Source organism: Typha angustifolia, chromosome 6 (assembly GCF_048772165.1).
Source record: "Typha angustifolia cultivar Huaian chromosome 6, ASM4877216v1, whole genome shotgun sequence".
In the NCBI taxonomy this organism is placed as follows: domain Eukaryota; kingdom Viridiplantae; phylum Streptophyta; class Magnoliopsida; order Poales; family Typhaceae; genus Typha; species Typha angustifolia.
The window spans coordinates 8,231,257-9,296,531 of NC_133244.1; the positions used below are offsets into that span (position 1 = coordinate 8,231,257).

Here is a 1,065,275-nt window from a genome sequence, read left to right on the forward strand (position 1 = left end):
TCAAAGGGAGAACACTGAAATGTAACCCACCCCCACATAATGCTGCGTCTCGGGAGGCATTGCCTGCCGACTTCTGCCTGCCAAACTGGAACTGCCTATCAATTGGACTGCTCGTTTGGATCGAAGACTTAAATGGGTCCCGAAATTAATTAACGTCTATTTGAATTGGCTCCAACTTTTTCTCAGATCTCATTGATTGCACGGGTTTTGGTCATCAGACATCAGGCTCGTGAGCAATCACTCCTTTCAAGAGCTGCAGGCCAAATGGAAGCATTTTATTGTTTCTTTCCAGGATAGATGAATGCTTACAGTTTCCTTAATTGCTGGCATAATTAAGATGCATTGGGTGCGTTTTATATTATGAGATGGCATATGTAGAGTTAGCCACTGTAGCATGTCACCCTTTTTTATAGTATATATAAGTTCCTTTTCTTGAAGTGCATGGGAGTCTGTAGCCCAGAGAGATCATTACCTAACTGAGGGGAAAAACAAAATAAAGTGAAAGGCATGAGACAGACCCATCACCCAACTACATGTCAGGTTATTCTGTGAAACGTGAGTGAACAAACCCTCTTCCTCGTTGTTGCCAGGAGAGGCATCCGGATTTCCGCCATTAATTCGTCCTTTCCTGGAGAAAAATTTCTCTTCTTGTAAGCTACCTGCTATAGGAGCAGTGACAAGTCCCAACTTCTCCCAGTGGAGTGTTCTTCATTTGCTCCAGGGTTAGACAAAATGAATGGTTATACTACTATTTCGAACTGTTTGATTTGGGTCAAAACAGGAATCATTCTAATTGGAACAAATACTAACGATAGAAATGCATCAAGAATGGGTCGAATGGAACTTATTACACAAGCCACCGCTGTAAGCAGGAATCATAAGTTCAATTTTCTCATAGACATTAAAATAAATATTTTTAAAAAAATTTAATTGAAATGTTATATGGTTTTAATCCATTTCACGGAATGATCTGCCGAATTCTAAACATTAAAAAGGGCAGACTTTTTTTTTGTGTAGCCTCTGGACTAATGAAGTCCCCACCAGAGTATGGATTTTGTTTAATTTCTTTTTACATGTTTTCTCTTTGGGGGGAAAGGTGAGTATGGGTTTAATTAATAAATGCACTCCAGCATTTAACTTTTTGCCGCCTACTAACACCTTATCCAGAACGAAAACTTTTGACGCCTAGCTTTGATCCACCAAATCAATACTACTTTGTTTTATATATATATATATATATATAATTATATATATACTCCGACTGCTAAGCTCTCACGTAGAGAAAAAACAAAGAAGAAAAGAAACAAACAAGTGTAAATGGCACCCTCTAAATATACTATTTTCCTAATAATAATAAAACTTAAGAAAATATGAATAACACGAAAAATCCCGCCACTCTCTCACCACCAGAGCTCGCCGTAAGACTCGAACCTGGAGGGGTAGTATCGTCATTTTATATTAAGCTGTAACGATGTCGTGCGAGAAAACGTCCGCATCGAACTCCCCGAATTCCACCTCCCAAAAGAGCGGCCGCGGCCAGTAGAAGTCCGTTGAATCAAATGGCGCCTCGAAGGCGAAGCCGAAGGCGCCGTCCTCGTCGCTGTTGGGGAACCAACCAGATGACGCTGTATCCTCGTTGTAATGGAGCACCGAAGTCGGGGACGAGCTCTTAACCGGCGTCTCGGGGTGGGATCTCGTCGCCGGCTTTTCGGGAGGGAAGTTTGTCACCGCCTTCGACCCCTTGAGGCGGAGCGCGGCGGAGTCGTAGACTGTGGCAGCCTCCTCCGCTGTGTCGAATGTCCCTAGCCAGACCCGCTTCCTCTGGTTCGGGTCTCGTATCTCCGCCGACCACCGTCCCCACGGCCGCCGCCGCACCCCCCTGAACTGCTTCATGCCCGTCGCTTCCCTCGAGGACGACGCCGCTCTCGCCCTCCTCCTCGTCGCTGCCGCCGCGACCTCGATCTCTATCTCGTGCACGTGCCTTCTCACGCGCCGCCATCCCACGCCACACTCCTCGTCACTCGAGGACGAGTCCGTCGCATCAGCGTCGGTGAAGTAGACCCGTACGACCCGCCTCCTTCTTGCTTTCCCAGGGGCCGGGGCCGTCTTCCGGGTCGCAAAGACGTGCTCGGAGAACTTGATGGGCTTGCCGGCGATTTCCATTTTCCTGCTCAGATCCATCGGTAGGAGCCTGAGATTGAACAATCCGGAGCGGCGCAGGGTTTCATCAAAAGCAAAGGTAAGAGGAAGGTGCTCTCTAGAAGTAAGGAGAAGAGATCCGAGGACTAGTGTGTAGGTTTTAGTTAGGGTTTTAGAGGGCGGGAAACGAAGGGGATAGATAGAGGAGAGGAAGAAGAGGAAGGGTAGAGAGAGAGAGAGAGAGCAAGTAAAGAGAGAAAAACGAAGCTAAAGATTGGGGGCTAGAATGGTATTTGAAGCCCAAATTTTCGTACCTCGTTATTATCACCGACTTTTTTAACTTACCATTTTACCCCTAACCAGCTAGTAGGGCAGACGCGAGTCGGGGTCGTTACGTGCCTGATCCTATGGAATTCCTCTCTCACGAACGCTGAGGTACACGTGGGCGCTGCTCGAACCGCGCGATATGGAAATGGGCCACCGGGTTGGTGGTGAGGGACAGCTCACAGTAGGGAGGAGGGACCGAGGGACTAGATAGGAAAATTTTCGTACGCAGTGGTGCCAGAGTAATTGCTGAATTAATTTTAGGGCGTTTTCGTACATTAATTTGATGGGGGGGCGTACGTTAACGCCTGGTATTAGGAATATGCCATTGGCGGGGTCCACAGTAAATAACCCCGATTAGGAGGGGTAGGTACGCCGGGAAAGCCAAAGCCATCTCTGGGACCGGGAATGGAGCAGGTTTTTAGTTGTCCACCACCGTAGGGACGGATATTTACAAAGTGGAGAGGAGAGCGCGAATAACGTCCGCCGAATCGTGGGGACGATACAGTGTTCCGCCACGTGGACGACCACGTCCTCGTTTCTAGGTGCGACTCGGCTCGTCGAGTTTTCTTTTATTTATTTATTTTTAATTTACAAATTATATTTTACCCAGTCAAACCAAGATTTACTTCAAGTGATTTCAATTTCGTATGTATCCGATATCTATTTACTTCCTCCTTTTTGTACTATTATTATTATTCATTATATTTTACTAATTATGAGTTAAAAATTAATTTATTATTATTCATTATTTTTTACATAAAAATGTCAACAAATTTATTTTAAAAAATGCTGAACATATGAGTTTATTAGAGAAAAAATTGAAAAAAATATATATAAGTAAAATTTGAAGGAGCTATAATTTTTAATATCGTCATAATATTTTATTACTAAAATAAATAATCAAGTATAAAGTTACGACACTATAAACCTTTTTTTTTACTTACATCTTTCAAGTTTGATGTCTAATTAAGTTTCGATCAAAATTATTATATTTAAATTTTTTTATCTTTATATCAAAAAATATATGAAAAGATACACTTTTATTAGATACTATAATAATAGCGCTATTAATGAGAATAATTGTCCACAGGGAGGAATAAGTTACGGCTTTGTCTCCTAACCCCACATGAGTTGTCGATTAATGCAAAAGGAGATCTAAGAATTTAGTGGAATCCACTTTAATAAAACTGGCGCATCCACGTGCTCCTCTCCCTTAAAACTTGCTTAGTCCTCTCCCTCTCTCCCTCTCTCCCTTGCAATTGGAAGACGACATCAAGATCTCCTCATCAAGCTGTCGAGAGAAAAGTCAGAAGGAGAGAGAATGGAGTGTCACATGCACTGACCCTTTTGAATCTTTCCTTACGATACAAACAACACGACCTTGAGCTTGGTCAGCCTCAGTTGAGCTCGGCTCAATCATATCACTCAACCTACAGCAATTACGCAGGCAAATGCAGTAGTACTCACTCAAAATATCTTAATGTTTTGGTTCCTCTGTATTCTTTGTTTTTTACGAATACAATTAGAGTCGTCAAATATATGCGATCGATATATGGCATAATGGACGATGTCAGACTACTCATCATTCATTAGCTAGTTCTGGATGCATTGAATGGAAAGGGGAAAGTGAAATAAGAGGGCAGTAGATTGAAAGAACCACTCACTTAACATTAAGAAACCAAAGGAATGATTAAAATGAACAATTACATGGAGAAAATGAATGCTAGATTTACTACTACAATCACCAGTCAAGAAAAAGCATAAGTTGGTGAGCATCTGGCTGCTCTTCTGTGCAAACTACATCATGTATGCATACATCATTTTGCAGAATTCTACTTGCTGATTTCTAGACCTTTAATGACTTGTTATTGAGGCTGACTTGATGCTGCTGCTTGAATGTTCTCGTCCTTTGACTTGTCCTCTGAGGATGGCCTGGTCTCTGAATCAGGATTTCGGAACTCCTCGATCATCCTGATCACTTCTTCCATTTTAGGTCGTTGATCTGGAGATCTTGCAACACATGCCATTGCAATCTGAAGCATCTGGACCAATTCCTCCTCGATATTTGGGTACTTCATCAGCTCAACATCAAAAACTTCAGCAGTCCATTCTTCTCGAACCACAGATTGAACCCACCTTGGTAGATCAACAACATCATCGCGGCCAGGGGATTGAATAGGAGCTTTTCCAGTAAGCATCTCGAGAAGAAAGACACCAAAGCTGTAGACATCAGATTTCTGGGTTGGTTTTCGAGTCTCAATGACTTCAGGAGCACGGTAACCAACAACTACCCTTGAGGTAGTTGCAGGAGTGGTCATAAGCTGCGCCAGGCCGAACTCAGAGACAGAAGAATCAAGCTCGCTTGAGATAAGGATATTAGATGATTTGATGTTGCCATGGATAAACTTCCCACCACCTGCGGCATGAATATGCGCTACTCCACGTGCTGCACCAAGGGAGATGTTTATTCTTGAGTCCCAGTCCAATGGAGTTCTTGCAGAACCCCTGTTCCCTGCAAATTTCAATTTAAGGGAAAAAGAAGTGAGGAAGAGTCGATCAATATAGAAATTTGGCCTCAAATTGCTGATTTTATTTGCAAAAGCAGAGTAATAAATAGGCTAAGGTATATCTCAACTACAGACTAAGTTGAATGATAAAAGTAGTAAGATTCAGCAGTGAGATAGTAAAGAAGGTAGGGTTTCACATATATCCATATGTATGGAATGAAATGTTGCAAAACCGAATCAGCATCTGATCAAGCAGCCTTAGGTACATATTTAGTGTATATCTGCCCAACTGTATGCTGCAATCAATCTTGGCTTTTCCATGGACACGTGGATTCTCTCTTGGAATTAAGAAGTCAAGAGTTGCGATGAGTAATAGTTAATATGTAGGCTAGCATTAGTCAGACGGATCTTGTTATTATATAACCTGAGTCTTTCGACCAAATCTCTAGTCCACCTATTATGTTTACCAATATATATGTCTCCTATTGATTAGCCTTCTATCAAGTAATGCTACTTCACGTCTGGAATCAAGCAGATTTGTGCATTTAATAACTTACAAGAATTTCAGTTATCAGTATTGTATAACCTTCACAAGCTGCAGTTAATTGACCAACATCTTGGCTTCTCAAATTTTCAGATAAGAGCTAAACAAATAATTGGCACATCCTCTTGTGAAGCAGTTTTTCTAATACAAACAAAATGTCAAAGGATTATAAGATAGTAAAAAGCCTAGAGAAACATACCATGCAATAGTGCAGAAAAGCTACCAGAAGGGATGTAATCATAGACTAGAAGCTTCTCATCCTTGGAGTAATAATACGCACGCAGGGGCGTGACATTTGGATGCTGCCCAATTTTTCCTATTAATTCCATCTGCTGTTCAAAATCTCTCTTCCCCACGACTACCTCCTTTAATCTCTTCACAACTACTGTTGTAGCATCTTCAAGAACAGCTTTGTATGTAGTCCCATAACTACCTTTCCCAAGGACTTCAGCGGAGGCTCTCAACAAATCCTCCAGGTCAAAGTTATAAGAACAACCCTCAAAGAAAACCAATTTGTTCTTCTCAGCTTCTTGAACACTACTGCTATAATCCTCTTTAGGTTTTTCAGTCCTTCCACCAACAATAGACTTTCCTTTTGATGCTTCATTGCTTTCTCTATCTTTCCTCTTCCAGAAGCATATCAAGAGTATAGCTACCAATATAAACAAGAGGGCTGCTCCGCCAGCAGCGATTGCAATTATGACCCCTGTGCTTAGTTTTTTCCAGAAGCTTCTTTTGGATTTTGGTGGTGGTGATATTGGAGAAGGTGAAGGGGAGATCCCAGAGCATTGAACCAGAGGTAATCCACATAGAAAAGGATTTCCCAAGAATGACTCAACTGGGAACTTTTGGAGGGAAGGTGGAATGGGGCCAGTCAAGTTGTTGTAGCTCAAGTTCAAGTGCCTTAGCTTGGGTAATTGAAGATCAGGGATGGATCCAGAGAGAGAGTTATTCTGGAGAAATAATGCAGTAAGTAGAGTAAGATTTTTGACCGCCAATGGGATTCCCCCATTGAAGGAGTTGTAGGAGAGGTCAAGGAAGCTTAGATTGGCCGAGAGTGCAGTAGGTATAATTCCAGAGAGGTTATTATGTTGGAGGAAAAGAGAGTGCAAAGAAGGAAGTGATGGTACATCAGAAGGGAGATCTACAGTTAAACGGTTTGATCGAAGGCTCAAGACTTCGAGAGCATCAAGCTTCCCAAGTGTATTCGAGGGGATTGGTCCAAAGAGCCCAACACCTGGTAACCGGAGGGTGAGCACACGACTCTGATCTCGTGTACATGTGACCCCAACCCAAGAGGTACAGATTGGGGTTGCAGAGCTCCAGTTGAGTTTCCGGCCATGTGGAAGCAATGACGCAAATTCAAGGAGGGCCTGCTTATCAGAGTTTAGATCGGCAATTGTGTCATGTGGAAGGTGTAAGAGAAGAATAAAGGGAATTAAAACAACAAACAAGTGGTGATGCATGGCCAAGTTTACAGGAAAAACTAATGGGTCAGAAGTATGATATCAAGAGCTTAATTCACCAGTCCTTTCGCACCTGTCCAGTTAGAAAGAAGAATATGAAAACAATGTAAGAGGATGCTCCAAAAAAGTTAGTAACCAGAAAACAATAAAAACTTGTATGCTCCAACTTCCAAGAAACAAGAAGCGTAGATTCTCAGCAATGATTTGCATCATCCATTAGCTCATAATAAAAGGAAAACTGGAAAAAAGAGTTAGGTTGTCCGAGTTCGACAAAAATAAAAAATATTAATGGGCTCTACTATATTTCTAATATAATTGAAAAGAATCTATGGCTAGACAAACGAACAAAAAGAAAAGTCAAGAAATACTTTATATAAGTACCTAGAAACCTCTCTTCACTCTTACCAATATCAACATAATGGTCCTTAGTTCCTTACTGAACCATATGCTTATCTATCACCTAGAACAGATCCATATCCTTTGCTTGCCAAAGCATCAGGGCGGCATTAACTGCTTCTTGTGTGATATACTCTAGAGTCTAGAGGGGACCATTTCAATTGTTCTCTTGACGAAGAACACATGGCTCTCCTTGTTTCTTTCTTTCACACAGCTAAGTCAAGGAAATGTGATTTATCTTTTGCAATGGGGTAGTTGGGCCATTCCCAATCAAAAAGAAAATTACTTCTTGACTAAGATGATACTCATTCTGGGAGAGGTGAAGGATTAACTCAACAAAGACACAGAATTTGAGACACTCTCTCACGGGAACTGATCAGAGCACTCAGAAAAGGATAAAAGAGCAAAGGAAAAAGGCAAAGCTCCTGAAAAAACACCTAGCTCCAATAGAACTTTACAACTAGAAGGACACTAAAATATTCTACATTCACAGCTCAATCTATATCATTCTAATATGGAGCAGCAATGCAGCATCCAAAGCATTGTTTACCAAAAAAGTCATCACAAAGAAAAAGTAGAGGCAGGATTAAAGAAGAAAAATATTCAAGCTTTGGAGGAGGGCAAGGACTTCACAATACCAAATGGTTGTTGTAACATGGTACACAGCCTGGAGCATACCCCCACTTATTAAAGAAGACACCCAGAAACTACCGTAGGAAACACAGTGATAAAATTACTAAAACAACCACCTTCTATGAAATAGCAAGATGCTAAAGTTATATGATTCAACGAGAGAAGACTGTCGGCTGATTCTCGAAACATTCAACACTACAGCAGTAGAATATTGTAAGAAATTTAAGGAAAGTTTTAATTTTTCATTGGAAAAAATTAAGAGAGAGGAACTACATTATGGTAGAAGAAATGGTTATCTAGTTAGGCCATACCTAATCACATATTCCAGCCGAGAAATCGATGGAAGTTTGAAATGTGAGCAAATTTTTAGAGGAAAATGAACACTTTATTGCAAGATATGACCATAAACCAAAACCAAGAGAGAAAAAAAAAAAAGTACTCACTCACCTTTAAATTTCTTCAAGAGAATCCAACAGCAAAACCCAATTTAGCGACTAAACGAAGACCTCCAAATAAACAATCGGAAACTAAGATCTCCAAAGCCTCCATTTCTCGTTGAAAATCCACAGCTCAAGCTCCCAAAAAGAAAAAAGAAAACGCCGTAAAATTCACGGCATTTCTCTAAAGACACGACCTTTAATGCCTTAGATCCGCCATTGTCGCCGAACTAGGTGGAATTTGAGAAAAGACCATGAGATCTCGTAGAGAAATAGAAGGAGTTACTCCAAGAAACCGCCTTCTGAGCTCCCAAGAAGCCCCGAGCTGGAGCCAGAACCCATTCAACTCTTAAATCTCAAGGATCCACCTCGAAGCCAACGAACCCGTCTCCCGAGATCCGCCTCTTGACTCACGGAGTCCACAACCAAAGACCGGAGTCGCTCTCCTCAACGCCGGCGGGACTCGTAACTCACCGAGTCACCGCTGGAATTCCGACTCGGTCCTCTCACAGTGGCGGGGTGGGAGAAGAGGTTGCGAGGGGAGGCGTTCTTTAATAAAGACCTTCGGCCATGTCCAAGATAAACTACCAAAATGCCCTCCGGAACGAGGAAGGTGGAAGCTGTTTGTTGAGTCGATTTTTTCTGTGGGGCCCACGGGTCAGAAAAGTTACATTTCACACCTTACATTTGAACAATTTTATGACACACTCCCGCATTTGAGTTTAAAACCTTCCAGAATAACCTCACCTTTTTCTCAAAAAACACCTTCTCAGTCCCTCTCCATAAAACTTAACAAACACAAGGCGTGAATCGTAATATTTTCTAGAAAAAAAAAAAGAAAAGAAGAAGAACAAAAGAAACGTTTCTTCGGCTTTTCGACTGGGAGGCAGGACGAGCGTACCAGCTTAGGTGTGACGAAGTCACGAATATAATAAAAGTATTGGTACTATTTTGTTATTTATACGTAGTCCATTATCCGTAGGATATATAGCCTGGCCAGCCTTTTAAGAACAAAGGGCAATAACGTCCATTCATTCACCCATTGGAATTGTTTGATAGGGACCAACTTTGGCAACCCATCAATTCCATCTAGTTGTGAAGGACGTGGACCTCAAATTATGATTTTATTCGGTGCGTAATCTAAACTTACCAACAACCTCTACTGAATTATGTGATCTAAATTTAGACAACCTCCTACAGAATATTCTTCAAAAAAAAAATTTAAAATAAAATTTGAACCAAAAATATATATTTAATTTTTGAGTTTATCATCAAACCCGTTTTAACGCGGATTCAAACCGAGCCAACTCGTCATAAGTAGCATATTGGTTGCATTTGTTTTCAAGTCAAACTTTGTGACGATGTTGGAACATGGAATATAGGGAGACTTTGTTAGATTAGTTATTAGGGAATAATATCTCACTCACGGCACTAACGACGGAATTATTAGTAATATTAAAATAATTAAACCTCCTCTGTCTTTCTCTTTTCTCTTTGAAGCTTAATGGTGACGCTGCTTTAAGTTTGTCGCTTTGTTACTTGTCTGTCTCCCTCTTGAGTCTTGACCTGTAAAGTTTACAGTATTTTCCTACATAGAGTCCAATGATGTTTAATATATAAAAATTTATGTGGCAGTGAAGCTCATCAGCTTAGATATGTTATTTATATTCTCTTCTATCAAGACAAGCATTATATTATATATTAATGTAGGATGGAAGGTAGCAATGGATAATTAAACCCTAATAAATATTGGGTTTACTGCCAAGCAAGCCATGAGCACATGAAGCATGGTACTATTGGTATAAACTTGCCATAATTTGGAGCAAGTTGCTCTAGAAATAACATTGCTTGCTAGTTGCTACTTAAGAACTGGATACAACAACTGGATGACCTTAATCTAGAGTTCTTCCACTTTGCTGAACCAATGATTCAAATTTGATTATACCATCATAAGTTTTCACTATTTTTTCTAGATAAGACTTATAAGGAGCACCGGATTAACTTATGTATGACTGAGCCTTAGTAGATTTTTTTTTTTAAATTTATTTAAAAGAAAGCCCATATGTATAGATTTCATTTAATCCTTAAAACGACTGGATTACTTAGTTACAACATTAGACATATAAGTAAACAGGATATCAAAAGGCACAAATAAAATTAGGTTTGACTGGGCTTACCCTATTCACAACATAACATTGAACCCCAGAAACTACCCATATGTTTCAAAGAATAAATCTCCAGAGTTTGGTGGTCTTTTATTAACTCCCACTGTCCACAAGTTCACATCAGTAACCTTCCAAACAAAGAATAAAATAAAAATAAAATCCCCACCTATATACATTTATATTATAGATTCTTACAAAACCTTTTATACTTCACATATGAGTCTGGGGAAATGGCTTGAGAGATCCTACCATGAGTGCATTAATTAAACCAATTGCATCCATGTGGCCCAAGTAATTATTCCCTAATTAAGTCTGACAATTATTGTTACAGCATTTATTCTAGGAATGGACCCTTGGTTTGCAGTTCATCTTGTCAGCATTTTAATAAGTGGCCAGGTTGGCTAGCCTTGCCTTCTTCCTCATGGACATGGCATCTGCTGTGTTTAAACAATAGAGCTATCACCAACTACCAAGATGAGAGTTTATTTACTGCCTCTCTACTTTAATAATATATGTTAGTTGGTAATCTGCCAATCAAATGGATGCTATTTGAATCGAGCTTATTATTATTACTATTATTAAGGGAAAAAAAGGGTTTAATGTATTTTATCTTTTGTATTTATATATAATATCACTTTACCTTATATATAATTTTTATTATTAATTAATCTATTTTCATCCACTTAACTTAGCTCTATTCAGTTACCAACATGTTCATATTACATTTTTTAGATGAATTTGATAAGTTTTGGTAATTTATTATATTCACTATAACAGAATATTTTAATAATTAAGGGGGACAATTTAATTTGGAAAGAAAAAGTCTAACTATAAGTACGTGAGCTAATTTTGGTACATTTTTCCGTACACAAAATAATATAGAGATAGAATAATATTGTATACAATTATGAGAGATAAAGTATATGTAATCCAGAAAATAAAGTAAAAGGGATGAAGTGGAGTGCCTTTCTAGGCGCTCATGATCCATGATGATATCGGAATTCTCACAGAGAGGAAGAATACAAAGGCAACTGGCTGCACATCCTTGGCTATTAGTGATGATTTATTATTATTATTAGTATTATTATTATTATTATTATTATTAAAAGGAGCTATGGATTAATTAAGCCCTTCATGGGAGTTCTCATTTGCTTCAAAACTTAGGATACAGTCATCGCGGGGCGGAAGCAAAGAGTGCTCAGCTCCTGAGGTTACAAAAGGATAATGCCTTCCAAAATGGGCAGCTCAATTAGCTGCCCTATTACAAATTCGACTAGCATGCATAATATAATAGGAACAAAAGCTAAGTAGTAAATGTTTACATCGGATAACCCATGGAGGGTTTTCGGATTTGTTAATTGTATTAACAACTATACTCGAGTCTCCTTCGAAGATGATTTTCGTATATTTGTTGTCGGCAGCAGTAGTGATGGCATGCAATAGCACAAGTATTTCCGCCTCTAATTCTGAGCTTATTGATATCGGTTTGGTTGAGATAAGTAGTACTCCAGCTTGATCGTTTCTGGCAACAAGTTCAATTCCTCCAGCCTTGTCCAGCAGGTCCTAAGACCTATTAAAATTTATTTTGATAAAGCCTTCAATTGGGTTTTCCTGGTGATGGACGGTCTGTGTATTCTTCAAATTAGGAGGTTTGGCCCACCTCTCATAATAGTCCATAGTCATGTGGATTGCTATCCGCACTGTATGCTTTGGTTTGTTATGATTATTTAAAAAGCAAGTTTTATTTTGGGCCCTCCAAACCATCTATATAATGGTTGCCACAACAGCTAAGAATTTCTCATAATCTTCACCAAGATGCCTCCAGTCAATTAGCATCAAGAGTAAATGCAGCACCAAAATTTTGGGCAATGACCTCTCATACCTAGGGCTGTCAAAATAATCGAGCTAGCTCGAGCTCGGCTCGAGTTTGGCTCAATAATGCTCGATCAAGCTCGGCTCGAAAATAGACTGAGCCAAGCTTGATCATTAAAGCTAGGCTTGAAATTAAATTCGAGCTAAGCTTGATCCCGAGCCAGCCCAATAAAGCTATATATATATATATATATATAATATGAGTAATATCAAACTAATATGAACCATCAAATCAAAACTTTTTCACCCATTCAGAATTTCAGCCATTATTTTCTGACATAATTATCTTTATTGTTTGTAATTTATATTTTGATTGCATGTAGTTTTTTAACACAATTATCTTTGTTACTTGTAATTTATAATTTGGTTGCTTGTCGTTTTCTAACACATTTATCTTTATTGCTTGTAATTTATATTTTAATAATATTTATATCTTTATAGTTAAATTAGGTTTTATTTTAAATTTGATTCAATCCTAAATTAATTTAAGCTTGCTCAGGCTCGAAAATGATTTAAAATTGATAGAGCTTGAAATTACTAATTGGGCAGCTCGTTTAAGTTTGAAATTGGCTCGAGTTTGAAATTGGCTTGAACTGAAATTGTTTCAATTCAAGCTTGATCACAAAGACAGACTTGAAATTAATTTCAATCCAAGCTTGATATACCTCAAGAGCACACCAGCAAGTATAGAAAAGGTTAAATAAGATTAAAAAAAAATTGAGAGAGAGAGAGCAACTACCACTATTTGATAATAAGATTAAAAAAAGTTTTATTAATTTATCATTTAAATTTTTTTAATAATTCAAAAATATTTGTTGACTATAAGTTAGTTAGATACTTAGTTTGGACGATTAGAATATTCATGTTTGGAACTTGCAAGGATATCCTTCCAATGTTTGCTGGCTGATTCGGACCAGAAATCTTTCAATAAAAAAAGGCCACTAATAATAGGCTCTCTTTTTTTTTCAAGTCTGGTATTTTGAACATTCTAAAAAATTTCTAAATCAATTATAACTAATAAAAAATATAGGGCATAATCATAATTTTCTCTAGATATAGTTATATACTATCATCCTTAGTAAGAGAGATGATTCCAGATTTGCCTATCAAGAATTGTCATCTCATGTAAGTTATTACTAGTTTGCTATAGGATTAGAAAGTTTAGATGGGTCAAAAATAAACAAAGAGATGGGTATAAATATCTACTGATACTAGTAGCTTGGTATTTATTGTCTGACGCTGCCGGGCTGGCACTGGTAATGCTTACACTACACGGCAGGAATCAACGCATCAAACTTTTAAAGTTTTACCAGATGAACATCGCCGGACAAATAACTCCTGCGAAAACTTCCATCCAATTCACCATTTGTACTTGAAATTTAAATGAAAAATTGTAATGACTCTGACTGCAGGAATTTCATGCGTTTGGTGTAATTGGCACTCCATGGTTCACTGGCTGCTGCTGCATCATTTGGCCCATGTTTCAATACATGGCACTTGATTTCCAGAGCCCGGCCCTAACAATATAGCAAAGAATCACGAATCAACTGTGATCGATCCAAAAGTATAGACAGGCATGTCCATAAACCTCAATTCGATACCAATCTTTTATATCTCTTCACTTCAATTTTGAGTACAACAATCTGGGAGCTGAACAACTCCACAAAAAAGTTAAAACTAAAGTTGTAACCAACTTGTAACTCCAGTTCAACAGGAAAGCAACCCATGGGACACAGGGAACAACTTCTAAAATGCAATGAAGAAGACACGAAGATAAGAATAAAGAATCAAACATCATATCTTTACAGAGGAGTAATTATCATAGAGGACCGAAGGGCTCTGGAAGAGGCTCAAATCGGTTATCAAACAAAGAGCCCAGGTCGGACTTATCATCAACACTGTGCAACCAATTGGTGTTGTTCAAGTCCTCTCTCAGAAACATAGCATCATACCGGTAACTCCCGTAGGTGTCTATCTCGCTAAAAGTATCCTTTGTCACAAGGCTTTCCCTGATGGGAGAATCATTGAATAAGCTGTCGGTATTACGTGAGATAGCTCCATTGTAACGATCAGAAATTCTTCCAGCGTTATTGCCATTCTCTGGAAAAAATTCATTGTCGTTTGTTGCAGTGACTCCAGGGTCCGACATGCGAGCTGGTCGGCCTTTTGCAGCAGCAGACCGGATGCTGTGAGGGAAGAGGGATGCACCGCGGATGCCACCCATGTTTTGTCGAATGTCCTACAGTGCAAAGCTTAGGAAATTAAATCCCAAAGACATTATAGGAGAGGCCAAAATCATAATCCAACATATACTATCTCCACCAGATTTTTTGCAAATGAAAGCCCGCACAATATCTTGAAAGCTAGCAGTCATCGAGAAATTGTCTGTCAGTATGAATTAGGACAAAGTCGGTATCATCACAAATGTAACTAGAAATAACATACCATGTGCATGAGGGCCATGTCAAGTGAACTCTTCGAGATTGTCCTTCCAAATCCACCGCTCTCTGTGGTTGTAGCTGACTTGGCAGTTCTCCAACCTTCAGCTTCCGATACTGTAGGCTTTGGGGTTGCAACTGGTTTTGCTTGGTGTCCATTGCTGAGGGAAGTAGCCTTTGACATATTTGACATATTTTCAGGGAACTTGCTCCGAGCAACAATGGGCAAGGAGAGCCTCTTATTCGAGTTTGGAGCTACTGGTTCAGAATTATGGGTTGCCCGAGCTGTCAGTGCCATCCCTGGACGTGTTCTACCAGCTGAAATAGGCCGTTCAGGCAGCTTGGTCCTTAAGTTTGGTGGCGTATTGCTTGGAAAATCTGGGACATCAAGTGGCTGTACCGGAACTCGTAGCCGTGGACTTGGCGAGCTTGGACGTGATGAAGGTGCTGAATTTCGACCATTAGTAGTTGGAGTTCGGCCAATGGATGTCAAACTACTAGCTACTGGAATCCGCCCTACGGAAGGGGAACGGCCTATAACTGGAGCTGGTGCTGGCGTAATGGGCTGGCGAGTGGGAGTTGATGGCCGGGAGCTGCAACGGGTTACTACAGAATTCGAACTTGAAATTGAAGTGGAGATAATTCGAGGTCGAGAGGTTGGAGTTGATGGTCTAGAATTTTGTGTTGGTCCGGTCTTAACTCCTGTAGAGCTGGGTGGTGCTGGCCGATTTTTGACTGGAGTAGATGGACGTGTCGGCATCGGGCGAGAGGCAGGAGTTGAAGGTCTTGCAGTCAAAGGAGTTGCAGTCCGTCTGCTTGGTGTTGATGGCCTTGAGCTGACTGAGACTGAGCTAGTATTGAGGATTGATGTTCTGTTGTTACTAGAAATGAAGCTCGATGAAATGGACGGTCGGGAGACAGAACTACTTCGGGCTGGTCTTGAAGAATGTCCATTCTCTGGTTGAGAAATAGAGAGCTGCAATAGAAATATGAAAGTGGGGGTACTTAGCTAATGATTAACACTCTGATCTCCATATAGCTTGACCATAAATGAACAATATAAAACACTTGCTTATGTTTGTGTACCAGTTAAGTTTGAGAATAATTTTATGATCTCCACAATACAGCTATCATAGACATATAAGATAACTCATATTCATAAAGGTCATAAATCAAGTTTCAGGAACCTAGTGAATAAATACGACGCATACACAACAATGAACATATTACAAGATAACAAAATCATCAAAAAGTACACTAGAGCAATAATACTCATTGCAACATCCTTGATATAGTTAACGGTCCGAATAATACATACCCTTGAAGCTCTTGTAGTTGAGGATGATCTAGATGTAGTGCGCTTAGGTATGGCTGAAGACAGAGGATTCTCTGCAACATCCAAAGAAGGAACACGAGGAGTTGCAGGAGGCGTTAGAAGCCTGTAGACACAGAATCAAAATAATAAGGCATTAAATCTTTTCAATCAAGAACAATATGGACAGGAAGAATTCAGGTCATAATGCAAAATAAAGAAACTACATAAAGAAAAGATCAGCAATTTTCAAAACGCTTCAAAGTTCAAATAGGAAAAATTGACTAAAACCAAAAGATGGGTAGATCATATGAAAGGACGGTGAATAACCTTTGAAGCAACATATTGAGATCAGTGTCAGTAATTCAACACATTATTGAAAAGACCCATGTCATGTTGATTCGTTTGTACCTTCTCAAATTTAGTGAGGATAAATTCTAGCATGTCTACTACAGAGTGTTTCCTGCTTACTGATTAGGTTCCCTTGGTTATCAAATTGAGTATGCCTTTCTCAAACTCAATTTATCCCCGACGGAGACATACAAAATTCTGAACCACAAAGAAACAATTACTTCCCCAACAAAAGCACTATACAATGGGCTGTGCAATAGAGAGTTTCTTCCAATTAAGATTATAATGAATTAGAAAAAAACTAAGCCTTCAATTGGTATTTCAATAGGTAAATCATATAAGACCTTCACGATTTCATCAGTAACACCTGCCTTGACTGGGATTTCACAGTCGACTAAAACCAAATCAAAACAGGTAAAACTTTTTCAAACTAATTAATAGAGTCGCTAAACAGAATAAGAATTAATGTCAGATTTGGACCGGATCGGACATAATACTTTCTGAGCAAGATCTAAGATAACTATCAAGATAGATATCAATACCATCAAAATTTTCTCGTTGCCATCTTGTTTTTGTACTAAATCTATTAGTTTAGAATGTCAGATCAATCCTATTATTAAAAATCGCGTAAAGCATACTGAACAAAAAAGAGGAAAAAAAGATCATCTGCTTATAATCACAGTAATCACCAATCGTAATCGTGCTTCCCCAGATCAGCATTCAGCAAATCCTCCATCATTCTCCTCTAATTCTTCTAACGAGCTATCCAATTAAGCAATTTACACTCCCTGAACCACACTAGCCTCTGCGGAAACATCAGAGAACGTATTAGCTATGTCCGATTGGATCTTCCTCTAACGATCAGATGCGGAGAAATCCAAGGAAACAAAAAAGGATTTACCAGTGGGTGGAGAACTCCGGAGAGCAGAACTCGATCATCCTGCTCCTCCCGCGATCCATCGAGAGGCTTCCGATCCGATTCGCGCCGAATCGAGATCGGAGACGTTCCCTCCCTCCACCGCGCGATCGGATCCAAGATATCTCTCTCTCTCTCTCCTCTCTCTCTCTCTCTCTCCCCTGAAAGAAGAGAGTTAGAGATGGAGATGGACACGTGTACTTCTTATAGGAATAAGTGAATAACTGCGGAAGTCGGCGGATGTACCATGTACGGTAAAAGTAAACTAAAATTTGCTTCGATCAAACTAGCTTAGTTTAAAATTTTATTTACTAAAGTAGATTGTTATTCAAATTTATTAATAAAAATAGTTTTTTTACTGTAGTCAACGCATAACTATTTTATATTTTTACTTAACCGCTTATCAGGTCAACATTTTTATCTTATACTAAAATGCTAAATATTTAAGCTTTTTATTTGTGATAATATGTTTAAATTAGTATCTCAGCTGCTTAAATTAAAATTTTCTATTGATAAATAAAATTTATAATAACTAGTTCAGTTAGGAGCCCGCCATTTTGCAACCGTGTAATTTTAGCTACAATTAAACTATCAATGAACTTTTATTTATATCATTCTTCCCGTATAGTAAAGACTAATATAAAGCACTAATTTTTTCATCTAAACGATATATATATATATATATATATAAAAGTTTAATTTTAGACATAACTACTACCCTCCGGGAGAAAGATTTGCGACCTTTTCCCGTTAAATAATATCGGAAATCTTTCATTTGTCCATGTTCGATCTCATGAAAAGGACAGACCCACCACCATTTGTAGAGATTGGAATAAATTAAGTCCTTGACTGGCCCAAAAAAAATTCTACTGTTGTTTAACAGCAGAAAAGGCTATTTCATCCTAAAGAAACCAAAAGGCAACACTCATCTAATCTAATTGAGGATTTGATTGGGTTGAAACAAGTTATTATATATGTATTACTAATTGCTCTGTAAGTTTTATTTTCTTTTCTTTTTAGCTGCCCTTTGTTTTCTTCAACTCAACCACTTCCAGATTCCATCTTAATCATGTGATGTGATCCATTCAAGCGTCTATCTTTGGGGAACACCAAGTCCTCCAATATTGTATCAGTTCGTTGGAATTTTTATATGCAATTTACCATGTTAAACTACATAGCAGCTATGCACTAAATAAGCCAACTTGGAGACTATAATATGCCTTCCATCCTCGCATCTACGAATTCAGTAACTTCAGTTGAAAGGATGATGCTAATATAAAGGTAGATGGACATGTGGAGCGCAAAGAAAAGCTATACAATGACAACTCTTTTAAACAGACTAATTTAGACAACTTGACATTAGTGAACTTGGTGTTAAGATATATCAATCAATTCATAGACTTTTCACAAGGAAGTTCCTTGAACTAAAATATTGCATCTACCAAAAAAGGAAAAAGAATCCATCAATTTCGAGGCTTCCTTGCATAATTTGTGCAAAGTCCTCAGCAACCGGTGGTTGGGAACTAGTCATCAGCATAATGTTCGCTACGGACTTCCTCTCAAAATATAAATATTCACATAAAATATGTAAACACAATGTATTTGTAGATTCTACATATATACAAACAGGAACAATATATATCTACGAAATTTCTTACCAAATTACAGTAAAAGAAGTGATATATCCCCTTTCAATAACATAGAATTCTCTTAGCTTCTGCAGCGAAACTCTTATCTTAACATCGGCTATAATTGAATAGACATTCAAAATAAATAAACTAGTATTAAAACAGTGTGCTCAAAATACGTGTTAATGCAGCATCTTTATAAACCAGGCCAACTGAAGCATCACTTAAACCTGAATAAAACCACGGACAGGCATTTTTTCGATTATAGAGTACCATCATAACTGGTCGACCATGGACCATATAGTGGAAAAAGGGCAAACATCGTGATCCTCCAGTTCAATGAGTCATGACCGAGAGAAGTATTATGGAAGGACAAGATTAAAAAAAATAAAAAGAGAAGCTAAAGTTGTTACATGAGGAAGCATCAAATCTTAGTTTGGTACAGGGTTTAGTCTAATCAAATCAGTATGAAATATAGCTAACTCACATAAGGCATCAGTGACCTGATTGGAACGTAAGGTTGCTCATCTGGATCAGGCTGGAAATGACAATTAAAAAGCTAATACAACTCCCAGCCCTATGTTGTGGGAAATAGAGACGTCTTCACAATCTTAACTTAATGCAATTTTCAGTATGAACTAAAAAGTTAACAAATAGTATCTGAGACAGTTTTAGGCCCTCATTTGTAGAAATCGAAATCCGTCTCTGGCTTCTTCACATTGGTCCGATAACCTTTCTCAAAGTCCTTTGGAAGAATGACATATCGATTCTTGCGGACAGCATGCATCCCAGCTTCCTGACAGATCGCAGTAATCTGCACAAAGGTCATCAAATTATCAATATCATTGATTGCAATTGCAGGTTCAAGCACAATGATCCAATCTCTTTCCCTCCATATGTATGAGAGCATGTCATTGGCTTTTCATAATTTGCTGCTGCCACAACAGTTGTGAACCTCTATCTCTTTCGAGGCTGCCTAATAATAGACTACAGAGAGCTGTCCATTTTTACCTTTCCTTTAAAAGATCTATGTTGATTATTAACATGTGATCAAATCTGTTTTATCCTTCCTAGGAAATGAGAGGTTTGTATAGGTAGTGACTTCCATCATAGTTATAACCAAGCTTTTGCAATCTAGTTTCAAACATACAAGTTTAAATATATTTTTCCTGATGGGATTTTTTTCTCTATATCATTGCATCTTTCCAAGTGCACAAGACGCTTGCTTTACAAGGGGTCTGAGAGATGTATATGCCTTAGCCTCATTTCTGAGAAGATTGTTCCTGAGACTTGAATCCATGACCTCTAAGACACAAAAATAAGCCTTTGCCATCACGTCAATTGAGGAGAGGATTAGCAAATTTTGAAACAGAGGAGTTTTATGTAGGATAAATGAAACCAATTCATCAAATCAAGAACAGCCAAAAAGAGCATCCCAGTGCACTGGATTCCTGTCTCCGCGAGGTCTGGGTGGGGGAGATGTTCATCCTTAATTTCATTTCTTAGGTTTCCAAGAATGGTGAGAATGAATTTCCACATGAACAGAAAGGAAATGCAAGTGCAACTCACCTCAGCAGCACTGATCTTGTCTGGTCTAGAAACATAATCTTCCAAGTCAACCTCATCACTGAGATTCATTTTAGCAGTGCAGACCTGAAGCCAACCCAGAAAGGATAAGAGATAGTCAATTTTCTAGAAATCATGAAAAACAACTTAATAAGGAAAGTCATCTATTTGTTTTTCACCAATTTTAATATATGACCCTAAGTAGTATTGCAATCCGTGTGCTTATATCTAAAAGAATCTTTATAAACTTCAGAAAGTGAGAAACGCAGAAAATGACGGAAGATACTTGCACTGTTGCACATGAATTCATGGAAAGTAGTAATCTGAGAAATTCTGGAATGGAGTTGTGTCTTTCCTGTTTACTGACATAGTTAATATACCTAAGCTTCACTAACCAATATATGTAGAAAATGGACTAGAGGGAGATAAGAAAGGAAACATAGCCAGACCAAAATAAGAAAAAAGAAACCAAGATTGAAAGAAGTCATATGAATGCCTGTATAGATACCAGATGAGCATATCTCACAAGGAACAGGATATAGTACTATATACCGATTGCATAACTTACTTGGAAAACTAGCCGTTTCTGCCTCCTGTCTGGCAAAGGAAATTCAATTTTTCGATCAAGTCTCCCAGGACGTAGAAGAGCAGGATCTAGAGTATCCGCTCGATTTGTTGCCATTATGACCTTCACATTCACAGTTTGATCGAACCCATCCATCTGCAGTAGTGATCAATCAGCATCTTATTAAAGGACGAGCATGCAACCGAGCAAGATGTGAGCACATAAACTCCATGCTGAATTAAGGCTCACAAAGTAAACATTTATTCCCCAAACTCAACCAATTGAAAAAAAAAAAAAAAGTATGCATGCACATAACACAATGATAAAAAGGAAGGGTAAATATTTTGAGGATTCATTCAACATACTTTTTCCTAATTTTAACGACCCCAGGAAATGCACAAAAATCAGAGACGCACATCCCAAACAAGAGAAAAAGTGAATTCATTAACAGTATATTCCCGAGCATCCATAGCTAGTAGACGGTGGATACACAGAGGAACAAACCAATCGATGGTGTGAATCAGAACCCGATATTATACAATAAAACAAATTAAATATGAACAAACCAAATAAAGGGTTGCAAGAAAGCAAGCATAAACGTAAGAATGTGAGAAGAACATAGAGGAAGCACGATCCATTTACTTAATCAAATAAATGGTCTATCTAAGCTTTATTTAGTTCTCCTACAGCTTTCTTCTCTTTAATTCATGTCACCCTTCAATCACATAATCATGTAAAAAGGAAAAGGTATAAAAAAACATTGCAGAAACAATGTATCATTTTTAGGGAGCATTCATTTTGCAACAGTTAATAATCCTACCTGATTTAACAGTTCCATGAGTATACGCTGAACTTCTCTGTCAGCTCCTGTTTGAGCATCAAAACGTGCAGTAGCAATGGCATCAACCTCGTCAATGAATATAATTGCAGGGGCATTCTCTTTAGCAAGACGGAAGACATCTCGAACCATCCTTGGACCCTAAAAATAAAGAGGTTAATGTATGAGGGGAAAAAAATCCAGTAGAACCTCAAGGAAAATGTATATCAGTGTCAGAAATACATAAGAAAATATCTAGGCCTTCTCTCATTCTATAAAAAAAAATGGTTGGATTTAATCATAGACGAATCAGCCATACTAGGAGCCTTCGTAAGCTCTGATTCTAGCAGAAGCAGAACCAGTCCCTTTTTCCCCTTTTTGTTTCTTCCCTTCTGTCCTGGTGATTAGCACGGCGTGGTATCTACCTTGTGGTTCAAGGAGTACCTAGCTTGTTCCCATCTCCTATCCACATTTGAACTCATCTTCTTGGGTTTGTTCTCAAAAAAGAAGAAGAAGAAGAAGAAGAAGAAGAAGAAGATTGTTTCCACTTAACCGAGTTGCTACTAACATTACAGAACAAGGCTTACTTCAGACAAATACATGATAAATAAGCTCCGCCTCCTATCTTGGCCCTTGCCCACAGAAAATAAAAATCATAAATGAGATTCAGATTGGAGCAGCTAGGAAATACTAGCATAACTTTACTTACACACGAAACCCTCTAAGATGACAAGCACAAGTTCACAAGTAGCTGTCTCAAGCATCCAAGACAGTATGGAAAGTTGGGCTAGAATTAGGACAATGATGGCACCTTTAGAACCAATGAACCATAAGTAAAATTTTCTATAGCCTCAACTCCCACAACCATGACTTTGGACGACAAAATGAGTTCATTTCAATTCCTCATATGTATGCAACTGTCTTCCATATATATATATATATTTCCTTTTTGTTTTCTTTATTAATGATCACCTAACTTGTTATTTGCAAACATTGGAGATAAAATGGTGTAGCAAACCGCCTAACTTATACAACCATGCAAGAGAAGAAAGTTCTAATGTTCATTGAGGAACCTTTAGAAGAAATTGCTATACTTATTTTAATTGTAGTAGATTGTTGGAACAATTTTATTCATGATTATTTTCATTAAACCAAAGAAACAAACAGAAATAGGAAATCCAAAATGAAAAAGCACATCAAAAGTGTGAGAACTTAATTAGTAACTACCTCTCCCAAATACTTCTGAACAAATTCTGATCCAACAACTCTTATAAAAGCTGCAGTTGTGTGATTCGCTACTGCCTTAGCAAGCATGGTTTTGCCTGTGCCTGGTGGGCCATACAGAAGAACACCTCTTGGGGGATCAATACCTATCTGCTTGTATAGCTCATGATGAGTCAGAGGCAATTCAACTGCTTCACGGATTTCCTGCTTTTGAATATCACAGCCTCCGATATCCTGGGTAGGAAATCAAAGTAGTAAGATGACAAGCCAATCCATTATTCAAGTAGAATTTTGGAAATGCTAAGAAAATGACAAGGTGATCAAACAATATACTCGGTGAAGTATCTGCAGAAAACAAACAGGAAAGACACTCGAACAGACAGGCAATAATTCAGATTATAAAAACTTAGACGTACCAAACCAAGAAAAAATGACTTCACTTGTGCTCATAAGAGTAGCTCCTTCACCCCCAATTTACAAACCGCCCCCCCCCCCCCCCCCCCCCCCCCCCCCCCACAACACCTATGACAACGTCCCTTGTTATGGTTTCAATTTACATTTTGATCAACAGAAACAGAATAAATAACTCTCAATGACGTAGACTTTTCTAATCATTTCTACAGCATTTCTTGACACTACCACTTTGCCCTGCGTTTCAACATTTTGAATTACTAAAACAGTACTTGCAATAAGAAGGTCCTACATATTGTCTAATTTCTCTCCACAAGCATAGCTATGGGTCGGAGATCGTGCGTCAAGATGAACAGCCTAAGAACTGTACAACAAATACTACTGAAGCTCTATTCGGAAAACACATGAAGAGAATAACTACATCTTGATAAACCACTCTAACCAAGCAAATTAGTAATGCAATAATCCTATATAATGAATATCATCCCTAATCAATAGTAAGTAATATTTCTGTCTTTGTCACTTAAAGAGAAACCAAAACAGTTCACAACTTAGGCTAGTTAACTGCGAAAAATAATTAAGAGCAAGATATCACCAAATCATCCAGATGTTACTTCAGATGCAGGAAAGAAAATCAAAGATCTCCACTGCAAACTATAACTCCAACGCTTGAAAAACAGTTTTCAGTATGTATTGCATCAATTCCTCGTCACGAGAGCACACGAAAAGGTAATGGAACTAAATAGATCAAGAGATTGGACGTCTTGCAATTGTGTTCTCTCCTAATCCCAAAACTACGAATCCACTGTTAGCAAATGTGCGAGCAATTAAGACCAAGCCACCCCCAAACCCTAGCATATCGAAAGAAGACGACCTAAATCAAACTGTGAAGAGTAAGAAAAAAAAAGTCACTCCTGCAATTAACAATCAAATGCCATTCCGTCAAGAAATGATACAAAACCACCCAAACCCTAAATAAATCAACAAATTTAAAGTAAAATCCAAAAATTCAAGAAGCGCGGGTCACGAAACGAAGTCTAGGGTTTCCTGCGTGTCCCAACCGCAAGTTATAGGTGACCCCACGACCAGCTTAACGAGGGAGATACTGTGGTTGCCCAAATTCGATAGAAACCAAAATTTGCACAAAGAGATGATCCCAAATCGTGTAAGGTCCATACTTTCAACAATCTAAACAAGAAAGCAAACTCTAGAGTTCCAAAACCCTTAAAAACTCACGTTATAAGTGACATCGGGCTTCTCCGACTGGCTAAGGAGCGAGATGCTCGAATCCGCCTCGGGCGGCAGCACATCTACTAGGGCGTTCGAGTGGCGATGGAGCGCCACGGAGGCCGACGGCTTCAGCAGCTCCCTGTTGATGGTGCTCAGAATCCTCACATAGTAATTGGATCCGGTGGTGGATCCGACGATTCCATTGTTCTGGTCGACCATTTCCATGAACTGGCCAATGACGAGGGGCACGGACTGGATCCGCTTGACCTCCTCTTGTGCACGGAGGAGCTCGCGCTTGAGGTTCTTTTGCTCGTCCTTAACGTACTCCTCTTGGATGTCGACGAACTCGATCTGGCGCTGGAGAGACTTGAGGCGGCCGTAGAGATCGTCCTCGTCGTCGCCGGCGGAGGAGGAGGAGGCGGCGGCGGAGGCGGGGAAGCTTGGGGGAAGGGTGGGAGGGATTGGTGCGGGTTTCGGGTCGAGGGGGATCGCAGAAGCCGCCATCGTTACCGCTCGGTGCGAGGCGAGAATGGAATGGAAGACGAAGTGTCGAATGAGAATGGGTGTTTGGTTTTATTGATTTCTTATGGCGCAAGAGAGGGTTGGTTTGGGTTGGATATTATCCACATCCAACACCAAGATCCGATCTGTATCGGATCTGGATTTAAACGTCGCCTATTCGTCTTCAGGCGGACCCGCATCCGTAGTCAACTAGTATCATCTAAAATACAAAAATAATCTTTGGTTTTTAGCATATATACCCTTCTAAAATCTCATATTTTTATGTATTCCTTTCGAAAGTTGATATTTATATATATATATATTGAAACATTTTATTATGTGATACTCTTGAAATCCTTATTTTGTTGCACGTCTCCTTAATTGTATTAAACCGCTAAATTTTTATTAAAACAACAGAAATATTCTTATTCCTTTTTCCAAATATTCATTTCAGTTATTAGTATTCATATCTTTTTGTTTGCTAATATTAAGCTATTAAGTTACAGGTGTCAAAAGTAACTTCAATGGATTTCGAAGGGTACACATTATACATAATTATCAAAAAAAACCATATAAATTCCATAATTTATTTAAATCTAGACGTAAATAATTAAGTCTTTTTAAAATACTTAAATACCAATAACCAATTAAGAACAAACGCAGATTTTTTTCCTTTGTTGTGTGTGTTCGCGCTGGGGGGAAGGGTTCATATTCAAGTTCAGTTTTCACTGTAGCTTTTAGCTACTCCTTATGCTGGCCAAATTCAGCTATATTAATTTAGAGAGCTGAACTAAAGTACACAAGGAAATGTGGAAAGAAAAGGCAGTCACTATATGAATGATTCAAGAATTATAGAGAAGTAGAAACCCAATATTTGAAAGATCTCAGTTAAAGCAACACTGGCTTGGCACAAAATACTAGCTTACTGCTCCATAGTAGTGAATCTTTAATCACTAGATCTACTTCATGCTGCTGAACAGCTATAGGGGCTGTTTTCTTAATGTTTTTGTGTGAATTTAATTAACAATAATACATGGCAAAGAAATCTGGAAGCAGATAGGTGCACCTTTCTTTGTTAACTAAACCAATTATAGCAGTAGACAAGTGACCTCCAGGATGAAACTTCCTAGCTGTGTTTACTCCAGGACTGAGTTATTGTTAGACCTGTCAATTCTCATTTTATGCAATGGATGTTCTCTTCTTCCTCCCATTCTTCTTCCCTTCTGATACTTGCAAATTCCTCGCACTTTTATGATGCTTCCTAGCACTAGGACCAAAAGTTGCAATTCGACCGATACCTCTAGATATGGATGCAAAGAAATCTCTGCCATGTTCCCCTGACCTACCATTCCTCATTCCCTGCTTCATGAAGGTATGCTCCTTCTCCAACTCACTGACCCTTACGCGCATCCTAGATATCTCGAGCTTGAGTTCTCGGTTCTCCCTTCTTAAGGATGCATAGTTGTCTCTGGGGGAGACTGCAGTACTTGGAATACCACTGCTGCCAATAAGCCTCTGTGAAAATGAACCATCAGCAGAACTCTCTGAAAGAGCTGACTTTAGGTGGAGTTGCTCAAAATAGAGGACGCGGATGACCATCTGGACAGGAAGGCGGTCGTTTTGGGCTGCATGGTTGGAAGCTTCTTGGGAGAGTTTTTGGCAGTCTATGAGCTTGCAGAGCTTCATACACTCGTTATCAGTCAGAGATGGATGAGCCTGATGAGGACCGCCAAATTTGGTCAAGAAGAGATTAGTTGACAGTTTATATGGAAATGAATCCATGAAAATAGCAGTTAATAATTAGTATTGTAAGTAGTATTTTTTTTTTCCTTAGCTTTTCTATTTGAGAATATTCAAGGAAGTAAAAAGAATCAATTTTCCACCACTAGAAGAACAGGTAATCTATTCCAATGTACAGTTTGCTTAAAAGCATTAAAAACATCTCGCCAGAACCTGTTACAATTTTTGTAAATCTGGTATCATATTATTTTAAATTACAAGCAAAATAGATGATGTATGCCTTTCAAAATGCAAGAAAATGATATAAGTGGCTCTACCAAAATTGTAGAGGAGAAAAGAGAGGATGCACGGGCAGATGCACAATTCTATGCAATAGATAGGATTAGAGTCCTCAATTACCTTTAGATATATGTCAATTGCCCGATAAATCCCATCGTCAGATGTACGGGCATAATCTGGAAAGAGCTCAATAATTGCCATAAATTTTTGCAGCTTCAAATATGGATCTGGTGCAATTTCTGCAAGATATCCATCCATAAGTCTTCCTACTTTCAAGACTGAGCTGTGACTTGGAGATTTAAGACCTTCAGATTCATATCCACATTGTGAGGACTCTTCAGAGTCTTCATCTTCAATTCTTTGTAAGAAGTTGACCATTATGCGATGGACGGTATCAATGTCGAACATTGAATCATTCATCTGAAATGAGGGGATCAGAAGGTCATCAAGTGATGCCATTTCCAGTTGGAGACCAATCCTTCTCTCTAGCTCAATCCTACAATCAAGGCCCCCATCAACCTCTATTGCCATCCGTAGCATTCCAAACAGAAAACATAGAGGAACCGATGTGATCTTCTCCGTTGCTAAGAGATCCACAAGAGCTTCCACAATTACTCTCTGCTTGACCCCTATAACAACACCAGAATCCCAATTTTGACGACCTTCGATACCCTTTAAAGATGTTTGAGCATAGTGCATTAATGATGTGACAATGCTGTCTGATCTAACTCCTGTTCTCCTCATAGCAGATATAACTCGCTGATAAAGCTCAATTTTTAGTACCGATAAATCTTCCACCCACCAATCTTGGCAATTCATTCTCAGCATCCCAGATTGATCATCACATTCTAAACGAGCCAAACCAGAAACCAATTGCTCCTTGCTGGCATTGATTGCTATAGCATCAACACACCGATCTATGACGCCGACTTCCTCCACCATAGGATGCAAGCCCTCACATGTGCATAAAACTTCTATACACTTCTCCAAGTTTTGCATCACAATCTCATTCAGGTAGGCCTCTGCCCGAGCAATAAGGTTATCCTCCTGGTATTCTTCAGTCATTTCTAGATATTCAGCGATGCATCGCAGATGGGCCACGTTAGCAGTGGTTATTTCAAAGTTAATACCATAACAGAACTTTGCAGCAAGTTCAAACGCAAGGGCTCCTCCAGGTACATTGAGTAGCTCCATCTTAGAAACATTTGGATCCCCAGAATCCACCATCGTTTTACGAATTCTCCCACTTTGTGAAACAAAAGGGAACTATAGAAGCACATATAAAAGTCAAGTCATGAATTCGTTCAATATATCTCTGTGAAACATATATGATCCTGAATGCGAGTTTGGCAAAACAAAACTAGTTGGCATTGTATGAGATCAGAAAAAGGGACTGGCCAAACTTGAATGAAGCAAAATGGACCATAAATATTTTTAATAAGAAAGATGAACTAAAAAAATAAAATCAATAACATAGAGAAACTGGTTAGCAAGGTTGTGAATACCTTGTGCAATAAAAATGACTGCCCATCCACATATATGGTCAAATCCCCAGCCACATCTGAGAATACCCTGCATATAAATAGAGCATAATAGTTTAAAAGAATGCAGTAAACTATTATCGACATCATTGCTTACACTATCATCAGATCAAACTTACCAAAGTTAAGCTTTAATAGAGCATCAAAACACACACACACACACGAATCACATTTCTATTATATAAAATCCCATTTACCAAATTTTTATGCATTTCAAGTAAAACAAAAAGGATATCAAGTTGCCCAAATACCTCTTCTGCTCGTGAAGCTAATGAAATCAAAACAGAAATGGGAGGAAAGAAAGAGAGAGTGAGAGAGAGAGAAAAAAGAGAAAAAAAAAAAGACCACCTTTTGCTAATCGGATTGCAGAAGCGAGGAGAAACCATGGAAGTCTTTGAACTAGGGTAGGAGAAAGAGTTCTCGCTCGCCACCATCGGAGAGAGAAGAGAACGCGAGAGAGAGAGTAACGGAGTCGAGCTATAGTAGAGCGGAGGGAAACGGAAAAGAGGAAAGCGAGTTATAATTTATGCCTAGAGTTTGATAGTTATCTACGGTTTTGCCACCAAGACGTTAGAACTACTGGGAGAGTGGGAGACATTGGGGGACAAAGGCTTTGTACTGGACTGGTATTATGTCAGGTTTGGTCTATGGACTATTAGGAGTGGGAGAGAAGGTTGTTGGGAAAGGATTCCCTGCAGTCCAGAGTGTAGGAAATTTCGCCTCTCAGAGGATGTCAACTTGTCCTGGGATGGAGTAATTTCTGCAGCTGGGGATGCAGAGGATCCTATATCAGAAGATTAATGTTGGTCGTCAATCATTTGAATGGTCCATTCATGTTGGGGTTCATGTGATTGAAATTATAATCTCACATACATGGCCATACAGAAGTACATTGAATTTGTTCTCCACATGCTCCATTGGTGGTTGGTTAATGGTAGATATCAACTAAATTATTCAAAAATATCTTCTTCTTTTTTTGGTTATCGTTTATATTCGACCATATGAAAATTAATAGTTCGACTTCTATATTTTTCCTAAAATACTGTATAAATGAGTTAAGATAACTACAAATATAAGTAACTCTTAATACCCTTAAATAAGCTTTTTTTAAGATTAAGATAATAATAAATTGGGGACGAGATTTTAAAATCAAATAAGAGTATTTTAGCTTCTTTTTTCTTTTCAGAAGTAACGAAATATTTGTTATTCTATTAACTACTGTTTAAGTAAAATTAAGCTTAGGTATTTTTGAGACAAATAAAAGTAAAATGCACTGAGTTGAATGACAAATATTAACAGGATAGGATATAAAAGATTGTTTTTGATAAATCCAGCTGAAAACAGCTTGGACATAATAGGATGCTGGAATTGCCTCAAGAGTTATATAAAGAGTAACCACAAAACCAGTGGCACAACATTCCCTTTGCATCATGGCAATATAATTCCACCTACCTCAGTGTCATTCAATTGATATAACTTAACCTCAACTTGAAGATCAGCAGGCGATGTCTTTATGTTTTACAAGGATCAGGCCAGCAAAACAAATCAAAATGGCCTGATATGATGAGAAAGTCATCATGTATAAATAAGCAGGCTACTACCGCCGACGTTTTCTATCTCTTTGAGCTTTCCTAAAAGATCCAGGAGGCGTTTGAGAAACAGGTGAGTTCGTCCCATCAGATCCTTCTGCTTTTGCTGATTCAGCTGTTTGCTTCGTATCCATGTCAGCAATTTGGTCATCATTATCTTCAACCTCACTATTGATTGCTTTTAAAATGTAAATCTGCAATGGTACAAGAAGATCAATTAACGTCAGCTCTGATTCATTAGCAAATGATACTTGAGAAAATTTACTCCTTTTCAGGAGTTATTTTTTACTTTTAACTTTTAATTTACAACACTGATGGTCTAGATGTCTCAAAACCTGAAGTTGTCATGTTGGTATAAATAGGTGAGAACAAAGTGCAAAATTTAGAAAAACAAAAGGCAAAGATCAGTAGATTCATTATGTCAGAACCTTAAATCTGTCCGGCTTAATCAACTCAAATACCAAGCTATCCCCATCTTCCAGGTTGTGCTCCATTGCAAAGCCTCTCCATCCACCACTTAGACCTGTTCGGTTCCCTATGTAGATGGCATCAAATTCTAAACCATTTTCATCTTCCAAAACCATTTTCATCTCCTTTGAAGGTAGATGCTGCTTGCAGAACTTCGATGGGAGACCCTTGTGACATGGCAGCATAATTACCCACAAACATAAGTTCTTAGTTTTGTTATTTGAATAGATCAAAATTTCATTCTCCATACAGGATCAACAACTTACAAGCCAAAAGCAGCTGGATACATGTGAGCGAACCATGGTTTTGACAAATGATGGGTTGTTGAGATCCAACCTACTTTGAAGTTCCTCTGCTTTCTTTACGGCACAAACTTGCTCTTCATAAGAAGCAATTCTTCCAGTATATTCTCTGCCACTTTGATCGCTCCTACAGTATCTGGTACAAAGGTATCCATTGGTTAAGTCGGTAAGTAACATAACAACTGGATGAAGTATTAATCAGTTACAGTAATTGAAGAGCATTACCTTTTACGGTATGAACGAAGATCTATATCATCAACCTGATAAAAATGCTAAAGTGATTTAGTAATCTATCTTCCTCATGACAGACACAAGTTGATAATCAATTTCTGAATCTAAAATGAGTACCTATAGTTGCAGATGACACAGTATGAGATTAAAGCTTGTTAAACATAGCACAGTATCTAATATAAGTACTGTTGCAGAAACTTACCTCATCACGGTATGAAGGAGCAGGATTTCTTGCTCTTGAAGAGCGTCTTACTTCAGTAATTTCAAACTTTTTTCTTGACCTGGGGCTTGTGTGAGTTTTCTGTAGAACAAAATGTATTTTGTCTTAAAAGATTAAGTTCAGACTTCAGAGCTTTGTTTCCAAGTGAGACTATGAAAGTAGTTTGTGGGAGAAAAGAGAGAAAAAAAAAGAGGGAAGAATATGGAATCAACTTATGCAATTCCTTCCAATTTTATCCATTTGGACAGAGCTTCTCACATTCATTCAATCCATGTTATGCTCACCAGTAGCTTGTACTCACACTTCGCAACTTCCAACAAGCTTTTCGAAATCTTCGAAATTCCTAAATCCTTGTCAAGCGAAAAACGATACCATTCAGATAAATGGAATAGAAATTAGCATCTAAAACTATTTAGCAATCAAATTTCTTTTGTTTAACAATATTGTACTGCTCAGATCGGACTAAAGCAAGCCACTGATGCATGTGAAATACCTTTGGAAAAAATATAAGCTCAACAAAGTACCTGAATCCAGAAGCCTCCATGAAAAATAAAAACAAATCGAACACAAAAGTGGTACCCATCTCATGTCAAATATTTTAAACAGAGAACTGACAAAATTGTTCTCTAATAGATACTTCTGTGGTAATATCCTATAGTACTATCCATAGTGAAACAGATAACCCTTTCCCAATAATATCCAAATATTTGCAACCATGTGATCATATTTTCCCTTCTGCTTGATTTCATCACAACATTTATACTCCTCAAATTGACCTTTTGCCTTGTATTTAAACAAATATTCAAACTTATTCTTACTTTCTCGCATACTCTATTATGCAGCTCCGTTGAAGAAAATAAAACCCTAAATAATAATTGCTCAACGATGTAGTACAATTAGCTGCCAAGAAAGAGGAAATACAAAATTTTGAAATCGTACAATCCACATCCTTGAATTCCATTCTACTACCAGTAGGAAATAAGTCTATTACAAGATCCATTATTTCATACAATATGAGAATATAAATGAATTCAAGTGTTCGTTTCGGTTGGAAAAACTTACCTCGAGGTGCTTCAGGTTTTCAAGAACCCTCTTTTGCCGAGCCTCCTCGTAGGAGCATTGCTCGGTAGTCATGCTCACCTTCTTCAGTTCTTCTTCCTCCCGCTCGCTCGCTCTCTCTCTCTCTCTCTCTCTCTCTCTCTCTCTCTCTCTCTCTATGCAATGACCTTTTTGGGCAACGACGCCATCAAAAGAAGAAGTTTGAAATTTCCACTTTAAAAAAAAAAAAAAAGAGGAGCGATTTTAATCAAAAAGAGGAGCGATTTTTAAACCGATGGGGTTCGGTGTGTCTCTCTCGTACAAATCGAGAGTTTATGTCACATCAAGATTGATCAACAACCGTCCATTTGCTCTGATATATGCCGTATAATTTAATCGGAGTTATGACAAATTCCTACCCATTTGGTCATTGAGATGCTAATGAGATATTTCACAACTTTATCTCAGTTAAAAATGAGATAAAGATATCCAAATTATTCCGATAACCCCTTTTATTCCACGGTGGCTAATTATTAAGGATAACATTATAATTTTTAATTTTTTTACTTGTGTACAAATATTTTTTTAATGTTTTTTTTTTCAGCCACGGTGAGAGAGGAGGAATAAAAAGTTGTGATGGATTTAAATCATGTCAAGAATAAAATTAAAATTAATTTAAATTTATATTAAAATAAATGTTTTATTCTTATTTTATTTATTTGGGATTAAATTTAATTATAAAAAATAAAAGTTAAAAGAGTGTTTGATTAATTTCGGGGAACCTGAACTCAGGACAAACAAAAGCTTAAACTTTTGAACTTTTATCTCTCATTTTTTGAGAAAATATCTTTATGTATGAATTTGGAGTTAGGTTATCAATGTAAATATTGATAAAATTACTTTTGAATATGTTCATATTTTAGTTAACCTTTATTTCACGTTATATTCTTTTCTTTTCTTTTAAATAGAAGGCTTTGATAATGATAATAAGAGTTGGATTAAGTAACTTATATATTGTTAATTGAGCATTAAAAGAGCAAATGAGAGATAAAATTTATATAATAGCGTATAAAAAAAAGTTGCATATAATGCATGAAAGCTACTGTCAATTAAGATAAAATATGGCCAAGCAAATACTGGTGATAACTCATAATTTTCAGATTAATTAAGCAAAAGTTATAATCTCTAACATATATAAGGTTGGTTAAATATAACAAAAGGAGGCACTCACTCGGTGCTCCATTTCTATCAAAAGATCTCCTATGGCTCAGCATGGACAGCATAAAACGAATAGAACGAATGTTATGGAATTGCAAATTACAGTAACACGACTGGATAAATTAACCATTAAGATTGGCATAGCAACGGCAGCGCGAGGATGTATATATCCTCTGTCAGAACTACAGTAGTTGCAGAGCACCAGGTAGTCATGGTGTGCCACTTCAAAGAAGCCCAGAAAAATTTGATCTTAAGGCGCAGATTGGCGAAAGAGATTGCTCCAAACAGTCGAGGAGAAGGAAGGATCACTCTACCGTCCCGTCTTTGCTCGTTTCATACTGCTACTGCCAAATGGAGAAACACTGCCGCTTGGATGGGGGCTGTCCTCTCGTAGACTCGAGTTTAACATCGCTAGCTCTCGAAGCTGTTGCCTCTTGTAGTGATCTTGTGATTCATCCTGCAGAATAGATTTAAGACATATGGGTCATCTGAAGAACCAAAAAGAAACTTGGACAAGTAGGTCTGATAATCATCTATTGTTTGCTTAAATTATGCAGCATTAAGTTGGTGAGTCGGATATCTAATGAGAAACTTCGTTCACACAAGGAAAAAAAAAACTCTAGAGTGATTATAACGTGTTTTCGACTTGCAAACTGAGAGTGGAGAAAGGAGATATGCTTCAAGTCTTTACCACTGGTTTAAGCAACTCTTCAATGATTTCCTGTGCCTGTCTCAACCTTGCATCAATAACATTGGCAGGTAACTCGGCCTCAATTAAGATATGCAGTGGATCATTCAAGTGTTCGTAGCCCGGTCTTCCCCTTAGTTTCTCCTCCTTCAAGGAGAGAAAATTTTCAGCCACACGCTAAAAAAAAAGAGAGGAAACAAATTGCAAACACTATATAAGATCATGTAATGCACAAAAACATCTCATTGGTCTGGCAATACACATACCTGATCAAGATGCTAAATAAATTTAAAGTAGGGGCAGATATCACAATTCTAGATGTCTTCTACAAGTACAAAGTTTAACTGGTCATTAACATAATAAGAACGAGAAAGTGGTCGCCAAAAACATACACTTCCTAAGATCTTAAAATCATCAAGCTACAGACACCAACTCGAGGAACTCTAGCATTAGAATTAGATGAATTAAGTGCAATGTGCTTTTTAAGTACGATAAAAATTGATGGATCTTTTTTCTGACTTGATGAAGAGTTGGAAACACCATTTGCATAAACTATAGAATGTGTATAATTATTAAGATCATAACTTATGCCCATTTCAGTATATTTTCCATAAGTATTTGAAGCACCTATAGATATATTGTATCAACAAGTCATTTAGGTTTAGGTGATAAATTGAAAATTTTTGCAATTATACTTTCAAAATTTAGGTGGACTAACTGAGAATTTGGTAGATCTATACCTCAAAATAATGAATATCATTCATCCATTTTATAAAGAAAAAGCTGGAAGAAAAAGTATAGCATATACAATGATGAAAGATTCTGGGATCTGCAAGGAGGTTTCAATTTCTATAAGTAAATTCAGAATCTACAAGTAATGAAACAAACTCTAGTTTAGCAACAAAAGCATGAAGAGGAAACAAGGATTTCTCATGTGTTCTTCTAATTAAGTTGCCTCCTTTTGATTAAGTAGAAGGATTGAGCTAAAGAAAACACAAGATATAACTATATAACATGAACAGCAATATGACTATGAGATGTCTGATTCCATGAATGGAGTACTAATAAACTTCACAAAACACGGACTATTTCAGTTACCTTGCCAGGATCTTTTATTGAACCCTTTCCTCTAATGTAAACACGACAGCCTGTAGAAGCTTCGACCCTTTTCAGAGAATTTCCCCTGGGTCCGAGAAGGCGCCCAACGAAATTGAACTAAATGCAATGTAGAAACAAAATAACAGATTAAAACCTGATTTCATTAGTCAATGTGAATATTAAAACATACATTTGGGTAAGCATCCACTGGAATTTCCAAACGCAAAATCTTCTTGACAATGTAAGAACTTGGGCTTGGGGGTGCTCCTTGCCAATCCATAGTCATTCCTTGAAGAGAACCTAATCTCTGCTAAGCGACAAAGAAAAATAAACATTCTCCATTTACTGGAAGTCTGGAAAACAAATCAAATGTGAGAAGAAAAACATATATTTAATACAGATGAAGAATGTGAAAAGAAAATGAAAAGGAAGCAACAAACTGATAATATGATAAAGATTCAAATAAGAAAATATCACAATAGCTCTACAATGCTGAGAAGCATCTCATCAGTAGATACATACAGATAATTTGGACCTTCAGAGTCCATCAAGAACCAAGTGCCATAGTTATATAGAACTAATCTCATTCATGTGGCAGGTATAAAGCCAATAAAGTTGATTAAGCAATAAAAACCACCAGGCATGATTATAAAAATACTTCAGAGAACCTTGTTTGTAATATAAAGAAGGAAACATTAATAATTTGCCGATCTGGCAGCTGTTTCTGAGCCAACTATTACATCAGTTCACAATTACATAACTCAACTTCTTATCTCCCATCTCTGAAGGCTACACGCCGGAAGAATAGTGATATGAAGTAGAGAGTGATAGCAACGATACCTCCTGCTGAAGCCCACTCCAAGCACCAAAACCACTGCCGCCAAAATTAGACATGAGATTTGGTGAAGACATGGGACTTGGACTTCCATGATGCAGCTTATCATAGTCCCCAAATCCATGATTTGGAACCATGCCTGAGACCCGCATAATCTCTGATAACACATAATTTTAGTGAATACTGTATGTCAAAATACAAGTTAGAAGTACAATAGAATACATAGTTCAACAATCTCACTGGAGTAAATAGCATGCTAGCTGTAACAGAATTAAGAATATCATGCTTTTGAGCGGTTAACCCTGCAGAATAAGCATCGGGTATATTGTATAAAGCAATAGTTTGTCCATTGGTTAACTAGATTGACATTATCTGGATAATGGAAAAGTATTCTAATTGCATATTTACAGAGAAAAAAAAAGGAAAAGGCAATGACTTTAATCGATATCTTCCAAAATGACAATTCAACTAGAAAAAACAGTATGCAGCAGCTTTTTCCACCAACTTTGACTTGTGGCACCTTAACGATCTAACATACTCAGAACTTGTCATCCCATCTGAGTTTCCTACCTGTTGCATGAACTTACTGCATGAATCAAATCAATCTCTGTTAGCTCATTTCCTAATTAGGAACTTGAACCAACTTCCATGACTAACTAGAGGACGAAAGTCATAAAAATTTGATCAGTCATTTGATAGATATTTGTATACTTGGGATTTGCAATGTCAAGACCCATCCTGATGGAAGAAGTACCTGATGCTTAGTTCAGATACCTATTACAATAATATTGTAGGACATAATACTAATCTAGAGCAAGTTCATTCTGCCAAAACCAAAACCTATGCTTTCACTCGTTGAACTGAACGTGAAAGCCATGATGGATTTCTTCACATCACCAGCAAGATAATGATTGCATGCAAATTTCTGATGCTGAAGATGTTATCTCCTTGATATTAAAATCATAAAATACATAATCAGAGAAACATAGAATTAGAAAAGCAGGTGCAAATGAAGCAAAGGACAAATTTTGACTACAATGCTAAATAATGATTACTGGTTTTCAAAATCCCTTCATGCTAGGCTACCAGTTACAACTACAGCAGAGGTGAAAATCATGATCTTCCCGACATAAACTGTGTGCTAAAGCCACATACTTGAGTGTATCCACTGGAAGGCATTCCTTATGAAGCTTTTTACCTGAACTATTTTAGGATAAACATTTGCATTTCTCATCTCAATTAGTACTGTCAGGACTCTCCTACATGCAAAGATAAACAATCTAGCACCAACTGACAAGTTAATTATATAAAGATGAACTAGATTTTAAAGCAACAGTCAGATACTAGACTAATGAAAACTTAAGTGGAAAAACGTTCCATGAGGATTTTATCCCAATGAAAGGATATGGTAAAATCAAACATCGCCCGAAAGATACAAGGTCGAGCAAAAAAACAAGATTAGCAATCGCCACAAATAACAACAAAAGAAAGAGGAATGATCTATAAAGGCGGAACTGGCGATGCTAGAAGAAGGTGGAACAGCTGTCTGTGATCAATCAAGAACCCAAATTCCTAAACCTAATTCAAGAAGGGATCCTCTCCAAATCGGAATTAGCAGTTAGGGATACAAATGATGGCACATATCATCACGCACAGCTGCGAATTGAAAAGACCAACAACCCAGATTAGCAATTCGAATCAGAACGTCACAGGAATCCAACAAAGCTCTTACCTTGATTCAACAACCGGCTACATATCGGAAGAACCTGCATGAAAGGCCCGAGCTTTTGGTGCTCCGCCAACAGCTCCGCTAAGTACTGACCACAACTGAGAAAAAGACGAAAGACCCAAGATTCAAGAACATCAGAAGTCATCAAAAGCGCAGAAATTTTAATAGGAAATCTATGGTTAGATGCATCTCTCAAACATATCCTTCTATACCTGCCTATCTCTGGTGTGCCTCTTATCTGTGGTGATAGGGCTCTTGCAGGGGAGAAGCTGTTACTATACAACCCTGACATGATGGTATAGATAGAGAGAGAGAGAGGGGGAGAGAGAGAAAGAGAGAGGGTGGGGGGGGGGCAGAGAGAGAGAGAGAGAGGTAAGAGGAAGAAAAGGTGATTGATAGAGAGCAAAAGGGGAAGAAGAGGAAGTGAGATGGTAGAGAGAGGAGAGGAGAGAGTCTTGAGTTCCCTTTCTCAATGCGGGCAGCCCTGCTGCAATCCCCCTAAAATTTGTCAATAGAAGGGAAATAGTAAAATGGGTGGTAAAGAAGATGAGTGGCTCTGTCGTTTTTTTTTTCCCCCAGTGAGAGGTTTAAAACCAGTGCGTGGGTTTAAGAGAGGGATCTCTGTGTCTTTACTTGGGCCTTTCACTGTTTCACTCCATGAGAGAGAGAGAGAGAGAGAGAGAGAGATTTATACCATCAACCAATGTAAAAAGTTTCTAGAAAGAGAAAAATATTTCTGCCCATAGATAGTTCTGCAATAAAATAAAAGGAGATAGAAAGAAGTGGGAAATTGAATAATCCCTCGCTGCCTTGTGTGTACTCAAAAAGACATCTTCTAAGAACTTTACTCAGACCCACCTTGCTGGCATGTAAAAAGATGAGGGGATTGTTCCTACCAAAATTCCACATAGATTGAGAGAAAAAGGAAAAGGATATCCTGATATCTCTTCAGGTTTCTTTCTCAAAATTTTCAATCTAAATTTAGACAGAAATTAATAACAGTGGACTAAAATTTGACTTCACGATAGTTCTATCGATCATACATTTAATAACTCTAATTCTATCCGTTCAAATTTCATAACTTCTTATATTTTCTTTGAGCACGCTAAAGGTTATTAGGCCGTCACGCATTGAATGGGTGGTGTTAGATAATAAATCAATAATAATAGTAGTGATTTTAAAAAAATAACCCATCTATTTGTCATGAATGGTGGGTCCAATCTTTTAAACAACTTGTATTTATTCGGTCTACAATTTTATTTTATTTTCTTTCAAGTCTCTACATCAATCATTCATTCATTCTTTTACGTAGGGACTTGTTCTTAAGAAACTATATATCTCCTAATGTATCAAAAATGTTAATAACGAATAAGATTTCTATGTGCTCTTGAGTAAAATTGAGACCTATTATAGAGTTTATTCTTCAAGAGCATTAAATGGATTCACATGAAGAAAAAAAAAATATATGTCCACCCACCTCAGGATAGGTGAAACAGCAAAAGGATCACCTTTCTTTCTTTTTTCCTTCTTTCCTGTGAACTTAATGAGATCTCCATTAAAAGCCTCCATATCTATGAGATATAAATCTTCTTTGACCAAAGTATTTTCAATTGGGAAGATGTGATTTTTAACCAATGTATTTTGAAAGAGGAGGATTTAAGACTAAAGCATTAAAACTTTAGGTGCGAAATTATATGAAAAGAAGAACTATGAAGGACATGGATGTTACTGTAGAGAGAGAAGTGAGTAGTAATCCATGAAGAAAAGTTTCTACTTTTATTGAAGCTCTAAAGGAGAAGAAACAAATCACATTGATGACTCTATTTTGTGGGTAGCATTTATTTATACCCAACGACGTCCAGAATTTTGAAAAATTATCTCATTTTTCTTTTCAGGAAGATGTTAACGTAACCAACTATGTGAAGAACCGTGGGCCACCTTTGAATCCTAACATTTACTTAGAAGAAACAAATTAGATCGTAACGTACGTAATCATATAGTAACGTACATGAAGAAAAATACAAAGTTGAGTGAGATATGACATGGTGTTTCTATGACTATATAAAATTTTCGAAATATTTCTTTTGTTGGTCATGTATTATTATTTTTATTTAAAATATTATATGATTAATTTTAAGTTATGTACGTATTTTATTTGGAGAAAATTAATAATAAAAAAAAGGTAAGATGATCATCTAATATTTCTTATTAAAATTGTCGAGGGTGAGAAATATTAGATAGCCGAGATGTCAAAACTATGGTAAAAATAGGTAAAATAGTTTAAGCCCAAGGTGTTTGGATGTAATCCATCCTAATTATCTAAACTTATCGATTATCATAAGTGTCATTATATTCTCTAAAATATCATAATTATTATTTTTTAAATTTTTGGTATATAAAATCAGGCAAAATTAAATAGTTTTCATGTGAAACAATTTACACTGAAAATAAGATAATCTTTCATGAAAGCCGTCTAATTAAGATACTCAACAAGTTTCAAATTAATTATACTATTAACTCACTGAAGCTTTAGAGAAGGATGATCTTAATATTTTATATTCTAACATTTTACTGAGACATTTTGACTACCCCAAAAAATAAATTTAATTTAAAATGTAGGAAAATTTATATTTTCAGTCAAAGAGATGAGTATGCGCTAAAAGTTAAGTATTAGAGAACAGTGAATAATTCTTATGTATTATATTCCAAAACACTTGTACAATGTGATTAACGCCAAATAATTACCATGCAATCCCTCTTAATTTGAGAGAGAGAGAGAGAGAGAGAATAAGAAAGAGCATAGGATTCCTCAAGGGTGGGGTGTAATATATATAAAAGCATACGGCAGCGCACGTTAGGGGTGGGCAGTGACAGAACTATGGAGGGCCTCGCCACGAAACCCCCTTCTTCCTCCTCCTCCTTCCTCTCTCTCTCTCTCTCTCTCTGCTTTCATTTACTTTATTAACTCACCAACACATGCGCATCATCTGCTCCCATTAACGACAATGACCAAAATCGATCGCCATGATGATTCCATATATATATCCATCGTCATACGTTTACAAACTAATCCAGTTTCACGTCTATGTATGTATTTTACCATGTTTGTATGTATGCATACATGCATCATGTGTAGCAGTACCCGCACGAAGCTTTGTGTTCCATAAACTAATGCAAATTAACCACAAATCTAGGAGCTCTTGTCACCATCCAAGTCCGACCAAGCTTTTCAAAGGATTGGTCGCCATTCCCAATGCCTCTCCTCCCTTGGTTTCTGGTCATTCGTGGAAGTGGGATCATGTGCTTCGTTTTCACACTACCATCTATTGCTGACAAGATGAAAGAAGAAAAAACAAAACTTTCTGAAGCTCGTTTAGTAATAGAGGTTGATACAGGTGATGGTGATGATGATGGAGTTTAATTTAGTATTTAGTAACTAAAAAGGAGTTGGCAGTGACCAATCTTGGGTTGGTATAAGTAAAAGGATTTTTTTTCGAAATAATTCCCCCAAACATTCAGATAGAAAGCTTCTTAAGAGGAAGAGACAAAGAAAATTAATTGATTAAAAAAAGTTGAAAGTAGTAAAAAAAAAAATCATATAGCTGACTCCAAATAGTCACAATTTTGATTGGTTATTATTATATATTATTGGGTAAAAAGAAAGGGAAGAATATTACCCTAAAACTGGGAGAACTATTTTTAGGGAAATTATTTTCTGAAAATATAAAGAATAAGGCCCATAGAAACAATATTTAGGCCCAGTTGATTAGATCATGTACCGTAGCCCAACTAGCTGTCAATCGATCAGTGCCGTCCGTTAATCAACGGGCCTGATTTAGTGCAGGAGAAACGAGCGGCCGAAAAGAGTAGTAGGCTAGCAGCATCCGACATTAAATGACGGAACTACCCTCGCGATCTCTCTCGAGTCTCGATCGAACAATAAGGGGAGCTCCGCGAAGAGAAACGACTCGATCGAATCGAGGGAAAAAGAAAAATCTCCTCCTCATGGCGAAACTTTTCTGGTTGGAAGCCATGCTTCCGCTGGCGATCATTGGCGGGATGCTGTGTGTGATGGGCAACGCGCAGTATTTCATCCACAAAGCCGCTCACGGCAGGGTCGGATCTCGGTTTTTTTTCTTCTTTTTTTCTCCTTTTTGTGATTTTTTTTTTGAAATTTGTTTGATTAGTCGATGAAACTTTTGCAGCCGAAGCACATCGGAAACGATGTGTGGGATGTGGCGATGGAGAGGAGGGACAAGAAGCTCATGGAGGAGTACTCTACTTCTGGGAATTAGGTCGGTTCCTGTCACTTTGTTTTATTTTGAGTCGAATTGGTTCTAGGGTTAGGGTTTAGTTTTGATAGCTATTGATGATGATGATGAACATTAAATATGAGGAATCTAGTTTTCTTCTACTTTTGGCTTAAATTGTGCTCTGATTTTGTTCTTCTTTTGAGTAAAAATTTGGCATTTTGATCTAATTTTCAATCAGTAAGCTCGTGATAGGGAACAAAATGTACTTTCTCGGCTACAATTTTTGTTTTAGGGTAAAGAATGGTAAAGGTAATATGATAAGACCAAGTTGGAAGAGAATTTTAATGCAATAACTGTGAGAGATGCATAATTGTAGTCCTACAGCCCCAGGAAGCATTGTTCGATGATCATCCTGGTGTAAAAATCAACATATTGTTAAACTTTGCATATAAAGTATATACACGATATGAGAATCAATATCATGTACACAGTCCAATACAGCGGGCTATCTTGGTGTGACAAATTCACATCCTTATACAGTCTGATATCAATGCATATCCCTGTAATGAAGGTTAAAACATAAACTATAAGATAAAACCACAATCGATAAGGAATAAAATAATAAACGCAAGAGCTTATCTCTCTCTTCCTTTTCTTCTCTCTCCTTATGAGAACCCCAACTAAACAGCTCCTGTGAACTTCTTTGTGTTTGCTACTTCGTCTCTCTTCTAATTAAGTTAGGAGAAGTATGACTTTATTTGAATCCAAGTGGCTTTCCTTCCATGAGTAGGCCCTTCTTACTCATAACAAGGACACCATGCCCCAATGCTTAGTGATCTTTTTTGCAACCAACATCTGGCAGTGGGTTGCTTCCACTTCCTAGTAACAAATATTTAGTTATTCTTCTTTCTTCTTCCTCTTTCATCATTTTCTTTCCGGCCCCCTCTCTCTCTCTCTCAGTGATTTTTAGGGTTATATATTGATAATGAAGTAAATTTAAGCAATGCTTAAAACAAAATGGTGTAAATTGATTGAGAAATACTTAAAATGGAATTCACAATGCCAAATTGACGAAAAGTTGCATTTTTGTTAATCATTCAAGAGCTTGAAGGCTAAATATAGGCTAGACAAAGGATTAACCCTCCCTAAATATAAAGATACTTATGTTCCATTAAACTATTGTCAATATATTAAGCTGCCTAATTTAAGCTTCAAGCCGTGTGCGTTGTAGAACTATTGCTTCGAACTAACGTCATCAAAACATCGTTCCAAACTATCGCGCTGTCTAGTTACTCCTCCAATTCCCTGCATCGGTGAATTATCAATAGAGCCGAGTTATTATGCCAAACTATTAAATCACCAAACAATTCTCTCTGCAACAATTATTTAGAGTTGGAGTCGACTTTGCGACCTCTTCTGTCATAGGAAAAGTAGCTACAAACTTTACTAAAGTTGATTGATTTATTTTTTGATTAGTTTCATATGATTTTCAGAACCAGCTAGTAATGTAGGGTTTTGGTTAGTTTCATCAGCTTTGTTTAGTTCAGCCATGCGTCACTTGATTCCCAAACCTAGGTTATACATATGACCATTATCTGATTTGTTCCATATTCTGAATTGTCAGACATAAGTCTCGTTCAATTATGACAGTTTCTCTTTGCCTTAGCAAAGGGCACAAAGGTGAAATGATTATTTATTTTATTTTAAAATTTTAGCAATAGTTCAGAAATGGACTCCATTTTATTACGAAACAATAAAATCAAACCCCCTTGTCCTATCCAAGGATAGAGGAGGTAGCATTACATCAGATACAACACTCAAATCAGAACAGAATAAAACTACCACTGTCAAAAATTCCAAAATACCAACCCCAAACCGTAGGTCCATAACCAAAGCACTATCAGAGTTATAACAACACAATTATACAGACTACAACTTAGAATACAAGCCCTAGCAAAATAGAAACAGAGTCAACTGGGTTAGAGAACACAAAAGTTGGAGACAAATGGAGCTAGAATCCATCATCCTTCCTGGTTGTTGCCTCCTTATACATCAGTGTAGCTGAGCCTCCGCATTCTTAGTCCTTGTCCAGTACAGAAACATAAGAGTTATTTTTATGAATTAGCTGCCCAAACTTCCTCGGTTATGCTTGGTCAAAAAGAACTGGTTATTTATATAAGTAGTGATCCTGAATACTATTACTGTTGTGTGTTGCTTTGAGCTATTAGCTAATTTCAGTTAATTATTTTGAACCCTACAAGAAGCCTAATTTTTGTCCTTGATTTCAGGATCCAAATGCACAGGGAATGGTTATATTTGATGAAAATAAAGCTCTTTTGCGAATCCAGAGACTATGTGCTTTACCGTTCCTTGTATAATGTTTACTCTGTGCTTTTAGGAACCCCTGTAAGGGTAGTTTGAATTGTTGATTGATTTTCTTGAACTAAAGCAATTTGGTTTAGCAATGGAGGAATTGTTTGTCCTTTCCAAGCCAATCTGGGGGATTTTTTTTAATTATTTCAACAAATTATCTGGCTTTTAATGACATTTCCCCCATACCGCAGTGGCTGAGATCCAAAACCAGTAGGATCCACTGCCATAACTGTTTACTTCCTGTGGGTGATCAGCTCATTTACAGGAAAAAGAAGCTGCGGTTGTTATAATTTAGCAGGAGTATAATTAAAATACAAGGAATCCAACACGCATGACAGTATATTATCTCGCCGTCCGTTGGATTTATCTCTACAAACTGTTATCGGTTGGGGTTGGTATGCTTCAAATGTCCAATAAAATTATCTTGTAAATAAGGACTGCATATACTTGGCCAGTGGTATGCCCTAGTGATCCTTGAAAGCCATTGTTTTGCTCATCTTGATTGCAGGCTGGCAGCTCCATATCAAACTGAACCAGGATCTCACTTTATATGGGTCAGGACTCAGGATAAATTATTATTCTGGACCACTCTAGCTTTTGAATGTGGAAGCATTTTAGCTTAAATTGCTTCCATCTTTCTGTTAATAAATCTTTCATAGTAAACCAATAAGCGAGGTGGTAATTGGCAAAAAGAAAACTAACCATGATCACACAGCACGCAATCCCAAGTCTGGGCCTTCTAACGTATCTTCCATTAAAAAGTACAAAACTACATAATTATCTCATCAAAACATGATATTGCCCTAACCAAAAAGAAAACAAAAATATGATATCAATCTTCCAAAAATATCACTCTAAACAACAAACATGTCATAACCCAGATTCACAACTCATTAAACAAGAAGATCCAACACAATCTAACAACGTCCTAAGCAAGTGAGGTTGGAGAGTTCTTGGAGATGGGTGATAAGCTCACCTCTTCCTCCTCTTCCTCTCCATCTCCTTGTCTCTTCTCCAACACATCATGACGTGGAGAGTTCGAACTTGTAGGGCTACCAGCAGCAACGCTTGTTCTCGGAGACGGGTACGATGGCTGATAAGAGTTAGCAGTAGGAGAGCGAGGACTCGATAGGACCGGAGAAGATAGCATTTCCTCAACCTCTTCCTCGATGTCGTCGTCGTCGTCGCCTGCCAACGAGACAACGTCCTGCATGTTGAGCTGATGGTATTCGACGATCTCCCGGAGGAATCGGTTCTCTCGCGCGTATATGGAGTTCTCATGAGCTAGTCTTGCCTTCTCGGCTAACAGTGTCTCCAACTGTAGCCGTATCTACTCTCATACACAGTGAGAAAATAAAAAAGATAAACATATATATATATATATATATATATTTGCTTATCATTTGCATATTTAGAATAAAAAATATGGATATTTTCGAATACACCCCTATATTTTTTATGAATCTGTAAGTAACACAGTGTGAATTTTATGCAACCCAACTCCTCTATTTCGCACATAATTTTTACGTGACACCTTAGTTAGCCAATCTAAAACAAAACAGTATCAAAATATATTTTTTTCCCTAAAAATATAATTTTAAAAGAACTCTTCTTAAGGGTATTTTAGAAAATCCGGATGTGTAGGATAATGTTCGAAAGCGTTTCAAAGATGTTTTAGTAATTTCCTTTGTAGAGTTATGGTCTAATGAGTATATACAAATTATATAGATAAAAAGGAGTGGCGAGATTACAAAAATATGAAAAATACTGGGAATTATTTGAAAATTTCTCTAAACATAGAAAGATAGAATTGAAGATGTTACTGATCGCATAAAATTGGAGATCAAATGACAGAGGGAAAAGAAGAAGAAGAAGAAGAAGCATAGCTACCAGATCATCGTCTGCATTGTGATCTCCTTTCTGACGGCTCTCCCTCAAGATCTTGTTCTCGTCTTCCAGCTGCGAGCATCGCTCTTTCGTGAAAGCCATGTCGGCTTTGACCGTCTTCAATTCTCGCATCAGAAGCTTAGCTTTGGCAGCCATTGCATTTGCAACCTACAAGAAGAATAACCCACAAAGATGAAATCTTTAAATCGAGGAAAGATGCCAAGGATTCTTTTCCTCTAAGCAACAAAGCTTTTTTTATTATATTTTATTTTATTTTGTTGAGAAAAAACTGAATTCTACATTGCGAGAAACTTTTAGTTGGGTCTCTTGGTCTGTTGGATTCTGAAACTGTAAGTTTGAATTGCTGGGCTTCCTTCCAATCTGCAGCTTTCGCGTTTCTTGGAAGATATCAGCTGTTCGATTCTCGACGATCGTTCGACCTTCCTGCGAGAAGACGATAAAATCCCAAAAGAGTTTGCGACTTGAACACGAAAATTACAAGAATTTTTTTTCTCATACATGTTGATCTAACCTCCAAGGCATTTCGGATTCTTCCCCCAATGTAGTTGATCGCTTCTGATCCTTTCTGGAACGCAGGGCTTTCCTGCTTCCGATTGATTTCAGATGAGTAAATTAAAAAAAAAAAACAGAGAGAGAAACTCTACCACTGCTTCAAGTTTTGCAATCTATCTCACCTGAGGAGCTGGAGATGAATCCAGCAGCTGAGAGTCATCTCTATTATAATCTTCAAATTTTCGGGAATCACCATTGTCTTCGAGTAATTCTTTGGCCTTTTTCGCCAAAATCCCCCAAAATCCATGCTTGGGCTCGTTCAAGCTTTTCATTGACGTGTACTCGCAGGTAATCGGATCCTTCATCATAGAATTCTCCTAAATATTCTTGACCAAGATGAACAAAATGGAAAAAGAAGAAGAGCGAGAGCGAGAGACCTGCCGATAGGCGTAGGAGGAGGAGGAGGCGCGCATCGCCTTCGCGGCGAGCGACGACGGGGAGTTGTCATCAGGGTCGTCTCTGAAGGATCGAGAATCTTCGACGAAGGTGGCGGATCTCGTGATGGTGTTCTTCCTCCGGTAAGCCATTGTTGTGAGTGGTGGAACGAACTCTTCTTCTTCTCCTTCTTTTCCCACGAGCGATTTTTTGGGCGACGAGACCGCGGGAGATGTCAACCTTGGTTTTGATCGGATTGCAAAAACTTACCTCGTTTTCTCACATTTCTAAATCAAACCTCGTCCGACTACGAAGGTGAGCCTTTTTCTTTTGTGCAAATTACCTGAAGAGTGAGGGCTTGATCCGTAAATATCTAAAACAAGAGAGATGTTGTCAAGTAAACATGAAATTTAGGAGAGTAAACCGCGTATGCCAGGAAAGAGTGATGAGAGAAAAAAAATTAAAAAATTAAATAAAGAGTAATAGATTAAAGGTAATTTGATGTCTTTTTTTCTATAATTTTTTATTAACACTCAACTAACTAGATCTAATTATTTTCAAATAGAAGGATATAAAACCAAAAATTTTGTACAATTTTTGTAACTCTACTCTTTAACTCTGGTTTATTAACACTAATCTAATTATTTTCAAATAGAAGGATATAAATTATTAGAATACCAAAAGTAATTTCTAAAATATCTAAATTACCTTCCATTGACTAGATATATAAGTAGAGATATTTGAATTGGTGAGGTGGCTAAGGTGGGATATGATTTAAAAATAGTTTGATTAGGTGTCAGTCATGTCAAAAAGTAGAGTTACAAAAATTATAAAGCAGAGTTAATAATAGTTAGTAAGAGTAACAATATTATGCTATCTATAAATTATAAATCCTCAAAAAAATATTAAAAAAATGAAAAAATATATAGTGTGTTATTTAAAAAGTTCTCCAATAAATAAAATTGGTTCACTCCTCTATTCGTCTAATTACACTTGTTTCAAATTGAGAAAAAGAAGAATTTAGTGGCCAATATTTATTTGATCAAGTTGGTCGAGCTACTTTGGAAGTATTCACCATTTGAATAGGAGTCGTGGCTCAATTTTTAATTATATTTTCTTATGACTGGTTCAAGATTTTACTGATAAAATAATAAGTCAGGTCGTTTAAATAGTACATTGTTCAAGAATATGAAACTAATTAAATAACCAAATGCCCTATGGTTGTATTACAAGCGAAATAACAATAATAGCAAATATCAAAAATAAGTATTAAAGTATAATAAGACAAAGAGGAGATAGGGCAATGCTCCTAAAATAACCAAAAGCGCTGTGGTTGTATTTACCAACCTCAATTTGAGTAACATATGAACATAGGGGTGGTTAGGGCCTTAGGGGGTCACGGATTTATTGATTATATCAATAATCTATAAGTGAAAATTTAAAAATTTAGCAATTTCATGGCAAATCCTAGTAATTTAGGTGAATATAGAAGCTCTTTGAGGCAAAACATGAAAGTGTTTGCAAAACATGAAGCGAGGCGGTGAGATTCACTGGCGAGATAATTCAATTTAGGACAATGATAGTTTGTGTAGATAGGTTAAGATTTTGGTAAGCGAGATCCACAATAGCCAATGTAGGCGACGACAGTGCTGAAGGTTGAGAAGGGGGCCAAGATAAGATCCATCCATGGCATTTGACGTAGACGACAGAGACTTGAACAATCAAAGAAAGGACAGTGACAAATAGATAGTGGCGACACAGTAGATGCAACGCAAAATCATAGCCGGAGAGAAAAGAGACCATATAGAGTGAATGAGTGAGGGAGCGAAAAAACTGTATTAGCAAAGGGGAGAAAAATATTGCTAGGGGTGGTAAAAGAGATGTTTGATCATGAAACAAAACCTCAATCCTTAAAAATGCATAGAATTGAATGTTAAGAATGTAAAAATGATAACAAGTATTTATACGCAACCAAAAAGTACAGAGATAACCTTGCCTTCCACTTGGCCATCATTAGCGAAAAGTATACAGTAAAAAGCTTACTCACAAATCTTCAACAAATCTAGTTATGACAAAAACATATACGTAATATAGTCAACCGAAGTCAATGGAAAAAGAAAATTAAAAGAAAATGAGAAGAAATAAAAGAAGAATAATCTTGGTTACCGAACAAATCTGTAGCTATACTTGTACAAAGGAGCTGTTCATAAGTTAATTAAAAAAGAAAAGGTTAAAAAACACTACAGTACCACTACATTCTGTAGTTCTGTCTTAGGAGGGAATTTAATTCCAAATCCACTCCAGGTTCTCCCCCACCAACTTTTTAGTACTGTTCACCTTCCCACCCTTATCCCCAAAAGAGAAAGAGAAAAGAGGCAGTCAGTCAAATGTGTCAGCGGTAAGTGCACCACCCCCACTGCCCCCATTCCCCTCTGTGCCCGTGTTCAATGCCCCCTCTCCCTTTTGAGGGCTTTCAGATGAGGCTTTTATCGTCAAATCTCTGCCTAGATCTGCTACAAAAGACCTTTCACTTGAATATTTCATATGCTCCTCTTGGGTCGCTTTCCTTGTCTACAACCCATCACTTAGCAGCTCTATCATCTTCCAAGTAGCAATATAACCCACTACTTCTCAATCCATGCTATTGGGTTTGTGTTGTTTTAATTTTCCTTAGGTTATCTTCTATAGACAGTATATATATATATATATGCAACATGAAGTCTTTGGAAAATTTTGGGCACTCTTTGCCTTGGATAGAAACAATATGAATCTCGCCAATATCATGTATTCATGTCATATCTCTCTATTCTTGCAAATTTTAAGGTATGCATCTCTACATGGTAGGATTTGTTTCTCCTTCTTAACTTGTGTGCAGCTTTGTTTTCGTGATATAGAGGATTAGGGTTTGTTTCCATGCTGGGTTATCAAGTGCCAAATGACCCATATGCCTCATTTGGGAAGGTAGTAGTAAAGTTCAGGTTTTGGTCCTTCCATCTCTCTCTCGACCCAGTTTATTCTATGACATGAACGTAGCTTACTTTGCCTTCTAGTTTCCTTGGTTCCATTTTCCTGTACTTTAGGAAGGTTAATTCCCAGTAGACTTTTGTTCTCATGTTTGGGAACATAAATATGGACTATCTTGTGATCCGGACCTAGAAAAAGGGAAAGCTGGCCTATGATCTAAGATTAAGAACATGATCTATTAGTTGATATATTTATGCAGGAAATATTAGCATCTAGAAAGAGTTTTGTCTGAGAAATACATAGTTTTGGTTTTCTAAAAGAGGTGACCCATTTTTGTTGGCTTTTTTGAGAAACTACTACTTGATTCTTTTGTGTTGCATAATTTGCTAGTCTGGAGTTTATGATCTCATCGCTAAATTATATGCCACAAAAATACATGATTGAAATTGAAATTTATGCTGAATGAATTCGTTTCTCTTCTCTTTATTCTGCTGAAAGTTTTTATCTCCATGCTTTGGTAGAGTTCTTGTAATAGTTCTTCTAGATTTTTTTTCACCATTATTTGAAAGCTGTATTGATCGTGCATTATTTCTTTGTACTAGAGATGAAGACGGTCCTTGTTATCCTTTTCTTGTCTTTATTGAATGATTTGACGCGAGAGGGATCTTTTACCCTCTTGTGCTCCAATTAGATAGGATTAATATGGAGTTGGAAACTCTATAATTGCTTCCTATGCTGTCCTTTTTGTAGTACTGTGTGATAGTTTTTATCTTAATGTTACTTCCTATATTGCTCCCTATGCTGCCCTTCGAAGTCTAATTATTATCACTCAATTAAATATAAGAAGGGAAGTTGCACCTGAAGCTTTGTTTATATGGAAATTACTAGATTTTAGCCTGGAATTATTTAGACAGTAGATCATAATTTTTTCCTGCTAAGTAAAAACCTATCCCTACTTTGCCTTTCTCTTATCTTGAACTAGAAATATGTCTTGGAAGCTGCTAACATAATGAGTAAGATTTGAGAGATGGGTTTAAGAGAGCTTCCTTCAGTCCACTCACGGATGTTTTATGGGGTTTGAATTAGCTGCCGACTCATTCATTCAAACACTCGGTAGAAATAAGATCAATAGTAGTCTTCTCCTACTCCGGCTTGAGTTGCCGTGTGAATGAGTGAATGATGCGGGAGGTTATTCTCTCCCTCTCATTCTATGCTTGGACTGAAGGGAGCTCCCTCCTCTTTTTTTTAAGACTTTCTTTCTTTTATTTCTTCCTTTTATTTATCTTTCTATCCTTTACTATGTAGTTATTTATCTCATCTTGGTTATCCTTATGAGAGCATAGGTGTTTATACTTACTTTAGCCAGTGCTTACGTTTATAAATTTATACAAAATAATGGGAAAACTATCCAATATAATATTACACTGAGAGAGCACCAGTTTTAATTCTTCTGTACATGTCTTTAGCTCAAAATACACATGAGGTAAGTTTCGACATACTAAATCTCCCCTCACCCGTTCTGGGAGTAACTTTTAATATGTTCTATTATCTATATGAAAACATAAGAACTGTGCATGAACAGTCACCCTATATATTCTTCTGCTAATTCTTCTGCTAATAGGGCCTATGTTTTTTTTTTACTTCTTCAGATCTTGTAGCATTAAAAGGAATACTGAAAGTTTCCTCACTGTGTAAGATCTCTATGCAAGTTGCTACTTACATGGTTCAGCATAAATCTGGAAATATGTGTATGAGATGAGAGAGTACTCTAGCAGTCACCACTCACCAGAGCACCACAAGCCTCTTTTCTTTAGATCATGCAGGTCTTGAGGACAATTATAAGGTCTAAGTTTACACTTTCTGATAGCCTGATGTAAGGAAAAGCCTTGGAAAGGACAGTGTTTCCTGTTCATCAACAGTGAAAGTACAGAACCTTTCAAAATTAATCATTTTTTTTTAATATTTTGCTCAGCCCTTCCTTTGTCCTCTCTTCCAATCCGATCTGCAAGTAGTTGAAATCAAATAGACTCCACCACCACTATGGTGGCCTCCCCCCATATGTCTCTCTACCTTAATTAACTTAGGAAGGTGTGCTCATAAGGGTTATTTTATTTGATTCTTTTTCTTTCCCCCCCCTCTCAGGGATAGATCAGCATACATATTTATGCATCATGAGGTGGAAGTACAGTTCACCTCATTTTCTTAACGATGCACCTTCGCCAAGTTGTCTATTTTAGTAGTATATTCTTGGAATGGGCTCCTATTCAAAGAAGCTTTGCTTAGATTAATGGATTCTGCTTGAGATCTAGGGTGGTTCAGGTTAGGTCTGAGACTTTCTAAAAATAGGCAGGTTGCCTATGTAAAAAGCCCACTCGGAGGTAGGGTGACAAGTTGTTTGGTTTCCATTTATGGAAATTGTCTTTAGGGTTATCTTAACTCATGCGTACTTACTACTTAGTGGTCCTCAAATGCTTTTACAGTAAGCTAATGGAATGTTATTAGACTATTCTCATTGCAGTACTTACAAGAGGTTTTTACTGCCCATTTGACACATGCAAGAGCTTAACTTATTCCATTTCTTTCACTCTTTTTTCTTCTTCTTCTTTGATCTTCTACCTCAAAAGAGACTTTTGCTGCCTTTTTTCTTCTTCTTTTTGTGTGGACTGGAATACTTATTTGAAGTGTGGAAATGGAATTAGATTATGTCATGTATATAATGGTAATCATATGCAGCTGAAGAAATTTATGGTGCACAATTATTCTTTTCTCATGCCCTCTTACCATTTATTTGTAGTGGAGAGATGGAATATGGTGATGTTGTCATGAAGTAGAGGTTGCTGGAAGAATATTAGTGTATAAAAAATATTATTGGATTTGTCATGGATTAACCTTTGCTGATTGTATACACTGCCTATTCTTCTATTATTTCATGTTGCTCTTTTTCCTTCTCACCTCTTGATCTTTCTATTCAATTTATTCCAAGATTACGAAAAAAAAGTACAATGGAGAAAAATAACTTTACTACACAATTGACAAGAAATTTAGGGAAACATTGAAATTGAGATAAAGGAAATTTTAATCTAATTTTTGTTGGGTGTTTGGTTGAGAATGGAAAGGAAAAAAGTGTTAGAAAATAGTATAGGATAAGATGATATTTAGTTATAATAGTTAAGATAAGGAATAAAAACGATCAATTGATGTTATTGATTTTTTCCCCTAAATTAATATAATGTTTGCCTTTTTTTTTATATCGGAAATGATAGGAAAGTTTAAATTTATATAGAAATTATGATTTTATCTTACAACTATTATATTATCATATAATGATTATTTTTAAAATTTCTGGTGGAAAAACATATCTAATATATTATATTATGGTCATGTTATAATTTAATAATTTTATTAGTCGTATTATAATTCGGTAATACATTTTAAATATTACTGGAGAGGGCAAAGCCATAGAATAGTCTTTCGGCTAAAAGGTAGATAAAAGTTGGGATAAAATATATCATGATAGGGGCCACTTTTAATATTGTTTTTATCTGCTTATCTTACATTTGGCATAAATTTTGGGAATAATGCAGGGTTTTTCTCAGATAACCCTTTTTATTCGGTCTACGTGCCAAACGAGCAATCTAAGGGAGGATATAAATAGCTTTCATGTTATTTGGAAAGAATATTTTTGTATCTATATAATTCGGATATTATTAAGTTTTCACTTTTCCTTAATAAAAAAATATGTCACATTATTTTGATCATTTTGGCCCTCCCAACTTATCTAGTGAGTAATTCTCTTGTCCCTCTTTTATCTTGGATAACATTATTAAGTTTTCTCGCTCATTTTTCGCGACGGTGATAACTTACATGATTCTCGAAGTGAGCTTTGCTGGTTGAGAGCGATGGATCTACTTATAATTTAGGTCAAACTTACTTATGCCGAACAAGGACGGAAAACAGTGTGTAAGCTACTAACAAGTTTGGTGATTTGTACAGACTTTAATGACCCACTTTTCATACTTAGGAGAGTTTACTTCAAAAATTATTGGGGATGGTGAATTGTATTCAACAACTATGTTGGACGAAGTACATAAAAAGTCTTTGGTTTCTTAATAGAGGTGGTTGGACTGTGCATTGTGTCAGGTCATTTGTTCATAATAGATTCATGTTTCTCTTCCAGGCTAAGATAAGTGGATTTGAGTCTGTTGGCCACCATACCACTACTGCCTTTTAGATTTCTAAATTCTAAGCCTTACATAGATGATTGGCATATCATTTGGAGGTCGTTGTCAGACTTCACTTAAAATATTTTTCCAAATGCCAGAGTGTCCACTGTGCACGAACAAGACAGAGGATATTGATCATCTTCTCATTCACTACCCCAACTGAAGACATCTTGGAATATCTTGTAAAGATATCACTCTATCTCATTCAGGTTTGATGACAATTGCTATCACCGTACGTAATTGGGCTCCTTCTCATGCTGGCTCTACAAAGCTCAATTTGGATGGGAATTCTTTGCTCAGGATTCTTGCAGTTGCAGTTGTTTGTCCCTCCCTCCTGCAAGCTCCTCTTCACAGGCATTTCTAGTGGACATGTTGAGGGTCTCTCTCTGTGACTCAGCTGAGGCCCACAATGGCTTTCCATAAAACATTGCTTTGGTGAGATTATACAACTATATAAGTTTACGTATCGTATCAAAAAACAAATCAAAAAGGAAACTAAGTCTGAAATGTGCGAGATTAAGGCCCAACCAGACCTAAAGTTCATTGGGTTTTCGGGCTTCGCATGGTGTGGTGGTTCAAAACGTAATCAATTTATAGTTTACACCCTTCCTTTTGTGCTTATTACTATTACTCCCCATTATTTTGCCTTTTTCTTTATTGCCTTGGTTTTTTTTTTTAAACCCAACGTTCCAAATTGAAATGTCGCCCTATTAACATGACTGTCAACCTCGCAACCCTCGTCTTCCACCTCCAGCTCTGCGGCCGCCTTGGCCACCTCTCCAAAGCTCGCGAACTCCACGGTTACCTCATCACCTCCGGCCTCCACGTCTCCCCATTCGCCCTCACCACCCTCATCTCCCTTTACTCTCGGCTCTCCCTCCCTTCTCTTTCCCTCGCCGCGTTCCGGTCCTTCCCCCACCAACCCCCGAACCTCTTCGCCTTCAACGCCGCCATCGCCGCGCTCGCATCCAACTCCCTCCCCTTTTCTGCTCTCCAGCTCTTCCTCCGCCTCCGTCGGGAAGCCCATGAGGCCCCCGACGAGTTCACGTTTCCGTGGACCATCAAGGCCTGCGCCGAGATTGGTTCTGTCCAGAGTCTCGGAATGATCCATGGAGGAACTGTCAAGGTTGGTCTTGACGAGGAGGTGTTTACTGCGAGCGCGTTGGTCCATTCGTATCTGAAAATGGGGTTTGTGGAGGAGGCAAGAAAGGTGTTTGATGAATTGCCAGTCAGGGATGTGGTGCTGTGGAATGCGATGGTTAATGGGTTCGCACAGATGGGTTTGTTTGGTTTGGCATTGGAGTATTTCTACATGATGGTTGGAGAAGGGGTGGTGCCTAGTAAGTTTACTGCAACGGGGATCTTATCGGTGTTTACGGCGATGGCAGATTTGAGAAATGGGAGAAAGATGCATGCTTTTGTTACAAAGGCTGGGCATGACGGCGAGGCGGCTGTTGGAAATGCGCTAATTGATTTGTATGGAAAGTGTCATAAGGTAGGTGATGCGACGAAAGTGTTCGAGACAATGGTTGATGGAGAAAGGGATATCTTTTCTTGGAATTCGATGCTCTCTGCTCTCCAGTATTCGGCTGACCACGTCGGCGCTTTGCGGCTCTTTGGCCGGATGCGGCGGCTCGGTTTGTTGCCAGATGCTGTGACCATGGCAGCTGTCCTCCCTGCCTGTGCACACATGGCGGCTCTGCGGCTCGGCCGCAGGTTCCATTCCTACATGGTCACGAGCGGCATGGCCAGCGTAATGGACGTTTTTGCAAGCAATGCGCTGGCCGACATGTACGCCAAGAGCGGCGCATTAAAGGATGCGCGCCTGGTGTTCGACAAAATGCCCCAGAGGGACGTCGCATCGTGGAACATCATGATCGATGGGTACGCCTCACACGGGCGCGGCAGAGAAGCTGTAGAATTATTCAACCGGATGACGATGGCCGAGCATTTGGTGCCGGACGAGGTGACGTTGTTAGGAACATTGGCGGCTTGCAGCCACGCCGGTCTCGTGGACGAGGGACGAGGTTTGCTAATGAGGATGAGAGAGGATTTCGGGGTGACGCCCGGGCCGGATCACTACGCATGTGCGGCGGACATGTTGGGGCGCGCGGGGAGGCTGGACGAGGCGAAAGAGGTGGCGGAGGCCGCAGGAGATGCCGGAGCTGGGGCGTGGAGGGTATACCTGGCGTCGTGCCGGACGCACGGTGAGGCAGGGAGAGCAAAGGAGGCGGCGAAGAAGATAGGGGATCTAGAACAAGAGGAAGTGGGGAGCGGGGGTTGGGTGCTGCTCGCCAATGCGTGCGGGTCGGGGGGAAGCTACGGGGAGGTGGAGGAGGTGAGAGGGGAGATGAGGAGGAGAGGGGTCAGGAAGGCGGCGCCCGGGTGTAGTTGGGTGGAGGTTGGAGCAGAGGAGGGAGGAGGAGTGCATGCATTTGTGAGTGGCGATAGGGAGCATCCCGCAATGGAGGGAATCTATGAGATGTTGCATAGGCTAGTAGGGAGGATGAGGGAGTGTGGATACGTGCCTGATATGGGCATGGAGAGGACATTGCATGGTGATTGAGGGAATTGCAGCAGATCTTATACAAATTGGCTGAAGATTTATCATTCGGCAGCCAATGCTAGACTGCCAAGTGCTAATTTAGCACAGCAATTTCTAACCAAAATAAATTTATTGGTTACAGCAAGGTTTTATTTGCAAGATTTATTGCTTATCTTGTACTGTTGAAGTTTCTAAGAAAATAGAAAAGGATATGAACATATATGATCAAGTGTAACTTTTAGCAGATTAGCATTGATTGCTGTCTCAGATAATTACTACTAGTCTACTAGAAGGTCTTGACTCTCGAGTCCACTTATTCATCCACTGTGTGGGCTAGAACTTTGATTTCATTTTCAATTTTTTAAACTGTTAATATATTTTTTTCAGTTAAAACGCTAGAAAGGAGGGTCAGTGGATACAATGAGGCTGCCGCCACCACCACCACCACCACTAAGACTCGCCGGAAAGCTCGACCCTGACAAGAAGTCATCGCCAAATATCACAGCTCCGGCTGCCAGGGCTCCCGCTCCGAGACCCATCCCGAAGCCCGGTCCGCCGGCCTGGCCTACAGTCCTATTCGGTGGTACATTGATGTAGTGCTCCGGAAGTCGGTTCGGTGGTGCAGGGAATAACGTCGGCAGGAAACCAGCATTGGAAGGCGGCGGCGGCGGCGGCGGAGTTGTACGTCTGGGGTATCCTGTGCTAGATGTAGACGGATTTTGATGGTTTACCGGGGCCGGCGTGGGCTTGCCGTAAGGATGACCGGTCTGGTTGTAGCCTCCAAATTGGCCCAATGGAGGTGGTTGAGGTCTGGTAGGATAAGTATATATTGGCCCATCTTCTAAAGCTAGTGTGATGCCATCCTTCTGATCTGATGAGTATGTGAAACCTTCTTGTGGACCTGCAAATTATAATTTTCAGATGAAAACAAGCTACAAGCTACTGATTCAAAGTTTTTAGTCATTCTAAGTTTCAAAATAAAACCTGAATGGGAACCAAATCCCTCTCTCTCCTTAGAGATGCGAATGGAGATATCAACCAGTCCTTGCGACTTCCCCGAATTCCTCTTCCTCAGCTGAAAACTTCCAGTCTCCTCAACTCCTGATGGTTCCACATCTCGCGCAGACCTTGCCAGAAACTCCTTCAACTGAACAGTTGCAGCTCCTTGCAGATGTTCCCCTAAGAAAATCGGCTCTCTCCTATAAACTTCCACAGTTAGTGACAAGTTTTGCAAGCTGGTGTCTCTCTCGTCAATGGAAACTGAGAACTTGGTGTTCCAAGTTGGGTTTGGGCTCTTGGATGTGTCTATCTTTGTGCAGTACTTGTTGTTTGAATCAATCCACCCAACAGCAAACCACTGGGGCCTCAAGAGAGAAGATCTGTGGCCAAGGCCTCGGGCAGATATGATGCACACCTCTATGCAAATATTTGCCATTCTTCCCAAACAATTCGTGAAACGATTATGGTAAATTTTTGGTCGGATGAGGACAAGAAAAGGAGAACAGTATGTGTGCACTTTGGCATCCCAGAAAGATCGCTTTACCTCTTAACACAGAGATTCTTTCTCCAAGAAGGAAAGTTGAAGGCATCTCTATCTCTCTGCTTACTCCTCTAGCTAGAAGAATCTAATGCCAATCTATAACGCACTAAACGAAGTAGCCCACCCTCCTTTCACTTTACTTGGGCCTTGTCTTTTGTTTCAGCCCAAAATCGAGTGGACTTGCACAAAAGAGTAATCCGATGGTAAGCAATATTCGTTATTCAAGTATTGCAACCAAAGTTACCAAACATAAATGTAAATAAAAATCACCTTAAAACACTCAGCCATAACCAATCTGCGGAGTTGTGGAGAGTATTTCAGAGACATAAATATTAAACATTCTCATCTGGTCTCTAATAGGGATTATAAATTATATTAGATTAAGTTTATCTAACTATTCTTTGAGTTTTTCACTTAATTTTTAATGAATCTTTTAATTACAAAAAAAGAATCAGAGTATTTCAGGAATGAGCGTGGATTGCAGTCCAGACTCCGTTTGTTTATTTGAAACCGTGCACAATTATTATTTTTTATCTAGCTTTTCATTTAATTAGTAATACGCTCGCATCAAAACGCTCTCTTAAAACTCTATGCACAACGATATCTGACACCTCTTCTCAAACCTTCGCTTTTCATCATTTAAGCGTCGCATCACTTGGCTGGAGAAGGAGTTTTAACAAAAGCTTCGACATTGTGTACGAACAGAATCGTTTCGTGCTCGCCCAAATGGCTATTTATTTTTAGTCTGGTAAAAGAATTAATCGATGCCGATCCGAAGACCTCTTCGTCCTCCTCTCTCGCGAATTCGTGATTTCGAAATCCCGAACCCCTTTTAAGATTCTATCAGATCGAGTTGCCTCGCGAGGGAAGGATTCGAGAACCAGAAATAAGAAACCCACCCTAGATCTTGACAGCCATCCGTCCAGCTTTAGATCCTTATCCGATCGATATTCGCTCAATCTCGGGTCCTGATTCAGGTATTGAGCTTCTCAAGAGATCTAATGGAGGCTATTCTGCGGTGAGGTAAGAAGTTATGCTATCTGAATGGATTAGATAGGATATATTGTTTTAGATCTTGATAAGATGATGTGTACTTTGATCTGGCTATTGCAAGGTTGTAAATTCTTAATCGTGAAAACAGGAATTTCTATTCTTTTTCTTCTCATTTTTTGTACTTTTGTAGATTTTTATGTGATAGGATGGTTGATTGATTTATATGTTAAAGTTGATAATAGGGGTATGAATACATAGGTTGAGCAGCTCCGAGCGTTTCATGCCGGCATCAGGAACGTTGGATGAGCTGCTAAATGAGCAGAAAAAAAATGGCACATTCTTACTCTTCCCCATTTTTTCATTTTAGAGGGACATCATTGTTGTCGATTGATTGCGTTTCTGCCAATTGATTGTTTGGTGTCATCTAAGAGTACTTGAGAGGATCCTGGTACTAAAGCAGTCAGTTATTGAAGCTTGTCTTTACACAAAGAGGCATGCTATGCCTAGTCCCAATAAGTGGTGGTGATCCATAGAGAATCCCCTCTATTTGATCCTATGCAAATGTCAGAGGCTACCTTGGGTTCAACCTCATCTGGACCTCCCTTATTGCTGGGTTTAGTACTTCCACCAACGCCTGGTAGTTCCTTATGAATGCTCGACAAAATGCCCTATCCAAGGATTACCACCGCAAAGGCCATAACCAGCTCACCCTGCAGAGCAATTCTTGCTGTCAAAAGTCAAGCAATCTTTAGCGGCACTAAGAATGAAAGAAATCCAGATGGGTTGAGTGCCATGATATCCCGGTGCGCCCGTGATGGCTACCATTCTGAAGGTCTACAATTATTTAGGAAATTTCAGAGATGGACTTTTGACCCAGATGAATTCGTTCTTTCAAATGTACTATCCATCTCCGCCAACCTACTTGCATTGGATGAAGGAAAGCAAATCCATGCTTTTATAGTTAAAAAGAATCTACCTTTTGATGTTGCGGCGAGCAATGCACTCATTAATTTTTATGTTAAGTGTGGAAATATGGGCGATGCAGAAAGGGTATTCTTTAACATGAGTGAAAGGGATGTATACTCATGGACAGTGATGGTTTCTGGTTATGCAGGAAATGGTTGTTTAGAGAATGCCATGGATTGGTTCAACAAGATGCCATGTAGAAACTTGGTTTCTTGGAATGCAATAATCAATGGATATCAGAGAGACGGGTGTGATGAAATGGCATTGGAGTTATTCCACAAAATGAGGGTGCAAGGTGAAGTTCCTAATAAGATGACATTTCTTGCAGTTTTGAAGGCATGCACGTGCCTCCAACAACTGGAGAATGGTCAGGAACTTCATGGTTTCTTAGTTAAATCGGGGTGGTTAAAGAGCATATTCGTCCAATGCACTTTGATGGATCTTTATGGCAAATCTGGAGATCTTCTGGATGTTGAGAAAGCTTTTGGTGAGATCACAGAACACAATGTTGTTTCATGTTCAATCCTAATGGCTGCCTATGCTCAAAACGGGAAAATTTTGGAGGCTGAACAGATATTTAACGGAATGCAGGAAAGGAATGTAATGTCTTGGAATGTTATGATTTCTGGCTGTGTCCAGAAAAGAATGAAAGATAAAGCACTTGGTCTGTTTGTCCATATGATCAAGGAGGGCACAAGTCCGAACTGCTTCACTTTCACAAGTCTCCTCACTGGGTGTTCAGAAAAACAGTATACAAGAAATGGCAAGATAGTTCATGCATATGTGATGAAACAAGGCTTACAGTCTGATACTTCCATAGGAAATTCTTTGATAACCATGTATGGTGAGCAAGGAAACATTAAAGATGCTTGTTTAGTATTTGACATGATGCCTTTGCATGACGTAATTTCATGGACAGCACTGGTGGCTGCTTATGTTTCTAATGATGATATCAATGAAGCTAGTCATACATTTGATAGGATGCCAGAAAAGAACCTAATATCTTGGAACACAATGATGTTTGGCTATCTTCAGAATGATAAAAGTTTAGAAAATGGCTTCATGTTTGGAATGAATAATCTATCAGCACTGACATTCTTCTATGAGATGGAACAATCAGAGATTAAACCTGACTGCTTCTCATATAACTGTGCTCTGAGTGCTTGTGCTAGTGTTGGAGCACTAGAGCAGGCCAGCGTAATTCACTGCAGAACTGTCAAAAGAGGGTTTGAGTCTGATTTAGGAGTAGGGAATGCATTGATTTCAGTATACGGAAAATGTGGAGGTCTCAATGAAGCAGAGAGGGTCTTCAAGAGCATTAACAGCCCTGACATGATAACTTGGAATGCACTATTGACAGGATATTCACATAATGGGCAAGGAAACCAAGTCTTAAGTTTCTACAAGAAGATGCGAGAGTCTGGATTGGGGCCAAACCACGTCACATTCATAAGCTTACTATCAGCTTGCAGTCATATGGGAGAGGTCAAGAGAGGTCAGGAATTCTTTGAGGAGATGAAGGATTTTGGTATAGTTCCTACCAAGGAGCATTATGCTTGCATGGTGGATCTTCTTGGCCGAGCTGGTCATCTGCATGAAGCTGAAGCTATTATTAGATGCATGCCAATGGAACCTGATATAGTTGTCTGGGGAGCACTGCTTGGTGCCTGCAAAATTCATGGAAATCATGTTATTGGTAGAATAGCTGCTGAACACATCTTTCATCTGGAACCATATAACTCCTCTGCTCATGTTGCATTGGCTAAGACATACGCTGCAGCTGGAATATGGGAAGATGTAGCTCAAGTGAGGGCAATAGTAAGGGCGAAGAAGCTTATGAAAGATCCTGGATGGAGTTGCATTGAGATAAGGTGTCAAAAGCATCGGTTTCTCTCAGCTGATAGAGAACACCTCTTAATGAACTCAATCTATGCAACACTCTGGAACATCTATGCCAACATGTTTGAAGGCGGAGAAAGACACAGTCATTCTTTTTGAGCTCTTCTTCCATACCCTTGTGGCCTTGTTTCCATTTGGGTTTTTATTATGAAATACAAATCTAGCCATTGATGGACCTAAGGGAGGTCTATACTAGGTTGAATCTGAGGTAGTGGTGTCTCTGCACTTGTGGAGGATTTGAACGAGGGGATTCTCCATGGATTGCCACCACTTACTGGGACTAAGCATGGCATGCTTGTTTGTGTAGAGACGATCTTCAAAGTGTCTGCTTTGGTACCAGGATCCTCTCCACTTTTAGAGGGATATCAATTATCATTGTTTGCTTCGCATCCAAGCAGGGTGTAGTAACCAGTGAGTTCATTGTGGTAGCTGTTTTATGTCAATTTGTTAGCTTGTGCTATGGGGGCATACGTTATGGAGTTCATTATGGACATTCAATTTTGATGGCCTATCTTCCCTGCATTTTGACTCCATTGAATTATCAGTGTTTTTCTGTTCCGAATGAAATCTTGCCGTCTGGTGTCTGGTTTGCTTGAGGCAATGAATTCATTATGATTATATGTGCCATTGTGGGCATAAACAATCTTTTTGTGCATATCATCTGAATGATATATTCATTATATTCCATAATATTTTTCCTTCAAAAATGACATGACACTTTCTCCTTTTCTTTGATAGGCTTTTCTTCAAGAATATCCATCTGATCAATATTTTCAGATCCAGCATCTTATAGAGGGTACTTTTCTATTCTTCACTCTTCTTAGTCTAGTTATTATTTATTATATGAATATTTGGATGTAATTAATGTATTCCCTGACACAGCACAGATGGATGCTGAATCTAGCCAAGAAGAAGTTCAATGCTTAATGTGCAGAAGATCTTTCTCTCTAGATATAGAGGTAAATGATGGTTTTGAAGCAATATTCATATGCAGAGAATGTAAGATGGTGGTTCTCAATGATAATAATGAGAGAAGTGTGGGCATAAGAGATATTCGTCGGAGAAGGCAACAAGGGAGAAGGTCCAGGTTCAGGAGGTATGAGTCAACTGAGGATTCATTCTCTCAGCGGATCTCCTATCTGATCAACTTGGCAAGCCAGAGTCATGAAGCCGATGGTGATTCCTCCTTTGTTCCGAGGCATCGAATGACTTATAATGGTACTCCAAGCAGGTCCCGGAGATGGAGGGCATCTTCTGATAATGAGAGTGATGGTGCTGATCAGATGGACTCTGTGTTTGGTGAGAGTGACTCCAACGTCAGTTTTGGTGGCTATGGAGGAGACTCGGATGCTTCTTTGGACAGAAATAGTTTACTTGATAGAGACATGTTGATTCAACTTGACAATGAGAGTTATATCTACACAGATACAGATATAGATCCAATGCATGCGGGCCTTGATCAGTGGAACTCAGATGACCAAAATGAAGAAGAGGAGGAATGGGAAGAGGCTGATTTTGATGAAACTACTGGACTTATGGAGCCACACCAGCAATTCCAGACTTCTAATGCTAGTCCAAGCGCTACTGGTGAGAGAGAGCCTCAAGATGGTGCATGGCTTCATTGGAGGATGCGGGGTAGCCAAGGTGTTTATTATGCTGATATATTTGCCGACTTAGAGGAATCTGAAATAAGACCAGCTTTTCTTGGCAATCCAGATGACTACGTTGATGCAAGGCGGTTTGAGGAGCTGCTTGAGCAACTTGCTGAAAATGATGGCTCAAGAAGAGGGGCACCACCAGCAGCAGCATCTTTTGTGGCACGCTTACCTTCTGTTGTTATTTCCCGAAAGCATTATGAGAAAAATGGTAGTTTGATTTGTCCTGTCTGCAAGGATTCTTTATCCATCAATACAGAAGCAAAGCAGCTTCCTTGTTTGCACCTATACCACCCATCATGTATCCTGCCATGGTTGAGTACAAGAAATTCATGTCCAGTTTGCCGGTATGAGCTTCCTACGGATGACCCTGAATATGAGACGGCAAAGAGACACATGATGAACAGAGGTGAAACACACACGACTCAGCAGCAGTACATGACTGAGGAAATCTCATATGATGTAACTAATGTGGCAGAGGCTGAGGAAGCCCTTACTGTGAGTAACGTTGAAATTGAGGAGGGCAGACTTGAGGAAGTTAACCAGGTCGCCAGGAGATCTAATGGATGGGGTGGCAGAAATGGATGGTGGCTTCTTGCTACTGCTCCAATCGTTAGCCTTGTTGGTATTATGCTAGTGTTGTGGTTCAGAAACCCTCCTTGTGATAGGAGAAGGCACTGCAGCATCCAGGAACAAAATGGTCAGCAGCCTCGTGTATCTCAGACCACCAGAGCTCCAGAAGCTAGAAAGAGAAGATGGTGGTCTATATTTTGAGTATTTGCTTATCGACCTTTACATTTTCAAATTGCTCGTTTGTGCTTACCCACCAAGGAAATGACTAGGTTAGAATTAAATACCACATTGCTTGCAATGTTGAGTTATATCGTAGCCCAGTCGGTCTGCATTTATATTCTGAATGGAACAGTAATTACCTGAAATCGGGAAAGGCTAGTTGGCATGTGTTGTATTATTTTCCTTTTTTCTTGATTCCTTCCTCTTTATTTTTGTTGTTATAAAGGCGTGCTACGATGAACGTGACTCTAGCATTTGATGTTAGATGAATGAAGAATGGATTGGTCTTTCTGACTTCAAACAGCACTAGCACATAGTTATGTATTCTGACTTATCTGAGTGGATTGCTTGATTCGCATGAGTGGTCTGAGTTATTGTAGACTATTTGCTCTCTTTTTTTTTCATAATTATTAGCAGATGCGTTTTCTTGATACATATATAATATATATGATGTTAGTACTTGCCAGAAGAACGCTTCGACTTGCTTACATCTGTTCTCTATTTTCTTGGCAGCGACTTAAGAATGAACTCGTCGACGTCTTATGTGGCACGTAACAAACACTGCCGATTTCTCGTAAATCCGTGTCTTCGCTTAAGACGATGCCGACTTCTTTAGGGCTTCTTAGTCCGCATACTTACTCCTCTCCTCTGGGCCTCTCCGTTCTCCGCTCTCCGCTCTCCTCTTCTCCTTTTACGAAGTGAGAGGTAGAGAGATGCGCTGCTCCCAAATTTGCTATGGCTCCTCGATGCTCATATCTCGATCAATTTCTTACTGTAGTGTGAGGATTCGAACCCAAAATTCTATCTTGATCGCTGAATCCGGGAAAATGAGTCCTTCTGGGCGTCACTATCTTGATGTTTCTTCCACCTTCCCCTCTCGGGTAGTTCTCTCTCTCTCTCTCTCTCGTGCATTTTGATGCCAAAGCTAGATATCTGGGCTAAGTATTGCATTGCTGTTTTGTTGATAATGTAGTTAAAGTTCGATTGCTTAGACTCTTCTTGTTCTCTGAACCCTAGTAATGTTGTAAATTAGAAGCACCCATAATTTATTATCCCATCTTGCTTTTATCCTATCTTTGATATCCTATTCGATGGCGTCGTTTTGGTTGAAAATTCCAGAGGAGCTGACGTAAATAAATCTATCCAGATCACCAAAATACAACATTTTCTCTAACTTTTGCCCAATTTTGCTTTACTGTTACTCTGTTATGTAGCCTAATTTTTTTTTCCTTCTAAATATTTAGATATCATTACTTTCTCTATAAGTTATGTTCTATATTTTGGTAAATGGAATAGTACACTTACTTAAATATATCCACATATATAATATCCTGCTCTTTGCTCGTATCTGCAGAGGTATATCTTGTGCCTCCCTCTTGTGCAGACTCCCTTTCTACTCCTCAATGCAATAGAACGTAAATTTTTCTCCATGCACTGCAGCCGGCGATCCATAGTGATGTCGGGTTCTGTTGATGAAGGAGAGGTTATTAAGGCCCTAGATCTTTTACTATCTACAGAGAAAGAGAAGAAAGTTTCAGATAAGGAGATTTGTGGTGCTTATATTGAAAAACTCTGTGGATCAGGAAACCTGTCAGATGCCGTTCACTTGTTGAGGTACATTCATGACAGGCAGATCCATCTCAGTTTGAATATCTATAATGTCCTTTTGAAATCAGCAGGTGAAGCGAATAATTTCAGTCTTTTTTGCAAGATCTTCAAATATTTGCTGCTTTCTAGATTTCCTCCTGATTTAACTTCTTATATTAATGTTGCAAAGGCTTTCCAGAAGGTGGATGACTCGGAACTGATACTCAAGTTTATCAGGGTAATATTGGAAATAACTAATGATAGAGATCCCACAGTCATGAACAGGATCATTCTCCTTATCGCTAAGTCTGGACAAATTGATAAAAGCATGATGATATTTGAGGAACTGAAGAATAGTCATACCAAAGTGGACGTGGTCACATTTAACACAATTTTAGGAATATTGGGAAAGGCAGGTCGGGTGAATCAAATGCTGTCTGAATTTGAGGTAATGAAAGAACGCGGTCATGCACCTGATATTGTTACATACAACACGGTGATTAATAGTCTTCGGAGGCTGGGGAAGTTAGATCTTTGCAAAGCTTTTGCAACAGAAATGTTTGAAAGAGGAATTAATCTGGATTTGAGAACCTATACCGCACTAATTGATGGTTTTGGACGGGCAGGCCATATTGAAGATGCGCTCAATATGTTCGGTGAGATGAAAAAGTCTCAACAACCCTCCATATATGTTTATCGCGCTGTAATCAGTGATCTAAAAAAGGCTGGGAAATTTGAGTTAGCATTGAAGTTCTCTGAAGAGATGAACTCAAATACTTCAAAACTTCTTGGTCCTGAAGACTTCAAGACAAAATCAAAGGTAGAAAGAGCATGAAGCAAGCTTGGTGTGGAACTTGTAAAAATCATCAATTTCTAGTTGGTCATATTCTAGCTTGTCGTAACATTTGATCTGCTACATACTTTTTAGCTTCAGAGAGCAACAAGAAAAGAGCACAGTTCAGATAGTATTTCTCTGTTCTCAGAGGATATTGATGAAGATTTCTTTTTTTCGAGACACAAGATAACAGAACGAAGATGGTTCTGATGATAGTCTTCCTTGACCTGCTACCAATAAAATATTCTGGACATCTGATGAGAAATCTAGCTAATTGAGAAGTGAGAACACCTAGTTATAATGTACAGTGAGGTGAATATTTATGCACAGACAGTACTGAACTGGCTGGGAGCTGTTGTTCGATCTTACATATTAGTTGTAAAATCTGCTGTATTAGTTGTACATCTGCTTCTAGGCATGGATTAGCACTGTTTTAGTGGAGCAGCCTCAGATATAATTACCCTCAGAAAAAAATTCATGAGGCAACAGTGTAATCCGTCTTCTTGCCTACTGCATTTCTAGCTTTCCCTTCAGAAGATTGCAGCACACTATCCTAATATGGTGTGGGTGTGAAAGTTGGGTCTTGCACATCTGTTTGATATAATTGGAACTCCCAATCTAGATAGATAATGTACTTGGTGATAATTATAATATGTCGTTGCACGAGCTTGTATCCTTTATTCATATTCATTCAGTTCGGATATAAAATATTCGTGCAAAAAAGTATATGTGCATATAATTGTTTAACTCGTACCCATATTTGTATTAAGCAAGCTAACAAGTTCAAGTATCAGTTTGTTCTAAAATCATCATCCTTGTACGCTCTCAGGAAAGAGACACCTGAAGAGGCATTGCATCCGCTGTAACTATTGACTTGTAATTTGAGTCAATACTAGAGGGTAATTTAATCGCAATCCAATATGCCTAGATTAAATCCATATGAGCAAAGAGGAGATAATGAAGTCGGTTTTGATCGCACAACCTTTCCTCTCTTTCCCCTTGAACATTAACTAATTATTAGCAGATTGATAACGATAAGTTGTAGGCTTTTCGATCCAGTCATAAAAAAAAATCATCTGACACATATAAGCTAGCAATGCAACCGAAAATATAATAACAAATTCTGGCCTGCATAATTATCCTAATTATACCGGTATTCAGACACTGAGATTTAAACCTGTCGTACAACAGGAGCCCTTCTAATCCATTTGTAAATCTTGCCCTCATAATTATCAATATCCTTGTGCCAAATGCTCAATTCGGTTTTCAAGATGACAAATTAACATCAGAAATGGAGCTTTGAATTTATTTTTGGAACCCCTGCAATATGAATCAAATATTAGCACGTATAGAATCAGCTTATAACGAAGAATTACATAATTTGCTGAACAGAATTTTCAAAAAGGTGCACGCAGAACTTCTGAAAAAGTGTTCAGTGACCAAAAGAGAGGTGGTCCAAGTACGAGATAAGTCTCCAGCATATGATGATATGCAATTAAATTAGGTCCGATATTTGTGAACGTCATATATATATATATATATATATATATATATATATGCAAATCAAATTATCTGTCATATGCCCATCAGCCATGCCGTCTAAAAAAATCAAAATTTCAGTCCTCATGAAACAATGAGGATTAGATATGTACTGCTAAACAGATGCTGGGACAAGCAAATAATATGTCGCCCTCATTTGTTCGGCTTCTATACTAACTCTTGGGACAGAAAAGTTGGGCAGAGGAGTCTCTACTGAGCATATCATGATATGAGCTCCATCTGTGTCTCAGCTCACTGCACAGACCATCAATCATGTTTAATATCCCATGGTTCAAAAATCAAGAATTGACCATAGAAGCCTACTTGGTCGCAAGACTAATTGATGAGCAGTAGCACTTCAGGTATTCAGATTGAGGTCACTATTTAGACCGTATAAGGAGAACTCTCAAAGCATGAACCTTCTTATACAAATAATACCTGTAAAGAACATAGATAAATATAATTTGTCATTGGAGGACTAATGAAGTTTCATTGGGAAATTCAATGTCTAATGAATAAGCTAATTAGCCAAAGATAAAACAAAGCATTTAAATGCAGGATCTTAGCAAGTAAGTAATTACCAACATAGTGATGATGACTTTCAAAAGAGCAAGGCCAAGTAAAGAACGATCCATCCAGCCATGGAGAAAACTGCAAAAATGTGTACCCAAAATAATATAGCAGCTGATTCCTTTCCACAGCCTCTTAAATTGGCAACCGCACCTGCAAGGCGTAGATGATGTCTTATATTTCAACTCTATCGACAACTTATTGCAGGATTTAAAAAATTAGCTTGCAAGCTTATCCCTCCCATTACACCAGTGACTTGATAGCCTTTGCTGATCCAGGTAGTGCTAGAACAGGTAAAATATTTTGGTGCTCTGTTCTCTTTTCAAATTGTAAAAACTACAAAGTTTCTCTTGAAAATGTATATTTTATTTTATAACAAGGGGAATGACTTGTTTATTATACCAGAAAGAACAGAAGTAGGCATTGTATGCTGGAGCAGCAGGACAAACTTAAACATTTTGTCACCCTTAGGAAGAAATCCAAGTTTATCAGCTAAAGTGACAATGCCGAGTCCTGCAGGAGGAACCAAGACCAACCGCCCAACTATTATAGCAGCAGTTGTTCGGAATCCAAGCCTTGCACTTCCTGCACCAGGACCTGAAAAATTAAAGCAAATCCAACCATTACTATTGATGCAGTAAATACCAACCAAACCAGAAATGTATCGAACTTCCATTAGCTGACATATTATATCAAGCTATAAATGCTCTCCATTCCAGTAGTCCTACAGGACATATTGCTGTTTAATGAACAGATTTTGACACCATAAGTATCTAGACAAGAAGTTTTCAAGCAGTGATCAAAGAGAAGTAGCTCTCTAGAATACTTTTCATACTGATGATAGTATTATGATCGATTATTATGTTGTCAAGATTCTAAGAACTTGACAAAGTACATTAATGAAACGGAAGAGTGTCAAGACTGATTGATGGACATTTAAAGTTTAGTACACAAAAGCATTTAATTTAGGGCAAACCGTTTGCAAGAGCGCACCTTTATATGCAATATAATGGGCTAAAATATAAAATTTTGATGATTCTATTTTACGATTTACCATTTATTATTTAACTCAAATTTACAGTTGAATGTTCCAATCACAGTTAGTTTGGTCAAAAACATTTAACTGTTGTTGGTCTGTAAAAAGAAACAACTCAACAAGAGAATAACCGCTTGACAATATCTTCGAGCAGATAAACCTGCCCAAACTGGTATGTTGCTCAACATTCTGTATCATCAAACATGGATAGTCTTGTAGCCATCCAACAATATTTTCCTTTTAATTAAATGGGTAGCAGACTAAAAATATTCTTTTCTCTAAGTGAAACAAATCTATGGTAACAATAATGATGCCACTTATACTTACCGCCTACTTTAGAACTATACGTCATTTCTAGAATTCTTTCATGATACCAAGTTCTTCGTGTCATTTCTTCCAATGAATGCACATAATAGACAGGTAAACAATTCCCTATACCACTAGTAATACAATTTGGATCCACTCTTAACATGTATAAATATTTGCATGCTCAGAAGTATACCATTGATTTATTAATGAGACCCAGGCTCTTTGCTCAGATATTTTAGTGAAGCCAAACATATTAAAGTTTTCAACTGAACTATGAGAAATGCACGTAAAATAGTAATAATAATTTTTATAATTTTGGAATTAAAAACTTACCATCAACAAGATTACCACCCAACGCAAGCAAAATGCATGGAATCATGGCTTCCCTGGTAATATGACAATAGCATTAGAAAATAAAAAACCTGTGATTTTAAATTCAGTTGTTCATCAAATACCAATCAAGACCTGCATATCTATTATGTGACATTTCTATAGCTCCATAATATTGCAAACCATAATTGAAACGGGTCAATTACAACGATGCAAATTAAAGTTCAGAAATGACAGAGAAAAGAGTATTAGACAGTGCTTAAGAAAATGCAACATTTGTGTATGTGCTACTACATTAGATTTATCAAGTTCAAAACAGAAGAAATTTGATGAATGCAAGAAAATAGAAAGGATAAGTCAACTTGAGTATATAAAAAGTTAATGGCCTTACTAGTGGCTATTTAGTACCTGTGCTACAATAGCCACGTACATGTAAATTAGACAGGATTATAGATGCATAATTATGGATTTGTTTCAAGTGCTGTGTATTATTTTTGTATAGGTGCATCCATTAACTTGAGTATATAAAAAGTTAATGGCCTTACTAGTGGCTATTTAGTACCTGTGCTACAATAGCCACGTACATGTAAATTAGACAGGATTATAGATGCATAATTATGGATTTGTTTCAAGTGCTGTGTATTATTTTTGTATAGGTGCATCCATGCATTTCATTCAACATATTTCAAAGTTTGCAATTGACTTTAATGATATACATTTGGATATATGTACAAAGTCATCCAATTGCACTTGCTATGGACATCTGTCAAATCTGCAACTACACATACCCGAGAATAAGGCAGCTGTCTGTGAAAAAGAAGAATGGAGCGTCATCAGTAAGTATCATGTTCTTCAAGAATGGTACAATTCCGATAACAATTGCCAAAATCTGTTGCAAGCAAATTGATAAGCAATAATCAAAATAACAACAACAAAGATTAATCACAGGAAATCATAATAGCAAGTCCATAACACCGACTCCTGAAAATTCATGTGTAACAGTTACGAATCAAATAAAAAATTTCATGTTAAGAACATCCATACGAACAGATAGGTGGTTATCTTTCTAAAGACTGACAGTGCAAGGAAAGTTTAAAATATCTATCTTAAAAACAACACCCTGTTGTCTTCCCTCATTATTTCTTTCAACTTGTTTGACATAAGCAAAAAAAAAGTACTAGACAGGATTTCTTCTAGAGGTTTTTCACAGGCAAACTATTAAGGGAATAAAACAACCAAATCATTTCTGGGATATAGTATTTACTGAAGCAATTATTGGAGGTTGCAAAATCTGTTTAATTTTCAACTTCCGAAGGAGATGTTGTAGCCAGTCGATCATCTGCATCAAGAAAGAAACTTAATATTAGATCCCTCCTTTACTACCTCTCACCTAGTTTCAAGATGTTCAGAATTTGCTTCAAAGGACATATGAACTATCACAAGCATACATTGCAAAAGGCTGAATAGAAAATCACAGATATGCATCAAAATTGAAACTAGGCTTGTACAACTCCTTCATTTCTACATGTTATCTTGTGTTAATAAGTGGGACCAGGTGCTTTCAATATATCTTACTTTAACTCTCCGTGAAGATAGTGGACCAACTGTTTGGACCTCTTCCAGAGTTAGCAAGGGCACTTTCTCAGGCACATCATTATCAATGGGAGCCTTGGATGGAAGTTTCCCTTGCTCAGGCATTGCGTTGTCAAGAGGAGTCCTAGTTGGAAGTTTATCATCTTCACTGCTATCAAATGTTTCTCCTGGTGGTGGGGCAAGCATCTGAAACACATACGTGTATAAAATAATTGCACCAACCTGCCATAACACAACTTTGTTATTAAAACACTGGAACATACAATTAAATAATTACATTATACATTATGCTTCCAAAATTTCCGATTATCATAATTATTTTAAGGGTTTCAACATATTTTCACTCATTCTTATGCCTTGAGTTGCTAGCCAATTTCATATATAGTTGGAAAAGAAAAGAAAAGAAAACATGTAATGTCTACAAAGTAAGAGTACCAGGAGACCAGGACACATACCCATTGACCAAATGATATATATGCATTTCCATCTTGACTACATTTATCAGAGTCGCCAAATGGATTGGATTCGTCACGACATAATGCTGCAATAAGGACAAGAGGTATATTTCCAATGTTCCCTGCATTCAGTATTGAAAAAAAATCACATCTTTAAGAAGTGCCTAGTTTAGCAAATATTCCAAATAACCCTTGTGCATCACAATAGAATTACCAATTTTCTATGTTTATGTGAAGAAGCAGATTACAGGTGAATTATTGTCACACTTAAGGAAAAAGAGTCTGGAGGTTCATTCTATTGGGAGGTCACGAATTAAGAGGGCACACTCTCTCTATCAAATGCAAATGTCATCGTCAGCGCAGGCACCGACAAGACAATGAGGCGAATGGGATCTGCTTTCTTCTCAATGCGAGTGGCTGCACTGTTCTTATAGAGAGAGACGCTTTCATGGCAAGCAATCACTAGGTCCAAGTATAACAAAAAATGGAGCACCCAAACAAGCCGATACTAATGCTTTCTAGTTAAATAATTTTACTGAAGAACTAGCTGCTCATGGAGGCTCACAGTCAATTAACTGTACAGCTCTATGCATCTGACCATTACAAACATGAAATGACGAAATTTCAATGTCCTGATATCATTGGCTACTTGAATAGTTGAATGGAAGAGAGAATGGAAGTTTAGTTGTCCTGCTCTGTACTTAATGGAGTCTTCCCTCCCAATAATCTGAGTTCAATATTTGTAAGGAAGGTTTTTCTTTTCTTTTTCCTAAGATGCAACAAGCAACCACCTTGCTTTCGCAAGCAGCTCCGTCAACTATGCATCTAGGTGTTACAGGGAAAGCAACCCTTCAAGCTTCTGCATAGTAGGCAACTGATTGGCAGCTTGTTGTCAGTGTTGCAAAAACATCATTATGCAAAACATCAGGGACGTGGATCATTTTCTCAAGAAAAAGGTAGATGGAGGACCACTTTCAGATTTTATCAAGACAATCGTAAGATTTTATGGATATCAAAAATAAGGAGATTCATCTAAATATTAGAGGATCTATCAAATCATATAGATTGAACACCATGGATCTACCTATATATTGATTGTCTTCTATTATGTCAGGGCTTATTTTGATATTTATGTGCATGTATATGTGCACTTATCTATACTAGGAAGTTTTCGGAGATGCATCTAAAAGAGGCACAAAGCCAAAGTAATGTACAAATCAAATTTGCACGACACACTCCTAGAGAGAATGAAGGACAGACATAATCTTTTCACAGTCAAATGTTTATAGCCAAAGCATTTTCCGACTGAACGCAATCAAATAATGTACTTGAATGTAATCACTTATCTTTTTACACAAATAGCACCCTCTCGTTCACTCTTTCATTCAAATTGCGCCTTTTTGTTCAAGCTATTGTTGAAAATCAGGGCCTCCTATACTGACTGACAAGAGGAACACATACATATACATCCCAGATGATTTGATCTAAAGCATCTACACATTAACAGAATCAGCCAAGCCTTGCAAAGTTAGAAAAATAGGTCCCATGTCCCAAAGGTTATCACAAATCAGAGGTCCAAGGAAAGCAAAATATATATATTGATAAACCCCCATGCTATACTTGTTGCTTCCAAGATTTGGATGTAGAATATAGTAGAACCTATACCGTCCCACTAATTAGAACCTTCAGTAAGCCTTGCAATATATTCGAACAACTGTTTATATAAAATAAAAATTCATAAAAAAGAAACTAGCATGCTCTAATACTCTATTCAAATACTGAGCAATATGGTCTCAATTTTATAACTTGTGCCTTTTGACACACTAATACTCTATTCAAATACTGAGCAATTATCAACTTACATATTTGAAAGAATAGCATCTCATTGTGAGAAATATTCAATACAATAGTGAAATGCAAAGGTACTCCTAGTTTTTAAACTTCAATATTAAGCACTTAAGTGACCCAAATTATTAGCTTTTTTAGCACAATAAGACAGAAAAGAAGCAAGCTACTACTTTCATAGAGAGAGAATAAATGCTTAGCCTTTTCAAAAGAAAATGGCTTACCAATTCCTATATGGATAATGGTGAACTTGAAATATGGGTAAGGGGGTCGAACAATAGTTGCAACTATAAAGCCAATCAAGGAGCCAGATAATGTTGCCATAATAATATTGACTGGAATGTACCACCTAGAAAAATAGAACACTTTAGTTATATCAGAAAAAAATTCATAACTTATGGGCAGCTGCTAGACTTGCAGAGTATCATTGCTAAGAGGAAAGATATAAGTGGACCAAAAAGACAAGATATAATCAGACTACAAAGAGTACAAAAGAGGAAATGATAACTTATAAAGGGCATATTGTCATTATATGTACACTACAATATAGTTACTGAAAACAACACTCATAGCAAGAAAAATTAAGCAAGAAGAATATGAACTGTCACTTGAATAATCGTATGTCAAACAATATTTGCATGTTTCTGTAAACCTCATTCTTATAACCTCATTTGAATTAGCATCTGTGACTCTCTGAGGCATGACCAGGCCAAATTTTAGTGACTTGAAACTTAAAAGAGTATCAATATCTAACCTGGAGAATTAGTCTTAGAGATACAAAGCAATCTGTGAGTCATGACCAGGCAAAATTATAGAAAATTTTAGTGACTTGAAACTTGAAAGAGCATCAATAACTAACCTGAAGAATTAGTCTTAGAGATACAAAGCCAAATCATGCTAGTGTTTTTACTACTTTAGAGCTATGAAACACAAATACTCGTTTATCCCTCGATGATGGTACCTGATATAGCCCCATACATATCGGACACGGCTAAAGGACTATCCAAATTAAAAGGATTAATTTTCATTTTCCGTTACATTTCTTGATCATCCAATCTCTCATTCTTTTTTGTTAACAGATGATATAAAACATATATATTTAATATGCATATACAATCTTCCAATCCTTCATAATATTTTAAGCTTTGTTTATTTAATAATAAATTAAACATATAATTTGAAATTCATTTAAAGACCCAAATTAGTTGTAAATGAATAGTTGAATTAGATTTCAATGTTTCACTAACATTTTGAGTTTCATACTTTCATATCAGTTCTGATATAAAGTTTTAAGTATATACATACTAAATTTATAGCTTTCTTTCCTTTTATGTTATCATTTCTAGGATCATATCATTTTTACCATATATTATATCGGTAGACAATAGATTAAAAATATACTATTTATTTATTTAATTATTACCATATTTATGTTGTATCCATATCTTGTTTTTAATAATTTGCCGTTATGTATCTATATCGTTGTATCTCCGTATCCTGTAACCTGTATTCATATCCGTGCTTCATAGCTTTAGACTCAATTAACATGGGATATCATTATTGATAAGATGATCATAGTACCAAGCATTGCCAATTCAATGCTAACTCAAATAGAATGAGGAATTGATTGTAGAAGTCATCCTATGTGATGGACACCCATATTCAGAAATATTAATTCGATAATCTTTGAGGTTACTAGTTATGACAATATATGGAAAGATGTGTAGATGATGGTGATGAAATCATATGTCATGTCATGCATATAAATCAGCATGAAAAGGGGAGTATATTTAAGGTAAAAGCATTAAATACTATCTCAACATATGCAAAGCACATCTGCATATTTGTTGAGAATATGTATGCATTATACAATACTGATCTATTAAATTAGTGATCTTTACTCTAAAAACTTCTGTAACCAAATTATGGAAGTAGTAATTATACTTGATTTTAATAGACCAAATTTCCTCAAAAATTTGACAAAGGCAAAATAAAAAATTCTAATTGCTTAATAGTTACTTAAATAGAGAAATATGGAAGAAAAAAAAAAGAAGAGCCAAGAAGCATTCTTACCACTCTAGCAATTTCTGAAAACTAATTGCTCTTCCAAGTTGCGAAAATATCAGACAAGGGAGGAGGAGAGAAAAGACTAGCTGTGAGACGTAAATAGTAGGGGATTAGCAGCAATTATAGTAACAGAGGATGTGTAAACTGTAAAAAACCAGAACCAAGCAATAAAAATACCCCATCATTTTCAAATTTCCAATTTCTCAAGGCAACAGTGTACTAAGCATGAATTATGAAATCAGATCTTAGATCATAATTTTTCCGATTCAAAACCGCCAAAAATATTTTATTTCCTTTGCATAAACAAACTACATGAGCTCAGGTTTTCTATTTAATACCAAGTCCTTGTGAACAAAATACAGGCAACATATTGACTTGTGAGCCAACAAGCTGCCAATTTAGTATGTTTTTTTGAGGGAAAGTTTAGTATGTGAATACATTCTGTTGACAAGTGATTAATTGTTCAAATGGTATCCTGTTTTCAGAAGGAACATCAAGAATTGTACAAACTATGTTGGCTGTCATTTGGTAATAAAAAGTTCTTTACTGCCAGTAAGTTGAAAGGTGATGTAATTTAAATGTCGCTTTCTCACACACACACAAAATGATGTGGGCATCATCTTCAATTTGACCAAAATAAAGTTGCTTAAGTCTAATTTTTGTCTAATTGGTCAAATTAGACTCAACTTATCTTCACATTTAATTTGTTAAGTTGATTTTTAATTCAAATGATCAATTGAATTAGTCAATTGATAGATATGGTAAACCTATATGTGAGGGATGTCCGTATTGAGTTATTACCTAAATTACGTTAGTCAATTTAGGTAAGACCTTATCAATTAGGATCCTATGAGAAAATGAATTCCTATTAGAATCTCAATTGATAATTATGATAAGCTTATACGTGGGGGATGTCCACATTGATTTATTACCTAAATTGACTAACCAATTTAGATAAAATGATCAATTAGAGTCCTATTAGGAAATAAGTTTCTATTAGAATGAGTTAGAATCAAAGTTGTTAACCTATTTAAGGGTTATTGCATGAGAAATAAGATTCGATTTGGAACAAGATTTATTTGAAATCTCTTATTTTCTCTCCTGTGGTCTTCTTCTTCTTCTTCTTCTTTTTCTTCTTCTCTCTCTCTCTTTCTTTCCCTCCCTTTCTTCTACACTGTCTTAAAATTCTTCTCTAATCTCTTCTATTTCCTCTGTAAACCTCTCTTCTTCTTCAATCTCTACTTTTTCGTTGGTTATTACTGCTGTCCAGAAGATTCCAGTAGTGAAAGAGAATCTTTGAGTGCCCGGACGTTAAGAGAAGTTTGTTTCAAAGTAAAAGCACTACTATTTCATTTATTGGTAAACCTAAACTCTAAAGTCTTTTCTTACACCATATTTTAAGCCTTTCTATTATCACCGTACCTATTTGAGAGTTGAGGAAGCTACTGCCTTATCTGAGTGGTTTTCTCTCCTTCCAACTAATAGTGATCTTTTTAATCAATTAACTTTTTATCAGTTATTGCTTACTATATTTTACTTTAGTTACTTGTTTGGGTCGATTGTTCTCCAAAACAATGCATTAATACTAGATTTGCATAACAAAATGTGCACACATATCCAACAAACAGAATTAGATAAACTTTATGATCTGCCAAGACAACAGCAAGTAGTTAGCTCTCATAAGATATTTAATGAATGGATGCATCCAGTACCACAAGCTAACTCGTTATACCATTTAGAAGAAAGAACTTTGATTTGCCTTTGTTTTCCTTTTTAACAATCTTAAAAGACAATAACTTACCCCATTCAGAAGCTTCCGGCCATTAGCAGGAAGGATATTAACATACTTGGAGGCCATGAGAAACCCCATAAAGCACATAGTGAAGACTTTCGCGATTGGTAGAATAGCATATTTCAGTGTGGCGAAGACAGATTCCCCTCCCTGAGCCTCTAGAATTACCGATAACAGAGACCTCTCCATTATCCTTTCTTCTGGATACCAGACCGAGATCTATCTCCGTCTCTAGTACAAACTGATGCATAAAGACTCAACAATTATAACTGTTAAATAGCAAGAAACCTATTGCAATAATCGTCATATTTCTACCAGAAAGCAGAAGAAGATAGAATCCTCTCTTGAGCCCGGAAATTTAGCGAGAAATAAAATAGACGTACAAGAAAATTATCAAATTAAGTTGTCATACATCCAAACAAAAACAAGGAAAAAAATAAGTGAACGTAGGAATTCCCAACGAATTCTGAGACTGCCAAATGAAATTCTAATAACATGTAGCAGAAAAAAAAAAGTCAAATCCATCGCATCCACCGTACTCAAAGAGACACTGGAATACTCGAACGGAAATCTAAACCTCCATCCTCCACTTGAAACCATCAATACCACCATGCAATCGAACAAGCTATATCCAAGCGAAAAACCCAACCCTAGACATCAAAAACCTTCGAAAAAAAATCTTCAACGTCAGAGCCTTAACTCACCAAAACAACTAGATCTCTTCACGGAATCCCTCTCCGAGCTCGAAATCCACGAAGAGAAGCTCAAAACTGATCGCACTCCTTGCTCTCTCTCACTATTCCCAATCTCGATTCTAACCCTGGAACAAATCCGGGGAATAAGGAATGAGATTCGCGATCTCTCTCGCTTCCCTGTGAATCCTCTCAATTTCTCAACTGCCAAGCTCGTACTCGAATCGCCGAGATGTGTCTAGATATAAGACGCCGGTGTCCAGTATACAATAGCCCCTGTCTCTTTCGATAATTACTATAGCACCACTCCGTACGCTCGTTTGGCTACCAATGCTCGGTACGTGGCACGAGTGTGGGACCACCGGTCACGCCTCGCTTTTCCGTGGCAAGTTGACGTCTTTGCCCTTTCTATCTTTCCATGGCGAGGAGAAAAATAACCCCAACCACCGTACGTCAAATATAGGGGTAGATTTGTCTGGCTGCGTGCAAATGTTTCGATTAGGTTGATATCGTACGTCTCTCTTTTAAACATTCCACTCCTTCGGGGTTAAACTAGAGTTGGTTTGGCAGCACTCAGGTTATTAGATATTATATTTATTTTTCAGATAAATTTCTTCGCAAGAAAGTGTATATATGTTTGTCTTACACATTAAATAAAGAGTAATACTATGTTTACAAATACTTCACAAATATTTTTGATATGGTATTGTCTATTAATTATTTTTCTCTGTTTGGTAATCATCATTATTAATTGAGATGATAATATCACATCATGTTATTTATCACTACAGTTAAATAAATAATAAATTAAGCGCTTATTATTTTTTTCTTTTCTCTCACACATATTAAGGAGGAGCTAATAAGAGTATTTATGATATATGATCGAAATTTTTTAAATATAGTTGATTAATACATTGGTACGAATCCAAACTATACGAGACAGTTTGCACTAAATTCACGCTTCTATATATATACACATATAAATATTGGGCGCAGATAATGATACTTATTTATGATGTAGGAGATCACAAGTTTAAATTCTCATCTAAATAATTAGTTATAAGTATTAGTGGCTTAGCTTGAGGGCTCTATAAATTTAGCGATAATAATTTGAAGTTGAAATTGCATAGTTATATCTGTTAGCTAAAAAATTTAACGAGACTTAAGTGTCTTTCAAACAGTAGAGAAATTAGTTATTTGTTCGGCACATATTTAACATTTTAGCTATTGAATGATAAAAAAAATTACACCTTGAGATTGAAGGAATGTTTGTAAGATAATTAATATATGATAATATTTTCATATTTTGAGGTACTCATATGGTTATACATTGTTTACCTGTATCTCTCAATAAATATATATAGTGCAAGAATTTGAGATATTATTTGCAGAATATTCTATGATTCCAAACATATTTTTGTTTGACCAGCATAAACATTTTTTATTTTGCATAAACATATATTTTTTTTTTCATGAAAAATATTATATAAAATTAAGTTCCACCTATTATTCTAATATAAATATATGTGAGATCTGAATGTTAAATATTGAATGAGAGGTTTTATTTATGAGGTATTGAATAATAAAGTTGATGTGGGTTAGATATTAAATGCTGTGAGTTGCTTTATTGGACCATTTAAACAAACTCAAATAGAGGATCAAATTTTAAAGAAAAATGATAATAATAAGTGGGTCCCTAATTTGTTCATCTCTACATGTTTAGAAGACAATTTGATGTTTTATTCTCTTTAATTAAATAGTTTTAACTTAATATTAGATTATTTATACTGTTTAGAAAAAAAATGGTGCCGCTCTTGGTTTAGTTTTGAAAAAAAAAGAGAGATTTAAATACAATTACTGCAACTAGCTGCTGAATAATTAATATATCATGATAGAGGAAATACTAGATCATATAGTTATTTCCCCTCATACTAATACTATGAAGAACTAGAGATTAATGGAAGAATTAAGGAGTATTCCCAAATATTCTTAATTGCTCTGTTTCATTAAACTAACAGAGAAAAGGAGATGAGCCTAAGAGAAATATATAAAATATTAGCTTAATGATAGGTTGTATCCAATTACAAATGGAATGAGGTCTTGATATATACCTATTTGAAGTTGTATATAATTAAGCTGCACCATTGAAAAAAAAAGGGATTGGAACATGAATCTAATTTTTTTATAAAAGAAATTCAAATAGATTGTGCTTATATGCATCTATTTTGATTCATTATAGCTCATTGTTTTATTCATCTGTGGTTCTTTCTTAATAAGATTGGCTCGTATGTCTAATTTATATATCGAATTAAACTAACCTTTATAGCTAGCGTTAGCTTAGAAGATTCTCTATTAATAAAAAAAATTGAAATGTATATATCTACGGGTTATATAATAAACTTCTCTTTTTTCTTTTTCTCTTCACTGTTCTACAATGCTCGATATCGATAATAAAATAATATAGAATGAGAATATATTATTATTATTATATATAATTTAAAATTTAAAAATAGTATGATTAGGCTCTTATGCAAACTTTGAATGCATCTAATGTAAAAAAATGGACATATTCAATCTTATTGTTACCAAATCTCTACTGCTTTTAGCTAGTATAGTGGGTGCCCATTTATAGTTAATTTTAGGTGCCAAAGGAATCTAAACAGAGAAAGACAAATGAGTCGGATAAGATTATAAGAAGATAAAAGTTGAACAGAGATATGAGGTGTCCATTTATTGGTGAAGAAGACAAGGGGGGCTGCTAAGCTTCAAATTTTCTTTTAAAATGTTCAAATCCTATCAAGTTTTGCTGTGGGTCAAATCCACCAAATACTATGTAGGTGATGGCAATTGATGGATTGAGGAGTGGACAGGTTAATATGTGAATCCAACCAGGAAAAAGAAATATCTGTCTACTTAGTGATGGATTCACTATTGAATGATCCATAGACCATAATTGAGATGTTTGATTTGACTTTGACTATAAATATACAACCAATCAAAGTATATCCTATATGTAAGGTTACAAGTAACTTTCCAACATAGAGCACAAGTGGATATCCAACCATGGTAGTAAGAGTGATTGATGTGGTGTGAATTGCAAACAAAAAGGAATCAAAATTAGTAGTAGTGTGGGCGTGTACGACACTAAGATGAGAGTTCGAGGAAAGCCCATACGGTCACTTAGTTTGGTCTTATTGATTGATGGTTTTTTTAGGTTTTATTTGCTATGAATTGATTCTGGGACTTATAAATTAGTTCAGTAATTAAATATTTTTTTATATCTAATTAAATTTTTTTGTTTTAAAATTAAGATTAATTAATCGAGTTCGGAACTTAGTCTCAAATCCTATCGAATATATGTTGACACAAAATAATTGAAATTAAATTTAATCATAAGTCAGGATGGCCGAGTGGTCTAAGGCGCCAGACTCAAGTTCTGGTCCTCGTGAGAGGGCGTGGGTTCAAATCCCACTTCTGACAATAATTTCCTTTTGTTTTGTTCTTTTTTCTAGGGAAAGTTCCCAGACAATTGACAATTGACGATTTCTCTTTCACTTTGGACTTTGATTCACAGAAGTACAGAGAAGAAAACTTTGAATGCTCAAATTATTTTGGCAAATATAATTTTGATACATGCACAATTAAAAAATAAACTCTTATTCTGATGAATAATAATAATCCATCAAAAGCCCATGGGCTTGATAAAATGAAAAAGAAAAAGGTCTTACTTGGAAAAGAGAGAAGCCGAATTCAAATTTGGCCCGTTGCTCCCCAAAAATTCAAATAAAATCGAACCCCTCTTCATCGGACGCCAGATCCGAATTCAAACCCAAACTAATCCATTTTCGGACCCGCCTTCGTCTCCTGTTATTATTATTATTATTATTATTATTATTATTATCCCAATACCAAAAATTTTCCTTACAAAAAACAAACCTCCCCCTGTTCTTGCTCTAATTTTATAATCTCTCTCGAACCCCCAACCCCATTTCTCTCTCTGATCCACTTCAAAACCCTCTCCTATTGGCATCTGAGCTTGGGTTTCGCCGGTTCTCGGAGGGGACTCGAGCTCCAGATCTCGAGTCCGATGGGTCGGATCGCTCCCTTCTGGCTCGCGGTGTGATCCGTGCTCCGTCTTGGCGGTGGTAGCGTTGGATTGGCCTCCGGAATGGAGGGGAGGCGGGTCGCGGCGAGCCCTAAGCCGTGCAGTGGGAAGAGAGTCGTGGCGAGGAAGAGGCCGCGCATGGATGGGTTCGTGAACAGCATCAGGAAGCTCCAGAGGAGGGAGATCAGCTCTAGGAGGGATCGGGCGTTTGGGATGAGCAGTGCCCAGGAGCGATTTCGCAACATCCAGTTGCAGGTCAGTGTCGTTTGGTTTGCTTTTAGCAAATTGGCGTTTCCGTTCCTTGTTATCATGATGTATGGTGGCAAGTTTCTTTTCTTTTTTTGATTGGGAAATTGAGCTCTTGGAAATCAAGTATGACGTAGTGAGAGGTGAAATGATCTATCTGTTTGCCCCTAGTTTTGCGATTGTAAGTTTGCACATTTTTTAGGGTTTATGGTGTTATAGGCTGTGATTGCTAGATTGGTCCTTCTAAGAAAGCTATTTATGTGTAGTTACGTAATATAGCAATTTGATGTAGCCTATAGGTCGACATGAAGCCATACTGTCCTCGTGTCACTACAAGGTTTGAGAGGTAAGATGTATATAATATCGCTTCTTACTGGAAAATCTTTACTTCTTACTCAAAAATTCATGCCCGCAGGGCACGAACAGCTGACAAACTTACGCTTGACAATGATGTGAATCCTTCTCTTAGTGAAGTTCAACATAACTTGACGTGTTGCGCAAATTTTAGATTTGAGAAGTATCCAACCTAGTAACCATAAGGAACCTTAGCTATATCTTATTGATGCATGTGCTAATTTGGTAGATAAAAGATGTAATGAACTTTTATCCATATCAGTTTCTGTAGCTTTCTCTAGTTTGTTATATCCATGCTCAATTGATATAAGGCATCAAGTTATGCTTTATTCTGTATTTCACAATTTATCTGAAGGTTAAGACTTGCACTATGACTCGCTCATCATTTGCCATATGTTTCTTGAAGGTGTTGAGTGCCCTTATAAACGACTTTCAACTTCCACATGATCATCTCCGTTCTTCTTGAACTTACGTTGCGAGTTTGATATTATTCTTAGTAGCCACAATTTTGTTTAGCACATCTCTAGATGCTTAATTGTGCAGTTGTTGATGTCTGTCTTTAACTTTAGGAGGAATTTGATACTCATGATCCAAAGGAAAGTTGTTTGCTACTCCCTTATTTGAGGAAAAGGTCAAAAATTATTGAGATACTGGCTGCTCGGGACATTGTTTTTGCTTTAGCACAATCAGGGGTTTGTGCTGCATTTAGCAGAGGTTTGCACTGCTTCTCCTTGTGGCGTTTAGTGTTTTTGAAAGTTACTTGTTTGATATTTCTGTTTAAAGTTACTTCTTTGACAGAATTTTTTTGTCTTTATTCACAGTGACAAACCAGAGAATTTGCTTTCTCAACGGAAGTCCTGATGAAGTTATTCGAAGCTTGTTTTATAACAAGAATAACGAGTCACTTATTACTGTATCAGTCTATGGTTCTGAACATTTTAGCTCCTTAAGATGCAGGACAACTCGGATAGAGTGCGTAAAATAACTTGTCTCTATATTGTATAATTTAATGGATGATGTTTCCTGAATTAATTGAAACTACTTTCAGGTATATCCGGAGGGGAAAGCCAGACTCTGGTTTTCCTCTTTTTGAGTCAGAGTCGTTAAAGTGGCCTGGTTTTGTAGAGTTTGATGATGTAAATGGGAAGGTTCTTACTTATTCTGCCCAGGATAGGTATGTGTACTTAATAAGGACAAGGAGGTCAATTTATTTTATACTTTACTGATACTTTCTTACTTGATAAACAGCATCTACAAGGTATTTGACTTGAAAAACTATACACTGTTGTATTCAATATCTGATAAGCACGTCCAAGAAATTAAAATCAGGTAAACCTCTTTCCTTTTCTCATTCTCTTAGTCGTGACTTACTGAATGGATTATTAGAGCTAATTGTTTTATAAAGGATTACATGCTTATGACTTAAATCATTCCCCGCTATCCTGTGCTTATTTATGGGAACCTCGCTAAGATTTTTATTTCTATTCTTTCCTAATTTTCATCATATTTTATCTCAAGAGTTTTGTCTACTTAGGAGTGAACAAGACTGAATGCATTTGGAAGGGTTGGTTTAGGGTCTATAATGCACTAGGAAGGATGCTTTTTTAGTTATAGGGGCTAAAGGGTTTTCTGGTGCCAAGTTCCTTTTTTTTTTGTCCTTAGAATGCATCTTGTTCAGAGGCACTAGATTTGAGCTTTCAAAATGTTCTCCCTGTTTTTTTTTTTAAAAAAATGAAAATGGCTAGCTAGTTGTGATTTGGATGTATGTAGTGCTTCTCTTAGAATGTAAGATGTTAACCTAGAGTTGCAACTACTAATCTAGTAGTTATGCTTTGTTTAGTGTCCGCTAAACAGGGGTAGAGCAAGATCCCAATATTTTGCATCATTACAGTGAGATGGTCAATCAAAAAATAAATCGATTCTTTGTACGATTGGGTTGGTATGAAATAGAATTTTAGTTCATTAACCTGATGTTTATTAAATTACAATATTGGTACCTAGTAAAAGGTTAAAAAGCACCATATTTTAAGCCAGTTCATGCAGTGTTGATGTCAGTTTATTTTATCTCTATCTTGGCTTGCAACAGTCCTGGTATAATGCTACTGATATACACAAGAGCCAGCAGTTATGTTCCCCTGAAAATTCTCTCTATAGAGGATGGCACACTTCTCAAATCATTCAACCATCTTCTTCATCGGAATAAGAAGGTCGACTTCATTGAACAATTCAACGAGAAGCTTCTTGTCAAACAAGAGGGCGAGAATCTCCAAATCCTTGATGTATGACTTTTATCTTATTTCTCAAATAAGACTGTAACAAGACCTACTGCTTGTGGAAATCTTTTATTTTTTAACTCTACCATTACTGTAGGTCAGAAATTTCCAATTAACAGAAGTAAGCAGGAATGAATTTATGACTCCATCGGCATTTATCTTTCTATATGAGCTGCAATTATTCTTGACATTCCGGAATCGATCAGTGGCAGTTTGGAACTTTCGAGGTGAACTAGTCACATCATTCGAGGATCACCTGTTGTGGCATCCTGATTGTAATACTAACAACATCTACATAACAAGTGATCAGGATCTTATAGTTTCCTACTGCAAAGCTGATGGTGATGATTCATCTGTTGAAGGCAACGGTAATATTTATACTCTAGTAACTAATTATTTGATATATTCGTTGTCTAGTTAGTGTCTTGTGAGTTTTATTACTTTATTTTCCTTATTCTTGACTTGTTCACTATCTCACTGTGCTTATCACCACCCTATATACTTGAGTGCTATTTCTGAAGAGAGATGATTGTATTTGGTTGAGTATGCTGAATGCTATCCATTACATATTTATAACGTGCTTTACTTTGTCATTTCTCATTTTTGAATCATATGCAAGTTAATTTAATTGTCCATCAATTGCAGCTGGATCTATTAACATCAGCAACATTTTAACTGGGAAATGCCTAGCAAAAATCCAAGCAAGCAACTTCAGCAAATGTGAACTTTCTTATAGATTCCGAAACACAGTTGCAGAGGCTTTGGAAGATATAACCGCCCTTTATTACGACGAAGATCGTGATGAGATCTACACTGGCAACAGGCAAGGTCTTGTTCACGTCTGGTCCAATTAGCAATGACCTCCCTGGATATGAGATACCTAATGGTTGGTTTTTGTTGACCTGGTTACAAGCTTTCAACACCACAAGATGATGTATTTGGCATAGCTCTTGTGGCATCATCTTATCATTTGTTGTAGTTCTAACATCATATTTAAACATATCATTTTTATTGTTACCCACTAGGATGCGTTTTTTTTTTTTTTTTGAATTTCATCTCAGAATGAAGGAAATATGAGTGTGGCTGTAGCAACGGAGTGAGAAATTTCTTGTATTAAATGTGTAGGTCTCTAATTTATTTGTTCCCTGAAGCATGGAAAAAAATTTGTAATTGGTTGCTGTATTTAATTGCCTATTCTTTTCCATTTTTGTGCTTGATCAAACAGTGGTTGTAATCTTTGAAAATGCAATTATTGGACAGCGGATGCCAAAAGTTGGCAGTGTATTGGAGGTGTGATATTGAAAATGCTTTGCAGGTTATCAGGTTTGAACTCAATATGAATCAAACGAGATTAAATATGCAAACAAATTGAGAGTCTACATGCCTGATTAACTAAACTGTTCAATAGTTGCAGCTCGCAAATCTATCAGAATTCTGCATTGTCGATCTCGTCATGCGAGTTCCTCCTCTCATGGGATCATTTACAAATGGTATGTGTAGATGACAAATACTATTAACAGATACAACGAAAGCAATTACAAAATATGAAGTTTATTATAAGCTGTCTCACGCACTACATAGTGTGGACATACAATAATAACAGGGCAAATGAAAAGAACAGAAAAGGTAAAAGCTCATGCATCTGTTAAGGAGAATCTAATTAGTGGTAACTAATCTAGTTACCATATAGATGACAAACAAATGAGCAATGAAGGTTGCTCTTCCTTTCAAATCCAACTTGAGAAAAAACGAAGTTCTTTCGGTCGATATCGAAGAACTAGAATTGGGACCTGTCAAGGCTATCAAAATATGGATGCTCCATTGCTGCTTTAGCTGATATTCTGTTAGCGGGGTCGAATTGAAGCATTTTCTGCAAATTTTTGAACAATAAGCCAGATTTAAAAGGACACACTTCAGAATATGTTTATGAGGTGCTATGAAACAATATACTTGTTAAATATACTTCAAGATGAAGAGGATAAATTAAATTTAGCTAGAGTGAAGAAAATATAAATGTGTGTTTTAGTTTAGCTTTGCAAACCGATGAATTATTATCTTTCCAGGTACTTTCAGACAACCAAGACCCAGAAAACCAAATAGCTAAGTATGAAAACTAAGGGTGTCTTACACTGGCTTCATAAATGAATAAGCGATAACTGTGTACCCTATATTGGTTGAAAAATAAGAATACAACTTACCGACAGAAGGTCGATGCCCTCAGGCTCCAACGTTGGAACTGCACGTGCCAAACTTTGGGGCTTCCACTGTGGATATTCATGCCAGTCCCTCAGAGAGGTAACTCCAGGCCATTGCTCCTCAGTTGGAGTGCCTAACAACCTTCCAGAGAAAATAGCATATTTTATAAAGATAAAATGATAAATAAAAGGATAAAGAAACATATCGTGCCTATAAAACGAGGATACTTTATTATTGCACGGTTCATTATAGAAGTACAACCTTTTCTTTTTGTTGCAATATTGACTGATCTTCAAATTTTGTCATACTACTTATTCTATCATAATCTTCCTGGTTCTTAAGTAAATGATGTAATCATGCATATAATTGTAAATGATAGTTTTATCTCAAAAGTACCTGAAAATGTTAAGCAACTGCTGCAATTCTGAGTCACCAGGAAAAAGGGCTTGTCTTCTCACCATTTCAGCTGCATTTAATAGAAACAATAAGAGGGTATTTGAGCATGAGCAGAAGCCATGCATCATATGATTAAAAATTAAGCAATCTAAAAAAAATAAATTACTGCTCAAACCATCAAAAAAGTATATAACTTTGCAGTATAATGTCTTTTCTGCGTGCAAACCGAAATGCAAAGGGAAACAGAGGAACCATCATACCGAAAATGCAACCAACTGACCACATATCCACTCCAGTTGAATAGTGGGTTGTCCCTAACAAAACTTCAGGAGCTCTATACCAGAGTGTAACAATCTACAACAGAGAGAAACAATTCCCGGTTAGCAAAATGAACAGAATTTGCAAACAGAGCAGAAAAAAATATAGTTCATTTATAAAAGTGGGATTTGTAAATAAGTTGACAATTTAAGACCTCATGAGTGTAGCTCTTGAGAGGGATGGTGAAGGCTCTTCCAAGCCCTAAATCTGCAATCTTTAAGATACCCTTTTCTTTGTCAACCAAGAGATTTTGGGGCTTCAAATCCCTATAATCACAATTCAAAGCATATAGCATATAATTTATGCCCATCAACAGATATATTTCACAGAAAAAACAACAAAAAATGTAAAAAAGAAGAAGAGAAAAAACAAAGACCAACCTGTGAAGCACACCATGGCTGTGACAGTGGGCAACTCCTTTACACAGCTGATACAAGAAACTCTACAATAAGAAGAGAAAGAATAATTATAAATTATCACTTCTTGGCAACATACATATATATTACCATATCAAAATCAACACAGGAAAACCATGTCACCAAAAAGTTAAAGCCTTGAAAGGACCAAAGAGAGATTACCTGAATAACCTGAGGAGAAAGTGGCCTAGGATTCGGCCCTCTCCTATGTGAATCAACAAACTTCTTCAGATCGGTGTCGACATACTCGAAAACCAGATAAAGAACGGGCTTTCCGTTCTTCTCCACATGCTCCACGCTCAGTAACCTAATTAGAACCAAAAATCCAATCAAAGACCACAAAGAAAAGAAGAAACAACCACTCAATTGCATCTAATGACTTCAAGAATATAAGAAATCGAGAAAAAATATCGGGGGTTTTTTTCGGGAGATCCCACGAACCTGACGACGTAGATGCTCTGCGAGAGCAATTGGAGGAGCGAGATCTCGCGGAGAGCGGTGGGCGGGATTCCCTCCTCATCCATCTCGAGCCGCGTCTTCTTGAGCGCGACGAGCTGCCCCGTTGCCTTGTCCTGGGCCTTGTACACCTTCCCATACGTGCCCTCCCCGACCTTCTCCAGCTTCTCGTACTTCTCCATCGCCGAGGCGTAAACCTAACCCTAGATCGATCGGAAGAAAGGAACCCTAGCTCTTGGATCTTGGAGTGGGAGGAGAAGTGAGTTTTGAAATGGAGCGCAGAGGAGGGAAAAGGGAGGAAGGAGAGGGGTTAAAACGGGCCGGGTAAATATTAAACGGGTCGTTAAAAAGAAATCTAAAGGAGGCCCAAATCAATGCTTTGGCCCAGAGATGGAGCGCCGACGGCAACGGTCAAAATTCCGTTTGAAATTTGAAATGGATTTTTGTCATGCATGCGTCACCTCTTCTATTACGTCTAAAAGTTGATCCAACTCCCCTAAGAAACTGAATAGCATATAGTTTTTATACCTGTATCTACCTCTCAAAACGAAGAATCACACAGGATAAATATTATTGTGGCAAAACTGAAGAGTTGGAGCGGTAATATTTCCGTAGTATAAGATGTAATTTTAATAAATAGTATTTATATTTTAGAATAATATTATTATGATGCTCAGGAGTTGTATTTTAAAATAAGAAAAAAAAATATTTCTTGAATAGAGCTTATTATATAGATATTTATCATTGGAATAGATTTGCTTATTTCTTTTACTTCTTCCTAGTGTAAAATTCCTTTATCACCTATATTTCTTTTCCAAGATTCTCGCATGAAATCTTTTTTGTTTCAATAGTTTCCTCTCTAAATCTTGAATAGAGCTTATTATACAGATATTTATTAAGAGGATGCCTTCATGTAGCATGAGTCTCTATCTACATTCAGCTCAACTCCAAAAGAGGTGGCTTTCGCATAGGCGGAAATTAATCTCTATCTCTATCTCGATATCTTTTGACAAGATCACAAGCAACTGCTGCCCCTTCCTTCAAGAATAATTGCAGGATATGGATAACATGAATCATCCATGTACATGAAATCTTGAGCTATGGATGCTACCAAGAGATGAGTTCGATTTGTTATCAAGAGTACTTGGTAGTCATACTGACAGCGTTAGTGAACATGGAGCCGTCTACACCTGAAAGAATTAAAGCAAGGAGAGAAGATTATTTGGTGGAGGTTTTTGGCACATTTATTAACTGCTAACTTGAAAGCCATGAGTTGACTCGTTAGAAATATTCTGTAGTTCCTTGGGATCGAGCAGCTATCATTTTCGTCATTTATTTCGACAATACTCCAGCAGATAGAATATTGTTAAAACTGGGATAGTTTGTTTATGAGACTTGAACAAAAAAGAAGAAGGAAAAAGTCGAAACAAAGACTCTTCTACCATGCAGATCTATTAATTATTTCATAGAAAATTATAGTAGAAAGAAGAAGAGAGAGAGTCATATAATCAATTCTCTTTTATTAGGATAATGAATTCCAATTCCATTGATGCATAGTTCTATTGAAAAAAAAGAAGAGAAAACCATGCAGCATTAAGAGGACTCATCTCCATCTTTACTGAATCTCTTTGGGTTACTTTCGTTCAGATATCTTCTCGTAGGAGTACTTTCGCCATTTTAGGCTCAGAAAAAAACGTAGCCTTTTTTTTTTACTCAAACATCTGATCGAGGACGACGATGATCGCCATGGCGAGGCACGTGTCGAGATCCGGCTGGACCACGAGCCTGAACACGTCAGCCCCAAGGGCCACGCCGCCATCGGACTCCTTCCGGCTCAGCTCCGCCACTTGGCGCCGCTGCCCGTCGTAGACTGCGCAGCTCCGCCGGGAGTACGACCCCTCGATGGTGTAGGCGGCGCCGCAGCCGCAGCCGCCGCCTGAGCTGGGGGTCACGTGGGCGAGGGTCTTGGAGCGGCCCAGGGTCACGTGCTTCTTGACGGAGAAGATCGGGTTCACGGACTCCTCGCCGTTATAGATCGTGGAGTGGTCGACGAGACTCAGCTTCTGTGCACCGACCGAAAGAGAATATTAGCGAATCACTCCCCTAGCTTGCAACATTTTCGAAATTAGTCCTCCTTTCTTTCATTCTTCTCAAATCTTATTAGTCAAAACACAAACATATATATATATATACATATACCTTTCGTCTAATGGTGCAAATTGGTATCCCCTTGGCGTCCATGAGCACCACCTCTCCTCTATCCTCTCCATAATTATCAACTCGGAAGACCAAATTGCCCTTTGCATCAAAAACTGTGAAACCATTGCAATTGAAGAGAAGAGACTTCCTCCACACCGTCAACGTCGTCGCCTCCTGCCGCCGTTCGCCTTCACCTCCGCCGCAGTCGATACCCGGAGCGCCGCCGACGTTAGGGTATACCTTCGCCATCCTCCGATCTTGTCTTTTCCCAATTCTGGCAGAAATGGAGATAAGAGGGGGAGAAGACCTTCTCCTTAGAAGTTGGAAGTAGCTTGAGGTTGGTTCCGGGACGTGGAAGAAGGAAGACCTGAGCCACCCATGTATATATACGTAGACATGGACGGAAATACCCCTGGGAAAAGATTGTCCTTGGATGTGAAGTTGGTAGGGGGAGATTAAACAATTTTCCAATTTTTTGAGGTGTTATCTGAAACATGTATGGGGTTTATCATGGCCACGTGGTGATGGTGGTGACGATGATAAGTCTCCAGTCTTTGGCCGGTCCGGTGGGGTCAGCATTATCAAATAAATATTAAATAAATAAAATAGTCAAACCTTATAGTTTCCATCTTTATTATATTAATATTTTTTATTAAGAAAAAAATTCCTTAATTCTAACTTGATATATATATACATTTATCTTCTTTAATCCCAACGTTAGGGGTGCGAAACGGACTAAAGGAATTGATCAACACCTTGCATTAAATTAAGTCCATATATATGGTTATCTGGCTTAATTTTTATTTCTTATTTCCATGTATCCAGTCCAAATAGGTCTAAATCAATAGTCAAAATTATAAATCTCCAACTAACGTTCTAGATTTTTTCTCTCCTTTTGTCTGGATTCGAACTCGAATTAAGACTTTTTTTTTTGTTTGTTTTTTCCATGGTCCCACTTTTAATCATCCACTGCTGCTGTGTGCATGAACAGAGTGTTACAAGAAATTCTATTTGTGAAAAGTTAATCTTGTTTTAGACCAGATTTATTAGTAGATGTGTTAGGGAAAAGTGTAGCATTCCATCATTAGATTGTAGGTATCGTGGGCATACTTCCATCATTTGGTCGAGTAGATGCATGTTAAGCCTTTAATTATGGGATATTAGTGCCCTAATTAAATACATTAGTGGCTCTGATGCCATGCCTGTGTGGAATTATTAACTTAAGCAGTGCCATTATATTCCTTAATTAATAGCTAAATTGAGCTCGATAGAGACTGCTCAAGAGTCAACTTATACAATCTTTCGAGATCGGTAGGTATATCTTTCTTTGATATATATATATATATATATATATTCAATATATTTATATATATAATTTTTAATATATTGAATTAATTTTTTAGTTAAATATGATTAAAAAAAAAGCATAACAGATTCAATTTAAACATAACAGAGTAAAAATGACACAATAAAATTACAGAAAATAAAATAGATTTAGATCTAATCACATGGAATAAAATATGAAAAAATTAGAGAAAATAATTGATACAATGAAGTTTTCTTAGGCAAAAGGAATCAAGTGTAGTCATATATGATGACAAATATATATATACCAGCTGAAACATTTGAGGTCCCACATTTCTCACCATCAGCTGTCATCTTATGACGGGGAATTCCGGCTAAGGAATATTGAGAAAAGATGAGAGAGAGAGAGAGAGAGAGAGAGAGAGAGAGAGAGGAAACACATGAAAGATAATGACACCCACAAGGAAATTAAACCTATTTTCTATGTAATTTATTAACAATATTGTATAGCAACTCGGGAGCAGATCTGAAACCCCACTAAGGGAAGAAGCACAAGTGCTTGGGTTCATGTATATAGTTATATAGAATTCCAAACTCATAATCTAGTTCATCTTCCTAAGTCCAGGTTACAAAGTTATCTTTGTAAGGTAACTACTCATAGTTAATTATTCAATGAAAAAAGGAAATGAATTAGGGAAAATAAAGTCTTGCTACTTGGAAGATAATTCCAAGCTTTCATAGGTTGGCAGAGAAGTTGAGATAACGACCACTTAGATCTTGCTTGCCATTCTTCCTTCTTGTAGGCCCTCTGGATTAGAAATATTGCACTGGAGTTGCCAACAATACCTTTGTACCTTAAAGACAACACAATGTAGAGACAATTGCATTAAACAAAAATAAAGATAATGACACCCTAAAGAGATCTTCTTTACTCGAGGAGTTGTGCTCCAAAAATGCCTAGTGGATCAGAAGGAGTCTATTATATCTATTTTCCCTACATCCTCCTGCATTAATTCTTTGAAGGTCTCCATCCACATGATAATCAGACAATAATTTAGCTAGGAAAGTAAATTACAACATAATCTCAATCAGAGTAGTTCTAATAAAAGGCCAAATATGAGACATAAATAAACACAAATATTTAATGCAATTAGTGCCTTTCATCACCCATAAAATCTGCCAACATGCCCTAAACAAGGTAATCAACCTTGCCCCCACTGGGTCACTAAGGGCATGGATTGCTTTGGCCATTTGGATTAGAAGAATAAGCGTACAAATAGCAAGTCCACTGTAACATTATGTGTAGTCGCCCTCTTCTTTATGGGCGACCATAACATAATACCAACAATTAAGATCTATACAAGTTGCAGTGGTGTATCCAAAGAAAATAAGTTTTAATCCATGGGGCATGGGGGACCATTCACAGTACACCAGAGTGCGGTGGCTAAACTAAGATGGTTTCGCACCTTCTTACAAAGTACATGGGCTGGCTTGTGAACAAATGCAAGTGTGGTTTCAAAGAAGAGTACGATAAAGATGTTTCCATTTCCAAGGTTTATCTTCTAGTGTGAGTAGAAGCTTAGGAGCATTCAAATAAATTGAGAGATTCAAACAGCATATTGTTGAATTTGATCTATATCTACCATCAAAAAGCGGCCTACCAACTTTGTAGCTCAACATGAAGAAGGTGGCAGATGTGAACAGAGAAAAAAGGGATAGCTGGGGACCTAGAGAGAGTAGTTTTGGATCACTTGTGAAATGTAATACTTGGGTAAAACAAAATAGAGAACAATACATTGAAGCTGACCCCTATGGCCTTATCATGCATCTGCCAAGCCATTGGAAAAGTTTAGTAGCTCTCACAGTAGTAGGATTATATATGTTATGGACTCCACAAAGATTCCCAATGACCCCCCTGGTCTCATTTTCTTGTTGTTTTCCTCTTTCTTGGTTACCTAGTTAACATCTACCTAACAATGCACTGAAGTTGCAGCTTTATGATGAATAGGATATGGGCCAGCTTCAACAACTAAGGTTCTAGAGATATAGAAGCCACTGTGTCATTAATCAAGTCGGCTAAGCCACTGAAGACGATTAAGCTCAGCTCGGCTGACAAAAAAAGGTTGGGTGGAAACTTCAGCAGTTGACTCAGATTACAGATAAATACGATTAATCTAACTTTCAATTTTAACAAAAAAGAGTAACTCTAAAAAAATCGATAAAAGAAGTGTCAAGCTCTTAAATTTGAAAAGCATTCCAGCTGAAATAACTAAAAGGACATGAAGACAGAAAAGAAGTATGAAGAAAATATTTTCTGCCCAACAACATCCATTAAAAGAATAACTACATTAAAAAGAATTATTATAAAAGCTTCAGACTTGTGAGAGAAATTGGCCAGATTTCTTGGGATACTAGAAAAAAGAAAAGCTAGGTGAAAAGTTAAAAATTGGCCCATTTAACTTTTCCATGAATTTGTGCATATGCTCCACCCACAGAAGTCAATGGAGGTGGGAAGCTTACCCTTAATAATTGACAGGGAGTCTACGCAATAGCCACTAACAGAAGTCTGCTACATAGTGCTTGCTGATTCAACCAGCAGCCATAACAGCTCAACAGTCAACACCATGCCTTCATAAAACTCGCATGCATGGTACCAGCAAACAGAGAAGTAGCAATCACTTGAAGATGAGCCAAGAGAAGAAACACGTACAAAAGATGGTAAATTTGCATATCTCTGCAATCCATGAATGTCTGCGATTAGTGGAAACTGTGTCACAAGATAGATAAGTGCATCACCCACTTCTGACAACCTATCAACACTAAGGTGTCAACAGCAATTACATGATCAAAGTGCGCTCTGCACATTGGAAATAAGGACCAGAACACTAACATGTTGTAGCTTGTGAGACAAAACTAACGAGAAACATCATGTTTGAAAATCATTCTTTTCCAACATATCAATGAAGGCATGGGCGCCAGAATGTTCCAAGAAGGCTCACAGAAGCTGTTGATCAAAACGAAAATGTCAGTTTTCGGATCAGTCTCCACTTTTAATAGAGTCAATGCATCATATAGTTAAAAAAAGGAAGATCATGGCTTCAGGAAAATTATCGTAATCTAACTATTTGTCCAAAGATAGCTTACAGTCAACCTCAATCTAGTGTGCACGATCATCTCACGTATCTCAATTCTATGACATGCCCTACTGACTGATTAGAAGAGTGGAAAATCTGTGGGCTGCACATCATTACCGCTGTAAAGAAGGCTTATTTGTTATTTTGGTTTGTCTTCAGAGAATAGGTTTTCCTTTTTAGTCTGTTGCACACTTACAAGCAGGGGGTGTAAAGCGAGTTTTGGCACAGGCTTGGCTAAAATTCATTTTGAGCCTTATTTTTTTGTTCAAGCTATGCTCCGCTCAATTCGAGCTAAGATCAAGCCATAAGTGAGCCTAATTTTAATCATTATATAAGCTGAGCTCATTAAGCCTTAAATGAGACTACTTTTAAGCCATAAATGAGCCGAGCCTATTTTCAAGCCTTAAACAAGCTAGCTTCAGCTTTGGCTCAATATAATAGTTATACATAGTATATTATATATATTATTTTTAAGCTTATCAAGCTGAACTTGAGCAAGTTGGTTTCAAATTAAGCTTGGTTCAAAATTAATTCAAAACCTTATTTGATATTTAGGTTTGGCTTGGCTCAATTCGAGCCAAGCCAAGTTCGAGTTGCTCATTTATTTTGACGGCTCTACTTACTAGTCACTCCGGTAGAAATATACTAGGTTGAGGTTTCAATGGAGGCATGAATTATATAGATATTGTTCCATTTGCCAGACAAACTTAACCATGCAGCGAAACAACTAAATGTTCATAAGAAGATCAACATCCTTTAGCTTGCATACCCCTAAATACATTGTACACATTGTCAGTGGATAAATAGGTTGATGTAAAAGCTAAGATGCTGAGGATGATAGATTAGGAGATGAGTTAGAAAGACAAAAAGAAGTAGGAAGAGAAGACAACATGAGAGGAGGAAAGAGGAAATAAATAAGGAAATCTATTCAGACTTCCATTCTATTTAACTAGTCAAGCAGATTAGTTTGACTGACAAAATATGTACCTAACCACTTGTCTGAACTATCACAAAGTATGAACATAAGTTGAGCGCAACTAGATCTCTATTGAGAAATGAAAAAGAAAAAATCTCACTTGCGGACTAATAATTTAAGAAGCATTATTTCAAGCTAAACTACAGCAACAGGAGTTGGTGCTTAAGTACCTTTTCCTTTTCCTTTCTTCCCTTCGAATTAGACCAGCAATTGTTGGATTGGTATATTCCTATTAAGCATGTGCCTAGTGCTGCAGTGACCATAGAGGTACATCATGTAGTTGAAGCATATCTAATTCCCTGGATTTAATATTTCTCACAACCATAGATTAGCAAGAACAAAAAATAAATCATTAACAATATCTAGAAGGTTAGGTCTTGTAATTCTTCTGCTCGTGATTTTGACATTTGATCTCTCCATCTGATAATCAAGTAATTGAAAACACACAGAATTGCTTATATCACACAAGGCTTGACTTTATGCTGCATGCTGTAAGATTATAAGGACATGACTTTGCATAATAAGTTATTGATAAACATCATCATAATTCCAAAATTCCTAGTCTCAGGTTTTTGATAGTGAAAGTAATATTGCAGAACATCAAAATCAGCATTTTCCCACCTAATTATGCAGGCTCTGAATCAGTAACTTCATGAATATTGGATCCCTAATGGCAAAGATGCAAGAAGCATGTAATAGCAAGATTTGCCCTGCATAATATATGAGATGGAGAACTCCATCATGAAACACCAAGATCACATCAAATACCACGAGCAGCCTACGGTCCTCTATCAGCTTCATTTTGTTCTTGGCATATGATAAATAGATGAGGAAAGGAGATCGATACAGTATAACTTGCCATCATAAAGGATGCAAGTTTAGTAACTATTGAATACTTGGTTAGCTCCAGTAATGGATATCTTCCCACTCAAATAAATGCTAACAGAAGCAATGATGAAAAACCTATGATTACACTTCTGATGAAAGAATACATGATGACAGAAGATCACATCAAGAACTCAAGATTGATTAGATTGTTATCAAGAGTTCTACAATGTGGGTTACCTAAACAAGTTCAACATAAGCCATTGGTGCATTATCTCTCCGCCTTGGAAGAGTTCTGATGATTCTTGTGTAAACCCCATTTCTTTCTCCATATCTGTCTTGGACTTCTGCAAACAAGTCATGGACTATCTGCTTATCATAAATGAATCCCAGTGCTTGTCTCCTCTTATGCAAATATCCATCCTTTGCAAGTGTAATCATTTTGTCTACATACTTCCTCATCCACTTGCCCTTGCTCGGGTAGTTTTTATCCTACCATGTTTCAACAGCTGTGTTGTAAGGCCACGTAAAAGTGCACACTGCTGATCGGGAGGTCTATTCAGTTTTGGAACACGTTATCTATGTCTCATTGCATAGAACTTGCTTCCATTATTAATGTTGCCAAACTCATTTTCAAAGCTTGAACTCACTGAAAAATTAAGAACAAGTTTTGACATCTACTCTCATAATCTCCCACTAAATGATAAATCAACTGATAAGTAATGAAAATTGAAAAGGTCCTATTCATGAATAGGAGGACAGTTAGAAAGGATGTGGTCTTCTATTCATCTAACTCTTAGATTTCTTCCTTTGGTGGCAATATTACATCGTCATATAAGTTGCCATTAGATCTTCCTGAATGTTGTTTACATCTAAAAACATGCATAGAAAGATCTGTTACTTGCAATAACGCAGGATAAACGAGAAGATACAAATTTCCGATTTGATTCACACGAAAATGATCAAATATCACATAGGAATCATTATATATAAGCACAGAAAAGGTCTCCAACTTATTAAAAATTTAAAACATTCCACACTGCCAATAAATTGGTCCATCACGCTTGACTAATTTCTCATTCAGCTAGAAACTTTTTACAACATATAAACATAAATAACCATTCCTATCCAATCCAATTCGAGACACTCTTCAGCTCAGCCGAACCCTAGAAAAAAATATCAAAATTACATAAAATGCCGCCGGAAATGGCGAGAACGAGCGCAAGAGATACCGGGATCAATTGAGAGAAGAGGAATCACGGGAGAGTGGCCGGAGAAAGACCGCAATCGGTTGGATCCTTTGGACTCGATCGAAGCCGCGCCGACGAAGGAAGCGAACGACGGCTCGGGATAGAGAAACCGTCGTCGAAGGAGACGAAGCTACTAGTGCCGCCACTGGAGATAAAATGGGTAAGTGCAAAGTGGCCAGTTAGTCTCATCCGTAAGGGGATTATTTTCATTTCACACCCAACTTATCTGTTTATTATAATTTACATCCTACCTTCCTTTAACTATTTGGAAAATTTGTAAATAATTCCCTCTCTTTTCATTATTCTCGATTAACTTTTGTAATTCAATTCCTGCGTTTCTTTTTCTCTAACTAGTTTAATTCCATGAAAAAGAGGAGTCCGATTATACATTTCTCAGAAGTAGAGTACTAATTATGAAATAATCAAAATATAAGGTGTTATTTGAAATTTTCCTAACTATTTTAATTCGATCCCTGTATTTCTTCAATAAAATGTTAGAAATCGAGGATCAAATTAAAAATAACTGATGCTAATAAGCGTTTCCGAGTTGTTCTTTGACAAGTCCAGCCCGGCCCATCCCAGCCCGGCCCAGCCCAGCCCGGCCTAGCCTGGCCCAGACCGGCCCTGCCCATCTAATGACACAGTTTGTTTCGCCCTCTCAACGAGCGAGAGAATAATCGAAAGGAGAAGACCCGCACGAGGGAGCGAATGAAGTGCACGCTCACGTCGAGAGGGCTCTTCGTCATCGGCCGAGTCCTCGCTCCAAATCCCACCTCATTCCTCCTCGCGCGGAAATCGATCTCTCCCCGGCGCCGACGCTTCTGCACGAGATCGGAGATGGACGCCGAGTCTTACACCTTCGGACCGTACAAGATCGATCGCAGCGAGGTCTTCTACTCCACGCCGCTCTCCTATGCCATGGTCAACATCCGACCTGTTCTTCCTGGTATTTTTCTTTTCTGTGACAAAGTTTAGTTCTTGACTGGATCAGTCAGTATGTGTATCTAATTGGATGGTGAAGTAATTAGGGGGATTGTGATCCCTAATTAGTTTGTCATGCTAGGGTTTCTTTTGTCTGAATTGCAATGAGGATAGAGGTTTCTCAAGCTTCAAGAAGCTAATGTGATTTATTTCTATTCAAATCAGTTTCGGATCCTTCCCTGTAAATCTTATCAGTTATTCTTTTGGACTAAAGAGTGATTACAAAAAGTTTTTTTTAAAAAAAGATTTATAAGTAGTGTTCATTTCATACTTAGTGCTTGTGATGGTTTTGTTTCCTTAATTTTTTGCTAATGCACTTTGTTAATCTTTTGCAGGTCATATCCTTTTCCTGAGGGACATGGAATCGTCCCCAGCTTCCACACCTTGCATTCGTCTTTCTTGAGTTCAGTGTGTTTAAGGATATTTGTAGGAAGATCATTGAGGCTGTGCATTAAAAAAAAAATCTGATTTTGATGCATTTTGTTTTCTATGACTTTATTATCCTCTTCATGATTGTCAAAATGCAGATAGCAGAGTTGCAATTGTGTGCATGGCTTCCTGCCTTGCTAGCATATCATTTCTTTTTTCATCGAAAATATTAGATCCGGCAAGAGCATTGTTTAGGGTTTAGGGTTTAGCTTTGATTTGGTGAGGCCTAGGACGATATATAGCAAGTTAATTATCCTCATAAGTGATAAGCATAACTCACAGAAGCACACATACATTTTCTCATATACAAGTATTGTGTGGTTGGGAATGCTGGGATGCCTTTACTTAAGAGTTGATTTTTTTTTAAGCTGTTCAGTGAACACATTGTTGATACTGTTATGCAACATTTGTTATACCTTGACATGATCTACATGTTCTTGTGTGCTCACGGCGTGAAGTGAAGCGCTATGTTGATCTCAGCGCTGATGAGATTAGTGATTTATGGCTGACTGCGAAGGAAGTTGGTGGCCGACTTGAGAAATACCATAATGCTTCTTCACTTACATTAAATATTCAAGTAAGCTAGAGAAGTTACTGAGCTCTTCTTTTTTTTTTAAAGTTACTACATACTGGTATTCATTTTGAAGTGAATTATGCTTTTCTCTACAATTTTTTTATGATATCAGGATGGACCTCAGGCTGGACAGACAGTTCCACATGTTCACATTCATATCATCCCTAGGAAAGAGGGAGATTTTGAAAAAAACGATGAGATTTATGATGCAGTGAGTTATGTTTTTTTATTGGTGAAATGCCAGTCTAAACACTAATGTGTTTCTGCCTGGTCTCATATTGTTATTTTTGTGACAGCTGGATGGTAAGGAGAAAGAACTGAAGGAGAAGCTTGACCTTGACATAGAAAGGACAGATAGAACTATAGAAGAAAGGGCTCATGAGGCTGATGAGTATCGTGCTCTTTTCTCATAGGAATTGCATCCGTCATGTAAGATGCGATATATCTTCTTTCCTCTTTCTTCAAAAGAATTTTAAAATGGCTTCTTATTTAGCATTGTATGCTAATCTCAGGTCTCGTCTTGACTCTTGCAGACATTCGGGTTATCAGCCTCCCTATGCATCATAGTAAATTACAAGCTTATTAACCTGGATTGCCAGGTCAAGAGAATTTCAAGATATCTTTGTAAAGGGAGATACGAGGACACTGATCACAAGACTGCTCTATATTTGTCTTAATGTTTGAGTTCAATTGCAGTGTCAAAACAATTAGCAGCTGTTATATGTCAAGTTTGTCTGATGATTATTTCTAATTTAAGTTGTACTTGTGAACTGAATTGCATCACTTGATAATGTCCACTTTCTCCATTTACTTGGGAAGTATGTTATACATGCCGAGTCACCTAAGATTATACATTGTTGCTTTCTCCTTGCAATATATTTGTTTGTAAAAGCTAATCAAGAAATGCACTTGAGTTAGCATTGTTGTGACCATGGATGAAAATACAATCATCTGCAACATTTCCCCTGATGCTATTTCAATGTTTTACAACAGGCAGTATCTTCTTATGCCGTGTGCCTATGTTCAAGATTGACATAGCTATACTAGTCAGATGAATTTTTATTTCGACTCTAATCTTTAGCCTCTTAACTCTTGTTATGATAATGTCATTCTACCTAGTTTATGATCAAGAACTTGCAAAGAGGATATGAAAGCAGTAGGAGAGAATTGTTTCTCTATTTTCTGCTATATACAATTTTCTCTGTATATAGTGGGGTTAGTAGTTTCGAAACATAAAGGACTTGAAAGGCATAAATCAATTCTACGTCTTTGGGTTCTGTGTATCATCCCTCATAATGGAAATATATGGCCTAATTCTTGTGAAATATAAGTAAAATAAGAGGAATAATCAATTCATAAATTTCAAAAATGGATGTGTATTATGCAAAAGGACCCCTAGAAAAAGAAGCCATAAGTTCATTTTCTCCTTTCCATTTGTTCTCTGAACCAAAGTTTTATTTATGAAACATCTTCCAATCTATACACATTACAATTTTCTCACATAATTAATTACCTTCCCTTGTCACCTAAAGCTCACCACTAAATAGGATTACTACTCTTTCTCTCGTTAAGAACACATGAGAGGAGTAAAAGACCTTCTACAAATCCTATCCATGATAACAACAAAAGCCATTACGAGCTTGCAGTCGACCCCCGGCTCAACCACCAGGCTGAAGACGTCTTCCCCGAGCATGACGGCGGCGCCGCCGCCACCGCCGGCCTTCTTTGGGCAAATCTTTGCGACCTCCTCGCCTTTGCTGCCTCGGATTTTACAGCATCTTCTTCTGAAACAACCTTCCATTTGGAAGCTGGGCTTCGTGGATTTGCTATCTGCAGTACTACTCCCCATGAATACCTCTGCTTCATCACTGCTTTGGAGAATAGAGCATCGCCTCATGGAGAAGACTCGCAATTTAGACCTCTTATTCGAGCTATCTTCGCATTCATATACATTCCATCGTGCATGCATGCTAAGAAACTGCAAGGATCGACGTGAAGTTTCGTGAGTGCCAAAAAATTTCTGGATCTTATAATTTACAGACTGCATTTAGCTCTTATTATCGCTAACACATTATCACGTAGTTATTTAATTATAAGTTATTGATAGATTAGACCCATTAATTGAAAGACATAACCAGATCGATTTGAGAAACCCAAAGAGTTGACCTTTTAAAAAAAAAAAAAAAAACCCTACCTGAGGCCTTAGGGATAGGAGTGCCCTTCCATCGCCATCCATGAGCACGATCTCTCCTTCAAAACTCTTGAGCCTCCTCGAATAGTTATCCACCCGAAAGGATAACATCCCCTCGCTGTCGTAAACCGAGAACCCATCCGTCCCCTGGAAAGCCATGCTCGACTTCTTCCACACCGTCCACGACGACGGCCGCCGATCTCTCGCCACACCGATCTCCGCCGCCACATGATCAACCTTGCCCTGCGTTGGATGAACTCTACTCATCTTTGCTACAAAAAGATTGAGCTAGCTAAGAGAAAGAGAGAGAACAAAAACTTATATGAGGTTATGGAGGAAATAAAACTAAGGTGGGTTACATATATACTAAGGTTTTCGTACGTTCTCTTTTAGGATCAACATGGATTTGTGAATGGAAGTTACGTAGGATTTGAACTTTATGATCCCATCTCCAAGCCGAAGCATATAATATTAATAGTAGAGATACAAAAATAATAGGATAAATTAAAGGTTACATAAATATATATTTATATATGTCATTAGATGAACGTTGTAGTACTCGAATGAGAAAAAAAAAGGATGGCATGTTTCCCATGATCTAATATATGATGCATGGCTAAGATTAGTCATCATGGACTCGTGTGCATGGTGCTTCAAAAGAATAAGACTCGTTCGAAGTAAGCATTGGAAGCAGAGAGAATAAAGATTCGCAATTTTATTCTCTCTTTCCACGTAGCTTCCCATGTGTTGGATTAATGCTCTCCACATCATGCATAGCTTTTCCATGTTTTTGGTGGCTTGCATGTGTTTGGATACGTGGGAAGTGAGAAAATTGTCTGCAGCCCTGGATGCAGGAATTTCCTGCAACAGAACACTTGGCAACCCTACCGCTGCCAAATCAACGAGAGGAAAACAAAACCCTCTAAAATTTACAACCCTAAATGAAACTCTATTATTTTTAAGCTGGTATGTTCAAAGTTAGTAGATGCATGCAACTGATACATTGACGTATATAAGCTTGCACTGAATCCCAATTTGACCGTGAGCCGGCCCTCGACAAAATTTGTTATTATATTTTGTTAGTGTGATGGATTACTTTGTCAATAGATGTCAGCAGTTATCCAGTTTTTTTGTTCCATTTAATTTTCCAGTCAGAAACCTGGGGCTTATGAAACAGATAAAAATAGAAGTAATGGCTTAAAGTTTTATGCATTCTTCCTTTAGGGGCTGAATAAAATACTTGTCGGTCGATTACTAGCGCTATGGGAGTCAGATAAGGTGCTCTGAGAACCCGGATAAAAGCTCGGATAAGTTCCCTCACATGCAATCTTTATAATATAACACACATACTCTTTCCAAATTTTATGAGGATTTCATTTTTTTTTTTGCCTTCTCGTCCAATGATGGAAATTTTGAATTTGAATTTGAATTCTGTAACTGTTGTTTGGTAGCTCTTTTTATAATAAGTGCTAAAGCTATTGGACAAAGTGAGTAAGTATATATATTCATGGGGTCTTGTTTGACTTATCTATTTTGTTGCCATTGGAAGAATTCACAATGCACATTAATCTATCATGAAGTGGATGGAGATTTAGAGTAAGAACAGGGAGTAAGACAAATGCAAGAGATCTCTTTGACATTCCCAAAGACATTACAATGTAGCATTCATCATCTAATTTGATACCTAGCCAGCCATCTGAAATTGACTCCCTTTTGACAAAATAAAGTAAAATAAAAGGTAATAAAATAAATAAAGGAGCAATACTACAGTGGCTCCACTGTAGGGCATGAGATTTTCTATTAAACCTATAGCCTTGAATAGGGGTGACAAAACTTGACCCGACCCGATAACCCGACACGATAACCCGACTGTTAATCAGGTTTGGGTTTAGATTAATCGGGTTCGGGTCATAAACGGGTCAACCCACCTAACCCGATTATTAATTGGGTCGTGTTCGGGTTTATGCCTTTGACCCGCTTGACCCGTTTAACCCGTTTAAGTAAACGGGTCGGGCGGGTCAGGTGGGTCGGGTGACCCGTTTAACCCGTTTAGTTTTAATATTGTATGAATTATTAGGATTGTATTTGTGTAATACACCATTTATATATAATAAATCAGTAAATATTAAATTTTATATATGATTTGTATTAAACGGGTTAGACGGGTCGTGTTAGCGTGTCGTGTTAACTTGACCCGTTTATTAAACGGGTTAGGCGGGTCGTGTCGTGTTACCCGTTTATCAATCGGGTCGTGTTCGTGTTTACTAAATGCAACCCGTTTATTAATCGGGTCATGTTCGTGTCAAGGTAATGTTGACCCGACCCGAATCTGACCCGACCCGAACCCGCTTAACCCAACCCGATTGCCACCCCTAGCCTTGAATGATATACTCTTCCTAAGATAAATGACTAAAAAGGTCCCAAATTGTTTCTTAACACAATTAGTTAACTAATTCATAGATTTGTTAGCTTCTCGATAAACATGTATACTAATATATCAAAATATATTTTGAAAAAAAAATTAAAGAGGAGGAGAGATATATTAAAAGTGGAGAAAGATCTGGATGATGTGACGCTAGTGTGGGCTATTGGTGGATGAGTTCAGTAGGAACAATGCATCTGCCGACTTAGATGTCCAGAAGAAAGGTGGCAAAATGTTTGAGATTAAAGACAAGATTAGGTTAAAGACAATCACTTTTAAGACGTTGGTCAATTCCTCTAATCCGAGTGTTCGTAAATGGTGAGATCTCCATATAACGTAAACGCGATGCATGACGTACGTGATGAAGTAGAAGGAAGAAGTCTGCTGATCAATTAAAGTTAAAAGACTCAAAAGCACTTTTAATTAAGATAATAATTTGTAGGGTTGATTACGTACGTATAGTGTATAGATCCTTAAAGTATTGCTCATTTTTATATTATCTCTTTTTCTTTACACTTTATTTATTTATTTTTTAACTATCTAATATCTCTGTCTTTCTTAATAATATTAATGATAAATATTAAATTACCATCAATATATATATTTTTTCTCATTATTTCTTTAAAAATAAAAGTAAAATATTAATTACGTCATATTTTTAATTAAAAATAAATAAAATTGACGAATAAGAGGAGGATTATTGTCGAGGTTTTTCATAGTTGAGGTTGCCACCAAAAAATATATGCACATACAATAGTTCGGGTTTCTAGGTATAACTATCCAAATTTCTATAAAGAGGGGGCTTAATTTGTAAAAGGTTTATCTATAATATAATTAAATGTAGGGTGCTACTTATAATTTTCTGTAAGATTAAAGGAGCATTTGTTCTCGTGCTTAGTATTTCATATCAATTAGTTTATTATTGAGTTATAAATTACGTCAGCTTACAAAGAAAACCTTGGCCTTCAATCGTGTTTGCTAAATTGAGATTAACTTTTGGTGCCACGGGCGTCCAGAAGAGTCCATCAATCGCCAGTGAAATTAGCTTTAGATGATGATTAAAAATATAGAAAAATTTATATATAACACTCTGCTTTATAATATAATTATAATTTATATCCTATATTTTTATTATTTATAAATCGAGCTTTACGGTATAATAAATATGTGCTCTGAGTTAGTTTTTTTTTTTCTAAAAAGATTAAAATACTTTTATTTCTAAACTAACTAAAATATATACTAAGAGTATTTTCATAATTTTTTTAGTATAATTAATTTAAATCAGAAATTTAATTAAATTTAACTAACGGATCTAAAAATAGAATATTTTCTACATATATTTATTAAATTATAGGACTCGATTTATAACTAATAAAAAATTATAGGATGTAAATTATAATTTTATTAAAAGAGAGTGTTATATACTAAAACAATCATCTTCAAGGTTAATGGCAAATGCTTATATCCATGCAAGAGAATTGCAATCCCACATAAGAGTTTAAAGAAGTTTCGTACACAATCCATCCATCCAAAGAATACTTGAAAACTATGACCATCAAGCTTTAAGTTTGATCAAAACTAAACACAAAATTTTGAAAGCAATTGCAGTACCACTGCCATGGTTTAAAGGAGGAGAGAGCAGAAGAACCTGGTACTCCAGAGTAGAATCTTAGTTCAACTTGCTTTCATTACTTAGCAATAAACCCAGCCCATTTGGCAAGGGTTGCCGCAGTTACAGATACATAAAGATGGGAGGCAAGAAAATAAAACGAGTCAGAAATCAAATACCACACAGATCAAAATTTACATCGAAAGCTGGGTGAAGGAACAAAAACCCACAGGAGCTGAAAGACATGTACATGGAAGAAGCACGATAATAGGGTTGTCAATATACAAATGAACCTATTCCCAGATAGTAGAGTAGAAGATTCACCTCACTCTGCATGCTGGAACAGCTGTGGAACATCTCGGACCTGGAGTTGGTGTAGAGTTGATGGTGCCACCTGTGAGTCTGTGGCGGATCCGATTACCGGGAAGTACATTGCTAGGTAGGGACTGGATTGTGGTCTCCCTTGCATTGCTTCCCTGCAATGGCCCAAGGGTCTCCACAATGTCAGTCATAAGGGGCCTCGCTTTCGGGTTATGGCTCAAGCAGTAGTAGGCCAGGCTGCAAGCCTTTTGAGCAGCTCTAACTGAGTACTGATCTGCCAACCTGGGGTCGATGACAGACAGAAGCTTTTTCTTGTCATTGAGCTTCGGGCGAGCCCAATCAACCAAGCTCTGCTCCTTGCTGGGGCGCGTTTTGTCCACGGAGCGCCGACCTGTCAGGAGTTCGAGGAGGACGACTCCAAAGCTATAGACATCACTTCTTGCTGTCAAGTGACCTGTTCATGAATGCGGTATGCGGTTCAAATAACAATAATACATGGACGAAAATGAAATGATAACGCATGGCAATTTAGAACACATGGAAGGAAAAGAAAAGGAAGAAGTGAAGTAAGAAGTATTAATTAGAAAGACCACACAACATACCAGGATGGCTATCCAAAAGACAACACCAATACATTTTGACCACATTTTCTTACCTCCTTCAGTTTACCCAAGAAGAAACTTTTAGGAATTCGAAGGATTTGTCATTTTGTCATTTAGAACACATGCTCACAATAGGTAAGCATATCCTAGTGGTAGAGAACCAAAAGTAAGACCATAATACTAATCAAAGCAACTTTACAGTGTTAAGAGTCAGTACCAGTCATTACATATTCTGGGGCAGCATAACCAAAGGTGCCCATCACCCGTGTTGATACATGGGTCTCATCACCTTGTGGCCCGGCTTTTGCAAGGCCAAAGTCAGACAGTTTAGCAGCATAATCCTATGTTTGGGTGGAAGAGAATCAGCACACCGTATCGAATATTTTGCAGATTCAACAATAAGCATGTGAAGAATGGAGAAGAATGAACTAAACATAAACACAAGATTGTTACTTAACAGAGTCCAACAAAATATTTGAGGTCTTAAAATCTCGGTAGATAACTGGCCTTTCTGCATTGTGAAGAAAAGCTAACCCTTTGGCAGCACCCAATGCTATCGACATTCTAGTTGTCCAAGATAACGGTGCGGCCGTCTCTGAGAACATTAATGAAGAAAGTGATGTTTGGCAGATCTTTTCCCTATAACATGATAAAAGAACTGAAGGCAGAATAAAGTATTCCAGCATGTTATTGTCGTAATACTCTCTTCAACTAAATGCCAATTGTTGCAAACTTGCAATACTGTTTATAAACCATAAAGTATAAAAATTATCATGCATAACATAATACTGAAGGACTAAAAATAGAGAATAATAGCAAAAGCATGAAAGGCCACATCATCCATAAAGTTTGAACAACTTATAAGATGACGGAAACAAAATAATGAGTTCTAACTGTATATCTGATAGGACAGAGAAAGCCGATAGAGAGAAGAAGAGAAGTCGATTTTGTATGATTTCTGGTACATTCCTGAGTTAGTAGATGACTTTTAGATATTTATTAAATAGAGACAGCAATATACAACAATCTCCTATCTCAAATAATTTCTTATGAATCTCCTCTTCAGAGCTTCGTTGTTACACATCTTAGTTAAAGATGCAGACCCATTTATTTCATCTAGTATGCAATAAAATACCTTTATTTTTCTTAGAGGATACTTTCTATCCTTATTTTCCAATAATCTTCAGCAACAAACCTAGTTTAGAAATGACTTGAAACAAAATCAAGAAAATAATTACAAGTGAAGTTCAACAGATAAGAGAAAAGGCAAAATATTGCAGAACGCTTACTTACTCAGAAGTCAGAACTACATCAGGTAGAATGACAAAGCAGAAAACCAGTCCAAAAGGAGTACATATCTTCTCATATAGCAGATAAAATATCAAAATAATCTGTATAGGCTGCTAATAAGTGGAGATAGATTCAGAATATGTCTAACTACTGTAGACAACAGTAAGGAGGAAACATCTCTCAGCAGAACTTTTGTCTTGAAACAAGGTGTTGAAATACCTCTGGCATACATTTGCTTCCATCACATATGAATCAGAAGGTATTGAAACAGAACGGAAAGGTAATGCATAGCACTTGGCGTAAAAAGCTATCAAGAAATGCATCCCAAAGACATGGATGGAGTCTTACTTCGAAATAAGTGATTCTCAAGACTGCCTCGGAACATGAACTCATAAACAAGCAGGCGATGATCATCCTCACAGCAGTACCCGATCAACTTTACTAGATTAGGATGTCTTAGCTGCCCTAAAAAGTTAACCTCCGTCTGGTAAAACAAGAAAGATGAACTCAAGAAGCATCTCAAGGAGCCAAACCTCGATTAAGTACTTTTGGCAGCAAGAACTTTGTAAAACTAATTAGACAAGCTTCCGGATAAGAAGCATTTCCCATTTTGACCCAAGAAAATATTTAGAGGAAAATATACTGCTTTACAGATCTGCCATTTATGGTGCATGTGGCAGTAAGCCAAGCTAGCTAATTGATGGTGCTGTGCTGAGGATCTAATCTGACTGTGAACAAGAAATAGCCATGAAATAACACTTACGAGCCATTCTCTGTGTCCCTGATGACCATCCTTGTTAAGGACCTTGACAGCAACAGGAAGTGATTTGAGGCCAACTCTCACATTCTCATCTATGTATCCCTTGTAGACAGTACCAAACCCACCTTCACCTAGAACATAATCTGCACGGAAGCTCTTTGTGATGGTCTCCAGCTCGAATAATGTGAATGCAATGACATTAGTGTATATTACAGTATTTCTTGAATCTTCAAAATTTCTAGGGGTCGACGGATCACTAATGTCCAAGAAGGAGCGTGTATGTTTCTTCTCTGGGAGTTGGAACATTTGCAGATGCTGAACTGCAAGTAAGGAAATAACAAAGACGAACTAATCAGCAACTGGACACTTTCATAGTAGCAAAACTTTGGGAAACCTACTATAGTCACACTATATTAATATATTACAAATGCCAAAATGGGCGTAAAATTTAGCAGCGGACAATTTTGCCTACTGCAAGCTATGGCGAATTATATAAAACTTGTTAATAATCCCCAATTAGCTAAACATATTGTGTTCAATATGCTCAAAATTAAGCATGTGTTTAAGAAAAAAAAACATAATAATTGGAATTCAACCACACTCAAAATGACCAGCGACTGATAAAATTCACCAGTCAAATAGTTGCACAATATTTACAAAATAAAACATTCTTCACATTGCCTTCATGAAATCCAAACTCCGGTAGTAAAGTGCCATCAATAGAGAAGAAAAATGCAAACCTAGCCCAAAAAGGAAAAGAGATACAGGAGATTCAGAATTGACCCCTTTCTAAATATTTTGAGAAACATAATGACCCTCGTATGGTAACCACAAACAAAGATCAAATACCAGTAAAGAAAACCAGATTGCAACATCAAGAAAATCAAACAGAATGGTGCCTAAAAATCGAATCTTGAACAAAACCCACTTGAGAGAATTAAGTTCTACAACAAAACCAACAGCCAAGTAGGTAAAGCAACATGGCCAACAAGTATACACCCCAAAAAAGAAGAGACTTAGGGGAGAAGATGAGCGCATGCCGCAGCAATGCTCCACGACGTACCTTGGGCTTGAGCAGCGACGACGGCATTCTCTTCTCTGGTTCCACAGTTGCCCATCCTTCACACCCTCTTCTCATAACTCCCCACCTCGTCCCCTAGCTTGATACGCCTCACAAGGCCCCACCTTGGAAGCAAACAAGAAGACCCAAGTATAAATTAGAGACAGCGAGATAGAGGAGAGGATAATCGGAGAGAGAGAGAGAGAGAGAGAGAGAGAGAGAGAGAGAGAAGAGATTTTACTAGGTTGGTATACCAACTTCTTCCTATCTTTTACTTTTCTTTCTGCAGTCTCCTTTCTCACCGCGACCACCAAAACAAGGCCACCACCTCCACCTCTCACGCTGCGCTCGCTTTAATTAAGAAGGAATTCCTCTGTGCGCGAGAGTTATGTGTGTGTGTATGAGAGAGAGAGAGAGAGAGAGAGAGAGAGAGAGAGAGAGAGAGAGAGAGAGTTGGGATAAAAAAATTAAATAAAGCATGTGAACTCATTTACCATGCTACTACTCTCCTCATTAATATCTGGATATAAAATTTTATATAGTTTTGGACATTGGTACGAATGAATTAGGGCTCGGCATTGAGCCAACTGAGCTGAACCACTTGTCGGCCGGAAATTGGATTTTAAAAGGTTGGATTCAGCTTTGAGATTTTCTCTTTTCTTTTTGGGTCCGGTTTTTTTTTAAATTAAAACATAAAATTACAAATTGCCCCTTGTGATCTTTCATAAAATTAAATTACTCCAAAACTTTTATCTGTATCATGTATCAGTATCACACGTAACTACTATAAAACCGTTAACTTTTCTATTCAAACTTAATAAAAAAAATACTAAATTATCATAATTCCTCCTCCTATGATATTAATAGTCTAAATTTTCTTTTAACAAGATAGATATTAAGGTTAAATTATTAATTGAATTAATACGTTATATAAAATATAAATTTGATAAATAATATTTATATTCTAGAATAAATTATTATACTATTTAACTGTTATTTTAAAATAAGAAATTATATTATAGTATAAGCAAATATATAAATATATATATGGATTTTAGAGAAACAGTAAAATGTAATAAAGTTTACTCTCATCAATGTCCGCCCCTTGGTTTTTTTTTGAGGTTGGATGGAAGTTTTGTACTAAAAATCCCTTTCTTTGTCCTTTTGATGCCAGGAAAAGAATCCCTTTTTATCGTCCTCAGTGAAATCATCCTGTCTGTGGAATTGTGTGGAATTGTTCAGAAGCAGAAGAAGAGGTGTGGATTAAATTAAAAGAGAGAGGGGGAAGCACTAAAACTCTAAAAGGAAGGAAGGACGATATCCGCAGTGTCATTTATTATACCATTACCACCCAATAACAGCTTCAGCATTTAAAGTTACGGCTCCATAATTACGTCTATTAGTATGAGTCGTAATCACATTTCTATCTTTGTATATTATTAATATATCAATAATGCGTTCAGTTTAAATCTCGTACAGGTCCGAACCAATCAACAACCCTCATGATGTTCACTGTTACACCCACCCTTCGCTACGCTCAGAGGTGACAAAAGTAATGGAAAGAATCGTCTCCCAAATCTATATTATCTCTACTTCCTATTCCATCACATGCATCTGTCATCACACTGTTATTATTATTATTATTTTATCACCTATTATTATTATTATTCACATCCTAAATTTTTTTAGAGGGATTAAGATATCTTGCGTGATATGTTTTCAAAGGGTATTTTAGACTTTTTGTATCTATAGTTAAGTTAATATTCGATTCAGAAAACTAACAACATTAGGGGTGTATTTGAGAATTAAATTCATAATACAGTGATTGATTGATAAATATCAAGGGAGAGTGTTTTTATCAATTTCTCTAAAATAGAAATTATATCATTATCTCCTCGTCCACTTACTGTTACTTAAAAAGGAAAACAAATAGATACTCATGTTAAATGTCAGCGCATCTTTATGTACACGTATTTGATGATACAATCAAAAGGAATTGGGGCGGGGGGGGGGATCAAATTTGGTAGACCATAGGGTGTCTCCCAAGGAGGGGATAGTGTGCATGTGCATGTAAGAGGACTATCTGCATGGCATTGGTCCTCATCGGCCCGGACAGCTACTGAGCTGAGCTATAAAAGAAGATAGAAGATAGAGGAGAGGAGAGGGGAGGGCGCGGAGAGGGGGTGGGGGGACAACATCTTCGCCCAAAATCTTTGCTCGTGGATGCACGTGGTGGAGAAAAGATGGACGATGCTTTCAACAACCACCCGTAGGGGTTCTCAGAGGAGGACACAGGTGAAAGGAAGATCTCTCCAATAAATATCCAATTAATAGCATTGACGTTATCAACATTAATGTTTGGGCAAGCTCACACCTAATTACCCCTCTTTACATTATTCTTCTGATATTAAGACGATGACAGTGATTCTACAACATCTTCCACACACTAGATCAAGCTCGAGTGACGGTATTTGAACAGCTACTAATTAGCTATGTTACCTAACATTTGTCGGGTTACTTAAGTTCATAATCTTTATGGTAAAGTAAGTTGAGAGGACCCAATTATTCTTGAGATACAATGGTGGACCATAAAAGGATAAACTATGAATCTTGGTATTAACCTTATAGGGCTCTTTGGTCTTGATCAATATTATGCACACGCTGACCCAACCTACGCCCCAACAGAGATAACTCGAAAAAACAAAAGAAAAGGGAGAAACTGACTCTACTTTATTGAACAGAATAATTGATCCTAACATGCCAAAATTCTCTATTTAAAAGGAATTAGGCTATCCTATGCTACTACTTAAAAAACAAAAGAGAGTAGCATAGGCATATATTTAAGTAAAGTCCAACAACTTTGGGTTAAATGACACCTAAATTATTAATATTGTGGAGCTTCACCCATTATGTTGATTACCAAGTTCCAATAGTAAAGAAAAGAAATGATTCATGCATTGAGAAACTGCTGAAAGGACACATTAACATATTAGTAAAATGGAAACAAAGAGAAGAAGGTAATGGGAAAACATACAACCCCAGTGGCAGATATAATTCTAGCAAATGATGGGTCACACTCACACACATAGCAAGGCATCATCGGATGTGACCATTTACCATCCCTACAAGTCTCAAATTCCACATCATTGGATTCTAACATCTCACCAACCTTCCTATGTAGCTCCAATTTCAATCCGAGGATCAGTAGATAGTTGACTTCCTTTTTGCCAGATGCATGAACGCATAGCATACCTCGACGCTGTATCAGGTGGCTCAACTGTCCCCCAGCCCCCCTAATATGAGAAAGAACGAAAGTTAAGAGTTGGTTTAAAAAAACTAAGAAAGCCTCCAGCATGTTTCCATTGCTTCACCTGCACTGCACTTCGACTCCACAGCTTACCGGTAACCGCCACATAACTGTCACTTTGGAGTTGCAATTTGTGATGCACATCAGTGGATTTGAGATAATGAAAAAAAAGAAATAAGGACGAGAAAATAATTATTATGTCAGAAATAAATCATGCCTGCCATGTTATTCTTCTGTTCAAATTCCATCTGAGGAAACAAAGTGCAAAATTGAGAACAAAATTGATACAAAACACCCAACAACCAAAAAATAATACAATAAAAAGGTATTCTCCAGATTTAAAGTTGCAAACAATTCAGATAATAACAGCAGGATACGGCTGCAATTGTACCAGGAAAATATGTAAGGAGGAGAAAATGAACTCCAGACGTTCCGAGACCAAGTACCATCTGTGCTATCTTTAACTTGCTACCTGAAGTCTGAAGAGGGAATCATGGATACTCCCGATCAGATCCACACTGTAAGATGTTTGAAAAATGAAACAAAAAGTTGCTCTTGTTAATGTCAGAATTGTCGGGTTTCCACCATGAAACTTTGCTACAGAAGCCCTGATAGTAGGTCAGTCAGTCTGCAGAAACATAGCTTTTATTCTCGTAGTACTTCCTCTCACTCGCTTCCTTCTTCTCATTCCGTTTCTGTGGGAAACAGCATTTTTAAATCAATCAATTGCCTATAAACTTCGAAGTAAGACAACAAAAGTCAGCATAAGGCCTGCAATAAACTTAAGTAATTACCACATCTTACAGTCCAAGTAGCTATCTAGGAACTACGGAGGTGCAAAATTTGATTCTCAACAATCTTACTGCAATTATTTTCATTATTAATCATCTATTGTTGAATAGTGAGATGACATGTGAGGAGATAATGCCCCATATAATGAAAAGATGAATCTTTTTTTTTTTTCAAAACAGTCAGACTCAGGGGATACTCATCTTCTACATGGCTGACTATTTAAAGCTCAAGTATCATTTTAGCTTATGGTGATAGAATATTGATGATGACCTTAGTGACAGAAACACTGATGGATGTTGCACTGGTAATGATGATAATGATCTAGACTCCAGAGTAAACAACATTACTGAGCATCCAAAAATTACAATATCATGCCCAAGTTAAAGAATGAAAGTATGAGGAATTTTGTTAGCTTGGCAACATCAATTGAAATTACAGGGAAAATACCTGATATGCCTCATGGTTTTCCACAATCCTCCTAATTATTGTGCTAGTTGTGACATCTAAAGGGCTCTTTAGTTGCTGATAGATACCCATAGCCATTGGAACAGCAAAGGGGTTCAAATCCTCCTGAAAATTTATCAGCACAAAAATCATTCCAGTTGCAAAACTGATTAGGTAAATGTTGTTATCGAGATTATAGCAAAATACCTTCAGAAAATCCATATTTTCTGCAACTGTTCCATGAACAACCAATGAGATATTAAAAGTTGTAATCTGTAACCCACATATAAAAACCACGTAAACCTTAATTGTGAAAGGAAAATCGATCTTATTCAATAGAAGAGCAACAAGGGTCAAATTAATTTTAGTGAATCACCAAAATAAAAATTAAGAATGTAAAATCAACACAAAGGACTGACCATATCCTTTGAAACTTCTCGTGGAGCACCAATAATTACTTCATCTACGTATCGACACGCCAACACACTCAAGCTTCTCTCATGAAGACTCATGATTGGGCGATGGGCTCCTCGAGTAGCACTACAGGTTGTATAATTACTTCATGAATTAGGAAGAGAAAAAAAAAATTATATATATTATAATTACCTAGAAAAAATCAATTGTAGCATTCTAAGGATACTCAAGCAAAAATGTCCGAGTTCCAAAATGTTGCAGAAGAGCACATTGTCAATATGAAGATGAAAGCAACAAATGATACCTTACTGTCTGATCAGTATGAATCCCCACAAGTAAAAAATCTCCAAGTTCTCGAGCTATCCGCAATATCTGTACAAATTGAAAAATTAATAACAATATCCCACAAGCATTTATGAGAGGAAATCTAACTATAAATTACCCAACAGAAACCCCACCAATAGTTTATGACCTATTACATCAGGGAACTTCACGATCTACTATGGTAAACTCCTGGCTTATGATCATAACAAGATGGTCCAAAGTTAAGAGCAATGTATTATGATTTGTTATTTTCATACTTGCAACAACCCTCGAGTCTGGCTGGGTTGAGTGGAGAGTGGTCAGCAGAAAGAAACAACTTAAGGCGAGATTGCACTGATATGAATTATGGATGTGGATGATGTGACATTAACAAAGACACCCTACAAACTTTGACAGATTTCATACAAGTTTATCTTCAACTCAGTATATCCTTAGGACCTTAACCACACATGGATGTGACCTGTAGAACATTGCACTGAAACATATATCCAATTGTACACCAAGTGGCGTTGGAAAAAATATTGTTGTATAATAGCTGACACTCTAAAATTAGAAAATGACGCCTCTTGAACTCATTTACTTACTACGGCTATCAGTCCATTACGACACATTATTTTTTGTTCAATTACCATGGGGAAATTTCCCCCTTCATTTTCCTTTTAACTTTGTTCAATGGAAATCAGTGCTAAGAGAGAGAAAGGGAAAGAGAAAACAACCTCCACATGGCCAGCATGGAACAGATCAAATGCACCATCTATGTAAACTATATAAGCATCCGGACTGGCAGCCTAAGCAAACAAAAAGAGAAAAATGAGAAGCACAACATTCCTTACCAATAAGAGATCATTATATATATATATATATATATTCACAATTTATTTTTCTTTAAGCCAAACAAATATATCAAGAAACTAAATATTCGGGATATATACCAATGATCATACCTTCCCATTTGAGAACTGCACTATTCGCCGAGATGTTGGCAAAAAATGAGATATACGAGTTCCAGTTGCAGAGACACCATCATCAACCTTTTGGTCGTGCCCATGGCTGAATTGTCTTTGTAAAGTAGAATGATTATGACTATCACCAATAGATCTCTCCCTTACACAAAGAAGCATGCGACCTATTCAAATGTTAAGACCCACCTTAAAGTAGCAAACTTTATTTTACAAACATACAAGTATCTTCTAACACCAAAATCAAGGGCCACATGCAATCGATTAACTGACTCAGTTGAAAAACGTTCTTCATATTTATTCACCAACACTATACCTCACTCTGGGCTTACAATATTTTTATGGGCTCGAGAACTTAAATAGGTGGAGGTTTTTCTATTTAATTAACAAGGTCGGCCTAGCAAGATTGGAACTCAAACCGCCTAGTCTAATACTATGATATCATCAATAACAATTTGACAAAGTGCACTTGATTATCTAAGGGGCTTCTCTTGGTTATGTGTTTACCTCCATCTAGACACCTGAATAAATATACAGATTACAATTTGAAATTTATTTGCCATCATGAGAATAGATGATGAGTAACCAAAGATTAAAAAGTGACACAAGAACTGATGCTTACATACAATGAATTACACATATTACATTGAAATTATGTCTAAATTTATTGACAGAAATTTGACCATGATAACAAAAGAACAATCTTATCTGCTACTTAAAACTCGCGAAAAGAAAAATACTAGTCATGAAAAGGAATGCAGAGAACAAAAATGGGATGAGATGTTAATTAGAAAGAGACAGATTGTTATTTGAAGGCCTCTTGGGAATAACTCGGAAAGTTCAACAAAACCAACCAAAGATACTACTAGAAGAAAATAGAGGCTATCAAGAATATATCTCAAAGGAACTGCAACAATTAACTTGCCTAAGAAAACAGAATTTCTTGTTCATGCCAATTCTGCAGATAAGCACCAAATTTTAAGACATATTGGAAACAGTATAAGCACAGATTGTTATACTAGAAGGATAAAAGTTATACGGAATCAGTACCAACAATGTCAGTGCTTGACACTCCTTCGGTTCTTTTAATCTGCTTATAACGACCAGCCTTCTTGGCAAGGGCATATGCATCAGTGCCGTCAGGGAGTAGACAAGGATCATCCCCGTGAATAATATAATCAATATCATACTCTGTGAAAAGTTTCTTCATAAACTCTTCAGTTATAGCATAAGGAGCATCTGGAATGACCTCGTCCACCCACTTGACAGCAGCTACCATGATCATCCTGCAACACAGTGTGCGGATAATTTAAAGTACACGTGGACAACATTTTTAATTTCCCTTATGCATATCGCATAATATTCAGAAAGCTTTTTCAAGTCGTGCACCAATTGTAGATAACATAGAGCAAGTTGAAGCAGATCTGTCACTTTTAATTGTTAATTAAGAGATGACATTTTTTTATCATATTTTCTGAATAACACGACATCTAGAGGGTACCAGATCATCAACTTCTTGCTTGCATTTACCTCCACATTGGGCCCATTTATGAAAAAGAATGAATGCACAAAAGTGCTTAGATGAGTAACACCAAAACATGCTAGGATATTTAGAGTCCTACTTGGATTTGTAGGAGACAACGTAGAAGACTTGCAAAATATAACAGAATTATATCATAGTATCTCAATGACATGCAAAATCAAATGTTGTAAGTGCAGAGAGACACCGGCACACAGTAGGTTCTCAAACTCCAATTGAAACAAGTAACAAAGGAGAGTAACTTCCAAGGGCAAACTATAAGTACCAACTTATAGTGAAAGCCACACTCGCTGCCCACAAATTCCATCTCACTATGTAGGTCGCCAGTTTACAGAGTCATAGAATAGATTGATCAAGATTCAAGATCAACTAGCATATAATGATGACACGGACAACTAATCAATCAATAAGCTGATCAAGAACGTATGAGATACTTACAGTACAGAATGAGAAAGAGGAAGAGGATCCAAAAGAGAGTTAAGTGGATAATTCAATGTAACAGTTAAACAAAAAGGAAAACTTAATCGGATGAGTCTAAAATTTAACCCTACTAATTTAAAGCACGCAGCCCTGTTATACAAACAACTGCCAAAAATAACAAATTACATCTACAAATTTAAATAAATTATGACATATAAAATGGCAAAACGAAAATGACAGATATCCTGATTTTGCCAGAATTACAATAACAGGATAAAAAGAAAGTGTAAAAAGAATCAAATGATTGATTAAATTTGTACACCCCATAGCAAAATAACATTCCCAATGGGGAATAAATTCAAGGGCACGATTCTGGCGAGAAGACCAAAACTCGTCCGACAGCAACCATCCAAAAGACAAGAATTCCCAAATGAAAGATCTAATGTAAAAGAATCAACCTCTCATGGAGCGGGGTCACGGGGGGGCCCTTGTTGGCCGTGATCTCGTCGTCGCTGACGACCCCGACGACAAGCTCGTCGCCGAGCGCCCGCGCCTGCCGCAGCGCATTGCAGTGCCCATAATGCATCATATCGAAGCACCCGTCCATGTACACCCTCACCGGCCGCCGCTTCTTCCTCCCCCGCCGCCATATCGCCGGCGGCGGTGTAATCGCAAACCCTAGATGAAAGACGATGACAGACGCGACGAGGACGAGGCCCCCGACGAAGAAAGCGAAGAAGAGATTTGAAGATCTCGTGAGCTCTTCGATTAGGGCGTTCCTGGATCCCATGAGAGCCGGAGGAGAGGAGAAGGGGAAGGGGAAGGAGGGATTCAGATTTAGGGTTTGGGAGGAGAGGATGTTTCTTTAGCTCCCGCCATTCGAGGATTCGAGGAGTGAATAAAGAAAGAAACGAAGGACTGACGACGGTGAAGGAATTTTTTTTTTCTGCAGACGGAGAGGGAAGTGAATGAAAGAGAGAAACGAAGAAGACATCATGTGAGTGAAACAACATCGGCCGTCCGATTAGAGGATCATAGGTGGAGAAATCCAGGGACGGTAGGTGATTGAACTAATAAATTTCTTTCACTCGACACCCTGCGTTATGTACTAATTTCATTTTACACCTTGTCTTTCACCAATTTCACCAATGTATATGATCAAACTTTAGCATAAGTTTACATGATGAATGCCTCTTAACAAGCAATTCGATTGTCATGTTGAGAAGAAGTCAAGATTAAACTCAGGCAACACCAAGATGGAAGCAATAAATAAGTTATAAGATTAAACTCAGCACAGTAAGCTGATAGCTACATACTGAATGTCACTCTCATCATCCATACATGCAGAGATGTCAAAATACAAGTAGTTTTTGTAACAATCAGTTGGAAGAGGAAAAACACTGCAAGATAAGTCATCTCTGATATATTCCTGTCTTGCAAATATCTAAAGATACTAAGCTGCTACATTGCCATCTCTGCTTGAAGTTCGATCAGTTCATCCATGTAGGTGGCTAGTTCTGTCCTTTCGGGAAGACTAGTACTGGGTGATGGTGTTGCAGGCACTGTAGAAGGTGATTGGAACAACTGTTCTTCCAGTTCCTCCCCTTCGAGCTCTTCAAGCTCCACTTCCAATTCATCCTGTTCCTCACGTATCGAATGGAAAATGAGAAGACAGCTAGATGCATGTATGTTCAATTTTACTGCTGAGAATTTGATTCGTAGAAAATATCGGTGTGCCATTAAACTAGGGATTATGCAGGCAAGAGTTATCAATTCCCATTGTTGGAAATACAGGTTTCAGTTCTAAAGCTTTCCTAGCGCTATATGAAGCTTAACCGATAGAAAGCTTCAAAAAAAGAGCAGTAGTCTATATGGTTCTTTCTTAGTCCCCCTAAATCACTATTCTGCTATGCAACATACCTGCACTTCTTTAGAGCTGTAAATGATAAAAACTATTTGATAATTCCTCTTAACCTTATTCATGGTATTGTTGGTTCTAACAGAAGACCTACAAAAGAAACTGAGGGAAGATTAACTAAACCTTGTCAAACTCAGACACAGCACCCAAAGTTGCAAGCGCCTCCTGGATCTGCCTCATGTTTTCTGACTGTTCATTTGCTTCTTCAATGGTCTTCTCTATATCATCAATCTTCCTGCATTATCCAGGAGCTCATGCAATTTATGTCATCAAAATTCTGGTTATGCTTCCTCTTTGTCATTTAGAAAATACATCTTACAAACAAAAGATGTCTATGTTTCCAGATAAATGGCTACATATGTCAGGAATGGAAACAAGTTGATAATGAGTCGCAACTACTTGATTAATAGAAGTATTGATTTGCCATATTTAACGCAAATTTCTTTTCCTTTGTTCAATTCTAGGAATAAAAAATGGGATGAAGCTTACAGAGATTGATGAATAGACTTTACAGCAGAGGCTCCAGATTTTAGTGCATCTATAGTGTCTGCAGTTGCTTTTGCGCTTTCGAGCATAATCAGCTAAATTGCAGAGCATTACACAGCTTAGCATAACTAAACTGTATGAACTGCTAGAATATAGTAATTATTTCACCTGATCATGCACTCGCAATTGGAAATTTCCCAGTTGTTCTATCTGGGATTCATATAACCTTTTTTTCTTCAAACACTGAACTGCAGCTGCACAAAAGAAGATAATAGTCGATATGACAAGCAAAATACTACTTGGGTCTTCTGAGGATTTCAAACTACTAGCAGCGAAAAAGTTGTTACCTTTCTTGTTTTTGGCTTTTGTGTAATCTTTAGCCTTCGCAAGTTCCATAGATATCTTTTTTTGAAGAAGATGGTCTTTCTTCTCCAACATTTGTAGTGTCTGAGAGGAGTAAAATCATAGAATAACTGAAGTAAAGAGCTTGTTTGACAGCTTTTGGCGAAAGCAAACTTTGAAACATCGAGGGGTTCAGGGGTGTCTTATTGCATACAATTAGAAACCATCCACATCAATATGATGTAAGATTAACCATCTTTCTTTCGTAATATGATGTAAGATTAATTATCTCTTTCTTCTTCTCCTCCATGTCATTTTCTACATAATATCCTTCAATAGCCCAGTTCGATAGTAAATCCGGTACTTTAGCTCTTAAGCTTACAAATGATCAAATAACCCATTTCGATAGTAAATCCATTACTTTACATTCTAAGCTTAGATGATCAAATGAACCATAGAGAAAGAATAATTACCTCGTGGAGTTGATCCAAGGTGGAGAGGGCAGAAGGGGGCTTCTTCTTCTTGGGCTTCGAGAGCAATCTCTTCAACATCTCCTTCTTCGACGGTAGGACAAGAGAAGAATAGCCAATTGGTGCTAAAGATGTGCTGCGATCGAGAAGAGACTAAAGAGCTGATTCAAAGCTTTTCTCTTTTTCAGTCTTTTTTTTTTCTTTTTTTCTTTTCTTTTTTCTTTTTTTGATGGGGGGGTGGAAGCTAGATAGTGAGCTCAGTGGTTAAGTGATAGGCTCATATTCGACTCGTGATATATAAGTATCAACCTTGATGCTAATAGGACTCAATCACTGAGTTAGTGGTGATTTTGGTTACCTTCTACCCGTTACTAGAATAATCATGATTAGAAAGTTCGTACAATTTGGCTTGCAGAAGATCACGGTACTAATGGACTTGATAAAATAAATTCTCAAAGACGCTCAAAGTCAATCCTACAAAGTTCGTAGTTATATTTCATCTCACCTCCCATTCCGGACACCGTCGAACGACGGCAGCGGCCCCTTATGCGTTCCGGCGATCATCGTCAACCTCTGGTTGGCGTTCGCCAGGTACTGCTGCACCGCTTTCTCCTCCCGGATCTCCACTGCCGGCGTCGGCAACACCTCCGTTGAACCCGATCCCACCCCGACGAACTGCTGCACGACTAGCACCGACACCATCGCCGCGAAGTCCGACGACGCCAACAAGTCCCCTATCGTCCCCAACTCCGGGCACTCCTCCCACTCCGACAACCCCGCAGTCAGAGCCGCCCCGGCGCCGCTCTGCTGCCTCCCCACTATAAACAGCTCGTGAACGCTCGCCATCTCCCGGAGCGCGGCCACCGTTTCCCCGCTGTCGACCGCCGCCTTCTCAACGTAGGCAATCGCGTCATTGCCGACGTTCCGCACCCGGAACTCGTTCAGGCACGCGTCGTCGAGCTGCCGCTCCTGGGTCTCGTCGGTGACGATCGTGATCGCCCTGGAGTCCCCGGATCCGGAGCCGGAGTGGGCCTGGCCGGCAGGGAGGAATCGGATGACGGTGAAAGATATCCCAGGGTGATCAACCATCCGGGACGCCAACGCCAGGGCCTCGCGGTCGTCGGGGCCGCCGAAGAAGAGCAACGCGACGCGGTGCATCGCGGCGAGGCGAGAAACCGAGGCGCTGAGGCCGCGGTCAACTAGGACGGCGACGGAGCACGGAGCGGTGGAAAGTATGTTCTCGTTGAAGTTCCTAATCCCCGGATTGATCGGCTCCATGCCGCCGTCTACGGTCTGTTGCTTGTGGAAGGGCAAGACGATGAGGGCGACGTGCTTCTCCTCCACTAAGGCGCAGACGTCCTCGTGCATGGAGGTGTAGGGCGAGATGGTGCTGAGGAATTGGATAGAGACGCCGCCGGCGTGCTGCTCATAGTTCTCGAAGGCGGCGAAGATGTGATCGCTCTCTGCCTGGGCGCCTGTGGCAGTGGGATTGGTGGGGCCTCGGTGCTTAAGCTTCTTGGCGATGGCGGCGTTCTGGAGGACGAGAAGGTTGGAGGCGCGGCCGGTGAGCTCGACGAGGTGGAGGGCATAGACGAAGATGGGGGTGCGCTTGGTGGGGTTGGCGAAGTCGAGGAGGGCGACGATGGAGGGGACGTTGCGGGTGGTGTGGACGCAGGCGAGGAGGCGGAGCTCAGCGTCGGGCTTCGTGCTCTGGAGGTTGCGGCGCTTGTAGCCGACCAGACGGCGGGGAGGGCGGTGGATGCAGACCACAACCGGCGTCACCAGGAGAGTCACCACCAGGGAGGTCAACACCATCACCGCGAAGGCCTGGGCGTTCATGATCTGAGGGACCGACACTCCTAATAAATTAATCAATTAAATAGGGAAACTGTTTCACATAAAACTCAAAATATTTTCTATAAATACGAGCCCAAATTGTACTTCTCAATAAGAAAAACACGAGCAGAACTTTGATCGAGCAGGAAGCTGGAGCTGGCTTGATTATTTTGAAAGCCCTGCTAGCTCTCGAATATAAATCATAATAATATGGGAAAATAGGTGAAAATTTTCCTAATTTTCAAATAATACCTCTTTTCTCCCACGTATATCTATCTATATACTAAATTATTTGAAAAAAAAACTTCGTTTTCTAAGAAAGGAGTAACTCAAGAATAGTGATAAGAAAGTACCTTCCTGTCTCTTCCAATGTTGAAGACGATCATCTCGATGAGTCCCCTAGTGTTCATTAAGAAGCCGAGCGCCAACCCATCCCGGCATGGTATGCTGTAGAACAGCGCCACGACGATCGTCCCGAGGATCTTCGCCACGCTGGAGAGTAGGAACACCATGGCGAGCAACACCGCCATGATGGGGTCTTTGATCTCGAAAACGTTCGTCCTCAGCCCACTTATGGCGAAGAACAGCGGCAGCATCATTCCCGTCACGAAGTCCTCCATCTTCTCGATCAGCGCCACTCCCAGCTTCCCGTTCGGTATCACCAACCCGTACACGAACGCCCCGAAGACCGCGTGGATCCCGATAGTGTCGGTGGCGATCCCAGCGACCATCACCCCGGTGAGCACGACGCAGACGTGGAAGTCGCTGACCCCCTCCCCCTCCGGTATCCGCCGCATCAGCCACCACATAGCCGGCCGCACCGCGAGGAAGCACAGGAGCACGAAAACGGTGGCGCAGAGCAGCACCCAGATGGAGGTGAGTGGCGACCCCCCGTGGCCCTCGGAGATGGCGATGGACACGGCGAGCATCGTCCACGCGAACATGTCGTTCACGACGGCGGACGACATCGCGACGCGGCCGATCTCGGAGTTGAGCATCTTGATCTCTGCGAGGATGCGGGCAAGGACAGGGAAGGCAGTGACGGAGAACGCCACCCCCACAAAGAGGATGAAGGAGATGTAGTTTTTTTGCTTGGCGATGTCCTCGCGCATCGCGAACGACAACAAGATCCCAATGCCGAACGGGATCGCCATCCCGCCCGCCGCGATCGCCACCGCCTTCCGCCCCGTCTGCCGGATTAGTGTTACGTCCATCTCGACGCCGACCAAGAAAAGAAAGTAGATGAGGCCGAGGTGCGCCACCGTCTCCAGCGTCAGTAGGCTCCTCTGTGGAAATAAAGATTCACCCCATTTCTTCGTCCGTCCCAAGACGGACGGCCCCAGTATTATCCCCGCCTATAAAAATAAATATATAAAATTATAAAAACTAGCTCCGATATCGTATTAAATCAAAGCAACTGACTCTTGAATCCCAAAGTCGATCACCAGGATCTCGGCAATGACTCGAGGCTGGCGGAGCGGCTTGATGAGCACAACGAGGACGCGGGTGGTGAAGACGATGATGGCGGTCTGGAGGATGAAGAGAGGGAGGGAGAACTGCAAGGGATTGACGCCTTGCCATATCCCATTGGTGGTGATCATCGCAGGAGAGTAGCATATGATGGGGGTGTACATGGTGGTTATGAGCGGCACTTGCAACGTGGTGTTCTTGGCCACCGGGGCCATCTCCGCCGATGCCAAACCTCGCTCGATCTCTGCAATGCTTTGAGACTAGCTTGAGAGATAATAAAAAAGAAGGAATCTAAGAGGAGCAGCAGGGAGGTTACAATCGGAACCAAGAATTGGCGCTGAGTAATGCCATGCATGGTTTCGACCGATTGATGGTTGCAATTCCAATTCTTGCTTGATTCTCGGGAGTTCGGAAATATGGTCGTTTTCGTGTTTGTTTGGTCATATGTTCTTTTCTACAAAAAAAGACATAATTGCACTGTATCTCACTGGAGTTTAACCCAATTATAGGAAAACTTACTGTATTTTTAATTTAAACGGTTTAACCTTCCTATCATATTTGATGGTACCGATCATCGACCAAGTTTTTATCCCTTAAGACTATATTTATATAATTAAAGTACCAGTCCCGCTAAAAGGAATATCCTATTCACTTATGAGTTAATACGTAGAGATAATATTATCGTTTTACCTTCCGGTTAACAATAAAAAAATAACAGCTACAATTTAATCCGGACTACAAGGGATTAACCATTTAAGTGAAAATGATATGGGAGTTTTGTTCAATTGGATTTATCTTCTATTTTTAGCATACTCTTTAAAATATCTTATTCATGTGTAATTGTATGCATAGTCTAAATATTTTTATACATTCTCTCTCTGGGCTAAAGATATTTTTGTCTTTCTATTATTAAATTAGTAGGGATTTTATATAATTGTCAATGTAACTTTTAAAATATTATAATTCAACAAGCAGTCTTTCAAAAATAACATTGTATTAGTTAAATTAACTAATCAATACTTGACCCAATATCATAGTATGAGAAAAAAAAAAAACTTTTTTTATGCAAGACAAAATTGATAAATATGCAAAGTAACATTAATAATAACTTTAACAATAATTTGTTAATAATATTCCGTGCAAAATCTAATTATAATGGCAATTCCAAGAGAGTTAAAATATTTTACTATGAATTTATAATATTTGAAAGAATGTAAAGCATCAATTATGTAGGAAACCCAAATGATCAATTACATTTGACCGCAAAATTCATTAGAACACCAATAGTCAAACAACTTCACTGCGACCATTTAACAAACAGTTGGGCGGCAGCCCAAATTTAAACACCGAGCCCACGGTCTCCTCCGTGCTTTCTCGAAATCAAGAGACTCCCATCTCAGCTGGCTCTCTTGACCTCCAGTAGAGATATATATATATATATATACCTTCTCTCTCTCTCTCTTCTGCCATTACCAGTTGATTGAGAACATATATCATTGGTCGTGTAGCTTCTCTTGCAAGCATGTGGAAAGAGATGGCTAACTTTGATGGATGTGTGTATATAACCACAAAGTTCAAATGCATCCTACTTGTCGATTAGCAATCCACAAATGTAATACTGCCGATTGCCTTTGTCAACAAAACATACTTTGTTTCTAGAAGTTAAAAAGATTCAATATATTGACATGAGAAAGACTAGTCAAGTAAAGGTAACCCTTAGATCCCCGTTTCTAGTAGTTATGTGTAGCTTTCAGAAGACGATGCAAGAAAAGTGTTTGATTTGTGCACCCCTAAAGCCCCGTTTCTAATTTCTTACTATGAAAATTGTATGTCTTATCTATGGTAGAAAATATGGTGTTTTGATGTGATATAAAGTTTAATATTAAATATAAATAAAAAGTAAAAATTTAAATCAAATGCCACTAAATTTATATAGATTTTAGATTAAAGTGTTTTTATTTATTTTAGATATATACGTGACAGTGTACTTGAGTCAAAAAATGAGATAAGTGAGAAGATTGATAGATACATAGATAAATGGGTTAAATTTTATTCTTCTGTATTTTAAAAAAATTTAAGTTAGTCTATATATTTATGACTAGAATAAAATAGTCAATTTTATGTCAAAGTAAATGAAACGCGTCCAAATAATTAAAATGTCCCAATCGTGTTAATTAGGCAAAATATTTGGGTTTTGTCTCTGACTTTTTTAACTCATATTTTATCTTATTACTACTAAACTCAGGTTTAATAAAATTACTTTATAATTAGCAATATCTAGAAAGTAAGAAAAAAAAATGTAGGTATTCTTTGAGGAAAAAATACTTATATAAGAAGGAATAACATTTTTATTCATTAAAATTAAAAATAGAGGTAATTTAGCTCGCCGTTCAATTTTGAAATATTTTGGATGCCCTTTGTTTATTTGGATGAAAAAACTAATCATCTCACTTTAATTGTAAATATATTAATTGGTTTACGACATTATACATTACACGAGGATAAAATTATTTTAAATATAAATATAGAGAGATAAATTATATTTAACTCTAGATAAATTTAGCGAATACTTTTAGTTTGCGATAAGAAAGAATTTCAAAGTAAATGCAAACTGAATAATTGAAATGACTACTTTGCCTCGTTTATTTTAAAAATAAAATTAATTCTAAAATAAATATTTTTATTTGTTATTCTCAAAATGATGTATTTATTATATGTAAGAATAATTATTTTTATGTTCAATTATATTATAGAATCAGAGAACAGTAATTATTTTTAATATGATATAACATAAAAAGAATTAAAAAGAATATTATTTTTATAAAATTATCATAAATACATTTTGATTCGATATACATTAGGTTGAAATAGTAAATATTAAGTTAATGTGTGATATAAAATATAATTTTAAATAATAGTATTTATACTATAAAATTGAGTTATTATGATGTTTAAAAAGATAATTATTTTTGAAGTGAAGGTGGTAGAGTGGATTTCAAATATTGAAGTCTACTGTCTATTCTTTAATTCTCTTTTCATCCAAATTGGACTTAGCAATAACCATAAATGCTCAGTCAAAATTGGTGACTAAAAAATGACTCTTTCTTGGTGTTTTTTTTTTTTTCCGCCAACCCGGAAAAACCCTTCGACACGCCACGCTGACGATCCTAGATTACACAAGAAGGAAAATTTTCATTCCACACCCTGTTTTATATATTTATTATAGTTTACACCTTAGTTAAGGGTCAGTTAAAAGACCATATTTTTAATACACTATAAGCTTCAATAAATGCATAAATAATCTCATGGAGATGATGCATTTTACTAAGGTCTTTCAAGTTTTAGTGATAATAAAATTAAGTTATTGTGCATACCTCCTATGTGAATTAATGCGTATTTTGTTATAAAAATTGTGTATTTAATATACAAAAGAAATCCACTTTAATTTTCATGAGCATATTTTCACTATTACCAAAATTTAATTTATTATTATTATTATTATTATTTTGCAAATGGCCGACGAAGAGGAGACTCCATCCTCGGTGGTCTCGAGATTTGCGCGTATCAATCTGACGGTCTTCCTTTCTTCCATCGATTTGTAGCTCGAGAGTCTACGCACTACTTGGGATTCCACGGTCCCTTCCACTCTCGCTCGCGGCTGTCTATAAAGGAGGAGATAATGGAGCGAGACGAGTCCGAGCATTTCTTCTCTATTTTCTTCTTCTCCTGTTCGTAGTCGCTATCTCTTCTTTCGAGGTTTGCGATTCCGATCTTTCCTACTCGATTCCCGAATCTTTCTTATTCTTATTTATTTCTTTACTCTTTTTTCGAGCTCGTGGACTTACTTAAGGAGAAGCCGTCTCTCTTTTTAATTTCCTCGTTCGATTTGCTTCTGAATTAAGTCGAATTATCTGATGAAATTGTGTTTTTGATGAATTGGGGTAACGGATTCCGTTCGTCTTTTCTTATGGTTTGTTGTTTTGGCGATTTCGTGTGGAAAATTCTGATACAAGGAGAGTTAAGCGGAAGTTTTGGATTTGTTATTGATGTTTTTTCCGGCTGTTCCAGGTTGTTCGCTTGCAATGGACGGGAATTTTGGCACGAAGGAGCAAATCCTATGGCCGATTTCGGTGTTCTCTGGAATCATTATGTGCAAAATCGTAAGCTGCTATTCCATTCTTGCATCTCTATTGTGATCTGTTTCCTTTTTGGGTTCCTTTTAGGCTGTACATTTTGATATACAGGTAGTTAGGATGAGGGTTCAAGGGAGTAGAAGATATTTGGCCATTTGGTTCAATAGTACAGTGGCTCACATGTGGCTTCTTGTGGTGCTCTTGTGCATCGTCTTCTTGGCTCACCACACTCTTTATGATCATTGGTAGCTTTCGGATGATAGCTAGCTCTGTCTGCAATAAACGAGTCACGTATTGCCTGCTTTAGTTCCTTTTAGGAACTTCCACTTGGAAAGGCTGTGCTAACCAAGTAGTTTTATTCGTATATTTTGATACAAAGTAGTTGCAAATGCTGCAAATTTTGATGGTGGATAAGTTAAGTTCTTGCAGCAATCAGTTGGATGCTTGTAATTCGATACCATTAATTCAACCAAAAGCTATTTTTCGAGATGAAATTACCAAATTTCCACTACGGAAAGTAGAGTTATCTGAAAGCTCAACTGATCTGGCATACTTTAGAAAGAAAAAAAAAATCTGCCAATAATTTGTCCTGCTGTTAGGTGATAGTTGAAAGTAATATACTATTTTCTGTAACCTAATTGAGCTTATTTGGCTTTAAAAGGTTTACGAGATCACACATCAAATAAGCTTGCTGTACTTCAAGGGGTATGATGGGCTGAGCAAAATGCAAAAGATCGAGTGGAGTAACCGGTGAGACCTACAATAAGAAAATCTTATTATTCTTCTTCATTTTCTTTTTTAGCTAAAGTTTTCTCACCTAAATTTTCATGCAGGGGTTTCTCTACATTTCATGCATTGGTTGCTTCTGCAGTTTCTTTTTACCTTCTAGTGCTATCAGACCTCTTCAATGAAGATGCTCATGGTGGCCTAATAGTAGATAGAAATTCTTGGCTATCTGACTCCATATTCGGGGTAGGTTCTTCTAAACCAACTTTTTTATCTGGTATTTATTCCCGGCAGATGTATTTCGAAAGTTAATTTCCTTTTGGTTTCATAGATGCGTCTCTTGAGTTTTGACTATATCCTTTTAAATGTAATTACCGAAAGAGAAAAATAAACCCAAAATAATAATATGCAGCATCCCTACTTTTCTAGTTTGCATTTAGGTAAATTCGACTATGTTCATGGCTATCTGCCGAGTGCCAAAAAGAAAAGGAAGAATAATTTCTCAGCTATGTTTGCACAATGATTTTCTTACTCTGCATGTTTTCTTACCATCAGTGTCCTGGCATTTAGATCTGTCCAGTCACTGATTAACCTATTCTATAATCCAAATTTCTTTTCAGATCTCGCTTGGTTATTTCTTGGCGGACTTGGGAATGATCCTATGGTTTTTTCCTTCTTTAGGTGGAAAGGAATATGTAAGTACTATATTCACTTAGTAAGGCTTGAGTTAACTTCACTTTTTTATTTGCCATTTAGGCTAATATGCATTATTTGAATAAACTTAGATCTTGCACCATGGACTGTCGATGTATGCAATCCTTCTCGCTTTGCTTAGTGGAAAAGCACATATCTACATACTCATGGTTCTCTTTACTGAGGCCACCACTCCATTTGTAAATCTCAGATGGTATGTTTTGTTATCAATTCTCTCTAATTAGTTAAGACTGCAATATTTATCAAACCTTGATATATTTTGTAGGTATTTGGAACTTGCTGGTCAGAAAAATTCTAATCTCTACATATACAACGGAGTGGCCTTGTTCTTTGGATGGCTGGTACAGTCCCCTCCATAGAGAGAATTCTTTCTGCTAGAAAAGTAAAATTATCAGATTGTCAAGTTTGGAGTTTGGACATGTCCAAACCTCAAGCTAGTTCCAAGTTTAAGCTAGGGTAGAACTGAAGCCTGACTCCTGTTGACGACATACCTGTGGAATCGAATCACCAGGATTATAGGTGATTTAGATTGAGAGTTTCAAACAACAGGAGTCTCCATATTATCCACTTCCAGATTTGTAGAGAAACATATATGTTTGACAACCTGTTCTATGTTTTATAACATGTTGATTATTTGCTTTCAGGTTGCACGGATCCTTCTACTCACCTATTTCTTTACTCACATGTATCTTCATTTTGATCAGGTATGCATCAGGTTTCCAGATAATTTTCTGTTAAGGAAATTCAATGTCAGAGTTGGTTGTGAACAAAGATATTAAACTTGAACAGCTGCTGAATACTATCTTATTCTCTTTTAGTATACAAAATAAAAGTACTTCATGCATGGTGCAAAATTGCATATCAGACACGAGAAATAGGACTACGTAAGTTCTTTTCAAACATCTAAATGATCCATACACTTATGAGAAGACATCACAACATGGTATGTAAAGTTACTTCTAGTCCAAATCCATATCTTATAAGATCAAGGCTGAGTTTCCACTTTCCACATGGTTTCACGATTTATGTTGATATATCTTGGTTTGCACCCATATGCTGCATTTCTACTCTAGGAGCATGTTTAGATGCCCAAACAACGAACTTTCCTCAAAGGTTATAAACTGGGAAGTTTAGCTGCTTTTTTACCTTTATGTTGCATTTTATGGAAGATTAGGTCATGCCATCATATCAGGATTTGAGAAGCTAATCCTGTTTCAGAATATATATAATTTCATCGCAGTCAATAGTCATGCAAATTTTCCTGGTATTTAATAGACTAGTAGTTTTCATTCTATTTATGTTATAAATCAGAGGTCACTCACAATAATTTCCTTGTCTAATGTTCCTATATTTTGTATTAAAATCAGAAGTTGATACCCTTCACCAATCATGCAATCTTCAATTTATTATTTCCCTTCTCAAACATTTTTTGATAAATGGCTGTCAAGTTATCAATTAAGCTTCTCCATATAGATAAATTGAGTTTCTCTTCTTGCATCTTTTGTTCTCAGGTGAAGACCATCTTTCCTCTCGGGTTCTACAGTTTGCTCACCGTCCCTTCGACGTTGGCATTGATGAACTTGTACTGGTTCTGGAAGATTTTCAAAGGAATGGTGAAGACCCTTTCAAAGAAGAGACGCACAGAATGACAAAGAGCATTAATTCCTTTCTTTCCCCACTCACTTGGCATCAGTTCTGCTGTATATGCTTTTATGTCACCATATCTTTTCCCCCCTATTTGGGAGACGGCAAGAATGCATGCCGACATTTCATAGATTGGTAGTTGAGATATTAATTTCCCTTAATCTTTGTTCCTTGTTACATGTAAATTTCATCTTAGAGAGGAGATTATGAGACTGTTTCAGCTAAAGCATTTTGGGAGACTCTTTTCATGACTTGGAACTCACGGTGTTAGGGTTGACGGTAAAAGCTCAATTGCGAGTATTACCACTTTCATTGTGTGCACTGGAATCGGCATCGTATATCGTGGAAGAACGAATTCTTGTTCTCTTGACCGCTGCTGCTGCTGCTGCTGCTGCTGACGAGAAGATAATCCACGTGCACTGCAACCAGTCGGCAAAATCGAGCTATAATCTAAAGCTTGCTACTGGGTGCAGTAGTCTAATTAATTAAGCTACATACTTTATCGTTTCATTTTTTTATTCTTTTAATTGATCGAAAAATGTGAGCTGTTTTTTATTTAATAATTATAAGCTGAGAACTTTATAATAATTGAACAAATGAAAGGGCATAAACCCCGTCAACAAGAAGGGTTTGAGAGATCTATAAAATAATAATAATAATAATAATAATAAGAGTTTCTAGTGATAAACATATAAATATATATATATATATATATATATACTTTTAATTGTGAACTTGTTCTATAAGACTGTTAATTAATTACTGATCTAACTCATCATCCGGCCCAAGATTTAGGCTTAAATTCAGAGAATAAAATGGTTAATTAAAGTGTGTCCAATTCCAGTGGGGGGTAAATTCAAAGAACATAAATCTTCTTTTTTGTTCTAATAATTTTTTTTTTCAAAAAGATAATCATATTTTGAGACATAAATGTCAGACGAACAGATTCGTTTAGCTCCAGTAAACAGTATTGTCTACTGTTGTTGGTGATGTCCAACTAGCTTCGAAGTTTAAAAAGATAAAAAAGTTAGTCAAAAGTATATAATATATTAATACATATAAAACAATCCACGTAAGGAAAGCTCACCTCTCTCGCAGTGTCTTTTCCGCTTCTACTTTTTGCAAGCTAACACGTTGCCCTTTCTTTTAAAGTCTTTCTTTTTTAAAAAAATTTAATTCTTTTAAAAGTTCTTTTAAAGAAAACTTTTATCATTATTTGAATATTTTTAAATTTTAGTTTTATTATCTCAAATATACCGAGTTAATATAACAAAATAGAGCATATTGTATATTGTTACGTTTGAAATGTCCCACATCTCATTTGGTCTTAATTTTTTTTTTAATCTTTACCTTAACCATAAAATATTACTTTAAGGGTTTCAATATTATTTTGTATCTATAGTTGATTGTTTGAGAAAAGACTAACATTCCGAATAGTTTAAGTAGGGGTGTAATCGAGCTGAGCTCTAATTGTGAATATAATTATAAAATCATGTTTGAATTGAAAATAATTTTAAGTCTTAATTGATTTGTGCTTGATTCAGTCTTAAATCAAAGTTTAAATTATGAACCTTAAGATCTTGATATAAAGATCAAGTTCGTCTCGAAAATAATTTTAAGCATATTCCTATTCTTCAAATCTGAGTTTGAATCAGCTTCAGATAAGGTTTCTTCTAATTGATTATTCCCAACACATCTTCTTAATTTATCCAACATGGATAGCCTATTGAGATATCTTCTCCGATGCAAACCTATCTGTGAGAGACTACCCGTGAAGAGTAGATAGAAGACCAGAAATGGAGATAACTTCGGACTTATTCATTTGCACTTATTCCCTTTTGACTTCCTAATTCGTTGTTGATCGACACTAAGAACTTTGCGTGAGAGAGACATAAGATTACGCTTACACGATGGAACGGCATCGGATCGCCACAACCAAATATAAGATAATATATCTAATCAATCAATTGGGTTGTCCTTGTCACCTTAAATATATATGCTATATTACAAAAATAAATATATTATCTTTCTGTTAATTACCCGTTAATTTTTATTAAGAAACAAATATTATGATTTAAAAGGTCTAGATGCAATTAACTCTTAAAATTTTGCATAATTATAATCTTATAATTACGGGGCATTCACATCATAGACACGTCAAAAAGCTTTTTTTTTATCCTGCGAATAATTTTAGGGATATTGTCGTTGAAAACGTTTCAAAAGATTAATCACATATATAAATAGCTAAAATACGGTCCTAAATTAACTTTAGAGTGTATAATATTTATTAATAATTTATATCTCATATAAAATAAGACATATTTGGTTGTAAGATAGGACTTGGTTAAATTAGATCCACTCACGATATTAAGTTTATTAGAATGAGCCTATTTATTTAGTTTGATTTTTGGTTGAGAAAATAAAGCTTTTTGTCGGGTTCATATGCCGAGGATCGCGTTTGAACGGGACATGCGAACGCCTGCACACGATTACAAAAACAGAGAACGTGATTTCACGAGCTCATTCGAACATGACTGTTTGAACGCATGCACGTGTTTGTAATGACAGATAACAGTATTTTTGCGTTTGAACGCGATCAGATGCGTTCGAATGCATCACGGTAATAATTATTGGTTTGATAGGGTTTTAATTTAGTTGTTTGAGTCACAAAGATGAGTCTTTATAAATATGTGGAGGAAACCTTAGTTAGAGTTTATCTAATAATTGGAACAGTATTATTGTCATTATCTCTCCCCTCTTGCTCTAGCTATTAGCTCTCTCCTACTTCCTTTCTTCCACCGCCTAAGTCCTTGGTCAGCTTTCTCTAACTCCTAATCTCCCTCTTCTGTAGTAACTTCTCTCCCTTCATACTACTAGAGCTCTCTTAGCACCTATCTAGCCATTGAAGGACTAATAAGCTAATGTCCATTTGACCTTCGATCATTGTTCGACCGATATCTCAAAATCTAGCCATTCAAACCCTGCGATCTTAGATTCGTTGGAAATCTCTCTTCAAAGGCGACAACATATTCAAAATTTAACAAAATCCAACAACTAGATCCTCTCCAATTCTCTTTGAAAGTCATGTCCTCAAACTTGTCTAAAACCGTTGCTAGCTCGCAACATTATACTTATATTATATATAATTTGAATAATTTTAAATATATACAAGAAAAAATATATTTTTTAGATTTAAGTTATATTTTAATTAACATAATGATATTTTGAAAGAGCAAAATGATTTTGTTCACAATTATGATTATTTTTTTATAAAAATTCAGCGACAATCATGTAAAAGTCCCATAATTATATAACTGAAATATATTTTAAGAGGTTGAAGGGAATAAAGAAAAGAGCAATGCCAAGGGAAAAAGAAAGAAAGAAAAAGAAAAGCTAAGATATGGGCGGCCACGTAAAGAGACAATGGCCTCCTCTTCCTTTAGCTGCACGCCTGCCCGTCTTTCCTTATTAGAGAACGTTACGAGATTTCGAGATTTAAGCCCGTGATTAGCTTAATCACTTATGGGTAATTGTTCTTAAAGTAGGAAATTTTATATACTCATAATAACTGGTATTATAGACTGGTAGGAAGGAGGATTCAACCACTACCACTAGCCAGTGGTGGTGATACTTTCACCCCAATCTTCTCAATCCCGTCCACGTCAATCAATCGGAGTAATATAATTATTTCGATGAAATATATTGTATTAATCGACTCCGGATTTATCCGAAATAACTGTGGATGTTATTTACCCTAATTCTTCTCTCCCCTCCCCCCCCCCCTCGCCTCTAAAAAATTCTGGAGCCATTTGTCTTCCTTCTTACCTTCACCTGTCGGTAAACCATAACCTCACCCAAGTCCTTGGCCGGTTGGCCCTCTTCCTCCTGAAACGCCGTTACGATATCCCCGCCCGTCCCGTCCTCGCCGTTGACTACCGTTACCCCCCTAACTCTCACCACCCCTTCAAATCCCAACGTTTCCCCACCGCGTACCACTTTCTTTCTTTCCCTCCTCTACGCGGTCCGATCACCTCTCTCTCTCTCTCTCTCTCTCTCTCTCTCTCTCTCTCTCACAACGCTGAGGAATGTGGCGTTCCGCCTCATCACGGTTCCTCATCCGGGCGCTTCTAGGCCGGCAGGTGAGACCCGCCGGGCCTCGCTTGGTGGAGCACCACGGCCGGCCGTGGACCCACCTCTCCTCTCTCTTCTCCTCGCTTCCCGCCCCTTCCCACTCCCCCTTGCCGGAGGAGGAGGAGGCGGTGACCTTGACGGAGGCGAAGCGGCTGATGCGGCTCGTGAGCGTGGAGGCGCTGAAGCGGAAGCTGGGGAAGGAGAGTGGGGATGTTATTGGGTACGCGGAGCTCCTGGAGGCGTGCGAAGGGATGGGAGTGGCGAGGACGAAGGAGGAGGCGGCGACGTTCGCACGTGCCTTGGACGAGGCTGGGGTCGTGCTCCTCTTTCGCGACAAGGTCTATCTCCATCCGCATAAGGTGATTCGAGCTCCACCCTGCTCCGTGATTTCTCCGTATTTTGTGGTTTATGGCAAGAGGGAGGAAATCTTTTGCTAGCTAATCATAAAAAATAATAAAAAAATTCTGAGTGGGTTTCTCTTCCTTTGGTTTGATTTTATACGGGCGAGGGTCAAATTCCCATCTTTTCTTTGATAAATTAGTAAAGGGATCGGCGATGGGTTTTCCTACCTTTTGTCTGATTTTAGATGGGCCATGGTAAAAAATTCGTTCCTTTTCTTTCTTTCAGTTGCGATTCTATCCGTGGTTGTTTGGTTTCTTATTTACATCGTTCATGGGTTTTCTCCACTACCAAGATGTTAGAAGAGTTCTTGTCTTTATTGCCATTAGAGGAGATTGAACATTGGATCCTGATTTTTTTGTATCGGTTCTTGTTTGCTGAATGAGGTCAAGAGATGCAAAAGGAATTAGAAGATTTTGGCGATTAAGACTGATTGTGTTTGTGGGACTACACAAATATTCCAGTTGTTCATGAGCTTTTCCTTGGATCCTCTAGATTTGATATTGGTCAAGTGTTCTATTGTGCCTGCTGTCTTGTGAGGAGGTTTAAGGACAACTATGATTTTGTTTTTAGAAAGAAAAAGAACAGGACAACTATGATTTCTCCACTTAATGGCAGAAAAGAGTACTCTTTTCCTCTGGACGAGGTAAGTAATCAAAGAGAGTTTGTAGTCCTTATAGATGCTCGACATGTTCCTCTTGACCCTTGTCCTTTTCTGTTTCTATGACATCAAATAGAACAGAAAGTTGTTCAATGTGTTGCCTTTCTGATATAAAGAGATGTGATCTTAGTATGTGAAATTTGTTTCCAGTTGTTTAATTTATGCTATTTTATTCTTGATTGTTTCTCCTTATTTTCTGTTCTTATTGTTCTTAAATTCTGCTTCTGCTTCTGCGGCATACTAGTTTAGTACATGTAGATTATTCTCCCATGGAAAACCTTATAGATAGGATTTATGAATACTATAGTGCTTTACTCACCCTTTGATTTTCATGGAAATTTTCGAATATGATGATCAAGCAAGTTAGCTTAGAGATCTCCTGCATGAGAATATAAACAATGAATATCAAATGCATTGTTTATTTCTAGGAGTTTTAAGTTAACTGTGGATCTAATAGAATTAAAATTTAGAAGGCTGAACTTATCATTCTTAAATGAATCTTTTATTCAGGTTGTTGATCTTGTAAGAAGAGCTGTGCCCCTCGACCTGATACCTGAGAATGATTCGAGGAGAGAAGAACTGATGCAGCTACAGAAAAAGAAGGAAGAACTCGATAAGCTAGCACACAAGCAGGTCCGAAAGATTCTCTGGTCTGGACTAGGGTTTTTCATTGCGCAGGTTGGTCTCTTCTTCCGGCTTACCTTCTGGGAGTTCTCGTGGGATGTGATGGAGCCGGTAGCATTCTTCACTACTACAACCGGCCTCCTCGTTGGATATGCTTACTTCCTCATTACATCGAGGGATCCAACATATCAAGATTTCATGGAGCGGCTTTTCTCGTCCCGACAGAAGAAGCTGTTTCAGAAGCACAAGTTCAACATGGAGAGGTATATAGAACTGCAGAAGAATTGCAAATGTCCATGGGATACGGTAGCTGGAACAGGGCATCTCAGTGAAGCTGATGCCCATCATCTGCATCATTTTTCTCTTGACAAGTGATAATTAATCTTCACTCTGTGTTCTCATTTTCCATGAGAGTATAGATGTTAGACTTCAACATCTCCCTTTTTTGTTTCTTTTCCTGCCTTCTGTCCACTACAATGTGAATGCAGGAGCCAGTCTGACATTATGTAACAAACAGTAAACAGCTTCATACAGAAAAGAAAATGATGTTTATGTTGAGAACTTAAAATACTCCAATTTTTTCACTGCTGTGTTTTGCATGGGATATGGATCAATTCAACCTCAAATATAAGTGTGGATAAGCACTCCCATTCATTAAGTATTGCTGTATTCTTATCCAGCCATATCAATTACTAGTTGTCCTGATCTAGTTAGTTGGATCCATTTTCTTAGAATTAATGGAGTTAGAATAAAGGGTTGCATTCCGGTCAATTCTGGCTTAATCGAACGGGAGGAGAGGATACTTCCATTCACCCATTCAATGCCGGTTACCTGGAGGCCGAATGGTTCTTACTCTTTGGGTTTAGGACTACGTCAATTTCATGTGTAGTAGAAAACAAACGAAGGAATGAGACGGCATGGGAGGTGGAAAAGTAGTTGAGTTACTTCGCCTACTTTTAAAATTGTGGGAATATTACAATTCGCATTCATAATTAGGGATAAGCATACGTAAAATTATTAAACTATTTATTTTTTAGCATATTGAACTCCTTAACAATATAAAACCTTCGAAATATTAATTATCAGTAATATTCTCAAAATTATCTCACCCTTATTTAGAAAATAGAGAGAAATTAGGGATAAGATGATCGTTTAACGTGTTTTTGTTAATATTAAAGGTACTAAATAATTAAGGACTAAGTATTACAAAAAATAAATAAATAAAAAGGCCCGTTTAAAAATAAAGGTCCATATAAAAATGATCAATAGTTCAAAAGTGTAGGTGTGATTAAGTAGCCCTTCATAATTCATCTAATTGTTCATGTGCCACCGTCATCTAATAGTACTTGACGCCATACTTCCAAGGCAAGCTAAGCAGGGCAGATAATGAACGAAGGAAGAAAATAACTTCTTTTCTATAGAAATAAGAAAAGAAAAGAAAAGAAACCATCTCGTTTGAAGGATAGATCGTAGATGGACCGGTCATCGTCGGTTGTCAGTTTCACCTTTCAAGAATTGGTTGTGTTTTCATACAGATGTCATGATCTGTAAAGCTATGATAAAAGTAAACAAATTGGACTATAAAACGTATAGATTAAAAATTTATGGCACATGTAATTGTCACTCCTCTTCATACACACAAACATGATTCCTATATCATTGATAGCAGCTATGCCGACATCTCTTATAATGACACAGTTCCATTTCATATGCAGTACTTGATATCAAAGAATCACTAATGAAGAGATCCAAAAGATACCCTTATTGTGAAAGAAAACCAATCAACAAGGGTAAAAAGAATTGCAGGGGGGGAAAGAATAGATCTACATTGGAGGACGAAGGGAGCTATCGAATTTGAGGTGCAACAGAAGACGAGTCCAACTATATCATAATTGAATGATGCCGTCAATTAATATCTAAACTTACCTGCAACACCATTTTCAAGGATTAGCACCAGTCTGCGTGGTATACATCTCTCTGCTAACTTGATTAAAGGTATATCCGATGTCCCATAAGTTCCTTTATGAGCCCCCGTGCAGAAGAAGTCGATCTACCATGCTCTTTAAAGCTTAAAGCTCAATTGGTTCAACATCTTGACCATCGTAGTATATGCAGTAGTTGTTTTCTCTTTTTAAAAGGCATCTACGTCAAATCAAATATGCAAATTCTTGGTGAACTGCTAACTAGATCTCGTTCATTCCATCCTTGTGTTTCCTAGTCTCAGGAGCCCTACACTCCCATACAATTGCTGTTACGGATGGACATTGCAGTCATCCATAAATTGCTCGTCTTGGGTGAGGAACTTCTTCCAGTAATTCTTGAATTTTGGTATACCAAATTCAAGCCAAGGTTTCATGTTGCCATTGTAGTGCAGCACTGCAGCATTCTCTATAGAATTACGAGGAACTCCATAATCATGACCAAGACCTGACTGAACCCAGCTAATATCTAAAGGGTAGATCAGATCTTGAAATGCAAGCAAGCTTATTGGAAGTGCTGCAGCTCTCCACGATGGCACAGTGCCGTTTTGTAGCTGTTAATAGAAAATGCATGACAGAACATTAGGATCTACAAGCAATCAATAAATCATGTTATATCCATGGTTGTGCTTCATGAATGATTAAATCTTAAGTTTCCGAATCCTAGTCTGAAGAACTTGGACAGTGAGAGTTCTTCCAGTCTTGCTTCCTGTCTACTTAAAAAAGGGAAAAGAAAGGGAAAACTGATCTGGGTTCAAATAAACAGCATGTTCTCTCAATGGGTTGATTTACATACAGAAAGGGACAGACCATATGAGGCCAATGGCCTGAAAAGAAATGGGTATCTGGAGTCAAAGACCACTTGAAAAAATATTTGCATGAACCGGAAAACTGGCATTACAAAAACAATGGCATTAAGGAAGGATAATAGCCATTAAACATGTTATGGGAATGCAATCCTCCTATTTTACAACAAAGCAACTACTCAGCTAGTCTTGGAGAAAAGCTCAGTAAGTTCAATCTCACTTCCTGGTGACGAAGTATTGATGGAACTAGTTAAATTCATAAGGATACAAAAGTTGATCTCTAAAACAGTTCTGAAATCCAATCGTAGATATATCCAAATCCTATAGTATCTTAAATGCAGCATCTACTGAGACAGGAAAACAAGACTACAAATGATTAAAACTACTAACCTTTTGGAGTAACCCAAAGTAAAATCCAGTAATATTATGTTTCCTCCACTTCTCCAGATCAACAATGTTCAAACCAGAAATCCAGGCACAAGAATTAGAATTATATCTGTATCCACCCATATGAGCATGGAATTGACCTAATCTAACTCCACAAAGCTGAAGAGCACCATTCACTTTTCCTTCCAAATCAAGGTTCCATAAGAATGACAAGTCTCTCTGGATTACCACATCATCATCCAAGACCACCACCTTCTTCAGATTTGCAAATATATCAGGAATGAGAAAGTGTGAATGACCAAACACTGATAAGTATTCAGTTCTGAACTGCATATGCAATGATTGAGTAATGTGACGAATTGAAACACGGAACTCCTCAGATGGTGATAATTGTTGGACATCCAAATTGTGCAAATGTTTCAACTGAAGATTGTCAAAATTAAGGACATGAACTGTGGCTTCCTTGTAAGAATTTCTGACAAACCAGTGTTTAAATGTATAGAAATTCTGTCCATCAGTAACCAGATGGAAGACCATATTCCCGGATTCCTGAAACACTATGAAGAAATGAGGTAAGTGATAGCACACAGATGATAAGTATTGGAATGTGCAATTATTCCGAAATTGTACATACCTTAGAATTCATCACAGTGGAATTAATAGTGACAGATGTTGCAAGTATGTTCTTACTAAAGATAACATAGTGCTGCAACTTAGTGTTTTCAACCTTGGGATCATGTGATGACTCGACATCCCCTGATAAGGATTTAAAATATTCTACCGTCAATCTCATTGACAAGCAGTGGAAACTTTTGGGCAGGGTCTGAGCACCGAGATGATATAGAAATGCGCTCTGCTTCATATGAAAATGAGCTTCATCTTCAGTCAGATCAAGTATTTGTCTTAGTTTCTTGTCAATGTTATGGCAGTCTACAGCACATGATTTAGCTTTTGCAATCGTCTTATCCATCTGCTCTATCTTCTTTCCAACACTACATAGATAGGCAACATCTTTAGAACCGATTATCATAATAATGAATAAATCAAATGAATTCTATGAAACCAAACACGTAAATCCAATGACGAAAAGGTTTGCAACATAATCGGCAATTTGGATGTTTCATTGTTTAGAAGATGCAAGCTTCAAGATATCCATTAGAAAGTCATACATCATTTCAAAGTGTTCTGATTGAATGCGACATTACAATGTGGAAGTGCCAAATTGAATTCCTTTGATTTTTCTTTTTTTGACAAACAGGCTGCAGTCCCTGTTTTCATTAAATTCCTTTGATGAAATGCATATTTTCTGCCTTGCAACTTCCAATCAAATTCAAAGGTATGAATTTCTTTGGTATTTTCTAATTTGCAATGCACAATCAAATTTCATTACTATGCAATTCACCTTATGGAAGTGTCAGGCTCACTAATAAGACGAATACAACTAGGAAAACAAAGGTAAAAACAAAAAACTGAAGAGTCTAATACGTCCTGCTTATATCCAAAATGATGTTTGTGCAGCGATAACCTACCCAAGTAGAACACACATGTTCAGCCATCCAGATAACCCAGTTTAAATCTAGCCAATTCTATCAAATTGGTACTGTTGAAATGCACGCTAGACCTGGATCCTGAACTTTAGATGCTCCAAGCTAAAAGCAGCGGAAAAGCATTTAAGTTTTCAAGAAGTTGAGATAAAATCAACATTGTGGGCTAGGTCTATGACATGGACCTTGTCCTTCTTATGGCATTTTGAGAAATTTAAGACACCAATAAGAGTAGCTTGTCCTTCTTATAATTGCATTGGTTTATCTTAAACCTTATCGAGATATTAGTACATGCCATAAGCCATTAAGAAAATTGAAGACTCCAATAACGTCAGATATTTCTTACAATTTTGGAAGATCTGCATCTGAAATTGTATCACTGAGCATGCGTTCATATTCTTGAATATTCTGCTTCACATCAAGCGTTAGTTTCTGATGCCCGTGTAGTTTTGCAATGCTTGGGTAGTAAGCTCTGGCAACAAACAGCTGATCCTTGAGTCTCCTAACTGTAGAATCTTTCATTGCTTCTTTGTGTTCTATGGACCAAAGACAATAGCTTCCAAATTCAAGCTGACAAGAGTTCCGAATTTCAAGGCCAGCTGAATTTTGAGCATTGTTGTTCCTTTGTTCGACGTCATCGTTCTGAAAAAATCACAAAAATAACTGATCTTGGAAATCCCATTGTAACATACTGAACAATAATAAAAGGATAGAAATAGAATGATCAAGTAATAATATTAAAGTTAGATTATGTACACCAAGATCTGCAATTCAATTAAAGGGAGAAAGAAAAGGAAATAAACTAAGCTAAATCATCTCACAGACTTGAGATATTAACATTTAGGCTATAAAAAGGCATTTACAGTTTTACACATATAATAGTCGTACTCTGATGTGTGGAAATGATGCATCTGCTGAAGCAACAGCATGCTGTGCAGGAGGACCTGCATATTGTACAAAACAAGGTTACATATGGTAATAAGATGGAAGAGTAGAATTTTCCAATTTGAGATGGATAAACTGAGAAATAAAGTGTAAAAATTTAAAGCATGGACTTCATAACCATAGAATTTGAGATATTATCCTAAATGTTGGTAGCATCCTTTGGTGGTGCTTTAAGTTGGAAATTATTACCACTGGGTCCACTGGTCTGTTTGTGTACATCGCCATCAGATTGACTTGTGCTATTTTTCTTCTGTTCCTACCATAGAAAAAAAAAAACATCCAGTATTCTTTAGAACACCAAATAAGCCAAATCATCCAAGATCTGAATGATGCAGTTCCAATTGCAGCAAAACTAACTATTGACCCATTTGAAAAAAAACCATCAGCAAGTAAGTGAATGCACAACCTTTTTGCCACTTGCTAGATCTACTAAAAAAAGTGAAAATACACGAGAATATTTCCCAGTGAATTAGCAAAAGTAGCAATTGAGGTTTTTTTTTATTATTATTTGTAGACTTCAACAAATCTCTAAATAACATTATTCAATAAAATCTAGCAAGAAAATTGATGAAGTAAAATAGTTTTCTTTTGAGGTAACTTTTAGATGCACTGTTAGTAAAGTGCAAACCTGTGCAAAAGTCGGTGCTAATTTCTTTACAAGATGATCGATCCTCAAATTATCACCCTGAGAAGCACCAAATCACATAAGACACATCATGTCACTATCAAACATCAAACTCCTCCAATCAATTCCAACGACCTTATTCACCAAAGCATAGAAGTTAAAATTAAAGACCTCTGAAGGATCGTGCTCTCCACCGACATCAAGACGTTCATAAGCCCCATAATTAGATTCCTACAAAACCATTAAAACAACACTAATAAGAATCAAAATTACCCAACCAAATCATTCTCCAATATCATAAACAGCAACTCCATTCTCACCGACGTCGAGCGGTCATCGGTTAAGTACCCTGCACGCCAAAACCCAAAACAAATCAGCGATTCCTCACTCAAAACACTAATTACCACCACAGATCTCTCCAGATCCCGCCAAAATCCAAGCACCAGCATCCAATGCGGTTCAACAACCGAGATCCCGAGATCTAAAAGGGAGAAAAAAAAAAAAATATATATATATATATATATATATATCTAGGGTTTAAAGAAGGCGACGAACCGGAAGGGAAGCGGTTGTGGAGGCCGAGGAGTACGGCGAGGGGGACGAGAAGCGAGCAGAACACGAGGGCGAACACCGCGACAGCAAAGCACCTCCACCTCCTCTTCCCCGGCGGCGCCGCCGCCACAGTGGCGGCGTAACCTTTCATCTCTCCTCCTCCTCCTTCTCCTCCTCCTCTTACTCCTCCTCTTATCTCTCTCCCACTTCCCTTCTTTCCGCGCCTTTTTCTTTTCTACTCTCCCTTTTGGTAACAAATCTTATCGACGTCCCCCCCCAAATCCCAATGCTTTCCTCTCTCTCTCTCTCTCTCTCTCCTCTCTCCTCTCTCCTCTCTTTTTTGCTTGCTTCTGTGACTGGCCACTGGTTCTGGTTCTTTCTTCTTCTTTTTGAACGGATTGGTGGTTTTATTCTGATAGAAGTTTTCCTTTTTTTTGAAAATCTTTATGTGGGTTGTTAGTCTGATCAACAGTGGGGGGTTGCACTGCAAAGTGCAAAACCGGAACGGGTTAAATGGGTCCAGCGGGGTATTTGATTCCTTTCGCTTTCCCCTCCACCCCACTTTATTTATTTATTAATTTATTTATTTTTAAATTTTCCTTTTTACGCCTCAGAGTCGAGATCCAGATCGCAGAGGTGCATGGGCGTGGGGCCCGGAGCAGTGTATTTGTCGGATCTCTGCATGGTTGGGTCAAACTTCTTTGATTGATTTTTCACCCTCTGTTTCCCCCTTTCTCCTTGCTCTTGTCGGCAGACCACGTAGGACTTTCATCATTTTTTTTCCCCCTTATATTATTTAACATATAAAAATTGGGAAATATATCTTTTCTTATTTAAACTGTATACAGATTGTTCTCTCAGCAAAACTATTTTAATAATAATATATTTTTAAATTAAAAAAAATTAAAAAAAGTGATAATTATAGGGTTGGAATTATAAAACTTGTTTCATGTGGGTGCTGCCTGCATAGCTTGGGAGTAAAGAAAGAAGCTGGTGATTGGTGGCGTGAATGATGGAATCTTGGTCCCATTAGGAAACTATACATATACAATTATCGAAACCATGTGTGGCATTAGAATATTGTTGTACGAATGCACGATACTATTAATACAGGACTATGATGTGCATCATGTGTTCATGTGAGAGGCAGGTAATAATATACTTTAAGTTTGTGATGACAAGCTTGAAGAGCACTGGATTACATAATTCATAGGCATGGAAGAGTGCTTAAATTTACTAATTGTAACATGCCCATGTAATTAATATATATCTATAACATATCACAAGATAAACTTTGTTATAACTATATATTGACTTCCTGTGGACCTGTTTGACTCATCAATCAACCTAATACTTCTATTCAATCTATGTTCTTGAGCTCCTGCTTTAATGGTATTTAAGATGATGGATTAATTTTATGTGGGCCTTGTCCTATTTTCCATTGGGCTTTATCTGTGGGTCATTTAGTTCTATCTATCTACGAATATGTGTGTATGAGAAGATACATGTATTTGAAAAAATCTATTGAGTAGCCAGGATGATGATAATTTACTATCACAAGGTACACTTAAAAAAATATATATCTTTAATAACGACCGAGTAATGATTGTAATTAACTTGGTATATACCAAAGAGGGTTAATTAAGAAGTTTTTGTCTAAGTTTAAAATATATAGGATAAGCTGTAATTTAGCCAAACAAATAAAATCGTTGTAAACCACGTAAGAAGCTCGCATTAATATCTAACAGCGAAACTCTTATAGCAAACATTCAATCATTAAGATCTTCTCTTCTTCTCTCTCCTCACCTGCTCTTATGGTCCATTACCATTCACTTCGCTGGCCGGCCGACCGCGTGCGCAATAAATCTTACACGTAAGGCGGCGGCAACGGGAGGCCGACTACCTTCCCGCAGCGTAACGCGTTGGCAGGAATATCGTACTCATCCCTCAACGACCTCGCCGGCGACAAAACGCTGACGTAGAGTTCCTGTCCGAGGTAGTGCCTCTCCTTGTTCTCCGACCGCAGGTTCCACATCCCGGCGTTGTCGAACGTCAGCATGATCGCCGTCCACGACTTGGGGTACACCTGGATGGTGTGCCTGCTCACGGCGTCGAGGAGGTTGTACGTCGTTCTGCTCTTCCGGGTCCACTTCCCTGGTCCCATCCTATTGATATATACATCCCAAAATATAAAATTACTATAAATCTATTAATTTAGATAACTAGACAAGTATATGTGTGTGTGTGTATATATACCCGACTGGGAAGAAGGAGTAGCCATCCAAATGGTAAGACTGGATGCTCTTCTCGTGGTTCTCAAACACGATCTCGATAAAGGTACGGAACTCCGCAGTGATGACATTAGGAGCCAACTTCACAGGAGCGGCGGCAGCGGGGGGCTTGTCGCCGATGAGGTTGTACTTGAACACTTTGTCGGAGATGTTGAAGTACTCGGCGAGCTTCAGCGGCGTCCGGGGGTCGACGTACGACACGCCGTTGAGGGCGTAGCGGAGCTTGCCGGCGACGACGGCGCGTGAGCTGACGAGCTTGATAGTGCGGGTTATGTTGATGCTGCCGTAGTGGTACGAGCCCTGGGGGTTCGGCCGGGCCGCGCTGGCGGTGAGGTTCCACCGGAAGGTCCGCCATTGGTTGAACGACCAGGCCCACCCGACGGGGCCCTCGGGGATGACCGGCGACGGGGGAGCCTTCGACCCGGCGTACCGGATGACGCCGGTGGCGGTGGTGACCTTCTTCAAGAACCGGGTCGAAGCCACCATGTAATAGTCCTTCGGCGTCTGGTCGGCGGTGACGAGGACGGAATAGCACTGGCCGACGTGGACGTCCAGCGCGTCGTACACGTTCTGCACGGTGTGGGACCCGTCCATCTCGACCAGCTTCATTGTGTGCCCTTGGATCCGAAAGTTGAGGGACGTCCTGAGACCAACGTTGCAGATGCGGTAGCGGTACGTCTTCCCAGCCTCGACGACGAAGAGGGGCTCGTCATCACCGCCTGTAGCGTGGTGCTTTCCCGACCGGCCGTTGATGAGGACGCCGGCGGGGCGGCCAATGCTGCGGCCAGAGTCGAGGAGGCGGGCGAGGACACGGTGGTCCTTGGTGTACCAGTCGCCGATGAGGACGGTGTAGTCGTCGGCGGGGGGGTCGAAGGGGACAGGGATGAGAAGGCGGCTGTTGACGCGGAGGCCGCCGAAACCACCCGCCGCCTTGTGGATGGCTAAGGAGGGGAAATAGAAGTAGCTGCCGATCTGGTCCTTCACCTGGAAGTGGTAGGTGAAGTTCTTTCCCGGCGGGATCGGGCAGTTAGTGCCCGGCGTCCCGTCCTGCCATGAGTTCTTCCTTTGCTGGATTCCATTCCTATATGGCCATTTCAGAATAACACCGTACAAAATGAGAAGTTATTATCAAATATCATAATTATTAGAAAAAAATAGAGGGATTTTTTTTAACACTCATTCTTATTTGAGAGCAATGTATCTAAAAATTAATAAAAATATTTTATCTTTTTACTATTAAATAGATTAAAATTTTAAATGTTGGATGACACTAGTACATTAAGGGTGTAAATGAGTCTGAGTACGAGTGTCCCAACTTTGGCTTTGCTCGAAATTAATTTTGATCTAAGGTTTCTATTTGAGCTCGACGTAGCTAAATTCGAGCCGAGCATGAACGATAGTAACGAGCTTATTTTTAAGTCTTAAATAAGTCAAGCTCATTCCTAAGCCTCAAACGAGCAGATTAGACTTCATATAGGTCAAATAGTAATATATATATATATATATATATATATATATATATATATATTGAGCATTTTGACTTCGACTCAAGCTTGCTCAAAATTATTTTGAGCCAAAATTAACACCTCAGGTTTAGCTCAATTCAACTCAAGCAGAGGTTGAGTTGAACCGCGCAACCAAGCAATCCTAAATTGCTCATTTGTTTTGACAGCCCTAGTATATATTATTAAAAACCCTAAAAATTACTTAAAATGTGTTGCAATATGATATATACATACTACATGTTAAGCATTCTAAACTTAGAATATAAGGGTAATTTGGTAATTATAGATAAATTGTTTTAACACAAACCATGTAAAGAGGAAGGGTTGGTCGAGATGGTTGTAGACATTGATGACGATGTTATTGTTCGTGGTGGAGTTGATATTTGGCCCAGGGAATTGTCCGTTGATGAGGATACCATGCTGAGGGATGCCCAAGGGAGCGATTGTGCCGTAGGTTACGTTCCATGTGAAGTAAATGTATGGGTCCTCAGCCTGAACAATCGAGAGTCCCAGAAGAAGAGATAATACCGCGAGCACGACTAATATTGATATACATGACATCTTTTTTCCTTTCATTCCTTTTTTTATTCTTTTTCTCTTTCTTTTTCTTTTTCCTCCTCCGGTTGGCTCTTCTTTCTCCTCTCTTCGCTCACAAGAAGCAACAAACAATCGCTAGATGGTCTTTTAAAAGGGAGAAGATATTTAGCGAGAAGCCATTGGAAGGCCCTCGGCTAGCTTTTGAGGAAGTTTAGTTGCTAGCAAAGATACAGAGATAGGAGGCCAACCGAGGAGCTTCGATTTAGGGAAGGGCGGCAAGTGGCTTCTTTTATACAAGAATAAAATGTCTCAATAAGCAACAAGAATTAGTTCGAAAATTTCGTTCTATCACTCATTCATCCGTTTTGTTTCTTTTGGACAAGAAACCGTATTTGGTACTTAGATACTATTTGTGGGTGTGTGAGTTTTGAGCATTTTGACCCATTCCTAACGATTTTCTTGAATTAATTTGGATATCAGATGATCGAGGCTCTTTATAAAATATTTTAAGTTTTTTTTTGGGGGGAAAATTAAACCACTTTGGAGAGCACAGACTGCTAGTCGGTAGGTTTTCATTTCGGAAAAAAAATTATTTTTTGAATCTAAAATTGTTCAAGAGATAAATACACTTAAATCTCTTAAATTCTTGCCCCTTTTTATACATATACTCTATCTCTTTTTTAATGGTATCATACTAATCTCCTCAGCTATGTAACATGCCATCAAAAAACCTATTGGGAGGTTTTATATAGTTGATATAAGCATTATGCCATGAAAAATAAATTAAAAGATCTAAATATAATTAAGCAATAATTTAGTAGTTTAATCTACAATAGAATTGCAATCTCGAATAGAATAATTCGCCAATTCACTTTTATAATCATATTTCCCAAATAGGCTACTTTAGCTTTGCCTAGTGCACGTATTTATGTAAGCAGGGCATAACTTGTTAGGAATAATTATTCTTAGACTATTAAGTTATTATATATATTTTTCATATATTTTTCTTCACTTTTTTTTTGGTGAACGTCTCATCTTATAATAATATTTTTGTAAACTATTTTTTTAATTTAAATATAAAGATAAAAATGTCACATAGTTACTAATGTTTGAGATATTTTTCAATTCCCAAAAAGTTAAAAAAAATATGTAAAAAATAGTGATAATTTAGGGATTTAAATATAATTAAACCCTAAGTTTTATCCATAATTCTTTATTATATATATAGACGGGGATAATTAATCAGACCAGAGTAAACAAATGAATAGTAATCCACGTGCTTAGTGGACGTGTTTCCCAATTCACACGTACCCCACTTCATCGAATCCCATTATTTTGGAGTAATAGGTCATAGGTGGGGTTGGGTGTGCGATTGCGACGCAAATAGGAGATAAAGAAGCGTCGTCTCGGCATGGTAGTTGGAATCAAAAGGAATCGTAGAAAAATGCTATAAATCTATCTCAGTCGCCAACCAACCGAGACTGCACTCTGCCACTCTCACTTCCTTCTTCCAACTCCATCTCCTCGAGAGGGAGAGATAAGAGAGATGAAGGTTATAGAGAAGATTCGGGCGGCGGTGGAAGGTGATGGGAGAACGGTGTTCTCCTTCGAGTACTTCCCGCCGAAGACTGAGGAAGGGGTGGAGAATCTATTCGAGCGCATGGATCGAATGGTGGCCCACAACCCGACCTTCTGCGACATCACCTGGGGCGCCGGTGGATCCACCGCCGACCTCACGCTCGACATCGCGAATAGGATGCAGAACATGGTAAGGATCAGATCCGAATCTGAAGTTGGTTGCTTGCGAGCTGTTTGATTTCGGGTTGCTCTGGTTGGTGTTTGCATGGATTCTCCCTGAAATGGCGGAAAGATGGGTGCCTTCTCGGAATTTTGTGTTGGCCTTTTGGGTTTTGGATTAAAGTTTAATGTTTTTATCTTATTTGGTGGTGTGATAGGTGAAGGGTATCAGATCTTTCTTCTTCTTCTTTTTAAATGGATTCTTGGGTCTGCATATTGGCAGGTTTTGCCGTTTTGTTGGTTTTTTTTTAATTGTTTTTCCCGTCGGATTTCTTGATTGCGACATGGTTCTCTGGCGATAGCTGCAATAAGACTGTTTGGAGAGCATAGATTGAAGTTAAGAGAGCAGATATATTACTTGCAAGAGAGTGCCAATCTCTACTATCGGATTGTGATCAGTAGCGGTACCTTTGGATATCAAGTCACAACTATATTCGTTAAAAGTTGAAGATTAGGAGAGCTCGCACTCTGTTTGGCAAGAATAAAGGGAACGTGAGATGCATTTATGTTATTGCTTATTTCCTAATGTTTGTGTATCGAATTCTGTGTGCAGATATGTGTGGAAACGATGATGCACTTAACCTGCACCAACATGCCGGTGGAGAAGATCGACGATGCTTTGAATACCATCAAGGCTAATGGGATTCAAAATGTTCTGGCACTTAGAGGAGATCCTCCTCATGGTCAGGATAAGTTTGTTCAAGTAGCTGGTGGATTTTCTTGTGCTCTTGATCTGGTAATTCCTTTACAACAATGTCCGAATGTTTGGCACTTTTTAGGTCTGATATGACAACTCATATCTTTAGGTCTCATTTGGCATTTTATGTTTAGTCTTTATCAGTTTAAGTAAACAAGGATCAGAGAAGTTGACGCAATAAGCATGTTTGGACAAATTTTCTTATGCTTTTCTTTACTACTTATTTATGGTTTATTATAGAAGTTTTGGTATGAAAATTGTCTACTAAAAACTCGGTACTAATGAAACTCACGCTGAATTCCTGAGCATGATCACTGGTCATTTATTTACAGGTACAGCATATTCGAGATGAATATGGTGATTATTTTGGCATAACGGTTGCTGGTTATCCAGGTTCACACCATTCTTATTACCAGTTGCTTGTTGATTTTAGTTGTCAAATGTTGCAAATAGTAATGGGTTTCTATTGCTTATCAGAGGCACATCCTGACATGATACAAGGTGAAAGGGGTGCAACACTGGAAGCTTACAGCAATGATCTTGCTTATTTGAAGAGAAAGGTGCACTATGATACTAATTTCTTTATGATAGAGTGATAATTATGAATATTGATGATGCATATTGTGCACTATGTTATCCTCTTACGATAGTCATTGCTTATAAGTTTATGATGTGCTCGTATCCTATTATTTCATTTCATTGATCTGCTTTCTTTTATTTATCTGTGGAACAGGTGGATGCAGGTGCAGACCTCATTATCACACAACTATTCTATGATACTGATAACTTTTTGAAGTTTGTCAACGACTGTCGTCAAATTGGGATAACTTGTCCAATTGTCCCTGGCATAATGCCAATTAATAACTACAAAGGTTTCTTGCGTATGACTGGCTTCTGCAAAACTAGGGTAAGTTTCATTTCTTGTGTTACTTCTTTCTATAACATTGATCAGACACATATAATTGGTAAGGCTTTTAACTTTTTTATTGATGAAAGTTATCTTGGTGCCATTCGTGATCATGGATATATATATTTTATTGGCGACTCTTTTTTCTATTGCCAAACTTGAGCAAATTTATTGCTCTTTCACATAGTGATGACTGATGATGATGCTCTTAATGATACATGACTTGCTTCTAGGTGCAACAACTTTCCTCAAGAATTTGTAATAATGTGTTCTATTTACCTTGCAGATTCCAGCTGAGATCACTGCTGCTCTGGGGCCTATTAAAGATAATGAAGAGGCTGTCAAGGCATATGGAATTCACCTTGGAACTGAAATGTGCAAGAAAATCTTGGCTAGTGGGATAAAAACATTGCATCTCTATACACTAAATATGGAAAAGTCTGCATTAGCTATATTAATGGTAATTCTTTTCTTGCACCATGACGTCATTATTGTCTCTTATTCTGTTAGTAACAAATGTTTCTTTTAGAATCTTGGTTTAATCGAGGAGTCCAAGATTTCAAGGTCCTTACCATGGAGGCGTCCAACAAATGTTTTTCGTGCTAAAGAAGATGTCCGGCCAATCTTTTGGTATGCTTTTGTTTTCACATCTTCACAAATTTTGCTAGTGAATTTAACAATTAAAAGTTGTTGATGTTGTTCCTCTCTCATTCTTTACGGACAATAAACCAGGGCTAACCGTCCAAAGAGCTATATTTCAAGGACTCTTAATTGGGACCAATATCCGCATGGGCGGTGGGGTGATTCTCGGAACCCGTCATATGGTGTACTTACTGACTACCAGGTAATTTATCTTCATGTTCATAAACAATACCTTTAACTATTACAGATTTGGTATCTGGGACATATATCTTTCTTCATCTTTTAACTTTCTTACATTTGATTGATGCTACTATTTAGAATATGAACAAATCCAAAATCTCGAGTCTTAAAATTCTTCATCCGTTGCTCTTGCTTTTCAATATATGTTCCTCATTTTTAGGCAGTGATGCTCATTAACTGGCAAGGTAGCAGAATAATAATTTCTATAAAATATCGATGTAACAAGGATTAATTTTCTTCATAGTGTGTTATATTTTCCTTTCTGATTGGCATATTTGTAAGTATTCTTTACCTATTTGGCAGTTCATGCGACCACGCTCACGTGGCAAGAAACTTCAAGAGGAATGGGTGATCCCATTAAAATCTGTAGATGATATCAATGAGGTACTTATCAATTGTCCATCTGTCTGAAGCGGTAGATATTAGATATTTGTTCTTCTGAAACAGTCTAGGTTGTTTTGATCGTAACACTGTGAGTTTAATCTTTCCTGAAATACATATGCAGAGATTTGTAAACTACTGCCTCGGAAATTTGAGTAGTAGTCCTTGGTCTGAATTAGATGGTCTTCAGCCAGAGACAAAGATAATTGATGAACATCTTGCACAGATTAATTTGAGGGGTTTCCTTACCATCAATAGCCAACCTTCTATAAATGGAGAGAAATCTGATTCTCCAACTGTTGGTGAGTATTTATGTATCTTGAGGGAGTTAGAATTGTTTTTGAATACATGAGCAGAACTGTTATTGGGATTGTTCTTGCTAAGTTGCTTTCTAGTAGTAAATAAAGCAATGTGTATAAATATCTTTCTCAATACTTCCTTCTTTTCTCTTTTTCTGGTTGGTTACTTTATGTTTCTATAATCCGTTTCTCTTTTATTTACCCTTTATATTTTGTCAGCCTCTAGCCTATTTTAATTTATTATTATTTATTTTTTGCAGGATGGGGTGGACCAGGGGGATATGTTTATCAGAAGGCCTATGTTGAATTCTTTTGCTCAAAAGATAATCTAAATTTACTAGTCGAGAAGTGCAAAGAATTTCCCTCTCTCACTTACACTGCTGTTAACAGAGATGGAGAGTGTGTGTCAAATGTTAACTCAAATGCAGTCAATGCAGTGACGTGGGGTGTTTTCCCTGCCAAGGAGATCATCCAACCAACTGTTGTTGATCCTGCGAGCTTCATGGTTTGGAAGGATGAAGCATTTGAGATATGGACAAGGGGATGGGGATACTTGTTCCCTGAGGGTGACCTATCTAGGAAACTACTGGAGCAGGTAATTTGGAAGACAAGAACATGCTTCCACTAATGGAGTCTATATATTTCTATCAGATACTAGTTTGCAGATTTCTGTTTCTACCAGAACATCTACATCTTATTAACTGTAGTTCTTGTTACTTTCATAATTCATGATGCCGATCTTCATTATTAAAAGATAAGAATATGCTACTTAAGAAGTCATGGCTGACATAAAATTTTGTGATTTTTCGAGTTCATTATTGATCTATTATTATTCTGAAATTAAGCAGGGCCTAAACAAAATCTGCTTAATCATTTCCCATTTCAGGTCCAGAAAAGTTACTTCTTGGTTAGCCTTGTTGACAATGACTACATTCATGGGGATCTATTTGCTGCTTTCAAGGAGATATGAACCAATTCCATCTCTTCTGGCTAATTTGTTCTGCATACCATTTGTCTTACCCCACTAGGAAATCAAAAGGCTCTCTCAGCATGTGTACTCCGTTGTTCTCTTGGAGGATGTATGTTTATTTTTTGGAGACACATGTGGCGCGAGTTTGGGAAATAGAGTTTCTCATTGTTTTCCTTTTTATAAACAGTTTCTCATTTTTAAATAAGATGAATAAGTGAGTTTATTTCTTTCATGCCATGCCAGGTTTTTTTTTCCCCACCTTTTCATTCATTTTGCTGTCCATATTGTTGTCTTTTAGGATTGGACATCAGCCATCCTGTTTTAGCTGATGTACCAATCTTTTACTTTACCATCTGTTCAGAGAAATTGGTTTTGTTTGTGGTTGTGGCATTAGTCTTGATTCTCTTTTTTAATCCATTGGGTTCGAGTAAATTTGGACGGAATGGATGCCAGGGTTTTACCTGGAGAAGAAGAGAGAAAATAAGGTTGAGAAATATATATTTTTCTCGTTTAAATGGAAGTTTTAGGAAAGAACGAGGGAAAGGGATAGAAAAAATGAACTCAAAAAGATCACTCTTCTCCAAAGATGAAAAGAAAAAAAAAAACTATAACAAAAAATTATTTTCTTCTTTGCTCTCCTCCCATCATCCAAACATAATGTGACGGATCAATAAAAGGATCTAAAGGGTATCAAGGATCGGTCAAATAAAGAAGGAATAACGATGGGACCGTGAAACACCTTAGGACGAATTAAATGTCTTCTTAAAGTCTGGCTGTTCCGAAACGAATATTTATGCAAGAGCCCATGTATGGTTACAGCATGCTCTTGAGACATCAAATTATACATGAGATAAATCAAGTGCCCAAAAAATTATGATCATATCCATCATTATAAATTACAAGCATTAGTAACAAAAAGTATCAATTTGTCATCTTCATGAAAAAGGAATAACCAACTTTCCTGTCACAGCTACTATGAGACTGGCCAAGCTAATAACAGCTTACAAATACACCAACTTACCAACATCAGGACAAAAGTAAAACAACAAGAGACATTTATGGAGGTTGCCGATCTGTGTAATTAGTTTGTCTGATTTAAAATCCCATTCATGATTGGGACAATAAGTTGCTCTAAAGAAGAAGCGACGACTTATGTAATTGATGTCAATAGCGCCTCACTTTCGATTCGCTTCTTGTAAGTATAATTCCAGAAAGCTTGTCAACCTCATACAAAATTCCAGCTGAAAACAGAAAACTGCAAAAGGTATTGAGAAAAGAAAAATTAGCCAAATCATATATTGGCAGCTCAATAAATATGACTTTAAAGGGCCACACAGTATCATAATAAGGGGTTGCCAACTGTATGTTACACTGTATATTCATATGTAACCTGTCTCTAAAACCATCTATAACCATAAAATTATGATTACAATGGTAGCTTGATTTTTGGACTGATGAGAAACTGCAAAGAGAATATGCTTAGTTCTTCAAAACAAACTACCTGTGCTTATCTAATTTTATACTTTAAACAATGGTGGCTTTCATTCAGATAATTCAAAGTAAGATTTCCAAACTCTTATAAAGTCACAAGCTCTATGTAATCAAAGCATGAGATAGAAAGTTAGTACAAGGTGAAGATAAGTTCAACAGTACCATGTTGTGATACAGACACGATGGACTGTACTAGCAGCAATTAGAGCAATAATTTCTGCAAGAACAACTGCAGAATACAGAAAGACATCAGTGATACAACACAGTAAAAGGGAAGCTGCCAACAGGAATGAACAAGATAACCTTGCACTTACCAGCACCCCATCCAGTTTTCGTGCCACTTGATTCTTGGTAACTCCCGATGAACTGCAAATTTTGCTTAATGTCAATATCAGTGGAAAATTTGTCTGAATAAAGTTAGATTGTTTAAGAAAATTGAATCCTCATGAAGCCCAAAAGAATATAGCTGCGATCAAATGATTAACAAAAGAAAGTGAGTAAAACTGGAAGCTCATCTATTTGCACTGCTATGATTTATTGAACTTATCATTTCCTTTTCTTCAAATTCTCAGTGAAGAAACCGTAAGAAAAAAGTCTGCATCTACAATTAATGTAAAAAATCTAAATCTCTTATTCCAAAAAGAATTACCAGTAGCCAGTACTGCAGGACTTGTAATAAAAAGAATATTGTTGTATACGTATAGACGATGACATCAACCAGAAAGAATAATATGAAACACTGAAATAGATAGAGGTATACAAAGTACTGAAAGGAAAGCATTCATCATAATTACATACAGAAAAAGAACGATCATCGGAGAATAGTTGTGAACTCAACTGTTAGCATCGCGAGGAACAAAAGAGAGCTGACAAAACCACCAAAAATTGTGTACAACTCTGACGATGCCAATTTTCCTCTATACATTTCAAGAAGTGAGAGAATAATGGCAAACAGAAGCAACGAGTACAGCATAGATCTTCCAGGAGTGGCCATGAATTCAGACCTACAGAAAACAGTAAACAGCATAGGAGAAGTCACTCAAAGTAGCAAAAATTGAAGTCCATTATTCCAATCTCTTATCTCCCCTTCTTTTGAATTAAAAAATGGCCAAACCTAGTCATCTTACTTATGTAGTGCAGTGGAAAATTTCTTATTCTTGAAGAAAACATCAATAATCACAAAAAACCTGCAGCAATCTAAGCCCAGTAGATCGCAAGAATGGATCAGCTATACGCCGATCCACGGTAAATAATCCACGATCCAGAACAAAGAAGAGAAAGCTAAACCCTAATCCCCGGACAATAACCGAGATTAATTCCCTACGTTGCAAGGAATCTTAAGAAAAAGAATTACTTCCAATCAAATTCCAACTCGATCAAGGAGGAGATTAGCAATGCGAAGCATACCTGCTGCTATCCGCACTAGTCGATTACTCGCTGTCCCTCTCAGAAGGAGATCGGAAGGGCACGAGAACCGAGGACGAGACCCACACACTACGATCTTTCAGTGGGCTTAGGAAATTTAACGGGCTTAAGATTGTGAGACTCATACTATTTCACGTGAAGTCGGTAGACAGCTAAAAGCTGCGCCGGCTTCTATATCGTTCCCAAAAAAACTGATTAGTCCACTTGCAAAAGTAACCCTCCAAAAAACTTTATTTATTTATATATTTTTATGAATTTATATATGCACCCCTACGACTTTGATAGTTAGGTCCTTAAAAGCTTGTATTTGAGTTTACACCCTCCTATTTTTGCAATTTAATCACATTTTATTTTTTAATTTGTAATAATAAATTTTAGTATACCCATCTATATGTAAATTAAGCATACTTCATTATAACAAAATATGCATAAATCATACAAAATACACACACTCAATTTTATATGCTAAATTCAAAAATTAAATATAATTAAATTACAAAAGTTCGCCCGGTGGCCGGTAGTTTCTATTTATATCTGGATGTATTGCATACTTGCATATAAGATTGAATTCTTTTACTCCGAGCTGAACAAATAGGACAACTAATAAAGTATTGTTGCATCCGAGATATTACATGTTTCAGAATGTAGGGGATTATGCAATCACCAAGTTTATCATTTTGCTGTCATTTTAGACTGCTTGTATCTACATAACTATACAATTAGTTGCTTCGCATGCAAATGTTTGTGTATGAGAGCCAACGGCAAGCAAACTGTTGTCCATCTCCATACTCAGCTTGTACCGGTACCGGTATACCCCTGCCTACAAATGCAGAAATATATGTATTATGAAATCCATCAAAATGCACATAATAATGGAGTCAAGAGAAAAGTGAGGCATATATAAGTAGAAGATTAATTTGGTATTATTCTCAACCTTTCATAAGCAAATGGTGAAAAGAAATGTATACAGCAGAAAATTAAGTATACTGCAATAGGAAGCATGTACCATTGATTGGTATTTGGTGGTCCTTCCGCTTTATAAAGCTGGAAGACACTTGATAGGAAGATAAACTTGTCTTTGAAGCGGCATAAAGATATTCTGGCTAGTGATCAAATCATAGAACATACTTCTGAATTTCATATCCATGAGACTGCAGGTCAATTGAGCCATGGCGTGAGTTTAATCATAGCACTGATAGTTTATGTATGACATTTAGTTTATGATAAGTTGATAATTACATGGAGAAATGTGAGCAACAGAATGACTCCAGAGTTCCATAATGCATGCATTGCCATTGGAGCTAGAAGATTTCTTGTCTGAGCATATATCAGCCCCAGTACCGTTCCTTGATCAGCAAGCAGTAAGTTAGATTTAAGTGTGATAAGTATGAAAGTTTAGAAACTGTGTACTTTAATAGATTGAAATGTTCGAATAAGTAAAGATTCAGAACCCAGTCATGCCAGTAAAGTATGGTTCTAGAAAAATGTCAGATAATCACCAAAAATGAAGATCTCTAGAGATTTTCCTGGAGATTGATGTGCAAGTGTAAATATTGTAGAACTTAAAGCCAATGATACAGGTAAAGGAAACCTGCCAAATTAGGAAAAGAATGCAAGAATTAGTTGTTGCTTCTGAGAAGCAAGTACCTCTCATAGTTACATGCAACAAACTGGGAAGAGAAACTACCATTTAGTTAAGGATGTCATAAAAAAACCTCGATATATTGTCTCTTCACATATTGGAGCTAAGATTCCCGACATAGAAAGAAGACAGAAGGTACTGAACACCAAACACAGCTGACAAAATGTTAATCATCCTATGCCAAATCATTTTCAATTTTCCTATAGGATATCATCTTTTAAAGTATCCAGAAAGAACTATTTTATTTTAGGGCGAATCAAGACCTGACATTTGATGAGTCAATCAAAGGCATCAAGCGCACCAAAGATTCTGCCTGAAAAAATATATCTACAGTTTCAGGCTAGTGTCTACTCAGAAGGAAAAACAAAAACAGTTTAGACAACATATAACATTTAGCAACAATGGCAGAAAAAGAAGTACCTGATCTGGCATCTGATCAATATTTGGAACAGAGACAAAAGTTTTCAAAAGGAAAACAGCAAAAGAAGCAACTATAACACCTCCGCTTGCCCACAGGAACCAGCCATTCTGAAGATTAAATGGTCGATCACATTCTGTTCACATGTCAACATGCAAAGCAATCCTTAAATTATCTATAAATCTTTACCACAATAAACTTCAAAAAGAAACAAAAAAATCCAAAACTTTCCAGATCACAATTAAAGGCTGCAAATAGCTCAGCACTAAACAGATTCACAAATACCCAGCTACGCAACCAATGCAGCAGGGAAGTAAACATACTCAAAGAGAAGATATCATCTGGAAATGGTTGATGTCGACTGACAAACATGTATAAAATGGAAATCTTAGCCACTGATTTTAATCTGCAAGCAAACGGTCTATCGTTCAGAAAAAAGTCATGGCAAATAATTGTTTGACTAATACATTATATATGATAAAAGAAACTTACAGTTGATCCACAAACATTCTTATTGCTATATCATCAGAACTACCTAACTGAGAGAAGACACTATCAGAGTCAGGTCGAGTTGCTCCTTCCAGTCCTTCTGAGCCCACAATTTTTGTAAAGACAATGCTGAGGAAAAATCATCACTATTTCAACGGAAATGTGCATCCCTTCTAAAAATAAATAACAATTATATACAATGCACCAATCTACCAATGCGCGCAACTATATTCTTAAGTATGTGAAATTAAATGGCCACCATTAAATTTACAATCTTTCCATATAATAGCATTTGAGTTATGATCAAAGATGTCATCCAAGACCTACAAATAAAATCCAAATTGCCCTATAATCAAACCGTCATGGGATTATCGAGATTCTAATTTCACCATCACATTTTAGGATCTAGGACAGATTACTGTAACTTAATATAGCATAATAAATCTAGAACAATAGCATACATGTAGCCATACCTCATCACATACGGCATCATGACGCATGCCGTCACCTTCCAGTCCCATGGGACATCCCATGGTCTTAAGATCGACAGCTCTTTCCGCTCCGCAATCCGCTTACCTCAGAGCACAAGACTAGTCATTCATCACGTATTGCACCCAAAATCAAAAGAATAGAGTAAGAAAATAGAGAAAAATACCTCATCACAGCAAGCATCCGGGGGCCCTTCAGCGAGATTAGAACAAAAGATCTTATAAATCTGTCTCCGGTAACGAAGAGTAGCGGGATTCTTGCGATCCAAGGAAGAGACGATCGCGCTACGAATTGGGCAAAGGAGGAGAAGAGATGGGGCGAAGGCTGTGCGGTGTTCTGATGCTCCCAGTGAATTTGGTGATGGGAGGAGAGACATCTTTCCGGAACGTACGATAATGGAGGGAAGTGTTTCGCGGATTAATATCTCTTATCCAACTGACGAATAATTACGGGTAATGGATGCGGATCCGGGGCACGGATCCGATTGAGCTCAACCTCAGTCCTAGGGTGTAAAGAAGCCGAGTTTGACCGACCCAAGCTCAGCGACGAAGTTTGAATTGAAATAATTCCAATCGAGCCAATTTTGAGTTTCTTTTGAATTCGAACCAAGCTCGAGTTTAAACATATCCCTCGATTAATAATTTTAAGCCTTATTAATTTAAGCCTAGGCTTGATTTAAGCTTAAAATAAAATCTAGTTCAATTATAATAATATAAATATTATTAAAATATAAATTATAAGTAAGAAAAAAATTTGTTCTAGAAATTACAAGTAATCTAAATCTAAATGATGAGTAATAAAAATATTGTCAGAAAACTACAAACAATATATATATATATATATATATATTCAAGTCTTATCAAGTCGGCTTGAGATCAAATTTGGTTTGAATTTAATTTTGAACCTAGCTTTAAATTAAGTTCGAGTCAACCTATTTTTGAGCCAAATTTAATTAAGTATTATCGAGCGGCGACTATAATTCTAGGGACTTTTTTCAAAACAATCCCTACATTATATCCAATTAACTTCTTCTGTTAACAACTTAATACTATAATATTATCATATTTAAGTAATTATACTTATAAATTATGATAGTTAAGGGCTATATGTCAAAAGAAAAATTCATTCATAAAATTTACCTAAAAAATGATGATATTTCAGAGGTCTAACTATAATTAATCTTAAAATTAATATAAAATCTTTGAAGAAAAAAATTATAAAGTAAACTTCCAACAAAAATAAACTTATAAGGTAACGATTTTTTTTAACGAATTCCTCAAAATTCTAGTATCAAGTTTTATTTTCTTAAAATAGCTATGAAATTAACACTAATATTTGAGTACATGGGACAGTTAGAATGGAATGTCATCATCTACCTTTTTGTTGTAACGTCTTTAGCTCTACCAAGAGCTATGATGGCGATTAATTTGGTGATAACACTCTTATTAAGTCTTAACAACTTATAAAGCTCTACTTTTCTCAAAATAAAGTCGTTGGGCAATATATATCATTCCATACCTCTATGTTTCCAAGTGTTGGTCTAATAATAAATATAAATATAAATATTTGTATACAATAACTTCCTAACTTAACCACCAAAAATAAGATCACTAGGGAAATCTATGGAATATAACTCTGACTAATATTACATTTTCCCTTTTTTTTTTAATTTTTTGATTGAAAAATAGCTGGGAGCCCAGCTATTATATCTCATTTTTTTGTACTCTCAAGTTGGCCTATTATATCTAATAATTTTAGTCATTTTCATCAAGAATATATTAGTCACATATTTTTCTTTTCAAATTTAAGTTTTGGTCAAAATATTTTATAATGGGGATATATTTTTTATAATAAATTAGCTTAAATTCTAGCAAAAATAAAGGGTTATTTGTGCGCATGATGCAAAATGTAATCTGGATATTAAGGGAAATTTTAAATAACACCTTGTATTTTAGTCATTTTATATATTCATATTTCAAACTCATCAGACTTGAGAAGAATGTCATGTTATAATACTTTAACAAAGGTATTTTAGAAGTTAAATGAAGAGAGAAAAAAAAGGAAGAGAATAGTAGTCGGTAAATTCGTTAGAGTTAACCATTGGAAAGGCCCATAAGGATCAAAAAGAAATATAGGGAAAAAGAGGTATATTAGTCACAAAATTATAATTAATTATACCTTTTTATGGAAGATTTCACTTTCCTATCATATCGTCGTCTACCCACAGCACTGTTGGATAACTCCGAGCCCACCACCCCGCTCCACCCAACTCAAAGCGTGGCAGTCGGCGTAAAGCGAAAGCTTCCCCAAACTCCCACTTGCAAATATTCTTCTAAAAAGTCTTAAAACTGAACCCGAGTTTCTTTTCTTTTTACCCGTTTAGTATAGTTCAAAACTTAAATACCACCGACTTCCTTCAAGTCACTTTATCAAAAATTATTTAAATTTTAATATATGTTATTGATCTGATCAGTGATTAAATACGTGTAAAAATAAACATGATAAATTTAAAACAATAGAAATTCGCTGAAATTTATAACTTGAAAGTCAACAGACTTATATAGAAATTTAAAAGTCTTAAAAAGTGACTAAATCTTAAGTTGGAAAACTTTTTATATAAGTCGCTAAAGTAAATAGTAACTTTATGAAAGTCGTTTAATTGGACGGTGACTTTCTAAGTTTAATTATTTATGTGAAAAATTCTTTCACCAATGCAATTTTTCTTTATAATTTTAGAAATTTCTATATATATTTGCTTAAACGAACAATAATTTTCAAAGGAAAGTTATCCGGTTCAGTAGTTTTTTTTTTAAAATTTTAAATTTATCTAATTCTGTATTTAAGTTTTAAAGTCTACTTTTTAGTTAAAACTCACCGAAGGCCTCCCTCTCGCACGTGCGAGCGGTCCCTCTCAACCCGCCTCCTTACACGTGCCCGGACTCAATCAAATCAAAATTCTTCTCCGCTCTCCTGTTGGCTTCTTTCCCATTCCCCTCCCTTTTCTCTCTCTCCACTCCTCTCGCCGGCGGTGGTAGGAAGTGATCAAGAAAAGGTAAAGAATTGTATTACCACGCGATCCGATCCGATCCCCGAGGAGCATTTCTTTCTATATCGGGTAAAGAAAAGGGTGGAGGGGGTGCGGAGATGGCGACGGAGGACGAGAAGCTCCTAAAGGAGGCGAAGAAGCTTCCATGGGAGGAGCGGCTCTTCCACAAGAACTGGAAGGTCCGGAACGACGCCAACATAGATCTCGCCGCCGTGTGCGACTCGATAACCAATCCCAAGGAGCCCCGCCTCAGGGATTTCGGTAGGAATTTGGTCTGGTCGTGGTGGATTTTGCCTGTTTTGGATATGAAGCCTGAATCAGGTTCGTTCTTATTGGGCTCTTGGATCAGGTCCGCTGTTCAAGAAGACGGTGGCGGATTCGAATGCGCCGGTGCAGGAGAAGGCACTCGATGCCCTGATTGCGTTCCTGCGTGCGGCGGATTCGGATGCCGGAAGGTTTGAATTCGTTGTGTTGTAGTTGTTGAAGTAATTGATGTTTAATAGTGAGTTTTTTCTTTCCTTGGAACGTAGATACGCTAAGGAGGTGTGCGATGCGATCGTGGCAAAGTGCCTCACCGGGCGGCCAAAGACTGTTGAGAAAGCTCAGACTGCGTTTCTATTGTGGGTGGAGCTAGAAGCAACAGAAGTTTTCTTGGTAAGACTCGAAGAGCGTTATTTTAAGGAGTCGAACATTTGATTAGCATCACGTGGCATGCATTTATTTTGGATTAATAAGTGTTGCCATTTGAGGTAATTCGCGCCTTGTACGAGCCATTCTAAAGTAGTTTCTTTGAGTTGAGGATTCTCAGAACTTTGTGGTCCGGGCAGTCTTGCGACACATCTAGATTATATACTACGCATATTTTATTATTAATTTTCTTTTAAAACGAGAGAGTCAGTATACACTGAATGTGGTTTTAGAATCTTGGTTAGATCAGTTGTGTATTTTCCAGGGATAGAGATGGGAACATGTATAGCCTATGTGCTCTAAATTTTGATCTAGCAAAAATTAACTTACAAGTGGTTAAAATTGTAAAGCATTCGGTTCCCATGAAAACATGAGAAATGAAAAGATTAAAGTTGAAATGCTACTAAGATATCCCAGAACCATATGATTAAAAATATTACATCCTTGCATGTTATTATATTTTTAATTGTCTGATATTTGATAAAAAAAGTAGTTATCATGGATTTTTGCTGTAGCGGAGACCCAGTTGCGTTTTCTCTGCACTTATGTGATCCTGTACGTGGATGTTCATTGCTCTGAGGTTGTCGTTTTGAAGCCTTTGTCAAGTAGCGAAAACTTGTTTGGCTGTTTCTTGGATTTTTAGGATAATCTCCTCTTTTTTATTTTGCCTGCTTGATCGTTGAACCACATTGCATCACAACATGCAGCTAATTTTATTTATTTATTTATTTTTTCTGTCAATTGACGTGATACTACACATTTAGTGTCTCATTAAATAAGTGGTTGCTACCTAGACTGGCAAAGCAATCCTGGATAACTTTGTTGCAAAATTATTACACTTTTGCTTTGATAACAGGAAGCCATGGAGAAGGCTATAAAAAACAAAGTTGCAAAAGCAGTTGTACCAGCTATTGATGTAATGTTTCAAGCTCTTAGGTCTGTCTCTAGCCTTATTTTTATTTGGTCTCAGCTTTAGTTTGTTTTTCCAACTATAAACCAAATCTGAAGTCTTTTATTTCCATCTATTCAGTGAATTTGGAGCTAAGGTTGTCCCCCCCAAGAAAATTCTTAAGATGCTCCCTGAACTATTTGATCACCAAGACCAAAATGTCCGTGCATCTTCTAAAGGATTGACCCTTGAGCTTTGTCGGTGGATTGGCAAAGAACCAGTAAAATCAATTTTATTTGAGAAAATGCGAGATACCATGGTGAGTCTAGTCACCTTTTTCTTTTTCAAATATATTCTATAATCTATATTTTGCAGCTGAAAGTGGTATTTCTTTTTCATTTGAAGAAAAAAGAGTTGGAAGCAGAGGTAGCCAATGTTACAGGGATTGCTAAGCCAACCCGCAAGATAAGGTAAATGATTCTACCTTTTCTTCTGAGCTTGGTGTCTCCCAATTTTAAATTTCTGCTGAGCAATTTACCTAATCACATTGTAAAGGTCAGCTAGCAGCAAATGACCAGTTCTTAATGGTCGTAGTGTTTATATGATACTCAAAGCTCATATCAGTATATTGCAACAAACTGTTTAATTTGGACGTGAAAACACGATGTCAAGCAATTGGTTGATGTATAATGATGCAATTATCATTTTGACAATTTGCCAGATCTGAGCAAGACAAGGAGTTGGAGCAAGAAGTCGTTCCTGAAGCCATGGGTGCTGTCCCTCATAAAGAATTCGTTGATAATGGTACGACAATGTTCTATTGGATTTTTTGTTAATATTTGGTTCTTAATTTCTAATTCAGGTCTAATGCTTTCCTCTCTGTTTGCCTCTTTTCTCTTTTGGATACATGATTGGGAGGTGGCTGATTCACTTAACTTTCAGCTCCACAGGTGATAGATGAATATGAACTTCTCGATCCTGTTGATATATTGGCTCCTTTAGAGAAGTCTGGATTTTGGGAGGGTGTGGTAAGTCATCTGTAACTTAGACATAAGAATTTCTCAGATAAACTTCCATCTGTAATCTCATAGTTGATTTTTTTACCTATATTCTTTATTTGATATCAGAAAGCTACCAAATGGTCTGAAAGAAGGGATGCTGTGGCAGAGCTAACTAAGCTTGCTTCAACAAAAAAGATTGCTGTCGGTGATTTTACCGAAGTCTGTCGGACCCTTAAGAAGGTTATCGTTGATCACCTCTAATTCTCTCTAGAGAATAACTTCCTAACTCATGGATGACCAATTACGGCACAGATTGTAATTGGTTGTCGAATCAATCGTACATATTATATGGTGAAATCTTGATGTAGAAAATTTTGTTTTATTTTATTGTATTATGCAAGTAGTTCAGCAATTCTTTTGCTGATTGTATACTTCTTCTCTGCCTAATTTTCTGTATTTTGCTCATAACTATTTATATATTTCTTTTTTTTCCTTCTGTTTTTTATCTGGGAAAAGAATCCTGCATTACTTATTGTTCTTGTCTGTGTTCTTTTAAATATGTTGACTGAGCTCTTTTTAATTTTTTATAATTAATGATCATGTTCCTGTTTTGCATTTTTATGATCACAGCTTGTTACAGATGTTAATCTAGCTGTTTCTGTAGAGGCTATCCAAGCAATAGGAAATATAGCTAGAGGACTACGGAATCATTTTTCTGGAAATTCACGGTTTCTATTGCCTGTACTACTTGTAAGTACATCTGAGCCCCATATCATGCTTTTCTTTAATATCTTTTGTCACTATATTTGTTGGTCATTTTCTATTTTATACATTATACCTTTACAATTCATTCAAAATTGGATATTTAAAGGAGTTTTTAGAGTGTATTGTTAGGTCCATGAAAAAATTCTTAAAAATTTCAATTTATGTTCTTACATGTCCTAAATCTACCTCAGTGCTTCACATCATTCCAGATAAGCCTCTTCACTATTTTATTGTGAATAGGAAAAATTGAAGGAAAAAAAACCAGTTTTGACAGAAGCGCTAACTCAGACACTTCAGACAATGCAAAAGTCCGGTTGTTTGACACTTGCTGATGTAATTGAAGGTCATTCTTATTCTTGGTACTTGAATTAGTATAATGTATGAGCAAATTAATGCCATCCTTGATGATTTTGTGGGTGTTCAGGGCATGTTAAATACTCTATTGCTTATTACTGCAGATGTTAGAGTGGCTGTAAAAAATAAGGTTCCTCTTGTACGATCATTAACATTAAACTGGGTGACATTTTGTATTGAGACAAGTAATAAAGCATCTATTCTTAAGTTGCACAAGGATTATGTCCCTATATGTATGGAGGTCAGTAAACATTCATATTTTGTTACTCAACTAATTTATTTTAGGACCATTTTTTTCTTATATATGATAACATCAGTTCTCTTTTCTATGCACTTCTACAATGTTAACAGTGCTTGAATGATGGCACCCCTGAAGTGCGAGATGCCTCTTTTTCTGCTTTGGCAGCTATAGCTAAGGTAGTTTCTTATAAAGGCCTTTCTTTTGATCATCTTCTATTATCACGAGATTGTTGTTCTATGAACAAGCTGGACTTTGTTACCTCGTCTTTTCTTTTCTCCTCTAGATAGTTGGTATGAGACCTTTGGGAAGATCTTTAGAGAAGCTTGACGAGGTGAGAAAGAAGAAACTCTCAGATATGATTGGATCTGCTGGTGATGCTGCTGTCTCCACTTCAGTATCAGGTTTTGGAAGTGATTGCCCTTCTATCATTTTTCCTACTAAGACTATATTTTTTAAATAAAATATTTAAGAAACTGTTGTTCTTATATCAAAATATTTGTTTTCAGCTTCCATCTCATCTTCAAGCGCTAGAATCTTTAGTCATGAGGTAAACATTAGCTATTTATATCTTTATCTTTATATGCTACATTGGTTTGAGTGACTGACATGTTCTGACTGCATATTTCTATCTCAATGATATTATTTTTCAATAAGAGACGACACAAATTTGCATGATGGATGGATTTGCCTATGCAAGGAGCAAATATTAATGAACGACTAAAACTAGCCGTACTATAATCTGAACAATATGTGGAAGATCTCTCAATTGTCTCAATTTTACACATATAATCATGGTTCGCTGGATTAGGCAAACCCGATCCTAATCTAGACCAATCCGAACTCTCTCTTTTTCTCTCTTTCTTCTCACTTTCTCTTTTTCTCTCTTTCGCTCTTTCTTTCTCTTTTTCTCTCCTTACCATATAACCATTGTTTCTCTTACGGAGAGATATAGCTCCGGCGAACCCTGGCGAAGCAAATCTAACTCCGGTGAACTCCATTTTTTAATTTATTTCTTTATTTCTCTCTCAGTTTTTTTTATTTTTTCCACTCTGGCCCTTTTTCTTCTCTTTTCTTCTTCTTCTTCTTCTTCTTCTTCTTCTTCTTCTTCTTCTTTACTGCACCATAATTTTTTTTCTTCCACTCACTCACTTTCTAATCTCCTTTTCTTTTCAGTTTTACTGCACCATAATTTTTTTCTTCTACTCACTCACTTTCTAATCTCTTCTTCTTTTCAGTTTTCATTGCACCATGGTTTTTCTTTCTTTATTTTCTTATTTTTAATAATTTTTCTACATTTTTAAATAATATTTAGAATTTTACATAATTAAAAAGTCCGTCCGATACAAGTGACCGATACGGCCAATACAACTGATTCAGTCGATATGTATCCCTTTTTTGGAAGGCCGATCCCTAATTTTTGTTTTTTTGGAAGGCAGTTAACCTAAGTTGAAATCATTTTCAGCTGAAACAAATGAATGAACTCTTCTGAATTGACATTTTCTAGGAAATTTGTTTATTTTTATCTGAGTTCTTTCGATGTTTGAATTGGAAATATATAAAAAATAGTACTCACTTTCAATATGTTTCTTTGTACCATCTGTTTTTGTTTATGTGTAGTTATCATGCAAGTAAGGATGATCAATACACAGGTATTAGAGGTTCTTATATTAATATATTCATTCTGAGACTATAATAGTTCTGTTTTATGCCTCCCATAAAGATATGGAGTGATATCTAGTAGATTTGTTACGTGGAAGTGGAAAGACATATGTTTCAACTTTCAACCTCTTATTCTTCAAGTTATTTCACTATAATATTAATTGTAAACTTTATGTCCACTTTTTTCCTGCCACCAATTGTTTGGATGCTGCAAAAGTTTTTCTTTTATATGTATATTTATTTCTGTGAAACTAATGATGCTTCTTAATATTTCTTAAGGCTGTCGGTAGCTCTTTTATGAGAAGATCAGCAGCAAGCATGCTTAGCAGAAAGAAGCCTGTCCAGGCAATGGTTGGTTTGAGTGTTATATACTGCATATATAGCAAGTTGGAACATGGACTTGGTTGTATTCTGCCATTGAATTGACATGATTAAGTTCCTATGCACTATGCAGCCAACTACTAAAAAAGGTGGAAGAGTTAAACTTGGCTCTGTAAAAAAGGGTGATGGAGGTGGACAATCAAGGACAGTTGAGGTTGAAGATGTTGAGGTGATGTGTTAGCAAATAAATATTTGTCCTTTTAAGATTATTGGAAGAAATTCTAGTATGCATAGAAGTGCAAATAACATGGAGAGCTATTTTATTGATAACATGGAGAGCTATGCATACAATAATTTGTATTTAAATTTCATGCTTCTTCTTTAATGTTTGTAGTTTACCTATTTAGCATATCAGAATGAATATCTCATTATAATTGTTTGAAATGCTGAAATTTTTGCAGCCAGGAGATATGAGTCTGGAAGAAATTGAAGAACGATTAAGTTCTACTTTAAAGCCTGATGCAATTTCACAATTAAAGAGTGGTGTTTGGAAAGAGCGTCTTGAAGGTTATTCTATGTTCCTGTAAACTTTTTTCTTTTTCATCTTTCCTTTTGATGGATAGGTTTATTGCCTTGATCCAAATCAACTTTCTTCAAATATTTTTGCTTTCCTTGTCAGATTTCTACACTTTCTTCTCGTCACATGTTGTATTAGAGAATGAATTCAGCTTAATGTTGATTTCCCAACAAAAAAGAATGATGTTCCTAATATACTGTTCAGTATAGTTTTCTTTTTTCATTCATGACAAAGAATGGGTTGTCACTTTCTTTTCTAATGAATGAGTTTTTATTATGTACTCCATCTCTATTATAGTCTTGTTAGTTTCAGACTCCAATATTTTAATTGCTAATTAAGCTTTGCTGGATAGCTTGGTCATTTAAAATTTTAAATCATCACTGTTAGTGTGCTAACTGGTGTACTTCTTTTGATAGCTATTGGCATGCTGAAGCAGGAGGTTGAAAATCTCACTGACCTGGACAAGTCTGCTGAGCTCTTAATTCGTTTATTATGTGTTCTCCCTGGATGGGGTGAGAAGAATGTGCAGGTATTGTTGCATTATTGATTTTAGAATTAAACAACAAATACCTTTTTTCTTGGCATGCTCTGTATAGTTCTTTGTACAATGAAACAGGTCCAACAACAAGTCATTGAGGTCATCACGTACATAGCCTCAACTGTGAAACGGTTACTGAAACGATGTGTTGTACTGTGTCTTCTTGGTATGGACTCGGTGGTATTATTTCTCTTGAAACTCTTGATGTCACCACATGCAAACATATATATGTATATATGTACACTGTCTTATCTTAGGAGGTCTGCTTTTGAAGTGGTAGACTTCCCTTTTTTCTTTTTATTATTAATAAAGAGATGATTTTATTTACATACATAACATTAGATTTGCAAAACTGTCTATACTATGGCTCAGACCATGCTGACAACTAGTTGGGAGTTGGGACGATATGTGTTGCAGTTTGTGACCTGCCAATGTGGCACTCTGTTACTTGTATTGGAATAGTTTCAATGTCACATTTTGGAATTGACTTAGTAATTTTCTTATTATGTTGCATTTCTGAAAATCATAACTAGAAACAATTTGCAGCTTTAATTAATGCTTGGAATACTTCCTAGATCATCTAGTATTTCAAGCAAAACAAAGGAAAAATAACTATCAGAAGACAAGTACCTCCTTAGGTTTGTAGTGATTAATTTTGCTAGACGTTAGATTTTTTTATGAGACTTATTGCATCTTAGAACAACAACTCTTTTCCTCCAAAACTTTTTATAGCTTGGATGACGTAATAGTAACCACAACTACGGTAAGAAGGACATTAGCTATTGTCTGTTAACTTCACATAGGAAAAAGTAGGAGAAAGAAGAGTCGAGCCAGTCAGGAACTAATATTGCTCGTGCCTGGCTCTATTCAGGAGCAACACTCTGAAACTTTTGATGTAGGAGAGTACCAGTGTTGGTACTGGCTGGTATTGGTACATGCGGCACGGATTGCTTAACATGGTTGGCTCCCCTTTGAGTTTTAATGATCTGATTCAGGTTTTTGCTAGATTGTTGCTTTCTGCAATAAGCAATGTTGCTATTGCTCTCTTGAACCTTCTCTTGTATATTTCTCTTTGACAGGTATTAGTGAAAGGGTTGCTGATATTAAAACACGGTCACATGCAATGAAGTGCCTTACTGCCTTCTCTGAGGCAGTTGGTCCAGGATTTGTTTTTGATCGAGTACGTTTATTTATTTATATTGTTTTGTTTGTTGATGTGTTACAATTTCCTTTGTTGTTATTCTGTTGAGAGACTAGGTGCATCTAAATAGGCACACACACACACACACACACACACCTTTGTTGTTAGTTTGGGAACTTGCTTTATGTTGCGGAAGATATGCTTCAGCAGATTAAGCTTATACACTTTGTTTTTAGTTTCTTCTTGATATTTAGCCTGTTAAGGTTCATGAATTGTTATTTATTCTAGAAATTTGTAGTACGTGAATGTGAATCCTCTTAAAACTTATATAATTATTTTAGATGCATCATTGGATCTTTACAGTCTTGATGTATCATCAAATTGTTCATCCCTCTATGTGCTCTCTCTTTATGAATATCTGTTTGCGTGCACATGTGTGTGCTCGTGTGTGTGTGTGTTCATGATTATGTTATGCATGCCTATCTGTGTATCAATGTTACTCCTCATGATCTTTGGTGTCTGACTGCACTAATGAGTTATGCCTGTTTCACTGTAGCTTTACAAAATAATGAAAGAGCACAAGAATCCAAAGGTTCTCAGTGAGGGTATTTTGTGGATGGTCTCTGCTATAGAAGATTTTGGGGTCTCCCATATAAAGCTTAAGGTGCTCCATTCTTAGCCTTTCTCCTATTTTCCCACTGTCCTTTATTTGCTGAGCGAAAGTTCCAAACTCTTTCTTTGGCTGCTTATTAAGCCAAAAAGATTCGGTCGCTTCTTTTGCAGGATTTGATTGATTTTTGCAAGGACATCGGTTTGCAATCCAGTGCAGCTGCAACAAGAAACTCAACTGTCAAACTTATCGGAGTGCTGCATAAGTTTGTTGGTCCAGGTAGCTTTCTTGCTTCTATTTGGCTGTGGCCGGGCATGATTCCTAGATTTTCTAAAATAAATCTCCTTGCAGACATTAAAGCTTTTCTAAGTGATGTTAAACCTGCCCTTCTTAATGCTCTGGATGCAGAGTATGAAAAGAACCCATTTGAGGTACATTATTTTGTTCTGGCATATGGATTCATATTATGACCTTATGATTCACAGTTTTACAATTAATCAACAGGGTGCTATTGCAGCCCCAAAGAAGACAGTCAGAACTTCTGATTCTGTATCCTCTATGTCTTCGGCTGGGTTCGATGGTCTTCCACGGGAAGATATAAGTGCAAAGATAACACCTACTTTACTGAAAAATATAGGCAGTCCTGACTGGAAGGTATAAGTTAAAATCTGCTTGTCATCTCTGCAAGGATCAACTTTAGGTTTCTACTTTTCAATATTAGGCAACTTTGGTTTATCTACCCATAATAGGTTCGTTTGGAGTCCATAGATTTGGTTAACAAGATTCTTGACGAGGCCCATAAACGCATCCAACCTCTTGGAACTGGTTAGTTGTTGTGCACTTGTATGGTTTGTAATTTTTAAAGCTAATCTAGTTGATATTAAGTCCCTCAATCTCATTCACACCTTTTTCTTTTTGGTTCTCTTTATCAAAAATCAGTGGAGTTATTTGCTGCTTTAAGAGGTCGTCTATATGACAGCAATAAAAACATAGTGATGGCAACCTTGTCAACTATTGCCAACCTTGCATCTGCCATGGGTCCTTCAGTTGAGAAGTCAAGCAAGGTTACAAACAAGTCAAGACTTTACTAACTGTTTCCGTCTTTCTCACCTTGTTTATTTTGGAGGCTTGATGGCATAAATTACTGACTTAGTACTTCATGAAGGGCTTTTTGACAGATGTACTGAAGTGTCTTGGCGACAATAAGAAGCATATGAGAGAATGCACATTGAATACTCTAGATTCATGGGTTGTCGCTGCTCAGCTTGATAAAATGGTATTACCAATATAAGAAGCTGTTTCTATATGAAGTTTGAACCTTTTCATTTTTTTTTTCTCTTTAATTTTTTTTATTGAATTTCCAGGTTCCCTACATTACTATAGCTTTGGCTGATCCAAAGCTTGGTGCAGAAGGGAGGAAAGATCTATTTGATTGGTTATCCAGGCATCTTTCAATGATAAATGACTTATCTGAAGCTTTGAACCTATTGAAGCCAGCTGCTTCTGCCTTGATGGTATTAGTTAATGGCTGATGGATTACAATTTTCCTAGAGATCCATATTTCTTACATAGTATGATAGTATTTTTCAATATTCTGCTTTTATTTAGGACAAATCAGCAGAGGTTCGCAAAGGTGCTGAAACTTTCATTGGCGAAATTCTGAGGGTCTGTGGCCAAGAAGCAGTATGTTACTGAACTTTAACTTTAACTTTAACTGCAGCCCTGTCCTGTGCACTCTCACAATCACACAGGGGCACATAAAATTCTTTTTTCATTACACTGTTATCATGCTTTACTCATTCACTAATCATATGATTCTTAGGTGACCAAGAACTTGAGAGATATGCCAACACCTGCTTTATCGCTCATAGTCGAGCGGTTAAAACTGCCTGGGGTACCTGAAGGTGTCTTATTGCCATCTTATTTTTCTTATTTCTTGTTTCATATTTCCCTCTGTATATTCTCATGCTCTGTTTTCTGATGTGTCAGAAGCTTCAGATTCTGCAAAAGTGATAACTACTGTCTTGGCATCTAAAGCTGGTATAAAGAATGGAAAACAAGGTTTAATTAGTTTGGGAGATCGAGGATCTACAAATAAAAGCAAGGCTATGTCTTCAGTATGTATATTCTGCATAATTGTGTAGATTCTTTAACAAAGCTGTACTTGGTTTTTAACTATTAGTTACTATGTGGTCAGAGAGGTGTTCCAACAAGGGCTTCAAAACTTGATCTTGTTTTTTCTGTCCAAGACATTTCTGTTCAGTCAGAGTCTTTTTTTAACATCAAGGACTCAAATAAGGTAGGGTTTCTTCAAGGGAAATAATTAACATCCTAGCTATAAATTGTTTCTTATGTCATATTTTAAAATTCAGGAGGAGAGAGAGAGATTTGTCGTACGTAGATTGAAGTTTGAGGAGCCTCGTCCTGAGCATATCCAAGACCTGGAGGTTTGTTAACAACAGTTAATATATATGAAAAATATCTGTTATTTGAGTTTGTCAGTGTTAATATGTATGAAATTTATTAGCAGCTAATACAAAATTTGATAAATTTTGACTTTCTTTACTATAACAGTTTGTTTTTGCATCACTAGCGTGTTTCTACTTTTTTTCATTCTCCATACTTTTGCCTTTTGTTCTTGTCTCTGCAAAATTGTATGTTGACATGGCACAAAATAATAATATTCTTTATTCAAGGACTTGGGAACACTGAGACATCAAGATTTACCTGTGGATTCTAATGTCTCCATAAAGTGTTTCTCCATGGTTCTCTCCTAATTAGTGCTCTACCTAGTTGCACATGTTTTGCCCATATGTATATTTATGTCCTCTCCTAATTGACAAGTACTTCTTTTCCAATCTGTCTCCAATAATATGGTATTAGTAAAGTACCATTTGCCTTGTAGTCTGACATGTCTTTCAAGGGCCTCAAATTTCATTAGTGTTTAATCAATCTTGTGGCTCCTCAGGTCTTAGCATGTTGGTTACTATCACATGCTTACCTTGGTAGAACCATTAAGATAGAAACTGACCTATCTTTTGAATTTCGGAAAATCCTCTGCAGAATGGTCATACTTGCAGTTTGTGGCAGTACTCTTATAGATTTGGTATGCGATCACTGTCCATTGTCGTAATTGTAGAGAAATGTCGAAAACACGAAAATAAGATTGTTTCGCACCAGGAAGTCATTCTATTTTTGTTGCTGTATTGGCTAATGGAAATTAGGTAAAATGTTATGCTTTGTGTAGCTTTTAGATTCTAGCTTTGCTGCATATAATTTTTACATGTTTGTAACAATAATTCCTTATGTTCATGCCTTGCCCTTGACTGCTCAGCTAGGTCAGACCTGTTGAATAAAATTAATAGCCTATGACATCCAGTGATTTGGTCAGTTCAAGTAAGACTGTGTCCTCCATCACATATGTTTCATGTATTCAAGAATATGCTCCTAGTGATAACCAATTTGTTGGTTGGCTCTTATTGTAACAAAAGATTTGGATGGATATAGTAACAAAGAAATTGATTAATTGTTCATGTACCTTCTTGCATTTGAAAGTAGTTTCTTATATTTTTGTGCTTGCAAACTGCAAAGTAATTGTCTTTCTTATTTGGAGTTCCAATTTTAAGTTCCTAAAATTTTATTTCATATAAAATTTTTCACTGCAGTATGATTTTATGAGGCATTTCAGAGAAGATGTGAGTAGGCGGCTTCTTAGCACAGACTTCAAGAAGCAAGTAGATGGGCTTGAGATGTTACAGAAGGTGATTTCACTATTTTCATTCTTGATGTTATGCATGGATATGTGTATAGCTACTAATGCTCCAGTACCCGATAACATAAATGCAGTTTCTTTTCTTATTTAGGCTCTTCCTTCGAGCGGAAAAGAAGTTATTGAACTTCTTGATATACTCTTTAGGTGGTTTGTTTTGCGGCTTTGTGAATCCAACACAACTTGCTTATTGAAGGTAAGTATTAAGAGTGCTTATTAATATCCCTTCTTGCTCATTTCCTCTTTTGATAAATTGATAACTGAATTCTCTCTCTCTCCCTTTATCTTTACATGATGGGCAGGTGCTTGAGTTTCTTCCGGAACTTTTTGATGTTCTGAAAGATCAGAGCTACATTTTAAATGAGGCAGAAGCTGCAGTGTTTCTCCCATGCCTCATAGAGAAGGTATTTGTGTACTTAGTGCTCAGTAACCAACATCCGATGCAATCCAAAAATTGTAAATTCCAGTTCTCTTTCTTGACAATTAAAACGCACAGCACCTTGTTCTTTTACTTCTCAGTTGTTATTATTTGTTGTTTCAATCCGTACATTAGGATGTATGTGAGGATCATAACTTGGTTGATATACTTGTGCTATTGCATTGCAGTCTGGTCATAACATTGAAAAATTGAGGGAAAAAATGCGAGAACTGATGAAGCAAATTGTCAATATCTATTCTGCATCAAAGCTTCTTCCTTACATTTTGGAAGGCTTGCGCTCAAAAAATAATCGTACTAGAATAGAGTGTGTTGATGTTGTTGGCTATCTGATTGACCAGTATGGGCCTGAGGTGCGCTAAATAGTTCTCTGTATCCTTTGAAACCTACTGCCTTTTTTTTCAAGTTTATTCTTATCTTTCTTTCCTGCAGATTAGTGGACAGTTGAAATCTTTGCAACTTGTTGCTGCGTTGACGTCAGAGCGAGATGGTGAAATTAGGAAAGCTGCTCTTACTACTCTTGCAACTGCATATAAGAATCTTGGTATGTCTTATTTTATGTATTACACTGTCAATGGTTGCTAGAATGATGTATGTTGTATCACTGTGCTTTTGTTCTTATGGTGATTGATTAATCAGATTTACTCTCAGATCTATCTGCAATTACTGAAGTTGAGGTCTACAGAAGTCACTTATTAATTTTCTTTTTCAAAACAGGAGAGGACATATGGAAGTATATTGGGAAACTTTCAGATGCGCAGAGAAGTATGCTAGATGATAGATTTAAGTGGAAGGTTAGTGAACGAAATCCTGCGAGGCAGTTCTGCTTATATTTATCATAGAGTGCAGATGCACTTTGTTGTAAGGGGAATAGGGTTAACGTGGCAGAGAAAGTAAGATTGTCGCAGATATTTGGTTTGAAGATGCATGCATGTTCCAATTCAGTGGTATTTTCTTACTATGTCCAACTTTTCTCTGCTGGTTCTTTCAGGCTCGAGAAATGGAGAAGAGGGGAGAAGGAAGACCAGGTCATGCCCGAGCAGCTTTAGGACGATCAGTTAGAGAGAATGGGTGATGTTCTTTCCCATATCATCTCTTTCGTCTTTTTGTAGTGTGCATCTGCTGCTTTTGTGTAAATGCTAGCTGTGTATTACCAATGAGATGCATCTTTCTTGTTCTAATATACTCCTGCATATATTACTTCTATCTTAGTTTTATTACTTCTTAGAGGACTGCCCTCATTAGTGCCTTTGGTGTTTCCTGTGAAAGTATGTACGGATCTGAAGTTCTGAACAGTTCTCTTTCAGTTTATCGATTATAACTTATAAAGACCATCTTGTTCTCCTACCATTTTCTTTAATGAAGTATTTTATTATCAGTTTTATTTATGGATTACAGTTCAGACGTAGCAGAACAAAGTGGGGTTGTTATTTCACGTTCAGTGGCCATTCCAGTAGTGAAACGGTAACATATAATAGTCTGATATTATTTTGCCTATATTTATCATTCAGTTTCCACTCTTTCATGGTTTCACCAATTTGTTCTTAACATTTGACTTATTTAGCAGTAGGGAGAACGTAGGGTATGCTGACACTTATATGGAAAGACGTATGTTACCCCGGCATCTGGCCAACACAAGTGGTCCGGTCGACTGGCATGGGGCACTTGATACGATTGCATTAGGTTCACCTGAGCAGGTGTGTATTTGCTAATAGATTTTTCTTGACCTTTCTTTCTGTGTTAAGAATTTATATCTTTTATCTTGTTATCCACATCAAATTTGTTAGGCAAATTCATTGCCATGTTTCTTCCATGTAAGGTTTCTATACTTCTATGTTGAATCACTGGGATGTATGTCAAACTTGCATCAACAATGGCTGAAAGCTATTTTACATAAAGTGATAAAGCACAGATGGATTGTTCTGACACAAAGGAAGACTGACAAGAATAAGGAGAGCATTCCTAGGAAGTTTCATGAAATGAAATTACTAACCTTCTCCTTTATCAATCCACTATTTATTCTGATGCTGTATTGATTTTGGAGTATAATAAGTCAGAGGTTTCGATCATCAGACTCCAAGTTCATTTCTGCAATGTAACTGCTGCAGTTATCTAATTTTTTTTCCCAATTTACCAGTTTTGTGTTGCTTGTTTGAAGCAACTTGTTTTCTGAATAATTATCTTGTTACTCTTTCTTATATTAGACATCTACAAATTGTGCGTTTGAGATCTTGTAGGAGATTGTCATACATATAGCATTCTAGCATATAAGTCTATCTTTTCGAGGTCCTATGGGTGGTAAGTCAATATAATCTGATGTCCTTTGAATGATATATCATTGCTCAAAAGTCGAAACAAATCCCTGCGACTTCTATTTTGTTTTGTGGAAAATTGCTTCATTCTTATCTCCTGTTGGAATGTTGTTATGTGGCTAGTTGCTGAAAGCTGCAACAATTCTGGCTTAGAAATATTTTGATTTGTTGCAGTCCGTTGAAGCCATGAAGGTTATCTGTCATGAGCTTACACAGGCTCTAGGGGATCCTCAAAGCAGTGTAGTCGAAGATATCATTAAGGAGGCTGATAAATTAGTTTCATGCCTATCAAATATGGTAACTAGTACTGCCTACTCAAGCAAGTATTTTCTCAGCTTTCTGTTCATTCTAACAAGTTTGGCAGGTTCCTAAAACATTCAACTTTTGCCTTTCGGGGGCTTCTTCAAGATCCTGCAAGTATGTGCTAAACACACTTATGCAGGTGAATGCCTATTTCTCTAGATATTGTAGTTTTTTTTTGTTGTTGTTGTTGACTTGTTATTCTTTGTAACTACATTTGTATTATAGAAATAACTTGTAACTTGATGCGTAAATATCTTGTAACTGGCCATGCTCCAGACTTTCCAGATAAAAAGACTTGCTCATGCTGTGAAGGATGGTACCCTAGACAACCTGATTACTGAACTACTGCTTTGGCTTTTAGATGAGAGAATTCCCTTGATGGATGATGGCAGCCAACTATTGAAAGCTCTCAATGTTTTGATGCTTAAGATTCTGGTTAGTGTTATTTCTCTCTCAGTCCATCCCTTTGTGTGGTTGTGCTATGTTTTAACTTCTGTTTACTTGAGCAGGACAATGCAGAAAGAACATCTTCTTTTGTTGTGCTAATTAATTTATTGAGGCCATTGGACCCTGCAAGGTGGCCATCTCCTGCATCAATTGATTCCTTTCCTGCCAGGAATCAGAAATTTTCAGATCTAGTCGTCAAATGTTTAATTAAGCTTACCAAGGTTCGTAATCTTTTCTAATAAGGAATCTCCAGGACTTTGTGTTCTCTCTAAGATGTTTGCATTTATTCAGGTACTGCAAAGTACAATTTATGAAGTTGATCTTGGTCGTATTCTTCAAAGCATCCATGTATATTTGCAAGAATTAGGGATGGAAGAAATACGAAGAAGGTGCTTGTTCGGTTGGTCGTTACATAACTTAAATTCTGTTCTTGTTCTTGTTTTCTGCTTGTTTTTGAATCCCATGCTAAGTTTAACTGTCTAGGGCTGGAGCTGATGACAAGCCGTTGCGAATGGTCAAAACAGTCCTGCATGAACTTGTCAAGCTTCGGGGAACAGCAATTAAGGGTCATCTCTCAATGGTTCCGATAGATACAGAACCTCAACCTATCATTCTTGCATACATCGATCTTAATCTTCAGGTAAACTTGGTAAAACTTAATACATTGCTTGGATCAGTTTGATTTTCATTTTATGTTTGTCCTGGAAGTGATATGATTGACTGGGATTTCTTCAGACACTTGCAGCTGCTAGGATGTTGACTCCATCTGGTCCCATGGGACAAACATATCGGGGCGATGCTGCTTCAAACAGTCCAAGTCCTGGCACACATTCAGTAGATGCTCAACTGAAGGTGCTGACTTACCTTTTTCAATTTACCTTCTGTAATTTTTATCTGGTGATGCAGAAACATGTGATTTTATTTTTTAAAGTTATTCTGTATAAGGCCTTTTTTGACTTTGCTCTTGGTCCTTCCTTTTGGGTCACATGAACAGCAAGAGCTTGCCGCAGTGTTTAAGAAAATTGGTGACAAACAGACATGCACCATTGGGCTATATGAGCTCTACCGCATTACCCAGCTATACCCAAAGGTAATTCTCTTAACCACAAGGCAGTATGTATTGTCTAAAGAAATATGAGATATGACATGACACTGAACATGAAAGGTCGTTAGGAATAATCTGAAAATTAGGGCACCACATTATAAATTATGTGCAATTTATAGAAGGTCGTTAGGAATATTCTATTGTATGCAATCAAACAAAAGAATACCTACAAATATAATTGCTTGATTTTGTTAAAGAACTTATATTGCTCACCTGTGTGATTATATATAACCAAATAAGCACTTATTGAATTGTTATCATTAAGGAAAATTTGATACTAAGTCTAAATAATCTACTTTACAAGTTTGTAAGAGAACTTAATAACTATGGCCACATTGCAGATTCTAAATTAAAAGTGAACTGTCGTGACATTTGGAAGTCTCCTCATCATCGAGAACAGAGGGCAAAATTTCCAATTTTATTTGCCTATACTCAAACCATTTCTTATCATTGCATTGACTATATTATGCCATATTATTGCATTGCCTGTACTCAAACCATTTTTTATCCTTGTTCAAGTAATTTAGGTTGCTCATGCGTTCTATACATAACCATCCTATGTGCGATGTGATTAATTTATCTGAATGCTGGAGTTGATTAGATGTTTTTATTAGGCAAACGCTGTGTTCCAGGATGGTGTTGTCAGTTTATTCCTCAATGTCATTCTGACAAGTGTTTCTCTACCACTTTCTGATAGAATTTCCAGTACTTCCTTTAATATATTTACAAAAGATATTTAAATTTTTTATATGATGCCTATCTTTTCTACAATCATGTGTAGGTCGATATATTCACTCAGCTCCAAAATGCAAGTGAAGCTTTTAGAACATATATCAGAGATGGGCTAGCACAGGTAGGCAGGAGTTTTGCCTCAGGAAAATGATTTTTATGCTAATAAGTGGTTTTGCTATTGGTGCAGATGGAAATGAATGCAGGAGCTGGAAGGACACCTTCAACCCTTCCAATGTCAACCCCGCCTCCCTTAGCTACTCTTCAATCTCCTAAATTTGCACATGTTTCTCCTGTACCCACAAAATCCTTTAATTATAAGCCTGAAAAGGCAAATGCCAATGAGGTTTATGCTAACGAACCAGCAGCTCCCTTCAGAGGCCAAGTAGGCTCATCAGATTTCAGGTCGCAGCTGACTGATGATCGAAATGATAGATATCCATCCTCAGGTCTCTCTCTCTCTCTCCTCCGTTGTGTATTTTTTTTTCTTTTATAGAAAAGTGTGTGCAGGCATGTATTAGGATGCATAAATCCCAATATAGTTATCTGATATCAGGCTGATCAGCTCCAATGATAACAGGGACATTGCATGCCATCAGGGAGAGGATGAAAAGCATCCAAGCTGCGACAACCACAGTCAACATGGACGCTAGACCCCAATCTTTGGCATATTCCAATGGCGGTGTGCCTCATGGAAAGGACCGCATGGATAGCGCACCTCAAACAAATGCTAATACCCTTCCAATGGATGAGAAGGCTTTATCGGGATTGCAAGCCCGCATGAGGAGGCTTAAAAGTGGATGTTCTGAACCACTCTGAGTGAAGCAGCATAGTACATATATATATATATATATTTTTTTTCCCAGCGTTGAAATTCTTGTAAATGAAGGGGTGTATATTATGTCTTTTCCCCAGCGTCGTAATTCTTGTAAATGAAGAGGTGTAATTATGCAGGTTTTTGTATTCTTGGATGTCAGGGCTTGTTAGATAAAGGTGTGTGTAACTCCAATTTCAGAGGAACTCGTTTTCCAGATTCCATTCAGCTTATTGGATAATCTGGTATATGGATTGCAGATACGTGAATCATGTACGTGTGATACTATGATTTGAAATGTAATAGAAGCCCCACTTTACTCGGATCTATTTTCACATATATTTCTTTATTTATTTTTTATGATATATTGACTTTCTTGAAATACTTTTGAAATGCTAGCTATACATCCATTTTTTTCGTTAAAAATAATAAGTGGGTGTCAAAAATAATAAGAGGGTGTCATGGTGTCCTGGTCTCACATTTTTTTGCCTTATCTTAGATAAATTTTCCACTATCACGTTTAGGATGGCGAGAATTTTCTTTGATTTAGAGAGGGCCAATGAATAATTAAAAAAAAGATGAGGATGTGCATTCGAAATTAAGAAATTGAGCAATAATTTATGAGGTCTTAGTGCAAGTATTCTAATTATTATTACCAAGAAAAGAGAGGAAAGCAATAATCTGTTAAGAGGCAAATATTTAGCAATTGAATATTCCAACAAATACATGGTTAGTCTTGGGAGTTTTTAACCAAACTAACCTTCTTTTATATTTTATTTAACCAAATAGAGGCACCTTAAATTTAGTACCAAAATAGATTTATAATATTATAGCTCTACGTAAAATACTAAGAAGTTCACCGTTTTATTTTTAAATAAACATACTGAAAATTCTATTTTATAAAATGCTCAACTGTGCTGAAGAGTTTGAGCATTTCATTAGAAAAAAGTGACAAAAATTAAAGTAAAATTTGAATAAGCTACAGATTTTTTTTTTAAAAATTTTAATTCTGAGCATTAGCTACAAAAAATGACTGCTATTCAACTTATAAAATTTTTGCCCAATCAAACTCACCTCCATCTTCTTCCTCGATGGAGCTCTCATGGACGGAGAGGAAAAAAAACAGGACAAATGCTGATCATATTTAGTGCTACAGTAAAATAAATATTAAATTTAGAGTATAAGCCATCTCTGTAAATAAAATTAAAAATAGGTCTAATTTGGTCAAAACAAAAGAAAAATTCCTTGTTTGGCTGAATAAGCCAATAGGGGAAGTAGTGTAACTAACCCCAAATCCACGCCCTTACCTAGCAAGTCAGGGTGATAGTATATAATGGTTCTACATTTTCAAAATTCTAGGGTTCTCTTGGGACTTGGTTCTTCAACTTGGAAATAATTCGATATATCAGGAAAATAACCACCAGTTGATAAAAGAATTAATAGGCAAGCGCGAATTTTTGTATAACCCTTCAAAAATGATAGTTCAGATAAATAATCTTCACATATGAGCGCAAAAGGCAGGCTCAACTTACTTCATGAGAACCTGAGTTACTCGACGCCAATCTTATTCTCAATCGTCAACAATTCGTGAATGAACGGAACGAAGCAATTCGTGATCGAACAGAACGAAGCGGCAAAACCGTTGTGCTCAAGGAGCTAAATCTTTGGAGAATAATTCAAACTCGTGATGCCATTAATGAAGTCTCAGTGTCTCTCAGGAAGAACACCGTATCTCTGTGAGGTCTCTTTATTACTGTACTGAAAATAGGCTGTCGATGCAAGCTGATAAGCTGACAGCTAAGCCTTCTCTAGTCAGCTACTAAAGTAAATTGCTGTTTTAAAGAGCTTGATGTGTAGGTCACAGCAGCAGTCTTCGAATATCACTGAAATTTGATGCCAACTCGGAAAAAAACTTACCTATGAATGACCAAAAGAAAAGAAAAGGAATGAAAAATTTAGTGAAATTGTACTGCAGTCACAGAGCTATGATGATTTAGATATTACCTCCCAGCTGCCCATTAAAAACACGGTGGTCAGCAGATAAGTTTAAATTCATTTTGGTAATGACAGCAGCCTTTTCAGTTCCTGAAGAAGATGCAACAAATGAGGATAACCACAAACTTATCAAATATGATGCCACAGAAAGTGAGAAGTATACCATCACTGCCCATCACAGGTGCCACAACTTTGTTACCGCGACTAACAGCAAGAATTCCAGCCTGGAAAGAGAAAGGCATGCATTGGAGTTATGATCTGGCTGGTTTTAATGCATCAGGCATGGTGAAAGGACTATATCAGCAATCAAAATTGTCAACTTATGTGGAAGCTGAGAGCTTCTAAAACAACAAAATTTTAGACCCACGATTATCTAAATCTACTCAGTACTCAGACATAGACCAATCGATGGAACCATTATAAGGTATGAACTATCAAAGCAGATGTAAAAGATTGTTAAATTTGAGGTCCAATGATGCACTAGATCATAAAGAAGATTCTCTGTGGAGCTGCACTGGAAAGTTACCTGACTTGCCTAGTGTATTGCTCCCATCTGACCATGGGCCATGGCTGATAGGCCTTTTAAAAAAGATAAAAAGGAAAGGAAAATCTAGGCAAAGACCAAGCTCCTTTAGCATATCAAATAGATTGTTGTTGGCCTGTTGCTTGTTAGAAATTCATATCCCGCATGCATTTGTTGGTCCATGCAAGCAGCATGTGGTAGAACCTAATTTGTTAAAACTTTGGGCTAAAGTCATATTTGTTAAAGCAACCTAGTCAAATTTATTGAAACATGGAGAGGCCTCAGTTCCTTCAATCTGATGCTTATTACATGGGATCAATATGGATGGATATATCTGAAATGAATCTTAAGTTGACTAATGATTTATTGCTTGGAGTTTGATATGATAAAAGATAACAGAGAACAGATGCACATGAGAGAGAGACCTGCGGAGGGTTAATAATTGCACAGAACTGGTCCACAGGAAACATTCCGAGATTTGAGATGCTGCATAAGAAATAAAAGGAAATAAGGAGCAAAAGTACATAAGAACGGATAAGCTATTAATATCTCGGAATAATACACACCTGAAAGTGCCCCCTTGATACTGGTTAGGTGCAAGCTTCCCAACTCGTGCCTTCTCGGCCAACTCTTTGACCTGAAGAGTTAAAGTAGCCAATTAACATTTTCTTTTGCTTCTCTGAGTAAGTAATTTAAATTTCTGGGAAAAAGAGAGTTAGCATGGATTACATTACAAACCAAGTACTTAACCAGACATATCATAAATATGCAATGTACAAACCTATAAAGAAAAGTGAATTACATCCATGCATATGAGGATTTGGGATAGTTGTCATTAATTAGGTATAAAAAGTATAATGCTCCAAGGCACTTAGCTTGAATTCCATGCCAGCATGATGGCATTGGAAGGGTTTACAAAGATAAAGGAGCTTTGTATTCTAAAGCAAAGGAAACAATAATGCACATAAGAAAGTTCTTCACAAAAAAAAAAAGGAATATGGCAATTAGTCAACAGGCGACAAACATGGAGGCACTCTGGGTAAAACTCAGTTCTATGCTTGAAACTGCAAATCTCTGTGTTTTATGTGCATTAAATTACGGTTGTAGGTGCTCCTGATTTCAACTATCCTCCCTCCATTCTGATGGGGCCCATGGGAACACACAAAGTAAATGAAGCATGACTTAGAATGCATGCAAATCAGCAGTAAGTTGGTAATTCAGCATCTTCTGTTTTATATAGGCACTAATTTAATGATTACCTCCAAGGATATTGCTGACAATGTTTTTTGATCTGCATTCCTTATGATTGGAGTCATCAAGCCCTGTAACTCAAAGATAACCAATCAAATTCGCTACATTTAAACAAACTAATAGAATTTCAGTATGGAACAGTAGATCACCTTCTCAGTAGCAACAGCAATTGATATATCAACAGAATCACACAGACAGGGTTCCTCTTTCTCATTGTTCCAGTAAGCTGCCCAAGGTATGCAGAAATAAGTACTCTACGAGAGAAGACCAGGTTGCAGATGAAAGAGTGCAGTCAAGAAGTAAAAAGTAACGAGAATATGAAACACATGCAAACATCACATTGATCAACCAGCCGTTCACGCAACAAGAAATAATCATTCTAAGAGTGACCATACTTCTTCCTATCAACCAAATGGCTTTCATCAAACTACATCTTATGCCCTTTTCCAGTGTTACTCGAATGATGAAGAACCAATGTTCTATAATGAAATTTTAAAGTGCACCGAGAACATCATCTTAGGTGAATAGGCACAGGCTTATCTTATAACTCGAGCATATTATACTATGGACAAGTCTTTTAAGAGCCTTACCATTTGCCTCAGGGACATTTCTCAGGGCAAGTGCAACAGCTTTTATGACAATGTCATTTACTGAAACTTTCAAATTATGCTGCTCTGCAGGTCAGAGATCATAAGAAGAGAGCAAAAAATTGCCTGTTCAGTTGACAGTTGACATGTGAAGGACACAAGAAAAAGGCAGGCTTCTTGCACTTCTGACCAAGAGAAAACAACAAAGTTTGATACCTTTAAGTTCATTCCTGAAAGCAAGTAGAGGATCCAGTATGACATCTGTTTACACAAGAAAGTCCTTCATTCAGCAAGCAGATCATTATCATGACAAATTGGTCAAGGATGAGAGCAAACCTTTGGATAAATATAAATGTGGAATGCTTTGTTTTGATTCCAACAACCGTTTTGCTATGACCTACATAGCCGCACTCAGCAAAATAAGGATCCTATTTATTTTGAGATAAAAAAAAATCATAGTAACAGCATAGAACCACCTAACATAAATAAAGAGGTGGAGATAAAAATGAAAAAGAAAGAAGAAATATGGTAGTAAACTGGAAAATATAGACAACCTAAACAGAAGTTTCATAGTAGAAATTTTAATATTTTATCAAGAAAAAAAAAATCTGGATCTAAGAAGAACTAGCAAACCTGAAGGAATAGAGTAGATGCTCCCACATCCATAAATAGAGTATAAAATTGGATATTAAAAGGATGGCACATGAAGTGTATGACGATGGATTCCACAAGTTAGATAGTCTGTGAACCATTTTGTTTATTGATGAGACTGGTAAAGTATCCTTATGTCCTTGTTTTGCCAAGGAAGTCAAGAAATTGAACTTAAAGATATTTACAATTTTGCAGGAAAGAAAAAAGTAGTTCAATGTGATTCACAAAATCAACAACAGCAACGTCAAGCCATTAATAACCAAGTCTTTAGCCCCAACTATTTTTAAATGGTTACTACAGACACCTTCATCCATTAATCTGTATTTAGAACAAAAATTAAAGGTATCCATTAGTCTGTATTTAGTGCAAAAATTAAAGGTCTTATCAACATTAACTTCTCACATGGCAACAAAATTTGCATCGAGGAAAAGTAGCTTGTTACTTTTCTCTCGTGCCATGTTTAATCGAATACAGTTATGAAAAACAGTGTGAAGGGAGAAACTGAACAAAAAAGAGTTCAGGTAGTAAAATGAAGAAGGCGAAATAGCATAACGCCATACACCATAAAATATGCAATAAGGCCCACCTAATGGTTTATAATGATGCCTGATAAAGAAATCTTGAGCCAACTATATAAGCATGCCCAGATGATGGTTATTGATGTGCAGCAGAAGGCTAAAGAAATAAAGAAAGATATGAGAGGCACTAAAGTTAATAAATTTGGCCATGTATAGTCATGATAGCAAGAGCCAATTGGCAAAGCTGTCAGAATTTCTGTTGACATGTCAATAAAGAAGATCGAACAAAAGTGTAAGTAGGAAAATTGGAAAAAGGAACTAGCAGATATCTAGCAATATGATTAAAGATGGACCTACTATGACAATAGCAATTACAATTGCTTAGGTAAAATATGAATAATTTCACCATAAAAGGACAAAGATAAAAAAAATGTGAACAGAAACCAGAACCATAAAATTCGATGTTCCATTATGTACTAAGAAAAAGGAGTATGAATTTAAGGAAATCCTACCTTGCGTATCTGACTATTTGGCAGATCTTCATGAGTATCTATTTTGTGTTGAGGAGTGACAGACTTAGAGGGAACGTCAGGATTTTGTTGGCGTACAGGCGAAGATGTCTTGTCTTGAGATGACTTTGACGGTTTTACTCCTGACTTTATTGTTGCTAGTACATCTCCTTTCAAAAGTGTGCCTCGGGGGCCTGATGCTTTAAGTGAAGATTCTTCTAATCCGTATTCCTTGATAAGCAACTTTGCTGATGGGCTGATCCGGCTGAAATTTGAACCCTGGGTAGCCACTTCAAATTTCACATTTTCTGTTAATTTCTGAGTTGCTTTTTCTTGCTTGGGTTCAACTCCTTTGGGTATATCAGATGGTATGTTTTTAATGTCGTCCAAATCTTCAACCTTCAATTAGAGCAGTAGAAATCTAAAAAGATTACTGGTTGCACGAAGTATGATGCTGAGGGAACAAATAATTCATATAGGCATAAAAGTATATTAATGCAGAACATAAAACTTCCATAAAGTATTAAACTGTATACCGTTATTGCAATAGGTTGTCCCACAGCCACATCCTTCGAACCTTCAGGTGCTAATATCTTAGCCAAAAACCTACACTTAACATAATTTCAGACAGAGGATATATAATGAGTAAGCGTGACTTTGCCGTTCCATTAGCAGGGAAAATAGGTATAGGATAAGGAAAAAAGGTGTGACATAGTGTCACAATAAGAATTTTGGGTATACAGATACTTCATATATCATAACTGCACAAGCATGTCATACAACCAGTACATTTTCAAGTTAATTACATAGCCATTTAGATGGAAAATATTCAACATAGACACTTCTATTATGAACAGGATAGGAATGCATAGCGACAGGGCTATTCTCTTTACATAAGTCAACCAACAGACATAAAAGATAATGTTCTTCTACTTCAAAAATACAATAAAGTCTAATTTTAAGGTCATAGTATCATTCTTGGTTAAGAATGCAGTTTAATCACAAGAAGATCTTAATAATATTACCCTTCTTCAAGACTTTCAAATTCAAGAACAGCTTTGTCTGTCTCTATTTCACAAAGCACATCACCAACATCTATCTGTGAGAATAAATAAATATCAGATAAATCATTCGAAGTCGCAGAAAACTAAACAAAGGGAAAAAGCAAATTTTCTAGGTTACCAAATATATAGTTCAAATTACAAATTTTCTCATGGTAATAATCCTATTTATCAACAAAAGTAATGTCTAGTGTCTACCTTATCTCCTTCTTTCTTTCGCCACTTGGCAATGTTGCCTTGATTCTGAGGACACCAAAGTGAAGATTACTGTTAGCTATTAAAACACAAAAGATCTGAAAATTCATCAGAGGTAGTCCTAAAATATAAAAAGCAACATCAAAGCTCTATTCACCATTGTGGGGGAGAGTGCTGGCATGTCGAGCACTATATGTAAAGTATTTCCTGCATTAGCAGATAATAATCAATACAAAGATGACTTGAAATATAATTGAAAATTTAACATTAAATTTGTTCGACAAATTCCACTATCAAAACAAAGATCTAAGTGTCGGGATCATGGCCCATGCGGCCCTGCAAACATAGTGCTAGTGTCTTATAGGCAAATAGCTGGGTTTGTATTGCTGATATGCCACTAGTGTTTTGAGCAGAATTATATAAAAACCCAAGAGCCCCAAAAGGAAGAAGAGCCTTCTATTGTAGGTTCATAAAACAAAGATCCCTTATGTAGGTGACTCCTAAAAAGCTAGGATTGACGAAAATGATGCTACGAGAACAAGGAAAAGATGCAAATAGACAGGAAGATTATACTTGGGGGCAAGGGAGAGGCTCATGGTGGGAGAGGCACAACCCAGAGAAGAGAAGAGAAGAAAAAGAAGAGAAACTTCTGATGGGGTTATGGGTACTTAACCATAGACAACAAAACACCCATGCTCTATATATGGGCTATTAAGTGGCACGTCACAAGATGCCACGCCGTGCATTGGCATGGTACCTACACAACATACCCCATGCCTACCAGCTGCTAACACACCCCATGCCTCTGTGGCACCTAAATCCTAACACTATGACCCCTATCCCAATAAAAATGAGACTTATATTAGGTAAAAAGAAATAATCAAACCATCAAAATCTATGTGCAAAAGATAATAAGGCTATAATGAAGCACATTACCAGTTGATGATATATGCCGAGCTTGAAGAAGTAACTGCATTAAAATACTGCATCAGTATTAAGGTAGTGAACAGGAAATGATACCAATCAGTTGGCTTACATTGTAAGATGAAAGATATTGTGCGTCAACCGATGATAGCGCAGGCCTGCAGAAAATGCATATTTACTAGAAATTTAGTTACTAGAAGATAGCATGTTTTATACTAAAAACTTGCAGTATGAATGTGATATTTCAGAGGTAAGATACATGCACATACCTCAAAGAAATGCATTTACCAACATCAGCCAAAGAACTTCGTGCACGGCCCAAACTAAATGTGAATAAAAAGAAACAAATAAGAGCTGATTAAGCTCACTGCTAATAACATAAAGCTATTTAAAAATAAGTTAATAAGTAATAACATAAACAAATGGACAAAGAGGCAGTAATATTATGACTGCCACTGTGCCACACATACTTGAATTATAAATGAGAGAAACTTTACCAAGAAAAAGAAAGAAATGCCTAAACTTTCAGAAAAGATGATCATAAACCTACAACTTTAAAGGATTTTCACATAGCACCTCAACTGCACATCTACTATGAAAATCTGCCCAAACAGTTGTTATTTGCCATACACTAACTTCTGCTTTGAGAAGAATCCCTGAAAGATCATTCCTGTTGATTTCCAATTAAGACCGAAATTTTCTTAAGTAGGTCTGATACGGATAAGCCAAGGCAGCCAGATTATGAATAGGTAGCCTGGGCTTGCCAAGTTTGAGACAGAATTAAAATGTAAAATTTAATTCTTAAATCATGCCTAGTTTATGCTACATTGAGAACTGAAGAGTTTTAATGAGCTAATTTAGGAAATATAAAATAAAAATAAACGCTTCGTAGTTCATATTTAGGTAATTGCCCTAACATGTTTTCTCCTCACAACTCGGCACCACTCGTCAACCCATCCTAATTCATGAACATTTCTTTTCCTCATCGAGATGATGGATGAAACTTAACAAAAGTGGTCGGACTTGAAGCTCCTAATCTTTCTAACGTTAGTAAGAAGCACTCATCTAAAAACGAATTACAAATTTACGAATAGCATGAAAACATAGCACAATTGACAAAAAAGAAAATCGAGTGATGAGCAGCAGTTTCTTACCCGATGAGAAGCGCACGAAGGTTCGCCATTCCCCGCTTCTTCGGCAAAGCTCCCCTTCTAATCTACAGATATCGTGATAAGTAAGTTCCCTGAAAAATATCAAACAAGTCATCAGCAAAAGCAAACGAATGCGATCTAACCGTGAAAGCCTCAACTACAACTTCTTCTACTTAGATAAAAACATCAAGAGTAGCCAATAAATCACGCAAAGATTCACCAATCCAGTAAATCTGATCCAAAAAATTTCCTCAAATCTGCAAAAGATCGAAGGGGATAGAGAAGGACGGTAGAGAGATTGAGCCCTACCAGGCTACCGGTTGTTCGTAGACGTGGTTGAATTGCCGATCTAGGCACAGAACGGTCGCATAGAGTGGGAAGACGGTGGACAGAGAGGAAGGACTGATCAATAAATATGGAAAGAAAGCGGGGAAATGCTCGCAAAATTATTCTATACTCGGGTCCGATTAATTAGTTGGTCAACGAACCGGTTCCTCTGAACCGATGTTATACATATTGGTCAAGAGATATTTTTATTCCGCACCCTGTCTTAAGTGTTTATTGCAATAAACACCTTATCCTTTTGCATTATTTTTTAATACTATCTCTGCTTTTCTCCTTTAGCTTCGGCATATTAGTTCATATATTTGACTATAAATTTGGAACATGATTGTATTTGGGATGTTAGCCGTAGATTTCCATTCAATCCAAAATTATTACTCCTGCTAGTATAACACACTGAGAAGAAATAATGGAGACCCACCTGATAAACTATTGAGGATGGTCCAATCCACGTTGAGTGCACCATGCCAATGCCATTGTATATTATACTTTCAAACTCTCTATGAAATATAGAGAGTTTATTATAATAACATTATATAAAAAGAAAGTTCTATCCGAATAGGAGAAATATATTATGAATGTGTCACCAAACTATCTATCTAATCATTAGTTTTCTGGGTAAGTTGGCACCAATTGGTGTCATCGATTTTATTATAATGTGTTGGTTATTATATATGATCGTCTGATTCCATGGTTTGTGATCTAAGCGTAATGATTACCATTTTTAATATTTGGGTCAAATTATGTGGTTTGGTAAAATAATGTGATCATAACCCAACCACTTTAACTTGCGATCTTTACATCAATTTATAACCAATTTCATTTTAAACAACTCTATGCAGTTCGAACCTTTCATTATCACTATATTTTTTACGCAATTAAGCCCAATAATTCTAAGAGTAATCTAACGCACACTTTTTGGTCATTTTAAAAGATATGGGGTGTAATTTGAAAATATCGAATGAGAATTTCGTTTGAGTAAGTCGGCAACTGCTGGCCAATCCGCGCAGCAAGAAGACCCGAAACCGGCGCCTCCTCAAAGTTTACAACACCGTTAGTTGGTCATTCCAATGCCGCCTTTTAGGCCAATCGAAGGCGGCGGTGATTTGTAGAAGTAAGCCGAATTCAATCAAGCTGCGATTCCTCCCAATCGACGAGAGGTCGAACTCCAATCCTTGGATCGTTCTCCCGTTTCGTCTATCGTCTATAAAAACTTTCACACCCAAGCTTTAAACCCTCCTCCTCTGCAGTCTCTTCATTCTTCGATCGATCTAAGCTTCCATTTCGCTCCCGCTCACCGATCTCTTCGAACGCGCTCGCGATCTCTTTCACTGCTAGATGTACGTACTCTAGCTCCCTTCCCGTCTGTTTAGATCTCTTCTTGGTTAGATCTCTCTAGGGTTTGATTTCTTTGCTGGCAAAATCGTCCGTTTAACTTATCCTTTCTGCTGTTGTCGTGTAAATTTAATATGAAGGAGAAATTAGGATTGAATGCGTGGCGTGATTGGATTCGTGAGGATTGTTATTGGAAAGTTTTTGGCCCGATTTCGCCTATTTTTTTTTTCATTTTTTTTTTTTTTTGGATGAGAGTTCGACGTCGAATCCAACTCTCAAACCTAACCTCTTCCTCCTCTATTTGTGTGGTATACATTGAAAGATGGGTGTAATGAGTTTAGTGGACCCATTTTTCTCAGGAAACGTCCAAACTGCTGCTTCCATTTAATTATTAGTGAAATGTATAAGTAATATTCTTTCTTTCCATCTTGCATTAGATGGGTGGTAGCAAGATTTTACGTGGGAGTTCCTTTTGTGCGTGTCAACAAATTAAAACTTTGGACTTTTAGAGCATATCACCATTTTTCTTCCTAGAAGCACAAGAAATGAGAGAGATATTAAAATGTTATTTAATTTCTGGCAAAATAGCTGGTATTTCAGTATGACAGATACTAGGTTAACATTTCCTTAAATTATGACGGTTCCATTCAGACGCACTTTGTAGTAAAAGAGGCAATGCTCTACATTATTTTAATAGAAGAATGAACAAAATCCTGGATCTGCTGTTGGTTGCATCTTTGCATGAATTTGTTCTTGCGATCTGTGTTGCTTCATCATTTGATTCCTGTGGACCTTTTGCAGTTTCCATATGAGGAATGCCTAGCTTATTGTTTTTATCTTCTGCTAGGCACTTCCTGCTTTACTATGTTATCTGCTGGACATGATCCTTTTTTTCCCCTTCTGTTCCTAGTTGTTCTCTGGTTCTGTTGTGTCATGCTGAGTGCACTGACTTTTGGCCATCATTATTTCTCTCTTAAGGGAAAATGCAATAATTTTGTTTTTGTTGTTAATTTTGATGGTAAGTTAAACTGTTGGAATAACTTCATGTTATTTTTACATATCTTTAAGCTATAAGTCTATAAGGGGCCAATATATTTTTATTATAAGATATAGACCAAATAGTCTTTTCATAGCTGCATATTTCCAGTGTTTCTCCTCTGTATTGAACACACTTCTAAGGAGGAACGGAGGATCATCTATTACTGCAGAAAATGAATTCTACAACTATATTGTTTAAGTATAAGATACTTATCCTTTTAAACTGAGGGTTATTGACTGCACTTCATGCTAGTGAAAGTTGCAAGGGGAGCTTCTTCAATCAAATGAATTTTGAGCAGCCCCTGGCACCCTTTTTGGCACCTAAATCTTCAAATATTTCCTACGTAGGAGCAAATTTTAAGATGGATTTACAACCTAGGTCGCTTTATTCTCTTGTATAGATATTGTCATATGACATTATCATGTCCTGGAAATGAAGAAAAGGGAGACACAAGACTTGAGCTTAATAATATGGGATCAAACTGGCTACATTTCTTTCTTAACTAAATAAACCATGTTTTACAGTCAGCAGAGTTATGATAATATGATTGCATCACTGCATAATATGATAATATCTGCCTAATCTTCTCCTTGGCTTGTTTCCAGATCTCAAGAAAGCAGAAAAGCCATGTCTGATTGGATGATGATATTCTCCATCTGCTGTTGATTCTGTTGATAGTTCTTTGACATCATCATAATGTCAGGGCTCCTCAATGTACTTGCTCTTCTTTGTTATTTATACATAGCAATCTTATTCAGATATTAGTTCTGGTAGTTGCCTATTGTTTTTTCTTCCTTTACTTGATTGATGGCTTCTTTGATCATGTGAAATTGTATGATTCATTGGTGATTGATTGATATATGTAGGTAATCTATCTGTTTGTTATTTCTCATAATGCTAGATGCTCTTGACACTAGTCTAGCCCAACTATGAGAAAATTATGACCCTTCGGGACATCCATCCTGATACTATTCTTTTTGGGCTGCCTCTCTGAATACAAGGACTTGCTGATCATTACCAGTAGGCAGCATGAAAAAGTTGATTTACTTCATTGTGTGTCTTTATACTTTTAAGTATATTAAGATGCTGGGATAACATTTCCCATTTCTTTCGAAGTCACTCTATTTATGTTTTCTGTGAATATAAATATGTGAGCATGTGTACATGTATATAGACAGTCACCTTAGTTGGAACAAACATGGTCTAGGCAACTTCATTTATTCTCTTTCCCTTGTTATTTGTGATTATGTTCCTTTAACAACTATAGTAAATATCTGGTGTCAACCTCTCTGTCTCTCTCTCTCTCTAGTGAATTGGTACTTTACAGGATTGTGTAGTCCTTATATTTGCTAATATGTAAAATCTCTCCTTCAGTCAAACCATAATAGTTCCAGTTCCAATCTTCCTGATTCAACTGGAAGGGCTTTTGCAACATCTTTTTCTGCTCAATCTACAACAGTTCCTGGTTTTCATCACTCAGGTGAGTAGAATAAACAACCTTCCTTTATTTTACTGGTGTACCCCCCTTTTTGCAACCATGCTTACTTCTATTTAAAGGTGCCATACAAGGGCTGCACAACATCCACGGGAGCTTCAGTCTTCCAAATATGCCCGGTTCATTAGCTCCAAGGAATAGTGCAATGAGTGGTATCCCATCAACTGGTGTTCAGCAACCCGGAGGAAGCATTTCAAGTGGTCGATTTGCTTCAAACAATCTTCCAGTTGCTATGTCTCAGGTTTATGATATATACTTGTGCAGTGGTGCAGCTCTAATACTTTATTAACAAATAGTGTAAATTGTAGATAGATAATATATGCTTGTATACCAAGTAAACTTCAATTCTCATATGTTTCATGCATTGCTGGCTTATGCAGATCTCACACGGACATTCTGGAGTCACTAGTAGAGGAGGTATGAATGTTGTCGGGAATCCTGCATTTAGTGGCAGCATGAATGTGATTGGTGGTTCAATACCAGGTATATCCTCTAACTCAGCAACTGGTGGTAACCGTAATTCTGTTCCTGGGATGGCAGCATCTCCAATGTTGGGAAATCTGGGTCCACGAATTACAAGCTCAGTGGGGAATATCATTGGTGGTGGTAATATGGGAAGAAACATAAGCTCTGGAGGATTATCTGTTCCTGGTATTGCATCGCGTATGAATTTGGCTGCCAATACTGGAAGCGGGGGCCTTAATGTGCAAGGATCCAACAGGTTGATGAGTGGTATGCTTCAACAAGGTAACTGCCAATGCAAGTCAATATGATTTTGTCAGGATATAAATGTATTCGGTTATTGCTTCGGAAAATTAAATATTGAATTTTAGATATACTATTATGAAATATTTGTATAGCTAAATTTATTTTGGAGTACTACTATACTTCTCACTGTTTATCCCCAACCCTGTCCATTGCTATGATGCATATTCACATGTTGGGGTCATGCTGTCATGGTTCCCCCTGTGGCACTGCATTTATCTACCTTCTTTCTTATCTCCTCCCAATTTTTTGCAATGTAGTTGAACTATGTCAATATCTATTTGATTTCTGCATCACCAGGAAGGGAATTTATTTAGGCAATCTGATACTGCTTGCTGTCTTACATTCTGTGCAATGATGAAATAGATTTTTGCTTTCTCTTGTATTCTGTAGTTTTTCTATAGAGATCATGTCCTCCAATAGTCCAATTTGCTCAGTTTTTTGAAAGAATAATTTTTCCGATCTATTAGTTGCCAGTAATATATTCATATTATTTTGAGGAGAACTCTGCAATCTGATATATGGATCTTATGTAGTTATTTATTGTACTGAGTCAATGATTCCGTATTCTCTTACTCACTTGGTAAAGGATAAACATGAATAAAAATTAGTCATCCTAATAGAAATGAACATACAACTTTCCCACATGAACTATGCATCCTGAAGATTACATTGTGTGAGATGTTTCTTAAACAACTAATCAGCAAGTCTAAATTTATGAATGTGAAACTGTTTATTCTTACTGGAAATCATGTTTTGAATGTGTTTTTAGCATAAAACTATCACTGAGAAATTCAGCCTGTTGTAGTGCTTGAATTGCCTTCAAGTTCTAACTGCATTTTGTGGGAATTCTTACCTCACCGTAACTACTTCCCAATATTTGTGCACTGTTAAAAGGGGTCCCTATGCAAGTCTATAGAAGGTTGGCAATTCCTGAATATGAATGGCCAAGTACTGCCTTATAATTCTCAAAACAACTCTTTTTATATATAGCTGAATACTTCAATGAAATGAACACAATAATGTATTCTTATGCTGCTAAAATAAAGTAGATGCTTGCAATGCTTGTAACTTACAAGGTAAAGTTTTCTTTTTGGGTATTAAAAGCATCTCAGATGATTGGTATGGTTGGAAATTCTTATCCAACATCTGGAGGAGCATTATCCCAGAACCAAATACAAGCAGGAAACAATTCATTAGGTTCTATGGGAATGCTACATGATGTGAACAATGATAATTTTCCATTTGATATAAATGATTTTCCTCAATTGACTGGGCGGCCTAGTTCTGCTGGAGGGCCTCAAGGGCAGTTGGGTAATGAATATTCCTTTACAGTATCCTTAGTTTGTTTTTTATGGAATGATGTGTCATCTGCTTCTCTCATTTTCAGGTTCTCTACGTAAGCAGGGTGTTAACACCATTGTCCAACAAAACCAGGAATTCAGCATCCAAAATGAAGATTTTCCTGCTTTGCCTGGTTATAAAGGTGGATAGTTGAACCATCATATTAAAATTCTTTTATTTTAACCAGGATGCTTATTGATATATTTATTTATTAATTTTCTTCCGTTGGATTTGGTCAATTCTGTTCATGACTTTCTGATATTGTCATCGCTGAAGTTTCTTTTCATTATCATCATTATCACCATTATCATTGTTATTGTTTTTTTCAGTTTACATTTTCTTTATCTGCTATATTTCTGGACTGTTTGTCTTTTTGTGGGACCCCTGCTTGAAAGGCTCTCTGATTTCTGTAACTTGCATGAAGCGCACACATGCATATATAAGGTGGCAGAAATTTCGTAGAGTGTAGTTGGTGTTGCTTTTTCTTTTTCTTTTCTTTTATCAGGCAAAGATGGGCTAACAAAGAGCATGGGGACCTGACATATTATCACCCTCTGTCTAGTTGTGAGACCATTTTTTCTTTGAATTTTCTTTCAGGTAGCAATTCAGATTTTTCTATGGATTTGCATCATAAAGAACAACTTCATGACAATATGCCTGTGATGCAACAACAACACTACCCTGTGAGTTTAACTTTACAGTTAGTTTAGTTCAGGAAAGAGGTTATTCATTTTAGTTAGATGTAATTTAGGTTTCTTCATGATTTTACAGATGGCAAGATCTGTTGGTTTTGGCTTAGGTGGTAATTACCCAACTAACCGTCAACAACAGCATAGTTCAAATTCAGTAAGTAATACTGGGGTCTCCTTTACACCACCGAACAATCAAGATTTACTCCATTTGCATGGCTCTGATATGTTTCCTTCTTCGCATGGAACATATCACTCTCAGGTATATTGCCCAATCTAACATACTAATGCTACAGACAGGAGCAAATAAAAGCATAGTGATTGTAACTTCATATCTGATACTGTGTAAAAAATTCCATGTTTTTTCCCTTTTCTAGGTTCAGAATACTGGGCATCAAAATTTTGGGCTTAGACCACTTAACTCTCCTAACACAGCTTCTAGTTTGGGAGCTTATGAGCAACTTATTCAGCAATACCAACAGCCACAAAATCAATCTCCATTTCGGCTGCAACAGATGTCTGCAGTTTCTCAACCATATAGAGATCAAAGTTTGAAGTCCATTCAGGGAACACAGAATCCTCCTGATCCATTTGGTTTGCTGGGTTTGTTGAATGTAGTGAGGATGAATGACCCAGACCTGACATCTCTTGCTCTGGGAATAGATTTGACGACATTGGGATTGAATTTGAACTCACCAGATAACCTTTATAAGACCTTTGGTTCTCCATGGTCAAACGAACCAGCCAAAGGAGAGCCTGATTACTCCATTCCAGCTTGTTACTTTTCTGAACAACCACCTTCACTACAAGTATACTTCTAATTTATTAATATTATTTTGTTACTATCTGAATGTTGTATCATACTAATTCTGCAGTTCTTGATGCAGCCAATTCATTTTTCAAGGTTACAACTGGAGACACTATTTTACATTTTCTACAGGTGCTATTATCTTTTTTTCTTCTATTTTTTGCACCAGTAGTTAATGCATTAGATGCAGCAATTTGCCTAACTCTGCCTTTTTGTGCAGCATGCCAAAGGATGAAGCACAACTATATGCCAGTAATGAACTGTAAGAATGTGGATGTGTCTGTCCCCTTTTACACACCTCCTACATGTGCACATACCTCACAAGAATCTTTCCAGATTTTTTTGGTGTAGTAGAAGCATAAGAAAGATAGCTGTTTGTTTTCTAGGAAGCGCGTATAATTTCTCTCAGAATATCTGAATTTTTAAGCTCTATCTGACATTGTCCAACTTAACTTGGTTTAAGTATATCTCACCTGTAAGTTTGATTATAATGCTTTGGTTATTGGATCCTAAACCTTCTACCCTTTACCCTCATGCAATATTCACAGTCCTTATTAAAATAACTATCACCAGTTCTGCCCTTCAACCTCATTCAATTCAGTTGCACTTCTACTGAATGATAGTTTTGGGTTCTTTTTACTAGGCATTGAATTGCTCTTCATCCTCTTGCCATCCGCCCCTTAGTTTTCTTATGTGTTAAACAATATAGCAAGGAATCACATCTTCTTGTGACTTAACCTAACGTACCATATGTGGACTTCCTTCATACTGAAATATAGTGAACATGCTCCTACTCTTCACGTGCTGGCTTCAATGACCCAAGTTTGTCAGCTTAGGTGATTGACAAATTTCTGTTTTATTTTGCTTACTGTTTCATTCTGGTACTTCATTTCCACTACCTTTCTTTTCTTTCTTATTTTACTGCAGTTCATCATGTGTGTGTGCGCATGTATTGTGTATATATAAAATATCTCCATGTTGCTTTATATATTTCTTGTTCCCATGCTTCTCAGATATATTCGGGGTTGGATTTACCACAGAGATTTGCAATTATGGCTCGCAAGAGTTCCGAATATTGAGCCCCTTGTTAAGACTCAAATTTATGAAAGGGGATCCTATCTTTGTTTTGATCCAACCATATGGGACACCTTTCGTAAGGTTTGTTTATGAAATCAAACTCTCCTAGTATAATATCTTATTGCCATATTTTCCTAATAATATATTTGAGCGGATGTTTGGTTGCAGGATAATTTTGTTCTTCATTATGACGCGATGGAGAAGAGACCTACTCTTCCTTTAACTGCACTAAGTATTAGATGAAACCTCTGTGTAAGTGTGCTTTATAGTTGGTGATCCTGACCTCATGGAGCATTTTGTGTATATTGTTATGTGCAATGGTAACTCTCAAGACTATACCTTTGCTGGCATTGTTTTTGTGTTTTACAGAATAGCCTCTCTGACTTGAGTTGTAGATTTGCCTGAATTGGAATTGGAAGCCTTACAGCTGGAAATAACAAGATTGTTCACTTAAGGTTTGCTGCTTTTATTTATCTTCTATGAATTTTTGGTAGAGTTCACATAAAAATATACACTAGGTTCTTCCAATTGGGGAGCTTAATTCTGGTTAGTCAACAAGACAACTTTTGCATTGTTATAGTTGCTTTCTGTAAAGAAAGTAGAGCACTCAGCCATACTTGCAGAAATTTAGTTTCTGATATCTATCTTGGAAATTTTCTTAAATCCTTTCCAGTGGGGCTTCTATTATCTTCTTATTAATATGTCTGTATTTTATAAAAATGACCACCTTACAACTTTGGCACTTGTGATAGATAAAGAATGTTTGAGGTCCACTGAGGTCAGCCTAGTTGTCCCGGTATCTTGTAACCGTGTTGTAGTAGGTATTTTCAAATTCATTATAGATGTCATCAGGTTCTAATCGTTTACCATGCACTCAGTAACCCGCAAATTTTACATTTGATTTAATTTCTCTTTGAACCGCCTTGATTTTTTAAGGCATCTGCCTATTCACTTGAATTTGCCGCATACCTTAGTTGCGCATCGTATTGAGTCTGTTAATACTTGATGGCAATGAATATAGAACTGTGAGCTTGCATGTACTTATCTAGTTCTGATTTGCGCAGCAGGGACACTGGCTTGGGAATCTCCCATAAACTATGTTCTAGCAGAAGCAGACTCAAAGCTGTTTGGGCTGATAATTACAGTAAATACAAGGATCCGAGTATCTTACCTTTCATTGGATGCAATGCGTAAAGCTTTTGTTGTTGACATTCTTCCACAACTACCTGATTTTTTTTTTTTCAGGATTGTATATCATGCTGTTAATCCTTTTCTTTTTCCATGATTAAATAGCAAATTTATTTATCCGCTGTGAATGAAAGAGAACACTTCTGTACGTGCGGCGCCGCTCCCACTTTGCAAGCTTACATGCACACTCAGGAAGAGAACAATTTACTCCTTTTGTTTGATATACAAGAGATGAAAAAAAAAAGGAGGGGAAAGTGTTGTTTCTTCTTTCTCTACTATTCTATTCTTTTGGATAGAGAGGATAATTGTTGGTTATTATTATTATTATTATTATTATTATTATTATTATTCTCTCCCTTTCTCTGTTATATCCTAAAATATTTTGTCAAACAAAACTATGTTCTCTCCTATTTTCTCCATCTAATTAAGCCCTTTCAAATCCAAAGGGGGAAATTTATCTTTGCAGGGAGAGGTCAATGGGATTAGCGAAGTGGTGTTGTATAACAGTATAAGTAGCCGGGTCAGGTCGGGCCCGTGCTTGGCATATTGGGCCCAGCCCGAACCTAAGCCCGGCCTGATAATTGTGTACGTCAATGCTCCATCCCTACCGAGGCAGCAGGATAGAGATGGCTATATCTATCTGGCTCCCATCAAATGATAGAGCTGTTCTTTAGAAGAAGAGAAAAGGATAATGATCTAAGGTGGTGTAATCCTGCCAACAAAATCTTTTCTTCTTTTCTCTTTTTAAAAAATTAAACTTTCTTTTTCTTTTTCTTTTTTTCATTAGCGTATATCAATTAAAATTAGTCTCAGAAACAAAAGAAAACAACAAAGATAGCAGCATTCTGTTCTTCACAAATCCATGAAACTAACCATTCATGCAGTGAAACCCTAAAGATGATAAATTTCTAAGATGTGCCCTGGGTTGTGGTCCATTTTTTTATGAAACGACCCTAAAAAATATTGGAAGCCACTAGAAGGCAATTATTCTACACGTGCTGCTTTTAAAGTTAATGACTTGTTGGTCCCCTATCGTGCAAGCATGGTGTGCATGCAAGAATCCAAGAGCAATTTGTCATAAACTTCCATAATTCTCATAAATCATAACGCAATTGGTACCCTTCCTGTCATTTTTGAAGAAACCCAAAAAAAAAATAATCTATCAGTGGTTTTTGTTTAGATAGTACTGCTAAGAAGAGTACTGAGATTTTATCTAGGTCATTTGCCCAAACATGAACACAAAAACACTTGATCTTTCTCTAAATTGGACTATTCTTTTTTAATACTGAAGGTGGTCGGCTACTTGCTTCTCTATTCAAAATTTGTTTTACGAGAAGGCGAATTAAATCATCAAATCATCAATTTAATTCTGTATGACGACGGTCGAAATCATCGGTTGTAGTTCTTTGTAACCCTAACTTATAACGGATATTTGGTTCCAAAAACTCTATTTTTTTTTTAACAAAAAAAGTTATCTCCTTTTCATTTAATTGAAGATATAGATTATTATTTGATCAGTACCGATCACTCCTTCACTTTTACATATAAATCAGTTCTCTTTATTTGAGGCCCTTTTATAAATCAAATAATGCAATGGCACCCTTTCCTGTCACTTTTGGAGAGAAAAAAGAACATATTAGTGAACTTTTAAAGATAGTACTGTAAAGGAACACAAAAACTTAGTTGAATCTAACATTTAAAACAAATGATGTAATGCTAACCTCTTAGTTTTTATTTTTGTTTTATTTAACCACACCTTTTTAAGATATATAGTCCATTAAATCTAGGGATAGAATTTCATTTCAAGAATTGTTCCGGTGTGTTTGGAATCATTGCTCAAAATTTGGAAGATAGATATCATTGGCAGGAAGTGGTAAGTATGCATAATCTTGCAGCCAAATCTACCAGAAAGGCAGTCCAATTGTCTCTTGTCTTTTGGCTATTCATTAGCTAGCAAAGCTAAATCTGAAAATGACCTCTCACCTAGCAGCTTTATTCCCCCTCATTTGTGAGAAAGATTGTTTCTAAAATTTAGAAGGAGGAGGATTTAAGACATCAGATAGATAATAAAGGAGCTTGAATCGAAATTAATTTTGAATATAGTCCGAATCAATTTTGAGCTTGAGATTTAACGAGTTAAATTAAATCTCAAACCTGAATTTCTTCGAGGCCAACTCGAGCTTGATTAAGCTTGAATTAAATTAAACTTAATTCAAACTTAAATTAAGCTTGAAATATGGTCGGATTCATCCGTCAATGTATATGAATTGATTTAGTAACATTATAATCCTATAGATCTTGATCTAAAGGTTTATATTAGCCATATGTATTATATATATTATATAATATTAAATGTTCTATTATTATTTTATGGTTCTTGTATTTATATCTTTAAAAATCTTATATTTATTTATATATCTCTCTAAATTTGATGTTTATATATATACACTACAAAACAAGGTTTCAAACCGAATATCATTTAAAGCTTTTAATTTTTAGATAGATAATTCTTGAAGTTAACTATCCGTTAAAATTTAAATAATTTAGAGATTAAAAAGACAAAACTATCCTTATTCTAATTTCTAAAGATTTTCTTCATAAAAAATAGTTAAAATCTTTTTTTATTTAAATTATTAGACTTAATTTAAAAAGTAACCAAATAAGTAATTATATATATATATAATTTAGAGAGGTATACAAGTAAATAAGAAATATTTTTGAATGCCGTATTATTTTTAAGTTTTATCGAGCTTAATCGAGCGGGCTCATGATCAAAGTCAACTTGATATTAGTTTCAAACTTATTCTGTAGATTAAGATTAAATTGGCTTATTTTTTATCCAAGCTTAATTAAAAAAAAAGAATTTAACTTAAAAGCAAATATATATTCTTATATTTTAAACAATAAATTTGGCAAATAATATTATATATAAGAAGAACATGTGAAGTGCTCCATTCCCCACTCTAAACATCCCTCCTTGCCCAAATGGAGAAGCCATTCTTCCTAAGTTGCATGGTTCTCCTTCTTCTCCTCTCTTGCTCTTCCACCGGTGAAGCCGCCCTCGGCCGGAAGGGCGAGCCGGGAGTCCGAGGCGAGACGAAGGAGAGTTACGTCGTTATCTTCGACGCCGGGAGCACGGGGAGCCGAGTTCATGTCCACCGGTTCGACCAGAACCTCGCCCTTGCCAATATCGGCGACGACGTTGAGCTCTTCGCTCAGGTACTTGCAACTTAGCTTATGATTAATCGTCAGCTTGTGATTGGCTACGGAAGTATAAAATTTGAGGAAAATTTTATAAATCACACCCTCCAATTTTGTCTTTATTATCTTATACTACCTGAATTTTTTATTTTTTATTTTTGCTTCTCTAGAAATAATAGCGTGGTGTTTAAAAGAATAAAATAAAAGAGGAGGGCATTTTTAACCTTGAGAATATATATATATATATACACCACAACTTCTCATCCTTTTACGTAAAATGCATTTTAACCTTAAACACCCTAATTTGATGGAGAGAATATGAGAGAAAAAAAATAGAGAAAGTAAGAAGAGAAATCTTATTTTTTAATTTAAAAAGTAAAAAAAAAATTAAGAGAAAATAACAGACACTTATTTTTCTCTTTCTTTCTCTCGGTTATATCAAAATAAAATAAAATAAAATAAAATAAATTTATTTTTTCTTCTTTTTATTTTCCTTCGACTCTCTCTATCTAACATTTTTTTTTTAAAAAGAAAAAGAAAAATTGTTAAATGTGTACAAAAGACTCCGCCAAACTTGAATAAAGTAAAATATAGTATGAACTTGCAAGTAAAATTTGTATAAATATTTCATAAACATTTGCAGACAAAGCCCGGTTTGAGTGCATATGCTGATAACCCCCCAGGAAGCTGCAAACTCGCTGATTCCTCTCCTCACGAGAGCTGAAAGCGTAGTTCCTGAGAATTTGCAACCAAGAACTCCTGTTAAACTTGGGGTAAGGATGATAATACTATTCTATATCTCTTGCAAATCTTGCAAGTATATACATCTCTAATGTTTTATAATTAATAATTAAGATGGGGATAACATGCAGGCAACTTCTGGGCTTAGATTCCTAGGACTGGAGAAATCTGAGCAAATCCTACAAGCGGTAATTTTGAAGTAATTAGACTATTGTCACCAAAATATAATAATTTACAAGTAGTCTATTTTCTTTTTCTTTTTTGGCCATTGTAATCTATAGGTAAGGGATCTCTTTCATAACAAGAGCTCACTGCAGTCGAATGCAAAGTGGGTCACAGTTCTTGAGGGATCTCAAGAAGGCTCTTACTTATGGGTATGAATTAATTCTAACAGATTGCTCTATATTGTAACTAGTAATAAGATGGTTGGTACTTGTTAATTTCTTGAGTAACCTTTTCATGTTTGCAGATTGCTATGAACTACTTGTTAGGATATCTGGGAAAAGAATACCCAGAAACCGTAGGAACGATTGATTTAGGAGGTGGGTCTGTTCAAATGGCTTATGCTATCTCTGAAGTGGCTGCAGCAAATGCTCCCAATACCTCCAATGGAGGTTCTTATCTCACCAAACATCATCTTCTGGGACACAATTATAACCTTTATGCTTATAGGTTTGATTCTTCTTGACATGAACTATATATTCCATAAACTACATGCACCTATAGATTCTTATCTTGTTCATCCTCTTGCAGTTACCTGAACTATGGTCTATTGGCTGGCCGAGCTGAAGTTTTAAAGGCAGGGAATCCCTCTTTTAGCTACTGCACCTTGGCTGGCTACAATGGTATATATGGTTTTGCGAAGTACTGAGAATTAATGAGATGTTCTCTTATGCTAATGCTAATGGTTTGGAACTTTAATTGGTGTTTTTTTTAAAAAAAATTCTTCTCTCAATGGAAGGGGAATACAAGTACAATGGGAATGTGTACAACTCCTCGGCTGCACCTTCTGGGTCTAGCTACCTCAAGTGCAGGAAGAATGTAGTCAAAGCCCTCAAGATCGATGCAGATTGTGAAAGCAAGGACTGCAGTTTTAATGGCGTTTGGAGTGGTGGAGGTGGAGCTGGGCAGAAGAAACTCTATGTGGCTTCTTTCTTCTATGACAGGGCCTCTGAGGTAAATTAAACTTCTCCTCATCTAACTCACAAGGTGTTATATATAAAAAAAAAAAAGAAATTCCTATTACTTTTAACAATTTTCTCCTTCCACGAGGCAGGTTGGCATTATCAACCGAGAAGAGCCGAGCGGGAACGTCACTCCGTCGAACTTTGCAAAAGCAGCCCGGACTGTTTGCAAAATGAGCCTGGAGGAAGCCGGCGCCGCCTACCCTAAAGTCGGCAACGTGGACTTGCCATACCTCTGCATGGACTTAGTTTATGAGTACACATTACTCGTAGATGGGTTTGGTAAGCCAAACTACTCATTTCTGATGCTATATATATATATATATATCTCCTAACGTCTTATTAACTAATTAATTAGCCTTTAATGAATACCTCTTAAATTCATAGGTTTGAAGCCATATAAGAAGATAACCCTGGTGACCAGAGTGAAGTACGGCGATGCCTACGTTGGAGCTGCATGGCCACTGGGCAGTGCAATCGAAGCAGTGTCGTCTCTACCTACTATTACTCCTGCTATTCGAGAACTTTATCGGATTTGGTCTCACAAGTTGTGATCAAATAATTTCTTGCATCAAGGCTATTAAAAATCTTATGGACTTCTTATGTGTTTGGTGATCGATAATAAAGCCTCGTGAGTTGATTCATTAATGCCTTCAGGTCTCATAGTTTGGGTCTGGTTCGGTGGTCGGGCATATAACATTATAATTATAATTAGAACATATAGTTTAATATATGTTATATTAATATATCGGGTCAAGTCAGGTTAAATTATTAGAGTTGTAATTAAGCTCAAGTCGGGTCGGACCACGTGGAAAGAGTTTTTTTCTTTCTTTGATTAAGTCGGGTTCACCAAACTAAGTATTGTGCAAAATAGTCTCGACTACACCTATATCAATAAATAATTTTAGGTCGCATGCGTTCCCCTTCGGTTCACTTCACTTCTTAGTTCTTCTAACGCTCTCGTACTACCAGTGCCAAATACTACCTACGAGTTCTACACCAATGTGGCGTAGAAGCTTTAGATATATCTCTCGTTCTCCAATCGCCTCTCTCTATCCCCAATCCAATCCTTCTTCTTTATCCTGCGCTACCCAATTCGCCGAATCGATCGCTATTCTCGAAAACCCTCGCTTTTTGGGTATCTCCAAGTCCGATTCTACCAGTCTTTTCTCCTCTTACTTCCCCAGAAGACCTTCCTTTTCTACTTCTGCAAGTGCCCCTGTGGCGCAAACGAAGACCCAAGACTCCAATCTTTGCAACGATGATAGTGATGAGGATTACCCTGGGCCCACGAAGGAATTGGGTCAGAAATTGCTCCAAGAGGTTGAGATTGTTGCGTCCTGCCTCCGGGATTTCTCAGTTGATGCCACCGAGGCGAAGCGCCGACTTGAACAATGTGATGTGCCGGCGTCGCCGGAATTGGTGGCCGAGGTCTTATCTCGGTTCCGGAACGATTGGGGAGCTGCCTTTACCTTCTTCCTCTGGGCAGGTAAGCAGCCAGGATACGCGCACTCGGTTAGGGAGTATCATTCCATGATTGCAATCCTTGGAAAGATGAGGCGGTTTGATACCGCCTGGAACCTGATTGAGGAAATGCGTGGCAGAACTCCTAGTAGACCTGGTCCATCCCTCGTCACACCCCATACTATATTGATCCTTATTAGGAGGTATTGTGCTGTTCATGATGTTGCAAGGGCAATTAATGCCTTCTATACTCACAAAAGGTTTGGATTCAACCCAGGGATCGAGGAATTCCATGGCCTTTTGAGCGCTCTTTGTCGGTATAAGAATGTCGAGGATGCTGAGCACTTGCTAATGTGTAATGAGACTACTTTCCCTTTTGGGACGAAGAGCTTCAATATTGTGCTTAATGGGTGGAGCAATGTAGTAGTTAATCTTCGCGAGGCCAAGAGGTTTTGGAGGAGTATGGGGAATAGAGGTATAATAAAAGATGTTATGTCTTATGGGAGTATGATCTCTTGCTACTCTAAAGCTGGCAATCTCAATGATGTTCTTAAGATCTTCAATCAGATGAAGGAAGTTGGCATTGCACCTGATAGGAAGGTTTATAATGCGGTGGTGTATGCTCTTGCGAAGGGTAAGTGTGTAGATGAAGCTAAAGCTCTTGTCAAGACGATGGAGGAGAATGGCATTGCTCCGGATGCAGTTACATTCAATTCCTTGATTAGGCCACTCTGTAAGGCACGCCGAATTGATGATGCAAGGGGAATGTTTGAAGAAATGTTACAGAGGAGCCTCTCCCCTTCTATAAGGACTTACCATGCATTCCTCAATGCATCGAGGAGTGCGGAAGAGGCGTTTGAGCTGTTGGATCGAATGAAAGCAACAGGATGTGTCCCAGAGATAGAGACATACATTATGCTAATCAAGAAATTTTGTTGCTGGAGGCAGGATGAAAGTGTCTGCAGGTTGTGGAACAAGATGCCTGAGAGTGGATTGAGTCCTGATCGAAGTGCATATATTGTCTTGATACATGGTCTGTTTTTAAATGGGAAGCTGGAAGAGGCTCACAAATACTATGAAGAGATGAAGGCAAAAGGTTTTTTGCCTGAGCCTAAGACTGAGGAGATGATCCAAGCATGGCTTTCTGGTAAAGAAGCTGCTCGGGTGGTGAAGTTGAAAGGTAGCCAAGTTGCTCCAGACTCGGCAGGCAATAAACTCAAGGTTGCCTCTAGTAGTGATTTCCGAAAGCACCTTGATATAAGGAGAATAGCAAGGTAGAGGGGGTTCTGTAGTCTTGCTAGCTGAAAGTTATCTGTTCTTGTTGGGTTCTACAGCTTTCCTTATAACGAGTGTATATTTTTGCTCGGTACCAAGAAAGAAGCACTTCTCTACTTCTTCAAAAAGAATCTGTTAACCTGGGATCCTTACTGTTAAATATCATTGAAATTCCTATGCTTGGTCCTTACAAGTCATCAACACTGTCAGTTTATAGCTTAGCCAGAGTTCTTTGTTTAAGTAATGGCATTTTGATGGAACTACAAATAGAAGGTCGTATCTTTATCCTAGTTGAAAATACTTTGCTTTTCTGCAGCCTTTTGAAAGATTAGCTTGTGCAAATGTATACGGATACTAAAAGAGATATTTCTGTTAGTACAGTGTGATGCTTTACTCATTTCATGAACTGTTTCAGATGTTGAGAATGAAGTGGCAGGTCCAAGACCAACTACACTGTGAAGGTCAGGAGACTTGCTTCATCCATCAGTTCTTGAAGTATATGAAGATTCTCTCATGGAAATCAGGTGTTAGCATTAGTTTCTCATTGCAAAAAAGATTATGCTCTTATTAAGCCCAAAAGTCAAAATGTAGTGGTAGAATTTCCTCACATTTAAATGAAGTGCCCTCATCTTTCATTAAAGTTGGTAATATCTAACTATGATTCAACAAATCTGACAAGACTACAAGCAGTTTATTTTTGTTTGCACATGTGCATACTTATCTGTCTGTCTATCTGTCTGTCTTTAATTCGACGCATTACTTTCTAGCATTTGATAATATGTAGAGGCTACTCATTATATTTGTTGCATACTTGCATTAATAAACATTGTTAAGATTATTATACTCCCTGCTCTGGATGGTTCCAGGATTAAGATTATTATACCAAGTTTTAACACAATATATCTTGGAGAGACCCCTTGTTTCCAATTTGGATCTTTTGTACTGCTTTTTTTAGGACTTAAAAGTTATACACGGATATCTCCTTGTTCATCTTTCCTTGTTCAATGATATTCTTCGGTATCTGTTCTCTTTAACTGAATCAAAGAAGTTCACTACTGAATGATGCCTGAAGTTTCCATTACTGACTACCATCTAAATCATAACATCATATGATATGTACACCAGGCTTTCTCCTATTTTACCTGAAGTATTCTAATCAAACTAAAGAATTCTACAGGCTTCAACTGGACCTTCTCCAGCTGAGGATTTACTCTGGTGCCTGGGTGCCTTGTTTCTTCCCTACTCTACATACAGTAGGGTGGCATGTTGGTCTGGTTCAGCTTCAGCTCCAGAGAATCAAGGTCTGAGAAGTAGTAGTCCTGGTTCGGCACGTTGATTGACGGTGCTGATCCGAAGCTCACATCGGAGGCTTGCAAGTCGTCCAAATTCAGATCGCAGAACCACTCAGCGTCGTCCTTCTTCGTCTGCTCTACCATTTCATATCTAGTTGTTCGGTTGGCTCTGAGTACTTGCATTCCTTCAGGTGCTTGTTGAGATGGGTAATCTCCAAAGCAACCAACGTCATTGGAGTTGGGGAGCGGATCGTCTATGTCGGACTCCGGCGACGTTCTGAAGCTGTCGCAGCCGGTGTCTTCGAATAAATCCATAGTTTGTCCAAATGATGCTTCCTCTTCTTTCTGGTGCATCTTCTTCTCCCAGGCATTCTTCTTGTTGTATAGCCGGCAGAGGACCCAGTCATCTAACTGCAGAGAAGACACATTATATTCATTAGCTCCGGAGACAGATAGCGAGAAAGATAGAAAAGAGAGAATTATGATGAATCTAACGTACTCTTAGTGTTCCTTTCTTGTTTGCAGAACGATTGGTACCAGCAAGCCTGTACTCATGCATGATCCAGTCAGTCTTGACACCTCTCGGCGACTTGCCGGAGTAAAACACCAATGCCTTCTTTATCCCGACCGGTTTGGCGCTCCCCTTGGGCGACACAGGTTTGTCGGCACCGGTCGCCTTCCAGTATCCCTTCCCGGCGGCCCTGTTAGGCCTCGAGCCGTTGGGGTACTTCCGGTCGCGGGGCGTAAAGAAGTACCACTCTCTGTGCCCGAACAATGCCTTCTCTGTTTATGGAAACAAAAGACAAATCAATCAATATTCAGAAACATACAACAATACACAAGTATTAGATCGTGTGCTAGCGGTGACATGTTAAATACCTGGAAGCTCCCAGGGGTCGTACTTGTAGAGATCAATCTCCGCAATGATAGGCACCGGGAGGCACTGGAATGCCGCCTTCCGGCAAAGGTAATGGACGACAAGTTCCTCGTCGGTGGGGTGGAAGCGGAACCCGGGCGGCAGGTTGAGCTCGGCCTCGGCGTCTCTTCTCGCCATGCTTGCCATTCCAACTTCTTTGGGTAGTAAGTAGCTGTAGAACTCAGACCTTCTCCTTTCCTATCCTTGTCTCTTGTCTTAATTTCCTACTATAAATATTTCAAAGGTTTCGTCCTTTAGGCCGTCGTGGGCCCAGTGTGCCGCGCCGCGTAGTTTCCTCGTGGGAAATGAGTCAAATAAGGAGTCGGCCGACTTGGACTTTTAGCATCCGGACGCCCGCAGAGCATCGTTCTATGCGTGCACTGCTTCTATCCGGCTTTTTAACTCTTTTTTTTATAAGCGGTGGATTCGTGGCTCGCACAGGTACTTCTCTGCGGACGCTCGGTAGATCGGGAGGGTTAGGTAGCGATTAAATAGAGGGGATGAGTCACTACTAGAGAATTATCGAGCGTTCTAATCGTGGTACTAGGAACATATGATCCATTGAACCTGGATTGCTTGATCGATGCAAGGGATGATGTCAGCAACAGAAGGATGGGGGTAGATTTGGAATTTCTCGCCCAGTGATGTACAGTACTTGTGTGCATGCACTGTTCTTGGGTCCATGAACCCACTCACGGGCCGACCGTCCGGCGACCAAGTGGCTTAGTCCGGTTGGTCATGTTCATTATGGTAAGGTATAAAAGACTATAAATAGTCCTACAGGTGATTTGAGTTTTGAGCTTAATTTACTAGTCTTGGTGTCACATAAATTCGAGAGACGACAACTTGAGAAGGGGGTTGATCTACGGGCAATCGATCACTTTTTTAAATTATAAAAATAATAATAACAATAATAAATTGATAGAAGTCAGCATTCCTATTATAAAGGAAAGAATAAGGACTTAAATTTAAATTTTTTATATTTATATGTCTTTTAATTTATCAACAGATATAATTTAATTCTTTAAGCTAATTTATTAGTATCGAATCATTGCTCTAATCTATGGCGGCTGGTGCGGGGAATTCTCGCACAATCTTTTTTGTCCTTTTCCTCCTTTCCATCACGTGCACTTCGATCTAGATCTTGGGACGATGCCGCCGGTCTCAATCTATAGCTGCACAATTGACTTGGTGGTGCCACGTGGTCCGACATGGTGACGCGTCGCCCAACTCCAAGTCGTCCTGTCGTGCCACTAACTCGTTAGGTGGCGCTTGGTATTTTTCTCGTGCAATGCAATGGATTTGTGCATGCAAAGGGGTTTTGGTCTAAATTGAAAGGTTTGATGTTGGATTTGGGTCCTAGTCAGGTAAAATGCCATGGTTCACAAAACCTTTCTGTCTATTATCTAAGAAACCCCTCCATTTTTCCATTACAACCCCTTCGCTTCTCCAGAATTCTTTCCACATCCATCTCTCCAGTCACCACCTTCTCCCTCTTGCTCTCGAACACCAGTCCAAGAGAGACGCGTTGCTCCAAATCCACTCCAAGCTCATTACCTCTTCTCTCCACCACTGCCGCATCGATGAAACTAGCATTAGGCTATGGAACACCCTCATTAGATGCTACTCCCTTGGCCCCTTCCCCGAAGAAGCCATCCATCTCTATTGCCAAGTGCGAGAATTTTGTGACACCTTTGCGGTGTCCTTTCTCCTCAAGGCTTGTGCCAACTTAATGCAACCCAAGGCTGGTATCCAGTTCCATGGCGTTGTGATCAAGAAGGGCTTTGAGTTTGGCGTCTATGTACATACTGCTGTTGTTAGCATGTATGTAGTTTGTGGGGCGTTATTGGAAGCAAAGAAGGCGTTCGAGGAAATGCCTGAGAGGAATTCGGTTAGTTGGAACGCGATGATCACTGGTTTCGCGAGTTGGGGTGAGGTTGGTTTTGCGAGATTGTTGTTCGAAGAAATGCCCCGTCGCAATGTGATCTCTTGGACGGGGTTGATCGATGGTTATACGCGTGCGCGTAGACCGGACGAAGCGATGGCTCTTTTCCGCCGGATGATGGCGGACGGCGTCGACCCGACTGAGATCACAGTGTTAGCGATTGTTCCTGCCATCTCGAATCTAGGGAAGCTTCTCATCGGGGAGTCATTACATGCTTACTGTGCGAAGAAGGGCTTCTGCTCGTTGGACGTCCGCGTTGAGAACTCGCTCATCGACATGTATGCGAAGTGTGGCTCCATTGCAAACTCTTCCAAGCTCTTCGAGGGCATGTCAAGAAGAAGAAATGTAGTGTCATGGACTTCAATAACTTCTGCATTTGCGATGCACGGGATGGCGAAGGAGGCGGTTCAATTGTTCGACGAAATGACGAGAGCAAATATAAGGCCCAACAGGGTCACCTTCTTGAGTGTCTTGAATGCTTGCAGCCATGGAGGTCTGGTCGACGAAGGGTTGAGATTCTTCATGAGCATGGTGTACGAGTACGGCGTGGAGCCGGAGATGAAGCACTACGGTTGCATCATTGACATGTTAGGGAGGGCAGGAAGGCTAAGGGAGGCAGAGGAGATGACTGAAGAAATGCCCATGAAGGTTAACGCCATTGTATGGAGGACACTCTTAGGCTGTTGCAGCAAGCATGGTGAAGTGGAGATGGGAGAGAGGGTGATGAAGAAGATAATGGAACTGGAAAGAGGATATGGAGGGGATTACGTGGTCATGTCCAACATGCTCAGTGATGTTAAAAGGTTCAATGATGCTGAGAAAGTGAGGAGAAAGATTGATGAAATGGATGTTGTTAAGGTGCCTGGAATTACTTTGATTAATGGGAAACAATAGGTGAAAGAATATATGAGAGTATTTTTTGGAAAATTAAGCTTGATTGTGGCCATGTTTATTTTTTTATATCTATTTTTGTAACGGATGTTTCCTTTTTCCCTTAGTGAAAGCACGTAGACATAAATTTTATTCGAACTCAACAGAAGAAGTGGAATAAAGCGACAGCTCTTTGACGTGAGTGCTTATAATCAATCCCACAGATATAGATAACAGCACTATGATCTCCAAAGACTGGATATCCATACAAGAAAAGTCCAAGAGAAAAGGATGAGAGAAGTTGCGTCAAACCCTAGAAAAGTTGTGTCAAACCCTAAAGGAAAGTGGAGAACATATTCATGAAACTATAACTGTAGGTTGTGAAATCTAATGAAATTTACATATAAATCCTTGGAAAGTTTCAAAATTTTTACTTCTAACTTTGGTTGTCTATAAAAAGAAAATGGCATACGTGAACACTGGTGCTTGCTTGTCTCATGGAAGGAATCAGAAAGTTCCACGCTCGTCTCACCGTAATGGGCTTGCATCGGAACCCATATCTGATGTCCAAAGTTCTCAGCTTTTACGCGCTCTCCCCGCCAAATTTGATCGATGCCCGTTTGGTGTTCGATCAAATACCTGGGCCAACTACTTTTCTTTGGAACGCAATGATAAGAGGTCTCGCGCAGAGTGACTCCCCCATGGATGCCATCGCTTTTCACTACGCAATGCGAGAACATGGTAGTAAGCAAGACAACATGACCTTCCCTTTCGTACTAAAGGCATGTGCGAGAATTAGTGCCATCGGAGATGGAAAAAGGATACATTCTGACATTCTGAAACTTGGGTTCCTCTCGGATGTCTTTGTTTCTAATGCATTGATTCATCTTTATGCTGTCTGTGGCGATTTAGGTTGTGCTAGGCTGCTGTTTGACGAAATGCCTCTTAGGGATGTAGTGTCCTGGAACTCACTGATCTGTGGGTACAGCCAGTGTAGTCTTTTAAGGGAGGCATTGAGTCTTTTTGAAGCGATGCAGGAAGAAGGAATTAAGGCTGATAAGGTCACCATGGTGAAGATCGTTTCAGCTTGCACTCATTTGAGAGAGTGGGACTTAGCAGATGCCATGGTGAGGTATATAGAAGAGAATGGTGTGGAAGTGGATATTTACTTGGGCAACACTCTGATAGATTACTATGGTAGACGCGGCTTCGTGAAATCAGCTGAAATGGTATTTAATCAGATGATGGGAAGGAACATTGTGACACTGAATGCTATGATCACTACATATGCTAAAGCAAGGAATTTGGTTTCAGCGAGGAGGATTTTTGATGAAATGCCTGAGAGGGATTTGATCTCATGGAGTTCCATAATATCAGGGTATTCTCAAGGGAATTGCTTTTCTGAAGCATTGACGCTCTTCCGGCAGATGCAGAAGGCAAAGGTAAAACCAGATGAGATTGTGGTAGTCAGTGTGCTCTCTGCTTGTGCCCATTTAGGCGCACTTGATCTGGGTAAGTGGATTCATAACTACATCAGGAGGAACAATATCAAAGCAGATGTCTATGTGGGAAATTCTCTGATTGATATGTATGCAAAATGTGGATGCATCACAGAGGCATTCAGAGTTTTTGGAGAGATGAAGGAGAGGGACATATTGTCGTGGAATTCAATCATTCTAGGGCTAGCAAATAATGGATTCGTCGAAAAAGCACTAGAAATATTCTCTGATATGTTGAGGGGAAATTTTCGGCCCAATGATGTTACATTCCTTGGTGTTCTAATTGCTTGTGCTCACAGAGGGTTACTTGATGAAGGCCTTAATTATTTCAACAGCATGAGAGAAGTATATAACGTGGAACCGAAGATGAAGCATTACGGATGTGTGGTCGATCTCTTATGCCGTTCTGGTGAACTGGATAAGGCTTACAAATTCATTACAGAGATGCGCATAACTCCTGATCCTATTATTTGGAGAACAGTTCTAGGAGCTTGCAAGGTCCATGGCAATGTGGGACTTTCAGAGATAGCCAACAAAAAGCTCAATGAATTGGATCCGAGTAACAGTGGGAATTATGTACTGCTATTCAATACATATGCAGGTGCTGATAGATGGAGTGATGCGATAAAAGTCAGAGAGTCGATGGGAGAAAACGATGTGAGGAAGTCACCTGGTTGTAGCTTGATCGAGGTTAGTAACTTCGTCGACGAATCCATGGCTAACTAAAGTTTGCCACATAGATAACAAATCAAGCTGCATTTGTGTGATGAATCCGGAATACTGACATCTTGATATCTCCGTGAGGTCCAGATATACCTCATAAGATGCAATTGAAGCATGTGAATTGTCCAAGGACAAGAAACAAACATATCTAGAGTTGCTGCTGGTTCAGAGATTTATAGAAGAAGAAACAAAGGTTGCCAACTGAACTTACTGGCTCTTTGGATGACTGGCACAGAGTATCCAGAGAAGAACTAGGATGGAATGATACTGAATTTGAGGTAATAACAGTTTATATCAATAGCGCAGATGAAATAATCTACCACTTCGGTTTGATTGCTCCTTTTTCTTGAACTGATCGCTCTTTGGAGAAGCAGCTCTGCATCCTGTAGAAAGTTTATGCTCTTGGATTCGTCCAGAATTTTCTTTTTCTTTTTTTTTTCTTTTTTTTTTTGACCTCTAATTATCGAACACTGAAACCTGTGTATTGCAGGTAATACAATTTTAGTCTACTCTTAATTTGATATTTTCTTTACTTTTTTTTTATTGGGCATCAGGGAATGAGCCAAATTTAAGTATGAATGTGTTTGGAATGTGGGTGGTGAGGAGAAACTTCAAAGCTATCCTAAAAACCAACTGTTGAACCATTTGTGTTCAATAATTGCACAGATCTCATCCCTGAGGGTGTATGTTGTAAGAAATGATTCTAAACTATAAGCATTTGTGCTAATGTATCCGAGCAGATGTTCACAGAATAGCAACCAAAAACTTATAAATGGAGCTGAAGAAAGCAACTGGTACGAACCAAATATGCTATTAGTAGAACATAAAAAGATAGGCAAATCCTTCAAAGAGTGCATAGTGATTCAATCTCCGGTTGGAAAAACAATTAACAATAAGACCATTTACTCAAGAAGCAATGTAACTAGAGTTCATTGGCAAGGGAAGGGAGCTTAACGCTTCCCGCCGCCACCACCAAGCTTTGGGCCTTTGGCAGCTTTCTGCATGCTACCCTTAGTCTGTGTCTTCTGGGTTTTTGCCATTATCTCAGCCTTCTTGGCCTTCTTCTCATCCTTCGTCTTCTTTATGCGCTCCTTAATCTCACTGCAGAGGGTAAACACAAGTTACTTCAAGAAAACGAGAATGATATCCATAAATCATGGAGAAAAAATTCTAGGCCTTTTAGTACTTAAAAGATAAATAATCCTGGTAGAGATACGGCATTACTATCTTAATGCTAATAGATAAATAGCCCTAGTAGAGATATCATACAACATTTCTAACTAAGTGCCTGATCAACTCCAATAAAATTTCAGACAGAATAACAGGAAACAATCTGACCAAGTGTGGCTGAGTTAAGATTACTGCAGAAGTAAATGTTTTTATGTATAAACAATGGAAAGTTGAATGAAAGATGTGATCAAAAGGAAAAATTCAGGTGAGAACCGTACCGAAGAGCTGCTTCTCGAGCGGCATCCCGAACTTCAGCCTTCTCAGTTCTCTTCTTCTGGATAACTTCCAAAGTAGCACCAACAATGGACCTTGAGTATGGCTTCTTGGTGGTGCGGCGCCTCTTTCTCACAGTTTCAGCATGAATGTCCTGAGGTTACATATCCAAAACAATGTGAATATTACTAAGACAACTAAAACATGACATCAGATGAAGTACAGATAAGCTACTTCGGAGAGGCTCATTGTACTAAAACTAAATATCACGTGGACTGGCACAATTCTGTACACAAAACAATGTTCTATGACATGAAATGGACTCAACATAATGGCTTCATCACACCTTCAGCAATAATATTACAAATATAAATAATACATCAACATTTACCTTCTTGTGTTGTTTCCTGTACATTGCTGTCCAGGTAAGCTTTGCAGGCTTCAGACGGTTGTGGAAATAGCGCTTGCATTTCGAGTTTGCAAAAAGGAAGACCTAGTGCAAGCACATGCATTTACGTCAAAGTAAAGCAAAGGGGCTTCCATTCTAACTTCACTAAGCCAAATACTTTCTCCTTTGTTATCTGAATAAGTTTACCTGGGAATCAGCTCGAACAAATCTAATACCCTTCCCTGGGTATATCTTGGCACCACTAAATCGACAAAGCTCTGTTCTGCAGTCCCAAAATATTCACTTAGTAACATCAAAGAGACCAGAGCAAAATTATTTACAAAAATAAACATTTGAATCACATCAAACATGATAAAGAACAAAATCAAACATCTTTCTGAATAATGTAAATAAGATGAATAAGTATGTAAAAGCACTCAGTATGGAACAAAATGATGAGACGTACTTCAAAACCATCTTCTTCGCCTTCAGAAGTCTTCACAATGTCCTCCTAGAAACATTAACAGGAAATCAGAGTAAAAGAACCAAACATTAGAGACCTCACAGATAACAAATATAAGTAGTATTCGAAACTAGCAAGAATTAGCACGCTCTATCGGTCATTACAAAGTATTAAAAAAAAAAGGTTTGCACAAATTGTTGGGTCATTACAGGCAGCATCAACGTGATAAATCAAAGCTGCAAAGCGGGTCCCCATATGGCTATCGCACAATTAAGATATGGCTACCCATCAATCATAACTGATAAGGAGCCTCAGTACTTGTGCAAGATACTCTCACCCCAAAAATCCTATCTTTATCAGCAAAAGTTATAAGGATACTCTAAACAACAAGCAATAGAAACCGAAGTAGGCAAATCAACAACTCCAATCGGAGATCGATCCGATATCGAAGCAGGAAAACTAGGATTTAATATATTGAGAAGATGTATGAGAACAAAATTCATCTAGTTCATCTTGTTCAGAAGATTACACTTGGCCTCAAAGTAGCAAAGGAAGGATGTCAACATGAAAAATTATCCGAATAAAGAGAAAATCTAAGCGCTATTATCTAGGGAAACGAAAGAAATTAGCATCGGGAACTCACGATTTGAGATGTAATCGAGCAAAAACGACTCGAGAAGGCAAAAAAGAGGTTACCTACACGAACCCTAGCCGTCAAAACGAAACGGCGGAGAGGACTGCGAAGAATGGCGCAAAGGTTTCTCGCACTTTCTAGGGTTTTTGATAGAGCCACAAGTGGGTCAGCTCGGATCCGGGTCGAAGATTTGACCAAGACCCGACCTTGGTTGATATCGGATCGGGTTTACTCATCTCAAGAGTCAAGACCCGATCATCTGGTGGGTCGGGTTTGGCCATAAAAGAATGTCCGCGAGTACCGTATTTAAAAGAAGGTTTTTTTTTTTTTTTTTTTTTTTTTGCTGTATAGATATAGGCTAAAAAAATCTCTTATTACGAATATAGCCCTCTAAAGATATTTATCCCTTATTAAGAAAAATATATGATAATTAGAAAGGCTATTGATATCTTTTTTATATCTAAATTTTCAACCAAAAAAGAACTCAAAGTTTAAGAAGATCGTGACAACGTCCAATGAATTATATATGCTTGTGCCGAGAAGTGCTAAAGAAGATAGTTTTACCACAACCTGAACATATTATCACACATACAAGTTATATTCGTACCATCAAAATTTGTGAAATACATCTGATAAAAATGGATATTGTATGTTTCGCATGATATATAATGATCCCCAAGGTTAAAAACTACATCAAAGCCACACTAGTCCAAGGATCTTCCACTCGATGATACAACAATGAAGACAACTCGACTTATTACATGATTCTTGGGAACAGAATTGACTGATTTAATCCCAACCGGCATTGACAAGCTGGACTTGATATCAAATTATCGCTATTTTTTCAGCTGGCCTCTCTCTTGCGTTCTTGTTACATCAACTTATTCACTCTCTTTTCAGCTGGCATCTTTCTCCGGCTCAGAACTCACAATTGGCAGATTCCTTCTGTACTGAGGCGATGTCAACCTCCGCTCAAGTGGCGTCTTCCTCTTGCTCACCACAAATCTGTTTACTCCCTTCCTCATTGGCATGATCTCTGGGAAGTCCTCATCGGGAATGTTGGCCAGTTCAGAGATGTCCTTTATCTGAGCAGCTCTGCGGAACCACCTTTCTGCCTTCGCTTCCTCAGACATATCCAAAGGATCAGGTTCCTTTACAGCAGATCCTTCCAAGCTCTTCCCAGAAAAGCCTTTGTTCCAGCTCTCCCCAGAATTTGACGAACTTTGTTGAGGGTTGACAGACACATTGCCGCTTCTTTGCGTGCTTTTGTTAGAATATCCACTGTTCCAACTATCTTTGTTATAACTATACCCAGATATATTGTGGTTGTGAGCTAAATTATCAGTCATTCCACTGTCTGCAGAACCCAACTTGCTCTCATTCAGGGTTTTCAGAGGTAGGCTTGTTCCCCAACTCTCATTATTAGACTGACTGCTAGACTGCCTTCCAGACTCCTGTGAGGTATTAACATTAGATTCTGGGTTCAGTACCTTTTCAGATGGTTGAGAACCTCCTGGTGTACATTCCATAGTAGGGGAACCTTCTGCTTGTTTGTCCTTTTTAGCAAAGTAATCTGGGGGAAAGGGGACAAAGGGGACAAAATTGGAATTGTTTGCTTGCTCCAGAGCAATTCGCCTTTTGTACTGAGGTGATGTTAGAGAACGGTCCTTCTTTTTGCTAATAACAAACCGATTTTCCCCTTTCCTTATGGGCATGATCTCTGGGAAATCTTCACCGGATATTTTACTTGAAAGATCTGTGACATTGTCAAGCTCTGCAACTTTCTTAGACCATCTGTCAGCAGCATCTGGGGACTCCTGAATGTTCCTGCTCTCGGTTGGGCTTCCTGAGCTTTGCGTTACAGAAAGGTCAGCTTTCATGAATGTTGGATCATCCTTATCTGGAGTTTGCACGTCAGCATTTGTATTCGCGGATTTAGCAAACATATCCGCAGGTAATGGTACAAATGGGACATAACCTGAATCTCTCCTTTGGTTTGCTAAGTTCTGCCTATATTCTGAAGAATAAAATTTGTTCCCTGCCCCAGCATCTGTTTCTCCATTAGAAGGTTGATTATTTGTTTCTGATGTAGCAGTTGAACGACCAAGTATCCTGTCTAAAGTCTGACTGATTGATGACGCAGAAGATCTATCAGATCCCATGCCACTCAAACCTCCAGGCTGAGATCCACTCCCTTCAGGAGGTCCAACAATTCCTGGCTTACTATTATGAGCATTGGCCAGCCTCCTCTCCAAGGGTGTTTTTCTTGTACTGACAACAAATCTGTTCACCCCTTTCCTCATGGGCATTATCTCTGGAAAATCTTCATCAGCTGCCAGACTGCTCAAATCTGCAGAATCATTTAGCTGGGATACCTTGTTAAACCACCTCTCTGCCTTCTCATCACTTGCAGCTAGCTTTCTCTCAATTTCAGATTTATCAGTGTTGCTTCCATGAAGGATTTGATCAAAATTAGAACTTGTGTTGAAATCTAAACCAGCAGCTGCAGGAGCAGAGCTCATTGGGATTTGTCCTGGACGCTTGCAATCACACCTTAAACATGACATGTTCCTCCCATAATTAAAGAAATCACATCTGAACAGGAAAATCAAAGTTAGGTCAAGGATAATCTAAAGAGATTTAAATATTCCAGATTATAGCATGACAGGCTTACTGAGGGCATTCCCACTCTCCACCAGTCAACATTCTCTTTGGCCGCACCTCGCTGCATTCAAGGCATTTCATGTTCCTTGCAAAGTTCATGAAACTACATCTGCATGTGAAATAATGCTTAAACAGTTCAATTTTCTAATACAAATGAATACAATAACAGTTGTGCAAATAAACCCACTGTTCAAGAAACCAGCATGAGCAAATTGTAAGTAATTTGTAAGTGCGCCAGTCATTTGTTTATAGCTATAGTTCCCTTGGCAATCAAGAAATAGATACTATGTGAAACATGATAGCACAATATTTGGAACAATAAAAAAAAATTAAAAAAAAAGAGAAGCCAAAACTTACTTTGGGCAAATCCAGTCGCCTCTTTTCATTTCAATATTTTTTCCAGGAGGCCTAAAAATCTGCTCACTTTGTCGTAAAGGCAAATCTCTTGGAGTTGACTCAGTAAAACTTGATGCTTGAACAGTCGCACCCGCATTTACCAACTCAGCCAAAAGGTTTCGGACAGATGCATCAGTAAGTTCCTTAGCTTTAGAATAGTTAGGATCTAGAGTATCATGATGACTGCACAAGTAACTTAACAAGTATCGTATGACATCAACAGTTTCTGCCCTCTCTGATCCCATTACCTGGCAATTAAAAAGACAAAACTTATTGACGGAGTTGGCAAGCATATTTCTACTCAGAATAACATTGAATATAAGAAAAAATAGACCATAGATAAAGTAGGAGCCAAATCTAACATCATTTCACTATGAGGTTGTGGCAGGTTCCATATTAAGTAAAAAAATCCAGCAAATATAATTATTAAACCTGCTAGCCTACAAAGAAAATTTAAGTACACAATTAGAACAGACCCAGTAAATCAGATATTTCCACACTGGTAAGACGTCCCATCCCCATGCAAGAAACTTAACTAGAAAAAGAGCTCCTAATAACGTATACATACAGCCTTTCAGCAACTTAAGAAGGTAATCAAAATGGTGCATTTGCGAAGTTCACTGTATAGCCAAGTTGTTGTAATTAAAATGATAATTCTGTAAATTAAGTAGAAACTAAGTTATGTTAGGCCTTACTGGCATGTACTTGTGGGAGTTAAGTGATAATTAACAGACGGACAAAAAGCAAAAAAGGATCATAAATTTGGAGCTCAGCAGATAGTTAACAAATTTATTAACAGCTTAATAGCTTACATTGTTATCACCACCATTCAAGAACGACCTCATCCGCCTTGTTGAATCATCCCCATTCTTAAACAAGAACGGCGATCCATTCTCCACGATAACCTCAAGATCCTTCTTCGGCAGCAACCTAGAATTGAAATCCAACAATTATTTCAGAACAAGATATTGCACAAAAAAAAAAAAAAAAGAGGGGGGGCGGGGGACACCGCATCACCTCAGCAACTCCGGCCGAGCCCTGGCGAAAGAAAGGCAGGCCTCCGCGGCCTTGAAGAACTCATCTTGCAGACCCTCCCTATCCAAGAACTCATCTCGCAGGAGACCCACCGTGCCCGGCCGATCCGCGTACCCTCCGGCGGCGATATGATCGAGAAGCCTCGACCACTCTGGCCAGGGGAGAGCGGCGGAAGGACTCGGGATGGGCGGGGAAGGGGACGGGTCGACGAAGGCCTCCCTGGCGGCGGCGTGGGTGTGGACATGGGCGGAGAGATCCGGTAAGGGGCGGGATGCGGTGGAGAGCATACGTCGGCGGCGTGCGACGGCGGCGGCCGCGGGGGAGAGGGAGGCGAGGCGGAGGGCGGAGGAGCGGCGGTAGAGGTGGGGGAAGGGGGTGGAGAGGAGCATGAGGAGCTTGGAGGCGCCGCCCATGGCGCGGAGAGGAACGGAGGAAGAGGTGGGGCGGCGCCGGAACCCTAATGGGAGACTAGATAGGGGGATGATGGAGAAGTGGATTGAAGAGAGATTGAGGTTTTAGAAGAGAGAGAGGAAGGGGTTAAGGTATGGAGATGATGCCATCCGAACTAGGGAAAAATATCGAGAGATATTTGAACGGTTAGATAAACTCCTCAGTTTTTAGATGGTTCTCGATACATTGTGTTCATTTTCCCTAAAATGCCCTTCTTCTCCTTGCAGAACAATTTGCATCAAACACCTTACATTAAGTAAATTTGCGGTGGAGTACTTGCATCTTAACTATTTCTTACAAGTCCCTGTCTTTTTTTCACATTGTTATTAAATTATTATGTTAAATATATTTTATCACACAGAAAGATAAAAAGTATTAACATAGAGAACATAATCTACTTTATATATATATTATCTCTTTCACATCAGAAACTTTTTCACAAGAACATCCAGTACATTCCTCTTAATAAAATTTAATGCATAAAGGAACATTAATCCTAACAAAGAGATCAAAATAAAATCTATGTGCATTAACTGTAACATATACTAAAGTCCTAAGCTCTCCCAGGAGGACTCTTTGGATCATGGCGGTTATTAGCACCAGAGCCAGGGTAGTCATCACTCTCCAACTCCATCCTTGCTATCGATTCTCCTGCTCCTCCCTTCATCACCTACACAAACACCAACCGTGAGTTTGATGTTAATTTACCTGAAGCTATGGAATAAATTAATTTACTTTTGTAGTCTCCACTAAAGAAAGGTTGACTAATAGTGATAATCTAGTCTGCAAATGGGGTTAAGTGTGATGTATCTGGATTGGAAAAATATTAAGAAAAAGACTGTTGTTAGTTATTTGGCATATGAAGACAGAAGCCCGTGACCTGGGATGCCGACTCCTGTCCTCTCTTGGAAATGGCAGCAGGACAGAGAAATGAATTTGTTCCAGAGAGTGGAGATCATAACCTTAGATTATCTGAAGAATTCATTGGATAACACTGAGAAGAGAGTGAGAAGAAAAAGGAAGAGAGAACCTGGTCAGACACCTCTGGAACTGGCGAGCTTTGGCTCCTTACAGCAAGATCTCCTGCAAAATGACACACCCATACAAGAAGATCAATTACTTTTCCTTCTTCTCGAAGAATATTATTTATATAGATAGATCCCCTTGGGAATCCATGAAGAAGATAGAATGAGGCATTACGAGAGAGAGGTGCAGCTGCCAGAGAAAGAAGAAGAAGAAGAAGGCATGCCAAGAAGAGGATCAGCAGCGCCAAGAAATGAATAAGAGAAGAAGGCTTCTTCTCCTTCTTCTTCTCCACCATTTTCTTTTTTCTTGGTTTTGGATTAAGAAAGAACTCCTCTCTTCTCCTTATCCAGAGAGAATACCAAGTGGCTAAACTGAGCGGTGATGCCAATCTACGGGCTTGGTGTATGATGAGATTTAATGAGTCCAAAGAATGAATGAGGCCTACCCATATCCAAAAAGTCAACAGGTTCCTCCATTTTATTTTGGAGGGTTGTGCCATGATGTGTATATATATTTTTTCTTCATGTCTTTGTTGGTAGGATGGAATATAATTACTAGCATAGAAGACTTTATACCGTCTTAAATGTTATGATGTATATTGTTGATGTAATTCCTATCTAACTTTAAAAAGCTTGTAAGTCAACTAATTATCCAATATCACATCACATCATATTCTATCCTATGTTTTAGAAAAAGCTATATTTTATCCCTAATATGAATACTTCTAATTTTATTTGTATCGTTTACTCTTTATAGTATTATCTGAAATTTAATTAATTTTATTATAGATACGTTGAAAATTTTATCTAATTTTTTACAATTTTATTTTAATAAATATAAAATTATACAAGACTATCCAAATATGGGTCACCCAAAACCCAAAGATGAAATTATATATATATATATATATGCCCGTGGTATTATGAATTTGGCCCACAGGTCGTTATTCGCCGCCGTCCAAAGGCAACGTCCAAAGCCAGCACAGTCTTTGAAGGACGACAAGTGGACAAGCCATTTCATTGCCGACTTCTGTGTTTCTTTTTTTCCGTAGACGACCTTTAGTTTTACAATATTTACGTATCAGTACCTGAAAAGATATTTCACGAGTGATTGTGACAGTGTGTTGGAATTGCATCGGAGTCGTTTCTCCTCTGGATTTGATGTCGGATTCGCATTTTGATTGATGTACGAGAAATTTGTTTAAATAATCAACAGCTGCTCGAAGTTACTGAATTCTTTGGTTAATATGTTATGATCTGTTGTAAATTTCTACACATTTAGCAATGTTGTTTGCAATTGAGAGAGCTTTGTACGCCAATAAGGTGGTTGTTGTTGTTGCACTTACTACACTAACAACAGCTACTTGATGTAATGCTTGAAAGAAAGATTAATCCGTTAAAATCATTCTGATGTTTGCTACACAAAATTCTCAGTTCCAGCTGAAACCATTCAAGTCGAATTGTTCGCAACTTGTACCAGAATCATCTTTCTCATGGGTGTTTAGGTCCAGTTCTTCGCCTAGACATCGAAGTCCAAAATCGTTCCTATGCTTTCCCCTGCAGCTGGGTTGTTCAAGATAAACCTTCTCCATGGCTGCTTCTTCTCCTGATTCCAAGGCTGGAGCTTTCTCATGTTCCGTTAGAATGTTGTTATCCTTCTCATATGTGAGATTTGTTCTTTGATATGCCATTCCCTTTGTTGAATTGATTGTCTTGAGGCCATTCAGATCTCCACACCATGAGAGTTGAATTGTCTCCTCGCCCCGGTGATGTTTGCAAAATCGTGAAAGACCATAGTTATGTTTCAATCCTTCAGTGGTATGTGCCTCCTGTTCCTTTATGAATTCTTCGCATGAAGTTAAGCAGCTATCTAGAGAACAGTCAGTGAGTTGAGTCTTTTGTGCTTCTATGGTGTGTGTGAAGGAATTTTCTTGTAAACCTGGAAATTGATTGCTTGAGCAATCTTTCGATACTTCAGAGACCAGCTCAGAGAGTTCCATTTTGGCAGCCTCCAGACCTGCAGAACCTAAGCTCTGCTTCCCAAGAGCCTCTTGTGCCTTGTCCAGAACTGCATGCAGATACCTTCCTTGGGCTTCTATTCGGAGTTGTAAGTGTCGCTGTATCTATTTCATGACAATCAAGTTTCAGTTAAAAATAAATAAATAAATCTTAGCTTTCTTCGAACAGTAATTAAATGATGCGGTAACTAGGATTGATATTTTTCAGTCTGCTTTAGTTCAGATTGGTTTGAGTAGGCTCCAAAATTTCTTAATCTTTCTGTTTCTTGATAATTAGATAACCATCTAATGAACTTGGATTTTGTCTTGTTTTTTTTTTCACTTTCTCACTTCACTTGCATGTCTGCACACATGTATGCATGCTTGTGCAATCAGAATTACTGCACTATGACAGATTTCATTCTGATGTGCTGCTCATAATGACTACCGCTTAAATACTATTCGGGTTTATTTAAAATTATTGCACGGTTTATGATCTGAAAAAAGAAAAGAACTTATGGCAGTTTTCTCTTCAGCTTATGTTAGTGAAATGGTATCAGCATCATACCTCAAGTTGCTCGTTTAGTTTTCTTTGCACTCCAATTTGAATCTGAAGGGCTTCGCTTATCTGTATTGTTCTGAGAATCAGGAAAAATAATTAGTGCCAACTATTTTAGGAGATCAACAATTTTAAAGCTGCTTGGGCGAGTTCTTACTTGTCTGACTGAGGCATGACATTTTGGGTGCTAATTACTGATCCACTCTCTTCTGGTGTCCTATCAGCTGCTGCCTTACATCCTATAACTGTAATATAGGTAAGTTATGCTTATACACTATGCATGTCCACATAGATGAAAATGAATATTATGGCTGCATTTTTACCATTCTTTGAAGCCCCAATATTTGCTTGAACCTGGAGGTTCTTACTAAGCCTGTACTTCTGAAAGTTCAAACCAGCAAACTTAATTTTAAAATCTAGCCATCAAATGTTCTTACAGAGGACTTAGAAAATTATAATTACCTGAAGATGACTCTTTAGATGATACAAGGTGAGTCCTGGAATTCCCATGAGCCTCATGACTGTCTTGGGAGTAGCTTCTGAGAGATAGACATTTTAATTCAGCTAAATTGGCAGGTAATCTACTTAAAAACACAGTTTTAGATTCAATTCTTATCTTTAAAAAAAAAAAAAATTTGTTGTACTCACGTTCTGCTCCACCTAGTTGATTGACTGCTTCTACAAAACGTTGATGAAGCTCAATTGTCCATTTCAATCTAGGCTTTGCATCAGTTGAGAGAACCAATCCTGAGTCCTCCGAAGCATTTCCTCCCTGGAGAAACAGATGTGTCTCTTGTGGAAAGGCCATCCTAGAAGCAAAGAGGTCATTCTGGCTTTGAGGTTGATGATACATTTCCTGCCAAGGAATAGACATCTGGTTGAAGGAAACAGCGTAAGTATCAGATACCAACATTGATAAAAATCTCTCATATCTTACCTCTTTTTGTTACTCCTGCTGTTTGCTATTATCTAGTTATCAAATGGAGGTTCTCGAAGCGCCCTTGCTTTCTTGAATAAGCTGGAGCTTCTTGGACCCTTCTTACGCTGGTAATGAAAGCCGTTGAGGCTATTCTTATAAGGAGAAAACGGAATATGGAATCTGTAAAACAAAACTTCCAAGCAATTCCATCTTTATCGCATTCTGATGTGGGATCTTACCCTTTTGTTATGCATGGACCTGCACATTGTGTTCAGATTTCTGATCAACACTTCTATAAATTCCACAATAGCAACTTTTTCACATACTAGCTCTCACTTATGAGTTGTAAAATAGGTAAGGAATATATCCATCATGATGCATGCCTATACATCTACTTCTGCAGGAAGAGAGGAACTCACTTCCTCTGAGGGTCTTTCTGTCTTGATGCAATGTATGGCATGTAGAATAAGCATGACATTTCTGACTGAGATTCATATCTTATGAGAAACAATGGATACCCAGGGCTTCATTAATGAATTGATACTGAGGCTGCAATTGGACTTGGTGCATCTGGATTCTATGCAAAACACAGTCATATCAGATAGTTATGACTAGAGATATATCTAACTATAGGTCACATCCAAGTTTAAAATTTTCCATTAAATCTTTAGAAAGTTCCCACTAAGGGATATGTCACCACCTGGATGCACTTAAAAAGAATAAACTGTCACAACTTGATGGAATTCCTTCCTTTTACGAAAAGAACAAGTAGGAATATGTTTCTCTTCTCTTTCTTTGTTCCACCTGCTGATCTTGAGAAATAGTTGTAGCTAGTTCTTTTGAAGTTTATAAAGATTAAACGGGCAATGATGAACTTGATGTGTTCTTTTATTCCATCAGTGACTTATTAGGGGAAAAAAGTATCTGAAATCCTAATTCCATTTGATGTCTTCTATATATATATATATATGTGCATGTACTGATTGATTTGCTCTTATCTTTTGATATCTCTGCTGCTTTTTCTTTCTTTTTTCTAATTGTACTGTTCATTTTGTTCTGCTATCTAGCCTGAGTTGTGGAACTAAAGTTAAGCATTGGTTTCTTTGGTCTGAAACGAACAGGCAGTTCATCTGGTTGGTATTGAAGTATTCATCACTGAGATCTTTTACATGCCGAATTTGGAATCCACAGCATCAAGGTGGGACCGAACCTTATCAAAGAAGCATCTTTGATTAAGAAAGAACTTATAATTTCTGTCAAGTGCCTTATTTCATACAAGGAGTAATATAGGCTCAATTGAGTACACTATGAGATCATTTGAGGTCCTTTGACCACAGCTATCAACTGATGAGCATATATTCTTCAAACTCAAGCTATCTCTGGAGCATATATTCCTCCCTCAGTGTCACAAGTTGAGAAAAAGTTTTTCTGTTTGTTTTCATACCTCTTGGATTCCCTCTTCTTCTTCTTTTCATTTCTTTGCCCTGAGCCTTCTGCATCCAGTTCAAATTATTCCTTGCTCAAAATTGTCTGCAGAAAGATACCACTATCTTTCCTTGTCTTCCTCTCAATATATGCTCAAGCACTATTAACTATTTGTGGCAGCAATCTAGATTAAATAATGACCCTTGTTCAGAGATGCTCAGAATTGGCAGTACAATGGTACTTTGCACTTCGAAATGTGCATCCAATGCCAAGCTTGCACTGAAATGCATGTTTGTTTCCATGCTTACGATATCTTCCTGCAGGATTGATTACAAAGTAATTTCCATGCTTAGGGCTCATTTGGCATCACATTCTATTGACTTTGACTTCTTTGTTCAAGTTTCTACTGCCAAGCTGATTGTTACTGCACTTTGGTTTGTCTTGACAGCCATGTAACTTCTTTCAGTAATTCATGATTTCTGTAATCTTGGATCCAACTTCAGTAATATTAAATGGGTATTCTTTTTTGATTCCCTTCATTTTAATCTTCTTTATTTTTTTTATTTTTTTTTTTGGTGCAGAAAATTAGTCAATATTAAGTTAAATCACAATTATACTTCATCCTTGAGTAAACTCTGGCATCCCTCAAAGAGAAACATTTTGATGACTCTGGCATTCCATTTCTTCTAGATATGTTTTTGAAATTTATTTTGCCTCTTGCAAATAAGAAAATACTTTCACTTTATTGTCTTTATTTTATTTCTGTCTGAAATGTCCTCCATCTCTTATCTTTTTCTGAAAAAGCCACCAAAAGGGCATTTCTTTTGTCCCAAAAACTGAGAATATGGAACATTGCTCATGTATGAAATTAGGAAGAGAAGGTGAGCTTCTTTGCAACAGAATATTTCAAATGATAATAATAATAATAATAATAATAATATTATTATTATTATTATTTTTAATCTAATTTGATTTCTATGAGCTGACTATTTAGCACAAACAAATCTTCTAGCACCCACAAAATTGTCGATTTAATTTTTTTTTATCTTCCTTCCATAATTGAAGAATAAAAGTTGATTAATCATACCTTTCACTCCTTGCTGTCTTCCATCAGAATCCTCTTTGAGAAATTGCCAGACTAGTTCTTTCCCTATTTCCTGACAATCCAAGCTGCAACATTATTCAAGACTAGTTCTTGAAATTTTGCACAAAAGAATGACAGACCAAAATCAACACTTGGTTATCATAATTGGTATACAAGAACAAAAAAAAGATGCTCTTGAACACTAATTAATGGCACCACATTCTACCTCATTTAAACCATTGTTAATGGCACCACATTCTACCTCATTAGCATAATGTATGACAAAAGGGTGAAGAGAAAGCAATGAGAAAAACTGGTCAACATCCAATTGTTGGCAGTAAATGAAAAGAACATGCACAGAATAATACCCTGAGCCATAGAGGAAGGCAATCACTTAGAAACATCTCCAATTTCCATCTGCAAAGAAGTTACTTCCAGATATATATCTTGCAACAGAAAACTAACTCCCTCACTGTATGATACTAAAAATGGTCATGAATTAGAACATTTTGATAAACTAGAATGTAGAATTCACTCATCAATGCTACCTTGTAGTAACTGATGAAGTTGCGCAAAAGAACAACACGAAACCATCTTCTCAGTTTCACAAGAGTTCTTTAAGCATGACTCCTCCAGGAGACCAGGAAGTTGCAGACCATATCTGAAGAAGAATTTTCAGTTCCAAAAGCGTTGCAGCCCTCAACCACCATGCTTCAGAGTAAGTAACTCTCAATTTCCCGTTGATCAAGTTGTTGATTCTGCCATTCCTTTTAGTTTTCTAGAATGGACTGGTAGGGCAAAGCACCACCAACTTATCATTATTTACATAGAAACAAACATGGCAAGAAGCCAGGAGGTTCTACAAAGTACTGAAAAACGCACTTGAGGTAATGAAAGTATATATACAGAAGCATAGCATAAAACATAAAGAAGATGGCCATAATCTAAGATGCTTCAAGTCTCATCTGCAAAGATCTGCTTCCAGATATGATGCGTATACTTGACATCAACAAGCGCACCAAATCAGGAGATCTGGAGATTGGATAAGAGAATTTACTTGCATTTCTTACTAGTCTCAGGAGAAGATAACCATTTAAAGAACACCCTCAATGGTCATTATTTGGATTGCTCCCAGAAGTGGACGATGATGATGGATTAGAGGAAGAATTTTCACCATTCTGAGTCCCTGATGCTGAGAACAGCCCATTGAATGGCCATGGTACAAGGACCCAAGATCTACTGTTTCCTCTGCCGGCACCTGCATCACCACCATCTTCATTACTAATCTCCACCCTACTACCATTACTAGACATATTTGAATCCTTTGACTCATCAGCAGGCAGCTGAAATCGACATACCGGACAAGAACTATGGAGCTCCAGCCAGGGCAAGATACAAGGAGTATGGAACTTGTGTTTGCATGGCATCTCTTTCACCTCCGACCCCACTTCAAAATCATCGAGACAGACTGGACAACTCACAACCTTCTCAACTTTCACAGTGAGCAGTGCATCCACTGCCTCTTTCTTAGCTGGTGGCGTACCATATCGACTCGGATCATTCTCAGACAAATGTTGCAAAAGTTGATCCAAACCAGAACCAAGAAAGTAATCTCCTAGTGAAGCACCGATACTTGAATTGTTTGAGTCGCTTTGGTTCTCGTCAGAGTCGAACAATCCTTGGATAATTATGGCTTGATTGGAAGAATTTATCAGGATAGCACTTTGTCTTTGCCTATGCCTTTGTCTTTGTCGTTCTCTTTCTCTCTCTCTTTCCCTGTCTCTCTCCCTTCTCTCACTCTCAAGGTTATCCGGGTCTAATCTGACATCGTCACGGATTCTTTGCATCAATTGAAGTATCGAAGACCTCCTCCTCCACCTCCTCCTCCTAATAAATTCCTCGAGCTCATCATCTGAATCATCATCTTCATCTTCCCTTTGAAATCTTGAACGCCTCGAAGAACCACCCATCATTCCAAACAAGGCAGAGAGACCTTGTCCAGATCTTAGATCAGCATCAGTTTCAAATTCTCCACCATCTGTTTCTTCCACAAATCCATTGTCGCAAAAGGGGCACTTGATCTCCGGCTCCATGACTGGATTAACAATTTGTGCACAAACATGGCACCAATATCTAGTGGCAAAAGCTTCACCCATCTTACTGACCTACAAATAAAGAAGCACCCAACTTGTTGTACACGAAATCTTTAGCAGATCTAAGCAAATCTCAACCCCTCAAGCAAGAATCTTTGAAGCAGGGAAGCCATCATACTTTATCCTCCAGTCATACTTGATAATCTACAAAGAATTTTTTTTTAAACAATTACAAGATCTAAAATTTGCAGTCAATAAACATAGAAAAGCTCTAATTTTTATCTCATCCACACATAAATAATACGAACGAAATTCTTTTCTTTCATTGAAAAAGAAAATGTTCAAAGGAAATGAAAACCCCCAAATGAAAAAATTTAGAAAAAAAAAAGTTATTTTCTTCACCAACTGAGATCTCAAGAGGCACCAAGATAATAAGAAAAAAATCTACCAGTAAACAACTGGAAATTGGGCATCAAGCCAACAACAAGTTCATCCACATACAAATCCTCAATAAATACCACAAGCCATAGATCTCATGAAGAACCATAGAAAAAGCACAAGGCAGATGAGTTCAAAATTGGACATGTATAATATAAAATAAAATAAAAACCCATCTTTTCCATGATACAGTTGGGAAAGTAGAACAAAATTAATGCAAAACAATATAAAATAAATTAAGGAGAAGAAGTAAACCATCAGAGCTCCCCAAAATTCCCCAAGGAGGTGGAAGAAGGCATTCATTACCTTTTGCTATGACTCTTGATAAGTTCTAGGCTGGTGAGGAAAGAGAGAAAGGAATAAGACGTTGCAGAGAAGGTGCAACTGGATAGGCCACTACCTGCCTTCCTCTCTTCCTCTATTATTACTTTTCTTTGTTTACTAATTTTTATTAGAGATAATTATATTTTTATCCCCATTATTTAACTGTATCACTAAGCTCCCCTCACTTAACTAAATAATTAGATAGATAAATATGATTTTGTCTATCTATCAGAATTTTTGGGGAAGCATTAATGGAATAGGCTTAGTGATATATTTAAATAGTATTTATATATTATATTTTTCTTAAGGACATGATTGAGGGTGTCAAGATGTATTTAATCCATTTTATTAAAAAAAAATATTAAGAAATTAATTAATTTAATAACAATTTATATTTTATTTTATTTATTATTTATTATTTTTTAAAAGAAAAACATTTAATAAATAACTAATAAAATAATATTCTGAACATTTTTTATAGCGAATAGAATCATTGTATCACAAATAAAACTTGTTATCATTATGTCTTATTTACATACTATCGCATCAATATTTTTCTTTTACTACCATAAAAACTCTACTCCATCATTTTAACCTAACCATTTTTGAAAAATTAAAATTAAAATATCCTTTATTTTACTTCAAAAATCTGATCTCTCTTTAATTACTATCTTAATTTTGAACACCTTATGTGTTACAAAAGGGTAGTAAGATTATTTTATATCTATATAGTAATTGCTTGATAAGAAAACTAATGCCAAAGTATTTCTAAAATAGAGTTAAATAATAAATATTCATTATGTTAATAATAATAAAGATAAACCATAAGGTTATATATATATATATATATATATATATATTGATCAATTTCTCAAAACATTGCCAAATTTCCAATGTCCTTTCTTTCTTATAATAATATTATTTATTTTGCTAGTCATTATCATTTTAGTGGTGGGATATCCCTATCAGTTGTTAAACTAGGAACTCACCAAACCCTCCTCTCTCTATCTCTCTTAAGGATGATTTTTAAAATAATAAATACCTGTTTACAATTATATAATAAAATGTTTTAAAAAAATTTATTATAGTTGATGAATCTAATCTGGTTGCTAAGACTTCTATGCTGACATTAAAATTGACAAAGGAAGCTACCATATTAATTAAATATTATGTTTATATAATCACAGTAGTTAATGACTTTATTTATCTCTTAACTTCAACTTAATTTAATGTGTCGACAAAAGCAAGTAATTAAAGGGATATTATCAAGGAAAAATAAGAGTAGAATATTACTTGCAATGACCTTGACAAGCTAAGAATAAAATATCAAGAAGGTGGGCTTTGTTTTATTCATGGTGCTCTACGATGCTCGCTAATTAAAAAATTACACTTCGTCTTGTACCTTAAAAAATAATTTAATTAGTCGTGATAACGATAACGACGATGATAGTATACCAAATAGAAGAATCACGGCACATGAAAAGACAAATAAAATAGAATAAAATAAACATTTTGTGACGATGGAATAAGGCTTTTTTTTTAATATATATATATATATATATATATTTTTTTTAATATATATATATATATATGTCTTATAGTACAATCTATCTTATCTAGCAAACAACAAAGAATTACTAATTGTTGATGAATCCCGAATTCATTTGAGATTTGATGATGATATAAATTAATAAAGATTCTCATCTAAGTTTCCATTAAAAATAAAAAAATAAAAATAAAAATAAGTTTCCTAAAGACAAGTGGTGTACTAACAACAAAGATGAGGTCCTACCTCAGTGGTGGGAGCTGTTAAGTTTTTAAAGCCGGTTGTGATTGAATTGAATAGTGGAAAGCATCTCATCAGTAGGTCCTCTCTTTAAGCACAGTATGAGCATAGGAGGTGTGGAAGTGGATCATGTAATTCACTCTGCCCAGTGCAACTGTATTAGTTTATCAGTTGGAATAAGTAAAAAGAATGCAACTTTATTAGTTTTTCAGTTGGAATAAGTAAAAGAATGCAATCTAAAAATAGAAATTGATGTTGGGCTAAAAAGTTAGTCTTTGGGGATTATTCTTTCTATTAAAAAGGTCGAGTCTTGAACTGTCGGAATCTAACTCAGAGGGTTTTTACTCGTATAAATTTGCCAGCAGCACTCTTCATTTAATTTTGAGCTTAATGCTATACTCTATCTGTAGTATGTCAAAATTTATATTAAATATACAGTTCGTGTTAAAGAGCCATCACTTTATTCTTGTTACGAGCTTTCCTTAAAGAAAAATAGAAAAAAGGAAGAAGAAAACATACACGTGAAAACCGAGTAAGACTACTAAGATTGTACATTTGGAAAAGTAACAAGATCACCAGTGGTCAGATATCATGTACTTAAAAGAGTTCATCTACTTTAAAGTGAATATGTTACATCAGCAATTCTAACAAGTAAAGCTTGAAGCACTCGAATTCGTCACACCTGAGCTGAGCACTCATGTGATGTGTGGTGTTCTCCTCTAGATAAATGACATATGGTCAGGCATAATAATATCCCTCCCCATGTACAACTTGCAGATTTCTTTTTCTTGAAGCATGATACTAATATTTAAACAGTACCAATACAAAATCCATACTGATCAATATACAAGCTCAATCTGATCTGGAATTTCAATCATGTACAAAAGAATAACTTTTCAGCACCAATTAAAGAACTTGAATGACCCTGAAGAGAGAACTTAGGTCTACCTTGGAAACAAACACGTAAAATATGCCGGTCAGAGGTTTTTATGGATCATAACCAACAATCTCACATGTATTGGTTGAATGTCTGCACAACGAAGACTCTGATGGCTTCATGGACCTCAAGATTAAAGATCAACCACTGTACTGGACAGTAATGCTGCTTTCTTCTGTATGTGCTTTTCAGCAACCAAGCAGTAGTGCTGCTTTCTTCTGTTGATATTTAGAAATCATTCTGATCCCACAATGGAAGGTTAACTATACACAGCTTACGTTCCCTTGAAAAGAAAAACGGTCCAAGACGAGCTCAAAGATATAAGATGGGCAGACACGAACAAGCGGGAAGCATAGATGACAGATCCACCATGCTGGATTAACAGATCAGGGGCGTCCTGAGTGCAGTGCTGACCTGAAATAGCATATCGTTTTTTAATTTGAAAATAGAAGGCAACTAATCTTATTATTAACTGAGTAGTCATTAAAGAGGGAAATATTGCTACATGATTAGCATATCACTTACATCACTGGCTTGAAAAGATTTACTAATGCATGATTTAAGTTGTGGAGACTCAATTGCGGATATAGAACCACCATCATGAACAATAATTTGCTTGTCTCCCTGCATATAGATATAAAGTCATAGCTTTAGTTCACAAATTAAGATAGATACAAAGGTACAATTTGCACATAATGCATGAATCTTCAAATTCAGTGGAAGAAGAGAGCTATTTTCTTTTTCCCAAGATCAAATTTACTGATATATGATATTTCATCTCAGAAAAACAAATTTTGAACAGGATTTTGGACATTAATTACAGAAGACAACTTGTACCACACTTTAGTGTCTCTTTAGTCTAGACACCATTGACTTTTTAATGCACGAAAGATATATTAGATAAAGCCTACTGTAACAAATACATGAAGTGCTATAAGTTTTGGTTACTAAACCTCTATAACAAACAATTAATCAGTTACATTTTCTATCATTCTTCAGATAAAAAAGGCAAAGCAAAAAGGGTAGCTTGCCATTTTCATAGTAATTTTTCTGCCAACTTTCTGTAGCAATAAAATGCAGCACATTAGGACAAGATTTAGATCCAATGTATTCATATGCCTATCAAAATAAAACCATGAAGAGTAAGGAATACCTCAAGGATGCTTCCATTATCAGAATCTTTGAAGAGAGAGGAGTAATAAGTAGAATCGTAAGTGGAATCTCCCAAAACAACATCAATATTGGAGTTCTGGCTAACAATTCCATGAGCTGAGGGACTCAAGAAACTATTTCTTGCATAACAATCTGCTTCCTGATAGGGCATACTGTCAGATGAAGGCCCCAATCTGTAAATCTGAATCCATAAGAATGAGGACAAAAACCTCACTGAAAACCCAACAATTTGCATCCACAAAGCAACTCTGACTGAGAATACAAAGAACAGGCCGTACTTCTCATCAGCGGTAATGTTCCTGCATAAGCAGCATTGCAGAAGCTAATCATTTGTTGGTTGTTGCTTTTAAACTGAGAGATGTATAAATTGAAGCCCAATCATCTACACTGGTGATTGCCAGAAAATGGCAGCCTTTGAGGTATGTAACAAATTCTCTAGCTAAAAAGTTTATCACCATGTTTCACTGATATGGGAAAAGGATTCAAAATCTCATACGGACCTTCTTATTTATAAGGGAATCACAGTGTATAAGGGCAGTTAACAAGAGGGAAGCATATGGAGAGAATTGAAAAGGCAAGCCATTCTCTCTTTTTATACTTTCTTAGTTTGAAGTATGGAGGAACTAAGCCTATGATGGTGCAGATTGATCTAAATGAACTAATGATGAGTCTCTTAGTTTCTTTGGTGGCAATCATTTACTTATGGCTCATTTTTACTAAAAACTTGCTCTCTATTTCTTCAAAAATAGCTTTCCAGACGATAAATCATGTACTTTCTTAGCAGATTCAAATCCAGATCTCTCATTTCAAGATGCCCTAAACTTTTCTTCCGTTTACTTTTTCATGCCACTTTCTTTCCTCATAGAAATAATGAAATAGAAATTAATGATTTATAGCAGGCTTCTGAAAAACAACAAATTTACAACCTTCAAACTGTAATTACATAAGCATACCATATCGTGTGCGAGAAAAGTATGAACCAAGCAACATCGAGAAGAATGGCGAAGAAAAGAAGCACCGCGTAAGTCCGCCCAAGGCTTTGGCTGCTGCTCTCGATCGCGACGAGCGCGAAGAGCGCCACCACGAGATTGATCAGCAAAACGCCATTGTACAATGCCCCAATTGATCCGACCAATGCGCAACCGATCTAATCACAAACCAGTTTACACACAATTCGAACCCTAGTTGAAATCTATCTGCAACTAAGCCCTAATTCTTGACAAGAAAACGAATCGAAAGAAAGTAATTCCAAAACAAAAAAAACAAAAAAACAAATCTCGCTCGTACTCACTTGGATGTAGATGAGGACGATCGCAAACGCCTGGAGACGATCGTAATTAAGAAGAAAAGATCGAATCCGCGATCCGAGCGACCAAGAGCACCAGGGCATTATCTTAAAAGAAATCTAATCTAACACAGGCTTCCAATTCCCAAGAAAAGAATCCAACCAAAGCTTTGCACATGTGAAAGCTTTTCGGCATTCATGGCGTTCTTCTCGCGTGAGCTATGTCAGAGGCGTTTCTCTTGGGAAATTTACATTTCACGTCCTCCACTTTTTTCGCTGCTTTTACTATTTATACCTTATCTATAATCAGAGGGCCCGAAATGGAAATATTAAATATTTTAAGGTGTGAAATGAAATATTTTCTCGCCAGCGTTTGAACTGCTGGATACAATTCGCGAGCCAATCGAAGAAAGCCACGTAAGCATAATGAATGGAATGGGGACGATACGTGGGCCGACATAGGTCTTTCTAGAGGCCCGTATATGTTGATGGGCTGTACATTGGTCTACCTATCAGAAGCCCAATGACAAATATGGCGTTTTCCTAAACTCCTATATAACTCGTCGCTCTAGGGTTTTTACCTCTACGAACTACTTGATCTTATCCGAGCGGAAGGCGGCTGCCGCTGCCGCTCCTCTCCTCCCCGCCGCTCCCGAGACAGTCGCCCTCTCGGCGACGCTTCGCCGCGGGATCTCGGTGGCGTCTCGCCGCGGCGGGAGAAGAGACGGCGGCTTCTGGTGGCTCGCTGCCCGCGATGACGACTGCCCGCGGTCGGAGCACCCAAAGAAAGGCGTGCGATGACGCCCGCGCGGGCTACCCCCCAAAACTACCCAACCTATTCGACTTTCGTTCCTTCTGTTCTCCTTTCTTTTTTTTCGATCTGGGCGTTATTTTACTAACTGTTTATCTCGAATTTTCTCGGATTTCTTTTCTAGTTTGTTTCATCTTGGTAGGGATAGTATTATTGTGACGAAATTCTCGTGAATTAGAAGTGCAGGTGAGGACGATCGATGGGAGGAGCAGCAGGCGAAGAAATCCATCTTGGAGTCTCAGAGCAAAAATTCGCTGGATTAGTTTGATTATTTGCGGATAGGAAAGGTTTCAGTTTCGAAGTGATGTATAGATCTGAATGTTGCAGTATCATACGTAATCCATTTGCTTTTGTATAATAAAATCCAGCGACAATACTTTTCTCCAGTTTTAGTTTTCGGTGGTGTTTTGAGCGCAAGGCAACAACACGCTTAGATATTTTATAACTACATATTTATTTATTTATATTTAAGTCAAATTTTATATAAGATAAGTTACTGATAAATTTTATCACAGAATTTACAGTACTATTAATATATTTATTTGTAATTAGTAATTAAATATATTTCATATAAATTTACTCAAGTAATTTTTATATTTTATAATTAAATAATAAAGTATAAGTAAAATTATAGATCTAACTAATTTTGGTGTGTATGAAATCATCCTCTAAAGACCTGATGCGAGACATGGTAAATGGTTGATTTATATAACTTTCTGTTAAATTTTCAATTTTGACCGTTTAATCTTTTTATGTTAACTTTTTTGAATGTTTTATAATACGGATAAATTAAAAGTGACAAATATTGACATAAAAGAAGGAAAACGAATTATCTTTTAACTTTTGATGGAAAATAAATAGATAGATTGGATGTTTTATATTAATAATCCGTCAATAATGGAGAGAGACACCCTATAATCTAAATTGTAGCTTAATCAGGCCTGTTCTTCCTAAGTTAAGAGAAACTTTATTTCGAATCACGAAATAAGCTAGAAGTACAGGCTATAGCTACTCAGATCGAGAAGGACTTCAAGACAATTATAAAATAAGTCGAGGGACCATTCGAAAAAGGTGCCTACTGGCCTAAGGGACCGACTCACATCTAACCGCACGTACTATGGCCACCACACGAATCACGAGGACAGACGTTCAAAGATCTGGCCATATCCGCCTGGGTTTATCTTAGCTTCATTTAATTACCGTTTTGTCCTCTCCTTTGACCCGTTCCCGTCAAAGCAGGACACATTAATTCCTTCTCCTACCATCCATCCTGTCCATCCGAAATCCGCCACGTACCCAAAAACCGAATCCCCTCCAAAGCGCGCCAAAACAAGGTGCATCCTCTCTCGTGCAGTGTGCGGCCGCTCAGAACCCACATGCCATGCCTGACGCCCTGTCCTTATTCTCACTTTACTCCCTCTACTATATATATTCTCACATTCTTCCTCCTCCATTTAACTCCTTCCTCTCCTTCCTCTACTCCATCCTCAATGGCCAAGTTACTTGCATTGTTCCTTTTGCTCCTCACCTTGGCCTCCACGGTCTCATCTGAGGTAAGTTTCCCACATCCATGCACAAAAAAGTTCTACCAACTACCAATGCTATAGTATTAACAACTTGTTTATTCCCAACTTGGATAGGTTACACATGAGGGAGTACTGCAGGAGAGGTTAATAAAAAAGACCCAAAAGGTTTACTTATCCCGGCCTCAATCTATTTGCTCTTGTAAACGTCAATCTAACTAAATTATTTTTGTGTTTGTAGTCTCGTTATGGCCCAGGCAGCCTAAGAAGCTCTCGTGAGTTACTACTAGTTGTTCCTCCTCCTCCTCCTCCTCCTCTTCTTCTAAAAGCTTTACTCTTCTAACATCAATGGTTGTGGTGTCCTTTTGTAGAGTGCCCTGGTGAGTGCACAAGGAGATGCGCAGAGACGCAGTACCATAAGCCATGCATGTTCTTCTGCCAGAAGTGCTGCAGGAAGTGCTTGTGTGTGCCTCCTGGATACTACGGCAACAAGCAAGTTTGCTCCTGCTACAACAACTGGAAGACCAAGAGAGGTGGGCCTAAGTGCCCTTAAAAAGTTTCCCAACCCTTTCTCGGCTAATTAATTAATACACACTAAATGCTATAGTTTTAGAGTTTGTTCGGCCCTGGAGATCTTCCATAGATAAGATAGATCCAATAGCCATCTTGGGCTTTCCTATGCTTTTGTATCTGCTGCATTGGGCTGGACCATGAATGAGCTAGCTCTCTAATGCCTTATCATCCTGGTTACTATATCTACGGATTTTTACAATTTAATTCCATAAATCTCCTATATTATATATTTGCGGACTGAAAAGAGTAACCACATCATGTCTCACTCAGTTCCACTTAACCGTATGGAAATCCATTGATTAGATCGTGACCCCCTCCCATTTCCCAATGGCATGTTTCTTTCAGCCGGTGACATGGCACTATCACTCAGGTGGCCCATATTTGACTCACATTATTATTGTAGATTATTATTATTATTATTATTATTATTATTATTGCGGGAAGGGACCCCCGATTAAATCGGTTCCACACATTCGAGGTAAAAGCGGGGTGTTAAATGCACAAGTTCACGCATATATTAACTATTTAAGAGAATTTAAAGGGGAAAATTTATGAACTTTTGATGGACAGACAAGCCGACATATAACGGTCAAATAATTGTTGGTGGTCGAGTGGTAAAAAAAGCAAATAGCAATTAAGTGACGGGCTTGGCACGTTACATTTGAGAACAGTCTACGTCGCGCTGTCTGTCTTCCTTTGTTCGTGGCATTAATTATATATGTCCAGAAGCATCCTCCAAAATATTTAATGAGATATAAACCCAAACTTACTTATTATTTTATTAATCATTCTAGGGGCACCTATAGATAGCCCTATATAAGTGGTACAGGTACTGTTTAAGATTAAAAATAAATAATAAAAAAATTGTAAATTGGTTTAAACTGTAATTAAAACTTTTTACATATTAACCCCTGTCACATCTATAATCACATAAATATTGGTTTTAAATATAAAGTGCCTCTTTGCACCACCCAAAAATAACGGGGGAGATTGATGAAACCCTGGAAAGCAAAAGTAGGACAACCTAAACGTGCACATAATTTAACACACAAAGGTTGACCCACTGAGCCAAACCCACTCTCTCTCTCTCTCTCTCTCTCTCTCTCTCTCCGATTCCATATAAATCTAATCCATACTCCTTGCATCTCTTCTTCTTCTTATTTGTTTTCTCACCCTCTCTCTTCTTCACCTCCATCTCATTCCAATCTTGATCGACATATATAGAGCAGCAAAAGCTAGTAGGGGGTAGAAGATCTGTGCGTCATGGGTCCAAAAGAAGAACCGAGCAAGGCTTCTTCCAATGGCTCGAGGAGGAGCAAGGAGAAGGCGGCGAGGTACAGAGAGTGCCGGAAGAACCACGCGGCGAGCATCGGCGGGTACGCCCTAGACGGCTGCCGGGAGTTCATGGCGTCCGGGGAGGAGGGGACCAGCGCCGCCCTCCGCTGCGCCGCCTGCAGCTGCCACCGGAGCTTCCACAAGAGGGTGGCCGTGGCCGTGGCCGACGCCGAGGCCGAGGGCGACGCGACGTGCGACTGCTCCTCGAATTCGACGTCTTGGGGATGAATGGATTGTTTGTAAAGCAATCCGTTCGTCTCGCTAGCTCTTTGTTCATGGCTTTGCTTCTTTGGGTTAGTGGTAGATGTGGTTGTAGTTCCAGTTGCCTGTGTTGTTCTTAGACTACTCACTGATGATCGTCATTTCATGTGCTTCGTGTTTAGAAAAAAATATATATATTATATTGTATCTTTCATTGAATTATTCGCATTGGATAATTTGCCAAGTTAATTACATTTTAACTTCCTGTGATTTAGCTCAATTTGATCATCTATACCACTATCTTTGGATAAAATTGTTACTGAGTATTAAGTTGAGATTTGGAGAAAAGAAAGACTGATGGTTAATTATAATTAGCACAGTCTTGTAATTAATTATTCTACTAAGGTGTGGAACTCCTGATGATGGATTAATATTTACTGATCATAGTACTCCAATTAATGGGCTTCAACTATATGACAAGGACACTATTTATTCTTTTTTTTTATACTTCTCTCTCTTGGATATGGGTGAAGTGGACCAAAAGACAATATACTTGCTGGATTTACCATACAATGAAGGAAATGTGATGTATATGATGATAATTCTCAAGTAAACATGTAATATCTCTCACCCCTTTCAGTGATGTTAATGAGAAGCATCAAATAATTATTTTCCCTTAATTAATCTCCTTCTTTTCTCTAAAATAAGGATCTAGATATACTTAATTATTCCTTTTTATTCTTGGATAAAGTTTGCATGTCATTGTTACTAGGTTCATCTTATAAACAGTTGATCATAAGTGTCCAAGTGGAGAGGTAGTTGAATCTAGCTCACTTGCCATGAAATACAGCATCAAATGCACGAGAAGATATCCCCATCATGCAAGATATACACAAAGCTACATGAGGAAAAAGTTTGAGCTAAAATAAAAGCCAAAGTTAATGGCAATTTCAAAAGAGGCAAAGAAAGGAGGAGAAAAAGATAGAAAATCCCACACTTTAGTGAGCCAAAAAGCTAAGAGAAGTAGGTGCAAGAAAGGGACTTGAAACAGACTAGTTAGCTACAAAACAGTTGAGCTACCATGGTGGCTTTTGAATTGGAAATAGGCCCTTGTGTCTAATGGTCCCCAATTGCAGGAGGACCGATCGATACTTCAATCCATTGAGTATCTGTCTTGTTAATAAGACGATATATCTCAGTGCTGAAGAGCAGACGATATATTAGGATACAAACAATTCGAGTTAGGTCATAAATTTAGGCCCACGATCTATACCGTCTCGTGCATTGAGATATTTTTTTACGGTCTAAGATGCAAAAACTTTTTAAAAAAAGACTAACTTTTTTTTTTCCCAAATTTTCAAATCTATACCGGAAAACTTTTGGCATTAATGAAGGTCAGGAATTTTTGGACTATGGCAAACGAAATAAATATTAGGCCCAAGAAATAACATATTAATACTCGTTTAATTTTCAATTTATTCTCAATTAACACATGAATGAGTAATTGGGGTAGGACTTTAAAGGTTTAGGAACCATGAGCTATGGCATTTAATGGTATAATGATGCGCACGAGAAGCTTATGTTGTCATGCCACGCTGTGCCCATGGCCATGAACATGCCACTTGGACACGGCTGGGGTGCCATTAATTACTGTGACCTACTTCACTCATTACTCGTAAACCTAAAATGGAAAAAGTTGTCAGGATAGTTTTCGGAATCAAGAGGAAAAATATTTACTCAAATGGGCGTCGATTAGATGGGTTAGGCGGGCTACTTCTGGGCCCAAATCTTGTTGGATATAAACTTGAGCCCAGAAAGTTAATTGGGCTTCTAATTGTTAATTTGATCAAGCCCATCTAAAAAAATTCCCCGTGCATCGGGATTCGTGATGCTTGATGGATTATTTTTCCAGATAAATATTTTTCTTCTTATACCTTCCTTCTGCCGTGAGATGTCCACGGGTGTAAACGAGCCGAGCTTGATCGACCCCGGCTCTAATCAAGCTTGGATTGAAATTAATTTTGAGCCTGTCTTTGTGATCAAGTTTGAATTGAAATAATTTCAATCCGAGCCGATTTCAAACTTAAACAAGTTGCTCAATTAGCAATTTCAAGCCTTATCAATTTCAAACCATTTTCGAGTCTAAGTAAGCTTAAATTAATTTAGGCTTGAATCAAGCTTGAAATAAAATCTAATTCAACTATAAAGATATAATTATTACCAAAATATAAATTATAAGTAATAAAGATAAATAAGTTATAACATTACAAGCAATCAAAATATAAATTACAAGTAATAAAGATAATTGTGTCAAAAAACTACAAGCAACCAAAATATAAATTACAAACCATAAAGATAATTGTGTCAGAAAATAATGACTGAAATTCTGAATGGGTGAAAGGGTTTTGATACGATGGTTCATATTAGTTTGATATTACTCATATATATATATATATATATATATATATATATATATATATATATATATTCGAGCCAACTCGATCGAGCCGGCTCGGGATTAAGCTTGGCTCAAATTTAATTTTGAGCCTAGCTTTAATGATCAAACTCGATTCAGCCTATTTTTAAGCCGAGCTTGATCGAACATTATCGAGCCGAGCTCGATTATTTTGACAGCCCTAGCAATGTGGTGGTTAGAAAACTAAAAAAAATAACCTAAAATGTCTTTCAATTTGATCTTAAAAAAATACCCTAAGGTTATTAAACATTTGTAATAGTTTATGAAATATTAAAAGCAAAATGCAGTGCCAAACTACAATAAGACAAAATATAGGGTGTTTTTTAATAACTTTTTAAAAATAAAGCTGAAATATGTACGTTATCTATTTTTTTTTTCTGAAATACTTCTCACTGTGTGGTGGAAGTAAACTTTACCACGTGTCTCTGACTGTATCAAACTCCTACAATCCTAAATGCAAACGATCTTCTGCTAATAGATTCTTTTTTTTTGCTTTTTTTACTTTTCAGTACTTTGGGCTCGGCGCTTGAAGCGGACGGCTTAGCCATCAGCGTTGTTGGTGAACCGAGAAAGGAAGCATTTTTCTTCCAATAAGTCCTCGGCTTCCCTTCTCCATCTCCCTCCACCTAACTCTTAAATCGCCGAGCCGAATTGAGAGAGAGAGAGAGGAGCTTGGGAGAGATCCATGGAGTTCCTGCAATCCCATAGCGTCGAGATCTTTGGGGTAGCAGTCGCCGTGGCGGCCATCGGCGCCGGCGCCGCCTACTTCTACCTCAGCAAGAAACCGAAGGGTAGGCCTGCGCGAGCTTAATCGGGTGATCGGTTTTGCTTTATGTCTTTTTTCATGGATGAAAAAGTTGGGACCTTTTCTTATATTTAATCTCTTGATTGTTTTTATTTTCCCGGGTCACTGCGATTTGCTCTGATCTGGTGAGACTATTTGTTTGCTATAAATTACGAGAAGAGTGGGGTAATAATATAGTGGTTGGACAGAGCTGCCAAGAAGATATTAGAATTTCCTAGAGCTAAGGATTTTGTTAAAAGTAGATTTTTTTTAATCTATTTTTACGAATTGAAGTTTCATGAAGCACTTGTGAACAATCGTTTACCTGGCTCAATAACTGCAAAGCTAAATGATGCGTCTTATTGGATGCATGTACAATTATTAACAGTGCAGAAGTGTGTACATGCATGTATGTTTCTTGCTGATTGTCTTCCTTGAGGAATCACATAAGCTCTTTATGCTGTATGTGGGCATGATCTTGGCTTTCAGGATTTTTTATGTGCTAGTTAGTTATCTGTATCGTGTGATTGTCCTCAAAAACATCATTATATTTGTTATACAATCCATTCTCTCAGGTTGCTTGGATCCTGAGAACTTCAAGGAGTTCAAACTTGTTGAGAAGAAACAAATAAGTCATAATGTGGCTAAGTTTCGGTTTTCTCTTCCAACACCTACTTCTGTGTTGGGTCTTCCGATTGGGCAACATATTAGTTGCAGGTTGGATTTTCTCTACTCCATGTGCTCCCTTCTTTGTAGGACATCAAACCTTTTTTTTTCTTCTATCATTCTAAAGGATGATGAAGTTTACCTGTTTATATTACAGAGGAACGGATAGTGTTGGCGAAGAAGTAATCAAACCTTATACACCGACCACATTGGACTCGGATATTGGACATTTTGAACTTGTGATAAAGGTAACATATTTGGTGGAGCATACGTCTTAATCACATTTTATCTGATGACATTAACCTTTCATCTAAGAATGGTGCACAGTACTTCTCTTGTGATGCATCGTGATGGTGACTTTCAGTCTAATCATCTAAAGTTTCAACAAAAGTAGTTGTAATAATGCAATTATAATAATATGTATATTGCATCAAAATGTCACTTTGATGTTTATGAGTATTTAGATTCTTAGACTGTCTTCATTTCTAACTAGTGGAAGTACATTCTTTTTCAATTATTTATTTGCTTCATTGTGTAGATGTATCCTCAAGGAAGAATGTCACATCATTTCCGTGAGATGAAAGTTGGTGACTACTTATCTGTGAAGGGCCCTAAGGTGTGCATGTCTTCCTTCCCTGAGTAGCTTTTTTCTTTTATAGTGGAGATCCTATGCTATGAACACATTTTATGGCATGGTTAAATTATTTTTATTTGGATAATACAACTTGCATGTCAAAAAAAAAAGGTTAGTAATTTATAAATGAAGAACTTTATCAAATTGAGTGGATTCTGCTACTTTCTTTCATGGACTTTCTAGCTAGTGAACGGATGTTCTTCTTAGGCTTGTATTATGAATTTACAGATAGGATGTGCAAGAATAAAGAAACACAGCAACTATATACCTGAATTTGCTTTTTAAAACTTGCGTCTACCTGAATTTGTGAGGTGAGATGGTATGCTTGTATTTTTTCTAACAGGGACTGGAGATCTAAGATTTTTCTATATAGAAACATGCACTGAACAGGCTGATGATTAAATAAGAATCAGATGTTAAGCTGACTATTATACTGACATCATCAGATACCAAATACCATATACAATTGTACAGAAAATCTTGATGGTCATCAACTGGTCTGGAGAGCTTACCTCACCTGTATTTTGCATGGAGCAGTCTATTGAAGTTCTCTTTGATTCTGTTTACGAGGATTAGTTGACTTAAAAAGTATTTTATGCTTCTAGGGGCGTTTCAGGTATCAACCTGGACAAGTCAGAGCATTTGGAATGTTGGCTGGAGGATCGGGCATCACTCCAATGTTTCAGGTAATTACAAGCCATATCCATATGCAGGTTGTTATCAGAATTACCCTGATTGTATTGCTCATATCCCTTTTCTCATCTGCTAGGTTACAAGGGCAATTCTTGAAAACCCAGCAGACAACACTAAGGTTTACCTAATTTATGCAAATGTTACATACGAAGACATCCTTCTGAAGGTAACATCACCTAGAACTTAACTCTTCTTTCTCTTTATCTTTAGCTAATAATACAATTGGTGCAATATATTGATTCAACACTGATTGATCATTGAAGAACTAGTCTTGTAGAGTACCCTCTTACAATAAGAACAAAAGCACAAGTTTGCATTTTTTTGGGATCAGAACAGCAATCCAGTAATATACCAGTAATCCTATATATATATGTGATGGATTTCAACTATATGTCAATGAGTGGGGTGGGCCTATACTCAGCTTTGGGGTTGGGGGATTTTTTGGTTGTCTGTCAGACACGGTATCAGGTGTCTTCTGCCTTCTGTATGCATCAGAAACTCTTTGGTTTCTATGTTCTTTCTTCTTTCACCTTCAGTATGCTTCAGAGAAACAGTTTGGTTTCTATGTTCTTTCATCTAGTAAGGACATTGTTACAGTTGCACTTCAGAACATTTGGACACGATACTTATTCCTTTTGTTTGCTAAGTAAATGAGTGCTTTCATCTACAAAGGTTGTCGAAGAAGGTCCGCTACCAAGTTACTGACTAGTTAATCAAGAGCAGTTAGAACTTAGAACTGCGTTAATCTTCACATAACCTTATTCCTTGTTTTTAGCCGTGTATCCTTTATATTGAAACACTACATAACTTATTCTTTTCTTTATTGGTTTCTCAATTTTATCATCAATTTATGCAGGAAGAGTTGGATAGTATGGCTCAAGACTATCCCAACCGTTTCAAAGCATATTATGTCTTGAATCAGGTTTGGTTTCTCTCTAGCCTGATATCTTAGAAATTCATGAGTGACATTACCAATTTACCATATTACCTCTTGCATTAACCAACTAATATAAGCTTTAGATCCTAAATACTTAATTCCATATCATAGTTCTGATCATCATCGATCTTCTCTTATTATCCTCTTCTCATCTCAGCCTCCTGATATTTGGAACGGCGGAGTTGGTTTTGTGTCCAAGGAAATGATTAAAGCTCAATGCCCACCACCTGCATCTGACATCCAGGTAAATCTAAAAATCATCAACTTGAATCTTCATAAGATCAGATGCTTTGATCATCGCACAGTCATATTTTTAGTTTTGTCTGTTAAGTAAGTACCGGGAATTTGCGAAGACTAAAACCGAGATTTAATTTGACAATGACAGATCTTGAGATGTGGACCACCTCCCATGAATAAGGCCATGGCTGCGCACCTAGATGATCTCGGATACACAAAAGAGATGCAGTTCCAGTTCTAAATTTACCTTGTGCCTCTAAACTGCAGAAGAGCGCAAGAACAATAATTTCAATTGCTATTTTGCTGATGGTCTTGTAAAACTTACTTGGTCCCTCCTAGCTGCTTATTAATTCATCAGCAATTATTTGTGGGAGAAAAACCAATCTGATCCTTGTTCATACTTATTCCCATATTGAAATGGAATGGATAGGGGGATCTTAAATCCTTCAATAACAATTTTCTCATATGGAAATAACTTTGTTCTTTGTTCCAAATAGAGGACCAATTTGGAGAAATGACCTTCAAACAGGTCCCATTGCTTCTCAGGTTTATTTTGATTCATATGAAAGAAATATGAAAAGCTCTTTAAGAAATGGGAATAAGTATATTTGCCATGCCAATGTGATCTTAAGTTCTTCTTATGTATACAAAAGTGAGGTTTAACATGCTTCTATTTTCATTATTGTTGCCTCTTATTCAAACAAGCACACTGGATGAACTTCTCGTGCAAACTTATATGTAACACCCTAATTATATGTTTATTGCGGTTTACCCCTTGTAACGCACGCAGATTTTCAGAAGCACCCTAAGCTGCGAAAGCAAGGGTCGAATTGAAAATGATGACAAGACGGGGAATAGAAAGAAAAAGTACTGAAAAGTAATTTTCATTTAACACCCTACATTTCCACGTATTTGTGGTTTACGGTGGAATTTAATACGTGCAAGGCGGGGGTGTTAAATGGAAGAGTCGATCGTGGTGCTCTATAACGCTATCCGTATCTCATCTCTCGAAGCTCTCTTTTTAAAGCCCCTCTAAAACCTCAACGATGGTGCTCCTCTCCTCCTCGCTTCTTGCACCGATCGCCTTCCCCGTCGCTTCCCCTTCCCCATCCGCGAGCTTCTCTCCCTTTGCGACCGCTGCCTCCCTCCGGTTGCCTACCAATGCCGTCTCCGTGCGAAGGCCAATCTCCGTTTGCGCCAAATCTGCCTCTCTCCGTATCGAGGAAGAGATCGAGGCCGTCAATATTGCGGAGGACGTCACCCAGGTCCGGCTTCGTCTTTCGTTTTTATGTTCGCTCGATTTGGGTTTGAGTTGTTGATTATTTTTTATATTATCCTTGTGTTTGTTCGATAAAATTTGGGTCTTTGCTTAAAGATTCTCAATTTGGGTTGGACAGAGTGGATAATAGTCTCAAGATTGGATCTCGAGGAGGAAAAATTTATGCTTCCTCGTGTCAGCTCTTTATGTTTTACTTGTGATAGTATATGGACTTGAAAACAATGGATCCCTATGTAGCAGATTAATGCACTCATCAGTTGGGAAAATGAATATTCTTATTTTCTGACAAACGATTTATTTCTTTTCTGAATTAGTTAATTGGTAGAACACCAATGATATATCTTAACAAAGTTGTCGAAGGATGCGTAGCTAATATTGCTGCAAAGCTTGAGTCTCTGGAACCCTGCCGAAGTGTCAAAGATAGGTGAAATTTCTGTCGTCACATTGATTATAGCTTGATATATTTTGTGATTTCACCTATAATTCTTTATTTATTTATTTTTTAAACTCAGGATTGGATATAGCATGATAAATGATGCTGAAGAAAGGGGTTTGATTTCTCCAAAGAAGGTGTGATTGTATACTTGAGCAGGCAGAAGTTATTATGTGTTTTTGAGCATCCTATATGATGCAAGATTCTATATTTCATGCAGAGCATTTTAGTAGAACCAACTAGTGGAAATACAGGGGTTGGTATCGCTTTTGTAGCTGCAGCTAGAGGATACAAGCTAATAGTAACCATGCCTGCATCGATCGACATAGAGAGGCGTATTCTTCTTCGCGCATTCGGAGCAGAAATTGTATTAACAGATCCTGCCAAAGGATTAAAAGGAGCACTTACTAAAGCTGAAGAAATTGTTAGCAGGACACCAAATGCATATATGTTTCAGCAATTTGACAATGCAGCTAACACTCAGGTTATTGATTCTAGATCAGTAGTCTTTGCATCCCTAGTTAATGACATACTGTAAATATAAATCTGCAATGCTTTTATGTATTTTATTCTGCAGATTTTATTAAGATATCATTTGGATAATATACAGATCCACTTTGAAACCACAGGCCCAGAAATATGGGAGGACACAATGGGTGTTGTTGACATATTTATTGCAAGCATTGGGACAGGTGGAACTATCACAGGTGCTGGGCGTTATTTGAGAAAAATGAACAGAGATATCAAGGTCTGTAACTTTCAGTTAGTTAAATTAGCAGGACACTCAGGTCACGGGAAGATTTATATTTTACATATTTCTCGACTAAACTAGTATCAGAACTGAGTAAATCCTAATAAATTTTTTCTCTAGTTCCACAATTTTGATCTGGACGGGACTTTAGACACTGAGAAATGGCATAAATGAATTCTAGAACTAAGATGATTTGTGTTTTAATGTTACAGATTTTGTTTATTGTGCTTTGATCTGTTTCTCATTCTTATAGTTGTTGGTCCGGATGCACTTGGGGAATTGGACCTTTTGATCTGGTTTAATCACGCAATGAAGGACCTTTTAGGGGCTACTCTAGATCTATGATACTAATATAAGCTCCTTATAGTCCATAAAGAGAAGATAATCTCTGGAGATCTTTTAATGCTTTTAAACAAAAATAACTCTTAAGAATCATACAAAGTGTTATGATACAAATACTTGCACAGCACAAGTACAATCTCTAATTTCAAGTGAAAGTTGCTATAAGGAACATGTGGTGGAACTTAACATATGCTAGTTTATTGTCATATTATTTGACTTTTTCGTAATGTGAGGGCCATGATGTCAATATTTTTATTATGGTCGTACATATCTTATGTTTTCTCCCTGCTATAATGGTCGATATCCTGATGTCTTTTCTGTTCTTATTTGCTCTTTTATAGGTAATTGGAGTAGAACCTGCCGAAACTAGTGTAATCTCTGGAGATAAACCAGGTACTTGGCATATGTCATCACATTTTAACTAGTAAGACTTTTTTATCTTCTTGAATTTTCATCTTGGAAACTTTTAGTATGTTGTGTTATGTGATCAGGTTATGTGCCAAGCATCTTGGATGTTAAGTTGCTTGATGAAGTCGTCAAGGTTAGATGGTGAACTTAAAATATATCTTACTCTTTTATCTTGAATCTTGACATATTTTGATGAAAATTTCCTTTCATACTCATTACTGCACTTATGCATGTCATTTGAACTTCTTGAACTTTCTGATCCCTGATGATGAATATGCATTGTTTTTTCTTTTCATATATTGAAAACTCGAAGGTAATATCAAGATTATGCTTCATTGTGTTGCCCAGCAGATCAAGTTATCGAGGGTCCACATGAGATGATATTGTATATATGGACATCAATTATTATTTGTCTAGCTAGATAGCAAATTGGGGAACCATATAATCTATTTTGGGATTGTGCTACTGTTTGGTAAATCATGCTGAGATGACTAGCCTATGAGTTCTGATTGTTGTATAAGAACCTAGCCTTTAAGGCATAAAAATGCACTGCTGTTACTGGATAAGGCAAAATATGTAGGTCTCTGATGCGGACATCACTGATAGGACGCGATGGCGTGTGTACCAGTGCAGGAGGTGCCGACAGTTAATGATCCCTTTTATTGGGATCTGGTTCTGATTTTTATTTATTTAGGGTGTCTTTTATTTATTTTCTATGTAGGGTGTTTTTTGCTTAATTCCATTGTAGGTCTATATATAGACCCGTTATATTTTCTTTAGAACTTAATGAAAGTTTATGTGATTTGTTCTCTAGAGGATTTTGGTGTGAAACCCCATTCCTTCCTTTCTTTTTTTCCTATTTCATCTTTCTCCACCACGTTTTGCATCAGTCTCTCTAGGAGGTAATTAGCATTATCCTTAAGAAGAAATATTAAACGCATGGAACTCAGAAAAGTTTAAGTTCACTCTGGATTGAAAATAATTGTTGGAACCCAATTACAAAGAACGAACTTTATAACTTCAAATTTGTCCGTATCTGGCTCCAACTGTGATAACTATTGTCAGCTCGTCCCATTCCATATCTTATTTAATATGTGAACTGTTTAAACTTTAAAGGGATGAAGCTAGTAAATAAAAAGGAAGGTGTGATACAAAACAGCAGGTAGATTTGCAATAGAATTTTTATTTTCTACTAAACAGCAGATAGGTTGCTAATCTAACTGCAGCAATAAAAGGCCATGTTCATGCCTGCTTCCACTTTCTTAAATTTAGATATATCTTTTATTATGTAATTTAAAATGAAAAATGATCTATTAATTATCTGAACATCAAGTTCTGATTTGGTTTTGCCTTTCTAACTCTTAGATCAGCACTGCTGAAGCAGTTGAAGTTGCAAGGACCTTGGCACTAAAGGAGGGCTTGCTGGTAAATATGGCTGCTCTGTGCAATGGATGGCTTCATAATTTCTCTTTAAAATATTTCTCTAATTATGTATGCTTGCAGCAACCATTTCACATAATCGATTGCTATGCGTCAGTTGTAATTTATATATCACAATACCATCCAATTCCTTTTCCAGGTAGGTATATCTTCAGGTGCTGCAGCAGCTGCTGCTATCCATGTGGCTAAAAGGCCTGAAAATGCTGGAAAACTAATTGCGGTGAGGAACATATCTTCTTTCATATTTTGCATAATCCTAATGAGCTTAACAAAATGATAATGCAAAGTCGCAAACCATTGGTACTATGACAACTTACTGATTTGTGGATAGTTACACCTTAACCCAATATTAACATATATTCAAATCAAGTAGCAATACACTAAATAGTTTCTTATGCTTAGGAGTAAGTGTTAGTGAAGTTTGAGGTGGAAAAACATTTCTTTTGTGTCTGGTATGGACTTAGAAGATACATGTAAGTAAGATAGTTTCTTAATTACTTGAGGGTTCTATGCAAGGATCACAGATACCATATTACATGCTGGTCGGCACAGAATGATGCCACAGGGATATCCTTAGTTTACGAAGTGTACTTTCAGTTGGAACTTGGATACTGTTAGACCTTACAATTATCATGTTTAGCTTTTAGTAGATACTAGATAGAGTTGAGAACTTGAGATGATGACTGATCTTGTAAATGACAATTGAGCTTCTAAATGATATTGATCTTGATGTCATTTTGATGCAATGTTATGTGTCTATGCATATGCAGGTTGTTTTCCCAAGCTTTGGAGAGAGATACATATCCACTGTTCTTTTCCATTCCATTCATGAAGAAGTTCAGAAAATGAGGAAGAGGTAGTGTTTTGCTTCCAGGAATGAGTGGGACACTCTTAATCATGACAGCTTCATGAGCACTTTAGAATTTCAGAGGTCAGTTCAGAGGCCAAGTTTTCTTATAAGTTCCAGCAGGAGCCCAAGTCATTAGATATATTCCAGCAGCTATCGCCAACTTCACTCATCTTCAGATCTTGGGACCCTTGCTTCTGCTGGGACTACTGCCAAACGAGGTAGTCTTGAGTATACGATCTGAAATACGTGATTCTTTGAATTGGGGGTTTCCCCTTAATTATTTATTCTTACTTTGGGAATGTGTGGTATAATTGTCCCTTCATTTGTGAAGGAAATCATAGATATACTACAGAAACTTGAGCATCATATGCTCTGTATTTGAACTTGATGGTGGCACGTATGTGAAGGAAAGCACATTTATGGTGAACAACTCTTATAACCCTATTTGATTACTTGTGTCATGGTCTGGCCCTATAAATTACTTATGCAAAGGGAAGCACATTTATGGTGAACAACTATTATAACCCTATTTGATTACTTGTGTCATGGTCTGGTCCTATAAATTACTTATGCGAAGGGAAGCACATTTATGGCGAACAACTATTATAACCCTATTTGATTACTTGTGTCATGGTCTAGTCCTATAAATTAAGCTTTTCCCATAACATCTTTCTGAATCTGCTGTCATCTTCTCAAAGGAAATTTTCTTATATACTTTTTTTGCACTTAAGAAGCCTTGGAATTTGAGCAAGTTCGAAGCATTAAATGTTGAAAATGCTGTATGCTATGCTCCAATTGCTTTAATTTGAGGCTGGGTAGATCAGTGCATGAAAATAAATGAGCAAAGTTGGGATTTGTTAAAGATTCTGTAGTTAGAAGTGTGAAATTAGTCAGAACCAACAAGGCTGGCTTGATCATGTAGCATCTGTGTTTGGAATAGTGATAATGATTTCCGTTCTTTGTACACAATCAGAATATCAACATATAACATCCCTACATGCAGAATATTTTTGTAGTTCTTATACAGATTTGTTTATTTTTATCTCGTATTCTTAACTAGTAGATGAATGATGGCACATGACATGTTGGGGTTCCATTTCATTATATAGTCAAATTGAGCTTTATCTTCAAGCATTAGTATTCTTCTCTTAGGGGGACAAAATGTCCATTTGCAAATTAGGCGTCCTGGAACATGTTATTCTTTGTCTCATCAAGACATGAAATACTGTAATAACACCGACCTATGTGGCTCACTGAAGAGGAGCGAGCCTTGATAAGACTTTGCGTCATTTATCAATGCTTATCTGGAATAATCAACTAAATTCCTAGATACTTGGTAAACTGAAATCTAATTGTATTTATATCTTTATTTTGGTTTCACATTTGCATTATAGATGTATATACAGATTGTCTGCGTCCTTGATTAAAATTCTAGTCAATTAAGACTTAAAGAAATGTTTGATTCCTAGTGACTCATGTGATGACTGCATGGCTTTCTCTCAACTATGTCATAAGTTTAAGAACAAATAGAGCAGTTAATATAAATGCATTGTAATGCTACAAATCATTTTCATATCATTTGATAAAGCTACAGATGTCCATGAAATGTGGCACTACTATTAGGACTCGAATCTGATGATGTGAAGCAGATCTTTTATCTCTTCTCGTAGTAATCTGGATCCATAAGTTAGTGGTATGGTAGTGAGAACAAGAGTCAACTATAATCTGATGATGTGAAGTGAATCTAATGGCTCTTCTTTCTATTAATCAAGATTAACTGTCATCATAAGGAGAACTGAAGTCAACTAGTACTATAATCCTTTGCCAGAAAGAAATAAGGAAATTTTGTTTGCATTAACTAAGATATGGCTTGTAACTTGTGACCAATTCATTGATCACCAAAACTTGTCAGATAATCTAATTTCTTGTAATACAGTATGGGCTGCACTTAATTACTATATTTGTCATCATAAGGAGAACTGAAGTCAACTAGTACTATATCCTTTGCCATAAAGAAAGAAGGAAATTCTGTTTGCATTAACTAAGATATGGCTTGTAACTTGTTATCTATTTATTGATCACCAAAACTTATCAGGTAACCTGATTTCCTATTATACAGTTTGGGCTGCATTTAAATACTGTATTTACTTTAGTCTGATGACAACAATAGTAGTTAGCCCATGCAGTTGGTTGGAGAACAATAATGCATAATTTGACTGATTTACAGATCCACACAGATCCAGTTTATACTTCTGTTATTTGATTTGGTTTCTCAAATGCTCAATAAATTTCCTAGCAATTGTGGTTGCATCAGTTGTTTTGGTTTTGCATTTCATAGGAATTAAACGTATAAAAGAATCTTTTGCATCCTTTATTTGATATATAATTACTGATATCAGCTGGTTAAGACATACTAGAAATGCTTGGTTTGCTAGGATTGATTCTTGTAGTGATTGTGTGGCTATGGTTTTAACTGTCATCATAATATATTATTTAAGAACCAATTTAATATTAGGGGATGATAATGCTACAAGTCCTTTTCATCTCTCTCGATTGAAGTACAATAACCATGGATGCAGCAGTAGTTGTAGGATTCAAATCTGATGATGTGAAGCAAAAATTTTCTCTTCTTTTTGTATCAATCAGGAGCAAATGGTATGATAGGGAGGAGAGCCAGGGTCAATTATTTGGCCTGAAAGCAAAAGATGGAGGTTTCCTTTGCTTAATATGACCGGTGATTTGTGATCATCCACGAATTATTATCAAGTAATCCATAACTTGTGAGCTGGTACTAGCTTTCATCTAATTACTGTACTTGCTCTTAGTTTGATGACAGTGATTGCAGTTTTTTTTTTTTTCTGTTTTCTACTTAGTTAAGGAATGGAAATTATTGATATACTGAATGTTCCATTCTTGAATTGGATGTTATCATTAATTCTCCATGTTATTTTCCTTTGATTTCGACTTTGATAGAATGCGGATTTAAGATTTAATTTGTTCTCTCACTCATTATCACTATCATTTAGTAACTTCAAGAACTATGTGTCATTCTAGCCAAGTATTCTGAAGGGTGAATACAATGTCATGTCCTTGTTCTTGCAAGAATATAACTAAGACAAGAACAAAAAAGGAAACATTTCATCTAATCAGTGCCCCTCCTTACCCTATGTTTATAGATTATGGAAGGAATCTTTTTCCATTTAGTGGGGGCTCAGTGACTATAAATGACTCCTGCTAATTGTCCAAATTCATGAACAGAAACACTTGTGATTGCTATTCTTGGACAAGTCTATTTATCATTAATTTGCAATAAGATGACCTATTTGAGTGGTATCTTTGGTCCCCTTGCTTTTTAATCCTAAGTTGGGAGCCAAGAAGATGCACTAAATGCAGTGGCTAGGGGTAGTTATATTCCACTGGTTATTAGATGTTATGTCCAAGGGGAATATTTTACCTCTTGTAGTTGGGCCAAATTTCAAAGTTCCTCTCCAAATTTTATTTGCCAGTAAATCTTATGTATGTGCAACCATTAGTTTCTAATAGTGACAGTTAATATTTTTATAAAAACTATCAATATTTTGGGATAGGGATAGGGATAGGGATCATTCCAAGTAGTAAATATTCTCTGAGATAAAATGAGTTATACCTCGGATAGAGCCCCTTATCCCAGCTTGTCCAATTGAGCCCTATATCTTTTTGAAATACTTCTAGTATTCAAAATGTATAAGTGAATAAGATTGAGATACAACAAAAATTAAAGTTTTACTACTATAAATTTTGGCCACTCACAGGGATATAAATTATTATATCTTCCTCTGAAATTATTACTAGGTAAAGTCTATCGATTCTAATATATTAAACGTCTACAAATTAAGTGAAGGAGAAGAGCAACTCCATGCTACTATGTATTATGTATTTAAGAAATATGAGCTCTTTCTCATTAATAAAGTACAAGTACCAACAAGGTATGCCATTTGGAGTTATCCTTTACTCCTTTTGAGTTTCTTCTAGTTGGCTGATGCAACTTCCCATCCTAGTTTTGAGATAGAACCATTAATTGTGAGCATGACATATGGTCCAAGCTAAATATGAATGCATTTAATTACCATCTTCATAACCTAATATCAACCATAATCTTCAAGGATCTGCGTATACGTGGCTTAACCCTAGACCGGTAAATCTCGATTCATATCAACTATCTCTGGATAAGTTTGTAAGCACGATGTTGGCGTGAAAAAGTATCGAGATATTTCTTTCGAATTATCCGACCGACATATGATTACGCGATAGTGATTATTTTTCTTCTTCTATTTTCTCTCTATATGTGTGAGAATGAGTTGTACTAAGAACAACTGTTCATCATACTTTGAGGGATGCGTCTGTTAATGATAGGATGCAATTTGTTCATTGCTGGTGAATCACAATCCATGCAAATGGAATCATAAGATTCCCTTCCATGGAGAAAGATCCCCTCAAGAAACTCACAATAAGGGCAAGCTTTTCCATTAACAAACACAGAGCTATCAAGTACTACTCTCCTAACCGACACTACCAGCTAATGAACGCGAGTCCATAGACTTATAAACATTATTTCATGCAAGCTCTAATGAGGTTGGATAATAAGACTTAGATACAGATGGATCTGTTTGACTTTCTTTGGTGCTTTAATTTGTCGGAATTTGTACAAAAATTTGGTTATGGTATTTAATTGCTTAGGATAATAATTAAGTCAAGGTTTAGCATGACGGTGATAATGGTGACATGTATATATTTTCTTATTATCTATACATGACGATGTATTAATTAGTTTTAATCACTAAACTCATAATTGAAAAAAGTTTTGTGAACAAAAGAACTATAGAATGTATAGATGCATGCACTTATTCATAAAGTTACGTGGACTTCTTTTTTAATATGTTAACATGTGCATGCATGCATGCATACATACACATTTAGTTTTTATATAATATGATTACTAATATTCTTACATCTAGCCTTAGTTGTATTTTCCGGAGGTCAATGGTCATGCCACTTTTAGAAGCATATATGTACTCTGGTGCATAGACTTGCTAACTTAAAAAGCTCATCTACCTAAGAAAGGATATATATATATATATATATATATATACTTTAAATTCTAAGATTAGATATGAATTAGATAAAATATCGACGTATTTTAATATATAGACTACACTTAAATTTAAACGGACATACAAAGTCATTCACTCTAAATTTTAAAATTATTAAACCAACGTGCTGATGAGCCGTTGAATTTAGCCGAGTAGCCATGCTTAGCTAAGCCCACCAAATAATTAAATAATTTACCCATAATAGTTTATTCTAAATTTATGACATTCTTAGTTGTAAGTAGTTATTCTCCTAACTTTTTAAAGATAAATGGTATAATAATAATAATAATAATAATAATAATAATAATAATAATAATAATAATAATGATAATAAATTCCACATGCTATTCTGTAAACATAATTACGTACAAGATCGTGTAAAGCCCTGACCGCAGGGCTTTTACTGCAGCCGGACACGCGGCAGCCTTTCGTTGGCATTTATTGCTTTGTCCCACAAACGATTAAACTCCCCTCAACTTAATACTCCAAAAGTGGCATCAACTTTCAGAGAGCTCGCGAGGGTTGATAAGTCGCCACGCCATTCTCTCCACAAATATATCCTCATCTATAGTTCATAAAAGCGCTCGTACAGCGGTATCATTGCTCTTTCTTTTCTATTTTACCCTCCACAAATCTTTTAATGCACTTCAAAATACACTGTAGAAGTACTGTTTGAACTTTTCGATCCTTGACAAAGAAAAGGAAAGATCATAAAATGTATATATATATATATATATATAGAGAGAGAGAGAGAGAGAGAGAGAGAGAGAGAGAGAGAGAGAGGGAGAAGCATGCACTTAAAAAGATCGAAGCATGAACAATAGTACATACAATTTCTTTTTCTTTTTTGTTTTAAAGAAGTTTTTAGAACATTGCTTCTGAACAGCAATCAGAAGGTAGCTCCATGACTAGATCGCCATGGCCAGTGGCATCATCAAGAAGCCACTTCTCCAGGAAAGAGAATGGCGGCTGGTTGCTGTCCAAGCTCTTGTTTGAGTCACTGTGGTGATCGGCTACGGCTGGCCGGTGAGATCCGTAGTACGAAGAGCGGCAGCCGGCCAAGTTGTCCAAGGAAAGCAGCGGCTCGAGGCCATGCTGCTCGCTCTTGATGGCCGAGTTATCGTGGTTGTTGATGTAGGGTGACGAGGAGGTGAAGACATTGATGAAGCTGCCGTGCTGCATGTGTTTGTTGTTATTGTTGTTGTTGTTGTTGTTGTTGTTGTCGTCTGTCTTCTGGGAAGGCCGCATCCAGCCTTGCAGGAGCTTGGAGATGTTCTCGGTGCTGGAGGCGTAGGAGGAGGAGCTTGAGCTGTTAGTGCTATACCTCTGCGCAAGCGAGTGAGGAGGGATACTACTGGAGATGACCCCAGAGTACTTGTAGCTTTTGGATAGGAGATGATGCAAATTCATGGTCGAATTCGATGATGGAGTCGCGTACTTGTGGATTTTTTTCTTCAGGTGGGTGTTCCAGTAGTTCTTGATATCGTTGTCTGTTCGCTGAGGAAGGTAAGATGCAATAGCTGCCCATCTGTGCAGTATTTACAACACAAGAGGTTGTAGTAGTCGTAGTAGTTGTAGTAGTTAGTAGATGCATGCCATGGATTGAGATTAATCCTTACCTGTTACCAAGAACTGCTTGGAGATGGATGATGATCCCTTCTTCGTGCGGCGTAAAGTTTCCGCGTTTAATTCCTGGCCTGAGGTAATTAGTCCATCTCAGTCTGCAGCTCTTACTACATCTCATGAGCCCTATTTAAATCAAATGACTCAGGTTGATTAATAATTTCAGACATGTATATATATATATATATATAGATTTGCATAGGAATTTAATAAAGAAGAAGAAGAAGAAGAAGAAGAAGATCTCACCAGTGTTAGTAGGCACGGATCTCCAATTCCCAGGACCATGATCTTGGATATAGGAGAGCAAGATGGTGTCTTCTTCTGGAGTCCAGGGTCCCTTCTTGATGCCAACCTTATCACAGCAAGGGGGTCTTCCCATTTCTTTTTGCTATCTGATCACAAGAAGCATGAGCTTTACAAGTGATTAATTCCTGAGCATGTGAGGGTCTATATATAGTATAGTCTAGGAAGACTTGAATGAGATCTGTGAGCAAAATTTTCACCTGTCATCTACCTCTCTAGCTCTCATCTTTTAGCTCTTACAAAGTCAAGCTGGTCCATCCACTCCAATCTCTTTCAGCGCTTAAGGATCACATGAGTATAAATCTACACTTAAAGGAGCTAGGAACCATTTGACCAGTTGAGTTTGGGTCGCTATTCTGTGTCATAAATTGTCAGCTAATGGCATAAATCCATGAGGTTCACTTTGAAATCATACTGCTCATCTACCTGGGTCTCCTTCCTCTTTTAAGGAAAATTGAATTTAAGGGAAAAAAGAAGAAGAAGAAGAAGAAGAAGAAGAAGTAGATAATAATCTTTATCTCTTGCGAGTTCTTGTGTGCGCGTGTGATTTCGCTAATGCGTATTTAATTACCTGACCTTCTCCTCATGGGCATTGAGCATGTAGGTAAGGTACAAATAAGGAATATAAACCTTTGATATGAATACTTTTATAATTTCATTGCTCACCAAGTAGAAGTGCACAACTATTATACTTAATGTTCTTCCATCTAATCATAACTAAAACATGATGAGGTACCAACTTTGCTGTTCATATAATATAAATATCAATGGTCATATCTCTGATGAGACAAAATATCTTTAAAAAAAAGAAGATTAGCTTCTTTATAATAAAAGTTTGCTTGAATTGTTCGAATTAATTTTGATAACTACAGTACCTATCAAGTATTTGGTGTATGTGTTAGAAAAAAAAGAGAGAATTAATGCAGTTGTAATATGAATTACTGGTATGAAAGTATTTCACATAGATACAATTGCTGTTACTATCATTTTACCCAGTTGGTGGTTCTGAACCTTACCTGTCTTGTATCCAAGTTGCATGAAGGGCAATAAAGATGTAAATGGACAGGGATTATGCGTTTAATAAGTGTAGACAATTCTGCACTTAGTCTCTCCTTATCCTCAAGATAGAACGATTTAAACCTCCTAAACATCTACTATTCAATGAATATAAGGCTTTTCCCAGCCAGCTAACTTTGGAAACATGAATGTGATTTTGGGACCATCTCATAATTCTTCATTTCGACGATCTGTTTGCAGCCTTGCCTGAGATCTCTTTTGGTGTCCACGAATTTTTCATTCTTCCTTTCTTTTTGTGCATGAATAGTAGTCCACGGTGACGCCCATCTAACGGCGTAACTGTGGCGGCGCAGCTAGGGTTGAATGTGGTCATGGCATTGCCATCAATTAGGTCTGGCCACAAGCACATGTCAACATGAAGGGCAGGACCATGAGAAGAAAGCCAAGGTAGCATAGTTATTATGCATATGGGAAGCTTTTAATTACTTACCTTCTAGTAGTAGTAGTAGTAGTAGTAGTAGTAGTAGTAGTAGTAGTAGTAGTAGTAGTAGTAGTGCGTGAACTTAAGACTGCTGTTGTAAACTTAGCAAAGTGCAGAGTACTCCAGTGAGAAATCAATGCGGCATTCTCTTGCCCAGTAGTGCTTGCTATCTGGAAGTTTGTGAAATTTAAGTACAGTGGTTGGTATGTGCATGAATTATAGGTTTACTATCAAGATATAGCTATTTCCTGGTAATTTTCCAGGTAACCTGCCGTACCTCATAAAGATAGATGAAATTTAAAATTTGGACAGTTCTAAGATGTGCACATTGATTAATAAATTCGAGTCATCAACTGGATCGGGAGTTGGGACAAGTTGAGACCAGTGAGATTTTGCTGTCAGATTACCAGAAAGGGAAAGAAGGTAACTGGAGCAGCACAGTCCTCAGATACAAGTAGAGCAAACTTAATTCAAGGAACGAACGGATTGAAAAGCCCAAGATTGAAATTTTATAACAAGTAAAAACCATAGTAACATCAGTAAGAAATTTACAGAGACACCATACAAATGGAATGGAATAAATGAAGAAATTTTACATGCTTTGAGGAAGTATTTCGCATAATTCTTCTTTATGGCTTTTTTCAAACCAAATTCATACATCTATCTCCCCAACTGGTGAATCTTATACCCTGATAGGTTACTCACTTTCATAGTCTTCTTCATCCCCGAATGAGAAGACCGAAGCATCTGCAGCAATTGCCTTGAATTCGCTCATGCTGGAAGATTCAACCTCAGGAGGCACCGACACTGAGGTATTTTTGCTCTTCCCCTCGCTTCTCATTTTGGAAGCATCAATGTCCACTGGAAGACCTTGTTGGCTTTTCAGAGAAACGACTTCTGGTTGTGGACTATCGGTCTCGGATATTTTAGAAGTAATAGCAGATCCTCTGGCATTACTAGCCACCTTGTTGTGCCTGATTTTAGGAGACCCACCATCTTCTGCTTCGCTATCTGAGAAGACATCATCCTTATCTTGGCTTTCCGAGACTGGATTAGGGCTTGGAGGTGCTTCGCTATTTTCTTTTTTGGCAGCGCTAGTGGTGGAAACCACATCAGTTTTCTTGTTGAGATTAGCGAGTGTTGGTTTTAGAGGTTGAGAACCATCATAATCTACTATAACAACCTCAACCTGAAGACCTGGAGAGGGTAATTTTCTCTGCAAGATAAAGTTGACACCATAAGAATGTTAAGAACAAGTAAACAGTAAAATTACCACCAGAAACAACAATCACATAGGAAAAGGCTGAAAAATAGTAATTGAACTTGATAATTCAGCTACAAGTTTGACGCCAAGAGTGACTGAAAATTAGGGGTAAAACTGGTTAGATGCCATCTATTCTAACAGTCTCACATGTCAAAGTTTAAAATTTGAACTGACAAAGATAACCTTTTTCCTCTATTGGGGTTTCATCTAAAAGCCAATCAGAAGAGTGCTATCAAAAAGTTCCTGAGTTATATATTAGAATTATAAGCAATTACTGAGGTTAGTTACAACACAGATGTGCTTTGCCAAAATCAGATGCTCAGGGGACTTCTTGGGGACATAAGTTCATGATCTACTTATATCTACCAACACCTGATTCAACTCCACCTTACCCTAACAATAGTACATCTTGTATTATGATATGCAAATAGACATGCAAGAACAATCTAGCATAGCTACCCAAGAAAAGATCCAATATACCAATCTCCCTTGAAAGTGTTGTCTTACCTTGTCAAAATCATCGAGGTCAGCCATGTTCAAGATCATCCTGTTCTCCATCATTGTTGTATTTAACCAACTGAAGACCAGAAGGAAATGGGAAACAATCCTCAGCAACAAAGTGATAAAAAGGAAGATTTAGGGTAAGTAGAAAATGTTAAACATGGCAATATATATCTTATTGTTTTTTTTAAAATAATTGCCACTGAAATATTTTTAAACATAATAATTGCCACTACATTTTTTAAGATATCATAATTACCACTACATTTTTTAAGATATTAGAATTACCACTGCATTTTTTAAGATATAATAATTACCAATGAAATCTTTTAACTCTTTCATTTGACAGAAATTTCCTAAAAAATAGCTATTAAGATGAACAAATACATGGGCCGTCGTTGGTACAGAGAGAGAGATTTTTGTGCTAAGCAGTCTCAAGTATGCAATTATGGAAATTTCAAGGGATCATGCTTCTGCTTTTTTGTCAAGTAAGATGCAGAACTCAGAAACTGAAAAATTTACCAGTAAAAATCTCCTTGCCGATCATGAAAGTGAATTTTAAAATCACCAGCTACTTCAGATAGCCCAGGCTCGCCTGGTAATGCAAAGACGATGATCCCCTTTTTTGGAGTACTGAACCAGAAATCTTCAGGCTACAGAAAATAACAATCAATTTCAAACCACCAACTCATTACAATGAAAAGAACAGAAATATAAACACAAATTGACAAACTACTGCTGATTGGCCAATATACAAGACACTAAATAAATACAAGGTGTCAAACTAAAGTAAAGGAATCAATAGAGAAGGTCATACCATCAGGTCTTTTGTCTTTGGATGCTTCTTTGTCGAAAAGAGAACTCCTGTTCCATAAAAAAGAATGCATTTCATAATAATTTAAACAAAAAAGTGCAGAAAATGAGAATAGTTAGATTATACTCAATGGTCTGATGCCTTTTCGATAACATAGAGATACGTGCAAGTGGAGTGTGGAACAGCCTACCATTACTCAAACAATTACAATAAGCATGGTTCAAGCAAATGAATAAGCCTCATCAGTGGAAGATGGTAAGAAAGTATGGGACTTAATTTACCATAAATCAAATGACAGCAAGGTGATTAAAGGATATAAAAAGACACACAAGATAAGACTAAACAAGGGGAAGTCATGATTCATTGCGTAAATGTCAAGTTGATGTTAAATCATAAGAGCTAGGTCAAATATTCTCTTTAGAATTACTTTTGATAATTTTGCACCAAAACTAAATCAACTACAAAGATAATGTGAAACATTATCGAAGAATAGAGATAAATCATGTGAAAAAGCTATAATTTTGCCTCCATACAAGACTGCTATGAGAAAAAGCATCGACAGAAAAATAAAGTTCATATATTGCCTTTTCTGAAACCTATATGATAGAAATCTTTATACATATCGAGTGCTTTAAGTGCATTGGACACTCATGCATTATAGGAGACAAGGGAGTTGCTAGACCATTATGATTGGAGACAGTAATTGATGGTCTGATCCAATAAGGACATTTATGAAGGCGTAATCCCCTAAGCATGCACCTGCAAGAAGAGGAAAACATTTATTAGGCCTTGAGATGACAGAATTTAGCAAAACTATGATGCACTTGACAAAGAACCAAAACAGCACAATACCTGCGCCCTGGTTGATTTTCGCCATTGAAGTTTGTCAAGATGCGCTCAAAATATTTCACATATCTCTGAAAAGTTAAGAAATTAACACTAAGAAAAACTATAGGCAAAACACTGTGAATAAAAAGACATGCTAACAAGGAATAGACTGACAATCTGACTAGGGAGAACAAGTCCTTTTCCATCTACACATCTTTTCTGATTATAGTATTCAATAGACTCCTCAGCAGTTGGCAAAAACTACATATAGTAAGAGAAGGTCAGGTTTCAAGAAAAATCAAATGACAGAATAAATAACACTTAAAGCAAATCATACCGCATACTACCACCTTTGGTACTTCAAATGACAAGCAAATTACCTTCAGATATAATAGGAGACTAGAGATCATCAACCCAGTCCTTGCAATACCAGCTTTGCAATGAACAACGACAACATTTTCAATATCCTCCTTCAACCAAGAGTATGCACTTTGACAAAATAATTTTATTAGTTGGACTGGAGGGCAATTATGGTCATCAAATGGGAAACACGCCACCTGAAATTTTCAATACAACTAAAGCACTTGAGAACAAACTAGATAGAATTGACATATTAAATATGAAGCAAGCCAGTACCTCATCTAAAACTTAAAAGTATTCAATATTTGGATCTTCATAATGGGGAAGTACACGAGTAATTACTCTAGCAATATCATTCTCAATATAATCAGCATATAGTGAAGCTTCTCAGGGAATACAAAGGGTTCATACACAAGAGCTATGTAAACTGGAGTTATGAAAGAATAGATAAATCAGGTCACAATGAAATGAAGCTGGAGCTAAAGGTCTATAGTGTAGGAAACTAGAAATGGCATGTTTCAAGTGCTTGCACATGTGGGATACAAGCTAGATAAATTCATTTCGATAAAGAGCTTCTCTTCAAATCTTTGTAGTTAATATGACTAGCTGGAGGTTACAGTTATTAAGCCAAGATGATCGTCCGGGATCATTTATTTAGGATTATCAAAATTAAGAAAGGTTAACAAAGATTCAACAACTTGAGTTCAAATCAAGAGTATGACAATACAATGTCGGAACATAAAGTACTGAATACACACCTTTCCCTCAAAGAGTGATGCATCATAGAGCCTTTCTGAACAAAGATTGTATACCTTGTACTTTCCCTATAGAAAAGAGATGTCCAGTTTAGAATACTATGCCCAAAAAATAACCTAGTTAGCAGGACACTATGTAAGGCTAAGTTGAATGAATACTGAATACCAAACTTTTCACAAAGTAGCACTAGAATAAGTACAAGACAATCTTTACCAGAAAATGCAAAATATACTAAACAACATGACAATATCATAAACATTACCCTACTATCCTCTTGGAAGACGATGAGAACAAGCATAAAGATATTTTTGTTCTCTTTTACATTAATTCTCTAGATGTGATTTTCGCACTTTCCATGCATCAAATGGTTCTAGCTCAAAGATATGTTTTTTACAGAATAACAAGGAATATGTGAGAATAGCATCTATACTTCAGTAGCTGAAAACTACTCAAAGTAATAGCAAATAAGAGCTATAGCATCACCTTATGGTGCGTCTCAAAGAACTTGATCACTTCTTCCATATGATTCCTATAGAAACCCTACATAAGTCGCATAATATTACAACAGCGGATAACAGCATGAATATAATCGTAGCATCACTACTACGAAACAAAATTATTTAAAATTACCTCAACATAACCAAAAAGTCCTGAACTCAAATTGCCAGCAGGGAAACCCATTGCAATAATATTCTCTGTTATATATGTCATATCTAAGTCAAAACCATCTTCCTGGCATAAATAGAAGAACAGTAATTGAAAACATAAGAAGATGCAAACATTAGAGGCACTACTAGTTATGCTTCAACCAAAAGATTGACTAAGAAAAAATCAATAGTTAATACTAGAGCTTTCAAGCAATTTTTTTCAAATATGCTCATGTAGTGATGCAGCTTTTCCAGAAAAAATTGAAAAGACAAAAGCAACAGCATTGCCACCCACCATATTAAGCAACAAGAATTGAGAGAGAGAGAGAGAGAGAGAGAGAGAGATTTGTCAGTGACAAATTCTGAGTGTCACAAGGCATTAACATACTTTATTTTCTAGTAGCATTACCTGGTATCTTCTTTTATTCTGAGAGACTATGTGGCGAGCCTTGACTTGCACAGCCTTCACTGCACTTATAGATGAATCCATTATACCTTTTGTCAGAGAACTCAGAACACCAGGCTGTATAGTTGAAGTAGTGCCCTCAGTATTCTCATCCTTTTGTGGAGATTTTGGGGATAAACGCAATCCAAGACCACTACCGAAACGTGCAAAAGTTGACTTCCCTGCATTTTCGGACTGTTGATCTTCTTGGCTCGATAGTTGTGGGATTTTGAGACCCTTTGCCCATGAAGATAAACCAGATGCAGAAAATATTGACGGTGTGGCCCTCGTGGATGCATGTTGTGCAGTAGGATGAGAATTGTGATTGCCAGGATCTGTAGTTGGTGGTGAAGCTGATGATTCAAGCTGTTGTGTTTCCATCACAATGGACGAGAAATTCCACTGGATCAGCAAGAAATTTCTTTCTATTGTCAGAGATTTAACAGTGTGGAATTTAAGAGGCATAAGAACTCAAATGAGGATTCCACCATATCATAAGTTAAAGCGCTGATGGAATTTAACAATATCAATATTTGTCTGTAGCAAAAGAAAGAAAAAAAAACAACCTACTATAACAGCTGCAGTTAATATCCATGTTCCAAGGCTATCAATTCATGATAAAAGAGAAGAAAAAAATATATATATGAAAGAACATCGCAAGAAGACCTAGACCACCATCTATTAATCCTAGTGTCCTTCCCAACCAAACATGATCAAATTCCAATGCAACGACTTAGAGATCCTTAGAAGTCCGAAAATTATCGGTTATTTGAAGTAATCGTAGTGAGCTTCCCTACTCATATATGATCGAGTTCCAACTCGACGACTTATAGATCCTTCTAATGGAACATTCTTCTCGCATCACTTTCCTTCTCTTTGGATCAAATGTGCCATCTTTCTACTATCAATGTGCTCCAATCTGACAAACATTGAGACTTCCTACCTTCTGATTCAAAAGTAAACTAACCTAACCTACCTCTGCATGACGAAATCACGGTATTCATGGTATAAGCAATCCACGCATTGGTAATCGAGAAGCGAAAAGCTCAAAACCCTCAAGACATATGAGATCGAAGAGAGAGAGCTGACCTTGAGTTCGATTTTGGGAGCAGATCTGGAAAACAGGGAAGAGCGAATTCGGATATGCGACCGGAAAAGGTAGGTATTTATAGGAGATCGTCGGATGGAAATCGCGGGTTCGAACAGAGAGCGTTGATCTCGAGATACGAATGATGTCGTTTTGACGAGGACACGTGGCTAAAAGGACCAGTGTCTCTCTTCCACTTCCCTTCGTCTCATATGTGTACCTTCAAAATTTATATCTTTGGGATGAATTAGTTATTTTTCGTGATATATTAATACCCTTAATTATAAATATTTTTTGAAATATCTCTTATATTAGTAATTCATTAGAAAAAAATAATATATATAATAATCCTTAGACAAAAAAAAAAGTGAACAAAATTAAAGGATAAAATAATTATTTAATATTTTTTGTTGACACCGTGGAGATTTTCTATACTTAAGAAGTTCGATGTGTACCAAAAATAAGTGAGATAGTTCATGTGTGTATAATTATCCTAAATTTTAAAGTAGATAGGTTTGAAAGGGTATCTATGGAAAAAAAAACTTTAATATATATATATATATTCTTCGCCCAAATCCTCTCTTGTCGATCCCATCCTTCACGTTTCTCTCTTCCTCAAATTAAGCCCTAAAATCGATTAAATATACGCCAAAAATTGTCCAAATCCATGTCGGTTCTTCCCGACGAGCTCTGGAATCGGATACTCGAGATCGTTATCTCCACCTCCCGGTTAGGTTACCGCGACCTCTGCTGCCTCGCCATCGTCTCCCGCCGCCTCAATCGCCTATCCGAAGACTCCTCCTTGTGGGCCACCCTGCTCGCCCTCGATTTCCCCTCCTCCGACCCTCCTCAATCCCCTTCCAAATCGCTCTACAAAACCAAGTACGAATCGAAGCATATGGGTATCATATATTTTTTTTTAATCTTTATTAAGTTTTATTTTGGATTTGTTGTGATGCGGGTTTCGATGGTGGAGTTAGGTTTGAGAGGGATAAGGCGAGGCGAGTTGCGGCTATGAGGCGGCTGGTGCTCAGCGCGGAGAGCAGGGTGGATTTGTCTCGGAAGAGGTTGGCGGATTTGGAGGATAAGATGGTGAGGGAGAATGCGAGGTTGAAGGCGGCAGTGGAGGAGATGACAAATCTGGAAAGGGTTAAGTGGGGTTCTGCTCTAATTCATATAGTTCCAGCTTCTTTCTTGTTATTGGTAGTTGAATTATTTCATGCATTCTTTTGCACAATTTGATCTAGTTAAATAGTAATTTTAGGTGCTCTAGCTGTGTGCGTTGTAGTTTTGTAGGTTAGTGAAATCTATGATAACTGGGAGAAAAAAAATTATATGATCCTTGTAAATAGATTATCTCTATGTTTCTCTTGCAGCTCAGAACCACAGGAATGCTCATAGATTTTACTTGAGGGGAGTGGCTTACTTGTAGTAATCTGTAGAAGTTTGGAATATGAGATTTTGTACTTGGAATTAGAAATATAACCAAATACCTCTTTGGATATAGTGTGTTATTGTAAGTATTTTGGAGATGAAAGTCAGCATCAAGTTTAAGTAAGATAATTTGGTTATAAGTAGAATTTTTTTTAAGGTACTAGTTTTCAGAAACTTCTTATGGAAGCGGAACAGTTTTGAAGATCTCTAACACGGTTCTTGAAAGGCACAGAGATTAATTTGCTGAACAGTTCTTCAATTTTCTTTCTTGACTGTCGTACCTATATAACTGTTGGTTACATGAGTTTAAGCTGTCACTCATTGACTGTGTTAATCTTAAGGAAAAAAAAAAGAATGCTCAGAACTACGTTGACAATATTTAGTTATGATGTCTCCAGGAGGGCATCTGTGGCATTAAAGGTATGGCAACCAGAAGTTGTCCGTGGCCGTCAAAAGCAGATAGTTGAGCAATGCACTGTGCCTGTTGACTCTCGTCTTAGTTCTTTATTAATGGAGATTAGAGTTTGTAAGCAACAAATTGTGGGATTTGTCAAGACCTACGTATGAGTCTGGCTCACATATTGCTGTCTATTCAAAAGGATTGGTCAGGGATAGACTTACTATCTTCATGCTTTTATTAACATTTACAGAACAATGAGAAGCAGAAGTTGAGCGAGTACAAGGAAGCTGTGACATCATTGAAGTATCATCCACTCCAGATCAGTCAATTAGGTTTGACCTTAAAAGAGCCGAAAGTGAAAGGAAAGAAGTTGAAGCTTTGTGAGAGTAAGTGTTTGTTCAATCTTAGATATTTAATTTTTGGTAGCAAAATTTGGTCTTTATATAAAGTCATATGTGTTCTTCTATGCATGTTTCCTTGGGTATAAACCTTTTTGTATTTTTGATATTAAAGAAAATAGGAAGCTTTCTCAAAATCATAAGAATTACCATGAAAACTCATGCCCATAACCTTTTACATATGTACATGTAGTAAATATCCTTGATTGTCTTGCACAACCTTCCTTCCATACAGGTTAATTAGCACTGACTGTCATGCATGAGCAGATAAAAGGAAGCAGAATGACTGTACTTGTACAGAGAGTTTGGAGGGCTCTCCGGTGAGTGAGCACTTCCACATTTTTGGCAGCCCATGTTACCCAGGGATTGTATCCCTTTCACAGTCGGCACCTGATTGGTGCATATGACTTGCACCCTATGCATTTCATCTTTAACCTGCTTTCTGTTCATGCAAACCTCAAGATACCTTCAGTGTACATCCTAAATGACGAATGACGATTGCAATCCTTCTATATACCTTGAGATTTGTTATATGCAGCTTTTGCCACTATAGATCATGTTGCAGACTTGCACAAAGCAGCGAAGCAATTTTTTTTTCCCCTTAATATAAATTATAAATAACTATGTACAAGTTAGGAAACAATATGCCGATACATGTAGAAACCTGTAATAAACTTGCAAAAATTCTAAGTTTACACCTGTTCCAAACGACTTAGTATCATGTTTGTTGCAAATCATCTAAACCGAGTTATTTGGCTCCATTTCTTGCAGGTGCTGAAAGTTCCAGATAACTTCCTACAGGGACTCATATTGTGGTTGATGCTTTGGAAGGGAACCCCATGGGTTATGGTGCATCTTGTTGCTTGCGTTGTTCGCTTATGCCTTGCCATTGATGGAATCATGAAAATGCTTGAGCTACCATATTTCTGCTTGAACAATGCTTAAACTGTCCCGGCATCTCTCTTCTATTCATATACGCATTGTCTTACTGAATGTAAATGCTCAGAACTCACAGAAAGTATACATTTCCATGTTGAACTATCAGAGTTCTGGTTTCACTTTTAGTGTACAGATGAGTATCTTGGCATATATGTCTAGTGATGTCTACAATCTGAATGCAAGCAAATGATAATTTTCAAGTGTTGTACATGTACACAGTGACAGTATTCATCTATGCAGTCCTTTGCTTATTCTAGTTACAAGAATCCTGACATCATACGATCTTGCTAGCCTTGTGAATACTAGGGTAATCGAGTCAGTCAGGAAAACACTAACTTGGAAGTAAACATATTGTGAACATTTTGTTTGAAAGGATCAGGTCATTCTTTGTATGAAGTTCTATGTAACCTCTTCATTTCATGATTGTCGAGTCGATTTCACGCAAGTTTTGTTTAACATTCGATTCTGTCTCGGATAAATTGTGGGCAGTCAAAAATCGAATTGATGAATGTCATCAGATGTGATCATGTTAATCATAATTGTATATTATGAATTCAGGTGTGATCAGATCCAATTCCTGCCCCCTCGTGTTAAGTTAATCTTTTTTAAGAAACGGGTCCAACTCAACTTCCAATCTATGGGCAAGTTTTATTCGGATTACTAATCCATGGGCGACTTTGATTCCAATCACCTAATTCTTTTCCTTTTTATTTATATATTCCTGGATGGAATAAAGCTTATAAAAGCTACCAAACTACATTATACCCTTAAAATATTACTACTCCACTAATTAATTCATTATCCTTGTTACACATTTTTGGAGTTTTTGACCACCGCCCAATTGTTTTTTTTAACGTCTTATATGAATCGTAATAAATTTTATCACGATGGATTTAGTTTAGTAAAACTAGGACTTTTCCCAGCACTGACTTATGTACCATGTAGTTGTATAAATTGAAAGGTAAATTATTATAAAAAGAGTTTAAAACTTAGTAATTTACTTAGCAACTTCACAATGTTTACGTTAATATGATTCAACTATTTTATCGTAGTAAATTTCACCTAGATTCGTAGATAAATTTCGAATTGAATTCGATGTCGTGAAAAGAAATTAGGAGGAGACTTTTAAAATAAGCTTAAAAAGGAAAAGAAGATCTGAGAGTTTTGGGTAAACGTAGTTTGGTACAACTGGCAATTTGGATATCGACGACACCGTGTCGCTAAAATGCGCCAATTTGGAGGCTATAAATACGATATGTTATCCCGTGACGACTCTACCCTCCGTCTATACTTCTCTGATCCGAATTTTATCCCCTTATCTCCGCCCCCGTTTCCCAAATCCTTTGATGGGCTAATCCTTCGCACGCGTTCTACGAGAGCGATTCCGATCTGAATCCAAGACTTGTTTTCTGTTTTCCTCCTCCGATTCCGTCTTCGTTCTTGTCCTGCTCGGATTTGTCGTAGCTTGAGTTGGATTAGGATTTTGTTCTCCCGATTCGAAGAGCATCGACCATGCCTTCGGTGCTCGTCGAATTCCTCCGCCGCCGCGTGGCCGCAGCCCCCGACGTTGCCGCGATCGTCTTCTCATTCCAAGGCGGTTCTTGTTCTCATCGTCTGAAACATTGGAATCCCCATTGTAATCTTAGCTAACATTTGGCTCCTCGGGGTTGGCGGTACCCTAGTCTTCGTCGGGATCCCTCTTTCTTTTCAATCTCTTTCTCTCCTTCTTCTTGTTCCTTTTCTTCTGCGTCGTCACTTCTCTGGATTTAGAACCATTCGCAGCACCGTTGGATCTCTTCTCGTTCTTGGATCTCGGGGATTAGAATTCTCGGGAGCTTTGGTGGTATTGTCAGAGGTAAAAGAATCATCACCTGGTAACTGCCTTCTTTTTTCTTAATTCTTTTTTATAACGTCTTATATAGAGTGATAGTACTGCATGTACTGGTAAAGGTCTCGGCTGTTTTAGAAAATATTGTTATTTGCAAGCAATTTTAAGCAGTATATGGTTCATTTTAGGTCAGCGGTAACCTGATAGAAGTAAAAGAACATTGTAAAGATAAACATTTATTATGCAAACAACGTTCTTCTAGATGTTTTATTTAGACCTTTGTGTTGTACCTTGCTCTGATTGATAGTTAGATATGGTGACTTTCTTGTCTTCTGTTAGATGTGGTGATAGTTCTGCGCCTATAGTTTGATGTTGTAGGTGTTAGGGCCAAATTTGTGTTGACATGAATGCTCTCCATGGTTGCAGAAGTAAGTTGCAATTAGGATTTCTGACAATAAAAGACTCATTCCCTTTACTTTCCAATTGGTCACAGAAGCTGACTCAATTGGGGTTGGTCTTAATCAACTGGAGAATGGGAATACCCTGATTTTGTTTGATTGGTCTGAGTGCTGGAAAGAGGAATATTCCTTGCCATATTTGAGATGCACCTACCTACCAATGGGGCAGTGCTTTCTTGATACTCAAAGATAAAGTCTTTCCTGTTCTTTTGAATTGACCTCATTTCCAGTTCCAGTTTAATGCTGTTTCCTCTGCCATAGTTCTGTTCAATTTAGTTAGTGACTCAGTGGGGAAATCATTAACAAATTGAATATTATGGATAACACTTGTGTGTTCTTATTGCACTTCTTTCGCCACCAATAACTGAGTTGTTTCCTCCCCTAAATATGGTGGTGACTGTCTGCTTGTCATATTACTATTTGGTAATAAAGATATCTATGGGTAGCTGTCTCATTTTCATTCTACAACCACTAAGAATATTTTTGATCAAAATTTTCTTCTCATTGAAATTGCTCTGCAGAATTCCTCACAATAGAATTTGGATGGGCAGCTCTGAACCTTTTGCTAGTGCAATTTCTGAAGATGTTGGCTGTAACTTGTGTTTTCACAGTAACATCTGTGGGGAATCAGGTGCAGAACATGGCCAATTTACTTCTTGCATTGGTTTAAAATGATCGTCAAAGAAATTACCTTTGAAGGAACTTGACATTATCTTTTTTTTGTCTTTTTTGAGACAGATGGTTTTTCTGTCCAAGAAATTGGAGTAACTCTTAGCCAAGTGCTGCATGTTCATGACGAGAATGAGCTCGTTCACGATGACCTTGCTTCAAGTTCAGATGATACCTGTGATGAAATGGAAATGCCGTCTCTTCCTCTTAATTCAAACTTGTCTGAAGGCTTGAATAATTCCGAAGCAGTTGCATATCATGAAGTGGGAGAATCGCATCTGCAAAACCTGAATGTAAGTGAGAGTTTATTCGCCAAGTGTAACTATGGGCAACAAAAGTCCTAATTATTTAAGTCCTGGTTTTTGTTCTCCATCTGCGAGCTATATATTATTGTGGAGATATTTAGCATTTTCTTTTCTGTCAGTTTATATAGTTATATCAAAATTTCCATGCTTCATAGGGAAAGTGATTGTAGTTTTGGAATCCTGCTTATCTTTCTATAAAAATATAGTTAATGGGAAAATTTGTGAATCACTTGTTAGTGGATAAGGGAAGTGATTGCAGAATATGATATCTGCTGTTGCTAACCTAGCTTTGGAAAGGGTGTCGGGTATTTGGATTACTTGAATCATGAGTAGATTCTACCTCACTCAGGGGAAAACACCAAAATTAGAAAGTTTTTTCTGTTAAACTTCACTCTGATTTATTTCCAAATGTTTATTTTGCAGGTTGGTCAAAAGATTATCTCTGCAATAAAAGGAAGCCGTGCACAGCAAGGAATACTATTAAACTCAAAGTTGAGTGTGAAATGGGCACAAGATGTCTATGATCCACCTGTTACCTCTGAATCGCACACTGTGAAGGGTCACCGTCAACGTCATAAGTTTATTAAGGACTACTACAAGCACAAACACACCAAGTCTAAGAACTCTCGCAACAGCAGTGACAGGAAGCATATTCACCGGAGCAACAGCAACGATAGAAAGCATGTTCACCGAAGCAGCAGCCACAGCAGCAGCAGCAGTCGTGCAATTGATCAACAAATGCTGAGGTTCTCTTTCTTGTAGAACCCTACTTGTTACATCTTCTTTATTGCTGATACGATTATTCTACCTTTTGTATCATTCTCGTACCTAAACTGCTTTTAGTCCCCTTCTCTTTTCAGGTTGCAAGATGAAAGATCGTTAGTGAGTAATTTTTTTTTGTCGAAAGTGGAGGATGTCCTGGACCATCCAGTTGGAGTCCAGGAGTTTAAGTGTCGAGGTAGCTTCTGTGTAGAGTCATCACTTGCTCCAGTGCGTCTTCCGCTTGGAGAGGCTTCCTGAGTGAAAACTGTAGAATTGAGCGACATCTTTTCTCTTACTCCGAATAGCTTCAGAACTTACCTGGTGCCTGGACACTTGTTTTGCTTCTTTATTTGTTAAATCTCTTCCTCTTCAGAACATTATCTGGTGCCTGAATACTTGTTTTGCTTCTTTATTTGTTAAATCTTCCTACTTGTAATCGTTTTAAACCTGAATTTTAAGCTCTTGGTTTTGATCTAATAAGAAAATAAAGATGAAAATCTATTCATATACAGTGCCGTCTGTTATATTTTCGATTGAAGTTAGGACACTGTTGAGGGTTTGGCGATCTGCAGGCTTTGGATTGGTCACAGGATGTTTGTCAATCTGAATGGGTTCTCATTGGAATATAAGTTTGAAATTTGAATCCTATTATATGAGCGATGCTCTCACCTTTGATGTCGAGATCTATCCTCGATTTTGCATTAATGGGATGTCAGGTAAGATTTGCCAGTGTGACATAAATATCTGACTTGGACAAATCTAAGCTGTTAATTTTCTTTTCGTTGCACACCTGGGTTTATTCTGTTTACACCCTATATTTTTATTATTTTTAATTCAACCTTGTTTCTGTTTATTAAATCATAGAAAACACTCTTTTCACACTAAAAACGTAACATAAGATGCAAAATGAAAGAAAGAAAAAGAAAATTCCATTTTCCAAAGCATAAGAAACCCTCATTTTAGTAATGCTGGGACCGCTTCCAAAGAGAGCCATAAAGGCAAACAAGATAGGAGAAGCATCTTACATGTTAAACATGGTGAGCACTGCGCACTTGGCACCAAAATTGATAGTTATCAACCTAAAAGACTAAAATACATCATTAAACCAAAATGCCAACAGGGGCATGAATTCATCAGTGGTTGATGCCTTCAATTTTCTCCAGCTTATGGCAGAATCTCTGCAGGTTTCCTGGACTTGATTGGCAAAATGGCAAAACATAACTTGCTTTTCTATGTTAGGCTAGTGTTCGACGGAGTATCACTTTCCTGCTGTATCTTCAGCTTTATACAATGCAACGAAGAGCTATGACGAGCATCCTGTCAGCCTGAGCCATCTGATACAAAGGGAAGCAGCTCATATCAATCTTCACACTCCACAAAGAATTTTATTCCCATTGCAAGTTATGTAACATAATAATGGTCACATTTTAGTAGCAGCACAAATTGAAAAGGGCTTTTAAAGATAGATGCTACCAATGCAGTTTTAGTGTTCTTACCTTCAAATGATCCGTCAAACTACTGCTCTGCAAATATTCAGCCCTTGCATCCGATTCAAAATCAAAGCTTAAATTATAATTCCTGCTTTTTTTAGCATTGGTCTAGACTGAAAGAAGTGCCCTTGTCTCAACTTGTCCATCTTGCATTATAAGCAGGTTAAGCCATAGCTCTCTGAAAGAGGAGTTAACCCTCTATGTGTGGTTGGTCTTACATACATTGTGTTTGACGAGGCATGCTTCACTTATCCATAGGGAAACCAATCACCAGAAATCCTTGCAAGAACAAGTTCCCTTGGCAAATCGATGGAAGCGAACGCGGTCTCTCACAACGATTTCTCTATCGTATGCCTCACTTATTATCTTCGTCACCTCATGGCAATCCCCACAAAATCTCAAGTTCTTCACAACCCGAATCACATGAGGTGCCTTGGTTTTTAACAACCCATAAGCAATGGCTAACCTCTCACTGTGCTCACACAGAGCACCTTCTTTTTCCTCTTCACCTACATCATGCAGAACGGCTGAAGTCCTTGGCTTGTGGCCGGCAAGTCGGACCCGCTCAGCTACATCCCTTAGTACCTCCCTTATATTCTTGATTTCAGGATGTAAGTCATCACTCACCACAAATTTGTGCAGGAAACCATCTATCTCTATAGAGCTGCACCCAGGAACCACCTTACAACCATGATCCTTCATCTTTTTCCTCATATAGCTCACTTTATCCCACTGAGAGCTTGATGCATACAGGTTGGAGAGAAGAACATAATTCTCTGCATTGAGTGGCTCTAACTCAAGAAGTCTCTCAGCTACTGCTTCTGCTTTATCAAGATGCCAACTGTTTTTGCATGCCACCAGAAGTGTCCTCCAAATTATAGAATTTGGCAAGATGGGCATGGAAGCTACAAATGAGTAAGCTTCATCCAGAAGACCCGATCGACAAAGTAGGTCAACCATGCAACCATAGTGCTCCATCAATGGTTCAAGCCCTAACTCCTGCATAGTGGACCAAAATTGTCGTCCATCATCCACTAGTCCACCATGAGCACAGGCAGATAAAACGCCAATGAAGGTCACATGATTAGGCTTCACCTGAAAGCAACCAACAATCATAATAGAATCAAATAAGAATTGACAAAACTCAGATTCATAAAACCAAAGAATTATTTTATTAATCAAACAAGATTAATATGCAAAACATATGCATGCATATTTTGGCCATAGAATCTAGTTGAAAGTGCAGCTTTTATCAATATTTCCTCTGTCAATACTTTATTTTGCATAACAGTTATTTGGAGAATGTTGTACTGCATAATATTTTATGTATATAGGGGCAAACCTTCAACTCCAACATTCTTGAGAAAAGCTGCAATGCCTCCTTCACAAGACCGTGTATTGCCATACCAACAATCATGGAGCTCCAAGCTTTTGTATCCCGTGTTTTCATCTCATCAAACACCTTCATTGCCCTCTCAACAGACCCGCACTTGGCATACATATCGATCAAAGCAGTACTGAGCTCGAGATCAACTGTAATCCTCTTCCGATCTATAAATGCATGGACCCACCTTCCCAAGTCCAAAGCTCCTGCTTTTGCACAAGCCGAAATGACGCTAACCATCGTGACCTCATCTGGCATTACCCCAGCTTCCTGCATTGCCCGAAACAAATCCAATGCCTCATTAACCAACCCAATCCTTGCGTATCCACTAATCATTGCACTCCACGCAATCAAATTCTTGTCAGAAATCTCATCAAAAACTAATCTTGCAGGTGCAATCTTCTCGCACTTGGCATAAAAATGCAACAAACCAGTCTGCACAAACGGGCTCGCATCAAGCCCGTATCTCAATGCATGGCAATGAATCTGGCAGCCTTCAAAGAAGGCAGAAACCACTGAGCAGGCTTTTAGGACGAAAGCAATGGTGTAACTATTCGGGTCCGCGAAGCCCCCCCGGACCATTTGCTTGTACAGAAATATGGGTTCTCTGCACGGGTTCTGGACTTGGGAACAGCCCCTAATCATGGAATTCCAAGAGAAGACATTTGGGTGGGGCATTTCAGCGAATACGCGGCGGGCGTAGTCGATGTCGCCCGAGGGCGCGAGGGCAGAGAAAGCCAGGACCTTGGAGAGAGCGAAGAAGGAAGTGGGAAGTGGGTATTTGAGGAAATGGGCGTGGATCTGGCGGAGAGTTCTCATATCTGGGCATCTTTGGATTACAGAGGCTACGCGTTCTTCCAAGAGATGGCGAGGGGAAGAGAAGGAAAGGTTTATATAGGTTTCAGGGGATGATGGCATAGCAATGGCGTAAAAGAAGCCTTAAGTTTGTTTCGGGTTATTGGATCCAAGAGGTATTTGACGCATGGACTTGCACGGCGTCAGTCAAGTTACCAATTTACCCTCTTCCTGTAACGAAGAGAACCTCCATTCCATGGGGGCATCACGGTAAATTGATTGTATACCGCATTCGACGGCTGAGATCAGAGGCTGATGTGATTAAGAGTAGAGAGGAAGGTTTTTTTGTATTATTATTATTTTTATCTGAACAAAGCTGATAATAATTCTCCATTTATTTTCCTATTCACTAAAGGATTTTTAAATATATATATATAAGTGTAATTTTCAAACTTAATGAATAAAAATTACTTTACTTCTCTACTATTTTTTATATCACTAAAAATTATTCTGAACTTTTTGATATATCTATCCAACAAAAATAAAAATTATTTAAGTTATTTTATCATTAGTATTAACAAATTATTTTTTGAGAAAAATCTTTGAATAAATCGATAAAAAATAGAACGGGAAAGATGATGGGTAAACCATTAAGATTTTTAAGAGGCGATTAGGGTAGAGAATTCATTGATGCTTGTCTTAGCGGCTGTGAAGGAGATAATTCAATATTTTCAAATCTCTTATAGGTGGGTACTAATATTAACCGTCTTTATAGGTACCGAAAACACAATGTTACATTCAACTCTTACTATAGAAACCATAGCTATTCGAGAAAGTTTTAAGGCGATAAAGAATTTTTATCAACTTACTAACATTTGGGTCGAGACTGACTCCATGATCCTTAAAGATATACCGTGTGAAATACACCAGCTACCGTGGGCGTTGGAATCTATAGTGTCGAATACTTTTTTCTTTTAAAAGCTTATCAAAATATAAAAGTTATCCATATGTTTAGAGAAGCTAACAGATATACTGATTGGCTTGCTAATGCAGAGACGACTTTTGGATTTGGTGTTACTTAGGTTAGAGTAGTCCCCTGCTTTTTGTAACTGAGACGACTAATCTATAAAAATCTCTTCTTTTTTTTAATCTCATAAAAGAAATGAAAAAAAATACACCTAATTTATAAGAAACAAAAAAAAAACTAGTAAAGGGTAAAAGGGTAAATCCGGAAATTAATTGCCTCGGGTGCAAACACTCATAAAAAGCCCCATAACGGAAGCTCTGCCGTACGATATCTTCTGCTTGATTTCTCTTTACCGAGACGCCTCGTGTGCTGGTATCTACTTATTGTTCCGCAGGACCACCGTACCTCACCTCCAACTCCTTGACATAGTTCCCATTCTATTATTTATTTTTAACTCCTATTACTTATTTGTTTCCATACATTAATGAATAATGACCGCCAGAAAGAGCCATATTGTCTTATTAATATAATTTTAAGGATATTTAATAAGACAATATCACTTATTATTTCTATAAAAGTTTAACATTTTTTTTAAAAAAAATCTAATTATTAATAGAGAGTAGTTAAATGAGATAAGGTGTAATAATAAAAGAGAGTAAACTAATTTTATGTCAAGATACATGGAGATAATAAAATGAATTTAAGTAGGGCTCAGAAGGGTTAATCTAATTATTTATATATATATATATATATATAGATAATATTAATTTTTGCAAAATAGAAGTCCTTAGATTGCTAAACTGAGAGTTTGACGACTTTAAAGAGGAAAAGATATTACTTATAAAGAAAGTGGTGATCACATCATGGTATAAAATAAATGAATACATAAACCGAAGGTCATCTGGCGTTCCGCAGGAAGACGGTTGGTACGGTGATCCCACGCTACTTGTTTATGTATGCTTTCCCTTCTCCAAGACTGGCCGGGTTTGGCTGCGTCATTTCGTCGAACAAAAAGCCTTCCTCCACGTGAAGCGCACTTCCTTCCCCCTCCCCGCGTCAATCCCAAAGGAGAAGACGGCGTTGCTCTCATGGCCGGTGCGTCGTAGCCCTCTCTCTCTCTTTATACCTTCGAGAGGAGAAGATTCAGGTTCAGGTCAAGTAGCTCGCTTTGCTTCCATGGAAGAAGCATCATTGGTTCTTCGGCAGATTTTGTGCTTTTGGATGCAGCATTGACTCGCCTTGTTTGTAAATTTTTTGCAATATTATTCGCTAGGAATGTTGCATGCTTGCACAATTCTAATTGCGATATTATTGTTTGTAGTAGTTTTTTTTTTGGGCTGAATGTAACGCTTGGATTCTTTGGTTTGCAGTCACTGCTGTGAGAGGCTGATCCTGGAGGAGTAGTTTCGCAGAAATGACCTTCACAAATGATGGAAGAAAGAAGGTCTATCTCTTACTTTTATCCTATTCATTTTGTATTAGTCTTATTTAGTATTTTTATTTTCAAATTTGCAATGTTGGTGTGGATGTATGAGGTGATCAAATTTCTCTCTTTTCCAACATAATATTTATATTACTTGGCTTTTCTTCTTTGTGCTTGCCAGTTCCTTCCGAAAGTCTTTGGGATGAAAGAGAAGAAAGCATCAAAGGGTTCTGAGAGCTCAATTTCCTCTGGTTGGTTGGCTCTTTCATATTTATGTTTGATGCCTTTTGTATTATAAAATTCTGTCAGTTTTAGATCAAGATGTTTGAAAAGACCATTTTTTTTTTTAACAATTTAAGGTTGCTTTCGCTAAGCAGTAGTTCTTTCTGGCTGTTGACATTTATCTATCCTATTTAGCTGAAGTGTTCATTGGGAGAAAGTATTGTAAAGATAAAATTTTTGAACCTTCCAAGAATCTGCAACTTCTGTGGTGAAAGTAGAAATTTAGTTAAAATTGTGCCCAGTTAACAAAATAAAGCTAACAAGTAAAAATTTAAAAATAGATAGTTCTCTAACTGGAATCTAGTATCCTAGTTTGTGCAATCTATTACCTTTTCTTCTCGAAAATCATGCTTATAGTTGACTGTGCTTTATAAATGACAGTTGATTTTGGAGGGAGTCCAACATACTCAGCATCAACATCTCCATCCTTCTTCAAAAGCTTTTCTGGTACTTGCTTCAGTCAATTAGTTTCTCTATTCTTCTTTTTTTTTTTCCTTTCATTCTCTCTTTTATATACATCTTTAAGTTTATCCTTCATTTCTTTAACTTTTCTTCTTCTTCTCTTCTTCTGTAATCAAATGAAGCTGAGAGTAAGAACCTAAGCTTCAGAAGCTTATCATCTCCAGTGCCGAATACTATAAATACCGAGGCCTTCAGGTACATTGTTATAATTTACTTTTCTTTGGTAAAGAATTACCTCTAGTGTCTATTCTTTTATTATTTCTCACATTTCTGTACTTTTTCTACCCCTAGGATATTTGTTGCAACATGGAATGTTGGAGGAAAAGCTCCCCATCTTGGGCTGGACCTCAATGAATTTCTTCCTGCTGCTGATCATTCAGATATTTATGTATTAGGGTAAGATCATTCTTCATACATTTAAATCTGATCAATGAACTATTGATATCCTCTCTACCTAATAGATCCTTACCTGTAAACTAGCTGTTCAAATTATTGGAAAGAAATGCTTGGTCACCGTTGTCATGTTTGTCACTTTTTTTGTACATGTCATGCATAGGATGAACACCTCTTGCTTTTTTGCTCTCTTTTCAAACAGATTTCAGGAAATTGTCCCTCTGAATGCTGGAAATGTGCTTGTTATAGAAGACAACGAGCCAGCAGCAAGATGGCTTACTCTGATAAGCCGAGCATTAAATGGACCTACAGAGGCTGATGCTGATACTTTCTCCTATAGTTCATGTCCCTGTGCTAATTCAGATTCTTCGCAAGATTTTAGCTTCAATAGTTCAACTTTAAATCACTCAAAGACAGCCAGTGGTTCAATAATCTTCCAGAAATCTTCGCTGAAAGTAATAAGCAAAGCATTTAGGACATCCCAGGGAAGACGTCTCAAAACCTGCAATTGCCCCGCAGAAGTGACTAAGAAATCTTATAGAGATTCATGCTTCAGGTGCCCACAACCATATCCTAGTGAAAGTGACTCCTCAGAGGAAGAGGATGAGGAATCATCAAGCAGTTTTACAGTGGCCGATGAAGTTTCTGCTGTTTCTACCACAGGTGACAAGCTAAGGTACAACCTCATAGCTTGCAAAAAGATGGTGGGGATTTTTCTCACTGTGTGGGTGAGGAGAGAGCTACTCCAGAACATAGGTCATCTTAGACTCTCTTCTGTCGGGCGTGGTATTATGGGCTATCTTGGCAACAAGGTGAGAGCTGACTCAATTATGTTTCATGATCATCCCCCTTTCTTCAAGTTTTGTCCCTTTGAATGAACTATTCATCTTCCTGTTTGCAGGGGTGTATATCAGTGAGCATGTCGTTACATCAGACGAGCTTTTGTTTCATTTGTACACACTTAGCTTCTGGCGAAAAAGAAGGTGATGAGCTTAGGAGAAATTCAGATGTTACAGAGATCCTGAAGCATACACAGTTTCGAAGGATATGCAGAAGGGCTGGACGGAGAATCCCTGAGAGAATTCTTGAACATGAGTTAGTATTTCCTCACACAAATTGCTTTTAAGTATCTTATTGTTCTGCCAATTAATTTTAATTCTCTTTTGCATGTCAGTCGGATCATATGGTTAGGGGATTTGAATTATCGGATTTCCTTGAGCTACTCGGAGACCAAGAATCTTCTGGCAGAAAATAACTGGGATGCTCTTTTTGAGAAAGATCAGGTAACTGCATTATATTACCTACTGTCTTCTTAAACTGATTTCTTTATCAAAGTGACAAATAACAAGGAGAGGAAAGCAGCAGCAAGAGAAGAGCTTGAGTAATATCTATTTAATATCTATAGAGAAGAAAACTCATGAAATGAGGATCAGAAAAGTAAAACTCAAGTTGTCACCCCCAAAGAGAAGGGCTCAAAGGAATAACTTGAATTTAATGGCGCTTCTAGACTTAGAAGTAGATATTGTTTATGATTGATTGGCCACCTTTTTCCTCCTGATTAGTTGACTTAGAAGCAAATAATTTATATCTTGGATGAACCCCTTGGTGCTCAAACTTTCAACACTATGTACTCAATCAGGATTCAATATATATATTTTTCTTGACTTTGTTACTTCTTTGCTAGCTTAAAATTGAAAGAGAAGCTGGGCGAGTGTTTAAAGGGTGGAGAGAGGGGAAGATCTACTTTGCTCCCACTTACAAGTACTCCTCTAATTCAGATGCTTATGCTGGAGAAACTGTGACATCAAAGAAGAAGAGAAGAACCCCCGCATGGTATGTCAGATTTGTCGTCTTATTTTCACCTTTACAACTTCCCATTAAAGGAGATAGTTATCTCATATTATGTTCAATTTGAATTTCATAGATGACTATTTTTCTCATCGCCAAAATATTGCATGCATTAAGTCCTGTAAGATCGTCGGCTAAATGCAATTTTCTGCTAAGGTCTATTTGCATATTACATTGACATTGTATAAAAACTAGTAAATCATTGCAGTTCAAATTACTTATACAGTTCAAATAATTTTCTCTGTCTTCTGTCCTCCCTATGGACTTACAAGCCCTTTAACTATCATTTTTTAGGTGTGATCGAATATTATGGCGTGGTGATGGGATTGTGCAGTTGTCTTACATCCGAGGAGAGTCCAAATTTTCTGATCATCGTCCAGTCTGTGCAGTTTTTATTGTTGAGGTTGGGGTACATGATGGCAGATTGAAGAAGGGTTTATCAGCTCCAAACATGAAAATTGGTGCCGAAGAGCTCCTATCTCAAACTAGTGACATCCCTAATGAAGGTACACACAACATGCAAGTAACAGATGACTACTTGTCCGCATTAATAAATATCTATCTGGGAGACACATATAGTGCACTCACCAAACAGAACATGCTCAGTGTCTTGTCGCTACAACTTAAGCATGAAAATAATAATCTAAATGGGCTCGTATCTAGATATCCTACTATTGTCTAAAAATTTCACCTTGCACTTGCATCAATGTTATTAGGTCTAGCAGCAGTCCAAAACACTTTTCTCAAACTATGCTTTTCTTTTGTTATATGATGTTGCTGTCATGTGCATTGGTACTTCTAGTGTGTTATTGAAATTGGGTATTCTATTAACATAAGATTTAACAGTTAATAAGTATAGTATCTAGTTATCTACAAACATAAAACAAGATGGATGGGGGATGGCTGATGGTTTCAACTTTTGTCCCTTTATTCAGGCATTTCTTCTTTTCTGCTAGTATAACTTCCAGTTACTGATAAATTAACTAATTTCTGTTAACACGGATTCCTATTATTGATGAGCTTTGACAAATCTAACAAGATGGCTATTACATTCCCAATTTCTTTCCTAAATTATTGCTTTTAAATTATTCCTCTTGTTTTTTCACATAAGGCACTGATAAGGCTTTAGTTACTATTATGCAGGCACCCACATGAAAGGTGAATAACCGAGTAAGACCAGAAGAAAAAGAGTATGTGGAACACATTAAGAAACACTCCGAGAGATTTGTACAGGCTTATCAGCAAAGTACTTTTGAGTGCAAAACATTATTGGTTAGTATGTTCTTTTATACTATTATTCATTGATATTCTTTTTGACAATGGTTGTTTACAACTCTGTATTATTCTTTCTTCAAGATCTCTTTTTGCTTGTCTTGGCTTTGCAAGGAGAAGGTACTCCAAGAATACTGGTGTAATGATGTTCACTAATTTTTCAATCTGTTCCAGTTCTGTGTTTGATTATATCTGGCTGGAAAAGAAAATGTAATCCTTCCTCTGTTGGTCCACTGTGTGACTGTCTATTGCCTACAATCTTTTAAAACCTTGAAATTGTAACAGGTTCACAAAAGTACATACCCAAATCAATCTAATCAAGATAAAAGCAATAGCATTATTGATCAGTCTCCATGTTCTTTGCATCAGAAGAATAAGGTAGGTTGGATGTTGCATAGTACGACAGCACTCTTGTTTTATGTTCTTCATCACACTGCATTTGGCAAATGAGATGAATTGAAGCTTGTCAATTTTGTAATGTGTAATAAGATGAAGAATTTGGTGAAGCAGTCAATGCTCAATTGAAGAAAACTTATTTAGCCCTCATTTCACTATCTAAAACAGGAAAAAAAGAACTGAAAAAAAGACATCCTTTTGGATTTGTTTCCCTATCCAATTCCATTATCAACCTCATCTAACTGAATCATTGCTACTTTGTCCAAATTAACTCAAGAGTAGATACTATGCAAAGTTAAGCAGGACTGGCACTAAGAAATAACTTGGTGGTGGCCATCCTATTCATTGAAGCAGAAACCGCATTCTTCATGCCATATTAAAGCCTGGCAAAAGCTCTTGGCCTTAAATGTTATAAATAAATAGCAACAGAACTCTGAATGTTTCAAATATATGATAAGAACCTCTCCAATCTAGGTTGATAGTATTTAGTTATGTAAATGAACAATAGCTATTTGTTGTTCCATGACTTCAATTGGAACTGTGATCCGCTACTCAGAATCAAGATGTTCTCACTAATGTTCATTGTCAGATGAACCAAGCAATATCCGTCAGCAGTGTCTCCTTGTTGGGCAGTGCATCTGTGAGATAGAGTAGCGGCGAACCGTTACTGCTGAATTCGTCATCAATAGCAGTGTTGTGATCAGATGCTACTGGCTCAAATGGACCAGTTTCACTTGGCATGGGCATGGGCATGGGCATAGGCATAGGCATGGCCATGGGCTGCTGCATGATATTGCTGATATGTTGAGAAAAGTTGCCACTGTCATTATAATTACCTGGATCAGTTTGAATTGTGTGTTGAAGAGGATCTTGATTTGATATCATAACTTGATCTGGATTGGTTGCTGATTGAATCCCATTGAAGAAATCTGGACTGGGTGTCTGCTGAATATTATTTGGAACCATAGTTATTGCTGTCTGAAAAGAAGATCCATACATCTGAACTGCATTCTGAAGATGGTTTGAATTGCTCCCATGGACAAGACCACTGTTGTATGTTAAGTTGCCCACGTTACCATAGTTTCCATAACAATTTGGTAAGATTCCCATCAAATTTTGTGCTGCAGCTGGAGAGAATATAGAGTTTGATGCATAATTATTTGAAGCATCAATCGATGAGGATATCACCAGTCTATTGTTCTGGTCTAGCTGAAGGCCAGTGAACCGAGTACTTCCTATAACTCCATTGCCAAAATTGAAACTGGATTGACGATCATTTCTTGAAATCAGATTAAATGGCTGCTGCACTGTTAGCTGCACTTCCGGCTGCTTCGTAGGGATTAACTCATTCCTTCTTTGCGCCGAAGGGCCGGGAGCATCAGGATGGAGCTCACGGTACAATTTACTTTCCTGATCAATAACAGAGTTCCACAGAGAAGCCTCTCTCCCGTTCATTCTATCCTGGAGGCACTTGGAATGCCTGACAAGCGCCGTAATCTTTGCGAAATCCGGTGCCATGTGGTTGATTATTGCTAGCAGGACACTCACCTTGCATGACTTGCGGAGATCATGCGGCTTCTTGTACGGCGACGGGCCATGATGCTCCTCTGTTGTGGGCCACCAAGGTGGTGGAACACCCTGGTCTAGTGGGAACTTCCTCTGTGGAGGATCACAGTGTTGCATTAGAGATGAGAGGAGTGACCCAAGAGTTGTATCCGAGAACCTCAGCAGTACTTCATAGGTTGATTCAGAGGTGTCATCCTTGGACATAGACAGTGTCAGTGCATGTTCATGGTAGAATTTCTCGACGGCTTTCAGTCCGTCCTTGTCAAACTGAATCGTCTCCTTCCACCATCTGTTCAGGCTATCAGAAGCGCCGGTTAACTGTTCACCGTCGGCGGTTATGATACCGTACACAAAGCCGCCAACGCCATTGCTGAGCTCCATCATCTTATGCATGTTCTGGATGACCTTCTCCTCCAGATGTCCAATCTTGCTTCCCATGCACGAGTTGTCTGTCTTTCGCCGTTTGCCAGCCTTCTTGAGCTTCTCTTCCAATCGCCATATCTTTGCCTTGTACTTCTTGATTTGCTTATTAAGATCATCCAAGTCTTCACTGCTCTCGACTTTCACTGCGGTGGATGGACCAGCCTCAGCCTCACTTGGGCCAGCAACTTGAGCAATGTCATCGGCTCCGGTATGTTCCTTCCTTGTAATTTCTATAGCTTTGCTCGAATTCTCCATTCTGTCCATTGTCTCTCTAAAGCAAAGAAACTACTAGTTTCAGTCCTTCCTGCATAAATAAGAGAAGCTGATAGTAGAATTATGTCATACTGCAAGATTTTAATCTTACGCGATCCTGAAATTATCATAGTAATAGAAGAGAAATTAAGATGAGTAATCAATCCATTAGAACTATTTGAAGAACGCTATGTCTTGCAAAATACCTTCTTGACCATATAAGATAAACAGATGAAAAGAAGCCAAACAAGAACAATATGATTTTGTTCTTAAAAGAATCCAAAACCTTCATATGGTACATACTACTATCTTAAATTAATACGCATTGGAAGCTTATTAATCATCATTTACATATAATATTACTTATTATCAATGTAATATAACAATGGAAATGAAACAAACCTAACAAGAACAATATGATTGTTCTTAAAAGATCCAAAGCTTCGTATGGTGCATACTACTCTCTTAATAGGTACTGAAAGCTTATAGTAGAACTTAAAAAGGCCTGTAATATTAATCATCATATACATCATCTCTATAACTTTACTTCTTGTCAATGTAAAATAACAATGGAACAGAAACAAACCAAATATGATCAATATGATTATTCTTAAAATATCCAAAGCTTCATATGGCACATACTACTGAAACTTACAAAAAATTAAGAAAAAAACAAATAAAAATGGAAAAAAAGGTACTAAAATTTTATATAATAACTGAATTCATGTAATATTAATCATCATATACATCATCTCTATAACATTACTTCTTGTCAATGTAAAATAACAATGGAAAAGAAACAAAAATAAAACACACCAAATGAACTTGACGATAGTGAAGAAAAAAAGAGATTAATCACAAGTAGAATAATAAGAATATAGATGAAAAAAATGAAAAAAAAGGAGATGACATAAACCTTTGCAATGGATCCTTGAACCACTAATGGCTCTTTTGACTCTTGCTCTTTCCTACTCTATAAGATATAAGAATGGAAAGAAGGTTGCTTTGACTCTTGAGGTTAAATAGTGTACATCCTTAACACTGGTAAAAAGGGTGGTGAAATCATTGTATAATAGTGAAATTACCATATTACCCTTGATTATAGATTTTTCTCTCTTTTTATCTCATTTTCTCCTTTGTGTGTTAAATGATAACTTCATCATTCTTGTTATCTTTTCATAGACTATATATTGCATATAGGTAAACATCACAAGAATGGATTTGTGGAATTTATGGGAAGGGTTCATCTTTATGTGTTAAACATGATCAAGCTTCGTTAACACAACCTTCGATGCATGTCGCTTCTATAGGAATATGCATTAATATTTATTACTGCAAATTTAGGTATCGGCGCATTTAGTAACTACCATGTCACATAAGCTTTTAGTAGAGTTTTACATTATTGTCAGGTGACTTCATTTTCTCTCGCAATCCTTTTTCTTTTCATCAAATTTTAAACATACAAATGATATTAATAGGCATCCTTAATTCTTCCTGAAAATCAATACCAGAATTTTTATTATTTCATTTTGAATTAGAAAAAAAAAAATTTACTAGATGAAAAGGGTACAATAGTCTTTTCACATAGTTATACAACTCTTTGCCCAATAGTAGAGTTCTTTAACGACTATCAATTGGGCCCTCACCAAATTTATTCCTCACTCGCCATATCACAAACTTTCTTTGGTTTAGGGAAAATAGAGAGGAAAGATTGGAACACTTCAAATATAGCAAGTTCTAGTCCGACAAGAATACCATGTCATTGACCTAATCTAATACTGGAAACTGAGATATTCCTAGTCTTACTCAATAAATGATTTCCTAGAAAGAAATTACTCAGCGAATATTAGATGATATCCAACTGTGGAGTTTGTGGTAAATGGCAGGTTTCAAGTTCCTGAGTTGTCACTGGAAAATTTCAGGAAATTAATGATGAGGTAAGAAGCTGAGAATTATCATTGGGGATTTGTCAAACAGGATACTAAAATTCTTGGATTCTCACTGAGTTTGAGCTACTTGTATTCTGATCCCTCATAGTTTTTTTTCTTTTTAATTATAGATTTTTTTTTTCATATAGTTAAAATATAATAAAAACAGTATACTTAATCTTTGACTATGAATTTGTGATTAGTTTAACCTATAAATAAGGTTAAGATATCCTTGAGAAAATATTCTGGAAGAAGTTTGAAGTTTGTCACTGTATTTTAGGAATTTTAAAAGATTAACTTAGTGTTCCTAATTAAATGTTTCTAGTTAGGTATATCGCTTTGTTAGTGATTGGTTAGAGTGTAATATGAAAATTATAAATAAAAAGATCAGATTACAGAGTTCAAAGTGGGGATTGATGCTAGGTTTCTGTTTCCCTAATTCACTTCCTCTTTCTTCTCTCCGCTGGTGATCATAGACGAAATCACTTGAAGGTGAATGAATCTTTTGTGCCGGTGCAACGGCTTAGGCATAATTTTTTGATGCATTATGTTTCTTCTTGTTTTGCTAGGCTTGTTCAAATTATCTCTCATTTTTCTCTACATATATCAGGATTATAAATTTCTGATTAAATGAATGACATATTGTCTACATGCTTTTCTCAATAAAAAGGAGACAATTATTAATCATATAAATCTCTAAAAATGTAGGGTTTATATTTCATATCATATTTCATATCATATTTATTATGATCTCTTCTTCTATATTTGTTGCAAGTGGACTGATCGAGCTTTTTATGCGGATCAGGTTTAAGGATTTATTTACAGCTCAGCCCACCAATCACTCAGGGGAGACAAAAAATTTTGTAGCACCTACTAGCTTGTGAAATATTAAGCTTGAGCATAACGGGCCGAGTTATAAAATTTATCATATATCGTGGTTGGTGGGTCGAGCCTAATAATCATGTCTATTAGCAATTTTGTTCCTTTTTAGGAGCTTGATATAAACTATAAGAATCTCATTTCAGCCCATGGGCCCATCAATTGGGCTAAATTTATTCCAATAAAACATTTAGATTTACTCATACTAATCTCTCTAATTAATATTTGTTAGAGTTTCTACTTCATAGAGTTGAATTTAAGCTAAATTTGGATAGATTTCAAGCTACTTGATTTAGTTAATGATTAACAAATTTTTTAGATATCTTATTAGGACAGTTTAAGGGTGTTTGGATTTAGTACAGACCGACTATATATAGGTTGATCTGAATAGGCTATTAGATACAGATTAATACATTAATTGTGTATATGTAATAGTTTTTAACCACTATCGTTTAAATTCTACAGTCTCATGTATTTTTTCCCCCTGAACTTATCATGCTCAGTTCCCCCTTAAACTAGCCTTTTTTAATCTATATCAACTTAGATTAGCAAAGAATTAGTTGCTTAACTTCAAATGTGGATAAGAATAACTTGGATTAGCAGGGCTATTATAAGGTTTAATCAGCATATCTAATCCACCATTAAATAGAGTAACCCCAAATCACATGGAATGGCAGCTGAGAAATTTAATGGCTTGTCGAATGGCACATGTGAAAGCATTTACGTCGCCGACTACAATTAATACCGTCGGAGATGAGACCACATGCAGTTAAAACCACCGCCGAATTTAATTCACGCCATCTCTCTATCCCACCTACGCTCTCAATCTCACTTGAAAGCCAACCAATTTATTGAAAAGAAGATAAATAAAATTAAATGAGATGTAACGAATACAATGCAATGCAATGCAATACAATACAATCATAGATAATGAGATTATTACAACTTAATCAAAGTGTTCCTCAAGTAGCGTAGCGATAGAATCATCATAGAAATAAAGGGACACGTACATCGGTAATAACGAAGAAAATGGGCTAATTATTGATTAAATTAGAAGAAAATTCCGATGAAGGCGATGATGTACGAGATGGCTGCAACGAACATGAGATCGACGGGGTTGACGCTTTGGCTGCCGCTCGACGGTGATGATGGCGCCGGTGATGTCGTCGCCGGTGATGTTGTGGTTGTCGGCTTTGATCCTGTAGAGATATTGAAGCTTCGGTTTGAGACAGAAATCTAACACAATGAGTTTTTTTTTTCTTTTGTTTGTTGAGATAAGTAATAATTACCGTGTAATGGAGGGGATGAAGTTGGAGTTCCACTCAATGGAGCTGAGATCGGAATTCCTACCTCTGCGAAATGTCCAAATTTATGTCATAGTATTGTATGTATATGGGATAATTTAACTTGTAAAGTTTACAGGCGTATAATAGAATGAGCGCCGTCGTGCACGGCAGCGGTTGCCGTCGAGAAACTACCTGAGCACAAGCTCACGGGCGGCGTCTCCACGTGGCAGATCTTGGGGAGGCCGAGGGCCCGGGCGTTGTCGATGCTGATGCCGAACGAAGCCGCGGCGCCGCCGAGGAGCTCGCAGAGGCAGATGGGATTCGAGTCGATGAGTCCGGCGAGCTCCGGGCAGCACGCCTTGTCGGGCTTCTTCAGCTTGCTTCCGGCCTCGACGTACGTCAAACAATCCGACAAGTTAAACAGCGCCGTCATGCAGTCGGGGCCCGACGGCGTCGGCACCGGCGCCTGCGCGTTCGCGGAGTACATTATCCCGAAGCATAAGATGGCGACGATCGCGATCGACGGCGGCGGTCGGCGGACAGACATAGCTCAAGAGTGTCTATAGCAGGATCTCTGAGAGAGTTTAAAAGGCTTCCTTCCAGTTTATAGTTGCAGCTACTTGTACTATTTATAGTAATGAGATGGTCCAAATTAATGGCTTAATTTGGATTGTGCCAGAAGTGTCTGTGCATGCAAGTAGGGCCAAAGGAATCGGGCTGATGAGGTTTTATTGATGTCTGCATACCTACCATGCCATGCAGTTGTTTGCTGTCAAAATTTTTATTACTATTATTAAGAGAAGTAGAACGAGATCTATCGATTGGATTTGTAACCAGCAAAAGAGGAAACCAATCTAGTTTCTACTAGATTTTTGAGTAAATATCTGAAAATAATAGTGATGATTAAGATTTTCTCTGTGTCGAAAAGAAAAGTGATCGAATATATTTAATTATTTATAATGTTCTTCTTTTAAAATTGCAGGCATTTAACACTCTGTCAGCATTTATTACATTTCAAGTTTGGAAGATGGAGTTGAGAAGATGTTTGAGAATTTTTGGTTGGGCATTGAATTCAACCATGCTATGGTTGTTGTGATGTTCAACCAATCAAATAATCCTCACTGGTGGGACCGGTTGGGATCTTGAATGAATGAAGGATAAAAAAGAAAAGGAATAAAAAAGAGGGGGAAAAGAAGATAGAAATTTGATGAACAGAAAGTTTTTAGTTCAACTGTGGGCATATCCGAGAGCAAAAGGAGAAGAAAAAGGAAAGAGGAACTTTCATATTTGATTGCATCAATGTATCACATAACCATCAATATAACTTTTGCTCTTTCATGAGAAACATTTTTTTCCACTTCAAAATAACACCTAAATCGGAGTTATAGGTTGCAACACATAAGTCCATTAGCAAATCTATACAGAGGGGAAGAGATTTGGATCATCCTTCTATTCAGTGACTTCACCTTCCTCTGGTTTCTCAAATTGCTCTCCGACGTTTTCCTCCTTTCCCATAATCTGGAAAACAACCTCGGCTTCACTAGCACTATCGCAATCATCTTTGCTCGATCTATTTTCTGCTTCATCAATTATGCTTGAACCTTTTGGTTCATCAATTTCATCAGCTAAGTCATTCTTACTGGCCTTGATATCAGCAATATGTACCCCTTTCGCACTTTCTATGGGATTCGTAGCCTCAAGTCCTGTCTGTTTCATTAAGATGGATGGGTACTCCAAAGGCTTCTCTGTCTTGTGATCAAAGAAAGAATTCAAATGCATGAACCTGAAAACTTGCAGAAGTCGAAATCTGTCTCTCCTAATATCAGCACTCAGAAGCTTCTCCAGAAGGGTAGGTTCCTTGATTTTAGGAGCAGCAGGAGCAGGAGCAGGAGCAATGGATGCATCATCTCTTAACCTTGGTCTTTTATCTCGGAAGTCACCTTTCCCCCGCCTACCCCTCTTATTGTTGTACCTGTTTGGAGGTCGATCAGTGTTAAACAATGTTTTTCCTTCATTTCCCTTTCCATGGAGTTGGTTCTCAGGTTCAGAAAGATAATCAGGTGGTATTTCAGCAACTTCAACACCCAATTCTGCCTGCTTGGATAGAACTTCTTTCAGTTGCTGCACAACATTAATTGATCCATCAGAAGAACGAGTAATTCTGCTAGTGAAAATACTCTATCCTGTCTAAGCTGCATGCTTTCAGAGCAAGGAAATAAAAGATAAAAGAGAAAATAAGTGAATGGGAAAATTGATTGTCCTACCTGGCGACGTAATTTGGTATCCTCATCAGTATTTTCACCATTTGTCCCGTTTCGAGTCAACTTCTGCAAAATAAGTTATTCAGTGATATGAATGTTCACGACAACTTTATGCATAAGATGGATATTGACCTTTTCTACGTTGGCACTGGTTGGGAAGTTCTTTCTACGTGCTTCACGCCACTTCTTGATTTCATTTTCATCATAGAGTATAGGAGCGCGCCTGCAAGAAGACACAAGTATTAAAGTTACAGCAACATGCAATTGAATGCTGACCTTAAAGATTGAAGATAGGTTAACTGTGTAATTAAGGTGGGACAGATTTTTAAATAAAGAGTTTACTGTATCTAGATGCAACGACAAAAACCTTTTTTTTACTGACATGCCAACCAGGATCTTTTTCCACTGTTACATATCATCGTTAAAGAAAGTGATACCTTACACACTCTCTAGAAGCTGGACTTGCTGAGTTTGATGAGTTAGATTTTCCTTCTCTCCAGTTATCACATTCTGATTAAATCCATGAAATGCAACAACAAAGATAAAAACTGATGTCATCCAAGTGAGCAATAAAATGGAATTCATCCTGTCATAGACAACAAAAATAACATGCCAATTCAGGAAATGATTATGGGTGAAACTACTTCAAACATAGTTTTGTTTCATGGAACTATGGAACAAGTATATCCTAAATGGTTAACTCTATATCAGAAAGGACTTAACCTCTTCCATGAGTTTTAGCAAATGGCAGTACTTGACCTCTTCCACCCATTTTAATAAAAGGCCTGAAATTCTGCTTCATATTTTTCTCATGATGAAATTGATTTCTCTGAAACCTGCAAATATTAAGTTAGAAAGCCTGCAACCACATAGGAAAAGACTTAAAAAGCGAAGAGGTATATGACCGAAATATGCCTCATATGTGAGTTTCCTCTTTTCCCATCTACATTTTGGTTCCTCCTGAAATTTTTGCTAAAAGAATTTTCAGAGACAACATTTGAGATACCACCAGCATGGCCCTCAACATGATTTACCTGTAACAGAGTTAGGAGACTATAATGATGCTACGAGATAATACAGACAACATTATGTCAGAACCACATAAACAACACAAGTACAAGCTGATCATAGATGATTAAAAAACTAAGTGTCAGAACCACATAAACAACACAAGTACAAGCTGATCATAGATGATTAAAAAACTAAGTACAATGCCCTTACCATATTACCCCCATTCGGTTGATTTCGTGACAGGCTCCCAGGAAAAGGTGATTGCAATTTCTTGGCACCAATATGCCCTTCATTATTCACACTCTGACCCATTGCGTGGTTGTTGACATCACCAGTTGTCTTACCACTAAAATTTACTCCTGGATTACTCACCGCCATATGTGGTTTGCCACCGTAGCCCGAGTTAGAAGCACAATGATTAGATGGGCGAATATTTGGAACACTTGCAGGGTGATGCATGCCATGCGAGATCATCGAGTTATTCATGCCCATCTGCCCATTTGGCATAACTGGGTACTGATTCATGTTCTGTGCCAGATTATTACCTAAAAATTGTCCACCCGCTTGCAGAGAAGCAAGCAAGTTCAGATTTTGCAACTGCCCAGGGAATAAAGGTAAACTCTGCTGCAAATTAGGAACCTGCCCGAGTAGCTGCAGTGCCATGGCTAGATTCAAATTCTGAGCAGCTAATTGATTACTCTGACCCATTGGTGGGTAATTAGTATTGTTCGGGAAGACTGGCGGCATTGACTGCTGGTGATTGAGCATACCAATGTTGGTTCCGCCCAAATTGCTCAAATGGGCATTTGGATTACTGAAATTACCCATCGGCAGAGCCGGATATTGAGGGTTTAGGCCAACGGGCGGTGGTGGAATCATCCTTCCCTGCTCCGATCACAAGAACGTTACGTCATATCAAGAGAGAAGAAAGCCCAAGATGTCAACTTGATTGGACTAGGATAACCAGAAGGCGAGCAAGGCCAAGAAAAGTTTACCTGTTGGAGATTCGGGTCGTTGCCTCCTTGGGGCTGGATTTGGTTGGGAACAGAAGGGAAGAAGGGACGCATCTCTCTCCCTCTATCTCTCTCTAATCGAGGCTACTCAGAAGAGAGGAGGAGAGAGAGAAACTTATCTCCAGTACAAGGAAGGGGAAAGAGGAAGGAGTCGGGAAAAGGTTTCGGGCATTAGAGGAGGGTGGGGGGAGAAAGAGAGCTCTCTGCTCGAAGAAGAGGGGGGGTATAAGGAGTAGGGTTTTAGATATTAAGAACAATATCTTGATCTCTTCATCGCTTTTCGCAACAAAGTCTGCGGCCCTATATGACCGCATACGCTATTCCAACAAATACGATACCGACTTATGGGACCTAATTATTTTATAAAACATAGGGTGTGATTTATAAATATTAAAAAGACAGGGGTAAATTGCAAATATGCGAAAAGAAATTTTCTCAGAATCAACTTCTCTAATTATACCACTATATCAATTCGATTCTTCATGGAAGTGACAAACTCCAGAAAGAAAATTGATACCTATCTGACTGAAAATATCTTGCATCAAATTAATCAGTAAAAATTCTAGGCTTGAAGAGGAAACAAAGTTGGACTACCCAATCCTTGCAACCCTTTCTACACCTGAAGAATTTGTTGAACAAAAAACACTTCATGAAATTTTCTGAAGTCTTAAATTTGATGTCTAACTGGAATTTCTACTTGTTGATTTGATAGCTTCTAATCACAGTAGAAGAGACATTGAATTCAGAGTTGTTCAAATAAGTGGGTACTGGAGAAATTGATTTATATTAACAAACTACTAAGAAATACCAACCAGCTAGAAATCAATAAACATCATGAAGGCACTACAAAGACCAGCATTTATGACGAAAGAATTGTGCGACACTGAGAGTTAGTTTCAGAAAGAGCTGGACTTCCCAATGATACACTTGAATCTAGCTAGAAAGTTGATGGAGAGTACCAAAAGGTGGGCGAAAGAAAATACACTATTCACTTGTCTATGGCTCGAGATGGAGCCAGTGAAGCACAGATAATACCACAGCCTGGTATATGAAGCCATTGTAGTTTCATGGAAGTTTTGTCTCCAACAAATTGACGCCCTATCTTTCAAATTCTGTAGTCAAATCATTCGAGAAGATAAAGGATTGAATGAGATATCATCCAAACAAAAGGGCCTGAAGACCTTAGTGAATTTGCTAAAAATATGGATAGGACCGTCCGATGCAGGGCACTTGGGATGGGGTTATCCAAATGATTCCCTTCTGCCTGAGACCATGAAATCACACAAAGATTTTCTCTTCATCAACACTTCATCATGCAAATGGATTCCCTCCAAAGGATGCAACAGGACCTTGATGGGATAAGTTCCTGTTAAATGACCTTTTTCAGATCACAATTAAGAATGTCGTACATATGATAAATAAGATTAAAGCAACTTACGGCATCTGAGAATCTGGCGCCTGTTCTGTCATGTAAGCCAACCCTCCTAAACAGCAAAGAAAGATCAGCTGATGATAGAAAGATGACGAACTCAAAAAACACCAAGGAATAGTAATTGTGGATTTACCCTGATGCAATGAAGGAATATATGTCGTGGTAGAATTCTGAGGAAACCATGGTTCAGCTAAGTTACTGGTGTTGGCAGCTGGAACCTGTAGATCTGGCAATGCTGCTTGCAAATTGCTCATGTTCAAGATCTGCAGAAGAAAGATCGATTAAACCAAAAGAAGGCATCGCAAGATTAAATTCAATAAAGATAATTCTAAATAATCTCATATAAAAAATTATCAATTAGCACAACGTACTAGAAGTATAAAGTAGATACTTTCCCGTTCAAACAGAATTAAACTAATCTAGTCAAATCTCTTCAAGCTACTGTTTAACGGGTTTGTCCACCACTTAAGATCCAGTTGCAGAAGCTCTATACTAACTATTTGTTCTATGTTACACACATGGACAACAACATTTATACTGATTGATAAATTAAGTGCTTTCATGAATTGCTTTATGTTGACTGATACTCATACATGATCAGACTCAACTTTTGTGATTCATGTGGTAATCTGTTTCACGAAAATATCCTATATATCGAGAAACAAATGGGAATCATAATCAATTCTTTTGCCATTGTCTTAGAAAAGATTTGTTAAATAGAAACTTACCACTGTGTTGGCTTCCAAATCTGATTCATATGGGATGTCAAATGGATTGGTTGATTTTCTTACTTGAGAGCTCACACCCTGTGAAATATAAATAAATTAGCATATAAGGCATATACATATGTGCTAATTTCCACAACAAAAACTTTTACCAATTCAGCCACCCTCCACTACTGACATCAATCCAAACATTTTAATCAGCCCCTATTCATCAATACAACTTATGCACTTCTAGAACATGCACTGGGAAAGATGAACGCACAAGAAACTGATAAATATTACATACTGGCATAGGTTGAAGAAATGAAGGGTATGCTGATCCTGCCATACTACCAGATGTAAGATCGAGTCCAGGACCTAGATCATCTAGATTGGACCATTCAAACCGTTCCTTAACCAAGTCCTGTGAAAGGATAAAAAATTTAATACAATTTTTCCTTTATATAATGAACAAAATACCCCAAAAAAAATGCAGCACCTTTGAAGATTCATGTCCAGGATATGGATTGACATAGCTAGAAAACTCGCACACTGAAATCTCTGGTTTGTCATTATGTGGAAGGTTCCCAAGCAAACCATGATGTACTTTCCCAGTAGAGTCATCAAAAGCATTCCAGTGCTGCAAAAGGATAACCTCGATGATACTGGAAGTGCTAGAATAGTAACACTAGTAGTCTCAAAAAGATTATAGCAGCTTCACAACATGGTAATTTTGGACCTTCACACCACATGCTATGTAAATAATATGCAGCTCATCTAGGGTGACAAACTAAACCAAAATCAACTACTACTCTAATGCTTTAAACTCTTGACTGGCCATCAGAATCAACAAGTAAAGAGTTGGTAGGCTTTCTTCCACACAATAATTACAGACCAGACTATTTGTAACAAGAAATATGCAATGACAACAGCTATAATCACAAAAAATTAACGCTTAGTAACAACACAAACAGAAGCCCTCGGTAAAAATTTATTCCAACTAGTATAAGCAACCACATCATAAGATTCTTTACCTGCATGCTCTCTTGATCCATAGGTCCCTTAGCTTCCTGTGCAACTAAGTTCCGTTGATTAGCAGTTAGTGGAATGGGTCCTGAAGCCCAAGAATTTTGAACTGAAATCTGCGATGTCAGTCCATCAGTTCCTCTAGGTACTGTGTCAGCAGGAGTACTTCCAACAAGGAATTGTTTATTTGCACCAGAAGCAGCTCCTGTATGTTCAGGTAAGTCAAATGTAGCCCATCCATCATTTTCTGGAAGTGAAGTTGGTGATGGTTTTTGCTCAAGAGGAATCATAGATGAAGGCTGATGGCTGAAGCCAGCAAACAAATCTAATGATGAATAAGAATTCGTTGGTTGTTGCACAACTGTTTGATTGAAGAAAGGTTGGTTTGTCTCATGCAATGAAGAAAACGATTGTTCTGAAGGAGGCAAAGGAGCTACTACTGCCTGTTGCATTCCAGTATAATGCACAGGCTCCAGGGTAACATCAGCTAGGCTGCCTGAATCAGCTGATTTACGAGAAACTGAGTTGCTGTCAAATGATCCAAGGTTGCCTGAAGATGCAGTTCTCTGCAAATAAAAAGAAGGGATGTTAAGCTTAACTAGTTGAATTTTAACAGCTTCATTCCCCAAAGAGTTAGATGCGTTAGCAACAAAAATGTATAAAAAGATGAGTATCCAGAACCTGCGGCTGTTGGATTTCATCTGAATCCCTACGAACAGCTGCACCAGAATATTTTAACGTCTGATTCTGGAGATCTTCAACTAATATATCCCTTGCCTGACGTACAGGAGGACTGTAATATCCTGTATCCTGAGAATTTGGTGACTGGCCATCATATTTGGACTGATCAACTGAGCTAGAAACTGAGGAATCTGAAAACCTTGAACCAGGACTCTCATTAGCAAATCTATCTTCATGTATCTGCTCACGTGGATGACCTGGACTATGTAGGAAGCTAGAGATCTTGCTCTGATACAGCACCCTCTCTGAGCCAGTCCTTCGCGTAAGCATACCAGTTTGTTTTCCATAGCGCCTGTCCTCGTATTGAAAATCATATGGTGGGCTCTGTGAGTAAGAATGGTAGGAGCTGGCCCTCCTCTCATCTTCATCGTTGTTCTTTAGGCCCTGACCAGAATATGAATACCTTAGGTTAGGATAGATCAACCAACAGAGAGTACTTTCTATTAGTACAATTAGAGAAAGTTATGTTTCTTATGATCCAAACTAATATTTATGAACAATAGTATTTATTATACACTGAATAAGAGATCACCTCCATATCTCCGGGTGGCTTTTCAAAGGATCCCCCCTCAGCATACTTCTTATTCACATAAACATTTCTGATGAACTCTCTTATCTTGTCAGCATTGCTGTAACCAGAAAACAGAAACCAAGTAATAATCCCAGTGCATTGAAACACATAATTTAAGAATTAACTGGTGCAGGTAATGAACTTATTTTAATTTGCACCTGTTGTTGGGCAATCTCATTCGCTGTATGTCCCAGCCTTTTAAAAAGATCTCTCTTGCACGCTGCAACAAGTAATTATCACATGAGACTACGATAGACCATTCCCAGTGATCAGCTGAAGGAGAGCAAGTCGTCAGTTATTTTCACCTGATTACCGCCATTCTGAAGGGCCTCAACTTCCTGCTTGGTAAATTTTGCCATAGACACTGACTTAACCCGGTGTGTAAACTCACGGCTGCATGGCATAGAAACACCTTATATCAAATTATAGCCATGAAGTCGTAAGAAGCATGCAAAAACACCTTCTGATCATTCGTAAGGAGGTCGAGACATGTATATAAAGGTTTCTTTAATTTGAAGCACTTCATAATCTCAAAATACAAAATGTGAAAGGAAAGCAGCGAGCCAAGATGCCACAAAGCCCAATATCTATACTGCAATTGACATCTATATGTAATTCTAAGCTTTACTTCCAGAAAGAAGCAATGGCGATTACTCACTGTATCCCACCGCATGTCATACACACGAAGGTCCAGAAATTCGTGCACACATACTGCGGACCCTGTTGCAGAATTCCATAATAGATGATTAAATCGAAAATAACCACCATAAACCAAAATGAAGAGAAGAATCAAATAACAAGCGGCAAAAATTACCAGGCTATTGCAATTGAAGCATCTTCTATTGGGTGGAAGCTTCATGAGGCCTCTGATGATCTTCTCATTCCTCTCCTCCTCCTTCTTACTGCTCATCTTGTCAAAAACGCCGACAAGCCAGCAATCCCCAGCTGCGAAACCCTAACCACTCCACCGAGATCGATCCCTGCTCGCTCCGGGTCTCGATCCAGTTCACGGAAACCTCTCGATCGAGGATTAGGGTTTCGGGGAATCGGAAAAAGGAAATGGAAACGAGCGTGGAAATATATTTCGACGCCGAGGCGAAGCAATCGCGAGCGAAACTGATGGTTTGTTATTACGAATGACAGCGAATAAAATCCCTCTGTTCCAATACGTGCGCGATGTGACGCTTCGCCAATAAAAGAGAAGGATTCGATAAATTCCTAAGTCCTACCATTGTCGTTATGCGAGGGGTAATTACGTCAATTTGTCGGAAGGTGGTACACGCTACCGGTTTCAGGAGGGAAATGTTATGGTCAGTTGACAACAAAGTCTTCTTTATTTTCTTAAGAGTGAGCTTCTTTGCAAATCACCCCCTACGTTATCGGTTATTTCGGAAAAGAGAGAAAGGAAGAGGAGCGAGGCCTGAATGAAAGGACTTTTTTGTTGTGTTTTTTTTTGGTAGGCATAATACTGAGGGTCTTTTAGCATAAGTCTTGTACTTAGCTATAACAGTAAACAGAACCGTAAAGATGGCAGCTTGAAGAATAACATGTATGATTGCAGGGACTTTATTAAATTATATGTTATTAAGTGAGTAGGAAATTGATTTGAAATTAATAGGGATGTCATAAGTGTCATTATGGAATAAGAACATATCATCATAGGAAAATATGTTGCGTCAAGTCATGAGAGATTTGTGGCAAAATCTTGTATTAGATATTTAATTTAGCGAAACTAAATAGCCCAAAAGAAATGTCACATGAGCGTAAAATAGGGTCGGCCCAGTTTGCATGGATGGGCTCGGCAAGAAGGAGAGGAGATTGGGCAAGAAAAGGTAGAAATGAGAGGTGAGGGAACTGGACGGTTTGTTATTTATAATGTGAGAATTATTATTTTGTTACTAATTTTTATGTTAGTTATCTATTTTATATATAGTTAAAAAACGACAATTGGGTCACACAATAAATTTTAGGTTTTTATGAACTTTTTTACTTTTATTTTAGAAGAAAAAGAGTTAAATTTTTTTCATTTTAAGTTTTCCATTAAGCATGGGTGAAAGATTTCTATGATTTTGATGTAATTCACACTAGATTGGATCATAGACATTGGGCTTCATAGATAAAGTCTAGTTATCTTATTTATTATTCTTACGTGGTTTAGTCAAAGTTTTAGTATGTTAAAATTTTATTTATTTAGCTAAATTCAGCTCTATGTAGTTTCAGAAAAATATTTACATAATATTTTACAGATATCATAATAATATCAAACCAGTTGAATAAGATTGCCAACCTTCAGATATACAACTTTTCTATTCATGACTTCTTCAGATTCAAAATCTATCTACGACAAAATGAATGATTAATCCGAGAAGATAAGGAATACTAGTTTACTTAAATTTGTTTTAGACTTTTTAATCTAATCTCTATAAATAGGGCATTATGGCTTCTAACTTAGCATGGTTGGAATAAAAGATTAATTAGCTTTTGCCTAGCATCTCTCTCAACTAGGCCGTAGACTCCCTCTTTACTAACCAACAACTAGTCTCACCTCTTCCATTGGTACGGTCTGGTCTAGTTTCTAATCTCTCTCTGTCGTTGATCCCCTAGTCTCATAGGGTAGGCCTACTTCTCCCCCTTTGTCTCTTTATCTTAACCATCTTTACCTCCCATACAATTTTTACAACAGTTATAGATTAGTCATAGCATTCAATTATTTATCGCATCCGCATCCGCAAACTATCACCACAATGATCTATTGAGCCACCTCAATCAACTATTCTACCTCTACTCTATTATCACCTCCATCATATACCTAGGAATATGTGCCTCTCGCGAATCTCAAATTCGGTGCAGAACTGCTACGAATCAGATCAAACCGGTTTGTAACAGATTTATGTACACCTATAACCAACTTATTATATACACAACTGTTCGATAAATTAAAATAATTAAAAAAAAATTATCCATTCATCATTGAGATAGATCTCCACCCACGTATCTCTCCCTCTCTGACCAACCTCCTAAATCAAACAGATGAATGACCCAAAAATGAAAAAAAAAAGAAAATCTCGCAAAATTACCATTGTGATTTTAAATTGTATCTATTTTAAGACAACTTCTCAATCACTTGTATACCCGCAGTATTTGAAAAGAAAGGGTGTAGGTAGAAATGAACAATAGTTCAGGGTTCTGCGTGAAATTATTCTTTTAAAATATTTGGATATCAGATAACGGATGCGGGTACGGATGCTTCACCCCTGCGAACCCGCAATTCGCTTCCGGAAGTCTTCTTCCAGTCGGGCAATTCGCTCAACACTCCATCTTCCCCCCGAACGAACCCCCACCTCCATCTTCTCTTCCCCCCTTCTCCATGGCTGCCGCCTCCTCCTCCGCCGTCGCACACTGGCTTCCCAGTGTCCCCCTCACCGCCTCCGGCCGCCCGATATTCCTCCCTGGCGAGGTCGAGCGCTATCTCCTCCCATCCGTCGACCTCGACACGGAAGAAAATTCTAGCCTCCCATCCCTCCTCTCCGGCCTCCTCGTCCTCACCTCGCACCGCCTCGTATGGATCTACAATACCTCCTCGTCCGCACACGCAATCCCCCTAGCCGCCGTCGTCCACGCCTACCCCCCGAAGAAATCGATCAGACACCTCTTCGCCACGCCTCGCGTTCGCCTCCAGATTTCCCTTAGTGGAAGATCGGAGCTAGTGACCTTCGTGCTGCGGGGGAAGACGGATCCGGATGTCTTTCATGGGAAGTTGGTGGAGGTGATGAGGGAGAGGGCGTGGGAGAGGGAGGAGGAGAAGGAAGAGAGGAGTGACGCGAGGAGGGAGGCAGAGGTGAGGATGAGAATGCCGGTGGTCGGGGTGTCCGGGATTTTGAGGAAGGAGCAGGAGATGTGGGAGAACACCGATAAGAGTTTGCAGGACGCGTTCCAGGATTTAAATGCCCTAATGGTTTGTTACTCGAATTCCTTTTCTTTCTTTATTGATCTTGATTTAATTTGTTTTTTCAGGGGAAATTCGTCTTTTCTCTTTGAAATTATGGATTTTGTAGCTATTTGTTACTGTCTTCGTATGTAGAAGATGACATTTTGCGTCTCAAAACATTGATTTTAAGCTGCTTCAAATCTTTCTGCTCTCTTCGTTTTCAATTTTCTTATGATAGGATTCGATCAATAGCATTCTGAGGAGAAAGTTTCGATCAGTATCATTAAGCTATTACTGCTCATTCGGGTACCATGTGATACGAAGAAATCTTTGTGGGCTTTCGTTTTAATGGGTCCTTGAGATTATGCATATTTTGTTTTAGTTGTGCCAAAATTTTCTACCTATCCTAACTGATTACAGAAAGCAGATGAGATTTCTTTTATGGTTAACTCACCAACTGCAAGTCTCGTAGCATTGGTTAATCCTTTTGGTTTCATGAAATAGTTCCTGCAGGCAACATAATGCATAATGATTAACCTTGGACTCTTATATATGTTATTTACTCTCCATGCACTTAAATCTTCATCCATGATGAGCTGAAAAAGATTTCACAAACCTGAGTGAATTATAAATTCCTCCATGTTCTAAAAGCACTAAGATATCGATCTTGTGAAGGGTAAAGCTAAGGAGATGGTGCAGCTGGCTGAGAAAATGAGGCTGAAGCTGTTATCAAGTTCGACTGCTCAGACAAATTCTAATGATGAAGAGATGGGTTCTAAGCAGGACATGCAGGATTGGCTATTGAGCGTTGGTATTGCATCACCAGTTACAAAAGAGTCCGCTGGTGCTCTATATCATCAACAATTATCTCGCCAGGTATCCGCAAGCAGATGAGGATGTTTCGTCCCTTCTTTTTGCATAGATTGTTCCATTCATTTATGATGAGTCTTTTCCCTTCTTTTGTGCGTACTTCATTTACTCCAGTTTTGAGAAACTTCAGACAAATGGAAGTTTTGGAAAGCATTTGTTATTTTTCCTTTCTGCTGGCTTTCAGTTTTATCACCTGTCACATTTCCTACTATAACATGAAAAGAGAAGCCAGATGATTATGCACACATGGTTGTTAAATTCAATTTCATTGTACTACTTCTAGCTGGCAGATTTTGTCAAACCACCTCTTGAGAAAGCAGGCGGAATGATGTCACTAGTAGAGGTGTACTGTCTCTTCAACCGTGCAAGAGGGACAGGTATATATATATATATGTGTGTGTGCATATGAATATATGATCTTTTCCTCTTCTTTAGTTTCATCAATTTCAGCTTCTTAATAATTTATTTCCCTCTGGATGTCCATTTTAGAGTTGATCTCACCAGAGGATCTTTTGCAAGCCTGTGCCCTTTGGGAGAAATTTGATGTGTATGCACCACAGAACTTTCAATCCCTTCCAGGTTCTAATATTTATTTTGTATAAATGGCTTCAAATTAAGAAAGATGTGGACCTTTTACGGCGTCATGTCTAAGTTGCTTGCTGCTCATTATGCTTGTTTTATGAGAGTGTCCTTTTTCCTGCAATCATCTCTGAGTTCTACTTATAGGTATTAATTTATCATAAACAGACAAGTTATGCTCAGAGAGTTTGACAGTGGAGTCAAGGTGATTCAGAACAAGGCACACAGTGATGATGAGGTACTTTGGGTTATGGATATGATTCTTCCTTCATATCCAATAATTCTGATAGCAGAGCTTACACAGATTTAACTATCCTTGGGTTACGGATATAATTTGCTATATTTCTTCTTACCGCTCTTTTCTGCCGATATTGAAATACTGCTTCTGGCCAAAAAGCTCTCTTTCAGTTGTTTCTTATTTGTGCTACTATGATAATATGGAAAAAGAAAAAAAAAACCTGCAACCGGAGAAATTACTTTATCCATTTGTCATGTATCTATTTTTGTTGCTTTCTTGGATCACCTGTTTTAGATTGAAAAATTCCATCTTACACAGGTCTTCTCGAGAATTACATCCCTTGCTCAAAAGCCTGATGCCCTTCGAAAAGGAATTAGCCCCAGTGATGCTGCATTTACATTAGGAATTGCACCAGCTTTAGCGAAGGAGCACCTTCTAACTGCCGAAAGCAAAGGTAAAATTAAAATGCCCTACTCAAGATTTAAAATTGTGAAAACTTAGCAACGCGAATTGCTCGAATGATTCTGACTATGCTGCATTCAGTTGACCTTAAATTGTACTAAGGTTATGACTAACATTAGTATTTTCACAGGCCTTCTTTGCAGAGATGTTAGTGCCGACGGCTTCCGGTTTTACATTAACTTGTTCAAAGAAATTGATCCGGATAATATTTACTCGTAAGTATATCCACATTGAATTTGCACAATCTTATTTTGGCATATGGGTGTTCCTGTGTGAGATGTAATCTACCTTTTAATGTTCTAGTGTTTATTATTCTGTAGGTCACTTGTTATCTCTCAGTCCCATGAGTCAATGTCTTTTGTTTTCTAAAGATCCATTACGTTATATCTAATTCCTAGAAACAATTCATGAGAAAACAGAGCAACTCTTACTGTTGCAATGGCATCATTAGAGATCTTTAACTTTTTTTGATCTTGTTTACCTCACTATTTTGAGAAGTCGCAAACTTCAGTTAATTATTGTGATTTCCTACCTGTCAGGATGGATCCCTTGTATCTGTTGGCTATCTATGTTCTTTAATCTATGGGTCTATATTTACCGCTAATATGTACTATATAGTGCCTATCATGATTGACAGCTAATTTTCAGGTGTAAAACTCCTGGACTCTTCCATGCCTGGATCTCTGCTACAACTGTATCTGGGTAAAAGTGGGTAGGATCCATTTTGGTTCTCCCAGTTGAAGAGATTATCAGAATTACCAAGTGAATGCGGTAAACTCAAAACTTCAAAGAGCTGTTCTGGAGTAACTTTTTGGCTGCATAAATGATTCCACACTAAAGCGAGCGGTAGGTGCGCAGGCATGATTTTGCTTGGTGGATAGCATAAGGACACTATTTATCATAAGATCTTCATTGTTGTATCCATAGTTTGGTGTTAAAAAGCGTCTGCTTCACTCCTCCTTGGGTTGTGATTCAATCATTGTAATTTAATGGTGATGTCTATTTCAAAAGGGTTAATTAATAATGTTAATGGTCTCTCAGATGATTTACCTCATGTTAAATGCCCAACTACAATAAATTCCCGCAGGCAGAGGCTATAAAGGATCTGTTACCTTCTTTCTTAAAGGGGTTATTTATTGGTAGGGTTATACTCCAATTATCTTTTCAAAGTTGAACAAAATAGTAAGCAGCTTTGCAAAAGTTTTATTGCGAGAAAAAGTAGCATCAAAGAGAGTGAAAAAGAACAACGAAAAGCTCCCGTCAGGATCCAAAAAAAAAAAAAAGATTTTAACTTAAGATTAGCAGAAAGTAGCTTTGGAAATCTACAGAGAGTTAAAAACTGAACATTAGCAAAATGTGAATGTCTATCTCACACACTAACCTTAAAACTCAAAGATAAGATAGAAGAACAAGCTCAACTGTCAAGTTAGCACCCTTTTCCTCTCGGACAACAAAACCCAGGAATGGAGGAAGTCGTAAAAGTAAAACCCATGACCAGATTACTAATAAGCTAATAACTGTCTACACTCAAGAACCTATTCCTTCTCTCACTGTGGTAATTGGCATAATTTCCTCAAACCACCACAAAACGCTGAAGCTGCCCAACTAAAAGCTAGTCAGAAAAACTTATGAGCAGATACTAATAACTGGAGGAGGGTAGGACACTGCCTCCCCTTTCATAACTCCCTCCTCTGCTGCAATGCCCACCTGCCCTACCAAAGAACATTCCTTAACCCTGCTGCTACTTCCACCACCATTACCACCTTCATCACCTTCAACTATCTCAGACCCTTCAAATAGACACTCAATGTCATCCTCAAAGCTAACACTGTCGAACAAACCGCGCAGATCATCCGACCGACCGACACCGACATCGCCGACATGGTAATCGTCAAAGCCATGATCCATGCAAAGATTCCACGGAATCTCCCCGATACCGGCACCGGCTTCGTCATCGTCGACAGTAACCGGGTCCCCGATCTCCATCGAGTCGGACTTGGGCTCGTCCAACGGGCATTGTTGTAGCTCCGATGGTGGCTGTAACTGGGCCTGGGAGAGTGGCTGTGGGCACTTCAAGTAGCAGCTGATGTCAAAGTTTGTCACTGCATTGGCCCCTCTGTATTCTATGGCAGCCAAGTCATAGGCTTGGGCGGCCTCCTCCTGTGTACCTACAAAGAGAGATCAAGATACACGATTAAGGGACACTTGGCATGAGCCGTGAATGGATAGTGATTGTCATGGATGCAGCGGATTCCCTGCATCCGCGGTGGCAGAAGATCTGGTCCACCTGGGTAGTGGTCAAAGGAGACGAGATCTCACGCCCCGAGCCAGATGGGACGATGCGGTTGCCGACGAATAGTTTTTTTTTAAAAAAAAATTAATAAAAAAATATAAATATTGTTTTATTTAATTTTTTAAAAAAAATGAGGGATGTGGTCGTGCACGTGAGAATGAGGTGCACGGAAACCGGAGCAAAAGGTGGGTGGACCCGCGTCCACGTGGTGGCCATTTAAGGAGAACGGAATGCACGTGCACGTCACGTGCAGTACATGGACGCCAACCATGCACTTATTATTTACCAGAAAAAAAATGAAAAATAAAATAAATGCATAATTAATTAATTTATAAAGGTATTAATATGAGATTTAAGGGTGAGGTTTATACTGAAGGTTCCCAAGTAGAGGTATTTGTTGCCAAATACTCTTCCAATCCTTGCCTCCCACCTCCCATTATGGTGATGCCTGCAAATAATTAAAATATTAAAAAATATTAAATATTAAAAATTAAAAATAAATTTCCAACAATGTGGATCAAGCTAAGCTGCCAACAAAATAAAAATGTCACAAAGATGGCACCCATAAAGGAATTAAATGTTATTTTGGAGGTGCTGGTAGTAAAAGATAGATATGGATGATGACCTGGCAACTCCTCTGTACTTCGAGACCCCTCTTGAGAAGCCACTGCTCCTGCGCCTGAGTGAAGCCAAATACTCCTCCTTTGACATGCTCTGCATCTCCTCATACTCCTTTACATATTTCTCCAACTTTTTTTAAAAAAAGAAGAAGAAATAATAATAATAAATTTAATTTCTTGATCCAATAATATAGATGACATGAAATAAAGAATAATAAGTTAGTAGGTATCAAACTTACAGGGAAATTAAGAATGGTTTCTTTACCCCAATACTTGAGAGCTGCAAGATCATAGGTGTGAGCTGCAGCCTCCTCACTGTCATAAGCCCCTAAATATCAATCAAATACAGACAAAATAAATTTGGTTTCCTTTTCTGTTCTTGCTAATAAGGATATAAACATAATGGAAATGGAGTGGGGGAGAAAATCATAGGAGCACCCAAAAGTGATAGCCTTTTTTCTTTTTCCAGATGAGGGCTTGTGACTTACCCAGATAAACTATATGGAGATCACCAGTCACACACATGCAGATCACCAGACAAATCCCAAGAGGAAAAGAAAAGGATAAAAGAAACAAATAAAAAACAGAATGTCAGCTCTAAAGAATTGAATCAAGCCCACAAATAAACAAGACACAACTAGACTATTTTATTAGTTTGAGATTGGATTGGAGTTGGGTCTCCCAGACTAGCTTGCTTACCTTGCCTGCCTTTCTTTTTCTGGATGGGATTCCAGCAGTGTTTGTCCCACAGGTGAGCCTCATACCTCCCTGTGCATCTATGCCTGGTGACATGCATCCAGAGTTAGCAACTCAAACACCAAATTGAACAAGGACCCATCTGGAATTAAGAGAAGATCCATGTTTTCTTCCAGGATTTGGAGCTAGACTCACCTGGTTACTCCTCTGTAAATGGAGCTCCTCTTCCCATTGCCATTGGCATTGCCAGGGTTAAGGGATTTGAGTGTTTTAGGAGCTTTCTTGGAGGACTGTGTGGAAGAGGTGGAGGAGGAGGAGGAGGAGGTAGAGGGAGAGCAAGGGGACTGAGGAGTTGGGGGAGATTTCTTCATCTGGGTCAGTGTTTCAAGAAATGAAGGGGATTTCCTATGTGTCTGCCACTAATGGTTTTGGGTAGTCCTAATGCTGGTTTACCAAAGGAGGAAGCTTTATAGAGGAAGACCCATGAGACCCCAAGAGAGAGAGAGAGAGAGAGAGAGAGAGAGAGAGAGAATAGGAGATAGAACAATGGGGGTTTGTTAAGATTCACAGCCTTTTGTGGGGGGAGTTATTATAGAATTAACCACGGTTAGGGTGATTTAATGGTTACAACTTACAAGTCAGTGGGCAGTGCTTTAGTTTGGTAGGATGGGGGTTTAAACCAGGGTTAGTAGGGTGGTCAGTTTTGGCCAAGTGGCTAAGGGAGTTACCCTTGGATGCAAGTGTGAGGCCTCTCAACACTTGGCTTTGCTTTGCCATGCTACCAATGACACCTAACTGCCCTCCAGGTCTCCACTGCACACTATTGCACTCTCCTCTGCTTTGAGCTCTCTCTCTCTCTCTCTCTCTCTCTCTCTCTCTCTCTCTCTCACTCTCTCAGAGAGGTTTAAATGAAGTATGCGTTTCTCTTTAACTGATTCAATCCTTGGTTTGAACTCCTAAAGGCTAAACCACTGCAGAGCAGTAGGAAACATATTCCCAAGATGGCCTCAAGGTTAACGCCTAAGTATCAATGATACAGGAGCCAAATGAACTCTTATTTGATCTGAAGAATCTCTTTTGTTAGATCTAAGGACAAGCAATTCCCAATGATCTGTTCATCTTTCCAATGATTTATCATTTGAACAAAAAATTCTTTTGCGATGTAAATATCCTTCTCCATAAACTATTGGTTGATTTGAAAAAAATTCAATAAAGACAAAGTAGTGAAGCAAAATGTAGACCAAGTCATGCATAACTAGGAAGATGAGCAATAAATAGGACAGGAGAAGTCAAGTTTAATGATATATTTTGTGAATATTTGTAACAAAAGTAGGGCGGCAGACAAAGCTGGATAGGAGGCTTTGAACTTTTAGCTGGGAAGTTCTAGTTGTCTCAGTCTCCCCCTTCCAAGAACAAGCAATACGCCAATTGAAGCTATGTTCCAAGACCCATGCATGTTGAATTTTAGTAACTCCAATGGCTTCACTATATTGGATGAATGATTCAATGCTAAACAAATAAAAGAAAGAAACAGCTCATAGAATTTAAGAGAAGTTACCTTGTTTATTGGATATAGCTGCTTCCTTTACCCATTCAAATTCCAAGGCCACAAGTTAGCATGAGTTTCGGAAGAGTATGTGGGTTGGTAGGTAGCCTGCTTCCTATCTACTATGCCTTTATCTTCTTGTAAATAACTTGAATGATAACAACTCTTCTATCCAACTTGATTCATGATCAAAAGAGGTTTGTTTTAAGTTTCCTGAAACACAACAGCATTGCATTCGGGGAAAGGGAAAAATAGAAGAAGGAAGAGATGTTTACAGATACTTTGCTATAGAACTTAGAAAGAAGAAAGGAGACAAGAACAATTATTAAGGTAGTAAAAAATTCTCAGTTTCAACTGTATTATGATGTGAAATGAGAGAAGGCCCCCCACAAGGATAACAGGATCTGACCATGTCATATATGTTGAATAAATAGTTTCAGTTAACCCCAGACAAAATGCATCAATCTGAATAGCTAATCCATAATGATTGAAATCTTATTCGAATTTGCAGAATGAATACTACGAATTTTGTTTCTTAAAGAAAGTCCATAGGTCAAATTCATTTAAAGATCAGGATTACATATAGCTTCCAACGGTGGGCTAGTCCAAATTTTACAAAGATGATTGCATAGAGCAATTTAACCTTTATAAATTGTTAGAATTGTTGAATTGCAAAAGCTCATTTTTTGCCTTTTGGTGTAATCAATTATGTTATTGACTTGTTTGTGGTACAATACTGCATTCACTTTGGATAAGATATGGTACACATTTGATAGGAACTAAGCCATAGAAAAAGCAACTGTGTATATATAACATTGAAGTACATATAACTGTTATGTCTTCATATGCATAACTAGAGACAGAATAGCAGTCGGTACTTTTGAAACAATACTCTTATCACAGAGATTATTTCATCTGAAGTTTGAACTGACAAGACGTATAATTCTATCCAGCTATTAATAGATAAGCTTCACTAATGGGAGGTGAGAAGTGTTTATTATGGCTTGCTCTCCTAATATGTCATTTATAGGGCAAATACTAGAAAACGGAAAGAATTCTGCCATTCCATGCAGTGTATGATTCTAAAAGATAGAATAACTGGAAGAACAGACTTCCAGAATGAATGCATAATTATCTCCAGTAATATTGAGCCAAGACATACGGCACGATGTTGAGCTAGCCATTTAATCAAACATGTGTAGGACGGTCCAAACAGATCAATATCACTAAACCACAATGCCGAAAATGACTAGAAACCTTACTTACAGTAGGGATAAGTTCTACGAAACGAAGAAAGCCGCCTTCTTTGCTCTCTTGGATCCCGATTCCCATGCCGAAAATAGCCATTTCTCTAACCAAATCGAGCAATAAAAGGGAGAGAAGTTGGGAAGGATGCAAACCAAAAGCAACCTTAGGAATAAATATATACTTAAAAAAAAAATTGGAGATGCAGGGGATCGAACCCTGTACCTCTCGCATGCAAAGCGAGCGCTCTACCATTTGAGCTACATCCCCAACTTGCAATTCAAAGTATCAGTTAATTTTTATAGACTATATAAACATTTTCTGATATATAAATTAAACACTAGCTCTCGAGAAAAATAAATACTGAAAAAAATCTAAATCATGCACATATACCTCTCTCGCTCTGTTATAATCTTATGGGCTAGTAGAACTCGACTACCGGTAACCAGCAACCAGAAAAATAGCTTTTATAAGGACCCCATATTGGTCCCTCCATTAATTAGAGATTAATTAAGATGGAGTGTTGTTAGTGGTCCCTTAGCAACTAAGCAACAATCACTGCAATCATCTCTTGGCCTTTCTTTAACAAGAAGTTTTGAGGAAGTTTGTTTCATGAGATGACAATGAAATAAAGTGGAATTAGTATATGTGGGATGGGATAATGTTGATTAATAGTTAGTCATGGAAGTGGTAAGTTGAGAGGCATCTATTGGCCAATAGAGTAAAGCATTTGTCCTTAATGCAAAATTCAGTGGTCACAATCATAATCTCAGCCAGCTTTATTATGTTGTTAATTAGCATAAAACAGTACCTTAATCTAAAGGTAGTAAAAAAAGGACTTTTCTAACAAAACAAATGTGCCAGAAGTGCTAGGAGTAGAAGGTGTAATTAAGAAGCTAATATTACATGCACTTAAAAATGTATTTAGATGGATATATATCTAAAATTTTGAGCTGAAATAGAAAATTATGCATAAATAACTCATAATTAAGCAAAACATGATTATTAACAAAAATCAAACTAAACCTAATTAGGCTAAATCTAAGCAGCTCATCAAATGGAGTTCATTGGCATATTCTTTATTTGTTGGTGACTAGGATGCCTATAATAACAAGTTTAAAATTGTCACCATAGCTTAAATAATGTTCACCCTTATAGAAAAGGATTCAGAGTAGATAATCCTAGCACTACCTTCTGGGTAGTTTAAAGTAAACACATACAATTTATTTATTAGTTGGAGTGAGATCAGAGGGGCGAGCTTTATAGTACGACAGGCTAATGACGCTCATCTTCTTATAAGGGTGTGTCATAAGATTTTTAATTCTTTTCTGATAGCTAAAGCTACGATAATATATAGAACTTTATTTTGCCTAAAAGATAAATATTGAATCCAATTATATTTTACTAGTAGACATTCAAGCATAGGCAATAACTTTTAAAATTTATTGGTGTAAATGAGATGGGAGGTTTTCTTGTGAGTCGATGTAATTTTTAGTAATATATTTACATATATAAATATAAAAGGATAATATAGGAAATGAATTATATTATAATTTTTGTCCAATTAAAATACATATTATTTTTTTTGATATTACAAATTTGCCCTTGTCATATGAAATAAATACCTGTCATTACTTTTCTTTTTTCTTTTTCTTTTTTAATTTCTTTTTGTGCAAGACAAATAGAAATGTCCATCTCAGTGGGCCCATCACTCGAGGAGGTCGTATCCCTTTCCTAAGTAACTATTGCCGACATCACAACCATCGCCGAGATCAAATATTTTTCCTTTCTCGGCCGCCAAGCTATTGGGTTCTCTCTCTTTCTCTCTTTCTCTCTCTCTCTCTCTCGCGCGCGGCGTTGCTCTCCCAACTGCCTAAGTCTCGGGATTCCTCAACCGATCGAAGCAGTGGAGCGGGATGCGTGGTGGGCTTCGCGGCCCCGTTCGAGACGATGGTAAAGTGAATTTGGCAATTTGGCGTGTTTTGCTTGTTTGTTTGTTGGGTGATTGGAGAGGATCTGAGGATGGTAACAAATAAGGTTCTTTTTTCCATGGGGATCATCGTAGGGGGTGGAATGCTCACGAGTTGATCAATGGGTTTTGTTGGATCGAGGCTTTTGTATTCCTTTTTGTAGGATGTGCGTCAATCGTTTCATGTGTTTGGAGTTTTTAGGTTCGGGCTTTCCTTTACAGGAAATGGGTCGGTTTGGCCGATTTTAGATCGTTTAAGACTTAGTTGCAGATGGGGTTTTGTCTGAATTAGCTTTTTGAGTGAGTTTTTGTTTTTCCAAATCATATTCTTACTTTTTTGTTTGTGGGAATCTTTCATGGAATAGGTTGAGTCCTTTTGATGCAAAAAGAGATGGTATAAATTGTGACCTTCTATTTTGCAGGGTTGAAAATGCAGTATGTGCTTGATTTGATCAGGTAGCTAGTTAGAAAGAGGAAGATTGAAATCTAGGGTTCTTAAACTTTTGCATGTGGGGTTGGGGGGTCCTGATTGCTTGAATTGGGTGAAATTGTTTAATGGGGATTCATACAACCGCACCGGGAAGTGGCGGCGGCGGCGGGGAGCAACCACAGGTTGGGAACTTGGCCAGGCAAGGATCTGTCTACAGTCTTACTCTCAATGAGGTTGAGAATCACTTGGGCGAACCTTTGCACAGCATGAATTTAGATGAACTCCTAAAGAGTGTATTACCAGCAGAAGTAAACCAGCCAATTGCAGTGGACGTGGATACTGCCTCTGGTCAATATGCATCTGGCTCAGGCCTCCAGCGCCAGGGGAGCATAACGATGCCACGAGCATTGAGCAAGAAGACGGTAGATGAGGTTTGGAGAGACATCCAGCAGGGGCATCCGAAGGCCGAAGATGAGCGAAGTTTGGGCCGGGAGAGGCAGGCAACTCTTGGGGAGATGACACTTGAGGATTTCCTAGTGAAAGCTGGAGTGGTCGTCGAGGGCTGTATTAAGGACGATGGTCTAATTGGCAACATCGGTCTGGTTGGAAGCAGTGACCCAGTGGTGGCAGCACAGGATTTTGCACAAGGGACAAATTGGTTCCAGCAGTATCAGCAGATGGCACCTATGGATCCACAGCAGCAAGGGCAGCAGAGCATGATGAGTGCTTATATGCCCAGCAGATCAGTCCCTCACCAGTTATGTGTAGGCGGTTCTATCATGGATGCTGTTGTTTACCCTGAGGTTCAGATGAGCATGTCTTCCCCAACACTGGGAGCACTTTCTGATCCTCAAACACCTGGTCGTAAACGAGCAGCCTCAGGGGACATGGTTGAGAGGAGGCAGAAGAGGATGATCAAGAATAGGGAGTCTGCTGCTCGTTCAAGAGCAAGGAAGCAGGTGGAGATCCCTTTTGTCTACTTCTTAGAGCTTGTCAAATTTACCGTTAGTCTAATTGTTCTTCTTTAATCCCTTTTGTTATAGGTCCTTTTATGTTCTTTGATCTAGTGGAGACATGCATTGTTATATTAGACTTACAGAAATGAGCACATAGTCCTCATTATATCAAACTTCTTTGAGATGTCATTATTTATCAAGGTGTGCATAATCATGACAGGCCTACACCAATGAGCTTGAAAACAAGGTCTCTCGTTTGGAAGAAGAGAATGAGAAGCTGAAGAAACAGAAGGTAAGCTTTTGTTTTTTTATTTTTTTAAATTTTGTTTTTATTTGTCTAGTTTGATGTTGGTGGAAATGCTCCTTTTTCTCACTGCTTGATATTGATTATTAACAGATAGTTTGGCCTTATGGTGCCCTGTTGGTTCTCTTATCAAAATGGACAAAAGTAATATATGAACTTAATAGTTGGATAAACAACTTCCATTTTCTTTCTCTATGGCAGTTAGATTCAGCAGCTTGTGCTCATGCTTTCTGAATGATTTTCATACGAGTCAACTGGAATGTCTCAGCTACTGTTTGACAAGGCGGGAAGCAGCCTATTAGTAAATTGCCTCCAGAAGTGTAATCCTTAACCTTATTGCCTTGTTCAGGCATGAGTCAACCTTATTGCATTCAGATACTTTATCAAACATTTAGTCTCCACCAACATATGGTGTTTCTGTTAGCCACTAGGGGATAAAAGCTTAGGTCTCGATATCTCATATTCTAATGCCTCTCTCTCATTATCCTAATGATTTGACATCATTGTTTAGGACTCTTCCCAGTTTAACACCAATGAACAATCTCATCTCACTCAATTTGCTTCTTATTCTAGTGGGAACAAATGTAAGTCACATATTACTATATTTAACATCGGTGAGCAATCTCATTTGCATTCACTTTAACATTTCCACTTTATTATAGTGGGAGCAAATGTAAGTCAGATTATACTCTATGTAATTGAGTCCACTAAATTTTACCATTGATTTCTCGATTTCTATGATACAAGGAATTTTAGATGCCTAATTTTCTGTTGCCGAACTGTGTAATGTTCTGTACACAAACCTATTTCATTAATTTTAGATATCTTTCATTTATCTCAATTTCATTTACATTATGCATGTCTAGGTAGGAAGATGATATGTATCTTTGTGCATGGACACTCATATATATGTATTTGTTGGCATTATATATTCTTGTACCATTATATATAAATGTACAAAGTACTCTCTAATAGTTAGCTAGAGCTCTCTAATTTTGGTAAATTTGGAATTTCAGTAGTTCTGACAGTAGTGTGTTTCTGTTGAAAGTATCTTATAGATTAGTAAAGAGCAGATATATATACCAGAAATAGTAATTTTGTTTTTAATGTACTGCTTGTTTTACAACTGAGAATTGACAATATCAGATCTTGTAAACATGATGGCACATAAAGCCACGATAGTAATTGACAATAAAAGATCAAGTAGAGATCTGGAGTATACAATTGTGAAATTTGACTCTGGTACCCATGGCAGCCCACAAATTTCCAGTTCATAGATAATTTAAATTCTGACTGTTAAGTTATTAATTCACTATATGACATGCTTCACTTAGTAAATGCTTCAATCCATCTAGCTACCTGATTTGTGATTCATAGCACTTCTATTCATTATATTATTATTTTTCAATTGGTCTTTAAATTATTTCTTTCTCAGTTATTAAGGCACATCAGTCACTGTCCATGAAGATCAATTTTAGTTTTTAATACCCTAAACCTTGTTACATGCTGCTATAATCCTGATAGTTTTCCTACTACTCGTGTCCTGCAATTAAAGAGATAAGTGCTGGTTGCAGGAATTGGACAAGCTACTATGCTCCGCACCTCCTCAGGAACCAAAGTATCAACTTCGAAGAACAAGTTCAGCCCCCTTCTGACAATGTTCATATTAAATTTTGTAGATTCCATGGGTTGATGTAGCTTTTGCTTTCTTGCATTAGAACGTTTCAGGAGCTCTGGGGTGTTGTCGGTGTCCTACTCTTGCTATTCCGAGATTGCAAGTGGCCGATTCTCCGCCAGTGCTGTTGCTTGCTTTATACCGAGTCTTTGTTCCATTGTAAATCTACTAGCACAAATTTGAAGTTCTCCATTGTGGTGTTATCTCCTGGTTGCTAAGCTTCTTTGTATTAGGAGTTCCCAAGGCTAAGTGGAGACTCCATATTAGGTCAACTGACTTGCTGTAGCAGATGTATAAATTCTTGTCCGAGAGGTGAAATCATTTTCTTCCACATTCATATCCAATTCTTGTGTGCCATTTCTCACAGACCAGTGTTAAGTTTTAAATATTCACTCTGATACATAACAGGCAGCAATATTAGGTCTATTAGACATAAGCACAAAGAGTGTTGCAACATCATTTGACAAGAGCAGGGTAAGCTACTGCAAAGATCTTACATCTCAGTGAATGAAAAAGGAAAAAAAAGGCAAGCAGTTCTAAGTTTCATTCATCACTGAAACTCTCTTGCCTCACCTAATCCACCATGCATTGCGAAGATTAAACTCAAGATCGACGTCAATGAAAGGAGAGAAGACAATGCAATCTCCTGCGCCATGGATGATGTGAACTGCAGCTTCGAATTCATCCTCTTCCTCTTCCTCATCTATGTATAGATACTCGCGGCATAGTGGACAAGTTCTTCCCTGATGCATCAACCATCTAGCTAAACAAAACTTGTGAAAGATATGCTGGCATTTGAGATCTCGAGCCTTGTCCCGACGGCGAATCATACCTAGACAAATGGCACACTCCACCTCCTCACCTAGCTCAAAGCAGTTGGCAAGGGCTCTACTGAAAGATGAAGCAAGAAAGCCATGCATGAGACTTTGAGACATGGACTTGATAGGGATGAGCATGAGAGAAATGGAGTTGAGAAGATGATGATTCATGGGAGAGGATAATGTTTGAGGAAGTGAAGAGCAAAGGGTAAGTAGTATCAATTTTATTGGCCTGTCAATTTAAAGACTCATGAGTTCCATGCCACCCCTACTGAGAGCACCCTGATGTTTCCTTTAAGACTAGTAAAAAATTTAGTGCAAGGTAACCTGACAGGATGACATGTTTTGATCTCATTGGAGGACCGAACGGGCTCCGATCGTTTGGCGGTTAGAGTAACGACACATCGGTGCAGAAAGGATGGTGGCTGTTTTGGATGAATGGGCTTGAACTTGAGCTAGGGCTCTTCAGACATCAACATCCTAACGTATGTACTGGGGAAGAAGTTAGAGATAGGAGGTTTCCAGGAAGTTATCCAGTTTCTATGTGACAAGGATACCCACTTGGATTGAAGCTGGAGATTGTAGATTCTATTGTTTGTCTAGAGGTGCTCACCTTACTTTGCATAGGCTGGGCCAACACTAGTGTGGCCCAATGCAAAATTAGAAAAGCCTTCCAATGCATCGATCGTGGGAATCCAACGATGAGAATTAAGTTTGTTATGTATCTATTATCGATGACGTTGGTGCATATCTAATAATTTTTTATCGTTTAGATTATATATCTATTCCTCGATGGAGTATAGAGATAAGCAAAGAGAAAAAGAGAGCTCGGATAGGAATAGATGTGAAGGAAAAAATAGATCTTTTTAATCGACAGATTGAGAACCTAAGATTAAATGTCGCACCATAAGACTGATTTTTATCCTCAAGCTAAGTTAAAAGAAAAAAAAGTGAATAAATATTTAACTCAAAATAATTGCAACTCATTAAAACCAAAATACTGCAGGTCAAATGATCAACATCCAAATCCATATGGTAAAATACAATATAGATGATTCTAATAAAATTTCATAGATTATTTGTGTATAATTTATATAGATAATATATATTATTTTTTATTAAATTTGAATCCGTACCCTAACAAAATTAAAAATGCTACATAGTCTTTGCTTTGAAGGATATGGTAGTGTGTGTATCTTTAGTTTATTAGGATTAAGTAGGTAAAAAAATGTTTGAAAATATAATATAAAAACTGGCGAGTTTAATACTGTTAATATCGAAACTAAATATTTTTTTTTCTTTTTTTACTCATTGAAAGAATTTTTTTAATAAAAAATCGTTAAAAGAATACAAAAGAAAGCAAGAAGCTTAATTCGAGCATTAAATGCTGTAGAATAAAACTGGTAGCGATTTTATCCTCAGAAGTCAAAACTAGGTTAAAAAGTGCATTGGTGACTTGCCGTTTTGACTTTTGAGAAGAAAGTGCATTGCCGTGTTATTTCAGTATTGACAAATATTATTTTGTTTTAGGTTAATGTTTTTGGTTCATTTTTAATATCAAAATGATTAAAATGTCCTTTTACTCATTTTGTAATTATACCATAATAGAGTTAATTATATCTAACCTACCGATTATTATTTAGTATCATTTTTACTCTCCTAAAAAGAAAACAAGTAACCAACTGTTGATGAGGTACCTTTTCTATGATCAAGGAGGTCATGAGTTTGACTTCAACTATAATATTAATTCGGCTCGACTTGATCGATGGCCAGTGTGGTTGGTTTAGAGAAGTAAATTTCGACAGCGTTTGATTCACGTTAAAACTTAAATTAGACAGATTGACTAACAATTTGGTAGAATTTAAATGCCTCTGTATATAAGAAGGATTAGCCAGCTCATATTTAGCCTTGGAGCTCATGAATAATTAAAAAAAAATCTATATAATGATTTAGATAGATAAATAAAATGGCCTCATTTTTTTCATTCATATTTTTCAATCTCTTGTGTTTAACTTCTGGCGATATCAAATTCTAAACTAATATTCTATATAATTCCAGATATAGTTACGATTTCGGTAGTTCAGGGGTGTTTCTGTCTTTTTGATTTTTCTAGGATAAAATAAAATAGGTTCGAAGGGGGTCAGAAATGTAAAACGGTGAGGAGGAGGAGGAGGAGGAGGAGAGAGAATGAGCGCGAGAAGGGAAGGAATTAATAAAACCAGCACTCGAGTCGCAGTCTTGAGCTCTCATTTCCAATTCCACAAACCCTCGTCTTCGCCTTCTTCTCCTCTTCGTCTCTCCATGGCCGCCTCCTCGGACAAGGAACCCGATCTCGCCGCCGTCTCTTCCGACCCGCCCACCATGTGAGCCGCTCTCTCTCTTCATCTCTCTCTCTCTCTCTCTCTCTCTCTCTCTCGATTAGATGTGAAAGATGATGTTTTGGAATCGGAAGGAGCCAATTGGGGCCTTCCCAATTTTTTTGCGGCAGTCTAAATTAAAAGGAAGGGATTTTGGTGGAAACATTAGTGAATTTATCAAAAACACCCTCCCATTTGCCTTTATTATCATTCACACCCTACCGTCCGTCTTTCCTTTATTAATAGTAAAATTAACCATTGATGCAAAACGACATTAATAAGCAAATTCTGAGGTCAAATGAAGGGTATTTTAGATTTTTATCATATTTTTTATTTTTAAAGTAAAGGAACGATTATCCAGATGGTATAATATGAATTATAATCAATGAAAAATAAACATGTATTAGGTTCTACTGTTAGATCTAAAATACCCATTGATGACTGATGATATTATCTGTTCTGTTTATATATCCTGTTAGCTTCTACTGTTAGATCTATTTTATTCTACTTTTTTTGGTTATGTTGCATGTGTACCCTTTATCTTCAGCTCTGCATAAAAAGATATTATTATTATTATTATTATTTGGTTTAAGAATATTTTGGATGAGACTTTGTTCTTAACTGCAGTTTTGACAAAATCATAAATAAGGAGATTCCTTCCAAAGTGGTTTATGAGGATGAAAAGGTACCTTATTGTTATTGCGAAAACCATAAGTTGGTGTTTGTGAATGCTGTTATGTTTTTGTTAACTTAGGAAAGTTCTTCATTTGGTGCTTTGGTTCTTGTTAATTTATTTGTTTACAAGCAAACTTTTTGGATATTAATTGAAACTTAAACAGCAAAGATGATGATGTTGATTATTGACCTTGGTTTAAGAAACTCTAAATATGATATGTTCATTGTTTTGCAGAACTGTCCAAAAGGTACTCACTGATTATTAACCTTTGATCTTGCAACTTAACTGGAACTCCATTATTTTTTCCGAGCACATTCACTGTCAACAACTTAAACTTTATGATTATCTTCCTCTTTTTGTAGCTGCATAGCCTTTCCTTATGTATGTATTTTTTGTAGGGCTCAAATGATCTCTTCCAAAAGTATTTCACAAGTTTCTAATTGCGTTATCTGGATTTTTGTTAAGAGTTTAGTTGTATTCTTATTACTAGCATAGCATGGCATTTGACCAGTGTGTGTCTCCTACCTTTTCTGGCTGTCCATTTCATCAGGTTCTTGCATTTAGAGATATATCTCCCGAAGCCCCGATACATACTGTAATCATCCCCAAAGTTAGAGATGGATTAACTGGGCTTTCAAAGGTACATCTTCTCTTCTTTATAATGTATTATTACTTAAGTTCATCGTCTAGACTTACATATCATTTGATAAGAATGAATTTGGATAAAGAAGAAGAAGCAGAATTGGGATAAGGAGAGAGTAGGATCATTTGTTTGGGTTAATAATTGGATGAATTTTGTTTGAGTCATTCCGATTACATATATAGCCTTACAACACTAAGAAGATAAAACGATAAAGCTGAAGAATAGGAAAAACAACTACCACTACCAAGCACATTTTGAGCTTATTCAACTAACAGACTAAAAACAAACTTGACCAAGTCTTACTTGACCTGATCTTTTCCACTCACTTCATTTCATGCATTGCATGGCATGCATTCATAGTGGCACTTATCATCTTTTCTACCAGAAAAAGACATTAGGCAGGGATTGATTCAACAAAAGGCCAGCTGTTTAGTTGAACTTATTGAAATTTAACAGGTAAAGGGATAAATTTCCCTAAACATTATTTGCAGTATGTCAGTAAAACTATATTGTACATTATCAGCAAGTAAACTGATTTTATGTGGAATTTCTTGTTCAGTGATGGTCGGCAAGATAAATGTGTTATGTCCTACAAATCCTGCATAATGGACTTACATAGTATGGTTCAGGTGTAATAATATTGCCCTAATTTGATTTGCATCTGTCATCCACATTACAGTTCCCGAATTTAACATCGATCAATGAAGAACCGCGCTAGTTATACATTCATGGTCTTTAATCAGGAAATTCTAGTATTGTTCTGTAACTTCTTTCTGCTTCAGGTCTTAGAATCTCCATTGCTCTACTCTGTCAATCTTTATGTAGTTCCATTCTTTTCATTTTTATAGTAGCAGGCGATGTCTTTCACCATTTCTTGTTCATAGGCAGAGGAGAGGCATGTGGAAATACTCGGCCATCTTCTTTACGTTGCAAAGCTGGTTGCAAAGCAGGACGGGCTTGAAGATGGCTTTCGTATCGTTTTAAATGATGGAATCAATGGAAGTAAGTAACAGAAACATCTCCTTTCATGATTCATACATTCCTACCATTTTCTGAACTTTTATCTTCTTCGCAGATCAATCAGTAAATCATATTCATCTTCATGTTCTTGGGGGGAGAAAGATGGACTGGCCTCCTGGCTAAGTGATTGATCAAATACAGAACTGGGCATTGAGATGATTAGGTCATGTCACTCATCTCAACCAACTCAACAAGAAAAGGATGGTGTTTGTTAGTTTTTTGCGTGCTCAGATGGAACTATAGTTTGCTATAATGTCACTTTGTTGTGCTTGAATCTAGAAATGTTTTTGATCGTTACCATAGTAGTTAGTATCGTGTACTTCCTTTTCCATTAAATCTGGATTTCCTTTGAGATATAAATGCTTATGTCTTTATGGTGATGTTTTATGGTTAAAATGGAGCAGGCAAGGCAACAACAAGAAAAGAAGAGGAAAAAAGGAATGATCGATGTCATACAGTCAGATTAACCAGTTTAGCACCATCACATAACAAGCATCTGCTTGCTGCCTTGAGGAATGTGATTAAAAACAGTTTTAAACAGTGCTTAACTTTTAATATAGCAATTTCCTAGATATTTGAAGCTTGCAAATCCATTGCATGATCATTGATCACTGAGCATAGTATCTACTTAATTCTTTTATCATAGGAGCTATTTGTAAATGAACATCTCAAGTTAATCTCTGAGGGCAATCAATCCCTGGTAAAAAGAAACCTCTATCCAAAATATATACAAAAAAAAAATTACCCCATAACTCTGAAACATACTTTAGAGTTGGGCAGCTGAGAAATTGTGATAGGTAAAAAAAGGATATGCCATCCATCAGTAAAGAGGATCTATCAACATTGTAGGCAATGTGCAATGTAAGAACAAAAGACACAAGAGACATTGTATGTCCCAACGCCATTTGCAGCCCTAGAATAGTCATTCCTACTGGGTGAGGCATAAAATATATCTTCAAGAAATTTCATGATGAAGCATTGAACATCATGTTCAAATACCAACCTGAAAATCTTAAAGCCACTTACCAATTACTGTTTTATTAGTGGTTAGGTCAAACATGTAATGTGATAATCCTTTATTAAGCTTAATCTTATGCATCTTAACAAATTATTCAACCCCTAAACTACCCAGAATACTTCATCCTGCTTGAGTAATCTGTTTCCCAGTGCTAGAAAATGCAAATCAACTACAAACAATGGTCTCTATAATGTTTTCCATATCAAACCACAATTTGATATGGAACCTGGCTCAAGTTGAATTTTCATCATCGCTGCAGTTGCCTGATCTACCTATCTGATTCAGGGCTAGTTGTTCAGCTTTGCTAGATTTCAAGATGAAATGTCCTGAATGAAAAATATGGTGCATGGCTGGTCTTGAGACAGATAGAAGTTCTCATGTTTGTAGTTTGATAGATTAACCTCAAGTAAATAAATGCCTAAGAGTATCTAAGAGCTCAGTTTAGTAAAAGAACAGATAGGTGTTTAGAGGTACTAGAGTTCCATTTACTAGTGTCTACGACCTGAACCCACACCACCAGGGCATATGGCACAAGGCCTAAACCGTCACACCAAGTAGTTTCCTCTATTGCTTACGATATTTGCAATTTTCATATACCACAAGAATCTAGAATGAGAATCAAAACATAGATGTCATGAAATGATTATACTATAAAAGGTCATAATACCTAAGTGAGAAACACTATAAGAATCTATCTACTTGTAGATATCTAAAACTATCTATTGTTGTCTCAATGAGTCAAATTAGTATAGACCGCCACACTCATAAAGAAAACTATATGGTATATCAAGTAAAGCATACAAAAATATTGACTATCTAAATACCACAGGCCAACCCTCATGGAACAATGTTGTTTTGCTCCTGTATCTCCACAGAGAAACTTATCTCTATCACAGCCACAAAATAAAAGGGACCTGTTAGGACCATACCAATAAGCAAAACATCTCATCAACAACTTTTAACATCGAACCAATGAATTCCCATCTCTCGGACACCCAAGGCCTCCCAACAGAACAAAACATAATAAAATTTTAGCAAAATTGAACATTATGTACTTATTTGCTCGAAAATATTGTATCAGGTTGTCATATCAGAACATATATAAAGATAAGAAACGAGAGACCAAGCCCTCAAGCTCCACATTATTAAGAAAGACGAGGAAATAGCTTCAATCTAACTTGGACTAGACCTTCAAAACAAACCACTTTAGTCTAGAAGACAGGATCCCTACTTCCTGTCTCTTCTTTATCAACTCCAAAGTTTTCCTTTTCATAAAAGAAAACATATTTAGCAACAGTAGCAGGAAATCACTTACTTGAGTCTCCTCTCCGAAACTCCTCATCTTCATCCTCAGCCACTACGACCGACCCATTTCCTATCAACCTATCCTTCATCTCCCCCTCCGCCGCCACCTTCTGCGACCCTGTTAGCCTCGCGAGCATCACAAATGACATCCCACCGAGGACATTATTCAAACACCTGAGCACCACCACCGAGGCCTTAAACGCAGCCGGCGGCACCGCCCTTGCCATCAAGAATTCCACTCCATTCAGCGTCTGATACCTAAAATTACTACTCAAGCCCATATGCAACGCCCAGGTAACGGCATTGAGCAGTGTAGGCGGTGGCTTATTCGGCGTCTCGAACGCCGGATCCATCTTCTTGCGGAGCGAGATGAGGCCATTGGAGATCGCAGTGCCCGCAAGGCCAGCTGCGAATCCGACGGCGGCAAATGTGGCGCCTTTGTAGACAAAAGTACCGAATCTTGACAAGAAGGAGTAGGAGCCAGGTTCGAACATGTGGCTGGTGGGGCAAGAAGCGAAGAGTCCGGGTAGGCAGGAGGAGGAGGCGGCGGAGGTAGGGGCAAGGAGATACATGAGGGTAAAGTTGAGGATGGATCCGACGACGAGGGTGGAGAAGACGAAGTCGAGCTCATTGAGTCCAAAGTTCGGGCGGGAGGCCATGTCGCCGAGGACGCAGGCGGTGACGCCGACAATCTCCTCCATGAGGACCTTGAAGGGGAACTGGGGGTCGGCCAAAACCCTAGATCGCCATCCCTCGAGGAAGAGGGCGAGTGGACCGGAGGAATCGGAAGGGCCCTTCCCCGGGACGCCGCCGGAGGAATCCCATCGGCCGCCTCCGCCTCCTCCGGAGTAGTTGCCACCGCCGCCTCCGGGAGGGATGATATCGCCGCTGGAGGAGGAGAGGGAGGGAATGGGATTAGTGGATCGCAGGCGGAGATGGGAGGACCGAGGGATGGATTGGAGGAGATTAGAGTTCCGATGGGAGAACCGGTGGTTTTCGGCGAGGTGAGAAGAGGGGTTTTGGAGAGGGGAATAGCGGAGCATGGCGGCCATGGCGAGTGCTTAGAGGAGAGAGGAGAGAGGAGAGAGGAGCTACTTATTAGTTATTATACTAGTGGAATAGTGGGTGTTTATGTTGGGGGTGAAATGAAAATTGCAAGAAATGGAGGTGCTTTCTAGAAGAACAATGGGTGATTCATTCGAATGGAAGCCTACCTGTACTAAGATAGTCTCTAGATTGATGGAATGATACTATTGGCTCTTATAGAATTTGGATTCTGGAAGGAGGTGAAGTTTTTGATATCATAGAAAAAAAAAAGAAAATCTACAAAGTTATAGGGACTAAACTGCAAATTTGCCGAACAAATACCGAATTACATTTACGCCCCTGGTATACGACAATATCATATCCCACCCCTCAAAAATATTCGCCCGTCGGAAGGAATAAAAAGTGCAATGAGATATTTACGGGCCCAACTATGAGGCCCAATAACGGCCCATTTAAGTAAGATTCCTACAGTACTTTATGTGCTTACGAGATTAGCCCAATTGCAAGGCCCAATACTTGGATAGATATAACTGAAAGGAAGATAAAGAGAAAGTAAAGAGAGTAATTTTCTCTTATTTGAATTAAATTTTGTAGAGAGAAAGGAGAGACAAAGAAAGAGAAAAGAAAATATTATATTTCAACATTCTAAATATATCCTTATTCTATTATACTTGATTTTTTTTTTGGATTCTATTTAATAATTTTTTTAAAAAATGCTTAAATATTAGATATTATAACTTGTGCAGTATATTATAGCTTGTTTATATTACTTTTATTTATTCTAAAGAGTAATATTATGGATTGTGCTAGTTTATTTTAATAATTCAATATTGGATTATTACAATAATAATAAATGTTAGTTTCTCTTTTTAAACCAAATGGAGAACATTTTACTCTTCTCTCTGACTATATTCAAACAAGATGAGAAAAAGTGATCTCAAAAGCAGAAAGGGAAAGGAAGGAAGGAATGAAGAAACAACAAACAGATATAAAGTACTACCCTTATTTTCAATGAAACAAAATAATATCATCATGAGTGAAGCATTGTTGAGGGAAATACTTAATTGGATGTAGGTTTTGAGGCATGTGAGCTCTACTACTAAAGATCCTTCAAGTTGCTGAGATCCATGTTCCATATGCCACCCACCTCTTGAAGAAATCTTGAAGAACATGATAAGATTCAGATCAATCAGTGAGAAGAAACTGAGAGTAATTGCTTAGCCAGTCAAAGTAGTGATGCAAGATGATCTATTTTAGAGTCTTAAAGGCATATATTTCCTCACATGTGAAAGCTGGTGCATTGGTCTTTCCTCACCACATCATGGCATTTTCTTTTGGCATCTTCTTTTAGGCTAAAGGAATCCAGGACATGGTACTCTACTGTCCTGCTTTGATATATATATATATATATATATATATATGTACTCTGAATCCTGACACACCCAATTAAGCTGATGAGAAATTAGACCATAAGAATATAAGGTGCTTCAGAGAAGTATAATAGTCAAAATCAAAATAACAAATGCTGTGATGCTTACTGCTAATTGAAGCTTCCTAAAAGTTCTTCTATGAAAATAAAGAAACAGCATTAACATCTGAATATTTATGGGTCCTTAATTCCTTGATTCAATAGAATAGAGCTCTGCATTGCTGATTATATGTTTAAGTTCCTTTTCTTAATGATTATGATGTGATTAGTTATGGCAGTTCTTTTGTCTCTGCCTAGGTACATGACAAATAGCTTACATAGCACTGACAGCCTTCTAATCATGTGCATCAACTTGAGGGGTTTTTTTTTGTTTTTGGTTTTGTTTTCCTCTGTATAATTCTTCTTCTTTCAATCTTGACCCATGTGGTGTCTAGCATTCAAAGATGGCTACAAGAGAAATATTAATACAAGTTGGTTGTGCATTTGGATGGATGCAATTCTCAGGCCACATGAGAAAGTGTAGAAGATTGACCCGATAGAGAACTTACATATAATGGATTCCACCACCCTCTTCTAACCATCTTCGTTTCTTTCCTTTCTTCACCAAAGCAGACATGAAAGCCATTTGCAGCACTCTCTCCATCCTCTCTGCTTTGATGTTGCTGCATTTCTTTCTTGGATTTTCATCTCCTTCTCGGTCCGATGGCGAGATTCTAACAAAAGGGATCCAATCACGAAGGCTTCTACAAACAATGGCTACAAACTCCATCAATGCAAAAGGCTTCGATGCAGTAAGAAACAAGAAGGCTGAGACAGAGGTCAATGAAAGCCTGAAGAGGCTGCCACCAAGCAGGTCAAACCCAACGCAGAATTATTTCAAGAGTAGAAATCCGACACAGCATTAATCTAGTGAGGTGTCAAGAGCAAGAGAAGAGAAGAAACATTCTCCTCTTGCATTTTTGTAGTGAGTTCTTTCTCATCTCGGTTCTTGTTTGTAGTTGGTTGGAGACTTGGGTAGGGAAGAGAAGTAGTTCACTTTTCAGTTGAAGATCTGACAGGTTGAATCATATGTATATAAAATTTTCTTTCATTGCGAAGATTATATCTAAGATACTACTTTGATTGGAGACTAGCTAGGATCATTTCTTGTACAATTTATCCATAAGAATGGCAGGCATTACTACTGTTTGACACAATTTAATGGATGCACATAATCTCACTTAAGTATTTGGACTTTGAAACTAGGGCACTCTAAATTTGAACCTCAGAATAAAGCATGAACCAGGTCTTTTAAATTTCTTTTTTTTTTATTCCTATAATCATGTCAGATATGCAGACAAGATGAAATTTGAAGACAAGTGTATAAGAGATAATGCTTTTGTCCAAGATCCTCAAACCTCATTACCAACTTCTAAATCACAGGCAGAAAAGCCAAGTGTACATGCTGGAAAAGTAAATTAAAAAAAAAAAAAAAACTTTACGGTAAGAGGGCAGACAGACATTCTGTAGTTAAATCTCTGCATCTGTTCTAAAACTACAGAAAATGCCATCTTTCTAAATGACAGAAAATCTGAGGACTGGATGGCACCAACTGGGATTTTGATATCTTGTAAACAATTAATAGTGCTGGAATGCTAAAGAGAGATGGATTACCAGATTTACATCAAGAAATGATTGATATTTGGAGTTTATGTCGAAAAAGATGATTGTTAGGAAAAAAAAGTATATGGTCTACAAGTATGGTTGGAGCAAGAGAAAGCTTCCCTCAACAAATGGAGTACATCACTGAAAAATGCTAGGGATAGTAGAGTGCATGATAAATACATCATGTATGAGGTTTACAGATCCAAACCATTTCAAATGGTAAAAACTAAAGGCAGGCCTAGTCTTACAATAACTAGAAATGCTTTCTCGTCTTACAATAACTAGAAATGATTACATTATGAGCATTTACTAAGAACATGAATCCTGAGACGATTAACTTCTCCTTGTCTTACCACATCCTTTGGCCACCAATCCGCCTAGCGAGTTGTATATCCTTTTGCACTGCACCAAAATTAGATATTATCATTTAATACCATTCAGAAAGCCAAAGAAACAGAGGTTTACTGATTTAGGGAGACATCAAACAAGATTAGATTACCGTCCTTTCCACATGATAATAGTACAACTATGATGGATAGCTCATTGACATTTTATTCTTTTGTAAATTTTACTCTAATTCAAGTATGCTGCTATAATTGAACCATTTAAACGTGACTAATTGTCTTCAATCTTTGAAATTGAATTCGGAGCCAAAGTAAATACAAGATCTATAGTTGGCAAGGTTAATAACTTAATATTTTCATTCATGAAGATAGTCTATCAACTTATTTGAGCTTAAACACTTTTTATAAATGTCTAACAATTACTTGTAGAAAGGAAATGAAAACAGAAAGAAATCTCGAATGAATGCCCACTTACTAAGTGTAACACGTTTAGCGTGAATTGTGCAAAGATAAGCATCTTCAAACAACTGTTGTACATAAGACTCCGCTGCCTGCAAGAGATGCAATGAGACTAAGGCGCACTAAAATCGAGTATCATAGCAAATTTAATTTGACTTGTATTAAGTAATATACATGCATTTCCACAAGTCTATAGTCATGCAATATGAACTTGCATCAGGAGTATCCTGAGGGATATGATTTGTTATAGGAAAAATAATACAGTCCATGATGAGTGCAAATCTTTACTGGGCTATGAAACATAAGCAAATACTTGCTGCGCAGAGCAACTACAACAGTGAAAAAGAGAAAGAACCTCTTGCAGGGCGACTAGAGCTTCACCGGCCCAGCGCGTGACATCCCTCGAATAGAAGTTAGAAATCTCCTTCACCTGAGATTACATAAAACAGAGTCCTTTAGGTTGGAAAGAAAGAGATCGAGAAACTTTTGAAAAGGAATCCCGCATCTTTAAAGATTGCTGCTACGAAGAATGCCAAAAGGATCGCATACATTCTCAATACCAGAAACGTGAATCTAATTTTATCAAAGAACGCAAAAAGATCTAAGTAACAAAAAGGAGCAGGGGCGAGAGAGGGATACTGACGAGCCTAACGAACGGCGCGAAGGGGATCAGCAGCTTGCACGACTTCTGCAGCTTGCGGATCTCCCGCAGCGCCCCGGTGCCCGGCCTTAACCGGTAGGGCTTTCGCTGCTTCCCTACCTCTCCAAAATTACACATCAAACTAATCAAAATAAAGAAGGGGACAAATAGAAGAAGAAACAGAAAAGATGAAAAAATCAATCAAGAACCAAAAAAGATCAGACCTTTGGCTGAAGCAGGAGTGGAGCTACCCTTCGCAGTCTGCTCCCTCCTCTGCATCACCTCCCAAAGATCTCAAATGTGGAAAAGGGAAACAACAAATTGCAACACAAGAGGTCAAGAAAAAGAGGCTCACTTGGGCTGAACGAGCTAGTGTCGACGAGGTGCTCGCTTCCTCTGCGGAGAAAGTTTTAGGGTTTAGGGTTTAATCGACTCAAGGAGTAGAGAAAGAAGGGGGTTTGGGGAGAGAGACCTTGGGAAGGAGGGTTTCGGTTCGATTGGAGCCTCTTCTTGGTGCTCGACGGGGACTTGCTCGAGAAGTGCTTCCCCCGCGCCATGAGAGAGCGAGAGATGAATTCTTTTTTCGCTCTATGAGGATGAGAGAATGTGGTAATCTCACCGGCGGAATATTGTACTCTCAAGCAGTAGATTTGGCGGGAATATATGTGCTAAATAATGTATAACACTTTTAAAATTAATTAATTATCAATCGGTTTAACGAAAATCTAATGGTTAAAATGCAACAAATTTAAAAGATATAATCATTTCAATAGATAATTATTATTATTTAAATATATTACCTTGCACATTATTTTTTGATAATTATATTATCTTAATAATTTATTTAGTAAAAGATATATATATATATATATCATAATAAGGGAATTGATGTCTTTTATAATTATCTTGATTAAAGTTTAATTAAATTTATCTATTTAATTATTTTTTATTATTTATATATATCTCTTGTTAGTTTAAGATTAATTTAAATTAAATTTAATAAATAGAGAATGATATTTAAATTAAAGTCTATCTCTAAAAAAATCAAATTTAAATAATTTAATATTAAATAATATATCTTATAATTAAGGCATAATTATATCTATCACAATCATATGTGAAAAAGAGAAATCTTAAAGAAAGAAAATAACGTGTAATCCAAAAGTTAGGCACACTTAATCAACTCTTTTTTGATGGTTAGTAACTCGGATATTATCAAACAACACCCTACATTTTTTTAATTTTCAAGTAGCACCTCATTTGGAGATTTTATAATCTGATCACTCCTTTTTTTCCTATATGTTTTCATATAACTCTACAGATTAAATTACTAAAATACCACTGAAAAAGATCTAATATTGATATCTTCTTAGATCTAATCACTCTTATCTTATCCTACCAAATGGGTATGTTAGATATTTTAGAAATTATCTATATCATTCTAACATAATATTCCTTAACTAATATTATTCTACTGAAAAAAGTTGAATTTAGTTAAGAATAAAATAGTTGCCTGAGAGGTTAATAAAATAATAATAATAAAAGTATATTGTTGTATGAAAATTCCCATATATCATGAGTTAAAAACATAAAGTTTAGCAATCAATATTGTCATATATCTTTAATTTCTATTTGAACTATACTATGTTTCTAACATACAAAAATTTTGAAACATCCTTTTGCTGATCTTAGACTGAAAGGAAAAAGATCATGAGGAAGAAGAATGATAGAGTGGCGGCCGCAAAGAAGACAGGACTACATCTTGAAGGGAGCTATCTCTTTGCATAGCAGCTTTGAACTCATCAAATGTGACAACTCCGTCGTTGTTGGCATCCATTTGATCAAATATCTCATCTAGCTTCCCTGGTTCTGCTATATCAGCAGGAAGACAATCCTCAGGCAAGGCCTGAAAGTAAAAGCATGTCATCATTCTTGCAGGTTTAAGAGAAGATATGGATGTTTATTTTGGAGAAATTGAAGGTATTGCAAAGTATTTACCCGAATCATTGACGCCAACTCTTCCTTACTGATGCAGCCTGACCTATCGGCGTCATACATCTGATAATATGATGTGACATGCAGATTCAGATACACTGAGACTGAAAAAATTGATCGAAGAAATGTCGGCAGGGTATGTTCAAAGAAGGATACTTTTCTCATGTATGAAAACATAGGTAATTCTAAAGCAATTTCAGTGCATGCAGATATGGTCGTGGCTGATCTTAGTCTAGAAAACAATTGCACAGCTTCTAAGGGAGTTAAATGTATCAAGGTCTTAGATTTCGCAGTCATATGAGATAAGCTCACATCAAGCCAATAGGCAAATATATATCATGTATTGTATGAAAGATCACGCGAGGTACTTTTGAAGGGGTACAATATACAACATACAATATATCATATATTGTATGAAAATATGTATCAGATTCAGATACACGAAGAAAATTTTGGATGGGTATGTTCGGAGAAGGATACTTTTCTCATGTATGAATATCTATGTAATTTTGAAGCAATTCCAGTGCATGCAGATACGGTCATTGATGATCACAGTCATGAAGCCAAGAAACAAAATTCATCTGCTTAGATGGAAGTTGGATCAGACTGAAAATTCTAACAACCTGATGTATTATAAAGTATGATATTTTGGTTTCTGTAAGAATTGCATTCCTCCTGTGAAAATCTAACATCCTATATTTCAATCCAACAATACATATCTACCTAGAAATTTCTAATTTTTGCTGGTCTGAACATTATCAAAACAAAATAGAGAGTATACAAAGATGCAAATTTACCTGAAAGCAGAGCTGGAGTGCATCATCTCCTTGCGAATTCCTAAGACTGGATAGTCCACATAGGATCTCTCTCATGTCCACAGTTCCATCACGGTTGTTGTCGAATAGATCAAATACACGAGGAGCTAGAGGAATAAGTGAATCCATTTTCATTGATTTCAGCACTTGCTCAAACTCGGACAATGTGGCATTCTCTCCATTTGCACATCTGCATTAGGAAACATTTGCTTTAGAAATATGGAAAGCTGATTTCCTGTGGAATGTAGTACTCACATCCTTCTGAAATGCTGACGTAGATTCTCAAGTTCCTCTGAGGTGAGGTCATGGGGTCCTAGTAGACTCTTCAGCTTCTTTGTTCTCAACATCACTTTGCTACTCAAAATACTGGCTATTGCAGCCGCACGTAGTTTTCGTCGAGCATTGAAACTTTGCAGCTTGGAAACAACCTCTGAATCCATCAGGTCCTGTTTTGCAGAGTCTCCTATCACCCATGGGTGTCTCAAGAGCTGTTTTCATAAAGATTATAAACAAATTAAACAAAAGCTTAAAGAATATCAAATGAATCAAGAGTCAAACGGTAAATGGAGCAGTAGCCATACATCACTAGCTGTAGGTCTTTTGTAAGGTTCAACAGACAGAAGACTTGAGATCAAATCCTTAGCTGACGAAGATATGGTTTTCCATGTCTGATCCTCAAAGCTGAATTCACCCTAGAAGAGATCCACCAAGTAAGAAATCGCATATTACCGGAACATAACATTAATGGATTGGACAAGATGATACAAGGTTCTTTCTCATTGATAGACTTACAGCTAGTATTCTTTGCTGTTTATCTTGATTTGTTGGTGCATGAAATGGAGGGCACCTGAAACAGAAGAACAAAGTAGGTACAATTTTAACATTCCAAACTAAAACATCCAAAATTGAACTGCAACTAACAAAAGATTCCGCGGCATACCCGGAGAGAAGGATATACAGAATGACACCAAGAGACCACATATCACTAGCAGATGAAACTCGCTGCCTGGATAAGGCTTCAGGTGAGACATAATCAATTGATCCAAATAGTGCTACAATTGGATCAGTGAAGTCCTCAACGGAGCTCAATCCAAAGTCCATAATTTTCAATGTAGAATGTTCACTTCTGTCTAAGAACAGGCAATTCTCTGGTTTTAAGTCGCGATGAACTATACCGGCTTTATGAAGTGCTGCCAGCCCACTTGTTATCTGATGAACAACCACAGCTGCTTCATATTCTGAATAACGCTCGTGTGCAACTATCCTATCGAAAAGCTCTCCGCCTGAGCAAAGCTCGAGGACAAGGTGAATTCCATTCATGTCTTCATAGACATCATAGAGGTTGATGACATTAGGATGAGGAGAAACATTCTCCACTATCCTCCTCATGACCAGGATCTCATTCGTAAGCAGTGCATCTGATATCGAGACTTGCTTCCACATCGGCAATCCTGAAGAAGCAACATGGCCCTTCTGTCCGGCCTGCTTTCCTTGCATTCCTGGAGGTACAAATCCAAATCTCCTGAGAGTTTTAATAGCAACATGGTCCTTCTCCCCGTTTAATTTGCTAACTCCCCTCCTAACAATGGAGAATCCACCTCTGCCGAGAACGTCCACAACTTCGTAATCATCAGATAGCTTTCTGCGCTCATTCTTAGACATTGGGCAAAGACTTACAGAACACCAGACTCGATATACAAAGTCTAATTTCAGATTCATATGAAAGAAGATAAAAAAGAACACAGAATTAAGCAGTAATCGAAGAGCTAAGAATTTCTCAAAAGAGTACAACAAAGAGAAGAGTATTAAGAAGCAAACTCACCCACAATTAACCAACAACCTCTACGCCAAAGGAAATCCAAGGAACACCCAACTCCTATCTCAATCTGAAGAGACAAATGGCGAAGTACAAGGCAAATCAGCTGCGTATGGGATTGAGTTGGAAGAGGAAGATGGAAACCAGCCAGCAGAGTTCGAGGTGGAAGTAGTTACAAGTAGAAAGGGACGAATGAGTAGAAAATAGAGCTATGGCCAGTCTCTCTTTGTTATTAAAAATAGATGAGAGAACGTATAGTCTAAGGAGTAGGTGGGAGATTAAAAATGCCATGAGACATGGAATAAACCAGGAAGGATTGGTGATGTCCGAGTGAGGACAAGAGTGTAGACTGGAATTGGAGACGTGCAGGTGAAGGAGAGAGGGGGAGGAGTCAACCAAGCATCTCGGTCGGTTGATCAAGAACTGCCATTTTTGCTGCTTCATGGAATGGATAATCACATTAAGACCCCTGAACAATTGATTATTTCCACAGGCATACATTTATTTTATTTTTATTTTCTTCTGTGTTTTATACGCATTTAAATCCTAAACTATTGAAAACTTCTCGTAACACGGTAACAGTCAGGAAATATCTATTCTCAACTTTTCTCTTTTTTCTGTTAAAATATATTAAATAATTTCTAAAATTGATACAATAACACTGGCATTTTAAAATATGATAATGGACAAATTTTCAAAAACCCCCTAACTATCCCTGAATTCTTATCAAAGTCCGTTGATGATGCAAAGACGAAAGAACTCGCAGTCGATACTAAATACTTAGCCGTATTTGCAAAATCGGACCCTCATTTGTTGTCCAAATTTATTCTTTAACAGAGGGCGATGTTGGAATGCTACACACCAATTGAATATTGGAAAATATTGAACCAGTTCGATGCAGCAGCATATACTGAGATTTATAATTGCATCTTTCCACCATTAAAGACAGAAGGGGAGGAACAATGGATCGTAAGCATCACATACCCTATGATTTGAGACCAGATCAAAATTCATATTGAAGGCAATACTTATAAATTCATTTCTCCAATAGAAGGATAAATATGACTCTATATATATATAAAGCATAGAAAGGCTATCATGGTAGTAGTAACTGGTGTATCAATTCAATGAATAAAATAAGTGACGAATCTTTAATTTATCTAGCAATTGAAAGTACCCTCCTGACCAAAGTATGAGATTGGCGATAATGTCTTAGATAACATAACAATTAAGACTGGTGAAACAAAGAGAGGAAAAATCTTCAACTGAAACTGTCGTCTTGAAAATTTCTACGCCAAAATTCCATAGCTACAAATTAACAAGGAAACGGCAGTTTAAGAAAGCACATGTAAACCCCTACAGCACAAATTAATCTCATGTTCTTTCACTGATCACCAGGGATGCTCTTGATGATGTCCGAGTCACCTGAAGCATAGATGAAATAGCATTAAGCCTTCACACTCAGGAAACAAGGCAGATCAAAAATGATGTACAAGTACACTAACCAGGGTCAATTATACTGAGGCAACACACACGGAAGTATTTGCCGCATGCAGTTCCGAGATCAACATTGTCTGGAAAACAAACACCAGGACAACAGTGGAACAAATTAATTGGTATGTATTGAAGAGAACAAAAGAAATGCCCCAAAATCTAAAATGAGAGAATCAAAGGATTATAGCTGGAACAAAATGAGATTGAAAGAAGACAAAATCTTGTGACAAGATCCGGAAAAATGATCAACAATTCAAAGTTTTCCTCTGCAATAAATAGAGAGCATTACAGAGAGTTCTTTCAAGTTTTCATTGTAGACACTGAATGCTTTGAGTCTTCACATTGTAAGTCTTATCATTTATTTTTACCTTCTTGAAAAATAGAAGGAACTTTATTCAGTGAAAGTATGTGGTAGCTTTATAAGGCATACTTATAGTGCTAAAATTGATAAGCTATTACTGACAATTTCTGAAAAGATACTTACTTCCATTAAAGTGGTGTACACCAACTTTTGCCAACATTGCATAATATTCTATTTCAGATTTCCGGAGCGGAGGGCAGTTGTTCGCAATGATGACCAATTTACCTTTACACAGAAGAATGAGATGTCAATGAACTCAAAGCTTGAAAACAATAAAGACACCCTAGAACTGAAGACCAAGACAATGTAAACAATCAATTGGAAAATAAAGAAGTCCCGATGCAAATCCACCACAATACCTATGAGGATGCTAAAGACAAACAAAAGCAAAAGAAAAAAAAAACCCCAATAGCACTTACAAACATTAAAAAGAAAGAATACTACAGACAATGATACGACATCCAAAGCTAAGAAAGCTGATAGCAACATAATTTAAGCACAGTTTAGGTGTTTAAAAGAAGCATGAAGAATCCCCTTCTCCCATTGATACTGGTTCTTAAACTATAAGATGTAGAGTTGCAAGGAAATTTCAATGATCAAATGGAAATAAGAGATACTACTGTTAAATGTTAAGATCTGCAAGGAGACAAGGTTTCAAACACAATTATGTGACATTACTTATTAGGTAATAATCATTAGATTATATTCCATAAAAAGAACATCATGTCTCGCCCTCCAGCCATTCCCCTAGATTAAGAGAATAAATCTAGACGAATATATATAGGGAAGGAAGTCGAGATCAATCTAGGGCTCTGCATTCATCTCAAAGGCACGAAACATACAGCCAAAGAGCCAAACTCCAGTCCCAATCTACATTATCTTCTCGCACTATCCAAGATTAAGAACACGCTAACTCGCACATAAATTAGGAAAAAGTCGCCAGCTTTAATATATGTACATTCAAGTGCAACATGAACAACAATACAATAATAGAGTAAGTCAATCCAAGATGCAAACTTATCTACCTAGGTATCAATAAACTCCACCTATGTTAGTTCGCAAGCATCTACGAGAAGTAATAAAAAAAAAAGTCAGATTTAGAAACCTTTTGAGTTGCGAAGAGTTCTGAGCACGGTCTTGTAGCCGAGCGTGTACTTCCCGCTCTTCATCACCAGGGCGAGCCTGTTGTTGATGCTCTCATTGCTCTTCTTCTGCGTTTCGATCAAAAGAAACAGCAATCAGAAACACAAACACCCAATAAAAAAAATCAACGAAAAATCGACAAGAATCTCTAATCGATGGATTAAAAGGATACCGTCTTCTTCGCGGGGGCCATTGGAACAGATCCAAGGAAGCGGTAGGAGGTCAGCGAGGTGGCGGAAACCCTAGAAATCTCGCGCTGGTGGCTGCGAACGACATGCTAGGGTTCCAAAGGAGGTGTATATAGAAGCGAGCAGCGGTGACTACAATTACCAAATTACCCCCAAATAAGGGTTAAATCGCTTAATCCTGACCGTCCGGACCATGATCAGATATTTGATCGAACAAACGGTGATACGAAAGGTGAGCTAGGGTTCGACCGTGTAAATTTGTCTTTTCCCGTTGATTAAAAAAAAAAAAAAATAGAAACATTACAATTTACACCCTATACTTTGTTCTTATTAGCATCAACATCCCTATCACAATGGTATTTGCTATTCGATCCTTGTTTTTTGAGAAAATTGTGCCGAACCCAATTATACCTAATTCTTCAAGGATAGCTCTTCAGAAGTTAGCCGAATTAGAAGCTTGATTTTTTTCTCTTCTTCTCTGTCATATTCTTTTTTACTTCATTCATTGCTAGAAGAGGAGAGATTTAACTTGGCCTTGTATTAAACTTGCAGTTTGAAGTGCAAATAACAACATCCACAGGTTTGTCTTACAGAAGATTAAACATTCTGTGTAGCTGAAATGAATTCATCAGTGTTCATGCTCAATTCTTCTCACTTCACAAGTTTAATTAATCTTCTGAAGCTGACCAAGTTTTATTTGCTTACCAAATTACAAAACCAAGACCTAAGCAAACTGTTAAATTGTGAATCTTCCAGATCTATCTTTAGGACAACAGAGCTCTTCTGTCAGAGTCTCATGATAAAGACAAGTTAACTTAATTCCATAAGGTGCTTCCTTTTGATAAAGAAAGAGGATGGATTGTGCTCATTAGATTTGTATTATCAATGACAACATTTGGGCAGCAATTGGTCCCTGATGGAGATTGATGCTGTACATATTCACAAAACAAGTAGAAAGATTACACTAAATTATGATATTGACACTCCAACCACTGATTCATTTGTGAGTTAAACCAGAAGTAGAAACTTAAAGTGCAACCAGCATAGGTAACATGATCTTCTTTTAAAACTATGAAGCTAATCTTAGAAGAAAACTGTAGAATTATATGCATTGTTGACCTACTGAAGACTATTCTGAGGGCTATTAGCTCAAAATAGTACCATATTAACTTCAACATTATCTGAACATTGAGATAAGAAGGCTCTTACTGAAACGATTTCGTAAGGTTGAGATGCTCACATGCTTAAGTAATATAAACGACGGTATGCCTAGAATTTGTCGGTTGAGCATTTCGTACAATAATAATGCATCAGCTAAGCTCTCAAATGTTGAATTTAAGGATGATTTTTGATGTGGAACCACAGTGTCAGCTAAAGAGCTATTCAATTCCTTCACCATGTTGCTCTCCACAGGATGTGCTACTGTCAAGGAGTTTTCTCCATTCCAATTCCTAGGCTCATAGTCTTGAACAAGTTTTCTCCAAAGGATATGTCAAGCTCTTAACAGTTAACACTCAATAATGCCTAATCTCTAACTGAATTTTTACACATCAGGAATAAGTTATGTCATCCATCAAAGCTTCTCTGTTTCAGTAGGTTCTTCTCACCAACCAAGAATTCTTGGTTCTTTCAGCAACAAGCTCCACCACCATTGGGCTTTCCAATAGGTTTTCAGTGGACAAACATAATTTCTCACAAGATGTTGATTCTTAACAAAAAACAATAGAGAATAGAACCTTCAAATTGTTGTCTTTCCTACCAAATCCTATCTTTCTTGGTGCAGTGCATTTCCGAGAGGTCACTGATTTACAGTGAGAGCTCTCATCATAGCAGGAATAAGAGTCATTTACATTTCTTCACCCTATAAATCTTCAGCTAATTTAAGGCACACTTAACCCAGTCCTGCAAGAAAAGAAAGGTTTAACTTAAATAATGAAGAGAGGTATCCTAAAGTCAATCCAGACAGGATAAAACGCAATTTGAGTAACCACCGAATCAATTTATGTCACTTCCAGTGATTATGTGCTCGAAGTAGTTCTTCATGGTGTCATTATAGCACTCCTGCTATCAGGCAAGAAATGGACCAATATATATGTCCTCGTCATTGCTCTTGTCAGCTTGCGTTTCCTTTCTTTCCTCCATATTCCAAGAAACAGTTGACTTTATCAATCAAAACTTCCTAAGTCATCGTGTTACACGAAACAAAATGGATTTAACCTTCTCAAGTAGGCATGATAAAAGAATGGTAACAAACTACTGCTTTTGACTGTGTCTTTCAGCTTGGCTCTCCAATATCAACCATGAAACATGATTGTAATCCACATGCTAACCTAAACACCAAGCCGACGAAAAATGAAAGGCAGCATCACAATAAAGTCCGTCGGGAAAATAAACGGCATCATCTGTTTGCAATGGAATCCATAAGAAAATAATCCGGGGGGACGATTTGCAAGACTCAACTCTGGGAAACCAAACTAAAACACCATAAGTAGCCCAAGATTATAGAATAAAACCAACATCAAGGTCAGTAGAAAACAAATGATGGCAAGGAGAACTGAATTTGATAGACTTATATAATATATATTCATATAACCAAATGCTATTAGCTTTACAGATACAAGAAGAGAGCACAAACAACAGATGACAAGCACACACCTCACTTAAGTAGAGATGGCACCTTACAATAGAAAGCTTGCAACGGTTGCAGTAAAAGAGCGAACCGCGGTAAGAACAGAAAAGAAGAGATCTAGAAACCATTCATTTCCAAAAGGTAAGTGCGCCTCTTCATCAGCGTCTTCACTGCAACCTTACATTGATCATCAAAAGCTCTAGCAACAAAAGCTTCAGTATCCTTCCTACAGCTATGAACGCCAATACTTCCCTCACCAGATGGCTTGATTGCCACCAATGTGGCTCCTTGCAATCCCATACCCCCAGGAAGCTCCAGATTGGGAGCATACCTCAGCTTCATGTTAGACGCAGGAATCTGCGTTCTATTGGATGATGCTGAGATTGACAATTGATTTTCCCTGAACTCCTTCAGCTGTTCTACCCCCATAAACAATGTCCCCTGCCCATCAGCATCCGTCAGTACTAAGCTCGTAAGGGTCGGGTGGTCCTTTATAATTGGTTGAAGAAGATAATGCCTCGTGGAAGCAGCGATCAAGGAACTGATTGTCCAGACCACACGAAGTTTCAGCCCACCGTTTGTGTAGAACGATTCCGGTATGCTGCCACTGTCTTCAACTGGAGGTTCCTGCTCTTTGCTTACGGACATCCGGTCTACCGATGTCCCTCCTAATATCACACAACTCTGAAGGGTGCTTCCAAATTCTGCCCTCCATTTCAATATAACCCCCTCCTCCGTTCTGACATCTCCAGCAGGAAGCTCGATCCGGAGGTTGCGAACATGGGTGAAGTTCTTCAGCACTTGCGCAGGGGAATGGTGGGCGAGCTGTGGGAAAAGAGGCCTATTCCCCCCACTGGTGTTGCGAATGTGGTGGAATGGCTTTAGGAGGGTGAAAGCCATCAGCTTTAGCAAGTGGGAGAAAGGGTTCCTAGGCTTTGACGAGGCCAGGTTCAGTGCATCCTCGGCATCACCATCAACCGTCACGACGCGGTCGATCTTAACGTAGACGTTGTGGACAAGAGGAACAAGGGCCTTGAACCGCTTTGACACGGCAGAGCACCGGCCAAGAGACCGGACATCTGCGAGCTTGTCAAGGATGAAAAGAACCAAAGAATCGGGAAGACGGTCAAATTGATCCTTTTCTGGGCATGCATGGATTCGACCCTTAGGCTGCATATTTTCCGGAAAATGAAGGTTTTTTCTTCCCACACAAGCTTAAGACACTTAGCTTGGAAAAGAACAGAATCCTACAGCACTATAAACGCATACACAAGATGGATTTGAGCCTCAATTGCGAAGCAATCCACTAATATGCCATAGAGAAGCCAATTACCCAAGCGACGTAAATTATTAACAGAGCCAAGAAGGACATATAATATTAATGAGCAATAATCGATGAAAAAGGCATACGAACCTAGAGAACAACATCTACCAACACATCGGTTAACCAATTACCACTTGAAATCCAACGAAATGCGCCAAAAATCCCTCTATCTCTCTCTCTCTCTCTCTCTCTCTCTCTCTCTCTCTCTCTCTCTCTCTCTCTCTCTCTCTTTTACGGATTCCCACCAGGTCGGCCAATTTCCAGCTCGATTAGCAAGAGAATCCCGAATTCACGCGCTAAATTTGAAGAAATTGGGCCTCCTCAGCGAGAAAGAAACAGTTTCTCATAGGGTTTAGAAAGAAGATTGGGGATTTAGGAACTCGAACCCCTCTCTCTCTCTCTCTCTCTCTCTCTCTCTCTCTCTCTCTCTCTCTCTCTTATCTATCTATGTGAATGGTGTGAGACAGAGCTCTTTCCCTGAGGCTATTTATGCCCTCGTACCCGAATGAGAAACGGCGAAGTTAGCGGCGCCGTTATTCCAATACAGTTGATATTTGTTTTAGCGGGAAACGGACTGATGGTATTTGACACCGTCAACGAACAAAATGAGGCTTATTTGCACTTCTAAACCAAACAAATCGCCCTTTTTTTTGCAAATGATACATGAAAGTGATGAGAATTTGCTGGTGTAAAAATATAATACATAAAAAGATAATATTTTTTAAATTTTAGTAATAATAAGATTGAGCTTATCGAGCGAAGAACGGTATTTATTTTTTACACTAAATATATACTTTTCTATAAATAAGTGCACATAATTTATACAAATTAAAATATTCTACTTGTAAATATATTTTTCGCACTTTGTGAATAAATTCTCTTCTCTTTTCTGAATGTGAATATATATAGTTTCACTCACGCTTCTAAATAGTCCAATTTTAAATTATATATTTATAACTTCTTCTATGAGAGGAGTAAGTTTTAAAGGTAGATTATAAAAAACTGTTAATATTTTCACCTTCGATTAAATTTACTCACCGCGATCTAATTTAATATTACAAGCCTCAAATTTTTAAAATATTCATGTTGCTTAATTTCTCTTTTTACAGTGAAGTTTAGATTAAAAAAAAAGTTAATAGTTTCATATTAGTCTTTCTATGATATGGAGTTCTAAGCTATCAGTAGACAAGCATCTATCATAAACATAAATGAAAGAAGAAGAAGAAGAAGAAGAAGAAAAGAGAAAGAAAGAAAAAAAGTAAACATAAATCCTGTTGCATCTAACAGTCTGGTGGCAAGCATCTGTCAAACTTTACTTGCAAGTTTCTAAAGGATTACATGACACTAAATATCCAAAGCCCACTACTTCCATTCAGTAATCTTTCTTTTATCCACCACACAAACACTCCCCTTATCATATTATCCATTCCACAAGGTGATAAGAAGAAAACACTAATAATGCTCAATTGGCAGGCCATAGCTTTCAAACCACTAACTAACTTTATTGGTGTATGAAATAAGATGATTCCTTCTCTTCTCCCATCACATAGTAGTTAGCAAACACTCAGCTACAAAAAGTAGATAAAGCTTCAATGCTTTGTTCCAGCTCTCAGAAAGCTACACTATGCCTACATGGATCCAACCACCTTGCCACATCAGCACACTTGGCACTTAGGACCACTAGGGTTAGTTGTCTCATGCATCCTTCTGATCACTATGTTAGGTGAGAGCCACCAACCTAGTCAGCATCACTAAAGGGACACCTTGGACTTTATAACATGGGGGAATCTTTTTTTTGCAATAGTTTATCATTTGGATTGGTATCATTTGGATTTGTGTGTATTGAGATGTCCTAAGAGATTTTTATAAGTTTTTTTTTTTTTAAATTTAGTATATATATACTATAATCGGTATATATTAGTTGTAATTGTGTGCACAAAGTTCGTTAACAGATATAGATCGTAATTACAAATAAGGTATACTTTTTCTTAATCATATAGCATAAATATATGCATAGCTTATATAATAATATAGACATTGTTATTCTGAGAGAAGCTGCATCTCACCACAATATTTCTATCGTATAAAATGGTGATTAAATTCATCCAAGTGATAATCAAACGATGATAGAGACTCCCAATGCTTTGGATGATAAGATAAACTATTCTTCCTATCGTCTTGGAATGTAATACCTGGACATCTCTTTTTATTCTGATAATGGTAGATTATATGAATAGGTATAACAACATCTATGCTCAGTTGTACGCGCATCTTATTATGAATATATGTTTATAAACTTTTTCCTCTGAGAAAAAAAAAAAAAAAAAGTAATCCAAGTGATAGAAACTATAGAAACAGTGGGAGTGACAGTCCACAGCTTTCTTCTCTTGGAATCAAAGAAAGGGAAAAGAGGAGCCTTATATCCAAGAATTTGGAACCCTCTTTTGCTTTGCTTTCCTTTGCTTTGCAGAGAGGGATTCAAGCATGTGGGCGGCTAGTAGAAATTCCCAAAAGCAAACTACTTTATTGCAAATTCTACTTGCACTACTGCCTACTGGTTCATTTCTAAGGAAACTTTTTAATGGAGGAAAAGAATCTATATAGTCTGACTTCAAATGGTTGACTTGGTGTGGAGATCCAAGCTAGTATATTTTTTTTTTACTACATCTACCAAAATATATGGAATTAATGTATCAAAATCCAGGGGTTTTATACAATTTAATTATATCTAATTTTTAAAATTTTTAATAATTGATTCTTGTGTGCATCGTCTACCTAAATTTTTGTATACTCTGTTATAACAAAATATGTATCGATAATAGAAAATATATATACATATAACGATATTCCAAAATCTCATATTAAAAGGTAAGGTTCTATTTTGTATAGTTTCCACCTGGCCCAATTAGGTGCCTCAAGTTAATTATATTGGGCCTAAGCCTAAGGCTTCCAGCCCGGCCCAGTATGAAGAGGTTGTCAAGGCCCTACAGTAACATTTATGACATTTTTCAATTACATACGGCTAAATTTTATAATAACTCATATGAAATTTTTGTACCTTTTAATTAGCATTATGCATCTATTAGCCAAACTATATCTCTAAACCCCTACCAATAAGTTGTTACATATGAAAGCACGTACGCATGTAGACAGAAATATAATATAAGTTGTTGCACGTCATATAAACATTTGATTAATGATTTCTGGATCCAAGACGTGATGGCTACTCAAATATATTAATACTCAAATCTTTGAAGAAAAATAAAAATAAAGGAGGAGGATGGGAATGTAATCAACAAAGCAATCACGATTACGACGACATAAACTGATTTAAAAAGATAACTTTCGAGAAACTCGTACGTCTCCAGGAGGTCAGGAGTTCGAGCTCCGTAGAGAGAGACAGGTTGCAAATCCACTCCAAACAAACAACGGATAAATAGCGATTACATCTCTAATCGTAATACTTCTGTTTGTACACTTTAACTATGACTCTCCCGGAGAAATTAACCACACTCTCAAAACTTAAACCACGTTGTTATCTTTTTATTTAACCCCTTAATTACTCAAAGGTTCACCTTTACGTGGCACGTCTTGGAGACGATCTTGGCAGCCGGCGTCAATTTATCCACCGTCACGTCGCACTTCACCTTAACGGTGATCGTCCACGTCGTAATGGCGCCAAACTTAACCCTGACGGGAACCCTCGCATCCACCGTCAAGGGCACTTCGCGTCGCTTCTCCGCCGTCAGCATCTTGTTGTGCATCGCGGTTGACAGACGGATCCCCTTCCCCGTCAATGCCGTCACAAACGCCGTCACGTTCTTTGGCTTCTGGTCGAACGCCGGCCAGACGCCGTTTGCGAGGTTGACGCCGTCGTAGAAGACGCTGATCGAACTCCCCTCGCGGTAGAAGATCGAGATCTTGCCATTAGGATTGACGGCGCGGACGGCAGCATCGATCTTTGGGGAGAAGGCGGCGCCAGCTGGGAGGGAGAGGTTGAGATTCTTGACGGTGAGGGAGTCAAAGGAGTAAGAAGGGAGCTTCGGGCGATAGACGAGGTAGAGGACGGCGGCGGTGGCGGCGATAGCGACGGCGAGGGAGACGAGGACGAGGGCGAAGCAGGCGAGGAAGCGGCAGCATCCGCGGCTGCGGCGGCGGCCGGCGGCGCGGCGGGTGTAGGTCTTGATGAGGTGGGCGTTCTCCGGCGGTGGGACGCGGTAGATCTGGTCCTTGGGTACCTGGATCACGTAGTCGGGGGAAGGAGAAGAGGAGAGATCGGACTTGCCGTGGAAGTCGGAGGGGTGGTATAAGGGGCTGGAGGAGGGGTCGGAGGAGGAGGAGGAGTGGTTCCCCGGCGGAATCTCGCCGGAGTAGTCGGAGGTGGGGTGGACGCGATCCGCCATCATTGTGGAGATCTGGAGATGGGAAGGAGAGGAGTCGGAGAAGAAGAAGAAGACGACGTGAGAGGAGGTTGGAGTGGGAGCGGAGAGGAAAATTTTGGGCGTGGGGTTCAAATTTATATCCGAACAGAAGGTCCGCGGTTTGTATGACGGACAATTGCAAACAACACCCTACATTTATGAATATTTTATTTCACTCTTCGCATATCAACATATCATCACTCTCGTCTTATCGATGTAACCCTCTCAACTCAGGAATGGTTTGAAAATAGTGAAAAAGGTAAGGTTGGAACTGCAAATGCGCTTAAATGCTTGCGTGAATGGGTGATAGCTGTAACGCGGTTGACAAGTGAGGACCAAAGCGCGGATAAGTTTTACTTAATCCTGTAATAAGGAGCGATGGATTGGATAAAGTTCCTATTCTGGTGGTGGGCTATCCAGTTATCCCGCTCTGGAAACAACTGTCTCCGCGTAATTAGATGATAGATAAATGACGTGTCACAAGACATTGGAATGAAATTATAGGTATTTTGCACATAACACCCTTCTAATCTCTTATTTGCTTATATACCACTGCAAAATTGAATACTTTTGTTTTTTTTACATGTATACCCCTACATAACTAGCTGGTAAAATTTAATCATACTAAATATAAAAATATCGTAATACTTTATTCTTATTTATAAACATTCCTCTAAGCTAAGAATATCTGTCTCTTTACTAGTTAAATTATTAAGAGGTTATTTAGTTTCTTATATTTAAAAATAATACTCTAGATGTTATATCTAAAGTAATATATAACTTGGTTGAGAAATAAGTTAGGAGTGGAGGATGGAAATGAGAAGAGAGGAGAGTGATAGATTGGGATAATTAGATACAAAGAATTGCATCTAGTCTATTAGGTTTTTTTAATTATTTAAATGGATAAATAGGTTTTTAAAATTATACAGTGGATGCCAAACGGATTTAGTTTAGTTTATAGTGTTAAACTGGAAGTTGCATACCAAATAAAAAGAATTATGAAGAGGTACATAAAAAAAATTTAGAAGGGTATATATGTAAATAAGAAACTTTGGAGGGAATACATGAAAAGAAAAACAGTATAATTACCCAAGTTCTTAATGCATTGTTATGATTAAAGTAGCTCTGTCTAATGTCGGTTTCCTTAGAGAACTTGGATATAGATGGCATAAACTATTCTTGGTCTAACATAACGTTTGAATAAAGCCATTAGGTAGGCATGGAGAGTGGCATGCATGAACTTCTGACCTTTTTCATTTTGCACCCTATATTTTATGTTTCTTACGGTTTAACTCAAGAACACCTCCTCTTGAGGGTGATTTTTGAAAATGTGCTAACAAATATAGGGGAGTCGAGGGTGTTTTATGTAATTTAATGCAGAGGTCGAATAGAGTATTCTCTCCGGGTAGGTGAAAGGATTCCGTGAGAAATGGCGTTGATAGGGGAGGAGATAGAACTCTTCAATTATATAACATGCAAGGCACGTATATGAAATTATTAATACTATAATGATGCACACTTATATCTGAGGATATCTACTGAGAATAACTACCACTATTCGGATAAAGTTATATTCTTTAATTCTCTTTCAACACTAGCTCAAACTACTATCATGCTTTTATATCTAGCTGTCCATTCTTCTGGTATAAATTCATCATTAGTATAATTTTGAGATAGATGTAGGATATACAATGAATGGGTAAGAAGAGAGCAAGAAGAAAGAAGTCCAAATTAATGCTTCAGTACTAATAACTTGTGAATCATTCAGAAAATTGCCTTTCTCATAACTTTAGAACATATATATAAATTACAAGACACAAACTCCTGTCCCAATGGCAAACAATTGCAGAGAAACACAACTGGATATGAATACCAAACAACATAATATAAACAAAAACCAATCAATTTAAATCTCACCCTGAAAAAAAACCATAGTGAAAGTGGTTACTGAATGGAAAGTAACCATAGACTACCTAAAAGCTTCAAACTTGTGGTAATAAGAAAAAAAAGCCACAACAAGCCCCTTAATTTTGTAATTTAAAAAAAAAATACTCAAAAGAACTCGGGAAAAGAAAATTTTGTCGTCCTTGCATCAGTCAGAATCACTTGAGCTAGAACTTGAACTTGAGCTTGAGCTTGAGCTGGATTTATGGGACTTCTTTTTTTGTGTCTTCTGTAAGGTTGGAGCAATAGAGCTAGAAAAAGCTGCCATGGTTGCATCTCCATCAGTTCTTTGATCCATCTGTTCCAAAGTAGCGGTAGATTCCCGAGTGACCACTTCCGTGGAAGCTACATCAATCTCTTTAGCTGATTGCACTTCACCAACATCAGCCTTCGGGTGGCTTTCAGTCTCATCAGGGCTTCCAGACACGTCTTTCGGTTCTGTAACTTGGGAAGAGTAGTCAGCAATGCCACCAGAGATATGCTTGAAAGCTGCATCTATGCCATCCAGAGATTTTGCTTCAACAACTTGTAGGTTCGACTCTACGTCAAAGTTCATTTCACCTGGTATAGCATGGGAAGATCCAATATCCAAAAGGGAAGATTTATCAATAATTTCACCGAACTGTTTAAAGGCTAAATCTATGTCTTCAACTGACTTAGCTTCAACAACTTGCATATCCACACTAAAGTCAGATTCCCCAGTAACCACTTGCTTAGAAGGTAGTTCACTCTCCTTAGGAGATTGCATTTCGAGATCATCTGGCTTCAGGGACCTTTCAGTATCACTAGCTCTTCCAGACTCATCTTCGGATTCCATTAATTTAGAACCACCAGAGATTTGCTTGAAAGCTGCATCTATGTCGTCCAGTGATTTTGCTTCAACGATCACTAGGTTTGAATTAATCTCTGTCGAGTTCAAGTCCATTTCACCTGGTACAATGTGGGAAGGTCCAACATCTGGAATAAAAGATTCTTCAGGACTTTCACTAAAGTGTTTAAAGGCTGATTCTATATCTTCAACAGACTTTGCTTCAACAACTAGCATCTCTGATGAGCCAGATTCCCCAGCGATCACTTGTGAAGAAGCTCGCTCAATCTCTTTATCCGATTGTATATCAAGATCATCAAGCTCCGGGTGTCTTTCAGTCTCATCAGCTCTTCCAGATACATCTTTAGATTCTGTTACTTTAGAAGGATAGTCAATAATGCCACCAGAGATCTTCTCGAGAGCTGCATCTATGTCATCCAGTGATTTTGCTTCAACAACAACTAGGTTTGAATTAATCCCTGTCCAGTTCAAGTCCATTTCATCTGGTATAACATGGGAAAATCCAATATCAAGACTGGAAGATTTATCAAGACTTTCACCAACTTGTTTAAAGGCCAAGTCTATATCTTCAATTGACTTTGCTTCAAGAAATAGCATCTCCGAACTTGAGCCAGATTCCCCAGTAATCACATGCGGAGAAGCCAGGTCAATCTCTTTAGCTGATTGTACTTCAAGATCATCAGGCTCCAGGTTTCTTTCAGTATCATTAGCTTCTTTAACCACAGAAGGATAGTCAATGATGCCACCAGAAAGCTGCTCGAAAGCTGCATGTATGTCATCCAGAGATTTCGCTTCAACAACATGCAGATCTGAATCTGTTGTGTCCAAGTCCATGTCACCTGGTGTAATGTAGGAAGGTCCGAAATCTGGAAAGGAGGATTTATCAAGACTTTCACCAAAATGTTTGAAGGCTGAATCTATATCTTCAATTGACTTTGCTTCAAGAACTAGCATCCTTGAATCATTCACTGTTTGCTCCACTTCACTTTCAGAGAATTCCAACTCACTTGATTGAAGTTCTGGCTTTGCCACCAATAGCTTGTCAATTGTGGACACTGAAACAGAAGACACCTGCTCTTCTTCATCATCGAGTTGCTTAATAAGTGCATTAATTTCTTCAACAGAGCTTGCTTGAAGAATATGTCTCCTAGGATTATATACTGTCTGCTCAGGGTCTCCAGCTGATGGCCCAAAGGAAGTTCCAGCGTCTGACTGCTCTAAATTGGCTTCAGAGGAAAACTTTACAGAGGTATCAAAAGAAATCTCAGAATGTTGCAGGTCAGTGGCCATACCATGAATTGCCGAAACACTCAAAAGATTTGATGCAATAGCATCATACTGGCCATCACCTTGTAACTTAAGATCAGGTATTTGTTGATCTGATCTTAATTCTTCTACATGGAAATCTCCTACCGCATCCAGCTCTGATAGCAAATTTTCATCAATCTCTTTGATTTCTACATGCTCAGGGTAGACCTTGTGAGATTCTTCAACAGAGTCATTTAAGTAGTTAGGAGGATTGCTTTCCTCCTTGCTTTGGAATACATTGTTGATATCTTCTCTGGATTCAGTCAAATCTCTTCTGATCACAACCTCAGACTTCATGACTGTTGAACTGGACAAATTCAAGGTTTCTGTTGGCTCAAGCAACTCAAATTGAATAAAGTCACCATCATGACTAGGAAGTACAGGAGCAGCAACTGAAGAACTTCCTTCCTCTGACTTACAGTTTAACCTGCTAGTATCATCGTTACCACAATTTTCCACCACAGACTTTCCCTGGACAGTAGATAGCTCTTGTTCAATAACAGACCCAATGGTATGGTGCTCTTCATTTATCTGAAGGCCAGTCAAACAAAAAGCTGCATCAGGATGTGTGACGATTTCATGTTCTTCTTCAGGTTTAAAATCTTCTGAATTCTCCTCAGGAATTGGATGCAAGTCCATCATACTGATCAGGGAATCCCCCAGACCAGGGGAAGTGCAATTTCTTGATGCATATAAAGTGGAATCATCTGAATGAGAAAGATCAACCAAATCATGTCCTTTAGCCTGACGACTTGCACTAACGTCAAGTGTAGGCGAGCTTGACTGGGACTCTTCCTCTGAGATTGCAGATACTACTGGATCGTCAAACTGTTGATAAATTATGGGTAATCCAACTTCAGTAGCATCCTTTTCTCCAATCTCCTTTGATTTTGGTTCATGTTCCTTTATAGAAGGTGGACTAGACAAAGCTACCCAGATTGTTTCATCACGAGAAGCCATTTCTCCTACTTGATCTGCAATTTCTGAGTATCCGTTCTTGTCAACTAGCATTGAAGATGAACGGGCTACTGCAAAATCCATGTATATGTTAGATTCCAACAAGGATTTGGCACTGTGACTGGCTTTAGCTGCATAGGAGAATCATAATTACAGGAAAATATAATAAACGAATTATACAAGTCTTCTAATGGGTTGAAACTACAATGATATACCTGTAGGATGGAAAACTTGATTTTGAGCCGATATATTAAAGATAGATTTGTCAGTCACTTCTCTACTAGAATCAAGAATGACATCTGCAACTTGACTGTCACCAGCACTTTCCTCCCAGCTAAGAAGATCGGGATCTGCAATAAGAGGTGGCATGGCTTTCTGTGCTAGCTCCAAATTATGTGCGTGCCCATCAAACACGACAGAAGGTTCCTTGAAGTCTTCCAACAAAGTGGGGTATATTGAATCTCCATGCTTCTGTTCAAGGATTTCGGAGTTTCCAGCATATGAATTGGTTGGACTTGAATGCATTTCTTCACCAAGTTTTCCATCCAATGATCCAGAAAATTCAAAAGCTTCCGAAGTTTCCTCCATAACCATGTTATGTAAATGAATTGCATTAGCATCAGTTGCACTGATCTCACTCATCCCTAGTTCTACAACCATCGAACCAGCATCATCTGAGGATTGACTTTGATGTTCAGCATATTCAGCGTCATATTTTGAAGGAGATGGAGAGTCATGCTCTTGATGGAATTCCTCTTCTACAGGGTCATTATGATAATCCTGATCAGTAACTGAAGAAACAGTCTCTGATTCAAGAACAGAACTCAATTTAGACTCACTCCTGTCGCTGAATTGTCTCTGGTAAACAGCAGAACTACCTTCATCAGAATTCATTGTATCTGGAACAAAATAGGGCCTCAGCCTTGAAAAACGCTTCTCTTGTTTAAGTTCCCCACCGCCTAAGTTGAAACTCTCATGCTTTCTGAAGAACATATCCTGTTGTGGAACTGGTGTATACTCCCGAGGGCTCCAGGTCTCTCGTGAGAGGTGGTTGGTTTCATTAAGTTGATCATAAGGAATATCAAATGGATTCCTCCTTGGAAGCAGAACAGAAGGAGCTGAACCAGGAACTGATATTTCCTCTGAGTCATAAGGAAAATCAAAAGGATTCTTTCTTGGTGCTGAAATGGGTGGAATTTGAACTCTGAAGCGTGATAACTCCTCCATAGTTAGAGCAGAATTGTTGCCATCTAAGTCTATTAAGTTATTCTCAAGTTGAAACCTCATCCTTGCTCTTCTCTTAGCAATTAAGCTCTCCAATCTACGATTCCTTTCCAGTTCAGAAGTTCCAAGATCCATCAGATTCTTCTGATCATCTTCTGTCCATGTGACTGCAGCTTCACTTCCATCATCTTTCTTCCCCTCTGCTCCTTTTTCTTCACCAGCTTCATGGTTTTCAACTTCTTCTTCAGCACTGTCATCATCTACTTCATGGTCCTCAGAGGAAACTTGGGAAGTCGCATCTAAGTTGTCTTTGGAAGTCATAGAAGGATGAGCAGATTCAAAATCTAAAAGTGGGTGAAGCTCATCAAGCATCGGAATAATGTCAGCCATGGAAGCATCTGGAGAGGAACTTTCTGCCAGATCAGATTCAGAATCTGAGGAACTAGCATGAGTATCAATCTGCCGCAGTGCTTCACCAAGAGAAGAATCAAACTGAATGTTTGCTGCTGAATTATTAATATCCATCTTAAGCCCATCAGCTGACTTTTCATCTGCAGCAGTAAAACCACCAAATTCTTCGTCTACTGCTAGTAATCCATCAGCTGCTTTTTCTTTAGAAAGTTCTCCCATCTCACCTATTTCTTCAAGATGAAGTTCTCTTTCTCCATTGACTTTGTCATCAACCTCTTCACTGTCATCCTTAACAGACGAGATTGAAGTCGAAGGAGTATCAACCTTCTCAAGTGTTCTCATTAAAGGGACATACTCCTCCCCCTTGATATGAGCACTAATCCTCTCTTCACCAAGTAATGGCTCTTTGATTGCTGCTTCATCAATCTCTGTGCTATGCCCTGTGAAGCTCTCATCTTTTTTCATACAAAGATCATCAATAGAACCCCGAACCTTCAGAGATGAAATTTCCCGAGCACTATTGTCCTCTTCTTCCACTTCAGGAATATTTGGTTCGCCGTAACTCAGAAGGGCTCCAAGAAGAAGAGTAGTACAAACAAGAACAGGCGAGGAAGAAACAAGAAAAGCGAATAAAGAAGGAAAAGATATGTACAATCCAAGAAGCAAAAACCCCACACTGAAAACAACGGGATGATTACGAACAGATCTGTAACTTAATCTGATGGAACGTATCAGAACCTTTCTGATATATAACGTAGCTTCTCTTGCCTCAATAGCCATATTTGATCTGTATGTTAATTCTCCAACAAGAGATCTGGTAAAAGTAAACATCAACAGAGTATTAAGACACTAAGACAAAGGAAAATATAAAGTACAAAAAATTCAACCGTATCAGTTGAACAATCATCAAACAGATATGTGGAAATGCAACGTGGTATCACGCAGAATTAGATATCAGGAAAACTTGTAAGAAAGAGAAGAATGCAGGTAATATCACTTGACCAATCATTAGATTTCTTCTTAGTTTTCACAATCAACAGAACTAAAATCTTGGTCTTTCCTAGAATTCATATACCAGATTAGTGGAGAGAAGAATCCAAAGTCAAACTACAGAAGAAGATGATCCAAGCTTAAATCCATAGCGCCCACTTCGAATAACCAATCAAATTCCAATATTTCGATAGAAAAACACATCCACAACATAAAAATAAAACTAGATCACTTAAAATTGCGCAGGGGACAGCAATACCGACCTCGGATAGCGATCAAAGTCCGATCCTTTGATCAACTGATTGGAAGATCTCGCCCTCAAAACCCCGGCGAGAAATGGGTTTTAGATTCTAGCTAACAAAGATCGGTGGTAGCTCAGATGGATCAAATCATCACAGAGAAGTGTCAAAATCGAAGCTTTGCTTTTGGAATTTGCTGCGCGGCGGTCGGTGACTTGGATGTGGCTACGGTGCTTTGGACGGCGAAGCAAAGGGAAAGAGAACAAAATCTAAAGGGCTAAAAAAGTGGAATTTGGTCATTTTTATTGTAGCGGGGAGGTGACGGGATCCACCCTGTTTCTAAAACCTTTCCGCTTTATTCTTTCCTTGTTTCGCTGGGTTTGGTACAAACATAGAGCAGTAGCGATTCAACGACTCGGCTGTACTGTAGGAAAAAAAAAATGTGGTTTTCTTCCAAATAACAACCTGCATTTGGGATTTATTTTCAAAACCCCCTTCCTTCCTTCTAGAAAATTGCAAAACCAACCCTGCTTTTATGAGTATATTCTTCTACCTATCTTTTGAGCAGAAGATGTGCAAGATGGGAAAGGGATCTCTCGTACAACGGTATAAGTTACAAGCTAACCCGAGGTGACTATTTGCAAATATATCTAAAGATAAGGGATCATTATGTAAATTTGAAAAACGAGGTGGTTTTTATTTTTATTTTTATCAGGTGGTGATCTGTAAAAAAAATCTAAGAAGCAAATTGGATGGCAACTCTCTAATTAATGCACTCCCACTATTGGGCAGCCCCTGTTGTTCTTCTGATTTATATCTCTCTATATGATATATGAATGGATAGATCCCTTCCTATATGATATGTGAGTCCCAGAATAATTCATTCATTATTTGAATTGGCCCTACAGCATATAATATATTACAAGTCCTTCCAGAGCTGCATCCAAGGGCAAGACTTGGATAGAGTATCTTCAACATAATAATAAAGATTTTGTAAGCGTGTAGCATTTGATGTGCCTTTCAATCTTTTTGCATGACAGAAGAATATGATACAGAGGAAGAATGTGTTTTTATGCAGTAATGAACCTGAACTTATTAGTCCCTCAGGGTCATGACAAAGGTGCTCAAAAAATTGCACCAATCCACTATTACAGGCCATAGTTACATTTAAAGTTATTTGCAAAATTGAGCTAAACTTTGTTAAGTGGAGTTAATCATTTGTCGATGTATCCCTTTGACTGGATGATCTCCATAAGCTCCTTTAGATTAGCCAATACATGTCTCGGTCCCAGACTTTCCGCGTCGATGTAGTTCAACAGCTGCTCGAGATCCTAGATGTTTAATAGAATGAGGAAAAGGCAAATGGTTAGAAATGCAAAGATAGTTTCATGCCTCACATGCTGATCGCAAAGCACCAAAACTAATAACAACACCCTCAGCCTTTTGAAAAGCATCAAGCAGGAGACAGAATTTACTTGGAAACTATTTTCTTTTTGTTATTTCCTTTGAATAAACTATTTCTTTCAAAAGGTTTTAACTATTCTTCTAAAGATTTCACCTTCTTTTTAAGTATTAAAAATGACTTATCTGCCCTCTTTATTTTTTTTATATTGAAAATAGCCTAGCCCCTCATTCCTAAGTAAGTGATATATTGTAAAATCCCAAAAATAAACATGAAAATTTAAGATATCATGCCTAGATGAAAAAAATAAATTAGGGCATTGCATAACAGAAACAAATAAAAAGTGTAAAAGAGACCTTGTTCAATAGAAATATTGCATAGGCTGCTCTTGTGGTGTCTTGGCCTTCCATAAAAAGGGGAAATTCTGTAGGTTTTGGATTTGTGCTCGTAACTGTTGGACTTATTGCAAAGTCAGCTGTTGTAGATTCTACTGCAGGTGCGTAATCAAGAACATACGAGCGTGAACCTCCTAATCGTAAAGGATACCGAAGAGGTACATCAAGGTATGAGGCAACAAGTGAGACTGCCTACAAAGGCAAGGAAGCAAGCAAACGATGAATCAACAACTATCTGAATAAATTGATGTTATTGCTTATTTCAAGGATTGCATATAAATAAGATTACATAAATTTTAAAAAGGTTAAAATTAAATCCTTTTGGGATGTAGGAAAACTTACATGTGCAACATAGCCTAGAACAGTTGCAGACCTCTGAACCTCCTTCTTGTCACTGAAAAAACTCATCTTTTTTACAGGGATCGTGGTTAGTTGCAATCCTGACATTGTCAAAGATGACAACTGTGGAGATTTAGATACATTTGATGAAGGTGATATGGTGCCTCCTGAAAAATATTCTATCATATCAGTATTTGACTATCTGTATGATGAGAAGAAGCAGGTGACAGTTAGAATATTAAGAAGAATGTATACCATGAAACAGATTAAAAGAAATACTTGCAGCCAAACTGTCTGGGTGTAAAATGTTGGCCATCTTACCTAACAGACTAATGTCACATCAGAAGGAGCTAGTGAAAATTGAAAGGTCCTATGCCAATGGGAAGGAAATGGAATTAATCCTCATCACCAATAGTCATAAATCACCTAAATTTTTTATGACTGAGAATCTGAGATGTATGTGCACAATAGAAAAAGTATCAAAGACATCACAAAATAGAGCCTAAATGTGAAACTACAGGATCAGAGATCGTTAGTTTCCATAGCGTCTAACTTTTGGAGAGAAGACAACCACAGCATGTTGTCCACGAGCAAGAAAGAAGTAGATTGTCTTTTTCATCACAAAGTTGTCACGTCTTGCCTTCACATCTTTAAATTATTATAGTATCTATCACAATAATCCCTACTATAGATGCCAGTTTGATGAAGAGTCATTAATTTAACAACACGGTACTTCCTTAGCTAGTAACCCATGGTCTGAGTAGCACATCATATGCTATTGGAGAGTAAGAGAGGGATCATACTAGATTTGCTAGCAACAAGACGTGAATCAAGATTCTCTGCAGATGATTGTTCGTTGACGGCCTTTACAGGATACAAGGCAGCAATTTGAGATATCATATATTGTTCTCTCTTCCGTTGCATCTTTTGTAGATTCTTGCTATGGCCATAACCTCTTTCTCCAGATAACAGTTTATTAGCTTCCTGAAGAAAAAAACACACAAATTGAAATTTACATAAACAAACACTTTAATTCAATAACTATTGTCAACTTAGTGAATAAAATGCTTGGCATAATGCAGATACGATGTACTATCAATAAAGCAGGAGTGATATAACGAAAGCCAAAAGATGCAGGTGATATCTGATGCTAACTAGCATCTTGTTGAAGAGAATGTAACCAATAAGGTGCAAAGTTAACCACATGACATTACAATCACGGCTAGGTAAGCTATGCTTTCAAGTTGCATATCTAGCAGGACATTGCATATCCAGCTGTGACCGATGCAGTTAAAAGACTCACAAATTTCTTGAGCAGGTAATTTATTCTATTTGTTGGGTCATGTACTATCACTTCATCTTCTAGAGTTTCCAGTTATCTCCTATCTCACAATCTAGAATATCAATAATGAAAAAACAGAAGGAAAAGGACTATGCGGCACATTAAAAAACCAAAATTGAAGGGTCATAATGAAAAGTATGTCAAACCAGAAACCTAACCTACAATTAGAAACAAGAATTGAACAGATTTTCAGTAGTAATAGAGCATATAAATTTTCAATTAACATATTTAAAGTCAGATATACCTGCAATTTTTGGTGAGCTGCAGAGAGGGTCTTGCCTGCTACCAGCAACATTCTGATCGCTAGAGAAAGTTGCTCCCTCTGGCCCTCAACATCCTCTGATGATCTCTTCACACGCGTCAGCAAATCACTCATAGTGATCTTCTGAACATCAAGATTTTTCCTCATCTCTTCCAACTCATTAGTTTGATGCAGTGATTCCGTCCTTAACTGTTTACGACATTGGACAAATGCTGTTAGTCAACAAATTGATTGAAGACCCAAATAACGACATGAGGTGGAAAAACTCAACTATACCATCCCATACTTCTTTCACAATCCAAATAGATAACAAAAAAAGGGAACTAATCTTACAATATATACAGAGAAGAAACAGGAATGGATCCCTCCACGAAAATTTAGGACCGAAGAATTATTCATTAGTGAAACCTTTGAATCTAATCAAAGAATCTGCAATTCTAACTAACCACCTCTCTCGTAATGGAAGAGAGAAAGAAGAATCAATTCTTCACCAATTAAAAGAACCAAATTTCGAACCCGCTGAGGCTATAATCTCCTCCACCTTCCAAGACTTATCCTTACCACAAACACAGCTAATACAAACTCCTGACTAAAAATAACGGAAACTCAGAACTCTTAAAGGACTCCAATTATCCACCCTTCAGGAAATTCTCTCTCACCACGTAAGTGTGCAGCTGACCATCTAATCTACGATTCCAATCAATCATCTATGTCGCAACCGCAGAACACAATAAGATGCAATCTTTCACCAATTAAAACAAACAAACTTCGCATCCCTCGTATCTAATCCCCTGCTCCACCTCCAAGATCCAATCTATCAACCACAAACTCAGCAAACACAACCTCCAGACCAAAGATCGAACACGAGAACCGCACCCAAAGAACCCGAATTAACCCACCTCAATGAACGATTCCAGCCGCTTCGCGAGTGACTCCTTCCTCTCCTTCGCCTTCCTTAGGGCAGAAGAGAGGCTCCAGAGCCGCGCGAGCTCCTGCTGCAGATCCTCCCACTCGACCACCTTGGGCTTCTCGACTCCTTCGACCTCCTCCACGTTCTTGATCACCCACTCCCAATCCGATCCCTCCGCCGCTGTCTCCGTTGATCCGGGCGATGGGAGATCTGGGCCGTCCGATCGATTGGTGTCCATCGCCGGAGCTCATCATGGCCGCTCGACTAACGGGGTGAGATTACTCGAACTCATCGCTGGATCATAACAACGCCGAGATGAAAGACTGCGTCGTAGCAAGTGCGTCGCCGGCTATCGTGCGTCGAGGCCGTGGAAGTAGTTACAATTTTGCGGGGTATATTTTTTGCTACGACCGGAAGAAGTCGTTCTCTTCTTGGAAAGAGCCAAAGAGGAATGGAGTTTTGCAAATAGACCCCTAAAACGCTCACATAACTGGTTATTTTCATTTTACCCCTAAATATATATGTATTACGAAAGACACCCTGTCTTTTCACTATTTAACTCTTACCTCTGTATTTATTTTTTTTTAAAAATATATTTTTTGATAAAAAAAAAAACACCCTTACGATGACTTCCATGGTTTAGCAAAAAGAGTATGGGTTAAATTAAAAGAGTAAAATGGTGGGATGTAAACCAAAATAACTTTAATGTAGGGCGTGACATGAAAAACAATCCCCTTAATTTGATAGCAATCAACTTCCTGGATATTATAGTTACTCTAAATTGCCTTGAATTGAACAGGTTCAAGTCCTAAAGTCACACACACACACACACACACACACCCCCAAAAAAACATTAGGGCAAATGAAACTTTCTCTGAATGATACCAACATGGCATTTCTACAGGAAATGTTTCCTGCACCAAGATAATCTCCATGCAATTTAAACTCATGGAGAAGTTGATTTCTATCCAAAGCAATCATACACAGATAATTCTCATCACCTTCACTTCCTGTTGTGCCACAACAGCATAGTTGATGTTCCAAAATTATTTTTGCATGCTAAAACTTATGAAAGAAGTCCTTCCAACAGTATAACAAAATGGCCATACATAGAAAGCTTAAAGTAAAATCCATACTATATGACATCATTCCATTTGAAGTATCAAGAACAATTGACAAATGAGAAGTGAAGTACAAGTCCATGAGAATAACAAAAATAGAGTTTCTAGCTTAAGATGTGAATTAATATCACAGGTACTAGAGTTTTCCTGCATATTATTAGAGAACAACTAATTGCTTGCACCGCAAGTTCATTTATGCCCAAAGGATCTTTACCCATGCATCATTATAAACAGCTTCGGGCACACAAACCAACCTTCCTCAGTAACAATTGGCCAGGGAGAGAAATCAAGTCCCCTTCATTACCAGGACTAGAATAAATTGCGAAGTGATGTAGATGATCACAAGGGTTTCAAATTTGATAGAATGACAGCCGAGAGAGATCGAGCCCCTATTTCTTATTTTTCGTTAACCATAGATGATGTTCCTGAAGGCTCGGTTTTGCACTCATTGCACAAATCTTCGTTCAGCAGTGCTATTATATCTTCATAGAAAATTGACTGATCTTCTGTAAAATACGAGCCTTCCTTTAACCAATTTGATCTTAGTAGTGCATCTGGCCTAAAAAACTCTGGACAAGGTAAAATATCTTTCTCGCCCAATTTTGGATTTGAAGGATGTTGACGATCAGCCAACACAGCACTTAGACCTGCAAAAATAATCCAACTGTTCTGTAATACCTCAACAAGATAGACAGCAGCAATATTTGAAGAATTGTGATGCTTACCAGGAGGCACCTTGGAAGGTGAAAGCTCATCCAGGCTACTAATGGGAGGGGTGGACTCGGTGAAAACAGAAGTAACAGAATAGCCCAAGGGGGAGACTGGGTCATAGCACTTTTCACAGGGTTCCTGAGAAAGATTGAACCCTGAACTTGCAGCTACATCAACTGAAGAACTCGAACTCTTCTCAAATAGTTGATTCTTTGTACTGCTTAGTTTCTGTGCCTCATGAAGCAGTGCTTGCAACAACCCATTGTGTCCAGATGAGACGCATTCAGATTTCACTAATGAAGTTGCTGCAAGGGATGGGCTGTAAGAATCAACTAGCTCAGGAGGTGTGATCGGAGATGCAGGATATTCCAACCAGCTAGTAGTATCAGTTTCGGTATCTTGGAGTGAAGGGAGCTCCAACTTCAGAGGTCCAGTGACGGGCCCAGAAGCAGAGTAATTGCCATTTGAAAGGGCATGGCTGCCCGTGATAGCATCACCATAGGGATAAGCAAAACCTAAGGCCTGCTGAATCCTATTAGCCTCACCTAATAATTGCTCGACCGAGGGGATTGCCCTAACCATAGGACAACTAAATCCAGGAACTAAGCTATCAGATTCTCCAAGCTTCTTCACATGATCAATTTGATTCATGAAATAACTCTGGGATCCAAAGGCCTGAACAGGCAAGTCACTAAGAGAAATGTCCAGAAATGGAGGTGCATAATATGAAGACCCTTGATTAAAGTCATTTCCCTGAAGGAGCACATATGGATGTTCATCACCACAAATAACTTCAGTTGCATTAATTCCCGTGTGCTGGTTATTGTTTGAAGCTTCAGAGCACGTATTAAATGGGTAAAGTGGCAAACCAGCACGTCGATGTCTTTTTATTCGAGTATTCCAGTAGTTTTTTATTTCATTGTCAGTGCGCCCTGGCAGCTGTGGAAATGCCATTTGAGGTCAAATTTCAAGCATAAACACAAAAAAGAAGAAATCATAAATAAAGTCCCAAATCAGCAACCCAAAATAACAGAAAAGTATAGATGCTCAAGAAAGACAAAAACTGATTGGTGAAATTTAATCAATCTTCTCTACTGAACTCATTTATCTACCTCAACCTTTCAGTTTGTGACACAAAACTTGTGTGTTTATTGTTTCTTAACTTCACAATATCCTAAGTCATAAAGAATTGTTCTATCATATCAACTGCTACCCTTTTAGTTGAAGGGGTATACGAAATCACAGACAAACAAGAGGCACCTCTTCATTCTAACCATTCTACTATAATCCTCCTTGCAAAATTCTCATAATTCCTTTCTTGCTAAACCACAAATCCTAGATAATAAAACTACATCCCTTTCTATATTTCATTGGTGGAAAGATGATAACATAAGATATGAACTTATACAGTGAATCGGAAAAAAAGACTTACATATGTAGCCATTTGAGCCCATTTGTTCCCCATCCTAGAGTGAAGTTGAACAATCAGCTTCTCCTCTTCAGGTGTGAAAGGGCCTTTCTTCAAGTTTGGCCTCAGATGGTTCGCCCATCTAAGACGGCAACTTTTGCCACACCGATGCAGCCCCGAGTTCTTCCTGACAGCATTCCAGTTCCCCTCACCATGATTCTTAACATAATCCACCAAAACGGCATCTTCTGCTGATGTCCAAGGCCCCTTCTTCAACACAGAGGTGCCTCCTGCCAACGATCCGCCACTATTAACTTCATCATCTGATTCTGAGTCAATCTGGTTCTTTGGTACCATTCCGGTGCCGCTCTCTTCTTTCACGCGATTCATCTCTCAGAACCTGTTCACATAATATAGCTTATAATTCCTCAAAAATCATATAAGTAGACTCCATAAATTGAAGGTGTATGCCAAAGATTAATGCGGCACAAGTCTCAATTAGAAACAAACATCTTAAGGGGATAAAGTAATTTTAAAATAAAGAGAAACAGAGTCTCAGTTCAAAGCAGAACCTTAGACAAGATAAAACAGATCAATCTACTAAAAAGAACGATCGAACTTCACCTTCAAGAAGAGAAATAGCATCCAAGCACCAACACATAAATACAGCTAAAGGAACTCAAAATTCCACTGCTTTGCAGATAAAGATCAACTCCCCCCAATGATCCAACCAGAAAAGCCAATCAAGAACCCGAAAATTCTCTAATCTGGGTGCAAACAGAGGCGACAGCAGAAAACAACAAGAATTACCTGATCGAATTGAGCGTCGAGAACAAGGAATTCCACACGCAAACCCAAACCCTTCCTCAAAAGTGATCACCTCCAGATCAGCTGGAATTGGGAGGAGAGGGGGAAGAGAGGATCAAACTCGAATCTTGGCGAATGGCAATTCGCCGACGACGCAAACGAATGCGCGCGACGCGCGGTGAGTAAGAGAGATTGGAGATTACCGAGGCGAGCCTTAATGAGTTATAGAGAATTTAGGGGCTTTCTCTCTCTTCTTTCTCTCCCCTCACTTATTACCGACTTTGCCCCTGGGCTCGAATCCTTTGCCTCTATTTCCTATTATACTATATAAATTCGGATTTTTATTACGTAAATAATTTACAATAAATCTTTTAGAAAGGTAAAGAGAATTTAGGGGCTTTTATAATTTAATTTATATTTTAATATTTTGATATAATATAATAAGCCCTATATATAAATCATCTGCACTCTATTATAATAAAAAAATATATGCATTATTTATAGAAAATATATGTACTTAATTTTGCATATTAAAAAAACTAAATATAATTAAATTGTAAAAGCTTCATAATTCTGCTCTGAGAATTTTGAAAAATTCTTGAAACAAAAAAAAAAAAATTGAAGTAAATCTAAAGTTATGTTAGCAACTTTCATGCACAATAAGTTATGTCCTTTTATTATCATCAAGTTTTGTTTGCTACTGTTAAAAAGGCAGTCATATTTTTTTTTATCTATTAAATAGAATGAGTGAGCTATTCCTCTCCATTGCCCCCAACCTGCAAAGGCATGATGCAAGCATTAAGGGAATAATAACTTCTTTCATATATATCCAATGGAGATGGGGTTAATAAATGAGAAAGAGGCATGGAGATGGGCTTAATAAATGGGAAAGAGGCTTCCCCCCTTTTTGTCTGTATGTTGAGCATGGATGACTCAAAATCTAGATGAAAAACATGACAACAAGAAGAAGGAGTAGGGTTGAAAACGAATCGGATACGGATCGGATAGTGCTCAACCCATATCCGAATCTATATTTTTAGTTCGGATACGGATATTGGACGGATAGAAAAATTTAAAATCATATCCTAACTAAACGGATATGGATAATTTTCAGATAAAAGATCGGATCTTAAACGGATATTGATTAAATTTAAAATAATTATAATATTTTATTTAAATATAATTAACACAAAATTATTAAGAGTTTTACAATAAATAATTTTTTTGTATGTCAAATATATAATATTAGAGAAATTAATCTCTATAAATAATATATAATATATTATTAGTAATAATATTAATACTTACTATTTAAATAAGCAAACTAAAAACTGTAAATCATTTAAAAAAATATGCGGGTAAACGGATATCCGATATCCGTATCCGAATCCAAAAAATTTATCCGACCCGTATCCGAATTTTTTTCAAAAATTCTATCCGTATCCGTATCCGAATCCGAATCCGAGTCGGATAGAAATTTTTTATCCGAATCCGATCCGAGTCGGGTCGGAGTTAATCCGACTCGTTTTCACCCCTAAGCAGGAGTGTTCATGAGTGCTGGTTCAAACAGATTTTGGGCTTAGGTCTTTTGTCACCTCCTCGTAACCGAGTCTTTCGAGCTAGATTGAGCTTTATAATAGAAAATTTATAGTTGATTCTTTGGTGGATCGCAAGGAGAAGAGGAGGAAGAGTGGTTGAGACGAAGTAAGAAGTATAATAAAGATAGAGGAGACACAAAAGAGAAAGATGGAGATGGATGATGATGAAAAAATTAAGAGGACATGAAATTATCACAGTTTTTTTTTTTTTTTTTTTTTTGTTTAAATAGGTTGTGTCTCAGGTTAAAAAAAAACAGACTAAACCAGAAGAGAATAGATCTGATCATTAGCTTGACTCGCTAAATATTTATTAGGCTCAATCTAGGCCCAGCTAAGATTTTACCCAACCATCCCAACTCGAAAGAGGAGCCCATTGTGCCCACCTATTTATATAACTTTTAGTTCCATATCCAATGTTTAATTTATTGGATATCACTGTATAACTATATCCATATAAAATTTAAATAAAATATTTTTTGTAGGAGATCCATTATATTTGGCTCTTCCCCGTTACTTACGGGATGATCACCTCTAAGAGAGGATAAGCTTGATCCTTTAGATTCTACACCTATGAAAAGGGATCTTAGATAAATTTAACTACTTTGATAACTCAGACAAAGTCTATCGATTAACTTACACCCACCGGTGATAACAGATATAGTAAAAGAAATTTGACTCCATCTCAAACTCTTATTCTCTAATAAGAGATAAACCCAAAACTCCATATCTATATATATATATATATATATATATTAAAGCTCCGAGTCCTCTTCGACATGCTCACGACGTCAACCTTGCCCGTGATTAATCCCAGTAGTCGGCGCAGATTTCCCCATGTCGTCCGAGATCCCCTCGACTTCAGGATCAGATGCTCCTCCTGTGGCCGCACTAGATATCGCACATCCGGATCCATACGCGCACGTCAAGGTGGATGATAAGTACGTCGGGTTTTACGTATCTCCTCCATACCCCGCAGGTGTAAGGTTCTCACCCACCGACCAGGAGCTTATCGAGCATTACCTCGTCGTCAAGGTTCTTGATACACAACCACTCCCTTGTAATGTGATCACTGATGCCGAATTGTACAGCGTTCATCCTTCCGAATTGGGTATTCTATTCTATTCTCTTCTCTTCCTGAATTTATATAATTTTCTTATATTTTTTTATTGTATTTATGGTGTGGTGTATATATAATATATATTGATTCTTTTTGCAGTTAAATCTAAACCTAATGTTGAGGGCTATTGGTATATCTTTACGTCGAGAGAAAGGAGATATGGGAAAGGGCAGAGGCCAAGACGAGACGCGGGGGCTGGCCACTGGAAGGCGATGGTGGCCGATACTAACATCTTAGATGATAATGGTGTCACAATTGGATTTAAGAAGACGTTGGAGTACCATGAACACGTTACTGTTACTGTGGGTGAAGTAGAGAAGAAAATAAATAAAAAGACTAACTGGAAGATGCAGGAGTTCAGGGTTGAGGCATCCCATATTCCCACAAACCCTAACTCTGGGGACATGTTGGTGAGCAAAAATGATTAGATAATTCAAATTTTTTTCAAATACTTTTTAAATTTTCTTTTTAAAAAAAATTAGACTAATTCTTTTTTTTTTGGGTTCTTATTTTGTGCAGTTGGACAGTCATGTGTTGTGTAGGATATACTTCAAGTCCAAGCGAATTCGAGACCCTGACGACGATTCTAAAAACGATGGCAAGAATAAAAAGAGGAAGACAACCCAAGTAATTTCAAACACAGATGGCAATCAGGATCTTGCAGTGGTGTAATGAGTTTATATATTAAGTGATGTTTACCATTTTATTTGTTTAGTTTAATTTTCTTTTAAATTTGTTGCCATATTTACAAATAGGTTCTAATATATATTATCTTATGTTGTTTGGGAGAAGAAGTATTTTTAATCCTTGTTACGCTACTTAATTATGTTAAATATAAGTTTTATTCAAATAAATAATAGCTTTGAGAATTGAGGGTAAAATTTTAAATTATCCTATGTTAATTGATAATTAAAATTAAATTAAATTTGAAGATTATGATAATTTTTATATTTGTTTTTGGAGTCTCTGCGTTAAATTTGGATGAGAAAGTTTTAATCCTTACGAGAGGTTAAATATATGCATCAATTGGTAAACTGCGACGCTTCTCTATCTCTCGAGAAACCTCGGCAGCCATGGCGGGGAAGCACTTCCCTTTCGGAAACCCTAGGCTCAATTCCTTCCCCTTCTCCTCCCCATTCCTCATCGCTTCCCTCTCCTTCCTCGCCCTCGCTTCCCTCTTCTTCCTCTCCTCATTCTCTTCCTCTCGCTGTGCCCGTGGCCCAAGCCAACAGACCCCTCTCTCCCACCCCCGACGAAACCATCTTAACCCCGATTACTCCTTCCTCGCCTCCCTCGACAAGTTCCTGTCCTCCAGGGTCCGCCAGGGGTTGGTGGACTCGGCCGCCGCCGGGGCGCTCGACGATGCGATCTGGGAGAAGGAGACGGAGAGGATGTACGGGAATCCGGCGGATCCGTGGGCGTCGTCGTCGGTGGTTAGGGTTTACGTGTACGAGATGCCGGCCAAGTTCACCTACGATCTGCTGCGGCTTTTTAGGGATACGTATAGGGAGACCACCAATTTGACGTCAAATGGGAGCCCCGTGCATCGACTGATAGAACAGGTAGCTTCCTAGTCCTCAATCAGAATTGAGATCTAATTTCGGAGGTATTTAAAAAAGAGCAAATTTTGAGTTTTGCTGCAGTAGAAGATAAGTTCTTTATAGGAATTTAGTGACCTTCAAAGTCTAAAACAAAGTTACTTGGTGTTCGTGGGTATTCAGAGAATAAAAATGTTCTTTTTTTTTTATGTATGTGCAGCATTCTATTGATTACTGGCTGTGGGCAGACTTGATTGCTCCTGAATCAGAGAGGTTGCTGAAGAATGTTATCAGGGTCAATCGACAAGAGGAGGCAGACATTTTCTATATACCATTCTTCACGACGATCAGCTACTTTTTACTTGAGAGGCAGCAATGCAAGGCGCTTTACAGGGTGTGGGAGCATCTCCCAAGGTTTATTTGAGTTATAATATTAGAAATGTTAGGATGGCAAATTAATTGAAGCTTTGTTGAAGTATAGAAAGAATAGTTTTGTCTCTCTTATTAAGATTAGGCAATTTATCATGGCTCCACACTTCCACTATCTTTGTGATCCTAAATAGGAAATTTCTTTCATACAAAATTAACTAAGCTCTAATCATTCTTACATCAATATTTCCTGGGAATCAAGTCACACGGGAAATTATATGGATTTCTTTCTGCACATTTAAAGGTTAGTAAAGGATAACAATTAATGATATAGAAACAATGCTTAATGGAACATAGACATTTCCTCCTACATGCTTCTAGTCTTCAGTACAATAAATAAGAGTTGCAAATCTTTAAGTTTGACAAGTTTTATAATTACTTGATGTAATACTTGGCATCTCCAATGTCCTTTCCTTGACTACCTGCTTTAGTTATTCTTTGATTAACTCTGGTAAGAATTGGAGATATCAGGTGTTATAGAAGTCATTTGTTCTTCATTGACTACTTGTCATGCTTTCAACTTGCTATGTTATTTATTGAGATATCAGGTTTTCATGTGCGTAATTTTGGATTTCTTTATAGTTCATCTTTTTTTTTGAAGTAATAAGAACTTTGACCATTGTTATTAGAAAAAGTTGAACATGATACGAATTGGAATTTCTTATTTGAGAGACATGATAAGTCAACCAAGAAAATATGGAAAAAAGATTGGTACTGCCTACTTTCATAATATTCGTAAATTCAACTACTATAATATTCTTTGTTGGGGTTTTTTAACAGACAAGGAAAATGTCTCACACCAGTGTATTAGAAATCTGGATTTATTATATTGGAGAAATATCTTATTTGTAGTATTTTGATAATTTAGGAAGCCTTGAAATGGGTGATGGACCAGCCTGCCTGGCAACGTTCTGGTGGAAGGGATCATGTTCTTCCTGTTCATCACCCTTGGTCTTTCAAGTCTGTTCGCAGATTCATGAAGAAAGCAATATGGCTTCTACCTGATATGGATTCCACTGGAAACTGGTTCTGATTTTTGCATTTTGGTATAACAATCTATTAAGTGAATCAAATCACAATGGAAAAAAAATTAATCTTGGAAATTACAGGTACAAGCCAGGGGAAGTGTGGTTGGAAAAAGACCTTATCCTTCCATATGTTCCAAATGTTGACTTCTGTGATGACCGTTGCTTATTAGAAACTCAATCCAAAAGAAGCACATTGCTCTTCTTTCGTGGAAGACTTAAAAGAAATGCTGTAAGTTTGTCTTTTGTATCATTTTTGTCCCGTACAGAACATATTCAACTTAGTTGCTAAATGTGTTTGTATAAGAGCTTGCAATTTCCAAATTCTGGAGTTTTGAGTTTTCCTTGCATCTTTCTGTTTAGGGAGGAAAGATTCGTAGTAAACTTGTGATGGAACTACATGATGCTGAAGGTGTTATCATAGAAGAGGGAACTTCTGGAGAAGCAGGGAAAGCAGCAGCACAGAACGGAATGCGCAAGTAAACATTTTTATAACTTCTGAACTTCTAAACTTATAGTGATGGAGGCTTTCCTACTAACTTGTTGAATGATGGGCAGATCTCTCTTCTGCTTGAGCCCAGCTGGAGATACACCATCTTCTGCTCGACTATTTGATGCAGTTGTCAGTGGGTGTATTCCTGTCATAGTCAGTGATGAATTGGAGCTTCCTTTTGAAGGGATACTTGATTACCGAAAGGTAAGTGTGCCTTACATGCATTTGTTGATATCTTAGGTCTTAGTAGCCTTTCCTTGTCAGGTTGTTTGTTAATACCTGTGAAGATTGACCTGCAGTAGTTAGTAAGTCATCTCTGACAAGCAACCAATCCAAATTTTCAATATATTATTTCAACTCATAAATTGTCATATTGAGAACTCTTGATTTACAATGAGCACAAATAAAGCGAAACTCAAAATATATATCATCGGCACATGAGGAGAGACTAATCCCTTGGTATATGATGCTGATTGTTCCCGATGCTATGTGCAGATAGCATTATTCGTTTCATCAAGCGATGCTGTACAACCTGGGTGGCTTGTGAACTACCTCCGGGGCATCGATTCCAAAAGAATCAGAGATATGCAAGCTAACCTTGTCAAGGTTTGTGAACCAGTTAATCTTTTTTGCTCATGTTGCCTTTGATCTTGACAGAAGCGAACCTAAAAGAAATGGAATCATTCATCTATCTAATGTGCTAAGTATCTCTTGTAATTCATTTTACCAGTACTCCAGACACTTCTTATATTCAAGTCCTGCTCAGCCTCTTGGACCCGAGGATTTAACATGGAGAATGGTATTACTTTTCCCATCCTAATTTTCAGAATTTGTCTGTCAACATTTTATCGACATTGGTTTCTGACTTGCATCATCCTTGTGTGGGCGATAGGCGATTCCATTCTAATTTTGAACCTTGTATCAGATTTCTGGTAAATTGGTGAACATCAAGTTGCACACACGGCGGTCACAGCGTGTGGTGAAAGAATCAAGGAGCTTATGTACATGCGAATGCAGAGTTGGTAACAACACCAGATTACTTTGATCATACGTTCTGGATCTCAAGTTCTCATATTCGCATTTCTTTAAAGGCGGTCACTTGTCAGTGGTCATTTCTAGCATGTATTTCCAAGGCTTGGTAGTTAAAAATTGCATTTCTGTAAGTTTCTTGTAGACATACTTTTATTTTTCTTTCGTCTTTTCATTCCTTTTCTTCTGAAAATAGAAAATTTCCGAGTGCTAAAATTGTCCGCAACTTCTGATCGCAGCTACAATCTCTTCCAGATTTCAACTTATTTTTCTCTTGTTGGGTTTTTTTTTTATGGCGGGGCACTAGTAATCAATGTTTGTGGAACAATGTGTAACCCTCTTCCAATTTTCCAAGGAAATTTTTAAAAAGTTTAAATTCTAAGAGAAGATTATTTGTTATTTAATAGTCTTTTTTTAAAGCCCAGGGATATAATTAAATTTAACTATCAGGTCAACCTAATTTAACTATCAAATTAACCTAATCAATCAAGTTGATCTCGTGATAGAAATGAGATAAGAATAAGTTATAAGATATAAAAATATTTTACCTCGATATATTTTAATAAATAGGATGCTTTATTTTATAAATAATAAAAAAGAGGTTTTTTACTTTATAATATAATCAAAATCTAAGGTGTTACTGAGATATTTTCATTTATCAAAAGCTTTGATCATGCATAAACAATTGTTGGCCTCTCTAAATATAGCATTACTTGAAAACGTCCAACAAATGCTAAGATTCAATGCAGGAATCAGAAAATTTCACAAACGAAACAACAACCATTTGTATCATCTATACAAGAATAGTTAAGCAATAATCAATATATGTTTACACTGCCTGAGAAGAGACCATTGCAACTAACAAATGGCTATCTGAGATTAGCTAGCACCGAAGGTTAGTAAAAGAATTTCACCAAGTTATTTCATTGTGTAGTCACACTCTTTGCAAGATTCCTTGGCTGGTCCACATCATAACCTCGAAGAACTGTGAGATGATATGCTAGTAACTGCAGAAGATGAAGGTCACATATTATTTCATAACCTTAAAATGAGGAAACTATATAGATCGGGATCCTTTGTAGAGAGTTTTGTGATGGCTTACTAGCTATCTTTTCTAATCAGAGAGAGAGAGAGAGAGAGAGAGAGAGAGAGAGAGAGAGAGAGAGAGAGAGAGAAGAATGCAGAAACTCTTCGCTTGATAACTGCTGATCATAAATTGAAGACAAAAGAATTTTATCTAAACGAAGCTATACAGTGGGTTTCATTTTTCTGCCAGGTATGTTGATTAAAACTTTAAAAAGATGTACTGTGCTTAGAAAGAAAAATCTGGGGATGCCTGTCAAATGATAAATTAGAAGAAAAATTATCATTTTCTTTGATAATGGGCAAGAGAAAAAGATTAAAATACCTGCAGCGGTACGATGTTAATTACTGGTTGCAGACAATCTGCAACTTGAGGAACTTCAATAGCTCGACAAGTTTCACTAGGGCAAACGGCGGATGCATCTCCCTTTGAGCACATCACTATTAAACGTCCTTTACGAGCATGAAGTTGCTGAATAACTGATTGCTGTTTACTGGTCAAAGGAAAATACAAACTAATTCAGGAAAAGCCTCTCGCCACATAAAGAAGTCAACCCCGTTTACTTGAAAAATAATTCACCTGAAACAAGCATCACGTGTGGCAATGACAATAATTGGAAGAGTCTCATCCACTAGTGCCAATGGTCCATGTTTCATTTCCCCAGCAAGCATACCTTCACTGTGCATGAGTGCAACTTCTTTCACTTTTAAAGCACCCTCCAAAGCAGTGGCATAGTTGTAACCTCTGCCAAATACTAAGAGCGATTCTGCACCTATCAACGATTCAGCAAGATCCTTCATTTCACCGTCAAGTTTGAGGACATCAGTAACTTTGCCTGCAAAGAATACAAAGAGATCAATCTTGTCCGAACCATTTTATTGAGAATTTCTCAAAACCTATCCTATGAGATAAACATCCACAAGTTCATACTTGGCAGATCTGAAAGACAAGCAATAATAGCTTCTCTTCTAGCTTGACTGGATATTCTGTCAGATCCAATAGCTAGTGCCATCATAGCCATTACTACTATCTGACTTGTATATGCCTGATAAACATGAGGGAATACTGTCATAAATTGTGAGCACTAAATGTATCAAGCATAAAATGTAAGATAAAAGATAATTACCTTGGTACTAGCGACACCTATCTCACAACCAGCATTTATATGAACTCCACAGTGTGTTTTTCTGGCTAAGGTACTACCTACGGTATTTGTTATGCCAACACACAGTGCCCCATTTTCTAGAGCATATTCCAGTGCAAGTAAAGTATCTGCAGTCTCCCCAGACTGACTAACAAACACTGCTGTATCTTCTCTGTATACAGGACCTTGTCTATCAAGCAAGTCACTTGCAAGTTCCATCGTAACAGGTATACCTTATTTACCAGAATAAGGTGAAAATAATCAGAATGAATCTATAGCCTAATAATTTTAACTGATCAGATACAAAAATGTTTATAAAATCAAACTTACCACATAACTCTTCCACAAATGGTCTTGCAGCTAATGCTGCATTATAACTTGTACCACAACCAATGAAAATGATCCTTCTGCTGTGCCGGATTGATTTCAAGTGATCCTTGAGCCCACCCAAATTAACACCATTTTCTTTGAGCCTTCCCCTCATTGATGTAGTCAAAGAATGTGGTTGTTCATGAATCTCCTTTTGCATGAAATGTTCATATTTTCCTTTCTTTATTTGCTCAACCTCCATCTCGAGAAAAGACAATGCTCGCTGCACTGATGCTGGCTTCTCCTTACCATAGTCAAACTTGAGAATTGATACACTGCCGTCCTGGTAAGATCAGAAACAAGGACTAGCGATCAAGTATTTAAGATAAGGGAAACGATTAAAGGATGATAAGTGAAATTCGTATGAATCCTTTAACCCTCATTCTAGATGACATAACAGCAGACCAACAAATGAAGAAGTGATGGCAAAAATTGAGGTGAAGGTGGTATGAGAATATTTTGTAGATTGATGATGGTACACATAAGAAAATCTGGACATATACATGTCAATCTCTTCTTGCTGAGAGATTAAAGTGTTTATGCAAACAAGACAAGATCTGAAAGAGTGATACTGAAACCAATCTAAAGAGACTACCACGGTTTATCTCACAACTACAAATATTCATCCATAAAAAATGACAACTACTGCATGTAAAAGACAAGAAGATATTAAAGTGTTATCCTTCAGAAAAAAGGAACTTGATATTCTGTAAGAAGACTAGGATGGGAAGAAAGTAACAGGCCGATAAGCATTATTTGTTAAACAACATGAACATTCAAAAGAATTTAGTACCTTAATGTGCACCACTTCATTATCTTCAACCGCTAAATAATTTTTTGTATGTTCCACAATAGCACATAAATCACTTGAAAAGAAGAGCTCCTTTGGCTTTCCATTTGTCGTAAGGGCTTTTACATCATGAAATAATGTTCCACTAGTTTCACCACTTAGTTCCTGAAAGAAAAAAAGTAATATGTTCTAAGGAAGATTATACCAACCAAATGACAGAAAATTGGAAGGAATTTGATATCAATTCGATCGTCCAGAATTTAATTATTTAAGGCATTCAATTGTACTAAAATGTTCTTAAAAAATGCAAAGTTGGAAGCATGCAAGCAACTTCTTCGGGCTCAAATGGAATATAGAGCTACAAAATGATTCTCGAGATTTCTGTTTAGCCATCTCAACATATACTATATGTACTTACTTTGACACCCAGGAGCAGTGTGCTGCCTCGCTTGCAGGCAATCAACTCATTTGGATAATGTGAGCTTTTAAAGATAAGCGCATATGCTCCTTCCAGCTGCCTCATGACTTCTTTAACAACTTGACTAAAAGTGACCATTCCTGCAAAGAGAACAATGTAAAAGACGGACTACTTGCGAGTTTGTTATGAAATGAATTTGATCATGTCAACCAAAGTTACTAAAATAGATTAACCCTGGACATGCAACCAGCAATATATGCAGGTGAGTGAAGCCAAAGCCATAAGAAAACGGAAGTAAAACAACCATAATAAATAGTTGCCTAGGTTCAATGAGGTTGGCAAACAACTAACCATCAGAATATAAACAAACACAAAGTCATAAGTACCTTCTCCATCACGAGCCTTATCAAACACAAACTTTGCAAGCTTAGGAATGACTTCTGTGTCAGTTTCTGAATCAAAAGTAAAACCATGCCGAACTAATGTCTCCTTTAAAACCTGAAGAGGAAAAGAGAGAAACTTATGCTTGTGAAGATTAGGCTCTTGCTGATATCTAAACAAGTCAGTATGGCGAGTAATTCATCCGGAACTTCAAATGACTGTAAAACAAGCATGCATCTGAAACTTATACTTGTGAAGGTTAGGCTCTTCCTGATATCTAAACAAGTCAGCATGGCAAGTCATTCATCCGAAACTTCAAATGACTGTAACAAGCATGCATGTCAAACTGCAAATGTAATCTCATGCCCACTATGAGCATACTCTAATCTATTAAAAGAATATACTCAATGCATCACTTGATGACAATGGAAATAGAAGTTTACTTGTGATCCTTAGAAGAGGGAATTCAAGAGAATGAACAAACCTCATAGTTAGTAATGATGCCATTATGAACAACCAAGAACTCGTCCCATGCTCCCGAAGATTGTGGGTGACTATTTCTGGGAGAAGGTACACCATGAGTAGCCCATCGCGTGTGTGCAATCCCAGCATGAATAAGAAATGGTTCTTCAAGGTTTATATCCATCGCGTCAACCTCTATAAATACCAAAATAACATCACAAACATGAAAAAGTTCCAGAAAAACTACTTAATACATAAAACAAAAATGAATAACTTTCGATATCACCCATCGCATCCATCACTCCCCCTAATTCTACTAATCGACCAACTCTGAATAAGAACAACGATTCACTCCACCAAATTCCCTTTTCCAATCTAATAATCCAATTGCACTATTAAAGCTAAGATCTATCCGGAATAGCGCCAAATGGAGGATAAAATGCGAAACACGAAGGACATAACTTCCTCGCGAATCTCATCACGAAACAAATATCTAAAGCCCAAGATCACAAATACAATCCCTCCTTTCAGAAATCCAAAATCCAAGCAGAAAGGAAGCAAACACGGACCAGAAATCTAAAACAAACCCCAACTCAGATCCCACTCACCGGAGTAGACGGATCCGACGAGTGATTCGATCTTGCCCTCCTGCCGGAACACAAGCGGTGGCGGCGCGTCGTACGGCGGGGATCCCATCCGGTTTCCTTCCACCGTCGTGAGATCGGAGTCGATCGCGACCCCGGAGGAGTCGTATCCCCTGTACTCGAGGCGGCGGAGGCCATTGAAGAGGACCTCGAGGATGTACCGCCTCTCCCTTGTCACATTATAGTTCAAGTACGCAAAGATCCCACACATTTCTCTCTCCCTCACTGTCTGTCTCTCTTCTCTTCTCTTCACTTCACCCTCTCTTATCCCGACCCTTTATAATAGAATTGAGAGAGGGAGGAGTTGTTGGAGGGATTTATTTTGAAGCGGTTGGGAGGACACCCGATAACGAAATAACCGTCCAATGCGCGGCGAGATTCGTGTCGCGCTGCGATCGATGATCCGAGGGAGCACGAATCTTCAAGGCGCGTGGACCGAGCGAGCCGCCGGCGTGGAACGAACGAGTCGGAAAGCGGCTTCCACTCCCTTTCCTCCTTCGGTCCCTCCTCTTTAAGCCTCCGATTCCCACCCGAAGGGAGATGATGATATCGTCCGAGCGTCCTCATACTTCCCACGTATGCGTCTGAAAACCGCCCTTCAGAACGATGACAGCCCGTTGGGTCCCGCATACATAGATACAGCGGTGTCACCTGGATTACCACGTTGACAGTTGACACACCGAGTTATTAACTGGGCCCCGCCACGTGTGCCACTGGAAGTGGGCGTAGCGAGAAAGAGAGATTAATTGGCATTAAGTGATTGGTTGAGCCACGTATGCGTTCTGACAGCTACTGTATCTCAGGAGTCCACAGTGTTTGAATTCTTCCCTGCCGTATGGATAACAATGAAATAAAAATTCCGAACTTTTAATTAGTTATATTTTTTATTCTTAATTTTTTAAGAGTAAATTTAATTAGACATAAAAATACGGTCGATTATTGAATTAGTTTCAAAGTCTTTGAACCAGGGTCTTAAACTCAAAACAAATAAGACTTTACATGAAATGATGATGGTTGAAAACCAAAATTAAACTTGAGAAGTAAAATTAAGAAAGCACTTCCTTCATCACAATTTAGCTCTCCAAATTCATATAATAATACTAGGAATGAAAAAAAGATTATCAAAATTAACATGTCATAAGAATAATTAACACAAACAAGATGCATTAATATTGAATGTGCATAAAAGCAGAGCCACTAGAATCAAAGAATACAGGCAGGCTGGTGCACTTCATGTTCTATCCCTTTCTTGGTACTATACTGATGTACAATTTTTCCTACAAAAGATGACTAGCACCAGAAGCGGAGAAACTCACAGGAATGCCAATATCCAGGTCTTACAATTCCTATTCAATAGAATAGAAAGAAAGCTATTCATAAACATTAACATTCAACGGCTAAGCATATCCGTTTCAGAAGAGCGCCAGGTAGGACGACAGATATAACAGCCAATATGAATCACATACATATATTAAGGAAACTGATTAAGATCGAAAATAACCAATTTTGAGCAATATGAATTCTAAAGAGAGCCTCACTTAAAGCAACCAACCAACTACAACTTTCACAAGTGGAAGCAAAAGAATTTGCACTTTAAACTTTAAAGCCTGTTCATCAGCATAGACGGATAGACCTGACATCAGGAAAAGCAGGATAAACAATAAGCAAATGAAAACAAATCCATCTGGGAGGTAACAATCTGAACAGTAGTAACATAATAAAAATGTGTTGACAACCATGTACTACCATGCCAGTTAATATTCTGAAATAACTTATGGTCAGTTTTCACCACAAATAACCACTGCACTCACATACACCTGATCCAGGAAACCTTGTCTGTATCAGTCTGAAAGTAATTAACTGAAAAAAATTCAGCAATATAATCGCTAAAGCAGCCGGCTCTTCCTTAACTATTCTTAAAGCAACTAAAGGAAACTTTGTAGGACCTGTCTTTGATGAGCAAAAGAATTTATATATTTCCAATAAAAAATATTTGAAACTATGATATACGAATGCACATAAGTAGAGAAACATACCGCTAAACTTTAGTAGTATAAGGTTACTGCTATGAAATCAACAAAATAGAAAAATCAAAATACAATTAGAGATCTTAATTACAATAACATAGATTATACAAATTGGATCAATCAAAACTGCAACATAGAAGAATACCAAATGGTGGGGTAACTGTAATTTCCCCTGATAACTTACAGCTTTTACTGTAATCAGTAAGAATGTAGAACTAGAAATACATCAGGGCGAGCTCATTACATAGTTCTTAAAATGTTTAGACTACATTTTGCAACTAAAGAACCATTATAACCAAGAAGCATATGTGCAGCTTGTGCAATGCTATTTAGCTTCTGTTTTATGTAAATATTCGACCATATAAAACATTTCAAAATATGATGTAGAAAGACCAATATAATAGCACCACAAAACAATGGTTCCAAACCTGGCAAATCATCTTAACCCTCTCTGCCACGGTTAACATATCAACAAGTAGGAATAAGGAAATAACAGTATGAACAAAGTTACAATCTAATTTGCGGTTGCTTCAAAGAAGATAATCAACCCAAATAAAAAGATATCGCAGAAACCATACAGAGAATTACTTAAGGTTTAGCAGACTGACCTTGCTTCATTATATCATATCGTTCCAAGAACAACTTACCTATTTGTATCACTACAAATTCACAAAATTACTGCGCCATAATATGCTAAAATGACTACAAATCCAAGTAAGCCAACTTCAAGGTTTGTTATCCGATAAAATATTACTTATTTAACACAGCGGACAACTTTTTCTGCAGGCGACCCAACTAAAACGCAATCTGACCCAAATCTACGAACATTGCATAATTCCAAGAAAGAAATTCATATGAAGAAAAGAATCAGAACAAATTTACTGCCGATGTGTCAAGAAAATTACACGGAAAAGAATCAAGAGTAATACAATGGAGCTCTCTGCAACCCTTCATACAACAAGCACCGAGAGATCAGGAAAGCAAACATCAAGGGCCGGTTCTTCAAAGGAAGCCGAAGAGGACGGCGAATCCGAGGACGATGAGCCACACGATGTGAACGAGAAGAAACGCCTGGCCGGAGACGACGCCGGTGCCGCCATTCCCGACCTGGCAGAACCCTTTCTTGGCCACGCGCACGCCGGCGCAGGCTGCGTCGGGGCACCCGCACCAGTACGTGACGCCGTTCGCGCCGCAGACCGGATCCGGCCGGAAGCAGTTAATCGGACAGGAGATGGGATAGCCGCCGTCGGATTGGGCGGGGCAGGGGTCGTCGTCTTCCTCTACGCCGCCGCCGACGACCGAAGCTAGGTTTTGGGAGAAGGCCACGGGGAAAAGGACGAGGAGGGAGAGGAGTAGGAGAGACCGGGATACGGCCATGGAGGGCAAGGGGAAAGAGAGGTCGCCGGAGATTGGTGGAGGTAAACCAAACCCTAACCCTAACCCTAACCCTAAATTGGAAATTTTCTCGAAGGGAAGGGAAGGGAAGGGAAGGGAAGATGGATGTAGGTGGAGTGGTTTGCCTTCCAGAAAGTAGTAATCGGATTCGTTGCGTTTGGGTTGGCACTTGTCTATCTCGGATCGGATCGGGTCGGGTTGGATCGGGTCGTATGTGGGGTCCGCTCGCCTGCCGTCGATTGATTGGCGTGGAGTTGGTGGCCAACTCATCCTCTATTTGAATTCTTCTAACATGCATTTTTTTTTTCATTTCACACCCTATCATATTTATATAGAATCTTAGATCTTTCCTTTATTTTTAATTTCTCACCACTTAGATTGTTTTTCTGAAAATCGTGGTATTTTGATATTTTCTAAAATTGATGGGTCTAAATGAAAATAGTTAAAAATAAGGAGTAAACTTACGATTTAACCCCTGTTCTTTCGAAAAAATTACATATACTTAAGAATTATTCCCCTCCTCGCCTTAACATTTTTCAAATCTAAACCACCAAACGGAGGGAGGTATATTTTTTCTTTCTAAAATTGAACCCAAGAATCTGAACAAACGTTCTAATAATTTTAAACTATAAAGATAACTATTTTCTTGTACAAGAAAGCACCGTTAAAGCCGTTGTCTAATTTGTCTCTCTCCCGCAAAAACAGCTGCAGCAATGGAGATAGCCGCCCATTACCTGTCCTTCTTCCAACCGAAGACAAAAATCTTAATCTTATTTTATTCATCTCCCCCCTCCCCTTTTGTTTAATTTCCTTTTCTATGGAGACAGAGGAAATAAGATTAACATCCTTCGTTTGATCCAAGAGAAACCAAGAGAAAAATAGTTCGAATCACAAAGTTTAAAAAAAAAAAAAGGAAAGAGAGAGCGAGAGAGAGGGGTGAGAAGAAATAGGAGAAAAACCTTCTTCTCATTTCTTCTCACTTCTTCAATCCAGATGCTGTTTTATCTTCTCACCTCCACCTTAATTTGAATTGGGTCTTCGTTAGAAATAAGTTTTGATTCGTTCCTACATACATGGAAGGAATGCCTGCGGAGACGAGGGTCAAACGACTTTATCAAGTTTGGAAGGGAAACAATGTAAGGGTTAAGCTTTTCAATCATTTACTTTGAGTCGTTTCTATCGAGAAAAGTTTTCATAATTATCCTATTATCCATTTCGATGTGAATTAGGATCATAGAAACATAAGATGAATGGAATTTTCAAATTTATGATGCTGATATCAAGCTTTTCTTCTTACCTTTTTCTATTTTCCTCTGTAGAGGTTCTTGTGTGGCGGGCGATTAGTATTTGGTCCAGATGCAGCCTCGTTGATTCTATCCACACTACTAATCGCCAGTCCAACTATCGTCTTTTGTTACCAAGTAATAGCTAAAATTGTGATGAATAATAGGATGCCGCACACGGAGGACAGTAATTACCGACCGTCGGTTCTTGGATATCCTTTCCTACTTGTAGCCGTCGTGGTTCTAATATCGGTTAGTAACAATTGAATGCATAATGTACTGATCAAGATTGTGTTATGTATGTTTGAGGTGAAACTTTTTGATGAATAATGCAGGATTTGGTTTTCCTCTTCATGACATCTGCTAGAGACCCAGGTATAGTACCGAGAAACACACGAGCACCGGAAGCAGATGAGGTGTTTGATGTCACTACTCCATCTATGGAGTGGAACCATGGGAGAACCCCTCATTTGAGATTACCAAGAACGAAGGAAGTTATCGTAAATGGTCACTCTATAAGAGTAAAATACTGCGAAACATGTCTTCTTTACCGCCCGCCCCGTACTTCGCATTGTTCCATCTGCAACAACTGTGTTCAGAAATTTGATCACCATTGCCCCTGGGTTGGCCAGTGCATTGGATTAGTAAGTTGCCAATAAATAGAGTCATAGACTTCTTCTCTGATCTTTTCTGAAAGAGATTTCTGATTACCTTCTTCTGATCAAGAAGTAATTCCGAGAAGAAAATAGTGAACATATCGCATAATTGCTTTACTAATCTTGGCTGCAGAGAAACTACAAGTTTTTCTTCTTGTTCGTATCAACAACAACCTTTCTTTGCATATACGTCTTCACCGTTTCATGGCTGAACATTCTAAGAGAAAAGAAGAATTATGGTGGTTCTATTTGGAAATCCATGACGGGCGAGGTTGTGTCGCTTGTGCTCATTGTTTACACTTCCATAGCAGTCTGGTTTGTTGGTGGAATCACTGTATTTCACTTGTATCTGGTCAGCAAAAGTCAGGTAACTTCTTGTTCTTATTCATTGTTTTCTATTTGATTCATATATTATGTACAACATACTAACCTGTGGTCATTTCGAAGAGCTCTAGTGAAGCTGGAACTAATTTATTTTCTCCATCAGTACAGCAAAGAAGACATGCAAACTTCTAATAAGATAGATTAATTTTAAATCCATTGGAAGATTAAGATAATTATGTAAACCTTTGATAGCTTTTCTCTTAATTGCTATCCTCTTTGCAGACAACCTATGAGCATTTCCGTTATCGCTATGATAAGAGGGAGAATCCATACAGAAAGGGAATTCTTAGAAACTTTGCAGACTTGTTCTTTTCAAAGATCCCTCCTTCATTGATCGATTTCCGTTCATGGGTTCCTGATGACACAGCATTTGGATATTATCCTCCAAATATTGGAGATGTTAACATTTCCATAAAGGAGAAGTTTGATACAGAATTGGGACATACTGAAGCATTACCTGGCTATGTGGAAATCATAAGTAAACTGCAAAACCTCGACTATAGCTCCATTGATGGCGACTCTATCAACGCGTCTAGGCACGAAGAAAATGTGGTAAATTCTTTTGCTCTTCCTTTTGATCAAGAATCAAATGAGAGCAGCAGAAGCGCAAAGGTAGCAGCTGTTGATGGAAAGGCCGAAGATGGAGACAAGATGGTTTCAAATGAAAGATCTAGTGAGGAGATTTGCTTGACTGATGGCTAAATTCAAATTCGGTCATGGTTCATTTTCCACAAGGACACGAGGTCATGTTCTTCAATATTCTGTCTCTGTTCACCTTTTTTCTATGTATTCAGGAAATCAGAATTAGGAGTATCAAATGAAATGATGTACGATTGACGACTCATAATGGTAGGAAGGTAAGATGCAGATTTATATAGCAGTTTATAGTGCATTGGTTAATGATAACATGTTTCAGTAAGAGTTCATGATCAATTGCCTGTTCTAGGAGGACTCTGCAGGGGCAAACAATCACAAACTATGTTCATTATATATGGCTCATTCACTTAGTAAGTACTTAGGTGTTCAGAAGTATTGAGCTGCCGGACAATCAAGGGGGGGAGTGAGGGTGGATTGGAGGAGATGACACTATCGGAGTCCGAGCAAAGCTGGAGCTGGCTAGGGAAGATATTGAGGACTCATCGGCAATCGCAGTCACGAACTATCTACGACTCTGTAGGCGTGAACAATGCTTAAGTAGATCCTTCTTCAGTCACGAACTATGTTCATTAGATAGATCCATACTTAGGTTGCCGTTCATAGCGTGTCATATTCTTCCAAAGAACAAAATCTTACATTTATTTTGTTCCTTTTTCCAGCTTTTCTAAATTCCTTTTCTTTGGAGAAAGCATGGCATTCTTCATTTGATCCAAGGGAGAGCAAGTGAAAATAGTGAAGTGAAGAGCAGCTGAATTTAATTCGAATCACAAAGTAAAAGGAAAGAGAGGTGAGAAGAAATTGGAGAAACCTTTCTTCCCACTTCTTCCATTCACATGCCCAACCTTAATTTGAATTGAGTCTACGACTTTATCAAGTTTTGAAGGGAAACAATGCAAGGGTTGGTTAAGCTTTTCTATCATTTAGTTTGGGTAATTTCTATTGAGCACTTATCATGATTATCCTGTCCATTTCGATTGCGAATTAGGATCATAGAACCGTAGGATGAATGAATATCAGGCTTTTCTTATTATTTTTCCTCTATAGATCAAGTTCAATCACCATTGCCCCTGGGTTGGCCAGTGTACTGGATTAGTAAGTTGCCAGTAAAAAGGCACTCTTCTTCGCTGATCTTTTCTGAAAGAGATTTTCTGATTACTTTCTTATGATCAGGAAATAATTCTCACAATTTAAGTATGGAGAAAATAGTAAACATATAGCACAATTATGATATATGTATATGTATATTAGATTAAACAGAAGGAAAGATGAAAGAGTGGTTCGATCAAATAGTTTGAAAAGTAAAATGTCACACAAGACTAAACTATGCCATTCAATGTCTCACAATTAAATTTGAGGATCACCAAAGAGATAACCGAAAACAAGAAGCAGCAAGAACTCTTATCATCCCTTTAGAAATCTAACACCTTCGGCATAGAAAGTTGAATCCAAATTGGTGGAGGCCAATCAAACCGATGATCGGGAGCATAACAAGGCTGGACGCTTGCATCTTCTAAGTTATATATTCCAACCATCGCGTGGCAGTGCTTTTATATCATCATTGTAGAGTAAGTCGCACACCAGTTATCAGTGAAGTAGACATGGTTGTGCTTCAGACCACGGACCTCTTTGGCGGTGAGCAAGCTGGAAGAACTTGGGCCGATGAACAGGGCTTTGCCACCCAAGCTTTTCATGGGGATCCATCTTCATTACCTCGATACGCTTGGCCTTGATATTCATGTCCTCATCAAAGTCGACTTCCCTAAAAACTAGCAGGAGATCACCTGACGACGAATCGCTCACCAGGTATAGTCTCATATACCGAAGAGGCTGCCGCGGTGAAAGACGACGTCTTGGAAGCTCACCTCGTCGTAGTAGTTCCACTTGTCCTCCCCTGACCCCGGTCGGGTGCATATGATCCTCGAAGCCAAGGTGAGGAACCCGATGACGGTGAAATCTGGGCGGCCGGCGGAGGGGCTGGAGGAGAGCACGGCCCTGATGATGGAGTTGCCCCGAAATTCGGCGGGGGTCAAGTTGCCGGGGGAGTTGCCGTGCCAGCCGAAGTAGGAGTAGGAGTAGGAGGAGACCGAGCCGTCCGGAGCGTAGTTGGCGCTGACGTTGGGGAGGGTGGTGATGGAGGGGAGGGGAATCTCATGGCCGGTGATGGGGTTGAGGAGGGAGAGCTCGCACAAGGGGTCGAGGACCGCGAGCCAACCGAACTGGGAGCCGACACAGTACTTGCGGCGGAGATTGGGGACGGGGAGGGTGTAGGTGATCCCGTCGGGGATGTTCAGGAAGGTGAAGCGCTCGCCGTCGTCGCCGGCGAGGAGGAGCTAGGGGAACTGACGGGATGCAGTTGCCACGTCTCGGACGAAGGTCGCCCACGACCGGCACACCTGGCGAAACTTCACGTACTCGATCACCGTCAGTTTCGTCGACACCAGGCCGAGGACATCGCAAGGCAGGTCTCTCCAATCGCGACAACCTCCCATAACCGCCGCTGGTACACACGACCGCATTGTTATATATATATATATAGGCTTAGCTTGAAGAAGTCTAGACAGTTTGGGATTGGTCTGGCTTGACTTGAATAATAGATTTTGTTTAGCCTAGCTTTTATTTGGTTTAGCTCAAGCTCGATTCAACTCAGCTTTTAACTTCAGCTCAATTTAGGCTTAGGTTTAGTCTGGATTGACTTGAGTTAAGAATCCCAATCTAGGCATAAAATTAATTTCAAACTGAGCTTAAGCTGTAGTCCGGTTGCTCGACCTCTCGACTTATTTACACCTCTTAAAATAAAAATAAAAAAAAATTATTTAAAACTTTGTATTTTTGGTTTACGCTGTATTTAATATTTACTATTTGAATCCTATATTTTACTAAATATTTATTTATAGCATCACTTTGTTGTTAGGTCTAGGTTTTAATTAGAAATTTGATGTAAAATGATCAAAGTTAGCCACTGTAAACCTGTTAATCAAACTCACATTCGTAAATCACAGGTTATACCCCTTGATGTTATGAATGAATAAATATATGGAATCGTTCCTCATATATATTGCTACCTGTGAGAGAAGTTCCTACGCTACAAGGCAATGGTGATGGTATTTATTAATCAATGTTAAGAACTACCTCCCTCACGCTTGACTCATTGTCTTGGATTTCTTTTTCTTTTCTCTTTTTCTTTTTCTTTTGTCAGATATTGTGGTCTTAAAGTGAGCAGCAGCAAGAAAGTATAGTCTTCGTCATATTAACATCGATCTTCAAACAATATATGAAGCAAGAATGCAGAGGTGAAGAGAAGACAAACATGTCCCTAAGATATACGAGTTCTTTCTAATCATCTCATGGGCAAGAGGAGAATCAACAAAATTATCTTCCTTAAACTCGCATCACAAAGAAAGATCGGTAAAGAAAGATAAACATTATATATATATATATATTAGAGAAAGAGGTCTAAAACAATTGCGAGTTCAGAAATAAAGAACCAGGCACCAATGTATACAGATGGATCTTATGTCCACTGAATGATTCACTCTTTTTGTGCACAAAACGGTTCCACCACAGCACCACCAACAAATAACTACAACCACTCCCTTTCCCAATACAAATAAATAGTTAAGAAGAAAATTAATCAACAAAAACAGATCTCAATATCTAATGCAGAAAACCTATCAGGTCGTTTAAGAATCTAACTGGAGACCCACAAAACTAATGGAACTGATTGGTTACAGATGGAAGTTGAGCTTCATCCCTGGAGCAAATTTGGACTTTTTGGAGTCCACAATGAGACCGTGGTAAAGAAATGAGGACCAAATATCTCAAAATGCAGTGACATTAAGCTCCATCAAGTAGTAGCTCATCGAATCCTCGTTCAAAAAAATTCACTTTAACTTCCTCCTTGAGTGACATTCCACAGTTGTTCTCATCGGATATCCGACTGAAGGAATCTCAGGGCTCAATATCTACTTGACGATTATTCTGGAATGTTCTCAGTTTGTTTGAAACACCAAGTATGCATCCAAAATAAACAGTAAAAGCATCTGCAAATGATGACCCAAAGAGTGACGACTGTTCCAAATAAGAGCAGGTTCTCCAACTCAATCTGATTATTGAAATTTTAATTTGACGTATCAATCTCCTTCCCATGGTCTTCATTAATTGTTCTCTTCAGCCTTCTCAACCATATCTCATAGTCCAATTGGTAAGGAGTCCCACAGAGGCTATCAACATAATCAGCAAAGGCTTTAAGCACAGCTGAGATGTCTCCCAGCTTCTGTTGTATGACTCTTCTGGACCATGACAACTCCCTCCATTCTAGTGCCCCTTCAACTGAGTTCAACTCTGGGGGGACCCCGCCACATGAAAAATAAAGTAGATATATTAAACTCTCTGCATCAGATGCTGCGCATAGTTTTCCTTCCTGAAGAGCATATGTAGAGGAGAAGAGTAGATTCATGGACGGGCGATCCTTTTCTTCCAGAACAGCATGACCCCACCCAATAAGTACAAAAAAAGGATGCTTCGCACCATTGCTTACACAGATCACATTTTCAGGGCGAATGTCGCCGTGCCTGATTCCAGCTGAGGAAGCAGCAGCAAGAGCAGACAAGCAGTCATAGCAGCATCTCAGAGCTTCTTCAGGGCCAAACAAGCCGTTTCTTATAAGATTAGAAACAGTCTGACCAACAGGAGAAGTAACTAGAATTGGGGTACCACACCATGGATGATCACATCTTCCACCAGTGTTAGCCTTTTCACATTGGTCAGGGTGAATCATGCGCCCTGATGCAACAACTTGAGGTAAATATTTGCTGGATAAACCTCTTTGTTTCATCTGGATTAATATCTTAGTCTGTCTCTGAACTTGGTACCATGAATTCATATCCTCCCATGCAGGTTCCAAATGGGAAGGATTGGACCCAACATACAACAAATGCGTCCTTCCTGGTTCTTCTACAGGAGTGGCACTGTAAATAGGAAATCCACAATCAATTAAAATTTCATTGATTTGGAAACCCTTCTGCCAACTTGAATCTTCCATCCATAAGACCGACCCTATTTCAAGCTTCAAAGTTTCCTCAGGTTCAACTTTTGCAGATTCTTCATGCACTTCCACAATTTCAGGGGAATGACTGCGTTGCTGGAAGCGGAACAGGCCATTTCCATTAACACGCGGATCTACCAATTGTCTTTCTGTTCTACGACTCTGTAGGCGTGAACTATGTTCAGTAGATAGATCCTTCACCGAGTACTTAGGTGTTCCACAAAACTGAACCATAGAGTGGAAAGTTGCTAGGAGAACTTGGAGAGTACCGATATCTCCCCAATTAGCATTTCCAAGCTTGTTCCAGATTCTATCAACCGGAGAAACAAAAATTCTGGCATGCATTTTGATCCATTCAGCGGCACACTCATAGACATTATTAACATCAAAATCCAACTTGTTCACATCCCCTACAACTTTTATCACCCCTCCATATTGTGAATCAACAAGAAGCACATAAACACAATTTGAATTGCAAAGAGAAGTCGATGATCTGCTAAGGCTTCGTGAGAGCAGAACACGAAGAGCAAAGAAAAGAGCTTCCCCCAAAGCAGAGTGAGAAGGCTGCTGATCATTCTGCACTTGGAGACTGCCAATGTCAGGCCTCAACAAAGCTAGTTCCAGAATCTGATCCCATTTTCCATGTGCATGCCGACTACCACTTTTTAGCAATATAGCTGTTGCACATATCCCTTCAACTTTCCTACTGGATATAGCCTTCTCAGCAGGATAAAATTTGGAGCTTGTGCTATGTATACATGCAACTGACAAGGGCATAGGCGCATCAGAACCCCAAAAGGTCTCCCACAAGCCCTTCATACCTGCATGTAAAAAATCTTCAATTGCAAGGAGTGCAGTAGCTTCGACAGCATCAGATGTTGATGCATAAAGAGCAGTTGGCATCCGCACTAACTGTTGAAAAGAAACACCTTCTAGAGCATAATCAAAGTTCTGCAGTTCAGTGAGCTCAAAAGGAACATCAAATGCAGGTTTCCTGAATCCTGATTCTTCAGATGTTCCTGAGAACCAATCTTGAAGATTCTCATTCAGAATTTCACTATCCACAAATTTGCGAAGAAAGTCCTTGCAACTTGAAGACAATGAACCACGCTGCCGACTTCGCAAGGATATGCTAGACCTTTTTGTCCCAGATCCAATTGATGTACGATCAGGGGAACCACCTGCTAGGCCACGAAAATGAATTTTAAGGCTTAAATTGTAAAAGCACCAGAAATGCACTAATGAAATGAAGATGACAGACAAGCCATAAAGATGGAATACAATGGAATTACAGAGAAGAACATGTTTCCCTCGTAAACTGGTAGCTATAATATTTTTCAAATAAAAATGACGAAGCTATGAGTTTACCCTTATTGTTTATGTGTTAAATCTGTCAAAGAGGACCACAATAGTTTCAGAAAGAGAACCCCTCTTTTCATCATAGCCTTTAGAAATTAATATGACATCAACCTGCACAACATTTTTTATCTTCTATCTGCAATTAAGTTCTCTAACAAGGGAAGATATGAAAAAAAAAGGACAGCAGCATACCCATGTGACAATACGAAGAGAAGAAGGCAACAGTAAACTGCTATAATTTGCATGGCTCACTGGCCTCCAGTCATATGCAATGAGACTTGGAGAAACTTGGGTAGAAGATGGGGAATATAAATCAGGGCTCACTTGCCGCTATAGAATCTCACTAAATATAAATTAACTCCTTTCTCCCTGATTATTATCCATCATATACGGCATTGCATATCCAGGTGGAAACATCGATGGTAAATATTTACCGATCAACAAAACCAACTCTTTCAATCATATCATAAAGGAAACCAAGTGCGTTGTGTTAATATAATCTCAGCACAACAGTTACAATAACCAATTAACCTAGCCACATCCAGCTAGAAACTTGCCCAATTTTAGAGACGGCTGAAGCCAAAAATTTAAATATAGTTCACTTTAGCTACTAGTCAATTAACCCAGCCACATCCACTTTTGTCAACCAAAAAAAAAAAACCCTAGCCACATCCAGCTAGAAACTTGCCTAATTTTAGAGACGGCTGAAGCCAAAAATTCAAACATATTAGAAGATTGGCGAGCTTTAAATGTCCCTTCCTCCCTTTGCAATTCGCTTAGTTCATACAATTAAGAGATTCATGGTGACACCAGAAAAGTCAAGAAGCTAAAGTAAACTATTATTTAACCAGACATGAATTGTGATTCGGTAAACAAAAATTTCTTTGCTGTTCTAATTCAAGTTTTATTAGAAGCTCTCAAATCAATAACAGATACGATTGTCAGGGTAGAACTTAACCAGCAGATCAAGATAGTACGCAATCATAAAGACAAATACGATCAAAATCTAAACCCCACCAAACTCTTTGCACTCCAAGCTTTCCATTTAGACAAAACAAAGAAAAGGAAAAGCAAACCCTAGCTCTCAATCCCACCAAACCCCAGAATTCAGAACCCAATTCAACTCCAAAAGCACAACTTTCCCCAACCCAGAACGCGCCGGAACCATAAAATAACAAAAAGAAAACTCCTTTTTAACTACAAAACACCGAAAAAAATCATGGACCCATCAAGGAGAACAACAGATCCAACGAAGAACTCAATCCCAACCCAAAACGAGACAGACCCAGAAGATCATTTCTCAAAGAACAAAGACTGGGATGGAAAAAAGTTGCAATCTTTCCCACAGTAAACTCGATTTTTCCTCCAAGAAAAGCACGAAATGAGGCTTGGATTGGTTTTACCTTCCATTTACGCCTACGATTTAGCTTAGGGATCTCCTTCTTCTTCTTCCTCTTCTTCTCCTCCCTCTCCTTTCTTCGAGAAAGAACATTCGTCGTCGTCGGCCGCAAAGATTATTCTTCTCTTCCTCTCTCTCTAAAAGAGTAAACTGCCGCTCCTCTTTCCTTTCTCTCTCTAGCTCTCCGCCTTCACGCCGTGGACTTTTTATTCTCTCCTCTTCGTCTCCTCTCCTCTTTTTCCCTCTCTGTACGCTTGCTCGTGACGGCTTATTTGGTGATATAGCGGTGAGATAAGATGAGATGACACGAGTTAATCAATTGGCCATTTTCTCCTTTTTGTATCTTATCGCGATAGTTGGAACATTCGGATAGATAAATAGATAGATAGTTATACTCGTATTTTGTTACTCACTGTTATTATACCCCATATATTCTAATGTGTCATTAATGCTAATCACGGTGATGTTCATAAAAAAGAATTTAAACTCATAATATCTCTCATAATGTTATATATATATATATATTTTTAAAAATTTCTCCTAAAATATGAAGCGAATATAATTGAGCATTATTATTAAAAAATTAGAGTTGGAATAAGATCGAATTCATAATGCCCAAGAAAATAATATGTTATTACTAAGGTACTTCGATTTATGCGGTAGAATAAAGATAAATCCTGTCGTTTGTGTTTGTTTCTACCGAATAAATAATATTTATCCGGTCTATTTAGTACATAATTACCCAAATTAGGTAAATAAAGTTAGTAAAAAAGAATAATAATTTCCGGCGAATTTACCCAGAATAGCGTGGGATAATGGCCCACCTGCCGTCTCCTACTATCTCGCGATAAATAAGGAGAGAATTTCTCCGCCGCAACAATCGCGAGAAATAGAGGAGAAACCAATCCGAGTCTTCTCGTGCTCTGTTTAGCATTACGACCTTATTTTTTTCCCCCTTTTTTATTTTCCTCTAAAATACTACGGAGTAGTTATAACTACACCCACGACTATTGCTAGTTTACTCACAAAGGGTAATCACGTAATATTCTGAATTAATTAGATCGCATGATTGATACGAATGCTGGAATATAGTGGGTGAGATTATCTCGATTGGTTCCTTTAGTATTATTATTATTAATTGTTTTAATGAGCCATAGAATTCAATGTAGAAAAACTCTTGGAAATTAAATGTTGGTGAAGACTAAACACCAACATCCTCTGCAGGCACTCCTACATCAATCCACTTGGGAGTTGAGAATTGGTTGAATAAGTCTCAGTTTGAGGTTTTAAAGCTTGCAGAATTATAAATGATGACAGAGTAGTGAGTACCAATTAATTTCTAGAATAAATTATAAATGTACCCTTGCCTTTTTTTAATATAATGCAAACTAATGGCATCTTTGATTAAAAGCCATGCTATGCTGACCAACATTTTATAAACATTCTAAAAAGGGTGTTTAAGCATAGCAATTTTGGTTATGAGACCATGAAGTTATGAGATTGAATTCAATTAAGCACATAAGATGAATAAATTTATACATACATGAACTGTATCTATAGGTGGGATAGTTGGCCTCAACTTTTGAGTGAGTTGAGGCATAGGAATGCTTGCCATACTTGTTTGCCATTATCTTGGGTGGATTTCAGCTGTCTTGCACCAATGGTTGTTGGTTGATTCTAGGAAGATGATGAACAGTAACCCCCAATCTTCTGCACTCCTAGGTTGTAATGTGATCCATCAAAAGTTAATGATATATCTAATAGCTTAAGCTACTTGCCATCATACTGCCCCTAAAACTAATCAAGTTTGTGTGATGTTAAACCACCACAATTACCATGTTCTATCTAAAGATTAAAGATTAAAGATTATAGAAGCTCTAATGCTTCAGCACTTAGTAGCTTCGTCACCAGACCATTCTTCCAAATGAGTAGGACTACACACAAACACACTCTCTGTTGCATACTGCCATTAAAGTATCCAAAAGTGCCTCCTCTGCCTCCCATGCTTGTGAGCAGGTAATGTGAGGGATTCATCATAATGCTAAGTGACATCCATGAATAACAATTCATGGCATGTTGCTGGGACCATTATGAGATCAGAGAGGTCTCTTTTGCCACCCATAGGCAAATGCTTATTAGTCCAGATAGTGTCTCTATGTGTTCTCAATTACCCACCCTATCCATCCAACAACTTTGGTTATGAAGCACATGCCCAGATTTTTCTTTATCATTCAAAGCAAGATATTACTCTTTTTAACTTTAGTTTGTGGATCTAGTTGTTGATCTAAATGTGGGTAATTAGTTTAATTGACGAGAAGAAGAAAGTATGATCCACTTTCTTGTGGCATCGCTTTGATTTAAGGACAAGACATGATAGCTGAATTGCTGTGAGATATGGATTTTTCATTAGGGTAATGTTGGTAAGCTATTAAAAATGGAGTTATAATGTTAATTCTATAAAATCTCTTTACTTGGGCTGCAATCATTTTCTTTGCCAATCCTAGTTTTCCATGTTGTTAAGATGAAATCTATATAAGTTCTATCACTTGTTTTGGTAGGCCCTTCAACACATACGTAGAATGTACTATCTTATTTGCTATACATACTCAATATATATATCAACTTAATAAACAAAGTACGTGAAAATTAGTACGAGGCATCACAAAAAATGAATCAGAACAACTAGAACACACGTATATCTCCATGTTTAAATTTCTGAGACTTTTCTTTGGCAAAACTTAAGAACCAAGACTATTCACACTAACACAATCATAAGAGTTGAAACATAAAATACAAACCCAGAACAAGAAAGTATGCTTCAAAGCTAGAATGGATATTTATAGACGAAGCAGCCAACCAAAAATAATAATTCTGAACCCCAACTAATGATAATTTACACACCAAACTACAAGTAAGCACTTTCAAATAGAGACATTTTATAACAATAGATGTCAACAAAAGGGATACGCCGCAAAAAACTTATTTCTTAGCTTACTGACATGCTTATGCACCATTCTTCGCATTACACAAGGTCTAAGACGGCGTCTAGCCGTATCACCAATACAAACAAAATATTGAGAAATCTTTTATCTGATAGTCTAAAATCAGAATATATGTTGAGTACAGAGATCCGAGTGTAAGATGTCACTAGAAATAAATATCCAGTGCATCTACTACAGTAATCCTAGTCTCTCTGTTCCTTGGGACAATAAAGTGATACTGCAAAACAAAAGTATAGTTCTGCAGGTTTTAACAAGGTCTTTGCATCAGCTCATTAGGGGAGTTGTGGATTCACGGGTGCAGCACAAAAAATAGTTCTCTTCAATATGATGTCAGCAACTTGTGACCAGTAAAATGAACTGGACTGTCAGGTCTGGATAGCCTTCAATAGAGGCCTTTGCATCATTGAATAGTACCTACCAACGCGCTATTCAGCATTTTTCTTGCTTCTGAAGCTCTCCTTCATTGAGGCAAACTTCTTCTTGCACTGTATTACAGTTTTACCAGGAACAGCAGCAGCAACACGCTCCCAACGTTGGGTTACTTCCTTTGGAAAAGCTTTAAGGGCCTGAATAAGAGCTCTTTCTTGAGTTTCAGACCAGCTGTCCTGCTCGGTGCTAGAAGATGCTCCATTGGGAGCTGAGACAACTCTATCTTCTGATTTTTGGTTGGTCATATCAGTGGTTACAGACTGCACAGGAGCCCCAGGAGATGCATTGGCAGTTCCCTTAGCAGGCAGACCTGTTTCTAGTCTGGTCGAAAGAGGTGAAGAAATGGATGGTGCTGGTTTCCTTTTCTCAAGAAAAGAATCAAAAGCTTTTGTGGAATCGGGCTTCTGGAGAAGCACAGTCTTCGTGGCCTTGAGAATCTCTTCAACTGATCTTGCAGTACCAATATACTCTGAGATAACCTCCCATCTCCTCGCTGTTCCCTTCGGATACTTCTGCATACCTTTCCTTAGCATCTCAATCTCTTCCTTTCCCCAGGGTTTTTCTTTTTTCTCGTAACTGCTTAATGAGCTGCCCTGCATGCCTTGTCCTACTGTGCCATTGGTTTTTAATGGTGAATTCTCAGAACCATTTACTTGCATGTCCTTTCCTTGTTTTGTACCGATCAAGCTGTCTTTATTTAAGGCCTTCTTCAGCAATCCAGCTCGTTCACCTCCATCGACACTCTCCATTTTATCACAAAGTTGCTTGAGCTGTTCAATCTCAAACGACATGCACACTGTTTCTACGTCCTCTGCTGACAGATCAAACTGGTTCTTTGAAATAGATGATGCAAGCGTACGCAAACGGGTTCTTTCTTTGCGTAGAAGTTTCTTCTCCTTTTCTTTTAACTTCTTCTGATTAAGAGCAGCTTCTGCAGCTCTTTTCTCCTCTTCCTCCTTCCTCTTTTTTTCTTCTTCTGCAGCTCTTGAAGCTTCCTCCTCTTGCAATTTTTTCGCCAAATATTTGGCCTCCTTTCTCCGCTGCTTTTCAGCCTTTTCCTGTTCCTTCCGCCTAAGGATTCTTGGATCTTTCTTGTAAGCATTGTCGACAAGAGTCCGAACCCGTGCATATTCACTCTTTCTTGCCTTCTCCTGTAGCTTTGCATTCTGCCTCTCCATCCATCTCTTGTGGTCCCGTGACTCCGCTTGCTCTAAATCATACTCATCAGCATGCGGGAACTCCCTCCAACTTTTGAAGTAATACCAAAAGTTATAGAACCTATCCACTTCTTCTAGAGGAGTAGCCTCATCTCCCAAAGAAGGAATAGGCTGACTAACAGACCAACGACCATTTCTCATAAAAGCTGGACCAAAAACTTTAAAGAACTCTTGTGGAGCACAATCAGTTGGGATATCATCATCAAATTCATCTGTCGAGTCATAAATCCTTCTCTTGACAGGATCTATTAGAGCCTCATAAGCTTCCTGAATAGCTTTGAAATGGCTTTCTATCTCATCCTTCTTTGCTTCTTTTGCCTCTTCTGTTTCTTCAGCCAGAAGAAGAGCAGCTTGCTTATCTGGATGATGCTTCAAAGCCATTTCCCGGTAACTCTTTCTTATTTGTTCCTCAGTAGCTAAGAACCGCAAATTCTCCAAGCCCAAAAGTGCATAATGGTCCTGTTGTTTACTTCCAGCAGACTTCTTCTTGCCTTTACTGCTGTAGGAATCTGAAGATTGGTTATAAGCTTGACCTCTGTCATCCGATGAAACACTCTGATCATCTGCTTCAGCATCTTCTTCCTCCCCAAAGCCAAGAAGCTTAAGTGCAGCGAAATGAAATGCATGACCAGCAGGTTCAAAATTGATTGCCTTAACAGGGAGACAATTTGATGACACGTACACAGGCTCTCCATTTAGGATCTCAGGAGAATATGTGATCAATAAACAGCTCTGACGGGTATCCATCACGCTAAAAGGAAAGTTGACTAGAACTTCAAGATATATCACAATGTGAACAGAAAACACCCTAGGATAATCAACAGCCCTTAGACTTCACACCTGATGATCCTCTGATACCCAAACTGCACATTATTGACAATTAGCTAATTAGAAATTATACATAAATCATATCTGAATGAAATAGGCATGCAACAAAGAGAGATACAAAGAAACATAAGTGATTTAAATTTCATCAATAGTAAAAAAATATTTATGGGCAAATTAATATATACAATCTTTGAAACTTTATTGTTAGACCACATGGCCACCTGTATATGTGTCTACAACTGCATATGTGCAGTATGGTGGCTCTACCACCCGCATATTAGAGACGGTTCTCAACCATTGCTACATACTATTATCACATATAATTGCTCAATGTCAGGTACACCGAACACCACATACTCTGAGTGCTGCTAAAGGGAGAGAGCGAAGGTTCAGGGCTTCAGGCAAAGCCAATTTGGGCTTGAGCCACTTGCTCTCCCACTCCCAACTCACCTGCCCCTAGCTTTATATCATCCACCTAGCTAAAACTGCACAGACCCAGACCCACACATCAAATGGCCCGAATTCATATTGTAAGAGTATATCTTCATATCAATCCAGCACAAAGAAAATTTTTTAGGTAAAAGATATTTGCAATTACTTTGAGAAATCAGCATAGTCCCCAATATTACATCATAACTTCATAAGCTGTTGAGCCCGTATCAGAACTTGTAGATCCACAATCAAGCTCTATATACGAGAGAGAAAAATCCTAACCTATTTAATTATAACTCTTATTTCACATCCAAAGGATTTCAACTCCGTGAATCAAAAGGGAAAAAGGCTATCAAGTAGCAGAAACAAACTACAATAGGTGCAGCATACTAAACCGGATGCCAGATTCTTGAAACTAAAACCCAAACGAAGAACATGCCATTATGGATTCTCAAGTTGAATAGGTCGCGAAACAAACTTATCCATCCATGTTCATAACCAAAAGCCTAACCAACAAGTCCTAAACCTCACTACTTCTAAGATGATCCAGTAAGTTGGGAAAAGACAAAACCAGGAGAAACACCATAGAGAAGTAAAAATTAACAACCTATACAACTATTGAATCCGAAACCAAAGGGTATAACTAAAATCTCCACAGCTAATATAGAAAGACTATAGAAGAAACACAGGAAAGAAAAAAAAAAAAAAAAAACGTTCTTGCGACGAAATAATCACCAAAAATTACGAAATTAGAGCCAAAATTCGTGCGCAAGAAAGCGGATACCTGGATGGGAGGATCGGGTGATCGAATAGGAGGAAGGAGGCGAGAAGAGGAGGACGTGCTCGTGTGGATGTGTGAGAAGCAAGGAGGAGGGGCGACCTAAAACCTAAAAGGGAGTAATGGAAGGCGGCTATCTATCGTCGGATGTGTTTAGGGCTACGACCGGGTCGGATTGGGGTATTCGCAGATCCGAATAAGAGTTTGTTATCATTTAACACCCTACAATATGGAAAGAATTTTATAACTTACACCCTATTTGTTGCCCTTATTTTCATGAATACCCTGTTCATATTTTAATTTTATTTATCTCAGAAATATCCTTCATAAATTTATATATTTTATTTTCGGTTCAATACGTTCATTCTAAAATCACTTTACCTCTCTAAATTTATTTTATATAATTGAATTCGTGTTAAAATAAAAAAGGCATGAAAATTATGAATTTTGGTTGAAAATTTTAATAATTATAATTAAGTAAAAAGTGCGAAGAGGTACAACCATACAAAACAAAGTTTGACATGGAGAAAATTGCATTTAAACCTTTGTTCTTTTCTATTTCTGAAAGGTGACTGAAATGCATAGTTAAAATTTGAATATTCTGATAATAAAGACAAACAATAGGGTGTAAATTATAAAACTGTCTTGATATTTGTATAACTGCTGAAAGTATCACTGCCCAATCAAAAAAGGCCAAGTATCGTGACACCCTGCAAAAGATCTGCTGCTCCCGCGGAACAAATGGGCGCATGATTTGGTGATGAAGCCATAATCTGATTAAGAAACTATACTAAATTATATGTCAGTAGTTTCTAGAAATTTTTATTTAATTGATTACTTCTTCGACAAAGAATAAAGTCCTATGCAATTTCTATCAAATTCGAATTCACTGTTTCATTTCCTTCATAATTACCCAGCTTGACATCTTTCTCAATCCAGCGTTACGTCTATAATATAACTCTTGCAGTTCTAGTTGGTTCTTAAGATTGATTTCGAGTAGGTTTGTAGAAAATCTAAGGTGGAATTATAGAGCCTGTAGTATGTATTCGGGATAGCCAAAGAAAAACTCACAGGGCAACTTCATTTATGTCAAGATAGTAGAGTGACACAAAGATAATGTCGTCTGTAGATTTTGGGCCATAATTTCTCGAGTGAGGTGAGGGATTAATTTCTCAATAAATAGAGCATTTATCGCATTTATAATGAAGAGGGAAAAAGGAAAACGGAGACATCCAGTGAATGTAGTAGTAGGTAACACAAGGAGAAAGGAAATATATTTTAACAAATTTGAATCATCCAAAAGGGCAGCTCAATGTTTCAATCTGGAGTAGACTTGAAGAAAGAAAAAAAAAAGAGAGCCTAGCATGAAAACCCAAGCCCAAATTCTGAAGGAAATGGAAGAACAAGAAAGAGAAATTACAGGAACCCAAATAATGCAGGACAATTCACAACCAACCAACCAACCAACCAACAAGATCTTGTTTCTTTTTTGCCCCCTTTCATAAGTTCATACTAAAACTAACCAAATTACTACCTACAAGATAGGGACATGAGGGATAATCAAGTTGTACTACTGAGGGAGAAATTCTTGGGGATTTGCTCACTTGGCCATCATGACTTTGACAAACTCATCGTAGTTAATCTGGCCATCGCCATCGACATCGGCCTCACGGATCATCTCATCAACCTCCTCATCAGTTAGCTTCTCGCCGAGGTTGGTCATGACATGGCGGAGCTCAGCAGCAGAGATGAACCCATTCTGGTCCTTGTCAAAGACGCGGAAGGCCTCCTTGAGCTCTTCCTCAGAATCGGTATCCTTCATCTTGCGGGCCATAAGATTAAGGAACTCAGGGAAGTCAATGGTTCCATTGCCGTCTGCATCTACCTCATTGATCATGTCCTGTAGCTCTGCCTCAGTAGGATTCTGCCCCAATGACCTCATCACAGTTCCAAGTTCCTTGGTAGTGATGCAGCCTGCAGGAAATTTGTCAAAATACAGAATGAATGATTTCATATCGCAAGAAAGCATTTTAATAGCATAATGTTCAGAAGAGGTTCTGCCTTAGAAGATCAATAATACATCAAAGAAGGCCTCTCTTCATACTTCTCCCTTTCAGAGGGTTAGAAATCAGATGGGTTGGTATGCTGGATTTGGGTATATAAAAATAATTATCTCCAGTTCAGGTTAAGGAGTTTTCCTGTCCAACCTATTGACAAATTTGATAAGCATGTTCCTCATGGGCGAATAAATTGGCACCTTCAATATAAGAAACCCAAGACTGAGGGCAGACAGTTTGCAGTTACCATGTAAGGATAATTTAGACAAGTAATCACAATATAAGTACTTGATTATTTTCAAAGGAGATGCACATATCAGGATAACTGGAAAGCTCATACTTTATAGAGACATATCTGACGGTCTACCACCATGACATTGATCATATACTATAAGCTTTGAATTAAAGAAACAACAAGCCGTTATTGACCAAGATAATTCAAAGTGAACAGACATAGTGCCTTCCTACTATAAAAATTTGATGATTTCTGATCATCATTAGGTCGCCCCAATCAATTACTGACAAGGAGTAGAGGATAATTGTACACGGACTAGAATAAGGAAGTATTGGATGCAATATAATGACAAGAATCCAATGATCATTAATATATAAATGCTATTTAGCATGGATATCAATGATGTCATGAATTTGCCTTGTCACCATCAAGCAGTTATTGTCAAAAGCATCCTATGTAACATTGTGTAAAATTTGTTTATGTTTAGTATGATAGAGGTGGAATGATATCTATTTCCTCTTAATCAGTTAAAATAATTTAAACATACTAATTTCCCATCAGACACTACATAAGTGGACCCATGTGTTTTAATTATAGTTGCTTGATAAACATGTTCGTGCACTGATAGACATATAAATTAGGAGGAAATGCGTATCACAAGAAAGGCCAAATTGGAGAAAGTTCATTCTTTGTGAAATACATTATTAGAACGATTTAACATAATAATCAGATGATATGAAAGTGAAAGCAGAGAGCTACATCAGATGAACCAAATCAGAAGTCAAAATCTCATCTTGCATCGAACTAATAGATATTTTGCACCTATCCTGCTGCCCATATTATACTATTAGAGGTCCAAAACCGATGAGAGGATTACCGTTGAAGAGAATAATCACGTCCCAAGATCTACCAAATTGCATTATGTCAGAATACCTAAAGTCAACATTTCGAATCTATAGATCGATTAACCCCACCAGATATTGATCTAGATCAAACAAACAGAAAAAAGGACGACAAAGAAACGGATCGGCACCACAAATCACCATGGAACCTACCATGATCAATCAAAAGAAACAAACGAAATCCTAGACGAACGATTCGATCGAATTATCCAGGTCAAGCACCCTATCGGGCAAACCGGAGCTCGATCTCGAGGGGAAAGCGAGAAGAAAAAGAACAAGGCGACGATCTAAAGAGATGGGAAGGGGATCTGACCATCTCCATCCTTGTCGAACAAGCTGAAGGCCTCCTTGAACTCCGCGATCTGCTCGCCAGTGAGTTGATCCGCCATCGAAGCTAGAGAGGGAGGGAGAGAGAGAGAGAGATCTGATCGCAGAGATAGGTGGAATAGATAGAGAAAGAGGAGAAGCGTTTCGTTTTATAGTTTGCTTCCTTCCTCTTCGGTGGCTTCATATCGGAAGTGGAACGCGGACTTTCTGATGCTTCTCTCACCGGGTGTAACTGGAACACTATCCAAATTACCTAGTTAACCTTTTCCCTCGGATTTAATTTAGTTATTTAACTATGAATCACGTATTCTGGTATTCACGTCAAGATAGTAACAGAAGAATATTAACTTACATTGATATATTATTTTTTATTAACAAAAACTCTTTCCTGTCAGTTTAACAGAAACCCCCCATTTAAAAAAGATACGAAAGAATATTTCTAAAATAATTGAGCTTGAAAAGAAAATACTCAAAAAATAAGGCATAAAATATAATTTTTCTTCTCCTTTTTGTTTATAAATTAGCAACTCAAAGTCAACTAGGGAATGATACTTTTATCCTCTCCTTATCTAAATATTCTAACTATTATTTATTTTTTTTAAATCAACTAATGCTCCAGAAACCTATTATGAGGTCAGCTGGGGGGTGGGGGGAGAGTGGCAAGCACGTCTCCGCCATATAAAACCCACTCGGGGGTAGTATTGTAATTTGGCCTTAAAGTGAGATGAGAATGAGGAGAATAAACGACTTGGCCAGTTTGCTCGTCATTCGCGGTGAGTTTAGGTGGTCGGGATTCCGCTTCGTCATCTGGTGGTAGTTTCGTAATTTTACAGGATGCCGGGGGGGGGGGGGGGAGGATTCGACGCGGTCCCTACGCTGAGCTGTGTCCATCACCGAAAGCTGACGTGACAAAGGGGTAAACGCCACGTCGGATACCGACCTGGCTGATTCGAACACAGGGAATCAGTCGGCCACCACCACATTTACTTTAAAATGCGTGCACCTCTTTATAGAAGCTTTTATAATAATTTAACACACTCAATTACCTAGTAATTATTATATAAAACAAATAGAAATTTAAAATAATTTATAGGGTGCTTAAAATTAATCATAAGAGATATTTTTTAACAAAAAAGAAAATGATAACTATAAAAAGTAGAAACTCTACAAATTAAAAAGAGGCTGCAAGCTCGTTGTCACGCATTCTTCCTCTTTTATTTGAGCTTGAGGATAAAGCCCTTAAGAGCCTGCTAATGGCCCATATGGTTTGAGAATAAGGCCCTTGTATTTTCTTTTTTAACCCTAGTTTCTTTCATCTCTGTCCATCACTATATTATATGTAAACCCATTATCAACCGTAGAATCCATAGATCTCTAATGATCACTTTCTTCTTCTTGTGGTCGCAAATCGTTCGTGGGATGTCAATTCAGAGTGAGCCAACTTTAGCTTAGGCTTAGCTCGAAATTAATTTTGAGCCTTAGAATTGGATTCAAGCTTTACTCAACTTAATTCGAACTAGATTGAGCCTAAGCCGAGCCGCAATAAGAAGAAGAAGATCAGGCTCGTGAGACAGAGTGTTGGGAGACAGATCTGCTAGAGAGCTATGTGGTGAAGGTGCTAATCTACCTTAATCCGTTAGAGATTTGTCGACACCGTGGCAGCTTGACGAGGTGGCATCACGTCGATAACTTGACGAAGGAGGACAAGACGAGGATGTGAAAATAGAATTTAAAAATTAATATTTTTTTTACTCTTTTTATACTAATCCTATCGAGTCGAGCTTGAGCAGCTCAGCTCCAGTTCAAACTCGGCTTACTATTAATTTTGAGCCAATTTCGATAGCCCATAGCCGAACCTAATTTGACTCGAATTTTAGTGGAGCCGAGTCCAAAAGCGCTCGTTTATATTGATCTAGATTCCGTGCCGATATTAACTCATCGACGTGGCTTCACTTTAAAATTCAAATCCTATCAACATGTTGGTACGATACTGTTGAAGCTAAAGGCTGAGGTGAAAGTAAGTAGAGTAGGACTGCAGGAAACCGAGGCTGCAGAGTGGAGACAACGTGCTCCCCGAAAGCTTGCAGAGTTGCAGTGGTGCGTACCAGCTCTCGAGATTCACGGCACGACAATATATCTAGATAATCAGATAGATGTGTGTGTGTGTGTGTGTGTTTTTTTTTCTTGTTTTGATTCGCACCAATATATATATCCATTGTAAGACTCTCCTCTCCCCCTCCTCGGAACCACAAAATCCAATCCGTCAGATCAATGGAAGCCGCCGCGAGAACCTGCCACGTGGTCGCCGTGCCCTACCCCGGCCGCGGCCACATCAACCCCATGCTAGTCCTCTCCCGCCTCCTCGCCGCACGCGGCGTCCGCGTCACGTGCGTCGTCACCGAGGAGTGGCTCGACCTCCTCGCCTCGTCTCCGCGGCCGCTTCCGAGCGAAGTCCGGCTTGTGACCATACCCAACGTCATCCCCTCCGAGAACGGCCGGGCCGCCGACTTCCCTGGCTTCCTCGATGCCGTCTTCACCAAAATGAGGGCACCGTTCGAGCGGTTCCTCGACCGGCTCGAGCCGCCGGCGTCGGCTATTGTAGCCGACTCGTACCTTCCGTGGGCGGTGGAGGTTGGGAATGAGAGGGGCATTCCGGTCTTCTCGCTCTTCACCATGGCCGCCGGGTTCTTCTCGGCGTTGTACCATTTTCACCGGCTGCCCTTGCCAGTCGTCGGCCGCGTGTCGATCGAAGCGACGATAGGTATGCCCGTTGTCTTATCTATCTTCCATCTGATTTGATACCAGCACCGGTCGATAACTCTCGCGCTTATTCTTTTGTTGTCCGTACGTGGGTAGATTGAATAATTTTATCCCAGTTTTACCGGATAATATTTCTAATTGGTTAGAGATTACTAGAAACTCTGAATAAATGGCATGAATCTAATCGATTCTTGCATGAGTGTAAGAAGATTTGTTTGCAGAAGTAGGTGTTCATATGATTTTGTTCTTCTGCAGAAGAAGATGAGTACTTGGAGCAATATATACCAGCAATCACGTCAATAAAGTTATCCGACATCCTGTCCATCGTATCCGCGCCGAGGCTGTTGCAAAGAGCTCTGGAAGCCTTCTCCTGGGTAAAGAAAGCCCAATGCATCCTCTTCACCTCCTTCTATGAGATTGAAGCAAGCGTTATAGATGCATTAAGAGCAGAGCTCCCATGCCCTGTGTACACTATTGGTCCTTCAATTCCTTACATGATGCTCAAAGAGGAGAATCCGGTGAGATCCATACCATCAAATGCTCATCACCTGGACTACTTCAGTTGGTTAGACTCCCAACCCAACAGCTCAGTGTTGTACGTCTCTCTGGGTAGCTTCCTCTCAGTGTCGCCGTCTCAGCTCGATGAGATTGCGATGGGCTTGTGCGCAAGTGAGACTAGGTTCTTGTGGGTTGCCCGCGGAGAGTCTTCTCGGATGCGACAAATGGTTGGTGATATGGGCTTGATTGTGCCGTGGTGTGACCAGTTGAGAACCTTGTGCCATCCTTCAGTGGGAGGCTTCCTTACTCACTGTGGCTGGAACTCGACGCTCGAGGCTGTGTTCGCAGGTGTGCCGATGCTTACGTTTCCTATATTTTGGGATCAGCCGCCCGATAGCCGACTTATAGTCGATGAATGGAAGGTTGGAATCAGTTTGAAGGAGAAGACTGGGGAAGATAACATCGTCCGAAGAGAGGAGATTGCGGAGGTTGTGAGGAGGTTGATGGACTTGGACGGAACTGAAAGTAAGGAGTTGAGAAGAAGAGCTATGGAACTGCGAGAAGCTTCTCTTCGAACAATGGAAGAGGGTGGATCTTCGTACGCTAACCTCACTTCTTTTGTTAAAAGTCTTGTAAACAGCCATGGATGGAAGAATGCAGTCCAAGTCTAAGAGATGATTGGGTAATGAAACTACGACACCCCACAAAATCCATCGTACTGAAATATCAATCAGTTAGATTGGTTGATGTTTCTTAATTTGCAATAATTGGATTATATGGTATGGTTGCTAGTAATGTGTTCTTCTTCATTTAGGACTTGGGACTGGTTGGTATTTTAAGAAAAGAAATGCTATATTTTGAAATTTTATTGGGTATTCATATAATAACCCAACATTTACTTGAATTACTTACCGCTTACTATGGTATTTGACTGATTTCTTTTCAAACAGAAATCTGAAACAAAAGTTTAAAAGTAGCTGTCCTGGAAAAAAAGTCGTCAAAACAGATCATGCATCTGCAAGCCAAAGTCGTGAGATAATGTTTAGGGACAAATCTCTATATACAACTAGCACAATCTATTACCTATACATGTGTTGTTTTCGTTTGAAAATTTAGCTGATACACGCTATGATAACAAATGGAAGGGATGGGTTTCCCAGGGGGAAAAAAAAAATCAAAATTTGTGACAAAAGAACTACGATCATCTCTGGAACTTAGTTTAACAGAAAGAGACTTTATTTTATCTCAAAATTTGTGATAGCAAAGGAAAAAAAACTGATCTATTTAGTAACAAGAAGTGCTTCTTCAGTAAGTTTTAAGAAGAACAAAATAATGGAAAGAATAAAATATACGGTTCTTCTTAAAGGAGACACAAAAATTACACTCGGGTTAATTCCAGATGATCATCCAGTAGAATGCATCTCAAACCCTAGCAGTAGCATCTAAATGAAGCACTTAAGAACAAATGCCTCAGATCCTTTGCTCAACTCCACTTCTCTACTGTAGGCAACCTCGTGATTGGTGATTTTAATGGGATGATTGCGTCAGAGATCTTTCCAAACTTTATAATCAGTGTTTGAGCTGTTGGGGTTCATCTGAGTATCTTGACAACCCAAGAAAAAGGTAGACCGCACCCGATCTACGTTAATTAATGCATGAGCAGTTCCACTTGGGCTTGCAGCAATGGCAACCTCATCAACAGCAATGGTAACTTCTGCAAAGCCCTTATCCTTTACGTGATCATTCTCTAACTGCACATTATAAGATAGAGAAGTTTGTCATAAGAGAATAAGTTCCAATCCTTCTGACATAAAAGATTCACTTCCAGCAAAGAAAACACTCTGATGTAAATGCAGCTTACTCTAAATTTTGTCTCTGCACCCCAGATGATGAAAGTTTCATTACAGCTGTGATGTCGGTGGTTTCCTCTCATGCCACCAGGACGGATCTGACCCAAATGCGCCAAGGAACAATCAAGTGCTCCACCTGCAAATTAAGATCAATATTAATAGGGCATCGATGCATATAAAGCCTCTACAAATGTCATTGCTGCATATTTTTGTAATTCTGCATAAGGGTACGAGAAGGTCACAAAGGGCGAGAGACAAGGAAATAAATATATAGCAAACAAATAAACATATTGAATCTTAAAGCTAGTCAGGCAACATATGTGACATTAGCTAATCCCAAAACCATCCAGTAGAAAATTGCTGATGCTTGAACCAATCAGAAAACTATGAGATACTGGAATTGTTTGACACACCTGGCATACTAATGGCAAGTCCTAAACAGGTGCTAAAAAGGCAGATGACTGATTCGACAACAAACTGATCCAAAAAGAAGAAAATGTATGATAAGTGAATATCCAAAAGGAAGGAAAGAAACTAGCCCAAAAACTTCAGGTTGATTTATATTGGGAACTCCACATAATAATAGTTGTTTTTCTGGATATAATTATGGAGTGATCTTGTCAATGTGTCAAGAAACTACAATGAATACAAGCTAGGTATCCTGAGTAGCTGGTGATCATCAACAAAGCCCCACTAATAAATCTAGATTAAAAATCAAGACCAAGCAATTACTACCATGCACAGAAAATGCGGGTCAGCTAGACATAATGATGACAGGCAACCCCTCCCAATCATTGTTCAGCCTCAGAACTGCAGAAGGAAAGCACACCTCATAATCTATCAGATGGCTAACCCAACCCAGCCCTAATTTAACAAAATCTGACAAAAAAGATACAATCTCCTTGATCCTTTTATGAAGCCTTCCAAGCTATCTGATGCTTTATACTCAACCTCACAGCCATTGCAGAGGATTTGATATGACTAAGGAACTTGACGTTTTGTAATCAAATTACTGATTGTTATAATGCGTGCTTCTTACATACCACCTAGAATAGTTGTAATCACTATACTCCTATCTTAAAACATACTTCTCATTTTGAGTTCCCTTTACTCAGCAGCTTTCAAGCCCAGAGACCATCATCCAAGATTGCATATTTTCTATCAAACCTAAAGAACTCTGAACAAATCCTAAGGCAACGAACAACGTATACAAAATAAACAAACCAAACAACGTATCTTCAACTTACACTTGCATCTATCAAGAAATTCCATGGTATCAAATATTCACTTCTCACCACTAAATGCCACAGCGCACAGGTTCTGCAAGAGGGAAAGGGACAAGGATCCTTTCCCTCCTTCTCAATACCAAACTGCATCAATTTACCTACCCGTAAGAAAGCACAGCAACCTTAACCGACGAGATAAACATGTCACGAAAATCCAAAACACTCACAAAGACGTAAAAGAAAACCAACCCAAATCAGAATCCATCAATGCATTGCAGAAAAAGGCACCAAAATTCAAACTTTTAGCACTTACCACGAATCCCCGCCTTCCTGGCCGCGGCCACGGGATCTAGCAGCCATCCCCTGTGATCCCTAGCAATCTGAGAAGGGTACTCCACAGCGCTAAACCTAACCAAATTAGCGTCGGCATCAAAATCCCCTCCCCCCTCAGACCCACCCGTCACCGCGGCGGCACCGCCGGAGAGGGAAGAGCGGAGGCGGGAAGAGGAGGAGGGAGAGAAGCGAAGGGACAGCCAGGTGAGGAGGATGAAGACAGAGAGGAGGAAGGGGAAAGCGGAGGGCTTCTTCAAGAAGACAGCAAGGGAGGAGAAGGAGGAGAAGGAGGAGAAGGAGGAGAAGGAGGAGAAGGAAGGAGATTGATGTGGATTTGAAGGGTCGGGTAAGGAGATGGAAGGGTTAGAGTTTTGGATTTGGAGGGAGAGTCTTCTAGGGTTCGCCATTTTGTGGGCGGAGGAGATCAAAGTGGGAATGGCATCTTTTAACACTGCGATTTACTCCACCGCAGTGCGTGGGGTTATGAGGTGGGTTTGGTTGGGGAAAGAAGGCAAAAGGAGGTTGATAATGGCGTTGAGCGGAGGAGGGTTCTTTTCGGGTTTCGGATTTTTCACCAGTTTACCAGAGATATTTAGAAAATTACAATTTACTCCCCCCAATTCACACCCGATATTTTCACCAGTTTACCAGAGAGATTTATAAATTACAATTTAGTCCACACAATTTTTTTTGATCAATTTACAGTTCACACCATATGTTTTCATCTATTTAAATTTTATTATCAAACTACAACCATTTGAACCAAAGTCGACGGAATGGTACACATAAATCCAACATTTCCTCTCCTTTTTTTTCCTTAATTTTATAAAGTGATTTTGAAAATAATTATTATTTGAAACTAAATTATATTAAGAATTTACAGGAAAAAAAAAGAAGGGAATGAAAGGGGATTTGAACCCGACGTGAATCGAACACGCAACCTTCTGATCTGGAGTCAGACGCGCTACCATTGCGCCACGGATCCCTTGATGATAGGACTTATTTGATAACTAAAAGTCAATCATTTATTTTAACAATTTATAATTTCCATAAAATTAGAAGAAGCTTTGAAAACCTACGGCTGTTTGATATTTCCTCCCTCTGCATCAATGAATCATTGAACTTTCATCAAAATTCTATAGCGAAAACCAGCATCTAAGAAGCTTAGAATAAATTACTTCAACACCAGTTTACACCTCTGAGCAACATACAGCATCATAATTTTGACTCGTATCAAATATAAAATTGGTTTACTGTTTGCATCATAAAGATATCATTCACCCACAATTACAAGTAGCTTAAATTGCTACGCAGGAGATTTACTTAATAGCATAGGGTCGAACACCGAGATGCAATAGTCCGTATTTCCTATTCTGTTAATATCACTAACTACTGGTATATGCCCATTTGATCACTAACCAGCAACTAGCAGTTCGTATCATATAGTGCAAGCCCTTGTAATTCTGGACCTTCCAGACGGGGGTTGTTCTCAAAGCTGCACGGTGAAGAAAGATGAGATGGTTGTTAGTTCAGGGCAACTGGGAGAAAAGGCTTGTAACTGCCATTTAAAGATTTATCAAACAAGGATGAGAATGCCACAAGCAAGAACCAATACTAGGTTGATGCACTCAAAAATCTGAAAATGTGTTCTGATCTTTATTACATGCATGACAATTAAATAGATTTGCAAGCATTCCTTATGAAAAGATCAATTGGACAATTTTTGTAAAGCATACAGCAGGCAACTACACAAGATGTTAAATTAACTGCACCAAGGATGAAGATAATTGAATGTACACTGTTTTCTGTAATATCATCTCTATATGATCAAGGAAGGAAAAAGAAACCCAGACTGAGGCATCAATTGGTACATATAAACACCTCTAGTTTTCTAGAGGATCTTCATCTCAAATAACTTTTAACAGAACCTCTACCAATGAAGTTAATAAAAATAACTTGAGCTTAAGGAAAAGAACAAAAAAGAAACTATATAGATGACAAGCAGATTTTGAGATTGTTGGCAAGCTCTAGTATTTCACTGGTTCAATGACATACAGTGGACTATGAAACTGGAGAAACGTGTCTACCAACTTAGAATACTGCATAGAATCAGTTGATAGAAATTACTTGTTCAAAGGGATGTTTTCGAAAGGTCCAGAGGTGGGAATTGTTCCACAAAGGTTGTTGTCTGAGACATCTCTGAACGCACAAAGCCACAAACAAGTAATCCTTTTTCTTAGCATGAAATACATATAGCAAATAGGAAATACTTAACATGAAAAATTTAGGTACACTTACACAACTTTGAGACTAGAAATTCCAGCAAGTTCCCTTGGGATTGGTCCAGTCAACTGATTGTTATTCAGCCGCCTAGTAAAGCATAACAATATGTTAGTAAAGTAATAAAGTACACGACAACAAAACATATATACTAATCCACAATGTAGTGCAATGGGTGGACTAAAGATTAGAATTGGAGATTTCAAGATGATTAGGATACAATTTAATCTTTTCCTGCCTGGCTAAACACTAGCACTTCACAGAGATGATAAACTAGCTGCAATTCAGCAAACTGTCTGAAAAGTGTGGAATTTTCATAAGCAGCAAAGGTAGATTTCCAGACAAACGTAGAACCTCAAAACTGACTGCTGCCAATCACTGCAATCATAATATTATCATATATCATTTGGAAAAGAAAAGGATAGAACATGAACTCACAAGAACACGAGTGACTTCAGTTTCCCTAGTGTTAGAGGTATAATCCCCGAAATGTTATTCTTATACAAGTCCAGGCTAATCAGATTCTTCAGATTACCAAGCTCTTCTGGGATTGTCCCTTGAATATTGTTTTTGTAAAGTTCCCTGTGCCAGTAGCCAAAGAGTCAGCAGGTGACATGGTCAAGATATCCTACAAAATGTAAGACCATAAAAGTAACCAAAAAGCAACTCAGGAGAGCTTACAGATATTGCAAATGTTCAAGTTTTCCAAGCTCAGATACCAAATGACCAGATAAGTTCAAATTGCCAAGGTCCCTATACAAGAACAAGAGTAACCACACACCAATGTATGTATCAGAGAAGTTGTGCAAAGTTATACAACATATGACATTATCTAAGAAAATGTACATTTATACTTCTATTACTCATTCCAATCTATATGTAGATCATCTAATTTGATTTAAACATAAAGCATTCAAAATTTGATAATTTAATCAAGCTCAAGAACTAAACTATTGCAACATCCCACATTGATCACTTTAAGGTTCAAATCATTATTTTCTCCTTCTTCTCTTCTTCTTTTCTCCCCCTTGTCTGTTACTTCAATTTGATGCTTCCGCTTCCTCAAATCAAAACTCTCATAACCCTCGAAAGAAGCCGAACTGGGAATAAAGAGTGAGCAAGGAGGAGAAGGCTTACAGCCGGGTGACGCGGTTGTCCTGATCGCAGGTGACGTGGAACCAGGTGCAGGGGTTGACGAGGGTTGGATCCCAGCTCTGGAGAACGCCACCGGGGTCGGAGAGGCTCTGGCGGAGTGCGGAGAGAGCGTCACCCTCAGTGTTGGCCGACACCGGCGCCGTCGAGACGAGGATGAGGAGTAGAAGTGCCAGGGTTAGGGTTAGCGCTCCGGCGAGAGCCATGGATTTTTCTCGGCGAGGTCGATTAGAGAAAAGTTGGCTTGAATTGGGTGTATACTTTTCTTTTGGGAATTTTTTTTCATTTCTCACATTAAATATTTGCTTTTGATTTACAGTTTACACCCTACATTTTCACTATTTTTAATTTGACCCTTGCCTTTTCCATTTCACACCCTAAAAATGGCAAGTAGGACCTCCTTTTCAATGTTAATTGTTCCATGTTGCTAACTTTGTTCTGCTTTGTTTCCCCCTGTAATGAGTATAGGTGGGAAGGATTACCATAGAGTTACAAATATCATATGAATTATGATAAGGATGACAATATATTTACATATATAGAATCTACTATGATCCAACCTGCTCCAAATTATGATAACAAATCTAGAGTCTACTATGATCTTAGCAACATATTTACACAAGGGAAGTCCCTTAAAACTCTAATTTTGGAAGTCATTTCTATTACAATTAGCAGTAGTAGCATCAAGTAAAAATTTAGCCTGCTCCTCTCTATCATCACTATCTTCTTTAAACTCTACTCCGATGCCGAGTCCACCTCTACCTCTATTCCTTTCATACAGTTTGCTACCTGGCTGATCGATAGAGTCAGGCTTGAGGTCCAGTTGAGATGCTTCATGGGCCGTCTCTGGTGACTGATCGGCAGTCCTTGGTTTCTTAAGGGAAGAAGCAGCGCCATCGAGGCGGTCTTGTGAGTTCATTGTGGAATAAGAAGGAATCTGCTTCTCAGATACATCGTGGGTGGTGCCATCAAGCTTCTGCTGTTCCTCAATGATCTTCTGTAAATACCTCCCTTGTGCTTCAATTCTTAATTGCAACTGTCTTTGCACCTGAAAGCCAAGAATGGAGATCATGGATTTGCACACAAGTTGATGAGCTTATGTTATTCTGACGTTATAAAAGCTATAAATTACTTTAGAAATTATACAAGTGACAAAAAAATGGCTAGCTAAGAGAAAACAAACCTCGAGCTGTTCTTGAAGACGCTTCTGAACCTCCATTTGCATTTTCAGAGCTTCATCAACTTGAATTCCTCTGAAAAATGACATGAATCTTTGCAAAGTTAAATTTCATTGTTTACGCTATGCTGCATCCAATATAGATATTAAAGGCAGGATGGCCTCTCATGGAGTAAAAGGTAGAATAAAAACTGCAATCTCATCTGCAATCTCATCTGCAATCGTTTGCCACAATGGCTGCAAAGAACAGCCATATCACCAAGAAACAATCTTGAACACTGGAGATCGCACAAAATTTCTCCTCCAAAAACGTTAGAAGGAAAGATTTATCCATTCCCATATTTTGCATGCATTCTGAACCATAAAGCAGTAAAATAACAAATCCTTTACTTACGCTGCAGACTCCATGCTAGGGAGGACACCACCAGAATCTCTCTTATCATCTTTTTGACCTACAAGGAGTATTGCCTTCAGGATAAACTAGCATGTTCATTGAATTCTTAACAGTTTAAAGGATCGAGAGAGATCAATGTAAACAAGCAAGCACTTTCAGAAGCATATATCAAATACTAGAGAGTGGGTCTTTACCATCCGCAGGAGACTCGGGTAGATACTTAGCAAGGCGGTATTTCTACACAACCATCACAACAGATCTGGTAAGCACCAATTAAAGAGCTACTATGAAACTATTGTCTATCCACAACAAAAGCAATAGGCTTTACCTGCAAATGGCTTTTGACATGATAGATTGTAATCCCTGGTACACCCATTACTCTGAGAACTCCTTTAGGTGTTGCTCCTGAAACCATATTCAGAAAAAATATATATATAAGAAATATTTTTCTGAGTTATTGGAATCCCAAAATAACTACACAGAAGACCCAACAACCCTCTGCCTTATGACCATGACATATACATGGAGGGAAGTAAAGGCTCTGTTGTTGTTCCTAGCGTGGCTATTCTACTCTTGTAGTTGTCTTACTGCACTTTGTTGAATCATCAACTATTCAAGAGGATAACCACAATCTTTTATTAATCAAAGAAACAATAAGAGCTCACATCAAACTCAAACTTAAATTCAAGATTTCCTGCTTCCTTCCAAACAGGTAGTCCTATCCTAAAACAGATGTGTAATAACTTTCAGAAAATGAACAATTATTGTAAGCTACAGATAAGGTATTCCTGATGCAACTCATCAAGTTCAACAAACATAAAAATAACAGATAGATCACATCTCTGCATATGCCTGACATGTGTAAAAAAAAATCTACTTAAAAATAAAAATAAAATCTTATTGTAAATATGCAATCAATTCTGATGGAACACAAGCATAATTTGCTTTCTGAAACAAGGAAATATATATACACATGATTATGATATGCTGAGAACAGCCCCTTTGTTATTTAGGACAACAGTTCTACACTACTTGCAATGGCAGTTTTGCATCAATTCATTACAGGACCAACTGCATGTCTTTTAACTGCCAAGAACATTAATTATCTCCAACTAATGTAATCGTGCCTCTTCTCATTCATCAAAGGATACTTCACAGGGTAAATAAGCTAATCTTGGACTTGTTACATAGCTATGCAACAGTTAAAGTAAGAAACATCAGAAATTTGTCATTTTCAAGAGAACTGTAATAGAAAGAATATCTGAGTACCACTACAATGATAAGCATAAACAATTTTCCAAATGGTTTTATCAAGTTCAAGCACCACAACAATCACTGAAAAGAAAATACCCACTATCTGGTCCACCAAGTTGGGTGATGGCATCAACAAAGCGGTCATGAAGATCTGAAGTCCATCGAAGTCGTTGTCTTCCGCTTCCTACCGAATTAGGCAAAGTGCTTACATGGGATGTCCCTAAAGCTCCAACACTGCCATGTTGCTCACCGCCTTGAGCCTTGTGGGGGACCAATGGGAGAGTTGAAAATTTCTTAGAATGGTACATGATGACGGTGCTGCAACAACATCATACGCAGAGAAATTGTTGGACACAAGAAGTTAACTAAAACATCAACGGGAACAAATCAAAGCGGCACTGGAAGTAATTACCATAAATGAAACCAGCTGAATCAAGTTATAGTACCCTCAAGAAATTTGGTATAACCTTATCTCTGATGACATTATTCATGGCCAACTAGTTATCCAGTCACTCTAGTTCCAAATGATTCCTGATCAATTAAGTTGCCATAGAATGGAAATCATGCATCTCTTCTGAAGAGGAAGTAACATTAAATTAATTCTACAACTAACTGAAGTATCTGAAGCAAAATTAAAATACTATAGACGGAGACTTTAACCGCCACAGAATGGAGATAACCAGACAAAACGAAGTTAAGAACAAAGGAATAAACTAAAACCTAATCAAAGCCATGGCAATTCAGAAACGGTGCTATCAACCTAGAATCGCCCCCAAATTAACCATCCAAAACAACCGAATCCACATAGTTACATTATAATAACAATATAAACATAGAGATAGCAATCACAAACCACTGCATCATAGAACGATTCCAGTTAAATCGTCAAACCTCCAAAAAAGGAAAAGAAGAAAAGCAAAGATAAGATTTTGATCGCAACCCACCTCGTAACGCAGCAATCACAAATCCCAGCAGCTCTCGGAACTAGCCAAACCCATCAGTCTCTCAGACCGACCTCGAAACTTGCTTCAAGCTCACAACTTGGGGGTACCTCTTGGCAAAACAAACCATTAAATTCCCCATCGGTAGGGGAATCAATGCTGCGGGCCCAGGGCTTCCACTTGCGGAGGTGGTGGTCAACGGGGAAGCCAGAAAAGGGGAGGAGCAGGTGGGGTTCGAAAAGGGAAAGGGCTAGGGTTTGGTCGCGTTCGAATCTGCCCGGAGAGCAGCACTAGCACACCATGGTCCATGGACAGCGGTAAGTATACCGGCGTCTTATTACTGGAGAGCAGGATAACACGAAATGTGGACGAGGGATACTAGAAATTGGATTCGGAGGCAGGTAGGCCGCGGTTTCTTTTGGACGTACTTGGTCGGGTGATGACGTAGCAAACAGGTACCGTTATGGAAAGGTTGTGGACCAGGAGGGACAAATGGAGGAGTCCATATTTAGAAGCTGGCCGGCCAACAAATCGGCCCTGGGTTCTTGATAAAGCTTTCGGTACGCAGTGTCAATATTTGATCCTATCTATCTAGGATTGGAGTAGATGTGATCCTAACCGTTCAATGATAATCTTTTTTAAAAAATTTAAAGAGGACCCGTTATATCATCTATTTATTCTACTCTTTTCGAGGAAACCCGTTCCCCGAAAGATCAAAATGGAGGATACAGTGATCCTAATCGTTAATATTTATTTATTTAAAGAGGAGCCATTATATCAGCTATCTATTCTACTCTTTTGGAGGTAGCTCCAAGTCAGGAGGAAGGGAGGAAACACCTTCCTCAAGAGCTTTCATCCAGACAACTGATGACCTTGACCATAGTTTCCAAGTCAGCCTTAAAAATGTCATTCCTCACTTGCTTTTCCATTGCGAGTTCCATAACATGCCGTAAGGGTAAGACGAAGGGCTCAGCTTTCAAAGGGAAATAGTAAGTCGCAGCTTGTTGGTCGCTTGGATCAAGGGCTCCATCGACGTTCACTTTTATAACTCCCGTAGGAGGTTTTTCCCAATTGACCACAGTCAGCTTCATCAAGAAGTCCTCCTTCCGCTCTCCTTCTATCAAAATACTCCTGACCCATTCAGATGATAGTCCAGACAGTAATATCAGCCTTGGATTTAACATTGTAAAAAAAAATGAGAAGGTTCCGAGCTTTCCGGATCATCCACAAGCCTGTTGCCACTATGGCTAGGAATTTGGCAGTACTACTCCCTAGATGGCTCCGGTCATTGGCGAGCCAATTGAAGTCCAGCACAAAGGATATATGCCCAATGGAAGAAGAGGTGCTCATAGGTTTCCCCCACAAACCCACAGATAGTGCAGGGGTCATTAGGGCCAACGGTTGTTCAATAATAAAATTACAAACTGTAATTTTCTTCTACAACTTTACTAGACATAGTAGAGGAAAATAATTTATTAGAGGAAAATTTCCCTCCAGAAGAGATATTAAAATGTTAAAATTGTCTTCCTCCTCCTATTAAATTTACTCACATATCCTATTTTTAAAATGTAAAGAAAATGCACTTTCACAATGTACCTCTCTTTAAACATATAATTATAGAAGACATCTTATCAATAGCAACAAAATTATTAATATTCTATAGGTATTATGATCATTTACATTAGTTAAAACCACTAAGGGATAAAGTTATATAAATAAAAGTTTTGTGGAATAATTTAATTTTAAGCATGGGGCAGTTTGAAATTTCAGGAATAACTTTTTTATTTTTTAAATTTGGAATTACACTATTTCTAAACTGAATGAGACCTTAGAGATTTATTGTCAACGACCTATGTTTATATATAATGTGTTTTGGGTGCTAATCTTATTTAAGAGGATATGCTTATTTATAATTACTATAATAGGATATACTTGTTAGAGTTTAACAAAGATAAACTAAAGAATAAAAAGAAAAAACCGTTGCTTCCCGCCAATCTCTCCCCACCCCTTCTCTCTTCAAATCTCTCCCCCACCACCCAAATCCCACCACCCTCCTCCCCTATCCTACCTGTATTCTCCATCTCCTCCTCCCTCTCTCTTCTCCTCCCCCTCTTTATACCATTTCATCCAACCACCTAAAGAAAATAATAATAATTCTCCCCCCTTCTCTCTCTCTCTCTCTTTCTCTCTTTCTCTTCTCTCCTCCACCACCATGGGCAATTGCTGCCCTTCTTTCAAATCCAATGATCCCCCAGCCCCGGCAGCGGTTACCGCCGCCTCCCCTCCGGCTCCTTCCTTCCCCAACAAATCCTCTCCCAAGTCCGCCCCTATCGGCCCGGTCCTCGGCCGGCCCATGGACGACGTCCGCGCCACCTACTCCATCGGCAAAGAGCTCGGCCGTGGCCAGTTCGGCGTCACCCACCTCTGCACCCACAAATCCACCGGTGAGAAGCTCGCCTGCAAGACCATCGCCAAGCGCAAGCTCATCAACAAGGAGGACATCGAGGACGTCCGCCGAGAGGTCCAGATCATGTACCACCTATCCGGCCAACCGAACATCGTCGAGCTCAAGGGAGCTTACGAGGACAAGCAATCCGTGCATTTGGTCATGGAGTTGTGCGCCGGAGGGGAACTCTTCGATCGGATCATCGCTAAGGGGCATTACACTGAGCGGGCAGCTGCGTCGCTGTTGAGGACCATTGTGCAGATTGTTCATACTTGCCATTCCATGGGGGTGATCCACCGTGACCTCAAGCCAGAAAATTTCCTTTTGTTGAACAAGGAGGAGGATGCGCCGCTCAAGGCCACCGATTTCGGCCTCTCGGTCTTCTTTAAAGAAGGTTTCGTAGTTGAAATTATACTTCTCTGTATCCCTTTTCGTACCAATTTTCTTAAAATCACAAATCTATGCAGGAGAAGTGTTCAAGGATATAGTTGGTAGTGCATATTACATTGCGCCCGAGGTTTTAAAGCGAAAATATGGACCGCAAGCAGATATATGGAGCATTGGGGTGATGCTTTATATCCTTCTTTGTGGAGTTCCTCCCTTCTGGGCTGGTAATTCTTCTCTTCGATCTCTTTATATTAATTTCCTACTCTATATTAGTGTTATCTATATTGAGGAAGTTAGTGAGAATTAGTCGAATTTTTCCGTCTACAGAATCCGAGCATGGTATCTTCAATGCAATCCTCCGAGGGCACATTGACTTCACGACCGACCCTTGGCCAAATATTTCATCCGGCGCAAAGGATCTCGTCAGGAAGATGTTGAATTCTGATCCTAAGCAGAGGATCACAGCATTCCAGGTCCTAAGTAAGTATATTTTTTTTTCGCAATATTTGTAATTATATTCTATGTGTTAATTTTGTGACTTAGTATTCAGTTAATGTTATCTATTTGCTATAAAAAGATCACCCATGGATCAAAGAAGATGGAGAAGCACCTGACACACCCCTTGACAATGCTGTTCTCAATAGGCTGAAACAGTTCAGAGCTATGAACCAGTTCAAGAAAGCTGCACTTAGGGTAATTTGTAGTTAAAGTTTCTACTAGTCTCTTTGTAACATAAAGATCTTTTAACAATGTACATGTGTTTAACTGTTTGTTTTCGAGTTACAGGTGATCGCGGGATGTTTGTCGGAGGAAGAGATCAAAGGGCTGAAGGAGATGTTCAAGAGCATGGACACAGATAACAGTGGGACTATAACACTTGATGAGCTGAAACAAGGATTATCCAAGCAAGGAACTAAGCTCACTGAGGCTGAAGTCAAGCAATTAATGGAAGCTGTAAGTTTCAAAAACAAGGAAAAATCATTACAAAGTTCGCGGTAACTTACGATCTCTTTTATCTAACAGCTCTTATACAGGCTGATGCAGATGGTAATGGAACAATTGACTATGATGAGTTCATCACAGCAACAGTGCACATGAACAGAATGGACAGAGAAGAGCATCTCTACACAGCCTTCCAGTACTTCGACAAAGATAACAGCGGGTACATACGAAGAAATCTACGTTCGATAGACGAAATTGGAGAAGCTTATTTCTCTTTTTGTTTAACTTTTGTCAGGTACATAACAAAAGAAGAACTCGAACAAGCCCTTAAGGAGAAGGGCATGTATGATGGAAGAGAAATCAAGGACATCATATCAGAAGCTGACGCTGATAATGTATGGAGAAAAACAAACATCTTCTCTCAAAATTCTTAGATAAAAGATCTGATCATGTTTGCTTGACTGTTCTATGATTGCAGGATGGAAGGATCAATTACTCGGAGTTTGCGGCAATGATGAGGAAAGGAAACCCCGATCCGAATCCAAAGAAGCGACGCGATGTCGTTCTATAGTGATAAGGGACCGGAAAAATGATGGAGAATCACAGAGATCAAATTCAGAGAAAGCAAAGTGATCCATGAGCCTGTACACAATGAATTAACTTTAATACACTTGGTGAGATTTGTTCATGCATACTATGTATACTAAATTGGCAGTGGGATGGAGCTGGTTGGAGTTTGTAATCAACTTAGAATTTTTTTCGAGTTTTTGGGAAGGATGTCTAATTTATAATTGTCTAGTTCACAACCCTAGCTTTGCACTCTGCATAAGTCTTTTAAATTAATCAATCACGAATTATGGGTTAATTAATCATCTCGTACCGTAACACTCGTTGTAATCTGCACAGTTATAAGGTGGCCGGATTAATTTAATAACATTTCATTATTAAAAGTAATATATATATATATATTCTTTGTTACAATTTTTAAAGCAACCTACAGGTGTGAACACCAAACAAAGTTAAAAGATTCTGCGCACGTGCTCAGTGGCACGCTCAGTTTGGCTACAACTTTTGACGCCATAGTTCCTCTTAATTACAAGATTATCACTTGAGATGGCTAGAAAGTGTATATGTAATTAAAATGATAAGTTAAAATCAAATTATTTCTAGTGTCTTACTCATAAGTGTTTATATAATTAATTAATTTATTTTTTGATCCACCAAATTCTAGTTTTGGCTTCACGTTGAATTTGGTCAAAACTCACAGCCAGATCCAGCCAAATAACCAAGCATAAAAGATGTGGCAATAGGACGTTTTTGCAATGGACAAATATTAATTCCATTCCAACGTGGCCCAAGTATCAACTTACTGGGCCCCATTTAAACGACCACACGACTTGACCACGACCAACTCGACCACACAGAGCGCAACCCAACTCGGTCCCACAGGATCACCAGAATCTCCACCGTCTAAGCAGCATTACTAACGGCTCAGATATCGTGCAGGTCCTCTTCGCGAGGATAGAGTGGCATAATTGCAATAACTTGCGAAAGAAGTGTCGATTTTGAGTGACACCTTTTGCGTTAAGGCGATAGGTGCTAAAATCTGCTCGCACAGTTGATTTGATTTCTGACAGTCCTATAGTCCTATTTGAATCCGCGGCAACTAAAATTGAAAAGAAAAACTAAAATGACAAAAAGTTCACCAAATTGGTCGTTAAATTAGTAATTTAAAGCAGAACTGCGGGTAGAAAGGTTATTGGATTATAAACGAGAGAAATTTACAAATTTACCCTTTACGAGGAGGAGCTGATAAATAAAATAATGTAAAATAGGTGGTGGTTTATGGTAAAATGACCAAAATAATAATTAGCAGGAGGATAAAAAGGAGAAAAGAAAAGGACGTCCAAGGGATTGGAACGGTCCAAACGTCAACTCTACCGAGGAGTTTAAAAAATTGGTCGGAATTCGAGGCTGGTGGAAACGCTCGCACGCTCTTTTATTTTCTTTCTCAAATATATAGAGAGAGAAATCGAGCTACAATAATTTCCTATAGAGAGAGAGAGAGAGAGAGAGAGAGAGAGAGAGAGACGATGACGGGATTAGGTTAATTTATTTTAGCTCCCGATGATTTCTTGCTGGGTGTTGGGGTCTTGGATTAAGAATTTGAAGCTTCTTTTTTGCTGATTTTATAGCTTAGGAGGAGGAGGAGGAGGAGGAGGAGGAGGAGATGATGATGGTGGTGGATGGGGAGTAGGAGACTGGGGACCGGTGTGGAAGATGTTAGCAATCTCGAGGGGAAGATGCCGAGCTTTAGTTCTTCTTTGTCAGGAGCTAATCTTGTGTATGTGAATTGCTTATGCTTCGTTTTATGCTATAATTATGCTCTGTAACTCATGAAGTGGAAGCAAGATTGGCTTTTATGTGCATTATTCATCTAATTTTGCTTTCAGATTAGCTTTTTTTCACGTTGTGTTTGGTTTTAAGAGTGTGAAGACATATGCTTTTTGATCGCTTTTTTGTAGTAGCGGGGAAGGAAATAGTATGCACCATACCCGGATTTCGGATTTTGCGGCGCTCGAGCAATCTGTTGGATTGCGTGTAGGGGATGTTGCTGATTTGAGCACAAGTATGTGGTTGTAACTGTCGTAAACATGGCGTTATATATTTTTCTATTTTTCTTGGTAATTTTCTGCTGTCAAGATGTGCATTTCTTGCTATTTGTGAGCTAATGTAGCGTTTTTAGATACACGTTTGTGGACCTGAGCTTAATATCTAGGGTTATTATGCATTGCAAATTTAATCTTGTTTGTCTTTGTGTTAATTTGAGGCAATCCCATGTTAGTTACTGCAAGAACTGAGAAGTGATAACGACAATGAAAGGAAAATGATATGGAGGCTAGTGGTATTAATGCTTTTATTTTCTTTTTTTTCTTTTTCTTTCAGATCCTCTTTTTGATCCAAAATTAAGGACCCTGACCATTAATTCTGATCCTCTTCAGTTTGGTGGGTATAGTAAGGTAAGCTTAGATATACTTTCATTGATATTACGGTGATGAACAAAGTTAAGGATATATTATAAACTGATAACTTGCTCTTATAGCAGCCTCTTGCTTCAACTGATATTACTACAGCAATTAGATTTGGGTCGCAAAAATTTCCACAACAATCAAATCCAGTAGCTATATCCAGTGGTAACATTGAAAACTGGGGAGAGTCTACAATGGCAGATGCCAGTCCTAGGACTGATACATCAACAGATATGGATACTGAAGACAAGAATCGAAGGGTATTGTCCATCTCCCATGTAATCATGATCTTCTATGGACACAAACTTTGTTCTTTTTATTTTTATTTTTTAATTTCCCTTTGTATGGCTTAAGTTGTCTATCTAGCCTGTATCTGAAGCCCAGCGACTTTTTTAGTATCTTCTGTTCTCAGTTTAGTACTCATATGGATTATATTGGACAGTAGTTTTATGTTGTCACTCTAAATGTAAAAGTAGTGTTGAATTATTGATTTTGCAGGAGTAAGAAGAGGTATCACTGTATAATTTATGTGCTTCCTTTCTTTTGCCTTACCATCAACTTCCTGGTCATTCTGTTCAAAATTAATGCTCAACACATGTCAATGACGCACACGTCTTATTAGTGCCACTACTTATGAGTCTATTGAATTTTCAGTTTGAACAAGGACAAGGTGCTACTGTTGGTGCTTCTGATTCCTATGATAAATCAAAGGAAAAGCTAGATCAGAAGGTATTTTAAAGTATAATTAAGCCACAGTAACTCTTCGTACCAGATTCTGGACTAAATAGAAAACATACCTTTCTTTCATTTGTATACAGACACTTCGTCGGCTTGCCCAAAATCGTGAAGCTGCTAGAAAAAGTAGGTTAAGAAAGAAGGTATTGTAATCTAATTATCAAACATCTTCCTCAATTGTTTGCTCTTTGCATCAGAATAATGGTTCTGAGATATTATGCAAGCATCTTTGTTTGTGCTGCTGATCCCAATTACTGATAGTTTTTCTTATGCTATAGTAGTCACTAACCTTGACTATATCTGGCTTTATAAAGTGATCCTACTTCCATCCTTTCCTCTAACATTACGGTTTTTTTTTTCTAATTTAGGTCTTCAATTGGGTTTTATGATAAGAATGTAGAGAGGTACTTCCACAAGTTCTTAAAATGCTTTATTGCGCTGGATTTGCCAATAGGTTTTTTGCTATTTTTAGATTGTAAGTCTTACATTTTTCAAACTCTTTTTAAAATTCTTTTGCGGAAAACTTTCTGTACAAGTTGGTAAAAGGAAGGATTTGATGTTGGTATTGATGATTATATAGGTTTGTTATAGAAGTTATAGTTCTGAAAAAGTAATCTTCACCTTTACTAGGCATATGTCCAGCAACTAGAAAGTAGCACATTGAAGCTTAATCAATTGGAGCAGGAGCTTCAGCGAGCTCGGCAGCAGGTATTATTTTTGTTATTCATTTTGTAACTTACGCATGATGTTTCACAATGAGTTTCAGGCAGAAAAGTTGCCCTGTTTGCAGGGCATATTCATTTCAAGCTCAGGAGATCAGGTCCATTCTATGAGCGGAAATGGTACTTTTATATCTCTCCCTGTTTTGTAGTTTTTCATGAGTTTATAAGTTTCCATCACCAAACAATCTAAAGAATAGTTAATCCTCATTCCAAATATCTGCCAATTGTGCTGTCTTCCATGGTTCTTTGGCTTGTTTGTGCCTCAAAGATGTATACTTTTAAACTAATATTATTCTCACATCTAGAGAAATTATTGGAGCTCTTTTATTTTATATGAAACTTGCAATACCCAGGGTAATTGCATTTAGCAAATGAGCTTACGGATTCCACTGCAAACCCCTGTCCTAGGTTACTATCACTTTGATATCTTGTTCTACTTTTCAACTGAAGGGGCTTAATATTGACTTAGTTAAATATTGCTGAGGTGAAGTGTATAAACTTACTTCCTTCAGGATAAAACCATGAAAAATGCTAAAAATTTGGCTAATTGTTTGGCTCACTATTACCTGTATGCATTTATGTAGAAGGATATTACTTTTCTTAATGCTTTATCTTAAGGAGAACTTTTATGTCTTCAATCTTTAGGTGCTTTGGCGTTTGACATGGAATATACACGATGGCTAGAAGAGAACAGTCAGCAAATTAGTGAGCTGAGAGCAGCAGTGAACTCACATGCTAGCGATAGCGAACTCCGTTCTATTGTTGATGGCATTATGTCCCACTATGATGAAATTTTTAGGCTAAAGAGTATAGCTGCTAAGGCAGATGTTTTTCACATACTGTCTGGAATGTGGAAGACTCCTGCTGAAAGATGCTTTTTGTGGCTGGGAGGCTTCCGATCTTCCGAACTTCTTAAGGTGCATCTCTTCTCTTCTTTCCATGTTTTCTCCTGGTATCCTTCTAACAGAACTAAAAAGTTTATTGGTCTGATTGAACTTGAAAATTGGTAATGAGGTTGGTGTATAAATCTAGAGAAGAATACTTAGATAGTTAATATTCAAGAAGCTTGTTCAAGCAATGGAGCAGGTCACAGTGACCTGTTCTTGTGGAAAAAGATATTATTGCATGAATTGCCAGCTTGCTCAGGTTTTCTGCTCCTCTTTTTCTGTTTCAAATGATGTCACACTGTTAACTGAAAATGTAAGTCCTAATTTGTATGTTCCTTACAAAATCTCTTTCCTTTTTCTAAGTTCACATAATTAGTCATTAGAGAGGCCCCAATTTCTCTGACCTTTTCCAACACACACTAACAAGATCAAAGACATTTTTCACTAAATTTACAAAAGCAGTGTCCAACCTCTACGAGCCTGGGGAATTTACGTTTTTACAAGATCTTAATGCAGCCTTCATAAAACTTAGAAGGCACAATTCTTGGTTATGAATTAACATATTTCCATGTTGCACTCGAACTTTTAGTTGCTCGCAGGTCAACTGGAACCTCTTACTGAGGAGCAATTAGTGAAGATATGCAACTTACAGCAGTCCTCTCAACAAGCAGAGGATGCTCTCTCACAAGGGATGGAAGCACTACAGCAGTCACTGTCAGAAACTTTGGCATCTGGATCTCTTGGTCCTGCAGGATCATCGGGTAACGTTGCAAATTACATGGGCCAGATGGCAATGGCTATGGGAAAGCTGGGCACCCTTGAAAACTTCCTCCGTCAGGTTATTCTCTGACCCCACAGACCTTGAGTTTGCTCTGGTGGCAATATTTCAATAGATCAGCTCTTGTTTACTATGCGTCGTAGCAAATGTAGTAATCCCAGACAAACTTGACCTATTACTTTTAAGAAGTAATCCCAGACAAACTTGACCTATTACTTTTAAGAAATAGAATGACTTGCAAAATGTCCATTATTGAGCATTATAGTATGGAAGAATGACAATATGATAGAGAGGGCAAATGTGGCCGCCGTATTCATAGGATATAGAGATTGGAATAGATAAGTTTATTCAGACGAACTGTAAAGTGATGTCCAAATTTGGACTATCTCCTCGATGAGCCTCTTGGAATCAAGCATTAATTAAAGCGGTTCTTCATGCTGATTTGAGTGTAAATCACTAAGTCATGAATGCTTATCTTTATGCTAAATTACATATTTCTTATCCTACCTCTTTATATTTCTTTAATTCAGGCTGACAACCTGCGGCAGCAAACCCTGCAACAATTGCATCGCATATTAACCACCCGCCAATCTGCACGAGCACTACTTGGCATAAATGACTATTTCTCACGTTTACGTGCCTTAAGCTCTCTTTGGCTTGCCCGTCCACGGGAATGAAGCAAATTTAACATCAAGGAAGCATATGTTAGATATAATCTCCAGTCAATATGTTTGCAGGTAATCAACTTATTATTACTGTTAAGAATTATTCTTGTGGTGCCTCTGGATTATCTAAATGTATGGCCTGTACCTTCTTCTATCGAGATGTTGGAAGACATATTCACTATTCAATGCGCTTCATTCGTAGATGCCTGTTGGCCTTTTTGTGGTTTAAAACTTGCAACTATTTGAAATCACATCACTGACCTGTTTCTTTTGCACAACGTCTTCCTCTTTTATTTCGGTAAAAATAAATCTGAACATGGTTTGTTGGGTCAAGAACTCAAGTTTGGAGTGTTTTACACGTCTCCTAAGATCAAACCCTTAAACTCAAACACTCTGGGAAAGGTGCACAGTTTCACTAGACCTGTTCAAAATTCGTTGGGCTGTCCCATCTGTACTGTGTTGATTATCATAAAGAAATCAAGGATTAGATTGAGCATTGAAAAACAAAAGAATTTAATCCGAAATACCGACAAAAATAAGGAGAGAGAGAGAGAGAGAGAGAGAGAGACAAAAAACATCAATAAGAAATCAGCAAATAATGGGAAGAAGGATTGAGAGACGAATATAACCAGTATATTGAACCATACATTTACTAATGGCAAAAAGACATTTATAAGATATTAATAAGTAATAAGGCAAAAAGCCAAATGTTACATACAATTATCTTTACTGCAGCTTGTACAATCTCTGTTCTTCTGTAGTCCAGTATCATTGCAGAACAACTGGCTAAGTCTTAAAAAAAGCTTCATTGGTAGGTCAGTCCAAAATTTCCTGCCCTTGTAGTCAACCCATCTAAGTCCCCATTTCAATCAACAAAGCATTGATACGACAACTGAGATGGAAAGATGGATCCAGACCTTCAGAATAATTAGGTGCCGTGCTGTAAATGCAAACCTAACTTAGTTGACTATTATGGCAGGTCCTCATAGCATGCCATAGTAGATCAATGGAAATTCCAACAATAGCAGCCTGAGCTCCTAGTCATTCATCCCCTTCTGGTTATCCTCTTTCTTTTCCTTCTAGCCCAAGCAAAGGTACAGGATCAAGATCATGGCAGAAGGAGCTGTTCTATCTGCATTCATACAACTTCTGTTTGATAGATTGTCCATTGCTGCTTCTGATGAGTTCAGATTGCTTCGCGGCATTGAAAAGGAGTTGCAGAACATGTCGACCACTCTATCTACAATACAAGCTTTGGTTGAAGATGCAGAGGAGAAGCAATTGAAGGATAGAGTGGTGCGAACTTGGCTGGCAAACATTAAGGATGTTGCCTATGAAATGGATGAGATACTGGATTTCTATGCAGCTGAAGCACTGCGATCGAAATTGGAAGGCCAATCTATAGGTCGCTGGAAGAAGGTAAAGAGCTATTTGCACTGTATTTGCTTTCAAAATGGTTTATTTAACTACAAATTGGCACAAGAAATAAAGGCAATCAATGAGAAGTTAGATAAGCTTGTCAAAGACAGATCTAATCTTGGTTTACAAATGTTTGGTGGAATGAACCGACTAGAAATCACAGAGCGACCAAAAACTAGTTCAGTGGTAGATGACTCAAGTATTATAGGAAGGGAAGAAGATAGAGAGAAGATTATTAACTTGCTATTGTCACCTAATAACTCTCTTCGTGCCTGCTTTTCTATTCTCCCTATAGTTGGCATGGGGGGGCTGGGGAAGACAACTCTAGCTCAGCTTGTCTACAATGATGATAGAATAAAAGAACATTTCCCATTAAGAATGTGGGTCTGTGTTTCCGAGGATTTTGATGAGACGAAGCTGACCAAAGAGACACTTGAATCTTCTGAAAGTGGCTTTACTTCTGCTACAACAAACATGAACTTGCTTCAAGAAGATCTCTGTAAGAAACTAAAAGGGAAGAGATTTCTTCTAGTATTAGATGATGTTTGGAATGAGGATCCTACCAAATGGTATAGCTATTACAAAGCTCTGATTGTTGGTGAAAGAGGAAGCAAAATTATAGTAACAACTCAGAATGAAAATGTTGGGAGGATCATGGGTGGCCTGTCTCCATACCAGCTGGAGCAATTATCAGACAAAGACTGCTGGAATTTATTCAGGAATTATGCATTTGTAAATGGCGACTCTAGTGTATATCCACATTTGGAAGAGATAGGGAAGGAGATTGTGAAGAAGTTGAAAGGATTACCGCTTGCAGTCAAGGCACTTGGGAGCCTACTATACTCGAAAGTGGATGTAGAAGACTGGATGAATATTTTGAACAGTGAAATCTGGGAGTTACCATCAGATAAGAACAATATCTTACCAGCTCTAAGATTGAGCTATAAGCATTTACCCCCACATCTGAAGCAGTGTTTTGCATTTTGTTCTGTCTTTCACAAAGATTATGTTTTTGAAAAAGATAAATTAGTACAGATCTGGATGGGACTTGGTTTTGTTCAGCCCCAAGGAAGAAGACGGGCAGAGGATGTAGGGAGCAGCTATTTTGATGATATGGTAAGTAGGTCATTCTTCCAATCTCATAGAGGCAAATATGTGATGCATGATGCTATCCATGATCTAGCAGTGTCTGTCTCTCAGGATGAGTGTCTTAGATTAGAGAATCATGCAAGAAGCAGCACACCTGGAAGGATTAAGCATCTATCATTCTCATGTGACATTTCAAAATCCACTTCATTTCAGGCATTCTATCACTTTCAGAGAACAAGGACTCTTCTATTATTACGCGGATACAAAAGTAAGATTGGCCCTCTTACCAATGATCTATTCTTTAAGCTAAGATATCTACGAGTATTGGAGCTGAATCGCCGAGATATCACTGAGTTACCAGATTCTATAGGTAACTTGAAACAACTTCGCTATCTAAATATTTCGGGTACCGGAGTCAGAAAGTTGCCCTCACCTATCAGTAGCTTATATAATTTGCAAACACTAAAACTGAGGAATTGTGTATTACTAGATGAAATACCAAGAGGTGTGACCAAGCTTGTAAACCTAAGACATCTTGAAGCAAGTACAAGATTGATCACTGACATAGCCAGATTAGGGAACTTAACCTGCCTCCAAAATTTGGAAGAATTCATCGTTCGCAAGGACAAGGGATACAAGATAACGGAGCTGAAGGAAATGACGGAGATTCGAGGACGTCTAAGCATTAGAAAGATTGAGGATGTAAATAGTAAGGAAGAGGCAAGCGAGGCTTTGTTAAGTGGAAAACATCACCTGTCTGTCCTTGAGCTTGTCTGGTCAGATGCAAAACATGTTAGTTTGGAAGAAGAACATCTAGCTGAGCAGGTGCTTGAAGCCCTTCAACCAAACACTCAACTGAAGGAGCTGGCGATCAAGGGCTTTGTAGGTACTATGTTTCCAAACTGGCTGAGTAGTCTCTCCTTTGTTCAAACCATTCACCTATCTGATTGTGGAAGATGCAAACTTCTCCCATCTCTGGGACAGCTACCATTTCTCAAGTATCTGGATGTAGGAGGAATGCATGCAGTAGTTCGAATAGGCCAAGAGTTTTCAGGAAATGGACATGTTAAGGGGTTTCCATCACTAATTGAATTAGTAGTTGATGACATGTCTGATCTCAAAGAATGGGTCTCTGCGGAAGATGGTGAATTGTTCCCTCGCCTCACTGACCTTGAAGTCCTTCACTGTACGAAGCTAAGAGTGTTACCAGTTCTTCCTCCTACCCTTTCGAGGCTCAGGATAGCTGAAACAGGGATTAACATTCTTCCAGAAGTGCAGGTTTCAAACTCAGTGCCCTCATCATCATTGTCATCTTTGCAAATACATGAGTGCACAAACCTCATATCCTTACAACAAGGACTACTGACGAACCAACTGGGGGCTCTCAAGGAACTGACAATCACAAGCTGTGAAGATCTTCTCTATCTGCCAGTGCAAGGCTTCAAAGCCTTTGTCTCACTTAAGAGCCTACACATATACAATTGCCCAAGGCTTGCACCGTCGGGACAGGACAGAAACTTACTGCCGCCCTTGCTTGAAGACCTTTGCATCAGCTCGTGCTCCAAATTAATCAACCCCCTTCTGTCAGAGCTTAAAGACCTTCCTTCCCTCTCTCATCTAAGAATCACCGACTGCGATGATCTTTACTGCTTCCCTGATGAGGAGCTGTCAATTGCGCTTAGATTTCTTGAGATCTTCCGTTGCAGGAACCTTCGATACTTGCCTGCTGGTCTCAGGGAACTTCCCTCTCTTACGACTTTAATCATTGTCAATTGCCCTCTGATACCACACTTGCCAGAAAAGGGCCTCCCCAGAATGTTGCAGGAGTTGAATATCAAAGATTGCCCGTTGTTAACAGAGAGCTGCCAAGAGATTAATGGAGAAGACTGGCCCAACATAGTTCATGTCCCCAACATTCAGATTGACGAAGAGGGCATCACGACAGAGAGGAGAGTAAGGAGAGGACGTGACAGCATCACCTGATATTAGTTGCCACTGTGAATGGTATGATACCAAGTTCCTTGCTGCTTCTGTTGTTTAAGTTTTTTATTTTCTGCTGAATGACATATATGATACCAATTACTTGTATCCAGTAGCCAAATATCTGTTGATACTGTAATTTTCATGAAATTCGTAATAAGTAATAACTAAGCTTCTATTCCGACATAAAATCTCCCAACACACCACACCTAGCTCACCAAGGAATTGCAAACACTTCATTTTGTGAACAAAGATAAAACTTTTGAATGAACTAAGAATATGGAAGCAAGCTAGGACTAGATGACGATGTTAAACTCAAATATGGAGAGGTGTGGTTTAGTGCTTGTATGCCTGAAAAAAGTTCAAGGAATATCCAACGCACACTCACAGGGTGATGAAAGATGTGATTAAATAGCCACATGGACAGAAGGCAAGCAATGCGAGTTTAAGCTACAAAAATGTGAAGAAGAACAGAGAAAAATGATTTTATGACGTCTTCTGATCAAGTATGAAGATAAACTACACTCGAGAGCAAATCAAAGCATAGTAAAGCAAAATTCTTCCTATGAGTAGATACAATGGCACTCAAAGAGAGTTCTTTGTTAGGAGCTCCGAGAACTCTCTAAACTACAGTCAAAATGGCATTTAATCTACTGTCATAAATTCCAAATATCTGCAATAGTAGACTTATATTTGGCAGACATAAATAATCAGTTTCCCTTATATTTATAGCATTAGCCCCCTTACTTATTTGTCCACAAAACACAAAATTTCTTTGTACAAATGAATCAATAATTGCTCAAGTATAAATTATTACTTCATAGCTTCAAACAGTCAAAACATCGAACGTGTTGCCTACGACTAACTAGAGTCTCGAGTCCATGACCAATCTAACTTGACGAAGACAAAAACACTAAGAGAGACAGATAGATTGTTCCTCACGCAAGTAAATTGTTGGGTTAGCTGAATTTATGAACTTGAGTACCTGAGTGGAGATTTCCATCTGGTCACAGAACCTAGTACTTCCTTATAAACGCTCTATCTGCTCGCCGTCCAGAAACCCAACAAGATCTTGGCTTCTGGAAATGCCAAGGCCTTTGTGTCGTCGTCGATCGTCGTGGAGAGTAAGGAAAATTTCCAATAAACATTTCTCTTGTGCGAAGAAATTTTCAATTCACACCCTGACTATCAGCTTATTCCGATTAACATCATCTGCCCAACATTTACAAATCCAACCCTGAATGTTTAAATATTGTTTAAAGACACCCTCCCTGCCATATGAGTATTTACCATTTAGTCCCTCTATCTTTTAAGGTAAATTTCCCTGTTTTAATTGCACCCTCCTATATTAATATTTGCAAATCAAGTCTTAAAATGGTTTATGACATATGTACAGAAAATACCTCTTAGATTTATTAAATAAAACTATTTAAATAGATATCTTTATTTATATAAATAAAATTAATTAAGTTATTTTGTCAATCTCGTACCAAAAACTAGATACAAAATCTCTCCATGCTTCCTTCCATCTCTTTCTTTTTTTTTAAAAAAGAAGAAGATATTTATATAAAAACAATCAAATTCTAATGAAGAAGATACTAAGCTCCGGCCCATTATTCCCGTCCGGGTTCAACATGTAAAACGACTCCGAATCCTTGCTTCCGACCACCCTATCGAAGTGCGCTCTCATGTACGCCAAATCCCCCTCCGCCGGCTCCACGATGTCGCTCGGCAGCACCCCGGCGCCGACCGACACGGTGTGCAGAAGCTGCATCACCGTCAGGTCGTCCTCCGTCGCCTCCCGCTTCACCGCGTACCCGATCTTCCTCCCGTTCACGTACGCCGTCCACAGCGGCTCGTCCAGCAGCCGCACCTTGTCGTTCGCCTTCTTCTCGCACTCCAGCGCTATCCGGAGATGCTCCGACCCCATCTCCTGCATGAACTTCCCCGTCTGCATCGCCAGCTCCAGGAGGAGCACCGGGACGCTGCCGGGGTTCTCCTGGATCGCCAGGGTGATCCGCGCCTTCCGGTGGCCGAAGAGGGTCCCCGTGGTGCGCGACGCTCCGTGGACGTGCCCGTCGTGGGGCCGGCCGCCCCGGGGGAGCCCCGCGTGGAAGCTGCACGCCGGGGTGAGGATCGGGAAGGTCCGGAAGAGCGAACGGAGCGCGCGGAGCGCCTTGCTCGACTTCGCCGGCCTCTTCGTCTTCGACGGCTCCGTTAAAGTTATCGGCGGCCGGGGCGTGCGTGGGGTGCGGGGCGATGCGGGAGGGAGCTCGGGGACGGCGGCGGCGCTCGGATTGCGCGGCGAGGGAGGAGGGAAGGACATGGAGAGGGAGGTTGATGAGTTTGCGAGGGAAGAGGAGGAGGGGAGTGGTGGTTGGTATTTGAAAAGGAGACCGTTATGGACTGCACGTATGAAAAGCTTTTCTTAATTTATAGTTATAAGACATGAGAGGATGTCATATATATTAGTGGAAGGGCACAACTAGATGCTATTTTATTAGAAATGTTATCATCCTTGATTGATTAATTTAGAATAATTGGTTAAGTAATCCATTGATGTTTTGTGAAGAAATATTGTCTACTAGCTTTTAATAATAGAAAAGTTATCCTGAATGATTCAGGGAGTGCTTCCCTGGAAACAAAGAATTCTTCAAATATAATATATTAGTGTAATTTCATAAAAAAATTTTGAGATAATTATATTTAGATCTATTTTACAAAAATAGATCTCCTAATTAGTCGTTTGCGATACCTTGACTCCCTCAACTATTATCTATTTAAATGATCGTTTAATATTTTTCATTTATCTTGTTGAGGTAATAGATTTTTTTTTTTTTTTTTCAGTTCAAAGGTACAAAATTAACACTAAAAATTATGTTTGGTAAAAGAACTTTTGCAATCACTTTGGATGAGCCACCAGTCCACCACTCACCGGTATAGATAAAGAGATAAAAAGTAGTTGCATAAAATGCCTTTAAATGCTTTATTTCTATTTCTATGTTTATTTATATCTTAAAATAAGAATATAAAAATTATGTTTTGATTTGATATAAAGTCGAGTTAAATTGAATTAATATAATATAAGATATAATTTTGATAAAAAAATATTTGCATTAGAGAGTAAAACAAATTATATTTCAGAATAAAGAAGAAATTTATTCTTGAATGGATTCTGTCCTCCATGGCTGCTACTTGCCGTAGGAAAAGATGTATATATATTCCCCAAAGACAAATGAAGTCAGGAGTCTTTGGATAGCATTGAACCAAGAAGGCATATGCTTTCTTTGAAGTGTCACTCCATGCCATCACATTAATGAAAACCAACCACTCTTGTAGCATATTTTTTGTTCTCATCTCCCTAGACATTTTTCTGGTCCCTATCATCATCCTATCCTTCTCCAATAATTCATCTGCTCCAAGAATTTCAGACTAAGATTTTCTTTTTTCTTTTCAATTCTCAGTTTGTCATATACTTCTGCTAGATCTTTGGGTTAGTTTTGACTCATCTTATATCTCTCATTTTGTAGGACTTGTTAATGAATAATAGTTTGTAGTTAGGTGACAATCATGTGATATCTTTTTAACTGATTAGAGATTGTACATAGTTTGATAGTTAATATACTATGAAAAATAAGTGAGAGGATATATATACAAACAGGCAATAGTTCAAAGGCATATATATATATATATATATATATATATATATATAATTACTTCTATATCTAATTATCTTCCTAGCATATTAATGCTTGTTTGGCTGGTTAAATGAAATCTTCACATGTTATTACATTCTTTAAAATATTATAATTGCTATTGTGCCTTTTAGAACTACTAACTAATCATGATTAAAATTAAATTTTAAATCAGAGAAGATTATTTTGCCCTTTTATGGATTATTTAATATTTTACCCAACTTTATTTATAGTACAGCAAAAAATATTTTTATTGATGTGAGATAAAAATGGTCGATAAAAGTTGCTCAAAGCTTTAAGAAAGAATAATTTGTTAGGCCCGTATCGTTTAATGATGATTTTAAATGAGTTAAGATATTTTAGTGGCATAATTATGATCTCTTGAAGTGTAGAGTGGCAATTTATGTTAACAAAAACCCAATATATTATCCATATCATTAGCAGATAGACTCTCATAATTAAAAATAGAAAGTGTTGCTGACTTCCATGCAGCGTTCCAGATCTCAACCTCTTTTGTTGGCTACTTAAATTTTTCTTTGTTGGTTGCTTATATTTATTAAGTCTCGAAGTTGGTTGCAATTAAATTAATCTATAAGCCAAGTGCCGACAACCTCTCTCTCTACACTCCATAGCTCCAAAGTCTCCTTAATTCCCCTAGATCTCATGCAATTTCTTCTTCCCAGATTCTCTGCCAAGTCTGGTAAGAAAACGAGACACGTTTTGCCAAAATGTTCGTCGTTTTGGTTTTATTTAATATATATTTTTAATTTAAAGTTATATTTGATTTGAATCCGATTTGTATCCAGTTCTATGTTACATTAAAATATAAGATAAAGACTAAAATCAATATATTATAAAACTAGAATCGAAACATTTCGTATTTTAACCAAGCCTATGGTTCAATGTACTTGAGCTGCTTCAGCTAAAGATTCTTTTGTCAGAATAAACCCATAACATAGCATTGGGAACTATGGTTATAGTAATCAATGTTTAGCCTCAGAGTTGTGTCCATTATAGCTTCTTGTATTACTTAATCCAAAGCATTAGTGGGAGACACCATGTCCTCATCCTTGATAGAAGCATCATCTTTCCATTTTAAACCCCTTCCATTTATATCTTCCCTCTCCGACCCACTTGAGCTTGGTGAGTTCTTATCATCAGCCATGTCTGAGGCTCCAATCTTGGATTTGCCTGAGCTGGCTCTGGAGTGCATTATTGAGAAGCTTTCTCCAGCTTGTTTGTGCAGCATGGCGTGTGTCTGTAGGTCTCTGAAGGGTAAGTGCACTGGTGATCATCCTTGGGAGAGGCACATGAAGGAGAAGTGGAGTGGGGTGATTGGCCCAGCAGGTAAGAAAGAGTGGGAGTTGCATTTGGCATCTCCTGGCATTGTGGAAAGATTAAAACCCAAGAGTTGGATGGAGTCTCTCTTCTTTATCTGGCCTCTTTCTTTGCTCAACTCTAAGTTTGATGCTGCTAGTAAACCAGTGAATCCATTGCGCATTGACTCAATCATGTCTTGGTATTTGGCACTCGAATGTGGTGAATACTGGTTCCCTGCTCAGGTTTACAACCGTGAGGTATATAATCTATAGCTTTTAGTTATATCTAATTAACTTCTTTTTTCTTTGCATACCAACATGTATAGCTTTTGGCTATTTGATCAACGATATCCTTGTCTTTGCAACTAGTTGTTATTGTTTCTAGCACTTTGTTCTTCAACATAACCAGTGTACTTTTTTTTTTCTCCTTCTCCTTTTTTCCCCTGCAGAATGGACATTACGGCTTTTCGTTGTCATGTTATGATGCTCAGCTTAGATACGACAGGAAAACAGACACCTTCACTGCGAGGTAAATGTATTGTGTGTTTATGCTAATGTAAATATGTTCTTGTTTTACAGTCAGTCCTATACTCTGCTGAAATTGATTCAGATTTCAGAGCTACCTATAAGTAGATGCAATTCACTGGAATACATGCCTTAGATCAGAAGATTGAGTCAAACTTCTTATAATCGCGGATAGTACTAAAATTCTAGTTGATCAGATTGAATTGAACTTTTTAAAGATACAAAGTGTTAAAAGTTGATCAGATTGCCTTTCATAGGTATCCACCACATGGGCAAAAGATTGTTAAGTTGGAGGAAGGAATACACTGGGACAGGCTGCGAGCTTCGCCTGTCGATACTCCTGCACATGATCTTTATGTCTCTAATTGTTTGCATGACTTGTGCCCAGGAGATCATTTTGAAATCCAGTGGAGGAAAAACAAAGAATTCCCGTATGGTATGTCGGTCGAGAAAACAACTGCATCCTTCGATTCGATTTTATCTTTTTCTGAATCAAAGTACAAGTCAGAAAACTCCCCCCTGCTTACAAACTTACGATGTCGGTCATTGAACGATGTGCTAATTGTTTGAGTAGCTTCTCAATAATTTGCCATTAAGCATGGCTTTCCACTGTTAGATTCTAAAACCTGGCAGTCTGGGTAAATTATCACCTGAATTATTTCTTGTTCAATGTCTGACAGGCTGGTGGTATGGAGTTGTGGGTCATTTGCATTCATGCGAAGAAAATGAACGTCGTTGTCGCTGCCACCAAGATGGTAGGAACATTAAAGGCCAAACCACACATAGGCTTGTATTTTTCTCATACTCCTTTTTCAAGGCAAAAATAGATCAACTGTAAGTCTATTATTACTCAGAGACAAATAGGCTGAATGAATCCACTGTCATGCCTTCTTGCATCACAGTCCAGTGAATTACATTAGATCAATATAACAGAATTCATATGGTAATGTGTTCTAATTAATCCATCCATATAAGGATAAGGAATTTATTCATTCAGAGCATATACTGCTGTTCTTCTGATTAGATCAAGTTCATGTAGTTTACTGATAAGCTTTCAGACTAATTCTTGAGCCTTTTCTACTGGCAGATACCATAATACTAGAGTTCAAGCAACATGCTCCTGGCTCAAGATGGAGGAAGGCGGCTATAAGTCGAAACAGTCATCGAGAAAAGGGGGATGAAACAGATGGATTTTACGGCGGAATCAGAAAACTCCAAAGCAAAGATGAAATTAATATGTGGAGAAAATTTTGGCCATCTGAAGTCATGGAATAGATAGATATAGTCTCATTTGTAAGAATTATTCTGCTTCATAATACGAATCCTAGTAGTTCTGTAATCAATATCTATGTTCATTATAAGCACTTTGTATATCAACCATTAAAAGATTAATGGCTGGGATTCTTGTAGTTAATTCATTGCAAATATTGTGCAAATTTTCAGTTCTGCAAGTCAGATTGCAAAGCTTGTTTATTTTGCAGGATTTAGATGATTGAGTCTAATTTGAATTCATAAAATCATGTTATTATTATTATTATTATTATTTTAATCAAACACCTAAGTTGAATTCATATGATCACATATCAAATCTGCAAGAGTTCGGATAAATAATGGAAACTACTATGAAAAATTCCTGAGATATGCATGATGATGATGGTCGTTTCTACAAATTTACCAGGAGAGGGGTAGATTACTATAATAAATATGTTAAAAAGAAAGGGGCTTCTCGCAATAAAGTGGAATATAGGTGGTGATTTGAAATAAAATCCCCAAAACGAGAGAAAATTACATTTCACATCCTACATTTTGACAATTTTATAAACGAAGAAGAATTAGTGGAGAAAACCAAACAATAAAGTGTAAAACCTCTTCATCGTCGTCGCCAAATCGAAAGGTTTCTCGATTTGATTCTCCTTCGGAGATGAACGGCGGCCCATCTGGTTTCCGTAAGCATTTCCTCTGGATAATTTTTTTTTTAGAAATTCCTCTATCTCGTTCCTTGGGATAAGTAGTTTGATAAATTCCTATCCATCTTAAATTTTTTTTTAATCCTCCTGATGATTCCTTTAGACAATGCTCCCATCACGAAGGCGATCGTGATCGCCACCGCCCTCTTCACTCTCCCATTTGGGATCCATGGCCGCTCTCTGATGCTAGGGTTATCGTATCAGGTAAGCGAGTTTCTTCTGACACATCCATGTGATGGATTCGGTTTGTAATGGTTAATGGATTAGGGTAATTTCAACTTCTTTTGCTACCAATGTTTGATTCGATCTTTTATATTTATTTGTCTGTTGATTGCTTGTTTGTGAACTAGGGTTCAAGGAATATATATTAGAGTGATAACATAATTTATAATATTAGGGTTATAACTTAATTTGGTTCCTGGAATACGGTGCTGATAGATGTTCACATCACGGGATAAAATTTATTGGGATTTTGTTATTATTTCTCCCCGTGCTCAGTGAATATAGTTGTTCATACTCTGTTAATGTTGGTAGAAAGAAGTTAAGTTATGTATTTCCTCTTATGACAGGATATCTATGAAAAGTTACGGATTTGGAGGTTTGTTTCTTCGGTGTTTGCTTTTTCATCAACACCGGAGTTGATATTTGGGCTATCTCTTCTCTATTACTTCAGGGTCTTTGAAAGACAAATTGGTTCTAACAAATACTTAGTAAGTGGTTGTCTGCTCTACTCTCACTATCTCATATTCGGTGCTAGAAATTTATGAGATTCTAGGAGATTGCTATCGAATATTGAGCTGCTTATTTCAGCATTGCACTTGTCATTTTGTTTTACACCTGTTGTCTTTCTTATCTTAGAAATGGATGGAAAATGCACTGACTATTTTTTTTTTTTTTTTTTTTTGGTACAAGGAGACAAAATCCTAGCCTTATGTTCAAATACTGTTGTTTAAACATGCAGGTATTTATTGTGTTCTCTGTTATAGTTTCTCTGTTGTTTGAGATCCTAACTCTGGGCTATCTCAAAGGTATGTTTCCCCAAAATTTTGCGTTATTCCTGATTGCTTTAATTTGACATACTATTTCTAATGGATCAATACTCATATGTTGGTATGTTAACCAGTCTCTTCATTCCAGAGAAGTGACCTACCTTGTCTCCATAGTTGTACTTGCTTGCGTAATGCATGTTTTTATTTTCCTTGCAATGTTAGACATTTTATATAATATTTTGCTTGCATAATCTATTTTTCCTTGCATTTTGAATTTAACATCACTGGCTTTTGCCCCTGCAGATCCCTCTTTAGGTAGACTGGCTTCTGGATCGTATGGTCTTATATTTGCATCCTTTGTACCTTTCTTCTTTGATATTCCAGTCTCCTCACGGTTTCGGATATTTGGAGTACACTCCAGTGACAAGTCGTTCATATATTTGGCAGGCCTTCAGGTTACCTAATAATAATATAGTGTTTTGGTCTTTCATAATGTGGTGACTTATCCATTTCTGTGTATGTTCTCCAGCTCCTCTTTTCATCTTGGAAACAATCTCTTATACCTGGCATGTGTGGCATACTAGCTGGGTTCTTGTACCATCTGAACACTTTTGGCATCCGTAGATTAAAGGTTAGCATCGACTCACTTTCTTTAGAAAAGTTCTTTGTGCATTATATTTTATGCAAACTTACTCCTTTTTTACTTTGGCATTTATTTGTTAACAAATTTGTTGCTTTAACATGCTATTCTGTACAGTTTGGTGCATCTATAACTTCTCACGAATTTTCAATTTGTATCATGACAATAAGTTTGAACAATGTACAGTTCCCAGATGGTGCAACATCACTCTTCTCACAATTACGATGGCCCTTCTTAAGTAATTCTTCTCAAGCATTGCCAGGTGGACGCCCTATTGGAAATATACCTTCTTATCAAGTTCGTCAAGCGGAGGCAAGTATTTGTACAAATAATCTTAAATTCTTGACCTGGGGGTGTAGATGAAGTCTACATTGAGGTCCTGAGAGCATCATCAGTGAGGTGCCCTAGGAACTTCAACGAGATTTTGCTTTCTAGGAAGTTCCACACAGAATGCCTCTCATGGATAAGCTTGCTTTCCATGTTAATGAAATGCTGTTAATGCTTTCATTTTTTGCTTGTTTCCTAGTTTACAGAACCTGATTTTAGCATCCAGATTTCTCATCTGTCTATCCTTGTCAGGGATATCCGTTACCGAACCCTGTGACTGTGCCAGAACTATCGGAAACTTCTCTTGCTACACTAGTGTCCATGGGATTTGACAACAATTCTGCCAGAGAGGCCCTTATGCAGGCGAGAAATGACATCAATGTCGCCACAAACATCCTTCTTGAAGCACAGACACGGTAACTGGTGCTCTATAATACCAGCACAATTGCAGACTTCAGAGTTAAAACAACAGATGATAACCAACTCATTCTGCTATTTCCTTCTCTTTTTTTAATAGATTTTACTGTCACAGTTCCATATTTGTTGTATGGTGACTTCCTCTGGCAGTGGGAATTCTGATACTGTAATCAATTGGTCACCCACTATATGCAGGCTCTTGTATTTTGATGTTGATACAAAGACTCGAATGCTGTGTCTGTCGGAACTGGTCAAAGGGGAAAGTGAAATTTAGAGTCCTTAATTTTTTTTTAATACATTTGAGTTTCATTTTCTCGTTTATTTATTTTGTATTACGATGATCCCAACCTTTTCCATTTATTCTCCAGAAATACTTGAGTTTCTCTTAAGACAGTAATTAACAAAATGATATGGACCTGAAATAGAAAGGAAATGGAGTACGTAGTATAAAAATCCTCTTTCCTCTTCTCAGATCTCCATCAAGACGCAAACAATTTGGAATTTGAAGTAGGAAAGCACACTGGAAAAGAAAAAAGAATGAGAACACTGGAAAATAGAAGACGTGTTTTGATACAATCACCAATATAGAATGAGAACACTGGAAAAGAAAAAAGAAAACATTAGTATTCTAATCATTTCTTCTTATCACATTGTTTGTTGAAAATCCAATACAAATTCAACTTGAAAGGTGGCTCTTATAAACACTTCAACTGCAAACGGACTTAATTTGTGCAGTCCCTGTAATGCCAGAACAGTTCCCATTATTTCATTATAGTACAAACTTTAAACCTAAAAGACAACCCTCAGGTCATATAGAAAGATCTGGGCCTGAAATGTACAGCAGGAATCAACTATGCAACTTATACAGCATTTTTAAGCATGGTTTACGGCGATGAGATGTGGATCAAATGGTGCTGACATCAACTTTACTCTTGTGAATTTGGAAGGCAGGGGTAATCCAGCTGCCACAGCTGCATTGAATACCTGACCAGTTGAAATATCCTAATCGTGCATCACAATGGATGCATGATAGTTTCCCTTCTAGGGCACCTTCTTCCACTGCAAAGATGGAAAGATCAGTCAATTTCATGTGCAATGAGTTTGAATTAATATAAAAGGTACAGAGCATAAGGGAAAACTCAAGTACAAGTTTTTATAGTTTAAACTAGGAGAATGATAAGATGGTCTTACCTGAAGCCATCCACTTGAGAGGCTCAAGAAATAAAGAAGAGCAATCTTGCTCTTGGAACCTATTAAATGGGTTGCCACCTTTTCTTTTCTGCCACTCAAAGGATGTTTCACCCTCACCAGGTACATGGCTTACAACATTTTCTTGCAAAGCCAAAATTCTCCGGCATTTCTTGCAGCGGTAAGCAGATCTTCTCTGATCTCCCTTGGAGACATCAGCGAAGAACTTCGATTCAGGAGACAGACCTGGATCAGCTTCAAATATTGATCTGTCTATCTTCTCTCCAAGTTTATAGGATTGACCTGAAAGAACCATCATACAAGAGACCTTCAACAAGACAGTGATATGTTTCTGTAGTTGCAGAAAGAAGAAAAAAGGTAAGAAAGGATGAAAGCTATCTGTCACATTAAAACAAAAAGATGTACATCGGAAAGCATGAAAATCCAATGAAAACAAGAATAGTCTCCAATGATTATTCTGATCTAGAATTATCATAATTGCAGAAGATCTGACAGATCAGGTCGAAATTAATAAAAGACCATTTTGCATGAATTTTCAGATGCCAAAGCAACGATATTGTAAGAGCATTAAGGTGGCATATTCACTTGAATAATAAAATCTCACCTATAATTTTCAATCTGAAGCGCTTGTACATGGGGCTGGAAGTTTCTACTTTAAAACCCATTTCTTCAAACATTTTTAGCTGCATCAAGGGGAAGGCAGACCAATTCAGAATTATATATAACATAGCTTCTTTATGCTACTAACTTATGAAAAAAAGTTAATCTAACCTGTTCCATAAAACCATCATTAGGACAAACGAATTCGCAAATTTCCCTCAAGGATTCAAGTGCATCTGGAAGACCATGAATGGAACCATGTTACTCAAGATTATTGGAAAATCACATCTGAACTTCAACACCAAGTGAAGCACGTGAATCAGACATACAGACAATATTAAGATACTACCTCACTATAATAGAAAGTAACAGAATATGCTTGTTCAAACCTTCCAGAGATTTCTGTTCTGTTCTCATGAGATATGCAGTTATGATCGACGCGCTGCAATAAAAGGACAGAAAATACAAAAGGTGTATGTAAAGCAAATGATGGAAGCAGAGAATCAGGGAACGGATGAAGGTATTCAACAGCAATCAAGAAAAATGCCCATCCTAGATATCACAATAGCATATATATTAGTACGGGCCACCTACACTAGAACTATCAATTACGGGCTCAGCAAGGAAAACCTCATTTCCGAACTTTCAAGACACATGCAGGCAAACTGTAAGTCCACTGATAACTTGATAACAGTAAGTCTGAACTCACCCGAGCTCTATTTCATTGGGTACATTAATATTCAACCCACTTTCCGATCCCCTTGTTATGTAGTATACTAATATGGTATTCCAAAAATTCTAACATATCATTGGTTATTCAAATCAACACAAAAGTCTGGTAAGTCTTCAAGGTTTCTGACAAAGATGGTGATAGTCCTCACAGGGAGAAAAATTAAAGCATATAAGCATGAAGGCAAAAATACTTGTACACACGAAATCATGCACAGCCACACACAAGCCGGCATGAATTAATTTCTATATAGAGTTAATGCGAGCTAACGAAGCAACTCACTTCTTGTATCAGTGGATTCAGGGATCTAAACGTAACATGACTAGTGGGAAGAAAGATCAACTCTAGCAATTAGTACACGATTTAAATTTAGAAAAATAGCCTTTCAATTACTTGCATCCTTTAGCAAAAGGTCAAAGCTTATAAAAAAGAATACAAAAATATCAAGAAAAGAAAAAACCCCTCAAAAACCTTATCAAGAAAAAGAATTATATACCTTCTTGATACTCCTGCGAAGCAATGCACCAGCACGGACCCTTCCTTCCTCCCTTGGTCGATGAAATCCAAGCACACGTCCAAGTAATCCAAGAGGTTCTCGTCCTCCGTATCCCTGAGCGGCACGGCCATCCTAACCAGCTTCATCTCCCGCCCCACGCGCTCGAGCGAGTAGAGGAGCTTCTCCGGCGCCAGCGACTTCTTGGGCGACTCCCCGGCTCCGGCGAAGACCTTGCGGATCTCCTCCGCTGGGATCGAGAGGCCCGGCCGCCATTCCGAGAAGAAGGAGATCGAGGCCGAGCTGAGGATAGAAAGGACGTGGGTGATCCCTCCTCCTCCGCCGCCGCCGCCGCCGGAGCTGTTGCCACCTTGGAGGACCTCGGCGGCGTCGCTGATGTCGCCGAAGAAGAGACGATCCCGGACCAAGTACGGCATCGCCTTCTTCTTGGCGGTTTCGTTCGAGGTCTGGACTCCAAATCCTCACCCTAGATTTAAGACGGAGGAGGAGTTGTCCTCATTATCCTCGTTCCATCGAGAGATGGATACGTCGGAATATTCTGTTTGGGTATCACCACCCACATCAACAACCTTTTTACGAAAAACCTCCTAAATTTTATATTTTTCATATATTCACTCTTACATTATTACGTACATTTGCAAAAAAATCCCATTCTTCCTTTATATTAGCCTTTCGACTAGAAGTGCATGGATCAATCTGCAAATTGGCACGATAATGGATGTAGTGACTGTAATCACAACTCGACCGCCCACCACCAATAATTCCAAGGTGATGACGATACAATCATACACCTAAGAAAGCTTCCAAAATAGTTCAAGAAATTGGAAAACTCCATGATTGGATTGTGCAATATTTATTTTTATTTAAATTGATTTAGTCCGATTTAGATTTTCCTCGTGAATTTTAAATTTAAGTACTTAATTCTCTACTATCAAAATCAAATTACAATTATTAGTCAAATATTAACAGGAATGTAAAAAAGATTTAATATTCTTATAGAAATATAGTATGATTTGAATACAATTATCAGAGTTCCTTTTAGATGATAAAACTAACATTTATAATATAATTTGAACTGCATAAAATTTCAGTGTTTAAATTTTTAGTACAAGAATGAAAATTAAGATGGAGCTGAAAAAAAAAAATATAAGGTAAATTATTTTCCCCCTTCTATCCTTAAATTGGTGGAGCTTAATCCTGACAAGGAAATTGGGGGCCTTGTCGCGATTGATTGGTACATTAGATAGCTCAGTATCCATTTAATTCTTTCTGTTTATTTTGATGGATATGCATACTAATAGACAAGTAGCAACCACTCAATCAATTGTCTTGGCATTATTTGTGCCTATAAAGTATAAATACCAATGTTTTAGTAACTTGGAGACTTTTGCAGTTTAATGGCATTAAATTTTTTGATTTATTATAATTAACTATAGTAAATTGTGTGCACTTTGTTATAACAAAATAGACATCAACTATAATATATATATATATATATACACTTAATTTTATATACTAAAACAAAAAATTACATACAATGGTTCATCATTCTTCGCGAAATGGTGCCAATAATTTTTCTTCGAGCAATGAAAAGTTACAATGGCATGAGTTTTGAGCTGCAGTCTGAAAGTCTAATACTAATGAATCTCTAAGGAGCAATTCATTTTAATCACTTTACCATGCAAAGCAGAAGATGCATCAGAAACAGAGAGTAACTGTGTAAATTAGCATTGAAGAGTGCCTTGTGTTCATGTTGGCAAACAAAACTGACCTATACATTGAGTAACTCTTTCTATGAGAATTCTTACAAAGGAAGGTGAAAAAAACAACAAAACAAGGTAGTATATCATCTTTCTAGAAACATGAAGGGCAAATTGCAACAGAGGTACCACACATATGGAACATAAAGAGCGCTTTAGAGGACCTTCTACTTTGTAGCCTGGGCAATTATATTGCTAATTGAGCTGGCCTGCTCTTTTGCGGTTTCAACCAATGAATCCTGTAAGATAAAATTAGACATCATAATCACACCTAATTATTGGAAGAGTTACATGATGATGATCATGAAATGTAGTTCAATTGAGACTTCATTTCAAGTTTTTAACCCTATTCTAAGTACCAGTACCTGTGCAGCTACCAGTCGTGCAACTGTTTTCTTGCTTGACTCTTGAAGTTCACCGGCAATCAGAATCTCATCCAGTATGTAGTATGCCTAAATACATTTATTTCAGCAGTGGGAGTATCAAACTAACATGACTTACTTATAGATAGAGAAATACCTTGTGGAAATTGAAGATCAAGTCCAGCTCGCAGACCTGTGAAGGAACATAATTCGTAGAGGTATGTTATTGACATTACACTCGGAAAGCATAAGAAGAGAAGTTAGAGAACTTACACTGCCAAAGTAACGGTCCAATATCTCAACAAAATGATGTATGATTTCAAGGATTTCAAGTTCATTGTCATCAGCATCAATGCACATACAGAAATAAAGACTGGCATACCTGTAGACAATAGCTCTTAAATCAACCTGATTTTTAGAAAATTAAATAAATAAACCAGCACCTTCAGGAGTTGCTCATATTTTCACGGATCCTATTACCTTCTATATACAACTTTGAATCCTCTCCACTCAATAAAATTGCAAAGCTTTGGACCTCTTGAAAGTATGACTCCACTAAGTTCCCGAATTATCTTTTACATATGAATAACAAAATCTTAGTACTAGAATATTACCAAATAACAGTCAGCAATATCAAATTTAAGCTTAACATATCTTATTATCCTCTAATCTTTTATTGGAACTAAAAATATTATAAAAAGCAGCAGAATATATTAACTCCTTATATATGAGATATTTTCTAGTACCCACATGCCATATGATATAACTAGGTGGAGATGCTACCTAGATATGCATTGGCAAAGTTTCACACGAGAGGCTGGTTCCAGGGAGGATTCCTGTCAGACATGTACACTCCAATAAAAGGTCAAACTTGATGATGTTACCTTTTCTTGATTTCTATTCTGAAAGTCATTTTCTAGAACTAGTTCTAGAACAGGGGGAAAAACTCACAAGCATGTAATTAAGTTAAATTAAGTACATAACAGTTGATTGTGTTCTCTTTAATCTATCTAAACAATCATTTTATTTTTTCCATTCCTAATGTATGTTCTGCTAGGTACTATTCATGTCAAGACAAAAAGAGAAATCAGTTGAGAAGCAGATTTATGTGGCAATGGATTAGTGATACTATTATTGGATATCATTTGACTAATTGGAAGTGGGCTGGTAAAAGAAAGGAATTTAGGAGTTTGGAGTGTTGTAGATTTGGAAGAGATGAATGTGGCTCTATTTGCAAAGATGTGGTGGAAGTTGCTAGCTGGTTAAAATCAGATTTGGGCTAATATAGTTTATCAGAGATATTACAGGCAGTTGAAGAAGGATGAATTCAAATTGTTGATTTCTAAAGGGTGTAACCTTTTTAGAGAGATGTTATACTCCGAGGTCCTTTTAAAATTGGTACATATAGAGCTATGAGTGATGATGTGGACATAAAATTTTGGAAAGATATATGGGTTGGTGAATGTTCTGTAGCTACTATATTTCCTAAATTGTTTGCTGTTATTTGGGATCAAGACTTTTATGTTTCTGAGTTATGAAATGGCAGAAGCTTGGATATTATATAGGAGATTCTTTGATGATTCATTGTGACAGGAGGAGTACAATCTTGTGCATGCTGAGTAATGGGTATACGCCTATTAATGGTGTGAAACAGTGAAAGACAAAATTAGATGGAGGTTTGATTCAAAGAATATCTTTACTCTTAGATCACTGTATAGATTCCTTAATAATAGTGGCTAGAGTTATCTTGATTTATGGAAGATGGGCATTCCTGTTAACATAAAAAGCTTTTTGTGGCTTGTTTGCAATAACAGGGTCTCTTAACTAGAGACAACCTGATTATAAGGAATTGGTCTAGGAATAACTGCTGTACTTTTTAAAGAGGAGAGTGTCAAACATCTGTTTCTAAAGTATAGATATGCTAATACCTAGGGCAATTTCAGTCCTAATGTTATTACTGATGTTTGGATTGTTGGGACATATAGAGGTGTGAGGAAGGCAAATAGAAAGTAGTGGAAAATGTGGATGGCAGCATATTCTGTCTCTTTGGCTTGAAAGAAATATTAGAACATACAAAAATCCTAACCCCAAGCAACCTGCTGAGATGGTGTATCAAATTAACAATCTGTTTATTTGCTGGGCAGAAATATAAGGAGATGATCACAGAAGAAAGCCAGACTTCAAGTCGATAGAAGGAAGAAGGATACTATTGCACTAAACTAATTTTATTGCTCTTTACTGTTTTGATGTGTTTGTCTCGGTGTGAGATTCCTGTGTTTTCTTTCACACTGTCAACCATGTAAACAATTTCAATCATGCCAAGAGAGGCTACCGGATAAGCCATAGATATAAAGTATCAATACAGAACTAAAGAATAGTGATCTGTTACAAAGCGTTTACCTTTGATCTTTCCTTCTGTGTATAAGGAGAGTACCATTTTGTCAATCTAACCTTCCCCTGCCTGCTAATTAGAAGCACGAAATGGATCTAGGAAAGGGGAAAAGAAAAAGACATACACATGGTTATATCAAACAAGAAACGACTTTGAAGCTCTTATAGTAGGCAATGAACCTAAGAAAATGAAAAATTTTCCTCTAAACAGTAATTCATGGCGAATACCAGAGTTTGAGAAACTTTTGGGAGACAAAAATAAAACTAATATCACACTGCAATAAAAAGAAGCAACGGTAACATCACAAATTAAAACACACACACACACACACACAACATGAAAAGCAAAGAATTGGCTTAAAATCAAATAAAGCCAATCATTCCGATCATAACATCAGCTCAATATTTGATCCCTAGCAAACAACCAAAAAACCAGAAACCTAAACAAACAAACCGCTCTCCATGAATCCGAAACCAAGGGACGTCCATCTTCACAAAAAAGATAAGGACTCCACGATCCTAATAATCAATTATCAAAACTGGAATCATGCTAAAAAACGGACACGACACCTAATTCCAACATTTGAATTCTTCTTCTTCTTCTTCTTCTTCAAAGCAAGCAGGATAGATCGTGTTCTAAACTTTTTTCTGATTCAGATCAAATTATAGTAAAAGAAGCAACGGGAAATCGACGATATTACCATGATTGCAGCTAAAGCTGGAGGACGACCCGAACTTCCAACGCCTTTCTAATTTTCGCGCACGGTACGGGCTTTATTCTCGTCGGCCGGTCCGTCGGCATAACCGGTTCGGCTAAGTTGTTGAAGTTTCGAACCCGCGAAGTTTCGAGAGTTGTCCAGGTTAGTGTTTTAGCTGGGTTTGACTTTTGAGCACCTTCGTCGATCGACCATTCATTAGTACTTTTTATATTAAAATTCTTTTAGAACTTCCATAGTAAATGTTTCGCATTGAAAACTTTATTAAATGATCATATTTATCGTCCAAAATATTATGAGCTACAATATAGGAATAATATTATAGTAAAACTTCATATCAAGTTTTAATACCTTATAGTTGTTCTGTAAGACTGGGGTTTGTGGCATTTTTTTAGTATTTATTAAAAGTACAAGGGTCATATTGGAAAAGTATAGCAGGCAGGGACGGAAACGCAAGAAAAAAAATCTATTGTAAATAGCATCTGGATTCTGGATGAACAATCTTGTCTTCAAAAGAGAAATGTGCCATTTTCAAAAGGACAGGGGGTTAAAAGTAAAAAAACAGAAAACATGATGCCCAATAATCTCTTCTAAACTTCAATTTCTCAGCACTGACACTGGATTTCTCCTAAGCATCTCTCACGTAAGAAGAACTACCAATTCATAATTATAGAATTCATTTGTTATATGAAAGATAAATAAAGAAATCAAGAGAAATGCAAGCATAAAGTAAATGCACATCAGAGATACAGAAGCTTGGCCGCATATGGCCTATGCGATCTAAAGGTCTTTGTGCATCAGATGAGTGTTGCTAACCGCAGAGCCTACTACCAAATCAAAGAACCAACAGGATAATGAACTTTTTCTTCTTTTCTTCTCATACAATAATCATATGGCATCAAGGGCCTAGTATGTGAATTCTCCACAAAAAAAGAATCTCAAATGGAGACTAGTCTGTGAATATCTTTTATATATTAAGCAAATTATAATAAACGGAGCCACTCTCTCCAAATTTAAAAACATATGGCCGCATCAAAGATAACATAGCTCAGTTCAACAATTCTAATCACCTGTCCTTAATTCATGTTTATCCCTTATCTGCCGGGACTTTTGCTGGGTTATCCTCCTCCTCGGTACCCAAATCTCATTTTGCTCATGGTCACATGGATGGCACCAGTTCCCGACCTCAGTCTGCATAGCAGAATGCGGGGTCAATTAGAGCAGCAGCCTCATGCCCAGTGTAGATATCCAGTGGTTGGCAACGTATGCTAGTTATTGGCAGCTACGGTCTGGCTCTTCTGGATCTGCATGCGCATACAGTATTATGTATATAAATTCGCCACAAAAGCATGTGACTTTTATAGGATATGATATTGGGAACCCTCCAAAATAGAAGTGTACAAACTGTTTTGCAAGATTTTTGGGGCATTTATCGTCCCAAGCAGAATGATCTATGAACCTTCTTTTCTTAAAAATGAAAGAAACTACAGTTGAAAGACGAAGCAAGTTATATATCTTCTGAGTCTTGTATCTCAGACAGAAACTGAGCTTCCATCAGAGCTAGATACTTGCCAGGATACAGGAAAGTAGAGAACTTCAATTGGTGACTTGATAGGTAAAATTAATCAGGGGTAGTATTCCAGGTGCAGTATACACAAGAAACAAGACTATTATTTCTGGTTAAATTCAGATCCATGCTAGTAACTTAGTATCTAGGTAACAGGTGCATTACCTCGCCCAACATCTTCTAAAATAGCAATGGATTTCATGAGTAATGACTTTGCTTGTTCGCTTTTTTCCACTTGACAGAGATGAGTTATTTCATCCTTAAACTTAATATCTGTCCTGTGAGTGAGAGGAAAATCTCTGTACAGCTTGCTCATCTCCAAAAGGCACTCTGAAGCAGCAGTGTGAACCTAGAAAAGAGGGAGGCAGCAGGAGGAAAAAGAAAATTAAACATCACGTAGATGGATAGAGAATGGACAGGAATGAAAAATTAGTCAGAATTTGAGGCCAAATATAGAATAATTATGGCTAAGTCAGATAGCAGACAGCACAAACTTACATACTTCTAGCGATGAACTGAAACATAGGATTCAATGAGGAGCACATTTTCATGTAGTTAACAAATTATTCAAGACAAATTGACCTAATCTACCCTCCTTGGAGATGAGATTACATAAAAAAAGAGCCTATCCTTGGTGGGGTAGAGAACCCAGGAGAAATGACCAAATCATCACTATGGCCAGGGAAGCACATTTGACCTAAATACATGCCCAAGAAGATACAACAGAAATAAAACTGCATATGGGTAAATGTGTTGGATACTAGGATTCAAATCATAACTTGTTAAGCCAATAAATGGTATCGTCAAGGTCAAGCAGTCCTAATACTGCATGCTAACTGCCCTAGGGTTGGACTGTAGGAATACTTCTATGCTCCAGCTGTATCATACCATATCATATGAGATACTTCATTTCCATGTTCAGTTTTTTTAAATAAAAAATAAAAACAGATACGCTTGGATGCTTTTCAATATTCAGTAAGCCAGATTCAAAATTTCCTATTAGATCAGGAAGATTCTATTTGTAATAAAAGTCAACCCTCAATATTATACTATTAAGCATGTTTCTATCATCTATGAACTTGAAGGAAACCCATATTGGCAGATCATGCCATCAGCCTTTAGGGGAATTAGTTTAACAACACAGAATTTAAACAGACAATCTCATTAAGATTTGCTTCTTAGCTGATGTGGCAGGAAGATCATTACTCTTTTGATTCAATGAAGACAGCTTGCAAGTTACGCCCCTAAATTTATTCTATATTAATGTATATGCATCAATCTTACAGACAACTTATAGAGGAATAAAAGATCTTAATATCTATCTGACTGTTGACTGTCATGTGACACAGTTACTCAAATAATGGAGTAAATATTAGACGACCAGACATGAAAACTAAATAGTAGTAAATACTCATACAAAATTAGTAACACAACCTTTCAAATTGGGAAAGTGGAAATGCCCATAATAAAATAGAAAAAACATAGAAAACACAAACAAGACAATCTGAGTACCTGGGCAATTTTAATTGTCTGTATGCATTCAACTATTTTTGGTGCCACAGAGTGAAGCAACTGAAAAAGTTGAACACCAGAAAGAATGAACAAGCGTAAGGGAACTACAATGAAAGTCAGCACCTATGAACTAATCAGAATGCAGTTGTCTGTGTTTACCTCATGAATCAAGGAAGTTGCATCATGAGAACAACCAGAAGCATCATCAGAAACAGAGCAGAATTTCAAACATAGCTCTTTGATTGATGAAAAAGCTGACATTTTAACTGTTCAAAAAAACCATCAATGTATGTTATTGCCATAATAATGCATAAGGCAAAAGGATGATACAGAAGTTTTAAAAATGATATCGAAGTTAAATAAAGAACATGTCATTAATAAAAAGCACCTGGCCAGCCATAACCATGCGAGAGGGAACTTGAGAACACCTCTATTATACTTTCCCTCTGATTAAGAATATCTTGCAGAAGAGCAATGTGAATGCAAGATGTGACACAATCTAGAACTTTGTCAAGAGAAACAGAAACTGCTTCACTTTCATCTTGTCCTGCAAAGGAGAAAAAAAGAAAAAAAAAATCAAACTTCTCACTAATGCACACACGAAAGCAATTGTATCCAAATATAAATATATAGTTGTATATGCCTATATTAAGAAACATTTGCAATGCTAGCCATACTTTTCCTTTTGATTCTAGTTTTCCTATATAAGCATTGAGCACATCAAAGCTGTTGTATATCCTGATATAAAAGATCATTCAAATGTTTAACATCAATAATTATTCAGAACTATCATCAGAAATACATTGCTTAAGCTGTTATCAGAAAAACTGTTAGCTTTATCTCTCAAAAACAAATTCAGAGCCAACATAAGAACCGTGCCTCACCTGTCCCATCAGCAGATTTCAGTAAAGATGCATTCACCTTGTTGCTGACACCAGCTTGACGACAAACATCAAATAACATGGGAAATGTGCTGTTAAAAAATTCTGCTTTTCTGAATGCTCTTATTACCTGAAAATTAATGGAAAAGCCAATTAGACAACCAGTTAAGTAATATAAAAGTTTAAAAGGAACAACTTTATTTCTTCATTGGACAAGTTGCTTGCGTAGACATAGAATGACAGATTACAAAAAAGGTCATCAAACACCTTTATGATCATAAAAGATGGTAAATCTATTGCACGAACATTATTAAGACAGGCTGTTCGGACTTCAGAGCAATCAAATGACCATAAGTCTAAAAGCCCAAGAAAGGACATACTTGTTCCTTTCTAAATTAGTTTATGACAAATTTAAGTAAAGAATTGTCTTATGTGCCATACTGGATGAACGCACAAAAAGACTAGAAAAATGGTTCAAGCCCCACTGCGGAGATAAAAATAAACTCATCCACTAATCTTTACACAAGACCTGTTCCTGACTACCTGGAATTATGAGCAAAGAGATGCAGAAGAATGATCCTATTCACTATCCAGAAATGAGATTAGTAAACAAATTAGGAGAAGGAATGATCATATAAATGATAAAGCACAACCACTATGAGGAAGCAGGGATCTTGGAAAAAAAAAGGATCCTACAACCATCTATCTGCAAGAAAAATGCTCTCAGCATGTAGCTAGCCAATCTTGTCATCTTTTTTAAGAATCAAGAAAGTGATAAGAAGGTTGAGTTACATGGATCGATATACAGATAGCGATTCGAGTTAACATACTTATGAAAGTTGTGAGGCCCTAATAATTCCTAATCAAATTCGTATATAAGACATTATTCTTAAAGATCTTCCAAACTGTTAAGAGATAGATAATTATCTTGTTTAAGTATTTCAATGCTCAACCGTATCAAGTATCAATCATAATAAAGATTGAAATATTTGCATTTTGCATCAATATTGCATATTTTTCCCACATCACTTTATTAGTTTCAGATGGAGAATGCCGGGAATAAACAGAACAGCTATAATGATAAAGTGTATCCATGCTTTTCATACTGGTGGCCCTGTTATGACACATGGAAGTTACAAGTAGCACATAAATACAAGGACTGGAAATATTACTTGCTGCAAACATGAAAATGCTGCCTCACGGTAGGATTTTATTTTTTTTGTGCAAGCAGCTGAAATAGCATCCAAAACAATATTTGGAATAGCAGGGTCTTTAGCAGACATTGCATCATGACAAGATGAACAGAGTGAAGCTACTGCATATAGAATAACATCCTTCCCCTGAAAGAAGAAGCACCGCAAAGAATTAGAATGACTGAAGAACGAATATTAATCACAACATTTGCTATTGATGAAGTACAAATATGGACCTAGCCACAATAATCAAATCATTCATTTGAGCTTTTCTAAATACGGATGGAAACAAGATAATTGCTACTTAATAGAATCTGTTAGAGCATAAGTTACTGTCACAAAGGACTAAAACCACAGTACTCTATACGCATAAGCTTTTAGAATCTGTGCAGAGCATAAATTGCATGCATACAATTAATGATATACTATATTCTCTTCCTTTTAGCTTCATTGTGAAAGAAATTAAGAATACTCTCGATAAACTGGCTAAGTTTAAAAATTTCTTTGATAATGAATGAAGTGACAATCTACAAGAACTGGCACGGTAGGTAACCAGACATGCTGGTATTGCCAGGGCTACAAGTTGTATAGAAAGAATCATAACAAACATCTCTTTCATCTTTCTGCCTAGAAAGAATCCAGTTCTGTTTAAGAATTTACTAGTGATAGAGGTGAATTAAGAACCTGGGTTGTGGATATTTCTACTCCCTATAAATTTTGACATCACAGCAGATATTGTCAGAGCATTTACAATCCACATACCTCCCAGAAACGACCAGGTAGTTCTTTTAGAAGGCATTCAAGTAGATTCTGATAATATGCTGAAAGAGACTCTCCCAGAATATCACTCAACTTTTTTATTGCCTTGGCTGACTGCAGATACAAGAAAGACATAAACCTCAAATAAAAACCATATGAAAAAATTAATGGTTATCAGATTAAACTCATCTCCTGCTGCGAGGGAGTGATTCTTGACAAAAAAATTTGTGGTACGTAAAAAATGTAACTTAGAAATGAATAATAGGAATAGCTAAGTACCTTCCTTTTACATGCCCATGATGATGACGAAATACAATCACAAATAAGAGAAACAATTTCTGCCAAGTATAACTGAAGAGTGACTCTTTCACTACTTGAGTTATCTTCCCATAGCTCTTCATATAGGGCATTTATATCCTTATCATCTTCAAATCTGCAGTATAATTCATTAGCTGGAACTCAATATTTTCTAAAACTTACTCCACCACAGGCACTACAGAAACCAAATGTCTCATGCAAAAGATCATTTTGAAATATGGCACAAATGTAGAGTAGTAGTTTGACAATTTGATGCACAATAAGTATTTGAAGAAGTACAATACCAAGATACCAGGAGTTGCAAGAAAAGTTCCCGCTTTAAAATAACAAAAAATAGCTAATCTTAATATCAGTTATATATCAAAAGATAAATTCCAGACAAACCTTGAAAGAAAAATAACAGGAATAACTATTGCATGGTATCCACTGAGAACATCTGCAGCAAGATTCATGTAGGCTTTCAGAAGAACTGCCCCAGAAATCTGCGCATTTCTTTCACCTAAATGCAGAGCAGCAGTATCTTCAATCAACTTTTGAGACAAAGATGGGCTTGCAAATTTCAATGTGACAGCACATGCAGATGCAAAGGTTCGTTTTGCTGCAGCACTCTTTTCCTCTCGAACAGCATGAAATAGGAGCTTTGATAGCATGCTTGTAAATGGCTTGATGTCAGCAGTTACCTTTTGTATCAACAACATGATGAAACTGGCAACACCTACCCTGAAAATTTAAGTTCCAATAAAACAATGGCTTGCAAAATACAGTTTGGAGGCCACATTCTAACAGGCGATTCATGACGAGAATGATTAAGGAATTATATTCATAAAGCTGAATATTTATACATGACTACTCCATTTCAGTTCAAGGTTATACTGTAGGAAGTATGCAAACTAAAAGTGGGAAATGAGAAAATCAAAGCGCTTTACACTAGCTACCGCAATTCATGACATTTGACACTTTCCTGATAACTAGCCATATTCATGAGTAATCTTTTCTCTCAAATAGACTATGTAGTCGTTACTGTCATTAATGCTTGTAAGAAGTGGCAGTTGAAAATGCTAAAAATCTATAAATAGGTCGAGTCAGTTTCACATGCAAATCAACTAGTGTCTGAAGGAAACAAGCAATTAGCATCAATGACTAGGTAATAACATGAAATTTTGCCAGCCTTCCCCCATCCCTCCAACCCCCTCATAAATAGTTACAAAGACATAGATTGTTTTTTGCCTTTTCCTTGTCCCCATGTGCCCTCCAGTTTTCTTCCACATCAGTTCACTATATACCACCAATTTGACACTTATTTAATTAGCACGTCACTGTAATGGTGATAAGAAACTTCATACATCCACATCAGTATCTTAAGGCTACTAAGGGTCCGTGCATGACAATGTCTATTACCCTCATCATTTAGCAGTGTATTGAAAGTTGCTCACACAGTTAGTAGACCTCAACCTTATAGTTACCTTCTCCTTTGCAATAATTGCATCTCACACTGTTGTTTGACCTCCTACATGATAATAATAGTTACAATAATAAGTTGCTTTGTTGTTATGTTGATTAATCCCTATCTAGACTAGTATTCTCCACATGCTTATTAGCATTGGCATCTTATATATAGTTGCATATTGATACAACTGGGTAAGGTATAATTATGATTTTGGGGGTTGTGCAAGTTATTAAAATAGTTATAATTGAGGGATGCTTCTTGCAAAAGCCTCCTCACAATGTTTTGTTGCATGATATATGTATATGTTCAGTTCCATGTTTGTGTTGTTTGTGCCATCTGTATCGATTATTAAAATATTTTACACACCAAGGCATGTGTCTAACCAAGCGGTACAGTCAATCTTCCCAAGAAAAGAACAAGTTAGATGGTAAATATCTAATGTTTTACTACAATAGACTATTGAGAAATTTAAAATAAATTATGGAACAGTGAAATGGAAAAATAATAATAATAATGTTTTACATGTCGGACTCGCATCCAAAATGTTACTAGATCCACTGACATAAGAATGTACCTGGTGTTAAGCCCTACCAAAATGTTACTAGGTCCACTGACATAAGAATGTACCTGGTGTTAAGCCCTACTCCCGATCTGACCAATTGGGCAAGACGAGGAACTAAAGGATCCAATGCATGTGTGTCAACAACCTTTAGACATATATCAAGGGTTTCCCACATTGGAGAGTCTTTAGCAACAGCAATTCGCAAGCTCTCAAGTTTTTCAGTTTGAAGTCCAACATTTGCAGCGTGCAGCTAATTTTCCAAAATAGAGAAGTTACTTAGAATATAAAAGATGCCGCAAAAGTAATAATCAGATATTACATATAGTGTAGTAGTCATCCCCGTATCCACTGTCCTACATCATCCCTTCAAGTGAAAAAGAAAAGTGCAGAAATTAGTTATAAGTAAGGAAGTTTAAAGTGGTCAGACCTCAACATAGTTCAGCCTCTGATCTTCTAGGCTTGACAAACATTCGAGCATGCAGCAGACAAGATCAGGCAAGTGCGGCCGAAGTGCAGCCCCAGCACCCTAATTTATAAAATGACCTAACTTAGCCAAAGATTATAGCCAACATGCACTAAGCAAAAAATTACATGCTTCAACTAAATGATGATAGATCTATGCTGTAGTTTGCTAGGAAACAAAGAAACACATCATAGTGTGGATTTCGGTAACTATGACCATCAGGCCTTATGTAAACTATCTTGGGGAGCAATAGACTCATTTGCCAATTGTTTCAACATGTCAACTCTTTTTCTATAACAGTATTTTCTCAACATCCTTGCAGATTCCACCATAAAAATGCAGATTTTCTTCTTCTTACATCTTTAAATGCATATTTGTTTCATGGATGCTACAACTGCAATAAATAACAAATCATCATATGCTCCCAGCTCCTATACAAATTCATCGTTTGCCCACATTTATAGTTTCTTTTGGGACTTAATATGTTAATTCTAGAAAAGACATAAACCATCAAGTTTGCTCCAACATTCAAAGGAGTTCTGTTCACATGTCACTAGATAATATGGATACAAATCGCCACCTGGTCCAATCTGAGATCTATAGATACCTCAAAACTTGCATTAGTTCCATGCTCTCAACCCATTCCTATGCAAGGACCTACTTGAGTCAACTGGCATCTTGCAAATAGTCTAAATTTATTGGTATGACATCATAATAGACAAATACTTGCCAACTTAAATGATATATTCAGAACAGCTGTGTCCCTATAAAAAAAATAGACCCATCTTCTGTGAATCATATAAAAAAAAGGATAAGAAAGAAGTAAGAGCTTCAGACCTTCGCGAGCTTCATTACTATGCCAATGGATGCTTTTTGAACATTAGAAACTTTACTGACTATTCCTTCTGTAAGCAAGAACGGCAGAACAACGTTCATTGTCTCACTAGCATCTGAAACTGCAGTAAGTGAAACATCACAAAGTCTGATGGTTAACGAGCTCACAGCACGGCACAAACTATCACCAGAATTTCGTACAGTTTCCTTAATGTCATCCATGGCACGAAATGCAGCTGTCCATATACTTCTCAAATGCTTAGAAACCTGGAATAAAATACAATGACGCTATAAAAAGATAAATGATTGAATATCACACCAACAAACCAAGGAAAAAAATGTTAAGAAGTTAAATTTGACTCAACATAATTATCTATGTCAGTGAGCCATTAGGACAGATAAGCTCCATCTGGCATGTGAGACCACACCCCATGTAACAATCTGCCTGTATTTGCTAAAAAAAGTCAAAAACAATCCAAACTGGCACAAATTGGCACAAGGGTCAAATGGCTCAATCACAGTTGGCACTAGGCACGGCTTAACAAAAGGGAGTACAATGAGAGTACCCAAGACTCCAAACATTAGTTTCAAGTTTCAATAAGTCACTGGCACAAAATGTGCTGATCAACACTGACCAGTGTTTTCTAAAAGGCCATCAATGTAGACAGCAACTTCAATATTTTATAGAGAGACTAACATGCTCAAATAATCCCTGAGAGGTATACTCAAGAGCATTATCTTGTTAATGAGAAGGAATTACAACATGTCAGCCTAAGAAACTATATAATACCTGACTATATTTCCGGCCTTGGATAATGTCTGCAAGAGCAAGACATGAAGCTTCACGTGAGCGCCAGAGTCTTGATCCAGATTGTGCCAACAAATCATCCATAATAAGATCAAAATATTCATCAATAGTTCTTCTAGGATCAGCCACAATTGACTTCCAGATGTGCCCCATAGCATCCTAACAGCAGGCTTAGGATTTAGTACGTGAGGGCAATATAAATCAACTTAGAAGAAACACCAGATTATATGGAATATACACAAATTAATGAATATAATGTGTGATTGTGTGAATCAGAATCTTCAAACTATAGATTAATAAATAATAAATAAATTTCATACGTTCTAAGAGAACTCTTGGACAGTGCTACAGGTCTCAGATATGACCAATATCCTCCAAAGGGAAAGGAAAGCGAGAGTTATGTAGGTTCACTAGTACGGTATCAAATATTATCGTACAACAAAAATAAAACATGCAAATGAAATTTGGAGCCAAAGCAACTACTTTCAACCTCATAGCTATTGTAAATAAAATGTACAGTGTCAACACCTGGACATTTTTATCAGGGTCATACTGGTAGCGAACAAGTCGAGGAATCAAAGAACGTAGATGCGGCTGAAGAGCATCCCCAGCATGTTTTGCTATCTTGGAAAAACCAAAGGCAGCACCTCGCTTTGAATTTAAAGAAGCCTGATAATTAGCAAGATCCATGAACTTATATATCAAGTCGGGTTGCCCCATCTCATTTGCCATGCTGCAAAGCTCCTTATATGTGCTAAGCTTTCCACCATTAAGACTTTCACCAATAGCCCCTTCTTGGAAAACTTCAGAATCTTCCATAAGCTACAGGCCACAAAACAAGTTAAAATGCACACACGTAGATAAACACTTAACAAACTAAGGAAAAGAATGTGAAATGACATAGACACCTTGATAGCTCTTTTCCTCTTCCCTGAACCAGTCAATGTGCTTACAAGTGCATGCACTAATTCTTCCTTCATAGACGGATCACCAAGTTCATAAACAATACTCATGCCTTGGGAAGCCAAATCTTGTGTAAGATCATTCTGATCACCAAGAAGGTGAGAAAAGGCTTCCTGCAAAACCAATTAAAATAATAAATCTCTTGGTGTGAGCATGACACCTTGTGGGTGTGATCCTTTATGGTTTCAGTTTATTTTATGTTGCTATTAGTTTGATTTCATTAGTTGGTCAGCCAATTTTTATTTCCACTTTGCCTATATACGGCAGCTGTTAAAAGTGATTTATTTGAGCCTCTAGATTAGAAGGATTCCTAGAGTTGTTACTAAAATGCCGGGAATTCTGTTTTCAAAGAAATATGGTTGCCACATTAGGAGAGACATCTTAGGATGTGATTGGTTGATGGGGAAGTAGGAAAAGAAAGTGGCAACTTACTAGAAGTAAGACATTTTTTGTATTTGGATGGAGTTCCTTAATTTTCTCAACACAACCTAACTTCTCTGATTTTGGCTCATTCTCCTTCCTTTTCTCTAGGGCGAGAGTAGCACTTCCCAAGTTTTCATATATTATCATTAATTGCTATAATTAATTAATTACCCATCTCCACCAAACACTTTCAATTTTTCACCAAACATTAACGCATATGAGGCATGACTAAATTTTAGAATTGACTTCTCTGTAAACTTTTACTTCAAAAGCCACTTTCTTCTTTCCACTTTTTATCAACCAAATACAACCTTATCATCTGAAGTGGTATGCTAAGTGAGCCCCTTACTGAACTCCTATTTGAGACCCAAAACTTTCCAACTGAAATTCCATTTCCCTAATTAAAGACCAAAAAGAGAATTCCTCAGAGCCCCTTTTTTCTCTTCCCCCTCCTGCAGTCCAGGCGCTCTTCTCTTCTCTTTACTGAACCACCATTCCTCCTCTCTTCCTCTCAGTCAAGCTCCTTTCTTCCCTCTTCTCCTTCACAGCTGCAGCTGCCTTTCATCTTCGTTCCCTCCCCTATTCTCTCTTTCTCTACTGTTGTAGCTATTAATGCTCCCGCAGGTACAGCCATTGTTATTACCCCTCTTTTTCCCTCTTTTGATGCTGTTTTTCTGTTGCCATCTCTTGCTTCCTCTGCAGCTCCGCCATCGAGCAGCCCAAAGTTTATTCCTACAAGTTCTAGGCTAAAGCCGAAGTTGAAGGTCTAGCCATCTCTTCATCTTTCGCTGATGAGCAGTAACACTCATTTATCAAAGTCTAATTTTTCGTTCCAATTTTTGGATCAAGCATTGAAGTTCATGACATGATATGCTCACTTTTACTTTAGATCATAATGTTCTGTTCTAGAATTCTATTCAATTATTCACTGTGTTACATTGTTGTCAAAATGATATTTACCACTGAAGAAATTCAGAAAGTATAGCTGTCTATGAAAGTAGCATAGAAATAAAAGAGAGCTAACATATAGTGAAAAATCACTGGCAACAACTCATATATATTTATGAGGAGTACGCCAAGGAGGGCAAGGACAGTGAAAGCATATCGTTAAGTTGTGCCAACTCACAGATCTGAGAAAACCAATGCAAATGCTGCACAGACTAACATAGTTATGGTGCATTAAGCTGCTATAAAAGGAACACCAGGACAAAAATAATAGCATACAAATGGCAATCCAAGAGAAAACAAACACCAGTGTCACTCGAATCCATGCATGAACTCTTCAAAACAGCAGCCATTTAATAACAAACCCTCCTATAGCTTTGGACTTCAACTTATGGGCAGTTCACATTTAAGAGCATTATTTAGTTCATACATCCTGCAAGTTCTCAAAATTGTTGTCATGATCTCAATTGAAAAACATTTGATGTTACTGCCTTACTAGTCTTCTAATCAACTATAAGCTTATCATAGAACTTTCTGGTCCATTTGCATATTTGTTTGTAACTCAACCAAGTTACAATATCATTATTTTCCTAAATCTAGGGAGGGGAGTACTATTGTTCTACATAAATTACTCAGATGTATTTCTGAAAATCAAAGATTTCCTTGAAAACATACAGATAATTCTTCACCTGCTATATCTTTGCTTATTTATTAAACAGTTACTCCATACAGGGCAAAACCTCCGGTTAAGTCTATAAGTTCGCATGCAAAGTCTGACAAAATTATTAAGTACATTACTGCATGTTACAGAATGAAAGATAGCACAGGCTAACGTGCTCCTAGATATTGACTTGCCAAATATTCAAATGACAGACCTGTACTTCTGGAAGAAGTTGCTGGATTTTTGGATGATGGCCACAATACATTATCAGTGACACCAACCAGACAGTACCTGCACAGCGATCATCTTTTCTGCTACTGAAAAGGAGATCATCAAAGAGCTTTTTAATAATCATGTCTTGAGTCATAACATGTGACTCCTCATCACAGTTGCTCTTCCATGAGCCAGTCACAATGGGTAAGGGCATTTCAGCGGTGAGATAGTTGGTGCTTCCAGAAAGGGAACTATAATTTGATCTGAGTATTGTATCTGCAGTAACAGGGACTCCACCCCATATAAAAGATAGAGCCTCCCCAGCAGCAAAAAGTACATCTTCGACCTGAAAAGTAAAAATTTTAAATTACCATACCATAAACAATTAAAAGTAAAAAAAAACATAGTAGGGAAAAGTTTAACAAAAGATAACTGCAACCTTCGATCTGGAAAGACTAAATATCAAGTCCAGAGAACTTTTCAGGTGTGGAAATGAAATTTCATTCACAGAAATATGCCCCAAAGAAATAATTATTTTTTGTATTGCTTTGATATCAGTACCAGAAAGCAGTTTGCTCAGCCTTTCATGCAAAATTGTTATAACTCCAGCTGCAGTTGAGTAAAACATACAACATATATTAATTTGGGAGGATCTTTTTTACATTAAAAATATTAGTATGATAACAACTAACAACCAAAACCCACCGGCAATGGAATTGCGACAAAGTATAGGCAGTGAACAACGAAGACCAATATGACCTAAAGCTTCCATTCCAGCAGAAGCCAGTATTGCACTTTCTGACTCGACCACATTTACTAGAACACCAACAGTACTCTGAAACAGCTCCTCTGATATCTACATGAACAGGAAGCATTATCAAGTATCAACATTGCTTATTCCTAATATAACAAATTTTGACTCAAAAAAACCAACGTAAAATGGCACAAACCTCCAAAATTAAACCTTAATGTGACTTTGAGGCTTCAAAATAAGCAATAGCTAATAACAAAATGTGAAAATATTTTTTTTAATTTGTACATAGAGAAGAAATTTCACCCTTTAACCCAAGAAAATAAAACTAGACTGTCTGGATTATTTAATAGAACCAAACTAAACTACAAAAAATAGCTAAAACTAAGATCCTCGTATTAAAAGGATTACTTGGTCAACAGGATATACCAAGATGACCAAGCATTGAAACAAAAGACAGGATCCACTTCAAGCATAAGCAAGCAATATTCCAAGGTTAGTAGAAAAGGATGAAAAGTAACATTGTGGTACACAGAAATACAATAGGTTCCCATTTAACAAGTGACTTTTCTGGTATTATCTTAGAACTTATTTATCCTGAAAAGTTTCATTAAGCCATTAAATTTGCAAATCACTGCCCTTCACTTTTAACAGGAGAAATATCAAATAAGAAGAAACAGTATGGAGCATATTATTAACTTTGTGCTAAAGCATATAAAATAACATCTAGCTACCCAACAAAGAAGAAAGAGGAAAGGCAGAAACAGAATAGCAAGAATAATATAAAATGCAGCCAAAGAACTGTTTTGCACACACAATATTATACATACATCATATAGAAAAGAGATTCCGAGAACTTACAGAAGGTGGATTCTTCATGCACTCTGCTGTTATATATCCAATAGCACATAACAAACCATGATGATTTTCAAATCTGGAAGTATTGCACATGAAATCCATCTCAGTGAACCTAACTTAATCATAGAAGTCATAAATACCAAGAAACCAGTTGCTTAGTGCGACATGAATAACCTTAATATTTTGCTCCCACTGAGTAATGCAACAAGCTCAGATAAAATAGTAGATGAAGCAGAACTTGAAAGAGCAGAACATGCAATCCCCAGCAAGCGGGATGCAGCTTCCCGAGTATCAGAATCAATATGACCAAGTAAATTCTTTAGCCAATCTACCCGCCCAGCATACCGTGATGCTACCAACTATAGGAAAATTTAAAAAAAAGAAAAGAATAGAAGACTTAAACATCATAAGTTTGATTACTGAAACATTTCAGCAAAAGAATAAGCACAAAACCTTCGGTAAATGAGACCCAATTTCAACTAAAGATTTAGAAGCAGTGGCATGCAGCTCAGTAGATCCTTCAAATGACATAGCATTCTCTAGCAGCACGCACATTGTTACTGCTGGGGAATTAAAAATATCTGTTGATTCTGTTTCCATATCAGAACTGCACATTCTACAATCTGCTTCAAAGCACTTCATCAAAAACCTGATCATGGCAACAGATGTCTTTGATGAAAAAAGCAGCTTCCCATCCACATGCTCACTAGAATCTAAGAGTTTTGGTTGCTGACTACAAATATAATTTAGCATCTCTCTTAAATCGGGATATCTGAGGTCAATTTTTTGCCCAGATGTCTGTCCGTCATCTTTTGTAAGACAAAGGCCCTCAAGAGCCATTTCCCTAGTAACAGAAGAGAAAATTAAGTTAACGATGGTTTGGATGAAGCAATAGGGCACAACTAACATGTCATACCATGAAAAAGTATGTCAATGCAAGGGGATAATATTCAACAAGATAATTAATAAATCATAGAAAGAAAAGCCATGACAGATTAGATGGATTATGGGTAAGTTGAGTTATCCACACAAGAAACAAATACAGATTATATTAAATTTTTTAATCACTAATTCCTAAGTAGCTTCAGAAATTAGTGATCCAAATAAAAGTTATCTAAAGGATTCCATCAGTTTGAAAACCAAGCCAAAAAAAATGTTGTACTGGTAGATTCTAACATAAGAATCCTATAAGTAGAAAAGTGATCACTTCAGAACTTTCATATTAGCATCTTCAACTTCTTTCTGAGGGTTTTAATATATCTAATATATTACAAACGACATGTTACATTATGAAATATTTTACGAATAAAGCCACCCCCAAAACCCGTTTTTCTTTTTGATTGAAATTGGCATCCCTTTTCATTACCTAAGAATTGAGCACCATGGTTGCTAAAAGTAATTACTGAGCCACATCCTGCCATTTGATTAACAGAATCTAAACCTATTACCTGGTTAATATAGAAGATGAAAATGGATGAGCAAAATTTTTGAACCTAAATGGCAGTTCTTAAGGAAGAAGATGTAAAGAACTATGAGAGCACAGGAAAGCTTCCTTCTTCTTACAAATAATATGAGAAACCTACCTGAGGTAGCAATGTAAAATCTTCCAGCCAAAGGAAGAAAGAAAAGAATCCCAAGAGAACAATGAGATGATTATTGTTGCTAATAAATTATCCAACTATAATTTAAAAAACAACCTCTTTACCAAATCCTCCGTAGACAATGTAACCAAATAAATATTGAAAAAAGAACAAGACAATAGAATCCAGCATAAGAGGCAAGATAAGGAAAACACTTCAATGACTGACCTTATATCCATTTTCGTGTCTGCAGCTCCAAGCATGCAAATGTATCGGCTAGGGCAATGTTGTAAATCAAACAACGTCGTAGCCCACCTCACAGCACAAAAACGCACCTCACTTTGTTCCTTAAAGAAAATCAAGGTGAACTGCTAAGTAAGATAATACAACAAATGCAGTAGAAGGCATCACAAGCTAACAAATATTATGTGTAAGAACAAACAATTACATTTATATAAAGCAAGTTCCATCAATACTTTCCTTTAGACACAAGAAGGAAAGAATTTCAGGCAAATATCCATAACAGTGAATGATTGGAAATCAATGAATAAACAAATAGAAAAATACATAGAATGAAATAAAGTACTTTCATTCTGGATAGTATGAGAAGTTTATATGAGAAGACCTCACAACATTTTCACAACAAAGCTGAAAGACAGAAAGTCATAAACAAATATGTGATGGATTTCATACCGCTAAAGAGTTTTCCAGCAGAAGTCCTTCCAGATTATCCAATACTACTGCTGGAGCACCCTAATGCCAAGATCAGACAATTATTATAAGCTCCAGGGAAGAAAGAAGAAGTATCTAAATGGTCAGTGTAACAAAATTAATAATGGAAGACAGATTTGCATATACACAGGTAAAACAGAAAACTACAAAAACCCGCAAATGCATTCAAACTTTTGAGAATAAAATCTTAATGTATCTGCAACTGGTCAGGAACTAGAATAGAAATTTTCCTGAAATTGAAAGAGTTCAAGAGTTCTCAAACTCTATAACCAGAAGGGCGTTCTTTATATATGTTCAACTAATTTTTCACTACAAAAAAATGTAGATAACAGTACAACATATTTGCTCATGCTCTCATGGAAAGAAACTCAAAAGTTAACAACGTGAGGTTGCTCTGACTCAAAATTTAGAAGCAACATCTAGAGTACTGTTTATCACTTTTATACTCGTAAGGAACCATCACTTTTACCGACATCTAACTTAAAGGTCCCATGCCACCCTCAATACTCAAAGATGAAACAAAAGAACCAAGGGCTGATCCCTAGTAAAAACAAGCAAGGTGGCCACTAAACATTCAACTAGATTATTTCTTTCAGCTCTGTGAGAAAATAAGTTCAGTAACTCCATAGTTTACACAGTGAATGAAGATAGAAGGTCCCAGTGATATTTAATTGCTTAGCTTTGCAATAGACGGACAATTTGGTGGACATAATTTCACAGATAAAGTTAGAAGATATGCATTTATAGTCTAGAGTATACATGATGCTTTGAAAAACAACTCCTAAAGGCAGTTGAAGAACATTGTATTGCAGGACATATCAATGGTATTAAGAGCTTTACAATACAAAAGTCAAAAGTTTCCGGATAATGAGCCACACCATTATAATGAGCCATGCACTTTGGCGAGATCTATACAACTAAGCGAATTACCTTATAAGCTGTTGCAAGGGAAGCAACTGTTTCTTGAATAGTTAGACGAAGAGGCTGCTCCTCTGATTTCAAGGCGGTAAAAAGCCGAACGGCCATGTCAACTTTGTCTCTGCAAATTGTATGTGTATTGGTGAGCAATCAGTGCAACAATAGTTAACTCAAGAATGAAGAGAAGTGATCAGACAACTTGCTTGAACAAATTAGGCATGCGAGAAGCAAGTAAACCAATGGCTTGGTACGCAAATGTTTTTACATCTCTACCAACAGATCCTGAGAAAAGGAAAAAAAAGAATAGATTTACAACCTAAATCATTTGTATAACCATTGCATGCAGTACAGTGGCTCCTTTTTTCATTATGAGAGAGAGAGAGAGAGAGAGAGAGAGAGAGATGAAGAATCATCAAATATACTACAGAAACCTGCTTCTGTTGCAGATGAACCATCAAGAGAACGTAATATTCCACTCAAAATAACAGGACCCATGAGTTTCAATTGATCAATTACTGCCTGTATGAAGATAAAACATTAAGTCAGGAAAGCTTCACCAATTCCTGAACACTTCCCTTTCACAGGAAACCTTCTGCTCTATCAAAGAGTAAAGATTATGAACAGGTCAATTGGAAAGAAATCACGTGAACAATGCTATAACTTGTTCTCCGATCTTAACAGGACAAGCAAAATATGAGAATTAGTATTAATATCATAGTCAATGACTCAATAACATGCCATTCATTGAACAAAAAATACATAATTTACTATAAGGGCAATTATGACATGAAAACAACAAGCAAAGCATAGAAGTTCAAGTCAAGACTATAACTATAGAGCACCAAAATATGTACATGTTTAAAAACCCAGACAGTGAACTCCATGCCAAGCTGCTTCAGCCTTGAAGTAGTCCCGCTTCCTATCATATTAAGGAGCTCAAGTCAAATAAATGAACTTAGAGATAAATAAAACTAAAATAAAAAGGAACAAAAAACAGCTACAATAATAACAACAATAACAAGCACACATGATGTCATCATAATGGATGCAAATTTAGAGTATCTAAATGCCCCCGGTACTGCTCACGACACGGGAAACAGCCTGCCATTTGTTGTGCCACACAAACCTGTGTCTTCGTTGCAGCACCATGTTCGTAAAAAGCTCTAAGCTATGAGCCAGGCGGGATGGTTACATGGAAGTAATTACACATTGCCAGTATTGATTTCTTAACCAAAGAGGAAAAAAATAGAAAAAAAGAAGAAGTAAATGTGTGCTACCGATAGCCAAACAAGTAATGGACTACTCTTAATAGGATTGTTACATAATGTAGCTACCAGCAAAACCATCTGTCCATTCCTGAAGTGAAAATATCAGAGAAAGTATAGTAGAATAGATAATGAAGAAATGTAAGAAAGAATAGTATATAAACATCATTCATGGTAATCTTCAGCAGGACAAAAGAGAAGATGGAAAAAAGAAGCATAACCTATAATAACTAATTATGATATAAACAATAATACCCAAAGATAATTTGTAAAACAAGTTAAGTCTTGGAATAAGATCGACTCCAAAATACAAGAAAAATATGTTTTTTTACCATAGATGCAGCCAAAAATGCATTGCAGAGTAGAAGGGAATGCATTAGCTGCAGTGATCGATCTGCTGAAAACAGACATAAGCCGTACTCGTAATGTAGTACTCCCTGGAGCAATCCTCGATTCTACAGCTATATTTTCTACCCCAGTACTGCCTGCAGTTAGTAAATCAAATTGCATCTAGCGTCAGTGCAGTCAAGAAGCTAAATCACGTAACAGACAAGAATTGAGAAGTTCAACTGTAAAAAGAATTCTGTATTCTTAAGAGACAACTATTGTTATTTTTCTCAAAATCTAAAAGTTATAAAAGCCAAGAAAATAAATATGAAAAAAAAATGCATACCATTGAACAGCATAAATAGTCTTTTGATCAGAACAGAATCATCCAAATTGGCACCAGCAGCCTTACGCTTTAACAATTCCTCTCCTTTCTTAGCAACAGGCTCTTGACTTAAGCAAATTATCAGAAAGACAACAGATGACTCTCATCATTAGTGCCTAAAAATTGAATTTTTTCAAAGTGTGTTCAAGTGGACAACAACTACCTGTCTGAAGCAGCTACTAGAAAAAGGGGATAGACAAGCTCAGGTGACAGTTGCATAGTGTCAATGAGATTCAAAATCCCAAGCTATATAGAAAAGAAAAGGTTAGAATATTGCGGGGTCGTAGGAGAAGAAAAGATTAAATAGCTCCGCTGAGCACATCAAAGCCGGATCAGGAAACTAGGTGCAATACCACAAAAAATAAAATGTAAAAAGGAAAATACTGTAGAATACATAACAAACTTACCTTTCTCGTCATAAGAATGTCACCTTTCAAAGGTTGCTTCCCAGTAACACGATCTGCTTGGGCAATGGAAAGTCCTGCTGGGCATCCAACACTAAAACATACAGCAATTTAAAATCTCAAAGAACATTGTAAATCAGTCAGACATCTTGCTGTTTCTTTTGTGAATACCGTACCCAGAAGGTGGTGCTTGATACAAAATTGTATGAAGGCAAAACTCCAAAAATACTTCTCCATCCTTAGAAACTCCATTAGCCCTGTACTTTGCAACAATGTTCTCATGAACCTGACTTGAATGGCAATCACCTATAACCTGAAAACAGCAAATAACCTAAGTTTGCCACTAAATACTACCGAATATAAATGCATACAACCAGAGCTTTAAAATTCGTTGACACTAACAACGTACCTTCAGAACAATTCTCAAGATGATGCCTTGATGTTGAAGAGGTATATTTGCTATATTAATTAGAAGTTCAGGAGCCATATTCTCTTTATCCTACAAAAGATTGGCACGCTAATTTCGTCAACATGAATATCTTTAAAAGCATGCAAAAAAAAAAAAAAAAAAAAGGGAAAAGAACCAACCTCTTTAGGCAAGCGTTCAAATGACATCTCAATATAAACAACACAAAAGTTTCTAACCATCGATGAGGCATCAACTTTATTATAAATATTCCATAACTCCAATAGTGGCAGCCCAATCTCCGGCCGGTGCTTCACCCGCTTGTTAATATGAGTTAGAATCTCCATAACCTAATGACGCAAAACTAAATTTATAATTCTATCATTAAAAACACAAACATTCACAATCCACACATGCACATCAAAAGAAAAGTTACCACAAAGTCTAATTCCTACATAAATTCCAATCAATTTAAGGATTTTTACATAATTACCACTAAAATTTCTAAAATATCATAATTGCCATCAAAACCTTTTTACTCTATCAGAATTGCCATCAAAATCTTTTTACTCTATCAGAATTGCGATCCATTTTTAAAGGAATATCCATAGAATATTCTTAATATGTGGTTGTTAAAGTCAATAAATACATTTAAATAACCAAAATACTCCTCTCTTGAAGTAGGGTGCAAAATAATTACCACACATTTTTTTCTTGTATAAAGAATATTGTGTTCTCTTGTAATATGCTATCAGAGAACATTAGATAGTTTTTGGATCATGCTAAACAATTTCTGTAAGAGCAAAATGGTATTTTTAAATTTAATTTTGTCTTTAACCACGAATAGTTGGTTTTAAATGACAGAATGACATTCTTGAAAGAGATCAATAAATTGGGCGGGAATTGTGATATTTTAAAGAATATAATGGCATTTATGATGCTTTCAATGTTTTCAGTGCCAAGTATGTAAAAATCCTTAATTTTAAGCTCCTCTTATTTCAACCTTTGCCAAATACAAACCGTAAGATATAATATCCAATCAATCGTACTGAAAATAAGTGAATACAGTACAATATCGACACCAAAGCAGATGAAGAAATCATAAATTGTACCAGTGAACCAATTAGCATGCAAAATACTGAGAGAAGTAGAGATGCATCACTATACTAAGCTCCACCGTAGATCACGCTTTGACCTCTATCAATTTCAAGTATTGCCCAATACAAACCATAACAGACAATATCCCAACAACAATCGCAAGGAAAAAAAAAATGAAAAAAAAGAGATAACACAGCTGAATCGTGACACCAGACCAGAACATAGCCTCAGCAAATCGAGTAATAAACCGATTAGAATGTATGATACCGAGAGTATGGACCCAATTCCTGCACTAAGATTCACCATAGATGACATATTTCAACCTCAACTAACCCTAATTCACAAATTTCAATCACTCGCACCGAGAGGAAGTGAATACCGCTCAATCTTGACACCACGACATAACATAGCATCAGCACCACCAACCAATTTGAATGAAAAGTATCGGAAAAGGGAAACTAGAGTTACCATCTTTCGAACAGAAGGAGAAGGGGAGGCGAGGGAGGAGATGGAGTAGGGGAGGATACTGGCGAGCAAGGGTTGGAGCTTGGCGTCGTCGGCTAGGGCGAGGCGAGTGAGCATTCGATCGAGAGTATCCTCCCTCTCCGCATCGGATGGAGGCGGCGCCGGCGCCGGCGTGGAACCGGATGTCTCCGCCATTTCTGGTTCGTTGCTACTTCGGGGTGCAACAGTGCACGAAACTTGGAAGAGGGGAAATGGAAGCTAATTCATTTGGCGGAGATATTTATAGATTGCCCAAACAACAGTGTTCAAGGCGTGAAACAGGTCCGATGCAAACGTTATGCGACCCACTTACTATAGGCCCGACCCAGTCGAAGGCCCATAATAGTAACCCACTACTCATGGAAAATGTTTCACAAACACCCCTATAGTTTTCCTTTATTATCATTCCGATCCTATCACAATATCATTTTACCTCTATATTTTATTTTAAGTTAAATATATTTTACCTCCCAAAGTTACGTCTATAATCACTCACTCCTATGTACTTCAAAAAGTTCCAAACTAGTCTATATATTATTTATTGCTAAAGTGAGTCTATTAGTTTTTCTATCAAAATTAACACAGTGCATCTAAAAATTTTCAAAAAATTAAATGGTGAGCTAATATGTCTCTATTTTTAATTTTATAGACAAAATTGCTCTTTTTTTATATAAGCAATTTTTTCTTTAAAGAATATTCACATGTTTTATTTTCTTACTTTCTAGATTATACTAACTATATAGTAAAATTTATTAAACCTGAGTTTTTACAAAGTTTAATAGTTATATCACATCTAGGAATAAGACAAATATGGATTAAAAAAAATTTAAATAAAAAACTTATATATTTTGCCTAATAAATACGACGAGAGTTCAGTTATTTGGGCACGCTCTATTAATTTTAACAGAAAAAATGACGATTTTACTTTAGTCATAAGTACAAAGACTGAATTGAGACCTTTTGAAATATAAAGGGATAAAGTAATTTTCGACTGAGCTTCAAACTCAATTAGTTAATCTTAATTTTTAGAAAAATAAAATTAATTAGATATTAAAAAATATTTAATTACTAAATCAGTTTAGGATTTCGGGAAACCTCTAAACTTAAAACAAGCAGGTACTTAGAAATTACCATTACATGTAAAACTAACCTTCAACAAAAGTGTGGACAAATCAATTGAAAGAAGTATTAATTGCCTGACTAATGAACAAGGTAGATAAGTGGGACCAAACTTAACTTAGGGCGGCCACAAAGGGTGGACCCCATTTGTTGCCTTGTACACTAGTGGCGGGGTTCTAATGCTTGCCGAAAGTTTAGGTTAGGTAGTTGTCATGACCCACATCACATATATATATATATAAATCCAAGATGACATATTTGTTATCGAGTGTTTACATGAGATTTTCCGAATCTATTTCCTTTTTTATATTTTCCTTAGATTTTATATTAAAAAAAATGACAGTTATTTTTGGCTCAACTAACCCTCACCATCTCGCTATATATATATATAGTTGTACTGTTAACAACTAATTAACTGTCGCAGCCTTATCCTATATATTTATACTTAAGTATATGATTTTACCATTCTGGATACCACCCAACTCATGAAACAAAAGATATATCTATATATAATTTACAGATAGATTAAGGTTTTTTTTGTGCATGCATGCCAAATCTTATATTTACTTATATACCCCTGTAAATGTATAATTTGTATGTGTATTTTTTTTTTTTAATGTAGATATTATTTGGAGGTAACGAAGTACTAAAATTTAAATAATGTAGATATAAATAAAAGATAAAATTATGGAGGGCATATAAGTGAAAAGGTAACAGTTGAAGGGTAAACTCGTGAAAGAGCCTTTCTGTTATCTATCCGCTGCTGATAGCTATTCGTTATTTCGACCAGAAAAGGATAAGTACTGGCAGGTCCTAAATTCACGTGGATAAAAAATGAGAATTGATCTCCGATCGGGGGCTTTGACGATTCACAACGACTTCTTTCAAAACAGGGTGGGCCCCGCGAAAAAGTGGCGCATCTCTCGAGGCTTCATCTCTCGCTCTGTTCCTTCTTCCTCTTCCTCTTCTCCTCCCCCCTCTTCAAGTGTGCCGAAAGTACGAATATAAATTTAAAAAGAATCCATCTTCGCCGACGTATTCGATCCATGCGAATTGTTGGATTCCTTATCAGAAGAGCAGAGTATAAGGAGAAAAGGTGCGGAAATAAAGCGGAAAAGACCCGAGAAAAATCGAATCTTCGGAGCAGGGGAAGGGAGCCGCAAGCCAATTCTTCTCTTTTGGGGGGAGATTTATGAGGTTGGGTTTCTCTTTCGAGTGAAAATTGTGGTTAATGGATTTGTTCACGTTTCTTAGCTTTTAGTTCACTTCTCATCCTCTGTAGAGATAAGATTTTCATAGTTCTAATGATGTTGATTTGAACTGGATTCATCTGGGTGTTTCAGAGTCTTGGCATAGCGGAACGCAGTGAAGGGATTTTCTTTTTTAATCGTTTGAATTAGTGGGCGTTTAGATTCATGTCTAATGCTTACTAGGAGTTGTGACTAGGAGCCTTTAGATCGATCGCCCCTCCTTTTTTTACCTAGACGGGTTGAGTCCCTAATCTATTTCGGTTTGTCAGATTAAGTATTTTCCTGCTGTATGTCGATGAATTGATTTGGACTGATTCACTCGGAAATTTTACTTTGTGGGTTTGGTGCCTTCACGTCTGTTGCTGAGGAAACTGAATTAGGTTTCTTAAGTTTTGAAAAGAACAAACTTTTCTTTGCTTCATTGTACAGTATCGTTTTCATATTTTGTTTATTTTTTATGGAAGGAAGAGTACACGCAATTAGGACGGATGACGAGGGTGACGGGTGACTTTGGAGACACCATGCAGAAAGATGCACTTCATATGGTTTCATCTGATGTTAATTTCGTCAAGGGTCGATTTCCAGATTACAAAATAGGAGCCAACAATACAATCATTGAACCCGAGAATGCTCCTGAGGTTATGCCTCTCAAGGAGGTTGTCGCGAAGGAGACGGCCCAGCTGCTGGAGCAGCAGAAGCGGCTTTCTGTTCGCGACCTCAAGGAGAAATTTGAGAAGGGTCTGTCTGGTGCTGCAAAATTATCAGCTGAGGTCTTGCTTCCAACTTTTATTTGTTTCCATGATTTGAATATTTGAGACAAAAGAACAAGGGCAAAGAAATTGTATTGTTTTTAGTGTTTTATGAAGTATTTATTCTTTTCATCTCTTCTGCTTTTGAACTATCGTGATGTTGATTGGATCACAGTCGGATGGCCCGTAAGCCATGGGGGTATTACTGTATTACTCTGCAACTTGTAGGTTCTAGATATAATCGAGACACTAACCTATGTGTCTGCTGTTACTCATGGGAGCTGCTTTGCTCATAATTGTTGTTTGACTTTTTCAGGCAAAATGGAGAGAAGTGGCTTCATTGGATAGACATGTCCTTCTAAAGAAACTAAGGGATGTGTTGGACTCTCTAAGAGGGCGGGTGGCAGGTCGTAACAGAGATGATGCTGAGGAAGCAATCTCATTGGTTGGTTTTCTCTTCTTTGTTGTTTCTTGTCATGCATATAATTATTTAGAGACAAATTCTATATTCTTGAATTAGGTGGTGCATTGTGCCACCAAGTTTTTATCACTTGGGACAACAAGATCATCTGATATAGAAAAAAGGAGAGTTGTTCTATGTCTATGTGTAGGTGGAAGCTCTAGCACTTCAGCTGACTCAGAAAGAAGGAGAGTTGTTCCATGAAAAAGCAGAAGTGGAAAAGCTAGCAAACTTTCTTAAGCAGGTTAGTGGAAGTAATTAATAATTATGTGAGTGGGCGTTCTATGCGTTCTTGCTTTTATTGAGTTAATGGCTTAATGCTGAATGTTTCTTGGTTCATCTTTTGTTTGCTTTGCAATTTATTAGCTTGCTTTTTATACTTTGGGGACTCAATCTTTTCTCCTTTTCCTTCACTTTATTAGCAGAGTTGAATATAAAGACATGCTATGTAAGTGCATGAAGAATTAGAACCGCCAACTTTCTGTCTGGCTAGATATCAGCAAGCTAGTAGATAAATTTACTTAATATTGTTTTGGTGTGTGAATATGATACCAATACTGCTAGTTTTCGGAAGAGACACTGATAAAAAATGATGGCATCTCTTCTATCTCCCATTCTTTCTGAGTTTCTCTTCCTTTTTTGCTTCCAGGCTACTGAAGATGCTAAAAAAGTTGTTGAAGAAGAAAAGGCCCTTGCTCTTGGTGAAATTGAAAGAGCCAAAGCAGCAATAGAAAGAGTCGAACAAGCCCTGCGAGAACATGAACTGTCCACCAGTAATACGGAGGAACAGGTGGCTTGCACTAGTTAAATATTAGAATTTTTCACCTATATTCCAGATTTCTTTTAGTAGTCTTACGTGATATGATACAATTTTCTTTCTAGAAGTCATCACTTAAATATATCATTATCATCTAGGAAATTAACTTTTACTGGTTCTTTCAGTTGATGTTGATATATATACTATACTTGCAGTTCTTTTCCTATGTCATTTTTGGCGGTATTCCGGTATCATGATTCTCTTGATTATTCAATTAGTTCTAGAGCTAGCTAGTTGCACACATTCTTGTGCTCAAGCTTTGGCTGATTTTAAGCTTTCCTCCGCATGGTTGCACACAAAAATTTTACCAGTTATTTTTAAGAAAATATAATTACCATGTTTGCAGCTGTCTATAAGATAACAAACAGCAAAGATGAGAATATGTTTGTGATAATCATGGAGTTAATTTGTTGCATTTTAGTTAGCATTCTAGTCCTTGATCTGATTTTGCATGCTATTGCTGTAAATCATAGATATGTATATGCATGTATATGGACTCTGTACCTTTTCTATTCTGATCTTATGTTAACTTGTATCTTCATCATTTAAACTGAAAGGAGATGGAAGAACTAAGAAAAGAGATTCAAGAGGCTAGGAGAATCAAAATGCTTCACCAGCCAAGCAGGGTAGGTTTCTTAGTAAGCATTGAAGTTTTAACTGCCACACTGGTTTCCATTTATTCTCTTTTTTATTATATTTATTGAAATTCCATTCTGCTTTATCTGGTTTTCCTTCATATATCTTCATTGGAAAATTGGAAATATTTCTTTTTGTGCCAGTTCCAAAATTTTAGCATATTTCTTGTTTTCCCTCATATGCTTACAGAAAAAGTTCAGTTTAGGCCTTATTAAAGTAGCTGCTAATATGATGAATCAAATTTTATAATAGGTAATGGACATGGAACATGAACTTCGAGCACTCCGGGTTCTTCTTTTAGAGAAGTCTCAGCTATGCATTCATCTTAAGAAAGAGGTTGGTTATGGCAATTTTTTTTTGCTTCCAGCATTATTACCTACTGTAGCATAGTCACAGCCAAGACTATCTACTCTAGCATAGTCAGATGAAAAGATTTATGACTGTCTACTCTTGCTCTCTATACTAATTTTCAAGTCAAATATATCTTCCTTTTACCTTTGTGTTGGTTTTGGCATGTAACTGCTTTTTCATGCTTTGGAGATTATCCTCTGATTTATGTGTGTCATTTTCCTGCTATATTCATTTTCATGCATGACAAGATTATCCGATTTGTGATTTTGATTATGCTTGTTCTCCTGCCTGTGAAAAATATATGCTTCCTATATTCATTTTCATGACTTCTTCTATCATGATGATTTACAAATTCATGTTGACTATGTGAAGCTGAAGTCATTGTGAAACAGATGAGTACTTAATTAAAAGAAATAAGAAGTTAAAGTTGCTAACTTGCTATGACTGTGTATTTAATTGTATCCATATTTCTCTCTTTCTTCAGCTTGCAATGATCAAAAGGCTTGAGGAAGACAAGTCCCGTCTTTTTGAGCTTGAAGGTTCTGAAAGTCTAGGATCATGCTTACATATTGTTCCTCGAGTTGATACTGCTCCGGATATCTCTAATTGTTCAATTCAGTGGTACCGCATAATACCTGAGGGAAGCAAGAAAGTATTAATTTCAGGTAATGCCTTCAATATTACTCCCCATCCTAATCATTCTGTGGTATTATGTCCCATGCCATCAATTGTAGGAAGTGAATCAGTTGTTTGATTATTTCCTTAGATATTGTGAGTATGAATCTTATTATTGGTAATAGACCTTTTCCATTTTTAAATCAACCAAACCAATTAAAATAAGGGGAAAATAATAAATTACAGTAGCAAAAAGATTTTTGGTTACTATGATAAAGCTGTCATGGATTCCTTATTTTATAATTGATACATGGCACATTATTTCTGTTAATCTGTTCTCCTTTCTATTGATCTTGACTTCAATTTTTAATCTCTATCACTTGCAGGAGCAACAAAAAGTACTTATGCTCCAGAACCACTTGATGTTGGGAGATTGCTGCAAGCAGAGGTTATTTTAGATGATGAAAGAGTCACAGTGTCGACAGCTGGTCCAATAGATCCTGGTTGGACCTTTTCCATTCTGAGAGTTTTTTATTTGTCAATTGTATTTTCTCCAATTTGGAAGTGATTCTGTTTCATCAGCTATACATGATTTATTTTAAAATCACTGCACAATACTAGTTCTATCACATTATGACTGTTTTATTTAACATACTCATTCTATCAATTGAAATATCTGACTATTTATTTTGAACAGCTGCAGGATTGGAAACATACATCGAGACACTTGTTAAAAAGTCAGATAATGAGTTCAATGTATGAATTTATGTTGCTTCTTTTAGCTATCTTGACTTCTCTAATTATTAAATGATACAATTTTGGGGTTTTCTGAGTTTTATTACTGAAGTAATCTTTGATGTTTTATCCAATATTTTCTTGATGTTTTTTTAATGATTTTATCACGATAAAATCTGTTGCAATAATAATCATGCATAAACGAATTACAAGTAGTTACATGAATATCTCTGTCTTGTTTCTAGGCTGAGCTTTATTGATGGGTATGGTAAAGATCCACTATATTTGGATTGTGTTCTCATTTGACGATCCATATACATATGCAAATTCATTCCATGGAGAAAATCAGGGAACCTAACTCTGTAGTTGTGATTCACTTGCAAAATTTACCTGATTACCCTTAGCTCCCCGTGGGGCCACCAAGATTTTACTTTTTACTGTGACCTACTGGCCAGCAGGTTCCATGGACAGTCGTGTATATATGACAGTTAATTGTGGATGATAACGGATTAACTGTGACGGAAAAATAATGACTGATTCACATTCTCTAACTCTGATTTTTAGGCTGCAATTTAGACTGCTTTTTTTATGGACTGGAATGCAAATTTAATCAAATCTACTTCCAGTAATGACTCTGATTTGCATTTTCTGACTCTGAATCTTGGCTGCAATTTACAGTGCTTTCTTTATGGACTGAGATGCAAGTTTAATCAAATCTGCAAACAGTACTGAATTGTCTCATCATTATTTATTCAGCATCTTCTTACTTTCTGGATGTCTTTCATGTTGCTTTCGTCAGGTGGTTGTTACCCACATGAATGGTCGTGATTATCCATCAAGTTCAGTCCATGCACTTCATGTAGAGAAGCTCCGAATCAAACTTCGTAAAGGCAGGAGCACAAAGGCGAAAGAATCATATTCTTCATCTATGCAGGTAAATAACCTCTGAGAGTATAAATCCTGAATCAGATGTGGTTAACACACTTAATAATTAGTCAACAGAACTCTTAAAAATGCTCTATAAATTGCGATTTCAAAGTGAGATAATTCTGAGTGATGTTTCAGTTTTAGAATAATAATGGGTTCCATCTGATTTTCTTTTTCCTGGACACTCCAGCTCTGTGGAGTCCGAGGTGGTGGTAGTGCTGCGGCTCAAGCAGTATTCTGGCAAGCTAGGAAAGGCTTGTCCTTTACACTAGCTTTTGAAACCGAGAGGGAAAGAAATGCTGCAATTCTTCTTGCTCGTAAATTTGCATTTAGCTGTAATGTAAGTAATTCATCAATGTATACCAGTGACCTCTTTTTATTGCATTTCTTTAAATTACTACTCGATGGATTCATCTAGGACTCCTACTATTTATTTTTAAAAAGTACATTTAGTTTACGAGATAATCTGTTATAGGTTTATTTATTTTTTGATTCTTGGAGCATTTCAGCTTCTTCTTCTTCTTCTTCTTCTTATTTTTTTTTCTTTTATCTGATCAATGGCAGATCATGCTTGCTGGGCCAGATGACCAGGCTTCATTGTAAACCTGACAAACTAACACTGCGTGCTTCTGGATTACTGTTTGTACAACTAGGCTTTGTGATTGTGTATTTATTGATTTTTAAGGTGAAAAATAGATATTCCACTTGAGGATTTTCTTCTTCTGATAGTGTTTTATCATGGCATCCTTTTATTTGCCTTCGTATTGGTGGTAAACTCACTTGTTTACAACAATCATATGTAAGTTTTCGTTAGTTTTAAGTGTAATACTCACTTTGTTTGAAGATCATACTCTTGTAATAGACAAAATCCATACGGGTTATGATATTTCTGTTTCAGTACCAAGATTATTCATCAAACTAGTGTGTCTGTTGTTCTTGGCCAGATATATACATATATATATATATATATATATATAGTAAGATTTTGTCGAAATATCCGATTTGGTTGGACGCATAAGAATGTCAAGCAGAGAGAATTACACAGGATTTCAGACATTGATTCATTTATCTGCCTAAGCACTAAACAGTGGGTACTTACAAATTTATTTATTTTGCAATGTCAGTTAAATTTTTATATTTTTTTTATTATTTATCTGAGAGCCTATTGGTTAAATCTAAATTGGATAAATAGTTAATTTTCTCTTGATACAAAGACACTTAGGCTTCGAAGCATATAAAGATAATAGGCCGAGCTATTAGGCTAATCTTTTGAGCTACATATAAGCTTACTATCACATCAAACTACTACTTTAGTACCACACCACATTACACTGTCGAGCAAAATCTGAGCCAAAGCCAAACAAAACCACTACCTACAAATTAATCAACTATAGTAGAATTGATAGGTATCATTTTTATGACTAAGGAGGTCATATGATTAATTATAACCCCCAAATAATTATTATGGAGGAGCAGCTTGGCAGTACGACGACTTGGAGCATATTTCAGCGGTGTTTAGCGATGCATGTGACCTAAAGTCTAGACTAAACAGCTTACTATATTAGCTAAAATTTTGTAAGATTTCAGTGTTTCTGTATCAAAAAAGGACCGGCATTCTATCTAACCCATATCATCGATAAAAATAATAATAATAATAATTTTTTTTGAAAAAAAAAAACCACTACCTGGCTACCTACAAATAAATTTCTAATTTTCGTTCCACCCTTAGCACCAACCCCGCAGCCTCCTGTGTTTAGAACTTTCTAGATATCAAACTAAAAATATCATTGAACCCATCAATCATTTTATTCGTTATACTCTAAACTTGAATGTTAACGTACCAATACGAAAAAGCCTCTCAGCATTCTTTGGGAAGTCAATAGCTGGCTGCCAACTGCCCGAGTGCAGCAGAAACTCCTGCGACCGGCACTGCAGACGATCCTATCCCCTAAATCGACCGGATAATTGTGCAGGTAGACTAGGGACATCAAATTATTAAACACTTTCAACGCGTGCTAGGGAATCGTTCCCTTAATTAACCCCCAACGGCTAGTTTCGGAGCACTAGAGCACTGCACAAATCCGAGCCGTTGGATCCCACGTGAACGGACCGTTGGATTTTCAAAAGAATTCGACCGTTTGAGCCGCCCTTGGTACTAGAAAAGGAAACCCCTCTCATCGACGCCCCCTTCTCCCTTTTTATGTGAGACCCAGAAAGCCTCCAGGAGAAACCTAAGAAGAGAGAGACAGTGTGAAGGAAGAAGAAGAAGAAGGGAGAAAAGAAGGAAGGAGAAGAGATAGATGGCTTCGAGGCATCAAGTGGTGGATTCCCAGCGGCAGAGAGGTAAATCTTTGGAAAAATAGCTCTTTGATAAAGACCCAATTCCTTGATGCTTTTCTTGCGTAATTTTTTTTTGGGTTCTTTACTTTCTTTCAATATCTTCTGTTGGTTTCATTCTCTTCCTTTGATGGATTTGTTCTGGATACATTTCTAATCTACTTCGATGGTATAAATTTTGGACCTTTCTTTATCTTTGAATCCTTTGTATTTGGGGTTTATCGAGTCCCCATCCCTAATTTCTTTCGAACTTTCAGATATGTGGATTTTCGGGAAGAATTTCTACACTTGGTTAATTCCTTTTTTGTTGATTCATTTCGTTTAGTTTCCTTTCTTTCTTCTCGTCCAAGGACACATAAGCTAAATCTTATGCAACTTGTTCTGCAATCATCAGGTGGGGTCGTACCCATCCACAAGCCAAAGGCTGGCGCTGGAGCAGATGGGAAGAACCGGCGAGCTCTGGAAGACATCGGCAATCTGGTTACTGTTCGAGCCGTCGAAGGGTAACACAAACTTAGGCTTGTTTTAGGCCCAAGAAGACTAATTGCTTCCATTCTTTTTCCTAATCTTTTTTCTTGTTCTTTCTTTGAACCAGAAAACAGCAGGTCCAGATCAATCGACCCATTACTAGGTAGGTACTAATTTTCCTTCTATTACCTTTTGTCTCTTTTATTTCAGACTATCTGATATTATGTTTCTTCCTCACAGAAGTTTTGGTGCTAAACTCCTAGCAAATTCACAAGCCGCCGCTGCCGCCGCCGCCGTTGACAGTAAGGTATGGAACCTTCACCATTTTCTTCGGCGGCAATGCTTTCGTCTAAGAGCAGTTGTAGTTATCGTGCAGTGTTTTTCACTTGATGTAAAATGTCAATTCACCCATATGTGCAGAAACCTGTAGCTGTTCCTGTTGATGGAGCAGCGGGAAAGGGTGGCATAAAAGCAACCAAGAAGGTTGCCATTAAGCCCAAGCCTCAGAATGTTTGCGAGATCAGTTCTGACTCAGATAATGGAACGAAGCCGATGTCGACGAGTAGCATCAGTTGCAGTAGCAAATCTGCAAGAAAGAAAGTTAACTCACTCACTTCAGTACTTACAGCTCGTAGCAAGGTATGTATGTTACAACTTTCAATATTATTCAGGATACCAATAAGCTAGTTATGGTAACTTTATACATGAATTCTTGTTCTAAAATCTTTGTTGTCATCGATGAACATTAGGCTGCTTGTGGAATTACTGACAAACCAAAAGATTTGGTTCAAGACATCGATGCATCGGATGCCGAAGATCAGTTAGCTGTGGTGGATTATGTCGAAGACATTTATAAGTTCTATAAACTTGCAGAGGTACATTTTTCTCTTTTGCTTCTTTGAACATCACATACAATTTTTCCGGCTCCATTTGTGCTGAAAGGTGTTCACTTTTTGATGATGCAGAACTCCAGCCGGATACATGACTACATGGATTCCCAGGTTGAGATCAACGCAAAGATGAGGGCCATTCTTGCTGATTGGATAATTGAAGTGCACCATAAATTTGAGCTGATGCCTGAAACTCTCTACCTCACATTCTATATCATTGATCGGTACCTTTCAATGGAGACTGTAACGAGGAGAGAGCTGCAGCTTGTAGGTGTTTGTTCGATGCTAATTGCCTGCAAGTATGAGGAAATATGGGCTCCAGAGGTAGAATCATAGTACATCATCTTCTAGTTTCATTCTGATTCTAGTAGTCCATTTGTATCTGAACTAGCTCAACTAATTATTATCTGGGTCCAGGTGAATGATTTCATCTGCATATCAGACAGGGCATACTCCAGAGAGCAGATACTGGTGATGGAAAAAGCAATTCTGAACAAACTGGAATGGAACTTGACTGTTCCTACGTCGTATGTGTTTCTTGTAAGATTTATCAAGGCTACAGCGAGTGATAAAGAGGTGAAAGCAATAGATTAGATATACTGTTTATAACTATCATAAAATTCCCTCTGCCTTTGCCTCAGCGATCTTTTGGCTAAAACGCAGATGGAGCACATGGTTTTCTTCTTCGCTGAATTGGCTCTGATGCAGTACTCCATGATCATGTTCTGCCCCTCCATGATCGCTGCTTCTGCCGTCTATGCAGCGTGCTGTACGCTAAAGAAGAGCCCTCTTTGGACCGAGACACTAAAGCGCCATACCGGATTCTCCGAGCAGCAATTGTTGTATGTCGCTTCTTCCTTTGCGTTAATTGTGAAGGTTTTCGATATTTTTCTTTTCTTTTCATGGTTGACAAATTGTTGCATGTTGCAGGGATTGTACTAAGATGCTGGTGAACTCTCATTCAGCAGCAGGTGAGAGTAAACTGAAGGTTGTGTACAAGAAGTACTCAGATGCAAAGTTTGGAGCTGTCGCGTTGTATCCTGCGGCTACAAAACTGATATAGGAGTCAAAGTCTTTGAAATAGAGCCTTCTTTTTTTCTGCTTTTTGGGGTCATTCATTTGTTGGATTGAAGGCAGTGGAGAGATCACCTCCATGATGAATAGGATAATTTTTTTGTGTGTGTATCTTTGTGGTTTTCATACTCTATTCTCAGGAGTACGTTTCAGAGAAATATCGTCTTTTTTCTGTGACAAGTGATTTTGCAAGAGCCTTCTTTTTTCTGGTTTTTGGGGGGTCATTCATTTGATGGATTGAAGGCAATGGAGATCATCTCGATGATGATAGGATAATTTCTTTTTTGTGTATCTTTGTGGTTCATATTCTATTCTCAGTAGTGCAGTTTATCAAACAGTCGAGAATGTTTCAGAGACATTTATGAATGTGAATAATATAATTTGGCTGTTGGCTGACTTTTCTTGAACATTCATATCAAAACCATTCTTTAATTTCACTTTTAGTTGATTGTTTTCCTTCTGGAAAAACCTCTCGTTTAGAATTTTTATTTATCTCATTGATAGCATAATGTTTATCAGTTGAAATTGCAAGGGAAATCATTATATCTTAGGTTATAGAGAGATTTGTCCCTAACATTTATTTATCTCATGACTTTGGCTTACAGATGCATAATTTGTTCTGATGGCTATTTTTCAGACAGCTACTTCTAAATATTATGGTAAGTAATTCAAGTAAATGTTGTTGCAAATTGAAATGTTGGGTCATTATATGAATACCCATTAAATTTTCAAAATATAGCATTTCTTTTCTTAAAATACCAACCAGTCCCAAGTCCTAAAGGAAGAAGAACACATTACTAGCAACCATACTATATAATCCAATTATTGCAAATTAAGAAACATCAACCGATCTAACTGATTGATATGTCAGTACGATGGATTTTGTGGGGTGTCGTAGTTTCATTACCCAATCATCTCTTAGACTTGGACTACATTCTTCCATCCATGGCTGTTTACAAGACTTTTAACAAAAGAAGTGAGGTTAGCATACGAAGATCCACCCTCTTCCATTGTTCGAAGAGAAGCTTCTCGCAGTTCCAGAGCTCTTCTTCTCAACTCCTTACTTTCAGTTCCGTCCAAGTCCATCAACCTCCTCACAACCTCCGCAATCTCCTCTCTTCGGACGATGTTATCTTCCCCAGTCTTCTCCTTCAAACTGATTCCAACCTTCCATTCATCGACTATAAGTCGGCTATCGGGCGGCTGATCCCAAAATATAGGAAACGTAAGCATCGGCACACCTGCGAACACAGCCTCGAGCGTCAAGTTCCAGCCACAGTGAGTAAGGAAGCCTCCCACTGAAGGATGGCACAAGGTTCTCAACTGGTCACACCACGGCACAACCAAGCCCATATCACCAACCATTTCTCGCATCCGAGAAGACTCCCCGCGGGCAACCCACAAGAACCTAGTCTCACTTGCGCACAATCCCATCGCGATCTCATCGAGCTGAGACTGCGACACTGAGAGGAAGCTACCCAGAGAGATGTACAACACTGAGTTGTTAGGTTGGGAGTCTAACCAACTGAAGTAGTCCAGGTGATGAGCATTTGATGGTATGGATCTCACTGGATTCTCCTCTTTGAGCATCATGTAAGGAATTGAAGGACCAACAGTGTACACAGGACATGGGAGCTCTGCTCTTAATGCATCTATAACGCTTGCTTCAATCTCATAGAAGGAGGTGAAGAGGATGCATTGGGCTTTCTTTACCCAGGAGAAGGCTTCCAGAGCTCTTTGCAATGTTGGAGCGGATAAGACGGGCAGGATATCGGATAACTTTATTGACGTGATTCCTGGTATATATTGTTCCAAGTACTCATCTTCTTCTGTAGAAGAACAAAAATCATATGAACACCTACTTCTACATCTACTCTGCAATGGTCGACAAAGTTAACAAAGAGAAGAAAAATGCGGATAAGAAGATTAAGATGACAACATTTGTAATCGAGCATAAAATTCTTGTGGGCAAAGTTATTCGTCAAACTACCACATTGATTACAGCACGATGAGCTTAACTAAGATGAACTTGTGCAAACAAATCTTCTGATACTCATGCAAGAATCAATTAAATTCATGCCATTTACTCATCAGTGTTTCAAGTAATCTCTAACCAATTAGAAATATTATCCGGTAAAACTGGGATAAAATTATTCAATCTACCCGCATACGGACAAGAAAAGAATAAGCACGAGAGTTATTGAACGGTGGAGATAGATAAGACTATGGACATACCTATCGTCGCTTCGATCGAGACGCGGCGGTCGACTGGCAGGGGCAGCCGGTGAAAGTGGTACAACACCGAGAAGAACCCGGCGGCCATGGTGCAGAACGAGAGGACCGGGATACCCCTCTGATTCCCAACCTCCACCGCCCACGGAAGGTACGAGTCGGCTATAATTGCCGACGCCGGCGGCTCGAGCCGATCGAGGAGCGGCTCGAACGGTGCCCCCATTTTGGTGGAGACGGCGTCGAGGAAGCCGGGGAAGTCGGCAGCCCGGCCGTTCTCGGAGGGGATGATGTTGGGTATGGTGACAAGCCGGACTTCGCTCGGAAGCGGCAGCGGCGGCGGCGAAGACGAGCCGAGGAGGTCGAGCCACTCCTCAGTGACGACGCACGTGACCTGTATGCCGCGGGAGGCGAGGAGACGGGAGAGGACTAGCATGGGGTTGATGTGGCCGCGGCCGGGGTAGGGCATGGCAACCACGTGGCAGGATCCCGTGGCGGCTTCCATTGCTCCGACGGCTTGGATTTGGTGGATCCGAGGAGGTGGCGAGGTTTCACTCCAGCGAGATCCTGGAACCCGTCAAGCCGTCACCAGGACTACTTATGTTAGGGAGTTTTCATCGTACACGCTATCTTATATGTTTATTTTCAGTTTCACCCTGTCTTTAACTCGGGCTTTTTCTGAAATCCAATACAAAAGCTAGTTAGTTAAGGGCGTTTCTTTTTCTTATTTTACTAAAATATAGGTGCCAAATTATAAATAACGAAAAAAATATAGAGTTATAAACCGTAGTAACCACAAATTTAGGGTGTGAATTGAAAACGACCAAAAGTTACGTAGTTGAGAGCATACGACAAGAGATATTATTACTCAAACAAGATCACAACAAGCAAAAGCAAAGCAAAAGCCATATGAAATCTAATCCAAGGAGTGAGAGATTTGTCTCAGTAACTTAGCATGCTCTGCAATCAGCGTAACAAACGCATCTATACCTCCTTCCTCACCCAACCCAGGGAGAAGCATCACCAACCCCTCAAAAGGCACCCAAGTGGGCAAGAAACCTCTTAAACCGCCGCCTCCTCCAAAATCCACCTCCTGGAATCGAAGCCTCACCCAGCTATCCGCCTCCAAGATCGGCGAGAGCACGATGCCGTCGACGTCGTATGCCGGCACGAGCTCTTCTTCTCCATACAGCTCTCCGAAATCCATAAACGACTGGAAGTATCGTTGATCGATCTCAAGTATCGCCTCGTGTACTATGCTCGCCGCCGCGGCGAGTCCTCCGGTGATTAATAGCTTCACGTTGGCTTTTGGGTACGCGTTGAGGACTAAGTTGCCGAAGAATTCGTTAGGAACCGGAGGTTTTAGCCTTGTTCTACCGTTCACTGAGACCCTCACCATGGTGAGATCACAATCTTGTAACCCTCGAGCTATTGTTATCTTCCTCCATAAGTGGCCTAACAGAGTCTCGAAGGTGGTGTACTTGTTGTTCACCTCTGCCTTTAGCTTTCTTATGTAATCCGTAGAGTATCTTACTAACATGTTGGTGATTTCACTAGGATCAACGTCGACAGGGTTTATAGTGAAGCCACGTCGATGAGTTGGTATTGGCACGAAATCTAGACCCCAGTGCTCGAACTCGCATCGCGGGGGGCGGCGCGGGTTGAGCCAGGATCGGTCGTAGACCGGGAGGCGGTCGACGGTCGTCCCGCGAACGATTTGCGACCATGAGACGAAGAAGGTGCTCATGGATTGGCCGTCGGCTACTCTGTGATGCGCCGTGGCGCCGATCACTAGCCCGCCGCACTTGAACCGGTTGAGCTGGACTTGGAGCAAGTGGACGGCATCGAACGGGGAGGGGTGCAATAGCTGCAACTCCGGCGATGGCTCGAGCGGCAAGTAGTCGGATAGTTCCGACGACACGGTTGCTTCCACCACGAGCGCGCCACCGCCGTCGCCGCCTAATATAACGCACGGCCGGCGATGGCTAGAGCTGTAGCCGAGCCGACCGATGAGCGTCGGAAAGTGTGTAATAACCTTTGAAAGGCCATCAAGGAGAGCATCATTTGACGGCGTCGGCGCCGCGAAGGCGAAGAGGACGGCGATGTGGAGGTTGGAGGCGAAGCGGTCGAATATGGTGAGAGGTACTTGTGTTTCCATGGCATTAGGATTGCCATGGGCTAAGATAGTAGAGCTTTGTACTTGGACTTCCATTGTAAGCTAGTGAGCATGGACTACTCAAAGTGGACAGAGGGATGGTATTATATAGAGATAGAGGTGATGTTGTGATAGAGATGAGGGAGTGGAGAAACCCCACAAAGCTAACACGTAGAGCGTTACGTTAGTTTTGATCGCTTATGGAAGGAAACATCCAAACTTTGTTTGGTTTGTAGTCAAACTCAGCAAACTCTTGTGTTTGAAAAAAAAATTGATGGTAGTCAACGCGGATAGAACTGCATAGAAATGGCTTCCTGTACTGCCACGTGTAGATCCGTACAATATCATTTGTTTTTTGTGGTCAAAATATAAGGCTAGTTGTTGGTAGAGGTAATAAATTAGCTGCGGAAGGATATGGATTTCGTAATTTGCAATAAGATCTTTATATAGATCTTCTCATTTATTTTTAGTGACAAAGTATCTGTTTAAATTTTCTTTGTTAAAAAAATTATGTCACCAATTTTAGGTCCTCTAGAAATTATTTTAATTTAATTTTAAATAATAAAAAAGAGAAAATTTAAGATAAGATGATAATTTAATGCTTCTTGTCGACATCCTCCCAAGGGTGAAAGATATTAGTTAGATAATTGATGGAATTAAATTTTATTATATTTGTTGTTTTGCAACATTCCATCACATATAAACATTAAAAGCATTCTTTTCCCCTCATCCATCTCACAAGTAATCAAAGATGCAGATATTTAATCACTCAGACTAGTAAGCATGACATCAAGCAAAATCCAGCACTAATTTAATGAACAAAACCAAGCAAAAGTTAAAATCTAATCCAAGGAGTGAGAGATCTGTCTCAATAACTCAGCATGGTCTTGAAGCAACGTAACAAACACATCTACACCTCCCTCCTCACCCAACCCAGGAAGAAACATCATCAACCCCTCAAACGGCACCCAAGTCGGCAAGAAGCTTCTCAGCTCACCTCCACCGCCCAAATCCATTTCGTGGAATCGGAACCTCACCCAGCTATCCATCTCCAACGTCGGCGACAGCAGGTTCCCGTCGACGTCGTAAGCCGGCACGAGCTCTTCTTCTCCGTGCAACTCTCCGAAGTCTATGAATGACTGGAAATATCCTTTGTCGATCTCAGCGATAGCTTCGTGAATAATACTCGCAGCTTTCACTAGTCCTCCATCTATTAGCACCTTCACATTACCTTTTGGATACGCGTTAACGACTAAGTTGCCAAAGAAATCATCCGAAACTAGAGGTTTTAGCCTTGCTCTACCATTCACTGGGACGCGTACCGTGGTGTGTTCGTAATCTTGTAGCCTTCGAGCTATTGTTATTTTTCTCCATAGGTGAGCTGACAAAGTTTCAAAGGTGGTGAACTTGTTATCTACCTTAGCTTTTAACTTCTTTAGGTAATCTGAAGGGTATTTTAGCAATATGTTTGTTATTTTGCTAGGGTCGACGTTCTTGGTTAGGACATTGTGATGTGGTGTGGTGGGTATAAAGTCTTGACCCCAGTGCTGGAATTCGCACCTCGGCGGCCGCCGGGGTTTGAGCCAGGATTGATCGTAGACCGGCAGGCGGTCGATGGGCGCGCCGCGGACAGCCTTGGCCCATGCGGTGAAGAAGGCGCCCATCGAGTGGCCGTCGGCCACCCGGTGGTGCACCGAGAACCCGATTATGAGCCCCCCGCACATGAAGCGGTTGAATTGCACCTGGAACAATTGGGCGCCGGCACCCGGGTTTGGGTGTAACCGCTGTAACTCTGGTGAAGGCTTTAGCGGCAGGTGGTCGGATAACTCAGACGACACGGTCGCCTCCACCACCTGCGCGCCGCCACCGCCGCCGCCGCCCATTAGGATGCATGGGCGGCGGTGAGTAAGGCTGTAGCCGAGCCGAGCGGTGAGCGTCGGAAAATGTTTGAATGTATTACGTAGACCGTCGACAAGAGCGTCGTTTGCCGGCGTCGGAGACGCAAAGGCAAAGAGGACGGCTATGTGGATGTTGGACGCAAAGCGGTCGAAGACAGTGAGAGGTACTTCGGTCGCCGGCACGGCGGGGGCGTTCGGACCGCCGTCGGATATGATGGTGGATCTTTGCACTTGGACCTCCATGTTGTGCAATATCTTGGGCAGCATGGTCTTTAGGAGGATAAATATATAGTTCTAAGATAGAGGAGGATAAGCCACAGGCTAACACGTAGAGTATTCGTTTTGATTGTAGTAGGTTTGGAGTTTGGTCAAACACTTATCATCTACCATTTTTGTTTCCTTATCATCTACTCTTCCTACATCGTAATCCGGAGACTTTGTAAGATAGTTGATGTCATCGTATTTGTTGCCATACCTACCGCAATAGAACGAGTCTATCTTCTTTCATTTTTACTTCTTTTTTTTCTTTCCTCTATATAATATATATACATAATACTTTTCAAGAGTGATCCACGACATTAACTCGGGTTTATACATGTACGACTTGGTGATCCTTCATCCTTTGATCTCGTTTCAACACAATAGTAAGCTTGGAATATACGAATAAGGTGATAGTCCATAGAATAAGATTGAGATGACAAAGGTTACAAGCTCTCAAGGAAATAACTTAACCAGAATTAACAGCAAAAGGCCACAAGTGCTAATGTCTGTTTGCCACAAAATATTGAAGTCAAGAAAGAGTGGGAAGACATAATTTCCGACAGTCTCAAAGTCTAGTCTACTGTACCTAAAGTAAGGTAAGTAGCTAGAATACTATATAATCTACTAGCAGTTCCGAGTATGCTCAAAGCTCAGTGGCTGCTGATAGAATGGAGCCTGCACAAGTTTAACATTATTTCGTTAGGAAAAGAAAAACGAAAAAAGCAGCAATCATTCTAGCAACAGAAACATGACAAATTGAGAAAGAATCTCACACCAACCTGAAAAATGGCATGTCTCATGTGCTCATACGAGTTTGCGTACATCATAGCTGGGGTAGGCCATTGCATGTAGACGGAATTCTTGAAAGTTTGATTGCTTCCAGTAGCGGTAAAAGGGTTCACATCGGCTTTAGACATGTAGTTCGCTGGAGATTGGTTTCTCGCCAAATGACCACCGAATTGAGAGGTGCCTGCCTCATACTGTGGGAAAGGAGGATGAAGAAGAGTGTGGGACCCCATACCAAAATTCTGCCTGAGTGTGAGACCTCTAACATACCTACAAAGATTTATGATATACTCAGCACGACAGAAAGCCCATATTTTCAAGAAGACCTATTATCTTGGATTTAATATATGAAAATATTATGATGCTTAGTACTTTGCAGGCACTTCGCTACCTTTCATAGCTCCGGTCATAATCAGGATCTGTTCGGTCCTTCTCTCGGTCTCTAAAAATTGCAATCGTATATCCACCATCTTTAGAAGTTCTGATAATTTGTTCAGTAGCCTTCTGACTTTCCTGATCCTCCCTGATGGCATAGACATTTTTGCTTTCAGATGAGGGAAATGATGGTGGCCATTCTGCTACTGAATTGTTAGAACCATTAAAGATACGGGCACGAGCCCTGTCATATTCCTCCTTCCGCTCTTCCATACTCCGCATACCGCCATTCTTAACTAGTTCTGCGGCATCACTGGAGGAAGCTCCTCTTGGCCTCTGCCGAATTGCAATCTTAACTTGTCCACTAGTTACCTCCTTTTCAGTCTGTTGTGCAGGAATATCAGATAAGAAGACGGCTGGAAACCTACTACTCGGAGTCTTCCTTGCAATTACCCTACTACCCTGACCATCTATGCTGTTGTCTAAGGCCATGGTCTGCAACCCATAGTGTTGAGCGACACGATGTGCACAACGTTTTAAATATGATGTTGGATAATGCTGGAATTCAAATTGGTGTACATCAGAGTTTTGCACAAATCTCTGAATGTCCAACTCCATCCGTAGAACTGCAGTAGAAATAAATAATTGTTTAAGATTATTGAATGGAGATACGAGAGCTAAAAAGAATTTAAGATGTCAATCACGTTAAATACTTAAATCATACTTTGGTAATTATTCCAAGAAATTTAAACACCGAATAAAACTCAAGGTGGATAGACTAAATCAAGAGATGGGAATTTCAGGTATTGCTAATGATCGAATAAATGCACCTATTCCATAATTCAATGACAACAATTTATTGCAATCCTATTTGTACCAGAAAGGAATACTGTTGGCGCCTACAGACAGATAAAACTAATTTATCTTTTCTAGCAGTTTGCAATAACATTGTGCACTGTCCCAGTAATGTACGTAAAATTTGATATATTAAGATGGTGAAAGAATTATCCTCGCAGAACAGAAGTACCTAAGGAGTAATTCCGTTATATTGGATTAGTAATAAGAAGAGGGGGATTTATGAAGATATTGCAAATAGAATTAAGGAATGATGGTTGAAAAGAAGAAGAGTCTCCAGGTTTTTGTGTGAAGGTCATATACCTCTGATATCAAAAGGAAATCTAGCAAGATATTTACAACCTAACTATGGATCAGAATGTTAAGCAACTAGGAAACAACACACGCAGAAGCTGAGTATAGACGTGATGAGTTAAGATAGACGAGCAAGGAACTTCCCTAGAAAAGGTAGGATAATAAATTAGTATATCCAACAGAAGTTGGTGCAGCTTCTATATGACAATATATTGTGGTGGTGTGCATATATACTAAGACCATATGAAGCACTACTGGATTGAGACTATATGATAATATTATTTTGGTCGACAGGCCAAAACTGATGTCCTAGTGACAAAAAACATAAGAACATTTAATTTAGCAAAGAATCTTACACTTAATGGATCTGGATTGCAGAAAAAGATCCCTATACTAAAGCCAACTCTGAATAATAGGTGCTAAATAAGTAAGTGGTTTGCCTGAACATAATTGATACCTATTAGATTCCTAGATGACATACTTGCAAGACCGAGAATGGACCTAGAAGATGGAAAGACAACAATCACTTTAAAGAAAAGTACATGAAGTGCGATGCCTATGCACATCAACTAGATACTTCAGTAGGAACTCACAAATTACTGAAATAAGCATTCATTCATGGTGTCTTTCCCTTGTTTAAATATCAAATAGTTGCTTAATGTAATCATATCAGGGCAACACCAAATTGGAGAAATAGATCTTACGATAGCAACAACGGAAGGAACAAACACGCAAGAAATGCAACAGCTAGAACCCTAAACATCAAATAACCCACCAAAATTAACACGCACACACGCGCAGTAAACAAAGCAAGGTAATTCTGGTCTCAGTTCGTAATTCTACCAGCTACTCCAAGATCTACGCACAGAAACCCTAAAACCAATAACTCAAGAAGAAATCCCACCGAGTAATCAGATTCAATCGAAGCAAAAATCAACTCTCCACGGCCCATAACGAAAGAAAAGGTCCCAATCTTTACGCGAATTCCAACCCTCCAACCCTGCCCTCAAAAAATCAATCAAAGTAAGCAGCTTTCAAGCAAATCACAAACCGGTGAGCCGATGCCGGGGATTCTCAAGCGCCTCGACCAGGAAAGGATCCACAAGCGAGACGAGTCCTTCCCTCTCCTTCTCACCGGCGCCGAAAACCGTCGCCTGAGGGCCGGCCGAGCAGCTCTCCGGAGACTCCATGCCTCCCTCCAGCATAATAGAGAGAGAGAGAGAGAGAGAGCGAGAGATAGAGAGAGAGAGAGGGGAAGAAAGAGAGAGATGGAGATAGAATTCTTCTTCTCCTTCTCCTTCTCTCCTCTCTAAAAATTTCTTCCCTTCTCTCTTTTCTTTTGTGGCGAAAAGAGGCGAAAGGCGAAAGGCGAAGACTACGCCCTATCTTTAAGACTCGAGAGACGACAAAATCCGAATAAGTTGTCTTCCTTTTTTTCTTATTACACAAGACAATAGCTTCGGCCAAGTGGAGAGGTCCTGGCCGTTGGATGGGAAATCAGTGGGAGTGACAGCAGTGGGTTCTAGAACTTGGTTTTGGATCTAGATGGGTAGATCTGGGCCGTCCAGATCTGGTCTATTATTTTAAGACTTTAAGTACGATATCTTAAGGAATGTAGCCATAATTATATTACTTTGAAACCTTTCGATAATAATTATTTAAAACTTTTGTCCCAAGTTATATTACTCCAAGTCTTTGACCAACATTATTCTAATGGATCTGTATAGACCTTCTATATAAATTGTGCTTAGAAAATATAAGCACTCATTTTTCAAAAACTTAGTCTTACTATTTCAAAACTTTAAGAAAAATTTAGTGCAAATGTCTCTCTGTATGGCTATTACATATGAAACGTATAGCATGTTGAGATATTAATCCAGTCAGATACCTGGAAATTATCTCTATTTTTATGCCACTGTTGTTAGAAGAGGAAAACAATTGAAGACACTTACTCTGAGTCGAAAATAGCAGCATCAGCAAGAATTAAGTTGATATTTTTGTCAAGTCCTACTCACTGATCAGGTGCTGTGAACTAGTTTAAAATTTACACAAACAGAAGAAAAACCATTTGAAACAAATTTGATCGCAGAACAATTTTATCTTTACACAGACAGAAGAAAAATCATTGTTCTTTCATGAAGTATTACAATGATACCAACATGTCAAAATCTGTTCCCTTCTCTTACACGAGATATACATTCATTAGGTCATATTGTGCTTCCACAGTTCTGTCTGTGATTCACATATACAAAAAGTGACAATGTTTACATCTAAGAGCATTTGCTCTCTCAGTTTTATTGCTTCATTTACAATTAAATTACTAGATCTGAAATGAATCTAGCATCGCTTTAAGGGTCTTCTTAGATGACGACCACTGCTTGTCGTTGGCGCTGGCAACAAATAGAACAACAGTATTTCCCTTGGCAGTTGCCTTTGCCAAATTGTGCGAGCCCGTCAGGGCAAATGGAGTCTCGAGCGTATAAGTGTAATACTGCACTTGCCAATAGAAAGATATCAGAAGCTAAATGTACTTGAAAGATACAAGAAAGAGATTATTTGTTCAGAGATAGAAAGTCATAAAACTTCAGACATTTAACAATGTATCTTGATTGGTGCCACATTAGAATTAGCAAGAATAAGAGCTTTCATGTGTTGAAAGCAATTTGTGAAAATTTCAGCGGAGGAAGAAATTTCAAACAAATAATTTATTAAGTTACCTCATGCTAATTTAGGGGAAAAAAGATTGCACAACTCATTATTGCAGAACTACTCCAAAAATACTCACTAATACCATCTAAAGCTAATGACGAGAACAGATGACCTGTTGTTGAATAACCCCCAAGAATTTCGTGGTTTAAGAATCTATGATAAACCAAACCTCTAAGAAGCAGTTAACTTTTCAAAAGATATCATTCAAACTGAGTTCAGGATAATGATAGGGATGATGGTATCTTATGTTCTGCAAGCAATCTCTCTAAACAGCAAGATAGTAAAATTGCAATGAAGAAAAAGGACTAGAAAAACTAAAAGAGGGAGTTTGAGAAAGAAAGAATACCGTTTGACCACCATGTTTTTCAATGGAAGTCTCTAATAGCTCATCCGAATCAAATGTATTTCCAGTGACAAAAGGACCAAGAGAAGCGATCAATTTCTCAGGGCTTCCGATGTCTTCTATTGTTGCATTTGGTTTGTTAGTCAGACGGATTAAGGGGGAAGCCACCACCTGAACTTTTCCTTGTTTTTCATCTTCAAATTTCACCTCCACCCAAGGTTCAGCACATTTTGGCTGGCAGTAGTTTCCAGATAGTATGTTGGCAATTCGTATTTGTTTCCAAGTAGGAGGAAGAATAAATTCATAAGGTTGCACATTGCCTAGAAGAAGCAGAATGCTATGTAAGTTCTCATATATAACATAAGAAACAATAAATAAACCGCAAGCAGGTAAGGTAATTGATGAAATCCACAAAAGAAAGCAAATTTAGAATCTTGTGATATTTTAATTAGCTATTGGACGTTACAAATGCCAATGTGAACAGGAAACAATACCAATCAAGTTCCAAAATTTATTTAAAAGTGTTAGGTTTTTAGTATTGACAAATGTGTACAAAATATTCTAAATATTTTATACATGTATATGAGTATATCTACAAATTTGATAATTTTTAAGATTTGAAGTATCTAAATAAGTGCTAACGCACTCTTGGCTGTTTGAACGCACCATACATACTATTCGAAGTTGTTCTAATATATAGAGAATTATTTTGGCCGTTCGAACACACTTGGAGGCTGTTTGAATGGGGCCATAAAATTTTACAAAATCTGAGATTTCGTGAGACCTAATTTGACTTAAATTTAACCTTATTTTTATAAGATATATAAAAATTATGATGCCTTAACTCTAGAAGAGATCGGCTATTACCTTAAAGAGAAACAACATTTTTCACTGACAAAGGTTTTACTCTTCTTCTATGTTGAAAAGATTCATTTTAAGAGTCACCATGACTAAAGATCAATCTCAAGGGTTATGAAAATTAAAAATCAATCACAAAAAGCAATGAATTATGAGATTTAGCTATCAAAATTGTGTAAGATAAAGTCGTGCGAATCGACGATTTGTCTGTAAGTCGAGTCTTGTAAGCTTGTACGGTTTTTTAATAATTGGTTTGATCCGAGTTTGGATCTATAATTTTTTATCCGGTTGGAGGTAAGATATATCCACGTATTAATAGTTTTTTCAAAAAGGTTCATGAGAAGAGGAAATCTACAAAATAGATAGATATATAAGTATTTAGAGGGTGGAATTTTCAATTTCTATATGCGTGATTATATACACGTGTATGTAACTGGATCAATAGTTCCTAGAGAATATCTAATTTGTTCCCACTAGGAAACTATTTGACTCCTAAGTAATTGATCACACTGTTCTTATCTGCATATACAGGATATAATGAATTAAGATGACTATATTCATGCCAGATTTACTTATCAGATGATCGGAAAACAACAATTCACCAAGTTAATGCCAATAATTGAAACAAAGGCCAATCTACTCAAGCTTTAATGTTTTAAATTAAAATTGCACACAAATATGATTCGATAACCAATTATGCCCATTATATGGTTCGAAGCATTTGGGATTTAAGATGAAATCGATTACCAGCACGAAGAGCCGGAGTATCCTTGGGAGTAGCTTTGAAGAGGACGAAGGACGGATCGGAGGGCGACGGCGGCAGATACGACCCGACCTCGACCTCCCTAGCCTCCGATACTGAGGGACGCTTCAGAATTACGGAAGCCAAAGCGATTCCCCCGATCAAATCCCTCCGACTAGTGGCGACTGAGGCAAGAAGCGATTTCGAGGAATCCTTCAATGGCTTCTTGGGATTGCAGACGACGGAGATGGATTCAATGGGAGGAGAAGAAGGGATGGAAGAGGAGCGAAGAGAGGTCGGCGTTGGGATTGAAGAGGAGGAGGAGGAGAAGAGTTTGGAGATGGGAGCGGCCATTGGAGAGAAGAGGGAGTGGAGAGGAGGGATAAGAGTGTTTGATATATTTGGGTTTGGATCACGCTCTCTCCCGCTCTTATCCAACCAATATTGGAGTTGCGCTGGACGCCTAAACGAGCCGAGCCTCACTAAGTCCGCTCGGAGTTCGGCTTATCTAATATGCCCTCCTTCACTTTATGAATATTTTTTTTATTCTAAAGATTTTTAAAATAATAATAAAATATTATAATAATTTTATTTTAAAATATTATTTATTAAAATTATATCTTATACCACATACAAACTTAATTACTAATTTATTTGATATCTATCCCATCAGCTTATTTTATATTAAATTAAAGAATATTTATGATAATTTTATAAGAAACAAAATAACAAATTTCTATTTTTTCCTTTATTTTATATCACACTAAAAAATATTATTATATTATTATTTTAAAATACAGATAAACACAAAAATAATTATTCTTAAAATAAATACCTAATTTTGAAAATAACTAAGGGTGTTAAAATATATGAGTAGCTTGAGCTTAGTTTAAGTCAAACTGAGAATGAGACGGAGCTAGCTTGCTTTGGTTCAACTAAATAGGCTTAATGTAAAATTATTTTCTAAAATTCAAACTCTAACTTAGCATTCACAGACTCCAACTCCAAACTAATCATTTTCTCCTCTTTAAGCTGCTCACCCATCAGGTCTTTTTTTATCATCAGCAAGCCTTCTCCTCTTTCTCCTTCGTTGTAAGCAAGCCCCCTCCTCTTCCGTCTTCTCCTTCTACTCCACCACCTCCTCAAGTTGTCACCGCCTCCTTAACCACCTCCTCCTCAGAATGCCACTCTTCTTTCTCCGTTGGCAAGCCTCCTCCTCAAGTTACTCCTCCTCAAGTTACTCCTCCTCCTCAAGCCACTACTGTCTCAACCCATGCTAGGTCTAACTTGGTATTATAAGGCTAGTGTATGGCTTGATAAATAAACTTTTGATTCAAGCTCGAACTTTGTTAGTGCATGGCTCAAATTGAGATGACCAGGTTGATTCTCAAAATAAAATTAAAATTAATTTTTAAGTCAAACTTGAGTTGAAGTCTCCCATTTACGCTCTTAGGAATAAGAAAAGTAAATACATATTTTAAAATTAATCTTATTCATAAAGTAATGAGAGAATAGTTTATTTTTTTAGGCTGAGATCATCTCAAATCTAGGAGAGATCGACCTTAATAAAAGCCCATTTTCAAAATGAGTCTAACCCTTTTATGAGCCTAAACTTTAAACAAGTCCAAAAGCCGTAAATCATTCGAAATAAGCTGAATTAAAATATCTAATGATTATGAATATACATATACATAGTCGTCAGTCTATCGTCGGTAAATTTCTTCGTCGTGAAATTTGATATGGGCTTCAATTAAAAAAAGAGGTTTTATGCATAGTTGTCTTTCCTTTGTAAAGCCATAGCTATGGGAAATTAATCTTTATTTATTTTTTTAATCTATCCATCAAGTAATTAATGGCGAGAAGAAGAAGAAGAAGAAGAAGAAGAAGAAGAAGAAGAAGAGATGAAAGAAGAGCATTGAGGAGGAGGGGAAGCGAAGACCGGAGCGCAGCCATGGGAGGAGAATATTTAGGTTCAGATGATGCTTTTTCCCGCTCCTATCCAACCGCGATTGGACTGGACTGTGGTCCTTACGTCTGTGATCAGTCACATGAATTAAGACCCCAGCAATTATCACATCAATGTCTTTTTTATCTCTTTCCAAAGCCAAACAATGAGACCACTCCTCATACAATTGAGCTAACTCTCACATACAAATGAACCATAACCGCCCAAATACATCTTCCACAGTTGCATAGGTGGTTGATGGCTACGTTACTGGTTTTCTATTACACCAGTGCCACTCCGTAGGAACCTTTGTTTGTGAATAATTCACCTGTAACCTGTTGAAACCTGGAACCAACCAAGAACAACAATCATATGCGCACTGTTACATTGAACAGTATGTTTGTCTTCGCCTATCTGCCGAATTTTGTCGCTCTAGGAACACTGATTTAACCGATGGTTCCAAGGCCTATTAGCTGGCATCTACACAAACGACAGATACACTCTACTTCTAACATCACATGCCCAATCCAATCCCACTGCAATTAATAAACTATTCACGAGCTCGATACGTCGCCAATTAGCCCAAAATGGAAACGATTTCCTCCGGATTTTGAAATTTAAAAGGGGAACGATTCTAAATTCTAAGTTATAATTAAGCAAGATTTGGCGCCTCGGGGAAAGCATAAACTCCACTATCTCGCCAACGAATCAAAAGCGAGCATCGGAAAAAGAAAAGGGGAAAGAGAAAGAGAGGAGACGAGAAGGAAAAGAAAAAGGGAGGCGATTCGGGTGATTCCGTCGAACACTCGCATGGCGGAGAGCTGCAATTCTCGGAGCTTCTCGTGGCTCGTGAAGTCTTGTATCCCCGATCCTCGACGGGAAATTGCCAACCCATCGTCGGAGAGCCATCGCGGACACCGGAGCTCCGTAGCCGTCGTAGCTTCCTTGGCTGCCGCCCCGATCTTCTCCCTCCCTGATGACCTCCTCCTCGAGTGCCTCGGTAGGGTCTCCTCGAGCTCGCTCCCTTCCCTCCCGCTTGTCTGCCGCCGCTTCGCTCTCCTCCTTGACAGCCCTGACTTCTTCCACCTCCGTCGCCTCCATGACCGCCTCCGCCGATCCATTCACGCTGTCTCCGTCTCCGATCTCGCCGTCCTCACCTCCGCTACGCTCCCCCTGGCCTCCACTGCTGCAGATTCATGGGAGGTAACCGCCTTCCCCCTTCCCTTCTCTCCTCAGATCTCCGATGGATCCGGATCCTTCTCCCACGCCCGCGCCGTCCCCGTCGGCCGCTCGGTCTACCTTATCGGCCGCGGCGCCACCATCCTCTACGACACCTGGACCGGCCACATCTCCTCCCGTTCCCCTACCCTCTTCCCCCGTAAGAAGTTCGCCGCCGCCGCGATCGCCGGCAAGATCTACGTCGCTGGCGGCTCCTCCCGCACCTCCGCCGTCGAGGAGTACGATCCCTCCGCCGACGAGTGGAAGGTCATCGCCGAAGCCCCCCGCCGCCGCTACGGCTGCGTTGGCGCCGCCGCCGGGGGTGTCTTCTACGTCGCCGGAGGGCTTAGGGTTGGGTCGGGACGGGTGCTCGACGCGCACGTGTGCGCTGGCTCGGTAGACGCGTATCACGTGGCGGGAAGGGGTTGGCTGCGGCCGCGCGCGGTGCCCGGGGGCGGGTGCGTGGTCGGCACGTGCGGGGTGGGGGAGCACGTGTACATACTGGCGAGCCACGCGGTGGAGATCTCGTTTTGGAGGTGGGAGGTGGGAGGAAGGGGGAGAAGGGGCGGCGAGTGGACTCGGCTCGACTCGCCCCCGGTGCCGAGCAGAGTCGGGCTCGGCGGCGCGGTCCTCTTCAGCTGCGCCGCTGTGGGAGCGGACAGGATGGCGGCGGTCGTACACGTGTCTGCAGTCAGGGGCGGCACCGTCGACGAGGCAGCGGCGTCGGCGGATGGGGCGGTGCTGGTGTACGACATACCGGGCGGTGAGTGGACTCGGGGCCCGGATCTCCCGCCCGGGTTTCGCCGCGCTGCCTGCGCCGGCGTCGAGTGCTAGCGTGCGCCGCGTAGCTCTATACGCGCGTACGTTTACTGGTGGCGCTTTCGTCGTTTGGAGTCCATCTTAGCCGTACGTCATCCAAAATGAAATGGATTTCCCTTTGGGGTACTGCTTTTTTTATTTTTATTTCCGAAAATGCTTGGGGTCATTAGTGGAAAGAAAATTGTTCTGTATGCAAGATTAGTGGAAGGATAAATCTTGCAAGATTGAGGAATTTGTTACATTCAATTGTTGGTTAGCTTTCGAATGTTAATTTGGATCAATTTATTATTTGTCTTCTTAGTTTGTCTCTTCGAAATCATTAGTTTAACGACAAATTATTTCATAATAAAGCTACTTTATAATAGTGCCAGATGGATTGCCTTGGATAATTTGCTAGTCAACTTCGGTTTCTCAATCATAATCCACCACTCAACTTTTCAATCGACTCCAAGTGCTTTATTTCGGAAGTCTGGTTTCTTTCCTTCGTCGAAATACTCTCTCTCTCTCCCCCTTCTTCATTCTCCGGTAAGCTGGACTCAGCACTCTTATTTTCTTCTTTCCTGATTCGCGTGATGGGTTTTGATGATTTGATGTTCTCGTTTGAGATTAGGGAAAACCAGGTCGAATTTTTTGCACTTTATACCCTCGTTTGTACGAAAGAGATGCAAAATAACTCCTGTTTTCTTTGAGATTACTGTGGACTCTGATTTATGATCTATAACAAGACAAGATGTAGGCAAGAAACTATATTAATTGTTTTCAATCTCTTACTTGCTGAGGTTATAAGTTCTGAATAAAGCCACATTGAGAAATTGAAGCTGACCATGAAGGTGATCTTAGCAGTTGGCATTTCATGTTCTTCAATAAATTGATGGGATGAAAGTTGAGCAATGGGACTATTAAGAAATGAAATTGCTTGTCTCCAGAGGAGGACCTTTGGCTCTATTGATCTTTACAATTTCCACAGTCGAGAAGGTTAGAACCTTATTTTATCAAAGCTGTACCAATAAATTGCACTTCATTTGATTTACAAAAGGCCATTAAGGACCATGGATTGACTGTGTTACTTCAGATATCTGGCTCGGTTCAGTGATATCTTGACGTCAATGTGTTTATTTGAAAAATATGCTGCATGGTTGTTATCAATGAATTTGAAAAAATAGGTATATGGCAGAGTAAGGAGTACAGCAGGTGAGTAGGAATGGGTAAATGATCAGGAAATTTGAGACTGCTTTTGCTTCAAAATTTAACCATTTCTTTAGCTTTTTGATCTCATTGTTCATTCGATCTTGTTTTTGTTCTTTGTCCTTGCATTTTTTGTTTAAACTGCATTCAAACCTAGATTTCGTATCATATGTTACATATTCAGCAAATTTCTTCTCTGCAAGCACGAATTGCTTTATATTCGAATCCCATTTTCCCCACTCATGTCAAATGGATTGTTTTCTGCAACTTACATGAATGAATTGGTCCATACCACAAGTTTGTTAAGCACTATTCTAATTTTTGTAGCTCTTGGATCTCAGGCTTGTCTCTGGGGGATTGCTTTTTGCTCTAACAAAGTGATAGGAGGGCGGTATAGGATTTAGGGTTTAAGGTTTAGAGTTTAGGAAATCACTTAGCATGCACGTATGGCTCGGTTGCTGAATGCAAAGCCCTGGTGGAAGATCTGCACTAAAGCGGAGCCGAGCTAAGGGAAGTCAACTTCTTTTGCACAAAGTCGAATCCAAACAGCTGAAAATGAGCTTGATCTTAATCAATTCAAACTACTACTCAGCTGGGTTAGTCTTATTTCATGTAAAAAAACACTGGTGGCATGTAGGCCTATCATGTTTCCTTTTTCTTTTAGAATGTATCTGCTCAATCAAACAACTCTCAAGCCACTGTTCATGCTACACTAGAGTGAGAAACACTTTCAAGTATGAAAATTTGTCTATTCTTTTGATTAATTCCATTTCTCTGTCTCAATGCAAGTGTTTGTTTGATGCAGGATGAGAACTAGTCCTATCAAAGTTCCTATACCCTGATCCCCATCTGAGCAATCTGAAATGAGATCTCAAGTAAGAAGTTCATCACTTTGTAATGGTTCCTGAAGCTGTTCAACTTACAATTAACAATTGATCCTTCCAATACCATCCTTCAAATCCATGGGCACCAAGGAAGTTTCTTGTTCATCAAGAATCCTATTGTCACATGCCCAATCTCTGAAACTATCCCTCCCCATTTTTATATTTCTCTCAATCTCAATCCCAATTATATAAGAACAAATCTCAATCTTGATAGACTCAGAATTAACTCATGGAGCTTTCCCTTCTCCAGTCGCTCTTCTTCCTCCTCCTCCTCCTCCTTCCCCTCTTACTCTACCTCTTCTTCCACCAAGACTCAGCCAAAACACCCATCACCCATGGACTCAAATCCTACCCTATACTCGGCTACCTTCCCCACTACATCAGAAACCGGCACCGATTCCTCGAATGGTCGACGGAGATCCTCATCCGCAGCCCAACCCACACCATGGGATTCAAGACTGCGGCACTCGTCGGCGGTGTGATCACCGCGAATCCCCTCAACGTCGAACACATGCTCAAGACCAACTTTGGCAACTACCCGAAAGGGAAGCTCTCTATTTCCATGCTCGAAGACTTCCTCGGCCATGGCATCTTCAACTCCGACGGCGAGCAGTGGAGGCGGCAACGCAAAGCCGCGAGCTTTGAGTTCAACAAGAGGTCGCTTCGCAACTTCGTGGTGGAAACGGTGCAGTTCGAGATTGTTGAACGTCTCCTGCCATTGTTGAGGAGTGCGCAAGAGAAAGATGAGATCGTCGACCTCCAAGATGTTCTCGAACGCTTCGGATTCGATAACATCTGCAATGTCGCCTTCGACGAAGATCCGGGGTGCCTCACCAGTGGCGACGCCGATATGGATTTTATGAAAGCCTTCGGAGAAGCGCAGAATCTTGTGATGGATCGGTTCATGTCTCCAATCAAAGTAGCCTGGAGGATCAAGAAGCTACTCAACATCGGCTCCGAGAGGCGGCTGAGAGAATTGTTCTCAGTTATTCATAACTACTCCACGAAGATCATTCGCGCAAGAGAGCAGAAAGCAATTGAGCACAAAAGCGATCTCCTCTCGCGCTTCGCATTTAATGGAGAACACAATGAAGAGAGCCTTCGTGACGTTGTGACGAACTTCATCCTCGCCGGTCGGGAGACTACTTCGTCGGCGTTGACATGGTTCTTCTGGATCATATCAACAAGACCCGACGTTGCAGATAAGATAGTTCAAGAAGTCAAGTCGATTCGAGCTTCGAGTCAAGATTCAAGCGTTACTACTTTCAGCTACGAAGATCTCGGCGAGATGCATTACCTCCACGCCGCGATATCCGAGTCACTGAGGCTATACCCGCCTGTGGCCATGGACACACAGTCGTGCGACGGCGACGATACCATGCCAGACGGCACGTTCGTCGGCAAAGGATGGTTTGTGTCATACAGTGCTTATGCCATGGCAAGGGTGGAGGCCATATGGGGGGAGGATTGCAATGAGTACAAGCCAGAGAGGTGGTTGGAAGACGGCATATTTAAGCCGGTAAGCCCATTCCGGTATCCGGTGTTCCACGCCGGCCCGAGGATGTGCTTGGGGAAAGAGATGGCTTACATACAGATGAAGTCCATAGTAGCTTGTGTGCTTGAGAGGTTTAAGATTAGTGTTGTGGGCAAGGAGGGCACACCAGAGCATATACTATCACTGACTCTTAGGATGAAAGGAGGATTGCCAGTTAAGGTCATGAAGACAGAGGAGTAGCGTATATGTTTTAGATGTTATAATCCAAGCAATGTTGTCCATGATTTGTTTTGGTTGGTGAGAATTTTTTGATAGTTTGCATTGAAATGTATTTAAATGGTCAGGAGGAGTTCTGGAAGAAGCAAACTATCAAACAAGTGGTGGACTAGTAGCCTAAAACTTTACAGAAAAAAAGTATGCTGGAATTTTGTTACATGAGCACATCGCAAACGCCTAACTATCTTTACACAAAAGTAGCTAACATTCTCTCTTAGTGCCTAACCGAATCCAAAAGCCAACTACTTACTTTCGTCATTCTTCCTTTGTTAATAGGAGTAATAGAGCTAGTCATTCATCACTAAGGAGTGCGATGCCTATCTCAATGAGGTAGTAGTTACGGACAGGGAAGAGAGAGAGAGAGACAGAGGAAGGCTTCTGGGAAGCATACAAATCGCTATTTACTTTCAACTCAAAGTTTTTTATGCTGCATAATGTGTCATCTTTCTTGTCTACGTTATATATATTCCAAGCAATTTTGTGGATAGAGTTTTGTGATGACTCGGCCATCTTTAACAATTAGGAAACCATACATTCGAACTGCCTCGTCAAATAAATAATTTTTATTAACAAAAGACATGTAGCAGTATTCTAGAAAAGAAGCGACAAATTAGAGTTCAAACTAAAAGTAAAAATGTATTAAGGGGGGGAAGTTTAGTGTATGAGATGGATGCCAGTACTATTATATAAAATAGAGAAATATAAAAAAGATTTGATAGTGGAGGACATTGAAATGGCAAATGCCCACATTTATGCAGCAAGAAATTACAATCGATGGTGGTGACTGCCACCAGCCCAGCCCCACTAACCAGATCTCCCATGCCAAAAGACACCCAGCCTCCTCCTCCTCCTCCTCCTTCTTCTTCCTCCACTTTGTTGGCACTTGGGATGACAATCACCAGAGTCTTCACCACATACACTGGCCTTCCTTCCTTATTTCGCAACTCCCATGGCTTTGGGCCGCCCATGATTACCATCCATCCCTGTGGCATTTTTGGGAGAGACCACACATCTTACTTCTTGTTCCCCCCCTTGCATGTCCGTCCAAAGCTTCCCTCCTTTAATGACTGCATGCAGCTCACCGATTAATTACCAGCATCAAAACCTCTTGTATTTTCTTTCAAAGAGCTCAATTAGCTCATCCACATCAGGATTCATATATTGGGTAACTGTAGTTTTGCCTAAACTCAAGCAACTTAATGTGAAAAGTGTAACCATTATAATGCCCCTCTTAAACTACATTATTTAAAATATGGGTAGAAGATTCATAGAGATATATTATGGTAATATACTTTTTAATAAGTTTTGAATGAAAAAAGTTAATGATTTCATATTAGTACAAATAAATATTGATTTACTATAATATAGCCAACGCATAATTTTACTCAAAATCGAAGTAAGTAGTTATAAGACAAAATCTTTGGTGCAGGACACACTAATCTACACGTGATAGTTTAGACTCCATCCTCTAAAATCCTACACTAAAATTATCAGAGTCTGCCTATTTAGTGTTCTAAGTATATAATTAATTTCGTAAAATATATATATATATAAAATCCTGTACGTAAACCACCACTGTAGACGAAGGCCATTGGGCCACGTCGGATATCAATGCGGATATAAAAATTCCAATAGCACTAATCTTGTATTAATTATGGGGAAGCATCATTAGTCTCTTTGTCTACTCCTATCCAAAGTTGAAAGGTGTGTGTATATATTCTTATTCTTATTCTAATTCTAATTCTAACTCGCTGCTGATGCTAATTAAGCAGAGTAGGATCCCAAAATCGGGTCGCCGCATGCCAACCCGCACCTGGTGCGGATCCCCTGCGCCACTCAGCTGCATCAGCCCGCACCATCCTCACACCCTCCCACTACCCGCCACGTGGAGCCCATCAGCACTAACCTCCCCACCCGGGGCCCCACCTTACTCACAACTGATGTGCAGCCCCGCTTTGCCCCCCCCCCCTCCCCCTCACTGCCTTCCTATAAAAGCCATGCCATTGTAGTAGCCAAAGCTCATACAAGCAAAGTTGCACAAGCTTAGCTAGTATCTTCACCTTCTTCCTCCACCTCCTTCCTCTTGCTCTTATTCGATTATGGCGATCGAACCGAAATTCTGCGGCGATCTCTTCCAGAGGATGAAGCCTTATATCGCCATGATCTCCCTCCAATTCGGCTACGCGGGGATGAACATCATCACCAAGGTCTCCCTCAACCGTGGCATGAGCCATTACGTCCTCGTCGTCTACCGCCATGCCTTCGCCACCCTATCCATTGCTCCTTTCGCTCTTATCCTCGAAAGGTATTCGATAACAACAACAACAAAAAACTTATCCAACTTCATGCTAAACTTATTCACGTTTTGGTGTTCTATATATTAATTTACTAGATGTCACTTGTTATGAATGTATACAGGAAGGTGAGGCCTAAGATGACATGGTCAGTATTCCTGCAGATATTTGTGCTAGCTCTGCTAGGGTAAGTATATATATACATATATGCATATGATTCATCTCATGCAAGATTATTTATATGAAAATTATATATGTAGCATTATTTGATTTGCTTATCATTTTCACAGGCCAGTTATAGATCAAAACTTCTATTATGTTGGATTGAAGTTTACATCCCCAACCTTCTCTTGTGCCATGAGTAACATCTTGCCAGCCATGACTTTTGTCATGGCTGTTATATTCAGGTAACTCTTTTTTTCCTCTCTCTCTTCTCTCTCTCTCTCTCTCTCTCTCTCTCTCTCTCTCTCTGGATAGATTCTAATGATATAAAATTTATTACTATTAGTTTATGATCTATAACTGAGTAATTAAACTAGGATGGAGAAGTTAGACATGAAGAAGGTGAGATGCCAGGCGAAGGTGGCCGGCACTCTGGTGACGGTGGCCGGCGCGATGCTGATGACACTGTACAAGGGACCAATCATGAAGATGATATCAACCCAGCATGGTCATGCTACGACTTCGGACGTACCGACGGCCGCCGCCGCCGCCTCCGGTGACAAGGATTGGTTCTTGGGCTCCATGTTCCTTATCATAGCTACCTTAGCCTGGGCTTCTCTGTTCATTCTACAAACAGTAACACTGAAGCAATACTCTGCTCAGCTCTCTCTCACAACATTGATTTGCTTTGTGGGCACTCTCCAAGCCATCGTTGTCACACTTGTAATGGAGCGCACGCCTTCTGCTTGGGTTATAGGCTTTGACATGAACCTCCTTGCTGCTGCCTATGCTGTTAGTCTCTCTCTCTCTCAATATATATATATATAAGTTTAAGAGTTTTTAATTACCTTGTGATGGATGTGTTGCAGGGCATTGTGACATCTAGCGTAGCATACTATGTACAAGGGCTTGTGATACAAAAAAGAGGGCCTGTCTTTGCCTCAGCCTTCAGCCCCCTGATGATGATCATAGTTGCTGTCATGGGCACTTTCATCCTTGCAGAGAAGATATATCTTGGAGGGTATAAAAGTTTACACCTAAGCCTTTAATGTATAACGAAGAAGTGTTTCATATTTGGTTAACAAATTTTCCTTTTTGTGGCCTTGGCAGTGTTCTTGGGGCTGTGTTGATTGTAGTGGGGCTTTACTCAGTTCTCTGGGGAAAGTACAAGGAGTACAAGGAGAAGAGTGACACAGAGGCCACCTCTCTGCCATTGAAGGCAAATGGAGCAAGTGGACAGGGCATAGCAGTCACAGAGATGAATGGTGTTGAGCTGGAGGGCAAAAAACCCAATGGCATCAATTCCACTTCCCATGTCTCAATCCCAGAAGTTAACATGAAGGCAGAAGGACTTGCATGAGGAGAGAGAGAGAGACAGAGAAGGAGAGAAAGAGAGAGAGAGAAAGGCAATTAAGAGGAAGAGAAGACTCGAAAAGATCAGACATTTTGTTTGTACTTGATCTAATTACCAATCCTAATTTACCCTTTTTTTTTTTAATTTCGTTTTGCTTTGTTTTTGGAAGAAAAAGAAGAAGAGGGAATGATGTTCCCTTCTTCCTTGAAGTGAGCTTTCAAGAGATGGTGTGTTTCATGTAAGAAAATGAAACTTGAGATAAAGTCATTAAAAGAGTTTTGTGGTCTCTTATCTTTTGAATATAAATTGGAAATCTTCTTCGCACTATCTTTGATTACAAATACTATATCCAGATTGTGATCCATGGATTCGGATTCATATGCCACTAAGTGGATTAGTGCACTCTTAGCATCCAAATTAGCTGAAAACAAGATACAAATTAAAGAAAGATTCAGTGATCTTTTTGTGGATAATTGTGTATCACTCCAGTCACCTTTCGCTAGGTGAAACATGGCACTTAAGTATGTGACATCAGAGACTAGTTAATGCAGCTTCCTATTCACACTTTACTACTTAACATTTGATTATTTACTTAGATGTGCAAGAGAAGTTATTCCATCACACAGAGTATCAACTACATAAAAGAAGTTCCAATCATATAGCAACTTAGAATTTTGTTTTTTCTGAAAAAAAGGAAGAAAAATTAGTGTGCACGGCATCCAAACACAATAACCGTAATAGTTAGAATATTAAAACCGTCGTTCTCTATCAGCTTAAGCATTAATTCATGCGAAACACCAATTATACGACCTTCTAGATTTTATGCTCCACATTCTTCTAGTGTTATTTGGCAAGTCCTTCTAGTGGTATACCTCCCAAATAGAGTTAGCTAAGCTCATTTCTAGAACTTAACTAAAGTAACTTAAATTATTTTAGGAAAATATGATATTTAATTATAAAAGGATTTAGTAATGTTATAATTGCACTAGACTGAGATTAAAAAAAGAAGTTTTAAGAGATACTTTATTGAATGACTATAATATTCTTCATAAGGAGAGAGAAGAGAGATATAATGATTTATATAATAGTTAATTAAAGTAATATTTTAAAAAGAAAAGTAAAATGGTAATTGAATTTTGGTGATAAGTATAAAATATTGGATGTAAGAGGATAAGAGAAAGAAGAAAAGATACAAGTAGGTTGCTCATAATTTCTTTGTTTTCTAAGATATAGGCATCATAGATATCTAAGTATTGCAGTAACTTTACTTCAAACCAATCCTGCACAACATAAACCCACTAAGATGGTAATTTGTTCAATAAATCCACAAAGGTGCATGTCCCTCTCTATAATTAGATGTTGATTAATTACTATACTTCAGAGGCTTAAGATAATAAATGTTTATTAAGAGTGCCTGCCACTTGACAACATTGATATATTTATATGCTCGCATGGAGATCACTAAGCAGAGAAAAGATGAACCTTCGCGTGATGTACGCAACAACGGTTCTCAACATAATCTTTGTTTATCCAACAACCAGTAGTTGCATTGTTTTATAGCCAAGCAATTCCTTTTTGAGGGAGGACTCACAAGAATATATCCTATACTTTTGAAGAGTTTTTCACCAAACATAAACATATTTAAGCTTCTCCATGAAGTGTCCTAATTTGGATTTGCCACTTTGATGGAACCAAACTCTGCAGTCGTCTTCCAGTAGCGAGAATTAAACTCACCAATCAATGGAGTGATTCCAAAAGGAGAAAGCGAATGCCACTTTCATGAGAGGCATAAGAATGACATAGGCAGATCATTAATCCATTTACATGATTCTAGAAGAGAGACAGACATGGATGCTTCTCTCTCTCCATACACAAGAACAGGAAAAGATGACTTAGCCTATCTTTCACATCCACCATGACAAGTTGGTCATAAGGCTCCCTTACTCAGATAGCACTTGGAGAACCAAAGATAGCTTTTCTGTACCTAAAAGAAAGCAAAAAAGAAGAATGGAATGAGATCCCAACACCATCACACCTAAACCTTTCTATTTTGTCCTCTTGAGATGGTTAAACAAAACGAGATTCCTTTAGTTGCTAGGCGTGTAGGATTAGCAATAACCACTTAAAAGAGATCGTGGGTAAGACCCAAGAGCACAATACCACATAAAAGACATGAAAGCTGAGCTCATCTTTGATGACAAGAGCTCAACATATGGGAAAAGGCAATAGTGAACCAAAAGTTTCTAATTAGAGTCTTAGTTCTGCATTTATTGCATAATGTTACATAGGAATGCTCTGTGTAACTATATGAATGACACAAAGGAATCACCTTTGGAATCTTCTTTTGGTTTCACAGAATCTCTTCAAAATAGTGGCTATATACTTTTTAACCTCTCACACAAGAAAGTTGGGGTAGTGTGCTCAGTGGTGTTAGTGCACTATGCACAACTATAAACTTACTAGCTCATGAGATAGGACCATTGCTCTCATCTGTCTCTGTTATGATACTTGGAGTGCAACACCTTCAGTTAGTTGTGTTCCACTGTCTGCTCCCGACGACGATGTTGACCCTTCATGCATACATCTCTTTCTTCTCGCATATGATGTCTGCAATGAGATCTGACAATATAATTAGTTTTCTTAAATAAAATTGCGAGAAGATTTCAAAGTGGTATGATCTAGTAGAACTTCAAAGTTTTTTTTATGGTCAGCAATTATCTCATAGCGACATAAAATTTAAGAGATGCAGACAGAAAAGACTCAAGTGCAGGATGAGGCGAATTGTAATATGAAGCATTATTGCCACCAGATCAAGAAAGTTGGAACACTGTGCTTAGTGGTGTTGATTTCATTGCACATAAACTCCCACCAATATGCATGCGTTTTGATCTGTCTCTATTGCATGTTCTGCAGTGCGTCGAGTTGGTATTGTTGATGGTTACACTTCTGGCATATTTCCAGTACCCATCACTTGATCTTCTTTTGCTGTTCAATGACTAGATAGCATGAGTCAAACACTATGGTACCAAATTTCGAATGTGCCTATGAACCTAGTAACTCTGCTAGTCTCAATGAGACTGAAGAAATCCTACATTTGAAATGGAAGTGTGAAGACAAAAGGATTTAATATTGTAGAGAGTTGTTCATCATCATTCTTGAGATTCTAATACTACTACAGAAATCATACTCCCGCATCATGAAAACATTTGTTAACAAAGAAGCACTGAATTTTCTGAACTGGCACAGTTTCTGAATTCATCGGTCAAGAATCTGAAAAATGGAGCACCATCTTGTATTAAGTAGCTATTGTATCTATTGATATATTGTATTCTGTTTGTATAAAATCAATTTTGTTAGGGTAAAACATCCTATTTTTGTAGTAGTGTTATAAATGAGATCTATCTTAGAAGCTGTGCTATACAACCAGAGCATATTACAAACATATGAATCATTCAGAAATTTATAATCTAGGTCAGAATTCAGAAGTCAAGCTTGCAGGATCTTCTGTGTTCAGAGACAACTTGCAGTGTGGCAAAACAAGAAATATAATAAAAATAAGATGATATATAAGGTGCTTATGAAATATTTACAAGCCAAACCCAATGTAAACAAACAGGGAAAGATCCACTGCTCTTGCACAATACAAACTGCTGGTTCACATCATGACAACTTATTACTTTCATACTTCACACCTCCATGTCATTTTATTAAGCAATTCACATAACAAGCAACTCACTATTAGCTAGATATCTGTCTTGCTTCCCCTCTTCACTTGAGCAGCAGATCAAACACTCAGGAGTTTTCATATACCTAAAAGAGGACAAAAATAAAAACCAAAATACATGCATCATTTTCTCCAATTACAATAAAAATGATTACCATGCAAAATGTAGAATGAGATATTCTAAATCTCCTATCTTCTGACAGTAATATAAGATATCAAATAATAAGTAGCTGCATTTTGCTCTGACAGTAAAAATCTCCAGATGAATTTAAACAGATGTACCGACTACTTTCCTGATTCCTTACCAGTGCAACATAACTCAAATATGAGAACAGAAACATGTGTAATGCCACAGAAGCACAAGATAATGTGCAGATATAAAACTGTGACAGAAACTAGAACAAAATGTTTACAAACCATACGGCATAAAATTACACTGTGTCATCTAGCACAGAAATTGCATAAGCACATTACTCACAGAAGTGTGGCAGATATGGAAAGGAAACATGTGAAAGATTTATACTGAATTTGGTAAGTCAAAAACAAATAGAGATACCTATAAAATATGATAGCAAATGTCATGTTTTTCAGCAGAAAATTGGTAGACAATAACAACGATCAAGAGGCAACCATAGCTGAAATTCAACTTAAGTTCATGGCAATAAACTTCATAATGGGACCTATAACTTGCTCAGAATACAAACCCCCAGAGTTAGAGAGGAGATACATCCACATAGGAAACTTGATAAAACCGATATGATAAAGACCCATGGGAGTTACTTTAAAGGTATTGTGAAAGACATAAACTTGAACATGTGCGAGATGAGCCGTCAGCCATCAGAAGATACCCATGTTACTGTTCTAGCTTAATCTCATCAAGAATCGCAACTAACAAAGTTAATGTAAGGCATATCACATAGATAAATTCATCCTTAAAACTGTCATCAATTTGCTCATGAACTATACTGAATCCAAAGTCAATGAAAGGTAATAAGCAATACCTTCTGCACTTGTACTCAGACCAGCTGCCAATTTGAAATCTTCAAGCTCTTTAAACTTCATCCAAGGCTTAACCCAGACCTTAGCCTCATACAGCTTCTTGTTTCCACCATCAAGGGCCTCAATTGTAAGATAGTAAAGCATTCCTGCAACAACTTGCTGTCTCACCTTCACTACACGCACGAACTGAAGTAGAGCATTCTGCGTCGACAGTATCAAACAAATCAAAAGATAACTTATGTGAAATGTGCTATTTTAACAATTATGGTAAAGTGTGGTAAACAAAGCCAAAGCTATAACAGCAAAAGAATTCGAATCGAGAAAATCAATTAAGTTTGCAATTGTTAGGTAAGAAAATATCACAGATGAAGTTTCTTCTTAGAGATACTGAGATATTGCGATATCAAGTTGATTAAAGACCACCATTTTATTAGGAGGACTTTTTTGGGGCATTAATATTTTTCTTTTAATCATACTTACCTTACATTCTTTCTTCTTCTTCTTTTTTTCTTTCATTCTGTTCTACTTGTCATTCTTAAGTAGTTAACTTGATATTTACCTCAAGGTGTTTCTGGAGAATAAAAAGAAAATATATGGCTCACAAATAGGCAGGTCAAAATAGAGGGTGTAAAATGTTTAAAAGGAAAAGGAAACGCAACCTACCTGATGCTAATATATTCCTTACAAAGAAGCAATAAATTCCAAACTATTCTAACAAGCAAGATGATTCTCTTCTTTATCAAAGCTTATAACACGCAAAAAGAAATCAAACAGACATCAAAACACAAAAGGTAAGAAGGGGAAAGAAAAATCAAATCTTTTTCTCACCTCCTTCTTGTTATGTTCATCAACAGCGAATCTAGCGAGGTCTTCCATCTCGAGGCTATTCTCCATCCCCGGCTTCGAGTCACAGACGCCACCCATCAAATTCCTCGCCGCCTTCGCTCCTCCTCCCATAACAGAAGTCGTCAAGCAGCAGAGGACCAACGCCGATATGGAGCAAAGCACGAATAATCGACGCATTAGAACGGAATCCATTGTTGGGTTCTAAGCATTCTTTGGTGTTCTTCTCCCCCCAATTGCGAAAAAGGTCGTCTTTTTATTTAGCATCGGCGTGAAAAATTCGTGTGGATTTCTGAAATCTAACGGTTCTAACGCCCCCAGATTGGGGAATTACGGGGTTGACAAGCAAAGTCATCATAACGGGTTCGGATCCTATACTGTGATTGCTGTATGTCCGTTAGCGATCTCTTCCGTTGGATTTACCACTGGACTTCTCTTGATCGTTCTTTTGCTAATCTTAAAGCTGAAGGCTATGAGGTAGGAGGAAGAGGTTACTTGCACAACTAAAACTCCAAATCTTCTCGCATAATATTAGCAAATATTTATCTTGAATATTAATGGCTTACACCCTTACATTTTTAATAATTTTTTAAAGAAATACTTAGAATAGTTTAAGTAAGACTAGAGAATTCTAATATATAAAGTGGAGAGAATTAAAGCGACGACTTTTTAACACAAGTCTCACACTTGACCTATAAATAAAACAAAACATTAAGCTCGAAGATCAACGAAAATAAGTATAAAAATAATCCTGGCAAATTCACAGAGTAAAGAGTCTCAAGTCAGTCTACATATTTCGTCAATGCTACAGTCTAAAATACTGCTCTATGAATCTCTAAAAGCCGAAAGATCAAAGATCATTCACCGATTGATAAAAATTAAAAGAAATATAACTTATAATATTTTGTTGCTGAAATAAAAAATAAAATAATTCTAAAAACACACAAAATATACCGAGCTTAATGTCCAATTACAACAAATATATTGAATTGTAAATGATGGTTCTAAATAGTTAAAAAAATACTCATGAAGTATGGCCCACAAATTACTACTACTAATAATAATAATCTTGGTAAAGGTGAAGACTTTGTGAGATATTAATTAACATTTTATGGCTTAATCCTTGTACGGCACCTCACCTTTAATTGCATTACATGATGCTTGACTGACTCAATCAATTACTATCTTCTTATTCAGAATGATGTTATTAGTTTCATTTCTTGGCCATTGTTATGTCAGTAATAAGATATAAGTGCAATATAACAACAATATCAAATAAATACTTGTGCACTCATACTCTATAGATTGATTATTGTGTTGCTAAGCCATAGAACTGATCATTGAGACTACTCTCTGTACATATAAACTTACAGTATTAGATCGTATTTTTTTATTACTATTTAGATAATTTTTTGAGTTCTTAGCCTTCCATGATAATAATGATATACTGCATTCAATAATGTGCTGAGATATCAAATTCTGCTTCAATATATTAGTTAAATCTAATTACAAATAAAAATAGATCATAATGAGCTAAATCTAGTTTATTATTTGGTCTCCCATGTCTATAAACTATTTATACGAGGGATAAATTATAGAGATATTTAAGTTTAGACCTCCTGAATTATCATCATTTTACATATACCTCCACTAAAGTCTAAACTATTAAATATGTCTCTCTCCCACAACTATATTTTTCAATATATGCATAAAAGTATTTTAATAAATTAAAACCTATCTCTCATTCACTCTAAAAATATAAGAGTGAACATATGGTACAGTTATGTCTGAGTGTCAAACAAAGTTTAGAAAAAATATTAAGTAAACAAACAGGAAGCAGTCAATACAGAGAAAGTAAGTGATCGAAGGTTGGTGCCTGGTCAAATGAAGTGCATACAATTAGATGCAAAAATAATTGAGTAGAGATACAAGTGGGCATGGTTGTTGGGATTAGTATAAGCTTTTTCACATGCAAATATTCTCAGAATTATATAAAGTATACACATCTATATAGTTGACCATCCATCCCTTCCCCCCCCCCCCTCTCTCTCTCTCCCCAAGCTCCAAATGTCCTCACGTTCGGCGGCTAATCCTTTGTCGATTTCTTCGTTGCAAGCTGGGATGCGAAGGGATTGACTGACCCTCCTCACCTAACTACTACTCCTCACCTCACCTCACCTCACCTTCTTCCCATTTCCATCTTGATGCAGTATTAAAGAACATCAATTAATGCTCATAATATAAACACTAAGCAACTGGGGATAAAGACAAAGTCTTTGAGCGATAAAATATGCTGACGAAGTTAAGTCCATTGAAGTGGAATGGAGAGTCTACATCTACCTTAGTTTTCGAGGTCTCTAATATACTCAGTAGTTTTCTCTCCACAAATTAAGAAGAGGGGTTGGTTCGCCAATGATTTGTGAAGCACGAAAGAATTGACGACGTAGAACGTCCACCTTTAACCTTTTCCTTTTCTTTAGAGTGACAGAGATCTCCCATCTTCCGCGAGAGAGAGAGAGAGAGAGAGAGAGAGAGAGAGAGAGAGAGAGACAGAGAGAGAGAGAGAGACAGAGAGAGAGAAAGCAATCCTAGTATGGTTGGTTGGTTCTTGGTGTGAATAAAATGCTACAGGATTGTGTTTATAGTAGTAGTAGTAGTAGTAGTAGTCTAGTAGAGCGAGCTCAGGCTTTCTTGGTGTCGGTGCAAACTCACAAGCTTATGTTCTCCCATTCTTTATATATATATATATATATTATGCATAATAATAATTATTATTTATTATAGATCGATTATATTTGGATCAAAACCGAACTATGTTAGAAGGCATGAAATAAGAAATTATCTTATTAATTATCAAGAATTATTGACGTCATGCTTCTACCGTGGAGTTTGAATGAAATTGTGGAGCTGCTTTGATTGATGCTAAAAAAATAACGTGACTTGGTCCCATTCAACTAGCTCCAAAACCTCGAACCGGAAATTCCGATTTTGTCCTCAGATTTATTGAGTATACCACCGTTCGGTCAAACGCGTCTCTCTTTGGTGCCGAAGAATATCCGAGGGTAAAATGGTAGTTTCATTGTAAGTACACTGTCCATGGCCACGTGCCATATACAGTTCTTATACGTGTCAGTTTGTAATGCCAAGAGCACGAAAATTCTAATCCCTAATCCCCACACCAAATCCCACCCTTCGCCCACTTCCCCCCTCTCGTCTTCGCCTTCTTCTTCTCCTCCTCCTCTTCCTTCCCCATTATTCTCCACCTCCCCCTTGTTAGATCTAAATTCGGGCTAGGGTTAGGGTTTACTCCTCCTGCGCCTTCTTCTACCTCGAGATCTAGGCGATCTAGGGCGGTGCGCGTCGATCGAGAATGGGGCGAGAAGGCGGGATGAGCGAGGGAGTGATGAGGAAGGTGCTGCTCTCGTATGCGTATGTGGCGATCTGGATCTTTCTCAGCTTCACGGTGATCGTCTACAACAAGTACATCTTGGATCCCAAGATGTACGACTGGCCATTCCCGATCTCGCTCACCATGATCCACATGGGGTTCTGCTCCTCCCTCGCCTTCCTCCTTGTCCGCGTCCTACGCCTCGTTGACCCACCGTCCTCTCCTCCCATGTCGTCTTCCCTCTATGCCTCCTCCGTCCTCCCCATCGGAGCTCTCTACTCTTTCTCCCTCTGGTTCTCCAACTCCGCCTACATCTACCTCTCCGTGTCGTTCATCCAGATGCTTAAGGCCCTCATGCCCGTCGCCGTCTACTCCATCGGCATCGTCTTCAAAAAGGAGACGTTCAAGTCGTCCTCCATGGCCAACATGCTCTCCATCTCCTTCGGTGTCGCCATCGCCGCTTATGGAGAAGCCCGATTCGATATCCTCGGTGTCTCACTGCAGCTCGCGGCCGTTGCCTTCGAGGCCACGCGTCTCGTCCTCATCCAGATCTTGCTCACATCGAAAGGCATCTCCTTGAACCCAATCACTTCCCTCTACTACGTTGCTCCTTGCTGCTTCGCATTCCTCGTCGTACCCTGGTGCTTCGTCGAGCTCCCCAAGCTTCGCGCTGCTTCTTCCTTCCACCCCGATTTCCTTGTTTTCGGGACCAATTCGCTCTGTGCCTTTGCGCTCAATTTGGCTGTTTTCTTGCTCGTTGGGAAGACGTCGGCACTCACGATGAATGTCGCTGGTGTGGTTAAGGATTGGCTTCTGATTGCCTTCTCATGGTCGGTGATCCGGGATACCGTCACCCCAATCAACCTCTTTGGGTACGGTATCGCGTTCCTTGGCGTCGCATACTATAATCATGTCAAGTTGCAGGCTCTCAAGGTCAAGGAAGCGCAAAAGAAGGCTGCGCAGGCCGATGAGGAGGCTGGTGCGCTGCTACAGGAGAGGGATAACGATCGGAAGAATGATTCCCAGGCTTGAAACCTTTTCGTTCTACATTGGTTGGTTGGTTAGTCTCTTATCTTGCTCTAATGACATTAGATCGGAATGAGATCTGATTAGAATTAATTTTTATTTTAAACTTTTGAACCTTCATGTTAATAATTATAGATGTATGTTGGGCAGGGAATCAGATGGATTTGGTATCATTTGATCTTTGGTTGTACTTGGGAGGTGATTGCTGATCTGGGTCTTTCTCTGCTTTCTTACATTGGTTGGATCTACGCAAAAGAGCTACTCTTACTCTAGTGAGAGGACCAGATTGGATATATCTACGACTATTATCATTGTTGCATTATTTATATTTTCCTTATGTGGGAGAAACAGTGTTGACTGCTCTCTCTTTTCTTTTTTTGTCTAATTTATTTGTTGGTTAAATGTAGGAACTTTGAGAGGGAATTAGAAATATTGTTTTGACTACTGTTTCTTATATATATATTCAGATCATAATCATATTCACTTGTTATTGCCTTCTCTGCTATTCATCCCTGTGGTTCTTCATACCTGATAAATTCTCAATTTTACTGTACTTTTATGGATGTTAGGGGTGTGCATTAGCCTCATTTAATAGAAGAAATTGCTACCGATTAGTCTGTCTTGTATTACCTCAAGCACTGATCTATTTTTTTCTACAATTCTTCCTTTTCTGTTTGTGCATTAATCATATACTGCTTGCATGCTGATCATTTCAGTGATTACTGGTGCAAAATAATTTCTCTTTGCAAAAGGTGCTACCTTTCAGATTTTGTACAATAAGTTGTATGTTTCAAACATATTAGGTAGTCAACTGCATTCTGCTCTTTTCCAGATGACCTATTGGATGTTACTGTTTGGTCCTCTTATTAGAATTTACCTTTCTTGCGACAATCTTTTAGTGATCAATCCCAGCTAATTTTCATATCGTGCAGCACCCATTATGCCAATTATATAGTTGTAAAACTGCACCATTGACAGAACATTTTTAAGTGAGATTCAATGACCTAGGCGAAGCTTTTCTCTTTTAGTTTCACATCTTTCATAAGGAAAAAAGAGGAGTTGCATGCATTCTGTAGATTACAGGGCACATGAACGGAGAGTAATTTAAATCGAAGGTGACTGCCGGTAGATCTAATGAGACTCATCAGGGATTTATTGACAGCAGAACAGCTGAAATTCTTAATTTCTTATTTGATATGCATTGTGTGTTGCAATATGGTTATGAAGAGGGTAGACCCAATTTGAGAATATGTCAGTTACTTACAATGCCTTCGTCAATCATGATTATTATCATTCTTACAATTTTAAATTTTCTTTATCATATTATGTAAGACAACGTGCAAATATGCAATGCAGCTGATGAAAATGGAACACTGCAGCCACACAGATTGGTGATTGATTGTTTTTAAGCATTTAGAAGGCCTCAGGAGCTTGCGAACTTTGTTTCCGTCAAGGTACCAATTTAGTAAATTGACACATTGTAATTTTTTTTTTTGATCTACTGAATGCCTTTTGTTGTGGATTTAGCATCTTATTTTGAGTAACTTTAGTGTATAGACACCCTTCTAGTTCATCACTTTTGTCAGTGTCGTGTTGCTAGCTTTGCATTTTTGAGAGGATTAATTTCCTGCAGTCCCAAGTATTGGCAATCTTATTTGTCATGAATATTAGCTTCTTATGTCCTGCCTTTGTCAATCGATCTGGCAACCTCCTCTTTCTGATACTATTGTTCTGTCCTTTTATTCCCTAAATCTTATTCTCGTGCTTAATAATTTCCTGCTAACTGCTGATTCTTGATTTTACATGACTTGAACTACACCAAGATCTCCTCCTGGAAAATCTTCTTCCTCTCTTTTTGATCAATTCAAGCCTGACCTTGGATTAAAAACTCTTTCAAGAAGCTGTTGGTGACTAATTCATCATTCGCCACATGCGCCATCCTTGTTAGTTGCTATGATGTGAGATGTTCTTGGATATTCACAACTTAATAGATCATTCTGGAACTAGGAATTTTTTGATTGAGATCTTATTGAAGAGTAGACCTTTCTATTATGCACGTAAGATCTCTCGATTCGAGCCTCAGTAACTTTCATATTCAGTCCCAATCTCCCAGATGATCTATGTTCCCTCTATTTGATTTACTCTTGCTTTTATTGTTGCTCTAATCATTTGAACATACAACGGTTTTTTTTTTTCTTTTCTCTTTGTTGAAAAGCAAGATACTATTATAGATTATCCTAATGCCCTGCAGCATCTATAAATGAATATATAGTAATCATAATACAATTCTATTCTGCTAAGGGAATTCTAGTATGGCCGGATTTTATTCTTCAAAGAACTTCTTAGTGAGTGTATTCCTATTTAGATGTGGAAAGCAAGAGGGAGAAATGCCATCTGTGGTTCTTGTGGAAGAAACTATTGAGAGGGGGGGAATGATGGATTGGTTATTTCACTTTAAACGACTCTATTTGTATTCTTTGTTTAGTTTAGGAAATAGGAAGATCAGACATGCATGGCCTACTGATTGAACAAGGGAATGTAGATTCTAATAAATTTCTAGAAGGCTAAGAGATCTTAGTCATCACGGTGGTTGGTAGATTCTGAGTTGAATGAAATATTCCAGTGTCTCGTCAAAGATACTATAATGTCGGTGAAATCATTGAAGAGATTATTTTACTCACTTCTGATACTTTTTTATTTTGCATCTATGTGCTGGGTGTAACTGCAATGAATATATCACCCCTTAGTTATGTCCGAACTCATTTTATTCAATTATATTCTTATATATGACCATACCATCAAATTTTAAGATACTTATTTAGAAATAACGCTGTGAAGTTTTATTGTTATATTTTTGTTATTTAAAATTTAATCGATATAATTTTAGATGTATTAGAAATTATATTCAATTCTCTACAATTGTCTCTAATAAAGATTTTTAAATTTGATTTATAATTTAGTTATATATATTGATAACAATAATAATAATAATAATTACATTTGAGTCAATTTGTAGTTTTTCTATCTTCTGAGAAATGATGGCATATTGGTTAGTATATTAGCGAGATGATAAGACGTAGCATCAAGTGTATATTTACATGTGACAATGAAATTTGATTGCAGTAAGCCGGTTTTTAATTAGCTGAGTTAGTACCAATCTGAGCTTAATTTATAAGACTAATAGAATATATTCTTTTTCTTCTCTCAAGTTGGAGAAAAAATATTACTCCTTTTTGTTTTTAAGATCGGATCTGAAGTTTTGAGTCTTGCATTATATCATTTCAGTATTTGTTCAACTATGCACTCTTTTTTCATTGAATTGCTCAACTACGTTTGACTTGATAGCGTGGCATAAAATTTAGTCTTCCGATTTGATTTTACTCTCATAGAGCTCATCTGCAAATTATCCGTTAAATCCTACTAAAGAACGCGAATGGATTTTAGTTTCCCTTGCCAAGATATAAAGAGAATTCACATCCTCATCAAGCTATTATTTCCTTAGACTAATGCGATTAATGGTCTTCCAACAGAAGTAGGCACTAGAGGTTGAGATCCCGTCTGTCTTTGATCATTCCTAATCAAAAGCTTGGAGATTTAAATTTCGATATATGGGAACTGTGATTTATGTCGGATTTGCTATGAAGGCTCTTAAATTATTATTATTATTATTTTTAAATCTTGGGCATCAAAAACATAGCTGTGCTATATACTATACCCGAGAAAGGCAAACACAAAGAATTCTGAAAGTAATTTTACTATTTTAAGAATCGGTTTATTTGAACTTCAAATATTAAAGTTTTAAATAATTTGCTCACATGCCAGCTATTAGTTATTCTTTGTGCACTCCACGCACATGCACACAACTTTTTCAAAAGACCCCCTCCAATCCATCACTCTCACTCACCAAGGTACCGATGAACCGAAGGACCTATCAGTAAATATTTTTTATATGATGAGTTTTAACGCAAACACTGCTGGTAGTAAAATTGTAAAAAGGACGATAATTATTAAACTCCCACTCGAGTCCGATCACTGGCTCTCCCTCCCTTTCTCCCTTTCCCCCAAATCTTCTCCTATCCCATCCCCGAGATGGCGGCGAAGGCCGAGGAACCCCCGCCGTCGCCGCTACCGGCCGCCGGGAACGTCGCCTCCGGCGACCCCGTCCGGGACCCGCTGCCGCAAAGTGCCGGGGACATCTCTTCCTCTCCGCTCGAGAAACGGACGGCGCCGTATGCGGATGCCGAGGAGAAGAGAGGGGACGACGACGAGCCACATGAGGCGAAGCGGAGGCGCACGTGCCCCGCGGCGCTGGAGAAAATCTCCGCAGCGGCGGCGGCGGCGGCGGCGGCGGCGGTGGCGGACGACGACGAGGAATCGAGATCCTTCTCGTTCCAGGCGAGGAGCATCGCGCCGATCGAGATGACTCCCAAGTTTGGATCTTTCAATTCCTTGGCGATTCTCGAGGATACGTCCCCATCACCGGCAGCGGAGGAAGAGGTCGAGAAAAGGGAAGGCAGCGACGACGAGGGCAAAGATGGAAATTAGAGAGAGTGGGGGATATTTCTGGGTCGCTTACTCTGACGACTAGATTTCAAATTAGGTCTTCCTTTTATTCTCACCATTCTCTCTCTCTCTCTCTCTCTCTTTTCCCCCCTCTACTCAATGTAAACCTAGTTGTGATAATTAATCGAGGGAATAAAGATTATCAGGGTCTTCTTGGTTTTTGAAGTCAATTACTACTCTATCCACGTGTGTCTGTTCCTCCAATGCACGTGTAATTCTTTGAGCGCGAAGAGTGACTTAGGCCCAATTATGTTTATTGGGAAAAAGAGAAGAAGAAGAAGAAGAAGAAGAAGAAGAAGAAGAAGAAGAAGAAGAAGAGTCAGAGCAAAATCAGATGAACTCGTAAGTCACTGAGGAATTCTTGGGAGAGAGAGAGAGAGAGAGAGAGAGAGAGAGAGAGAGAGAGAGAGAGGAGTTGGTGGAAGAAAACCTCCAGAACACCTTAGTCTGGATTGGAGGAATGCTGCCCATGGCGAGGAAACAAAGGACCACCATAAGAGAAGAGCATTCATTCCGCTAGGAGGAGGCTCGAAAGGCACACAAAAAGTCTAGAATAATGGAGGGAAGCCTCTCAATCGATGCAAAAAATAAAATAAAAAAACATTTGCTCCCAATCCAAATCCATCCCCCCTTGTTCGGAAGAAAACAAAAAGGCTACCAAGAATGGAGGGACTACCCTTCCACATGGCAGAACATGATCCTTTTTAAGGCGCAAACAAATAGTAGTAGATGTGTAAGGTGACTTTTCTCCATAAGGTCATAAGGTTTGAAGGCTCAGGGCCCAGCAACTTCCATCGCCACTCCGGCTCTCTCCGTGCCTGGCCCACCAAGCCTTTTGACAAGGCAGACTTTGGCCTTCTATCAGATCATGTAAAAAAAATACTTATTACTTTGCATCTTGACTGACGTCTTAATCATTATGTTGGTGAGAAAGCTTTCTGAGTTTTGGATCTGGTTACTACCATCGCTCTGATCAAACTCAGGAAATTAATTTCTAGCCCGCGAGAAGCTATTGGAACTATTGACAGTTTCCCTAATTCTTTCTGGTGGTAGTAAATGATACAAATAAAAATTCATGCGTAACTTTAAATTTTGGCATAATTATATGGGTCTAAATTACATTTATAAGTTTAATTACTATTGTGTGATACGTAAGTGGCATCTGCACTACAATTGAGAGCTTCTGCATAACACGCACAGGATAGAAAATTAGAATCAAGTTCAGAATTGGAGTTCTTTGGTGGATTTATCTTTCTGTAGTACGACAATTTCTCGTTAAGTTGAATCTCGTCGTCCACAGCACCTTCCTCAACTTCTTTATTGCTAGACTTATTCAATATCCTTCACCACATTGTCCTTGCCTTCTCGGAAATTTTCTTCTTAACCTCTCTCATCATTCCATTAACTTCTTCAGAGCTTTAATTTGATACTCTTTTCCCTCTAGCATCATATGAATGTAATCAATGAGATAGAAATGAACTGAACAAAGGCCAATCATCCATAATATAGAAACACTTAGATTTCATCAAATTTTAATCAATATAGTAAGATGTCTAGTTTAAATTTTAAGTCATATACATCACCGTATAATTATTTCGAATTAAACACCACGAAGATCTACTCCAAATCGTCACACTGCCGAACTATTCTTCCAAGCAAATAAACTGTTGAGTCAAACTGTCAAACTACCAAATAATTTTATCTATAATAATTATTTAAAGTTGGAGTTCGAGTTGAAAAAGAGTACCTAGTAGTTGGTTAGTATTACCTCTTTTTTTATTTTATCAGCTAGTTTCCTCCTTCCATGCATCTCCCACCTCTTATCATCTACTTTATCTACTTTGCCTCTCCTCCTTCCATGCATCTCCCACCTCTTATCATTTACTTCATCTACTTTGCCTCGGTTCATTCTCTACTAAATCCAACTCCTTATATTCTGAGTATTTTCTTCATCATTAACTTGTTATCCTTATAGTTTGTAAGACACAGTACGACCATTCAAAGCAGAAGGAATTGAAACCCAATTTGAACAATAACTGATTACAATTGAAATTCTCTCTCAACAATCTCATCTATCTTTTGAACTTTGTAAAAAGATGAAACAACCACCTCTTTAAATTTTGGCCTATTCCAACACTGGAGAAAACTACTCACCATTTGCAAAGCAACATTTTCCTTTCTCTTCCGATGGAGAAATCATCATCATCACCACCTTACCTAGCAGTATGGAAACAACCCCAATTACCTATTCCACCAGTAACTAGTGGAGCTCCACTAGGAGCTTTTCTCTGCGAGTTGTCTTGTAGCCCGCTATGATTTCCTACCTCATACTTTCTGTTCAAATATATTTCAATCCTTTCACGCAATGTCAGAAAAGTAAATTATCCTGAAAATTGTCTAGTAGAAAAAAAAAAATACTACTTTCACCATAAGAATTGCTCTCTGACCAAGCATCTTGAAATAAAGCACAACACCGCATGTAGTCAGAAGCAAGAACATTCTGTCCTTCCCTCTCTTCTTTTTGACAACCCTTCTCTCTTTATCAGCTATTATCAACTCTCTGCCCCAAGAATATTATTTCTAGCAAGAGTTAAAAGACACGAGAAGTGCAAGGATAAAATAGCGGTTTAATCAACAAAATGCGTAACTAGTCATACGAGAGAGTCTAACACTTCCTTTAGTGCGTAGAGACTTTGTATCGCTACAGCAATAAGATGCATTTTCAATGGCTAATCAACTATCATGTAGGACAACCGTTTACCAAACAGTGGAATTTGAACAGACAAGAAGTCTTCAGATTGATCACAGTTGGACTAAAATTCTAAAAGGATGGTAAAGAAAATGCTGGAATTAATCTGTGGAAGTCAGAAGTTCGCTGATCTGAACAACCAAAATAATATTGCTTAGGAATATAATATCTCATGTGGAGCGGGAGAGGATTGTGCTGAAAGGAAAGGAATATACAGAACACATTGCCAATAATGATCAGATTCAAGACATGATAAAATCAGCAGAAAAAGAGAGATGCATGAGTCATATCCCAACTCATTCTCCCAACAATCGACTAACCCCCCCCCCCCTCTTTCACTTTTATCCCCTTCTACCTGACTCCCAACTCATTCATCCTCCTTCACTCCAACTCAGCTCGATCCACTCCTCCCAGCTCACCCGAGGTAGGCACACCCCCATCACTTCCGATCGCTGCCAATCTCCACCGCGCTAACTTATCCAGCCACAAGCCTAGCTCCAATCGCAACAAGCGAGCTTGCCTCCCTTGGCCCAAAACTCACACCGAGCTTAACAGGATGACTCAATTAGTATTCCCACGTCACTTCGGAGATTCAGCTGCAATCTAGTGTAAGGGTGATAATTTTAATACACAACATATTTGGCAATTCTTAGAACTTCCAAAAGGGTCTATATTTCACCACATCCAGTGATTCTCTCACTTCCAACATTCAGGTATAGTTTTTGCAGTCCGATTCTCCTTCCCATCAACATATAACAAGACGTCAATGGCCCCAGTAGAACCATCACCTCTAAATCAAATCCTAATACTTGTACGTCATGGGCTACGAAGGACTTGTAGAGATTTCATTTCAACCTCATACTTTTAAACTTGCACTCACATATTGGATTCTTCCATAAATCTAGAAATTGCTCCACTTGATCATCCTTACAATGTAGTCTAAGGTTATCATCTTAATACACAATATATTTCGCAATTGTTATCAACAAACTGAAAGAGAATCAAAAGGGCTCTAAATAAACTGCAACTGTTATTCAGCAGTAGTTTTTGCAATCTACTTTTCCTTCCCATCAACTTACTCAGAAGTCAATATCCCCAATCAGTCCATAAATTCTAAATCAATCCCAATAATTATGTCACAGGCTGACAGGCTACAAAAGAATTAGTAGAGAAGATTTTATTTCTTTTCCAATCCGTAATTTTAAACTTGAACCCACATATCAGGTTCTTCCCTAAATCTAGAAATTGCTCCCCTTAATCATCATTGTTACAACAAATATCAGGTTCTTCACAATCATCCAGTAATCCACTCACTTCGAAGATTAAACAATACATTTGTCAGTCTGTTTTTCCTTTCATCAGTATATTCAGAAGTCAATACCCCTAATTAAATTATCAACTCTAAATCAAATCCAAATATTTCTTATAAGTTTAGAGATCATGAAGGGAGGCCTAATACATGGACAAGGGGATATCACCCTTCATCTCTACTTAGCAAAATCAAGCAGCCTTGATCCAGTGATCAAATCTTCCTCAATTGTCAATAGTACTGTAAAATTATGTGATATGGTTAATAGAAATAGCAATATCCAGAGCACAAAATAAGGTGGACAGCAGCAGCAGTGAACTGCCACAGCGGCCATAGATAGCAACAGCAACTTATGGCAGCAGTTTGAGATCAGAGATATAATTGTAGAATAAGATAGACAATCATCAATAGCAGGACAGGAATAGATGTTGAGAGAAGAGGAATTGGTAGTGAAGGAATGAGAGAGGAGCACATGCCTGGCTGAAAGAAAGGAGGAAGAGAGGGAGTCATACAGCTGAGAAGAAAAAGATGAAGGAAGGTTTCAAGGCTACACTTGATATCTTTTACAGGTTTTGAAGAATTCAAATAAGAAATTGATGTGGAGTCCTGTTAGGAAAAGTAGGGTTCAAAATTTCAAATAGTACTTGATATTACTCTTTTAGGAAACTTGAAACTCCTACTTGAGAAGAAGACTCAATTAATACTCCCCTGTTACTTCGGAGATTCAGCTACAATCTAGTGTAAGGGTGATAATCCTAATACACAACATAGTTGACAATTTTTATCAAACAACTTGAACGAGAACTTCAAAAGGAGTCTAAATTTCACCACATCCAAAAGTTCTCTCACTTCCAAAATTCAGCTATAGGTTTTACAGTCTAATTTTCTCTCCCATCAATATGTAACAAGAAGTCAATAGCTCCAACCAATCCCATTTCCTTTAAATCAAATCCAATGATTATATGTCATGTGCTACGAAGGACTTAGTAGAGAAGATTTTATTTCATTTCCACCCGTACTTATAAACTTGAACGCACATCCATAAGTCCGTAAATTGCTCCACTTGATCGTCCTCCTTGCAATGCATTCTAAGTAAGGGTTATCATCTTAATACAAAACATATTTGGCAATTCTTGTAAACAAATCGAAAGAGAACTTCATAAGGGCTCTAAATTTCATCACTATCAAGTTATTTTCTCATTTCAAAATTCAGCAGTAGTTTTTGCAGTCTGATTTTCCTTACTATTAATAGAATCAGAAGCCATAGCCCAACCAATCATCACCTCTAAATCGAATAAGAATAATTGTAAGTCATGGGCTACAAAGGACTTAGCAGAGGAAGACTTTTCTTTTCTTTTCAACACCATGCTTTTAACTTGGAGCTCACATATCAAGTAATTCCATATATTAAGAAAATTTCTCCACTTGATCATCCTAGTTATTATCCCAACTCCTAGACAAGCTATTAAGAAAATCCACCTTAGTTGAGATTTGAAATGGAGTTAGTATACATGATGTAAGGATGTAACATTAGAAGGGGAATGACGCAAACCAATGATCTGTGATTCCTTATTGGAAGACAAAGTGCCTAAGGAAGGATATGCAACAAGACAGAATATTGTGGTATTGCAAAAAGTTAGCACACAGAATTCCAACTTCAGGACTTGGGAGTGTAGAAATATAAATATTTCGAGGAAAAGGAAGAAGATTCCAGAAAAGATATCAAAATTCGCTCAGGAATACCACACGGATGAACTATGAAGGTCAACTTCTTCCCATCTAAACGATGTTCCAATCACTCACCAACAACAACAGCAACAGCAAATATTACTAGGGTAACAGTCAATCCGTAGCGTAAATCATACCCAATCACATGACAATCAAAGAAAACAAGAACAACAGCAGAACCGACGGTAGAAAAGCCATAAAGAAAGAATGCATCACACGCTTTGCAGTCTTAAAGAGATATCAGAGAACCAAGAGAACCAAGAGAACCAAGATTACCTCATTACCCCTCTTGGAGCTGGGATTTCCTCTTCAAGACATCATTCTTGATCTCCCCCTTCTTCTACTTCCCATCACCCACGGGTCTCGATCTTGCGGCCCGAGCAAAAGAAGTCCAAGATCAAGCTCTTCTTGAGAGCCCTGTACTTAGGACTCCTTGCCCCATCTTTCTTGATTTCCCTCTTCCTTTACACCCGATCGACCGCTTCTGGATTTATCGTCGACCGGGCGACGCAAACCCAAAGCGGTTCAAGATCGAGTCCTTCTTGAGGAGCCCTTTCCAAGAAACCCTCATCGCCCCGGGCTCGTCGGACCACCACGGAGAGAGGAAGCCACGATGGAAGAAGAAGGTTTGAATCCCATTTCGCTCCTCCGCCTCCGGGTTTTATAGTCGTTTTGTGTGGGCCCACATAGTCAGGGTGCTTTTTGAAAATAGAATGACCCAAAATAAATGTTTTTTTTTTTAATATTAAAAGAGTTGTCAGTAGACTTGCAACCTGGAAGGAAACTAACTCAAGCATTAACTGCCGAAGACAGAGAGCTCGATTGATGTATTCAAACATGGACTGATCCATATAGAGTCAACCTGCACTGAAAACCAATTCAAAGATTTTCTAAAGAAAAGGAATTACAAGAATAATCTCCAACTCTCAAGAACAACTACATATACCACTACAGAAACAAAAAAGAAATTTAATTTCATAGGAGAACATTACCAAGAACAACGTTTGTCAGCTTTCATGAAAAATAAGGGTTCTAACCAAATAGATACCAGTTGAAAGGAACAAACTATGTTTCACTGAAGACAAGTTGCTGACCGTCCCACATGAGTTGCAAATGACAAAGCCTAAAATAAATTCTTTGTCACCTATAGAATGGAAATATTTAACAGATCTTAATAATCGAATGGCCATCCAGAATAATGCATCTGGTTAAGATCTTCATGAAAGGAAGCAGAACGGCTTCCTGCTGCCTCATACTGGTGAGGATTGAATCTGGGGTTTGAAATGTGTGAAAGCAGGGGAGACGGTTGGATTAGCATTCTTTGACTTACTCTACTTAGCACATCGATGAGACGATCAGTACCTGCACTTGGTTGTTGACTATTTGAGCGCCTACTGGTGTTACTACCAGAGCTCTGCGATGGCAACTCATGGCGGCAAACTGGGCAAGAATTGTGCCGCATCAACCAAGGAACGAGACAAGCAGCATGATATAAATGCTTGCATGGCGTTTCCCATGCTTCAGATCCCAACTCAAATCTGTCTTTACAAACTGGGCAATGGGAATCACCATGAAGATGCATGTGGTCGATCTTCACTGTCGACATAGCATCAATTGCTGACCATGAAGCAGGTCGCAGTCTAAGCTGTTCAAGTAGATCATCCAGTCCTGAACTTGCAGAGTCGGCTCCTATGTCAGAACTTACAAAATGAGCATTGAGACCTCCGCTGTCACTCCTATGAAAATAAGGATGATCACCAAGCATCAGTGGTGGAATAGTTCTAACTTCCTCCTCTGAATCTGAGACCCTATAAGGTGTACCATGGACATCAAACTCATGTCTGCTTCCTGACATCCTTGTTTACTACTTTGATCAACCTGGAATTCAGCGATATAAATGCATAATGAGCATCAAAAGAATTAGAAGGTATATGTACTCTAAACCAATCAACAACCAGTTGATCACTCTATCTGGATAATATGAATAAGACATCTTGATTCTTAATGTAAAAATGGTACATAGACAAAATTAGTAGATGTGGTTCAAGAATAAAACATCAAAAGGAAAGGAGCATCATCCAAATTGATACATCTCACATAAATCGATTAGAAAGGAACAAAAATGGAAAGTCATACATACAGAATAAAGAAAATTAAAGGAACAAACAATTGCAAAAAATACTCTTTAAAGCATTGAGTAGGAAGGACTTTATATTTGTTCCCTTTGTGATTTAGTATGAAAAGTTCCACAGAACTGACACCCAATTAGGCATGCCTTGGATAATACCCGTCCACTCCAGCCCCCATGCTCAATAGTCTAATCTAGATACAGATAATATTTGTAGTACTTCATTTGAATATAGATCCTTATCTCCACACATTTATATACATGAAATCATGTGAATGATAATGTTATACCATACAAATATATAATTTTTCATAATTTTATAATCTCTAATTCTATTCCATAACATATCTTCTTGATGGCTATATGTCAGAGATGTATCAGTTTTAGATAGTGGTGTACAAAGCATATATGAATGTGTCAGATATCCTCTCCATATCCTTAGTCCTTATTTAATATGATTAAAAAGTCCATCATGCATTTAGGATCTGCATCCAGAATCTTTCAGAAAATAGCAGATATTGATATGAGTTTGCTACTACTATCTAATCCATATCTGCTCTACTTTCAACCCTCTGTCCAATGACATACTATCCTTGCAAATCTGAGGAAAAGTTACCAATGCAAATGCATTTATAACCATCATTGGCATAATGTAATCTTATGAAAATATGCAATACACATATCAGTAGAAAACCAAAATAATAAGTAATGGAAACAAATATTCACAGTGCAAACAGAAAAAAGAATTACATAATTAGCATTTGCCATCCAAGAAGAACTAATATTAATTTCCTACCAATAATCAAATAATCCTTAAGTAAGCTCAATAGCTTATCTCACTGTGAGATGCCTCTTAACTCTTTCCCTACAACCACCACCTAGTGTAAAGACATGTTCCTCAAACTGTATCTGTCATTAACTTTTAATCTTTCGCTAAACAGGATATATGATGACAATATATATATGCAGTACGATGCAAAAATAAGTTGATACTGCAAGCAGACCGTTGTTAGTATGGAAGCCTAATGTGCTTTGAGACCAAACTTATCCAAGCACTTACAAACTTATTCACAAACCAAACAGCTACTATAGGCATTAGTGCATTACATGGTGGAAGTTGTGCTAACATCTTAAGATTGATTTCCTCCTAATAGGAAGAAAAAAAAAATCCAAATGAGTGAGTGCAACCGATTAAATTACTCTTGTTACGACTCCTGAAAGAGCCCATAAGAGCCTAAATTTCATGAGTGTCATTGCCTCTCTTTTAGATGAACAATGATAGCTCTGATGCTGATGTCCAACAGGAGACACCATAAATTTGACATATATGGATATCCATACTCTTAAAAGGCAATTTTCTACTATGATCCAACAAACTTAAAAGATTTCTTTCCCATAACCTTAAGAAACTAACTCTTCGGTATAACTGCATTAGCTTTTAGATTTCCAACTTTGGGATGCAAGAGGGTTATTTGTAGGGAAAAAAACATTAGATCTAATAATAGTAAGATTATGCGCACTTTTTTTACATTAAAATATAGAATTTATATAAAAGATGCACACAAAAGTCTAATTTTATTATTTTAAAAATTAAAAGATTCTTTTGCGCAAATGCCCCGGATGCAAGCACAAAAAAAGCGACATCTTTCTAACCCCAATATCAAGAGAACAATCTGAGTTGACCTCTCATAAAGTTCCTTTTGGTATCAAAACTATTATAATCATCTTGCACTATCATCCAGAATCCAAAATTAAATATACACATGGGCAGGCAAAATCAAACTTTTTCGACGCGCAAGTGCATAATTTTTCGAAGTTATATAGTAAGAAAAGTAAAACAAGTAGACTAGCATGCAAATTAACATTTGTCCTAAATAGACACGTAATTTTCATCTACTGCGTTGAGAAAAGAACAAAGGAATCTCCGATAAATATACCAAACCCGCAATACCAACCCATTGGAAGGGCACAAAAAGCATCAAAATTCTCGTAATTCGCACAAAATTGGAAGCACGTATACCGTAGAATAGGACGAAGAGGGGGAAAGAAGAGGACTGAGAGAGGAACCACGATCGCACTGCAACCAGTTGGCGGCGGCGGCAGATTAGGAGAGTTAGTAATTGGGACGATTAGGGCTGTGAAAGATCGGGAGAAGTTATTAGAGCCCAGGAGAAGAGATTAATTAAAGAGCGGATAAATTCATCGCTCTCTTTTAAGTCCAAAGCTTACGTACTCTTGTTATCCACCAAGCGCGAAATGCACGCCGTCCGATCTGATATTAGCAGTGTGGGACCCAGTTCGGGGGATTATCCGGACCGTCCAAGGTTCTAGAATGTCAAGTCCCAACTCTTTCTTTTATTTTGGTACCTTTTTTGCAAGTCTTTCTCCTCTTGCTATTTCTGTTTTGCAAATTGATTCTCCTTTTATATTCACCTCTGGATGAATATGCTCGTTATATTGTAATATTCTGGACACAGACATATGCATTGCTTTTAAACTAGCCACAAGTTGCTTTCTCCTCAAAAAATTAAAATGTAGGTGATGATTGGCAATAATAATAATAATAATAATAAACATTTTTCAAGCCATTTTTCTATTTAATTAGGAGGTAGGAGGTAGAAAAGTTTTTGCTACAACCAGAACATCTTTAATGTAGATGCATTACTTTGTTAAATTATCATGACTGTTTATTTGCTGAAGAACACAATAGAATATATTTTCCCAATTCTCCAGCGTGTTGGAATTAACGCGTAAATGAATAAGAAAATGCTTTGTATATGATATCTAAAAAGTCAATTAGTCATAAAGATACTTATCAACAAGATGTTAGTAGTGTCCATGATCTTTGCACTTAAACAGAGGCTTCTGAAATCCTCTCAAGCACCATAGAACTTTACATGATCTTATGACGGCAATTAGTACCGTCTGCAGCTTTAAGTCCCTAAAAATGAGTCATACTCACATTTACAATGATAATATAGAGCTTGGCTAGTTGCAGTTTACAACTCATGAGTACCTGCTTGGATGCCAAATTTTGTCTGAAAATTTACTCCATAGAGGCACATTCAGATACAAAGAAATATAGCATCACAGCTTGACGATAATCTCGTCTAACAATTGATAGAGCATTGCAATAGAAAATGTGCCCATTCTCTTGATAGTTGAGAATAATCATTTAAAGAAGATCTCAACCTAGGGTATTCCTTCACCCTAAAGTTGGAAACATGTCTAAAAAGCATTTGATCTACTAGTAAATGCTATGGGCCTGGCACAGAACAGGGATAACAAGTTACTTCCAATATCGACAGTTCGATTGCAATTTCTTCCAATGATATTCAAGTGGTTTGCAAATTATAACCGCTAACAGAAAATTTATCTAATGAGAAACCTACAAACTGCAGCAAGCCAGAAAACTTCATTATCGCCACAGAAGGTTCAGAAGAAGAGAAGGGTTAATCTTGAAATCATGATGTGCAAACTGCAAAATTAAGTACAACTCAGGTGCATCAGAGGCATTCAGAAACATCAAGCCATATGATTATTATGTACATCAAAGCCGAAAAAGGAGAAAAGAATATCATATACACGCAGAGCTCTAGTCAGCACGAGATCAGTAGAAAGAATGTCTCACACAGAGCATTATTTTTACATAGGTTTACTATTCTTCCTTAGTATCAGAATGTTTTTGCTCCAAGATGTGTAGCTGCCAATTGTATAGGCTTCAAAAGACAAATCAAGAACCTAGTAAGTATTCGAAGGGCTCAGACCTTCAGAGCTCATATAGTTAATTCGCTGAGCTTGGATGCAGACGCGTGAAGCTCCCGGTGACAGCCATAGAGTTCACTGCTTCAGCAATGTCCAATTCATGTGCCATGTCTCCATTTTGATTGATAGGGCCATCAACTGCATGTCCACAGCTCCCTTCCCAACCACTTGCCTCTGCATTAGACCTTAATCCAGCACCATCACATTGCTTCTGGGACGGAAACACGCCAAGTTCGGCATCAACCTTTGCTCTGATATCAGCCAAGAGGCTTCTTAATCTCATCACCTCAGCCTCAAGTGCTACTTTCCCCTGTAATCTTTTTAAGAGTTGTTCATTCACAAAATGAAGTTTCTTAACTTCCTCTTCTAAATAAGCTGTATGTGCCTTCTTCTTTTCCCGATACTTTCTGACGGCCTCTCTGTTACCTACTGGTTTCCGAGACTTCTTTGGCTCTTCTTCTTCACCCTTATCTCCTTCTCCAGTCGCAAATACTTGCGTATGCGTGTGGCAACATGTATGGGTGTGTGAGGATGCCGCAGACCCTGGGGGATTGCATGTGTGGGTATGGGTGCATGTACCAGTGTTCGTCAAGAATTCGTTGAAGCTGCTGGTGGTCTCAGAATTTGGCAAAAGAAGCTGGCTAGAAATGTCTACTTCTTCATCATCCATCCTTGGCATGCAATCGAAATTTATCCTCAACTGCTCTTTCAAAAGCTTATCAGGAATTTCTAGAATTGAAAAGCCAAGGATTTCGATTGGTGAATAGGTTGAGGATATCTAAGCTATTAAAGAACCCAAAATGGCCAATTTCCACAAAACTAAGAGACATCAAGAAAGACCCAGATAGCCTAATCTCATATCAGAAGTGAGAGTGCTTAATGTATCCATAACTAGAAGCAAATTTAGTGAAACAAATAACAAATAGAGCTGCATCGCAATCTCACCACAATATTGGCGATTTCGCAAAATTCAAGCAGGGCGAAGCTTCTCCGGCGGGATTTGAAGAAAGACCCAGATGGAGAAACGCCGCCAAGAGTCGAGAGCAAGCATCAAAACGCGAACTTGGCGCGGCGAGCATTGACTGGAATGAGAACTGCAAGTTGAGGACAAGGCAAAAAGGGGGCTTTTCCCCTGCCTCTCCTTTTACTTCTCGTGGAAGAGAACAGAATCTGGTAAAGAAGGGAGGAGAGGGTGGATTTTGGGGCTTCGGATTTTGGAGGATTCGACAAATCCATTCTGTCAACTATTTATAGTAAACAAAAGAAGGGGTTCTTTTTCCAAAGAGATATTATTAACAAGCATTGTTTGGCTGTACCCTACATCTGGAAACTTTACTTTGCTATTTCCTCATAATTATTTATATCCTGAACTGTACGGAAGCCAAAGGTCAACTGTATTGTTCTCTAGAATGCGGCCTAGTACGTTATTTTTTATGTTTTTAGTTCAGAAATAATTGTTTTTTTATTATTATTTTGTACTTTAATAATGATTATTTTTGATGTTACATAAAATGAAAAAAAATATTCTTTGATTTGATGTAGAATAATTCGATGGGATAGGTATTAAAGATAAATTGGTAATTACGTTAATATATAATATAACTTTAATGAATAATATTTATATTTTAAAATATGGTTATTATAATATTTATGTGTTATTTAGAATACCAGATGTATTTTATAATTAAAAAAATGTTATTTCTACGGTGGACAAGAACTTTGAAAACTGCAAAACCTGAAAAAAAAAAAGCATTTGTTTTGCTCCATATTTGCTAATATGATTATAAAATAGGATAATCTTACAAATCATTCCTATTTGTAAAAAAAAATTTAATTAAGTAATAGTAAAATTGAGCTTTTGAATATATATATTAGATATTTATAATAAAATACACATAATTTATATAAAGGGATTAATTACACTTGTACCTCTTGAACTGCACATAATTTCAAGTGCAAGAAAGGCAAGGAGTGTGAGATTATCTTTGGGATTGGATTTGCAGCGGTGACTCCGACCGAGTTGCCGCAACAAATTGCTGCATAGATCCAAGGAGGCTGTGGAGGTGACCCCAACCTGGTCATCACGGTGCCCACCACATGGGTCTTTGATCTAAGGCACTTGAGACCAAGGAGGCTATGTGAAAGGTCGCGCCCTGAATTGGATTGCCGTTTGGCTCTTGGTCCTAAGGTTCTTGAGGTCGAGGAGTGCTATAGGGAAGAAGGAGGGAGCGAAGGTGATTGAATCGGATTGTCATGATTGACCACCCTGAGTCTCCTTGAGGCCAAGGAGAGCCATGTGAAAGTAGTGGTCCCTACGAAAAAACTTGGTCAAATGAAATAAAGGGAAAGAGGAGAGTGAAGGTATTTCAGTTCATTACTATTAAACCAAATGAGAGTATTTTAATTATTTTCTATTTGTTATAAATGCCACGTATGTTAAGGCATGTAATAAGGAATATGCTAAACTAATTGAAAAGTGGGATCGAAGTAAGTTCTAAGATTAGGAAGACATTGTAACAAAAATTAGGTATAATTGGGGAGGTGTAGTCATAGCTCTGGTATAAAAGATGCTCATAAAACCTACTTTTATTATTTCAAAATTAAAAGTTTTTTTTTTTTTTTAAATGCCCCGGCTACTCGCAGAAATAATGCATATTATGAGGGGGTAGTTCGCAAATACGGAAGAGGGTTTAATGGATATTTGCAAAATCATCCAATTTAGATTGCTCGAAAGTTATGCAGATCAGCACAAATATAATGCAAATGTAGACCTAGAAGAACCTCTCATAAACCTCGAGACGATCAAGAGGAAACCTCTCCTCTCTGAGCTCAGCTCTTACACTTCCATTAGGGAAATGTTGGCGATTCGAACCCTCCTCCATGGCCGCCTACCTCCTCCTCGATCCATCTCCTGCCTCCTCCATCTCACCCCTGTCGAAGCACCAAATCCTTCCCTAATCCCTAGGGTTTCCTCCATTCTCCACTCCTCCCCCTTCTCCTCATCCGGCGGCGGCGGCTCCAATGACGACACCTGGGACAAGGACTGGTCCAGCTCCTCCGCCTCCGGAGGCGGCGCTGCCGGAGGTGAGCCCCTCACCGGCTTCGATTGGGGCGAGGTTTCCTCTTGGTCGACAGGCCTAACAAAGGACCACTTCGATGGCACCGCCGCCGTCGGTCGCCAGATCTCGCCCGGGAGCGAGGCACCTCCGTCGGCGGCGATCGTGGAAGCTAGGGCGATGGACGAGGAAGACGAGATCTTGCGGATGCTGGAGAAGGACAACAAGGAGAGCAAGACGTTTGTTGATGGGTGGGGAGATCGGATGATGGAGACCTACCAGCTATTGAAACAGGTCAGGGAGCCCGGGGCGAGAGGGTCGTACTTGAAGGACTCGGAGAAGGCGGAGATGTATAGGTTGCATAAGGAGAACCCGGAGGTGTATACGGTGGAGCGGCTCGCAAAGGACTTCCGTGTCATGCGGCAGAGGGTGCATGCTATTCTTTGGCTCAAAGAGATGGAAGAAGAGGACGAGAAGAAGCTTGGGAAGCCTTTGGATGACTCCGTTGAGATCTTACTTGATAACTTCCCCGAGTAAGAAATTCGATTCGTTTTCCTGAATTAGTAGTATCTGTTATTTTGTGAAGATAGATTTTCTGTTTTTAATGCCTTGGGTCGATTAGTTGATGGGAAATTATAGAATTATGGTTTGGAACTTGCTGGGAAAGTCGCCCAAGATTGTAAGTGCAATAAATCTGATTTGGAGTCATAGTTGGTGAAAGATATACTGGTAAGTCTGATATAATGATATCAGATTGGTCAGCAAGATCTATTGGTACTCTCTGGTTAAAGACTTCAAGTTGTGGGCTTCTGCAATATTTTTAGTATTATTGAGGTTCAAAGGGCCTACTAGTGATATCAAATTTGTAGCCTCATTTAGTTCTCTTAGATCGCTATGTTGAAAACCCACTAAACCTGAAGCAAGAACATTCTATGATCTATAAATACTCATACATGTTCCAAGAGAGGAACATATAAAAAGCATGTATCCTTTTGCATTTCACGATAAATGGATGGATAGAAGGTTTGTGAAGTTTGTATTTTTCTACTATCCATGAATTGTGTAGGATACGGCTATGTGCGAGAAGCTTTATTGCAAACATAACAATATCAGAAAAGTGTAATATTTCAGTATCTTCAAGCAGAAAATCATTTTTGGTGCTTGCAACATGTAGAAATTGCTCAATTTATTGTATAAAAAGAAGAAGAACAAGGCCCTATGATGTAGCTATCTACAGTCACAGCAATCCCTTTTTGTTTTTTATTTTTGGATTTCTGACATGATATTACATGATAATTAGGAGTTATGATCGCGTTCTACTTTTATAGTTGTAAGGACAGTGAGGTAGTTTGGTGCATCATGATGTATTTCTCACATATTAAATATTTGAGCAGTATACAGATGAAACTTCAAGATGAACTACTAAAAGTTGCAGTCGTATATGGAGTAATGTATTACCATGAAAATAGCGTACAAGAAGGATTCCTCTCTAATAAAATTTTCAACCCATGTTTAAACGTAGGAATTTTCCTGGGATGTAATGAATAACAGAAATTTATCATTTTGTGCTTAAGAAGATACTTTGTAGTTCGCAAGTCACCTTTATATGGAAACAAATTTGGTGAGCATGAGGGGGATAACTATTTCTGCATAGAAGATGAATCTTGGATATTTGCTTGCATATTAATCAAGCTCCTACTTACATGGTTTTTGGGTTGTAGGTTTTTCAATTCACATGATAGGGAATTTCATGTGGCATCTCTTCCATACAAACCTGACTTCAAGGTTATGCCTGAGGGTTGGGATGGAACAACTAGGGATCCTGATGAGGTTCTTTATGAGATATCAATGAAGGAAGATCAGATGCTGTATGAAGAATTTGTTCAGAAGTTGAATTTCAACAAGAAAAAGGTTAGTAGTACTACCCCCTTTTCTTCAGAAGTACTTAAATTGATTGGAGCATTTCCATATAATAAAAATGTTTTGTTTGTTTGAACTGTGGCAGCATGCATCTTAAATAGTACTTAACTGTTATGGATTTATTTAAGGTATTGCTTGTGTACAAGAAGTATGGGGGAGTTACGTTTTCGCAGATGCACTCGATACTGAAACTTATCCCATGTAGGAAAACTTGACGTAGCTAATAACTATGAGAATTAATTACCCTCTATCTAGTTGTAAAAAGAATAGCTTGATATGTTCATACACTTATACTAATTTAGTTACGAGTTTGCTTGCAATCATGGTATTTGTACAGATTTATAGTTGATGAGAATGATTTTTTTTTTTACATCCTCTCCCTCTATAGGATGTCTTTCTTAGTTCTCATCTTTTCATCTACATATCATCCTTTTCCAGGTTGCTGGGGAGGTGAAATGCCACAAATACAGCAGGAGACGACCAGCAGAAGGGTGGAACTTTACTGTTGAGAAGTTGGGCCCTGAAGGAAAACGTGGAGGTGGTGGTGGCTGGAAATTTGTAAGCTTGCCTGATGGGTCAAGTCGTGCATTGAACGAGATGGAGAAGATGTATGTGAAGAGAGAGACTCCCAAGCGACGAAGAAGGATTATAGCTCCATTCAAATAACTGGCAATGCCTTAGTTGGTCAGGATACCAGTATGTCTTCAGCTACCTGGCACCAAGATGGAATGTGTCTCCCAGATCGCACACATTGTGGAATAGTTTTAATTTCATCATATAAAGGAGGCTGAGGCTGACTTGCTATTTGCGACATATTTTGAAATTATTCCAGGAGACATTGTGTTTCTGAGTTTGCACTGGTGAAGTATGTCAAAATTTTAATGCTAAATCTAGCTTGATGTTAGATGCACTACCAAAGTCCTCCATTCTAGTTTCTACTCAAAAGGCACCAGAATAAGTTGTATCTCAAGAAAGAAGAAAATCCTTGATGAAATCTATTGTGGATTTATATGACATGACCATGTCTGTGTGGTCTACTTGCTTTCATATGTGATTCTTTAAGTTTTAATAGCAATTTTGGGACTGACTCTTTCCGTTCGTGCTAATAAATTAGTCTATGTTCAGATGAATTCTTCAACTTAGTGATTTATTCATTGCTTTGTGTTTGGAGAGTATTCATAGGGCCAGCGTGTTATGCTTTGTGGATAGGGGTGTAAACGAGCCGAGCTTGACTGAGCCCGGCTATAATCAAGCTTGGATTGAAATTAATTTCAAGCTTGTCTTTGTGATTAAGTTTGAATTGAAATAATTTCAATCCGAGCCAATTTCGAGTTTAAACGAGCTTAAACAAGTTGCTCAATTTGCAATTTCAAGTTATCAATTTCAAGCCATTTTCGAGTCTGAGCAAATTTAAATTAATTTAGGCTTGAATAAAGCTCGAAATAAAATCTAATTCAACTATAAAGATCTAAATATTATTAAAATTATAAGTAATAAAGATAAATGGGTTAGAAAATTACAAGCAATCAAAATATAAATTACAAGTAATAAAAATAATTATGTCAAAAAATTACAAGCAACTAAAATATAAATTATAAATAATAAAGATAATTGTGTCAGAAAATAGGGTTTTGATCTGATAATTTATATTAATTTGATATTACTCATATTATATATATATATATTCGAGTCTTATCGAACTGACTTGATCGAGCTGGCTCGAGATTTTGAGCCGAACTTGAGTCGAACACGAGCCGGCTTGATTATTTTGATAGCCCTATGTGTGGACTTGTATACCCAACAGTACATTGAGTAGTTAGTATACTCATGTACTTCACTTCACAGGCATATATATACTGCTTAATTCGGTTGAATCTCTATAATTTGAGAATCTAATCTTAGCAAAATATTATTCAATCATGTTCCAAAGTGTATAACTAAAAAGCTACGCTTTTTATTTGGGACAGTTGGGGAGTTGAGGTGGATATGAATGCTCATCACCCAACTCCGGAACTCCCCAATCGTTCACCCACACTGACCCATGAGCCATTACTCCATTTGGCTTTCTCTTTCTCCCTCTCCCTCTACCACTGACCAAGTCCCATGCCCAAGAAATCGCTTTCCAACACTGGGCTGCGGCCTTGAAGTAGTCCACTTCCCACCAACCCCACTTGTCCCCACCCAAAGCTACCCTCCTTTTCTTTTCCACTATAAATTTCTTTTTCATGTTATTGGTATGGCGTACAGGGGAGAAGAAGGAACCGGGAAAGGTAATGGTTAGTCTTCGCTACAAAAGATCTGGGACTACTCAAAGTCGGTTGGGTTTGGTGGCCAAACCCCGACGTCATTAACTTGTGAGTGTTTGTTGAAGCCTTCATTGTTTTGGGTGTCACCTTGGCATTTTGTTTTGGTTGGATATTGGTGTTTGAGTTAAATCCCATGTGAGAAATGCTTTTCTCTTGAATGAATTCTGTATAAAAATGGACTTTTGACTAGTTGGATTTGTATCAGCCGATAGTTTTTTATTGGATTTTATGATTTAGCAATTGACTCAGTTACCAAAATTCGATCTTTTGGTTGTTCTATAAATTGGTCCCGAATTCTCTGGTTTCTTTAGTTGTGTGGGTGATAAGCATATAACTTAATCGGACGCAAATTGTCTAAATTTCTTATTCTTTTGGACACCCACAGTTTTGGGAAGTCAGATATACAGGAATTTAGCAGTTCCTGGTGTATTCTCCTTGAGAGAAGATGGTCGGCACCGTTGAAAGAGTCCATAATTCATCATTCTATAATGGATCTCTTCCCCACTCCAATGGTGCAGAAGAGAAGCTCAATGAGCTCCGCCGTCTCCTCGGCAAATCAGAAGGCGATCTGTTAAAGATTGTCAGTATCGGCGCTGGTGCATGGGGCAGCGTCTTCGCGGCCCTCTTGCAAGATGCCTACGGCCATTTCCGTGAGAAAGTGCAGATAAGAATCTGGAGACGAGCTGGGAGAGCAGTTGATAAGTCCACGGCAGAGCATCTATTCGAGGTGATCAATTCCCGGGAGGATGTCTTAAGGCGCTTAATTCGGCGGTGTGCCTACCTAAAGTACGTCGAGGCGAGGCTTGGGGATCGAACACTGCATGCAGATGAAATATTAAAGGATGGTTTCTGCCTCAATATGATCGATACGCCACTTTGCCCACTGAAGGTTGTGACAAATCTGCAGGAGGCTGTCTGGGATGCTGACATTGTTATAAATGGCTTGCCTTCCACAGAGACAAGGGAGGTGTTTGAAGAGGTAAGCAAATACTGGAAGGAGAGGATTACTGTCCCGATAATTATATCACTAGCAAAGGGTATAGAGGCATCGCTCGATCCAGTTCCGCGCATAATAACTCCTACGCAGATGATTAGTTATGCAAGTAAGATTTCTATCCCTACATTTATTTCATTTCAGTAGGCCAAGATTGGGTTTAGTTACCTGCTATGCAATCAAATGAATGGTTTGTGAGTAGTAAATGGTTAAATTTTAGATATCCTTTGTGAAATTATACACTGGATATATCTGTTAGTAGGAAGAATAGAAAGTTTTAAATTTCCATGAGATGAGTACAGATTAAATTGAAGATGTTGGTTGGAAGGATATTCAGCAACCTTGGATTTCAAACTAGCAGTAGCGATTAGTGAAAGGGTAATCAGTTATATGATTGAGTATAGTCAGTCATCGAGATGTTTGTCTCTCTTCGAAACATGTTCATAATTGGTGCTTTTGGATGTCGATTAGTTGGACTCCTTTGTATCTGGGAAGCTTTTCTCCTTTTCTTCCAACCTCTAAAAGTGGATGTCTGATTGCAGCTGGTATTCCAATAGAGAACATTCTATATCTTGGAGGTCCAAACATTGCTTCAGAGATTTATAACAAGGAGTATGCAAATGCCCGAATTTGTGGAGCCGAAAAGTGGAGAAAACCTCTTGCTAAATTTTTGAGGCAGCCGCAGTTCATCGTGTGGGACAATAGTGACCTTATCACACATGAAGTTATGGGAGGCTTAAAGAATGTATATGCTATTGGCGCCGGTAAATATGTTCACACCCACTTGCAATTTATTTCCTCTGGAGGGTTTATTAACAATTTCTTGGTACTTTTTTCCTGCATAACTGCTCTGGAATAATTAGGCCCATAACTTTGATCATACTTCTTGTTGTGTGGATCACTCAGAAAGACCATTTTATATATTTCAAAGTCATAAAAAATTTCTATGATTATTACTCGTTGTTTTATTAGTCATAAGTAAGTTCATGTGCTCTTTCATAGCACTGCATACATATTTGCGCAAAAGTATATATTAGTTATCTTAATCCACATAACTCGAAACCAAACTTTGGACGACTTCATCTAGCTTTCATTCAACCTTAGGAGCCAATGCTTGTAGCTAATGCAGTATCCCGTTAGACTAATTTGGCGACCTTGTGAACTACTTTTATTATCTTTTCCTCTTTACTTTACTGTTGAAATCACTCCTCTGCTAATCAGCTCATATTTCATCAGGTCTTGTAGCTGCTTTAACCAAGGAAAGTGCAACAAGCAAATCAGTTTACTTTGCTCACTGCACATCTGAAATGATATTGATCACTCACCTATTGTCGGAGGAACCGGAGAAACTTGCTGGTCCCTTGCTAGCCGATACTTATGTAACCCTGTTGAAAGGTCGAAACGCCTGGTACGGGCAAATGCTAGCCAAGGGAGAACTCAATCTCGACATGGGTGACAGCATCAAAGGAAAAGGGACAATTCAGGTACCTCTTCAATCTTATTACACGCTTTTCCTTGACCATCTGACATAGATTATCAAATTAATTCTAGAACTGATATGGATTTGATCACCTCAATGGTTTTGTGTTCTTATTCAGGGTGTGTCAGCTGTCAATGCATTTTATGAGCTCCTGAGTCAGACATGCCTAAGTGTGTTGCATCCAAAAGGAAACAAGCCTGTTGCTCCAGTGGAGCTGTGCCCCATCTTGAAGACACTTTACAAGATTTTGATCAAAAGGTCAGAAATCATCCTACATATTGTTCTTATGTATTCTCTAGGTCAACTCGGGCATTCTTCGACTTTACCGGTTAATTGCCTAGTGAAGAACTCAATGTGTTTACTTGGATCTGCAGGGAACTTTCAACAGAGTCGATTCTTCAGGCATTAAGAGACGAATCCATGTACGATCCTCGTGAAAGAATTGAGATGACAAAGAGTCACGCCATTTATAAACCATCACTGCTGGGTCAACCTTGTGGCATCAAGAACTAGAGATATTCCTCGTCGTTCGTCTTTCGTCGTTCGTCGTTCTTGTAAAGCTATCATACTGATTGAATTAGACATTCATTATAAACTAGAACTGTACTGGTTGATCATATCATTCAATAAAAGGAATTCAACTGGTGTTTCTTCTCTGCTAATCCCACATCTTATAGTCGAAGAAAAACTAGTTAAATTACACTAACAAGATGAAATGGTAATCATCCGAAGGTAACCATAGATTTAGAAGGGCATAACAATCATGGTGCGAAGTGTAAATATTGCAAATATAAGGTTCGAATCGCATACCAATCATTCGGTGAATATTATGAGCACGTGCTCGGTCGTCATGCTAAAGCTCTGTTTAAATACGTGGATAACTCCTTATCGTCGATAAATCCACCACTCCTATAACTATCCGCCGCCTGGAAGCACGATATAATGATTGGGTCCGTCCCCGGTGCGAATACCGATGGCACCAACCACCAACGACGCGAACGAGCACAGCATCCCCTAAGCTCCCTGGGGGCGGTGAGCCATGTAATTGTTACCGCCTAATATTGGGTAGGTGGGCGGTAGTTGGAATTGCTGTGGAGGGTAACCGGATCCCGGTGGATAACCTGCCATTATCTAGAATAGATAGTCGATAGAAGACGGAATAAGGAATAAGTTAGCAGTTTTGGAATGTCTTAATATATATAAGGAATAAGGAAAGGTTTTCTATGGATTTTATATCTACTAATTATTCTTTAGAGAAAATTACAAGTAGCACCGTATATTTTTACTATATTATAAATAAAACCCTCACTTTTAACATTTATAAATAAAGCCTTTCCTTTTACTATCAAGCACCACTGTAAATTAAGCTTAACTTAACAAGCACATAATGAAATATAATAAAAAATAATCATATTTTATTTATTTTAAATGCTGTTTTTATAATTTCTAAATTACCATAATCTATATTCGAGATTAAATAACACCAATTTTGGATTCATTAATTCTGTGAGATTTTAGTATTTTAGAATCTTGATTTAATCCTATTATATTAGAAATCGATGTTTTGTGTTTTGGATGATTAATTTACATTAATAGTAGGGTGTAACTTGTTATTTTTTTAGTAAATAAAGAATTGTACTTGTAAATAACGAAAAAGGAGGCTTTTTATGATATAGACAAAATATAGGGTGTTATTTATAATTCTGTCTATTATTTAAAACTAAGGTATTATTGTGGTATTACGTGCCAATGGATTATGAGTCAACGTAGGAAGATTTCAACGTTAGAATTGTAATTTGAATTCGAGCTCATCTTTTATACTCTTTTTCCTCTTTTCAAACGTTATACCAACTTAAATAAATAAATAAAAATATATATATATATATATACATATCTTAACGTGCCTTAAAAAGTAAGATGCTAGAAATGTCAACTAATATCATATTCTATTAATCTAATTGAGACCTTGTCCTCATTCTCTCTCAAAAGAATGTTTATGTACCCATTGAATACTAAATTGGTACTTACGTGTTTCTTATAGTTGACTTGTAGAAAACTTAAGGCCTCGTTAAGTTGAAGAGATAGTATTTATACACTAATAGGATAAAGAGCCCTTATTACACTAATAGGTATCCATGGTTTTAAAGGTTATAGTGTTCAGAGAGATATATATATATACACACAAAGTAATAAGAGATAAAGAAAGAAGTACTAATTAATTAATTAATCTGTCAAGGAACAAATTAATCAAAGTAGATATATACTCCAACAACTACCTCTATAATTAAGCAACACAAGCATATCAAACATAAAGTAAAACATAAATCGAACACCAAATCTAAGTAGAGAAATCGACGTGGTAGACCTCGCTCATGTCCGGCGTATACAAGCCGAAGTTTTGCTCGGTTCCGGCCGGCTTCTGGTCCTCATTAAACATGGCAAACAAGTAGGTCTCGATCCCTTTCCGTGGCCTCCTCGGCGTCCCTGACCCTGCGTGCGTCACCACGTTGTTGTTATAAATCCTCGCGTTCTCCACCGTCGCCCCGACGCCGCCGCCCCCCGACGGCCACCCCGTCTCAGACACGACCATCTCCACACTCGTCGCCCCCACCTTCTCCACCGCCGCGTACATCGCGTCCACCATCGCGTCGAAGAGGTTTCTGTACCCTAACCCGCCGTCGCGCACCACCACGTCGGTAGCCGTGAACAGCGCGTAATCGAGCCGCACGTCCTCAGGGCTGCCGGCGTAGGCGAAGTACGGGTACACGTTGACGAGCAGCGGCGTGTTCTTCGACTCCAAAAATTTAACGATCGGCGTCATGACTGACGCCGCCGACTCCGAGAATGTCCCTTGCGAGGGAGGGAAAGACGACCCCAAGACCTCCGTCGACACGGCGGTCGATACCGGAATCTGGACGTTGGACTCTCGCAGGGCAGCCTCTAGGTTTTGCATGGCAGGAAGCACGTAGCTTGCAAGGTTACCAGGTATCACCTCATTGCCTGCGTTGATGTAGCTGAAATTAACCGAGTTGGCAAAAGGGACGACATTGGTTTGGACCCAAGTGGCGGCGTAGGATGAGTTGGTGGACAGGAGTTGGAGGTCTTGGTTGAGAGTTCCAAGGATGACTTGGATTCCTTTACCCTCAAGAGCTTTGAGGACTTGGGTGTTAGGGTTGAAGAGCCTGAGCTTTTTGATGCTTCGTGAGGTGTAGAGAGATACAACCTTCTCTGGGTTTGGGAGGTTGTCACCCAGCATTCCATAGTTCACACCGATTCCTTGTGCACCAACTGCGTTGACAAATTTTCATAAAAATAAGATACAAATTACAAATGGATTCTATGATATTTTTCTTAGTTACAGATAATTCTTTTCAGACTTTATTTGAAAAGTAATTATGTGGGTATCTATGTATTATAGATAATAATTAGCAAAAACGATTAAAAAAAAGAGAGAGAGAGAGAGAGAGAGAGAGAGAGAGAGAGAGATTGCACTCTCTTTGCCATGATCACACGAATAATGAATATATTGGTTGAGGTGGTTGTAACTGCATACATAGTGGAAGAAGAGCTTCGAAGAACACGTAACTGGGAGTACAATAAGTATATGCCACGTGACCCACTCTTTATCACAACGTAACCACCTTTGTGCTAATTAAAATCAATTATATCCGTTCACAAGTTAATTAAGTTTTAGATTAGAGTCAAAAGAAAGGAAGCAAATAAAATATATAAAGCTTCAACAGACGGGGAAGCCAATAAGGAAGTACTTTTCACGTAATTAATGCTCAAATGGAAGGATTGCTACGACTTACCTCCCTACTTGTATAAGATCCTAATTATATGGTATGTAACCAGATTGCCTCATTCTACAATGAGATGAGGAATTCCAAGATCAAATAAAATAAAATAAAATAAAACTCTCTTTTTTTGAGAAAATATTACGGATTATAACTCAGTTCAGACTCGTTGAGATAATGAAAAATATGTACGAAAGTTGAAGATGAAGATAATTGAGAAGGAAAACGAGAGCAGATAATACCAGGTGATGTTCTTGATGAATGGAGGATGAAGAACTAAAAAAATGAACATATTGCATGCATGCGATCGATTATATTTGCAAACATAGAAGATTATATTTGATCAAGGAGATGATACCTGCAACAGTACTAAAGCAAGAAGCGAGAAGCCACACAGCAACTATACTGCGAACAAAGACGCCATGACCCATTGTAGATCTCTCTCTCTCTCTCTCTCTCTCTCTCTCTCGAACTGCTCACCAAGAAGGCGTAGAACTAATAACTATCTCAGTAGCAAAAGGCTGAGAACTTCTTCCACTTTGTTAGGTATTTATATCCCTCGAATGCAGAGGAGTAGATCAAGTCCAACTTTAATTAAGGGCTAATTAAGTGAACCGCACTTGACTAAATACATGACGAAGGGGACCAGAATTGAGACGATGTCAACACGTTAGATGGTACGTAGTTGGCCAGTTACAATTAGAACTCAAATATGGGCATTTAGTTGGCCAGGAATTACAAATCAAGAGCCAAGTTATCTCCTTTTTGGAACTTTTTGCCAAAAAAACCATCAGAACAAATATTTTAGATTATATTCTATCTTATTGACGAAAGGTAACTCCTTTTCTCTTTCTCCCTTGGTATTTTTGTCAGAAGGGAAAAAGAAAAGATTACTATATACCTAATATGGTTTTTTTAATATATATCATAAAAAAAATAGTCAATTTGCAAATATAAAAGGGGGGAAGGTTTTTTGCAATAAATTTCAAAGAGTAGATAGTTGTTGGCAAAAAGAACCCTACTCGTGTTTACGTCAAAGCACCCTACCCTGGCTAGGTACAAAGTTTGGAGGATTAGGTCCAACGAAAAGGTTAAGTTAGAATTGCTTCCATCACACCTTGCATCAGTTAATTCACCAAATTGACCATCCCATATCGATGGAAGACATAAATTGATCTGTTACAGTTGACAGCAGTTTCCCATGACCCAAAAGGTCCAGTTGATAATAACTAATGTTAGAGAGCATTGCTTTGGGATGCCCTCTTTTTACTTTGCCTAAATTTTTCAACATGCCCACCAACTTCTAGCCAATTCTCACTAATGTGAGAGAATTACTGAACCTGAAGAGAAATTTTTCCCACACTGCATCCTACCAACAGCGAAAAAAGATAATGGATTTTATTTTTGGACAATTCTTGGCCAGATATGGGCACTGAATAGTCCACAAGAAACCACAGAGCGACAACATCACCTGTGTATTGATGGATGGATCTTCTTTTAGATTTCAGGCCAGGTCAGAGGTAGTTGACACTTCAAGGCCAAAAATTACAACATCGTTCAGTTTAAGATCCGAAGAAAGGAAGGAAAGAAAGAGTACAAGAGGGAGTCGGAGAAAAAAAATGGCCCAATCAAACACACTTTCTTATTCTATAAAGTGTTAAATCAATCTCAAAAGGGTGGAAACATCTAATGAACAGCATCAGTGCAACTCGGAACTCCCCAAACAATCATCATTACGCCGCAAGCACTCTAGTCTCAGGTAGCAAAGGTACAGAACAAAAGACAAGACACTCACATGAAGTCGTAATCATCCATATTATCATAAGAACCTGCAACCAAGTCATCATCTTCCTTGTCAACATGAAGCTGCTTCTTCTTTGCCCCTGTAGAATTCACCATAGACAATGTGAAATTAAGTCACCAAGGTGACTGAGGAGGCAAAATGTTAATACTCAATAAAAAAGGAAGACATAGAATCTCTTACCTTGCTTCTTCTTGCCTGCGTTGGCTTCCTTCTCGGCCTTAAGTTTCTCATTTGCAATTGCTGTTAACGAGGAAGCAATGTCTTTAGCATCAGCTGCTTTCAAGGAGGCCATGGAAAGCTTCATAACGGCTTTCAGAAGGCCGATGTAATGGAAGCTTTTCTAATGACAAAAGAAACAAGGTCAGTTTGTGCATGCAGAAGTGCCTCACATAAGTAGCAACCTAGATCCAATATTTCTCAAACCTCGTACGGGCGTATCTTATGTGAAAGAAGCTCTGCATACTCCATAAAATCACTCTCAGATTTGGGAATGAAATTATCTAGAGATTTCTCATCACCTCTCTTTGCAAACAATTCTGCAGTTGACTTGTAATCAGCTTCTTCCACAAGCCTGCAAGATGCGTCACATATCAGACAAAGTTAACGGCAAAAATGTTTAAAAGGAGATTAAAAAAGGCGCTTCCATGATTTCTAGGTAAGATTCACCATTTAATATGATTTATCAATTTTATCCTACTTAAGAATGGCATCTTTCTAGCTCATTTCTTGATTAAGAAAAATAAAGCAGAGTATTAATACCTCTGCTGCCGAAGTTTCTCGGCAACAGGATCCGCAAGTATTTCATCAACTGCTTCAGTTCTATTGATTTCAGGCTGTTTTCCTTTCTTAGCAGCAGCTTTCCCACCAGCCTTTTCTACAGTTTTTCCTACAGCAACCTCTGGCTTAGGTGCCTACAACAACAATGTACACATCGCAGTTTATACGTCATGATACTAAAACCAGCAGTACAAAATTCATGCTTCTTGCTAGTTTTCCTGAAGTATAATCCTTGCCTATCGTCTGAAACTACTAATTTGACTTTCAAGTAGTCCTACTACATCCATCTACATCCAGGTTCTGCCAACAAGAAAACCAGCATTGCACTAATTTCATGCTATCCTAACATTATTGCTTTGAACTTACAAGACCAAAGGAAAAGAGAGCAAAAGATTTCATTACAAAGAAAGAGAAAACTTCACCTGCACAGGTTCCTCCTCGTCTTCCCATGACTCTTTTACATCTTCCTCTTCTACATCTTCATCTTCCCACTTATTTTTTGGCTGCTCTTTTACAAGACCAAGTGGTGCTGGAACAAAATCTTCCTCCTCTGAAACGAAGGAGAAAATTCATGATCAATATACAACTGAGAGGATGACACAAATGCACATCCAAACTTTTTCTCATAAAGTAACATGTGTCTTCATACTTCATAAGCATATATCTAAACCATAGAAATGAGTTACTGTGTGACAAGAGTTATGACCATGGACATGGTCCACATGCATCATGTTAACATTTTTTACGTTTGTAGTGCAGTAGTTGGTAAATTAAATGCCAGAGTCAAAGTGTAGAGTATATGCTTAAAAAAAAAAGAATACAGTGTTTAAAAAAAAGTTAAGGTGAAACTTCGAGTACCCTCCAAAAGTTTGGTAAGCTCTCATGGAAGAAAATTTTGAGTTTCCAGTTTAGATATCACATTGCTTGGGATTGAATAGAGATAGAATTACATATGACATTTGTTTTGCCACTCCTTGTCAAAGCTCCTTGGAGAGCCTCCATTAGGAGGAGCTTCATAAATAAAGCATAACAATACCCCAAAACAAAGCTCTCCAAATGTATATGGTCTATAAAAAGTTTAAAATATTACATACTTGTATGACACCCGACACCCCACCATGGAAAACATCAACATTCTGATGTTTTGCAGAACTATACAAGTATATTATAGCCTCTCTCAAATAGCCTTAGCAACCAAATTTCCCATCATACTTTAGTACCAAATGAAAAGGAAAATGAAACAGAAGAGCCAATAAAAAAAATTAATTGCATCAATTCAGTAGACCAGTAAGCAGTAGACGAGTAAGAAGAAATGGACCACTCATCAAAAAGTACTGAATGCAAGCACTCACCCCAATCTTCCATCCCTGAAATCTTCCGGTCGGACTCCTAGTGCTGATGCTATCCAAGTATACCTTTACAAAGAAGGGAAAAAAAATTCATGACATCTGAGAACATAATCAACTAAAGAAACCAAGAACAAATTATCTTTAGCAAGCTAGTTGATGCAGGGAAGCGTGGAAGGAGATAGGTCAAACCTTAATCCGTTGCTTTGTGCACGAATGCCAGAAGGAAGCTCTTCGTTAATCTGTTGATTCTTACAAATATCAGATACATCGACTTTTGAGAAAAGATTGATAAAAACCTCAAAATTTCACTCAGGAAATAAATTCAACTGCATCCTCCAGGCTACAGGCCTACAATACTACATAAAGACTAGCAAAAGACACCAAAGATTTAATCTGACAAAGAAAAGAAAACGACGGCACAGTGTCCTTTTCCTATTAAAAGTAGAATTCTTTCAATTCCAAACTCGTCACAGTTTAATTTTCCTATACAAAGTAGAATTCCACCACTCAACTCCTATCAATCTCGGCATACCGACTCCTATTCAGCCTATCCACCGCCATCACTAATCTTCCTCCAAGAAATGACATAAGAGCTTGAAAAAATCGAATAAATATTGATCTTTACAAGATTCCGCAGAAACCAAACAAATTACATGATCTTACATCAAGGGCACCAAAAGAAAAGGGAAAATATTTTACCGCTGTCCCTCTCCGACACGCACAAGATTACCACCGTTCCTAGCCCTCTAAATCCACTAGCCGCCGGCAAGTGTTCGCCGTAGTAGAGATCGGGAGTAGATTCGGGCTCGGTCGCTGAGATGGGAATTCTCAGCGAGGAGAGATCGGAAGCGGCAACCGGCGAGAAGAGACGAGAGGAAAGGCTAGCCAGGAGAGATCGAGAACGGGGTCAGCGAGGAGAGATCTGGAGAGGAGAGAGAGAGGGCGAGAGAGAATGGATTTTGGAAACGGCGAGAGAGATCGAGAGAAAGGAACCCTAAGAGGCTTATTGGATAAGATACGAACCATTAGATTGAAATCTAACGGTGGACAATACGCTACATGAGTCATTTTGACCCGATATTGCACTGACGTAAAAGTGTAGGGATTTTCTTGCAAATAACCATACACTTTTTCAGATTTATTTTATTTGAATAAATTTCTTTGTTGCCAAATAATGGGATTCTTTGAATATCCTTATCCGGATGAGAATATACTAAAGAATTTATCCGTCCCGATATCTGTATATCTCACATTTATATTCTAATAATAAAATTGTAGGGTTCATTACGTAAAAAGAACTCCCGAGTTAGAAATGGATTTCTTCATAGATTTTGCCATTTCTTGAAATAAATTAGTCAGACTTCTAAACAAGACTAATGATAGATTTGTAACTTAGCAAGGTATCAAGCCTTCAATTCTATTGGAATTTATCTTTCTGCCATAATGAGCATATAACATAAATCATATCCAACCATGGAGGAGATGTTTCCTATTAAACGTCTGCATTTAATCCTAGGAAGAGGAAACAATATTGTTTACAAAAAGAGAGCAATAGCAAAAATGAACCCAAGATATCATCTTACAAATGACCAAGGTAATTCCACTTGATCTACAAAGAGCTCATTTAACATAAAAAATGCACAGATACAAGCTTTTCCTGGACTTGTATCTGCATTCAAAAAGACGGCGGCATGCTCAACCATTCAAGAGTAGCAGAATATTAGGCACACACACCTGGAAATGATCTAGATCTTAAGTATTAGGCCAATTGGACTATGATCACTGCCAGTAACATCTGGAAGAATATAAGAATCATAAACTTGATCTGCTAGGGACTCTGAGACAAGAAAATAATCCAGTCGCCAACCTGCCCACGCGAACAATGTAATTAAGATATGTATTTGGAACCATAATAGCTCAATTTGCATGTAACTCTTAAAAATTAAAAAAACCTTTATTGGTTTTGCGCCCGCCATGCCTATAACCCCAGTAAGTATAGCCCACAACACCAGGATGTTGCTTTCTAAAGGTATCCACAAAGCCCTTTGACAAAAAGTTCATCTCGAATGATTCCCTTTCTTCATTTGTAAAGCCAGCGCTTCTGCGATTTCCCTGTGATTAAGTTACTGCTTGTAAGGTTCTCCTAGATATCATAATCTTACTTGACTACCAGAAACTGGTAAACAACAATAGGCTTTCAAAAAGTGTATCTCTTACGGCAGGATTATAAATGTCAATCTCTTGATGAGCGCAGTTAAGGTCACCAGTTAGAATTACAGGTTTAGACTTCTCCAATTCCTACAAAGAACAAAAGAATTGCATCAATTCAGTATACCACTCTAGCTAGTAAAATAGCTGCAGCAGAATTGTTGAAAGAAGAATAGTACTCTATCTGTCAACTGTCATATGAATGTGAACAAATAGGAAAACCTAATGGTCTTTCAAGCATGATGGGATAGATGAGAAAATAGCAATAAAGGAATAATCCCTGCCTTAAAAGAAGAAGTCTAAATTAGTAAGCTTACTTTCATGTGACTGCTAAGAGATGGATCCCATTCCTTAATCCTGTAACTCTGAAAGCAAGATGTGGTCAAGAAAAGCATATCTTTAGAGATGCTTTAGTACGATTAACTACATAACTAGAGGCCAATCAGAAAATGACAGAGAAGAGATCAACTACCAATCTTCTCAGACCATCACCAGAGTTTGGCACATATCCACTTATCAAGTAAAATTTCTCAAACTCCACGGTCACAAGCCGCCCCTCACTATCATGATCTGGAATACCAAGTCCATACGTGACAGAGATTGGCTTTATCTGCCAAAATAGTAGAAAAAAGAATGATCAAAGGGAAATGCTATTTGGTGACAAATATAATGGGTCATACTGCAAACTTAGGTAAAGGCAATATATTAAATGCCTCTATTTCATGCCAAACACAAGGTCGCTTAAGTATAATAGAATGGGAAAGAGTAAGATTATCAATTCAATTGAGAGCAGGATTTCTTCTTTACAAGAAGCACATCTTTGGTTCCTTAGCTAACAATAACTATCTTCTCTGGCCCCAGGTGCAACCCAGAATCAATGGTGGATGGCGGAGAATGTACTTAACCAACAATTCAGTTGCATCAGCATTTGGAGACACAAAAAGAAAACTAGCATACTCGCGAAATAATGGCACACCCAGAATAGCCTAGCTTTGAAACACTGCATGTCCAGAAGCTGCTGTCATAACCTTCGATCAAAGTCTCCTTGATCTCCTCAACATCCTTCCCCTGTTCACAATCTTAAAGAAAAAAAGGTCAACAAAATATTTGAAAGAGAGAAAGAGATAGCCACATAGGATGTTCAAAATTCAAACAAGATTCTTGCCTGTATTTTTGTTTCTTGAAGACATAAAACATCAAAATCCTCCCTCTGTGCCAGTTGAAGTGCTGAGAAAGTCTTCAGTCTGAGTAAAGCTCTCAATCCATTAACATTCCAAGATACGAGCTTCACGAACTTTGTGTCTCTGCTAAGAGGTGGAGGCCTCATTGTCCTAGGATTATAGGGAATCCATCCAGCTTGCGGCTTCTTGTGGGCAAATATAGTCCATGGTTCAACATGGTCCATGGGAAGACCTACTTGATCTAAGATTCCTTCATTTCTTTGAATTATTACAGAATCTTCCTTCCGTTTTCGGCTCCGTCTCACATCTAGAATCCAAAGTATGCAAACCAGATCATTTTTCTAAGACCAAAACAAATAGTATCTGTTTCTCTCATTTACTATGGAAATGAGCATACCAGTTATTTCTTCTGCCTTCGTAGATGAATCATTAAGTGTCACATGAGTTCCAGAGTCACTTTCAACACTGACACTTTCAACTGATTGCTTCTTTCTTCTGCTTCTATTCTGCATGCTAGTAACTTCAGCAACAGTCATCGAACTATGAGCATTATCATCAACAGTTGCAACCTTAGCTTTCCTCTTTGACGGTGGATTCCTAGGGTTTGTTCTCTCAATACCTGATGAAGGCATAGTCTCACCCATTGAAAGCGAACCTGACCAAGCATTAACCATGTTTAGATATTTCAGACAAATAGTAAACATATTCCAAAGATTCTTAGAGAAATTAAAAGAAAAAAAAAAATCATACCATCGTCACTTTTAACTGAAGAACACATGAGGGCCGAAACTAGGTCCTTTTTACTACCTTTGGCAGAAACTCCTACTTTCCTAGAATTTGAGTGACAAAACACAACAATGACGATAGATAAAACAATTGCCCATCAAATTCATACAGTTACCTCAACAATAGGAAAAAGAACTACTACCTTGTTAATGTCCTAAGTTCTTTTACTGTCATCTTGTGAAGCCTATCAGGGTCCCTCCTGATATCCTCAATTTCGGCATAGTTTTCCACAACATCCTCCTATAACCACACAAAAAAGAAATAATAAATAAACCCAACAAATTGTAGTGATAGAAACCAACTTCTTTGCAACTTAAAAGGAATTGTGTAAAGACTCAACTGATCCCTTAGAAAACTTTGCATCTTTCTTGCTATCAATGGACGTGGAAACTGCTCCGTACGAGCTAGAATAGCGCATTTCTGACCTTATCCCCTTCAATTTCATCAGCACTAAACCCCCTGCCCTCAAATTCCTCTTTTGTAGCCAAAAACTACTAGTTCAAAGAAACAGAATAGTAAAGAGACAAATAAATTATATACATATAGCAAATAGTTCCGCAGGAAACAAACAATCATGCGCAAACCAATCAAAAAAAGAAAAAAGGAACGATCTATTCGCTAACTAGCAAAGAGTTACCCAAATATACGCTTTTTTGCACCGAATTCGAGCCAGAGTGGACGGCGTACGTAAGAAAGTAAAGAAACTAGACGAGAAAGAGAGGAGAGAACCTTACGTTTGGATTATAGAAGAGGCCCGGAGCAATGGCATCTCCAAACCAAGAACAAAGCGGAGAAGGAGAGCAAGAAGTGAAGAAGATGGAGCGAGCGGAGGCCCATAAAGGACGCAACTTTTTCCTCCCCATTTTGAGCCCCAAACATACGCATTGGACCGGCCCAGAAATTTATCGGGCTTCCTTTGGTACCCATTTTTTATTGGAACTTTTTCACATAACGCCCTATAATTTAGTAATTAATTCTCTGTTTGTAATTTGATCCCTTTTTTTCTATAATTTTTTCTGTCACACCCTAGATTAAATTAAAATAGTATAAAAATATATTTATAAAAATATCCTTATGTAAAGTACCAAGATAAAATCCTAACATTTTTGAAGCAGTTTTTACTGTGGGATTAGATCACTAGAGGGTACCTTTTTAATTTTATTAGTAGAGATAAAAGAAAGCATGAGTACTTAGTCAAAATAATAAATATTATATAAAAATTATAGAAAAAAAATAAAATAAGAGTTTGAATTATAAATAAAAATCTCTATCAGTATTTTGTTAGATGACTATTAGCATTTATCACCCTACCCTTTCATATTTTAACAATTGCCCCTTGCGATTGCGTTGCAGATGATTCCGCTAATTACTCTAATCCAAAAATTAGTTGCTAATTTGATAATACCGAATGTGGATTTCAAATCAAAGATTAAACCAAATTGGCAAGAGTAAACTAAGAAGTTGATACAAAATCTTAACGTTTTGGCAACTTGCTATGAGGATTATGTAATCATACCTGATAAGCCTTGATTAGAGCATGTGAGCTTTAAATAACTATTTAAACTTAATATTGACACCTTTAAAATGTGTTTAATATTAAATTATTCTAAAATTTTAATTTATTAATTATATTAAATATATAAATAATCAGTTTTTAACAATTAAAAATAAATAAATATAGAGTTTAGTGCATTGGAGATGTTCTTGGCGCTACTAATCATCTAGCAGTGGATTTATTTGTCAGGGGATCACGATTTAAAGATTTCGATTTGGTTGTCTAAAATATAGCAATCACGATAAATGCAGAAAGATACGCTGCATTAAACCGTCTTATATTGCAAGTTATGACAACCATTTCCTCTCTATATAAAGCTCACCACCTTCGTCTTCCTCCTCGAGAAAGAGAGAAAATGGCCAAGAACACCGCCACCCTCCTTGTTTCGTTCATGCTAGTTTTCTTGGTAATGACATCAAGTAAGTCTCTCTCTCTCTCTCTCTCTCTCTCTCTCTCTCTCTCTAGGGATTAATTGATTCTTATAAAAAAAATCATATGAAAAATGGAGGAATTGGGTTTCAAAATTCAATCGCATCCAAAATGTTTTGATAGTATTTGAAAGAAAAATATTAATTCATAAGATTTAACGGACATAATCAGAACTGTTAAATGCGCGCGATTGATACTCAACACTAATGATAGTTACCTTACCTTTTGCAGGTTTAGCAACTTCCATGGCTGCAACTACTAAAGCAGTCGGAAGGATTTGCAGGAGAGATGAGGATTGTCGTCCATACTGTGGAAAGTGCCTTTTTGCTGAATGCATTGCAAACCGATGCTTCTGCACTTGCGATACTTGAAATGTATTCTAATGGATACTGTTAGGAGTCAACAATGGAATGAAATAATTGCTTCATAACTATGCAAAAATTTGGTGCTTTAATTCTTTGTTCCTTGGTGTTATCATTGGATAGCTGAAAGAGGTCTCCATATATAACTCTATTAGCTTACTATCATCCAATGAGCTCGAGAAACAAATTTGACAGCAAATATTGGAAGGTGATCATAAAGTTGTTCTTTATAAAGAACTCTACAGTTGTTGATTCCAGTTCAGCACAATCCATGAAAAATCTCCTCTGAATGTTCTGATAACACCAACAAGAGTTAACATTCATCTGATGCAAAAGTTATGCTACAACCTTTCATAAACAAAGATTAATTCTTGATCTTTTCTCATTATTATTATCTGGTTTTAATTGGTGTGCCACTCATGACTAGAGGAATTACAGACTCAAAGGCTTTAACCAGCAATGCCACCTTCCTCTTTGGTGCGGGGGCCAATTTTGTGACTACCTTCTGTAGTGCATAATCTGTCATCCACTCTGTTGCATTTTTTCTTTCTTCTTTCTCTGTTTGCCGCAGATCGATTAATTTTGCTTTGCAAACTGGAAGAGACTGTGGTGTTTGGGTATCTTCTACTTCGTTATCTCCATTCTCCTCTTTGATCGCGATGCTTTGTACTGTTTTATTGACAATGCATCCGTCAGGTGTTAGATAGGCTTCATCTTTAGCACCAGAATGCATATTAGATTCATGTACTTCTGCTTCATCCTCATGCCTGAAGTTACAACCTTGACATTCCAAATTACAACTCTCCGGAGCAACAATATTACGCTTCTTAGCTATCTCATCTTCGAGACCGCAATCAGATGACGACTCTTCAGCATTCTTTATTAAGTAGTCAGTTTCTTCAGCTTCGAATTCACAATCACCACCTCCCAATCTAATGCCTTCAGAAGATAATAAGCCATTGCATTCCTGATCGATACTATCTTGAAATGTGATCTCTGGATTATACAAGTGCTCAGCATCTGTTATCTTCTCCGAGTAGACAGTTGCATTTGTGCAACTATCTAGCAGATATGGCTCTTGGACTTCTTCATATTCTAAGTTACTTCCTTTATATACGAATTGATTTCCTTCGCATGACACAAGAATATTTTTCTCAACTATCTCATCTTCAGGTATCATTTCTGAGTAAAACGAGAACTCATCATATGCATGATTCACATCGCGGTCATTTTTATTGCTAGGACGTGACCAGGTTTCCTCTTCGCAATTCATTCCGGTTGCTTCGTATACTAACACGTTCGCATTACTGTAGGCAAAATCCTCACCATCAGAAGCCCACTCTCCATAATCTTCCTTAGCTTGTAGTCGAAGATCATATTCCGAGGATTTAAGAAAATTCATGAAACCATCTATATCTTCAGCAGAAATGTCAGTACCGTGGTCAAGATCAAATCTATAACTTATATCTGAATAGGTTTCTGGTAATAGATTTGAAGCCTCCTCTTCACAGCGTGCCTCATCGTAATCCATAGAAGAAGCAGCCTTGGGAAATTTAGATAGTTCTCCGTTAATTGCTTCTTGAGTGCTTTGTTCCTTTCTACTTGCTAATTTTGAAGTATTGGTCTCAACTGAGAGACCATTCCTCAAGCTTCTTTGCCTGAGCAAAGATAAATCTTTCAGTGGAGGAGGCTTATGACCATTTAGAGAACAGTAGGGGGATCGACAGACCTTCAGTACTGAAGTCTTTTCAGATTCAGAACCTCCTGGATGGAGGTCTAGTGTCTTGTTGATCTTTGAATCCTTCAGAGTCCATGAGAATGTGGCCGTGTCTATGTTCTTCTTAGGAAGCGGTGGCATCCGCAGAGTCTTCTCCATTGTCGGCCTTTTCGGATTCTTGATACATCGCATTGCTGAAGTGCTTGCATTCTTGGCTTCGGAATCAAAAAAAGTTAATGTCGGATTGGAGCTTCTTGTTGGCTTCATATAATTTGGCATGCAATCAGATTGTCCGGCCGCAGAAATCTTGGAGCAATTTGGAGACACGTTCAGCTGAATACTTTGGCATCCATTGGAGGACTTGCTTAAAACATCCAAATTTGAGGCCTTTGTGGGTCTGAAATCCTTCATCATCATCTTCTTCTTCTTCATCAAATCATCTCCTCCCTCACTTGCTCTATCATGCTGGCGATTTCGCAAAGGCCTTGCTGATGCTGCGTGACCCTTCATTGGTTCTGTTTGGGGCCTTAGACAGAATTCAGCAGTGGAAGAATGCAGATCAATAAAGTCTTCGTCTTTTGTTAGGACTGGGTGAACTCTTCATGATATGTGTAGTTTTCATTGGCTGAGTTCTTCATTATGTCAGCTATGTCGAATTCTCTAGCAGGCTGTTAGCTTCTCTGATCAGATCTTGACTTCATTTTTATTAATTGTCCCCCCAAGTTCCAGTTGGCTTTCATGTTATTTAATGGAAAGAAAAATCCATTATGGAATGCATGCCCCTAGTTTTCTTTATTGTATACACTTGTTGGATAAAATATGAACAGTTGTACAAAAAGAATATTATTCGTCACACTTATACAATCTTGAATTATTATTATTATTTTTCTATTATATTAGAAAGTCGCAGATTTGCAATTGGAAAGATGCAAGTTCTGAATGTTTCCATAACAGAGCCAAACACGCACTGCCACGTAATCCAGCTGCAAGAAATTTCTAAAATCAGTGACGAACATGAAAATCCTTACATCTTTTTGGGCCGGTTTGGTTTAAAATTAAGAACAGTAGTACTCTGATTCAGTAATTAAATATCTTTTTAATATCTAATTAAATTTACTTTTTAAAAATTTAAAATTAAAAAATAAGATCAACTAATTAAACCCGCTAACAAACCAACCAACCAGTGTTACTTACTCTGGAAGAACTCTCGAACTCTCTTCTCTCTCCTCCAAATATCCAATCCAAATGGGTATCATCCGAACCATTAAAAGGTGTTATTGTTTATTTTTCGATCAGGCCATCAACATCTATTGCTGTGTGAATTAAGTATAATTAATGACCAACCAAAGCTAACGTACAAAATAAGCTAGTCCAAGAGTGTATGATACGGGACGAACCTTATAGCTCGACTTCAAATCGAAGACCAAGATCGACTTAATAAATCTAAATCCAACAAAAAAGTTGTAAAAAAAGGAAGACAATGAAGTGGGTCAATGATTTGACCTATCCATTAAGAAGTGGAAATCTCCATTAGAGACCAACTTCGCTATATCATCGCAACCTACATATTGTATATATATATATATATAGAGAGAGAGAGAGAGAGAGAGAGAGAGAGAGAGAAGCGCGGGAGTTTTATAGTTATCGTTGTGGTCACTCTTCCCTTCCCTTGGCTTTTGGAAAAGGAAAGAAGAGAAGGGCCAAAGCACGCGTTTGGTTGCGATCTCTTTGGCTCTTGTTTGTTTCTCATTTGTCCCGATCTGGGAAGAGATGGTTTAGATTTGAAGTCAGACTCGGTTGCGTTACGTTCTTATCCTTCCCTCTTGCTGATCTGGATCCTCGTCAGCGTACACCTATGTCCTTTTTGTTCATTTCCCTGGCCCAAGATTTTTGGAACAGAAAGAACCTTCTTTTCTATTCTTTTTTTGACTTTGGTAGTGATTTCTAGCAAGTTTATGAGTTGGGTTCTGATCAAAAATTGATTTTGATGGTCTGAGAGTTTTTTTTTTTAATCCTGCAAGATTGAAGCTAAAGAAGGGAAAGATTTGGATCCTGAAACTCCTCTTTATTATTATTATTTTTTTGTTGTTGTGATTTCTCGCTCTGGGAACTCAATTTATTGGTGGAATTGAGAAAACCATATCAGAATTGAAGCTAAAGAAGGGAAAGATCGAACCTTTGCAACCCCAGTAATGGACATCACCAACGACGCCAGTCTTGATTCATTCTCGATTGGTCCTTCCACGGTCGTCGGACGCACGATCGCCTTCCGGATCCTTCTATGCCGGTCGATGTCGGAGCTCCGGCGGCGGCTCGCAGGATTCCTTCGCGACGCTGTGCTCCCGGCGCTGTCCTGGTTCCAACCCAAGAACACCCAGGGGATTCTTGTGATGGTCACCCTCATGGTTTTCCTCTTGAAGAGGTTCACCAACGTCAGAGCAAGGGCGGAGTCGGCGCATTGGCGCAAATTCTGGCGTGACATGATGAGGGGTGCGCTGACCTATGAGGAGTGGGCGCATGCAGCCAAGATGCTCGACAAGGAGACTCTGAAAGCGAACGAGTCGGATCTTTACGACGAGGAGTTGGTACGGAACAAGCTTCAAGAGCTTCGGAGTAGGAGGGAAGAGGGATCATTGAGAGATGTGGTCTTCTGTATGCGCGGCGATCTGATGAGGAACTTGGGCAATATGTGCAACCCTGAGCTGCATAAAGGAAGACTTCAGGTATTAAAAGTAGTTAGTTACATGGCCAATTTTGATCTAGCAAGTAAAATATCCTGCATACTGCTTCCCTGCTCTAATTTTTGTTGGAAATCCATTGAGACTATATTTGTCTTCCAATAGTATCAGATGATCAAAGCTGGAAGATTGTATACCTAGGAAAAACCAAATTAAGACTTGGCCAGATTTGCTGCCTTTGTAACTTTGTTTGAATTAATGCATGCTGCAGTCCAAAAGAAATGCTCTTGCTTAGGTATATGCATTTTTAAAATGTAATGTTTAAAATTTAAGAACTGCAAGACTTGGCATGTTGATGATTTGAGATCAATTAATTAATTAATTAATTGTATCTGCTGTGTGGTTGAGTATATACTATTCTTAATTGATTTTGCATTTGTCTAGTTTCCTTCACAAATATCAAAACTCAAGTGATCATATAATCCATGCTGTTATAATTTAGGTGCCAAAACTCATAAAGGAGTACATTGATGAGGTTTCAACTCAGCTGAAAATGGTATGTAACTCTGATTCAAATGAGCTGACTTTGGAGGAGAAGCTTGCATTCATGCACGAGACAAGGCATGGGTTTGGTAGGACAGCCCTGCTCTTGAGTGGGGGTGCTTCATTAGGAGCTTTCCATGTGGGCGTAGTGAAAACGTTGGTTCAGCATAAGATTTTGCCTCGGATAATTGCCGGTTCCAGTGTAGGTTCAATTATGTGTTCTATTGTAGCAACACGATCATGGCCTGAGCTACAGAGCTTTTTTGAGGATTCTTTGCATTCTTTACAGTTCTTTGATCAGCTGGGTGGGATTTTCACAGTCGTCAAGAGGGTTATGACTCGTGGGGCAGTTCACGAGATCAGGCAATTGCAGAGTCTTTTGAGACATCTCACAAGTAATTTAACATTTCAAGAGGCTTACGACATGACTGGACGTATTCTCAGCGTCACTGTTTGCTCTGCCAGAAAGCATGAGCCGCCGCGATGCCTTAATTACTTGACTTCACCTCATGTTCTTATATGGAGTGCTGTCACTGCTTCTTGTGCGTTTCCAGGTCTATTTGAGGCTCAAGAGTTGATGGCAAAGGATAGATTTGGTGAAATTGTTCCTTTCCTTGCACCCTTTTCAGCGGGTCCTGAGCAAGCTTCAGGCACTTCAGCACGCCGTTGGAGGGATGGAAGTTTGGAGAGTGATTTGCCAATGATGCAGTTGAAGGAGTTGTTCAATGTAAATCATTTCATTGTTAGCCAGGCCAATCCTCACATAGTTCCATTATTGAGGCTCAAGGAACTGATCAGATCTTATGGTGGCCACTTTGCTGCCAAGGTAGAATTTTATTCTTTACTTTCTGATTTGATGATCTTTACTTCTATTTTGTACATCATCCTTAGACTTTGATCTGAAATTTCTACCATATTCTTGTGATTATGGTAAAATATGGCAATTTTTTCCGACCGGTCTGGAAGAATGAGATTATGGCCCACAGTGACCAAGGAAATATTGATCAACAGTAATTTTTCCTCTTTAAAACATGTCTGTGGTTCCTGCATGTCTGCATCATTTTTATAGACAACGAAAACAAATTTATGCTCCTTTTTAACTTGTGCGACAGCTGATTTTCATTTGTTTATATCAAATGTAGCTCGCTGATCTTGCTGAGATGGAGGTTAAGCATCGTTGCAACCAAATTCTGGAACTTGGCTTTCCGTTGGGAGGAATAGCAAAGTTGTTTGCTCAAGATTGGGAGGGTGATGTCACAGTAGTTATGCCTGCCACACTTGCTCAGGTTCTTGACACTTTTATCTTTACTCTTTGCTCTCTAGTTTAAAGTTTTGATGACTGCAGGCAGAATAAACTAATTTGAGATTTTGTTTTTCTTCTCATTTTTCAGTATTCAAAGATCATACAGAACCCCTCCTATGTGGAGCTCCAAAAGGCTGCCAACCAAGGCAGGAGATGCACTTGGGAGAAGCTCTCTGCAATTAAGACAAATTGTGCAATTGAACTTGCATTAGACGAATGCGTCGCGCTTCTTAACCACATGCACAGGCTAAAAAGGACAGCTGAAAGAGCAGCTGCTTCACAAGGAAACACCAACTTTGTTAGGTTCCGTCCTTCAAGGAGGATCCCGTCATGGAATTCAATCGCAAGAGAGAATTCGTCAGGCTCTCTCGACGAAGACAGCCTTGCAGATGGTGGTCTTGTTGGCGGTCTATCGAACAGAAGTCGGCATGCCCAACAAATTGTATATGACAGCAGCGAGAGCGAGTCAGAGAGTAAAGACTTGTATTCTTGGACAAGAAATGGCGGGCCTCTCATGAGGACAGCATCTGCTAACAAGTTCATCAATTTTGTTCAGAATCTTGAGGTTGAATCAGAATTTAAAATGTCCTCATCAATGCAAGATGAGATCGATGCATCAGCAACTGATTCCAATCCCATGGTGGCGGATTTTGTTGGCAGAGATCCTCTCCACAATAGCGTTGAATTTGTAATTTCCGACAAAAGTTCAGAAAACACAGGCTCTGAAGCACATGAGGTTAGCATCAGTGGAATTCCTCCTAGTCCTTCTACTAGCATTATGGTTTCTGACGGCGATTTCTTGCAACCTGAAAGGACCCATAACGGAGTTCTGTTAAATATTGTGAAAAAGGATGTTCTAATTGTACAAAGGAACAGTGAATATGAACAGCAGCGAGACTCTAATTCAGTGGAATCAGATCTAGGAACAATACAAACAGAATGTTTTGGTGCAAGTTCACCCTTTGGCGACGACGACGATGATGATACATCAGCTCATTGTCATAATGATTGAACTATCGTTGATCAGGTAATTGATAGTTGAAAGGCTGCTTTTCCGGGGGGTGCCGATAGAAGGGAAATTTTGAATAGCTCCCTATCTTAATTAATAGAAAAAGATGCCCTCGATCTTTCCCTCATACGGATCGATTCCAGAAAGGTGACAGCGCTTCATCCCAGGTGCAAAAGCGGCTTCAATGTGTCTGCATTCATCGCAATCCATGGGGGAACGGGATGAACTATCGAGCTGAAACTATTCTGCTGTATAATTTTTGGTTGTCAACTGTAACTAAGTTTTCATGTACAGTATGTTAAATGATCATGAGGGCTTCCTTCATCAGGATATATATACAATAAAGATACAAATTTTCTTCCCTCAAAATATTCTTCTATGCTTATATAAGCTTCCAAATTTATATTTGTGTGTCATAGGCATACATGCAAACAAGATAAGGATGCTTTTTGTCTTTTTATAGCTAAATTAATTAACTTTAATAGTTACTTAGATTTTATTTTGATGGGTGTCCATGCAAAACTAGATATTCTGAGGGCTCAAATGTAGATATCAACTTTAAGGAGGCTAATATGCAAATGTCACCTTTTTATACAATTTTTTTTTAATATTTTATAAAGTCGTTATAAATATTCTTTGTTTCTATATAAAATAGATTGATTGGATAGATATTAAAAATAAATTATTAATGAATTTCGTGTGTGATTTTAATAAAATAATAAAATAATTATATCTGAGTATCTGACTGTTATTTTAGAATAAGGAAAAAAGAATTATTCTTAAGATTTAACGGGCCATACTATCAAACTCTTAAAATGAGTAAAAGAGGTACACAACCAACTATTAACTGGTACGGTGGTCCTCAAGAACAACGGGCGACGAGGTGATTACAAAACAAAACGCCGGTCCCAACTCCTCCCGCCCTTTCGTGACCACTTAATAGTAAGAGTATTTAACATCAAACAGGAAACACGAACTTAAGGAAGGTAGAGTCAATCGCAGCCGTCCATTCCCATCATCCTGACGAATGCGTCGAAGCACACGAACCCGTTGCCGTCCTTATCGAGGCCAGAGATAATGCTGCGGCAGTCGTCGAGGGAGCACCCCTCGTCGCCGAGTTTAACCAACATCGCATGCAGCTCCTCCGCCGAGATCTTCCCGTCCCCGTCCGCGTCGAACACCTCGAACGCCCCCCTCATCTCCTCGGGGTCCGCGGCGCCCACGTCCAGCGCCGCGATCTCCTCGAGATTCACGCTCTCCGCCTCCGCCAGCATCGCCGCGACCTCCTCCTCCGCCGGCGTCAGCCGCCGGAGGATGGCCTCGAGCTCGCGCCGCGTGGCCGGCAGGACCGATCTGGGGGTGGATCCGATAAGGTGGTCAGTGGATACGGATTCGGATGAGGAGGAAGGCGAGGTGGCAGCAGATGCGAAGGAAGACGGATCCGTACGGGAAACGGGTCGGTTTTTTTTGGGTCTCTTATTCTTCTTCTTCGACGACGAGGAGGAGGAGGAGGATCCGAAGAAGGGAGGGCGTAAGGTGGGGATAAGCTTCATGGTCGCGGAGGAGGAGAAAGTGGGAGTTTCCAGTTCGAGGGTGGTGAGAGGGGGAGGAGTTAGTCGTTAATTATATAAAGAGATGGGGAGGAAGTGAAAGTTCCAGGAAGTTTCCTCAGGAGCAATTCAGTCTATATTCTATAATAGGTTTCAAAGTTACGACGAGCGAGGATAAGAGGGTGGGAATGCGGGCATACGTACGTACGGCGACTAAATGGGTGAGCATATATAGTATTTGTTTGTATATATATATATATATATATATATAAAATTTGCATTTAACACCCTTAACTTCTACACATACTTTTTATACTCATAACTCTTTTTTGCACGAATAACCTTTCAAAATCTCTTATTTACGTGTATATGTATGTATATAAAGTTGAGTACAGTAGAAGGAAAGACAAGAGCATACGGACATTGCAAAAGGTTTTACCTTATGTCGTTACGTCTTATTAAACGTTGGTTGCAAAGTACGCAGCTGAGACAAAATAATATCCTTCGGTTTTAATTTCTTTTGGTCTCCTTTTCGACTTACTATCTTCATCAGTCTTATCTCCCGTGATTGCATGCGTTGGGAAAGAGGCGGCCGGGAAATAGCTAGGAAATCTCACTCCCATCGGCCTCACCAATTCCTGTCCTTGTCCAATGTCCTTGGAAGGAGGAAACACAGTATATATTTGGAACATTAAACCTTTTACCTGCCAAATAGAGAAGGTACATGGATCTATTAGAGATTTAGAGGGCCATGGTCTGTGGTAGGGACCCCAAGTACGTTTTGTTTTTATTATGATTCACACTTTATAATTATTGAAATTTATCACTTAAACCCAATACTTTACTTTACTTTACTTCTAAGACATCATATATATATATATATATATATATATATATTTTATGAACTATTTTAGGTGTTTTAATATATATATATAGATATTTTATTTATTTTAAGCATGAGCTAATGCTAGGTGAAAATTAATTCAAAGTAGTTTTTTTAGATAATTAATTTTATATAGGTAATGTGTAACACTCAATAATAATAAAAATAAAAGGTGGAATAGTTTTGATAGATTTCTCTGACACACACACACAAAAAAAAATTTAATTGCTTTTATAAATTATAATCTCCTCCGTGGCCAATCCATCCCAACCACTGAATACAAATCAAGAAAATTTCTTTTCAACCGTTACTTATATATATATATAAAGAGAGAGAGGGAGAGAGAGAGAGAGAGAGAGTTGTAATAGCCTCCGAAGTTCATAGGAATCTCTCCATAATCCACAAGAATACAACATAAAGAATCCAAACCCGGTCAGTGAACAGGAGGCACACTCGACCAAAACTGTTCCCTTCTGTGGGCTTTGATAGGACACTACCCTTCTGCCAGTCTCGGTGAGTTGCACTTTTTTTTTTGTGGTCTTTCCATGCCAGCCTGGGTGAGTTTCACGTTGCGTCGTGTAGTCCCCTTAAGGACTTTCATGGTTGTCCACTTACTGGTAAGTGGCATCCAATGTGTCCTCTCCTCGCCAAGGACTTACTCGGTCACGGTGGAAATTCTTATATATTCTTTGATATGATCCAGTTTACTTGTTCCTTGCACGAAAGCAAGTGGTATTGTAGAATTTTTTTCTTCCAGTTTCGACGATGGCGTTACCAAAGTGGGAGTGAGGAAGGATCCAGGAAGTTACTCTCATCTCTGACCCTTTCAAAAGCAATTAATAAGTCCACAAGGAGAACAATAAATTTATAAGTTTTCATGCAACTTGGAATTGAGTGGATTTTTTTTTAATATAAAATTTAACTCATAAAATGCATATCTTTCTTATGAGTATTCTTCATTCATTTTACAAACGATATAAGGGTGCAGTTTGCAAATAGTTGATGTGCATAATATCCATGTCATACTATTCCACCAGTGTCACTAGTAAAACTTGAAGCATACACACATGCAGATTGATAACAACGGGAGCTAATTAAAGAACTTAAAACATTATTGTTAATAAGGACTACGTTAAGTTACAACTAGTGTACAGTATGTTTTCGCCAACTCGGAAGTTGATAACAATAATCCAGTTCAAGGTCTGGATGGAATTAATATAAGAGTTCACTTAGATGGATAATCACATAGAGTTGAGATAAATAGTAAACGAAAGACCATGAGCTTCATCTCTGCAGTTGAGCTGCTTCTCTACAATGTGCCCATTTCTGTTAATCTCGGCTGCTACTGTCTGCAGAGGAAAGACAACTCATTAGCAGAAAACGAGTCGCGTCGAGTTCATAAGACATTTTTATAGTGTTTTTAAAGGACAAAAGAAACAGTAGATCTTCTCTCAATACATCTTACTTCATTATTCATTATGGAGGTTGCACCTCCATCTCTTCGATGCTTTGGCAGTTTTCCTCAGATGTACTTCCATGATTGTTTGTAGACACTTTTGGATCTGGGCCCATTATCCAGCATGAAGGACTTAGTAATCTCAGGGGGCAAAAGAAAAAAGGATATCTTTTCGGGGAAACTTTTACAGTTTGAGAGTATACATGTAGTGGCCAGCAGCATCGCTTAACGAGAAATTGAAGTCGGGAAACTTACCAGGATGAGATGGAACAGGTGATGGTGGTAATTCCTCCTTTATAGGTGTCATAAGCTTTTCTGAAGGCCTGTGAAAGAGCAAATGAGCAACAGTGCGGTCTATGGGATTGGTATCTGTTTCTGCATCACCCATTTTAGGGCATCTGGGAACAAAAACAAAGGAGATTAAGGTGAACTTTTCATTTGCATACAAACACGAGAATATAGGTTCAAACTGCAAGCATAGTTGGCAGACAGTTAAGGAAACGTCCAGTACCTATAGGGAAAATGGAATATGATACAACACAATGGAACTTAAGGGCAAAAAACGGAAAGAAAATATCAATAAAGTGAAGTCAAGTGAAATCCTGCATTAATTAAAGGACATGTTGAACTACAACTCTACAAGGCCAAGTAGACCATGGTTACACAGTAAGAAAATATTGGATGATCTAGAATGTCAGAGATCTGTCCTCCTATTAATGGTTTCTCCCAAACTTACTGCGCAATGTCAATCGGTTGAAGAACTATAATGATATATTAGCAGCCGGTTCTGCTCTGAGTTTGAAGGATTGCCATTTTGATGAAAAGCCATCAGATAGCAAAGATAGAGAATCCTCAGCATGCAAACTAGCAAATAAGCAGCGCCATATAAAGTTACCATGTTATTAATACTTCAGTGTCCTTACAAAAAGTAAGCAGTAATTTTCTGAAATCATCACAGTTTCTGAGACCATTTCTTAATGTTAGAATCCAGTTGGTGAATTCTTGGCATTTCAAGAAGTGGACAATCAAATCAACATCCTATTTAGATGTTGCATCTCCCTTTAACAACATTTTAGAAGTTAATTTCTAAGGAGACTCTGACAGCGTTTCAGAATAAGTATGGTTTTGCACAAAATTGCTACTGAATGGTAATTCTTCTAATTTGATACAAGAGGATGTGAATAACAAAAGTAGATAGAAAATTAAGTATCAATATATAGCACGACAGTATTACCCAATAAATAACATAATCTGTAAAAGTTAATGCCTACTTGGGCACAACAATTCAAAAGTTGCAGGAGTGAGAATTACTTGTTACCAGCATTTAAGATTAAGTGTATATACGTCACTTACCTCTTTTTTCTATTTGTTTCGTCAATTTCTGAAGAGTCATCTTCATCTTTGTTACTCTTGTTAGTACTATTTCTGTCACTAGCATTTTGCCTTTCCATGGCACTTTGAGCTAGACGAAGCAAACTATCACGAATGCAGAGCCGTACTCTATTGTCCAACTGTAGATCAGAAACCATTTTTAGGGCCTTACAAAAGATTGACTGTCAGTTAAACACTACAATTTAGAAAGTAAAAGAACGACCTTCATCAAAAGAAATGCAATGACAAATACATAAGGCAGCATGTTTGGAAAGAACCCATTCTAGTAAGTAGTGACAATATACCTTTCCCAGAGCATCTTGAAGCTGATAGTATATTGTTTCCTCTAAATAGGGATCATCAACCATAACAGAGATCTTCTGAGACTCATCTTGAACTGCTAGATTGCTCAGCTCTGATGATGAAACATTATTTATAGCATCTTCAAGAGCAAGAGAACTGGTCAAAGAATCCATATTATGTTTTCTTGGTGAACATTCCTGAGGGACTAAAGTGTCGCTACCAGAACCTTGATGGCCAAATTGTTGTTGTTGCTGCTGAATTGCAAGCATTGCCTGCATCTGTTGTCGCCGCCTCAGCTTTTCAATCTTTTCTTGAGGTGTCATCATTGATGGCCTTGAAGGCACGTCAGACAACTTCTCTAAGGAATTTGAATTCTTTGATGAATCTGTAAATGTCCTATAGCCAACAGAAGCAGGTTTTGATTGGCTCCTTTCCGCATGAACATTTGGCATCACTGCACTGGCAGGAAAAGAATACGAATATCCGCAGCCAGACAATAAAAACTGATTAGAGTGGCCCAGTTCTATCATATTCTCAGCGTCTGCAACTTGCATATGTCGACCAACAGGGGGGGATTGAAAGTTCTGCTGCAAATGAGTCTTAACCGGTGTATGCATACTTGGACTTGCAAACTGCTGGCCTTGGTTATTTTTATGGAGCAATGAACTAGTTGCATTTTGGGAAACTTTGTTCTTCCATCTTTCTTCATCCTTTTTACGTGATTTTAGTAGCTTCTTTTGTATATCACCCTACATAGATGATTACAAATATGAAGTGCGTATATAAACTGGGTCATGCAATGCCACTTAAGATGTGAGTTAACAGAATCTTTCATATGCCACTTTAGAATAATTAGTACAGATGTAAGAATCTTCAAGGCAATTGGATGTTATATGTAGAGATTCTTGCTTCTAACGGGATATTGAAAATTGCTCCTCTTTTGGATCATGTTAATGTGCTGATGCACAATTAAATACCTTCTTTGAGGACTGGCTAGGTTTCCCAGAGTATTCACTAGTAACATGATTTTTGGGTTCAGCGTGCTCTCCACCTTTCACAGTACCATCGGCTATCTGCCAAAGTAAATAAGAAATGTAGCAAAAGAAAATCTATGATAACAAATGAAAAACATCTATGTAATCGCCTATGTACCTCCTCCTCTTGTTTACTTCTTCCACCAGAAATTTTATTAAAGTGGAAGGTGGAAGAACCATGATCAGAAGATTGTTCCCTGTTTAACTGCAAATCCTGCAGATCAGAAACAATTCAAAAATGTTTTCTTCATTGTGAGCAAAAGGTAATGCCACTAATCAGATATGAAGTTATCATATTCACATAGCACAGTACTAGTAACAATCTTAGATGTGCACATACAGGTAAGGGGATTGACTGCGCAGTGCCACTGATTACATCTGATGATGCAGACAGGAACTCGCTATTTCCAACCATTTCATTACAAAATATGGAGTTGTTGTTGCTGCAAATCATGAAAGTAGTTATTCTTTGTCAGATAAGTAGTACTGAGTTGCGAATGGTGACGCTAATAAAATATGGCCTAAACCACAACAGCAAGCAGGAGATAAAAAATATAACCCAAAGTAGGTAAGTTTTACCTAAATATGCGGTCAAGATCATCAAAGTCTCCAATATTAGCCCAATCGCAGTCAAGAAAACTTTCATTCTCCTTGTCTTCATGGTCATGACAAAATACGTCTGGCTCACCATCTAGCTGCACTGTATGATGGGTTAAAAACCTACATGATATGTTTAAAGATGACACATCTTTATAACAGAACACTTCACTAGAATGACGCAAACCTCTACCTCTTATATCATTTCTAACTTCGTTTAAGTTGGATGCAGCATTGAAGTCATCCATATATGCTGCTGCCATCGAATCCTGATCACTTTCGTTGTTGTAACTTCTATCAAGTGCAGCATTTAAAGAAGGAAGATCAGGCCATGGTTCCATGTCAAGTTGCGGATCAGAACATTCTTCATTTGCTTGAAAGGCAGATTGATTTTCCATATTATACCCATTGAAATCAATTTTTTCTCTAGAAGTGTGCTCAGAGGATCCCAAATCATTACCCGCTTCAACATTTTTCTGCTTTTTATCATAATCTCCAAAATTAAGGAATATATTCTCTTCATTGCCCTTGGGATAGGGTGGCACAATATGGTCTTCTGTTTCAGTGAATTCAGCCCATATTGTTTCACCTACCTGAAATTTTAAGAACATGAAAGAAAAGCATGATATGTACCTTGAGGATTAGAAAGCAAAAGAGACAAAAATAAATAGGTTGACTATTTTCTTCCAGCTGATCACCATGACATATTGTTGCCATCGCGACAGAATCGAGCTATATATTCCTAGCTAAAGTAACGATAGGAAAGAATAATTAAGAAACAAAATCAAGCTATACATTCCTAGCCCAAGTAAGGATAAATAATAGTAAGTGACTTTAGTAGTTGCACCTTCTTTAGTAAGGACTAAGGAGCTGTTCCCTAAGTGCAAGTCACAGCAGTCTCTTCAAACAAGAACTATAATCAAATACGGATAACACAGAAACTTAGAAAAGATACTCATCGAAAATGTAGAAAAGCAATGGCCAAAACAAAGTAATGATTTCTGAATGTACTACATCCTGCGAAGTCTGTACAGATTAAAGTAAAAAATGATAGGGTTCTGTGGCCAATTAATGAACCACCAACCCTCCATTGGTGCCATACTTTAGAGCAAAACTAAGGGAAGAAGGGACACTCGCAGGTGAAGCTTATAAAAGCAGTAGTAGATGGAGTTATCTATATCATATAGATTTTGCATCATTGACAAACATGGAAGATGCAACTTATATGGTTCAATACTTTATGCTAGCTAGATATGGTTTTTATTTAAACCCATGCAGAAATTCATGGTGTCAATAATTTCGGCCACCTCAATCTGGTTTCATCAAACAGATCTAGTTCAGTTGCACATGGACAAAACAAAGATTATAGATTACATCTGACAGAAGGTTATATCAACCTTGAAAGAACATAACATAGTCCAAATTACAGACCGAACCACAATGGCTGCAAAAGTCCCAAGAAGTGGTCCAAACATGTCTCCATAAATTAGAGACCAATTAGAACAACTTTTGATACTTCATTTGTTTTAGATTTTCTTCGTAGATATAGAAAGAACTTTAAGCTACTACAGTTTGCATGGATAAATATACAGCCTAAGGTGAAAGGAAGACTAGCATGAATATATTTAGATTTGAATACTTGCATTATTAGAACGATTATGCAAGAAGATATTATCTTTCACTTGACCTCCTTTCCTCCATGGGCTTAGGTGGAACCTTATATGATTTATCAAAGCAACTTGCAGAAACTCTCAGATTCTGCTTTTAAGCAAACTATAGAAAGGCACTAGAGATATAAAAAACTGTTGGTAAGTGGAGGTTCAAATCCGAAAAGTGTTCTCACTTATCGCATAATTTTAATAAAGACCTTATTCCCAATTTGCCACTTTGTGATAGTTTATCTTTCCCAAACTTTAAAGCATATAAAGAAGTGTTGGAACTTGGAAACAATTTCATAATTATAAACGTTTAAAATTTCAAATAGCTAAATCCCATACCAACTTTTGGGAATTGATATAGATCTAAAAAAGAGACTGAAGCTACTATTATTTGGGAAGTAATATAGCTTCGTAAAGGATCCCAATTATGGATGAAATTGAGCATTCCATGATGATCGACGAATTGTCATCATACTAAAAGTAAGAACTTCTTCCTGATAAGTTTTTTCTCCTTTGATTCCATTATTTTCCTACCATCCTCTCTTCCTCATAAGAACTTCTTCCTGAAATAGCTTTGCATCTCTAATCTCAGACCAAGTTTTAAGCTCCTTTAAACATTTTTATTATAGTTTTGTGATGTTTCATTGTATCCAAGTTTATGTGAAAGTTGATACATATTATATGCCCCAGCTTCTAAGATCTACACCATGGGAAGATACCAAGGATACACCGTGGCCCTTCCTTAAATCAACAAGGAGCTTAACTTAACATTGAACACTTAACTGGATTGAATACTCACCTCAACCACCCTCAATCAATGATAACTCTATAGTGACAAATCTAACTAGTTACTCATCCTTAATGGAGAAACTATTAGACCGGCAGAAACCCCTATGTTTCTTTCTACATTACATACAAATTTAGAACTCTAATATCAAGCATCTACTCCTCCAACTTAAAAGAAAAAAATGAACTACCGACACAAATCTAAAATCGATGACTTTGTACCCCTACTAATAAACTACTCAACCATTTCTGCACACAGATCTACGCGTATTCCAGTAAACCATCAACTAAATAAACAAAACAACAGTTCCTCCCATGAAAATTACCAATTTGATAACAAAAAAATCCAACCAATTAAACCCTAGAACACATCAATAAAGAGACCCACCAAGAATTAGAAACGAAAACCAACTGAAATAGAGGAATCGAGAACAAGAAACCTGATCTTGGTCGTTCCAATCAAACATCTTCGAAGCAGCTAAAGATCTCCAACCCGAGGCCCGAAATCTCACCGCGCTCGAAGTCCAAACCGCACATCTCCAAAGCTCGCCGGATCCACCTCCAAATCGCCTCGCGAAGACCCCTGCGAAATCGACGCAGCCGTCTCCTTTGCTTTTCCTCGCGACCTGCTCCTCTACCCTCCCCACTCCCCCACCCCTCCGAGAGGACTCCAGAGCAAGCGGACACGTGGCGGTGATGGATAGCCTCCCGTCGAAGTGGTGAGCCTGGGGCCGCCACGTGTAGGTTAAGCATCTCGGCTTGTGGCGGAGAGGGGTCGATCAAATGCTGCGCGCTGATTGGTTTCTTTGGCGGGGTCTCATTTGGGGTGGATTTGATTTGGGTTTCATTTGGGCCGCCAATTTCCCGAAGGTTCTAGTGGGTGGCGTGGGTGGGTTTAGCTGTCGCTGTTAACCAAGTCGCGCATTCTTATCTCCCCGCCACGCCAGCTGATACGGGATTAATTACTTACTTAGTGGACTGCTGGATTTCATTAATTATTTATTTAAACTAATGCGATTTGTTGGTTTCCCTACGTGACACGCGTCTCATATACGAGCCACAAGCCATCTTATAATATTTTCTTGGGTTTGATTCGCGTCCAATTCGGTCCATTCCAAACCTTGGGTAAATTAGGATACAGAAAAAGATTAATTCCCGAGTGTAGTTTTAAAATTTATTTGGGCCTTAGATTCTTATCTCGGCCCTCTTTCTTTCTACTGGGTTGGGTCAAGCAATCCAGAGCCCTTCATAAATCCTATGGTCCCATTATTTTGTTTCAAACACTATTACATTTATGTACAAGTTTTTATATAATTAAGTAATATTTTATGCTAAATTATGAACTTATAATCTAATTATAGGTTATCTTACATATAAGCTATATACCGAGTCTAAATTTTATGCATATAATGCTTTAGTAGATGTCAACCCTAACATTTACTATATAAATCAGACCAATATAGCTGTAAGCTAACACTGAACTTAGACAAAGAGCTAATCATTCTCAATATATAGTTTAAATAATTGGGCCAGTATCTCAACAACCAAATGTTAATGTGCTTAATTATAGAGCTATTCACAGAGAAATATTAATAAATAATTTACTAAATATCAATCCCAATTTTACGCCGGGAAATCGAACCGACTCCATCGGCTACCACCTAATAAACCTTTATCAATGAGGAGATAGCAGAGAGACCAATCAATACAAAGAGTCAGCTGGCAAAGGGCAGTAGGCACACAGCAAAGAAGAAAACAAGAGGAAGAGTGGGTGGGCGTGGTCCCTTGCTTGCTCACCAATTCAAAGCAAATGTGGTCGTTGTGGAGAATCGAAAGATTTGGAGGAGATCTGGTCGGATCTTGCTTTCCATGTTGCGAGATTTTGTTGGGCTTCAGTACTCCCACTTTCCTCTCTTCCAATCTTTTAAAAGTAAGCAACTTTATACGACCAAACCTCTCTTCTCCTTTGTTGTTGTTCCTTTGCCTTGTGAATAGCTACAATGGCGATTGCTACAGAGACCCAGTTCCATGTCCTGGCTGTGGATGATAGTCTCCCTGATAGGAAGTTGATCGAGAGGCTCCTCAAGACCTCATCATACCAAGGTACTCTTAAATAGAAAACAAATAAGAGTCAAGAAATCAAACATCAAAAGGTTTTTGTTTTGATTCCTTTTCTGGGTTCTGCTTTGTTTGGTTCAGTAACTACAGTTGACTCTGGGAGCAAGGCTCTGGAGTTTCTGGGATTGCAGGTTGACAAAGTCAACAAACTTCCCATTTCACCTGATCAACAGGTAAAAATGGTTGACAACCTTTGGATATTTTTCATTTTTTTTCGGGGGAGCTTTTTGGTGAATTGGGTTGGTTTTGTTTCTTTCTGCTTCTCAGGATATTGAGGTGAATTTGATAATTACTGACTATTGCATGCCTGGAATGACTGGGTATGATCTGCTCAAGAAGATCAAGGTAACTCGCAGTTGCCATCTTGAATTAGATTTCTTTGGTGCTTATTCATTTGTTTCAGTTTTTAAAATACATTGCTACAATTAGTTATTATATCATTCTAATGGAATTGTTTCACTGCTGAATTAGGGGTCATCATATCTGAAAGACATTCCTGTTGTGATAATGTCATCAGAGAATGTACCTTCCAGGATCAATAGGTGAAAATTTCAACATTTGTTAACTTATTGATAGATTTGCAGAGTAAAGAGTGAAATTTGAATGATTTTTTCACATGAGGCCACTAAATGAGGGAATTTAGTTACTGGGCAGCACTATAATTAAAATGTCGACAGCATTATAAGTTCATAACTACACAGGATGGCAGCTTTATCCTCAGCTTCACATTGAACAAACTTACTTTTTATCAGACTAATTCTTATATGCTACATGTTCATGCATTTCACATCATAAATCAGACCAGAGCCATTTTGATCTGTGGAAAAGATAAAATTAGTAGATTTAACTATCCAACCTGACACAGTTGAAGAAATGAGGGTGTTTGCGCTTTGGCTTTCAAGGGTGTAGGATAAGGCATTGTCGCAACTTGTGAAACGTTTTCCAGTAAATAAGTAATATATTTGTGATAGTTTTCAGATACCAATCTGACAAAAGAACCCAATGTTGCTTGTTATAAACTTATAATGTGTTAATTCAAGGGAGGGAGGAATATATGACAGTAGTATTTCTTCTTTTTTCATGAATCAGATGCTTGGAAGAGGGAGCTGAGGAGTTCTTCCTTAAACCAGTGCAACTCTCAGATGTGAATAAACTCAAGCCCCACATACTGAAATGGAAATCTAAAAAACACTACCAGCATAAACAACTGCTGCAGAGCAACAGTTTGATTACTAGTAGCAGCAATAACAGCAGTAGCAACAAAAGAAGGGCTGCAGATTGTGGAGTTTTACCTGACAGGACAAGATTAAGACTCAACAGATGCCTAACAACATTGTAAGACACGACGAATTTTCTTTTATTCTTCATTTCTCCTATTTCCATCTTCTCCTTTTCAATTTTCCTGCCAGTTTGTCACCGTGATTTCAATTCAAAGGCATCGTTTCTATCAGCATTTTAAAGCACAAACGGAGCGTGAAAAAGATAAAACCAATGAATTGCCCAGTTTTATGTCACAAAAGAGAACCTTCTTGAAGCTTAATTTGACTTATACTTTTATCTGATTCCAATAGATTTATGATACTCTCAGTGCGATAACTTGTAGGCGGATAAAAGAGCGACAAATTTGAGCTCGACGAGGATTGGAAATGAAAGCAAAATCTAATTCTTGCCTTGCTTCCTGAGACTTGCCCTGATGACTGTTCCTGCTACTGTTGCCAAAGCAGAAAGGATCATATGTGTTGGCCTACACAAAAGGAATGCAAGCCCAGTTCCTCTGCATGCATGCACTCCAGTATGTTCACCTTCAATCTAAGTTAGCTTGGAGAGTGATTGGTTCATCAGATCATTTTCAGTTAGAACTCAGAATGATATGTTCAAATTTTGAGAAATTAATTTAGTCTATTATGTATCTCCTTTAAAAAAGAATAAAACTTTCATGTTAAAAAAACAATGTTTAAACGATGAGAAGATGATTACTTGGAATAAGAGTTCGCTTGCATTGCATTACTCAGCTCCTTTTTCTTTTATTTATTAAGAGTATATATTGAGAAGTATTCTGATGAAAGTGTATCTGACTGCAGATATCAGTTTACTCATTGCCGACTTTTACTGGGGCTCAATACTATAAAGCGAACTCGGTAGCTTAGGATATGACGTCGCCGACTTCAGTTTTGTTCGAATTAATTAATCTAACTCAATTCATGAGTTACAAAAATATTGCATAGATATTTTGTACTATAATATTGAGTAAGATACTAGATAATTTTTGAACTATTTTAAACAATGATAATTATGATATATTAAATATTTCTTTTTCCCAATTATGTAAAAATCCCAAAGAACAAATGGAATAGTATAATTAATCAATATAGAATACACACCATTTACATCCTCTAATCGTATCCACAAAAACTCCTACGTAATAATCAAATATTAATTCAAACTCGTAATTAAACTCTCCGTTACCTCTCCTTCCTCTTCCAAATCCTCCTCCTCGAAGCCAAATACTGATGAGCCTTCACCAAGCGCTTCCGAAACCGATCCAAATCCAACCTCACCTTCTGCCCGTCCAAGTACACCTTCTTGGTCACTTCCCATCCTTTAGCATTCACGCTATCTGGGTCTCGTAGAACCGGGTCATTCTTCTCGTACTCCGCGTACAGCGAGCTCTCTCTCGGATGAATCTTGTACGCCGTGTACCTCAATCCCAGCTTGGTTGCCGGCTCGCCGTAGTACGTCTCCGCCGCCCAGTCGGTTCCCAGGGGCACTATTTGCACGAACACCGACCCGGGCCGCATGAACAGGAAGTGGGTCATGGCTGCTCCGTGGACTCCGACCATGACGTTACAAGAATCGAGAGCGCGGTATATCTTGGCGAGCTCCGTGCTCCGCTCTGGTCGGAGGATCTCGACGGCGAAGCCCACCTCCTCCGCCGTCTTCGCCAGTTCGCTCTCGTTCTCGATCGCCCTCGACCCGTTTCGCGACATGATCACTAGCTTCGGCTTGTGGGTCTTGTGCGGGGCTCTGTACTCTGCCGCTTGCTTTTCTTCTTTGATGATTTGCTTGACCCTGGGCTTGTAAGCCTCGTCGAGCAGGCGACGGAAGTCGCGGATGGTCTTGTTGCTCTCCATCTTGCTCGCATCAATCGTGAGCTCGTCGTGGATTTTGAGCCCGACGATCGCCTCGGGGAAGCAATGGGTCCGCCGGTCGTTGGCGAAGTCGATCGGGGGGTAATCCGAGAGCTGGGAGATAACGTACCCGTGTTTGGTCATCCACCATTCGTGGTACTCGAGCATGACGAAGACCACCTTCTTGTTAAACTTCTGCGAGGTGATGTAGAGAGGGATCAGGCCGTCGTTGAACTCGTGGTATACGTTGCCGGTGTACCCTCCGGTGGAGAAGAAGACGGCGGGGGCGTCGTGACGAACGTCGCAACGGTGGGAGGAGTTGGTCGGGTCGACGACGAGTGATTTTAACCGGAGCTCGTCGATGGTGCTCATGATGCTGGTCTCCCACTTGCGAGTGTAAGGCCTGATCATTTCGTCGAACAGGTTGTCGGCGGTGGCGGTGGAGGAGTTTGGAGTTAGGAGGAAGATGGAATTGGAGGCAGAGTGCGTCCGAACGTCGCCGCGCATGTAACAAACGTCGGTGCGAAAGGCGGTGCGATCGCAGCAGATGGTGTCGTTCGCCATGGACGTGCAGGGAGATGCCCAGCTCTCGTCTTGGCTTCTCCGTTGGAGTTCTCGTCCTTCCTCTGCTCCAAACGAGTCTGCGCATAGAGAAGAACATTTGCAGTTAATCCCCTGAAAGTCAGATAATTATAAATCAACTCCTGGTCTCAATTTTTTAATTAGAGAAGAGTATTTGCAGTTTGAACCCTGTATTGTAGTTATTTCCAAACCAGACCCTTCTCTTGTCGGGTGCAAAAAGTGAAATCGCACTATTGCAATATTTTGCTTAAATATAAGGTGTTATATGTAACTTTTTCTTCAAATAATGAGCGAGAGAGAGAGAGAGAGAGAGAGAGAGAGAGAGAGCTTACAGAAGAAGAGTCTTGGGGCGAAGAGGAGTGTGAAGAAGATGAGAGAGAAGAGGAAGAGGAGACGAAGGTTAGCGGCGTTGGACTTCCGGCAATGGCCGAAGTCTAAGAGACGGTGGAGCTCCGAAGAATCATGCAGTGGTTGCTTATTCTGCTGCTGCTCTAAATCTCCTTTCCTCTGCTGCTGCACGTAGCTACGGTGGTAATGCACCATTCCTGACTCTTTACTTCTAACACTTTGGCTTACAACAATGGCTTGCAGTATTCTTACACATATATATATAAACATGGAGCTGGAATAAGAAGGAGGGAGGAAGTGGGGACAAAACCGTGTGCTAAGAGGTAAAGTTTTGACCATTATTATAATATTATTATGTATGGCAATAGTTTTGGGGGGGGGGGGGAGTTGCGTGGTGGAATGGACTGCGTCAGAGACGTGAGGTTGCAAGCTAAGGCTGGAAGGCGGCGGAGAGATTATTTATGGTTGGTCGGGTCGGCGTCAATGGAGTTGGATTGAAAACATATAATAGATAGATTTGATCGGTAGACAGCTTAAGCTTGGTTGTTGTTGCAAAAGGGGTGAAAGCGAGTGAGGTATCCGAGAAGCTATGCATGCCTTTCCAGTGGTTGCTGTTGTGGGTACAGCTGGATTAATGCTGAGTAGATTACTTCGGTTTCCTTTTCTTGGAAGTCGTGCAACATAATTCAGGATATTGGGAGGAAAACAAATTATATAAAGCCTAAGATTATATGGATTAATCAACTAGGCGTGTCGATTGGCGAAGGAATCCAAAGAGTTAATAAAGGTAGCGAGTTTCTATGGATGAAATAGTTGGAAGCCCGAAGCCATAGTTTGGAGCGAAACAAGGAAAGCCGCGTCCATAGCTGGCCGCTCTGACAGTGGATGGAATACCCGGAACAGGAAAGAGCCGTTGGAAGCCGCGATTTGATTTCTCTTTTAGGACTTATTTTAGTTTTTAGTATTATTATTGTTGGGGCTATTTGGAAGTTTGGAACTCCTGCTGTGGCTTTTAACCACTGTCCGCGTCATCGGGGAATGGCTGTCCACATCGCGGATTTTAAGTCTTGGATTCGAATAGAAGGAGCATTTATAAGTTGCGATTTTGAAACGCCTTACAAGAACGAGACCATAATTTTATAGATTCGGCGTGACTTTTTGATGATGTTGGATGACTAAACTTGGGTCAACCCGCATAAGAAACGTGAGAAATGAGAATACATTGTAGAATAATCTATATTCTAGATTGGTTGACTCTCTGTAGAAACTTCTGTGAAAGAATTTAGCAATGACTATGAGAAATAATATTGTGGCTATTTACCTCAAATATGTATTGCATAGAACACAACTGTTTTTACTAGCCTACTCTGCCTCATAAATCAAATTCCCAAAAACTACACCAAGAGAATTGCCAGCATGATTTGTTTGATCTGTTTTCTTATAACTTACTTCTAGTTCTAGCTTTACATTACTACTACAATACAGTTGCATGGAAGGCTAGTAGTTCAAGGTAGGCATTTGAGACTCGGAATTCTTACGAAGGTTTGAATCCTTCTGCCCACCTGTAAAATATTAGCACTGCCATGCTCTGCAGCAAAAAAATTACTGCTAGAGATGAATCAAACGACACATATGATACAGAAACGGAGAAGCAGAAGCTCGATCCGGAAGATAAACTTTGCACAGTTGATCATAAGGTGAGGCAAACAAGTTAAACTCTCTCCCCTTCAAGACCCATCACTGATCCCCAACATTCGCCGTTGCTCCATACTACAAGTCATTGTAGTTGAAGGGTAAGATTAAGAGATTCAGATGTGCAACAAGAAGAGATATGAACCTGATTTCTCCCATGACAGTACCTTTTGCGGGTTTCTCTATCCATGGGCCATTCATGATATTCAAAATGCTACAAGCTTCGCTGTACTCCAGATCAGGCAGCAACTTTGGGGTCAGCAAGAAACACCTGTGGGGAGGAGCATTGGAAGAACATGATAGAGGTTATCCGAAGTGGTTTAATACTTTAGTGAGGACAGTAATTGAGACTAGGAGATAATATGTTACTCACTGTGGTGTATTTAGCTGACTGGCAGCTCGAACAAGTTGTTGAAACATTTTCCTTTCATTTATAGGATCCATCCCTAAGTTTTTCCTCTTAAATATTAGATCAAGGACTGCCATTAGACAACAAAAAATGCATGATGGTGGTAATTTACCTTGATTTATCTCATCAACCACACGAAATGGGCAATTTGTGAGATCTTGAAGAGAAACAAGATAAAGAATGGTCGAGACCGAGCGTTCCTAGCAAAATGAGGTCCAACTTGATTAAGCTTAAAATTTCACAGGCCATATAGGAAAAAACTGGAATCTTACAATCATACCCCTCCGGATTGGTGATGAGCACTTAGCACCTGAAGCTCTCCTGTTTGCCTGTCATGAATAGCATCGTACAGGATAATGTCAGTATATGAGATGTTGAAAATATCCAGGACACAAAAAGGGGAGCACGAGGCAGTACAATTAAACTTTGGAAACAAACTTATCCTTCAATATAGATACAAGTTTGGATAATAAGGGGCCATTTGGCTTCATATATATGTAAAAATTGCATCTGTACATATAAAGTATAATATAAAAATCAGTTTGTAGTTTATGAATCCCATAAAATATCCTTTCCAAGGACTGGAATGGACTCATGTCCAACATCTTGACATCTACTTCAATTAAATGGATGCCAAAACACATTATCTCAACCTTTAATGGAAAGAAAAGATGGAGAATTTAAGGCCTTTATTTGTATTGATTTATCTTTTAACATTATAAATGTTGCATCTTAAAACACGTGAAACCACACTGTCTCTAAATGTTTCTTCAAAAGCAATCATGTAAGAATATAAGAATACAACATCATATTGTTTTTCTAGCAGATTGTTATCAGGATATATCAACATGTAGATTAGACTAATTAGGCAAATAGTTTACTTAATAGCTTACCTGAACTTCACCTTTATGAGGATACCGAACTGATCAAAATCTACTTCATGCTCATCTAGAAAATAAGGAAATGCATTAATTTGATTCTAGTAATATGATCTTTAATAACTCACAAGAAAAGAGAAAGTAAAAGAAAAGAGTGATACCCAATGAAACTTCTCCGGCAACAGCCATCTCTTGGAAGTTATGACTGAAGGTCTCATTTATTTTCGTAACAAGGTTTCGCAATGTCGGAAGCCACTTACCCTGCAAAGTGCATTTATTAGAACCAGTTCCTACATGAAGTCAACAGATAGATACTCTATAAAACAGTTAAAGAAAGATGGACAGGAAAAAGAGAATGAAAAAAAAAATCTAGTATAACCTTTAAGGTATTTATATCACACAAGCATCTCTTCAGTTCTTTTTCATCTGCTTCAAGTTTAGTTGCTATGGCATCTATCTGCACAAGCAGACTCCAGAATGTAAGACAATATGCATGTAACCTAAGGAAGTGTTCATTTTTTATACCTGCCGCTGCCTGCTTTCATATTCTTGAAGAATATTCTGATTAAGAAATAAAATTGAATTTGCTTCAGATAAATTGTCTTGAATAGCAACTTCTAGCTCCTCAATGGTACCAGGCATCTGCAAATAGAAAGAATTATAACTCAACTTAGTAATTTGACTATTCCGAATTTCCATTTAACTAAAATGCAAAAAGAAATAAAAGAAATCGCCCGATTAATGTTTAGGCTTTGATGCCCACTTCAGTACTTAAATGATAGTAATAGTATATCTTGCTAACTTGTCAACAAACATAAATTCTCCAAGGTTAAATATTATACAAAGCAAATGGAAGGAGAAATCCCAACTCGCTGTCTCCACAAAGCTTCGCATATATATATATCCATCACAATGACTAGTATTATCAAGCAGCTAAATATATAATCTAAAGTGATCACATAAACAAAAACTCATTGATCAAGGAAAAGAACTAACAAAGGCCCTTTTTGTGAGTATTGGAAGATCAAATGATGGCTTTGGTAAAGATAATCAAAATGGTGGGTTCTATACCTGAAGAAACTCTTGTGCAAGATCATCAGTTATAACAGCTACTGATTCAGCTTGACGCTTTGCATCATAGAGTTGGATTTTACATTGCTCAGTTTCCTTCTTACCTGCCATAAAAGTTAAAAAGGACAGAAATGTTAAATCACAATTAGGAGCACTGCAGACAGCATCCTTTTGTGCTTTCCTACACATATATCATTCTTGGAGTGTATTTCTACATGTATATATCAGTAATATTTAATTCAATCTTGCTAGAAAGGAGAATTGTCTTACAAAATTAAGGGTTGCTTAAAAACTTGCTATATAGTTATATCATTAATGTGCATATGTATACAAAAATTGCTAAGAAGCATGCTAGAATGGAAAATATCCAGCCACATGTCCCCTTTATAGTTGGACTAGCCTTTGAAGGAAAGATACTTAAATGCCTAGTAATACTTTTCCTTATGAGATAATTATCCAACAGTACCAGAAAAGAAGAGCTTTTGAGGGGATCTTACAATTTTCATAGTGGGTGGCTGCTTGAATAGCAGACTTCTGATGCTGCTTAACATCCATCTCCATTTCCCTTATCTAAGGCATGATTAAGTCAGGACAAACATACAGTACATAACCACAAAGGGATGAACAAGTATCTAGGAAATTGTAGTTTGCAATTTTAGCAAAATCAGAAGAATGTATACCTTTGTATCAATCTCAATGGACATCAAGTTCTTTTCCATGAAACTCCATTTAAGAGCAACAGCTTCAATTAGTAAATTCTGACAAAAAAAAACATTAAATTCTCAGCATGCAAAATCTGTACAAGAATCCATTTGATTAAGAGATGCTTCTATCATTCCTTTAAAACTGTAGACAGATTCAAATGCAATAAGCATTGAAATTATAAGGAGCACAAATCTGCATCTTGATGCATCTAACCTTGATTTTCATCGCCATTTGAAACCGCTGCTCATTCAATAGTGCTGCTTGGTCAATGAGCTTTTTTGTACTTGACTTCAGGTCTTCCTCTTTGTTTATGTCTTCCAACTTTCTTCTCCTTATATCTGGAGAGACAAATTAAATGGCGTTGCAAACTACAGTTTAAACACAATATAGAGAGCAAAGCTATGAGAGTAATCAAGGTGGCACATACCAACACGCCTTTGCATTTCTTGGTGTTTCTTCTTATCAGACTTAACATTTTCAATGATTTCCTCCTGGAAATAGGAAAGAAAAATAATATAACATGAAACTCATTAAGAAGACTTCACAGTAATGACTCACCCGCCGTTTGTGTATCTTAGCCATTTCATCTTCCAATTGCCTCTGTTCTTTCTGAAGCAATCTCAAGCTTTCTTCCATTTCAGCAATATCACTCTCTAGTTCCACCTTTCTAGACCTAAGTCTCTCTATGTCACCAATATCCAAATCTGTAGAAACAAATATCATCAACCAAAGGACCAATCAAAGCACATGATTTCTGCAAGAAAGCAGATATCAGGAAGGACAGGATTCTAAACATACTGCACTTAAAAAGGCGAGAAGGATTCACTTGCTCAACGCTTGCTGCCATGTGATCACCATATCTTGATTTGGACCACCGGTAATGATTATCAGGAGTCCAAAAATCCAGAATACCTAATCGTGATGCTTCATCTGCTTTCCGATGAGTTACATCGGAACCAATGTACTAGATGAAGAATAAGAATGCTACTGAGCTCAAGATTCCATTACATGATATCAAATTTATTGAGTTATTATTCTTTCAATCATCTCGGAGGCACAAGAAAAGCAGTCAATGACCCCCCAAAAAAAAACCTATTAAGCATACCGAATATTCTAAAGCAGCTTGGCTTATCAACACATTTCTCACAGCATCAGGAGCATCAAATACTTGATCAAGCCGGGAATAAATCCCAATCTCTTGCATCTAAAACAAAAATAAAAATTACGCACAATAAATCCAGAATATCTATAGAAGTTCACAGAAAGCATAAATAGGCAGCTAGTAGTATTACCTCATGCGTAATATTAAATGGTACTCTACTAATGCTCCTTTCTGCTACGTAGTTAAGAATGGGGACATCATATGATTTTAGATTTCTAACCAAGAAATCTCTATCAGAAGCATCCTGAGTAATGAAGGACTGAAAAATAAATGAAATACCTGTAAGACAGCAATTGACATAGAATTTCCTTATACATATATAGCATATATCAGCCAGCTTGGGATAGAAAGCTACCCTACAAGACCTCATTTAGAACTACTAGCTAAATAGCATGCACAAAGGATTTATTTGATAAAGGTGCTATTAGCTACAAGGCGGTGCACATGGGGGTGAGGGATGCTTTTGCAATGCAGTAGTAAGCTTTTGCAGGCTCGAGTAATGGAAATTGCTTCTCCTGTGATATTGATAAAGCTGCATATATCTTGCCCTCCATGAATGTAGGGACTGAAGGGCACCAGACATAGATCTTACCCCCTTTATAGGAGAGGTTCAGATATCCCAAAAGAGAATGTAGAATTACATGATATAATAACTACAGCAGCAAACTTTTCCTCAAATGTATGTAACAGGGAAAAGCTACTGCACCTTCCATATGTAATTTGGCACATGGTTTTCCAAGTAAGCAGCATGTGCTTGGTCTTGAACATTTACCTGCAAGACATAAAGGAAGAAAAGATATATCAAATTCTTTTACAAGCTCTGCAGAGAGAAGTTGCAACAGCACATACCTCAAGAAGGACAGGCCCATATACTTCTTTCTTTAACTCACTACGATGTTCCTGCAACCAGCTATAAGCTTCAAATATTTTATCTGCACCAGTATTTTGTAATGCTAAAAGTAACTTATTATTCTTGCTCTCCATCTCCTTCAACCTGCCAAAAAGATTGTAGCTAGCAGGAACTCATGTTGAGAAACATCAAGAATTTGTGCAATAAACTATCAGTAAAGAAACCAGCACCTCTCTGAACACTTCCTCAAGATTCCTTTCTCGTGAGCTAACTGTGATTCCTTCTCTTTCCTCCGCATTTTCATTTGATTTACTTCAAAATTTAGCTCCATAACTTGAGCACTGAGTCTCTCCTACTCATAAGAGGAAGTTAACTAATACAAAGACAACTAGAAGAAGCATTATAGAACCAAGCTGTAAAAAAATTGTATAATATAAGTGCAAAAACATGGATACTACAGCATAGTGTATATAAGGTAGTGAACTTACCATTTCCTCTCTCGGAGGTTCATAAGTTGCAAGACCTGCAAGTTCACTTTCAGCAGCAACTAGATCTTCCTTAGCTTTCGCGATCCTTCGTTGGCGGGATTCCTCCTGCCTTTTCAGATCTTCCATTTCATCGTATTTTGCTCGTACTTGCACCCCCTAGTAGAAAATAGAATCATTGCATTAAATAGTGGCTAGAACCTTGCACATATATGTTTCAAGTAAAAGTTGATCATACCATCTGGCATTCCTTCTCTATGGCATCCCTGCGATTATTTGCATTTTGGGTCATCTGATTGCTTAGTTTCTTGCAACTTGATTCTTGTGTAGCTTTCATTTTCTTTCGCTTTCTAGGAAATAGACACACAAAAGAACTAACAATAAGATCTCAAGTAGTAACAACAAATCAATTGATATTTAGAATCCAGAAGTAATTCCATGTCTGTTACCACTTCCACAAAATTAAGTAGCAATCTGAAATTATTAATATTTTCATTAAAGTGCACATAATATATTTTTTTATTTCTTAAGAACTCACTCAATGGGGCTTATAAGATCATTCAAAACTTTAGCTGCTTCATCCATTTTCTTCTTGCCAACAGCCTCCTGTTTTTGTGCTTCTTTATATTCCATTTTCTTCATATCATATTTTAGCCAAGGTAATTTCTTTCTCATCAAGTCAACCTAAGGTGAGACAGTTTGTATCAGAGACCTTGCAGTATGATCAAAAGATCATGGATGAGATCCAAAGGTAAATAATAAGTGCTGACCTTTGCCAACAGTTTCTCTCTCTGGCGAACACGCTCAACATCTCTTTCTTGTTCAGCATTTAGGGCCCTAAGCTGATTTAGTGTATCTCCATTTTGCTTGACAGCCTAAAAGGTGAACATAAGATTATCAATGAGCATGTTAAAAGAACACCTTTAAATAATTGTAAGAGTTGCGACAGGCAGAAGAAGCAAATATGGTTGGTGAAAGAACAAATAAGTTTGAGGCTTATATTTATGCAAAGAAAAGACCAGAGAAGGAAGTTAACTCTATATTCATCTAAGAAACTCTTAATCATAATAACTGTGAAACAATAAGAGGTTGGAAACATACCAATTCAAGCTTCTTCAATTCACGACTTTTTTCAACAAGTGCATGATGTTGAACTGGCAACTCAGGATTACCGACAGCTTTTTCAGTCTCTTCTAGAAGTTGAATTGGACTAAGCTTAGCAAACTCACATACCCGATCTTGGGGCAAGAACTAAAAGGAATTTAGTAAGAAAATTAAAAAAAACAAAATCAGCTGATATATGCATCAAATATTCAAGAGAACAGATAAATTGAAAGCTAAAATGCAAAACTATGAGGGGAAGATATACAGCAGGATGAATTTCCTAGAGCATTTCCTTCGATTGCAATATGCACTATGAAGGTTAAAAAATAAAGAGCTCAATTAATTGAAAGATTTTAGTTAATAAGAGAAGTCAGAGAAGGAACGGGAAATACAATAACAAGAATGTGGAATTCTTTTCAGTGAGTAGGTACAATCTGCAGTTTTGCACTCAACATAGAACCAAGATCAAAACCAAAACTCTACAACAGTGAGCAAGATGAATAGAATCCAGAACTAAAACCATTGGAAAAGAAAAGAAAAGGAAAGGACTTATCCTGACATGGCCTCCTCCTTATGTGAGCCAAAGATGATAAATATGTATCTGAGGAGTAATTTCATTCAAAGAAAGATGCTTTGACAGGGAAGAAGTCATAATTTTGGAGGAAGTGCTCAGACAAGGAATGATAGGACTTGACTAGACATAGTACCTATTCTGAAGGACTGAAATAAAGAAACCCTTTTAACTGACTCCATTCTGTTGGGACTAGAGGCTTGGTTTCCAATATACAACGTTACATAAAACTCTAAAAGCACATCTTCAGTCACTAACCTGAGTTAGATTGTTCACTTGGATATTGAATTTCTGGATGACCTCAATTACATCTCTTTTTGGCACTGCTACACCTGACAGAAGCACAAGATTCTGCCTATATTCAATTAAACCAGAAAAACAAGCAATTATTGATAGATAAATTTAAACTATTCAATTGTCCTAACAAAAAGGCAGACATCAACCAAAGACATGAAGCATCTGTTCTAAAACACACCATTGAGAACCCACTCAGACTTGTTGCGTGTATCAATCTTCCTCGTAATAGTAATAATTTCCTTGGCAGTATCGCCTCTCAACGATATCTTTATATATCCAGACTCCTCCCCCCTTTTCACAAATGCCCCTATACTCGACGCCCGTCCAAGAAGCTGCCCAAATTTCCAAACTTCACACCAAAACAAAACAATGCAGCTAGAAACAAGTTTGACCCAAAACTCAAAACGGCAGAAAAGTTCAAACCTGCGGCTCTCCAGCAAGGCCGAGAGCAATGGCGCAAACCAAAGAGCTCTTCCCGGATCCATTCGGTCCAATAACGAGATTAAGGCGGGGGCCAGGCTTGCACGTGAGATGGTCATAGGTCATAAAGTTATGGATCTCAATCTCAACTATGTTCCCCGGAACATAATCGTCCTCTCCCCTAAAACCGATCCGAGACATCGTCAGCGATCGACGAAAAGGGAGCAAAAAGAGAGTGATTTAAAATAAAAAATACTAATAGCACCTTTGGTGGAGCTTTAGGCGCTTGGCGGCGCGATGCTCCATCGCTCGACCTAGTCCCCCTCTTTGGAGAAGGTAAAGCTTTCGATTTCTCTAATGGCGATGTGCAATCTAGGGTCTAGGGTTTTGCGAAGAAGGGAAAGATCGGGTACGACGGGGAGAGAGAGTGAGAGAGATGGGAAAAGAGGCGCGAACGCGCTAATGATGGAGGTATTGTACCAGGGAGAGCAGTGTTTCTTTCTTAGATTTGGGCAAAGTGATTCATGGTAATAGATGGCCTGTACATCCAGGAGCAGGAATTTGCTACGGTCACGATACTTGGCAGCATTGAATGGCCCGAGAGGCCCGGAAATGAGTGGGCCCCAGAAGAATTTATATACTACTTAGAATTATTTTTTCCTTTTTTTATATAAAAATTAATCAATCGCTGACCTCCGATGAGCGATTCAATTTACTATCATAAAATCATACCTAGTGTGTGTATTTAAATTTCAAAATAAATTAGAGACATCCAATAAATTTGTTATTATTAACTTGAAATCAAGTGCTGCTATATATCCCCAGTCCACAAGGAGTGGATTAGTAGAAAGAAATTTGAGGCCCAAATCCTTCCTTGGGGTGCCAAATAAGATCCACTGCAATTTGGAATCTCCCATTAAAAGTTACCCGTCAACTCCCCCGAAGAACTACAAGTCATCGAACCACATAATATGGCAATAGCCGCTATTGCCGCCGCCTCCAACTTCCCTCTCCCGCCAATCTCCCACCGTTCATCGCATCCCCGCACTCCCATCTCCACCGTCCGATTCCGCCTCCATCTCCGCTCCCCTTGTCCCCACCGCCAAGTACCCCATTCCCGCCACCTCCGTCGCCTCCCACTCGTCCGATCCGCCGGCGACGGCGGCGGAGACGGACCCGGCAATTCCGGCGGCGGTGGCGGTGGGGGTGGCGAGGGGGATGACTCGAGCGGGAGGAATCGGACGGAGGCGTTTCTTGCGCTGGCGGAGCTGGGACGGACTCTGGAGTCCGTGCCGGCCGATCTCGCGGCGGCGATCGAGGCTGGGAGGATCCCCGGGGCGATCGTGCGGCGGTTCGCGGAGCTGGAGAAGTCGGCGGTGTTCCGGTGGCTGATGCAGTTCGGGGGGTTCAAGGAGCGGCTCCTCGCCGATGACCTCTTCCTGGCCAAGGTCGCCATGGAGTGTGGGGTTGGGATCTTCACAAAGGTGATTGCTTTTTTCATGTGGTAGGTTTATATCGCTCTGTTATATTTACTGCTTTGGATAATTCTTTTTTTTTTTTTTTTTGATGTTATAATTTAGGCAGGGGATTGTTGATGTATAATTGACTCCAATTAACTGTTAGAATAATAAAAATCGCTTACAATTTTTGCAGTCTGCCGCAGAGCTGGAACGGCGAAGGGAGAACTTTCTCAAGGAGCTAGATTTTGTGTTTGCAGATGTGGTATAATTCTGCTAGACTTGTTCTTCATTATATATGTCAATCTATTATTTTCGATCATACTGTTGGAACAAAGAGAAAATGCAACTTCTAATCTATGTACTGCAACTTTGATAGTTATCCTAGTGGCTTGTGACATCTAATCTAGTGACATTTTTCAGATTAATTGTTATCTTTGTGGCCATCTTGACGATACCACTGTCATTCTGTGGTTACACTGAATTAATCACCTACCATCTTTATAATGGCTATTTGGCTAGATAGTTCCACTAAAGTGGTTTTCACAAAAGTCTATTCTGTAATGATTGTTATCATATCGATGTTTTAGATGCTAAAGAACTTTTGATTTACATTGTTATCATGAAAGACCATTCCACTATATGTTAGTTCTTCTTAGATCATCTACATCTTTATCATTCCCTATTCAAATCGAGATTCTATGTTAACCCTAACGAATCTTTTCTTTGTTGGTGTTATTTTCACTGCTAACTAATAACACTTCCAGGTGATGGCAATTATTGCTGATTTTATGCTGGTCTGGCTTCCTGCTCCAACTGTTTCTCTTAAAAAACCTCTTGCATTAAGTGCTGGAGCATTTGCCAAGTTCTTTTACAGCTGCCCTGACAATGCTTTTCAGGTGATTTTTAGATGCTGGACCAATTGCATCCTAAACTTTCTAGTCAATTCCCAAACTGCATTTTCTTCATTTCTCTGAAATTTTCTTTCTTCTCTGTACTTAAAAATATCCAAGTTCTTGAACTTTCCTTGTAGGTTGCCTTGGCTGGAACATCATACTCATTTTTGCAGAGAGTTGGTGCAATTGCGGTAAGTTTTAATATTTACTTCTTTAGTTTTCTCTTCACATTTTTTTCCTATGGAAGAGCTATCTTCATCTTCTAATCTTCTTTCCCTTTTATGCATTCTGTGCAGAGAAATGGATCGAAGCTTTTTGTTGTAGGAACTGGTGCTTCCCTGGTAGGTTACTTTCATCTTGTGGACTCTTGAACTGCTTTATTATTTTCTTTTCCTTGAACCAATTTTCATAAATTGACATCAGTTACTTCATCAGTTTGTCTTGGTCTTTCTAGAAGTTCTATTGTTTGCACAAATAATATGTGCACGAGATGCTCTAGCCTAACATAATGTTTACTATGAAGAAGTTTGACCATGTATATCACACGTCACTAAATTGCTCTACCATATATCAGTCACAGTAGATTATCAGAGATCATTTCTGTGAGCAGGCAGTCATAATATTAATTGATTTCATATTTTGCAGATTGGTACTGGTATAACAAATGCCTTAATCAATACAAGAAAGTTCTTTGACAAGGACTTTGCTGGCGAAGCAGAAGATGTTCCGATATTATCGACAAGCGTTGCTTACGGTGTCTATATGGCAGTTTCGAGCAACCTTAGGTATGAATACATTCAATAATCCTTACTAAGCTTCTCTACTTTGATGTGTAGTATTCACGATTAATCTAGTTTTGCTTCAAGCTTTTTGTTTACCATATATATTTCAGATCTCTAGTTTCTCTTTCCTCATCATCTCCCCATGAACGGAGCAAATATGAATATTCAATCTGTTGCCTTGTACTTCTCTTAGGCTTTCTCATGCCTTACATTCTAAATTTACTGACAAATCGATTGTCGGATGCAATAGGTATCAAGTACTCGCCGGTGTAATCGAACAGCGGATCTTGGAGCCTTTGCTACACAATCAAAAACTCGCGTTGAGTGCATTGTGTTTTGCAGTTCGTACAGGGAACACATTCCTGGGATCCTTAATGTGAGTCTACCTGCCTCTAACTTAGAATTAAGAATCTTATAATACAAAATTTTAGCTTAACAAATTGATTCTACCTGCGTCTAAACTTTGAACTATATTCTCTTAATCAGGTGGGTTGACTATGCCCGTTGGATAGGTATTCAGAAGATTCGTGATTAGGGTTCTCTCCCTTGATTACGGTCCCCTAGCTGCAAGAAGGTTTGTCCATTTATTCAGGCAATTACAGAGTTGGTGGTTACTCTTCCTGTTCAGTATTGCCTATTACTCATGGGGGACAAAGTTTGTATAATATGCTTTCATGTATTCATCGTTGAAATCAATGGAAGTTAATTTGTCAATTTATTACGAGGTTATGCACATGCACATTTCCTGTCCTGTTTGATAGCGAACAGATCCACCTTAAGAAACTTGCTACTTGAAATACTCAAATATCACGAACAGTTCTTTATAGGTATAGTAGACTCATTGACTATGGGTTTTATATTATATATATGAACAGAAGTCAGGTACCACAGAAATCCAGAGATTGATCTTAATAACATATTTCGCAATGGAAAGTATACACCCTTAGATATGACCGTAATGTTACACAAATTGAATTAATAGGCTATCACTATACAAGCTCCTCCCCCAAACCCCAGCTGCTGCTTTACATTTAAAGATGGAAGTTTACGGTTGATTGGATATCACGAGATGTAAGGAAAACTCCAAACATCAGGAGGAGAAATACAAAGAGCAAAAAAAAAAAAAAACAAAAAACAAAACAGGAACGTATGCTTTTGGATTATAGGTATTCTGGTTTGTCCAGCACCAGCTTGAGTCACCGGTGTTGCACCAAATCATCAGCATCTATGACAAGCTCTCTGTTTGCTGATTGATGTTGTAAATGTTGTACCTGCGATCTGTTAACCTATAGAGGCAGTATTCTTCTGTATCTTATAAAATTGACAGGGCAAAAAATGCACCACTAGAAATGGACAAAAATTGTTAGATATTTGTTCTTCTCTTGTCTTGTTGAATTAGTGTGTAGCAGCAAAATGGTTAAATATAGTCTCCAGTGTCGATTGACTGATACTATAATCTTCTATCCCAAGTTTCTTCCTGAAGAGTTAGAATTACAAATTTGAAAGGTTAGAGAACAAAAATGAAACAAGACATGCTAAACTTTATAAGAATATATCCTGCGTGGTACCTGTTATGCTCCAGATGCCCAAATATGTCAGCAAGAGAGGAGTCATCTCCGTACGGCAACTGAAATGCAAAATAACATGTTTTGAAAGAGCTATAAAACACGAGAACCTAGAAGAATCTCTGACCATTACTGTCTTCAGAACTTACAGAAGGTAAAAAAATGCCAGGACTATTATCTTTATTGAGGAAAAATTAACAACTTAAAAGCTAATGAAATGAAAGCATTATTTGCAGAATTGTAGTTAGTCAAAGCCTACTCTACTGACTACTTTTTACCTGGTATTTTACACTCAATCCATTGCAACCATGGAATGTGGCTCCAGGAAATGAAGTGAGGACAAAAGAATCAATCAGTAAGAACTTCTGTTTTGCCAACCACCATTCAGCAAATATTCTCAGTGGTACACCACCTATTTCCACAGAAAGATGGGAAATCTTAACGGAAATAGAGAAAGAAAGGCAAGACAATCAACATTTGAAGACACACAGCCATCTAATTCGCAGCAGTCCACTAATACCTAGATGTTTAACTGTTCAATAAGAACAATATATAGAAAATCCTGCAAAGGTTTTCATGTTTGAATTGAACTCCAATTCTTTGGATATTGTTCATTTATGCATTCCAAAAAGAATCCAACTAACAACAATGATCAGAGCATTCAAGTTCTTGTCTACAAAATTCAATAGAAGTGAAATTTTGTCCTTTCAGGAACAATAGAAAGATAGCTTTTTAGTCTGTTGAGCTCCTTTTAGACAAATCATAACTGAAGTAACAAGAGGTCGGATGCACTGTTGAAGACTTCTTTTGTTCGATAAAAAGAGTTGCAAATCCTAGTTCTCTCTAATCTAACCTAAGTACTTTTTCCAAAAATTATATAAAGGTGGCCATGTACTTCACATGCTTTCATTTTAGTTAACCTGCATTAATCACCCATTAGGTCAAGTAAAATAAGTTGATTGGAAATGATTGAAAAATCATACTGGAAATTGAAAAAGATATTAACACGGATAAGAGCAAGAAAAGAATAGCCCATGAAATAGTGGAAAAAAGATAGGCAAGAGACAGTGTTCAGCACATTTGGTACCATCTCGAATAAGCTGCTCTGATAATTGTTCACCAAACACTCCATCAGCACCCGGTATGGAACATGTAATTGTCTGGATTGATTCCTCGTTGCCAAGTGTCCGTGCAACCAGAATTATCATTTCCCTTGTCAAGCTGATTTCTGATACAGCGTCCAGCGATAGTTTTCCACTTCCACCGATACAAACTTCAAGGTCTCTTAATAGGTTTCTTGAATTACTATGGGAGTAAAGGAGAGTTTCTTGAATTTCTCTACAAAGAGCATCTAGTTCAACTGAGCTAACCTCAGTAGGCTTTACCTGAAAACAACAAAAGCCAATGACATTGTGCTGGTCAAATAACATTTTTATAAGCTCTACAAGTACCTCAAGCTCCAGGTAGTTTCCAAATCGCGTTTTCAGATGTTGTGGACTCCCAATACATCTTAGTCGGCCACCAACCTTTAAAACAAAAGGGATCATTTGTTTAAATCTTTTAATGGGAGCATTCATGAATAGTTGAGTAGATCGTTTTTTGCATGAGTACCATTATACCAATCCTTGTACAGAGGGCTTGAGCTTCATTCATGCTATGAGTTGTCAGGATAATAGCTGTCTTTCCTCTCCTAGTTGATAAACGAGATATGACATCCCACATGAATCGCTTTGCAATAGGATCCATACCTGCGATTTAGTGCGGTTTTCACCCCATTAATTTCATATCTAGATATCGGTATCCTACTTGATTTTAAAAGAAACGTCAGTGTACCTGTCGAAGGCTCATCAAGGATCACAATTGGGGGATTCCCAATCATTGCAATAGCAACAGAGAGCTTGCGCTTATTACCACCACTTAAAGAATATGATGGTTTATCTGCATGCTTCCACAAATCGAACTCCAACAACTTCTGATTGACGATCTACAAGGAGAGGCAGTACCTATATCAGCTATATGGAAGAGCTAAGGAGCTTGAACAAGTAAACTGAACAAAGTAGATATTTGTGATCTATCTAGTCAACACAAGACACAGCTAGATGCTGCTCATACATCATTCATGCTGATTTCTGAAACACCCTTTATTCTCGCATACAACTCAAGATGCTCGCGAGCCGTCAAAAATTCTAAAAGAGCATCAAATTGTGGACAATAACCAATCTGTACAAAGAAAAACAAACAAGTAACTTTTTAGTGCAAAATAATTGATTATGATTAATTAGGAAAGAGATACAAGAAAGTGATATGGTAATACATGCTGGCGGACAGCTTTGGGCTGTAATCTTATATCACAGCCAAAAATATATGCTGTTCCATCTGATGGACTCTCTTCCCCTGCAGAACATCAGATTGGAGTAACTGAGAAACCACAAAAACAAAATAATAAAGGTGTGACACCCTTTTGAATCAAAAGAGATGCAGTTCGTCCAGTTTAAACTACTAGAGTTTCTAAAAACAAAAATACATGCAGAAATTTAGGCATGTCAAATTACATAAGCATTGGAAGGCACACATTTATGGTTAAGCCAACACTTAATAAAACCATTTCCTATGTACCCATTTAACAAACAAAATATTGGATAGCCCAAAATTCCAAAGCGTTTCATATGTTTATAAGAGGACATATACCTGCATTTGGTAGAAAGAGAAACTTGCAATGAAAAACAATGCCACTAATAAAGATTCAAGAGGGTATCACTTGGTGTGATAGCAAGGCTCTCTTAAAAAGCCATGGATTCAAGTCCTGTAAACAACTTTCTCAAAAAAAATTACTGGGTTGATACATCCTCTCTGAATACCCTGCCTAGGATTAGGGAGCCTCATGCATTGGGACTAACCAGGATTTAAGCACCAATTCTTTTTTAAGTTTAACAGCATATACTTTATGAACCAAGTTCAATTTTGATTTCTGCAGACATAATTATTTTTGCAATTATCGTAGAGATAAAGATAGAAGCAATTAATGTAAGTTTAAAATTACTAATGCTTGTTGTTCAACTTTGTTGATACAGTCAAAATAACTAGGCGTGCCGGATAGCAGAAGAAATAAATATTATAATACTATATAGAAAAGTTACTTCAATGAAGAAAGCCAAGACAATTCCTGCATGTACCAGTTAACATTGACAAGGTTGTAGTCTTCCCTGCACCATTTGTTCCAAGAAAGCCAAAACATTCTCCTTCCTGAACAGAAAATGTTAAAGAATGAACTGCAATCTTTGCAGCATGATTTCTTCTAGCAGGATACACCTGTCATTTATAGGCAGAAGGAACATCCATTAGTGTGCATAATAGGGGGAAAAGTTAAGAATATATGCTACACCTACGAGCAATGCCCGGAACAAGTGCTAGATAATGCACAACCTACAAATAGATTAACTGCAGAAGACATAAGCACCTTTTGTAGATTACGCAAGTAGATTATGGCATTGTCAACAAAGCCACCAACTATCCTCTGCCGTTCAGATCTAACATCTTCATCCTCATCAGATAATGAAACAGAAGTATCATCTGGTGATGCAATAAGAGGCTCAAAATATCTACCAGACTTGCCATGCTTAACAGAGATAAAATGTTGCCACCACTCTCTAATTGAAGTCAAATTTGGCTTTTCATAAGGAAATAATTCCAGCCCAATTGTGAGAAGAAAGTAAATCACACTCTGTTGCAACAGAAGAAATTAATAAACCACAAAGTTTGTACAATTACAACGCCAAGCAAAATCAAGGAAGGATATACAAATAGATATCTAGTAGTTCAAGAAGAAATTTCTAAAGGGTTCCTGCTTGTCAGATTGATGTAGATCCAGATTCTATATAATACATAGAAGATATCATGTTCAACAAGCTTCTTGTCCTCAACTGGTAGAGCTCTATGATTTCTCTAACTCCTATATCATGTAAAAATAATGGCCCATTAATTGTATCAAGCTTAAGTATTCTCTCTTTGTACACTTTAAGGTGTATCATGCTACAAACTTAGTATACTAGTAAAGGAGCGTGGGCCTTAAATTTCCAATTACAATATCCAGTTTATTAGCTAGTTATCCAATCTATCAAAGTACATTATAGATTCTCTCAAATGAATTAAAGAAGAATAAGAAGGGGGGTTCTATATACACATTAAACATTGCCATAGAAGATTTTTTTAGAACAATGAAACTGGCTAAATTGCTGGTTCAACCAAAAAAAGATGTCATTAGTGCATAGAAAAAAAAAACAGAGAGATGCAACCACTAGGAATTTAGGATAGCAAACGAGCAACTCTCCTTTCTTAATGTATTACGTACTGGTCCTCTAATATCATCACTATTGACTTGATAAACTTTAAATTAAGGAAATCTGAGTAACTATGGAGAAAATATGAATCCATGTTAAATTGAAAAAAGAACCTCAGCGGCTAAATAGCAGATAGAGGCACCAGTGACATTCCAGTCCAAAATACCACTCCCAATTCCCCGTTTCATGTCTTGATGCCTAAGAGCAAGTGACGCAAGCCCGTCTGCAAAGCAAAATCCTGGGGACAACCTAAAGAAAATCTGAAAATGAAACATTGTCAGGAAAGCAGCATTAGACACAAATATCACTTTATATGAAAAAATTGATATCCCTAGTAACGATTAGATAAAATTGCTTAATTAAGTAAAAAGGAATGCATGAAAATAAGTAACTCCAACTGATAGTCTTCAACAAAAAATGAAGGCAAAAGCCACAAAACAACATGTTTGGGCCACACAATATTGTAGCAATGATCTAGTAGAAGTGAACACAACCTTTAGTAATGAATTCACACTTTTTGTTGCCTCAATGAGTCCCATAAGAAAAGAAATAACCATCAGAATGAGCCCACTGAAAAAGTGAACCAGCAAAACCACATTCTGCAATAAAAATTTAAACAGAAATAAATGTAATAATCTTCCTTGTGCTTCTGAGCCAATAAGAGAGTCTGTAAAGAGATAAACCTGTGCAACTGAATGGTCAGAAAAAAAGAAAGTGAGGCAATAGGTTGATGAGGCAATTGCCATGCCATATTCCAAGAAGATCACAATTGTTGGCAAAAAAGAACCATTTCCAACAAACTGATTCAACCCTGCAAATGAAGAATATCTTATAAGTTCTGTATCACATTTTGTGATACAATCCAAGGTCAGGTGGACAAGATATAATTGATGTATTAAACTTATGAAGGACTTATAGCTACTTGTACTAGGTAGGCTTATTAGATGGGATATTGTTCTTGTACAGTTGTACCATTCGAATGCTTCCTAAAATGTGCTTGTCTTATATACAACTGCATATGCAAATGCCATACTAATACACATGTCATGTTGCATTGACACATCTATCTTTAGATTAATTGAAGGATCCTAGTAACATTTTATTGTAATTATCTAGAGGTCATTACCCACCAAAGATGAAAAATAGTGCCATGGCAAGTGATGCGGGAAACAAGAAGCTGATGAAGTCCCATATGTAAGTTGAAATCCAGTATGAAAATATGGAAACCTGAGAAATAGTCAGGTTGAGTAAAATTGAAGAAAAAAGAAAAAAGAACAGGATACAATTTACTCGAGCTCTTTAAATTATCATGATACCCCACTAATCAGTTGCTGATGCTTTGCCTTGACTTCACGTTCCTGCATAAATTTAGAATACATCTTTATAAAATAAATTACTCGATTTAAAAAAAACATGAAAAGAAGTAGAACACCAGAAGGACTTGATGTAGTTTTCATGCTCTCGAAGAACATCTTGCGATAAATTAACTGAGCCTTAAAAAAGTACAAAAGGCAAAGTGACAAACTTCAATTCAAATTTCAGGAATAAAAGCTAAAGAGAATCACCTTGACAATAGCAACAGCAAATGATGCTGGAATGAAAGAAAACGCAATGGCAACAATAATTGAAGCAGAGAATGCATCCAAATCCTACACAAATGTATAGTCCAAAAATGATTAGCATAATAAAAGTTAACATATACACCAAATCGATCAAATATATATAATATTACAAGAATACTGATGAAGTCATATGTGCAAACCATCTAGACTGAAATACTGCAGTAATGGAAGTAAAACTAGATGAACATAAACATCACTTAAATGCCATATCCCACATAAGATGTCATAAATTCATTCAATCTGGCCATAACGTGAACAAATTGTCAAATCCACTAATTTGACTATAGTTTTAGCATTGCTCATAGCATCTTTTCAGGGGGTTTGGTAGAAATAAACTCGCACACAAATTGGATACTTCCTTTAAATATCTAAGTTGAGAATAAAACCAATATTGCAACTCGGATACTTCTCAAGTACTTCTCGGTTCATTGCTTTAAAGATGGCTAAGTGGGCCCAATTTGACCTAAAATTACTTGGTAAGAGAAGCACTATCAGGAGGTTCCTTCAACAGTCTTTAACCTTGGTAGATTCCTTCAAGGGTAGGCCTCCTACTTGACGGAACAGCTACCAGGGCCTAGTTTCATATAATAGTTGGATAAACTACAATAATTGACAAATGTGCATGTTCTTTATGCCAGGGCTTGTAATGGCCTGCATAGTGCCCAAATGATACAAGTCAGATATTCTAGAAGAACATGGCTCCAAAGTGTCATCTACGGCTTCCACAAATGTAGTAGTTACATGTGCTATAGTTCAAATTCATGGGAACTAAAATGTTGAAGGGCAGGCATTTCCAAAGGGAGTTCTGAACAGATGAATAACCATCATTATATAACAGTGAGCAATATTCAAATTTTCAAAGTTAGCATAACACTATGAAAGAAAGACCCATACATGTCGTTGTGACCTTTGTGACATTGTCATTGGCAACGGGTGATTACGAGTCCGAATTGTCATATTTTTATCATTTGTTGCAATCCTCAAAATTGCAGCATTCACCAAATTGATGTAGGTTGGTGCTGCATGTTGGCAAGAACTGTTGTGAAGTATTGTGTATCCAATACTCCCATAACCATCCTGATCGTCCATTACAACAGCACCATACCTTCAGAATAAGAAAAAAAATGATATAGCTATAATGCAAATATAAAGTAGATTAGCAAAGACATAAGAAGAGAATTAAATTGCAATCATAACATACCTGTGCTGAGGTAATTAATCTTTAAAAGTTAAAACATAAATCATATTCTCGCAAAAATGAAAAAGAAGTAGAATCTTAGATATTTTATCTTAAAATAAGCATTTTAAATATGTTAGCATACCAGCATAAATAAAAAGAAGTATATTAGCAAAATAGCGCATGAGTGATCTTGAGAAATCAAGGTCCCAAACTACATTACCTTGACTGGTAAGATTCATTCAAGCTAGTTATCAGGAATTCACTCATGGAAAGGAGAGCAGGACCTAAGTTTGGTCCCGCTGCATCAATAGCATCAGCAAGTGCCTTCTCCGGATCAGGAAACTTAAAAGCCCTTGGTTCTTGTTTCTGAATCCAACCACCCCTCACATTAGTTGCAACCTGTAGCATGACCATAAATTAGCCATATGACAAGTTCACATTGAGGAAATTTAAGCATATCCACATAAGTAGGCTGAGATGAAGCCCACGCAACATGCTATGCTGCAAAAAAGTAGAGAGACAAACCTGTTCAGCAATAGACTGGGACAGGTTGAATGGAATAGGGCCCCCACCACCACCACCTCGTAGTAATGGATTGAAATATGAAGTTGTCAGCATTACAGAGGACTGATCAGGGTGTGGCTTAAGTTTCAGAGAAAGTAAGCCAAAGAGCAAAAATACAGCTGGGATGAATAGCTGAAATATTATTGTTCTTCGATCTCTTCGGGCAGAAATTGCTCTTTTGATGAATAGAGCTTTGGAATGTTTCCAAAAGGTAGTACTTGTAAGCATGTCACAACAACAGAACATAATAGTAACCAGAGCAATGAAACTGCATACAGCCTCAAATACTAAGCTGCAACCTCTTACCAAAGTACAACAAATCCATCTGAAAAGCTTTGTAGGGATGCCCACACATGGTTTTGCATGTGATGGTTCTATCAATGAACAATTGGAAGCTTCAGAAACTAAAAAGTCTGATCCAGTATGAGATACTAGAGATTCGCCTTTATCATTTTCACCAAAGTTTTGAGCAGTAACTCTTAAGAATACTTCCTCCAAAGTTGTGACAGAGATCCCATAGCTCTCAATGCCAAAAAAGCTCTCACTATACAACGATTGATTCTCAATTTCCATGCCAGGCCTTTTGATAAAGCTTTCAATCTCCCGAAACATACTTTCAAAAGAAGAAGATGATGAAAGAGGAAGTCTGAAGGAAATTTCCGTGCCAACCTAGAAGTGGGACACAAACAATTTTCAGCAACATATCTAACACATTTGTGAGAGTAAAGAAATTCAAGCATTTTCTTAGTATTATCAGAACAGATGGCAGCAGTGAGGATCTAACTACATTACTATAATGAGAAATCTTTACACAAGACAACAAATTTGGAATTACCATTAATTGAAGAGCATGCACTATGATGCTGTAATTCATATTTACAAGAAGAGTCCAGAAGAATTTCCCATGACTATAGAAATATATTTTTCCTCAACAAACAGATCAGGTGCAACTGTGTAAGACCACAATCATGGCAAAGCCATACAACGTGAAAATACTCCGAGGTAGCCACACAATAGCTACATCAAAATAATTTAACATCAGGGTGGTTCTACACCTTTGCATTGTTTGTAGCTTCACTACCTTTAAGAACATCAAGGTAGTGCTACATGTTATAGTGACAATTACACTACCAAGAATGTTACATTTAGAAGAGTAAAGCTTTGCCTGTACATTACACAAGCAAAATAATTTCACTACAAATTTGCAATATGGTCAGTTCATAATCTTAATATATCAGTCTCACTGATGGTGATCTCCACAATACATGTGAAAGCATTGTGATATTTCTTTTACATAGACCATCCATTTCATCAGATTTTACTATCTTACAATATAGGACAAAAGAGAAATAAAAAATGGAGAGCGAGCCAAGAAATGGAAAGACATTAGTCATACTGAAGTGAGTTATTTGAGTTATTCACTTATTTCAGTGTCAATTATATATGATCGCTTAAGGAATGGACTTGTATCAAAATCTAATACCTCATACACAGTGCACAAATCATATTGTCGCAGGAAAGTGAACCTAACTACATAATGAGCAAAGATAGATGGAAGAAATGAAGAACAAAGCTCATGTTTGGAAGTTAAGTGCCTCAAGAAAAAGTAACGTGGACTTAAAAAAGGCATGAATGGTGTATTTAATAAAAAAATGGAACCAAAACATAATAAATTAATCCGGTGGTTAAGCAGATTTGAGCAATTAGATGTTTCATGAATTAATGAACATCTTCACTGAAGAAGCCTGCTACATCCTAACTTGAGTTTAAGCACTAAATCATGGAGAACAACACTGAGAACGAGAAATATTCTGACATAAAAATAGAATAACAATATATTTAATGGGGAAAGAGACGTACATCAGATAAGCATGTAGCAGTTGGAACATGACGATGAACAATCTGAGTAGCCATGGAGGCAGAAGGAGCACTCTGTTTAAAATTTTATGACATCCTTAATCACATAATAAAGGAGGGTATTCCAAAAAAAGCATACATATGGGAAAAAGCTAGAAACACAAACCTTTACTATAGTAAGTGTATAGCCAACTCCATATTTATGTTTTAAGAAAAGAGAGCTGCACAACAACGATTATAAAGATAAATACATAACAAAATCAGAATATGTTACACAATTTACTGAGACTTTCTCAGATTCTCTAGCTAAGATTTCATTAAGGTCACTGTTTGTTATTCAGAATATATTGTTGTCAATGCAATGATACATATCAAAAGCAAAATCAACAGAGATGTGACTTATATGCAGCATAAGTTCAAACAATACAAGCAGGATTAACTACAGAGGAAAGAACCAATAAGAACTATCATTCAATTTTCAAGACTATTTGAGATTATAACCAAATGAACCTGAAAAAACTAAGAACTAAAGAAAATCTTCAAAAAGAATTTGACAGAGAAAACTTCAAATGGTCATGTCATATATCTAAAGAATACTAGCACAAAGTACAATACATGAAATCAAGAAGCTATGGTTATAGTACTCAACCACTAAAGCAAAGTGCATGTCTTGAAGTTTCAACAAGAACCTATCTGTTTTGCCCAACCATGTGGCAAAAGAAACTAAATGCTGGACAGGCACCGGTCAACATGATCAACACCACAAATATGTAGGATACATCTGTTTTGCCCACTTTCTTCACATTTTTACTTTTTCTCATTAGTATATAAATTCTATTCCGTAAAACTGTCCCACATTTCTCTGATCATATCTCCTTGACAGTCATCAATTACAATACATGTTCATAGGCTCTTCTGCATCACCATGATAACAACCTACTGCTTGTTCTGTCCTCCTTTCTCTAGATATCTGATCCCATAGATCACTGTTCCTTTAGAAACTTCATCCACCAGCAATTTCTATGGTAGCGTACAATTCATACCATTATTTGACAGTGATTTCCAGTTTTGACATCATTTTGCACATTAGTCAAGTTCTGATCTGACAGACCAGTCACCAAAAGGAATTTCATTTGATAGTTTGCCAGAGTAACTAGCAAATGATACACTTGTAGAGGATAAAGAACCAAAAGACATACATAATGAAATACAAACTATCTGAGGTATATGGTATTGAGCCAATCTTTGTATTTTCAGAAATAAGATCAAATGCAGTAAAATGAGATGCAACACATAAATGGAGAGGTCATTATTGTACTTTTGAGTTTTGATGGCATATATATACACAAACACACATGTCAGGTACAAAATTCATTAAGTAGAGAAGATAAGACCTTCCACAGCACCTCAGGTGACCATTAGCCATGATAGCTATCCGATCACCTAAAACATCAGCTTCATCCATGGAATGTGTCGTCAGTAGTATTATTCTTCCCTTCTTAATTTTCTTTATTAACTGCCATGTTGAACGCATTGAGTATGGATCCATACCACTGGTTGGTTCATCAAGGATGATAACCTGTATATTGAAAAAAGTACCTTAACAATGTAATGAGAAGATCATTAATTCAAAAGCATATAGCCTTTTTCATACCTTGCTGTTCCCTATAAGTGCAATGCCGAGGGACAACTTTCTCTTCATTCCCCCAGAAAGTGAACCAACAAGTGTGTTAGTTTTGTCTGCCAAACCAACCTGATATCATCCAAGTAGGACCCAAGAGAAAGAGAAAAAAATCCTAGATTAAATACAAAGTTACAAAAAGGACCTGATATTTTTATCAAGATTAATCAGCTGAAGACATTATCCCACATAATCACCTAGAGTGGTTAACAATGCTTCTTAGTTTTTACATTATGACTTAATGATGACCACCATAAAATGATCTTACAATAACACAGAATAAAAGGCAAGAATGAACAAATAACCGGATATGCTAAATGTTTCTAGCTTTCTATATCTACTTTCCAGAACTTGCCAGTTGCCAAAAGTTGATGGATACAATAAAAAGTCAAATATTTTTTCCAGTTTCCTGAACTTCCAAATGAGATAAATTTCATGAGATGGCTAAGATGCATCTCAATACTCATAAAATTACTTTTGAGTTCATTGGCAACAGGAATTATATTGATGACTCACCCATAAAATAATTGGGACTAAACAGTTTTAAAAAAGAGGATCCATATTTCCAACCTAAGATAGCTGGGAAAAGGCATGGTTGCTCTTATTGTATAAGGTCACTAAAGACAAGTCAAATAAAACACATCTAAATACTATTTCTAAAGGAAGGATAGGAAAGGGTTATCAATTGAATATGCAAGTAGTAGTAAATATGATAATTTAATTGAGCTGCTATGTAGACTCATGGAATGCATTTAATATCAGTAAATGACAGCACTTGTTGGAGAGCAACACATGTAATAAGACTTGCATGGTGACAGATGCTTTTCCACTTATCACATGCATAGCAAGTAACTAAATCCATTTATATCTTTCTTTACATATTCTCCTATAATTTTACATCGTGCTGTAGCCTACTTATTATATTATAGGTAGGCTAGTATATTTTTGCAAAGTAGAAAATATGCTTAAATATTGTCCACAATTACATACATAAAAATACACCAACACACTCCAAAAGAGTAATAAAAGCACTTAATAATAGATCTATCTATCTTGTGCTACTGAGATGCAAACCAAAGGACCTAGAGGATCTCCTTTTGGTTTCCAAGAACATTCAACATCCAGTGGAGTTGATCTTCCAAAGTTCCAATGAGCTGGTCTAGTGTCAACAATCTTAACATAGAATATGTAGTCAAGAATCAAGATCAATTGTAGACAAATAACAATGTATAAATGAGTGTTAAAGGGTAAAAAGCTTCTGCATAGTTATGTGCACTTTCCCTAAACAGAAGTGCCATGGAGATTATTTACACTTTTCTAACTATTGGATGCACCTTGAGAAGTGAGCACTTTTATTCCTCTCTGCTATGAAATTAAGTATGAAGTCCAACTCATATTAAAATATGTTGAGTACCTAAAAGGACTACGTATGGAAGTGACTATTTGACCGCAGTATGAAATTAGTTCACAATTATGCATCAATATATGATACTGCTTAAAATATCAAGCAAATGTAAAGTTGTAAATGATTATCTCTATGAAAGTGACCTCATCTATCATTTCAATCACTTCTCGATCCAAGCAGTCTTCCTCAACACCTTTTAGAATCGCAAATATTTCCATGTGTTCCTTCACCTAGAAGAAGTTCAATTGAAAGGTAAGAACAACTACATGTATCAACAAACCTGAAAGTTAAAGACACTGAATCAGGAGATCCAAATGAAAAACACAAATGGCATCTATTTGACATGCTGTATGATTATTGAAGAGATGTGAAGAATCAATAGAAATATAATGTAACATGCTAACAGTACCAGTCTTATAGGTCAAGCTTGATCCTTTCCACCAATAGAAAAAATGACAATAGATCTAATAGGTAAGGAGTATATACTGTTGGTTCCAGCTATAGAAATCGGTGATTAAGTGCATAAAGCTAAGTAATAAGAATTGCCCTGGAAATAGTTGGTGAAATGGATGACCAAGCTGTATTTTTCTCTTTAACGCACAAGCCTTCCCAATGTACAAACCAGCAGTTCACCTTTGAGTTCCCTAGATTAATAATGCCTACTAGCAACTGACATTATTTGCATCATTTTCCAACATCCCAAGTATCCAATATTTCTTGACATTTTTTTTTGAAAAAAAAATTCCAATGGTTAGCCACTGATTTGATAACTAAAATATCCACATCCACACTACCCAAAATAGAGATGTCAGCTTTTCCAATGATACTTTGCATGGTCACAACAATTGACAAGCCTTGAATTTTTTTTGAAAATTGAAAGAATCAACAATCTTGCTAGTAAATAACATGCACAAATCAATGATGACTGAAGAGTCCATGAAGAATATGGTTAATTGGAAAATTGTGAATAATCACATGATTTATATACCTATTAAAAATTACCTTCATAAATGAAATAATAAAACCAAGTTCAACCGTCAATGCAAGTGAAGCAAACATTGAAGTGGATAGACAATTATCTAGAAGACTGAAATTTTTCACAAATCATCAATTACTTAAGAGTTAAGACATTGATTATATACTAAACTTTTCATGGACAAATTTTTCCACTACAAACCAGCTACAAGTTCTGCCTTCATGGTCTTTCCATTAAAAATCACTCTGGTTAGCTGAAAGTTGACAGATTTACACGAGTTGATAAGAATAGTAAAGATTAGTGCATAACACAATGCCCTCTATTCATTGTATTGAAATAAGAATAGAGTATAAGTGTATAACAGATACCAAGACAATAATACAAAAAGTCAGCTAAAAGCTTAGAATCATTTCCAAACATAAGATCGCAGCATGCACATTTACTGTACATAAGCTTTAAGGAGAAAAATAGTATGAAGGTAACTGTTGTCACTTGTTGCACAAAAAAGAAGAAACAAAATAAAGAAAGGCCAACTGTACTTACTGTCAATTCGGCAAAAAGTATATCATTTTGAGGGCATACACCCAATGTCTTCCGTATTTCATCCTACAAGAATAATTATCTGATTACAAGAAGCAAAAGATGAAAATCAAGAAGTAAATGACTAACTAAAAGGAGAAAATGATCACTATGGAGAGAAAAAAGGACATAAACCGCAACTGAACCTCAAATCATGATATCCTCATGTACCTAGAAACTAATAACAAGTTGTATCATCAATCATGTACAAGCTAAGGTACATCCAAAGAACTCTGACAGGGACAAAAGTGGACATCAATAACCAAAATGTTTAAAACTGAAAATCACAACCCAAAGGTCAGCTATGTAAGCTTTCCAAAGAGAGGAATAATCAGAGTCATGACATAGTAAATTCTCACCATCATTTTTCATCTCATCAAATGGCTATGGCATGAAAAAACAAACACTTGTCATGTAACCCATACATTTTGGTATTCTTCATTTCCTCAAATTCTGAAAGTCATTCTCAAGATAAAATTAGGGCATTGAACTATTGTAGGAATCTTTTGACAGACAAAGAGAATTTAACCTATCTGTAAACATACGCTAAAAAATTATAGAACATTGGAGACATAGGTACTCATGCTAATCAAACAGAAAAGGATGTATGGAAATCTTGAATCATGTGAATCATTATTAATTTTGTTTCTTCATCTTCAGTTTATCTTACCATGTTAAAGTAATTCCAATAGTATAAATAACTGATGTCTAATATACTTTCTAAGCAAGTGAGGCTACGTCATATTCTCATCTATAGCATCATTTATGCAGTCTCTATATTCATCATACAAATTATTGGTGATGAGGCCAGAATTATTGAACTTACCATGTCGGTCCTTATACTCTTTCCAAAAATCACAGCATCACCAGATGTTGGAGGAAGAAGACCGACAAGTAGTGAAATAGTTGTGCTTTTACCAGCACCATTGTGTCCTTCAAAGTAAAGAAAACTTCAGTACCTTAACAAACGTATGATCAATATTTCAGCTTAACTTTTTGTGGCAAATAAGTTGCATCATTAGAGAATGAATTTTCTAATAGAGAACCTAATTGTCCTGTGTCTATTTGAGATAGAATCAGAGTCCAATCCAGTTACTTTCTGGGTACTTATGTGCAAGTATGATACATCAAAATTAGATGAATGAGACATACCTAGAAGAGCAAGTATCTGATTTTCATAGAGAGTAAGTTGAAGTGAGTTAAGAGCACAACACTGCCCCTTCTTTGTGGTGTAGACTTTACGCAAATTCCTGATGTGGATACAACTGGAATATGGAGAAAATAAATATATGTTACAACTAATATCCCAAACAAGAAACTTACACATGTAAAAAAGCAACAAAAAATATACCGGCCATCAAGTTCTTGTTGTTTCATATCCAAACTTACTGCCTCTATTGCAGGCTCAGATAGACCTTTAGAGGTATGCTGTTTCTCTCCATTCAATAGTTCATCATTAAGTTTATATTGTTGGTTATCAGCATAATAGTGAAATGTTTTTCTCCTTTGCCAGAATAGCCTAGTAAACAAAAAGTTCCAAGGATAACGAACTCCATATTCTCTAGGAAGAACCTGATTGAGTAAAATTGTCAACATGGCAAGTATGAGATTGTAAAAAATAGAAAAATAATCATAGATGATCGAATTTTATATCAGAGTGCTGATGAAAATGTATAGGGGGGGGGGGAAGAAATCTAATTATTTGCATAAACATATTTGAGAAATTTAACTTGATATTCTGCATGTAACCAAAAGTGCAATAAAACTCATAAAGCTCAACTATTTTAAGAAGAATTCCACAGCTAAAGCAGATTTGTCATCGGCAAGAAAAATCATAGTGGATTGATTTAGCTTCTAATCTCCATACAATGTCTCTCTAGTTATTTCTCCTTAATATGCTTTAAGTTCTTCCAAACACACGGTGGCTGCAATGATTCTTTTTCTTTTCGATAAAAATGATATAGGAGTATCTCTTCAATAACAGAACAGTAGAAAAAGAAACCATCATAACGCAATAAGATGGAATACTATTTGCAAATCAACAATATGGGATAGCAGCGCAAAACAACACAATCATGCAAAACTAGCATTATTGCACATCCGAAAGAAGCAGCAATATTTACCTTATCAAGGTATAGACCGAAGGAGCAATACAGAGCACTATCAACCATCATCATCATAAGACAGACAAAAAAATTTACTCCAGATGATTCCTGCACTCATTTTCCCTCAGAATATGTATTTGGAAGCATAGATGCCTAAACTAAATATATTGAAAGTCACCTACCTGCCACATATTGGTCCACCTAACTCCAACATGAGCACGCTCATAATCAGCAAAATTGACTGTCCCAAGAGCAAAGGCAGTAGGGGAAAGCAATGAAGCCAAAATTTTCCATATCCTGAAAGAACAATGATGCAAAAGTCATTTCGATTCATCTCATGACATTTATCCAGACACATATCAAAATATAGAACAGTAGAATCAAGACTTACATTGGAACAGCAGGGTCATTGACTGAATAATAAGGAAAGAAAGCTCCTAGAAAAGATAGGGTGCCAACTGCTGCAGCTGTCTTTGCTCGAGAAAAGAATGTGGAGATAAAGAAGGAAAGCATGACTGCGCTTACACCAAATAAAAAGAAATAGACAAAGACCAGTGACTTATCACTATATAGAAAAAGACTGCTCATTGTGCATGCTGTAATGATTGCTGAGGATATTGCAAACTGCAAAAGTGTATAAAGACTTAGTGAGCAAGACATAAGAATAGGTTTGTCAATTGTCATACACATGCAATACATTTTAATTTCTCCTTACTAGTACTCTGTCAACTGAAACTCCACTAATATTCAAAATGTGCAAGCCAGAAACAACAAGAAAAAAAGTTGAAAGACATTTTTATGAGACAACTCCAATGACTCACAATTAAAGGAAAACACTACAAAATATGACATATTTACCAAGGTAGCAATAGATGGAGCTGCACTTGGTAACAAAACATCAGTGTAAGGTGACAGATAATCAAAAGAATTGGCAAAAACAGAAACAATAAGAATATTGTGTAGTAGAGCCACCAAGCAAAAACAATTACCATCATGTAGATCATATTACATATATCTAAATTTATTTATAATTACTTGATGCATAAATAAGGCATAAATTATAAGAGTATAATAAGTTTAATAACTAGCATTCGAAAGGAAAAGGGAAAGAAAAATAAGAGATTACTACCACCTACACAATGTCAAGATGTATTGATATTTCCTGGCAATCACTTACCGCAGTTGGAACTTGGATCAGTCCTTTAATGAGGTTCCTTCTTATGGCATTAGTTCACACACCTACGCATGGGCTTTTTTTCTTTATGATGTTCTATCTTTTAAAGAACTCAGGGTGCATTTGTGAATGTGTGGCATTTGTACTTGTTGATCCTTAAGATTCTAAAAACATGAAATAAGCTAGCATTAAGGTTTTCAAAGTAAACCAAAATTTCAAGTATCAAAATTGGGATCAGGATCGATCCAAAAAGATGATGCATATCGACCGTCCATATCAACCTGTATTTTAAAATATTAAAAAATCTAAATTTAAAAAAAAATTAAAATAATATATAAATATAGATTATTATATATAAAGTCTAGAAACTAAAAAATAAATACGATTTTCTTAATCTCTATCTACCCCCTTTCTACCACTCACACTCTCTCTCCCTCTCTCACACAAATAAAAAGATATTACCTTATCTCTCACTAATTCTCTTTTATCAAACTCTATTTTACTACTAGTTCTTTCTCTTATCAAACTCTCTCATGCTAACTCTCCCTCTAATCAAACTCTCTCGCCCACTATCTCTCTCTCTCTCCTATTAATTCTCTCTCCCTCATCCTCTCCCTCTCCCTCACCCTCACCGACTACCACGTCTCTCCCTCTCCAGCATAGTTTTTATTTTTTTCTCCGCGTCTCTCTTTCCCTTCTTTTCCCCTCTCTTCTTCCCTCTCCCTCTTACTATCGCAACCCATAAACTCTCTCTCTCTCTCTCTCTCTCTCTCTCTCTCTTCCTCCCTCTCTTTCTCTCTCTTTACCTCTTTTTCCCTCTCTTTCCCTCTCTCTCTCTCTCTTCCCCCTCTCTTTCTCTCTTACTCGTACTCGTTTCAAACAAGACTAGTTTTGACCTAGGATCGAGATCAACCGTACATTAACCACCTCAAACATCAATAAGTATAAATACCAAAATGAACTGTTCAAAAAGATTTTTACCATGAGTGTAAAATTTCACAAATAAAATATTTCATTTTGTAGCATAGAGCATATTATAGAGTCAAAAAGGCAGAAATAAGTACAATCAAAGAATTCGTCCATAAAATGCCAAGACTCCGATATCAATGGACAATCAAAAGTAAAGAAGGAGGTCTTCACAAGCATAGTAATTACCTGTAGTGAATATGTAATGAACCAGGAAAGGTAAAATATTTCATCTTTAAGACCCATCATGTGCAAGCCTTCTTTAATCTTCTGCTCCTGCACAAATAAAAAGACAATGTGCTTATTCTTCCAGATAAGGGAAAAAGGAGAGCACAAGTTTCTAGATCACCAAAACTCATGTCACCAGAGTACCTTCTCAGAGACAGAATAGCTGATAAGGCGAGAAATAGGATAGAGAAATCCCAAGAGATATCTGCTTCCCAAAATGCAACACAATTGCAAAACAGAAAAAGTAAGTAAAATAAATGAGACCTTTCCTAATAAAAAATTGAAACCTTTTGACCACATCCAGTCTATTGATGTATTTTATCCAAACTAGTATGTGGCAAAAGCTTAGAAGCCAACTATATTAAAAGAAGAATGGACAATTAGGAAGTAGAAATCCACAATAGTAATAAAAACACAAATAGAACCATATTCAATCAATCATAGAGCATAACAATACAACACCACTCTTGAGAAACCAAAAGGACAACAACTTAGATATCATTAAGTAGTTGAGACCAATAGACAGGCACGGCCTGTGCAGACTGCTGGCCGGCACAACACGGCACAGCACAGCACGTGCCGTAAAAAATGGAAAGAAAAATGTACCACCTTGGCCGTCGCCGTCGCCGCTCTCGGCGAGGTCTATGACAAAGCTATTAGGAGGGGTGTCGTGTGGCACCTCTCGTGCCATGTGTCGATACGCCACCGGTACGGCAAGTGCCGATCGGCACGGCCACCTATGCAATGGATATTAACTAGACCTAATGCACTTTTCTCCCAAAAGAAAAAAAAAAAAAAAAGAATTGATATGAGAGGTCAGATTAGTTTTACGCTAGCTTTGGTGCCTAGATGTCATTTATGTGCTTGACTGAGCAGGTGTGACAACATGGAGTGATGTTAAGGAAAAAGGCTTCGTCATCTATGCAAACTTATAGACCATGGGAAGGGAAATTTTGCTGTTCTAATAACAATATTCTGCCTTTGATACTTTAAAAGCAACAGGCTGTAACTGAAAGTTTACTTTAAGGAAAATGAATTCCAAGAAACTCAAGAAAGACAGGAATTGTACTCACAGTACTCCCATCACCGTCTTTACAATGGATTGAAACTCATCATCTGTATATTCACGAGTGGGAAATGGAGCAATTCTAATTTTGGCGGGAATAGATTGTATCCAAGAAAGATTGATGTCCGACTGGATTGCTGATGGGATAGATAATGGTACACTCCCTGAGGTAATGTTAGCTTGAATTCGTTGGGCAAAAAGTACTACTAATGAATCCACCACCTGTTGCAACTGCATGAACATGAAGAGTTCAAAATAAATGAAGGAAATGCATTATGACACTAGAAATAGGAAAACACTAAAAATAAAAAGTAGAATATAACCAATAAGTACAAACTTAAACTGCCTACCCAAATAGTTGGGATGGAAAGCTCAAAAGTGTTAGCACTTGTGAATATGAGAACAGAAATGTAGAGAATATAGTTGTTTACGAGTTGGAATGTAGTTTCATATATCAGAGAATCAATTTTACAATATTCTTTATGCTACTTGTGGAAGGGCGATCAATCTAAAGATGCCAAGTCAATTGAATAGTAGATAAGACAAGAATACAAAAGCTGTAGATATGGCCCAAGATCAGAATTTCAAATAATTGGTTTCCTACTAAGTTGACATGATGATACAACCACAAGAGAGAAGGAAAAGAATTCATACAGTTAGAAATCCACTAAATCCATACTGAAGAGTTGGTACGATGTTCATGCCTAGTTCCAAGTCATTGAGATATGGTCCATTTACATCCATGATGGTTTTAACATCTGGAAAGCCTGAGAAAGCCCAGGTGTGATTGAGACGTATACTGTAGTCAAAAACTTGAGGACCTTGCTCATGAAATATTACTGCTCCTCTGATCTGCGGATTTGATAGGTTCCTGAAGAGAAATGTTATCTTAAGTTTGTAAACCTCTGACAATATAAGTACAAAATATTGTATTTTATGGAAATGAAACTTGTTAACAACAAAACAAATAATTGAATAACAAGCCATTGTTAAAAATATGAGCTCAGACAATCAAACATCAGCTGTCCTAAAGATAATTTCCAAAGGTACAATATGAATGATTCTAAAAGAACATGTACACTGATCATGCACTAACACAGATATTTCTATGAATATCTTGGCCCAAGATTTATTCATTATAGAGGTTAGATAAGTAAATTCAAGGATGCAGGATAACAGAAGTTGACTATGGCTGTACTGAAAGAGCATTCTAACAAGTAATTAATAAAAGAGCTTGGTCAATGATGTAAGAGCAGGGAAATGAATCTTAAAGATACAGGAAATCCAGATAGATACAATTGCTCAATGAAATGGAACAGGTGAAAAAGACAATTTACCTGGCGTGATCATTAATCCCATAAAGGTCTGATCGTATGTAAGTTTCAAAATCTAGCTCGTCTTCATAAATTCTTCCAACCATCTATTGCCAGAACGCACAATGCTTATTAGATTTGTAGCACAAATGCAAAACCCCAGTGCATAAGTGTAACGTTTAACATGTTGTATCTATTCTTCAAAAGCTAAAGGATTAAATACAATCAGGAGCACATTATTTGACAAGATGCCAACCATATACTTTGCAGAGTTACCATTTGCCACCTGAACTCTTTAAAATAATCACATCTACAAAAGCATAGAAAAATTGAAAGATTCAAGCAAAAGGTTTTGCAATATAGGAAAAACTGCAACACTACCTTTAGAAGAGGATACTTCATTGCCAATACATCCAACATCAATCTCGTCTCATAAGTATTGGGTGCAAAAGCTAGACTTTCCCCTTTAGCAAACATCAACTTCAATATACTATCAAAACTGGGAGAAATTTCGCTCCTTCCCACTTCAACAAACATTCCCTTCCTGATATACCTGATAATTGAGTGCAAGATATAAGCAAAAGCAGGCAAGAGTCCAAGAATTTATGCCCAAACGGCGCCACTTAAATCTAAAATCGTCCGTACGCTTGCACGGGGTGGATTTGCGTGTCGACTCTCGTACGGATCACAATCAGCATCAGCATCACGATCGTCGGCAGTAGAATCTAAAGAGCAAAGTACAGTGTAAAGTCCTAAGAATCGCGCAGTTGAACGCTGATCGGATGCGGTTTCATGAGTCGAGTACTGACCTCGGTACAAGTGGCGAGAGGATGGCGAATCTTGAGGAGCCAGTTCTTGCGCAGCATGGCTCGCAACTGCCGCCGGGACTCCCCCATCCCTTCCTCCGATTCCCTCTCAAGATTCAGCTTCTGAGTCTGGAATTGCCTACTCCTGGGCTTTTGGGGAAGAGGTAGCGATCGAGATCGGAATTCACGAAGCTCACCACAGGAAGAGACTAAAGCAAAGAAATGGGGACGGCGCCGCCTGCGTAAAGCGCACGGTCGGTGGTGACTGAGGACCCACCCATGGAGAACCAGGAGCCACTGAGATATTTACCGGGATTCTGGTCATCCATAAGCCTGAAATGTAGGAACTACATGCATTGAACACCTGGCGCCCATTGAAGCCTTAGATAACGAGATTGTAAGAAGTTCTTGGACTCGGGCATGTAGATGATCTCAGCGGGTTTCTGGACTAAAATAGATAATATAAGAAATACTCTGGGTTTCTGGACTAAAATAGACTAAAATGGAATAAGGAGGTTGTACGATCGACTCTAAACCCAATCACTAAATTATTAAATCATTTCAGTTGATAGTATAAAAATAGTGCGGTGATTTGCAAGTGCAGCTTACTAAGCACACAATTTTTAATTCTAATTAAAGAAATAGTTTAGAATATTAGTTAAAACTTCTTCCTTTCATATCTAGCCTTCGTGATTTTGAAATATATTTTTAAAAAAATAATAATATAAGAAATATAGAAAATCACGTTTCACGTACTATGTTTCATAGATTTACGATTTACACCCTAAATATTTGTCTTTTAATATATCCCATCAATTTGGTAGTTCAGAAGATGGGGCTTGAAATGTAAGTATTGAAAAAGTAGGGTCTGAGTCGGGAATTTATAAAAAAGTGAGGTGTTAAATGTAAATTAATTTGATGATGAAATAGTTTTGCTTTCGGTGACGACGACCCGCAATATTTTTTGCTTTATTTTCAGAGAAAGAAAAGTATTCGACCAAGACGTTGACTCCGCTCCTCTCTCGATCTCTGTAGCTGAAACTGGTGGGAGGTGGAAGGTTCCTACTGTCAGGTGCTCCCTCTATGGGAAAATTATTTGAATAATTTGTCGATTTAATTTTTTTTCGTTGGGGTTTGATTCATAGAGATTGAGCTTCCCTTCAAACTTGATTTTAGAAGGTAGGACGCAAAAAGGAGTGATCTTGGAGACATTTTAATTCCAAAAGTTGCGATTTGTTTCAGTTTGGATTCGGTTCGACATAGAAGTGTAGTAGTATGCTTTGTGTTGCTAATCTTGTCTTCATCTTTACGGAACTGATAACCCAAAGCATTCTTGAGTGTTAATTATGGGAAGGTTGATTTGGATGTGGCTGGTGGGGAGAGTGTTAAGTATAGGGTACTGTCGAGGATTTGTACTTTGTGATATTAAATCTGGGAATAATAGTGGATTTCTATATGTTACAGGAACAAACTTTGAACATCTGATGCAAGACTTTTTTTGCTTATATCCTTTGTTTCAGACTCGGGAGAAAAAGAATGAATTGATGCCAAATGTGCATCCAAAATAGCTGTCCCCTGGTATTTCAATCCTCAAAAATGGGTGGTGATCTATGTTGCTTATCAGGATTTGTATCCATATCCTTGGAATATGAATTTGGAATATGATAATGTAACCAGATGGGGCCTCACGAAGAGTAAGGGCTCATCTGGCGTTGTATCATGAAGGAAGAGAATGAGATGGATTAGTGAGATCATTTTAAGTACTTATGGAAGTAGTGATCTTTTTTTTTTCTCTTCTAAAGTTTCAGAGTTTTGGGGATTTATATATAAGTATGTTTTAGGAACAAAAATGCTTATGGTTGTAATTAAGTTCCTTCTTTTGCTCTGTGTTTATGGTGACCACCTGAGACTTTTTCAGTTTTTCCTGGGTATCTGTGGTTATGATTATGATTAGTTCATAGTAAAAATCCCCATATACTATTGTTGCACTTGGATTAGCTCTGATTGTTCAAAGAGATGGAAAATCGATATTATTCTCTCCTGCAGCTCTTATCTTGGCCTAGTCGGAAGATAGCAGACAGACAGCTCAAGCACTGTGAAATTGTGAATGCAATGGTTGGCATAACATCATCTGCTTGGTTTCACTGGATGCTGATGTTCCAGCCTTCGTCTCAGGCCAAACCATTAGAGTGAGAAGGAGACATTCTGAGGAGCAGAGGCTTAAGACTGCTTGAGAACGTGAGACAAATTCAGATGAAATCTTTGTCTGTGAGAGGGTCTGTACATCAAAGAGGATGTTGAACAAGGTTTGTGCATTCTCGAAGGATCCAACTCTTGATACATGTGTGACTGTCTGTGGTGTTTCAGCCATTTATACTCGTGCCAATCCTTGTGCAGTGAAGCAGTGCCAAAGCGAATGCCTCAAGCTCACTTCATCTGTTCATCTTCAGCATACTAAACCTCCTTTTGTCTTTTGATGCCATGGGAAACTGTAGGATATTAACATCTGAATAGAGAATACAGTCCATGTTAGCTTAATGAAAGACCTTAAGATCTTAGATATATTTTCTCTCCTTATGCATTTACTTGGTAGTTTCAGCTAACCTTTATACTGTTCTCTTGCACTAGTAGTCTAAAAATATGTACCAACAATATTATGTTGCATTTATGTGAAGAAGCTTCTTCTGTTCTGTTGATTGGCATGATTGCCATCTAATTGTAGTTTTCCAGCAGAAGCATAAATCTTGGAGAGAGCAGTCTCATCGAAATACTTCTCTCTTTCCTTGTCGGGCAGGAACTCAGGGTGAAAGTGCAGCAAAGAAAGCAAAAAATTGGATCAAAGGTGCTGGTGCTAAAGACCCACTGACACTAGATGATTGAGAAACTATGGTTATTAAACTACTTAGACATTGAATCAGGTTCGATGTAATTGAATTATTGGTGCTGTGTATGTGTCAACTTGATATGGTGCTATGTTTTGAACTTTGTAGCTCAGACCCCTACTTTTCTGGTTGTTAAGAAGTTGTTTATGTTTTTGTTTTGTTGGGTCGATATGTTGTCTGGGTATAGATGTGTCTCTTAATGATATATAAAATGTGTTATGGTTGGCACTCATCGTTTTTAAGTTTCAATGAAACTGGGCTGCGGCCTTTCAGTCGAAAAAATTGTAGTTTTTCTCTTGCTTGAGTTGCTGATAGATCATTCCATCCATCATCACTGATGTAATATTTTTCAGGTAAACCAACTTAGCTTATGCATTTACTGATCATTACTACCATCATATTGTTAGACAGTAAGTATTTAACTTGCAGAATTGAAGGAGTTTGTTCTTCTTCTTTTTTCATCTTACCTTGTTGCTTGTGGACATTTGCAGGCCAACAAGAACCATACACATGACTATCTGCCCACCTCGCTGACAAGCATCTGCTATGCTATAAAACGTTGGCATTATTTCATTAATGCACATGTTGTGACAAACCTGTACTGGTTTCGCTGGAAATTTCATGATTTGAATATGAATTTTATGCAAATTTTGAGTCCAAATTTATAATGATGAATTAATGATAAAATTAATAGAGTTTAAAAAGTACTTTAATATTATATATTTACTTATTCAAATTTATAAACATATGTGAATAAAAGTTGATTTTAAAATGGCTATTATGACAATAAAAATTAAAAAGAAATAAGTTTAGTATTATATTATTTATTTATGTAATATAGGGAATATATATAAAGTACCAAGTTCCATGGAGATTTGGACCCCAAAGGGTACCTATTTTTATGGGTAAAAGAATCTATTGGAATCAACTCGCTCATGGGTCAAAATCTAAATGATTTTTTACCTGATTTGATTTCAGTTTAGTTAACTTCAATTTTACCTAGGTAGGTGCTTTGGTTGTCGATTTTGGATGTTAATTTTAGTTGTACCCGAACATATGTTTATGTTCATGTGGATACATGCATCTATTAAGATCTGAACCTAATAGTGAATACATGCTTCCTTTCGTCAATAACAACAGAAGATTTGTACCTCTTTGTCGTGGTTGTTCATTTTTTAAAATTCAATCTATTCATACCTTTTTGACTGTATTATCTTGATTCGACAAGATACTTAAATAACAGTTTATTTCATATGCAAAATAGCTATTTTATAGCTAAACAACTTATGTCCATCGTTTCAGAAGCAAGCAACGGATGAAGTACGAATTAGTCTTAAAAATATATTGTTAAACACTAGTCTCGACTTATAAAAATATTTACACTCTTTAATCTATAAATTTATTTAATTAATTTTATTATGGTTATTCAATCGAATTTTATGACTATTTAAATCAGATTGTTATCGCTAATATATTTAACTATATTTTACATAACCCCTTCGGCAAAATTGTCTCCACGAAGCAATCTCACAGTTAATGGAATCAAAACTCCAGCTGATGTTATTAAAAGGAAAAAGACACATATCTGTTTGCAATTTCTTCGTTGTTATCTGTTGCATTCTCTCCTGTTGTCCAATTAATGAATTGCATACATATTACTTGAAGAGTGCTTGATTTCTCTTCTCCAAATTTTCTAAACTTGCACATAAAATGCCCCACTGGTAACTAGTTTCATTTCAAATTTTCTCCAAGAAAGATAACTAAGTTATGTTCATAGTGGTCCAATAACTCCATATAATGAATGGGTTCTTGCTTCAGAGTTCAGAGGACCACTCAGCAACCATACAATCTTGGACAAGTACTACAACGGTTGGTTTGATAGGAGTACACAACTACGAAGAATGCACACATATCTGCCACCTTGTTGTAAAGATCTTTCAAGTACCCACACTTGCCTTTTCTTGTATGAAGTACTAATTAATAGAAACGAGTACTTGTTTTGATTCTCTACTCTCCTTGTTCAAGCCAATGGTCGAGTACTAATTAGCTACTTGTCATTTTTGGATTAAATTCTAGGATTAGGACAAGGTCAAATTTCTTCCACTTCTGTTGGAATTTATTTTTTTGTGGTTGGTTTAGAAATTTATGAACAACTTTTCAAAATGATTCTTGTTTTCCTTTGCCAGCTACTCTCAATGTTTAATGCCAGTATGGAGCTCAGACCTTGATTTTGACTTCCTTAAACTGTACATCTTAATAATAATATTTTATGGTCCTTAGAGCAATCTAACTTCCACTTACCTCCCATAAATTCATGCAATTAAGCTTAAGAATTCTTCCACACCATATATATATATATAGATATAGATATAGATATATATATTCAACTACCTTCATAAATACTCTTAAATGCGACATCTAACTGTCTCTTTATCATTTGGATGTCCTCATAGTAGATTTTGTTTTCCTCCCATCTCACCACGCCTTTGTCACCTACTTGTTTGTGAACAATCTAGTAGTTGAATTCTATATTGGATCACTCGGCCCCACTCTTCTTCTAGTTTCGATTCTCTTTAATGCAGATCAGCATCGGTTCTGGTAAGGAGTACTCCTCTCATATTACCTCATGCTATTAATACCACTGGTAGGAGTTAAGAAGATTTTAGCTGATGCCAAGGGCCAAGAGTGTGTTTGATGGGCACAGAGATGGAATACCAAGATTACATGTCGGCGAAGCGGCCCACGTCGGCCGCCTACTTGGTCTGGGAGGATCTTACGGCAGTTTTGCCGAACTATGGCAGCCGGCGGCCGGCAAAGAAGCTGATACAAGGGCTGAGTGGATATGCCGCGCCGGGCCGGATAATGGCGATCATGGGCCCCTCGGGGTCCGGCAAGTCAACGCTTCTTGACTCTTTATCAGGTTCTTGGATTTACTCAGTGATCAGTTTTTGCTGAAAGTGTACTAGTTTTGGACGCCTTGTGGAATCTTAATTATGACGTTTCTTTTATGCTTGTTATGTTATAGGGAGGCTTGGAAGGAATGTTGTGTTGACAGGGAAAGTACTACTCAATGGAAGGAAAAGGAGGCTGGACTATGGAGTTGTGGTAATCTTAAATTAATAAAGAAGTTGGTATTCTTCATGTTAAAAATATCCATAAGTATTTGATGAATCAAAGGAAAAAGAAAGCAGGACCAGGTAATTTTGATTCTAATGAGTTGCAAATATATTTTGATTTAGTCTAATTATACTATAAATGAAGTTATCAGTACAGTTTGAATTTTGAAAGATTCAAAACTTGGAAGAAGAAGAAGAAAGACATTTGATTTTAGGTCTACATGGATATAGATAGAGAAACCAATGATTCTGACCCTTAATTTGAGAGGAAGAAAAAAAGAAACAGAAACTAGACCTGGGAAAACTAATTTCAGGAGAATCAGATTTCTATTCTTTATTTGGTTCATTTTGATCTTATGTTGTCTGAACCAGTAATTCGCTTTTCTTGTCTTGGGGTGTTCTGGTTCCATATTTGGTGAAGGATAAGGTAACTGATATAGTTGGCATTAATCCTAATTCTGAATGAAGAAACAAGATGAAATGACAAACCAGTGCAAACCAAATTTTGATATCATACTTTTTCTTTCAGCTCTTGCTTCATGTTTGAAATCCTTTGGTATGCATATTGTAGGCATATGTGACACAAGAGGATGTCTTGCTTGGAACACTCACTGTTAGAGAAAACATCACCTACTCAGCTCTTCTGAGGCTTCCTACCTCCTTGAGCAAGGCTGAAGTGACCCGCATCGTCGAGGGGACCATTGAGGAGATGGGCCTACAAGACTGCGCGGATCGCACCATTGGAAACTGGCATCTGAGAGGGATCAGTGGTGGAGAGAAGAAGAGGTTAAGCATTGCACTGGAAATTCTAACACGACCGCGGCTACTGTTCTTGGATGAGCCCACGAGTGGACTTGACAGTGCGTCGGCGTTCTTCGTCATACAGGCACTTAGGCAGATGGCAATTGATGGAAATAAGACTATCATCTCCTCAATCCACCAGCCCAGCAGTGAAGTCTTTGAACTCTTTGATGATTTATACCTCTTGTCAAGTGGTGAAACAGTTTATTTTGGAGAGGCAAAGTTAGCAACCAAGGTAAATTTATCACTTAGATATAGATAGGCAGGACTAGGAGCAATTGCTTTATGAATGAAATTTTTGTGAGTGATAAGGTAGTATGGTCTTTGTGCAGTTCTTTGCAGAATCTGGATTCCCTTGTCCTAGCAGAAGGAATCCTTCGGATCACTTCCTTCGTTGCATCAATTCTGATTTCGATCAAGTGACTGCAACGCTGAAAGGATCCATGAAACTGCGCTTAGTATGTCTTACAGAAACCATTTCTTTTACTATGATGATACATTTTTTCGTTTCTTGACGCTGTTTTCTTTTTTTTACCTGGCATTTATTAAGGAGGCAGAGTCTTCTTCCGATCCGCTGTCGAAATTAAGGACCTCCGACATCAGAGCAACACTTGTAGAGAAATATAAGAGCTCAGAATATGAGACAATAGCTCGCAGCAAGATTCAAGAGATATCCAACATAGTAAGCATCTCGCCAAGCTGAATTTAACTTGCATTTTGTAGTAACTGATCAAGGATAACGATCGAACAGCGCCATAAATTCCAAGTCAGTAAGTGGAATTATCTGGCTATCATTGACAGTTGATCAACTACATTCATCTTCTGAATTGCAAAATTTCAATATGTTTGTAGATTCGATCCTTGTTGGTTTACTTTGTTCTCCCAATTAAATTAGCTTGACAGTTATTTTCTTGCAGGACGGACTTACTGCAGAATCAGATAAAGGGAGCCAAGCAAGTTGGTGGAAACAGCTAAAAACTCTAACAAGGCGTTCATTTGTTAACATGTCGAGAGACATTGGCTACTACTGGCTAAGGATTGTCATATACATAGTGGTAGCAGTGTGTGTTGGTAGCATCTATTTCGACGTCGGAACGAGCTACACAGCTATACTTGCAAGAGCATCATGTGGAGGCTTTGTCTCTGGATTCATGACATTCATGTCGATCGGAGGTTTTCCATCCTTCATTGAAGAGATGAAGGTGTTCACTAGAGAAAGGAAAAATGGGCATTACGGTGTAGCTGTGTACATATTATCCAACTTCCTGTCATCTCTTCCTTTCCTGCTCATAGTATCAATCATTGCTGGAAATATAACCTATTCAATGGTTAAGTTTCGCAATGGATTCGATCACTATTTATACTTCACACTAATGCTCTATGCTGGCATTTCGGTAGTGGAGAGTCTCATGATGATCATTGCTTCGCTTGTTCCTAATTTCTTGATGGGCATTATAACAGGAGCTGGTGTAATGGTAAAGGGATAATCTGTTAAAAGATCTTTGAGCAGAGCATCAAATTCCTCCAGCTTTTAATCTGGTTCACTATATTGTTTTGCAGGGAATAATGATGATGACATCTGGGTTCTTCAGATTGCTTCCAGATCTTCCTAAGCCGTTTTGGCGCTATCCGATTTCGTATGTCACCTATTCCTCCTGGGGCTTGCAGGTAACTTCACTAATTTATAACAGACAATTTGAAAAAGACATTAAGATGGAAGAAATAACTAAATTTTAACATGGTACTGATACATGATTATCTCACCTGTGGATAATTACTTGTTCTTTTCCTCTTTTTTTTAACATATTTACCAATATACTTAAATTCAGAACCTGAGTGTTTCCCAAGCTAGATGACTGAAGCAGAACTTTAAAAGAGAAGATTTTCTTAATCAGCAAATAATTAATCTGACGACGATTAAGATGGATGATTATAATTTAGACAGGGAACCAAAAGCTGATATTAAGAGAATCTGTTCAGTTCAGTATAAGAAATCCAGTACTTCAGAATCCAAGGATGACAAAGGTGTTGCAGAAAGACTTCTAAAACAGTCGTCATAGATGCCTCAAGAGGAGCATGAATTGGAAAATCATGTCGAAATCTAGAGTGATCATAGATCTGATAATCATATAAATCTGTCACAAGAATCTCATTCTAGACATGATGAGCATGTTTCTATATGCTGTTTAATTCTATTTTGTTATATGTTTCCTTAGGATCATTGCTTTTGCAGGGTAGTTACAAGAATGAATTGCTTGGTCTCGAATTCGATCCTCTATTGCCGGGTCCGAAACTCAGCGGCAGTTATGTCATTCAGACAATGTTTGGGATCAGTCTGGATCACTCGAAGTGGCTGGATTTAGGAGTTGTGTTCATCATACTAATCTGCTACAGGATTGTTTTCTTTCTGGTTCTAAAGTTCAAAGAGAGAGCTTCCCCTCTATATAGGATGATCTATGCCAAGGCATCTGTGAAAGATCTCATGCCAAACACCATCAAGAGAAAGATGTCATCTGTATCAAAGAGGCACCAACCTCCCCACCCTATGGCTTTGCAAGAAGGCCTCAGCTCTCCAATTCCATGAAGATAGCAAGAGTTGAATCAGAAACAACTGCAGAACTGTCTGAAAACTCTCCAAGACTCAAATAGAGAAATTTATGTAATGATTCTATCAATAACTGCAAGATTGCTTACTGGTACAAGGTGTGTCCTACTCATCTTATCTTGTATTATTCCAACACAACATAAATGAGGACTCTAATTGGATTTTACTCCATGGCAAGTTAGAAATGTTGGATTCTCAGTCTAGTTCCTGCTGTTTATGGACTCTCTCAATCTTATATTCTCAATCTAGTATGGATCAAATATAAGATTGAGAAGATTTTCTAACTTTCCAACTAAACAAAATATATATATATATATACATATATATATATATATTACTTTATCAATATTAAAGTACAATAAGTATCAAAATTTATTCAAAAGGATTTGCGTGCATTGATTTTGACCAAATAGTGTCACAGCTACGCAGATTACAAAAATGCCACTAAGAATGACAGTATTGACCGTAGGAGTTGTCATCTAACAAGCGAGAAAACAGAAATATATTTGAGAAAATTAATAAGCTCTGCCAAGTCCAACAATATCTGAAGGATTTAACATGATTTGCAAATTAAATCCACTCCATAATCACATTAGTAAAAATAGACCGCAGGAATAAACAAGATCAACTTACATTGATATACACAAATGTGTGCACTACAAAGTCAATAGCCCTTTTTTTGCAAGTAACATGTTTTTGTCCATATTTGCTAATGCGACTATAAAGTGGAACTATCTTGCAAATCATACACAAGATTAGCAACTAAATATCAACAAAATCAAAATTATGATGATTAAAGGAAGAGGAAGAGCTGCCTTTCCTCTATCGATCAATCAAAACTTACAGCTTTCCATCAATACAAGGCCCTCCAAATGGTGGTTAAAAATAATAAAAATTAAAAGCAAAAGCTGGAGATCCTACAGGATGCATTATAAACCATCATATTTTCGTAAGATGGAAGCAGGTGGCACATCTGTACGATAGAGGTAGTACTGAAGAACAATAAAAACGACAGCTGCAACTGCAAACTCAGGCAAAGCTGTCCAGGGTAGTTCCAGAGATCACGCAGAGGTGTTTCTCCTTGCAGCATAAACACGATAAGCAGCAACTCCTACGACTGCGACTGCAGCTCCAACTGTCCGAAAGAGGCAGCGTCAAAAGAAGGAAGCACCATAACAAGATAAGGTGGATAAAGACAATTTATATGGTCCGAGTTCAAATGATAAGCAACAAAAACAGACAATACGACTATTTTAAATGGAAAATATTGCTTGAAGCAGCACTGCCTCAGACACAAACCCATGTATGTGTGCACCAAATAAATTAAGCGGTTGATCAGGGAAAGCATTAGAGTAGCTTACGATTAATGATGTTCAAGCAAGACATGAAAGTTTTCTTTTTTCCATATTTTACTTTCTAAAGTATGAGAACTTAACCTTTATTTAAAAGCTGTAACAGTTAGAGTAGTCTGGCATGCATATTCATACTTATACAGCACCTTACTTAAGTCAGGCAGGCCGTATCCAAAAGAAAGAAATATCTAAATGTGAAAAAGAGTACCTGAAACAAACATGAGGGAACGGTTTACAAGACGGCGGTATTGCTTGCGGTATCTACCAGCTTCAGTTTCTGGAATGCTCAGATGAGGATGTTGAGCAGCACTAACTATTCTACGGAATACATCATTAAAATCTCTTAACCTCATGCTAACAGGTATAGGCGTCTCTATTCCCATATCCTGACTTACCTGAAACAGACAAATCAGAAATTCAATCACGTGCAAATACATGCCAGGAAAAATAATGGGAAGTAAAAAACTTTTTACTGCTTCCTAGTGAACATTCAACATGATAGTGCAATTAAGATGCAATAATTGAATTTGGAAAACCAAATCATGATTGCCATGTGCCCAGATCACACATGGACAAGTCCAAAGCATCCTAGGCAATCAATGTTAAACTGACTAAAGAATAAAATAGCTTCAACCATAAAAGTAGTAGAAAATCAAAATGCGAACATGATCACACACTAAGGTACACTGCAGAAGTACTTTAGCTTTCAATCATGGTTATGAATAAAATGAAAATGCAAAAGAAAGCAAAAGATGTAGTTTGAACTTTAGTTGCATAATTAAAATCAAAAGAAGGAAACATACTCTTGTTGAATCTTGTATGGCCGAGGGATATGGATCGAGATCATCCTTAGCAGAAACAATAAGACAAGGAACTTCAAATCCACTATTTTCTCCATGAGTGGCAACTTGGACAAGCAACTCTTCAGTACTCCTCCATGAATTCTCATCCGAACTAGAAAAATAAAGATAGAAAAATGTCGTTTCAGATATCTCCACTAGGAACGCGAAGCTTTAAAATTATTTGTATCATCAGTGCATAAAAATACATAATACATAAAAGAGCATCCAAAACTCCAAATGCATGAGGCTCCTACCTACGTGTGATCTAAGAAGCAATGATGTTCACAGTCAGTTGTCCAATCACTTCTAAGAAACTTCAGACGTGCATGATAGTTGTAAAATCACTTGTGTGAGGTTACCATTTTATAATTACATTAAGATATAGCTTTACAATGAACTACATTCCACTACAGAATATAGTTATAAGTTGTGAAATTGTTCTCAATACTCCTCAATTTTATAATTTTATTTCATGTGACTTCTTACAGCAAGAACCTATACATTCAAACCATGCAGAATTGAGCATGAAGATCTATTCAACCATACATAAGGTTAAAAGATGGAGCAAAAACTTTGGCTAAGTAATTACCTATCATAGACAAATACTGCTATGTCACAAGCTGCTAATGATTCCTTGTCAGAAAGAACAGACTTGACTTGGTCTTCAGGTACCTCTCGCATTACAAGTGTCTTTTTAACTCCCTAAAGAAGAAAATACCAAATCATGTAGCACCATTAAGGAAGAAGAAATATTTGCAATTTGTTTATAGGTCATTAATAAAGCTCTTCTTAGGTGCAAAAGTGAAACATAGTTGCTACTTAGACTTCACTGCAACCATATGATGGGGATACCAATGTAATCTATTCTTTAAACAAAACTCATTCAGAAAAAAAAAAAAACTTTTACAGACAGCATGTGTGCATTTGCAGTGTTTGGATCCTCTTACTAACATAAAAAATTAAAACCACCACCAGTTGTAATCTATTCTTTAAACAAAACTCATTCAGAAAAAAACTTTTACAGACACAGAGTGTGTGCATTTGCAGTGTTTGGATCCTCTTACTAACATAAAAAATTAAAACCACCACCAGTTAGTACATGCATATGTGAATCATGTCGAAACAAGTACCTGGTTGATGTAAGGATCCTGGTTAAATGGACAGGATAGTAACAGAAGAATTTATTATGGTCCTCGGTAGAAGAAAATGTTAGACATGGGCATCAAAGCAAAAGATAGAATAGATTATGTAATTTGGGCAAGTTGATAACTATTGAGGTCGTGGCTGTTGTGCATACTCTGGTGTCTGGATCATACCACAACTAATTTTGCACCTAACAAGATAGATCATGAAGAAAAAGGCCAAGTTTAAGTAACGATTATTTTGTTACACACACAAGTTACATAATGAGGTTCACTGAAGATTCAAAGATTTTTTTTCTTTCTTTTAACAGATATAAAACATAGACACTCGATAAAGACAGTGAAGAAGAAAATGAAATTCAATCTCAGTTTCATAAGATGCAGGTTGAAGCCTGTGAACTCAAACTTACGCCTGACTCAACAATATTTGCTGCAAACCGTTCTGTGGTTGTTGGAATATATCTCTCAGGAAATGCCCTAAACATAAAACAGCAATAAATAAAAGGGAATAAATGTAAAAAAAAACTCGATAGAAATTAGCATTTGCCATACCTTCCAATTAATGCATTTAGTAATGCAGACTTCCCAGCATTTTTAGGGCCGAAAACATAACACTGGAAAACATTTCTTTGGGACTGTTTCTTTTTACGATCTAACCGCCTTTTTCTGGTGATATGAAATGCTGAAGCAGGATCACCAGAGTATCCAATATAAATTAGGTTAGCTAGACTACTTGCAGGATCTAGAAGTGTCATGAGAGCCCACTGCAATTACAGGAATTCACTCAATATTCTGGAAAGTTGAAAAAGAATTAAATTTAGGAGAATATAGTTTTACCACTGTTTATAGGAAATAATCAGATGGAAAATAATAAATATCACACAACCAAAGTCATAATGGATAATTGGGAATGAAAATTATTGCTATTAATAAGCTGATGGCACCAGAATGTAAGTAAAATTTGCACATTCAGTCAGAATACTCCTATCCAACTATCAGTTCCCTTGTTCCCTTGGGATAAAGCACAAAAACAGTCTAGAGCTCCCACCTAAAGCAGTGGAACTGAACAACTATCACATTACAGCTGAATTTCCATCTCACTTGGATAAAAACTAAAGCTCCATATGCTCAGGCATAAAATTCAGGGACCCTCATATACATGAGAGTTCAAAGAATCCCAAAATGTTGTCAAGCTGCCATATCCTCTTAACAATTTTCCTCATTATACATGCATAATCATCCATACCTTATAAAATCCACCATGTGCTCGGGTAATCTTGGGTTGACCCTACATTTCTACATCATTCATAAGAGGGAAAGGAAGGCGGCTTAGTTGTGCGAAGTGTTGCACAGAAACACAAAACAGAAAGGAACATAGGGGAGATGCAGGCTCATTTATATAATGGAAAGGAAGGAGACTCTGTGAGGCAAGATAGGAATAGAATAGTAACGAAACGGAAACAGAGGGGAGATGCACAGTGATATCAGATATAAATGGTAGAAGAGTTTTCATGATTTCATCTATCAGAAAGCTGCCATTAGAGACCAATAGATTAAAGGGAGTAAAAGGAAAATTTTGGTATGGTATTGCAACTGAGATAGAGATGAGAGAACGACTAACTGTGTGTGTGTGTGTGTGTGTGGGAGAGAGAGAGAGAGAGAGAGAGAGAGAGAGAGAGAGAGAGAGAGAGAGAGAGAGAGAGATTCTCATACTTTCTGTTTTCACAAAGAACATGTAAAGCTTATCAATTATCACATAAAAATTAAATGCTTGAATAAAAAAATAATAGCAACAAGCACCTGAGAGAGAAATCCTTCAAGTGATAATCCTCCCAGGACGTTCCTTTCAGCAGCATCTTTGTAAGGGCCTTCAGCAGACCAAGGACTGTCACAAAGAGGAATAGATTACGAGATGACTTTAGGACTCCAAGATAGACAACCATGAGAGCAAAGAATTGAACAAAAAATTCAGCGAGTACATGAGTCTAACTGAAACATAATAACTGATAATAAACAATAACATGCTTCATTTGAATTTTTTCAGCAAAAAAAATTTGGTCTGATTGAAAGTTGCATCCTCCAGTTATCTACTTAATTAATCTGTTCCTCTATCTTAGACAATATATCATAATAAAATATTTTTGAAAGCTCTCCTATCACAACTCTAGTGCTCAGTAAGAACAAAGATAAACCAGAGATATCACGGGTTATTAGACCAACACAAGTGCAGCCATGACAGAATATTACTTACAGTATAGAACAGATAGAATTATCAAAATCAGAAGACAGCAGATACTTTTAAAGAGAATGAATTACAGTATAATTTCAATTATATGATTCTTAAATAAGGCATGTTAACCTATGTGACCAGATAATTAGCTTCTTGTCAGAACAATAAATTGCAATGCATGCTAATGTAAGGCACCTGAGTACAGTTATCTAATTTCAGAAGTAACATCCTACTGACTGCTGAGAAACTAAACTGCTTATGACTTAAAGTTATCATTAAATACCTAGTGTAAACAGTACATAGTGTCCAATTCACAGGAAATGTTTTCAGAACATCATAATAGAACTTTAAACTACTTCTAGTAAGAAAAGAGATAAAGACCTATTAAACTACATGTCAGAAATGATTAATACCTACTAATCAACAAACAGCTCGTGATATAAATCAATTGATCATTTAAAAGAGAAAATAATCACTAAGATACTTTTACTCTCTAAGAGAATGCATGTGGACCTTTCAGGTGCCGTTGAAAAAAGATCATCAAGTTCAGCAGTTCGCAGAGCCCCATCCTGCCAGCAGTACATAAAAAGGGTAATTCAGACAGCACAGTGGCACCAACCCACAGAAAAAAAAAAACAGAACAAATGAACTCAGGTAACAATATCCAGAAGCATAATAGATCAAAGTCAAAAATAGTTAAGAACCATTCAATGCTACTAAACTTATCAGGTAGATGTTTTTGGATTTTATTACTCTGGTGGCTTACCATTTCAACCAGATAAAATGAAAAAAGTGCATCTCAATGTGTGCACAGATAGTTATACAGAGAGATTTGGGATCTGGGTAGCTATAATCAAGCATAAATTCACGGATAGAAAATTCTGATTATGAGATCAATAAATAAATTTGTTCACATGATTTTCTCTCCTTTTGTTTGGATACCAAAAGATAAAGAAATGAAGAGAGCATTTAAAAACTCTATTGCACAATATGTTACGGGAAGCTAACATGTAAAAGAATTTGTCGACCACCCCTTGATGGTTACTTAAGAATCACCGGACGCTCATAACAGGAAATTGCTAATATCTAGGACTACCAGAACAAGAAGAATACAATTGAAAGTTACAACAACTAAAGAACATATTACTAAAATAAGGACCTAAGCATTAATCAAAAAGAAAATTATATCCATACATTGTCCATGTCAAATATGAAGAATGTTCCTTTCAGGAACTCCACAGCTTCATTTGTCAGCTCCACAGACTGCAAACATAGAAGTTATGAACAAAAAATAAAAACAAAACTGGTTAGTTTCAATAACAATAACATATTATTTGAGATCTCTAGTCTAGAATTTGTGGATTTATAAGCAGAAATTAGTCAATTTACAAGCCAAGCTTGAAATTTCATCAATTTGGACATACATCTGCAACCAGATTGCCTTCATTAATCAGTGTTCAACATTTTTACTTTGAATAACTAAAACGGAGCATCTCAGTGCAGAAGGTTTGCAGTTATGCGGTTTCCGCAAGAAAAGACTCGCACATCTTAACCCTGTTGCCGGAGAAGTTGTTTCTGTAATTCAAAACCTTGTTTGCTTAGTGCTGTAACAACTATACTATGGATAGTCAAGGAGAACCACGTTCAGCAGGTTGACAATGAAACAAAGAATGAATTTAATTTGTTGTAGAGCATGTCTGACAATTGGAAGTTAATTTTTAGAAGCAACTAGATTTTGAATAGTACAGAACAGTGGTACCTATGTCATTAAATAGCAGAAAAAAAGAAGATATCTCCATGATAAGTTCTTGTTAACTCGAAATATAACACACTTTCCTAGTAATCCAACATCATCACATGAAATCAAAAATAAGAACCTGAATTGCCTACACCAGATCTAAATGACTAAATCCTTTAATTAATGGAGCATAAAATAACATGTGAAATAAACATCAACGGAGAATTACTTGATCAGCAGTTCTCTTTAATACTGTTGGAAGGAGATCTGCTCTAAGTTTAATTTCATCATCATATCCAAATTTCCTTAATACAGTCCATGTTGTTTCTACACGGCCTTTCTCTATAAAAAGAGCATGCAGGAAAAGGAATCCTGTCAAGGTAAGTCCATGCTCATTCACTCCTTCAGGTATCTTCTCTTGCACAACCCTCTTGACACCAACTATTTCAGTAGGCTGCAGAGGAGCATTAAAGCATCTGACCTGAAAACAACAAAAAGAGGTGTTACACAGAACTTCGCCCAAAAAAGAGAAGAACAAAGAAATATCCCATGAAAAATGCCACTATAAAATTATTTAAGGTATAAGAGAATTGGAAAGTTTCGAACTTGAAAAAAATAGACCTGAAAGTCAATGAATTCTACAGAAATATCCCAATAAGTGGCCAATAAGAAATAAGAAAAGAAAAGAAAACTTTTAAGAGTAATTCTTTAAAAGAAAACCTGAAAGTCATTCAACTCTGCATCACTGAGAGCACCATCTTTATCATGGTCACACAGAATAAAGATCCGTTTCAAAGCCCTCACACATCGAGGCTTCAAAGATTGGGTCTCCTGATCAAAGAGTGGGCCGGTTGGATGAAGCACTGCCTTCTGAGAATAGTAGAAGACCTCCGGAACCTGCAAATAGGTCGACCATATTTGTATTCTTTTAGCCACAGTCATGGGCTTAGTGTCACTCCACGTCCATCACAGATAGTACTAATTGGACGCAAAACTCAAAAAAATCACACATCACATGCTTTCTAAATACAATTATAATACATTCTTTTCAAAATATTAGAACTTCTGGTTATTAAGAACCTCAAAAATTTCTCCTTATACATGTTCGTTTAATTTGTTTGCAGAACCACAACATCTGATCCTGATTGGGTTGGACTAAACAAATTTCCTTGAACCTTGAAGCTTTTCAACGTTATACATTAACTGAACCCGCAGAAAAATGCAATTATATATTATGTATGTAATGCTAATTGCAAAAACCCAATTTGAACATTTGAAGTGCATGTGTCATCTCATCTCAGCTTCTCAGGTGCCCAACATATTAGCAGAATCCAACATCCGCAGCTGCACAACAAATTACCTGAATCTGCCTGAGGGCAGAACACTCAATGCATGTCTCAATCTCCCGAAAACTCTGCATGACCGGAGCCATGACCTGCTCGAGACTGAGGTGCTGCTCCTCCCGCAAATCCAGCTTGCATCCGACCACGATCACTGGCAACTTCACCTAATCCCCCCAAGTAACAAGAATTATTCAAAAACATTCCGAACTTACAAACGATCAAGAACTTTACGAATTAATAGGAAGAAGAAAAAAAGAAAGAAATAAAACCTCGAGGCGGCGGAGCTCCGGGAGCCAGTACGTGCTCAGCCGATCGAGAGTCGCGGGTCGATCGCAAGCGTAGGTTAGAACAACGGCGTCCGCCGCCTGGCATTCGGCGACCAGCTTCGCCTTATTCTCGGGGCTACCAAAAGTGGAAATGCATAAGATTCTTGAGACAAAAAGAAAGTAGATTTCTTTTCCGAGAGAGAGAGAGAGAGAGAGAGAGAGAGAGAGAGAGAGAGAGAGAGAACCTGGAGGAGGTGTCGATGATGGTGATGGGGACGCGCTCGGGGAAGTAATCGGCGGGGAGGCGGGTGGGTGGCATGACCTTGGGGACGCTATCGGGGAAGGATTCGGTGGCGGCGGCGGCAATGAGGCTGGACTTGCCGGTACCTTGATCTCCGATCACGACTAGTCGGACGGTCGTCCTGCCTCCGTACTTCGCTGCCGCCGCCGACAACGCCGACGCCATGGGAGAAAGTTCTTGGTGAGGTGCCCTAGGTTTGTGGAGATTTTAGCTTGGAGAGGAAGCGAAGAAGAGGAAGAAGGAGGAGCGACACGATTGCTATTATTGGCAACTTGGACTCGCAAGGTTGGTCCAGCGAGATGAGTCCGATTAGTTGTTGTAATTGTAATTATCAATAACAACCCGCAATTTGCAGGACAATTCCACTTTCATAGTTATACTAGCAAATACGGATCAGAAAACTTTGCTTGCAATTGCAAATACGAATCAAAACTTAATGCGCTATTTATTTATTCTATTACTCGTGCCAAAATTTTAATTTTATTTGCTATAATCCCTTCCGTAATTAGGGGTGTAAATGAGCTGAAGACTTTATTTAGGTATGGCACAGCTTGAAATTAATTTCTAGCTCTGTTTTTTATTCAGACTCTCAGCAGCTCATTGAACATAGTCACACCGAGCTCAAGCTCAGCCTAAGTCTTAAATGAGTTGCAACCTTGCAACCTCCGTTTGAGCAGTACATCGTATTTGAGGATGGCGAAGAGCTTATGGAGGCCAAGAACCAATGGCCGACGACGGTAGAGAAAGAAAGGGTCGTCAAAGTCAATCTAGGGAAGCTTGCTAATGAAGCAATCGAAGGGAGCACCCAAGGCAAAGCCGAAGCAGTAGTAAAACATATTGACCTGAGCCTGAGTGAACTGGCTCCCCCTCTCCGCTCCTATTCAGACTCGACTCGAAATTAATTTTAAATATACATTAACAATTCATTCTCGGCTCAGCTCAATTTGAGCTATGTAGAGCCTTGAGTTTATTTTGACAGTCCAACTTCCTAGTTCCCTTGTTTCAATTTTCCTGAAATAGGTATGTATGACTAAGCCGCAGGCATATTGAACAATAAGAGTTGTCTTGAATCAAACTTCCTTGTCCACTTCTGTTGTCCTAATACAATTTAGACATGATTTCAAGGTAGATGGCAAGGTAAGGAAGAGAAAGGAAGAATACATACTGTCCACCTCCTGCAGAAAAAGGAAAAGAAAGGTAAATCACCAGATTTTCTGACTTAATCTATAGTCTGTAACTTCTTCCATATTGCATCAGTTTAGCGGAATATACCTGAAAGAGAAAGGAAAAAAGGATTAAAAAAAAAAAGAAAAAGAAAAAAGAATCCATCCTACTCTCTCTCTTCATCAATAACCTATCCCATACACAGCCATGGATATCAAAGACGACAGAGCATGCACACTTCCACAGAATGTGTTGCTCTTTTTTGCACATTCGGTCCACACCCAGCTAGAAAGGCATGGCAAAAACATCTGCAACATGCCACAATAGAAGCACCAATCACATGCACTAAACCCTATAACTTTTCTCTGCAGTCCAGCTTAACCATGAAAACACGAATGATGAGGCATCATTGGAAAGTCATTATAAATGTACTTCTAGTAGTAATGGCTTGCAATCTATGGTAGTATTCACATAATTATAATGGTACAAAGATTTGCTAATGGAGCAAAGCCTTTAATATAACCTGTAAGCAAACTGATGGACTACATCCTAAAAGAGCTCCATCAACTGCTGTACAACATCTGCAATGCATCAAAAGTAGGAAAACTGTAATAACTATACAAAGGGAATTCACAGACAAATAACTCTTCTAGAAATAACTCCATTACCTTGAAGAACAGAGGGTGTTGTCTGAAACTCGTGCCAAAAATTTGAACAACATGCAAGATCATAGTTTATAAACTTAGCAGCAAGAAGTGCTGCTCCGGCAGCGATATGGCGTGGCTTGAACTGAAGCCAAAGTGAACTCCGGAGTCTGTAGTATGATGAGAACAAATAAATATAACAACCATCATGAGAATAAAGAAGCATCCTTCAAGTTACAAGTAAAATAATAATTGAAGCACTTTTCTGCAGCATCCTATCTATACAACCTAAAATCACATGAAGTTTGTCTCTAAATCAAATTAGCGATATCCTAATGATTGTTACAAAGATTAAATTGTCAAAATAGCATAAAGTCATAAACAAGCTATATAACAGTGACTCCTTACCAAAAGAAAGCAGCCTTGGGTGACAAATTATCCATGAATTTGCTGCAGAGATCCTGTCATAGTGCTACCCTATAGCAACTAGAGATACTAAACAATTCCATGACCCAATAATGCTCCAAGGCATTTGGAACTCCAAAAGACCCCCAAAAAAGTTCAAATGGAGCGAGATTAAACTTTTACGAAATAGAGGAGAGAATGAGATCATCTCCCTTGGATTCCTCTACTTTTCTGTTTCTTCCCACCTCAAGATATAGTTAGATGTCATGCATCATGGCAAGACATGATGCACATGTTGTCCTCGAACTGCTAAGCATGTAGAAAAATGATGAGTAAGTTTAAATATAGAGGCCTATGTGTTTCAACAGTGTGGTTTGCTAAAAAATGGAGGCAAGTATGATCTACCTAGAATTCTGCTTTCACATTACAGTAGAATTTCTTGCTAAGTTGCTATGCCAACAACAGGTAAAAGGAACATAGATAAAATCCTTTGAATTACAGATATATACATAAAAGATGCTGATCAGTCCTGTCTAACAGTCTAAGAAATATATCATTCTAAGACACATTAAAGTCATTATGAAAAAAATAAATTACAAAAATGTAGGTGTAAGAAGTCCATTCTAGTGTCAAGTAGATTTTCAATTGTTGAGTGTGAAAAAAAAGAGTAAAGTATATCACCAGTTGTCACAAAAAAGAAAGACATTAAATTACAAAGTATGTGCCCAGTTATTTTCTTGACATTTTAAAATTAATTTTCTCTTGACAAACTTGTTTTACTAGTATACCTCTATTAATTTATTGCAGAGAACTGTTGAAACCTGAAAAGAGAATCACAAAATCTATCAAAATATGAACTTTTGGACTATATGAGACTTAAACGGTAAAACCAGAATGATGTTCTTATTATGTTTCAGCATGCAGTATGTAGTGAGGGATGATGTCAAATATATTGACTCTAATGGCTCGCTATGTTCTTAAAATCAGTATATATACATTGCCAGAGGTCGCCTGTTTGCCTGCCGACAGCCAACAGTATTTTGAAACCTTATCAATTAATCAAAATCTACTTATGTTTAAGTTGCAGAAACTTTAGCTCCCTTACTCGACAACAATCAATAAAATGGCATTAGTGCAGAACAATAACTTCAAGTAGCAGTGATGCTTACCCTTCAGTGACCAAGTTCCAAGCCACGATAAAAAGAACAGTATCCGAAAGTCCTAATTTGGTAAGGACAGATGTAAGCGGAGCATATGGATGCTTCACATCAAGTTCAAAATCAAGAGTTGTCAGGATCATTTGTTCTGCCTCAATGACTCGTTCTCTGTATTGTTGAAACCAGTCCTGTTAAACAGCAAAACGGTACATGATTATTACATGATGCTACTGGAGAATTTCTTTTCATTTCACATATAATCACATAACCAAAACTGTGCAATTCTGAAAGACTGAGACTAGTGGGTCTTCGCATATGAAATTGAGACTCCCTAAAATTCTGCAATATAGTCAGACTATATGCTTCTTTTTTCATTTCATATCTTCCTTGTGATATGTAGCCTCACCAATTGCTGCCTTAAGATTATTTGACCAATCATCAAATTTCATGCTATCACTACTAGACACTGAACCACTATCAAACTGCTTTAGAAGATGATCAATTCCCTTTACGTTCTCCAATAACCTTTTCCAATGCTCTTCTAAAATGACTGACCATCTCATAGAAGCATATTTTTACTATTATTGCTTCTTTTATCATTTCATTCTATTGCTGATTTTATCGTTAATTGTTTTCAAGTACACAACTAATAAGAACATTAATCTATTCTGAGTTTTCTCCACACCTATTCTGAAAATACATAACACCGTCAAGTTACGACAATAAAATTATGTGTTTTTTCTTTCAGGAAGGGTAACCAAGTCAGCTCTGCACTTAATTAATCATGATATAATTGTTACTTACCCGATGTAACATATTCGGTAAGAAGGCTAATTGAGAAATTTCACAGGATGCCCTGAGAACTGTATCCAAAAGGCGCGGTGTTTCCTCGGACTTTGCTGCCAAGAACAGCACCGCAGTAGCAACCAACTGCGCATTAGAGTTAGTAAGCGAATTAATAACGTATTAATAAACTGGTAGTAGAATTAACCCCATCGGTAGGATTTAAGCACACAAATGAAAGAATCTCGATCAAACTCACAAATCTATCATGGCAGGCGTGCGATCTGCAAAGAAAGAACCGGTGGCAAAGAACCACCGCGGTTGCAATTGTCGTCTGCGGCCTGCCATATCAACAAATCAATGACAAAAACCTTCCTTTCAGAGAAACAATGAGCAAAAGATCAAATATCTTATCTACAACTACAAGATAGTGGCCTTACAGCCCAAGCCTCACGCCCAAATTCCGGAGATACGAACAGTAGGAATAACGCAGGCGCGTCTCGGAGAAGGAATCGATCCCGTCGCGCCGAGACGGCGAGCACCGCTCGATCTCGTCCCTCGACATGAAATCGGAGGCAAAGGTGGAAGATCCGCTGCCGTCTGACCCAATTGTACTCCAACGCCATTCGCCTCTTGCGGCGTTCTCCCACGTGGAGACGGAGACGGAGGAGTCGGAGACCTTTCTCCTCTTTGAAGGAGGCGGACCGCCATCTCCTTGGTGGTGGTGGTGACAGCGGTGGGAAAAAGGCATGGGCGCTTTTGATGCGCAATTCGATGGAGAATGAAGATTGGAGAGGGAGAAGAGACGATAAGCCGGTAAGCGGGGGAGTTATAATTGGGAGTAAAATTGCCGTATAATTGTGGATAACTTCTTATTTATCCGTCTGTTTGGCGGTGTTTAAGAAGCATAAGTCCACTTTATCCGTCTGGTAGATAGCATTGCTTCGCGGGATCTCGGGGACGATGCGCGCATGCGTGCCAATCTTGTTGCCGCGTAATTTAGTGGACGGCGTGCCGAGTTTGTCTCTTTCCACATACTCTTCGGCCCGAAGTAAGCCCAAGTTAGATTATTCTCAGGCCAGGCCCATTTAAAGTAGAGGCCCAGGTCAGGGCCACAGGATCCAGCCAAAATTGGACACAGATTTTAATCTATCATAGGCAACCATCTGATATCAGATAGTCATACATTATTTATTGAGATAGATATTTAGTGAATTTCTTACTGAAACATTATGTAAAAGTAATTTAAACTCGTTATAATCTGTTTCTTATGAAGGTTCATCCATTTGCTTTTTATCTAGATTTATGATTAACTTACAAGCTCAATCAATTTTACATATGTATGTATATATATATATATAATTAATTCATCAGAAGTTGCTACATATTAGGGTCTCAATTCACCATGGTGTCAGCTTTCCAGGAGACGACAATCGGCAGTTAAAGACCATACATAACTTTTGTTGTTTATTTGGGTTTAGTAACATTGTACCATTACCAATATACCTGTCGAACAATCTGAGGTTCAGCATAAGAACTAATGTCCTAATTAGAGAATTTTCTTGGCATTAGTTCACAAATACGTATTGTTCAGTGGAAACCATAAGCACATCACCTGCTATGGATAATCTCATAAATATACTTTTTTTCGCCCATAATCATGGCATCGTTCAGATTTAAACAAGTGTGGCGTTCAGGAACTAGTAGCTATGCATCTTTCACCTTCACATTGGATTCTCCTTACTCCGCTTGAAAATTTTCAGGAGGTGATATCAATCTTGTGAAAAAAAATAATTCTAGACTGGATCCAGAAAATTCTCCGCTAGCCATCGATGTTGCACTCTAATTCTGCAGGGAACTACTTCAATTCTAATTTCTGTTCAGCTCGTCTTATTGAGTCTTGGAAGTATTGGAGGGATATCAAAATGGCCTCCTGAACATGTGTATCTTACAAATTAATCCTGAGTAACCAACAGAAGAAAATTGTAAAACATTTGGAAATGGCATATACCTCAGTCCGAATTGTTCTACTTCCCTGATGAGGACATGTATTCAAGTATGAATGGAACAGATCATTAACACCTTTTCCCTGTCAAAAATGTAATTTGAGATTTTCGTAACAATGTAAGATGGCATACTCATGTACTCATGTAAATGCAAATATAGTAACATGAATAAATTGTTAGCATTCACAGTCTGCGGAGTGGAGTAAAAGTTTCCTAAAGGAATTGACAAACAAATACTGAATACATTTTTACATAAAAGTGATGATTATACTATCAATGCATGCATGTTAAATCTAATTGTACCTTCAAATTATTAACTTCCTCAATGCTCTCCTCCAGCCCACCAAGTCCACCAAAGGCAATTAAAAGGTGCCTGCAAAATTGACCACTTGATTAAGGGGATACCAGCAAAATATAAGAGCTTGTCATGAAATATGTGGACAAGTACATACATGAACTTAGGTATAATAAGCTCTGATGAATTAATCACTTGACCATGCTCTGAAGTTCCAATAATATGATCATATCCACCCTATAAAATGAGAAGTTCAAGGTCAATTAGTAATACTAACTTTAACTTTATATCTAGATTACCATCCAATGGAACTCACAATAGAAAGACGAATTCCATGTACCTTGTATGGAGAACTATTGATAACACCACTTAAATTTGAAGCATACCGAACTTTATAACCCCAGTATAATCCCATTTCTCTTGGACTGGAGGGCAGAACAACTTTTCTTAAACATTCTAGATAGATGTAGAATAAACCATATTAGATGACATTAACTCTTACTAGTCAAATGCTACTAATTTTGACAAAATAAATTGAAAAAGTCAACATCTTGTCATTGTAAATCTAGTTGAACAATGACTTTCAACACTGGAGGAAAGTTTGTAAATTATCTGAAAATGAAAACTGGATATAAAGTTTGCTATGATTAAAAAAGGTAAGGCACATCAGACTATACAATGTCTTCACTGGAATAAGTCTATGATAAGAAAAGTACCATAAACTCGTCTCCTAGTATCTTGAATAAGAAAATCCAGAGACTAAGAAGTTGGTGTTCACTATGAAACATTGATAAACAAGATATTTTCTTAATGACAGCTTCTAGCAAGTTCATAAGTGAGAGAACTGCATCAAAGCACAATCATATGTGACATATTTTGCAAAATCAGATAAATCCTAATTTTATTTGTTCTGAACAACCTGCTTATCAAATTTAACCTTATTTTATCTATTTCATCATCATGGTCTCTTACCAAGTTTCTGAACATTTTTCAGTCAATAATATATGAAGTCTGAGATAACTGGAACACATCAACAATTTATTTTACCTGCCTTAAGATCACGGTTGGTCCCCATAGCTACAGTCACCCGCTTTCCTGATTCAAGGATTTGCTCAACCATAACATTCTGCAACATGTTACTGAATTGAAATTAGCGATAAAAAGATATTGCTAGATGATACCTCTCACAATTATCATATATAATAGGACCACAAACAAAGCTGTTCGTAGACATTAAGCTTGCATGCAGCTTGATAACAGTTGGTTTAAGTCAATATTTTGCAACTAAGTGAAGTTCAAGCCCCCATTCTAGACCTAGTAGAGTATAAATTAGCCAAGCTCAAGCATGAGACAGGAAACACAGCAGGCAACTAAAATGAAACATACCTTACTTAACCCAACATCCACAGGTGTTCCATTTGCACGATCCCCATCCAATGTCACACCTGCATGATTTGGCATGCAAGAAAACAGTCAAAGCTTTAGAAACTTCTAACTTCGGAGATGAAATGAAATACCTTCACGGAACGGAGACCATTCATGCTTGCGCACATGGTGTGGAGCATCAAGAGGAGGAAGCAAACCCTAACAGGAAAACCAAGCATACTAATCAGAAAACCATCAAGAAATCCAAATAAAGCATAAACCTTTTATCCACCAAGAGCTCACCCACCACAAATTTCAAGCTAGTATGCATCGGAAAAAGGCGGCGTCTCAGATACTGCGGCGTCTCCAGATACCGCAAAACCCTCACAAGAAACTGCGCACCACTCTCGTTCTCCACCGTTACTTCCGAATCATTCGATGCTTCTGCTATATTATCAAACACCACCACCTGCTCATATAAAGGAACAACTTTTTTTAACATAAATTTAACAACATTCCACCGAATCAGGGAGTAAGAAGAGAAGAAACGCCGACCTCATCGATCCGGAAGATGGCGACGGCACGAGCTATCTGACCGGCCAACTAAGAACGAAAGATACTAAAACGGGTTACGAGATCTAGCGTGCTGTGATTCCTTGACAAAATTAGGGTTTTAGACAGAATAAACGTACGAGGGTGGCGAGTTCTAGGGATTGGGCGTTGTCGATGACGGATCCAGCCACAGCGATGCTGATAGTCGGCCTCTCTGCACTCTTCTCTTCTACTTTACCCTCCTCTTCTTGCCCTAGAGTTCTCCTCTTCTTGCTCTTCTTCTTCTTCTTGCTACTCTCTCCGTTGTGGTGGTGGTGGTGGTGGCGGTGGTCTTCCATGGCCAGTTTCGCTCCAAGCTTTAGGCCTTCGAGTTCTCTCTTACCTATGCCTACCGTGGCCCTATCGGATTAGGGTTTTGGATTAAGGTATTAACCCTAAGCAAAAGAATACCCGCTCCGATGTGATCCGACCCGCTTATCAGTTTTCTCGGGCCAGGCCGCAGTCTTTCGGCCCGATATATATTGGCACCCGGACATACAAAATAATTAGAGTTAATTATATATTTAACTCTTTCACTCCAGGAAGAAAAATAAATAAATAAATTACATCTCCTGAATTAGATTATTTTAAAGAAATTAGAGATGAAACGATATTGAAGAAGAGAAGGAAATTTTTATTTCTTTATTAAGTTTAATTAAATATTAACAGACAGAAGTAATATTAATAGAGAGAACTTAGTGATATAATTAATGTCTAATTTCTTTTAAGGAGTAAAAGTAATGTAAAGCTATAGTTGGGTGGGGGTAAAATATAATTATAATTATATATATATATATATATGTGGTTATTGTCATATTACCACCTAGATTAAAGATATTTTTTTTTATTAGTGCATTTCGTGTTACGAAATAGCAGTTAGTAAAATATTATTTGCATATTTGTCTTTTTGTTACCTTACATCATGAAGAGAGCTAGATGATCCCGATGCACATCCACCCATTATATTGTACGTAGGCAGTGTCATAATTTATTTTGGAAAAATTTGCAAATGATACCTTCAGTTTTACTTTTCAGTTTTCACCCCCCCAAGCGCCGCCGAATTTGTTACCGTTGGTTGACTTGTTCATGATAATCCCCTCTAAAATCTATTTCCGTAAATGATTTGATGAGCAAAATAACCCAAAAAGATTTCGTAATCGATGAATCCAGACTCCCTTTCCCAGCTCCATCTTTTACTTTTTCCTTAGAATTTCCTTCCATTATTGCCCATATTACTACTTCTTCTTCTTCTTCTTCGTCCACCTCTGGCTCTGGCGGCCTTTTCTCTTTCCTGCCTGCCCAGTGCCCACCCACTTATTTCTTTATTCACCTTTCTCTAAAGTTGTCACCTTTTTCCTCTCTCACCTCCTCTTCTACTCCAATTCCGCCTTCTTTTACCTTGATCTCGTCGATCGAGAGAGAGAGAGAGAGAAGGGGGGAGAGGGAGAGGGAGAAAAAGGTACCTGCTTTTCTCCTGCTCTGCTCCAATTTTGGTTTCTTCTGACTCCAATTCTAGATCGAGATCGAGAGAGATAGACAGAAAGAGATAGAGAGATGGGTTGTGGGCAATCCAAGATCGAGCAAGACGAGGGGGTGATGCGATGCAAGGGGCGGAAGCAGTTCATGCGCGAGGCAGTGAACTCTCGCAACGCCTTCGCCGCAGCCCATTCCGCCTACACCGTCGCCCTCAAGGACACGGGCGCTGCCTTCTCCGACTACGCCGAGGGTGAAGTCCCCGAGCACCTCCGCGCCTCGTCCGCGGCCGTCTCACCCGCCGTCGCCGCCTCAACCTCCTCCTCGGCCGGTGCCACCACCGTCTCCATCCAAGCCCCCATAGATACCCTACCCCCTCCTCCCCCTCCCCTGCCAGACTTCTCTCCCGCACCTCTCCAGCGCTCCGCGAGCATGCCCGATCTCCCCCTCCCCAAGCCCAAGAAGAAGGCCCCGATTGATGCCGCCATACGCGAGGAGGACGATGAAGAGGAGGCCGCCCGCCGCGACGATGATGACGTCCCTGAGACGGCCGCATCGGTCTCGGCACCGGCTCCTCCGCCGCAGAAGACTCAGACGCCTCTACCTCCGCCGCAGAAGACTCAGACGCCTCTACCACCGCCGACCCCATTGCCGGACCCAAAGGACATGGCGACTTGGGATTTCTTCTTCGGTCCGCAGGATAACATACCACCACCCAACCTGAGCCAGCCTGAGGAGACTTGGCCGGAAAGTCGCGATGTTCAACAAGAGAAGATCGCCAGAACTCCACCACCGCCTGTCCCGCCCACTGTCGATGTTACCTCTAAAGAGGAACAACCCCCAGTTACACCAGAGAAGAAAGTCGTTGAGCCGCCACCACCGCCCCCGCAAGCGTCGAAGCCAGTGAAGAAGTTGAAACAGGGCAATCCGGCGCATCATCAGTATGCTAATTCTGTCGGGACATCGGATTCCAAGAGGGGGAAGATTGTGGCGATGCCCCCGGCTAGTGTGAATCTGCTGCAGATCATGAGACAGCTTGATGACCATTTCCTCAAGGCGTCGCAGAGTGCACATGATGTGTCGAAGATGCTGGAGGCCACCCGGATGCATTACCACTCGAATTTTGCCGATAGTCGAGGCAAGTGGGATTTCTCTGCTCTTTGTATTCTTTTCGAGAAAATTTAGGCACAGACCTCATCGATGTGACAACTCTTGTTAGTATGTAGATCATTAGGCAAAACAGCTTCCTTTTTTTTTCAAAATTTATCTGAAAACTTCTGTTCATAAGCTGAACTTGGTCTCTGCACAAATCTCTTTCTGTTTTAACCACAAAAGTATCAGATGCCTAGGTTCTATTTTGTGCAGCCTGGTGATAAAGAAATGAATACATGGAAACACACACAGCATTCTGGAACACCAGTTATTATAAATAAGTATTGTCCTTGTTCTACGTATCAACACCTAAACTTTTTCTCTGAGCATTTTATTTATCATAGGCCCCATGTACTGTATGTAGTCTGGGGCCTGCAAAGCATATCCGTTTAAATGTTACATTTGAGAATATTAGTTATTTTGCAACGCTTCTCATCTTTGTTTGACTTCCAAACATCTAAAGTTCTTTAAGCTTGTCTATTTATCCTTAGCTCATTTTTCCTGCTCCTTTATTAAAATTTCCTCTATCGATTTCAGGACATATTAATCATTCTGAAAGAATTATGCGAGTCATCACTTGGAATCGGTCATTTAAAGGTTTAGCTAAACAAGATGATGCAAATGACAATTTTGATAATGATGAATCAGAAACTCATGCCACCATTCTGGATAAGATGCTAGCATGGGAGAAAAAACTATATGATGAAGTGAAGGTAAATTGCATCTCTTATTTAAAAGCAATCTAGTTTAATTTTTCTTTGTATCTTTCGTTTGCAGGCATGACAGTCACATAGGCATTACTCTTAATGTTTATACAAAATGGTAAATCTGAGATATTTTTGGTAGTTCAATGAACAGTTGTATTCTTTAGGCTATGAAGGGAAATGCTGTTCAAGTCCGGAAGGATTACTTTAATTTTACATGTTACTTTGTTAATGAACTAGTCACCCTTCAACATTTTTGGTTGCTTATGGATTTACCAATCTCTTTTGATATAGTGTATCAACTTTTGCTTCATTAGCTTATCCTTGATGAGCTGATGTAGTTTGCATACATGGACTGATTTGTCAGACTTTGTTTGTAACATTAAACTTGCATGTTTTATCTTTAGCTATTTCACTGTATCACTTTCAAAGTTCCATACTCCAGTTCTCTTTGATAACCACTATGTCATCTTCTAAATGCCATACACCAAGAAACCTCCTATAAAATATTGTATACAGGCCAATGGTGCCTTCTAAAATATCTTCTTGGTAGCGTAGGTCTACCAGCATATGATAGTCAAAGGATGTTTACAGAAGATAGATAAGTTGACCCCACATATGACCATTGAGTGTGCAGAATATTCACTTTCATTCTACACTCTTTTCTTGATATTCTTTGACAACCAATGATGTCATTCTCTTATTTCACTAGCCATTTTTGGTATGTAAATTACATGTCTAGTGAGTTGATTTAACATGATCACATTTGTGGTCAGAGTACTTTTACATGTACTTCAAAGTCATTTGATTTTTGGTTCTTGGTTGGAGGGAAAAGTTGAAACAAGGTGTAATAGCAGACATTTTTGTAAATTTTAGCTGCTTCCTTACCATTCTTGCTTGCAGTTTTGCTTCTTATTCTCCATCTCTCTTAGCTATAACTAGCCACTTATTCTAATGATGGCTTCAAATGTTTGAGTTAGGCAGGTGAGCTTATGAAAATTGAGTATCAAGGGATGGTAGCTAAACTGAATAAGCAAAAAAAACGCAATGCCAGGTCTGAAGTATTAGAGAAAACAAAAGCTGCCGTCAGTCACTTACATACGAGATACATAGTTGATATGCAATCCATGGATTCAACAGTTTCAGAAATCAACCGTCTGCGCGATCATCAGCTCTACCCTAAACTAGTAGACCTTGTTTATGGGTAAGTCCTGTAATTCCTCAGGAAGAATATCTGCTGCTTGAGATTATTCAAACAGTAAATTTTCTCCTTTTTGAATGGTTTTTCTTTGGTTGTGCTAGTTCAGTGACCTTTTTCATTGTTAATAATATGAGACTACAACCCAACCATGATCAGCAGTGTGTTGTGGCCACAAAATTACAGTACTTCCAAAATAATGGCATCTGACATGTAAAAAGGGTCCGAAGTAGAGGTAAAAGACAAGGAGGTAAAAAACGGATAGGAGGGACAGAAAATGTTGGGGATGTTTATGGCCGCTTTGATGCCATATTATTCTGCTCATCTAAATTGAAAGTAAAACAAGTTGCATGATGCAGAGCATTGCACTATCATATTGAAAAAAAATATATATATATATATATATATATATATATATTTTTTTTTTTTTGTATCTTTATATATTATATGTAATATAATATGTATATCAGTTTCTTCCTCATATTGGGATATTGGGAAACATGTATACTTTTATATTTAACTTTCTCTGCCTTTCAGGATGGCAAAGATGTGGGAAGCAATGTCTGAACATCATCGCAGCCAGCTCAAGATTATGATGGATCTGAGAGCTTTTGAGATCTCACTTATTCCCAGGGAGACAAGCCAACAACATCATTTTATAACTGAGCAGTTATGGAATATGCTGAAAAATTGGCATTTACAGTTCCAGAAACTCATGAGTAATCAGAAAGAGTACATCAAAGCCCTCAATAGTTGGTTAAAACTGAACCTCATCCCAATTGAGAGCAGCTTGAAGGAGAAGGTGTCATCTCCAACTCGACAGCTTGATCCCCCGATTAAGGACCTACTGCATGCTTGGAATGACCAGCTTGAGAAGCTTCCAGATGAGCTTGCGAGGGGTGCCATATATAGCTTTTCTGAAGTTATACACACAATTATTGTGCTTCAGCAAGATGAACTGCAATTGAAAAGGAAAATTCAGGACACTCACATGGAGCTCGAGCGAAAGAAAAGGCAATTTGAAGATTGGCACCGCAAATACATGGAGAAAAGGGCATCATTATCTGAGGATGCCAATCCTGAGGGTACTGAAACTGCAAATGAAGACCCTGTGGCAGAAAGAAAAGTTGCAGTTGATGCCATAGAAAATAGATTGAAGGAAGAGGAGGAGACCCACAGGAAGCTATGCAAGCAGGTGAGGGAGAAATCACTTGGAAGCCTTAGAACACATCTGCCGGAGCTTTTCCGGGCCGTGTCGGATTTTGCTTATAGCTCCTCTGAGATTTATAAGAATCTGTTTTCTATCACCCAGTCGGAGAAGCCAGTTGATGGATGACTTACAGTTATTGGTTGTGATCTAATATGTCTGTTATATAATAACTTCTATCTATATTCTTCACATTTTTGCTTCTCGAGTGTATGAAATAGTGTTTAGATGAACTCTCAATGTAAAGGTCAATTACTCCTATAATAATTCAGTTAGTGTTCTGTATTCCTTGTATGTATATGAGATAATGGGTAGGTAAATCTTTCTCATGTGTCCTTCCATGAATGCGAAATTGGGTGACATACGGCACTATGAATCAGCTGATTGATGGTAGGTACTTGACATTTAATTGATATCTAGAGATGGATATAGGATGACGAGTGCCATGTAGGCAACTATGAGCATCCAGGTCAGCCTCAGCAGTGCCAACTAAGCAATATTATATTTTCATTCATGACTGAGTGATTGCACAAGTCTACCTCCATGAAAAATAAATAAAACCTTCACACTTTGACAATAAAGAGGAATATAAGTATGGCTCCATATTGGGTTTTCTCAAACAAAGATCATTATTTACAACTCACGAAAGTGACAACCAGCAACATATGAATCAGAAACATAGATACATGACAATTCGAAGTAGCAATTTCACAAAGATAGTATAAAAGTGAGACACAGTTACAAGAAAATTCAAAGCACGAGTTACACCAAGGATGAAGAGACAACTCCATTTCTTGCATTGTAACTTTTTATTGTCAACTATACAACTCACCATTATCATCATGCATCAATATAGTCCCAGTCATCATCTGATAACGCCTTGTGATTGTCAACATTGCTTTCTAACATCTGGTCCTGAGATGACTCTTTGTTGATTAATATGGGGTTCTCATCGCTTGAAACATGAAGATCTCCATGAGATAACAGGTCTTTAGTATAAAAGGAGCAAGTTGAGGAGGTCCAGCTAGTTGTTGGCGGCGTCAATTTGTTGAGAGGCAGATGACCACTGAACCTTTCTTTGAGTGACGTTATGTTCTCACAAATGACGGACATTTCTCCTCTGAAAAAGAAAGAGCTGATGAGTTTTCTACATCTCCATCTAGCTTGCAAGGCAACAAAATCAGAGCATAAGGGGTTTCAAGACTTACTGCAAGATGTCAACAATTCGACCACGGTCCATTAGCAAATTCCTCAACTGCAACAAAATGGTCAGAATATCAAAATGGCACAGGCAATAATATTTCGTATCTGAGAATTACTTACCTTGATGTTTGCATAATTTACAATGTATGATTACCTTGACATTCTCTTCTATTTCTATTTGGAGCCTTGTTGACACTTGCTTTAAGTGCTCCACTTCCTCCTCCCTCTGTTTAAGAACCTTGTAAGCCTGCTTCCTTTTTTCAACTATTTCCTGTTCTACTGCTGCCTTTTCTTCCTTTGCAGTAGATAGTCGTGCATCTAGAGTGTGGTTAATCTGGGAGTGGAAGGTGAAGTTGAAAGGTAAAAAATTGAACATACCAAACTTCTAATGAACTATCGCTATGGGCACTCATAGCATCTTCTACTCATGTTTTTTTTTTAAAAAAAAATTATACAGATTGTAATTGTAAAAGGCAGTTAGATCACAAGAAATTCTTGGCCACAGAAGACTACTTATCATAGTAACCCAGTAATAACATCCATTTAGCTGAAGATTTTATACTGAAATATCAGCAAATATATCCATTTAGGGACATGGGATAGATGTATTTCTCACCTCCTTGATAATGGAAAGAGAATTGTCTCTTTGAGAAGAAATATTGATAAGCTGAGACTGAAGCTCACGAGCTTCAATTTCTAGTAAAGATCTTTCCTTGTAAACTTCTCCAGCATGCTGCTAAAAATATGAATATGTTAGTTTCTACAGTTAATGAGTACACACACAAAAAAAAAAAGCATGTACAGAAGATGACCTTATTATTGGATTCTTTTGCATTCTCTATCATCTTCCCAAGGTCCTTTACCTTGGAGAGAATACCTTGATCAGCCTTTGCAACTTCTTGTTTAATCTCTCTGACATTTGCCTCATGAAGCTCTACTTGTTCCATTTTAGCACTTGTTGATTCAAATGCAGAAGTTAATGTTTCCTGCACCAGTTTTCAATCAAAAGATCAGAAATTTTCCAGAAAAGCAACTAGTCAAGCTACCAAACTTGGGTACACTAGGATTGCAGAATGATATAAATAACACAAGTAGAAAATGGGGTTTTATAGAAATTTGAGAAGAGTTGATCAATTCAGTTCAAAAGCATCATATTGTGAATCAAAGTACAAAATTAGTACCTTTCTCTTTGTCATATTATAAATAAATTCGTCGATGTAATCAACTTGAACGACCTGGCTTGATTGAGTAGCTAGTCCTAAAGTATGATGGTCATCACCGATTGAGCTCATCTTCATTTGAGAGGCAACATGTTCAGCAGTACTCTCAGTTAGACATCCAGATTGCTCTTGGCCAGTCGTACTTATGGAATTGCTAATCGTTCTTTCTTCTCTTGCTTCATGCTTCCCTGAGTGCGAAAGATTTTCTACAATAGGCAATGAGATATTTTCAGCTGAGATAAAGGCATCTAATGTGCTTTCATCAGCTTCTATATTGCATAGTTGCCCGGCATTTTCTGCATTTAATAAATTTGTTGACGGCTGATCTTCAATTTCTCTATAACAACCATTCATATGTTTCCCAGCACCAGTTCCATACTGCTTATACAAGTTAATTTCAGGGGTTGAGGATGAAAATTCCTGAATATGGGAACAAAATTCTGATACATTTCGTCTGATTTCAGCCTCAATAATGTTATCACCAACATGTGGAGCAGCAGAGTCCCTTAGCTTCTGATGTGGTTGGACTATATGATCCACCAATTCTGCTACACTCTTAGCTTTCTCATTGGAAACTCCCTCCTGATTGGGGAGATCAGAAAAGGAAGAACTGGTGCTTAATTCACTGAAGGAGATTGGTTCTGAATGAAAAACATTAGCCATATGACCAGCAAAAAGATCTGGCTCACACCCTAAATCTTTTGATTCAAAAAGTAGGTCTGAGTTCCCGTAAAAGAATTCTGGCTTATTTAGTGCAGATGTATCTTCAACTAATCCACTTCTTCCTACTGCTTTATGCATGCATAATGACCCAACATCAGTTGCAGTTGAATCATCACTACATATACCATTTTGACATGAAATTGACGATTCCAGAAGAAGATTGGGATCCTCTTCAGATCTTTGATCCCCCAATATGTTCTGCTGCTCGTGCATGCCAGCTACATGATCAAAAATTGTAACTATTAAGAACAAGAAAAGAAAACTTCGTACATGCACTCATAGTTATGTCTATGTGCATTTGCAGATAGATGCATCATTTTTTATGGCACAAAACCAAAATGAATACTTACAACCACTAGGAGAATGTTTTGCATGGTGAATATTATGAGGAACTACATCTGTTTCTGTTGATTCACTTATGGATTCTAAGACTTCATTAAGAACAAATTCAACAGCTGCGTCAACGTCTGAAGAGTAGTCAATGGCGATGCTCTTTAGTATGAGAAGATCAATCTGCAAGGAAAATAAGCGAAGAATGACAGTACTGAATGACAAAGCCAACAAATCCTAAAAAAACTGAAAAATATATGAACTGCTGCATCATCATGGCATCTATCAAACAACAAATTTGGATAAAATAGGAAATTGTGTTATGCTGGCTGTGAGCATAGATAAAACCTTCTCATTATACAATTGAAGTGTAAACTACAACCATACAAATAACAATACAAGAAACAAGTCACACGGATACCTCCATGTAAAATTGTCAACCTAGAGTAACGACAGGGGAGAGCAATTAGCACTACCCAATTGCGAAATAGAAGGGAAAGCTTCAGTTCGTGTTCTTTTCTCATTATTATTTATATTCTTAAAAAAAAAAGTGGACAAAGTTCAAACTTTTTTGTGGTGAATCCCTAATACATTTAACCAAGGTCATTTGGCTCTATTCATTTGCCTTTCTACTTGTCAAGGTCCACACAAATATGACAAGAATTGGGAAACAACTGATGAACGATCATAATGAATCGAGAAACATCATGTAACACATACCCGAATGCAAATAGAACTTTTAGAATTCTTCTTATTATGGATAAATAAGGGATCATATGATTCCCACTCTCATGTATCAAAGTCAATTTTTCTCAAAAGCATATACCTATCCATTTACTTTACAACTTCAACCAAAAAAACGAAAAAAAGTTTCCAGCAATTAGTTACCTGCGGGAAAACATCTTGCAGAGCATAAAACACTGGCCAGAAATCCATGCTCTTGAAAAGAGAAGGGAATGGAGAGTAAGAAAGATTAGGCTTTAAATCTCTCCCAAAAAGAGAGTTAATATCAGTATTACGACCTCGGAGAAGCGTCTCAACTCTCAATGCAGTGGAGAGAGCGGAGAGGGCTCTTGGAGTCGAAGTTTACGCTAAACGAATCAGCGACGGGGTGCGTTGACTGTTCCACGTGTTTTGCTTATGGCCCAAATACTACCCCAGCTACCCCAGCTACCCCAAAGCTTGACCAAGGCCTCGGATTGCTTGGGGACGCGTAGGGGTAGTTGTTCATTTAACGACCTTAGATATGGATTGCAGTAGGAAACCAAATTTTATTTAAGACAAATTTATAAAAAACACTCTATATTTTATCTTTATTATCGTTCATATACATACGACCGTATCGATGAATGAAAATAATTATAGATGCAAATAATATTCTTAAATAAGGTTTTTTTTAGCTTAAGTTAAAAATAGATTGAGAATTAGTATCGAAAGTCAAATAAGGGGGTATTTAAACAAGTAGTGGAATATTCTTTACTCTATTAGCTGTTATTAGGGTAAAATTTATTAAAGTATTTTTTAAGGTTTTAATAATAAAAATATTTAGATAAATTTTATTTTATTCCATTCTTACATAATAATAATTCTTCTTAAGATAAACGTGGACAAAGGAGGTGGATAAAAAGTCAAAACCCCTGAAACAAATCTAGAGTCGTACTAAATCCATGTCTATCTTATCTTTTTTAAGGACTAAAAAAGTCAAGTTTTCTCCAGGAAAGAAATAAAAATATATATATATATTTTTCATTTCACACCCTATATCTTATGTTTATTTTAATTTTGTTTCTGTTTTCACTATTGTTCAACCTTTGCTTACAAGTATGATTACATAATAAGGGTGGTTGCGAGGTTGAATTAAGAATAATAAAAAAGAGAGAAAGCAATATGCAATAAACACAAAATATAGAGAGTAAAACGCAAATTGCTCCTTAAATTTATGATTTTATCATCTGACAGGGCACCGTTGGGCTCCACTATTAAATTTCCCGATCCCTCCTCCTCACATGAGCGACCGGATCGGCAAGAAGACGACGACGAGGGTGACGAAGTGATGAATCCCTCCGCCGCCGCCACCGCCGCGGCTGCCTCCTCTTCCTCCTCCTCATCTTCTTCTTCTTGGTTCTCCGGCATCGTTCGCGGCCGCTCCATCAAGTCCCCCGCCTCTGGTAGCGGCGGCGGCGGCTGTGCTTCGTTTGCTGACGTGCTCGGATCCGGGAGCCGCAAAAACCAGCTCCGGGGGACGCTCTTCAAGTACGGATCGAAACCTATTCAGGTAAAATTAGCCTTTTTAAGGAGTCAAGATTTTGATCTGTTAGTGTAGAAAGGAGGATTTGATTGATTACCAAGGGTTTCCTTGATGGAATTATCCAAAACTTTATCTGAGTGGAATTCTGAAGAGGTAACACGTAGTTGTAAAATTGAACTGAAAATATCACTAAATGTATAACCAGTTATGCTAATCTGTCCTAGGAATCAAACTTACAGTAACGTTGGCAACCGTATAAGTTATCAGAAACATGGAACAATGGAAAGAGATACGATTGTTCTTTGACCAAATAAATGCATAACACTTGTATGACCTTGAGGTAAACATCATCGAATTACCTCTCCTTTAGTTTCTACTAATTTGCTATTGCAACGAGTACTTGGTCATGGAATAAGAACATATAAACAAAGAATAGCATGGCAATAAGTTCATGACTTCATACGGTCTGTCCCAGTACAGCGTGGATCCATCATTTGTTACTACAGAAAACAACGACTCTGTACTTTTTGGAATCTATACTCTTTGGCACTGAACTACTTTGTGAATTCTAGCATTTTCTTGCATGATAATTGATTGTCTCTTTCTCTCTTGTAGGTGGCATTTAAAACTGGAGAATTCAGCCAACAAGTTATCTTTATCGGTGGATTGACCGGTGGACTTTTAGCGACTGAGTACGTCAACATCTTTTGTATAAGTTACTGTCATGTCTTCAGCATAGAATGGAAGCACAAATATGCACATCTAGCAAAATGTTCTGATTTATGCATGATAAATTACATTCTCTACTGCAGACTGCAGTTCTTAAATTTTTTTTTTACTTAAATTGCTTTAACACATTTTATATAATTTGGAGTATGACTATGTCGCAGAAACAGATTTGGTTCTAGTGGGAGCATGGTCTCGTCTGTTGTGTTAGCTAGGAGCCTAGGACATGTTGATTTGTTTGTTTCCCTAAAAGTTGTTCCATTACTGGAATGCAAGTTAATATTAGCTTTATAAAGGCTAGGACTTGTATAATTTTCTGATGGAGTAATTACTGAACCAGATGAGCTCAACTTAAAAAATAATAAAGAGGATATTTATGGCTAGTTCTTTCTTTCTAACAACTTCTTTTTGGATTTTATCTCTTTCAGGTACTTGGAACCTTTATCATTTGCCTTGGAGAATGAAAAATGGTCCCTGGTGCAGCCCTTGTTGTCTTCATCTTATATTGGATATGGGACTTCCAGCTTAGAGCAAGTATAACTCATTAATTTGATTACCCAATTGTTAATTGTCTTTCTCTTTTATTCTTGATATTTTCTATTACCAGATAGATTACGACTTCAGTTTACAAGCAAAGTCATTTACTTGGAATCCCAGAAAGAGAAGGAAATCATTAAAGTAGTTCATCCATTTAAGAAAAGCTTTGATATGTATGTAATCTCATGTAGGTCTGCCTTGAGTCTGTCTGAAATTTATGAATCTTTGAGATAGTTTTCTTTTCTTATTAATGTATGGGGATTTCCATCAAGGGTATCGGTGGGCATAGCATGAGCAGGTAGTGGTGCCATTAGTAGTCTAGATTTGTATATATTCTAGTATTTCCAAGAATTAAAATCTTTTTTCCCACTTCCTGTATTTTTAGGGATGTTCTGAAAATTTATTTGTGGTCAATGAGTTACGTACCAAAATATTATAGTGAAACTTTTAAGTGCATATCATCCTTAGGTAACCTTGACATCTTACCATTTCTACTACTTGTGTCCATTAATTGACTCTGTCTCTTATGCTGTACTTCTGTTTTGTTAAAGGATGCATTAGAGCTAGATCAACTTATTGGTTACTTGATAAATAAGGAAAACTCTGAAGGTGTTGTGCTACTTGGTCATAGTACTGGTTGCCAGGTAAATAATTCTTCTTAACTTGGCTTATTATCACTTCCTTATGAAAGTGAATACAAAGATGTGCAATCTTACCCCAGCTATATGCAGGATATTGTTAATTATATGCGCACAAGCTTTCCATGTTCCAGGGCAGTTCGTGGAGTCATCTTGCAGGTGATTATCTTATTTTCCCTGCCTCTTGTGATTTGTCTCGTACCATCAAAGAAGTCCCAAGGTAGGAAACTGTATAAATTGCTTCTGTTGAGGGATTTATGAAGGCATAAAATTGTTTACGTTACCTACAGGTGTCTCCTGTAGGTTATGGAATTGAGAACACAGATCCCTATGTAATTGTTTACGTTCATATGATTAATCTTAACTTAATTGTTGTCAGGCCCCAGTTAGTGATCGAGAGTATAGAGCAACTCTGCCAGAAACTGCTGCCATGATTGATTTGTCAGCAAAATTGATCAGCGAAGGTAGGGAAATGGATTTAATGCCAAGGGAGGCAAATCCGGATGCTCCAATTACTGCCTTGAGGTAAAATTACTTCACTGCAGTTATATTACATAGAACATATAGCTATATAGATTGTCACATCTCGAAATTAAAATTATGACCGGCCATATATCTCAATATGCTAGAGATACACGAAGCCTTAACAAGATTTTTTCTAATTTGACAATGATAAGAAATTTAATATTAACATCTAATTCCAATAAATATACTCCAACAATAATGAAAATAATCAAATGTCATAATTCATATGTCTCCAACTAAATTAAAATAACAAATAATTTAGAACATGACTAATATAACTGAAAAATAAATGAGCAGATCCTAAGTAGAAGTAAGGTTCCAGTGCATCTTGCTCAGTTGTCACATTGATCAGTACCTAGAATGTTAGAAAATAGATCCATGAACTAACAACTATAGCTCAGTGAGTGGAATCCACTCAAAAGTCAAATAAATTCGAAATCTATTGATAGAATTTTAAATGTATCCAAGACTAGCGATATAATATAACAATTTCACTAAATATACTTATAACAATAGTAATAATAATAGCACAAATAACAATAATGTAAGTCATATCTCATAATATGGTTAGTATCAATATATTAAAATTTTCTCATTATTAATAATGACATATCTCAATTGGGTCAATGCCCAATGAAAGTCATCTCGAGATAATGCTTAGCTTTTTTCTTCATAGCTGATTCAGTTAGGATCACTATAAGGTGTTACTATGTGATAAACTCACTATGTCTCTTTTATTAATCGTTGAAACAAATTAGAATCATCATAAGAAATCTTTTAATCTAACCTTAGTCATATAAAAAAAATATCATACTAATCTACAATATGACTTAAGTCAATACGAAAAATCACAAACGATCTATACTGGGACTATTCTCTAGGTCATACCAAATATTAATTATATTTTTCAACCAATATCCATGGTCAATAAAATTGTTATTTGCATGAAGTATAGCAATACAATGTCATATTTTGCACACAAAAATAATGTAATCTGCACACAAAAATATATATTTAAATTGCACACAAGAATATGATATTTAACGTGCACTCAGAAAAAAATACATAATCAGGTAAAAAACACGAAATATAAGTTGAATAAAGATGTGAATGAACTCATTCACCTAAGTCTAGATGAATCAACTAAAATCTTTAGTTTTTGTGTTAAGAAAATTCACCACCTTTAATAATAAATAAATAACATATTTTAATTTAACTAGTAATTATGATTTCTAAAATAAAAATCTAATATAATCATTAAATGGGCTAACTTTAGCCCAAGAACTTAGGTTGGGCTGCATTTAGCCTGCAATCGACTCAAATTAAACAGTCGGTTAATCTTATAGCCTAAAATCCACTTACACCCGAGCTAGGCTACAGCTAGCCCATAGCCCATCAAAGCCAAAATAAATGGATTTGGTTAAGGCCCAATCCCAAAAAACTTATTGATTCCGGTCGTATTCTTTGGATCTGAAATCTAAATCCAACTCGAATCCAAATTAAAAAATGGGGTGAGCATGGTTATGCTCGAACTCACCTTCCTCAATGGAAAATCCTAGTCGGAGAAGGGAATGAGAGGGGGCTACCAGCGATCAACGCCGTTAGCAGTCCACCAACCGCACCGCAAGCTCCCCGCCTCCCCCGTGACTATGCCGACCACACAAGGTGGAGGAGAAGTTGCTAACAACAACAGCCAGCCCTACTCCATGTCGATGGCCATGGAGCTGACTTCTACAATGATCTGAGCCATGAGAGATTAAAAAAAAAAAATACCTACTACATGAGGCCAACAGCGTGAAGCTTCTATACACAAGTGATAGCAACCCAAAGTTACCGATTGGCCAAATTCACCAACAAAAGTCGTGAGCACAATAAAATTAGGTATTTTCAATCTGCCTTCTTAAAATCTAATTAAATGTGTGGCAATAGGAGGGGATTGAGCAGTGAGTCGCTTGATGGTCTCGAATTGCTCCAACGGTCCGATCCCACGACATAAGTTCCGACGAGATAAGGAAGAAGAGAGAGAGAGGGAGAGAGAGAGAGAGGGGTAACGGTGTAGGGAAAAAGAAAAAGGGTTGCTTGATGGTCTCGGATTGCTCCAACGGTCCGATCCCACGACATAAGTTCCGACGAGGTAAGGAAGAAGAGAAGAGAGAGAGAGAGAGAGAGAGAGAGAGAGAGAGAGAGAGAGAGAGAGAGAGAGAGAGAGGGGTAACGGTGTAGGGAAAAAGAAAAAGGGTTAGGGTTTTGATTTATAGAGAATGTTTCGATTTCGATTCAGAAACCAATTGAGTCAACCAACAAAATCGCCGCTACACCTCTCGTCGTGTAACAGTGAGGGAGAGGGAAGGGGGGTGCACGTGCAATGCACCTGTGCCTCTTTTTCTCTCTTTTCTTTTTATTACATAGACATCCTTTAGTATTAGAAGGATTTTTTTTTTCATATATGTTATGTGCATTTATCAGCCTTTGGCATGGTAATTCCTTCCACCGTATCTGGTCCTATGCTGATCTTACTGTATCAATCTCCATCTAATTCATCAATGCAAACTATTATTAACTGTTATGATTCTTTACATGACAAGCAACCTATATTCTGAGAATTTAGGCTAATTTCAGTTGTTCTGTATTACCTTTGAAGACATGTCAGTTCAAATGATGTTTTGTCCTCAAAAGAATTCCTTTCTTATTGATGCATACGCATTGTACTGGTCCCTTGAAAGAACATCTATTTCTGAGAATGTAGGCTAATTTGAATTGGTCTGCTATAGTTTTGAAGACGTCACTTTTTTTTTTTGTAGGTTGTTAAAATAATTCTTTTCTTAATGATGCACAAGCATCATACCATTTTCCTAGAAAGAACATCAATTTCTCAGAATAATTCTGATACTGTTGTGAAATTGTAATTTGCAACTTCGATGTCAAGTAGAAAAGAACTCCCCACGAGGAGCACCAGTGCAGGTTTATGGCAGAAGGAAAACACCTATTACCCTGGATGATTAACTTTGGCTACTGACTCACTGATACTGATTGACTGACTCTCTTGTTACTCTTCGGGGTCTGGTTTTATACTGTTGTGGTGGTTGGATGCTGCATACTTTCTTTATTGGTGATTACTTGGTTGGTCCTTTACAGGGTTTTATATTTCAGTTTTTTGGTAGTGTTGATAGGGTGTGAGAAGATACTTTTTCTCACTTTGTTTTCGTAAATGTTGGTTGTTTTGTGGCTTTGCACCGGGGCATTTAAAATATGTTTTATGTACAGTTTTGTGTATCTACCATATGGTAGATGCTGGTTCGTAATGAAACTGAGCCTATTTGAGCTTTTTTTGAGAAAAACAGAAAAGATAAGAAAAAATGGAGCATCGGAGCAGTAATTGCAAATTAACATCTAATAGATGATTGTTTTCAATCAAGTTGGCTTTCTGCTAGGGAGATTTCTTTGAATACTTGACCAAGTTGAATTAGAGTACTATATATGTCCTCACATTATTATTTTAAAGCATATTGCCTTCTCTTTTTCTTTTTTTTACAAGTATGGATGACATGCCAACTCCTTTCTCCCATTGATAACATAGGTACCACTCACTTTCTGCTTACATGGGGGATGATGACATGTTCAGTTCAGATCTTAGTGAGGACCAATTGAGACAGTTACTTGGTCACATGTCAAATACACCTTGCCAGGTGGGTAGTAATTTATATTCCTAATATGTTCCTTAGCAAAACTAACCTTTAACTTTAGACAGTTAAGTTCGATATACTGCTGCATTGATTCATGTAGGCATATTATCAAATTAGGCAGACTATTCTCATTCTCTTTTTTAGCCAATCACCTTCAGAATGAAAAGGACTGATCCAACAATGCAAGTATTTACAAGTCAGTCTTTTCTATTTCAGTCTGTCTTAGTATCACTTGATAAATCTGGTAGCTGCAGTGACATGATTTATTCTTATTTGATCCCATCATAAACTTCTTGGTTAAAGCTTTTCCTGGGAAAATATTTATAGGAAGTTATTTTGCTTTATTTTTGCCTCATCGCCTCATCCTTCCTCAACATGCCTTATGTTGTCAGTTCCTCATCGTTTCAGGAACCACTTAGGTTGAATTGTAGAAGTTGGAAAAGGGACTATACTGAATGAAAACTGGCATAACTTTGAGTTATGCTGCATGGTCCAATGTTTGATATGATCAATGTAATAAACTGGCAGTGTTCCTTTTTTTGGAAAACAGCCATTGGATTTTTAGTATCCATGCCTTTCTATTCCTCGTCCTAGTACAAAAATATGTTTGAGGTACATCACTGTAAGAACATCTGTCTGCAGGTTATTTTCTCCATGGCTGATGAGTATGTCCCGGATTATGTTGATAAAAGCGCACTTGTTGAAAGGTAAGTCAAACCCATAAATTAGATGCATATGAGCTATAGCTTGAGGTGTGCAATTGTCTTACCTTTATAATCATTTCCTGCAGATTATGTCGAGCAATGGGAGGTGCAGAGAAGGTGGAGATTGAATATGGAAATCACGCTCTCTCCAATAGGGTTCAAGAAGCAGTCCAAGCCATCTTAGAGTTTGTTAAAAGGGAGGGACCTAAAGGATGGGATGATCCATGGAATTAGATTCACATTTTTCGCTATCAACATGTATGCACTTCCAATTGTCCATTCTTTCATATTTCTTCCAACTAATGTTTTTGTGATTAAATCAGTCTTCTCATTCAGCTATGTGTGTATGAAATGACATATTTAGTCTGAATAAGTTGGTCAGTTGCAAGCATTTAATGTACTTGAACCCTCTCCTTTCAGAAAGAAATTTAGATACAAATGTATCTTCTCAAACGAGTACAGATGTATCTATGTGGATTGGTTGATAAATAACTCTTCCCAGAAGACCCCTTATCCCTTTCTTTTCGAATCATCTTTTAATTGCTTCAGTCCATTTATGCATCTTATTTGGATAGGATAACTCTAGAATAACCATCCACATATCTTCTTTTTTCCCCATGCCATTGGATTTGACAGCTCTTACCATGCATCTGATAGGGAAGGAGAACTAAAATGGTATACGTAACACACCGTGTGTTTTATTCTCTTGGTCATATTGTGATCCAGTGATCACAACAGTTTCATCAAAATCATCTCAATGCGACTTCAGTCCAATAGAAGATAGAGATAGAGAGAGATAGAGAGAGAGAGAGCATACAATACCTCTCTCTAGTCATGGATTTGAGGCATTATTAATTACTAGTCCTCTCATCATAAAAAAGGCAAAGGAGGCAAGCACTAACCTAGAAGAGAACCTTTCGTTTGCCCACTGCTTCTCTGAAAACCTCATGCTACCCACCTTATTGCTCTTAAGAAAATTGCCTCTCTCTTTTTCCGAGAGAGCACCATCTTATCATTAATTATTCAAAACCCCTCAAAGCAATTCAAGTGGTGTTCCCATCAATATAAACTAGGGAGTCTAACTATCCTACTCCTTCTCTAGATCCTTTTTATTTTTTCTCCTACTCCCATTTAACTAAGTTTTGTCCTCATCCCGACTATTTTAGACCAGTCGTCAAGTCCTATCCCTCTTAATAACAGAGGTCATGATCGGTTTAAAACCCCGTCGGTAATGATATCTCCTGCATAATTTGGGCCCATTATTTTCTTTTTAAATTTTTTAAAAGTTGGGTCAGTTATCCAACTACTAGTTACTAGAGAACACTGCTTTTCTATCTAGTCAATTATAAGTTTGTGGGCCACCGACCAACTCTTATAAAGTTGGTTGGTACCTCTCTTTCACGACTAACAAAGTCACATAGTCGACTCTAACTCTAAGCAATTATTATAGAGAAAAATTATTAGTGACCTAACTCAACGGTTTAGCTTGACTAGGATGAGCCAGTTTAATACTGCGACGGTTTTAAGTGATGTCTCAATAACATTTAGCTCAGCGACGTTAAAGAGAGTTGACACTTTGTCTAACCTATATCAAAATATTTAAGCACTTAGAATGATTAAAAAGAGAAGAAAAAGAAGTTTGTAGGCCCGAAATCTATTTAAAAAAGAAAAGCTAAGTTTGTCCGCATGACTCACTTGCCTTTGAGAGAAGGCTATAAAGATGGCTGCCACTAGTTCGTTTCATGCATAACCTAAGTCAATATCCTTCTTCTGCATAGACTTCTCCTCTCTTCGCTAGCTAGCTTCCAACTGTAACGAGTAAGACCAACCAACCTTCTCTATTCGCCGCGTAAGGTTAGTTATCAAATTATATGCATGGATAACTTTATTCTATTCTCTTCTCTCTCTCTCTCTCTCTCTCTCTCTCTCTCTATCTCTCTCTCTCTTTTTTCTTTTTTTTTTAATCCTTTTGTTTTATTTGGTAATAATAAGCTAGCTCTCTCTGGAGACGAGTCTTATGATAACTTCTCAAATTAATTTGAAGCAGGTAATCTTAATTAAGAAGTATGTGTGGGCCAACTACTATTCGCATGGGTTCTCTCCACGCATGCAGCCAAAAGAGCAAGGTGGTGGTGGTGATGGGAGCCACCGGCACCGGAAAGTCCAGGCTGGCGATCGACCTCGCCCTCCGTTTCGACGGCGAGGTGGTCAACTCCGACAAGATGCAGGTGTACGCCGGGTTAGATATCGTGACCAACAAGGTCACAGACGAGGAGCGGTCCGGCGTCCCCCACCACTTGCTGGGGATCGTCCCGCCCGACGCCGAGTTCACGGCCTCGGACTTCCGCCGGGAGGCGGCGGCGAAGGTGGCGGCGATCACGGGGAGGGGGAGGCTGGCGATCGTGGCGGGGGGGTCGAACTCGTACGTGGAGGAGTTGGTGGAGGGGGGAGGGAGGGAGTTCCTGAAGCGGTACGACTGCTGCTTCCTGTGGGTCGACGTGGCGGCGCCGGTGCTCCACGCGTTCGTGGCGGCGCGGGTGGATGACATGGTGGAGAGGGGGATGGTGGAGGAGGTGCGGGACTTCTTCGACCCCGCCGACGCCGACTACTCGAGGGGTATACGCCGGGCGATAGGCGTGCCGGAGCTCGACAGGTACCTGCGGGCGGAGGCTGCCGGCCAGGAGGCGGCCCCGGCACTACTCGACGCGGCCATCGACGAGATCAAGGCGAACACGTGCAAGCTCACGTGCTGCCAGCTGGAGAAGATACGGAGGCTGAGCGGGATGGCGGGTTGGGACGTACGGCGGATCGACGCGACGGAGGTGTTCAGGATGAGGGGTGCGGAGGCTGACGTGGCCTGGGAGCAGGCCGTCTCGTGCCCCGGGATTAAGATCGTAAGAGAATTCCTGAACGGGGAATTGGATGACATCAAGAAAGAGAAGACGACGACGACTAGTACTCCCACTACCACTACAACTACAACGACGACGACGACGACGGCGACGGCGGCGATAGGGAATGAAATAGTCGCTAATTTTGGAGTGGTGATGGGGAAGGCCGGGTTGCTCGCGGCTTCGGCTACCGGCATTGCGGTCGTGGGGGCCGCAATGTAAGTGGAAAGAGGGTCCCACGGCACGCGTCGTAAGCGGATTGCGAGTTCGATCGGATCACACCAATCCTCTGATACCATTCGATGGACTCACTATAATTTAATGCGTTGGTACAAATTTGATGGTGAGACGGACTAGCTCAAATCCGTTGACGATTGAAATTAAAACAAAAAAAAGAAAAAAAAAAAGAAAAGAGATGTGCGTGAGCAAAAGTTGAATCGGCGCGTGCGACTCACTCCCTCCTACCTCCCTCTTTCATCTCTCCACTTACTTTTGATCGCACTCTCATACGTGCAATGGGCCCATGCACGTGTGGGAGTGGGGTTTAAAAGTGAGTGGATTGCGAGGAGTTTGCACCTGCGGATTTAGCTTTTGTCGCGCACGTACGGGAGCGTGCGGTGGACCCACATTAATTTCATCGCTTATATATTATACTTTTAATATATTTTATACTCCTATATATATATTTTTTAATGTTTCAGTTTTATTCTAAGCCCTTTTCTTTTTCCTTATTATCTTCTACTTCTTTTAAGAGTGAGTGAGTGAGTGAGTGAGTGAGAGAGAGAGATTGAGAAGAATTAATGTAATAATATCTTTTTGAGAGGAATAATGTGATCGGATCTTGATTGTGTTGCTAATATATTAATGCTACTAATGCATCTTCTATGTGCTCTAATCATCATAACTTCCTTCTTTAGGCATAGGCATGGCTTGACTTTTATTCCCAAGTTAGATTAGTTTCAAATATTCACCAATAATATAAAGAAAAGATTATATAACCATAAAGCTTGAAGCCAAGTAAATAATAAGTTAATCCAAGAGCATGCCAATGATTACATTCCATTATCTCAATTATTCTACTGCTTATCTTAATTAGACACCATAACCTTCGTGTGAGTCCAACATGCCATTCATAAAATATATATATATAAAATTATATAACTCCACGTCTGGCTCACTAAAGCTTTCAGAAAGACAATGAAATGGATTAGTCAAAGAGATGCCCTCCAATAATTTCTTTTAGCACTACACAATGCCTTACTAAACTAATGCAATTAGAACACTAATTATAATTATACTAATAATTGTATTCATAGTTGGGTAGTTAGTACAAGCATGCAAATGGAAAGATGATACTTAAAAGCCTAGTGGTGGGGGTATTCTTTTATACATAGAAGACATCATTATGTGGGTATTAAGCCTAATCACCACAGGCCACATCGAAACATAATCAAATAGTTTAGAGAGAAGCTAGGGTTTCTTTCACTTTATATGTTCTCAAATTAGTGTCATCTAATGAAAGGGGATCAACTTGCATTGTCCAATTAGGGTAAAAGTAAAATGTTGATGTGAATTAAAATAAACACATAATCTATTCTTCTTGAAAATTGATAGACTTTGACATTTTATACTTTTTAATTTTATCAGTATTTATCATTCGACTCCTGTATTGCGTGTTTAATGCTTAAAAACACGCCCACCGTTAAACATGTTTAACGCATAGTATTTTTAATTAATTTTTTTATTAAAAAAGAAGGGGAAAAAAAAAATTCAAATTCTCTAAGAAGCTTCTCAGGTTTGACTCCTATTCTCTTATTTTTCCACCATATTTGACAACACTTAAAAGTGACAAGTATCAAGTGACAGGAAAATGCAAACCTATCTTGAGGAGAAAATGACCCGAGTTTGCAATCATGACTGCATATTATCCAAGTACCATTGGGGGAGAGAGAGAGGGAGGGGGGGAGTTTGTTCACGTTTGCAATCGAATGCAAACAAGAATAGTTATCCTATACATATATATATATCCCATTAAATTAATTGCAGCAATGATGTTTTAGTCCTTGTTAGTCTTCTAACAAGGTGCCACAAACATACCCATCAATGTCATTTCTTTTTTGCAAATTAATCATGGGCACGACTCAATTAATCTAACCACCTTCAAGTACTCTGTTTGTTTTTCTTCTCAATGTTAATGGGAGGTCAACTCTCCTTCTCAACTCATGTCTTGCAACTATTCATAGTATTTATATAATATAATTTGTCTATTTATTGTGATGTTGTTTTTAGCCCATAATAAATTTCAAGATATCATTTCTATTTTCCAAGGATTTTTGTTGCAAACAACCACTTATATATACATATATATATATATATATATATAACTAACTATATATCAAATTTACGAATCCGACTCCTTATTAATTTATTGGTTATATTTGCAAATAATCATCGGTGTTCAAAAGAAAATTAGAAAAGAAAGAACAATTCTCATGCAGATCTTAGTTACAAATATGGTCTCCACTCAAGATAAGCTATGATTCCATAGGTTATAGCATAGCACGCCTGTTCGAATCCAGTTCTCTTTATCGTAAGACGAAAAAGAAAAAGATAAAAATAAAAAAAAAAAAAGATAATAAAATTAAAAAGTTTTATTCTTGAAGGGACTCTTGAAAACCAATTCATCCACTAAAATGATATCTAGATGCATATGTAACAGTAAACCTTGCAAAGTTGCTTGTCTGTGTGCTAAATTTCTCATATGAAAATGCAACCCTACTTTTGGATAGAGATGCCTCCCCCTCTCCAATTAATATATATGTATTTTAATCTTTTCTTTTCCTCCCTCTTCCAAAATAGTCAAAACTTTGGATGCAAACAGATTGCATCTTTGAGATTTTTGGATCCAAGTGGTTGCATGATGTGGAGCCCACCAGGTTTTTTTTTTTTTTTTTTTTTTGTTAAGCAATTTGACTCCTGATTTAAAAGGTTTTGATAGCATCTGAATCGAATTTTTGATAGCAATGTCTTTGTTTGACATGCTTCTCAAACAAACACAGCAAGTGCTCAACAGCCAAAAGTAGTCTTCTTAATTTAATCAAATATAACTGGGAAGAAACAATAAGGGCAGTGTGGAAAAATTAAAATAAATCAACTTTTAATTAATAGAGTCAAATCAATCTTACTCTCCCCCACTAATTCAACTTTACCATCAAATCATGGTATCTTAGCCGCCCGCAAGAAGTTCGATCCAATTAATTAATTATAGCAAGTTTAGGTATATGTTTTTTGCTCAGAGATTGGAAGAATAAGATACAGTAGATGAATAGCTGACTCAAAAAGCTTAATAATCTTTTATTAATTAGTGATTAAAAAAACTCCATTCATACATCTCATCTTCTAGAGATTACTTTTTATTTATAGTAGTTCGTTTGATGGGCAATTGACCGAATGTTTTCTTTTTTTTTGGGGGGGATAAATTTTAATATTGGAATACTAGCATGGGAGTTTGTTGATTAATGCATCCTGAAGCATATTATGTTAGGTTTAATACATGGATTTAAGTTCATTTAACACCCGTGAGAAGGATTAAAGAATTTAAAGCCGAGGAGTGAATGCAGGGACGTGCTAAGAATGTTCCTCCCATTCATGGTAGGAGAGGATTCTCTACAAGCACCAGGCGCAGGAGTTTCATGCAGTCCACATACACTAGAAAGTCAGCTATTTTGCATAAAACCCCGTCCATTTTAGATATTTAAAAGTAGGTCCATTTCTTTCGGTTTGAAAAGAATATTCTCAATATAAGATTTCATTTTTTTTTCACTCTATTTCTATTTCGTACCTAATACCTTGCGTTAGATGTTTACTGTTCTTTCTTTACACCTTATCTTTCAATTAATTTTAATTTTATTGCAATATTTTAAGTAAAATAGCCCCAAAAAAAATTAAAAAAAAACTGAAGGTGCTTCGCAAAAATATGTTGACATTGTAGGTGGTTTATATGCAAAAAGAGCCCTACAGAGTTTTCTCAATTTATACTTGTAGCATCCGGGCAGGCAATAACGGGTCGCCAAGTACCCAAGCTGTGGCAAATTCCTACAGCGGGGAAGGAGTAGATCCGTTGCCTGCCCATTAAACTAGACGTCAAATTAATACACCGAGCCAAACTATGTGACAAGAAATTGTATCCCAACGCCGTCTCGTGTGCATGCATGAGCTCACGAGGCCGCAGCCAATGACTTCAATGCGATGCATCCATGCATGCAGCTACATCTAACACGTACCATCTTAGCAACCATGCCTTGCCCTATGCATGCATGAATGCATGTATATTTAAACTGGAGCATGGCAAAGGAGGAGAGGAGAAAGAGGGAGAGAGAGAGGGGGACTTCCTTTTATGATCTTTTAGGAAAGAGATTCAGATAGATAGATAGCCATGTCTCACATTGCAGTTGAGAGGAATAGGAGAAGGCAGATGAATGAGCATCTCAAGGTTCTTCGCTCTCTCACGCCGGCGTTCTACGTAAAAAGGGTCAGTTTTTGAAGTTTATTATTGATCACCGATTACTGTCATCATCATCATCATCTGACGTGATGAAGATAAAATTAATCAATTTTCTTTTAGAATTACATCCAAAATGATGTTATCTTTTTGGCCTTTGTTAATGAAATTTGTAAGGGGGACCAAGCATCCATAATTGGAGGAGCCATAGAGTTCATCAAGGAGCTGCACCAAGTTCTAGAGTCATTGGAGGCAAAGAAGAAAAGAAGAACTTTTAGCCCAAGTCCAACTCCAAGCCCAAGGTCACTCTTGCAGTTGACTCCCTCGCCAACGGCAACGACTAATAACAGCAGCTCATATGATTCAGATATGGTGAAAGAACTGGGGGCATGCTGCAATTCACCAGTGGCAGATGTGGAGGCTAAGATCTCTGGGCCCAATGTCTTGTTGAGAACCCTCTCCAAGCGTATCCCTGGCCAAGTTGTTAAGATAATCACTGTGCTGGAGAAATTGGATTTTGAGATCCTTCATCTTAACATCAGTAGCACAGAGGACACTGTTCTTTACTCCTTTGTCATTAAGGTAAAGATTGTGTGTAAATATATACATATAAATGATTCAAAATACTTTGTTAGAGATTATCTCATATATCTTCTGTTCATTTCTTTTGCAGATTGGGCTTGAATGCCAACTGAGTTTGGAGGAATTAGCTTTTGAAGTGCAGCAATGCTTCAGTCAGGAAGTGATATACTGATACAGTAGTATGGATCAAGCTGAAAGGCTTATTAATACAGTGTGATGTATGTATGGCAACAATGAGATTAAGTTCAAGAAGAGAATATATGCTCTAAATTGTAACCATTTGATATAGATATGAAGCTGGTTGTATCACTGTGGATTGTGGGTGATAGATCAACAAAAGAATATTCAAGAAGTAATTATAGTCTGTTTTGACTTCATATTGAATATACATGCTTCACAGCAAAAGGAGAATGACAAGAGGGGATATTGTTAGCAAACAAAAAAGGTAGCAAAGAAAAGTTTAACTGCTCCACAACATAAGATCTTTCATGCAAATGTTTGTTTCCATTAGATCTTATCTGGACAGACCGAATCGGACTTAACCAGCCACAATTAATGGTAAATATTAGTCTAATAACATCACTGGCTTCTCAACAACAAATAGGGAAAAAGCCCAAAAGTGGAACAATATTATTTAATATAGAGAATAATAGCCCAGTAGAATGAAACATCTAGAATTATTTGCAGTACCATCCCATGGATGTTGGTACTTGTATCACTGCTGGGTAACTGAAGAGCTTCCGCTACCTTTCAGCTTATGTACCTAAAAGTAGAGGGAAAGAACTAGTTACGGGATAAACATAGTAAGAGAAAATCCCGGAGTTCTATTGAATGCAAAAAAATTATAAAGACTAGCGGAGATGCACGATATAATCATACTGGTTCACCCAAAAATAAAAAAACTCGAAGAAGATCCTCAATAGGTCAAAAGTCAAAAGGTTTCCATGGTGTACCTTCATAGAAATCATCAATTGTAGCAAGATATTTTAAATTTATCTTCTGTTTCTTGTTACTCTCCAGTGAATATGATTTCAAACATGTCTGGTTCCCTTAGCTACCATTCAAGACTACCACAAGTATATTCAAATCACCAAGTTATCAATGATGCAAAAGAGAAACTAAGTTTGACGGAGCATACGAGAACCACATTCTCAAAGTATTACACTATCTTTCTATATACTATGTGAACAAAAGAAATCCAATGTTCCCTAGAGCCAAGCTTTACAGATTATATCTGAAAGCTACATCATAATGCTCACCTCGCAGAGATTTCTCAAAGTTCTCCAATTGGGTCAGGAAGCCCACATTAGGAGATATATGTGGCCGCTTGCTTCTAACCACTGATAAAGCACGTGCTAGACTCATTTGATGCATCTTCATAAGATAAGCAACGACAATTGTGACACTGAAACATTAATTTAAAAAAGTTAATTAATGAGAAAGGAACTGATTTACATCATGCAAGATATGTAAGGTCGCCACATTCTTTGTTATTTAAAGGTATAAGTTTCAATTATTGGAAGTTGATAGAGAGCATGTTCTACAAGTCTTATAATAACTACATATTATTAAGCTAATTACACAGTATAATAACAGTTTAGTTATGAATTTTTGTGTCTAATCAAATGATTAGTTTATGGGGATGAATGCTATGCCTAAAAATTCATGCAGCAGCATATTCTTGAAGCTTCATTATTACTACATGATGTAATCAAAGCCTCAAAGGTTCAGTTTTAGGAGGGCAGAAATCCATGTTTTAAGTGCCATTCTGCTCAGATAAAAATTTAGATCTAAGGAGGAATTCAAGTAAAGTAAAAAAGAACGAGGAAGGAAAGAGAAAACGAGGGTATAAAATAGAAGAAAAGAAAATCAAATAATAAATGGACATAATTATTTGGTACATTTTTATAGGGTAAAATTTATACAACCCATAATGAATAATCTGCACAGCCGCATGTAGCCTACTAAGTGTGGCTTATCAATCTAAGGTACACAAATGCTGTACAGTCTGTATGGATGCCCAGATATTTTTCTCCTCTGTTTCTCTTGTGATCCACTTATATTGTCCCATCTCTTATTACAGTATTTAAAAATATATATTATGTCACACAGATCAGCATTAAACTGATGTAATCTTCAATTGCTTGAAAGCAATCTTTGACTTTAGAGATATTCATACCACCATGTTCATCCTACTTCGGCTTTCAAACTTTAGTATTTTTCTTTAGACCTATAAAATCTTGCATGATTGGTATCATGAGAATAATTATTAACTACACATGATGCAAAGGGAAACGGTTACCTTCTTGATCTTCCTGCAAAGCAATGAACCAGCACATTGCCACCTGCTCTTTTGGCTTCATCAATGAAGCTGAAACACTCGTCAAAGTATTGCATTAAATTGGTCTCAGGGCTGTCAAGTACTTGATCCATTCGCAAAACACAGTTTCAGAAGCATGAATATTTTCTTAGTTCTAACATGTGCGATAAATAAGAACCATATAGTAGAAAGAAATTATAAAAGCTCAGTTAATACAAGATTCAGAAGACTTCTTTTTTTCCTCTCTCTAAGATAGGTGAGATATACACCTTTTCCATTTCAATGGAAACCAAAATCCTAATATGGACTACGATATAGATCAGAAGGGTAATAGCAATGTCTGTTATAAATATAGCAAGACTCAAAGTACATAGTGGAATTAGAATTAGGGAAACAAAAATGCAATCAGAAACTTCGAGAAAAATGGTTTCTTTCTTTTCTATGCTATTAAATTGCATAAGAAGAATTATTGGCTGTCAATCAGAAATCACTACACAGTTTGGTGCACACAAGTGAAGAAGTGCACCTTAAATGTTCCTACTCCCTAGCAACAAAGACGAGAAGAACTCTGACAGGGATATTGAGTTGGTCTTACTTATTCTAAAAGCTTTACTGCAGAATCACAGCACCATCATCACCGCAACAAAAGATTTTCAGAGTTCACTTTGAGGAGGAGATCTTCAAATCAAAGATGTCATCTATCTCAATTCAAGTGCCTGACAAAATTGTCCTACTTATTTTCACATGTGGGGCATGTAAATTTAGCTAAGGAGGATACATCAGTCAGCTAGTTGACCAACTCAAAACAATATCATGGCCTCCTTAAGATGCTACAGATGACCAGAATCTTATCTAAATACATCATTCTCAAAATAATGCAGATGCACAACTATAACTAAATGGCCACCAAGTCCTTCGGTGTAAACTCATGTAAGACTTCTCCGTCCCTACTAAGACAGAGAACGACTAAGAGACATGAAATTAATGCCAACGAAGGAAGACTAAATCCTAGCAAGTATATCAAGTTATCCCTAATAACCTTTTAAATGAAATCATTCTTATAGTCATGAAAACATATTCTATTTACTCCAGGTGACAAAGTAAATCGATAGACTACAGTACTTAAAATCATTCCAAGTCACCACCTTTATACTGCACATAGTACACTACACCCATAAAAAACATACCATCGATCTTCTTATAGATGAAATCATCGGGGAACGCGGGTTCCAGCGATTTAGCCACGACTAAGATGTGGGTAATGTTCAGATTCTTCAAAGCCTCCTTGTTTAGTGCTACTCCAACAGAACCCAAGTAGAGACCCTGAGACCGATCAACCTATAAGACTTACCCACCCAATGAATTAGAATAAGAACAGGAATAAGAAGACTGATCCGAGGATACCTCATCGATCTGGCAGGCGATGTTATCCTCCTTGGCGTATCTCGCGGCGCAGAGGGCCTGGAAGCACGCAGCTATCCGCACCCTGTGGATGTCGTCCATCACCGACATCTCCTCTCTCGCAACTTAGAGGAATTAGAAATGGAATGAAGGGTTCTCGAATTGAGAATACGGAGAAGAAGACCCAATTCTCTCTTCTTCTTTTTTAACTTTTTTTTTTTAATTATTATTATTATTATTTTTTTTGGATGGCGGTAGGAATAAGATAAAATAAATTGATTCAGAATTCAGATAGCCTCATATATATTAAATTTATAGAATAATTAACATTTAGGTCCCTGAAACTTTGCACATTTCGACAAAGAGCTCCTCATAATAATACGTGAACATGTAAAATGAACTAAAGTTAAGGGCATTAGTGTAACTATTCCTGGGTATTTATCTATTCTTTAAAAAATTTGTAATCTCTTATATAATATTTTTGTACACCTTTCTATTTTTTTATATTTACGTATAGAATTAGCATTCAAGATTTGACTTCATTTATTGTTTAATGTTTGCCAAAATGTACCTCAAAAAAAAAAAAAAAAAAATCTTAAACGGCATGAATGGAAATATCAACTTTAAAAGGGTATTTATGCAAATAAGGGCCGAAATGTATATGATAAAGGACTTAAAGTAACTATTAAGATTAATAATACTTAGACTATTTGAACTATATTTTCTCCCTCATTTATTTTTTGCGACTTCATCCCTCTCTTATATTATATTTTCAAATTCTCTTCTTTAGAATATTTAAAATTGATCGTGTGACAGTTATATAAGACATCTAAGATATTTTATATAATTAAGAATGAGATATTTTATGTGAAAATAAATAATAGTTTAGTAATCTATGTATAACTATCACTGTTTATTAGCTATAGAAATCAGAATAAATCACTCTTATCAAAGTTCTTTTAGTGGGATAAATAACTAGAAGATAATTTAGATAAGAGGCTGAAACGAAATCCATATGCGAGTTTTACTCATATCCATCCACGTCCCAAGAGCTTATCCATCGATATATACAGATATATACTCCATAAATGGATCACATTCTGACGATTGCTCTTCTTCTATTCTTCCTATATAAAATCCAGCCCTCACCACATTCATCTCAATTCAACACCTATTCTTCTCTTCTTTTATGGCATCCACCACCAGCTCTAACCCAAGCAAAGAATTGGATTTGGATTATACCAACACATTCGACATGGGTTCTCTCAGATGTCACCTCCCTCACAAGTAATTAGCAACTCAGTCATCTCTCTAGTGTAACGGTTAATAATGTCCAACTAGTGATTTTGTTAGCTGCTAGTTTTGATTTGAGTTGGCATTTTAGCTCACATATGAGTTTGTTTGTTTGTTTGTTTGTTTTTATCTCAGGAAGAGAGGATTATCCAAGTATTTCTCAGGAAAATCGCGATCTTTTGATTGCCTGGCGGATGCGAAGAGCGTCGACGACCTTAGAAAGGCTGAGATTCCTGAGGCTAAAAGAAGGAAGTTCTCCGACAGGCAAGCGACGGCGATTCGCCCACTGGCATCTTGTAGAATTGTAACAAGTAATAGTTCTTGTTGTAGGACGTGTGTGTAAGGTAGCAAGAGGAAGTTTTGATATCTGAATTTGGTGTAGAAATAGGAAAAATGCAAGTTTGATTATGAGTCTGTAGATAAAGAGTTTGGTGTAGAAATAGTGTAGTTTCAGAAACATTGCAAATGAACATTTCAGATAGTAGTTTGGAAAAGTATTGTTTCAAATCCAGGGTGCAAACCACCTGAAAGATGATCGACTTCTGGAGATAATATCTGTAAACATACCAAACAACAACCACAAATAAAGCTACTTGCTTAAGATAAAAAAGAAAGATTGAGAATGGACGATTCTGAGGCGTTTCTCAATCTGCAATAATCCCAACAACAATATCACATTCGTGAGGAACAAAGTTTGGAAACTTCTTGGTCTGCAATCACATAAATAATTCTTGTCCTTGCATACTAGCATAAACATCATAGCAACAGTTGTATGCTTAATAAGGATGTTCATTAAGATAGTTGCACACTGAGCTCATTTGATACAAAACCAGCACGAATGGACTTGTTTTTTTAGGAACATATCTTAAGAGTTTCTGGCAAAGGATTACAAGTTTACAACTATTCAAAGGCACTCAAGTGACATCCGACGAACCATGTTCACTTCATATTAGTCAAGTAAAACAAACAAGCAGATCCACAAATCTTGCTATTCTCATAACTCTCAACTCACACCATCTGATATGGCAGTTAAAAGATCTCAATACCTCCTCTTAGGTGGGCTCCTTGAACGATGAGCCCGTGGTGACCTGTCCAAGAGAAATGCATTACCACATCAAGGCAGTGTTTACTTAAATAATGAAACCTAATTATCATCATCAACAGGAAAGATAAACCAGTCGCAATGCAAACTACATCCTGATCAAGAACAAATAAACATAATACAACATCATGCTGAATGGAGCCTATGCTTATCTAATCATAGAGGTTAAACATGATCACCCATGGTATGCCGGTTTAAATTTTTGGCCAGAAATTTTATTTTCGTTCTCCACTCTTCCTTTGTACTCACCTCCCCAACAATCACCAGAGGAAATCACATGTAAAGACAGGTCGCTGCCTGCCAAATGAACATGAGCACTTGCAGTTGCTACTTGTCACATCCTTTTCAAAATTCGACTAAAATCCAAGCATCTAGAATATCAAGATAATTTGGAGGGACACTGCGATCTGTGTTGGAGATTACAGAAATAGAGGTTGAGGTGCGCATGGCCAGGGTGCTCTACAATAGCGGTGCTCTACAATAGCTACAATGATCTAGAGCACGACAGGAAAGCAGCTAGGATTTGAGAGAAGGAGAGCAGCTTTCTTTGACTTCTCGCCATTTGCATCTTGTATGGGGCACTCTGGCTTGCAGCTGGAGTGGCCTGCAGTCTTTGTGGACCAAGAGACACAAACATCTTTATTGCTGGACTGCTAGTGCAGAAATGACGAGGACTGCAAGTGGCAGTAGCTATTGTGGATTTTTGGACATCCAAAACACCCACTTTGTGTGGGCAAAATTTTCTGCATTGCAGAACACCATGACAAACAAGTTGATTTTTAGCTCCCAAACCACTTAATTCTCCTATTGTACTTGTGTTTCATTTGCCTCAATACAAAAGCCTGACTTCTCTACTTGTAATATACCCAATTTCTGTGCTTGGGAGCATTGTAAACACATGTGTGAGCCTGAAAGCTGAGGAATAGAATAAAAAGTTTCATTCTAATTCCTGCTGCCATCTCTTCAATACTCTTGTCTTTACACTCTAATTGTTTCAAGGTTGACTCTACCTTGCGAAGAAGGTAGAACGCCACATGGACCCATGAGCCTAGCAAACAATTAAGTCCATGATATGTTGTCACCAATAGCAACAATCGTTGCAAATTTGTGATAATTGCCCCTGCAGGTTAGGCCAGCAGTTGCAACTACAGCCACACCCAGAACAGAAAAGTGCTGAACAATCTCTAAAATGGAAATTGAAGCACAACTATTGTTGCACAATTAGGAGTCTAACTTCACTGAGAAGAGACAAAAAAAATTTTTTTGGGGAAAATACATTGTAACACCCTACAATTGAATAATTTTAGGGTTCCTATCTTAAGCTTAAGCTATTTACACATAGAGCCCCATGTTTCAAACTTTACCCCGCAAACAAAACACCTTATGATATCTTCACTTCAGTTTAGGCTGAGAGGCACTACAATATAATCATGTCTAAAGAAATTGTTATGAATTACCTCCTCCTTGCATTTCTGCGCTTGAAAGGGCCATTACTAAATGCCCAGTCAACGTAAATGGTCTGTGTGAGAAGCTCAGTTCCATCCAGTGTCTTGATTGCAGCCTGTGCTTCCTCAAAGCTTTCATATTCAATGAGAGCATACCCCTGTCACATAGAAGGGTCACTAGTTATTAATAACAATTATAATGATGACTGAATAGACTTAAGTTTCTTCATGCATATCATCATGGACTCCTGACTAATTAGAAATAGTTAATCAGAAAACCACAGCAATAAGCAAAACATTGGTATGCATCATTGCACCATCTTTCATCTTAATTTCCAATATGGTCGTCAGTTTGTCACAATGCTTCTTCTTCTGTAAAAACACTCTTACAATGGTTGGAGAAGGTCCACATGGCCCATTTAACAATGAGAGTGTACCGATGCAACACCATACTAGTTTGCATCCAATATTTGTTCGTGAAACAAAAACCTAGTCCCATTCTCCTTATTTACCTTATACACTTGGTTCACAAGGAAAAATAGCTATACAACCATATGTTTTAAGGGTACTCGTAAGAAGTACAACTCAAATAGCATTCACACTAGTAGTTTCCAGCATATAATAATAACATATTTAAATTCAATATCTACATGTGCTCCTATCCACCAATTGCAGCTTGTCACTTCTCTTTTCAGTAGCAACTTCTATTTAGGACCACTAAGGATAGCACTGCGAAATGGTTCAAAGAGAAAAGAAACTCATTTGTATTTACTATCCTGTCACTATATAAGTACCTGTGATGTGTTTCATTTGCAAGAGAATAAATTTGAATGTAAAATTCTATCGATATGACAACACATGTCTAGCATAAATAATCACCTAGATACACACTTAGGAATCTGAGATTACTTATTTGGTAACAAGTAGTAGCGAGGGCTTCTAAAGAAGAAGTAGCTCACCCACCTTAACAAATCCTGTTCGGCGGTCAAGATTCAAATGCAAGTTCTTAACTTGCCCAAATTCACGGAACGCATTGTGGAGATCATCTTCTTGTGCCTCTTCATGGACTCCAGTAACCAGTATTATCCATCCCTCAATTGCTGTAGGAATTAATGCAAAATATAAGGAAACCACTCGACGAACTAAAGAAACAGTTGATTATGGCATCAAATCTACATGAGGGCATCTACCGTCCAGCTTAAAACCCTAGAGATCTACGAAAACATAGAGAACCCCCAAAACCCTAACCACAGCAAGGAACTAAAACCGTAGAGAGGAAAAGGATGCGAGGAAGAGATAACAAACATCGTTGCGCCCCAGGGCCGCCTTCGGATGCGAGCGAATCGAAGCCACGAGAGCCGAAGCGGGAGTTGCGGTCGGCGGCGATGGATGCCTCGTCACGGAAGCCGCGCCCCTTGGTCTTCTTCGGGGCGGAGGGGTCGCCGCCGGTGATGGTGGAGCGGAGCTTGGGAAGGGTCGTCGGAGCCATCGGAGAAGGGTCAGCATCTCCGGCGCCGGCGTCCTCGTCCATTAGATCGTCCTCATCCGGCTCGAAGTCCACCACCTCCACATCCACGTTCGCCGCCATCGCCTTGCCCTTCCTCCTCCGCACTCCTTTCTCTCGAGGAAAAGAAGCGACTTGGGATTTTTCCCTTTGGTCTAAAACCCAGAAAAATGTCGGCTCGCAACCGGGTCGGATCTTTCATCAGATCCATCTAATCCCGGATCGATCCAGAATCTACTTTTGGCCCGATAGGGAACTTGGATGTTTCATCTGTGTAATATTATGATCTATATAATGATTAATTCTAAATAAAAATTAGGAATAAAACAGTTTAGAGAGGCAATTTTCTTTTTCTTTGCACAAAAAAAAAAATAAAAAAATAAAAAAAGAGGTGCCAGAGTGGATGGCATAGAATTATATCTAGTCTCTTACCCTTTTTTTAATTGAATGATGATGAGAGATCTTTCACCATCCATTTCTAAACTTGTCACTATAAAGGATCTCTTGTCCATAGATAATACTACACATATATCGAAGTAAACGTGTAGACCACCTTCAAAGATTAAGAGGAAAGGTTCATACATCCAACTAAAATGAACACCAAAATCAAAGTAATAAACATTGATTATTCAAAAGAATAAGTAATTTTGATTTGGGCTTGACCGGCTTACCTCACGGGGGACATCGGATTCGTTAGGTCGAACCCGCTTATCTAGATTTAATCATTTCGGGCAGTCGAATGTTTGATCAATAGCATTTAAACGCCTAAACTTGAAAGCAACTTTTATCAAGACATTTGAACTACAAATCCAAGAGCAACTTTTGTCGAAGCATCAACGACGCTAATTTTAGTCTAATTAGAGTTATTTCGATTGTTTGTTTATGATTATGATTTAATTAATTTTGAATATTTGGGATTAATCTCTGTGAAGAGCAGCCTAGTCTAGATATGATTGATAAATATTATATTTTTCCTACTTTTTTACCTTTCATTTCTCTCGATCTTCTTCTCTATCGTTCTCTCAAGCTAAGATCATCACCCATTATGGTCGTCCTCCTCTTCCCTCCGAGGACGACGACTTTAGCATGAGAGAACGAGAGAGAAAGGAATCAAGAGAAACGAGAGATAGAAAAAGAGGGAAAATATAATATTCATCAATCATCCTTAGATTAGGCTGCTCTCTACATATATATATTTGGAAACTAACTCTAACAACTTAAAATTAATGAAGTCCTAACTCTAAACAAACAATCAAAATAACCTTAATCGGACTGAAATCGACGTTCAGGCATTTGAATGCCTAGCCAAATGCCTTGGTGAAGGCTGCTCTCAGGCTTAGCTGTTCAAATGCCTCAAGGTTGCTCTTTGATTTGGTCGTTCAAACACCTCGATGAAGGTTGCTCCCTGGTTCAAACGTCATTGGTCGTGTGTTCGATCGCATAGATGAAGGTTGCTCTAGAGTTCAGGTGTTCAAACGCCTTGATGATATCATGAAACAAGGTTGTCCGAACATTATTGGCTGAGTATTTGGATGTCTGAGCTTGATATAAAAATTCTTCAAAACTAACAGTCGAATCTAGATAAGTGGGTTGACTCAACAAATCCAATAGCCTCCCCGACGTGATCAAATCAAACTCCGATCATATCATAGAGAGTATAAGATGAGAATTATAATATTTTTTTACTCTTGAATGCTTAGTTGAGAAAAAAAAAAAAAACCTCCAAACCATAAAGAAAAGAATTTGTTTATATCTATATCGTCTAAAGCTATTTATTTATATGCATTACTTTTAAATTTTATATTAAACCGTATCCCTGCAAGGAGACGGTTGGTTTTAAAAAAGATAAACATAAATATTAATATTAAAAAGGTATACAAGGAAGTGAGACAACAAAATAATCACTCCTTAAAATTTCTTCAATTTTAAAGTTTGACTACAACAAATAAATGAAAGAAGTAATTACTTTACTTCACAAAAGTAGATATCTTTTTTAAAAAAAGTTAATTATACTTTGACCTCTCAACTATTGCTATATTTGCATTCTCACATTCTCACAAAAAAAGAGTGAATACATACAAACTATCTCACTAAACTCATTCCGTCAATATCTTATTAAAATTTCAAGAAATAATTATGGAGCAACTTCTCTAATAAATATTAAACTCTAAAATATTTTTACAGAGAGCAACTTCTCTAAATATTAAACTCTAAACCAATCCTTTTTTAATTACTTTAAAATTTATTTATAACAAAAGAAGAATTCTTTTTTTTTGTCTACCTAATTAGTTAGCTAATGTAATAAAATTTCTAACAGAAGTAATTTAGTAATGTAATTAGATAATTCTAAAATTGCATGAAAAGGAATGTGAAAATAATACAGAATGATAATTGAGAGGCTCAAGATAATAATTAACCACTGTTTTTTTTTTTTTTTCCTTTCTTCCTCCCTTAAAAGAGAGAAGGCATTTATTTATCTTTTCAGTCTAATGATTTCATCCAGCTCCATTTTGTAGTAACTAATAATACTTTGAAATAAACAAAGTTCCTTTCCAAGCTCCAACCCACTTGCCATGACCAAACAATAAAATCCTCCATCCGTTCCAAATAATAAAAAGTGGGGGCAGGAATCCTTACAGCGGAACAGACTTATACGATAGCCAAAGACTTGAGACAAACAGTACAGGCACAGAAACCTGGCCATTTCATTTGTTCAACTGACATAAGGAAAGCTAAATCGAAAGTTATTTAAAGTTTCACGAGTCTGGCATCTCCGGACCTACTTACAGAGACATCAACAAGATGCCAGCACCACCACTACAGCATAATGCCTTCATCTCATTCAAAGGCCCACTGGTTCTCACGGCGGATCTCCTCCTCCTCCTCGGGACTGAAATCGTTCTTGATGTTGAAGGTCTTGCGGATCTCCTCTGGCGTCTTCCCCTTGATCATGTCTGCCACTGTCTGGCAGGTCAAATCCAGCAAACCTTTTATATTCAGATAGTTAGCCGCCTGAAAACACAACAACAGTGAATCCAGCAATGAGGAAGAAGATAAAATGACATGGCTATTGACCATGAGGCCAATCTCATTGAGCACAAGATAGAAAGGGGGCCATCAAGCAAGTTTGAGATGAAAGCAATTAATTATAAGATCAACAGTTACCTTGAAATTATTTCAAAATGTGTAAAAACAAGTATCCAACTTACAAATAGCTGATCAAATGAAGCCAACAAAAATATTCTTGTTAAACTGGTGTATCAGTGAATGAGGCTCCAACCGATGCAAAGTCTAGGAAGGACAAATTAAATCAGTCTTACTCCAATGCTAGAGAGACTGCCTCAAGGAAAGAAAAAAAAAAACTCAAGCTTCTGCTTAAAAGATGAAATATAAACTCACAGAAGTGTTTATCTATACTTTGTGAATACTACGAAACATAATCTTGGAATTTATTACAAAATAAATCCTATCAAACATTAGATGAAAACTGCCGTTAAACACATAATACCTGTATAAAATAAAAGAGAGAAGGAATTCAGAAAAGTACTACCTACAATTGCAAACTTGTTAATCAGGAAACACCAACCAACTCCGCAGGACCTTTTATATACCAACTTGTGAATTAAAATGATTAGCGAGAAAATTACATTATAGATTGCAGATAAGATTCATCACTTATACCAGATCAAGGGCATCAACTGTAAGTAGACATGTTAAACACATTTGAAAATTTCAAATAGTAAGTAGTAAAAAACAAGGCATGTCACGCAAAAGTAACTGATTGAAGCAGAAGGTAATCTTATATTCGTCAAAAGGGTACCATCCTTCCATCCTTCAGTGCAGGAGATATGCGCCTTTCTACTACATGGCAACCATTCCAGAATAACAACATACAGCATATCTGACATGACAAATGAAGGATAGATGGCCAATCTAAAGTTGATGAAACATAATATACAGTAGATCCTACAAGAAGCATGCAATATGTAGCTCTAAGATGAATTTATCCATAACAGCGTGATATCTTTCTGCTAATTATATTCTTTCAGTGTGCGTGTGTGTGTGTGTGTTCTTATCCTACACAAAGGACATAAATGTGGAAAGCCTTAAAAGGCCAAATATAAAAAGAATGGTTTAAAAGAATTATTAGTTTAGTAGAACAAAATGATGTTCTCTTAGCAATCAGGAATATAACTAGAAAAATCACAAAGGTTGTGACAAAAGCACAAGATCGTACTAATATTTCTCTAATATGCACATTCTGAGGAATTTGGATTCTTGTACCATGGGTATTGGTTAGATCCGAAATCTGCTACCCCTGCGCTATTGTACTCCATCAGCTAAATTAAATATAGTAATACCGAACAGCAAAGATCTCGATAAAAAATTACAGCATCAACAAAATGATTCAAGAGAACCAATAGATCAACAGACCAGTAGCCAAATTCTAATAGATCCTTATACTCACCAGGATGAGATCGAAGAGGGTGGACTGGTCAACCTTAACGAAGTCAGCGTCCCACGCCTTGAGGTCCTCATCGGACTTGGCGCCGTCATCGGAGGGCTTGGACGCCGCCGCCGAGGAATCGACGTGCTTCTTGCAGTACTCGATGACCTTGGAGAGGATCTTGCTGTTGACGTTTGGGAGCGGGATGCTGCTCTCCGCGCACTCGTCCTCGATCATGTGGCGAATCGTCTGCGACTCCATCGCCACCGCTTCATCCACCTCGAACTCCTCGCCGTCGGAGCTCTTGAGAGTTATAATCTTCGCCATGGCCGAGATCGAGATCAGATCGATCGCACTAACCCTAGGAAAAGGAAAATTTCACCTCTGATGCTCGAACCCTAGAGAGAGAAAAAGGAAAGGACGGGAGAGAATTTTATAAGAGGTTATTTACCCTGCGGGATTCACTCCGTTCCAGGTCGTAGGAATGGAAAACAGCTGAATACGTGTCATACAAAGGAACTAGCCACGTCTTCAGGTTATGACCACACATATACCAAATAATCTTCTTTCCTCCAACTACTCTCTATCATCTCTTCTCATAATTTGCGATATATATATGTATATATATATATATATATATATATATATATATATATCCTTTTCTCCTTCCATACCCTATTCCTTGAGGATAACATCAACATTCTTCAAGTTGAGTCTGTGTTAATTTACTATTCCTCAATTGGCTGCTAATTATTCAGATTAGACCTGTAATCTTCCTCATGCTATTTTATTCATTATTATCCACCTTGGCAATCTCCCATGGAAGAAACCTGCAAACAATATATCCTCACAAATTTGATGTTATTATTCCTAGTTTGCAACCAATGAAACCAGTAGAAAACTAAAGCAAACACTATAAAAATGAGCAATGAAATCACTTCTATAACATCACAACAGAGTTCAATACAAAGACAACACTATTTCTACCATCCAAAGCATGGATGCAGCATATTAATTATACAATGGAAGTAGAAGAATACTATATAGAACTTTGTACAACTGGTTCAGCTCTTGCTGTTACTTTGGCATCTCATTTAATTTAAATAGCTCCCTTTGGCATTCAAGATTCCATGTATTGAGACGTTGGGGGGCTTATTTTTGTCTTGTTCGTGCCTGCAGAAATATCGCAATAGGACATTAAATATTAAACTTCAATGTTTGTAAACTGAATCCCTAAAACATCTACAGGGTTAACAGAATTAGCATTTTGAATGACTAAGGAGTTGTTATAGGTAAGAGTGAAGTACTATAGGCGCCACGAATCTCCACTTCACGCCATTCTTGAACAAGGGCACAGCAGCAACACATCAGATGCGAGAGGAAATCGTCACATAAACCTCCCTGGTGGAAACATAGACATACGTGAGAAACCTTGGTAGAACAAAGGTTGTTTTGGTAAGGAGCTTTAAATATGAGTTGGTGATGTGGAAAAGAAGAGATTGAGCAAATATTAAGAGCTGTAAATTCAAGTTCTAGAAACTTAATTCTTAGCCAAATAAGACAATTAATAAGTGTCTGCACAAAAATAGGAAATTTTTCAATTTACCGTAATGTTCAGCGTCTTCCGGAGCTTTCTCCTTACACAGCAGGTGTAACAACAGCATGATAATATTAGTGAGTATGCCATTAGGTCATTGCAGGCTTCTGCAGAAGCTGTTGAGAAACAAGTTGTTAGTATTTTACTACAAGCCATTGTTTAAGCTTTACAAGGACAATAAACACCGCGAATGCTGCAGGATCAACCTGCATTTCAATGTAAATACATAGCCTACTGCCTGCCATTGGCTACATTCTGATATACAAATGGATTTCAGGTGCATAGGATTTGTTTACTTTCAAAAACACAAGTTGATTACTTAAAATAATTTTTTGGGCAATAGTGCATCGTACAATTGTTTTGTGCACTTCTAGATGGATTCCACTTGGATTATAAAAGTTCTTAACATACATTGCATCAAACCTTTGAATAATAAACCAATTTCTTTAATCAAGACATTAGTAGAAAGTCAAAGTGTAACTTCCTATGGTTTGGTCAATTCTGAATGCCGATTATCTAGCTAAAAGTCAGTATTGATACCAAAATGATGCTTCTAAAAGCAAAATAACAATGATGATGTGCCTCTTTTTTTCTTCTAATATTAACATACAAACAGGTCTTTTTCTGGCAACTGTAGCTATCCTCGAGAACGTTCCACAAGGGAAAAAGAATGTCTTCAAGCCTGCAAGATATAAAAGCAAAGTGAACATAAGTAAACAATGCCCATCATAAATAAAGTTTATAACAATGATAGGGTTTTTAGCAGATACATCGCAATGTTAAAATACCTAGCAACACAGAAGAAAGTGTCCAACTGTTGAAAAAATTATCAGCAAAGAAGATAACAAGGAAGTAAACTTTGTGCCTCTCATTGGTTTTTAACATCAACTATTGGAGAAAAATTGACAGATTAAGCTTTTGCAGATATTGCACCGTCGAGCAACTATTGCATGGTATTATCTTACAGAGATAACATCCAAGATTAATGAATCACTGATGGGGAATATCAAGATCTAGAAAGCACATACAAACTGTAACAAACAATCAAGGTTTCCTCATCCAGACTCGATCACGAGGAAGAACGTGGCTTAATAAAAAATTAACACTAGTGAAATACCGGAATTAAGGAGAAGTCCACAGTATTAAAGTTCAAGCTTTGAGCCTTTGATAGGTATAAAGCAGAAGCTAACAAAACAAAAGATGACATACATAAAGAAGGTTCTGAACAGCAGCCAAGTAAATCTGCATTCCATTCTTCAAGTCGTTGTGACCCTCTACTGGAGATCAAATCATGACCAGATGAAACTGGAGAAGCACTTCTGCATGGAAATCCAAAATTACATAAGAACTCCTTAAGGTTTTCAACCTAGATCAAATTATTATACAAAGCAAGACTTACTTATCTGATGTCAAAAATGTACAAGCAGATAACACAGAAAGAATTGGTTCATTAATTTACATGTCAATCATAAGGCAGTTTAGAAGCAGCATATGAAAAGCAGCACACATGCTCCATGCATAAAACATTTAGAATTTCAGGTGTATCCTAGGATTCAAGTATAAATATAACATATCACGTATATATTAACTCTGCTCGATCGGCAATTAAACTCGCTTTCTTGGATCTTCTCTTCATATAGAAATTACAAAATCCAATGGAGACAGTGTTTGTGTAATCCAAGTTCTCTATAAGGATGATACAGAACAAGAAGTGAAATTGAATGCTTGATGATTTGCGTACAAGTTCTCTATACATACTAAACATTCAAGTCCTTTGAGATGCTTTAGTTATATACTTATATGTAATATGAATCCTGAAGCTTACATAACAGTAACTTTTGGCCTAAGTCCAAAGGAAGTACTTAAAGGCACCATAGAAGAAAGTTTACAAGCACTAATGGCTAGATTTCAGGCTAAGTGAAAAGCTGCAAAGTATTTTTTAAGTAAAGAATTAAATCAAATGTTGGTCGAGTAAATGGACATGCACCAAAAGTTATCTTAATAACTGGTCAGATCTCATCTTGAATGATGGGAAGAGATGGTTAGTAAGGAAAATACAAAAACACCCAAGGGAAAGCATAGATCAAACAAGAAAACAAACAAACAAACCTTGATGCCACATGAGTATTGTTCTGTTTGCTAGAGTAGTCTTCATCAAAAGCATATGCCTCCACATTTTTGGACTTCTTAATGTCTGTATCCTTCTCTGGCAGAGAACTTGCAACAGTTTCAGTTACTCCGAGCAAGCGTTCAATAACTTCACACTGGCCAAGATCCATGTTTGATTGTGATCTCTGAAGCTCCACCTGGAGCTTCTCATTTTCTTTCTGAAGGGCTTCATCAAAGGGTAAATTTGGATAGGAACAAGAAAGAGTCTTTTTTAGCACTGTTGTGTGATTTTTACAAGGATATGGATTTAATAAAGCATCTTGCACGTTTTTATCTTCCTCATCAAATGTATATTCACATTGATCCTTTTCGATGTATTCCAGTCGTTCCTGAGAAATTGTTAGGAAACTAAATAAGACAAAAGGAAGTAACAGGAAGCAACAGAAAAGTTAATCTACCAAACTGACTCTCAGCTGGTCAGTGAGGAACTCTTCACCAAGAGAGAAAATAGAAGGTTTCCAGAAAGGTGGCAGAATATTAGAAATGAAATATAAGCTAAAATTGAGCCAAATATAGTCATATTAACCCATAAATATATTGGAGTATATGCGCAAAAAAAAGTTGAAGCTACAGAATGAATTGTTTCCTTCCAATATCAACAGTAGATTCTTCATTAATTTAACTATTACTTGACATAATTCCTGTAAAATATTTCCTTTCTCAGAATTATATTTTCATGTGAATCACAATCTAGGAACAAACTGCTAGAAAATAGTCGAGCTAATTCTGTTCACACATCAGTATAGTTCTTAATTCAGAACTAGACAAGCTCACCTACCAGCACATGAAGAAAAGGCGGGTATAATTAGTGTTTTCTAGGTTATGATGTCCACAAAAGGTATCCCATTAAGATGACCTCTAATCAGAAAGTTTGTGTGTCTACATCACACCAACCTGCCTATTAGCAAACAGAAAAGCTATTGCCATCTGATTATGCTAGGTACGTACGGCATATATTCTAAAATCATCAAAGCAGCAGTTAATAAACCAGGTCAATTTGCAGGCTACGCAATCAGCAGAAGCATTCACTTATCTCAGCAGAAAGAATATATCATAACAAACAGTTATCCAACAACATCTCACTCCAAAGAGCACCGATTCTGACAAAACTATCTGCCAATAAAGAAAGGAAGCAAATTCATACCCGGACTCGAGCATTATCCACAAGGGTGATGAGAGGAACAATCCTTAGATATCGATCGATCTCATTCTGAGCTTTCCTGAATTGGTACACAATGTTCCACCCCATGGCCAGGAGATACAGGTAGCTGCGGTCCTGGCAACTGTTGACTAGAATGTAGGACCGCCGGAGCGCGTCCTCGAGCTGCTCCAGTGGCTCGCGGGTTTCGGGATACTTCTTGAGCTCCGAGATCTTGAGCTGCTCGAGAAGGTTCCCGATCAGCTTTAAGTGCTGAGCAAACTGCCGGCAGTTCCTCTTGTGCATCCGCGCCGTCGTCGCCGCCCTCGCGATCATCCCAATCAGGCGGACGGCGTCGAGTCCCGTGAGCTGGGCGACATTTGAGAGCTCCCCCAGTTGGTCCCAAGAAGCCATTTTTGGGAACTGGTCTCAGCAAATAACACCTAATTCTCCATCTCACGCAGTATCTAAGCGAAATTCTGACGAAACCCAACAAATTTTGCTTGCTCTCAAATTCACCTGACCGTCCTTTTCCGAAAACCACCAGATTCCGACCTGAAAGTTGTCGGATTTGCGCTCTTTTTCTCTAAAATGGACAAAAGAAAAGGAATGCACTCTAACTTTGTCTCCAAATTATGCTCCTCCTCATGGTATTACACCAATACGGGTACCTCAAAGCAAGCTTTAGAAAAAGGAGTCAAACCCATCAAGTCCTTTCTCCTATTCAGAATCGAGTGCCCCCCAAAGAAAACTTCTAAATAACGGAAATTCTACTGCATTTCCAGCGGAATGGTTCAATAAAAGAACGGATCTACAAATCGAAACGCTTCTGGAAATGAGAAATGCTACTGCGACGAGATTAAACCGGCAAGAGAGAATCCGCAGCCATCCTCCGCTCCTCCTCCACCTCCAAGAACTCGACTTTTCCCCTCGTTTAGCCAAGAAAAACGTTCAGAAATCTCACTTTAATGGCTAATTTCCCCGCGGCATTTCTAATCTCCCTCTTAAACTGGAGTTTTCGCAGTCATTGCTTTGCGTAAAGAGAAGAAGCACCCGTGGGAGGCTATTTTGGACCCCCCCCTCCAATCTCTCTCCCTCTCCCTCTCCCTCCCTCTCTCTCTCTCTCTCTCTCTCCTCGTTTCAGAGTTAACAGGTAGTTGGAGTGAGTGAGTAACGAGTAACGACGAAGGAATAATTAAAGAGGGAGAGTTATGAATAGACCTTTATATGGTGAAGTATTTACGATGGTAACCTCAGTGGCGTTTATGCGATCAACTTGGTCATGGGTTTACTTTAATTTTAAATAATATTATAAAAAATTATTTAATAGTTGAATAATTTAGTTTAATTCTATTAATGATTCGACGGTGCAATCAATTTAGAGAAACAATTTAATTATATAATAATTTAGAATAGATCTTAACAATATTTAATTCAAAATAATTATTTAATAATACATATAATTTAACTTAAATTAAATAGTTAAAAATTCGATGAAACCTAAATATCTCTGTATCTAAAAAGAATCGGTTCTTTATCCAACTTATATCTAATTTTCGGACTCATAAATACTAGAAATAAAACATATTCAACCAACTTGGTTTCAATGGTTCGGGTTGGATATACGTGGGATCCGAGAAAAAAAAAACCAATACGGAGATTCAGACATACACTGCTTTCTAGACTCCGTTCAACCGAAATATCCCACCGATCAGATTTAAAATATATACAGAGATGATAAGATTTAAATGAATGTAATTGAAATCATTAGATAAAATCTCACCGATTAACATTGGATGGCATTACAGTAGATATGTTAAAAAGTTGCTGCACTTCCTGAAAGGTAGAGATTGCACACATCCAAATGTGGCAACTGGCGCATGGGACCAGCAACATCATAACATTACAGTCAAAAGAATTCATCTATGGTTATAATGATCTTTTTATTTTTATTTTTATACTTCAAGCTATTTGATGGCATATAACATTTGTAAAGGAATGTAACACTCATAAGAATGATGAACATTTCAAGACTAAAACCCATTTTCTCCTCTTTCCTTTTCCTTCTGTTTCCCCTGTCGTGTATAAAATCCATAGAGAAATATTTCGTCAGTATGCAATTATAAGTATGTTCTTCCAAGATCACATAAACCAACTAGATCTCAAAATTAATGCTGGAATTCTTCTACCTCCCTCCATCACACAAACAAAAGCTGGCTGCAACTTAGCACCATTTCCCAGATTAAAATCGAGAAAGCCTTCAAAGTTAAACTGATTTAAATTCCCGTTTGTTATTCCACCAGTTCTCAAACCCCATCCAAGCTCATTTTCTGGAATATCAGATAAAGAAATGCCCCACTGCCATGAACCGAAAACAGACCTGTCTGCTTGGAGCCAACCTTCAAGTTTCGTACTTTGATCAAATTCAGAACCCAACATCAGAGCAATAGTTCCCACTGAACTACTTTCTGGTGCCCTCCTTGTCATGGCAGAAGGAGAAACTTGCCTTACCTCGGAGCTCATCAGTTGTCTAAGGCTTCCCAGTGGTATAGCAAGTGTTCCGTGTTTGAGCAGCCAGGATGATGATCGAGAGGCTTTCCAAAGACCAGATAAAGTGAATTTCACTTCTTCAACTGGCTGATACATAACTTGGCCAAATGTGGTCAAGGAACTGTTAATACCAGCAGCAGCTTGTTGCATCCCAGGCCCAGAAATCAACTCAGCTAGACAAGCTGCTATATTAGACCCTCTGAAAGCAAAACCAGCAGCACAATCGTGATGCTGGCTAAATAAAGGCGGTCCACTTAAAGAAAGCCCATCAGAATTATGGCCCTGCCAAAAGCTATAATGGAGATGTTAGAAGATATATCATTTTGATGGGGATAGCAATTGCTTTACTCAAAACCAAGAAAAAAGAAGAAGATCGTATGTAAAGCCTTTACCTGCGAAAGGTTTGAAGCGATTATGAAATCGGTGCAACGAGCACCTAAAGGACTTGAAACCACAGATAACCAGTCATTCACATTTGCAGAGTACATCAATGTAGTCAATGCTAGAGAATTCCCAAGCACCCCACTGAGATGGGTCGAGCTTTTCTGGCCAGTAGTGAACTCTGCCACTAGAGTATCTTTATCTCTGACCAGAGTCTCAAAAATAAACCTAGAATTTACACCCGTTCTAGTCCCAGATCTATCTAGGCTACCGACAGCCTGCACAACATCATCCTCAACAAAGAGCAATGCTCCGACCACATTGATTGCCACTTTCAGTTGGGCAGTGGTTTCCTGGGATGGAAATCCTTTGCCAGATTTGAAGGAAAGAAGACTCTCTATTTTTTCCTGCGTGACTCTAATCTTCATCAAATCAGTAAAGATTTCTTGCTGCAAACGCTTCAATATCTCAATCTACAATTAAGCAGAAAAGTACAGTTGATAAGATGAGAAATTCATAGTTAGATCAAACAGGACCCTTAATTGAGAAGGCTTATGAAGTAGAATCTCTGTTTGTGGGAATGACTTCCCCACTTCAATCAGTCGACTGCAAAGAGAAGAGCTTGGATAAAGATTTTATGGGCAGTGATAATGAGACATGTACGTTTAAATTGTGAAAAAAAAAAATTTACTAACATAATGATCAGATGTGCATATTCATATTATATGATCCCTTGTGACAATACCAATTACTGCGGAGTTGAATCTTCTAATAATTAATCATGCTGCCGATCAAAATCCAATCTTTTAAAGAAAATGACAGAATTCCATTACACCCTAAACCTATCTTCCAAGATTTTTGCAACCAAGCTCACTAAATATCTTGTCCATTTGACTTGTATTGGTAATCCTCAGGGCTCTACCACACAGAAAATTCTATACCGATGCCAATTACCCCCAACTATCTACAAATAATTTAAAAGACAGCACATACGCAACGCCCAAATCGTAATAAATGTGGTTAAACCTAACAATTACGCCATTAAAGCAAATCTCAAAGTGCAAGGAGACGACCTATTGCAAAGTTAGCAGTTAAAAAAACCAAATACGTAAAAAAACAACCATTAGTTTCTCATTGCTAGAAATAATTACTGGGTTATTCTGGTTGGAAGAGCCGGAGCTCCTTTGGAAGGCGCCGCAAGCGAAACCCTCGCTCGATTTGAAGAAGCCCTTGATGTTATCCAAAACAGAGGGTTTGTCCTCCATCTTCGGAGCACCCGTGAAGCTCCAGAGAGAGATGTAGGCCTACCACTCCCAGAGTCTCGGCTTCCCCGACTAAATCGCTTTGCCACCACTGGGGTACCTGCCTACCCCTCTTCTCTTTTTGCTCTTTTCTTTTTATTCCTTCTCTTTATTCTTTGCTTTGCTTTTCTTCTTCTCTTTTCTTTACCCTGACGCCATTAAGAATACTGGTCCTCTCTTTTATTATTTGCAAATTAAACCTCCACTTTGTTAAAAAATAAATAAATAATTCATACTATTTGCAAACAAGGTCCATTCATGATTTAGTATATCGAGTTAGTACTATTTTACTGTAAGGTATTAATTACTATTGTATTAGCGTCAGTAATCTAGTAATTTAACTCGGACACGGATGACGGATATCTAATCCGAGAGGGAGATACCATCCGTACCCTTTGGATTCCCCCGCGAATAAATCCCCACATCCCCAGATAAAGCCAATAAATCCTCTATTATCCGGGTTCGTCGCCCCTGTTCTCGCGGGAGGAGTATCCAAGGCTTCCTGATTCCTCTCCACCCCCGCCCGCACGTGCCCACCCTTCCTGCCGCCCAATCACAGCACACCACGCCCACGTGCCCCACGGAAGCCCGAAGGCCAATCCGGTAAATTTAAAATTCGAATTATCCGGTTAATACGACGCCCCCGATAAGCACGAATTTTAAAGCCCTTTTCCCTCTTAAAATAATTCGAAACACCCAATCCCGCAATCCCCGGGGCTCGGCCCCGCTCTCTCCGCCGTCCGATTAGGCCCCGTGGGACTGCACCTATATCCAGTCGCGGGAGCCCAATGGGGTATCGCCACGTGGGCTTCTCGTCCCTTGGGGTTCTATTAACCGCAATTGATATTAGCTGGGAGGAACCCGAGGTTAAGCTAGCTGATTGGCTACAGAATGCGATGCAGGAGCTTAGCTTTGAAGCCAATAAAGGTCGCCAAATACCGATATGTAGGAATTTTCTACAACCGTCATCTGTAGACGATACGAAGAAAAGATAAAGAGTCGTACCCCTCGAGGGGTACTTTCCTATTGCAAAAGCTATGGCTGAAAAATTTGGCGCGCAGTTGTGAGAAATTCAAAAGGAAAACCCGCCGCATTCTCCCCATTTCTCTCGCTTCTCTCGCTTCCCCCCTCTCTCCCTCTCTCTCTTCCCCTCCTCTTCTCTCTCTCTCTCTCTCTCTCTCTCTCGTTTTTAGTTTTTCGAGTTTTAAAGATTTGTGTTTGTTTTCCTATTTGTGCTGGAAATAAGGTCGATGAGGTTGGTAGTTGTGGTCGGCGGTTGTGTTACCTTGCTTTGTCGCTGTTTTAGTTTTATTTTTAATTTTTTCTGATTTGGTACTTATTTGTGTTCATGTCTGCAGGGGAGGGGGGAAGAAGTGGAGCTGGTGATGGAGCTAGATCTTTGGTAAGTGCTTAATAGGTTTAGGAGCAGAATATTTGCTTTATTTATCAAATTTGTCGGTTTCCTTGAAAAATTGGTAGGGGTTTAATGGATTTCTTTTTCGCCCTTTTCCAATTTTTGTTTAGAGGAGATAATACTGTCAATGGTGTACAGTATTTCATGCTAATATTAGGAACTATTTGGGCGTAATGATTAAGTTGAAAACTTTGTTCTGATACTTGTTAGATACTTTTTATAAGTTTTTCTACAAATCTTTGCTCTGTTATTTTCTTTTCCCTAGATTTCTCATTCAGATATGTTCTGTTCTCTGATTAGGGATGTATTTATTGCTATTGCTTCATTTGCATCATGGGGTCTTGGGGTCTTGATTCATGACTTGTTATTCTACTTTGTGGAAATAAGTAGATTCAATTGGTAGTTAGTTAGAACAACTTTAAGTGATTTTAATCTTCCTTGTTTTGCCTCGTAACGTTTTTCATGACCCAATGTCATTCTCTGATCTTTAACAAAGAGGAAGCTCATTGGTTAGTTTGGTCATTCACAGTAATAGCTGATGTATTGTCCCTCATTTGATCATCAGAGCATTTTGTTATCCGAATGTACTCCTTCGATAGATATTAATGTACCTCTAGATGGCCGCATCAGATGAATGTTCTGATTAAAATTGATTAAATAGTCAATTATCTTATCCCCTTATGTTTTTAATATTTAAATGCGGTCCAGCCTTTAATTTACAGATATTTATGGATTACCATTAGCCTAATTGCATATCATTAGCATCTTCAGCACTATCTGTATAGAATGTATAGATCATCAGATTCTTCATGATATGTTCTCAGATCTGGACTAATGTAGTCTTTTTGTTTGTGGTGGTTCTTGACTTAAAGTTCATAGGTTATATGGAAGAGTCGAATTTTAGCGACTTCAACAACATCTGATTTTATTGGGAAGGCTATTACATTTCTATGATTTCCAGACCCATGGCTTTCAAACAAAAGAAACGAGTGAAAAATACAAAGAACAAGTACTTGAAGCCTGGTCAACTTGCGCAGCTACGGTATAGCAGGAGCACAAGCAGAGCTTGCACTGATATAGGCAAGAAAAGGATTTTGTTGGATTCAGAAGAGCCAAAAGTTGATATCCAGCCTCAGGATGAGGCCGTCGTTCATAGCAGTACACCTGTTGTGTCTCCCATCAGAACCACTTTCCAGCCAATGATTGATGAGATTAAGCAGCAGAAATTACCCAAAACACCGAAAACACCTGAAGCGCTTGAATTTGATAGTCAATCAAGGCTTGAATCTCTTCCTATGGATGTTCTGGTATGCATAATTAGTCCTAAGAAGCGCTAAACTGAATATATAGATGAAGCTTCCTAGTTCTCACTTTTGACTGTTTAGTGCTTATTGCATAAATGTTATACTGACTGTTCCATGATATCTTTTCCAAGGTTAAAATCCTGTGCCACTTGCACCATGACCAGCTAAGGGCTGTTTTTCATGTTTCTCAACGCATCCGAAGTGCTGTAAGTAATACCTTTTCTTGTTCTCTAAAATTTCTGATATGATTATATCGAAAACCTCTTGGCCTGGTCATCATATTTGACTTCTGCTTTTCCTTTGTCTTGTGAATTTGCTACCTTGTATTCTTCTTTCTAGTTTACAACTATGCAATCTTCAAAGTAGTTAAGGTGCAGTTTTGTAGCGGGTTAACTTTTGATTCTGGGTTATTAGGTGTTAGTGGCAGACTAGTACAAACTAGGGCTAGCATAAGTGAATATTTGAGTAGTTTCTTATTAGTTAACTAGTATAACTGGTTTTCTGTGTCTTTTGGATTAAACTTAGTTGATAAAATTCATACCAGGTCATTCTGGCCAGGCAACTCCATTTCAACTACACGACCCCAGATCGATCCAGACAGGAGATGCTTAGAACAAAGACACCTCTTCCAACAGAGCATTGGCCTTTTGTAATGTATGGCAAATGAACATTTCGCTCATGAGAATTTTAGTACAGCAGTTACTTCTCTCAATTTTTTTAATACTCTTAATAATCCCAGAAAGGGAGAAGGGAAAGGTATCTGGGGATCAAGCCCTCACACCCCGAAAGCTCCAAGACACGCTCCTCGCCCTTCTCGTCTTCACTTGATGGATATGAAACAAATTGCAGCTGTTCTTTTCCAGGAATCCTCATTGCCTTCAAGGCGTATGAAGCCGCCAGGATTGCCAAGACCCGTTTTTAAAGCTGTGGCTTCCACTAGAGCTTTATTCTATGAAGATGAGCTTTGCCAAGCAGTGGCACAAAATAAGCTTCTCTGAAGATCTTAGCATCAGACTCTTTTGTTCATGCTCCCCTATATGTATATGCCTTCTATCTCTTGCTCAGTGTCTAGTATAGGACTGCAGGTTTTGCAATCTGCAACTGCTACTTTAGGTGTTAGTAAAAGATCCATCCTAGATGGCATTTAGACATGGAATTGTCAGCTTATAACAAGTTTGGTTAAAGGTATAAAGTTTTGCTCAGCTGGTTGTGTGTATAGTAAGTACTCTCTATATATTTACTCTCATCAAATTTTGTCCTTCCAATATGTAATATATAGATATATATATATATATATATATATATAGCTTTGTTTGCATACATAATTAAGAATAGTATGTTAGCTATCTCTTCATCTTATGCTATGAGTTTGGACCATTGCTCTTGTTGTTATGTAGTGGACTTATATAAAAAGCCAACAAGTTGATGCTGAAAACGTGGGTAGGCAAAGTGGGGTTCCACTAACTTCGGGCCCACGATTTCTTTTGAAGATTAGTGAAGTTATAACGACAAATAGGTGGAGGTATCTGCTTCATGCCATCGTTCATGGATCCTAAACTTACACGTTAGTGGTCCAAATGAGGTTTTTTTTGGTCAAATAAACTAGGGAAATTTTAAAATAACACCCTATATATTTTTGTTTTCTAATTAACACTATATTTGAGGATTTTGTAACCAAGCTTTCAATTTTATTTTATATAGTTCTTTTCAATTAAGAAATATTCTGTTAGAATAGTAAATAGATAATATCTACAATATCCTTAAAGACATTTAATTAGAAAATAATAGAAATATAGGCTGTTATTTGATAATTTTCTTTTAAACTAAGTTCACTAAAATACTTATAAAAGAAAGAAAGAAAGAAAGAAAGAATCAGTTCAAAGGGCTCAAAATAATATTAAGATTTAGGTGGTAGTGATGTGCAAAAAAAGGGTCAATTGAAAGGCTTTACAAATATGTAATAGTTATCGGATCTAGTGCTACTAATGTCATGGATCGGATCCGTATCCGAAAGTGTCAACGCAGCCCCCACTCAACTACCCTCTTCGTTCTTCTTCTTCCTCCCGTTCTCTTTTTTTTGACTCGTTTAACGCATCGACTTCTCTCTCTGAGCTTGAAATCCCTGGAAAGATCTCTAATGGAGAGGCTTATCTCTTCCTTCTCCTCTAAAACCCACCTTCCCAAATCGCCCGTGATCCTTCTTCCTCGTCTCGCCGTTGTTGAAAGATCTAGTCTTTTGCGGCTCCAAAGATCCAGCCTTAGGCCATTGGGAGCTCAGTTATCCAAAGAAGAAGGCTCACCACCTCTTATCGCGGCCTCTTCGTCGCGTACCCAAGGTTCACCGCTCGTATGGCCGGTGAAGAAGGCAGGGGAGGGAGTTCCAGGTGCCCAATTGGGTTCCGGGAGAGATTTGGCTTGCTTAGTCCTCCGAAAGGTGATTTTTTTTTTTCTCTTTCTTGTGTTCTCTCTTGGTTCCTTTCAATTTCTTATAATGAGATGGGTGAGTCCTTCTGGCTTGATCTAAATGATGGCTTGCAACTTTCTCTGGAAAAGTTGTAGTAATTGAGGTTTTTAAGGAAATTGACTTCCTATTTAATTATCACTATGGCGTTCTTGCCCTGTCACAAGACCAAATGTTGTTATGTGAGCAATTAGTTTCTGTTCCTTTTCTCAGTATGAAATGCATTCTCATGAATAAAACAGTAGTAGCAAACAATGACACATGTAAATCGTGTGTTTGATCTTTTGTTGTTTCTTTTCATTAAAATGTCTCTTATAAAGCAACAAGAATGATTTCTAAATTATGCGCATGTAGTGACATTAGGGATGCATAACAAATATTGAACCAAAGAATTGCCCCAAAATTGAATTATTTACCCTGCACTATTATCTAATACATGAGCTAATTGTACTTTTTCGTGGTCATGGATTTAAAAATTAGCCTCATATTGATCATCTTATTCTTCAATTGTTAGTTTAAGTTTTGGCACTCATTTTCTTGGTAGTTCTGACACAAGCTACACTATCCATGTTTCAGGTTAATTCAGCTGCTTTTTTTGTCCTTATGATTATACTTGTTGCAACCACAGTCCAGCCTCTCATTGCCCTACCAGCTTATGCAGCAGTGCAGTCTGCAACTAAGGCTGGTGGAAGACTCGTCGGCGGAGAGTTAATAAGTAGTGCTTGGGCTGGTTTCTTCGCTGGCTGTTTACACACATTGTCAGGCCCTGACCATCTTGCTGCATTAGCTCCTTTATCAATTGGAAGGACGAGATTAGAGAGTGCTTTGGTGGGGGCCCTCTGGGGCTGTGGCCATGATGCAGGACAAGTTATTTTTGGATTACTATTTTTGCTACTCAAGGATCGTTTACACATTGAGATCATCCGAACATGGGGTACAAGAGTTGTTGGTCTAACTCTTCTTATCATTGGTGCTATGGGCATCAAGGAAGCTTCTGAGGTCCACACCCCTTGTGTAGCTACGGGGAATGGGGAATATGATATGAGCATTGTTGAATCTCTACAGACTGAACCTAGTGGAAAGAAAAAGATTGGATTTGCGACATTTGCCACAGGCATTGTGCATGGGCTTCAGCCGGATGCACTAGTGATGGTCTTGCCTGCCCTAGCTCTTCCTTCACGTTTAGCTGGTGCTGCTTTTCTAGGTATGTTTCTTGTTGGGACTGTGTTTGCAATGGGAAGTTACACAGTTTTCTTAGGTTCTTGTAGTCAGGCACTAAAAGAAAGGGTTCCTAGAATAACAGAGAAATTGACTTGGGCTGCTTCACTAGTAGCTATCTTCATGGGGATAGCAATTCTGGTTAGCCAGTTCCTTGGGTTTAGCCTGTACTGATACAAGATGTGTTTTTCTTTCCTTTTTAAAAAAAATTTAGTTTGAATATTCAACCAATGTTTTTCTTATAAAAAGTTTGAGAGAGATTTATGGTAGAAATCGGTTCTTCATATTGTATCAGCTTGCTCTTTAATTGGGTTTTGCCCTTGCAATCTAAATATTGACTAGAGGAAAGTTCTGCTGTCTGTAGAGACTGCATGTTATTGGCTATGCTGTTATTTTTTCAATAGTCGGTTGGAGGCTTGCACTCTGCCAAGTTTTATTCTGTGTTTTGCAGCATATAATCCCATTTTGGCACATCTTTACTATGGATTCTTTCTCAGCTAAAACAAGGTGCATTAATTAATATGCTGACCAAGGGTCTGCAGATGGTTGGATTGAAGTGCATTCTTGGGGTTATGGTCATTGAAGGGTACTTATTTACTGGATATAGTCCCTAAATAGTAGTAAGAAAAGAATGTCATGCTTAATAAGAAATATCAAATCTACTACAGCCTTTTGTTCCTGTAATGTACTACTATGAAACCATCTTATCTTATAATAAAATCGGATAATTGATCTGACAGAGCCATATAAGGGCTCTCTTTTCCTTGATGAGTGTTTTGACATCTGCAAATCATTCTCCCAATTATGTTGATATGAGGATGACAGGATGGTAAAATTGCAATGCATTCACTGGGTACATATTAAGACAAGCTGAAATTGACGGTACCAAAAACGATGACAGAGAGTACTTGTATCATAGTTAAGTAGAACATATGAAGCTTGTGCAGCACCAATAAACTGGTGGGTAGTGTTTATCGTTTAGTTGAGTGTTGACCCATATCGCTGCATAAGTTTTCTTATCAAAATGTCATAAGCTCTTTCTGTAGGATGATATGTGTCCCAGAATACATACTTTGAAACATCTTCGCATGGGGGTGCCGTGATGCTATTGCAAGTTAGTGTGACTTCAAAGATCCCTGTGCCGCAACACCCTCTTGAGGTTACCTCAAATCCTGAAAGGGAAATTGGGAAGTTAAAATTTGCTAGAGGTTTATTCATGGCTATGTGATGACAGGGATCAAATCAAACATATTACCATAAGAAGAGGGGCGTTGTATCAGATCGAGAAAAGGTGTATACATATCAATGTAGACGATCTTTGATCCAGATAGTGTGTGATTAAGCCTTTCTATTTCCTTTGATAGTTCAGAATTCAATACGATGGCAGCTTGGTTGTAAGAAGTTACGCATTCTCTCTCAAGCCCTCCTGCATTGGTTCTTTGTGATGGTAAACACCCTATAGGTGGTACTCCTACAACACCAATTTTTCGTGCACCTGATCTGTACAGTTTCTGTGCAATTGGACAAGAATAACAAGTGCCCAGTAATGTAAAGATACAAATTTTATTATAACAAAGACATACTTATTGCAACTAGTGAGAAGTTTCTGCACTATGATTGTACTTAGAGAGTAGTCAGTATCATGCCTATTCTCCTTATGATATTTGATCTGGATGACCAGATAATAATTATGTTTCACTAGCCAAGCATACTACATACAAGAGGCTAACTTCTGCTTGAGTCATACTTACTCTTTGTCTAACCTTTTAGGCGAATATTTAGTGATTGTCTGTTTGATACTGAAATAGAGTGTGCATAATTCTGTTTGGTCCCTTGATTCATTAGCATCAGTTCTTTGCACAGCTCAATAAACTATTGCTTTCGTTTACAGTTAAATAGTCCAATAAATTATCAAAATTATGAATATAGGTGGATCGCATGCCAGATATATCTTATTTCACTGATGTGCAGTGATAGTGCTGAAGGAAATCTATCCATGTATTTGACACACAGAGCAAGAATAGCTAGAAAATGAACCTATGACTTTACCTCCTAAACAGATAGAGTAAGTGAGTAACAATTCAAATGTAGAAAGTTGATGTCTAAAATTCTGTTCATGAGATTTTATCCTTTTACTTTACCTGGAAAAAACTTGAAGCTGATTGCACTACAAACTTGATGTACGACGCGAGGTCATACTCTACACTTCGAAATGGTGTAGTGAAGTATGTGTTTGCTAAATCATCAGTTCCTGTCATTACAATGTACATGCTTTTTGAGATGATATGATCTGCTGTCTTCTCTCCTGCAATTGCCTTCAGCTTCTTCTTGTACTCTTCGAACATATTTAGTTGATCATCCAAAGTAAGAACTGACTGGAAGACAGATCACAATACTCCATGTAAGAATCACCAGTTTACAAGAACTTGGACTTTTGAGGAAAATTGAAAATTGTTACAGGTTACCATTAGTTGAGCTGTCAGAGGATCATATCCACAGGCACCAGAGGCAAAACTTACACCAGTCAGGAGATCCTTATCATCCAGTTGCGTCCCGAGGTAAGCCGGCACATACTCCTTTACTCCTAGTTGAGAAGCTGGAAGAAAATTTTCTTCTTTGTTAAGGAGAATAAAACATGCATCATATTCATTGTTGTTTTCATATGCAAGGTACTACTGCATAATGTTATGAATCTACAGTCTTTTACTAAACTCTTATTCTGAGTCCTGAAACACTTAACCTATCATGTCGCCTGGTACTTTCCCATTGCTGAACCTTCCAGTCGCTTTGTGACCTGCAAAGTCCTTTCCATAGGGAGGAAAGTTGCATTTGATCATTGTGTCGATTGCATTATTGTTTCCTGGATCCACAATGGAGTCTCCGAAGACGATGATTGCCGGAGGAACTGTTCTATTCGAGGACTTGGATAGAACCTGATGAATTTCTAGGAGAAATATCATCAGAGAGAGTGCAGTGAATGCAGCTCTAACCAAGCATTTGCTACCCATGTTGGCACTTCCTGTTTGTCTCCTTGAAATGGAATTTGGGCAGTGGCTACTTGCTTGTCTATGAATTGCTGTGCTTTTTATATATCACGATTGAAGGATGGTTAAAAACTTGTGGATTTTGTTTACTTTTCTTGAAAGATAGATACTGGATTCTCATATAAACTTGGGAGTACTAGAAGCAAGACTAGGCATGTCTGGTGTTTGTTGATTGTAAACATTGGTAGGGCAATCTAGACTAGAAATGGTTACATAGTTTAAGCCAAGTATAAACATGTTAGGTGTTTGGTTAATGAGAAATTGAATATCTTGCTTCTAAGGTTGTAACATAGAGACACAAATACGCCACACCCACCTTAATTAGGTGTTCAAGTCTCCACCTAACAAGACTAAGCTTTGAATTATGAAGATTAACATGAATAATCCTCTGAATTAGTAAACAAACCTAGAATGTTTAGTACTAACCACTAATAATAGTTAGCGAAGAAGTTCAAATAAATACCTGTAAGTGTTCTTATTAAGAATCACAGTCACCTATTAGAATCTACTAATTCATCCGTCAACACGTACAATAATTTTAAATTTTATAATTAAAATATGATACGAGATACTAAGACGGATGTCTAAGACATAGGTGTTAAGGCCGAAGTTTATTTTTAATGAAATAATGGTACTAAGAGATCTTAATTTAATAAAAGGTATAACAACGTCAACTACTAGACCAAGATCTCAATTTTTAGTTGGTAAATCTACAATTTGTTCCCAAAACTATTATTAAATTTCCTATTTATTTATTTAAAAAAAAAAAGAGTCACCGAAATATTCATTTCACACCCAAACTTTTTCGAGATTATGTTTCTGGCCCTTAATCATCTACTGTTCGCCACGTTGCACGAGAAGACACGTGGAATCCTCTACCACAGGCGATTCGCCGCGTGTCCATTATGATGTGGACAAGGGAAGTCTTCTTGGTAAGCAGAGTAGTATAGAAGCGTCCAGATTTCAAACCTTTTTGCTCAATAGCTCGCCATTAAAGCAAGAAAGATATACTCACAGAATAAGAGCTTTGATCTCAATCTAGTAGAGATGGGAGTGATGGGCTTCTTCTCCGAGCTGTGTTCACTTCCGGGACGTCACAAGAATCTCGAGAAACGCAAGCAGTTGCAGGTACGTATATATATATATATATATATATATATATATATCTTTTGATCGAGGTCTTAATGTGTGAGTATTAATATTGCATGGATTAATTTAGACGGTGGAGATGAAGGTTAGAATAGACTGCGAAGGTTGCGAGCGTAAGATCAAGAAAGCACTCCAAGGCATGAAAGGTTTAACGAATCATTGATTGATTAATATATCTATGTATATGATGATGGTAATAAGAGTTTGTAATAAGAATGATGATGATGATGATGACGACAGGGGTGAATACAGTGGAGATAGAGGCGAAGCAGCACAAGGTGGCGGTGACGGGATACGTGGAGGCGTCGAGGGTGATGAAGAGGGTGGCGCGGAAGACCGGGAAGAAGGTGGAGCCGTGGCCGTACGTGCCTTACGACGTCGTGGCGCACCCGTACGCCCCCGGGGCGTACGACAAGAAGGCGCCGCCGGGGTACGTGCGGAACGTCATCGTCGACCCCTCCGCCGCGCCGCTCGCGCGTGCGAGCTCGCTGGAGGAGAAGTACTCCTCTGCCTTCAGTGATGAGAACCCCAACGCCTGTGTCATCATGTGATACTACTCCCCTCCAGAACTATATGTATATAGATATATATGATAGTGTGTAAATTTTGTTGTAGTTGTTTGTATTTATGGAGAATTTTATGGAGCTCTGCTCTGTGTAAGAATGGTGTAAAAGTTTCTACTCAATGAGATCAGGAAAATGGAGTTTCGAAATTTATTACAACAATCGCCAATGGGATGGCCTTCAAATGGTAGAAGGGATTCGTGTAGGATGAGTAACAACATCAGTTTAATTGCCACTCGACCTGTTAAATTCTCACTTACTCTAAAAAAAAACAATCAATCAAAAAGGAGAAGAAAGAGAAGTAAATAGTAAATAACAACTTTCTTGCAACAATCTGCGTTCTAAATCTTCATTATTCTTGGTGAGTCTCCAACAGCAGCTTCCATTCTCTGATACCACTCACCAATTTGAGTATTCTCCACCATATCTCTGCCAGATTTGAGGTAACGGATGGGTCTTAGAACTCCAAAGACAGCGAGATCCGCCAAGTTGGGTTTAGACCCACCTGGGTAAATGATTTAATATGGGAATTAGTACGCAGAATTCACAGGTAACGTAGCATCAGTAGTCACATACTAAGCTCAAGATCTAATATAGAGTACCAAGAAAATCTTTGCCGTCAAGAGCTTTCGTCCATGTTTCCGCAGCTTCGTATAAGGCGGAACGTTCATCAGTTATATTGTATTTCTTCTTTAGTTTCTTGGACACCATGTACATTGCAGCTGCTCCAGCATATTTTACTGTAAACCTCTCTGTAGTGCTAAAATTGCCTGCAGATGAAGACATAAGCATGATTTTGAGATTATCATTTCAAGGCCTTTCTTAATTCTTATATCTGCGACTTAGTGACGTACTAGATAAATATGAGAGATGAGGTCAAATGCATATAATTAACTATCTTCATGTGTCCATGCAGTTGCCTGATTGTTAGCAGAGATCCAACCTATTGGATGCTCTATAAATTTTATGAGTGTGTTTATATTCTTCCCCTGGGCATTAATCAGGATATAAATTACTTTTCAAGCTCTCCCGTAGAAGTTCAGATTTAATGCTTCTTTTTCCTCTAGCCAAGCTATTCTTCTCTCCTTATTCATAATCTCAAGGGTATTTCTATGTTGAGCATAGTTTAGTTTGCACGCATTTGTCTTGCTGGGGACTTAAATAAAAAAAGCTAAGCGAAGAGTAGCAAGTTTATTTAAATAACATAAAAAGTTCTAGTTATACTTTTGTTTGCTAGGAAGAAGTTATTACTAAACTAATGGTTTCCACTTGAAGGAGTTATGAAGCAGGACTAGAAAATGTGAAATTTTTTATATAGGTTTCTTTTTCTATGCTCCCTGTCAGAACATTAGCCATTGTCAGAGATCCAGTATGCAATTGTTTTGGAAGCTCTAACAAATAACACAAAAATTCAATGAATTCTCGAGTCTTGGTGAGATTTGTCTAGCTCCAACCTATACCTGAATAGCAGGATATCGCTTTTCATATATAAATCTATTACTAGCACATGACAAATAGATTCCTCATTCCTTCCATGATGCAAGCTAGATCATTGCAAATATCATAGTTGACATTATTCTTGCAATTTCAAATGGTGTTAGCGTTAGCCTTAATCAGTTTTAAGGGCTATATTTATATAGTATGTGAGCATATACAAATGAGTACATTCACAAATGAAGAAGAAAAAGGTAAACAACTTGAAAATTCATATAGGAAATGAGAACATTGATAGTTAAGAAGCTTACCATGTTTAGCTATGTAATCAAAAGACTCCAGAGCCTCTGAAGTTGTTCGATATATGTTCGGTGATAAGATATGCACAAGGTGATCATCAACCCACCTGAACACAGAAAACTTTTGCCTATCAAATCATTTGAGTACAGAAGGGTCTGAGACCATTAATATGAACCTAGAACTACCAATTACAAGCTTTTGAGTGTGTTGAAGCTTCAAATAGAACATTACTTAGTATCCAATCTGGAAAGATATGGCTTGCTTGCAATCGGCATATAGATAAATTTGAAAAGACAAAAATATGAAAGATTAACATGGCAATTGCTACTTCATCTATCTAAAGAAATAACTAGGAAACAAGTCTAACATGATAATTGTACCTGCGCCACTTTGCCTCTTCTTCATCAACAGAATTATCAGGGTTAATCCTTTGCTCTAAGTTGTTAATTATTTCTGCAAAGAAAACCAATGAGTTGTGAATAGTCAAAGAAACCTAAACTAATATATCCAATAACTTACACAAATATAACACTTCTTACCAAAAAGTTTGTGAAAATTAAAACTCGATAGTAAAAACAATGAACAATTACCAGATGAATCGACCAACTGTTCACCATCCACAACCAATATAGGGACCTTCTTGTAATCAGACCATTTGATCTCCTTTTTACTTATGGGGTTGACCTCCACAACTTTGTATGGTATATCATGATAATCCAAAAATGCTGGAACAAGACAAATATGAAATAAATAAGTTTACATAATTAAACAAATTAAGATCGCAATTATCAACCTCCACAAGTTGTATCAAAGTTTTGTGCACAAGACTTTCACCAAACAAACCAGTTATATGATACAAATCATACTTATTGAGCACCACAGTGACAAAAATGTAAGCTTGTATGCTGTGGTTTCCTCTAACTATCTGGAACACTCCCAATTGCCTTTTTTCATATTATTGCCTAAACAATAAATTCCAGAATCAAGCTAAGAGTCTCGAAATCACCAAATATTGGGGAAAAAGAATCTAGTTGTGATCCATCTAAGTTGAATCAGAACTGAAGCTTCCAAATCTTGGTCAACAAACCCGTCACTCGGGTCAAGGATCGAAGAAGCGAAGAAGAGAATATTACCTCTGACCTTGTTACAGAAAGGACAGGCTTCGTACTGGTAGAGTACAACGTCCTTAGGGAGGAGATCCGGCGAAGCAGGCGGCTCCTTCGCCTCCGCCACCGCAGCCGCCGTCACCAGGGTCAACGACAAGGAGATAGCTCCTGCGATCTCGACGACGCCCGACCTTCCCGACGCCGCCGGAGCGTTTGGGGGCCACCAACGCCATCGTGGGGACGTCGCGGCGGCGGTGCCGCTCAAAGCGACAGGCCGCAGGATCCTCCGGTCCACCGCCGCCACGGGAGAAGAAGTAAGGAGAGCTCGGTGGAGGAGGGAGCGGGAGATGAAACTCTGAGCTCTTCTCATTCTCTCCTCCTTCCGCTCTCTCTCGCTCGCGAAGTCTCGAAAAAGAGAGGATTTTTTTTTCTTTAGCTAAACCCCTAAGAGTTCCCACTTGATTCTGGATTTAATATTTATCGGAATGGGTGTTCTCGGAAGCTTATTCAGATAAATATTTTGCTGGTCAACCTATTTCAGTAATTATTTTGCGCGAGCGAAATAAGAGCAATCTATCTGTAGGAAGAAAAAACCGTACTTGGGAGAAGCGAATTCTAGAGTCGAGATGGTGAGAGGAAGCCGATTTCTCCTTAAAGAAGCCGGCGACGTCAGCAAAGCGATCTCCGACTTCTTAGTCTGCCCTCTGTCTAAGCAACCGTTGAGGTCTTCTCTTCTACTTATCAGCAGGCAGTTGGAATATTTATGGGAAGAATGAGATCATCTTCTCTTCTTCTTTTTTCTACAGGTATTGCCATGAATCGAAAGCTCTAGTGAGCGACAGCATTGGAGTATCGTTCCCCGTGAGTTCATGTCCTTTCTGTAGCTGGTTACTTGTGATAAATTCGTTCTTCTCCTTTGCATATTAGATGTATGACGAAATGTTCAACTTGAGTTTTGGAATGAGCAAATTGGATCTGTAGATTAGTATTCTTGGCATTGTGAGTAATTCTTTTCTCGCCCATTTGATTGAATATCTGGCATGCCTGAAGTGACCGGGTACTCAATTAGCTTCAATTTGGGGAAGTTGTTCCTTTTATTGTGCATCTGGTACCCAGTTAAGTAAATCCAGTTAAAATCCAGTTAAAATCCAGTCTAGATAGGGTAAATTTGAGCATGGCCTTATTTGATAATGCAGATCGCCTGCCTCATTGAGTGGGAAAAGGTAATGGGAAAATGTAATTGTTTCTAATATAATATTGTCTGAAATTTGAAACATCTGTGGTGGCATGATATAATGTGCATAGATGATCCGATTCATTGTAAACTTTGGTTTCCTAACATATTTATTGTCTTTTGATCGCTCCAAACCACATTTTAAGGAAAATTAGATGAGGGTTGTTTCCTTTCATGCCTAGAGGCAAAGCTGTTAGTTTTGTCAGTAGTATAGCATGCTTCCTGATCTGGGGTCATTTGGAGACTCATATTACTCATGGACAACTATACGAAGTAAAGCATGAACAAAAAACTAAAAAGTATTATTGGTGGTAAATCATGGGTGGTTGTCCATGTTGCAACATGGTGCAATGTAAAACTTAGGTGAATACCAAATAGAAGGAAAATGATGTGGTAAGTGGAAGTAGACATGGCATAATAACTGATTAGCGGCAAGGATATTCTTCATGCAGTTTCTGAAAACTAAAGTACAGCAAAAATTGGAAAGACAGATAAGAATATCAAAGCAATTTCTTCAATCACAAAAATTGGATCATAGGCTAACCTCGTTGTAGCTACTGATGCCGACTTCTATGTGTGTCTGATCATGTTTGTGACATACAATTATCCCCATTCTTCCATTACTGATCCTAGTCTTTGCAAGTCACTTGGTCATTTGAAAACACACGTGCTTTATTATCTTCTACCATCTTTAATGTGATAATTCTTGTGAGTGGGAGCCATTGAGGGAGCTGGGAGCTTTTGGCTTGGTAGTATATATCATCTTAACATGCAGGTCTGATGTTAGTAACACCAAATGTCGTATAACCAGTCAATAAATTTTTACACTTGTCCATCACTTAAAATAAATCATGTTTCGGGTATTTTTCTGGTCTGTTATTTAATTGATCCATTTGTTTGCAAACTATCCTCCCTTCAGATTGTTGATGGAATTCCTTGTTTGGTGCCAAAGGATGGCAAGTTGCTTGGAGGACCAAGACAAAGCAAAAAGTGAAGAAGTTGCTGATCAATCCGTTGTGGACAGTGAAAAGTGATTCCTAATAGACATTCAAGGTCTCCTACTTGGTGGTGTTGGAAATTGCTATCAGGTGCAACATTCAACAGGAGCTCTTTCAGCACTTAAAACCCTATGTATCTTCTGTTGGTCACTTGATTGCAATGTAGCTACTTTTAACTTGTGATTTATTGTAGTGTGTAATTTTTTATATGGTGAAATAGGAATAAATCGATGGAACAAAATGAGTAAAGTATCATTCAGGTGTATGAACATTATCCCCCTTAAAATTTTAGCAATAAAGGTTCTCTACTGGATGGATTCAGGAAACTGTGTTTCATTTCTCCTACTATACATTCATAATGATAAAAAAATCATCTTTTGCTCTCTATCTCTCTCTCTTTTTTTGTTTTCAAATTCAAAATCAGAGCATTCGTTCTAGGAAGCAGCTTTTTATCTTGTGTGTGTATTTCTGCGCACGCCTTGCTGAATACTGGATTAATATCAATCTTTGCTAATATTCTTGCATTGGATTGATGTTACTACTTGGCCTTTCCTGATTAATTTGATTCCTTTAACTCAAAGTAACTCGAATATTGGAAAACAAAAGTCTATAATTTGTTATTGAAGCAATTGATAATCTGAACTACTCTATCTGACCGTACTGCTGTAGCTAGCACAACAACTTCCATTTATGCTATCAGATAGAGATAAGAAAAGATTCCTGTCCTCTTGTGCTTGCTTTTATTTCTGAGCAAATGTTCACTTACCTAATACTGGTAGCATTACCCTTTTCTTTTTTTTGCAAACATGTTACTTTTTTTTTTTTTCTAATGCAAAGATGTTACTTTAAAAAGTGGTTTTCGGTAGTAATTTTGCAAAGAGACCCTACTAAAAAGCCATCTGCTATTTAGTGTAGTATTATAATGTCAGCACTTGATCAGCTCTTGGCATTCCAAGCAAAATTCCAACATAAAGAAAGGAAGAAAAGACTTGGTTTTAGGTGTACCTTCCAACAGGGAACTCTCAACTCCCTCTATCCCTCCAACCAACCTTGTAAATAACGCTATATAGTATATAAAAAGAGATCATGTAACACACTGAAACACTCCTTAAATAGCTTTCTCTGCTAGTAGTTCCACATTCATCTCGGTTAAGAGCAATCATGAGCCACTATGTCGCCCTTGTCTCCCACGTCCTTGGCATCAGGAGCTGGATCTTGGAGGAAGTCTTCATGATGAGAAGCACAAATGACTCACAACTGAAGCAAAAGGCAGCAGCAGATGAAGAACATGCTGAATGCTGTGTTTGCCTGTCGAGGTACGAGGAAGGCGAAGTTATACGTAAACTCCCGTGCCATCATTTGTTTCATCGGGAATGCGTCGATCGGTGGCTGGCTCTGCACCGGCGAACTTGCCCACTTTGCCGCGTGGATATCGACGGGCAACTGGTGAGTGGGCCCGAGGAGCAGCTCTCTGATGATCTTGTCATCTGGTTCTCCTCCTTCCTTGTACCAGGCTTCTAAGGCTCAATTTTTGCAGGAGTACATACTTTTTTTCTTCTTCTTTATTTGAGAAGAGCAGGAGTAAGTAGTTGATGGGTCCCTATATGGATACAAGACCCTATTCCTTTTGTAATGTATTTTACTTCCTTTCCCTTTTTGGCTTGCTATCGTTGAAGTCGCTGTATATATAATATTATATCCCCTTAAGATGGATTTTGAATTATTGGAACAATTTGACATACATCGGGTTGGCCCAGGAGACCCTGCATCACCTCCAGAAGAACAGAAATGATCTAAGACCTAATCTTTGAAGCAAGCATGCTTACCCTGCTGAATACATATCGCTTTAAATTTAGAGATAACTTAATCTCCAATAAATCACAGACCACTAGAATAATTCAATTGCTAATGAAGTGCATAGATAACATATCCTTGTTTGTAGTAGAAGGAAATGAAGAAGAAAATAAAAAATAAAAATAAAACAAAACAAGTCGCTTCCAGGTTCTGCAGCACTACGGTGCCAAACAAAAGCCATCCCCTCATCTCTTCAAACGAAACCAATTTCAAATCCTCCCCAGAAAAATTGGAGGTTAGCAGCCAAAAGGAGGGGAAAAAAGAAATGAAAAAAAAAAAAAAGAACTGCGCAGAAGGTTCTGAAATACTCAGCCAAGTTTGGTAACGGGATATCACCATAAAAAAAGCATCACCATAACCACATTATTGTAACTCTGTCTTCCCCATTTTCCTTTTCTTTTTGCTCCTTTTAATTTGCCAATTTCATTTCTTTTTCTTTTTGATGAATCGAGAGATCAGGAGCTTTCTGCCACCCAGAGTCAGATGACTAGATCTTATCTAAACCAGTAAAGTGTTTGCTTGCCTCCACAACATAAACCTTCTTCCAAATTTTTTTGAACATGATAGCTATATGCTATCACTCCTTGGTAAACTTTTAACAGACTCCGATTGATCTGAATCATTGTGTTCATTAGCTTGACTAATCCCATCATGAAGGCCCTCTACCACCTGTGCCTGATTATTGAGATGCCCAGATGCTGATCTCCCAAGAACTACCTCACCACTTGTTGATCTCATACTATAGTGGTCGGATGCACCCTCCAGCCCGACAGTTCGAAAACGAGAAGCCACAATATCAACATTAGGTGTTGCAGGGGACAGAGGACCAGCAGCAGTAAAATTCTCAGGTTGGGGAAGCACCCAAATCATCCAATCATTCCGCCGCCTTATTTTGTCGCCCTGCATAACAGCTTGTGTAAGGGATAATCGAAAAGGAATGTTAAATCATATCTCCAGAAAAATTCAATCCAGCAAAAGAAATTCATTCAATTTTGGAAGAAGATTCACAATTAGACAAAAGACAGCAGCAAGAAAGTGTATTTATGGGCGATCCCTGATGCCCAAACCTGTTATGTTCTTAAAGCAAGAAGCCTCTTATCAGGGGTTTGTTGGAAGTAAGGCCATAGGTTCTTACGGAATGGCCCACAGTAAACCAACTGATAATACGCATTCCAGTTGACTAGCTAAATATTAACACCTATCTATTCTGAGAAAGGATACCTGTAGTTCCACTATGGTTGATAGCTGCACTGTCTCCATTATAAATGCTAGGTTATTTGTTAATTGTTTAACCTGCAAAACATTTCCATAAAGCCATTGCTATGCTGTTATAAATAAACATAAAAGATATGGAATAACTTGACACAATGAAAAATAAATAAAGGCTACTGAAGAAGTGAGAATGTAGCAAATGATTAGAAAAATTAAGAAGCCTAATTTAGTCAATACAAGCCCTTAAGCTAGTATCTGTTCAGGTTTCACAATATCAACTGCTCCAACGAAACTGAGCATCATTTACATCCTTCAGTTAAAATTATGTAAATCAATGAAGCAAAATAAGGTAAATTAACTACTTTACATACTTAACAAAAAAGTTTCATCAAAAGAATAGATAGATCAAATGAGAAGATGCAAGATTACTATATTCATTTAGTCAAAAAGAAAAATAATGCCATACCTGCAAGCATGAAATAATGGTTCTCTTAAAAAAGCAAAGATCCAAGGAAGTGACTCCAACAACTGAAACTTGGGCATACAGTAGGACAAAAAACTGATGCAAGTATAAAGAAGTGTACCTATTTTTGGGTGGTGACAGCCTGCAGCAATTTTTGACATTGGTTGTTCTTGGGTGGCGACAGATGAGAGATAGAAAGAGAAGTCTCATAAAAATATTTCAGTGGCTGAATATCAGGAAGGATGCATTTGAGTATGATGACAAATCTATTACATGCATCCTTCAACAGTGATACCAATGAGTCCAGAAACAGCCAAACAGGTTGAGACAAGGATGTAAATAGAGATATACCAATAGCAGCAGAACAAATAAATCAGATTGTTTCACGACACAAATTTATATCCTAGGATGTAAATACTGTTAAAGCAGGGAATTTCAGAATGCATCCTAGTACACTAGACTCCCACAAATGTGAGATCTATGGAGGGAGCCTTGATCCCATGTTTGAAGTGGGAGTCATGACAAATAAAACTAAAAATAAACTGCGTCTTCTATATGTTTATAGACAAAGAATAACAATTCCAACACATCAAATATAAAACATTAGTTTCACACAGATCCCTCATGTTTATGACTTCATTCCACTATTGCAATTAGTTGACTAAATGCTAGTCATTACCAAACTCATGATCTTCTAGTATCGACCGCAATTAAGTTTTTCATAGAACCTTCCCAACAGTGTTTACATGCTTAGGGAAAACCAAAAAGATATCTCTATGCTTAATAACGCCACATTTACCTCATAGCTTAAGAAAATTACAACAATAAAAAAAATTAAAAGGATTTTATCTCTATAAATCAAAAGTCAAATAAGGTTACATATTCCTCCGACATACCTAGGATAATGAGTGCTCAACAGTGAAATCAAGTTCAGATAGTTACATTTTCCTCAGATATTCTCTCTCCTTCCATTGCCTTTGGGATAGATCATTCAAACAGCATCCCTTTAATATCATGTGTCATGAAGATTATACCACAAATAATTAACCTAAATTAAATTCAATGTCATTCTTCCAAAAATGTTTGACTCAACCTATTACCCACATATCAAGCCCCTTTGTCAGTTTTCTTCCTATTAACATTAGACAATAGGAAGTCTAAATAGTTTCAAAAGAATTTACAAACTTTAATTTTAACTAAGACCAAATCTCTTGCCTATGATCCCTTCTATTTAACATTTTTTTCCTCCTGCAAGTAACCTAAAATATTTTTAGACGAATATCTATAAGGAGCTTGCTAGTGCTATAATCGTGTTTAATCATGTGACATGGTCATCCTCGCCAACGATAAAATCCATAAATCATTACCCCTAAAATCCTACATTGAGGTAAGATAATAGTACTCATATCGCTGAGGATGCTATGATAATCATCATATCATTAGGTGTAGTAGGGTTGAGGACGACGCTGATGATGAGCAAGCAACAAGGGTAAGGGAATAGACAAGTTAGAGAGAAAGAGGAAAATCATACAACAAAAAGAGAAAATGGGATTAAGAGAATTAGTACTATAAGAAGCAATAAGGCAGTAAGAAAAATGATACATGTAAAGGAAAAAGAAATCAAAGACAGAAACATAATGACTGTGAGATAATTTGGAGTCTTAAAAAACAATGAACCCTATAGCATTTGAAACTAATACTATTGAAAAAGTCACTATTGAAAAAGGGTTGGTGTTTATTTTAGAAATATGCTCTCTAGAATAGTAATCACATCTAAAAATATCATTAACCTTTTCTCTTCTTTCCAATGAAAACAGTTCTTTTAGTATTGTTAATTCTACTCTAGGGAGCAGGAGCAGCACAAATCTTAAGATCAAAATTTTCGTAAAGACAGGGTAAATGGTAATGACACAAACTCTATAGTTCACTGCATATATACAACATAAATAATAGACAACACTTCCAAAAAAAATCTGGATCAATCGTGACTTTACTGAAAATTGGCAAAAGAACTTATGAAGTGACCTAGGTTTAGTTTCTAATGATGATATGGTTCATTATTTTTGAAGAAGACCTCAAAATTATCTCACAGCTATCATATTCTTCTCATTGATTTCTTTTTTTCTATTTCTTTTACGAAAATCAATTCCCTTACCAACATACTACACCTAATATAGTAATAACTTTTGTTAATCCCATTCTTTCACTTCGTCATATAAGTATCATTTTTCCCTCTAACTCATCTACTCTCTTCCCCCTTATTGTTTGTTCATCATTAGCATCATTTTCAGTCCTATGCATAAAGATAGGATCACCACCGTTGCATCCACAATGACATATAGACTATTATCTCGTCTCCGTGTAGGATTTTGAGGGTAATGACATAAGCAAGAATGAACATGTCATATAATTAGTCTCACGATTCTAGCACTAGCAAGATCTGTGTAAATAATCTCTTAAAACTATCTTAGTTACTTGCAAGGAGGAAGAAGATGTTAAAGATAAGGGATCATAGGCAAGAGATTTGGTATAATTGAAATTAAAGTTTGTAAATCCTTATAAAACTATTTGAACGATCTCTTGTCTAAAAATTATAGGAACAAAACCAACAAAAAGGCTGTGTGGGTACCTGTAATGATGGATTGAACTATTATAAGAAATATGTATGAAAGAATCTTCAAATACTTGATGTCGGAAGGATGACATTTGAACAAGATATCCCATTTCTAAATGGCAAATTGATTTTATTGCATCTGAAATGCAACTTGGCAAGTTTCTTTAGAGCTTAGATAAAGGAAAACAGATGCGATCCAAGACAGAAGTTTGATCCCCGACACATTCCATGTGTATGATTCCAATAAGCTAATATCTAAATATAATAAATTCAAAAGAAGATTAGGTTTGACGAATGTCAGTTGCTCTTCAGTAGAAATACTTGACCTTAAAAATAAGAGAAGAAAGCAAAGATTAATATGCTAACAAGTCTATTATGCTATGGGAAAGTGTCTTTTATTGTTACATTTTCCTTAGTTAAATTCTTTATGTCTATTTACTTAGGTCGATTACATTCTTTAATTGCTCAAGTATTAACAATTGATTTTTTTCCTCACAGCGTTTAGGGGCTGAGGGGAGAACAAATGAATTGTATAAGCCACTATACTCTTCCTTAAGGAAAGACAAGGCTAATAATTTGCACAATAGAAGGGAGAGAATCAAGAAATTCTTAATTTCTCATAATAACATCTCAGTATTATAATTATTAAAGTCAAATTGCTTCGATCATGATCATTTTGACTTAGACATTTTAACTCAACCAATCGTTAAATACACTTTCACAAATAAAGCAAGAAAATTTGGTTATGTCATGACCTCACCGTTGTGGTTACTGTATAAATAGTGGTCACATGCATCTTGACCTCTTAAGTAATTGGTATTTTTTTCTTGAATATCTGTTGACAGCGTCTCACCATAGTAGTTGACTTTTTCCATTAAGTATTGGATTGCCAATTTAGGAAGTTAAGGGCCGATGTAGGTTTACGAATAGATTATAGAGGAGATACTAGATACAATATGCTCGTTGCTCATTTATGGTTGACCGCAAAAAAGGCAAAAGAGAGGGAGAACAACTTTGAGGAGAGAATTGTGCTAGAGCACCCGTCTCTAGGTTTATCCAAGAAGGGAGTATTTAAATTAATAGGTTGGATACTTGGATTGTGCTTATGGAGGATTGTTTGAGTCCGAGCCCAAGCCTTCATATCTCAAAGCCACCAAACCTGACGGGCATGAAGCATCAACCAACAGGAAATATAAGAATGAACTATAAACTCAATCAAGGATTGTTGTTCCTTTGGCACGATCCGTACCAATTAGTTGTCAACACCTCATGGCAAAGAAGAATGAGAGAGGAGAAGAAAGCAAAAGGAGAGGAACCGGTCTAGAAGTCTTCGCCACCACAACACCATCAATCCATTCCAAATTAGTCGGAATAAGGGGCTTCAAATAATCAAGCTAGCTCAATAAAGCTTCGCTCAAACGTGAGTCGATTCAAGCTTGATTTGCAAAAAAAACTCAAAATTAATTTCGAGTCGAGCCTGATGATGAGTCTATTCGATCAAGCTTGGCTCAAAAATAACAATATAATATTTAATATTATATAATATATAATACATATGACTCATATGAACTATGAACCTTATATCAACATCAATATTATTATATTAATTCTTACACCTTCACAAATTGAATCAATCCTTATTTCAAGTTGGGTCAAACTTGATCGGGCTTGATTTTTAAGCTTGAATTGTTTCATGCTTGAAATTGCACATTGATCAGCCCGTTTGGGTTTGAGCTCAAAATTGGCTAGAACTTGATTCTATAATAAGGCTCAAAATTAATTTCATTTCAAGCTTGATTAGAGCTTGGCTCGATCAAGCTCAACTCAATTACACCCCTATCTGTAATTGTTGCCTTCAATTGCTAAGGAAAGAGGGCTTATACCATGAGAAGTGGAGAAGATGATGGTTTTCTATCATAGCCTATCGATTCCTATTTTAAGTTATGGTGGATTATCACTTATGAAGTTGATCCTATTTAGTTGATAATGGATCATGACTTACATAATGGATCTTGATGCTCTACGATCGCAAACCCTTCTCTTCACTTGCTTGTTTTATCCATGTGATTGAGACCCTAGCGATGATCGTTGATTTCCTCTGACTACTCCAAGCAAGTACATAAGGCCTTAATAAGGCTTCATCTTCTCTAGCTTTTCCGCACAATGCTAAAAACCCGTTCTTACTCATTCAAAGGCTGTATAAGCCTTTCGGAGGGGTCTTGTCGGCACTCTCTATGTCATGTGCTGACCTAATGTTGGCACGGTATGTGTTAGCTGGCACTACCCATGCCGATTGGCAAATTCTATATCTAGAACTGGAAACCTAACATATAAAATTTGGTAGTAGAAATGAGAACCTACCATATAAATTTTGGTAAACTTATCAAAAGCTCGAAGAAAAGAACTAAGTGAGATAATAAATCTAGAGCATAATTTTTGAGTTATTTCAACAAAATAATTGTCTACATTAGTATTGCAAACATAAATAATTATGATGTATCAAACTAACAATTTCATAAAATAAATGATATAGTATATAGTACATGTGCAAATTGTAGAGGCAGGTCGGCAATAGAAAATGTTTAAGGCTTCAAAAAGAACAAATAGAGATAAGGATTTTCTGAAATTTCAACATCTTGAGTCTGATCACCTACATAAAGAACATAATCAGTTTCTTATAGTATGCACAGAGTGAAGCTGGTTAAGCCCATTTGTGACGTTGATGAATCAAAATTGGTTGATAACAGAATGTTGTGAGTGAAAGAAGGAAAACAATATAGAATCAAACGACAAGGAAAGCAAAATGCTTAGAGGCCTCACACTTATTTGGAAGAGAGATCGCAGCGATAAAAAGGGAACGTGTGTAAGGATGAGTAGAGATTAGAGAAGTTCACAAACAGAAGGACAGTGAAGGAGTGATCCCAAGGGGACTAAACCAATATTGAACCACATTCTTACCACATGGCAGCTTCTTTAAGATAACTCTCTTTATCATCCAAAGTTCAAAGTCAGGGAAATTCCAGATGCATAGATTAAGAAGGTATTAGTGTAAATTCAATAAAACATGAGCTTACAGACAAAATACAGCTGCTGACAGCAGTTCCCTCATTCATCTAAAACAGAGGGCATGACATCAGAAACTGACAATATAATCAGTGCCTCAAAATTTCTGTTGAAAAGAAGAGGATTTTGCAACATGGGTTGATTCAATGCTCATCAGATGACATAGGCTTCCTATAAATAATAGAATCAACATACTCAAAGACCTGTAACATAAAAGAAAACCATACAAACACCTTAAGAATAACCTTACCCTGAAAGAAAAATCTTTAGACATGCATAACACCACATGCCTACCTAATCTCTGTTTCTGGTCATACTAAGATTTAAAAATGTTTGAACATTTCCATAGCGACAAAACTCGTGTGAGAGTTTCTTCATTCAAAATGGAGGCCATTAGATAAATAGCATATGCTCATACCATAACCTCGTTAAAAGCCATAATTTCAACTTGTCATGTTCAGTGAAAGACAATTTTTCGTTTCCAAAATGCATATAGTTGGAAACAGTACAAGCATTACCTATTTAACAGTGACTATTGAGTCTGGCAAGGTGCACAAACCATAAAGGATGCCTGAGATCATGATATATCCAAACATCACTAGTGTTCTCCCTTGGTATAACCTGCATTTTTTTCCTCACAGCATCTTGTACTATCCTCGTGAAAGAATTATTAGGTTACTCATTGTAAAACAACGTCTTGATCTCTCCTGATAAGTTAATACTCACGATATAAATGCTTGACCCCTCAAATCTGAAATCTGCCCATTCCAAACCTTCTTTCTTGAAATATCTTTTAAATTTCTAGCCAGTTATCTGTAAAGTTTAACTATGTAACACAGCTACCCTCGACCATACAGGTTAATGTCCAACCAGTGATAAACAATCTAAAATATCTATATTTAGTTGTAGATAGTTAGCAATTTATAGTAAAAATCTGCATCCTTAATTCAGCACAAAAGAGATAAGTCAAAATCTTTAGCAATTTGTGGTATCACCAAAAGATCAATTAAAAACAAAATGTTGGCTACCAAGGAGGAAATGAAGAAAATATGAAGCTTTTACAACTCACTCTGTTGAAGCCAGCTATCAATGATATTGGAACCCAACCTTGGTCATCCATGTTCTGCCGCAAGAATATGTCCTTGCACAAATTTTCGGAACTGCATACGTGAGAATGAAATATCTTGAGAAACATAGAAAACCATAATCAACCGAGATATCAAGTCTGCAAATAACCAGAGAAACACCTGAAGTAGTAATCTATCTGCTTCAGTAGAAGAGCCCGCTGAGGATCTATTGCTGGAATAATAAAAGCAGGTGGACCAACTGGATGAGAAACAAAAGGTACACCCCTGAGAGTCTCAGGAGGTGGTGGTACATAGTACACAGGAGATGTCACCTCTGCAAGCAGATAGAGCACATTGTCAGAAAAAAACTAATGAGAATTCTGACAGACAATTTAAGGAAACTGTGACATACCAGGGAAGCCCATGGGGTTCCCAAAAGGTCGGGCCTGTGGAGGAGGGCTAATAAAAGGTGGTGGTGGTGCAACAACAGGCAGAGGTGCTCTGATGAAAGGTGGTCGAACGCCCCGCTGCTGCTGCTGCTGCTGCTGCAAATGGATATCTCTACCAACAAGATTTCGATTGTACCCATCAAAGCCCCCACGCTCCTGATCATGCCTGCCACCATGATGAGCCCCGCCGCCGCCATTGTTACCCCTTCTATTATTGCCACCATATCGCCGGTGATGATCCCCACCGCTCCTATTGCCATGCTCCCAACTGTTGATGTTTCTGTTGGGTTGGCCGTCTTCCACGATCGCCTGCTTGTCCAGCATTGGTGCCGGAGCCATGTTCTTATTAGATTTCTGGCGCACCGGAGCCGTATGATTTGGGATCGAGTTAGGGCTTAGATTATTAGTATTTTTCTTCGGGGAAGAAGAAGTCGAAATTGTAGGACCCTAATATCAAGAGAAAAGACACGCATTAAGCTCTCGGACGATCAATACACCAGAAACCCCTTGACTTGTAACATCCAGAATCGAAAAGAACCAAAATTGGACGATAAATCTAATCAAATCATTTGAAACGATAATCCCCTAATATCAACAATCGACACACATCAAGAAAACCATGAGGGGATCTAACCGGAGAGGAAGCCAGCGATCCATCCGAGGCCTTCGGGGTGACCTTCCCCGTCGCCGACTCGGACAGCGCGGGCCAGGACTCGGCGCCCATGACCGGGCCCACCTCGATCGCGCCATTCGACGGCCGCTTCCAGGCTGGCTTCTTGACCACAGCTGCACCGCTTCCGTCCTCCGCGACATTGGCCGGCCCGGGGGACGCGAGACCGGGACCGGCATCGATCGGCGATCCGTCGATCTCCACTGGGGTACGGTCGTGGCGGTCAGGGTTCGAGGCCATAACGAAGGAAACAACAAAAAGATCTAGGGTTTCCGGGGAGATTGGAGATGAGAGACGATTAGGGTTCGGCGGCGGCGGCGGCGATGACGGCGGTGGATGGTAAGGCTTATCAGGAATGCATTGGATTCTGCCAAAAATAGGAGAGGGATCAAGAAGACGGGGATGGGATCGGAGCACGAGAGGCGTCTCTCTCTCTCTCTCTCTCCTCTCTCTCTCTCTCTATCAGACCAGAGTGGCTTTATGCGTCTTGTGAATGGCTTTTGTAGTTGTGTGCTCTCTTCTTTTTCCCCTTTTCTTTATTAATTTTTATTTTCTTCTTTCCTTTGCCATTTTCCTTCTCGGAGGTTAGTTGAGAGGAAGAGGAGAGAAGTTTCTTTCCCTTGGTTTGCTGGGGAATGTGACAAATATCACTTCCTTTTACCTAAATTTTTGGGATTTTAAATATTAACATTTTACTTTTCTTTTCTCTCTCTTCTTTTGTCCTCGAATCTTCTATTTGTACTGGATCGTAAATGCCTAACTAATTTCTTGTCTCTTATTAAATAAAAATAGATATATGTGTCCTTATACTTAAAATACCTCTTATTTCAGCTTAAAATTTTGTTTCCCTTTTATTTTTAATTTAATTTTTAAAAAAATGTACTTAAAATTTTAAAGTTCATTTCGTATCCATGCGGTAATTATACATTATAATAATAAAAAATTCTCAAAAATTAACTTAGGCTTAGCTGGAAATAGGTTGGTTTTTTTTAATAATAAAAATTGATTATTCTCGAATCTTTTTGATTGCATTGTCTCATTGATAGTTCATGAAAGAGTTTGATTCTCCAACAAATAAATGATGTAAGATGATGCGGCTATCATTAGATTCCAAACTCGTCAATCTTTGTAAAATGGCATTCACATTAGTTTGAAAGCAACTCAAAAGAGAGCCAGATAGATATTCTCATTGGCATTCTCAACAAGAACAGTAAGGTTCATGCTTGTCTTTGCTACCCTTTTTGAGTACTATGAACTGAATACAAATCTCAAACAGTTGGCGGGCAACTCACAGCTAAAAGATCTAGTAAGCACACCTCAGCCGATTCACTATAACTGCATCCCCTTTCTAGTTCTCGGTCTAGTTGAATTGCAGAGAAGAGGTGAAGGTTTGGCCAAATGCCCAGTTTGCTGGAGCTACATCTGGGAATGTTAGCGTCTGGCCGTCAGTAGTGGTGAGAGTGAACGAGAGGGATTGGCCATTGAGGTAGCCATTAGACTGCCAATTTGCACCCCAATTCCTTGACATCGCCATCCACCCGGTGTTCGAACCTTTGATCGAAATCGACTGGATCGAGCCGCTCCCGCCGACGTTCGTGACGAGCACCAGCTCGAAGTAGTCTCGCCCGTTCACCGTGAACCTGACTCCGCCTTGTTTCCCGCCGCACGGAACCCTGCTCGACGATGACCCAAAATCCATGACTCAGAATGCTGCAAAAATATTGTAAACATGCAGCTCAAAAGGAGGAGGAAGACAAAAGCATCACCTTTGGTACATAACTGGGACAATGCCGGCACGATAGATGCCGATCTTCTCCCACGCCGGCTGAGCCATATCGAAGTGCCGGCGAGGAGGGTTGCACCACCCACCGTCGTCGTTAGGGAGGGCATAATTTGGCGGGCAAAAGTTAGTGGCCGTTATCGTCACCGAAGTCCCCGGCAAGCACCACCGCGAGTCCGCCTGAGAGTTGCACACGATCTTATAACATTCTCCGCACGCAGCTCCGTCGTTAAACAAAGCGGTACTGAGAGCTGCCGTATCTGTCCCGTACCCAGTCGAGTAGAGGTTACCATAACCACAAGCACCGCCTGCAACATATATATTAAACGATCCACTGAGCACAAAGGGTAGCCATGGATGGCAAGATATCAAAGAAATGGTTTAAAGCTCACCCATCGTTCCAGAGGCGTCACTTCCACCATAGAACGTAGCAGTTGCCATACTCCACCCTGAAGGCGTAAAACCTTCAGCTCTTGCCCACAAGTAGCACACAGAGAGAAACACTAACAACCCAGAAGACTTCACCATCTCCAATCTCAGCTCTCTTCAAGAAAACAAGTAGAGAGATTGGAGTCTAGATGACATCTTAGCGGTGCTTAAATAGGGAGATTAAAAAAAGAGAGAGAGAAGAAAGGCTAATTGAATCCCATCAAACCAAACGCTCTAGCACATGTCAATGCCTGCAACAAATAGGCCATGATTTCCGGGCGTTGTGATTCACAGAAGTATTTTACTAATTTTTTCTCTGAGATGCTCTGCTGCCGACTATACTCCTCTCTACAAATTCTGGGAGCTTAGCTAATCCAATCCATGCTCTCCAGTGTCTTCATTTGGACTGTAGTCTGGAGTATTTTTTACATCTCATATGTGAGGAGAATAATTGGGATAGATTAAGGACTTGTTAACTAGATGTTTCACATGATCATGTTGATCTCTGACTCCTTAAGCACATGGTTAACTGATAATATACAGATTAAAGGTGTCATTTGGAAGAGGAGAAAGGAAATGGTACTGCTGTTCATACTAAGCTAAAGATTTGTTAGCCTAACATCTATGTTTAACGGGGAATTAATAATCTATAGGACTCAAAGGGCTTTCATAATTATGATATATAAGCTATAACGACTATCATCTTTAATTAGTGAGGATTAGACCCAAGAATCTTTTGCGGCGATCTGCCGTGAAGCTTAAACTAATGGATTTAGGGTCCATCCACGTGGGTCTTTCGTGGTCCAATGAGGAGACGACACGACTATTACTTCTAGAGGAGAAAAAGGAGGACCATGACAGTTGATACCACCCAAAGGTTGACTAGTCTAAGTTGCTATACACCACAAATAGTTCTCTTTGGAGAAACAAACGTGAGCATTACTTGCGACGTTGACCGTCCATTTATTGGTTAAAAGTTTCTGGTATTTAATGATCACATGACAATATATAGGGAAGAGGAAATTTTATATACACATGATCAATATGCAACTTCTCCAAACTCAAAAGTCAAATGCATAATCTTGAAGAAAGTGCCATGATGGCGAAATTAACTACAAATGAGTTCGTAATAATATCCATTAGTTACACTTGCACACAAGGAAGGAAGAAAGAAAAGAAATGAAAAGGATCAAATTCTTCCAACAATTGAAGTGTTACAGTGAGCATTGCTGGAAGAATAGTGAAGGTCACTTTACAGCGGTTCTAAAGTTTGGCAGATGAGCTAATTTAACTGCCAACAGTCTCTCAGGGAGCACCCAGTGTTGCAGGAAAGGCATCCAAGAAATCTCTGCCGCCATTGTCTTTCTGATGGACTAGTAGCGAAAGCGACTTCAACTTTTGCTTGGAAATTTTGCGGCGTAGTATTGGGGAGTCTGGATTGAGGAGAAAGAAAAGAATCAGGAGGTCAGTAAGAAGAGATACAATAAGGCCATAGATTGTGGATAAAGAGGAGACAAGAAGAGATTACCAGATAGCTTGCTGTAATCATCTTTCCTGCAAACCATCTACCATGGAGCGCCCGCTGTGCAGCCATGGCTGAAGCGATACTATCAAACCGCAGATAAACGAAGCCAGCAGTCATCCTGTCTCCACCAAGGATTATCATAGCGGGAAAAAAATACTAGCTGAGAGCAGTACGTATATATACACATGATGCGTGACTTACAAAAAAGAATTAAAATAGATCATAACTTACTTGTCCACAAAAATGTGTTTCACTGTACCAAATTTGGAACATTCAGCTTCAACATCATCTTTAATATCTAAATCAAAATCAGGTTCGGTCTGCAACAGTAAGCATTACAGCTGTCCGTTAGGTAAAACAGCAAAGGAGGCATTTAAAAGACAAAGTGGGGATAGAGACAGAGAGGAACGCTAATGCAACCCAAAATTGCAAACAAATGTTTGAACATATGATCAAATTTAGATTAAATGAATTCAGCAAAACAAAAAATAAAAGCAGTAAATGACAAGTTTTATATTAAAAAATAAGCAAGATTAAATTCAATTCAACTTAAACTAAACAAACTAGCAGATCTGAAATTTATAACTAAAAGATAAAGCCAAAGAGAACAGCCCACTAACCTGATCTAACCTAGCCCAAATTGACTACCTAAACTAATAACTGATCCAATAGAAAAATGGTGTGTGGACATCCCCCACACATTAGGCTAATATTATAATTGTTCAAATAAAGCAAGTAAATATAGTAAATAATCTAATTGAAAATTAATCACATCAAGCTGTGAGAAGCCCAACTAACCTCCACACTTGGATCAAACATATTCTTCAGCAACAAACAATCCGTGGGAGTAGCAACCTCAAAAGATTGCATGCTTGGGTTAGGAACTGGAAGAAGACCTAGAGTTGATAAGCCTCCAACAGTAGGCAACACAGGCTGCAGCAGAGGAGAAGCCAACGGAGGAGTACCAAGAACAGATGTTGGTAAGGAGAGAGGAGCGGTGTTGGCAGCAGGAGCTACAACTCCACTAGCAATACTGCAGAACAAAGGAAATGTTTAATAGAATGATTTAATATTTTTGGAATTAACATATAGAACGAAATGCAGCTAAATGGAATCTTTTTTCATTCAAAAGTTAATAAGCTCCAAGAAAGTGAGAAACATAACTTTTAGCAGAAAATACATTTCCAGATCATCTAAAATCCCTGTTGCACCATACCTGGTGGTAATGCCACTTCTATCCAACTTCTGCATGAGTAAAGCTCTAGAACTAGCATTGAGTGCCTGCAGATGAATCACCCATATCATACTATCAGAAGGAAGAATTAGGCAAATACAATAACAAGTATATATATTGCAGTCACATTTTATCTAATGATATCTCCTGGTATTGTAGCTTCTATAAATTAATAGAACAGAAGATTAAAAATAAACAAATCAATGATCATAAACGAAGTACTTTGAAGTCTGATCAAACATGTGGAAGGGAAGTAAAATGATATTGCAATCAAAATCTACATAAAGCTACTTCAGTATAGTCTTATTACCAAAGGCTAGAATAACAGGCATAACATCCTCTGCATAAGGATGTCAGAGAAGATCATGTATGTTTAAACCTTTTTTTTTCCTATTCCAAAATTTATTTAAATATTCCCTACTATATATCAAGTATCTATCCAACTAAAGGTCCCTGCCTTTTTAATATGTGATGGCAAAAGATCAGAAAATTACCAGAAATAATTCAAAATATAAACAAAGAAAAAGAAAAGAGAAAAGAAAAGATGCAAACCAAGCCTTCACCCTCATCATCATCTAAATCTCCAGCATTTGTGTTAGCATCTTGAACACCAGCTTGTTCTGTTACAGCTGAAACCTGAAAAAAAAAAAATTTAGAAGAACATCAAACTGTCCTCCACCATCCAAATACCAACACTAAGAACAAATTAGTTCAGGATAAAGAGACTACCTTGATAATCCTGCCAGCAATGTCAAGTTGCCCATTTAAACTCTGCGCAGCTCTTGCATCTTCAAGGCGAGCAAACTATAATTAAGCATCAATATATCATGATCCATGTGCCAGCTGTTTGAGAAGAATAAAACAATACTTTTGATAAAAAGGTACTTGCCTGAATAAAACCAAAACCTTTGCAAAGCCCAGTCAATGGGTCAACAGGCAATTGGATGAGCTCCACTTGGCCAAATGGTTCAAAAACCTAAAAATAGCCATCCAAAGTCAGAGGAGGAAGCAGTGAAATATGATGCAAAACATAAAGAATCGATTTGAACTACACATAAGCGGTCAACAATAAGGAAGATATTATGCAACTAACCTGTCGAAGTTGATCCTCAGTGATGTTGGAGTGAAGATTGCCAACATACAGCTTTCTCGCTCCACCTGAAGCAGCACTCCCAGTAGCAGTATTTGACTGCACAAGATTCTTTTCTGCTTCTGAGGGCTTTACCATTACTGGTTGACCAAGAAGCGGCTGACCAGAAAGAGCTATTGCCATAGGAACTGACATCACATCATAAAACTCAATGTACCTGAAATATCAGTTTGGATAAAAATAATAAAATATTTTCCTCAAAATTAATAATTAATAATATAAGCTTCATCCAAGAACACTGATTCTGACATATTAATAAAATTAAAAAATTAACAAAAAAATCTCAGCAAACATTTCCCTTCAATTCATGTAATACAAAAGAGAAAAATAATGATAAAAAATTATAAGATAATTCATACCCAACTCCTTTAGACCGCCTTGAATTTCTATCCATGATAAGACGGACATCCCGTACCTAAAATAGTAAAGAAAATCATTAATTAATTATATTCAAATGCCTGAATATGAAATTTTATCTGAGTTCTAAGTTCTAACCTTTCCAGCCCTTGAAAAGAACTCGTAAACATCTCTTTCGTCAGCCTTCAAAGAGAGCTACAAGTACAAAATATGTATCATTCAACAAGACATTACATAAGAAAATATAATCAAGCACACCTATTAAGATAGAATTGACAAAGATAAAATGTATAAGAACATTCTAAAAGGAAAACCTGATAAGCAAATACAGTTCTCTGATCTCTTTCTGGATCAGCCTCTGGTTCTGCAACTTCTTCTTTCTTTTCTCTATGGCGTCTGCATGAAAGATGAGGATATTTCAGCAAAGAAATAAAATAAAAAAATGAATCAAGTTTATCATAAAATTATTTTAACATAATAAAGGGCAAAGAGAAGAACAAGAAATGAAAAAAAAAACAGATTTAGAAAAATATGCTGTCTTTGTATTTAAATGTCCTGTTCAAATGATATGGATGCCTCAATGAGAACACTAAAAAATTCTCGAGAAAATTTAACAGTTTCTCTATAGTAATGCATAGGAATGTTGCGTAACCCACTGACAGCTGTAAAACTATATTTAATAATCAACACTCAGCAATAACTTATAGCACCAGCATCAGTAAGCAGAGACGGAAGAAAAATAAAATTAGTGGAACAAAGTCTCAGAAGCAATATTTAATAGAACTGCAAACAACTAAGCATTAAGTTGAAGACTAAAGGTATCTCGAACACCAGAAAAAGACGCTGAAATAGTACAACCAAGGTGTTTATATCATCATTAATTGTTATCACTCTTAAAAAACATTTATTAAGAACCACATGGAGCATGCTAATATTTATATAGGGTTGTACCTTTCAAAACTGCATTGCTGAAATTTGATAATTGAAATATATGATCGTATTCATCTGCAGTTATATATTAACCAAGTAAGAAATGCATCTGAAGTCCTCAAAATTTGGTTTCTCGACCTGTTTATGACTAGTAATTGACAACTAGCATATGGAACCTCAAGCTTGTGGAACTAAAGAGTGAAAGATGATAGAAGAGAAGCATTTCACAAAAGTCCGACTCTAGAATAAAATATGCGGATCCAGTCTAAATTACAAATGCAATAAATGCATATAATGGCGAAGGACAGCAGCATATTGATCAATTCTAAATCATGGGATGAACAGTATAGTGATGCATAAAATGAAACTGGAAAAACTTAAAAGACAACAAAGAACAGGAGAAAAAGTCATTCGATTTGAGGAAGTGCTTTCTATAACTATCAGAAGTACACAAATGTTAGGATGTAACAAAGAGATAATGGCTAAAGAATAGGCTGGAACCTAAGCTGTTGGAAGGTGAGATTCAAGAGGTGATAACCACTAAAAGAATCACATCAGATTACAAATTACGGAAAAGTGGACTTTTACAAAATAGAACTAGCAGGCCATGGAATCTAAACAACCCAATTTGGGACATATAGGTATATTCTCATGCAATGGAAGAACATCAACAAGAGAAACTTGTAACAACATCTCCTGCAAAAGAGGATTAAGAAAAAAATAAAATGAAAGAGGTTGTCTTTGCAGCAGACTGAACACCCATTTCCTCATAAGCATCAGAAGATGCAATGCTTCAGTGAAAAGCCCAAAATTCCCCTCACCAGCATTTCTGCAACAGAGCAAATATAGTTCAGCTATCTTGTTCTGAGGTGCAGGAAAACTATAATCACAAGATGACATCATCAATGATCTCCAAAACCTCCGGATCTAGCCAGCCCAGTCTTCATATGACAACTTATCTAATAAGTGTAAATTTTCAAGACCCACGACCTGAAATCCTGAGTCAGGCTCAGTTGCCAGGGCCACCTGAAGTTTGCTCTAGCATATCTGCGAGTTCCCATACCAATGTTCAATATTCAGATATTCAACGATCATAATTTAGTAGAAAGCTACATAACTGAACAGTAGCATCTACCAGATTTAATGTCAAAATTAATAGAACAAATACCCTGCTACCAATAATTCAATTCCCATGCCACCAATACTTCCTTGTGCAAATTATAAGAGCTCTATGACAAGAAGCAGCTTGCCTTATTGAAATCGAAAAAAGGGAAGAGAGAAATAGGAAAAGTATGGTGGTAGGGGGACTTAATACTTATACAAATGTCGATTTACAAGGATGTTACAAAGCTCTCAACCTGAGAGGCTACACACCCAATAAAGCCACATGCGCATGCATGGCCAACTAAAATTCCTAATTCCCTATAAAGACAGAGCCACAATACAATCGTTGTCACATAATAATAATTCAAACTAAAACCAATTTCTTCAAGATGCTCCTATGATATTTTTGCAAAGCTTAGACAGAAAGAAACCAATGAAAATACCATTATCAGCAAAAGGTGAGTAGTGCAAGTAACATTAATATATGAATTGATGGAATATATATATATATATCAAAACTCATCAAGTAGCTCATATAGGCTGGCTGTTTAACCTATTGGTACAAAACTAGAGAATCTCAGGTGTTTGTCCCTTAAGATTTAAATGATTATCGAGTGGTAAAAGTTCTTTCTCCCAATCTTTTAATTCATCAAAATCACACACAATAAGCTCGTTTCCCCAGCATCATTATATTTCACATGATTAAAAGAACAAACTTTTCGATTGAATGAATAAGAACGATAAGAGAATTGGCACCTGAGATCGCGGTCTCTATCTCCACGCTCCCTTGATCTGTACTCCTTCTCCCTGCTCCTCTCCCTGTACCGCTCTTCCTCCTCCTCCCGACGCCTCTCCGACCGGCTCCTGCTCCTTCGGGACCGCTCTCTCTCACGATCCCTTTCCTTATCCTTATCGCGCTCTTTCTCCCTTTCCCTGTCCCTACTCTTCTCCCTCTCCCTTTCCCTGTCCCTACTCTTCTCCCTCTCCCTTTCCCTCTCCCTGTCGTCCCGGGAGGACTCCCTGTGCTCCCTCCCGCTCCTGTGCCGCTCCCCCTCGCCGCGCTCCGACGACGACCGGTGCCGCGAAGAGCCGCGCTCTCGTCTTCTGTCGCCATCGTCCTCCGACCTCGACCGCTTCGAGCGGTGGTCGCCGTCGCGGTCGGACTCGCTCCGGCGCTTGGAGTCACTGCCCCGTTCCTTCTCCTTGGTCCCATTAGACTGCGGCTTGGGATCCTCCACCGCCTTCTCTAAGTACTCGTACTCGTCGAAATCCATCTTGATCGGAGCTCGTGGTAGCGATGCTACGGAAGCCCTAGAAAGGAAAGGAAGCGAGATCGCGGCAAAACCCTGGGTTTGGCTGGATAAAACCATTTCTCTAAAAGAAAATTAAAGCCTAGAACATTCCGGGTTAAGGCCGAGCCCAGTAGGCCCATTAAGCCCAACTCGAGCTGCCAAAACCCTAACGCTGTTCTTAATCGGAAAGGAAGAATTTTTCTTCCCTACTCTCCCAGACTCGAACTCCACCCGGGTCTCAACTTGGATCGAGACGTGGAGAAGAAGAGTGGTGGCAAAAGAATGGCGCTGCAAAAAGCGATGCTGTATCGCCGAGGTTTCTTCCTCTCCTCGAACCCCGCGACGGTTTCAATCCTCAAGCATCGTTTCCACTCGGGTAAAATTTTCCCTCGGTTCCTCCGAATCCTACCACTTCGTTGATAAATCTTTCTCCTTGACGTAGTTCCATTTAGAGTTCATCTTCTTCATTTATGATAAGAAGCATCGATTTTTTGTGCATATTTGCAATTTTCTGAATGTAATAATCTTCAAACGTAAGCAGGTGATAGCAACGATAACTCTTTCGAGAGTGCGGATGACTTCGAAAGGCGTTTATTTGGCGATATCGACAAGAGTTCAAATACTGATTCCTTTTTCCGGAAACTTGATAAGCTTGAAAGAGCTCATGGAAGATCCAACCTGGGTTCCAGATCGGGCGAAGGTGGTGATTCCCGATTTATGGATGGTCTTGGTGAAAGATTTGATTCGCTGGCAGATGGTATGGATGAGAAATTGGAGAATGCGGCTCGCGCGTTCGTTTGTACTGATGAAATCCATAATGAAGATTATGCCTTCAGGCCAGATGTTACTTTTAGACCAGGAACAACTTACACTACTAAGGTAAGATGCGTTGCATTATCCAATGTAGTTGTCTGAATGTTACAAGGGATTTGATGTACTTTGTTTGGCAGTTATTTTTTATGAATGCTTGTTCATTACTTACTTTGCGGTCAACTGCTTGTAGGATCTTGATCTTACAAAGCCTGCAGTATCAAAAAGTTTCAAACGATACGAGTTTGAAACGACTACAGCAGAGGTTCTAAAGAAAGCAGACTTCAGGGTGAGTTTTAAAAATGGTGTGAAGTTTATGGTATCCATATGAAATTAGTTGGTGTCGCGTTGCCTTTGAATAGTGTATCTGTAATTCTGCATGAACTTCATGAGTTGAGGTCACTAAATTAAAACATTTGGGAGAATTTGGGAGATGTAGCCTTACCCCATCATTTGGGAGAATTTGAAGCATAAGCAATTTAATTTATAAAAGAAAAATATAGCCAGCCACACACTGTAATTCTTTGATTTTTTTTTTTTTTTTTTGGACCTACTTCCTTGAATTTTAAGCATAGTTGGAAATTTCTTTGTTTAACTCGGCCATATTTTGAATTCTGTGGATAGAAAAGCGAATATAAACTACACACATAAGCATACATGTATGCACATGCATATATGTATGCAATATGCAACAATTTGGGTAGAAAATTGTTCAAGGGTGTTGCATGAGGTTGTGATTTCCTGCTTCACCATTGATATAAATAGGCTATACTTACTTTCTTTAGATAGTATCTTCTGTAACCTTATGTCATGTTCTGAAATTCCTATTCTAACATTTGATCTCATATGATGCAGAATGTGAGATTCCTCTCGAAATTTCTTACAGAAGCAGGAATTATCATTAAAAGAAGTCAGGTAAATACTGCAAAAGTTCTCTTCCCTGTTATTCAAGAAAGAAAAGGAGGAAAAGAATACATGATTCTTGTTGTCACTGTATTAAAAGGCCTCTGACTCTTGAGTAAGGAGGCAAATGCATATTGGGCAATAAACAGATAACTAATGATACTAGCTATTTGGGTCATATAGGATGGTTATTTATCAGATAACGCATAAGAATAATCCTACTAAAAACACTTACAGTGTATATCCGTGTTCAATTGGCTCACCATGTCTCACAAATGATGATGTGCAATGGGGATTGGCTTGTGGTGATAGCCAACATTTGGATGAAGGTTCAGTTTGGGCAGAACTGATTATTAGACATGGAACAGTTGTGTTATATACTCATGCCATTTAATAGTTTGTATTAAATAAAGTATCAGTTTGCCTTGAACATTGTAGGGTAGTGCTCATGAGTTGTCAGCTATAATGTTCACTGGTGATGTTGATACAATTTATGACCTTTTTTAAAGATAGTTCTAGGCTTGACTTCAGTTTAGGATGGGGCAGGAGGGCTGTCTATGTTGAATGTTAGCATTTTTAATGATTTGATATACATGGATGTCTGATTGCAGAAATTGAAGAGTAGGCGTGATGAAAAGAAAATATGATATTTGGCTTCAAAATTGCCAAATAAAAGAGATATGGTGGTCTCTACGTCCATAATCCGTACTATCTTATTTTTTACTCGCATCAAGTAGATAGTTGCAATTATATAGAAGTACAAATTAAAAAAAAATTTAGTGCTACTTCTTGATCAAACCATAAATTCTGAATTTTTTAAAATTTGAAGTATTTGAAACCAAGATGAACTCATTTCTGATTCTTCTATGCAGACCCGTATAAGTGCCAAGGCTCAGCGGAAGGTTGCCAGGGAGATTAAAACTGCACGAGCTTTTGGTCTAATGCCTTTCACTACCATGGGTACAAAGCCATTCGTTTTCGGAAGAAATATGAAAGATGAAGATGATGATTATGACTTTGAGCCGTACGAAGCAAATGTAGCCACTGCTGAGCCATTAGAAGAAATCTGATAGACTACCTTAAGACCTGCAGTCTATAGCTTTATACCCAGATCAAACTGCACTATTGAGGCCATCTCTGGAACTCTGGAGATTTCATCAGCAATATTAAATTTAGAGCATTGTGTAGAGTGCACTGAAGTTGTGAGATGGCTAAAATATGGCTAGTTAACAGAAGCCAGAGTGCTTTATTTATCATAATCCTTGTATTTGGATGATCCCTTTAGTTACCTGTTTTATAATTTTGACAGTCAAACCTTGAATAAGAATTTATTCAACAGCATGACTGAGTTGTATCTCTTCCTTTTATCTATGTTTTGTTTAAGATAATTCTCGAACTCTTCTGATGGCGACCAGTTCGCTCAGATGACCCCATTTCTTCAGGTGAACCTAGTGGAAGAAGGATTTCACGTCAACATACTGAAAAGCTTAAGCTTGTAGCCTAGAAATTAGCATGACAGCTTAAATTTGGTACAAGACTCGGAATAAAGAATACACTACGAGTATACATATGTTCTTATCCTCCAAATAAAAACTACAGTAGGAATCAAAAGGATTTTATTTGCCCACATCATATAAATGGAAGAAGTTTTGTCCGCAGTACTTCCAACTAGTACTTTGAACCAATAATCGCCCTTTTTTTTTCTTTTCTTTTCTAACGAGAAAGAACAAAATTCTTCTGGACCAAAGACCAAGAAAAGAAAACTCTCTTGTAATAGAATAAATAAATGGATCCAGCTCAGTGGTACATTCCATAGTATCATCGCACTTCAGCTGCAATGTGAACAGTAATGCGGTGGCCTAGTTTGGAGGCCGTCAAGAAGAGACAGTCATCTCTACCTCTGGTCAATAGCAGTTTCCAGGAAGATCTTGGTGATAAATGGTACACATATCTCCAATTGTATTATCTATCTCTGGTTGTTCGAGGCAGCAGTTTTTCTGGTACTGAAAGTTCCATATCTTGGTGTTGGTGAGCTAGTAGTATTGGACTTGCCAGTTTCAGTATCTATAAAGTCACTGGCATCACTGGATACAGTGGGCCTTGCAGCACTAAAAGTTCCAAATTTTGGTGTTGGAGGAGACCTACTATTATCAGGTTTGCCAACTGTATTGTTTTCCAAGTTTCCACCTTCACGAGGAGGAACAGTTCTGGGAGTGGGAGCACTGAAAATCCCAAATGTTTGTGTTGACGAACCAAGTTTATTAAGTTTATCACCAGTGACATCTTTCAAGTTCTTTTCCTCAGTAGAACCACCGGCTTTTGTAGAACTGAAGAGTCCAAAGCTTTTTGAAGGTGAAGTTGGATTACCATGGTTGCCACTGGCTGGACGCTCCAATTTGACCTGATCACCAGAACCAGGAGTTTCTTTAACAGCAAAACTTCCATAGCTTGGTGATGACGAACTAGGATGGTTTGGAGAGAACTGTCTTTGGTTTGGTTTGAACTGATCACGCCCTTGATATTCATTTCTCATAGAATCTGGCCGTAATTTACGTTCACTGAAGACTTCCCTAGTGTCAGGTATTCTGTTGCTCTCTGTTAACTTTGTCGGCTGTAATCTTCCCTTGAGCTCAGTCCTGCTATACCGATTACTTTCCATGATAGATGGCTCTTCCTTCTGTTCCTTTACCATTTCTAGTTTTGTTTTTGTTGAGCTCAGTCCAGCTTCAGAAGCTGGCAACTTGGAGAAAGCAGAATTAGCAGGAAGTTTTGTATGCAATGGCTTGTTAATATACTTATCTTTGTGATGGGAGTGTCGGACTTCATTATCCCTTACTCGACCAATGCCAGAATCAGCAGTATCTCCATCCTCAACAGTGTGTAGCTTCTCGAAATTATTGTTAAAACGTCCGCCCAGGACTTTGTTTGGGGCAGAAGGTTCATCAAATTTCTCAGAGAATGCTTCCCCATCAATTTCTGAATTGTATTCAACAGGTTCCCACTCTTCTTCAACTTGGATTGTCTTCTCATCTCCACTGGTAGTTCTGATTGCTGTAGGTGCTTTGGAAACCCCTTTACTCACACTGTCTACAATCTCGCTTACCTTTTTTCCTATTTTTTTTGTTGCAAACTTGACATGCCTGACTATCACATAGGCCTGCTTTGAGTCCACATGTGGACCACTTTCCACAACAGAAACATCTTGAATCTGTTTAATGCAATAAATGCATGGCTATGTTAGTGACACATATAGAAGAACTAACTAACAAGTGATACCATGACTTCGGGATGGTTATAACATGTGAGAAGCATCTAGTGGTTGATATCTTCTGGGAGATCAAATGTAAATATAAGTACGGAGGCGTCAAACAGGAATGAAAGTCACCAGAGTTAACAGGCGTGACAGCAGCCCCCCTAAATCATCATCTTCTTTGCCTGCAGGCACGGCTGTACACTGTTACATAAAAGATCGTGGTCGTGTTAATATCAGATAAATCTCAGATAATTCAGCTTCTGGACCTCCTAATTTGCTAGAACAAATGGATGAAAATCACAGTTTGCTATCTAATATAAATTTCTGAAGCTCTGATTGGAGGTACGGCTTGCCATAGAAGTACTTTCCCACACATCATAAATAAAACAAAAAAAAAATCCATCAAAAGATGCCAATACAGATATTATTCTCATGTCAAAACATCAAAACGTGCATTAAAAAATCAGTCTCTGAACTTACAACCCATGAGACACTGGCAAAGATCTAGGTGAAGATGGAGGCTACAAATATAGAAGACATTAGATCACCTAGATCCCTAGATGACAATCAGATTGACATTATTTTCAAAAAAACCAACTTTTCTGTCTAATGATGCAAAATTCAGTTAAGAATGGGAAATTCAAGATCTCTTGCCAAGTTGTATGTTATAAGACGGACAGGACGAATACTGGCTTAAACATTACAATGAAAATTTCAAGTACCTTGACTCTGTATCCACGCTCCATCAGCCTTGTAATTGAATCTGCTTTGACTTTTAGGTCTTTCAGTTCCTGCCAGAGAGAAGATCAGACTTCAATGATACTATCAGAGAAGCTAAATAGAGAAGGTTTGATTTATCACATTAGATTATTGTTTCCTTAACAAATCAATTGGCTAGTAGGTCTCACAAATAATGGAAGAGAGATGCACAACCAAAATTATTTAATAAGGCCTTCATCATGGGATTTCCATTGACAAGAGATTGACTTCCTTAACTTTTTTCTTTGGGAAGGAAGTCAATTCTGACATTGAAACTTACATGGAACAAAATCAACATCAAACATGAACTATTTCAGAATCAAAATCGTAGGTTAGGAAAAGTGCTGCCAGTTATCATTTGTCATTATTTCACTGTTCCTAGGAGATGTTGAGGCATTAATCTTATCAATTTGCATGATCAGGTTAAATAGATCATTAACAGGAAAGACGTGACAGTAAATCTCTTTTGGAATTCCCACGTTCAGTTAGTCAATCAGAGAGTACACATTATTTACCAGTCCCAAACAAGCTTAAAGAGTATACAAGGCATATTAATTGAGAAGAAAAATCTTACGATTACCTGCTCAATTTTTAAATACATTTGAAGAGGCTAAAAGGTCATGATTTATCAACAAAAACAAGTGTTCTGAAAGAATTACTCACAGTTTTTGCTTTAAAGCGGACCTCTTTGTTCTCCCCACTGCGTAGAGTAAGTGCAGACTGCATCAACAAAATCACATAAAAGCATTAATTCCTTAAATTTAAAAACAAGTGTACAAGAATGCATGGCTTGTTTATAAGGTAACTGCTCGAAAAGAATTAGAGTCCGCTTACCTTGCTTTTTGCACGCTCCTTTTCCTTCACTTCTTGTTTATACTTCTCCCTATGGAAGTCCATGATCTTGCAAACAGGTGGATTTGCAGTTCTTTGAACCTATCATATGTAACCAGAGAATAAATGAATGAAAACTATTGCTGTAGAAGATTAAAAAAATAAAAGAACCGATCTCTCCAGTATAAACTACACGAGCCATGTTATTAAATGAAAAAGATATATATTTACGCAATAATAAATCCCATGGGAATACATGTTAGTTAGGTTTTCACGTAAACTATTAGAATAAAACAAACGAACATTTCCAAAATAACTGGTTTTTCCATTCAGACAAAACCAAGTAGGCATCTTAGATATAAAAATCAAGAAAGTCTACCTCAACTAGGTCAAGATTGAGCTTCATTGCACGATCAAGTGCTTCCCTCCTGGAGATGACATTATGCCCTGTAAACTGAATGAAATAAGTAAGAATTTCTCGGACTAACACCACCATGAACATCTAGATGATAAATCTAAAGAGGACGCAGGAGTAGGTACTGCTGACATAATTGTAAATGAAAGGAAAGATAAAGCAAGAAGACACCGATTAATATCAAACAATTGACACACTAACAGCATTTAATACCTTCTTCAGTAACTAGCCTGATGAAGGGTGCAGTTATCGCCTCATTAAGCCGAGGGCCATCAGAGGCATCCGGATCCGGTTTCGGCTTCGCTTTCGCCTAAATCCAGATCAACAACAACAAAGATCAGGACTTTTCAAAAAAGATCAACAAGCTAAAAGGAAGAAATTGAACAACGAGAAACCCACTTGAACCGGAGCCGCAAAGGATCTAAACGGGAAAAAGTCAAAACTTCGGGCAGAACGAGGTGGCGACGCACAGAGACGGGAAAGTACGATCCTCGACCACCTTCGCCCATCTCGGAGGTCCTCCGCCTGCGACCGCGAGCCGCCAGCGAGGAGGGAGTGCCACCTCCGGCAGTGGTGGGAGAGGAATTGGAGCCTGGCGGGTCCAATCCGACGCCACAGAGCCATAGTTCGGACGGGGGGAGTTAGGGTTATGGTTCTTTTGGAGAAAAGAGCCGCCTTGAATTCGTATCGTAAGCTTATAAGGAAGTAATTTTTATGCAGAAATATAGATTTAGATGATAACTACTAAAAAAGATAAATAAATTAAAATTATTATATTTAATATAAATGTCCCTTGGAGTTAAATTACAGTTAAAATTTAAAAATCTAGATATAAAAAAAAAAAAAAAGATGAAACTATCCTTATTGTCTATTTTACAAATTTATTTAGTTGAGAATATTTTTTTTTAGGACTATATTTATATATATGAAAATTATATTTTTACCTCTAAATTATAGTTAAAAAATTTAAAAATTTAAAAAAGTTTCTAATTATTGGGCTCACCACTGTAGTAGTTCGGTGGTTTAGTTCAATCAGTCTATAACTTAGTTTGAATCGTCTAGTTATTAATAATTCTATTTACGCATAATTTAGGTATAATTTGATTAAGGTTGAGAAATTCTAACATGTCTTCGTATCGTATTAACAACAACAACACTTAAATGAATCACTACTAGTCTAGAATAAATAGATGTAGATCAAAGGATCAAAGATAACAAAATATAAAGAGGGAATCGAAGAAGAGAGGCAAGCATGATTTGGGCATGCAGGAAGAGGATCATGCATCTCCCTTGCCAATTGTATAATGACTGCATGAATTTTGTTGTTCTTTTTCTTTCTTTCTTTCTCTAATTTAATTAAAAATTAAATTAATTGCAGGGATGGAATGGGAGAGAAAAAGAAGAAGTTTTCTCTCAAAAAAAGGCTAATTTTTTAATTACTGGTGGCTAATATTAATAAGTTTGGAAGGAGATAATAGAGAGGATATATATATGGATGGAGGAGTAGAGATTAACGTTCTTTCTATTCTCTGCTGGCTGCTCATTTGGCAATCATTCATGGGCAAGGCTACCAACTGCAGCCAATTCATCCAGTAGAAGAACTCTCGGATTCATCCAAGAATGGAAACTTAATTCAACCATCACTAAGATACAGCGTTCCTCTTTTTAATCCAATTAATAATTCCAAAGACTGCTCATAAGATCCATCGTAGCAATACTCGTAGCCATGGCGAGAGTAGTCCAACTACTCCTCATCTCGCTCTCCGCTCTCTTCCGCCTTTCGTTCTCATTCGTCGTGCCGATCATCCACCGTGACTCGCCGTTGTCCCCCTTGTACGATCCCAACGCCACCGCCGCCGACCGTTGGGACTCCGCCTACCGCCGCTCGCTCTCACGTCAGAGCCTCTTGGGCATGGGGCATGACGTAGCCCTGTCGGCGGCCGGGATCCGGTCACCGTTGAAGCTCGTAACCGGCGAGTACCTCATGAAGGTCTTGATCGGCACTCCGCCGCAACCCATGTACCTCTTGATCGACAGCGGCAGCGACCTCATCTGGACTCAGTGCCTCCCTTGCAGGCGTTGCTACAACCAGAGCTACGCCATTTTCGACCCACGCAAGTCCTCTACCTTCGGCTACTTCGATTGCCCGTCGAACCCATGCGACGAGGTGACCACGTCTAACTGCTACGACGACAAGTGCATCTATACCCACTACTACGGCGATGGATCTTACGCCAGCGGTTACCTCAGCTCCGATACGCTGATCTTTAGGGCCGACGAGGGCGACCACGTCACGTTCGCCGATATGGTGCTCGGATGCAGCAACGACAATGCCGGCAGCTACCAGGCCATGGATGCCGGCATCCTCGGCCTCTCGGGTGGGTCGCTATCGCTGACCTCACAGATCGGCAACGCCGTAGGATGGCAGTTCTCCCACTGCTTGAGCTTACTGGAAGGTAGAAGTCAGCTTAGAATTGGCAAGAGCGCGGTGCTTTCAGGGGGTTACACACCGATGGAAGACTTTGCTCGTAAGACAGGATTCAATTTCTATTACCTCACCTTGAATGACATCAGCGTCGAGGGCGAGCGGCTGAACGTGCCGCCGGGGACGTTCAAGCGTAAACCGGACGGCACCGGCGGGTTCTTCATCGACTCCGGCACGGCGTTGACGGTGCTCTACGACGAGGCTTACTCTCTGCTTGTGAAGAAGCTGAGGGAGGTGATAAGGTTGAAACCGGTGGAAGGGGGGAGTGACATGCCACTTCTATGCTATTACGGGAGCGACAAGCAGCTGGGGGAATTTCCTGAGTTGACCTTCCATTTTGAGAACCTTGATGTGGTCTTGCACACGATCAACGCCTTTGCGACAAAAGTTCCGGGCGTAATTTGTTTGACGATGATGCCGTCGACGAGAAACACCGCCATCCTCGGGACTCTCGCTCAGCTGAATAAGAATGTAGGGTATGACCCCGTGATGCAGAGGCTTTACATCACCGATACTATGTGTTAAGAGGAGCCACGTACGTACGTACGTGGTTCTTGGCGGCTAATAATAATAACTATATATATATATATATAGTGTAGGGTCGTTTGTATCTTAGAAAAATAGTGAAACAGAGAGGGATGGATATATAATAATATCATATAAGGAAGATTATGATTTGCTCGAGATTATCAACATATCACAAGTGATTATAACATCTCTAGATGACTATATCAACGAGGTTAATTATGATTCGAATAAGATCAAGATTGATATATTCAGCAGTATTCTCTCTTCCTTGATCAGGACCATGTGGATACATAAAAAGAGTTAATCTCTTATCCTCTTCTTCTTGCTAACGTGAATTAATTCTTATAGTTAAGCTTAATTTTGAATTAATAAGCAAAAGATTGTGGCCACGTAGTATAGATTAATCGCAGGAAAGAAAGGGCTCATGTTTAAATATTTCTCCATTTCCCACCATCATAGCATCAAATAATTGATGCCCAATATTAATTAGGAAGGAGATAATGGAGAGGATATCTTGGAATTTAAAGAGAATTACGCTCTTATTCTTCTCTGCTGCACATTTGGCAATCATTCATGGGCTGCCAGGTACTCGACTGCAAGCACATTTGGCAATCATTCACTGTAGACAAACTTCGCGAATGACGAGTTGTGTTGAAACATTGCATCAAGCCCAAGAAGATACAGAGCTTATAGAAATAACAAAGAAGTTTCCGGAAGACGAGCCAGTTAGAAATGTAAAGAGAAATATACAAGTAGACTACAGTCTCTATCAACTACAGCAGGATTTCCAGAAATTAACAACGTAATAGAAGGCAGCAAAGATCTGCATCACAGCGTTTGACTAAAAAGAGAGACTACAAGATCTTCTGGCTCGATTAGCACATCCAATCCGATACAGAAGAAACTACCATCTATCAGTGATCAAAAGATTGGCCACAGGCGGTTTGAAAGCTGTACCTCTCATGAAGCTCGAGAAATGCATTTTCCTTATCCTGAACACTGCACTAGCAAGTGACATTACGATAGTCAAGGTGGCAAAAGAATAGCATTTGAAGAGTGAGTAATTTAGCAGGAGATACTATGGTTATGGGTGTAATTAAATTGCACGTGATGAGAGGCAGGTATGCATGATTGCCACTATGTCTGGTTAGTAATTTAGCAGCCACCTTAACCAAACGTAATGCATGATGACATGGAAGAAAAGTAGCATACGTAGGTATAACAGATGGGAAAGGAGACATCCAATTTATCTATCTACCCTCAGAACATTGTTGGCAATATTTCCACTAGAGACAATCTCTCGCCGTGAATCAATTCTCCAACTACCATCCACAATAAACTTTATCTGATAGCAAGAAGGAGAAGAACGTGAGTGAGCATAATTTGAAAGACGTGGATCTAAATTTGGTGTAGATTTAGAAACTAAACTAAGCTTAGTTAATGGTAGTTAACATACCTCATAAACACCAGGATAGAGCCATAATACTGCTGACCAGAGCAATGGTTGCCTGCATGGTCTTATAAGAGACATTTTAACAATCAGTAAAAGTTCTAAGTAAGTTTGTCCGCCTATATTTCAATAACAAAATAAAACTACATATTAAAGGACAATTCTTTCAACATGTTTTGAAGGAATAACAAACGAATCCATTTTCGATCATTTGTTTGATTATCAAAAGGAGATGGCAAATGAACTATTACATGGAGTATCAACTTAAAACTTTATTTTGTAATCAACAAGTCCAAGAATCAAAATGTACGCATCTTCTTCTTGCAGTCTTCTAACAGAGATTCAGATATCAAGAAAAAGTATACATAATTATTGGGGAAAACTAAAGTAACTGGTCAGAAATATGTACAGGAAAAGAACAAAGAAATTGTTATGAGAAGGAAAGACTGGCTATACACCTATATCAACAACATAGATGTGGAACTCAATGCTGAAATCTAAGGAAAGAAATGCTTCTTTAGTTTAAAAAAGAGGGCACACTACCTAGAATGCTACAATTGAAAGTTATTAACCAAAATAGGAATTAAGGACCTGGATGTAGATGGACTTCTTGTTGATGATGGATCCAGATCCATTTTGATCCGATGCTGCCAGCCATTAAAGCTACCAGCAAGCTCTACAATTTCTCCATCCGCCATGTATTTTATGTGAACCTATATGAAGAAAACCATTTTATAGTAATACGGGCATTCAGCCTAACAGGCACAAATTCCTAAATGCAACTTCTAGAAAAATGAAAAGAAACAAAGGTACTTCTTTTAATCCATTAAGGTTCTCTTCAGCTGCTCGGAGTGCCACATCTTTCTGTGCAACAGTTCGCTGTATATTTGCAATCTTAGCTTCGGCTTTAGCTTGCAAATTGAATAGCTCAAGCTGAAATTTGAAAAGAAAAGAAAGAGCCATTCTCTTAGCTCATTTAAGATGGAACAGGAATATATACCAGAAATTCAGTCATTTATATCAGAATGATAGTTTAATAGGATCAATATCATAACAACGTACTATGATTACACCTAACCAGATTAGACCTAACCATTACCAAAAGCATGATACAGAAAGATGGATGTCTTTATATAAACAGATTCAACACAGTAATTTTATGTCCATGAAAAATTAGTCATAAGAAGCTAGAATTTCAATGAGAAAATACTAATATATAACTCTTATGAGAATAATTAGGAAAAGATGACAGCAAGCAAAGCACATAGGTAAATCTCATAACTTCGACTGTTGTTCCATTATAAGAGTAATAAAGGAGAGAACCTCACTGGGATAACAGTTCCATGTTACATACATGATGCACAATGCTATATGGATTAGATGCTTCAAGAAAACAATAAATAGGCCAAGCCAACATGAAAGCCTATTTGAACTTCATGGATTTTTGTCTTTTAGATTTACTTGAAACTTGGACCTGGTTATTCTAGAACGTGTAAATTTCCCATCATCCTCTTAACACTATTTGCCAGTATACAGTTTATCATTAGCATGTTTCTATTAAAGTGACTAAGAACAATCTTCTAAGGAGAGATTGACAGAGATTTAGGCAAATTATGCGAATATTAGTACCTTCTCCTCTTTGATCCGTTGCTCCAATTGGGAAAGTTCGATCTCCTTTTGATGCTACGAAGATTATCATACAGTTGATTGATTTATCATTATAAGCTACATTTATCCAACAACTCCACAAGAAGATACAGGAAGAGAAAGCTTACCAGTAAAGCCTTTAATCGATTGATTTCGTTTTGATTGCCCTTTTCAGAAGCCTTTAGGATGACATAGCAAGGAGAAAAATCAGAAGTTGGAATAGGAAGACAACAGTCTAGAGAAGAAAAGGTAAATAATCATAATAATGCACCAACCTTGGATGTCAATTCCTCATCAAAATTGGTGTCTTCACCTGATGAAACACCATTCCTATATATAAATTAAAAAAAAAAATAGAGAATGATGTAATACACTTGTACCTCCAGCCTCAAGATTACATAAGTTCCGGGAATGTAATAATTTCCAGTAACAAGTTCTACATCAGCATACAACATAAATAAGTATATATGATTGACTTTTACTAACCGAGAAGGTTGGAGTAAAATAAGGAAGATAATTCTGACAGATGTAGTGGTCTTCCAGAAATTAACTATACCAAATCTTTAATGAGAGAAAAAACTAAATCAGAGTCTTATAGTTTACTTGCAAGAAAGTTCTTCTGAAGATGAGCCTTCACTTGGAAAGAGATGTTCTAGCAAGTGCTCCATATACCTACTAATATTATATTTTACTCATCAAAATAATATATCCAAAACAGCAGTTCTATTTCTCTGAGAGACTAACCTTTTAGGAAGCTGTTCCTTTGAGGTAAGAGTTAGTTGCTGAGATATCATAGGAACTGCAAGGAACCCAGCCCACATTACATTAAACTTAGCTGCTCTTAAACACATCAACCAGGCCACTTTTTCACATTGAAGTTCATAATTTACCTGTATCAATGTTACCGGAGTCCAATGCAGTAGAACCAAGCTCCAAGACATTATTCATATCTACATCTATATTTCCACAATCATCTAAATAATAGACTGGCTCATAAGAAGCAAATCTGCAAGTATAGGAAATCTCTTTTACCAAGTACCTTCCATGGGATCCAATTCGCCTGTCTGCAAAAATTTTGCTGCCTTAAATTGCAAGGTAACAATAGAAGAATCTGAAGGTCCATAAACTTCGGCATCAGTGCTTATTGAAATTGCACCATTTGGATTAACATTACATTCCTCCAGGACAGTGGGCTCGTCCGTTAAGGAGATGCATTCAGGAGAAACAGTCAATTTCTCTACTTGACCTTTTAGAAAAATTACAAAGCTATCATGAAAAGAATCAGTGTCATTGCAACTACAGAGCAACCAACCCAATTAAATAGCAACAAGAAAATTTCAGACCTGAACTTTCCTCCTCGCAAGTATCGCTACGTTCTAGGTTTTCATCAGAATTATTCGTAAGAAGCTCTGAGATTGCTTTGTATCCTCTCCGCCTAACAACATTTGCCAAGTCCTTTCTACAGATATCACAGAAAGAAACGCTTCACTTCTCCAATTTCTTACCAGAACTACAACAAGAAACCTTTAGAAGCCCAGTGATCAAGAAAGACCCGACAAACCTTCCATGATCGGAAAGCTCCTTAAGCGACGGCATCCGGTTCTCAGGGAGCCCAATCGCTGCTATGAACCCACGGAGCTCGTCGCCGAGTTCCTCGCTGCTCATCCTGCGCCGAGATGGCTTCGCCTTTTTCCTGGAACAAATCAAAACCACCAAGGAAATCAACGAAAACCCACTTCAATAAACACCAAACAGTCGTGGGATCGGAACAAGTACCTGGGCTGCTCCTTGGAGCACCACAATGTGAGGCTTCCGCGAAGCGGGTTCTGATGGGTTTTCCATCCGAGAGGCGATCGCTCTAATCTCGACCCCAGTTTCGACGAGGAAGGGAACGGGACGAGGTTATGGAAAGGGTTTGGGAAATGGCGGAGAGCCATGGAGAAGATTGAAGCATCGAAACAAGACTGAGAGAGAGAGAGAGAGAGGTTTTGGCTTTTGTTCCAGCCTTCGATCGACGTTTCTGGTACTATTTTTTTTTTGCCTATCTATATAGTTTCTTTTACATTTACACGCTTCACAAATCTCTTATTATTATTTACTTGCGGATATACCCCCCCATAAAGTTAATTTTTGCATCGAGACCCCTTAGAGTCCTCGTATTTACGTAGGTATCCCTTCAAACTAACTAAAATAATAATAATAATAATTTATGCCAATTCCTCATGTATGAAATATCACGTGTGATTAACTTTTAATTCCTTTATGATCTATTTTTCTCTTATTTTAGCATAAATAAATTGAAAAGGAAAAATTAAGGACATAATATTTATTTATTTTTCCTAATTAACATCGTTAAGAGAGTGAGAAAAGTTAAATAATAGAGGATAAATATATATACGCCTATAATTCAGAGTCTAAATTTACTAATGAAATTATTAAAAAAGTTACACGCGTCTAGCCCAAGTGCGAGGCCCATTGGAGCTTCGCTATTACTACGTGTGTGGCCGATGACCACCATGGGCTGGGCCACAACTTATTGGGCCGGATCTTAGACCAAATCTTAGCCCATGGGCTGTTAATTATTACATAATTAGGATGGGGAAATTTCCAAAAAAGAAAAGGACTCCATTTAATCCAAATAATTATAACTAGGTTTATTTTTAGTATCAATGTCAGTGCCATGCAATTTAATTAGATACATATCTTGGAGTTGTGCCTTCCTACAGAGAAGTAATCTAGAAGATGGACCCATAGCAGCCCAAATAGGATTAAAAGAAAGAAGCATAGCAAGATAAACAAATGGATGGGTCAATGGATTCACATGTCCTTGAATTGGTCTATAACCAATTAAGTCTTTCTTGACACAACTTGTAGTGTAAGAAATTGAAGAGACTTAAACAAGTACTAAAACTCAAAAAACATAACATCAGATGTATGTCAGTCCATCCATATGATCATCTGTGATTGTTGCTGAAATCAAATACAGCGCGCAATCAATCGATACGTTAGTGCACATCCAATATCGCTCGTAATTATAAGTAACAATCTAAGAGACAAACCTTCTCTACTCTACTCTCTATCTCTCTCTAGGCATTGGGCATTGGGATGTGGTGGTGTTCTTAAAAATTGAAGGACAAAAAGACTGACATCCCTCTTTGTTAGCTATTATTGAGATTCATACATTACTGACACCAATGAGAATCTAATCTTAGTTTTCTCTCCTCTCTTTTAGACGAAAGAATCTAATCCTACTTGCGAACTGTTTAAGAGTTATAATAATATGAGTACTACCAGACAAGACACGTTTCTTCCGGTACACCCAAACCTCCCTGTCCATGTGACATTTATATATAACTGATCACAAATTATACAAACATTTTTTTGATTTTTTTTTTTATTTTTTGATTTATTTATGCTTGTAATGAGTTTCTCATGGAAACTTACATCCCAAGAGTAAGTTTATATGAGAAACTTATTTCAAGAATGGATTTGATAGCTCAATGATGTCGTCTGTGGATCTACTGGTGCACACAATGAGACAATCTATACACACTCACCAACAAAAGTAGCAAATCTCAGGATCAGAAAGGGGGGAAAAGATATGCAATGCCATTCTTTCTACTCCTCTTCCTAGCCTTGTACTGTCAAGTCTAAACAAGATCTTGTGTCTTTTTGCAGTCAGAACTGGTACATGGTCCTCTCCTGCCCTTTAATGTTGCATTTCTGGTCATCCATAATAGAAGTAGAACTAAGCAGTTGCTTGACCTCCTCATAGTTGTACTCTAATGGAGCTTCCCAGCTGAAGAGCTCATCAATACATCTATCTACCTGAGACCCAAGTAGTAACTTTTGGCTCTCCGGAGGCCCACCAAAGAGCGAGCTCTCAAAACCCATCTCCTTGCCATAGCTGCTGCAGCTCTGGTCACCGCCAAACATGATCATTTGAGAGTTCTCCTTCATCTGGTATTGGCATAAACCTTCAAAGATAGTAGAAGAAGTACTGGGGATTGTAGGCAAGTGTTCATAGCCTGTTACACTGTAGTAGTTTTGTAATGAGGAGGAGGAGGAGGAGGAGGAGGAGGTCAAGAGGAGTTGCTGCTGCTGCTGCTGCAGTTGATGATAATGATGATGATGATGTTGGTTTGGTTTCTTTTGGCAAGGAACAAGTCCTAAGAACTTCTTCTTGAGCTTGGTGTTCCAATAATTCTTGATATCATTGTCTGTCCTACCTGGGAGCTTGGAAGCTATGATGGACCACCTGCAATTATGGCAAGAATGGAGGGAAAAAAATGGCTCTTTAGATCTTAAAAGTTTCATGCATGAGAACAAATTAGCATCTACACATACATATCCACAAATTTAATTGCACATAGATCTATTAAATGATGACCACACACACACACACAGACACACAGAAGGATCTGACTAACAAAACCAAATTTAGCATACCTTTTTCTTAAGAAAAAAGAAGAAAGAACAAAAAAGAAGTAGTGCATAGGAGTTTTGTTAATTTTCTCACCTGCTTCCAATAGTGGCAAAGAGGGTGCAGATGATCCTATCCTCATCATCTGAGAACTCTCCATGCTTTATATTTGGCCTCAGGTAGTTTAGCCATCTCAGCCTGCAACTCTTCCCACATCTCTTCAGACCTAGCAAAAGAAATCAGCCAACAAATAACAAATTTATATAAGTTGATATCAAAAGAAAAGAAAAGTATACTAATATATCTTACCAGCTTTGTGAGGGAGAGCAATCCAATTGCCACCAGTTCCATACTTCTCTATGAACTCTTTCAGCTTGGCATCCTCCTCTGCAGACCAGGGACCCTTCTTCACATTAGCTTTGTCACAACAAGGAGCCCTTCCCATGTTCCTCAACAAAATCTTCTCCTCCTACCCCCCCTTCCTCTCTTCCTCGCTACGCTTCTCTTTTGTCCTTATGGGTGAGCTCTAATTATTTGGTGGTGGAAATGCCTGACCTTGGAAAAAGACCCAGGCTTCTAAGGAAGATAGAAAAGATTGACATAGACTGGTAGACCAATCGAAAGCTTTGATGACAGTATTATATTACATCTACCAAAGTTGTGAGAAGTCAAAGTATAGCTGTCTGGCTTCCATCATTTCAATCCCTGTAATATTTCCTCTCTTCTTTCATAAACTATGCCATCCCTGTACCTTCGAAAGACCTCTCTCTCTCTCTCTCTCTCTCTCTCTCTCTCTCTCTCTCTCTCTCTCTCTCTCTATATATATATATATATAGATCTTTGTTACCATTGGTTAAGCTAGGTGGTGATATCATCCATATTCCAAGGTGTATATAGTTGCATGCATGTACGTATACATGTAAACTTAAATTTGTGTTCGTATATATCAAGGCTTTCTAATGAAAGCAAATACTTTGCAACATTGCTTAGCTGCATGTCTGCATGTGATTACATTTGGTTGATTAGTTGTTGTGTATATTATGAACTTTGACTTGGTAATGCTATTCTTTAAATCTTAAGAGAGCCCTACTTGGACTTTTCTTCTTTATTCTTAGCACCAACTATTACAAGAAATATGTTCCGGCGAAAACTTGAATATCTAAAAGAAACAGCCAAAATAATAATTAACACATGATGATGAGTCAAAGTTAGTGAGGAAATTTTATGTATATTTGAAGCTTGGCATTGGATTCTTTGATCTACTTTCCCAAGTACTCCTGCTCTTTTGTGATCATACCAAACCTTGCTATATATCTTGCATACTTTTCTTTCTTGGGGGTATAATTGATTGGAACTTAGGATGGACACTAAATCTAATACCAAATTACTAGGCGAAGTAATAATTGGTTGCAGATGTTCTTGATCTTGATCAGTGACTGGCTGCTATAACAGAAGCATATGGATTGAATTAAATTCAGACTATTTGTTGGTCACCAATCATGCCTGTTGTCAATGTTTCTCATTAAGGAATCGTCCTCGGATTGAAACTGAAAGCTAAACCACCGAATCGTTACAAGTCAAATTGGCTGTCAGCTGTCTGCGTAGTTTGTATTCATTATGATCATGCATGTTGAAATATTCAAACCATGCATCTCTGGTAAGAAAGTCGTCAAACTTCTCTATCATTATTTGTCTCATCAAGTAGACTGGCTAAATTTAGATCGTAGACGGCACAGGATTCATATATTATCATTAATGTTTTATCGAATCTAGTTTCCTTCTATATCTCATAAACTCATAAACTCTAACTACCGATGCTACTCCTATCAACAAGCTGTTGCTACTTGAGACATGGATGAAGTTAATTTAGGAGTACAATATAATTATTATGCAGTTACTCTTTGTCGGATTAGGCCTCCTCATAAGCAGTCCTTAGTCTGACTTGTAATAAATACTAGTTTAATTATGCCAATGTCTTTTTGTTTTTTTGTTCTTGTTTTGTTGGAGTAGGAGATGGTAAGATCTCTTTTGGTTAAATTTTAAATAAGAGATTAAGAGTGTGGAAGTACTCTCATCAACATAGGTCTGTTGCACCAAATTAGTAGTTATTGAAAATAGTGGGAACTCTTTGTATCCTCCCCCAAAGAAGTTGTTTGGTGCTCATAGATTCCTTATTTTCTTTATAAATTTTAATTTATTTTATATTATTCTAATCCAGTATGAACTTATTTAATCAGGAGAATGACATAAATATAAAGACATAGAGAGCTAATCTTTCGGTCAGTGAAAAAAGACTCTGGTGAGAGCAACGATAGTTTACGATGAACACAAAATGGTGCATAGAGAGTCACATAGAGATGTGCCGTGCATAGGACACATGAGTGGAACAAAATAAGTGTGAAGCACTATAGGCTGTCCTATAAAAAGAACATTGTAGGAAGCTAGTATATTGACAACAACAAAATACATCAAAAAAGAATTTGCCGTGATTTGTCGCCGCGTATAAATTTTGTGCTAGCCGACTATGTATAAGTGGGTGTATTTTCTCGTATTGATCTTATCTAAACTCTTTAGAGTTTGTGTACAATGTATCTCGCATAATATATTTGTTACTGCCGTATTATTTACGAACAACATAAGAGAAGAAAACAAAATGACTAATTTACTTCTAAAAAGTGAATGGAGTGATCAATATTTTTAGTCAATCTCTACAACTTCATCCATTGAAGAGGGAATATTTAGATGGAAGTATTATTATTTGTCTTTCTATATACAAATTTAGCCACGGAAAAGACAAATACTAATCATTTCTGGGCATATTGCAGCTACGTACAGGCAGACTAATTTAATCATGCACGTTTGGATTTTTCTTTTCTAAAGAAAAAAGAGAAAGAAAAAAAAAACTCTTATCATGCATGACACCACCCACCATCAATTTGTTGGGAAAATTAATACAAATCTACTGGAGAGGTCTCTGACCACATTCAATAGAGTAAACAAATTAGCCTCTAAAGTTTTGTTTCCGAATCATTACTAACAGAGATGATGTCCCAAGTGTGATAAGGATGGGTCCATCAACTAGTTAGGAAAATTATCATCACCTAAAGATAGTAACTTTGTCATTTATCTTTTATGTGTATGAGAAAAAGTATGTGTGCCAAGTTGCATTACTTCTGTTGATAAAAGACCGTGATTGCATCGATCCTATTTTGTCAAAAGGGTTGGCAGATTAGTTGTTGAGGATGAAAAGGATTGGTATAATAAGGTGACATGTGTCGAGTTAGTCACTGTGTTAATGACATAAAACATAAACGAATCTTCGACAATCATGCATTACTCTAAGATTGGTACTGTTACAAGGACGGGGTTTGTTGGATTTGTGATTTTATTACTCAACTCCAGAGTACATAATTATTACATATGGAGCATAGCAAATCATTATTAGGAGCAGATCAGTGATCACATGTTACACCAAATTGAGATTTAAACCAAAAAAAAAAAAGAATTTAATAAATGGATAAGAGTATAATCAACACCAATTAATGAAGCATAGGATATTTAGTAGAAGAAAAAAAAAAATCATTTTGGTTATATATTAACTCTATTCTTTCATCTAATACATATAATGATGTGTTGTGGCCCAAGAATGAGTTACAAATTGGACACCATTTGTTTCTAAAGTTATTATACAGAATGTGAATCTTTTACAACATGAACGTTCCTGGACAAAGAACTCGAAAAGCTCATCGGGCCGCAGCCAGGAGTACTGGGTTTGAATTTAAGGCCTTCTTTGCAAGGTTGCGGATATCCTCTCGTGAGGATACCTGTGATATTCGAACAAGTTCCTTGATCCCTCCGCTTGATATAATATCACCGGCATTGTCTTCTACAGAGACAAGGAATGGATATGCAATGTTAGTATACTGTATACCCACCTCTTTTAGAAAAGTAGAGTGCAAGGTGAGATTCATGGTATTCGATGTCCTACTCATTATATCGTTATGAATGATGAAGAAAAAAGAGAGTAGCATAACAGTGTCTTATAAATTTCTTGCAAGCAAAAGTTTCATATCAGCCTATCAATCAAGTGCATGATTCTCTTGTCATTTGTAAAGTAGCATTCCATGTACTTATCTTGATAAAATCAACTGCAAAGCAAGGGGCCTAGACGACCAATTCAATAATCAGTTTTCCATCAAATTCTTTAGCCAAAATTACTTGTGCAGAAGTAGAAATCTAGCTCATCTTCTAAGCATGTTATATTTCCAAATTGACATAACAATCCCCCAAAATGAAAACCATCTATAAATGTTGATAGGACATTAGATCGAAAGTTAAGAAGTGTTAAACAAGTATAGGCTGCAACATAGACGACTAAAAACAATATATTATGGTTTACCTTGAAAGTAAGAAAATTTAAATCCAGCATTAAATGGAAATCTTTAGCCCAGAGATAGTCGTACCGGTCAGCACGCCACGTGCCGATCGACACTTGCCGTGTCGGTAGTGACACAACATTTGGCACAAAGTGTGCCACTAACTTGTCGTGTTAGTAGTGACACGGCACTTGGCACGGGATGTGCTAGTCCAGCACGACTGTGAAGCCTTTTTATTAAATTCTATTTTTATCAATCATCATCAAGTCAATTTTAGTTCTCATGCATGTTCAATATTTATACCATATAATAGAAGAATTGTAAATTTTCTATTTATATAAAAATTATGTGTGATGTTATAACAAGCAAATATTATCAACAAATAAATTTTGAAGATTATCAACAATATTTAGTGCAATATTCTTGTGTTATTCTTATGCCGACAAATGAAGTATTTGATCTTCCTCATCATGCTACGTTACTAACGCCGAGGAAGAAATAATTAGTTATTAAACTGTTATTAATTAATATTATGTGTCGAATATTATTATATGTTCAATTATATAATGAAGTGTTCAATCATTAATAATAATTTTAATGAATATATTTATGTATTCAATCATATTATGTGTTATATAATATTTATATTTAATAGTTTCTTTATCTTTGATAAAATAGGTTATTTATAAAAATAATCTAAAAATAAAACACAAAATGTAGGCTTTAATACATATATTTAAACCAAAAATCAAATATTGGCATACCAAAGACCTAAAGACATAGGCATCTCTAAATATGATAAAAAAATTTATTACAAAATATTATAAAAATGTGCCACTAGCACATAAAGGCATGCCAACGTGTCACGGCACGGCACGTACCATTGGCACTACGTTGTTGCTTTAGCCCATACTAGATCCATAAAATAGCATTCATGACAAAAAGAATTATAATTTTCTAATGCAAGGAAACAAAGGTAGTTAAAAATCAAGAATGTTAAAAGGTACTAACCATTTTGAGCTAAATGACAAAAAGCAAGCTCAATGTGCCGACTAGTTGAAGCAGAGAATGTAGTGGAATTAGCAACCATCCAGTTAAGAGCACCATCTTCAATAAGAAGAGACCTTCCTTTTCTGAATCCTACAGCTCAGAAAAGGAAAAAAAAAACATCTTCAACATACTTGAAAGAAGTTTTTGTTATAAACATGTAATAGCAAGTGAACTCCTCAATATAACAAACACAATTCTTCAACATGGTAGAAATTTCCTGCTCAATAAAAAGGATTCTGATAGACAAAAGATCAATTTGTCTTTGAAGCATCAAGAACCAGTTTAGTTATAGTTTGTCTAAATTTTAAAATATCTACATAAGATCTATAGTTTAGAATTTTATTTTGTCAATCTTACTAGATTTATAGTGCCTAGACTCAAGGAAACAATAATAATTTTCAATTTTAAAATCACCATACAAAACTTTAATTTCTGTAATTAGCAAAACTTCCCTTGCATAGAGCATATAATACGAAATTGTGAATTCATGATCGCAGTTCAATCACAACTAATGCTTCCAAAATTATGTTGATCAAACTCAATCATAGAAAATGCTATAAATTAGCAAGTTTGAGCACTCATATTTCAAGATAAGAGTGTGGGCACTAAAATTTGAAAGAAACAGAACCATTGTGAGGAAGATACAAGAAAAAGATCTAACAAACCTTGGCTGATTGATCGTGATTCACATTTTGCGAAGTTTGCTATTCCTCTAGCTATTTGAGCTATAACATCACTATGCCCACCTCTAATCATTCCTAAAAGTGCTTTAATGCCACCATCCTTTTTCAACGTTACATGTAACTTTTCTGCAAGAGTAAGAAATTAGACATTCAATAAAATGCAAATCCATTTGGGACACATATAATTTGCTTGTGGGGGAAAAAAGACAACATAAAATAGACCAAAAACGTGAAAAGAGAACTGGGGGCGTTTAGGTTTCTATTAGATTCTGATATGCCAACAACTCTCACTAATAGAATCTCTTGCAAAATATGGACATACAGTATAGGTGATAGCAAATTAGCAATGAAATTAGCAGTGACATATAAGAGTTTAGATAGTGATAGTGGTTATCACCAGCACTATGCCATTGGATAGTATGAAGTCTGTTTGAAAATAGAATAAGAAATATAAATAAGTTTATATCATTTAACAAACTCTCAATATGAAGTAAATGATTGACAAAAATTCCAGAGTAAGGTCACCTAGATTCGATGCCAAAAGTAACAAACTAAAATAATGAAATGCGAGAGCAAATAAACATGAAATGAGAGACAGTGAAGAAAAATCATAGAAATAGAAAACTAGAGGTTGTTAAGTTTACCATTTCCGCACAAATTAGCAATTGCTCCAGCAACCATCCGAAGAGTTTGAGGATCATTTGTTTTAGATGCTATATTTGCTAATAGGCGAGCACCTCCTTTGTTCATTATTAGTCCTTGATTTGACCCTAGACAAATGATAAAAGTATTTGTATTAGATACACCGGAAAAGCATATGATTTCTACTGGATAAAACTCATCTGATCCGTTTTATACTTGTAAAAATTTCACAGAACCGTGTAGGCTTTGATAAAAAGGGATGTGAATATTGCTATATAAAGCTCACTGTGCATGACAAGGAACAAAACAGACTCATGATTTTATGCAGCAATGTGCTTTTTATTTAATGACCAACATAACTGAGAAGCTGCTCTAAGGTGGCTCAGTGTTTGAGCATTTGCTTCTTTCTTATATAGAAACTGAATAACTACAGGAGATGATAGAGATATAGATCAAAATGCTCCTGAATTTCTCCAAAAACTTCATAACATATAGAACTGGACAGACAGACAGACAGACGTTAAAATATATGGATAAGCAAGGACAATGATGGTTACAGTATGACTAAAAAAAAATGATGTTTAAATGATTGGATCATTGTGATTCCCCAGATGAAAATCTTTCTAAATGAAGGATTCTGAACCAATATGAGACTTTAAGACTACAAGAATGTTGAAAAGATATGTACAGAATCTTTAAATAAAGATTAACTGATTAAGTACCATTCATCGCCAAGTTAGCTATAGCACCAGCAGTTACTCGATGAATTGTTGTATTTTCTGACGCTTCTAGAAGCAAGAGGAGTGCATCCAACCCTCCTTCCTCAACAATCCTTTCTTGATTAATATCTGCAGAGCCAGAAGGATGCCACAATAAATAATGATGAAGAATAAAGTATATCAGGAACGGAGACATCAAGAAGCAGCAGCAGTCTGTTGCACCAGTTTATGGTAGTGTAATATAAGAATCAGATTTTTTATAATCAACTAGACATCTTGATGAAAAAGAGTACTTAATATAGATCTCCTATATTCTGGGGCACAGACAAGTGATATAGGCAAATGAGATCTTAGTGATTGGAGTACATAAAAAGGAAACATGTCCTTAAAATGATCGATGCACTTGATTAGTTGATACGAGACTTAAATAAGCACAAAAATATCATATTTGTACGGTTCCATGCATGTCATAGGGGTCACAGATAATGCATAGAGACAATAGATAGAACATCAGGTGTTGGGATAAACATGTAAGACCAGGGGTCATAACTTACAAGAAGACAAGACAAATAAATAAATAAACATTACAAAACACTGGTTAAGATTTTGGGAGTAATAGTGGAGTACATGTCAAGTCCAAAGTAGTCAATACAAAAGATAAAGAAAAAAAAAGAGTTAATGGAAAATTAAGGAATGTTTGCTAAATCTTATAAAAACACAATCACAAAATATCGTGCAGAAGAAAGACAAAAAGAACCTTGATTTGACCTAAATATAGAACAAGTTGTACAATTTCATACCTTCAGCAGCAAGATTGGCAACCACCTTGACAGCATGGATTTGCACGTCCAGGTCTTCAGATTTTAACATAGATAAAATATTGGAAAGCCCAACTGGTTGCATTTTTGGCCAACAAAGATGCATGTTATGAGAAGAGGACAGTATTTAAGAATGCCAAAGGGAGTACGTCAAGCACTAGTTCAGAAGAACAAACCTTCTTCAAAAATCTTGGATATAGTATCCTTTTGACCAGATATAGTCTCCCTTGATTTGACTGACCTAGGCATAAATACTGCACCACTGAGCCCTGATGCAGATCTTGTCATACTGTATGGCCCTTTAGACTGACAAAATAGAAAACGTTTAAATGTGGAAGTATGGTGTAGAAAACTAGAAATAGAGTGCATATAACATCACAGTGCAATGCTTTTTCTGACAAGAACAGATACCTCTAGTTCGACACTGTTGTCACATAGAGCTCTATTTAACTTGAGAACTTCTTCTTCAAGACTCTTTCTCTGCCTTGCTTCATTTAGAACTTTTTCTTCCATAGATTTAAGCTCTTCATATAACAATTCCTACAATAACCTCAAAGAAAGAAATATTGTAAAACCATAATATTTGGTATACACAAGCAAATTTTCCAGCGTACATTTCACTAAATGTCAGAAAGATTCCACCGGAAAGATCTAACGAATATTCTTATTACATGTTTAATTTGTACCTTTTCTGAGAACAGCTCATCATATTTCACTTTTAAGGACTGGATTTGACTTGTAGACTCTTCATGTATCTCCGATAGCTCCTTTTTGAGTTCATCAACCACATTTTCCTGCGTCTGAAATATCTTGCATTTAAGAAATATAGTTTTTCAAAACATAAAGAAAACATTCAGAAAAGTAAATCAATTATAGGACAAATGCAGTTATCCACTTTCCTTTGTCAGATTAGAAAGATGTTACTGCCGATAGCTAGATTATCCAGAAGTAAAAACAGTGCTAATAATGATATTGAAGGGCTATCTAATTTACTAGAGATGTTAAACATTAAGCAATACCAATTACCAAACCAGATCACAAAAATGCACAGATTGGTGGTCTTTTTCGCAAATGTAGGTTCTTTTCTTATGTTAGTTTTCGCCTTCTTGGTCAGACTATAAATTGCTAAGATCAAGATTGACAACCTGACATCCCATTATACCAAGAATATGTTCTCATGATATTCATATTACTCAAAATCCTATTGAACATTTGAACCTTCATTTTTTCTGCATCAGAGACCACTAATGAGTTATATGCTTCAACATCCTGGTTAAATAATCGGTCCAAGTCTTGGAACCAAATCATGAAAGCTGCTTCTGCCAGTCAAACATGAAATTAGGTCAGAAGCATAAACATCATGGTTTCACCAAGAACCAACTCCAAGTACTAGTTCTAAATTGCCTGCAAGTGACCAACTCCAGGGGCCAAGTTTTGTGCATAATTGTGTCTAATTTCTTCTACCAGTGTAAAGTGGTAAGAGATTAAGTAGTTAACTAACTTGACATGGCTCACTACTTGTAGGCTTACCTGAAGTGAATTTTGAGTGTCACTTAGTTGCTGGCACATTTCATTCAACTGCTCTTCTAAACTTGCAGAACGAGATTGCTCATCTTCCAGTTGCTTGAGTAACTCTTCAATTTTCTTCCCATACATCTGAGTAGTATCCGCAAGAATGTTCTGGGACATGGAGTTCTCAAGTTGTTGCTCCTACTAATGACAAACTAATTATTAGAAATTCAAGGAGATTCAAAAGATGAACAAATATCATATTTTAAAATAATTTTTCCTGATTGCAGCTATCTATTCTGAATAAATAAATGGAAGCTGAAACAATCAGAAGTCTGCAAGGTTATGTTTTTTCAAGACCAAAAACAAACTTGAAGCCAAAAGTGTGAATCTTTTCTATGGACATCAAATACATAGAAATGACATACTTTGGACTACATGAAAGAGTCAAAAGAAAATCCAGACATTCCACTCTTTTCCATCACAGTAGTCATTTTACTTCCAGACCTAGTTTCAAAATACCGACAGAACAAAAAGATTGTCATAAAGGAAAAAAATAAGTACTGGAAAGCAACTAAAATTACCTTGCTTTGATTCAAAGACATCTTCAAGTGAACAATTTCTTTAGACATCAAATCATTTTGATGTTTCTCATTGTTTAAATCTTCTACCAATCGTCGGATTTCCAACTCCAGCCGATTGTTTTCTTTCTCTAAATTCTGGATAAGGAGATTGTCAGTAAGAAGAGTCAGAAAAAAGGAAATATCAACATGCGTGAAAAAAGTCAAGCTGTCTAAAATGGTTAAAATTATAAATTCCCAACTAGAGCATCGGATGTAATGCAAATAACAAGTAACTAGCCGTTAATATCGTTCCAATTGTCAGCAATTGGCATTACAGGAACTAATATTTCTTGGGCTACTAACTCGTCCCAGTATAGAATTCTGCAGTACAACCACCCATTTGGGCTTATGCAAGAGAAGTCATTGAGAAGTTATAAATACGGTAAACTTTTGGCACCAGTAAAGGAATGAGAGAGCATTAGTACAGAGAGAGTTTTCAATAGCCAATCAACTTTTACATCAAAAATAAGATAATTTTGTAAAGTAGATGGATTCAACAACTACAAAGTATAAATGATGATTAAAAAAAGGTCAGCTGAATCAGGAGGAAGACCAAAAGCTACAAAAAGCAAGAACCAGTTATATTTATAAATACGTGACCATAAATATACAATTAAAATCTGGTTGTCTCTCATTGCGAAAAGAGAAGTGTACCTCGGACTTCATAGAAAAAGTTTCTTCAAATTCAGCGAAGGATGCTTCATACTCTTTTAGTTTTTTCTGCATCTGCACTTTGTCAGCATCTCTAAGTTTTTGTTGTCTCTCCAACTCTGATGTAAGAGAGTCTACCTGGTTCTCGACTTTCCTGTAGAGACTCTCATAATCAACTTCCTCCTTCAACTTAACAGTGTTTACTATTTTCATTGCCTGAAATGATCAGAAACGATAACTAAGGCAATCCAACAGGAGTTGCAACTTTTGGACCAAATTATTCTGGAAATTCACATAAGAAAGAAATTAACAAAAAATTGTATAAGTGGTAATTTCTTTTATCACAACGATGGACACTATAATCCCAAGAAAGCGAAATCAAATCTAATCAGAGGTAAAAGATTAGAACAAGCAGAAGTAAAGGATGCAAAGGGGTAACTCTAGCAATAGAATGTTGGTCAGTGCCTTAAAATGCATTCACTAGATAGAAGCTTATGTATTCCAGAGTAGATTCTCTTCCTGGTTGGACCAAAAAAAGTAAGACTGCAATTGATTCAAAATTTTGTGAAAACAGGTTAACTCAATACTAGCAATTAAGTTGAACTGGAATGCTTTTATTTGGTCAAAACTTGGATACAGTTAAAATTAGCATGTGGTGGAGGCGCAATATCTAGAGGAATTAAACTAGTTCTATTTAATTAATTTAAGTGCAAGAATGAAGATACTATAGAGCAGAAATACAATTAACAATGCAAGAAATGATGGGGAAAACACACACTCTATACAAAAAGTTATAAAAATAAATAAATAAATAAAATTTATAAAAAAAAAAGAAGAAGAGAGGAGCTAAGAGCTAGTTACTGAGGAGATCTTCAGAAGTTGTGTGTAACAAAAGAACAAACTGCCTTACCCTCTGCCCGAACATAATTGTGCTCGAAGTTTCAGAATAGTATTTCGCTGATGGACCAATAGTTATTATAAGAGAGGTCCTTGCAGAACCTGCAGAATGAAAGGTGAACAAGGAAATGGTTATGATTCCATGGTATGACAACAAATAATAACAGTAACACAAAATCATGGCTTCCAGTTAACGTTAAAATGTTTTGTTCTACTCATTATGCTATCCTTACAATGTGACATATGAACCTTCATGAGGTTCAAGCACAACAACCAATCATATAGTGTTGCCTCTAACCTAATAGGCATCTTGAGTTTCTGAAAGTATGTATCATGTCAATATGTCATTGATAGTGGAATCATTCTAACAATTTGAAACGAGAAGAAGAGCAAGATAGTCATAGTAGCACCTCCAAATGAATCACGAAGAAGCCTTGTGAGCTTGGAATCTCTTGTTGGTATATGAGGACTATTCTCAGCTAATGCATTAATACATTTTCCCAGAGATGTAAGTGAAAGATTAATGAATTTAGCCTCTTCAAGCATGTGGCCTTCACTACCTGCAAGTTGATGCAAGTTTTCTCAGAGTGTAACAATAATAAAGATTATAGTGCAAAGCATAGATCAATTTCCATGTTAAAATAATCAATTTCAATGAAGGGTTTGATATTGGTCATTCCACCAGTAGCATGAGTAGGATGAGATCATTATTATTCACATCCTGAAGCAGCCACAGATATAAATATCCAGTAATAGCTTGGAAATATTGCCATTTCATTCATTGGCAACATACCAAATTCCAAAAGTCCAAAACTATCAGAAAAGCCATACCTGACTTGTTTATCCTTTCTGATCCAGCAAGATCAACAATCAGTAACTTGCTTTTCAGTAGCAGAGGTACACGATGAGAAGAAAAATTGTCTGAACTATTAGCCAAGGAGGAACTATCCTTTTCTTCCTTCCCTTTCAAGGATCTCTGAATGTGAACCTGTATGCAGTGACAAAATCTAATAAGCTAACACATGAAAATATTTCCACTGAGCATATCATGCTGAAGTGCGCAAATAGATTACAGCAGGACAAAAATAGCAGGAGTACACACCGCTAGAATAGCATGACTACGAGATGATTCAGTGTTAAGCTTGGTATTTGAAGCATGACGGTTTGCCTCACCAGTTTGTAGAAGCTCTAGGAAATGATCAAGATCTCTTAGCTCAACTACTGCAGCACCAGGCAGGGACACTTCGCCAGTCTTTGGATCCTCAGCAATAGGAATGTTATTCTTTTCAGGTGCCAATAGATCTTGTACCGATTCTAAATACAACTAAATGATGAAGAAAAATAAGACATTTGCAAAATGAATAATGTTTGTGAAATAGCCACAACTTCCTTTTTCCTAATAGAAAGCCACAACTCAAAGGAGGTAACTACCTACATAAGAAAAGAAAAGGGCAAGCTTAGTAATAATGTGAAAATGAACTCATCCCCAACAGCATATTTGTACAAAGCACAAAAAGGTTACTTCCTCTATAAATTAATAGATACTGAAAGCCTTAAACTTCATTGCTTCATCTCAATGAAAAATAATGATTATTTCAAAGGCACGAAGAAAACAAATAAGCAGCAGCAGTGACAACAAAAAAGAACACATTAAGTCACAGTGTTTTAGTGCAGGTTTGTCAATTGCTTTTGGCAGTTCAAATATATCTCAAGCAAATTTGTTTGTCAATCTAATTGTTACCATGTTATTTCTCACTATTCCAAACTGTCTTCCTCTTCCTCTGGAAACATCTTTGAGCGTGAACAAACTAAATCATTTTCAGTGTCCACTAAGGATTATCTTTTGACCATGTACAGACTACTGACCATCTTAAAGAACTTCTCAGCTCTACCTTCTTGTTATCAACTGGTGCTACCATAACTAGGTGTAAAGTAATACTTATTCTAATTTTCCTTCCAATACCAATCACAGTAAAAAGTTCACCCATAGCTTTTCTCTATTCTAGACCCATCTATCTGAGCAAACTTTACTCTGATAATATTGATCCTAAATTTCCAAATATATCAATTTATAAGGCATGAGAGTTCTACAGCTGTTTTATAAAGCTTCCCTTAAATTAGGGGGTACATGCATACTTTATAATAGTGCTATCCATCCATGAAAGCTCTATGTTCTAAATTTATTTGCCATATTCCTATTGGAACCGTTGTTTAAACAGGGAAGAAGCTATTGCTGAATAGTAAGCTTGGACACTGAACAATTGATGTAGCTAATACAAGTAACATCATCCAACTGAGATGGTTATGCCTTTTATAGAGCAAAACTTGACGCAATTCAAAAGTAGAAAAGGTGGGAGAATAAAAAAGTGTTATATCCACAAACCTGCAAGTATGAAACTTCCACAATATCCGATACAGCGGAGGTACTAGCAAGTATGTCCTCCAAAGCTCTGACCATTATACCACGTTCTGAAGGGTCATCTTTCCCAAGTCGCCCAACTGTGTAAGTTTTTCCGGTACCTGTTTGACCGTAAGCCATAACTGTCCCATTATACCCAGCTAACACACTCTGCAAAGGTATATGAAAATAGATAAAATGTTCAAAAAGCCTACTAAAAAGTATTTAGAATGAAAATTTATTTTCATCATAATTACTTGCCTCCACTACAGGTTTTGCAACAGCCTCATAGACACGCAGTTGAGAAGACCTTTCAGTGAAAACTTCATCAAATCTGTAGGACTCAGAACTCCAATTATTTTTTCTTAACTTCAGCCTCTTAAACTGCAGATCACCAGTAAATGTTGATGTTTACATGATATAATCTAACTATAAGTTTAATTTTAAAAAGAAAAGGAGAGACAAAAGGTGCAAATTTCAAAAGGTAGTTAGATAAATAAAGGAAAACCTCAGGCTGCAATTCGACACAGCTAGTGAAGTCTGAATCATGCGGGAAATCGTCAGCATTCCTGGGACGAAGTCTAACAGCAACTCTTACTCTCCCAGGATCTGTGGCAAGAGTACAATTTTTATCAGTTTCTAGGGAATTAAGGAATAGAAAAGTTCACTCATGCAAACAAAAGTATGGATAAATTTTTAACTCTGGTGCATAATATCAAAAAGAAAATGAAGCTTTTCTAGAGACATTTTATTGGGAAAAAAACAAATCAAAAGGACCAAGATAACAGATATATGTGAGTGTGCTTATATTCTTAGGCCTCAAGAATTATAATGACAGCCTTCATTATCAGCTAACCATTAACCAAAGAATGTTCCTTTTAAGAGTGACATGCCCCCAAAATGGCCAAATCAATAAAATAATGTTTCCTCTCTGTTAGATTCTTTACTAACAGGAACACCAAGAGTTTTTGACACCCTGACATGTTGTAACATAGAACATTCATCATATGATCACTTCATAAAGCAGTTATATTCAATCCGTTAAGTAAACTATTTAACACTTTACTAAACAGAAGACACTCAAACTTGATGAGCTCACCTTTTCTAAGCTGGCAACTCAGCATTGTTCATCAATGTGGTAATAAATCTTAATCCATGACCCTACGTAAGATCCTTATGCGGAGAGAAAGTAAATATTTGACTAAAATAACAATTTCTATTTTATCACCAATAACTAATTCCTAATCAGTTTGAACTTGGAACAAGCCATATGAAAAGTCCTATGCCATCCGTATCCCTCAATCAAATTGAACCTTACATATATCTCTATGACCCATTTCCCTCCAGAGACACAATGAAAAAGTTCTTCTGGTTCTTGAATCAAAGACTAATCTCCTTCTTGCCCATCTTTCCTTATTCCTAAATCCAAAACTTAAAAGCAGAAATTTTTCTCAACCCAGCTTTCTCTTCGGATCCTTCCTTCCTCATATCTACCCTGCGTCACATGCATAACTCAATCAACCAAGTCACATCGCCATGAAAGGACAGACATGGTCAGAAATTTCTTCGAGGATATAACGGCATAAACCCTGACAGTAATAAAGAAGTACGGAGAGCGAAAGAGAGAAAGAGAGAGAGAACCGGCATTGTCGGGGTCAACAGGAGACCGCAGGCTCGAAGCCGTGGCGGAACGCTTGGGAGGCACCGACTTCGTCCGAGCACTCGCGCTCCCATTCCCGACCCTCCCCGTGGGGATCTGCCGCTCCGATCGCAGCGACGCTCGGCTGCTGGCATTAGACGCCATTGCCCAAAAAATGCAAATCGAAACCCTAGAGAGAGTAGAGTTCTCTTCCTTCCTTCTTCTTTTGGCTTCAATAATGGCAGTGGAGTTGAAATGCCACCGTCATCGGAGGGGTTGAGGCCGGCACGATCATTACCACTTCCTTTGAGGTGGTATTAAACAATAAACAATAATAAATTAATAATAATAATAATAATAATAATAATAATAAAAAGGGAAGTTTTGAGAGAGAGTTCGACGAGTTCTTCCCGCTTCGCTATGGCTTGACCCTCGACTAGAAATGGACAAGGCATCGGGGCGGCAACACCGACTGCGTGCTTTTAAAAACGGCAGTTGCATCGCAGCCGTCCGTTTGTGTCCCTCGAGAAAATTACAAATAACACCCTATATTTTACTATATTACTAATAAACTCCTCTCCTTTTTCTTTTACAAATAACTCCCTATTTTTCCTAATAATATCAACAACACCTTACTTCTTTTTGACTATGTTACCATTAAAGCCCTCCTTTTTAATTAGACTAATATTAACCTCCGCCTACTTGATTTATTTATTAGTGATTTTAAATTTGGCACTATACTTTTTTTAAGGGATAATTCCCTTTTTTTACCTTGAATTATTATTATTTTGCACCGTGATTCTTTAAATTATTCTTTTATACATAATAATTTTTTGAACTATTATAAATATTTTATTTGACCCTTCCGTTTTAGAATTATTCTGCATCAAAAAAAAAGTATATGAGATTATTATGTATTAAAAAATTTATGGGGTCATTATATAAAATAGTGATAGTTGATGGGGGTAAAAAGATAATTATATCTTTTTTTGTGTAGAATATATTATTTAATTGTATTAGTTATGTTGTTGTGTTTATGTAAACGTGTTGTGTCCACGACCGAATTATTAAATTAGCATACGTGATAATTAGATTATACTTATATATAATAAATTTATTCTTTTTAATAATTGAGTTATGTTTGTATTAAAATAAGAACTTGGCCTCTCTACTTTTGCCTTCAACGATGGAGATCGTCTACATCGACGACACAGAGATTTTCTACAACCGGTTTCTTGGCAGCTAGCAAAGCCTTTTGCCAGCCAAAGTTCTTGCGACAAACAAGTGAAGGAAATCCTACAGTCAAGACTGCAGATGATTTGTTGACTTCGTCCAGGCGGTGCGAGAACCTTGTCTGGGGAGCTCGGCCTTGCAAACAGAACTATGGGCAATCAGACTGGGATTGAGGGTGGCCGGAAGAGAATGCAGGATGGTCTTTGAATCAGACTACCAAGGGGCCATCAGATGCTTGCAAAGAGTGGAGCACAGTCCTTAACGTATTAGGAACCTGGTGCAGGAGTGTCTCAACCTAGCGAAGAAATGTTTGGAAGTTAGGTTTGCTCATGTTGGGAGAGAAGGTAATATTGTAGCTAACTGGGCAGCGGCTAAGGCAAGTGTGGCCTCCGGATTCCTAGAGTTTTGTAAACTTATTGTTGCCGACGCGGCTAACGGGTCGACAGTTAAGTAATATATAACTGGAAACAACTCCTTGACAGTCAAAAAAAGCGGTTGTCTTCGACGAGGCCAAGGACTGCGATGCGTCTAGCCCGACAATGGCGGCCAAGGACTATGATGCATGCCAAGAAGAAGTTCCCTGCAGCCACAGCGAGGAAGGTGACTAAATGGAAGGCACTAAGATCCAGAGTGGGCGAAGCTCAACTTTAATAGGCAACGTTGGAGCAGTCATCCTGAATGAGAAATGACCTTCACACAGAAATTTAGACTCTTTATTATATTAATTTATTAATTATTCTAAAAGCTTAAGCGAGTACTCGTTGCTTTAAGGAAAAATATTATATTGCTCCCATTGCATCTTTTCCGCTAAAAGTAAATATTTTTAATCCTTTCTCGAGACAAGAATGAAATTAGCAAACTTGTTAAAAATTGTGTATTCCACCTACTTGCGTTCAATATAAGAGTTACCAGAGGGGCTATTATTCTATACCACATGTAAGAATATTTATCTGTCAATTGTATTAATGAATGCAGGCAGTGTAATACTCGAGTTTACAATAACTTTTCCCACCGTTACAATGCTCCACATATTTCATTGGAAAATACACAAATAATTTACTGTAGAATGCATGACAAAAAAGGATCATCTGAAAGTACAATATTGTTAACGGTGAGAATCTATCTAAACAAGGTGGAAATTTCTTTCTTTTACTGAAGTCAAATATTTCCCGCTGCCGATTAGGTAAAACAGCTCTAGCTCTAGTTCTGTGTCAGATTCCAGAATAGACGACAAATTAAATGGAGACTTCATGTTCAAGCAAGTTGATAAGTGTAATGCATCTTCACAAACACTCGCAGAGTGGAATATTTAGGAATGCAAGCAACATTTCACAGGAACTTCGCTCAGCTAGATTGTTGTCTTGTGGCATCTGAACTTGAATGCTCAATGGTCGGTGGAGATGAAACATGAAACATCGAATATCATGCCTGATCTGCCATCAGTGTGGAATTTGGGAGTTAAAATTTTCAAGCACTTTTCCGAGAATTCCCTTGCAACAACCTGATGTCAGCTGGTTTAAGCTCAACATATTTCCCAAGCCTGAACAATAAGATGAGAAAATGAATGAAGGTTTCAGTTGCCAACAAGTATGTCACTATAATTTGTCAATTAAATAAGATCATAAGTAATCCAGTTTTCCAATAAAATGTTACTATAGAAGTTAAAAACAGCACATAATTGGAAAGGAGCCATATAAAATGAAATGATAATAGCAGTACCCAAGATCTGATGGGAGCCTGAATCCACCTATGCGTATGCGCTTCAAAGAATAGAGCTAACAAGTAACAGAAATAGGATCAGCCACCAAAAATAAGCCAAAGAAACAACACCATTTAATAAGAATTGTCTAAGCTGAACAAAGTATAATTAAAAGAAAGCAGACTTAAGCCTTCATGACCATATGAAACTAAGAGGAAAAAATTATTGTCCTAGTGATAACTGTTATAAACTAACAGTCACTGAGTGGATCAGATGATGGTAAATGTGTCATACATGTTCTAGGAATAGGACCAACATCCGACAAAAATCTTAAATAGCACGGCAAAAAGCGCCACAAACCTACTAGAAACAAGACAAATCATTTAGAAATATAAACAGAAATACCCTCAAAATAGGATGAGAAGAAGAAAAGTGTTCATCAAAACATGGATAAATTAGTGAATTCTGTGTTGTAACTTAGCCATGATATAAAATGATAAACAACCTGAAGTCCTGCATTTTTCACAAGTTCGCGAACTTCATGATTTCTTCCTTCATGAACCTGCCAAAAAGAAAATAATTATTTCAATCTAGAATGAAACTTGATGTTGAGCATAGAAAAGATAAAGAAATACTCATATGTACAACAATTATGATGTCACAAGAGTTTAATGAAAAAAAAAATCTAAAGAAGATCCCTATATGCATTTCGTGCATGGGACAAGAAAGACATCCAAGTTCTTGTGTTAATCTATATTTCTGGAGTATGGCATGATAGAAATTGTATTGAAAAAAAAGATATATAATTATAGTCAGGACTCAGGAATTAACATTAAAGTTAGGAATTTTGATTACAATCTATGTCCCTTTAACATATATCCTAATAACCAGAAGATGTATGTACATACTCATTTCAAAATATCAACGTTCACTCTAAATATATCCCATAAATGCAGAGACCCAGAGAAGGAGAGAGGGAGTATCTATATGCAGTCAAATAAATGTGTAAGAATGACCAAAATTATGGCCTAAAAATTGGAAGTACCACTATTCTAAGTCGAGGCCTTGATGCATCTGGCTGTACAGGCAACAACTCCACAGAATCAGGTACACATTTGATGCCTTCAATTTCTGTACCTTCGCTTATAGCTATGAGATGTCGTCTATGTACAGTACCATCTACTGTTGCTATATACCTGCAGCAGACATGATGATGTGGATGATGACTAAAGCAATAAAACAAAAAGATTGAGGAATTAACATTCATGCCAAACAGTTATATGATCGTTTGGTTTTAGTTGAGCTGCAATTATCATAAAGCATGCACAGCATACACAAAAATGAACACATTATTAAAATATAGAAGAATTATTTGTACATAAGCTACCATGACATGAAATACCAAAAAAAGATAATTACTCACTCTTTAGATAATTCAGATGATGGATGAGCAAGTGTTTGGGCAAACTCACCTGCACAGGATGCATCACAGCATTGCAGTCAAATATGCTCTCCAAGAATGAGAAAACAAACAAAAACGAATAAAGGTGCTATAGAGGATGAAATCAGACCACGTACCATCATTTGTAACAATTATTAAACCAGTTGTGGCAACATCAAGACGACCCACAGTAAATAATCGCGGCTTTGGTATTCTGGGATGTATTTTATTCTGGGAAGTGCATAGTAAGATGTTAATAATGAGTAAATCAAAGAACTTTATCCCAAGAAAAATATGAAAGAGGACAGTCAAAAGAGGACATGCGACTGTACATAGTTGTGGCAACATCAAAAAGAGTTGCTCTAGGAAGTACATTAATGTTTATTGAGGACATGCGACTGTACATAAATAAATTTCATTTAATTGCAAGTTTAGTGATAGAACACATACCCAACCTTTCCAGAGCTCATCAAAAAGGGAAATAACTGATTTTGATTCATCACCACTTGAGCAAATATACCTGTAAAGCATCTAATTCATAATTATATTAGCATCAATTATTCTTACTTGATCATTGAAAAGACAGTATCTGCAATGAAGAAACATCTATAAACTGTAAAGAATGAATACTGACCCTTTTGGCTTGTTAAGAGCAAAATATAATTTTGGAGGTAGCTTTTTAGAAAGGCGACTCCCATTGACATAGATTGAATCCTTTGAAATATCAACTCGAGTCTACAAATAACCAAAAATAAATGCCATTTATTAAAATCTGTAGACGGTCAATCTTGAAAACAGAGGGTTAGCAAAGACATTGTAATCCAAATGCTATTCTAAGAATGCTGGATATAGCAACGGAAAGCAGACATACCTGTGGGGACGTGCAAACCGATCCATTGACAGTAACTTTTCCTTCAAATATGAGCTCCTCGCTACTCCTCCTCGAAGCCACTAATAAACAATAAAAAAATCAAATCAAATCAAAACTTTATCTTTTTTTCCAGAAACCAAAAGCAACAACTTGGATTACCTCCCGCGGCCGCGAGAACTTTACTAAGCCTCTGCACCTGCGACTCCTTAATATTCTGGTTGTAAAACCTTCTCGCAGCCTTCGAGTACTTTGGAGCAGTGGACGCAACCGGCGTGGGAGGTGTGTTCTTTTCCTTACTCTTGCTGTTATCGATCTTCTTCTTCTTCTTGGAGTTGGAGGAGGAGGTCTTTGTTTCGGCCATGGATTGGAGGAAACGGGCCGGAGGCGACGATTGGATGGTGAGGTTGCCGTTCTCGTCGCGGACGATCCATGGAATGATCGGGAGAGAAGCAGAGGAGGGGTCGGGAGGGGAAGCGTCGGGAACTAGGGTTTTGGACGGACGAGGGGAGGTGGCGGTGCCGAAGGAGATGTTGAATTCGGTAGTGGAGGAGGAGGAGGAGGAGGCGAGGAATAAGGGAAGGCGGCGGCGGAGGGGTTGGAAGCGGAGAGTTTGGTTGGAGAAGAGAGAAGGGAAGGTCTGGATGGAGGAGAAGGCCACGGCCATCGCCATGATAGCGGAGGAGCGGGGGGGGGGGGGGGGGAGTGAGAGTGAGGATAGACGATTGTGTGAAGGACATTTAAAGATTCATCGAATTCGACGGTAGACGATTGTGTGAAGGACATTAAGATTCGTGCTAATAAGTTGGGCCGCTCAATGGCATTGCGGGCCGAAAGGAGAAGTCGTGGACCATGATCCCGTTGACCTCCACCGGCTCCAGCATTCCTGCTCATCACTGGCCGTTGATTACAGGATCCTTCTAGGAATCGACGGATGTGATTTAATCAAGCCCAGCTGTACTCCGAACCTTTCTTCAGGCCGACGCCACCGCCGGACACGTGACAATTTGGGCTTCTCCTTTCTCGCCTCAAAAAAGCAAAAAGAAAAGAATAGAAAATTTTCTTTTTATGCAACCACACGAAACCTTCGTTAAAATGTCGGATTGAATAATCTCATTTATTCCTCACTTTTTCTCCACCTCTTCCTCCGATCTCGACCATGGCGGATTCCTCCTCTGCGCTTTGCTTCTCCTCCTCCTTCCACCCTTTCCATGCCTTCTCGCGCTCCAAGTTCTCCGTCGCTTCTTCTTCCTCTTTGACGCCTTCTAACTCGAGGTTCCTCCTCCTCCGCTGTCGACGGCCCGCTAGCGTTTGCCGAGCTCGCGCTAAGGATTCCGATGAGGGTGGTATCTTCGGGGACGATCCTTATGGCCCCTACCCTTGGGAGTCCTCCTCCCAGTCCGAAGGATCGAGTACGATTTCTACCTTGATCCATATAATTAAGGATTTCTTGTGAGTTTCGTTGGTCAACGAATGGATAATGCTTTGTTTTGTTTGTGGACATCAAAATCTATGCTTTTGTAGAGTTTGTAGGCCGGTATTGTAACTAAAAGAATAAGTGTTTATGGGATTTGAACCAAATCCCGCGCAATTCTTTTGTAGCATCGCTCTCGTATTGCAGCTGATTAGATTATTTGCAGTATATTTTCCCGAATTTGGTGATGGTATTAGATTGCAAACTCAGTGTTATAGAATCTTAATGTGTTGCATTCTGATTGATACATAATCTTTGGGAATATGTTAAAGCATGGAAGTAGGAAAGTTGTTATAACTAGGAAGAGTTAAAAGTTGTTAATGAAGGAAAATTACAAGACAATCGTCCTTTTTAATCGTTTTTATTTGTTCCTTTTGTTACCTTTATCAATTAAATGGATAAATACAGTTCTGTTTGCTAGTCAACGTGATCTTGATATCCCTTGCTTTCATAAGTCAGAAAGCTTATGAGCTGGTCTACATAGTTCATTCATCATGTTAACATATCTCTGCCTCTATATTTTTCTTTGCAGCCATTCAGTGGGTTCCTGAAGATAGAGTCACGCTTTTTACTTCTGAAGGGCTCATTCAGATAGGAGGTTCCCTGGTTCCTCGCCAGTTTCGTGCTTCAAATGTAACTACATTTTAACCTTTGAGAAATTTAGATGATAAATCTGTTTCTGTGGAATTAGTGATAACTCTGTTTATCGTGCAACATACATTTCCAAATCAGAGGAGACAAGCAAAGGCAAACACATCACTGAGATATCAGCGCTTTCAGGAGAGGGATTACATGGATCCAAATCAAGGTCTTTGTCTTGGTGCACTATTTGATATAGCGGCAACAAATGTGAGCTAGTTCTTCTTAATACTATTTCATAGGTTTTGTGGTTTCTCCTTTTGTTGTGGTATGTGACATGAGAATCTTATTTCAGGGACTAGACATGGGTAGAAGATTATGCATCTTTGGCTTTTGCCGTTCCATTGAAATGCTAAGTGATGTTGTGGAAGATACTGTGTTGGAGCACGGTGGTGAGGTATGTCATTTAACCAGTGATGTGAATCATTTGTTGTCAAGTCATTATGGTCTACTGTTGTATTTTGGTGCTTGAGGTTCTATACACATTTTTTCTACTTTTTCTTAGAGAGTTAGAGGTAATTAAATTAAAATGGATGAAATTTGAATAGTGGAATTAGCATAGATGTAGTAGCACAGTACAAAATGAGAAATGAGGCAGGAGTAAGAGATTATAATGAAATATCATGATGTTCAGCAGGTTAGTAAATTACTCGAGTTATAATTAACTGCCACGTGTTATTTTCAACTAGTGACTAGTGAGGAACAGTTGGTATATTTCAAGCATGGAAGCATTTCTTGCAACAAGCCTGCCTCGGAAATTTTCGACATGTTGATTTTTGTTGTTATTTTGTGGACATAACATAGTTGATTTGATTTTCTCATCAGCACTTCAGGATAATCTGCTAGCAGAATCGTTCTCTTGATTTGCAAAATAGGGCTTGAGAAATTAAGCCTTCATAGTTTTGCTGCATACGTTGCCTGCTGTTTAGCTATAGCTGTAAAGTGTTAATATCCAACTGATATCAACATTTGCTTAAAGAAAAAATGTCGGTTGACACTAAAATGGGTCATTAGCTACAGTTGTGAAGTGTTTTGTGGTAAAAACTGATCTGGTCCTGGCTTATGAGAAACATTTGGTTGAAATTTTGAAGGATAATTATCTCTAGTTGTAATAAAGTGTCTGCTTGTAAGTCATAATATTAGGAACTACAATCTGATATTTCTCTTTCATCTTTTTGTAGCTCTGTTTCAAATTTGGTCATGTAGAACCAAAATAGTTGATTGGCATTATTTATCATCACTAATGCCTTCTCCTAACAATTAGATGCCAAGTGTAGTACAATGTACAGATGATAAGGTTCTGGAAGATTTATCAAGTTATTATTGTTGGTTGTCCATCTGACGCAAGCTTTCAGAAATAAGCACTGATTCATGGCCAAGAAATAACAAGATAATATAGGGACTTGCTATGCATGCTAAGGCTAGTCAGCGCTACCTTCTTTGTTGCACTACAGGCTCATGCAGCCTAGTAGCAATCTGTGAATGTAGAAAACTTGGGAGAAAGAATTTGGGGCTTGCTAAGTAAACAAATTCTTTGTAATTGGATGAATGAGCTTCTGGTGGCTCTCTTACATCTCATGCACATAGAGCGCTTTAGCTGACCCTGCCTATTATTTCTCTTCCCTGCTTTAAGGAAACAAATAATGGCCAAAGCATATTGACATCCTTATTTGGTCGTACATATTCTCTTTCTTGTTCAATCTTCCCCTCGGCATCTGTCACAAAGAACTAATCGTCTTCCCCTTTAGGTTGTTGCAGCAGAAAAGGCAAGCAATGAGGGGTTCCAAGAGAAGCTGACCATGACTGTTGCAGTGCCTTTGCTTTGGGGTGTTCCTCCTGCATCAGAGACTCTCCGTTTTGCCGTTCGCAGTGGTGGGGGCATTGTCGAGAAGGTATATTGGCAGTGGGATTTCTTGTAGAAGAAACAAATACGCCCCTTGTTCATGTTGTGCATAATTGTTGTCCTAATTTATTTGCTGATGCATTTGTTCATCATCCTGTCATGTTCACACATGTATCTGCACTCTGTACAAAATTCATCATCTCAAGCTATGCAATATAACTTGAGCAACCAAAAAAGCTAATAATCTCCTTGTCTTCTTGTATCTATTTCATACTCTGAAATCATATTAATGCTTTCTACACTCACATTGATTCAAGCATTTGTTTTGGCACAGGTGGTGTTGTAAATCGTTTTCTTTTCTTTTCTTATGCAGTTTCTAAGTAATAGTTGAATAATTTATACTACAGTATTTATTTCATCGAGTTATATTGCAAAGTTCACTGTTTATTATCTCGAAATGCAATATTAATCGCTCTCATGCACCAGTCAAGAGGAAAATGCCAGGTGCGAAATAACACGCAAAGATTTCAAGAGTGGTAGCTTAAAGATGTGGGGGCTGCAAGCTTGACTACCTATTAAAGTAGTTTTTAACTTGTTTTTATTCGTCACATCATATTCGCACACAAAAACCCAAAAAAAAGAACAACAATATATCGACAAATAGAAGATTTTCTACCGTGGAGTGTGAATAGTTTTTTTTTATTCTGTTTATTTGTGTTGTTGTTGTAATAAGCCTTCTCATTCGGATATAAAAATTAAATAATAATTTAATTTATTCTGGTATATTGATTTATTATTTTCTTTCTTCTTATTTTTATACAGCTTTTAAAAATTAATTTAATAATAATTTAAAATTATTATCTTAACTTTAGACTAAAAATTATCTGATTATTAGTACTTCAAATTTAATTAAGAGTAGTTTTTGTCAATTAGTTTATTAATTTTCATTGTTTTAATATCAATTTTGTGGAACATTAAATATAATTATTATTTATTATATTAATATTATTACACGATAAAATAGTTTATTCAGACATTATCTCTCACCTTATCCACAATGAACCATAATTTCCTAAAGGAAATTAGGGAATGGCATAAACACCCCTCCGCCGCAGTAGCTGCTCAGTAGTGCCACACATACACGTCGTACTCCAAGATGAGCAACTCCGGTGCCGTCGTTGCCACCATCTTGCTGATGGTGTAGCCCCGGGCCATCCGGAACTCCCCGGTCCCTCCGATGACCGGCCGCTCGATGATGGTCCCAAGCCGGGCCTTGCCGAACACCTGGAGCGAGCTGCCGGCAAACTCCCCGTCGATGAGCACGAAGTTCAGCAGCGTCGTAAACTCCAGCTCCTCCATGTTGGCGATGAAGGTGATCCCTTGGCACTTCCCGATGAGCTTCGAGTCGGTCTCCGGCCCTTCTCTGATCATGTCGTCGACGATGCCAATGCCGCCGAATGGAGAGCCCTCATTGGGCGGCATGACGACCGCCGCTCCTGTGGCGTTGGGACCAGCCATGATCTCGTGGAAGAAGAAGTGGAGGTGGGTCATCTTCTCTTTGGGCAAGTTATTGGGTTCGCGAATGGTTGTAGAGTACGCATAGGTGGATGAGCAAGAGAAGAAGACGAAGAGGAAGAGGAAGAAGAAGAGGAAGGAGGAGAGGTTGGCAATTGGAGAGATGGAAGCCATGGTGGAGTTGGTATGGGGATTAGTAGAAGAAGGGAATATATAATTGAAGAGAGAATCTGTGGCGAGGAAGACAAATACGTGGCTCATCATACATACACATGTAGATAAGGAGGAAGAATTATATAAGACAATGTTTAAAAGAATTTAAAATAAAATTTTATATATTAACCATCAGGATTACTCCATTAGAGTCAAGAGATCGAAAGCATAGTAAGAAAATCCTCATCTTTTAATTTGTAAGTCAAATCATCAAGTAACTTTGCAAATTTAAAAATTATTTGTTAGTGTAATGATATCCTAATCACCGGTTAAGTTAATGCACTAGAAAGCCTTCAAATATAAATATATATATATATAGTGATAATAAATCAAATAGCAAAAGGGTCGAGGAGCTCTATTAGTTTTGCAAATGTTACTATCCGACCACATAGATTAAGTTGAGTCGAGTCAAGTTGAGTTAAGTTAAGTATTTAACTTTATCTTATTATTTTAAATTTTAAATAAATTGGATAATCCGTATATGGATCTGATCTACTAAAGATTTTTTTACTTCTATAAATAAGAATGGACATGTAAGACATTGAAGTAATCTAACACATTATTATTTTTATAATTATTTTTTACCTATCTTTTTAAGAGTAAATCATAGCCGTAGAAATATCCCAATCTTTTAACTATAGCCACATTCCTTTATCATTAACAATCACCCTATTTACGGTTATCCACCACCATCCTTAGTCACCCTTCTAACTATAGCCACCCTTCGATCGATTACTGATCTTTTCTACTTCGACCTTGGTCCACTATTTTAATCATAATTTTTTATTCGGATCTCTTATTAATTTTATTCCAAAACTATTAGATCCCGAACTTTTGAGATTACTACCTTTCAAAATCTTAGAATTATCATACGAACGAGTCGTTCCAGATTTGATTCGTATCAACAAATAGAGAGATAAGTGATTGATGGAATTAACAATCCCTGTATAGGTGGTCCCAATGATTTCATTAAATCATCAAATAATTTTCTTCCATGCTAATTTCATTAAGAAAAGATGGGTCAATAAAAGGATGCCATTGAGACATTCTTCTCCCAGAAAGAAAGGATAAGATGTAAGGAGAAGGTCTTTCTCCAAATCTCAGCAGTTCTCTTCTTCCCTTGGACTTTTCAGTAAGAGCAATTAAAATATTTAATTATAACAGCTAGTCCCAAGATAAAGGACAACCCAACTGCGGCAAATTCCTACGACCAGCGGTGCATCCGATCTAAAACGTTTCAAAAGCCTACAGTATTTTTCTTCCATTGCGCGCAGACATCATTATCATATCATCTCCTCAAAACTCTCCTTCCCCTCTCTCGTCTTTTTCCCCTTCATACCCAAACTAAGATCAAACTAAAAAGAAGAAAGAAAAATGTCGTCTTCCTCCTCCGATGGCATCTATCGCTCCGTTCGGCCACCCGTCCGCTTCCCCGCGGATCCGAACCTTTCCATGGTCTCCTTCCTATTCCGCCGCGTTTCCTCCTACCCGGATCGTGTCGCCCTGGCTGACGCCGACACCGGCGAGTCCCTCTCCTTCGTGTCCCTCCGCTCTGCCGTATTCTCCGCGGCCGCCGCAATCTCCTCCCGCCTCTGCATCTCCAAGGGCGACGTCGTCCTCCTTCTCGCCCCTAACTCAATCCACTTCCCCATCTGCTTCCTCGCCGTTGTCTCCCTCGGAGCCGTCGTCACCACCGTCAACCCTCTCTACACCCCCTCCGAGCTCTCCAAGCAGACCGAGGATTCCAATCCGAAGCTCGTCATCACCGTCCCTGAGCTCATGCCCAAAGTTTCCCATCTCGGCATCCCTGTCGTAACATTCGGCGCCCTTTTTTCAGATTTAGTCGCTGGATTCAAAGAATCCGACTTCACCCCACCTGCAATTCGGCAATCGGATACCGCGGCGCTTCTTTACTCCTCGGGAACTACCGGGGCGAGCAAAGGTGTGATATTGACCCACAAGAACTTCATTTCCGCCGGCGTCATGGTGACGGCGGATCAGGAATTTCACCGCGAGCCGCCGAACATCTTCTTGTGCTTCCTTCCAATGTTTCATATATTTGGGCTGGCGGTGATTACCTATGGGCAGCTGAGTAGGGGTAATACCGTTGTTTCAATGGGGAGGTTTGACATGGAAACGATGATGAAAGCGATCGAAAGGTATAAAGTTACTCACTTATTTTGTGTTCCGCCGGTGATGATTGCGTTGGCGAAGCAGGGGAATTTGAGGAAGTATGATCTTAAATCGCTGAAGTTTCTCGGGTCTGGGGCGGCGCCGCTCGGGAAGGATGTGATGGAGGAGGTGTCCAAGAATTTCCCCAACACCGAAGTCGTTCAGGTAATCTCGGTTGATCTTTTTGTGTCTTTAATCTCACAAGTTGGATGCCTTTTTGAGTAGGTTTTGGTAGTATGCATGAACTTTAATTGTTTATGTAGTTTTGTGGAGTTAAAGATTGCATCAATTTGTAGATAAGATTGCAGTGTTCATTACTTCCATGAAACCGAAGAAGAAGCCAAATTTATCTGATTTAATTAGACTAAAGTAGTGGGAACTGACTAGGTCAATGTATGCGTAAAGAAATCATGGCAGGATTGATATTTTGGTACTTATCATTCAAAAAGTAGTTATGATAGTGTGGTATTTTGATGTGCTTGGATCCCAAAGACTGTTCCAATTCCTAGTTCAGAGTTTGTGTCATGTATTAGCAGCTTCAGACCGATATAATGCTTACTGTAATACGTGGTTTAAATCATGTTGATGGAAGGGACCCACGTCACCTAATTAATATAGTATCATTGTGGACCAGTTAACTAATTGAGAACAGGTCTAATCAGGTTAGATGGATGAAAAAATGCCATGGAGGAATTAGATTTCATTATATTATTGCCTAATGAATCAGCAAGACCAATAATTGGACTATCTTAAAGTCAAAATGTAGTAACTTTATTCTTTAGGAGCATATCTATAATCAAACAACTAGGCAAAATTAGCCGATTGTAAATATAGAGTCCAAGTGATGCACTCACAAATCTTTCTCCTGATAACATTTGTGTACAAATTCTGTACATAGGTAGCAGTTGCTTTATGCTGATTGATCTCGTCTTTATAAGAATATTTTCTTTAGAAACGATTAATGCAAAGAGAGAGAGAGAGAGAGAGAGAGAGAGAGAAGGAACTATCTTATTATTTATCTTCTTCTTTCAAGCAGGGTTATGGTATGACAGAGACTTGTGGGATCATATCAATGGAGTATCCTTTAGAAGGAGAGCCTCGTCAATTTGGTTCAGCAGGTACACTTGTCCCAGAAGTTGAAGCTAAGGTCATCGATGTGGAGACACTGAAGCTTCTTCCATCCAATCAATTAGGAGAAATATGCGTTCGGGGACCAAACATAATGGAAGGTAGGTTTTATGATGGATAATTTGTCTTATAGTCATCTATTAATAATTTATTTTATCTTTCTTCTTCTTCTTTATTAACATCATGGACACACATCTTTGTTAATCCATTTCTATTTACTCGCACAATTTTCTTTCTAATGTATTCTATTGCTCAAGCTGTTGTTTTGACTAACTTATAATAATCAGGTTATTTCAACAACCCACAAGCTACCGCATTTACGTTGAAGCAGGGGTGGTTACATACTGGTGATCTCGGCTATATCGATGAGGAGGGCCGGCTGTTTGTTGTTGATAGACTAAAAGAGCTCATTAAGTACAAAGGTTTTCAGGTAAATTCATCTATACAATTTTGAATTGAATTCTCTTGGCTGTACTTAGGGCCAATATCAAATTCTGACAGTAACCAAATACAACTTGTTTTCATGGAAGCTTTAAGATATTACTGTTCTTGGTTTAGAAAATGGAAGCTTCTGGTTTTAACCCTGACATTTTGATAGGTTGCACCAGCTGAGCTTGAGGGGTTACTTCTTTCCCATTCTGAGATACTTGATGCTGTTGTCATCCCGTAAGTTGGACTACTTAATGTAGAAATATGTGTGCATTTTTTCTTTTTTTGAAACAAATATATGGGTGCATTATTTTTTTAATTAAAAAAATATGCGTGCATTAGCTTGAGGATTCTAACAGTCGATTTTCAGTTGGGAGAGGATTCTCTGCTTACCGGATTGCAGGAATTACCTGCAGGATGGGGCAGAGGGTTTGACCTGGCAGCATTCAGTGCCAGAATACTCCCCCCCAACTGCAGAAGATTTTGGCCCATTTCTTGTACTGAGTGCTTTAAATTTTGTCAGTGCAGTGCAACACTTAACGCAGAACATTCTTTTAATATGATGATCAGGTTTCCTGATGCCGAAGCCGGCGAGGTTCCTATTGCTTATGTAGTTCGGTCTCCCAAAAGCTCACTGACAGAAGAAGATGTACAGAAATTTATTGCGCAACAGGTAATGCTTATAAGGGAATATTATTCAGAACTGCTTTATTTCAATAACTAAACCTGACATTCACAATGTTCCCACTTTACTAACTCAGAACTGGTCTCTTTTCTTGTACAGTTTATTTCAATATCACTATTTAATTATTGCTTGATTTTAATATGGAGAAATTATATTTTTTTTCCACATAGTTAAGCCTAATTTTCTTTTTATCCTCCTATCATTTTATTTGTGATCCTTTACTCCTTTACTGGTATATTCGAACTGAAAGTATTTTTTTTATCATATCTGATCAACTGGGTATAACAATACAGCAAAATAAGGCCTATAGATCAAATGATTGTTCTAAGAATATGCAGTATTTTTCAAACACATCGCACCAAATGGCCTCTAAGAGTACGATCTGTTCATGAACTAAAGCGAATCAAAATCTTGTGTCCTCCATTTCTGGTGTTTAGCATGACTTAGATACAAATTTATGTGCATTTTGTTCAAAGGTTTGTATACATTCATGTAAACGTGCATGAATCTAAGTAGGTTCTCTTTTAATGATGGCTAATCAAAGACGATTCTTTTGTTTTTTTCTTTTCTCTTTTTTCAATTTACAGGTGGCGCCTTATAAGAGATTGAGAAGAGTTACCTTCGTTAACAGTGTGCCTAAATCTGCTTCAGGGAAAATTTTACGAAGAGAACTTATCGAGAAAGTAAGATCCAAGTTATAGGAGTCACTAAGATATTGCTCAGTTGGTTAAATAAATAATTTTGAATTTGAAGCAAGGCGAACGAAAGTGTACCCTTATTGTAATCCCTTTCCAATTGAGACGTTATTTATAACATCATTAGTATTATTATGTTATCATCTGTTGCCCTTCTTGCTCGTCTCCCAATCACCTTCGACTGCAAAAGATGCAGAGCTCTCAATTGGTACTCTCTTTTTTCCTTTTCTTTTTTAAAATCTTTTTGAGAAAGAACAACATTTGAAATTATATAATACATATACAATTAATGTTTTATAATAAAATCTAAAATTAAGAGATCAAAATAAATAAATACTTAAAAGATAATATGAACAAATTCATAGAAAATCGGGTGTAAAATGTAATTTTCAAAATTTTTGCTCATCCGACAATACGCCCAATTGTGTTGTGTTTTCCCTATTGTTTCCCCAAGCCTGTGACGAAGTATATAGCAGATATGCGAAACCTATCCAGAATCCTCATTGTCAATACAACCATGATCACAAGTAGACTAGAAAATTGTTGAGGAAATAGATAATCCAGAAATCACATCCCTGATAATTTGGGGAAAAGGGATTTGCAATGTTAAAAAAGGAGGGAAACTGATTCCAACTGGAGTAAAGTAAGATTAGAAATTACAAGTGCCCATACAATGATGTGCCATGTTAAAAGAAAAGGAGGAATATAAGATTTTGAGAGTTGCATCTAAGATGCAATGAACTGGATTTTCAACTGAAATCCTTACTACAACTATTATATCAAAAGGAAAAGAATATTACACAATTACGTTACAATAGCATTGATTTCCTAAGCCAGCAATTACCCGGGTTAACACACTGGGAAAATACTTTGCAGGGCTGATCGATTAAACGTGCCCTTGATTCTTCCAACTTGCTGCCAATATCTGCTTCTTTTCCCATTTATCCACTAATTACATGCGCTTTACAGAAAAAATATTATAGGAACAAGAGCACAAGCAGCTCGAGCGGCAAACAGAGCCCGAGAGTCAGCATCTAGTCTTTCTAGTGTTCGTGCTTTATGCGTCCTTTTAGTATTCCTGGAATAGGTGGCGACGTTGGCAGCTTGCCTGTAGTGTTGGGCCTTGTAGGTTGTGGTATGTGATGCTGATACATATTCATTGTGCTGGAGCATTCCCCTCCATTTGAACTAGGCTCATGTGTACCATCATTTTCTTCTCTTTCACAGAATCTCATTGCTTTCAGAACATACGAGTCATCATGCAATTCAAACGGTGTGCTGCATCATTGGAACTTACAAAAAGTTACAAGAATAGTACGAGGACTTCATTTCATGGTTTAAAATTGGATGTTAGATTAGCAAGCATTAACAATATAGCTAAGTACCAACCTTTTTTTTTTCCTATTATTAGAGCATATGCATCAAACTTAATCCACTCCGATAATATTTTTTTTACAGAAGGGACAATATGCAATGTAAAAAGAAAAACAAAATAGCTGGGATAAATTTTACTGGTTTAGCTAGTTTACCATCAGGATATCATGAAGGTGACAATAACATTGCATTATTAATGAAATGTTTTATCTGGGGGTACAATTTTTAGGTAATGTTCAAGATGATCCACTAACATGAAAGATGATCAGATTTTCTACATACCACATTTCATATAAGAGAATTCGATTTCCTTTACAAAAGAAGAAATTCCACAAAGTCTCTTTTACTGTTGTGAGATGCTAAATAACAATTGAAAGCTAGAGATCCATTCGCTGTACCAAATGTTCTTTTTTCATGTTTGAAGATCCATGGGAACCATGGTTAATGGTTACTTACTTCACTTAGAAAGGGGAACAAAAGAAGAAAACAAGCTCCTATTTGCAACAAAACCACCAAACAGAGCCCAATGGTTTGAAAGATGACACAAGGGACCAAGTAACAACATTTTCTAGCATATTTTTGCAAAAATGGGAACATATATTACCGGATGCCTACTGAACGGTAAAAGCTTCCATATTACCTGTTGAAGTCGAAATGCACCAGCTGCATATCTTCTGAAATTTCAACTTCTACAGTTGCATGTGGACGAGTCTGGAAATATTTTCATGTACCAAGAGAAGTAATTAGGGTAATCATTTACCAAAGGACATGGGAGATAATAGCATGAAGCTAATTGGTAACACTTTTGAATATTAAGACATTTTGTGGTAGAAATGAATGCAATTTATCAAAATAACTTTTACCACAGATATCATTTTTCTCCATCAAGATTATAGCAGTGCTGATAGAAACTATATCATAACAATTTTACTGAAAGATTAAACATATGATAAAATTTAAGCTAGCATAAGATTGTCATAAAGATTCCAATAATATGTCAAACCTTTCAGAAATCATTTCAAAACAAGTCAACGTCTGATCTTTAAAGGTAGAATGTTAGAAGCCCACAGAAAGCTGTCGAGGCTTGTCAGAACCAGTTATCACTTGTGTAAATATATACTCAAGGAAGATATCAGCATGAATAAGTAAGAAAGACAAGGTACTAAACAGGAGCATAAATCCATTTCTTCAATACCAATTTTAAAGCAAATGCCTCTATGATGTGGCTGACCAAGAATCCAAGATAACTCATTAAGACATACTAACAGGATTATAAGCAACACGTAAAGTGACACTGTCTCAATAGGGTAAGATTACCATACCTGAACCAAGATAAAAGGCAAAGCCACTCCACCCGAAGGAGCATTTCCTGAACCATACAACTGTTCATTACGCTGAACCAAGTTTTGGAGGCCTATGAACTTAATGTAGGAAAGAAAATTTGTTAGGTTCCTTCACTGGCCAATTAAGCATAATTTAAGTTACTCTAACAACAAGTGCAATGTTTCATGATTGGGCAATTAGCATAACATAGATATGGAGTTCATCACAACCAGAGAGTGCTGTACTTGAGTCTTTGAAAAATTTGGGACATAGAGGTAAAGAAAAGTTATGGATTATTTTGTTCTTAAAAGAAGACAGGGTCGTGTGTCAAATGTCTATACTCCTTCTCTGTCTAATAAAATTTGGAGGATATTTACTTCCTAATTACCTTGTAGATTGTCAGCATTTATGTTCCCTAGTTCTGCTCCGATGAATACTTAATGCACTTGCAACTATATCGTCAAACAATTATATCATATATCTTGAGTTTTCACAAATCCTCCTGATATTTGTCAAAGAACACTCGATTTATGATAACAACTCATACGAGACAAAATGTCACAGCGAATTTGACAAGCTCATATTCATTGTTGTATGGCACAATAATTATAGGTTAAACTTCAATGTAGCCTTTTCAGATAAATTTCTGATCTTTGCATAACTATTGTTTGGAATGATAACTAGTATAGTTATTTTTCCATGACTATACCATTAAACTTCATGCCATGTGTGCATCCAACGTATCTGATAATGTTCTCTAAATACTCCAAGGTCATCTTATCAGATTGAATAATTTATCAGTAAGGCATGCCAAGCTTATCTGGAATGTTAGCCATCTCTGTTTACAGAACATATTCAAAGGGCAAGCATGCTATGATATCAGATGCCCCTAGTGAAACTACAAGACGTAAACACATTCCAAATTATTGTAACAAGAACTGAGAGCATGAGCAGGTAAACTCAGTTATCTTACTTGATCTTGCAATTCTTGCAAATATGCAGTTTTCTTTTCGATCCTATTTTTCAGCCCCATGCTTTCTGCCTGTGTTAAGTATATGACCGAACAAGATTAGAATTCACCCGAGAAAACCACCTAGATATGAGGCTTGGATTCTATTAGAAATATATTTAGCTAAATGCCAAAATGAATATATTACAAAGCATAATAAGCATAGTATGGGCGAACCTTAAGTTCTTCAATATCATTTAGACTAGTTCGAGGCAAGCCCTTCCACTGTATTTCCTTTTTATCTTTTGATATAATATCCATCGCCATCAGGACATTTAATGCATCATACACCCTCCGTCTTATGTTCTTCTCATCATATTGTTGCTGCATTTTTTTTTTCAATATACCCATGATATCATGATCTCTAAATGAAAAACAAATTAAGAAGATATATAACAATATTCACTCGCAGCAAAAATCTAGAGCACCTGATCTGGCGATGCCAGATTACTATTCGGATCAGCGAACTCAGCTACAAGTTCATCTGCAACCTGACATACAAAAGGAAAGATATTTAGACATGAAAGGCAATAGACTGTTAAATATATCAGAAAAGCTGGTAAGACATTAATAAAGAACCAGTAGCCATATTAATCAAGATTCAAGACAAATCCTTGAATGAAACAAATGCAGGATCTTTATTCTTTCTTGAGCCTCATATCACTTCACGCATCTTTTTTGTAATATTTCATTATTAATTATTTTAACAAATCCTGTAACTGTCACATCAGAAAGCAAGCACTCTCCCAAATGCCGATCATAATATAATGGATCCAAAACTTACACATTTTTCAGTTTAGATCCATCCCAAGACTACTTGGAAACATTGTACTACATGATCCTAACCCAGAAACGAGACTGTGTTAATATGTATGTCGATAAGCTTTTCTACAAGCTTATTCGTGATTAATATCTAAAGCATCCATTTTTGATATTTTACAATAATCTTGGCATAAGAAACTCCTATCGGTAAAAGAGTAAAAGCATTAACAGTCTAAAAATAAAGATACTGGCAAAAGATTATTCTCCATGTCTCAAAAACGAATATGGTGACTTACAAAACATACTGCAACTTCCCTCATATGGCAGAAAATGTAGAAGTCAAACCTTAGCTAGCAAATGTATGGCAATGAAACAAAGAAACTTTAAAAAGAACTGGAGACACTGACCTCATTATAAGTAGTTCTTCCCTTGCTTTCCACTTTCTCACAGACTGAGCACAGTCAGGCATGGTCAAAGCATGGAATGAAAGGAAAAGTTAATGTTACTAACTCCTTGAGGGGAAGGTTTTCGATATGAACAAACAGATTGTTGGTACATGACTAAATTCCCTACCACTTATAGCATAAGAAATGGTAGTAGCAGTAAGGCAACTCCAGCATACAGGAAAAGCTCTCAAAGTACTTCACAATTTCTACCTCTAGTTACCAGGACAAGTATATCTAAAGAAGAATATGAATCCTATATAAAAGTGACATATTAAACAAGGATTTTTCAGTCACCTTTCATGCTGAATTGGCGAAGTCCCCTTCCACTTTTATCACCTGCAACAGCCCGTGTTCCCCTCTTTTTCTTCTTGCCACTGGTAAAGAAAATCAATCTTATAAAATTTTATGGAGGATCCAATAAAGAGCAAACAAGAGGGACTAGAGACAGTCAAAAAACTGCACGAGATTCTTCTTATAACAGAATTTTTCAGAAAACATTATTATACATAATAGAAGTTCTCAGACGAAATAATTTGTTACCTTGTTGCTTACAAAAAAAAAAGGAACAAAAATAGAGAGGACTGTCTTATATATAAGTTGTTCCACTTACCAGGAGGTTCTTCTCCCAAATCTAAGAAGGAAAGACATAATAATAAACTGAAAGAAGCCTGGATTGTCCAGCTATTAAGTATACTCAAACACACTCAAGATGAACAGATATAGAAAAGAGTTGCAGGATAGTTTTCATACTTCAGATGACTTTCTATCTTCTAGAAAATGTATGCATGCTGTGTCACACTTTTGCATGGCACAGATGAGTTCATCATTAATGGAGATCCCTATCATCAAAATATAATCAATTTTTCCAACTTACCACTTCTATTTTTGGTGCCAAGCTACATATAAGTTCTTTCCTAATCAGTTTATCCACAAAAATTAAATTATACTTGAAATAAATATACCCAATTTGGATAATGAAGGTTGACTTACTACTAAACAATCTAAAAGATCTATCAATTCTTGAATGCTCAAAGTCTCACAAAGGCCTACTTGTGAGGAGAAATGTCAGAACTCTATACCCCAAAAAAGTACATGAATTATTTCCACATTTAGAAGAACTTTCCTCTATATTAAAATTCTAATGAATTTCCATATGATGGTACCCCTAGGCATTGTCCTTCTTCACTGTCAACAATCTGGGTAAAGGAGCTCAATGTGATACTAAACAATCTAAAAGACCTACAATATCAAAGTCAATAGCTCCCACTGCCTACCAATTTCTCCATGCATCCTAGAAGCAATGAAAAGAGTCTGAATTTAGCCCCCAAACAAAATATAACAGAATTCATCACAATCGTATCAAATCCATGCAAAAAGAAATACTTTAATTACATCAAGAATAACTTATCTCCACAGATTCTTCACTTCCGATATAAATATAATATGACAAGAGAACGATAACCTAAAATTTATAAAAATTGCCACAGAAATCAAGTCATATAAGCATACTACCAACCAACAGATCCCCAAACCATCATCTTTTCGAATGAATTCAACCACATTCCTAGAAAGCACTCGGGAACGAACCTTGCAGCTCCCTGCGAGGACGGCGCATCGTCGCCGTGGATGTCGAGATTGTTGAGCCTCACGAAGGTGCTCTCGCTGGCAGGCGTCGTGGCCGCCGCCGCCCCCGCCGGCTCGCTGCGGCTCGAGGGGGACCCGGCGCTTCCGCTGGTCGATGCCGATTGGCCGCCAGAGAGCGGCGGCGTTCCCCACGAGGATCTTCCCGTGGGCACCGCCTTGGGGAAGCTCCCGGTGCTCTTGCTCCCCTCATCCTCTCGGCGGTGCCCGGCTCCGGTGACCATCGCTCGGGTTCGGAAGCCAGGGAGAGAGAGAGAGAGAGAGAGAGAGAGAGAGAGGGGAAGGAGAGGAAGAGCCAAGACGGAGATCGAGGAGTGGAAGTCAATTGGAGGGTTGGGGGAGGGGGAGGCAAAACCCTAAAGACAAAAAAGGGAAATGGAGGGAGGGAGGAACTTTGTTTGGGATGGTATTGGTGGTTTCAGTTATAGGTCTAAAGCGGGAGAGGATCCTGTGCCTACACGAATGTAGGAATTTCCTACGGCTTGGCTACTTGGCAATTAGCAGAGATCACACGTGACACGGCCCGTTTGCTCTAGATTGGCCCACTATTAAAGCAAACTATACTTCCTAGCCCAATATAAAGACCCCTACTACCCTACTACGTCATCTCCAAGCCCAACTTGAAAAGCGGAGTTATAAATATTGGTTTCATAAGAAGACACTGGCCATAATTTTTATTAAAAAAAAGACATAAGGTTTACATATTAACTTCTTACATAATGCTCTGTTAAACTCTGAACAGAAAGTGTATAAGATCATAAAAAAATATTCATCCCAAGTACAGCTAAATCTAAAAGCTCTCGCCCCATAATTAACTAGTCAATCAACAACACGATTAAATTTAATCTATGCATATGTAGTTTTATAACTAAGTCTTCTACAGATTTAGCTACATTATCTTATGTCATGTATATTCTTAACAATAAAGGTCAAGATATGAGGTTACTCAGAGGTTAGGATGGAATGTTAAGTAACGAAAATTAGGGTGTGAAATGGAAATGTTACACCATGGTCTCTAGAAGGAAGCTTCCAGGATAGTGTGAGTCATCATACCGTCACCGGTGACACCAACCCAATTGACCATCCTACCCCACCCCACCGTCTAGAAAAACCGAGAGGCGATGGCCACCGAGGTCATTTTGACCGAAACATCCGCCTCGAGAATCTTTCCGGTCGCTGGGTCCGACTCCGCAGGCGTACGACCGACTCCACTTACTAGTTACCTGCCACGAGCGGTGTCGCAACGTGGCTTCTTTCCCGTGGTCCGAAACCGACGGCTCCGTCAGCCTCGTACAAACCGCCTCGTAGCCCATCATCATTATTCAATCTCCGCCCCCGCGAACCCCACCTCCCACGTGCGCTCCTCGTATGTGGAGCCAAATTTGCATATAAAACCTGCGTCTTTAGTATCTACATGTTTAGATGCTCAGTTTAACGCGAGAAGTGACATTTACATAAACTGCAGGGCGTGGTTTGTAAAAGTGTATGGCGATCGTTTATTTTCTTAAGCAGAGGGTGTAGTGTGTAAATTTCCCGTATGATATTCCATCATCCAACGTACATGATGATAAGGACGGCATCAATGGTCAGAGAAAGCCAGCCAGGAAAAAGAAAAAAAAAAACCGATTGGGGCTGCTATTTATACCTCGCCCACCTCTTATTTCCCCTTCTCCCGAACATAGAGAATAGTCAAGAAGAGAGAGAGAGAAAGAGAGACTTAAGGTCATGGGTGAGGTGAGTTGGGTTCTCGTCTATTTTACGTTATCTCGCTGGTTTATTGCTCTTATTATGGTAATTAATGGGTGTTGTTGTTTTGATGCGTTTAGAAGGAAGGCAAAGGCAAAGGAGGGGAGAAGGAGAAGGAGAAGGAGAAGAAGGAGCAGAAGAAGGGAGATGGAGAGAAGAAAGGAGAAGGGGAGAAGAAGAAGGAAGGAGGAGATGGAGGAGCGAAGGGTGGACCGACACCCATTGTGTTGAAGATGGATTTGCATTGCGAAGGATGCGCCATGAAGATCAAGCGAGCCATCAAGGGGATGGAAGGTCTCTTAATTTCTCTCTCACAATCCATAGATTTTTCTTCTGAGTTTTTTTTTAAAAAAAATTATTCTTTCAGTGATTCCTTAATTGAAAACGAAGTAAAAAAGGAGGGACCTTTTGGCATATTGGCATCAGTAGCGTTTTTTTTTTCTCGTGATTCCTTATATGGAAGAGAGAAAAAAAAATAAAAGAGAGGAACTTTTCGCATATTTGCATCTCTGTTTTCTCCCATCCAACCTCCGGCGTACGGTAGCAAACCTCCACCTCTCCCCTGAAACAAACCGCTTCGCCTACATGTCGCACGTTAGAATCGCTCACTGTTCGGATTGGTTATCCGAGGAATAAGTTTCGTTATTCGTGGCAGGTGTGGATGGGGTATCCGTGGATAGATCGAGCAACAAGATAACGGTAACGGGCAAGGCGGATCCTTGGAAGCTCAAGGAGCGGCTCGAGTCCAAGATCCACAAGAAGGTGGACCTTATCTCCCCCACGAATCCCCCAAAGAAGGACGCCGCCAAAGACGGCGACGCCAAGAAGCCCGCCGCCGACAAAGCCAAGGACCAGAAGAAACCCGACGACAAGAAACCCAAAGAGGTACGCATCCAATTAACCTAATTAATTAACTATTAGCATTTAATTAATATTTTACTCAGCTGCGTTTATTTATTAATTTAAAAACAGTCGACAGTGGTGCTTAAGATCCGACTCCACTGCGAGGGCTGCATCGATAGAATCAAGAGACGCATCCAAAAAATTAAAGGTAATTAATTGATTGATTAATTAGTTAATTAATCTCCAATGGTTGCCCAGACATTTGGTTAATATTACGTCCGTGCCACAGGAGTGGATCAGGTAACCGTGGACGCAGCGAAGGAACTGGTCACCGTCAAGGGCACGATGGACGTGAAGAGCCTACCGGAGGTACTCAAAGAGAAGCTTAAGCGAAACGTCGAGGTCGTGCCGGGGAAGAAGGAAGACGGCGGGGGAGAGAAGAAGGGAGGAGACGGCGGCGAGAAGAAGGAGAAAGGAGGAGGCGAGAAGAAGGAAGAGGGAGGAGGCGAGAAGAAGGAGAAGAAAGAGGAAGGCGGGGAGAAGTCGGCGGCGAATCCGGTCATGGAGGCGAACAAGTACGACTACTACGCGCCTTACGGTTACCGGATCGAGATGGTGCACGCACCGCAGATCTTTAGCGACGAGAACCCCAACGCCTGCTCCATTATGTGATGTTTCCCTCTCGCGGTTGTAGGATTAACTTGTAAATAAATATAGAAATATATGAGGGGATAATTATAAGCTAAGACTTTTCTTTAGTCTGTTAGTTTGTTTGTTTTTAATCCCAGTCGTGTTTAATTCGATTTTGTTCCCTTGGTTTTATTTTTCAAAGTGGTGTAATTTTTATCAAAGTTTATATTATGTTTCTCGTATTTTCTAGAAATTTCCAGGTAAAATTCTCTAAGGGTCTACTCATAAATAATAAATCTTATAAGGGGGTAAAATGCTAAAAAAAATCCTTTAAAAAAAGAAAGAAACGGAAGTGGAAGCGACGCGGTTAGTGCATGTGGTAAGTTGGATTAGTTCGAGGATAGTGGGATTAAAAAATAGGATTAATTAAGTATTCATAAGAAAGAAAGAGATTAAGTTTAAAGGAATAACATTTAGGAAAACAAATGTAGAATTATTAGAAAATTAAGAGGCTAAAGCACAGACTAATTGAAGAAAAGAGAAAAAGAGGAGTATGTAAAGAAACCAATGCTTCTTTCTCCCACTTTTCTCGACCCTCTTTTGATCTTTTTATGTATTTTTCTTTACCTCTTTCTCCTCTTCCGATGGCAAAAGTCTCAGCTTTCCAGGTATAAAAGTCTCAGCTTTCAATGAGAAACGAGCCAACAAAGAAATAAAGAAGTGAAATCCCCTTTTGATATTGGGAGAATTAATCTTGTAACTTTGATATATAAATAATTTGCAACCTTGGCCATGGAAATATCTCATGACTTAGTAATCCACTAAAGAAAGTGATATTCCACCCATAAAAGTAAAAGGGTCATGATAATATTGAAATATCTCATCAACATCAATATTTGCAAATGATGTTTGCAGATCTGAGCTAATTAGCAGAAGGGTCATAATAATATTGTTATATTATAGTGAAACTTTGATACTTCCTAGCATTAGTTCATGATATTATCCTATGATGGAAACATAGATATTGTCTTTTCCCCTTGTCCTCTCATGCACACTTTTACACCTATAAAATCTTTCCATGTTCTTTGTCTTAATTCATGATAAGTCCTCTTATTTAAATTACACTGGTAAAGTTGATTCACTTTCAAGTCTTTGGTCAAAATATAATATGTCTTAAGAATGTTAGGATCTTCCAACATAATAAAATCCTGAACATGATAGGAAACTACTTCAAAAATCTTGAAAGAAAGAAAAGAAGAAGAAAAAAAGAAAAACAAAGAAGACTTGGTTTGACTTACTGATAGTACGTACCACAATCAAAAAGATCACAGTGACCGCTCAGTGGCACTTCTTTTAACTCTTTTTGAGTGCCTATCATGTTCAAAAGTTCTGAATCCAATAGGACATGCAATGATACAAAGTTACAAATGAAACCAACCAAGGCCGCTTTTGTAGCTCTCTTTCCTCTGTAAAGGCCATAACTAAGCATAGAGAGAATCTATCATGGAGGAGCTAATAAACACCAACACCAACAAAGAGGAGTAGGATCTGAAACCAACCAAACAATTAAAGCGAGAGAAGACAACACAAAGAGACAGGCTTTTCCAGGAGAGAGAGAGAGAGAGAGAGAGAGAGAGAGAGAGAGAGAGAGAGAGAGGGAGGGAGGAAGGAGACCAACCTTTTCCTCTCACTGCCTTTAGTCACATGATTGCTTAATTTCTAGGAAACCTCCTCCTCTCTTCCATGGAGGAGGAGGAGGAGGAGGAGGAGGAGGAGGATGAGAATAATCTCTTTTGCATTGGTTGGGCTACTGCCAGACTGTTATTCCGTGGGGTCACTGCAAAGCCATTGTTTGCTTTCCATTGTCATTCTTTTTTATTTCTTTCTTTTTTCCTTTTTATTTTTCCCTCTCTTCCTCTTGGTTTAAAGCTTTCCGTTGTCCTAGGCAAGCGATCTTTGCCAGAGTAGTAGAAAGAAAAGCTAGTGAAAAGCAAGTTAAGGAATCATAGAGTAATCAACTATTTTTTGAATGACAAGAAGAATGTACCTTAATTTGTTTTAAGAGCTTATAATTTTATCCACACCACACCATATGAATATTTATCATGTCGTTTGATGGGATGAATGCTTACTAAGTTATATATTTCTCAAATAATATCTTATATAAAAAAGCTACTATTAAGAGTGTCAATGGCTCTCCTCCCTTGTTTTCCTCTCATCTCTTTCTCTTTAATTGGAACCATATTGATTAATTAAGCACTAATGCAGTTTGAGGTCTTTAGTTTTATATGCTTGTATCTTTTTGTCTTACTTCTGCAGCACTAATCAAGCAGGCCTCCAAGCTTATCTATTTTATATAGTAATAATATAATTCATTTAGCTTCGTAATATAAAAATACTTTTCTTGGTTTATACTCTGAATAATACACGCAATCTGTGTACATCTAAACTATTTAATCTGTTTATTAAAATTTATCAGAGACAAATAATAATTTACTAAGTTTGCTCCAATAATATATTAACCAATATGCCGCCAAAATAAACCCCTTATCTTGACCTAACACCTAACAGTATTAATCGGTATCTTATTCGAACATGCAGCCCTTTTACTGACCACATTCTTGAGTTGACATTATCAACTAGAATAATGCATGCTTTCTAAGGATAAGGATAGAAAAAGAGAGCTATCCCAATAAATTATCGGAAGAAAAAGTTATCTCTGAACAAACTAGAAGGAATAAGGACCCGTGGGCCCTCGACTTATTCGTAGTTGGCTGTCATAGTCGCCAATTTTGACGCAACGTCTTTATACCCACCCCTCATTAAAATTTTCCTCTTATTTACCTAATAAATTATTATTATTTTTTTAAATATAACTCTATCGTTTTATACGTCGTTTATTGCACTATTGAGATGGGTGGAATATATTCCTAGAATTTAATATCTCTATCAATGGAAGGAGCTACTAACAGCTCTCCTAACTAACTTCTATCAAATATACTATATAGCCCACCCAAAATTTATTAGCGACTAATCACGTTTATTAAGCTAGATTAGCTTAAACTGCGTGAAGTGGGTGGGCCATTAAGAAGAATGGTTAGCGCATGTAAAGATGTCATCCCAATCCTCGATCCTTATGATTGGGGCCCAATTGCCCAGAGATGGTTGGACACGTCACGCCAACCTGGCCTATGATATGAAAGGCATCGTACGTGAGATTGCGACGGGTGGGATCGTCTGATAGCTCATCGGACGGCTGATGGCCGCCCATATTATATGCATGATGTCGAATGATCCTCATCACCCGTGGGAGAGCATGCGTCCCGATGCATGGCAATTGGCAGGATGGCATGAGATGTGCGATCATGTCGCATGACATAATATTACCCATCTGCTAGTCAACGTTAGGGCCTAGGGGTCGATCGTCCTGTCGTAGGAATGGGTCCAGACTCCGGAGTCCGGAGTAATGGGGCCCGCGTGATTCTAGTAGGATTAGATCCGATAACCCGGTAAGCAGCTTTCGACTTTCGTTATGACGGAGGCCCAAATTTACCTTGAGGGAGTTGTTATTGGGCTGGGCCGCCGATTCAAATTGGTTTAATGGGCGGCCCATTTAAGACGTCCATAGTCCATACCTGTAAGATCACGTGGCACACGTGCGGACGCAGGGAAATTTAATAAATCGCAACGAAACAAATTCCACTTTCCTTTTCTCCCCCGGTCTGCGGTTTCTTCTCCCCGCCGTCGATCGCACGTCACCGATGGGTTGCTCGTCCTCTCTCCCAGGTTCCCAATCCTTGACTTTCTCTTAATTTTTCCCCTCTCGCTTCGATCGTTTCTTTCTTGATTTGGCCGATCAGTCTTAGAATTATGTAATATTTACTCGATTAGAGAAGCTTGAGTTTGGATGATGGTGGGATCCGTAGGAAATGGTCGGAATTTTGGGTTCTTTAATTTCTCAACAACCTAATATTTTCCTTTTTGTTTTTTGTTGGCATTCTCTTTTACCTGTTTATGGCCCTAAAGTCCTATAACGAGATTCTTTTGATCTGTCGCTTATTGGTTTGTGAGTTTGTGTCTTCTCTGTTTAGGGGCAAACTTATTCTGTATGGGAGCAGCACGTACAGGGTTTAGGATGGTGTTTAGTGTCTAATGTGCTTCGGCTAGAAAGTAGAGGAGCCGGTGGATCAAAGAATTCTTGTTTCTTTGCTATTGTTATTGGAATAATTGTGTTTGCATGATTTAATTGTGACATCACAGTACATAGAACAATCCTCAACTTCCACACTGAGTTGGTTAGGCTTGAGATTCAAGTCATACTCTTGCAGTCATGATAAGATAGGAATCCAATGTTTGCATGGGGGACAAATTTTCCTGAAGACCGGATGAAATAGGATTCCAATACCGCCTTCTTTATAAGTATTTCCGTTGAACTCTTCCCCTATATTTCACAACTCCTTTAAATTCAAATATGGACTTTGGAGCATATATGTCTTGGTCCTCCTCCTCTTATTCCGATGGTGATACCTTTGATCTCTACATTCAAGACTGGGAGTATGAACTAGAAGAGATGGAGGAGGAGGAGTAAATATTAAAACTATCGATTGCCTCTATCCAAAACAAGTGAGGAAAACGCGGAGCCTCAATTCCTAACCATGCGGTGATTAATCGTGGGAGAGAAGGAGGTAACCCTCGATTTTGGAATGATTACTTTTTTGAAAAACCCAGCGAGGAAAATACTTTTCGGAAGAAGGTTCCGATGTTAAAGGAGTCTATTCCTTTGCATTGTTAATGGAGTAACATAGCATGATAGATACTTTGTACAAAAGAAAGATGGTGTCAGCAATCTACTATTATCTACTTGCAAAAAGCAATATTTGCACATCGTATGTTGGCATATGAAATATTGGCAAAAATTACTGATGTTTACATTAGGATTGGTCAGTGTACTTCAAGCCAATATTTGAAGATATTTTGTCAAGCAATTGTAGAAATTGTCGGAAAAGAATACTTAGGATACCCCAATACAAATGGCATTACATGGTCGCTACAGAAAGACAAAGAGCAAGAGCTTCCCAGAATATTGGATAAATAGATTGCATGCACTAGACATGGAATAGTTACCGGTGGTTGGGTGTGACAATACTTAAAGAGCCATGAAGGCCTGGCGATTATTCTCAAGGCAATAGCATTGTATGACTTCTGAATATAGCATGCGTATTTTGGATTACCGAGCTCCAACAATGATGCTGATGTATTGCAGCCATCCGATTTATTTAATAAAAATATTGATCCTCCAACTTAATACACTATTTTAGAAAAAGATTATAATAATGGTTAGTATTTGGCTGATGGGATATACTCATATACACCAAATGGTCCACCTTTGTACAATAATTTTGTATTAGACTTAGTTTGAAAGTCTCGACGAGATTTTTCTAATAATAGTATTTCTGTTAAAACCGATTAGTAAAAATTTAGAGTTTTAGAGCTCGGTTGGATATGCTCTAAGTGATATTAAGAATTCTTGCATGATGAACAGTCATCTATTTTTTCAACTTTTGTTTGTGAGGAAAGAGGTGGGTTTTGGGCCTTTTAAAGTTTATATGTCACTTCTTTTTCTATGTTTTGTGGTTGTTTTTATATGAAATGTTTTATTTTATATGTTTAATTTATTTTATGTACTTAGATGCAAGTAAACTTGGATGTTGAGTTCTATTTATTACTCTTTAACATTTAAAATGTTTGCATTAATCAGCTAGCAATGCTGGATCGTTAAACAATCTGAACAGTGAAAGCTCTGCTGTTACTGACTCAAAGAACTTGAGAGTCAAGGTGCAGTATTTGAACTATTGTATACTTTGTGTTCTACATCATTAATGATTTAGTGTAATTCAGAACTCTCTTTTTGCACTTGCTATATCTATTGTAATATCTGCTACTTCCCTTTTATTGGTTCATGATTTTTCAGTTAATTGTACCACTGGAAACACTAAAGCGATCAGGATTTATAGTGCTATTGTTTTGATTATTACCTCTTATCATTGGATATCTTCACTGCTTTGTTTAGTTAGTAACTTTTTACCATTGGATATCTTCACTGCTTTATAGGAATTTTGTGACGTGCATAAGGCGGAAACTTGCAGCTCGATCCTCTTGTAATTTACCATTTTTCTTATTACTTACACATTCATTTATCTATTATAGAATGCAAATTTACATTTTTAGAGTTTTAAAGATCCACTTCGTCCATGTATTTGCACTTTGTTTTATTAGTACGTTTGTTCAACAGATAATCCAGCATATTTCATTGTAGGCTCATATTCCATAATGAAGGTTGTTTACAGACTTCTGAATATATTTTCTTGTGTGCAGAAAATAATGTAGTTCATCCAGACTGTTTTTCTTTGTCACCTGACTGATGATATTCCATTTATTACTCAATTTCTGAAAGTTGGTCTACAATTTGACCATTTACAACAATCTCATGGACTTCCATATCTGCTTGTAAATTGCTTGTTTGCAGCTTGTATTGTTAGGAGATTCAGGTGTTGGTAAAAGTTGCATTGTTCTTCGCTTTGTTCGTGGTCAATTCGATCCCACTTCCAAGGTGAAATTTTTGCACTTCTATGCACTAATTTCACCACAATAATGAATCACAGTCAGAGCATTGTTCCCGTCTATTTCTTCTGTGGTCCATTTTTGTAATACAGTTGCGTGTTATATTTGACTATTTGCATATTCTTGTAGTTTTGACACTAGTTGGTCCTTTTGGCTTTAGGTAACTGTAGGTGCTTCATTTTTATCACAAACGTTAGCCTTGCAAGACTCTACTACCGTAAAGTTTGAAATTTGGGATACTGCTGGCCAGGAGAGGTATTTAACCATATGACTGGAACTAAATTTCTCATTGTGCATGGTGTTGATGGATCACGAGCATTTGTCAAACATGACAATTCTTGTTCTGTTATTTTACACATTTTCTTTTCTATAATTGTGTCCTGTTGAGTGATATCTTGGCGTCTTCTTTTCTTCAGAAGCTTATGATATTTATGATCTTTTCTAGATATGCTGCATTAGCACCTCTTTACTACCGAGGAGCTGCTGTTGCAGTTGTCGTATATGACATAACTAGTCCAGAGTCATTCAACAAAGCACAATATTGGGTTAAGGTAAATTGCACCTTTGGAAAAACTTCAGAAACCTGGTGTTGATGCTTGTTTCATTGAAGATTAATATTTGCACATTCTAATCTGTCTATTTTTCATCTTGCAGGAACTTCAGAAACATGGTAGTCCTGATATTATCATGGCTTTGGTTGGTAACAAGGCTGATCTCCATGAAAATCGGAGTGTATCTGCTCAAGTATGTTATTGTTTCCAAAGCTAGCTTTACCAACTTTTCTTTCAAATAGCTAAATTATTCACTGGCAATTAGTTGCAATAAGGAAAATTTAACGTTATATATTTTCTATCTGAAGGACGCACAAGAGTATGCGGAGAAGAATGGCATGTTTTTCATTGAGACATCTGCAAAGACAGCGGATAACATAAACCAACTCTTTGAGGTACATATTCAAGAAAAAATCATGTTATTGTTATAATACTTTCTAATATAAGCATGAGATCTGCAATTGCTTCATTAATTGTGTACGATAGAGGTTTGTTTGTGGTACTTTGGATGTGGAAAGCTCATCCACTTTTCCAGGAAACCATCTATTTTTTCCGGTCAAACTTCTGCAAGTCATGACATACCAATATGATGCTAGTGGAGTGAATTTCTACCTTCCAATATCTATCTTCGGTCTTTTTTGTTCGTCATTCTCTCTGGCTGGACATCACCTTATAGATGAAGACAAGCCTATAAATGAAAAGCTGTCATTTTCTCTTGTCTTGACTATTCCCTCATTTAGAAAGTGCTTTCTTTAAAGTGATGCGTGTCTTGAATATGGAGTTTTCGACATAGCACTGAGAAATCACGGATATTCTATATAGTTCTCTTGTTTCTCCTTCCCCTTCGTAAGTTTTGCCGTGTAAGTGTGAAAGAGATTGTTTGCTTTGTAGAGTTGTTTTCTTGTGATAACTTTGTGGATGTCCTTTCTATTATTTCTTCATGCACTTTTAACTTACTGTTGTTTTGGATTGCTAGTTTCTGATGAGTAAATCCGTGTAGGTGATCCTCTATCATACTAAATAAAAATCAATGCCTTAAATATAAGCAAGAAAAGTACATAATTGTGTTTCTTTATGCCGTTGTCTCCATCACCAATATCCAGTTTGACATACGAGATCACACAATGAATTTTGTGTCTGCACATATCTTGCTTTATAACTTTTTATAATCCACATTTCCATCTTAATGTTCAATTATTCCTTTCCTTTTTCCATGCATTATCTTTGGATATCCAACATTCATAGTTCAAAATATACAAAGAACCTGTGCTGTAACCATAAGAAATTTCTTCTAATATTGCTATCTGACAGTAAACCTTTCATTTTGTGTTGTAACCCAGGAGATTGCAAAGCGGTTGCCTCGGACATCATCCTCTTCCTGATTCTTGGCCTCCTGTATGTAATGGTTTGCCACGATCAAACGACAACGATATGTGCCCTGTAATGTTATCTATACCGAAATGGCTGATTGATATTTCAGATACTATTACTCGCTTTTGCGAATCAATGTTGCTGTTAGCATTTCTTTTAGATCATTGTTTATCAGACCCTGTTGAGGCAGATCAACAAATGAGCATGTCTTTCACTCATTGGTGCAAAAGTTAAACTTGCTAAGAATAGTTGGAAAAAAGAAGGAAAGGAAATTCCTTCCAGGCCTGAACTGGAAGCAGATCAAAGGTAGTATATATGCAAATTGGCATTTAATAGATTTCTGAATAAAAAAAAAAACCTCAACCTAAGAACAAACAGAAGCTTCACTGTGTAGCTCATAATACCCAAAAATTAAATATAAAAAATTTCATCTAGCTTTCCTAAGCATCGTTCTGTACATTGGAGCTCCACGAGCCATAACATGTTGCTCCCAATCTGATCGAACACCAAATGGGTTTTCCTCAAGCCACTCCATTTCCTCATCTCCATCCGGCACCACTTCGCCCTTTCCATATGATATGAACTGCCTCTTCATCCTGCGGACAACAGCCTCGATGTCGGACTGTAGAAATATCTGCAATCTCACAGATGGGAACTTTCTTAGAGCTTGTTTTAGAACGAGAGTCTGCTAAGATTTATCACAATATGCAGAGAAGTGCAATCTGAAAAGAGATGCTCTGTAAAGTACCAAATGCAACCAATACTGACAGTAAGTAGTGAGTACCTTCCCATTGGTTGCAAGGAGCTCAATGATTGCTTCCACAAGTGTCCTCTGCACCATCCTCCATCGATGGTCTTCTCTATTGAAATCAGGATTTGGGCACTTCAACAGATACGATAAATTTATCAGTACAAGTACTGTTGTAATTAATGAATTATCAATTTGAGCTCACGTCGTTGTAAAATAATCAACTCAGCACATCAGCAAGCATATTCAAGTGTACGAACAGGTTGAGTTAAGCTGTAGCAAAGGATGCTGGTCTTGTGACCTATACTTATAGTTGATACCAAACAGAGATCGACACCCTTTTAAGTATGTAAGTTGCATATGTGTTACAAGAACCATGGATTACACGGAATCAAGATCAGATCTATGAACCTTATTTAAAGAACAAGATAAGTCACTTGATCTGTCTAAAGGAGAAGTTTGTAATGGGAGATGTCTAGAAGACTGAGTATCTACCACGCTATTCTTACCGATTTAAGTTCTGTGCTAAGATCTTGAGATTGGAAAATTAGTGCAAACATAAGACATGCTAAATGAAGAACCATTAGGAAAACATGTATGAAGAACTGAGAGAAAGGAAAAAGGTAACCAACCAAACTTAAAAAGATTGTAAGGCACGTAGACTGTTACCTGTATTGTCACAAGAACTAGGTTCCCAGGATAACTTGATATTATAGAGCGAAATGTGGAAGTAGCATTTGTAGATATAAAATGTCTATACAGAAGACAGAAATCAATTAAGTATCGAGTATGACAAACAGAAACATATGAAATGAGAACATACAAATGTGCTTTATGTTCCAGCCTCACAACTCAGTAAAGATGCTTACATGTTCTTCATCTCATAGCGAACCACACTGTTGAGGCACCGCCTAACAAGCTGCAGAAAAGGAGAACATAAAGGCAAGCAGACAACATTCTCTGAACATCAAGTGCAGGAGAGGTGGTATACCTTTTCATTAATCTCAAGCCCAAGAAAATTTGAATCTTTCCATCTTCTCGCGATCCTCAAGAGAAATAAGCCATTTCCTATATATACAAGTGAAATCGTAAAAAAACCAGATTGGACTCTTAGGGGACTTACATTCGTCACCACCATTGCCAACAAGCCCTTGGACTACAAATGACAGAATTTCTGGAAGATTGTCTTAATTAGGCCTTAACTAGCCAACTAGGAAGTAGGAATCAATTTTGAGAGATAAAGGAAGTTAAAGATCAAGAAATCTCACAAAATCAGCTAGGAGATCTATGAACTAATAAACAAGGCAACAATTCCAGCATAGACTGAAGGAATAAGAACTATGGTTACAAAATTCTAGCTGGCCAACATTCTGAAAGTAATAGCACTGTATATAAACAAAAGAGAATCATACCACTTCCAACATCAACAACTAAAGGTCGAGTAGCATCAGAAAAAGTTGTATTCCACCTGATGTCGTACGGGTAGGCCTGCAAGAGAAAATTCCAAGTACAAAGGGATAATATACTAGCTACAAATAATTAACCTAGACAATCTATTGTAAGGATAACAGTTTTGAAAGGGAATTCAGGGAATAAATCTTCATTAAAATGCTTCTGAATGATAAACACAAACAGCATGAGAATATGAACAATATGTTGTTAAAATGTTGCACATGGATTGCGTGCTTGGTTTATCAAAAACTATTACAAGTTTCAGAAATAATGAAAATGTTTAGAACATGAATATACTTTATCTAATGCGGCAACACCTGGCAATGTTCTTCCTTTGAGAAACTCCCAAACAACTGAAGCACTATTGAATATTGTATATTGAGATAAAGAACTTGATATTCCTGCCACCGCCTTGCATGCTGCACCACCAACAACCAGCACGTCGCATCCACTTTTGCTTATTCTCTCAAGCACTAGAGCAAGTTGTTGTGCTCCTACATTCTGATTTTTTACTACACCGAAGTCTGTAGGACCAATCCATATAATCTTCTGCAACACATTAATGTACACATGATCCCATGATACTGAGTATATGTGGAAATGACAATATGTCCAATAGTATTAGAAGAGCAAATTCAAACACATAGAAACAGAAAAACAAAAATATAAATCCGAATGGTAAGACTGCTTCTTGAATCTGTTTTTGTTTATGCAAAATAAGTTGTTGCTGGCTTGCTGCAATGACCATTTCATACCTTGCAAGGTGCAAATAAAGAAGACATTTTCTTCAACGACATTGGCCCTAGATCAGTAGGGGTCCATCCTGATAGGAACAAAATTCAGATGTAAGACAAACAAAAGGCAATATCTTCAAGAAATGTGCAATAATGATATTTATGAAACTCCAATGATATCACCAAAATTATATCAGGAGATGATTTTCTTTACTACAACTGATAACTGTTTTTATAGGTACTTAAATCTATCATACCCTTGATACAACCAGTGCATTTTGAAGCATAAGAAAAATTATCAACTTTGTCAAACTAGACAATAATAAAAGACTAAATGAAAGGGTAACACTCAGCCAACAGGGAGCAGAGCCAGCAGTATCCTAGATGTTATAGCAAGTCTAAAGATCACATATATGAGTGCCGTTCTTCAAGAAAATTTTGCATAGATTCCTTACAGAATTACGACAGTGATTGAGTGCAATGACAATAAGTTAATTCCACTGTCATAGAGTGTTATAAATCTATAATATTGTTGTGTAGTAACAAGCTAAATAGGAGAACAGAAAGCTGTTGAAGTTTTCACCGTGTCTGGATAATCAAGTTAAAAGTTGAAAAATAAGCAGCATAAAATCTAACATACATTTAAACTGATATTAAGGGCTTGAACGCAAAATTTGTTAAACTTCCTGAATTAATATTTATGACTCACTACTCACCAGTCAATATTTCATCCGATTGGAATATCTCTAACAGCTCAGAGTTATCATCATTAACACACCAAAGATCAGTAGGATAATAAATTGGAATTTTCCTACTATGGGCTAGATGAATCAGTTTTAATGCTTCTCCAACAGCATCGGATTCCACAAAATGTGCAGGTACAGATAATCCCAAGCCATTCATCACTTGAAATGCTGCTTTACCAACAAAAAACAGCCCATCACATTTGGAAGCTAGAAGTTGCAGAGCAGCTGTCTTTCTCAAAAAGTTACTCCCTCCGATCTGCAATAAAGTATGGCCATGAGAAAATTTTAGATAGAAATGATAAAAAGTTTGTCTTTTCACATAAACAATGAACAAGATGAACATATTAAAATTTCGGAAGGAATATGATTCCTAGTTTGACTAGGCTAAAATAGATATGGAAAGTCAAAGTCAAGATATTTTTCTTTGTACTTACACACATCTTTTTAATCAAAACTTAGCCTAATAATATGTAGCAGAATGCAGTGCAATTGGCCCTTCACCATGCTAGGCTGCAATTTGCATTTTGGTACCACCAGTGACATACTAAACTATTGACATTAAGTGAACCCATTTCCCTTTTCATTACTGAGTTATATTTTCTAACTATATGTTGAATGTTCTTTTCTTGAAAAGTAGAGCTTAAAGTGAGTGGGTTGAACAGTGCCACTATCATCATGTTTAATATTTAAACCTTGAGGCTTGAGCTTTGTACTTCAGCTATCAACGATCTTCTTACTAACTTGTAAGTAAAAAGAACAAAAGAAAATATTCTTCCTTATTGCTAATAAACCAAAATGAAACATTAAAAAAAAGGTAAATCATTTGAATGGTGTATTATGAATTTGATACAAAAAATAGATGAAGATTATGGATGTACAATTGCAAAATATGGGTTCTTGGTAGTGTCAGTGATCCTCTTTAATCGGACAAGTTCCTCCTCAAAATGGAAACCAGCAAGAGATGCATGGCAGAAGCGAGCAACACCAACAGTGGAAGCAAGAATCTTATGAGACAAGGAGAATGCATCATTGACAAATACAGTGACACCTGAAGCTAATTTTTCCGAAAAATCAAGACAATTAGCAACTTCTTCTCGAAACTTAGCCAGGTTCTCAAGTAGAAAAATGTCTGCATACTCTAACTGTTCCATCTTGAATTCCTTGAAACCAGAAGCTTTGGTCACCGCAACAACTTTTGAATGAAGAAATGATGATAAATAATCTGTTAATAATAAAATTCTAGCATCAAGAAAACCCTCGAGAACCAACACCAAATTCTTCTGACATCAATAACACAACTTGACCAAGTTGTTCAAATGAAGAATCTGAATTCTTAATTATAAGCTAAAATTTGAAAGCAATTAGCATTCACAAAAGGAACTAAAGGTGAAGATGATCAGATTATATTGACATTGCTGTAAGTTTCAGTAATCATCAAGAAAGCTGAATAATAGTAATCATGCTACTAACCTGCAAGAGACTCTGAGGAGTGAAATACATGCTCATTGGATTGTCCCCAGCTGCTCACCAATAGTACCTTGGCTCCAACGTTATGCAAATGTTTGATGGTTGAAAGTGTTCTACTCAATGATAGACTTCCAGAGTCCATTGGTTCTAACAGAATATTAGAATCAAACCGTACCATAACAACTTGCCCATAGAGCTTTTCAACGGGAAAGTTTCTAACAGTTTGTACGCAAAGAAAGAGATTTGATTGACCACTATCACAGTCTTCGTCCTGGGACATAAACCAGGAAATACAGGTTTAAGCTAATTGCAAACTAGTAACATGAAGGGAAAAAAATGATTGACTAAGAGCCTAGTATTAGGTGTATATGTTTTCTCATGCAGCCAAAAGAATATTTCCTTAAATACCTAGCATAAGAAACCCAACTGGGCTTGAATACAGGATTATTACACATACCCAGACAGAATGGTTGGGTCCAATGATACAGAGAGACATTCAGTAATAAGCTGATGGAATTTTGGTTAAGCACTCATACAACTATACAAGTCAGTACAATCACAAGTTTGGTCGACACATGGAAGTATAGATTGACCAATAGTGGATTTGCTTACAAATGATTATGATTTTTTTATTTCAAAGTACCATAAGATTGAATATTTTCGGTCCAACACAATTAATAGCACAAGATGAAGATGTATCCAACTGCAAAACAACATCAGAGGTTGCTTCCATATCGTCTGAGGCTCCAAAAGAAATGGCCACAAGAGTACATAAAATATACAATATAGGACCTATAACTCCAGAACAAAGCCATCAGTAGCCCAAATGTTGGGTTTCACTGCTAATGTTGAGAATCATACTGTATGATGTGCTGTCTCTTGAAGACATGGTATTCTCCTTTCATGTTAGTTTATTACATGTAAAACAAACTAGCAACTTATACTTAATGCCCAAAATTGTAACAACATTATATATGAATAAGTCCAAAATTTTTTTTATGAGATGATGACAGAGATTAAATGATAGGAAAGGAAACTCAGTAAACAGTCATGACTGTATCGTTACCTCCTTCTTAACATGGCTTGCATCTGTAGAATGTGGCAGTTGCATGCATATCATTCTGTATGGTGACCGATAAGATCTCAAATTCCCTAATTGCAACAGACAGGAAAACAAAACATAAGGTTGTCAGAATAGAGCTGCTGCCGCTAAATAGTCCCTTCCTGAATATCAACCTAAAAGAAGGATGTTACATCCAAAATTCAGTTTTGTATATTGACATATATAGGAAGAATCTTACCACATCCCAGAGGTCCAGTAGCTTTGAAAGGTAAGCAAGATTGATGTCGAAGTAATCTTAGCGAGACAAACTGATGATCACATTTATGATGAAAACTTGGGTTTTGAAGCATATTTGGATGCTCGCTCAGAATACCTGGTTAAGATAAGCACAACAATAAGCTTTCAATATCAGATAGGAAGAGGATTGCAGAGAAGGAGAAGTTCTTTCTGAGTGCATAATTTCTCTACGGGTCCATAAAACATGTAAATGACGACAAATTAGCAAATGCTTATAGTCAGTATCATGCAGAATACCTAAACTATTAATTAGTATGACAATTGGGAATGGAGAAATCATTTAAAAAATTATAGAAAGAAGCTTTTTTGGCCTCCAGCAAATCTACTTTGTCTATAATTATAGGAAAAAAAAAGAAGCTTCTTTGCTCGTTTCCTTTCGGATTTTTTCCATTTTAGACGCGAAACTGCTCAGGTCTCTGAACAGAAAACAAAGACAAGAAATTGAAAACACCACGTTTTAAAAGTAAGCTCCAACTGACAAGAAAAGGTCTCCACCAAATTTCACTTCTTTCCCCCTTTGAAAGTAATCGAACAGACTAGCAGTGACTGGTTCTTGAGTTAAAAAAAAATGGCACCTTGGTGTCTAGCAGTGGAGGCGTAAAGGAACGCTTCGACGTTCAAATTTTCTCTGCTTTCCGTCTCTCGCGGCCTTGGTGAGGAAGAACCCTTGGATGAGGAATTAGCGATAGCGAGGAGAAGCGCCTCCTAGAGTACTAGTGCTAGAGTGGTGGTTTAACATAAAACCACCTGAACTTTAGTCATTTTGCGAACAGCCCCTTCCTTTTTTTGGGTGGAAAAAGAAAATCATTAAAACCCCATTAGGGAACGAAATTATGGAGGCTGTGCAGAAACTTAGAACCTTTTTTTGATTTCCGGACCAACTCCTTTTTTTAATGCCAAAAAGAAGGAACTAACGAATTTTAAATTGGGACATTGCAAAAATGGGGGAATAATAGGAGTGAGAAGATAATTTTATTGAAAAAAAGAAATATTAAGAAAATAATTACAAAGTAAAACACGGTGGTTTTTGCAAATTATGGCGTTAAAGGGGTTGATCCCAAGAGACGATTTTTGCAACCTAAATAGGCTCCAAATATAACAATCACCTCCATAACATTTTAATCTTTTTGCAAAAACGTCACCATTCTTCTTCTTCTTTTTTATATCAAATTTACGAATCAAATCACTTGCTCTTTATTTGGATATATTTGCAACAAATTGCAACAACAATTCATAAAACTGCAATATGGCATTCACGAAAACGCATCAGTGATCATTATGAATGTGATGCTTAAGTAAATGTCAAAATGGCAGACTCTACTCTGTCTACTGCTCTGAATCATCTTATCCTATCTCAGTAAGTCAAATTGTGCAGAGTACTCAAATGGCAAGCGAACCCTCAGGTGATGCAGCTACAGGAGCCTTTGGTTTCGGCTTCTCTACGACAATCGCTTGTGTTGTTAGTACCATACCGGCCACCGATGCAGCATTCTGGAGTGCACATCTGGTGACCTTAGCTGGGTCAATAACGCCAGATTCCACCAAATTCTCATACTTATCGGTCATCGCATTATAACCGATTTCCCACTCCCTGTCCTTTATTTTCTCCACCACAACTTCTCCCTCGACTCCAGCATTGTGTGCTATCAACGCCGCAGGCGCCACCAGTGCCTATACAATTGTATAGCAGTGAGCATGGAAAGATCAATTATACATGGAAAACAACTAAAGTCTGTTTGATAAAGTTAAATTTACTCTCTCTTCGAGTTTTATAGTTTCATCTTTAAGAGCAATCTATTGATTTAAGCTGACATCGACATATGATACATTAGAAATTACCTTCTGTATAATATCAGCACCTAGGCGCTCATCAGCATCTTCAATTTTGTCCTTGATGGCAGGAACACAGGTTGAGAGGTGAACATAGGCTGCGCCACCTCCAGGTACAATTCCTTCTTCTATAGCAGCAAAGGTGGCATTCTTAGCGTCCTCAATCCGGAGCTTGCGGTCTTCAAGTTCCGTTTCTGTTGCAGCTCCAACCTTTATCACAGCCACACCACCAGAAAGTTTTGCAACTCTCTCAGCTAACTTCTCAGAATCATAGACTGAGTCTGTCTCAGCTAGCTCCTTCTTTATCTGGGCAATCCGGGCCTGAATCTCATCTTTAGTTGCCGCATCTGCAATGATCGTCGTGGAACCCTGTGAGATTGTAATTTTCCGTGCTGTGCCAAGCTGCTCAACTGAAGCATTCTCAATCAACAAGCCAAGATCTTTAGCTTGGAATTCAGCTCCTGAAAATGGGAACACAAATAATATGTATGTCAGAACACTGAAAAGTTAAATGAGCATCGGATAAGCAGAACTAAATAACTATCAGAAAGTTCACAAGCACAAACAAGTTTAAGCCCCAGAACTGGATCTATTTCAGAAAACGGGAGATGCAAAACAATTCAGTTTCTCTTTCCGTTCTACCTTTGCCTAGACGTCCAGGAGGACAGATCACAAGAGAAGGGAGGACAGCCTGCTATGGTGCTACCTATTACCAAAGAACAAAAAAGATAATGCAAACAAAACAAACTGCTACTACAGATAATCACAAGGATGAAAACAAAACAAACTGCTACAGATAATCACAAGGATGAAAACAAAACAGATAATCACAAGGATGAGAGGGGGGGGGGGGGAGTGCAACCTACTACAGATAATCACAAGGATGAAAACAAAACAAACTGCTACAGCATACTAAATAATCCCAGATGAATAATTCATTGCATAGAGGAAATCATATTAGATATGCCAATGCCGATGATGTCATATTAGTAAGGAGTACATGCCGTACAAAGACATCAAGATCAATGTAAAGATGCAACTAACAAATTGACTCAACAAGAACATCATCTAAAGTACTTATAAATGTACAAAAAGAGCATATGTCTACCTGTCTAGTACATTAACCAAGCATATTCAGGAAATAGAGATATCATGGTATTTGGGAGCAACAGAAGTAGCTTGACCAACACTACCTGTCACAATGGCAATATCTTGAAGAAGGGCCTTCCGCCTTTCACCAAAACCAGGAGCTTTGATTGCAGCAACATTAAGAATACCCCGGAGTTTATTGACAACAAGAGTTGCCAAAGCCTCACCAGTTACATCCTCAGCAATAATGAGCAGCGGAGCTCTCAACTGTGTGGTCTTTTCCAATAAAGGAATTATTTCCTTTATGGTTGAGATCTTCTGATCAGTCACAAGAACTTTGGCATTCTCAAACTCGACAAGTAGCTTCTCAGGGTTTGTCACAAACTGTGGTGAGATATAACCTCGATCAATCTGCACACATAGGTGAAGAACACTTACCAATCAAGATGAGACGAGAAGATACAGAACAAATCAAACCAACTTCAACCGGATGAAGACAACAATCAGAAAGTGCATCAGACCTCCATTCCTTCTTCAACATCAACTGTAGTCTCAAATGAGGATGAAGACTCAATCGAGAGAACACCATCAGTACCAACTTTATCAATAGCATCAGCAATCATGGTTCCAATAAATTCATCATTACCAGCAGAGATAGAGGCAATAGCTGCAACAGCAAATAGATAGTATTACAACATAGACATTTTATGAAGTGTAGCTATTGACTTATTTCATCTAACACAGCTTTAATCCCCTATCCAGCTATTAAGAGCAGCTCTCAAAAAAAAAAAAAAAAAAAAACTCAACTAAGGAGTTGATTGGCCTTGCATCAGAAACAACAAAGCATAAGTTCATTTGTTACAAATACCTTTGATATCGCCACTCCCCTTGACAGGACGAGCCTTCTTCTCAAGCTCTTCAATGAGACCCTGTACAGTCTTATCAATTCCCTTCTTAATGGAAACAGGGTTTGCACCAGAAGTAACACTCAAGAGACCCAACTTGATGATTTCCCGAGCAAGAACTGATGCAGTCGTGGTCCCATCACCAGCTGTATCATTGGTCTTACTAGCGACCTATAATAAACATTCAGCAATCTTGACATTCTTAACACATTGTTCGCAACTTTAAGACCAAAATGAAAGGAAAAAAAACATAGATTTATGTCAATATTTTAAAAAACACATGGACGCCATCAAGATGCTATTAGAACAGAGAAACCACCTCACGAATCAAAGCGGCACCAGCATTCTCCATTGGATCCGCAAGCTCGATAGCCCGAGCAATTGTGACACCATCATTCACCACCTTGGGGTTCCCAAACTCATCCAGCACAACATTCCTCCCTTTGGTACATAAACAATCACACAAGTTGAACAGTTTACGAAATCAGCAAAGAAACTGGAGGCACGAAGTAATAAAAAACACAAGACTACAAAATATAACACTGGAAATATTCGAACTTTATTGCTCCATCCAATATTAAAAGGAGAATTACATCCAATACTAAACAGAAGAACCCCAAAATCACCTCTTGGGCCTAGGGTAACTCCCACGGCATTGGCGAGCTTCTCAACGCCGGTTTGCAAGGCAGTCCTCGATCTCTGGTCGAAAGCAATATCCTTGGCCGCGGCACGCACCACTAGCTGCCGTCGGCCGCTGCCTCCCTGCTTGGGCGCCGCCCTCCTCCCAAGAGTTTCCTATTTCACCGCCCAAAAATGACCACTTTAGAGCACAAGCCTCAACAGCTACGAAACGAATCAAACAACAAATCCAAAAACAGGAGATTAAGAGAGTCAAGAAGAAGAGACGAGACCTGGCGAGGAGAGGAACGGATAGTGAAGGCGGTGGAGATCGCATTGGCTGCCGCCATTTACCTGGGCAAACCGACAGCTTCTCTGTGTAGAGAGAGAGAAAGAGAAACACGGCTGAGGATAAGGTGAAGCCGACGAGTGGGACTACAGAGAGGGTCGGGGGGGTTTTGGGGGAGGTCAGAAGAGTGTGAGGAGAGGAGTTCTAGAAGATTCCATGTTTTCTTTCCGGCGGATTCAATCCAAGCTTGCATGCACCAATTTGGATACTATGCCTTTAATCTAAGCCCAAATGGGGGTGAGAGTGTGAGATCGATCCAAGTTTCAACCACCATGGAATCTCAGGAATACGTATTTAAAGTTTAAACGCTCCAAATATTTATTTGAATTTAAATCAAAATTTTATTACATAGCATTTTTCCACTGTAATAAATATTAAAATATCAAAATTACCTGCCTCCGACCATTAAATTTACTCATCATATCTTATTCTCCATATTTAAAATAAATTAGATTTTTAACATCTTTTATCTTATTTAATCTAAGATTACAGATATCAAATCTTAATTAGTATCTAATTGTCATAATTAATAATCTTAAAATTCTGGGTAATTAATAATTTGGTTTCTGTTAATTTGGATGTAAAAATTAATAGTTTTATATTAGTTAAAACTGCAAAAGTTAAAGTAATGCAAATAAAAGTAGTAGCTGTGTTTTAATTTTAGACATAACTGCAGTGGGTAATTTATAATTAGTGTCATGTAAAATTAATTATTTATTTGTATAACTTTGGTAATTCTCTAATTAGTGTCATGTCAAAGGTTTTCCCGTTACGGATTTGAATGAATCGTTTATTATATGTGATTGAACTGTAAAGATGAAGCCTTAAATCATCACAGGAAGTGGGATTCTTCTATAATATTTCCAACCAATTCTTCATGTAGAGTTTGACAAGCTCCTGAGTTATTTTCCTCCTGGGCAAAATATAAGGCAAAGAGAAAAGAAACAAATCACAATCTTAAGAATTTGGGGAAAAAAAGTTACAATAAACGTATGAAAGAGTTATAAGATCATCTATTCAGTTACAAAACCAAATTTTATTCTATATATATTACAGCATATCACAGGACTAGGACTATATATGATGAACAACAAGAAGGCAAGCTTTTTGTTTGCCTTGTCTACTCAGAGAGAGAAGCTAAGCAAAAGGAGGTAGAATTTTGGGAGCACCTACTGCCTTTGCTGCACTTAAACTTTTGTCCTATAAAAGAAAGAAAAGTGATAATTAACTCTATTGTTGCAATAGAGGGTACAAGTGATAATTACACAATAAGCACCTGTCGTCCACATCCAGCAAGATGTGAATCTACTCATGTTTTATATACAGCAGATTATAGCAGCATGCAACTGCTTCTTAGAATTGTATTGCATTGGCCAATGGTATCAAAACAAAGGTTTCCAGACAAATCATGCTCCTCATTGCTGATTGCTACAACAATATGAGAATGCTAAAGATGTTCTTGTTAATGTTGTTGGGTGTTCCTGTCAGTGTGTTCTGACGAGCTTCGACGTCCATCCTGGCCACACAAGCCACTTTCCTTCTCCCCTAATTTCTGTGATTCTTCTTTTTAAGTCCAGTCCATTCCTTTTCCTTTCTTCTGGAGCTACCTCCTCCGAAGGACAAAACAGAGGGTGCTCCGGTGTTCCGGTCTCTGTGTTCTCTAGGATCTTTTGTACCATCTCTACAACCTCACTCATCTTGGGCCTAGATCTGGGATGGCGAACCAAACACTTGTTTGCCACTGCAGCAAGTTTGGCTACTGATCTTAAGGAGCAGTTGCCTTCAATCCTCGGATCAATAATCAGGTGAACTTTTCTGATGCCAGACATATATGGCTTTGCCCACTCCAAGAGGTTCTGCTCGCCTTTAGGTCGGTTCCGATCCATTGGCCGACGGCCGGTGATGAGCTCATAGAGTACGACACCGTAGCTCCATATGTCACTCTTGGTAGTGAGTCGTCCAGTTTGGATGTACTCAGGAGCCGCATATCCAGCAGTTCCAACTATCTGTAGGTTCAATTCTTAGTCAATATTCCTTAAGAACACAACCCCATTGATATTTTTTAAAGTTCTATTTTCCCTTTATTGTACATAAGCAGCAAGAACTATCATCTAAATGGAAGTGCATTTATCTGATACTGATGATTTACAATTGTCTCTCTTTCTATGATTTCTTCCTCCTTTTCAAAGCGTAAAACTAAGAATCACCACATGTCACAATAATACTCATTATTCCAAGACTACTTTATGGAAGCATAATTTTGCAGATATAAAATCATCATGCAATCCAAATTGAAGGTCCATATGTATCGTTGATCATGTAGTGCAAGATTTTAAGTATGTCAATTTAAAAGAAAACTGCATTGGATAGACATAAAGACTCCCTTGTATATCTAATAGCATTTGTACCAACAAAAGCTGCAATTTTATCAGTATCCAACTAAAAGAGCAATAGACAATTACCCTCCAATAGGTCATTTATCTTCCATCTTGCAGTTAAACTGTGAAACAGTCTAAGGTAAAAAGACGTGGGCAAGACTATTCACTCTTCACACATGCACCCTTTTAGAACTTGTTAGATTAGTTGGATGGTACATACCACTGTCGAAACATGGTTTGATCCTTCTGCCGGTCCTTGCCTAGCCAAGCCAAAGTCAGATAGTTTTGCATTCCAGTGCTCATCCAAAAGAATGTTGGAAGTCTTTAAATCACGAAATATTATCTGTAATTACATTATCCATTTTAGTACAGAAAGTCATTCACAGAGGTAATTAAATTTTGATAGAGAATTAAATTATGAAGTTGTATGGATCACAATATCCATGGGACTTAAAATTTTCACTTCGGGTGATTGTATTTGCATTTATATATAGTCCGCAGAGGGTTGCATGCAGTGATTGAGACATTTATAAAGGAAAAGGAAAGGGAAAAACCTGACAGTCTGAGTCTTCGTGTAGGTATTTCAAACCGCAAGCAGCATCAAGTGCTATTCTTAATCTCATGAACCAAGAAAGTGGTGTAGTAGATCTAACTGATAAATGGTCATCCACACTTCCATTAGCCATAAATTCATATACAAGCAGAAGCTGCGTTCCTCTTTCATCATCCTCGGCACAGTAGCCAATTAGTTTGACAAGATTTGGATGCTCAACCATCCCAAGAACATTAACTTCAGTCAACCATTCTTTGTGTCCCTGAATAACGAATAAGAGCATAAAAAAGCCCATAAATTACACTACAAAAGTACGTTAAGCATTACTCTATTGCCAATCAAGCATAAGTATGCTACAATATCATACAAGTAATTCTGCAACAGCAAATCGTCTAATTTTCTATAGACAGCAAACTGCTAATTGCAAAGGACATGAAAAGATTATAGGATGTGATCATGTAAATGACTTGCCTGCAACCCTTTACGTCCAAGTTGTTTTACGGCAACATCAATTCTTCTCTTTGGCTCCCCAAAGCACTTGATTGATCCCCTATAGACGCAACCGAATCCACCTTCTCCAAGCATCAGTGCGCGGCTAAAATTTCGCGTAGCATTCCTCAGTTCTTGAAAGGTGAATATCCTGAGATTGTTCACCCTGTGCAAGAAACTAGTGTACGGGAGCCTCCCAAAAGAATCAGTGCTCATGTCCGAGATGTTTACTGACCATTCTGACCCTGATCTCCTTGAGGTGGTGCTGCTTGACCTAGCAGATGGAGAGTGCCTGACTCGGGGATCTTCCTTGTCCCTACCCGAGAAACGGAAGCACTGCATAGCCCTGCTCGACAACCCACAAATTTCTATTCTGCTGAGGAGTATCTGCAAGATGTAGAAAACCAAAATTTCCAAGATATGTAAGAAATGATCACATACACAGATAAGGATTAGAAACAACCGACCTCTAAAACCCAATTTCCCTCTAATTCAGGTCCAACATACTGAAATATAACTCCAACCCGATTCTTCAGAAACAAAAAGGTACCAACTTTGCATACAACATCTCTACATCTTACTAACTATTACAGTACAAACGTCGACCCACCTGAAAGTTTCAGATCAAAGAGTTTGAATACCAATAAAAAAGCAGAAACTTTTGTCCTCTGTCGATCATCACAAAGAACTAAAAGACACTTTCTCGAGAAAGAAACCAAGTGGGCCGGCAAACTATGTATCCTTTGCTCACCAAATCGTAGCAGAATAACTGTTTATCCTTTCCATATTGAAGCACAAAAGAAACCACGTTTAGCGAAGAAAAAAAGAATATCTTCAGGATTACCACGATCTTGAAAGCAACATAATAATATATAGCGCGTTAAAATCCACAAATCCTCAACCGACGAATACTGCCAAGAACTAGAGCCTAAAACAACCCGAGAAACATTTTTCATTTTTCTCATCAAAATCCAAAGTTTCTTATCTAGTTGAACAAACCCATTAAAGGAAAACCATGAAACACTGCATCGGTGCTCTCAAAAGTATCTTTCTCGAATTCAAACTTACCTCTCTCTCTCTGTCTCCCCCACTGTGAAAAAAGAGCCCACGGGTCTTTCTTCCACTCGGGATTCTCGCACAGTTCTTCCAAAAGCTATAGAATTGGTTGGTGGTAAGTCAAGACCAACATCTGGGCTTCAGCTCACCCACCCACGAGACCCCTCACCTCTCTCTCTCTCTCTTCACGGAGCAAATCTTTTATGCGAGAGATGGGGGGGTAGGGTGAGAGAGCGACTTGAAGGAGAAAATTATAGGAAAATTTAACGAAATTTATAAATTACACCCTATTGTGTTTTAGTGTTGGTTGGATTTTTAAGTTAAAAAACGAAGGGTGAAAATGATAGTAAACGCAAAGTAAAAGGTGTTATTTGTAAATTTTGAGTTTCAATTCTACTGATATGATTATTTATTATGCACGAACTCCTCTTGGTCTCTCTAATATCTAATATTACTATATAAGATGTGGACGCACCGTTGAGGTTTTAGCATCCCTTATTTTTTAGCTTCAATATAAAAGTAATTTTAAAATAAGATTGTTAATTTTTTTATTAAATTTAATTTAATGATTTTAAAATAATTAAAATATTATCCACGTATTTGTTAGATAAGATGTACATATTTTTGAGTTTTTAAAATAATATTGCTAAATAACTAAAACAATAACCTTTTCTTTCTTATATCTTTCTCTCACTACTTTTTAATATCTTATTTAATTTGGAATTATTAAGAGAAAAGGGAAAGTAAAGAAGAAAATATTTTTCTTCAATTTGGATATATTTTAGAGGGAGAGAAAAAAAAACATAAAGAATCTTTTCGATGATTATATTTATGTATAAAAGAAATGAGAAGAAATAGCAAGAGAAGCAAGTAGAAATTATCGTTTCAACTTATCAGTGCATCCTTTAATTAGATGTCCGCAGACGTATCGATCATAAGCAACAAGACCCTAGGTCAATATTTCATCGTGACAACAACGAAAAGAGAATGAGAGAAAACAGTGCATAGCAAGGGTTAAATATAATCAGGACACATTTGTCTGGAACTACAAAGAGATGACAAGTTTGGATCCGCCAATGGTAGTGCATCACCTCGATATGAAACCTGAGGCTATTAAGAGAATTCTCACTACGATAGTTACAAGCATAGATATTTGATATTGTTCCATTCGCTTCTCTCCTACCAGCACCACCCATTACGAGACTTTAACTTATGGCATGCTAGTTCAATGACCTAAAAACTAGCACAAGCACATCAACAGCAAAAAGAAAGGTTATCGAATTAGAGCAGATATCATTAAGACCATAGAATGCGCACGATCAATATATTAATGCATATCAAATGACACTTACGCTTCCATTCCTTTCTTTTCTATATCCCCTAAATTTTAGTAATAAGATTATAGTGTTATTTTAACTTCTCATCTCTCCATTATGTCAAAGAAGAGAAAATGCTAAAAAAAAAAATAACTCCTAATGCATGACTTCCTCTCACGACCAAGCAAACATCCAATCTGCAAGAAGCTATACGTATATTTTTCGTTATATCCATAGATTAAACTTGGCTACACGTTTGTAGAAACTATGAGGCAAATGTTAGATTCATGAATCTATTTGGATATTAATATATCTAAAATGATGTCCAAGTAGTAGTATTATAAAAATAGCTTTGATGATTCCATACGTAGACTTGGAATCGCAGTAGATATGTGTGGGTAAGCAACTTTAGTAAATAATTTGGTAATCTAGCCAATTAGGTGTAAGAAGTCGGTGATGACATGCATGCTCTATAATATTATATTTTGGTTTTTTTATATGTATACCCCTCTAATATTTTTTATTTCTTTATATATTCTTAACGTCGATACTTATATACACTCTAGAAAATTTTACTTCTGATCAAACACATTAGAATATCTCGAACTAGGCTTCAAATCTCTAAATCTGGAGCTCGTAGCTTCAAATTGGAGTCTGGGAGGAATTTTTAGAGTATCAATGTTATACTTTTAAATTAAATTTAATCTATATATATATATTTTTTCTGTTCAGTTTTGCTAATTAATTTAAAATAAGATATTACTGTTACAAAAGTCTTGTTTAGACCTTCAAAATGAATTATAATATTAAATTATTTTAAAATTGTATTTTAATATTATACTATAATAATAAGTAATAAATAATATAGCCCTCCATATTTACAGTTTCTGGGCTCAAATATTGAGCTTTCCATTAGAGATGATCCCAGCCCAACAAGAAATGTATGGCCCAGAAGTCCATTAACAGATATAAGGCCTAAGGCCCAATAAGAACTTTTCAGGCCCAATTCTAATTCAAACCGAGGCTATATTGTGAACCGAGTCAAGCCCTTTTAGTTTGGGCTTCTTGGGCTGTAATGGCCCATTAGATTTATAAAAAATCTCCTAAACACTTATTTAGTTGTTCATTTAATTTTTCTTAGCTTAAGAAAAAAAAATATAGTAAAAGAACATCTAGCCAAAATATAAGAGGTTTCAAGATATAAAATCAAATACCATATATGCAGTGGCATATAGGTAAATATTTCGACATGATGCAAGTGTATATATATATATATATATTATTGGATTATAATACAGCTAGAGGTATTTATTGGATAGTGCGCCACATGGCAACTTTGCAATTGGACAACATGAACCAAACTTTTAGCATTATAACAAATAAAAGATACATAAGGACACGTTGGAGGACCTCTTCAACTAAAACGTTTCTTTTGACTTTGATATAATATAAAAATTAGTGATGACCAATTAAAAATGCGTATTTTAGACTCAATCATTTTGCTTCGTCTACGTTTGACTATTTCTCAGCATGAGAAATTAAATCTCACAAATACGTACGCATTGGAATATATATATATGTAGACAATTATAAATTTAATGGTGTTCTAATTAAACTAAGCTGCTAGAATTCCGACTCGAATAATCTCAAACAGAACAATATTAGCCGGTCCCAGAAACCATCAGAGTATTATTTATCTAATTAGATGTCCTTTATTTATTTATTTATTTTTTGGGGTCAACTAAATAGGAGTCAATCCTTGTTAAAGAGGTTAATGAAAATAAAACCAAGAAAGAAAAAGTACAATTAGAAAAGGACGAGGCAAAGAGGCAACTCCTTAGATTATATGGTTGATTTATTCAAGCAATTTTCGCGCCTAATAATTTTGACCAGATGCATGCACATTGCGGATTCTATGACAGTTCCGCAAAGAGAATTGCTGTAATTTAAAATTATTAAACCATTAAATTATTCTATCGGAAATTATATTTTAAATCACAATTCACAAGCCATAGACCGAGACTCTATCGAGAGAGACTCTTATCTTCTTAAATCTCCATTCCTATTCAAAAGAATCTCTTCAGAGCTTTTCAATCTCTTTGAGCTTCGTAATTCACCTGCTGCTTGATCATCTCTTTTCAAATGCGCGACAAGTGGGCCCATTTACCTCCCCTCGCGGCTGCCTACTTCTTCTTCTTCTTCTTCTTGTTAGCCCGGCTGCCGGTCGGACAATGCCAGCTGATCGGCGGCCCACCGCCTCCGGTCGAGTCTGCGACGCAGGGTCTAGAAGACGAGCTTGCGAAGTTCACCAGGGGCATCGCGAATAATCTCGCGAAGAACTACGACTTTTGCATCAATGACCCGTATGGCTTTTAGCTCTCTCTCTCTCTCTCTCTATCTCTCTTTATGTTTTAATTCTTGTTGGATTATTAATCATTCGTAAACTATATCTATATATATATGGTGCTGGATGTGTACAGGGAGAAGGACTTGAATGATGCCTTCAATTTTACGTCCGATCCAAGCTTTGTGGTTAACTGCATGAAAACAGATGGTATGAGCTATATATGTAAATCTTGCAAAATGTTATGTTAATTTTGATTCTTTTTTAGGAGTTGTTATACTTTTTTGTTGTTGTTGTTGTTGATAGATCTTGGAATTTTGCGTTTTAACACTGGATGTAATGCCTTAAATTGGATTGTTACATAGTGGCGTTAAATTGGGCCGGCCTCGTGAGGCGGCCCGTTTCTGTTCGAATTGGGGTTAATTTTTCATTAATATTTGCGTCCTTGAATTGTTTGTTGTAATGCCTCTTTGATAATGTCACATGCTATAATGTTAATCTTTTTCTTTTTTGTTGGCAAATGGATCGACAGGGGATTTTACGGCGCGTTTGTGCACGCAACCTGAGATCAAGTTCTACTTCAGTAGCTTGTATGGAAGTGAGGGTGGGAAGAAGACAAGCCACTTGAAGCCTAACAACAATTGTAACTTGACGTCTTGGGTTCCTGGGTGTGAGCCAGGATGGGCTTGCAGCATTAACGGAGATCAAGTCGATCCCCAGGATATTTCAGACCATTTGCCGCCGAGAACTCTCAGTTGTCGCCCCTGCTGCGAGGGTTTCTTTTGTCCTAGTGGCATTACATGCATGATTCGTGAGTGTTCGATCCAATATTTAAGCTCATATTGCAGTTTCTAATAACTTTGGACAAGAGGCAATAAAGGTTCAATTTCTTGGTAATTGGGATGACAACTCGAAATTAGAAGTAGAGTTTCTGAATCTTGAGCTTGTAGAAGATGCTACTTGAAGAATTTACGTACAAAAGAGAGATTGTGTTTGTTAAGAATACTAGAATCTGAATGTAGTTTGATAAACTAGCCTGTAGAGTAATCCAAATTTTGCTGATACTTGCACATGATACTTGTGTTCTTAAGTCCTAAGGACTTCTCGCCAATTCTAGTATCGTCTTGGACTGCTATTTTTCTGGCTTCATCATTCTAGTATCTTCTTTTCTTCTATTTGTCAGATTATTGGTTCTAGTGCCTCGTACTCTCTTGAAACTTCATTGACATACTCTTTTTTTTTTCCCCTCATTGATGAAGCTTGTCCGCTGGGTGCTTATTGCCCTCTCGCAACACTAAATGAAACAACTGGTGTTTGTGACCCGTAAGATGACTATATCTTTTTCATGCTTCAATCTGATATCTTGGTAATTATGACATGCTTCATGAATTAGTTCTGGTAATTTTTTGGCAGATACAATTACCAGCTACCTGCAGGAAAACCAAACCATACTTGTGGCACTGCAGATAAATGGGCTGATGTCGGAAGTGCTCCTGAAATATTCTGCCCAGCAGGATCCTACTGCCCAAGCACAATCCAGAAAATTAATTGTACTAGTGGGTATATTTTTTATCCTAGCTGTGTAATATACTTTGATTAGTAATTTATGTCAATTGCACTGCATATCATTATGCATTAGACTTAGAATCTGATCTAGTAATCTATTGATGCTTCTGTTCTGTTTTTCTTTTCTCTTTTTCTCTAACAGGCTTCTATTATATCTTGCAGACACTATTGCAGGATGGGTACCACTCACGAAAATAGTATGCTTCTTTCTTTAATTTAAATCCAATTTCATTTGTAGTACCTCAAATTGACGAGCATTTCATACTTTGTGATCAGCTACCAGTAAGCTATGTGCACAGTGGCATGTCCGACATAGTTCACCACATCGTGCTGCATTATTACTTAATTAGTGTGTCTAAAGTGGCTTGAGTTGCATCCGCACTAGCACAATCTCGTATCGTCAATATAAGAAGTATTTATTAATTGTTCTGCTCCCTTACATCGATGTCGATAAGTCACTGTTGTGCTACATGCAAATCTGTAGGGTTGATGCTAAGTATCATGATGATCCTAATACAGAATCTGTGGGAACTGGGAAATACTGATCTTTGTCAGTTCTTATTCATTGTCTTTGTCAACTCTATATAAATCTTAGAAAGGGTTCTTATAGATTCTTTATCTTTTAAGCAGAGACTAATTCTCCAATCACCAGTAGAACATGTTTGTGCTACAGGAGGAGATTTATTAGGAAGTCTCTTCTCAAATCTAGTAGAAGATTTGGACATATTTTTGTGCCATGGGTTGTTCTTTACGAAGGTCTAGGAAAACTATTACAAATGGCTTCATGCCTGCAGGGAAGCCTTTGTTCATGATTTTCTTGTGATGTTAAATTTTTGGGGAACCGGTCGCATAAGCAATAGTCATTGAGGCATTAAGTTGGGCAGACGATGGCCGCGAGCAAGCGACGAGCACGGCAAGTGAGCTGCCGAGAGCTGCGAGCGGTAAAGCTGTTAGGAGGGGCGCCGTGTGGCATCCCTCGTGTCACATGTTGGTACGCCGCCGGCATGCCCCGTGCCGGTTGGCATGGCCATTCATGAGTTGGAGCATACCTCAATAATGCTCCAAGTGATGTTAAGTATGTTGGTGCAAATGATCATAGATAATTGAACATCCATTTTTCTTGGTAGAATGTTATGTAATTGATAATTGGTTCCGTTTGGTTTAATATTTTTTTCAGAAGCCAAAATGCCTTAATAATGCTCCTATTGAACTTGCAAACTTGCAGAATGCTTCAGGAAAGACTCATGCAAACCTAACTCCGCAAAACAACATCTTACCATAGTTGGTGCTTTACTGATTGTAAGTATTCTTGATTTTTTTCTGATATTTTTTCCCCATTTAGTGAAATTGTTTTTTAGATATTAAATACTAGTCCTAATTGGGGAACCTCTGGAAGTTCCCACATATTGTTCTGCAAGGTGGAAAGTAATGGAGTTTTCCTGGCTTTCCTCATCTCTGATGCAAATTACTTAAGGCTGTCAATGTGTCATTAAATGTTTGAAACATATGAATCCACATCAAATCATTGGACGGTTCTTGATTTTACTATTCCGAAGTACATAATTTTTTCTTCTTAGAATTATAAGATAAATCAAGTTGAGAACATTACTTAGTATGATGGTAAGTCTGGAGAACACAAATTTTGATGACGCGCTGTCAAGTCATTAAAACCTTCCAATGGCCTGGCCAAGATGGCATGACCTTTTCCCTCTAGGATCCTGCATTTGAAATAGGGAAGCCCTATGTGCGACACATAAATTTAGTACAAAACAATGAAGGACCTGTAATTTATTCTTTATGGTCTATCTAATAAGTTTCCTGTTTCCTTAATCATAGAAGATACTCATACTTGAATTTGTCAACAATAGAGCATCAATACAATAGTCCATTTTCAATATTCTTTAGATTTAAACCAGTTAGCAACTTCCTTATTCTTAGTTTACAAGGAACCAGATGAAATAAAGATGTCATTAAGTAATTTAATGACCTTTGACTTATAGAGTGTGCATTTGCTTCTTTCCTTTAGGTTGCATTCAGCTTGTTACTGCTGGTAATATATAATTTCTCCGATCAATTTCTCACTTACCGTGAGAAAAGGAAATCCAAGTCCAGGGAAGCAGGTGCCAAGATGGCTAAAGATTCTGTAGTGGCCCGTGAGAGATGGAAAGGAGCAAAGGATATTGCTATGAGGCATGTAAATGATGTTCAAACACAACTTTCTCGGACATTTTCTAAAAGGAAGCCCATTAAGCAGCAAGATTTCTTGAAGGATGTTGGTCATCCTTTGAATTTATCAGAATTATCCACCTCTAACAATATTGAAACGAATTATACCAATGAGGTGATGCATTCAATTGAAGAGGATGCTCAAAGTGATGAAGATTTTAATCTGGAAATTAAAGGTAAAAAGTCGAAAAAAGATGTAGCCAAAGGTAAACACAAGCATACTCGTACTCAAATCTTCAAGTATGCATATGGTCAAATTGAAATGGAGAAGGCTCTGCAGCAGGAAAAGAAAAACTTTACTTTCTCCGGAGTTATTTCCTTGGCTACAGAAAATAAAGCCAGAAGGCCTATGCTTGAGGTTGCTTTCAAGGACCTAACTCTAACTTTGGGAACAAAAAAGCTTCTAAGGTCTATAACAGGAAAACTTATGCCTGGTAGGATTGCTGCTGTTATGGGCCCATCTGGAGCAGGGAAGACTACATTTCTTAATGCTCTGTCCGGGAAGGCAACTGGATGCAAAACGACTGGTCTGGTTCTTGTAAATGGGAAAGTTGAACCAATTCGTTCATATAAAAAAATCATTGGTTTTGTGCCACAAGACGATATAGTTCATGGAAACTTGACGGTGGAGGAGAATCTCTGGTTCAGTGCCAAGTGCAGGTATAAACATATTTTCAAGTACCAAATATTCATTTAGTTTTTAAGACAATCATTTATTGATTTCATTTCATGAAATTTATGAATCTCTTCTTCCTTTTCTATGTTATAATTCATTCTTGCCCATTATTATGTTTTTAGCTCTTCTCTTCTACTAATCCTTCCTGCCTTGTGAATTTAGACTGTCTGCAGGCATGTCAAAAGCTGACAAAGTTCTTGTTGTGGAAAGAGTTATCGAGTCCTTAGGCCTGGAACCAGTAAGAAGTTCCTTGGTTGGGACAGTAGAGAAGCGTGGAATTTCTGGAGGACAGAGGAAGCGTGTAAATGTGGGATTAGAAATGGTTATGGAACCATCTCTTTTGATACTGGATGAACCAACATCGGGTTTGGATAGTGCTTCTTCACAGCTTCTGTTAAGAGCTCTTCGTCGTGAGGCACTTGAAGGTGTAAACATTTGCATGGTGGTTCACCAACCCAGGTTGTTCCCTGATCCATAGTAATGAGATCTCTAATTTATAGCCTTTATAAATATCTATGTTCCTTAACATTGATATTCTTGTACTAACAAAGTTAGTTAAGCCTGATACTGATATCATGGAATCACTAGGTTGAATAACTTTATGAACAGTTACTTGAAGCCTTCCATGTTTCTAGTAACTATCTGGAAGTATAGTAATAGCAATCATTACATTAAGTATATCTTTTGATAATCATACATCCTAAGGTTATCCTTAATTGTTAAAACTAGCGGATATGAATTTTCTTGGACTTCTCTTAAAACTTTCTGCATATCCATGTATAACTATTCGTGAATCTGACGTGAAAATACTTGCTGCTCAGCTACTCTTTGTTCAAGACATTTGATGATTTGATCCTTCTGGCCAAAGGAGGCCTAATTGTATATCATGGTTCAGTGAACAAAGTCGAAGAATACTTTGCAGGCCTGGGAATCAATGTCCCTGACCGTGTGAATCCTCCAGACTATTTTATTGACATTTTGGAAGGCATAGTAAAGCCAAGCACAAGTACATCTGTTACTCGTAAACAGCTGCCATTGCAATGGATGCTGCATAATGGATATGAAGTACCTCCAGATATGCAAGATGATTTGAAGGAAATGGATGAATCAATGAGGAATAGTGAACCAAATTCTGCCAGGTCTACATCTAATATGCAATCTGTTGCTGGTGAATTATTTGGAAATATCAGCTGCACTGGGGGCCAAGAGCAGTCCAGTTTGTCAAAATCTAATGATTTAACCAACAGAAGAACACCGAGTATTTTGACGCAATATAGATACTACTTGGGAAGGTAAATTCTTTTTTTGAGTCTCTTTTGTTGCTACCATTTATCTGATTCTCTATCTATCAGAGTAACCAGACACGTTGCATATAAAAATGTTTAGGTTGTTTAACTGGGACCATGTTTATGTATTGATAACCTCTTTCTTTCTTGCAGGGTAACTAAGCAGCGTCTACGTGAAGCTAGATTACAAGCAATTGATTTTCTGATACTAGGTCTTGCCGGAATTTGTTTAGGAACAATTGCTAAAGTGAGTGATGAATCATTTGGAGCAGCTGGTTATGTATACACTGTCATTGCTGTTTGTAAGTTTGCAACCCTTTCCTTTTATTCTTCATTTGTCATGCACTAGATAATAGATTAATAGTATGTTAGAAATTTATATATGTCTGTTATAGCATCATGGCTACTTCCAATCTGATCTAGATCCAAGTGTCCAACTTCAAGCAATATGAGCATGGGATTGTTGAACTGTGTTTTGGCTTGTTTCTGCCGCTAGCTATATTTTAGAGTGCCATCATCTTTTCCTCTGCAAAATACAGTACTTTTGTAAAACTAAAACAGTTTTGCTAGTAGTTTCTATCTGTGCTATTTATTGATCTGCATAATTAGCTCAAACTTTTATCTGTACTGACTGCTGTGCAAGTAAAACATGTTTTTCAGCTTCGAGAATTTTGCATGTTTTCAGATTTGCTTCACGAACAAGTAATTACTTATATATTTCCTTGTACTATTCCATCAGCCTCTTCTATGTACTTTGTGTCATTCCTGTTTATAGCCTTTGAATTGTCATTTTGGTTTGATCAGACTCTTCTAGCCTGAAAAGATTAGGAGTCCAAAATTCAACTTATTTCAGTCAAAAGTCTTACTAGTTCAAATTTGCAGCTCTTCTGTGCCAAATTGGAGCTTTGAGATCGTTCTCAGTTGACAGGTTGGAATATCAGAGAGAAAGAGAATCTGGCATGAGCACACTAGCTTATTTTCTCTCAAAAGATACAATTGACCATTTCAACACAGTCGTCAAGCCCATATTTTATCTTTCGATGTACTATTTTTTCAACAGTCCAAGATCATCTTTTGCAGACAACTATATAGTTTTGATTGCACTCGTATACTGTGTAACTGGTATTGGTTACACTTTTGCTATTTGCTTCCAACCAGCTTCAGCCCAATTGGTAAGCATAAGAATCTTAATTCCTTTTCCTATTATCATCTTTTTGCAGGCAATGGTTCTCTTTCTGACATGGAGGCAATTTTGTTGTCTTGCAGTGGTCTGCTTTACTACCTGTTGTTCTGACTCTCCTATCTACTCAACAGAGCAGTCCCAAATTTCTAACAAACTTATGCTACCCAAAATGGGCAGTGGAAGCATTCATTATTATAACTGCCAAAAGGTTTAATACTTGGTCTTTCTACTTGAAAAATTATGCTTTTATATCTATCAAAGCTTTTTATGTGGATACTATACTTTATTTTACCAAAATGTTCACATGTTATTCATTAACATATGCAAACTAGAAGAATCTGCAAGTTTTGAGATTCTTTTGCTCTCTGCTCTTAACCCATTGACAATCATTTGAAATATTTTGGATTCAAGCAAAAACATCCGGCAGAAATAGTGAAATCACTGAGCAGGCAAATGGAAAAGAAACAACCTTGTACAATTTCCTTATCTATATTTAGCCTTCTAGTCATTTATAAGCCTTCGCTCGCAGCAGTGCACAACAGTCAAGATTAACACATTTACTTTTTAAATAAGTGCATGCAAACCCCATTTCAGGGTCACATATACTGAATAACATACTTTATTTTGTTGTTTTAGTGAGAGACTTTTTATTTTCTTTATTATGCATAAACTACATAATTTTCTATGCAGATTTAGATAAATACAAGCTCATATTTTGCGTTGTGTTTTTTTTTCCTGCAGGTATTCTGGTGTATGGATGATAACTCGGTGTGGTGTTCTACTGAAAAGTCGATTCAACATTAATGACTGGGGTCTTTCCATAGCAGTGCTTTTCATCTATGGTGCTGTTTTTAGGTTCATTGCTTTCATTTGTTTGTTGAAACTTACAAAGAAGTGAGTGTGAATATCCAAGAGCTTCATTTCTAGATCCTTTTCTTTTCTTTCTTTTTCTTTTTCTTATAATCATGTACATAATTTAATTATAGGATGATTTTATTTATATATACGAGATGTAAAAATCCCACAGAAATCAGACAGGGATTTAGAGTGAAAATTGACAACAGTATGTGATGATATGGAATTTAAAGTTCTCTCTTTCCTTATTTTTTTGAGAAATCATGGAAGAACTTGTTGATTTCCATATTGATTCTAAGTTACGACTATTACACTAGTAAAATTATCGAATTCCATGGCTATGCCAATTTCTTTCGGTATGCCCACCATTTACGTTGACATGATTTTATTAACCTATCCCTGCCACGAGAGATCTCCCTACTTTTTTTTATTCTTCTCTCTCTCTCATTTTTTTCCTCCCTAGCGCGAGATGATCTGTCGCTAAGCTCATATCCTATTCTTTGTTGTGTTAGAGGATTGGTTACCTTCTTCTATTTTCGTTTCTGTAAATTTTGAATGTGCGAGGGACTAATGAGAATTCAATCCTCCACAAGTCCCTCTTACTACTGTTTATAATATTCTTGGAACTATATCTATCACTTTTATGTGTTAGAACTTAGAATTGATACAGAAAGCATCTTACAGGAAATTTCACTTTTTTTTCACTACTGAAGACCATTCCATATAAACTTATTCTTTTTTAAATTTCATCAATGGTAGTAATAGTATTCTGATAAACTCAAGTGATCGACAACCGTTTAAAGTCTTACATGGTTGCTATCAGGATTATGCAATTAATATGAAATCATAGAGCAACATGAGAAGACAACAGTTATCTCAAATTCTAAAAATTAGTTCTCAGGTCAAACTTAATCTTGGAGTGAAATTTTGTTAATGATAAGTTAAATTAAAAGGCTATATGATGACCAACACAAATAGAGACTATTAAACGGTTGCATACTGGAAAGTCATAGCTCATTAGCTGTACAAGAATGAAGTCAAAACTAAGACCAAATAAAAAACTATAAATAAATAAATAAAGAGATTGACAGTAATAGGTGGCTTTGACAATACCCTTGTAATTCCACCTTGATTAAGATAAATCATTATAATTATCCAGCCATCATCACTATATACCTAATCAAACTAATGTACCAAATTACCAATTATTCTCATCTTAATTTCTCACAACCTATTCATCCCAACAGCTACTCCAATCTTTAAATCTCATTTAGGAACCCAAATTTATTTGTCTCCCTTCTCCTACTCACTTACTTCCCTATAGTTGGTAATCAATATTTTCAGTACAAAAAGTACCAAATACTGGAGAAGAGGCAGCAATCAAGCAATAATGCATCCTTTGTGGCAATGAATAAAAGCTAGAAAATGGTCCAAAAACATCCAAACCTTACAAACTACCTACAATATATGACATGTAACTAGACATTACCCAAATCAAATTAAAACAATGCAACAAATGCTTACCCAAATCACGCGTAGAACAATGCTTTACTTAATCAACAAACAAAAATAATGCTTACCCAGATCACATCTAGAAGAACGATTCATCAAATTACCAAATTCTTTGCAGTGAATGAAAAATTATAACAATGCGTCACAACAATTCCATCAACAATGCCACTCCATAAATTGTGAAAGAGAGGGAGAGACGGATTATGAGAGAGAAAGGACGAGAAAGAGAGAGAGAGAGAGAGAGAGAGGGGCAGTTGTCGGGAAGCTAGTGCTGCATAAATTATTGAGAAGCCATGGAAACGGAGTCTAAGTTGACGTCGGAAAGCCATGCATGGAATATCGTTCATAGCAAGAGGGTGTGAGAAAGAAGAGGAAGAAATATTTAAGTGTAGAAAGGCGAAAGAAGTAATTAAGGGTTTACGTTAGTAATTTAAATGCTTTCTCACATAGAGTTTTACCAAGTTAAAACGCTTTCCATGATGATGGTTTATGAACGTCATCCTGGACAGTGCTTCATGTAAATTATTGTCCCACAACTGAGTAAGCATTATATATAGATAGGAAAAAAAAATAATTTTTCAGTATCTTGACATAAAAATTTATATTAAGTATCGTTATTAATCTTTGAAATAAAATTTAAAGGTGTAATGCTTTGATAATTATTTATATCATGCAGGCAGGCTGTAGCAGTATCTTGGTAAAAAAAACTCCAAATCTACATGCCAATTGGCTGAATTCGTAGCCGTTGACAATGACAATGACGTTGACATTGCCAAGCGAATTTCTTCTTCTTATTTTTTCCTTCTCTTCTTCCTTGTTTTATTAAATTCCTTTTCCTTGTTTTTTCCTCAGGAGTATCGTTTTATTAAATTCCCTTTCCTTGTTTTGCCTTCGGAGTGTCCTATATATTAAATTCATTCCTTCTCCTCGTTTCTCTGTTGATACTTCTTTTCCTTACAAAAGAATGAGCATTGAAAAATACAGCTTGGTAATCTCCTCATCCTTGATAACCTTTTTTCTTTTTCAATGAGTAACAAGTGGACCCAACTGGCTCCCTTTGTGGCCTTCTTCTTCTTCTTCTTGGATCGCCTGGCGGTCGGACATGGCCAGCTGACCGGCGGTCCTTCGCCTCCGATCCAGTCTGCCATGCAGAGCCTGCAAGACAAGCTTAAGAAGTTCACCGACGACGTCGCGACTAATATCGCCAAGAACTATGACTTCTGCATCAACGACCCGTACGGCGTTATACCTCTGGATCTACGTTCGAATTCTTGTTGAATCTGATGATATCTTGCATTCATGCATGGGATGGATGGATGGATGCTTGCAGGGTGAAGGAGTGGAACGATGCCTTTAATTTTACGTCCGATCCAAGCTTTGTGGCCAACTGCATGTTAAAAACAAACGGTACGGGCTATGTCTGTAAATCTTGCAAAAAATCTCTTATTAATTTTGATAAATAATTATTCTTTTAAGGAGAGAAAAAATATATATAGAAACTCTAATTGGGCCGAGCGGGCTTGTGAGGCGGCCCGTTTTTAGTTCGTCTGATATGCTACAATTTTGATATTTTTTGTTTGGTCGGGAAATGGATCGACAGGGAATTTAACCGCGCGTTTATGCACGGTGGCAGAGATCAAGGTCTACCTCGAGAGCTTATATGACAGAGGGGGTGGGGAGGAGAGAAGGCGCTCGAAGCCGAACAGGAATTGTAACTTGACGTCTTGGGTTTCTGGGTGCGAGCCAGGATGGGCTTGTAGCCTTGGCCAGGAGGATCAAACGATCGATGATCCCGAGGACATTGCCGGCCATATGCCGCCGAGAACTCTCAGTTGCCGCCCTTGCTGCGAGGGATTCTTTTGTCCTCGTGGGATTACGTGCATGATTCGTGAGTGTTCTCTATCCAATCTTTTAAGCTCATGTTGCAGTTAAGCGTATTGTATTTGGAAGGGATTGGTTAAATCGAGTCAGAGCATGTAAAAGTTGCTACTTGAAGAATTTATGTATAAAAGAGAGATTGCATTCGGAAAGAAACTAGAATCGAGATGTAGTTTGACAAACTAGCCTGCAGTGAGAAATCCGAATTTTGCTGATACTTACCTATGATATTTGTGCGAATTCAAGCATTGTCTTCATCATTCTAGTGTTCTTCTTTTCTTCTATTTGTCAGATGATTCGTTTTAGTGCCTGGCATCGTCTCTTGAAACAATATTGACTTACTCTTTGTTGTTTTTTCTTTGTCCCTCATTGATGAAGCTTGTCCGCTGGGTGCTTATTGCCCTCTTGCAATGCTAAATGAAACTACTGGTGTTTGTGATCCGTAAGATGAATTTTTTCTTCTTCTTTTTTTCACGCTTACATCTGATATCTTGATAGATATGACATGCTTCATGAATTAGTACTGGAAATTTTTGGGCAGATACAATTACCAGCTACCTCCGGGAAATCCAAATCATACTTGTGGCTCTGCAGATAATTGGGCTGATGTCGGAAGTACTCCTGAAATATTCTGCCCAGCAGGATCCTACTGCCCGAGCACGGTTCAGAAAATTCCTTGTAGTCACGGGTATTATTTTCATCCTACCTCTATATTATGATGCTTCCTTTGAGGTTCTGTTTTTCTTTTTCTTTTTTTTTTGTTTCATCTAACAGGCTTCTGTTATATCTTGCAGACACTATTGCAGGATGGGTACCACTCACGAAAATAGTAGGCTTCTTTCTCTAATTTAACTCCAATTTCATTTATAGTACCTCAAACTAACGATTATTTCATACTTTCTGAATCAACTACTAGTAAGCTATGTGAACATTTGCATGAGTCACCAATACGACATCATGCTGCGCTATTAATGTGTCTAAACTCTAAAGACTCTAAACTGGTTTGAGTTGCATCTGCACTAACATGATTGTATACCATCAATATAAGGAAGTGTTCATTATTCTCCCTTGCATCAATGTTGATAAGTCACTGTTGTGCTACATGCAAATCTGTAGAGTTGATACTGCTGTTGTTAAAAGAAGTATCATGATGATTGATCGGTGGGAATTAGGGAGTACTGATTTTTGCCAGTTCTTGTTCATTGGTTGTGTCAACTCTATATTAATCTTAGAACCCAATAAATTCTTTATCTTTGAGCAGAGACTAATTCTCCAATCACCAATAGAACATGTTTATGCTACAGGAATATGGGGCCTGATGGTAATTTTGTTTATTACTATTTATTTCTCAGGCAGTCTCTTCTCAAATCTAGGAGAAGATTTGAAGCATTTTTTGTGCCATGGGGTTGTTCTTTGCAAAGGTTTAATAGAAATATTATAAATAGCTTCATGCCTACAGGGAGGCCTTTGTTCATGATTTTTTTAGAAATCTTATTGTGATGTTGGGTTTCTGGAGAACACTTTGCATAAGCAATAACCGTTGAGACATTGAGTTGGGGCATACCGCAATAATGCTCCAAGTGATGCAAAGTATTTTGGTGCAAATGATCATAGATAATTGAACATCCAACTTTCTTGGTAGTATGTTATGCAATGGATAAGTAGTTGCATCGCTTTAATATTGTTTCAGAAGCCAAAATTCTTTACCGATGATCTTATTGAACTTGCAGAATGCTTCTGGAAAGGCTCATGCAAACCTTGTTCCACAAAACAAAATATCACTTTATTTGGTGCTTTACTGATGGTAAGCATTCTCTCTGATTTTTTTTCCTCCCATTCAGTGAGATTGTATTTACACACTACATAGTATTATTAGTTGAGGAACCTCTGAAAGTTCCCAAGGTTCTGCAAAGAGTGAAGTAATGAAGTTTTATTAGCTTTCCTCATCTCCGAGGAAAATGTGCTAAATTACTTGAGGCTGTCAATGTGTTACTAAATCTTTGAGAATAATATTCTTTGTCAAATCATTGGACACATCTTGATTTTACAATTGCAAGATACATAATTTTTACTTTTCAAAATTATAAGATACGTTGAGTTGAGAACATCACTTAATATGATGGTAAGGTTGACAAACAAACATTCTGATTTCGTAATGTCAAGTCATGAAAATGACATTAGTGGGGCCTAGACTGCATGCCCTTTTTTTTTGAAACAGGGAAGCCCTGTATGAGATACATAAATTTAGTACAAAACAATGAAGCACTATAATTTATTCTTTATGGGTTCTCTAGTAAGTTTTGTAGAAGATGCTCATACTTGAATTTGTCAAGATTAGAACATCATTACATTTTTGATAGTCCATTGTCCATTTTCTTTAGATTATAATCAATTAGCAACTTCATTTTTCTTAGTTTACAAAGGACTAGATGAAAGAAAGATATAACAAGTTATTTAATGATCTTTGACTTGTAGAGTGTACATTTGCTTCTTTCCTTTAGGTTGCATTCATCTTGTTACTGCTGGTTATATATAATTTGTCCGATCAATTGCTCACTTACCATGAGAAAAGGAAATCCAAGTCCAGGGAAGCAGCTGCCAAGATGGCTAAAGATTCTGTAGTGGCCTGTGAGAGATGGAACACAGCAAAAGCTATCACAACGAAGCATGTAAATGATGTTCAAACACAAATTTCTTGGACATTTTTTAAGAGGAAGTTCACTAAGCAGCAAAAGGCATTGAAGGATGTTGGTCATTCTTTGAATTTATCAGAATTATTGACATCTAACAATGAAGAACCAAGTTATGCTGATGAGTTGACTCATTCATTTGAAGAGGATGGTCATACTGATGAAGATTTTAATTTGGATATTGGAGGTAAAAAATTGAAAAAAGATGTAGTCAAAGGTAAACACAGGCATACTCGTACTCAAATCTTCATGTATGCATATGGTCAAATTGAAATGGAGAAGGCTCTGCAGCAGGAAGAAAAGAACTTAACTTTCTCTGGAGTTATTTCCTCGGCTATGGAAAATAAAGCCAGGATCAGACCGATGCTTGAGGTTGCTTTCAAGGACCTAACTCTAACTTTGGGAACAAAAAAGCTTCTAAGGTCTATAACAGGAAAACTTATGCCTGGTAGGATTGCTGCTGTTATGGGCCCATCTGGAGCAGGGAAGACTACTTTCCTTAATGCTCTATCCGGGAAGGCAAATGGATGCAAAATGACTGGTCTGGTTCTTGTAAATGGAAAAGTTGAACCAATTCGTTCATATAAGAAAATCATTGGTTTTGTGCCACAAGACGATATAGTTCACGGAAACTTGACAGTGGAGGAGAATCTCTGGTTCAGTGCTAACTGCAGGTAAAGCCATTATGTCAAGTACCATATATTTATTTAGTTTCCAAGGCAATCATTTATTCCATTGAAATTTATGGATCTCTTCTTCCTTTTCTATGTTATAATTCATTGTTGCCCATTATTATGTGTTTAGCTTTTCTCCTCTACTTGACTTGCTAATCCTTCCTTCTTTGTTAATTTAGACTGTCTGCAGGCATGTCAAAAGCTGACAAAGTTCTTGTTGTGGAAAGAGTTCTTGGGTCCTTAGACTTGGAAACAATAAGGAATTCCTTGGTTGGGACAGTGGAGAAGCGTGGAATTTCTGGAGGACAGAGGAAGCGTGTAAATGTGGGATTAGAAATGGTTATGGAACCATCTCTTTTGATACTGGATGAACCGACATCAGGCTTGGATAGTGCTTCTTCGCAGCTTCTAGTAAGAGCTCTTCGTCGTGAGGCACTTGAAGGTGTAAATATTTGCATGGTGGTTCACCAACCCAGGTTGTTCCCTGATCCATAGTAATGGAGATCTCTAATTTGCAGCCTTTATTAATCTCGATGCTTTTAGTATTGATATTCTTGGTCAAAGAGTTCGTTATGTGACTTATGTCTGATACTGATATGATGAAATCACTAGGGCGCATGACATTTTATGAACAGTTACTTGGTCAAACAGTTTCTAGTAACTATCTGGAAATATAGCAACCATTACATTCAAGCATACTTTTTGATAATCATACATCCTAAGGTTATCATTAATTGTTAAAACTAGAGGATATGAATTTTCTTGGTCTTCTCCTTAAACTTTCTGCATATCTATAACTATTCGTGAATCTGATGTGAGCATTCTTGTTGCTCAGCTACTCTTTGTTTAAGATGTTTGACGATTTGATCCTTCTGGCAAAAGGAGGTCTAATTATATATCATGGTTCAGTGAACAAAGTTGAAGAGTACTTTGCAGGACTAGGAATCAATGTCCCTGACCGTGTGAATCCTCCAGACTATTTTATTGACATTTTGGAAGGCATAGTAAAGCCAAGCACAAGTACATATACTCATAACCAGCTGCCATTGCAGTGGATGCTGCATAATGGATTTGAAGTACCTCCAGATATGCAAGATGATCAGAAGGAAATGGATGAAGCAGTGTGGAATAATGAACCAAATTCTGACAGATCTACAGTTGATGTGCAACCTGTTGCCGGGGGCCAAGAGCGAGATCATTTACTCTCCAGTTTGCCAAAATCTAATGATTTAGTCAACAGAAGAACACCAAGTATTTTAACACAATATAAATATTACTTGGGAAGGTAAATTCTCTTTTGAGTCTTTTTTGTTGCTACCATGTATCTGGTTCCCTATCTAGAAGAGCAACCAGACACACATTGCATATAAAGAATGTTGAGGTTGTTTAACTGGACCATTTTCATGTATTAAAAACATAGCTTTCTTTCTTACAGGGTAACTAAGCAGCGTCTACGTGAGGCTAGATTACAAGCAATTGATTTTCTGATACTAGGTCTTGCTGGAATTTGCGTAGGAACAATTGCTAAAGTGAGTGACGAATCATTTGGAGCAGCTGGTTATGCATACACTGTCATCGCTGTTTGTAAGTTGGCCTTCCTTTTATTCTTCATACTTCATGCACTAGATAATTGTCATCATGGTTTGATCAAATTCATCTAGCCTGAAAGGTAAGTAGTCTAAAAATCAACTTATTTCCAGTCCAGAGTCTTATTAGTTCAAATTTGCAGCTCTTCTATGCCAAATTGGAGCTTTGAGATTGTTTTCAGTAGACAGGTTGGAATATCAGAGAGAAAGAGAATCTGGCATGAGCTCGCTAGCTTATTTCCTCTCAAAAGATACAATCGATCATTTCAACACAGTCGTCAAGCCCATATTTTATCTTTCAATGTACTATTTCTTCAACAGTCCAAGATCATCACTTGTGGACAACTATACAGTTCTGATTGCACTTGTGTACTGTGTAACTGGTATTGGTTACACTTTTGCCATCTGCTTCCAACCAGCTTCAGCCCAATTGGTAAGCATAAGAAGCTTCTTAATTCCTCTTTCAATGGTTCTCTTTCTGATACCAAGGCATTTTTTGTCTTGCAGTTGTCTGCTTTACTGCCTGTTGTTCTGACTCTCATATCCACTCAACAGAGGAGTCCAAAAATTCTAATTGATTTATGCTACCCAAAGTGGGCAATTGAAGCATTCATTATTAGTACTGCCAAAAGGTTAAATACTCATCGAAGCTTTTCACGTCGAATACTACGCATTATTTTACCAAAATTTTCTTGTGTTATGCATTATCTTATGCAAACTAGAGTAATCCGCAAGTTTTGAGATTTTTTCCCTCTACTTACAAATATGCCTTTCATTTTCTTTTACTATGCATAAAGCGATTTAATTTTTCTTTCCTTTTCGTGCAGATATTCTGGTGTATGGATGATAACTAGGTGTGGTTTTCTACTGAAGAGTCGATTCAACATTAATGACTGGGGTCTTTCCATAGCAATGCTTTTCCTCTATGGTGCAGTTTTTAGGTTCATTGCTTTCATTTGTTTGTTGAAACTTACAAGGAAGTGACTGGTAGTCATGGAACAGCTTCATTTCTAGATCCTGTTCTTTCCTTTTGCTTATAATCATGCACATGAGTTATATATACGAGATGTAAAAATTCCCAAAGAATTCAGACAGGATTTATAGTGAAAAATCGACAACAGTTTCTTCTATCTCCTCTCTTTTCTTTTACTGAGAAGTCCTGGAAGAACTTGCTGATTACCAAGTTGATTCTGAATTGAGATTATTACACTATTAAAGTTATCGAATTGTAAGTAATGAAGTCTGGCTTAATATTACGTGCAGATTTTATTATTAAATAGTATGTGTTTTATTTGGTAAAGAGGCTTATATTGTACTAGATTTTGGGGGTTTAGTGTTGGGGTTTGACCTCACTGATGGTGATTATAGTGTTTAAATAGAATTATTATTAGAAAAAGAAAGAAAAAAATAGCAAAGTGGCAGCTAGGTCAAACTTACTTAAAACCTCCTCAACAGTCAACACGTATGCATAAATTCCATACCAATTACCAAGCCGAGGAGATGAGAGCTGCTGCATTCCGAACCGCCTCCATTCCCGCCTTCGTCTCTTCCTCCACTTCTCGCTTCTGTCCTCATCCTCCTCTTCCGTGCCCGAACCCTAATCCTATTCCTTTCTCCCCTCTCCTCCTTCTCCTTCTTCGAACCCCTTCTTCTTCTCTCCGCTGCTTCTCTTCTACTCCTCCTCCTCCACCTCCCGCTCCTTCTTCTACCTCCGATTCCTTCTTCTCCTCTCCCTCTCCTTTCATGGAGAAGCAGTTCGAGGACTTCCGCCTCCAGCTTGCCGAGTCGGGGAGCGTCCGCGAGCGCATCCGGTCTGTGGTGATGGAGATGGAGGAGGCTGCTCGGATCATGCACGCGAGCCTCCTCCTCGTCCACCAGGCCGTTCCGTCCCCAGGTACTTGGAGGAGAAAAAAGAGTATCTTTTTTCCCCTTCTTTTGGTTTTGATTTGATGTCAGCTGTTTTAAGAGTGGCGAGTTGTGGTTTCAGAGTTTTTGGAGAAGGCCAAGGCTCAGATTGAGGTGATCAAGGGCCTGTTTGGAAGGTTGGCGGAGATCCTGAAAGAATGCCCTGGGCAATATTACAGGTGAGTAGGAATTAGGATTGTGTTTGATTTTCTGGGAAATTTTGATGGAAGTAACTTTGTGGATTAGGTTTCACGGGGATTGGAGGAGTGAAACGCAGATGGTGGTTTCGCTGCTTGCTTTTATGCATTGGTTAGAGACGGGGGTTCTTCTGATGCATGCTGAAGCTGAGATGAAACTTGGATGTAAGAATATGTTCAATTGCAGGAAATTTTCAGCGTATTATCTCATAATCTTTTCTGATTTCTCTATTTGCTTATCTTTTGTCATTGTGTTTTTTGTGAATTGAAATTTTGCACGAAAGAAGTTTTACATAGAAACAATGTGTTGATGCTTTTCAGCTATTTGCATTGATTGTTGCTAGTTGAGAGGTTTTGTTTTTCTACACTAGAAAACCTAATGCTTGAAAATGTATGAGCTGCTACTGAGTGATCTCCTAATTCTTGGAACTATCTTTGTGATTATTTTAGTTACATGGTATATTATTCAATTTTCTTTAACTTTCACAATTTAAAAAAAAAAAAAAAAGAAACTCCGTTATATTTCAAGTTCCTTAACTTTCTTAATACATTAAAGTAGCATTCAGTTTCCGTTGCATTCTTTGGAATTAGTAAAATTCACATATCTCGTCCTGTCTGTGCAGTGGATTCTTCAGATTTTGGTCTTGACATTGAAGATTACCTCACAGGTAAGTTTATGTCATAGACTATGAAAGTGATGCTAATTTAGTCAGAATCTTTTGTAAATAATATCCTGATCTCTCAATTTAGCAGAGGTTTTTGTTAATACTTTAGCAAACTACTCAGACAAATCTTGTTTCTATTGCAGGATTGTGTTTCATGTCCAATGAATTGGTAAGTCCTTTGATTCTCAGGAAGAAGGCTTCGTCTTTTTTGGTTTTATTTCTTTTATGTGTTTATTTCCGTATCAAAACCCTAAATCTTATCAATATGCCTATATATAAAATGCAATTCTGTTTCAATGATCTAACTAGAGGATCTGGGTCTGATTTGTCTATAATTCAAATGATTGGCATTAAGATTATTAATTCCCACAATAACCTTCCAAAAGCAATAGTATGAAACCTTTTGCATTGAGGTATACTGCCTGCACCCACACCTGTGCAGGTGGGCTAGGCACTAGCCTTTTGAACATAATTTTTCTTTAAAATTATGGAAATAGGAAGCTGGTTAAATTATTTCAGAAGAAACTGAACCTTATTATTTTTTTAACTTATTTATTATTGAACTCTGTGTGTGTGTTTGTGTGTGCTTTTTATTTATTTCTTATACAACTCTTGGCATCTATTTTAGTCTGCTCATATCTCTCCTACAACTTCTATAAAACCCTCGCACCTTTCACCAACTCCGTCAACATCTAATGACCCTCGCGTCTTGCCCAACTGCTGTCTCCTAATTTGCTATCAAATCTTTTTTAATGTGCCTTTTGCTAGATAGTTGGGTTTAAAAATAGCCAGCAGAAGGTGGAAGCAAAAGATCATATGTAACAGATAATACACTAAACAATATCATTTTTCTTATTCTTGTGCCTTGGTTATATTGCTACTTTGCAACAATTACTGGTTGGAGAAGAGAGGGTGATTGCTTAGAAATCACTGATGGATTTTGAAATGTATTTCTTAATCAGCTAGTGAGTTGCCATTATTTTTCCTGCAATACAGCTAAATGGGTGCCACACAGGTGCAGGCACATTTTTTTTTCTTTTTGCATGGCTCTATTAAGTGTTAATGTTTTTCTTCTTTAAGCAATCTGATATATAAACCAAGGTAATTCTTGACACAATTGATGCCTTCTCAGCCAAGATATGTAGTAAACCAAGTCACTGCTGGGAATTATGATTGTCCAAGGAAGGTGCTGAGGTTTCTAACTGATCTCCATGCTGCATTTAGGATGCTTAATCTGCGAAACGACTTCTTGCGCAAGAAATTTGATGGTATGTTTTAATTTTGCCCAAATAGTTTGTCATCCATCCATTTCTTCATTCTATCTATCCTGCACAGGTGCCTTCTAATGATTCGTCTTGTCCTTATCTAACTTGCCAGGGATGAAGTATGATTTGAGAAGAGTGGAAGAGGTATATTATGATGTCAAGATCCGAGGTCTAGCATCTGCAGACTCTGCCAAAGACGAAGCGACCCAAGCATAAAAGGGTGGTCGGTTTTCTACATAGATGCTGAGGAAAGATGGAAGCTTTGTTTCGTTTCTTTTGTCTCCCCTTCTATTTGTATGCCAGAGTTTCTTGTCATACCAGAATCTAGAATTTTGGCTTAGAAGTAAGTTGTTCTCATCTAAAATTTTGCACATTTTGGCTTGTCAGCATTGTATTCAAGTGGACCACTTGTCTAAAAGGTATGTTTGAGACCTAAATAGAGATGATGGACGACCAAATTCTTATCTTGTCATATAGATTATTAGTCCCTATCAAATAAAAAAGCTGTCATTTGTTTACAGTTATTTTATACTTAAATCCATGAAGACTGGTATGTAATGAACGGATCTACTAATTCTTTAGCCTAATACTTTTTTGGGAAAAATATTTATTTATTCTGGTAGCAAGTTTTACCTACTACTCCTGTCTCTTTTCTTCTTTCATCTAATACTTTTTTATTTATCAATTACTATTTATTCTTGAAAGAAAAAAGTATCACTTTAGTTAAACTATTATTTCAGTTACTATCTCTTTTTGCGTCCACTCATCCATCCTTTATAAATAATGTCTCATTATTCATCAAATCATTTTTTTTTAATTTTATATCACATCACGTATAATCATTATATACTATATTAATATACAACTAAATATCAGAATAACTTATACCGACATAAACTCTCTTATATCTTAATTTCTCGGCACGATTAACTGTGATTTATAAAACTCCATTTTACATGGTTTATCAAATAAATGTTAGTACTAGTTGGTGGGAAACTTCTGATTTCTGAATCTGCCTTACCAGGTATCTACTACTATCCAAAAGTAGGCAATATATCATTTATTGGTGGATCACATAACCCTAAGATCTCCAAAGCCACCAAGAAGGAATTATTACCATTACACTAATAGTGGTTCAACTAAAATTAACCTTTAAGCCACCCAAAAAGTAATAATTGTAAAGATTGCAAGCTAAGAAAGAAGAAGGCAAGGGGTGTCCTTCCGCTCTATGCCTCTCCTCTCACCACTTCGGCGGTTACCCGACCCCTCACCAAATGCCAACGTCTCTGAAAGCTCCACTCCATCCTCCCCTCTCCCTTCTTCTCCTTTCTTGGGATCAAAGACACCGTCGCCATCGCACCGATATCCTACGTCCACCTCCGCTTATGACACCACCAGTACTACCCTTGGCTTTTTTAGTAGAACTATCTGCTGCTTTGGGTTGAGTCCAAGGCTGTCTCGTTTCTCCTTCATGGCGGCGGCGTACGGCGGCGGCCGCGGCAGGCATGGAGTAGTTCCGGTAGTCTCCTCCGGCGGTGATCACCAGGTAACCTTCATATATTGCCGTGCATATGCATGGCTTTTCTTGGTTAATGTTTTGATTAAGATTTAACCATCGGGTTAATGTTCTAGATTTTTGTTCCGGTGCACAGGATTGAGATAAATAATTAACGACAAGAACATTTTTGCAATTATTTACGTTATATATATATATATACTCGTTTGATATATTATTTTTTCAGAGAAAGAAGAACTTAGGAACGCAAGAGAGAAGGCTGGAGCTTGAACGGGAGGTATGAAGATTGAAGACACCCTCCTTACTACCATTCTATCATTTAATTCTCCGGGTTTAGAGAAAAATATTTACAACTTTACTTTAGTCTATATTTCAAAAAAATTAAACTTATTCCAAGTACGTTTATGCAGTTGTGCTATCACCCTCTACGTATCTGTGGAATGGCCACGAGCCTACCTAACTTAGGATAAGGTATATTTAGGTATAAGTGGGCCCTATTGCGGGCCATCCTAGGCTTTGTGGTATGGGCCTTGATGAACAAGAGCGCCCTTGAAGTGTTTGCCGTATGGTCCGAGAGAATATTGCTACAAGTGCAGGGATTGCAATGCTATTATTTTTAGTTGGCACTTAGACTGTCTTTCTTTTCCTCTTAATTTTCAGAAGTTTATAGCAATTGAGGAAGAGTTAATGTCATTGCAGGTGGCTGAGCTTGAGAGAATACTGGCCGATGAGAAGAAAGTGCACGAAGTTCTTGAACAGGCTCTGGTGCCGCATTCTACTCGATCTGAGCTTCACATCCCAAGCTTCCTTCCTAAGAAGGTGACTTTTCTATTTTGTTCAAGAAAACTTTGGTTTCTCTATTCAAAATTACGCGAAAAATTTGAGATTTATTTGTTTAACCTAAATAAGTATCTGCAGTTTAACTCCGAGTACTTGTTATTTGTCATTGTTGTTCTCTTCCATTTATCAAAGATTTTGTGATATTAGCTGTATGAAGAGCAGGAAATTTCCTCTATCATCAATTTTCTACATCAACTTTTGAAGCTTTGCTTCTAATCTTGTGTAAATTATAGGGAATCTTTATGTATATATGGATTTGAAAATTCTCTCTCTGTCTCTCTTATTGGCATTTAACTTGTGCAGGCAAAGGAACTACTTGCAGAAGTGGTAATGGTGGAAGAAGAGATATGTCGATTAGAGGATGAAATAAGTAGAACTCAACAAGGCTTAACTGACATGCGAAAGGCTAGAGTGGAAGAGACAAAGAAGCGGGAGCAATTTGAGCCGGCGACTTTAACTGTCCCTAATTATCTTGGCTCTCCAGCAATGGTTCCACATAGTAATACCAAAGCAATGCAAGGAAAATTAGCTCTTGATACAAAACAAATGTTCTTTATAAACCAAGCAATGAAAGGGGATTATTTGATTCATCATTTCAGCAATGAAAGGAAGAAAAGGAACTCAGTAAAGAGCCCTGATAAGAAGGAAAATCTGAGAGCAGTAGAAAATGAAGAGATAACCTCGAGGCGAAGCGGAATAATTGCAAAGATATCTTCTCCTAAGAGGCCTGCAAGACATCTAGTAAACAAGGTAAGTGCAAAGTAACTTCTGTTTAACATGCTCTGCTACAAGGGACAATTTACAGGGTGAATAATTGATTATGAATAGGAAAAATCTAAGAGAAAGTACAAAGAGCTAATGTTACAGAATTTCTTACAAACATCCTTGAGAGATTAAAGAGAAGGTTGTGCTTACGCATACTCATGCATTATCTTCAGACAAAGCATTAGTTTTACTTATATCCTACAATCTTCTTCACTAATTCATGTTCATCTGTGCAGCAATCAGATGCAGAAATGCTACTGAAATTCTTTCAAGAACCTTCTACCACTGTAAATTCATGGGATAAGAATCATCAGAGAGTTCAACCAAACAAGTTATCTGAGAGAATTATGAAGTGTTTGATTTGCATTTTCTTAAGATTAATAAGGACATCGCGAGTGGTGGAGCTGGAAAAGTCGGGCAATTTGGCAAGATCTAGCAACTCCTTTTTAAGAACAGGAAGCTTCAGAACTGACGGCTGTGCGAACTTAAATGTCTTGCAAAAAGTAGGACAACAAGATCCTTACGGTATTTTTGAAATTGAAGGCTCTATCTTGAGAGATCTTGGTCCTTACAAAAATCTCGTCAGGTTTACTTCGAGTTCACTTGACTTCAGGTGTTTTTCTCATTCGCTTCCTCTATTGAATAAGCTAAGGTAATTTACATATTCTGTCTATATTATAAAATGATTTGTGATCCAATAAATTTAAAGGAATGTTAATAGAGTCTCGTATATATTTATTTTTATCCTAATTAACCTTTTATAAATTCTCATATACAATAGGGACCTGATGAACAGTCTATCTGAAGTGGACTTAAGATTTTTTACTCACCAACAGAAGTTAGCTTTTTGGATCAACATTTATAACATTTGCATCATGCATGTAAGTTTGTTTCATTTACAGTCACTTAATCTGGTCCCCGAGTGGAACTTAGTTTTTAATCCCATTAACTTACAATGCTACATATTATATGGCCTTCTTTAGGGACTTTTACAGCACGGTTTGCCCTCAAGTGAAGAAAAAGTTCTTGCGCTACAAAATGAGGTACATGCAATTCTTGTCATAAAGATAGTTGCAATTGTTTCTCGTTTTCAGGTGATTATAATCTCCAACAATTTCTCTCGTTAGGTAATGCTCAATATAGGAGGGAATAAACTCAATGCTTCAGCAATCGAACATTTTATTCTAAGACAACCATCAAACATGGCAGAAGTAAGTACCTTAACTTATTTGCGATATCTAGTTACATGATAATATCCATTAATAATTTTGACATGAATTGTACAACAGGCATCTTGGAATTATGATAATAATGGCGAAGAGGAAACTATACGAATGCGAAACACTTATGGATTAGATCAGCCAGAGGCTAACATTGCATTTGCATTATGTTGTGGGAGTAGATCTTCTCCAGCTGTAAGCAATGTTCTTACTCTTCAAAAGTGTCATTGGATCTCTTCAAATGAATAGTTGCATATTATGTTGTATACTTGTTGGACTTTCTCTGCACTTGATAGTGTACAATTGTGAAGCATCTCAACAAACCAATTGAAACTTTTTGTAGGTAAAGATATACACTGCTGATGGTGTCATGGGAGAGCTAGAAAAATCGAAGTTGGATTATCTACAGGCTTCATTAGTGGTGACAACTTCAAAGAGGCTGATGATTCCGAGTATTGTACATTCACACATGAACGACTTTGCGAAAGATTTGGGCTCATTACTTGATTGGATTTGCAACCAGCTTCCAACTTCTTGGTCCTTGAGGAAATCAATAGTTGAGTGTTTGAAAGAACAAAACAATGGGGAATTATTCGAGATTGTGCACGTTATACCATACGACTCAGAACTCCAGTATTTATTACCTATGTAAGTGATCATATTTTACAAGTTGTATAAAATATTGCTTAATGATCAAAGCAAAAAATGGTTGTTGTTCTTGTAGGATAAGTTGTGCATGCATACAATGAAATTTATTAGTTAATAAAATCATACAAATAATACAAATAATAAGTTGTGCCCTTATCTGGTGGTTCTTCTGTCACTTGATTGTAGAGAGTAAATTGTCAGACAATGAAAAACATCGACGAATTCCATGGTTTGAATTGCAATGTGTTTCAATAAAAATATCATGATACATATCACAAAAGTGGAACTTACATTAATTTGTCAAAAATTTTATGCTCGTCAAAAGCAATTGAGGACGCTCATATTGTACACAATGATGCATGGTAAATATATTTGATACGGATCTCCGCAAGTCATGGCCCTGCTTGTGCCTCGTTTGGAACTTTTTGTTTCTTCTTCTTCCTCTTTTGAACAATTTGTGTCTTATCCAGACGCTTTGATTGTTTCAGACGGATCTCCATAAGCTTTTCCTTTGCATCTCGGAAAGGTGCATCAGATTTCATGGACATCAGATCCTACAAGATCGTATAGAAACATAATAAGATAAATCATTATCTCAGAATGATATCAGTATTAAAAGGGAAATTGACACTATCTTTACCTTGAGATGATCCATTGCAGCGAGATTGAAACCGATTGTGTCTTTACATTCCTGCAAAGATGAAACTAACATTATTATGGGATATTTCTTTCATTTCTTTTCCTTGATTTTCTGTACGGTGAATTTTGGTTTAACCAAAACTTGGGACATAATGATCATAGATAAAATAATTCTTTGAGTTCATTCCTTCACATGTCCATCTGTCTATAATTACAATTCGACCTACAAATCAAGGAAACAAATCGAGAGAACAAATGCAAAAGACAAATGCCCTATGAGTTCTTTCCAAAAAAATCCCACCTTCCTCTTCTCCCTGATCCACTAGAACAAAGTATCATTTTTGTGTTATGCCATAGCTCTTCTATTGGACTAAAGATGCTTGCCTTTATAATAATACAAACAATTTGCTTGTAAGTTGATATTCACAAGAAAAAAAATTACCTTAACTCTTTCGTGTAAAATGTCCTTGAGTACCGTCAACATTGGTCTTGCAGCTGGTGTGGTAGTTAGCTGGTTATGATGTGTTTGGAGCAGCACTGTACAAACCCTACAAACAAGCTCAACCTGCATACAGATACTAAAATTAATTATAGTGCAGATCAGAACAGAGTGTTAATATAGGAGCTCAGAGATATACATATGCCATTTCTTTGGATTATCAGCAGTTAGAAAGAACATAGAATGGAATTGAATTACCTTGTCAGGAATGAGAGCCCATTCCTTCATGTAAGACATAATTTTTAAAGCATCCGAGAATGGCAGTGACTGCAAATGAAATTATTATGTTTACTTGAATATGCTCCATAAAATCAAAAAAAAAAAAAAAGGTACACATCATAGGAATACTCTTCTGAAGAAGTGATACAGACCAGAAGAGTCTGCTCCAAATCATTCGCATGAACATTCGAGAGTGCATGCAGAACATAATCAGATGGTGAAAGCCCACGCATCATAATGTTTGGTTGGAATTCACTTTCTTTCCCAATTTTCTGTTCCTCCTGAAATTTGAGAAAGTAAAATCAGGCAAGGGCATTGTAATATTCAGGTACTTCTAAATCTAGTGAATTTTCATTAACATCAGCGAATACTTTCTATATTCCAGTATTTTTCATGCCAAGAGTCTAGGCTCTACATTGGATTAGATAATGCACAACAAAAGCATAGTGAAACCTAAAGGTATCAAACATCATTGGCACCTTGTGTTGATCAATTCGTTTTATCTCTTCCTCAGCTGTGTCCAGTGCATCAATGACCACATCAGTTGCAGTTAAAGTTTCTTGAGACTTTTTTCCTGGCATGCCAACAGCTCCCTCCTCAGGAATAACTTCTTTTGGTGCATATCTATTTTCAGTTGAGTCATCTATGTCAGACTCAAGCATTTCCTCCAATCTTTTCTCCCTTTCTTCCTGCAGTTCAGAAAGGTTTCCAGTAGACTGTTAATTAGAGAACTCAAATTTGTTACCAGTAAATGGTTTTCCCTTTGTTTACCAGAAAATAAATTCAAATATAAATAATAGAAATTTAGGGAAATACCTCAATGAAAAATGGTTCCTCGGTACGATCCCAACGGCGGATTGAACGATCATGTGATCCTGTTACGATGAAATCACCACGATTACTAACAGCAAGGCACCAAACTTCAGCATGATGCCCCTCGAGAGTTAACAGCAACTCAAATTTATCAGCATCCCAGTATTTGATAAGGCGATCTTTCCCCACACTGAACATATAGTGAGTGTTCCTCACAAATTTTACATCCATAATACTGCAATATAGAAAGAAAGATAGTAAATTATACATTTCCATTGACAGTCAAGACTAATTGGCATCAGGGTAAATGATGTGGACCTGTCAGCATGAGCAAAAATAGATTTATGGCAGTCGCCAAAATCCAAACCCCAAATCTTCAAATTTTTGTCTGCAGAACCACTAACTATTAGATCTCCATCAGATGAAATATCCATACAGAGAACTGGAAGCTTGTGGCCATAAAGGGAAAGAAAGTATTTCAAGGTATCCACGAAGAAGACCTGCAATATTAGTGATGTGTCTCAGAGGCAAGCATAAAAATCAATTATAATTGCTAAGCACTGCGTTATAGTCCATCCTTATTGGTATAACATACTATCATGCTTAAACTAAGCTAGAATAAACAAATGAATGTAAGATGTCACATAATGATCTAAGAATCCATCATCAGCAAGATGGTTCAAATTCTAAGAACATAACCTTGACTGTGCAATCCAATAAAGCAACAGCAATGTACTTTCCAGTAGGACTGATGGAGACAGCAAGAACATCATCATTCATTTTCAAAGTCCTCACATTTGTCACACTTAGTTGTTTAGAGTCCTGCAAACATTAAAAGTACAATTCAGAGTCCACAAATTTGCACTGATAGATGGAGTAATATAAGTAAAGTAGCCTTCTGCAAAAAGATGACAATTCAAGGATGGTTTGGCTTAAACGAATGCCACTACCGTAAGTGAGATCCATGTACAGGCAGTGGGTAAACAGATAGGGGCTGTTTAGTGCCTACTCACTAGGTTGGGACTTGGGACTTGGCACTTAGCACGCAAACAGACATTTAGGAGTCAAGATAGCCCAACAAACATTACGCTCAACTAATTCAAAATGCAAGGCCATTCTACATACTGAACATCATTTCAGGCTCAACCTGAGGCACGACCGCACCAGGGTATGCAATTATTAAACAGTTAATCCAAAAAAATGAACAGTTAAGAGACAGAAAAAACTCACATGATCAGATTGCTGCAATAGCTTATATTCCCAGAACTTGACATCATGGTCGGCACTCCCGGTGACAAAGCCACGCCCAGCAACAGAGCCATCTTCATCTGGGATGGGCACAATTGACCGTATTGAACCAGCATGAGCTTCTATTGTTTCTGTGGAACTCCCGCTACCAATATCAATAATTTCTAAAGTTCCGCTCTTTGTTCCAACAAGAGCATATCGATTCCCAGGGACAAAGGAACTGCACAATCCATATCCAGAGTCAATGGTGCGAAGGCAGGTTCCAGTATTTGGGTTCCAAATTTTTGCAGCATTGTGGCTGGTTGACATTAGGAGGTTACCTTCAGAGTTTAGTGTAACACTTCTTATATCTGACCGATGTCCTTGAAGTTCAATAGAGTGCAATTTAGAGACCTTACTACTATCAACTAAATAAGTCTCTAACATGTTATTATTTAACGACAAGGATAAGGTGGCAAGACCACTTTTTGGCGAAGCACTAGGACAAAATGCAATGGAACAAATTTTCTTGCTCGCTCGTAAGACCTGAAGTAGTTTAAAGACATCGGAGACCACAACAGTTGGATGCTGCAATTCCTGACCTGATAAAGGATCTATCACAATTCCATTCTCATTCCCTTCAACCATTGCCTTTGCTAACACTTTTTCTTTCTTCCGATGGACCCTCCTTTTGGCTTTGCGCATGGCTTCAGCATCATCCAGAACTCGATAGATTTCTACTGTTTTCCCTGCCACCTGACATGCCAAGAGGTTACCAGACTTGTTGAATCTCACTGCCGCCACCCTATCCTTGTTCTGCCGCTGAATTTCACCAAATTGCTTTAAAACCTCCCACTTGCTTGAATTCTCAATTTCCTCCGCATCGTGCTTAATCTGGTAGAACCGCAGCTCCAGGTCCGCAGACCCTGAGACCAAAAACGTCTCCTTTGGATCGACATCTAGTGACCAAATCTCACTGTGATGACCCCCAATAATCTGCATGCAATGCTGCGTTTCAAGATCCCACACCCTCATAAACTTGTCCTTGGAGCAAGTCACGAGCTTTTTTCCCGAATCGAGGAAAGCAAGATCGGTCACCTAAAACCAACAAAAAGGTATTACTCAAAACCAACGAAGAGCACATCAAACAACCAAAAGGAGCCGTCTAGCGCAAGAAATCACCTGGTCCCGGTGTCCACGAAGTCGAAAAATCCCAGCTTCGCCGACGACATCCCAGAGAATGACGTCGCAGTCCTTGCTCCCGGAAGCAAGAAGGGATCCAGTGTGGTTGTAACGGAGCGCGGTAGCAGCGGACTTGTGGCCGTTAAGCGTGGCCTCGCAGGTGCCCTTCTCGCAGTCCCAGAGACGAATACTTCCATCGGCGTGACCACTCGCTATCTAGAATCAAATAAAAACAAAATTAAAAGAAGAAAAAAAGATATGGATTTTGGAGGAATTGAGAGGAGGGGAATACCGAGGAGGAGGAAGAGGAAGAGGAGGAGGCAATGGAGGTGACGGCGAGGGTGTGGGAGGAGCGAGAAGAGGAGGATGAGAAGGATTTGGAAGAGACGCCCTTCTTGAGGTCCCAAAGGAGAAGCTTGTCGAGGGCAGGGGTGAGGAGGTGTTTGCCGGAGGGGTCATAAGAGATGTTCGAATCGATGGAGGCGATGACGCCGAAGGAAAGGGCCTGCTCGTACCGGAGGTACGCTTTCACCATGGCGGCGGCCGGCGAAGCGGCGGCGCAAGGTGAGCTGGAGGAAGACCGGAAGAGGGATAAGATCGAATGGAAAAGAGGGGAAAAGGGTTTAGGGTTTAAGGCGGGACTTAATGGGGGTTGGGTAGTACCGGGTTCGAGTTAGGTCTGAGTCGGATCAACCAATCAAGGTTAAGCTGACATGAACACCACCTTTAAAAAAAAAAAAAACTGTTTAAAATATTATTATGAACACAATTCGTTTATTGGATTAGATTACATTTTATTGGAGTTTATATAATTTATTCCCATTATAAATAGATTTATTTAAATTACAAATTATTTATTTATTGATCAGGTTAAATGAATCAACCTATATATAATCCGAACTCATTTATACTACACTCGATCCCATTTAAATTATCGGGATTCATGTCGAATAAAAAATTAACTCCCTCAGATTTGGAAATTTATCTCAGGCCAAAATAGAGTTTTATATGTTAACTATTTAACACTAGATCAGCCAAATAGAGTACATTTGTTGAAGAACATTTATGGGGAAATTTATCATTTTTCCCTTGAGTAAAAATAATTCTACTACGTTAAACTTGGGCATAATTCTTTTTTTTTTACTCTTAGATTTATTTAGTTTGAGATTAAGTTCCGAACTTAATCTCATTTTTAAATCATAAATTTTATAAGAGTGAATTTAATTAGGTACAAAAGAGATTAAACAAATATTTGATTACTAAATCATACGAGGAGAGTGACGGTATCTGGCTCATGACCCAGGAGATTATGGGTTCAACTCCAACTCAAAATGATATCGTGGAAAAATTATTTGATGATTGATAGTTTGGTAGCTTAGCTTAATTCAGTTGATGACTTGGTAGTACAGTAGTTTGGAGGACAGCTTGACAACGCAATGACTTGAAGCTGATTTCGACGGCGTTTGATTCAAAATAATTATTCGGTGACATATGACTTAAAGCCTAATAAACTAGACAGTTAAAAACTCGGTAAGACCTTAATATCACTCTATCAAAAAAGAGTTAGCCATTTGTTCAGTCCAAGCCAGTGAATGATAAAAAAAATCAAGCATATGTCAATTGGCTATTCATGAACTCGAGAAATGGGCCTGTATTCCAGGTTGAGCTCCCAAAATTACGGTGTATGGGCATCCTTCCAAGCATTTCTAGTGTAATTTCCTTTTAACAACATTACAAATAATAATAAGACTGAAATTTGAGCTTATAAACTCCATGAATTACAATTGCTTTGATCAAATCTCAGATTCTAAGGGAACACTCTTTACACAATAATTTTCTAAATCTCAGCTTCTTAATCCAATTAAATTAGCCAATACCTTGACACAGAGTAGCTACTAACCGATCTTCTAAGATAGTAAGATTGCAGCAGCTCAGTATCAAATAGATTCCAGAACTCTTCCAACTCAAACAAAATTTCAAAAGACAATCGAATCAGAGAGCACGATTGATGCCAAGAAACTGAAACAGTGGTGAACAACTTCAACTCATCAGAGAGAACAACTCGCAGAGCAGCAACAATTGCAGAGAAGAGTAGAAAGAGAATCACAAACGAGAAGAAGATACCAACAATTTTATTACCCTAAAAGTCCCACCTTTTGCTTACTTGCTTTCTTCTCCATCTTTCTCATCCCCACCCTTGTAGGCCTCGAGGGCCGCCCCGGCCAGCCTACAGATCCGCCACTGCGGCATCACCTCCGCGCCCATCCCCTCGTAGAAGTTGATGGCGTTCTGGTTCCAGTCGAGCACGCACCACTCCACTCGTCCCATCCCCATCCTCGCCGCCTGCGCCGCGACCGCCGACAGCATCATCTTCCCCAACCCCTTCCGCCGCCACGCCGCACGCACGAAGATGTCCTCCACGTACAGCCCCGGTTTCGCCAGGAACGTCGAGTAGTTCGGGAAGCAGAGCACGAACCCGGCGACCACTTTGCCACCGCCGCGCGGCGACGCGAAAGCGTCCGCCTCCGGGTCGTCCAACGGCGCGGCCAGATCGATGCGGCGGGAGATGGGAAAGCCCGCATCGGCTGAGGGGGGGAGAGGGGTAGGGGAGAGCTCGAGGATGAGGACGGTGAAGGATAGGAAGGGGGGAGGAGGAGGGGTGGGGAAGAGGGTGGAGGAGAGGAGGGATTCAGTGGCGGAGAAGAGCTCAGTAAGGTGTTCGAACTCCGCCATTTGGTGGATGAGGCGGCGGATGTGGGGGACGTCGCGCTCATCGGCGAGGCGGAGCTCGGCGTAGACGGCGGCTGCGGAGGACGACATGGTCTGGAAAATAGAGAGTTTTGGGAATGGAAGGGTTTTGGTAGAAGTGTGTGACAATTTTGACAAACCCTAATGGTGACAATAATGTCAACCTACAAGTAAAGCACGCATCCAGCGATATCATGTGCATTTGTATACAAGTAAATTCAAACCTATTATCCCGAGTAGAAACTCTATTGTCCATCTTTACAAACAATTCATCAGAATCTAAATCCATATCCAAATAAATTGCAGCAAGCAACAAAACCTCATGGTCACCAGGTGACAACTAGTAAATGGCATATAGTTTACTCGTACATCCAAGTAACTAAATGTCAACTCAAGAGTACCCAGGAACTCCACAGATATGGAGAACTTTAAAATTTGACACTTGATCATGAAAAAGAATAATGTGCGCCAATTAAGATACAGTTTACACATGTACATCCGAGCTGGTTAGCTTTGACTCTGAAGGACTGTTTACACAATCAACTTAACGAAGAAATAAGCTGGCAAACTAACCAAAGTTAAATGTTAATTTTCTGCCTAAGAGAATGCTTAAACAAGTAAAAGAGAAAACAAAACGATGTTCCTTTGTAATCAACTACGAGGCAGAAGAGTTTACATAATGCCCAGTTTTCCTTCTGTGACGGCTAAAATCCGAGACATAACGAAATGTCTGCCCACACCCAGCAACCTTGCACTTGTAGGGTCATTCCCCTGTGTGGACTCTGACATGCTCGGTCCGAGCCCATGCCCATTTAAAGGTCGTATTACAGCCCTTCCAAGGACACTTTAGAGGCCTCTCATCATTGTGAATACAGTAATGGCGCACAGTGGCAGAGGTATTAGCAGAGGTGTTTTATGGGCCATCGTTTGAGTTAGTGCATATATCAATTAGCTATTCATGAACTCTAGAACTTGAGAAAAGGGCCCGTATTCCAGGTTGAGCTACCAAAATTACGATATATAAGGCATCCTTCCAAGCATTTCTAGTGTAATTTCCTTTTAACAACATTACAAATAATAATAATAATAATAATAATAATAATAATAATAATAATAATAATAATAAGACTGAAATTAATATCTAGGAAGATTTAACCCTTCAAAAATAATTTTAAATTACTAATTTTTTAATCAAACGTATCGAAATTACATTATACGAAATAAACATCGAAATAAACATTACATATTATTAATTAAAAATATTAAAATTACATTACTAAAAATAATAGATGTTTAATAGTGTTAGTCATCTCTACAGATTTGGTAGGAAATGGTCTAGTAACTCTCTTAGAAGGCACAAGAATGAGGGAATATAAATTTTAATATAATTTTTATTTGATCTATTTAATGTTTGATATATTTCATATCTGATATATTTTAATATTTAATATTTATATTGAGAAATAATTTTTGAACAATTATATTTTAGGATATAATTTATTAAACTTATTTTATAAATAATAAATAATTTAAAATTTAAATTAACTTAAAAATAATTTAATATTATACTCATTTAAATGTTTCGATGAGAACTTTTCAATGATATTATTTTTATTAAAAATCGATTAGTAAAACTAATTATACACTCAGTTTAACTAATTAAAATATTTAATAAAAAATTTAATATTTTTAAAAAGCTGAAAAAACATTATCTTGATCGAATCTGTTCTTTTAAAAAGTCGGGCTCTATTTTTATTGTTTTTTAATAAGTTAGAGCTAGCACTGGAGCCCGGTTAAAGCTTCGCGAATTGAATTTTGGAGTTGCTCTTGTGAACTCCATGAATTACAATTTTAGAGTTGCTCTTATGAATCAAATCTCAGATTCTCAGGAAACACTCTTTATACAACAATTTTCTATCAGCTTATTAATCGAATTAAATTAGCCAATACCTTGACACAGCGTAGCTCTGTAAGCTACCAACCGATCTTCTAAGATAGTAAGATTGCAGCAGCTCAGTATCAAATAGATTCCAGAACTCTTCCAACTCAAACAAAATTTCAAAAGACAATCGAATCAGAGAGAATGATTGATGCCAAGAAACTGAAACAGTGGTGAACAACTTCAACTCATCAGAGAGAACCAACTCGCAGAGCAGCAAAAATTGCAGAGAAGAGTAGAAAGAGAATCACAAACGAGAAGAAGCTACCAAGAATTTTATTACCCTAAAAGTCCCACCTTTTGCTTACTTGCTTTCTTCTCCATCTTTCTCATCCCCACCCTTGTAGGCCTCGAGGGCCGCCCCGGCCAGCCTACAGATCCGCCACTGCGGCATCACCTCCGCGCCCATCCCCTCGTAGAAGTTGATGGCGTTCTGGTTCCAGTCGAGCACGAACCACTCCACTCGCCCCATCCCCATCCTCGTCGCCTGCGCCGCGACCGCCGACAGCATCATCTTCCCCAACCCCTTCCGCCTCCACGCCGCACGCACGAAGATGGCCTCCACGTACAGCCCTGGCTTCGCGAGAAACGTCGAGTAGTTCGGAAAGCAGAGTACGAACCCGGCGACCGCTTTGCCACCGCCGCGCGGCGACGCGAAAGCGTCCGCCTCCGGGTCGTCCAACGGCGCGGCCAGATCGATGCGGCGGGAGATGGGAAAGCCCGCATCGGCTGAGGGGGGGAGAGGGGTAGGGGAGAGCTCGAGGATGAGGACGGTGAAGGATAGGAAGGGGGGAGGAGGAGGGGTGGGGAAGAGGGTGGAGGAGAGGAGGGATTCAGTGGCGGAGAAGAGCTCAGTAAGGTGTTCGAACTCCGCCATTTGGTGGCTGAGGCGTCGGATGTGGGGGACGTCGCGCTCGTCGGCGAGGCGGAGCTCGGCGTAGACGGCGGCTGCGGAGGACGACATGGTTCGGAAAATAGAGAGTTTTGGTATGAGTGTGTGACAATTTTCACAAAACCTAAAAGTATGATAACTGAAACATAAAAACGGAAATATAAGATTCAGAAATTACCAAAGATTAGAAAAATGAGGCAATTACCTAATGGTGACAATAATGTCAACCGACAAGTAAAGCACGCATCCAGCGATATCATGTGCATTTGTATACCAGTAAATTCAAACCTATTATCCCGAGTAGAAACTCTATTGTCCAGCTTTACAAACAATTCATCAGAATCTAAATCCATATCCAAACAAATTGCAGCAAGCAACAAAACCTCATGGTCACCAGGTGACAACTAGTAAATGGCATATAGTTTACTCGTACATCCAAGTAACTAAATGTCAACTCAAGAGTACCCAGGAACTCCACAGATATGGAGAACTTTAAAATTTGACACTTGATCATGAAAAAGAATAATGTGCGCCAATTAAGATACAGTTTACACACATGTACATCCGAGCTGGTTAGCTTTGACTCTGAAGGACTGTTTACACAATCAACTTAACGAAGAAATAAGCTGGCAAACTAACCAAAGTTAAATGTTAATTTTCTGCCTAAGAGAATGCTTAAACAAGTAAAAGAGAAAACAAAACGATGTTCCTTTGTAATCAACTACGAGGCAGAAGAGTTTACATAATGCCCAGTTTTCCTTCTGTGACGGCTAAAATCCGAGACATAACGAAATGTCTGTCCACACCCAGCAACCTTGCACTTGTAGGGTCGTTCCCCTGTGTGGACTCTGACATGCTCGGTCCGAGCCCATGCCCATTTAAAGGTCGTATTACAGCCCTTCCAAGGACACTTTAGAGGCCTCTCATCATTGTGAATACAGTAATGGCGCACAGTGGATCTATGCGAACTGAAGCGCTTTCCACACCCTTCAACGGTGCAACGGTTGCGTTTGTGCATAGAAAGTTCCCCCCTGCTTCGGAAACTCATGCTGCACCCTTCAAGATCACACTTCAAAGACTCTTTCAAGTTGCTTTTGCCCCTCTGAACTGCAGATGTATCTTGTCTCTTTATTCCCTGCACTGTAACTTGCTTCACCACTGTAGGCGTATCATTCTTTAAGGATGATGTCCGCCCAGTCCGGGGCCTCAAGCCCTCACAGGGGCTACGGATAAAGCCATTAAAGCTAAAAGAGTTATCTGTTTTTTCATCTGCTTCATGCTTTCCTTTGCTTCTGCGTCTTACATAGTGTATTATATCTATTCTGGCTGAGTTACCAATGCTCCTTCCTATTATGTCTGATGTGCACGAGTCAGCATCTCTACGAATACTTCCAACCCTAGCAACAGGTTCCTGAATACCGAGTGTTTTGGCTGACAGACGACCACTTTCTGTAGTTTCAACTGAACTATCCACAGCTCTCATCTCAGCATTGTAAGAATGACTAGCCTCAGCATTCACCCATATTGTATTTCCAATGTGCCGTTCCTGCTCCATTGCAGAATTATTAACCAAAATAGAATTGCCAATCCCTGAAACAATACTAGGCTGGATTTCATCCAAAGTAGCAACATGAAATTCTTTTGCAAAAGCAACTTCACAAGGTGTATTAGCATTAAACATGGTACCCTCATGGCTAAATTGTATTTGCAATGTTGAAGAATCACCAGCAATCTCATGTGTCATGGGCTCCTCATTAGCTAAAACCTCAGGCAGCACATTCGATGATGGTGTTGAGGCAACTAACTGATTTTCTACCAACAAAGAATTAACCTGGCCAGAATCCAAGTCAGGGATCTCTGACCCGAAATTCCGTTCATCCAGAATTTCTACGTTTTGCTGAACTAGTGATAATTCATTTTCTAGCTCCGTAGTGTCTTCTTGAGATTCTGTACTCTCTGCAACATCAGCCTTGCAGTTCAAGCTAGACCCATCAGTTATCTTTTCATAAATATCCAAGCATGACAAAATTGGAACATTGTAATATGACTGATGAGATTCACAATTTAGAGGAACAGGAACAATCAATCTATCAATCCCTGAGCAGATTTCAAAATGCTCTTTAACAGACACATTTCCCCTAGTAGCATGTGGAGGTGAATCCTGGAATTTTAAGGAATTGATGATGCCATGCGATGTGTTAACACCTCGTCTTAACCAGCTATCTTGGTGTATTTGAGAACTTTCAACAATTGAAATAGGAACATTAAGCAAATTGTTATCATTGCTATCATTAAATTTTTCATGATGAAAGTATCCAAGACCAGAAGTGCCTCTTTGATCATCTCTATCAAACTGATTTATGCTGTGACAGTCCAACTGTATTGGTAAATCACCTCTTGCAGATCCACAAAAACTAGCAGCCAGGGCATTTTGTTCCCTTTTACAGGTCTGATAAACTTTTAAATGACTGGTATTTCTCTTCCTTGTTTCTGCCCCAACCATCTTAGTATTAGTTTCCATGTGAGATCTAGACTGGCTTACACCAACCACCTTATATGGCGTGCGAGGTTTTCTGCAAAGCCATTTGAGATTCGAAACAACTGAAACAGGGGAAGGGTCAAAGGATATTCCCCCCAGAGACAATGCTAGCTGTTCTTGATTTGCTGATGATTGTTTTCTGAGCTTGACACAATATTTCAAATTTAAACCCAGAATAGATGTCCAATCTTTTCCATCTTCCTCATGTTCTTCATCGTCAATTGAAATATTAATCAGATGCAAATCAGATGGGGATGCATTCTCTGTTGCAATATCTTTACAATCGAACTGGACACCAATTTCCTCAGCAATAGATATAGCAAGTGCTTTTATTCTGAGATAGTCTACAACATCCAAATCACAAAGTACTGGTTATAGATTGTCCAATAATCTATATAAGACAAAATGGTTGATACTGATGATGATGCATAGAACTTGCAGACTAGAGTTTTATCTAGTCAACAGAATCATTTGTTCAAAACTACAGTCAAGTCAACCAGAAGATTGTGTACAGCATCCAAAGAACAGGAGCCAGATGAAGAAAAACTTAGTGTTCAAATATAAAATAAAGTTGATAATATATGACAACCAATTTTTAATTCCAATTATTTGGGTTCGCAAGATATGGTAGATAAAATAGTAATAGGAACAGTAAACTGAGGAACAAGTAGAAGTGCTCTAGCTGCTAAAACTCTTATCTACAGACACAAGCTATCTAGAAGAAAAGAGGCTTGGGGAACAAACTCCTTACAGAATGCATTGTTTCATGGTGTAAAGGATGTGGATTTCAACTATCGAGGAATATGAGGATTTCATCACTTAAGTTTCTTTCCCTCCAACCCACTAATTTACTGAGGGGCATAATCATGAGAAACATTTAAAAGAAATATCTCATTTGAAGCCACATAGAGAGAAGCTTTACCAAAGATCAGTAATGATGAAGAGCGAACATGTTTTCACATATTATCTGGAATGGCAAGTCTAAAAATTATTTTGTAATAAAAGAAATCCTAGAGTAGAATCGATTTCAGACCTTTGTCAAAATTAACTTAAGTGGTTAAATTTGCCAAATATAGGGGTAATCCAAAAAGACCTGCATTTTATGTTTATATGAGATTAAATGCCTACTCATGTCAAGCTCCAAGTTATAGGATTATCACAAATGGATCAGGAAAAATGAAAATCAGGCCAAGTTTTTTAACTGAAGCAGTCTTACGGTCTTGCCACAAATGTTTAGTTCATTTAGGATGATTATAAGAACTAGTTCTGAATCTTCTGATTGGTGCCACAAGTTTTAAATTTGATTTCTTCTTTAGAGCGACATTGTAACTTGTTAATTATCTTGTAAATGAACCCGGAAGGCCTATTTGACAAACTTGTTTCGACAACAAGCAGAACTTTTAGAAAAACATCTATCTAGCAACAAGATAGAGCTTTCTCAAATAAAAGAACTAGAATTCTTGACAGACATGTCACAAGGATATGTAATTTGTGGTATAAAAGTAGAAAGGATTGGTTATAAGGCTAAACATGACCACACAATTTTTGCTTACATGCGAACTAAAATGATCATTATCTAAAGATGGAGCAAGAAGGAAAATGAAAAGGTCATTTGTTTAGAAAACGAGACAAAGCAAAATAACGAACAAGAATGATGTAGTGCACACTATTTCATACCTGAATGGCAAATGATGAGAACATCAGCGCCGCCTTTGCACTGCAGCAATTTCTCAATCTCAAGAGCATGTTGCAAGCAGAAGATTCGAGGCCTTACAAATTCTTTGCTTGTACTCCAGTTGGTAACCTCTTCATGACAAATTTCCACTTCTGTACAAAGTACGCTATCTGGTTTCATGCATGTTTCCATAGCAGAAAGGACTCTGCTAGAAACATCATTTTTTTCTCCTACTTCCTCTCCTTTGTTGCATGTCTTTTGTCCCTTTGAATAGTCAAGTACAGTAGCTTTACTAGAAAGAATTTCATTGTTATCATTTTGGTAGTGCATTTGACCTACTTGATCCTTCATTAGGCTGATGTTACTTCCATATCCCTCACAAGAGTCAATTGGCAAACTATTGATTGAGGAAGTGGTTAAGGCTTCAGTTTGATCTAATGTAGTTTTGTTGGCCTGGCAAATGACCAGATCTGGTGCTTCTGCAGTGCTCAATGAAGATTCCTTCATGAAATTTAGGCCATCTGCCATCAAAAAGCATCACTATTATTATCAGAAGATAAATTGCTACCCATTCTTCTGCTTCTAAGGCTTAATGAAGTACAAAAGGAATTAGCTTCTGGACTAACATCAATTTATGACATTAGAAAAAGATATCCATCATGGCTAGATGCATATAGCAAATCTAGTGTCATTAATCTACACAATCAAGAAGTTCAGAGGCATCCGTACATACTGACATTTGAGAATTTAACCAGATCATATTTCCATATCCTTCATCATCTTTGTCTATTAACTGACAGACCTATTAAAAACATCAGCTTAAAACTCAGGACTTGATGTGTATATTTTGTATTGACTACTATGACACATCCAAGTATAAAATATGTTTCTTTAAGACTGCTTAATATCTTGTTTTCAGGTTCATTTGCCAGAAAAAAATTCCACCAATAGCAGGAAAATGTATTTACAAGTTTTAGGTTCTAGCACCCTACAATATACAAGGAAATATATTCTTGAGCACGCACTTATGAAGAAGGAAAAATATGTGAAAGACAAGTTACTGATTATCAATCTGATGTACATTCTTCTTAACCTATCTTGGAAGCAAACATATCAAGATCCATTTTGTAATTTATGCAGAGAAGGAACATTTCACAACAATCATTACTATACAGAAAAGGACCACTTCAATATATCGCATACTGCTGGATTTTGTACTTATGTTAATCCTTCTTCATATGGAACTCAAAATACAAGTAAGGTTCATTAGAAGTGCATACCAGAGTCAAACTTCTTCTTGCTACTTGGAAGGCATTGTGGTTGACTTAAGCACTGTGAATTTTTTATTTTTTCATCAATTTCCTCCCAATTTACAGGGGAAAGCTCTTTCAATGCTTTTTCAGAAGGTTGTAAGATGGCCATGAATGGGTAGCCAAGGATTCCACATGCAACACATGCAAGCGACCCTGAATCAATGCTCAAACCAAAAGGTAAATCACCCTCGTCAGCATCTAAGCAGTTGATCTTTTCCACCTGGGAACTAGCATATTCAGCACTGCAAGCATCAATATCTGTCCTAACAGAGATACTTTGCGACTTTGTGCCTGTCAACTCGTTAGTCCCTTCAAGTGCATGCTCTGTACGGAAATCATCCATCTTGGAATCAGCAGAATTGTTAAATTTTTGCTTACATTGGATCATTTCAGTTCCACTATGATCATTTCTCTCATGTGCTTCTTCAAGAGGTAAAGGAAAAGAATATGGTTGAGGACCGGTACAGGGGATAGGCAGCAAATCAGGCTCCCATAGCACTACATTTGGGATTGATTTTTTATCAAGAAGAGAACACACTAGTTGATTCTCATTCATCATATCATGCAAAAATGCTTTCTTGACCAGAAACTCTCTTTCTTCTTTATTTCGATCCCTCGAGCGTGAAGTCCGGCCACCTGATAATAGTTCTCTTGGTATTCTGGCATTAAAATAATTCCACCAGATTCAAACTGGAGAAAAGATAAGGATTAGGTGCCCACTCCTGTAATTTATGGACACCAATAGTGGAAAAAGTAATAGCCTAAAAATAGATTTTATTCACAAACAAAATAGTAGAATAGGACGATAAGCTTTATTAGATACATAGAGAAAGATCAGACCACAATTTTTTAGTATCCAAATAAGAAATTTTTTTGAAATACTAATAAGATGAGGTGTGCTGAATTTCTCTATAAACTTACTAGGACAAAAATATATGTTGAGCACATTATAAGCTAAGGGTCTCCTTTTATGATACGGAAAGGATATATTATAAACTGCAAGGCTCAGAAGAATGGCCAACTGCAAGGTTTTGCTTTAGTGTACAACACAGTAATACTGACAATATCATTTGCTCCCAGACTGACCATTTTTAGGGACAATAAATGTTGAACAATAAGTAGGTTTTAATCATAGACTAGACAAGATACTAGGTCTCCTCGATATATTAGTTGGACAATTGAGTCAACCTTTTCAACAAACAAATCATGGTCAGATCAAACCATCTGCAACATAGCGTTTTAATAAAAAAATCACCAAATGTTAACTACATCAATGAGAGGAACTAAACCCATGACTTTTGCCATGGGCTGGCAGTACTGTACCAATGGGCTATAGTGGTCGGCCGTTATAAGTTCCTTACTCATCATAGTAAAAGGACAAAAAATTTCTTTTAAACTACCACACTTGACATTGCTATCATTTAATCTCATCAAGGATTGGCAGATATTTTAGAGCTCTAAAAGTTTAAGAATAAATATGACAATGTGTATTCTTAGTACACATTGTCATGTTATTTCAAGTCGACTTTGCAATTGACATAATCTACCAATTGCCAATCTCAATGTTTTTATGTTCAACATACCTATAACATTTGGTGGCATTCTTCCCTTCTTTTATTTCAACTTATTAATATCAGCACACATGTCCAAATGATGCATGATACAAGAATTACCCTAGAATGAAAACATGACAGTTCAAATGTCATTAGGATTAACCATAAACTCAAATAAAATTAGCCTAAGCCATCAATTAGATTTGACTCACTACATAGCTTTCCCAGTTTTCAAAAGGTATGAGTATCATTACTATCACTCCACATACTTGGAACATCATGTCAAGGCATGCTCTCATGTTGCTTTTCACTGACATACTCCGAAACCATGCCAAGGGGTTTTCCATTATCTGCAAATAGGAAGGAGAGCCTTCCTACATTTATCACTTCTACTTATTCTAGACAAATCTGCGAATAAACTTTGCTCGGTATTATGAATAGTACAGAATGAGCATCTAACAAAGCATCCCGCTTTGACAGCGAAGGATACAATGTTACAAGACAAAATGTGAAACTCAATAGAAAGTTAGAAACCATATCATAAACCAGTAAGAAAGAAACTTAATCCAAGGGGACATACTTCAGGAGTACAGGTAGACCAACCATAACATTGCTGGATATAATAAATAGAAGGCATATTAACCCTCAGATTGATGGAGTACCTTTCCCGAGACAAAGGCTGCCAGTAGGAAATAAACGAAGTATCTGGACTTTTAAGGGTAATAAATTCTAATGAGAAGAATACCTACTCATGAAAAAAAAGAAAGATTGAACATGGAAAATATCTGCAACTCCCAGGCATAAAATTTTCTTACCAAATACATCTATATATGGCCTCAAAGAGAAGAATACTTATATTGATATAGTAGATCATGCCTTACAAACTTTCTCTTCTACCTAATCTAGAACTATTTGGAGATGAACCTCGAATGTTATGAAAAAGTAGAGGATGAACGCTCACAAAGCTTCCTTCTTTTGATAGTAATCTTGACAAAGGATATACTTAAAAATGGAAAGTTCAACAGATGCCAGATGGTGCATCAGGAAGGAAGAGTACTTGAATTGAAGCTGACATATGTTAGTAGTAAAGGAAGACCAAGCATAACTTTGCTGGAGAATAGAAGGCATTTTAGCCCTCAAATTGATGGAGCACTTCCTCAAGAAAGAAGAGAACAGTAGGAGGAAAGAAACCAACAACCAAACAAAATATATGAAACTTAAGGCTAATAAACTTTTACTGAGAAGAATATCTACTGAAAGAAAATTAATATTGACCATGGTGTAAAAGACACACAATTCCGATACCCTAAAATTTTCTTACAATATACATCTACATATATGACCTGAAACAGAAATTAAAGGTGAGAATACTTTCAGGTTGTACATTCCCTAACACATCACAGAATTTTTATCTTTATGTGAGTTGGAGGAAGATCATGCCTATAAAATATCTCTTCTAATTAATCAAGAACAATCTAGAGATGAACTTTGGATAGTAAAGAATGAATATCTTGCAAAACTTCCAAAGACATCAATCTTGGATTCTCCATAAAGTATACACTGTTGCAGGGTAAATTTTGAGAGCTTATACTTTGCTTCCAAATCAATGTTCTTCTCCATGGAAGGATCTATTACTTAAGCTATACTACCGGTGCAGATCTATCTAATCCTTTTCCATTTGCTCATTATTTTGGAAAGGTATTCTCAAAACTAACCTTCCATTCTCATATGGAACCACTTACTGTCTGGAATCTGGGATGAATTTCTTTTTGGAAAGATAGAAGATGTAATTCAGTTAGCCTGCAAAGTGCAAACATTATCTCCAACATCATCATCAAAAGGATGTTACAATCTCTCATTGTTTCTCTTCTGCTACTAAGTACTAAATGTAGGAATAGGCCGGATGATCTATCAACACAATGCAACGAATTCATCAATACTATCAGCACATTTTCTGTCTCCTTCTCTCATATGGAACCACTTTCTTCAGCAAGAAAATGTGGACCGTTAAACTATCTTCTAAGCTATAAAAAAAATATCTTTGACCTTGTAAGGCAAACTGCACACAAAACATGTGTTCTCCAAAGAAAAGGTATTATAGTTCCTCAAAAATGTGTCTTTCTGTGACTCTGAGAATGAAACTATTGATCACCTTCTTCTAACATGCAACTACTCAAGAGGATTTTGGCAAATTTTCTAAGCAGACTAAAAAACATTTCATTTCCAAAACTTTTACAGTGCTGGTCGAGTTGGAGAAATAAAATCCAAAGAACTGTAGAGCAGGATTGTATATGCTTATAACAATAATTTGGTGGCTCCATTAAGTCCATTGGAAGGAAATAAGTATAATTACCATACCAAAGAGAAGAATACTTCAATGAGGAATCCATTAAGTCCATTCTCTACATCATCTCAAACATTATGAACTATCCATAAAAAGATGCAACGTCCCATCTCCCGTATCTTGCCCTAATCATAGGCTTCATCATGAGATTAGTTAGGAGCTCGAACAATCTGATCATGGTTGACAAACTTTACTTCAATGAATTATTCTCTAGTTACTGAACCTTACTTCTATACCAGTGTCTTAGTTAAAGTGACTAGTGCTGACTCTCTCTCTTTCGACAAAATCACTAATTATTTACAAATATTAATAAACATTAAGCCTTGCTGCCTCAAGATATAACAGACATAAGATGATTCATGCAAAGGCACAAAAATCAGCTAGTTTCCAACATCAATTATTGTTATACCAGATTTAATCAAATAAGGAACATGATCATATCAGCAGATGCTATCAGCAAAATCTAACCAGTAGCTTACCTAGAGATAAAAGAAATTGCTAGCATGTATAACAGCTGTTGATGAGAAAGCATGGGAAGATAATCCATGGCAGCTCTTCGAACTGCAGCATCTTTGGCAAACTTTAACCATTGAGAAGTTGCAAAATTTGCAGCTTCACCACAATTGAATCCTATCATTGAATAGATGAACAGAAAATCAAGAAAATACAGGAGGAAGATCATAGCTATTCCAGTAGAAATAAGCAAGCCTCCACTTTGACCAACAAGTTTTATCATTTAAAGTTAGGTGCCCATAATTCAACAAAATGTATCTACATAATGGCAAGAAAAAAAAATCATGAAGACTAAGCACATAATCCAAATTGCTGCAAAAAGTATATATGCAAATAGTTCCTTCACCTTCTCTTGTTTACAAAAACAGAACTGACAAATTTGAAGTTCAAGTACTTCTGCCTAGTTCTATGATATGATTCACAAGTAAAGCTTTCATTAGTCAAATTCCTTTAATGTGAAGTAGAAAAATGATAGCAACATGATTAGAGATAAAAGAGTACAAAGCTAACATAGCCATCACGAGATATCTAATCTTCAACAATAGATACTCTAGTTGGCCAAAAGGAAATCAAATTAACTAGTCTTTGAAACCCATATAGTATTTGGTTAGTCTTGTACTCCATTCCTTTCAACAAAAACAAAAAACCCTTCACTCTGATGTAAGTTTTTCATCAGGTCATCTAATTTTAGTGATAGAATAAAAACGATACAACCGATACGTATCGTTTTTTCGGAAAGCCAATCCCAATTCCAATCCCAACTTTTCGAAAATTGGAAATATGTTACTAGCCAACTAAGTTGATTGGCAGACTAAAACAATACCTAATCAGAAAATATTTCAAAAGTGGTGACTCCATGAGATGAAGACAAGGCACAATACAAAAGAAAAAATATCCATGCAATAAATTGATGTATAAGAAAGTGATATGCTACTTCTCATATTTCTCCTTTCTAGAATTTCAAACCGATATACATTTATATAAAAAATTAAAGAAAAAAGGTTTGTGGCCTCATTATGTTGTATTAAGTCTATTAAGCATTTAAGCAGCATCTAATAAAGTCAGACGGTGCAAGGATGAAATGATATCTGATCCCATCATAAAACTGTGTTCCCGATGTAAGTGACAATGTCCAATGAAAATGCAGATAAGGATGTCTCATACAAGAAAGGGTTGTAATAATATTTCAACCAGATTTGTGATAGCTTTAAGAGAATAATAGAAAAAAACATAAAAATCTAAAATGTGCATTGCTTGCATCAAATGGAGGAGGATACAAAATTATCTGAAACTACCACAACCAACTAGATGCTATAATTACATTTCAAAGACAATGTCTCAAAGATATCAGTCAACGATGTAGATAAAATATCTGTATAAGAGAATTACCATGGCTGAATCCAACATGGTAAGCTCTTGGAAACGTCACAACGAATTCCCCAGGATTCTGCACTAACCTGAGACAGAAATAGCAGAGATCACTATTTGCTACAAAGAATAACATAAGAAATGGAAAAGTTCCCAACTGAAATCAGCCAATGCCTCACATAGATCAGATACTTAAATTTATCTCAAGAAACTCTTTTACCTACAGCAGGGTAGCCCTGAAGCCACAAGAACTTCAGGAGATAATAATGTTGTCTTCTCCCCCAACATAGCAAGTGATGCTGAGCAAGAAACATCAAAAGTTCAAAACAGAAAGATATTCTACAATCACATAATTCACATCGAGTAAGTCACAGAAAACATTCAAAAAGATATAACTATACATACTTAGAGGATCAACGTTCCCTCCATAGCCTTGCACACGAATGATCTCTTCCAAAGTTGCCGCATGATCCCCAGGAACAGCATACCAAGTCTTAGGTGCACCCATGTGGAGGAAATTCAAACTGTGTAGCTCATGATCCTCGACATGCCAAGCAAACCAACTAAACAGCATTCCAATGTAGACCATTGGCGAAGTCACCCCAGGCACTTCGTCGGGCATGAACCGGGTAATAGACCCTGGCGAGCGGGCTATAACCTGAAGATTCCAAGGGCTATTTGAAAGCTTCCACCCTGCGGATCCCATGCTCTCTCTTCTGCTCTCTGAATCAAGACTCCTGTCCACCCGCCGGGGGCATTTGGTTTCTTGAATTCTTTGACAACCAAATGCCCTCTTCCGCTTCCTCCTCCGGGAGTAGAACCACCGAAAAGGCTCCTCAGGGACACCGAACCCTGACCCAGGAACATCATTGGCGTATTCGATATAGATAGGCTTCTCGGCCGCAGCTTTCCAGAATAGGGTCTCAACAAGCATCGGCGTGACTTCTTTGAACCCGCCGAGCTGGCTTTTTGCAAAAGCCTTGGACTTAGCCTCGAATTGCTCGAGGGTATAGAATTCGCCGCTCTGCCAGACGCGCTTGTGCACCGGCGTCCGCACCCGGCCGGTGCCGAGCTCCTGGTGCCGCGTCGTGAACACGCCGTCGGATTCACCGGGGTTGGGAATGGGGACGAGGTCGGGGGAATTGGAGAGGGAGCGGTTAAGATTGGCAAGAACAAATTTCTTGGAGGGTTTTGGGAGGGGAGGGATGACCTTGCAGATGCCGAATGCGGCGGCCTCGCGCTCGATGCGGGAGATGAAGGCGATGGGGTCGGCGAACTCCGTCTCCGTCGGGCGATACACCGGAGCGCGAGGTAGGGTTTTGAGCCATTGGGGGATCTCCGGATTCGACATTCTCAGAGGAATTGGGAAGGTCCTTCGAGCAGGAGAAGGGCTAGGGTTTCAAAAAAACCCTAGATTTGAGATGGGAATGGAGGTGATTTGAGAGAGAAGAAGAAGAAGAAGAAGAGGAAGAAGAAAGAAGGGATTAGTTTACAGAGGCGGGTTCTTGGAGAGGAAAGAGGGGTGAGAGGGTTGGAGAACCGTTTAAGGTGAAAACTAATTGGGCCTGCCGTAATGGCCTATTGGGCTTAAAAGCCCAATAAATATGCCCATTGGAATTGTTTGATACTAAATATTGATTCAAATTTCAAATTAGTTTTGGAAGAATATAGCCCCAAAATGAGCCAAAACTACCGGCCTCATCAAGAGAAGTCTTCAAATTTTTTTTAAAAAAATAACATAGAAAGTAGCTATAAGATTTAAAAAATCAAAGACACTGAACTCTTGCATAAGAAAAATCACATTCCAATGGCCTTTTGTGACAACCAAATAGCATTTCCATCTTTTGTTTTAATTGATCTTCTTGAATGTACTTCATTCTGGAATTTGCATGTCTATCATGAGGGTCTTTTTATTTGATATTCTGGAGTATCTTTGGGAGTAGTATGAGATATGATCTTATAGTCACTTTTTTCGATGATATTTGAGTATCCACAATGAGTTTAGCCTTGCTGTGATTAGAGTGTGTTCAAAGATGTTCTCTGATCTTACTTCTTTAATCCTTTGGCTCAGGTGATATTACTAAGATGTAACCAAGACACTGCTAACATGGAGCTTCACTTTTGTAGCTATATGCCAGAAAAGATTCAGAATTTTGTGGCTTTCTTTGTGTCACTTTGATGAGCATGAAGGCATCTATGCTTGCCAGGGGATCTCAAGATATGCTTATCGCTTCGAAACTAGAGCTAGACTTTTGTATTATATGCCAGAAAAAGCTTTCAATTTTGTTGAATTGTGAGTCTTAATCAATCTTATGAATAATCTACCAATGAGCACCTATGATCAGGATATTGCTAAAATAGATCTGCACTTTGACTGCAGAGAAATTTAAGACCTTTGTGCCTCCCTAGTGAGAATTTATGCAGGATAGGAATGAGCATCTTTATAGGATATGTGGCTTTCACATTTATTAGAATTCTCTCTGCAGAGTATCCATGAGAACTATAATTAAAATACGAAAACCAAATGTTTGGAATATAGGGCCTTCAGTTATTAGACAACTTCTCTGCATTTCAGAACAGAAGAAAGACTGAATCTGTTGCTGAACTTCTATTATTTCCTAGCTGCAAGCAATACCAAGTTGTGTTAGGTATACTTAAATGAATATATTGGTGTCTACTAAACATTCATGAAGCTGCTATTTCATCAAAAACACATAACAAAGACTACTAATAATATCCAAAAAGTGGTGAATTGTGAGTAGAATATTAAGATGAATTCAAATAGCTGTATAAGAATCCTATATGTTAATTTAGGGAGAGAAAGCATATGAGATCAAACTAGTCATGGACATTTATTTTATTATAGTTCCATATTACTTGGTATAGGAGTCCACTTAGTCCAAGACATACATAGGAATGAGTTATGCAGAAGGATGATGCTCTTTATACTGAGCATCACATAGCAGGAGTTACTATGGCCATCACAGTCTAAGGATGTCCTGGAAGATCACGAGACATCCTTCGGTACTCATCAATCGATATCTGATGGTGTGAATTGATGGATGGTCCATAAGTATGAGAGGATGCGTCGCCAGCATTGCTGTTGCTGTCATCATCATTTGTAGTAACTTCTAATACATGGCTAAGTGCAGGATTCAGATCATTCTTTTCTATCTTTCCAATTATCTTCTTGATATCTTACTTGTTTCCTTCATTAGTCTTCTCTTGAGTACTCAGGTGAAGCTTATCATGAGGCAGTGCATACTCTTTTCCCTTCACGCCACGCAGCATAAATACCAGTGGTTTCTCCTGCTGCCCTTTTCCTTCTCCAAGAGCATTGGAGTAAACCGCCATCAAGGATAACATGATGAGAAACAAAAGGGAGGTCTTCATGGAAATTCTGCAGAAGACCAAATGAGCATGCAATAATTGTTAGCTTTGAGAATTTAAAATCTATAATGCATGTGGACAAGTAACTGTTGCTTACAAGCTAGACAGGATGTGTAAGCAACTTACCTCGAGGCTTGTTCTTCCATGCAATGAATCATCAAGAAGAGGAAGATGATAAATATAGTCACTAATTCGAGCTATTTCAGTAATTATAAATCATGAGATAAATACAAGGAATCTGGTGTCAGATCTTGATCGTGATGCAAATGCTACAAAGCCTCGCGTGTGTTACAAAATAATTGTGATATGTCATGCGCACCTAGTGGATGAAAGTAATTTGTCGGCCACGAGCGGATATTGACTGTTGTAAAGAAACAAAAGAATTAGATATCCATTTGTAATTGTATTTATTAGCATTGAAAGTAGAAAATTTTCTTCAATTTGTAACAATGTGTTTGCTTGATATTTTTCCTACGAGCAACTTGATGCTAGAACTAAATGCAAATATTACTTTTCATGTAAATGTGAGCTCGAACTTTGTAGGTTGTAATCTTATCTATTGATATTTGATGAAAAGCTAGCATGAGGTAATAAGTAATGTCTTGCACTAGTAAGATCTTAGATGAGCATGTGGGTGAAATTTGTATGAACAGAGGGATGAATAGAGCTGCTATAGTTTTCATGTGATATCCATCAAATATGATCATTCTATATATTAGAAGAACTAGAAATTACTTCCAGAACAATTAAAAGGTATTTTATTGAGTGCATTTTATAGTGGTAATATGTTGTATTTACTTTGAAATAAAAGAAAGATCAACAAGTTTGTCTTTCAGAGTCCTTCAGCACAGATGGTTAACCATATAGGCCAGCAATGTGTTAATTGTTTCTTTACATGAGAACCTGTGCATATCCATTGTGATCTATCTTTACCTGAAAGACATAATTAACTACTCGAAAACCTTGAGCTAGCCATACTTCACATTTCTTTTCAGGAAGTAGAACTGAAACTATTGTTATTCAGCATTAGTGAGTATTGTCCTTTTCATATAATGAAACAGAGAACTCAAGATATATGTAATGTAATGATCTCGAGAATTATTATCTTTTGTTCGAATTCTCTACATCATAGTAATATGGTGCTTCTTTCATCATAATTAGACAAAGAATAATGTAGAGGTAACCATATCAATCACAAGTATACAAATGGTCAACAGTATTGTTTATAGTATATTACTGGGTTTTGCTTTGCCCAAGAATGGGAGTATTTGGGTTGATGTCTATGAGCTTTCTAGATTCCAAACCATTTCTGTGCATGGTTTGGAATCTAGTTATGCGCCAATTTCAATGTTACTCTGCAAGATCTTCAGCAAAATCTTGATTGTTTTTCAACTTAGTCAACATAATTGTTTGCCAATTATAAATTAAATACTTAGCAAAAACTTTGTACCCACTTGTCTATGGTATTCCAAGTCTAATCAGCATATAGTGGAAGTAATAAGTCACTATTAGTTGTATATTATATAGTAATTAGTGCAGAAAAGTTCTTTGTTTAGCTTAGGCAAGACATACATAAAGAAGGATTCAACAAAGGGAATGGACACGAAAGATGATTCCATTACAATATTAGTCTAAGCATTAATGCTTTCGCCTAATTGGTGTAGTAGATCCCCAGCAGTGGATTATATTCTATTTCAGGTGCTACTACCGTTATAGTTTTCTTTACAAATACAACTAACAACTGCTGGTACATTTACTGTTATTAATCTAAGGACAACTGATGTGGACCCAGTTCATTCTTTCTTTTGCTTTCAAGTTTTATTAAATAGTATCCACTGCATATAGCTGAATGTACTCTCCAATATAATTGGAGATGATGCTGCTTCATCTGTAGAAAGAGTCTGTCCACTATATCAGCAGAGTATACCACAGAGAAAATAAGAAAAGTAGCTTCATCGAAAGAAGCAAACTTGATCTGTTTGATTCCAACAGTAACCTGTAACCATGATAATTTTATCCAAAAGAACTATGTATATATATATACATATGTACGTACAGAGGAAACAACCACTAAATTATTCATCTGGATAAGTAGTCGTACGTTACATACAATGTATCTTGCATAGGTACTTAAACTAGAAACATTCTGCAAATTCTAGTTATTTATTTCACCACCACCAATTCCTCAATGGCCTCCATCTAGGTATGTCATGGTGGATGCTTCCACCAAAGTATCCCAGTGTGCTTTTAGAGTACCCGATCCCTTCGCCGCCAGTACTTGAATGATCTACAAGTAGAAACAAAACATACAATAAATAACATAGAGTTAGAATTGTTCATTTACATGATTTCAACATATTAAAAGAATTAAAGAGGAAGAGAAAAGATAGCGATGTGAAAGATAACCTACAAACAAGTAGTAGTACTCTTGGAACATTGTGGGCTTCTATAAGTTCTATTGTTAGGAATTAGTTAAGGAGAGGTAAGCTTTTTATAGTGAGATTTGAACTATAAAATTCTTTTATGTGATCTCCATCATACTTCTATTGTATATGCTACTTCCCATTATGTTGTATACTGAAAGATACCTTATTTGCTTTCAGAGGCATTTGATGCTAGTAAGCAGCTGAGCAGCAACTATGAGGATCCTCAGCTTTCAGTTTTTTCTAGTGTCAACTCTATATGCATCTATGACAGCAAAGTCATCTGAAGAAAACTACAACTGCAAGATAAAGTTTTCTATTAGTAAAGATTGCCTGTGTCATCATTCTTTGTGCACTGTTGATATAATCAGGCATCATCTAATGGAAAGTCCTAACAGGTGAAAGAAGCATTTGTCTTACTGAGGCTTCTTAGGATGCAATGACTCGAGATGGAGAAAAAAACAAAGTTGATCATCAAAGAGAACCCTTTGGTGTCAATGGTGATGGTTATAAATGACTACCATGGAGCTGGGATGGAGGGATGTATACAACCTCATCATCATTTTTGAGAAGGTTGCTTTTAATGCTTGAATATTAAGGGCAAATTTTATTGTGGCACCGAGAGACGTCCTCTCTATATAGAATAACTTAGGAAGATGGTTAACTTTTAAGGTATGGATGCAATTGTTTTGCATTCTAGAGGTTCAGTCTTATTTCTTTTATCATCAACAACTAGCATGTGGTTGCTGATCTCTTGAAATACATTTTCACATATAAATTACTTAATTATTAAGAGTAAGTAGTTCTAAATTAATAATATCAATTATATTGTCAAAAATTTGTGTATTTAACATGTTAGATAATAAATTAACAATATATATCATGTCTTTAACATGTTCTCTCGTGTGCAGCTTTCAGTACGACAATAGATGGTAGATAATATGATTGCAGTCCACTACATTACAATATTAAAATTTATGGAATAAAAGTAGGTCGTTGGGGTATGAACTCATGACTTATGAAAAAATAACTTTGATACTATGTTAATTTACTAACTATTTTAAAGTTTAAATTCTTAGATAATAGTAGTTATTATATTGTATATACTAACACTATATAAAATAAGTTCAAACATGTAAGCATTGTCATAAACACTATTAGTCTTGTTGGCAGTAAGCATTCCACCTTTTAATCATATTTTGGGCTCATGTAAGCTAAATGAGATATAAGAATAGTCAAAAAAAAATAAATTGTGATTAGATTTTTTTACAAAATCGTCCTTGATTTGTAAACAAAAATAGTTTAAACACTTAAATGAAATACAAATTTATGATGTAAGAGTCGGTTTTAATAAGTCGACACACAGGAAACTTTGCTAATAATAAATTATTCAATTTACGCAATTCGAGTAGTCAACATATTTCTCATTGTAGTGACATACTATTTTGACAGCTTAATTGAATAAGTCATCAATATGACATAAGCAAAATAAAAATGATGAGTTTATATTTAACTAAAGATGGTTGTCACATATTAGGCAGAGGATTATAATTATACATTGTGTGAAACTAATGCTCTAGATTAGATATAATCGTCTCTAAACCTAACCTTAACTGCTAAAATCAATTAACTCTTTTGTCAAATTTAACTTAATTCGTTATTAGCTTAGATATTTTTTACTTTTGAAATATTTGGCAAATTAGTGCCACTCATAGTAGGACGATAAGTAAGAATAAAACTAGATTATCATGTTTTACGTTGTAGGCTTGTGAGAAGTAATTCAACTTACAACTTTACTCTTGCATAATAATAATTTAATTTTAATCAATTTGATGAGGCTTTTCTCATCCTAGAAAATATGAATTGAATTTAAATTAGTTACACCATATAATATAAGTACAACAACACATTCACTAGCAATTAAAAAAAATAAAAAATAAAAACATACGATGCACACATAAAAGAAAAAACAATGCAAAAGTAGTCCTTTGTAAAAATGGGAGTCTCAAATTTTTGATATTTATGTGTCTGTGTCAGTTTTAACCCCAAAACTAAGGGGTATAAATTATTTCATATACCTAACTTGACCTGTTGATGCAAACAATATTGCAATGCATAAATAAAAGACCAAAATCCTCAAAAAAGTCTACAAAGTAAATTAATAGAAAGATGAATGAAAGATTATTTAAGCCCAACTAATCTATTAAAATATAACTATAAGTATATATAATTAAATCTTATTTAACTTGACACTTTTTAAAATATTATATGACACATTAAACTATTACATTTGAAGAAGTTATTACGGAGTAATTTTTAGACTACCAAGAAATTGAAATAAGAAGATAGCTTATGTCTTATTAAATAATAAATTTGTTTTATTTGTAGAATAAATTAGACAATAGGTAAGAAAATTTTATGGAGAAATAAATATTTTGGTAAAAATTTTATTCTAAATAGTATGTTGAATATAAATATTAGACTTTATTTTTTTTAATTTAGGCATTTATATGATTTGATATTTAAAGAAACTTTTGGATAAAGTATATAAGGGCTTAATAATTACAATGACGACAAATTTAATATCTAAGAAGTTTGACCACATTTCTTCTTGTTAATAGCTATAATATAAGTAAATTTATTTCACAAAACAATAAATTTAACTACCAAATTAGAAGAATTTGAAATAACGTAAGAGTAAAATATTCGAGAGTGAGAGAAGATAGAGAAATAAAAAAGAGAAAATAAGAGGACCGAAAAAAGTTAATACAAATAGATGATAAAACTATAAGTAAGGACAAAATTGGAATAGAAAAAGAATATGGTATTATATGAATATAAGTATTGGAAGAAGAGAATTTCGAGGTGTAATCATGTATTCTTGCTTATTTAGGGTCGTCAATCTTTTTAATATGTATAGATTTTGAATTAATGTGTTTGAATAGAAAAAAGACTATTAATTTATATAATATAAAGGTTTTCAAACCGTCTTAGTTATTAACACTCTAGTAGAATGAGCAACTGTGTGAATAATAGATTAAAAGTTTTTAGTATTTTAAATTATTTTTTCTCATTTATGAAATTCAACTCTAACTTAGTGTTTAGCTCAAACTCTTGCATATGGTTAATTGGGAGACTCGGTGTGGACATCCTCTTAAGCTAATTTAACTTAAATAATTAACTCAATTAATCAAGCCATTTGCTACTATTAGTGGTCAGCTAAATGCGCGTGGTGCATTATGCACGCATTGAGAGAAGAATTAGGGAATCAAATATGGTGTTATTTTACTTTAATTGAGAAAAGTTGAAGAGAAAAAATAATTTTACGTCCAATGGATTAAATACATTAATATTTTATTACTTGATCATATTATTGAAGGAGAAGTATAGAGATAGGAAATGAGAATTAATCAATTGAATATGAAAATTATCGATTAAGAGAAATTCTGCTTAGGGAATTATAACAGTGAACTTGGAGAGGAAAGATGAATATAGAAATTATCGATTAAGAGAAATTCTGTTTAGGAAATTATTACGGTAAGTATGGAGAAGAAAGAAGTCCCAAGTAAGAGTATATAGTGATGTTATCAAAGAAGTGAGATGGAGCTAGTATAATGTAAAGATAGTTGAAGGAGTGCTGAGTGGCCTTTTGATGTTAACTGCATCAAGGATTGGCATATTAAATCTTATTTCCACTTTTTATAGATAAGATAATAAAAAATATTTAGGATTAAATTGTGTGGTGTATGTTATTTTTTATTCAAAAAAAATGGAGAATAGGATTGGCAAGTATGTTGGAAGCATGAAGAAAGAATAATAAACCAAAAAGTTTGAGTAAATAGATCAAGACTGAGTATATAAAACATAGACATAGAAAATCCAGGTATAGATAAGAGGGGATTGAACAAACAGTTAGACAAGAATGGCCAAAATGGAAAACGGTATCCTGTGCGTCATATTGTTAGTTGCACCGACCTTTGAAAGCAAAAAAAAAATCACAAGGCAGCTATCGTACCGATCATATTTTATGGGTCAACATATTGGGTAATCAAGAAAGAACATATGAAAAATTAATTGTAGCTGAGATATAAATGTTGAATAGATGGAAAGGAGTGCTAGGAGGGATAGATAAGAAATGAGTACATCCAAAGATGATTAGGGTTAAAACCTATTAAGGATAAGTTACATGTGTGAATAGATTGAGATAGATTTTGGACTTCTGACATGTAGGAAGAAGAACGCATTGTTAAACTGTAAGGATTAGTAATTTGATTGAAATAGGCATTTTGAAAGGAAAATGAAGGCCCAAACTGATTTGGGAGAATGAAATGAGAAAATACATGATAATACATAATGTTATGCAACACATTTAGAGAAGAAGGATCAATGTAGCCGACCACTAATAGTAGCAAATGGCTTGATTAATTGAGTTAATTATTTAAGTTAAATTAGCTTAAGAGGATGTCCACACCGAGTCTCCCAATTAACCATATGCAAGAGTTTGAGCTAAACACTAAGTTAGAGTTGAATTTCATAAATGAGAAAAAATAATTTAAAATACCAAAAACTTTTAATCTATTATTCACACAGTTGCTCATTTTACTAGAGTGTTAATAACTAAGACGGTTTAAAAACCTTTTATATTATATAAATTAATAGTCTTTTTTCTATTCAAACACATTAATTCAAAATCTATACATATTAAAAAGATTGACGACCCTAAATAAGCAAGAATACATGATTACACCTCGAAATTCTCTTCTTCCAATACTTATATTCATATAATACCATATTCTTTTTCTATTCCAATTTTGTCCTTACTTATAGTTTTATCATCTGTTTGTATTAACTTTTTTCGGTCCTCTTATTTTCTCTTTTTTATTTCTCTATCTTCTCTCACTCTCGAATATTTTGCTCTTACGTTACTTCAAATTCTTCTAATTTGATAGTTAAATTTATTGTTTTGTGAAATAAATTTACTTATATTATAGCTATTAACAAGAAGAAATGTGGTCAAACTTCTTAGATATTAAATTTGTCGTCATTGTAATTATTAAGCCCTTATATACTTTATCCAAAAGTTTCTTTGAATATCAAATCATATAAATGCCTAAATTAAAAAAATAAAGTCTAATATTTATATTCAACATACTATTTAGAATAAAATTTTTACCAAAATATTTTATTTCTCCATAAAATTTTCTTACCTATTGTCTAATTTATTCTACAAATAAAACAAATTTATTATTTAATAAGACATAAGCTATCTTCTTATGTCAATTTCTTGGTAGTCTAAAAATTACTCCGTAATAACTTCTTTAAATGTAATAGTTTAATGTGTCAAATATAATATTTTAAAAAGTGTCAAGTTAAATAAGATTTAATTATATATACTTATAGTTATATTTTAATAGATTAGTTGGGCTTAAATAATCTTTCATTCATCTTTCTATTAATTTACTTTGTAGACTTTTTTGAGGATTTTGGTCTTTTATTTATGCATTGCAATATTGTTTGCATCAACAGGTCAAGTTAGGTATATGAAATAATTTATACCCCTTAGTTTTGGGGTTAAAACTGACACAGACACATAAATATCAAAAATTTGAGACTCCCATTTTTACAAAGGACTACTTTTGCATTGTTTTTTCTTTTATGCGTGCATCGTATGTTTTTATTTTTTATTTTTTTTAATTGCTAGTGAATATGTTGTTGTACTTATATTATATGGTGTAACTAATTTAAATTCAATTCATATTTTCTAGGATGAGAAAAGCCTCATCAAATTGATTAAAATTAAATTATTATTATGCAAGAGTAAAGTTGTAAGTTGAATTACTTCTCATAAGCCTACAACGTAAAACATGATAATCTAGTTTTATTCTTACTTATCGTCCTACTATGAGTGGCACTAATTTGCCAAATATTTCAAAAGTAAAAATATCTAAGCTAGTAACGAATTAAGTTAAATTTGACAAAAGAGTTAATTGATTTTAACAGTGAAGGTTAGGTTTAGAGACGATTATATCTAATCTAGAGCATTAGTTTCACACAATGTACAATTATAATCCTCTGCCTAATATATGACAACCATCTTTAGTTAAATATAAACTCATCATTTTTATTTTGCTTATGTCATATTGATGACTTATTCAATTAAGCTGTCAAAATAGTATGTCACTACAATGAGAAATATGTTGACTACTCGAATTGCGTAAATTGAATAATTTATTATTAGCAAAGTTTCCTGTGTGTCGACTTATTAAAACTGACTCTTACATCATAAATTTGTATTTCATTTAAGTGTTTAAAGTATTTTTGTTTACAAATCAAGGACGATTTTGTAAAAAAATCTAATCACAATTTATGTTTTTTCGACTATTCTTATATCTCATTTAGTTTACATGAGCCCAAAGTATGACTAACAAGGTGGAATGTTTACTGCCAACAAGACTAATAGTGTTTATGACAATGCTTACATGTTTGAACTTATTTTATATAGTGTTAGTATATACAATATAATAACTATTATTATCTAAGAATTTAAACTTTAAAATAGTTAGTAAATTAACATAGTATCAAAGTTATTTTTTCATAAGTCATAAGTTCATACCCCAGCGACCTACTTTTATTCCATAAATTTTAATATTGTAATGTAGTGGGCTGCAATCATATTATCTACCATCTATTGTCGTGCAGTACTGAAAGCTGCACACGAGAGGACATGTTAAAGACATGATATATATTGTTAATTTATTATCTAACATGTTAAATACACAAATTTTTGACAATATAATTGATATTATTAATTTAGAACTACTTACTCTTAATAATTAAGTAATTTATATGTGAAAATGTATTTCAAGAGATCAGCAACCACATGCTAGTTGTTGATGATAAAAGAAATAAGACTGAACCTCTAGAATGCAAAACAATTGCATCCATACCTTAAAAGTTAACCATCTTCCTAAGTTATTCTATATAGAGAGGACGTCTGTTAGTGCCACAGTAAAATTTGCCCTTAATATTCAAGTACTAAAAGCAACCTTCTCAAAAATGATGATGAGGTTACATACATCCCTCCAAAGATCGAGCATAGGCAGGGAGCCTTGTGCATCATTTTATATTATTCAGCAAACAATATGTCCAAGGCTCCTAGCACAATGTTAAGTCTTGAACATAAAAGTTGCTTAATCTTATTACATAAAGTCAACTTCATAATTGTCATATCTAAATCCACTACCACCGTTCTCAATGCTTTTACTTTAAACATATAATATCTATTGGTATTCTGTCTTTCTTTTATTTTTATTTCAGCTTATTAATATGCATCTTACAAGCATTACATTGTACAGTGAAAACATGATAGTTCAAAGACCATAAAGATTAAGTGTAAACCATAAGCACAAATATAGCTAGCCTAAACTACTTATTAGATTCTTGACTCACTACATGGCCTACTCAATTTTCACAAGACCTGAGTATTGTTACTATTACTCCAGATACTTGGAACATTATACAAAGGCATTTTGTCATGCTGTTTTTCACTGACATACTCTGTCCCCATGCCAAAAGGCTTTCTATAATATAGGAACAGGGAGGGGACCCTGCCTATATATATCATCTCAACTTAATCTAGTTCAATCTAGTGAAGGAACCTTGCTGAGAGCTCTACGGGCAGTATAGAATGGACGTCTTACAATACAAGCCTTTTCAATTTGCATAAGGCCCAAGTATTATAACTATTACTCCCGAATACTTGGAACATTATACCAAGGCATGTTCTCATGTTGCATTTCTTTGACATGTTTCAACACCATGCCAAAAGATTTATGGGAATAGGAAGGAGACCCTGCATATATTTATCACCTCTACCTTAATCTAGAGCAATCTAGTGAATGAACCTTGCTGAGAGTCTCATGGATAGTACAGACTGAACATCTTACCAGAGCAAGCCTTTTCAATTTTCACAAGGCCTGAGTATCATTACTATACTTGCAACATTATACCATGGCATGTTCTTATGTTGCATTTCATTGACATACTTAGGCATTGTGATAGGTATTTTATCATATGGGAATAGGAAGGAGACCCTGCCTACATAATACATATATCACTTCCACTAAATCTAGAGCAATCTAGTGAATGGATCTTGCTGAGAGTTTTATGGACAGTATGGAATGAACATTTTACAAAGCATGTGTCAGTATTTTTGATATAAGATAAACTACTACAAGATAAACTGTGAAATTCAATAGAAAACACATGGCACACCAATAAGCAAGAAACTTAGTCTAAGTGGACGTACCTCAAGAAAGAGTAAAGGAAGATCAAACCATAACTTTGATGATATGATGAATAGAAGGCAGCACCTTCCCAAGGCATAGGTGAGTAGGAAAAACAAACAAACAAACAAGCAAACAAAAGAAAGTATCTGGAACTTTAGACTAATAAACTTCTACAGAGAAGAATACCTACTCATGAAAAATTCAAGATGAAAGAAGGAAAATATCTGCAAATCCCATACCATAACATAAAATTTTCTTACCACAACTTTGCAGAATATAAGGTATTGAAGATATTTTAGCACTCAGATTGATGGAGCATCTTTTCCGAGACAAACTGAAATGGTAAAGGGAAAACACAAACGAAAACCAAATACCTGGACTTAAGGCTAGTAAACTTCTACTGAGAAGAGCTACTCGTGGAACAAAATTAAACATGAAAAAAAATATGAACAACTCCCATAACCTAAAACCATTTTAACACATCAAGTTATACATGGCCTCAAAGAGAAAGAACACTTTCATGTGGAATCCATTAAGTAAGGGTTGTTATATCTGATTCCATCATAAAACTATATGCCCACGGACAAAAATTGTGCCTGATGAAATTAAGATAAAGATATCATGCAAGACAATGTCATATAAGCAAGGGCTGTAATAAAATTTCGACCAGATCCGTCAAAGAATAAAACGCCCAAGCTACAGCTCTAAGAGTATCACAGAAAAAACATGACAAAGTTAAATGTGCGTTCCTACCAGAAAATGAAGGAGGATAAAAAAAATTATCTAAAACTAACATTACCAACTAGTTTCTACACTTACTTCCCAAAGGCAGTGCCTCAAAGACACCAGTCAACTACGTAGATATATAACGTCTGTAGGAGAGAATTACCTTGGATGGATCCAACATGATAAGCTCATGGAAATGTCACAACGAATTCCCCAATTGGGGGGAGAGAGAGAGAGATAACATACATCAGCACTTGCTACAGATAAGAATAACATAAAAAAAATAGACCCAAATGAAATCATCCAATGACCGATACGGATAAGATAGTTGAATTGATCTTACGAAACTCTTTTACTTACAGCAGCGTACCCCTGAAGCAACAAGAAATTTCAGGAGATAATAATGTCGTCTTGTCCCCCAGCATAGAAGAGACTCTGGGCAAGAAACATCAAAACAGAAAGACTCTCTACAATCACATAATTCAAATCAAGAAAGTCAAGAAAAAAGAGTACATTCAAATAGATATAATCATACATGCCAAAGAGGATCAGCGTTGTGCAAGGACGTCCAGAAACGTGACTTCTTTAAAACAACCGAGTTGGTTTCTTGCGAAAGCCTTGGAGTTGGCCTCGCATTGCCCGAGGGTGTAGAATTCGCCGCTCTACCAGACGCGCTTGTGCAACATTGGCGCACGGGCGGTGCCGAGCTCCTGGTTCCGCGTCGCGAACATGGCATCGGAGTCGCCGGGGTTGGGAACGGAGACGAGGTATTTGGAATTGGAGAAGGAGAGGTTAAAATTTGCAAAAAAATCAAGTTTCTTGGAGGGTTGGGGAGAGGAAAGATGGCCTCGCAGATGCGAAGGCGGCGGCTTCGCGCTCAATGCAGGAGATGAAAGCGAAGAGATCGGCGAACGCCGTCTCCGTCGGCTGGTACACCGGAGCGAGAGGTAGGGATTTGCGCCATTGGGGAATCTCCGTATTCGACCGACATTCTTGGAGGAATGGGGAGGGTTCTTGGGGGGAGGAGACTTTGGGGAATGAGGTTGATTTGAGAAGAGGCGGGTGCTTTATGGAAAACGGTTGTGAGAGGATTCGACCGTTACGCCGACAGGGAAGTGAAATGAGTCTCCAGCTTTGAGCAGTTGGGATTTAAATATGCCATTGTATTTCTTGAATACTAAATATTAAATTCCACCACTATAATTTATCAAACTAAGCAACAATAAAATTTGAAAATGAATACCTCAGAAGTTATTCCGACGGATACTTTCCACTATTTGAGTATGGACTTGGGTCACTCTACTTTATGGGCATTGGATAGATAGCCCATAAATCTAAATAATGAGCCCAAGATTATTATTTAAACAACTCAGTTCACATAATTATTTGCTAATTATTAACTAAGCTGATATAGCAAATCTTGGTTGTAGGCTAATGACCTTTTTGCCCAAAAGTTAACCTGAGAAGGATATTAATTATAATTACTGTTCTGTAAAGGAGTAGGAGAGCAAATGGGAGCATTATGGATTAGAAAGTTGATGTTGTGGGGAATCCACCAAAGTCAAATCAGCATATGGTGGAAGTTATATGTCATTGTTAGTTGTATATTATATAGTAATTAGTGCAAAGAAAAGTTGTCCAGTGGTTGTTTAGCTTTCCTGCAGGTGGTGTGGGAATTAGGAGAGACAGACATGAAGCAGGACTCTACAAAGGGAATGGACAAGAAAGATGTTCCTTTAAAGTATTAATGCCTTTGTCTGCATGGTATAGTAGAGAACCACAGCAGTGGATAATATTCTATTTGAAGATGCTACATGTAGATATAAACTACTCTTGCTTCTAAAAACTACTGGTACAGTGACTGTTGTAATCAAAAAGTACCAACTGCCTGTAGCTACATGTACTTTCCTATGTAATTGGAGGTGCTCCTTCAGCTGTTAGAAAGAGACTAACATGTGGAGTATATCAGCAAAGCATTCAGCAGACCAAAACAAGTATAGTAGCTTCGGCAATACAAACATACTTGGTTTATTAAAATGATTGGAGGCATACTTGTCGACCATAACAACTCTTTTGTATCTATTAGAGTTATTAGATTTAAATATTATCTAATTATCTTATTTCATGGTGACTTTGTATAAATAGGGGCCAACCCTTCTTTGATCAAATGTGAAATACAAAATATTTCTCACCACTCTTCTTCTCTCCTCTCTTCTCTTTTCCTTCAACCCAATCTAGGGTAATCCAACTATCGTTTCATGGTATCAGAGCGTTCCGATCTCTAGCTCTCACTCTCTAATAGTCATCTCCCTCTTGGATCGTTTTTTCACCATCGTTGAGCTTGGGAGCTGCCGCCTCATTCCTCGAGCTCGCTGATGCTACAGCAGCCACTGCCGCAGCCTCCATCACCACAACCACTGCAGCAGCAGACGTAGCCCCCAAAACAGTAGCCGCAGCCCCCACAACAGTAGCCGTAGCCACCGCAGCAGTAGCCGCAGCCATCGCAGCAGCATCAGCAACAACGGCAGCTTGCAGCCGCCCCTGTTTTCAGCAGCAGCAGCACATGCATTCTTCCTCACGAGTTCTTACAACTGCAGCAGCAACTACAACAGCCACAACCACCGCAGCAACAGCAGCAGCACATCCATTCTTCCTCACGAGTTCCTACAACTGCAGCAGCAACTACAACAGCCACAACCACCACAGCAGCAGGAACAACAACGGTAGTCGCAGCTGCCTCTGTTTTCAGTAGCAGCAGCAGCAGCACAGGCATCGATCTCCTTCCTCTTCTTAGTTCAAAAGCAACAGTGCAGCAATCACCCTTTAAGCTGTTGTTCTTGATCGAGCTGCCTTTCATCTCCTTTAATTCTGACAGCTCGGCACCACTGTTTTGGCTAGCGCCCACCTAGTGTTCGACGAAAGTTCCCTACCTCCACAGCACTCTTTTTATCTACAGTTCTTTGATTCTGCATCTGCAGCATTATATTTTCACCCACTGCCCACCAAGTATTCGACGAAAATTCATTGTATTCTCAGCTCTCTTTCTGGTGTTCTATTCAAAACTTTTCGCTCACCAGGTGTTCGACGAAAGATTTGAGTGGGCTAAGTGGAAAATCTTACATCACTCTCAAGGTGGCTAATCAATTGTCGTTCCTTCCAGTGGCATCTTATGTTCCGGTCAGTCGTGAGAGTGTATCATTAGTCAGTTTTCTACTTGTCACCGAGCGGGATTGGATCACATAGGCATCTTCTATTAAGACAGTCCTCCGCGAGCGACATCTTCTTGGGCACATTGACGGTATCTTTACGGAATGTGCTCCCTCTCGCACTATCATTTAGACCACCACTGTGACCTCTACTGAGTCCAACACACCCAAAATTGTTCAGTTGGAGGTTCCGTCTTCGGAGTATGATGAGTGGGAGCTACGTGACATGGAGGTTTGCACCTACCTCATCTTGCAGGTTGATCGATCGTTTTGACCTCAGCTTCAGACCTTGTCTTCTGCTCAGGCCATTTGGGCTCATCTTAGTCATCGATTTGTTTAGTCGAGTCTGATGCGTCGCTTTCAGCTTCGTTGCGATGCTTAGGAGGTCAGACAGGGTCAGCTCTCTATCTAGGACTTTTACGCTCGCATGACTAACATATGACGTGAGCTTATGTCTATGGAGCCCACTTTCAGCTACCCCTCTGACTCGATGTCCGCTCAATGCCACCGTGACGAGGATCATCCGATGGATTTTCCAAATGCTCTTCGTCCGGAATTTGGGGATCCGACTCGTCATTTATTGCATCGTTCCACTCTGCCAAGCCTGGACAGTGCTATAGCTGAGTTACAGGATGAGGAGCTTAGGCAGCGCCTTACACCACCTTCTGTAGCCATAGAGAGTGTGCTTGGTGTTGCTCCTACTCCTATATTAGTCACGCCTGATATTTCGACTGCTGCTCGCGTCACTCATGTGCATGGACGAGATCACCACTCATCGCGTCCTATGTGCACTCATTGTGGTCGTCTTGGTCATCTTGCCGCTCGCTGCTATCGACTTCATCCTAAGCTTATTTTTCGTTCTGGCAAAAGGGGATCAAGCAAGGACATGAGTCTTCACTTAGCTTCCTCTACCGCTACACCAAATATTAGTCTATCTGATCACTCCAGCAATCTCACCTTCAGTAGTGCGTAGCTCCAGTAAATTCAGCAGCTCATTCATGGAGCTCTCAGCTTCACTGGTGCCTTTACTTTTGCATTTGCTATCTCTAGTATGACTAAGTCCTGAATTTTTTATTCTGCACACATCATATGACTGGTGACCCTTCCATCTTTACTAGCCTCACCTCTGCCCCTATCACTCTTCCTCATGTTCATACAGCTGATGGGACCCATTACCCTATCTCTCATATTGGTTACATTACTCTTACCACGGATCCCATGAGTCGTCTTACTTTATCTAATGTTTGGCTTGTCCCCGGCCTAACCATGAGTCTTATTTCTATTACTCAGCTCTCTGACTCTAGTTACACTGTATCCTTCTGTTCTACTTCTTGTGTTATGGAGGACCCGTCTACAGGCTAGAGGATTGAAATCGATAGTCGGATACACGAGCTTTATTACCTGGATCAGCTTCACCTTCCATCACCTCGTCCCAGTGTTTGTCCAGTCACTCCTCTCTATCCTTCAGACTTATGGCATCGGCGTCTAGGTCATGTATCGAGTCAGCGTCTCAAGACCTTGTCTCGGTCTGGATGTTTAGGCAGTGGTCATTTTTCTTATTTGTCCCCTTGTACTGGCTGCAGGTTGGCAAAACACCGGGCCCTTCCGTTTCCTCTTAGTACAAGTATCTCTGATTCCCTTTTTCACCTTGTGCACTCTGATATTTGGGGACCCACTCCACTCCCTTCGGGTCTTGGTTTTATCTACTATGTGTGTTTCAATTGATGATTTTTCTCGTTTCACTTGGGTTTACTTTATGCGTAAGTGCTCTGAAGTGTGTTAGATTTATCGTGATTTCTCTTCTATGGTTCGTACTCAGTTTGGTCGGTCTATTAAGATCTTCCGATCTGATGGTGCTCGTGAGTATCTTTCCTCTGAGTTTCGTTCCATTCATGCTTTTGCCGCTACTCTGCCTCAGTAGTTGTGTCCCTATACCCTTGCTCAGAATGGAGTTGCCGAACGAAAACATCGTCATCTTCTTGAGACCACTCGAGCTCTTCTCTTTGAGGCTTTTGTTCCTCGTTCTTATTGGACTGAGGCTCTTCTTACTGCTCTCTATCTCATCAATCGAACTCCATCATCTGTTATTGATGGTTTGACTCCATACGATCGTCTCTATGGTACTTCCCCCTCGTATGGTCATCTTCGTGTTTTTGGGTGCACCTGTTTTGTTCTTCTTCCTTCAAGTGAACGTAACAAGTTATCTCCTAAAGCAGCTAAGTGTGTCTTTCTAGGATATAGTCCTGAGCATAAAGGCTATCGTTGCTATGACACTTCTGCTCATCATCTTAGGATATCGTGCCATGTCACTTTTCTGGAAGAGATACCTTTCTTTACCACTGATACCTTAGCTCCATCGGAATTATCTTTTCTAGATCTCCCTACTCCTAGCCTATCCTCCATCCCCTCCGAGGTGTCTGGTTCAGCCCCACTATCAATATCCCACTTGCCTCAAATTTCTCTACCCATCGACACGCCTTTACTACCAGTTCCTTCTGCTCCACCAGACCGCTCTCTCGCTGAGTTCCCAAACCCCCCAGAGGAGTAACCCCCCTCCCATGACGACTTTGCCCTACTTCTATACTCACAAGTCCTATCCTCCTCCCATAAATGAGCCCCCCCACTCCTGGTAGTATCTCTTCGATCGTCCCATCCTCTACTGTGACGGCTCCTATGCCTGCTCGTCATTATCCAAAGTGTGAGCATCGCCCTCATGACTGGTATGGCTTTCTGATGTTTTCCGCTACATACTCCTCCCAGTTTCATACTTTTCTTATAGCCATCCACTCCACCCCTCAGCCTAGATCCTATCGTGAGGCAGTCCAGGTTCCAGAGTGGCAACAGGCCATGGCATATGAGCTTCAGGCCCTTCAGCAGATGCATACTTGGGATGTTGTTCCTTGCCCACCAGACATTGTGCCTGTCAGCTGCAAATGGATCTTCAAGGTCAAATATCGACCTGATGGATCCATTGCCAGGTACAAAGCTCGTCTGGTTGCTTAGGGTTTTACTCAAGAATATGGGATAGATTATGAGGAGACTTTTGCTCCAGTTGCCCGGATGACTTCTGTCCGCACTCTTCTAGCTGTTGCTTCTAGTCGCCAGTGGCCTTTACATCAGATGGATGTGAAGAATGCGTTTCTTCATGGCCTTCTTGACGAGGAGGTATACATGGACCCTCCACCCGGCTTCCCTCTTCCTCCAGGTCACATCTGACGATTGTGGCGAGCTATCTATGGGCTCAAGCAGGCCCCTCGTGCCTGGTTTGATCGTTTTCGTAGTGTTTTCACAGCCTACGAATTTCAGGAGAGCTCCTCTGATCCATCTATGTTTCTACGATCTTCTGCGCAGGGTCGGGTCATCCTCTTTCTGTATGTCGATGATATGATTATCATCGGAGATGACTCAACCGGGATCTGCTCCCTTTAGCAGCATCTTCAGAGTCAGTTTGAGATGAAGGACCTTGGTCCTCGTCGATACTTTCTGGGTATCGAAATTGCTCAATCATCCCATGGTCTTTTGCTATCACAGCAGAAGTATATTACAGACATGCTTAGTCAAGCTACTATCACTGACACTTGTCCCGCTGCTACCCCAGTTGAGCTTCATGTGAAGCTTCAGCCCGATGACGGTCAGCTTCTTCTAGATCCGATTAGATATCGTCAACTTGTTGGGGCACTTGTCTACCTGACCATTACTCGGCCTAATATCTCTTATGCAGTTAGTCTTGTCACTCAGTTCATGCAGACTCCTCGATCTACTCATTATGCTACTCTTATACGGATTCTTCGATACCTTCGTGGCACTATCACTCGCTCTCTTTTCATGCCAACGACTTCCATTTTAGTTCTGCGAGCTTATTGCGATGCAGATTATGCTGGTGATAAGTCTGATCGGAAGTCTACTACTGGCTTCTGCATTTTTCTAGGAGATTCTCTGATTTCTTGGCGTAGCAAGAAACAGAATGTGGTGTCTCTCTCCAGTACTGAATCAGAATATCGTGCTATGTGTGCGGCAGCTATGGGTGTTTCCTTACCCATTTCAACTCATCTTCATGTTGACAATGATAGTGCTAAAAAGCTCGCTGAAAATCCTGTTTTTCATGAGAGGACAAAGCACATCGAAGTTGATATGCACTACACTCGGCAGCAATATCGAGCTGGCATCATTTTGCTCCATCACCTCAGCACTAAGGAGCAGATTGCCAACTTTTTCACAAAGTCTCTTCCCCTTCCGTGCTTTGCGCATTTAGTGCAAACTCTCGGTTTATCATCCAACTTGAGTTTGAGAGGAGGTATTAGAGTTATTAGATTTAAATATTATCTAATTATCTTATTTTATGGTGACTATGTATAAATAGGGGTCAACCCCGCTTTGATCAAATGTGAAATACAAAATATTTCTCACCACTCTTCTTCTCTCCTGTCTTCTCTTCTCCTTCAACCCAATCTAGGGTAATCCAACTATCTTTTCAGTATCCAAATCTGGAGGAAAGACAATCTACTTTTTAATTTTCAGTCATCTATCTATCTGTTTTCTTTCTTTAACTGTTACGGACTTCAGCAGATTTGTGAAATTCACTCTCGTATGTATATACGCATGTATATATTACTATGTTCACTAATCACAATCATTTCTTAAAGCGGAAAAAGAAACTATATTATTCAGTGAGACCGCACGGGAGATGTGGACGAGTTTTGGCCTAGCTCCAAGAAGCCCGGGGACTTCAAACATGTAGACTGGTAGTTGTCCAATAATACATAGTACAAATCTTGCAGACAGATAAAGTAGAAACATTCTCCGACTTCTAGTTATTTATGTCGCCACCGCCGCTTCCGTGATTGCCTCCATCTTCTCCTCCTGAGGGTTGCTGGCTGGTGCTTCCACCAGGACGGCTGCTATACTGATCTCTAGGTATGCTATGGTGGTTGTCAACAGTACTCCCACCAAAGTACCCCAGTGTGGTTTTAGCTTTTGCCATCCCTCCACCAATACTTGAACGATCCATTAAAGCCATTCTACGCATGGCCGAACCATAGGTAACGAGTGTCTTGATCTTGACTGCACTTTAACAAGGAAGGACATATAAAACATATCAATAAAGAAGATATTGTCACAGCTGTTCGTTACATACTTTCAACATATTAAAAGAATTGAAGAGGCGTCACTTTTGTAACCTAGACGCTGCTAACATGGGGCTTCACTTTTGTAGCTATGTGCCAGAGAAGATTCAGAATTTTTTGGCTTTCTTGTGTCTCTCTGATGAGCATGAAGACATCTATGCTTGCCAGGGGATCTGAAGATATGCTTATCGCTTTGAAACTAGAGCTAAACTTTTGTATTATACGCCAGAAAAAGCATCCGATTTTGGTGAATTGTGAGTCTCAATCAATCTTATGAATAATCTACCAATGGGCATCTATGATCAGGATACTGCTAAAATATATCTGCACTTTGACTGCAGAAAAATTTAAGACCTCTGTGCCTCCCTAGTGAGAATTTACGCAGGATAGGAATGAGCATCTTTATAGGATATGTGGCTTTCACATTTATTAGAATTCTCTCTGCAGAGTATCCATGAGAACTATAATTAAAATACGGCAACCAAATGTTTGGAATATAGGGCCTTCAGTTATTAGACAACTTCTCTTCATTTCAGAACAGAAGAAAGACTGAATCTGTTGCTGAACTTCTATTATTTCCTAGCTGCAAGCGATACCAAGCTGTGTTAGGTATACTTAAATGAACATATTGGTGTCTACTAAACATTCATGAAGCTGCTATTTCATCAAAAACACATAACAAAGACTACTAATAATATCCAAAAAGTGGTGAATTGTGAGTAGAGTATTAAGATGAATTCAAATAGCTGTATAAGAATACTATATGTTAATTTAGGGAGAGAAAGCATATGAGATCAAACTAGTCATGGACATTTATTTTATTATAGTTCCATAATACTTGGTACAGGAGGCCACTTAGTCCAAGACATACATAGGAATGAATTATGCAGAAGGATGATGCTCTTTATACTGAGCATCGCATAGCAGGAGTTATTTTGGCCATCATAGTCTAAGGATGTCCTGGAAGACCACGAGACATCCTTATCATTCTTTTCTATCTTTCCAATTATCTTCTTGATATCTTACTTGTTTCCTTCATTAGTCTTCTCTTGAGTACTCAGGTGAAGATTATCATGAGGCAGTGCATACTCTTTTCCCTTCACGCCACGCAGCATAAATACCAGTGGTTTCTCCTGCTGCCGTTTTCCTTCTCCAAGAGCATTGGAGTAAACCGCCATCAAGGATAACATGATGAGAAACAAAAGGGAGGTCTTCATGGAAATTCTGCAGAAGACCAAATGAGCATGCAATAATTGTTAGCTTTGAGAATTTGAAATCTATAATGCATGTGAACAAGGAACTGTTGCTTACAAGCCAGACAGGATGAGTAAGCAACTTACCTTGAGGCTTGTTCTTCCATGCAATGAGTTATCAAGAAGAGGAAGAAGATACATATAGTCACTAATTCAAGCTATTTCAGTAATTATAAATCATGAGATAAATACAAGGAATCTGGTGTCAGATCTCGATCGTGATGCAAATGCTACAAAGCCTCGCGTGCGTTACAAAATAATTGTGATATGTTATGCGCACCTAGTGGATGAAAGTAATTTGTCAGCCACGAGCGGATATTGACTGTCGTAAAGAAACAAAAGAATTAGATATTCATTTGTAATTGTATTTATAGCATTGAAAGTAGAAAGTTTTCTTCAATTTGTAACAATGTGTTTGCTTGATATTTTTCCTACGAGCAACTTGATGCTAGAACTAAATGCAAATATTACTTTTCATGTAAATGTGAGCTCGAACTTTGTAGGTTGTAATCTTATCTATTGATATTTGATGAAAAGCTAGCATGAGGTAATAAGTAATGTCTTGCACTAGTAAGATCTTAGATGAGCATGTGGGTGAAATTTGTATGAACAGAGGGATGAATAGAGCTGCTATAGTTTTCATGTGATATCCATCAAATATGATCATTCTATATATTAGAAGAACTAGAAATTACTTCCAGAACAATTAAAAGGTATTTTATTGAGTGCATTTTATAGTGGTAATATGTTGTATTTACTTTGAAATAAAAGAAAGATCAAGAAGTTTGTCTTTCAGAGTCCTTCAGCACAGATGGTTAACCATATAGGCCAGCAATGTGTTAATTGTTTCTTTAGATGAGAACCTGTGCATATCCATTGTGATCTATCTTTACCTGAAAGACAACTGATGTGGACCCAGTTCATTCTTTCTTTTGCTTTCAAGTTTTATTAAATAGTATCCACTGCATATAGCTGAATGTACTCTCCAATATAATTGGAGATGATGCTGCTTCATCTATAGAAAGAGTCAGTCCACTATATCAGCAGAGTGTACCACAGAGAAAATAAGAAAAGTAGTTTCATCAAAAGAAGCAAACTTGATCTGTTTGGTTCCAACAGTAACCTTTAACCATGATACTTTTATCCAAAAGAACTATGTATATATATATACATATGTACGTACAGAGGAAACAACCACTAAATTATTCATCTGGATAAGTAGTCGTACGTTACATACAATGTATCTTGCATAGGTACTTAAACTAGAAACATTCTACAAATTCTAGTTATTTATGTCACCACCACCAATTCCTCAATAGCCTCCATCTAGGTATGTTATGGTGGATGCTTCCACCAAAGTATCCGAGTGTGCTTTTAGCATACCCGATCCCTTCGCCAGTACTTGAATGATCTACAAGTGGAAACAAAACATACAATAAATAACATAGAGTTAGAATTGTTCATTTACATGATTTCAACATATTAAAAGAATTAAAGAGGAAGAGAAAAGATAGCGATGTGTAAGAGAACTTACAAACAAGTAGTAGTACTCTTGGAAGATTGTGGGCTTCTATAAGTTCTATTATTAGGAATTAGTTAAGGAGAGGTAAGCGTTTTATAGTGAGATTTGAACTATAAAATTCTTTTATGTGATCTCGACCATACTTCTACTGTATATATTACTTCCCATTATGTTGTATACTGAAAGATACCTTATTTGCTTTCAGAGGCATTTGATGCTAGGAAGCAGCTGAGCAGCAACTATGAGGATCCTCAGCTTACAGTTTTTTCTAGTGTCAACTCCATATGCATCTACGACAGCAAAATCATCTGAAGAAAACTACAACTACAAGATGAAGTTTTCTATTAGTAAAGATCGCCTGTGTCATCACTCTTTGTGCAGTGCTGATATAATCAGGCATCAGATAATGGAAAGTCCTAACAGGTGAAAGAAGCATTCGTCTTACTGAGGCTTCTCAGGATGCAATGACTCGAGATGGAGAAAAAAACAAAGCTGATCAGCAAAGAGAACCCTTTGGTGTCAGTGGCGGTGGTTATAAATGACTACCATGGAGCTGGCATGGAGGGATGTATACAACCTCATCATCATTTTTGAGAAGGTTGCTTTTAATGCTTGAATATTAAGGGCAAATGTTACTGTGGCACCGAGAGACGTCCTCTCTATATAGAATAACTTAGGAAGATAGTTAACTTTTAAGGTATGGATGCAATTGTTTTGCATTCTAGAGGTTCAGTCTTATTTTTTTTATCATCAACAATTAACATTTGATTGTTGATCTCTTGAAATACATTTTCACATAGAAATTACTTAAATATTAAGAGTAAGTAGTTCTGAATAAATAATATCAATTATATTGTCAAAAATTGGTGTCTTTAACATGTTAGATAATAAATTAACAATATATATCATATCTTTAACATGTCCTCTCTTATGCAGCTTTCAGTACCGTACGAAAATAGATGGTAGATAATATGATTGCAACCCACTACATTACAATATTAAAATTTATGGAATAAAAGTAAGTCGTTGGGATGAACTCATGACTTATAAAAAAATAACTTTGATTCTATGTTAACTTACTAACTATTTTAAAGTTTTAATTCTTAGATAATAGTAGTTATTATATTGTATATATTAACACTATATAAAATAAGCTCAAATATGTAAGCATTGTTATAAACACTATTAGTCTTATTGGCGGTAAACAGTTCACCTTGTTAGTCATACTTTGGACTCATACTTTGGGCTCATGTAAGCTAAATGAGATATGAGAATAGTCGGAAAAAGATAAATTATGATTAGATTTTTTTTTACAAAATTGTCTTTGATTTGTAAACAAAAATAGTTTAAACACTTAAATTTAATACAAAATTATGATGTAAGAGTCCGTTTTAATAACTCAACACACAAGAAATTTTGCTAATAATAAATTATTCAATCTACGCAAGTCAAGTAGTCAACATATTTTTCACTGTAGTGACATACTATTGTGAAATCTTAACTGAATAAGTCATCAATATGACATAATCAAAATAAAAATGACGAGTTTATATTTAACAAAAGATGGTTATCATATATTAGGCAGAGTGTTATAATTATACATTGTGTCAAACTAATGATCTCGATTGAATATGCTTGTCTCTAAATCTAAACTTCATTGTTAAAATCAATTAACTATTTTGTCAAATTTAACTTAATTCGTTACTAACTTAGATATTTTTCATTTTTGAATTATTTGGCAAATTAGTTCACTCGTAGTAGGACGATAAGTAAGAATAAAATTAAATTATCATGTTTTATATTGTAGGCTTGTAAGAAGTAGTTCAACTTACAACTTTACTCTTGCATAACAGTAATTTGATTTTAATTAATTTGATGAGGCTTATCTCATCCCAAAAAATATGAATTGAACTTAAATTAGCTGCACCATATAATGTAAGTACAACAATGCATTTAGTAGTAATTAAGCGAAATAAAAAATAAAAACATACAAAGCATGCAAGAAAGAAAAAAAACAATATAAAAATAGTCCTATATAAAAGTGGGAGTCCCAAATTTTTGATATTTATGTGTCTGTGTCAGTTTTAACTCTAAAATTAAGTAGTATAAATTATTTCATAGACCTAACTTGATCTATTGATACAAACAATATTGCAATACATAAATAAAAGACCAAGTACTCAAAAAAGTCTATAAAGTAAATTAATAGAAAGATGAATGAAAGATTATTTAAGCCCAACTAATCTACTAAAATTTAACTATAAGTATAGATAATTAAATCTTATTTAACTTGACACTTATTTAATATTATGTTTGACACATTAAATTATTACATTTGAAGAAGTTATTACGGAGTAATTTTTAGACTACCAAGAAATTGAGATAAGAAGATAATTTATGTCTTATTAAATAATAAATTTGTTTTATTTGTAGAATAAAATAGACAATAGTTAAGAAAATTTTATGGAGAAATAAAATATTTTGGTAAAGATTTTATTCTAAATAGTATGTTGAATATAAATATTAGATTTTATTTTTTTAATTTAGGCATTTATATAATTTGATATTTAAAGAAACTTTTGGATAAAATATATAAGAGCTTAATAATTACAGTGATGACAAATTTAATAACTAAGAATTTTGACCACATTTCTTCTTGTTAATAGCAATAATGTAAGTAAATTTATTTCACAAAATAATAAATTTAACTACCAAATTAGAAGAATTTGAAGTAACATAAGAGCAAAATATTCGAGAGCGAGAAAAGATAGAGAAATAAAAAAGAGAAAATAAGAGGACCGAAAAAAGTTAATACAAATAGATGACAAAACTACAAGTAAGGACAAAATTAGAATAGAAAAATAATATGGTACTATATGAATATAAGTATTGGAAGAAGAGAATTTTGAGGTGTAATCATGTATTCTTGCTTATTAACGGTCGTCAAACTTTTTAATATTTATAGATTTTAAATTCATGTGTATGAATAGAAATAAGACTATTAATTTACATAATATAAAAGGTTTTCAAACTGTCTTAATTATTAACACTCTAGTAGAACGAGCAACTATGTGAATAATAGATTAAAAGTTTTTGGTATTTTAAATTATTTTTTCTCATTTATGAAACTCAATTCTAACTTAGTGTATAGCTCAAACTCTAGCATATGGTTGATTCGGAGACTCGGTGTATACATCATCTTAAGCTAATTTAATTTAAATTATTAACCCAATTAATCAAGCCATTCGCTACTATTAGTGGTCAGCTAAATGTGCTCAATGTGTGCATAACATTATGCACACATTGAGAGAAGAATTAGGGAATAAAGTATGGTGTTATTGAGAGAAGAAATAATTTTACGTCCAATGTATTAAATACATTAATATTTTATTACTTGATCATATTATTGAAGGAGAAGTATAGAGATAGGAAATGAGAATGAATCAATTGAATATAGAAATTATCAATTAAGAGAAATTCTGCATAGGGAATTATAACGGTGAGCTTGGAGAAGAAAGATGAATATGAAAATTATCAATTAAGAGAAATTCTGCTTAGGGAATTATTACAATCAGCATGGAGAAGAAAGAAGTCCCAAGTAAGAGTATATAGTGATGTTATCAAAGAAGTGAGATAGAGCTAGTATAACGTAAAGATAGTTGAAAGAGTGTTGAGTGGCCTTTTGATGTTAATTGCATCAAGGATTAATCTTATTTCCATTTTTTATAGATAAGATAATCAAAAATATTTAGGATTAAATTCCGTGGTGTATGTTATTTTTTGTTCAAAAAAAATGGAGAATAGGATTGACAAGTATGTTGGAAGCATGAAGAAAGAATAATGAACCAAAAAATTTTAGAGTAAATAGATCAAGACTGAGTATATGAAACATAGACATAGAAAATCAAGATATTGAGATAGAGGGGATTGAACATACAGTTAAACAAAAATGGCCAAAATGGAAAATGGTCTCCAGTGCGTCATATAGTTAGTTGCACAGACCTTTGAAAGCAAAACGAAATCACAAGGCAGCTATCGTACCGATCATATTTTATGGGTCAACATATTGGGCAATCAAGAAAGAACATATGAAAAATTAATTATGGCTGAGATATAAAAGTTGAATAGATGAAAAGGAGTACTAGGAGGGATAGATAAGAAATAAGTACATCCAAAGATGATTAGGGTTAAAACCTATTAAGGATAAGTTACATGTGTGAATAGATTGAGATAGATTTTGGACTTCTGACATGTAGGAAGAAGAATGCATTGTTAAACTGTAAGGATTAGTAATTTGATTGAAATAGGCATTTTGAAAGGAAAATAAAGGCCCAAACTGATTTGGAAGAATGAAATGAGAAAAGACATGATAATACATAATGTTATACAACACATTTAGAGAAGAAGGATCAATGTAGCTGACCACTAATAGTAGCAAATGGCTTGATTAATTGGGTTAATTATTTAAGTTAAATTAGCTTAAGAGGATATCCACACCGAGTCTCAGAATCAACCATATGCTAGAGTTTGAGCTATACACTAAGTTAGAATTGAGTTTCATAAATGAGAAAAAATAATTTAAAATACCAAAAACTTTTAATCTATTATTCACATAGTTGCTCGTTCTACTAGAGTGTTAATAATTAAGACAGTTTGAAAACCTTTTATATTATGTAAATTAATAGTCTTATTTCTATTCATACACATGAATTTAAAATCTATACATATTAAAAAGATTGACGACAGTAAATAAGCAAGAATACATGATTACACCTCAAAATTCTCTTCTTCCAATACTTATATTCATATAGTACCATATTATTTTTCTATTCTAATTTTGTCCTTACTTGTAGTTTTGTCATTTATTTGTATTAACTTTTTTCAGTCTTCATATTTTCTCTTTTTTATTTCTCTATCTTCTCTCACTCTCGAATATTTTACTTACTTCAAATTCTTCTAATTTGGTAGTTAAATTTGTTGTTTTGTGAAATAAATTTACTTACATTATTGCTTTTAACAAGAAGAAATGTGGTCAAAATTCTTAGTTATTAAATTTGTCATCACTGTAATTATTAAGCTCTTATATATTTTATCCAAAAGTTTCTTTAAATATCAAATTATATAAATGCCTAAATTAAAAAAAATAAAGTCTAATATTTATATTCAACATACTATTTAGAATAAAATCTTTACCAAAATATTTATTTCTCCATAAAATTTTCTTAACTATTGTCTACTTTATTCTACAAAGAAAACAAATTTATTATTTAATAAGACATAAACTATCTTCTTATCTCAATTTCTTGGTAGTCTAAAAATTACTCCGTAATAACTTCTTCAAATGTAATAGTTTAATGTGTCAAACATAATATTTAAATAAGTGTCAAGTTAGATAAGATTTAATTATATATACTTATAGTTAAATTTTAGTAGATTAGTTGGGCTTAAATAATCTTTCATTCATCTTTCTATTAATTTACTTTATAGACTTTTTTGAGTACTTGGTCTTTTATTTATGTATTGCAATATTGTTTGTATCAACAGATCAAGTTAGGTCTATGAAATAATTTATACTACTTAATTTTAGAGTTAAAACTGACACAGACACATAAATATCAAAAATTTGGGACTCCCATTTTTATATAGGACTATTTTAACGTTGTTTTTTTCTTTCTTGCGTGCTTTGTATGTTTTTATTTTTTATTTCGCTTAATTACTGGTAAATGCGTTGTTGTACTTATATTATATAGTGCAACTAATTTAAGTTCAATTCATATTTTCTGGTATGAGATAAACCTCATCAAATTAATTAAAATCAAATTATTGTTATGATAGAGTAAAGTTGTAAGTTGAACTACTTCTTACAAGCCTACAATATAAAACATGATAATTTAATTTTATTCTTACTTATCGTCCTACTACGAGTGAAACTAATTTGCCAAATAATTCAAAAATGAAAAATATCTAAGTTAGTAACGAATTAAGTTAAATTTGACAAAATAGTTAATTGATTTTAACAGTGAAGTTTAGATTTAGAGACAAGCATATTCAATCCAGATCATTAGTTTCACACAATGTACAATTATAACACTCTGCCTAATATATGATAACCATCTTTAGTTAAATATAAACTCGTCATTTTTATTTTGATTATGTCATATTGATGACTTATTCAATTAAGATTTCACAATAGTATGTCACTACAGTGAAAAATATGTTGACTACTTGACTTACGTAGATTGAATAATTTATTATTAGCAAAGTTTCCTGTGTGTTGAGTTATTAAAACTGACTCTTACATCATAATTTTGTATTAAATTTAAGTGTTTAAACTATTTTTGTTTACAAATCAAAGACAATTTTGTAAAAAAAATATAATCACAATTTATCTTTTTCCGACTATTCTCATATCTTATTTAGCTTACATGAGCCCAAAGTATGACCAACAAGGTGAGCTGTTTACCGCCAATAAGACCAATAGTGTTTATAACAATGCTTACATGTTTGAGAGTATTTTATCTAGTGTTAATATATACAATATAATAACTACTATTATCTAAGAATTTAAACTTTAAATTAGTTCGTGAGTTAACATAGAATCAAAGTTATTTTTTCATAAGTCATGAGTTCATCCCAACGACCTACTTTTATTCCATAAATTTTAATATTGTAATGTAGTGGGTTGCAATCATATTATCTACCATCTATTTTCGTACGATACTGAAAGCTGCATACGAGAGGACATGTTAAAGATATGATATATATTGTTAATTTATTATCTAACATGTTAAAGACACCAATTTTTGATAATATAATTGATATTATTCATTCAGAACTACTTACTCTTAATAATTAAGTAATTTCTATGTGAAAATGTATTTCAAGAGATCAACAATCACATGTTAATTGTTGATGATAAAAGAAATAAGACTGAACCTCTAGAATGCAAAACAATTACATCCATGCCTTAAAAAGTTAACTATCTTCCTAAGTTATTCTGCATAGAAAGGGCGTCTCTCGGTGCCATAGTAAGACTTGCCCTTAGTATTCAAGCATTAGAAATAACATTCTCAAAAATAATGATAAGGTTGCATACATCTCTCCAAAGACCGAACATAGGCAGGGAGCCTTGTGCATCATTTTATATTATACAGCAAACAATATGTCCAAGGCTCCTAGCACAATGTTAAGTCTTGAACATAAAAGTTGCTTAATCTTATTACATAAAGTCAACTTCATAATTGTCATATCTAAATCCACTACCACCATTCTCAATGCTTTTACGTTTAACATATAATATCTATTGGTATTCTGTCTTTCTTTTATTTTTATTTCAGCTTATTTATATGCATCCTACCAGCATTACATTGTACAATGAAAACATGATAGTTCAAAGACCATAAAGATTAAGTATAAACCATCATAAGCACAAATATAGCTAGCCTAAACTACTTATTAGATTCTTGACTCACTACATGGCCTACTCAATTTTCACATGACCTGAGTATTGTTACTAATACTCCAGATACTCGAAACATTATACACAGGCATTTTCTCATGCTGCTTTTCACTGACATACTCTGTCACTATGCCAAAAGGCTTTCTATTATATAGGAACAGGGAGGGGACCCTGCCTATATATATATCATCTCAACTTAATCTAGTCCAATCTAGTGAATGAACATTTTACAATGCAAGCCTATTATTACTATTACTCCAGAATACTTGGAACATTATACCAAGGCATGTTCTCATGTTGCATTTCTTTGACATGTTTCGACACCATGCCAAAAGATTTATGGGAATAGGAAGGAGACCCTGCATATATTTATCACCTCTACCTTAATCTAGAGCAATCTAGTGAATGAACCTTGCTGAGAGTCTCATGGATAGTACAGACTGAACATCTTACCAGAGCAAGCCTTTTCAATTTTCACAAGGCCTGAGTATCATTACTATACTTGCAACATTATACCATGGCATGTTCTTATGTTGCATTTCATTGACATACTTAGGCATTGTGATAGGTATTTTATCATATGGGAATAGGAAGGAGACCCTGCCTACATAGTACATATATCACTTCCACTAAATCTAGAGCAATCTAGTGAATGGATCTTGCTGAGAGTTTTATGGACAGTGTGGAATGGACATCTTACAAAGCATGTGTCAGTATTTCTGATATAAGATAAACTACTACAAGATAAACTGTGAAATTCAATAGAAAACACATGGCACACCAATAAGCAAGAAACTTAGTCCAAGTGGACGTACCTCAAGAAAGAGTAAAGGAAGATCAAACCATAACTTTGATGATATGATGAATAGAAGGCAGCACCTTCCCAAGGCATAGGTGAGCAGGAAAAACAAACAAACAAACAAGCAAACAAAAGAAAGTATCTGGAACTTTAGACTAATAAACTTCTACAGAGAAGAATACCTACTCATGAAAAATTCAAGATGAAAGAAGGAAAATATCTGCAAATCCCATACCATAACATAAAATTTTCTTACCACAACTTTGCAGAATATAAGGTATTGAAGATATTTTAGCACTCAGATTGATGGAGCATCTTTTCCGAGACAAATTGAAATGGTAAAGGGAAAACACAAACGAAAACCAAATACCTGGACTTAAGGCTAGTAAACTTCTACTGAGAAGAGCTACTCGTGGAACAAAATTAAACATGAAAAAAAATATGAACAACTCCCATAACCTAAAACCATTTTAACACATCAAGTTATACACGGCCTCAAAGAGAAAGAACACTTTCATGTGGAATCCATTAAGTAAGGGTTGTTATATCTGATTCCATCATAAAACTATATGCCCACGGACAAAAATTGTGCCTGATGAAATTAAGATAAAGATATCATGCAAGACAATGTCATATAAGCAAGGGCTGTAATAAAATTTCGACCAGATCCGTCAAAGAATAAAACGCCCAAGCTACAGCTCTAAGAGTATCACAGAAAAAACATGACAAAGTTAAATGTGCGTTCCTACCAGAAAATGAAGGAGGATAAAAAAAATTATCTAAAACTAACATTACCAACTAGTTTCTACACTTACTTCCCAAAGGCAGTGCCTCAAAGACACCAGTCAACTACGTAGATATACAACGTCTGTAGGAGAGAATTACCTTGGATGGATCCAACATGATAAGCTCATGGAAATGTCACAACGAATTCCCCAATTGGGGGGAGAGAGAGAGAGAGATAACATACATCAGCACTTGCTACAGATAAGAATAACATAAAAAAAATAGACCCAAATGAAATCATCCAATGACCGATACGGATAAGATAGTTGAATTGATCTTACGAAACTCTTTTACTTACAGCAGCGTACCCCTGAAGCAACAAGAAATTTCAGGAGATAATAATGTCGTCTTGTCCCCCAGCATAGAAGAGACTCTGGGCAAGAAACATCAAAACAGAAAGACTCTCTACAATCACATAATTCAAATCAAGAAAGTCAAGAAAATAGAGTACATTCAAATAGATATAATCATACATGCCAAAGAGGATCAACGTTGTGCAAGGACGTCCAGAAACGTGACTTCTTTGAACCAATCGAGTTGGTTTCTTGCGAGAGGCCTTGGAGTTGGCCTCGCATTGCCCGAGGGTGTAGAACTCCCCGCTCTACCAGACGCGCTTGTGCAACATTGGCGCACGGGCGGTGCCGAGCTCCTGGTTCCGCGTCGCGAACACGGCATCGGAGTCGCCGGGGTTGGGAACGGAGACGAGGTATTTGGAATTGGAGAAGGAGAGGTTAAAATTTGCAAAAAAATCAAGTTTCTTGGAGGGTTGGGGAGAGGAAAGATGGCCTCGCAGATGCGAAGGCGGCGGCTTCGCGCTCAATGCAGGAGATGAAAGCGAAGAGATCGGCGAACGCCGTCTCCGTCGGCTGGTACACCGGAGTGAGAGGTAGGGATTTGCGCCATTGGGGAATCTCCGTATTCGACCGACATTCTTGGAGGAATGGGGAGGGTTCTTGGGGGTGGAGGAATGGGGAGAAGAGATTTTGGGGAATGAGGTTGATTTGAGAAGAGGCGGGTGCTTTATAGAAAACGGTTGTGAGAGGATTCGACCGTTACGCCGACAGGGAGGTGAAATGAGTCTTCAGCTTTGAGCTGTCGGGATTTAAATATGCCATTGTATTTCTTGAATACTAAATATTAAATTCCACCACTATAATTTATCAAACTAAGCAACAATAAAATTTGAAAATGAATACCTCAGAAGTTATTCCAACGGATACTTTCCACTATTTGAGTATGGACTTGGGTCACTCTACTTTATGGGCATTAGATAGATAGCCCATAAATCTAAATAAAGAGCCCAAGATTATTATTTAAACAACTCAGTTCACATAATTATTTGCTACTTATTAACTAAGCTGATATAGCAAATCTTGGTTGTAGGCTAATGACCTTTTTGCCCAAAAGTTAACCTGAGAAGGATATTAATTATAATTACTGTTCTGTAAAGGAGTAGGAGAGCAAATGGGAGCATTATGGATTAGAAAGTTGATGTTGTGGGGAATCCACCAAAGTCAAATCAGCATATGGTGGAAGTTATATGTCATTGTTAGTTGTACATTATATAGTAATTAGTGCAAAGAAAAGTTGTCCAGTGGTTGGTTAGCTTTCCTGCAGGTGGTGTGAGAGACAGACATGAAGCAGGACTCTACAAAGGGAATGGACAAGAAAGATGTTCCTTTAAATTATTAATGCCTTTGTCTGTATGGTATAGTAGAGAACCACAGCAGTGGATAATATTCTATTTGAAGATGCTACGTGTACATATAAACTACTCTTGCTTCTACTGTCAGGATTTTCTTTACAAATACAACTAAAAACTACTGGTACAGTGACTGTTATAATTAAAAAGTACCAACTGCCTGTAGCTACATGTACTTTCCTATGGAATTGGAGGTTTTCCTATGGAATTGGAGGTGCTCCTTCAGCTGTTAGAAAGAGACTACTATGTGGAGAATATCAGCAAAGCATACAGCAGACCAAAACAAGTATAGTAGCTTCGGCAATACAAACATACTTGGTTTATTAAAATGATTGGAGGCATACTTGTCGACCATAACAACTCTTTTGTATCCAAATCTGGAGGAAAGACAATCTACTTTTTAATCTTCAGTCATCTATCTCTCTGTTTTCTTTCTTTAGCTGTTACAAAGTATCAGACTTCAGCAGATTTGTGAAATTCACTCTCTTATGTATATATGCATGTATATATTACTATGTTCACTAATCACGATCGTTTCTTAAAGTGGAAAAAGCAACTATATTACTCAGTGAGACGCTAAGTTCAAACGCGTACACTGGTAGTTGTCCAATTATACATAATACAAATCTTGCAGACAGATACTTAAAATAGAAACATTCTCCGAATTCTAGTTATTTATGTCACCACCCCCGCTTCCTTGATTGCCTCCATCTTCTCCTCCTGGAGGTTGCTGGCTGGTGCTTCCACCAGCACGGCTGTTATACTGATCTCTAGGTATGCTATGGTGGTTGTCAACAGTACTCCCGCCAAAGTACCCCAGTGTGGTTTTAGCTTTTGCGATCCCTCCACCAATACTTGAATGATCCATTAAAGCCATTCTATTCATGGCAGAACCATAGGTAACGAGTGTCGCAATTACAAGGAGAACAAGAACTAATGACTTCATACTTGATCTTGCCTGCACTTTAACAAGGAAGGAGATATAAAACATATCAATAAAGAAGATATAGTCACAGCTGTTCGTTACATAATTTCAGCATATTAAAAGAATTGAAGGGAAGAGAAACGAAGGCAATCTGTAAACCTGCAGAGAAGTAATCTTGGAAAATTGTGAGCCTGTATTGTTAGAAATAAATTAAGGAGAGATAAGCTTTTTATAGTGAAAGATGAACTATAAAGTCCTTTTATCTGGCCTCCACCATATTCAGACATGGTTAGTGGGATGGACTCATTTTTCCTCAAATTGGTAATTTATCATATTATTTTATGTCCACCAGAATTCCTAGTGTAAAATGACCTCCAAATTAAATCCTACTTTTCACTATGCTTTCTGATGTAAAAAGGAAAAGAATGTAAATGCATCAATCTTCAATGTTATAGTCTAATGCCACAAGAAACAAAATTGGTTGTGCAACAGAGAATATGAGAAAAGGAGAAATAAATCAATCAGCATTCAGTGAGCTTGTGCTTTTCCAACAGCACACTAAATCATGAGAGAACAGTAATCAAATGTCAATCATCTTGGTAAACATACATAAGGCAAACTTTATTTGAGATACCCTATCTTTACATGAAACAATGTCAGATAATCTACACAAGTAAATGAGGTGATTGTAGTGCAGAGAAGGCAAATTAAATTGACATCTTGATAGATAAATAGCCACACTGAGGCTACTACAATAATGCTAGCTGGTATTAAGGTAGTAATGCAATTAACAAAGCAAACTGACTAATTTCATTTTCTATCAAAGAGATGCATTGGATCAGTTCTAAAAGCAATATAAAGCAAGACGTTGAAGGAATTGAAATAATTAGGTTAAAGTCCTGATACTAGTAAATAGTTTTGCCACTAAGTGAGTGGCTTGCACTTTAAGAAAGATGACTTCTTTAATTACCACTAGGTGAGGTTTTTCCACGACAACATCTTTACTTTGTAAATACAACTCATAATGAGTGCAACATTGCATATCAAGCTCTCCAATAGTCTAAACAAAAAACTGTTCAGGATTCAGAATTATTCTCATTGGTTGTTCGTGACCACTCACTATAACTTTTTACCAGCCTCCACTATTATTAAACTATCCATCCACATAATCTCCTTTACTGGAGCATATTTAATGTATTCTACTTCCCATTATGTAGTATTACCAAGATATACCTCATTTGCTTCTGGCGGTGTTTGATGGTAGGAACAACAGGGCAGCAACTATGAGACTCCGCAGCTTAAAATTCCTTCTAGTGCTAACATTATATGCATCTACTGCAGCGGAATCTTCTGAAGATAGCTACAACTGCAAGATGAAGCTTTCTATGAGTAAAGATCTCCTGCATCATCATTATTTGCACACGGCTACTATAATCAGGCATCAGCTATTGGAAAATCCTACGGGCACAAGTCTTACTGAGGCTTCCCAGGAGGCAATGACTGGAGATGGAGTCAAAAACAATGTTGATCAGCAAAGAGAGCCCTTTGGTGTCAGGAGCGATCGTTATGGAAACGAGTACCATGGAGCTGGAATAGACGGTCACCATTCCATTGATCTGGAATCTTGGAACAAGCTACATCCACCAAAGCCAGCCAACTGATATATTTATGGATTCTTCTGTCAGATGATAGCTACTGCTATCTTGAATAATTGTAGTCAAATCTTGTCTCCCCACTGTCCTGAACAGTATGGCCAGTTTCTGATGTTCATAAATATCTACAAGTCATGCATGCTTGCTAGAGTATGTCGTATGATTTCAATTTGGCAGTTTGATATGAGATTGAAAAGTATATCAAAGCATGTTGCAATCTGAGAAAATTTGAAACATACTTTTAAGAGTTATATTGATGCACACATGAAACAACTGCAAAGATAATTAAGGTTCCCTTTATCAAGCTTAGCATCAAACATCACGGTAACCATCAGCAAATGAATCACTACTTAATGGTCAATTTATGGATCTCTTTATCTTTCAATACTTATGTGTATAAATGTCTTCAAATCATCCCTGAGAATTGCTCTGAACACCTCTTTCTCATTTTTCTTTCTCACAATTAAATATGTCTGGACCATTAGTTATAGTTTATAACATCAAAACATGATATGTTCCTCTCTCTAATCGTTCACATGGAGATGTTTACAGTATTTTTATAATTTTATTATCTTCCATGGAACTAAGGAGAACAATGAACTCAAAACATCTACACAAGGAAATAAGAAGTATAAAAGAAAGAACAAATTGTATCTAAGTTTCCAAACTTCTTAAAGCAAGAATACGAAGGATACCTTTCATAATAAAAGCATTCAGCAAAAATGTATTGATTGGTCTCTCAGTCATTTCGTCGAATAACTAGGCCTCATATTGGCGGGTCGCACCGAAGACGGAGCCCGTTCTTTAACTGGCTTGACTGGGCTAGGCCTATCTAATCGGGCCTGAAGTAAATGTTTAATGTAGTTCTTTTCGCGTCGTGTGCATGCGATCTCCTTCCACGCGTCCAAAACCGTCGCGTGCTTAGCATTTAGCAAACACTCGGTCTCCTTCCCCTTGTTCCCACCTCGATCCTTTGCCATGGCTCTCTCCTCCCTCCTCTTCTACAACCCCAAACCCCTCCTTCCCCTCAACTCCCCTCGCATACCCAAAACCACCTTTCCCAAACTCCGCATCAAAGCCCACCTCTACCGATCCAAGGACTACCGGCTCTCATGGGTGGAAGAACTCGAGAAACTAAACGGGCACTTAGCCAAGGAGAATTCTTATCTAGAAGACGACGTCTTCTTCCAAAGTTTGATCGATCGCAGGGCCGTGGACAATATGAGAATGCTCATCGTTGATGCGGTCCAGTGCGCGCAAGCTGGACACCCCGGCATGCCCCTCGGGATGGCCGAGGTGGGCTATCACCTCTACCGCCATGTCATGCGCTACAATCCCAAGAACCCGAAGTGGTTCAACAGAGATAGGTTTGTGCTCAGTGCCGGCCATGGGTGCCTGCTTCAGTATGTCTGCATGCACCTCGCCGGCTTCGAGTCGATCCAGGTGATGTACTTCTTCTTTATCTCTGGTAGTTGGAATTGCATGGAGTTTATGTCAATGTATTTAATTTGGTCAGTTTCTACAATGTATGTATGAATGTCCATTTCGGTAGCCGAGTGAAATCCCCAATTAGCGATGAATGTTATCTTCTTAATAAGTCTTCCTTTAGAGAGTTGCAGGTTAATCATAGGCTAGATATAGTTGGAAATATGAGTCAATCCTCACGAATAAATTTACGTTCATACTTGTAACAGTGAGCTCTCATTGCGCTGTAGCGGTAGTCATTCTTCTTAATAAATTTTGGTCACAGGTCGGTTTTGCAATGCTAAATGAGGTATGAACTCGTTAAAGATTACTTAATAGGACAAAGTCATTGCTACTAAATTATAGAACAATGACCCTTAACTTTCCTAGAAGCTTGTCCTTCGTAAAATATAAGATTGTCCATTCTTCAAGCATCACCTGCATGGTTGTGTCATTAATTTGTGGTTTCCAGGCGATCATCAGTGTGGATTTGGACACTGGATTATTATAAATCACAAATAGAATCTGATAAGCTTGGATTTCCTTGGGCTCTTTCAGCTGGAAGATTTAAAAAGACTTTGTAAGCTGGGTAGTAGGACACCTGGTCATCCTGAGAATGTCCTGACTCCTGGTGTCGAAGTCACAACAGGTAAATCTTCTAACATCTTATTCATTTACTTTAGTATAGGTGTTATTAGATGTCTGTTTATTAATTAGTTCAAGTTGTGTTCATTAAGCATCCCTTATTCTATTTCTAGGACCTCTTGGACAAGGTGTTGCAAATGCTGTTGGCCTTGCTCTTGCAGAGGCTCACCTGGCTGCACGTTTCAATAAACCTGATGCCATGGTAGTTGACCACCGCACGTAAGAAAGCGAATTTTATCAATCCAATTTAAACAATTTTCAGTTTGGTAAACTTTGAAGCATTTAATTGTTATAACACAGATACTGCATCATGGGTGATGGATGTGCTATGGAAGGGATATCAAATGAAGCAGCTTCGCTTGCTGGTCATTGGAAGCTAAATAAACTCACTCTTATCTATGATGACAACCATAACACAATTGATGGAGATACAATGCTTTCCTTGTCTGAAGATATAGTGGCACGCTTTGAAGCTCTTGGTTGGAATACTATAACGGTTGAGAATGTACATGAGGATAGTAGATCATTTAGAGAAGCCATACGAGCTGCCCACAATGAGACTAACAGACCAACATTTATTAAAGCAAGTGATCTTGCTCTGGCATCTCACGTTTTTCTAGTTTCTAGTAGAAATCTAATTTTAAGCACTTGCAGGTTAAATCATTGATAGGAAGGTTGTCTGCTAAGGAGGGCACTTCAAGAGCACATCATGGTACGTTCAAAGGCGATGATGTGAAAAGAATGAGAGAAAAAGTTAAATGGGTGGATCGCGAAGCATTTCACATAATTCCCATGGTTTACAGGTAAGCCAAGCAAATTAAGAATTCATGTTGAACTAGATAGGTCAACATAGCAAGGATTTATGTTAAACTAGATAGACTACCTATGCCAGGGAAATGGAGAAGCAAGCGGAACATGGAGAAATCTTGGAAAAGAGATGGAACTCTACACTCAGAGACTACCAAGCTAAATACCCTGAAGAGGCAAAGGAATTCAAGGTCCTTCTTGGAGGTGGCTTGCCCGCTGGATGGGAGAATGCATTGCCGGTAATCATCCTTCATGATTAGTTCATATAAGAATGAAGGGCAGATGATTCATGACCTTTAATGTGTAAACAGAAATGGTCTACTTCTGACCCAGTTGATGCCACTCGCGGATACTCTGAAAAGTGCTTGAATGAACTTGCCAAGATGCTTCCTGGATTGATAGGCGGAAGTGCCGATCTGGCAAACTCCAACAAAGTCCACCTAAAAGGCCATGGTGACTTCCGGCCGCCCGTATCTGCAACCGGCCGCAATGTCCGATACGGAGTTCGTGAGCACGCGATGGCTGGGATCTCCAACGGCATTGCGTTGCATGGCAGTGGACTCATTCCCTTTGCCGCGACATTTCTAACATTTTCTGACTACATGAAGAATTCAATGAGACTATCAGCTCTGAGTCATGCCGGAGTTGTTTATATCCTGACTCACGACTCGATCGGTCTCGGCGAGGACGGACCTACCCACCAGCCAATTGAGCAGCTCGTGGGGCTCAGAGCTATCCCCCGTCTCTTAGTCTTCCGCCCTGCTGATGGTAATGAGACTTCGGGTGCATATAAGATTGCAATTGCTAAACGAGATGTGCCGAGCGTGATTGCCTTGTCGAGGCAGAAGGTCACCGCTAACTTGGACGGCACATCGGTTTCCGATGTAGAGAAGGGTGGATATATTATAAGTGACAATTCTGGCAATGATCTACCGGAGATTATATTGATAGGTACAGGCTCAGAACTCTGTCTATGTGAGGCAAGTGCCAAGGTACTGAGGGGAGAGAGACGACGGGTCAGGGTGGTATCACTTGTGTGCTGGAGACTGTTTGATTGCCAGACGGAGGAGTACAAGGAGAGTGTGCTACCTCCAACGGTGACCAAACGGGTAAGCGTCGAGGCTGGATCGCCGGTCGGGTGGAGGGAGTACGTCGGACAAGGCGGCGTGGTACATGGTGTGGAGGATTTTGGTGCCAGTGGGGCTTACTTGGATACATTTAAGAAGTTCGGTTTTACTGAGGATAAAGTCACCAAAATAGCAAGGTCTCTGCTAGATTGTTAGGTTTTTTTTTCTTTTTAATCTCTCTCTCTCTCTCTCTCTCTCTCTCTCTCTCTCTCTCTCTCTCTCTCTCTCTCTCTCTCTCTCTCTGCGCTCTTTTATTTTAGGTGTTTTTTATGTTTTATTTTATAATACTTTGAGAGGGAATCTTATACTTATTCCTTCTGGTTCTGGCTTTAAACTATGAACCTTTTTTGCCATAACCTGTATCTCCTGCCGTATCTTTGGAGATATTAGCAGAAGTTGCACCTTACTCTCGAAGTTGCTAATAGCCCTATTTTATAACAAGTATACTATGAAAATTATATCTTATATTACAAACTAACTAAACTACTAATTTATTATTAATATTTATCCCATCAATCTAATTTATATCAAATTAAAAAGTATTTATTATAATTTTATTAAAAAAAATCTATCTTTTCTTTTAGTTAATATTGTGCCAAATATAACTATTGTACTATTATCGTATAATAGGGTTAAATATATTTTAGCTATCTATACTTATACCTAAAATTATTTTATTCTCATGTACTTTAAAAAGTCTCAAACTAGTCTCTATACTTACGACTAAAGTGAAACCGTCGGTTTTTTTGTCAGATTTAATGGAGCCGCTCAACTAGGGATGTAAACTAGCCAAGCCTAAGCGAGCTGGATTTAGCTCAGGCTCGACTCGAAATTAGTTTCAAGCCTAGTTTGTTGTTTAGGCTCGGCTCAGCTCAAATCGAGCTGAGCCTGAGTTCAAGCTAACCCAAGCCCGAGCCTGAGTCTGATCTTGATTGGAGGCGACGGCTGCAGTGGCTTGCCAAAGGAGGTAGCGATGGCAGCGGCGATGACTTGCCGAAGGAAGAGGAGGAGCTCAATGGAGGTGGCGGCTACAACGGTGGTTGCGACAACTTGCCAAAGGAGGCGGCGACAACGACTTATCGAAGGAGGAGGTCAAATGAGGAGGCCAAAGGAGAAGGATCGTGATGAGGTCGGAGTAGGAGGAAAGCAGTTGCATTGTTCCTTTAGTTGGTGAGGTGTGCAATTGAAAAGGATAACCCAAAGAGATCCAAGCATTAAATATATATTCTACTTCTACCCTCAAGCAATATATATGATAGAATCTACCCCTGCCACTCCTAAACTTGACACCTCTTTGAATCATCTTTAACACAATGAGCCTATCGAGCCGAGCTTGAGCGAGTCGGCTTTGGCTCAGGCTTGGCTCGGAATTCAAATTGAGTCTCAATTTTGAGCTTAATCTCGACTCAGCTTAAGCCGAGCTTAAGCCGCTCGTTTATTTTGACACCCCTATACTCAAATGACTAAAATGCCCATTTATATTAATTAAGCAAAATAGATGAGTTTTTAATCTATTTTTTAAATTCATATTTATCTTATTTATAGATGTGATATAACTATTAAACTCCATAAAGAAAACTTAGGTTTAGTAAAATTTATTATAATATTTGATACAATCTAGAAAGAAAGGGAAGAAAATATGTGGATATTTTTTGAAAAAAAAAAGAAATACTTATATATGAGGAAAAGGGTATTTGTGTTCGTAAAAAATTAAAATTGTGATAATTCAGCCTTCAATTTAATTTTTAAAATTTTTTGAGTACGCATTGTTAATTGGGTAAAGTAATTTTGGCATAAGCACATGGGATAAAATATATATTTAATCATTTAGAATACAAATGAACATCAAAATAATTATTTTTAAATTAATTTAATTATTTTGGTAATAATAAATAGGAATTTATATTTCTATTTTAATCCTATTAATTTCAAGTGAACACGGCCTAAGATATTTGTTTCTTTTTATATTTTCATAATTCAATTTTCAGGTCTTTTCATCAATTTTTAATAACATAATTCGGCCGAGATTTAATATCATTATTTAATAAGTTTATGGGAAAAATATCATAAAGTTGTGGGGACAGTAGATTTAATAAGATTAATCACTGTCAAAACAAAATGTTGATAAATATTATTGATACAAGCATCAATTACATCGCAAACATACACAAAAACTTGCCAAACGAGAATTACAAGGACGATAAAAAGGACACATATGCAAGCACGCAACAAGAAACAGCAATTAATTAGATATTAACAACCTTAGACTCTGGTAGATCCTTCTTCATCCTCGGCCACGTTCTCCTTGGACATCTCCTCGAGGGAGACCCCTTTCGATTCGGGGACGAAGAGGGTCATGACCATGCCGAGGAAGTTGGCGACGGCGAGCACGAAGAGAGCGTTGCGGATTCCAATGCCGGCAGGGTAGCCGCGGTCCCGGGAGGACATGTCCTTGGACTGTGAGGCGTAGAGGAAACCGAAGGCCCCGATCATGGCGCCGGCCTTACCTGCGGCGGCTGAGATACCGTGGCACGTGGAGCGCAGCCGCGAGGGGAAGATCTCGGCGGGCACGATGAAGGTGGTGCTGTTGGGCCCGAAGTTGGCGAAGAAGAAGGTGAGCCCGTACATGACGACGAAGCCGACGTGATTTCCGGGGGTGGTCCAGTGGTTGTAGGGGAAGGCGAGGCCCAGCATGAAGACGGTCATCATAAAGAAGCCCATCAGCTGGATCCAGAAACGTCCGACGATGTCGATGAGGGCGACGGTGAACCAGTATCCGGGGACGGTGCCGCAGAGGGCGATGAAGGTCTGGGCGCGGGCAATGCGGAAGACCTCCTCGATGGCGTTCATGGTGGAGGCTTTGGGGATCCACCCTACCTTGCTGAAGATGTCCTTCTGGAACAAATTCTGGCTGTAGAAGGCGATATCGAGGAAGAACCAAGTCGTCGTCGTGGCGAGGAGGTGGAGCCCATGACGGCGGGCGAACTGCTTCGAGAAAAGTCCCCAGTCGTCTCCGCCTACGACGTCACGATCGATCTTCTCGACGTCCTCGGTGATCTCCATCTGGAGGACCTTCGACATGTCGGCGGCCGCCTGCTTCGTGTTCCTGGCGACGAGGGCGGTGTACCGCGCCGTCTCGGGCATCTGCATCCGCCAGTAGTAGGTGAGCGCGGCCGGGATGGCACCGAACATGACGACTATCCGCCAGACGTAGTCGGCTTGCGGGACGGTGGAGCCGGCTCGGTCGACGCTGTAGGGCGGTGCATCGAACTTGTTCTTGAACGCGGCGGACACAATAAGAGCTACGATACCGCCGAAGAGGATGCCGAAACCTTGCATAGCGAAGACGGCGGCAATGAAGGCACCACGAGTCTTCTTATTGGCGTACTCGGACATGATGGTGGCGGAGAGCGGGTAGTCTCCGCCGACGCCGAAGCCGAGCCAGAATCGGAAGAAGCAGAGGGTCGCCATCACCCCCTTCGCCGAGTGACCGAAGGAGAGACCGGACGCGACGGAGCAGACCACCATGAGGAGGAGGGTGAAGCCGTAGACGCTCTTCCGTCCGAGCTTGTCTCCCAACCACCCGAAGAAGAGCTGGCCGGCGAGCGTGCCGACGAACGCAACGCCATTAACGGCTGATGCCACGTTAGGGGGAAGGCTTCCAGGGGCATCGAAGTTTGGATCGAAGTAGTAGATGCGGCCGAGGAGCTTGGTGACGAGGGAGATGCAGAACAAGTCATAAGCGTCAGTGAAGAAGCCCATCCCAGCGATCACGATGGCGGTGAAGTGGTACCACTGCGTCTTCGCCGCATCGAGGGTGCTCAACACCCGGAGCTGCTCCCTCACCATTGTTTCTTGTTACTCTTTTACTCGATCTTCCTCGTAATTCCCTGCAAGAAGAAGGATCGTTATTACGTCGCTAGAGACAAGTAAAACTTTCCAAACTTCTTAAAACCTAATATATATATATATATATACACACATATATATTGAAGGGACTTAAGGACTGCTCACCTTAAGAGAGAGAGAGAGAAAGATCGAGAGAGAGAGAGAGAGAGGAGCACAAGAGAAAGCTTGGCAGTGGAGGTGAGAAGGGTGGTGGTTGTTTCAGATATCCGTTCGGAGAAGCATATATATACACACGCGAGACGGAATAACTCACAGGAATATACTCTCTTTTCGAACGGAAGAGGTCGTATAGACTAAGAGTATTAAAATATGACGATCAACTAACTCTACATACATCCCTTCACCATCAAATTACATCACCAATATTTAATATTATTTCATAAAATCAATAAAAATATGTCAACCTTTCTAACATTTGAGACGATTTCATTGGTTCCGATTAATTAATCGTCGCCTCATAGACAACCCAGTTTATGACTTTCAGGACAGCGACAGTATCTTTACCTTAAAGATCCATGTCGTAACGCTAATTAAATCCCTCAAGAATTATCCCTACTTCCATCCAGAAATTTAAATTTAAAAAAAAAAACAAAAAAAGCTTAAGACCATCAGATTAATTTGTCTTTAATTCCAGAACAACTAACTAACACAGCCCGTGGATTAACGGAACTGTGCACAAATACACTTGCCTATAACCCCAGTATCTGGCCATTTGCTCAATAAAACTATGTCTACAGTCTCTCATTATTATCATACAATATATAATATATAGTTAACCCCAAGATTGGCCCATCCATTAATGCGTATTTGAAATTACTAGTTAATTTTTTTAAGAAACAACCAAAGTTACTTGTTAATTAAGAGCATTGATATATACTTCAAATTTTTTTATGCATTCCTCATTGTCAAAAGATGTCCATGCACGCTTCGAAATCAATCATATCGATAGAAACGCCCTATCGTATACTGCAAGACTACACAACAACTCATCTTGGAACTTTTAAATCTCTAACAGCACACTAATTATTTCAGGAATTCCTTGAAGTTAATTATTTGACAACCAGCTGCTTCGCCAGTAGAGCAAACAATCGAATATTCGTAGGAATCATACCTTATGCCAATCTAAGCAACATGCATTGGTTACGATTCATATTAATAAAAGTGGATCGTGATACGACTTCCCGTATAAGCAAGATTCCACACTACTCTTAACTCATTCGGGGGTTAATTATGAACATTAAGCTTTAACTAATAGGTGTTCTGTCAACCATATTAATTAAAAAAAAAAGAGATGTAGTGATAAACTGATAAATGAAAGACGTTTGATTTTGATATTTGCAGTTGACATTTTGCTGTGGATTAAAGTATTAGGTCAATGACAACTCTCTTATTTATTTATATAATATAATGCATTGATTAAAAAAAATGTCACTTTCTTAGATAAATCTATAGGGTTGACATTGTGCACTTTACATAGTATAGTGATATAGCATTAATTTATATTTCTCTTGCTCAGGAGTAAACTAGTCATCAGAGAATAAATATTGACATTAGATATCTTGGAGTCATGATCTGCAAGGGAGAAAAAATTATGACAAAATCTAATTACGAGATTACACAGTCCACAAACATAATATTGATAATCTAAAGGGGACTCGGGTTGACCCAAAGAGATTGGCCCGTACCAAAATTATTCTTGAAAGGTTGGGGTTTGAGGTAGTTGGGGTAGAACTGAGCCGAGCTTAATCGAGGTGGACTCTATTTAAGCTTAGCTTAAAATTAGTTTCACTCTAATCTAATACATCAAACTTGAATTAGGCATATCTAATTCGAGCCTATTCAAAATTGTTTCTAATTTTGACTTGCATGTTGGGTGGTTTTAGCTCTAGAAACTAAAATTAAACATATATAACCAAATATATATATATATATATATATATATATATATATATATATATAATTAAAAATATGAATTATTCTTTATCGATCTGAGAGACAGTCCGATAAATTAAACCTGTGCTCAAACTTTGGCTTAAAATTAATTTCGAGTCTAATTTCAATTGATTAAGCTTGACTCATTTCAAATACAAACCGAGCTTACTTCGCCTATAGACTGGATCGTGTGGAAAGCGATGGACAGGATGGTTGGATTGAGCCATAAGAAAGCCCATATTCTGAATGGGCCCTTCCTATGTTGGTTCATCTTGAGGTTGGTAGTGTATATCTTTGCTATTCTCTTTTATTTATTTTATTACATGATAAATTGGTACCTGAGTTATTTTTATTTTGTTCTCCAATTATTTATACAAAAAAGAGAGAGAAAAGGCCATGGCAATATATTTAGGGGTTATTACATATATAATTATATTTGCTTATATATCCTTTTAAAAACAATAATTATATTTTTTTTTTTCCTCAAAACACACTTTTTTTAATGTATTTTCGTAGATATATCCGCGGAGTTAAGTAATTATCAAAATTCTAATAATTTCAATGTAGAAAATTTAGTTAAGGGGTCTTTTTCCTACTAAATTAATGAGACTTAATCTGAAAAGTAATCAAAAGAATATTTATACAACTAATATATATTTTGAGGGGTATACAACTATACATAGGGGGATACAAGTAAATAAAAAAATTATTAGGACATACATGCAAAAAAATAATAATAATATATTTATAAGCTATTGGAGGTGGGTACCCTGTTCAGATACTTATTACGTGCTATGTGGAGCTCACTAACATATATTCTGAGACTTAATCCTTCATTGGCACAACTGGCTCGTTAATTAATTATCTTGACACGTTCATTAAGTATATGATGGGTGCCAAATTATTCGGAGGAATATTCATTAATTATATGAGAAAGTGATGACAATATTCTCTTTGTTTTCTATAGTCATTAAGTAGTTGATGATTGTATAACAATGATGAGTTATAATTCCATCCTAGACATAGAAGATGATTAGTGTCTAAATCTCTATTAATTTTGCTTCTATTTATAATACCATTTGGTAATTGTACGTTTTGATTTGATTAGTTATCTCGCGAGTTCCACATAATCTTATATTTGGTGCAAAATTAATAGATGAGACTAAGAATCTGGATTGCAAATTTCATATTCTCCATAAGAGAGGGAATATAACATCCTACCTAGAGAGTGAGATGATAATATATTCCTCATAGAGAGAGTAGAGAAATAGGGGTCTTATTACTATATTATTCTTATATAAGAAATAATAATTAGATATATAAAGGATAAAATATCAAGCTTAATTACTTAAAATTTTATTTAATATTTTGTACTTTATATTTATTTATAATATGTCTATATTAAAAGACTTTCAAATTTTTATTATTACTATTAAATATTTTTAATATAAACATACTCTATTATTCATATAACGTTTGGGTTTTAATTCTGATCATTTTGAAATAAATGTGATTAATTTTAATAAATAATTTAATATAAATGTAAGATAATCAATAATAATTTATAATAGTAACTGATTTTATTAAAAAAATGTATTTTGAGAATAATAATATAACTTTATTTTATTATCCCATATATAGATATAGCCTTGTATAAATTAAAGAGTAGATTAGAATTGTAACACGAGACTAGTAATAGTAAGAGATACGTTATCCATAAGTCTTTGGCTTATCCACTCTTATCAAATCGTACAACTTAACGCATTTTAGTACTTTTTTCCACAGAAAAATTAAAGGAATAAGAACATCTCACATTTAGCCGGTTCACGTAGATTAAATCTCCGACACGATCCTCTCAATCAGGTAAGACGGATTTCTATATCGTTGATATATACTTTACGCCGTAATCCAGGTAGGGAAGCGACATTGCCATAATATATTCTGGTGGCATGGTTGACCGCAAAATAGATATTCCCCTAATTATCATCATTTTTATTAGCAGAGAGAGAGAGAGAGAGAGAGAGAGAGCATATTCTTACGAGTGATTCCCTTCCCTTTCTCACTATATATAGGGTGCAATCCATTGAATCCAATATACAAGCTTTGTAGCCTTCTTGATCTCCTCTCGTAAGGTAGCAAAGCTCTCTCCACTTTTAATGCCTTTCTTCTTATCTTTATTACTAGAAATAGGATCATCTCTATTAGTTATACTTCTGGGTCTCCGATTAAAGAGGGCATGGCATGCAACGGTACTTGGTCCACAGTTGGTGGCCTGACTACTAATTGATACGTTTAATCTACTGCTAAGTGCTAAATGAGTTGGTCTTTTAAAACAATCTTTTGTCTATCGTTTTCTTTTTCGTACCCATGTACGGGCAATCCTCTTTTCTTCTTCATTTTGTCATCATATATATGCATGCAAGAATTAATCCGTTTGAATGTTGGTAAAAAATACTTGAATTGATGGAGAACTTAAGGGTTGACTTGGGCTACTCTTTGTTCGATAGCTTGCAGGTGCCGGGGAGATCGTGCGATCGAGGGGCTTGATCATTGCACGAGAAGAAATTAACTAACAATGGCGAGGGAGCAGCTCCGGGTGTTGAGCACCCTCGATGCGGCGAAGACGCAGTGGTACCACTTCACTGCGATCGTGATCGCCGGGATGGGGTTCTTTACCGACGCTTATGACTTGTTTTGCATATCCCTCGTCACCAAGCTCCTCGGCCGCATCTACTACTTCGATCCAAACTTCGATTCCCCCGGAAGCCTCCCACCTAACGTGGCATCCGCAGTTAATGGCGTCGCCTTCGTCGGCACACTCGCCGGCCAGCTCTTCTTCGGATGGTTGGGAGACAAGCTCGGACGGAAGAGCGTCTACGGCTTCACCCTCCTGCTCATGGTGGTCTGCTCCGTCATGTCCGGCCTCTCCTTCGGTAAAAGCGCTAAGGGGGTAATGGCGACCCTCTGCTTCTTCCGATTCTGGCTCGGCTTCGGCGTCGGCGGAGACTACCCGCTCTCCGCCACCATCATGTCCGAGTATGCCAACAAGAAGACCCGTGGTGCCTTCATTGCCGCCGTCTTCGCCATGCAGGGCTTTGGCATCCTCTTCGGCGGTATCGTAGCTCTTATTGTATCGGCCGGGTTCAAGAATAAGTACCAGGCACCGCCCTACAGCGTCGACCGAGCCGGCTCCACCGTCCCGGAAGCTGACTATGTCTGGCGGATCGTCGTCATGTTCGGCGCCATCCCGGCCGCGCTCACCTACTACTGGCGGATGCAGATGCCCGAGACGGCGAGGTACACCGCCCTCGTCGCCAGGAACACGAAGCAGGCGGCCGCCGACATGTCGAAGGTCCTCCAGATGGAGATCACCGAGGACGTCGAGAAGATCGATCGTGGTGTCGTAGGCGGAGACGACTGGGGACTCTTCTCGAAGCAGTTCGCTCGCCGCCATGGGATCCACCTCCTCGCCACGACGAGTACTTGGTTCTTCCTCGATATCGCCTTCTACAGCCAGAATTTGTTCCAGAAGGACATCTTCAGCAAGGTAGGGTGGATCCCCAAAGCCTCCACCATGAACGCCATCGAGGAGGTCTTCCGCATTGCCCGAGCCCAGACCTTCATCGCCCTCTGCGGTACTGTCCCCGGATACTGGTTCACCGTCGCCCTCATCGACATCGTCGGACGTTTCTGGATCCAGCTCATGGGGTTCTTCATGATGACCGTCTTCATGCTGGGCCTCGCCTTCCCCTACCATCACTGGACCACCCCCGGAAATCACGTCGGCTTCGTCGTCATGTATGGGCTCACCTTCTTCTTCGCCAACTTCGGGCCCAACAGCACCACCTTCATCGTGCCCGCCGAGATCTTCCCCTCGCGGCTGCGCTCCACGTGCCACGGTATCTCAGCCGCCGCAGGTAAGGCCGGCGCCATGATCGGGGCCTTCGGTTTCCTCTACGCCTCACAGTCCAAGGACATGTCCTCCCGGGACCGCGGCTACCCTGCCGGCATTGGAATCCGCAACGCTCTCTTCGTGCTCGCCGTCGCCAACTTCCTCGGCATGGTCATGACCCTCTTCGTCCCCGAATCGAAGGGGGTCTCCCTCGAGGAGATGTCCAAGGAGAACGTGGGCGAGGATGAAGAAGGATCTACCAGAGTCTAAGGTTGTTAATATCTAATTAATTGGGTGCATGTTTCTTTTCTTGTCTTCGTGCTTGCATATGTCGTCTTGCTTTTATTGCCCTTGTTATTTTCCTCTGGCAAGTTTTTGCGTATGTTTGCGATGTAATTGGTGCTTGTATCAATAATAATCGTCCACATTTGGTTTTAATGGTGATTAACCTTATTAAATCTACTGTCTGTTCCACAACTTTATCATATGGGCCTCTCTCTCTCTGTCAATGGACTTGTTCAAAATCCGTAATTGCGTCCCACTATAGCCCGTTAGGCGGAACCTGGTTGGTTGGGCTGAAGCCCAGTTTATGCTACGAAGATGAAAACTCTAAAAATATAGCCCACAAACTTTTGAATTTAAAATTAAAAAAGAACAAACATACAAGTTTGATGGATTATAATTTATACAACGAATTATTAGCCTCACGACCTCACATTGCCATATGAAAACTTGCCGGAATCATTTCCAAACAAAAAAAAAATCTTAATTTTTAAAATAGCTCATTTTTAATATAAATTATCTGTATTTATTATAAAAAAATATGTTAATCTATTATAAAAAATATATATATATAACGGATTTAGCTTTAGAACCCAAATTGTACTATTACTTATAAATTTTAAAAAAGTTTATACAAATAATCTAAACTTATTAAGAAAAGTCTTTCTCTTCCCGTCCCGGGGAATACTGAGGCGGAGGTGTTTAGCAACTTTGCTAACAACTCTAAAGTGAAATACATTAGTTATTGGTTTGTTAAGTATATTAGAGGTGCCAAGATGTAGAGAGAGGATTATCCTCTTAAACTTATCATCAATAAATAGAGGGGTGAAAACATGGTGGATATAATATGTGCCAACTTAGATAGATATGGGTATGAAAAGAGTGCGGAGCGAAATCCCATTCAAGAGGGGGTGAAAAGAAGGCAAAGTGAGAAATCGATGGAGTTAGAGATGACTGTTTGGAGATGGTGAAGGTGACAGGTTTGGTCTAGGCGGCTCGACACCATCACTAACTCACTCGGCTAACTCCTAACCAGGTGAAGAGGGAGAGAAAAGGAAAAAAAAAAATTTAAGAACATAATGATTTTTTAAAACTATTAGAAAATTTTCACTTTACCCTTTCTATTTCGAGATATTAGAAATTTATTATGTATAAAAAATAGTTTAAAAGGTCATTGGTAGAAATATTAATAATTCAAGAGATAGAAAAGAAATTATCTATAATTTTTATTAAAAAAAAACTAAGCACAATCGGTATCGATCATACGGACCTATCATAATTTCATTGCAACTACTTCTCATGGTTTTGATTCTTCTTTCATTTCTAATACCAGTTAACAGGAGAAGGGAAAAAAAAAAAAAATATATATATATATATATATATATATATATATATATATATATATCTTCTCTCGCCCTACGTTATTGAGCTATCCCAATTGATAATGTACTCGTTTTGATTATTTCCTAAATTGAGCCTGCAATTATTGCTGTACTTAACATACTAAATTAACATGCTTCAACATGGGAGAAGCTGGCAATCTAGGGGGGGATTGCAGACATTTAAATTCAAATCAGTGGAAGAATCCGTGTAAAGCTAACCAACATGCAGGCCTTAATTCATCTTCTCTATAGAAAATAGAAAGGAAAAAAAAAACACTTAAACATTTATCCGGCTGACATGGAAGCTCCGACTCAATCCCCTTGATAAAGCTTGGGGCATGGTGACCAGAGCATGTCACTGTCCCAAAGTCGTACTATAACAAAAACAAGCGTTGCAACGAAACTAATGTTGTGATCTCTTAAGACAATCTAACAAGCTTTTGAAGAAAATAAAATACACTTAAAATTAACCGAATTGGGGTTGTCAACTCATTTATATACTCAAAACTCAAAGGCAGGAAATTAAGACAGGATGGATATTGCAAACCAAAATGTTCTAGCAACTCACTAATCAAGTTACTTGTTGCGATGAAGCCTTGGAATATTTGGCCCTATGTCTACAGCACTATTTGGGTTGTACATCTTGAAATATCCTATATGCTCTTTGAGCTAGTTATAATATATATATTTCTTTGCTGAGCAGTAGATAATTACAATATTAGGAGGTTTGTTTATATTATGTGTCAAGTTTGTATCAACTTTTATTAAAATTAATAGAAATCTTCGCCCACTGGCTTTTCCATTAAAAAATAAATAAATTATACGATGGTTTGAGACGTTGGCCGACGGAAGCAACATTTGCTTAAGATTTGGTGGTAAGGTTGTCCGCAAATAAATATTCCCTTAATTACTATCTTTTTAGCAGAAAGAGCATATTCTTACGAGTGATTCCCTTCCCTCTCTCTATATATATGATGATGGACTCCATTGAAATCCTACATCCAAGCTCTGTAGCATTTTGGATCTCCTCTCTTAAGGTGATAAATCTCTCTACGTACGCCTCTATCTCTCTGCTTTAATGGCATCGATTAGTGAATAATAGTTTGTTTCTTCTTCTTTATCATCTTTATTGCGTGGTGGTTCATATCTACTAAGTTATACTTGTAGGTCCGCACTAGGTGGTCTCACTAATGTATCGTGGCGAACTTAATGGTTGACATGGGTGACTCTTTCTTCTTGCTACAGCTTACAGGGGGATCGACGGAGGAGATTGATCATTGCACGAGATTGAGATCGAGTAAAAGTAACAAGAAACAATGGTGAGGGAGCAGCTCCGGGTGTTGAGCACCCTCGATGCGGCGAAGACGCAGTGGTACCACTTCACCGCCATCGTGATAGCTGGGATGGGCTTCTTCACTGACGCTTATGACTTGTTCTGCATCTCCCTCGTCACCAAGCTCCTCGGCCGCATCTACTACTTCGATCAAAACTTCGATTCCCCCGGAAGCCTTCCCCCTAACGTGGCATCAGCCGTTAATGGCGTTGCGTTCGTCGGAACGCTTGCCGGCCAGCTCTTCTTCGGGTGGTTGGGAGACAAGCTCGGACGGAAGAGCGTCTACGGCTTCACCCTCCTCCTCATGGTGATCTGCTCCATCGCGTCCGGCCTCTCCTTCGGCCAGTCGGCGAAGGGAGTGATGGTGACCCTCTGCTTCTTCCGATTCTGGCTCGGCTTCGGCGTCGGCGGAGACTACCCGCTCTCCGCCACCATCATGTCCGAGTACGCCAATAAGAAGACTCGTGGCGCCTTCATTGCCGCCGTCTTCGCTATGCAAGGCTTCGGCATCCTCTTCGGCGGTATCGTAGCTCTTATTGTGTCCGCCGCGTTCAAGAACAAGTTCGATGCACCGCCCTACAGCGTCGACCGAGCCGGCTCCACCGTCCCGCAAGCCGACTACGTCTGGCGGATAGTCGTCATGTTCGGTGCCATCCCGGCCGCGCTCACCTACTACTGGCGGATGCAGATGCCCGAGACGGCGCGGTACACCGCCCTCGTCGCCAGGAACACGAAGCAGGCGGCCGCCGACATGTCGAAGGTCCTCCAGATGGAGATCACCGAGGACGTCCAGAAGATCGATCGTGATGTCGTAGGCGGAGACGACTGGGGACTCTTCTCGAAGCAGTTCGCCCGCCGTCATGGGCTCCACCTCCTCGCCACGACGACGACTTGGTTCTTCCTCGATATCGCCTTCTACAGCCAGAATTTGTTCCAGAAGGACATCTTCAGCAAGGTAGGGTGGATCCCCAAAGCCTCCACCATGAACGCCATCGAGGAGGTCTTCCGCATTGCCCGCGCCCAGACCTTCATCGCCCTCTGCGGTACTGTCCCCGGATACTGGTTCACTGTCGCCCTCATCGACATCATCGGACGTTTCTGGATCCAGCTCATGGGCTTCTTCATGATGACCATCTTCATGCTGGGCCTCGCCTTCCCCTACAACCACTGGACCACCCCCGGAAATCACGTCGGCTTCGTCGTCATGTATGGGCTCACCTTCTTCTTCGCCAACTTCGGGCCCAACAGCACCACCTTCATCGTGCCCGCCGAGATCTTCCCCTCGCGGCTCCGCTCCACGTGCCACGGTATCTCAGCCGCCGCAGGTAAGGCCGGCGCCATGATCGGGGCCTTCGGTTTCCTCTACGCCTCACAGTCCAAGGACATGTCCTCCCGGGACCGCGGCTACCCTGCCGGCATTGGAATCCGCAACGCTCTCTTCGTGCTCGCCGTCGCCAACTTCCTCGGCATGGTCATGACCCTCTTCGTCCCCGAGTCGAAGGGGATCTCCCTCGAGGAGATGTCCAAGGAGAACGTGGGCGAGGATGAAGAAGGATCTACCAGAGTCTAAAACCAAGTCCAGAATTCCTGCATGCACGGGCATCGTTCAATACAACCGCTTCCATAATATGCTTCGTAATTTCGTGTGTTTGCTTACATTATATTCATACCTGCTATCTTTTTGTGCTGTTATTTGCTAGTGTTAGGAGCTCATGACATTCATTTTAAGTCTCTTCCGTGAATAAATTCTTCAGTACTGTCGGTGTAAATGTAACGTTCTCTCAATTTGATTTGGAAAATAAGATATTATTTGGGAAAGTTTGGCTTTAGCTTTTTGATTGTTCTTTGTCTTATACATTACATTTCTGTCAATGGAACTTATCTTTGTTATTGAATGTGAAAGAAGAATTGAAGATTGCTGGTATCTAGTTTGGGGGCGCAAAGTAGGCATTACAAGAAAAGGTACACTTTTCTATATGCCAAAGTTTACTCCAACGAATAGGTCAACTTGTTTAAATTAATTTATCTTCCTGAAAGGTCCTCCAACTTGATTAATCGTACTGGTACTACTCTAAAATGACAGTAATAAAAAGAAATTAATCTGGCTCCAATCAGAGAGTTCCCTTGTGACAAAAATGTCAGCACAAAGAGTTGACATGGCAAATGGTTTGGTTCTACGACTAGGAATTTTGTTACCTGATTCAGTAGTCTTAAATGCAAAAGAACCGATCAATAATTGAGCAAGAATGTCAATTCCAAACAAAAACTCCCCTAACATTATATTAGATATGTAGTGCATATGTCTCTACGTGGTTGCCAATAAGCTCATGTTTGGATATCTATATATATATTCCAACTCGATTAGCAAATTTTATAATACTTGAGATATCCATTATGATCTTCTAATTTCATCAGGAACAATTCTAAATATGAGGTGAGCATGACGATGACATTAACCATAAAGTCAAGGTTTGAGGTTGATATTGCACTTTCGGATGAGTCAGAGCATCGGATTAGAAAAACAGCAAAAGCAAAATAAGTCTTCGGATTAGACGATGGATCGGCGAGTCAGACTTTTAGTTACTGCCATTTGTCAACGTGCTGGGATAGAGATAAAATAAAAACTAGTTATCCTAGAATAAGGATAGTTTATAGCGTTGCTTCGAAGAAGATTAGATTAGTAACTTAGTCTTTTACTATAAAAAAAATGTGGATATATGTTTCTTTTTATAGCTGTCAGAATCTAGGAGTAAATCTCTATTATTGTTTTCTAATTTATTTCATCTTAGTAAAATTTTGAATGATACTCTACATTCTTATTATTTTAATTAACACTCAGTTTTCTACAATTTTATAACTTCCTGTTTATATATATATATTTTTTCATATGACACCATAAGTTAGCTGAACAAATAAATATTGAACGTTTCTTATGTGACATAGAGTTAATTCTTTATTAATTAGTTTAATGAAGATTTAACGGTTAAGATCTTTAAGGTTAAGATCTTTAAGGGTATAATAGGAATGAAAGATATTACCAGGTAATTATTTTTTAGATATATAATCTTGCACATTATTTTTTGATAATTATATTATCTTAATATTTTATCAAGTAAAAGATATATATATCATTAACTGAGAGTAATGTATATATATCAAAATAAGGGTATTGATATCTTTTATAATTAACTTGATAAAAATTTAATTATATTTTATCTTTTTGATTATTTTTATTCTTTACATATATCTCCCATTAGTTTAAGATTGATTTAACTTAAATTTCAATAAATAGAGATAGAGAATTATATTTAAATTAAAGTTTATCTCTAAATAATCAAATTTAAATTATTCAATATTAACTGATATCTCCTATAATTAATGTATAATTATATTTAAGAGAGAAATCTTAATCGAAGAAGAAAAAGAACGTGTAGAAAGATTTTTAAGGGTATAATAAGAAAATTAGAAAGTTAGGCACACGTAATTAAATCTTCTTAACTAATATTTTTTTTTTTACGTAACGTGATTTTCAAACTGGTACCGAGTATGAAAACTGACTATTACAGCCATTGGATTAAGATTATAATTTTTAAAAGTGCATTGAATTCTAGAATACTTAATTTTTGTTTTAGTAGTGTATAATATGATAATTAGACATATGAAGATGTTTTTTATTTGGTGGGGTGGACGAGGGCGGGATACAGCTTAAAAAAAAGGACTAGTTAGATTGTCCAAAGTGGCGTGGGTAGGGGGGGTATAATAAGTCGAGATCAATTGGGCTCAATTGGGCCTAATTTGGCTTGAGCTCGAACTTGATTTTCGCGTTGGAAAAGTTAAGGTAACTTATGGGCACTCTAGAGCTCGCAAATACAAATGCACTAGATAATATATAGCATGTCATAGTTTCACATGAGTCCCTTCTAAACCCACACTATTATTTGCTCATGACACTCTTAGCATCTTACCCATAAGAACTAAGAAAAAATTAAACCTTGTAATCAATCTAAGCAGGGACAGTTCTGCTATGGATACTAGTAATTTCCACCACCTCCTCCTCGTTCTCCCTGGACATCTCCTCCAACGACTTCCCCTTTGATTCTGGCACCAGGAACGTCAGAAGAAATCCGAAGAAGCAACACCCAGCAAGGAAGAAGAGCGAATTCCGGACCCCAATCCCGGCCGGGTAACCCGGATCTGCGAGATCCTTGTTCTGGTTCTGGGCCGCGTACAAGAACCCGAAAGCCCCCACGATGGCTCCAGCCTTCCCCGCCGCCGCCGAGATCCCGTGGCACGTCGACCGGAGTCTCGCTGGGAAGATCTCCGCCGGCACGATGAATGTCGTGCTGTTCGGACCAAAGTTAGCGAAGAAGAAGGTGAACGCGTACATGACGACGAAGCCGATGTGGTGTCCCGGCGTAGTCCAGTGGTGGTATGGGATTGCGAGGGCGAGCATGAAGACTGTCATCATGAAGAAGCCCATTAGTTGGATTGTGAACCTGCCGATTATATCGATGAGGAAGACTGTGAACCAGTAGCCCGGCACTGTCCCACAGAGAGCTATTAGAGTTTGAGCACGTGCGATTCTGTACATTTCTTCGAGCGCGCTCATGGTTTTTGCCTTTGGGATCCATCCGATAGCGCTAAAGATGTCCTTTTGGAAAAGGTTCTGGCTGTAGAAGGCGATGTCGAGCAAGAACCATGTTGTGGAGGTGCCGAGGAGGTGGAGGCCGTGGCGGCGGAGGAATTCAGACGAGAAGAGACCGAACTTTTTCTTGCTAGTCAACTGCTCCGCCTTTTCTTGCTCCTCGACGATTTCGACTTGGAGGACCCTCGACATGTCGGAGGCGGCTTGCTTCGCGTTCTTGGCGACGAGGGCCGTGTACCGAGCGGTCTCCGGCATCTTCATCCGCCAGTAGTAGGTGAGGACGGCGGGGGCGGCACCGAGCATGAGGAGGATGCGCCATGCATAGTCGGCCTGCGACACGGTGGAGCCGGCGCGGTTGTCTTGGTAGGCCGGTGCGCCATAGCGGCTTTTAAATGAGGCGGAGATGATTAAGGCGAGGATACCGCCGGTGAGGTTGCCTGATACAATATAAACTATAAAAACTACCGTTCTATTTAAAAATATATATATAAATTATAAAAAAGTGTTATGTATCTTTACCGAAGCCCTGCATGGCGAAGACGGCGGCGATGAAGGCGCCGCGGGTCTTCTTGTTGGCGTACTCCGACATGATGGTGGCGGAGAGAGGATAATCGCCGCCGATGCCGAAACCGAGCCAGAAGCGGAAGAAACAGAGGGTGGTCATGACCCCCTTGGCGGTGTGGCCGAAGGAGAGGCCGGAGGCGAGGGAGCAGATCACCATGAGCATGAGGGTCATACCGTACACGCGCTTCCGGCCCATCTTATCCCCGAGCCATCCGAAGAAGAGTTGGCCGGCGAGCGTACCACAGAAGGCCACGCCGTTGACCGCCGCGGCAACGTTGGGGGGAAGAGAGCCGGGGATGGCCGAGTCAGGCACGAAGTAGTAGATGCGTCCGAGGAGCTTGGTGACGAGGGAGATGGAGAAGAGGTCGTAGGCGTCGGTGAAGAAGCCCATGCCGGCGATCACGATCGCCGTGAAGTGGTACCATTGCGTCTTCGCGAGATCAAGAGCGCTTAGGACTTTCAACTGTTCTCTCGCCATCGTTCAACGCCCTCCTCTCCTCTCCTCTCCTCTCCTCTCCTCCTCTGTTTGCAATTGTATAGAGATAAGAGGTTTATGTTTAGTAGAGACAACAGATAACAACAAACTAGGAGATAAAACGTTTAAATTTAACTACACTGAAATCAAATCTGAATCAAAAAGTCTTTTACGGGTATGACAAAGTGTTTTAAAATCTTATTTTGCTCTCTCGAAATGACGAAAATACCCTTTCTAGATGACAAGGCCCTATTGTCTATTGAACGTTGGGCATGCAAATTAGTGAGCAACGACCAGGGGAAGTCTTTGGTGAGGAAAACGATTCATTAAATATCAGAAGAAAAATAAATCCTCACCAAAGATTTCTTTCCATTAATTAGGATTCTTTTTTTCCATAGTTTGTAGTCAAATATCATCCAAATTTAATATAATTAAAGTCAATTAAACTAGATACTGCTCAAATAGTAACAAGGCTCATGTTCTATAATCTATTAGGATTGTTTTTAATTAGGACATCATTAAGTTCCTCATTTTCTACAATAATTATCCAAATAATACTATAGTGAACATATTTTCCTACTAATTATAAAAAAAAATATGGATAAGAGTTTGGTAACTATGATCTTAGTTATGCTATTTTTTACCAAGAAGTAGGAACTTAATGGATTTGGAATAAAACAGAGAAGACAGTAATCATATTTAAGATTAACATAGATATTTATTAAAATAATCCTGACAAATAAGAAAAAAAGATCAAACATACCTATTTCTCCTCCAAGATAAGGAGGATAACTCCAACGTTTTAGTAGGAAGAGATGAAGTAAGAGGAATAGAGCGTTGGGTATTTAATGGAAGAGGATAACGGAATCTTTTAGAGACCCACAAGGAATATTATGTTCATCTCTCTTGTTAGTCATGTCAACTCTTTTGCACTTTACTTGGGCAGCTCCTGGTGTTGGTTTCTCCAAGACTAGCTTAGCCCTTGGGGCGATCCATTCTAAACCAATGCGAATAAATATTTGAGAGAGTAATCGTAGTTAGAATGGACAACGAATAGCAATCTCATCTTCCTTGGTTGAATGATACGCAGTAAGTAATCATCTGGCATTTGAAAAGGATGTGTTGATTTGTCTCCAGAGTTAAGACAATCTAATAAGACATATACGTCTTAAACTCTTTGGGCTGGCACGCACCTATTCTACTCGGAGATAATATACTGAAGAAATTCTAAACCACACTATAAGCAAGTAAGATGTAAGTTCTTGTGATGTTCAAATACTAAGCATTTTCCGGTGACATGATGGCATGGAGGAACTGATGCCGACCTCAGGGCGAAGAAAGGGACGAGGTTGACCGGAGAAGTCTTCGGTGCCGAGTCTTCTTCCTCACCGTGTGTATGTGTGTGTATGTGTGTGTCTTTCTTTATTACAGTTGAGGTATAATCTTAGATATTTCCTCTAATCTTAAAGTATTCGTCGTTCCTTCAACTGTTAAATAGCAGATAGAAGACATTGTGATTCCAAAGTTCATATGTCGAGTGATGCACTCAATACCAGAAAACTCACAAAAATTCAATAGTGGACACCGATCAACTCCTGGAGTTCCTCTTACATCTATTTACCTTTCTTTAGCCAATAAGATGTCCTGAAGACATCCCAAAATTTGATGTAGCAGCTTAGGACTGAAGGTTACCATCTATGTAGACCAGGGTCGTTAATCACTTTGTTTCTTATTTGTGTCCTAGGATGTGATACTGCAATGTTATCTATTATAGACCAAGAACGGGTGTTGTGTTAAAAAGTATTTCTTTATTTATCCTTTTCATTTTTGTGTATCAGATTACATTGTCATAATTTCTTGGTGCTAATAAATTAGTCCAGTCTACGCGCTTTTCCTGAAAAATAAAAAAGTCATCATCTATGCAACATCAACCCTCAAAATCAAGACTTTGGAGCAAAACAGGACAAGTTCTATCAAAGAAAGTAATGGCCTTCCCTTTTGTTTTCTCGCAATCACTCTCAACTTTCCCCACTAGATCCTACTTCCAGATTCATAAGCAACACTTATTTCCTTACAAGCCATACTCTCAAGAGAAATCACAGGCTATTTTCTTACAAGCTTAGGGTCCACTAGTCTAACAGTATCCATCTGAAGATTTGCTAACCACCATGGAAGCAACAGGGCAATTTTCTTCTGTGAGATATTGAGTAAATATTTTTCAACGTAAACCATAGTGTCCGCTAAGTACAGAAAGAGGGGAAAAGGTTGAAGCGTTAGAGAAAAAGATGGAAGTTTTTTTCTCGACTTGATTTGAAATCTCCAGCAAAAGGAGAGGAGGTAGGAGCTAAGAAGCCATAACCAAGAAAACCAAGGTAAAGCATGACCAGAATATTTTCCAGAGTATCTTTTGAACTCAGTTTCAAGGAGAATGCACAATTTTCCAAGATTCTTCCAATTGGAGAAGTAAACTTGATTTGAAAGCATTGTCCAAAAGCGCACCTTTTTAGTTTATGGATAAAAATTAATTATTTATTATGATGCCAATTTGGTGTCAATCTACAATTCTTTTTTTACAAATACTTAATGCAGTATTCCTTAACGTACAAATGATGAAAAGAAAAAGATCTCTATATAAGCATCATAAATCGCTGATCTCTGAATAGTTGTATACTTGTACGTACCTTGACTCCTCGTGGAGGTATTCCAGCTTTAGTTGTTGAGCATCAAAGCCAAATTTCATCTTCTTTTCGGTAGGATTAAAATTTGGAACGACACTTTTCACATGGAGGACTCTGAAGTAGTTGAAGACTATTTTAATCGGATAATCTCTATTGTTAACCAATTAAGAATTAATGGTGAGAAAATTTTAGACCAAATAGTAGTTGAAAAAAAATTTAGAAGTTTAACTAAAAAGTATGAGCATATTGTTGTTGTTATTGAAGAATCTAAAGATATTTTTTACTCTCTCTATTGAAAGTTTATTGGGATCACTTAAATCCCATCAACATCGCATAAATCAATTTGATTCTCCTTCCTTCGAGCAAGCCTTCAATCTTAAGTTTCATTGAGAGGAGGTTCTAGAGGGAGAGGAGGACGACATTTTGGCCGTGAGAGAGGTAGAAATAATGGAGGAAGAGGCCAAGAAAATAAAAATGATAATACATTCTCATCTACTTCAACTAGAGGCAGAGGTAGAGGACGAGGATGATATGCAGACGTCCAATGTCATCATTATGGTAAATATGGCCACATAAAAAGAATGTGTAGATAAAGAATTATAGAGGAGAAAAATAAAGATGTGAACTATGCTCAAGAAAATAATCAACAGAAGGATAATGATTCTCTCTTTCTTGTTTGTAATGTACAAGATAATGTTATTAATGATATTTGGTATGTTGATAGTGGTTGTAGTAACCACATGACAATGAACAAATGTGCTTTTGTCACTTTGAATGAATCTATCCAAAGTGAGGTTCGCATTGGCGATAACAATAAACTACCGGTCAAAGGTAGTGGTGACATTCTTATCAAAACAAAGAAAGGTATCAAATGCATTACTAATGTCTTCTATGTTCCATATCTTAAGCAAAATCTTTTGAGTGTTGGACAACTTCTTTCCAAGGATTATGATGTTTTCTTTAAGGAAGACACATGCGAAATCAAGGACAAGAATAATATTCTTATAGCCAAAGTAAAGATGACACCAAATAAGATGTTTTTCTTGAAGATACAAAGTGAAGTTCTTCCATGCTTCAACACCATTATAAAGGATGAGTCATGGCTTTGACATCTCCGATATGGTCATTTAAGTTTTAGCTCTCTTTCTCATTTGTGCAAGAAACATATGGTACGAGGTATACCAAATATTCATCAATATGATCAAGTATATGAAGTATGTGAAACGTGTGCACTTGGAAAGCATCACTGAGACTCTTTTTCAAGTGGAAAAGCTTAGAGAGCATCCAAACCTCTTGAGTTTGTTCATACCGATCTATGTGATCCTATGCACACAACATCTATTGGAGGTAATCGTTATTTTCTTATCTTCATTGATGATTATAGTAGAAAGATATGGATTTATTTTTTAAAAAAAAAGATAGATGTATTAAACAAGTTTAAAGAATTCAAAGCCTTAGTCGAAAAGCAAAGTGAATATATCTTAAAAACTTTGCGTTCCGACCAAGGAAGTGAATATAATTCATAAGATTTTATTTCCTTTTTTAAAGAGCATGACATAAAATATCAAGTTACTACTCATTATACACCACAACAAAATGGAGTAGCGGAAAAAAAAAATCGAACTATTATGTATCTTGCTAGAAACATGTTAAAGGAAAAAGGGATGCCTAATACATCTTGGGCCGAAGCCGTTGCATGTGCAGTCTATCTCTTAAATCGTGCAACTTTTAAAAGTGTGCATGACATGACACCTCAAGAAGCTTGGAGTGGACACAAGCCTTGTGTTGCTCACTTAGTATTTTCTATGCCTTTAAATGATAGTAACTTTTGGATTCTCTAGATGATAAAAATTAAATAGTTATATATAATAACTAAGAGTCATGTAGTATATCTAAGAGTTATATAAACCACTATATATATGTGGTCTTATTTTGTGTAACCATATCAAGAAAAGTTTTAAGTTTTTATCTACTTCATATTCTTATGTTAAGAGAGCAATCTTCTTCTCTTGAGTTTTCCATCACCTTCTCCTAACAGTGAGAAGGATAGACAAGGTCTACATCATGCCCAGACCCAAAAGTCTATATGAAGATTCTCTTTCATTCACTTCCATCCTCTTATATCCTTACTAAGATCCGACCAGAAAATATCACGAGATAATCCAATATCCAGCACAGCAGGAAAGAGGACAACATATCCTATGCTGTCGTCTGGAGTAAAACTTCCATGGAATTAAGAAGCTGTGAAGATTCTACAAAGTGTTGTTCGATAGGCATTTAAGTTCATCATGGAACATATATATAAGCAATTTACAGATGCACAATGGTTGCATATTGTCTCCACATGCTCTGCTTATCTCGATAAACACAATCTTGTAAGAACTAAATAATTGTCTTGAGAAGGTAGTCAGTCTACTGTACTCGAAAATGTCTAAATCAGCCCAATTGTTAGGGACAATTATAACCTCAATGCCGGAGGAAAAGATAAAAATGAAACAAAAGGGTGCTAACTACTAAGAAGATCATCACTTTACCACAAACGGAGGTATAGACTGAAAAACAAAAAACAAGATTATTTTTCATACTTCTTACTTACCTTAGGATCTAAAAGCATCAAAACACAAGTGCAAAAAAGAAGCTGAATTAGTTGATCTGGAATCCTCTTCCTCTCCACATCCAACTCTTTTGTTAGGAGTAAAGGCTTCAGCAGTGACAATCATTCACTATTTCAATAGCTTTAGTGCATTTCCAAACTGCATAGTCTACCATGATGTCATTCACAATAACTCCTAAAATAAAAGCCTTTGCGTCCTTTATACAGACGCTTTTCATTCTCCTTTTTTCTTCAATGGAGGTCTACTAATTGTTATCTTAAGTTATGGCATAGTTATGGACTGTTTCGGAAATTGGCTGACAGTGTGGTGGTTCAACTTGAGGTTTTGGTGGGGCCCAAAAGCTTGGACATGGTTAATAGAGTTAGAGCAGATCTGTGAGGTAGTAAGATGGTCTAAGAAGGTGGTGGTGGCAGAGATTGGTAGAGGAGAAACCAAGGATGAGTTTTAGACTCCAACAACATTATTAGAACGATAGCGAGAAGGATTTCTGGATCGATGATGGAGGCTGGCCTTTAAATGGAGTCTAGGACGTGATAAGGATTATGGTAGGTGGTTCAGAGATAAGGATGAAGGTTTAGAGTGAGTGAATGGAGGTGGAAGAGATGGGAAGAACTAGGGATAGAGATAGTGACAGCGATGGGGATGTGTGGCCAACTACCAATAGATTCTAGGGCAGATTTTTCGAGTGTTATTCTAAATGATCTATAAATTGAAACATTGTGAAATTTGAAAATGTTGTAGCTCTAGAAGATAGTTTTTGAATGAATCTAATATCTCATAATTTTGATGACTAGATCGAGAGATATTGTCGGATTAATTGTCAGAGATCGAACACGAGATGAATGAAATGACAGGAAGATGGTAAAATTTGCCAGAACATGGGTAACTCCAGGTAGTGGCTAAACATGATAAGGAGAGAGATAACACCTAAGGAAAATGGAAGGTTCAACGGAGGAAGAGAGGTTGGATATGACAGCCAAAGAGGCTTGCTTAGCTAGGGTTTAAAAAAAAAAGAGAAAGGCTAAGTTGAGAAGGAAGAAAGGTGATAGGAGAAACTTGATCAATTAGTTAAAACATCGTTAATCTAGATTACACTCCACAATTTATATTTGATGCTAATCAATTAATCTAAATCATAATTTTTAATCAAACGGGCATTAAGTCCATCAATAAATCAAATCGACTAATACAAACTAAAAATAAACTAGAGTTAGTGTTGAATTAAATACCAAGCTAAATAAGTGATTCAAGTCGTAAGTCTAATATTCAGAAGGCATTGTGATTTTTAACTCTGACCACGTCATGTAACATCACCATCATCTTCACATGATAGGAAGAGCAAGCATATGATTTGACCCGCTAGTTTCAACGGTGACTAAAGGAGGATGCGGAGAAATAGAAGTAACATAGCTGGTCAAAACTCACAACTGTAGGAGAAAATATGCTACATTGGCGTTATAACCGGTTCAGTTTCACATTGAATCCCTAAACAAACATCTTTGTCATGTCTTGCGTCTACACCTAGAGGAGCATGCCTGAAGTCTATCCTCACTTAAGTTCCAAACTGTAGACGTAGTTTAGTTCAACACGTGAATGTAATCTTTAAGTAAATAATAGTACCAAGGACCAAAGGTTACGAAATTTAACCTACCAATTCCCGAGCGATCGCACTAAAAACTCGAGTTCCTTCTGGGTGTCAAACTTAAAGTCCGTCAGACAATTCATCAGGACACCTGAAAGTCATCGCTCAACATCAAACGGATGAGTGATGGTAAGATCTTATGCAATAATGTCACCCTCGAACAGCCAATAAATTACTGTACGTGGCCCTAGTTCTTGGACTGAATAAAATTTCAAAGCTTGTGAATATAACAGTGCTTTGGAATGCTGCAAATGAGAATAAATAGACAATTAAGAGTCAACTCTCAACTTAAATTTGGACAACGGTCATGCAGTACAAATGATAGAGATTAAAAATTACTAGAAACAAACTGCACGAACCTATGCATTTTGGTCTGAAAAACATTCCAACCAATGAAAGCCATCAGTCGAATATATATATATTCCAATTTTTCTTACTATTGAGAGATATTCTTCTCAAAAAGAAGAACAAATAATAATAATAATAATAATAATAATAATTTGTGTTTGCAAAAGAATTAAATTGATTTGTTTCACCGGGGAGTATTAGATAAATCCGATGTCCTTAGAAGCTCCTCCAAGTACTCTGCTCCTAAATCTTCTAATTCTAGAACACTCTGAGTGATTTCTGCTCTTCTATTTCTCTTCCTGCTTATCCTCTTCCTCCTCATTAAGTGCCTCCTTTTTAGGGCCAGCACCGGGGAACCGCCGACCTCCTCGCCGCACTTTATCTCCCGCAGCGACTCCCGCACCATCTCCACCGGGAAATTGAGCACCGCCATCGCCCCCCTCATCGCGAACGCGGCCTGATCATACGCCAAGGCCGCAGCCTCGGCGCTATCGAACGTCCCCAGCCAAACCCGCACCCCGCGCCGCGTGGAGTCCCTGATCTCCGCGGCGAATTTACCCCACGGCCGCCGGCGAACTCCTCGGTAGCACTGCTCCTTGGACCCATCGTGTTCCTTTCCGCTCGTGGAATCCACTTCGCCCTCCTTTCTCATGCTCGAGCTGGACGATCCAGAGGACGCCGCGAGCATGTCGAGCAAGACCATCTCCTCCGCGTTGTTAACGTCGAAAGGGAGGATCGAGTCGTTAGATTCGGGATAGAAGTGGTAGATTTGGGAATCCACTGGATGCATGAATTGAGAGAGGATTTCTTCTAGTCTTCTTGTCCGTGCGATCCGATGGTTGTTTTACTATATATATAATCTCTCTCTCTCTCTCTCTCTCTCTCGCTCTCGGGCAGTTGAGACGTCGGAAGCCCGCCACTTTTTTGTAATTGAACGGAGGGAGGGAGGGAGGCAAAGGGTGGGCAGTAAAGACAAACGATTCGTCCATTGGGGGGAGGGCCCCACACGAGAAGGGCTCGTGCGCGCCGCCAGATCAGACAGGCATCACGAATGATATGCGCATGATAGCTGGCATATCATTCGTGAAAAGAAAATATATATGATGTAAAATTCATAGCATTTTTTTAATCCTAATTTATCTCTATTTAAATTAATTTTCGAATTGGATTTGGTAAATATATACTTTAACAAGTGGCAGACCGAGAAAATCAGAGAGATCTCTACAGTTCCTATCACAAATAAATAAACTTGTCCATTCTGAGAGATTTCCTTGCAGCTTCCTCAAGCAACTCCTCCTTTACTGTTTTATCTGGCTTAAAAATAAGGTAATCTTCCTAACTTCATTAGCAATTCCTTCTAAACTTGCATTCATTAAAAGGGCTTCACTGATCCTTTAGGAGAGAAGAACTCTTGAGCAAAGTAGTCAACGGTGTTGACTAGATTAGCATTATGGCAGTATTAGCTGGAAAAAAAGAAAAAAAAAGAGAAAGAAAGGTATGTTATGGTTGATAGTAAAACAATCTTAATTGTCAGTAAGATAAATACAAGAACATAAACACTTAATCTTCTCGCAGTCCAAATTAAGTAATAAATTGTTAGTTTACTATTAACTAAAATATTTTTTTAAAAAAAAAACTTAATTACTTTAAAGAAATATAGTCTGATTTAAAGATGGAGTGAGCAATTTGATCATCTTATAATTTATTAATCCATATATTTGAACTCTTTCCATTTGAGTACTTTTAACATTGGATATTTGAACTGCATACAGTAATAAGAGAAACAACCCTACCTTCTCTTTGATGTACTCCAGATACAGAGGACAAAGACACTGTCTGCATCCCCTGGGCTTATTTCCATATCAAAATTCACATCTAAGACCCCACTATGACCACCTAAGGAAGTAGTAATTTATGTGAGAAATATTTCCAGGAAGGAGCACCTGAAGCTTCCTTGCAGCTAAAAGACATTTGGACTTCAATAGATTGGAAAAAGTTTTGGATTGTTTTTGGAGCTGGAAGCATTTAAGGATATAAGTCCGTTGGAAGGTCAATGTTTACTTACTGTCTGCTATTTGAATGAGAAAAGTCATATGGCTCACTATCAAGGATTCAAATAGACGGTAAATGGATTTGAACACTCAATAATAAGATTCTAAGATTATATACCTGTGTAATATCTGGTAAAACTTCGTTTGAATTTTTAAAAAATTTCAAAAAATAATACAAATAATTACACTCAGACGCAAATGCCTTCTATTAGCACCACCGGGTTGATGTTAGTGTAATTATCATAGAATAATAATATAAAATCTATAAAGAAAAATCTCAAAGCAGGCAATTTAAATCTGTTTTGATTTGCATTCTAACCATAGATTGTAAGGACCCACAATATCTAGCAAGCTTTATTTATTTTAACCATAGATTGTAATGCCATCTTTTGAATGACTTAGCTATCAGTTGGTCTTAGGGACCCAAGCAGGCGTCGAAATGTATCTTCTCCACTCTTTTGGCAGGGGGAAATACTTATTAATTAAATGCGAGCTTGGTCTCTTCCTTGCTTTCCTAGACAAACATCAATCATGCTACAGTATTCTAAGGTTTGAAATTATGCTTCAAAGAAGGCTGAAATGATCCAAAGTTGCAAAGGAAAAAAATCAAAATAATATTGTTTTACTAAAGAGAAATTGACAGCGAAAGCTGCAGAATCTATTCATGGCGTCAATACTCGTCATAATGTTTCAAAATAATTTTGTTCGAGATTAACTTGCTTAATTATAAATTAGTTTGATATAATGAAACTATGTTTACAAAATTATGGGCCGATGAGAGTGCTAATGGGTCGGGCTGGGAGGTATTGGGCCGGGCCTTGGTGGGAACAGTAAAGTTAAACCCGATGGGATAGAAGCTAGTGGTTCCCTGCAATGCGGTATACATGGATACGCGCATGGTGGGCCGGACGATCCAGATGGATCGGGCTTTGAGTTTACACTTAACACCCTTATCTTTTGGCATCGTTGTGGTTTACACTTTACACCCTCGGTTTTTAATATTTGCAAATCTCACCGTTCCTCTTGCAACATTAATCGTATGCATAAAAGAACAAACTCTTTTTTTGGTTAGTTAGAAATAAATGATCACCAACCATAGTATCTAATTTTAAAATGTTTTTATTATACTTTTAAATGCATCAAATGTTGAATCTCTCTCAATTTTCAAAAAGATAGATCGGTCCGAAGGACAGGAATAGGTCAATATTCAAAGATATTTTTGTATTGATAGGGTTCGTTCTAGATAGCGATCCAATTCCAAATCTAATGCTTATCCATCATTTGTTTATTGATCGATTAGCATCAACGTGCCACTTCATCGTTTGACTTTTGTACATCAATTGCAACATGCATTAATAATCTTCATTGTGAATAATATGGATCTCAAACTTGATTTCCTCTTGCCAATTAATCTTTCTAAGAGTCTCCCATTGACTTCTCATATTATTATTTTTCTTCTTCCGGCACTTCTAAAACTTGATGTTCACTTTTCTTTTTTTGGCTTTCTTTCTATTCTTTTGTTCAATTATCAAAGATATTATACTTAGAGATTAGATTTGGAAGTTGTGACAACATATGGCTTCTAAATTATATAATTTAGACTTGGTCATAAGCCAATCAATCCACACTTTAGTCTTATATTTGTATTTTTCTGTGAATAATTATCACCTAACTGCTATATTTTTTAGTGGCTAAACTCAATTAGGGTCGGATCATGAATATATTGAAGAGTAATGTAATACTTATAAATACTTTATAAATATTTTACAAACATTTAGGTTATGCCATCTTTCTAACCATTGATAGTTTCTCTCTATATTTGATCACCATATTATTAATAGATAAGATAATTTTAAAATATTTGTAGGCATAGTATTATTCTATATAGTTTACCTGCCTATTAGGTTTTATTTTTATAGTTGTATCTATCCGAAGTTATTATTTGCAGGTATATTATTCTAAATTTAATATTGGAGCATATATATAAAAATCAAAAAAAAATTTATGGCTAATTAATGATGGATCCATGATCCCATTTTCTAATGCTATTAAAGTGCAGTATTATTGGTCCAGATTAGGTGCACGATTAGGCTATAATTACCAATATCGCGTAGATACCCAAAGTCAAACAACCAACACACGAATGCAGCGATCTGAATGGCTGGGTTGACTTCATGGGATATATCATTTAACACCAAATATTCCGCTATTTTTCTCTTAATTCAAATTTCCAACTGTTCCATTCAGACAGATGCTATTCTACCGTCATCTTTCGTTCTTTATATCAACAACACTTGGCCAACTTGATTGTGGCGTGTTACTTATTTAGTTGCCTGCCTTGGAAGGAAAATGCCACGTCATTTCCAAGTTAAACTATGCTCATGCTCACATTATCTTGACGTCGTCCAACTCCAATCTGGAACGGGTTAGGTTCTTCCTGCCAATTTCTAAATCTCAATCTCAATCTCATCCTTGTGCTTTTCCTCTAGATCGTTTTCTTCTACCAATCTATATCGACTTTCACTTTTCCGCACTATTGCAGTACTACATCATCTTCTTCTTGATGATCGACCGGCCAAGATCAATCTATGGATTCGTCTCTTAGCAGTCCTCCTCCCTCTTCTTCTGGCACCAGCTTCCCGATCCAGGTGGCGATCGCCATAGGGTTCGTCGCGACGCTGGTGGTGCTCATCGGATACTACTTGTTCGTGCTCAGGTTTTGGCTCAATGGCCGCCACCCCGGACTGCGACAACTATCGCGGACCTCGCGGCGAGGGCGGGGCGACGACGACCACATGCCTTCGGTGTTCTTTGTCGACGAAGACGAAGAACAAGGCGTCGATCCGTCGATCGTGAACTCGATCCCGATCGTCAAGTTCAGGAAATCCCGTGTGCCTGAGCCCAATCCGAAGAGATCCTGCCATGAGTGTGCTGTGTGTTTGAGTGAGTTCCAAGAGGAGGACAGCCTCAAACTCCTGCCTAGCTGCTCTCATGCCTTCCACATCCAGTGCATAGATACTTGGCTTAGAACCAATGTCAGCTGCCCTTTATGCAGAGCAAATGTATCAAAGCCAATTCCAGTTCTTGTCCAAGATTCTATTAGCCAACAGCTGAGCATTGAACAAATCCCCAGAGCAGCAGCCGAGGCTTCAAATCAATCACCAGGTGATAGAAATTGGTGTAAGATCTCTAAGGTGGAGAGCATGAGGGATGTGAGCATTGAAGTTAGAGATAAGGATCATCATGAGACTGTAAGGAGATCATTCTCCATGGATCATCTAAAGACTACTACTAGTCTTTCAACTGAAGGACTCAAAGAGACAAGGATTAATGGCGAATCTAGTTTAAGTGTTCACGGCGGTGACGGCAGCCGTAGATTCCGGCGATTTATCCACTCATTCGGGCTCGGCCGGAGTTCGAGAAGTGCAGTGCTTCCGATTCAGATTGATCAAATATGACACAAAAGTTCCATGGTTGTGATCTATGGACAGCATACTGTTACATAATTGGATTGATTTTAGTTTTAATATTGATTAGGTGTGCTGTAATGGATGCCTTTTTTTTTTGTTTGTTCTTTCTTTTGTTCTGTTCTGTTCATGACTTGATTAGAGTAGTTTACAGAAGTTGTTCACATCTACCTTAAATTCTATTATTGGTGATAGGAATCTTCCTTCTTATGTTACAAGTTATGTATAGAGTGACTTTTAGACAAGTCTGAGATCGATATTTCCAAAAGATTCTCTCTGTACTAGCGGTAGTTAGTAGTAGTTTTTGGGCCACTTTTAGTTAATGCGCCCAACTCGACTCGATCCATGGAAATCCTTATTGGGCTTCCTCCCAGATTCACAATTTGGCCCAATTTATCCTTCCGCCAATTAATGACTGCCAAGTACCCAGATTGCAGGAAATGTCCTGCAACCAATATATCCACTCCTCTCTAATCCAGTTGGTCATCTTCTCACCCAAGTTTCCCACTCTTAACCACTCTGCTATAAAGATCTCTCTCTCTCTCTCTCTCCCTCCCCTCTTTGTGTTCATTGCTTCTACTCCCAACCAATGATCACGAAATCCCTATATTCCATCTCTCAAATGGATCATCCACCATCCTCTCCTTCCTCGTCGAATACCAGCTTCCCAATCTTAGCCATCACCATCTTAGGCATACTAACCACCGCCATTATTCTCGTCAGCTACTACATCTTCGCAATACAGTGCTGCCAAAACTGGCGGCGCAACGACCTCTTTAACAACCTCCCTTCGACCAACTACCGCCGCCATCGCGACCACTTCGCCCCGAAGTCCCAAGGGCTCGACCCATCACTCGTATACATGATTCCGACCAAGAAGTTCACAAAAGAAGAGAACTTTTCGTCGTTCGAGTGCGCAATTTGCTTGAACGAGTTCCAAGAGGAGGAGAGGCTACGGATCCTGCCGAGTTGCTCCCATTCATTCCATACAGATTGCATAGATATCTGGCTCAGCAACAACACCAACTGCCCAATTTGTAGGCAAGACATCACGAGCCCAATCGCATTTCCACCCAATTGTTCTTGCACTGTTATAGAGGTGAGAAATGAAGAAGGAAGTAGCAATCAAGCTACTATAAGAAGAGAAGTTCCAAAGTTGGGCAGCTTGGGAGATGAGTGCATTGATGTAAGACACAAGGATGAGGAGTTCTATGTGCAGCCAATAAGGAGGTCATTATCTTTGGGCTCTTCTAATGATAGACAATTATATCTCTCAGTTCAGGAGATTCTAAGACACAAGCCACATTTTGTTATTGAAATTGGCGGTGAAGGTAGTAATGGTGGTGGCGGTGGTAAGGTCCGCCGGTCGTTCTTCTCTTTCGGGCATGGACGGAGTTCGCGGAGCGCCGTTCTTCCGATCAATTTGTGATCAAGGGATGTAACAGTCTCAGCTGCTGATGATGGGTTCTTGTCGTTCATGTTGCTCTTGATGTTGTCTGAGTTGGATGTAAATTATAGGGTCAGTGAGTGTATATGGGCTTCATTTTTTTTTCTTTTTCTTTTTTTTGAATTTTGATTAGGTTAATTACATCGTATGGTTTGATGATGATGATGATTAAGATTATCATTACTGGAATCACATAATAATTGGTCGGCAAGAGTTTCTCCTTTTCTGTGCTCTGTTTTCTGTTCAATTTTCCTGTTGATATGAACTATATATATATTTATCCAAAGGAAAATCCACGACAAGAAAAATTATATATATAAAAAAGTCCCCAATGAAGACAAACTGGTATGTAAACAAGTGCTTTATTTGAGACATGAATTAGAATCCTTCTAACATTCTTGAGGATACCACCTGATATGAAAAAGAAAGAAGAAGAAGAAGAAGAAGTAGAAAGCTTCACAATAATGTAGATAAGATTCCCATAATAAAGTAATTATATGTACGATTGACATATTTCTCTCTTTCACTTAGCTTTTGTACAAGTAATGGTAGACAAGCAGCACCCCCACCTTTTACCTAAGCTTGCACTCTTTTGTGCTTCGCCATCACCCATGTTCACCTTCACATGTGCCATCTCCACCATGAGCAGCTCTCTTCCATTCCAAGCTGTCTACACTGCAACGCCTTCCACTGCACACCAGCATGTGCACTTGTTGGTTTGCTAAGAAATGCCTTCAATGCATTCAGGACAAGCTAGCAATTAGCCAACGCAAGTAGAAGATTTGCTTGATTTCTTGAGCTACTTGCACAGTTTGGTCCAATGATTAGTGCTCCATGCTCCCTGGTCCCTTTTGAGACAAAGAAATGAATCATTTTGATCAAAAGTTTCTTCTTCTTTATGTGTATATATATATATATATATATATTTTATTTTTTTTTAATTTTTCTCGAATAGATATCATGATGATCCAATAAAAGCAAAAGACAGATGGGACTTAATTATCATGACAGCAGACATACTAATGGAGGTTGCGATGTCAATGTTGTTGCTTTGCTTTGATTTGATGTCCTTGGAGTACCCAGGGACTTCATCTATTGTACCTTTTGATTCTAGTAATATAGTTAAAATGGAGAAGAACAATTCATTGAATTGGTTCTTCCTAGAGAGATCCCTTTCAACCCCCCAAAGATTACCCACCAGAGTGAATCAAACACTAATAATGGAACAACCATCTTGGGGGCAAAAGGACAAGTTTTTTTTTTCCCCATAATAAATCATGATTAAGTCAACCCTAATCACATCTCACCATGTATTATAACGCAAAGCGACACAGGGATCGATGTTTTAATTAGCATTATAGAAATGTTTAGATCTGCTGTCATCTCACGAGATACATAGAATAAATGAACTACACACACACTCTCTCTCTCTCTCTCTCTCCCTCTTGGGAACACCAGTTACAGCTATTAGCTGCAGGCAAGTTGACTGTTCATGCATATGAGAAGTATCCGTAGAAAGTTCACATCAACGAAGTGCAATCCATCGTCTTCCATCTCATTTGTAAGCCAGGCTTAGTTCGTCCATTTCATGGCGAGGGTATCAGCATTGGAAACATCGCTGCCTTGCTGCCTGCTGCCATGTCCAACAACTCATTAATTGATAATTAATAACATTGACCTGCGTACCTTCGTTTAATTCACCTTCTTAATAAATCGTGTCTTCGCATAATGGCTGTCATGCTTTAAATTGTCAAATTATCATTAGAAAGAGATTCAAAACTTATTGAATTTATAGTGATTAATTGCAGTATGATTATGGAAAGAATGGAGATGCATGAGGCAAAAAGGCCGGCCATGAGAACTAGTATGAAATACAAAAGCAACAAATAAACCTTTTTATCCCCAAATACTTTGCAGAAGTTCTATACTAAGTATCAGATTAAGAGAAGAAGTGAAGCTACTTCTTTTATTTTTGGTGAATAAACATCAAAAGCCCATGAGATTATTTTCTTCCTTCACTTTCTAGCTATCAAGTGAATGAAAATTAGAAATTAATTTAAGAAGAATAGGGAATAAGTGTGTTTAATTTATACGAATTGAAAATTTTGACAGTTTAAGATTTGTGGCACCATTATAAACTTAAACAGCTAAACTTGGAAAATTAATTCCTATATTCCACAATAAACATCAGGTGCAAAGTCTGCATCACAAGAATAGGTGCAGGGCTTAATCAGAGCTGCACTGTGGAAAAGAGAATTAAATTATGGATACTAAAACCGTAGATACCAACACTCAAAAGTGTCAGAGCATCATACAAGCTGGTAGCTGTTCATGCGAAATACTTTATTAAAGGCATTGTAAGAGTTTTTTATTAGTTTAAGTCAGCTCATAATTTTTTTTATATGTCTAATTTATATTAAAATTTAAATACGAGATTAAGTGTGTTTAAAAATCGCAGACCAAATTAGTGATTTCTATAAGAAAATTTAAATCTTCTAAAAGAATTGTCGAGTTTTAAATCACTGATTAGGTTAAGGATTTATATAAATGTTTCAGAATTTCTATATATATTTTATTGACCTAGTCATTGATTTATATTTAAAAGTCATTGATTATGTCATCGATATCTAAACAATATAGTCTATTAGACATGTAAAAAGATATTCAAGAGAATTAGTTTGGTATAATTCAGGGACTCAAAAGAGGAAGAGAAAGAGAAGATTGAGGACAGACCTAGGCCATTTTGGGCCTCAGCTATTGAACGTATTCTAAATCCCAGCCCAATTATGTAAACTACAAGGCCCAATTAAGAATAAGTGAATCTATCAACTTAAAGGGCTCAAATGCTACATCCTCTGCCATTTCGATAGCACTGCAGCTTTTGGGCAGATTCGGACGAAGCATCACATTAATAAGAGTGAGGACAGAGGAGGAGTGAGCAGGACAAAAGATTCATCACGTTTTAATCAACTCAGTCGTTTTCTCGGGCTCACGAGTAGGAGTAGCAGATATTTATTTTACACTCTCAAAAACAAGAATGCAAAATTAATATAAATATTAGACCATGCATCAAGACTGCAAAGTTATTGAGAATTTTGTCTAGGGGACCAGACCCTGCTACCGTAGACGTGGATCCCTCGTATACTGCAGAAAACAACAACCACCATAAGATAATTTATTTTTGGAAGATAAACCTTTGTATATTGAATTATCGATGCATGCAATCACCGAGTGCATATACTATAGAACAGGTAGCGCACAAAAAAATAAACTACAAATGGCAGTTAGTATGAAAGACGGATGGATGGGGGGGGAATTTGCTCTGCAAGTTCTTGGTAATGAGAAGCGGTACGAGTAGGAAGAAAAAGAGAATTTTGTTTGCTTGTTTTTGTTTGTTTCAGGGGATTAAATGCAAAGAGATAAATCTAATAACATGTGAACCAAAAACGTGCTCAGTTTGTAATATTGGATACAATTTGGACCGTTCACTTCCTTCAATAATGGATCCTTGGAATATTAATTCATATATCTATGCAAGGAAACAGGAGGAGCAGTCGTCGTCGTCGTCGAGAGTTGTAGGTAGTCATGGTTTACGAGCTCAAAGTGTTAGAGCAATGCAAGATCTTTCCACCGCCGTGCTCCGCCGCCAACTCCCGGCCTTCTCTCCCCCTCACTTTCTTCGACATAGTTTTCCATAATTTCCACCCCGTCCAACGCGTATTCTTCTATGAAACCTCCCTCTCCACGTCAATTTTCCTGCTCTCTGAGCTACCCAAGTTGACAAAATCCTTAGCCCTCACTCTCAACCTATTTTACCCTCTAGCCGGAAAATTAAAGCGTACATCAGACGGCCAACAGCCTCAGGTTCTCTGCTCCGATGACGACGACTTCGTCTGGCTGACCGTGGCGGCGAGCGGCGACGACTTTTACGACCTCGCGGGCGATCACGCCCGCGAGGTCGCGAGATTCCATCCTCTAGTCCCAACGTTGCAATCCTATGGAAATGGTCATGCCCAAGCCGTGCTGGCAATCCAAGTGACCATATTTCCCAACGTTGGAGTCGCAATTGGCACAACGCTGCACCATGCAGTAGCCGATGGCTCGAGCTACACCCATTTCATGAAGACATGGGCCAGAGTTCACAAACAAGAAGAAACAACTCGTCCGTTCTTAGACCGCAGCGTTGTCTTGGATCCAAAGGGGCTGAAAGGCAGATTCCTGAAGGATTTGGAGGAGTTCGAGGATGATACGAGTTTTGACGCCTGGGATTTAACAACCAAGCTCAATGTGGTTCGAGCCACATTCGTGTTCAGCAATGGCAGGCTCGCCGGTCTTAAGAGCAAGACTAAGGTCCAATGCTCGCCGTATGCATTGGCCTGTGGGTTTGCGTGGGCAGGTCTAGTCCATGCACGTCGCAGCACCAGCAAGGTGGAGCACTTCGGCTTCGTCACCGGTTGCCGCGCCCGGTCAGACCCACCGATACCGTCGAACTACTTCGGCAATTGCCTCGGCATCTGCTGCGTCGAGGCCAAGAGGAGCGACCTAGTCGGCGTCGACGGGGCTGTGGTCGCCGCGGAGGCGATATGGAGGGTGATCAAGAGCTTGGAGGACGGCGCATTCCGTTACGCCGGCGATTGGGTTAAAAATGTGCGTAAATATGCGGCCGCGAGGGCGGTGACGGTGGCCGGTTCGCCGAAGCTCGTGATTTACGAGGTGGATTTCGGGTGGGGGCGCCCGAGGAAGGTGGAGATTGTGTCGATAGAGAGGACGGGGGCTTTGGGTCTAGCAGAGAGCAGAGAGGAGGAAGGGGGGATAGAGGTGGGGCTGGCATTGCCCAGGCACGAGATGGAAGCCTTTATTGCTTTCTATGACAACAATGGAGTAATCTTCGGAAAGTAGGAAGAAGACGTACTGCAAGAGTCTTGGGAGTAATTGTTACTTGTGAGCAGAGCTTGTCCCATATCTGAATAAGGAAGTTACTTTATTAACTTTTGCGCATGTTAATTGTTGTTTCTTTTTTACTAAGATGAATCGAATTTTGACCGTTTATTAGCTTAATTTAAATGGCATCCATGTAAGAAGGACAAGAAAAGATTTCAAGGATATACATTACCAATATCCCTGCAACCCAAAACTTTCAACTATTTTATGATCATCTTAGAAGCTAATTAATCGATCACTAACGCCAACCTTGCGGCCATCTAGTGCGGTAATCTCCAGAAGGCAACCAACTGCTCCATTTCTTCTTGTCAACGCCCAGCTCTCTCACTCCACCCCTCTTCTTCCACCACAACCTCCTAAAGATCCCACCACCTTTCCTCCTCTCACCGTTAGCGCAAGCTCGTTCTTGATCACCATCATCTCTTAAAACTCCCACGGAATTGAACTTAAGGTAGCTCATCTCCAATTACTCCGCCGGGATGTTCCTCGAGAGCAGCGGCGAGTCGCCGCCCCACTTGTTCCTGTCGGAGACCGGGTGATGCGGCGTCCGGAAATCGATGAAGTCGTGCTCTCTACCCACGATGGTCAGCCTCTGTGGAGTGCTGAACTCTGCTGCATAGCTTCTTCTCCCTCCTCTTGTTGATATTGGAGAGCTTACGGAGCTGCTGAATTGAATTGAACTCCATATCGGCGTGGTGTCCCTTCTCCTCCTCTGCATTTTGGTATATATATCTGCCATGGTGCAAAAACGGAGCAACTTTTGTAGAAAAACAAGTATAGTAATGATCATATTAAACTAAGATAAGCTTTGTTATCATCGAATTGTACCCATGAATAAGTTTTTGTCACTAGTTTGTTTAAGACAAAATGGAGCCTTGATGCTATAAGGGCGATTATTCCTATAGGCGACTAAGGTTGGTAATAGATAATTTGTTTATACTTTACATATCCCAAAGAGAGACCGACACTCAAATCGTAAATCCCCAAATTCTAGTTCTGTGTGTGCAGGACTTCTGGCCAAGAAGGCTACCAACTGCACCATATGGCGGCACCATTTGATAATTAAAATTCTTGTGAATCAGGAAAAGATAGATACCCAGTTAACTTCTCTATTAAGTAGTACAGCATCTCCACTAAAGATGCTGTAATCCACTACAGTTGACACCTCAGCCTAAGCTTTTCCGACATCTTCTCAGCCACAAGCAGGAATACAGAGGATCTTAATGCCCCATCAATGGATCGACCACGACAACAAGAGGACAGTGTGTGGCTTGGTAATGACAGAGTATCTCGATTACAGCCAGATCAACACAAATAGACCAATATGAACATGTTCGATTCCCTCCCAGAACAAGCACCTAACAATAAGTTACTGGATACTGGGACCTAAGGACAAGTGAAAGGCACTATCCCCCGCCACAAAGAATGGATTCAGTACCTGAAGAAAGAGAAAGTAGGGGGTCAAATACATAACAACAGTTGAACAAGTAAAATAATGATGAAAGAGAAGTGTCCACTATGGAGTCTTACAATGTTATGCATACCATAGGCTTTCTAATATTAAAAAAATATTGAAATGGATCTTCTATCAATATCTATCAGATGTATTAGAGTAAAAAAATTATAGCAGAATATGGAATGAAAAAGACCCATAGTGGACACAGCACCAAAGATTAAGCAGATTATTTTTGTCCCCATCAAAGTATCTAACTGCATTTGTGGAGAAATTTTTTTTCTTTGTGGACTCTTACAATGATCTGCAATGATCCGGATTGTCATACATATACAAATGTTAGAAAAGAACTATCTCATTCACTTCTGTTAGGTGCATAAGCATTAAAAAGTCTCAGCACATAGGAATGAGGAAAGAAGAATCAGAGTGGGGGGCAGATAGATTGCTCCCTTCTAACTACAATTGGTAGCATACTAGGCCTTGATAATTAACCTTTACATAGTAGCATTAAAAGTATCATGAGTAGTTAAAGAATGTAAACTTATAAGTACTCATCCACACCCAGTATTTCACATTGATAGGCCTGAAATGCATCTCCTCAATGCAATAAATAAATTACGAAGAGAATAATTCCTAACTTATTCAGATGTATAAATCCCTGGTAGGCAATTAGTGTTCTTGTGGAAGATAAAGTTAAAAGCAAATAAGAGCAGAGCAGGTTAGAAGTGTCATTGGTGGACACCAAGAAAAAAGCACGTGGAATAAATATCGTCATTTCTATTGCTTTACTTAAGCACTTGATCTTCTTAATCACTCCTGGAATTCATTCCATCAGAATCCAAATGACAATACTTGGACATGTATGAGTTAGAATTTGTCTCAACATTCTGCTAGAGAATATCTTGCAGTATTCCATGTTCATGGACCTTCAAGTGGTCATTGATGTAGGAAGCATGATGTCAGCAGCATCAAGCCCATCTCTTTATAAAGAGGAGCAGCACTATGAAGTCAATTAATTTAAGCAGCAGTGCTAGCAAGGTTGACATCTGACTTTCAGGAAGAAAAGATTTCAGCTCAAGAAGAATGGTGCTTGAAACATCTCAAGTTAGAAGACCATGCAAGAGATACAAGGCACACATCCTCATGACTTTGGCCCAAATGGGTTATACATTTCTATATTTCATCACCGAAGCTTCGTTCAACCGAGGACTTAATCCGCATGTATACATTACTTACCGGCATCTTTTTGCCGGCTTGGTCATGTTGCCTTTTGCCTATTTCCTTGAAAGGTATGCTTGATTGATCACTTGTGGCAACATATTTTTCCAGCAGTACAAAGTGTTTGATATTAGCAAAAAATCAGCTAATGATGCCATCTAGCCTATGTTCATGATGTTGTACAATGAAGTAACAATTTTATCACAATTTGACCACAATTGCTGCCCATATATTTTTCATCTTTCCTTTTCTCAACTTTTGCAGAAAGGTGAGACCAAAGCTCACATGGGCACTTTTTCTGGAGATATCAGTCCTTTCACTTCTAGGGTGAGAATAATAACAGTTTATCTGATTGCAGAATAAAGGTCTACTGATGCCTAATGTTCAATAATGGCCTTCTCTACAACAGGGTCAGCCTCACTCTGAACATGTACTTTGCAAGTCTAAAATACACCTCTCCAACATTTGTTGCATCCATGGTCAACACAATTGCTTCCATGACGTTTGTCATTGCAGTTCTGCTTAGGTCTGCAATCTTTCCATTCTCTCGCTGTTGATAGTAGATACTGAGTTTGTTTGTTTTACTGAATAATTCTTCTATAAACTTGCAGATCAGTATTGTGACAGCTATTGGTTCAAGTTGGGGGTTTTAGTTCCTACTTCCAACTTTAAGTGCTTATACTTTATTATTGTCTTTTTCTTATAGATTGGAGCATCTTGATGCTAAGAATCCTCGTGGGATAGCAAAGATCTTTGGTACCATAGTCTCCCTGGCTGGTGTTACAACCATGACTTTGTATAAAGGGCCAGCACTAAGAAACCTTTGGGGAGCACTAATTCATATACAAGGAAATGCTACACATGAGAGTTGGTTGAAGGGATCTATTCTTACAGTTGCAAGCTGCATTACATGGTCCATATGGTATATCATGCAGGTACTTATAGCTATGAATTCACATCTCTAGCAATCTTTACGAACGAGGGAAGCTATAGATATGCAAGTACTAATATTGGTGAACTGAGAAGAAAGTAAGAACTTTCAGTAATTCTGAAAAATTGAACATAGATGTAAATAGGACAAAATAATATCCCTGGTGCTTAATTTCAACTGCAGGCAGTCACATTAAAAAGATATCCAGCACAACTTTCACTTACCACATGGATGAGCTTCATCGGAGGAGCGCAATCAGCTGTCTTCACTGTATTTCTGGAGCACAAACCCGAAGCATGGATTATCGGATTCGACGTCAAATTCTGGAGCATCATATACTCTGTAAGTTGAACCATGAAATGTTTTAATTTCAAGTTCTTCTTCCTTCATATAATTATAATTATGCGCTAAAATTATTTTAATTCTATTGCAGGGAATAGTGTGTTCTGGGTTGATAATCTTCATTCAGTTGTGGTGCACAGAGGAGAAAGGACCAGTTTTTGTGACTATGTTCAATCCCCTTTCAACAATAATGGTGGCACTGCTGGCCTACTTCATATTTGGAGAAAAATTATATACTGGAAGGTATGTATGAAACAGATAAAGGAAGATCATTACATGTGCTTTCAAATTAAAACATCTCCTTGTCCAATTTTGCAGCATAATTGGAGGCGTTATCGTCATCCTTGGCCTCTACTTGGTGTTATGGGGCAAAGAAAAAGATCAGGAACTTCGAGAAAAAGCTGAGGATCCTGATTTGGCACATGAAAAGCACAAGGAAGCAACCACTGTTCCAACAACAGATAATGGTGCAGATGGAGATGGCACTAAAGGAGTCAACAGTGTATAAATGGAAAGTATCATTATGAAGTATAAGTTTCTTCAAATGTCATCCTGCAATGATAAAATGCAAAAACTTTCATAGCAGTGATGTTAATCCTCATGCCAAGGCAGAATTGCTCAAGATCTCATGTGTGGTTAGCTCAAGCTTGAAGTAGAAATTGCCAGATTGGTAACAAGTTTAAGAAGATTGGTGCATATGGTAATAAGGAAGCATTTAGTGTAAATTTCTACTGGTATAATTGCTCAAATATACTTCTTTTCTAATACCTATCTTCTGAACAAAAAAAAAACCACTCTTTCTACCATTTGCAATTACACATGACGAGATATTATTGAAGTAGACAGGACATAGTAAAAGTTGTCCAGAGAAAGAAAAGCATCAAGTACCTAAATATTCGAAGTCATCGAGTCATGGCATTTGTTGAAAATGTGAATTACTGTGCAAATATAACAAAAACAAGAGGGGGAAAAGAAGAGGAGATGAGAGAAAGAGAAAAATGTGACGGAGGGGAGAGATTTATCGACTCGAACAGCACGAAATCGCAATAATGTCAAGAAGAGAAAGAGAAGGGGATGAAAACTTGAAAGAGAGAAAGGCAGAGAGAGAGAGAGAGAGAGAGAGAGAGAGAGGAAGCAAGAAAAACAAAACCTAAAAAGCTTATTAGTTTAGTATTTTTATTTGATTCTAAAAATACTAATTAGTTCAGTATTTTATATATATAATTTTTTAAATTAATTTTTTGATAGTTAAAAAAATACTGAACTGATTCGTATTTTTAAAAATATTAATTAGTTTAGTATTTTTATTAGGACTATAGTAAATTAGACTGTATTTAATAATAAGTTTGAGAGATAATTTATTTTGATAAAATAAAATAAAATAAAAACTCATTAATAAAATATTTTTTCCATTATATATATCATTCAAAAAAAATTATTTATATGTATACCTTTTATACATCGATAACCATTAGAGATTATCAATTATTACAGTTTAAATTATTTAGACATAAAAAAGATAAAATTGCCCTTATTCTAATTTTTATACATTTCTCTTAGTTAAAAATATTTCTCTTTTTTCTATTAAAGTGCTGAGACTTAATCTTATAATTACTAAAAAGTAAAAGTACATCCATGAAAATATATGTATACAACTTTAGAGGATATATATTAATATAAGAAGTCTTTTAAGGATATACCTGTAAAAAAAATCCTAAAAATACCGCAATGAACACATTAAAGCAAGCGGAAACATAGAATGAAGAAGCTCCTCATGCTTCGACTTTTTCTTTTTAAGAAATAGATAAATACGTTGCTTATTTTCTGTGGTTAAAATAAATGTCATAATCGTCTGCAAGCAAAATTCGTACCAAAGATTAAGCTGCGTTTCACTCCTAGAATATGAATAGTGCTATTCTAGATAAGTCTCGTTATTTTGGTATAATAATAAAACAATATCTTATACTTTTGATATAGTAATTTATTATTTTTTTATCTTATTTTATATAACTTTTAAATATTAGTTTAGTTTGTTAGTCCTTCAACGATTAGAGAGGTGCTAGGAAAATTTTTTTTTAGAGCGAAGAGAGAGAAGTTATTACAGAAGAAGGGGATTAGGAGTTAGAGGGACTTGGGGGGTGGAAGAGGGCGCCAATGACTAGAGGGAGATAAGAGCAACAATGTCGATCTAATTATCAAATAAACTCTAATTACGATTTTCTTCACATATTTATAGAGGCTCACCTTTTTACTTAAATAACTAAATTAAAACCCTAAAAAGATCAACAGTTCTCACTGTGGTGCGTTCGAATGCGCTCAATCACGTTTGAACGTGCAAATCTTGTTTTGTCTTTGTGAACGTGTGTGTGTAGGCGTTCGAACAAGTCTATGACCGTTTGAATGCGCAATTTTTCATTCTCTATTTTTGTAAATGGGTTCGCATGGCCCGTTGAAACGCAGGTCCCTGACGCCCTTCAACAAAAGTCTTATTTTTGTAAGTAAAATTAAACTAGATAAATAAACTCTTTTTAATAAATCTAATATTACAAATGGATCTAATTAGACCGAGTACATATCTATACGCAAGAGACAAAGGCATGCTTAGACCTCACTTGCTTAGTACTGAACAGATTGATAGAAGATGGGATAGAAGATGATATCATAAACTTCTTAAAAGGATAAGCTCGTTACGTAATTTCAAATAAAATATCAACAGCCAATGTGAGAAGATAACGCGATTTCAGCTTTTCCTTTGAACAACATCTAAAGTCAAACAACTCGCCTTTGAGAAGAAACTTATAAACGAGTAATTTATCTCCACCCTACTTGTTTATAACTATAGGTCGAGGTCGGAGAAATATATATATATATTCATTATTTAAGATTTAAAACTTATAAATTTACCTTCTGATCTTCTTCCCTCCCCAAGTGGGAAATTTTCTTATGACTTAATTTGTCAAATCTCTTGTATATACATAACTGTTCAAAACTGCAGCTATAGCTAATAAAGTCATGAGTCATAACGTCGGACTTTACTCGATATATAATTATCTATTTCCTTTATTAAGTCTAATATGAAGCTTTATTTATAAATAATGAAAACTTAGGGTGTTACTTATAAGTTTCTATATATTAAAAAAATATATACTCGAACTACGTTGATAATTAAGCCCCGGTACACCTTGTCACCTACGGCATCTACCAGAAAAATAAAATAAAATAAATCGTTGAGCCATTCAGCAGATAATTTCCACCGGCGAGCAATTAAAATTTCACGTAGAAAAGTCTGAAGTTCACTGCTGCCAGCCAATCTCACACCACTATATATATATCTCGTCTCGTTCGGAATAGTTAAGCTTAAGCGATACTTAAAACTACGTATTAAGCTCTACTGCCATGGCAACCACCGTCGCTTACGACCGAGTCACCGTCCTCAAAGCCTTCGATGACACCAAAACCGGCGTCAAGGGCTTGGTCGACGCCGGCATCACCAAGATCCCTCCGTTCTTTGTCCACCCGCCGGAGAAGCCCACGTCCAAACCTCCCGCGACCCTCCATATCCCCATCATCGACCTCGACGGCGTCGCAGCCGACGCCGGCAAGCGCGCCGAGGCGATCAGGATGATGGTGGGGGCGTCGGAGACGCTCGGGTTCTTCCAGGTGGTGAACCACGGGATCCCGTTGACGGTGCTCGACGAGATGGTGGAAGGGGTGAAGCGGTTCTTCGAGGGGGACGTGGAGGTGAAGAAGGCGTACTACACGCGTGACACGAGCAAGAAGGTGATCCATAACTGCAACTTCGATCTCTTTAGGGCACCGGCCGCTAATTGGAGGGACTCCTTCCTTTGCCTCATGGCTCCTGAGCCTCCTCTGCCTGAGGAGGTGCCTCCTGCATGCAGGTAATTTAGTTAATTTGTTAGTTATATCAAATGATTGGTGCTAACCAACGCATCGATCACGTACGTAGCCATGCAAATTGTAGCAAGTGCAATCAGAGATGTGACGTACGTTTGGATTTTTCATTAAAACTGATGGCCAAATTAACTTGTATTTGTGCAGGGAGATAATATTCGAGTTCGCAGACTACGTTAAGAAATTAGGACTCCTCCTATTCGAGCTTCTGTCTGAGGCCCTTGGCCTTAACAGTGATTACTTAAAAGACATAGAGTGTGCAAAGGGGCTTAACGTCGTTAGCCATTACTACCCACCTTGCCCTGAGCCAGAGCTCACTTTTGGCAACGGTAGGCATTCTGACCCAGACTTCCTCACCATCCTTCTCCAAGACCAGATTGGTGGCTTGCAAATCCTACACCAAGATCAATGGTGTGACGTCCCTCCTACGCATGGAGCTCTGGTGATCAACCTCGGTGACATCCTTCAGGTACATCTACATATGTTTAAAGTTTAATTAGCACTACTAGATTACTAATCTTTATGTATGTGTTAATATACGTGCAGTTGATTACTAATGACAAGTTTAAGAGTGTGGAGCATAGGGTGATTTCGAAGAGCGTCGGTCCTAGAATCTCTGTGGCGTGCTTCTTTAGGACATTTCTTCATACGTCTTCAAGGCTTTATGGACCTATCAAGGAGTTGACATCAAGCGAGAAGCCTCCATTGTACAAGGAAGTCACTGTTAAGGATTATGTTTCTTACTTCAACTCCAAAGGATTGGACGGGGAATCGGCATTGGATCATTTCAAGATATGATTTGGAACAAGCAAATTAAGAAGTTCTCTATCCACAAATTTAAGCATGAATAAATAATATACTCTATCTCGTAATTTTTTTGGGGGGAGAATAAATACAGTCTGTTATCTTATACAGACATGTACAATTTAGTCGTGACATGACTCCTACTCCTTGTTTGGAGGGGTTAATTATGTAATAAAGGAGAATCCAGAAATTTAGTGATCCAATTGTCTGAATTAATTCGTAAAGATTTGACACATCCTGAGAGCCCAATAAATACACGACAAGTCTAGTAAATGACGCTATCAAAAGAGTTAACCATAATAAGCGTGCATACGTATCCTTTCTAATTTGAATTTTAATATATCTAAAAAGTACTTTATCATTAATTTTACTAACGAATTATTAACATATAAATTATGTAAATTAACTATACATACAACATTAGAATAAAATGGTAACAAAATCTTAGATCAAATGAGGGATATTTAAGATATTTTAGTTTTAAAAGTAATAGATTTCTTTTTTTTTTTTTTCATCGACTGCTAATTGGTGAAAGTATGTCTGTTTTCAATATGAAGCTGGAATATTTGTGACTACGCCAAATTATAATAAGTGCTGTTAGGTGAACATACAGTCTAAAGGTCTCGGTTCACCCACGTCGTTAATAATAAGTCAAGTAGATATCGACGATTCGGTGCTTGTCGATTACCCACGGCGTTTACAAATCTAATAAGACTTTCAGTAGACGAATAGACGATTCGATTTCAATCACAATTAAAGCTATTATAAAATCCACACACACACACACACACACACACACACTATCGACTACAAAGCTCAAAAATCCATATATCTAAGCCATGACGTCGACCACCGTCTCCTACGACCGCGCCACCGAGCTCAAAGCGTTCGACGAGACCAAAGCCGGCGTCAAGGGCCTCGTCGACGCCGGCATCACCAAGATCCCTCCTCTCTTCGTCCATGCACCAGAAACCACCACCACCACCACTTCAAAACCTCCCATGCACGCGTCCATCCAAATCCCCATCATCAATCTCGAAGGCAGACGCGCCGATGTGATCGAGGAGGTAAGAAGCGCCGCCGAGACGTTTGGTTTGTTCCACGTAACCAACCATGGGATCCCATTAATGGTGATGGAGGAGATGATTGCCGGGGTGAGGAGATTCCACGAAGAGGACTTGGACGTGAAGAAGAAGTACTACACGAGAGATTTAAGCCGGAAGGTGGGTTTTAATACTAATTCGGATTTATATAGGTCTAAAGCTGCGGATTGGAGAGACACCTTACGCTGCGTCATGGCGCCGGAGGAGCCTAAGCCGGAGGAGATGCCGCTTGCTATCAGGTAATTATTTTAATTAGCTACAGCTACTTTTGCAAATAACCAATTATATATTTTAGACAAATTATAGGGTGTTATTTATTATTTTCTAAAATAATTATTAAAAATGTACCAAGAGTTCAATCCAAAAATCCTAACCATTCTATCTCTAGTCTCGAATTCTAGTTATGCACCTTGATTTATGAATTAACTCTTTTTATATATATAAATAATTAGTTTGTATTGAATCATTTCTCTAAAATTATTGGCATCAAGCAAATTAAGTTTTACATCAACAAACACGATAAAAATAATTATAATAATCGATTACATAATTGCTTCCAACATTATTTCAGTCCCAATCATCACTATCTTCTATTCTTTTCCTCCTCTATCTATCATCACCTCCATAACCGGCCACTACCGTCAACTTCAACGTCACTGTCTCCTTCTCCTCCTCCTCTTCCTCCACAAGTATAGCGAGGTGACTCCTTTTATGCATAAATTTACAAAAATAACCACCTCCATAAAGGTATATAATTAATCTGCAGAATATCTTATATGCTTTCTTTAATAAAAATGCCCTTCAGGCTTCTATCTTGTATGTCAAAACAAAGCTTTTAGTATTTAAATTTTGTACACCTCTAAGCTTAATATTTCCATGTGGAGCCTTACATTAATCCTTTTTCTTTTGTGCTTTCCTTTTTTTTTAATTCTTTCGTATACTTACTCTCATGAGTCTCTTCTAATTTTAAAATATCATTTACGTATGCATCATGTATGCAGGGAAATAATCTTCGAATACGCAAACTATATTAAGAAACTAGCGATCGTCCTACTTGAGTTGCTTTCCGAAGCTCTCGGTCTTAATAGAGATCACTTAAACAAGATGGATTTCAACAAAGGACTTGAGCTGTTTGGCCACTACTATCCTCCTTGTCCCGATCCTGGGCTCACTCTTGGTACCAGTAGACATTCTGACCCAAATTTCCTCACCATTCTTCTGGAAGATCACATTGGTGGTTTGCAAGTCCTCCATCAACACCACTGGATTGATGTGCCCCCTCTTGCCGGCGCTCTGCTGGTCAATATCGGCGACCTTCTTCAGGTGAAGCCTCAAAAAACACATTGAGTTAATTTTAACCTAACAGTAACCGCCAAAATATAAAAATTACTTTTTCCAAGTATTTTTGCTAATTATTCTTCTCTGTTTTAAAATATGTGCAGTTGATCTCCAATGATAGATTCGAGTCTGTCGAGCATAGGGTGATTGCAAAGAGCATTGGCCCTAGGATTTCAGTGGCATGCTTCTTTAGAACTTATGATAAAAAGGAGTATGGTCCTATAAAGGAGCTTATCTCCAGTGGAAGTCCTCCATTATACAAGGCTGTGACTGTTAGAGATTATGTTAAACTGTTCGTGACATTAAGAGAGCAGGATCGGAAATCAGCACTAGGCTTCTTCAAGTTGTAACTTAATTTTGCTGTGATTAGCTCCTTAATATTTCGAATAAATGCCACTGTTATACTTAACATGTGTGTATGAAGGAGTTCGTTTTGCAATATTAATATGCTGTCAAATGATTAAGCTAGTGATCGAAGTTTGTATCTTTCTATTGCAATAGTAATTTTCTTTTTCTTTTTTCAGTGCAAAACATATTGTATTGGATACTAAATTATTCCATAGCAGGCCCGGCCCGGCCCGGCCCAAAATAGGTTGGGACCAACCTCCAATAAATAATTAAAAAAACTCCAATTTCATATTTCTTGGACTAAAAATTTTCAGAGAAATCTATTGAAAACAACCCTATGATTTTTATTTATTATCAATAGATCTACCATATAAATATTGCTTTTAATGCCTAAAAATACTCCATATAAATATTGCTTTTAATGCCTAAAAATACTCCAAAGACAATTTTACTAACAAATTATTACTATAAAGATGAATTAAATTAATTATAGACAGAAAATGATTTTTTTTTAGGCTACAGTAAAAAAGGGAAACAAAATTTTAAGATAAATGAATGTGTTTTAAAGATATTGAAAATAAATTATAGGGATTGAATAATAACTATCCATATTTCGTCTAGGGTGTAAATAATAGTAAAGGTAAAACATAGGGTGTTTTCCATAAAGTTTCCCAAGATTTTAATAAGGCATAATTAGCAGGTAGTAAATGTAGCGCAGTTGACCGAGATGGACTCGTTTTGGCATCTTGATCCAGCCAGCTCTTCGAACCCAACACAGAGAGAGGGAGAGGGACAGGGAGAGGGACAGGGACAGGGGGTGCCTTCTGGTGAACCACATTGCGTCGTACCATCCAACGATCCGATAAACCTCTGCAGCTAATTCGTAAAGGGCGCAGGGAGATCAAAGTCATATCTCTGTTTGTCAAGCCCTCTGGTAGGGAAACCAAGCGGATTGGGCGGCTCCTCTTCGAAATCAAAGAGCAAAGGCAGCAGAGAGGGAGGGAAAAGATGGAAAAGATGGCGGTGCGAGATAAAGGAGAAGATGTTCTTCTACTACGAGCCTAGCTCCTCTTCGAAATCAACCAGAATGTCGAAGGAGAAGGAAGGCCCTCGAAGATCTTGGACGTCAGTAGAAACAAGGCGGGGCAAGTACCTGCTGAAGTGTTGGCCAAGGTTAAGACTCAGCTCGAACACGGAGGAGGGGTTCTATGTGTTCCGCTCTGAGAAGCAGAAAGATATTGAGTATGCCTTCACTAAGGGACCGTGGACAATCCTCGGGAAGGTGTTGAACCTCATCGATCGCCATGGAGAAACAACTTCCAACCTTTGCCAGAGGCTTTCACTACGGCACCTGTTCACAAGCTCCTAGAGATGTACTGACTGAGAGCGGGAGGTGCTTGTCCAAGTAGCTGCCTACTTCGGCAAGCCTCTAAGTGTCGATGAAACGATCTCGATCACTCTCGGAGCAGGTTTGCGAGAGGTTTGCATTGAAGTTGATCTGAGCCGATCTTTAAAGACGGCAATATGGCCGGCTAGGCTCTAAAGAGGAGCAGGTTGACCAGTCTTAATAAAGCTAATTGACTCTATTTTTTAATCATAATTTAGGGACTAATTTTTAATTATTACTATATAAATAAGTTAATTAAATTAACTATGTATACAAACATGATACATTAAATTAAAGTAAAATGGTAACAAAATCTTAGGATCAAATGAGGGATACTAGTTTTAAAAGTAATAGATTATATTTTATTTTGTCGGCTGCTGGTAAGTGAAAGTTATATATATATTTGGTTTTACATGAAGCTGGAATCATTGTGACTAAACCGAATTATAAGGAGTGCCGTAACGTGAACATATAGTTTATATATCGCGGTCTATCCACGGCGTTTACTAATCTGATAAGACTTTCAAGTAGACGAATGGACGATTCGATGCTTGCGATTTACCTACGGCGTTTACAAATTTAAAAAGACTTTCAAGTAGACCATTCGATTTCAATAACATTTAAAGCTGTTAGAGAATCCATCTCTCTCTCTCTCTATATATATAAACACACACACACATATACACGCACAGTATCGACCACAAAGCCCAAAAGTCCATCAAATTAAGCCATGACGTCGACCACCGTCTCCTACGACCGCGCCACCGAGCTCAAAGCCTTGGACGAGACCAAAGCCGGCGTCAAGGGCCTCGTCGACGCCGGCATCACCAAGATCCCTCCTCTCTTCGTCCATGCACCAGAAACCATCACCACCAACACCACTTCAAAACCTCCCATGCACGCGTCCATCCAAATCCCCATCATCAATCTCGAAGGCAGACACGCCGATGTGATCGAGGAGATAAGAAGCGCCGCCGAGACGTTTGGTTTGTTCCAAGTAACCAATCATGGGATCCCATTAATGGTGATGGAGGAGATGGTTGCCGGGGTGAGGAGATTCCACGAAGAGGACTTGGACGTGAAGAAGAAGTACTACACGAGAGATTTAAACCAGAAGGTGGGTTTTAATACTAATTTGGATTTCTATAGGTCTAAAGCTGCGGATTGGAGAGACACCTTCCACTGCATCATGGCGCCGGAGGAGCCTAAGCAGGAGGAGGTACCGCTTGCTTTCAGGTATTTTTAATTAGCTACACCTAAAATTATTGGCATCAAGAAAGTAAAAGTATATAATTGTTTCAGATGATTTTATTCTTCTCTCGGCGGCTCGGCCCCAATTGCCCACTCTCTTTTAATTCTTCTCTTCCTCCATCTATCATCACCTGATCCATGACCATTATCGTCGATATTATCATCTCCATAAGGTATATAATCACAATATCTTATACTTTAGTTTCTTTGATTAAACTGCCCTTCAGGCTTCTGTCTTGCATGTCAAAACAAATCTTTTAGCATCTATTGAATTTTGTACCCTTCTAAATGTAATATTTCCTTGTGGAGCCTTAAATCCTTTTTCTCTGGTATACACACCCGATCATCTAATTTTAATGGATTTATGTATGGATCATGCATGCAGGGAAGTAATGTTCGAGTACGCAGACTATATTAAGAAACTAGGGATCGTCCTATTTGAGTTGCTTTCCCAAGCTCTTGGTCTCAACCGAGATCACTTAAACAAAATGGATTGCAGCAAAGGACTTGAGCTGCTTGGCCACTACTATCCTCTTTGCCCCGATCCTGAGCTCACTCTTGGTGCCAGTAGACATTCTGACCCAGATTTTCTCACCATTCTCCTGCAAGATCACATTGGTGGCTTGCAAGTCCTCCATCAACACCATTGGATTGATGTGCCACCTCTACGCGGAGCTCTGATAGTTAATATTGGCGACCTTCTTCAGGTAGTATCTCAAAAACTATATACTCTCCAGATGATATGAGAAATTTTTTCCTTCATATTACGTACCTTTTCCAAGTATTTGCTAATCATTATTCTTCTTCTTTCTTTTAAAAATACGTGCAGTTGATCTCCAATGATAGATTCAAGAGTGCCGAGCACAGGGTGATTGCAAAGAGCATTGGCCCTAGGATCTCAGTGCCATGCTTCTTTAGAACGTATGATGGAAAGCTATATGGTCCCATAAAGGAGCTTATATCCAGTGGAAGTCCTCCATTATACAATGCTGTGACTGTTAGAGATTATTTTTCACACTTCATGATCTCAAGAGAGCAGGATGGGAAATCAGCATTAGACTACTTCAAGTTGTAAAGTTTGGTGTGGTTAATTAGCTCCTTAATATTGCGAATAAGTGCCACTGTTATACTTTACACGTGTGTAATAAGGAGTTAGTTTTGCAATAATGTACTGTCAAATTAAGTTTATATCTTTCTATTGCATTGCATGCTGACTTATTCCACGGAAGGCCAGGCCAACCTTCCAATAAATAATTAAAAAAAAAGTCCAATTCCATATTTGTTGGGCTAAAAATTTTCAGAGAAACTTATTGAAAAACACCCTATAATTTTTATTATTTATTATAAATAGATCTACGACTTAAATTCTTATCTAAAACTACGTTTACTAATGAATTATCACTGTAAAGATGAATTAAATTAACTATAGATAGAAATTAGAGCACTCTTTATTTAATGTTTTTGAGGTATTAAAAACAAAGTATAAGGATCGAATGATAATTATTAATATTCAATTTTAATGTGGCATAATTAGTACATAGTAAATGTAGCACATAATTTGACCGAGGTCGACTCGTTTTGGCATCTTGATCCAGCAAGCACTTCGAACCCAACACAAGGTCACAGGGGACGGGGACGGGGACAGGGACACGGGGTGCCTTCTCGTGAACCACATTGCGTCGTACCATCGAACGATCCGACAAACCTTGGAGCTAATCCGTAAGCCCCAAAAAACACAACAACGTCGAATCCTTCGTGTAGTCGGGAGATCAAAGAGCAGGGGGGCAGAAGCCGATGAGAAATAGATAGTCACAAGTAAAAAGACTCCTAAACGGCATCGATCAAATATATTAAGGGAAGGGCGAAATCCAAAGCTTCTTTTGTCTCCACGCAATCCAATCTCTCTCTCCTCGTCGATTGCTCTCCTCTTTTGGGTTACCTTCCAAAGCTAACCCTTTCCCTTCCCCTTCCCCTTTCCTGCCCACCGACCTCCGAAGCCCTTCTGTGTTCTTGCCGCTTTCGACCACCCCCGCCCCCCCGCGCGCATGTTTTCTTTGTCCTTGAAACGATTTCCTCTTCTGGGAATCTAGAAAGATCCGATCTTTTGAAGATTTCAGATGTTTTAATTGGTGGAGCACCGCCTATTTCTCATGTTCCGCAGGTAATTAGCTGCTTGGTCGATTCGTGGTTCATGTTTTAGCGGAGTTTTCTTGTTGGTCTGGAACAATATGCGATCCTTTTCTGGTCATGGGTTGTTGGGTATTTCTTGGTGCCTCTAGATTGTCTTCTTGGCGTGCGAATTGAATGTGGCGTTGTTTGGTTTAGTTTAGAGTTGTAACTGGGTGCGTTTATTATGATATTCCGTTATGTTATGATCTCTCTATTTCAAGAAACGTTCGTGGTTTGTACTCTTTTGCGTAATCGGACTGTGTCAATGGGCATACTGCCGTGGAACTTGGAAGTTGGAACCTCACCGTGGAATAGAATAGAAGAAACGAGTTCCGCATGAAAACAATCAGCTCTGCAGCCTGTCCTGCTGGACTCTAGAGAGTTTCTAGTTTGCCATTTTGAGTTTGTTAAACATAATTCAAAGGCATGCTCGCTCAGGATTGAAGATGGTGCGCATGTTTTATGGCGACTGAGATTTCTTTTCCGTTGTCCATATGTTGGAATGGAGATTCTTATACATTTGTTTGTATTGCCACCAAATATAATCATGTCGTGAGCTATGATTTTCTGCTCTACCTGTAATTTTAGATTGATATTGTAGCATGGAAAAGTTCATATTTAAGCTTACAGTTTCTATCTGTTTGTGGTAAGGGTAACTCCACCTGTGTGCACTTATTGTTTTATAGCTGATCCCAAATAGATGGGGGCTGTGGCTTAGTTGATCTAACTCCCCCAATAAAGAGCTGAGAAATATGGTGCCACTGAGTATGATGGTATGAAAGAATTGTGTAGCTCTTGTTGTGGATTGGCATTACAGAGGGCTTTCCGCAATAAGGATAAGGCTGCATACATCTTTTCCTTCCCATACCCTCTGCTAGCAGAAGCAACATGCACTGTGACTCCTCCTTTATGGAAAATAAAGCTGAAAAATATGCCTGATTATGTTTTCTGTAAAAAATAGCAGTCATAATATAATTTTTCCAGAATAAATTGCAGTTGCATATCTTTGAAGTTCTTCTGTCCAAAATCCCATCTTAATAGTCTATATTCTTCATGTTTTTCTGAATCTGTGCTTTATGATTTTCAGTCATGTTTATCTATAACTTGTGTTATATATTTGTTTATTCATCCTTTCCTTGTCATTCAGATGATTGGATTGTGGGATGGATGAAGATCTTATAGTTGGTCCAAGTTTTGTTGAATGATGTCCTCTGCTCAAAAGGGCGCTTCTGCTCCCAAAAGATTCAAATGGCAATGGAGAAATGAATCATCTCTGAATACTAAGTTGCTTACAGATGTTTCACCTGAGATAGAACTGTCTGATTATCGAAGATTGCCAAGTTCAGGTAGTGAGAGCCCATCAGGACTTCTTAATTGTGAAAGCTTAAAGGGTGAACCAATCGCTGATTTAGATATATTCTTTGAAAGACTTTATGACTATTACTGTGAGAAAGGTCTATGGTGCATCATCACCAAATGGATAGTTGAGATTCTCACTGTAATTTTCATGGTATGTTTTATTGGATTTTTCTTGTTATTTGTCGATTGGAATGCCGTACGCAATGCAAAGTGTGGAATGGATGCTGTTGAGTCAGGAGAGAAGCCTTGTGATCTGGCAAAGGAGGTCATTAAAAGTCATCCTTTAGTTCCATTCACATTTGTCAAAATGATAATTGTTGGCTCCATGTTTATATTGACTCTATATGGGCTTCTCAACTTCCTCAAATTCTTTGTACAACTAAAAAACACACTAGGAGTTCGTCGCTTCTATTATAACAGGTAGTCTTCATATCTCCATGTATTCATGAGTATTTGTTTCTTATGCTCTCAGCCAGCTGCAAATCATCTTATACCTGCCTGTCTTTTCCTAGTCTTAAGGTTACAGATCGTGAGATTCAAACAACACCATGGCCTAAAATTTTAGAAAAGGTTGTTCAGCTACAAGAATCACAACAACTTTGTATTGTCAAGGATCTTTCTGAGCATGACGTGGTCATGAGAATAATGCGCAAGGAAAACTACTTGATTGGGATGCTTAACAAAGGTATATTTGCATTTCCAATTTCTTCTTGGGTTCCTGGAGCTGGGCCAACTGTCAGTACTGGAAAAAATGGAAGGACAAATCATTTGATATTCCCTAAGACTCTTGAATGGACATTAGACTGGTGCATATTTCAGAGCATGTTTGACAGGTAGCACTTTTTATCTTCTTACCTTGTTATGCATTGGAGAAAGTTGATGAATTATCTAGCATATCTTGTAGTTTTTTTATTATGTAAGAAATTGTTGACGTGAGGAAACTCTTCATTGTGACATTACTGAACTGTAATTTGACATGTGTGGAAAAATAATTAAGTGTTTCTACCAGAAAAGATGATACTAAACTATTTGTGACAAATTTCTGCTAAGATATCTTGACAACATGATAGGAATATGGGATAACATATGGCATCTTTTTGTTTGCACAACTTAATGGCAAAACATATTAGATTGTTTTGGCTAACCTGTCTGAACATATTAGATTTTATTGGAGTGTGTATGTGCTAGACAAAATATGAGAAAATTTAACTAGATGTTGGTGGGCAGACAATTGTTTTGCTAAAAACTGATCTATACTGGTTTCGACGAATTAATTAAAAGAATATCAGAGTATCTAGTTCTCTACAATTGGAGCTCCTTGTCATACAGTTCTGATATGGTGCAGTTAAGTTGTAATAATTAGAAATATCTGGCAGAGTCAAGCATAACAATTATATCAAAGTTAAATTTTTGATCTTTTACAGTGTAATATACAAAATAAAAAAATATACTACACTCTATCATATCATTGAAGATGCATTACTTACCTGCTTTGGTTTTGCTTGCTTGTTTCCTTTTGTTCTGTGTTAGTTGCAATTGCCTCTTCAAGTTCAAATTATATAGTGGAAATTGAATATATATATATAGCTTGTTTTATCCCAATAAAATTTGTACTGAAATAACTGTTAGAATCTTTTCGACGATATCTTGTCCTGAAAGTCCTATTTTACTTATCTAGGAGTCGATTTTATGAATCTTCTTGCTCTGATAATATTGATTTTTTTTTCCTTTGTGTTTTGCAGCAAATTTTGTGTCCGAAGGGATTTCTTAGCAAGCCCATCATTACTGAAAAAGAGACTTGTGTTCATTGGAATAGTGATGCTTCTCCTATCACCATGTCTTGTGATCTTTATGTTGGTATATCTATTCCTAAGACATGCCGAACAATTTTACAATCACCCCAGCACTGCATCATCTCGAAGGTGGTCTAACTTGTCAAAGTGGATTTTAAGGGAATTCAACGAGGTATTTATTTTGTGGATGATTGAATTTATACATTTACTTACCAGTTTATTTTGTATATTAGATCAATATAGGAATGAAGATTGTTTATTTGCAGAGCTGAATTGTGCTATATGCATTTGCTATGCACTCGTGAAACTTATGCATGCACTGTGCCATCTACATTTTTTATGCATTTGTAAAACTTCTGTGTGCTTTATAATTCTTTAGAAATTGATGATTTTTTTAATATTTGTGTTGTAGATTATTTTTGTTGTTAACGGTGCAGACTTCAACTTCGGCCTCATATTTGAGATTAAAAGGCTTCCTTATACGTTGTAGAAATATTAACTCTTTGCTATTATCAGGAAATCAAATGCTTAATATGTCCATTTTAGTTAAGCATTGGATTTGACAGTTGATTTACTAAATTTATATTTTATGACTTGTTTCTACATGGCCTTGCTGGTTTTACTTGATTAAGATGTGTCACATCATGCGCATTTATCATACTGGACAGACTTAATTTTCTACCTGAAATTTAACAAGCAAATGAACGTAGTTCATTATACATATTTGGCTCTGTTTTTTTTTTTCCCTGTACTAGCCATGTAATTGTTTTGTTGGCTCTTGAAATTCTGTTTAAATTTCATGAGTAATCAGCTGTTGATTATATCTTCAACATTGTATTGAGAAGGGGTTCTAGATTTGTTGTTATACGTACTTTGAACTCATTAAGAATTCTACATGCACAATATAATTTTACTGTTAATTGGTGATTTTGCTATTTAAGTAGAGACTAATGGAAGGAAGGATCCATATAGCTGACTGTCGAAAGTTGGAGTAACTGCAAGTACACAAATCATTCACAGAACCTTCAAAGAACCTACTATTCCTTGAATGAGCCTTCTAATTAAGTTTCTTTAAACTTAAGAAACATGTTTTTATGAAGTAAATGCTTTTGAATTTGATTGTGAAAACTGGGAAACCTATCTTCTGTCGGAATGAACGGGGAAGGTTCCTTTTAGGCTTTTAGCAGATTTAAGGGTTGCAAGATGGCAAGATCTCTATAGTACATACCTACATTATGTGTTAAACTTTCACATTGGAGGACAAGTATACATTTCACAACTAAATCTTTCTGTCCTCTTCTTTTTCCCTGCAGGTCGACCATTTGTTCAAACATCGGATTAACAACAGTGTTGTCCATGCTTCTAATTACTTGAAGCAGTTCCCATCTCCTCTAATATCTATCATTGCCAAATTTATATCTTTTGTTTCTGGTGGCTTTGTTGCTATATTGATAATAATTGCATTTTTGGATGAATCTCTGCTAGAGGGCCACGTAAGTCTGTCAGTACTGTTTATCTGCCTTTTCATTTTCTTAATATATAAAATTTATTTTTTTTTTTAAAAAAAAACTTATATATCTTAATTACTTCTGAAGATTTTAGGCCGAAATTTGTTGTGGTATACTGCTGTTTTCGGAACAGTGACTGCTATAAGTCGAGCTGCTGTTGCTGATGAGCTTCAGGTCCTTGACCCAGGAGGCGCAATGTCCCTTGTTGTGCAGCAGACACATTATATTCCAAAAAGGTGGCGTGGGAAAGAAAATAGTGAGACAGTGCGAAGAGAATTTGAAACCCTCTTTCAGGTAAACCTATTTGCCTGCTGTATTCTTTAGTTGCTCTTCTAGAAACATACTGTAAACATGTTTTTTCTTTTCCTAGTAGTCAGCATATCCCTAGTAAGGAGTCCTTCTCATGCACTGAGATGCAGCTGCCCGCGAGGCCGCAACATGCTGGTGTAGCAAAGATCAGTACATCACATGTTGTAGGTGTGCCTCCAGGATGAAAAACCTCGGATTGTCTAACCTAGTTCATTGGTTCTTAAAGCGAACTGGTTAATGGAGAATCTTCAGAATGGCATTTGTGGCCCTCATCTTGTTATTGGATGCCCAAGCTTGAAAATGATCATCTGGTATAATTGACACAAAATGTGACCTTAATAAGACTTAGATGTAGTGCAGCTTAAGGAGCTTCTTGATCTCAGATTTGATCCTTCAATTGGATGTTTATCATCACGTGTTAAAATAGGTAAAACAACTTGGAATAAAAATAATAATCAAATCTTATCTTAAAGCATGGGATTGTTGGAATCTGGAGTAGTAGTATCATTTGGACTTCCTAGCTGATAAAAATCATCGAGAGCGGATCTAGGTTATGGCTACCATGTCTAATAGTGCATCTATATTCTCATACGCTGTATAAGCTTGGGCTACTGATTTAAATGTGCCTAAAAATGTAGTTCTGAAATATGCTTTATGGAGGTAAGTCCGTCTCCTGTTTGACATGGCCTTCTCCTGGATTTGCCATGATTTTTTAAGCTTGTTGAACCATATTGTCAACCAGAGGATTTTGTGATGATTTACATGTTTTATGTTGAGTATTCTAATTATATATTGTCTTTGCTAGTTGTTTTTTCAAGGTTTGAAAATTTCGCCAATAATGAATAATTTTGGCAATGCAGTATACTGGAATGATGCTACTAGAGGAGATGATCTCAATTCTCGTCACACCCTACTTACTTATATTTGTTGTGCCAAAGGTAAAATTCTGGAGCTAGTTGATCAAACCCTATTCAAGTTTCTAGGCCTCCATGTAACTGTGTGCATCTTTTCAGCGTGTGGATGATATCTTGCATTTCATTTCGGACTTCACAGTATATGTTGAAGGAGTAGGTGATGTTTGCAGGTCAGTGACTCACTTTCTGAGTTATTTGATTCCTTTTTTCCTAGAAGCCTTTATTTCTCACATTAGGTAATCTACGTGTGTAATTTGATGTAGCTTCTTACATTGTAGTTTAAGTCTGTTTGATTTTGAAAGACATGGAAACAAGAAATATGCTTCACCGTTTGATGTGGCTAAAAGCACGAGAAGTTCTCAAGGGAAAATGGAGAAATCGTTCCTAAGGTACTCGTAATTCTACTCAGTTATGCAGAGTTGCAGATCTTGTTTATAACTTCTCTCTCAGGTATAAGGAGATATCTATTAAAGCATTTGATATATATATATATATTTTTTAATCTCAACACAGCTTTCAGAGCACCTATCCATCCTGGGAACCAAATGCACCTGGTCGGCAATTCCTATCAAATCTTCGAAAATTCAAGGAGGAAAAGATGCGCGGTGAAACTCATCAGGAATATTTGCCAGTTCGTGCATGGCAATGCACACCAGGTTTGAGGGGTCAAGGTGATCAAATAATCCGCAGATTTGTTTCAAGAGATGCCCCTTACAGCAGCGATGGCATTTATCCAGTCGGTTACAACTCAGGTTCCTTGTGGTTGATAAATAACGAGGAACGAACTCATCCGTATCTGCTGGACTGGTATTACACATCTCCACCACTACATCCAGTTGAGAATACAGATGGCTACCCACTGTCACCTGAAGGAGCAGCTTCCAGGCCAGCCCGTGATATCTGGCCGCCTTTGAACAAACAACTATCTGAAATAGAGGAGGATGACATCTGGGAGCCTTGCTTTTCTGATCGACATCAAAGCCACTTAGAGGCTTCCACATCTAATACTCTGCTGAGAGATGACGGTCTTCAGCAGCATGACTCGGGCCAGCAGCATGTCGAAAACAAGTGGTGGGCACGTCCCTCCCTGCAGCCATCAGAGCCCCATGCTAGCTTTCTCGAACCACCCCGCTTCGGCAATCAGAACTTAGGTCGCCACAACTTCAGTCATCATAGCGACGATGTATCAGAAAGCATGGAGGAACACGAGTGGAATGACAGCATAGGGGACTTCGACCGGAGGAACCCTCGGTCGACTATGTCCAGGACAATGTACATGGATGACTCCGACAAAGATGAAGGGCTCAGTCTACATTTTGCTGACGAGCCTAGAAGGAACGAACCAAGCGATCGTCGAATATCTGACATTTACGGCGATCCATTGGTCAGCCTTCCTGTAAGAATAATTCCTAGAAGCAATGATCCAATTTAAGTACAACATAATCCACACACAACGGTGCCACGCTATAAACAGTGGCCAATGCCAGGCCAGCTCTCTGGAAGGAATTTGTTATTCAATTGTACAGATTCATTACTATTAGCATCTATTCTAATTTGTGTCTCTTCTGCTTGCTGGCTGGAAAGATTGTTCTACTGTGTGCTTGTCCTTCTCTTAGGCTTACTTAATCTGCAAGCTTACTTTAATTGCTATGATTAATCATCCTGAGATGCAGTTAACCTCTGGAGAGTACTAATTATAAAAGTCAAAGTAGTGCAATTATAATATGCATTAATGTCCGACCCATATGAATGCCAGTATTATTATTATTATTATTATTATTACTCCGAGCAATTATTACTCGGCCATTAAATTTTTTTTTTCTTAATCCGTGCATTTCCAAATTCAAAAGTTTTCGAACTTTTGGGCACCGCCAATTAACCACCCTCCATTATAGATGTGTGACTAAATCTACGGTCGGATTTGCGGGTGTGACGACAACCAACGGCCGATCAAATATTCAGATATAAAGGTTGTGCTGTCCACGACTCGCATGGGAGGTGGAAGGTGGGAAGGAGCAGAGCAGAATGATGGCATTGATGTAAATGTGGTAGAGATCCAGGAGCATTTTACTTTAGCCTGCTCTGACGCTTCTTTGGCTTTTTCCCGTCATGCGCTTTAAATAAAGGATCGGAGCAGTCTCCTCCTTCCTCTAATACTAGATTCCAAACTTGAAGCCGTCTCCGGAGAAGGCGAGAGAGATCCCTTTCTCTTCTCTTCTCTTCTCTTCTCTTCTCTTCTCGTGGAGATGGGGTTCGTGTCTTTCGCCGGGAGAGTTCTCTTCGCGTCCGTCTTTCTCCTCTCCGCGTACCAGGAGTAAGCATTTCTCCGCGTCTCTTTAATCTGCTGATCTTTTTGTTGAGTGTCTTGTTAGATCTGGTGTTAGCGCTTGATGGAAATGTTCTGGAGAGTGTTTTGGTTGTGAAATCCGTGAGTTTTCTTGTGTTTTGGAGTTAGATTTGGGTTGTAGGATTTTGCCTTAGCGCTGCTTCTTTGTCCGTGACGGCGTTTGGTTACCTATTTTAGCGGCGTGGGATGCGAAAATTTGCATATTTTTTTCGGATCGCGGTATTGGTGGGTCTGTTCTGACGGAGAAGTGGGTTTAGTTGGGACTTTCGTGGGATCCGTTTGCACTTGTCTACCCTGAATGTGTTTTAGCCCTGCGATACTAGTCGCTCGCTCATCTAATTTCGAATCTCGGTTAGGTTGGATTGGAATGCTGATGGAAAGACTTTTCTTAAGTTTGATCTGTTAGACCGTCATACTAATTATATCTTTAAGCGTTCACGACCGATGCATTTTCAACTAGTAGTTCATTTTTATATTAAGAGTCTGGATTAATTGTGGAACAAATAAGGTTATTATTTTCTGTTGCTGCAAGTTCTACCGGTCTATGGAAATTAGTGAAAAATAAATCAATCATATTACTTCAATCTATTTGGATCCATTGTTTACTCAAGGTGACCTCAGTATAGAGCTTGAGTGCCTTGAAAGGATTTGATATTTGATAGATGCAATGAAACTATATCATTTGGTGCTAGACAGCCAGAGCCCCTAACTGATGGCGTCATATTGTAGGACAGTGAAACTAGATATAAATGAGAAGATGGATAGAAGAGAATACAAGAAAAACTAAATGTTCACACTCTGTTTGAGTTAAATCAATTTCAGAAAGCCAATCTTAATCACGTAAAACATAAGGCTTGTTTCAAACAATTCACTAACTGCAATCAAGCTGTATCTTTGTAGAGGTGAATTGTATCTTTGTAGAGGTGAAGATGGAGGACAGGATACAAGACATGTCAGTGATTATTTCTTCAAGTTTAAGTAGTATCTGCTATCACTGTTACTATTTCTAGGGTATTCCCATGACAGGATATGCTGTTACCTCAGATATAGCATAGCCGTTATTCCAGCTTTGTGTAATGACCAGAAAGTAATAGAAAATAGAGTTACCAGTTAGCATTTTTCAGTTCATTTTGTTTAGAAGCCTTTATGTGCTTCCTAAAGCAATTAAGTCAATCTCAACTGAGAAGTTACTTATAATCCTTTTATATGAAAACTGAGTATAACTATGCCAGTTGCTGTCATTATCTGCTAGTACATTTTATATGGAACATAATGATCTTTAAGTTGGTAGATTTTCCCCCAGCAAAGGTTGGCCAAGATGACCATTACAAAAGCATGTGAATTCACATATATTCGTGAGAATGCAATTGTCTAGAAAGTCAGAAAGGTGGTTTTTGTTTCCTGTCTTGTCCAATGCTAGATTTGAATTTGTTTATGTCAAGCATAATCTTATTTGAAGTGCTTAATTTTAGACCTTTTAGGGTTGTTTATGACTTTTCGTTTCCTTGAAATTATTTAAGTAGTGAGCATTCTGCTACTGAAAATCTTATGATTGGTATTGCATATGTTTGTCGAGTATATGGCATTGGGAAATTATCAGTTATGTCTTATGTTATGTTTATTGTGTCATTTTAGCTGATATTTTGTCTTCTGTGCAGGTTTAACGAATTTGGAGTTGATGGTGGGCCAGCAGCCAAGGCCCTCAGGCCAAAATTCAATATTTTCGTGAAACATGTTACCTCTCATCTTGGGGTAGCGGTGCCAAATATTGAAGTGAGAATGAACATTCTTGTATTTTTATTTGAAAAATAGCTATCCAGGATAACCACAGATAATCAAATAATACTTCTGTTGGTCTTCTTTCCTTTCTTTTTCAGATGAAACATGTTATTGCTGCTACCATTACTCTGAAAGGCCTTGGAGGTCTTCTGTTTATATTCAGCAGCTCCTTTGGAGCTTATCTCCTGGTAATCATATTTTAGGCATATTTTCATTAGTAAGCTAGATTGCAATTACTACAACATCATGCTCTGAGGAATCAAAAGTTTTTGGAAGTGTAATATTTATTATGACATCATAGTCAATGTTTCATGACTGTAATCTCAAACTGATAAAGTGGGACTAATGTGAAGGCAATGCATATTTACTAAGTGAGTCGGTCGAGCATACAATCCTTAGTGTTTGGATGCATTTCCTGCTGAAGAATATAGTTCTATTGCTATAGTAGGTTATCTAAGAAAGTTAGAACTTAGAAGGTCTTTTTTGGAGTTATCTTCATATTAAAACAAAATGGCTTTTGAAGTTAAACAATTAGATAACCTACTATTGCTATAGTAGGTTATCTAAGAAAGTTAGAACTTAGAAGGTCTTTTCTGGAGTTATCTTCATATTAAAACAAAATGGCTTTTGAAGTTAAACAATTATAGCACATTTCTTATCTCTCTAGTCTTGTTTACCAATAAATCTTTAGTTCTCTTGTTGCAACATGAAGTCTGGAGTTCCATAAACCAGTATATGCTGCAGAAAAGTACTGTAATATCTAATTAAGAGAGCTAATTTTCTTTTTGTGTGCTTTTGCAGCTGCTTTACCTTGCATTTATTACTCCTGTTGTATACGACTTCTACAACTATGACATTGAGAAATCAGAATTTGTGCAGCTCTTCATCAAGTTCACACAGGTAGCTAGCATTTCGTGCCCCTTCTTGATTTCTGCAACTATGTCAAACCTTTGGCCTCTAATTTTTTGTTGTTGTAATAGATGAATATTGACCACAACAAATTTTGTTACAGAATTTGGCTCTCTTTGGTTCGCTGCTCTTCTTTTTAGGAATGAAGAACTCTATCCCCAAACGACAGCCCAAGAAAAAGGTGACTAAATCAAAGACAAATTGAGCTTGCGGTGGCACCATTTTGGTTGGCAAGAGTTCTGTACCGAATTAATCTACAACGGTCATGGTTATTCTCGTTTCTTGGCCCCTGCGCTGGATTCTTTCTATATGTCTGAGATGCGAATGGCTGATTACATAACCATTTTGTATCACTATATAATATACTAGCGCTTTGGTTCATAAACTAAAGATTGGTTTTGTAGGTTAAAATCTCACTGCTTAAATGTCTTGCAACTTCACTTATTGGTAGCTTGAATTGTTTTTGGATTTTGAAACTTGCATTTGATTCTTATTTTGTGGAGTTTCTAGTGGTGATAATGCGATACTGTCTGTGTATGGAAATATAATTATTTTGTTTAGCAAGCACACTCCTATTAGAGGCCTGGGTGCTTGTGATCTCTGTGGATGGGCCTCCAGCATAGTCGAATGTGATACCTAGCAAATATATTGGATTGAATAAGTTGTCCCGTTCGATTGGCTTTTGTGCCACTAAATATTTTCATCCAGACTGCATCTTGGCATTGCAAATAGCGCGCGCATTATGTAGGTGAAAACAAGCCCATGCCTTCCAAACACGTCAAGAAGAAAGCAAAGAAACAAACAATGGCAGCACCAAAATCTCCTTGATCATCGTATGATATAAATCAAGAAAATGCTACAATTTATTACCAAAAGAAAAAAAAGAAAGAAAAAGTTACACATTTTATTCCCATAAAATCCTTTCAACTACTCCCCCACTCATTACCAGTATCAGTATGAGAAGAAATCCAAAGCCCCTCAAAAAAACATAACCGGTTACGGTTAGTCCCAGTCATCCATCAACTGGTCATCTTCCTCCTTGGGCGGCCTCACCACCACCACCACCGTCCCTAACGCCTCCTTCACCTCCATCTCCATCAACTTCCTCCCTCTCTCAACCACCAACCTCCCTTCCCTCTCCACCACGTAGGCTCCTCCCTCCTCTGTCACCTCTCTCCTTTTCCGATCCGCCACTACCATCACCGCCTCCTCCGCCGCCGCCAGAATCCTCCATGGCAACCCCCTTCCATCCTCCATCTCTACCCCCACCGCTTCCTCCGCCGCCAGCACCGGCGCCCACCCAGGCAACACCGCCCACCTCATCCACCCTTTCTCCGCCGCCACAATTCCCAGCTCCCCCTCCGATCTACACCTCGACGGCGCCGATACCATCCCCGTCGCTCCCTCCGCGGCCTTCACCACCGGCACCAGCGCCACCGACGCCGCCTCCGCCACCTCCCCGTACCTCAACCTCACCACCTCCACCGGTACCTTAATTTCCATCTCCTCTTCTTCGTCATCTTCCTTGCCTTTACCCTTTGCCTTCTCGATCTCCGCAAGGATTCGGTTCTTGGCGGATTCGGTCTCGGCGGCCTCGAATGCGCGGTCGAGGGCGGCGTCCCGTTCGGCATCAACGATCACCTCGCGGGAGAGGCGGTAGTGGATGTAGGCGAGGCAGTCGCCGGGGGAGGCGCCATCGAAGGAGTCCCACCCGTGGTCGCCGCGGCGACGGGGAAAGTCCTTCATGGCGCGTGCCAGCTCCTGGGCGCCGCGGGGGTCGAGGTGGCGGTCGATGACGAGGGTTGCTGCTGCCGAGCGCTGCACGGCGGACAGGAGGCGGAGCTCGTACAGCAGCTCGGCACCGCCGCCGGCGTCGAAATAGGCGACGTGGTCAGGCGGGAAGGAAGGGGAGTTGAGGAGGGAGTCGCGGACCTGGGCGGCGACGACGAGGCGGTTCTGTTCGACGCCGGAGAGGCCGGTGGACTCCTCGATGGAGGGGGGGGTGAACCCCTGGCGGGAGAGGGAGGAGATGAGGGGGGCGTAGTCGTGCCATAGCCCGAGGCGGTCGCGGAGTACGGCGAGGAGGTCGGTTGGCGGAAGGGAGCGGTACTGTGGGGGGAGAGGGGAGGAGGGAGGAGGGCGGAAGGGTTGGTAGGTCTCGCCGGGAGGGGACGGCGGAGGAGGGGAGAAGGGGAGCCTCCCGCTAGCAGAGACGGAGAGGGGTCGGTAGTGGCTCCTCCCCTTCTTGGAGACGAGGAAGGGACGGGGATGGTGGTGGTGGTGGGTGGGAAAGAAGGAGGTGGTTGGTTTGGGATGGGATAGGGAGAGCATGGCTATGGAGAAGAGAAAAGAGAGGAGGAAGAGGAAGAGGAAGAGGAAGAGGAAGAGAAAGAGGAGGGAGTGGTGGAATAGGGGGCTTATCCGAGTTTATCCGTTGAATTGGGTGGGTATTAATAAAGATCGTTAATCTGGGCCGGATAATTCGTCCGAGGGCTATGTCGTAGCCTCGGAGGCCCATTAGTAAATCGTTCTTTGATCCGATAACGGGAATAAACCAAATTTATTCCACGTTTATTCCTGAAACTGGGGTCTTTTGGTTGTTCTATTCCTGATTTTTATCCGGCAAAAACAAGAAACTATAAACTTCAGAACTCGCGCTCCCTCACTCTGCACCCCCTTCGCTTCGCGCCATCGAACACACTGCCATGGTGAACTCTCTCTCTCTCTCTCTCTCTCTCTCTCTCTGAGCTTCATTCTCCTCCTCCCTCTGTCCTGCGCGTCCAATTCTTGTTCTTTATTTCTTGTAATTTTTGCGTCTAAACCCTAGTCTGCTTTCCTTCCTCCAGGATTACCTCAAAACCGTCGTCCCTTCGCAGCTCATAGGCGAACGCGGCTCTAATCTCGTCGTCATCAATCCAGGTAAAGAAACCCTAACCCTACTTTTCTTTTTCTCCACTTCTAGGATATCTGTTCCGATATAGTGTTGCAACCCAAGGATTCTTTAACCTTTTTATTTGTTTAGAAGAGCAATTCATGATGACTTCTGCGAATTACTCGCGAAATTTTTTCTGCCTCTCTCGTGTAATCTCGTTTTTGTCATTTTTACAATTATCTGATTTATTAATTTATTTTGTCTTGAAGGATCGGCAAATGTTAGGATAGGGCTTGCAAGTCAACAAGTGCCCTTCAATATTCCTCATTGTATTGTTCGGAATGTAAAAGGCTTGGACGAGGGAATGAGAAGAGCTGTAAAGGATCAGGTGATGAAGATTAGAATATTGTTAATTGTGAATGTAGATGGTCAAATTCAGCGTTAAACTTGTGACTTTGCCATTTCCTTTCTTTTTTTCTCGGATACTTAGCTCTTTGTGGCTTGTGTGTTAGATGCTCAATTCTCAAGCAACTCCTGCTCAACAACTGGAGCGTGAGAAGGCATATGATATTGTATGGAAAGATTCCATGTTTTGGTTTTTGTATTGTTTTAGATTCCATGTTTTGGTTTTTGTATTGTTTTTTCAGGAAGATTATATTTTTTGAAAATTAGGAGAATTGCCTTTTGATTTCAGATTGCTTCTTTACTAAAAATACCATTTTTGGATGAAGAAGCAGCAAACAACAATTTTCCTCGTACGGTATGCTCAACTCAACTGTAGCCATCCATTGATTACATTAAAAGTGTGCTATAAGTTAATTATCGCTGGCTTTTCAACCCTATTTTTTCTTTTATAAGTTATCTGTATCTGTCCATCATCTTGTATAGTGATGATGTTGCTTATATTTTTCTTAGATAGGACGCATTGACGGCTATATGCCACATAGTAACAGAAATGATAGTACTTTCACTTGGACGACTGTGATGGAAAGGAATCCCATATCGTCCTCGGTGATAGGTAAACCAATTATCCAGTAACAAATTTAGCTACTTTATTTCTTGTTTTATTCAAGCAACTGAAATTTTGGAGTCCATAATATACACGTTTTTGGTGAGCTGCTGATATTGCACTCATTGTAATTTATCTTATTGTTGTGGTTGCACTGTCAATGCTTTATTTTCTTAGGAGTAGTTCTAAGTGTGGGCTGTAAAAGTCTTTGTTTGTTTGTGAATCGTTTATAAAAATCAGAGGATACTCAAAAGGATTCCTTGGAAACTACAAGTGGCCATGGTAAAGAACCTAGTTCCGAAGAGTACAAGTTCAAGGAGTTCATATGTGGAGAAGATGCGTTGAGAATTTCTCCTGTAGAGCCATATTGTCTATGTCGTCCTATCAGGCGAGGGCATTTTAATGTTTCTCAGCACTATCCTTCCCAGCAGGTATGCTTGCATTATATCACAATATTCTTGTATATATAATGCACTATTGCACTCCTGTTTTCTATTTCTGACCTGCCTTAGATAGTAAAGAAAACAAGAATCATTTCAATTTGGTCAGTCCAATTTATCAGGATATTTTTTGTTTGAAATTGACACATTATACATAAAGGTATACAAATGAGTTATTTCTGGCTGTATTAGAGTCTGTAGAGATGCAAGTTCTTGGCCAGCTGAGTTGCATTGTATCAAAGTATTATCTTTCACTTTGCTCGAATAGTGTGTTCCTTCTCAGTCTTGTTGGTATATTACAAAAGCAGTTTCATTTAGGTCTTCAGTCTTTCTACACTTAGTTTTTATGGGCTTAAATTTTGCCTTGTACCAAATGATTGGTATGAATTTACTTATGCGTACCTGATGTGAACTTTTCAATAATAGTGAGTTTCCTTTGTTATACTGCAATATTGCATATAGATACTTTAGGATGAATAAGTGATGAAGTAATGTTGCAGAATGCATAATGTCATTGTATGTTACAGGTTTGTGAAGATTTATATACTATCTGGGACTGGATATTGATTGAGAAGTTGCATATTCAACCGTCAGATAGAAATATGTATTCCGCTATTCTTGTATTGCCAGAAACATTTGATAACCGTGGTATTCTTTCTAGCTTACTGTTGCTGCATTTGTCCTTGATAACTGCAGTTTCATTTTGTTGCTGTTATATACTTTGCATTGTATCTCCTGCTGGCAATTCTTGTCAATGTCAATTCAGGTGTTGTGATTTCATTTGCCTACTCAATTTTAGGAAAAGAGTTACAACTTGATCTTCTGTATGTTGTTTTCCTTATGGGCATTAGTTAGACAAAGTTTAAGCAGACTTATATACGACATTAGTTCCTTCTAAAGAATAAATTTGGCTTTTATCTTATCTGTGGATGTCTAGGGTATACTGTTTAAAAGTTTGTCTATTTATTATGCCTTTCTGATTAGTCACAAATTCTTGTAAATTTAGGAGGGTAGAATTTGTGTTTTGTACTTAATATTGGAATTGGATGCAAGTATCTAGCATTATAAAAGCAGGGTTAAATTCATAATATACGAGTTATCTTAAATGTATAAGACAGTGCTTATATGGATTTAAAGATACAGTTGAAAGTTATGCAATTATAGCTGGCCAAACATGGATAGTTATCTATATTTACCCATATGAACAAATTTATATCCATATCTTGATAAACTTAGATTGGAAAATTGAAAACCTATTGCTTTTTGATAATTTTTAAACAAATTATGTGGTGCTGTTATACAATCCTTTTTAATGGTGTCGACACAAGATTCCTATTCCAGAAGCCACTATAAAGCTAACAATGTCAACATAAAAGATTTAGCATGAGAACAATTAAGAATTACTTTTTTCACATCAATCTTGTTGTTTCACTTCGAAGATGTATCATGGTAGTGTATTTTTCTAAATCTCCTAAGAAAGGTATTATTTTTCATATTTTGGCTCATTTTGCATAAGACAAGGATACCACATGATCAGCTATGATTGTACATTGCTTTATTTTCAATATCTTTTCTGTTTATCTAGTTGAGGCACCTCTAATATGGATTCATATGTCATATAAATATTATTCCATTCTTTATTACATAACTGCATTTTCTGTTTCTGCAACTGTTCGTGAAGTGATGCTTTTTTTGTATAATTTAAATATTTTTATGATTCTTCTGCAGAAATTAAAGAAATGCTTTCTATCGTATTGCGTGATTTAAGGTTCAGCACAGCGGTGGTGCACCAGGTTTGTGATGGATTGCACTTCCAAGTGGTCAAGTGTGAATATATGATTTTTTTCCCTGAACCACGTTATGATTCCTTTGAGATTTAATGTCTTATTTATCAGCCAACTTTTTCATACTTATATTCTATGAAGGAACAAGAGCATTTTGTTCACAGTTTGGAGGTTGTATGATTGCAGTCCACCATATGGTTTATTGGTCCATTAGAGTGATATCGCATTCTAATCATTTTGTTTCTGCTCTTTCCTTGTAAGGTCTTGGAAATTTTATTAACTGGTTTATTGTTACTATATATGCATCCAGACAGGTAGATTCACATGAATGCATTGAAGTAATGAACATTTTAAGTTTTCATGGGAATGAGATATTTGCACATTATATGTTTATGGCAAGCCACACAATAATTATCTTATTCTACTGTTATAGTTTACTCTTCTTTGTCTGTCGAAATGGACCTGGCCAACTGACGGGCCTAATTTAGTAGATATTTGGACACCTAACTTTCTCTGCCCCCAAGGCCAGAAACTATTCTCTTTCTACTTTTAGGTGTTCTCCTTTCCCAATATCTGATCATTTTATAACCAAATTTCTTCTTATAGGAAGGTCTAGCTGCGGCCTTTGGAAATGGATTATCAACAGCATGTGTCGTGAACATTGGTGCTCATATTACAACTATAACTTGTGTAGAGGCAAGAATCCTGATGTAATCTCTGTTTAAGTTTACTAGCCTTTCTCGTCATTATTCCATGTACGTAACAATTTGAGCATCTAGTCTTGTTTATAAAGATCTACACTTGTCGGCTCTTGACTTTATTTTGTCTCCAGGATGGAGTAGCTTTGCCTTCTACAAGCATGACATTGCCATATGGTGGAGAGGTATAGCAAGATTCTAATTTTGTATTGGATCTGACAAACTTCCTTCTATTTTTTCTTCATGCATGGTAGCATTAATAATAGTCCATATACTCTGGATATAGTTCTGCTACTTAGAGCCATTATCTTTCACTATCTCACCCGTCAATCAATTGAACCAAATTCTTTCATTCTTGCAGGATATCTCAAGATGTCTTTTATGGGTTCAACGTCATCATCAGACCTGGCCATCCATTCAGACCGATCCAATGGGCAAGCCTATTGATATGTTAATGCTCAACAAAATAAAAGAATCATATTGCCAGATTAGGGTGAGTTCTATATTGTTAGTGAATCAGCAGATGATTCTATTTATTTCTCCATTGTCACTAAATTGCTATCAAACCTTCTAATCTCTGTTTTCCGAAACCATCATTTATGATGTTTTATGTGTTCATTCCTTGATGTTCTTGTCCTGAGAATGCCTGCTGCCCTTTCAGCGTAGAAGAGCGGTTTTGTTAGTTAATGTACTTCTTGATAATGTTTCTTACTTGTTTTGAGAATTCTCTTTAAGGTAATATTTGATTAATACTATAAATCATTTAGTTGTTAATTGTCCAGAAATCTATACCCTGTTGCTTTGTTTTTATATCAAAGTATGAATGCTTTCTCAAATTTTTGTATCTTACAGGAGGGGGAGTTTGATGCTGTTGCTGTAGTTCATTCGTATGAGCAAGACAGGCCTGTTGGTTCACATAAGACGAGACTGTCATCTCTAAATGTAATTCTTCTTGAATATGAATTGCATACTTGGTCCTACTACTAATCTTTCTTTAAATTCATTCTTTGGTGAACTCACGGATTATAAGATGAACTCATGCCACTTTATTGAAGTGAGTTTTGTATATTTCTGGGCTATGCTGCTTGTAATATTCTTTACCATCATTTCCTGTTTTCATTACTGTGTGTTCTGCATAAATGTCATTTTTTTAAGCATACCAACATATATCCCTGTATCATACTAGCATTTGTTAATTAAATTATGTCTTACAAAACAAGATGATTTTTATGTTATTTTCCTTGACATGTACGCTGTCAGTTTGAATTCTTTGCATAATATTGGTCTATTTTATAAATTAAACTCTCTTTGTTGTGATGAACTGATTATTCATGTCAGGTTCCTCCTATGGGTCTCTTCTACCCAACGCTCTTTGTTAAAGAAGAGTACCCGCCACCTCCACGCTCTTGGTAAGATATCAGTTTTTCCACTTATTAATGGAAAGCATTTATTTCTGTCATCTATTAGTGCACTTGCATTGCGCTGTTATTAGGTTTCATGACTATGAAGATATGCTGGAAGATACTTGGCATATGGAGTTCTCTAGAAGGCCTGACATGCCAGATGGCCTTTATATGACTTCTAATGGTGCATTTAGCATGTGGGAGAACTACCCAGTATTTCCGACCAGGTCAAAGAAGGAAGAAAATGTTGGCCTTGCAGAGGCAATTTCTAGTAGTATACTTTCAACAGGTGATATTTTGCCTTTTTCTGCTTTTAGTTTTTACACAGTAGGAAATAATTGTTGTATTTTACTGGTGTTCTCTCGTATTAAACTAGCAGGGCGCATTGATCTTCAAAGGAAGCTGTTTTCTAGCATTCAATTGGTAAGGTGAATGAAGCTTTTGAAAATGAAAATGATTACATGATTGACAGAGTACAGTTACTGTTCCAGATTGGTGGAGTAGCTCTGACTGCTGGTCTTGTGGGAACAGTGGAAGAAAGGTATTTAGTTCTAGTTCTATTCTGATGAAAATTGATTATATGCAGCTGTCAGCAGTAGAGGAGTGTAACTAACTGATCGCATTAGATGATGTTAAAGTTAACCCATACTTATGATTAAAAATCACATTGCTATTTTATCCTTGGTTCATGTAACTCTCCGGACCTCTTTTTTCTCTATCTGTTCACCTTATATACTTTGTACTTAAGGCATCATAAAAGTTTTGTTTATGGTGAGTAATAAATACATTTTAAAAGGTAAATCACCATAAATTCTTGCAGTTGTGAATTGTTTATGTGCAATTTCGCATTTAGAAAGTGAAACCGCCTTTGTCTATGCTTTTAAAAATATGCTCGACAGCTCAAATATGCACTTTGGGCGGATTTTATACTTTCTTGTGTGTATAAAAAAAATCCCAAATTCTTTTCACAATAGGAGCTTGCTAAAACTTAATTGAGCAACTACATTTTGCTCCTATATGACCTTGGACTGGCCTGAAACTAGTGGTAGAAGCTGAAAGGAACTCGTTGGAACCAAAACTACTGGAACTTCCTGAAATGCTGAAACTGACATATCTTTTAAGTTTTTGTTATAGGTGAACTGTAAATGTATATTATCTCCGTTCTCTGCATTACTTATATCCTTCTTGAAGTTAAGCTTTGTTCTTGCATTAAAATGAGAGATGTAGTTGATGTGATCAGAATTGGATGCCTCAATTTTCTTTTCCTTCTGAGCAGTGAGCAGTAATACCTAACCAGTGGTTAGTTGATTTTGAATTCAAGATTGTTGTCTTTGCTTATATCTGTAATCTTGGCACTTTTTGCTTTCAGGGTTCTGCATGCTATTCCATCAAATGAAGCCATTGACACAGTTGAGGTCAGCATCTGCCCATAGATGTGTAGTTGAAACAGAAAATTCTTTAGTGGAAAGCCTGTTCAAATGTTTCGACAACCTTTTGCAACCTATATTTAATCTTAAGTTGTCATATTTTTAATTCATCGCAAAAAAAAATTTCACCTTTATTTTTCTTCAGATTAAGTGTTTGCAAATTTAGATATTTCTAAAAGAAGAGATTTACTATAGCTGAATTGCTAATCTTTCTAGAAACACAATTGTTCAGTAAAGATGGGTATTTGGACTTTGTTTCTGGGTAGTTAAATATTGAATATACTCTGATCAGTACATCTATTAATTTTTTTGTTCTCAAATGCAAGTTCCAATAGTTAAGGTGTTTTTTTAAAGCTAATCTCTGTTTCTTCTATTATGCAAGACGATTGATTTTTTTTATTGTAATTTGAACAGGTGCTGCAATCAAGAAGTGATCCACAATTTGTATCATGGAAGGGAGGAGCAGTAAGTCTTGTCTATCCTTATTGACCATATACTTTTTAGTACCATGTTGTGCCCATGCAGTATGTGGATGCATGTACTTCTCAAGATATATTCATTGTTGATCTTCTTCCCCATTCTGGATAGTGGATTGAATAAGGTTCTCCTTTCTGTCATTCTGAATAGTAGTTCTTACTGTTGATTCTTTTCTTTTTCTTTATACTAAAATGGTGAAGTTATTAAACTTTTATGGCACTTACATATAAGAATCTTTTATGTCGTCCTTTTTTTTTTTGCAATTGCAATGCAAATCAGGAATCCATTGTAGATTTGTATATATATTCTGCAAAACTTCTTTGTTTGGCAAGTGATCAATTTGCAGAGCTTATATGTTTATCCTAAACTAAAATTTTCCTGATATCAGATTCTTGGCATCCTTGATTTTGGGCGGGAGGCTTGGATTCATAGAGAGGACTGGATTCGAAATGGTATTCCCATTGGGAGTGGCAGAAAGTACAAAGATTCATACTTCCTTCAAGCACAGGCGATGTGTTATTATAATTCCTGACAGGTAGTTTGTGTCATGTCTAGCTTTTACCTCAAATTGATCCTTCTCTGTGCCTGTGTCAAGAAGGTGGTTTCTAAGCAAGGAATATATATATATATATAGCTAGCTTGACTAGAAAGAATTTTTTCTGATGTCTTCATTTTAGGTAATGCCATAACTGATGAATCCTTAGATAGTTTTTCCACACTTAAGAAATAAAATTCACACTCATTGGTGTGCTTGATCAGTTGCACATTTAAGTTCTCGAAAGTTTTTTTTTTTGTTTGAGAGAGTTTAGTAGGAGATTTATATGCATTAGCCTTTTGTAGATTCATTTCATTGTTGGGTTTTCAACATTACTTAACGCTCGTGTACCCCTACTGTATGTCTCTTTATTCTGATCTTATGCATGTTTTTGAGCACTAAGCATGGGTTGCCCCCTTTTCAGCCTGGCCTGGCACAATTTAATGACAAACAGATGCACAGTTGAGTTACTCTTGGATTGGAGAATTGCCAGACTCATACCTGCATGATTAAGGTTACTGTTGCCCGGAGTTGTAAGGTGATCTACTGATTGTATTTGATGTAATGCACAATGAAATGATAATCTACGTACTCGTTGGATATCACGGGGGTGCACACGAATGGTGGCTGGGAGTCACAACTGCAAGGCATTTGAAATGGGAGGATGAGTGATGCTTCAGAAGCAACATGAAACATTTGCCCAAGTCATTTGCTAAGAAAGTTTTGTTTTCGTATTTCTCAGGCTTTACTATTATCCCTTGATTACGTAATGATCTATGTAAATAAAGATGATCTCTTATGCTTGCCTGCCCATAAATGTTTCCTCTTAAATTGTTATTTTCAAATGATTAAACTGCCCCTTCTGAGGTGCATCCGCATCCGTTTGCTTGAGTTCACCTGTCCATGATTGTGTGGTTATGTTGTTGATACTTGATAGCATCACTACATCTCTGGAAAAAAGGAAAAAACTCATTAATTTTTAGTCCCCTCTACTACTGAAAGCGGATGCTCTGCAGGTTTCTATCCAGGAATTTCCTACACGACAAGTACTAATCCCAACACTTAGAAATCCTCTCCTCCAAATTCCCCACCGCTTCCTTACGCGTTTCTTCCAGTATTCACCAAAGCCAGTTCAGATCCACGTCTTCTTCCGGTCAAAAGGCTAAACTTGTTCAACTATTTTAGCCCCTGAGGCGAGGAGAGTTGGGACTAGTAGAGGCGATGATGCCATTGTTTGTCCTAAGTGGATAATTTAACACATACATACGTGCATATTATTTTAGGGTTTAGGGCGTCATGGACTTTAGAAAAATTGCCCCTATAGCAGACTACACTAAAAAGAATAAATAGTTCGTAGATGGGATTTGAAAGCAAAGCGATTACGTTGTGTCATGCGACCAGTAGGCAGGACCGCTCGTGTGGCCTTCTATGTCCCCAATTTTTATTTGGAAAAAAAGAAGAAGTTAATTAGGATTAATTATGAGGATAGGTAAATGTACACACATGTGCTCCTTAATAGTCTTTGATTAGGCTTGACAATGACCCAAGTGGCCAAAGGAACTATACGGAAGATGACGGGATCCAATCCAATACAATACTTGTATATAAGTCCAAATGTATCGTACGATTCGTAGTGGAATTTTTCCATCCTACACCCTATTTTTTTTCCTAATTAAATCATAGAAAATGTTCTACCTGGAGTGTCCAGTAACAACTATAGGGGATAGTTCAAGGTGCTTTTTGGAATTTAAAGTAGTTAAAAAGATAAATATACATAGAGCAAGGTGTGAAACGAAAAGATATGCTAAATATGAATTGGATACAGGTGAAGCGAAGGTAGCCGCGTGTGTATACAGGCTGGTTCCACTTTTAGACGAGTCTTCCACGTGTCACCCACACCGACACAACGTTCTCATCGAAATCAAGAAGTTGGAAGCAAGATGATTAAGTGATCGATGTATAATTACTAATCCCATAAACCATAGTGAGGTATGATGCATGCCATCTAACTCCTTAATTATATTTCCAACCTAGACGAGAAAGATCGCCACGCCAACTAATTACTTAATTAGTTGTTAAGTAATTTAAAATTCTTGGAAGGTAGAAGGAAACAAAGAAACCCTAGAATTTGGGCAATCATCTAAACACGTGCGGTGGCCCCCCCACCCCACCCATGACTTCAATGTCGGCTTGACCGGCCTACTTAGACCGGTTTCGGTTACTTTGCACCACCTCCTTTGACCAACCTCCTATCTCGCACCCGAATAACTATCCAGAATAAACTATTCACTATTCCCCCCATCTTTCCGCTATTCCAGGAATAAATGGGCAAATTTTAACGGGCAATTAGATAGGTTAGCAAATAAATAGCATGCCTTTTAAATTTCAAATTTTAGTTCATTATTAACTACACTTTACAGCGTTAATTATGTGGATTATATATGTAAAGTCTTCATAGATTTGTTTGTTTGTTTGTTTAAGCAATGATTAATTAGAATCTTAAATTAGTGCGTATGTTATTAGTAACAACGTTATCAGTAAGTACTACGTGGCATGCATAGTCGCAACAACTCTTAACAAACTTGTAATTAGTATAGATTTAATCTTGTTGATTTCATGCTGTATTAAAGTTTCATTTTTCGAGATAACCACCCAATGATCAGTACTTGACTATGATAGAGGATTATTAAAAAATGAAATCAATTGAACCAATAATGATAATAATAAAAACTGTCGTTAATTAATCAAATAATAAACATCTCGAATTCCGGTTATTGTCTCCCATGGAGAAGATACACATCCTATTGATAGATGTGACAAGCTCCAATGGCTTAGCTAAGCTGATCAACATTTATATCGACTTAATTATCATTAGAAGGTACTTCTTGAATTGGCCCATCAAATGGCTATCAATTGTTCAAAAAACAAATGAATTAATAAAGCATTAATAAAGAACAAAACTAGAAATTAAGAACAAACTAATGAAGCTTGTAGCCGATCTGGGCGACCGAGCCAAATTTATTATCCATCGAACTGTGATGCACAGTCCTCTTATTCTACTTCTTATAAGCAAGCAGCCGGTGCACTTCCTAGCCCTACCAGGAAACTAAGAAATTATACTAGCTATCAAGTCAAGGATCAACCTGATCACAATAACAAAAGATGGCAGGATTTGGATCTCCCTGTGGAGCTTGCAAGTTCCTCAGAAGGAAGTGCGTCCGGGGTTGTGTCTTCGCCCCTTACTTCAGCCATGAACAAGGCGCCGCGCACTTCACCGCCATCCATAAGGTCTTCGGGGCGAGCAACGTCTCCAAGCTTCTCATGCACCTCCCGGAGTCCGACCGCTCCGAGGCGGCGGTCACCATCTCGTACGAGGCTCAAGCTAGGCTGCAGGATCCTATCTACGGCTGCGTCGCCCATATTTTCGCCTTACAGCAACAAGCGAGTGCCTTTACCCATTCAGTCATTTCAACAAACACTTTTGTGCAACTTTCTATTGTACTGATATTTTACCTTCATTGTATAGGTTGTCAATCTGCAAGCACAACTAGCCTCTTTCAAAGATCAAGCAGCCTGTGGGCTTAAGGATGGCTTTGGTAATGCCGCTCCTTTAATTCCGGATTCCTTGGCAAACGCTGAGAATTTGAACTTGTACAACAATGGGGTCTTTTACTCCGATTGCATGCAGACTCCTCAGAACCAGCCGATGTATATGAACGTTGCAGAGAACTCCTCTAATGCCATGGCATCTCTCGAGATGCAACTGCAAGCAAGCACTTGGAGGTCAGAATACCATGACATGGAGGAGTTCGAATCAGATGCCTATGCTTACCTTTTTCACCAATGAGAAAGGTTGAGCGATGAATGCATGAAGCTTTTCTATATATCAGTTACACCACATTCATGTTAGTTAGTAACTAGCCTCACAAGGTGTGAGCCATTTGTACTCATATTTAGTAGATGATTATATATGAGTGGGTATAAAATTTAGTTCATTCTCTTCATCTATTATATTGTAACTAGCTATTAAAGTTGAAGCTCCTATATATTTGTGAATATTATGATGATGATTTTATATATATATATATATATACTTTTTGATGTCGAGAGAAAATCATGGGTAAGTATTTACGTTCCATTCCAAAATCGATCAATTACGAGGCTTACACACATAATTGGCCACTTAGGTTTGACATAAGCAAGAACACTAGCTTAAGTCTATCAATATGAACACATACACATACAAGAGAATGCAGCCTAAAACTTCAAGTATTTCACAAGGTTGGGGAACACATAGATGCACATGTATGTTAGGGGACTCAACAGTACCACTAGATGCATGAGGTGATTACCAAGATGAGAAGAAAAATATAACTCGAACTAATAACTCGGTTGCCAGCTAACATAATCACCTCTACTCCTTAGAACTTTTAATTCTAAGAGATAGAAGACTGAGAGGGCAAAAGGAAGAAGATGAGACTAAATAACCCCTTGAGGACCAATATCCACATCAAGCCTGGATGGGCAAAAACACCTCTCACTAACTCATTATCCCCTTTTTCAACCACAAGAGGAAGAAAATGAAATGAGAATGTATCTACTTCACAACCCACAAGAAAGAGAGAGAGAGACAGGAGAAAAAAAGAGAAGCAGCAAGAATAACAAGAAAAAATTATAGTGGGAGGAGGAGCCTCTCTTTCCCTCTGCCTCTCTCCCTTGCTCCAAACCAACCAAGAGATATGGCTATGTTAGGAAAACCCTAGCAGAGTTAATAAATATTATGATGAAGATATTATCCACCATCAAAGATTTCATTTCAGAAACATTTCGCAATTGCATGCACTAGTGATATATAATCGTCTAGTTTTTCTACGAGGAATTATCGTTCCCTTTTAACTTTCTAAATCAATTTACTTTTTATAGCAGAATAATATTACTCGATAATAATCAGGAATTAGGTCCATTTCATTTCTCTTAGCATAAGGCCCAACAAATAAGCTATCGTAAAAGCCCACATTACATAATGGGCCCTAAATCCGTGTATGGATCACACAAGGCCCATGAAAGCTTTTAACAATATCATAATTGTAGTTAGCTTTTAACATAAGGTTAAATATTTACACAAGGCCAAAATATTTCTTTTTCTTTAATCTACTTTTAGTTTGAACTAATTATGCTTAGTTAGATTTAACCCGACAAGATAATATTTTAAAAATAGATTAATAATAAGAATGTAGTGGCAATTACGTAAACATCTATACAAATAATGGATTTGGATTGTGTCACGGTTGGGTTAATCAGATCCCAAGACAAACATTTAACTAATGAAATAGTTTTGCTTCCATAGTGAGAAGTTAATTTTGACTAGTCTTTTTATATGTCTCTTCAAGTGCACGTAAAACCCCTAGCCATAGGACCCCTATGTTCGTGAAACCTAGCTTTAAAATTAAATACCCAATCCCTCAAGCTCAACGCCTTGCTCATTCCAAAGCTTGGTATCATATTAGAGGTCAAAGATAGACGGCAAACGTATATTCTAATTACCTCGCTAATTAAAGTTTGTGCATACAAAAGTCTCATGACTTGATTCAATAAAAATGATCGTTTAAAGTCGTCTATTTAGGAAGAAAAATTTAGCTTTACGCGTAATCTCGAACTGCGGAATATTATTACTTCTAGAGTACTATAATCCACATGTTAATAAAATGGTCATATATGTGGCCTTCTTTGTAATAGTTATCTATAACATGATGGCCATATTGACCATGGATTAATAAGGATTATATAGGCCTAGATTTATATTCGATGCGATTTGTATATTAATGAGATCGATGTTAGGCAAAACTACATAGCCTTTTGCCATTATATTGGATGGAGTAGGTGGTGGATTAGTTCCTATTTTTATGCTTAACCACGAATACAGTGGTTGATTAGGCAGTTGAGAGAAAGCAAATGGCCCACCATTTAGCTCTAATGCATATCATTAGTACTCAAAGAAAGGTTAGAGCTTATCTAGAAATCAAGCGTAGTGATTATATAATAATACTACTACAACAACAAAGCTATCAGGTGCTTGCTTTGCTCTCTAAATTTCTACAGCCTAACTCTGGACTTTGTCTAAGAGTCTACAAATTCAAGATTCTTTACTCATTCCGTATGCCAAAAGGAAAGGCATTAATTGGACAGTTATATATTATTCAAATGATGACAAATAACACCAGAATATAAGGATCAAAGGACTAAGCAGCTGATAGAAACTTGTAGCCTTGTAGATGATCATCTATTTATCATGGAGTCATTCAAAACAATAAACCTTTAGAAGTTAAGATTGTCATAGAAGTTAATGTTATTCCATGCAACTCTACCAACACCATTAGCTCAAGATTCCTCTTCTCTCATCTCCTTGTATATACAACTAGCTAGCTCGTCGAAATTTTTCGGCATGGTAATTAAAAGTTTAAAAAAGACTAGCTAGTTAGCTAACTCCCCATCATTCTTAGAGCCAAAGCTTGGAGCTCTCCAAGTTCATCCTGTGTTCCTCTCCTCTTGCTGCTTGAGAAGTAGTCCTCCTTAAAAAGCATCTCTCGCATTGGCAAAATTCCAACAGTTGAACTTTGATCAATGCAATCCAGGGAGCTCTGTGGAGACAATGATTCGGCAAACAAGTTTGGCTGGAAAAGAGTGTTTCCTATGTTCCCTTGCATCTGATTCCCAATTGCTTGCGAATCCAACGCCTTACGAGCTATCTGCGCTTTTGCTTGCATTAACTGCAACTGCAAGCTTGCCACCTATAACAAACCAACATGAGAATATATATATAAGCTACACCACAATAAGCTAGTGCATTAATTCATCTTCAAAGGACTAAATCATATCTTTTGGTGCATAAGATTGTAGTGTAAATTTGATATTCAAAGCCATAGAACTAACATGATATAAGATTAGGTTTTCTTCTTAACCCTCTAAACCTATCAGAAATTCCCTATTTTGCTTCATGTGAATGTCAATCACAGAAGTGCAATTGAAGAGGGGCCATATGATCCTCGGCAAGCGGATCCATGCATGCATGCACGTACGCACACACGCATGTAATTAACGAAGAATATATATATATATATATATATAGAGAGAGAGAGAGAGAGAGAGAGAGAGAGAGAGAGAGAGAGAGAGAGAGAGTATATACCTGCTGCTGTAAGGCAAAGATATGGGCCACACAACCATAGACAGGATCCCTGAGCCTCGCCTGCGCCTCGTAGGCAACGGTGACGATCGCCTCACACCGGTCGGCGACGGGCAGGTGGAGGAGCAGCTTGGACACGTTACTCGCCCCGAACACCTTATGAATCGCCGCGAAGCGTGCCGCCCCTTGCTCCGAGCAAAAATACGGCGCGAAGATGCAGTCGGCGACGCACTTGCGGCGGAGGAACTTGCATGCGCCGCATGGAGAAGACATGCTGCTAGTAATTTTGCACTGGAAGCTACTAGTACCAGTACTAGTACAAAGCATGCAACACAAGCATTAACGCAAATAGGTGGTGAGCGTGTGGAGATTGGGATTGAGATTTTATAGAAGAAGGGGAGGGTGGGGGACATGGGATGTTGAGAGATGTAGGGTTCTAAGGGGACAAGGAGTTAATGAGAGGTAGAGAAGGAGATGGGGTGGGTTTCTATAGAATTAATTAATTAGATTGTGATATGGTTAAGGGGTTTGATAGGGTTTTATACAAATGAGTGGGAGGGGGGGAGTTGTTTTTGTGAGATGCTACGATTTTTAAAGTGATTTCGTTCAAATTTGATTAAAATAAATTGGAATTGTAACGCCTTTTGTCCGCCGAACGCCGCACTTTGAGACTGCCGATCGATGTGCGGTGCCGGTGTTGCTTTCGTGCGCGCAAAGCCATCACCGCCACCTGCCGGTCACTCTCTCTACACTTTTCACCTTACACCCTGCGTTCTGTACGAATTTGTGATAGGGGAAATCCTCCCAATTTAGAGAGATAGGATAACGAATTTTGTAGATAATGATGCATGGTTCGAAATGTAAGTTTCCTTAAAACTTTTAATACAAACGGTCGTAAGTTGGGCACTGGTGGGGTTGGAGTATGACCCTCCTTCTTTTTCCAGTACATGAGAATTTGATATACAAGAGGTAAGAGGTGCTTTTCGGAAAGAACAAAGTTTAATTAGCTTTATTCTATGGTCTAGGATGTAATAATTAAGCAGATGCTAATGCAGTCCAGCTGTTATGTTTTACTGTGTCTAAGATGAAATAATTAACACATTTTGGCCGACTCACGAGACTCTCGTGTCAATTAAGCTCTTGCCTCTTGGTGTGCAAACTATTGGTCTGGGCTTAATTCTAGATCTAATTATTTTAACTATTATTTTGGGCTCAAATTCCGGCTCTTTAGCCCAGAATGAAAGAAAAAGGCCTAATGGGCTGGCTAATCGGGCCCAAGCCCAACCTCTTAAACAAGGTGCTAGTACTAGGTGGTGAGATAACAGGCTAAGAGGCCTCAGCCCAAGTGTGGCCCAAATATAATTGGGGCCCAATTGGTAGATGGTGAGATTGTGTTGTTGAAAATTGAAATGATGAGACTAATAAAATAGGTAGATAGAGATAGCGTTGGAGTTTTACTTTAAGAAGGAAAAGTTTAATTAAAGAAAACAAAAGAGGTGGGGCCCTCCCCTGATTTCACCTCAAAATCACATCACACCTTCTCTTACGTGTCCAAGTGCTTGCCACCTGCCCACGCGCACCCGGCCCTACACGAAGCCCTAGTCTTTTCTTTACTTCCAACTCCCTCTACTTCCATAGTAGGACTGTCCCAATGCATTACCAATGAATACAAAATCAAAGTGGTTTAGCACCAGCACAGCATCTAAAAGCAGCAGAGATAATATAATTTGTATTCCAAAATTGCACGAACCAATCCTTTCCTTTTTTTTCCTCTCTAATGAAGTAGCCCTTCTATTTGTTAGTTGTTACACCCACTTGGCCTCCGCTTCTCTGTAGAACCCAAGTAGAGAGAGGTAGAGTGCTCCACTGCCTGTCTACAGGTACAACTAAGAGTATTAGATATAAACAATGAAACAGAGAGAGAGAGAGAGAGAGAGAGAGAGAGAGAGAGAGAGAGAGAGAGAGAGAGAGAGAGAGAGAGAGAGAGAGAGAGAGAGAGAGTGGTTTTCATAGTCTTCTTGGTTGTTGTTACCTTACTTTTCTCCTTTAATTAGAGTAGACTTAGCATATAATTAACCAATCCTAGAGTCCATCATAAAGAAAGAAAGAAAGAAGGAAAGAAGAAGTTGGAAATTTTAATCCAAGAAGCTGGCGAATCGTTGGTGGAGCGGCCACTTGGGCCTTGCCGGCGCCGACTCGGCGTCTCTGGGCCTCTCCAGTCCTGACAAGATGAAGGAGGAGATGCAGAACAAAGAGAGTCATCATCATCATCATCATCATCATCATCATCATCATAATCAGGATGACGAAGAGGACGATAGAGAGAACGGGGATGGAGACGAGCCAAGAGAAGGGGCGGTGGACGTAGGCAGCCGCAGACCACGCGGACGCCCACCCGGATCCAAAAACAAGCCGAAGCCCCCGATAATCATCACCCACGACAGCCCCAACGCGCTCCGCAGCCACGTCATGGAGGTCTCCACCGGGGCTGACATCGCTGACAGCATCACCCAGTTCGCCCGCCGCCGCCAGCGCGGCGTCTGCGTCCTCAGCGCGGCCGGGGCGGTCGCTAACGTGACCTTACGGCAGCCAGCTACCCCCGGTACCGTCGTGCCGCTGCACGGGCGGTTCGAGATCTTATCCCTGACCGGCACGTTCCTCCCCGGGCCGACATCGACGGGTTCCACCGGGCTGACAGTCTACCTGGCCGGCGGGCAGGGGCAGGTGGTGGGGGGCAGCGTCGTCGGTCCCCTCGTCGCCGCTGGGCCGGTCATGGTGGTGGCCGCCACGTTCGCCACTGCCACCTACGAGCGGTTACCCCTCGAGGAAAACGAGGAAGACGTAGATCTCAATGGAAGACAATTCCCCAGCGGCGGCCAATTGCCGGATCCGTCGTCGCTGCCTTTGTTCAGTTTGCCGACGTCGCACGACGCCTTCCCTTGGCGGCCGCCGTACTAGAAGAAGAAATTTAAAGGCTAAGGTGATCATCGATCTATTAAAGTGTAATGATATGATACTCTCATGGTGAGCTTTCCAACTTAATTGATCTGTTTTCCTTTGTTAGGTTTGCATGATGATGTAGAATTTATTAAGCTATAGTTGTTCATAACTGTTGAAGATTTTAGTGTGGATTAATTAATCAAAATGAGAAGCAGCAATCATGGCTGCCTCATACTCTTATCACTTCTTTCTTATTTTCTTATTGTTCTGCCCTCCTCCATATACTGCTAATTAATTTAGAGATTTATTGCCGTCTCTTTAACTCCTCTACTCCATGCTAATACTGCATGCAACCAATTTGTTCCCTTTTCTATATGTTCTATATATTGCACATCGACTCTGTGTTTAATTATATGTACAATGAATAAGTTTGCTTGAGTAAAAATAAGCAGAAGCTAGCATTGAGCTGGTAGAGAAATATTTAGATGATGAAGTACTTTGATAGAGGTACAAAAGTTTATTCTGATATATTATAACATAAGGTACAAAAGAATATTTATATATTTAAGTAGTGACAAAACTGCTACATTAATATTAATATTTACCACACGAACAATATGCTTAACATATAATATCATCATACGTTCCTATTTAATTATGTCATCGCACTGCAGTGCGACCAAAATATTAGGTTAAAGCATCCAACACACACACACACACACACACACACACACACACATATATATATATATATGAGTAGAAATAGCTCCACTGTCATTGAATCCCACCTTTGGATATGATAGAATACTCGTTCCACATATACCTATCCATCGTTTTGATTATTTTACTTAAACGACCTTGTGCTGACTTCATAGTAATTATATTATCGCTTTTAGTAGTCATTTCTATTGTCATGGAGTACAGTCCGGCTAAGATTAATATTAAAACTATAGATTGTTGGGAAAGAAGCTAATTAAATACGCTTGTCTCGAACCCTAAAGTTCACTAATTATTAATGTCTCATGTAATACAAATATTTGTTAGTTATCTTCCTCTTTCTCCTATACTTTTTTAGGCTAAGTTCTATAAGTTTTTGTATTATTCTAAGTGTGTTGGAAATCATGCTCATCTTTCTAAATTCATCCTTATGCTCATGTGCAATGAGTGAAATATTGATTAGTTTTTCAAGCCTTATTTTATTCAGAATATACTTCTCCAATTACTCCAAATATTTCATGGCCTCTAGCCTGTTCATTCTTCTTATATGCATGCATCTTGACTGCACATTGCCATATTCATTTGCATTTCCAGTAAATATCCATTTTGAACATTGGTAATATAGCAACATAATCTTTGCCGAATAAAATTTGATTTGAATATGATCCAAAACAACAATCACATTGGGAGTGAGAGTGCTGAATATAAAACTGTAGAAAGCTTATGTGATCGTCAAAAAAATTGTCTGTTAATGCTATATCAATACATCATGATGCTCCACTATAATTTATCTTTGAATTTAATTCTCGTGTTCTACATTGTTATATACTTTTGGTTTTATAAGCAACAATAGTTCTTTTATTAATAACCCATACCCTATTTTGATCTAAATATAGGATAGTTTCAAAGAGTTGCATGTTAATTAAAGTAATTAACTGTGGCCAGTTTGATGATTCTTTTGTTGGATGATATGTAATACATTTGAGAATGTCAAGTAATGCACAGATGCCCTATGATTCTTTGCTTGATTAGATACCAGATGATGGTTAGATGCCCTATTAATCTATAGATTAATCACCCTATAAAGTCAGAAGACAATTGCTTGTCTTCCACGCATGTTAGCGTGGAATATTCACTAATCAACCAGCAGTGACACAAGCAATAATGCTATGCAGTCATGTAAATAGTTAAGTTATTTGAATTTACCCACATAATTTACTGGCCGTCTAAATGTTCTACATACAAAGTCATAAAGCCAATTAAAATCTGCTTTGAGAAGACGGTGATAATGGAACCCTAGCTTTTACATATCCGATAAACTTTATCAGTTCATTATGTGTTGCTTTAGTTAATGTGATTGTTAAGAGTTTCTGTTGAGCAATTCAATCAGAATCTCTCTTTTCTTTTTCTAGAGGCATACAAATGAAATATTGGAAATTAATTAATTAAGTGAGTCTCATAACGCAATCATCTACTTAGAGGACATCAAACATTTATGTGCTGGTATCTTTTCACAAGCCTTGCATGATTCATATACATTCATTTAATGTGCATTTGTTGATGTACCACTATTTAATAGTTAAACAACAAGCACATTACATGAAGTACTTGCACCCCTCACTATGATACACACACACACACTCGGGTCTAAGCATCAATTAATTTGCATAATCTCTATCACTAAATGATAGCATCCACTACCAGAGGCCAGTGATCCCTCCTTTTGATGCCACTTAAAACCCTTTTCCAAGCTCACCCTCATCAACAATTGCTACTTTCATATAAACGAGCCAATCAAACTAGGGTTTGAAAAAGTATTCTCTAAGAATGCAGTAATAAAATATATGTACTTGGATCTACGACAAAAGAATGGGCCAGGTCCATCCTAATCCAGCTAATCTTACAGAGAAGCAAACAACAAGTGGATGTACACCTATCATATTAAACTAATAGCTACCGAATAATGTAACCCTAACCCTATGCATTATCTCAACTCTATCCCAAAGAGTGTTATATTTAGGAAATTAACTTTGGCAAAAGGAGGAGGTTCTCTTTTTTTCTTTTTCACGTCGTCATTAAACCTGCAACAAAATAGAGAGAGAGAGAGAGAGAGAGAGAGAGAGAGGAGAGAAGACTCTGAGGTTTCGAGATCTTAACAAAGTGGGATACAATGGTGAGAAAGATGGATGAAGTCCCAAGTGAAACATGACAACATATATACATCTCCGTGGCATGCATAAGGATCTTGTCCGTGATGATTAACGAATTAACCAGTCTAATCCATCGTTAATGTGTTCATAGTCTCATGGGGGTGTGGGTGGAAAAGAGTGGAACAAGACAAGATGGGGAAAAGAATGGCATCCGTCTCTTACGAGGGGATGTGGGTCCCCCCTCGTTTTTTGAAGGAGGAGAGGGGGAGAGGGAGGGGGGGCGACTTAGAAAGGACGAGAGAGAAGCTAGGGGAGGGGAACCGCTCGTATTCGTCCACGTGGGAAAAGTCGTCTCGGGGTCGCCATCGCCTTGTCTCCCGCGATTTGCGGGGGGGGGAGAGAGAGAGAGAGAGAGAGAGAGAGAGGGTCTCTCAGTCTCTCGTCGTCTAATTAAATGTATAAATTATATATATATATATATATATATATATATATAATATTTTGCACATAACGCCCTGTAAAGTTGTGCGTATTTAAGATAGAGACATAGAGGTGTTTATGTGCAAATCTGTATGGCTGCAGACCCACCCCCATGATCAGAAGGAACAGAGTAGTAATATACTTGATATAAACAACCACAATGATGCATAGCAACTTCTTTTGATAAAGTTGTGGGTGGGGGTTTGTTACTTGTCATGTCTGTTCTCTTATGGCCAAACATCTCTTCTGCTCTACGACTTAAAAAGAAAAGAAAAGAGAAAAGAAGAAAGATCTAATTTCTGAAAGGAGAAGCTGTCTTCTTGCAGAGGATAAAGACCTTTAGGGTATAATAAGATAGGTCAACAAATCACAATCTTGCGAGCTATTTATTTATCGATCATCTAGAAGTCTTCACTGTCTACCATCTGTTTTGTAGAAGATCTGGGAACAGAAGATCTCATTCAAAAAATTCTCTCTTATAATAGATTTTCTTCTCTCTTTTTTTCAACAAAATTTTATTGGCTCGAGCTCGGGTTGAACAGGAGCTTTGAACAATTTCCAAAATCTTGTCTGAATTAGACTATATGCCACTGATGAGAGGAGTCAAATTGAAAATGAGAATAACAACTACCGGAATCCACAAGAAGTTTGCAGAAGAGTTGGTGAGCACGTCACATCTTTGTAACGTTGATACACAATAGGAAAGATGCTGAAAGAGCGATGCTACTGATTGAGAACGTCTAGCTACTACTCCCTGGCTGACTCCAAGGCAATTGCCTATCAAAGGTTTACATGATTCTTTTCAATTCATGTCAGCTAGGCTGACGTGCTCAAGATATTTTTTGCTCAATAATCTGTGATAATATCAACAAAGCAGCTAACTGTACAACAGATTGAGGCAGATATCATGTCTCTTTCAAGATTATAATATGTTCAAATTTGCTGAATCAAAGATTACTATTCAGATTATTGTATACAATTTCCCTGTGCACAACTAGTATAGTTGCGGTTCGACCAAAAGATAGCGAAGACAAATGGAAAGCATTAAAACTTTACTAGCCTATGGCAGCAGAATCAATCCCCAATAGAAAGAATTAATAACGCTTTTCATTTAAGTGTTTTGAAGAACTCTGTACAGTTCATCTCCCATTGCTTGTAGAGTTACTGGTTTCCGGATCAGACCATTTATCCCTGACTGTAAACACCTCTCCCACACATCATTTTCGGCACTTGCAGTGAGAGCCACGATAGAAGGCCAGCACTGGCTTCTAAACTTCCGAATTCTCCTAGCCAGTTCAAAACCATCCATGTTGTGTATATCTAAGCCCAGAATCACAAGTTGGAAAGGTAATTCCGAGGAGCCAAGGGAGCTCAGACATTGGATGCCAGAGGAAACAGAGGAGACATGGCAGCCAAGCTTCCCAAGGAGCTTTCGGGTGACAGTTCTATTGCTGTCATCATTGTCGGCTAGTAGGACTCTGAGACCTTCAAACTTGGGTGTTGATGATGTTCGATATGGCTCCATAGATCCACCTGACACTGGAGTAGGGGGCTGCAGTTGGAATTGGAGAACAAGCATCACGATTTCCACAAGGCCTTGGGAATTCCGTATTGCCCAAACGTTACCTTGCATCATCTGCAAAAAAAAGAGAGTCCACATTAGAACGAAAATGAGAGTACGGAAGGTAAGACTAAATACTCCACACCAACTAATTATATTATAGACAGAAACACTTCAGAAGCACTAGGATATAATAAGTTCATCGAAGTGAAACTGGATAATGGATATAATTGTTAATTTTATTCTATTTGTTGATATAATGCTACTTCTATATCAATCAAGATGCGGCAATTTTCCAACAACACAAGTTTGACCAAAAGATAAATCAACTGAAAGAATCCAAAAGAATTGACAACTATTTAGAACAAACCATGATGTCAACTCTCTAGAAATAGTGACAAAATCCTGAAAGAAAAATTAGATTCAGTAAACGGGTAGACATGTCACCTTGGTAAGAGGACTTTTTTGGTTCACACAATTAAACAACCCTACAAAAGTTCATCAATGTACATAAGGATCTAGATGGAGGATGAATACAATAGCTTTATTTGTAGGTACGTCTCTTTAGCTCCAACGCACAGATGGAACAAAATCTCATTAAGCTAACATACTAATGTGCTGCGTACAATTAAATGAATCTGGGCTTCAGAAGAAATGTTATTGGTTTTTACCTGCACAATCTTCTTACACATGCTGAAGCTAAGTCCCGTATCAAACCCTTCAGAATCGAGTCTCTGAGGAACCTGACCTGATGAACAACTTGAAAAACTATTTCCCAATCTATTTATCCCAAACTCAAACTTCACAATAGTGTAACAATCAGAGGATTTCATTTTCCACGGAGCCCAGTCCAGATCTTGTCTCTTATCCACCTCGCCATAACTAAGGGCATGAAAAGTGAGAGAACCTTCATCACATCCTTTTATCAGAGTACTAACTATATGCAAAATGACATGGAAAACTCTCTTCTCATTGCCAACAACACATTGAGGAATTGAGCTCTCGACCTGAAAACCAAAACTAATACCCTTGCAACAACAGAGGCATCTTGCAACGCTAACAGCTTCCTTGATCATAGAATGTAGATCAAAGGGCTCAATTGCTAAAGATAAGCGGTCAATGTTGATAGTAGATATATCCATCACATCATTGATCAAAGTTGATACAACACTACAAGTTTTCAGAATCGTATTAACTACAAGCCTTTTTTCAGGACTCAATTCTTGTTGTTGCATCATTGACAACAAACCCATAATGGAGTGCATGGGCTTTCTCATTCCTTGAGTCATGGCTCTTTGAAATGAGTTCCTTGCTTCGGTTGCCATCATTGCAATCTGCTTCTCCTGCAGCAAAGCTCTGTTTTGTTCAATGAGTTTGTCTCTCATCAACTGAGATTCCTCTAAGACTGCAGCATGGGAGAGCGCAACAGCAACTTGATCAGCCACTACTTCAACAATCTCTAATTCTTGGTAGCTCCAAACCCTGGAATCATCTCTAGGAAGGACCAAAACCAAAATAGCATACCTTGCTTGAACGACTTCCGGTGTCCCACCCCTGAAGTCAGATACATTTAGCATAGGCATCCGTATTGCAGACACAGATCCCGACTCAGATGTACCTCCACTACTTGCAAAACCTAGCACAGAGTCTGAGCTTAGTATCTTAACGCCTTTTTTTTCTCTTATCTCTCTTACATCTGGGTCATTAATTGGAATTGAATGACTGCACAGATCCAATGAGCTCCTTTGCCTCAATTCATGAGTCAAGATCATCTCATCTCTACTATCCTCGGGCATCCACACTGCACAATTTTGAAGCCCCAACGTATTGGAAAGCTCAACCAAAGTGGTGTACAAGATGGTATGCCTATTGAGCGACTTGCGTATTTCTTGCGTTAGCATCCGGACGTGCCATCTTGCTTCCTCCTGCCTCTTCATCAGCCCAACTTCATGATCCAATTCTTGAGCTTTTAACATCAATAAAATCTCTCTCTCCTTCACTCTCAGGAGCTGAGGAATCAAGGTTAAGAGGGTTATTGCTGTTGCAAAGGAGACAAGGGCAGTGAAGAACTTGGAAATGGTAAGGCTCAGCATCACGAGAAACGAGTGTTGTTCATAGGTGAACACAGTTAACAGGTGAGTCAGCCCACAGAGGACTATGAATGCGCCAAACTGGAACACAATCCATTTGAAGGGGAAGAGATTGGAGCAGGTTGCAAAGTATAACAGCTCAAGGGGAATTGAGAAGTAAGCTCCCGCAATGAAGAAGTCGCTCACCCTCTGGCACAGGATGATGCTCTCAATATTCCAGAGGCTTTCGCCGTGGCAATTGCACCGGGAGAACCCAATCTCGAATGCAGATGAAGAAAACATCAGCGAGAAAATCACAAGCCCGCGGCACAATGCTGTTAACATTTCAGCCAGAACTCTCCGTCAGTCCACTGATGCAACCATTCTGCGATTTCATAAGGATAAAAAGGTCACAGAGCTTAAGACATTTCCCCTCTTCACATGTTCCTAAAATCACGACAGTCATAAGACAGAAAGCCTCATATATATTATTCGCGTACAAAATGGCAAATAACAATCCAAAATGGGAAAAAAAAGAAGAAGAAGAAGAAGAAGACAATCTTTTTAGGGAATTCCCATTTAAAGGGGCGGAAAAAACAAAACAATTCTGCCAATACCTTCAGAACCCAACTTCAAACGCATTCACTATACATGGATCAGACATTATGACCACCAAGAGCAAAGCCCTATGAATCTAATTCTGGTGAAAAAGGAAAAAAGAAAATTAACTATATAAAAAAGGAAAAACCCTGAACCCTAATTCCAGAACATATAGAGAACTTAGCTTATGTCGTAAATTGGAAAGGACTTCATCAATAAACATTACCCACGAAATCATAAAACCATAACAAACCGCCACAAGGAGGAAGTAAACGAGATCCCCTATCGCCTAAACGAGATCAATAAAAGAAACTAATAACAGCCTCAAACACAACAAACCAACTAAAGTAAACACACACAAAAAAAGGACCCAATCACCATAAAAATCTCAACTTTTCCTCCTATATTCTTCCTACAGCGTCTTCATCACCCCGCTAGAACACGAAAACGCACCATCTCAAGGAAAGGAAAGAGCAAAAGGACGAACAACGGTACCAACTACAGAAAAACAGCAGCGCCGTTGTTACAAAACCAATACCTACAAAACCACCATCACCAATTTGAAGAAAGACTGGGCGGATACCCATGAGCTCCATCAACCCAATTAGAGCGCAAAAACCAGTACGAACCATACCATAGACAAGGAAGACGAGATGAGACCTAGGTCAGATTCGTCCTTATCTTGCCTGTGATGGCGAAATCCTACGACTGCTTTGTAGTCTCTTGTTGAGTCCTCCCTTTCGATTTCGCCATCATCCCCCTGAGTTCCCCCACTCGTCTCGGGGACGAGCTCGCGATTGGACTCCAGAGGAGGAGATGGACAAAAGCGAAGCGGGGATGTTATAGGAAATAAAAAAAAAAGTGTTCTCTATTTTCACCCACTTCCGTTAACTCCTCTACGCCTTCTGCGGTCTGCTTATTAGAGCATATATATATATATATATAAGGAGGTTTCTTTTTGCAAATAATAACAGGCATGCAAGTTTCTGAGGGGAGGAGTGAAGTTATCCCAACTTCGGGGACCTGGGGGCGAGGAGGTACGTTACCGGGCCTACAACCATGTGTGGTTTCAGATTTTTATTGGTAATATTCCACTTTTACCCTTGGATCGGTGAAGACAACCTGGACATTTCCACGTAGGACCACAAAATAAAGGAGATGCATTACCACGTAGGAGTGACGGGGATGGACTTTCCATATACTGGGCGAATGCAGCCCTCCCACATATCAGCATCCTGTGGGGCCCAATTTGCCAACTGGATTTCAATTGGACCTTTTTAAATTTTACATTTGGGTATTAATTTCTTCTCAGGGCGTTTATTGACTATTTTCTATTTGTCATTCATTGACGGGGTACGAAGAAAGCCATAGATATTATGAGAGTAATTGATGTCGTGGGGTTGAGTTAGGTTGAACTGAGTAATGAACTACATGAGTGTTTGCTTTTGGGATCTTATTTCTTTTTTATTTTGAATGAAAAAATAAATAAAAATTCGTGGCTACTTTCTCAGTGAAAAGAGTTCACGCGTTCCACCAAAAGCTAATTCCATGCTTCCCTAAGGGAATAATAGCCCCTTCCCTCCTTTGGCATCACTGTCGTCGATGTTATCCTTAATTAATACTTTAAAACATAATAAAATACTAGCAAAAGAAGAGTACATCGTACGTATTACACAAAAAACAACTTAGAATTCTTGGGAGATTCCTTCCACATAGAACTCTTGACCGCATGATTCGTTCTTCAAAATGACTACTGCTAAAGATAGCAATGCTAGTATGAAGAGCTCACGCAAATTCTAGCCACATACCAAGACTTCTCTAAACATGGAAGAATGGATTACTTTATAGAGATGGATTCTTGGATGAAAGCAACCAGAGCTATTAGCTGCAGCCAAAGTGTTACTGTAATAAACCAACAAGAGGATGATAGCCAGTAGTGAGTGAGGCAGCTATCCACCAAGGCCGGCCGAATAGACCCCCAAAACTAGACTCCAAAACCGTGTCTCCCTCTGTCCTAATTCACTATAACACAAAGCTAACTCAAGCATTGCTACTACTATATATTAACCCTAACACCTCATATCCCCTTCCTCTTCTCATCAGCTTCGTACTACTTTCTCCACCCATCTGGCAGCTAGCTAATTAGAGATGGAAGGTGATCACAACTACAAGGAGTCGAAAGCCATAAGCAATGGCGCAGAGTTTGGTCGTCCTTATTACGAGTGCGTCTTCTGCAAGCGCGGATTCACGACCGCGCAGGCGTTAGGAGGGCACATGAACATCCACCGCAAGGATCGAGGTAAGGCGCCACGGTGCGCGGCGACCATGTCGACCTCGGTGCTGAAACCAGTACCTGATCAGGAGATGATCAACTTGGATGGCTATGGGTATTATAGCCACCCACATGAGTTAAGCAGCTATAACATGTACTTCCCGGCGGCGTCGACATCCGAGGCTAGGGTCGCCATGGATGACGGTGTTGTTTCCCGTAGTCATGAGGAGTTGACTCTTTTTGGTGAGGAGTTGTGCTTGGGATTAAGCAGGCATGTTGATGGGAGCGAAGAGAGAGAGGTGGATTTGGAGCTCAGGCTTGGCCATCAGCCTTAGCATGCATGCGTATATGATATATAGAGGACTGCAACATAAACTTTATAGTATACGTAGTGCAACATAGTAACATGCATGCTTTTGTTGTACAGTTGCTCTTAGCTATTCCATTTGGTTTTCATATAAGGTTCTCACTATAATGTATGGGGTCTACAATGGAGTGTTATATTTAGTGGTTATGTGTTTGTTTGTGTATCACCTCTGTTTAAAAATGTTAATTTCCTTGATATTCACACTTGACTTGGAAGAACAGAAGGAAGTGTGCTACCTACTATGTTTCATGTTATGAACTGATGGTATATGACTAACAACTAATTAAAATGAGTTCATAAAATGCTCATGACTTCCCTAGCTGCAAAAGAAGCACAACTACTATGTCCAATAAGGAAGGTTGGATCATGCACTTGTACCTTCTTAGACCTTAGTTGTTTGCATTTGACGATTTTCTACGTCACCAAGTTCCCCAACTGCAAGCATTTGACGATTTGCATAATTGGCTACAATTAATCTCTTAAAAATGATATTTGTAGCTGATTCACGAATTAATTAAGTGGTTCTTTCCTCAAGTAACATATCGGTCATGGTAGCATAAGTAATAGATATTAATTAGTTCACATTTAAAACTGTAATTCTATGGCAGAATCTACCCAGTAGTTTCCTTGAGACCTATGTTGAATTATTTAGCCAAGGATGATGTCATCAACAGCACTTCAAGGGTTAATTATTGTGGAACTAACAACTGTATGTAGGCAAACAATGTGAACTAACAACAAAGACAAAAAGTTTGGTTTGAAAAGACAGACACAAGTAAATGCATGACAATATGACTTGCTTTCTTCTGTCACACCAAAGCTAGTAAATTATAGGTTTGTGGTGATACACAGATGAAAGAGAACAAAGCTGGAGTTATAAAGAGTATCTCAATGCAATCTCACTTGCACTTTTGATAACATTTGCATGAGTAGACATGGCACAAGCCAAATCAAAAGGAGAGGACAAAAGTTTTGCTGCTTCTTTAAAAGAAAGTAGCATTTGATATATTTTTTTATTGGACTGGAAGACAGTCCAACTTACAAGCACAGAGAAGATTTTGAGTCAAAAAGACATGGCCTTAGGTAAGCCTGTAGGGTCATCTAAATTGGCCTGACCAACCTTTTGCAGCATAGTAAGTTAATAGCATGTAACATTAGGGGGGTTTTTCACATACTTCATAAACTATCTGACAAGAAAACCAAACATTTCTTGAAACAAGAGGATCCAATAATAAAAAACAGAGCTCATAATAGCAATGTATGTTTGATAAGCACAACTAGAAAAAAAAAAAATGGTCAACAGGATGAAAAAGATTATTCTTGCAACAAGTGAAAGAATTGTAATGACACAATGAGAAAAGAGGATTTACAAGACAATTATATACAACCAGGAGGGAGGAGGAGAGAAACTATACAGACATATGAACTCTACGATTATCCTGTAGCTTCCAACAGTACAAGAAATAGAACTTGAACAACATAAAGATACATCTTTCCACAGAAAGATTAGGTCAGTAACACTCAAAAGAAGATGGTAATAAAATCACTTGGTTATGTCCTGTATATATTGGTGCAAGCATATTATGCGAGGGTGGACTTTTTGCACAAAGAGCAAGTTTATTTTTCTTTCCTTCATCTGGGTGGATATGAACCTGGTTGCATGAAACCTGATCTTCTTCAACTTTCCCAACACTGAGCAGAAGTTGATGCAGTAAAGCCCTAATCACTGGGAACTCCTATGGTTGTTGCAAAAGGAGGTAATGGGTGAATCATAAAATAATATCTCAATCTTGTTGCAGGGTTGGATCAGTATACCTCTGTCAGTTCCTTAAAGTCACCACTTGTGATAGCATCTGGGAGGCTGTTCTTTACGATATTATATCCCCTGAAACATTTACAATGACATTTTTGGAGAAAAGCTGATATTAAAAATGCTGAAGCTGAAACACAATGCACATAAAACTCCATGGAATTCCCAGAAATTCCCAACAAAATAGAAAGGCATTCAACAGACATGCAAACAATCTTCTGTCCACTTCTAAAAAGTTGTAGATAATAGTACTAGGGGTAACTTTTAGGAAGAATCTTGAAGTTAAAGTATCTGAACTTCAATTTAGCATTAGTGTTATTAACCTGTGATGGGTGCAAAGAATAGCGTAGCATCTGACAACATGGAATAGAAGCCGAGGAGAAACCACTTGCTCAACAGCCAGAATGTTGACCTTTTTAAGTTATATGCATCACAAAAGAAAGAAAAAACAAAACTTTAGGGAAGAAAGAGGAATATGTGCCAGAGAAGGACAATGTTAACCCAATAGACTCACCAATTTGTCCAATGTTTCCATAAGTGTTTTGATCAGAATATCACGGATGGGATTGCAGATGTAGGATATTCCGATGCTATCCTGAAGTATAGCTTCAAGAATATGCAATGCTATCTGCAAAAGTCCAACTTTTCATATTCAGCAGCCTTTATTGTTCTATTTTCTTTTCTTTATGTATCAGCAAATTTTGTAAAATACAAGTTACAAAAATTTTAAGAGATTGCAGCAAAAGAAAATGGGAAGAACTAATAGCTTCCCAGATTACTAGCTGTACTGAACCCTTCAACCACAAGATAGCTAAATACTAGATAAACAAGAAAAGAATCTGACCAGACCATCCATAATAGACTAGATCAACAATGTGATAACATCATCATGGGACATGCTGGTGTAGATATCTAACAAATTTGAAAAACCAAAGTTTGGAACCGAATGAAAAAGTTATTTCATCTCAGTATACAAATTTCAAGAGAAATTGCGCTCAACAAGAAATGCGGTTAGTTTCTCAATTAAGTGGGAAAGCCGATTGAGCAAACAAGATATCATAAGCATTTTATTGATCTTACTGAAGACAAAGAGAAGTGGATTACTTTGTGAAAGAATTTAAATTGACTAGTATCTTTCCAGGATTGAGCTTATTTTAATGGTCATTCAATTGTGGCTGCTTAGGAAAGAAATATGCATAGGATAGAAATAACAAGGCATACAAGAGACAAGCAAATGACTTTAGATAGCAAAGATGCAGAGATGCAATGAAACGGTGGACAAAACAACAAGGAAAGAGATTTTGGTTTCCTCTAAATAGTTACCACTTTATTGAGCTCACTTCCGATCTCTATAATGGTTTGACAGGCTTCCACCATATCATTTTCAATAGCCCACTGGAGAATTCGTGGTTCTCTACCCTTTAAACAAGATTACGAGTCACCTCCAAACTACCATCTTTTATAGCATGAATGGACAAAGATGGAAAGAGATTTTACCTGGCATAAAATTCCAATAACAGAAAGAGCAACGGAACGAATAATGTCAAACACCTCTATTCTGCTATCAAACAATATCAAGGGAATCAAGAAGTTTGGAGCCCGGGCTGAAAATTTTGGACAAGATAAAATCATAAAATCATCAGGAAATTGAGAATCATGAAGTTAGTCACAAGAAAAGAAATCCGAAATTGCCAGGTTTTCCATTTCCCACATCTCTGATTCCTAGTTAGGCAAAACCATTCCCCAATAATCATGAAATGCCGAAATTCAATTCTTACAATCAACAAATTTCTGCCTCGTTTCTTCATTAGCCGCAACACTCTGCAGAAAAGTAAACTTGGAAATGCAATCATAATGAAAGAGAAAGCAAACATGAAGCTTTAAATAACGCTTACCTGGAAGAGTGTCAAAACATTAGCAAGACGTTTAATGCATCTCGCATCAAGATTTCCAGCATCCATCTTCATGTAAAAACTCGTAATCTCCTGTTTGTTGAATCCCAGAGCTATATATTACACCACCTATTTCCTTGATGATAGAAGCAATCTTAAAAGCCACACAAGTTACAACCTGCAATAAGATGCACATTGTACCGCAGGAGTTGAACACCAAAAAACCAGCCCGGTAGTAATTATCTGGATCTTCCACCCTTTTCTGTGATAAAAAGAATGTGATCTAATTATCTTCTGCTAAACAAATGATCAACTAAACAGCTGCTAAAACTGCAATTCAACAGACACAATTAGATTAAAAAAGAAAAGTTCGCAGATACATCAAGAACCAAAATTACTCAAGAGAAAAGGAAATGGACAAGAACCACATTCTTAACCCGTATAAGTTTTAATCAAACAGCCATGATTCCTGATAAGAGCTAGGACGAAAAAATCTCTTTTTTAAACCACATGAGAGATCAAACTAGAAAGCACTACGCTTTAGAACGATTGCAAGGAAACCGAGTTCCAAAATCAGTCGAACTGACGAAAAAAAGATCAAGAAACAGACTTATCTGATGGCAAGAAGAATCTTAAAAGAAGAAAGATTTGGCGGACCTCGACGAGGTAGCTACTGAGATATCTGATGGCGGCCTCCCTGAGGTCCTCGTTGAAGAACTCGAGGATGGTTTCCGACATGGCCATCGGCTTCTTCATCCATTTCATCTTGTGCTTCTTCCCGCCCCCCTTCTTTCCCTTCGACGCGGAAAGCTCTGCGGAACCGATGATGGAAATGCCGAAATGGAGAAGACCCATCAAAGAAAAGAGGAGGTGAAGGAGAGGAGAGGTATAAAAGAGAGGACCTTGGTCGATCTTGGAGTCTTTGAGGAGATTTAGGGTTCTTTCCTCCAATGGCTCCTCGTCTTGCTGGTCTAGGTCTCGGGTGCCTTCTTCCATCTTTGCCATTTCGAGTTCTTGCCCTTAGGCTTCACGGAGAGAGAGAGAGAGAGAGAGAGAGAGAGAGAGAGAGAGAGAGAGAGAGAGAGAGAGAGAGTGACGCGTTTGCCGCTTTGGCAATGGAAGGATTTGATTTAAACGGAGAGAGTCGTTGTCGAATTAGTCAGAATAGTGTTTTGGATCTCATTACCATAGGAAAATTACATTGCACTCCCTGCCATTTGGAAATTTACGGTTCACACCGGGCCTTTTCAATATTTACCTTTTGAGCCCGCTATTTTAACTTTATTCGAAAAAAAAAATACTCTCCTTACCAACAAAACAGAAACATTTTATGTTGTTTCCTCTCTATTAGTCCTTGATGCACTTAATAGTATGTTATTTAAGGATATAAAATTTGAAAAGATAAAACGTAAGCCCTACATTCGTGACAATATAAGGTCCGTTTTGGGTCATTTGCAAGACAATTTTTGTCGGGTCGGATTCGCCCAAATCAGACTTTTTAATTTTTTACAAATCCGACCCGAATACTTATAGATCCGACTCAGTTCGGATCCGAATCCGGATCCAATAATATATCTGGTCACGTTTCGTCCTTTTACGAATTCCATGATGCTTAATTACTCGGCACTAACAGACATCCTCACTGCCGTAATCATTTATCCTTTGTTTATAAGCTATTCATGATTCAAGTACTAGGATTGTTTTCTTTTTAAGTACTATGATTTAATATTTATTCTGTTGGCGTACATACCTAACTTGAATGAGCTAACGTTTAGCCTAACACTAATAATTATAATGGCATCGCATCCTAGGACTCGTATCAAAGTGCATCATTCTTAACAGATGGTGTTAATTTATTAATGCAGCTGCCAGCTACTTGTATTAGTCAATATATCACATGCATAGTTAAATTAGATATGAATAAAAAAGTGAAATATGCGGTACTAATGTCGTGCTGCTATTGGATTAACTAAAGGGGTCCTTCATAAAGGAAAGATCCTGCATTGATTGATCGACATGCTTTTGGCTAAACACTTTGAATAAGCCATTAAATTAGTGGCTTTAATCAAAGGTTTTCCACTGTTGGACAGGCTGCGGCAATATAATGAGGCCATCACCAGACTTTTTATGCTAGCAAATCAAAGCCTGCTCCTTTCCTTGTGGATTACTTCAAAGGTAGATTTGGAATTCGGATAAGCACGTTACTCTCGAAAAAACTCTAAATAATTAGAATATATGTGGGTTTTATTCTTGCCGTAGAAAGTCCCTGCAGTTGGATCTGCAGGAGATCATCTGTCTCGCAATCCCGAATTATCTGACTGGATCTCAAATGCCCTCCAATAGTCCGACACGTGTCCCACCCGGCGGTTTGTCAATTTGTAGACGTCCTGTCCTCGTAAGTGTAAAAGCTGACGTGGATCCATTTATATATATATATATATATATATATATATATATATATGTATATATATATATATATAAGGGAGCCACGTCGTCAATGTCGCTGTCTGCTGTTAGCATTGTCCGGATCAGGCCCTTCATCTCCACGTGTCGAAGATAAAGCACCAACTCCATTGACTGGATAGGCTACTGCAGCAGTAGGCAGCCACGTTTCACCCAGGACGAGCAAATATGGGGAGGATGAGGTCGGTGGTGGTGGGGGGGGGGGGCCACGCTCTTGTACCCCTGCCGCGGCCGTGGATGGCTCCTATGGCAAGCGTGTCGCACACCGTCACGTTTGGGCTGGGCCTAAAGTGTACGGTCGGATACGTCTCATCGCTCACTTTTGATAGCCCTCTCAGAATTTTTTGAGCTAATCACGAGAGGTAATAAAAGATTAATTGTGAAACACATCAGAGACGGACGCTACGCTACAAGTCTCTTCCCTATATAAGATTTTCTCTCATATAATATTCGTTACGTAACATACTAATCTCTCCTCCTCTCTTGACTTGAAAAGCACCGAGTTTCGAAGGGGTTTTCCGATAATATCACCAGGACAAGGTGTTTCCTGCAAAATGGCACCATAGTGCTAGGAGCACCGCGGCGCTAGAACTCGCCTCGGGTGAGATTACCACGCGCGAGCAGCCCCCTCAGATAGAATGACGCGTACCCACATACACGTGTCATGACCTCAAGACGTCGTAGTCGACAGGGGACAGGTCGGGCAGGCATAGGACTTGCCCGGCGTAGAGTTGTTTGCCCGAGCTCCTTCCACGAGGAAAACAACATAGCCGAAATTTTGGAACAATTTTTCCGATTCAAATTTTAAAATCCCCAGTTTAATTATATTTACCTCTTCCTTCCCCTCCTCCTTTATTATATAAGAAAACGCCTCTGCGGAATAGAAAGGCCTTGGGCGTTCTCTCGTCACGACACCACTCCCATCGGTAATGATGAACGGAGGAGATCTAGCGGAATCTCGACATCCGACGAATTGGACCCTTTGATGGCGGATGTGAAACTAACGATGATCGAGGGCCAGGGCAAATCCTCGGCGGAATGCCGCGAGAGGATCGAGATGCGGAGCCTCGCCGCCGATAACCCTAGGCGGTGGGAGAAGAGGCGGGAGCGGGAGGTCGCGAATCCTGAGGTGTGCGGCGAGAAGAGGAGCCGCAAATCCGGATCCGATCCGCCGCCTCCTCCTTCTCCGCCTTCACCACCGGAGCAAGTGCCGCCACCGGCTACTAACGCGGGGACACGATCGACTACTTTGCCGGTATTATCCTTCAGCGAAGAAGGGGGATCGCCGGATCCTGCGATTCCTTCGGTCTCCGGTTCGTCGTCGGGTAGACCGCCGGTCGCGTTCGGCTTGGTGTCGCTCCCCGGCCGGTCTAGGGTTATGGAAGACGCCGTCTCCGTCCGTCCGGGCTTCTTCTGCCGGCAAGACGGCTCGCCGCTGGACTTCTTCGCCGTCTTCGACGGCCACGGCGGCTGTCACGTAAATCTTATCTTCTAAACATATCTGGACTTTCCTTTTTCTAGTAACAGAGCATTATTACGCAGTTTCTTAATTTTTTGATGAAAATGATTAGAAATTTGAAGCATGTAACGGTTTTGCCTCGTAGCAAAAGATCCTAATTCAATCTCGCGGGCTCCTTTTCATCTAATTTTGAAATAGTTTTTTTTATGCGAACTTGTGGTACTGAAAGGCTGCTCCAAGTACATTTGATATTGATCGAACGGTGGAGTTTCTCTGACCTCTGCCATAGAAGACACTAGCCGTCCATTTTTGACCAGATGTTATGATCATCGCAGGTGTCGGCTCTGTGCAAGGAGCGGATGCACGTGCTGCTCTCGGAGGAGCTCGCAAGGCAGTCTGATTCGCCGGAGGACACGTGGAGGGCGGCAGTGGCGCGTGGCTTCGCCCGCATGGACGAGCTTGCTCTCGCGGCTTGCGCATGCGGATGCGTGGGCCCTCCGCCGTGCGCCTGTGATCGGTCGGGGTTCAAGTCCGACATCGTGGGGTCCACCGCGGTGGTCGCAATGGTCGCGTGTGACCGCATCCTCGTCGCCAACTGCGGTGACTCCCGAGCAGTGCTCAGCCGCGATGGCGAAGCCATCCCCCTCTCCGACGACCACAAGGTAATCAAACGCATAGTGGCACTAACTGTAAATTTAACCCAAAACCAATCCTTGTTTCCTCTCCTCCCCCTGGGACCGCTCTCCTACCCATCTTTGCCTCGGCCACGTGGTCGCGTGTGCCTAGAAATTTGAACGGAGAGATTCGATTACGTAATGATCTCCCCGTCCGAGCCGGACACGTGTAATGCTGACCTAACACGTGGCAAGATCGGACGGATCTTAATTCGGTGATCTCACCCTTTGGGGTCCCCCATTGAGTCCCAAGAAGGGCGACGGCGACCTGAGAAATCGCCACGCGTCGTTCTCTCGTTGGTAAAAGAGAGATGTTGCCTTTGTGGCTGTAAGAATGAGGTTGGCAAATTCGCGTCCACCTTTTGACTGTTGTATGCTGCGACGACCCGCAACAAAAGACGATGGATGGATGAGTTACATGCGACGATGTATGTATTTCTTTTTTTTTTTTACAGCCGGATCGGCCGGATGAGCTGGCGAGGATTGAGGCGGCCGGGGGGCGGGTGATATTTGTGAACGGAGCTCGCGTCCATGGGATCCTCGCCATGTCACGTGCGCTAGGTACGCTTCTCTCGACCCCATGCATGCGTCTCTTAAACCATCCGAATGCTTGCAATTTTCTTAATAAAGTTTTCAATGGGTTTGGTTTCCGTATTGCTAAAACTGGTTGGTTGTTTACATTTTGGCCCTTTGTTGGGTAATGTGCTACATAATTGATTCGCCTACTGTATTGATTACCTTGCATGTGGAACGAACGTTGGGTTGGTAGTTCACATGATAAGTCTATACTTTAGTCCCTATTTGTAGAAAAAGAGAAAGAACTGTTGTGCAATGTTGGGCTATTTAAGGACTTCATTGCTGACGTGACTTGCAGGCATTAGCACCTTTATTTAACAGTAAATAGAAAGATTAGATCCTCTATTATTAAGATTAAACTTGCTTCTTCTCCTCTTCCCACTTTCTTCGATATCCTAAGCAAGGAGCACCTGCCCACTTCTTTTCCTTCTCAAGTTGCATTCTTCTTTATAGAGCTTCCAGCTTGTCGAAACTGTAGATTGTAGATGATAGACCACAAAAGTCACATCTTTAACTACCTTGAGTGATGAAGTTGAGTTCAACTGGCCAGTATAGTTGAATTGCTTTACCAGCGAAAAAAGGGATATCCCATATGGCTGGTCTGCCTTGTTGGGCCTAAAATCATCTATAAATTGGTGATCAATGTGGAACAACAATTTCGGTGGTCTCCTCGCTGATGGGGAATTTTGATGCATCATGCATGATATGAAGACATGTCACAAGCTGCACCAATTTATCATCTGAAGCACACCCAATTTCACAAGTAGACATTTCTATAAGCACTATAAAGTTCATAAAGAATGGAGTCAGTTAGGAGATGAAGTCAAATTGTTTTGTTCTCCGTGGCTGATTGCGTAGAGCAAGAGGTTGTTTAGCTCGATGATAAATATTTCTACCTGGATTTTGATTTGTGAGAGTATGAATTATTCCTTCATCAGAACTAGCTGTAATAATGTGATGAACAAAACTACGATGGAGATGGTTCACTTTTTTACAAAACTACGATGAATTATATCCTGTAGTGTCTTGATGGTAACATCCTACAGTTCTTATTCTTGCGTAATTGTTGATCCCAACAGGTTGGTTATCTAATATAATGAATTTGCATATGATATTGAGGAATAAAGAAGTACAGGCATGAATGTTGATAGCACCTATCTTAGTGTGAATATTTTGCTTTTGTCAAGTAAATCGAAGAAATATACATATTTATAGGATATCCAGTTTTCAACTATCCAACAAAATTGATGAACTCCTCAATCGATATATTCGAAATGCTGAGGAAAGTCATATTTGTCTGCTACTAATATTTTAAACTGGTGAAATGATATGTATTTACCTTCTCTAGTAATCTTTGTTTCGTCTTGAACTTTAAATTAGCCAAGACCATTTATATGTTGATTTGCAATCTCTATACAGGGGACAAATACTTGAAGCCTGAAGTTATATCCGATCCCGATATAAAAATAGTGGAGAGAACCAATAAAGACGAATGTCTCATTATTGCGAGCGACGGCTTATGGGATGTCATACCGAACGATCTGGCGTGCAATGTCGCTCGACGCTGCTTGGAGGAATCTGAGAATGCAGTAGCTGCCCTAGATGAGGAGCTGGTGCAAGAATCTGACCCAAGATGCTCTCTTGCAGCAACATTGCTAGCTAGGCTTGCACTTGGGAGGATGAGTGCTGACAATATTAGTGTTATAGTGGTTGATTTGAGAAGAAGGGTATAGAAAGGTAGGATGATGCATCTCAAAAGTTTGTTTTCTTTTCTTTAACTTGGAGTGTCGTCTATATGTATCTTGGAAGAGATCAAAGGGAAAATGTACAGATAATAAGGTAAATTTATGCAAAGCAAGAAGATTTCTCTCTCTCTCTCTCTCTCTCTCTCTCTCTCTCTCTCTCTCTCTCTCTCTCTCTCTCTCTATATATATATATATATATATATATACTCCGGGGACAGCTCGAAGAACTTATTCCCGGAGAAAGAGAAGAAACAGAAACTAGAAGACGAATGAAAGATGGAAAAGAGATTACTTTCAGCTATCTGTTGTAATTTTTGTATGAGAATTTGATCTGGACTTAAACTTAGAAATTATTACAAGCAGTTATTAATATTGATATTAATGTACGATGGATATTTTTACTTCTATTACTTCAAAAATATTTCGAGTTACTAGTGATTTCGAGAATATTTATTACTTAAAAATTAAAATATTTAAAAATGTTTCTCATTTGAGTCTATAATGTGGTTCCCTTCTATTTCTACCTTGACAATAATAGAAAAAAACTCACTGAGTTGTTATACTGTTTTAATTAATTTAATTTAATTTAATTTATTTATATAAAATATGGAGTCGAATAATAAATATTTATATGGTAGCAGGTGAATGAATAATTGATATAAAACAGCCAGTGTTTTTAATAAATTTTTATATTCCGATAATTGGCTCAATATTTTGTTCTAACAATTGAGCTCAGCCCTGATGCAGGAATTCGCTGCAGTCAGGATGCTTGGCAGCTTCTAATTTGCGGGAAAATATAATTTAAAAATGCTTACCAATTAGGGACTGGCAAGCCCTGTAACGCAACAAATTCCTCCAACCCGAACAAACTAACAGGGGATCTTTTCCAATTGAAAGAAGAAGGCCCAAATACTCTCAGTAGAATACCAATCGATGAGCAGTAGACACCAAAGAAAGAGCGAGAAAATTTAGAGAGACAACGAGGAGAAAGCAAACGATCTCGTAAGGCGTCGAGCCATGAGGATCCGAAAGCGCGCGACCACCATCCCGATTGCTCCGCCGCCGTCTTCCTCCTCTCTCCCGCACGTGCGGAATGCGAGCTCCGAGGTGAAAAAAAAAAAACCCCCACGAAACCCACTACCACAACCCTATGGTTCGGGTTCTTTGGATCGTCTTCTTGTACCCCGGTTCTGAATATTTTTCGAATTTTGTGGCATATTCGCGACATGGGTCTTCTTGATTCTATCCTTATGAGTCAAAGAGAAGGGGAATCGAACCCTATTTGGTGGTACTCTGAACTGCTTACGAGCCGTTTGTTGTTTTGCTGCAGAAGAGATTAGAGCCGACAGAAGAAGGCGAGGAGAGGTTAAAGGTAAAGGAGAGCTTTGTGGGTTCTCGGAACAGGTAGGGTGGATGCCAAAGAAGGCGATATATTCCTCTTATTCTACAGATTTGAAGCTATCTGTCGTTGTTTTGTAGCTCTGTGGAGGGATCGAAGCCAGAGGCCGAGGAATCCATGATTGCTTGCAAGCGGAACGATGGGAAGGGGTGGAGATGCAAGAGAGCAGCGGCTTCAGGGAGCGGCCTCTGCGAGCACCATCTCTCTCAGTCCCTCGCGCATAGAAGGCGGCCGTCTCCTTCTCCCAGAGCAGGTGCTCGTAAAGGTGAGGAGTGGGAGAACAAGACTAAGAAGAAGAGGAAGGAGGAAGTCCAGGAGGAGGAGGAGGAGGACAAGAGCAATGCCGGTTACTGCGGGGAGGAGGGCTTCTTCTACTACTACGATGGGTTTGGGCCAAGTCGCTCGCGGAGCACGAGAAGAGCTGGGAGACATGAAGACTCCTCCTCCAAGGATCCCATTGATGGTGATGGTGGTGATGGAGGTGGATGCGCATGAATGTGAATGCTCTCTTTCCAAGGTCTCTCTCTCTCTCTCTCTCTCACACACACACACACACACACACACACACAGATGAAAGGTATTATAGAACTATAGATATAGCTGTACAGGTTAAAGTGGAAGGGAAGAAAAGGAGGAAATGAGCAACTTTTGATCCCTTTTTTCTCATCATAGCCATGAAATTTTGGTCGTGAAAGGTTTTGACCTGTAAATTTGACAATGTCATTTGGATGTTGAGGTAAATACACAGATGTTAGTATGGGGATTAGTAGTATCTCTCTGCCTTTTACTTTCAATGCTCGTATATATATAATAATAATAATAATAATAATAATAATAATAATAATAATAATAATAATAATAATAATAATAATAATAATGAATAAGAAGCTTGGAGTAAAAATTGTGATGAGCATGAAGAACACGAGCCATAAGGTGGTAAGGCATGTAAAAGGCTATACTTTTTATTATAAGAACCTATACTCATCCAAAGCTTTTCTGATGTTATTATTATTTTATTTTTGTGTGTGGAGTTTTTGGGAGAAAAAGGATAAGAAAAGAAGGAAAAAAGAAAAGAAAAATTGAATAAAGGTGGTGGTAATGTTACGTTTTCATAAGAAAAGCAATTGAAAGCATATGTGACAACCTCCTTTTGTTTTATCAGACTGAGCCCACCTAGTGGACTGGACAATGGACCAGTGTCTCCAGACATGATCAACTATGCTCCGTTTCAATTCAACAACTTTTAGCGCATTTGCTCCCAATCACTCCATATGGAAATGATTTGGAACTATTTGGTGCCACAAGGAATCGAAGTGGGACACACCCCTCTCAAACCTGTGGACCCTCTGCCAACTACTTACTTCCTCTTCTATTTTTCTCATATTGGATAAAAAAGATAAAGTTGAGTGTGATAGGCTCTTATTCTCTCGTTAACTCTTTTACCCATCTACAATTCACATTAATGATCTCTTTTGTCCTTACTGATGTTGGATTTTATTCATAATTCCTATATCACTTGTATGAAAAAAAAAAAGAAGAAAGAAGAAGAAAGCTTTTTCTTAATTTTACGCACTAATTGTAGTTGAGAAATAGCACCTGATAAGACACGTATGAGATAATTTATTCTCCGAATAATAATTATTCACTGCATGGGAGATGGGATCGACAGAGTGGTGCGACTTGCAGTTTCACGGCTGTGCCCTATTAATGCTCCATTGCGTACATTTTCTCTGACATTAATTTTAGGCAGTAAACTTATTCAGGATTGGCTAACAAAATTTTACCAAGGAATTTAAGACTTAAAAGGTCAGTATAGATCTGGTCCATTGCTGAACCGGAGACGGATTATTTATGAGAACCGGTTCACCATCTTATCTGGATGAACCGGGTTCGATATATCCTTTGCTTGCAGTAGTAGTTGCAACGTAGCTATTTTTACCGGGGGCTTCATGATAAGACCTAACGATCTAAACGAACAGGAGATTTCCATTTTAAGACATCGGTAGAAGATGTAATCCATGCAATCTTCCTGTTTACAAACTGCAGCTCGCAGCAAAACTAAAATACAACAACAACAGCAGCAGCAGCAGCAGCAGCAACGACCAACAAGAGGTAGAGAGGTTAATAATATCACAATAAAGACTTGAGAGATCGAGCTTTCACAGGCTTCCTTCCTCTCTTCCTACGATTCCTCATCGTATCGTCATCGTCATCGTCATCGTCATCGCTTCCGTCGGAGTCCATTCCGTCATCCTCACCATTGCTTTCCTCGTCGCCACCTGCGACTGCAACGCTATCTTCATACGTATCCCGAGCTCCTGAGTTGTTTCGGCCGACTTCTTCTTCTTCTTCCTCCTCCTCCTCCTCTTCTTGCTCATTACCGACGCTTTCACCACCACCGTTATCGCCACGGCTTCCACCCCTCCTCTTCCCCCGCCATGGGCCGAAGCCAGAATAATAATAGTAGTATAAGTTAGTGCTGGCGTCGTCATCACCCACCTTCTTCTTCCTACTCTTAGCATCCGCTCCAGCTCGCGACGTACTCGCCTTACTAGCACCGTAGTTGGTGCTATAAGAGCGGAGCTGCGCGAGATGATACTGGCAAAGAGAGTGGGGGTGGTGCGCCGGCCGCTTGCAGTGCCATCCCTTGCCGTCCGTCTTCTTGCAGATCGAGACGGTATCTACCGCAGATACCTTGCTCTCTTCTACCTCCTTCTTCGCAACCTTTTTCTTCTTCTCTATCTTCTTCTTCGTCTTCTTCTCTTCTCTATCCTTCCCAGTGCTAAAGTAAGAAGACTGCCCTAATGGAGTCATATTATTACAGCTAAAGTAATTAAGGCTTACCTTCTCGCGATAGTAGAGATGGGTACTTCGCCTTCTTCGTCGTCTTCTTGGTCTTGTTCAAGCTTGACGCCATTTCCCATAGTGCCCCCATCTCCATCGTCCTGTCGATAGAAGAAGCGATTTGGAATCCCGCAAGGGTAGCTAAAGCACCAAAAGGGCAGAGGGGCAAAACAGTAAAAAAAAATAGAAACAGTAACAACCCTCGATTGATCGCGATTCGGGGACCGACCGATCTAGGGTTTCTATCTCGCTCTCTTTTATTTTTCCTACTCTTCCCGTCCGCCAATCCTAACCGCCCCTCTACGCCTTAATTGGAAACAAGAAGATTCAAATAAAAAGCATTCGAAACCCAGATCAGATCGCGCCATGCTAATAAATCATCACCAACTTCTTCCATTTTAAGGCTCCCAAAGCAAACCCTAATAATTATAACAGTAGATCGAATACTTCCCTACTAGAAGCGCCGAGGGCTAATCGTATTACGAAGTAGAAGGGAGAGCAAAATAGAAAGGAGAGGTGCGAAGATAGGATGGAAGCCTGACCTGGAGACTGGCGAGCTCGAGATCGGGCATCATGAGGTCCCATGGCGAGCGGTTGAGCTCGCAGATAAGCCCGGAAGTGGAAACGGTTGCGTCCCACGGAGCTGCAGGTGAGGAAGACGACGCCCAGAGCTGGGATTGGGGGCCGGAAGCGTAAGCGGATGCGGAGCCGAGAAGCTTGGAGGCGCACTTCCGGATCCGCATGGGTGAAATGGAAGTCGAAGTAGGAGGAGAGGAAGACGAAGAAGAGATGGAGATGGTGATAGAGAGAGGAGGAGAAGTAGAGGAGAAGGAGATCTAAGGAGGAGGTTGGGGTGGGTTAGGGTTTGGTTGGGGTTTGAGATCGTATACTTTGGTTGGGGGAGAGGAGGAATGGAAAGAGCTCTCTCTTTCTCTCTCCTCTCCTCTCGCTCTATATACGGCTTTTATTAGGTTTGGGATTTTTCTTTTCTTTTTTTTCTTTTTCTCTTTTATTATATTTTAGGAGAACAGGCACGATGGTTGATGAAACTACGATATTTACCCTTCGGAGCTCCGGCCTCGAGGTAGGCTGATGTGGCACTGTGGCCTGTCAGCATTTCGAGCCAACGTACTTACATAACAGCGACAATTTCTTTCCGGTATTTATACTATATATTAAAACTTATAGGCATTATAAAATGATTCACTTGAGAAATAGAAATAGAAATAGAAATAGAAATAAAAATGCGATTTATTTACATATAAAAGTACCAAAGATATGTCCATAATATCCCTACAGAATATTCGAGAAAAATCTAAGATCCAAATGGGATGGGAGTTAATTAACGTTCGCGTTAGTTAGTTAGTTCACTGGACTATTCCTAAGTGGGGTCATAGATGGTGATGGCAAACTCGATAATTTAGAGTTATTCATCCGATCCCAGTCAAAGACGGACCCAAATGTCCGTTAAGATTCGAGCTCTCTGATCATCGGATCATCTCGTGATCTTGAAACATAATCGACCTACCTGTAGGCCTCCTTGGGCTTGGATTGGGCCTGACATTTATAACGTCTATATATATATATATATATATATATATATATATATATATATATATATATTTGTTCATTGCTTTTATCTTTTCCAAGATCTTATCTGTTATAATATTTGGAGCAGCTTTGCTGAAGAGAGTTTGAACATTGAACACAGAAGTCTAGCAAGAAATAAGCAGAATAGTGTCTCAGTTGATATGCAGGATGCGTTTATTTCAAAGCGTATTCTTATTCCACTGTGATACATGAGAAAGCCAAACCAAGTCGAATAATGCTGGAAGGAAAGAAATTTCAAAGAACTTAGTACAAATTTCTACAACAAACTTTGCACCATAAGCCCAAACCTGGGATTCCTTGAAACTTCCCAGGTACTTCATAAATAAGGTATACTATAGGTCTTTGGAGTTTTTGAGCTTCTTTTCAAGGTAAAGTCATCCATCGTGAGAACTTGCAATGTCAGTCAGGACGGCGTCGTCTTTCTATCAATGCAATTTTGGCGAAGGGCTTCTCGGATGATTTGGCTGGTGGAGGGGACTTGAAGGCATGAACTCTTTATAGTCTTTCCTTATGCTCCATAACATTTCTGCACATCTCCTCATACTGGGTCGATTCTTTCTTGTTTGAGCTAAGCACTTCCAGGAAAGCTCAAAAATCTTTTCCACAGCCAAATTAGTTGCTGGAGTTGGTGAAAGGTTTGGGTCCAGTGCTTGAATTGCATTCCCTTCTACAAACTTGTTCATTGCCTGCACATTTAGGCAAGTCATATTAAGTACAGCACTGTGGCAATTGGTACACCACAGAGAAGATAAAATCAACTAGACATTACAAGATAAAGCAAGATGCAACCAAACTTATCAAAAAGACCAAGTCTATAATCACAAACATAAGGTTGAATAACTTGGTCTATCCTCAAACTGCCAATTTGGTGGTTGTGCCTGATATGTTTCAGAGATACGGTAGTGTACTTACCGCAGTTCTTGCTAGAGGAAAGTCAATAAGAAATGATAAACATGAAGCCTTCATTATTTGACACAATTAAGCATAATTACACTACATCAGAAGTATAATATGGTGAAGTTTTTTTTAACTTCACATGTAGTTTAATCTCTGCATGGGAAGGAGACTTTCTGTAATATCCAAACTTTATTCTGTTTGTGAATCCACATAATCCTCATAAGTTTTAGCCTGTCTAATTCCTAGAATTCAACTGAAGAGGAAGGAAATAATGTGGAAATTAACTCACCCATTTTGCTGTTACACGTTCCTTAAGCTCCTTTTTTGGTTCTATAGCGCGCCTCCCAGATACTAGTTCCACTAGCAGGACACCAAATGAGTAGACATCACTCTTCTCTGTGAGCTGATATGTTACCAAATATTGCGGATCAAGATAGCCTGCAGTCCCTTTAACCTGGGTTGAAACATGAGTGGCTCCGTCGTCAGTTGGAGCAAATTTAGCAAACCCAAAATCAGCAACCTTAGCACGGTAGTTTTCTGCTAGGAGTATGTTGGAGGATTTGATGTCCCTATGAATTACAGGATGATCTGCATAAAAGGCAACTTTATAAGTAAGAATACTGAAATTGGAGTGAGAAATTATTCTGGATATTAAAGAACCAGGAGAATACATGAATAGACCAAGGAAATCTTTTACATTCTTTTTATTTCAGTAAAGAAATTCTAGACCTTGGAGTTTTAAGTTTCCAAACCATCAAAAGAAAATATCCAGGTTTCTCATATTGGTATAGGAACGATTGTAAAATCATGCAACTGGAAGTACAGCAAGATTTAATTACATAATTCATTTCATATCCAGGTCTCACATTTTCATTTACGACAAAGCACATATCAGGAACAAACTATAAGAACTTTAGACCTACCTGAATACATATGAAGATATGTAATAGCATGAGCCACATCTATTGCAATATCCAACCGTGTCGCAAAGTCAAGGATTTTTCCATTCAAACCTGAATACAAGGAGCTCATCACATAAAATATTTATGGTAGCAACAGACAGATATATAGTTCTTTCCAGATTAAGGGTGATCTCAATTTTCTTGGTCATGACTAACTTCTTAAGCAACATCTCATATGCCAAGGCAGTAAAAGAAAAGGATTCATAGGTTACTTACAATCGAGGTGTTCTCGGAGATTCCCATTAGAAACATACTCAACAACAATAATCTTCTCTCCCTCATGTTCCAAGAATCCGTAATACCTTACCAAATTCAAATGTTCTATGCGTTGCAAAGTTTGAATCTCATTTTGGAACTCAAGATTCATACGGCTATCGTACATATTCTGGAAAGAAAACCATAGCCCAAGGTCAGAATTAGCCTCAGCAAATTCTATTTTTCCAAGCAAGCATAGAGAGAAGGTATTATATGCCAAAACAATGTCATTTAACCTTCTTAGCACGCTTAATTGCAACAAGAGTGCCGTCACCAAGCTGCCCCTTATAGACTGTCCCTGACCCACCTTGACCAATCTTCAGATTGGGGGAGAAGTTTTTCGTTGCCTTCTGGATATCCGCCATGGTGAATGTCATACTTCCATGTTCCATTTGAGAAGAATTGTTGTGTTCGCTGGCATATAAACCCTTACCAGATTGCCTCATTTCGTTCCGGTAATTGCTTCCGCTGCTATGCGTGCTAATAGAAGGTGTCACTAACAAAAAAATCAACCATAACAGGAAATGAAACTGCATTAAGATGGTCATTATATCCCCATTTGGCAAACCAAGTAACATTAACAGAATCCATAAGATTTGTAGCAAAATGCATCAGTAGATTTCCTCAGTTATTAACTAGGAACCAATTCGAGCTTCATTCAGTTATTAAATTGTGACTCCAAACCACTAGAGAAGCTATAAAAAGAAATTGCCTAAGCACAAATAGCATTTGTTAAAAGAGATATTAAATACTTCCCGACTCCAAACCATCTAAAGCAATAGAAATATCCAATAATGCTCAAAATATGAACCTTAATGGAAATAAAGAATCTGCATTTCCTAAATCACCAACATCTACTTCAATCCGATCTCATAATTAGATGCCCTTTAAAACTCGCGAGCAAAGTTTAACTTACGATGTGTAGGACGGTTGAAATCTTTGAACGAATTTTCGGGCGATCTGACCGACGGGGAGCTGAAGCACGACCGAAACGCCTCGGAGGCGATCCTCACTGGATTCCGGCTGCTCGACGACGACGACGACGAGGTGGAGGACCAAGCCGAGCTCCGGGAGAACTCCGAGCTCGGATCGCTCATCCTGCTGCCAGAGCTATGCTTCCGGCCGCCGAACGGCGATCCATGGCTTCGCATCGTCGCCGGCGAAGGAGCTCGAACTCCAGAATCGAAATTGGCCGATGGAAGAAGAAGAAGAAGAAGAAGAAGAGAATCTTAAGACCCGCGTCTCTTAAACGCGCGCCGGTTGGAGGCTTGTTCAGAGCGGTGCGTGCTAAATCACGCCACGATGCGCACGAAATTGCTGTACGCCAATGGAAGACTCGGAGTGAAGTCAAAGGTAATCAATCTTTCCTTTTATCTTTCCCTCTTTTTCTTTTAAGACAGCTAATGGTCGCTGCGAGGAACCCGAACAAGGTCATTAGTCATTACCTCCTCTCTCGAGTTGACTTTTGACTTGTTATAATATGAGCAGTTCGGTTGGGGACATTTGCAAAAAGATCCCTACATATATTTTTTTATCACCAATGTGAAGAACTTTCTTTGAAGTTTTGAAAGTTTATTACCATCAAATCCTTCGTATACTACGGCTAAGGCTTGCATTACACTCAATCCAACTACTTAAGGGACGACAAGATTGTTGATACTAGGTTGTTACTTCAAGCTATTTCCAACTTTATCAGTAGATGTCATATGATAATTAATTTGTTGACGATGAACACTTCAGAGTAGATTGTGATAAGATGATTAAAAATAGAATAGACTTCAATGCCATCCGATCTGGAACATAACATTTCAGGTAGGTAACTAAGCATTGTTAGAAATCGTTTTCAGTGGATAAAGACTTTCCCTTGCAAAGTTGTCAAACTCATCACAAGCCGTGTCCTTTATGTAACTAAACCAACCTAGTGGTTCAATAAATGAGAGACACCTTTTAGATCATTTGGCTTGTGCTACTCATTCCACTTGATCAGTAGCAATACATTATTTTATAATTGGATTGCTGAGGAATGAAAACTCTATGTGATCAACTCTTTCAAATTTCATACTCGGTAATAAGCATACATTAGATCTCGAGTTCATAGTAGATGTTCTCTACTTCTCATATCATAGGTCTGAACCCTTACTGACAGTATAGAGTCTTCAACTGCTTGGCTCTGTGGATGAAGCCCACAATGACCTGCATCTCATCCAATTGCTTCTGCAACTTGGAGAGGGGAAATAGAGATTGATCACATGCGCGATCAAACTAAAAAAATATCCACGTTTGAAAGGTGGGTACCTGAGAGAGGAAATGATGCTGCACACCATGGACCAGCTGGGCCTTCGATGGATTAGGGTTAATGCTCACCTGTATTGCCGTCCATATTTAATGACGCCTTAGTTTTTAGATATAATTTACATTTACGTGAGATTATGTAACTATAGGAATACATTACCAGCTTGAAATGCCTCCAATATCTCCATAGGGTGGCAGTCCCAAGTTTCGACAAATTTACTCCCTGTCAGTAAGTGACACTGTGTAAGCCATGCTACTGATTAAGTTTCAGCTAGAGTAAAAAACGAGGATCGTCAATTATAGTAAGAACAAAATTTAGGTTTGTGATTTATCATTCACCATTTGAGGCTTGAAACTATGTGAGGGAATGTCTTTGGGTCGGCTTCGGTTAATCGACTTGGCAGAGGTTGTCCATGGTCTTGTATGCCGAAACCTTGATTTTGTCGGTTTGTGAAACTCTATGTTGGCTGTCACGATGAATATTTATGTGAGAAGTGGTTTTACCTGCAAATTGTTGCATTTAGATTTTAATGTCAACACTTAAGTATAAGAACAATAACCTACAGTAGCCAATGTCTTTTTCTCCTGTTTCAGAGCTGCTGCAGAAAGAGTTATCGCAGTCAATAACATCATCTTCAGCTTCATTACCAGTTGGAGGTTCTAAGACACTCAATGCATTCCTCTGCAGCTTCACCTCTACTCCATTCTTAAGGACCTGCAATCCCACATTCAAGACATTTGCATTACTACATATATGAGAAAATAATATAAGGACCAGGACAATTAATAGTAGTAGAGAAGTCACAACCAGAATGAAGTGTATAGATATGCAATGAGATAGGAATGCAGCAGCAAGAGCTCCCAATTTTCTCCTGGACATTCAATTTTGTTTACCCTAGCTAAGACCAAAATTTTCTGATTCACAATAGAAACTACGATCTCATAGTTCTTCGAAGGAAATTTAATTTGGAAACCACCTTGCCACTATTCAGACTAAAGATCATCATAGGATACATTGCCAAATGGATGGAATGCACAAATATGGTTCAGATCAAGGAACCTTACTGTTAATTGAGTCAATGGTCACAACAATGCTGTGCAATAAGCTTTTATCAATAATATAGCTACTACTTACCAGCCAGTGCCAGCCACCAAAACCAACAGCCTTCTTTACGACGCCTTGCAGGCCAACCAACACAGACTTTGTTCTGTTGTTTCCAGTGACAATAACCTTTGTATGCCTTGGGAGCACTGTGAGCTCCTCATCTCCACTTTCTTCTCGAGAAGGAGATAGAATTTGAGATGAACATAGTTCTGCTTCCATCACTGCATGTCTACCACCTGAATTCACCATCCATGAATAATGTACAAACTTCAGTAAAGCAATCACAAGTAAGACTCATTTGTAAAGCAAATATGCTTTGTCTCATGAGTCAGCTACCAATTGGTCACACACTCAGAATGGAGAATACCTGAGTTCTAGCCTTCTAGCTTATTCTAGCATCAAAACTTCAGAAAGCTGCAAATTAATAAAATTTCACAAACTAGTCATATCTAATTGCCCAATATGTTTGGCGGAATCTGGTTATAATGATCATGCATGGAAGGAAATGTCCAAAATCCTCAATCTTCTATGCGATTCCTACTGAAAGCTGGAAACCTTATCTGCAGAGTTTCATAATTTAATGACCCCACACTGAAAAAAAATCAACGAAGTTCACAGATAATAGTGGCAACCTGATCAGGATCAGAGTATCAGACAGCTAAGAAGGGGTGGTACACTTGCCGAAATCGACCTTGCGATGGGGACTCAATCCTAAACATGATCCAGTCTCTGAATCGTACTGGACCAGTTGACACAGCACAGGAAGGACCCACCACCCATAAAATTATTGACCAAATCTACGATGAGTGCAATTGTGCCAACCACTATGATAGCGACTGATCCAAATCCAACACACTAAGGGCAACTCCCAATTCAATCTCAAAGAGCATGCATGAGACTCAAATTTGCTGCGTTAGCATTTTGGTTCTAAAGAATCATAGAGATACAAGAACGAGCAGTTAATTTGGTGAAGGTAGTAGGGTTTAGTTCATGCAACCAAGAATTCAGATCTCTGGTTTCAAATCTGATGCTAAAAAGTTAAGTGAAACAAAAAAGGATGCAATCTTTGAACGCAGACAAAGTTCTAATCAATTGGTATGTAATCAAATCAAGGAAGTCTCTCACCTTTATCTTAGAAAGCTAAAGCTCAAATGCAAACAACCACAGATCTCACCAAACCTTTAGCACAGATCGAACTAAACACCATATTACTCATTACCTTGATCCTCCGATCCGACCAACGAGAGCTACTTAAATGCGACGGTTTCAATCGACGGGAACGCCAAATCCGGGGGACTTACGCCAAAGCCGATCGGATTCTGGGACTCGCAGTTGGCGAAGATCAACGGATCTGACGAAATGGCGGCGCCAAATCGTGGGTTTTAGATCGGATTTGCGGAAATCTATGGAGGTTTTGGAATTAGAGTTAGATTTGGCAGAGAGTGGAGCAGAAAAGAGAACAAAGAGGAGAAAAAGGAAGAGACCACACAGGGTACTGGCTCTAACGTACGCCTTCTCTCTACCTTAGATATTATAATATTAGTTGAGGCGATTATACTTTGCGGAGTTTATTTGCACCCATTTCAAAAGACACCCACAAGACACTCGCACTAACACATGCCATGGCACTAATTTTAAGGCATGGGTTTCCAAGTTACGTCGTGTTTGTTAGTAATTATAGTGTAGGACTTCTAAGAGTTCTTTTTAATCACTTTTAAAATAAAATCTTCCGTGTGGACTTGCGGGCTATTAATACGGCTGACTTGCACGTGCATCGGCACATGGTTGGGACTTATAATAATATAAGAAAAGGAAGGGCATTCTGGTCACTTGATTCCATATTTTTTCTTGTCGGGTTTACACCTAGAAAGATAAATTTTACTACGTTTCGGTCCCTCAATCACGATACGTCAACTAGCTTTAACTACGAGGCTATTTTCGTCATTTTAGTCAGGCTAGAATTTACTGCTACAGTGAGGCAGCTTATAACGGCTCCCTAATAGATTCCGTGCGTCGTGACACGTGTCATTTAATTATCTACCTCCTCCTCCGGACAGTATCCAAGGTACAGTTCGGCTCCATAGCCACTTGCCTTTGCCAAGATTACCCTTCGGCTAAACTGAGAAGACTTGATCGATCGGACGGTCGGAGTTACTTCCCAATTGAACCGTTACGAGGGTATCGTGGTCAACAAGCTAGTAGTGCCATTTTTCGTGATCAAACATCAACAGTTTGCGATATTATTGTGGGATTTTATGTTTTCGTCCTAAGAGGAGATCATTGCATCGATGCGGGTCTTTGTTCTAGGGTTTCGAAGAGGGGCGAGGTAAAGCTGCGATTTTGGGCTTCTCGGCACCGAATTCGTGAGAGATTCCATCGAATTCGGCGATTTGGGTTCGCTTGTTGCTCTGTCATTCTTGGCCAAAATCGGTACTTGAGCTCTGCTTCCTTTCTGGATCCCTTGCATCCCTCTCTCTTTCTCGAATTCGCCCAGGAAATTTGAGAAATTTAGCCTCCTTTTTCTTTGGATTTTTCATGATTTTTTGGCCTCTTGCTTTTCTTTAGTTCCACTGTTTCAGATTTCTCGTAATGTCGTCAATTACATCATCCTAGGGTTTACTTTTCCCATAGTTTGTGGCTGTTGATGCCTTTTGGAGGAGAAAAGCTTGATCTCGGTGTTATTAGATGCTGAAAGCTTGTTGCTTTCGGATATTTTGGGTTCAAAAGCCCCCTTCTGCTAGAATCCCCTCAAAGAAAGCTTGTTGTTTTCTTTCACTTTCAAGTTAAAAATGGACCCAGTTGACCCAAAGAATGGCAGCTTTGCCAGGTGTAGTAAGCACCCATCTCAGTTCTTTACTGGTTTCTGTTCTTATTGTTTGGTTGAAAAGTTATCAAGTGTTGGTTCTTCTGATACAAGCTCGAACACGGCAAGCAGCTCGCAGAGTGAGATAGTAGAGACCACTCCTGATGGAGAAAAGAAGCCTTGTCAGATTAGTGCAAGGAAAACTCTGCTTTCATTGTTCCAGATGGATGATAACAAGAGAAATGTTACAAATGTTTGGTCTTCGGGTGGTGTTGAATGTGCTAAAATTCTTCATCTCGAGGTGAATTCTGATAGGAAGGCAAAAGATTCCTTGAGTCATAATGATGCTGCTGGCATTGTTGGATCTGATTCTCATGGTGAAAGGAAGCTGAAAGGAAGAGGCATTTCATTTCGGTGGAGTTCAGTGCTATCAAGAAGAGGATTGAGATATAGGACAGGAGATGATCATAAAAGCAACCAATCGATGGATAAGGTCTTGCATGATGAAGTTGAAAATAAACAGTTGGAGAGAAAGCCTAGTCTCAGGATGTATTATTGTGACTGGATGGCGTGCTGTGAGTCAAGCAGAAGTTCATGGGAACTTCCAAGGCATTCATGGGATGGTTCAATGGTGAGCAGGGCACTATCGTGCTCCTGTGCCTGTCTTGAAGCACAGCAGGATGACCTTAGAAGGACAAGAGGAAGCATGCGTGAGGAGCCCATGAGTGGAACTCTTGAAAAGGTCTGTAATGGCAATGCTAACGGTGGGACTTCAGCAGATGAGAGATCCTTATCATCAGAAGGCAGTAGTTTGGGGAGTCTTTTCAGAGACGGGACTCATGACGAACCCCACCCAGAAGTGGCTGTTTCAGATTTTGGTAGGAGAAAATCGCGCGGATGGAGCAAGGTATGGGACCGGAGTATAACTAGTCCACTCGGTGATTTCATAAAGAAAGGTGAGAACGTTTTGGAGAGGTCTCTGTCCGAATCTTGGAAGGGCACTCGGAAGAGCAAAAAGATAGGGACCATGAAAGCCGACGGGCAAATGCAGGTTAAAAAGAATGGCCTCGCTCCTGCTAGAGAGAACCCGTGTGCACAACGAAGAATAAATGCTGCTAATGGGCATACGCAGAATCTCAGGCCCGATTTGGCAAAGAAGAGAGAATGCATGTTCGGTAGAAGCCGGACCGTTCATTACTCCTCGCCTGCAAACTTGGATAACGGACTTCTGCGCTTCTATCTCACTCCTTTGAGAAGCAGCAGAAGTACAAACAAGGGGAGGAGGAAAGGTTCACACTCATTTGCCAAAGGTCTCTTTGGCCTTCACTGAATACAAAGCATTGTGCTTATTCTCATTGCTTGTTGTTGGAAGTGCTAAATGAGTCTGCTGTAATTTCTTTGCAGTTTCCATGATAAATGCTGATTGTCATAGCTTTTCACATATCAGCTAAGCCAACACACAGAATCTAAGTTGAAATCTGCAGATTAGTACAATTTTATACAGACTAGTTATTACTTTACTTCGTTCCTAATGACTTCTATAAAGATTAAAGTAATTGTATTTTTAATATGCTTTCTATATATATATATATTTTTAAAAAAGAGAGAGAAAAAAGACATAAAAATGAACTTGTACAGTTCATACCTGCCATTCCCGCGACTCACCGAGCTTTTGAGCACCGAGTAGGCGGGGATAGTAGCCGTTGCGGTCGTACGCAGATTAGCTGTGTGGTGCAACAGCGTACATAATTTTCCCGACCAGAGACGTTTATTTTCCCACGTCAGCGAGCCAGCGGCGGTATGCTGTCGCGGCGGACTAAAATCGAAAGATGGTTGGGAGCGCGGGACCGAAAAGGGTAATTTGCAAATAAGCCCCTGTTCTATTAATAATTATACAAACTCGACCTGAGGATAATTAGCAAGAGGAATAGTAATTTTTTAGTTAAGAATACTTAGGAGAGACATATAATAAAAAAATAATAAAAAATAAAATAGTTAAATTCGACAGTCTATCCGACTGAATTAGTCTAGATACAACCTATGCCGGGTTCGAGCCAGGTTAAAATATGGGCTTGGATAGGTTTTAATTTGAATCTTTAATTTTTGTCTCCAGTCTTCTTCTCTATTTTCACTTTGTTTTTCTTATCTTTTCTAAATGTATTTTAATTTTTGTGACGTAATTAATGGGGATATATTTTAGTAGGAGGAGATCTTTTCATAAGTATTGTCACGGAATATTTTAGCAAATTGCTCAATTAATGATGATCACGATTCATGAGGGGCTTATAAAGTCGTCTGAAGAGAGATGTCTTTCGTGGGCCCACTTACAAATAGAATGTGTAGAAAGACCGGAATTAGCACATTGTTTCCTATTAGTAATTATATTGTGAGTGCCAATGGGCATAGCTTGATGAAGATGGACAAAGAAAATTAATTATTTGTGTTAAAAAATATTCTAACCAACAAATTGTAGGTTTGCAAGTTGCAACCACTTTTTTTTTTTTTTTTTGGATAAAAGTTACAACTAGTGACACAAGTGGCGGGAGTGCTCATCGGGTCGGCTTGAGCCTGATTTGGGCTTAAAATCTAATGGATATTGAGCTAAACTTTGGCTGTCACTAAAGTCGGGCTAGGGTTCTATTTTGGCCGAACTTGAGGTTGCAAGCTTGAGCTCGATCTTTGTCTGACTTGTTTATAGGATTAGATTAGGGGTGACCTAGTTTTGTTTGGGCTGAACAAGAAGAGAAGAAAGAAAGAAACATAAGAAGGGGAAGCAAAGAAAAAAGAGACTTGAAATGTAAGGAAAGTAAAGAGGATGAGGAGGTAAAGAAGGGATGGAAAGTAGAGAAGAGTGGGCTAGGGCCCTAGGCCAATTCTCCTCTAACAACTGCATATATATTACAACATTCAATAATTTTATTGATGAACTTATTATACTAAACTAAGTCAATTTAATAGTCAAACACACTGAATAAGAAATTTAAAAATGAGACATTCTGGTAGTAGCATGAATTCTTTAATTAATTATCGAAGGTTTAGTTCGGATCAATTCCTTTGGATATGTAAAAGCATATTGTTAGATGTGTTATAATGTATCAATTACATGTATCCAATGATTATAATCGTGTTCGAAATCAAATATTAGAGACTCTAAAAAATTTAGAGCGAGCAATCATACCAGTAACTCGACACAAACTAGACGAGTATTCGAACGAATCCAAACGAGGATGACTTGCACCAAACCCTCTCTCCACTACCAATTGAGCTCTAAACCAATCCATTGGAAGAAGATGTAGAAATTTCCCTAACTAGCCACTTGGTACAACTATATCCCATTAGCCTCCCCCATCCCCTTCCAAAACCTAGGGTTTCGTGCTTGTCTAATGAACATCAAAACCCTAAAACATAAACAATTTTTTGTTTTGAAGAAAAGAAAAGGATAATTCAACACAATCAAATATAAACACAACCCTACTTCCTCAATCCTCATCACCAAAATTTTTGCCCTAGCTAGCTAGCTTAGTGCTCAGAGAAACCCTTCTCTCTTTCCAAGGGCCTGAAAGAAAAAATGCCCACCTCAACAACCCTTTTATTTTCTTCTTAAAACTCCAAAAAATCGGAAAGCCATGGCCTGCTTCAGATGGGCTACGTCGCCGCCTTGACCTCCTCTTCCTCCTCCTCCTGCAACCCTACCTCTTCTCCTCCATGGCCGGATGGTCTCTTCCCAGGGGCTTCCCGAATCTCGACGTCGTCGACATCCTCAGCAAGCTCCAGAGCGCCGGCTTCTGCTCCGATGTCGAGATACCCACAGCTGAGCTCACAGGGGAGAAGCTGGGTCCTCTCTTTGATCAAGTCTTGTCCGTCTTCTTGAAGGAGATCTATCAGACGGGAGAGATCCGGCCGCTCCCACCCTTGCTCGGTGACGGGCAACCCGTGGATTTGTTCAAGCTCTATTGGGTGGTGCGGGAGAAGGGCGGGTACGATTCGGTTTCTGAGAACCGGCGGTGGGTGGCGGTGTCGGAGGCGATCGGCTTCGGCTCGGAACTCGGGTCTTCGATAAAGTTGGTTTACGCTAAGTACCTCGCCACGTTGGATCGATGGTTTCAGCAAGTTCTGGACAAGAAGGCAGGCGGAGATCGGGTTTGTCGGAAGAATGATAGTGGTCAGAAGAAGAAGGATTGTAAAGTAACATCTCCGAGTTCGAAGAAGGATCAGTTCTTGACGCCGGTTAGAGAAAACAAGCGAAGGCTGCAGCTTGACAATGGTAGCATTAGTAATGGGCATGCCGCGTCCTTGGACAAGGCGTTTGCGAATGGAGGGTCTCATCTCAAAAGGAAGAGAGAGTCTCTGGTAGGAATGCTGAATTGGGTGAGGAATTTAGCGAAGAATGTTGGCGATCCTTCTATTGTCGGGAAGCTTTTTCTGTCAGATGGAGCGAAGAGTAAATCGCATGTAGTTGCTGAAAACATTGCCCTGGCGCTTATGGCGAGGCAGGCAATGTTTGTCAAACAAATTCCTAACACGAGCCCTCTTGGCTCTCTTGAGCAGGTAGTTGATTTCTAACACTTTTGCCTGCAATTGTTCTTTCCTTATGAGTTGTTGTATTTTCATCATTGCGTTGCATGAACTAGTACCACAGGGAGATGACCTCTAATGGATCGAGATTTTCTGACTACAAGGCAATTGATCTGTGTATGAATGTCAATCTTTTCTTTTCAGTTTGATTAGTAATTGAGTTAGCCAAGTTTAGTTTGAGTATTTTAGGTTAAGGGTTGTCCACATGAAATCCAATTAGATGTTATATTTGCTATTAGATTAGGATCTTTCCTAGAAATTGATTATAAGGATGGATTTAATTCTAATTAGAATTATATCTTTTAGCTTTTCTGGTGACTTTTGGATATCGAGTTTCAGATAAAGCTGGGACAAACTAATAGATTTGATGGAAATCAGTTGAAACAGGACAAAAATAGTTGAAGCTGGATTGAACCACTTAAACTAGCTAAAGTGCCAGAACTACTGAAATTGCCAACAGTGAAACTGCTGAAACTGGACTGTAGCTTCCTAACTGTTTTGGCAGAACTAAAGCTTTTCATTCTTTTTGATGATCTAAATATTTTCGAAGCATTATGAAGTTCTTGGTTTGGTATTCTTTTCCAATGTAATTGTCAATGTATCATTTGAAGACTGTGCAAGTATCTTGGTTATCTCATGGTCAAACTTTTTTTTTTTTCCTTCAATAGTCTTTCTTTCACTCTGGGAGCTTCTATTCTAAGTGCCTCAAATCTCAAATTGAATGCTGCAAACTATCCTTTCTTTTCTTAATCAGATTGGATTATTTATTGTTTTTTGGTTATATGGGTAAAGTTTATATGTCATGAGACGGCGGGTGACCATACTTCTTGACTGATTGTATGCCTGATCAACTCTATGGAATTGTATTACCGTGTTATTGCACCTTTGAGTAGATTATGTTTCGCTGCTTAAAGTGGGTAGTCGGTAACAACTCAAGGTGCTTGTAGCCTAGTACTTGCATACAAATACAACAGGCTGTAACAGATGCCTTTTCTTAAAGCTTGATTTCACATTCATCAGTACCTAAGGCCATGCTTTAAGATGGGTCTTTTTCTTAGTTATTTCCCTTTGGTTCCTTCCGTTTTGCCAGCATTCATTTGGTGAAAAATCTAGATCTTCTACTTATTGGATTTCTTCTGAAAAAAAAAATTATGGGAACTAATACCTCTCTTAAATGGTGCCCCTGTGATCATCAAGTCCTACATTCTGTTTCATGTTAATTAACATGAATCAATTTATTTCCATTTGGCTCTTCTTGGGTTATCCCCTTCATCAACAAATAGTTGTGATAGGTTTCCTCGTTGTTCCTATCAAAATCATCTTCAGTCTTTCTTGATCTGTTATTTAGAGGCGAGACCCACCTGGGTCGATAAAGAGAGATAGACCAATCCTCCGGATGTTTGTTCAAATCCCCCGGAACAGCAATTATAATCCCAGGAGGGGACAAAAGTTTATAAAGGCAAAGAGCCGCCGATTGGAGTGGAGACTACTAAGCCTTTCAGCCTCTTGTAACAGCTTTTAACAGTGATATGCATTTTTTATTTTGTAAATCCTCTGTATGAGCTTTTTTATTTTTGTACATTTGTCAATCTTCTACCTATGTTTTATCATTTTGGGTTAGGAGTTCTACACGATAATATCCAACATTTCCCCATAAGTCTTAGTGGTTGAGGCTACAAAGTTATATAATTATTCCCGTCATTCTTGCAGAATGGGCAGAATATACATCATTTTAATAATGTAGGTCCTAGCAGTGCAAGTCAACAGACCAAGGGGAAAACAAGATACAGCCAGAGACTGCAATCTTTGACCAAGCAATCTAATTCCGGTTTTTGTTCAGAAAAATCAGCAGCTGATGATGAAATGGGCGACAAATCTTCAACTGTTACGGGAAGGGGAAGCACTGACATTGATGATTTGGTTGGCTGGTTACCTGTAGATCAGCAACAGAAGGTTCGTATTGGACCTTCTTTTCAAGTAAAGGTGCCAGATTGGAGTGGTAAATCTTCTGTAAGTTGTAGTGATCCTGACTCTTTGAAATGGTTAGGCACACGAATATGGCCTCCAGAAAATCAAGAAAATAGAGCTTCAGTTAGTTATGACACTATTGGAAAGGGTAGGGAAGATGAGTGTATGTGTACACGTCCAGGTTCTGTAGATTGTGTGAGATTTCATGTGGCAGAGAAGAGGTTTCGATTAAAACGTGAACTGGGTTCAGCTTTTTATGCTTGGGGATTTGATCGCATGGGTGAGGAAGTTGCACTCTCATGGACAGAAGAAGAGGAACGGAAGTTCAAGGCCATTGTTCGCCTTAATCCACCATCTTTAGAGAAGAATTACTGGGATCAGCTCTATCGTTGCTTTCCTTCTAAGAGCAGAAAGAAACTAGTTAGCTATTATTTCAATGTGTTTCTGCTTGGAAGACGGAGTTACCAGAATCGGGTGACTCCGAGCAACATTGACAGTGATGATGAGGAGACAGAGTTTGGCTTCTTATGCTACCCTTTTGGTCATGGTGCAGTTAGATTTTGTGATTCCAAGTCTACTGTTTGTGTTCATAATACACAGTGTGTGGATTTAGATGACTAGCAATGAATTGCAATCACTGATGGTGATTGAACTTGGAAATTTTGTTTGGTTTACAGTGACAAATTTAGCCTGAGATGATTGGTCTCGATATCCAAGTATGGCCATGATGATCAAAACTTTAGAAACTCCGATCTCTTTGCACGGGGCGATGAGGAATTTGAGGCCACCAACAGTTTTGCTGGTATTGGTTGGCATTTTGCTGAATAGAGCAAGAACTTGCTAATTGTTCGGGTGGAACAGCCAAGGAGGAACTAGCTGACAGTTGGATGCGAAGCAATGTAGTCTACATCTTGTTACAGAGCTTGTGCTTCCATGAAACAGACCTTTACTGGCTTTGCCAGCATACTGTCATCATCATTTTAACAGTGGTATTCTGCCAAAGATTCTCAATTTCCTTGACATATCTTACATCCTATTGAAAAGAGTGGTATGGAAAAAACATATAGATGGAGGTACCTATAAAACTGACGGCAATTATTTTATATTAAACAATTTCATATTTATCTTTTATTTTTCAGATAGGAGTAACTCACGGGGCTGTCAGACTCTCAACACACTTGATATGTCCACATATGTGTGAGGATGAGCTATCCTCCAATACGAAAAAAAAAAGGAAAAAAGAAACATTGTGCCCAGTGCAACAGGTATTGTGATTCGATATTCTTTTATTAAGAGAAATGGACATTTAAATCGGTTCTGCTGAAATTTAAATCTGGCACACTCGTATGCGATTCGATTTTATTATGATTAGACTGTGATTAAGAGTTCGTGGTGGTTTCGGCACCCTCAACCTCAAACTGGACATTGATCGTACCGTTGTGTCGGTACCTCAGAAGTAAAGAAGAGGGTAGCTGGGGTTTGGTTCCTATTTGTGACAGTATATTATATAGAAAATTACAGGAGATGCAATGCAAGATGCATAAGATAATGTTGACTTGGTAGGCCCCAAGTTAGGATGATTTGGTAGCCTCTTTCAGCCTTTTGTAAATCTGAGTAATATGATCTATTAAGTAAATATCATGCTAGTCTACTCTTCAAAATCCTAATCGTAACCTTATCCCATATCCAGGTAAGTGTAAATCTCTTCTCTCTTCACTGTTTGTAACTTAAACTGCCTAAGTTGATAACTTAAGTATGATCGCGGAGTAAATCTGACATAGTCTCTTCACGAAATTGAAGATGAAATAAGATCTTCTACATTTGTAAACTAGCCTTAGAATTTTATCTTAGCCTCCTGAAGCAGAATCTCAAATCTTTTTCCACGGCGGACAAAATTTCTATCTGAGTGTTTGAGGAATAAATTTCTTTGCAGAATCTATATTTCTCTTAGAGCTGGAAATTGATGTGAAAGAAAGTGGTGCTCCCACTTTAGTTTCTTCATCAACAGTAGCTATTCTTGTTGTGTAAATTGTGATGGAAACTTATTGCTATGTGTTGGTGGCTTATGCTAAATGGATAGTAGTGTCCTGCGAGAGAGCCAATAATTTGCTGGACTGACTTGCTATCACAGTTCAGAGATGTGGGGCCTTCTCTATTTGGTCATTTCTAGGACATCCTTTTATTCCTCATGGAGAGTTTGAAGATCTGCTGAAGAATTTAATACAAGATAATTTCATCTATCCCTTCCTTAAATATGTAAAATTATTTAACTTTTATTTTAGAGGAAAAGTTAAGGTAAGAAGATCATCTTAACGGTCAAAATATTAAAAGAAAATTAAAAAAAAATAAATGAGTCTATATAAAAATGAGTTATAGTTTAGGATCGAAGTTTAATTAATTCATATTACTACTATTATTATTAGATTAGATTCTCCTCGGTGCGGTCATGCAAAGGGAAACGCGGATTAACAATTTACAAGTCGTCTTAAGCAAGAGTACATTATTTTTTCCTTTTTATACGATCAACTCCTCCAATCAAAATAATCATTATGGCCGCCATGAGATGACATAAGACCACTATATAGTATACAAGGGAAATTATTAGATGATCGTCTCATTCCAGGGGCCCATTTGATAGTGCACTAATTGTTAGGTGATGTGAACATTACCAACTTGATGAGGCATTATGGAGAAGGGAATTCTTATTAAGACCATTAAATCGTCCATATTTTAGCTTAATTGAGGGATATTTCTGCAAAATATTTGGGAAGAGTTGATATTGAGAAAGGATAGGGGCAGAATTGGGACATATAAATTGAGGTGATCGGTAGGGGTGTGAACCTGGAAAAGGTGACGTAGAAAGTGCGTGGAATCTTGTTAAAGTGTACCGCAAGAGAGAGAGTAATTGACATATTTGTTTATAGAGAGAGAGAGAGAGAGGATTTTAAGCGTTTCTTTTTCTATTATCTTTTCCTTTCCCCCTTCCTTTCTCCCTTCCTTTCTCATTGCTTGTGTCTGCCTCAAGGAGGAAGAAAGGAACTTTAGAGCTCAATCTCTTTCTCCCTATCTCTAAAGACCCATCTCGGATTCGAAGAAGTGGAAATCGAAGATGTCTTCTCCGAGCAAACGCCGTGAAATGGACCTCATGAAACTGTGAATCTCTCAAAGCTCAAATCTTTCATCTGGGTCCTTTTTGTTTTATGTTTTATACTTTTCCCCCTGTTTTATTTATTATTTTGTTGTTGTTGGAGTTTTTAGGATGATGAGCGACTACAAGGTGGAGATGGTGAATGATGGGATGCAAGAGTTTTATGTGGATTTCCACGGGCCCAACGGAAGTAATGTTTTCATGGGGATTTTTCGAGAAATGGGTTGATTAGTGTTGCTTATCTTAGCTTCTTTTTTTGGTTAATTTGAGTATTTTCCTTGCGTTTTCCTTCTAATCTCTATTAACTTTGGAAAATATCTTAAATTTCGTTGGTCTTTTGTGTGATTTACAGTTAGTCATAGCTCTCCTGTTTCCCTTCACTAATAATAGCTTAAAATTTTATCCAAATTTCACTTCTGCTCAACCTTTTGTTTTTTTCTCCTTTTGATCTTTTAGTTTTTTTTTTCTTCTTCCTAATCGATACCTGGAGCATTTTAATTGTGATAATTTTCAATGGCTTGTGCCAAAAAGATCAATAAACTTTTGAGTAATCCTATCATGAGTTATGCAGGCCTTTATCAAGGTGGTGTGTGGAGGATTAGAGTAGAACTGCCTGATGCTTATCCTTACAAATCTCCATCAATTGGCTTCACCAACAAGATTTATCATCCAAATGTTGATGAAGTGTGAGTCTTTAAATCCTCTCGTTTGTTAAGATGATCTAACAGGCCCAAGATTTTTAATATTTTCTCCTTTGGAATTTAGGTCTGGTTCAGTCTGTTTGGATGTCATCAACCAGACCTGGAGCCCAATGTTTGGTAATACAACTTATCTCTATCTCATAATTGTCAACGAGCCCCTCTCTGGCATGAACAAGAAAATTTGTCTTATAGTAGATAGTCTGGTAGCATATCAGTAATCACTAATAACTTTTATGATAACAATTTTGTGTCATTGTCAACAGATCTTGTCAATGTTTTTGAAGTTTTCCTTCCACAACTTCTTTTGTATCCTAATCCTTCGGATCCATTAAACGGGGAAGCTGCTGCGCTGATGATGCGTGACCGTCCCTCGTATGAACAAAAAGTGAAAGGTAACTTGATTTGGAGCTCTTCAGCATGTAAAATATTAACAGTGTTACTTACTACAGGGATCTGCCTATCTCTTCACCTTATCTCCTACTTAACCAAAATACTTTAGAAACCTTTTTATACAGTTCTGACATTTATACCATGCTATCGAATTATCAAAAGTTAATTATTGTTCCATGCATTCCTTTGCTAGTGAGGCTTTTCATAATAAAGGTGTAGGAAGGTATTAAAACAATAAAATGTGTTGAATTATGTGACTCAATGTCCATCAGCCAAAATTTTGGAAGAAAGGAAGGGAGCTTCTATAGAATCCCTTTATTATGAATAGTCATCACACTCCTAGAGCTAAAAACCATGAACTGTCGTAAGACCATCTTCAACCATATTGATCGGCATATGTGAGAAACAGTGCATGACTTGTACAGCAGTGGTGCATTTGATTAGCATTTAAGAAATTGAAAAAGAGTTTGCACTCAGTCAGAGAATCTTCAGCTGATTGTGTTAGTGGCAATTTTTTTGTAGTATATCTAAGCCTGAAATCTCATAACCTTCTTAGGCTATCAATAACAGAAAATGCTTGCTCCAAAGTCCAAATGCTGTATCATACCTAATGCCTCTTTATGATTAATCATCCTGGTACTATACTACAATAATTGTTGAAAATTTTCCATTTTCTTTTCCTTATGATCCATTGTCATGTTATATAGATGGTCCTGTGGACCAGAAAATGAAGATGTAATACCATATACTGAAGAAAAAAAAAAGGAAGAGGGGTAAAGGATCCTCCTTGGAGTTCAGGATATTGGTTGTGCGAAATAGAATCTGGTTCTAATTATGTTAGATGAATATAGTGATGTCGTGGCTTTTCTTGTATATAAAATGGCTAGGAAAAACTACTTGTGTAGTGATAAAAAAACTAGTTCTTAAATATTTGCGATGCTAAACATTATCCAATATTGTTCGTTGACTTTAAGGAACTTCTAATATTGACTGTTGATGTCTTACTTTGTATGCAAAGACTCCTTAATGAGCAATTTCATTCCCAAAAAGGATGCTTAGAGGAAGTCTGCATACAAAAATTGGCTGCTTAATGGATCCAGAAGTATGATTATTATGATTATTATGATAAATCTCGAAGTGCTTCATAATTCAGATGAGCACATTGGGGTCCAAACTAATTTTTCATTATATGATCCTTGCTGACTTAGTTTCATTGTTTCATGGTAAGCCCCTCTTTCCCTAGTTTTGCTTTGTCTAGGAATTTGGAGAAAACACATATAGGGCTAGTTTTACCCTGCCTGCCCAGTCATAAAGATTTTCGTGCAAACTTGGCGTAGGACTTATATTCAACTAGATTTATTAAGCATTCCTCTTTTAATTTCAAATTTAACTGTTCAATTGGACCGCAATTTCATTTTGATATTTTTATGTTTACATTCTTCGGTCATCTTTATTCAGAGTACTGTGAAAGATACGCGAAGGATGAAGATGTTGGTGCTCCTCCAGAAGACCAATCTAGTGATGAAGAGCTCAGTGAAGACGAATATGACTCGTGCGAAGATGCAGTGATGGGCGATCCCGATCCCTAATGGCAAACAAAATTCCCTTGTGCCCTAATTCCTCCATGTACATTGTTAATTCCAGCTACTATTCAAATCAAGCGAAAACTCGCAAATCAGCTTTCATTGTCCCCTTGTAAATATGTATGCTTCATGCCAATGCTATTCTTATTATGACCATTCAAACTTACTCTCTGCATGAAAGAAGAATAGAGTAGTAGATTACTCTCTGATTCATCTCGCATTCAGGACATCCATAAATTCACATCATTGTTTCCTCTAATATTCATTTTCCCACGAGTCCAAAATGTAAGATGCCGTGTTTGAATTCTTTTAATTTTGGTGCATGGAATCATCAAAGTCTATATCTGCGTACGGTTTTATATGCATTCTTAGGTGCTTACCAACTATACTCTAATTTGACATAATAAAGTTAAAAATTATGGATTAAATATATTTTATCTTCTCTGTTAAAAATTATGTTGTTCCCATATGCAATTGTTAAAGTTTTCATCCCAATATTTAAAAGAAATCTCCATAAATTACCGAAATACCCTTGTTATATTTGTTTTTGATAAACTAGGCCACAGCCATTAGAAACCAATAATTAGAATTCCTCTTTGTTAATTTGGATAGAAATTTTAACAGTTTTATTTAATTATAAGTATATTGACTTGGTTTAATATAAAAATAATTAATTTCACTTAGATTCTTTAAACTATCATAATTTTTCAGATATACTTGCTCAACTTTTTAATTTTCCACGTATACTTTTCTCTAAATTAAAAAAAAAAGATATTCGCTCAGAAAAAAAGAAGTAAAAATAAAAAAAATCATGAGGTGTAGGAAGTAAATTTTTTTTTAATAAAATAAAATATGAAAATAATGATAATTTAAGGAGTCTAAATAAAATTATCCATATAAAAAAATGTTCAAAGAAATAAATTTTGACCATAAGTGTCGGCCGGAGATAAAAGTTTATTTAATCCTAAATTATTTTATAACTATTATTGGAAGTTGTAGGAGTCGCCGGGTATGTCAGCTGTCAGCATTGACCCCAGTCAAACTTGCACTACCATATTGTAATATTTCTATCTTTGGTGGCTTTCTCTCCTATATAACATTATAACGTTTGGAGTCCAATGAGACCGACCACACACGAGCGAGCGAGTGGGTGAGAGAGAGAGAGAGAGAGAGAGAGATGGAAAAGCTCATGGGTCTGATGAGAAGAGGTTACAACAAGCTCTCTCTTCTCCAACGGGGATCTCTCTTCTCCACCCAACGCTCAGTAGATCCTCAAGTGTCTTCGCCAACCTTTAGGGATCTTTCTGCTCTCAAGATCAAGAAGGAAGCTGCAAAGGCAAAATCCCTTCACTCTTCTTCTTCTTCTTCTTCTTCTCCGCCCATATGTTTTCAATCTGTTCTTCCAAAGAGCAATTTTTGCAGTAAATAGCAAGTGGGTCTTGTAGATTAATCCATGGCGATCCTCCTCGTACTGGTTAAGAAAAAAAAAGGAAATGTATTTTCTCTCTAATTTATTAAAAAATTCCAGTTAATTGGGAGGACACCGCTGGTTTATCTGAACAAAGTGTGTGAAGGGTGCGAGGCGAACGTGGCGGCTAAGCTGGAGTTCCTGCAGCCGTCTTTTAGCGTCAAAGACAGGTGCTTTCCGCCATTTTTTTTCTCCTTGCCATTTATAATTTTCTATCATCAGGTTACGACGTCGTTGTCGATGCAAGATAATTACATCAGGGCCGTCCGTTTTGGATTCAGTTGATGCTAACTTTTCCGGCTTATTTTACTATTCAACTAGACCGGCTTATTCCATGGTAGAAGATGCCGAGAGAAAAGGATTGATAACACCAGGCAAGGTCAGTGGTTCTTTTTTCTTTCTAAGCCAAAACCACAAGTTTTATACAGTAGATTTTTATACTAAGAAATCTTGCATATCAAATGGTTGGTCAATTTCCTAATATAGCAGCAATCGTTTATATATATATATATATATATATATACATATGGGAGTCAAATGAGTTTGCTGTTGGCCAGTTTATCATATGATTGGTATTCAATATACTTGCGCACCATAATTAGAAGTCATGAAGGAATGAGAAAATATATAAATTTAGGATGATAACATGTGCAAAATTGTTGGTGCCGTTAATGCAATTAACATATCAAATTTAACACTTAACAGACGACGTTGATTGAGCCCACATCTGGGAACATGGGGATTTCTTTGTCTCTCATGGCAGCTCTAAAAGGTTACAAGATCGTACTCACCATGCCGTCGTACACAAGCCTTGAAAGGAGGGTTGTTATGAGGGCCTATGGTGCTGATTTAGTGCTCACAGACCCTACCAAAGGGATGGGAGGGACGGTTAAAAAGGCGTATGATCTTTTGGATTCTTATCCCAATGCCTTCATGCTTCAACAGTTTGAGAATCCTGCTAATGATAAGGTAGCTTCTCTTTCTTATTCTTGGAGTATTAAGACCAAATTCATTAAAAAGAATTACATTTTTTTTTTTGGAAAGTATCGTTTCGAGTATATACTTCGTGGCTGTAATTGCTAATGATAGAAGATATGCCATTATGCCAGGTGCATTTTGAAACCACTGGTCCTGAAATATGGGAGGATACCCTAGGCCAGGTCGACATCTTTGTTATGGGAATAGGAAGTGGAGGCACTGTGACCGGTGTTGGAAGATATCTTAAGTCAATGAACCCTAATGTGAAGGTACTAGATAATATCTGTTTTTCTAACGAAATGATTTGAGTAATGTTACTCTTTGTGTTCAGTCAGCTACTATTACTTCGATAGAAATGAAACAGAGCAATTGAAACTAATTCTTGAAAACAGATTTTATTTTATTATCATGGACATCATTATCAATGCTATCTTATTTTTCCAGATATATGGAGTTGAGCCTGCAGAATCCAATGTACTGAATGGTGGTCAACCAGGTATGTTTTTGATATTGTTAATTTTGTCTAACTTTATATCAAATTTATATGTAATGCTGATATACTTCTTGTCATTACCTTAGTTCTATATAGTATTTTTCCTGCTACTACTCTTTGTAAGCTTTGGTTGTTCAGCAATTTGGCATGTTAAACCTTGCAAATAGATTATAGAAGTTTCACCAGCAACTGATTTCCTTTTAGGCCCTCACCTAATCACTGGTAATGGAGTTGGTTTTAAGCCAAAAATTCTGGACATGGATGTTATGGAAGAAGTTCTTGAGGTAAATTGGCTTTATTTTATACTCTTATCGATAAAATAATAATCACATTGTGATAAACCTAACATGTACCAGGTAAAAAGTGATGATGCAGTGAAGATGGCTAGGGAATTGGCATTGAAAGAGGGGCTTCTGGTGACTAGCTAATACTTTTTAATAATGGCAATTTTTATATTTATATATAGCTATTTCTGGGAACACAAATTGTAGAAAAAAGGAAATATTTATAAAGTGTACGGTATCTGTTCTCTTTTATGGGGTATTATGCAGAAAAGATGCTGATTAGGAACAAGGTTTTTATTAAGTTTTATTCTGTAATATAGAACATCTATTGATTCTATTCATAGTTACACTTGATCTAAACCTTTCAGGTAGGAATATCCTCTGGAGCTAATACAGTTGCAGCATTAAACCTTGCAAGAAAACCAGAAAACAAAGGCAAGCTTATTGTGGTATGTATTCCAACTTCATAATGACAGTGTTAACAACTAAATGTTTCTTATCTATGTGTGGACACTTGTCTTGCTAAACAATCAAAGTCAATCCCCAGGAACCTTCATAGAATAATAGGGGTTAACTCAAATATATATCCTCAGTCCAATCTCACTACTACCTTAGAGCCTATGGAGAAAAGCAACTACTATCCATATAAGGTCTTTGAAAGCAACTTTCTGGTAGGCCTAAACCTGACCCTGGTATACTCACTCTGCAGTCTTCCCTCTGATCAGAAGAGTTGAACCTTAATCTTCTCCACGACATTCACCGTCCTGGAAACCACCTCCTCGCATTCCTCTCTCTTCTTCTTCCCTCATTTGACATAACAAATAGTTGAGAGATTTTCGTATAAGAATAATGGAAGAATGAAAAAGTTCAGTTGTGAAAGTACTAAGCCTGTCCATTAAGATATCTTTGTTTCTTAAAATTCTCACTCCTGACTACATAAATATACTCTAGAATACTAACCTGAGCTTATCTATTTCGTTTCAGACTGTCCATCCAAGCTTGGGAGAGAGATACCTGTCATCTGCTCTGTTTGAAGAGTTAAGACAGGAGGCCGAGAAGATGCAACCAGTGCCAGTTGACTAAGTTAAACCTTTAAGAACTGCATAATAATCTCCTTCATCTGTCAACTTCCTTGTGCTATTAATGTTTTATGTTTCCAAGAAATAATTGGGGATTATACCTCGATTAAGGCTTCACTGTATGCTATAACTATTATCTCTATGATTTTACTTGCATAGTTTAACAGATTACCAGGGTTACAGTAAACAAGAAGAATTGTTTGGTCATCTCTGTTTATCTTCAAGTGAAATTTTCTTCTCTTTTAAGGAGCATTTTCCTTGTGTGGAGTGGCCATATGAATTTTCCACTTTCCGATTTTATAGGGGACCCATAGTTAGGATCTGAATCGTCGATCTAGATTAAAACAAGGTGAGAGATTTTGTTAAATAAAAATAATTAGGAGAGAGTTTAGTCAATTTTCAAATCCCATTACCGGATAGAACAATGATTAGATACTAACCAATTAGTTATAAAAATAATTTTTATCTATTTAGAAATTAAAGGGTATATAACTTATTTTTCCATATGTGACCAGATTAATTGATAAAGAAAATTAGAATTTAAGTTTTCTTTTTATTGCTAATTTTTTTGATAATAGGAGTGTCACACGCTATCAATTTATTATTATTTTTATTTTTTATAAAATAAAATATAGCTAGGAAAGAAATAAAACATAATTAATTTACTCTTATAATTTAGAAAAGTGATCGGTACTTCTGGTTCATATGACCAGTACTCCTGGTTCGATTAGGAGAGAAAATTCGTATTTTTTATTGAATCATTTGCCCAGATATTACTGACCTTATTTTAATCTAAACTATCCATTCTTCTATCTACGGTCCGGATCCTGTTTGGGTTTTTTAGGTGGACTCGTGTTACGGATCTAAACCCGACGTTTATGGTAATTAATTTGTTACTCGGCTTTAACGGGTTATTGGATTCACCGCGACTTATAGTCTGAGACTGGTGAAGCGGCGGCGTGAGTCGAGACCGAGATGAATCCCTTGGCGATGTCTCGAAGATTTCTTCTAGTTCTTCTTCTCTTCTTCCTCCTTGCGGCAATAGAGAAATCGGAGGGGAAGAAGAGGGTAAGCATACCGGACGAGCTCGATGACGTGGTGGACGACGAGGAGGATGAGGAGTGGAAGCAATGGGGAACGAAGAAGAGGAACTCCGGGCTGGATCAAGACGAGAAGCCGCCCGATTTCTCGCGGATGAATCCGGACGAGATCCAGGCCGAGTTGATGAGGCGACACACCGGGCCTTCCTACGGATTCGTTAAGCTTCGATTGGGCGTTTCTCGATCCAGGGTATGATTGCTTTGCAAGTCCGAGTTGATTGAACTCTGGATTCTTCTGTAATTTGTTGGTAAAGAGTGGTAAAAGTTTATCTTTTATGTGTTAGATTGGTGTTATTTCTGTTGGGTTCTTGTCTTGAGACGAGAAGTTTGGATTTTGATGCTTTGTTCCTAAATGGTTTTGTATATAGATTATGTGGGAAAGATATTGTTGGTGGTCCAGTGGATTGACAAAAATATCCATCATTTCATCTTAACAAAATGTACTTCTAGTAGAGATATTTATATCACTTCGTGGATACATAAGCTTCATGGAAGGCTAAAAAAAATCTCGTTAAGTTACTTTGACTAGTATTTGTGATCTAGATGATCAATCTCAAGTGAAACCCCATCATAAAATGATCAAACCATCTTAACAATGTTATGTTGTCAAGATACTCATGACATTGTTGTCTGAAGTTGTTAATGAGACTTGAGCCATTAATCTCTGTCTAGATTGGATACTGCCAAACCTATATGTTTTGTCTCTAATATTTGCATTTACTGTACATACAAATGGAAGTATTTCTCTTTAGTATTTTTATAGTTTCTCGAGTATAATATGTTGGTCATCACGACTCACTGTGCAAGTGTATCTAAGTAGTGCAGTTACTCAAAACATCAAGAATTCATCAGTTCTAATCTCGTAAATTGTGAAGATGAATTTTCCACCAGGGTATGAAAGACATGTTATTCCATTAAATGACGCGCTCAGGAGGTCATACATTCATGGTTTTAACTAAATCTGAAATTTTCAGGAGGAGGTGCCTGTTATTGCTATGAAATGGAGCAAGGTACTGCGAACTGGATCTGTTGTGGCAAAGTTTATGGCCGTCGATCAGAGTACAATCATGTTCACTATGGAGAGGGGCCAGGATATACTAGAGGTATGTTTTTGTTTCTTTTCAGGCCAGCTATTCATCTAGTACATCCACTTAATCATCCATGTGAATTATAGACTTGCCTTTTCAACTTGTACAGAATACTATTTCTTGACATTGGTCAAATATATATTCTGTGTTCTTGTGATTCAGAGCTAATGCTTCTTAACTGTGTAGAGCAAATTGATTTATCCCTTTACATTCCACTTGAAAAAAAAGGGAAAAAGAAAAAACCCCTAACCTGGACTAAGTCCTTCTGTAGAACTGGAAGCTCATAAACCTTGAATCACTAAGGATAGGAGCTAATTGGAAAATCAATAAAAAAGACATGCATCTAAGAAGAAGCAATGTATTCTTTTTTGTATTTGTTTGTAGTTCTATTTACCTCAATAAGATTTTCATTCTATTTGCTAAGAAATAGCATCTACTCTTCTCAGATTATGGCATACATCTACTTTAGGATCCACATGTATTTGTATTTTATGATTCACATGTAGCACTAATATTCTTCTATTCTCTAGTTGAAAGAGTTTATTCTCAGCCAGCCAGAGGCATATGAGATGAAGATCGGGGATCAAGTTTATCGAAGGCCCGGAGACCCTCCTCTTGATCAAGTCATTGAGACGCTACGGGGAAATAAAATCACTTCCTACAGCCAAGGTTCCACCGCAGACCGAGATAATTCTAATGACGAGCTATAGAATTGCAACTATGTAATTAATAATCAAGACCTGGAGGAAGATCAAGTTTTTCAGATGCTACAGTGAAATAAGGATACTGCTGACAGCCAAGGCCCCACCGCAGAGCTAGATAGTTCTGATAATGAATTAATGAGTTGGAACTATTTATTTATGTTCACTAATCTTCTTCTCTAGGCCTGAACAGAATGTTGTGTTATGCAAAGTTCTTAATTACTGTAAGATGTTAATTTGTTTTCTCCTCCTGTTTAGCTGAACTGATAACATTTGAGAGTATATAGGATCTTCAACTCTGTAAACTGCTTTACTAATAGTGCAATTTGATCCACTGCAATTCTCTGTTTGTACACAGAAAGCAATTTGTTGATCAAGTAGCTTCTCGATAGCAATTTGTTCCTAGTTGTGAGATCTGAATCGATCAGTTTTGCGAATCTTATGGCTGCTGACCCTGTTGATGATGAAGTCATCAAGTCATTCAGACAAGAAAAAAAACCTACGCGGTCGACGTCCCTACAAAATAATATTGTTGGCTGACGTGGCAATGTTGGGGCCAATAGCTCACTTATGCAATGCACTACAAAGATTAATCTAAAAGTATAGGAGATATATAGATCATAAGATATCCAACCTCCCACTTGATGTCTCCCGTTGCTTCGTCTTAGATCCCCACATGTACATTTCAAAGCTGACAAATTGCCACGTGGCACTAAATCAAATTACTCCACACGAAACGGGATATTGATACTCCCGGGCCCACGCGGAGTCCACCCAATATCTCCCAGTTAATAGACCATCGATAATTAACTACAAGGCTAATTGGATGTTAGAGATGACTAATTATAGCGAGCTAGTCACTATCTTTTCTCTAACTAACTACGTTAATGATCTTCTTAGTATCAACCACGAGTTTCCCTTGAGTACGTGCCACTCTTTGGCCTTCCTTCCAAGCTTCCACCAAGCCTTATTCATTCCTCCAAGTCTTCAGGCTTTATTTATAAACCTTCTAAGTGCCATCGTGGCTAGGAAACCTAATCTTTGCTCCAAGGCCACAATCTCCTTGGACTCAAAGATACCTCAACAAAGTGAGTCTAGCTAACTGATTTAAGCTTGCAAACTTGCACTTGCTTATTGCAACAAGCTTTCTCTCTTTATTATTTTTAAAAAACCTCTCTCTCCCTACTTCTTTTTGCCCTCCATAACAGTCTTCTGGTTGCAATCCAGAGTTGGGAAGAAGAGATGCACGTAAGATTCGGAATTTTTGGTTACTGCAGCTACCACGATCGAAAAGGTAAGACTAAGATGCATGGTTTGTTGATCATATGTGTAGTAGAACACATCAAAGACGTTTAATTTTATTCTTTTATTTATTTTTTTCCAGCAGCAATAAAAGAAGTGGTCGTCTCTACGATATCGTCGACGAGCTTTGACCTCCGGGAAGAATACACCAACGCCTTCCGCACCGAGTCCTACAACGAGTTCTGGGCGCACGTCTTGGACCTCACCTTAGCGCATGGGGCCGCTCTCACGACGAGGGAGAACAGCGCCGCCGCCCGGCTCCCTTCCTACCGCCTCTTTGCGGAGCAACTCCTCGAGCCAGACCAAGCAACGGTCGCCAAAATGCTAGCGAATGCCCAAAAAATCTGCCATCCTAAAGCTTACATCCTCCTCCAAGAGTACTACGCCGAGACGGCAAATGCTTCGCTCCTCTGCAGCCTCCTCTTGAAAGACATCGAGCAAATCCGACTCCGCTACCGCCCGCTCAAAGCCAACCTCCGCTCCCTCGTCTCCGACTCCCCGTCGCGACAAAAGCTACAAGCCGTCGACCGCTACCTCGCCGACATTGCCAAGACGCTCAACCCTTTCGAATCCTTGGCCTCATCGTCTAAGCGGCAATACTTCAAACAGGTGCAGGATGGCTCCGCCAGCCTACTCAAAAAGCTCGAGTCGGGCCGCAGGAAGGCGAAAGCGAAGCTACATCGAATCAACCACATCAAACGAGCCCTCGCGGTTTCCTTCGTCATCCTCACGGCGTCGACGTCGGTGGTCGGGGCTTTCGTAGCGATGCACGCGTTAGTGGCGCTACTAGCCGTTCCAACGCTATTGTCTACGGCGTCGTTCCGATTCGCTTCCAGTGGTTGGCTCAGGAAGGCGATCTCCCAGCTCGACGCGGCGACTAAGGGAACGTACATACTGAACCGGGATCTGGACACGATAAGCCGGCTGGTGGCGAGGTTGCACGACGAGGTGGACCACATGGGCGAGCTGCTACGGCTGTGCTTTGAGCGGCGGGACGGCGGGCGGAGGCGGCTGGTGGAGGAGGTGATACGGCAGGTGTGGAAGAACGACGCGAGCTTTAACCAGCAGCTGGATGAGCTGGAGGAGCACTTGTACCTCTGCTTCATGACCATTAACAAGGCAAGGAGCTTGGTGATGAAAGAAGTTTTGGTGGCAAGTAGACTGTAATGTTCTTGGCAAAAATATCTTCAAACATTGTACAGATGATTTCCTTAATTTTCAAAGTAAATTAGAATTTTCTCCTTTTTATTTTCTTCTTTTATAAATGTTAGGAATCTCTATTTTATAGATATTATTATATATTTATAATATACATTATTTACCTTAACGGATTACATTAATACATGGTAATATACATTTTCTACCTCTCCTCCTAGAGAGGATATAGGCTTTATTTGTCGATCCTCGCTCGTTCTTCCCCTCTCAATTATGTATAAGCTTGTACCAGTTCCATCAATCTTGATATCATATTTATGTACTCTATTAAAGTGATTAAGAATATAAAGCCTACATGCTATAAATTACAATCTAAAGTGCCCACACGACGACCAGGATTGGCATTTGTAACGGTAGTGATTAGTTAATATAATCCTTTTCCCTTTTCTTTAAAGGGAAAACTAAGTTACCACCAAAATGGACTAGGTGGACTCGGATCCTAGGATGATGCGACTAGATCCGACCCCCGAGTATGAAAAGATCTAATGTTTCTGAGTTCTGACGCTGGCATTTTTATAATTTATCGCAACTTAACGGCATGCCCCCGGTCACGTGGTGCGATCGGCTATCTGCGGTTTCCCTCGTCGCCTCCCCGTCCGTGGCGGCTTCTAGGGCTGGAGAAGCCGACCGCGTGCGTCCGCGACGAATCCTACTGCTCTTCGAAGCCCTAATCCCGACCTAATCCCATATCCGGGTAAGTAGAAATCTCTCCTCTCTCTCTTCCCTCATCTAGATCTCATTTGTGTGTTCCTGACGGCCAAAGTTGATCGACTAGGGTTCGCCTTTGGTAGGTCAATCTTTCTACTTTTTGCTTGATCTCGCGGATTTGGATGCTCGAGGGACTTGTATCTTTTTCAATCGATTTGTCATTTGTGGCGGCTGTTGTTGAATCGAGTTGGATTGCTTGCTGGAAGAGGGTAGAGTTTTTTTTTTTTCCTTTTTTAATCTTATCATAGCACTAGATTCATCTTATCCAGGATAAATGACTTCTTCTTTTTTTTTCTCACTCTGGTGAAGTTTCAGAATTGAGTGTTCGTGTCGTCGATCTTGCTAATTGGGGGTCGTCCTCTGTGGCTTCTCGGTGGATTTTTCTGATTGTGTTTGAAACAACTGTAATTTAGTTGTATCTATATGGAAGCATCTGCTTCTAGTAGGAGTCGTAGTAAGAGAGATTTTGAGGACAGCGTTGACTTGAGGAGCAGTAGAATGGAGGATGATGATGATTGGGATGATGCCGACAAGAGGAAGAGTCGGTCAAGCAAGTCAAGAAAGCACAGTAATTCTGATGAAGTCGAGGAGCTGGATGAAGGAAGAAAGAAGGTTTCAGCAGACAGGAGTGATTTTAGGAAGAAGCTGGGCAGCTCGAGCCAAGCTGGCAGCGACGATGAGGATGACTACAGCACAAGGAGGGAGTCCAGATCATCCAAAGTTCCAAGGAAAAATACTGAAGAGAGAGGTGAGAAGAGATCGACGGATGGGTACAAGGATAGAGATGGAGATAGTGGCAGGAAAAGAAGAGATGAGGAGAATGAATTGGACTCATCGAGGAGAATGAGTTTGAAGGCATCAGGTTATGAGAGCTCCCAGAGTAGAACCAGAAGTAAGGTAGAGAGTCCCTATGATGGAGAGCGCGAGAGGTTGCAGGAAAAAGACATGAGGTATTCAGAAAGGAAAGACAGCAGCAGAGAAAAAAGCCAAGGGCATCGTGAACAGGAAAAGAATCCTCCACGCAGGAGATGGGATGATGCAGACGTAGGCAAGAAAGCTGAGGAAAGTAGCATTTTCGATAAAGCTGATCGAAGAACTGTGAGATCTTCTGATCATAGTAAAGATGGGAGTGTGAGAGACAGAGGCCTTGATTATGGAAATGAATCAAGTGACAATTTAAGTAGGGTTAATGATTCAGGTGGCGAGAAGGGTGGCTGTTCTGGTGATAAGGAGGGAGCACATGAAGATGGTGACAGGAGCAAGAGTCATGGCAGAATGGAGAATCATGAGGAAGACAGCAGGGTAGTGAATACAAGTCATGAAGATAGATCCGATATCGCCCGAGATGATAAGCATAGGAGGTTCCAGGAGAGATCAGCTAGTTTCATAGATGATGTGGAACAAAGTAAGAAGAGGTATGACACAAAGCAGTCTGAAGGAAAAGGTGAGAAACATATACGAGAATGGGAATCTGCAAGTCATGACGAGATTGAAAACAGGCAGAGGTCTGCCAACTTAGATGAAGATGGACGATCATCGATGAGGGATAGAAGCAGCAGAGATGGAAGACATAGTAAAAGGTCTCGATCACCTGAGAGAAGTGGCAGGTATCGTCGAGAATTTGATGAACATGATCAAGGTTTTTCAGATTCTGACAATGAAAGAAATGTAAGTATTAAAGTTAAAGAACGGGAGGAGGTCCATGGAGATGATAGGTTTTCAAAGGGAAAGGGAAATAACTGGAACGATAAGAATAGGGACCGAGAGGGATCTAAAGACCAGTGGAGAAGGAGCCAAACTAGGCAGGATTCTAAAGATGGGGATGAATTTGATCCTGTGAAGGAATGGGATTTACAGAGAGACGATCAAGAGAGGGTAGAGTTAGGAAACTTTAACAGCCGGTCTGGATATAGGAAAGACTCTAGAATTAGGTCTGAAGGTGCAAAAAGTTCATCAGCCTTTGGGAACAGAAATGAGAGTTCTGACTCAATAGAGATCAGGCCTAACAAGAGTCTTGACTTTGGAAGGGAAGGTTCTGTTTCGGGATATGCTGGAAGGAGAGGTGAAGTGGGACTGCAGCAGGAATTTGCTTCAGGAGCTAGTGATGATGAATGGGCATATCCATCTGAGGACAGGGGTAAGGCCACTTATGCTTATGGAGACGATTCACAGGAGAGGTTTCATGATGATGACTCACCTAGGGATCAAAATTCTGCAAGAAATACTCTTGATTATCAATCTGGAAGGGGTAGAATGCCTAAAGGTCCAATGACCTCCAATCGCACTGGAGGTGGTCAAAGTGGCAGCAGCAGTTTGATTTCTCCACTTGGTAACGGCCAAGGTTCAGCTTCTTTCAGTAGGTCTCAACAACAAGGATCCAAGGGTGGGAGACCTGCAAGAGGAGGAAGAGGTAGGTTAAATGCGAGGGATGCTCAACGGATTGGAGTTCCTATGCCTATGATGGGTCCTCCATTTGGGCATCTTGGATTGCCACCAGGACCAATGCAGCCACTTGGACCAAATATGTCCCATTCACCAGGTCCGCCAATTGGACCTGGTGTTTTCATTCCTCCATTTCCTGGGCCCCTTGTTTGGCCAGGAGCTCGAGGCATCGATATGAATATGTTAGCTGTTCCACCCAATCTTCCTCCTATTCCTCCTCCTGGACCTGCAGGACCTAGGTTTGCTCCTAATATGGGAGCTGGCCCGAATCATCCCATGTACTTGAATCAACCAGGTGCTGGAAGAGGAACTCCACCAAACATATCAGGTCCGGTTTTCAATCCTATGGGAACACCTAGTCGTGAGATGCAACATGAGAAAGGTCCAACAGGTTGGGCACCATCAAGAAACAGTGGACCCTCTGGTAAAGCTCCTTCAAGGGGAGAGCAGAATGACTATTCCCAGAACTTTGTTGATACTGGTATGAGACCCCAGAATTTCATTAGGGAGCTGGAGCTTACAAGTGTTGTAGAGGACTATCCAAAATTAAGAGAACTCATACAAAGGAAAGATGAGATTGTAGCTAAGTCTGCTTCCCCACCTATGTATTATAACTGCGACCTGCGTGAGCATGTTCTCTCCCCGGAATCTTTTGGTACCAAGTTTGATGTAATACTTGTGGATCCTCCTTGGGAGGAGTATGTTCACCGTGCACCTGGTATTACAGATCATATTGAGTATTGGACTTTTGAAGAGATCATGAACCTGAAGATTGAGGTTGTTATCTCACTCCTTTTCTTTTTGTATTTTATTATCTTTCGTATTTCTTTATGTTTGCAGCTTGTACGATTTGTTAAGTATATATACTCTTAATAAGTTTTTGGATTTAAAATGTAACTGCACTTAAACTATGTTGACAGGCAATAGCGGATACTCCATCATTTATCTTCCTCTGGGTTGGAGATGGAATGGGCCTTGAACAGGGACGTCAATGCTTGAAGAAGGTAGGTTTGGTACTTTGGTTGCCTTTGCTTGCACTAATGCATTTTGCAGGTCTTTAGAGTTGAAGTTTCTGTTCTTTTCACTGTCCCATGGCTGCATTATGAAGTGCACCATATATGTCCTAAACTCTAGTCGAGTGTTCTTTTTCATGCCATATCAAAAATAGTGATAAATTTTATTTGCTTGGAAGATCACATTTTTTATCTGTATAAGTTTGACAATGCAGTCTGTGATATATCCTACTCTTATGATATAAATCTAAATGAAGAAGATAGGTACTTACCTAATATTGAAAATGTTAGTTTTGTCCAGAATAACTGTGTGTAGGTTGATTTTCTTTGTCTTTTCTTTTAGTGGGGATTTCGGAGGTGTGAAGATATTTGTTGGGTTAAAACCAACAAGAGAAATGCAACTCCAGGTCTGCGGCATGATTCTCACACATTATTGCAACATTCAAAGGTTGGTGAAGAGAAATCCTTTTATTTGACTAATACTTTACTACCTCAGTGTGCTTCTTCTTCTCTTTTTCCTGGTATTGTACAACTTGCTCTTTACATGAAACATCACTGCTTTTCTTGAATAGGAACACTGCTTGATGGGCATAAAAGGAACTGTTCGTCGTAGCACAGATGGGCATATTATCCATGCCAATATCGACACAGATATAGTAATAGCAGAAGAACCTAGTGATGGTTAGTGGTTTTTCTTTATTCATTTTACTATTTTATGTATGATAGTGTCTTTCCACATTTCTGCTTTTGCATCACTTGTTTTGTATTATGTAGTAGTCATCCTATGCTGCAACATTCCACCATCTGATTGTTTGCTATGTTCTTGGACTGAGTTACACATGCTCCCGTGATGATCTCACAAAGGAAAGCTTAGTTGTTCCCTTTTTTCCAGGGAGTCATGGATATTTATATTGATTATAGATCATAAACAATACGTTGTCAGTGGATCATATTATCGTCTCTCTCTATGAATGTCTAGTGGTATGAATCCTTATACAGGTGGATCATTTAAATTCTTTGGAACAAGTGAATTCATGTCCCTTCATATACATCTATATGCTTGGTAACTGCAACTTTTGTGTGTAACCAATTGTTTCTAATTGCAAGTATACGTATTTATAGGAAATTCCTTCCCTGCTTAACCATTGTTTTTGTTTCTTTGATGAACTTAAGTTTATATCCAAAGTTTTAGTAGATGACATGTAACTCTTCCCTTCTTATTTACTGGGGAAACTGATATTTGCCCGATAAGGTATATTGTTCTGAGAATGTTTGTTTTGATTTTTCACACTGACATCTGTTTTTAATTTACCTTATGATTGTCCAATTATCCAGCCATTTAACCTTAAACTGAATGCCTTGAGGTTCTCTTTGTGCTGCACTTAACTCTTTTGGTACATGCTGGGCAGGTTCAACTAAGAAGCCTGAGGACATGTACAGGATCATTGAGCATTTTGCTCTGGGCAGGAGGCGACTTGAGCTCTTTGGTGAGGACCATAATATCCGTTCAGGTTGGCTAACTGTTGGGAAAGGATTATCTTCCTCAAATTTCAATAAGGAGGTACTGAAGCTGCAACATTACGCCCTTATTTGATGGTCACATGCATGTGTAGCCTTTTTTGGACTAAGAGACATAAGAAGCTTAATCACATCCTACATAATACATTGCAGGCTTACATCAGGAATTTCGCCGATAAGGATGGGAAAGTTTGGCAGGGAGGTGGTGGACGCAACCCACCTCCTGATGCTCCACATCTAGTCATGACAACCCCTGAGATAGAAAGCCTCAGACCTAAATCACCTCCACAGAAGAACCAACAGCAGCAATCTTTGCCCATGTCGACTCCAGGCAACTCCGGCAACAGACGGAACTCTGGAAACTCCCCACAGAATTCATTGGCTACAATCAGCTCTGATCCTTCAACTCCAGCTCCTTGGAACTCATCACCTATGATGGGATTCAGAGTACCAGAGGCCGGACATGGCGGTTTTGATGAAAGATTTCTTGATAGTTATGGATTCAATGCCTCTGGCATGCAAGCAAATGGAGATCATGCTGATTTTGATTCACAAAGAATGCCAAAATTTTTGTAGTCCCCCTGCTTAACTGAATAATATTAAGTAATATTCGCGTTTTAGATCTCTCTATTTCTTTCATTTGTAGAGTCAGGTTGTTGACATATTGCCGGGTTTTTCTCATTGGATTAGTAGGTTGGGGATCACATTTGACAATTGCAGAGAGGGGAAAAACAAACGTTAACTTATGCATTAGATTTAGTTGTCAAGTTGCGACATTACTAGTAACGACTATATTAGAGATTTACGTTCACTTAAAAAGAGGTTATTATGACCCGGTTTAAGTTGGGTGCAGGTCGATCTCATCTGGGTCGGTCCGAGCCCATAGGATTAGAGCAGATATGCTCGCAGGTCAATACGTTCCTGCCCGAGTCGAACATGATCAGCTGGCTTGGCATCTTCTCTGTCCCAATCCTGACATCCAACCAAGAAATGCAAATCCGTGACCGACAGCATCTCAAGCCGACCATCCATCCGCTATGCTCGTCTTGTTGGATTCGCGTCGGACGTCTCCCAAAATATGCCGAAAGACTATAAGCGAGTGACTGGAGCACTGAGAAATCGTCGACTTCTACTCATTTTCCATTATTATAATGTGGCAACCAGGATTGACTCCGCTACTAACACTTAGCTCCTGTTCATGTTAGGAATATTTTTTTTATTTTTAAATATAATTTTTTATTTCAGAATATCAGCTAAATATTATTATAATATTATTATAATATAAATATTATTTATCAAAATTATATCTTATACTATATATTAACTCAATTACTAATTTAACTTTATTATATATTCTGTCAATCTATTTTATATCAAATCACAATGTATTCATAATAATTTTATAAAAAATAAAATACTTATTTTTATTTTTTTATCCACTTTATATCACACTAAATAATCGTTACGATAGTTAAAACTATGCTGTATAGATTAATATTATGATGAAT

General features: G+C 38.0%; 197 protein-coding genes, 4 long non-coding RNA genes, 4 other non-coding genes and 2 pseudogenes across 333 annotated transcripts; 93 read left to right on the plus strand and 114 right to left on the minus strand.

Moving 5' to 3' along the window:
• Nucleotides 1-1,458: 1,458 nt before the first annotated feature.
• LOC140761295 (pathogenesis-related genes transcriptional activator PTI6-like) lies at nucleotides 1,459-2,181 on the minus strand. The gene has a single exon (XM_073098568.1). The coding sequence runs from the start codon at nucleotides 2,179-2,181 to the stop codon at nucleotides 1,459-1,461; it is 723 nt and encodes a 240-aa protein (XP_072954669.1).
• A 1,930-nt stretch (nucleotides 2,182-4,111) lies between these two features.
• Nucleotides 4,112-9,001, minus strand: LOC140761406 (probable inactive receptor kinase At5g58300). The gene is made up of 3 exons (XM_073098715.1): nucleotides 8,460-9,001; nucleotides 5,717-7,056; nucleotides 4,112-4,978 (listed from the first exon to the last, which is right to left on the minus strand). The coding sequence occupies exons 2-3, from the start codon at nucleotides 6,981-6,983 to the stop codon at nucleotides 4,332-4,334; spliced, it is 1,914 nt and encodes a 637-aa protein (XP_072954816.1). The 5' UTR covers nucleotides 6,984-7,056; nucleotides 8,460-9,001; the 3' UTR covers nucleotides 4,112-4,331.
• A 5,068-nt stretch (nucleotides 9,002-14,069) lies between these two features.
• On the minus strand, nucleotides 14,070-17,660 carry LOC140761661 (uncharacterized). Its single transcript, XM_073099087.1, has 5 exons — nucleotides 17,489-17,660; nucleotides 17,277-17,392; nucleotides 16,243-16,363; nucleotides 14,932-15,900; nucleotides 14,070-14,725 (listed from the first exon to the last, which is right to left on the minus strand). The coding sequence occupies exons 2-5, from the start codon at nucleotides 17,324-17,326 to the stop codon at nucleotides 14,306-14,308; spliced, it is 1,560 nt and encodes a 519-aa protein (XP_072955188.1). The 5' UTR covers nucleotides 17,327-17,392; nucleotides 17,489-17,660; the 3' UTR covers nucleotides 14,070-14,305.
• A 1,833-nt stretch (nucleotides 17,661-19,493) lies between these two features.
• Nucleotides 19,494-25,463, minus strand: LOC140761667 (26S proteasome regulatory subunit 6B homolog). Its single transcript, XM_073099095.1, has 6 exons — nucleotides 24,951-25,463; nucleotides 23,307-23,537; nucleotides 22,083-22,241; nucleotides 21,266-21,418; nucleotides 20,701-20,784; nucleotides 19,494-19,945 (listed from the first exon to the last, which is right to left on the minus strand). The coding sequence occupies exons 1-6, from the start codon at nucleotides 25,446-25,448 to the stop codon at nucleotides 19,811-19,813; spliced, it is 1,260 nt and encodes a 419-aa protein (XP_072955196.1). The 5' UTR covers nucleotides 25,449-25,463; the 3' UTR covers nucleotides 19,494-19,810.
• An 821-nt stretch (nucleotides 25,464-26,284) lies between these two features.
• LOC140761363 (putative BTB/POZ domain-containing protein At3g08660) lies at nucleotides 26,285-29,595 on the minus strand. Its single transcript, XM_073098650.1, has 4 exons — nucleotides 29,354-29,595; nucleotides 28,970-29,036; nucleotides 27,585-28,730; nucleotides 26,285-27,161 (listed from the first exon to the last, which is right to left on the minus strand). The coding sequence occupies exons 1-4, from the start codon at nucleotides 29,437-29,439 to the stop codon at nucleotides 26,625-26,627; spliced, it is 1,836 nt and encodes a 611-aa protein (XP_072954751.1). The 5' UTR covers nucleotides 29,440-29,595; the 3' UTR covers nucleotides 26,285-26,624.
• An 877-nt stretch (nucleotides 29,596-30,472) lies between these two features.
• Nucleotides 30,473-33,060, minus strand: LOC140761179 (B3 domain-containing protein Os05g0481400-like). 2 transcript variants are annotated; one of them, XM_073098396.1, is made up of 7 exons: nucleotides 32,878-33,060; nucleotides 32,100-32,165; nucleotides 31,798-31,896; nucleotides 31,590-31,624; nucleotides 31,329-31,500; nucleotides 31,023-31,229; nucleotides 30,473-30,788 (listed from the first exon to the last, which is right to left on the minus strand). In XM_073098396.1, the coding sequence occupies exons 1-7, from the start codon at nucleotides 32,947-32,949 to the stop codon at nucleotides 30,603-30,605; spliced, it is 837 nt and encodes a 278-aa protein (XP_072954497.1). In that variant the 5' UTR covers nucleotides 32,950-33,060; the 3' UTR covers nucleotides 30,473-30,602. The 2 variants fall into 2 exon arrangements, with proteins under 2 accessions (XP_072954497.1, XP_072954498.1); XM_073098397.1 differs by lacking the exon at nucleotides 32,878-33,060 and having other exon boundaries at nucleotides 32,074-32,165.
• A 927-nt stretch (nucleotides 33,061-33,987) lies between these two features.
• On the minus strand, nucleotides 33,988-38,978 carry LOC140761235 (KH domain-containing protein SPIN1-like). Of its 3 annotated transcripts, XM_073098491.1 has the most exons (8): nucleotides 38,634-38,680; nucleotides 38,425-38,519; nucleotides 37,848-38,348; nucleotides 36,698-36,849; nucleotides 36,048-36,164; nucleotides 35,858-35,974; nucleotides 34,763-34,906; nucleotides 33,988-34,528 (listed from the first exon to the last, which is right to left on the minus strand). In XM_073098491.1, the coding sequence occupies exons 3-8, from the start codon at nucleotides 37,924-37,926 to the stop codon at nucleotides 34,382-34,384; spliced, it is 756 nt and encodes a 251-aa protein (XP_072954592.1). In that variant the 5' UTR covers nucleotides 37,927-38,348; nucleotides 38,425-38,519; nucleotides 38,634-38,680; the 3' UTR covers nucleotides 33,988-34,381. The 3 variants fall into 3 exon arrangements, with proteins under 3 accessions (XP_072954592.1, XP_072954591.1, XP_072954593.1); XM_073098490.1 differs by lacking the exon at nucleotides 37,848-38,348 and having other exon boundaries at nucleotides 38,634-38,978; XM_073098492.1 differs by lacking the exon at nucleotides 37,848-38,348 and having other exon boundaries at nucleotides 38,638-38,975.
• A 3,368-nt stretch (nucleotides 38,979-42,346) lies between these two features.
• On the plus strand, nucleotides 42,347-45,169 carry LOC140761142 (NADH dehydrogenase [ubiquinone] 1 alpha subcomplex subunit 1). Its single transcript, XM_073098343.1, has 3 exons — nucleotides 42,347-42,537; nucleotides 42,627-42,716; nucleotides 44,963-45,169. Exons 1-2 carry the CDS (start codon nucleotides 42,427-42,429, stop codon nucleotides 42,714-42,716), a joined length of 201 nt encoding a protein of 66 aa, XP_072954444.1. The 5' UTR covers nucleotides 42,347-42,426; the 3' UTR covers nucleotides 44,963-45,169.
• Nucleotides 45,170-45,785: 616 nt separating this feature from the next.
• Nucleotides 45,786-48,143, minus strand: LOC140761477 (uncharacterized). Of its 3 annotated transcripts, none has more exons than XM_073098819.1 (6): nucleotides 47,885-48,143; nucleotides 47,630-47,806; nucleotides 47,454-47,538; nucleotides 47,235-47,374; nucleotides 46,938-47,102; nucleotides 45,786-46,377 (listed from the first exon to the last, which is right to left on the minus strand). In XM_073098819.1, exons 1-6 carry the CDS (start codon nucleotides 48,032-48,034, stop codon nucleotides 45,976-45,978), a joined length of 1,119 nt encoding a protein of 372 aa, XP_072954920.1. In that variant the 5' UTR covers nucleotides 48,035-48,143; the 3' UTR covers nucleotides 45,786-45,975. The 3 variants fall into 3 exon arrangements, with proteins under 3 accessions (XP_072954920.1, XP_072954921.1, XP_072954922.1); XM_073098820.1 differs by having other exon boundaries at nucleotides 47,235-47,378; nucleotides 47,467-47,538; nucleotides 47,885-48,142; XM_073098821.1 differs by having other exon boundaries at nucleotides 47,235-47,378; nucleotides 47,885-48,019.
• A 7,481-nt stretch (nucleotides 48,144-55,624) lies between these two features.
• LOC140761733 (pentatricopeptide repeat-containing protein At3g14730-like) lies at nucleotides 55,625-57,642 on the plus strand. Its single transcript, XM_073099188.1, has one exon. It carries the CDS (start codon nucleotides 55,785-55,787, stop codon nucleotides 57,633-57,635), a length of 1,851 nt encoding a protein of 616 aa, XP_072955289.1. The 5' UTR covers nucleotides 55,625-55,784; the 3' UTR covers nucleotides 57,636-57,642.
• A 257-nt stretch (nucleotides 57,643-57,899) lies between these two features.
• On the minus strand, nucleotides 57,900-59,174 carry LOC140761734 (protein SRC2 homolog). Its single transcript, XM_073099189.1, has 2 exons — nucleotides 58,599-59,174; nucleotides 57,900-58,515 (listed from the first exon to the last, which is right to left on the minus strand). The coding sequence occupies exons 1-2, from the start codon at nucleotides 59,047-59,049 to the stop codon at nucleotides 58,010-58,012; spliced, it is 957 nt and encodes a 318-aa protein (XP_072955290.1). The 5' UTR covers nucleotides 59,050-59,174; the 3' UTR covers nucleotides 57,900-58,009.
• A 630-nt stretch (nucleotides 59,175-59,804) lies between these two features.
• Nucleotides 59,805-65,637, plus strand: LOC140761548 (pentatricopeptide repeat-containing protein At2g13600-like). 11 transcript variants are annotated; one of them, XM_073098917.1, is made up of 4 exons: nucleotides 59,907-60,177; nucleotides 60,390-60,479; nucleotides 63,751-63,808; nucleotides 63,895-65,637. In XM_073098917.1, the coding sequence occupies exons 2-4, from the start codon at nucleotides 60,462-60,464 to the stop codon at nucleotides 65,439-65,441; spliced, it is 1,623 nt and encodes a 540-aa protein (XP_072955018.1). In that variant the 5' UTR covers nucleotides 59,907-60,177; nucleotides 60,390-60,461; the 3' UTR covers nucleotides 65,442-65,637. The 11 variants fall into 11 exon arrangements, 10 of the variants coding, with proteins under 10 accessions (XP_072955015.1, XP_072955014.1, XP_072955016.1 ...); XM_073098916.1 differs by having other exon boundaries at nucleotides 60,406-60,479; XR_012104583.1 differs by lacking the exon at nucleotides 63,895-65,637 and having other exon boundaries at nucleotides 59,805-60,177; nucleotides 60,406-63,423.
• Nucleotides 65,638-65,972: 335 nt separating this feature from the next.
• Nucleotides 65,973-68,526, plus strand: LOC140761550 (uncharacterized). Of its 2 annotated transcripts, none has more exons than XM_073098923.1 (2): nucleotides 65,973-66,340; nucleotides 66,814-68,526. In XM_073098923.1, the coding sequence occupies exons 1-2, from the start codon at nucleotides 66,173-66,175 to the stop codon at nucleotides 67,879-67,881; spliced, it is 1,236 nt and encodes a 411-aa protein (XP_072955024.1). In that variant the 5' UTR covers nucleotides 65,973-66,172; the 3' UTR covers nucleotides 67,882-68,526. The 2 variants fall into 2 exon arrangements, with proteins under 2 accessions (XP_072955024.1, XP_072955025.1); XM_073098924.1 differs by having other exon boundaries at nucleotides 66,900-68,526.
• Nucleotides 68,527-68,920: 394 nt separating this feature from the next.
• LOC140761618 (protein PIN-LIKES 6-like) lies at nucleotides 68,921-80,318 on the minus strand. Of its 2 annotated transcripts, none has more exons than XM_073099037.1 (12): nucleotides 80,122-80,318; nucleotides 79,427-79,658; nucleotides 77,632-77,711; nucleotides 75,783-75,907; nucleotides 73,714-73,835; nucleotides 73,241-73,480; nucleotides 72,930-73,004; nucleotides 72,454-72,554; nucleotides 71,669-71,721; nucleotides 70,393-70,587; nucleotides 70,002-70,143; nucleotides 68,921-69,201 (listed from the first exon to the last, which is right to left on the minus strand). In XM_073099037.1, the coding sequence occupies exons 2-11, from the start codon at nucleotides 79,604-79,606 to the stop codon at nucleotides 70,022-70,024; spliced, it is 1,293 nt and encodes a 430-aa protein (XP_072955138.1). In that variant the 5' UTR covers nucleotides 79,607-79,658; nucleotides 80,122-80,318; the 3' UTR covers nucleotides 68,921-69,201; nucleotides 70,002-70,021. The 2 variants fall into 2 exon arrangements, with proteins under 2 accessions (XP_072955138.1, XP_072955137.1); XM_073099036.1 differs by lacking the exon at nucleotides 68,921-69,201 and adding an exon at nucleotides 69,417-69,858.
• Nucleotides 80,319-83,505: 3,187 nt separating this feature from the next.
• Nucleotides 83,506-83,589, plus strand: TRNAL-CAA (transfer RNA leucine (anticodon CAA)). The gene has a single exon. It is a non-coding gene; the product is annotated as a tRNA-Leu (tRNA).
• A 444-nt stretch (nucleotides 83,590-84,033) lies between these two features.
• Nucleotides 84,034-88,371, plus strand: LOC140761660 (uncharacterized). Its single transcript, XM_073099086.1, has 8 exons — nucleotides 84,034-84,469; nucleotides 85,384-85,528; nucleotides 85,636-85,786; nucleotides 85,863-85,988; nucleotides 86,063-86,143; nucleotides 86,901-87,093; nucleotides 87,185-87,455; nucleotides 87,733-88,371. The coding sequence occupies exons 1-8, from the start codon at nucleotides 84,278-84,280 to the stop codon at nucleotides 87,939-87,941; spliced, it is 1,368 nt and encodes a 455-aa protein (XP_072955187.1). The 5' UTR covers nucleotides 84,034-84,277; the 3' UTR covers nucleotides 87,942-88,371.
• A 226-nt stretch (nucleotides 88,372-88,597) lies between these two features.
• On the minus strand, nucleotides 88,598-91,168 carry LOC140761401 (cyclin-dependent kinase B1-1). Its single transcript, XM_073098708.1, has 8 exons — nucleotides 90,855-91,168; nucleotides 90,576-90,720; nucleotides 90,378-90,439; nucleotides 90,152-90,263; nucleotides 89,940-90,033; nucleotides 89,680-89,749; nucleotides 89,286-89,424; nucleotides 88,598-88,957 (listed from the first exon to the last, which is right to left on the minus strand). Exons 1-8 carry the CDS (start codon nucleotides 91,049-91,051, stop codon nucleotides 88,865-88,867), a joined length of 912 nt encoding a protein of 303 aa, XP_072954809.1. The 5' UTR covers nucleotides 91,052-91,168; the 3' UTR covers nucleotides 88,598-88,864.
• A 1,180-nt stretch (nucleotides 91,169-92,348) lies between these two features.
• Nucleotides 92,349-93,409, minus strand: LOC140761455 (protein LURP-one-related 8-like). Its single transcript, XM_073098782.1, has 2 exons — nucleotides 93,069-93,409; nucleotides 92,349-92,932 (listed from the first exon to the last, which is right to left on the minus strand). The coding sequence occupies exons 1-2, from the start codon at nucleotides 93,315-93,317 to the stop codon at nucleotides 92,579-92,581; spliced, it is 603 nt and encodes a 200-aa protein (XP_072954883.1). The 5' UTR covers nucleotides 93,318-93,409; the 3' UTR covers nucleotides 92,349-92,578.
• A 3,301-nt stretch (nucleotides 93,410-96,710) lies between these two features.
• LOC140761407 (uncharacterized) lies at nucleotides 96,711-100,732 on the minus strand. The gene is made up of 3 exons (XR_012104571.1): nucleotides 100,541-100,732; nucleotides 98,654-98,733; nucleotides 96,711-97,377 (listed from the first exon to the last, which is right to left on the minus strand). It is a non-coding gene; the product is annotated as an uncharacterized lncRNA (long non-coding RNA).
• Nucleotides 100,733-101,230: 498 nt separating this feature from the next.
• On the plus strand, nucleotides 101,231-103,370 carry LOC140761076 (bifunctional bis(5'-adenosyl)-triphosphatase/adenylylsulfatase FHIT). 2 transcript variants are annotated; one of them, XM_073098260.1, is made up of 5 exons: nucleotides 101,231-101,506; nucleotides 102,399-102,545; nucleotides 102,655-102,753; nucleotides 102,839-102,971; nucleotides 103,055-103,370. In XM_073098260.1, the coding sequence occupies exons 1-4, from the start codon at nucleotides 101,267-101,269 to the stop codon at nucleotides 102,953-102,955; spliced, it is 603 nt and encodes a 200-aa protein (XP_072954361.1). In that variant the 5' UTR covers nucleotides 101,231-101,266; the 3' UTR covers nucleotides 102,956-102,971; nucleotides 103,055-103,370. The 2 variants fall into 2 exon arrangements, with proteins under 2 accessions (XP_072954361.1, XP_072954360.1); XM_073098259.1 differs by having other exon boundaries at nucleotides 103,076-103,370.
• A 601-nt stretch (nucleotides 103,371-103,971) lies between these two features.
• Nucleotides 103,972-105,101, minus strand: LOC140761516 (protein LURP-one-related 5-like). Its single transcript, XM_073098875.1, has 2 exons — nucleotides 104,737-105,101; nucleotides 103,972-104,520 (listed from the first exon to the last, which is right to left on the minus strand). The coding sequence occupies exons 1-2, from the start codon at nucleotides 104,998-105,000 to the stop codon at nucleotides 104,110-104,112; spliced, it is 675 nt and encodes a 224-aa protein (XP_072954976.1). The 5' UTR covers nucleotides 105,001-105,101; the 3' UTR covers nucleotides 103,972-104,109.
• A 3,716-nt stretch (nucleotides 105,102-108,817) lies between these two features.
• Nucleotides 108,818-113,194, minus strand: LOC140761718 (probable serine/threonine-protein kinase PBL8). Of its 3 annotated transcripts, none has more exons than XM_073099162.1 (7): nucleotides 113,039-113,194; nucleotides 112,801-112,922; nucleotides 111,741-112,057; nucleotides 111,326-111,461; nucleotides 110,146-110,282; nucleotides 109,905-110,028; nucleotides 108,818-109,539 (listed from the first exon to the last, which is right to left on the minus strand). In XM_073099162.1, the coding sequence occupies exons 2-7, from the start codon at nucleotides 112,853-112,855 to the stop codon at nucleotides 109,085-109,087; spliced, it is 1,224 nt and encodes a 407-aa protein (XP_072955263.1). In that variant the 5' UTR covers nucleotides 112,856-112,922; nucleotides 113,039-113,194; the 3' UTR covers nucleotides 108,818-109,084. The 3 variants fall into 3 exon arrangements, with proteins under 3 accessions (XP_072955263.1, XP_072955265.1, XP_072955264.1); XM_073099164.1 differs by having other exon boundaries at nucleotides 113,056-113,188; XM_073099163.1 differs by having other exon boundaries at nucleotides 113,052-113,152.
• A 2,560-nt stretch (nucleotides 113,195-115,754) lies between these two features.
• LOC140761609 (ethanolamine-phosphate cytidylyltransferase-like) lies at nucleotides 115,755-121,962 on the minus strand. 2 transcript variants are annotated; one of them, XR_012104588.1, is made up of 10 exons: nucleotides 121,456-121,962; nucleotides 120,088-120,323; nucleotides 119,023-119,204; nucleotides 118,795-118,866; nucleotides 118,059-118,126; nucleotides 117,760-117,880; nucleotides 117,548-117,613; nucleotides 117,344-117,466; nucleotides 116,169-116,799; nucleotides 115,756-116,090 (listed from the first exon to the last, which is right to left on the minus strand). XR_012104588.1 is itself a non-coding variant. In XM_073099019.1 (9 exons), exons 1-9 carry the CDS (start codon nucleotides 121,785-121,787, stop codon nucleotides 116,728-116,730), a joined length of 1,272 nt encoding a protein of 423 aa, XP_072955120.1. In that variant the 5' UTR covers nucleotides 121,788-121,962; the 3' UTR covers nucleotides 115,755-116,727. The 2 variants fall into 2 exon arrangements, 1 of the variants encoding a protein (XP_072955120.1); XM_073099019.1 differs by having other exon boundaries at nucleotides 115,755-116,799.
• A 328-nt stretch (nucleotides 121,963-122,290) lies between these two features.
• Nucleotides 122,291-127,749, minus strand: LOC140761433 (cation/H(+) antiporter 15-like). Its single transcript, XM_073098750.1, has 9 exons — nucleotides 127,495-127,749; nucleotides 126,403-127,404; nucleotides 124,719-126,055; nucleotides 124,217-124,349; nucleotides 123,749-123,848; nucleotides 123,570-123,655; nucleotides 123,405-123,496; nucleotides 123,039-123,150; nucleotides 122,291-122,635 (listed from the first exon to the last, which is right to left on the minus strand). The coding sequence occupies exons 1-9, from the start codon at nucleotides 127,732-127,734 to the stop codon at nucleotides 122,459-122,461; spliced, it is 3,279 nt and encodes a 1,092-aa protein (XP_072954851.1). The 5' UTR covers nucleotides 127,735-127,749; the 3' UTR covers nucleotides 122,291-122,458.
• Nucleotides 127,750-131,124: 3,375 nt separating this feature from the next.
• On the plus strand, nucleotides 131,125-134,965 carry LOC140761111 (uncharacterized). 2 transcript variants are annotated; one of them, XM_073098306.1, is made up of 9 exons: nucleotides 131,125-131,275; nucleotides 131,588-131,679; nucleotides 132,314-132,402; nucleotides 132,486-132,624; nucleotides 132,999-133,073; nucleotides 133,164-133,285; nucleotides 133,358-133,433; nucleotides 133,737-133,796; nucleotides 134,604-134,965. In XM_073098306.1, exons 2-9 carry the CDS (start codon nucleotides 131,602-131,604, stop codon nucleotides 134,739-134,741), a joined length of 777 nt encoding a protein of 258 aa, XP_072954407.1. In that variant the 5' UTR covers nucleotides 131,125-131,275; nucleotides 131,588-131,601; the 3' UTR covers nucleotides 134,742-134,965. The 2 variants fall into 2 exon arrangements, with proteins under 2 accessions (XP_072954407.1, XP_072954406.1); XM_073098305.1 differs by lacking the exon at nucleotides 131,125-131,275 and adding an exon at nucleotides 131,414-131,460.
• Nucleotides 134,966-138,524: 3,559 nt separating this feature from the next.
• On the plus strand, nucleotides 138,525-141,121 carry LOC140761698 (calcium uniporter protein 6, mitochondrial-like). Its single transcript, XM_073099128.1, has 2 exons — nucleotides 138,525-139,226; nucleotides 140,438-141,121. The coding sequence occupies exons 1-2, from the start codon at nucleotides 138,822-138,824 to the stop codon at nucleotides 140,924-140,926; spliced, it is 894 nt and encodes a 297-aa protein (XP_072955229.1). The 5' UTR covers nucleotides 138,525-138,821; the 3' UTR covers nucleotides 140,927-141,121.
• A 1,003-nt stretch (nucleotides 141,122-142,124) lies between these two features.
• Nucleotides 142,125-147,835, minus strand: LOC140761599 (probable galacturonosyltransferase 7). 2 transcript variants are annotated; one of them, XM_073099003.1, is made up of 10 exons: nucleotides 147,393-147,835; nucleotides 147,158-147,186; nucleotides 147,009-147,068; nucleotides 146,841-146,897; nucleotides 146,402-146,462; nucleotides 146,156-146,211; nucleotides 145,614-145,909; nucleotides 144,358-144,715; nucleotides 143,727-144,272; nucleotides 142,125-143,084 (listed from the first exon to the last, which is right to left on the minus strand). In XM_073099003.1, the coding sequence occupies exons 1-10, from the start codon at nucleotides 147,538-147,540 to the stop codon at nucleotides 142,803-142,805; spliced, it is 1,893 nt and encodes a 630-aa protein (XP_072955104.1). In that variant the 5' UTR covers nucleotides 147,541-147,835; the 3' UTR covers nucleotides 142,125-142,802. The 2 variants fall into 2 exon arrangements, with proteins under 2 accessions (XP_072955104.1, XP_072955103.1); XM_073099002.1 differs by having other exon boundaries at nucleotides 146,402-146,468; nucleotides 147,393-147,834.
• Nucleotides 147,836-149,066: 1,231 nt separating this feature from the next.
• Nucleotides 149,067-151,761, minus strand: LOC140761389 (L-ascorbate oxidase homolog). The gene is made up of 3 exons (XM_073098692.1): nucleotides 151,493-151,761; nucleotides 149,646-150,761; nucleotides 149,067-149,554 (listed from the first exon to the last, which is right to left on the minus strand). Exons 1-3 carry the CDS (start codon nucleotides 151,759-151,761, stop codon nucleotides 149,257-149,259), a joined length of 1,683 nt encoding a protein of 560 aa, XP_072954793.1. The 3' UTR covers nucleotides 149,067-149,256.
• Nucleotides 151,762-153,106: 1,345 nt separating this feature from the next.
• LOC140761243 (probable methylenetetrahydrofolate reductase (NADH)) lies at nucleotides 153,107-157,898 on the plus strand. The gene is made up of 12 exons (XM_073098504.1): nucleotides 153,107-153,490; nucleotides 154,073-154,255; nucleotides 154,549-154,609; nucleotides 154,694-154,776; nucleotides 154,950-155,123; nucleotides 155,410-155,583; nucleotides 155,653-155,753; nucleotides 155,856-155,967; nucleotides 156,309-156,389; nucleotides 156,511-156,688; nucleotides 156,946-157,280; nucleotides 157,572-157,898. Exons 1-12 carry the CDS (start codon nucleotides 153,269-153,271, stop codon nucleotides 157,653-157,655), a joined length of 1,788 nt encoding a protein of 595 aa, XP_072954605.1. The 5' UTR covers nucleotides 153,107-153,268; the 3' UTR covers nucleotides 157,656-157,898.
• Nucleotides 157,899-158,580: 682 nt separating this feature from the next.
• Nucleotides 158,581-160,776, minus strand: LOC140761778 (uncharacterized). Its single transcript, XM_073099250.1, has 5 exons — nucleotides 160,554-160,776; nucleotides 159,985-160,150; nucleotides 159,461-159,512; nucleotides 159,309-159,375; nucleotides 158,581-158,910 (listed from the first exon to the last, which is right to left on the minus strand). The coding sequence occupies exons 2-5, from the start codon at nucleotides 160,138-160,140 to the stop codon at nucleotides 158,820-158,822; spliced, it is 366 nt and encodes a 121-aa protein (XP_072955351.1). The 5' UTR covers nucleotides 160,141-160,150; nucleotides 160,554-160,776; the 3' UTR covers nucleotides 158,581-158,819.
• Nucleotides 160,777-160,997: 221 nt separating this feature from the next.
• Nucleotides 160,998-163,990, minus strand: LOC140761777 (uncharacterized). 2 transcript variants are annotated; one of them, XM_073099248.1, is made up of 11 exons: nucleotides 163,776-163,990; nucleotides 163,594-163,691; nucleotides 163,124-163,249; nucleotides 162,955-163,037; nucleotides 162,634-162,767; nucleotides 162,477-162,526; nucleotides 162,259-162,351; nucleotides 162,071-162,162; nucleotides 161,811-161,917; nucleotides 161,578-161,722; nucleotides 160,998-161,391 (listed from the first exon to the last, which is right to left on the minus strand). In XM_073099248.1, the coding sequence occupies exons 1-10, from the start codon at nucleotides 163,983-163,985 to the stop codon at nucleotides 161,687-161,689; spliced, it is 1,029 nt and encodes a 342-aa protein (XP_072955349.1). In that variant the 5' UTR covers nucleotides 163,986-163,990; the 3' UTR covers nucleotides 160,998-161,391; nucleotides 161,578-161,686. The 2 variants fall into 2 exon arrangements, with proteins under 2 accessions (XP_072955349.1, XP_072955350.1); XM_073099249.1 differs by having other exon boundaries at nucleotides 161,000-161,391; nucleotides 163,594-163,710; nucleotides 163,776-163,901.
• Nucleotides 163,991-166,586: 2,596 nt separating this feature from the next.
• Nucleotides 166,587-185,690, plus strand: LOC140760851 (protein MOR1-like). Of its 3 annotated transcripts, none has more exons than XM_073097894.1 (54): nucleotides 166,587-166,916; nucleotides 167,005-167,110; nucleotides 167,186-167,309; nucleotides 168,199-168,278; nucleotides 168,373-168,550; nucleotides 168,637-168,701; nucleotides 168,953-169,035; nucleotides 169,174-169,259; nucleotides 169,359-169,472; nucleotides 169,863-169,982; nucleotides 170,238-170,340; nucleotides 170,456-170,592; nucleotides 170,703-170,768; nucleotides 170,876-170,993; nucleotides 171,099-171,139; nucleotides 172,531-172,602; nucleotides 172,706-172,801; nucleotides 173,034-173,139; nucleotides 173,566-173,678; nucleotides 173,766-173,853; nucleotides 174,767-174,867; nucleotides 175,385-175,492; nucleotides 175,612-175,717; nucleotides 175,790-175,869; nucleotides 175,943-176,092; nucleotides 176,188-176,263; nucleotides 176,378-176,502; nucleotides 176,604-176,714; nucleotides 176,803-176,952; nucleotides 177,047-177,121; nucleotides 177,261-177,342; nucleotides 177,428-177,555; nucleotides 177,636-177,737; nucleotides 177,811-177,885; nucleotides 179,104-179,199; nucleotides 179,302-179,403; nucleotides 179,510-179,611; nucleotides 179,814-179,996; nucleotides 180,076-180,187; nucleotides 180,361-180,437; nucleotides 180,635-180,714; nucleotides 181,042-181,107; nucleotides 181,208-181,340; nucleotides 182,130-182,252; nucleotides 182,320-182,397; nucleotides 182,535-182,693; nucleotides 182,768-182,926; nucleotides 182,997-183,094; nucleotides 183,189-183,345; nucleotides 183,441-183,557; nucleotides 183,700-183,795; nucleotides 184,592-184,663; nucleotides 184,730-184,988; nucleotides 185,120-185,690. In XM_073097894.1, the coding sequence occupies exons 1-54, from the start codon at nucleotides 166,754-166,756 to the stop codon at nucleotides 185,356-185,358; spliced, it is 6,036 nt and encodes a 2,011-aa protein (XP_072953995.1). In that variant the 5' UTR covers nucleotides 166,587-166,753; the 3' UTR covers nucleotides 185,359-185,690. The 3 variants fall into 3 exon arrangements, with proteins under 3 accessions (XP_072953995.1, XP_072953996.1, XP_072953997.1); XM_073097895.1 differs by having other exon boundaries at nucleotides 181,211-181,340; XM_073097896.1 differs by lacking the exons at nucleotides 166,587-166,916; nucleotides 167,005-167,110; nucleotides 167,186-167,309; ... (1 more) ...; nucleotides 168,373-168,550; nucleotides 168,637-168,701 and having other exon boundaries at nucleotides 169,182-169,259.
• Nucleotides 185,691-186,537: 847 nt separating this feature from the next.
• LOC140761426 (dihydrolipoyllysine-residue acetyltransferase component 1 of pyruvate dehydrogenase complex, mitochondrial) lies at nucleotides 186,538-195,172 on the minus strand. Its single transcript, XM_073098737.1, has 20 exons — nucleotides 195,028-195,172; nucleotides 194,722-194,810; nucleotides 193,837-193,890; nucleotides 193,680-193,725; nucleotides 193,580-193,613; nucleotides 192,801-192,850; nucleotides 192,647-192,691; nucleotides 192,413-192,486; nucleotides 191,924-191,993; nucleotides 191,391-191,786; nucleotides 190,046-190,106; nucleotides 189,926-189,970; nucleotides 189,713-189,796; nucleotides 189,272-189,348; nucleotides 189,131-189,193; nucleotides 188,438-188,508; nucleotides 188,297-188,357; nucleotides 187,512-187,572; nucleotides 187,358-187,438; nucleotides 186,538-187,270 (listed from the first exon to the last, which is right to left on the minus strand). Exons 2-20 carry the CDS (start codon nucleotides 194,748-194,750, stop codon nucleotides 187,212-187,214), a joined length of 1,461 nt encoding a protein of 486 aa, XP_072954838.1. The 5' UTR covers nucleotides 194,751-194,810; nucleotides 195,028-195,172; the 3' UTR covers nucleotides 186,538-187,211.
• A 959-nt stretch (nucleotides 195,173-196,131) lies between these two features.
• On the plus strand, nucleotides 196,132-205,152 carry LOC140760927 (probable NOT transcription complex subunit VIP2). 7 transcript variants are annotated; one of them, XM_073098025.1, is made up of 17 exons: nucleotides 196,132-196,400; nucleotides 198,040-198,148; nucleotides 198,809-198,914; nucleotides 198,992-199,170; nucleotides 199,310-199,346; nucleotides 199,413-199,676; nucleotides 200,802-201,008; nucleotides 201,085-201,180; nucleotides 201,636-201,721; nucleotides 201,810-201,989; nucleotides 202,105-202,536; nucleotides 202,615-202,667; nucleotides 202,756-202,797; nucleotides 203,549-203,693; nucleotides 203,781-203,864; nucleotides 203,982-204,067; nucleotides 204,677-205,152. In XM_073098025.1, the coding sequence occupies exons 2-15, from the start codon at nucleotides 198,131-198,133 to the stop codon at nucleotides 203,853-203,855; spliced, it is 1,920 nt and encodes a 639-aa protein (XP_072954126.1). In that variant the 5' UTR covers nucleotides 196,132-196,400; nucleotides 198,040-198,130; the 3' UTR covers nucleotides 203,856-203,864; nucleotides 203,982-204,067; nucleotides 204,677-205,152. The 7 variants fall into 7 exon arrangements, with proteins under 7 accessions (XP_072954126.1, XP_072954125.1, XP_072954127.1 ...); XM_073098026.1 differs by having other exon boundaries at nucleotides 196,133-196,400; nucleotides 199,470-199,676; XM_073098022.1 differs by having other exon boundaries at nucleotides 196,134-196,400; nucleotides 199,310-199,676.
• LOC140761812 (small nucleolar RNA snoR35) lies at nucleotides 198,837-198,914 on the minus strand. The gene has a single exon (XR_012104627.1). It is a non-coding gene; the product is annotated as a small nucleolar RNA snoR35 (small nucleolar RNA).
• Nucleotides 205,153-207,762: 2,610 nt separating the features above from the next.
• On the plus strand, nucleotides 207,763-210,513 carry LOC140760928 (probable apyrase 2; annotated as a pseudogene).
• Nucleotides 210,514-210,729: 216 nt separating this feature from the next.
• Nucleotides 210,730-213,554, plus strand: LOC140760757 (pentatricopeptide repeat-containing protein At5g15010, mitochondrial-like). Its single transcript, XM_073097755.1, has 2 exons — nucleotides 210,730-212,938; nucleotides 213,081-213,554. The coding sequence occupies exon 1, from the start codon at nucleotides 210,929-210,931 to the stop codon at nucleotides 212,666-212,668; it is 1,740 nt and encodes a 579-aa protein (XP_072953856.1). The 5' UTR covers nucleotides 210,730-210,928; the 3' UTR covers nucleotides 212,669-212,938; nucleotides 213,081-213,554.
• Nucleotides 213,555-213,689: 135 nt separating this feature from the next.
• On the minus strand, nucleotides 213,690-215,093 carry LOC140760760 (NAC domain-containing protein 68-like). The gene is made up of 3 exons (XM_073097760.1): nucleotides 214,837-215,093; nucleotides 214,457-214,740; nucleotides 213,690-214,368 (listed from the first exon to the last, which is right to left on the minus strand). Exons 1-3 carry the CDS (start codon nucleotides 215,018-215,020, stop codon nucleotides 213,910-213,912), a joined length of 927 nt encoding a protein of 308 aa, XP_072953861.1. The 5' UTR covers nucleotides 215,021-215,093; the 3' UTR covers nucleotides 213,690-213,909.
• Nucleotides 215,094-215,224: 131 nt separating this feature from the next.
• On the plus strand, nucleotides 215,225-217,859 carry LOC140760759 (pentatricopeptide repeat-containing protein At1g09220, mitochondrial). The gene has a single exon (XM_073097757.1). The coding sequence runs from the start codon at nucleotides 216,246-216,248 to the stop codon at nucleotides 217,710-217,712; it is 1,467 nt and encodes a 488-aa protein (XP_072953858.1). The 5' UTR covers nucleotides 215,225-216,245; the 3' UTR covers nucleotides 217,713-217,859.
• A 300-nt stretch (nucleotides 217,860-218,159) lies between these two features.
• Nucleotides 218,160-220,577, plus strand: LOC140760758 (pentatricopeptide repeat-containing protein At2g22410, mitochondrial-like). The gene has a single exon (XM_073097756.1). It carries the CDS (start codon nucleotides 218,186-218,188, stop codon nucleotides 219,911-219,913), a length of 1,728 nt encoding a protein of 575 aa, XP_072953857.1. The 5' UTR covers nucleotides 218,160-218,185; the 3' UTR covers nucleotides 219,914-220,577.
• A 125-nt stretch (nucleotides 220,578-220,702) lies between these two features.
• Nucleotides 220,703-223,008, minus strand: LOC140760761 (large ribosomal subunit protein eL24). 2 transcript variants are annotated; one of them, XM_073097761.1, is made up of 6 exons: nucleotides 222,901-223,008; nucleotides 222,208-222,252; nucleotides 221,949-222,024; nucleotides 221,745-221,846; nucleotides 221,359-221,507; nucleotides 220,703-221,011 (listed from the first exon to the last, which is right to left on the minus strand). In XM_073097761.1, exons 2-6 carry the CDS (start codon nucleotides 222,216-222,218, stop codon nucleotides 220,861-220,863), a joined length of 489 nt encoding a protein of 162 aa, XP_072953862.1. In that variant the 5' UTR covers nucleotides 222,219-222,252; nucleotides 222,901-223,008; the 3' UTR covers nucleotides 220,703-220,860. The 2 variants fall into 2 exon arrangements, with proteins under 2 accessions (XP_072953862.1, XP_072953863.1); XM_073097762.1 differs by having other exon boundaries at nucleotides 222,905-222,932.
• A 373-nt stretch (nucleotides 223,009-223,381) lies between these two features.
• On the minus strand, nucleotides 223,382-227,508 carry LOC140760985 (zinc finger protein VAR3, chloroplastic). Its single transcript, XM_073098124.1, has 5 exons — nucleotides 226,916-227,508; nucleotides 226,711-226,828; nucleotides 225,860-226,146; nucleotides 225,513-225,611; nucleotides 223,382-225,433 (listed from the first exon to the last, which is right to left on the minus strand). Exons 1-5 carry the CDS (start codon nucleotides 227,344-227,346, stop codon nucleotides 223,735-223,737), a joined length of 2,634 nt encoding a protein of 877 aa, XP_072954225.1. The 5' UTR covers nucleotides 227,347-227,508; the 3' UTR covers nucleotides 223,382-223,734.
• Nucleotides 227,509-229,355: 1,847 nt separating this feature from the next.
• Nucleotides 229,356-232,460, minus strand: LOC140761499 (myb-related protein 2-like). 4 transcript variants are annotated; one of them, XM_073098853.1, is made up of 8 exons: nucleotides 232,303-232,460; nucleotides 231,902-232,141; nucleotides 231,613-231,838; nucleotides 231,427-231,503; nucleotides 231,288-231,345; nucleotides 231,122-231,209; nucleotides 230,974-231,043; nucleotides 229,360-230,531 (listed from the first exon to the last, which is right to left on the minus strand). In XM_073098853.1, the coding sequence occupies exons 3-8, from the start codon at nucleotides 231,836-231,838 to the stop codon at nucleotides 229,839-229,841; spliced, it is 1,212 nt and encodes a 403-aa protein (XP_072954954.1). In that variant the 5' UTR covers nucleotides 231,902-232,141; nucleotides 232,303-232,460; the 3' UTR covers nucleotides 229,360-229,838. The 4 variants fall into 4 exon arrangements, with proteins under 4 accessions (XP_072954953.1, XP_072954952.1, XP_072954954.1 ...); XM_073098855.1 differs by having other exon boundaries at nucleotides 229,361-230,531; nucleotides 231,613-231,820; nucleotides 231,902-232,460; XM_073098852.1 differs by lacking the exons at nucleotides 231,902-232,141; nucleotides 232,303-232,460 and having other exon boundaries at nucleotides 229,356-230,531; nucleotides 231,122-231,203; nucleotides 231,613-231,886.
• On the plus strand, nucleotides 229,920-234,386 carry LOC140761503 (uncharacterized). 2 transcript variants are annotated; one of them, XR_012104577.1, is made up of 7 exons: nucleotides 229,920-230,054; nucleotides 230,136-230,226; nucleotides 230,332-230,515; nucleotides 231,083-231,220; nucleotides 231,404-231,540; nucleotides 231,685-231,856; nucleotides 233,005-234,386. It is a non-coding gene; the product is annotated as an uncharacterized lncRNA (long non-coding RNA). The 2 variants fall into 2 exon arrangements; XR_012104576.1 differs by having other exon boundaries at nucleotides 231,083-231,540.
• A 798-nt stretch (nucleotides 234,387-235,184) lies between these two features.
• LOC140761500 (E3 ubiquitin-protein ligase SIRP1-like) lies at nucleotides 235,185-237,351 on the minus strand. Of its 3 annotated transcripts, XM_073098858.1 has the most exons (3): nucleotides 237,230-237,351; nucleotides 235,751-236,689; nucleotides 235,185-235,650 (listed from the first exon to the last, which is right to left on the minus strand). In XM_073098858.1, exons 2-3 carry the CDS (start codon nucleotides 236,546-236,548, stop codon nucleotides 235,486-235,488), a joined length of 963 nt encoding a protein of 320 aa, XP_072954959.1. In that variant the 5' UTR covers nucleotides 236,549-236,689; nucleotides 237,230-237,351; the 3' UTR covers nucleotides 235,185-235,485. The 3 variants fall into 3 exon arrangements, with proteins under 3 accessions (XP_072954959.1, XP_072954957.1, XP_072954958.1); XM_073098856.1 differs by having other exon boundaries at nucleotides 235,185-236,689; XM_073098857.1 differs by having other exon boundaries at nucleotides 235,185-236,689; nucleotides 237,179-237,322.
• A 2,232-nt stretch (nucleotides 237,352-239,583) lies between these two features.
• Nucleotides 239,584-242,674, minus strand: LOC140761501 (uncharacterized). Its single transcript, XM_073098859.1, has 5 exons — nucleotides 242,435-242,674; nucleotides 242,097-242,290; nucleotides 241,124-241,442; nucleotides 240,496-240,594; nucleotides 239,584-240,384 (listed from the first exon to the last, which is right to left on the minus strand). The coding sequence occupies exons 1-5, from the start codon at nucleotides 242,531-242,533 to the stop codon at nucleotides 240,349-240,351; spliced, it is 747 nt and encodes a 248-aa protein (XP_072954960.1). The 5' UTR covers nucleotides 242,534-242,674; the 3' UTR covers nucleotides 239,584-240,348.
• A 1,994-nt stretch (nucleotides 242,675-244,668) lies between these two features.
• On the plus strand, nucleotides 244,669-245,503 carry LOC140761502 (gibberellin-regulated protein 6-like). Its single transcript, XM_073098860.1, has 4 exons — nucleotides 244,669-244,792; nucleotides 244,880-244,930; nucleotides 245,004-245,037; nucleotides 245,134-245,503. Exons 1-4 carry the CDS (start codon nucleotides 244,730-244,732, stop codon nucleotides 245,313-245,315), a joined length of 330 nt encoding a protein of 109 aa, XP_072954961.1. The 5' UTR covers nucleotides 244,669-244,729; the 3' UTR covers nucleotides 245,316-245,503.
• Nucleotides 245,504-249,886: 4,383 nt separating this feature from the next.
• On the plus strand, nucleotides 249,887-253,762 carry LOC140761054 (NADH--cytochrome b5 reductase 1-like). The gene is made up of 9 exons (XM_073098233.1): nucleotides 249,887-250,138; nucleotides 250,707-250,848; nucleotides 250,955-251,045; nucleotides 251,336-251,413; nucleotides 252,037-252,117; nucleotides 252,201-252,290; nucleotides 252,981-253,046; nucleotides 253,219-253,305; nucleotides 253,447-253,762. The coding sequence occupies exons 1-9, from the start codon at nucleotides 250,033-250,035 to the stop codon at nucleotides 253,537-253,539; spliced, it is 834 nt and encodes a 277-aa protein (XP_072954334.1). The 5' UTR covers nucleotides 249,887-250,032; the 3' UTR covers nucleotides 253,540-253,762.
• A 523-nt stretch (nucleotides 253,763-254,285) lies between these two features.
• On the plus strand, nucleotides 254,286-261,744 carry LOC140761635 (cysteine synthase-like). Of its 3 annotated transcripts, XR_012104593.1 has the most exons (11): nucleotides 254,287-254,563; nucleotides 254,892-255,001; nucleotides 255,090-255,147; nucleotides 255,231-255,494; nucleotides 255,621-255,758; nucleotides 256,445-256,496; nucleotides 256,595-256,644; nucleotides 257,877-257,936; nucleotides 258,091-258,171; nucleotides 258,722-259,019; nucleotides 261,448-261,744. XR_012104593.1 is itself a non-coding variant. In XM_073099055.1 (10 exons), exons 1-10 carry the CDS (start codon nucleotides 254,345-254,347, stop codon nucleotides 258,809-258,811), a joined length of 1,122 nt encoding a protein of 373 aa, XP_072955156.1. In that variant the 5' UTR covers nucleotides 254,287-254,344; the 3' UTR covers nucleotides 258,812-260,040. The 3 variants fall into 3 exon arrangements, 1 of the variants encoding a protein (XP_072955156.1); XR_012104594.1 differs by lacking the exon at nucleotides 261,448-261,744 and having other exon boundaries at nucleotides 254,286-254,563; nucleotides 257,882-257,936; nucleotides 258,722-258,734; XM_073099055.1 differs by lacking the exon at nucleotides 261,448-261,744 and having other exon boundaries at nucleotides 258,722-260,040.
• A 2,963-nt stretch (nucleotides 261,745-264,707) lies between these two features.
• On the minus strand, nucleotides 264,708-265,953 carry LOC140761538 (transcription factor MYB60-like). The gene is made up of 3 exons (XM_073098902.1): nucleotides 265,800-265,953; nucleotides 265,550-265,679; nucleotides 264,708-265,458 (listed from the first exon to the last, which is right to left on the minus strand). Exons 1-3 carry the CDS (start codon nucleotides 265,930-265,932, stop codon nucleotides 264,795-264,797), a joined length of 927 nt encoding a protein of 308 aa, XP_072955003.1. The 5' UTR covers nucleotides 265,933-265,953; the 3' UTR covers nucleotides 264,708-264,794.
• Nucleotides 265,954-267,846: 1,893 nt separating this feature from the next.
• On the minus strand, nucleotides 267,847-274,219 carry LOC140761672 (phosphatidylinositol 3,4,5-trisphosphate 3-phosphatase and protein-tyrosine-phosphatase PTEN2A-like). Its single transcript, XM_073099102.1, has 13 exons — nucleotides 274,059-274,219; nucleotides 272,934-273,371; nucleotides 272,508-272,609; nucleotides 272,361-272,417; nucleotides 271,880-271,945; nucleotides 271,142-271,318; nucleotides 270,936-271,022; nucleotides 270,786-270,850; nucleotides 270,616-270,692; nucleotides 269,937-269,983; nucleotides 269,642-269,772; nucleotides 269,126-269,195; nucleotides 267,847-268,570 (listed from the first exon to the last, which is right to left on the minus strand). The coding sequence occupies exons 2-13, from the start codon at nucleotides 273,348-273,350 to the stop codon at nucleotides 268,052-268,054; spliced, it is 1,815 nt and encodes a 604-aa protein (XP_072955203.1). The 5' UTR covers nucleotides 273,351-273,371; nucleotides 274,059-274,219; the 3' UTR covers nucleotides 267,847-268,051.
• A 407-nt stretch (nucleotides 274,220-274,626) lies between these two features.
• LOC140761594 (F-box protein SKIP24) lies at nucleotides 274,627-277,483 on the plus strand. The gene is made up of 5 exons (XM_073098993.1): nucleotides 274,627-274,938; nucleotides 275,037-275,210; nucleotides 275,889-276,051; nucleotides 276,141-276,276; nucleotides 277,060-277,483. Exons 1-5 carry the CDS (start codon nucleotides 274,724-274,726, stop codon nucleotides 277,077-277,079), a joined length of 708 nt encoding a protein of 235 aa, XP_072955094.1. The 5' UTR covers nucleotides 274,627-274,723; the 3' UTR covers nucleotides 277,080-277,483.
• Nucleotides 277,484-278,505: 1,022 nt separating this feature from the next.
• Nucleotides 278,506-281,758, plus strand: LOC140761495 (uncharacterized). 2 transcript variants are annotated; one of them, XM_073098848.1, is made up of 5 exons: nucleotides 278,506-279,101; nucleotides 280,035-280,144; nucleotides 280,252-280,475; nucleotides 280,911-281,233; nucleotides 281,348-281,758. In XM_073098848.1, exons 2-5 carry the CDS (start codon nucleotides 280,057-280,059, stop codon nucleotides 281,505-281,507), a joined length of 795 nt encoding a protein of 264 aa, XP_072954949.1. In that variant the 5' UTR covers nucleotides 278,506-279,101; nucleotides 280,035-280,056; the 3' UTR covers nucleotides 281,508-281,758. The 2 variants fall into 2 exon arrangements, with proteins under 2 accessions (XP_072954949.1, XP_072954948.1); XM_073098847.1 differs by having other exon boundaries at nucleotides 278,506-279,082.
• A 442-nt stretch (nucleotides 281,759-282,200) lies between these two features.
• On the minus strand, nucleotides 282,201-285,049 carry LOC140760774 (pentatricopeptide repeat-containing protein At1g59720, chloroplastic/mitochondrial-like). Its single transcript, XM_073097776.1, has 3 exons — nucleotides 284,082-285,049; nucleotides 282,746-283,834; nucleotides 282,201-282,583 (listed from the first exon to the last, which is right to left on the minus strand). Exons 1-2 carry the CDS (start codon nucleotides 285,039-285,041, stop codon nucleotides 283,007-283,009), a joined length of 1,788 nt encoding a protein of 595 aa, XP_072953877.1. The 5' UTR covers nucleotides 285,042-285,049; the 3' UTR covers nucleotides 282,201-282,583; nucleotides 282,746-283,006.
• A 1,810-nt stretch (nucleotides 285,050-286,859) lies between these two features.
• LOC140760776 (type I inositol polyphosphate 5-phosphatase 10-like) lies at nucleotides 286,860-292,604 on the plus strand. 6 transcript variants are annotated; one of them, XR_012104486.1, is made up of 13 exons: nucleotides 286,894-287,038; nucleotides 287,256-287,329; nucleotides 287,490-287,559; nucleotides 287,972-288,037; nucleotides 288,175-288,247; nucleotides 288,344-288,448; nucleotides 288,648-289,257; nucleotides 289,347-289,540; nucleotides 289,620-289,728; nucleotides 290,130-290,278; nucleotides 290,588-290,799; nucleotides 291,437-291,565; nucleotides 292,551-292,604. XR_012104486.1 is itself a non-coding variant. In XM_073097778.1 (12 exons), exons 2-12 carry the CDS (start codon nucleotides 287,300-287,302, stop codon nucleotides 291,446-291,448), a joined length of 1,644 nt encoding a protein of 547 aa, XP_072953879.1. In that variant the 5' UTR covers nucleotides 286,860-286,980; nucleotides 287,256-287,299; the 3' UTR covers nucleotides 291,449-291,738. The 6 variants fall into 6 exon arrangements, 3 of the variants coding, with proteins under 3 accessions (XP_072953879.1, XP_072953878.1, XP_072953880.1); XR_012104485.1 differs by lacking the exon at nucleotides 292,551-292,604 and adding an exon at nucleotides 291,650-291,735 and having other exon boundaries at nucleotides 291,423-291,565; XR_012104487.1 differs by lacking the exon at nucleotides 292,551-292,604 and adding an exon at nucleotides 291,650-291,735.
• Nucleotides 292,605-297,915: 5,311 nt separating this feature from the next.
• Nucleotides 297,916-298,904, minus strand: LOC140761465 (non-specific lipid transfer protein GPI-anchored 12-like). Its single transcript, XM_073098795.1, has 3 exons — nucleotides 298,488-298,904; nucleotides 298,299-298,361; nucleotides 297,916-298,208 (listed from the first exon to the last, which is right to left on the minus strand). The coding sequence occupies exons 1-3, from the start codon at nucleotides 298,840-298,842 to the stop codon at nucleotides 298,060-298,062; spliced, it is 567 nt and encodes a 188-aa protein (XP_072954896.1). The 5' UTR covers nucleotides 298,843-298,904; the 3' UTR covers nucleotides 297,916-298,059.
• A 653-nt stretch (nucleotides 298,905-299,557) lies between these two features.
• Nucleotides 299,558-303,239, minus strand: LOC140760976 (uncharacterized). Of its 2 annotated transcripts, none has more exons than XM_073098106.1 (8): nucleotides 302,563-303,239; nucleotides 301,778-302,452; nucleotides 301,472-301,590; nucleotides 301,280-301,392; nucleotides 300,994-301,066; nucleotides 300,689-300,779; nucleotides 300,560-300,622; nucleotides 299,558-300,389 (listed from the first exon to the last, which is right to left on the minus strand). In XM_073098106.1, exons 1-8 carry the CDS (start codon nucleotides 302,632-302,634, stop codon nucleotides 299,745-299,747), a joined length of 1,851 nt encoding a protein of 616 aa, XP_072954207.1. In that variant the 5' UTR covers nucleotides 302,635-303,239; the 3' UTR covers nucleotides 299,558-299,744. The 2 variants fall into 2 exon arrangements, with proteins under 2 accessions (XP_072954207.1, XP_072954206.1); XM_073098105.1 differs by having other exon boundaries at nucleotides 299,559-300,416.
• A 139-nt stretch (nucleotides 303,240-303,378) lies between these two features.
• On the minus strand, nucleotides 303,379-308,212 carry LOC140760975 (probable ADP-ribosylation factor GTPase-activating protein AGD14). The gene is made up of 13 exons (XM_073098104.1): nucleotides 307,869-308,212; nucleotides 307,713-307,774; nucleotides 307,360-307,447; nucleotides 307,213-307,274; nucleotides 307,016-307,112; nucleotides 306,424-306,867; nucleotides 305,751-306,308; nucleotides 305,216-305,356; nucleotides 305,024-305,140; nucleotides 304,741-304,818; nucleotides 304,146-304,275; nucleotides 304,019-304,064; nucleotides 303,379-303,946 (listed from the first exon to the last, which is right to left on the minus strand). Exons 1-13 carry the CDS (start codon nucleotides 307,962-307,964, stop codon nucleotides 303,892-303,894), a joined length of 1,974 nt encoding a protein of 657 aa, XP_072954205.1. The 5' UTR covers nucleotides 307,965-308,212; the 3' UTR covers nucleotides 303,379-303,891.
• Nucleotides 308,213-310,374: 2,162 nt separating this feature from the next.
• LOC140761631 (vacuolar protein sorting-associated protein 36) lies at nucleotides 310,375-314,178 on the plus strand. The gene is made up of 8 exons (XM_073099051.1): nucleotides 310,375-311,009; nucleotides 311,658-311,858; nucleotides 312,136-312,229; nucleotides 312,342-312,399; nucleotides 312,600-312,669; nucleotides 312,988-313,123; nucleotides 313,262-313,346; nucleotides 313,780-314,178. The coding sequence occupies exons 1-8, from the start codon at nucleotides 310,422-310,424 to the stop codon at nucleotides 313,835-313,837; spliced, it is 1,290 nt and encodes a 429-aa protein (XP_072955152.1). The 5' UTR covers nucleotides 310,375-310,421; the 3' UTR covers nucleotides 313,838-314,178.
• A 299-nt stretch (nucleotides 314,179-314,477) lies between these two features.
• LOC140760802 (uncharacterized) lies at nucleotides 314,478-319,737 on the minus strand. Of its 3 annotated transcripts, none has more exons than XM_073097819.1 (9): nucleotides 319,553-319,737; nucleotides 318,299-318,499; nucleotides 316,936-318,174; nucleotides 316,744-316,826; nucleotides 316,533-316,541; nucleotides 316,284-316,372; nucleotides 316,050-316,174; nucleotides 315,796-315,872; nucleotides 314,478-315,299 (listed from the first exon to the last, which is right to left on the minus strand). In XM_073097819.1, the coding sequence occupies exons 3-9, from the start codon at nucleotides 317,109-317,111 to the stop codon at nucleotides 314,758-314,760; spliced, it is 1,101 nt and encodes a 366-aa protein (XP_072953920.1). In that variant the 5' UTR covers nucleotides 317,112-318,174; nucleotides 318,299-318,499; nucleotides 319,553-319,737; the 3' UTR covers nucleotides 314,478-314,757. The 3 variants fall into 3 exon arrangements, with proteins under 3 accessions (XP_072953920.1, XP_072953919.1, XP_072953921.1); XM_073097818.1 differs by having other exon boundaries at nucleotides 316,936-318,225; XM_073097820.1 differs by lacking the exon at nucleotides 316,533-316,541 and having other exon boundaries at nucleotides 316,936-318,225.
• TRNAA-UGC (transfer RNA alanine (anticodon UGC)) lies at nucleotides 319,729-319,801 on the minus strand. The gene has a single exon. It is a non-coding gene; the product is annotated as a tRNA-Ala (tRNA).
• Nucleotides 319,802-321,296: 1,495 nt separating this feature from the next.
• LOC140761574 (ABSCISIC ACID-INSENSITIVE 5-like protein 2) lies at nucleotides 321,297-326,393 on the plus strand. Of its 3 annotated transcripts, XR_012104586.1 has the most exons (6): nucleotides 321,297-321,484; nucleotides 321,923-322,889; nucleotides 323,107-323,178; nucleotides 324,765-324,828; nucleotides 324,909-325,177; nucleotides 325,274-326,393. XR_012104586.1 is itself a non-coding variant. In XM_073098967.1 (5 exons), exons 2-5 carry the CDS (start codon nucleotides 322,056-322,058, stop codon nucleotides 325,046-325,048), a joined length of 1,110 nt encoding a protein of 369 aa, XP_072955068.1. In that variant the 5' UTR covers nucleotides 321,297-321,484; nucleotides 321,923-322,055; the 3' UTR covers nucleotides 325,049-325,209. The 3 variants fall into 3 exon arrangements, 2 of the variants coding, with proteins under 2 accessions (XP_072955068.1, XP_072955070.1); XM_073098967.1 differs by lacking the exon at nucleotides 325,274-326,393 and having other exon boundaries at nucleotides 324,909-325,209; XM_073098969.1 differs by lacking the exon at nucleotides 325,274-326,393 and having other exon boundaries at nucleotides 321,298-321,484; nucleotides 324,765-325,044.
• A 1,435-nt stretch (nucleotides 326,394-327,828) lies between these two features.
• Nucleotides 327,829-330,759, plus strand: LOC140761153 (14 kDa zinc-binding protein-like). Its single transcript, XM_073098359.1, has 5 exons — nucleotides 327,829-328,046; nucleotides 328,668-328,725; nucleotides 329,267-329,356; nucleotides 330,244-330,361; nucleotides 330,435-330,759. The coding sequence occupies exons 1-5, from the start codon at nucleotides 327,871-327,873 to the stop codon at nucleotides 330,500-330,502; spliced, it is 510 nt and encodes a 169-aa protein (XP_072954460.1). The 5' UTR covers nucleotides 327,829-327,870; the 3' UTR covers nucleotides 330,503-330,759.
• Nucleotides 330,760-332,421: 1,662 nt separating this feature from the next.
• Nucleotides 332,422-333,799, minus strand: LOC140761152 (protein RETICULATA-RELATED 3, chloroplastic-like). Its single transcript, XM_073098358.1, has one exon. The coding sequence runs from the start codon at nucleotides 333,752-333,754 to the stop codon at nucleotides 332,705-332,707; it is 1,050 nt and encodes a 349-aa protein (XP_072954459.1). The 5' UTR covers nucleotides 333,755-333,799; the 3' UTR covers nucleotides 332,422-332,704.
• Nucleotides 333,800-336,880: 3,081 nt separating this feature from the next.
• On the minus strand, nucleotides 336,881-338,873 carry LOC140761479 (histone H3-like centromeric protein CENH3). Its single transcript, XM_073098826.1, has 7 exons — nucleotides 338,738-338,873; nucleotides 338,621-338,661; nucleotides 338,490-338,538; nucleotides 338,269-338,381; nucleotides 337,981-338,055; nucleotides 337,642-337,717; nucleotides 336,881-337,224 (listed from the first exon to the last, which is right to left on the minus strand). Exons 1-7 carry the CDS (start codon nucleotides 338,820-338,822, stop codon nucleotides 337,172-337,174), a joined length of 492 nt encoding a protein of 163 aa, XP_072954927.1. The 5' UTR covers nucleotides 338,823-338,873; the 3' UTR covers nucleotides 336,881-337,171.
• Nucleotides 338,874-339,828: 955 nt separating this feature from the next.
• LOC140761637 (calcium and calcium/calmodulin-dependent serine/threonine-protein kinase-like) lies at nucleotides 339,829-343,864 on the minus strand. Of its 2 annotated transcripts, XM_073099057.1 has the most exons (8): nucleotides 342,898-343,864; nucleotides 342,016-342,778; nucleotides 341,868-341,922; nucleotides 341,657-341,767; nucleotides 341,331-341,563; nucleotides 341,058-341,265; nucleotides 340,264-340,323; nucleotides 339,829-340,171 (listed from the first exon to the last, which is right to left on the minus strand). In XM_073099057.1, exons 2-8 carry the CDS (start codon nucleotides 342,735-342,737, stop codon nucleotides 339,974-339,976), a joined length of 1,587 nt encoding a protein of 528 aa, XP_072955158.1. In that variant the 5' UTR covers nucleotides 342,738-342,778; nucleotides 342,898-343,864; the 3' UTR covers nucleotides 339,829-339,973. The 2 variants fall into 2 exon arrangements, with proteins under 2 accessions (XP_072955158.1, XP_072955157.1); XM_073099056.1 differs by having other exon boundaries at nucleotides 342,016-343,864.
• Nucleotides 343,865-343,993: 129 nt separating this feature from the next.
• LOC140761638 (large ribosomal subunit protein eL30-like) lies at nucleotides 343,994-346,201 on the minus strand. The gene is made up of 5 exons (XM_073099058.1): nucleotides 346,062-346,201; nucleotides 345,852-345,957; nucleotides 344,870-344,971; nucleotides 344,397-344,465; nucleotides 343,994-344,316 (listed from the first exon to the last, which is right to left on the minus strand). The coding sequence occupies exons 1-5, from the start codon at nucleotides 346,080-346,082 to the stop codon at nucleotides 344,276-344,278; spliced, it is 339 nt and encodes a 112-aa protein (XP_072955159.1). The 5' UTR covers nucleotides 346,083-346,201; the 3' UTR covers nucleotides 343,994-344,275.
• A 2,431-nt stretch (nucleotides 346,202-348,632) lies between these two features.
• Nucleotides 348,633-350,472, minus strand: LOC140761058 (F-box protein At4g18380-like). Its single transcript, XM_073098237.1, has one exon. It carries the CDS (start codon nucleotides 349,880-349,882, stop codon nucleotides 348,824-348,826), a length of 1,059 nt encoding a protein of 352 aa, XP_072954338.1. The 5' UTR covers nucleotides 349,883-350,472; the 3' UTR covers nucleotides 348,633-348,823.
• A 2,868-nt stretch (nucleotides 350,473-353,340) lies between these two features.
• LOC140761059 (NDR1/HIN1-like protein 13) lies at nucleotides 353,341-354,512 on the minus strand. Its single transcript, XM_073098238.1, has one exon. The coding sequence runs from the start codon at nucleotides 354,434-354,436 to the stop codon at nucleotides 353,594-353,596; it is 843 nt and encodes a 280-aa protein (XP_072954339.1). The 5' UTR covers nucleotides 354,437-354,512; the 3' UTR covers nucleotides 353,341-353,593.
• Nucleotides 354,513-356,197: 1,685 nt separating this feature from the next.
• Nucleotides 356,198-362,701, minus strand: LOC140760882 (uncharacterized). 2 transcript variants are annotated; one of them, XM_073097949.1, is made up of 3 exons: nucleotides 362,378-362,701; nucleotides 359,705-361,938; nucleotides 356,198-359,560 (listed from the first exon to the last, which is right to left on the minus strand). In XM_073097949.1, the coding sequence occupies exons 2-3, from the start codon at nucleotides 361,902-361,904 to the stop codon at nucleotides 356,544-356,546; spliced, it is 5,217 nt and encodes a 1,738-aa protein (XP_072954050.1). In that variant the 5' UTR covers nucleotides 361,905-361,938; nucleotides 362,378-362,701; the 3' UTR covers nucleotides 356,198-356,543. The 2 variants fall into 2 exon arrangements, with proteins under 2 accessions (XP_072954050.1, XP_072954049.1); XM_073097948.1 differs by having other exon boundaries at nucleotides 356,198-359,620.
• Nucleotides 362,702-363,337: 636 nt separating this feature from the next.
• Nucleotides 363,338-367,419, minus strand: LOC140761786 (vacuolar protein sorting 38). Its single transcript, XM_073099262.1, has 6 exons — nucleotides 366,993-367,419; nucleotides 366,076-366,282; nucleotides 365,293-365,473; nucleotides 364,493-364,656; nucleotides 364,112-364,342; nucleotides 363,338-363,684 (listed from the first exon to the last, which is right to left on the minus strand). The coding sequence occupies exons 1-6, from the start codon at nucleotides 367,239-367,241 to the stop codon at nucleotides 363,568-363,570; spliced, it is 1,149 nt and encodes a 382-aa protein (XP_072955363.1). The 5' UTR covers nucleotides 367,242-367,419; the 3' UTR covers nucleotides 363,338-363,567.
• A 737-nt stretch (nucleotides 367,420-368,156) lies between these two features.
• On the minus strand, nucleotides 368,157-371,316 carry LOC140761769 (transcription factor GAMYB-like). Of its 2 annotated transcripts, XM_073099237.1 has the most exons (4): nucleotides 371,054-371,315; nucleotides 370,268-370,643; nucleotides 368,850-369,774; nucleotides 368,157-368,771 (listed from the first exon to the last, which is right to left on the minus strand). In XM_073099237.1, the coding sequence occupies exons 2-4, from the start codon at nucleotides 370,631-370,633 to the stop codon at nucleotides 368,521-368,523; spliced, it is 1,542 nt and encodes a 513-aa protein (XP_072955338.1). In that variant the 5' UTR covers nucleotides 370,634-370,643; nucleotides 371,054-371,315; the 3' UTR covers nucleotides 368,157-368,520. The 2 variants fall into 2 exon arrangements, with proteins under 2 accessions (XP_072955338.1, XP_072955336.1); XM_073099235.1 differs by having other exon boundaries at nucleotides 368,157-369,774; nucleotides 371,054-371,316.
• Nucleotides 371,317-374,770: 3,454 nt separating this feature from the next.
• LOC140761021 (probable arabinosyltransferase ARAD1) lies at nucleotides 374,771-378,631 on the plus strand. Its single transcript, XM_073098183.1, has 9 exons — nucleotides 374,771-375,327; nucleotides 375,524-375,697; nucleotides 376,601-376,758; nucleotides 376,842-376,989; nucleotides 377,121-377,236; nucleotides 377,316-377,454; nucleotides 377,746-377,856; nucleotides 377,981-378,049; nucleotides 378,176-378,631. Exons 1-9 carry the CDS (start codon nucleotides 374,839-374,841, stop codon nucleotides 378,293-378,295), a joined length of 1,524 nt encoding a protein of 507 aa, XP_072954284.1. The 5' UTR covers nucleotides 374,771-374,838; the 3' UTR covers nucleotides 378,296-378,631.
• A 387-nt stretch (nucleotides 378,632-379,018) lies between these two features.
• Nucleotides 379,019-384,042, minus strand: LOC140761020 (glutamine--fructose-6-phosphate aminotransferase [isomerizing] 1-like). The gene is made up of 11 exons (XM_073098182.1): nucleotides 383,536-384,042; nucleotides 382,950-383,122; nucleotides 382,471-382,582; nucleotides 382,085-382,224; nucleotides 381,670-381,831; nucleotides 380,838-381,159; nucleotides 380,490-380,740; nucleotides 380,294-380,408; nucleotides 379,943-380,198; nucleotides 379,688-379,856; nucleotides 379,019-379,286 (listed from the first exon to the last, which is right to left on the minus strand). Exons 1-11 carry the CDS (start codon nucleotides 383,780-383,782, stop codon nucleotides 379,203-379,205), a joined length of 2,031 nt encoding a protein of 676 aa, XP_072954283.1. The 5' UTR covers nucleotides 383,783-384,042; the 3' UTR covers nucleotides 379,019-379,202.
• Nucleotides 384,043-386,447: 2,405 nt separating this feature from the next.
• Nucleotides 386,448-387,142, minus strand: LOC140761194 (uncharacterized). The gene has a single exon (XM_073098414.1). It carries the CDS (start codon nucleotides 386,973-386,975, stop codon nucleotides 386,601-386,603), a length of 375 nt encoding a protein of 124 aa, XP_072954515.1. The 5' UTR covers nucleotides 386,976-387,142; the 3' UTR covers nucleotides 386,448-386,600.
• Nucleotides 387,143-387,832: 690 nt separating this feature from the next.
• On the plus strand, nucleotides 387,833-390,382 carry LOC140761456 (probable protein S-acyltransferase 1). 2 transcript variants are annotated; one of them, XR_012104574.1, is made up of 6 exons: nucleotides 387,833-388,129; nucleotides 388,313-388,528; nucleotides 388,612-388,920; nucleotides 389,066-389,299; nucleotides 389,539-390,173; nucleotides 390,263-390,382. XR_012104574.1 is itself a non-coding variant. In XM_073098784.1 (5 exons), the coding sequence occupies exons 1-5, from the start codon at nucleotides 388,067-388,069 to the stop codon at nucleotides 390,016-390,018; spliced, it is 1,302 nt and encodes a 433-aa protein (XP_072954885.1). In that variant the 5' UTR covers nucleotides 387,833-388,066; the 3' UTR covers nucleotides 390,019-390,178. The 2 variants fall into 2 exon arrangements, 1 of the variants encoding a protein (XP_072954885.1); XM_073098784.1 differs by lacking the exon at nucleotides 390,263-390,382 and having other exon boundaries at nucleotides 389,539-390,178.
• Nucleotides 390,383-391,456: 1,074 nt separating this feature from the next.
• LOC140761298 (uncharacterized) lies at nucleotides 391,457-392,489 on the minus strand. The gene is made up of 2 exons (XM_073098570.1): nucleotides 392,367-392,489; nucleotides 391,457-392,303 (listed from the first exon to the last, which is right to left on the minus strand). Exons 1-2 carry the CDS (start codon nucleotides 392,487-392,489, stop codon nucleotides 391,785-391,787), a joined length of 642 nt encoding a protein of 213 aa, XP_072954671.1. The 3' UTR covers nucleotides 391,457-391,784.
• An 890-nt stretch (nucleotides 392,490-393,379) lies between these two features.
• Nucleotides 393,380-398,017, minus strand: LOC140761723 (uncharacterized). Its single transcript, XM_073099169.1, has 2 exons — nucleotides 397,780-398,017; nucleotides 393,380-396,198 (listed from the first exon to the last, which is right to left on the minus strand). The coding sequence occupies exons 1-2, from the start codon at nucleotides 397,784-397,786 to the stop codon at nucleotides 394,091-394,093; spliced, it is 2,115 nt and encodes a 704-aa protein (XP_072955270.1). The 5' UTR covers nucleotides 397,787-398,017; the 3' UTR covers nucleotides 393,380-394,090.
• Nucleotides 398,018-400,673: 2,656 nt separating this feature from the next.
• On the minus strand, nucleotides 400,674-404,627 carry LOC140761049 (uncharacterized). The gene is made up of 2 exons (XM_073098227.1): nucleotides 404,468-404,627; nucleotides 400,674-403,286 (listed from the first exon to the last, which is right to left on the minus strand). Exon 2 carries the CDS (start codon nucleotides 403,168-403,170, stop codon nucleotides 401,203-401,205), a length of 1,968 nt encoding a protein of 655 aa, XP_072954328.1. The 5' UTR covers nucleotides 403,171-403,286; nucleotides 404,468-404,627; the 3' UTR covers nucleotides 400,674-401,202.
• Nucleotides 404,628-405,711: 1,084 nt separating this feature from the next.
• LOC140761724 (calmodulin-3) lies at nucleotides 405,712-408,129 on the minus strand. The gene is made up of 2 exons (XM_073099170.1): nucleotides 407,969-408,129; nucleotides 405,712-406,435 (listed from the first exon to the last, which is right to left on the minus strand). Exons 1-2 carry the CDS (start codon nucleotides 408,042-408,044, stop codon nucleotides 406,062-406,064), a joined length of 450 nt encoding a protein of 149 aa, XP_072955271.1. The 5' UTR covers nucleotides 408,045-408,129; the 3' UTR covers nucleotides 405,712-406,061.
• Nucleotides 408,130-410,112: 1,983 nt separating this feature from the next.
• Nucleotides 410,113-412,100, plus strand: LOC140761206 (UDP-glycosyltransferase 87A2-like). The gene is made up of 2 exons (XM_073098448.1): nucleotides 410,113-410,743; nucleotides 410,998-412,100. Exons 1-2 carry the CDS (start codon nucleotides 410,254-410,256, stop codon nucleotides 411,909-411,911), a joined length of 1,404 nt encoding a protein of 467 aa, XP_072954549.1. The 5' UTR covers nucleotides 410,113-410,253; the 3' UTR covers nucleotides 411,912-412,100.
• Nucleotides 412,101-412,478: 378 nt separating this feature from the next.
• Nucleotides 412,479-415,173, minus strand: LOC140761157 (uncharacterized). Its single transcript, XM_073098365.1, has 3 exons — nucleotides 414,630-415,173; nucleotides 413,102-413,226; nucleotides 412,479-412,991 (listed from the first exon to the last, which is right to left on the minus strand). Exons 1-3 carry the CDS (start codon nucleotides 415,054-415,056, stop codon nucleotides 412,785-412,787), a joined length of 759 nt encoding a protein of 252 aa, XP_072954466.1. The 5' UTR covers nucleotides 415,057-415,173; the 3' UTR covers nucleotides 412,479-412,784.
• A 389-nt stretch (nucleotides 415,174-415,562) lies between these two features.
• On the minus strand, nucleotides 415,563-415,634 carry TRNAW-CCA (transfer RNA tryptophan (anticodon CCA)). Its single transcript has one exon. It is a non-coding gene; the product is annotated as a tRNA-Trp (tRNA).
• Nucleotides 415,635-415,857: 223 nt separating this feature from the next.
• On the minus strand, nucleotides 415,858-418,335 carry LOC140761338 (leucine-rich repeat protein 1-like). Its single transcript, XM_073098617.1, has 6 exons — nucleotides 418,067-418,335; nucleotides 417,611-417,682; nucleotides 417,368-417,511; nucleotides 416,948-417,019; nucleotides 416,777-416,848; nucleotides 415,858-416,144 (listed from the first exon to the last, which is right to left on the minus strand). The coding sequence occupies exons 1-6, from the start codon at nucleotides 418,285-418,287 to the stop codon at nucleotides 416,075-416,077; spliced, it is 651 nt and encodes a 216-aa protein (XP_072954718.1). The 5' UTR covers nucleotides 418,288-418,335; the 3' UTR covers nucleotides 415,858-416,074.
• A 238-nt stretch (nucleotides 418,336-418,573) lies between these two features.
• LOC140761441 (myb family transcription factor PHL7-like) lies at nucleotides 418,574-422,152 on the minus strand. Of its 6 annotated transcripts, none has more exons than XM_073098765.1 (8): nucleotides 421,851-422,152; nucleotides 421,353-421,437; nucleotides 421,007-421,224; nucleotides 419,981-420,057; nucleotides 419,847-419,889; nucleotides 419,653-419,710; nucleotides 419,265-419,334; nucleotides 418,574-419,129 (listed from the first exon to the last, which is right to left on the minus strand). In XM_073098765.1, exons 3-8 carry the CDS (start codon nucleotides 421,212-421,214, stop codon nucleotides 418,722-418,724), a joined length of 864 nt encoding a protein of 287 aa, XP_072954866.1. In that variant the 5' UTR covers nucleotides 421,215-421,224; nucleotides 421,353-421,437; nucleotides 421,851-422,152; the 3' UTR covers nucleotides 418,574-418,721. The 6 variants fall into 6 exon arrangements, with proteins under 6 accessions (XP_072954866.1, XP_072954867.1, XP_072954868.1 ...); XM_073098766.1 differs by having other exon boundaries at nucleotides 421,353-421,480; XM_073098763.1 differs by having other exon boundaries at nucleotides 418,575-419,129; nucleotides 421,319-421,480; nucleotides 421,851-422,151.
• Nucleotides 422,153-423,940: 1,788 nt separating this feature from the next.
• LOC140761440 (calcium-dependent protein kinase 2) lies at nucleotides 423,941-426,351 on the plus strand. Of its 3 annotated transcripts, none has more exons than XM_073098758.1 (8): nucleotides 423,941-424,687; nucleotides 424,761-424,976; nucleotides 425,044-425,160; nucleotides 425,258-425,373; nucleotides 425,467-425,638; nucleotides 425,704-425,842; nucleotides 425,918-426,017; nucleotides 426,101-426,351. In XM_073098758.1, the coding sequence occupies exons 1-8, from the start codon at nucleotides 424,060-424,062 to the stop codon at nucleotides 426,191-426,193; spliced, it is 1,581 nt and encodes a 526-aa protein (XP_072954859.1). In that variant the 5' UTR covers nucleotides 423,941-424,059; the 3' UTR covers nucleotides 426,194-426,351. The 3 variants fall into 3 exon arrangements, with proteins under 3 accessions (XP_072954859.1, XP_072954861.1, XP_072954862.1); XM_073098760.1 differs by having other exon boundaries at nucleotides 425,467-425,634; nucleotides 425,715-425,842; XM_073098761.1 differs by having other exon boundaries at nucleotides 424,761-424,904; nucleotides 425,008-425,160; nucleotides 425,467-425,634; nucleotides 425,715-425,842.
• A 1,277-nt stretch (nucleotides 426,352-427,628) lies between these two features.
• On the plus strand, nucleotides 427,629-432,641 carry LOC140760872 (transcription factor TGA2.2-like). 4 transcript variants are annotated; one of them, XM_073097936.1, is made up of 11 exons: nucleotides 427,629-427,966; nucleotides 428,151-428,251; nucleotides 428,569-428,642; nucleotides 428,726-428,911; nucleotides 429,306-429,380; nucleotides 429,470-429,529; nucleotides 430,017-430,094; nucleotides 430,162-430,228; nucleotides 430,754-431,025; nucleotides 431,585-431,833; nucleotides 432,304-432,641. In XM_073097936.1, exons 1-11 carry the CDS (start codon nucleotides 427,869-427,871, stop codon nucleotides 432,448-432,450), a joined length of 1,407 nt encoding a protein of 468 aa, XP_072954037.1. In that variant the 5' UTR covers nucleotides 427,629-427,868; the 3' UTR covers nucleotides 432,451-432,641. The 4 variants fall into 4 exon arrangements, with proteins under 4 accessions (XP_072954037.1, XP_072954035.1, XP_072954036.1 ...); XM_073097934.1 differs by having other exon boundaries at nucleotides 427,632-427,966; nucleotides 428,148-428,251; XM_073097935.1 differs by having other exon boundaries at nucleotides 427,635-427,966; nucleotides 428,148-428,251; nucleotides 428,729-428,911.
• A 595-nt stretch (nucleotides 432,642-433,236) lies between these two features.
• On the plus strand, nucleotides 433,237-437,034 carry LOC140760871 (putative disease resistance protein RGA3). Of its 2 annotated transcripts, XM_073097933.1 has the most exons (2): nucleotides 433,237-434,973; nucleotides 435,160-437,034. In XM_073097933.1, exons 1-2 carry the CDS (start codon nucleotides 433,549-433,551, stop codon nucleotides 436,927-436,929), a joined length of 3,195 nt encoding a protein of 1,064 aa, XP_072954034.1. In that variant the 5' UTR covers nucleotides 433,237-433,548; the 3' UTR covers nucleotides 436,930-437,034. The 2 variants fall into 2 exon arrangements, with proteins under 2 accessions (XP_072954034.1, XP_072954033.1); XM_073097932.1 differs by having other exon boundaries at nucleotides 433,238-437,034.
• A 1,468-nt stretch (nucleotides 437,035-438,502) lies between these two features.
• Nucleotides 438,503-439,252, minus strand: LOC140761299 (protein MIZU-KUSSEI 1-like). Its single transcript, XM_073098571.1, has one exon. The coding sequence runs from the start codon at nucleotides 439,250-439,252 to the stop codon at nucleotides 438,503-438,505; it is 750 nt and encodes a 249-aa protein (XP_072954672.1).
• Nucleotides 439,253-441,221: 1,969 nt separating this feature from the next.
• Nucleotides 441,222-443,890, plus strand: LOC140761354 (F-box protein At2g26850-like). 4 transcript variants are annotated; one of them, XM_073098639.1, is made up of 6 exons: nucleotides 441,222-441,321; nucleotides 441,868-442,198; nucleotides 442,390-442,469; nucleotides 442,723-442,901; nucleotides 443,146-443,220; nucleotides 443,553-443,890. In XM_073098639.1, the coding sequence occupies exons 2-6, from the start codon at nucleotides 441,869-441,871 to the stop codon at nucleotides 443,738-443,740; spliced, it is 852 nt and encodes a 283-aa protein (XP_072954740.1). In that variant the 5' UTR covers nucleotides 441,222-441,321; nucleotide 441,868; the 3' UTR covers nucleotides 443,741-443,890. The 4 variants fall into 4 exon arrangements, with proteins under 4 accessions (XP_072954740.1, XP_072954738.1, XP_072954739.1 ...); XM_073098637.1 differs by having other exon boundaries at nucleotides 441,237-441,321; nucleotides 441,855-442,198; XM_073098638.1 differs by lacking the exon at nucleotides 441,222-441,321 and having other exon boundaries at nucleotides 441,366-442,198; nucleotides 442,709-442,901; nucleotides 443,553-443,690.
• Nucleotides 443,891-444,276: 386 nt separating this feature from the next.
• LOC140761092 (rhomboid-like protein 20) lies at nucleotides 444,277-447,098 on the plus strand. The gene is made up of 8 exons (XM_073098280.1): nucleotides 444,277-444,411; nucleotides 444,536-444,636; nucleotides 445,002-445,142; nucleotides 445,394-445,460; nucleotides 445,725-445,876; nucleotides 445,951-446,052; nucleotides 446,248-446,373; nucleotides 446,641-447,098. The coding sequence occupies exons 1-8, from the start codon at nucleotides 444,387-444,389 to the stop codon at nucleotides 446,806-446,808; spliced, it is 882 nt and encodes a 293-aa protein (XP_072954381.1). The 5' UTR covers nucleotides 444,277-444,386; the 3' UTR covers nucleotides 446,809-447,098.
• Nucleotides 447,099-447,425: 327 nt separating this feature from the next.
• On the minus strand, nucleotides 447,426-450,387 carry LOC140761749 (uncharacterized). The gene is made up of 6 exons (XM_073099212.1): nucleotides 449,841-450,387; nucleotides 449,004-449,056; nucleotides 448,786-448,850; nucleotides 448,619-448,697; nucleotides 447,997-448,296; nucleotides 447,426-447,864 (listed from the first exon to the last, which is right to left on the minus strand). The coding sequence occupies exons 1-6, from the start codon at nucleotides 450,272-450,274 to the stop codon at nucleotides 447,710-447,712; spliced, it is 1,086 nt and encodes a 361-aa protein (XP_072955313.1). The 5' UTR covers nucleotides 450,275-450,387; the 3' UTR covers nucleotides 447,426-447,709.
• Nucleotides 450,388-451,565: 1,178 nt separating this feature from the next.
• On the minus strand, nucleotides 451,566-455,231 carry LOC140761781 (AP-1 complex subunit sigma-1). The gene is made up of 7 exons (XM_073099253.1): nucleotides 455,073-455,231; nucleotides 454,381-454,467; nucleotides 452,461-452,552; nucleotides 452,254-452,362; nucleotides 452,138-452,173; nucleotides 451,984-452,070; nucleotides 451,566-451,857 (listed from the first exon to the last, which is right to left on the minus strand). The coding sequence occupies exons 1-7, from the start codon at nucleotides 455,073-455,075 to the stop codon at nucleotides 451,786-451,788; spliced, it is 486 nt and encodes a 161-aa protein (XP_072955354.1). The 5' UTR covers nucleotides 455,076-455,231; the 3' UTR covers nucleotides 451,566-451,785.
• Nucleotides 455,232-456,081: 850 nt separating this feature from the next.
• LOC140760747 (uncharacterized) lies at nucleotides 456,082-478,076 on the minus strand. Of its 2 annotated transcripts, XM_073097734.1 has the most exons (36): nucleotides 477,829-478,076; nucleotides 476,445-476,612; nucleotides 476,266-476,355; nucleotides 476,033-476,169; nucleotides 475,860-475,950; nucleotides 475,616-475,698; nucleotides 475,414-475,520; nucleotides 475,073-475,225; nucleotides 474,330-474,394; nucleotides 473,907-473,994; nucleotides 473,679-473,757; nucleotides 473,488-473,596; nucleotides 472,519-472,578; nucleotides 472,054-472,172; nucleotides 470,699-471,089; nucleotides 470,420-470,604; nucleotides 470,249-470,321; nucleotides 469,342-469,492; nucleotides 469,076-469,245; nucleotides 468,638-468,982; nucleotides 466,340-466,507; nucleotides 465,960-466,253; nucleotides 465,414-465,590; nucleotides 464,627-464,890; nucleotides 463,754-463,852; nucleotides 463,392-463,576; nucleotides 461,702-462,037; nucleotides 461,279-461,432; nucleotides 461,003-461,113; nucleotides 460,220-460,387; nucleotides 459,051-459,177; nucleotides 458,555-458,713; nucleotides 458,326-458,432; nucleotides 458,167-458,226; nucleotides 456,820-457,003; nucleotides 456,082-456,391 (listed from the first exon to the last, which is right to left on the minus strand). In XM_073097734.1, the coding sequence occupies exons 1-36, from the start codon at nucleotides 478,018-478,020 to the stop codon at nucleotides 456,360-456,362; spliced, it is 5,481 nt and encodes a 1,826-aa protein (XP_072953835.1). In that variant the 5' UTR covers nucleotides 478,021-478,076; the 3' UTR covers nucleotides 456,082-456,359. The 2 variants fall into 2 exon arrangements, with proteins under 2 accessions (XP_072953835.1, XP_072953836.1); XM_073097735.1 differs by lacking the exons at nucleotides 475,860-475,950; nucleotides 476,033-476,169; nucleotides 476,266-476,355; nucleotides 476,445-476,612; nucleotides 477,829-478,076 and having other exon boundaries at nucleotides 475,414-475,515; nucleotides 475,616-475,669.
• A 1,813-nt stretch (nucleotides 478,077-479,889) lies between these two features.
• On the plus strand, nucleotides 479,890-486,429 carry LOC140761533 (stomatal closure-related actin-binding protein 1). 2 transcript variants are annotated; one of them, XM_073098896.1, is made up of 13 exons: nucleotides 479,890-480,180; nucleotides 480,698-481,003; nucleotides 481,299-481,427; nucleotides 481,594-481,686; nucleotides 482,092-482,232; nucleotides 482,817-482,885; nucleotides 483,148-483,231; nucleotides 483,731-483,911; nucleotides 484,248-484,364; nucleotides 484,559-484,617; nucleotides 485,396-485,530; nucleotides 485,714-485,863; nucleotides 486,088-486,429. In XM_073098896.1, exons 2-13 carry the CDS (start codon nucleotides 480,722-480,724, stop codon nucleotides 486,124-486,126), a joined length of 1,479 nt encoding a protein of 492 aa, XP_072954997.1. In that variant the 5' UTR covers nucleotides 479,890-480,180; nucleotides 480,698-480,721; the 3' UTR covers nucleotides 486,127-486,429. The 2 variants fall into 2 exon arrangements, with proteins under 2 accessions (XP_072954997.1, XP_072954998.1); XM_073098897.1 differs by having other exon boundaries at nucleotides 480,702-481,003.
• Nucleotides 486,430-487,708: 1,279 nt separating this feature from the next.
• On the plus strand, nucleotides 487,709-490,689 carry LOC140761333 (G2/mitotic-specific cyclin S13-7-like). The gene is made up of 10 exons (XM_073098611.1): nucleotides 487,709-487,866; nucleotides 488,255-488,363; nucleotides 488,456-488,491; nucleotides 488,569-488,635; nucleotides 488,749-488,967; nucleotides 489,078-489,203; nucleotides 489,294-489,542; nucleotides 489,636-489,794; nucleotides 489,882-490,060; nucleotides 490,149-490,689. Exons 1-10 carry the CDS (start codon nucleotides 487,824-487,826, stop codon nucleotides 490,279-490,281), a joined length of 1,320 nt encoding a protein of 439 aa, XP_072954712.1. The 5' UTR covers nucleotides 487,709-487,823; the 3' UTR covers nucleotides 490,282-490,689.
• A 308-nt stretch (nucleotides 490,690-490,997) lies between these two features.
• On the minus strand, nucleotides 490,998-493,127 carry LOC140761377 (UDP-glycosyltransferase 87A1-like). Its single transcript, XM_073098674.1, has 2 exons — nucleotides 492,528-493,127; nucleotides 490,998-492,121 (listed from the first exon to the last, which is right to left on the minus strand). Exons 1-2 carry the CDS (start codon nucleotides 493,024-493,026, stop codon nucleotides 491,211-491,213), a joined length of 1,410 nt encoding a protein of 469 aa, XP_072954775.1. The 5' UTR covers nucleotides 493,027-493,127; the 3' UTR covers nucleotides 490,998-491,210.
• A 310-nt stretch (nucleotides 493,128-493,437) lies between these two features.
• LOC140761300 (tryptamine hydroxycinnamoyltransferase 1-like) lies at nucleotides 493,438-494,679 on the minus strand. The gene has a single exon (XM_073098572.1). It carries the CDS (start codon nucleotides 494,677-494,679, stop codon nucleotides 493,438-493,440), a length of 1,242 nt encoding a protein of 413 aa, XP_072954673.1.
• Nucleotides 494,680-495,518: 839 nt separating this feature from the next.
• Nucleotides 495,519-496,841, minus strand: LOC140761301 (tryptamine hydroxycinnamoyltransferase 1-like). The gene has a single exon (XM_073098574.1). The coding sequence runs from the start codon at nucleotides 496,839-496,841 to the stop codon at nucleotides 495,519-495,521; it is 1,323 nt and encodes a 440-aa protein (XP_072954675.1).
• A 391-nt stretch (nucleotides 496,842-497,232) lies between these two features.
• Nucleotides 497,233-500,496, minus strand: LOC140761159 (uncharacterized). Of its 2 annotated transcripts, none has more exons than XM_073098369.1 (4): nucleotides 500,197-500,496; nucleotides 498,013-498,622; nucleotides 497,615-497,891; nucleotides 497,233-497,510 (listed from the first exon to the last, which is right to left on the minus strand). In XM_073098369.1, exons 1-4 carry the CDS (start codon nucleotides 500,348-500,350, stop codon nucleotides 497,460-497,462), a joined length of 1,092 nt encoding a protein of 363 aa, XP_072954470.1. In that variant the 5' UTR covers nucleotides 500,351-500,496; the 3' UTR covers nucleotides 497,233-497,459. The 2 variants fall into 2 exon arrangements, with proteins under 2 accessions (XP_072954470.1, XP_072954469.1); XM_073098368.1 differs by lacking the exon at nucleotides 500,197-500,496 and adding an exon at nucleotides 500,050-500,190.
• Nucleotides 500,497-501,230: 734 nt separating this feature from the next.
• Nucleotides 501,231-504,219, minus strand: LOC140761101 (psbP domain-containing protein 6, chloroplastic). The gene is made up of 3 exons (XM_073098290.1): nucleotides 503,803-504,219; nucleotides 502,201-502,517; nucleotides 501,231-501,636 (listed from the first exon to the last, which is right to left on the minus strand). The coding sequence occupies exons 1-3, from the start codon at nucleotides 504,149-504,151 to the stop codon at nucleotides 501,466-501,468; spliced, it is 837 nt and encodes a 278-aa protein (XP_072954391.1). The 5' UTR covers nucleotides 504,152-504,219; the 3' UTR covers nucleotides 501,231-501,465.
• Nucleotides 504,220-506,144: 1,925 nt separating this feature from the next.
• Nucleotides 506,145-508,026, plus strand: LOC140761284 (F-box/kelch-repeat protein At5g26960). The gene has a single exon (XM_073098554.1). It carries the CDS (start codon nucleotides 506,553-506,555, stop codon nucleotides 507,792-507,794), a length of 1,242 nt encoding a protein of 413 aa, XP_072954655.1. The 5' UTR covers nucleotides 506,145-506,552; the 3' UTR covers nucleotides 507,795-508,026.
• Nucleotides 508,027-508,219: 193 nt separating this feature from the next.
• On the plus strand, nucleotides 508,220-511,787 carry LOC140761282 (cytochrome P450 CYP94D108). 4 transcript variants are annotated; one of them, XM_073098550.1, is made up of 2 exons: nucleotides 508,220-508,304; nucleotides 508,623-511,787. In XM_073098550.1, the coding sequence occupies exon 2, from the start codon at nucleotides 510,078-510,080 to the stop codon at nucleotides 511,581-511,583; it is 1,506 nt and encodes a 501-aa protein (XP_072954651.1). In that variant the 5' UTR covers nucleotides 508,220-508,304; nucleotides 508,623-510,077; the 3' UTR covers nucleotides 511,584-511,787. The 4 variants fall into 4 exon arrangements, with proteins under 4 accessions (XP_072954651.1, XP_072954653.1, XP_072954652.1 ...); XM_073098552.1 differs by lacking the exon at nucleotides 508,220-508,304 and having other exon boundaries at nucleotides 508,321-509,698; nucleotides 509,770-511,787; XM_073098551.1 differs by lacking the exon at nucleotides 508,220-508,304 and having other exon boundaries at nucleotides 508,321-508,754; nucleotides 509,292-511,787.
• Nucleotides 511,788-513,646: 1,859 nt separating this feature from the next.
• On the plus strand, nucleotides 513,647-515,720 carry LOC140761100 (WAT1-related protein At5g07050-like). The gene is made up of 6 exons (XM_073098288.1): nucleotides 513,647-513,924; nucleotides 514,038-514,100; nucleotides 514,204-514,320; nucleotides 514,453-514,867; nucleotides 514,945-515,096; nucleotides 515,186-515,720. Exons 1-6 carry the CDS (start codon nucleotides 513,719-513,721, stop codon nucleotides 515,433-515,435), a joined length of 1,203 nt encoding a protein of 400 aa, XP_072954389.1. The 5' UTR covers nucleotides 513,647-513,718; the 3' UTR covers nucleotides 515,436-515,720.
• A 1,094-nt stretch (nucleotides 515,721-516,814) lies between these two features.
• Nucleotides 516,815-521,288, minus strand: LOC140761690 (cysteine proteinase inhibitor A-like). 4 transcript variants are annotated; one of them, XR_012104604.1, is made up of 4 exons: nucleotides 520,981-521,288; nucleotides 520,155-520,353; nucleotides 517,890-518,036; nucleotides 516,815-517,413 (listed from the first exon to the last, which is right to left on the minus strand). XR_012104604.1 is itself a non-coding variant. In XM_073099120.1 (3 exons), the coding sequence occupies exons 1-3, from the start codon at nucleotides 521,188-521,190 to the stop codon at nucleotides 519,232-519,234; spliced, it is 417 nt and encodes a 138-aa protein (XP_072955221.1). In that variant the 5' UTR covers nucleotides 521,191-521,284; the 3' UTR covers nucleotides 518,976-519,231. The 4 variants fall into 4 exon arrangements, 1 of the variants encoding a protein (XP_072955221.1); XR_012104606.1 differs by lacking the exon at nucleotides 516,815-517,413 and adding an exon at nucleotides 519,166-519,239 and having other exon boundaries at nucleotides 517,525-518,036; nucleotides 520,981-521,285; XR_012104605.1 differs by lacking the exon at nucleotides 516,815-517,413 and adding an exon at nucleotides 519,166-519,239 and having other exon boundaries at nucleotides 518,030-518,048; nucleotides 520,981-521,285.
• Nucleotides 521,289-524,158: 2,870 nt separating this feature from the next.
• On the plus strand, nucleotides 524,159-525,892 carry LOC140760939 (probable sugar phosphate/phosphate translocator At5g25400). The gene is made up of 2 exons (XM_073098049.1): nucleotides 524,159-525,443; nucleotides 525,560-525,892. Exon 1 carries the CDS (start codon nucleotides 524,366-524,368, stop codon nucleotides 525,413-525,415), a length of 1,050 nt encoding a protein of 349 aa, XP_072954150.1. The 5' UTR covers nucleotides 524,159-524,365; the 3' UTR covers nucleotides 525,416-525,443; nucleotides 525,560-525,892.
• Nucleotides 525,893-529,414: 3,522 nt separating this feature from the next.
• LOC140760940 (uncharacterized) lies at nucleotides 529,415-530,142 on the plus strand. The gene has a single exon (XM_073098051.1). The coding sequence runs from the start codon at nucleotides 529,499-529,501 to the stop codon at nucleotides 529,952-529,954; it is 456 nt and encodes a 151-aa protein (XP_072954152.1). The 5' UTR covers nucleotides 529,415-529,498; the 3' UTR covers nucleotides 529,955-530,142.
• Nucleotides 530,143-541,318: 11,176 nt separating this feature from the next.
• LOC140761071 (basic leucine zipper 23-like) lies at nucleotides 541,319-543,322 on the minus strand. 2 transcript variants are annotated; one of them, XM_073098251.1, is made up of 2 exons: nucleotides 542,597-543,322; nucleotides 541,319-542,380 (listed from the first exon to the last, which is right to left on the minus strand). In XM_073098251.1, exon 2 carries the CDS (start codon nucleotides 542,328-542,330, stop codon nucleotides 541,671-541,673), a length of 660 nt encoding a protein of 219 aa, XP_072954352.1. In that variant the 5' UTR covers nucleotides 542,331-542,380; nucleotides 542,597-543,322; the 3' UTR covers nucleotides 541,319-541,670. The 2 variants fall into 2 exon arrangements, with proteins under 2 accessions (XP_072954352.1, XP_072954353.1); XM_073098252.1 differs by having other exon boundaries at nucleotides 541,319-542,351; nucleotides 542,597-543,321.
• Nucleotides 543,323-544,344: 1,022 nt separating this feature from the next.
• LOC140761302 (protein GAMETE CELL DEFECTIVE 1, mitochondrial) lies at nucleotides 544,345-547,638 on the plus strand. The gene is made up of 3 exons (XM_073098575.1): nucleotides 544,345-545,240; nucleotides 546,429-546,618; nucleotides 547,066-547,638. The coding sequence occupies exons 1-3, from the start codon at nucleotides 544,345-544,347 to the stop codon at nucleotides 547,291-547,293; spliced, it is 1,314 nt and encodes a 437-aa protein (XP_072954676.1). The 3' UTR covers nucleotides 547,294-547,638.
• Nucleotides 547,639-548,849: 1,211 nt separating this feature from the next.
• On the plus strand, nucleotides 548,850-552,063 carry LOC140761764 (probable glycerol-3-phosphate dehydrogenase [NAD(+)] 1, cytosolic). The gene is made up of 6 exons (XM_073099229.1): nucleotides 548,850-548,981; nucleotides 549,319-550,036; nucleotides 550,470-550,691; nucleotides 551,164-551,411; nucleotides 551,526-551,665; nucleotides 551,782-552,063. The coding sequence occupies exons 2-6, from the start codon at nucleotides 549,379-549,381 to the stop codon at nucleotides 551,918-551,920; spliced, it is 1,407 nt and encodes a 468-aa protein (XP_072955330.1). The 5' UTR covers nucleotides 548,850-548,981; nucleotides 549,319-549,378; the 3' UTR covers nucleotides 551,921-552,063.
• Nucleotides 552,064-553,604: 1,541 nt separating this feature from the next.
• LOC140761220 (putative glucan endo-1,3-beta-glucosidase GVI) lies at nucleotides 553,605-555,729 on the minus strand. The gene is made up of 2 exons (XM_073098471.1): nucleotides 555,563-555,729; nucleotides 553,605-554,695 (listed from the first exon to the last, which is right to left on the minus strand). Exons 1-2 carry the CDS (start codon nucleotides 555,633-555,635, stop codon nucleotides 553,746-553,748), a joined length of 1,023 nt encoding a protein of 340 aa, XP_072954572.1. The 5' UTR covers nucleotides 555,636-555,729; the 3' UTR covers nucleotides 553,605-553,745.
• Nucleotides 555,730-556,682: 953 nt separating this feature from the next.
• LOC140761034 (uncharacterized) lies at nucleotides 556,683-560,112 on the minus strand. The gene is made up of 8 exons (XM_073098201.1): nucleotides 559,834-560,112; nucleotides 559,324-559,373; nucleotides 559,138-559,200; nucleotides 558,208-558,335; nucleotides 557,768-557,919; nucleotides 557,432-557,579; nucleotides 557,189-557,348; nucleotides 556,683-557,087 (listed from the first exon to the last, which is right to left on the minus strand). Exons 3-8 carry the CDS (start codon nucleotides 559,148-559,150, stop codon nucleotides 556,996-556,998), a joined length of 693 nt encoding a protein of 230 aa, XP_072954302.1. The 5' UTR covers nucleotides 559,151-559,200; nucleotides 559,324-559,373; nucleotides 559,834-560,112; the 3' UTR covers nucleotides 556,683-556,995.
• An 8,872-nt stretch (nucleotides 560,113-568,984) lies between these two features.
• On the plus strand, nucleotides 568,985-573,268 carry LOC140761659 (triacylglycerol lipase SDP1-like). The gene is made up of 4 exons (XM_073099085.1): nucleotides 568,985-570,095; nucleotides 570,553-571,419; nucleotides 571,736-571,879; nucleotides 571,985-573,268. The coding sequence occupies exons 1-4, from the start codon at nucleotides 569,565-569,567 to the stop codon at nucleotides 572,906-572,908; spliced, it is 2,466 nt and encodes an 821-aa protein (XP_072955186.1). The 5' UTR covers nucleotides 568,985-569,564; the 3' UTR covers nucleotides 572,909-573,268.
• Nucleotides 573,269-573,703: 435 nt separating this feature from the next.
• LOC140761466 (probable calcium-binding protein CML35) lies at nucleotides 573,704-574,485 on the minus strand. The gene has a single exon (XM_073098797.1). It carries the CDS (start codon nucleotides 574,456-574,458, stop codon nucleotides 573,898-573,900), a length of 561 nt encoding a protein of 186 aa, XP_072954898.1. The 5' UTR covers nucleotides 574,459-574,485; the 3' UTR covers nucleotides 573,704-573,897.
• A 1,947-nt stretch (nucleotides 574,486-576,432) lies between these two features.
• On the minus strand, nucleotides 576,433-583,272 carry LOC140760990 (protein LNK2). Its single transcript, XM_073098134.1, has 11 exons — nucleotides 582,984-583,272; nucleotides 580,293-580,692; nucleotides 580,082-580,202; nucleotides 579,843-579,945; nucleotides 579,621-579,716; nucleotides 579,446-579,541; nucleotides 578,471-579,217; nucleotides 578,148-578,305; nucleotides 577,050-577,192; nucleotides 576,804-576,900; nucleotides 576,433-576,687 (listed from the first exon to the last, which is right to left on the minus strand). The coding sequence occupies exons 1-10, from the start codon at nucleotides 583,008-583,010 to the stop codon at nucleotides 576,815-576,817; spliced, it is 1,977 nt and encodes a 658-aa protein (XP_072954235.1). The 5' UTR covers nucleotides 583,011-583,272; the 3' UTR covers nucleotides 576,433-576,687; nucleotides 576,804-576,814.
• A 944-nt stretch (nucleotides 583,273-584,216) lies between these two features.
• On the plus strand, nucleotides 584,217-586,868 carry LOC140761351 (two-component response regulator ORR9-like). Of its 2 annotated transcripts, XR_012104565.1 has the most exons (8): nucleotides 584,227-584,473; nucleotides 584,560-584,646; nucleotides 584,743-584,834; nucleotides 584,929-585,006; nucleotides 585,133-585,203; nucleotides 585,751-585,996; nucleotides 586,265-586,453; nucleotides 586,743-586,868. XR_012104565.1 is itself a non-coding variant. In XM_073098632.1 (7 exons), the coding sequence occupies exons 1-7, from the start codon at nucleotides 584,413-584,415 to the stop codon at nucleotides 586,287-586,289; spliced, it is 660 nt and encodes a 219-aa protein (XP_072954733.1). In that variant the 5' UTR covers nucleotides 584,217-584,412; the 3' UTR covers nucleotides 586,290-586,679. The 2 variants fall into 2 exon arrangements, 1 of the variants encoding a protein (XP_072954733.1); XM_073098632.1 differs by lacking the exon at nucleotides 586,743-586,868 and having other exon boundaries at nucleotides 584,217-584,473; nucleotides 586,265-586,679.
• A 130-nt stretch (nucleotides 586,869-586,998) lies between these two features.
• On the minus strand, nucleotides 586,999-588,960 carry LOC140761350 (xylan glycosyltransferase MUCI21-like). The gene is made up of 2 exons (XM_073098631.1): nucleotides 588,704-588,960; nucleotides 586,999-588,430 (listed from the first exon to the last, which is right to left on the minus strand). Exons 1-2 carry the CDS (start codon nucleotides 588,912-588,914, stop codon nucleotides 587,124-587,126), a joined length of 1,518 nt encoding a protein of 505 aa, XP_072954732.1. The 5' UTR covers nucleotides 588,915-588,960; the 3' UTR covers nucleotides 586,999-587,123.
• A 1,050-nt stretch (nucleotides 588,961-590,010) lies between these two features.
• LOC140760738 (structural maintenance of chromosomes protein 5) lies at nucleotides 590,011-598,852 on the minus strand. Of its 2 annotated transcripts, XM_073097722.1 has the most exons (30): nucleotides 598,629-598,852; nucleotides 598,367-598,544; nucleotides 598,122-598,275; nucleotides 597,905-597,978; nucleotides 597,073-597,222; nucleotides 596,742-596,846; nucleotides 596,510-596,655; nucleotides 596,210-596,321; nucleotides 595,975-596,130; nucleotides 595,717-595,838; nucleotides 595,486-595,630; nucleotides 595,343-595,408; nucleotides 594,767-594,895; nucleotides 594,580-594,678; nucleotides 594,273-594,438; nucleotides 594,033-594,178; nucleotides 593,902-593,965; nucleotides 593,688-593,812; nucleotides 593,450-593,527; nucleotides 593,267-593,339; nucleotides 592,770-592,873; nucleotides 592,224-592,340; nucleotides 592,078-592,155; nucleotides 591,860-591,959; nucleotides 591,714-591,768; nucleotides 591,101-591,149; nucleotides 590,933-591,020; nucleotides 590,785-590,857; nucleotides 590,579-590,682; nucleotides 590,011-590,489 (listed from the first exon to the last, which is right to left on the minus strand). In XM_073097722.1, the coding sequence occupies exons 1-30, from the start codon at nucleotides 598,667-598,669 to the stop codon at nucleotides 590,431-590,433; spliced, it is 3,156 nt and encodes a 1,051-aa protein (XP_072953823.1). In that variant the 5' UTR covers nucleotides 598,670-598,852; the 3' UTR covers nucleotides 590,011-590,430. The 2 variants fall into 2 exon arrangements, with proteins under 2 accessions (XP_072953823.1, XP_072953824.1); XM_073097723.1 differs by lacking the exons at nucleotides 598,367-598,544; nucleotides 598,629-598,852 and having other exon boundaries at nucleotides 597,905-597,997; nucleotides 598,122-598,259.
• A 389-nt stretch (nucleotides 598,853-599,241) lies between these two features.
• On the plus strand, nucleotides 599,242-602,638 carry LOC140760739 (protein RETICULATA-RELATED 4, chloroplastic-like). The gene is made up of 8 exons (XM_073097724.1): nucleotides 599,242-599,847; nucleotides 600,017-600,085; nucleotides 600,588-600,719; nucleotides 600,854-600,907; nucleotides 601,013-601,057; nucleotides 601,362-601,501; nucleotides 601,749-601,874; nucleotides 601,985-602,638. The coding sequence occupies exons 1-8, from the start codon at nucleotides 599,335-599,337 to the stop codon at nucleotides 602,031-602,033; spliced, it is 1,128 nt and encodes a 375-aa protein (XP_072953825.1). The 5' UTR covers nucleotides 599,242-599,334; the 3' UTR covers nucleotides 602,034-602,638.
• LOC140760737 (ABC transporter A family member 1) lies at nucleotides 602,384-625,207 on the minus strand. 2 transcript variants are annotated; one of them, XM_073097720.1, is made up of 40 exons: nucleotides 624,926-625,207; nucleotides 624,762-624,841; nucleotides 624,498-624,669; nucleotides 624,141-624,223; nucleotides 623,458-623,674; nucleotides 622,811-623,034; nucleotides 621,882-621,942; nucleotides 621,699-621,785; nucleotides 619,761-619,993; nucleotides 619,552-619,666; nucleotides 619,388-619,477; nucleotides 618,616-618,836; nucleotides 618,417-618,529; nucleotides 618,091-618,197; nucleotides 617,229-617,291; nucleotides 615,853-615,939; nucleotides 614,278-614,376; nucleotides 614,018-614,202; nucleotides 612,790-612,844; nucleotides 612,627-612,698; nucleotides 610,728-611,435; nucleotides 610,423-610,601; nucleotides 609,917-610,127; nucleotides 608,966-609,049; nucleotides 608,717-608,758; nucleotides 608,531-608,627; nucleotides 608,084-608,211; nucleotides 607,895-607,999; nucleotides 607,514-607,660; nucleotides 606,521-606,784; nucleotides 606,237-606,372; nucleotides 605,378-605,457; nucleotides 605,176-605,283; nucleotides 604,897-605,047; nucleotides 604,675-604,811; nucleotides 604,515-604,589; nucleotides 604,151-604,448; nucleotides 603,342-603,475; nucleotides 603,067-603,125; nucleotides 602,384-602,975 (listed from the first exon to the last, which is right to left on the minus strand). In XM_073097720.1, exons 1-40 carry the CDS (start codon nucleotides 625,010-625,012, stop codon nucleotides 602,894-602,896), a joined length of 5,676 nt encoding a protein of 1,891 aa, XP_072953821.1. In that variant the 5' UTR covers nucleotides 625,013-625,207; the 3' UTR covers nucleotides 602,384-602,893. The 2 variants fall into 2 exon arrangements, with proteins under 2 accessions (XP_072953821.1, XP_072953822.1); XM_073097721.1 differs by lacking the exons at nucleotides 621,882-621,942; nucleotides 622,811-623,034; nucleotides 623,458-623,674; ... (2 more) ...; nucleotides 624,762-624,841; nucleotides 624,926-625,207 and having other exon boundaries at nucleotides 619,761-619,884; nucleotides 621,699-621,767.
• A 701-nt stretch (nucleotides 625,208-625,908) lies between these two features.
• On the plus strand, nucleotides 625,909-628,149 carry LOC140760943 (uncharacterized). Its single transcript, XR_012104509.1, has 3 exons — nucleotides 625,909-625,994; nucleotides 626,387-627,228; nucleotides 627,320-628,149. It is a non-coding gene; the product is annotated as an uncharacterized lncRNA (long non-coding RNA).
• Nucleotides 628,150-630,448: 2,299 nt separating this feature from the next.
• LOC140760942 (ABC transporter G family member 15-like) lies at nucleotides 630,449-634,492 on the plus strand. Its single transcript, XM_073098054.1, has 8 exons — nucleotides 630,449-630,724; nucleotides 630,830-630,909; nucleotides 631,492-631,956; nucleotides 632,054-632,179; nucleotides 632,272-632,403; nucleotides 632,639-633,196; nucleotides 633,282-633,389; nucleotides 633,955-634,492. The coding sequence occupies exons 1-8, from the start codon at nucleotides 630,499-630,501 to the stop codon at nucleotides 634,303-634,305; spliced, it is 2,046 nt and encodes a 681-aa protein (XP_072954155.1). The 5' UTR covers nucleotides 630,449-630,498; the 3' UTR covers nucleotides 634,306-634,492.
• A 449-nt stretch (nucleotides 634,493-634,941) lies between these two features.
• LOC140761567 (mitochondrial Rho GTPase 1-like) lies at nucleotides 634,942-643,711 on the minus strand. Its single transcript, XM_073098955.1, has 14 exons — nucleotides 643,485-643,711; nucleotides 643,243-643,375; nucleotides 642,991-643,137; nucleotides 642,351-642,527; nucleotides 641,860-642,111; nucleotides 641,087-641,155; nucleotides 640,406-640,461; nucleotides 639,463-639,547; nucleotides 638,215-638,426; nucleotides 638,073-638,139; nucleotides 637,110-637,222; nucleotides 636,482-636,632; nucleotides 635,887-636,073; nucleotides 634,942-635,461 (listed from the first exon to the last, which is right to left on the minus strand). Exons 1-14 carry the CDS (start codon nucleotides 643,703-643,705, stop codon nucleotides 635,388-635,390), a joined length of 1,944 nt encoding a protein of 647 aa, XP_072955056.1. The 5' UTR covers nucleotides 643,706-643,711; the 3' UTR covers nucleotides 634,942-635,387.
• Nucleotides 643,712-644,577: 866 nt separating this feature from the next.
• On the minus strand, nucleotides 644,578-648,688 carry LOC140761569 (cyclin-T1-3-like). Of its 5 annotated transcripts, none has more exons than XM_073098958.1 (7): nucleotides 648,134-648,685; nucleotides 647,953-648,034; nucleotides 647,715-647,840; nucleotides 646,923-647,098; nucleotides 645,373-645,518; nucleotides 645,228-645,285; nucleotides 644,578-644,715 (listed from the first exon to the last, which is right to left on the minus strand). In XM_073098958.1, exons 1-6 carry the CDS (start codon nucleotides 648,442-648,444, stop codon nucleotides 645,254-645,256), a joined length of 873 nt encoding a protein of 290 aa, XP_072955059.1. In that variant the 5' UTR covers nucleotides 648,445-648,685; the 3' UTR covers nucleotides 644,578-644,715; nucleotides 645,228-645,253. The 5 variants fall into 5 exon arrangements, 4 of the variants coding, with proteins under 4 accessions (XP_072955059.1, XP_072955061.1, XP_072955060.1 ...); XM_073098960.1 differs by having other exon boundaries at nucleotides 644,675-644,812; nucleotides 648,134-648,686; XM_073098959.1 differs by lacking the exon at nucleotides 644,578-644,715 and adding an exon at nucleotides 644,878-645,012 and having other exon boundaries at nucleotides 648,134-648,686.
• A 529-nt stretch (nucleotides 648,689-649,217) lies between these two features.
• On the minus strand, nucleotides 649,218-652,303 carry LOC140761568 (uncharacterized). Its single transcript, XM_073098956.1, has 11 exons — nucleotides 652,052-652,303; nucleotides 651,915-651,962; nucleotides 651,667-651,828; nucleotides 651,512-651,578; nucleotides 651,381-651,439; nucleotides 651,042-651,120; nucleotides 650,335-650,450; nucleotides 650,152-650,231; nucleotides 650,003-650,072; nucleotides 649,705-649,782; nucleotides 649,218-649,626 (listed from the first exon to the last, which is right to left on the minus strand). The coding sequence occupies exons 1-11, from the start codon at nucleotides 652,247-652,249 to the stop codon at nucleotides 649,552-649,554; spliced, it is 1,032 nt and encodes a 343-aa protein (XP_072955057.1). The 5' UTR covers nucleotides 652,250-652,303; the 3' UTR covers nucleotides 649,218-649,551.
• Nucleotides 652,304-653,011: 708 nt separating this feature from the next.
• Nucleotides 653,012-658,013, plus strand: LOC140760857 (protein ROLLING AND ERECT LEAF 2-like). The gene is made up of 4 exons (XM_073097902.1): nucleotides 653,012-654,561; nucleotides 655,113-655,288; nucleotides 656,260-656,483; nucleotides 657,015-658,013. The coding sequence occupies exons 1-4, from the start codon at nucleotides 653,505-653,507 to the stop codon at nucleotides 657,811-657,813; spliced, it is 2,256 nt and encodes a 751-aa protein (XP_072954003.1). The 5' UTR covers nucleotides 653,012-653,504; the 3' UTR covers nucleotides 657,814-658,013.
• A 260-nt stretch (nucleotides 658,014-658,273) lies between these two features.
• LOC140760858 (uncharacterized) lies at nucleotides 658,274-662,244 on the minus strand. Its single transcript, XM_073097904.1, has 8 exons — nucleotides 662,049-662,244; nucleotides 661,181-661,343; nucleotides 660,069-661,048; nucleotides 659,700-659,873; nucleotides 659,504-659,620; nucleotides 659,042-659,221; nucleotides 658,893-658,939; nucleotides 658,274-658,804 (listed from the first exon to the last, which is right to left on the minus strand). Exons 1-8 carry the CDS (start codon nucleotides 662,094-662,096, stop codon nucleotides 658,525-658,527), a joined length of 1,989 nt encoding a protein of 662 aa, XP_072954005.1. The 5' UTR covers nucleotides 662,097-662,244; the 3' UTR covers nucleotides 658,274-658,524.
• Nucleotides 662,245-663,124: 880 nt separating this feature from the next.
• LOC140761222 (UPF0613 protein PB24D3.06c) lies at nucleotides 663,125-670,674 on the plus strand. Its single transcript, XM_073098473.1, has 9 exons — nucleotides 663,125-663,435; nucleotides 664,024-664,100; nucleotides 664,563-664,668; nucleotides 665,223-665,315; nucleotides 665,403-665,468; nucleotides 665,689-665,834; nucleotides 669,412-669,520; nucleotides 670,160-670,224; nucleotides 670,308-670,674. The coding sequence occupies exons 1-9, from the start codon at nucleotides 663,214-663,216 to the stop codon at nucleotides 670,453-670,455; spliced, it is 1,032 nt and encodes a 343-aa protein (XP_072954574.1). The 5' UTR covers nucleotides 663,125-663,213; the 3' UTR covers nucleotides 670,456-670,674.
• Nucleotides 670,675-671,984: 1,310 nt separating this feature from the next.
• Nucleotides 671,985-673,969, plus strand: LOC140761413 (adenylate isopentenyltransferase 5, chloroplastic). Its single transcript, XM_073098723.1, has 2 exons — nucleotides 671,985-672,075; nucleotides 672,269-673,969. The coding sequence occupies exon 2, from the start codon at nucleotides 672,288-672,290 to the stop codon at nucleotides 673,332-673,334; it is 1,047 nt and encodes a 348-aa protein (XP_072954824.1). The 5' UTR covers nucleotides 671,985-672,075; nucleotides 672,269-672,287; the 3' UTR covers nucleotides 673,335-673,969.
• A 3,530-nt stretch (nucleotides 673,970-677,499) lies between these two features.
• Nucleotides 677,500-678,457, plus strand: LOC140761753 (transcription factor MUTE). Its single transcript, XM_073099216.1, has 3 exons — nucleotides 677,500-677,643; nucleotides 677,791-678,195; nucleotides 678,287-678,457. The coding sequence occupies exons 1-3, from the start codon at nucleotides 677,548-677,550 to the stop codon at nucleotides 678,365-678,367; spliced, it is 582 nt and encodes a 193-aa protein (XP_072955317.1). The 5' UTR covers nucleotides 677,500-677,547; the 3' UTR covers nucleotides 678,368-678,457.
• Nucleotides 678,458-678,679: 222 nt separating this feature from the next.
• LOC140761754 (dual specificity protein phosphatase 1-like) lies at nucleotides 678,680-682,108 on the minus strand. Of its 2 annotated transcripts, none has more exons than XM_073099217.1 (5): nucleotides 681,920-682,108; nucleotides 681,703-681,853; nucleotides 680,498-680,618; nucleotides 679,455-679,600; nucleotides 678,680-678,958 (listed from the first exon to the last, which is right to left on the minus strand). In XM_073099217.1, the coding sequence occupies exons 1-5, from the start codon at nucleotides 682,025-682,027 to the stop codon at nucleotides 678,951-678,953; spliced, it is 534 nt and encodes a 177-aa protein (XP_072955318.1). In that variant the 5' UTR covers nucleotides 682,028-682,108; the 3' UTR covers nucleotides 678,680-678,950. The 2 variants fall into 2 exon arrangements, with proteins under 2 accessions (XP_072955318.1, XP_072955319.1); XM_073099218.1 differs by having other exon boundaries at nucleotides 681,703-681,838; nucleotides 681,920-682,100.
• A 1,745-nt stretch (nucleotides 682,109-683,853) lies between these two features.
• Nucleotides 683,854-687,392, minus strand: LOC140761692 (RNA-binding protein Y14A-like). The gene is made up of 4 exons (XM_073099122.1): nucleotides 687,062-687,392; nucleotides 686,720-686,856; nucleotides 685,769-685,914; nucleotides 683,854-684,297 (listed from the first exon to the last, which is right to left on the minus strand). Exons 1-4 carry the CDS (start codon nucleotides 687,342-687,344, stop codon nucleotides 684,249-684,251), a joined length of 615 nt encoding a protein of 204 aa, XP_072955223.1. The 5' UTR covers nucleotides 687,345-687,392; the 3' UTR covers nucleotides 683,854-684,248.
• A 2,442-nt stretch (nucleotides 687,393-689,834) lies between these two features.
• On the minus strand, nucleotides 689,835-692,115 carry LOC140760860 (SKP1-like protein 1). The gene is made up of 2 exons (XM_073097907.1): nucleotides 691,729-692,115; nucleotides 689,835-690,272 (listed from the first exon to the last, which is right to left on the minus strand). Exons 1-2 carry the CDS (start codon nucleotides 692,032-692,034, stop codon nucleotides 690,099-690,101), a joined length of 480 nt encoding a protein of 159 aa, XP_072954008.1. The 5' UTR covers nucleotides 692,035-692,115; the 3' UTR covers nucleotides 689,835-690,098.
• Nucleotides 692,116-692,615: 500 nt separating this feature from the next.
• LOC140761161 (cell number regulator 13) lies at nucleotides 692,616-697,723 on the minus strand. Its single transcript, XM_073098371.1, has 7 exons — nucleotides 696,618-697,723; nucleotides 695,414-695,802; nucleotides 694,514-694,623; nucleotides 693,915-693,986; nucleotides 693,314-693,420; nucleotides 693,015-693,108; nucleotides 692,616-692,880 (listed from the first exon to the last, which is right to left on the minus strand). Exons 1-7 carry the CDS (start codon nucleotides 697,023-697,025, stop codon nucleotides 692,828-692,830), a joined length of 1,233 nt encoding a protein of 410 aa, XP_072954472.1. The 5' UTR covers nucleotides 697,026-697,723; the 3' UTR covers nucleotides 692,616-692,827.
• Nucleotides 697,724-698,349: 626 nt separating this feature from the next.
• On the minus strand, nucleotides 698,350-700,996 carry LOC140760859 (uncharacterized). 2 transcript variants are annotated; one of them, XM_073097906.1, is made up of 3 exons: nucleotides 700,694-700,996; nucleotides 699,554-699,949; nucleotides 698,350-699,443 (listed from the first exon to the last, which is right to left on the minus strand). In XM_073097906.1, the coding sequence occupies exons 1-3, from the start codon at nucleotides 700,805-700,807 to the stop codon at nucleotides 698,754-698,756; spliced, it is 1,200 nt and encodes a 399-aa protein (XP_072954007.1). In that variant the 5' UTR covers nucleotides 700,808-700,996; the 3' UTR covers nucleotides 698,350-698,753. The 2 variants fall into 2 exon arrangements, with proteins under 2 accessions (XP_072954007.1, XP_072954006.1); XM_073097905.1 differs by having other exon boundaries at nucleotides 698,353-699,443; nucleotides 699,554-700,015; nucleotides 700,694-700,995.
• Nucleotides 700,997-701,890: 894 nt separating this feature from the next.
• Nucleotides 701,891-704,818, plus strand: LOC140760902 (F-box protein At4g35930). Its single transcript, XM_073097980.1, has 6 exons — nucleotides 701,891-702,098; nucleotides 702,202-702,245; nucleotides 703,130-703,564; nucleotides 703,693-703,767; nucleotides 704,106-704,215; nucleotides 704,301-704,818. Exons 3-6 carry the CDS (start codon nucleotides 703,208-703,210, stop codon nucleotides 704,557-704,559), a joined length of 801 nt encoding a protein of 266 aa, XP_072954081.1. The 5' UTR covers nucleotides 701,891-702,098; nucleotides 702,202-702,245; nucleotides 703,130-703,207; the 3' UTR covers nucleotides 704,560-704,818.
• An 801-nt stretch (nucleotides 704,819-705,619) lies between these two features.
• Nucleotides 705,620-709,827, plus strand: LOC140760899 (chloroplast protein FOR GROWTH AND FERTILITY 2-like). Of its 2 annotated transcripts, XM_073097977.1 has the most exons (3): nucleotides 705,620-705,995; nucleotides 706,599-707,226; nucleotides 709,701-709,827. In XM_073097977.1, exons 1-3 carry the CDS (start codon nucleotides 705,699-705,701, stop codon nucleotides 709,709-709,711), a joined length of 936 nt encoding a protein of 311 aa, XP_072954078.1. In that variant the 5' UTR covers nucleotides 705,620-705,698; the 3' UTR covers nucleotides 709,712-709,827. The 2 variants fall into 2 exon arrangements, with proteins under 2 accessions (XP_072954078.1, XP_072954077.1); XM_073097976.1 differs by lacking the exon at nucleotides 709,701-709,827 and having other exon boundaries at nucleotides 705,621-705,995; nucleotides 706,599-707,822.
• On the minus strand, nucleotides 708,117-710,418 carry LOC140760900 (GDSL esterase/lipase EXL3-like). Its single transcript, XM_073097978.1, has 5 exons — nucleotides 709,981-710,418; nucleotides 709,706-709,836; nucleotides 709,382-709,615; nucleotides 708,496-708,751; nucleotides 708,117-708,412 (listed from the first exon to the last, which is right to left on the minus strand). Exons 1-5 carry the CDS (start codon nucleotides 710,246-710,248, stop codon nucleotides 708,219-708,221), a joined length of 1,083 nt encoding a protein of 360 aa, XP_072954079.1. The 5' UTR covers nucleotides 710,249-710,418; the 3' UTR covers nucleotides 708,117-708,218.
• On the plus strand, nucleotides 709,740-712,041 carry LOC140760903 (heavy metal-associated isoprenylated plant protein 27-like). The gene is made up of 5 exons (XM_073097982.1): nucleotides 709,740-709,798; nucleotides 711,146-711,216; nucleotides 711,302-711,412; nucleotides 711,504-711,579; nucleotides 711,674-712,041. Exons 2-5 carry the CDS (start codon nucleotides 711,190-711,192, stop codon nucleotides 711,982-711,984), a joined length of 525 nt encoding a protein of 174 aa, XP_072954083.1. The 5' UTR covers nucleotides 709,740-709,798; nucleotides 711,146-711,189; the 3' UTR covers nucleotides 711,985-712,041.
• An 82-nt stretch (nucleotides 712,042-712,123) lies between these two features.
• On the minus strand, nucleotides 712,124-715,273 carry LOC140760901 (uncharacterized). The gene is made up of 6 exons (XM_073097979.1): nucleotides 714,864-715,273; nucleotides 714,321-714,455; nucleotides 714,111-714,183; nucleotides 713,742-713,836; nucleotides 712,599-712,766; nucleotides 712,124-712,501 (listed from the first exon to the last, which is right to left on the minus strand). Exons 1-6 carry the CDS (start codon nucleotides 715,204-715,206, stop codon nucleotides 712,338-712,340), a joined length of 978 nt encoding a protein of 325 aa, XP_072954080.1. The 5' UTR covers nucleotides 715,207-715,273; the 3' UTR covers nucleotides 712,124-712,337.
• A 118-nt stretch (nucleotides 715,274-715,391) lies between these two features.
• LOC140760904 (uncharacterized) lies at nucleotides 715,392-717,387 on the plus strand. The gene is made up of 3 exons (XM_073097983.1): nucleotides 715,392-715,560; nucleotides 715,643-715,697; nucleotides 716,990-717,387. Exons 1-3 carry the CDS (start codon nucleotides 715,463-715,465, stop codon nucleotides 717,062-717,064), a joined length of 228 nt encoding a protein of 75 aa, XP_072954084.1. The 5' UTR covers nucleotides 715,392-715,462; the 3' UTR covers nucleotides 717,065-717,387.
• Nucleotides 717,388-718,229: 842 nt separating this feature from the next.
• On the plus strand, nucleotides 718,230-718,589 carry LOC140761303 (uncharacterized). The gene has a single exon (XM_073098576.1). It carries the CDS (start codon nucleotides 718,230-718,232, stop codon nucleotides 718,587-718,589), a length of 360 nt encoding a protein of 119 aa, XP_072954677.1.
• Nucleotides 718,590-718,962: 373 nt separating this feature from the next.
• Nucleotides 718,963-729,025, minus strand: LOC140761450 (la-related protein 1C). Its single transcript, XM_073098775.1, has 6 exons — nucleotides 728,425-729,025; nucleotides 727,754-728,237; nucleotides 727,522-727,675; nucleotides 727,344-727,434; nucleotides 720,144-720,215; nucleotides 718,963-719,822 (listed from the first exon to the last, which is right to left on the minus strand). Exons 1-6 carry the CDS (start codon nucleotides 728,698-728,700, stop codon nucleotides 719,490-719,492), a joined length of 1,410 nt encoding a protein of 469 aa, XP_072954876.1. The 5' UTR covers nucleotides 728,701-729,025; the 3' UTR covers nucleotides 718,963-719,489.
• A 554-nt stretch (nucleotides 729,026-729,579) lies between these two features.
• Nucleotides 729,580-731,026, minus strand: LOC140761342 (expansin-A1-like). Its single transcript, XM_073098621.1, has 3 exons — nucleotides 730,633-731,026; nucleotides 730,227-730,548; nucleotides 729,580-730,133 (listed from the first exon to the last, which is right to left on the minus strand). Exons 1-3 carry the CDS (start codon nucleotides 730,766-730,768, stop codon nucleotides 729,821-729,823), a joined length of 771 nt encoding a protein of 256 aa, XP_072954722.1. The 5' UTR covers nucleotides 730,769-731,026; the 3' UTR covers nucleotides 729,580-729,820.
• A 725-nt stretch (nucleotides 731,027-731,751) lies between these two features.
• Nucleotides 731,752-738,354, minus strand: LOC140760909 (uncharacterized). The gene is made up of 13 exons (XM_073097990.1): nucleotides 737,726-738,354; nucleotides 735,250-735,331; nucleotides 735,074-735,130; nucleotides 734,938-734,993; nucleotides 734,522-734,735; nucleotides 734,318-734,404; nucleotides 734,158-734,232; nucleotides 733,981-734,064; nucleotides 733,411-733,475; nucleotides 732,993-733,227; nucleotides 732,426-732,514; nucleotides 732,198-732,312; nucleotides 731,752-732,102 (listed from the first exon to the last, which is right to left on the minus strand). Exons 1-13 carry the CDS (start codon nucleotides 738,337-738,339, stop codon nucleotides 732,061-732,063), a joined length of 1,815 nt encoding a protein of 604 aa, XP_072954091.1. The 5' UTR covers nucleotides 738,340-738,354; the 3' UTR covers nucleotides 731,752-732,060.
• Nucleotides 738,355-738,447: 93 nt separating this feature from the next.
• Nucleotides 738,448-741,370, plus strand: LOC140760910 (uncharacterized). The gene is made up of 5 exons (XM_073097991.1): nucleotides 738,448-738,637; nucleotides 738,803-739,140; nucleotides 739,265-739,360; nucleotides 739,927-739,986; nucleotides 740,847-741,370. Exons 1-5 carry the CDS (start codon nucleotides 738,544-738,546, stop codon nucleotides 741,042-741,044), a joined length of 786 nt encoding a protein of 261 aa, XP_072954092.1. The 5' UTR covers nucleotides 738,448-738,543; the 3' UTR covers nucleotides 741,045-741,370.
• Nucleotides 741,371-741,568: 198 nt separating this feature from the next.
• On the minus strand, nucleotides 741,569-745,913 carry LOC140760908 (translation initiation factor IF3-1, mitochondrial). Of its 2 annotated transcripts, none has more exons than XM_073097987.1 (8): nucleotides 745,632-745,913; nucleotides 745,446-745,542; nucleotides 745,197-745,264; nucleotides 744,821-744,919; nucleotides 744,650-744,706; nucleotides 743,950-744,018; nucleotides 743,360-743,428; nucleotides 741,569-743,182 (listed from the first exon to the last, which is right to left on the minus strand). In XM_073097987.1, exons 1-8 carry the CDS (start codon nucleotides 745,854-745,856, stop codon nucleotides 741,941-741,943), a joined length of 1,926 nt encoding a protein of 641 aa, XP_072954088.1. In that variant the 5' UTR covers nucleotides 745,857-745,913; the 3' UTR covers nucleotides 741,569-741,940. The 2 variants fall into 2 exon arrangements, with proteins under 2 accessions (XP_072954088.1, XP_072954089.1); XM_073097988.1 differs by having other exon boundaries at nucleotides 745,197-745,271; nucleotides 745,632-745,659.
• Nucleotides 745,914-746,914: 1,001 nt separating this feature from the next.
• LOC140761304 (probable aspartic protease At2g35615) lies at nucleotides 746,915-748,242 on the plus strand. Its single transcript, XM_073098577.1, has one exon. The coding sequence runs from the start codon at nucleotides 746,959-746,961 to the stop codon at nucleotides 748,240-748,242; it is 1,284 nt and encodes a 427-aa protein (XP_072954678.1). The 5' UTR covers nucleotides 746,915-746,958.
• Nucleotides 748,243-748,876: 634 nt separating this feature from the next.
• Nucleotides 748,877-753,366, minus strand: LOC140761474 (protein PTST homolog 3, chloroplastic). 8 transcript variants are annotated; one of them, XM_073098809.1, is made up of 15 exons: nucleotides 753,119-753,366; nucleotides 752,904-753,035; nucleotides 752,686-752,801; nucleotides 752,382-752,588; nucleotides 752,233-752,292; nucleotides 752,087-752,141; nucleotides 751,946-752,017; nucleotides 751,618-751,672; nucleotides 751,471-751,521; nucleotides 751,325-751,378; nucleotides 750,509-750,628; nucleotides 750,287-750,408; nucleotides 749,702-749,762; nucleotides 749,504-749,590; nucleotides 748,877-749,249 (listed from the first exon to the last, which is right to left on the minus strand). In XM_073098809.1, exons 1-15 carry the CDS (start codon nucleotides 753,277-753,279, stop codon nucleotides 749,160-749,162), a joined length of 1,443 nt encoding a protein of 480 aa, XP_072954910.1. In that variant the 5' UTR covers nucleotides 753,280-753,366; the 3' UTR covers nucleotides 748,877-749,159. The 8 variants fall into 8 exon arrangements, with proteins under 8 accessions (XP_072954910.1, XP_072954909.1, XP_072954911.1 ...); XM_073098808.1 differs by having other exon boundaries at nucleotides 751,946-752,014; nucleotides 752,233-752,298; XM_073098810.1 differs by having other exon boundaries at nucleotides 749,702-749,753; nucleotides 752,233-752,298.
• Nucleotides 753,367-754,908: 1,542 nt separating this feature from the next.
• Nucleotides 754,909-756,289, minus strand: LOC140761418 (uncharacterized). The gene is made up of 3 exons (XM_073098729.1): nucleotides 756,075-756,289; nucleotides 755,862-755,991; nucleotides 754,909-755,600 (listed from the first exon to the last, which is right to left on the minus strand). The coding sequence occupies exons 1-3, from the start codon at nucleotides 756,208-756,210 to the stop codon at nucleotides 755,021-755,023; spliced, it is 846 nt and encodes a 281-aa protein (XP_072954830.1). The 5' UTR covers nucleotides 756,211-756,289; the 3' UTR covers nucleotides 754,909-755,020.
• A 3,076-nt stretch (nucleotides 756,290-759,365) lies between these two features.
• LOC140761375 (kinesin-like protein KIN-UA) lies at nucleotides 759,366-772,223 on the minus strand. 6 transcript variants are annotated; one of them, XM_073098667.1, is made up of 21 exons: nucleotides 772,172-772,223; nucleotides 771,773-772,074; nucleotides 770,640-770,740; nucleotides 770,393-770,515; nucleotides 770,117-770,302; nucleotides 768,836-769,057; nucleotides 768,565-768,721; nucleotides 768,144-768,293; nucleotides 767,747-767,835; nucleotides 766,840-767,052; nucleotides 766,147-766,281; nucleotides 765,584-765,763; nucleotides 764,740-764,853; nucleotides 764,465-764,593; nucleotides 764,230-764,359; nucleotides 764,036-764,128; nucleotides 763,239-763,364; nucleotides 762,519-762,644; nucleotides 761,857-762,000; nucleotides 761,153-761,281; nucleotides 759,366-759,651 (listed from the first exon to the last, which is right to left on the minus strand). In XM_073098667.1, the coding sequence occupies exons 2-21, from the start codon at nucleotides 771,933-771,935 to the stop codon at nucleotides 759,509-759,511; spliced, it is 2,853 nt and encodes a 950-aa protein (XP_072954768.1). In that variant the 5' UTR covers nucleotides 771,936-772,074; nucleotides 772,172-772,223; the 3' UTR covers nucleotides 759,366-759,508. The 6 variants fall into 6 exon arrangements, with proteins under 6 accessions (XP_072954768.1, XP_072954771.1, XP_072954772.1 ...); XM_073098670.1 differs by having other exon boundaries at nucleotides 766,840-766,905; nucleotides 766,975-767,052; nucleotides 771,773-772,199; XM_073098671.1 differs by having other exon boundaries at nucleotides 768,836-768,985; nucleotides 771,773-772,199.
• Nucleotides 772,224-773,939: 1,716 nt separating this feature from the next.
• Nucleotides 773,940-777,699, minus strand: LOC140761029 (putative ribosomal large subunit pseudouridine synthase SVR1, chloroplastic). The gene is made up of 10 exons (XM_073098195.1): nucleotides 777,174-777,699; nucleotides 777,015-777,094; nucleotides 776,778-776,878; nucleotides 776,594-776,663; nucleotides 776,281-776,374; nucleotides 776,126-776,174; nucleotides 775,748-775,898; nucleotides 775,208-775,264; nucleotides 774,723-774,778; nucleotides 773,940-774,543 (listed from the first exon to the last, which is right to left on the minus strand). The coding sequence occupies exons 1-10, from the start codon at nucleotides 777,682-777,684 to the stop codon at nucleotides 774,471-774,473; spliced, it is 1,242 nt and encodes a 413-aa protein (XP_072954296.1). The 5' UTR covers nucleotides 777,685-777,699; the 3' UTR covers nucleotides 773,940-774,470.
• Nucleotides 777,700-778,075: 376 nt separating this feature from the next.
• On the plus strand, nucleotides 778,076-781,300 carry LOC140761509 (uncharacterized). The gene is made up of 5 exons (XM_073098865.1): nucleotides 778,076-778,423; nucleotides 779,018-779,118; nucleotides 779,218-779,334; nucleotides 779,420-779,521; nucleotides 780,873-781,300. The coding sequence occupies exons 1-5, from the start codon at nucleotides 778,171-778,173 to the stop codon at nucleotides 781,041-781,043; spliced, it is 744 nt and encodes a 247-aa protein (XP_072954966.1). The 5' UTR covers nucleotides 778,076-778,170; the 3' UTR covers nucleotides 781,044-781,300.
• LOC140761510 (dirigent protein 1-like) lies at nucleotides 781,071-782,725 on the minus strand. The gene is made up of 2 exons (XM_073098866.1): nucleotides 782,015-782,725; nucleotides 781,071-781,149 (listed from the first exon to the last, which is right to left on the minus strand). Exon 1 carries the CDS (start codon nucleotides 782,654-782,656, stop codon nucleotides 782,090-782,092), a length of 567 nt encoding a protein of 188 aa, XP_072954967.1. The 5' UTR covers nucleotides 782,657-782,725; the 3' UTR covers nucleotides 781,071-781,149; nucleotides 782,015-782,089.
• A 999-nt stretch (nucleotides 782,726-783,724) lies between these two features.
• LOC140761459 (4-coumarate--CoA ligase-like 1) lies at nucleotides 783,725-787,949 on the plus strand. The gene is made up of 6 exons (XM_073098790.1): nucleotides 783,725-785,032; nucleotides 785,904-786,096; nucleotides 786,283-786,425; nucleotides 786,594-786,661; nucleotides 786,995-787,097; nucleotides 787,697-787,949. The coding sequence occupies exons 1-6, from the start codon at nucleotides 784,070-784,072 to the stop codon at nucleotides 787,808-787,810; spliced, it is 1,584 nt and encodes a 527-aa protein (XP_072954891.1). The 5' UTR covers nucleotides 783,725-784,069; the 3' UTR covers nucleotides 787,811-787,949.
• A 601-nt stretch (nucleotides 787,950-788,550) lies between these two features.
• On the minus strand, nucleotides 788,551-794,704 carry LOC140761663 (transcription factor-like protein DPB). The gene is made up of 9 exons (XM_073099089.1): nucleotides 794,306-794,704; nucleotides 793,013-793,092; nucleotides 792,680-792,723; nucleotides 791,939-792,001; nucleotides 791,688-791,834; nucleotides 791,475-791,543; nucleotides 790,501-790,599; nucleotides 789,819-789,889; nucleotides 788,551-789,082 (listed from the first exon to the last, which is right to left on the minus strand). The coding sequence occupies exons 1-9, from the start codon at nucleotides 794,581-794,583 to the stop codon at nucleotides 788,848-788,850; spliced, it is 1,086 nt and encodes a 361-aa protein (XP_072955190.1). The 5' UTR covers nucleotides 794,584-794,704; the 3' UTR covers nucleotides 788,551-788,847.
• Nucleotides 794,705-795,970: 1,266 nt separating this feature from the next.
• LOC140761018 (heavy metal-associated isoprenylated plant protein 3-like) lies at nucleotides 795,971-797,831 on the plus strand. The gene is made up of 5 exons (XM_073098180.1): nucleotides 795,971-796,093; nucleotides 796,186-796,399; nucleotides 796,761-796,990; nucleotides 797,078-797,156; nucleotides 797,238-797,831. The coding sequence occupies exons 1-5, from the start codon at nucleotides 796,085-796,087 to the stop codon at nucleotides 797,618-797,620; spliced, it is 915 nt and encodes a 304-aa protein (XP_072954281.1). The 5' UTR covers nucleotides 795,971-796,084; the 3' UTR covers nucleotides 797,621-797,831.
• Nucleotides 797,832-801,265: 3,434 nt separating this feature from the next.
• LOC140760770 (ras-related protein RABF1) lies at nucleotides 801,266-806,350 on the plus strand. Its single transcript, XM_073097773.1, has 8 exons — nucleotides 801,266-801,364; nucleotides 803,337-803,413; nucleotides 804,105-804,188; nucleotides 804,360-804,454; nucleotides 804,645-804,750; nucleotides 804,854-804,943; nucleotides 805,059-805,145; nucleotides 806,091-806,350. The coding sequence occupies exons 1-8, from the start codon at nucleotides 801,340-801,342 to the stop codon at nucleotides 806,130-806,132; spliced, it is 606 nt and encodes a 201-aa protein (XP_072953874.1). The 5' UTR covers nucleotides 801,266-801,339; the 3' UTR covers nucleotides 806,133-806,350.
• Nucleotides 802,050-803,326, plus strand: LOC140761178 (uncharacterized; annotated as a pseudogene).
• Nucleotides 806,351-806,394: 44 nt separating the features above from the next.
• LOC140760768 (uncharacterized) lies at nucleotides 806,395-813,400 on the minus strand. Of its 3 annotated transcripts, none has more exons than XM_073097770.1 (14): nucleotides 813,204-813,400; nucleotides 812,570-812,704; nucleotides 812,335-812,420; nucleotides 811,272-811,539; nucleotides 810,680-811,023; nucleotides 809,772-810,057; nucleotides 809,077-809,144; nucleotides 808,619-808,867; nucleotides 808,282-808,357; nucleotides 807,861-807,937; nucleotides 807,739-807,788; nucleotides 807,539-807,623; nucleotides 806,906-807,004; nucleotides 806,395-806,755 (listed from the first exon to the last, which is right to left on the minus strand). In XM_073097770.1, exons 2-14 carry the CDS (start codon nucleotides 812,679-812,681, stop codon nucleotides 806,549-806,551), a joined length of 2,007 nt encoding a protein of 668 aa, XP_072953871.1. In that variant the 5' UTR covers nucleotides 812,682-812,704; nucleotides 813,204-813,400; the 3' UTR covers nucleotides 806,395-806,548. The 3 variants fall into 3 exon arrangements, with proteins under 3 accessions (XP_072953871.1, XP_072953869.1, XP_072953872.1); XM_073097768.1 differs by having other exon boundaries at nucleotides 808,619-808,870; nucleotides 813,204-813,396; XM_073097771.1 differs by lacking the exon at nucleotides 807,539-807,623 and having other exon boundaries at nucleotides 806,581-806,755; nucleotides 808,619-808,870.
• A 458-nt stretch (nucleotides 813,401-813,858) lies between these two features.
• Nucleotides 813,859-817,522, minus strand: LOC140760769 (ruBisCO large subunit-binding protein subunit alpha-like). The gene is made up of 8 exons (XM_073097772.1): nucleotides 817,364-817,522; nucleotides 817,079-817,247; nucleotides 816,772-816,893; nucleotides 816,416-816,623; nucleotides 816,069-816,214; nucleotides 815,652-815,958; nucleotides 814,468-814,919; nucleotides 813,859-814,299 (listed from the first exon to the last, which is right to left on the minus strand). Exons 1-8 carry the CDS (start codon nucleotides 817,418-817,420, stop codon nucleotides 814,009-814,011), a joined length of 1,752 nt encoding a protein of 583 aa, XP_072953873.1. The 5' UTR covers nucleotides 817,421-817,522; the 3' UTR covers nucleotides 813,859-814,008.
• Nucleotides 817,523-818,389: 867 nt separating this feature from the next.
• On the minus strand, nucleotides 818,390-822,104 carry LOC140761478 (serine/threonine-protein kinase PCRK1-like). Of its 4 annotated transcripts, XR_012104575.1 has the most exons (6): nucleotides 821,908-822,104; nucleotides 820,822-821,226; nucleotides 820,352-820,612; nucleotides 820,018-820,140; nucleotides 818,696-819,425; nucleotides 818,390-818,619 (listed from the first exon to the last, which is right to left on the minus strand). XR_012104575.1 is itself a non-coding variant. In XM_073098823.1 (5 exons), exons 2-5 carry the CDS (start codon nucleotides 821,179-821,181, stop codon nucleotides 818,904-818,906), a joined length of 1,266 nt encoding a protein of 421 aa, XP_072954924.1. In that variant the 5' UTR covers nucleotides 821,182-821,226; nucleotides 821,908-822,104; the 3' UTR covers nucleotides 818,628-818,903. The 4 variants fall into 4 exon arrangements, 3 of the variants coding, with proteins under 3 accessions (XP_072954924.1, XP_072954926.1, XP_072954925.1); XM_073098823.1 differs by lacking the exon at nucleotides 818,390-818,619 and having other exon boundaries at nucleotides 818,628-819,425; XM_073098825.1 differs by lacking the exons at nucleotides 818,390-818,619; nucleotides 821,908-822,104 and adding an exon at nucleotides 821,450-821,892 and having other exon boundaries at nucleotides 818,628-819,425.
• A 3,145-nt stretch (nucleotides 822,105-825,249) lies between these two features.
• LOC140761606 (ABC transporter G family member 28-like) lies at nucleotides 825,250-833,594 on the plus strand. The gene is made up of 14 exons (XM_073099013.1): nucleotides 825,250-825,574; nucleotides 825,692-825,765; nucleotides 826,088-826,366; nucleotides 826,815-826,878; nucleotides 826,969-827,115; nucleotides 827,284-827,318; nucleotides 828,347-828,420; nucleotides 829,148-830,007; nucleotides 830,186-830,482; nucleotides 830,845-831,315; nucleotides 831,463-831,611; nucleotides 832,192-832,481; nucleotides 832,576-832,700; nucleotides 833,234-833,594. Exons 1-14 carry the CDS (start codon nucleotides 825,354-825,356, stop codon nucleotides 833,388-833,390), a joined length of 3,243 nt encoding a protein of 1,080 aa, XP_072955114.1. The 5' UTR covers nucleotides 825,250-825,353; the 3' UTR covers nucleotides 833,391-833,594.
• Nucleotides 833,595-836,205: 2,611 nt separating this feature from the next.
• Nucleotides 836,206-843,029, plus strand: LOC140761669 (ABC transporter G family member 28-like). Its single transcript, XM_073099098.1, has 13 exons — nucleotides 836,206-836,266; nucleotides 836,460-836,747; nucleotides 837,116-837,179; nucleotides 837,279-837,425; nucleotides 837,532-837,566; nucleotides 838,468-838,541; nucleotides 839,239-840,101; nucleotides 840,281-840,577; nucleotides 840,937-841,386; nucleotides 841,537-841,685; nucleotides 841,831-842,120; nucleotides 842,195-842,319; nucleotides 842,515-843,029. The coding sequence occupies exons 1-13, from the start codon at nucleotides 836,251-836,253 to the stop codon at nucleotides 842,669-842,671; spliced, it is 2,955 nt and encodes a 984-aa protein (XP_072955199.1). The 5' UTR covers nucleotides 836,206-836,250; the 3' UTR covers nucleotides 842,672-843,029.
• A 115-nt stretch (nucleotides 843,030-843,144) lies between these two features.
• Nucleotides 843,145-846,239, plus strand: LOC140761670 (uncharacterized). Its single transcript, XM_073099099.1, has 7 exons — nucleotides 843,145-843,581; nucleotides 843,675-843,771; nucleotides 843,839-843,954; nucleotides 844,413-844,457; nucleotides 844,598-844,623; nucleotides 845,587-845,722; nucleotides 845,832-846,239. Exons 1-7 carry the CDS (start codon nucleotides 843,152-843,154, stop codon nucleotides 845,933-845,935), a joined length of 954 nt encoding a protein of 317 aa, XP_072955200.1. The 5' UTR covers nucleotides 843,145-843,151; the 3' UTR covers nucleotides 845,936-846,239.
• Nucleotides 846,240-846,921: 682 nt separating this feature from the next.
• Nucleotides 846,922-850,858, plus strand: LOC140760967 (uncharacterized). The gene is made up of 10 exons (XM_073098093.1): nucleotides 846,922-847,265; nucleotides 847,462-847,512; nucleotides 847,935-848,054; nucleotides 848,379-848,825; nucleotides 849,077-849,492; nucleotides 849,622-849,721; nucleotides 849,824-849,883; nucleotides 849,968-850,051; nucleotides 850,130-850,255; nucleotides 850,404-850,858. Exons 1-10 carry the CDS (start codon nucleotides 846,948-846,950, stop codon nucleotides 850,710-850,712), a joined length of 2,031 nt encoding a protein of 676 aa, XP_072954194.1. The 5' UTR covers nucleotides 846,922-846,947; the 3' UTR covers nucleotides 850,713-850,858.
• Nucleotides 850,859-850,919: 61 nt separating this feature from the next.
• Nucleotides 850,920-855,912, minus strand: LOC140760966 (uncharacterized). 2 transcript variants are annotated; one of them, XM_073098091.1, is made up of 12 exons: nucleotides 855,580-855,910; nucleotides 855,288-855,503; nucleotides 854,109-855,203; nucleotides 853,578-853,700; nucleotides 853,197-853,378; nucleotides 852,882-853,113; nucleotides 852,545-852,754; nucleotides 852,218-852,346; nucleotides 852,045-852,113; nucleotides 851,790-851,912; nucleotides 851,349-851,399; nucleotides 850,920-851,262 (listed from the first exon to the last, which is right to left on the minus strand). In XM_073098091.1, the coding sequence occupies exons 1-12, from the start codon at nucleotides 855,820-855,822 to the stop codon at nucleotides 851,101-851,103; spliced, it is 2,835 nt and encodes a 944-aa protein (XP_072954192.1). In that variant the 5' UTR covers nucleotides 855,823-855,910; the 3' UTR covers nucleotides 850,920-851,100. The 2 variants fall into 2 exon arrangements, with proteins under 2 accessions (XP_072954192.1, XP_072954193.1); XM_073098092.1 differs by lacking the exons at nucleotides 850,920-851,262; nucleotides 851,349-851,399 and having other exon boundaries at nucleotides 851,801-851,925; nucleotides 855,580-855,912.
• A 1,062-nt stretch (nucleotides 855,913-856,974) lies between these two features.
• LOC140761073 (GCN5-related N-acetyltransferase 8-like) lies at nucleotides 856,975-858,238 on the minus strand. Its single transcript, XM_073098255.1, has one exon. The coding sequence runs from the start codon at nucleotides 858,105-858,107 to the stop codon at nucleotides 857,448-857,450; it is 660 nt and encodes a 219-aa protein (XP_072954356.1). The 5' UTR covers nucleotides 858,108-858,238; the 3' UTR covers nucleotides 856,975-857,447.
• A 1,795-nt stretch (nucleotides 858,239-860,033) lies between these two features.
• Nucleotides 860,034-861,003, minus strand: LOC140761403 (GCN5-related N-acetyltransferase 8-like). The gene has a single exon (XM_073098711.1). The coding sequence runs from the start codon at nucleotides 860,936-860,938 to the stop codon at nucleotides 860,279-860,281; it is 660 nt and encodes a 219-aa protein (XP_072954812.1). The 5' UTR covers nucleotides 860,939-861,003; the 3' UTR covers nucleotides 860,034-860,278.
• A 376-nt stretch (nucleotides 861,004-861,379) lies between these two features.
• On the minus strand, nucleotides 861,380-873,668 carry LOC140760876 (probable lysine-specific demethylase SE14). The gene is made up of 7 exons (XM_073097940.1): nucleotides 872,577-873,668; nucleotides 872,392-872,470; nucleotides 872,193-872,260; nucleotides 870,770-870,920; nucleotides 866,361-867,052; nucleotides 865,083-865,601; nucleotides 861,380-863,749 (listed from the first exon to the last, which is right to left on the minus strand). Exons 1-7 carry the CDS (start codon nucleotides 873,520-873,522, stop codon nucleotides 861,588-861,590), a joined length of 4,617 nt encoding a protein of 1,538 aa, XP_072954041.1. The 5' UTR covers nucleotides 873,523-873,668; the 3' UTR covers nucleotides 861,380-861,587.
• Nucleotides 873,669-895,011: 21,343 nt separating this feature from the next.
• Nucleotides 895,012-896,918, minus strand: LOC140761305 (uncharacterized). Its single transcript, XM_073098578.1, has 3 exons — nucleotides 896,668-896,918; nucleotides 896,417-896,551; nucleotides 895,012-895,270 (listed from the first exon to the last, which is right to left on the minus strand). The coding sequence occupies exons 1-3, from the start codon at nucleotides 896,685-896,687 to the stop codon at nucleotides 895,012-895,014; spliced, it is 414 nt and encodes a 137-aa protein (XP_072954679.1). The 5' UTR covers nucleotides 896,688-896,918.
• Nucleotides 896,919-909,334: 12,416 nt separating this feature from the next.
• Nucleotides 909,335-910,606, minus strand: LOC140760807 (uncharacterized). The gene is made up of 2 exons (XR_012104492.1): nucleotides 909,933-910,606; nucleotides 909,335-909,806 (listed from the first exon to the last, which is right to left on the minus strand). It is a non-coding gene; the product is annotated as an uncharacterized lncRNA (long non-coding RNA).
• Nucleotides 910,607-912,127: 1,521 nt separating this feature from the next.
• Nucleotides 912,128-915,760, plus strand: LOC140760806 (transketolase, chloroplastic-like). The gene is made up of 7 exons (XM_073097825.1): nucleotides 912,128-912,868; nucleotides 913,448-913,538; nucleotides 913,648-913,753; nucleotides 913,835-914,117; nucleotides 914,189-914,337; nucleotides 914,427-914,580; nucleotides 914,653-915,760. Exons 1-7 carry the CDS (start codon nucleotides 912,404-912,406, stop codon nucleotides 915,622-915,624), a joined length of 2,220 nt encoding a protein of 739 aa, XP_072953926.1. The 5' UTR covers nucleotides 912,128-912,403; the 3' UTR covers nucleotides 915,625-915,760.
• Nucleotides 915,761-917,576: 1,816 nt separating this feature from the next.
• On the minus strand, nucleotides 917,577-919,573 carry LOC140761296 (probable inorganic phosphate transporter 1-3). Its single transcript, XM_073098569.1, has 2 exons — nucleotides 919,483-919,573; nucleotides 917,577-919,358 (listed from the first exon to the last, which is right to left on the minus strand). Exon 2 carries the CDS (start codon nucleotides 919,315-919,317, stop codon nucleotides 917,731-917,733), a length of 1,587 nt encoding a protein of 528 aa, XP_072954670.1. The 5' UTR covers nucleotides 919,318-919,358; nucleotides 919,483-919,573; the 3' UTR covers nucleotides 917,577-917,730.
• Nucleotides 919,574-923,884: 4,311 nt separating this feature from the next.
• On the plus strand, nucleotides 923,885-925,597 carry LOC140761442 (probable inorganic phosphate transporter 1-3). The gene has a single exon (XM_073098768.1). It carries the CDS (start codon nucleotides 923,885-923,887, stop codon nucleotides 925,469-925,471), a length of 1,587 nt encoding a protein of 528 aa, XP_072954869.1. The 3' UTR covers nucleotides 925,472-925,597.
• Nucleotides 925,598-927,837: 2,240 nt separating this feature from the next.
• Nucleotides 927,838-930,021, plus strand: LOC140761183 (probable inorganic phosphate transporter 1-3). 2 transcript variants are annotated; one of them, XM_073098402.1, is made up of 2 exons: nucleotides 927,838-927,902; nucleotides 928,111-930,021. In XM_073098402.1, the coding sequence occupies exon 2, from the start codon at nucleotides 928,182-928,184 to the stop codon at nucleotides 929,766-929,768; it is 1,587 nt and encodes a 528-aa protein (XP_072954503.1). In that variant the 5' UTR covers nucleotides 927,838-927,902; nucleotides 928,111-928,181; the 3' UTR covers nucleotides 929,769-930,021. The 2 variants fall into 2 exon arrangements, with proteins under 2 accessions (XP_072954503.1, XP_072954504.1); XM_073098403.1 differs by having other exon boundaries at nucleotides 927,891-927,919.
• Nucleotides 930,022-932,059: 2,038 nt separating this feature from the next.
• Nucleotides 932,060-934,834, minus strand: LOC140761139 (probable inorganic phosphate transporter 1-4). 2 transcript variants are annotated; one of them, XM_073098340.1, is made up of 3 exons: nucleotides 934,646-934,834; nucleotides 933,363-933,924; nucleotides 932,060-933,280 (listed from the first exon to the last, which is right to left on the minus strand). In XM_073098340.1, exons 2-3 carry the CDS (start codon nucleotides 933,883-933,885, stop codon nucleotides 932,202-932,204), a joined length of 1,602 nt encoding a protein of 533 aa, XP_072954441.1. In that variant the 5' UTR covers nucleotides 933,886-933,924; nucleotides 934,646-934,834; the 3' UTR covers nucleotides 932,060-932,201. The 2 variants fall into 2 exon arrangements, with proteins under 2 accessions (XP_072954441.1, XP_072954440.1); XM_073098339.1 differs by having other exon boundaries at nucleotides 933,363-933,929.
• Nucleotides 934,835-941,176: 6,342 nt separating this feature from the next.
• LOC140761140 (ethylene-response factor C3-like) lies at nucleotides 941,177-942,053 on the minus strand. Its single transcript, XM_073098341.1, has one exon. It carries the CDS (start codon nucleotides 941,953-941,955, stop codon nucleotides 941,350-941,352), a length of 606 nt encoding a protein of 201 aa, XP_072954442.1. The 5' UTR covers nucleotides 941,956-942,053; the 3' UTR covers nucleotides 941,177-941,349.
• Nucleotides 942,054-945,551: 3,498 nt separating this feature from the next.
• Nucleotides 945,552-946,939, plus strand: LOC140760792 (RING-H2 finger protein ATL1-like). The gene is made up of 2 exons (XM_073097804.1): nucleotides 945,552-945,641; nucleotides 945,759-946,939. The coding sequence occupies exon 2, from the start codon at nucleotides 945,805-945,807 to the stop codon at nucleotides 946,672-946,674; it is 870 nt and encodes a 289-aa protein (XP_072953905.1). The 5' UTR covers nucleotides 945,552-945,641; nucleotides 945,759-945,804; the 3' UTR covers nucleotides 946,675-946,939.
• Nucleotides 946,940-947,305: 366 nt separating this feature from the next.
• Nucleotides 947,306-948,112, plus strand: LOC140761306 (RING-H2 finger protein ATL16-like). The gene has a single exon (XM_073098579.1). The coding sequence runs from the start codon at nucleotides 947,306-947,308 to the stop codon at nucleotides 948,110-948,112; it is 807 nt and encodes a 268-aa protein (XP_072954680.1).
• A 3,484-nt stretch (nucleotides 948,113-951,596) lies between these two features.
• LOC140761720 (malonyl-coenzyme A:anthocyanin 3-O-glucoside-6''-O-malonyltransferase-like) lies at nucleotides 951,597-954,508 on the plus strand. Its single transcript, XM_073099165.1, has one exon. It carries the CDS (start codon nucleotides 951,716-951,718, stop codon nucleotides 953,027-953,029), a length of 1,314 nt encoding a protein of 437 aa, XP_072955266.1. The 5' UTR covers nucleotides 951,597-951,715; the 3' UTR covers nucleotides 953,030-954,508.
• A 1,025-nt stretch (nucleotides 954,509-955,533) lies between these two features.
• LOC140761721 (WAT1-related protein At5g07050-like) lies at nucleotides 955,534-957,889 on the plus strand. Its single transcript, XM_073099166.1, has 7 exons — nucleotides 955,534-955,813; nucleotides 956,007-956,069; nucleotides 956,152-956,268; nucleotides 956,449-956,677; nucleotides 956,857-957,015; nucleotides 957,107-957,258; nucleotides 957,334-957,889. The coding sequence occupies exons 1-7, from the start codon at nucleotides 955,608-955,610 to the stop codon at nucleotides 957,521-957,523; spliced, it is 1,116 nt and encodes a 371-aa protein (XP_072955267.1). The 5' UTR covers nucleotides 955,534-955,607; the 3' UTR covers nucleotides 957,524-957,889.
• A 2,485-nt stretch (nucleotides 957,890-960,374) lies between these two features.
• Nucleotides 960,375-961,929, plus strand: LOC140761266 (1-aminocyclopropane-1-carboxylate oxidase homolog 1-like). The gene is made up of 3 exons (XM_073098528.1): nucleotides 960,375-960,914; nucleotides 961,075-961,396; nucleotides 961,474-961,929. Exons 1-3 carry the CDS (start codon nucleotides 960,412-960,414, stop codon nucleotides 961,723-961,725), a joined length of 1,077 nt encoding a protein of 358 aa, XP_072954629.1. The 5' UTR covers nucleotides 960,375-960,411; the 3' UTR covers nucleotides 961,726-961,929.
• A 588-nt stretch (nucleotides 961,930-962,517) lies between these two features.
• Nucleotides 962,518-964,658, plus strand: LOC140761110 (1-aminocyclopropane-1-carboxylate oxidase homolog 1-like). Its single transcript, XM_073098304.1, has 3 exons — nucleotides 962,518-963,073; nucleotides 963,836-964,157; nucleotides 964,277-964,658. Exons 1-3 carry the CDS (start codon nucleotides 962,571-962,573, stop codon nucleotides 964,520-964,522), a joined length of 1,071 nt encoding a protein of 356 aa, XP_072954405.1. The 5' UTR covers nucleotides 962,518-962,570; the 3' UTR covers nucleotides 964,523-964,658.
• Nucleotides 964,659-966,582: 1,924 nt separating this feature from the next.
• LOC140761209 (1-aminocyclopropane-1-carboxylate oxidase homolog 1-like) lies at nucleotides 966,583-968,348 on the plus strand. The gene is made up of 3 exons (XM_073098452.1): nucleotides 966,583-967,143; nucleotides 967,544-967,865; nucleotides 967,988-968,348. The coding sequence occupies exons 1-3, from the start codon at nucleotides 966,638-966,640 to the stop codon at nucleotides 968,231-968,233; spliced, it is 1,074 nt and encodes a 357-aa protein (XP_072954553.1). The 5' UTR covers nucleotides 966,583-966,637; the 3' UTR covers nucleotides 968,234-968,348.
• A 588-nt stretch (nucleotides 968,349-968,936) lies between these two features.
• LOC140761174 (autophagy-related protein 9) lies at nucleotides 968,937-976,790 on the plus strand. Its single transcript, XM_073098391.1, has 10 exons — nucleotides 968,937-969,319; nucleotides 970,475-971,106; nucleotides 971,199-971,519; nucleotides 972,429-972,651; nucleotides 973,793-973,972; nucleotides 974,075-974,281; nucleotides 975,157-975,234; nucleotides 975,310-975,380; nucleotides 975,489-975,599; nucleotides 975,724-976,790. The coding sequence occupies exons 2-10, from the start codon at nucleotides 970,529-970,531 to the stop codon at nucleotides 976,640-976,642; spliced, it is 2,688 nt and encodes an 895-aa protein (XP_072954492.1). The 5' UTR covers nucleotides 968,937-969,319; nucleotides 970,475-970,528; the 3' UTR covers nucleotides 976,643-976,790.
• A 559-nt stretch (nucleotides 976,791-977,349) lies between these two features.
• On the plus strand, nucleotides 977,350-980,738 carry LOC140761645 (uncharacterized). Its single transcript, XM_073099066.1, has 5 exons — nucleotides 977,350-977,524; nucleotides 979,216-979,330; nucleotides 979,435-979,524; nucleotides 980,138-980,236; nucleotides 980,349-980,738. The coding sequence occupies exons 1-5, from the start codon at nucleotides 977,457-977,459 to the stop codon at nucleotides 980,448-980,450; spliced, it is 474 nt and encodes a 157-aa protein (XP_072955167.1). The 5' UTR covers nucleotides 977,350-977,456; the 3' UTR covers nucleotides 980,451-980,738.
• Nucleotides 980,739-981,081: 343 nt separating this feature from the next.
• Nucleotides 981,082-982,679, minus strand: LOC140761644 (rubisco accumulation factor 1, chloroplastic-like). The gene has a single exon (XM_073099065.1). It carries the CDS (start codon nucleotides 982,574-982,576, stop codon nucleotides 981,248-981,250), a length of 1,329 nt encoding a protein of 442 aa, XP_072955166.1. The 5' UTR covers nucleotides 982,577-982,679; the 3' UTR covers nucleotides 981,082-981,247.
• Nucleotides 982,680-982,810: 131 nt separating this feature from the next.
• On the plus strand, nucleotides 982,811-991,781 carry LOC140761643 (actin-related protein 9). 2 transcript variants are annotated; one of them, XM_073099064.1, is made up of 21 exons: nucleotides 982,811-982,953; nucleotides 983,092-983,164; nucleotides 983,387-983,505; nucleotides 983,630-983,689; nucleotides 983,812-983,877; nucleotides 984,033-984,135; nucleotides 984,367-984,557; nucleotides 985,094-985,214; nucleotides 986,295-986,359; nucleotides 986,957-987,046; nucleotides 987,183-987,233; nucleotides 987,410-987,541; nucleotides 987,901-987,990; nucleotides 988,387-988,457; nucleotides 988,541-988,740; nucleotides 988,831-988,874; nucleotides 988,943-988,992; nucleotides 989,821-989,866; nucleotides 990,293-990,343; nucleotides 990,744-990,893; nucleotides 991,315-991,781. In XM_073099064.1, the coding sequence occupies exons 1-20, from the start codon at nucleotides 982,951-982,953 to the stop codon at nucleotides 990,885-990,887; spliced, it is 1,770 nt and encodes a 589-aa protein (XP_072955165.1). In that variant the 5' UTR covers nucleotides 982,811-982,950; the 3' UTR covers nucleotides 990,888-990,893; nucleotides 991,315-991,781. The 2 variants fall into 2 exon arrangements, with proteins under 2 accessions (XP_072955165.1, XP_072955164.1); XM_073099063.1 differs by having other exon boundaries at nucleotides 990,744-990,890.
• A 2,021-nt stretch (nucleotides 991,782-993,802) lies between these two features.
• On the plus strand, nucleotides 993,803-994,744 carry LOC140761494 (LOB domain-containing protein CRL1-like). The gene is made up of 2 exons (XM_073098846.1): nucleotides 993,803-994,331; nucleotides 994,417-994,744. The coding sequence occupies exons 1-2, from the start codon at nucleotides 994,053-994,055 to the stop codon at nucleotides 994,735-994,737; spliced, it is 600 nt and encodes a 199-aa protein (XP_072954947.1). The 5' UTR covers nucleotides 993,803-994,052; the 3' UTR covers nucleotides 994,738-994,744.
• A 2,395-nt stretch (nucleotides 994,745-997,139) lies between these two features.
• Nucleotides 997,140-998,554, minus strand: LOC140761480 (LOB domain-containing protein 16-like). The gene is made up of 2 exons (XM_073098827.1): nucleotides 998,074-998,554; nucleotides 997,140-997,678 (listed from the first exon to the last, which is right to left on the minus strand). Exons 1-2 carry the CDS (start codon nucleotides 998,395-998,397, stop codon nucleotides 997,370-997,372), a joined length of 633 nt encoding a protein of 210 aa, XP_072954928.1. The 5' UTR covers nucleotides 998,398-998,554; the 3' UTR covers nucleotides 997,140-997,369.
• Nucleotides 998,555-1,000,209: 1,655 nt separating this feature from the next.
• LOC140761308 (AT-hook motif nuclear-localized protein 20-like) lies at nucleotides 1,000,210-1,001,272 on the plus strand (the record flags this gene model as incomplete). Its single annotated transcript, XM_073098580.1, has 1 exon — nucleotides 1,000,210-1,001,272. A coding segment is annotated over one exon (819 nt), but the record flags the coding sequence as incomplete, so codon positions are not given.
• A 4,023-nt stretch (nucleotides 1,001,273-1,005,295) lies between these two features.
• On the minus strand, nucleotides 1,005,296-1,009,416 carry LOC140760861 (ethylene receptor 2-like). Of its 9 annotated transcripts, none has more exons than XM_073097917.1 (3): nucleotides 1,009,248-1,009,416; nucleotides 1,006,590-1,008,322; nucleotides 1,005,296-1,005,993 (listed from the first exon to the last, which is right to left on the minus strand). In XM_073097917.1, the coding sequence occupies exons 2-3, from the start codon at nucleotides 1,008,288-1,008,290 to the stop codon at nucleotides 1,005,469-1,005,471; spliced, it is 2,226 nt and encodes a 741-aa protein (XP_072954018.1). In that variant the 5' UTR covers nucleotides 1,008,291-1,008,322; nucleotides 1,009,248-1,009,416; the 3' UTR covers nucleotides 1,005,296-1,005,468. The 9 variants fall into 9 exon arrangements, with proteins under 9 accessions (XP_072954018.1, XP_072954017.1, XP_072954009.1 ...); XM_073097916.1 differs by having other exon boundaries at nucleotides 1,006,590-1,008,372; nucleotides 1,009,274-1,009,408; XM_073097908.1 differs by having other exon boundaries at nucleotides 1,009,126-1,009,405.
• Nucleotides 1,009,417-1,010,735: 1,319 nt separating this feature from the next.
• On the plus strand, nucleotides 1,010,736-1,011,194 carry LOC140761310 (transcriptional regulator TAC1-like). Its single transcript, XM_073098582.1, has one exon. The coding sequence runs from the start codon at nucleotides 1,010,736-1,010,738 to the stop codon at nucleotides 1,011,192-1,011,194; it is 459 nt and encodes a 152-aa protein (XP_072954683.1).
• Nucleotides 1,011,195-1,012,504: 1,310 nt separating this feature from the next.
• LOC140761397 (uncharacterized) lies at nucleotides 1,012,505-1,015,984 on the minus strand. Of its 3 annotated transcripts, XM_073098702.1 has the most exons (11): nucleotides 1,015,831-1,015,984; nucleotides 1,015,586-1,015,740; nucleotides 1,015,107-1,015,190; nucleotides 1,014,932-1,015,021; nucleotides 1,014,815-1,014,857; nucleotides 1,014,534-1,014,640; nucleotides 1,014,360-1,014,455; nucleotides 1,013,551-1,013,664; nucleotides 1,013,360-1,013,448; nucleotides 1,013,042-1,013,111; nucleotides 1,012,505-1,012,962 (listed from the first exon to the last, which is right to left on the minus strand). In XM_073098702.1, the coding sequence occupies exons 1-11, from the start codon at nucleotides 1,015,931-1,015,933 to the stop codon at nucleotides 1,012,738-1,012,740; spliced, it is 1,176 nt and encodes a 391-aa protein (XP_072954803.1). In that variant the 5' UTR covers nucleotides 1,015,934-1,015,984; the 3' UTR covers nucleotides 1,012,505-1,012,737. The 3 variants fall into 3 exon arrangements, 2 of the variants coding, with proteins under 2 accessions (XP_072954803.1, XP_072954804.1); XM_073098703.1 differs by lacking the exon at nucleotides 1,014,360-1,014,455; XR_012104570.1 differs by lacking the exon at nucleotides 1,013,360-1,013,448 and having other exon boundaries at nucleotides 1,012,889-1,012,962.
• A 2,250-nt stretch (nucleotides 1,015,985-1,018,234) lies between these two features.
• LOC140761271 (probable protein phosphatase 2C 68) lies at nucleotides 1,018,235-1,021,972 on the plus strand. The gene is made up of 4 exons (XM_073098535.1): nucleotides 1,018,235-1,018,868; nucleotides 1,019,186-1,019,512; nucleotides 1,019,980-1,020,085; nucleotides 1,021,520-1,021,972. Exons 1-4 carry the CDS (start codon nucleotides 1,018,377-1,018,379, stop codon nucleotides 1,021,831-1,021,833), a joined length of 1,239 nt encoding a protein of 412 aa, XP_072954636.1. The 5' UTR covers nucleotides 1,018,235-1,018,376; the 3' UTR covers nucleotides 1,021,834-1,021,972.
• Nucleotides 1,021,973-1,022,654: 682 nt separating this feature from the next.
• LOC140761488 (uncharacterized) lies at nucleotides 1,022,655-1,023,998 on the plus strand. The gene is made up of 3 exons (XM_073098839.1): nucleotides 1,022,655-1,022,952; nucleotides 1,023,176-1,023,249; nucleotides 1,023,325-1,023,998. The coding sequence occupies exons 1-3, from the start codon at nucleotides 1,022,863-1,022,865 to the stop codon at nucleotides 1,023,737-1,023,739; spliced, it is 579 nt and encodes a 192-aa protein (XP_072954940.1). The 5' UTR covers nucleotides 1,022,655-1,022,862; the 3' UTR covers nucleotides 1,023,740-1,023,998.
• A 1,229-nt stretch (nucleotides 1,023,999-1,025,227) lies between these two features.
• LOC140761336 (uncharacterized) lies at nucleotides 1,025,228-1,027,006 on the minus strand. The gene is made up of 3 exons (XM_073098615.1): nucleotides 1,026,631-1,027,006; nucleotides 1,026,089-1,026,189; nucleotides 1,025,228-1,026,011 (listed from the first exon to the last, which is right to left on the minus strand). Exons 1-3 carry the CDS (start codon nucleotides 1,026,829-1,026,831, stop codon nucleotides 1,025,375-1,025,377), a joined length of 939 nt encoding a protein of 312 aa, XP_072954716.1. The 5' UTR covers nucleotides 1,026,832-1,027,006; the 3' UTR covers nucleotides 1,025,228-1,025,374.
• Nucleotides 1,027,007-1,027,828: 822 nt separating this feature from the next.
• LOC140760996 (calmodulin-binding receptor-like cytoplasmic kinase 2) lies at nucleotides 1,027,829-1,031,604 on the minus strand. Its single transcript, XM_073098146.1, has 6 exons — nucleotides 1,030,730-1,031,604; nucleotides 1,030,050-1,030,309; nucleotides 1,029,775-1,029,943; nucleotides 1,029,520-1,029,609; nucleotides 1,028,886-1,029,184; nucleotides 1,027,829-1,028,385 (listed from the first exon to the last, which is right to left on the minus strand). Exons 1-6 carry the CDS (start codon nucleotides 1,030,962-1,030,964, stop codon nucleotides 1,028,125-1,028,127), a joined length of 1,314 nt encoding a protein of 437 aa, XP_072954247.1. The 5' UTR covers nucleotides 1,030,965-1,031,604; the 3' UTR covers nucleotides 1,027,829-1,028,124.
• Nucleotides 1,031,605-1,031,850: 246 nt separating this feature from the next.
• Nucleotides 1,031,851-1,034,716, minus strand: LOC140760997 (uncharacterized). 3 transcript variants are annotated; one of them, XM_073098149.1, is made up of 8 exons: nucleotides 1,034,430-1,034,716; nucleotides 1,033,578-1,033,624; nucleotides 1,033,241-1,033,446; nucleotides 1,032,670-1,032,820; nucleotides 1,032,445-1,032,572; nucleotides 1,032,266-1,032,328; nucleotides 1,032,109-1,032,177; nucleotides 1,031,851-1,032,027 (listed from the first exon to the last, which is right to left on the minus strand). In XM_073098149.1, exons 3-8 carry the CDS (start codon nucleotides 1,033,427-1,033,429, stop codon nucleotides 1,031,950-1,031,952), a joined length of 678 nt encoding a protein of 225 aa, XP_072954250.1. In that variant the 5' UTR covers nucleotides 1,033,430-1,033,446; nucleotides 1,033,578-1,033,624; nucleotides 1,034,430-1,034,716; the 3' UTR covers nucleotides 1,031,851-1,031,949. The 3 variants fall into 3 exon arrangements, with proteins under 3 accessions (XP_072954250.1, XP_072954248.1, XP_072954249.1); XM_073098147.1 differs by having other exon boundaries at nucleotides 1,031,851-1,032,033; XM_073098148.1 differs by lacking the exon at nucleotides 1,033,578-1,033,624 and having other exon boundaries at nucleotides 1,031,851-1,032,033.
• A 722-nt stretch (nucleotides 1,034,717-1,035,438) lies between these two features.
• On the plus strand, nucleotides 1,035,439-1,037,454 carry LOC140761251 (uncharacterized). Its single transcript, XM_073098513.1, has 2 exons — nucleotides 1,035,439-1,035,640; nucleotides 1,035,842-1,037,454. The coding sequence occupies exon 2, from the start codon at nucleotides 1,036,000-1,036,002 to the stop codon at nucleotides 1,037,341-1,037,343; it is 1,344 nt and encodes a 447-aa protein (XP_072954614.1). The 5' UTR covers nucleotides 1,035,439-1,035,640; nucleotides 1,035,842-1,035,999; the 3' UTR covers nucleotides 1,037,344-1,037,454.
• A 1,932-nt stretch (nucleotides 1,037,455-1,039,386) lies between these two features.
• On the plus strand, nucleotides 1,039,387-1,043,578 carry LOC140760950 (AT-rich interactive domain-containing protein 2-like). The gene is made up of 2 exons (XM_073098066.1): nucleotides 1,039,387-1,040,561; nucleotides 1,042,299-1,043,578. Exons 1-2 carry the CDS (start codon nucleotides 1,039,719-1,039,721, stop codon nucleotides 1,043,175-1,043,177), a joined length of 1,722 nt encoding a protein of 573 aa, XP_072954167.1. The 5' UTR covers nucleotides 1,039,387-1,039,718; the 3' UTR covers nucleotides 1,043,178-1,043,578.
• Nucleotides 1,043,579-1,045,475: 1,897 nt separating this feature from the next.
• On the plus strand, nucleotides 1,045,476-1,048,544 carry LOC140760953 (ubiquitin-conjugating enzyme E2-23 kDa-like). The gene is made up of 6 exons (XM_073098069.1): nucleotides 1,045,476-1,045,709; nucleotides 1,045,815-1,045,894; nucleotides 1,046,276-1,046,390; nucleotides 1,046,470-1,046,522; nucleotides 1,046,669-1,046,797; nucleotides 1,048,254-1,048,544. Exons 1-6 carry the CDS (start codon nucleotides 1,045,666-1,045,668, stop codon nucleotides 1,048,382-1,048,384), a joined length of 552 nt encoding a protein of 183 aa, XP_072954170.1. The 5' UTR covers nucleotides 1,045,476-1,045,665; the 3' UTR covers nucleotides 1,048,385-1,048,544.
• Nucleotides 1,048,545-1,049,486: 942 nt separating this feature from the next.
• Nucleotides 1,049,487-1,052,887, plus strand: LOC140760951 (bifunctional L-3-cyanoalanine synthase/cysteine synthase 1, mitochondrial). Its single transcript, XM_073098067.1, has 10 exons — nucleotides 1,049,487-1,049,714; nucleotides 1,049,907-1,050,016; nucleotides 1,050,168-1,050,225; nucleotides 1,050,552-1,050,815; nucleotides 1,050,956-1,051,093; nucleotides 1,051,269-1,051,320; nucleotides 1,051,522-1,051,601; nucleotides 1,051,674-1,051,733; nucleotides 1,051,970-1,052,050; nucleotides 1,052,586-1,052,887. Exons 1-10 carry the CDS (start codon nucleotides 1,049,556-1,049,558, stop codon nucleotides 1,052,682-1,052,684), a joined length of 1,101 nt encoding a protein of 366 aa, XP_072954168.1. The 5' UTR covers nucleotides 1,049,487-1,049,555; the 3' UTR covers nucleotides 1,052,685-1,052,887.
• A 137-nt stretch (nucleotides 1,052,888-1,053,024) lies between these two features.
• Nucleotides 1,053,025-1,055,903, plus strand: LOC140760952 (uncharacterized). The gene is made up of 3 exons (XM_073098068.1): nucleotides 1,053,025-1,053,970; nucleotides 1,054,755-1,054,883; nucleotides 1,055,399-1,055,903. Exons 1-3 carry the CDS (start codon nucleotides 1,053,656-1,053,658, stop codon nucleotides 1,055,576-1,055,578), a joined length of 624 nt encoding a protein of 207 aa, XP_072954169.1. The 5' UTR covers nucleotides 1,053,025-1,053,655; the 3' UTR covers nucleotides 1,055,579-1,055,903.
• A 724-nt stretch (nucleotides 1,055,904-1,056,627) lies between these two features.
• On the plus strand, nucleotides 1,056,628-1,058,135 carry LOC140761475 (UPF0496 protein 3-like). 2 transcript variants are annotated; one of them, XM_073098816.1, is made up of 3 exons: nucleotides 1,056,628-1,056,657; nucleotides 1,056,797-1,056,863; nucleotides 1,056,954-1,058,135. In XM_073098816.1, exons 2-3 carry the CDS (start codon nucleotides 1,056,812-1,056,814, stop codon nucleotides 1,058,036-1,058,038), a joined length of 1,137 nt encoding a protein of 378 aa, XP_072954917.1. In that variant the 5' UTR covers nucleotides 1,056,628-1,056,657; nucleotides 1,056,797-1,056,811; the 3' UTR covers nucleotides 1,058,039-1,058,135. The 2 variants fall into 2 exon arrangements, with proteins under 2 accessions (XP_072954917.1, XP_072954918.1); XM_073098817.1 differs by having other exon boundaries at nucleotides 1,056,629-1,056,657; nucleotides 1,056,957-1,058,135.
• Nucleotides 1,058,136-1,058,605: 470 nt separating this feature from the next.
• LOC140760795 (uncharacterized) lies at nucleotides 1,058,606-1,064,391 on the plus strand. Of its 4 annotated transcripts, none has more exons than XM_073097808.1 (8): nucleotides 1,058,606-1,058,780; nucleotides 1,058,862-1,059,003; nucleotides 1,059,104-1,062,013; nucleotides 1,062,157-1,062,240; nucleotides 1,062,593-1,062,697; nucleotides 1,062,822-1,062,930; nucleotides 1,063,659-1,063,810; nucleotides 1,063,921-1,064,391. In XM_073097808.1, the coding sequence occupies exons 3-8, from the start codon at nucleotides 1,059,218-1,059,220 to the stop codon at nucleotides 1,064,341-1,064,343; spliced, it is 3,669 nt and encodes a 1,222-aa protein (XP_072953909.1). In that variant the 5' UTR covers nucleotides 1,058,606-1,058,780; nucleotides 1,058,862-1,059,003; nucleotides 1,059,104-1,059,217; the 3' UTR covers nucleotides 1,064,344-1,064,391. The 4 variants fall into 4 exon arrangements, with proteins under 4 accessions (XP_072953909.1, XP_072953910.1, XP_072953911.1 ...); XM_073097809.1 differs by having other exon boundaries at nucleotides 1,059,110-1,062,013; XM_073097810.1 differs by having other exon boundaries at nucleotides 1,058,878-1,059,003.
• Nucleotides 1,064,392-1,065,275: the final 884 nt, after the last annotated feature.

Bases quoted from the DNA above. Each gene is read 5' to 3' on its own strand.
- LOC140761284 (XM_073098554.1), top strand. From the start codon at position 506,553: ATGGCGGAGAGCTGCAATTCTCGGAGCTTCTCGTGGCTCGTGAAGTCT.
- LOC140761020 (XM_073098182.1), bottom strand. From the start codon at position 383,782: ATGTGTGGGATCTTTGCGTACTTGAACTATAATGTGACAAGGGAGAGG. The intron at 380,741-380,837 runs GTAAGTTTGATT...CTGGTAAATAAG, and splicing joins ATTTGTGGAAGAGTTATGTG to GTATACCTGTTACGATGGAA. The intron at 380,409-380,489 runs GTAATTATCTTT...CATGTTTATCAG, and splicing joins TAGGTGTCGCTAGTACCAAG to GCATATACAAGTCAGATAGT.
- LOC140760861 (XM_073097908.1), bottom strand. From the start codon at position 1,009,219: ATGGTTCGTACTGGTTTTTGCGCTCTAATTGGGTTGATGGAGCTCATG. The intron at 1,008,323-1,009,125 runs GTATTGGTTTTG...AAATGTTAACAG, and splicing joins TGGTGATGGTGGTTTTGTAG to CATTGTGCCGCGGGCTTGTG. The intron at 1,005,994-1,006,589 runs GTAAAAACCAAT...TTTTTTTTGCAG, and splicing joins TGTGTAAGAAGATTGTGCAG to ATGATGCAAGGTAACGTTTG.
- LOC140761500 (XM_073098856.1), bottom strand. From the start codon at position 236,548: ATGGGTGAAGCTTTTGCCACTAGATATTGGTGCCATGTTTGTGCACAA.
- LOC140761018 (XM_073098180.1), top strand. The intron at 796,991-797,077 runs GTACGCATCCAA...ATTTAAAAACAG, and splicing joins ACGACAAGAAACCCAAAGAG to TCGACAGTGGTGCTTAAGAT. The intron at 797,157-797,237 runs GTAATTAATTGA...TCCGTGCCACAG, and splicing joins ACGCATCCAAAAAATTAAAG to GAGTGGATCAGGTAACCGTG.
- LOC140760985 (XM_073098124.1), bottom strand. From the start codon at position 227,346: ATGGGCGGCGCCTCCAAGCTCCTCATGCTCCTCTCCACCCCCTTCCCC. The intron at 226,147-226,710 runs GTAAGCTATTAA...TTTAATTGCCAG, and splicing joins TGAATGGTGGTGATAACAAT to GTAATGGGATCAGAGAGGGC. The intron at 225,434-225,512 runs GTAAGCCTGTCA...TTTCCTGTTCAG, and splicing joins GGAGAGTGGGAATGCCCTCA to ATGTGATTTCTTTAATTATG.
- LOC140761477 (XM_073098819.1), bottom strand. From the start codon at position 48,034: ATGGCTTACCGGAGGAAGAACACCATCACGAGATCCGCCACCTTCGTC. The intron at 47,375-47,453 runs GTATGAGAAAAA...TCTCGCAGGAAG, and splicing joins CTTGGAGGTTAGATCAACAT to GTCGAACGATCGTCGAGAAT. The intron at 46,378-46,937 runs GTAGCTATGCTT...GTATGAGAGTAG, and splicing joins ACAATGCAGACGATGATCTG to ATACGGCTACAGTTGGAGAC.
- LOC140761375 (XM_073098667.1), bottom strand. From the start codon at position 771,935: ATGGCGTCTAATGCCAGCAGCCGAGCGTCGCTGCGATCGGAGCGGCAG. The intron at 763,365-764,035 runs GTATGAAATTGT...CTGGCTCTGCAG, and splicing joins TGCCAATCTTGCTGCTGAAG to ATATTAATCAAGAAAGGATT. The intron at 761,282-761,856 runs GTTTGTTAGATC...TCTGAGCTGTAG, and splicing joins ATCACGATCAATCAGCCAAG to GATTCAGAAAAGGAAGGTCT.
- LOC140761296 (XM_073098569.1), bottom strand. From the start codon at position 919,317: ATGGTGAGGGAGCAGCTCCGGGTGTTGAGCACCCTCGATGCGGCGAAG.
- LOC140761183 (XM_073098402.1), top strand. From the start codon at position 928,182: ATGGTGAGGGAGCAGCTCCGGGTGTTGAGCACCCTCGATGCGGCGAAG.
- LOC140761474 (XM_073098807.1), bottom strand. From the start codon at position 753,279: ATGGCTCTCCGCCATTTCCCAAACCCTTTCCATAACCTCGTCCCGTTC. The intron at 752,018-752,086 runs GTTAGTCTCTCA...ATATAATATTAG, and splicing joins AAGGAACAGCTTCCTAAAAG to TAGGTATATGGAGCACTTGC. The intron at 751,379-751,470 runs GTAAGCTTTCTC...TAATCTTCGTAG, and splicing joins ATCGATTAAAGGCTTTACTG to CATCAAAAGGAGATCGAACT.
- LOC140761282 (XM_073098550.1), top strand. From the start codon at position 510,078: ATGGAGCTTTCCCTTCTCCAGTCGCTCTTCTTCCTCCTCCTCCTCCTC.
- LOC140761777 (XM_073099248.1), bottom strand. From the start codon at position 163,985: ATGTCTCTCCTCCCATCACCAAATTCACTGGGAGCATCAGAACACCGC. The intron at 162,163-162,258 runs GTAGTTTCTCTT...CTAATTTGGCAG, and splicing joins ATGACATCCTTAACTAAATG to GTTTCCTTTACCTGTATCAT. The intron at 161,918-162,070 runs GTGATTATCTGA...TTGCTGATCAAG, and splicing joins TCTAGAGATCTTCATTTTTG to GAACGGTACTGGGGCTGATA.
- LOC140760953 (XM_073098069.1), top strand. From the start codon at position 1,045,666: ATGTCTTCTCCGAGCAAACGCCGTGAAATGGACCTCATGAAACT. The intron at 1,045,710-1,045,814 runs GTGAATCTCTCA...TGGAGTTTTTAG, and splicing joins GAAATGGACCTCATGAAACT to GATGATGAGCGACTACAAGG. The intron at 1,045,895-1,046,275 runs GTAATGTTTTCA...TGAGTTATGCAG, and splicing joins TTTCCACGGGCCCAACGGAA to GCCTTTATCAAGGTGGTGTG.
- LOC140761413 (XM_073098723.1), top strand. From the start codon at position 672,288: ATGTGTGGGCCAACTACTATTCGCATGGGTTCTCTCCACGCATGCAGC.
- LOC140761071 (XM_073098251.1), bottom strand. From the start codon at position 542,330: ATGCCAAGGATGGATGATGAAGAAGTAGACATTTCTAGCCAGCTTCTT.
- LOC140761350 (XM_073098631.1), bottom strand. From the start codon at position 588,914: ATGGTGCATTACCACCGTAGCTACGTGCAGCAGCAGAGGAAAGGAGAT. The intron at 588,431-588,703 runs GTAAGCTCTCTC...CTCTATGCGCAG, and splicing joins CGCCCCAAGACTCTTCTTCT to ACTCGTTTGGAGCAGAGGAA.
- LOC140761179 (XM_073098396.1), bottom strand. From the start codon at position 32,949: ATGACTACCGAGCAATGCTCCTACGAGGAGGCTCGGCAAAAGAGGGTT. The intron at 32,166-32,877 runs GTAAGTTTTTCC...TCGCTTGACAAG, and splicing joins AAAACCTGAAGCACCTCGAG to GATTTAGGAATTTCGAAGAT. The intron at 30,789-31,022 runs GTTCTGACATAA...GTACCATTGCAG, and splicing joins TTAAGCCGGACAGATTTAAG to ATTTACATTTTAAAAGCAAT.
- LOC140761769 (XM_073099235.1), bottom strand. From the start codon at position 370,633: ATGAATCGCGTGAAAGAAGAGAGCGGCACCGGAATGGTACCAAAGAAC. The intron at 369,775-370,267 runs GTAAGTCTTTTT...GCATTTCCACAG, and splicing joins GGGCTCAAATGGCTACATAT to CTGCCAGGGCGCACTGACAA.
- LOC140761550 (XM_073098923.1), top strand. From the start codon at position 66,173: ATGCGCTGCTCCCAAATTTGCTATGGCTCCTCGATGCTCATATCTCGA. The intron at 66,341-66,813 runs GTAGTTCTCTCT...TCGTATCTGCAG, and splicing joins CTTCCACCTTCCCCTCTCGG to AGGTATATCTTGTGCCTCCC.
- LOC140760967 (XM_073098093.1), top strand. From the start codon at position 846,948: ATGCCTCTCCTCTCACCACTTCGGCGGTTACCCGACCCCTCACCAAAT. The intron at 849,722-849,823 runs GTAAGTTTGTTT...GGCCTTCTTTAG, and splicing joins ATAACATTTGCATCATGCAT to GGACTTTTACAGCACGGTTT. The intron at 849,884-849,967 runs GTACATGCAATT...TTCTCTCGTTAG, and splicing joins TTCTTGCGCTACAAAATGAG to GTAATGCTCAATATAGGAGG.
- LOC140761488 (XM_073098839.1), top strand. From the start codon at position 1,022,863: ATGAGGATCCGAAAGCGCGCGACCACCATCCCGATTGCTCCGCCGCCG. The intron at 1,022,953-1,023,175 runs GTGAAAAAAAAA...GTTTTGCTGCAG, and splicing joins TGCGGAATGCGAGCTCCGAG to AAGAGATTAGAGCCGACAGA. The intron at 1,023,250-1,023,324 runs GTAGGGTGGATG...GTTGTTTTGTAG, and splicing joins TTTGTGGGTTCTCGGAACAG to CTCTGTGGAGGGATCGAAGC.
- LOC140761568 (XM_073098956.1), bottom strand. From the start codon at position 652,249: ATGGAAGACCACCGCCACCACCACCACCACCACAACGGAGAGAGTAGC. The intron at 650,232-650,334 runs GTACATGGAATT...CTCATTTTATAG, and splicing joins TCAATAGTTCTCCATACAAG to GGTGGATATGATCATATTAT. The intron at 650,073-650,151 runs GTATGTACTTGT...TCAATTTTGCAG, and splicing joins CTTATTATACCTAAGTTCAT to GCACCTTTTAATTGCCTTTG.
- LOC140760759 (XM_073097757.1), top strand. From the start codon at position 216,246: ATGCCATGGTTCACAAAACCTTTCTGTCTATTATCTAAGAAACCCCTC.
- LOC140760951 (XM_073098067.1), top strand. From the start codon at position 1,049,556: ATGGAAAAGCTCATGGGTCTGATGAGAAGAGGTTACAACAAGCTCTCT. The intron at 1,050,816-1,050,955 runs GTAGCTTCTCTT...CCATTATGCCAG, and splicing joins AGAATCCTGCTAATGATAAG to GTGCATTTTGAAACCACTGG. The intron at 1,051,094-1,051,268 runs GTACTAGATAAT...TTATTTTTCCAG, and splicing joins CAATGAACCCTAATGTGAAG to ATATATGGAGTTGAGCCTGC.
- LOC140761574 (XM_073098967.1), top strand. From the start codon at position 322,056: ATGGGGATTCATACAACCGCACCGGGAAGTGGCGGCGGCGGCGGGGAG. The intron at 322,890-323,106 runs GTGGAGATCCCT...TAATCATGACAG, and splicing joins GTTCAAGAGCAAGGAAGCAG to GCCTACACCAATGAGCTTGA. The intron at 324,829-324,908 runs GTTCAGCCCCCT...TTCTTGCATTAG, and splicing joins GTATCAACTTCGAAGAACAA to AACGTTTCAGGAGCTCTGGG.
- LOC140761778 (XM_073099250.1), bottom strand. From the start codon at position 160,140: ATGGCCACTCCTGGAAGATCTATGCTGTACTCGTTGCTTCTGTTTGCC. The intron at 159,376-159,460 runs GTAAGTGCAAGG...TGTATTCTGCAG, and splicing joins GAAAACTGGATGGGGTGCTG to TTGTTCTTGCAGAAATTATT. The intron at 158,911-159,308 runs GTACTGTTGAAC...TACCTTTTGCAG, and splicing joins CGTGTCTGTATCACAACATG to TTTTCTGTTTTCAGCTGGAA.
- LOC140760770 (XM_073097773.1), top strand. From the start codon at position 801,340: ATGGGTTGCTCGTCCTCTCTCCCAG. The intron at 803,414-804,104 runs GTGCAGTATTTG...GCTTGTTTGCAG, and splicing joins CAAAGAACTTGAGAGTCAAG to CTTGTATTGTTAGGAGATTC. The intron at 804,944-805,058 runs GTATGTTATTGT...TTCTATCTGAAG, and splicing joins ATCGGAGTGTATCTGCTCAA to GACGCACAAGAGTATGCGGA.
- LOC140761401 (XM_073098708.1), bottom strand. From the start codon at position 91,051: ATGGAGAAGTACGAGAAGCTGGAGAAGGTCGGGGAGGGCACGTATGGG. The intron at 90,721-90,854 runs GTTCGTGGGATC...GGTTCTAATTAG, and splicing joins CAGAGCATCTACGTCGTCAG to GTTACTGAGCGTGGAGCATG. The intron at 90,440-90,575 runs GTAATCTCTCTT...TTCTTATTGTAG, and splicing joins TTTCTCCTCAGGTTATTCAG to AGTTTCTTGTATCAGCTGTG.
- LOC140760966 (XM_073098091.1), bottom strand. From the start codon at position 855,822: ATGGTGAAAGCGTACCTCCGGTACGAGCAGGCCCTTTCCTTCGGCGTC. The intron at 852,755-852,881 runs GTATTTCCCTAA...TCTGAACTGCAG, and splicing joins AGGAACCATTTTTCATTGAG to GAAGAAAGGGAGAAAAGATT. The intron at 852,347-852,544 runs GTGCCAATGATG...CTCAAATTTCAG, and splicing joins AACGAATTGATCAACACAAG to GAGGAACAGAAAATTGGGAA.
- LOC140761670 (XM_073099099.1), top strand. From the start codon at position 843,152: ATGCATAAATTCCATACCAATTACCAAGCCGAGGAGATGAGAGCTGCT. The intron at 844,458-844,597 runs GTAAGTTTATGT...TTTCTATTGCAG, and splicing joins CATTGAAGATTACCTCACAG to GATTGTGTTTCATGTCCAAT. The intron at 844,624-845,586 runs GTAAGTCCTTTG...ATGCCTTCTCAG, and splicing joins GTTTCATGTCCAATGAATTG to CCAAGATATGTAGTAAACCA.
- LOC140760899 (XM_073097976.1), top strand. From the start codon at position 705,699: ATGGAGAGGCTTATCTCTTCCTTCTCCTCTAAAACCCACCTTCCCAAA. The intron at 705,996-706,598 runs GTGATTTTTTTT...TCCATGTTTCAG, and splicing joins CTTGCTTAGTCCTCCGAAAG to GTTAATTCAGCTGCTTTTTT.
- LOC140760806 (XM_073097825.1), top strand. From the start codon at position 912,404: ATGGCTCTCTCCTCCCTCCTCTTCTACAACCCCAAACCCCTCCTTCCC. The intron at 913,754-913,834 runs GTAAGAAAGCGA...GTTATAACACAG, and splicing joins ATGGTAGTTGACCACCGCAC to ATACTGCATCATGGGTGATG. The intron at 914,118-914,188 runs GCAAGTGATCTT...AAGCACTTGCAG, and splicing joins ACAGACCAACATTTATTAAA to GTTAAATCATTGATAGGAAG.
- LOC140761426 (XM_073098737.1), bottom strand. From the start codon at position 194,750: ATGGCGAACCTTCGTGCGCTTCTCATCGG. The intron at 193,614-193,679 runs GTAAGCCAACTG...ATTTTAATGCAG, and splicing joins AATATCTTTCATCTTACAAT to TTACTTCTTCAAGCTCGGCA. The intron at 187,271-187,357 runs GTAATATCTAAA...GGTCATTCATAG, and splicing joins TTTTAATGGGCAGCTGGGAG to GTAAGTTTTTTTCCGAGTTG.
- LOC140761749 (XM_073099212.1), bottom strand. From the start codon at position 450,274: ATGCCGTACTTGGTCCGGGATCGTCTCTTCTTCGGCGACATCAGCGAC. The intron at 448,297-448,618 runs GTGAGATTTTAT...TGGTTCTTTCAG, and splicing joins CTTCAGATTGAAAATTATAG to GTCAATCCTATAAACTTGGA. The intron at 447,865-447,996 runs GTAAGACCATCT...CCATCTTTGCAG, and splicing joins TCTCAAGTGGATGGCTTCAG to TGGAAGAAGGTGCCCTAGAA.
- LOC140761209 (XM_073098452.1), top strand. From the start codon at position 966,638: ATGACGTCGACCACCGTCTCCTACGACCGCGCCACCGAGCTCAAAGCC. The intron at 967,144-967,543 runs GTATTTTTAATT...TCATGCATGCAG, and splicing joins GAGGTACCGCTTGCTTTCAG to GGAAGTAATGTTCGAGTACG. The intron at 967,866-967,987 runs GTAGTATCTCAA...AAATACGTGCAG, and splicing joins ATATTGGCGACCTTCTTCAG to TTGATCTCCAATGATAGATT.
- LOC140760952 (XM_073098068.1), top strand. From the start codon at position 1,053,656: ATGAATCCCTTGGCGATGTCTCGAAGATTTCTTCTAGTTCTTCTTCTC. The intron at 1,053,971-1,054,754 runs GTATGATTGCTT...TGAAATTTTCAG, and splicing joins TGGGCGTTTCTCGATCCAGG to GAGGAGGTGCCTGTTATTGC. The intron at 1,054,884-1,055,398 runs GTATGTTTTTGT...TCTATTCTCTAG, and splicing joins GGGGCCAGGATATACTAGAG to TTGAAAGAGTTTATTCTCAG.
- LOC140760760 (XM_073097760.1), bottom strand. From the start codon at position 215,020: ATGGCAAGCATGGCGAGAAGAGACGCCGAGGCCGAGCTCAACCTGCCG. The intron at 214,741-214,836 runs GTATTTAACATG...TTCCATAAACAG, and splicing joins CGACCCCTGGGAGCTTCCAG to AGAAGGCATTGTTCGGGCAC. The intron at 214,369-214,456 runs GTACGTTAGATT...TCTTCTCTGCAG, and splicing joins ACAAGAAAGGAACACTAAGA to TTAGATGACTGGGTCCTCTG.
- LOC140760795 (XM_073097808.1), top strand. From the start codon at position 1,059,218: ATGGAAGCATCTGCTTCTAGTAGGAGTCGTAGTAAGAGAGATTTTGAG. The intron at 1,062,698-1,062,821 runs GTTGGTGAAGAG...TTTCTTGAATAG, and splicing joins CATTATTGCAACATTCAAAG to GAACACTGCTTGATGGGCAT. The intron at 1,063,811-1,063,920 runs GTACTGAAGCTG...AATACATTGCAG, and splicing joins CCTCAAATTTCAATAAGGAG to GCTTACATCAGGAATTTCGC.
- LOC140761466 (XM_073098797.1), bottom strand. From the start codon at position 574,458: ATGAAGCTTATCCCCACCTTACGCCCTCCCTTCTTCGGATCCTCCTCC.
- LOC140761338 (XM_073098617.1), bottom strand. From the start codon at position 418,287: ATGGCTCTCGCCGGAGCGCTAACCCTAACCCTGGCACTTCTACTCCTC. The intron at 417,683-418,066 runs GTAAGCCTTCTC...GTTCTTGTATAG, and splicing joins GACAACCGCGTCACCCGGCT to GGACCTTGGCAATTTGAACT. The intron at 416,849-416,947 runs GTAAGTGTACCT...TTGTGCGTTCAG, and splicing joins ATTTCTAGTCTCAAAGTTGT to AGATGTCTCAGACAACAACC.
- LOC140760997 (XM_073098148.1), bottom strand. From the start codon at position 1,033,429: ATGGAAGCAGAACTATGTTCATCTCAAATTCTATCTCCTTCTCGAGAA. The intron at 1,032,821-1,033,240 runs GTAAGTAGTAGC...GTGGGATTGCAG, and splicing joins TTGGTGGCTGGCACTGGCTG to GTCCTTAAGAATGGAGTAGA. The intron at 1,032,034-1,032,108 runs GTACCCACCTTT...CCCCTCTCCAAG, and splicing joins AGCATCATTTCCTCTCTCAG to TTGCAGAAGCAATTGGATGA.
- LOC140761672 (XM_073099102.1), bottom strand. From the start codon at position 273,350: ATGGAAACACAACAGCTTGAATCATCAGCTTCACCACCAACTACAGAT. The intron at 271,023-271,141 runs GTAATTTGCTTG...TACTATATGTAG, and splicing joins GTCTCCTATTATATCTGAAG to TTTTTGCCAACTGCTGAGGA. The intron at 269,984-270,615 runs GTCTAGCAACTC...TTTATGGAACAG, and splicing joins TACTGTCTCCAATCATAATG to GAGTTCTCTTTTCGACAAAG.
- LOC140761509 (XM_073098865.1), top strand. From the start codon at position 778,171: ATGGCGGATTCCTCCTCTGCGCTTTGCTTCTCCTCCTCCTTCCACCCT. The intron at 779,335-779,419 runs GTGAGCTAGTTC...ATCTTATTTCAG, and splicing joins TTGATATAGCGGCAACAAAT to GGACTAGACATGGGTAGAAG. The intron at 779,522-780,872 runs GTATGTCATTTA...CTTCCCCTTTAG, and splicing joins TGTTGGAGCACGGTGGTGAG to GTTGTTGCAGCAGAAAAGGC.
- LOC140761111 (XM_073098305.1), top strand. The intron at 131,680-132,313 runs GTAAGCTGCTAT...TGGCTTTAAAAG, and splicing joins GAATCATTATGTGCAAAATC to GTTTACGAGATCACACATCA. The intron at 133,074-133,163 runs GTAAGTACTATA...GAATAAACTTAG, and splicing joins CTTTAGGTGGAAAGGAATAT to ATCTTGCACCATGGACTGTC.
- LOC140761753 (XM_073099216.1), top strand. From the start codon at position 677,548: ATGTCTCACATTGCAGTTGAGAGGAATAGGAGAAGGCAGATGAATGAG. The intron at 677,644-677,790 runs GTCAGTTTTTGA...GAAATTTGTAAG, and splicing joins CGGCGTTCTACGTAAAAAGG to GGGGACCAAGCATCCATAAT. The intron at 678,196-678,286 runs GTAAAGATTGTG...TTTCTTTTGCAG, and splicing joins TTTACTCCTTTGTCATTAAG to ATTGGGCTTGAATGCCAACT.
- LOC140760776 (XM_073097778.1), top strand. From the start codon at position 287,300: ATGACCTTCACAAATGATGGAAGAAAGAAG. The intron at 288,248-288,343 runs GTACATTGTTAT...TTCTACCCCTAG, and splicing joins ATAAATACCGAGGCCTTCAG to GATATTTGTTGCAACATGGA. The intron at 289,729-290,129 runs GTAACTGCATTA...CTTCTTTGCTAG, and splicing joins CTCTTTTTGAGAAAGATCAG to CTTAAAATTGAAAGAGAAGC.
- LOC140761690 (XM_073099120.1), bottom strand. From the start codon at position 521,190: ATGGATTCCGTTCTAATGCGTCGATTATTCGTGCTTTGCTCCATATCG. The intron at 520,354-520,980 runs GTGAGAAAAAGA...CTGTCGACGCAG, and splicing joins ATGAACATAACAAGAAGGAG to AATGCTCTACTTCAGTTCGT.
- LOC140761304 (XM_073098577.1), top strand. From the start codon at position 746,959: ATGGCGAGAGTAGTCCAACTACTCCTCATCTCGCTCTCCGCTCTCTTC.
- LOC140761609 (XM_073099019.1), bottom strand. From the start codon at position 121,787: ATGGGATCCAGGAACGCCCTAATCGAAGAGCTCACGAGATCTTCAAAT. The intron at 120,324-121,455 runs GTTGATTCTTTT...ACTGTGTTGCAG, and splicing joins GTGACCCCGCTCCATGAGAG to GATGATCATGGTAGCTGCTG. The intron at 117,881-118,058 runs GTATCATTTGTT...TACAACCTGTAG, and splicing joins CATACTGATCAGACAGTAAG to TGCTACTCGAGGAGCCCATC.
- LOC140761333 (XM_073098611.1), top strand. From the start codon at position 487,824: ATGGCTTCGAGGCATCAAGTGGTGGATTCCCAGCGGCAGAGAG. The intron at 487,867-488,254 runs GTAAATCTTTGG...TGCAATCATCAG, and splicing joins GGATTCCCAGCGGCAGAGAG to GTGGGGTCGTACCCATCCAC. The intron at 489,543-489,635 runs GTAGAATCATAG...ATCTGGGTCCAG, and splicing joins AGGAAATATGGGCTCCAGAG to GTGAATGATTTCATCTGCAT.
- LOC140761494 (XM_073098846.1), top strand. From the start codon at position 994,053: ATGGCAGGATTTGGATCTCCCTGTGGAGCTTGCAAGTTCCTCAGAAGG. The intron at 994,332-994,416 runs GCGAGTGCCTTT...TTCATTGTATAG, and splicing joins TTTTCGCCTTACAGCAACAA to GTTGTCAATCTGCAAGCACA.
- LOC140761049 (XM_073098227.1), bottom strand. From the start codon at position 403,170: ATGGATACCCGTCAGAGCTGTTTATTGATCACATATTCTCCTGAGATC.
- LOC140761298 (XM_073098570.1), bottom strand. From the start codon at position 392,489: ATGCGGTCGTGTGTACCAGCGGCGGTTATGGGAGGTTGTCGCGATTGG. The intron at 392,304-392,366 runs GTGTGCCGGTCG...CAGTTCCCCTAG, and splicing joins AGTACGTGAAGTTTCGCCAG to CTCCTCCTCGCCGGCGACGA.
- LOC140761495 (XM_073098848.1), top strand. From the start codon at position 280,057: ATGGGCAGCTCTGAACCTTTTGCTAGTGCAATTTCTGAAGATGTTGGC. The intron at 280,145-280,251 runs GTGCAGAACATG...TTTTTGAGACAG, and splicing joins TAACATCTGTGGGGAATCAG to ATGGTTTTTCTGTCCAAGAA. The intron at 281,234-281,347 runs GTTCTCTTTCTT...TTCTCTTTTCAG, and splicing joins ATTGATCAACAAATGCTGAG to GTTGCAAGATGAAAGATCGT.
- LOC140761174 (XM_073098391.1), top strand. From the start codon at position 970,529: ATGATGTCCTCTGCTCAAAAGGGCGCTTCTGCTCCCAAAAGATTCAAA. The intron at 971,520-972,428 runs GTAGCACTTTTT...TGTGTTTTGCAG, and splicing joins TTTCAGAGCATGTTTGACAG to CAAATTTTGTGTCCGAAGGG. The intron at 972,652-973,792 runs GTATTTATTTTG...TTTTCCCTGCAG, and splicing joins TTTTAAGGGAATTCAACGAG to GTCGACCATTTGTTCAAACA.
- LOC140761692 (XM_073099122.1), bottom strand. From the start codon at position 687,344: ATGGCGGCGAACGTGGATGTGGAGGTGGTGGACTTCGAGCCGGATGAG. The intron at 686,857-687,061 runs GTTTGTTATCTC...TAATTCCTACAG, and splicing joins CGGCCCTGGGGCGCAACGAT to CAATTGAGGGATGGATAATA. The intron at 685,915-686,719 runs GTGGGTGAGCTA...TCTATGTGACAG, and splicing joins GCCGAACAGGATTTGTTAAG to GGGTATGCTCTCATTGAATA.
- LOC140761594 (XM_073098993.1), top strand. From the start codon at position 274,724: ATGTCGGTTCTTCCCGACGAGCTCTGGAATCGGATACTCGAGATCGTT. The intron at 274,939-275,036 runs GTACGAATCGAA...TGGTGGAGTTAG, and splicing joins AAATCGCTCTACAAAACCAA to GTTTGAGAGGGATAAGGCGA. The intron at 276,277-277,059 runs GTAAGTGTTTGT...CATTTCTTGCAG, and splicing joins GAAGTTGAAGCTTTGTGAGA to GTGCTGAAAGTTCCAGATAA.
- LOC140760737 (XM_073097720.1), bottom strand. From the start codon at position 625,012: ATGGGGGAGTCCCGGCGGCAGTTGCGAGCCATGCTGCGCAAGAACTGG. The intron at 618,530-618,615 runs GTATATTTTTTG...TCCATATTCCAG, and splicing joins CAACAAGAACTTGATGGCCG to TTGTATCCACATCAGGAATT. The intron at 617,292-618,090 runs GTAAGTTCAATA...TTATTCTTGTAG, and splicing joins AGAGTATAAGGACCGACATG to GATGAAATACGGAAGACATT.
- LOC140761721 (XM_073099166.1), top strand. From the start codon at position 955,608: ATGGTGCTTGAAACATCTCAAGTTAGAAGACCATGCAAGAGATACAAG. The intron at 957,016-957,106 runs GTAAGTTGAACC...ATTCTATTGCAG, and splicing joins TCTGGAGCATCATATACTCT to GGAATAGTGTGTTCTGGGTT. The intron at 957,259-957,333 runs GTATGTATGAAA...CCAATTTTGCAG, and splicing joins GAAAAATTATATACTGGAAG to CATAATTGGAGGCGTTATCG.
- LOC140761606 (XM_073099013.1), top strand. From the start codon at position 825,354: ATGCGCGACAAGTGGGCCCATTTACCTCCCCTCGCGGCTGCCTACTTC. The intron at 825,766-826,087 runs GTATGAGCTATA...ATGGATCGACAG, and splicing joins TAACTGCATGAAAACAGATG to GGGATTTTACGGCGCGTTTG. The intron at 832,482-832,575 runs GTAAGCATAAGA...GTTGTCTTGCAG, and splicing joins AACCAGCTTCAGCCCAATTG to TGGTCTGCTTTACTACCTGT.
- LOC140760908 (XM_073097987.1), bottom strand. From the start codon at position 745,856: ATGGCTCTGTGGCGTCGGATTGGACCCGCCAGGCTCCAATTCCTCTCC. The intron at 745,543-745,631 runs GTGGGTTTCTCG...ATCTGGATTTAG, and splicing joins CCTTTGCGGCTCCGGTTCAA to GCGAAAGCGAAGCCGAAACC. The intron at 744,019-744,649 runs GTGAGTAATTCT...TCTCTCTGGCAG, and splicing joins TCCGCTTTAAAGCAAAAACT to GAACTGAAAGACCTAAAAGT.
- LOC140761786 (XM_073099262.1), bottom strand. From the start codon at position 367,241: ATGGACACCAATCGATCGGACGGCCCAGATCTCCCATCGCCCGGATCA. The intron at 364,343-364,492 runs GTAAGTTTTCCT...TTGCCTTTGTAG, and splicing joins TTCTAGGCTATGTTGCACAT to GCAGTCTCACTTGTTGCCTC. The intron at 363,685-364,111 runs GTCTCTTTTACA...TTAAACATCTAG, and splicing joins CAATATTTCTATTGAACAAG to GATCTCGAGCAGCTGTTGAA.
- LOC140761631 (XM_073099051.1), top strand. From the start codon at position 310,422: ATGGCTGCCGCCTCCTCCTCCGCCGTCGCACACTGGCTTCCCAGTGTC. The intron at 311,859-312,135 runs GTATCCGCAAGC...TACTACTTCTAG, and splicing joins ATCAACAATTATCTCGCCAG to CTGGCAGATTTTGTCAAACC. The intron at 313,124-313,261 runs GTAAAATTAAAA...GTATTTTCACAG, and splicing joins TCTAACTGCCGAAAGCAAAG to GCCTTCTTTGCAGAGATGTT.
- LOC140761754 (XM_073099217.1), bottom strand. From the start codon at position 682,027: ATGTCGGTGATGGACGACATCCACAGGGTGCGGATAGCTGCGTGCTTC. The intron at 680,619-681,702 runs GTATGTTTTTTA...GAATGGATCAAG, and splicing joins CATCTATAAGAAGATCGATG to TACTTGACAGCCCTGAGACC. The intron at 679,601-680,497 runs GTAACCGTTTCC...TTAATGTTTCAG, and splicing joins TTTGCAGGAAGATCAAGAAG to TGTCACAATTGTCGTTGCTT.
- LOC140761442 (XM_073098768.1), top strand. From the start codon at position 923,885: ATGGCGAGGGAGCAGCTCCGGGTGTTGAGCACCCTCGATGCGGCGAAG.
- LOC140760950 (XM_073098066.1), top strand. From the start codon at position 1,039,719: ATGGCCGGATGGTCTCTTCCCAGGGGCTTCCCGAATCTCGACGTCGTC. The intron at 1,040,562-1,042,298 runs GTAGTTGATTTC...TCATTCTTGCAG, and splicing joins CTCTTGGCTCTCTTGAGCAG to AATGGGCAGAATATACATCA.
- LOC140761266 (XM_073098528.1), top strand. From the start codon at position 960,412: ATGGCAACCACCGTCGCTTACGACCGAGTCACCGTCCTCAAAGCCTTC. The intron at 960,915-961,074 runs GTAATTTAGTTA...GTATTTGTGCAG, and splicing joins GAGGTGCCTCCTGCATGCAG to GGAGATAATATTCGAGTTCG. The intron at 961,397-961,473 runs GTACATCTACAT...ATATACGTGCAG, and splicing joins ACCTCGGTGACATCCTTCAG to TTGATTACTAATGACAAGTT.
- LOC140761152 (XM_073098358.1), bottom strand. From the start codon at position 333,754: ATGGCCGCCATGCTCCGCTATTCCCCTCTCCAAAACCCCTCTTCTCAC.
- LOC140761363 (XM_073098650.1), bottom strand. From the start codon at position 29,439: ATGGTGGCGAGCGAGAACTCTTTCTCCTACCCTAGTTCAAAGACTTCC. The intron at 29,037-29,353 runs GTGGTCTTTTTT...ATTTATATGCAG, and splicing joins TGCAATCCGATTAGCAAAAG to GGTATTCTCAGATGTGGCTG. The intron at 27,162-27,584 runs GTAATTGAGGAC...GGTCCTCATCAG, and splicing joins CAATTGACATATATCTAAAG to GCTCATCCATCTCTGACTGA.
- LOC140761235 (XM_073098490.1), bottom strand. From the start codon at position 38,713: ATGTCAGGGTTGTATAGTAACAGCTTCTCCCCTGCAAGAGCCCTATCA. The intron at 36,850-38,424 runs GTAAGAGCTTTG...ATGTGTTATCAG, and splicing joins TAGCCGGTTGTTGAATCAAG to AGATTATGCGGGTCTCAGGC. The intron at 36,165-36,697 runs GTATCGTTGCTA...GTCGCTTAGCAG, and splicing joins GGAGTGGGCTTCAGCAGGAG to AGATTAGGTTCTCTTCAAGG.
- LOC140760990 (XM_073098134.1), bottom strand. From the start codon at position 583,010: ATGTTTGATTGGAACGACCAAGATCAG. The intron at 579,717-579,842 runs GTATGTGCACAT...TCTGATCTGCAG, and splicing joins CGCAGTCAATCCCCTTACCT to GATTTGCAGTTAAACAGGGA. The intron at 578,306-578,470 runs GTATATTGTCAC...TCTGATCTACAG, and splicing joins TTCAAGATGCTCTGGGAAAG to TTGGACAATAGAGTACGGCT.
- LOC140761054 (XM_073098233.1), top strand. From the start codon at position 250,033: ATGGAGTTCCTGCAATCCCATAGCGTCGAGATCTTTGGGGTAGCAGTC. The intron at 250,849-250,954 runs GTTGGATTTTCT...TTTATATTACAG, and splicing joins GGGCAACATATTAGTTGCAG to AGGAACGGATAGTGTTGGCG. The intron at 251,046-251,335 runs GTAACATATTTG...TTCATTGTGTAG, and splicing joins ATTTTGAACTTGTGATAAAG to ATGTATCCTCAAGGAAGAAT.
- LOC140761194 (XM_073098414.1), bottom strand. From the start codon at position 386,975: ATGGCCGTATCCCGGTCTCTCCTACTCCTCTCCCTCCTCGTCCTTTTC.
- LOC140761310 (XM_073098582.1), top strand. From the start codon at position 1,010,736: ATGGAAGGTGATCACAACTACAAGGAGTCGAAAGCCATAAGCAATGGC.
- LOC140761301 (XM_073098574.1), bottom strand. From the start codon at position 496,841: ATGCTGCCCAAGATATTGCACAACATGGAGGTCCAAGTGCAAAGATCC.
- LOC140761073 (XM_073098255.1), bottom strand. From the start codon at position 858,107: ATGTCGTCCTCCGCAGCCGCCGTCTACGCCGAGCTCCGCCTCGCCGAT.
- LOC140760900 (XM_073097978.1), bottom strand. From the start codon at position 710,248: ATGGGTAGCAAATGCTTGGTTAGAGCTGCATTCACTGCACTCTCTCTG. The intron at 709,837-709,980 runs GTTAAGTGTTTC...ATTTTCTTCCAG, and splicing joins AGTACCAGGCGACATGATAG to CTTCTCAACTAGGAGTAAAG. The intron at 709,616-709,705 runs GTAACCTGTAAC...TCTGTCTTCCAG, and splicing joins CTCTGACAGCTCAACTAATG to TCAGTTCTTACTTTGGATGA.
- LOC140761243 (XM_073098504.1), top strand. From the start codon at position 153,269: ATGAAGGTTATAGAGAAGATTCGGGCGGCGGTGGAAGGTGATGGGAGA. The intron at 153,491-154,072 runs GTAAGGATCAGA...TTCTGTGTGCAG, and splicing joins CGAATAGGATGCAGAACATG to ATATGTGTGGAAACGATGAT. The intron at 155,754-155,855 runs GTATGCTTTTGT...ACAATAAACCAG, and splicing joins GATGTCCGGCCAATCTTTTG to GGCTAACCGTCCAAAGAGCT.
- LOC140761342 (XM_073098621.1), bottom strand. From the start codon at position 730,768: ATGGTGAAGTCTTCTGGGTTGTTAGTGTTTCTCTCTGTGTGCTACTTG. The intron at 730,549-730,632 runs GTGAGCTTTAAA...TATATGTTGCAG, and splicing joins TGACGCCTCTGGAACGATGG to GCGGTGCTTGTGGTTATGGT. The intron at 730,134-730,226 runs GTGATGCTTTTG...ATCGTCGAGCAG, and splicing joins GTCCCAGTTATGTACCAAAG to GGTTCCGTGCGGCGGGAAAC.
- LOC140761548 (XM_073098914.1), top strand. From the start codon at position 60,799: ATGCTCGACAAAATGCCCTATCCAAGGATTACCACCGCAAAGGCCATA.
- LOC140761300 (XM_073098572.1), bottom strand. From the start codon at position 494,679: ATGGAAACACAAGTACCTCTCACCATATTCGACCGCTTCGCCTCCAAC.
- LOC140761643 (XM_073099064.1), top strand. The intron at 986,360-986,956 runs GTTTGTGATGGA...TTCTTCTTATAG, and splicing joins GCACAGCGGTGGTGCACCAG to GAAGGTCTAGCTGCGGCCTT. The intron at 988,993-989,820 runs GTATTTAGTTCT...TTTTGCTTTCAG, and splicing joins GTGGGAACAGTGGAAGAAAG to GGTTCTGCATGCTATTCCAT.
- LOC140761418 (XM_073098729.1), bottom strand. From the start codon at position 756,210: ATGGGAAGGGCTCCTTGTTGTGACAAAGCTAATGTGAAGAAGGGTCCC. The intron at 755,992-756,074 runs GTAAGATATATT...TTCTTTTGCTAG, and splicing joins TGCTCTCCCTCACAAAGCTG to GTCTGAAGAGATGTGGGAAG. The intron at 755,601-755,861 runs GTGAGAAAATTA...CCATAATTGCAG, and splicing joins TTTGCCACTATTGGAAGCAG to GTGGTCCATCATAGCTTCCA.
- LOC140760976 (XM_073098105.1), bottom strand. From the start codon at position 302,634: ATGCGTCCCTTCTTCCCTTCTGTTCCCAACCAAATCCAGCCCCAAGGA. The intron at 301,393-301,471 runs GCATATTTCGGT...TAATATTTGCAG, and splicing joins AGAGGAAACTCACATATGAG to GTTTCAGAGAAATCAATTTC. The intron at 300,623-300,688 runs GTCAATATCCAT...CTTATTTTGCAG, and splicing joins CCAGTGCCAACGTAGAAAAG to AAGTTGACTCGAAACGGGAC.
- LOC140761637 (XM_073099056.1), bottom strand. From the start codon at position 342,794: ATGAATCTGAAATTAGACTTTGTATATCGAGTCTGGTGTTCTGTAAGT. The intron at 341,923-342,015 runs GTATGCCGCGGA...CTTCTGTTTCAG, and splicing joins CTGTATATCCTTCTCTCCGG to GTGCCCTCCATTTCATGCAC. The intron at 340,324-341,057 runs GTAAATTTGCAT...TCATATTATCAG, and splicing joins CACTCCAGCTCTGCTTTCAG to ATGTATGACGCCGATAGGTC.
- LOC140761206 (XM_073098448.1), top strand. From the start codon at position 410,254: ATGGAAGCCGCCGCGAGAACCTGCCACGTGGTCGCCGTGCCCTACCCC. The intron at 410,744-410,997 runs GTATGCCCGTTG...GTTCTTCTGCAG, and splicing joins GTCGATCGAAGCGACGATAG to AAGAAGATGAGTACTTGGAG.
- LOC140761645 (XM_073099066.1), top strand. From the start codon at position 977,457: ATGGGGTTCGTGTCTTTCGCCGGGAGAGTTCTCTTCGCGTCCGTCTTT. The intron at 979,331-979,434 runs GTGAGAATGAAC...TTTCTTTTTCAG, and splicing joins TAGCGGTGCCAAATATTGAA to ATGAAACATGTTATTGCTGC. The intron at 979,525-980,137 runs GTAATCATATTT...GTGCTTTTGCAG, and splicing joins CCTTTGGAGCTTATCTCCTG to CTGCTTTACCTTGCATTTAT.
- LOC140761153 (XM_073098359.1), top strand. From the start codon at position 327,871: ATGAGCGCGAGAAGGGAAGGAATTAATAAAACCAGCACTCGAGTCGCA. The intron at 328,047-328,667 runs GTGAGCCGCTCT...TCTTAACTGCAG, and splicing joins TCTTCCGACCCGCCCACCAT to TTTTGACAAAATCATAAATA. The intron at 330,362-330,434 runs GTAAGTAACAGA...TCTTCTTCGCAG, and splicing joins AAATGATGGAATCAATGGAA to ATCAATCAGTAAATCATATT.
- LOC140760871 (XM_073097932.1), top strand. From the start codon at position 433,549: ATGGCAGAAGGAGCTGTTCTATCTGCATTCATACAACTTCTGTTTGAT.
- LOC140761092 (XM_073098280.1), top strand. From the start codon at position 444,387: ATGAACGGCGGCCCATCTGGTTTCC. The intron at 444,637-445,001 runs GTAAGCGAGTTT...CTCTTATGACAG, and splicing joins TGCTAGGGTTATCGTATCAG to GATATCTATGAAAAGTTACG. The intron at 445,461-445,724 runs GTATGTTTCCCC...TTGCCCCTGCAG, and splicing joins AACTCTGGGCTATCTCAAAG to ATCCCTCTTTAGGTAGACTG.
- LOC140761635 (XM_073099055.1), top strand. From the start codon at position 254,345: ATGGTGCTCCTCTCCTCCTCGCTTCTTGCACCGATCGCCTTCCCCGTC. The intron at 255,002-255,089 runs GTGAAATTTCTG...TTTTAAACTCAG, and splicing joins TGCCGAAGTGTCAAAGATAG to GATTGGATATAGCATGATAA. The intron at 258,172-258,721 runs GTGAGGAACATA...ATGCATATGCAG, and splicing joins ATGCTGGAAAACTAATTGCG to GTTGTTTTCCCAAGCTTTGG.
- LOC140760910 (XM_073097991.1), top strand. From the start codon at position 738,544: ATGGCGCTGCAAAAAGCGATGCTGTATCGCCGAGGTTTCTTCCTCTCC. The intron at 739,141-739,264 runs GTAAGATGCGTT...AACTGCTTGTAG, and splicing joins GAACAACTTACACTACTAAG to GATCTTGATCTTACAAAGCC. The intron at 739,987-740,846 runs GTAAATACTGCA...TCTTCTATGCAG, and splicing joins TTATCATTAAAAGAAGTCAG to ACCCGTATAAGTGCCAAGGC.
- LOC140761479 (XM_073098826.1), bottom strand. From the start codon at position 338,822: ATGGCGCGGGGGAAGCACTTCTCGAGCAAGTCCCCGTCGAGCACCAAG. The intron at 338,539-338,620 runs GTGAGCCTCTTT...GAGGTGATGCAG, and splicing joins CACTAGCTCGTTCAGCCCAA to AGGAGGGAGCAGACTGCGAA. The intron at 338,382-338,489 runs GTCTGATCTTTT...TTGGAGAGGTAG, and splicing joins CACTCCTGCTTCAGCCAAAG to GGAAGCAGCGAAAGCCCTAC.
- LOC140761718 (XM_073099162.1), bottom strand. From the start codon at position 112,855: ATGGGCAACTGTGGAACCAGAGAAGAGAATGCCGTCGTCGCTGCTCAA. The intron at 111,462-111,740 runs GTAAGTGTTATT...TTGTTTTACCAG, and splicing joins AGGGACACAGAGAATGGCTC to ACGGAGGTTAACTTTTTAGG. The intron at 110,283-111,325 runs GTAAGACTCCAT...TAATGTTCTCAG, and splicing joins TGAGAATCACTTATTTCGAA to AGACGGCCGCACCGTTATCT.
- LOC140761502 (XM_073098860.1), top strand. From the start codon at position 244,730: ATGGCCAAGTTACTTGCATTGTTCCTTTTGCTCCTCACCTTGGCCTCC. The intron at 244,931-245,003 runs GTTTACTTATCC...TTGTGTTTGTAG, and splicing joins TAATAAAAAAGACCCAAAAG to TCTCGTTATGGCCCAGGCAG. The intron at 245,038-245,133 runs GTGAGTTACTAC...GTCCTTTTGTAG, and splicing joins AGGCAGCCTAAGAAGCTCTC to AGTGCCCTGGTGAGTGCACA.
- LOC140761397 (XM_073098702.1), bottom strand. From the start codon at position 1,015,933: ATGGCAAAGATGGAAGAAGGCACCCGAGACCTAGACCAGCAAGACGAG. The intron at 1,014,641-1,014,814 runs GTAAGAATTGAA...CAAAATTTTCAG, and splicing joins GAGGCAGAAATTTGTTGATT to CCCGGGCTCCAAACTTCTTG. The intron at 1,014,456-1,014,533 runs GTAAAATCTCTT...TCTTGTTTAAAG, and splicing joins TTATTGGAATTTTATGCCAG to GGTAGAGAACCACGAATTCT.
- LOC140760758 (XM_073097756.1), top strand. From the start codon at position 218,186: ATGGAAGGAATCAGAAAGTTCCACGCTCGTCTCACCGTAATGGGCTTG.
- LOC140761159 (XM_073098369.1), bottom strand. From the start codon at position 500,350: ATGCTGGAGGGAGGCATGGAGTCTCCGGAGAGCTGCTCGGCCGGCCCT. The intron at 497,892-498,012 runs GTAGCGAAGTGC...AAATCTTTGTAG, and splicing joins TATGACCGGAGCTATGAAAG to GTATGTTAGAGGTCTCACAC. The intron at 497,511-497,614 runs GTTGGTGTGAGA...AAACTTGTGCAG, and splicing joins TGAGACATGCCATTTTTCAG to GCTCCATTCTATCAGCAGCC.
- LOC140761302 (XM_073098575.1), top strand. From the start codon at position 544,345: ATGGATATTTGCAAAATCATCCAATTTAGATTGCTCGAAAGTTATGCA. The intron at 545,241-546,428 runs GTAAGAAATTCG...TTTGGGTTGTAG, and splicing joins TTACTTGATAACTTCCCCGA to GTTTTTCAATTCACATGATA. The intron at 546,619-547,065 runs GTTAGTAGTACT...ATCCTTTTCCAG, and splicing joins TGAATTTCAACAAGAAAAAG to GTTGCTGGGGAGGTGAAATG.
- LOC140761220 (XM_073098471.1), bottom strand. From the start codon at position 555,635: ATGGGTCATGGCGTCTTTGTTCGCAGTATAGTTGCTGTGTGGCTTCTC. The intron at 554,696-555,562 runs GTATCATCTCCT...TTGTCAACGCAG, and splicing joins TTGCTTTAGTACTGTTGCAG to TTGGTGCACAAGGAATCGGT.
- LOC140761354 (XM_073098636.1), top strand. From the start codon at position 441,680: ATGTCCTCATCCTTGATAGAAGCATCATCTTTCCATTTTAAACCCCTT. The intron at 442,199-442,389 runs GTATATAATCTA...TTTCCCCTGCAG, and splicing joins CTCAGGTTTACAACCGTGAG to AATGGACATTACGGCTTTTC. The intron at 443,221-443,552 runs GTAGGAACATTA...TTCTACTGGCAG, and splicing joins TTGTCGCTGCCACCAAGATG to ATACCATAATACTAGAGTTC.
- LOC140760872 (XM_073097934.1), top strand. From the start codon at position 427,869: ATGGGGAGTAGGAGACTGGGGACCGGTGTGGAAGATGTTAGCAATCTC. The intron at 427,967-428,147 runs GTATGTGAATTG...GCTTTTTTGTAG, and splicing joins TTGTCAGGAGCTAATCTTGT to TAGCGGGGAAGGAAATAGTA. The intron at 431,026-431,584 runs GTGCATCTCTTC...TCGAACTTTTAG, and splicing joins GATCTTCCGAACTTCTTAAG to TTGCTCGCAGGTCAACTGGA.
- LOC140761222 (XM_073098473.1), top strand. From the start codon at position 663,214: ATGAATCCCTCCGCCGCCGCCACCGCCGCGGCTGCCTCCTCTTCCTCC. The intron at 665,469-665,688 runs GTGATTATCTTA...AATTGTTGTCAG, and splicing joins TTCGTGGAGTCATCTTGCAG to GCCCCAGTTAGTGATCGAGA. The intron at 670,225-670,307 runs GTAAGTCAAACC...CATTTCCTGCAG, and splicing joins AAAAGCGCACTTGTTGAAAG to ATTATGTCGAGCAATGGGAG.
- LOC140761110 (XM_073098304.1), top strand. From the start codon at position 962,571: ATGACGTCGACCACCGTCTCCTACGACCGCGCCACCGAGCTCAAAGCG. The intron at 963,074-963,835 runs GTAATTATTTTA...TCATGTATGCAG, and splicing joins GAGATGCCGCTTGCTATCAG to GGAAATAATCTTCGAATACG. The intron at 964,158-964,276 runs GTGAAGCCTCAA...AAATATGTGCAG, and splicing joins ATATCGGCGACCTTCTTCAG to TTGATCTCCAATGATAGATT.
- LOC140761480 (XM_073098827.1), bottom strand. From the start codon at position 998,397: ATGCTTTGTACTAGTACTGGTACTAGTAGCTTCCAGTGCAAAATTACT. The intron at 997,679-998,073 runs GTATATACTCTC...GGTTTGTTATAG, and splicing joins TCTTTGCCTTACAGCAGCAG to GTGGCAAGCTTGCAGTTGCA.
- LOC140760942 (XM_073098054.1), top strand. From the start codon at position 630,499: ATGGGCACAGAGATGGAATACCAAGATTACATGTCGGCGAAGCGGCCC. The intron at 630,725-630,829 runs GTTCTTGGATTT...GTTATGTTATAG, and splicing joins GCTTCTTGACTCTTTATCAG to GGAGGCTTGGAAGGAATGTT. The intron at 632,180-632,271 runs GTATGTCTTACA...GCATTTATTAAG, and splicing joins GATCCATGAAACTGCGCTTA to GAGGCAGAGTCTTCTTCCGA.
- LOC140761139 (XM_073098340.1), bottom strand. From the start codon at position 933,885: ATGGCGAGAGAACAGTTGAAAGTCCTAAGCGCTCTTGATCTCGCGAAG. The intron at 933,281-933,362 runs GTAAAGATACAT...ATATTGTATCAG, and splicing joins CTTCGCCATGCAGGGCTTCG to GCAACCTCACCGGCGGTATC.
- LOC140761501 (XM_073098859.1), bottom strand. From the start codon at position 242,533: ATGCCCTGGTGCTCTTGGTCGCTCGGATCGCGGATTCGATCTTTTCTT. The intron at 240,595-241,123 runs GTATTCCTTACT...ATCTATATGCAG, and splicing joins ATAATGGAAGCATCCTTGAG to GGAGACAAGCAAATTATTGT. The intron at 240,385-240,495 runs GTAAGTGATATG...ATGCTATTTCAG, and splicing joins AATCTTTTCAAGCCAGTGAT to GTCAGCACTGCACTCAGGAC.
- LOC140761389 (XM_073098692.1), bottom strand. From the start codon at position 151,761: ATGAAAGGAAAAAAGATGTCATGTATATCAATATTAGTCGTGCTCGCG. The intron at 150,762-151,492 runs GTTTGTGTTAAA...ATGGCCATATAG, and splicing joins CAACCCTTCCTCTTTACATG to GAATGGAATCCAGCAAAGGA. The intron at 149,555-149,645 runs GTATATATACAC...ATATATCAATAG, and splicing joins TACTCCTTCTTCCCAGTCGG to GATGGGACCAGGGAAGTGGA.
- LOC140761659 (XM_073099085.1), top strand. From the start codon at position 569,565: ATGGACATCACCAACGACGCCAGTCTTGATTCATTCTCGATTGGTCCT. The intron at 570,096-570,552 runs GTATTAAAAGTA...GTTATAATTTAG, and splicing joins TGCATAAAGGAAGACTTCAG to GTGCCAAAACTCATAAAGGA. The intron at 571,880-571,984 runs GTTCTTGACACT...CTCATTTTTCAG, and splicing joins TGCCTGCCACACTTGCTCAG to TATTCAAAGATCATACAGAA.
- LOC140760975 (XM_073098104.1), bottom strand. From the start codon at position 307,964: ATGAGCAGTAAGAAGGAGGAGGAGAGGAATGAGAAGATCATCAGAGGC. The intron at 307,113-307,212 runs GTGCAAATTAAA...TTCTGGTTACAG, and splicing joins ATGAGATTGCCCAACAACAG to CAATGCTGACAAGATAAGAG. The intron at 303,947-304,018 runs GTAAGTTGCTTT...GTCATTTAACAG, and splicing joins GCGCCAGATTCTCAGATGCC to GAACTTATCCCATCAAGGTC.
- LOC140761510 (XM_073098866.1), bottom strand. From the start codon at position 782,656: ATGGCTTCCATCTCTCCAATTGCCAACCTCTCCTCCTTCCTCTTCTTC.
- LOC140761271 (XM_073098535.1), top strand. From the start codon at position 1,018,377: ATGGCGGATGTGAAACTAACGATGATCGAGGGCCAGGGCAAATCCTCG. The intron at 1,019,513-1,019,979 runs GTAATCAAACGC...TTTTTTTTACAG, and splicing joins CCCTCTCCGACGACCACAAG to CCGGATCGGCCGGATGAGCT. The intron at 1,020,086-1,021,519 runs GTACGCTTCTCT...ATCTCTATACAG, and splicing joins CGCCATGTCACGTGCGCTAG to GGGACAAATACTTGAAGCCT.
- LOC140761764 (XM_073099229.1), top strand. From the start codon at position 549,379: ATGGTCGGCACCGTTGAAAGAGTCCATAATTCATCATTCTATAATGGA. The intron at 551,412-551,525 runs GTACCTCTTCAA...GTTCTTATTCAG, and splicing joins AAGGAAAAGGGACAATTCAG to GGTGTGTCAGCTGTCAATGC. The intron at 551,666-551,781 runs GTCAGAAATCAT...TTGGATCTGCAG, and splicing joins TACAAGATTTTGATCAAAAG to GGAACTTTCAACAGAGTCGA.
- LOC140761733 (XM_073099188.1), top strand. From the start codon at position 55,785: ATGACTGTCAACCTCGCAACCCTCGTCTTCCACCTCCAGCTCTGCGGC.
- LOC140760757 (XM_073097755.1), top strand. From the start codon at position 210,929: ATGTGGCGTAGAAGCTTTAGATATATCTCTCGTTCTCCAATCGCCTCT.
- LOC140760761 (XM_073097761.1), bottom strand. The intron at 221,847-221,948 runs GTAAACTTATTC...TGCTTGCACTAG, and splicing joins TTGTTCGAGCTGATTCCCAG to GTCTTCCTTTTTGCAAACTC. The intron at 221,012-221,358 runs GTACGGTTCTCA...TACCCTCTGCAG, and splicing joins GCTCGAGAAGCAGCTCTTCG to TGAGATTAAGGAGCGCATAA.
- LOC140761644 (XM_073099065.1), bottom strand. From the start codon at position 982,576: ATGCTCTCCCTATCCCATCCCAAACCAACCACCTCCTTCTTTCCCACC.
- LOC140761029 (XM_073098195.1), bottom strand. From the start codon at position 777,684: ATGGCGATGGCCGTGGCCTTCTCCTCCATCCAGACCTTCCCTTCTCTC. The intron at 776,879-777,014 runs GTATGTCTGCTT...GGTTATTTGTAG, and splicing joins CGGTTTGCACGTCCCCACAG to ACTCGAGTTGATATTTCAAA. The intron at 776,175-776,280 runs GTACGTGGTCTG...CATCCTGTGCAG, and splicing joins AATAATTGTTACAAATGATG to GTGAGTTTGCCCAAACACTT.
- LOC140761157 (XM_073098365.1), bottom strand. From the start codon at position 415,056: ATGGCGAACCCTAGAAGACTCTCCCTCCAAATCCAAAACTCTAACCCT. The intron at 413,227-414,629 runs GTAAGTGCTAAA...CTTAATTTGCAG, and splicing joins CAGGAAGGCGGGGATTCGTG to GTGGAGCACTTGATTGTTCC. The intron at 412,992-413,101 runs GTAAGCTGCATT...TATAATGTGCAG, and splicing joins GTGCAGAGACAAAATTTAGA to TTAGAGAATGATCACGTAAA.
- LOC140760904 (XM_073097983.1), top strand. From the start codon at position 715,463: ATGGTGAGAGGAAGCCGATTTCTCCTTAAAGAAGCCGGCGACGTCAGC. The intron at 715,561-715,642 runs GTCTTCTCTTCT...TTTTTTCTACAG, and splicing joins CTGTCTAAGCAACCGTTGAG to GTATTGCCATGAATCGAAAG. The intron at 715,698-716,989 runs GTGAGTTCATGT...TCCTCCCTTCAG, and splicing joins GCATTGGAGTATCGTTCCCC to ATTGTTGATGGAATTCCTTG.
- LOC140761142 (XM_073098343.1), top strand. From the start codon at position 42,427: ATGGCGAAACTTTTCTGGTTGGAAGCCATGCTTCCGCTGGCGATCATT. The intron at 42,538-42,626 runs GTCGGATCTCGG...AAACTTTTGCAG, and splicing joins ACAAAGCCGCTCACGGCAGG to CCGAAGCACATCGGAAACGA.
- LOC140760739 (XM_073097724.1), top strand. From the start codon at position 599,335: ATGGCAATAGCCGCTATTGCCGCCGCCTCCAACTTCCCTCTCCCGCCA. The intron at 599,848-600,016 runs GTGATTGCTTTT...CAATTTTTGCAG, and splicing joins GGGTTGGGATCTTCACAAAG to TCTGCCGCAGAGCTGGAACG. The intron at 601,875-601,984 runs GTGAGTCTACCT...TCTCTTAATCAG, and splicing joins ACATTCCTGGGATCCTTAAT to GTGGGTTGACTATGCCCGTT.
- LOC140761724 (XM_073099170.1), bottom strand. From the start codon at position 408,044: ATGGCGGATCAACTCACTGGCGAGCAGATCGCGGAGTTCAAGGAGGCC. The intron at 406,436-407,968 runs GTCAGATCCCCT...AATTTCCTGCAG, and splicing joins GTTCGACAAGGATGGAGATG to GCTGCATCACTACCAAGGAA.
- LOC140761403 (XM_073098711.1), bottom strand. From the start codon at position 860,938: ATGTCGTCCTCCGCAGCCGCCGTCTACGCCGAGCTCCGCCTCGCCGAC.
- LOC140761034 (XM_073098201.1), bottom strand. The intron at 557,920-558,207 runs GTGAAGTTTTCT...TTGTTGTTGTAG, and splicing joins ACGAGGAGGAACCTGTGCAG to GCACCTAAGCCAGAGGTTGC. The intron at 557,088-557,188 runs GTAAGAGATTCT...TGAATTCTACAG, and splicing joins CGCAGGCAAGAAGAAGCAAG to GGGCAAAGAAGAAGCAGCTT.
- LOC140761499 (XM_073098851.1), bottom strand. From the start codon at position 231,877: ATGTTGGTATCTGATACTTACGCTGTTTCCTTCAACCAGATGTCTATT. The intron at 231,346-231,426 runs GTAATTATAATT...TTGAACTTTCAG, and splicing joins ATCTAAAGAGTCATCTTCAG to AAGTACAGGCTTAGTAAGAA. The intron at 231,044-231,121 runs GTAAGAACTCGC...CCTGATTCTCAG, and splicing joins GTCATGCCTCAGTCAGACAA to AACAATACAGATAAGCGAAG.
- LOC140761669 (XM_073099098.1), top strand. The intron at 840,102-840,280 runs GTAAAGCCATTA...TTGTTAATTTAG, and splicing joins TGGTTCAGTGCTAACTGCAG to ACTGTCTGCAGGCATGTCAA. The intron at 842,121-842,194 runs GTAAGCATAAGA...TTTGTCTTGCAG, and splicing joins AACCAGCTTCAGCCCAATTG to TTGTCTGCTTTACTGCCTGT.
- LOC140761465 (XM_073098795.1), bottom strand. From the start codon at position 298,842: ATGTCTGTCCGCCGACCGCCGCCGTCGATCGCGATCGTCGCCATCTTA. The intron at 298,362-298,487 runs GTAGTTTCTCGA...GACATTTCGCAG, and splicing joins GCCCGTGAGCTTGTGCTCAG to AGGTAGGAATTCCGATCTCA. The intron at 298,209-298,298 runs GTAATTATTACT...ATATCTCTACAG, and splicing joins TTCATCCCCTCCATTACACG to GATCAAAGCCGACAACCACA.
- LOC140761459 (XM_073098790.1), top strand. From the start codon at position 784,070: ATGTCGTCTTCCTCCTCCGATGGCATCTATCGCTCCGTTCGGCCACCC. The intron at 785,033-785,903 runs GTAATCTCGGTT...TCTTTCAAGCAG, and splicing joins CCAACACCGAAGTCGTTCAG to GGTTATGGTATGACAGAGAC. The intron at 786,097-786,282 runs GTAGGTTTTATG...TATAATAATCAG, and splicing joins GGGACCAAACATAATGGAAG to GTTATTTCAACAACCCACAA.
- LOC140761638 (XM_073099058.1), bottom strand. From the start codon at position 346,082: ATGGCCCCCGCGAAGAAGACG. The intron at 344,972-345,851 runs GTTTCTAAATCT...TTCTGTGTAAAG, and splicing joins AACTCTTCGCAACTCAAAAG to GTAAATTGGTCATCATTGCG. The intron at 344,317-344,396 runs GTTAGTGTACTT...TCTATGCTTCAG, and splicing joins CCTCAGTATAATTGACCCTG to GTGACTCGGACATCATCAAG.
- LOC140761441 (XM_073098765.1), bottom strand. From the start codon at position 421,214: ATGTACCATTCTAAGAAATTTTCAACTCTCCCATTGGTCCCCCACAAG. The intron at 419,890-419,980 runs GTAAAGCCTATT...ATGGTTGTGTAG, and splicing joins ATGTCAAAAGCCATTTGCAG to AAATACCGCCTTGCTAAGTA. The intron at 419,711-419,846 runs GTAAAGACCCAC...TACTCCTTGTAG, and splicing joins ACCCGAGTCTCCTGCGGATG to GTCAAAAAGATGATAAGAGA.
- LOC140760882 (XM_073097948.1), bottom strand. From the start codon at position 361,904: ATGGCTATTGAGGCAAGAGAAGCTACGTTATATATCAGAAAGGTTCTG. The intron at 359,621-359,704 runs GTATATCATTGT...TCTCCTATGCAG, and splicing joins TCAAGTTTTCCATCCTACAG to CTAAAGCCAGTCACAGTGCC.
- LOC140761533 (XM_073098896.1), top strand. From the start codon at position 480,722: ATGACGAGGGTGACGGGTGACTTTGGAGACACCATGCAGAAAGATGCA. The intron at 482,886-483,147 runs GTAGGTTTCTTA...ATTTTATAATAG, and splicing joins TGCTTCACCAGCCAAGCAGG to GTAATGGACATGGAACATGA. The intron at 485,864-486,087 runs GTAAGTAATTCA...GATCAATGGCAG, and splicing joins AATTTGCATTTAGCTGTAAT to ATCATGCTTGCTGGGCCAGA.
- LOC140761251 (XM_073098513.1), top strand. From the start codon at position 1,036,000: ATGGACCCAGTTGACCCAAAGAATGGCAGCTTTGCCAGGTGTAGTAAG.
- LOC140760769 (XM_073097772.1), bottom strand. From the start codon at position 817,420: ATGGCGGCAGCCAATGCGATCTCCACCGCCTTCACTATCCGTTCCTCT. The intron at 817,248-817,363 runs GTCTCGTCTCTT...GCGGTGAAATAG, and splicing joins TCCGTTCCTCTCCTCGCCAG to GAAACTCTTGGGAGGAGGGC. The intron at 814,300-814,467 runs GTAATTTCTAAT...ACAATTGTATAG, and splicing joins GTGCTGATATTATACAGAAG to GCACTGGTGGCGCCTGCGGC.
- LOC140761336 (XM_073098615.1), bottom strand. From the start codon at position 1,026,831: ATGCGGATCCGGAAGTGCGCCTCCAAGCTTCTCGGCTCCGCATCCGCT. The intron at 1,026,190-1,026,630 runs GTCAGGCTTCCA...TTCTATCGACAG, and splicing joins TCGAGCTCGCCAGTCTCCAG to GACGATGGAGATGGGGGCAC. The intron at 1,026,012-1,026,088 runs GTAAGCCTTAAT...TGGGAAGGATAG, and splicing joins ATCTCTACTATCGCGAGAAG to AGAAGAGAAGAAGACGAAGA.
- LOC140761161 (XM_073098371.1), bottom strand. From the start codon at position 697,025: ATGGCTTCTTGGGACCAACTGGGGGAGCTCTCAAATGTCGCCCAGCTC. The intron at 695,803-696,617 runs GTATGAATTTGC...ACAATTTCTCAG, and splicing joins TGGATAATGCTCGAGTCCGG to GAACGACTGGAATACATCGA. The intron at 694,624-695,413 runs GTTTGTTTGTTT...ATTTCCATGCAG, and splicing joins AATACTCATGTGGCATCAAG to AAGTGCTTCTCCAGTTTCAT.
- LOC140761440 (XM_073098758.1), top strand. From the start codon at position 424,060: ATGGGCAATTGCTGCCCTTCTTTCAAATCCAATGATCCCCCAGCCCCG. The intron at 425,161-425,257 runs GTAAGTATATTT...TGCTATAAAAAG, and splicing joins CACAGCATTCCAGGTCCTAA to ATCACCCATGGATCAAAGAA. The intron at 425,843-425,917 runs GTACATACGAAG...AACTTTTGTCAG, and splicing joins TTCGACAAAGATAACAGCGG to GTACATAACAAAAGAAGAAC.
- LOC140761305 (XM_073098578.1), bottom strand. From the start codon at position 896,687: ATGGAAGAACAAGCCTCAAG. The intron at 896,552-896,667 runs GTAAGTTGCTTA...GGTCTTCTGCAG, and splicing joins ATGGAAGAACAAGCCTCAAG to AATTTCCATGAAGACCTCCC. The intron at 895,271-896,416 runs GTATGCACTGCC...TCCTTGTTAAAG, and splicing joins CGTGGCGTGAAGGGAAAAGA to TGCAGTCAAGATCAAGACAC.
- LOC140761516 (XM_073098875.1), bottom strand. From the start codon at position 105,000: ATGAGTAGAGTTCATCCAACGCAGGGCAAGGTTGATCATGTGGCGGCG. The intron at 104,521-104,736 runs GTAGGGTTTTTT...CGATCCTTGCAG, and splicing joins TCCTATCCCTAAGGCCTCAG to TTTCTTAGCATGCATGCACG.
- LOC140761295 (XM_073098568.1), bottom strand. From the start codon at position 2,181: ATGGATCTGAGCAGGAAAATGGAAATCGCCGGCAAGCCCATCAAGTTC.
- LOC140760747 (XM_073097734.1), bottom strand. From the start codon at position 478,020: ATGGCGGAGACATCCGGTTCCACGCCGGCGCCGGCGCCGCCTCCATCC. The intron at 473,597-473,678 runs GCAAGTTGTCTG...TACAATTTGCAG, and splicing joins CGCATGCCTAATTTGTTCAA to AGACAAAGTTGACATGGCCG. The intron at 468,983-469,075 runs GTTGCAGTTATC...TTTACTTTTCAG, and splicing joins TTAGTCTTTCCAGATCGAAG to GTCGAAGATGTACTTTTTGC.
- LOC140761567 (XM_073098955.1), bottom strand. From the start codon at position 643,705: ATGGCGTCGGCGTTGTCGGCGGCGGCAGCGAAGTACGGAGGCAGGACG. The intron at 642,112-642,350 runs GTTTTCTTTTAA...TGTTGTTTTCAG, and splicing joins CAGAGTTGAATGACTTTCAG to GTCAGATGCTTTAATGCTCC. The intron at 639,548-640,405 runs GTCCACATGCAT...TCTTTGTGACAG, and splicing joins TTTTCAACGGCACCTGAAAG to TCCTTGGTCTGCTGAAGGCC.
- LOC140760909 (XM_073097990.1), bottom strand. From the start codon at position 738,339: ATGGTTTTATCCAGCCAAACCCAGGGTTTTGCCGCGATCTCGCTTCCT. The intron at 734,994-735,073 runs GTTAGAACTTAG...TTACTATTTTAG, and splicing joins TCTTTTCAAGGGCTGGAAAG to GTACGGGATGTCCGTCTTAT. The intron at 734,233-734,317 runs GCAAGTACCTTT...GCTTAATTATAG, and splicing joins AAGGTTTTGGTTTTATTCAG to TTTGCTCGCCTTGAAGATGC.
- LOC140761406 (XM_073098715.1), bottom strand. From the start codon at position 6,983: ATGCATCACCACTTGTTTGTTGTTTTAATTCCCTTTATTCTTCTCTTA. The intron at 4,979-5,716 runs GTATGTTTCTCT...TGAAATTTGCAG, and splicing joins CTTTTCTGCACTATTGCATG to GGAACAGGGGTTCTGCAAGA.
- LOC140761351 (XM_073098632.1), top strand. From the start codon at position 584,413: ATGTTGCGAGATTTTGTTGGGCTTCAGTACTCCCACTTTCCTCTCTTC. The intron at 584,647-584,742 runs GTACTCTTAAAT...TGTTTGGTTCAG, and splicing joins CAAGACCTCATCATACCAAG to TAACTACAGTTGACTCTGGG. The intron at 584,835-584,928 runs GTAAAAATGGTT...TCTGCTTCTCAG, and splicing joins CCATTTCACCTGATCAACAG to GATATTGAGGTGAATTTGAT.
- LOC140761475 (XM_073098816.1), top strand. From the start codon at position 1,056,812: ATGCACGTAAGATTCGGAATTTTTGGTTACTGCAGCTACCACGATCGA. The intron at 1,056,864-1,056,953 runs GTAAGACTAAGA...ATTTTTTTCCAG, and splicing joins CAGCTACCACGATCGAAAAG to CAGCAATAAAAGAAGTGGTC.
- LOC140760851 (XM_073097894.1), top strand. From the start codon at position 166,754: ATGGCGACGGAGGACGAGAAGCTCCTAAAGGAGGCGAAGAAGCTTCCA. The intron at 174,868-175,384 runs GTACGTTTATTT...GTTTCACTGTAG, and splicing joins CAGGATTTGTTTTTGATCGA to CTTTACAAAATAATGAAAGA. The intron at 179,997-180,075 runs GTGCGCTAAATA...TCTTTCCTGCAG, and splicing joins TTGACCAGTATGGGCCTGAG to ATTAGTGGACAGTTGAAATC.
- LOC140760859 (XM_073097905.1), bottom strand. From the start codon at position 700,807: ATGGAGGACAAACCCTCTGTTTTGGATAACATCAAGGGCTTCTTCAAA. The intron at 700,016-700,693 runs GTAATTATTTCT...GCTTAATTGTAG, and splicing joins CTTCCAACCAGAATAACCCA to ATTGAGATATTGAAGCGTTT. The intron at 699,444-699,553 runs GTAAAGGCTTTA...AGCTTTTGGCAG, and splicing joins TCGCTTCAAACCTTTCGCAG to GGCCATAATTCTGATGGGCT.
- LOC140761698 (XM_073099128.1), top strand. From the start codon at position 138,822: ATGTGGCGTTCCGCCTCATCACGGTTCCTCATCCGGGCGCTTCTAGGC. The intron at 139,227-140,437 runs GTGATTCGAGCT...TCTTTTATTCAG, and splicing joins TCTATCTCCATCCGCATAAG to GTTGTTGATCTTGTAAGAAG.
- LOC140760792 (XM_073097804.1), top strand. From the start codon at position 945,805: ATGGATTCGTCTCTTAGCAGTCCTCCTCCCTCTTCTTCTGGCACCAGC.
- LOC140760774 (XM_073097776.1), bottom strand. From the start codon at position 285,041: ATGCCATCATCCCCTGAAACCTATATAAACCTTTCCTTCTCTTCCCCT. The intron at 283,835-284,081 runs GTTTGCCCCTAT...GGTTGCTTTCAG, and splicing joins CAAGAATGTTGGAGTTGAAG to GTGAAGCCTAATCATGTGAC.
- LOC140761538 (XM_073098902.1), bottom strand. From the start codon at position 265,932: ATGGGAAGACCCCCTTGCTGTGATAAGGTTGGCATCAAGAAGGGACCC. The intron at 265,680-265,799 runs GTGAGATCTTCT...TGATTTAAATAG, and splicing joins ATCCGTGCCTACTAACACTG to GGCTCATGAGATGTAGTAAG. The intron at 265,459-265,549 runs GTAAGGATTAAT...AATACTGCACAG, and splicing joins CAAGCAGTTCTTGGTAACAG to ATGGGCAGCTATTGCATCTT.
- LOC140760876 (XM_073097940.1), bottom strand. From the start codon at position 873,522: ATGTCGAATCCGGAGATCCCCCAATGGCTCAAAACCCTACCTCGCGCT. The intron at 867,053-870,769 runs GTAAGCTACTGG...TTTTAATGCCAG, and splicing joins GCAATTTCTTTTATCTCTAG to AATACCAAGAGAACTATTAT. The intron at 863,750-865,082 runs GTATGAAATAGT...TGGATGTTGTAG, and splicing joins TCTCATCATTTGCCATTCAG to ACTATCTCAGAATAAAAGCA.
- LOC140761660 (XM_073099086.1), top strand. From the start codon at position 84,278: ATGGAGGGGAGGCGGGTCGCGGCGAGCCCTAAGCCGTGCAGTGGGAAG. The intron at 85,787-85,862 runs GTGCGTAAAATA...AACTACTTTCAG, and splicing joins TGCAGGACAACTCGGATAGA to GTATATCCGGAGGGGAAAGC. The intron at 85,989-86,062 runs GTATGTGTACTT...CTTGATAAACAG, and splicing joins ACTTATTCTGCCCAGGATAG to CATCTACAAGGTATTTGACT.
- LOC140761663 (XM_073099089.1), bottom strand. From the start codon at position 794,583: ATGGTCACCGGAGCCGGGCACCGCCGAGAGGATGAGGGGAGCAAGAGC. The intron at 791,835-791,938 runs GTGCTCTAGATT...AAAAAAATGCAG, and splicing joins ATCTGGCATCGCCAGATCAG to CAACAATATGATGAGAAGAA. The intron at 790,600-791,474 runs GTAAGATAACTG...TCCTACATTAAG, and splicing joins TGCAAGAATTGCAAGATCAA to TTCATAGGCCTCCAAAACTT.
- LOC140761478 (XM_073098823.1), bottom strand. From the start codon at position 821,181: ATGCAGTGCTTCCGTTTCTCGGGTAGGGACAAGGAAGATCCCCGAGTC. The intron at 820,613-820,821 runs GCAAGTCATTTA...TTCGTTATTCAG, and splicing joins TTGGACGTAAAGGGTTGCAG to GGACACAAAGAATGGTTGAC. The intron at 820,141-820,351 runs GTTTTTCCCTTT...ATGTAATTACAG, and splicing joins ACGAAGACTCAGACTGTCAG to ATAATATTTCGTGATTTAAA.
- LOC140761306 (XM_073098579.1), top strand. From the start codon at position 947,306: ATGGATCATCCACCATCCTCTCCTTCCTCGTCGAATACCAGCTTCCCA.
- LOC140760901 (XM_073097979.1), bottom strand. From the start codon at position 715,206: ATGAGAAGAGCTCAGAGTTTCATCTCCCGCTCCCTCCTCCACCGAGCT. The intron at 713,837-714,110 runs GTACAATTATCA...TTCTGTGTTCAG, and splicing joins GAAGAGGCAAAGTGGCGCAG to GTGGGTTGATGATCACCTTG. The intron at 712,502-712,598 runs GTACTCTATATT...TCATTTACCCAG, and splicing joins TGACGGCAAAGATTTTCTTG to GTGGGTCTAAACCCAACTTG.
- LOC140761667 (XM_073099095.1), bottom strand. From the start codon at position 25,448: ATGGCGGCTTCTGCGATCCCCCTCGACCCGAAACCCGCACCAATCCCT. The intron at 23,538-24,950 runs GTGAGTTTTTAA...TTTCCTACCCAG, and splicing joins AGCCCGATGTCACTTATAAC to GATATCGGAGGCTGTGATAT. The intron at 21,419-22,082 runs GTAGGATTATTA...TCACTACTGCAG, and splicing joins TCATGGAACTGTTAAATCAG to ATGGATGGGTTCGATCAAAC.
- LOC140761101 (XM_073098290.1), bottom strand. From the start codon at position 504,151: ATGGCCGCTCCCATCTCCAAACTCTTCTCCTCCTCCTCCTCTTCAATC. The intron at 502,518-503,802 runs GTAATCGATTTC...TGCTTCTTCTAG, and splicing joins TACTCCGGCTCTTCGTGCTG to GCAATGTGCAACCTTATGAA. The intron at 501,637-502,200 runs GTATTCTTTCTT...TGGCAAGTGCAG, and splicing joins AAAAACATGGTGGTCAAACG to TATTACACTTATACGCTCGA.
- LOC140761303 (XM_073098576.1), top strand. From the start codon at position 718,230: ATGAGCCACTATGTCGCCCTTGTCTCCCACGTCCTTGGCATCAGGAGC.
- LOC140761450 (XM_073098775.1), bottom strand. From the start codon at position 728,700: ATGGCCTCGAACCCTGACCGCCACGACCGTACCCCAGTGGAGATCGAC. The intron at 727,435-727,521 runs GTGTTTCTCTGG...TCACGTATGCAG, and splicing joins CAGATAGATTACTACTTCAG to TTCCGAAAATTTGTGCAAGG. The intron at 719,823-720,143 runs GTATCCTTTCTC...GCTGTTATGCAG, and splicing joins CAACCATAGTGGAACTACAG to GGCGACAAAATAAGGCGGCG.
- LOC140760738 (XM_073097722.1), bottom strand. From the start codon at position 598,669: ATGGAGCATCGCGCCGCCAAGCGCCTAAAGCTCCACCAAAG. The intron at 594,439-594,579 runs GTATGCTTAATA...TTCTTCATCTAG, and splicing joins AAGCTGCTTTAGAATATTCG to TACATTGGTTCCGATGTAAC. The intron at 590,490-590,578 runs GTACTGTCATGG...AATGACTTGTAG, and splicing joins GATAGAGAAACCCGCAAAAG to TATGGAGCAACGGCGAATGT.
- LOC140761140 (XM_073098341.1), bottom strand. From the start codon at position 941,955: ATGCATCCAGTGGATTCCCAAATCTACCACTTCTATCCCGAATCTAAC.
- LOC140760902 (XM_073097980.1), top strand. From the start codon at position 703,208: ATGATTTCCAGACCCATGGCTTTCAAACAAAAGAAACGAGTGAAAAAT. The intron at 703,565-703,692 runs GTATGCATAATT...ATCTTTTCCAAG, and splicing joins CTCTTCCTATGGATGTTCTG to GTTAAAATCCTGTGCCACTT. The intron at 704,216-704,300 runs GTATGGCAAATG...TAATAATCCCAG, and splicing joins GAGCATTGGCCTTTTGTAAT to AAAGGGAGAAGGGAAAGGTA.
- LOC140761455 (XM_073098782.1), bottom strand. From the start codon at position 93,317: ATGGCGAAGGTATACCCTAACGTCGGCGGCGCTCCGGGTATCGACTGC. The intron at 92,933-93,068 runs GTATATGTATAT...GTCGGTGCACAG, and splicing joins TTTGCACCATTAGACGAAAG to AAGCTGAGTCTCGTCGACCA.
- LOC140760903 (XM_073097982.1), top strand. From the start codon at position 711,190: ATGATGTGGACAAGGGAAGTCTTCTTG. The intron at 711,217-711,301 runs GTAAGCAGAGTA...ATATACTCACAG, and splicing joins GGACAAGGGAAGTCTTCTTG to AATAAGAGCTTTGATCTCAA. The intron at 711,413-711,503 runs GTACGTATATAT...GGATTAATTTAG, and splicing joins AGAAACGCAAGCAGTTGCAG to ACGGTGGAGATGAAGGTTAG.
- LOC140760940 (XM_073098051.1), top strand. From the start codon at position 529,499: ATGGCGGCGAAGGCCGAGGAACCCCCGCCGTCGCCGCTACCGGCCGCC.
- LOC140761734 (XM_073099189.1), bottom strand. From the start codon at position 59,049: ATGGCAAATATTTGCATAGAGGTGTGCATCATATCTGCCCGAGGCCTT. The intron at 58,516-58,598 runs GTTTTATTTTGA...TATAATTTGCAG, and splicing joins GGGATTTGGTTCCCATTCAG to GTCCACAAGAAGGTTTCACA.
- LOC140760802 (XM_073097819.1), bottom strand. From the start codon at position 317,111: ATGAAGAAATCTCCCCCAACTCCTCAGTCCCCTTGCTCTCCCTCTACC. The intron at 316,827-316,935 runs GTGAGTCTAGCT...GCATGTCACCAG, and splicing joins ATTTACAGAGGAGTAACCAG to GCATAGATGCACAGGGAGGT. The intron at 316,175-316,283 runs GTAAGTTTGATA...TTTTAAAAAAAG, and splicing joins AAACCATTCTTAATTTCCCT to TTGGAGAAATATGTAAAGGA.
- LOC140761781 (XM_073099253.1), bottom strand. The intron at 452,553-454,380 runs GTAAACGCTTTG...CATATGTAAAAG, and splicing joins CACAGAAGGAAAGATCAAAG to ATAATTCGGGAACTTAGTGG. The intron at 451,858-451,983 runs GTACTGGTACTT...TTTATCTTACAG, and splicing joins CACGACTGGTAGCTGCACAG to GATTCATTGGTTGAAACCGC.
- LOC140761433 (XM_073098750.1), bottom strand. From the start codon at position 127,734: ATGGCCCCGGTGGCCAAGAACACCACGTTGCAAGTGCCGCTCATAACC. The intron at 123,497-123,569 runs GTGAAATAATTA...TCTGCAATTTAG, and splicing joins AATTGCGAGTGCATGATCAG to CTGATTATGCTCGAAAGCGC. The intron at 123,151-123,404 runs GTAAGCTTCATC...TGGATAATGCAG, and splicing joins AAGTCTATTCATCAATCTCT to GAAGATTGATGATATAGAGA.
- LOC140761618 (XM_073099037.1), bottom strand. From the start codon at position 79,606: ATGGAGAGGTCTCTGTTATCGGTAATTCTAGAGGCTCAGGGAGGGGAA. The intron at 71,722-72,453 runs GTATGTGTAGTT...TCATATTACCAG, and splicing joins GACAGCTGCCTTATTCTCGG to GGAAGCCATGATTCCATGCA. The intron at 70,588-71,668 runs GTAAGTTTTTAA...TTAATTTTTCAG, and splicing joins GGGTGGTAATCTTGTTGATG to GTCCTGGTGCAGGAAGTGCA.
- LOC140760927 (XM_073098022.1), top strand. The intron at 201,009-201,084 runs GTAATGAATATT...TCTCATTTTCAG, and splicing joins AGGGCCTCAAGGGCAGTTGG to GTTCTCTACGTAAGCAGGGT. The intron at 201,722-201,809 runs GTGAGTTTAACT...ATGATTTTACAG, and splicing joins TGCAACAACAACACTACCCT to ATGGCAAGATCTGTTGGTTT.
- LOC140761076 (XM_073098260.1), top strand. From the start codon at position 101,267: ATGAAGTGCACGCTCACGTCGAGAGGGCTCTTCGTCATCGGCCGAGTC. The intron at 101,507-102,398 runs ATTTTTCTTTTC...TGACATGATCTA, and splicing joins TCCGACCTGTTCTTCCTGGT to CATGTTCTTGTGTGCTCACG. The intron at 102,754-102,838 runs GTGAGTTATGTT...TTTTTGTGACAG, and splicing joins ACGATGAGATTTATGATGCA to CTGGATGGTAAGGAGAAAGA.
- LOC140761661 (XM_073099087.1), bottom strand. From the start codon at position 17,326: ATGATGGAGGATTTGCTGAATGCTGATCTGGGGAAGCACGATTACGAT. The intron at 16,364-17,276 runs GTGATTACTGTG...CTGTGTCTACAG, and splicing joins GGGAAGCACGATTACGATTG to GCTTCTAACGCCTCCTGCAA. The intron at 15,901-16,242 runs GTATGTATTATT...TTTCTATTGCAG, and splicing joins CAACTACAAGAGCTTCAAGG to CTCTCTATTTCTCAACCAGA.
- LOC140760996 (XM_073098146.1), bottom strand. From the start codon at position 1,030,964: ATGCGAAGCCATGGATCGCCGTTCGGCGGCCGGAAGCATAGCTCTGGC. The intron at 1,029,944-1,030,049 runs GTTAAATGACAT...TTTTCTTTCCAG, and splicing joins CAATTAAGCGTGCTAAGAAG to AATATGTACGATAGCCGTAT. The intron at 1,029,610-1,029,774 runs GTAAGTAACCTA...CCTTGTATTCAG, and splicing joins TCTCCGAGAACACCTCGATT to GTTTGAATGGAAAAATCCTT.
- LOC140760939 (XM_073098049.1), top strand. From the start codon at position 524,366: ATGGGGCGAGAAGGCGGGATGAGCGAGGGAGTGATGAGGAAGGTGCTG.
- LOC140760858 (XM_073097904.1), bottom strand. From the start codon at position 662,096: ATGGATTTCTGGCCAGTGTTTTATGCTCTGCAAGATGTTTTCCCGCAG. The intron at 659,621-659,699 runs GTCATCTTCTGT...TATTTTTAGCAG, and splicing joins CAAAAGAATCCAATAATAAG to CATGCTGGAGAAGTTTACAA. The intron at 658,940-659,041 runs GTAATCATACAT...ATTTTGTTGCAG, and splicing joins AAATAGAAGAGAATGTCAAG to TTGAGGAATTTGCTAATGGA.
- LOC140761100 (XM_073098288.1), top strand. From the start codon at position 513,719: ATGGCGATCGAACCGAAATTCTGCGGCGATCTCTTCCAGAGGATGAAG. The intron at 514,868-514,944 runs GTTAGTCTCTCT...GATGTGTTGCAG, and splicing joins TCCTTGCTGCTGCCTATGCT to GGCATTGTGACATCTAGCGT. The intron at 515,097-515,185 runs GTATAAAAGTTT...TGGCCTTGGCAG, and splicing joins GAGAAGATATATCTTGGAGG to TGTTCTTGGGGCTGTGTTGA.
- LOC140761456 (XM_073098784.1), top strand. From the start codon at position 388,067: ATGGAAGGAATGCCTGCGGAGACGAGGGTCAAACGACTTTATCAAGTT. The intron at 388,130-388,312 runs GTAAGGGTTAAG...TTTCCTCTGTAG, and splicing joins AAGTTTGGAAGGGAAACAAT to AGGTTCTTGTGTGGCGGGCG. The intron at 389,300-389,538 runs GTAACTTCTTGT...TCCTCTTTGCAG, and splicing joins ATCTGGTCAGCAAAAGTCAG to ACAACCTATGAGCATTTCCG.
- LOC140761569 (XM_073098958.1), bottom strand. From the start codon at position 648,444: ATGCCTTTTTCCCACCGCTGTCACCACCACCACCAAGGAGATGGCGGT. The intron at 648,035-648,133 runs GTAAGGCCACTA...TTGATATGGCAG, and splicing joins TTGGGCGTGAGGCTTGGGCT to GCCGCAGACGACAATTGCAA. The intron at 645,286-645,372 runs GTAATGGAGTTA...GATGCATTGCAG, and splicing joins AACACCCTCTGTTCTTCAAG to ATGTTGTACAGCAGTTGATG.
- LOC140761599 (XM_073099002.1), bottom strand. From the start codon at position 147,540: ATGAAAGGTTACGCCGCCACTGTGGCGGCGGCGCCGCCGGGGAAGAGG. The intron at 145,910-146,155 runs GTACGACTATTA...TGATTTTTTCAG, and splicing joins CATCATTTCCACACATCAGA to AACGATGACGTCGAACAAAG. The intron at 143,085-143,726 runs GTTAGTAGTTTT...TTCTATTAACAG, and splicing joins ACTTTGGGTTACTCCAAAAG to CTACAAAACGGCACTGTGCC.
- LOC140761720 (XM_073099165.1), top strand. From the start codon at position 951,716: ATGGTTTACGAGCTCAAAGTGTTAGAGCAATGCAAGATCTTTCCACCG.
- LOC140761059 (XM_073098238.1), bottom strand. From the start codon at position 354,436: ATGATGGCGGATCGCGTCCACCCCACCTCCGACTACTCCGGCGAGATT.
- LOC140761021 (XM_073098183.1), top strand. From the start codon at position 374,839: ATGGCGGGGAAGCACTTCCCTTTCGGAAACCCTAGGCTCAATTCCTTC. The intron at 375,698-376,600 runs GTGTGGGAGCAT...TTGATAATTTAG, and splicing joins AATGCAAGGCGCTTTACAGG to GAAGCCTTGAAATGGGTGAT. The intron at 376,990-377,120 runs GTAAGTTTGTCT...CTTTCTGTTTAG, and splicing joins GAAGACTTAAAAGAAATGCT to GGAGGAAAGATTCGTAGTAA.
- LOC140761299 (XM_073098571.1), bottom strand. From the start codon at position 439,252: ATGTCCTTCCCTCCTCCCTCGCCGCGCAATCCGAGCGCCGCCGCCGTC.
- LOC140760768 (XM_073097768.1), bottom strand. From the start codon at position 812,681: ATGCTTCAAAACCCAAGTTTTCATCATAAATGTGATCATCAGTTTGTC. The intron at 809,145-809,771 runs GTGAGTAGTGAG...TGTTCCTATCAG, and splicing joins ATCGGATGAAATATTGACTG to GATGGACCCCTACTGATCTA. The intron at 808,871-809,076 runs GTATGAAATGGT...AATGTGTTGCAG, and splicing joins CTTTATTTGCACCTTGCAAG to AAGATTATATGGATTGGTCC.
- LOC140760857 (XM_073097902.1), top strand. From the start codon at position 653,505: ATGGGTTGTGGGCAATCCAAGATCGAGCAAGACGAGGGGGTGATGCGA. The intron at 655,289-656,259 runs GTAAATTGCATC...TGTTTGAGTTAG, and splicing joins AACTATATGATGAAGTGAAG to GCAGGTGAGCTTATGAAAAT. The intron at 656,484-657,014 runs GTAAGTCCTGTA...TCTGCCTTTCAG, and splicing joins CTAGTAGACCTTGTTTATGG to GATGGCAAAGATGTGGGAAG.
- LOC140761377 (XM_073098674.1), bottom strand. From the start codon at position 493,026: ATGGAAGCCGCCACGGGATCCTGCCACGTGGTTGCCATGCCCTACCCC. The intron at 492,122-492,527 runs GTATGTCCATAG...GTTCTTCTACAG, and splicing joins CTCGATCGAAGCGACGATAG to AAGAAGATGAGTACTTGGAA.
- LOC140760860 (XM_073097907.1), bottom strand. From the start codon at position 692,034: ATGGCGAAGATTATAACTCTCAAGAGCTCCGACGGCGAGGAGTTCGAG. The intron at 690,273-691,728 runs GTGAGTATAAGG...TTGTGTTTTCAG, and splicing joins CCCTCTTCGATCTCATCCTG to GCGGCTAACTATCTGAATAT.
- LOC140761058 (XM_073098237.1), bottom strand. From the start codon at position 349,882: ATGCAGCCTAAGGGTCGAATCCATGCATGCCCAGAAAAGGATCAATTT.